This window comes from Trachypithecus francoisi, unplaced genomic scaffold (genome assembly GCF_009764315.1).
Source record: "Trachypithecus francoisi isolate TF-2019V2 unplaced genomic scaffold, Tfra_2.0 Lachesis_group4, whole genome shotgun sequence".
Lineage (NCBI taxonomy): Eukaryota > Metazoa > Chordata > Mammalia > Primates > Cercopithecidae > Trachypithecus > Trachypithecus francoisi.
The window spans coordinates 68778264-69931696 of NW_022681469.1; the positions used below are offsets into that span (position 1 = coordinate 68778264).

At 35.7% G+C, this 1153433-nt stretch overlaps 2 protein-coding genes, 2 long non-coding RNA genes and 1 other non-coding gene across 8 annotated transcripts; 3 read left to right on the forward strand and 2 right to left on the reverse strand.

Annotated features, from left to right (window-relative positions):
* Window positions 1-88218: 88218 nt before the first annotated feature.
* Window positions 88219-719174, forward strand: ZNF804B (zinc finger protein 804B). Of its 2 annotated transcripts, XM_033193158.1 has the most exons (4): window positions 88219-88866; window positions 593383-593526; window positions 704761-704891; window positions 710760-719174. In XM_033193158.1, the coding sequence occupies exons 1-4, from the start codon at window positions 88759-88761 to the stop codon at window positions 714424-714426; spliced, it is 4050 nt and encodes a 1349-aa protein (XP_033049049.1). In that variant the 5' UTR covers window positions 88219-88758; the 3' UTR covers window positions 714427-719174. The 2 variants fall into 2 exon arrangements, with proteins under 2 accessions (XP_033049049.1, XP_033049050.1); XM_033193159.1 differs by lacking the exons at window positions 88219-88866; window positions 593383-593526 and adding an exon at window positions 674039-674115.
* On the reverse strand, window positions 127155-128804 carry TEX47 (testis expressed 47). Of its 3 annotated transcripts, none has more exons than XM_033193160.1 (2): window positions 128740-128804; window positions 127155-128095 (listed from the first exon to the last, which is right to left on the reverse strand). In XM_033193160.1, exon 2 carries the CDS (start codon window positions 127992-127994, stop codon window positions 127233-127235), a length of 762 nt encoding a protein of 253 aa, XP_033049051.1. In that variant the 5' UTR covers window positions 127995-128095; window positions 128740-128804; the 3' UTR covers window positions 127155-127232. The 3 variants fall into 3 exon arrangements, with proteins under 3 accessions (XP_033049051.1, XP_033049052.1, XP_033049053.1); XM_033193161.1 differs by having other exon boundaries at window positions 127155-128098; XM_033193162.1 differs by having other exon boundaries at window positions 127155-128098; window positions 128703-128801.
* Window positions 719175-836223: 117049 nt separating the features above from the next.
* Window positions 836224-858152, forward strand: LOC117073112. The gene is made up of 7 exons (XR_004433112.1): window positions 836224-836289; window positions 838405-838501; window positions 840968-841085; window positions 847901-847964; window positions 853108-853232; window positions 853549-853704; window positions 857756-858152. It is a non-coding gene; the product is annotated as an uncharacterized LOC117073112 (long non-coding RNA).
* A 51300-nt stretch (window positions 858153-909452) lies between these two features.
* On the forward strand, window positions 909453-918711 carry LOC117072589. The gene is made up of 2 exons (XR_004432866.1): window positions 909453-909544; window positions 918647-918711. It is a non-coding gene; the product is annotated as an uncharacterized LOC117072589 (long non-coding RNA).
* Window positions 918712-1132400: 213689 nt separating this feature from the next.
* Window positions 1132401-1132507, reverse strand: LOC117073787. Its single transcript, XR_004433356.1, has one exon. It is a non-coding gene; the product is annotated as a U6 spliceosomal RNA (small nuclear RNA).
* Window positions 1132508-1153433: the final 20926 nt, after the last annotated feature.

Here is a 1153433-nt window from a genome sequence, read left to right on the forward strand (position 1 = left end):
AAAAAAACATGAAAAAATGCTCAACATCACTAATTATTAGGGAAATGCAAATCAAAACTACAAAGCAATACCACCTCATTCCTGTGAGAATGGCTATAATTTAAAAATTAAAAAAAACAAACAAACATAGATGTTGGCATGGATGTGGTGAAAAGGAATACTTTTTTTTTTTTTTTCTTTGAGACAGAGTGTCGCTCTGTTGCCAGGCTGGAGTGTAGTGGTGCGATCTCGGCTCACTGCAACCTCCTCCTCCCTGGTTCAAGCGATTCTCCTGCCTCAGCCTCCTGAGTAGCTGGGACTACAGGCATGTGCCACCACACCCAGCTATTTTTTGTATAGATAGGGTTTCACCATGTCGGCCAGGAGGGTCTCGGTGCCCTGACCTCATGATCCACCCACCTTGGCCTCCCAAAGTGCTGGGATTACAGGTGTGAAAGGGAACACTTTTACACTAATGGTGGGAATATACCACCATAGAAAACAGTGTGGAGATTCTTTAAAGAGCTAAAAGTAGTTCAACCATTTGATCCAGCAATCCCACTCCTGGGTATCTACCCAGAGGAAAATAAGTCGTTATATGAAAAAAAAAATACTCACTCATGCATGTTTATAGCAACACAATTTGCAATTCCAAAAATATGGAACCAGCCCAAATGCTCATCAATCAACAAGTGGGTAAAGAAAATATGGTATATATATATTTACCATGGAATACTGCTCAGCCATAAAAAGGAACAAAATAACATCATTCACATCAACCTAGATGGAACTGGAGACCATTACTCCAAGTGAAGTAACTCAGGAATGGAAAACCAAACATTGTATGTTCTCACTCATAAGTGAGAAGTGTGCAATGAGGACACAAGGGCATAAGAATGATACAATGGACTTTGGGGACTCGGGGGAAAGGGTGGGAAGGGGTTGTGGGTTAAAACACTAGACATTGGGCACAGTGTACATTGCTCGGGTGATGGGTGCACCAAAATCTCAGAAATCATCACTAAATAACTTATTCAGGTAACCAAACACCACCTGTTCCCCAAAAACCTATTGAAATAAATTTTAAAAAATTTAAAAAGAATACATCTACTGGTCTCACATTGTAAGCTACCGTGGTTCAATTAGAGAGGACCTCTGTGAGAAGCATCTGTAATGACCCCAAGAATTGTTACCTTGTAAGAGAGGAGGCTGAAATATTAATCCAGTGGTTACCTTCCCCATTGTTCAACATTAATACTGAATTATTGGCTCTTCCTTACTTCTTGGCCTTATTCTGGAGTAGTTGAGGCAGAGAGTAGAAAGCCCTACCAAGAGAACTTGAGGTGGGGTGATGGCGTTAGTCTGAGATCTCAGGACACCTTCTACCCCAGTGACAGTTGAAATCAGAGATGTGAGAGAATATGAGGTGAGACAGCAAGGGTGGCTGCTATAGGCCCATAGATTCAGGCCCACCGAGCTGCCATCTGTGACAGAAGCAAGTCATAATTCTTCAAAAGAGTACTTCAGATTGAAATGGATGAACTATCTTGACTTTTTAATATAGTAAGTGAAGTTACACACAACTGAGGGGAAAGTGTGGGCATGAATTAGTGATAAGTAAATAGAATACGAAGTAATAAGGAAAAAAGAAAATTATTAATTCTGAAGAAAAAATTTATTAAGCAATAATGAAAAATTGTCATAGTTTCTTACATACCTCATTAGTGAATATCATTTACAAGGCAATAATGATATAAATTTTGAATACTGAGCTAAAAAATTATGATACACTGAGTATGTAATTGGGGTGGAGGGTGGAAGAGTGAGGTGTCAATAGACAATGACTAAAAAATTTAAAGTTAAGAAGTGACAAAATAAATTTATCATTTAGAAATGTTGAATACATCAGGAATATTTTCATGTTTGTGCATGGTCAAGGCTTTCTGAACAATGGAAACTGACATGCGATAAAGATATGTCTTTTTTTCCCCTGCCCTCTCCATTTGCTCTTTACACCCTAACCACTTGTCTGCTTCATTGTGAAGTCATCTGCTCCCACTCAAAGGGTAACAGGGTAACAAAACCTTTCTTTTTTTCTTGTCTCCCCCAGCGCCTAATGCTTACATTTGAGAGTAGAGATCTTTTCTTAAACCTGCCAAAAACGCATGCTCTTGTGCTCTCTCTCTTTCTGGAGAAGAGGAGGAATGAACATGACAGCTCCTATATAATAGCCTATTTTCATATTTCAGGGGTCCTCTACTGTGATACAGATCTCCTGGATGTGCAAGTGACATTCTCCATCTTCTTTTCAACTAGTGTGTGAATAATGGGGTGTGAAGAAAGAAAGCAAGATATTCTGTAAGTAAATAATAGGTTTGCCTCTGATGCAGAAAACTAATATTTACTGTTACAATAAATACATATAGATATATAAAAGGTTATCAGAATTATATACTGAAGTATCACCTGAAATGATTGAATTTGGTTGTTTCAAGATTGGGAAACAGATGAAGTAATTCAGAAAATGGTTTCTTATGATAAGCCTTACATATCTATTTGACTCTGGAGACTATATACCTGTGTAACTTTGATAAAAATAAACATTAATTTAAATGTTTAAATGACTACCAATAAACTCCATTATCACAAAAGAAAAGTAACTCTTTAGTATTATCTAGCCGACTTTGCAATTTGCAGTAGTGTAATATTTCTGTATTACAGTGTGATTTTACTTTTACTGCATTGTTTGCTATACTCTTACTAAAAAGGTATTAGCCTACATTATGCACTTGTTGCTTCACAAAGGAAATCAAGAGTTATATGGTTAAAGGAGCTGGGCTCACACTGTAATTATTTAAGTTTGGCCACAAATGGCCTTCAAAGAATGCCTTGGGATTTTTTCATTTTCTCTGGGTCAATACCTTTCCTCTCTAGGACCTTTTGCTATAAATGTAATTGCAGTTTATCAAGGCAGTTAGTCATACACAAAAGATTTCTGGGCTATCAGTATGAGAAGGTCTGCACAGTAGTTTTCTAGCTGCTATCAGCCATATAACTTGGTGTCACAAAGATTTTATCCTTGTCCCACATTTTTTCTCCTTAACCTTGAACAGTATTTCTTTGTGTATTACATTTATCTCAATAGCTTTTGTGGAAAAATAGATGAAAATGGTCTACAAAGCTGTTAATATATTTTGATATTAACATGAAGTTTGCCATTTCAAAGATGGAGAATGCTAAATAATAATGAGTAATATACATTTCCAAAATTTGTTACATTACATCTGAACTTATTACCCATGCAAAATCTCTTGCTTCTTGCATAAATGCTATTTTTTCTGTAATAAAGATATTTGATTGACTATTTTGGAGATTTTGAAGGCTAAAGTTTTGGAAAGTTCCCTTTAGTGATAGATTATTAACTCTGCATAGTTTAATAATATTTTGGTTTATTTTTCAACAAATTTAGCTGACTTTTATTTGAAATTCATGAATTGGTGCAGGTCCATTCTACAAAATAGAATAAGAGTTTCCACTGGGCAATGGCAGAACAGTGGGTTTTGTAAGGTGGGAACAGGGGAAGAGAACAACAGAAAAAAAAAGCTGGCCTGGTTTGGTGGCTCATGCCTGTAATCCTAGCACTTTGGGAGGCTGAGGTGGGTGGATTGCCTCAGCTCAGGAGTTCAAGACCAGCCTGGGCAACACAGTGGAACCCCATCTCTACTAAAATACAAAAATTTAGCCGGGCGTGGCGGTATGTGCCTGTAGTCCCAGCTACTTGGGAGACTGAGGCAGAGAATTGCTTGAATCTGGGAGGCGGAGGTTGCAGTGAGCCCAGATGGTGCCACTGCACTCCAGCCTGGGCGACAGAGCAAGACGCCTTCTCCAAAAAAAAAAAAAAAAAAAAAAAGCTGACTTGTTATCGTCAGGTCAGGTTACTTCAGATTAGTTTTTTGTAAGAGCTAAAGCAGAGGAATCTTCTACATTATGCTGACTCATGTAGCCTGGAATATCCTGTTTTCAAAGAAAAATTGGTATTTTGGGGGTTTATCTGCTTTTCCAGTTTGATTATGTGGCATTTAGCTTGAGTGACTGCATATCAATTTGGTTTGGTCTGCTGGGGTCCAGTTCAGGAGCTCAGACTAAAACAATTGCTTCTCAGGACTTTTGTTTAACAATCCTTATATGAACTTACTAATTTGTCTGCCATTGTAAATGTTCTAATTCTTTTTTCCAGCTTGTCATTTGCCTTTGTAGTTCTGTTTGTCCTATCTTCCCTATGTTAACAGCAGAGTTGGCTCTTTTCTATTGTTTTTATTTTTATGTTTTTCTCTTTTTATGTATTTCTTTATTTTATTGCTCCCTGACTGGGCTGGGCACTCACAGACCACTTTGTAGTTAAGAAACCAGGATCCATGAGAGAAGAAAGGTTGCCCAGGTCCCTACATTAAGAGTGTGGGAGCCAGAATAGAAACCCAGTCCCAAGTGGGGAAGAGCCTGCAAGGGTCTTTCTCAGGTCAGCTGCCTAGGCCAGAGACAATCCAGAAGAGGCTTGGGAAGTGAAGAAGAGGGTTCAAATGACTGTGAAAATTCACAAGGGTCATGGAAGAGCAAGCCAACAGAAAACTACTGCCCACTCCCGCTGCCGGGCAGCTCTGTTCTCATACCTTCTTGTGGCATTGGCAATGGGACGTCCAGAACCTCCCCTCACTCAACAGATCCCTCACAGTGACCGTGGTACACTGGACTGTGGGCCTTTGCCTTCCAGGAGCTCACAGGTTGGTGGAAAATCCTATAGCCCCCTTCAGTTTAGACTGTCATTTTAAGAAGGTAAGTGGCAATGGGTGTGCAGGAACTGCAGTTTTAGGCCCCACATAAGTCTGCTGATGAATGCTGGAGACTTTTGGCATCAGAGCCTGAAGCACTGATGTAGTCTGGTGTCGGACTTCAGGCTGTGTGGCCAGGGCATAAGAACTAGGAGCCCACCTCCACCCCTACCCCACTACCAATCCTTGTATCAGACAAATGGGGAGAACAGATAGATTACATGCTCAATTCCATGTCAGTTACATACTCAACAGTCACATGCTCAATTTCTAAATGTGTCGGCTCTTTCCTAACTTTCCAGATTGATAAGGTGATGCAGACAATGAAACATGTGACAAGCTATATTAATCAGGGTTCTCTTAGAGGGACAGAACTCTCTCTCTCTCTCTCTCTCTATATATATATATAAATCTATAAATCTATGTATAAATACATATATAAATCTATAGATAAATATATATATATAAATACATATATATGCATACATATATATATATAGGGGAGTTTGTCTGGGCATGGTGGTCACACCTATAATCCCAGCATTTTGGGAGGCCAAGGTGGGCAGATCACCTGAGGTTGGGAGTTCAAGACCAGCCTGACCAACATGGAGAAACCCTGTCTCTATTAAAAATACAAAATTAGGCCGGGCGCGGTGGCTCAAGCCTGTAATCCCAGCACTTTGGGAGGCCGAGACGGGCGGATCACGAGGTCAGGAGATCGAGACCATCCTGGCTAATACGGTGAAACCCCGTCTCTACTAAAAATACAAAAACTAGCCGGGCGAGGTGGCGGGCACCTGTAGTCCCAGCTACTCGGAGGCTGAGGCAGGAGAATGGCGGAAACCCGGAGGCGGAGCTTGCAGTGAGCTGAGATCCGGCCACTGCACTCCAGTCCGGGCGACAGAGCGAGACTCCGCCTCAAAAAAAAAAAAAAAAAATACAAATTATTCAAGCATGGTGGCACATGCCTGTAATCCCAGCTACTCGGAGGCTGAGAATGGCTTGAACCCGGGAGGCAGAGGTTGTGGTAGCTGAGATGGTGCCATTGCACTCTAGCCTGGGCGACAGAGTGAAATTCAGTCTGAAAAAGAAAAAAAAAAAAAAAAAGAGCTGGGCGCGGTGCCTCACCCCTGTAATCCAGCACTTTGGGAGGCCGAGGTGGGCAGATCACAAGATCAGGAGTTCGAAACCAGCTTGGCAAACATGGTGAAACCCCCTCTCTACTAAAAAACAAACAAACAAACAAAAATGAGCAGGGCCTGATGGAGCGCACCTGTAGTCCCAGCTACTCAGGAGGCTGAGGCAGGTGAATTGCTTGAATCCGGGAGGTGAGGTTGCAGTGAGCCAAGATTGCACCATTGCACTCTAGCTTGGGTGACAGAGTGAGACTCCCCCTCAAAAAACAAAAAAAGGTCGGGAGTTTATTATTAACTTACACAATCACAAGGTCCCACAATAGGCTTTCTGCAAGCTGAGGAGCACAGAGAGCCAGTCCAAGTCCCCAAACTGAAAAACTTGGAGTCTGATGTTCGAAGGCAGGAAGCATCCAGCACGGCAGAAAGATGTAGGCTGGGTAGCTAGGCCCGTCTCTCCTTTTCACATTTTCTGCCTGCTTTATATTTGCTGGCAGCTGATTGGATTGATCCCACCAGATTAAAGGTGGATCTGCCTTCCCCAGCCCACTGACTCAAATGTTAATCTCTTTTGGCAACACCCTCACAGACACACCCAGGATCAATACTTTGTATCCTTCAATCCAGTCGTTGACACTCAGTATTAACCATCAGGCAAGCACTTCTGTGGACAAGCAGCACTGCGCTTGGATTCTGGTTTTGGACTGTGCTGGGCCATTTGTCTCCCCAGTTTCATCTCTAACTTACACCACATACTTATTCAGTAATCCTAAAGGTGTAGTATCCCCCCAAAATGAGAGGGGTCTTTATTTCTGGGACCTTGAGGGATCACTGTCCGTCTTCCCTCCTTGAGTGAATCACCTCTGTGCTGGCGCACCCGCTTCCTCCGTCCTCCTTTTTTCTTTCCATCTACCTCTCTCTCAGTATGGCTGGGCAAATGTTGGAGCGGGGAGAAACAGTGTGCTAGACCCTGTCAACCCTTAGACAGAAGACATGAATTTCTTTCTTTCGAAGGCAGGAAGCATCTAGCACGGGAGAAGGATGTAGGCTGGGTAGGAATTTTACCGTGGAGTTTGCTACTAGGCCCCTGCAAGGCGAGTTGCAAGGAGGGGATTGTTTCAGGAAACTGCCCAGGGGCAGGTGGGCTTCCATGAAAAACCGCATTTGGCTAGACAAATGAAAAAGAAGGCTGGATAAAGCTGGAGATGCAAGGTCGGATCAGGGAGCAGCACAAAAGCCTGGCCAGGGGAAGTCACCACTATGCACAGAGAAGAATCCATTATGGGGACACAGAAATGACCAGAATAGAAATGATTGTGCTTTACTGATTACAAAATAATACATTTCTACGAAACAGTCCTCATCCTGACAAATCCCTCTCTCTGGTAGACTTTGTACATTGTAGCGCCATGTTTATTTGGTTAGTAAACGGAAGGACACACGAATTTTATAAAGTCGATCCTTTTTTCTCCAATCTAAGAAAAACCCCAAAGTTGGGTGCACCCTGAGGCCCTTCCATTCTGACAACTTTATTTCCCTGGAAAGTATGTCTGGAGGCCATTCCACGACAAAGTGTACAAATCTTGATATTCCTCTTCAGTTTTCATAATGTGAACGCTACTGAGGAGCGCAGGACACAGGCTTAGGTCATTTCCACGGGTTTGCCTTGCAGCTCCCCCAGAGGTTCAGACCCTGCAGCGGGTGCTCTGGGGCCTCCCGCGCGGGTTGGATTAGAGAGGAAGAGAAGGAAAACGCTCGTAGCGCTTAGCAGGGCCCTGCACAACAGCGGCGGCTGTGCAGGGGCCAGGAAAGAGGCCAAGAGGCAGGATGCGGCCAGAGCTTCTGGGGCGGTGGCGGAGAGGGCTGCTTTCAGGTCGCCGCGCACCCCGCCCCCCCCGCCCCTCTCCCGGGCGCCTCTCCTGGCTGCCAGAACCATAATGGCTGCAGCTCCGCGGTGACAGGTCCTGGGTCCCCGCAGGGGCCTGCCTCATGCTGGGAGCAGGCCAGGTGCCCTGGGACTCCCAGCACTGACAGCTTCCAACTGTGGGAAGGGTTGGTGGCAAGCGGTACCTGGGAGCAGCGTTGAGCCCAAGGACGGAGAGAAAGGGACGTCTCGCTAAAGCTGGCCTGGCACACTGGCTGCCATCTCCAGGTCAGGGTGGTGATGGCCGGAGCATTCGGCCCTGGGACACCAGCGTGCCCTCAGAGGAGAGTTTGGCCCCAAGCCTCCTCTGATTCCCAGGAGAAGTTGCCCACATTCCTCTGAACCCCTGGGAAGCTCTGCTGGCAGGAGTATCAGGAGCCCGCACCCCAGGCTGACCGGGGTGAGCAATTGGGGCCTATGCCCAGACGGCCTCCACGCTGGAGCTTCCCTGGCTTCTCTTCGGTATTCAAGCTCTCTGGTTCTGAAACCAAACCTGGATTCATGGCTTGGGAATCTGTGTTTTCTGGCCAGTTCTTCTATGACACTAATACCAGGATGAGCGTACCTTTCGAAGGCCTCAATTAGAATGTGTTTCGATATTTGTCAAATTTGGTCCTCTTGCCCCTCTGGCCTTGCTCAGGTCTGTCAAGCCATGACCTGAGCTCACTGTCCACTGGGAGCCTCAGTGGAAATCAGTATTTTAAATATTTGCCTGGCACAGTGGCTCACGCCTGTAATCCCAGCACTCTGGGAGGCCGAGGCGGGTGGATTACCTGAGATCAGGAGTTCGAGACCAGCTTGGTCCAACATGGTGAAACGCAGTCTCTACTAAAAATACAAAAATTAGCCTGGCGTGGTGGTGGGCGGCTTTAATCCCAGCTACTGGGGAGGCTGAAGCAGAATAGCTTGAACCTGGGAGGCAGAGATTGCCGTGGGTCGAGATAGCACCACTGCGCTCCAGCCTGAGCAACACAGTGAGACTCCCGTCTTAAAAAAAAAAAAATTAAACATTTATAACTACTTTTTTAGTAGCTTAGTTGCCATTAAAATTCTGGCAGTTCATTTTAAAAGACAAGGTCGTTACTACTATTACTAGTTGAGGGTAGTTGTCCAGGTGCTTGGCATTTTCAGCAAAGAATTGGACAAAATGCCCAAGCAAGGCAGCGAAGGCAAAGATTTCTTTTAAATGAGCCTACACTCCACAAGGTGGGAGCCAGCTCTAGCAAGAGGCTCAGGAGTACTAGCTATAGAATTTTCTGGTGTTTACATACCCTCTGGATTTATATACCCTCTAGAGGTTTCTCATTGGTTCCCCCTAGTGGTCTGTGACCAGTCTGGTTGGTTGAAGAGTAGGCCTGCAACCAGTCTGCTTGGTTGCTAAAGGGGATCAATCAGAGGTATTTTCATTTTCCAACTTCCAGGCAGCAACTGTCACACATAAAAAGGAGGGGTTGAAAAGGGAGTAGTTCCTGATATCCAGTCAGCATGAGTCAGCCTTAGGTTTCCTGCCCCCAGACCCTTATTGCTTCTCTCATTACGACTATGTATTTGCCAGATGGAGAGAGGGAATAATAGTTGCAGGGTGGGGAGTGGCGGGGGGAGGGGTGTGAATAAGATAACATAACTTCTAAAAATAAATTTTTTATTTTCGAAATAATTTAAGATTTACAGAATTGCATGGATAGTATAGTGGGCTGCTACATAGCCTTCATCTAGTTTCAGTTTCCTCTGTTATAAACTTAGATTACCATGTACATTTGTCAACACTAAGAAACCAGCATTGGTATATTACTATCAGCTAAATACTTCACTTTATTTGGATTTTACTGGTTTTTCTATGAACGTTCTTTTTCTCTTCCGGGAGCCCATCTGGGCTATCACATTCCATTTAGTCAACACATCTCCTTAGTCTCTTCTGATGTGTGACAGTTTTTCAACCTTTCCTTGTATATACTGACCTTCTTACTTTTGAGGATTGCCAGTCATGTATTTTTGCTTCAATTTGAGTTTATCTGACATATTCCTCATGATTAGATCGGGTTATGAGTTTTTGGAAAGAATACTACAGGGATGATGTGCCTTTTCATCACTTTATACCAAGGAGTACATGGAATCCACATGACATCATTGGTCATGTTAACCTTGGTCACTTGGCTAAGGTAATGTTTTCCAGGCTTTTTCACTGTAAAGTTACTGTTTTTTCCTTTCCTGATTCTTTTCTTTGAAGTCAGTTACCAAATCTGCCACACTTAATGGGGGTGGGGATGGGGAACTTAAGCTTCACCTTTGGAGAGAAGGTGACAGCTGACTTGGGAGTAGAGATGACTTCATAGGCACATGACCTAAGAAGCCGCACAGAGCTCCACAGTCAAAAAGGCCCCATGCTTGTCTTGTCTTGGCTTAATTCTTTACTATTGCCATCTTGAAATTCTTAATTTATCTTTGACTTTGTTATTTTTAAAATTTTTAACTTCTATTTTTTCTTTTAAATTTTTTAAATTTTAAATTTTGTAGGTAGATTATAAGTATATGAGTTGATGTGATATACGGGATATTTTGATACAAGCATACAATGTGTAATAATCACATCAGGGTAAATGGGGTATCCATCACCTTAAGCCTTTAGCCTCTGCATTACAAACAATCCAATTACACTCTTTTAGTTATTTTAAAATGTACAGTTAAATTATTATTGACTGTAGTCACCCTGTTCTGCTATCAAATACTAGACTTTATTCATTCTTTGTAACTATTTTTTGTACCCACTAACCATCCCCACTTCCCTCCTATTCTCTACTATCCTTCCAAGCTTTTGGTAACCATTATTTCTACTCCTTATCTCTGTGAGTTCAACTGTTTTAATTTTTAGTTCCCACAAATAAGTTAGAACTTGTGAAGTTTGTCTTTCTGCACCTGGCTTATTTCACTTAACATAATGACCTCCAGTTCCATCCATGTTGTTGCTAGTGACAGGATCTCATTCTTTTTTATGACTAAATAGTACTCTGTTGTATATACGTACCATATTTTCTTTATCCATTCTTCTTTTAATGGACACTTAGATTGCTTCCAAATCTTGGGTATTGTGAATAGTGCTGCAGTGAACATGGGAGTGCAGATACCTGTCTGATACCCTGAGTTCCTTTTTTGGGGGGTGTATATCTAGCAGTGGGATTGCTGGATCCTACAGTATCCTTATTTTTAGTTTTTTGAAAAACCTCCAAGCTATTCTCCATAGTGGAATTTTAATTTTTAAAATTTTCCACATGACACTGATGCATGAACTTATGATTTTTACAAGAAGAACTATGGAACAATAGAGCATATGTATAAGCAAAGGAAATACAAGAATTATAGCATGTTCAGCATTCCTTGTATCTTAATTTACATGCAGTATTTACTATGCCTGGTAAGCACAGAATTCCAGTGGAAAAACAATGTGTGGGGGCTCAGTGAGACTAAAAGGGAATACAAGGCAAGCATAGCATGTTACATCTACAATTGAGTAAGCAGGGTTGCTAAGAGGCCACACTTTCTGTCTGTACAAGTTTGAAACTTGTCTCAAACACAGATAAAAAGCAATGGCATTCTATTGTAATGTAAATGGACAGGTGGCCAAGGGACTCCATCATATCCTTTTTTGCTTTTGCTATTCCCATGTATACAACCAACCACTTTTAGAGGGGAGACGCTTCATAACTAACCCTTCCACACATGTGTCACTTTTGAGATAGGAGAACGTAAGGTGAATAATTTGCATCCTGACTTTTTACCTACATAAGAAACAGTGGCCTGGATAAATATATATTACAGAGTATCAAGACAGGACAGACCTTTACATGATACAACTTCACTCTTCCTTGACATGAGAATGCAATTTGGACATTTCTATGTACATTATTCACCCATTATTTGGTGAAAGCCCAGCTAATCCTATTGATTTTCAGGTCCCCTTTCTAGGTAATTATAAGCAATGTGGAATATAATAAAAATGTCTCAACAATATTGATTTATAGTATGTATTATTTAATTGTATTCATTCAAATAGCAATTTACCAAAAGTTAATATTAATTCAATTTAATTCCATGTACTATGGTTTATTTGATATTTATGTTCAAGTGATATTTATATTACAATTAAAACTTAGTTATATGTACTTAATACTTATTTTTAATTTAGGATGCCTGGTTGGGCGTTATGTATGTCTTTGATGAGAATATATTCTAAGTAAAGCTAAACCTTAAACCTTATCTCTGTATTTCCAAAATCATGAGTGCAAATCAACGTATTAGTATAAGGTTTATGAATCAAGTTGATCCCTTAATTTTAGAATTTAAATATTTTCAAGCTAAAAAATAACAGAATGTACTCCCAAGTTTAATTTCTCGTTAATAAAGAACTAAAACTGCTAACTGATGGATGTAAAAACAAATTTACGTCCGTCAGTTAGCAATCATCCTGCAAGTAATATATTTGGTAAAACTTCAACAAAACTGTTCTAAATGGGAAATGGAAAGAGTTTTGTCATAGGTTCACACGTTTCAGCTCTAATCCCAATATCTCTGAATCTAAACTTATTTGGAAATAGGGTTTTTAAAGATGTAATTAGTTAAGTTTGGATAAGGGTATACTAGTGAGATGTGCTCCTAATTCAATACGACCACTATTCTTACAAAAAAAGGGGACAATTTGGACACAGACAAGCACATAGAGAAAGTGCCATGTGAAGATAGACAGAGACTGGGGATGCTAAAGATTGCCAACCTACCACCAGAAGCCCTCAGAAGGAACCAATCCTTCTGACTTCTTGATCTCACACTTCTAGTCCTCAGAACTGTAAAATAATGCATTTCTGTTGTGTAAACCACTCAGTTTGTAGTATTTTTGTTACGGTAGCTCTAGTAAATATGTATAGCCTTTTATAAAATTGTAGTTTAGAAGGCATATGGTTTTCCTCAGTTAAATGTAGAAAAACTTTATTTTCATATATAAAATTAGGTTTGAGGCTATTAGTGAAATAAATTCATCTCTAATTTCCAAAGTCTTTTTTAGTGATACCAAAAGCCAAAACTAATGCCAAGCAAAATTCTTTGTAGTTCAGCTTTTCTGAGGGTCCTCCCTGTCTTTCTACTCATTATTTGTTTGTGACCTATTCTGATCTTTATTTCCCTATCGTAGTTTCAGGTGCCTAGTACTACATTTTATTCTTAATCTAAAAAGAAATCACAACATAAACCCTCAGTTTTTCAACAAATTTGGCAAGAACATATATTAGAATAGATATTCAATTGTGTTTCCTCTCTTAAAATTTAGGACTTAAAAATTATTTTTACCTCTTTGTGGAAACGAAAACTTTGTTCCCACTTCATGTAGATTCAGTCGTGTTAGGGAAGTTAATAAAAAAAGAAAACTAGATATCAGGATATTGTAAGATCCTGAAATCACACCTACACTATTTGCAGCTCTGATATATGAGGTTAGAGGTAATGATACAAGTATTGTTTTTCTAGCATGTTATAAATCATTGTACAAAGAGTAGTCATATGTGATAATCAAATGAATACTTTCTAGTGAAAACTGTATTTTTTTTTGTTCTCAATATATGATTTAGTTCTTTTTAAATCTCTTTCACATACATGCCCTTCTAGAATATCCAAAATCATTCCTTATTATTACAGATTTTAGTTTAGGGTGCAATCTGTTATTAGATTGTATCTTTGAGCAGAGAAAAATTAAAAAATATCTTGAACTCTAAAGGGATCCTTCATTCTTAATATTGTCAAGTAAAATGCTACCATAGCTATGAAAATCTTCATATCATTTTTAAATTAAAGTACTCAATTTTATTCTCAGAGACTTAATATACTTACTAGAAATTAAGATATTTCTAATACACATATTTTAGGGTAAATATTATGTAGAAACTTATCTGCAAAGAGTACTTTGTAATTTTTCACTATGCCTGATTTATAACAGCTGAAAAGCAAAGATAAAGCAGAATCACTAAAGGCAGCTAGGGAAAAAGAAACACTACACAGAAAGAATGAAAGATAAGAATTGTAGCAGAGTTATTGTCAAAAACTGCACAATTCAGAAAAGCAATGAAGTGACATCTTTAAAGTATCAAAAAAAAAAAAAAAAGTAAACCGAGAAATCTATTCACAGTGAAAATATCTTTCAGGAGTAAGTCTAAATGAAGATTTGCTTTTCAGAAAAAAACCAACAGGTAAGTGCATTTATTGCCAATGGGCCAATGCTACAAGGTATGATCAAGCAAGTTTTTCAGGCAAAAGGATTATGAGACCAGATACAAACTTGAATTTACCCGCAAAAATAAAGAGCTCTAGAAATGGTAAAAATGAATATAAACATTTTCCCTAATTTTCAGTATCTAAACTATAAATAAGTATTTAAAGCAACAATAATAATCGTGTATTGTGATATTTATAGGTAAAATAAAATGCATAATAATAGTACAATGAATTTGAGGCAAGAATTGAAAGGATACAGTTGTAAAGTTCTAACATTATTCATATTAAAAGATAGATTGTGATAAAACTGAGATATAAATTGTAAACTTTAATGCAACTGTTTTAACAATGAAGTATTATTAATAAGACAGAAGTAAAAATTGAATAACATTATAACAAACATTCAATTAACACAAAAGCAGGCAGTAAAAAGAAAAAAGTGAACAAAGAATATACAAGTATAGAACAACAAACAATATAATGGATTTTAACCCTGCCATGTTATTAATTATATTAAATATAAATGACATAAAAATCAATAAAAATACAGAGATTGTCATAATGTGTTAAAAAAAGCAAAACCTAACTATAGTCTGTCTACAAAAAACATATTTTGTTTTATTTTTTGCTTTTGAGATGAAGTCTCTGTCACCCAGACTGGAATGCAGTGATGTGATCTCGGTTCACTGCGACTTCTGCCTCCCAGTTCAAGTGATTCTCCTGCCTCAGCCTCTTGAGTAACTGGGATTACAGGCACCCACCACCATGCCCAGCTAATTTTTGTATTTTTAGTAGAGATGGGGTTTCACCATGTTGGCCAGGCTGGTCTCGAACTCCTAACCTCAAGTGATCTGCTGACCTCAGCTTCCCAGAGTGCTGAGATTACAGGTGAGCGCCACTGCACGTGGCCTAAAAGCCATATTTTAAATATAAGTATATTGCTAGGTTAAAAATCATAAGTATGCACAAAAACAATGGTCACTTTTGCCTATATTCTTGTCTTTCAGTATTTCATTCCAACATTTTCTATACATTAAAAATATAGAAAATAAGAGGAACAAATTAAGTTATGGAAAAAAAACTCCTTCTAAGGCCTAATTTGCATACAGAGAATGCCTACATTCTTAAGAGCTGTAAGATGTTTTAGTGTGTTGTCTCTTACACAGTTGTCCAACTCCAATCCCACTGCAAGACATTTCTGGAAAGAAAACACAGACCTAGAAAACCTACAGGAAGGAGATAAAGAAATAAACAATGAGGCATAAGGTCTAAAATCTCTGCCAGAAAAATTAAGTCAATTCTTGCCTAAAAATACTAAAATAATGTCCAGGTAAGACAGAGCATGGGCCACAGAAAAGATTTTAAAGAGTTTCACAATTTAAAGAAGGAGAATTTAAAACACATAATTTCTTTGGAGGAGGAATAAACCGTAAAGGAGGTGCCTCTGGCCAATGGGATAGTGAATTAAATGAAAGAGGACATTTTTGAATCCTGCAAGACAAAGGGGGAACACCAAACTAGATAATTCACAATCCCATTGCCTATCATAAAAGCAAACAAACAAAACCATTAAAGTTTTTGAGTTTTGAAATACTGTAAGACAAGAGTACCATTACATTAAAAATCCTGTAAAGCACAGTAATACCATACATAAAAAAATAGACAAGAGAAGATTAACAGATTCAAAATGAGCTTTTGAAAGAAATCTGAAAACAAAATTCAACACATATTAACTGAGGAAATTTTCCCTCAGACTAACAACCACGAAGCAGAAGAAAACTCCAAGTCAACACTATAAATGGAATGAGATAGTCTCACAAATAAATGAAGAATTGAAAAAATAACCTGAATCAGAAATTAAAAATCTAAGACTAGAAATGGACAAAAACAATAAAAATTAAAAGAAAGTTTATTGAACTCAAAAAAGAAATGGAATTAAAAGACAGAATTAACATAGCAACGAAGAATGGATTTTAAGATGTCTAGGAGAGAATTGATTTAAAACTATTAAATAAGGAGCATTGAAGAAAAACAGAAAAATACTTTAGAATAAAAATGAGTAAAGCAATGAATATGATACAAAGATAGAAAGAGAAGGAATAATATGTGTATTATTGCAATCCCTGAACAAAACAAAGAATGAAAAGCAAAACTTTAGGACATTAGACATTAGAAAATAAGTATTAATGAAAACATTGGAAAATAATATTTGAAATTATAATCACAGAAAACTTCCTAGACATTTAATAAAAAGTTTGAAACTAAAAATTGGAAGACCTCACTGGGTACTTGGGAAAATACCGTTTATGAGAAAATTTAGTTTATCATTAACCCAGACTAATAAACTTTAAGACATATTCTAATAACCATTAGGTTTCAGAGTTAAAAGAAAAATTCTCATGACCTCATGACCTAAATAAACAAATATATAACTTGCAACGACAGATATATTGGACTGACATCAGTCTTTTGATAATCAAATTTTAAAGCAGTACTTTAAAAAAAATGCTCAATGAGAAAAAACAGTGTAAATTGTGTATTTGATATTCAGTCAAACTGTCCCTCCAGAACCAAGCAAGACTACAGGAAAACAGATAATAATAAACAAGAACTTAGGTAAATCTGTATGCAGTAACCTTCTTGGGTAATCTATTAGAATATGAACTTTATATTTTTAATAACATCATTTAAAAGAAGCCTGGGACCATTTTTTAAAAATTCTTTTTAATTGAAACGTTCCAAGCATATTGAACTAATGGAAAATTTAATTTCCTGAGAAGTGTGTGCACCAATATTGGTGGATGTACTTGAGAGAAATAATTAACACAATATTCCCAATAGGGTTTTTTTTCTCTATTTGAGAAACATTAATAAATTAATAAATTTATTCTGGGGACTAAGGGGACTTGAAACATTCAAAGGGAAATTCACCAAGATTTTTGAAAATTATTGAAGTATAAATCAGTATGGAGGGGAAAATTATGAGGCACAAAACTTCTGTCCTCAACAGGTAAAACCAATCAGATAAGAAGTTTAAATATTTCCTATTTGGAAAACAGTAACTTGGCATCAAATTAGTATGACTAAAGGATTAACCGAGGAGATCTCTATAAAACAAAGAAAAACTCTTAAACAAAAATAGTACCTCTTGAAGAACAAAACTACAATATTCAGACCAAATTTGATTTGTACCTCCTCCAAGCTTTAAGGTTTGTAAAGAAAGCTGGTGCCTTATGTCATTCCAGATTTGCAACCAGGCAGCAGCATGAAAACATGCTGACTTAGTAGTTAAAACTTCTTCTTCATCAAATGATGGCAGTAATTCCACACCCCTGAAAATACAAAGGAGTATTATCTTTATTAATTTGCAGATATTAATCTGGCTTATTAACCCATGTGCAATCATTTCATTGTGAACCAGACTACCCTGACTTTCCAGAATGCTTTCAGGTTCAATTCTGTTGTTCAACTAGGGGCATTTTTCACTTTTCAGTATCTGGTTAATTTCTAATCTTTGTTCTTTCCCCCTGTAAGAAAAAAATGCAGTTTATTGAAAATTAGAACCAATTACGTTACTGCATTTTTCAAAAATATATCTAAGAGACCTTGGAATTATTATAAATGTTTTTGTCCCTTAACCTAGAAACATTTTTGATTAGCCTATGAGGTGGTGATACTTTTCCTATAACTGAATACATTTCTGTTGGTTTACATATTTTAAAAATTCAATTAGATCCCTGTCTATCCACACTTGTATAATTAGCATTGGTATTACTTCATTGAGGAGGAACAATTTATCTGTTCCCCAGCTTGTTAGCTTGCCATACCTTAGGGAACCCTCTCAATATTATTTTCCTATGTCTGTGTCTGAAGTTGAAAATCCCAAGCAATTTTATGTCCTTACATACTGCTAACTATCCACCTCTTCCCAACACGGTGACATCTGTATTATCCCACATCTCTAATTTTCCTTCGAAGACATTTCTATGACCAGGGTATATGGGAGAAGTGGCTTGAATAGGGCAGAGAACAATATTGAGCATCTAAGAGTCAGATGTTTTGATGGACATTTTAAACCTGCCATCTAATTTCATCTTATTATTTCACAGAAGAGAACATTGTGTCTCAAAGAGGTTAGGTAAGCTTTCCAAGACAAACTCAAGCTTATCTTAACCCAAAGTCCAGTAGTGCAAGAACATGATATGAAAAAAAGCAAGAAAATTCTGAATGCTCTTCTAAATGATTTTTAAATCTAGTTAACCCAGACTTTCATATCCTTGTGATCTTTGACATTAGAGACTTTGAGAGAGTGTTGAGGGTGGTGGGTAACTAGGTTTAGAATTATCAGTTCCATTTGGAAGATTACAAAATAACAAAATTACTCATTACAAAATGAGAAAGGAAAAGAGTCTTTGTGAACACTCATCTTTCCTTCAGAAATATAGTATCCTAACCACATTGAGTTTTTCCTTCCTAACCATCTCTAACAACTATTATCTGAACAAAAAATCTCAGCACTAATCTAGTTAAAATGTGTATTTGTCTTGTTTTACCAGAAAAGTTCTTTGAAGGCAGCAGTCTTGATATATACAGTCATGCACCATACAGCAATGTTTTAATCAATGACAGACTGCATATCTGACAGTGGTCCCATAAGATTATGTTGTATTTTTACTATACATTTTCCATGTTTAGATATGTTTAGATACACAAATACTTACCATTGTGTTTTAATTGCCTATAGTATTCACTAGAATGATATGTTGTACAGGTTTTTAGCCTAGGAGCAGTAGGCTATAGCATATATCCAAGGTATGTAGTAGGCTATACCATCTAGGTTTTGAGAAGTACACTCTAGGTACCTGTGTAATAATGAAATTGCTTAAGGATGCATTTCTCAGAACCTATACATGTTGTTAAGTGACACACAACTGTGTATTTCTTTAGTATGCTCCAATTCCCAAATGGAGGTTAATCTCATAGAATTGAGTTTTGCTGAACCAAGCTGTCCCAGGTTTCAACCTTTGTTGTGATTTTGCTCACCTTCTACTTTCTCTGTTGTGAGCTGCAGCAACATTTTATAGAGTTGTTATTTTACTAAGCTGTTTCTCTGGAAGCAGTTGTAATGTCTGTGGGGATAATGTACCACTTTGTTTTTTACAGGAGCACTGAGAAATCTGGAGAAGCTTTTGGAAGGTATTGACACCGCTCAAAACGAAACATTTTAAAATGAAAACTAGACACTTGACAATTAAAGTTCTTTATGATATGACTCTGTTTTCTCATGAACCTTGAGGTTTCTGAGATGTTACCCATCTCATTCATGTATGTCTGTACCTACTTATCTATCTGAATACTGCAGAAGCACGAGGCATTTGGGTAGAGAAAAGTATTCTGTATTGATGCTCACAACCACATCAACAGTAACACTGCCGCATTGGTCTGTAACACCCAGACCTATAGGCAACATGATGAGCTCTAATGAAAACTTTCAAGGCAAGTGATTAAGTTTCATTGGTAGAGGAGAGATGATAACAGAAACAACAATGGATTTATCATCTGTCACTCGTCCCTTCTGAAAGATAGGATAGATATGATCCTGGACTGCACTCACTCTTTTTGATATGTAAATACACCTTTCCAAGGAAAAAGTAAGCGCTAGTGTCTATGGCTTTTATGACCTAAACATATCGCCAAGGTTTGGCTTCATCTTTTTTGAAATGTAAATTCCTAGTAAGACAGTCTTCTTGACATCTTGGTTGCTTAACCTAAGGGCCTAATCTAGGCTGTAACAAATTGTTCCTCTAGGAGAAAGAAGAGAAGTTTTTATCATACTCTTGGATCAGCATCATTAATCCACAAATGACTGCAGATCTAATCCTCATAATATGTGGATAGTTAAATGTTTCTAGGGGAAAGGAAAGCAAACATTATTTTTATGTTGTATACATTTATGTGTCTCAGGTGACTCAAAATTTTTACAGGAGAAATCTAGGGAAGTTTTATTTCCCCACATGCTCTCACCATCCTCTCAATATTATCACTCAGGGCTGCCCTTCATATACAGCGTGTTTGACCAGTGGGACTATTCTCTGGACATTTTATATGTTTCAGGAATTTTCACTCCAACTTTGCTTATGATATTTCCTCTATCCAGAATATCCTTCTTAGTTCCATGGGTCCTAATCCTACCAGATAGTTCAACATGCAACTCAAATACTTTCTCTTCAATGGATTATGCCAGATTATTCAGCTGGATACCTTCTCTTCCTTCTTTGAAATATAATCTCATAGTCTGGTACTCTTCTATTGTATTTAATTATATTTTATTTTGGATTATTGTTATTTAGATATTATGTACTTTCCCTGATAGATTTTATACTGACTTGAAGCCAGGTTTATGATTCTGATTTAAGATAGTATTGAATATTATATATATATATTTTCCAGATGAAGATGTCTCATTTATTTATTCATTTTTTTCCCGTGGTCTAGCATGTTTGTCCTTAACTTCATAGGAACCTGATCTTTCTATTGGAAGGTAAGTTGTTTAATTTGGGAAGACGTGTTAATTTAGGTAACAAATTCTTACTTTATCACAGGCTAAGAGCTACACCTCATAGAAGTACGTACATAGCATCTGCACTCATAGAATGGTGTCTGTGACCACCAACATGCATGTACTTTTAATAATATTTCTTATGTAAAAATCTTCTTGAAGCCATTTTAGAAACTTATGTCCCATACTTAATACAATGCAAGTATACTAATTGATATGATATTAATATAATTGCTGACATACTGAATTATGTAGTTGCATGAATATTGCATGAATAAATAAAGTTTGGCTTATTGCTATTATTACCTTATGGATCATTTGTAACAACATTATCAATCATTTTTAGGGGAACTAAACATTTGGTGAATTCCAATTAAGTATTAAGAGTATAACAAGAGTAAGGATCTGAAAATAATTATTTGTATTATTTTGATTCTTAGCTGTTAATTTTGAATATTGCTAAAGTTAGTAGGCTGATATTAATATCCAATATTCAATTTTATCATAGAATATAGGCTGAGTTTCAACTTCAAACTTTCATACCCTTAATAGAAACTTTTAATTTGGTGTGACTTTTGAGGGAGAATTAGTACTTTCTTGTTGGTATCTGCATTTGGCACTCCCCTCTAATTCTGTTCTAACCTTATTGCAATGACACTCTTCAAGTGTTGGATTATAGACTATCTGGAAAATATGAGACTGGATTTCTAACTATGAGGCAATGAAAGAACAATATTTTTTAGCGAAACCATGAGGAGAATGTAAAAGTGAATGCAAGGCCTGATCATTTTGGGGTTGTGAACATCATTGCTTTATACCATCTAACGAAATGTGTGGTATTAGGCAAACTGTTTTCCTTTTAGAACTTCCATAAAGAAAATTTCAAAGTTCAACTCCATGACTGTTTTGGAGATTTTTGGAAAAGATTTTGATCTCCTTTGAATTATAGGGATAAAAATGTGTTAATGAGATCAATAAGAGTTCAAAAATTTGAACTAAGGTTAATTATATCATAAAACATGATTATATTTCTTTTGAAATAAATGAATTTGAAAATTAGAGAACAATGCCTACAAAATTGTTTTATGATATGCCAAAACTATCAAATGTTTTGAAAATAAATGACTGCAATTACTTCACGAGTTCTAAAAGATTCAGTTATGTTAATGATAATACTTATTTTTAATAGAAATAAAAATTATTCCTATTGCAGATTATCCATGGTTATAAAGTTTAAGGAAAAGTTACACATATGTCTGACTAATTTGAAAAATTCAACACCTCTATGTACTTGTGCGAGGCATATTTCATTTATATAAATAAATCTTATGACTTTATTTCATTTCTTTTTATTCCTTTGTTGGTTCGTGCATCAGCAATTGCGACGGTAGAGCAATAATACTAAGCACTACATGTGAACCTGTTGGAAGATAAGGTCTTTTGTGATTTGCTGCTTTGAATAGGCTGAATTATATTGTTAGTTTGTATTATATTCAAGAGGAAAGAGTGTTTTAAAGTGTTCTGTTGTGTGTGTGTAGAGCTCAAGATACTGCAACAATCTTAGATGAAACTTTTTTATATTGAGACTTTCAAATACTTGCATACATATCCTATCTTTTACTTTTAGAAATACTCTTGGAGACAATGTGACTCTTCATTGTCTAATAAATATTTACTTTAGATTATGAGTAAGCTATCTTCTTTTGTGCTTACAAAAAAAAAAAAGTAGAAACTTTTCTTTTTACTCCTCCTCATTTTCCTCCTCCTCTTTCCTCTTTTGGTGGTATTACAGTCTACCCAGATTCCTTGACATGGAAAGCCTTGATGGATTCCCTTGCAGTGTTTCCCTCCAGATTATATTTTGTAGAAAGTCTGAGGAGACCAAACCTAGCTATTTCTAAGGAGGAGTATTCACAGCTGAAAGATGGTAATATTAGTTTGTGCACAGTCTTCCTATCATATGATTTTTGTCTTGACATGCTTTTAGGATTTTCTCTGTCCTCTCCATTTCTACTTCATTTATTCTAGGTTGTTTCTCATTCCCTCTAACGGGATTACCACAAGCCATTCTTAATTTATTTCTCTGAACCTATGATTCTTTTCATTTATCCCATCCTTTATAATTTACCATTCTTAAATAGTTGATCCATTTACATACTTATTTGTTCATTGTTTATTCATTTGTTTAATCATTCACTATTTTTTCATACATCAAATTTTGTCAAATGTCTTCTATATGCCATAAATTCTGGTACAGAACTGAAACTCAGTTGCCATTTTCATGAGACTTAGTAATTCATTTTTCTACTCAAATCTTAAGTAACTCCCATTTATTCTAATGCCTCAAGTCAATTTGACTGCTTACATTTCAATAAAGGCTCTCCACATTATAGCCCTTGAGTCTACCAACTCATTCAGTTATTATAGTATTAGATATATATTTATTAAACCCTGATGACATTTTAGGTACTGCTCTCTGATATTCTCCTTCAATATCATTCAAAAAATTTTTTTTACAATTGCCAAATAAAATACAGAATGCCCAGTTAGTTTGAATTTCAAGATAAACAACAAACACATTTTTAGTATAAGAGTGTTTATAAAATGTTTGGGATATATTTATACTAAAATTGTGTGTCAATAACATTTAACTGGAAAGTCTGTATTTTCATTTTTAAATCTGGCAAGGAACATTTTGGAACTTTGCTTCTTTCTATGAAGTTATGTGATTCACTCAGAATTTCTTGGTAATAATACAATATTCTTAGCACTTTATATATCTTAACTCAAGTAATCCTCAAATATATCCAAAGCTGTAAGAGTAGTATTATCTCACTTTAAACATGAGTGTGTTGAGATGCAGATATCAAGGAACTTGCCCATTCACCAAGCTAGTAACTGTCAGTACTGGGTACAAGCCAATGACTTCGTATCCAGTGTTTTAACCATTACATATGATAGCTTCTGCGGAGCAACACACCTTTTACAGATGCCTGAAATTGCTCTAGAAAACAGTACTTGATAGTCACATTTCATATGGCACTTCCATAAATATGAACTCTTAGGAATGTAAGCACATTTTAAAGGTATTGACATATTCATTTTGCCCAGGTATTCATAGACCCTGAGTGCATGGACACCAGAAAATTTATTAGGCCCCCTCTTCTCTGTGTCCCGACTTCTCTGGGAAGAAATCAGTGTTCCACAAAGCTGGCCTGTAAGCTGCAGACTGGCTTGTTCCAATGACCACTCTCCAGACTTCGAGCTATTAAAGCATGTGCTCATTCTGTGTCCTGCAGTCACACCTTCTGAGACCCGCTGAAGGAGATTCCATCCTTCTTTCGCACATGAAATCAAACTAAGTCCGCAGATCAGTCCACCCCTCTGTATTTTTGACATGTGCCAGGTTATTCTGCAATGATCAGAGATTGTTCCCTTATCTCTCTCATTTGAATAAGGATCCTTTCCCTTGTTTTCCACTGGAGTCCTTGAACTAAGCATTGCTAAAGCTTATTGTACTCAACCAATCTCTGCGCATCTGCGTCTCCAGAAAAGGTGTTATTGGCTGACTTATGTCCCCACCAAATTTATATTGAAGTCCTTACCCCTAGAAATATAGAGTATAGTCATATTTGGATATAAAGTCTTTTAGGAGGTGTTTAAGATTAAGATGAGGTCTAGGGTGGACCGTCATTTAATATGATAGAGGTGCCCTTATCAGAAGAGAAAATTTGTGCATAAAGAGAAATAGCAGACATGCACTCACAGAGAGATGACCAAGTGAATACTTAGTGAGAAGGGAGTCATCTGCAAGCCAGTGAGAGGGTCCTGAGAAGAAATCAAACCTGCTAATCCCTCAATCTCAAATTTTTAACCTCCGGAACTATGAGAAAATAAACGTATGTTGTTTGAACCACCCAGTCTGTGGCATTTTGTTTTGGCAACCCTAGAAAACTAATACATGAGGCTCATTGGTTTAGGCAAAAGAATAATAATAATAATCTGATTCTGACTCTACCTCTGAAAACAGACGTGAAACTAATGCAAACTAATATTCCTATGAACATGTCATTCTGCTTTGAACCCATAAAGTTCAAATTATTCAAATTTTAGCTGTCCTCCACCATCACAGATATTGCTCTTACTGGCTATTACCCATGCCACTAGTTTACTATTTTTTGAACCCCTGTTATGCGCTAAATGATGAGCTAGTGATTTTCATGTGATATCTCATCTAATCCTCACAACAACTCTGGAAGTTAGAGATTATGACACATCATACTTGCAGTCAAGACACAAAAGCATAAGAACCATTATTCATTGTTGTTTCATAGGTAGAACATTGTCATTCAATTCCATTTCAGATTACATAAGGTCAGGCTTAGTATCTTAATTTACCCACAACCTGAGAACGTGCTTGGTCCTTCATACATACTGCTGAGTGATTACTTGATTGAATTGGGAGAGGAAGCTAGAACAGGTAGAAATCCACTATCTTCTTGACAATGCATCTGCCCACATCATACTTCCTGTGGACTCTGTGCTATCTTGATAGAGAAGTTGCACCATCCATGCATTCAATTATATGATATCAGAATAATCATTTAGCTCATTTAAACTTGACTCAGGAGATAAGTTTTTTTCCTCCATTTGTATAAATTTAAGGGGCACAAGTGTAGTTTTGTTATGCTGATATATTGCATAGTGATGAAGTTTTAGACTTTTAGTATAACCATCACCCAATAATGTATATTGTACCCATTAAGTCATTTCTCATCCTTCACCCACCTCCCAACCTCTCACCATTCCAAGTCTTCAAAGTCTATTATTCTACACCCTATGTCCATGGATACACATCATTTAGCTCCTACTTATAAATTACCGCTTATAAGTGAGAACGTAGTATTTGCCTTTCTGTTTCTGAGTTTTCACTTAAGATAATGGCCTCTAATTCTATCCACGTTTCTGCAAAATATATGATTTCATTTCATTCTTTTCATGGCTGAATGGTATTCCATTGTGTGTGTGTGTGTGTGTGTGTATACACACACACCTGATATATATATGCCTGATATATATATACACACCTGATCATCTATTGATGGACATTTAGATTGATTCCATTTGTTTGCTATTGTGAATAGTGTTGCAATGATTTTAGTATAATCTCTATGAAAATCAGTATAGAGATTTCTCAAATAACTGAAAATGGAACCACAATTTGGTCCAGCAATCCTACTACTGGGTATTTACTGAAAGGAAAATAAATCATTACATTAAAAACATAACTGCATTCATAGGAAAAAAACTTTTTGAAGTTTTGATCTAAAATTCCATACCCATATGTGAGAAGTTTGGGTAGTAGAAAGAACATTTGGCAAGAGGCCATATAATCTGGTTTATAGTATTGGTCCTATTCTGTAATAAAAGGAGCAATGTAATGTCTTCAATTTGAATATTCAGAGTCATAATAAGGGCAATCACGGAAGCTTTACTTGCTTCATAGGACTGCTGAAAGAACCAGAAAAGCAATAGGGGGCTGCTTTGCAACATTTGCTTCCTGAAACCTAGAAAAATTTAGGCTCTCTTCCTTTGCTCCTTTCCAAATGTTACTATTTTTCCCATTCCTTCCAAAACCTTGGAGTGATTGCTGGATTAGGTGGCAGACTAGACCGATTGACAATTCTGTATTTTATTGCATATACTAGATAATATTTTATTTTTTTATTATGGCAAGAACAAAACATGAGATAAACAATCTTAACAAATTTTTAAGTGTACAATACATTACTGTTGACTATAGGTACAATGTTGTACAGCAGTTCTATAGAGCTTATTAATCTTTTAAAAAATTTATAATGAATGAAATTGATTGGCTCACAGTTCTGAAGGCTGGGAAGTCCCAATACAAAGGTACCAGCATCTGGCAAAGGCCTTCTTCTGCATCATTCCAGGGCAGCAAACAACAGGACAATAGAGATAGCAAGAGGGGACTGAACCTACCCTTTTATAATGCACAAATCCCACTCATAAGGGTGGAGTTCTTATGGCCTAATCACCTCCTAGCAGTCCTACCTCTTAATACTTTTACAAAGGAAATTACATTTCAACATGAGTTTTGGAGGGGACAAACATGCAAACCATAGCAATGTATAATCAGCATGGAAATAAATTTCCAGTAAACTGTTAGAAGCAGTCGATTGAGACCTGAAAATAATTCCTTCCTAGGAATAAAGGAAGACCAAGAAAAAAACATTTTCTCCATTTACTACATATAGAATAAACAGAAAATTATCCAAGATATCACTTTGGGGTAGGGGGAATCTATCCCCTCAAATATTTGTTCTTTGAATTATGAACAATCTAATTACACTCTTTAAGTCACTTTTAAATATGCAATTAAGTTATTATTGACTATAGTCACCTGCTGTGCTATGAAATATTAGGTCTTACTTATTCTTTTTATTTTTGTACCCATTAACCATCTCTACCTCCCCCCAACTCTCCCACTACCTTTCACAGCCTCTGATAACTATCCTTCTACTCTCAACATCCACGAGTTCAATTGTTTTGATTTTTAGATTCAACAAATAAGTAAGAACATGTTTGTCTTTCTGTGCCTGGCTTACACTTCCATCAAAGTTGTTGCAAATGACTGGATGTCATTTTGTATACACAGGTGCTCCCTTGTGTATACGTACCACTTTTTCCTTATCCATTAATCTGTTGATGGACACTTATGTTGCTTCCAAATCTTGGCTACTGTAAACAGTGCTGCAACAAACATAAAAGTGCAGTTATTGTTTTGATATAGTTATTTCCTTTCTTTCGAGTATGTCCCTTGCAGTGGGATTGCTGGATCATAAGGTAGCTTAATTTTTAGTTTTTTTTTTTTTTTTTTTTTTGAGGAAACTCCACACTGTTCTCCATAGTGGATATACTAATTTACATTCCCACCAACAGTGTATGAGGGTTATCTTTTCTCCAAATCCTCGCCAGCATTTGTTATTGCCTGTCTTTTAGATTTAAGACATTTTAACTGGGGTGAGAGGATATCTCATTGTAGTTTTGATTTGCATTTTGCTGATGATCAATGGTCTTGAGCATGTTTTCTTATCCTTGTTTGCCATTTTATGTCTTCTTTTGAGAAATGTCTATTATCCATTTTAAAATTGGATTATTAGTTTTTTTCCTGTAGAGTTGTTCAAGCTCTTTATATATTCTGATTATTCATCTCTTGTCAGATTGGTGGTTTGCAAATATTTTCTCCTATTCTGTAGGTTGTATCTTCACTTTGTTGTTTCCTTTGCTTTTCAAATTGATGTCATCCCATTTTCCCATTTGTCCTTTTCTTTTCTTTTTTTTTTGAGACAGAGCCTCACTCTGTGGGCCAGGCTGGAATGCAATGACACCATCTCGGCTTACTGCAACCTCTGCCTCCCAGATTCAAGTGATTCTCCTGTTTCAGCCTCCCAAGTAGCTGGGATTACAGGCACATGCCACCACATCCAGTCCAGGTTTTTTTTTTTGTATTTTTAGTAGAGACTGGATTTTGCCATGTTGGCCAGGCTGGTCTTGAACTTTTGACCTCAGGTAATAACCCCACCTCGGCCTCCCAAAGTGCTGAGATTACAGGCATGAGCCACCCCACTGGGCCGCATTTGTCCATTTTTGCTTTGGTTGTCTATGCTTGTAGAATATTGCTCAAGAAATTTTTGCTCAGATCAATGTCCTGGAGATTTTCCCCAATGTTTTCTTTTAGTAGTTACGTAGCTTGAGTCCTTAGATTTACTTATTTAATTCATTTTGATTTGATTTTTGCGTATGGCAAGAGATAGGGGTCTAGTTTTATTCTTCTGCATATGACTATCCAAGTTTCCCAGCTCCATTTATTGAAGAGATTGTCTTTTCAATCTTGTTCTTGGCACTTTTGTCAAAAATTAATTCAGTGTATGTGTGTGGATTTGTTTCTGGGTTCTCCATTCTGTTCCCTTGGTTTATGTGTCTCTTTTTATCCTGGGACCATGCTGTAGAATAATTCAAAATCAGTTAATCTGATTCCTCCAGTTTTGTTCTTTTTGCTTAGGATAGCTTTGTTTATTCTGGGACTTTTGTGGATACATATAAATTTTAGATTTTTTTTTCTATTTCTTTGAAGCATGTCATTGTTATTTTGATGGGAATTGCATTCAATCTGTAGATTTCTTTTTGTAGTATGGACGTTTTAACAATATTGATTCTTCTAATATATAAACATGGAATATCCATTTTTTGGTGTCATTTTCAATTTCCTGCATAAATATTTATAGTTTTCATTGTAGAGAACTTCTACTTCTTTGTTTAATTTCTAGGTATTTAATTTTATGTGTGAATATCTTAATGGGATTACTTTTTAAATTTGTTTTTCACATTGTTCACTGTTGGTATATAGAAGTGCTATTTATTTTTGTACATTGATTTTGTTTCCTGCAACTTTAAAGAATTTATCAGTTCTAATAGCTTTTTGGTGGAGTCTTTAATTTTTTCCAAATATAAAATCATATCATCTGCAAACAAGAATAATTTGACATCTTCCTTTCTAATTTTGATGCCCTTTATATCTTTCTCTTTTCTGGTTGCTCTAGCTAGAGCCTCAGTTACTATGTTTAATAACAGTGGTGACAATGGGCATTTTCATCTTGTTCTATATCATAGAGGAATGGCTTTCAGTGTTTCCCTTTACAGCTAGGATACTAAGATCTGGAACAAGACAAGGATGCCCATGTGGATCTGTCATACGTGGCTTCTACCATATATGTCATATATGTTCCTTCCATCCCCAGCTTTCTTTAGGATTTTTATTCTGAAGGGATGTTGAATTTTGTCAAATTATTTTTCAGCATCAATTGAAATGATCATATGTTTTTTATCCTTCATTCTGTTGATATCATCACCCTGATTGATTTGGATATGCTAAACCATCCTTGAATCCCTGGGATAAATCCCACTTGGTCATGATGAATGATCTTTCTAATGTATTGTTAAATTTGGTTTGCTAGTATTCTGTTGAGGATTTTTGCATCAATGCTTATCGAGGATATTGGCCTGTGGTTTTCTTTTTCTTGATGGGTCTTTAGGATAATACTGGCCTTATAAATTTAGTTTAGATATATTCCCTCCTCCAATCTTTGGGATAGTTTTAGTAGGATTGGTATTAATTCTTTAAATGGCTGGTAGAATTCAATAGTGAAACCATTGGGTTCCAGAGTTTTCTTTACTAGGAGACTTTTTATTATGGGTTTGCTCTCGTTACTTGTTATTGGTCTGTTCAGATTTTGGATTTCTTCCTGTTTCAATCTTAGTAGGTTGTCTGTATCTAGGAATTTGTCCATTTCATCTAGATTTTCCAATTTATTGTCATATAGTTGCTTACAGTAGCCACTAATGATGCTGTGACTTTCTGTGGTATCAGTTATAATATCTCCTTTATAATTTCTGATTTTATTTATGTGAATTTTCTCTCTTTTTTCTTAGTCTAGCTGAAGGTTTGTCAATTTTGTTTAACTTTTCAAAAAACAACTTTTTATTTCATTGATCTTTTGTATTTTTACATTTTTATTTTTGTATTTCTGCTCTGTTCTTTATTTATTTTCTTCTACTAATTTTTGGTTTCATTCATTCTTGCTTTTTTAGTTCTTTAAGATGCATCATTAGGTTGTCTATTTGAAGTTTCTCTTTTGTGATGTAGGCACTTATAGCTATAAACTTTCCTCTTAGTACTGCCTTTGCTATATTCCATAGGTTTTGGTATGTTGTGTCTCCATTACCATTTGTTTCAAGAAATTTTTAAAGTTTCTTCTTAATTTCTTCATTGACCCACTGGTCTTTCAGTAACATATCATTTAATTTCCATGTATTTGAGTAGTTTCCAAAATTCCTCTTGTTATCTAGTTTTATTGCGCTATGGTCAGAGAAGATGCTTGATATTATTTCAACTTTTATGAATTTTTTAAGACTTGTTTTGTGACCTAACATATGGTCTATACTTAAGAATGATTCATGTATGTAGGAAAGGAACGTGAATTCTGCAGCTTTTGGATGAAATGTTCTGTAAATATCTATCAGATCCATTTAATCTATAGTGCAGATTTAGTTCAACTATTCTTTTTATTTTTTTTGATTTTCTGGCCAATGCTGAAAGTGGGGTCTGTTGAAGTCACCAGTTATTATTGTGTTATGGTCTATCTCTCTCTTTAGCTCTAATAATACTTCCTTTATATATCTGGGTGCTCCAGAGTTGGGTGCATATATGTTCAAAATTGTTATAACGTCTTCCTGAATTCACCCTTTTATCACTATATAGTGACCTTCCTTGTCTCTTCGTATAATTTTTGTCTTGAAATTTATTTTGTCTAAGTACAGCTACTCCTGCTCTTTTGTGGCTTCCATTGGCATAGGATAACTTTTTCCTTCTCTTTATTTTCAGTCTGTATGCCTTTATAAGTGAAGTGTGCTTATTGTAGGCAAGAGATCATTGAGTCTTGTTTTTTTGTCCATTTGGCCACTCAATGTCTTTTGATTGGAGAGTTCAGTTCATTTACATTCAATGTTATTATTGATAAGTAAGGACTTCTGCCATTTTGTGATTTGTTTTCTGGTTGTTTTGTGGTCTTCTCTTCCTTCTTTCTTTCCTTCCTGTTTTCCTCTAGTCAAGGTGATTTTCTCAGGTGATATAATTTAGTTTCTTGCTTTATATTTTTTCGTGTAGCCATTGTATGTTTTCTGGTTTGATGGTACTACAAAGCTTGCAAATCCCATTTTGTAACTCATTATTTAAACTGATAAGAATTTAACAGTATTTGCATAAACAAAGAAGCAAAAAGAAAACTAATAAAAGCACTATGTCTTAACTTCATCTCCCCACTTTTTAACTTTCTGTTGTTTCTATTTATTTCTTATTGTACTGACTGTCTTAAAAAGCTGTTGTAGTTATTATTTGTAGTTGGTTCATTGTTTAGTCTTTCTACTTAGGATAAGAGTAGTTTACACACCACAGTTATGTGTTATAATGTTACATGTTTCTCTGTGTACTATTACCAGTGATTTTTCTACTTTTAGGTGATTATTTATTGCCTGTTTTGTACCTTCAGATGATTTTGTATTGCTCATTAATGTCCTTTTCTTTCTTTCTTTATTTCTTTTTTTTTTTTTTTAAATAGAGTCTCGCTCTGTCGCCCAGGCTGGAGTGCAGTGGCTGGATCTCAGCTCACTGCAAGCTCTGCCTCCCGGGTTTACGCCATTCTCCCGCCTCAGCCTCCCCAGTAGCTGGGACTGCAGGCTCCCGCCACCTCGCCCGGCTAGTTTTTTGTATTTTTTATTAGAGACGGGGTTTCACCGTGTTAGCCAGGATGATCTCGATCTCCTGACCTCGTGATCCACCCGTCTTGGCCTCCCAAAGTGCTGGTCCTTTTCTTTCTAATTGAAGTTTTATCTTTAATATTTCTTGTAGGATAGGTCTGGTATTGATGAAAACCCTCAGTTTTTGTTTGTCTCGGAAAGTCTGTTTCTCCTTCATGTTTGAAGGATATTTTCATCAGATATACCATTCTAGCATGGATTTGTTTTTCCTTAAGCCCTTTAAATATGCCATGCCACTCTCTTTCAGCTTTTAAGGCTTCCACGGAAAAGCCTGCTGCCAGATGTATTGGAGCTCCATTGTATGTTATTTGGTTTTTTTATTTTGTTGCTTTTAGGATCCTGTCTTTATCCTTGACCTTTGGGAGGTTGATTATTAAATGCCTTGAGGTAGCCTTTGGGTTAAATATGCTTGGTGTTCTATAACCTTCATGTGCTTGGATATTGGTATCTTTCTCTAGGTTTGGGAAGTTATCTGTTATATCTTTTTGAATAAACTTTCTACCTTTATCTCTTTCTCTTTCTCCTCTTTAAGGCCAGCAACTCAGATTTGCCCTTTGGTGCCTATTTTCTATATTCTATAGCTGTGCTTCATTTTATTTTATTCTTTGTTCTTTTGTTTCCTCTGTGTATTTTCAAATAGCCTGTCTTCAACCTCACTAATTCTTTCTTCTACTTGATGAATTCCACTATTAAAGGACTCCGATGAACTGTTTAGTATGTCAATTGCATTTTTTCAGCTCCAGAATTTCAGTTTAATTTTTTAAAAAAATTATTTCAATCCCTTCATTAAATTTATCTGATAGGATTCTAAATTCTATCTCCGTGTTATTTTGAATTTCTTTGTGTTTCCTTTAAATAGCTATTTTGAATTCTCTGTCTGAAAGGTTTCATATTTCTGTTTCTTCAAAGTTGGTTCCTAGTGCCTTATTTAGTTCATCTGGTGAGGTCATGCTTTCCTGTATGGTATTTATGCTAGCAGATGTTCTTCATTGTCTGGGCAATGAAGAGCTAGGTATTTATTATAGTCTTCACTGTCTGGTCTTATTTGTAGCTGTCCTTCTTGGGAAGATTTTCCAGATATTTGAAAGAACTTGGGTGTTGTGATCTAAGCAGTCTCTACTTTAGGGAGGCACAAAAAGCCCAGTAACACACTGTGGTTCTTGCAGACTTGTAGAGGTACTGCCTTGATAATTTTTGACAAGATATTGGATAATTCTCTGGATTATCAAGCAGAGGTTCTTGTTCTCTTCCCTTACTTTTTCCCAAACAGAGTCTCTCTCTTGGTTCTGAGCCACCTAAAGTTGGGGATGGAGTGACACAAGCACCCTTGTGGCCACTACCACTATGACTGCACTGGGTCAGACCTGAAGCCAGCATAGCACTGGGTCTCACACAAGGCCTGCTGTAACCACTCCTGGCTACTGCTTATGTTCACTCAAGGCCCTGGGGCTCTACAACCAGCAGGTGGCAAAGCCAGCCCTGTCTGTGTCTTTCCTTTCAGGATGGTATGGTGCCCCAGGCTCCAGTTGGGTCCAGAGGTGCCGTCCAGGAGTCAAGGACTAGAATCAAGAATGTTAGAAGTCTACCTGGTGTTCTATTGTATTGGGCTGAGCTGGAACTTAAACCACAAGATGCGGTCCTTCCCACTCTTGTCTTCCATTTCCAAAGGCAGAGAGCCTCATTCTGTAGCTACCACCACCCCAGACCATGACGAATACTGCCGGATCACCAGTCAATGTTTCCTTAAGGCCCGTGGGCTCTTAAGTTAGCTTGTGATGAATTCTTTCTGGCCTGGGACTCACCTTTTAGGGCAGTGGGCTCCCCTCTGGCCCAGAGCCAGTACAGAAATGCCATCCAAAAATCAAGTCCTAGAGTTGAGGACCCCAAGAGACTGCTTCGTGCTCTGCCCCACTGTGGTCATGCTGTTACCTATGGAACAAGACAAAGTCTCCTTTACTTTTTCCTATCCTTATCTCAAGCACAAGGACTTTTGCCCCATAACCACAAGAGCTGGTAATGTGCTGAGTCTCACCTGAAGCCAGCAAGTCCCAGAGGCTCACCCCAGGCCCTTGATATAGCACCTGGGTATCAAAGCTGGTTATTCAGGGCACAGTGGCTCTTTAGTTAGCAGGTGATGAATGCTCTCAGAACTGGGTCCTTTCCTTCAAGGTGGTGGGTTCCCTTCTGGCCAGGGTGTGTCTAGAAATATCTGGAGCTAGGTCCTGGAATGGGGGCCTCAGGACTCTGACCCTGTCCTGCTGTGACTGAGCTGATATCCAACATGCAAGACAAAGTCCTCCCAACTCTCCCCTCTCCTCTCTTCATGCAGAAGGAAGGAATCTCTTTTGGAGCTGTGGGATGTGCTGCCTGAGGTTAGAGGAGGGGTGATCCCGGCACTTCCTTGGCTGCCAAAGCTTGTGTCTCAGTATGTTGTCTACCCACTCAGTCTAATGTCAATGGGACTAGTTCAAGACCAAGACTGGCCTAAGAGTTGCAGTCCTTATGGCCTAGACTACCTCTCCAATTTACTTGGAGATTCAGAGTACTGTAGCCCGTGGTGGTGAGGTTTGCAAACACTCAAGTTTTGACCACTGGGATCCTTGATTCCCCTCTGGCTAGGGCTGTCTTTTGCTCCCTCTGTGAGTGGACATTAGCTAATTTGGTTTGGTTTTTCTTTCTGCTTTAACAGGACAGCACTGAGCTCAATGCCTTGCAATTGCTGTGCTCTCCCTCCCTGAGCACCCAGAAAGCCCTTTGCACCAAGCCACTACTGCCAGGGTAGGGGTGGGGTGGCAATGGCTATTCAGGATTGATTTTTCTATCTCTCCCAGTGCCTCTTTCAGTGAATATAAAGTTAAAACCAGGTACTATGAATGCTCACCTGGTTTTTGGTTCTTATGAAGGTGTTGTTTTCTATGTAGATATTTGTTAACTTGGTGTCTTTGCTGGGGGAAATGATCGGTAGCGTCTTCTATGCTGCCATCTTGCTTCACTTCTTATTTACCTTTCTTGACTGAAACTTTATGCCCATTAATGAGTAACTCCTCATTTTCCCCTCCTTCCAGCCCCCAGTAACCAACATTTCACTCTAATTCTAAAGAGTGGAATTAGTCTTTCTAATTCTGAAGAGTGGAATACTTAAATTATAACAACTTAAGCATTTTAGATACCTCATATAAGTGGGATCATGCAGTATTTGTCTTCCTGTGACTGGCTTACTTCACTTAGCATAATGTCCTTAAGGAAATAAACTAAAAGTTTATTGACAGGAAAATGTATAAAGAAAACATAATTTATACATACTATAGAATATTGTTTAACCTTTAAAAAAGAAGGAAATTCTGCAACATGCATCAACATGGACAATATTTTATTTTTAATAGAACCTTTAAGTTTTCTATTAAAAATAGTGAGTAAAAGGGCTTTTTTAATATACTAAAGTCATCCTATTTTGGTGGTAGCTGTTATATCTTGGAATTTGTTGTCAGGATTTAACTATTTTTCTAACAGCAGGGTGTAGTGATGCTGGAATAATAGCTAATGATTATTGAACAAGTATGTACTGGGCATTAAGCTGAGACTTTTACATACATTTTAATTGCTTAATTCTGACATCAGCTGTATGAGGTAGATACCATTCTAAATATGAGGAAATGGAAAATTCACAGGCTAAGAAACTTGCCCAAAGTTATATAACTAGTAACTGTGGAGCCAGGATTTGAACACTGGCAGTCTGACTCTGTGCCCTTCTTACATATGGCTTTATTTTGGAGAAATAGAAGTTTGCCAGAAAATAAACATAATAAAGCATCCCAAGCAGAGAGGAGAATGTGAAAAACAATAGAATGCATTTAAAGCATCTGTTCTCTCACTTCATGTACATTACTATACCCTCAGCATCTGGCATGCTGCTTGGCACAAAGTAGGTATTTAATAAATGCCTGTGAATTTAATAAATGGAAAGCGGAGACTTGGAATGCTCAGGAGGCCATAAGGAAACTGATATATACAGAACTTAGAACATGACTGGAAAAATATAAAGAAGTCAGTATACAATATTAAATGAATAAAGATTTCTGGATAAAATATTATATAAAGCAAGCTCATTCATTCTTTTATTTATTCATACATTCTTTAACAATTTATTGACCATTTGCCTTATACAAAATATTTAAGAATCACAGATATATAAATAATGGAGCTAGACTCTGCTTTAGAGGTGTAGACCTTAAATATTTTAAGCAAGACCTTTGAAGAATAAAGTCACAGAAATTATTGCATTTACTGACAGCATTTATAAAAATAAAAGTTATTAAGCTGTTACCTAGATAATAAAATAAAACAGTTATCTCTGTTGACATACATTAGCATTAAAAATTAAGGGAATTTTAGCATTTTTTACACCAATAAAATCGCCATTATTTATTATGATATTTGCATGCCAGAAATCATTATCTTTTTAATAAGACAGGTAAATAGAATTCACTATCATTTGGTGAGAAAGTAACATACATGCATAGAAATCAATAGAAAAGTGGTTTTTTGGCTGGTCAGTGACACTATCTTGCCATGATATGAGCAATGATGAGATTGAAGTGTATGTACATTAGAAAGGAAGCACAGCAATAAACAAGTAGCAATATTTTGTGTATATGCAAAAGCAACATAAAATTTTGTGTTAAAGGCTAGATATTGAGTAGAAAGCTATCCATCCTTGACAAAAATACAAATTTAAGAAAACAACAAAGTGGAATTAAATAAAGAGGAACTTATATTAATAAAAAGTGAAAGTGAATTTTATTGCCACATGAATTCTTTGTTTTACTAATTATTCCTGTTTTCTGCATAACATGGAATAAATCATCACTGACACTGTTCTAGCATTTAAACTTATATTCATCAATGTAATACTTGTAAGCAGTATTTATTGTTAGTGAGAAAATTGTGGGATTACTGAGAAATTGTGGAATTAACAACTAATGAGGGAGAAATTGTGGGATCAACCCTTTGAAAAGGAATGGAAGAAAGCAGAAATGGAGAACAAGTCAGGCACAGGTCCAATGACAGTGTCTGCTGACCCCAAGGAGTGCTCAGGAGCTAGAATGGCCCTTAAGAGTCATCTGTTCCAAGTTGAGTTGAGATGGCCAAGCCCATCTTCAGCATCGGTTGTTCATTAAATGTGAGCTGCCTGGAAAACTGCTTTACTTTGGGAGAAATGGCTTTCTGCATCTGAAACAATTCCCAAAGGGACTGACAGTCAAAGGCAGTCTGACAACAGCACTTCCAGCAGCCAGGGCAACGAGTTTATCTCTGAAGGGGCCACACATCCATTCCTACCATACTCGCCTATCAGATAACAGAAAGAACATTTCAGAAAAAGGAATAGTCTCCTTCTCCATCCTTCTGTATTACCAGTGCTGCTACCCATAACTAATCTTATTCTATGGTTTCTGTTTTGATATTTTCTAGTGGTTAGTCCTTAAGTACTAGATTACATATCTTTACCTCTATTTCTTCAGTATTTCTTCAGTCATGATCATGTTCCATGCTTATAAGCATGGGTTTTTGTTGGAGGAATGAAAGTTTACCAGAAAATCAAAACCATAAAACATTCTAGGAAAGAGAGGGTGAATGATATGGTTTGGTTCTGTGTCCCCATCCAAATCTCATCTCATAGCTCCCATAAGTCCAATGTGTTGTGGCAGGGACCCCGTGGGAGATGATTGAATCATGAGCGCGGGTCTTTCTCATGTTGGTCTCGTGATAGAGAACGGGTCTCATGAAATCTGATGGCTTTATAAAGCAGAGTTTCCCTGCACAAGCTCTCTCTTTGCCTGCCATCATCCACGTAAGATGTGACTTGCTCCTGCTTACCTTCTGCCATGATTGTGAGGCTTCCCCAGCCATGTGGAATTCTGTGAGTTCTCCATTAAACCTCTTTCCTTTGTAAATTGCCCAGTCTCAGGTATGTCTTTATCAGCAGTGTGAAAATCGGCTAATATGGTGAACAACAATGAGATGCATTTCAAGCATCAGTTCTCCCCTTCTTTTATCTGCATTATTACATCCTCAGCGTTTGAATACTGCCAGGCACAGAGAAGGTATTTAATAAACATTTATTGACTTCTTCAGTGAAAGACGAGGACTTGGCTTACTTTTCTTACCCCTGCTCTCAAATATTTATAGCTTAATTATTATTTTTAATTTGTCTATTGATCTCTTCTCTAATTTGAATGCTATGTTTACACCATTTTTAAAAAATTGTATGTGCCCTCAACTGCTAACAGCATCCATCACTCACCTCCTGGCTCATATAATAAAAACTCCCATGACTTTCCTTTACCTTTTCCTGTTTTCTGCTTCTCAGCATCTATCTTCTATAGCTTTACTTTTATATTATTAAATTTGTTGACATTTATATTCTATTTCGGAAACCACAACCATGCTTTTCCTTCCTTGCATCTCAGGATCAAATGTGATAATGGCTAAAAACGGTTCAAATAAATGAAACTTTGGAAACCACTGGTTTAAGACTACCATCTCAGAGGTTCTTATAGCTAAATAGCATCTGCTGAGTTGTCAGCTGAGGACTGTGGCCTGGACTTACCCTGTAGTTTTGTTTTATTTGGCATAGGTAATGTTTTATACATTTGAACCAGTATTTAAAAACTAGATGATTTTAGGTTGACTCTTAAAGTAAAGAGCAAGTGAACAGTATTTATCCTGTTTTTTCATTGTCAAAGAATGTGCTAGAATTAGATTTTATTTCTATAGGAACAATGTCACCATACTTGGGTTGCTCCTAGGAGGAATGTTTCTAGCATCTTTGTACCCTTTGCATCATAATGCTGGCATGTAAAGTTCCCCTTGTCCCAGAATTTTTCCCCCGGAGGTCGTCTATTTCCTGCTCTTGTCTGGATTAGATACTCTCCAGGTCTGCTGCATTTGAGAATGCTCCTTTTCTTCTGGAACTCCTGCTATTCTGAGGCTGTATCTCCTGGAATGTTCTTTTATCTGCCTCTTTTCATTCACTTTTTCTGCCCACACTTTCTTTCCTACACTGCAAAATATATTATTGCTTTTTCATTCTAGCAATAATAATATAAATCCGTAAGAATGCTTTGACATTCCCTAGTTGATACTTTTGTCAAAGATCCTAGCTTTATTTGATCTCTCTGATCATATCAGAGGTTTCTCTTCTACTTCCTGAGTGATCTGTTTTTCTCTGATGTTAAATTTTCTATTTTCTTGTTTTGGTCATTATTGTCTTTCATGATTTGATTCTTCTCTTACACCTAATGATCCTTGGTTGTCCTTAAAGATGATTAGGTGAAGGGGTGAGTAGGTGCTTTGGGGTGTTCTTTGCTATTGTGTAAATAAGTGTGTTTTTCTTTCAGGTCCCTGCCTTAATTGGTATTCTGACTAGGAGCTCTCTATGGAATGAGGCCTGGGAGTGCCAACGCATGATTTTTTATTCCTTAGTGGGAGAGTTTGGTGGATATAGTCTAATTGCTCTCGGCATCAGGATTCACTTCTTTCTAGTAAGTCTTATTTATGTATTTACTTATTTATTTATGTACTGGCTGAAAATCTAGCAACTACGTATTCCCTAGACTCCACAGCAGACATGATTTTGGGAGTAAAGTAGGTTCTGTGCATTACATACAATTGTATCAGATTTGTAAAGTAGGAGAGAGAAAAAACCATCTTCCTACTGTCTTGTGGCTCTTTTTCTGCTGGCAATAAAGGTGTTAGAGATGTATCTCTGCAGGAATGTTCCAATCTCCAACCTCCAGCTTTCTGTTTGTCAGAGCGTAGGCAGGCACTCTTTACTGAGTCCTGTTTTTTGATCTGTGAGTTCATGAGCTCAATAGTTTCCATAGCTCTGCTTGTTACAGAAGTAGCAATTGCTCTTGTGGATCAGTTCTGTACTGCTCTGGAAATCATTTCTGAAAGCCAGTTGTAGATCCTGCTGCTTCATCACTTCCATTGATTTTATAAACACCTAATTCCCTTTATTTAATCTTGAGTTGCTTTAAAAAAAAAAAATCCCAGAGTTGTTTTTATTTCAGTACTGACATCAGACAGACAGAATAAGCAGGTAGGGAACTAGTGACACTCCACAAGTATATTCCTGATGCTTATGTCTATTCTTTCATTTCGTTAGAATGTATGGAGACAGATGCTTTTTTCCAGTCTAGACCTTCAGTCTTACTTGAATTACCTGATCTGCCAGTTTCAGAAGCAGAAGCTGAAGAAGAAATGCTGTCTGTCATAAAATTGATGTATTTGGCCATTTAATATGTTAAAGACTTTTCTAAATGTTAATAATTGTGAAGTTTTTAAAAGCAATCTTTTTAAAGCTTATACCTTCTTTCTCCTTAGAGGAAAAATATTTTAAACTCTTGAATGTTTTATTCCTGGCAGACAAGCAAACATCATCGTTTTCTATTTAAACCTACATATCAAAATTGGAAAAATGTAAGGTTTTTTTAGTTAGAAGAAAACTTGTATGCAAATTTTGATGCTGCCACTTATAACTTTGGAAGGTGAAGCAAATTACTCCCTCTGAGCTTCAGTTTTTGAAATATTTTTAAATGTGAGTATGAATATTTAGTATGCAATAGTCAAGTAAGAATTAAATATTATGAGGTAGACAAATGAAGATGACTACTATAGTGCCTACTATACAGTACTTGTATACATACATAAAGATGTCCATGAAGCATAGGAAAATCAAGTACCAAGAAAAATCTGCTAAAAACATGAAGAGTGAAGTTTACTGTTTTGCCCCAAGAGGCATCATGATAATATATACAGAAGATAAAATGGTTTAATATCTTCAAATTGTGATAGATAATAGAGACAACAATGGATTAAAAGTTCTAAGATGCATTGCAAACCTCATCTGAAATTTTTTAAAGGAAAATTGTAATCAAGCGAATAAAGTATACTGAAACTCAAAGAGATCTCTAGCTTATCTTCTAATGCATTATCCTGAGCACTGATTGAATTGTCATAGCTTCTGAAAGCTGTATAAAATCCATAATTTTGGACATAAAATTGTGGAAAGGATGATATAAACAAATATCTAGCATAAAAGATCTATGTGGTCTTCTTTTATAATTTTACTCTGAGTTTTCTTTAAAAAGTATTTAAAAAATATTTCTCTTTGGGAAAAGTGGCACTGAAAGTCATCAGCATATAGTGATTATAATGACTAGAAGATAAGTTTTTATTTTTCACCATGACCTGGCCATCTAAATAAAATATTAGTTTCCCATATTATTAAGCTTAATATCTTCAGGCATAATAAAATGTTCAGCCACCACCAAATAGACCTCTACTCCCTGATTGGATCTTAAATGAGCCAATGAAAATGAAGTCCCTACTCCCGAGGTAACAGCCTAGTAAAAGGTAGACCAAGAAAGAATATGACCTGGTTTTAGTAGTTAGGAGAACTGGTACAAACTTATTAGATCTCTGATCAGGAAATACTGCTTCTGAGATCACTGCTTTTCTTCAAATGTGATATTTAAGGTACGAATGAACTCCTTTGACTTCTCCCTTAAGTACACAATTTGAGTAGGGCAATATGGGCAGATCATGAGCTAGAGACCATTGATAAAAGATAAGGCCAAAGCAGGAATACCTGAGCCCCGAGGAGATTGTACAAGTTTCCAGAGAGAGAGAAAGAGAAAAAATTTGCTTTAAAAGATCAAGAATTAGAATAGAATTTTTAGCAGTACTGAAAGCTAGAAGGCTGTTCTGAAAATGTGCAGTGAAAATGATTTCCAATCTAGAATTCTATACTATCAATCAAATGTAAACATAAAAATAAACATTTTCAGACACACAAGATGTGGAAAAAACCTCACATGCATCCTTTTCTAGGAAACTACTGAAGCATATGCTCCTCCAAAACAGAGTAAACCAATAAAAGAGAATATATGGGATCCAGGAACTGGAAGATCTAGCACAACAGAAAGATAAAGAGAATTCCTAGGATGATGGCAAAGGAGAATATGAGGAAAATACAGAGTGCAGCTTGACCAGGCTAAGCAAATAAGAGGTGTCTGGAAGAGATGTCTCTGTGAAGATGGAATTGTTAGGATTCCTGATGTGTTGGGATATATTGAATAAATATTTATACAACTGGGATACTTTTTAGGGATGTAGAATAATAATTACATAAAAATTAAGCCAATAGAATAATATTTTGTGTAGGACAGGAAAAGTATATATAGTATACTACATGGATCAGTCATAAATAGCATTTACTTAGCTATAATAAATAAATGTCTGCCCAAAGATCCAAGAAACAGCAATGTGCATCAACCTGTCATACTTTGACTTCTTAGTACACCAAAGTTTACTACTAACGGTTTGTAAATGTTGAGCATATTTCTATCAGCTATTTATAATATTTGCATAAGTAATTACTCATCAATTATTATTATTATTTTTAAAGACAGGGTCTCATTCTGTTGCCCAGGCTGAAGTACAGTGGCATAATCATAGCTCTTGAAAATCCTGGGCTCAAGGGATGTCCCCACCTCAGCTTCCTGAGTGGCTAGAACTATGGGCTTGCACTACCACACCCAATTAATGTAAAATTTTTTTAGAGACTGGATCTCACTATCGCATCCAGGTTGGTCTAGAACTGTTGGCCTCCAGTGATTATCTCGCCTTGGCCTCCTAAAATGCTGGGATTACCGGCCTGAGACATTATACCTGGCCAATTATTTCTTATGATCTAAGCATGATTTTAGAGAGATCAAGTCAATGACCAAATTTTTGAGGATCTATGTTACATATTCAAGATGGAAATCATAAATATCTGTATATAATGAATAATTGATGGTAATTTAAAATACATTTTAAGTGGATACTCATAAATACAACAATGCATGGTTTTATTATATACTTTGATGAAAATGATTTTTCTTTGAAAAGAGTCAGTGCATTTCCATTTTTGCCTGTCAACAAAATATTGTCATTCACTACAACAGAGAGGATAAAAAATTGCAAATAATTTTCATCAAGATACTAATTAAAAGAGAAAATGCCATAATGGGATGCTGTACCAAATACTGCATTAAAGGATAGCAATCATAAATATTTGTGGTTGGTAGATGGAGGTAATGGGGATATACTCCTGATTTTATGCCTAAAATAATATGATAATTTAAGACAACGCCGCTACTATAATATAATAAAGTTATTTTTCCTTTTTTTTTTTTCCTGAAACATAGTCTTGCTCTGTTGCCCAAGCTGGAGTGCAGTGGTGCAGTTGGCTCACTGCAACCTCCACCTCCTGGGTTCAAGCGATTCTCCTCTCAGCCCCACAAGTAGCTGGGACTACAGGTGCACACCACCATGCCCAGCTACTTTTTTTTTTTTTTTTTGTATTTTTAGGAGAGATGGGATTTCACCATGTTGGCCGGGCTGGTCTCGAACTCCTTACCTCTGCCTGCCTTGGCCTCCCAAAGTGCTGGGATTACAGGCATGAGCCACTGCACCTGGCCTTTTCCTTATGTTTTCTAATCAGATCTCTTTTGGCTACCTTGTTTTAAAAATGTAGTGAATTAAAGCAACATAAAAAAAATGAATTTACAGGGTTAGAATAGTATAATCCAGTTATAAATCTAAGTGGTTTGACCATTTTTTTAATAGGCAAAAGACTATAGGTTAACTTTCTAAAAGCAAAACCATTTCTTTCATTTGTGAAATATAAAATGCTGTATTAAGCCTTTTGTCAAGCAACTATTAAGAGAGCACTTACCGGAGAATGTACAAAAACTGTATTTTTGAGTAATTACATACCTAATGCCACTTGAACTAAAGCATGTGAGAAAAATGTGCGCATTTTTCTTCATTTAAGGACTCATCGATGATAAAAATGTATGACTTTTTTTTCAAAACAAAGGCAGTGGGAACATGGGAGAAAAATGCCTTCTTTACTGCTGAAATATATATTTTCAGTGGTTATACTCTTAAGGAAATTCTAAGGCTGTAATGCATTTGGTGTATTTTTTTTTTCTCCTGTGACACAATAAGAATAAAATGGCAGCTCAGCATGAGACAACTATTATATACAACATCAGATATATTTCAGGTATTTGAAAGCTGGAAATTTTCTCTGCCATGGGTTATGGTTTTAGCTTTATAACTGCCTTGCTGTGTGAAATTGGACAAGTCATTTAACCCTTCTTCATTTTCTTCCACCAAATCGTAAATGGCAATTATAAAACTCCCATAGTATTTTATCTATGCATACACTTTGCTCTTGTATACAGAAATATCCCTACTAATGGTACTTCCTGCAGGTCTGTCTAAAATGCTCAGTGAGTGACCTATAATCCAGCTCTCCACTTACTGAATGTTACTTTTACCTGTGGAGTCCCTTATTAACAACGTGCTGACTCTGCCCTTCAAGCTGCCTGATATTTACACTCAAACACAACTTCCCTGTCTATGCTTTCCCCTTGTCAGTGTGGTCTATAGGTGCCATGTATAGGACACTTTTAGCAGCTATGTCAATCAGATCAAATGATTCTTTTGTGGACTTTTAACCTCAAGCAGAAATATAAGTTTTCTCACATTTACCACATTTAGGACAATCCTCTTTGATGTACCAGTCGGCAGGTAAGTGGCAACCCATTATGGTCCTTTTGCCTTCCATTAATATTTCTAAGACTTTTTTGCATTTTTTTAATTCCATATTTTATTTTAGATATAGTGGGAAACATGTGTAGGTTTGTTACATGGGTATATTGTGTGATGCTGAAGTTTCCTGTATGGATTCTGCCACCCAGGTAGTAAGCATAGTACCCAATAGGGAGCTTTTCAATGCCTTCCCCTGAACAAAGCCCCCCCGCCATAGTCTGCAGTGTCTATTGTTCCTGTGTTATGTCCATGAGTGCCCAACGTTTAGCTCATACTTATAAGTGAGAACATGAGATATTTGAGTTTCTGTTTCTGAATTAATTCACTTAGGACAATAGCCTCCAGCTTCATCCATTTTGCTGCAAAAAATCCTTTTTATGGCTGTGTAATATTCTATGGTATATATGTACAATCATGGTGGCCTATATGTATATTAAGAATTAAATAATAATATATATGTATAGTAAAATTATTTATGGTAGAATCATAATTTTCTAAATGAATGAGTAACTCTAATTCATGAAAAAGTTGTCATGGCTTGATTTCCTGCAAAGTCATAGGTTAGAGCCTGAATTACTACTGAAGCTAATATTATTTTATACTTATATAGCAGGTTGTAATATGCTCACCATTTTGCAAAATATTGGGAATGAAATTTGACCTATCAAGAAATCGAAGTATGACAGTTTGATGCGTGTGTTTCTTTCTTGAGGTCTTTCAGAGGTTGCATGTATGTCAGGTAATTATCTTTTATATAGCAAAATAAAGATTGCTTTATAAAGGTTTTAAGTTTCTGGAAACATGAGGAAATTTTGGTTTATTTGTAAGCCTTAGTGTCTTGTCCTTAATGCTAAATTTTCATAATTCAACTCAAGTAGGCAACATCAGACATGACTCTGGAATAGGAACATACAGCCTTGTGTTAGCAATATCCTTTTTAGAAAATGCAGCTGGCATACGTAGCACCCCCAGAAAGAAAGAAACATTGTGAAGATGCTCCATTCTGTTCCTGACCACTCTGAGTATCAGACCGCTATCTACTGTTTTAAGGATTTAGATTTTTGCCAGAGCCAAATATCCAGCTATATCTATAGTAGGCTGGATTTTCTATCTTGGAGATTTAATAGCAGAATAAAAATAGTAATTGGGAATAAACATGTAATTAGGAATAAAACTATAAATTTTTTAGTATTCATTGATACATATGTAAACATATATAAAATCTATGAATATAATGGAATGATTTCTGACTTCACTACCTAGTTATCTTCTTATCTTTCAAATATGGTACTCCCAGGGCAGTAAACTCATTTTGTATTTAGATGGCACATCTTGCATTATTCTGTTCTCTTCATTTCCACTTGTATATATCCCATGTAATTTTTTTTTTGTACTACATTTTGATACTGGAATAGTCATTATTTATATTATTAGTTGCTCCAAATTTTCAATCTTTACATCAACAAGTACTCAAAGTTGAGTCTAATACTGTAGCTTAGGTAAGTTCTGCAGTGATTTTGCTTCTTGCTAATATGCTCTGCAAAATGCTGGCTCCCTGGTTTGTCTATTAATCCCAGCACTGACTTCTGTCTGTCAAGCTCTGCAGCCTTCATTTGATCTTGAATGTATGCTCTTTGTGTTGACTTTTGATACACAGACGTGACAAGGAAAACCTTTTCTTGGGAAGAATCCCTTTTGAGTTGGAATTTTAGCTGAGGAATAGATGCAAAGGGCCATATTGCTTCCTAAATAATAATATTAAAGATGACCATTATTTTCTGCTTATCATACTACTTGCTGTTTATCAAGTATTCATTTCTCACCTGGGTTTAGGCAGTCATAAGAATCGTAAAAATTCTGGCCCCAAAAATGTAATAAACATTTCTTAAATTCCATTTGGGTACTAAACACTATTCCGGGTCTTCCAACTTTTATTATCTTCCAGTCCTCAGAACAAACATGGCTGATAGATAGTAATGTTATCTGTTAAGATTAATAAACTACTTCCCTGAGAGATAATGTGAACTTCCCAAGGTCATTCAGGTGGTAAATGGCTGCATTCATGTGTTCTGACTGCCACTTCAATGATTCATCATTGATATAGTTTGGCTGTGTCCCCATCGAAATCTCATCTTGAATTGTAGCTCCCATAATTCTTAAATGTCATGGGAGGGACCAAGTGGGAGGTAATTGAGTCATATGGGTGGGTCTTTCCCATGCTGTTCTTATGATGGTGAATAAGTCTCACGAGATCTGATGATTTTATAAAGGGAAGTTTCCTTGCACATGGTCTCTTGTCTGCTGCCATGTAAGATGTGACTCTGCTCCTCTTTCGCCTTCCACCACGAATGTGAGGCCTCCCCAGCAATGTGAAAATGTGAGTCAGTGAAACCTCTTTCCTTTACAAATTACCTAGTCTTGGGTACGCCTTTATTAGCAGTGTGAGAACAGACTAATACAATCATTTTGCAAAATTTGAGACGTTTTAAAATGGCACAGAATAGGGCTCATCTCAATGAATATTCTATGTGCACTTAAAAATAATGTAAACTTTGCAAGGTAAGTTAGGTGTTGTAACCTATACATAAAAATTATGTTAAAGTAGTTGATAGTGTTTTTCAGACTATGAATTTAGTTTTATTATAATATCAGTTGCTGAGAGAGGGGTGGTAAAATTACTATGATTGTGGAATTGTATATTTCTCCCTTGAGTTTTGTCTATTCTTTTGAATTCATGTATTTTGAAGCTCTGTTACTAGGCACATACATATTTATGATTATTATATCTTCAGATATAATAATCAGATGAATTGACCTGACCATTGTTATGAAATGTGCCTGCCACTTTATTGCTAGTAATACTCTAGCTGGTAGTCTACTTTTTTTCTGATATCTGTATAACCACACAAGCTTTCTTACCCTTACTGTTTGCATTATCTTTTACAATTTATTTACCTTCATCCTAGTTGTATTTTTATATTCAAATATGTCTCTTCTAGCTAATATATACATGAGTCTTGCTCTTTTTTAAACCAATTTTTGATAATATCTTTCTTAATATTGGCATATTTAGTTTATTAACAATTAATTACCACTGAAAGGATTGACTTTGGGCTTCTGTACCAGTTTTTTATTTGGTTCTGTTTGTCCCATCTGTTTCTGTTCCTTTGTTTTTTTCCTGCCATCTCTTAGATTACTTTAGTAATTTTTGCATATGATTTTAATGTAACTATTGACTTTTTAGCTATATCTCTTGCACTCTTTTTTTTTTGTGCTTTTTCTACAAATTACCATAGGCATCTACAAAATACCATAAGTATTTGTCAGTTAATGTAATGGGGAATAAAATTGCAACTATGTAGATCTCATTCTTCTTCCTGTAATTCTCTGTGCTAGGCTGTCATATTTATTACATTTACATACATTTTACAACCCCACAGGATGATGCTACAATATTTTCTTTAAAAGGTCCTATGGATTTTAATGAAATTAAAAGGAAATGTAGCTCTTTATATTTGGCTCTCTACTTTTATAAAAACATTTTTAAGGCTTTTTGTTTCTTCCTAAAGATCTAGATTTTTATATGGTATATCTTCAGCCTGTGGAACCCCCTTTATCATTTATTTTTATTTTTCCCCATTCGTATTTCTTATTTTTATTGTTTCTGGGCCACTGGTTTTAAGTGTACAGTTTTTCTATAAACAACATACATCTGCATTTACTTTGTAATCTAATTCAAGACTTCAAAAAGTAATTTCAACTTTTATTTTAGATTCAGGTGGTACACGTACAGGTTTGTTACGTGGGTTTAGTATGTGATTCTGAGATTTGGGAAATGAATGATCCCTTCACCCAGGTAGTGAGCATAATACCCAAAAGGTAGTTTTCTGGCCCTTCCCCTCCTCTAGTAGTCCTCGGTGTCTATTGTTCTCATCTTTATATTCATGTGTACCCAATGGTTAGCTACCACTTATAAGTGAGAACATGCAATATTTGTTTTTTTTTATTTGTTTGTTTGTTTCTCCAATAATTTACCTAGGATAATAACCTCCAGCTGCATCCATGTCGCTGCAAAGGACATGATTTTATTCCTTGTTATGGGTGTATAGTATTTCTTAGTGTTCTATGTACCACATATTTAAAATCCAATGGCCTGTTGATGGGCACCTAGGTTGCTTCCATGTCTTTGCTATTGTGAATGATGTTGTGATAAACATATGAATACCTATTGTCTTTGGGTAGAATGATTTACTTTTTAAATACCCAGTAATGGGATTGCTGGGTCAATTGGTAGTTCTGTTTTAAGTTCTTTGAGAAATTTCCAAACTGCTTTCCACATCATTTGTTACAGTAATGAATTTCTGTTGACAATGAATTCTCTTAGTTTTACTTTTAGAATAAAATATTTTTACTTTTATTCTTAGAGAATATTTTCACTGAGTATAAAATTTTTTAATTTTTTTTTTAGTGTCAGTACTTCAAATAATGCTTTTCCACTATTTTTTTTGGACTTAGCCATTTCTAATGAAGAGTTATTGACCATTCAAGTTGTTCCCTTTTCATTTTTCTCTGACTGCTTTCATGATTTTATCACTCAGAAATTTGACTATGATGTGTTTAGCAATTGTTCTCTTCATATTTATTCTGCTTGGGGTTCACTGAGCTTCTTGAATATGCACATTTATTTTTGCCAAATATGGGAAAGTTTTAGTCACTATTTGTTCAAATATTTTTGTGCTTTAAAAAATTACTTCTTCTGGAACTGCAATTATGTACATTAGCACTTTTGCTTTTGTCCAAAAGTTCCCTGAGTTACTATTCACCTTTTATCTATCTTTTTTAGTTCTGGGTTGGTAGTAGGTAACTTTCATTGATCCATTTTAAGGCTTGTTTATTTTTCTGTCATCTCCATTCTCTTTTTAAGTAAATTCAATTTAAGAAATCTCAGATATTGTCCTTTTCAGTTCTAAAATTTGCATTTGGGGTTTAAAAATCACTTTTTAATTTGTCTCCAAGATTTTCTTTTTGAAACAATTTCTCATTGTGTTGCTATTTTTATTGAGAATAATTATGATAATTCTTTAAAAATCCATTTGTGATAATTTTACTACTTGGTTTTTCTTTTGATATGTCAGTTGATTGTATTTTCTCTAGATTTGGGCTAGACATTTCTGGTTCTTCATGTGTCAAGTAATTTAGAATTGTGTCTGGGGCATTTTGAATGTTATAGAGACTGAATTTTGCTGTATTTCTCTGAAGTATATTGTTTGTTTTACTATGTTATTAATTGGTTGGAGTCAAATTGTAAACTCTGACTCTTAACTGGCAGCTCAGATCTTGGTTCAGTTTCTTCATCTTTAGCCTGTACTGCTCTGAGTTTGCCTAGTGCATTTGTAGTTTCAGGGGCCAAATACGTGGAAAGAGTTTCTGAAGAGAATTTGGGGCTCAAATATGTGACTTTTCGTTTCCCTGATTCCTCCCTTATTTGTGAATATTTATAATTTACTTGAACTTTTCTCTGATTTTCTAGGATAGAAAGACTGGATTTTTCCATCGAAATGTTAGCAAATTTTATGATTCCAACTTCAGTTTGCCCATAGGGAAAAAGCCATAAAAACTGAAAATGCACCCCATTCTAGTCTCTTTTGGCCCTGTAGAATCTTAGCCTTACTGGAAGCCTTATTTTGCATTATTATCTAAACTGTTGTGGGCTTTTAAAATATTTTAATATCATAACTTAAGTTTCAGAATATCATAATTTCATTTTATATTCAAATACAAACTATTTCATGACAGTTAAATCTTTCCAAAGATTCCTTTAGACACTTTCCAAAATTGAATTTTTGTAAATTATACTCAAATACTGATAGAGTGATTTCACAAGTAGCAAAATAGAATATTTTTTCATTTTGGACATTTAAATTAACCAACCGTATTATCACACTCCATTAGGATGCTAAACATTATGAAGCAAAGTTAAAGTTTATAAAGCAACTTTTTCAGTATTCAGAAGCTCCAATGGGAATTTTGTTTCTGTGAAGACCAAAGGTTTGTGATCTATGTTGGTGGTGATCATAGAAGAAGAATCAAGGGAATAAATTATTGTGTCAGAATTACCTGTATAGGCAGTGTTTTTGATGCCATAGAGCAATCTTGGCTTCCCTTTCTCTTGTAATTGTATCAGATTCTCATTGTTAAAGAATTCCTCATCCCCAGCTACTCTATTACTTCTGGAATTTGTAGAAAGGTCAGTGAGTCTCAGGAGTTGTGATTACTTTTTCTAGCTGACATTTATTGATCTCATTACCTTCATGCTCATATTTCAAAAAGGTTTTTTTCTTTCTGTTACCATTTCAAAGATGACAGAAATGCTGCAGTGCTCACTGTATTAGAACTGTATGTAATTAAAATTTGTACTCTGTGTTTCATCACAATCCCACTGTCGGAACCACAGTATGTGTTGTTTATCAATTAGATTGTTATAATTAGAACACACAATGTGCATAAAAGAAGGCTGAATTTATATGCTAACATATATTTTATATCTTTTCATGAAAAATGAATGTTGTAGAATCTTTGGGAATAAAACATTTTACTAGTACTGGATGGCTCACTTGACTCTCGCCATTGCCAGTGCTTTGTCTTAAATGATTGCTTTTGCAAAATCATTTCTAAAAATGATTCTAAAGATAAGGAATATTAAAGAGATGTGAATAAAGATGATTAAATAAAATATACATAACCATGTTTTAATTTTCTTAGGACTGAGTCATAATTAGATAGGTTTATTATAAATATATAATTTATTATATATATCTATAAATACTTTCAAATATTTAACCTCACAGTTCTAGCCCAATTTTCCTTGTCTACATTTAAAAGAAAACTTTAAAAGGATAGTGAAATCGTTTTTAAAAAGGTTTATTTGCATAAGGCAGATTTAGGAGCAGTTTTTCTTTTGTCTGTTTAAGCCAAAATTGTACATATTGAATTCCTTCTTCCTATTTGCCAAGAGACCATCCAACCAGAAAGATTTAAAAATTCTCTCTATGAAAGTTAAGAATAGGCACAGGACATTCAGCTGTCATGATGAATCAGAAAACTAATCTGTGAAGCATTTCTTGGAGGTTATTTTAGATGGATTAATTTACAGAGCACCCTAATTTATGGAGGCTAATAAATTATAGTTGATAGTTATGATCAAAACCGTTATTAGATAGGTATGCCATTGTTTATGTATACATCTTAATCCTTTGGACCATAGATTTGGCCTCTATTCACTTCTGAGGATTATTTATTTCTTTATTCTCATTTCTAATTTGAGAGATAAAATTCAGAGAAGCATAGTTCACCTCTCACTGACGGTTCATCAGTTTTAAGGACCTGCTGATACTCTGTAACCTAAAGTTTGTTCATATTTCTGATAAATTTGCAATCTCTTTCTTTACTCGTATTTATTTAAAGATTACTGACACATGACATTCATCAGTGTCAGGCAAAGGCTAACCTCACTGCCAAACACAAAGACATAATCATTTTTGACTTCCGCATTAGGCTCAAAAAAATTCTGGATTGAAATATTCACTAACCATAATAGAATATGCTAATTCCAAGAAATAAGTGTATTCATGTGCCATTTTATAAGGTCAGCCTAATATTCCTGAAGAAAACACCCCTATGTTCTTTCTTATAAAATGACTTCTTATTATTTTTAATGACAAGCATGTTTTATGACATATGGATAATATATGTGAAGTTCAGAGATTCTCTGTGTAATTAATGAATTAATCTAGGTGGGATATAAACTAGTTTACAAAAGAAAATGAGTCTATTTTAATAACATTCATGTCTTCAGATGTTGGTCAGAGACCAGAACTGTCTTTGTCAACCTAAGACATTTTTTTTCCAACGGGCATTATCATGGATAAATCAGATTATTTGAAGTCAAATCAACAAATTTACTGACTAGTACCATAGGTTAGGTACTATGCTGGCTGTAGTAGAAAATATGAAGATGCTGGCACCAAGTACTGGGCCAGTAAGTTATAGATATTATTTTATTTATTCCCAACAACGTTGAAGGGGGTATTAGTTCCATTTTATAGCTGATGATGTAAGCTGATGGTTAAGAAATAGTAGACAAATTATTAGATGCCAGCAATGCCAAAATGCAAAGCCCTCTGGTTTATGGTAACTTCTTCATACTTCTTTGATCATATGTGTACTCTGAATAAATTATGAAAACTATGCTCCCCCTCACACATGTTTAAGTTGAAACCCAATTTTTTTCCATCACAAGTTATGAAAGATAATGTGCTTTTGACATATTGCAAATATTGGCACTTAAAAATTTATCTCCAGATCACTCACTTAAAAACGTACAATTGAATCTAAATATCACAATGATTTGATGCTCTTCATCATTTATTTTTTAGAAAGTACGTACACATATTATTTATGTCATAGAACTGAATGGCTGTTAAAATTTGTGTCAGCTGGGGTTCTCCAGAAAAACAGCACCAACGGGATATACAGAGAAATATATAAGAGCAGATTTATTACCGGGGTTGCCTCATATTGTTATAGAAGTCCCACAATCTGCTGTCTGCAGGCTGGAGAACCAGGAAAGCAGAGAAAGCAGAGGGAGTAATTTGGTCTGAGGAGAATGCGGTTGAGGTTGGTGATGGTGTTAGAGCCGGTCTGAGTCCAAAACTCTGAGAACCAAGAGAACTGAAGTCCAAGGGCAAGAGAAAAGAGATGTCTCAGATCAGGCAGAGTGATCAAATTTGCAGTCTTTCTGCCTTTATGTTATATACAGGCCCTTAATAAATTGAATGATGCCTGCTCACGTGGGCTAGTGTGATCTTCTTTACTCATCCTACTAGTTCAAATACTAATCCCCTATGGGAACACCCTCACAGACACACCCAGAAATAATGTTTACCCAGAGCTATATGGGAATTCCTTACCCCAGTCAAGTTGACCCATGAAATTAACCATCACGTAGTTATATGGTCAATAGAAATAACCTTTGGTTATAACATTTTGATCAATAGAAACAATCTTTGTTGCCTTGTTGCCTCTGCAATTTTTCTGTCCACTCAGTTAAAGTTGATACTTCTACCATTTATGCTGGTTTTTATTTGACAAACTTTTATATGTTCTTATATTTTTAACATTCATGAAGAATTTTGTTTTACATATATCTCTTCTAGGCAGAATATATTTTTAAATTTTTAAAATTTTTAATTTTTGTTGGTATATAGTAGAGATATATATTTGTGAGTGTATATATTTATGGAATACATGATATATTTTGATACAGGCATTCAACGTGTAACAATCATATCAGGGTATATGGGGTATCCATCGCCTCAGGCATTTAATCTTTCTTTGTGTTACAAACAATCTAATCATACTCTTTTAGTTATTTGAAAATGTACAATAAATTATTGTTGACTGTAGCCACTCTGTTGTGTTATCAAATACCAAATATTATTCATTCTATCTAGCTATATTTTTGTGCCCATTGATCATCCCTATTTCCCTCTCCACCATTATCCTTCCCAGTCTTAGGTAACTATCATTCTATTCTCTGTTACCATGAATTCAATTGTTTTAATTTTTAGCTTCCACAAATAAGTGATAACATTCTATGTTTGTCCTTCTGTGCCTGGCTTATTACACTTAATATAATGACCTCCAATCCCATCCATGTTTTTGCAAATGATAGAAACTCATTCTTTTTGTTGGCTTCATTGTAAATATGTACCACGTTTTCTTTATTAATTCATCTGTTGATGGACACTTAGGTTACTTTGAAATCTTCACTGTTATAAATAATGTTGCAGTAAACATGAGAGTGGAGCTATCTCTTCAATATACTGATATCCTTTCTTTGGGGATATACCTGGCAGTGAGATGTCTGGATTATATGGTAGCTCTATTTTAACTTTTTTGAGCATCCTCCAAACTGTTCTCCATAGTGGTTGTACTAATTTACATTCCAGTGTTTGAACCAACAGTGTACAAGGGTTCACTTTTCTCCACATGCTCTCCAGCGTTTTTTATTGCTTGCTTTTTCGACATAAAGCATTTTAATTGGGGTGAGATGGTATCTTATTGTAGTTTTAATTTGCATTTTTCTAGTGATCAATGATGCAGAGCACATTTTCCTATGGCTGTTTGGCATTTTTATATCATTTTAAAAGAAATATCTATTCAAATATTTTGTCCCTTTTTAATCCGATTTTTAGATTTTTTTCCTGTAAGATTGTTTGAGCTCTTATATTCTGGTTATTAATCTGTTGTCAGATGGAGAGTTTGCAAATATTTTCTCCCACTCTGTGGGTTGTCACATCACTTTGCTGACTGTTTCCTTTGCAGTGCAGAAGCTTTTTAAATTGATGTGATCCTATTTGTCAATTTTTGCTTCGGTTGCCTGTACTCATGGGGTATTACTCAACAAATCTTTGCCCAGTCCCATATAATGGAGAGGTTCCTTAATGTTTTCTTTTAGTAGTTTCATAGCTTGAGGTCTTATATTTAGGTCTTTAATCCATTTTGATTTGATTTTTGTGTATGTTGAGAGACAGGAGTCTGGTTTCATTCTTCTGCATATGGATATCCAGTTTTCCCAGCACCATTTATTGAAGAAACTGTAATTTCCCCAGTGTATGTTCTTGGCACCTTTGTCAAAAATGAGTTAACTGTAGATGATGGATTTGTTTCTGGGTTCTCTTTTCTGTTCCATTGGAACAGAAAACAGCTAGATGAATATTGGCACAAAAATCCTCAACAAAGTATTTGCAAAGCAAATTCAAAAATAAAATAAAACGTAATTGGAACAGAAAAGAGAACCCCAAAACAAATCCATACATCTACAGTGAACATTAACCATTCTGTTGGATAATACCACGCTGTTTTCATGTTAATACCATGCTGTTTTGGTTACTATAGCTATATAGAATAATTTGAGGTCAGGTATTGTGATTCCTCCAGTTTTGTTTTTTGTTTTGCTTTGCTTTTGCTCTAGGTAGCTTTGACTATTCTGAGTCTTTTGTGTTTCCACAAAAATTTTAGGAATGTTTTTTGTATTCTGTGAACAAGATAGTTGATATTTTAGTAGGGATTGCATTGAATTCGTAGATTGCTTTGGATAGTATGGGCATTTTTGACAATATTGATTATTTTAATCCATGAACATGGTGTCCTGTTCAATTTCTTTTACCAATGTTTTATAGTTTTCATTGTAGATATTTTTCACTTCTTTAGTTAATTTCCAGCTGTTTTATTTTATTTGTAGCAATTGTAAATGGGATTACTTTCTTGATTTCTTTTTCAGATTGTTTGTTGTTGGCTACAGACATGCTGATGATTTGTATATGTTGATTGGGTATCCTGCAATTTTACTGAATTAATTTATTAATTCTCATAGTTTTTTGTTGGAGACTTTAGGTTTTTCCAAATATAAGACTATATCATCTGCAAACAAGGATAATTTTATGTCTTCCTTTTCAATTTGGATATTCTATTTCTTTCTCTTGTCTGATTGCTCTAACTAGGACTTCGAGAACTATGTTGAATAACAGTGGTGAAAGTGGGCATTATTGTTGTAATCCAGATCTTAGAGGAGAGGCTTTCAGTTTTTCCCTATTCAGAATGATACTAGTCATGGGTCTGTTGTATATGGATTTTATTGTGTTAGGGTATGTTTTTTCTATAGCCATTTTTTTGGGGGGTTTTTATCCTAGAGGGATATTGGATTTTATCCAATGATTTTTCAGCATCAATTGAAATGATCATATGGTTTTTGTCCTTCATTCTGTTGATATGATGTATCACATTGATTGATTTACATACGTTAAACTATCTTTGTATCCTAGTATAAATCCCACTTGGTCATGGTGAATGATCTTTTTAATGCATTTTTTAATTTGGTTTGGAAATATTTTGTTGAGGATTTTTGTGCCAATATTCATCTAGAAGTAGTTTCTTTGTTCAATGTTCTTCCTTTGGTTTTGCTATCAGGGTAATACTGGACTCATTAAGTGAGTTTTGAAGTATTCCCTCCACCTGTCTTTTATAAATGCTTGGTAAAATTTGTCAGTGAAGCCATCAGGCCCTGGGCTTTTCTTTCCTGTGAGTTTTTTAGTATAGATTTGATCCTGTTATTGATTCGTTCAGGTTTTGGATTTATTCGTGGTTCAATCTTTGTACATTGTTTATGTCTAGGAAATTATCCATTTCTTCTAGGTTTTCAAATTGATCGCAATATAGTTGCTCATAGAAGCCTCTAATGGGCCGGGCGCGGTGGCTCAAGCCTGTAATCCCAGCACTTTGGGAGGCCGAGATGGGTGGATCATGAGGTCAGGAGATCGAGACCATCCTGGCTAACACAGTGAAACCCCATCTCTACTAAAAAAAATACAAAAAACTAGCCGGGCGAGGTGGCGGGCGCCTGTAGTCCCAGCTACTCGGGAGGCTGAGGCAGGAGAATGGCGTAAACCCGGGAGGCGGAGCTTGCAGTGAGCTGAGATCCGGCCACTGCACTCCAGCCTGGGCAACAGAGCGAGACTTCGTCTCAAAAAAAAAAAAAAAAAAAAAAAAGAAGCCTCTAATGATACTTTGAATTTCTGCAGTATCAGTTGTATTATAATATCTCCTTTTTCATCTCTGATTGTATTTATTGTAATCTTCTTTTTTTTTAGTCTGCCTAAAAGTTTGTCAGTTTTATTTTTTCAAAACAATTTTTTTCATCGATCTTTTGTATTGTTTTCTTCATTTCAAATTCATTTATTTCTATTCTGATTTTTATTATTTCTTCTACTAATTTTTGGTTTGGATTGCTTTTGTTTTTGTAGTTCTTTAAGGTGCATGGTTAGATTGTTTATTCGAGGTTATTTTTCTTTTCTCATGTAGGCATTTGTAGCTATAAACTTTCCTCTTACTACTGCTTTTGCTGTATCTCATAGGTTTTGGTATGTTGTGTTTCCAATATCATTGGTTTTAAGAAAATTTTCAATTTCCTTCTTAATTTCTTCATTGACCCACTGGTCATTCAGGAGCATATTGTTTAACTTCCATTTGTTTTTATAATTTCCGAAATCCTTTTGTTATTGTTTTCAGGTTTTATTCCATTGCAGTCAGAGAAGATATTGGATGTAATTTCATTTTCTTTTTTGAATTTTTAAGACTTACTTTGTGGCCTAACATATGGTCTATCCTTGAGAATGATCCATGTACTGAGGAAAGCATGTGTGCTCTGCAGGCCTTGATGAAATGTTCTGTAAGTATCTATGAGGTCCATTTGGTCTATAGTGCAGACTAAGTCTGATGTTTCCTTGTTTATTCTCTGTCTGAATGGTCTGTCTAATGCTGAAAATCTGGTGTTGAAGTTTCCAGCTACTATTGTTTTGGGATCTATATCCCTCTTTAGCTCTAACAATATTTGCTTTATATATCTGGGTGTTCTAGTGTTGGGTGCATATGTATATTTACAGTTGCTATATCCTTTTGCTGAATTGATTCCTTTGTCATTATATAATGTCTTTCCTTGTCTCTTCTTACAGTGTTTTAAATCTATTTTGTCTGATATAAGTATAGCTACTACTGCTCTTTTTTTTGGTTTCCTTTGGCATGGGATATCTTTTTCCATTCCATTATTTTCAGTCTTCATATGTCTTTATAGGTGAAGTGTATTTCTTTTAGGCAACAAATTGTTGGGTCTTGTGTTTGTATCCCTTCATTCATTCTATGACTTTTGATTGGAGAGTTTAGTCCATTTTCATTCAATATTGTTATTGATAAGTAAGGACTCATTCTTCTCATTTTGTTATTTGTTTTTTGGTTGCTTTGTGGTCTGCTTTTCCTTCTTTGATTCCTTCCTGTCTTTCTTTTAGTAAAAGTGATCTTCTCTGGTTGTACATTTTAATTTTTTGCTTTTTACCTTTGTTTTTACATCTGTTGTCTGATGTTTTATTTGAAGTTACCACGAGGTTTGCAAATAATATAAGCCATTATTTCATACTGATGACAACAAATGATTGCATGAACAAATAAACAAACTAAAAAACAAGCAATGATACAACTAATAAAAACTTTACACTTTAACTTGGTCCCGCTGCTTTTTTAAAAACCTGTTTATTGTTTACATTTATATTTTATTATACTATTTATTGAAGAATTGCTGTAATTATTTTTTGATAGGTTCATATTTCAGCATTTTTACTCAAGGTATAGTTTACACACTACAATTACTGTGTTATAATATTCTGTGTTTTTCTGTGTACTTACTATTACTAGTGAGTTTTATAGGTTCAGATGGTTCCTTATTGTTCATTAACATCCTTTTATTTCAGATTGAACAACTCTCTTTTGCATTTCTTGTAGGACAGGTATGGTGTTGATAATGGCCCTCAGCTTTTGTTTGGAAAATACCTTATTTTTCTTTCACATTTCAAGGATATTTTTGCTGGACGTACTATTCTAGGATAACAATTTTTATTCTTCAGTGCTTTAAATATGTCACGCCTCTCTCTCTTCTGGTCTGTAAGGTTCCTACTGAAAAGCCTGCTGCCAGCCATATTAGAGCGTCATTGTATGTTGTTTGTTTCTTTTTTCTTGCTGCTTCTAGGATCCTTTATTTATCCTTGGGAGTTTGATTATTAAATGTCTTGACATAGTCTTCTTTAGTTTAAATCTGCTTGTTGTTCTATAACCGTCTTGTACTTGAATGTTATATCTTTCTCTGGGTTTGGGAAGTTTTCTTGTTGTCCCTTTGAATAAAATTTCTCTTTCTCTCTCTCTCTCTCTCTGTCTGCTCTTTAAGACTAATAACTCTCGTATTTATGCTTCACTCATTTTATCCTTTTTTTTTCTTTTGTGTCTTCTGACTGTATATTTTCAAATAACCTGTCTTCAAGCTCACTGATTCTTTATTCTGTTTCCTTAATTCTGCTGTTAAGAGATTCTGATGCATTCTTCAATATGTCAATTGCACTTTTCAACTTCAGAATTTCTGCTTGATTCTTAATTATTTCAATCTTGTTGTTCAATTTATCCAATACCAATCTGAATGCCTTCTGTGTGTTATCTTGAACTTCTTTGAGTTTCCTTAAAACAGCTATTTTGAATTCTCTGTCTGAAAAGTCACAAATCTCTGTTTCTCCAGGACATTCCTGGTGCCTTATTTAGTTCCTTTGGTGAGGCCATATTTTTCTCTTGGATATTCATTAGTGCCTGGGCGGCATCGAAGAGTTAAGTATTTATTGTAGCCTTTGCAGTCTGGGTTTGTTTGTAACCATCCTTCATGTCAAGACTTTCCAGGTATTTCAAGAAACCTGGGTATTGTGACCTAAGTTTTTTGTCATTGCATCCATATTTGCATGAGGGAGCACCCTAAGCCCAGTAACGCAGAGGTTCTTATAGAGGTACCACTTTGGTTGTTTTGGATAAGATGTGTAAGAATTCTCTGGATTACCAGACAGAGAGCATTGCTTTATTTTCTTACTTTCTCACAAATAAATGGAGTCTCTCTCTGTGCTGAGCTGCCTGGCGCTGTGGGAGAGGTGACACAAGCACACCTGTGGCCACCACCACTGAGAGTGTACTGGATCAGGCCTGGAGCCAATACAGCACTGGGTCTTATCCAAGGCCTGCAGTAATCACTGCCTGGTGACCACTTTTGTTCACTCAAGGTACTGGGTCTCTACAATCAACAGGTGGTGAAGCCCAGCCAGGTTTGTGTCCTTCCTTTCAGGGCAGAGAGTTCCACCAGCCCTGCACAGGTCTAGAGATGCCATCTTGGAGCTAGTGCCTAGAGTTGGAAACCTTAGGGATCTACCTGCTGCTCTAATCTACTGTGGCTCAGCTGGCATAAAAACCTCAAGATAAAATTCTTCTGACTCTTCCCTCCCATTTCCACAAACATAGGAGTCTCTCCCCATGGCTGCCATCACCCAAGGCCTGTGACAAGAACTGCCCAGCTATCACTGATGTTCACTCTTCAGTCAGCTTTTAGTGAAGGCTTCTCTGCCTGGGACTCTCCCTTCAGGGAAGTGGGCTCCCCTCTGACCCAGGGCAGGTCCAAAAATGCAATGTAAGAGCCAAGACCTGGAAATGGGGACCCCAAGAACCTGTTTGATACCTTATACCACTGTGGCTGCACTGGGTGCAAAGTGTCCTTTACTCTTCCCTCTGTTTTTTCTCAAGCAGAAGGAGTCTCTCCACATATTCACCACGGCTGGGATTGTGCTGAGTCATATCAGAAGCTAGCACATCTCCAAGTCTCACCCAAGGCCCGTGGTGAGTATTGCCTGACTACAACTGCTGATTATTTAGAGACGAAGGGCTCTCCAGTCACCAGGTGATTAATCCTGCCAAGACTAGATCCTTCCCTTCAAGGCAGAGGGTTCCCTTCTGATCCAGGGTGTTTCTAGAAATGTTGTCCAGGAGCAAGGGCCTGGAATGGGAGCCTCAAAATTCTGCCTGGCACCGTCTTCTACTGTGGCTGAGCTCGTATCCAAGTTGCAAGACAAAGTCCCCTTTACTGTCCCCTCTCCTTTCCTCAAGCAGAGGGAAGGAGTCTCTCTCAGAGCTGTGAGCTACTTCCCTGGGGTTAGGGGAAGGGTGATGCAAGCACTTCTTTGGCCACCCCAGTTGGTGTTTCACAGGGTTCCCCAAGTCCACGGGCTCCAAGTCCAGCCCAGTACCAGGACTTTCCCAGGAATTGCAGTCTTTGTGGCCTAGACTGCCTCTCAAGTTTGGGACTCAAGAGCACTTTCCCTGTGGTGGCAAGGCTTACTAGAAGTGAGGTTCCTATTGATGAGAGGGGTGATTCTTCTCAGGCTAGGCTGTTCTAAATGCTCCCTCTGTGGGCACCAGCTGAGTTCTGTCTGGTGTTGCTTTCCACCCTGATAGGGCAGCACTAAGTTCCAAGGCAAAATCCCGTAATCACTACACTCTTCCTCCCCTAAGTGCACAGATTCTCTCTCTACACCACAAGGCTGCTGCCGGGGATGGGGGAGGGGTAGCGTCAGCAATTCAAGACTGTCTTTCCTGTCTTCTTCAGTGCTTCTTTTGGTGATAACAAAGTTAAAACCAGGTACTGTGATTAATCACCTGATTTTTGATTCTCATAAAGGTGATTTTTTTCTGTAGGTAGTTCTTCAATTTGGTGTTCCTGTGGGGACAATGATTGGTGGTATCTTCAATCTAGACATCTTGCTCCACCTCCTCCTCCTATTCCTTTAATCTTTAAACCAAATCAGACGAATCAATTTTTAAATAAATTCAAATGATTCATATACATTGATATAATAGATTCCTGTTGTACTAGTTTTCAATCACTGAGTAACAAATTACTGCATACATAATGGCTTAAAATAGTACCAATTTATGATCTCAGTATTATGCAATTATATGGTCAGGAATGGAGTGACTGAATTCTCTGTTCACTGTCGAGCTGGCTGTGTTTTCATTTGAAGATCAGGGTGCTCCTCCAAACTCATTCGTGTTGTCGGCAGAGTTCAGTTCCTTAATGAGTATCTGCCAAGGTGTCACTCTAATCTCTTCAAGGGCCCTCTAGGTCCCTTGCCACATGGCCCTCTTCCTCTTCAAAGACAGCAATGGGGAACTTCCTGCATATCAAATACCCATTCTCAAATTTGAAGCTCTTCTTTACGAACAGAGCTCACCTACCTAGGTTAAGCCCACTGAGGATAATCTGCCCTTATTAAGGTCAGCTGTGCCAGTTATCATACCCTACTCATGGGAGAGACTATTCCATCACGTTCACAAAGCCTGCCCACCCTCAATGGAAGGATTTATACAGAGCTGCACACTGAAAGGCGTGAATAATGGGGACATCTTAGAATTATGCCTACCACAGTTGTCTTTACTTTTGTAATCTTGCTTTACAAGGTATTTGGGCCTCTTAATTTGTTTCTAAAGAAATTTTACTTTATTAAAAACCTTTATATTACAAAGATAGTTTGAACAGTGGTCAAGAGTATGATGATCAAGGGCATAATTTTAGAGTCATTATTTAGATTTGAATCATAGCTCTTACTACTTATGTGAAATGGGGCAAGTTGTTTAACCTCTCTTGCCTCAGTGACTCATCTGAAGAATGAGAATAGTATTACCTGCTCCCTAGGGCTGTTTTGATGGTTAAGTGAATTAATGTGCACAAGACACACACAATACAGTCCAAAATAATAACAGTTATTAAATGTTAGCTATTAGTATTTATCTTTCACAGTTACTTGGAAGTTATTAATTCTGTTTTGTAATCTACTAGATTTCAGTTATACATTGAAGCTATGTTTATCTAGCTACTCATACGTGCATTTGCTATTATGGATGTCCTACTCTTTATTAATATTCTATTGCATTCATATTAACATTTTTATTAATAGAATTAATATTAATGCTGATATTCTATTTTATATCATGGCTATATGACAGAAAAATTGAAGAAAGTGGAGGTACCAGGAAAATTATCTATACAGAAAGGAGAGGCAAAGGGAATACAGACTCCTGAGAGGAGAGATGGCTAGATGTGTCCTGAGCAACAGCAAATTGTCAGTGTGGCTGGAAGTGAACAAGGAGGGAGTGGTAAGAGATAGGATCAGAGAGAGATCTTATTTGTCTAGATCATGTAGGTATAGTAATTGTAATTAGGAGAATAATTACTATTAGACTCTGATTCCTTAGTCTGGAATTGGAAGGAAATACAGAGAGAAATAAAGTTTTGCACTTTGAGGGGAGAGGGCTCAGTGGTGGTTACAGACTAAGGGGGAGGGTCCATGGAAAGAAAGGAGGGTAAGGGCTGTCTGTACCCCTGTCAAAAAATAGGAAGGCTGGGTGTGCATATCTTGTTTAGATGATACTTTAAAACTTAAACATCTTAAACATTTTACCTATAAAAGTTAATATCCAAAGGGTTTCAACGTTATTATATTGCCTAACACTGTCATCTCAAACAAAACACATTTTTTATGAAAAAATATCTCATGCATTTCAAGTTTTTCATAGAAATCAGTAATAATATGCAATATTCTATGATGAATTCAAAATCCATTTTGATGGATGGACTAAAGGTATGTGAGGAAAACAGACAAGTGAAATATGTAGGCTAAATGATATAAATATGAAGTTAGATTAGAAATTGTTAATTTTATTATTAAATACTATGGGTTATTGTGGATGAATCTACCCCATTTTTACTCCAAGATAAGAGAAATATAGTTTCCTGGGGACTAAGTATGTCTTCAGAAAATATCATACTCAAAATGAAATGATTAGCACTACACATCAAACATAAATATTTATAATTATTTCTTATTGATGAAAGAACAAATAAATTACTGATGATCATGTGAGAGATTTTTGTGTGGACAGAAATATCTGAACGTATTCCATTAAAGAAACTAAATAATCTCACACAAGACTCATCCAACTTAACAAGATGTGCAATTTTCGAAGACTCTACCTGAATATAGTAAATGTTATGTGTTTGGAAGTCTGCCTTTGTGGATATTCACTCCACCTGAACCCAAATCACGTACCATTATATAATGAAGAGAATTTTCAAAGGAAAAAGAATAGAAATGGCTGATAATTTATGAAAAGAAGTGTTATTTGAATAAAATGTTATCATTCTGGGGTTAATGGTTTGGCAAAAATTAAGAACATCATTGTATTCTTTGTTGAAGAGAGTATAGAGAAAAGACTATCATTCAGTCCCAGGTAGAGTTTAAATTGATAGAATTTTTGAAAGCATTGTGGCAATATTTATTAAAATTTTAAGTGTGTCATTGATTCAGTTCTAGGAATTTATACAAACAAAACACTTTCACACATGTGCAAAGATGAGTGTTCATGTATATTTAGTGAAGGACATTGGAAATAGTACAAATGTTCATTAATATGATTCATTAAATAAATTAGCATGTGTCCAACAACCTCTACATAATAGTTGTAAAATATTTATTCTTTTTAAAAATAATACAACATATGCAGTTATATTTTCTGTTTAAGAAACAAAAGAACAGTGGTAAAGAACAGAGGGTCAATGGTGGGAGCTCTGCCTTGGATTCAGGCAATATGGGCAAGAAAAGTGATACAGAATTTCAACGCATAATAAAACCAACTAAAGGTCAGTCTGCTTTTTATTATGATGGTAAGCTGGCAATTTAAACAATGTCGGTCACAAAATACTTCTCCTCACTGGGGTAGGTTGTTCCCATAGCACTTGAGAATAGAGTGGGCGGCGGGGGGAGAGAGAGAGATGAGATTGGAACAGAGGGTGGGAGAGAGAGATTGGGAGAGGAGGGAAAAGGAGGAGGGAGAGAGAATGTGAACAAGTAGTAAATTAGGGATGGCCCCATGTGTTTCAAATGTGAAATTATAATATAAAATATTGTTATAGTTTGAATTTTTATGTGTTATGATAAGGATTTGGCAAATAGTAACCCATGGCCCCATTCCGGACAGCTGCCTGTTTTTTTATTAAAATGCAGCTGCACTCATTCTTTTATGCATTGTCTAGGGCTGCTTTCACCCTGCAACAGAATTCAGTAGTTGTAATAAAGACCTTATGCAAAAGAACAAAACTGGATCCTTGCCTTTCACCACATGCAAACATTAACTTAAGAAGGATTAAAGATGTAAATGTAAGACCTCAAACTACAAGAATCCTAGAAGAACACCTAGTAAACATCATTCTAGGCATTGGTCTTGGGAAATAATTTATGACTAAGTCCTCAAAAGCAATTGTAATAAAAATTAAAACTGACAAATGACACCTAATTAAACTCAAGAGCTTCAACACAGCAAAAGAAACTATTAACAGAGTAAAAATATACCCTACAGACTGAGAGAAAATATTCACAAACTATATATCCAACAAAGGAACAATATCCAGAGTCTGTAAAGAACTTAAGCAATTGAACAAGCAAAAAACAAATAATCCCATTAAAAATTGGGCAATAGACATGAACAAACACTTCTCAAAAGAAGACTGGCAAGTAGTCAATAAACTATTAAACAGCCCAACGTCACTAATCATTAGAGAAATGTATTTCAAAATCGCAGTGAGATAACCTCTCACACCAGTCAGAATGACTAGTATCAAAAAGTCAAAAAAACAACAGGTGCTGGCCAGGCTGAGGAGAAAAGGGAATGCTTATACACTGTTGGTGGGAATGTAAATTAGTTCTACCACTGTAGAAAGCAATTCGGAGACTTCTCAAAGAACTTATAACAGAATTACTCTCTGACCCAGCAATTCCGTTACTGGATATATATCCAAAAGAAAATAAATTATTCTACTAAAATGACATGTGCACTCATATGTTCATCACGCATCTTTCACAATAGTAAAGACATGGAATCAACCTAGGTGCCCATCGTTGGTGGATTGAATGAAGAAAAGGTGGTGCATATACACCATGAACTACTAAGTAGCCATAAAAAAGAACAAAATTATGTCCTTTGCAGCAACATAGATGTAGCTGGAGGTCATTATCCTAAGCAAATTAACACAGGAATAGAAAAACAAATACTGTGTCTTTTCACTTATAAATGGGAGCTAAGCATTGAGTACTTACATATATAAATATGGCAACAATAGACACTGGGGGCTTCTAGAATTGGGAGGGAGGGAGGGGTTGAGTACTATGCTCACTACCTGAGTGATGGATCATTTGTACCCCAACCCTCAGCATCATACAATATACCTGCATAACAAGCCTGCACATGTATCCCTGAATCTAAAACAAAAGTTGAGAATACAATTATCCATCCATCTGTTTATGGACATTTGGGTGGTTTCTACATCTTGGCTGTTATGAATATTGATGGGGCTGCAGCTGTCTCTTTAAGATCATGATTTCAATTCTTTTGGATGGATATTCAGAAGTGGGATTGCTAGATCATATGGTAGGGGTAATTCTACTAATTTTTTTGAGAAAACTCCATATTTTATGTTTTCTTCTAATTTCACATTGAAATGTTTGTTGACTACTGTGATAGAAAACCAAGGCTGTCAGAGTATAAGTTAATAGGAGATTGACGTTTAGTAGCATATTCTCAGAGAAGAGCGAGTCCCCATAATTTTGCCAAATGTGCTCTGGGGTTAGGACTGTCCAATCCCAATGTGCTTCACCCATTGAACAATTCATTTCATTATTCAATCATGTAAATGGAACATTAGCAAACTGGTCACTTTTTTTTTCCTTTTAAAATTATTGTCCTCCTCTCATTCATTTATTTTACAATTAACTACTGAACACTTAGCATGCAGCAGGACTCTTTATCTAACCACAAAGGAACAGTAAACTAGACAAAAATCTTCCTCCCCAGCGGACCTTATGTTCTACACCTATAGTGCTCATGTCTTCAAATTTTACAACTACTAACTTAAAACTTTTGCTAGGGGATTCTGAAGAAAATGACAGCCTGAGTGTTTATCAAGTCTTCAACTCCCAATCATTTGTCTGTCTAAAGAGATAGCACGTATTCTCTGCCACTCTTAGAGGGAATTAGCCCTTGTGTACTTGTGATTTCCCTGCTGGAGAAAAGTCATGCTAACCTGCTTGTGCAGAGTCCTGGGAAGGTTGACTACGTCTTGCTAGACCTTGAGGACTTGCAGGAAAGTTGAAAGTTGAAAGTTTTGCCTCATAAGCTTGGTAAGTCCTAGGCAGATCCTCTGTAGTTGATTCCTGGTCAGCAGTTTTGTTTTATAAAAATTTTGAATATTATTTCAAAATACATGCACCAGTAAAAGACAAATGGAAGAAAAATGAGACAAGAATAGTAACATTAGAGATAAATTAGATGGTTTTTCTAATGCAGCAAGCACATATACGTAAAATATCACTTCAAAGAGCACGTGTAAAGAAAGAAACTTTGGAAAGCCCAGGCAGGAGGATTGCTTGAGGCCACAAGTTTAAGACCAGTCTGAGAAACATAGCAAGACCTTTTCTTTACAAAAATTTTAAAAATTAGCTGAGTCTGTTGGTGCACACCTGTAGTCCCAGACAACTCAGAAAGCTGGGGTGGGAGGATTGCTTGAGCCCAGGAGTTTGAGACTGCAGTAAGCTAAGATCACACCACCGTGTGCCAGTGTGGGAGACAAAACAAGACTCTGTCCCCACTGCCCCCTCCAAAAAAAGAAAGAAAAAGAAATAAACTAACAGATTCAAGGTGTTATTGAGAGGAACTATGTATGGAGTAGTCAGGCATATTTATGACTTGAGAAGACATATTGGAAAAGTAATTAAATTTGAATGAGATTTAGGGAGAGCAGTTTAATAAAGAATTGTGTTTAGCTGAACAGAACCTTAAAATGAGAACAATTTAATAGAGTTAAACTAAATTTCAAGATAAAAGTTTACATATTTTATGCAAGTACCTCAAATCTGGACAAAGTTGTGATGTCAGGAATTAGCCACAAACATTTCTACTTTGAAATTTAAAATACTTTCAACACACTTGCTTCACTCTTAATATTTGATTCAAATTATGTTTTTCGTAATTTTATATAATGCCAAATCAACTAAAGCAGATTTTACTCTTACAAATCATGTACACATATGTATAATAATGAGACTGCATGGAGTCCAAATAAAAATTACATTTTCTTATGCACTCACAAAATAAGGAGGTTCGATCACTGTTTTGGAAATGTCCACCAAATAATACAATTTTCTTTGGGGACTTTGGAAATAGGCCAATCTAATGAAAAAGAAAAGACACATTGAAATGCAGAACATGTTCTTCTTGAAAAGATTGATGTATTAAATATTTATGCAAACACAGTAAACTGGCAAGTGTATGAAAACTTTATTACATATTCATCACCTTCACATTTCATCTTTTTAGGAATTCTTTCCTATAAAACTAAAATGGATGACTATAAATTTTCCAAAGCCACATTTTTCAAATTAATAACATTAAATAGTTTTTCTTCAGAGATTGTATTAATTCACATAAATAACAAAATTAATGCTGGAACTGGAAAAGGCTAATAATTTATTCAAAATAGAAGCACTAAAGTGCTGTTTCATCATTAACCTTTCTTCCCCAAACCGGAACTGGAGCCTCCTTTTATGAAAGATGCTCCCTTAGAGTGAATATTCTCTTTGAAAAATAAATGAGCTCTTTTAGGTCATGGAGTTATTTACCAAACAACTGGTTTTGTAACAACTCCAAATGTCATAACAGAATTAATGCATTTCCAAATTTCTTTTTTTTTTTTTTTTTTTGAGGCAGAGTCTCGCTCTGTCGCCCGGACTGGAGTGCAGTGGCCAGATCTCAGCTCACTGCAAGCTCCGCCTCCCGGGTTTACGCCATTCTCCTGCCTCAGCCTCCCGAGTAGCTGGGACTACAGGCGCCGGCCACCTCGCCCGGCTAGTTTTTTTGTATTTTTAGTAGAGACGGGGTTTCACCGTGTTAGCCGGGATGGTCTCGATCTCCTGACCTCGTGATCCGCCCGTCTCGGCCTCCCAAAGTACTGGGATTACAGGCTTGAGCCACAGCGCCCAGCCACATTTCCAAATTTCTAACTTCTCCCAGAGTGTCATAAATCTTTGTTGACTCTAAACTTTTATGATCTTTGGAAAGTGTCATTTAAATTAAAATTTAAATTGATTACACCTCTCATTAAAGCCAGAAAGTTGAAATGATTTAAATATGCTCTGAAAGCACTCAGGTTTAATATAATCTGATTTGTTATGGTGATACTGTGTTCTGCATTCAAAGCTTTTTCTACTTCCCTTTCCTGCTAAATTCTTTCCCCAATTCTTTCATCTTTTTCTTACCTCATTATTTATTTGATTGAAACATATGCATTACTATTTTATTCTTTTATCTTCCTATCTTTTCACCCCCTGAACGTTTTTCCCCGTCTTCTTTTCCCACTTGCACCACTCTCCTTTTGTTCACCCTTGTTGATATTTTTAAATTTTATAATATTTTAGTCTTAATTTTTGTGGGTACATAGTACATGTACATATTTACGTGGTACATGAGATGTTTTGATACAGGCATGCAATGAGTAATAATCACATCAGGGTAAATGGGAGTATTCATCTCCTAAAGCATTTATCCTTTGTGTTACAAACAATATAATTATACTCATATATTTTAAAATGCACAAACAATATAATTATACTCATATATTTTTAAATGCACAAACAATATAATTATACTTTTATGTATTTTTAAATGCACAATTAAATTATTATTGACTATAGTCATCCTGTTGTGCTATCAAATACTAGGCCTTATTCATTCATTCTATTTTTTTGTACCCGTTAACCTTCCCCACTTCCCCCTCAGCCCTCCACTGCCCTTTAACTATCCTTCTGATAACTATCCTTTGATAACTATCTGCCTCTGATAACTATCCTTCAGTCATTCGCAAAAACGTGGATGAAACTGGAGGTCTTTATGTTGAGTGAAATTAGCCAGACAGAAAAAGACAAACCTCTTTGATGTTTTAAAGATTGTTGTGTTAATTATTTCTTCTCACTTTGAGTCCTCATGATCTCTGTTTTAATAGTTTGTTCACATTAACAACCCTGGGGTGGGGTAGCAAGTTCTTGGTGTTGACTCTACTTAATTTAACTTAGCAATTCCTATCTTACAGCCTGGTAAGAAAAATCCATATTATGACACGGAAGAGATGGAGGAAGAAGAGAAAACAAAAGGTCAGAGATGTGGCCCTACATAGCTGATTTTAAAAGGAACTTAAAATTTTACTTTGGCTAAAATTGACCTCTCCTGTAATTCAATCCAAACCTCTATTGCTTATGTGTGGCCAAGTTCAGTATTCTTTGGAGTCTCACTTTCCCTAATTATCCAAATGCGTTTGTTGAAGCCCCATACCCTGCCTCCTCCAAATCCCTTAATAGGTTTGCTTCCACTCACTGCTCATTGCTATTTTCATGGTGCCGCTGAGTTCTGCTCTCCTTCTCTGTTTCTACCCTTCTCGACATTGCTTTCTCCTCTCATCCCTGGCATGAAACACAGATGCTGGTTATTCAATCTCTAAAGCACTGTTCTTTTAAGAATAAACTTTTACTGAAGAATGGAGGATAAAAGATGGAGAGTAAGCTCAGAACAGCACAGCAGAGAAAATGTACAAGTAAAACTAAGTTATTTAGTTTAGAGCTTCTTGGTCAGACCCTCCTTAGTCCTGCTTGCCAATTTGTGCTAGATTATTTTTTTCCTAGTGACTGTTTCCCACACCTCTCTTCCCCATTCAGGGACCCCAAAGCACGCTCTTGAATCACCAGGAAAATATTTTATATTCTTAATACTTCTTTATGGAGAATAGTTTATCTCATTTTGTATAACCATTCTGTGTTAGTTTCCCATGGCTGCCCTAACAACTTACTACAAACTGGGTGACTTAAAGCAACAGAAATTTATTTTTCTCAGTTTTGGAGGCCAGAAATCTGAAGTCAAGGTGTCAGCAAGACGACGCTCTTTTCAGAGGCTCTAAAGCAGATTCATTTTTCTGCCTCCCTCCAGTTTCTTGTGGCTCCAGGTGTTCTTTGATTCTCCTTGGCTTGTGGCTGCATCACTGATTTCTGCTTCCGTGTTTATGTGGCTCTTGTTCCACATATCTTCTTTCTCTCACAAGGACACTTCATTGCATTCAGGGCCCACTCAGGTAATTCAGGATGATCTCATGCCAAGATCCCTAATTTAATTATATTTACAAAGACCCCTTATCCAAGTAAGGTCACATTCACAGGTTCTGGGAATTAGGATTTAGGCATATCTTTTGGGGAGCCATCATTCAATGCACTACATAGTCTATCTAAACAAACTCCAGTTTTCTCAGCTTTAACAGAAACAGTCAATCAAATAATTTTTATTATTTAATTTAAACACAAAAACAGTATTTTTGTCCCTCAGAATAATTCTGTAGACCAGTTCTTAGAGCAAATTAGATTCAAAAGAATGCTTTTCTTCTCATTAAAAGATTTCTCTTTAAAAATTGTTAAAAATGACCTAACATTTTAAAATATGGAAAAATAATTGTAATATCAAAAATTTAACACAACTACATATTTATACAAATACCTTTATAATCTTTGTGTATATGTGTGTATATACATGTGAATGTATAAATACATACTTCTAATCATGGTGTACTTACAACTGCAGATTGTGTTTAATCTTAGCATATTAAATAAGTTTTTTCAACATTTTCATGGATGTTTTAATTTACCACTTTTTAATTTTTTAATCTTAATGATTTAAGAAAGTATTAGTCATTGTAGAAAATACAAATAAACTAAAAGAAAAATGAATCACCTGAAATTCTTTTAAAAAAGAAAACCAATCTGGAGACAGATACATCTGTTTTGTTTGTTTGTTTTTTAGAGACGGAGTGTCACTCTGTGGCCAGCCTGGAGTACAGTGGTGCGATCTCAGTTCACTGCAAGCTCCGCCTCCCTGGTTCAAGTGATTCTCCTGCCTCAGGCTCTTGAGTAGCTGGTATTACAGGTGCATGCCACCACACCCAGCTAATTTTTGTATTTTTAGCAGAGACGGGATTTCACCATGTTGGCCAGGATGGTCTCAATCTCCTGACCTTGTGATCTGCCTGCCTCGGCCTCCCAAAGTGCTGGGATTACAGGCGTGAGCCACTGCACCCAGCGTCTGTATTTTTTAATTTAATTATATCTTCATGTTTGTATGAATCTATATCTGTAGTTGTATCTACATTTATTTATAGTTTTGGTTATAACCCCATCTCAGAAACTAGTTGATTAAAAAATAAATTTCTATTGTTTTTGAATTATTACATATTTTGTGGTCTTTTAAAAAGTATTGCAACTTGTTCAATGAATGAATACACTTGTTTTTATAAGTTTTGAAACATATTGTTAAATGACATTTCTCGAAGCCTAAGCACTGGTGATAATCCCTATTGCTATATATATATATATATATATATATATATATATATATATATATCCCCACTGATTATAATGACAATCCTAGAATCAAATGTTACCAATTTTAATATTTATTAGAGAAAGTCTGACAACACTTTCTAGAGATTCTCTTATTTTATCATGTTGCCAATTTTCCTTCAAAGTGTTAAATGAGATTGTTAAGGCTATAATGGATGCAAATAATGTTAATGCTATAATGAATGCAAAATTATTAATTTAAGCATTCTTCCATCATTAAACCTTACATATATTTCTAATTTTTTATTATGTTTATACATATTGATTTCTCTGCAGCTAAGTTATTTTCTTACATAAATTTCCCAGAAATGTGGATATTCAGAGAAATTGTGGAAATAAATCTAGTCTCCATACAGATTGCAGTTTGCCTTTTATAAGGGTTATATGAAGACAGTTTCATCAGAGTGTGAGAGTAAACCGGTTTTACCCCAAGTTCATTATCATTGCTGTATTTTGATATTACCATCAGTATTTTCAATATGAAAGTAATAGAATTCTACCATAAGATTAGTTTAATTGCATTGCTTCCATCTCAAAATTGAAGTTAATGTAAGTTCCTAAATAGTTTTAAATTCATTTAATGTAATTTATTTATGTCTACTTATTTTTGGGGGGCTTAATTTGAATAAATTGCGTTTTTATTGCAGATGGATCATCCTTCTAGTGATCTATATCTACTTAAATTTCCTAGGATTTGTTTTTACTGAATTTAGTAGTCTATAAGGAATTTAAATTGACATAAGGTCAATTTCCACAGATTGCTAATTAATAATCTTTGTTTATTAGTAGTCCTTCTCTGCTACTTTATGTTGCCTATGTCTAAAAAATTTTGTTATATAGTTTTGTTCAGGCATTTTCACTATGTTCTATTTATCGTCACACTTATTTTTGTCCTAATAGCATGCTGTTTTGATTATCACTGTTTTAAAATGTGACTTGATATCTGGCAGAGTTGGCAGCCCCACCTCACAGTTATGCTATTAAACATTTAAAAAATAATCTTTTTTTGCATTAAAAAAATTTTGTGAATTCGCAAGAAAATAATTAACGACTATTTTAATGGGTAATGTGCCAACCCCACAGAGCAACTTATGTCAGAGTACCTCTAAAAATTATTAGTCAATAGTCAATATTTGCATTATAGAAGAATCAGAAAATATTCAAGGAGTATTTTCATACTAAAACAGGTATTTTTAAATGGGAACTAAGAAATATGTGATTATTTATTGGTTAAGATAAAATGAAAATTAATATTACTGTACTATATTAGGGGCTATTTTTTGTTTTTAAATTCAAATATACAGGTGTTTTGTAGGAATTTTGACTTACTTGAAATATCACCAGATGTCAACATATCATCCCTGAAAATTGTATGAGTTTTATATTCTGCCATTCTTTTAACAACCTAGAACACTAGCAACCTAGAACACTAGATGAAATATCTTAGAAAGCTCAGGAGTTAAAGGGAAATGTTCTATATTGCAAGAAGTCAGGAAATGCAGCTTTGTTTTGGAGGAATGGAACTACATTTATATCTGGAAGTTAATTAGATATTGTGACTTATAACCAATGTGATTTAATTCATAATGAAAGAATTCTGCAAAAAAAAGATTTAAATTTTCATATTTTCATTAGGATGTTTTTGTGTTGGCGATTTGCCTGTGCAGTTGATTTGCATGAAGCGTGATTAATGATAACAAAGGAAATAGTTTTACCAGGTAGAAGGAGATGAAAAATTATCCTCATAAAATAACACTTCACAGGGTAAGCATTTCAACATTAAAAAATGATTCATTGTGATTTTGTGACATAAAACAACTATATGAACTAGTAATAAGATAAACTTATTAGCCAGTGTTTATTAGTTTGATTTGTTTACCCCAGGCTTGAGTTTTCTAGGTCAAAAGCTTAAAGTTCCACTTCTTTCTAGAAACTGCACAAGGTCACGAGGCAAATTACCAGTTCAGGACAATTTGACAAGACAAATGCAGACATTACAAACCAGTTCATCTATAAGTAATTGAGCATATGAAACTAAACATAGTGAAAATTCATGTTATGTTGTATTAAATTGCTAGATTACAATCTCAGTTTCTTTACTTTGAAAGGGTGAATCCTTTTGAGAAAATGAAATCCATTTTACAACTCACACATAATGTTTTATGCGGCTGACAGCATAAATATTTTTATAAGTGTCCCATATAATATAAAATATAAAAGGCTTGGGTCATGGTCACATGATATGAATAGTTAATATATGAGTTTATATTTAGAATACAAGAGATAGTATAACAAATGCTATTAACTCAAAATAATATTACTAAAAGTATAGAATTTATATATGGAATGAATGTTATTATAAAGCTCATTTATTCAACTTTGGTTCTTGACACAGGTACAGTGGTTTAATACAGTCTTTATTTTGGTTGAGTGGCTATGGATTTTTTATAATTCTAAGAAAAGAACTGTGGCATATTCAGTATTTTTACTTGTAATAAGGGTGGGCTTTATGGGCTTGCCTCCAATGTGGTTGCACAGGAATCCACACTCTGAGGGGACCCACACTTTAATGTTCTACTATTGCTTTCTTGAAATTCTTAATAATATTTGAACAAAAAAAACCCTCCTTTTCATTTTGCACTGGGCTCCTAAAATTATATAGCTTGTCCTTTCTGTAACCAAATACTATTTCCAAGACCCCCTTGTGTTATAATTCCCTTTAACCAAAAGACTTTAGTCCTCTGATATTTGGAGGGTTTTCTTCTTTATTTTATGTATACTTTCTTGTCCTTAAAGTTCAAGAAGAGAAATCATTTTGGGGAATACTGGCATGTGTGAATTGTTTTATTTTTCTGATCACATGACTTTTGGTTTTAGGCTATAACTCTTGCACTTTTCTTCCTCTTAGAAAATATATTAATAAGATAATGTTGTAAATGCTGTTGCAACTGCAAGCTGCATTATGTGGCCTCATATTTCCTTCCACTGACAAAAAATATATATAACATAATAAGTACTTTTATCCTCTTCACCTGGATTCAGTGATTATTAACATTTATACCATTTGCTTTGTCTCTGTATATATTCTCTTTTGCTCTCTCTCTCACACACATAGACATTTTTCTTCTGATACATTTGAAAAGAAATTACAAGTATTTTGACATTTTGCTCCAAAATATTTCAGCTTGCATCTCCTAAGAAAAATTTCCTGCATGACCTCAGTGCCATCCAAAATATTTAAAATTGATAAAATATATCTATCTAATATTATTTCGATTCAAATTTCTCCAATTGTCCCCAAATATTTTTTGTTGATTTAAAAAAATCTAGGATCCAACCCAGAATTATGCATTACTTTTGGTTCACATGTCTCTAATTTAATAAAACACATCTATACTTGTGATTTTTCCTCAAGAGAATGTTGAGATTGATGAAGGTAGGTATATTTTCTTTTTCTCCAAAGTAGTGTGTGAAATTGAGAGAAAGACAAAAAAGAAAATTTTCTGTCTACGCATCTTAAAAACCTGTATGTTTTGTATTATCTCCAAGGTAATAAGAACAGATTGGATAATAGCCCCGGTGTACTGAGATTTATTTTAAATGTGAAAAATATATTCAATTAGGTTGTATTTTAAAATAAGTGTGGCATCTGGAAATCAGAAATGGCAAATTTGGAAAATGCACTTCATCTTTAATTGAATGGTTCCTTCCTTTGAATATGACATGGGAAGGGTCCAGGAAAAACAGAAGAGGGTCCAAGCCACAGTGAATGACAACGCCATCCTTCCAGACTTCACTGGGATTCTCTGAGCCAGTAGACATGGTGGTGACCACGTTGCTTGACATTTGCTAGGAGCTGGGCCCTCTTCTCTCTCCATGGTTTTGTCAAGCTGGCATCGTAACTTTGCAGACGGTGAAATGAGAACACATAAGTGCTGTGTAAACAGCAGGGACTCCTGTTTTTCTTTCTTATCATTCTGTCATCTGAAGTCTTTCTCTACCTCCTGTGTTTATGGAACTCTTCTTTGAGGAGAGGGAGGCATGTGGAATGGGATTGGGTGCTCTATTATTGGAGATATATAGATAGGTCTTATTTGGTTGGTTGTGAATCCTTGAATTATTGTGGAAAGGCAGTGTCTTTCTCTTGATGACTCAGAGCAACATCAGTCAGGATCAATGGCTTCTCGATGATGTAGGCTTAATGAATCCAAATCATTGAACTGAAACTTTTCTTTTTAAATTTCAAGGCATATAAACTCATGAAATCAGTTTTGCTTCTTATCATTTGCCGTGCATTCTCAGCTATCACTGTACAACTTTACTGTCTGACTTAACTGATAGCTTTTGCAAAATAAGTAATTGAAGCTAAGTCTGAGAAAACCTCATCCTAAATTATTTTCTTGAGTTTGATTAAATCATCATCCCCATCTTTGTTACTTGATTTGCTAGGAGGCGGTACTAAAAGCATTGTACCTTTTGCTTAGGGACCTCAGGACTCTACAGTAACTCTCACTCCACTTTTTAACCCTGTTGGGTTCATTTCAGGAGTACACATCACTACCTCAAGGATTTTTAAATTGCTGCTAAAAAATGCCTTCTCTTTTTCCCGGTCCCTCCCTCTATCCCTTCTTTCTTTCTCTCCTTCCTTCCTTCCTTCCTTCCTTCCTTCCTTCCTTCCTTCCTTCCTTCCTTCCTTCGTTCTATTTGGAACCTAAACTGAGTTAGACATTAGGCAATTGCAAAACATTGCTTTTTCTTATTTCAAAGTTTTAAATCTCTGTTCAGTTAAATATTAGGGTGAAACAGAACAGATCTATAAAAAATGAAAAATGGTCAACATGAAGAAAGAGTGCAATCAGTAAGCCAATAAGGCAGCCTAGAGTGAAAGAATTTAGAACTGTTAAGGAAAAACAAAATCTAGATTAAAATATGTAGTTTCTGAAGACTTTCTCAAAAAGTATTTTGTTCAATGAATTTATTTTAAAAATTTCATAGCTTTTCATAGTTACACTGTCATGATTATTTTAATGAAGGACAGAAACACAATGCATTGTAGCCTCTTTTGTAGTTACATCTGACAAAACTTTTAAAACACTGAACTGTTTTGGTTTCCAGTGCTCTGTAGTCCAGGTCAAGAATGGCAGTGGCTGGGTCCTGGGTTTCTGGCTTGCTTTCTTTGTCCCAGCTACAGCTGGGGAGATCTATGTCTAGTGGTACCCCAGGGAAGAGGGCTCAGCTCATGTGGAAGAGCCTCACCTATTTATTGTACTTTCCTGGGGGAAAGTGAGCATGCTGAATACTTTCCTGAAGCAGTTCCTGGATGAGATCCAGGAACATCACCTACCCTATCTCTGCATCAGATCTAGGCTCTTTCCCTGGTGAGACTGTAACCAAATTCTCTTCCATAACCCTTATATGAATCTGCTTCTGATTGGCTGTAAAAGGGATAGCATTGATTTGGACCACTGCTTTCTATATTGGCTAGAAAAGTGTATGGGACCTTGTGCCCATTTTCTTTACTTGTATCAAGTGATGACCAGTATACAGGTGGTCCCCCACTTAGGATGGTTTGACTTAAAGTCTTTTTACTTTCAAATGTATAATAATATGAAAGTGATACCATGAAGTAGAAACTGCGCTTTGAGCGTTTGTACACTTATTTTGTTTTTTGTTTGTTTGTTTGTTTTCAGAACAGTATTCAATAAATTACATGATATAGCCAACACTTTCTTATAAAATAGGCATCATGTTAGATGATTTTCTCCAACTCTAGGCTAATGCCAGTGTTCCGAGCACATTTAAGGTAGGCCAGACTAGGCTATAATGTCTGGTAAGTTGGATGTGTTACATGAATTTTTGACTTACAATATTTTCAATTTAGGATGGGTTTCTCAGGCCATAACTCCATTATAAGTTAAAGAGTATCTGTACTGATCTTACATCCTTTTGCTTGTGGCAAGAGATGGCATAAATAAATACATAAACTTAGATTGGTCATGAGGAAATAAAACCAAACAAACACCAGAGAATCAGATAATGGGAGATAAACTCTATTCTCAACTTGAATGACTCGAAGCATATTGTTAAGGTTCCCTAAGCCCTAGTTATTTTATCTTTAAAATTGGGTTAATTTTTAAAATATACTTTAAAAACTGATTTGTAACATATGTTAAAGAAATAGTAAATCATATCATGAATAATATTTGCCCTCAGACTCAACTTTTATTCCCCTTCCTTTACTTGCCACTAAAGGAAATCACTAACCTGACTCCTAACACCATAGATTAGTTTTTACATTTTTGAAATTTATATTAATGGCCTCATACATCATACAGTTCTTTGTGCCTGGTTTGTTTTGTTCAACTTGACATTAATTTTCTTTTGTGTAGCAGTTACTTGCGTTTATTGTTATCTAATATTTTACCATATGAATATACCACAGTTTCTATTCATGCTATGGTTGAGGAACATTTGGGTTGTTTCCATTTTGAGGTTTCTATGAATACTTCTTCAGCAAGCATTCTTGTATGTATATTTTGGTGATCACCTGCATGCACACGTGGTATAGAATTGCTGGATCATAGTGTATGTGAGTACTCAGCTCTAGGAGATGTCAACAGTTTTCTGGAATACTTGCACTAATCTCAGTACATGCTATATGAATATTTGAATTATTTTTCATCCTTGCCAACACTTGGTACTGTTAGTCTCTTTGATTGTAGCCATTCTGTTGGATGTATCTTGGTATCTCATTGACTCTTCAGTGTACCACTCAAAGAGTTTTTACGCACACACACACTCCCGCAAGATAAACATGTAGAGCATTGACAACACTCAAGAGCACGCTCTTATATATCTTCCTAGTCAGTATACCCCTATCTGTTCCTAGTCAATATACCCCACCCAAGAAATAACAGCTATCACAACTTGCATCACCATAAATTATTTTTGTCTGTTCTTGAATTGGATATAAATGAAATAAGTTTGTAGTTTACGTCCACGATATTAATATGTGTTAAGAGAAGAACATTGCAAGCAAGTTTTATTTTATATTGTTGTGTAATATTCCCTTGATGGATGTATTGCATTTTATTTTTCCCCTCTCTTGATCATGGACACTTGTGTTGTTCCAAATTTTGGCTATTAGGAACAAAGCAGCTGCAAATATTCTTATGTGTGCCTTTGGTGGGTGTAAACACTCATTTATGTTTACTGTTTATCTAGGAAAAAGATTGCTGGTCATGAAATAGATAATGTAAGTTTAGCTTTACTAGATATTGCCAAATAGTTTCTCAAATGAGTTTTTCCAACTTGTGTATTTTTTTCTATGACAACAATTAATTTATTGAGAAAAGATGACTAGGAAGATTTCAGTTTATTTTTAACATTTTATTCTTAATTTTATTTTATTTAAATTTACAAAATTGTATATATTTATTGTATACAACGTAATATTTTGAAATAGAAATGCATTATGGCATGCTAAAATGAGCTAATTAATATATGCATTACCTCAGTTATCATTTTAGTGGTAAGAGTTTTTAAAACCCATTCTCAGCACTTGTCAATACTAAAATTTGAAATTAGATCCTGTGTCATATTATATACAAAAAAATAAGATTAGTAAATGTAAGACCCAAAACTATAATATAAAACTGCTGGAAGAAAACATAAGGGAAAAGCTCTATGGCACTGATCTGGGCAATGATTTTTGTGGCTCTAACCCCCAAAGCACAGGCAGCAAGTAAATGGGCAAATGGGATTACATTAAACTAAAAAGCTTCTGAACAGCAAAGGAAACAATTAGAAAGTAAAGAGACAACCTATGGAATGATATAAAATATTTGCAAACCATATGTCTGATAAGAACTTAATATCCAAAATATATAAGGAATTCAACTTAATAGCAAAAAACCAAAAAAAAAATCCCAAATACATTGATGAAAAATTAGCTAAGTATTTGAATAGACATTTCTCAAAAGAAGACATACAAATAACCAACAGGTAGATGAAAAAAAGGCTTTATATTACTAATCATCAGGGAAATGCAAATTAAAACCACCATGAGATATCACCTACATCTATTAGAATGACTATTAACAAAAAAAGCATAAGATAACAAGTGTTGGGAGGATGTGAACAAAAGGTACACTGTTGGCAGGAATGGAAATTAGTACAGCCATTATAGAAAACAGTGTGGAGACTCCTCAAAGAATTAAAAATAGAGCTACCATATGATGCAGCAATCCCAGTCTTGGGTATATATATCCAAAGGCAATACAATCAGTATGTTAAAGAGATAACTGCACTCACATTTTATTGCATTATTCACAATAGCCAAGAAATTGAATCAACTTAAATGTCTGTCTGTGGATGAATGGATAAAGAAAATGTGGTATACATACACAGTAGAATATTATTCAGCCATAATAAAGAAGGAAATTCTGTCATTTGTGACAACACGGATAAATCTGGAAGACATTATATTAAGGGAAATAAGCCAGGCACAGAAGGACAAATACTACATGATGTCACTTGCATGTGGAATCTAAAAATGTTGATCTCATAAAAGTACAGAGTAGAATAGTAGTGACCAGAGGCTGGAGTGGTGGTGGTTGTGGGCAGTTGGTGAGATGTTGGTCAAAGGATACAGAGTTTTAGATAGGAGGACTAACTTCAAGAGATCTATCATATAGCATTTTTTTTCCAATGTAAACTCCCACCAGCAATGTGAGATAATTCCAGATCCTGGTCATCATTTTGTACTTTGGTCTTTTTAATTTTAATCATTCTGAAGGGTCAGTAGAGATTTGTCATTGCTTTTTAAATTTACATTTCTCTGTTGAAAAAATATATTGAACATCTTTTCTTATGCTTCATATTTAGTGTTTCAATATCATCTTTTGTGAAGTGACTTTGAAGTTCTTCTCTTCTTTTTTAATGTTTTTCTTTATTAGGGATTTGTAGGAATTCTTTACATTTCTATTCAAGGTATAAGTTCTTTATATTCAAGACAAAAATTTTTCACTGTATCTCTATATTGTCTGTATGTTTTCCCAGTGCAGTTTGCTTTTTCATTTGTGATCAAAAGAAAAACCACAGTATTAATAAAAAGATACTCTGTTAGTTACCAGTATTTAAATATTAGGAGGATTTATAGAAAAATCTGGATTTCTAATTTCTCTTAAAGTAGTAGGAGGATCCTGCAACATTTTGCTTGAGATCTCATATACTTTAGGCTGCATGGTAGCTACTCACATGAGATGCCCATTATGGCATCTCTATGCCTACTATGCCTACTATGGCATCTACTATGTTGCTTCCTACACCAACCTACTTCACAGGTTCATGATACCAGTCCAGTTCTATTGGTGCCTAGTGTGAGAGCCTGCTCTAAGGTCTCCCTTTTTTAAATTTATGAGCTCTACCTACTAGAGTTTTTTGCCTGACAGGTTCAATAGTTTAAGGGACAATGAAGGTCCCTTTTGGATGATACATACTTAAGAATGCCAAATCTCTGACTACCAGGTAATAAAAACTTTACTGTAATTGAATGCATAGTTTCTACAATACTTCGTTTTTCAAGTGGCAAGATATAAAGCATCATATCTGGGAGAAGTTGAGATTTTAAATAGAGAAAATGAGAATTTAATACTAGTGGAATTAGCTTTAATAGAGTTTAAATAGTAGAATCAGTGGAATTTGATTAGATGTTTCATAGGATGCAGATGTAAAAAGGCAAAACTATCATAACCCAAATTTCAGAATTTGTCATATATATGTGTGTTCATACACACATACATATCCCCATATTTCTTTAGGTGTTAGAACCATAGAAGTGGGCATATTAGAGAAGGTCTCTGCTTTCATAGACTTGTAATTCAAAAATAATAAATCAATACATAAATATACAAGCAAAATATTAAAATATACAATAGTTTAAGCTGCTAAACAAATTTTTATAGTAATCAAGACAGTATGATATTTGTAAAAGAATAGACAAATAGATCAATTGAATTGAATAAAGCCCAGAAATAGCTCACACAAATTCAGTCAATTGATCTTGGACAAAAGAGAAAAGGCAGTTTAATGGAGAAAGTATAGTCTTTTCAACAAATGGTACTGGATGAACATAAAAAAAAAAAAAAGAAAAACAATCTAGATACAGGCTTTTCACATTTATAACATTTAACTCAAAAGGGTAATAGACTTTGCCCTTTACTTTTAAGGGCAGAATCATAAGACCCTAGAAGAAAATATAGAGAAAAATATAGTTGTCCTTGGGTTTGGTAACGACTTTTTAAATAGAGCACTGAAAACATGATTCAGGAAAGAAAAAATTGGTAAGTTGAACTCAAATTAAAAATAACTGCTCTGCAAAAGACACAGTTGAAAGAATGAAAAGATCAACCATGGACTTGGAGAAAATAATTGCAAAACATATCTGGTAAAGGATTGCCATCTAAAATATAAGAACTCTTAAGTTAACAACAGTGAAATAAACAACTTAATTAAAAATAGGCAAATTGACGTTAACAGATAACTCAGCAAAAAAGATATATAGATGACAAATAAGCATATTAAGAGATGTTCAACATCATAAGTCATTAGGAAATTGTGAATTAAAACAACAGTGCTATGCTATTACATATCCATTTAAATTGTCAAAATCCAAAACATTGACAACAATAAATGTTGATGAGCACACGGAGCAAAAGGAACTCTCATCCACTATTGGTGGGATTAAAATATGGCACAGCCACATTGGGAGACAATTTGTCAATATTTTACAAAACTAAGCCTAAGATTCAGCATAACTAAGATACTGTATTTCTTAGTATTTAGCCAAATAAGTTGAAAACGTATGTCCACACAAAAACTAGCATATGTTTATAGCAGCTTTATTCATAATTGCCATAACTTCAAAGTGACCAAAATATTAATCAGTAGGTAAATAGATAAACTGTGGTGCATGCGTTTCTTAGGGATGCTGCAACAAAGCATCACAAATTGGGTGCCTTAAACAACAGAAATTAATTGTAACACAATTCTGGAGGCTAGAAGTCTGAAATCAAGGTATTGACAGGGTTGGTTCTTCTGAAGGATAATTTGTTCCTTGTCTCTTTCCTAACATCTGATGGTTTGCTAGCTATCTTCTGGCATTCTTTGGTTCATGGCATTGGCTCATGGCATAATAACTATAATCTTCATGACTACAATCTTCACATGACATTCTCCTTGTGCCTCTGTCTCTGCATTCAAATCCTTCCTAAACCTTTTTATTTTTTTATTTTATTTTATTTTTTTGATATAAAGACAAGAGTCATATTGGATTAGGGTCCACCCCAATGACATCACTTCAATTTGATCATCTGTAAAAACTATATTTCCAAATAAAGTAACATTCACAGATGATTAGGACTTTGCCATTTTAGGTGGGGGGTGCAGAATTCAACCCCTAACATAGTGGAATATTATTCGTTAGCAAAAATTAAGGTGATATCAAGCCACTAAAAAGATATGGAAGAAACTTCAATGTCTGTTGCTGAATGAAAGAGGCCAGTCTGACAGAGCTACCTATTGTATGATTCCACCTACACAACATTCTTGAACAGGTAAAATTAAGGAAAGAGTAAAAAGATCAGTGATTGCTAAGGATTCAGAGGGAGACAAGGAAAGATGAACAGATGGAGCACAGGGAATATTAGTGCTGTGAAACTATTCTGTATGATATTGTAATGGTTAATACATGTTGTTATACATTTGTCAAAACCTATAGACTCTACAATACAAAGAGTGAACCCTAATGTAAACCATGAAGTTTAGTTCATAATATTATATCAACATTGGGTCTTCAATTGTAACAATGTACTACATAAATGCAAGATGTTAATAATAGAAAAAACCTGTGTGCTGGAGCAGTAAGGGGATATATAGGATCTCTCTGTACTTTCTGTTCAAATTTTCTGCAAACCTAAAATTACTCTAAAAAATAAAGTCTCTTAATTTATTTCACAACAACAACAAAAAGTTCCAGGTTCTAAGTAGCTCCATTAGCTTCGATGGTCAGAAGGAAGGGCCTCTCTGAAGAGACAACCTTTACATCTGACCTGAAGGACAAGAAGATGTTTCCCTTGTGACGTGCAGATAGGATTTCTAGTAAAAAGAAGAGCTGGAAAAGAGACTCTGCAATGGAAAGCTGCATGTGCCTGAAGAACACTGTGAGGAGCAGAGGGAGTTCCCAGGACAAGGCAGAAGAAGGAGGCAGGCAGGGACCTGATCAAACAGGACTTTTAAAACAGAGTATAGTTTGGATTTTAGTGTGATATGAAATCATTAGATGGCTAAATAGGGATGTACTAGGATATAATATATTAAAATAAATATCACTATGGCCTTTGGATATAAAGAATAAATTGTGTTTGGAGGCAACACTGGAGGCAGGAAGATTGGTTAGGAAGATATTACAATGGCCCAAGCAGGAGATAATACTGGTTTGGACTAAGGTGGAGTCAGGGGATATAGAGGTGTGGGTATACTTAAGATATGTTGATAAAGGTAATGGAAGAGAGGACTTCTCACTGTGTCAATCATCTATGACACAACTACAAATCTGGAAATACATGGAAATATCAACTTGGTTACAGGCTGAAGTCCATGCCCTTTGCCATTCACATCCTCTTCCATGGAATGAGGACTCATCAGATAAAATATTGTTTTAAATAAATGGACGTTGTGAAATTGCACATGATAGTTGCTTTTCATAATGTTTGCTGTAATAGAATTTTACTTATATCTAAAACCAATTTAGTATAGACATATTTCCAATTTTCTTTCACTTTTCACTGGAAATTTTTAATTACTGGAGTTGGAAAGAAAGTATCTCTTTTAGTAGAGAGAAAAGTTAATACAACTGAACAACTTGATATCTTTAGCAACTATGTAAATAAATATACACATCTTTCTTTTATTTACATTTGATGAGCCACATCTAAAATACATGCTAGCAAAATGGGGAGCTGTGAAATATGAAGACAGCACACTGATAGATATCAGTCACAATGTGGCAAGGAAAAGAAGGGAGTTGCTTTTATTTTCTGTTTGTTTTTAGAATTATTCTTAAAACTAGATAAATGCGACAAATGTGCCAAGTTTTTGCCTCAATATTTTAAGATGAATGGCAAAAAATTAGAAAGAAAAGGACAACCTAATATTTAAAATATGGCAAATGAACAAATTCTGTATTATCCATTTCTAAAGGAAAAATTCTTCAAAATTTAAAAATTTTTAAGAAATTCAGCAAAATTACAGTAGTCTCTGAAACATTACTATAAAAAGTAGATCATTTTGTTTCATCTGGAAAAAACTCAAATAGACGCAGGGTGATAGTCTAATGAAAAAGAATGTCAGAATGGCTAACAAATAGTTTGAATAAGATATAAAACAGAATAGTGTGTTTGAATTTTATATTTTGATTACTCTTATCCATCCTTTCATTTTATAAAGTTATGGCTGATTCATAAAAATAATTAAGCAGTATTAGGAAGTATGTTTGTTCAATGAAGAAGACATAGCACCCTTGGGCTATTATTTACAGAAGTGACATCATTCATCTTTCTAATCCATTCTAAGTTGCTTATGCCTTGGCCCTCAATGCTGTTTGCTACCGACATTTATTTATCCAGAGTAAAATAGTAGCTATCAACTGAGCCACACTATCTTCTTTAAAAAGTCCACTTTCTTCATTTTTTGGTCAAGATTCCACCAATTTTTGAAGTTTACTATTTGCAAATACATTATTTTCTTGCTATAAAATATATCTAATGTCTATACATGAGTAATATTACTTTTTCTCAGCTTCAGGAAACACCTTACAGCTGTAAGTTGAATAAACACTAAGTTGTTAAACATGCCATTGATGTGATGTTAAATACATCAACAGAAAGGAGAAGATGGATCTGTTGCATCTACTGCCACTGCTCTATAAATTTATTTTTATTTCAAAAGTTCTTACCAACAATTTATTTAAAATAAACAATTCCTACAATATTTACGTTGCACTATCCCAGTTTCAGTAATTTTTATTCTGAAGGTTTGCAAGGAACTGGCATTTTTACCTTATATATTCAGAAGCTTTGCAAACACTTTAAAAGACTATCTAAAACCTTTAAAATCTATCTAAAAGTAGATGTACTTCTATGCATTTTTAAATAAAATATTAAGGATATTAAGTCATTGTAATGATGTAAACAAAATGTCAAGCTTTTATTGGGTAGCTACAAAAGTTATAATTAGATTCTTTTTTGTTCCTTTTTTGCTTAAGAATTTTGTGAGTTGCCTGAATAGGAAAAATTAACAGTTTTTTTTTTTTTTTCTTTTAACCTGCTTCTGCTTTTGTGAGAGGTCCTCAATCTCAACCGGGATGCGAATGGGGCATTGTGGGAGATAGGAGAGGAGAATACTGGGGAGAATACTCAGAGCATTGGCGGTAATCTTTCAGTTCCAGCACTGAAGCAACAGACTGAGAGGAGGTGAACCTTTTCCCTCTCCCAGGCACAGACAAGGCGAGGTGAGGCAGAGATGGATTGCAGAACCCCATTAAACAACCGCGGGGTGGAGGAGAGTGCAGGGCGTCTCCAAGCTCTGGGAGGGCTATCTTCTCCTTTCAGAGCACATTTCTGCACAGGTCTTTTAATTCTCAGTGCAGCTCGCTCCCTGGTGGCTTAAATTACGGTAAACGAAATAACGTCCGTTAAAAACCACTTCTGAGGCGAGTGATTGTTGGGGGTTTTGAAAGCACAGAGGTCTTATATAGACCGAAAATATGTGCCTCGTTAAAGGTACAGAAAAACTTGTAAGTGAATCTTCATAACTCTGGGTACGTGCATGTATATGCACATATACGCATGCATGTCTCTTTTCTATACCTTATATAAGTTTTCTGCCCAAAACTTTCCTCGTCCGTGCGTTCCCTACCATGGCACATCTAATCGTCTGCCCTATTTGTGGCTGCACAGCTCATTCTTGCAGCCGGCTGGGGAGCTGTTGCTTCTGCCAACGCCGTCGTCAGCCAGAGCGCTGAAGAAATGCTGAAGGCCAGCAGGCAACGAAAGAGTAAAGAAAACGCTCTCCTCCTGCCCGTCTCCTCCACCACCGCCTCCCCAGTCCTCCCAGGTGACTCCCAAACACAGCAGAAAGTTGGCTCAGAGATAGGGCAGACGAATTGGGGGCTTGGCGGCTGAGGCCGGGAGGTGGGAGAGGCGGGTCCCGCAGCCCCGAGAGCTCCCCGCGGCAGCTGTCACCTCCTGGCCTCGCCCCACAGCACACCTGAGCCTCCTGGGCAACCCCGAGCCCTCAGTTCCCAGACGCAGCGCTAACTGCCCTCCTCAAGCACAGGTCGCCGCGTCCCCAACTCCCTGTCCTCACCCCGGCCCGTCCGTCGCCTCCTCCGCCCTCTCCCGACTGCAGCGGGGGCAGCGCTTTGGCGCTCCCAAGGACTCCCAGCCACTCTCCCAGCACGGGCAGCGGCGGCGGCGGCGGCTGCTGCTGGATCCCGGCACTGCAGCCCGCAGTCCAGGACACCCTCGGCCGGACGATGGGGACCCGCGCCTGAGCATACCCGTGGCAGGCGCCAGGCGCGAAGGCAGGGGGCGGGAGGAAAGGGGAGGGGGAATTCCTGATTTCCCTGGCGGACCCTGGAAGTTGTCCTTAAATAAATACATCGCTGGCCCGCGGTTGAGCAGCCACCTCGTCAGAGCAGCATGTGGACTGGCTTGCTGGGTCCCCTCCTTGCTCTGTGCTGTCGCCGCCACCGCCTGTGTCAGAGCTGCAGCTGTCGGCAGCAGGAGCCCCACACGGGGCGCGGAGCAGGGACGCGCTGCCGCCGCCTCCCCCTGCGTCCTGCTGGCCGCTTCTTCTCGGGAGGTGGCAGTCGCTGTTGCCGCTAAGAAACCCGCCCGCTTTCCACGGCTGGTCGCCTGGTGAGGAGTTGAGACTCTGCGCCTCGGCCCAGACCCACATGGCTTGTTACCTGGTCATCAGTTCGAGACATCTCAGCAATGGGCACTACCGGGGCATTAAAGGAGTCTTCAGGGGACCCCTCTGCAAGAACGGATCTCCCTCTCTGGTAATGTGCGCGCGCACACACGTACACACACAAACGTTCCAACTCAACGCAAACGAAAAGATATTGAGAGATAGTATCCTGATACAATGAGTAGGTGGTGGATATCTAACACGTAAACCTTATCCATAGGTGTGGAGGTACATTGTGTCCGTTTATACAATTTATTGACAGACTGTGACTCAGAAAGGGGGTGTGTGTTTACATGTGTATTTTCAATCCAGTCAGTAGGATCTATAGTGCTACTGATGTAAATATTTACTGAATGCAGTTAACTGCAGGGCTCTGAAGGTAGCTCCTCTGTGCTATGTCAACTTATGCATCTGCTGATTTGGGCAGTGTAGAAAGTTTGAGTGGCACGTTATAATGTGCTTTGTGAAGTCATTGGTTGAGATTAGTTTAATAATGCTACTGTTACTTGATGAGAAAAACTCAAAGATTTTCCCTCAAATCATTGGCAAAAGGAAAGGTATAGGTAGTGAAAACTTGATTATATCTAATGCTCAACTATGCACATTCTTTAAGGGAAGTAAAAGAATTCTTTATGGAAATCTGAGTTGGATAGTTTATTGTATAATATACAAATATATTAACATGCAATTAGAGTGATTGCTTTTTAACTTAGTAAACTATTCAATTTAGTTACTATTCAGTTTATTCACATTCTTTTTATAAAATAATTTCATCCAGATTATATGAGTTAAATCCATTATTAATTAATTTCTTGGTACATACTATAAGCTAATGTTTTAAGGCTCCAATGTGTTTCAAGAAAATGTGTGTGAATGTGTATGTGTGTGTGAGATATATATATATATATTATATATATATATATATTTTACATATATATATATACACACACACACACACATTTTGGACTACTAGTTACTAAGTATCCAAACTTAAAGACCAACTTTTGAGGTTTAATATAAAAAACAGTATTTAAGTCTGTATATCAAGAGGGAAAACTGAAATTGCCCAATTTTAATTTTTGTATGTTTGTTATTTTCCATCATGGTTTAATGCTTCATTAGCATGAATTATTCAGAACTGCAACATATTATAAAAACCTTTGATTATTAATAAATGCTATATGTAATTTACATGAGAAATCTAAAATCAGAAAGTACAAGTGCCTAGAGATATCACTAGGATTCCTCATGACAAATTATTCCTTCACATGCTTTTATGTACTACAAAAAGTGGGTTGCAACTGTTTCCCCCAACAACTGTATACAGTACTGAGTCAGAACTGTTAGATGGAAAATACTGTTTATATGAGTACTTAACAATTAAACTCACAGGGTTAGCAGGCACTTGCAGAGTTCTAGTTGAATAAAGCCCACATTCAGTCCCTCTAAATAGCAGGTCTGAATCTTTCCCATTTCTAAAGATTCTCAGAATTGGAGTTCCTGCAGTCTCAGCAAACCACTGTAATGTTTAACAACTCAGTGCCAGGAGAATCTTTCTTACAGCAAACTTAAATCCTTTAAATTCTTCTTTAGGTCCATTTTATCTAGAAATCCTACAGTGTTCTGCCTTTCTCACAGGTATTATTTTTCAACGCTTTAGTAATCTCCGTGCCTGTCTTCCTTGCCCTCCTTTTGGTTATGGAAAACTAAATTGGATAGTGCATTGTACTGTTTGTGCCTCAAGACTTCTCAGTATAAAGGGAGAATTGCTTCATAATCTTACACGGTTTAGTTCTTTTCAAGTTGGTTAGACTATGGTGTTCATCTTCCCAAATCTGTAGGGCTTGCAGAGGAATTTCTGTTACATGGTCAAAAAGTGTCCTTTCTCTCCCACTTTGGTCAGTCATCTCCCAAGAGCCTGACTGACACTGTAGAGACTAGATGTGTGAATGTGGATGGGAGAAGACAGCCCACTGACCACATGGCTGTTCTGGTTGACCAGGGTTCATCAGGTACTCCCCACCCACAGGGCACTATTTTTATTCACTGCTGGGCTGGTTTTTACTAAAGTACAAATTAATTAACTTTGCTATCTAGGATCTACACTTTGACTCACTGGAAGGTTCTCTTCAATATTAATTTACACATTTGGATGTACTTAAATTACATATGCATCATCAAAAAATATCTAAATTAAATGATGTGTGTACTTTCTCCACACTATTTGATTTACTTGGTCTTCTTTTACATTTTATTATGGAATTTGCATGGCTTTTTCAATATTTGAATAGTTTTTCATGTGAGCTGGGCACTGTGTGAAAATTTGTGTTTATTCATTCTCTGTCATTGGCAGGTTGTCGAGATGAGTCTTCCAACAAGTTGAGGTCCTCTTCCCATTACATAACACTTAACCTTTCTCCCTAAGTTGACATGGATCACTACCTTCTGGACCTTAGACCTTTACACATTTGAAAACTTTCCTAATCTAGGCAAATGTATGTTTGCCTTCTTTATTAATTAGTTGCAAAGTATGAAACTGTAAACTCTGATCATCTTTTTTTTTTTTTTTAATTCAGCAATACACATTCCCCAGTTATTTTCAGGTTGACATAACTTTATTGATTTTTTTTAGTTATGTAATGTTAAACTCAGAGATCCATAAAATATATTCATCTATTTTAAAAAAACATAGCTACTCTGACATTATTCTTTTTTTCAAATTTAGTACCAGGAATGACCTAAAATTGACCACTACATCAATGACTTTAATTATTTCCATTCACTGGAACTCAGTTTATTTAGTATAGAGATATTCTTAGTTGACTTAACTCACTTTCACTAAGCTTTCCAGTACTTTAACTTTGGTCCTTGCCCTTTTAATCCAAGTGTCTCTCCTATTAATTTTGTTCCACATTTTTCTGTTTTATTAGAACTGTTTACATGTAGAACATGGTTTTAATATTCAATAAAAAATTTATTGGTTAAGACTACTTTCTACCTCTGCTACAGAAAGGAGAAATCTACAATCCCTTTTTGACATAATAAGGATTTCTTCTTTTGTAGTTCTGATATAAATATACCTGGATATTATGGATAAAACATTTCACTTGCCTATAGACATAATTCTTCAATTATATAGGTAAAGTAGTTGTGTACATTTATGTTCAAATCACATGTCTGTAAAATCTGAATATATGATATTAAGCTGAAAGTGAAAAAGAATGATTATATTTATTTCAAAGGATTTCATTTAGAAAACATGTTGAATCATTACAAGGAATTGTTATAATAAATTCTTAATGAGTTGTTTGAGAAATAAAGCATTTTACCCCCAAACAGTTTTCACAGGTCAGTAAACTGAAAATCCCAGAGTGAAATTCAGCTTCTATCTTCAAAGTGAAAACATGGTGATGCATTTTATCTATTACATCTCTCCTCTTTTTAGAGACTGTGTGTGAAAAAATAGCATACTGCTCTTTAAACCTAATTAAAATGCAAATAATTGAGTGGAGATAGTTTATACTACTTTAAATCCAGGGATATATTAAAGAAAGTAAAAGAAAAGAAAAACGAGAGGATTTTATGGTGCTTAATGATAAAAGTCTCTATTTTTAGAAATTGTGCATTTTCTAAATTCTACCACAATTTATGATGCTTATCTCCTATTCTATCTAACCTCTAAAATAATATGACTGCATGATGACTTTAAAAATCATTATAAGATACACATACACACATTATAGATAGATAGATGCACATTGTTATCTGTGCTCAAGTCAAATAAGTTATTTATATATTATACAGTCTTCTACCATCAAAGATATTAATGGTAAAACTTTGTTTTAATAATTGGGAGTACTTAGGGGACCCAGCAAGCCAGTCCACATGGTCTGCTCTGAAGTGGTGGCTGCTCAATTTAATAATTAAATTTAATAACTTAATCAATAATTAAGCTATTCATGGAGAACACAGTCTATAGATGAATTCAGTGTTCATGAACTTCTAAGTTCTATCACCATGTTTGAATTCAATAAAACAAATACCTTCTACATAACAAGAAAAATATATTTGACTTGATTTTTAGTTATGTAATCTAAAATAGCATCTCAAGTTTATATTTGAATGTAGTGTGGTTAATAGTGAGACTATCATTTGGGATACCCATTGATTATATGTTAATAATAATGGTAGATATATATTTTATCTGTGGTACATATTTAGCTTATTATTACTCTTTTGAAGTTTAGATAAGTTTACATTTCTTAAGAAGTGCTTATTCCTGGGGGCACCATAGAGACTAGAAGGATGTGGAATATCAATAAACAAGCATTTTAAATGGACCAAAAATCTTCTACATAATTCCCTTGATAAATTACAAATGTATATCTATAAATGAAAGGAGTTCTAGAAGAGATGAACTACCTTGAAGGTGCGTCCATCCAGAGAACTTCTTAAATAAGGAAATGAGTGCAGTTAAGCCCTTGTCCTTTTTTTTAAATGCCTATAGTATCTGATTGTGTATATTTTCATTATGCTTAATAAATACACATTAAAGACATTCAAAATTGTTCTCAAAGTGATGTACTTTTCAAGTGCCAAATATAATTATGAAGACATGCCCTCCTGTAGAGAAGTCACCTGCATCCACTTCTTGAATTCATGAATATGTAATACTGCCTTTGATGTTGAAACTTTCAGATGTTTTCAATAAAGACGACTTCGTTACAATTCTTATAATACATGTTCTCTTTGTATGTCAAGTATCATATAAAGCAACCTCCTTTCTTCTCATTGCCTTTACAACCATTTCTTCTTTCCCCTAACTGATTTCAAAAACTTTGCAGTTAGCACTTATGCTAGTTGGTACTTTCCAGAACCTAAACAAATTTGTGTTTATTTGACTTCAGAAAGTTTCCATAGTAAGAAGACTCAAATAGGTATTTGAGTGCTATAATTTGTGGCTTATATTAGATTATACTACATTTATTTCATAATTAAAATTTGAGGGCTTATATACCTTGATTAGTTTCTTTTAGATATATGATTAAAATGAACTCTATTTTAGTTTCTGCTCCATAATTTGGAACTAAAATAAAAATGAAACATGTTGGTATCATGGGTAGGCTAAATGTGCATGGCATTTAACATAGAACTTAACTATTTGTGGCTTAAAAGAAAACATTATGTTAGTTGTAACTGTGAAATTTTTCTGTATAACACATATGCACTAAAATACATATTTTTATGTGTTAGTAATAACAGAGCTTGAAATGCCAGTGGGTTTTAGGCTGTGTTGGAAGCAAAGAGCAAGAAGAATGATATATATTTCAAATAACTATCAAGTGCCTTTCAGCGTGAAGTTGATTTTTTCAAAATATACATTGTCATAATTCTTTGGTATATATGAACATATTTTGTAGAAATAATCTGAATGAAAATTGAAATAAAAATGCTGCTTTGCTTGAAAATGCCTTTGGAATGTAACAAATGTAGTTTTTCATAAAAATTCAAGTAACTCTTATAAAATGACAGCTGAAAAAGCCTTTTGTAGATTGATTTTACACATCAGGTTTACTTACAGAATAAGATCTGAAGAGAGAAATTAAATATTTGATAAGTTTTCAAGAAAAAGTATAGTTATAGTGATAATAGCGATACACCAATTCCCAAGTTACGTAGTCTCTTGATTTGGAAGTACTTACTAAACTTGGAAGGAAATTCTGGAAAAATAAATTGCTTCCTACCTTAGACAGCATTTTCAGTTGTAGCTAAGGCACTCTAAACTTATTGAAGACAAAAAATACAAAATAATATATGGTATTTAAATTGGAGAAAGATCTGTAATCCCAGCACTTTGGGAGGCAGAGGTGTGAGGATCCCTTGAAGCCAGAGCTTGAAGCCAGGTATTCTAGACCAGCTTGGGCAACAAAGCAAGACCCCATTTCTAACAACAACAACAACAAAAATTAGCTGGGCATGGCAGCTCATGCCTATGGTTGTAGCCACTTGGAAGGCTGAAGAAGGAGGATCACTTGAGCCTAGGAGCTGAAGGCTGCAATGAACCATAATAAGGCCACTTCACTCCAGCCCCTAGGCAACAAAGGGAAACCTTGTCTCAAAAATAAATTAATAATACAGAAAAGGGGGTTTTGATTTGCTTTTTAAAATATTCGCTAAATATATTAATTTTCCTGAGATAGCACTCAGATAACATGTATTTGACTAATCTCTTATTTCATTCAAATTTGATATCTAAATTCTAAACTAATACTTCTGAAGAACTGATAATATATTTTTCTTTTCACAGAAAAGGATAAATATATTGTTGAGTCATTTTCTTTTCTTCTTTGGCTGGGAGGAAGAGACAAATCTGTGACTTAGCAAAGGGATAGGGATTGATGTTGGCCTTAAAAGCAACATGATATACCCATCTCTGCTCATCTCCTGTTCCTAGTCCAGCTGTTATTTTATTTACAATGGCTCTCATTATGTTTACATTTATATTTTGCTGTTTTAATGTATAAAGTTTCTTTCAGATGACTTAGATCTGTTGTGAAAACAAGTTGGGTTGTAAATCAATAATAAAATATTGAATATCCAAAGTAAGGATGCTACTCAGGATTTTGCACTGGACAGCAATGAGAATGATTCATAGAGATTATTCAGTTTGTTCATTTCTAGCAAGTATAATTAGGACTGCCAGTTTTCTTTTTTTCTTTGACAATTGGCAATTTCCTTTTGGCAAATTTTATTTCACTTTTGTGTGGGTGTAAGAGGCAGAATATAGCTTATTTTGAAACGGATATTGCCAGTTTTTTCTTTTCTTAAAAAATCTTCTTCCTCTCTATTCTTCTTGCCATCAATCCTTATTCATTTCATTCACATAATTATCAAGTTTTTCAATATCTTTTTTTGGTTCACACATAAATGTTGGCATATACTTCTAACTCCAGAGATACTAGCCCTCGCAAATGGTAAGAACTACGCTATTCTGAACGCTCTTTCACCCAACCTTACAAGTTTCTCCCCTATTCACCATACACACATAACTTTCATCTCTAGTTCAGAATTTACAGCTTTCCCCATATCTCCATTCAGAACCCACCTACCAGTGTTCTTCCCCTGCCCTTCTTCCCACAGCTATTACTCAGCACTTCACTTGTCCTGTGTACTCCTCAGCACCAGACAAATACAGTCAGCTTCCCCTCTTTCCACTCACATATGTCCCTTCCAGTTCTTTATTTTGCTGTGAATAATTATACTCTCTAACGTCTTCCTTGGCAAGCAAAGGCTATATGCATTTTCTTTTTGTGAATGAAATAAATGCCATATTCTAAACAAAAATGGCCATGGGTCCTCTTTTTTAAATGACAGAGAGGATAGAGGCATGCCTTAAATTAGACTTGTCCTATTCATTTGCTTCATCTGATATGAAACGAAGTGGCATGGAGGTGGCCATATTAGTTGCATTCACATTATTTTAAAACTTGAATAATATTTTAAGTGTAGGTGCATGATTCAGCCTGCACCTACATTTTCAGCTTTCACTGTTTATTATTCCACATGATTCTACTATTGTCTGCTTATACTGAAGAGTTCTTGACTATGACATGTTTGCAGACCTTTCTGCCATTGCACAGGCTGTTCCCTCTGCCCACCAATTTTTTTTTATCCTTCATTTGTGGGGCCATATTTTGTATATTCTTATAGTCTTAAGTAAGGAGTTTAGTCCTGAGTTTCCTTTCACAGGTCAAGTGCATCTCTTATAGCCTGCCATTACATCCATCAATTTCCATCACCTTCATTGAAATCCTTGGGATAAGTCTGCTGTCATCCTTATGTCTGCAAACTTCTGCTTTATTTTACTCAATAAATATCTGTTGAATGAATGAACGGATGTGTGAATAAAAATGAATGATGAACAATGTATTATTAGATTCTTCATCATTCAGGACATTGCCACTGATATATTTGACAACAGTGTAGCTGGTATGAGGAATATTGGAAATTTCCATTAAAGTCATTGACTTTAATGTTTATCTTATGATTTAAAAGCCACTTAAACTTAATGAATTGCTGTGACTACCTCTTATGCAATGTCATCTCAAGAAGCCTCCAGAAAATTGGGGCTAGCTCTACAGTTTAGCTATATATTTATTTGGAAATTAGTGAAATTTAAGGAAATATTAAGTATATATTTAGGGATTAAGAACATTAACTTACAAATATTGGGCCGGGCGCAGTGGCTCACGCCTTTAATCCTAGCACTTTGGGAGGCCCAGGTGGGTGGATTGCCTGAGCTCAGAAGTTTGAGATCAACCTGGGCAAGATGGTGGAACCCATCTCTACTAAAAATACAATAAGTTAGCTGGGCATGGTGGCATGAGCCTGTAATTCCAGCTACTCAGGAGGCTGAGGCCGGAGAATCGCTTGAACCTGGGAGGCAGAGGTTTCGGTGAGCCGAGATCGCGCCACTGCACTCCAGCCTGGACGACAGAGTGACACTCTGTCTCAGAAAACAAACAAACAAAACTTACAAATACTGGCTTTTATGTGTTCCGTTTCTATGATATATTATACCTAAATGTATTTCACTCTTTGGTTATTACTTTCGGCCACTGATGGGGGACAATATCACATGAGGATCAAAAGTGAATGCCCTAGAGTTAAACTGCCTATTTTCAAATTCTAGTTTTACCATTGACTAGTAATTTTATAACTTCTCTTAACTTCAGTTTTAACTTCTTCACAGTGGGGAACAATGGTTCCTAGTATGGTGTTTTGAGCCTAGTGCTTGACATTCATTGAGTGTTCGGTAAACATTAACAATGATTATTACTCAGATTGTGTGTGTTGATATGTGTGCATGCATATATACACCTGATGTTGTAGTGGGGGAAAACTTCCAACAAGTTTTATCAAACTCAAATTGGGATAATTTTCCTTGTCTTAGTTAATTTAATGATTTCAATAGAAAATAAATAGATTTCAATGGAAATTTAATTAGTATAAATATTTTCCCTTTTGTCCTGGTGGTAGGTCCACAAAGAAGATATTTCCATAGAGATTTTTTCCCCCAGTTAGAAATTTTTAGAATGCAAACTGTTCTACTGATGGATTAAGTGGTCACTGTTTTCATGGCAATGTTTATCAATTTAAGATCTAGCAAGATCATTTGGTCAACTGCTTTAAGTATAATTTAGTGTCTCCTATCAATTCAATTTGCAGAGTGCCTTATTCTATGTAGCATGTCAGAACATCTTTTGCTGAAGGCCACAAGAAACTGCAGACTGGTATATATAAATTGATGTAATTAGTACATGAGCTAGTTAAGCCATATTTTTTCATTGGTGGCATATTTAATAGCTTCTGAGAAATGAATTACAAATTAGGAACTAGATCGGTTCTTTCCTATTTAGGAGTTTATAGGAGGTACATGAGAAGAAGGAAAAATAGTGTCTTTTAATCTTTTTCTTTTTTTTGAAAGAGAGACAATAATTCCCTGACCAACGACCACTGTAGCCTTTGAGATAGCAACATCCTGGAAAAGCCACAGGATGATTGTTGCATAATTGTTAAGAATCTCCAATTGTCTGAATTTATCAGTCACATACTTTTCAGCAAGGTTTTGTTAGCACTTGTCCCTTCTTGGACCAGTTAGGATGAGACCACAGTCTGTAAGAGAAGCTTGGTCTTCTTCTAAACAATAAATTTTATTTAAAATATTTAGTCAACTAGGGTGGACATACAGAAAGATAGTGATACTCTTAGGAGTGAAGAGAAACTGTTTTTTTGGTATGGTCAGTTTCTTAATCCAAATAAACTTTTTATCAGTTATTAATAGATAGGTAATTTATTTGTCTTGTTTATAGAGTATAAACATTGGAAAGACCCTTAGCAATCTAGGTTCGCCTACCGATCTATATTTTAAATATATCACTATGGTAGGCAGATTAATGATATCCCCAAATATGTTTATATTAGAATCCCCAACACTTACAAATCCAGTATCTTACATGACAAAAGTGACTTTCCAGTTACGATTGAATTAAAGAGGATGAGATGATTATCCTGGACCACACAGTGGAGTCCAGCGTAATCACAAGGGTCATAAGAGGCAGGCATGGATGTCAGAGAGACAGCTTTGAGGATGCTATGCTTCTGGGTCTGAAGTTAGAGGAAGAAGCCACAAGCCAGGGAGTGCAAGTGACTTCTTGAATCTGGAAAGGGTGAGTAAATGGATTCTCCCATAGGGGCTCAAGAAAAATCACAGCCTTACTAACATGTTGATTTGTGTCCAGTGGAGCTTCTGATATAGAGGACTATAATAAGATGATAAATTGATGTTGCATTAAGCCAGTAAGTCTGTTAATTCAACCACACTCAACCGTCACATGGGTGAATATTTCCAATGGTGTGGGAGCTCCCTGCTTATCAAGGTGATTTCTTCTCCTGTGAGATGAATGAATTAATGCCAGTCTCCTATCTCTGCCCAAATGTCCCTTCCTTCTTCTTTCTTTTACTCACTGGACTTCAGTGTGCCTTTTTGAAGCAAGAGTGTAGGGAAACAAGAAAAGCTCTCTGTTCAACATAATATCCTGTTAAATATTCAGAGACAGCTGGTAAATTTCATTGTTAAGACATAAAAAGGACTAAACATTTGTGAGAACAAAGAACATCCTGTGCAATGTATATCACTTGCATTAGTTCCTTATACATTGAAATGTATGCAACTCAAAATGCTTTACTACACATTTTAGTGTAGTGCAGGTTTGAAATATACTGATGGTTCTTATATTCTTAATAAGGTGGTAAACTCAGTACAACACTATCATATATTAAGAAAAACACTGCTCACATTTTTAAATATTGCCTATTTTACCCAGATGTTTCCCTTTCATACCATCTACATCCTGTATCCAGAGAGTAAACAGAAAAATCGAATCATTTTAATGGGATATTTTAAGGTTTTCTCTTTTGGTTTTTTACTCTTCCACTTATAGATTTGTGAATTCCTAGGGGGAAAAAAAGCTTTAGTTTTAAATAAAATGTGATGTATGAATTGAAGTAATAGCTATAATTTCATAAAATAAAAAATTATATTGTAGACATAGTGACATATAAATGGAAAGTTATTTGTAACTTTTGTATTCAAGAATAAAATAATATATAACTTATCACTAATCATATGTGTATAGCTTTTTGATGCCACGAATGTAGGCAGAGCACAGTACAGGCCCTGGAAGCTTTATTTTATTTTATTATTATTATTTTTTAATATTCTTTTTTTTTTTTTTTTTTTTTTTTTGAGACGGAGTCTGGCTCTGTCGCCCAGGCTAGGGTGCGGTAGCCGGATCTCAGCTCACTGCAAGCTCCGCCTCCCAGGTTCACGCCATTCTCCTGCCTCTGCCTCCCAAGTAGCTGGGACTACAGGCACCCGCCTCGTCGCCCGGCTAGTTTTTTGTATTCTTTAGTAGAGACGGGGTTTCACCGTATTAGCCAGGATGGTCTCGATCTCCTGACCTTGTGATCCGCCCGTCTCGGTCTCCCAAAGTGCTGGGATTATTTGCGTATTTTATTACATTTATACCTAAGTACTTCATTTTGGGAAATGCTAATGTACATGGTATTGCATACTTAATTTTGGATTCCAATTGTTCTTTTCTCATAATTTTTTAGTTTTAATTTTTGGGGGTACATAAGAGGTGTGTATTTTTTATTGCTTGTATATACAAAAGCGATAGAATGGCTTTTGTACATCAACCTTGTATCATTCAATTCTGCTATAATTGCTTATTAGTTCCAGGATAGTCAACTTTGTCAATTTTTAAAAAAATTATTCTACATGTGCAATCTGTGAACAATAACAACTTTACTGCTTCCTTCTCAATCTGTTTATCTTCTACTTATTTTTTCTTGTCCTGTTGCATTCGCTAAGATTTGCAGTACAATATTGAAAAGGAATGGTGAGAGGGGCATCCTTGCCATGTTCCTGATTTTGGTGGTAAAATGTCTGGTTTATCACCATGGATTATAATCTTATCTGTAGGTATTTTTGAGATTCTTTATAAATTTTAGATAGTTTCCCTAGACTACAATACATTTTTATGCCTAGAAAACTTTGAGCCAGTCATGCATTAATAATTTGGTTTCCTTGAGTGTTCTTAGTTTTACAAGGCAATACAAAAATTCACACACACGGGGTCCTAGATGAGTTTTCTGCATTTTGAATTGATTATTCTGTACTGTAGGGCTGCCTAATCAGATACTACCACAGTCACTGAAAATGAACGCTTTCATAGATCCTTGCTCCCTTTTTTTTTTTTTTATTATACTTTAAGTTCTAGGGTACATGTGCATAACGTGCAGGTTTGTTACATATGTATACTTGTGCCATGTTGGTGTGCTGCACCCATCAACTCTTCAGCACCCATCAATTCATCATTTATATCAGGTATAACTCCCAATGCAATCCCTCCTTCCCCCCCCTCCCCATGATAGGCCCTGGTGTGTGATGTTCCCCTTCCCGAGTCCAAGTGATCTCATTGTTCAGTTCCCACCTATAAGTGAGAACATGTGGTGTTTCGTTTTCTGTTCTTGTGATAGTTTGCTAAGAATGATGGTTTCCAGCTGCATCCATGTCCCTACAAAGGACACAAGCTCATCCTTTTTTATGGCTGCATAGTATTTCATGGTGTATATGTGCCACATTTTCTTAATCCAGTCTGTCACAGATGGACATTTGGGTTGATTCCAAGTCTTTGCTATTGTGAATAGTGCCACAATAAACATACGTGTGCATGTGTCTTTATAGCAGCATGATTTATAATCCTTTGGGTATATACCTAGTAGTGGGATGGCTGGGTCATATGGTACATTTAGTTCTAGATCCCTGAGGAATTGCCATACTGTTTTCCATAATGGTTGAACTAGTTTACAATCCCACCAATAGTGTAAAAGTGTTCCTATTTCTCCACATCCTCTCCAGCACCTGTTGTTTCCTGACTTTTTAATGATTGCCATTCTAACTGGTGTGAGATGGTATCTCATTGTGGTTTTGATTTGCATTTCTCTGATGGCGAGTGAGGATGAGCATTTTTTCATGTGTCTGTTGGCTGTATGAATGTCTTCTTTTGAGAAATGTCTGTTCATATACTTTGCCCACTTTTTGATGGGGTTGTTTGTTTTTTTCTTGTATATTTGTTTGAGTTCTTTGTAGATTCTGGATATTAGCCGTTTGTCAGATGAGTAGATTGCAAAAATTGTCTCCCATTCTGTAGGTTGCCTGTTCCCTCTGATGGTAGTTTATTTTGCTGTGCAGAAGCTCTTTAGTGTAATTAGATCCCATTTATCAATTTTTGCTTTTGCTGCCGTTGCTTTTGGTGTTTTAGACATGAAGTCCTTGCCCATGCCTATGTTCTGAATGGTACTACCTAGGTTTTCTTCTAGGGTTTTTATGGTATTAGGTCTAACATTTAAGTCTCTAATCCATCTTGAATTAATCTTCGTATAAGGAGTAAGGAAAGGATCCGGTTTCAGCTTTCTACTTATGGCTAGCCAATTTTCCCAGCACCATTTCTTAAATAGGAAATCCTTTCCCCATTTCTTGTTTCTCTCAGGTTTGTCAAAGATCAGATGGCTGTAGATGTGTGGTATTATTTCTGAGGACTCTGTTCTGTTCCATTGGTCTATATCTCTGTTTTGGTACCAGTACCATGCTGTTTTGGTTACTGTAGCCTTGTAGTATAGTTTGAAGTCAGGTAGCGTGATGCCTCCAGCTTTGTCCTTTTGACTTAGGATTGTCTTGGCAATGCGGGCTCTTTTTTGGTTCCATATGAACTTTAAAGCCGTTTTTTCCAATTCTGTGAAGAAAGTCATTGGTAGCTTGATGGGGATGGCATTGAATCTATAAATAACCTTGGGCAGTACGGCCATTTTCACGATATTGATTCTTCCTATACACGAGCATGGTATGTTCTTCCATTTGTTTGTGTCCTCTTTTATTTCACTGAGCAGTGGTTTGTAGTTCTCCTTGAAGAGGTCCCTTGTAAGTTGGATTCCTAGGTATTTTATTCTCTTTGAAGCAATTGTGAATGGAAGTTCATTCCTGATTTGGCTCTCTGTTTGTCTGTTACTGGTGTATAAGAATGCTTGTGATTTTTGCACATTAATTTTGTATCCTGAGACTTTGCTGAAGTTGCTTATCAGCTTAAGGAGATTTTGGGCTCAGACAATGGGGTTTTCTAAATACACAATCATGTCATCTGCAAACAGGGACAATTTGACTTCTTCTTTTCCTAACTGGATACCCTTGATTTCTTTCTCTTGCCTGATTGCCCTAGCCAGAACTTCCAACACTATGTTGAATAGGAGTGGTGGAGAGAGGGCATCCCTGTCTTGTGCCAGTTTTCAAAGGGAATTTTTCCAGTTTTTTCCCATTCAGTATGATATTAGCTGTGGGTTTGTCATAAATAGCTCTTATTATTTTGAGGTACATTCCATCAATAACGAATTTATTTAGCATTTTTGGCATGAAGGGCTGTTGAATTTTGTCAAAAGCCTTTTCTGCATCTATTGAGATAATCATGTGGTTCTTGTCTTTGGTTCTGTTTATATGCTGGATTACGTTTATTGATTTGCGAATGTTGAACCAGCCTTGCATCCCAGGGATGAAGCCCACTTGATCATGGTGGATAAGCTTTTTGATGTGCTGCTGAATCCGGTTTGCCAGTATTTTATTGAGGATTTTTGCATCGATGTTCATCAGGGATATTGGTCTAAAATTCTCTTTTTTTGTTGTGTCTCTGCCAGGCTTTGGTATCAGGATGATGTTGGCCTCATAAAATGAGTTAGGGAGGAGTCCCTCTTTTTCTATTGATTGGAATAGTTTCAGAAGGACTGGTACCAGCTCCTCCTTGTACCTCTGGTAGCATTCAGCTGTGAATCCATCTGGTCCTGGACTTTTTTTGGTTGGTAGGCTATTAATTATTGCCTCAATTTCAGAGCCTGCTATTGGTCTATTCAGGGATTCAACTTCTTCCTGGTTTAGTCTTGGAAGAGTGTAAGTGTCCAGAAAATTATCCATTTCGTCTACGTTTTCTAGTTGATTTGTGTAGAGGTGTTTGTAGCATCCTCTGATGGTAGTTTGTGTTTCTGTGGGGTCGGTGGTGATATCCCCTTTATCATTTTTTATTGCGTCTATTTGATTCCTCTCTCTTTTCTTCTTTATTAGTCTTGCTAGTGGTCTGTCAATTTTGTTGATCTTTTCAAAAAACCAACTCCTGGATTCATTGATTTTCTGGAGGGTTTTTTGTGTCTCTATCTCCTTCTGATCTGCTAGTTCTGCTCTGATCTCAGTTATTTCTTGCCTTCTGCTAGCTTTTGAATGTGTTTGCTCTTGCCTCTCTAGTTCTTTTAATTGTGATGTTAGAGTGTCAATTTTAGATCTTTCCTGCTTTCTCTTGTGGACATTTAGTGCTATAAATTTCCCTCTACACACTGCTTTAAATGTGTCCCAGAGATTCCGGTATGTTGTTACTTTGTTCTCATTGGTTTCAAATAACATCTTTATTTCTGCCTTCATTTTGTTATGTACCCAGTAGTCACTCAGGAGCAGGTTGTTCAGTTTCCATGTAGTTGAGTGGTTTTGATTGAGTTTCTTAGTCCTGAGTTCTAGTTTGATTGCACTGTGGTCTGAGAGACAGTTTGTTATAATTTCTGTTCTTTTACATTTGCTGAGGAGTGCTTTACTTCCAATTATGTGGTCAATTTTGGAATAAGTGCGATGTGGTGCTTAGAAGAATGTATATTCTGTTGATTTGGGGTGGAGGGTTCTATAGATGTCTATTAGGTCCGCTTGGTGCAGAGATGAGTTCAATTCCTGGATATCCTTGTTAACTTTCTGTCTTGTTGATCTGTCTAATGTTGACAGTGGAGTGTTGAAGTCTCCCATTATTATTGTATGGGAGTCTAAGTCTCTTTGTAAGTCTCTAAGGACTTGCTTTATGAATTTGGGTGCTCCTGTATTGGGTGCATATGTATTTAGGGGAGTTAGCTCTTCCTGTTGAATTGATCCCTTTACCATTATGTAATGGCCTTCTTTGTCTCTTTTGATCTTTGATGGTTTAAAGTCTGTTTTATCAGAGACTAGGATTGCAATCCGTGCTTTTTTTTGTTCTCCATTTGCTTGGTAGATCTTCCTCCATCCCTTTATTTTGAGCCTATTTATGTCTCTGCATGTGAGATGGGTCTCCTGAATACAGCAGACTGATGGGTCTTGACTCTTTATCCAGTTTGCCAGTCTGTGTCTTTTAATTGGAGCATTTAGTCCATTTACATTTAAGGTTAATATTGTTATGTGTGAACTTGATCCTGCCATTATGATATTAACTGGTTATTTTGCTCATTGGTTGATGCAGTTTCTTCCTAGTCTCGATGGTCTTTACATTTTGTCATGTTTTTGCAATGGCTGGTACCGGTTGTTCCTTTCCATGTTTAGGGCTTCCTTCAGTGTCTCTTGTAAGGCAGGCCTGGTAGTGACAAAATCTCTAAGCATTTGCTTATCTGTAAAGGATTTTATTTCTCCTTCACTTATGAAACTTAGTTTGGCTGGATATGAAATTCTGGGTTGAAAATTCTTTTCTTTAAGAATGTTGAATATTGACCCCCACTCTCTTCTGGCTTGTAGAGTTTCTGCTGAGAGGTCTGCTGTTAGTCTGATGGGCTTCCCTTTGTGGGTAACCCGACCTTTCTCTCTGGCTGCCCTTAAGATTCTTTCCTTCATTTCAACTTTGGTGAATCTGGTAATGATGTGTCTTGGAGTTGCTCTTCTGGAGGAGTATCTTTGTGATGTTCTCTGTATTTCCTGAATTTGAATGATGGCCTGCCCCACTAGGTTGGGGAAGTTCTCCTGGATGATATCCTGAAGAGTGTTTTCCCACTTGGTTCCATTTTCCCCATCACTTTCAGGCACCCCAATCAGACGTAGATTTGGTCTTTTTACATAATCCCATACTTCTTGCAGGCTTTGTTCATTTCTTTTTCTTCTTTTTTCTTTTGGTTTCTCTTCTTGTTTCATTTCATTCATTTGATCCTCAATTGCTGATACTCTTTCTTCCAGTTGATCGAGTCGGTTATTGAAGCTTGTGCATTTGTCACGTATTTCTCGTGTCATGGTTTTCATCTCTGTCATTTCGTTTATGACCTTCTCTGCATTAATTAGTCTAGCTGTCAATTCTTTTTGCGCTGGGTACGTAATTCCTCCTTTAGCTCTGAGAAGTTTGATGGACTGAAGCCTTCTTCTCTCATCTCGTCAAAGTCATTCTCTGATGAGCTTTGATCCATTGCTGGCGATGGGCTGCACTCCTTTGCAGGGGGAGATGTGCTCTTATTTTTTGAATTTCCAGCTTTTCTGCCCTGCTTTTTCCCCATCTTTGTGGTTTTATCTGCCTCTGGTCTTTGATGATGGTGACGTACTGATGGGGTTTTGGTATAGGTGTCCTTCCTGTTTGATAGTTTTCCTTCTGACAGTCAGGACCCTCAGCTGTAGGTCTGTTGGAGATTGCTTGAGGTCCACTCCAGACCCTGTTTGCCTGGGTATCAGCAGCAGAGGTTGCAGAAGATAGAATATTGCTGAACAGCAAGTGTACCTGTCTGATTCTTACTTTGCAAGCTTCCTCTCAGGGGTGTACTCCACCCTGTGAGGTGTGGGGTGTCAGACTGCCCCTAGTGGGGGATGTCTCACAGTTAGGCTACTCAGGAGTCCGGGACCCACTTGAGCAGGCAGTGTGTCCGTTCTCAGATCTCAACCTCCGTGTTGGGAGATCCACTGCTCTCTTCAAAGCTGTCAGACAGAGTCATTCGCGTCTGCACAGGCCTCTGCTGCTTCCCCTGTTGTTTTTTAGCTGTGCCCTGTCCCCAGAGGTGGAGTCTACAGAGACAGGCAGGTTTCCTTGAGCTGCTGTGAGCTCCACCCAGTTCAAGCTTCCCAGCGGCTTTGTTTACCTACTTAATCCTCAGCAATGGCGGGCGCCCCTCCCCCAGCCTCGCTCCTGCCTTGTGGTTAGATCGCAGACTGCTGTGTTAGCAATGAGGGAGGCTCCGTGGGCATGGGACCCTCCCAGCCAGGTGTGAGATATATTCTCCTGGTGTGCCCGTTTGCTTAAAGCATAGTATTGGGGTGGGAGTCACCCGATTTTCCAGGTGTTGTGTGTCTCAGTTCCCCTGGCTAGGAAAAGGGATTCCCTTCCCCCTTGCGCTTCCCAGGTGAGGCAATGCCTCGCCCTGCTTCAGCTCTCGCTGGTCGGGCTGCAGCAGCTGACCAGCACCGATTGTCCAGCACTCCCTAGTGAGGTGACCCCAGTACCTCAGTTGAAAATGCAGAAATCACCAGTCTTCTGTGTCGCTCGCGCTGGGAGTTGGAGACTGGAGCTCTTCCTATTCGGCCATCTTGCTCTGCCTCTCTTATTTTAAAAATTAATATTAAAAGGAATTTTAGTAAATAACACACATATTTGCAGCTCGACTGACAGCAAACTATTGAAATAAAGCCATAATTTCTTGGTGTGGATAGGTAACTGGACAATGTTTCTGTTGCTTCACTTTTCTGTTTCAGTTTGGCCAAAGCAAACTTACTAACCATTTGAAACAAATAAATAACAGAATACTGATTAGGCAAAAATGAATGGATTTATGCTAATAAAACACATATATTATATGAAGGGTGACATCTGTGAAGTATTTCATTATCTTTTCCTTAATATCACATGTCAATATTCAAAGATCTGATCATCATGTATATTTAGAACTCTTTTCAAGTGGTTAGGAATGGCCCTTTGTTGAGTTGTCATTATTTGAGAGGACATGTGAATCATGTATGTAATGGCAAGACAGCAATAAATGATTAAAGGAAAGAAACCTGTAGCTTGGACTTCTCAGAAAAATGAAATTTATGTGCAAATAATATGTGACCTTTATTACAAAAGTTGTTATACTTCCACAAGCATGCATGAAGATAAAATACAAATTTTTGTCACTATGGAAACGGGGTTATTGCCAAGAAGATTGTAGATAAAGCCCAAACAATGCTGACTTTAATGAATTTAAATAGATTTAAAGAATTGATCATGTATTTTAAACCACATTTAATGTTCTTCTTTCAATATTCATGTGCTACATACTATACATTTAGGAAGTGTGTATAATATCCCTGGAAGAATCCTTGGTGACCACCACTGATGATTTGCTTTCCTATCATCATTGAAAGAAGATTTGTGAAATTGTGTTTTAAAGGAAAATTACTAAAAAACAATAAATCTTCTTTCTGTGTTTCTTCCAATAGCAGGTCACTTTACTGTGGATTTGTTGTTTTCGTTTTTGTATATCACTCTGTTTAAATCTCTATGATCGTCAGGATGCATTCCACCCCTGGAGTGATAAAGCAAACCAGTCTTCCACAGGGAATACAGAAGGTGAGAAAGCACAGTTAAACAGAAATGATAATTGGCCTAAAATATTCATAAAGAGTGGCCTTGGGTGGATTTATATAGTACATAAGCATTCCTAAGTCTGAAGGTCTTAGAAGTAAACCAAATACGTAGTAACTGGAATACAACATGTGATCTCATTGTATGACAACTTTGGGTACATGAAGTTCTAAATTCTTCATTAAGTCACAAATATTAGGTTAGCCCTAGGATTTAATTTCTGATCTTGATGAGTGCTGTGTTTGATGAGGCAAGGAAGGAACTGCAAACTCAAAATTTCTTACTCCCCTTTTTGGAAACAACTCACTAATACTTGACCAGTGTATTTCAGGTAGTGGTTGTTTTATTTTTAAAGCTATGATATTCTTTGTTCAAAGGAAATTCTAGGAGCCAGGCAAAATAGACATAAGCAGAACTACTTTATTTAAAGGTGGGAGAAAAGTCTTGAATGGTGAAAGTTTCTTTCTTTTCCTCTGTATCTCGGCAGGAAAGGTGCTTTTGGCATAAGCCCCGAACACTTTGATTTGAAAAACACTTAGATGGACCACGAAACGGAAGCAGCTGCTGTTTCTAAAACATGTTTAAAATTCATACGTCTTACCTGGAGTAATTAAATTAGCTATCTGATACACTGACAATTAATTCCATCTCTAGACATTCATTATGTATTAGTTTCATTCTGTTTGCAGTATTTATGAAAAATGTTAAAGTGACCTTGGGAGCTCAGCCCTCAGGAACTCCTGAGTGGGTACATTCAAGAAAGCACAAGAAATTTTCCCCTGAGCTAAGTGCTCAAGGAGGAGGGGAGGACCACTTTAAAGAGTAAAGCAGGAATTAGCAGTATGTATGGCAGAAACCTGGATATAGAAGGGTCATCTGGAATAAACCAAATAGTTCTAGAATTAAAAACAAAAATATTTAAACTGGGGAGTCAAAGTCATTCATTCATTCATTCATTCAGTCAGTCAGTCAGTAAATCAATCATATATTCAACAAGTATTTTTTAAGAGTATATTGTCTGTCAGACACTTGCTGGCCATGTAGCAAAACTGAATGATAAATCACATTGTGGGAAGAGAAGATATGTTTCCCATAAACCAAATAATCCTGGGAAATAACACCACTTTGATAAATGATTGTATTAGGTCGTTCTTGTATTGCTATAAAGAAATACCTGAGACTGGGTTATGTATAACGAAAACAGATTTAATTGGCTCATGGTTCTGCAGGCTTTACAGGTAGCATGGTGCTGGCATCTGCTTGGCTTCTGGGAGGTTTTAGGAAGCTTACAATCATGGTGGAAGGTAAAGTGGGAGCCCGCATGTCACATGGCCAGAGGAGGAGCAAGAGAAGGGGGTGAGGGAGATACCACTCTCTTTTAAATGACCAGATCGCCTGAGAACTCATATCATGAAGACAGCACAAAGCCATGATGGATCCGCCCCTGTGATCCGATCACCTCTTACTGGGCATCACTTTCAACGTTAGAAATTACAATCAACATGAGATTTGGGTGGGGACAAATATCCAAACTGTATCAGTGACCAAACTCCTTTGGGTAAAACAGAAAAAAGAAAAAAGTGAGGTAAGGGGCATCTCAAATGGATGGACTGAGATAATTACGTCTGTTGTCATGGGTCAGTTGACTCATGCACAAAGCACTTAGGTCAGAGTTTAAAATTAATTTAGATCTATACAATTCTAAATTTTTATCTAGAGACTTTTCAGTTTTGCTCTTTTGTTTTTAAGGTTTTTTTTTTTTTTTCTAATTTTGAAACTTCAGCTACCTCCAAGTGACCAAGGGGATTACAGAAATTGAAGGGCTCCTGTTAATCCTCTTAGTTTGGTTGTGTGGTGCAGCCTATGGGCCAGTACCAAAAGTGTGAGCAGTGAGGGGCTGAGGGAATGTTCTAGATGTAAGACTGAGAGGAAAGAAAGCATTAGAGCACTAGATTGGACCTGGTCTAGTGTGAGGGCCTGAGTATCTCTTTTTCCTTGGGTATCTGTGTGTAAGAGAGGCACAGTTGGCCCCTGTCCATAGTGAAGGTTCTGTTTCTACTCCATGGAGAATTCTCTGTTCCTGGTGGTCGATGGCAGACATTTCAATTTAGATGCTGCTAAATGCAAATATACATTAGAGATATCTATTCATCCTACTAAGTATTTATTCTTCAATGTGAATAAAGGATCTGGAAACAATTCTCTTAACTTAATACCTCAGGTGTTGGGTCTCTGAAAGAAAAAGCAGGAGATCACTGAAGAGAATAATGGGAGCTGAAGATGAGTGTTGCTGTAAGGTTCTGCTTTGATGGGGTAGGTTTAGGGCCCTCTAAATTGTGCAAACCACAAAAAGGAAGCTCCTAATAGAGAAATGAGGACTTAAAGGAAAGGGCACTGGGTGGAAGAGCTCTGTGCTGCTCTGTGTGGAAGACCCTGTCACCAAGGTTCCAAGTGAAAATCTCTCAGGGGGATTATGGCTATGCCTTGAAGCTGGTGGAATTCAGATAGTAGGTTTTCACAAACATTTTGGGGTCCTTACTGTATACTGGGTACTGTTACAGGTACTGGTGATAGTGAAGTCAACACAACAGACATGCTGTCTGTGTTAGTGGAAACTAAGGAAGATAGGCAACAAACAGATTTTTATTTCCTAATACCTTATATAAAAATGTATAAGAATTTGAAATTCTTGTGAAGATAAGTAACTGATGCTAAAGAGGGATTATAACAGGGTGACCCTACCTAGTCCTAGAGTTGAGTAAGACTTCCCAGAGTAAATGATGCCTAATCTGAGACAAGAAGAATGAGGAGTCAGACCCAAGGAATGGCTCTTTGGAGGTTGGCTCAGAGGCCGAGGGGCAACAAGAAAGCAAAGGCTGATAGGTGAGGACCAACCATGCAGGAACCTGTAGGCCGTGTAACAAGGAAATAAGAAAATCACCTCAAGTAGATAGACATATGGCCTTTAATCCAACTACAGAACTAAACATGACCATTCCATAGTCCCTACAGAAGCTTTTCTACTTACTTCTTCTCAGTTGTGCCAAATGAGATAGGTAACCATGACTTTTGTTGTTGTTGTTGTTGTTATTGTTTCAAACGAAAATCAGAAATAATTTACAAACAAGAAAATAGGATTTCCAAAGTTGAATCATCATTAATTTAGTTATATGTGCAGTAAATTCAGGATCCGTTCCTGTGTATAGCTCTATAAAGTTAATTTTCAGTTCTTCTCTCCTTATAAGAGTCAACAGACAAGGCGACTCTCCTCATTCCTGAAAAGCATGTATGGCCGCTAAAAGATGAGTCCTTTCCAGTGTTGCTTGGTAACAAAGGTTGTATCTTTCTATATTTATTTAAAATTGGAAAATAAAAATTGTGATATGTGTAGGGCTTTGTGGTATAGTTTATGTATGTAAGTTGCCTTCATTCATGCATTTCTGCATGTTGTCCCTCCAATTTTAAGGTGGGAACATGGAAATTTTCCCTTTTCATACTAAGTACAGAGAAGTGCTTATCTGTATTGCTTTTAGAGTTGGACTGAGCTGGTTTGACCTTCCATTCTAGCTCTGACCAGCTGTGTGACTACTTTACCATTATGAGGCTCAGGTTGTTCACTTGTGGTGTTACTTGTCTTATAGGGCCTTTGCAGGCAGTGAATGAGCTAATTAATGTTAAAGGCTTAACACAGGGTCTTGCACGTAGTAAGTGTACAATGAAAGGAGCTGATGATTACTTTGATCACAGTTGGCTTGTTCTGTCAAAAGCAGGTTTCCATGACCCCTTAAAATGTTCTCAGTAGTGACGGGGAACTTAACATTTTTGTATCAAATTGTTGACATTGTTGCTCTTCTGGATGGCCCTATCAGATTGCATTATACTGTAGTTGGTTTTTCTTGGGAAGAGAAGTTCAGGCATGAGGGCCAGTTAGCATTATGTTGAGCACAACTGTTGCAAATAGCAGCCCAGTGTTTTCACAACTCTCATAATACAGAAATGTTCAGTGTGCCCTACTTTCCTGGTACTGCTTTAATTCAGGATAATAATACATTTGCAGTGGCTTTTCTATTTCTTGTGGTTTTTTTTTTTTTTTTTTTTTTTTTTTGTCAGAGCAAATTGAGTTAAATAGACCAGTTGTTTTCATGAACTTGCTGCCATGTGGAAGGATTTTTTTTTTTTTTTTCTTACCACTTTTCTCTAAGGCTAGATATTTAATCTAAAACTACTGTCTCTGTGCTGGTAAGCATCCAACCTCATTACTGTTTAAATGTCTTACATCTTTGGAAATTCTGATGAATCCCAATTAGTACTCATAAACCCCCACCCTGTTCACTTCCTAAGTTAAAATAAGGAAATATTAGTGCAAAAACATGTGTATCAGTGTCTAGTCAGGATGTCAGAAATCAGTCTTGCTTTTCAAACAGAGGGAATCCAATACCAAGGAATTGTTTACCGATGTGTTAAAAAGCCTGAGAAAGAGAAAGGAGTTAGTTGTTATTACCCAGGATTAGTAACTGCAGGAAGTCACTATTGCACCTAGAGCTGGAAGGGAAAAGGGGAAAGTGGTGTAAGCAGTATTATGTGGACCTTACAAGCATGTACCCTGGACGTGCTGCAGCTGCTACTGAAACCACCTGACCTCTGCTTTGCAGGCATCCATGAGCTCACAGTCCTGCTGGTGCTACTGGACTCACTGACAAGGTGAGCGACTGGTGCCTACAACCACTGGCTCCTGCCACAATGATGCTGATATTGTAGAGAGGCAACCACTGGCCTGGTGCTGCTTCTGCCACCACCAAAATTCATGAGTGCTAAGATGCTAAGGCAGTTGGACACAGAAGCAGAAGAAAATTAATCATGGCTTCTTTCCTTCTCCTAACTTTTACTCTCCCACCAGTCCTTTCCTTTGCAAGACCCAACTAGAAACCAGCTGGCAAGGGGATCTGGGATAGGTACTTTACTGGCTTCAAGCCAACAGTTTATAGGCATGCAGTCCCAGAGTAAAGTAGAAAGAGTGAGAATAGAGTTGAATGCTATCAGACAAATGCCCAGCACTGTGTTTAGACCATTTAATATAAGATTGCAGAAACTGGCCGGGGGCCGTGGCTCACGCCTGTAATCCCAGCACTTTGGGAGGCCAAGGTGGATGGATCACTTAAGGTCAGGAGTTCGAGATCAGCCTGGCCTGGCCAACATGATGAAACCCCATCTCTACTAAAATTATAAAAATTAGCCAGGTGTGGTGGCATGTGCTTGTAATCCCAGCTACTCTGGAGGCTGAGGGACGAGAATAGCTTGAGACCTGTAAGCAGAGGTTGCAGTGAGCCGAAATCGCACCACTGCACTCCAGCATGTGTGACAGAGTGACACTCCATCTAAAAAAAAAAAAAAAAAAAAAAAAAAAAAAAAAAAAAAAGATTGCAGAAACTGAGAGGAAGTGGCATTAACTAATGAAGGAAATATATCTGTTATAAAGAAATCTGAAGAATGGGTACAATATTTATGTTCAACTCACACCTCATGTATTAGTTTCCTACTGCTACTGTAATGAACCATCACAAATTTAGTGAAAACAATTACATAAATTTATTATTTTGCTATTCTGTGGGTCAGTGTCACTAGGCTAAAATCAAGTTATACATAAAGCTGCCCTGCTTTCTAGAGGTATTCTCTCAAAAGAGAATCCATTTTAATGTTTTTCTCCAGCTTCTAGATAGAAGTTCCCCACATTCTTAGGCTCATTGCAACTTATCTCCATTTTCAAGCTAGCAACTTCCTCTCATGCTGCCATCTCTATGATTCTCTGCAGTGGGAAAAACTCTTTGCTTTAAAGAACTGATGATTAGATTGAGTCCACTGGGATAAACCAGGATACTCTTCCCATTTCAACGTCTTTAGTTTTAATCACATCTATAATGTCCCTTTTGACCTGTAAGACAGCACTCACAGGTCCTGATCATGGACATCTATGAAAAGCATTATTCTGCTTACTGTATCTCAGAATTTTAGACTCATATACATCTGTAGTTATTCACTGGCTATCGTTTTCCTTAGAAACCTCAAACACATAGTCTTTAAAACAAAATTACTCTTCCAGCAAACACGCTTCCCCCTTGGTTGGGGACACTGTCTTCATCTAGCAGCCAAGGCTTGAAGCTTGAGAATATTTTTCTGTAGTCCCTCGTTAGATTGGGAAAACTGCTAATTTTCATTCCTAAATATATCTCCAATCTACCCCTGCCCTGCACTTCTCTTACCACTCCTATATCCTGCCAAGGAATGCAGGCATTACCCTGAAAGTATTTCTTGATTAATGGTGCCTCGCATTGTGCTGGCTGGTGGAGCAGCCGATGTGCATAAGGTACCCATGTTGTCTGCTCCAGTGGAATGTGCAGTCTAGCATGGAAAGTGCACATTAAACAAATAAATATGTGGTAAATGCCCATTTCTGATCTTTCTGCTCATGGCTCCCAGGTTCCATTTTCAAAAATCGGGATTTTAAAATTTCTGAATATTCTAGAGAGAGGACAATTTGTGTTATTTAAAAGTAATCAAAGTGAGTACTTTTTGTGTATGTGTGTCACTTTTCCCTGATTCTGAGATACAAAGATGGCAAAAAAGACTATTAAATGACATGTCAAGTATGGCAACTTAATTTTAATAAAATCAAGCTAGAATGGCTTTAGGGCTCATCTCCATCAATTGTTGTTTAAACAGGGTTAAGTTGAAGATTTTAGGCCCTCACACTAGACTTAATGAATCCGAATGTCCAGAGTGGGGCCTGGGCTATGCATTTTAAACAAGTATTCCATGGATTTTTTTGTGTCCATTAACATTATGAAATTATTGAACCAGTATCAACTCATGAATAATCCCGGGATTTATAACACTGAGGCCAGAGGATGAGGAAGGTTTTATGGCTGGGTCACTGTCTGTTCTCTCCTTTTTCCATTAGTAACTCTTGTGAATATTCTCTGTGAAGCTTCCCTGGTGACTAAATATCTCCCTAGTGCCCAGTTCACAATCAGAGTAACATGCAGGAAGCACTCACTATATGCTAGACATACGGTGCTAAAGTCAGCCTTTCACATGTTGTCATATTTAATCCTGAACACAACCTTAAGCTGGAGACACTGTTATCTTTCATTTTGTAGATAAGATGAAACAGTCGAACTTTAACTTTACATTTTACGACATTGCATGACAGAGTGCTGGGGCTTCATTCCAGGGCTTTCAAATTACAAAGCTCAAATGTGAAGCTATTTCTCTGAAAATTGACTATTATTCCCTCTCTGTGCCACCATGAAAATTTTCACATTCTTTTATTACAGAATAATGGCATTTAAATTGTTGGTTCACATACCTGTTCTCCTTTCTTTGATTCCCCCAGCAACAGGATCAGTGTCTTCTTTATCCAAGTATTTGATAGCCCTAAGGTGCTGCAGGGTCTATGGATTTAGAAGATACTCAATAAACTGTCCAACTGGTCATTCATTCATTCAATCTCAGTTGATTAGAGTGGGTTAAAATGTAAATATTAAGTAAAAGTAAAATTTGGGTGTATACATAATCAACAAAATTAAAAGATAAACGTTACATGAAAACGTGTGCAACGTCATTGATCATCAGAGAAATGCAAATCAAAACTACAATGAGATGTCATCTCACCCCAGCTAAAATGACTTGTATCCAAAAGACAGGGAATACAAAATGCTGGTGAGGATGTGGAGAAAAGGGACCCCTTGTACACTGTTGGTGGGAACGTAAATTAGTACATTCACTAAAAAGAACAGTTTGGAGGTTCCTCAAAAAACTAAAAATTAGAGATATATTCATATCTTCAGCAGTTAATATGTATGTGTAATTAACTGATATTCAGACCCTATTTTTTAGTAAGAAATTAATGGTAAAGACTTTGTTGTCTTTTTTTTGTTTTTTTGTTTTTGTTTTTGTTTTGTTTTTTTTTTTTTTGAGAGAGAAGATCTCACTCGGTCACTCAGGAGGGAGTGCAGTGGCACGATCATGGCTCATTACAGCCTTGACTTCCCAGGACTCAGGTGATCCTTCCACCCGAGCCTCCTGGGTAGCTGGGACTACAGGTGCACCACTATGCCTGGCTAATTTTTTGATTTTTTTGTAGACAAAGAGTTTCACCATATTGCCTAGACTGGTCTCGGACACCTGGGCTCAAGCGATCCGCCCACTTCAGCCTCCCAAAATGCTAGGATTACAGGCATAAACCACTGTATGTGGCCTAATGGTAAAGACTCTAATTGGCAATTACAAAAAACTATAAAGACACTTTCTGAGAACCCAAAGACATCGAAAGTGGGTAACACTTCAAAAGTGAAGCAAATACTTTTCAACAATTTTATCTCACATAAACTGCAAATAATGATATAATTTGAAAGCTCTTAGTTATCTTCCTTCATGGGAAGAAATAAAAATGTGTATTTTGCTTCCCTTATCATTATGCACTTTTACTTATTTTATAATATACTAATTCTGTTCATAGGTATGAATATTAGAAACTAATTTATACATCAGGCAATAAGGCACAGTAGTATTATCATCTCATTCTTCCAGGCACATATAGTTAAGCAACCAATTTCTTGTTAGAAACATATAATGGAAACAAAACGCCATAAAACCGACACAAGTCTATTTTAATCTTAGAATTTGAGTTCTTTAAAATAACAATAAAAAATCCTTCTTATGTATATTAAGCCATTTAATTGAAATAGTGGGGTAATTTTCTGATATTCACATTATTATTGAAGAATATAAGTAGGGTTTCCATAATGCATACTAATAGAAGTTAATTAAATGATCAGGGTCTGGTTATCTGAATTGGCATTCAAGCATTTATTGAAGTGTAGCTCATATTCTTCCCGAGGATATTAAGAGCAGCAGCAGAAGCCTGCTTAAGGACTTACCCTGGGCTTTGTCTTGCTAAGACATATTCTAGAGTATCTTCAGCCTACTGACTCCTTGTTGCAGAGACATTATGTATCAGAAGCTTAACTAATTGGACTAACATTCTTGAGGTCACCCAGGGACACTGGTCAGAATTCAAACCCTTTTATGTCCTTGTCACAAAGCTGATCATCATAACTGCATTATGGAACGTGTCAGCCAACAGACTACATGCCAAACACAACTTAATTCAACAAACATTTATGGAGTTGCTGATTATTTTCTTATATCATTTATTGTATTTAATATTTGTGTGCTCATTCAGTTTACAAAATGCTGAGACCCAGAGGCTGAATAAACTACTCAAAGTCACAGTTAGCGAGTGGAATATCTGAGATTTGAATGCAGATCCTCAAATGTGAAACCTGGGATTCTTTCTGCTATGTGTGAGTAGGTTGCTTTGAAAAAATCCTCAGGTTACTCTTATTGACTTCAAGAGACAAATAACCCCACAACACTTTACCTGACTAAAGCAAAAAAGAATTAATTGATTGAGAAGACTCAGGGGTAGAAAACGTCTCCAGGCCTTGGCCAAGATGGGAAAGGAAATTGGGAGCTGAGGTGACTCATTGTTTACAGTCTATTTCCAAATATCTCATCTCTGCTTCTTATGTTAGCTTCATAATTTGCTGCCTTACAAATGGGCTTTCTACACCCATTTGTAAGTAGTAACTATTCCAGCTTTTGTGTGTGTGTGTGTGTGTGTTGTGTAATAGGGCAAGAAAGGGGAGAAAAAGAGATTGGGTTGGGGAGGAGAGGGTGATAGGGTCACACATCTGTATCTCACTCAGGGAGCTATGGAAAGAGACGCTCTGAGAAAAGTTCATGGGCAGCTCTATCAGAAAGAGATCAGAGGAGGGACATTAATATTAATAGATATAATCTGCATTATTTACGCAAAGTCTTTCTTGTACAGCACTGTTAAACACTGATAGTTAAATCCCTGGTTCTTCCACTTGATTAGGAGCCATTTTATGATTTTTAATTGGTTTCTTTAGTTCGATATAGTTATATATACACATATATGTACATACATGCACATGTATTTATATACACTAATATCTCCATCTCTCTATATTTCAAATATGCAAATATATGTAATTTTATTTACACAGGCATTTTATTTCCATTAATCAACTAGGAGTCTTCTTCATCAAAGAGATATTTTGATGCTTCTAGAAACACATAGTGGGAAAACATTGCCTTATTGTCATTTGTAAAGTAATTACTTATGTTTATGCAACCATCACTTGGTTAGTATTAGCGGGAAGAACAAGGTCATGTGAGAAAAAAGAAACAGTGCTTCTGTGAGTAGAACTAGCTTAGCTGTGGTTTTCCAGCTCCTCTGATATGGTACAGTACTCTGTGTAAATATCTTTATGTCTCTGAGAAACATAAAACTGCTTTCCATTTCTATTAAGATAATGTCATACTTCTTTATTCCACTTTAAATGTCTGCATAATCTGACCCCATACCTTGCTATCCAGCCTCATCTCTCATGACTCCCCTTTGTACTTGAGGTCCTGCCTTGTAGAAATTCTTTCAGTTCTCCCAACATGGTATGGATCTTCTTGCTTTCAGATTTTAGAATATCCCTCTGCTAGAATACATACATATATAGATATGTACATACAGTCTCCTCTGCCAGGAACACTCCCCTCCTACTCCTTGACTTTTAATTGGCTTACTTCTATTTAACTTTCAGAAATCTCTGTGTCTTTGTTCTCTTAGAGGCATCCCCTGATCTTCTAAATTAGGTGAAGTTAGAAAACCATTGAAACTTGGACTTCCAGCATGACAACAGTTATTATAATTTTTTAACTTCTTTATATGTCTGGGGTGAAGGGAGAAAGATCCTGCATACTCTCTAAGGTAGAAATTATGCTTATTTTGCTTATGATTGTACCCCTGCTGATGCTTGGCAACGTGCCTGACACCATTTTTCAGTTCATCCTTGCTGAATAACTAAATGCAGAGAGAAAATAAAATGTAATATTTGTCAGGTATTCCCAGTACCAATTGAGAGAAATAGTGGGCAAGCTATTTCAATATAATACCAAAGGACACCTTGGCACCTACATTTTAATTGCAAATAGAGTAGATGCTATACCAGTGAATTGGGGGAGGGCTATAGAGAGCCCTTGATGTGCTTGTGTCTTCCACAGTCCCTAGGATGTGACTGTGCATATAATGGGCAATCGATAAATAATTCTTGGATTAATGTTTGAATGACTTTTATTTGATTAGGGGAAGAAATTAAGCTCAATAAGCACTGCTGATTTTTCTTCTCTTTACTAAATGCAGATATAAGATTAAGGGGAGATATCGGAGATTTCAGGCTAAGAATAATCTTTGGGGTAATTCCTCCTTTATTTTAATTTATCAAACTGCTTTTATTCTGTTTTCTTTCCTAGGAGTTGCTCACTTATATCAGAAAATACTGTTAGTACCTAGCTATTTCAACAAAGAATAAGACTTAATATAATTTATATGACCTACACCTCATCTGAAGATATCAATATGGAGATATCCAACCAGGAAGGAGCAATTTCTGTTTGATAAATCCAACAAAAATTATTTGATTTCCATTTCAATAATGAAAATATTGATAATGGCCTGTTTATGAGATTGCATAACACTTTTGATAAAAGTAAAATTAACCTTGTGGAATAATTTTTACAGATATTTTAAATGATTCGTTTTTGTGATGAAGCACTAAAGATATAAATGAAAAAAAGGCCATGGCAATTGTTTACAAGCTGCTGGCAGGAAGATGAGTGTGCACACAAACATGGCAGCAGAGTTGCTAGAATGCGGTTGAGTACCATGTCAAGTGAGGACAGAAAAAAGTTCCTTGAATTTGCCAGTCTTCACAGAGGACATAATTTGATTGATGAGCAGAATTTTGCTAAGAGAAGTGAGAAAGGGTGACAAAGGCAAAGAGCATGGAAAAATTAGGGAAATGTTGGAGAACAAAGTGTGAGAAAAGAGAATGAGAAAGGAGAAAGAGACAAGAGAAAACCATAAGGTGAGTCTGGGGAGAAAAGTAAGCATGGATCAGAGAATCAAGACTTCACAGATTATTTATTATGTAATTTTGCTTTTTATCCTGAAGGTGAAATGGAATCCATTGAAAAATTTTGATCAGGGGAATAATATTTATTGAGTGCTGACTATACACAAATTACTGTGAATTTAACTGTTAACCAAATAGTGAACTCTGTGAATAAGTGTTTATGCACACTTCTTTAAAGACGTTCCTTCCCGTTGAGTTTAAAGGCCTTATATTACTAGGAGTTTACATGTATATGTGAAAGATGAATCTGAGAATATTACTTAAAAGATGAGAATATTACTTAAAAATATTACGAATTTTATTACTTAGAAAATTGCTATTAATTTACTTAATCTTAAAATATAGATCCTGTTATCACTCTCATTGTGCAGATGAGGAAACTGGGGTACAGAAAGGTAAAGAAACAAATTATGCTTCTACAAAGTGGTAGAATCCGGTTTCAATTCAGCAATTTGACACCAGAATGGCTCTCTTGATTAAACCTTATGCAATACTGGCTTTATGTTTGAGAGAAACATGATATAACTGAGAAGACAGAGTAGGAAGAAGAAATTGGAGCCAGGAAAATGCCTAAGCAGGGCACAGAAACAAGATCAGGCAATGGGAATACCCTGGAAAATAAAGGAGGATTAAATTGATTGGCTGTCAATCATACAAAGAAATAAAGGAATCTAGGATAATTTTTGAATTTCTGACTTAGCAGCTGTTTGGAGAGTGGTTCATTTTATAGCAACAAGGAGGGGGTGGGGAGGGGTAGGCTGAAGGAATAATGGCAGCAGGGAATGATGCATTCATCTAGTGCATGTGGAGATGCAGATGCCTGTGGAGTTCCAGTGGGACTTCTTGAGAAGGCCCTGCATGAGGCCTGGAGGCCAGATGGAATTTGGTGTAGTAGTGAAGAAAACACATAGAATTAAATCCAGACCCCCTAATTAAGCCCACAAGTCCCTACATAGTGTATCTCTGGCCACTCTCACCAACCTCACTCCCCTCTTGCTTCCAGTACTCTGGTCTCTCTGGTATTCCTTCTGTCCTTCAACACACCAAGCTTGCTCCTTCCCCAGTGCCTTTGCACTTTTTCTGTCATATGGAATGTTCTGACCATTACCATCCCAGCTCTTTTCATTCAGATCTCAGTTTGAGAAGGCTTCACTGACCACCAAATGTAAACCAGACCCATTAGTCACTGTCAATATTATGACATTTTTTAGAGCACATGAAATAATCTGAAATCATTTTCTCTATTTGTTTGCTTTTTTTTCCTCTTCCAGAGTATATGCTCACTGGAAACACTGGCCTTGTTTTTTTTTTTTTTTTACCATTGTATCTTCAGGGTGTAGGCAGCAATGCAGACAACATAGTTGTAGAATACATATTTGTTAAATGAATTAGTGAAGATATAAATATGTATTTGAAGTCATTATCTCTTAGATGAGAGTTGAGGTCATGGCATTAATTAGAATGCATTAGAGAAGCATGCAACTAGAGTGATCAGGGAAAGAGAAGAATGCCTTGACAACACTATTATTCTCTTCATATCCTCTTTAAGGATAAACGGTAATCTTTTCAACTGAAAATATAGGTGAACTAATTCTATAAATATTCACATTCAGTTAAAAATGGTTTCTTTTTCATTTGAAATTTATAGCTACTTATGCTTAAATAAAATATATTTGTCTAAATTATATGGAAAATCTCTTTTAAGTTTCTGTCTATATGGAAACATACTAGCGAAAGCATTTTAATAAATCCAAAGTACAACCATTGTTAGAAATTAACAACAAAACAAATAACTAAAATAAAATGTATCGAACTTGGTCTTTCAAATAAATAAGAAAACACAGAGAACAGTAATAAGAACTAGGTTTTTTATATAGTAACTCAACATGAGGCCAGCCAATATAAAATTTTTCTCAGATACTATAAACTGCCCATACCAATTAAAAATTCTAAACTAATGAGAAAAAGTGAGTAGATAGGCATAATTTGCTTAAAGTTACTTACTTGTAGAGGAATAAATGTTGGCATAATTAGTGTGGTGAAGTTAATGATCACAAGACCCTAAATGGGAGAATACAGTTAACTTGCTTTTACTGTTACTGCTGTTACAGTTATACCAGTATACTGTTATACTTCCTTTTACCATTGACAAAACACCGTTATGTGTTTAGGTCTCAGAATCTTTACCTGTGGAATAAGAAGAGTCAAACAGATATTTGAAAGGTGCTTCTTGGGTTCTCTCTGTATGCTCTTAAAATCTGTGCACTGTATTTACTACATACATCCTGTCCACAATCAGGAAATTTAAGTAACTGACCACAAGGGGGAGAACTTTAATTCTGCATTAAATTATTTAATACAATATGAAATGATTTGAAAGTACTTGGCTATGTGAGGTTGGTGATAGGCTGCTTCATTTCCACTTCCTTGTGGAAACTGGGACATTCAACTGCTAGTGATAGGTTTAAATTAATTGAAATGTGATTTTGTGTTTGTAGAGTTATGATACAGTCACTGGATGTCAAATTCTATTTGTATTAAGCAATGATGCTCCATGAAGGTATCCAGATGCCTTTTTTATTAAAGTGATGATAGTAGAATGTTAGAATTCACCCTGGAAGAGTTTTTCCTTTCAAATAATGTTGTTTAAGTTATTCTGCAAGAAATCTATTACCTTCTTGAATGTCAACTCTGAAACAAGGATAGGATCAACAGGGCAGTCTGTTGTCAAGTATTCATATAAAAAACAAAGAATTAGAATGGTGCTAGCCACACCACTTGAATGTAATATGATCATTGGCTTTACATATGTTACATGTTTGTTGTTACATGAATATTAAATATTATATGTTCACACTGTTAAATATTCATTTTTCTGTTTGGGTTAAATTATGTACTTTTTATTGTATTTAAAATTTTATTTTAAGGCAATTATAGCTTTCTTTATTTTTAAACATTTTTATTTGATTTTATTTTAAGTTCCGGATACATGTGCAGGATGTGCAAATTTGTTACACAGGTAAATGTATGCTGTGGTTTGCTGCACCTGTCTTCCCATCCCTTAGGTATCAAGCCCCATGTGCATTAGCTATTTACCCTGATGCTCTCCTTCCCCTCATACCCCTGACAGGCTGCAGTGTGTATTTCTCTCCCTGTGTCTATGTGTTCTCAATATTCAGCTCCCACTAATAAGTGAGAACATGAGATACTTGGTTTTCTGCTCCTGCATTAGTTTGCTAAGGATAATAGCCCTCTGTTCCATTCATGTCCTTGTAAAGGACACGATCTTGTTCCTTTTTATGTATAGTATATATTCATAGTATTCTATGGTATGTGTGTGTGTGTGTATATATACACACATATACATATATATACACACATATATACATATATATATACACACACACATATATATATAACATTTTCTTTATCCAGTCTATGATTGATGGGCATTTGAGTTGATTCCATGTCTTTGCTATTGTAAATAGGGATGTGATGAACATATACATGCATGTATCTTCATTCCATTATTATTTCCATTAATAATTACCTTATGAGTCATACTAAGATTTAAAAGTTCACATTTTTAGATTTCATTAAGCTAAATTTGCAAGGCATGAAGATAAGATTTCTGGATTTTATCAAATATACCCAAACATACACAGCTAAATGAGACCAATTTAAAGACATTATATTAGTAACCTATATAAGTATCTCAATAACTCATTTGTTACTGAAAACAATTTGTGCTTCCCCTTAGAAGCACTGTCACTCTCTTTTTAATATGTTCAGTGACAGCAGACCTGTCTTTGAGAGTGAGTATAGATTAAAAAAAAATTCTATATGGAGATCAAATCTTAAAGTTACTAATTAAGTTGGAGTGTAATGACAATTTGGAGATCAAAAATTAGATATAATTAAAATATTCAATCTCCCTTTGATTTATAAACCTCCTTTATTCAACTGCCATTGAGTCACAAAATGTTTTCAGCTGGACAAATACAAATCTTCCAGAAGTGACTCCTATACGGGGTAAATTTATTTGAATAAATTCATTCTGATGTATTCACAAAAATGAACAAATAAATAAGTAACTGAAGTTATTTCTAGTCACAATGTGTTTATTTTCCAGTTATGTTCATAGTTGAGCCTTCACGCTTTAAAATTACGATATACTAAGTAAATCAGCAATTTTATCGTTGACAGATATCCTGTAGCTTCTTCCAAAAATGATTAAGATTGTTAATGATTCTCTTTTTGGCTTAGTGAATTAGGTTTCTATTGGTATTTCTCACACCAAAAAGTATTATAGATCCATTAAAAAATCTATGCCAGGCAGTGTGGTGAATATATATCTTATTGCTACTTTTACATCCAGTGACTAGCACAGTGATTGGCCTACTAGTACATTTTTACCAGTAGCTATCCAATAAATTTTGGTACATAAATTAATGAATAATAAATGATAGAAAGAGCTTATATATATATATATATGTATATTATTTTCCCAATTACATATGTATTATTTTTCCACAGTGCTGCATAATCATTCACCCAAACCTTAGTGGTTAAATAAACAATAATCACTAATGTTCACAGAACTCCAATTTGGGCAGGACTCAGTGGAAACAGCTCATCTCTTCTCCACACAATGTCAGCTGAGCTGGCTTCCCAGGTTTACTGGAGGCCTGGGATCTGGGGTCACATGTCTAGTGGATGATAGGGGCTGTTGGCTGCGACCTCAGCTCCGGATGTTGTCTGAAATTGCTGGATTTCTCACAGCATAGTGTTTGAATTCCAGGAGCTAGCATTCAAGTGAGCAAGGCAAAGCGCACAACATTTTTATGACCTAGCCTTCGAGATCACACGGAATCATTTCTTTTGTATTTTATTGGTTGAGGCAGTCACTGAAGAGGTTTACCTGTGTTCAAGGGGAGAGAGTTAGAAGCCACTACACAATGGGAGCAATATCAAGCTCATGTTGTAAGAAAGGCATGTGGGATTGGATATATTGCAGTAACCATTTCCGGAAAATACAATATGCCATAATTTCTTATTTATAAACATACAATTTTTTATCCAAAACCCAAACTTCTATTCACTAGCTAACTTTAGAAAATTCTATTCCCAAACAAAATTCACCCTGCTAACGAAATTCTATCTGAGCCAATAAACATTTATTATCCATTATTCTCTTATATATGCTGGTCTTCTCTCCCAAACCACTTTCACATTCATTCTAATCCTGGACCAAGGAGTATATCTTTGTTAAACGTTTTCTCTATTCCTTTTTTGGCTGGGAAAATATTTACTTACGTTTCCAGTCAGTTTATCACTGATCATTTACTATTGATGGGCCCCTGTGTCTTTTTCACAGTTTAAAGAATAGATAGCATATTGCTGATTAATATTAGGTGTTTTTTTCTAAATTGATATAAATTTTGAAAGTTATATACTCTTTCTTAGCTAGAAGAATTCTCATTTTGTCTAAAACTTTTTTTTCTATTACTAACTTGAAAGAAACTTCAAGTTCAATTAAAAGTGAAAAACACCATTCTAATTAATGATGTATTACAAAATTTGGAAAATAGAATGGTCTTTCCTAAAATTTGATTCTGTTATATAACAATGATGCATCTCATTTGTGTATATTATATGCATGTTGTTTGTTACATAAAATTTGGTCAGTATTTTCATATGCAGAACAAAATTTTCTGCAAACGAAAAATTTGAGGTGCACAATGAGATTGGTTTTGTCCCCAAATAAGCTAAAAATTAAATAAATAATAAAAATTAAAACTATGATATAAGTATTTTCTTCATTAACTCCAAAGTCTGTTTCATAAGATATTAAGGTAATTTGGGACATATATCATTGCAGTATTCAAGATATTGATGTCAATTAATTGTTTAAACAAGCTAAAAACTTTTAAACAATGCAAAAAGTACTCATCTGGCTAAAAGAAGGGATCAACTTGAAATTGGTCATATAGAAATTATATATAATTAGCTACTTTCTAGAAAGTGAATTGAGAAAATAACCAGATTTTTTATTTTACATAAAATCATTTAGAAGTAAGTTTTAATAGTGGGCAGATAATGTTTTCTGTGTACCCTGCCATATCCCTTAGCGCCTGGCCAATGTTTGTAACATAGAGGGATGTTCAATAAATGATGTTGCATGGAGTAGCACAATGCCATCTGATAATGTATTTTCTTGTCATTCCAAATAGCTATTGTTTTCTGTAGCTTTATAATGGTCTCAATGCTGTTGATTGTACAGGCCAGAATATGTGGGCTTTGGAAATATTTTTGATAATTAGATTTTGTTTTCTGAATGCAGGAATTTTGCAGTGATTATTTCTTCACTTGTGCTCTCAAAGCCCTTCCTATATACTGCTACTATAATGATATATTATATTACATTACATATCATATCATAACTACTTCTACATGTACTTTCCTCTAACGTTAGGTTGCAAGCAACTCAAGGGTGGGGTTTTTCTTCTCTATTTTGTACCCTCAGAACACTGTACTTCTGATATGTAGTCATGATTATTCGTTAACTGTTGAGGGATTGGATGATAATCTGAATTCCATTTGTCTTTTTTCATCCATGTTTTTTGTTTTTGAAAAGTTTCAATTCATGAAAATGATGTTAATATTTGAGAACTTACGATAAACTTATTAAACCCATCTACCTAGTAAAATAATGTATTGAACTCTAATATCACAACAAATAGATACATTTTAAAGTTTAGCTTAACATACTCTGTGAAGATTAATATATTACCTCCATGTATATTGCAATGTTCTGTTTCTTTTCTTTTAAAAGGGACAAGTAACTTTAAGAATGTTTTCTTCTTTATTTAAGTAGCACAAATTCCTTAAGAGACACGAGCACATTATCCCTCTCAATCCTAGAAACGTGAAGGAGCAGGCCATACCACCTCAGAATCCAGAATGATGTGTATAGGTCTATTATACATGTTTATAAATGTTGCTGGGTCCATGAATTCTTCAGATTTACACAAGTACGTTATGATTTGTTCTGGGAGGAGTAGGTCAGGTGCAACTTGGTGTAAGTTATCGCCTGGTCCTTTAGTGCCTACTTTCATAGTCTTGCAAAGATAGAGTGACAGTTTATGAGTTTGCGTGAGAAAATCTGTGATGACCTCTTTTAGGGACTGTGATTGTATCACATCATCGAGATACATAACTGGCACTTTTATCACTGAAACATGCCATTGCATAAAAAGCCTCATTGGAATGTTATGAGAAATGACTATAATTTTCATTTGTTGAATAAAAAATTCTGTTTCATCTTTATCATGGCCAATATAATCTAAAAGCACTTGGTAGAGAGTGTCGCTGGAGGACTCAAGGATATGCAGAATGGAAGTAGGATAGATGAGCAGCAATCCTGTCACTGTTTCTCCCAGGTGATGTTTCAAAACTGACTGAAACACTTGTTCATAGTAGTCAGCAACATCTTTTCTTTCTGCCTTTGCTTGTATCTTGGCCACTAGAAACATCCTATGAAGAAGGAATTTCTTTAGGTGTAGTCGTTGTTTCTCCTCTTGAAAGTGCAGGTAATTGCTACGTGGGACTTGGAGCAAAAGATGAGGCCCCAGTGGCAAAGGCCTTTTGCTGCCCTTCTGGTTACGGGCCGAAAAGGACATGATGAGTCTTATTTATTTTACCAGATGATTCTAGTTTTTAGCTTTTCATGATATTTACGCTGTCAGGGTGCCTCTGTAGTGATGAACTCTTGTTTTCATTTCTTCTGACAAAAAAAAAAAAGAGTAAATCACAGTTTGTCAAATGTTACTAAATAGCAAAATCCCAATCTTTTGCCAGTTTTATCAGGAAACAATATCTTTGAAATGAAAGATAATGTTAAAACAATACTCAAACTATAAAGTTTTTGTAAAAGTTTACAATGAAAGAGCTAAATCATATCCTAGGAAAAAACGTTGTAAATGTCATGTAATGGTGATTACAGATTGTCCTTATAAGACAAATTTTTAAAAATGGTATTTTTATGGTAATTCTTCCAATTTCTTTTATAAATCTAACTGGTCTATAACTCTTTTTTAAAAATCCAAAGCTTTCTAAGTCCTAATTAGCTATGTAACCTTTAGTCAGGACCCTAATAGTTAATAATGTTAATAATGTTCCTTGATTAATAACAGTAAACATTTCAAGGGAAAAGTTTTGGTTCTTTGTTTCTCCTCCTATTGACAAATCTCAGAAATGATTCTTTTTTTCCACCCCTTTATTATTTTTTTTCTTGTTGTTGTTGTTGTTAAGGGCTACATGAAAGTATTCTGCTACTTTAACTTACTCTGCTTACAAATCTCCTCAAATTGTTTTCCAGGTCAACTTACTATTTTTCTTTTTTTTTCCTGTGCTTCTGTCACGTACCTGTCCTCCAGGCCCTGCTTGTCCTCCATCAGGCTCCCAACTGCCAGTTCTCTGGTGTTCTCAGCTGTCCTGTGTTCTGCCTTCCCTCGGGCATATGTGAGTCAGAATGTCAGCACCATTAAAGGACCAGAGCACCAAGTTTCTTAATTTAATACGGGTATCTCGGCAAACACTTCAAAGTCACTGCAGAGGAAGTGTGAATGGCTTATTCCTGAATGGTTTATTTTTAGTCAGGTGCATTTGTAAGTCAGACAGATGGTGAGAATCTGGACATCTTTTTCCTTTCTTATTTTCTTTTTGATAAATAAAAAGTGTGGTTGTAGAACTCCTCTATTCTACTTAGACACTAACTAAAGACTTTAAGAACACATATCTGAATCTATGTAATGGTGAATTTGTGATGAGAAACTTCTATAGTAAGATTTGGCTTACTTAATGTGAATTTAAGAGCTGCACCTCTTAAAATTGTGTCTTAAAAAATTCACCTCTTAAAATTGTGTCTTAAGAGATGCATCTCTTAAAATTGCATCCACATGAGTTCTAAACAATAATTTTAAAACAAGTTTAGAAAACACGTTTATTCAATTTTTAACAAACCTAAGAGTAATTTTTTCCCTGAGGTCTGTACTATCCAAACTAATGATCTGATTTTAATGAAAATACAATGATAAATTATCTAAGTAAATGAAGGTAGAGAGGTGACTTAATAATTATTTGTGTAATACATAAAAATGGACTATTCTTCCTCATTGTGATTCACTTTGTCACTCCCTGAAGCAATACAATCTTTTCCAAGATGTAAACCATGGTGCCAAACCATGTCATTGTCCAGTCTAGTTATTATCTCACTCTTATTCTTCTTAACAGCTTTGCTGGAAGAATGTGTCCATGTTGACCGGAGCCTTCATGATGGCCTTCTCTCCTCTCCTGGTTTCTATGATACTGCACTTTCTTGGATTTCTTTCTAAATCTCTATATGTGGCCTCACCCAGTAATACCTTCCCACATCCAACTCTGGAGAATGCTGAGGCTCTGCGCTCATGCCTGCTCTACTTCTTTGCCCAGTTAGCTCAGTACCATCTATATGTCTCTTTTGTGAGGGCAGGTAAGTGGTCCTTAAAGTCACTCTTGCCACTAGATTGCACGATTGAAATTGGAAAGTGATCATGGGACTTTCCTGCTGAGCTTAGCTGTGGACTAAAAATCTTTTACAATCTGAGGCTCAAGGTAGACACAACTAGTTGATTGTGGTTGAGAAAGAAGAAGAAACCGGGATCTCATTCTAGATTATTTTCGCACAGAAAATTCTCAAATTATTATCTCCAGTCACTTACTCACAACTCTTCTCTCCTTGGACGTAACTCTGTCTTTTCAAATTTAAAACGAAAACATTTAAACAATTATTTTCCCCATTGAACATGTTTTCCTTTACAAATACCCAACTTGTGTCTAAATTAACACTTTTTTTCCTCTCAGTTCCCAGGCCAAAATCCTTGGTATTATTTTTTCATGTTTCCCCTAAGTTATATACTCCAACTCTATTCTGTTACTAAGTCTTTTTACTCACTTTAATATGCCTTAAGAGTTCTTGATTTAAAATATCTCTTTCATAGTCCTACTTCTTTATTTGGATTATAATAAGGGTCTCTATCCACAGTATTTCTAGGTTTCTCTACCCCAAAAATTCAGCTAAGAGTGTGAAACCGTAAGCCCTTTGACACATCTACTTTATAAGGTTAAAAAGATTCTGATTTTACAAAGTCCTCCCTGCTTATTTCCCCTCCATAGAATCCTGGGAGGCAAAGCCTCTGCCTTCACCACGTCCAGAGGGACTTCCGGTATTTATTTCCAATTCCCATTGATGGATTAAGCCAGAGAGAACATGGGGACATGCAACGGTGTGATTTGTTACCTAACACAGGTACTGATGAAAGTCAGTAGGAGAATTTATGAGACACTGCCACCCAGGAGCCCCCCTTTTCAGTGCACAAACTCAAACTAGTCTTTTATACACAGGTAAGATTCTTCCTCTTCATGAAACTGTTTTCCTTACTGACAGCCCAATTTCTTCCCAAACATGGTCAAGAACTACCCCTCAAGATAACGCTAACCCCAGGATGTACTGTTCCACCTCAACTTTCTGTTGACTTCATTTACATATTTTTATTATAATTATGTTCTCAAAATATAAAGAATTGCCACAGCAAATGAGAGTGATGTACTATAGAGTTTTGAACAAGATTGTTAACTCACCTGGTCTGATTCCCACTATCTTCTTGGATTCCCTGAATCTCAGAATAAATAATAAAAACTATTTCATAGTTCTGCTTGCTTTATCTTCTGGCTTTGCTCTCTCTCCTCCAGATCTAGTTATTGTGCACTGCTTTCTCCAAATCTCTTTTTTAAGATTTCTATTTCCATGGGTATCGCAACCTTGATGACTTCCCCCTTCTTCTAGATCATAGCTCACCACTCCGATCAATACTGCCAACACAATATCTCTCTGATAATCACATGTGTCTTTCCACTTTTTGCTCCTATCAAAAGAAGCTTAGTGGTAACCTTTTCTTACCATGTGTGCTTTTTGTTTTCCTTTCATTTCATATATCTAGATTCCTCCAATATAAACCTAATAGAAGAATGATATTTCATTCTTCCATTATTCTCCCCCAACGCTATAGAAAATCAACTAAGCTATCTTTTCTTCAAAAGAGTGATAATATCTTAACAAAGCCTAATTGTTGTTATCTTGAAAAACATATGAACTATCATTACTGTAAGTCAAAAAAGCCAAGTAGAGACAATGTTGTGTCGTTCAAACTAATACATTCAGAAGCAATAGTTTGCAATCTCCATGGATAGTTTGACATCTGTATTCAATTTTCCCAAAGTAATTTTCCATTTTCAATACTTTTTCTTTTTTTTTTTTCCTGTTGGGTTGCTTCCTCAAAATTTGAGCTTCGTTGTCACATGGCTACCTGAAAAGTTTAAAGGCAATTTATTTCCCTATCATTCATCAGTCACACTGAACTGTCAAGGGTAAGTTCTGACTAGATAGAAATAGAAGCAACATGCAATTCAGACAGTTTTTGAGTCATTGTCATGTGTGATTAGAATTGTATACTCTCTGCTCAATGGACATTCAGCATTTAAGTGCCCAGGTGCCACAATCCTTATGTGCCATCTATTAAGGGTAAGTTATTTACCCTCAGGTGGCGACTGAAGAGAACTCTTTTATCTGTCTATGTATCTGGATAAAGAAGCATTTGTGTTATTCTACCCAGAATGATCTGTTTAGAATAGCTATCCAAATTCAAGTTCAAACAACCGATAAGTCACAGAACCTTAATAGAAGCTTAGGATGCCAAGTCTTCTTTCAATTATTCTACTTATCTACCTTTTTAATTCAACTTATCTCACATTAATACATAGCATGTACTTGTAACTCGTGTCAAACAGTACACCTTACTATTACTGATATACTTTATGCCCTGGTTTCATTTTTCAGAACCAAATGCTTCTGAATAAACAAACTTATCATGTCCTTTTTGTTTTTGTAAGCCAGACAGAAAGGATTAAAACAGCTAAATACTATTTATTATTCATCATGTGCCATGCACTAGATACTTTTACATACAGTAACCAGGCTACTTTTAACAGTAACCCTATATGATAGATAGAAACTTTTCTACAATTTACATAGGAGTAAACTAAAATGTAGAGTAGTTATGTATTTTGCAAACAATTAAAATCTTCTCTCAGCAGCCTCCATATTCTGTCTACCTGGGTAAAGAGGAGGTAAATTATCTACTATTTCTATCCATGACCATAGTGTAATTCTTCCCCTTGTCTATGAGATGAGATGATATCCAAACCAAAAGATAGCTTATGGTTTGGATAAAGTAAATTTAAAGAAAAACTTCTACATTATAGCTAGGTTTCAGCAGCATTTATCTACTGTTATTATGTACTCATTTGTCTCAGATTTATTGATGCCTTTGGTGTGCCAGGCAATATCATTAGGCACTATAAGAAATGTAAGTCTGAAAAATACCTACTCCCTAATTTCAGGAGCTTAGAGTCAGGTACAGGTGACGAAATGTACATGAATCTGAGATGTTCTTGAGACAGAACAGGGAAAAACAATAAATACCATGCAAATGATATTTAGTGCTTTAGAAACACCGATTTAGAAAGGGTAAATTTGGAGTTTTCTTAGAAACCTTAGTGAAAGAGTTCTCATTTGAGCATGGCCTTCAGAGAAACAGGATTGAGGGACAGCTTCATGAATTGGTCTCACATTCATTCCTTTAAAATGTGAGGTTGTGCATTTACTAAAGTTGATTTCCATCTGGGATACCAGACTTTAAACTCTCACCTGTGCTCGGGTCCTAGCAAAACAAAACACTCTAAATCATTTCCTTTCACTTTATGTCTTATATCAAAATGATCAGCCAAAGAGAACTAATCATCTAAATAAATGGTTTACAACTTGGGTAGAGGCTTTCACTAAGATCACATATAACAAGCTATTGAGTAGACAAAAAATATACTTGATTTAGCAAAGGAAATCTGAGTTAGCTTAGTTATCAAATCACTAGGTATTTGAATATTTATTGAAAAAGATACTCTCCCTCCAAGAAAAAAAAAAGAAAAACAAAAACAAAAACCCAAACTAGATTACTTTCTCTTTCATTGACTCTCCTCAATAGTATTATGGAACAGTGTTTGGTAATTACTTATCAAGGAGAGCGCAGGTTAGGAACATTTAGTTATTTGATTACAACATTTAACATAGTATTCATCTATCTACTATTTGTAGACAAATGTGCCAGACTCTATGGAAATATTCTTGTGAATCAGATATTCTATCTGCACATGAAAAATTTAATTCTGTTAGTGGATCTTAAGATCCCCACGACTATGTTAGTACAGGGCTGGATGGGCATATACAAGAGTGCAAAGATATAAACAATGAAAGCACAAAATTCAGCAACATTTAAACCTGGCTGGAAGAATGAGCATTTAAGCTGGGATTAAAAAATAGATATGACGTGTGTGTGTGTGTGTGTGGTGTGTGTGTGTGTGTGTGTGTGTTTAAAGGACAAAGAGCAGAGGGCATATGTTAAAGATAGGAAGTGTGGCACATCATTAAGAAAATGGAAAAAAATGTGTTTTAGCTAAGGCACTAGTCTTCAAACCACAGAATCTACAAATTTTGTTAAACTGAAGATTCCTGGTCTCTAGGCCTAAAATGTCTAATTAGTAGTCTTAAATGAGACCCAAAAATTTGTATTTTTGACCAGTAGTCTCCCAGTCTCTCTACATACCTCACTTTAAGAAAGAAGAGGCTAACTCACAGTGATTCAAATCATGACTGTCTATTAGAATAATCTAGTGGAGTTTTTTTGTTTATTTAATTTTATGTTCATAGGTGTTTGGGGAACAGGTGGTGTTTGGTTACATGAGTAAGTTCTTTAGTGGTGATTTGCAAGATTTTGGTGCACTCACCCAGCACTCAAAAAGCCAGTTCCCAGTCTTACTTAATTAGCCTGGAATGGAACCCTGGTGTGTATGTTTGTTAAAACCTCTCCAGGTGATTCTAAATGTAGCCAGGAGTGGAACTGCTAGAGGGTGAGTCGTGGGGAGGAGAGGGGGAAAAAAAAAGTAAGTTGGAACCAGTTTGTGGAGGACTTCGATGCCACACTCAGAAGTTTGAATTTTACTCTGTGGATAGTAGAGAATCACAAGAATTTCTTGAGTACCCATAATCATAACTGTGTTTAGGAAGTTGCCGTGAAGTGCAGAGGAATTGGAGATGGGAAATACTAGAGGCACCCAGAGTCCTTTTAAGAACTCTGCAGTTGGCAAGTGAGCACTCTTATCTTCTGCCGGCTTAACAATAAATTGTTTCAACTTTGCTGAAAACCAATTTGCAAATGTAAATCATAAGCTTAAAAATCTACTCTTTGACTAAGTAATGCCTCTTCTAGATCCCATGGTAAGTAAATAAAATTATGAGTTTCAAGTTGAGGCTAAGTGAAGAAAAAAATTTAAAAAAAAATAAAATTACTGACAAACATTTGAAATATAAGGATAATTTTTATAGAAAAAAACTTTAAAAAAATGAATATATGTATTAATGAACACCTACTATGATGCCCTTGAAATTAATTTTGAAGAATATTTCAAGGGAAGAAAAAATAGTTATTCACTGAAACGAATAGCATAATATAAAAAAATTATAGATATTTAAAAATAAAATTGGGATCTGATATGGTTTGGCTGTGTGGTCCCACCCAAATCTCATCTCGAATTATAATCTCCATGTGTTGAGGGAGGGATCTGATGGGAGGTGATTGGATCATGAGGCAGTTTCCCTCCCGCTGCTGTCGTGATAGCGCGGGAGTTCTCAGGAAATCTGATGGCTTTAAAAATGGAGGTATCTGCTGTGCTCTCTCCTTCTTGCCTCATACGAAGAAGCTCCTTGTTCCCCTTCACCTTCTGCCGTGACTGTAAATTTCCTGAGGCCACCTCAATCATGCGGAACTGTGAGTCAATTAAACCTCTTTTGTTTACAAATTGCCCAGTCTCAGGTAGTACCTTTATAACAGTGCGAAAGTGAGCTAATAATATCTTTGTTCAGGCACAACTTTTTTTGTTTTTAAATCAGTAAAAGAAACTGGGTCCTAGAAGCTACAGTGGTCTAAGCAGCAGCAAGTTTATGCATTCATTTTTGTTTGTTTTTGTTAAAATATGTTAAAATTGTCACACTGCTGGCACACCTCATTTGCATGAAATTCTGTACCACACTTACCAATTGTAGTAAAGTTGCCCTCTATCTCTGGGACAAGACAAAAAAAAAAAAAAAAAAAAAAAGCAACAAAACTACTCTGGAATGTAATTTTCTCTGAGATCTAACCAAACTCTGTTTAGTGGATTGGGAGAAGATTATAAACGAAAATAACATTTTGACGTTTGTCCTTCAACTTTAAGAAAATGGTTTGCCTATATAATTTTTGGTAATTTTTTAAAAGATAATATTTTCTACCCTCGTATGGTCCTCAGATTTAAACCATAATGAACAGGGAAAAAAAGGAAAAGAATGCAACTGAGTGCTAAGGCAGAACATTGTGGCAGAAGAAATTAATGAAGGTGGAGTATATACTGAATATTAAGGACAGAATTTCATAGGGCCAACAAGATAACCATCTGTATTTTTCACATATGCAGGCAAAGTGGATTTTGCAATTGCCAATTACATTAGATGCACTAAATAAAGCTCCTAACATTGATATGATAAGGCACCACCCTAAGTTTTCCAGGCTGCAACTGTGCATAATTTTAAAATGGTTTTCTGAAAACCATTTTAAGTTTACATTGGATTCCCAATCTTATTTTTAAAAAGTCATAGAAACAAGAAAAGAGAGAAATCTAGCCATGTTTTGATTGGTAGAATTTGGGACTGCTATTTGTTTTGTATTTTCCACATTTTTCAAGTGTGTCTATGTTATTATGTTCAGAAAAAAATAACATTAAAAAATAAGGCTATCCCTTTGGTTTGGTGAATGATGATACTTGTGTTGCTTTGTTTGTAAGTCTAGGATAGTCTAGCCTAAAAGCCTGTTATTGAGTAAAACTTGTAAAATGATGGATCATGAACCAAATTGAACAAAGAGAAACTTCACTCAGGGAAATCATGACCTACTAAGAGTCAAGATAGGAAAATATAAGGGTGTAAGACAGGGCAGTTACTAAGACACAGTCCAGGAATTTTAGTCCAAAAACCTTGCATACTACCGAGTAAAAGGTGAGTCTTTAAAGAATTTGCTCCATTTGGATAGAGTCTGAACTAAGGCAGTTGCTAAGACTGAAAATGTGCGAGCCGTCACCAAGGTAGACAAGACTTGATCCACTGGATATGGGAGGTTAGGAATGCAAGGATTTAGAGATGACACTTCAGGTTTGAATATTAGTCACTGGGAAGACTAACATTTTTTCTTTAAATAAAGATGGAAGATACAGGAGGATGCCCAGATTTGGGAAGAAAAACAGTTTGTATAGATTATCTTGAAGTGGAATGGCCATGGAAATATCCAGGTATAAATGTAACTGTGAATCTGAAGATCGGAGGAAATCTGGACTTATGATGCAAATTTGGTAGTTGTCTGCATTGAGGGTAGAACTGAAACCATGGGAAACAGAAAGAAGAAGGTGGAGAAGCACATTGTGGAACATACAGTTTTAGGGAGCAGGCAAATAAGAAGCAGTGAAAGAGGCAACAACAAATCAGAAATAGGTAGAGAATTAAGAAAACACAGGCTTATGAAGGTCCCTGCAGGAGAAAGGTTTAAAAGTTGGTGGTTGAAGTAAAATTCTAAACAAAGATAAAAAAGCTTAAGGACTGGGGTGACCATTTAATATTGGGAATTACATTTCCTAGGGGTTTAAAAGAAAAGTAGATCTGGTAAAATAGCTGAGGGAAGCCAGGTTGTAAGCATTGAGTGGATCAAAGGAGAATAAGTGGTCAGAAGGTGGACCACTTCTCCACATTTGTCAGTAAGAAGAATGAAAGCACTCTGATAGTAAACTGTAGAGGAGGAAGATAGTAGATTAATAGTAGTATAGTAATCCTAGGTTTTTACCTATTAAAAACTAGCATGCTGGGTTTCTTTTTGTCTTTTCTATCATTGTGTCCAGCCAGGAAGGTGGAATCTGAAAATGGAATGCTGTATGGTATGCTTCGAAAATGTTTTAAGATTGTCAACTTCTATACAGAGATTTGGAGACTACAGATAACACTAAACTCTCAGTTATGTTTCTTTTACCTTCTTTTAATCAGTTTTTTTTTAGCTTCTTTGCAAGACAGAACGCTAAAGCTTTATGACTTAACTAACACAGTGCACATTATGATGGGGTGACATAAACACAACACATTTGAGTTTAGTTTTTTATGACTTAAAATCTTGGTGTAATAGCAAAGTTGCTTTACACATACAAATTTTATTATGATTGGAGTAATAGCTTTACAATTTCATTACTCAGGCCCATATAACCTATTATGCTAAAATGTGATATCAATAAGCTAATATCTATTTTAATGCTGCCTTTTGGTTTAGCTTTGAACAATTGTCACATGGAATGGAGAAAATTTGACTAGTAGAAGTTTAGAGCTGGAGGGGAACTTGGTTCCACTGACATAACATACTCCGTTTGCAATTAAGAAAACCATGACGGCCGGGCGCGGTGGCTCAAGCCTGTAATCCCAGCACTTTGGGAGGCCGAGACGGGCGGATCACGAGGTCAGGAGATCCAGACCATCCTGGCTAACACGGTGAAACCCCGTCTCTACTAAAAAAATACAAAAAATAAGCCGGGCGAGATGGCGGGCGCCTGTAGTCCCAGCTACTCGGGAGGCTGAGGCGAGAGAATGGCGTAAACCCGGGAGGCGGAGCTTGCAGTGAGCTGAGATCCGGCCACTGCACTCCAGCCTGGGCGACAGAGCGAGACTCCGTCTCAAAAAAAAAAAAAAAAAAAGAAAACCATGACAAAAAGAGATCAATATTACTGACTTCAAATTGCTTACATGTAAAATTGTCAAAAAGCATGTATACCTGAAATACTAAAACAGTGAGATAATAGTTCACACTAGAGTATTTTTTAATATATTATAAAAGTTGCAGTAGATAAAGTGGTGCTAGAGCTATTCTGAAAGAAGTTGTAGGAACCTGAATTTTATGACACTTAATATTGAGAACCATTAAATATTTTAAGCAATAAAGTTATATGATGAGTTACACATTTAATGGTGACTAGTTTTGGGAAGACAGAAATTTTATAGTCAGGTATGCCCTACTAAAACATCATTGTATTCCAAATATGCAATGAGGGTCTAGGCTAGAATTTAGAACTTTAAAATGTATTTCTTTTTAAAGTAACAGTAATATTAATCTAAGTCTAAATAACATATTGTTTTTATTCTATGTAACTAGAGCAGCAGTACAGTAAAAACAACATAATAAAATATTTTTAAATATTGAGTATGTCCTAGATGCCTAAGCAGATTGCCTTTAATTTATCCAACAAGCCTTTATTATCCTGAAACTTTCCCAGCATCCACTAAATTTAAAGCCCCTTTGCCTATTTTAACTCAAGATACCTTCACATTTTCTTGGAAACTGTACCTACTAACATTAGCAGTTGTAGACAATTGAGAGACTTATGTATCACTGTTTTAATATATGTGAACATAATGTACGGTCACTTTTTTTGTGAAGACTATTTTGTGAAAATTTAATAGCATGATGAAGTAGAGCACCGTGTTGATGGTGCCCGCTTCATTAGGGACAGCACATTCCTAGGGGTCTAGAGTAAGAATGCAGTGGTATGGGACGTATAGGCACCTGTCCTCCATCATCATCATGAATGCCTCTCTGATCCATGTCTCACCTGTCATTATAGTACTTTGTCTCAATGACGAGTACCTCTTGACTATATATGTACCACTGTTGGCCTCATGGAAACCGTTTCAATAGTGGTATGTGTTCCAAGAGTTCCTAGGCAAAGCTGTTCTGGTCTCTGTGTGCCTTGTGTGCTGAAATATAGATAATAGCTTTGTGTGTGTGTGTGTGTGTGTGTGTGTTTTTTCCCCTAACTCAGGAGGTTTTAAGTGACACATTTTGTAAGATAGTGGCAGACCTAACTATGAGGATCTTATTTCTAACCCATTGATTTAGCTAGTAGAAATCATTATTTCTATGTATTTTCTATTAAAACTTTTTAAATTTTAAATTGTCTATATCCCTTCCACTGTTCAGTTGTGGTATACTCAGAAAAATCGAAACATTAATCATACAAGGTGAATAAAAGCATAACTATAAAGGCAAGTTCTCAAAATCATATAATTAGTTTCAGAGTCAAATATTAAAATTATTTGAATTACCCAATTCTTAAAATTGTCAACTCTTTTAGCCATAGAACTTGAGTATAGATTGTAGTTGCTGTGATTATATTTGTTCCTAATTATCATTTTCATTAAAGATAGTTTGGATTTAAGAGAGGCCACACTTTTTTGGTTTGGTTCCCTGGGAAGAGTAACTTTGTTTTAATCATTAACAGAGTTGCAAGTGTAAGTTAACTTTCATATCTGGCATTTTCTCTACCTTAATATAAGGTAGAGAATAGCCTAGCCTAGTCATTGTTATATGGGTTAAATCTCTCATCTACTTCTCAAAATAATGCATCTATCTACCATGGACCCATAATGCATCTATCTACCATGGACCCATATTTAATGCCTATCTCATTTAAGTCTCTCTGTGTGTGTGTGTGTGTGTGTGTGTGTGTATGTGTGTGTTGTTAGAAAAGTTCTTAAAACTTTTCAGTAATAAGCCATTATCATAGTAGAAAGAAAGCATACTTTTAAGCTTTGACTCTTGACCAAACTGAAGGCTGACTTTGGATCTCAGTCTCACAAGGTTCAGGCAGGTGATATTTAATAAGTTTCTAGAGGTTTAGGCCACGGTGTGACTTGTGTTCAGTGACTCATCTTTGTTGTTAGAAATTTCCTCCAGTGATCTATTTGAGAACCAGGCTACTTTTACATTTTTTTATAAGGTCATTCTCCAAGACCTATGCCTCTAAAAAAGAGGAAAATTCTTCATGGTCATGTTATTATATTGGAATTCAAGTGCAGGTCTCTAGCCTAGTGTGTATCTTCTCTGCCTTCAAAAAACTGTTTTCTTTGTGACTTACAAAATAAAAATTCTATATCTTTTTTGACTGAAGATGACTTTATACTTTTAACCTATATTTCAGAAAGCCAATCTTTAGAAAAAATGAAATATTTTCAGGGAAAACTAAAGCATAGCCATGCTCTGCAAACTTTTAAAACAGTTTCAGGCTGTAATTGCTATTTTCCATTTGACTTTCAAATTTGTTTTCATTGGCATAATTTTACTATTTTATAGTTAAGCATTTTTTTCTATAATATAAAGGTGAACAATAAAAGGAACAAAAATAAGTTTGTTATAAAAAATAAAGAGAAAGAATTTTGTATGGGTAGGGTGATGGCAAAGTCAAATAAAATTCAACCACACCATACAGAAGAGCTAGATTAGATCTTCAATGCTTTGTGTTACGTGAGTAGAAAAGAATGATCACTCTGAATACTTTATAACCTCTAAGAGGAGAGAATGTTGCTGCAGCAATATCTGGGAAATACAATCAGTGTGTCTGAAGCCAGCATCTATTTATCTTAAATTAATCTTTTAATTTTTTTCTGAGTAAGTGGATGATAATCCTGATGCTGGGTGCCAGTGTCTTTTTATTCATGGTATAGATAAAACTAGAGCACTCCTATGTTGGTGAGAGCTATACAATTCAAAAGGTCTCAAGCTGTAACTCTTTCATAAGATTATAGACAGCTTTATAGATTTTCAGCATGATTTTGGGATTAAGAATCAGTAAATAATTGTATTTAAAGTAAAGTCTTGTGCATAATCAAGTCTATTTTACCTTTCTGCCCTCAGGAAAGTATAAACAAGGTGTTCTAAATATAAGGCAGCAATTTTTCTTCTTCACTGTTAAATTCTTTTGTTAAAAGAGTTCCTACAACCGAAGTGGAAAAGGCTTCACTAAGCTGTAAACTATCTGGTTGCTGTTAGTGTGAGCCATAGGGTGAAAAGCAGCATGGTGGCTCTAATACAGTGAACCTCAAATGACACCACATTGAAGGCCCAGCAATCAGGCTTACATTCAAATATGTACTTGCTTTCTCTCTTCTGAAAAGAAAACCAGGCCAGGAACAGTGGCTTATGCCTGTAATCCCAGCACTTTGGGAGGCTGAGGAGGGCAGATCACCTGAGGTCAGGAGTTCGAGACCCATCTGGCCAACATGGTGAAACCCTGTCTCTACTAGAAATTAGCCAGGCATGGTGGCATGCACCTGTAATCCCAGCTACTCAGGAGGCTGAGGCAGGAGACTCACATGAACGCGGGAGATGGAGGTTGCAGTGAGCTGAGATTGCGCCATTGCACTCCAGTCTGGGGGACAAGAGTGAGACTTCATCTCAAAAAAAAAAAAAAAAAAAAAAAAAAAAAAAAAAAAAAAAAATGGTAACCTAGAAAAGTAGTCTGGATTTTTTTTTAAGTAGGTCTTCTTTCCTAGGCGTTGTCAGTAAGTATTATATTGTCATCTTGTCTAGGGTAGAGGGTAGAGTAGCAAGAAGGAAGTGAGATCTCCTCACCTCTAAGTTGAACAGTGTACTGAGATTTAACCATCTTCTAACTCTCACATTATATCTCTAGAATATATGTGAATATATAAATATTTGTCAGTAGACATTGTGATTAAAAGCTGTGAAAAATATGTAAAATATAATGAAATTTTGGTCCTCCTGGAAAAGCATCTGAAAAGACTTCAGAAAGGAATGCAGCAGTGACTCATGTTAGATTTAATTAAGTGGTACTGATAGCAGGATGAAAGTTAAACAACTTAAAAATTAGGTAAGGCTATGTGGTTTATAAGAGTTATGAACTCAACGATTGGTAAGTTATGAAATCCCTTTTATAGACTATGCATAGGGCTCAAGGTGACCCTTAGTCGCACTGGCAAAATACAGTCAGCAACTGGGTTGAAATCCCAGAACAATATAGATCTTCAATTGACTAAGAAGGTAACCTCAAAACTGTTTGTGGTGATATCATTATTTCCTTCTTAGATAAAATTATTTTAACCCTGGAAGATTTATAATTTACAGTAGAAATACCTAAATTAACTAAATTTGGCAACATATTTTTGTATTAAGAAATGGTGTACACACTTGATATTTTAAGGATTTCTAATGTGAAAGAGAATCTGCCTTACTAAGTAATGGGTTAGCTTTTTAATTCCATCTTAAAATGCATAACTGAGTAATTGATTTAGATCTGCTATTTTAAATAGAAATCTTTCCAAGTTTTACATAGCATTGAAACATTTGAGATTTTATGTATGTATACAGAATCTGTTATTGTTTGTCATCTATCTATCTACCTGCCTACCAATCTACCAATCTACCAACCTATCTACCTATCTACCTTCCTTCTGAGCTATTTGATTTGTCAGCCAGGCAATTTTAAAGGAATTGTCTTTAAAGGAAGGATTTTTAAAAATTGGGCCCATGATCCATTGAAATCCTCTCATAACATACTATTAAAATATGCTAGACTAATAATTTGCAAATTGATTTTCAAAACTTAAGGGTAAGTCAGGTTTTGAATTTGCTAATTTGACAAATTTAATATTAAGCTTTAAAACCAAAGTGAACCGATGAAATTTTTTATGCATAAAAGCTTCTCTCAAGGACACAGGAACACTTTTTATTGACAGTATTGATTTGTCTTCTCCCTTATGAGAATGTAAGGAGATAGAAGTCAACACATATAGTTAGTTAAGAGTGACTGCCTCCTGCCCCAAGTGTTCCCAGCCTTTCAGCACAGTTGCTTCTCTTAGCAGTGGAAGGTGGCCATCTTCAATATCAGTAACCATCCTGACCTTTCTGAGACCAAAGGCCAAGTAGCTATGGATCAACCTGAGAAATTGCTCTCATGTATTCATGCCAACTTTCCACTCCTTTATTATTTTATATGACACAGGTAATATACATTTCTTATAGAAAATTTAAAGAACAAACATAGGCAACAAGAAGATGATGTTCACTTATATCTCATAACCTAGATAAATTAACCACTATCCATATTCCGTGATACTCCTCTGTAACTGCAATTGTGTATAGATGTGTTTAGTTTGAAACATGATGAATTGTAGTTAACATGTATCCCTGATAATGTTGCACACTCTCACTCACACAGTCATGCTTTTTTTCTGCCTTGTATTATGATTATGGTTTTCTACTTTGCTTTTACCACTTAGTAACATATTATGAATTCCTGTTATTAGTAAAATAAATATAAGAACTAAAAGTACTTTAAAATATATTTAAAGACAATGTAAAAGTATATAAAAATCATAAAAAAGAGCTGAGCTCGGGGACTCATGCCTGTAATCCTAGCACTTCAGGAGACCAAGGTAGGTGGATTGTTTGAGCCCAGGAGTTTGAGATCAATCTGGGCAACATGGCAAAACCTCATGTCTACAAAAATCCCCCCAAAAAGTTATCAAGGTGTGGTGCTGCACACCTGTAGTCGCAGCTACTTGAGAGGCTGAGATGGGAGGATCACCTGAGTCCAGGGAGATTCCAGTTTCAGTAAGCAATGTGAGACCCTGTCTCACGTAAAAAAAAAAAAAAAAAAAAAAAAAAAAGAAGAAGCATAAAAAAGTGATAAAGCATAAACCATAAAGCAATAGCTTTATGTTTAATGGCTGCATAAATTCCAATGTACAAATGTACTTTATTAAATAATCTTCCAATCTTCAGCATTTTAAATTGCCTACTTTTTGTTAAAATAAGCAACAGTCTATGAACATCTTTAAATATTAGTTAATTCAGTTTACAATTTAAGTAATTTCAGATGTAAAATATGTGGCAAAATAATTATGTGTTTTTTAAGGGTTTGACACATATTTTCAAGTTATCCTACAGAAAGATGAACCAGTTTATGTCCAGGAGTTGCTTCTTAGTTAAACCCTTGATAGGATAAACTGAGAAACCCACCAAAATTAGAATGCCACATCTCAGAATAAACAAACAAACAAACAAAAAACCATTAAAAAACAAACTAAATAGATGCTAGTTTTGTTATCAGAAACAGTTGAGTTTAAGGTGTGAGGTGCTCTTACGTTAATTCTGACCAAACCTAGCAAAGATCCTGTTATTACATCAATCTGTTGCATTGGGATCGTCAGAAATACCAACTGTATGGCTGTTGGTTTGCAGCCAACAAACATGTGCAAAAAAGCTCAACATTACTCATCTTTAGAGAAAATTAAAACCACAATGAGATACAATCTCACACCAGTTAGAATGGAAATTATTAAAAAGTCAAGGAACAACAGATGGTGCGGAGAAATAAGAACACTTTTACACTGTTGGTGGGCATGTAAATTAGTTCAACTATTGTGGAAGACAGTGTGGCAATTCCTCAAAGACCAAGAACCATAAATACCATTTGACCTAGCAATCTCATTACTGTGTATATACCCAAAGGAATATAACCCATTACTGTGTATACACCCAAAGGAATATAAACCATTCTGTTATAAAGGTGAATGCACATATATGTTCATTGCAGCACCGTTTATAGTATCAAAAATATGGAATCAACCCAGATGCCCATCAATGATAGACTGGATAAAGAAAAGGTGGTAATATATACCATGGAGTACTATGCAGCTATAAAAGGAATGAAATGATGTCAGTTGCAGGGGCATAGATGGAACTGGAAGCCATTATCCTCAGCAAACTAACACAGGAACAGAAAACCAAGTGCCGTATGTTCTCATTCATAAGTGGGAGCTGAACAATGAGAACATGTAGACACAGGAAGGGGAATAACACACTGGGGCCTGTGGGACAGGGGAGGGAGAGCATCAGAAAACATAGCTAACGTATGCTGGGCTTAATACTTAGGTGATGGGTTGATAGATGCAGCAAACCACCATGGTACACATTTACCTCTATAACAAACCTGCACATCCTGCACATGTACCCCAGAACTTAAAATAAAATTTAAAAACACCAATTTGAGAACTTTTTGATGATCATATATCATGTAATATCTTTTGTCGATAAATTCTCATATACACTGGAAATCTCCCCTTCTTTCCTCACTGCTGTTGTTACAGTAGCCTCTACCAGAGTAATTAAAATCATGTAGGAGTGGTACAGACTTTCTTAACACAGCCAGTATAGATTTGATGGTATAACAGTTGAGTATTTAGGCACTAGCCAATAATCCATCTCTTTGAATCCAAGGAAGATTGTCCTTCATCCATTCCAAAAGAAATTGGCCTTTATCGAGTCCAAAAGGCATTTAATTTTGTCTTTAATATTTCTGGTAATATAGTGTCCATTACCCATGTAAATAAGTGTGCACTTAACATCCATTACGATGGCTACTATCAAAAAAAAAAAAAAAAAAGAAAATAACAAGTATTGACAAGAATGTGGACACTTTGGAATGCTTGTACACTGTTGGTGGGATTGTAAAATGGTGCAACCACCATGGAAAACTGTATGGAGGTTCCTCAAAGCACAAAAATAGATTTACCAGATGAGTCAACAATCCCACTTCTAGATATGTAGCCAAAAGAATCAAAAGTAGGGTCTCCAAGAAATATTTGCCCATCCATGTTTATAACAGCACTATTCACAATAGCTAAGAAGTGGAAGCAACACAACTCTCCATTGATGAATGAATGGATTAAAAAATATGGTGTATGTATATATATGTATGTGTGTATATATGATATATACATATACACAATGGAATATTATTCAGCCTTAAAAAGGAAGGAAATCCTGTCACACACTACAACACGAATGAACCTTGAAGACATTATGCCAAGTGAAATAATCCAGTCACACACACACATACAACCAAATACTGTTTGAGTCCACATATGTGAGGTATCTAAATTAGTCAAATTCCTAGAAACAGAAATAGAATAGTGGTTACTAGGGACCAAGGAGAGGGGAAAATGGGGAGTTGTTTAATGGATATAAAGTTTCTATTTTGCACAAAAATGTTCTGGAGATGTGAATATACCTCACACTATTGAACTGTAAACTTAATTAAAATGGTAAATTTTATGTTAGGTGTTTTTTACTACAATTAAAAAATGGTGAATTACATGTAATGTCAATTATGTTTTAATTTTAAAATTGAAAAAAATTCACATAAATCTTATGTAATGTTTAAAAACATGTTTAATTCTCTATGTTCAGTTTGCTAAATATTTTTAAGTGTTATTATATTTTCTTATCTAGACTAAGGTTTCTTACTGTAGTTGTTTTTACATGGCATCAATTTCTTCATGTTTTTGATATAAACTATTTTCTGTCTACCAATATATGATGTCCATATTATTCTATTGAAATTCAACATGACAAAATATATCTTGGATAAAGTCTAGACATAGGAAAGAAGTTTATTGTGTTAAATACTAAAAACTTTGGACAATTTTTAAAGTCATACCCATCCTTTTTAAAATGTAAGTTGGAGATATTCTCAAGATCCACATAAACTTATGTATTTTCTTATCTACAGGGTATTTTATCTATTAAAGATGCTAAATTAGTTATATAGTTGTTACACACTTGACTGCTCTAATACCCTTAGCAAGAGTCCATCATAATTACTTGGATTTTTAAATGCTAAAGAAAAATAGTGAATTTGCACTCATTAGGTTTTGTAGTGATTTCTTGACATGCATAGATGATGCTCCATCAAGCTAAATAGTACTCAGGCAGAAACAAAGATAAGACATTTCTGGAAGTGTGAAAATTCTGATTTGAGAGAAATATATGCAGAATTGATATTTATAGTACTTATTTTCTGGCTCTAATATGTTATATATTGTGCTCTTGGATATTGGCTAATTATCATGACAGTAAATGATGTATCTGGACAACATTTTGTCAAGTGATTAAGACTTTTCATATTTCTGGTAAAAGAACAGTATATATACTTTTATACATGTTTCCAAAGATCGAACAGTTTTAAAAGGGTGTACATCTGGCTATTATTTAACCAGACTCAATAAATGCATGAAAGAATGCAGACTCTTTGGAATAATGTGTTATTTTAATTCTTACATGACTCTGTTACGGAGCAAGTTTATTTCCATTCTGAGGTTTGATGTATAATCTTTCTAGTCATAGAACCATATGAACCAGTTACTGTCTCTTATCTCCCTTCACACACACACACACACACACACACACACACACACACAAAGGTTAATGATGACAGCACTTTTTCTACTCATAGATTATTATGAGACTCAGTTGAGGCAACTTAATTCTTTGAAAAGTAATGGATTTCATGTAAAGATAATTTGGGGTTTAAATTTGGCCTCTATATTTTATTATAACTGGATCATTAAGCTATGAATGAAATCTGTTAGACAATTTTCTAATTTAAAAAATAGGAATAGATGTCAATGCCTACCTAAAGTTGTTGTATAAAGCAAAATATGATAATATTAAGTGCCTAATGTAAACTCTGACATCCAATAAGAGTTTCTTCCTTCTCCTTCATTTCTTACAGAAAGACTTGAATTTTTTACTTTTGTTTCCCCTTAGTTTTCTTTCATGTTGAAAAAACACAAACATGTGAAGTTTATAAATGAAGACAGACAAGAAAAATTTTGAATAGTACCCTGTTTATCATCCTGAGCTTTTAGTGGAATGATTTCTGGGGATTAATATTGTCCTGCAAATTTCTTGTTTTAAAAATAATATATATATATTCTTATATATATGTATGTGTATATATATATTCTTACATATATGTATATATGGGTTCATACATATATGTATTATGTATATTCTTACATATTCTCACATATATGCATGGCATAGATAAATTAGAATAAAAGAATATTTTAAATGCTATATAATAAAATATATAAAATCTCTATATTTTTATATATCCTCTATATGTAACATTTAAAAATGTTATTTTATTATTTAATTGTAATCTCTTATCAATGCTATCCATATGATTCTGTAGAAACTCAGTATAACAAAAAACAACTTGGACAAAAGCTAGGCATAGAATACAATTTATTGTGTTAATACCAGAAATCTAGTAGTTTTTCAAGTAAGTTCTTTCCATATTAGAATATAAGTTAAAATTAGTATAAGGCTATGTTATTATTAGGATATGTATATAACTATATGTTAGGTATGTTATTAGAATATATTATATATTCTATATATTCTTAGAATATATTATATATAAACATATATGTGTATATATAATTATATATAATGTCTTTTGTATGTAACCAAAAAATATATAATATATAATTATATATAATGCCCCTTGTATGTAACCAATCTCACATTGTTGCTGTTTCTTCCCCCTTGTGGGCACCTTTCCCCACTTGGTCATGCTCTGATATCCCATGCAAGGTAGCCCCTCCTTGCTAATGTCCTCCTTCACCTTCTCAGGCTCTGACACCTTTCTGACACTTTCACTGTGTAGTCCCACCCACTGGATAACACTTTCTCAGCCTGCTCAGGTTCCCACACACCGCACTCAGCCTTCCTCTTTTGCATATATGTACCTCCCTGCTCTTTTGGGGCTCTGTCTTCCCATGCCAAGCTGACTTCCTCCCCCACTGCATGGTCACCATCTTTAACCTGCTCATGCTCGGTCAGGGCACTCTAGGACACCCATTCACATAGCCCTCTTTACCTTCATGAAGCTCCAAAATCCCATTTTGGTCATTCTTTCTCAAAATGTGGACACTCTTTCCACCCTTCTTGGTTTCTGTAACCCCGTATCAGTCCTCTTGCTGGTGAATGCTCTTGCTATCCTGCTCAGACTCTAATATTTCACACCAGGCAATTCCTCCCTCTTTAGGCGCGATATTCTCCTCACCCAACTTCAAATTTTACACTCCTCATTGAGCTTTCCTCTTGCATGAATGCTCTTGTCACCCTGCTCAGACTCTGTTACCCCATGCCAAGCTGCACTCACATGCAGATGCCCTTTCTATTACACTGGGTTCCAAATCCCCTTTGCTCACCTTCTTCCTGTGTGGATGCTTCATTCACCTTGCTTAAATTCCACCATTCCTTGAAAGGCTGCTCTCTCTCTAGGCAGTTAGCACTGCCCCACCTAATGGCTCTATGATGGAATTATCCATGAAGGGAAAGGAAGGAAAGGGAGAGGATACAGAAAAGATTATTAGTGACTTGCACTCTATTTTAAATATCTAATTGCATTTATAAAAATATTTTATTCTAGAATAGCTTTAGGTTTATAGAAGGCTTGCAAAGGTTGTTCAGAGAGTTCTGGTATACCCTGCACCCAGTATGCCTAAGATTTTCCATTGGTATGATATATTCATCACAACTAATAAACCAGTATTATGGTACATTTTGTATCAACATCCATAATTGACTGTGATTTCCAGTAACATTTTTAAAGAGGAGAAAAGGATTTAATCTATTTTTTTCCATTTATCCTATATCTTACAATTTCCCCCCCTGAACTGAACTGTTACTCAAATAGAGGAACACTGAAATTACTGGTGTGATAGGAATTCCCTAGGATATTGTTCTCTTCTTTATAGATTTTTGTGGAGGGTTGCTATTGTAACCTATAATCTGTAGCCCAGCATTCCTTTTTTACTGGACAGATAATTTTGTGAGATGAGGTCTGTAAAGGGCCTGGCACTGTGCCCAGGCCACTTGATTTATCAGGCACTGGAGCAGAGTGCTAGGGGAATATAGGTTTTTCAGTGACTGTAAAAGAAAAAAGTTTGAGATGAGGAAAAGAAATTGTCCCTAGAACCTATTTTTAAAAAGGCAAAATCTATAATAAATGAATAAATGTTTTATTAAACGTCCATGAAGCATAACATTATATCAACTTCATGATCTATTAAACTTAGTAGTCACAAAAATGTCATTGTACTTGAAAAAAAAATCTGTAGGTTAGATTTTCTTCACCAAAAATCTCGAGTTGGCATAAAATCATTGCTGATAAATTATGGATTATCCTAATTTTATAAATAACATATAGCCAAAAATTTTAGAAGCAAAGGGGATAATAATAATTATGTCCATTTTTTCTTAGAAAAATATATATTAATGAAAGATAGTCAATTTTAATATACTGTTATGATACATATGAAAGTCATAAAAATGTCCCATCTACAATTTAGTGAGTGATCAGCAAATTTTACTTCTTTTTCTTTCTTCTATAAACAAATATTTTGTATCATGGGGAATTATGAGATAATAATATAGAAAACACATGCACTGGCAAATTCCAACAGGAGATTTGATTATTTGAGTTCATTTTGAGGGGATCCCATAGCATAGGATATGGGAAAAAGAAACCTAGACTTGTAGTCAGAAGCCCTGGGTGACTTTCTCCTCTGCCACTTAGTTACTCATTAATGTCAGAAGGCTATGTGTTGCCTCAGAGCTTTGATATCATTATCTGTATAGTGGGAATGTAATCATGTCTGTGTATCAACACTAAAGTACTCATAAAATCACTCAATGAACTGTCATGCCTATCACAATGTTAGATGAAATTGCTGGTCATGATTCTTGTTGTACTACTATGTTCTTTCTTTAGATGTATGTCAGAACCAATAAGGTTGATATAATTAGAACATTTTAGGCTCCTCATATAGTTCTCAATGTCAATTTTTAGATAATTACAAGTTATTTAAATAAACAGCAGTAGGAGATAGTAGAGTGATTGACTATATTCTCTTCACTGCCCATTGTGATACCCTGTGAAAATATATCCACATTTTCATTTTGTTTTGTTTTGTTTTTTGAGACAGTCTCTTTCTGTCACCCAGGCTGGAATGCAAATGGTGCAACCATGGCTCACTGCAACCTCCACCTCTCAGGTTCAAGCAATTCTGCCTCAGCCTCTCGAGTAGCTAGGACCAGTGGTGCATGCCTGCACACCAGGCTATTTTTTTTCTTGTATTTTTAGTAGAGATGAGATTTAACCAGTTGGCGAGGCTGGCCTCAAACTCCTGGCCTCAACTGATCAGCCTACCTCAACCTCCCAAAGTGCTGGAATTATAGGTGTGAGCCACCATGCCTGGCCAGTATGTCAACATTTTCTATGTCTCCTTGATTTATTTTTGGCTCCAATGAAGAGGGGGGTACCTGAGGCATTTTGAGACAGGCACCTCATGATAGATCCCACCAACTTCTTTCTGTCTGCTGTCTTGGAAGATATATACCCATCTTGAATGTTTCCTCCTTACTGACTTGTCCTAGGGACATAAAAGTGCTTTGTCTATAAACTTTTATCTTAAGTTTTAAAAATCCACAAAGAACAGAAAAAAACTATTAAAATTTTTTGCCCTCAATAATTATATGAAGAACATGAGTTTCTAGGTAGAAAGTCATTATAAAAATATATATAAATTTAAAAGTTTCATTCTTTTCAAAAAAATTTAGCAAAGTTGTTCTGAAAACTAAAACAAATTATGATTCCACTGCTTGAAACCCTGGCATTTACTGAAGGTTCCTCAAAGGAACTGACCTATATGTTTTGGCAAGGTCATAAAACTGCTCAAAGTTTTGCTCAGGAAGCATAGTTTGTCCTGTGAAGCTTCTTAAAGGTAACTTTTGAACACATTATAAATATTTTAAATCAATTGGTTGAACTTAATGTCATTTAAGTTGTAATGAAAGCTCTACTCAAATGCTGTCCCCTGAAGGGACAAGATAATAAATAAAGATATATATTTTTGCCACTTCTTTTTTAGCAAGTCCTGCTGAAATGTGAGAATGTTTTAAATTACAAAACAATTTAAGAATCCTAAGGAGGGCATATAGATACATAACTTGTTACATCTTTTGTAGGATACAGCCAGCCCATACTTCATGATAAAAAAATTCCACAAAAATACGTTTGAAAAGTCAAATGTCTAAAAAATACAATAGACTTTTTTATGAGATGGGTATAATATTTCACTTTTGGAAAGCTATCAATGAGTACTATTTCTTAAGCATCACCCTGCTGGCAGTGCCTTAATTCCTAGGGTTCAGGTGTTCCAGTGGGTGGGCTCAGACCTTCACAGGCAGCAGGAGAGGCAATTGCCTGCTCATTCTCCCCTGGGAAAAAGAGAAGTCACGTCATGAGCCTCCCTGTCTCACAGGAACGTTGTTTCTGTCTGATCCTTTCCATGGGGAATTGATCTGAATGCTGCGTGGCTTGCAGTTGTTAAATCACTTGAACTAGATGCCTGGAGTGTTCTGGTGCATGGTGAAGGGAAAAGTGAGTGGGATATCCCAGGCTTATGTATGTGGCCGCCTGTGGGAAACTCTGGCCGTCTTCTAAAGCAGCACTGCAAGTTGCCTTTTCTTATGGCTGTTCTCATGGCCAGCTGTTGAATGAGGACTGAGGAGGAGGGAAGGATTTGGAAAGGAAGAGATTAAGTTGGATAAAGGGATACTGGCAGTGATGGTGACAATGTGTGAACTGATAGGGGTCTGAGTGTCCTAGGAATCTGCATGGGTGCCCTCAGCATGGGAGAGAGAAGGGAGGGGAGAAAAACCTGTGAATATGCTGCGGTGAGAATCGTCAGAAAGCAGTTTGGTTTTTGGCTTGGCTGGTGCTGCTACAAATAATAGCCTAAAAATGTCACAGCTACCTCATGAGGGCTGACTTTTCTTCCCTGGCTCAAACGTCTATGTGTATCTCTAATCACTCTCAGTCAATTCTGGAATAAAATTTTGAATTTGGCCTACAGAAGGTGGTTTAGGGCATGACTTATAATATACAAACATATCTATTGTGTAAATGTCAAGAATCACCTTTTCCATGTGAGTGTATTAAAAAACCTGTTATATACCTTAATTCCCTGGTCACAAGGGAACAAGTCAAATCTCCATCAAATCCAAGTCTAGTGGGCATTGCTAAGTGCTCACATTAATTCCAAAATACAGTTTATATTTACTTAAATCCTACTTCAAATGAAAGAATTAAATAAATGACCAGATAGATATGATGAATCTATATGTGACTGTACTCGATATTTTCCGTTGTTTTTCTGTGTGTTGCCAATAATTACAAATGGTGTTCATAAAATCCCAATATTTCTAACACAGATATGCTTTAAATTTAAAATTGTGTTTCTTGTATATGCAGCACCATGGAAAGGAGGAGAATATGATATTGAATATAGTATCTTTAAATAATATCCTTTGGCCACATTCAAGGTTATTGTAAACTTGTAGAAATTATCGAATTAAAACCTTATAACCATCTCCTCACAGGTACTTCTGAAGGAGAAATACCAAAGTCAAACATTCTTTTAGAAAAATGTTGGCTTCTTTTCTTTCAAAATATCATCTCTAACTAATTATAAAAATCAAAGGAAACCATTATAGTATCTGTTTTGGCTAGTTGAGGAAAGTCAGTTGTTACTCAGCTCATGTAACATAATTCATCTTATATATGTAGCATTTTTATTACTGTTCTAGTACTGATTTCAGTTTGTTGCAATTTATGCTATTTGTGCTCTGTCTGAAACACTTTTTACTTCAGATAGAAGCAAAAAGTTTGAGGAATGCTGGAGCACCACTGTCTTTTGGAAACATTCTATTCTTTTATTGTAATGCAATAATTAATTTAAGGTGGAAATCCAAAATGTTCTCTATAGTATGGTCCTAGTATAAACTGACACTGACTCCTGTACAAATTAAGCTGCAATACTGTTTAGAAGGATTGTGGGACTGTAAGACCAACTAATTATATTTATCAATTTTCCTTTTACCACAGTGATTTATTTATCAGAGTTCTTAAGGCAATGTAACTATACAGAAAATACCTTTTATTAGTGCTAGTTGAAACTTCTGAAATAGCCTTGGTTGTATGAAGAACTTTTTTAAGTGAAAACCAAAGCCAGCTTTATTTTTATGGGAACTAAAAGAATGGATACTCAACCTCGATTAACCTCGTGATAGTTTAAAAACAACCAATCTTGGTTTCTTGTTTATCGAGTCATTTTCTCTGCTTAAAGTTTATTAACATTATTGTCATTACTGTTTATAGTTACCGCTAAATGTAGCCCACAGGCCAGTTGGTGCTGAAAGGGAAGACCTTTTATCCTATAATGTTTAATTACTTCTTTCAGCCTGAGAAAGTATGGGCAGAAAGATAGTGAACTTTAGCATAAGAACAATTGAACAAAGTTCTATTTAGTTTGATGGTTTTCCTCAATTGTAAAATTGATTCTCTTGATCAATAGTGTAGAGAGAAGAAAATGTAATGCTGCAGAGAAGTGAGGTGGAAAATGGTACAATTCAATAGGACTTGACAGCAGCACCACAATCTTGTAGTGGCATAGATTCCAAGAATAGCTTTGTTCATGGCCACTTGTAAATACAAATAATATAAGCAAACACAATTTAAGTTATTTCCCACTTTGATTTAGTCACATCATTTGTTTTGTCCATTATTTTGAGTAATCAAGAGTCCTCTAATGAAGCATTTACTTGGTAGAAAGAATTGTGTAAGAGATGGCAAGATATATTGTTAGAATTTTCTATGTAAGTCTAGTTAGGAAAATGCAATAAATAGGCTGGGTGCAGTGGCTCATGCCTGTAATCCCAGCACTTTGGGAGGCTGAGGCAGGTGGATCACAAGGTCAGGAGTTGAAGACCAGCCTGGCCAATATGGTGAAACCCCTTGTCTACACAAAAATATGAAAATTAGGCTGGCGTGATGGCAGGTGCCTATAGTCCCAGCTACTCGAGAGACTGAGGCAGGAGAATCACTTGAACCTGGAAGGCAGAGGTTGCAGTGAGCCAAGATCACCATCACTGCACTCCAGCCTAGGCAATAGGGTGAGACTCCGTCGCAAAAACAAACACAAAAACCGCAATAAATATATAAATATGCAAATACATTCAATGAAGTCATAGTGCATATATACACTAGTGAGCAAAACAGTCAAAACCCAAAATGCTCAGCCGTCTCCATGATGCCTGTTGCACAGGTGTAAACAGCCTGGACAGTGATTTTTCCTGAGAATGCAAGAATATGGACCTTACATGTACTTGAGATTCAGATGTATTATACTGACAAAGATGTTTGACAAATTATCTCCTGACTGATGCCACAATTCAAGATGGGATAAAGGATTTTCTAATAGATAAAAGTCACCAGGAGAATGTTAGGGGTCTGACAGGGGGTGCCAGACTCAGATGGTGGGCAGAAAGGCAGCAGGTATGAGATTTCAGTGGGGAATGGCAGTGGTTTCCAGTGCAATGAGCTGAGTAAAATTGGCTACCACCCTTCTCAGTCCCCAGGTACCATGAGCATGTGGCAAACTGTAAAGCACTAGTTGGACAAGGACAGTTTCTGTTGTTGGGGTCTAGGGATATACTCACTGATGGCTGGACACTAGAAAAGGAAGGTGTTTGCTTACTGGCTTGAGAGAACAATGAGAAGAAAAGGAAGAAAATGTCAGTAAAAAAGAAGCACTGATGGAAGCATAAGACCCGAAGAGGCCACAGAATGCAAGAGGTCCTATGGGGGCCACCCCAGAAAGAATGAGCAGCAGCCTGAATGCCCGGATAGAAAGGAAAATGGGACAGCTGCACATGGCAACTCACAGATTGCAGCCTAGATGCTCCCTGGTCTGCTACTCTATCTCTGACTTCACATGTACAATAGCCTGTGTCCTCTGGTCTCCACAGTGCAGAGAAGTCAAAATATACTGGTCTGGTTCAGCCTTCTCTACAATCCCGGTTTTTCTGAGAGCATTTGAAAAGACAAAAGAAATAGGAGTGCTAAGCATTTGGTATATGAGGGTGATATGGTTTGCCTTTGTTTCCACACCCAAATCTCATCTTGAATTGTAATCCCGTAATCCCCACATGTCCTGGGAGGGACGCAGATGGAAGTAATTGAATCATGGGGGCAGTTAGCCTCATGTTGTTCTTGTGATATTTGATGGTTACATAAGGAGCATTTCCCCCACTTCCTTTGCATTTCTCCTTGCCGCCTCCGTGTGAAGAAGGACATGCTTGCTTTTCCTTCCACCATGATTGTAAGTTTCCTGAGACCTCCCCAACCATGCAGAACTTTGAGTCAATTAAACTTCTTCCTTTTATAAATTACCCAGTCTCAGGTATTTCTTCATAGCACTGTGAGAACGGACTGATACCTAGGGCTACTAAATCAACATATATACAAACTTTACCTTATCTAGCACCTTCAAATCAATGTTGTTTAAACATCACTTCTTTACCTGTTCCTGTCCCTTTCATCTATTTCTTCACAATCTCCCATAAATGTGATGGTGAATAAAGCTCATTTTGTGTTATCTTTGACTTTCTGACTCTGTCCTTGATTTCAACATTGCATCTGATGCATTCCAGATCTTGGAACCCTATCCCAGAATGAAAGTTAAGTGTGCCTTAACCTTTAGAATTGTGGAGTAGGCCGACAAAATAAAATGATCCAAAGACTTAACAATCAGCAGTAATGATCAAACAGGTCTATGAAGGAAGCTTAGAATAAATAGCTAATGAGTTATAAAAATTCTTAATGGAGAAGGCAGTCTTAATCATGTATAGCTATATCACTGAGGGAAAATCCAAATGATCCTGGCCTTGAAAAGGGCCTTAGAAACTTCTAAGCCTAAACAAAGGTAATGACATATTAGAAATTTTCTGGTACATTTTTGTCCTCATCTGGTTCTGTACTCAAAGGCAGCACCATTTCAAAAAATTGGATGGAAGGGTGGATTGTGGAGTGCAGAAGGAGCTGAGTGGGATCCTTTGAGAGATGATAATAGTGTATAAGTGAATATATTTATCTCATTTTCCAGAATCACATTGCTCAAAATATCAGCTACTTTATCAGCAAAGCTAAAGGTCCTGGCAGTGGTGGTGGTAACTCCACAGCTTATGTACTATGGACTCTCAGTCATCTCCAAAAATCGACTAACGATGAGAATTTTCCTAGAGAAAGAAATGACTTTAATTTACATAGTCCAAAGACCATAGACCACTAGTCTCTGAGCATCTAGTGTGTGGAGAAGCAGACATACCAACCAGACACTCTGAGACACCAGCAACACTCTCAGGTTGCAGCCTGGATGCTCCCTGGCCTGCTACTCTGTCCCTGACTTCACATGTACAATTTCCCGCAGATACCTGTGTCCTCTGGTCTCCACAGTAGAGAGAGGTCCAAGTAATCGAACAGAATCCGGAAGGCCTGGCCTTCAGCATCACTGTATCCCTGGCTAATACAAAGATCAAGTCACTTTTCCTTGCTGGTCCTCATTTTTCTCACTTTTAAAAAAAGAGATTGAGTCTGGATGACTCCTCACATCTTTCCCAGCACTTTGAATCTTTAAATTTATAAATCATTTGAGAAAATTTCGCTCAGTTCCATCTGTACTTGTATGATGATGATGCTCACTTAAACTCTTCCTCTGTCCCATCCAATATCCACCAAGTCCCGTGTGACTCAGTTTCCTCTTTGTATCAGCGCTGGCTTGGGTGATTCCTGCCTCCTCTGAGATGGTGAAATATAGAACAAGTAGTTCCTATTTTATTTGTACATTTCCTTTTTCTGAAGTCAGTTTTGACTGCAAAACCAGCAAATCTTCTGTGAATAACTCTGTTTGCTTTTTAATAACATAGGAAGATTTCTGATAACACAGATGATTCAAGATTACTAAAAGGTTTAATAATATATGCACTTGAAATAATGAATTATGTTGAAAAAGAATACTTAGAAGTAAATGATACAGAATTATCTGAAAACCATTGTAATCTCAGCCATCATGAATAAATTCAATGATCTTAGTACTTTTCAAAAATGTTCTACAACTGATATTATATATTTAATTAGAGAAAATATTCCACAACATTTCAAAACCTTTTAACTCACATAATATATCCTACTCATAACAAATTTTAGTTTTGAAAACTGCTTCTAAACAAGTCACTTAACCTCCCTGTAACTCCTTTTCCTCATCTGTAAACTGCAGAGTTTGAAATAGCTAATCTCTAAAGTGCCTTCCAATTTGAAAATGTTATGATTCCATGTTGCTTGTCATTTATTGTATGCAGTGAGAACAGCTATTTTAGTCGCTAGGCACAATCGAAAACCTAATGATAATGACTTCAACAGGGGTCTAATTGGAGCTTTTAGATATAAATTCAATTTATGCTAAGATATTTCTCATGGGTCTTAGTTGGATGGTGGCTTTACAGAATATTATTAGGGTTGGGTGAATTCCAAAGCATCTTTATTTTATAGCGGTATTTTTACTTTTCAATAGAGTCATACTAATTTATAAGTTCATAGTGTAGAAAGACTTTGGCAATGAGAATTACTTTTTAAATGAAAAATGATGAATATATTTTGCATAGGTTACATAATTTCAGAGCCAGAAGAGATCCTGGAAAATTTATGCAGTATTACCAGAACAAGAACAACGCTAAAATAAAGAAATATATAAACCTGATGCATTAATCAGAAGATTTATATGGATAATTTTCTAACAGAAAGAAATATTTTGGGATTTAATAATAAAAGTGAATATGTTTCCAAGATAAAACCATTGTCTCCATTATTCCTACCAGATGTCATGTGGAGAAATAAGCAACAAAACAGAAAATAATTTTTAAAATTGTGTAGATACATATTTTTCAGATTATATTTTGTGAACATTATGTCTGCAAAAACCTATTGCTCAAAAATGGGCATTGTATTCAAATAAATTTGGGAAACACTATTTTAAACAAATTAAGTCATATTTTAACTATAGAACTTTTAGAAGCCTTACTATTTTAGTGTGATATTTACTATTAATTTCCAAGAGAAGGATACAGTATACACATTTTTAAAAATAAACTTTTTAACTAGGGAACTTTAAAAATTTTTGATACAGATTAAAATATAATTATAAACAGTATTACACAATTTTAAATTTTGATCCATGCTATCTTGGAAAACGTTCAGCTTAAAATATTTGTAGTTGCAGTTGTGCAACTCTGTATGTCTTCACATTTACATATATGTGTTTTTTTAAACTAAAACACAACTTGGGAATATATTCGGGAAAACTTTTATGTTAATGTTTGTTTTTATGGTGCTGTTTGTCTTTATGGTGTTCTAGTCTGGGTTCCGGGTTATGTTTTTAGTTTTTGCCACTCATTTGGGCCCTAGGTGCACTTTTAACAGTTTGCTTTGTATCTGTACTTTATTATCTCACTTCACTTTCTCATGACCTAAAACTGAATTTGGCCCAATCTAAGTTATTTATCCATTGCCCACTCTCATATTCCCTCCACTCTCAAAATCACTTAAGGTTGTTCTCTCTACAGCATGCCAGATCTCCATTAGCAGTGCTGCAACACACCCTGCCGGAAGTGTAGGACCATTCTGAACTCCTTTCTTTCTCCACTGATTATTGCCAAATATTTAAAAAGTCTTGTTGATTTCTCCTGCTAATGGATAGCTACCTGAAAAAGAATGAAACTGGAGGCTTTTCTTGTATCAGAAAAAAAGTATCTTCTTTTTTTCTATCTCTGCTGCACGATTGTAATTGCCTCCTAATTATTCATCACATATACTTTTCCAAGCTCTTTTTTCTTATTGTCACAATAAACATTTGAAACACAAATGTGATCATACCTTTGCTTCTCTTCATAGCTTCTCATAGCTCCTTCCTTAGTAGAAAATGCAGAGTCCTTACTATGGCCTACAAGGTCGTCAATGACATTTGAACTCTAATGCTTTCTATTTTTTAAAAATCAACTTTATAGAGGTGTAATTAATATGCAATAAATGCAACCATTTTAAGTGCACAATTTACCATTTTGACAAATTTATAACTTTATATAATTAGGGTATAGGACATTTCTGTCACACCAGAAAGTTCCCTTGGGCCTCTTCTCAGTCAACCCCAAACTCTACCCCAGGCCCTTACTGGTTTCTATGATTCAGTGCATTTTTTTTTCTTCAATTTAAGTGGAAGAGTCCTTGATATGTTCGTGCAATGCTGGGTCTTCCCTAGTGTTGTTCCCTCTGCCTAGGATCCTCCTCTCTGCCTCTAATGCCAAACACATACCCAATTGCCCACCAACTCTTATCCATACATTTTCAATTTAAGCATAATTTCCTGAGTCATTTGGAAGAGTGCCTGGCCACATATAAAGCACTAAAGAAATGTTAGTTATTTATGAATTATAAATTGGTAGCTTGAATAATAGGATTTTCCTGTAATAAAATTATAGAAAAATGGGTAACAGTTTAAAATAAAAATACTAATTTGCATCTATTGAGATGATCATATGATTTACAAAGTGAGACCGTTTTGATGCGGGTATGTTGTTCATTCTGACATTTGCTTGAAACCAGAAGAGCTCTCTGTTTTTCTTTAGTCTGTTATTGGTCAATACATTTTCTAAGATGCCATTAAAAGTAGAATTTAGAGAAAAAAACATTAGATCACCTTACAGATAATATCTTCTGTAGTTGTAGGGTGCCTTAACTGTGTTCCTAATACACAAAAAGAAGCTCTATGTTTATCCAGCTACTGAACTGTTATGTGGAAGAGAAAGAGAAAGAGAAGGAAGTAATTACTTTGTTGGGGCTTATCCCATCCATTATCCTTTATCTATTATCACATATTTATTGTTGAGATACTGTTTTCTATTATTAAGACAAGATCTCTCTCTCTGTCACCCAGGCTGGGGTGCACTGGTGCCATCAGAGCTCACTGTAGCCTTGAACTGCTGTGCTCAAACTAGCTGGGACTACAGGTGTGTGCCACTGCGCCTGAACATTTTTAATTTTTTTTAATGATCTATGATGTCACTGTGAAGGCTACATTGACCAGGTCATGGTTCCGGATTAATTCTCACAAAGCCACATAGATGTGAGCTTGTTCTATAATTAAATATCAATTATTTTAGGAAATCTTCCTTGGTGTGATATCCCTTCTGGTAACTAGTAAATCATAAAGCTCAAAGAAGACAGTTGAAGGAGCAACTATTAAACCAATGTGATCCTATTAAAGGGAAAGTGAGAAAAATCATTTTAGCCAGAATTTGACATTAAACTTTGTAAATAAATTAAAAATTTTAAAATATTTTTTCTAAGTAAATTGAAGAAAGTCTCATATAATAAAGCTGGATACTCTTCCACAATTTAAGGTAAAAAATTAAGGAGGAGAAGTTGCAAGTGTGTTTTGTTAGTGACTGATGTGATTTGTATTTATGTGCTCTCCAAAGACCTTGTGTAGCCTGGAAACATTCATTTGTTAAAATGCTAAAAAGTGAAATATTTATTGTTTCATATAAAATCTTCTATGAGATGAAAATAAAGGAAGATTATTTGTTTTAATCATAAATTGTGCTATAATGTTTTACTCTGAATATTTGCTATTGTACTAATTTTGTAATAGTATCATCAATTATGTTGATTATAGTCATGTTTATTTACCTTGAATCAAATTTTTCACATCTCAAATACATTTCTAAACCATTTATTTCAGTTGTTTGAAGAAAGCTAGTTAAGCTGCTGTTTTATCCCTTGGTTTATGATTTTACAATTTCATGTGTTTCTACTGATATTTTGCCACGGTGTGGCCCTGGCAGGATTTAAGGAGTGTGTTCAAATGAGAAAAAGAGGTAAAGAGAACATAGCGCAGATGCTGCTGAAGGCTTTCATACAAACCAAATCATACTCGATTACAAAAATATTAAACTGGGGCTTGTGTTGCCAAAGGGCATTTAAGAACTCAAATTATGTAATTAAAGTGTTTATGCTGATCAAATTAGCCAGAGCACAAAGCGATCCATAACAAAAATGAAAAGTTATTCAAGTTAATTCAAAACTTAACATGTACAAGTTAGAAATTCAGCAAAAACCAGAAACATCCACCTGCTACACATATACACACAAATACAAATCACTTTAAAACCCACCATATAAAGATAAGATTTCATGCTATTTCTTTTATTTCATTTGAAAGCCATGTTTTTCAACATATTGAGATCCTATATTCGTGCATTTTTATAACTTTCTTTTTATACTCAAAATGCTAACACACCCTTACATCTTTTTTAAACTTTTATTTTGAAATAATTTTAGACTCATATAAATGTTGTAAAAATAGCATGTTTTCAGTATACCCAGCTTCTTCCAATGATAACATTTTACATAACCAGAATACAGTGACCAAAAATAGGAAACTGACATTGGTAAAACATTATTGGTCTACACTGTAGCCCTTATTTAGATTTCACAAGTTTTTATATATGCCCCTTTTGTGTGGGTGCATATGTGTGTGTGTTTCTTTGAAATTTTATCTTCAATATAGCTTTAATTTGCATTTCTTTTATGGTGAATGAGTTAAATATCTTTTCATAAGTTTAATTACAATTTTTATATCTTTTATGTGAATTATTTGTTCATGTATTTGCCTACTTTTCTAACTGGTTTTCATATTCTTTTTCGCAAATTTTAGCAATTCTTTAAGCGTTAGGAATATCAGCTCTTTATTTGTGATATATGTTGCACATATTTTAGTTTGTCAGTTGTCTTTAGATTAAAACATTTTTTTGAAAAAAAAAAAAGCTGTGTTAAAATATAGTTCACATACCATATATTTCACACATCTATAGCACACACTTGAATGTCTTCCAGTATATTCAGAGTTGTGCAACCATCACCACAATTAATTTTGGAACTTCTTTCCTGGAAACAAACAAACCTTATAGTCATTAGCAGTCACTATTTCCTTCCCAAATTTTCCAGCTTTAGGTAAAGGCCAACCTACTTTCTATTCCTAAGGATTTGCCTATTCTTGAAATTTCTTCTTACATCCTAAGACTTAATAGGTCTACAAACATGATATTGTAAAGAGCTGCATTGTATTCTATGATAAAATGCTGCCATATTTATTTAAGCCAGTGTGATTATTAAATATTTAGGTTGTTTCTAAATATAACCTTATAAATGATGCATTTGATTAACACTCTAATGAGTTATGACTACTTTTATGTTAATTTTCTAATGACTGTTTGGTCAAAGACAGGGCACATTTTTAAAGCTTTTGTCACATTTTGCCAAAAAAAAAAAAAAATTGGAAGATGTTTTAATTTCAGCTCCCTTTGAAAATGGATAATTCTTGAACCTTTATCAAAAACTATAGAGATTATTTTAAAAATTATCTTATTTGAAGATGCCTCTAACTCTCTGATTAACAGGAATTCCATTTTTTTCTTAATCACATTAATTAGATATTCTTATGACAGACTGACCATGCTCTTTGACCATTTATAATTGAAATGATAGCTTCTTACTGATGCCTAAGAGCTTATATATGAAACATATTCACAAATCTTGTCAAATATATGGCCAATTTTTCTACATTTTTTGCCTTTTAAAATTTTGTTTCTGCTTTTTGTTCTGTAGATGTGAAAATATTTTTATAAATATATTAATCTTTTTTATTTTTATCTTGAAAATTACACATGTATACAGCTAAAGGAAATCCTTTTCTAATTCCTTTATTTTTATTTTATCCATTAGTATATGCGGAATTTATTGACTTGTATGAATATTAGGTGGAGCTGTGTGTTTCCCCAATTAAACAATTGTGGCATATGCATTCTGTAGAAGCCAATGGTGATGCATTTCCACAGGAACATGTACTATTCCTGCTCAGAAAAAAATCAGTGAAAATTGTCTAATGTACTCTTATGCCATAAATACAAACAATTATCATAATCATTTGCTTGTGCTTAAAGTTATTTCAGTGAGCACATTAGTAATAATTTTCTTACTTAGAATATCAAATATTAATCATTATATTTTATATACCTTAAAACACATACCGAATTTTTTAAAGGTGCAGACAACTAGCACACCTTCCCACCCAAGCTAATTTGAAATTGATTTGCATCTGTATTTGGAAGATGCACGTGGCTCATTCTTAAGTTTTATGGAGAAATCAGAGAATTTTAGACCTGCACAACACAGTCTCCTTCTGTGCCTGAGATAAAAGCGGGAGCTATTTTTTGTTTGTTTGTTTTTCCTTTCTGCTCTGGTTTATAATTAGAATACAAATAGTCTTGGTCCTGTTGGGGGGGGGGGGCGGGGAATCTAGGGAAGGATTATTGATATAAAATAGATTTGATTTTTTTGATGGCATTTCCTGAATCAGAATCAAATTGTTTGGTCAAAGATGTGTTTGGTCGCATCTTAAGTGTTACTGACTTCAGTCATTACTGTTTGAAGTTTCCCACAGGCTGAACCTAGCCTAGCTCACTGCTTCCATTATCATCCTGTGGGGAAGCAAAAAAAAAAACAATACTGGCACAGAAATCAACCTTCTCCCATAATAATGTCCTTAGAAACAGGCCTGATAGCCAAATTGAAAAAAGCATAGTTACACCATATCTGATCTAGCCATTTCTTGCACTATGAACTCTGAGGAATTTAGGCTGGACCATCAATTTGAAAATACATCAGTGTCATTAATGCAGTGAGACCAGGGCAGTTGAATGGTCATCTTCATGCTAAAATCTGATTGTTTTTATTGAATGCTTTTATTTTTAACCTGTTGTAAATTCATGTTTGCATAATACAGATTTGCAATTTAATATTTTATATCCTCTTTCAGTGTTTCCTTTCTGCTTTTTTTCACTATTCTATCTTACGCTTTTTTAAAAAAAATAAGTATTGTTGACATTAATCAGTTCCAAGGATTATAGGAAAAAGTGGTTTGTTTTTTTAACTAGTTATCTCCCCTTTCTAACTTTAGAAGATTTGAGGATGCAATCTGACCTCTGTTATTTACTCTGGGAATCTGAGGAAATTACTTAACTTTTCTGATTCTACTTTTCTAATCCATAAAATGGGTTGAAAGCTGCTGTCTTGTAAGACAGTAGTGAGGGTTAACTGAGGTTCTTCAGCTATTATAAAAAAGTCAAGTGATTACATGTATCTGGCATGTTGCTAGGGAATTACAATATTAAGATGAAGAAGGCAGAAACTCAGGGACTTGGCCCTCAATAAATTTTAGGACCAGTAAAAGATAGGAAAATTTAGAGTCTGCGAGTTTGAACAAGACTGGTTCTAGAAGAGCAATTCATTATTTCTGCTAATAATATAATGCAAAACATCAGTTGTCATCATACTTGAATATTTGTTTTGTTATTAACTTAATGGAGAGCCTTAATTCTATTCACCTCATGTGAGAAAGCCCAGCTTCTCAAATAATTTGATTGTGTCTTTGTGAATTGATTTCACTAGGGTGGGGAAATTGAGAACCAGAGACTTGCGGTGATTTTCTTAAGGTTTTAGTGATAAGATCAAGGCTAGATCCAAATTTCCATTAGATTTACGTAACTTAGTGCATTTTCATACTTATGCCAAAAATGCTTATTTTCTTTTTATCAGAAACACTATTCAGAAAATGAGATCAGATGTTTTTTCAGGTAGAGTACAATTAAAAAAAGGAAAAACAATTACAGGGAAAGCTCTTATCCAGAAATGGGGCTAGTTTTCAGCATCTATTTAGAATTTAAATACATTCTAGTGAACTCCAAGCAGATTAGCTTGTATTTGAAATATAAGCTCAAATGGGAGGTTATAATCAGAAAGAATTAGAACTCTGGAAATTAAACTTACCTTGAAAGTAAATGACTTTCTATGTGGAATTATTTTTTCTAAGAACAATTTTACACAAAATGCCTTTATAGATAACTATTATTTTAACCAAATGTAATAATATACAAATGACACGAAGGAATGTAGGCTATATTGTGAATTATTTTTGAATTGTGACTATTACAGCTATTATAACCAGGAATGTAGCTAAAAACCTAGAATTATGTATTCAGACAATAAACTGATCACACATATTAATTCATGCTTTAGAATTCCAATATAGTCTATACAAGAAAAACTAGTCATCTCCAGTTGATTAAAAGACAATTCTAATAATCTTGTGAGTGCAGAATTGAAAATGCATGTGATAATGGATAATGGAGTTAAAGTAATAGAAAGTTCTTGAAGAAACTTATGAACCCCTTCTGAGATTTACTTTATAATGATTTATAGACTATCTTGATTGGGGTGATGGTTTTATGGGTTTTTACATTTGTCAAAATTTATTGAACTATACACTTACTTTGTGTATACGTTTTACTATATATAAATTATATCCCAATAAAGTAGATTGAACAAAACATCACCTTAAGTTGAACGATGCTATATTGATGTCAAATGCTCTGTTTGCCAAACTATTTTTCCTCATTCAGTCTCCTTGTTCTTTATACTTTGGTTACTAGAAGTGTAGCTTTTGGTAAAAAGTAAAAATAATATATTCTTATAAAAGTATGATGAAATACTTACTTGAAAAATGTCCAGAACAACATATGACAGAATTTTGAAATATATGAAAGGCACTAGCCCTCTTTGGATTTCAGCAGCATTTTCTTTTGTACAAGGATATGATGCTCATATAGAAAAGACACCACTGAACTTTTAGTGGTCTCCTATGAATGGAACTGTAGTACTCATTGTGTTTTAATCAATTGGAGTTTTATTCTATTTTTATATTACTTTAAAATTGAAGTTTACACATTGGTAATGTTAACATTTTTTAGTGATAATAAAATGACATTCTGCAAGGAAATCAGGATACAGTAGCATACTGCATTAATTTTTAGAAGTTAGCATGAACCCAAGATCATGAAATCACATTTCTATCTCTGTTGCTGAAAGCTTCTGAAGCTGGCAACAGAAATAGCTACATCTTCACATCACCAGTACTCCTGATTGCCCCCTTGTGTTGATCTGTTGAATTTTAATCCCAGTCAAAAAAGGGGAACCAGGCATTTTTAGAGATCTCATTCTGTTGTTGAAGGAGAGATCATTCAGAATGAGCACAGAATTTTCTATTATTGCAAAAAGTGAAACGTCTTTTTAAATATACCAAATCTATTCCTGAACGGACAAAGAACCCCACTGAAGGAGGCTATCACTGGCCAATGGATAAAAATGTAAGCTTGAATAAGCTTGAATTCAAATGAAAATAATTTGAATCTGTAAAAAGCCATGAGTTCAAAATATAATTTAAATGAAAACTTACAATAAAATTTGCTATGATGTAGTTATGATGCCAAGAGAGGGTAACTTCTATAGTAGATACTTGTTTTTTGTTTATTTTATCAACTATGTAGAATGTGTGTGTACAGGCATTCAATATATGCATATACATAGATCCTTTTTCAGTGTTTAAGATTGTTTCACACACACATATATATATATATAGTTATTAGTTATAAGCAAAATGAAAGCAAAGAAAAAGCCAGTATAAATATTTGAGCTCATATAAGCTCTGCATATGCAGATTGTGTGCATATATATTTGTTTGTGTATCTTTGTGTAGCTCGTCTATAGGAAAGAGTAAAGAGGATTAAATTTGAGTAAGCCAAACATACTCTGTAAAGGTAAGAACTCTATCAATGGCAGGATATTGTAGCAGCTGTTTTCTTACTAAGCAATCCTGGTGTATGATAACCACTTAGAAAGATACTATATCAAAGGGATAGCCAAGGCATATGCAAGGGATCAAGATGATCCTTTGATCACCTCTGGCGGTCATAAACATTAATTAGTTAACATTACATTTCGAGATAATAGGTTAGCCAGGTTCCAAAAGGAAGAATTGTTGGGGCAGACTTGAACCTTCATTTTCTAGTGGATAAATTGCCATTCTGTTGAAGTTACAGATAAATTTAACAGACGTTTTGAATCACAATAAGTGACTGGGTCACAACACAAGAAAAATAAGGTAGTACTGATCATTTCAAAAGTAGAGATCACATATTTTCTGGAAAAGATGTGAAAGGCTTAGACTTAAAAGTCCCATGGGGCAGCAAATTGAATCACTCTGGACTGCACAACAAATCACTTGGTGGTCAAGCAAGAACAACAATGACATTTACATTCAGATACAGTTCTTTCTATTTTTAAATTAAGTAAAATTATTATCATTCTAGGAAATTGCCAAACGAAATATCTACTTCAAATACTCACCCTTTAGAGGGCATAAGACTAGAAATAATCAACAAATTATAAAAACATAAAAATGTATAAATGTACAAATGAGTAAATGAATGGTGATCAACATTCTACTGAATGCTCGAGGGGCTCTGGGCAGATTTCCGGAGCGTGCTGTCTCTCTTTCTCTTTCTATGCAACTCTCTCTTTCCCAGTATTCTGTCCTGCAGACGCTTGCCGCCTAGATTCCAAGTCTCTTCACTTTGGAAGTCCATCAGCCTTATTCAGAGGAGTGAACAGGGGGCCGACGTAGGGATCACTTCATTTGTTTCCTGTCTGACAAGGAACTCTGTTCTTTGTTGGCTGATATCCAGTGTTTCGAAAAACCTTAATTCATAGGTTTTGGCTTTTCTTTTGTTTGTTTCAGGGAGGGCAAAATTCTTTTCTGTTAGTCCTTCTTTGCCACAAGCAAGAAAGGACATATATGTTTAATATTATTGTAACAAAATAGGAATTACTCATAAGGTTTTTCTGCTGCATACCAAAATAAAATTGTTGCCCTAAAAAAGTACTTGTCCACTTGTTTGAGTTGAGAGCTAAACAATCCCCTTTCTTCATGGTGCACAATATATTTTTTTTGTAAGGAGTAACTGACAGACAAATAATGGTTATTCATACTTGGCTATATGGCATACATTTACTTTAAAATGAAAGAAGTGATCCTGTAACTTCAAGAGAAAGTAAGTGATCAGTATTGGTTGCCAGTGATAAAATTGATGCTTTTGAATGAAATCAAAATTTTGGAAAACTTGTGTGACATCCACTGTGAGTTGAGAGATTCCCAAAACTTAGATTTTTCTGATAAGGATGTGGTGATATTAACAAACATATTTTTTATTTTTTAATAAAATGTGTTTATATTGGAAGAACTGCATAACTGAGTGAAATCATATTTTTCAATGATCAATGGTAGAAAAGTATGCAAATATGAAAGACCATTTAAAGAGTGGAATATACAATTTAATATAACAGAGTATAATGTAACAGGGTATAATAATATTTATTGATTGGGTTTCAGATTGCACATTGTAATGAAGCTTTAATAAACCACCAACTGTCAAGTTTTAGTGTAGTATCAAGGAAGAATGTTCACAATTATCTGGAAACTCTATTAAAATATTCCTCTTTTTCCAACTGCCTGTCTGTGTGAGACTGAATTTTCTTCAAGTACTTCAAAATAACATATTGCAACAAATTGTACTCAGAAGTATATAAGAGGATTTAGCTGACTTTCGATGGCCATCCGTTAAAGAGATGTGCAAAAATGTAAAATACCACCGCTAATTTCCTCAATTTTTTTGAGAAATTTTATTTACTTTCTACTAAAATGTGTTATTTATTTAAAAATATAATACTGTATTATTTTGAATTAAATTAATAAGTATTCTAATTTTTCAAGTTTTTCTTTTATGAGAAATATTGATAAATATAACTGACTTAAAAAAATCTTTGGGATTTTCAATTAATTTTAGGGTATTAAGGGATTCACAGAAAAAAACATTTTAAAATTGCTTCTTTCATCACTGTAATATCATATACAGATAAAGCCAACATTATTCAAGCATGTATCATTGTGCCTGGTCCTATCAAAGCTCTGTTAAAATATGCTCAAGCCATTTGTTTGTAAGGAAAGTACAATAAGATAAATTAGCCTCCTTATAGATATGAAAAATGGGATACAATTTTCCCAAATCATAAGCTAATGTGAAAAAGGTCAAAATTTAAACACACGTTGACCGTCTCTCAAGTTTGTGTTCTTAAACACCATTTTATATTTTTTGGCTAAGTGTTTTGTTACATGTTACAGTGGTTTCAATATTTTAGAGTAGAACACATGGGATATCTTTGTTGAAGTATTTGGAAAATTATTTGAAGTATTTATTTGGAAGGGGTTTGAAAGTAGTTTTCTATAATTAAAAAGTATTTGCTTATTTTTTAAGTTCAAAATAGATTTATTACCTATACTATTAAGTAGATTTTAGAATACTAAATATCTTTTATTACACATTTTTTACTTTCTCCTAATTTAGAAAGTACATTATAGTGGTGAGAGCAGGGGCTCAGATTTTCTTGATTTGACATTGTAGGGCCATGGTCAAACCCTGCAAACTCTTTGTGCCTCTGTTTCGTAATCTTGAAAACTGAGAGAAATAGAACCTACCTTGTAAAGAACTTTTTTAAGTTCCTTGAACTAATAAATATAGAAGTCTCAGAAACCTGCCCTTAGCATGCTAAGCTTTCCAATAAATACTAACTGTACTTATTATAATAACTAGGTAGTGTTAGGGAGTTATGATTGTAACCTCCATAAAGTCTTTTAAGTAGAATGAGAACTTGCACCTTTTGATTCATAATTTCAGTTATTAGTTACATGTAACTAGACCACATACAATCACAGTTAACTTCAGTTTCCATCTTCAATGCCTGATAACTACATAGTTGGCATAATTGCAACTCTCAATTTGTTAGCTTTATAAAAATAGTTGAGCCAATAGGTTAACATATGCTTAGCTTATCCTCACTCCTTTTCCAGTAGGATTGAGACCAGTTTATGTCTACCTGCAGTTTAAACAGTTATAGAAAAACCTGGGTTCCTAGCATCTAACCTTAATCAATTCTCATTGTGGAGTCCCTTATATTTGGCACCTTGAGAAGCTGCTAAGTTGTCCACACCTTAATATTAGGCACATGCTAAGTGCTTTATATACTTTTTTATATTTAGTCAATAGAAAACCCATAAATTGGTTATGTTATACCTACATTAGGTGTAACATAAGGTATACCTCTTAGTTTCCTTAGGAGGAATACTGTAATATGTATTACAAAGTAGAGTAATATGATCAGTGTTGCACAGCTATTAGGTGGCAAATCTGAGGTTTAAGGCTAGGCTGATCATCTCATTCTTTGAAAGCTAAAGACTTTGACTTTCTTAGCTTCAAGAAATTGAAATAATTAGAATGAAATTGAAATAATTAGTTCCATCTATAAACTTATTTGCAGTATTAGATCCTGTGATTCTGCAACAGTTGAAACAGGAGTATGGGGAATAACAGTCTTTGGAATCCTATAAAGTGAAGATTGAATAGTTTACCAGCCATGTTAGCAGTTTAACCGAAAGCAGGTTCTTCAACCCTTATGTACCTCATTTCTTCATCTAAAAACGAAAATAGGCATAATAATTTTACCTCACAGGATACTCAGGAGGACTAAATCAAACAATCTATACTTAGCACGTGGCATATAATGAGCATTGAACATATAATATCTCACCTCCTGTTAATGGGGACTATTTTTAGTTTGGCTACTTGGGTACTAGCCTTTTTGTATTAGAAGAGAGTTTGTAAAGAAGCCATTTGTTCTCCAGGTTTCTAAAAGCTCTGGTTCTTGTGATAGTCCCTTCATGGTAGATGCCAAAGAATTTTAGATAATGCTATAGAAAAGTACCATACAAATTTATAGCCACTGAGAAGGCACATTTTAGAGAAAAATGTTCCCACAGACCAGAACAAAGTTCTGGCACAGAGGCAGAGTTCTGCAGCTTTCCACAGACACAGGCATTTTTCTTTTTCCCTGTCCATGGCAAAGCTATGCTCTGACCTCATCATCCTTCAATCAGTTGTTCATCTAAAGCATTTCCTTTCTAATGATCATCGTCATGAAGGCAATTTGTTTGATTGGCAGCTTATTATTTCCTATTACCAGGTCCTCTGCTAATGAGTATTTCCCATCTGGATAAATATGTTCTAAATGGAACTTCTTCTGGAAGAGTGACAATATCTAGCCTTTTTTATGCAACAATTGTCTGTAAAATAAGAATGCCATGAGTTTTATTTACTTCAGAATAGCAATAGATAATATTAAAAGTATTATTTGAGTAAATCTCCTTAAAATTGAGGATATTAGTAGTTGTGTTGAAACCAGCCAACTCAGTAAACAAGATTCTCAAAATATTTAACTCAGCTTCATTTGTAGGACATTAACTATTAACTCATTTTCTATCAGATTAACTTTTCAGGGATAGTTTTGAACTGAGATGAGATTGAATTGAATACATTAACTAATAAGCCACTAGATTGGACATACAGAAAACCAATAATTAGTATTGTAGTATTTGTGTTTGGGAAGATGAGATAAAGTGTGATGAACAAGCGTTCTTAATGAGTGAGAAAACAGCTCAAAGTACATATTGATCTACAAACAAAATTGACTGACTATAAAATACAGTGACTTGAGATTATAATGCTTTCATAAGTCCCAAATTTGGAAGGGTTATATATCAGAATACTTAAAATACTCATTGACTGCTAGGGAATAGAATATTAAATAGCAGATTATTATACTGTCCTAGTTAAAATCACATGGGTAAAACTAAAGATATTCTAGTACATTTAACTCTTATCTATCTTCTTTAACTTCACACTTAGATATGAAATGATTGTTAATATTCATTGGCCGGGCGCAGTGGCTCAAGCCTGTAATCCCAGCACTTTGGGAGGCCGAGACGGGCGGATCACAAGGTCAGGAGATCGAGACCATCCTGGCTAACACAGTGAAACCCCGTCTCTACTAAAAAATACAAAAAACTAGCCGGGCGAGGTGGTGGGCGCCTGTAGTCCCAGCTACTTGGGAGGCTGAGGCAGGAGAATGGCGTGAACCCGGGAGGCGGAGCTTGCAGTGAGCTGAGATCCGCCACTGCACTCCAGCCTGGGTGGCAGAGCGAGACTCCGCCTCAAAAAAAAAAAAAAAAAAAAAAAATTCATTGTGTAGCACAGAATTTCGCCTGTCCAAAGAAAGATCTGGCCTTTGCCCTAGGCTTTTGGGAGGTTATTTACATCATACATAATAGGAATGTCATTGTTTAGGATGAATCTGGATCTGGATTCACACTGGATCTTAGAGTGATGCCAGCCACACCCCATAGTCTTAGAGTGGGAGCTATTCATGCCAGGAAGACCAACAATGTGACTTAGAGTGAGGACTTTTGGTCACATTGTATCAGTTGGTGTGGAGACTGAGTCCAACCAGTGGCAATCAATCTATTAAGAAAGCCCACATAATAAAGCCACAATAAAAACTATGGACGTAGAAACTGGGTAAGCTTTCTTAGTGGTAATCTGTGCATTTTGTTACACATCAATTCTGGGAAGGTAATATGTCTAGACTCCACTGGAAGAAGACAATGGAAATTTTTATTTGGAACCTTCCTAGACTCTGTAGCTCTTCCTTTGGCTGATTTCAGTTTGTGTCCTTTCTCTGTAGTAAACAGTAACCATAAGTACAAAAGCTTTCAGAGAATTGTGTAAATTCTTCTAGAAAATCATTCAACCTGAGGATGATTTGGGGACACCCCTCCTTCCTGAGCTTTTAGTTGGTGTCAGAAGTAAGGACAGTTGAGGACGGTGCTCTCAAACCTCACAGTTTGGTTAACTCCAGGGATTCATAATAAACATTATAAGCATCACTAAATCCTGTATTGACTTCTGAATTTTCTCAGCCTAAATTATATTCAGTAGAATTTTGCAGTTATTTTGGGCGTATTATATTTCTTAGAAAGAGGTAATCAAACACTTACGTAATACAGAATTTATCAATTGCCTACTAGGCATGTCTAGCTAACATGTAAGATTATTTTATTAGTCCAGATATTTCATTGATTGAGATATGTCATAATCTCAGCTATGCTGTGCTTTCTGATTGGACTAAACAATGTGTACTTTTTCATTAAATGATTCAATACAAATATTTAAGTAAAATAGTCTTATTCTATTCCAGATCCATCTCAATTTTTATATTTTTAGCATGGGGCAAATCAAAGTTTGTATATTTTTCTGTCGATTTTTCCTAAGGTTGTCTTAATGACCTGTGAATAGCAAGACTAATTATTTTGTTATGTCCTCATCAATTTTACAAATAAATTGAACCAGCCAAATAAATTGGTTCCATTTGATTAGCTCCCACTCATTCTGCTTCAGCCATCGTCATTTGTTGGGAAGTGAGATTACAGAAACCAGCTCTCCCGTGAAGTGGAACACTGCCAACTCTGTTGGGGGAACATAAATCATATCACAGTTATATCTCAAATCCATTATTAATAAAACCTTGCACTGTGGGTTTCAGCCTGCAGCAGACATTTTTGAACAGGTCAGAAAATGAAGAGTGTAAGTGGAAACACTGTACCTTTAATTACAGCTCCACAAATGGCAGCACTAGAGCTACAGAATTGTTAAAAATCAATTAAGGAGGGTTGCCACCTGATCTCTATGCACATAAGCTTTTTAATTAGGTAGTCTGTTTCTGAAATCTAATGTTTCTGGAAACTAAGACTTTTCAACAATGTGCAATTTTCCTTAGAAGAAATAGTTCAGAGATTTAGTGGGCTCTGCTGCTTCAAAAGAACTAAGAATTTAAGAAATAATTGTACTCCTTTGCACAAATGGTATAACCTGACCCAAGCTTGTTAAAGAAACTCACTTGGTACCCTCTTAAAATGTAGTATAACTGTTTTAAGATTCGTCCTCAAATCGTTCGGGCATTTTATAATTTTTATTTTACTTGTTCACTAATAGAAATAATATTCATGATTCTGCAGTACAGAAAATACATCTCTAGTTGAAATATGTTTATAATAATTTCTATAATCTTTAAATTGTAGGAAAAAAATTGAATTTTTATTCTGCTTTTTAATTAATAATTTGACATGTGCAATAAAGTTTGCTGTTAGAAACAAAAGCTGAGGAATGCTTTGTAATAGAAAGTATCTTTTGGAAAATACTCTAGTAAGGGAACATTTAAAATTGTATTATTGGTGTTCATGGTATCCCTATTTACAACAGTTCAATTATTCACTTGTTATTGTTGAATTCTAGCACTATTTACTTATTAGCTCATTTATTCCTCATGTAATTATGAGGAATTTATTAATATTCTCATTTTATAGTGAAGAAATTGAAACTCAAATGATTTTGGTAACTTAAGTAAGTAGATCTATGGGCATCAAAATAAAAAATTCATTAATTTCCTGAGAATGTTTTTTAGGATGTCACTATAAATAATTTTTTAAATGAGTAGAATAAATAAATTAATAACAAAGGCTGGGTGTGGTGGCTTATGCCTGTAATCCGGGCACTTTGGGAGTTGGAGGCGGGCGGATCACGACGTCAGGAGATCGAGCCCATCCTGGCTAACACAGTCAAACCCTGTCTCTAGTTAAAATACAAAAAATTAGCTGGGTATGGTGGCGGGTGCCTGTAGTCCCAGCTATTCGGGAGGCTGAGGCAGGAGAATCACTTGAACCCAGGAGGTGGAGGTTGCAGTGAGCCAAGATTGTGTTACTGTACTCCAGCCTAGGTGACAGAGTGAGACTCTGTCTCAAAAGAAAAATAAATAATAAATAATAAAATAACAAATGAAGAAAATGTCAAACTTATTATATCTTACTTCTGAATCACAATGACAATTGTAATATTCTAAGTTAATTTAAAAACATTTTATGCAAAAAGATCCCTATTGATGCCATTCATCGATCTAGAAAAAAATAAACTCTTTTAACAATACCTGGTAAACTTCTAATTGTTTATAAAGGTTAAAAAGTCTTATTTTTTTAATATAAAAATGTTCAAACATGTGGAAAACATATAGATTCTAACATGAGTCCCATAAACCCTTTATGTAGAATTAACAAATGTTAATATTTTGCAAATTTGCTTCTATAACCTTTTTGCTAAATTATTTTAACATAAATTGCAGATATGATACCTCAAACCTAAATTTTTTTATCAACTTAACGTTTCTCCCATTATAATGCCAAAGAGTATCATTGCTATACGAAAAAAGGTTTACTAAATTTCCTTAATATTGTCTAATATCCTTTGCATTTTTCAATTTCACTAATTAACCATGAATGTCTTTTAAAGTTAATTTGTTTAAACCAAGATCCAATTAATAAGGCATTATTTTTAGCTAGTATGTTTCTCTGGTCTCTTTAGTTTCTGCATCACCCCCAACCCTCTTTTTTGTGACATTGACTTGTTGAAGAGAAAGTTCCACCTATTTGTCTTATTTCTTCTTTGGCTTCATAGTATCATCCAGTCTGTTTCTCTACTCCCTGTATTATTGATAAACAAGAAGTTAGATTTAGCAGCTTGTTTAAATTCATATTATAGTATTTTGGAAATAATTCTTCACAAGTGATTCTGTAAACCTACTGCATTGCATCTGATGCATACAATGTCCAATTGTCCCATTATTCCTTTTGCTAAGAGTGATCTGGGAATTCAGGTGGCTGCAGCGTGATTCCTTTGTGGTAGATTGGTGCTTTTCCCTTCCCCATCTGAATCTTGCTGTGAAAAATACAGTTGGAGGCTGTACATTTTTAAATTTTAGTTTCGTGTCAATCTCTGTAATACCAATACCATATTCTTATATTTCTCCTGGTTTAACACATAATTTTGAGATTTATAATAGGATATATGGGGAGTTAAATAATCCTTAATTGTTGCAGACCATTTTATCTCTTGAATAAACCTCTGTAAAATGTGAAACTGCTCTTAATGTTTGTGGATCTGAGAGCTGGAAGTTCTCTCATTAAAGCAAAACCATCATAGAAATCCTTTTCTGTGAGTTTATTTTTAAAATAACTTAGTTTCCTCCTCCTTTCCAAATCCATGAAGAGCAGGATTTGCTTCTGGAAAATTTAACAAAGGGAGACATTGATGTTTTAGTAAGGCAAGGGGTGATTCAATGGAAAAGCATGTAGCAATAGCTCTTGCCTTAGCCAGATCAGTTCCACTTTCATCTATTATGTGTTGAACTTCTGATTCTGTGTAACATTTGGTTTACAAGGTAGAAAGGTATAAACAGAATAATAAAAGCACACACATATGTGCGTACCCGCGCACACACACACACAATAACAACACACACTATACGAAATATGCCACCTCTTGTCCACCTGGATCTTAGTACATGGTGTAGGAGCCTTTGAATCATCCAGATGGCATTGTCCCTGGAGAAGAATCTGGAAATCCTGAACCTAGCTCCTCTCCAGATGAGGAACAATGGGTAACCATGTGTGCTTTGTATGCTTTGCTAGTGTAACCCACAGGCATGGTCCGTAAAATGTTTCTATTATTTTTCAAATGGAACTGGCTATTTCAAGCTGCTGACTTTTGTTCAGGATTTTTTTTTTTTTTTCTCTTGCTACAGTTCTTCCTTTTTTTTCTGCCAGGAAAACTTTTCTTTTTTCTTTTTGAGATAGGATCTCACTTCCTTTGAAAAAATCTTAATTATCCTTCAAAAGCAGAATACAAGTCACCTCATTTCTAAAATCTTCCCTGAGCCTCTCTTTTGTCTTTTCACAAGAACTTTCCAATTTGCAATTGATTGCTGGTATAATTATTTTCCTCCCTGAAGGGAGAGTCCCTCAAAGTTGGGTGGCATGTCCTTTTCTTCTCCGTTAGTTCTTAGGTTATAATAAGCAATACGTATTTGTTTATTGGTAAAAAAAATATTGTAAGCCTTCTGTAAAACTGGAAAAGAGAAGAAAGGAAAGAAAAGGGGAGAAAGAGAGAAGTCATCAACATAAAAGTCTGAGATCTTATTTAAGTCTCTGACTTTGGAATATCACCAGCTTGCAGTGCAGAAAGGCACTGGTGATCAAAGATATGCTGACACTGGCAGAACATTTTGCATTAAGTTGAAAATTTAATTTATTTACTTATGACATTAACTTAATAATGCCATAACTCTTGATGTCCAATAAATCTCTTATTGTTTTACATTTTCAAATAAGTATTATTTGCAATATGATTTACTGGAGCCGAGTCTAATACATTTTGCATCTGTAAAACCACCCACAGAGTCACTGGTAGGTACTAGATATGCCTATTGAGCTGAGTAGAAAAAACTATCTGCCAAAAAAGAATATTCATGAAAAAACAATTCCAATGAGAAACCAAATAACCTCTAGCTTTCTGGAAGTTTATAGAGCCGCTACAAAAAGGATTGAAAAGTGGGGGATAAGAAACACCTCAGGGCAAATGTTATATGTTATCTCCTCAGTGCCACCAGGGATGTGCTAGTCAGAGTGTAGAAGTAGACATTTATCCACACATTGACTTTAGACGCCTTGAGGCCTGGCACAATCAGATACGACCTGGGGAAAAATAACCTGGGATTGGAACTCAATATTGCTCACACACAATGCTTATTTCCTAAGGCCCAGGGAGGAACAGGAAGAATGGAGGCCCATTTCCTTTATGGTATCACATTCTTTTCAGAGGGAAGATGAAAAACAAAAAGGGTTATATGTCTATATGTGAGACTACCATATATATGTATATATGTGTGTATATATGTCTATATGTGAGACTACCATATATATGTATATATGTGTGTATATATGTCTATATGTGAGACTACCATATGTGTATATACATATGTTGTTATTGTATATGTATATGAGTGTATATATACACATAAATACATATACACATTTTTATATGTAATTATATACACATACATATATATATAAATGTGTATATACACACACACCAATGATTATTTAAGGATATGCAGTAATTATTGTTCCAGAAACTAAGAAGAAAATAGAAAATGGCAGCAAAGAAATGGAAAGCAATCCTTTGATTTTTGGCAAACTCTTCTTAATTTGACATGGTATCTGGAATACTTGAAGATACTCTCAGTGTAAATTAGTTTATTAAATTTAGCAGAATTAACTATCTTTTAGAAAATATAAGAAAAAATATTACTATATATCAATGAAGTGTAAAAGCAAAGCACAGAAAACTCTTCAGCAAAATTCTCTTCACTCTGATAGTATTCAGTCTCATTCTGTGAGCCTAGCCTTTTTCTCAGCTATGTTAGTATTCCATCAAAAAATATTTGTTTAAGAAAAACTGTGTTTCCAATGCCTTGTTAAGAAATCAAAATATTTCTTCCTTGAATAAGAGGTTCCTTTTAAAAAATATATATTTAGCTTTAGAAGCTTATTTTTAAAAGCATTTCTTCAGCTACTAATTTTTAAGCTGAATTTTAAAACCCTCTGAATTATTAAAATATAAAATAAGAGGATGTTTTTAATAAACTTGGAATAGTGTCCACACAGGTTTGATCAGGAGAATCAGTGAAATAGGTAATATTAAATATTGTCTTCCATAAAGTTATCTAGGGGTACAGGGATGGTCGGGGCTCATATTATCTTCACAGTGTTTGTATTACATGAGGTGAGGTAGATTTTAATAAAATAAATTATGATAAAGTGTGATGAGTGCAGCAGTGGGGAAATATGCAAAATCTAAGCGTACTTAGCATGGAGAAGAGAAAAAGAAATTCTGTCTAAGGACCTGGCTATGCTTCCTGAAGTGGTGACATCTAAACTATTGTGGTTGTTCTTGTTGTGGTTGTTTTTCAGTAGTTGTTTTGGTTCTTAGATGGTTTGTTTTTGAATATGGATACAAGTTCTTTAAGCTTTCCTATATAGGAATAATATAAAAGGGAGGAGGAACCATGTTGAAAAAGGCACAGACGTGAGTCAGCATATAGCACTTGGGGAATTATTACTAATTTGGTATGGCTAGAGCAGTAGTTTCCAATCAGAAGTGATGTTACCCCCGCAGGGAAATTTGGCAAGGGCTAGAAACATTTTTGGCTTTCACAAAAGGAGTAGGGGAACAGTACTACAGCATCCAATAGGGAGAGACCAGGGATGCTGCAAAAACATCCTACAGTACAAACAGGACATCCTCCACAGCAAATAATTACCTAGGCCAAAATGTCAATAATATCAAGGTTGAGAAATGCTGGGTTAGAGCATGAAAGCTTAGGTGATCAAAAGAGATGAAGCTGAACAGATAGAGAGTGTCCACATTATGGGGGCAGAAGGAGGAGTTGGGATGGCTTTGAATACTTGCTTCAGGAGCAAATGAGTAGCGTGAGTATTGTCAGTGATGAAGAAATAAAAGGAAAGATGCAGGCCCAAGCACAACTGCACAGGTATGAATAGCACAGCTAAGGAGTGCACTCAACAGAGGTTACCGTGCACCTAGTTTTTCCTGGAGTTGTGCAGTTAGCAAACTGCACCATCAGTCTCAGGGAAGAAACCTTTTTGCAGCTATAAAACCTGAAGAAACTGTGAAATCAGAAATGATTGTAAAGTATATTTATATTGAAATGTTTCATATGAAAATGCATTTTCGTTTTCTTTTTTTTTTGAAAATAAAAGGTCAGTGTCTAATTTTAGAGATTATGGACTTGATTAGGAGAAAGGATTAAGAAGGGCATATAGATTGGTAAAAAAATGGGAAAAAGTCTCAGGGACAAGAAAGGTCAATAATTATGTCATAAAAATGGTGACACAAATAGAGGAACTAGTATGGGAGGTGCTGAGCCATGAGGCAGAAAAGTTTAACATTACTTGACAAAGAGATTTGGATTCTAGTTGTTAGAAGTTTAGATTTGATGCAGTAGGTTAGAAAAAGTCCTTTAAGTTCCTGAACAGGAGAGAGATGGATGAAAATGGCCTTTGAGTAATACTGTTTTTCCAGCCCTGTGTTAGATAGATCATAGCATGAAGAAAATGAGGCATGTGACAGGGTGATCAGCTAGGAGACTATTGAAGTTCTGCCCTCAATTTACAAACAAAATAGCTGCTCACTGCTCCCCATAAAATATTCCTTTATATACATGAAACGTCCTATTAAGTTTCCTTTCAATTTTCTTGGGTATGTACACTTAATCCTTTAGCCTTTTCTCATCAGGCACATTTCCCAACACTGCGGTGATTTATTTTGTTCTTGCCTTTGTACTCTCCAATTTTATTTTTCCATATCTCACTTCATTTACCATGACTCAAATTGAACAGAGTATTCTAATAAAGTTCAGATCAAAACTGAGTAGAAGGAAAGGGTCTTATCTATTCAAAATAAAATATTTTTTATTTTTATTTTTTAAGGAATTAAAGATTAAGAAAAACGAGAAGAGTGGGCTTAATCTAACATTTTATATTTTTAATCATAAATAATGAGTAACAACATATAAATAACTGATTAGTAAATGTATAAACTATTGTATTTAAAGTTTTTTTTTATTTTTATTTTTTTGGGACAGAGTCTTAGTCTGTTGCCTAGGCTTGAGTGCAGCGGCACAATCTTGGCTCACTGCAACCTCCACCTCCTGAGTTCAAGTGATTCTCATGCCTCAGACTCCCAAGTAACTGGGATCACAGGTGCCCTCCACCGTGGCCAGCTAATTAAAAGTTGTTTCTTAAAATTAAAATTTCAATTTTATTAATTTATTATTTAAATTTAAATTTTCTTAAAATTTAACTTGTCTTCAGTGTTTATAGAAGGACATTTCCATTCAAGCCTCACTTTAATATGTGAACATTTAAAAAAATAATTGCAAGGTTATTTTTTAAAAATCCTTGCCTTATTTAAAAATAAGGCAAAATTATTTTAAACTTATGGAGTTAAGTTCTCCTTGTATTCAGGCCTAGAGAAAAAAAAATTGACCTCCTTCTGCCTTTCATTATAAATATAATAAAAATGTACCAGTAAAATACCTGAGTATAAATAAATGCAAAGATTTTTTTCCACAAGCCTAGGATGGATTAAATGATTCAAACAATAGGAAGAAATTCTGTATCAGATAATAGACTAGATTTATCTTCCTATTTGAAATAAGTTTTTTAAGTCAAAATATGGGAAACAATAATTCTCAAGACATTTTACATCAGGCAAAGAGAGCAAAGGTCCCTCTGAGGTAAAAACAAACACGGTGAGCCTTATGTCATGTGAGTGCTTCAGTTTACTTCCTGGATAAAGTTTCCAGGTACAACATGGGGAGAGGGAACTCAGGTAGAGCCTGGCTCTTTTCTGGAGTTAAGGAGATAAAATTGGTCATCCAGGGAATATAAGGTGGCTAAAGTTTGCAGAACAGAATATCAGAGGAGAGAAAGACACAGCCAGAAACCTGAAAAATCTATATACACTCTCCCATGATTATTCAGTAGAGTTCTGATCAGTGCATGTATATGTGAAAATCATCTGAGACTTGTGGAAAAAACACCCAAAAGGATTAGCGGAAACATCTGGGAATAGTACTATTCCCATCAACCAGAGTGAAAAATCTTGTAATTTACAGGAGACGGGTTCTCAGAAATCTTTGCCCCAGTGGGGTAAAATTTGCCCTAGACAAAATGCCTAAGCAGCTTAATAGCAAGATCCAAAAAGACCAAACCGTTTCTAAGAAATTTAAACATACTATAGAACAAAGATCAAGAATATTTATAGAAAAAATATTTATTACCCAATAACTTAAACATTTACAATGAATGGCATTCAAACAAGAAGTACCAAGCATACAAAAAAGCAAAACAACAACAAAAGAACAAAAATCATTCAAAACTAATCCATAAATGACATAGATGACAGAATTAGTAAAATGGTATTAAAACATTTATTATAACTATATTCCGTATGTTTAGAAAGCTAGAGGAAAGGTTGAACATGTTAAACATAGTCATGAAAGATCTTTAAAAAGATTCAAATCAGACTTCCAAAGATGAAAAGTTTCAATGTCTGAGATGAAAAATACACTGGTTGAGATTAACAGAAGATTAAACATTGCAGAAGAAAATATTAGAGAACTTGGAAACAGCAGTAGAAAATGTCTGATGTGTAACATAAAGCAAAAAGCCTGGAAAAGAAAAATAAGTAGATTGTTGGTAAGTTGTGAAACAACTTCAGGTAGCCTAATATATGTATAAATGAAGTGCCTGCAGAAGGGGTAGGGCATAAAAATATCTCAAGAAGTAATAGCTGAATATTTTCTAAATTTTATACAAGCTATACATCTGCAGATCTAAGAACCTCAACAACAAACATAAGAAACATAAGAAAGTACACGAAAGCACATTACAATCAAATTGCATAAAAGAAGTGATAAAATCTTAAAAGCAGCCAAAGGAAAAAAGACACATTTTGGAAGAGAGGAACAAAGACACCAATGACAGCAGATTTCTTTTCTTTTTTTTTTTTTTTTATTATACTTTAAGTTCTAGGGTACATGTGCATGACGTTTATATCATGTATAACTCCCCAATGCAATCCCTCCCTCCTCCCCCCTCCCCACGATAGGCCCCAGTGTGTGATGTTCCCCTTCCCGAGTCCAAGTGATCTCATTGTTCAGTTCCCACCTATGAGTGAGAACATGCGGTGTTTGGTTTCTCTTCTTGTGATAGTTTGCTAAGAATGATGGTTTCCAGCTGCATCCATGTCCCTACAAAGGACGCAAACTCATCGTTTTTTATGGCTGCATAGTATTCCATGGTGTATATGTGCCACATTTTCTTAATCCAGTCTGTCACAGATGGACATTTGGGTTGATTCCAAGTCTTTGCTATTGTGAATAGTGCCGCAATAAACATACGTGTGCATGTGTCTTTGTAGTAGAGTAATTTATAATCCTTTGGGTATATACCCAGTAGTGGGATGGCTGGGTCATATGGCACATCTAGTTCTAGATCCTTGAGGAATTGCCATACTGTTTTCCATAATGGTTGAACTAGTTTACAATCCCACCAACAGTGTAAAAGTGTTCCTATTCTCCACATCCTCTCCAGCACCTGTTGTTTCCTGACTTCTTTTTTTTTTTTTTTTTTTTTTTTTTATTTTTTATTTTTTATTTTTTATTTTTTATTTTTTTTTTTTTTGAGACAGAGTCTGGCTCTGTCGCCCAGGCTGGAGTGCAGTGGCCGGATCTCAGCTCACTGCAAGCTCCGCCTCCCGGGTTTACGCCATTCTCCTGCCTCAGCCTCCCAAGTAGCTGGGACTACAGGCACCTGCCACCTCGCCCAGCTAGTTTTTTTGTATTTTTTAGTAGAGACGGGGTTTCACTGTGTTAGCCAGGATGGTCTCGATCTCCTGACCTCGTGATCCGCCCGTCTCGGCCTCCCAAAGTTCCTGACTTCTTAATGATTGCCATTCTAACTGGTGTGAGATGGTATCTCATTGTGGTTTTGATTTGCATCTCTCTGATGGCGAGTGATGATGAGCATTTTTTCATGTGTCTGTTGGCTGTATGGATGTCTTCTTTTGAGAAATATCTGTTCATATCCTTTGCCCACTTTTTGATGGGTTATTTGTTTTTTTCTTGTATATTTGTTTGAGTTCTTTGTAGATTCTGGATATTAGCCCTTTGTCAGATGAGTAGGTTGCAAAAATTTTCTCCCATTCTGTAGGTTGCCTGTTCACTCTGATGGTAGTTTCTTTAGCTGTGCAAAAGCTCTTTAGTTTAATGAGATCCCATGTGTCAATTTTTGCTTTTGCTGCTGTTGCTTTTGGTGTTTTAGACATGAAGTCCTTGCCCATGCCTATGTCCTGAATGGTACTACCTAGATTTTCTTCTAGGGTTTTTATGGTATTAGGTCTAACATTTAAGTCTCTGATCCATCTTGAATTAATCTTCGTATAAGGGGTAAGGAAAGGATCCAGTTTCAGCTTTCTACTTATGGCTAGCCAATTTTCCCAGCACCATTTATTAAATAGGGAATCCTTTCCCCATTTCTTGTTTCTCTCAGGTTTGTCAAAGATCAGATGGCTGTAGATGTGTGGTATTATTTCTGAGGACTCTGTTCTGTTCCATTGGTCTATATCTCTGTTGTGGTACCAGTACCATGCTGTTTTGGTTACTGTAGCCTTGTAGTATAGTTTGAAGTCAGGTAGTGTGACGCCTCCACCTTTGTCCTTTTGACTTAGGATTGTCTTGGCAATGCGGGCTCCTTTTTGGTTCCATATGAACTTTAAAGCCGTTTTTTCCAATTCTGTGAAGAAAGTCATTGGTAGCTTGATGGGGATGGCATTGAATCTATAAATAACCTTGGGCAGTATGGCCATTTTCACGATATTGATTCTTCCTATCCATGAGCATGGTATGTTCTTCCATTTGTTTGTGTCCTCTTTGATTTCACTGAGCAGTGGTTTGTAGTTCTCCTTGAAGAGGTCCTTTACATCCCTTGTAAGCTGGATTCCTAGGTATTTTATTCTCTTTGAAGCAATTGTGAATGGAAGTTCATTCCTGATTTGGCTCTCTGCTTGTCTGTTACTGGAGTATAAGAATGCTTGTGATTTTTGCACATTAATTTTGTATCCTGAGACTTTGCTGAAGTTGCTTATCAGCTTAAGGAGATTTTGGGCTGAGACAATGGGGTTTTCTAAATATACAATCATGTCATCTGCAAACAGGGACAATTTGACTTCTTCTTTTCCTAACTGGATACCCTTGATTTCTTTCTCTTGCCTGATTGCCCTAGCCAGAACTTCCAACACTATGTTGAATAGGAGTGGTGGAGAGAGGGCATCCCTGTCTTGTGCCAGTTTTCAAAGGGAATTTTTCCAGTTTTTGCCCATTCAGTATGATATTAGCTGTGGGTTTGTCATAAATAGCTCTTATTATTTTGAGGTACGTTCCATCAATACCGAATTTATTGAGCGTTTTTAGCATAAAGGGCTGTTGAATTTTGTCAAAAGCCTTTTCTGCATCTATTGAGATAATCATGTGGTTCTTGTCTTTGGTTCTGTTTATATGCTGGATTACGTTTATTGATTTGCGAATGTTGAACCAGCCTTGCATCCCAGGGATGAAGCCCACTTGATCATGGTGGATAAGCTTTTTGATGTGCTGCTGAATCCGGTTTGCCAGTATTTTATTGAGAATTTTTGCATCGATGTTCATCAGGGATATTGGTCTAAAATTCTCTTTTTTTGTTGTGTCTCTGCCAGGCTTTGGTATCAGGATGATGTTGGCCTCATAAAAAGAGTTAGGGAGGATTCCCTCTTTTTCAATTGATTGGAATAGTTTCAGAAGGAATGGTACCAGCTCCTCCTTGTACCTCTGGTAGCATTCAGCTGTGAATCCATCTGGTCCTGGACTTTTTTTGGTGGGTAGGCTATTAATTGTTGCCTCGATTTCAGAGCCTGCTATTGGTCTATTCAGGGATTCAACTTCTTCCTGGTTTAGTCTTGGGAGAGTGTAAGTGTCCAGGAAATTATCCATTTCTTCTAGATTTTCTAGTTGATTTGTGTAGAGGCATTTATAGTATTCTCTGATGGTTGTTTGTATTTCTGTGGGGTCGGTGGTGATATCCCCTTTATCATTTTTTATTGCGTCTATTTGATTCCTCTCTCTTTTCTTCTTTATTAGTCTAGCTAGCAGTCTGTCAATTTTGTTGATCTTTTCAAAAAACCAACTCCTGGATTCATTGATTTTTTGGAGGGTTTTTGTGTCTCTATCTCCTTCAGTTCTGCTCTGATCTTAGTTATTTCTTGCCTTCTGCTAGCTTTTGAATGTGTTTGCTCTTGCCTCTCTAGTTCTTTTAATTGTGATGTTAGAGTGTCCATTTTAGATCTTTCCTGCTTTCTCTTGTGGGCATTTAGTGCTATAAATTTCCCTCTACACACTGCTTTAAATGTGTCCCAGAGATTCTGGTATGTTGTATCTTTGTTCTCATTGATTTCAAAGAACATCTTTATTTCTGCTTTCATTTTGTTATGTACCCAGTAGTCATTCAGGAGCAGGTTGTTCAGTTTCCATGTATTTGAGCGGTTTTGATTGAGTTTCTTAGTCCTGAGTTCTAGTTTGATTGCACAGTGGTCTGAGAGACAGTTTGTTATAATTTCTGTTCTTGTACATTTGCTGAGGAGTGCTTTACTTCCAATTATGTGGTCAATTTTGGAATAAGTGTGATGTGGTGCTGAGAAGAATGTATATTCTGTTGATTTGGGGTGGAGAGTTCTATAGATGTCTATTAGGTCCGCTTGGTGCAGAGATGAGTTCAATTCCTGGATATCCTTGTTAACTTTCTGTCTCGTTGATCTGTCTAATGTTGACAGTGGAGTGTTGAAGTCTCCCATTATTATTGTATGGGAGTCTAAGTCTCTTTGTAGGTCTCTAAGGACTTGCTTTATGAATCTGGGTGCTCCTGTATTGGGTGCATATATATTTAGGAGAGTTAGCTCTTCCTGTTGAATTGATCCCTTTACCATTATGTAATGGCCTTCTTTGTCTCTTTTGATCTTTGATGGTTTAAAGTCTGTTTTATCAGAGACTAGGATTGCAACCCCTGCTTTTTTTTTGTTCACCATTTGCTTGGTAGATCTTCCTCCATCCCTTATTTTGAGCCTATGTATGTCTCTGCATGTGAGATGGGTCTCCTGAATACAGCAGACTGATGGGTCTTGACTCTTTATCCAGTTTGCCAGTCTGTGTCTTTTAATGGGAGCATTTAGTCCATTTACATTTAAGGTTAATATTGTTATGTGTGAACTTGATCCTGTCATTATGATATTAACTGGTTATTTTGCTCGTTAGTTGATGCAGTTTCTTCCTAGCCTCGATGGTCTTTACATTTTGGCATGTTTTTGCAATGGCTGGTACCGCTTGTTCCTTTCCATGTTTAGGGCTTCCTTCAGGGTCTCTTGTAAGGCAGGCCTGGTGGTGACAAAATCTCTAAGCATTTGCTTATCTGTAAAAGATTTTATTTCTCCTTCACTGATGAAGCTTAGTTTGGCTGGATATGAAATTCTGGGTTGAAAATTCTTTTCTTTAAGAACGTTGAATATTGGCCCCCACTCTCTTCTGGCTTGTAGAGTTTCTGCCGAGAGGTCTGCTGTTATTCTGATGGGCTTCCCTTTGTGGGTAACCCGACCTTTCTCTCTGGCTGCCCTTAAGATTTTTTCCTTCATTTCAACTTTGGTGAATCTGGCAATTATGTGTCTTGGAGTTGCTCTTCTGGAGGAGTATCTTTGTGGCGTTCTCTGTATTTCCTGAATTTGAATGTTGGCCTGCCCTACTAGGTTGGGGAAGTTCTCCTGGATGATATCCTGTAGAGTGTTTTCCAACTTGGTTCCATTTTCCCCCTCACTTTCAGGCACCCCAATCAGACGTAGATTTGGTCTTTTTACATACTCCCATACTTCTTGCAGGCTTTGTTCATTTCTTTTTCTTCTTTTTTCTTTTGGTTTCTCTTCTCGCTTCATTTCATTCATTTGATCCTCAATCGCTGATACTCTTTCTTCCAGTTGATCGAGTCGGTTACTGAAGCTTGTGCATTTGTCACGTATTTCTCGTGTCATGGTTTTCATCTCTGTCATTTCGTTTATGATCTTCTCTGCATTAATTAGTCTAGCTGTCAGTTCTTCCACTTTTTTTTCAAGATTTTTAGTTTCTTTGCGCTGGGTACGTAATTCTTCCTTTCGCTCTGAGAGGTTTGATGGACTGAAGCCTTCTTCTCTCATCTCATCAAAGTCATTCTCTGACCAGCTTTGATCCGTTGCTGGCGATGGGCTGCGCTCCTTTGCAGGGGGAGATACGCTCTTATTTTTTGAATTTCCAGCTTTTCTGCCCTGCTTCTTCCCCATCTTTGTGGTTTTATCTGTCTCTGGTCTTTGATGATGGTGACGTACTGATGGGGTTTTGGTATAGGTGTCCTTCCTGTTTGATAGTTTTCCGTCTGACAGTCAGAAGGACTGTCTATTGGTCTGTTGGAGATTGCTTGAGGTCCACTCCAGACCCTGTTTGCCTGGGTATCAGCAGCAGAGGTTGCCGAAGATAGAATATTGCTGAACAGCGAGTGTACCTGTCTGATTCTTTCTTTGGAAGTTTCCTCTCAGGGGTGACTCCACCCTGTGAGGTGTGGGGTGTCAGACTGCCCCTAGTGGGGGATGTCTCCCAGCTAGGCTACTCAGGGGTCAGGGACCCACCTGAGCAGGCAGTCTGTCCGTTCTCAGATCTCAACCTCCGCGTTAGGAGATCCACGGCTCTCCCCAAAGCTGTCAGACAGAGTCGTTTGCGTCTGCACTGGCCCCCGCTCTTTCCCCTATTGGACTGCAGCTGTGCGCTGTCCTCAGAGGTAGAGTCTACAGAGACAGGCAGGCTTCCTTGAGCTGCTGTGAGCTCCACCCAGTTCGAGCTTCCCAGCGGCTTTGTTTACCTACTTAAGCCTCAGCAATGGCGGGCGCCCCTCCCCCAGCCTCGCTCCTGCCTTGCGGATAGATCGCCGCAGACTGCTCTGTTAGCAGTGAGGCAGGCTCCGTGGGCATGGGACCCTCCCGGCCAGGTGTGGGATATATTCTCCTGGTGTGCCTGTTTCCTTAAAGCACAGTATTGGGGTGGGAGTTACCCGATTTTCCAGGTGTTGTGTGTCTCAGTTCCCCTGGCTAGGAAAAGGGATTCCCCTCCCCCTTGTGCTTCCAGGTGAGGCGATGCCTCGCGCTGCTTCAGCTCTCGCTGGTCAGGCTGTAGCAGCTGACCAGCACCAATTGTCTGGCACTTGCTAGAGAGATGACCCCAGTACCTCAGTTGAAAATGCAGAAATCACCGGTCTTCTGTGTCGCTCGGGCTGGGAGTTGGAGACTGGAGCTGTTCCTATTCGGCCATCTTGCTCCGCCCGACAGCAGATTTCTTTGGAAACAATGCAAGCTAAAAGACAGTGGAGCAACATCTTTAAAATAATGGAACAAAGAAACCAAAATCTAGAATTCTTAACCTACCAAAAATACCATTTAAAAACAGAGATGAAATAAAGATTTTTTTTTTTCAGACAAGCAAGGGCTAAATGAGTATAATGCTAGCAGACCTACATTATAAGAAATGTTGAAGGAATTCTTAAATAGAAGCAAAACATTACCACATGGAATTCTGGTTCTACAGGAAGAAACGGAATGAATCAGTAACTATATGAGTAAATATAGAGAGTTTTTCTTATTATTTAATACTCTTTATAGTCAACTGTTTAGAGCAACAACAATAATAACACATCTTGGAATTTATATGCAGAATTGAAATGTGTGAAAATAGTGATACAAAATTTGGTAAGGGAGAAATGGATGCATACTTGGTTCTTACATGTGAAGTGGTATAACATTGATGACCATGTGATATGAAAAACTTCAGAGATGCAAATATCTGCTCTGAGAAAAAACATCTCTTGCTTTCCAGTGATAGCTTCTTCAAATCTAATTGGCATATGGTCGTGGTGAAAAGAGGGCAGGGAGTTTTTCCCTAGGTAGATAACATGGAAGAAATGAAGCCCAAGATGAAAAGATAAGTTTTTAAAATTTTGTCTTAAAGAGGGAATGCAAAAGTCAAAAACACAATTCAGCATCTGGTTGTCCTTGCATACAAGGCAAAGTTTAAGCCTGACACCCCAAGAACATACATCATGATGTATTATCAGAGGACTAGTTAAGTTGTATTTGATCCCTGGCTTCCAACTAGCATGTATGTTCTACTTGCAAGGTTAGATATATTTCTTACTATGAGTCACAGTCAGAATAGTTGGAGAGCCAGTGGTCTGAGATGAGTTAAAAGTCTTTGACCTTAGCTATAAAAATCAATGGATATAAGCAAATTGCAGTATAGCACTTTCAATTTAGGCAACTAAGCTATGTAAAAATTAGTATGTGATCAACTTTTAGCTATGTTTTAAAATTTTAAACTAATTTATTTTCTGGGTAAGCAGCAATTTCTAAAAGCAGAGAATACAATAAAAATGTTATATCACACCTCTCTGTCTTAGACTTAGCTTCCCTTCCAAGAAGCAACCAAGAGACAGTTTCTTGTGTATGCTTTTGAGGATATTCTACTCAGGTGTTTTAAGACAGCTTCAGGGATTTTTCTGCCTAGACTGATTAAGGCCCTAGAAGGCTGAATACCTTTGTATTGCTCAGATAGCCTGAGTTATGAGTACCCAACAATCACATTGTAATTCTGCTGCCCAACGCTTGTTACCTGGCCACTCCAAATAAGACTCAGATTAAAAATGACTGACCCCATGAGGAAAAGGATCCACTGACTGACTCTCTAAGACACACACGTGACTTATGCCCTCTTCATGATGGAATCCAAGAAAACATCTGATAACAATGGCTAACATTTAATGAGTGTTTACTCTGTTCCATTATGATTTAAGCAGTGTACAAGACATCAATCCTCATATAAACATCAAATAATCCCTTTGAGGATGGTGCTAACATTTTTTTGTTACAGATGAGAAACCTGAAGCACTTAAGTAACTGCAAATTCACGTAGCTAGTAAAAGATGAGGTTTCGATTCAAGCCAGGCAGCCTGACTCCAAGGTTATGCACTTTATCCCAATACCAAACTGCCTCTTCTCTAAACTGGTAAAAACTGTTCTCTTTTCTTGCTGAAATAGAAAAGATATGGCTTTTTGAGGACCCATGGCTAATCATCAAACAATGGTTTTCCTCTCCTCCAACCCATTTCTGTACCAGAGGTGTGACCCTCCCCTGCTTGGAGTGATAAGAAGCTATACCCCTGTACTCTTCTCTAGCTCAAACTAAAGAGGAATGAAAGGCAATGTTAGGTAGATATTTGTGCATGTGTGTTTTTATCCATATTCTGTGAATTGGTGTCTCTGTTAAAAGATTCAATCATCTGGAGAAAAGATAACCTGCTTTACCTTCTTCTGGAATTAAAAAGTCAGTCTTTCATCAGTCAGACAAACGTATTCTGGGACAAGCTTAAGTAGTGGCCCTCAGGCAGTGTGAGATTTTCTAACAGCTGAAGGGTGAATAAGGAGGAACACAATTGGAAGCAGAGTTAACGGAGTTGGCAGAAGAGATACGTAAAGGATTTATTTAGTTTTGTGTTGAGGGTTATGTGATGTCAAGGCTCCATAAAATCTTAACTAAAATTGGCACTGCTCTCCAAGAGTTCTTGGTAAAGTGAATTTATTCTAGGAAATGTAGAGATGCCAGTTTCAAAGAGGTGGTCATTGAAAGATAGCTGGATTTGCTAACATTGATTTTTCACATTCTATTCAAAGATTTTTTTGTGCTCAGTAGTCAATATCTCTCTAAAATGCTTAACTTTAAATATGTGACATTATATCACATTAAAATGCTATATATAACTCCCAAATATAGAAAGTTAGTCCTCAAATATTGTATAAATATGTATATATATTTTCACTGAACTATCAATGTACCAAATTTCTCCAAATTTTAAATTTAAATTTTGGCTAAAAATTTCACCAATGTGTTATAACTTTCATAAAGATGAGTATGCATAGAATCATAGATACTAAGATGGCATGACCTTCTTGAAAATAGATTGTGCTTATTTAATTCTAACAGAGCTTTAAACATGCATGAGGACTTAATAAATGTGTGTTTATTGGTGCTAAGGATAAGATTAAAATGTTTTGAAGGCTGTTACAATTAGATTTAGCACATTGTTTAAAAACCACAAATTCCATAAGGAAAATACTTCAAGTACATAGTTAATAATATTTTTAATGCTGTTTTCAACTACTTTTAGTTTTTTGACTAAATGTAGAAATTAACATTTTAATATCTTGGTAGTGGTTTCCATATTTCATGGGTCTTTCAATATAATAATAATAGCGAATATTTGTTTATTTTTACTATAAGCCAGGGAAATGTGTTAGACATTTGACAAGTTATCATATTTAAACCTTAAATAACTCGATGATGAATTCCCATTTTACCTTCATTTTATATGTGCAAAACAGAAGCTTTAAGTCATCATTTGGCTATTTTCACACACACAGAAAATGAGAGGAACCAGATTCAAACCAGGAAGTTTTATTCCAGAGGCTGTGCTCTTAAGTAAGCACTGCATTTCTTTCTTTCTTTTTCTTTTTTTTCAAACAGAGTGTCACTCTGTTGCCCAGGCTGGAGGGCAGTGGCACAGTCTTGGCTCACTGCAACCTCCACCTCCCAGGTTCAAGCAATTGCGTGCCTCATCCTTCTGAGTAGTTGGAATTACAGGCTTGTGCCATCATGCCCAGCTAAGTTTTCTATTTTTAGTAGAGACAGGGTTTCTCCACTGTGGCCATGCTGGTCTCGAACTCCTGACCTCAGGTGATCCGCCCACCTTAGCTTCCCAAAGTGCTGGGATTGCAGGCGAGAGCCATGGTACCTGGCCTGCATTTCTTTACCTATAATTATCTATTTCTCTTGACCTCCAGTTTCACTAATTCATAAACAGCAAAAAAGTCTAAATACTTCTTCTCCTCACATTAGGCTAACCTCTGACTTTGTCTTGATGGATATTACTTTCTTAGTTTCCTTTCTTCAAGGTACTTTCACCAACATAAAGCCTCTTATAGCAATAGGAGTTAAATTTGATAAATTTTATCACTTATTGGAAGGATAGAAAGTAACTTTAGCAACAAAAAACATGAAAATAAGCATGAATATTACTTGAAATCAAAGGGTAGACAGAGATGGGGTGATGATTCTTTGTTTAAAATTAAAGCCATTACTTTTTATACAGTTGGTGATTATCAGAGAGGGACAGAGAGAATGGGACATGCAATAGAATTTGATGAATATTTTATAGTTGATGAAAATAGAAAACCAGTTACTAAATGCTGCCAGATGATGTGCTACTGCAGGATCCCTGAAGTGGTAGAGCACAGTGAACACACTGGAGTACTTTGAGGCAAGTACAGACATGATAAAAAAAAAATCATTAACAGAAAGGCCATAATGAATTATAGTTATACTAATATTGAGATTAATAATATATCATTTGAAAGACTTTTGGAGACATTATAGCATGGAGAGACATAGTTATTTTCTAGAATAATGGTTTTGAAAATAACTGTTAGCATTATGCATTTGAGAAAACACAGCGGCAACAACTGTGAACTTAATGATGCCAATATTTTCTGGCTTTTTGTTTTTCTGGTTCTATAGCTATAAGGTAGACATATTTTCAACAGTAATTTTAGGAAATAAAACAGCTTGAGATGGAAGATTATTAATGAGGAGGCTTATAAACATTCCCTGAATGTGTAGGAATGAATATATAAATGAACACCATTATGAACGCATTAAATATTGACATTTAAGTATATATTTTGCATATCATTGGAACTCTGTCTAATGAGCAGATAGGTTTTATTGGTTTTTTTTCAGGCAATGCTTCTCACCAATCAAATTAATAAGAATGAGGAATTTTTGCTTACTTTAGGAGCTGTGGGTTTGTGTGCACGTGTGTGTGTGTCTGTGTGTGGTGTTTCTGTATGGGTAATATATGGGTTTAGTGTTTTGTCTATATTTATTTAAAAACTTATGACTTAATGACAACTCATCAGATACAACCAATGAGTTTAGCAGGAAAATTGGATTAGGCCACTTTTTCATCTGTTTTACAAAAACTGATATAAACCAGTTTAAAAAAGGGCATGAGCTTTTCTCTAAATGGTAATTTTATAAGACATTTAAAAATAATACTTCAGTCTACTTTTATGTGAGTCTTGATTTATGTGAGTTATGTGAATCATGATTTAGCAAAATTTTATTTGGGGAATAAGAATATACTATTCTCTTTAATTCTCTCTTGCACTAGTTTTGAGTAACTACTTAGTACCATAATTTACAGTCATAATGTTTTCCAGTTTTGATCTGACAACTTACATCTGACAATTAATAAGATAATTTATAAATAATCAGGCCCATTAGGACAGAAATGCTTCCCATAGCAATTATGTGCAGCTCAATGTTTCCTCAAGGAAACATCTGACTCTGTGTCCATGTGCATGCGTGTGGAAATATAGTGTTGTTTAGATATAAACTAATATCTATTGTTTAAACTAATATTATATAATGGATATTTGAGTATTCAGCAACAATTTAAAAATGTGCTTTTAGTCAAAAGGATAATTTCTGAAATTTATTACATTCATTAAAAAACTATAAATTTCCTAATGTACTTCAAAAAGAATAAAGTTATGGAGTTGTATAAATTTCTCTATTGAGAAAAATCAATATTTTATAAATATTTTTAAATTATAGAAAAAGTAAGGTTAATATTTGATGTTTTATATGTAAACTTTCTAAAATATAATGTTCACTTGCGTCTGTTTTTTTTAAAAATCTGGTTACACTGACTTCAGATATAATTAAGAACTCTGCTTTGTAATATTTGGGAAATTGAAACTCACCAGATTTGAGCTGATAGAGAAAGAAAATGCTCTTGCTCAGAGTATTACAACATGAAATATTCTAGAGGACAATAGTATATTTGACAACTTTTTCTTTGAAGAAATAAAAAATGGGTAAAGACTTATGTTTATAGTTTTTACATGTATCATTTAGCTGATTTAATATTTTAATTTTTCAGTTGTTTGCTTGACATTGGAGTATATTTTATCCTTCCTTTAAATTGTTACAGGTGATATATTTATTTTTGATACATTAAGTGAATTAAAATGAGATTTATTTGAATATTTTTATATATACACTGGTGGGTAGCAAAATTATGCCTGGAAATTTCTGACTTCAGTAAGTTTTTTACTCTTCATATCCACAAATAAATAATCTCTTTAATTGGATCAAAGCAAGTTACCCAAGCTTCATGTGAATTCTTTATCAGCAGGATTATTGTGTTATGAGAATCTGAGTTTCATATTTACAATCCTGTGTCTGAGATAATTGGATTGTTTTGGTAAAGAATTGGCTAACAAAAGGAAAATGAGGCATAGGAAGAAAAGAAGGAACTTGATACATACAAATAGAAAGACACGAATAAAAGAAATATGTTAGGCACTGCATTAACCAATGTGAGATATAAAGGAATATGAATAATTAATTTGTTTAAAACAGTGTACCTCCAGAAAAACTTTTGGTCTGTATTTGGTATCTTCAAATGCCATTTAATAAAAATAGCACCAGAACATTGATTAAGTAATGTTGTTTTGAATGGTACAGTTTTATGCTTTTTATTCCATGGGCAAAGTAAGTTATTATTCCTGAAAGAAATAAAGTTGGGCAAAGTCTATTACAGAATCACACTAGTCAATTATGCTAAATTTCTGCCCAGGATGCTGACTGACTGCCTTGGTTTAAACTGTTAATCTTTACCTCATTTACAGTTTCTTTTCATTCAATAGATATATATTAATCTACTAGAGTGTTCCAGATATATTTTTAAGTGCTAGAGAACATGAAGATGAGTGAGATGCGGTCCTTGTCGTTATGAGGATCCCAGTGTAATAAATGAGAAGTATTGTAATTTTTAAAAATGGGCTTATAACATTAATGGCTACCATCTTAAGCACTAGTCATGTACCAGACATTGTTAAATGTTTTCACCAACTCCGTTAACATTTCCATGGAATTAAAGAAAAAGATGAAGTCAGGAGGCTTCTGAAACTAGCCAGCAATGCACAGGAAGGAAACAACCTTGCCAGCAGAGCTGCTGAGGAAAGACATTAAGACATGTTCTGGAAGGATCCAGTGGCTGGAACTGGAATAGTACAAATACCAGTTAATAGTAAGTGATAAAGTAAGACATTTAATATAGAGTGCTTAGGATTTCATACTTTATCCTCAGCAGAAGTGGGAAGCTACCACATATTTTTGTATGGATTTTATTGATCTCTCAGCGATATGTGTCACATTTTCTACTGTGGTTCCTAAAACCTTTGATACCCACTGTCTCCAGTACAGTGTCACTGTAATAACATTTCTTCTGTCACAGGTCTGCACTTATTCTTTACACTTTCAGCATACTTTCACATAAAACATATCTTATTCTTACAAGAATCTGAGATATGTAGAATATACTTTAACCATTTTGGAGAAGGGAGAAATGCTGAGTGTTCCAGCAGCTGTCATTAATAACCCTTTCATATTGTTCAGTAGCATAAGATTAGAATTATGGGAACAAGAAGGAGATGCAGCCACATGGCATGGAGGGAGAAGCAAGAGAATTGAATGCTGTGTTGGGGTTGGGGGGGACCCAATGCTAAGGACAACTGACAATCACTTCAACATCTCCCATCTGCCAGCCTCACTAGCAACATCACCGCTACAGTAAACTACCATCTGGCATGGCTGAGAAATGGGATGTTTTACTAAATAATTTACTCAGCTTAATAGAACTTTTGGGTTGAATTTATGTGCTGTCAAATAAGTAGACTAAAGAGCATGTAGTATAGAATTATGCAGCCCATATTTTAACCTTTTTTGATCATCTAAAATCTACTTCAGGCCTACTCAGTCCCCTTGGAGCTTCATAAATTTGGGGGGAAAAGCCCCTCATACTTTCAAGGCACCATGTCTGGTACTGGGAATGCAAAGATGAAATGCTAAGCCCCTACCCTAAAAAGCTCACCATTTAGCCAATAGTACAATAATTACACTGATTATAGAGCATCTGAGTATTTATGTCAAGGTAAATGACCAGCCTAGGAATAATGATGGAGATATACAAGAAGGCAGAATGGAAAATTAAACCCAAGGAACATGGAAAACAATGTTATGAGCTGTAGCTAATACTGTAGATACACCAAAATTTAGAGTAATAGAATTTTCTAGTTGAAAATTTGTTCCATGGGCCCTAAAGTCACCCCTTTGTAGATTACTTGTAATGATACTTTTATTTTTGTGAAATATATGATCACTATGTAATTTTTGCATGGCATTGACTAAGACAAGAGAGGAATTACCCAGTCAGGAAATGTCCACTGGCCTAACCCACCCTCTTGTACTGGGCCTAACCCACCCTCTTGTACTGGATAGGTGCCAACTATGAACCCAGGTTTTGTTGCTTTGATTCATGGATGTTTACACTGTCATTTTTTTCAGCTTTTCCTGCTTCACACTAATTATACTATTCACTGTCCTGCACTCTGCTTTTCACTTTGCTTCCACTCCTCTCTCATGCTAAGAACCCAGCGTTTCACACCTGTACCAAAGCAGTGGTCTCTATTCATCTCCCCACATCTCACTGCAGTTAAAGTAAAAATTTTTTTTTATATACTTTAAATTCTAGGGTACATGTGCACAACGTGAAGGTTTGTTACATATGTATACATGTGCCATGTTGGTGTGCTGCACCGATTAATTCATCATTTACATTAGGTATATCTCCTAACGCTATCCCTCCTCCCTCCCTCCCCACAATAGGACCCGGTGTGTGATGTTCCCCTTCATGTGTCCAAGTGATCTCATGGTTCAGTTCCCACCTATGAGTGAGAACATGTGGTATTTGGTTTTCTGTTCTTGCAATAGTTTGCTGAGAATGATGGTTTCCAGCTGCATCCATGTCCCTACAAAGGACACGAATTCATCCTTTTTATGGTTGCATAGTATTCCATGGTATGTATGTGTCACATTTTCTTAATCCAGTCTGTCACTGATGGACATATGGGTTGATTCCAAGTCTTTGCTCTTGTGAATAGTGCCGCAATAAACATACGTGTGCATGTGTCTTTATAGATATACCTATATCTATAAAGGATCTATATATAGATATACCTATATCCTAAAGGATTATAAGTATAATCCTTTAGGTATATCCCCAGTAATGGGATGGCTGGGTCAAATGGTATTTCTAGTTCTAGATCCTTGAGGAATCACCACACTGTTTTCCACAATGGTTGAGCTAGTTTACAATCCCACCAACAGTGTGAAAGTGTTCCTATCCTCTCCAGTACCTGTTGTTTCCTGATTTTTTAATGATTGCCATTCTAACTGGTGTGAGATGGTATCTCATTGTGGTTTTGATTTGCATTTCTCTGATGGCCAGTGATGATGAGCATTTTTTCATGTGTCTTCTTTTAAGAAGTGTCTGTTCATATCCTTTGCCCAGTTTTTGATGGGGTTGTTTTTTTCTTGTAAATTTGATTGAGTTCCTTGTAGGTTCTGGATGTTAGCCCTTTGTCAGATGAGTAGATTGCAAAAATTTTCTCCCATTCTGTAGGTTGCCTGTCCATTCTGATGGTAGTTTCTTTTGCTGTGCAGAAGCTCTTAATTTAATTAGATCCCATTTGTCAATTTTGGCTTTTGTTGCCATTGCTTTTGATGTTTTAGACATGAAGTCCTTGCCCATGCCTATGTCCTGAATGGTATTATCTAGGTTTTCTTCTAGGGTTTTTATGGTTTTAGGTCTAACATTTAAGTCTCTAATCCATCTTGAATTAATTTTCGTATAAGGAGTAAGGAGAGGATCTAGTTTCAGGTTTCTACTTATGGCTAGCCAATTTTCCCAGCACCATTTCTTAAATAGGGAATCCTTTCCCCATTTCTTGTTTCTCTCAGGTTTGTCAAAGATCAGATGGCTGTAGATGTGTGGTATTATTTCTGAGGGCTCTGTTCTGTTCCACTGGTCTATATCTCTGTTGTGGTACCAGTACCATGCTGTTTTGGTTACTGTAGCCTTGTAGTATAGTTTGAAGTCAGGTAGTGTGATGCCTCCAGCTTTGTTCTTTTGACTTAGGATTGTCTTGGCAATGCGGGGTCTTTTTTGGTTCCATATGAACTTTAAAGCAATTTTATCCAATTCTGTGAAGAAAATCATTGGTAGCTTAATGGGGGTGGCATTGAATCTATAAATTACCTTGGGCAGTATGGCCATTTTCACAATATTGATTCTTCCTATGCATGAGCATGGTATGTTCTTCCATTTGTTTGTGTCCTCTTTTATTTCACTGAGCAGCGGTTTGTAGTTCTCCTTGAAGAGGTCCTTTACATCCCTTGTAAGTTGGATTCCTAGGTATTTTATTCTCTTTGAAGCAATTGTGAATGGAAGTTCATTCCTGATTTGGTTCTCTGTTTGTCTGTGACTGGTGTATAAGAATGCTTGTGATTTTTGCACATTAATTTTGTATCCTGAGACTTTGCTGAAGTTGCTTATCAGCTTAAGGAGATTTTGGGGTGAGATGATGGGGTTTCCTAAATATACAATCATGTCATCTGCAAACAGGGACAATTTGACTTATTCTTTTCCTAACTGAATACCTTTTATTTCTTTCTCTTGCCTGATTGCCCTAGCCAGAATTCCAACACTATGTTGAATAGGGGTGTTGAGAGAGGGCATCCCTGTCTTGTGCCAGTTTTCGAAGGGAATGCTTCCAGTTTTTGTGCATTCAGTATGATATGGGCTGTGGGTTTGTCATAAATAGCTCTTATTATTTTGAAATATGTTCCATCGATACCGAATTTATTGAGAGTTTTTAGCATGAAGGGCTGTTGAATTTTGTCAAAGGCCTTTTCCGCATCTATTGAGATAATCATGTGATTTTTGTCTTTGGTTCTGTTTATATGCTGGATTACATTTACTGATTTGCATATGTTGAACCAACCTTGCATCCCAGGGATGAAGCCCACTTGTTCATGGTGGGTAAGCTTTTTGATGTGCTGCTGGATTCGGTTTCGGTTTGCCAGTATTTTATTGAGGATTTTTGCATCGATGTTCATCAGGGATATTGGTCTAAAATTATCTTTTTTTGTTGTATCTCTGTCAGGCTTTGGTATCAGGATGATGTTGGCCTTGTAAAATGAGTTAAGGAGGATTCCCTCTTTTTCTATTGATTGGAATAGTTTCAGAAGGAATGGTACCAACATCTCCTTGTCCCTCTGGTAGAATTCAGCTGTGAATCCATCTGGTCCTGGACTTTTTTTGGTTGGTAGACTGTTAATTATTGTCTCAATTTCAGAGCCTGCTATCGGTCTATTCAGGGATTTAGCTTCTTCCTGGTTTAGTCTTGGGAGAGTGTAAGTGTCCAGGAAATTATCCATTTCTTCTAGGTTTTCTAGTTTATTTGCGTAGAGGTGTTTATAGTATTCTCTGATGGTAGTTTGTATTTCTGCGGGGTTGGTGGTGATAACCCCTTCATCATTTTTTATTGCATCAATTTGATTCTTCTCTCTTTTCTTCTTTATTAGTCTTGCTAGCAGTGTATCAATTTTGTTGATCTTTTCAAAAAACCAACTCCTGGATTCATTGATTTTTTGGAGGGTTTTTTGTGTCTCTATCTCCTTCAGTTCTGCTCTGATCTTAGTTATTTCTTGCCTTCTGCTAGCTTTTGAATGTGTTTGCTCTTGCTTCTCTAGTTCTTTTAATTGTGATGTTAGGGTGTCAATTTTAGAGCTTTCCTGCTTTCTCTTGTGGACATTTAGTGCTATAAATTTCCCTCTACACACTGCTTTAAATGTGTCCCAGAGATTCTGGTATGTTGTATCTTTGTTCTCATTGGTTTCAAAGAACATCTTTATTTCTGCCTTCATTTCGTTATGTACCCAGTAGTCATTCAGGAGCAGGTTGTTCAGTTTCTATGTAGTTGAGTGGTTTTGATTGAGTTTCTTAGTCCTGAGTTCTAGTTTGATTGCACTGTGGTCTGAGAGACAGTTTGTTATAATTTCTGGTCTTTTACATTTGCTGAGGACTGCTTTACTTCCAACTATGTGGACAATTTTGGAATGAGTGTTATGTGGTGCTGAGAAGAATGTATATTTTGTTGATTTGGGGTGGAGAGTTCTGTGTCTATTAGGTCCGCTTGGTGCAGAGATGAGTTCAATTCCTGGATATCCTTGTTAACTTTCTGTCTTGTTAATCTGTCTAATGTTGACAGTGGGGTGTCAAAGTCTCCCATTATTATTGTATAGGAGTCTAAGTCTCTTTGTAAGTCTCTAAGGACTTGCTTTATGAATCTGGGTGCTCCTGTATTGGGTGCATATATATTTAAGATAGTTAGCTCTTCCTGATGAATTGATCTCTTTACCATTATGTAATGCCTTCTTTGTGTGTTTTGATCTTTGATGGTTTAAAGTCTGTTTTATCAGAGACTAGGATTGCAACCCCTGCTTTTTTTGTTTTCCATTTGCTTGGTAGATCTTCTTCCATCCCTTTATTTTGAGCCTATGTATGTCTCTGCATGTGAGATGGGTCTCCTGAATATAGCAAACTGATGGGTCCAATTTGTCAGTCTGTGTGTTTTAATTGGACCATTTAGTCCATTAACATTTAAGGTTAATATTGTTATGTGTGAACTTGATCCTGTCATTATGATATTAGCTGGTTATTTTGCCTGGTAGTTGATTCAGTTTCTTCCTAGCATCGATGGACTTTACATTTTGATGTGTTTTTGCAATGGCTGGTACCTGTTGTTCCTTTCCATGTTTAGTGCTTCCTGCAGGATCTCTTGTAGGGCAGGCGTGGTGGTGACAAAATCTCGAAGCATTTGCTTGTCTGTAAAGGATTTTATTTCTCCTTGACTCATGAAACTTAGTTTGGCTGGATATGAAATGCTGAGTTGAAAATTCTTTTGTTTAAGAATGTTGAATATTGGCCCCCACTCTTTTCTGACTTGGAGAGTTTCTGCCGAGAGATCTGCTGTTAGTCTTATGGGCTTCCCCTTTGTGTGTAACCTGACCTTTGTCTCTGGCCGCCCTTGACATTTTTCCCTTCATTTCAACTTTGGTGAATCTGACAATTATGTGTCTTGGAGTTGCTCTTCTCGAGGAGTATCTTTGTGGCGTTCTCTGTATTTCCTGAATTTGAATGTTGACCTGCCTTACTAGGTTGGGGAAGTTCTCCTATATGATATACTGAAGAGTGTTTTCCAACTTCGTTCCATTTTCTCTGTCACTTTCAGGACACACCAATCTGACATAGATTTGGTCTTTTCACGTAATCCCATATTTCTTGGAGGCTTTGTTCATTTCTTTTTACTTTTTTTTCTCTACACTTCTCGCTTCATTTCATTCATTTGATCTTTAGTTGCTGATACTCTTTCTTCCAGTTGATCGAGTCAGTTACTGAAGCTTGTGCATTTGTCACGTAGTTCTTGTGTTATGGTTTTCATCTCTATCAGTTCTTTTAAGGACTTCTCTACATTGGTTATTCTAATTATCCATTCGTCAAATCTTTTTTCAAGGCTTTTAGTTTCTTTTTTTTTTTTTTTTTTTTTTGAGGCGGAGTCTCGCTCTGTCGCCCGGACTGGAGTGCAGTGGCCGGATCTCAGCTCACTGCAAGCTCCGCCTCCCGGGTTTACGCCATTCTCCTACCTCAGCCTCCTGAGTAGCTGGGACTACAGGCGCCCGCCACCTCGCCCGGCTAGTTTTTTTTTTTTTTGTATTTTTAGTAGAGATGGGGTTTCACCGTGTTAGCCAGGAAGGTCTGGATCTCCTGACCTCGTGATCTGCCCGTCTCGGCCTCCCAAAGTGCTGGGATTACAGGCTTGAGCCACCGCGCCCGGCCGGCTTTTAGTTTCTTTGCACTGGTTATGTAGTTCCTCCTTTAGCTCTGAGAAGTTTGATCAACTGAAGGCTTCTTCTCTCAACTCCTCAAAGTCATTCTCCGTCGAGCTTTGTTCCATTGCTGATGATGAGCTGCGTTCCTTTGGAGGGGGAGATGCAGTCTGATTTTTTGAATTTCCAGCTTTTCTGCACTGCTTTTTCCCCATCTTTGTGGTTTTATCTGCCTTTGGTCTTTGATGATGGTGACATACTGATGGGGTTTTAGTGTGGGTGTCCTTTCTGTTTGTTAGTTTTCCTTCTAACAGGACCCTAAGCTGTAGGTCTGTTGGAGTTTGCTTGAGGTCTACTCCAGACCCTGTTTGCCTGGGTATCAGCAGCAGAGACTGCAGGAGATAGAATATTGCTGAACAGTGAGTGTTGCTGTCTGATTCTTGCTCTGGAAGCTTCATCTCAGGGGTGTACCCCGCCATGTGAGGTGTGAGGTGTTGGTCTGTACCTAGTGGGGGATGTCTCCCAGTTAGGCTACTCAGGGGTCAGGGACCCACTTGAGCAGGCAGACTGTTCGTTCTCAGATCTCAACCTCCGTACTGGGAGATCCACTGCTCTCTTCAAAGCTATCAGACAGGGGCATTTACATCTGCAGAGGTTTCTGCTGCTTTTTGTTTAGCTGTGCCCTGTCCCCAGATGTGCAGTCTACAGAGGCAGGCCAGCCTCCTTGAGCGGTGGTGGGCTCCACCCAATTCGAGCTTCCTGGTGACTTTATCTACTTAAGCCTCAGCAATGGCGGGCACCCCTCCTCCAGCTTCACTGCCACCTTGCTGTTAGATCTCCAACTGCTGTGCTAGCAATGTGGGAGGCTCTGTGGGCGTAGGACTCTCTGGGCCAGGTGTGGGATATAATCTCCTGGTGTGCCGTTTGCTAAGACCCTTGGTAAATCGTAGTATTAAGGTGGGAGTTACCCGATTTTCAAGGTGTTGTGTGTCTCAATTTCCTTTTGCTAGGAAAAGGAATTCCCTTCCCTCTTGTGCTTCCCAGGTGAGGCGATGCCTCACCCTGCTTCAGCTCTCACTGGTTGGGCTGTACCCATGGACCAGCACCAACTGTCCACCATGCCCCAGTGAGATGAACTCGGTACCTCGTGGAAAATGCAGAAATCACCCATCTTCTATGTCACTCATGCTCGGAGCTGGAGGCTGGAGTTGTTCCTATTTGGCCATCTTGGGCGCACCCTAAAGTAAAATTTTTGAATGATAAGCCTAATCATGTCACTTCCCCTCATAACATCTATTAGTGGCCATGATGATAAAAGCCTATAACATGTCTACAAGACCCTGCAGTGATCTAATCCATGCCTGTCCTTCTAGCTTCATCTTATACTACTGTCTCCTTGCTCATGTTGCTACAGCAAAACTTGCCTGTTTTCAAACCCTGGAATACATCCTATGGCTTCTTGTCTCATAGCTTTTCACATGCTGTTCCCTCTCTCTACAATGCTCTGATACCCCTGCCCCCGAACCCTACCTCGGCTTCCTTAATACTTACTAATCCTGATGTCCGTCCAAATGACCCTTCCTCTACAAGCATTTCCCTTGTCCTCCAGAAAAAGCTGGTTGTCTTTGTTGGGGTGCCATGCCCATTCATAGCTTGAATATCAATCTGTTTTGCCACTTTAATATAATTATATTTACTCATTCAACAGGTATTTATTGAACATTTACTATGTTCCAGACACTGGAGTTACATTGTCTTATGTCCATGTTACATTTAACTGGAGTTACAAAAGATAAAGAAGCCCTGTTTTGTTTTGTTTTTTCTTTTACGGAGTTTATAGTTTAATGGTGGAAAAAATGAAGTGAATAATACTTTAAAAATTGAATTTCACATGTAGTTTCTGAAGATGAAACAAAACAAAGTGATTTGGTAAAAAGTAGCACAAAGTAGAGAGGGACAAGTGGGCTATTTAGAGTGGATGTCAAGTAAGGCTTTCTGAGGAAGTGGCATTTGAACTGTGATTTTATTGCTAAGAGAATGCCAATCACAGGACTAACAGGTAGCAGAACTTTCAAGGAAAGGGAAAGACCAGTGAAAATGTCTGTCTGGAGGCAGAAACAAGCTTGGCGGTTGGAAGAGGAAGACTGTTGTGGCAGATTTAATTATAATTGGCTATCACGTGCCTGTCTCCTCCACTAGACTGTAAGTGTCTGTAGGATGGGGCTCTGTGTCCTTTATCTCTGAAGTTTATTGTACAAAATCACACTTTAAAACTCCGCTCAGCAGTTAATTCTTTTGGGAAGAATTTGATGTCTTCTCTCCTACTCCCTGCCCATCCCCACTACAAAGACACACACCTGCATTTATCCTGGGTAGAAATGACTGTTTTCTTTTTGTAATTCAATGCTACTGCCTTCATCTTTTTTTCTTAACATGTAGAACTCTTTCTCATATTTGTTTGTTTTTATACCTCTCACTTCTAACACAGTCATGAGAGTAGGGGCTATTTCTGATTCAGTTACATGTTTCAAATGCCTAGTGTAATAAGCTCTTAAGCATGCAATCAAATTTTGTTGCAATGAATGAGACAATGAATGTATATATGCCTTATCTCTGCTATGGCTTCTATTTTTGTCTTGGTCAAGGTTTCTTGAAAAACAGAACCTGAGGTAAGGTACCTTAAATGGTAATGTGGTTATTGAGATGTGCAATTTCAGGGTCAGGCAAATGGAAGTGATGCTAGGAAGGATGAGAATGAGAATGTGTTACACAGCTGGCTTTCAGAGACCAACTAGTTGCTTGGCCATATGAGATGTCTCGGGATAGGCTGTTTGGAAAATCCACCCCTAGAGGAGTATTCATCAGAGGCCTGATGGAGAGGGAATTTATCTGCTGACTTTCTCTTGCCTCTAGTTTTCTATTATTTGTCAATGTATTGATGTTAACTCCCCTGGGTCAACTGGCCCCACAGGTATCCTCTGGAGAAGTAAGATCTCTTGCCTGTACTTCATCTGAGACCAAAAGCAATGGGAAGAACTGGAGATTCAGTGTTGGTCTCAGGCAGTTGGTCGACAGGGGCCCACAGGGTCAGTTGTGGCAATGGCAGCTATGGTGGAGCAAATGGCCAAGGACCTGAGATGGCAGGCAAATTTGAGCTGCTCTGAGAAAGTGCATAAGAAGTGACTAATAAAATCTGCAAACTTGATTTTCTTCTAGTCTCTTTCTTCTCCACCCATAAAAATGTTTAACTTGGCTGGACGCGGTGGCTCATGCCTGTTATCCCAGAACTTTGGGAGGCTGAGGTGGGTGGATCACCTGAGGTCAGGAGGTCGAGGCCATCTTGACCAACATAGAGAAACCCCATCTCTACTAAAAATACAAAATTAGCCAGGTGTGGTGGTGCATGCCTGTAATCCCAGCTACATGGGAGGCTAAGGCAGAAGAATTGCTTGAACCCAGGAGGCAAAGGTCATGGTGAGTCAAGATGGCACCATTGCACTCCAGCCTGGGCAACAAGAGCAAAACTTCATCTCAAAAAAAAAAAAAAAAAAAAAAATAGGCCAGTTATGGTGGCTTACACCCATTATCTCAGTGCTTTGGGAGGCTGAGGCAGGAGGAACACTTGGGCCTAGGAGTTCTAGATCGGCCTGGGCAACATAGGCAAGCCTTGTCTCTACAGAAAGTAAAAAAAATTAGCTGGACATGGTGGTGTGCACTTGTGGTCCCAGCTACTCCTGAGGCTGAGGTGGGAGAAATGCTTGAGCCCAGGAGGTCAAAGCTGTAGTGAGCTATGATTGCACCACTGTACTCCATCCTGAGTGACAGAGCAAGACCCTGTTTCTTCAAAAAATTTAAATAAATACATACATAAATACATACATAAAATGAAAACAAGAAACAAACTTCTGTGACCTCGAATTCCCTTTTAATTTCCACTTAGTTCTCTCTCTCCTTTCTACCAAAACTTTTGTTCCATCTATCTATGCCTCACCCTTGACACACCATGGAGGGCCAGCCCCCTTTAGGGTTTTACATCTGCTGTGCTCTTATATGGCTCCCATCTCTTTGATCTTACTGCCATCTGTGCCTAGAGTGACCTTTTCTACTTCTTTACATCTTTGTAACTCAGACCATTTAAAATGGCATCTATGCCATTTGCTGACCCTTTTCCCAGCTTAGTCTGAATGTCATGTGCCTCCTTACTTAAAATGGCATCCTGCCCTTCCCTGAATCATAATACTTATTACATTGGTGTAATATGGTATATTTTATATATTCTTCCAAAAATATTGTGAGAGTGAATTCTCTCACTGTTTTAAATTCATCTTTATGTATCGATTTTTGGTTCAATGTCTTGTCCACAATGAATAGTAAATAAATGTTGGCTAAGCAAAACTATAGTAGTTAAGACTAATAGAATAGGTGACTGACCAGGAGACCATTTATCTTATTTAATTTTAACCTGGACAAAAAGGCCAGAAAATAATATATATAATTTCACCTTATAATTAATAAACTTTTGATTTAATTGTAATTTAAAATAATATTATGAAAATAAGTTAAAGCAATGATTATCTGTGATACAGTCTTTCAAGATGGCCATGATCAATTATTTCCTTTCCTTTGTGACTTTGTTTCTTTTTCATCAAGAGGTTGTGTTTATTCCCTTCCCCTTAAATTCAGAATTCAGGCTGGGATTATAACTTACCTCGCTCAACAGAGTGTAAAAGAAGTGCCTGAGATGAGGTGAACAGCTTCCACTTTTTCTTTTGGGCCATTCAGCTGCAATATAAGTGGTGTATCTTCCCAATATCACCATGTAGTATTGTGAGCATGACTAACCTAGTCGTGTGAAGAGAAGGAGGTCACATAAAAAGCAAAACAAAACAAAAAGCCCTGACATGTGACCCTGACATGAAGCTTTTTGAACTTTTCTGCCCAGGTCTGCAGTCAAGTAAAATGCACCCAAATGAGTAATCCCAGCCAATGCCACCTGAAGCAGAACAACTTCTTAGCTCAGCTCATCTAACCTACAGAACCATGAAAAAGTAATAGATAATTGTTCTAATCCACAAGGTTTAGGGTGATTTGTTGAATATTGATAGATAATGGACATACCCATATTTAGCTTGGCATTTCCTTTAAAAATGAATCTTAACTTTATGACTTAGTATTAAAATGGTTGGCTTCTGATAATGACGCTAGAATTGATTATAGTCAAGCCTGGTCATTTAGTTTACAAGAGTCCACCAAGTGTTTCTGTGAAAGTGGAGCATTATAGAATGCCTTATAAGATGGGCACAACAGAATTGTGCACATTGCTTTGTGACCATATGCACACAGTAGACCCTCATTAGTGGAACGATGAGTACATAAGAAATATGAGAAAAATAATAGCTGGTGGAGAAGACTCTAAGTAAAGGAAAAACCTTGACATCATAAGGAGTAAACTTGCTATATTAGGGTTCTCCAGAGAGACAGACCAATAGGAGATAAGGAGATATGTATATGAGAGAGACGATTTTTTTTTTTTTTTTTTTAAGGGAAATTGGCTTACAGTATTATGGAGACTGAGAGGTCTTATGATAGACAATAGGCTGTCTGCAAGCTGAAGAACCAGGGAAGCCAGTTGCCTTGCTGTCCAAGGCTGAAAGCCTTAGAAACAGGGAAGCCTGTGGTGTAACTCAGTTTGTGGCTGAAAGCCACAGAGTGCAAAGACCAGAGAACCTGGAGTTTTAATATCCAGGGGCAGGAGAAAAAGGGTGTCCCAGATCCAAGAAAGAGTCAATGAATTTGCCTTTTCTCTGCCTCTTTGTTCATCTGCACGCTTCGCTAGTTGAATGGTGCACGCCCACATTAAGGGGGGATTTTCCTCACTGAGTCTGCAGACTCACATGCCAATCTCCTCGGGAAACACTCTCAAAGACACATCTAGAAATCATGTAGTACCACTTCTCTTGGTATCTCCTCATCCGGTCAAGTTGATACCTTGCTTACTTGCAATAATGCAACATTCTAACAATATGTTTAATATAATGCTAGTAATGACAAGAACAATAAAAAATCACATTTTACTGAGTTCTTATATATGCCTAGAAAATAGTATCTCATTTAATGCTCAGAATAACCACATGAGACAGTTGCTGTTATTATAGCTACTTCACAGTTAATTAAACTGAAATATAGAGAAATTAAGTAACTTGTACCAAGCCACATGACAAGTGATAGAGTCTGGCTGAAAATTGATCATCTGATACTAGACCCCTCAATATTAACTGCTGGTTTATACTAATATATAATGTCTGTTAGCATAATCACCTATTATATATATGTATATAAATGTGCAATATTCATAATTCTACTGTGTGTGTGTGTGTGTGTGTGTCTATTATGCTTTTCTTTAAAACAAATACTGCCATGACAAGATGTTTTGGGACGCCAAGGTCCTCTATATTTCAGTGTCAAAGGTAGTACATAGCTTTGGTAAATGACTTCCCTTTACTGATAGCCTGACTGCATCTACCTTCCCCTTCCTTCTATCCCTTATTTGGATGTTGGAACTAGAATTACCTTCTCCAGTCCTCCTCTCTGCTCACTGATCAGCTCATGAACCAACTGGGCTATGTATATCCATTACTAAAGAACAGTAACCTGATGTTAGGACAGAGTAAAGGTACTTGAGTATAATACATAATCTATTGTTTTCTCATTACTTCTACCTCAACTATTATTCCTTAGTTCTCCAAATAGGCGAAAATAATTTTTACCTCTTTTCAAATCACAAGAGGGGTTGTAGACGTGATTTTAAGCATTCAGGCACATACTCCCATGCACACATAACAAACTCTATTCCACCCATCAGCTTAATGTTCTTGGCAATCTTTTTCACTCACACTGTGGGCAACCCCTGCCAGCTTCAATTGGCTTGCTGCCTTTATTGATGTTTTCAGGACCCAAGACCTTTTTATTCATGTTTCCCATTAATCTCAGATGCTTTACAACATTTCTAAAGACAGGAAAACATATTGGCTCAAATTTACAGCTATCTTTGAACTCAGTAGTTGAATCTGCTAAGTCAAACCCAGGTTTCAGCCAGCAAAGTAGCTTTGAAATACTGAAAAAGACTCAAAAGCTTTCTTAGGTGTCAGTTCCTCGTGGGAAAAAAGAGAAGGGAATCGCATTTTAATGATTCAAGTCTAGGTATATCACAAGTGCAGCCTGTTTATTTTATTTTTAGTGGAGTGAGAAGAATCACCTATTGAAGATGCTTTCTTATATCCACATATTTAGTCTGTTTTTTAAAAAGTTTCAACCCACCACACACTACAGAGGCAACATATTTTTATAAATCACATGCTTTCATCTTCTATATCTTAGTAATACAGTAATTCTTTAATATAAGGCTTACAAATATTTTTAAAAACTTTTCAGCATAATTCTTTGGAGAATAGGGCTAGTATAGGCCACAACTATAAAACATGGCATTTATTTTTGCTTCCCTTTCATCTTTCTTCCAGTCCTTTGTATTACCCACCAGGTATACCTACCTTGGGGCCCATCCATCAGTCCTTCAACTCTCAGCAATAACTTGTTACTTTTAAAATAAATGGTATTTTCTCTGGGCAAAATTAAGAAGTTAGTCAGCCCTCCTTTGATCTTTATGACACTTTTCAACATTTCCCACCCCTGCTTACTTTCTCTTCCTTTAGGTGTTAGAAAATCTCCTTTTTAAAATATCCCCTCTCACTCCATCAGATAGGGAAAGTAAATAGCAATATTTATTATTTTATTACCTAATCATAAGCTAAAACAAATACATTTTGACCAAATATATATCAAAAATTGTACTTTAAGTTCAGTTTCTGAGTTTTAATGGTAGCAATGTTAGGTTTTAGCCTCCTTTAAATGTACTTTTGAGTATGAGAATATGTGTGGGGGTATGTTTCAAAGATAAAGGACCCCTGGAGTTACATGTTGAATCCAAAGGTAGACTTGCAAGTATTACTGACTTGAGAATGAAGCAGTGTAGTGGGGAAGGGAAAATCTCCTCAAAGGAAGACAAGCAAGTGCAGGGCCAGCCAAGGCTTCTTACCTAGGCTTCTCTTGTATTTGGAAAATGTATCAGCCAGATGTCAGCCACAGATAAATCACTAAAACCAACCTAGCAATTTTAAGAAGAAATGGCTTAAATATAGGGAAATATATAATTATAAGATAGTTGGAAGTACTGAAGGACAGGCTCTGGGTTGGCCTCTGTAATTCTACCACAGACCAGGCCCTCCAGGGATGCTGCCAACTGTCACCATTAGAAAGGTGGGTGATTGGAAAACAACCACTTCCTGGTTGTCTTAGATGAAATTCCAAGATCAGGAAACTGCCACACTATCTCTTTAGAACTGCATCAGCTGACATTGAATTCCTAGAATCCACGGCTTCCCTCTCAATCTCAATTCACTTTCAAATAAATGATTTTTCTTTAATGACAAATGATAGTCAGAACCTAAGTCACTTTCAGAGGTGTAGCTGCAAGGGAGTCTTGAAAATGCAGATTTTTAGCTTTCCAGGCCCTATGGTACAGAAAAAGGTGAGAAAAGATACCAAAGGGAGTCAATCCTGATATGTTAAGAATGCAAGTGCTTGAGTCATTTTATGACCCCTGATCAAAACAGTTACACATTGCGAAAAAAAGGCATTGCCTAGATAAACAAAATATTCTTGAATCATTTGCTCTGAACTAGGATATTATTTCTAGGCCTGTATTCTATTTATTTGAAACACTTTTTCTGTCTATATTATTGATGACAGCAATTAGATATTAACATCTAATATGTCTGTCATAAGGAAAGATATTGTGTTAATAAGATTCAGTAATGATATAATTTAATGTCATTTGTTTTTGATATTAAGTTCTATATTTCAAAACATTTTTCTATTAAAGGATTGATAATTCGGAATTCTGCAAGGAAGGGAGAACAACATAAACGGATTTTTTATTAAACTGGAGAAACATTTAGGAATAAATGATTGATATATTGATATGTTGAATTGTCTCTTGCAGATAGGTAAAGGTACTTGAAAAATAAAACATGCTATCTTTCATTCTTAGTGAGGTGATTAAATGAGATCAAGTATGGCAATCTGAACTATCTCTGTGAACTTTAATAAGCTACTCTTAGGGAATCTGAACTGAAGACTGTGCAAGCATATAGAGGCTCCTAAGTTCAGTACAGTTAAGGGAATAGAGGAGAGAACACATCGTTATTATAATACAAAAGTAAAAGTACAATTTACCCTGGTAGAAAAAAAAAAAGGCACTACAAAAACCTGAAAACAGTAGGGGAAAAGTGCTTTTTAAAATTTTCAATTATTAATAACAAGTGAAAGATAATATAAAATGCATGAATTATATAGCTGAAAATATATGCTAATAAGAGAATAATTACACTATACTTTAGTGGACCTGAGCAAAATGTAAGTATTGTAAAGAAACACAAACATAAAATATATATTTAAACTTCAGTACACAATATGGTGCTATTGTAGAATTTTTCCAATTGTTGAAGACAATGATAAAAGTGAAAACTGGGCTGGCTGCTGTAGCTCACACCTGTAATCCCAGCACTTTGGGAGGCCGAGGCTGGCAGATCACCTGAAGTTGGGAGTTCGAGACCAGCCTGACCAATATGGAGAAACCCCATCTCTACTATAGAAAAAATACAAAAATTAGCCGGGTGTGGTGGTGCATACCTGTAATCCCAGCTAGTAGGGAGGCTAAGGCAGGAGAATTGCTTGAACCCGGGAGGCAGAGGTTGCGGTGAGCCAAGATTGCACCATTGCACTCCAGCCTGGGCAACAAGAGCGAAACTCCGTCTCAAAAAAAAAAAAAAAAAAAAAGTGAAAACTGAAGTGAAAGTGGTAATATGCAGGAAATTTTGTGGTTTTTCCCGTATATAACGGATTTCCATGGTGAACTATGTTTTGTATTCAAACACAAGAGATTTTTAAACTTAGACAAAAATGCATTATTTCTTTAGTGTCTCAGGGGAACTTAACTGGAAATTTTGTGTATCATCTTATTTATTGAAATGCTATAAAATAGGTAAACACATTTAAGTGGGATTCAGGGCTTTAAACACAGTTCAGTATTATGCAGATAAATAATGGGCCTGTGCAAAATTGAACTGGTGCTTTAAAATCCGTGATCATGCCTGTAATCTGAACACTTTGGGAGGCCGAGGCAGGAAAATGGCTTTAACCTAGAGGTTTGAGGTTGCAGTGAGCTATGATTGTGCCACTTCACTCCAGCCTGAGTGACAGAGCAAGACCCTCTCCCTAAAAGAAAAAATAAAATAAAGAATCCATAATATTTCTATCATGCTTCTTGCATACCCTTTTAGGAGGAATTGATTTGCATTTAGTCTAATAAAATAATGTCCCCTCTTTACTTTCTCTCAAGGCTATTTCTTTTCCTTCTTTCCCAGCCTACCAAGACAGTTCAGTTTTAGCTTGCCATAGCAACCTCTTGGACTTGACCCAGTCTTTGCAGACCTGTCAGATCAGTGATCTCTCTTGAACAAATTCCTTAAGTGACTCTTTCCTATCACGTTAGATCTAACTTGCTCTTTCTGAATTCTCTAATATAGATTTAAGTTAGTTGAATTAATTTTTGCTGTTCTTTCTGAATGCACTCCTGTGAGTCTAATGAATCTAGGCCTCTTTAATTTAAATAAAACTATAATGCTTATTCCAGCATCTATACCTTTATTTACAATTATCCCTTTGATCAAAATATCTGTTTGTCATTTATTCAGGGACCAAAAATCCTAGACACTTCTGGAGATCCCAGGCCAAACTTTTCCTTATCTATCAATGAGTTCTCTGACCACTTGGTCTATTTTAATCCACCCACTCCCTCACTTCTCTACTCTTGTTGCATTTGGAATAATTCTGTCTTGTATTGTTTGCTGTTAAGTTCATGTGTTTTAATCAATTGTCCTGCAAAAAGTTGTAAACTCCTTGAAAACCTGGGCTATGCTTTCATCTTCTTCTTAATTAAAAGCAGTGTCTAGCTCATAGGTCAATTTCCAGGAGTTTTCAATGTATGCTTTAGCTCTAATAAAATCATTATAAGAGAATATAAATGACCTAGAAATGTTAATAAAATATATACCACTTAAAAAGTATGTTGATTAAAGTGACATTTTAGAAATATGAAATAAAAATAAGTAATAAAGACAAACATATCACAGTGAGCTTTAGCTTAAAAACATCATCTGAGGTAGTACAGGAAATTATACAGAGAATATTTGAAAAAATATATATATATATATTTTTGAGACAGAGTCTCCCTCTGTCGCCCAGACTAGGGTGCAGTGACACGATCTCGGCTCACTGAAACTTCCACCACCCAGGTTCAAGCAATTCTCATGCCTCAACCTCCTGAGTAGCTGGCATTACAGGTGTGTGCTACCAGGGAAAATACAATTTTAAAAAGCAAAATGACTAATCAAGTCTTTGTAGATACTGACTGATAAGAACTAGAAAGTAGAACATTTCTCACTCTTCCTCAGCATTAGAACCCTGAGATCAACATTAGCCAGGTCATGAATTTGTGGGTATGTAGGATTAGAAAGAAGCAATTTGGAAACAATGAATTGTTAAATAATGGATTAATTTATATTAAAAGAGATGAAATCTGTAATACATATCCATCTGAAGGTATTATAATTTGAATTCCAGTCTTTCTTATTTTAGGGGTTAAATGGATATTAAGAGAATGTGAACCAGTGGTTAAAATCTCTTTGGGAGTTGGAAGTATCTGAGATAAAATCCTGTCTACTCTCTTTATTATGGTGTGATTGTGGCCTAGTTACTTAGCTTCCCCCCTCAGTTACATTCTTTATAAAATAAGCATAATAATAGTGTCTACCTCATAGAATGAGTAGAAGATTAAAAGTGAGACTGAATTTATAGCAGGGGAAAAATTCTTGGCATATCAAAAACATTAAATAAATGTTTGCTGTTATTGCTATTATTATTTTCATAAGATATGTTATCTTTTACATTCACTCATAACAGAGCCTATATTTCTGTAAACCTTATTGTTTCAGAATTAAATGAAAAGTTGTGTGATAATATGTTACTCGTTTCAATACGTAAGGAATTTATACTTCTTCCTTACAAAAATAGAGCTTTTGAGAATATTTCTCATTACTTGAAAGGTGAAACAACAGAATATGACAGAAAATATTGAAAAATACTATTGTAAAAGAGATGGGGCTAAATAATCATTGCTATTGCAAGTAAAATTTTGGGATTAAGTATATTGTTAAATTAGTCAGTATGTACATTTTAACTGAAATAAATAATTAGTTTAGATATTACCTCTAACTTAAGATAACTCATTAATCTCATTTGAACTTAAAATTCTTCCAGTGGTGGTAATTTGAAATGGGCTATAATCCCACTGGTACTTTTTGCGTGACTTTGGGTCATACAAGGGTTTCGGTCATACTTTGGGTCAGAAGGGTTTCGGTTCCTTCTGTCAGAATTCAATTCAGATTTCAAACCAGACTCTGGTCTCACCTTCTCCTTTAGATAACACCAAAGATTTCCCTATTTCCCTTTAGAATTTATTATTTGTATCACATTTTTAAAAATTTGATAATTTGAGGACTTGTCTTGCAACTTACTACCTCGTGGATATATGTCTTAGCAACTCAATTTTAATTTTATAGAAGATAGGTTGCTCAGTATTCTCATTTGTATAATGCATATAATAAGGGTGTCTGCCTGATGAGAATGGTATAGGAATCAAAAGTCAATATATGTAAAATCCTTAGAAGAGTGTCTGGCATATATTCAAACCTATTTGTTAAATAAAAACTAGACTTCTTTTGCACTTCTTTAATCACCTATACTATGCTATTTTTGACAATGAAAACAAAATAGTACTTGAAATAATCATGAAGAAATTGGCGATTTTGGATAATAATGTACTTTTTTTTTTTTTTGAGACAGAGTCTCGCTCTGTCACCCAGGCCGGATCTCAGCTCACTGCAAGCTCCGCCTCCAGGGTTTACGCCATTCTCCTGGCTCAGCCTCCCGAGTAGCTGGGACTACAGGCACCCGCCACCTCGCCCGGCTAGTTTTTTGTATTTTTTTAGTAGAGACGGGGTTTCACCGTGTTAGCCAGGATGATCTTGATCTACTGACCTCGTGATCCACCCGCCTCGGCCTCCCAAAGTGCTGGGATTAAAGGCGTGAGCCACCGCGCCCGGCCTAATAATGTACTTTTATACTGAAAGCTACTTTTAACTAATACACACACATCCAATATAGATAAATTAGTAAACTCTTTTATTATTATTATTATTATTATTATTATTATTATTATACTCAGAAAACAGTATAAAAAGGACCAGGTGGTTTGAAACAGGATTCAAGGTGCAAGAGATTACAAAGAAGCCTTCCTTGTAGATTGAATGTTAGTGCCAATTACTGATATAAACATCTTTGGAGGAGACATTGTTTGAGCAAGGTTAATGACTTCTGTTCTTGATGTGTACAATTTAAAGGGCCTGTAATATGTTTTACCCATGCATCCTTAGCAAGAATGATATTGCAACCAAAGGGGGTAAACATTGGTTGCTGGGGAGTAAAAAAATTTTACTTTTTATGCACAAAGTATGGAAAGGCATATAGTATATAAACATTTATGTGGTATATTTATATTATCAAAATTTCATGGAGGGCAATTAGAAAAATATTGTCTATAACACTTATTGGGAAGCACAGATAATGTAAAAAAGTATGAAGTTATTCAAGAAGTATGGAATTTATGTGAGAATATGTTTGGGAGATCATATGTGTGTATGTATGCACATACACATATACATCTAAAGGGAGTCAGTGTACACACAAGAATTGAAGCCACGTGCATAGAAGAGTTTACTAGGGTCGGTAAATTCCAACTCACATTAAGAACATTAGGAGAGGTTTAATAATCTTTTTGGACTCAACCCTGTGGAAATTCAATTTTTAAAGCTTCCCAAGTTATGTCTAAAGTGTAGGTAGAATGAAAAGCCACTTAAGGGTGGGCATGGTGGCTCATGCCTGTAGTGTCAGCACTTTGGGAGGCTGAGGCTCAGAAGTTGGAGACCAGCCTGGAAAACATGGTGAACACCAGTTCCTACAAAAAATACAAAAATTAACCAGGCTTGGTGGCAGGCAACTATAATCCCAGCTACTCAGAAGGCTGAGGCAAGAGAATTGCTTGAGCCCAGGAGGTGGAGATTACAGTGAGCTGAGATCGTGCCACTGCACTCTAGCCTCTAGCCTGGGCTACACAGTGAGACTGTCTTAAAGAAGAAAAAAGAAATCCACTTATCTGGGGAGAGGAGTATTTAATGAATAAAAGTTGTTCTGTGACAGTCTTATGGAATTTGTTCCCAGAGCAACTGGTATAAAAGATAATTTGGAACTTCAGAAAATATGGTGTTTTGCTAGCAGAGTCAAAGGAAAATTTGCTATAAAGAGGCTGAGTTGTACAGTTTGTAATCTGAATTGTACAGAATCTGCAGTTCATAATCAGTTTCAGCTTTTGGTGAGAATTTGAAGAATGCCATAAAAATATTGACTGGATTTAACAAAATGGAGATCATTGGTTTTGGCAAAGCAGATGACAAGTTGAAAACAGATTACAGTAGAAATAGTTTATTGTATATAGATGAACTAATTTCTATTTTTTCCCAGAAACACCATGGTTATAATCTTTTGTCTAATATCTGTTGGATTGTCACTTTCTTATTGATACATAACAATGTCTTGTAATTTAAAAATTACTGAATTTATTACATATTTTAAACTCTTTATAAAACTTCCTTTGTTGTTTTAATTTTATTTTTAATTTAATTTTCTTTTGGTTTTGTCATTTCAAAGTTTAAAATATTGTGCAGTAGAATTTACCAATGTGATTCAGTAAACTAAGGAAAGACACTGGGCAGGAGCAATTTATACACAATGAGACAAACCAAGGACGAAAATTTTAATTAAATTTTTCTTAAATGTAATTGAGGATGTTGATTAAAAATTGATGACTTTCCATTTTCAATATGGTGATTATTGATTTTGCTTCTTTTGTCTTCCTTTCATGTATGAATACTTGTACTGTTCTAACATCTGTTACCTTAATTTAATGGCCAGTGAACATTATTCTAATTGAAAATTCTTTAAACATTAAGGCATTTAACGAGGTAGATTAATAGAAGCAAATAAACACTATTTAGTTAAAGATGTATATTATTATCTAACCATTACACAAAAGGCATCTCATAACTCTAACTCATAGTAAAATGAGCATATTAATCTTTCCATTTCCCAAATAGTGTTTTAAAGATAAATGAAAGAATGTATCTTCATTGTTATCAAATTATTATGGAGGTATTTAAAATTATGATAGAAGGTTTATGATTCTTACTGGACTATATGTTATTTATAAAAATAAATGAATAGATTGCATTTGGAAAGAATATTTATGAAGCTAATTTTCATACAACTTTCTTTTGCCATCCAAATAATATTTTTTGGATAATTGAAACCTAGATCTCTGAAAAAGAACTTCAGTCTGTACTCATAAAAATACTATGAGATTATATTGTTGAGTTAGGACCATGAGAACAGTGTTTCTGCAGATTTTTTCTTCTAGGTGCCCAGCCCACAGCAGATTCTTCATCAATATTTGTTAGAATTTAAATTTATCCCAATTCTTTAAATAAGAATGCAGAGATTTCATGGTATAAGAATAGAATAATCAACCCTCTTTGTGTTCTAACTATTTTACTGCTTCATAAATAAAGTTATTGAGTCCAAGACATCTGAACATGTATCAGAATATTCACTAATTATTGTGAACGTATTTTAAAATGGCTTAGGCTACAGATTCTTTCCTTATAAATCCATCCAGTTGTTTGGGGAATCCAATTGTAGGATGCTTCTTATTAGGCCAAAAAAAAAATAGTAAACTTGTTCTTTTTCTAAAAACATCATAATAGATTTGCAATTTTCCATTATATATTTATTCAGCTTATTTTTGGAAGATGTTGGTGTTGGTAAGAGATCACTGACAATACTAGATTACTATGTACAACTTATATTCTGGGAACTGTAAGTAACATTTAGCTGCTTACTCCAAATGGCCAAGTAAATGAACAACTGTTGCGTCTTATCTTAGAAATAAAGGTTCACATAATCGTCCTTCAGTGCAGAGTATTAACATTTGTTTGAGAAGAGCTCTTCAGTAGAAAAAATAGCTAATATAGATGCTATTATTTTTGTCTCAATAAAACCAAAACAAAGCTCTGAGTCTGTTCTCTTTCACCCCATTGCCTCTGTTGGAGAAAACACAACCAAAGCTCCAGTGTTCAGCACCAGCTCATGAGCACATTTGCCTCACTTAGTGTTTAAGATTGTATGCAGAAGGGCTTCATTTTTAGAGTTAACGCTGGTGCAATTCTTCATTAAAACATGTATGCCTAAAGAACATGAGCAGACACTTTTCAAAAGAAGACATACAAGTGGCCAATAATATATTAAAAAATGCTCAACATCAGTAATCATCAGAGAAATACAAATTAACACCACAATGAAATATCATCTCACACTGTTAGAATGGCCATTATTAAAAAGTACAAAATTACAGATGTTGGTGAGGCTGTGGAGAAAAGGGAATGCTTATACATGGATTGTGGGAATGTAAATTGGTTTAGCCACTGTGGAAAACAGTTTGGAGATTTCTCAAATAACTTAAAACAGAGCTTCCGTTTGACCCAGCAATTTCATTACTGGGTATATACCCAAAGAAAAATAAATTGTTCTACCAAAAAGCCACATGCATTTGTATGTTCATTGCAGCACTATTCACGATAACAAAGACAAGGAATAAACCCAGGTGCCCATCAGTGGTTGATTGGATAAAGAAAATGTGGCACATATGCATCATGGAAAAGAATGAGATCATGTCATTTGTGGCAACATGAATGCAGTTGGAGATCATAAATCTAAGTGAATTAATGCAGGAATGGAAAAACAAATATTGCATTTTCTCGCTTACAAGTGGAAGCTAAACATTTAGCATTACACATGGACATAAAGGTGGGAACAATAGATACTGGGGACTATTACAGTGGGGAAGGAGGAAGGGGACAAGGGTTGAAAAACTACATATCGAGTACTATGCTCGGCAGCTGGGTCACAGGATCATTCATATCTCAAACCTCAGTGTCACGTAATATACCCGTGTAACAAACCTGCACATGTACTCCCTGAATCTAAAATAAAAATTGAAATTAAAAAATGTCTTCTAAATAGTCTTTTAAATGACTATGCTTTATACAAAAATAGAAGAAAAAAATTAAAAAAAACAATTCCCTCTGGGTTAAACATGGTAAAGAATCGTCACACGAAGCATTTGCCAGCCACCATCATTCGCAAATTTCAAGATATCTAGGAATCTCATAAGGAAATTGTTTAAAATGATTATTTACAGGCCCCACTGCCAGAGATTTTGATCTCATCAGGTTGGGATCTAGGGAACTCCAGAGACTACATGCACCACACTTTCACAAACATTGAAAAGTAATCTTTTTTTTCTTTGTCTTCCATGTGTTTAAAATTAGGCAGAGAGTTGTTTCTTCTTTGTGCGTACAACTAGACTAGACTTACAAGACACTGTTACATATAGCATGGCCATATAACTGAGCTGTAGACAACTAAAAGTGAGTGGAAGGCAATTATCAGTCCTGACTCATAAAACCTTACTCAACACACTTGTCCAAGCTCTTTTTCCCTTTCAGGCTAGCTTAAGTGGAGGTGACCATCATGGTGGCGGTGAAAGTCAACAAAATGTATAGGAGCAAGTAAGTAGTTCTCTAAGTAAGCAGTTCTCAACTTCAGCATGCATACAAATCAAATCATGTGCTCATTAAACTCACAGATTATGAAATTCTACCACCAAAAATTTTGATTTGATAGGTCTAGAAGAAACACATGAATCCATATTTTAAAAATCATGAGGCAATTCTGATTTGTGTGCTTCTGGCTCTATAAGTTGAGAAACTTGTGTGTTTTAGTAATAGTCAATATACTTAATGCTAGTATTGGTTGCCAATTATATGTCACTTATCAAACTACATCTATTTCTGCATCTTTTTATATGTTTATTTTAGAAGACAATAGCATTATAGATTACAGAAAAAACTGGATCTCCAGAAATCACATTCTAGATTACAGAAAAAGAAAACTGGATCTCAAGAAATCATCTAGTTTAATGGAGATTCTAATGAAGGCAGATGTCTAATCTCACTTTTTCGCAAACTAAATAATACCAGCTACCTCAACTCTTCCCTTAGGGTATTATTTTATATCTCTATAATGATTTTATCTGTTTTTTTTTTTTTTTTTTTCCTGAGCACTGTCCGTATTTTTTACCTCCTTTAAAAAATAAGGAGAGCAAAGTAAATATATTGATAAATGTTATGAATGCAGAGTATTACACAAAAATAATTTATAGGCTTTACATAAGTAGCCGTTATTTATATTATATGTATTTTAAATACAGAGGATATTATTTAATTTCCTGAATGTATTGGAGACTTTAAAATGAAGAGTACATGTATCTTGTTCATTTTTACATGCCTGACTTATGTAGGTTATCTTTTGCTTCTTACATATTTATTTATTTTGCTTTATATCTATATGTCTATTTATCATCTATATCTATCGTCTATATCTATCAATCTTCTATCTATCTAATTTTGACTTTTTATCTTAATGTTTAAAAAAATATATGGCACTATATACACCTATTTGACCTTGATTCTCCTCCAGTAGTTTCCTATTGTATATTGAGGAACTATTATATTTTAAACAAGAAACGTGGCATTTTATAAAAAATTTCATATTTGAAATGGCAATTTATATTACCTACTATAGGACAGATGGAGAAATGAGATTGATATATAATAACTCTCTTGTCCAATATCGTTTACCTAGTAAATTGCATTGTAAGTTAACATTTTTTCATGCTCTTTTGTCTTAAAAAAATTAAACGTTGTGAGAAAAACCTGTATAATGATCATCCTTATATAGATATTCTTTATTTCATTATGAAATGAATTTTAACCAGAATTCTGTTGTCTTTGAGTGGAAGTCACCATAGTGGCAGTCTACAATTATATTTATTAGCTTCATCCATTGAATCAGGGTGCACATATTTCCCTTCTAGAAGGCTGCTAATAATAATTTTCTCTCAATGCTTTTCCACTTTGAGCTTAAAGTGCTCCTGAATAAATTACTACACTAAATCCTGCCATCAACCAATGCAAAAGAGGAAACATTTCAATGCATATATAATTTGTAACCCTACTTGAAATGCAGCATTAGATTTCTAGTCACCTCATATTGGATTATTCTTATTTTTGAGTAAAATTCAGTTTATGTTTATGTACTAAAGTTTCCATCACCAAAGTGAAAATAGTTGGGCATCATATTATGTTATCTGCTACCTTTCTGAGAGCAGGAACTTTTATTTTGGATTAAAATGTCTTTTGTTTTTCCCTGAGTATTGAAATGTTTATGGTTTAGAGTCCAATTGTCTAAATGAGATCACTAACTTGTATTTACTATGCTAATTTATCTTTTCTCATAAAACAATACTGGGTTTTCTCTGTGACTGCTGCCTTTTCAGTGAGGTATTGATCTGATTTTGGCTAAACAATGCAATATTGCTAAAATCTGGCTAATAAGAGGACCATATCAGATAATTCAGTACAACTGCATATCATTTTCTATTAGAAAATTATGTTTTCCCCTTGAATAGTCTATTTTTCCTCAGTTGGACCATATTAAATGTGCAGATGTACAAAGAACAACTACGAACAATTACAATATACTAGATATGAAAAATGTTTTGATAAAAAGTCTTTTAGGAATTATATCTCCTTTCTGCATCTTTCAGAAATTAGGTTTTACTTTTCATAAGCTTTCTTAAGATTAAAGAGAGAATATCTTCTTTTCATTGTGAAATTGGTAACATATAAAAGCCATCTTATATGCATCTGTTTACACCTGATGAAACATTATAATGAAATGGAAAATCACCATACATTATGTGCAATAAAATAATGCATTATTAATTAATATTAGCACTCAGATCATTAAGAAAATAAAATGTTCATTATCGAATTTTTCAAGTTAACCTTTTGCTCTGGAATTTATCACTGCAGAAAATATTTAAATGGGAAGTCTGAATTTAATACTTTTGTATCTGTCTGTTCTTTTCAGGAATTTGAGGCATTTTGTTAGTTTTCCATTAACCACAGATAGATATCTTACATTTCACCATAAGATATGAAAAGAATTTAGGAGATGAATTAGTCCAAAACAATGGACCATATTTATAGGATCATTAATGCAAATAAAGGGACAGTTACACATTTATTCCAATTTTTTTTTTTTTTTTTTTTTTTTTTTTTGAGGCGGAGTCTCACTCTGTCGCCCGGGCTGGAGTGCGGTGGCTGGATCTCAGCTCACTGCAAGCTCTGCCTCCCAGGTTTACGCCATTCTCCTGCCTCAGCCTCCCGAGTAGCTGGTACTACAGGCGCCCGCCACCTCGCCCTGCTAGTTTTTTGTATTTTTTAGTAGAGACGAGGTTTCACCGGGTTAGCCAGGATGGTCTCGATATCCTGACCTCGTGATCCGCCCGTCTCGGCCTCCAAAATTTTATCTGAAATTTAGGAGGTTTTGTGGTAAAGGTAGATGGATTAGGGATGATACTCTTCCTATACAGATTTCCTGCTCTGAAAGAATGTATATTTGTAGGTGCGGTTAGGTTTTGATGTTACTCAGAGGCCCTACCTGCTAATAGACACTTCGCACTCTAAGCCATTTGGCAAGTTACGGTGAGTATTAGCTATTGTCTTCCCTGTGAAAACTCAGGAGTTAACAGGAATTGTTTTTCTTTGATAGTTGAACAAATTTTGGCTTGAACTATTGATATGGTTTGTCTCTGTGTCCCCACCCAAATCTCTCATCTTGTGGTTCCCATAATTTCCACATGTTGTGGGAGGGCCTGAGTGGGAGATGATTGAATTATGGGAATGAGTCTTTCCCATGCTGTTCTTGTGATGGTGAATGAATCTCCTGAGATTTGATGCTTTTAAAAACTGGAGTTGCCCTGGACAAGCTCTCTTTTTGCCTGCTGCCATCCACGTAAGGTGTGACTTGCTCCTTCTTGCTTTCTGCCATGATTATGAGGCCTCCCCAGCCATGTAGAACTGTAAGTCCAATAAAACTCTGTCTTTAGTAAAATGCCCAGTCTTGGTTACGTCTTTATCAGCAGCATGAAAACAAACTAATACAGCTATATTCAATGGGGATCCCTATATTATCTTTCTAATGTTTCAGAAAGGTGTAAAGAATCCCAAGTTCCTCCTGGTATCTTCTGACTGGAACTTTCTCCTTGTTCTTATCTAACTTATGAGATGGTTAATTTTATGTGTCAACATGACTGAGCTAAAAGACGCCCAGATAGCCAGTGAAACATTATCTCTGGGTATATCCATGAGGATGTTTTTGGAACAGACTAGCATTTGAAGTAGTAGTCTGAGTTAAGAAGATTTGCCTTCACTCATGTTGGCAGGCATCATCTAATCCATTTATTGAGCATCTGAATAGAACAATTTGGACAAGAACAATAGGGCCAATGTTCTTTTTCTCCTCTTGAGCTGGCCATCCATCTTCTCCTGCCCTTGGACATCAGAGTGCTAGGTTCTTAGGCTTTCAGGTTTAGAGATGCACACTGGTGCCATCCTATGTTTCTCAGGACCTTAGAGTTGGAACTGCATTACACCATTAGCTTTCCTGGTTCTCCAGCTTGCAGATGTTGTACTCATGTGCAAATTTAACATGCAAAAGCTTGAAGTTATACAATATTTTTACCGTCTTCCTTTTAAACCAAAGATCCTTGTCATGCGTTACTTCCAGCCACCCTACTGTTTACATAAATGCCTTTACTGTCCAGAAATATATTTAAAATATTAATTTTGATGCTACAAGTTAGTTATTGTTGTTGTTTAATGCAGTAAGTGTTTATTTAGATCTACATATTTTTTCTAATTTGTATGATCTCTATTATTTCCAGCATCACTAGACCTTCCTTCTCAGATATTTTTCTTCATACTTCAAGTATAGAAGTTATGTGGTGCTTTAGGGAGTATTAGTTTTTTAGGTTTATTTATGATGGGTTTGTGTCTATCTGTAGCTATCTTAATTTCCACTCTAACTTGTAGAAAATAGTTTTTTGGGGGATTATCTTTCTAGCTTTATAAACAAGTTTTTTCCTTCTCTCTTATGTCTCTGGCTTCCATTATTGTTGAAAAATCACTGTTTTTTGTTGTTGTTGTAGTTGAGACAGTCTCGCTTGTCACCCAGTGTGGAGTGCAGTGGTGCAATCTCGGCTCACTACAAGCTCTGCCTCCTGGGTTCACCCCATTCTCCTGCCTCAGCCTCCGGAGTAGATGGGACTACAGGCGCCCACCACCACGCCCGGATAATTTTTTGTATTTTTTTTTTTTTTTAGTAGAATTGGGGTTTCACCGTGTTGACCAGGATGGTCTCGATTTCCTGACCCCCTGATCCGCCCGTCTCAGCCTCCCAAAGTGCTGCAATTACAGGCGCGAGCCACACGCCCAGCCTGAAAAGTCATTGTCATTTTAAGTGTTCGTTCTTCATATAGAATATCTTTTCTCTTTTACTCCTTTTGTAAGTTCTACAGTTTCACTACCATTTGCCTCATTGCAGACTTTTTTTTTTAAAAAAAAGTATCCTTGGTGATCTTTGAGATTCCTAAAAAGGCAAATTCACATCATTAATCATTTCTGGAAAAATCCTAGCCATTATTGTATTTCAGTGTTAACTTCTCCCTCTCATCTACCTCCAAAATGTTTTCTGTTTCTCTTATGTTTTTGTTAAACTTCTGTACCTTTCATCTCCTGGTCACTTTGTTTCTGGAAACACACATTAGTGGAAACACTCATTTGGGATCAATTAAAAGAGAATTTCAGATTTGAAATTTCAGATTTCAGTTCAGGCATTTTGAACTATATTGGTATTGTTACTTATAACTCTAAACTTGTTTAAATGTTGAATTATGGTCAGAAGTTCTTAGAGGAAACTTTTAAATTATTCTCCCATTGTCTTCCTATCAGAGTAACTTTTTAACTTAGTTTATTTGAAGAATGTGTTGCCTTTTGTGGGGGCTAATATGGGGTTTTAATGTGGGTTTTAAATTTAACCTGTTTGCTGAGGTTCTAGGTTTTGCTTCGTATCCCTCAAGTACTTTGGTCATTATATCCCAAATCTAGGTCAGTCGGCCGGGCGCGGTGGCTCAAGCCTGTAATCCCAGCACTTTGGGAGGCCGAGACGGGCGGATCACGAGGTCAGGAGATCGAGACCATCCTGGCTAACACGGTGAAACCCCGTCTCTACTAAAAAATACAAAAAAATTAGCCGGGCGAGGTGGCGGGCGCCTGTAGTCCCAGCTACTCGGGAGGCTGAGGCAGGAGAATGGCGTGAACCCGGGAGGCGGAGCTTGTAGTGAGCTGAGATCCGGCCACCGCACTCCAGCCTGGGCGGCAGAGCCAGACTCCCTCTCAAAAAAAAAAAAAAAAAAAAAAAAAAAAAAAAAAAAAAAAAAAAATCTAGGTCAGTCAACAGCTATCAAAAGATACCTCCAGGGTAAATGCCAGTTTCAGCATTTGATATGGTAAGCACATATGGATTACTATTTTATTATAGTTTCTGACCTCCAAGGAATATAGTTGCTTTCTCACCACCTAAGCAAAAATTTAAAAAGGCATTTCAAAAATATGTCATCTACCATTTTGGGACATACTCATTTGAACAGCTATCATCCATATTGCTTTATTATACACATTCAAAATTTTATTTTTGAAATAACCCATTATTTATATAAACTCTTTAAAAATTATTTTTAAAATATTGAGATACATATATTTAATAAATACATACTCTGCCTGTCTCCTTTAAGTTTTTAAAAATACGGTATATAAATTATAGCATTATCAAAGTATGGATAAAATATCAAAAACTGTACAGTAGAAAGTAAATTATACTAAAGCTTATGCAAATAATACTTATTAAAATACAGTATTGAACTTAATAGATTTGACTTAAAAGTGTGGCTACCAAAGGTAATAGGCATAAGGAAACTTAATAAGGAAAAACACTCAGATACCAGCACTTCCCAGCATTTAGCTCGAAAAACTGTGTGTCATAATGTGAAGTGACATTTTGAAAGATATAACAGACAATAGCTTCCAATAACTTTATAAAACAGAGGAAACAGTAATTACATGGCTCTTTTAAACTTTTATTCTCAATGTCCATCAGATAATTTGAAATTAACATTCATTGGGGACATTATTACAGATTAACTTAATATGGAAAAAGGATGAAGCGTTCTGATGATTTTCTTTAAAGTAAGCAAACATCATGGAAAATTATATATGTTTATTATTAGCATGTCTCTGAAATAAATAAAACCACCCAATCTATTCTCCAAACAGACTCTTTGTAAGTGTTGGAAAATAGTTAATTTTAGATTAAGCATTACAGTGAATTTCTCAGTTGTGGGCATCAGTGACTTAAATTTAAAAACTAAGCAATCCTTTTTTTTTTTAAGATGGAATTTTGCTCTTATTGTCCAAGCTGGAGTGTAATGGCATAATCTTAGCTCATTGCAAACTCCACCTCCCCTGTTGAAGTGATTCTCCTGCTTCAGCCTCCCAAGTAGCTGGGATTACAGGCATACACCACTACGTCCAGCTAATTTTGTATTTTTATTAGAAATGGGGTTTCACCATGTTGGTCTGGCTGGTCTCAAACTCCTGATCTTAAGTGATCCACTCACCTCAGCCTCCCAAAGTGCTGGGATTACAGATGTGAGCCACCACACCTGGCACAATCACATATTATTAATGGCATATTTTAGTTTGAAAATCCTAAGAAAAAACATCAGATAACATTTTATTTATCAAAGAATGGAGGCAACCAAGATATCCTTCATTAGGTAAATGGATAAACAAACTTTGGTAAATCCATATAACAAAATACTATTCAATGATAAAAAGAAATGAGCTATCAAGCCTCAAAAAGACATGGAGGAAACTTAAATGCATATTGCTATGTGAAAGAAGCCAGTCTAAATAGGATATATACTGCATTGTTTTGATAATATAACATTCTAGAAAAGATAAAATTATGAAGATAAAAATAGATCAGAGGTTTGGGGAGGGGAGTGGTTATAAATATATGAAACACTGGGGATATTTTAGGTTAAACTATCCTGTATATTATTGAACTGGTGGATACGTGACCCTATGCATTTTTAAAAACTTCTAGAACTGTATAACACAAACAGTGAACTTTAATGTATACAATTAAAAATTAAATTAAGAAGTCAGGGTACACCTAATAAAGTGCCAAATGACAAAAAAAAAAAAAAATCTGTTAAAATGTATAAAACAATCTCACTGAAGGTGGTATAAATTTTTTATTTTGTTTTGCTTTTCTTTTTAAACTGACCTAAGTAATTTTGGAAATGAATGGAGATTGTTGAGAGTAAAGCCAAAAGAAAGTGTATATAACTACTATGTTCTAGTTGACAAAGTTGGTTCTCACATTAGAAATTTAACAATTATGAAATCACTATACTTATACATGGAAATGGAACAAATAAGTAAATGGATGGCAGATGGTAGAAGCCAAGCTTCTCACTGTTGAAGTGGGAAGTTACAAATAAGCAAGGAGAAAGGCTAGAATAAACCTTGTCTTACTGGATTAGAGTTGGATGCATCAATATGACTTCATGTTTGGCTTAATTAGATACTGACAGATATACCTAGCAATATTTATAGATCTCTGCTGGTATACATGTGAATTAGTGTTCATGCATATATTTCCTAGCGCTTTCCCTTCAGAAGGCCTAGAAGTAATGATACCCCATTAGCAATGAGCACATCCTTGGTTTCTAATACCATTCTCCAACAAAAGATACCAGTGTTCCTTCGAGAAATGCATGGTTATGAGACCAGGGCAGGGTGTATACAAGATGAGGCTATCCTGTCTTGTCTTGTGATACCAGAAAGTAAGGATGTGCTCAGTAAAGAAAACTGTGAAGGTTTGTCAAAAGGACACAGAAGACAACTGAAAGAGCTCCCAGTAGTCAAAGCTGGAACAAGTTGTGCAACAGAATAAACCATATTGGATTATAACCAAAAGTGTAAAATAAATATCTATGAGTTTGTACTTATATAAATACATTATTGAATAATTAAACAGATGGAGGAAATAGACAAGTTTTCATGCAGAAGAATGCCAAATAAATTATGTAGACATTGTTCCATCAAGACATTGGATTATAACTCCTTACTACTTGTGTGTAGACTATACATTGTGATTTAATTTCAAAGACTAGAGTAATGAGCTGGAGGAGAGATAGTAATTGTACGGTAGAGAAACCTGACAAGCACTACCTTAGGCAGGTAGTTAGTGATAAGTCATGTTGATAACATGTACCTTTAATATGATGTGCTGAGAATGATTATCTCTCTGGTTTCTGTCTCCAAAATTCACTACCCTAGTGTAACCATGTGAAAAACTTCTGAAGAAATCCAAATGAAGCATAGAGTTTAGTTCATAGTAATTTATCAAGATGGATTCATTAGCTATGTCAAATATATCATACTAATATAAGATGCCAGTAACATGGAAAAATGGGTGAGAAGTACAAAGGAACTCTCTGTACTGCCTCTGGAACTGTTTGGCGAATGTAAACTATTCTAAAATGGAAAGCTCATTTGCATAGAAAACAAGAAGAATAATGAAACTAAAATTCAGGATATTGATTACTTTTTGCAGGGGAGGGAAAGGAATAAGGCACATGGAGCCTTCAAAAAGGTTAGCAATATTTCATAAAGTGGGTGATGTTTACATTTTTATTTTTTATTTTTACATTCATCTATACTTCATGTATGATTTTGTATGTTGATATCCCAATTATTTATAAAGTAACAATTGCCTAAAGAATACGTGATACAGAAATGGAAGAAATTCTAAGAGATAAGTTTATCAGAGAGGTTTCTCTGGGAGGTAATGCTTAATCATTTGGCCAAAGAAATAATTGGAATGCTAGAGCTATAATTGATGGGGAATTGAAGATAGAATATGACATTGCAATTATGTGTTGTGCCCAGTGCCTTTGTAAGAGGAAAGATAGGTTGTCTTTCAGAAGTGAGAAATTTATTTGGCAGGGCATTTGAAAGGGTATGCTCTGAGAATTATGCATATTAATTTTTCTCCTAAAAGTGAATAATGCTCATAGTGATAATAATAGCTATAATTCATGCCTATTATGAGTTAATCACAAGTTGACTGCTTTCCAATTCTTCTCAAAGGCTGTGCGTGGATAATTGATAGTCAAGAGAGATGTTCAATAAACTTATTGCTTGTTGTTGATATTTTACTCTTACTGTACATAAACTGTGATAGACTGACAAATGCCACCACTAAAGATATCCATGCATTAACCCCAGAACCTGTGCATGTGTTACCTTATGTAGCATAAGGAACTTTGCAGAGAGGATTAAGTTAAGGATCTTAAAATGGGGAGATCATCCTGGATTATCTAAATAGGCCCAAATAATCACGTGGGTTCTTATAAGAGGGATGCAGAAGGAATGGGAGTCAGCAAAAGATGTCACAGTGGAACCAGAGGTTGAAGTCATGCGCCTTAAGGACCACGGAAGGGGCTCGAATGCAGGCATGTGGGTGGCTTCTACAGACTGGAAAAGACAAGGTAACAAATTCTCTCCTAAAGTCACCAGAAGGAACACAGTCTTGCTGACACCTTAATTTTGGACTTCTGAATTCCAGAAATGTAGGGGATTAAATATGTGCTGTTTCATACCACTAACTGTGGTAATTTGTTACACTACAATAGGAAACTAATACATTATGTCATGGAACCTCACCAGAACTCTATAGATTGGAACTTGGATTCCTAAATTTACAGATAAAGAATTAGAGTCTCAGCTAAATTAAGGAACGTATTTGTATTCAGCTTCTCTTCTCCGGTGGGTGACAAAGCTGAGATTTAAATCAAAGTCTCTCTTCCTCTGAAGCCTATACCCTTTCAGCTCTAATACTGCCAGATTAGTGCAGTGGTCCTGGAGTTAAGCTGTGTCTATTGGAATCCTACTTTACCACTTGCTGGTAAAGTTAGTTAACAGGTTGGGGGAAGAATAGTACGTTTTTTTTTTTTTTTTTTTTTTTGGCCTCAGATTCATGAACAAAATGGGTAAATAACAGTACTTAACCTGCGTTATTGTCAAAGTAATCTAACTATTTAGCAGCATACCTTCATATCTACTGAAATAGCCTGAAGGTCTTTTAAACCAGAAATGTCTAAAATTGAATTTATTATCCAAACTCTCAAGCTACCTCACCTCCTTCCTATATTATTTCTCCATTCTTATGACTGGATCATCTTAACATTCTCTGCATCTCATCTTCTCTTCTAACCTCCTACTAGATACTTTGTTATCCATGACTCCCCCCTCTGCTGCACACACATGATAGAAATCTAATTGTTCACATGTAAAATTCTTCACTTGGAATCCAAATGCAGTTATGTATCATTTATATGGTCACACATCTCCCTGCTTCTCTCTCCCACAGTCTAGAGGGCTCTCCCGCTGTTATTAACAGTATTTCCAACATCTCAGTCTTCAGATCTTACCTTCCCCTTGATATGGTGGAAGATAATTTTCTTCAAGAGGATTCAATTTACTTTTGCTTCCAAACGCTAGATGCCTCACTGCCCTCAATGTTGGTGCTGAAGAGAGGCCTAAGTGCTTGTTTGCTCTGCAGTGATGCTATTGCTGATCTAGTCCCAACACAGGTCACACGTGCCTCTGGGCTCCTGCTCCAGGGTGATAGCTTCACTGGTTCACATCATCATGCTTGGCCATTGTTTCCTAGAACTGCACACAAAGGACAGAGTGGTGGGTCCTGAATGGTCACAGTCTTAACCCTTGTCTCTTCTAGAGCCATTCAGAGCCAACCCTTAAGTTCCAGTTCTCAGTCTAAGTAAACAATGCAGCTACACATCCCCATCCCAAATTTTTGGTGAGTTCCATTTTAGAGCCCTTTCCTTTCTTTAGATTCCATTCTGGTCCACAGTGCCAGAGCTTCTGATATTTGATCAGTGTAAAATAGATCCAACACTTCATTCCTAAGATGTTCAAGAGGTTGAATTCAGAGAAATTCTGCATTCTTTATATATGATAGCTTCAACAATTTTTTTCTTACACTTCTTATGCACACCAAGAGGTATTCGAGAAGAGCAGCTAAAATAAGCCAAATAAATGATCCTATCAAAACTTTCTGGGGACAGTGGTTACCTAGTCACCTTATACAAAATCCCATAAGAAAAATCTACTCTAAGGTTACATACATTTCCAAATATGGACAATAAATAGGTGACAAGATTTCTAAAACTGAGCCTTATTAGACATTCTGTTTCACCTTGTCACTATATCGCCCAGCTCTGATCTCTATCTTCACTGTCATATTCTTCATTCAAGCCTGCATCACCTCTCACTTAAGAATTGCCTCAGCTCCTAGACAATCATCTTGCCTCCAGACTCTCCTTTTTTTGTCTACCCACTACTTTAACAGTTCTCAAAACAAACATAATGGAGTATTTGCTTTTTTGTTTAAAAGCCCTTTTTTACTTCTCATTACTTCTGAGATCAATTTCAACTTATTTCAGTCAATTCAAGACAAGGTCCTCTAGAAAGGGGCTACAACCTGTCTACTGTTAGCTCCCAGTACCACCATCCTTAGATACCCATATCTCCTCCTATGTACATAAAATCCATTTTGTCCAAAGAATGTATATAGTATAAAAATCTGCTTTTGAGAAGGAAAAGAAGGCAAGTCCTTCCTTTCTACATTGCTAGTTTACATATTTTATGAGAAATAATTAACATATGGATTTCATATGTAGATTAAAATGCATTCAGGTTGAAACACTGAGTTTTACTTGACAAAAGGTATTGTGAATTGGTGTTTCTAAAAATTCAAATTTCTTGAATAGTACAATGAAACAGTAAACGTGTTCTAAGGCTATGTTTAACATTGCAGGTTGGGAGTTACAATTTCTTTTGAGATTACAAAAAAGATATATATTTAAAATACTTATTTTAGAACAAGATTGGCATACTTTATGTATAAAGATTTAAAATTTTGTAAATTCATATGATACAGCAATAAGATTGTGATGAACAAAGATGCATCCTGAGTAGACTTACTATACTATAAAACGTCTTATAGAAAATAACCCAAGGTGCCTTCCTTACTGAGTTTTTTATTCACCCAATTAAAAATATACAGATTTTAAAATAACTTGTTATATTCTTCAATGAGAAAGCAATTAATTCAAGTTAATTCACTGAAAATAAGTCAAAGTAAACATATCTTTAGAGTAAATACGGCACTGACTTAGTTTTGTCTGTCTTATGAAACACTAACATCTCATTATAAACTCTAATGATCTCAGACAGAAAATTTTGTTTTCCTATAAAATATAAGCTATTTGAATATTAGTGACTTCAATAAGAAAGACTGTTAAAGTCATGTTGAGTAGGCTTAGTTGAGGCAATCAACAGAAAAATATATGTATTAATATTTTCATTGCCCACAGGAATCAGATAAGAAATTATTTTCGGTTGGACATGGTGGCTCATGCCTGTAATCCCAGCACTTTGGAAGGCTGAGGTGGGCGGATCATGAGGTCAGGAGTTCGAGACCAGCCTGATCAACATGGTGAAACCCCTTCGCTACTAAAAATACAAAAAATTAGCCAAGCATGGTGGTGGGCGCCTGTAGTACCAGCTACTCTGGAGGCTGAGGAAGGAGAATGGCGTGAACCCAGGAGGCAGAGCTTGCAGTGTGTCAAGATCACTGCACTCCAGCCTGGGTGACAGAGGAAGACTCTGTCTCAAAAAAAAAAAAAAAAAAAAAAGCCAAACAAATTATTTTCAAGTGATAAACTCAAATTAGACCAAACTCTATTTCTACGCTTGTAGTAATTCCTTCTCCACTAGAATTTTTAACTGAGGAACAAATAACAAATTATATAATTAGAAATAACATTTTACAGTTTCTCTACCTAGACTTTCTTGCTCACCTTTGTGTTTAAAGACAGAAAAGAAAAAGTGGCCAAATGGCTGGCAACGATGAGAAGTAAACCAGAAGTAAAGACCTGACTGGATAAGTCAAATGCTGGATAATCAAATCTGAACTCAAGTCATGGCAAATAAAAATGCAAATAACAGAATAGCAAATCAAAATGCAAATATGAATGTGGGGAATATGTAGTTTGGATGTGTCAACCTTATTTGAGGTAAATGGCTAGAAAAAAAGTATACCTGTGAAAAGCATGATGGTATTTGGTCAGTTCAAATAGAGAATGGAACCAATAGTGTGAGCATCTTCTGTGCCTCTGCTTCTTACCTCTTCTGATCACGTTGGTCTGAATTCTACTCATATATTTTAAACTCCTGGCTCTTCGCCCTATGCCCCTTACTTCAGTGAAGTTATCTTTTAATGTTCCAAGTAGAGTTGTTAGATCACTATCATATATGTTAACATTTCATGTTAGAATTGTGACTGCATCTTTCTCTTCCTAGCACTTTTTACATGGTTTGGACATTTTAGGGTTTCAAAAAATGTTTGTTGGATCAAAACATGCAAGAATACATTAATATTCTTGGAGATGAACAGGTAGACAAAAATCAGTGCTCTTAGTGGCACTATAAGAGGGACGTGGAGAAACTTATCTAACATAGAAAAAAAGTGTTTATCTCTCCATATCACACCTTCTGGGAAGGCTGGATAGGTCTCAGGGCGCAGCAGGAAGCAGGGAGAGTGACAGATTGTGGCTACAGTCACTAGCAACACAAACCAGCAGACAGAAACCACCTAGAGAATGAACTGTCTCTCAGCCCAGGGATTTCATGACACAGGAGTCTGGACAAGTAGGACAGTGCAATCCATGTGGATCTGTGAGTACCTGGTTTATTTATGATGGTCAGTACCATGTTGCAGAAGAAATGATAGGCCATGCAGTGCAGAAACTCAAGGCTCAATGCAGCCCTTCCCTATAGGATCCTAAATATTGTCCTGTCCAGAGCACTTCCCAAACTCCACTCTCTCTCACCCTTTCTTGCAAACACAAACCTCTGAAGCATATTTCATTTTATTGGTTTAATTCAATTTATTTCTCCTAATAAAACTCAAGAAGAATGTACTAGTTAACATGCATGACCACAGAGAACCTGCTACCACTCGCATTCCTATACATATTAGCTTAACAACATATTTCAATCCTTTTTTAATTCCCTTACTCTTTCACATCAAAATTTAGTACTATCCATCGTTTGGTGATTTTGTGACAAGTGACGAAGAATCATTGAACATAATTCTATAAAAAATTATATAAAGTTTATTACACATTTAGTATATAATGTATGGAACTGTTCAATATTTTATCTGAGGTTCCCAGTAAGAATACATTTTATATTGCAAGTTATACATATACCTACATAAAATATATGGCTATTTAAAACAACTTTCAAATAATATTTAACATATATATAATAAAATCAAGCCAAACTTAATATAAAATTATTTAACTACGGTCTAGAAATATGCCATTTAAATAATTTAAAATACATGTCATGAGCCAGTAAATTGATTTTGTAACTAGTAGGTGATAGACTGTAGTTTAAAAAAAAAAAACAGCACAGACTTTATAATGAAAAATATTGCACCTTGCCAGTCAGTGGTTTAAGAAACTGACTAGAAGGCAATTGTTTCTTCCTTTTATAATATGTTCATTTAATGATGAGTAAATTAAAAATAATTAAATGATATTGGGCCTGTATATTCTGTTAATTATGTTTCTGTGTTTCAGCTAAGACTATGTGAGTGCGCATATATTCAATTAAAAAAATTAATACTTGTGTTACTCATTCTCAAAATTAATTTTATTATTCAATGACTTATTGTAAAACTTGGTTGATTGTAAATATATGTTTCAATCTTTACGACTTGATTTTATGTAAGAGAGACATAGTCAAATTTATCACATATGTAGTCTAATAACTGAGCTCACTTGCTGGTCAACAGATAAAAATTCTTCACCATCAAGAAATTTGATGAGTCCCAGCTACTTGAGATGCTGGGGTATGATCACTTGAGCCTGAGAGGTTAGGGCTGCAGTGACTGTGATTGAACCACTGCACTGTATCCTGGGTGACAGGGTGAGACACTGTTCTAAAAATAAATAAATAAATAAATAAATAAATAAACAAACAAACAAATGAAATTTAATAATTTTTCCCCTTTCATAGGCATTTACTTCTAATGACTCTTTCAGCACATTTAGGAATTAGTAAATTATAACTAATACGCACATCAACCTGAAGAATCAGTAGGTGTCTTAGTCGTAAATAATTTAAAATTTTTCTTAAAAACAAAGATGAAAGAAATCTCCAAGGCAGAGTAGTTCTGGAGAAGATAGAGAAGGTAAAGATTATGAATAAGTGGAGGGAATAGAAAGAACAAAAATTAGAAAAAGTCTTCTGGATCCTGTGGGCTTTTACTAGTATCTCCGGCTCTTTGTGACGTTTGCTCTCATTAGCTGAGCATGTTAACACAGTTAAAAGGCAGTCACACACTTTACACACTTAAACCTAGATTGTCTTACTCAAAGTCCCTCTTACCTATAGAAGATGTCAGAAGAAAGTGGTTCAAGAGAAAGCAAAAAGGAAAAGAGAACTTCATATAAGGAAGAAAAAGAAAAAGCAATGGGAAGTGTAGAGTGGACTAGGGGAAGACAAAAAGAAGAAAAAGCTGAGAGATAGAAGCCAGAAAACAAAGAAGGACATTTCACTGAAAAACTCAGAGTATTTGGACAGAGTCCACTTGAACTGTCTATGGGATTCTAGAAGCTCTTCTGCAAACTGACTCTCCTTGAAGTGCAGAGGAAAATGTCCAGGCATTAAATGAGAGAGCTGAGTACATAGCTGTGCAACTTTAAGTGTTAATCAGATTTGAATTGCAGTCATCTCATATGTAAAGGGAGGTTAAAAATATTCAGCTTGTTGCTTTGATGCAGGGATTCTATGCACATGTAAATCACTTGGCATGCCAGGCTCTCAGAAACGTGAGTCTCTCCTTCTCTTCAGAGAGTTTTACTGGATCTTTGTTGGCATGTTGGAATGGACTCATAAGTTACCACTTGTATAATCTGATAGTGGAACCTGCTCAGGTATATGTGGACAATGGAGTGCCTTAATTAAATATTAATTTGATAAAATGGGTCCTCTGAAGTTGACTCAATCAGGTGCTTACTTCTAATGACTTATTTTTATTCCTGTAAAACGTTTTTTTTTTGTAGGCAGGTTAGAATCCTATTAAAATTTGAAACTAAATAAGAGCAGGCAGAGTACATTTTCTCTTAGTTATTAGTAGTTAACAATTTAACCCTTCCCCTTCTGAACTGTACAGATTTGTTACTGCTTTGAAGCACTGAGTAAACTTTACTATCAGACAACATGCCACTTGGCAATCACATAATTTTATAATGTCTTGAAAAATGCGGCCAGGTGCAGTGGCTCACACCTGTAATCCCAGCACTTTGGGGGGCCAAGGAGGGCAGATCACAAGGTCAGGAGTTCGAGACCAGCCTGACCAACATGGTGAAACCCTGTCTCTACTAAAAATACAAAAATTAGCTGGGCATGGTGGTGCACACCTGTAATCCCAGCTACTCAGGAGACTGAAGCAGGAGAATCACTTGAACCCAGGAGGCAGAGGTTGCAGTGAGCCAAGATTGCACCACCACATTCCAGTCTGGGCGACAGAGTGAGACACTCAAGAAAAAAAGAAAAAAAAGAAGAAAAATGCCTGTTACATCATAGCATCTATTCTCCTGACTGTAAGGACAGAACCATTTTCCTTCTGTTCAACTTAAGACCATGTAACTATGAGGATATGTGTACAGAGAAGACAATGATGTCTGGGATTGCTAAGAAAAAAGTTTTTTTTTAAAGATTTAGAAAAAGATGTATTCTTTTGTAAGGCTATATCCTCATGTTTCCTCCATTCAGTCAAAACATCTATTCCATTCTGCCTGTTGAAACTACATATGCTTTTTCTTATGTCACAAATGGACTTTGTCTCTGATTTAAATAAAATAAGAAATGTTCTTCAGAGAGGTTTGTTGAGTCACAGCACTCACTCTTCAGTTTTAAGAAATATATCAAATGACTTTGTGAGAGCCAAGCTCTAAAGCAAAGTAGCAAGAACATAAGAAGGTTGAGTACTTTTGGGAGAAGATATGATTAAGAGAAGAAAAGGATGCAGAATAGAGAAAATTGGTGGGTATTGCAGGTACTATGTCTTTGAGACAAATTAATGGAGTGCAGTTAATCTGTAAAAATAAATATACCATGCTGTTAAATATATAATCTAAATCCTAAAAATCAAAGGGTACAATTATTATATTGCATCCCAAAGGATTTTGATACAAGAATATTTCACGGGACAAGGCACATTGTATATGACAAAAAATTACATGTGATAAAATAAAAAAAATTTCCATTCAAAGTGCTAACAACTACAGTGTTTGAACTCTCTTTCTCTGCTGTTTGTCCTACTATAGTCTATTCATAGGGAAGCAGAGTGATCCTTTAAAAATGTGTCCAGTTATGTCACTTCTCCTCAGTCGCTTCCCAGCTCTCTGGGAGTAAAAGAGCACATTCTTATAATATTTTGCCAGGCCTGCTTAGTCTGACCTCTGTTGTCTCTTTGAGGTAATTTTCCATCTCAACTCCTTCCTTCATTCTGCTTCTGCCATTCTGGTTTTCCCGGAGTTCTCAGAACAAACCAGGTCCGCTTCTGCCTCCTACTCTCTTATCTCTCTGAAATCCACTTCCCTCATCTATCTCCATAGCCAAATTTCTCATCTCTTTCCTGTCTTAATTCAGTGAAGCCTTTGCTGAACAAGTAACGTAAAATAAATTAAAAAAACTCCTTTGTTTCATTTTTTAACAGTATTTATTACATATTTAACAGTATTTAATACTGTTGTTTTCAACAGTATTTAATACTTTCCTGTCTGCTCTTACTACAATGTAAACATTAAATAAGCTTTGTTTTGTTCAATGCTGTATCATCTAGAAAAGGCTTGACATGCAGTAGAAATTCCATAAATATTTGGTGAAAAAATAAGTGAAAGAATTAGGATGGTATTCTAGTTGACCTATTCTATATTTTTATGCTTCCTTTAAATACCAAAGGATTATCCCTATGCTAAAAATATTATTTTCACCCAACCACCATGAAAGTATAAACTTATACACGTAGGACAAAATTTTTAAGAGTTCAATATAAAGAGAGGCCTTTACTGATATTAAAACCAATATGTTTAGTAACTCAAAGCCATGTGCAAAATGATCCACGATATGATACAACAATAATGAATATTCAAGTAACTTGATCACTTCTCTTATCTTTAGTTCAGTGCACATTTTCCTTTGGATTGCTTTATTTGATTCTAGGATTTTTAAAAATTGGCAATCGTTACACATGATGAACTATTCAGAGACCTTAAAAACATATTTAAATGGAAATGAATAAAACTATGGATATTGCATTCCTATTAGATTTTACTTGCTTTAAAAAAGTGTGTAGAACAGAATATTTCCTAAGATTTACATAAGCCAGAAACTTAAGAAATAGTTTGAGATTAAAGACTATTTCAAATAGACAATATTTTTCCATTTTGAGCTATTAAATTTTCAACAATAAATTTCAATTAAATTTGGTCATTCCAAAAGCATTGGTCAAGCATCTAGTGTGTATCAGGCACTGTGATCAGTGTTTGGGAAAAGAGAAGAAAATCTCTTTATTATTGAGGAGTGTGCAGTATACTCCTATGTGGATTTAGACAGATATTTGAACAAATATTTAATATATGAACTAATAACTCCTATAATAGAATGATATAAAAAGTATTTTTGCAATGTCTTTTGTACTTTAGATGGCCATCATATTTTTCTTTCTTTCCTATTAAGTTAATGGAAATAAATTACAATGCAAAGAAGATTAGTTGTGTTATTGAATTGACCCATGAAAAAAACATGCTATAGAATTGCTCTGCTTTTTGCTTATGTTCAAGGCAAACAAAGGTAAAATATTATATTTAAAATGGCCATACTATATACCGAATGCCCAAAAAGTAATGTAATGATAAATGCTTCTAGAAGTTGTGACCTCCTATTTTCAATATAACATTTATATACTCTATTTTATTTTGCTTTTTCAAGTTATTAGTGGCTTTTTCAGCCATTATCCAGACTAATTTTGGTACATAAAATATATAAACCCAGTGAAAATGGACTTTTTTCTTCAACAGGAAAAAAGTGTTGTGAATGAGTTATTTTCCATATAATTCATTAGAATTAGAACTTAACAGTTTTCCATTTTCAATATTCTTTCAAAGTTAGCATTTCAATCTAAAATAAAAGTGAGCATATAGGACATCAACTCTACTTGCCTGAAATGTAGTTATCTAAACTGAAGGCTTTAAAATAATTATTTTCCATTCAGTATATTAAAAATTCATCTTCTCATCTCATTTAATTACTTACAATTTTCAAGGACTTTTAAATTATGTTTCTATGAAATTCAACACATCTTAGGATGAGTGTTTGTTTCTTATTCCATGAAATATCCATTATCAGCATAAACCAAGCTTCCAAATTCAAAATAGTAAAAACAACTTTACTATTTGCATTCCATTATCCTTATACATGGTTTTAGGCTTAACTAGAGAAAGTATTTGCAATTCTCTTGATAATTCTTTTTCTCTACCATCACCCATCCAGATATTTATGTGATCTTAAAGTGGTTTTATTAGAGACAGAGAGAGAGAGAAAGAAAGAGAGAGAATGAGAGAGAGAGAAAAAGAGAGAGAGAGAGTACTGATTTTGGTTAGATTTGATCCAAAGACAAATTTTTAGAAAATGAAGCTAGAAGCTAGGGGACTTGAATAAATTGGCCTCACAATATATACTCAGTTAAGCTGAAAATAGAATTTGAATTCACATATAGTATTTAGTATTATTGGAATAATTATAATAAGCACTTAGAGATATGTTTTCTTTTGATAAGCTTTGTCCATGTATCCCAATTCATGCTGGCTTGGTATGTTACTAAAACCTAAAATAACTTATTTTGAACCTATGTCCTTATTGTAATTCTAGAGGAAACCTCTTATAAAATGTGATTAGAACACAGTCATCTAAGCCTCTCAAAGCAGGGGATCATTAAAAAAACGACATATGCAAAACTTAGATATTCTAACTTTAGTCATAATTGCATAGATATGACTGCATTCACTGTTCTTTTGATTTAGCTCTAAACCCGATATACTTTCTCTTGAGTTTGGGGGACTTGCAAAGACTTTCTTGGCTAAGCCACATCCCTAATACATTGTATATAAGTTTTCATTTTGATTTTTTCGAGTGGGATAAATGACTATTAGAATCAATTTCAAGATATTATTCAAAGTTTTTATTATTTCCCCAAACATTTCGTAGTTGTCTTATGCACGTCTATTTTTCAGCAGCTCACCTCTATAGAGACTTCCCAAAGCATTCGGGTTAATACCCTAGAGTTATTACTTCCATTTCTCATTCTAGTACATTTGCTCACTTTATAATTAAATTATTTAAGTACAATAAAAGAATCATTGGTAGTTTATTTGGTGAAACACAGGCTACTGATTCTGGATGCCCAAAATTCACTTTACAGGAACAGGAGTAAGTGAGCATCAGTGAGTATATAGCACTTTTTCTTTCCTGAATAAATACATTAAAAAGAGACATTTTTATTTTGAGCAAAAGTTAATGTGTTGAGTCCATTAAAGAGAGAATGATTAATTTTTTTTTTCAGGAGCTTAGATTTTAAAATCTATGTTTATAAGAGAAAATGTAATTTCCCAACTCTTTCTACTTTAAATATAATCAATTCTGAAAGTAAATATATTTGAATAAACTATGTTATAAACGAAAGTTTATTTAAATGCATAAAACTGTGCCTACATTATTTTAAAATATGGATATGTATGTATTTCTGAGATTCAGTAAAAATAAGAAACAAATGCAGTAAATTCCAAGATGGCATTTGCTATTTTTCAGCATAAATAAAACTATGCCAATTTTCTGTTTCAAATGTAAAATGCCAGTTTGTGATTTTATTTATGTTATTATTTTTTTAAATTTCAACTTTTATTTTAGATATGGGAGTACATGTACAGGTTTGTTACATAGATATATTGCATGATGCTGAGGTTTAAGGTATGGATCCTTTCAAACAAGTAATAAGCATAGGACCCAATAGATAGTTTTTCAACCCATCACCCTTCTCCCTTCCTCCCTGCTCTAATAGTCTCCAGTGTTTATTGATTCTATCTTTATGTCCATATGTGCTCAGTGTTGCTCCCACTTACAATTGAGAAAATGTGGTAGTTGCTTTTCTGTTCCTGCATTAATTCTCTTAGGATTAGGGCCTCCAGTTCCATCCATGTTGCTGCAAAGGACATGGTTTCATTCTTTTTATGGCTGTATAGTATTCTTCCATAGTGTATCTGTACCACGTTTTCTTTATCCAGTCCACCATTGATGGGCACCTAACTTGATTCTGTATCTTTGTTATTGTGAATAGAACTATGATGAACATGCACATGCATGTGCCTTTTTGATGTAACAATTTATTTTCCTTTGGCTATATACCCAGCACTGGGATTGCTGGGTTGAATGGCAGTTCTATTGTAAGTTATTTGACAGCTCTCCAAAACTGCTTTCCACAGCGGCCGAACTACTTTACATTCCTATCAACAGTGTAAAATCTTTCTCGTTTCTCCATAGCCTCACCAGCATGTGTTATTTTTCGGCTTTTTATTAATAACCATTCTGAGTAGTGTGGGATGGTATCTCATTGTTATTTTGATTTGCACTTCCCTGATGATTAGTGATGTTGACAATTTTTTCATGTTTGTTGGCCACTTGCATGTCTTCTTTTGAGAAGTATCTGTCCATGCCCTTTGCCCTTTTTTAATGAGTTATTTGGTCTTTTGGTTGTTGATTTAACCTCCTTATAGACTATGGATATTAGACCTTGTTGATGCATAGTTTGTGAATATATTCTGCTATTCGATAAGTTTTCTGTTTACTCTGCTGATAGTTTCTTTTGTTGTACAGAAGCTCAGAAAAAGAGCTTAACTAGGTCCCTCTTGTCAATATTTGGTTTTGTTGCAATTGCTTTTGGGGCTTAGCCAAAAATTCTTTGCCATAGCTGATGTCAAGAAGCGTATTTCTTAGGTTTTCTTCTAGGATTCTTATAGTTTGAGGTCTTACATTTAAATCTTTAATCCATCTTGACTTAATTTTTGTATATGGTAGAAGATAGGGCTCCAGTTTCATTCTTCTGCATTTGGCTAGTCAGGTATCCCAACATCATTTATTCAATAGGGAGTCCTTTCCCCCTTGCTAATTTTTGTCAGCCTTGTCAAAGATCAGATAGTAGTAGGTGTGTGGACTTATTTCTGAGTTTTATATTCTGTTCCACTGGTCTGTATGTTCATTTTTGTAATGGTATCATGCTGTTTTGGTTCTTGTAGCCTTATAGCATTGTTTGAAGTTGGAGGGTGTTGCTGCTTCCAGCTTTGTTATATTTTTGCTTAGGATTGCTTTGGCTATTCAGGTCCTTTTTGGTTCCACATGAATTTTAAAATAGTTTTTTTCCAATTCTGTGAAAAATTACATTAATAGCTTGATAGAAATGCAGCTGAATCTGTAAATTGCTTTGGGCATTATGGCAATTTTAATTATATTGATTCTTCCAATCCATGAGCATGGAATATATTTTATTTATTTGTATCATCTCTGATTTATTTCAGCAGTCTTTTGTAGTTCCCTTTGTAGAGAATTTCATCTCTGGTTAGCTGCATTTCAAGGTATTTTATTTTACTTTTTGCTATTACAAATGGGATCGTGTTCTTAATTTAACTCTCAACCTGGATATTACTGGTATAGAAATGCTACTGATTTTTATACATTAATTTTGTATCCTGAAACATTACAGAAGGTGCCTATCAGTTCTAGGAGTCTTTTGGGAGTTTTTAGGGTTTTCCATATAAAGAATTATTTTATTGGTGAAAAGAGATAGTTTGATGTCTTCTTTTCCTATTTGATGCCTTTTATTTCTTTCTCTTAACTTATTGCTCTGGCAAGGACTTGCAGTCCTATGTTGAATAGGAGTGGTGAGAATGGGCATTCTTGTCTTGTTCCAATTCTCAAGGGAAATGTTTTCAACTTTTGCCCCTTTAGTATGATGTTGGCTGTTGATTTGTCATAGATGGCTCTTGTTATTTTGAGTCATGATCCTTTGACATCTAGCCTGTTATGGGATTTTATCACAAAGGGATATTGGATTTTATCAAATGCTTTTTCTGTGTCTGTTGAGATAATCATATGGTTTTTCTTTTAATTCTATATATGTGCTGAATCACAATTATTTATTTGCATATGTAGAAACAACCTTGCATCTCAGAGATAAAGCCTACTTGATTGTGGCAAATTAACTTTTCGTTGTGCTGTTGAATACAGTATGCTAGGTTTTGTTTTGTTTTTTATTATATGGAGTCTCACTCTATCACCCAGACTAGAGCACAGTGACACGATCTCAGCTCACTGCAACCTCAACCTCCCAGATGTCTGGGATTACAGGCATCTGCTACCATGCGTGGCTAATTTTTTGTATTTTTAGTAGAGATGGAGTTTCACCATGTTGGCCAGGCTAGCCTTGAACTGCCGACATCAAGTGATCTCTCTGCCTTGACCTCCCAGAGCTCTGGGATTACAGGCAAGAGCTACCACACCTGGCCACAGTTTGGTAGTTTTTTGGTAAGTATTTTTGTATCTACATTCATCAGAGATGTTGTCCTAAAGTTTTCATTTTCTGGTGTGTCTCTCTGCCAGATTTCGGTATTGGCTGTTGCTGGCTTCATAGAATGAGTTAGGGATAAGCTCCTTCTCCCTAACAATTTGGGATAATTTCAGTAGGACTGGTACCAGTTCCTCTTGGTACATCTGGTAGAATTCAGCTATTAATCCATTTGGGTTGAGGCTTTTTTTTTTTTTTTTTTTGGTTGTAGGTTTTTTTTTAAAAATTACTGATTCAATTTCAGAATTCAATATTGGTCTATTCAGGGTTTCAATTTCTTCCTGATTAAATCTGGGAGATTTTGTGTTTCCAGGAATTTATCCGTTTTCTCTAGATTTTCTGATTTGTTGCACATAGAATTGTTTGTAGTAGTCTGAAGATCTTTTGTATTTGTGTAGAATGGCTCGTAATGTAATATTTTCCATTTCTGATTGTAATCATTTCTGATTATTCGTATCTTTTTTTTTCTTTGTTAGTCTAGTTTTCAGTCTGTCAACCATTTTTATTCTTTTGAAGAACTAACTCTTGATTTCATTGATCTTTTGAATGAATTTTTGCATCTCAATTTTGTTCAGTTATTCTCCACTTTTAGTTATTTCTTAGCCCTGGGATTGGTATGTTCTTTTTTTCTAGTTCCTTTAGGTACAAAGTTCAATAGTTAATTTGAGATCTTTCTAACTTCATGATGAAGACAGTTAGCACTAAAAATTCCCTTTTAGCGCTGCCCAGAGATTTTGGTAAGTTGTGTCCCTATTTTCATTTATTTCAAAGAATTTTTAAATTTCTGCCTTAATTGTAATGTTCACCCAGGAGTTATTCAGGAGCAAGTTGTTTAATTTCCATATGTTTATGTAGTTTGGGGAGATTCTCTTGATTATGGTTTCTATTTTTGTATTATGGTCAGAGAGTGTGCTCGGTACAAATTATATTGTGTTGAATTTATTGAGATTTGGTTTATTACAAAGCATGTGGTCAGTCTTAGAATATGTTCCATGTGCAGATGAAAATAATGTATATTCTGGTTGTTCGGTGGAGTGTTCTGTAGATGTCTAGTAGTTCTAATTGGTCAGGTGTCGAGTTTAAGTCCAGAGTTTCTTTGCTATTTTTCTGCCTCAACAATGTATATAATGCTGTTAAAGGCGTGATGAAGTTTCCCACTATAGTGTATGACTGTTTAGGTCTTTTCATAGGTCAAGAAGAATTCATTTTATAAATCTGAGTGCTCCAATGTTGGGTTCATTTATATTTAGGATAATTAACTCTCCTGGTTGAATTGTACCCTTTATCATTATGTAATGACTTTCTTTGTCTTTCTTGTTGTTGGTTTATCTGTTTTATCTAATATGAGAATAGTGACTCCTGTTCTTTTTTGTTTTCCATTTGCATGATAGATATTTACCTTCATGTCCAATACAAATTTGGTTTTACTCACATATTTCATATTTCTACTATTAGCTGTCTTTTAAAAAATAATTGCCTCTTTAATGCAGTTTTAGACATAATAATAGTTTAGAGAAGCCTGTGGGTATTGTTATATGTGAGATACGTCCCTCAAAGATAGCACAGGGTTGAGTCTTGTCTTTTTATCCAGTTTTTCACTCTGTGTTTTTTAACTGGTGTGTTTAGCCCGTTTAAATTCAGGGTTAATATTAATATGTGACTTTGATTATGTCATCATCTTGTTAGCTGATTGTTATGTAGACTTGATTTTGTAGAAGTTTTCATATAATTAAATACATGACTGCTGCTACTACTACTAAGAAGAACAACAGAAGCTAACATTGTTATATAGCATCGCTATGTGCTGTGAACTAATTTAATCCCTTAAGATAATTTTAGGAGTGAGGTACTATTACAATGATCGTTTTGTAGATGATGAAACTGAAGCACAGACTAACTAAGTAGCCCAAAGTTTGGGGCCTTTAACTTTGTAAGTTTAGAGGCAACACTGAAAATGAGGGAACATGGCTTCATCATGTTCTAAACCATTACCTATAGCACATTTTTACAAAATATGGAACCAAATTCCATGTGTTTGAATTTTAACTTCCAATTGTCTTCTACCAAACTCTTGTATTTACTAAAAAGATTAATTTACTCACCTACTAAATAAATCCTTGCTAACTGACTTAATTCATTCACTTAGAAAAATCAGGTTGTTCAGTAAAAGAGCAGGTTTAACTTTAATTTTTTAAAACTGTATTGACTATTTGACTAAACTGGCTGGGTCTACATGCACAAACAATTTTGTTATTAGAAGCTTGGGAACAAGCATTCTTTCTGAGATTCCTTAGTTAGTCAGTTAATCAATAGCATTTACCAAATGCACTCTGAGGGGTTGGGAAGGTAGAAAAGATATATTAGACGTGTAGTCTCAGATGATAAAGTAATTACAATCTAGTAGGAAACTTATATTCTTGATCTCTAAACATTTGAATTTGATGCTTGATTGGTGATATTATTCTGAGATCTTTAAGATACATTATACAGATCATAGCTTTAAAGATTTTTTTTCATAACTGAAACATAATGTGTAAATGTGTTGTACTCTGGTTGTTTTTCTACTCGTTTGGTCCTTTTTTTAAATGAATGATAGTTATTCCCAGAAAAATAATTAACACCTGTATATATAATTTGAAAAAGTAACACATATCATACCTTTTCTTTCACAGATGACTAAAACAATAAAATTAAACTCAGGCAAGCGCATCTTTTATTATGAATAAATGTTGAGAATAGATTTCAAACTGACAAAAAATACTTCTATCTTCATTTACATATTCATGCATCATTTTCAAAGAATATTTGCAAGAACTTGAGAGAATCTTCCCAGTGTTTTTTTTTTTTTTAAGAAAAGAATGAATCACTTTTTCTTTTAATGCTGACTTAGTAATATTTTCAAACACCCCCACCCCTATTTAACTTTAGAGAAGATGTTTTAGAAGAAGGGGAACATTTTTGTTCATTGCAAGTGTCACCTGACTATTTTTAAAGATTTATTTATCATTCATTCAAGGTAGCATAATGTCATGAGAATGCCAGCTTTGAAATAAATAATCTGTCATGTCTTCTACTGGCCACTCTCGAAGTTTGATTAGATGCAAGTTTGCTTCTCTTTGAACAATTCAATTTATTTTTTCTAAGAAATGATTATATTGTTCAAGATAAAGTATAAAAGTATGTTGCTATCTGGAGTATTTATTGAGATATATACCACTGCAGATGTGAGAAATTCAAATATTTTTATGACAAGTTTCCTGACCTGAAAAAGCTTACTACTTACTGAAGATAGATGGAAAAAATCAATCTTTATTTTTAAGAAATTACTATTCAACCTAATTGACGAGTAAGCCTATGGCAGATATTGGTGCATATTAAATACAGGCATTGTCAGAAGAGTTACAGAACCAAACCAAATTCTCTCCCTGTATGTTCTTCAGTTATAGTTTTTGCTTTTCGTTAGGAAGATGATTATAATTTAAAACATGTTCATCTCATGAAAAACTATTTTTCCTCATCTACATGAGAAGATTAACAAAGGTGAAGAATACTGTTTCTCTGATACTTGTAGGTGCCTCTATTCCAATTGCTAATTATTTTTCGATCTGATGGAAATGCATAAGGATGAAAGAGCTGTGTCACTAGAGTGTGTTTCATTTTGCTTCAGTAAGTGCTGAAAAGGCAGAAGATGGCAGGGTAGGTCTTTAAATAGGTGATTTAAAAAAAATCTTCCTCTTCGTTTTTCTTCTTCTAAAATTACAGAGCAGACTTCATTTCCTAGTAAATATTCCAATGCCGGAGTTAGCTCATGTTTTGTTATTAACTCAAGTTGTTCACCAATTTGCTTGTTCAACTTTCTCTAATTCAGGAGATTTTATGTTGCACAGGCTTGGAGTTTTCTTGATTGCCTTGTTAATGCTCTTATTCCCTAGCAATCAATTTAGTTTGATTGATATGTGTTATGCAGCCTAGTTAGTTCCTTCACTTGAATTTCATTTACAGGTTTTTTTTTTTTTTTTTAATTTATGTCCTTAACTATCAATTTGTCTTGATTGCTATTTACTTCCTGATTTGTTGATATTGCAAGACTGCATAAACATCCTAATTACCTTTAGTCCACTGCAAATTTAGTTTTACCCACATATTTCATATTTCTATTATTAGCTGTCTTTCGGTAAATAATTGCCTCTTTAATGCAGCTTTAATGCATTTGTTGTCAATATAGACAATAGTTTGAATGTATATTTGCTTTTTATTTCTAACTTAGAACATAAAACATGTATATATTATCATGAGATACCTTATAACTATTATGAAAAGTAATACTTTCAAACACCCCCACCCCCATTTGACTTTAGAGAAGATGTTTTAGAAGAAGGGGAACATTTTTGCTCATTGCAAGTGTCATTAGATTTAAAAACATAACCAGGGCAAAGAGTGAATAAGTAGATGGACAGACTGTGGTGACAGCCTTAGGCTCCCTTAGAACACAGCAAGCTTAACCTGCACGTCAGGTTTATGTCTCACCATTGTGAATTAAAAAACAAGAAATACCAAACAAAAACTAGGTCACTAATAATGTCCTTTGTTTCTGAGAGTAATTTCAGACAGCACTGATAAACTGAATAATGTCTTCAGGGAGTCTGAAGCAAAGATCTCCCAATTTAAATTGCTTCAAGGTGAAGCAGAAACTTCTTTGGAATGCCATATTTCTAATAGTTCTCTAAGAAAGGTAACTGAATATCTATTAGATTAGAAAAAATTGATTTGCTTAATTCTATGAACTGTTGTATTTAGTTTAATAAATATTTTAACATCAAATAATCCTATAATGTCTTAAAAACATGAAAAATTAATTTTCTAGAGGGCTCCATTCAGTGGCTGGTAAATAGTAGATGCTCATTCAATGTAGATAAACTGTTCTCGGATCTATTTTACCATTTAAGACACTCAAGCTGTGAATCTTTGCATGTTCCTTCTCCACAGTTAGGTGAGAGAATGTTTCATCTGCTCTCTACCTTAAGCAGACTGTTGTATAATCATCCCTTCTGTTCAATATTTATGGAGACTAGATCCAATTCAAGTGTGATTGAAGAATAGTAAGGGAAGATGTTCTACAAAATGAGGGCCATGTCTCTACATCTAGTAACGTTATCAGTAGTTGTAAAACTCACAATGTTCTTCCAGCAAGCCTTTCTGCATGCCAGGGTATGCAGGTGCCATAAGAGCTAAAAAGTTTCAAATTTAAGAGTAATAAATAACTGTATCATTAAAGTAATTTTAGAATCAAGGCAATAGGTTAACTGGCATTTGTATCAGGAAGTAAGAGGGTGGTCAAATAATCAGAGAAAACTTAGAGAATGTGATTTGTGGTTTTCATTCAGGTCTTGAAGAAGCTTTGAATGATTTGGTATTAAGGAAAGGAACAGTGAAACAATGTTAGGATAACAGTTTATCTGATGGCAGAGAGGTTAAAGTGGGCGCAAGAGCCTAAAATACAGGAATTTACCTAAGTGTGAAAGGACATTTGCAGAAAGGTTCAGAATCATATCCTAAGTAGGATTTTACCTTAATCAACAATAAAAGGATGCTTTTTTTAATGACATGAAAAACTTTGTAGTGTATGAATGTTTCTTTCTTCTCTTGTCTTTTGAAAGAAATATTTTTGCCTACACTCTACCATTCAAATTCTAGTCCTTCTTTAAGGCTCAGTACAAATGTATATATCATTATATAGGTAATTATTATGTCTTATTTATATAATTTCTGTATATTTATATCATTCTTATATATTTATGTTTACACCAACATTATTTTTATATAATTTACATATTTTTTCAAACTTTTTTTCACCTAATATATTGTAAAGCTACACCACCAGCACAGAGTAATATCTCTTTCTGGATCACTCAGCAATTAATCATTTATTCTATTGAGGCAAGCTTTTTGTTTTGTTGTTTTTTTAATTGAGGAATACTTTACATACAAAATCAAACAAAGATCTTAAGTGTTCAGTTCTATGAGTTTTATAAATCATACACAGCCATATAACTACATCCAGATCAAGATTCGAACATTTTTGTCACCCAGAAAGTTCTTTTGTGCCCTTTTCTAGCTGATGTCCCTTCTCTGAATTTTATTTTTATAAGATTAATTTTTCTGGTTATTTATATTTATGGAATTGCATTATATATATGTTATATGTGTGTATCTAGTATGTTTTAAGTGACATGTTTTTAAAGTTCATGCTTATATTTTTAAGTTTTTCCTGTGTATTTCCAAGTAGTATCTTATCCTATAAATATACAGTAATTTACTTATCCATTTTCCTTTCACACATTTGTAATGCTTTCTAATGTTTCCAATGAGAAAATGGTTGATGCTTGTTAATTGTATAAGCAACCACAAACACAGTCCTCCAAAGTAACTCTACTATTTCACACTCTCATCAGAAGTATGTGAGAGTCCTTTTTGCTCCATATAGTCATCAACATTTGTTTGTGCTAGTCTTTCTTACTCATTGTAGTCTTCTGTAAAGTTTCTCTACAAGGCTTTAGTCTATTTTTAATTGGGTTGCTTATCTTTGGATTATTGACTGCTAGGAATTTATTATATAATCTGGATATAATCTTTCATTGGATAGGTATAGGAAATATATTTTTTCTAATCTATGTCATGCCTATTCATTTTCTTAAATTCTTAGGTTTCATAACATTGTTTGTTGGTGAGCAAATTTTTTAATTTAGATAAAGTACAATTTATATATTTCTTGTATAGTTAGTGTCATTGCTGACACTAAGTTCACAAATATTTTATTCATTCTTCTGAAAGCTATATGGTTTTGAATTTCACATTTTGTCTATGTTCATCTTAGGTAAATTTTTGTGTACAGAGTGAGATAAAGGCCAAAGCTTATTTATCTCCAAAGTTTGTGTTTTCCATGAAGCTTTGTGAGTTTTTGAAACAAATGTACTAATTCGGCTCTTCATTTTTGTTAGTCAAATTTTCACATAAAAATCTATCTTCTCAATATGTTTGTAAGTATATTGAGAACCAAAATTTTAATATTTTTCCATATATTTACAGGGTGGTTTTTTTACTTTGTTTTTAAAAAGCAAATTGTATTTGAGTCAATGATTCCAAATGCTGTGTGCATTAATATTGATTTGTGACTGATTAAATAAATCAAAAATTCTAATAGGAGTGTTAGATGGAACAACTAAAGAAAACTAGAAAAGGAAAGAGTAGTATTTACAAGATGCTTTCTTTCAGAAGCAACCTTTTGCATTTAGATTGTTTCTGATGTTATCAGAACATTAGATAAGGTTTTTCAAAATGTCAACATAGGTAGCTTCCTGGTCAACAAAGCCAGCATTACTCCTTTATTTACACAAAAGAAGTGGGTTCACAGACTGGCAAAGAGTGATATCTAGTGGGATTACCTTAATGTCCTGATGGCATATATTCTCATTTATTTAACTTTCACTTTGCTGTATGATTCCTACCAGTTAAGACTGGAATGTAATGTGCTAATGAAATCATTGAAATAGTTAAGTATATTATATCTCTTTTTATGGAGAAATCAGATGTAGTGTATTTAGGAAACTTTATTACTTAAATTCAAATTCATTGCTTCTGCAAGTTTCTCTGGAGATAGCACAACGAGCAGTATCTTTTATATTCACAAGGAGGTTATAGTTTGATGCTTTTTTTTGGAGACAGAGTTTTGCTTTTGTTGCCCAAGCTGGAGTGCAATGGTGCAATCTCGGCTCACTGCAACCTTTACCTTCTGGGTTCAAGCGATTCTTCTGCCTCAGCCTCTGGAGCAGCTGGGATTACAGGTGCCTGCTACCAGGCTCAGCTCATTTTTTTTTCTTTCTTTTTTTTTTGTATTTTTAGTAGAGATGGGGTTTCACCATCTTGGCCAGGCTAGTCTGGAACTCCTGACCTCAGGTGATCCACCTGCCTGCCTCGGCCTCCCAAAGCGCTGAGATTACAAGCATGAGCCACCACATCTTGCCAGATTCTGGTGTATTTTTAAGCATAATATGTACTCTTAAACAGTATGTTGTCCTCTCCTCTACACGACACAAGTGTATTTGCTGATGAAATAATTTAGATACCTGTCGAAATGGTAATTATTTCTAGCAAAAAATAGCAAAAGAAAATCTCTTTTCCAAGAAGCCCAACTTTACTTTTGTGAATGCCTGAGGATTGCTAAGAGGCAATGACATTATAAGTATTGCTAAAGTGGCAGGCTGTAAATAGAGCTGACTGAGCAAAGTTGCCATGGGAAACTTGTAGACTTTCCCAAAAACGGAAACTGAACCAAAAGCATTGATTGTAGTTGAAGTCTGGGTTCTGAGAGAAAGTCCTTCTGCTTCCTATTGAATGTGCCTACCAGGCTGCTAGAGAATAGGTGGGTTTGTGGACATATGCTCTGCTTATCTATCTCTTTGCAAATTCCCTTATATCAGTTTGTCTTCAAACTCAGCACATCAGGTAATGAACACTGACAAATGAAAAAGAAGTTTGAAAATGGAAATGAATCTTCTCATGGAAAATTTGTCTTGAATTTAGTCCAGTAAAGGGTAATCTAAAATAGCTTACAGAGAGGATTTTATAGGACTTTTTTAAAGTTGCCATAGGGTCCATGTTTGGCATGCTCTCTCCTGCTCCTTCATTTGTTTTTTCTTTCAAAATTGCTCCTGCTAATACTCTCCCTCTAGTTACAAAGTGAAAAACAAGTGACCTGAAGAGGGTTTCTTTCCTGAGGACAAATGAGCAACACTTAAGCTGGAATATCAATTTTTTGGACTCTAGCCAGAAGTGCTTGATCATTCCCTCACATATTTTAGCAACTCCTCTGCCTGCCGAACCACTAACATAGTGAATAGTAGAATCCTGCTCTCAAATAATGGCCAGAAAATGTTCAATTTTGGTTTCCTTGCACAATTCACTAATACAGTATATGTTTCAATAATTATGTTTTACAATTAACTTATATAAAAACTCCTGACAATAATTGATAAACAAAAAAACGGAAACAGTACATTCTGAAAATTAAATGTAGGAGCTAATTATTTCAAAGGACATTGTTGACAGATTTCATTTTAATGTAGAAAGGATATTTATTATTTTGGTTTATAAGCTTTGTTGAGTTTATTAAGCAATTTAAGTTGAGAAAGAAAATGTGAATCTAAAGATTTAGTTGAACAAAGTATTATCTTATTATAATAAAAATCCTTTAAGTTAAAATTTAAGGTGTTTCTAATTTGGAACCTCATTTCTGAGCTGTTTAGATTTAACCGAATCTATTTTTAAAAAACTTAAGTAGAATATAGCACATTATCTCTTCCCACCCTTTTTTAATGAGTAGTTTTTGTTTGGAGGAAGGGAGGCAAGATGGCACACTTCCGGGTTCTTCATCACCAACTTTTCCCACGCGCGCGAAAATGCAGCCGGCGCCCGGGAAGGTGCAGATCAACCCAGCATGCGCCAGGTGACGTCAATCCGAAGAGACCAAGATTTACCTGGTCGCCCCTATAGAACGCCCCCCGACACACCCGTGCCCCACCTATTGCCCTCCCACTCCCAGAAAAGCCCCTCCCGGCAAGCGCTCCACGCAGATTCCTCAGCTCCCCACTCCTGTCGGGACTGCATCGGGAACTTCGCGGGAGAGCTCCACCGGGCGACTCTCTCGGCCTCCTTTGCCGGAGGCCGACAGACCTCACCCTCCACACCTTCTTCCCTGAAACTAGGTGACCAAAAATAAATTTGCAGTTTTGCTGCTAGCCTTGCCTACTCGCTGGTTCTTTTGTGCTCGCTCTGGTGGTCTTAGAAAAACAAATCAGTTGGTGCCCTGAAGCTAGGTGACCAAAAATAAATTTGCAGTTTTGCTCCTAGCCTTGCCTACTCGCTGGTTCTTTTGTGCTTGCTCTGGTGGTCTTAGAAAAACAAATCAGTTTTTATTTATTAATCTAACAGGAGTTGTGTTAGAAATATTATATATGTACTTTTAGGTAACTGAGCACCATTTTGATATTAATCAAATTTTAAGAGAAAATAATTGCTTATCTTTAATGAGAGTTTCTTCTATTACTGATTTTTATTTTAAAAGTAAAATGTTCTGACAACACATTTTTTCAGATAACATGTACTTATACTGTACACTGCCTGCCAATAGATTTTGCCTTTCCTGATTAATAGTGTTGGCTTGTGAATTCTAAATTCCAAAGGTACATATTTTCACAAACAGAATCAGTGACATATTAAAAGTATCTGGGGGTTAACTCATGAAATGCTCTCACAAGATATTCCCAATAGATTCTATTCCAACTTAACTAGAAACTTAAAAATAAGTTCACATGATGAACAAATTAAATAGATGAACTTAATGATTGAGATGGCCTATACTTTTATAAATAGATGAAAATTAATGAAATACATTATATTAGTTGTGTATTAATGAATTATTTAATTTTCAAAAACAGATTTTTTGCTTCATAATGACTATGTAAAATATTTTGTAGAAGTTGTATTCTAAGTGTGGGTTAATAGACACTAAATTATTTTCAATAGACAGAACTTAGCCACATGATTCTGAAAACATATTCCAGGAAAAATTTAAAATTTTTTTTTATTGGAAACAGGGAAGAATTGGAAGAATGACAATAAAGTTATTTATTTAATGTTAAGATTCATTACTAAAAATTAAATAGATATTTGCTGACATTATAGTTTTATCATAAAAATAAGGATAGTGTAACAATATCTATGATATATTTAAAATCATATATTTAAACATGTTGTGAAGGAATTTGTTTCCCACTACAAAAGGTTTAGTTAATTCATATTAATGAAAATAATTCAAATGACTCCTATAATATATATTTCGAGTGAATACATTTATGATTATAAATCACCTTAAATTTTTTCCTGTGAAGAAAGCAAAACGTATCTGTGGGCTTAACAAAAATATTGATCACTTAAAATGAAAGCTCTTGTGAGAAATTCTTGAGCAATGTTGTTTTCAAAGGCCCTTTGACTTCAGGAGAAAGAATATGAAAGGCTATTGAATTTACATTTTCCATTATTTATTTTCAAAATTAATGAATAGAACTAGATCCCACCTTCTTTATAGTTGGGATGTATTGAATATTGGATGAATATATGGAGAGCTCAGATTCATGTACACTCACCTAGGAAATATGAATGGATAATGACCATTAACTGTCACCAACACAAAATTATTTTTTAAATAAAATTATGATTATAAGGTATTTTCTGAGATTCTTGTATATTAAAATCTGGCATAGTGGTATTGGTAATGAGAGCAATGCCTGAGATTCCAACTGACCATAACTGCACAGTCTATTGTTCTGCTAGTGAACCGTTTAGCAGATTCCATGCATCTTAGAAGCCTTAGATTGATTAAAAAATTAATGATTGATGACAATTAGGACTTAAACTGTCTAAAACAAGTTGGAAATGTCATGGGTTGCTGATTATTTCATTTTACTATTTAGAAAGAGGAATGCTTATTTAATATATACAAGTTAGATTATATGAAACTTTTCTGTGCTTTTTATTTCTGTCATATGGCATTGAAATATAGAGTCTTATAGTAACACTTTAGGATATTATATTATGAAACGTAATACTCTATATTTTCAATGACATATTGTACTGTAAATCCCCAATATCTACCTGAAATTTAAGAAAATTGGTTTTGAGAGGAATATCATTTGTCCTAAGTATGTGTGTATATATATATATGAGTGTTAATAAATATATGAGTTTATTTAGTGTTTTCAATGAAAGATGATGTGTTGAAATATGCAAGTCTAGAAGCTTCAAAATTAGCTGAAATATAATGTGTTTCAAAAAAATTAATATTGGGCTGGGCACAGTGGCTCATGCCTGTAATCCCAGCATTTTGGGAGGCCAAGGTAGGTGGGTCACCTGAAGTCAGAAGTTCGAGACCAGCCTGACCAACATGGTGAAGCCCTGTGTCGACTAATAATACAAAAATTAGCCCGACGTGGCCGGGCACAGTGGCTCAAGCCTGTAATCTCAGCATTTTGGGAGGCCGAGACGGGTGGATCACGAGGTCAGGATATTGAGACCATCCTGGCTAACACAGTGAAACCCCGTCTCTACTAAAAACTACAAAAAACTAGCCGGGCGAGGTGGCGGCACCTGTAGTCCCAGCTACTGGGGAGGCTGAGGCAGGAGAATGGCGTGAACCCGGGAGGCGGAGCTTGCAGTGAGCTGAGATCCTGCCACAGCACTCCAGCCTCGGTGACAGAGCGAGACTCCGTCTCAAAAAAAAAAAAAAAAAAAAAAAAAAAAATTAGCCCGACGTGGTGGTAGAAGCCTGTAATCCCAGCTACTTGGAAGGCTGAGGAAGGAGAATTGCTAGAACCTGGGAGGTGGAGGGTGCAGTGAGCCGAGATGGTACCATTGCACTCCAGCCTGGAGGACAGGGCGAGACTCCATCTCAAAAAAAAAATAAAAATACAAATAAAAATAATATTCAAATGGTCTGAACCATGTTGAATGCCATAGTGTCATTGTTATGGTTGGAACGTGTTAAAATGTTAAGATTTTTGTCTACACTACAGTTGTACATGTTGAGACTAATGAAGAATATGGCGATTCTACAGAAAATACAGTTGAACATTTCTGTCATGAACCTTCTGTAGTCATGTACAATATTTTGGTATGGTGTACTGTTGACTCAAGTGGAAATAAGAGTGACTCAACAGCTTATTCTTTTAAGTGTGTCTTTGGAATCAGGGGCCTGAGATGCTATTCTCAGAATAGAGAGGCATCCATTATATGGCCTTCATAACACTCAACTATTTTCTGAGTAAAATAGTGATTATAAGACATTTTTCTGGGAATTTTGCAAATTACATCAAGATTGCCAGGCTAAATGTAAGAGTGAAGGACTAAATTTTGATGCTACAATACACAAAAAAGGGATGAGTTGTTCATTGCCGCATTATTTTAGTGACAATAAACCCTGACGTTTCCATTCTATTTTAGTAGAAGAAGAAAAACGTGAGCAAATTGAAGGAAATCCAGAAAAGATTTAAAGATGAGAATTACTCAGAATACATGGATAGATCAGGAAATGAATAAGATAGTTAAAAATTAGTCCATATCTGAGAGGAAAGCACTATTTAAGGACGGAAATTAATGATTTGAAATTTATTCAGAAATAATAAAAATAACATAAGAAATGTGCGGACATTATTATCAGGAAAAACTAACTTGGTAATGAAGCTTGAATAATAAGAGAGAATAATCTCTCATGGAAAGATAATGGAGTTTCTTTTCATTTAGAGAATCTGAAACTCAGCAAGCTTATCCTTCAGCAGCAGGGCCAGTGTGGTACCAAAAGGATTAGATAAGCAGTGAGTCTTAGTTCTACTACTCATGGTTCGATAAATACTTTCAAATGAACATAATCCGTTGGCATGTGCTGTTAAAGATGTGTATTGTATTAGAATTATTGGCACTACTTGAATTATATAAGCTATTGTATTTGTAATTTTCTGGTTCAGTTATAACTAGGGAACTTTAGATCTCTTACTGTCAAGTCAGAATTCAGGAGCATTAGCCGGGCGCGGTGGCTCAAGCCTGTAATCCCAGCACTTTGGGAGGCCGAAACGGGCGGATCACGAGGTCAGGAGATCGAGACCATCCTGGCTAATACGGTGAAACCCTGTCTCTACTTAAAAATACAAAAAACTAGCCGGGCAACGAGCGCCTGTAGTCCCAGCTACTCGGGAGGCTGAGGCAGGCGGGCGCCTGTAGTCCCAGCTACTCGGGAGGCTGAGGCAGGAGAATGGCGTAAACCCGGGAGGCGGAGCTTGCAGTGAGCTGAGATCCGGCCACTGCACTCCAGCCTGGGTGGCAGAGCGAGACTCCGTCTCAAAAAAAAAAAAGAATTCAGGAGCATTGCCGGCTGGTTCAAGGGGCATCTGTTACATTAAATTTTATGATTTTTTGCATGAGTTATTGCTCTATCTGTTGAGAGCGTCTTGTTTCACTTGAATTTAACTTTAATTTTAAACAATTGTAGAAAATGTTTATATCACAATAAAATTGTACATAAGGTTTAAAATGTCATAATGGAAAATGAATTGTATGTTGTCTCTCATGTCTCTACATAGCCAAAAGTAATGTAAATAATGGTACAATTTTGGACTGTTATATAGCAGTTTTCAGAATGCAACTTAGACTTGTTTTACACATATTGGAAAACCAAAATGAATTTTTATTTCAGTTAAATACTTCCTGGCATCAGTATCCAAGGCCCAAGAGTGGGATTGGGGGGTGAGGGGGATGATACATTCTTCCTGATTCTATAATAAAATGACTTAGCATTTCCCTGTGAGCTTGGATATATACACATATGTTTGTGATAAATTCTCTGAGTATATTTCTTACATACAGTGTGAGGAGCAATTGAAACACATCAAAGAAATATGTGTCCTTCATCAGCAACAGACAAGAAAAAGGGATGATGGACAATTTTCATTTTACTTGGGGCACAAAAATCAAGTTACTTAATTTTTTTTCTGTGAAAGGAGTGTTTATACGACTCAGTTTTCAAACTTCAATCATGTATTTTATTATGTCTGGATATGTTACATTTCACATTAAAGCTATATATTTAAATATAACCAAGGCGGCATCATTATAAACTGTATTTCTAGATGCCTTTCTTATCTGCTTGGGATGTCTTGGATCGAGCTGAAGCTTATTCATGTAAACCATTGATGATGCCTTAAGCCATCCTTACAAAAAAGTGTAATGAAAATAACACATCTTAAAATATTTGTGATTGAATTGATGGGTAATATGAAACTGATTCATTCATCGCAATAAATAAGAAAAGAAGTTTTAATGATTCATGAGAAAATAGAAGTTAGGTTTGATTGTTAACCAGAAAAGGATGTTGTATTCTCAAATAAAGGCATGATGATAAAGGAGCCTATACATTGAGAGGGACAGTCTTTTTAAAGCAAGACATTTTGACATCCATTTGATCTCTTCTAGAGGAAGCACGCTCCATTAAAACAAAGAATAGAATTATTTTAAGCCTATACATGTCAGGAGAATGAGATATATTTTGACTTGTTATTTTGGCTAACAAGTATACTTTCGTTTCTGTGATTCCTAATTTGCAAATTGATTAAAGTGGTTTTAGTACAGTGTTTCCTGTGGTCAGGTAGGACTGTCTTAGGCTGACTCAGAATCTATGATCCAGGCACATTGCTATCGTAGCATTACTTAAACTGCAAAAGTAACAGATTTCCCTACTATAGTAATTCTGATTAACAGCATAAGTTCTGAGACAGGCCTGATTCTAAATGTCAGTCATGACCTCTTATATCCTAATCATTACACAATTCAGTAGACAAGAAAAGTAGTTGAATTTGTACTCAGACATGTGTCAAGTACAGAAGCCACCAGAGGTGAAGGTCTATCCTTCAAAGCAGTTCAAAAGAGAAAACATCCAAGAGCTCTGAGCCTGCATATTATGAGGGAGGCTTGACAGATGTACAAAGAGGAACTTTGGCTAAATACAATTCAAGTATAGTAAAGGATAACATTACTTCTCATCACTAAAATACAACCACCCCACGTCCTGGAATTTGATGCACAAGGTTAAAAAAGCAAAACAAAACAAAACTTTAAAATGTAGAACTATTTTAAAGAATTATCACAAATCAGAACTCTCCTTCATAATGGCCTGATAATTTAGAGATGATCATCTATACAATTGTATTGTTATTCAAAGGAAATTAACTCCTGGCTTATAGTACAGTATTAATTTTGCATAACTGAAATCACATTAGAAACCATGTTACTGCTAGCAACCTTACTACTAACACTTACTTGGTGATTTTACACTAGTTTACCTGGATAGCCTTATGAGTAAAATGCATTGTACAAATACATGTAAAGTAGAATAAACCCTTAAATTTGTGAATAATTTCTTTAATAATGTATTAAACAAATTTCAAATTTAGATTTAGAAAGCAACTTATTGAACCATCTAATTCATTTGCTTTTAAACCTGGTTTATCATTACCATATCCTGGTTCATCATCCCATATTATATTAAAAAAAAGAGTTCCAGGCTTCATTACCAATCTACTGACTCTGAATCTACTTAGTGGAAGGGGTGTGGCACATAGGAGAAAGAGGTTGGGATGGAAAATACTAGAAAATTGAAATTTGAAATAAATCACTAGGAGATTTTGATGATTTTAAATATATAGAACATTAGTAAAAAACTCATTTTATAGATACAGTTATTAATTCATCCATGCATATATTTACTCAGTATTTTGATGCAAATATGTAATTAAAATAGTTAAAATAAAAATTATATATCATCCCTATCTGCAGAGACTTTATAACGTAAAGTCATGAGTTATGTAAGTATTTGCATGATAACCCATGTCAACAAAGAATAAATTATCAATTTATTGTCAGTGGTGTGGATAGCAAGAGTTGTGATATCGTGGAAAAGATCTGAACTAGATATCATGATTGTAGCTCATGCAACTTTTCTAAAAATCAATATCCTTGCTGATAAAATGAATGCACTAATTTAGATTTTTCCAAGATTCTTTTTAGCTCAATAATCTTAAAATTATGTTAGAGAAGGATGAGTGTGAGGTGGAAGGATGGTGGAATTGTGAAAAAGTAGAACGCGAGAATGGTAGATGGGTAAAGCAGGAGAGATAGTTGGGAGAATGCAAAGTTGCTGGAAGGAGAGGAGTGAGTTAAGACAAAAAACTGGATGGTGAAGTATTGAGTTTTACTAATAATTTCAAAGACACAAGCGCTTGAGAGACACAGGTGAATAGGAAGACCCAGGACTCCAAAGGGAGCTCCCAAGGTCTGTCCTTCTTTCATTAAATTCACGTTTTTGGCCCAGAGTAGTGGAAGAGGTTCCTCTGAAAAGTGTGTGCATTACCTCACCCAGAAGGGAATATTTTAAATTATAAAACATTTCTATTGTATGCACAAATAACTATATAGCTTATGTGACATTTATAGGGAACCATATTCCACAAATTTATAGACCCTAGATTTGTGTTGTAGAAGAAATCCAGAAATCCTAAACCATAGACCACCTAATAAAACATTTACATGCATTAGGATTCTCAATTCATTTGTTCCCCGTGAGGATGATTACTAGCATGTTTACTAGAGGGTGAGACTAGGTTAACCTGCTTTCTTTCATTCTCATTAGTGTCCCCAATAACAGGTAGAAAAATAGGTCATAGACTAGCTTCTAAAATCTTTCTCTCTCAGGGAAAAATGTACATGTTTAGGAATAAACACGGTATAGCAAGATGACAGGATGTAATTTGAAGATAAATCTCTATTTTAATTGTATCAACATTTAAAAAATTGATTGGGATTAATTTCTACTGATATATAACTAACTGTCCCTCACTGAGTAAAGAAGAATTTAAAGTTTGAAAATGTAAAATATTGTAAAAGAAAATAGATTTTATTTAAAATTGATTATTTTAACTTTATTTCAGAATACATGCTTAGATGGCACTTTTTGGGAACAGTCGGTAGGGAGAAAGAAATGATTCAAGATTATGGCACAACTTCAGGATCAACAGAATTTGATTCTGTTCAGAATTTTCAGGTTCAGAATTTTCTCAACCTGTCTCTTAGTCCCATTCTGTTACTGTCTATATTTTGTTAAAGTTAATATCCAAAGTAAAGCATGAGATGTGCATTTGTTATGCATTTTATCACTATTAGCTTTTACCACTGGAAAAAGTTATCAGCAGTTTTGCTGGGAACGGTCGTATTCCTGAATTTGATGTAATAATTTTAAAATATGCCTTTTTTATTAGATTTCAACTAAGAAACATCCTCTGTCCCTTTAACTTTATTGTGTGGTCACCAGAACTCACATATTGAACTAAAGTTTACATTTGAATTTTTACTTTTCATGAATTAGATTAATTTTTACTAAACTGTTGCATTCTTAAAATTATTTTATTTATTTATTTATTTATTTATTTATTTTTTTATTATACTTTAAGTTCTAGGGTACATGTGCATGACGTTTATATCATGTATAACTCCCCAATGCAATCCCTCCCTCCTCCCCCCTCCCCATGATAGGCCCCAGTGTGTGATGTTCCCCTTCCCGAGTCCAAGTGATCTCATTGTTCAGTTCCCACCTATGAGTGAGAACATGCGGTGTTTGGTTTCTCTTCTTGTGATAGTTTGCTAAGAATGATGGATTCCAGCTGCATCCATGTCCCTACAAAGGACGCAAACTCATCCTTTTTTATGGCTGCATAATATTCCATGGTGTATATGTGCCACATTTTCTTAATCCAGTCTGTCACAGATGGACATTTGGGTTGATCCCAAGTCTTTGCTATTGTGAATAGTGCCGCAATAAACATACGTGTGCATGTGTCTTTGTAGTAGAGTAATTTATAATCCTTTGGGTATATACCCAGTAGTGGGATGGCTGGGTCATATGGTACATCTAGTTCTAGATCCTTGAGGAATCGCCATACTGTTTTCCATAATGGTTGAACTAGTTTACAATCCCACCAACAGTGTAAAAGTGTTCCTATTTCTCCACATCCTCTCCAACACCTGTTGTTTCCTGACTTCTTAATGATTGCCATTCTAACTGGTGTGAGATGGTATCTCATTGTGGTTTTGATTTGCATCTCTCTGATGGCCAGTGATGATGAGCATTTTTTCATGTGTCTGTTGGCTGTATGAATGTCTTCTTTTGAGAAATGTCTGTTCATATCCTTTGCCCACTTTTTGATGGGGTTGTTTGTTTTTTTCTTGTATATTTGTTTGAGTTCTTTGTAGATTCTGGATATTAGACCTTTGTCAGATGAGTAGGTTGCAAAAATTTTCTCCCATTCTGTAGGTTGCCTGTTCACTCTGATGGTAGTTTCTTTTGCTGTGCAAAAGCTCTTTAGTTTAATTAGATCCCATGTGTCAATTTTTGCTTTTGCTGCCGTTGCTTTTGGTGTTTTAGACATGAAGTCCTTGCCCATGCCTATGTCCTGAATGATACTACCTAGATTTTCTTCTAGGGTTTTTATGGTATTAGGTCTAACATTTAAGTCTCTGATCCATCTTGAATTAATTTTCGTATAAGAGGTAAGGAAAGGATCCAGTTTCAGCTTTCTACTTATGGCTAGCCAATTTTCCCAGCACCATTTCTTAAATAGGGAATCCTTTCCCCATTTCTTGTTTCTCTCAGGTTTGTCAAAGATCAGATGGCTGTAGATGTGTGGTATTATTTCTGAGGACTCTGTTCTGTTCCATTGGTCTATATCTCTGTTGTGGTACCAGTACCATGCTGTTTTGGTTACTGTAGCCTTGTAGTATAGTTTGAAGTCAGGTAGCGTGACGCCTCCAGCTTTGTCCTTTTGACTTAGGATTGTCTTGGCAATGCGGGCTCTTTTTGGTTCCATATGAACTTTAAAGCCGTTTTTTCCAATTCTGTGAAGAAAGTCATTGGTAGCTTGATGGGGATGGCATTGAATCTATAAATAACCTGGGCAGTATGGCCATTTTCACGATATTGATTCTTCCTATCCATGAGCATGGTATGTTCTTCCATTTGTTTGTGTCCTCTTTGATTTCACTGAGCAGTGGTTTGTAGTTCTCCTTGAAGAGGTCCTTTACATCCCTTGTAAGCTGGATTCCTAGGTATTTTATTCTCTTTGAAGCAATTGTGAATGGAAGTTCATTCCTGATTTGGCTCTCTGTTTGTCTGTTACTGGTGTATAAGAATGCTTGTGATTTTTGCACATTAATTTTGTATCCTGAGACTTTGCTGAAGTTGCTTATCAGCTTAAGGAGATTTTGGGCTGAGACAATGGGGTTTTCTAAATATACAATCATGTCATCTGCAAACAGGGACAATTTGACTTCTTCTTTTCCTAACTGGATACCCTTGATTTCTTTCTCTTGCCTGATTGCCCTAGCCAGAACTTCCAACACGATGTTGAATAGGAGTGGTGAGAGAGGGCATCCCTGTCTTGTGCCAGTTTTCAAAGGGAATTTTTCCAGTTTTTGCCCATTCAGTATGATATTAGCTGTGGGTTTGTCATAAATAGCTCTTATTATTTTGAGGTACGTTCCATCAATACCGAATTTATTGAGCGTTTTTAGCATAAAGGGCTGTTGAATTTTGTCAAAAGCCTTTTCTGCATCTATTGAGATAATCATGTGGTTCTTGTCTTTGGTTCTGTTTATATGCTGGATTACATTGATTGATTTGCGAATGTTGAACCAGCCTTGCATCCCAGGGATGAAGCCCACTTGATCATGGTGGATAAGCTTTTTGATGTGCTGCTGAATCCGGTTTGCCAGTATTTTATTGAGGATTTTTGCATCGATATTCATCAGGGATATTGGTCTAAAATTCTCTTTTTTTGTTGTGTCTCTGCCAGGCTTTGGTATCAGGATGATGTTGGCCTCATAAAAAGAGTTAGGGAGGATTCCGTCTTTTTCTATTGATTGAAATAGTTTCAGAAGGAATGGTACCAGCTCCTCCTTGTACCTCTGGTAGAATTCAGCTGTGAATCCATCTGGTCCTGGACTTTTTTTGGTGGGTAGGCTATTAATTGTTGCCTCAATTTCAGAGCCTGCTATTGGTCTATTCAGGGATTCAACTTCTTCCTGGTTTAGTCTTGGGAGAGTGTAAGTGTCCAGGAAATTATCCATTTCTTCTAGATTTTCTAGTTGATTTGCGTAGAGGCATTTATAGTATTCTCTGATGGTAGTTTGTATTTCTGTGGGGTCGGTGGTGATATCCCCTTTATCATTTTTTATTGCGACTATTTGATTCCTCTCTCTTTTCTTCTTTATTAGTCTTGCTAGCAGTCTGTCAATTTTGTTGATCTTTTCAAAAAACCAACTCCTGGATTCATTGATTTTTTGGAGGGTTTTTTGTGTCTCTATCTCCTTCAGTTCTGCTCTGATCTTAGTTATTTCTTGCCTACTGCTAGCTTTTGAATGTGTTTGCTCTTGCCTCTCTAGTTCTTTTAATTGTGATGTTAGAGTGTCAATTTTAGATCTCTCCTGCTTTCTCTTGTGGGCATTTAGTGCTATAAATTTCCCTCTACACACTGCTTTAAATGTGTCCCAGAGATTCTGGTATGTTGTATCTTTGTTCTCATTGGTTTCGAAGAACATCTTTATTTCTGCTTTCATTTCGTTATGTACCCAGTAGTCATTCAGGAGCAGGTTGTTCAGTTTCCATGTAGTTGAGCGGTTTGGATTGAGTTTCTTAGTCCTGAGTTCTAGTTTGATTGCACTGTGGTCTGAGAGACAGTTTGTTATAATTTCTGTTCTTGTACATTTGCTGAGGAGTGCTTTACTTCCAATTATGTGGTCAATTTTGGAATAAGTGCGATGTGGTGCTGAGAAGAATGTATATTCTGTTGATTTGGGGTGGAGAGTTCTATAGATGTCTATTAGGTCCGCTTGGTGCAGAGATGAGTTCAATTCCTGGATATCCTTGTTAACTTTCTGTCTCGTTGATCTGTCTAATGTTGACAGTGGAGTGTTGAAATCTCCCATTATTATTGTATGGGAGTCTAAGTCTCTTTGTAGGTCTCTAAGGACTTGCTTTATGAATCTGGGTGCTCCTGTATTGGGTGCATATATATTTAGGAGAGTTAGCTCTTCCTGTTGAATTGATCCCTTTACCATTATGTAATGGCCTTCTTTGTCTCTTTTGATCTTTGATGGTTTAAAGTCTGTTTTATCAGAGACTAGGATTGCAACCCCTGCTTTTTTTGTTCTCCATTTGCTTGGTAGATCTTCCTCCATCCCTTTATTTTGAGCCTATGTATGTCTCTGCATGTGAGATGGGTCTCCTGAATACAGCAGACTGATGGGTCTTGACTCTTTATCCAGTTTGCCAGTCTGTGTCTTTTAATTGGAGCATTTAGTCCATTGACATTTAAGGTTAATATTGTTATGTGTGAACTTGATCCTGTCATTATGATATTAACTGGTTATTTTGCTCGTTAGTTGATGCATTTCTTCCTAGCCTCGATGTTCTTTACATTTTGGCATGTTTTTGCAATGGCTGGTACCGGTTGTTCCTTTCCATGTTTAGGGCTTCCTTCAGGGTCTCTTGTAAGGCAGGCCTGGTGGTGACAAAATCTCTAAGCATTTGCTTATCTGTAAAGGATTTTATTTCTTCTTCACTGATGAAGCTTAGTTTGGCTGGATATGAAATTCTGGGTTGAAAATTCTTTTCTTTAAGAACGTTGAATATTGGCCCCCACTCTCTTCTGGCTTGTAGAGTTTCTGCCGAGAGGTCTGCTGTTGGTCTGATGGGCTTCCCTTTGTGGGTAACCCGACCTTTCTCTCTGGCTGCCCTTAGGATTTTTTCCTTCATTTCAACTTTGGTGCATCTGGCAATTATGTGTCTTGGAGTTGCTCTTCTGGAGGAGTATCTTTGTGGCGTTCTCTGTATTTCCTGAATTTGAATGTTGGCCTGCCCTACTAGGTTGGGGAAGTTCTCCTGGATGATATCCTGAAGAGTGTTTTCCAACTTGGTTCCATTTTCCCCCTCACTTTCAGGCACCCCAATCAGACGTAGATTTGGTCTTTTTACATAATCCCATACTTCTTGCAGGCTTTGTTCATTTCTTTTTCTTCTTTTTTCTTTTGGTTTCTCTTCTCGTTTCATTTCATTCATTTGATCCTCAATCGCTGATACTCTTTCTTCCAGTTGATCGAGTCGGTTACTGAAGCTTGTGCATTTGTCACGTATTTCTCGTGTCATGGTTTTCATCTCTGTCATTTCGTTTATGATCTTCTCTGCATTAATTAGTCTAGCTGTCAATTCTTCCACTTTTTTTTCAAGATTTTTAGTTTCTTTGCGCTGGGTACGTAATTCCTCCTTTAGCTCTGAGAGGTTTGATGGACTGAAGCCTTCTTCTCTCATCTCGTCAAAGTCATTCTCTGACCAGCTTTGATCTGTTGCTGGCGATGGGCTGCGCTCCTTTGCAGGGGAAGATGCGCTCTTATTTTTTGAATTTCCAGCTTTTCTGCCCTGCTTCTTCCCCATCTTTGCGGTTTTATCTGTCTCTGGTCTTTGATGATGGTGACGTACTGATGGGGTTTTGGTATAGGTGTCCTTCCTGTTTGATAGTTTTCCGTCTGACAGTCAGAAGGACTGTCTGTTGGTCTGTTGGAGATTGCTTGAGGTCCACTCCAGACCCTGTTTTCCTGGGTGTCAGCAGCAGAGGTTGCCGAAGATAGAATATTGCTGAACAGCGAGTGTACCTGTCTGATTCCTTCTTTGGAAGTTTCCTCTCAGGGGTGACTCCACCCTGTGAGGTGTGGGGTGTCAGACTGCCCCTAGTGGGGGATGTCTCCTAGCTAGGCTACTCAGGGGTCAGGGACCCACCTGAGCAGGCAGTCTGTCCGTTCTCAGATCTCAACCTCCGCCTTAGGAGATCCACGGCTCTCCCCAAAGCTGTCAGACAGAGTCATTCGCGTCTGCACCGGCCCCCCGCTCTTTCCCCTAATGGACTGCAGCTGTGCGCTGTCCTCAGAGGTAGAGTCTACAGAGACAGGCAGGCTTCCTTGAGCTGCTGTGAGCTCCACCCAGTTCGAGCTTCCCAGTGGCTTTGTTTACCTACTTAAGCCTCAGCAATGGCAGGTGCCCCTCCCCCCGCCTCGCTGCTGCCTTGCGTATAGATCGCCGCAGACGACTGTGTTAGCAGTGAGGGAGGCTCCGTGGGCGTGGGACCCTCCCGGCCAGGTATGGGATATATTCTCCTGGTGTGCCTGTTTCCTTAAAGCGCAGTATTGGGGTGGGAGTTACCCGATTTTCCAGGTGTTGTGTGTCTCAGTTCCCCTGGCTAGGACAAGGGATTCCCTTCCCCCTTGTGCTTCCAGGTGAGGCGATGCCTCGCCCTGCTTCAGCTCACGCTGGTCAGGCTGCAGCAGCTGACCAGCACTGATTGTCCGACACTCCCTAGCGAGATGACCCCAGTACCTCAGTTGAAAATGCAGAAATCACCGGTCTTCTGTGTCGCTCGCGCTGGGAGTTGGAGACTGGAGCTGTTCCTATTCGGCCATCTTGCTCTGCCCCCTCTCTCTTAAAATTATTTTAATGAAATTCCAAGAATGTTGTCTCTATAATTCGTATGTATAGACATTTACATATTAAAGGATATTTATGTACCAAAGCTAATTCTTGTCAACCCTTATACAAAATGGCACTTGTTTTCATTGAAGCTAAAAGCTAATTACAGCTAATATACTTTTTCTAATTAGTCTCACAGATAAATATATCACATAGTCTGTAAGGAATGTATGATGTGCTCTTTACCAAAGTGACAGCAATCAATCTATTATGTAATTTTGATTTTCATAATAGTAATGATTAATTAAAAAGACCAACATCAGATGCTGCATTTAGGCATTTTTTTCAATTATGACTTCATTTTTTAAGGATAACGATTTCAATGTATAGTTCTTCAATAAATCAGACAGATTCAAGTTATTCCTCTTACATCTCTAAAATTGGAAAAATATATTTGATTATCAATCAAGGAAATAAAACTGTAATTTTAAACCACATGCAATTCTGCTAATTAAGTAATTATTGAAGACCAAATAACTCGTAGAGAAACCCTATATATTCCATATTTTTCCTGTCTCTCCTCATTTTGTATTCTTATTTAATTATGAGGTATAGCATATTAGGATTTCATTACTGGCACCTGGAAGCAAAGATAAGATGGTTGCAGGCTTTCTGGTATGACATTGTGTGTGACATGAGCTCACTCACAGCATAAAGGGAAATGAGTAAGAGTGAGTGTTCCTTACTGAACTTAATTGTACATAAGAGCTACTCTGTAGTGTTGCTTCTGGGGTCTCTGCCATAGAACTCTCTGATAATGATTTCTCCTCAGTGGATGCCATTAAGTCATTCTCCATGTTAAAATCTGCTTATGGATGAGTTTCACTTAAAAATTAAATTTAGGTCACTTCTGGACAATTGTCTTCTAATTTTTTGTTCTCTACATAAATGGAAAATAAGCCTATAAAGTTTGTCATCCAATTAAAACTTTTATATAATTAAGGCTGTGTTTATCAAAGACAAAGTAACTGATTCAATTTGTTCAAAATGGACCATTCATTGAAATGTTCAACCTAGTTATATGATGCTGTGGAGACAAAAATATGGTTGACAATGTTTGCCTTCTTAAATCTCTGAAAGGATAAGATTTAGTGCAAATGTCTCTCAAATATGTTTTTCTTTTAGTTAAAAGTAATAATGATTAATTCTGTCATCTTTCTCATTTTTCCTGAGGTAATAGATATTATCAACTTGATATATATCTTACTACACCTTTTTTTATGCTAATAAATGTAGAAATATGTATAGACATATATAAAATAGAAGTGTCTTTAAGTTTATTTTACAAAAATAAGTTCATAATAGATAAGTTTGCTTTCTGTTTTTAAGATACCATGATATCCCTCCAGGTCAATAGAAATAATTAAAACATTATTTTAAGCAGCCACATAGGATTTCATAAATTGGATGTAATATAATTTGTGTGATCATTCTAGTGATACCAATTTGTGTTGTTTTTAGATTTGTTTTGGCTTTGCTGCTATAAATATACTTCAATAAACACATCTCCAACTAGTACACCTTTTTCTCCAGGGCAGAGTTCCACTAATGGAGTTTCTGGGTCAGAGGATGTATATATTTTTTTTAAAGTATTACTGTATTACCTTCGTAAATGGCTGTAGTAATTTATATCCCCACCAGTCCTGTGTGAGATTTACAATTTATATATGTTCTTGTCATTCTAAATGCTGTTAATGATTTTGTTTTATTTTCCTTTTTCTTTTTGACTAACCTGATTGGTTTAAAAAACTATCATATCTAATTATTATTTATATTTGCAATTCTTTGTCTGCATGATATCTTGAGCAGGTGTTTTTGCTTTCTTTGACATACTAGGTTTCCCTGTGTCTGATTTTCCTGTTCTTATACTTTAGTTTGTACTTTTCTTATCAATGTATAGATATTCTTTTATGAGACATTAATCATGTATCTCAAATGTGTGACAAGTATTTTTCCCTGTAAGCGTTTGTGGTAGGGGACTAGCTACCTCTCCTACATCATACCTTTACCTCTATACCCCCTGTGTTTACTTCTAGCCAATCTAATTTCCTGACTAACTGTCAAACAAGACAAGCCTTTGTATTAAGTCCTCAACCTGAGAAAGCTCTTCCACAAGAAGTTTACATGACTCACTCATTTCATTCAAAACTAAAATAACACTGTTGTAACTCTCTCTCCTCATTCGGTGTTATTTTTACTCATAGAAGTAGTATTTCTCATTACTGTGTATTATATATCTCCTGTGTGCTGTCACTTCTGTTATACAATCTCCATGACAACAGGAATGTCTATTTTGTTCACTTTGTGCACCCCCACACCTAACATTTAAAACTCTGCCTAGTACACAGTAAATACATATTTAGATTTGATGAATAATTTGTTTTTTGTTTTTATTGATGATATCCCAATTTAAAAAAATCTAAAAATCACTGGAATCTCTCAAATAAGTTGTATTAAAACTTCTGGCCTAGCACTGTATTATACCTGTACATTTAGTTAGGGCATTTCTCTTTCTAAATCTTTGTTTGTAGTAATGTAGGCACTACTCAGTATTCTCAAATACCTATTGGTGGACTCTTCATTATTTACTAGTCCTTAGTCTCATATCGTAAAGTTTTTAGCAATAATTAGATCTTAGAGCTGAGCATAAGTACCCTAGTCACTGTCCTCTGAGGCCATCACCATTTACACATCACTTACTCTGACATTTACACGTTGCAATCTCAGGCCCTGTGCCACTGCTGAGGTGACTGCTGTCTACAACTACCTGTTGTAGACAGAATCTTGTTCCCCCAAAATTCGTATGTCAAAGCCCTAACCCCAGTATCTCAAAAAGTAACCCTTTTGAAGATAAGATCTCTAAATAGGTGACTGCATTAACATGAGGCCACTAGGGTGGGTTCTGATTTAACCTGACTAGTGTTCTTATAAAAAGAGAAAATTTGGGTTTACAGAAAGGGACACTAAAGATGCATGTGTGCGGTGGAAAGACCATGTGAGGACACAGAGAAAGTGGGCATCTGCAAGCCATGGAGAGAGGCCTTGGGAGAAGATAAACCTGTTGATAGCTTGAATATGATGAATGCTAGAATCTTAAAAGCCAATGATAATAGAAAATCGAAAAGAGTCTGCAGCAGCCAGCTTTGTAGGAGCAGGTGTGTCATTGAACATTGAGAATAGAAAGCATGGTGCTGGTTAGCTAAAGACAGTCCAGTGTCAATGGCAAAGATTCTGATCTAACAGGCAAAGGAAAGCATGGCAGAAGAGGAAGTTCTGAAAGTAGGGAAGTCTAAAATTAGATAAAGTGACAAAGTTATGATGCTAGGTGATCTTCAGAATTGTGACATGCTTCCTATGCAGGAGAGTAAAGTAGAAGGCTTGGGGAAGAAAATCTAGGCAGGATGTTGGGAGACCTGTCCATATACTGGAGTCAGGTACCAGAAAGAAATGGATTTTCTAGGTCAAAAATGTAAAACAGAAATCTTGTTCTAGACCAAGTCATCAAGGAAGGCAGCAGATTGGAAATACTGTGACTATGGAAATATGTGACAATTTAGAATTCATTTTACTGCATTCTGAATGTTAAGCTGAAGCATCTGATAAACCTTTTTAATGCAGGCACAGCTTACGGAAAAAGGTAGAATTCTTCTATTATTTTAGTCACAAAGATCTGGGAAATCCTAGGCAGACATGTTTAATTCTGTTCTATTCTTTTATTTAAAATCAAAAGAGGCTGGGTGTGATGCCTCATGCCTGTAATCCCAGCACTTTGAGAGGCTGAGGCAGGCAGATCACTTGAGGTCAGGAATTCGAGAGCAGCCTGGTCAACTTGGCAAAACCCCTTGTCTATTAAAAATACAAAAAAAAAAAAAAAAAAAAAAAAAAAAAAAACCGGCGTAGTGGTGCATGCCTATAGTCCCAGCTACTCGGGAAGCTAAAGTGGGAGAATTACCTGAACCTGGGAGGCAGAGGAGGTTACAAGCCATGGCACTCCAGTCTGGGTGACAGTGTGAGACTCCATCTCAAAATAAGTAAGTAAATACATAAATTAATTAATTAAAAGAAACTGTCCACATGATATGCAAAGCCCCACATGGAAGTGGGAGGGGAGTAAAATCGTGTCCCAGTTTTCTTAGCATTTCCTAATCCATCTTTCCCCATATGCAACATTGAAACATACATGACGCCAGCTGCTAGGTGATTTTCCTAAGTCCTGCTTCAGAATTACCCTTACAGCCAATGTAAGATAACAGTAACTAGCAATTGTGTAGACTTTTTATTTTTTACTAAATGATTTTTCTCATTTTAAAATAAATTATAGACCATACTTGGATGTCTGCCAAGTGATGGGGAGCTGGGGAAGCTGTTCCATAGTTTGTTGCACGAGTGCAGGGCTCCTCAAAAGAATTAAAAAGTGAATGGCAGCGCATACAATTTGGGGGCTTAGCAAAAAGAAGTGTCCTTCATGGTATTGTTGGAAATGTTCCTGTATTCCCAAGTGTGCCCTGACTATGAAAGCAGTGTCAAAATTAACAGACATGTTTTTTAGCATCTATAAGCTGCATATGGTAAGTCACAGAGGAGACTTTCAAAACGGCCCTATTGAAAGCAATCATTGTAAGAGTGGCATTTTAGAATAAAATGCTGTTAATTACTTTGATTAAATTAGACATATAAATAAAGATGTTTTTCAAAAGTGTTTCAGATAATCAGATACATTTCTGAGAAAAACAATCTCATTCTAGTAAAAGCACAAATTACTCACACTTGAAATAGCAAACAATATTGTAGTTTGATCTGAGAGGCATTTTTATCTAATACGTTCAAACACATGAAGAGAAACATCACGTATTGAAGGCCTAAGACACCATGTTCAGTCTGAGTTGCAATTTGAGCATGTATAGAGAACTGCTTGGATCCTAGACCCTGTACGTTACTCATCTGATAGGCAGCCTGAAAATTGCCTTATCCCTGTCCTTAAGACAAGTATTGTCATAGGACTCAAGTTCATTGACATTGATTCTGCAGAATTTTTCTTTCTCTCTTGCTCTCTCTCTGTCTTGTTCTCTCTTTGATCTAGGTGTTACAGTTTCCAATAATTGGTTTCTAGCCCCTTCACCAAGTGATCAACACTTCTCTTTCAGCCACCCTTATTTCTCTAACTTTTGTTCCCTTAATTATTTCACAATTATATCCTCATTATCTTCTCACCTACAATGATATAAACTGTATTCCTACCTTGTCCTTAAATTACCATGCATTTATGTTTTTTGGGCCGTGCATGCTTAATTCTTCTTATAACTGAATTAATATGTGGACCAGTCTTCTAGGAGCCTGCACTTTCTGTCCCTGAACCCCAGTTTATCCGTGACGCTATCCCCAATATCTCCTACCAAACCTCATCAGAGGAGTCATTGCCCATTTGTATATCTCCAAGTTTCTTGGTCTACTCTGGCTGCTACAGACAGGTCTACTTAACATTTTGTTGACCACTTTTCCAGAAGCTGGTCAAATCAACCTCTTCTTTCTTGTAGAATACTGTTAACTTTTGGTACGGTCCTTTAGATTTACAGAGTCAGTTGTCTGTCCTAAAATAATCCACTCCAGACTTTGTTTCTCTTTAGAACAAGACCTCTTATCCTCCCCTCTTCCACTCTGAGCCATGTGTAGAGAACTACTTGTATCCTTGACCCTATGTGTTTCTCTTGCTTCCACCTGAGCTCTAATTAGGAAAACTTATTCTGAATAAATGACACTTGGAAGAACAAACTCTGACTTACAAAGTAGCATTATACAGTTTTTTTAGCTACCAGCTGTGCAAGCAATAAGTAAGAGACTTTGAAGTGCTAAAAATATTTGGGAAGTGTCAAGTGGGAGTTGGCAAATACCCTGGAGTGAGAAAAGACCTAGATATGATACATCTGGCACACATTTTTAGAATGTTCTATTTTTAGTCTGTGTTTTGATTTCTGAAGAGATCCAGGGGTGTTTCCCTTAAAAAGAATCAAAAGTGACAGAAATGCCTTTAGAGAACAAGGTAATCTCTGAAGTATTCTTTCTGTCTTCCCTCTGCCCTTCAAATTAAAATTGGCATGATGTCTGGCATTATTCTTAAATCATAAATCACTCTGAAATCTTTAGGAGGAAAACGCTCTGTAATGTGCAATTATGAATAAAAAAACACTGCTTGTAACAGTAAACTATCTTGCTTTTTGGTTACAGCTCTGAGGTTATCACTGCCATTATTGTTTTCCTAGTTATTATTATTGACTAATCATTACAAAATCTTCTAGTTAATTCTTTTTAGTTGGCTCATATATGACATTTATTTTGGACAGTGTATTCAATTGAGCCCTTGTCATTGTCACTCAATAAATAAAGAATATAACCAAAGGAAAAATAAAATTTAGTGATGCAAGTTTGTCTTTTGATTCAAGTTGTAATATTACCAACCCTCAGAATATTTCCTGACTTCTAGTCTCGGGAAATACAGTAACTTGAATACAGTATTGAGCTCCTAGATAAGCTCTCTTTATCATACACAGATCTCTTGCTGGAAGATCTCCTGTGGCCCTCAATGGAAATTTAACTCCCAAGCCTCCTAATTAGTATGAAAAATGGGGAGAGAGACTGGGGATGGGTGTGAGTGTGCTCATGTATTGAATTGGGGTAAGAGGCAACAGAGTCCAGTCAAAAAATCTTAGTGCATCTTACTTTTCTACTATATCCCTAAGGTTCTGAAAAAAAAAAAAAAAAAAAAAAAAAAAAGCTAATGGGTTAAGAAATGCCTGAAACTTATACACTTACCAGAACAATTGTTAATTAATAGAGTTTTGAGATAAAAGGTTATCAGCAAGTCTTTATACAGTTATCACCTCTGATTTCCAATAATGCCATGGATTATTAAACATTTTATTTCTTGTCAGCCCCATGTCACATCTTGTACAGTTTGTATAAGGACACTTGATATCCCAGACTTCCTCAAGGAATCTGTCACTTTCTCTGTATGTTATTAAAATTTTCAGTCTCCTCTAGTGATAGTATTGGTTTGCTGTAAACATTTCCTGATTCTATCTGACAAGAGACTGTTAGTTTTTGAACAACAACAACAAAATCTCTGTTTGGAAAATAATCTGAGAAATCCTATTGCCATACTATCATTAGTGTGATGGTGATTTAAAAATACTTTTTAGATATTACAATTTTGTGATGTCTTTTCATAGAGATTTAATTTATAAAAATATCCAACTCATCTGTAAATATCATAAACTGTTTGTTAATATATTTGTCTTTACAACCATTTCAAGTTTTTAATGACTCAGTATTTTTTCTCCAACTTTAGAAAAAAAAAAATGTATCTTAAAAATTTAGATTGTTTTTAAAGAAAGGTGGTTCCAAAATATATGTTTTGGTTCTACTCAGTGTAATTGTGGAGTGTCCACATAGTCTTAGATTTACATATTCAATTATTTTTTAGACAATTTGTTGAGGAGATCATTAAACAAATGTTTAGTTTTCAGAATTCACTAGGAGGTGAATTATAGGTATAGGCACCTACAATATTACCTATTTACTTTTTAGTTTCTATTTTGATATTGTGTTACAGATGTCTCAGGTTTTAAATCTCCTTTAAAAACTCAGCAGAGACAGAAGGTTTATTTGATTATCTGTCGGGATATAGTTGCAAAAATTAAAGATAATAGCAATGAATGTTGACATTTGGCCAGTGATCTGCATTAACTAAGGAGAAATGCAAAGTGTTTCTGTGTCATCACAAACAACTTGCTAAACCTCCAACAATTTAAAAGGCAACCTACTTCATCATCTTTAAGGTAGAGAGAAAGTTGGCAAGAAGTATGCATCAGCAATATTTTCTAGTTGAACAAATATCTGAATATAATTCTAGGCTTATGTTTCCAAAAAATGTCCCAGACCATATTTAAAAAGTGCTTCAAATTATGTCTCTTAAATTTTGTTTATGATTCATATATTGAATTTTCATTACCATTAAAGAGACTTATTGAATGTGTATGCATAAGTTAATTAAGATATCATGTTTGTGGTAGTTGATAAGACAGAGAAGGAGAGTTAATGGCCTAGAATGCTGACTTTCCATGGGTTCTTCAAGACAGCGTTCACCAGGGAAAGGAAAACTTTCTATGGCATTCATCAAATTTGTCGAAGAAATTAAGAATTATAAAATCTTCCTCTCACCAACATGCAGAATCATACAGATGTTCCTTTATTTTATAGATACACTTATGATAATACTGCAAGTGCTAAAATAATGAGAGTTATCAAATGATTTTTTCCCCTGCAAGGAAATGTCCTTCCTGTAATCAGTAGATATTATAGCCCAACCATCACTAGCCATTATATTAGCCTTCTCTTTTCGGTCAGTAGCTTAAGAATTGAACCATAGCATTTATATATAGTTTCTGCACACCTGTCTACTTTATCACTGGCTCAGGGGAATTTGATGTGCATGTTTTGCCTCCGTGAGTCAGTTTTATTGATGTTCTTGCAAAAGTTGCGTACACAGTATAAACTTTCCTGAGAAAGATACTTCTTTGCCATAAGGCCTAAAACTATTCACAAATAATTCTAATTTTAATCTAAATGATCTAAATTTAAGAACAAATACCAAAGAATCAAACCCATAGTTAATTCATGCATGATAACTCAGATAAGTAAATAATTGGTATTTATATTTGAAGCAAGCTCGGTGTTTCAATGCAAAGGTTTTATGCATCTGTCTGTAAAATTGGGATTGTTGTTATTGTTTTCTGAGTTCATGAAGGTCAGTTTAACTAAAATGCAAAAGTTGTTTATAGCATTATTTACATAAGGATACAGGTGGAATGCAAAGAAAGGCTGCATCTGCCATCATGGAAATAAGTTTTATGAATCTTTAAATACTACATTAGTTGTCTATGTATATTTATTTTCCTTATTAAGAAAAACTGATAAGGGATAATGGACCTATCTCCCCAGTGTAATCTGGCATAAACATCTTATAGCTCTGACTTCAGTTTTATGTTTACTTGTATTATCATACGATTATCTGTCTCCTCTGTTTGATTGTATGCTCCATAAAATTAGTCCAGTCAGATTTTGCTTATCATTGTATTCCTTGAACCTATCACCTTGCCTGAAATCTAGTAAATGATCAATAAATGTCTGTTGAATTAATGAGCAAATTATAAGAAAAGTGATTCAATGTTTTTTTAAAAAAACTTCAAAACACCTGTTCACACTTGATCAATTGAAACTTGTTAATAAAAAAACAAAATTAGACTGTGTAATTTAATGCTAGTACTATTGGTGTTTCCCAGAAGCAGAAGTACATACAGGAGAGGAAAAATATGTTTTCTGTCTGCCCTTCTAAGTTCTTGGCAGAGGCCTCTGTAACAAAAAGCATATTAACAAGAGAAAAGCGTATAAATGCCTCTAATATAGGTTAATATGATACAGGAGTCTTCATAAAGAAATGAATAAATAATTAAACTTGAGTGCTTTTATGCTAGGCTTGATAAAGAGTGGAAAGTCACAGACAAAATGGGTATGAGCTAAGAGTATTAAGCTGACTGAAACTTGGCAAGGTCTGTTCTTTCAGACCCCTCTCAGCATCCCTCTGTCACTGCACATATGAATACTCATTTCCTAGTTCATAGCATTAAATAACTACATCAAAAAGTCTGAAAGAGTACAACTAGACGACCTAATGTCATACCTCAAGGAACCAGAGAAACAACAAACTAAATCCAAACCCAGCTGAAGAAAAGAAATCACAAAGATCAGAACAAAAGTGAATGAAATGGAAACAAAAAATACAAAAGATAAATGAAACAAAAAGCTGATTATTTGAAAAGATAAACAAAATTGATTGACCATTAGTGAGATTAACCGAGAAAAGAAGACAGACGATTCAAATGAGCTCAATTAAAAATGAAACTAGAGATTTAAAAACCAACACCATAGAAATTCCGCAGATCATTCAAGGCTACTATGAACTCCTTTATGCACACAAACTAAAAAGGAGATGGGTAAGTTCCTGAAAATATACAGCCTCCTAGATTAGGAAGAAATAGAGACACTAAGCAGACCAATAACATGCAGCAAGATTGAATCAGTAATAATAATTTTAAAATCCCCACAAAATGTCCAGAACTAGATGAATTCACAGATGAATTCTATCAGACATTCAAAGAAGAACTGGAACATTCCTACTGAAATGATTCCAAAAGATAAATGATTCCAAACGATAAAGAGGGAATCCTCCCTAAATTTTTATATGAATCTAGTATCACCCTAATACCAAAACCATGAAAGGATATAACAACAACAACAAAATTTACAGACCAATATCCCTGATGAACATAGATGCAAAAATTCCCCCCAAAAAATTAGCTAACCCAATCCAACAGCATATTAAAAATATAATACACTATGATCAAGTGGGTTTTATACCAGGGATGCAGGGATGGTTTAATATACACATGACAATAAATGTGATATGTCACATAAAGAGAATTAAAAACAAAAACCATATGATTATCTCAATAGATGCAGAAAAAGCATTTGATAAAATTTAATATCCTTTTATAATAAAAAAAACCTCAACAAAATAGACATAGTGGAAACTTACCTCAAAGTAATAAAAGCCATATATGACAAACTAACGTCATATTGAATCAGGAAAAGTTGAAAGCATTTCCCCTGAGAACTGGAACAAGACAAGGATGCACACTTTCACCACTGCTATTCAACCTAGTACTGGAAGTCATAGGCAGAGCAATTAAACAAGAGAAAGAAATAAAGGGCATCCAAATTTGAAAGAGGACGTGAAACTGTCGCTAACCACCAATGATATGATTGTGTACCTAGAACACTCTAAAGATTCGTCCAGAAAGCTCCTATATCTGATAAATTCAGTAAAGTCTCAAGATACAAAGTCATTGTACATGAATCAGTAGCACTGCTTTACACCAACAATGACCAAGCTGAGTGTCAAATCATGAACTCAATCCATTTTACAACAGCTTCAAAAACAAACAAACTTAGGAATATACTTAACCAAGGAGGTGAAAGATCTCTACAATGAAAACTACAAACCACTGCTGAAAGAAATCATAGATGACACAAACAAAAACACATCCCATTCTCGTGGATGAGTAGAATCAATATTGTGAAAATGACCATATTGCCAAAATCAATACCTACAAATTAAATGCAATAATACCATCGTCTTTCTTCCAGAACTAGAAAAGCAATTGTAAAATTTGTATTAAGCCAAAAAAGAGCCCACATAGCCAAAGCAATACTAAGGAAAAAGAACAAATTTGGGGGCATCACATTACTCAACTTCAAACTATACGACATGGCTATAGTTACCAAAACGACATGGTACTGGCATAAAAATAGACATGTAGACCAATAGGACAGAATAGAGAACCCAGAAATAAAGCCAAATACAGCCAACTGATCTTCAACAAAGCATACAAAAAACATAAATTGGGGAAAGGACACTCTGCTCAATAAATCGGACTGGGAAAACTGGCAAGCCACATGTAGAAAAATAAAAATTGTTCCTTATCTCTCACTTTGTACAAAAATCAGCACAATATGGATCAAAGACTTTAAGACCTGAAATCAAAAATTCTAGAAGATAATTTCAGAGAAACTCTTCTAGACTTTGGCTTAGGCAAAGGATTCATGACTAAGACTCCAAAAGCAAATGCAACAAAAACAAAAATGAATAAATGGGACTTAGTAAAATGAAAAAAGTTCTGCACAGCAAAAGAAATAATCAGCAGGGTAAGCAGACAACTCACATAGTGGGAGAAAACATTCACAAACTGTGCATCCAACAAAGGAATAATATCCAGAATCTACAAGGAACTCAAATCAGCAAGAAAAACATAATCCCATCAAACAGAAGGCAATGAATAGACAATTCTCAAGAGAGGATTAACAACCAACAAACATATGAAAAATATGCTAAACATTACCAATTATTAGGGAAGTGCATATTAAAACCATAATGAGATACCACCTTACTCCTGCAAAAGTGGTGATAATTAAAAAGTAAAAAACCAATAGGTGTTGGTGTGGATGTGGTGAAAAGTGAACACCTTTACATTCCTGATGGGAATGTAAACTATGAAAAACACTATGGCAATTCCTTAAAGACTAAACGTAGAACTACCATTCAATCCGGCAATCCCACTACTGGGTATCTGCCCAGAGAAAAAGACATTGTTATAAGAAAAGACACATGCACATGCATGTTTATAGCAGCACAATTAATAATTGCAAAGATATGGAACCACACTAAGTGCCCATCAAACAAAGAGTGGGTAAAAAAAAGGTAATATATATATATATATATGAATACAAATATATAGATATGTATGTGTATGTATGTGTGTGTGTATATGTGTGTGTAAATACACACATAAACATACCATGGAATACTATTCAGCCATAAAAAGGAACAAAAGAATGTCTTTTGCAGCAACTTGGATGAATTGGAGGCCATTATTCTAGGTGGAGTAACTCAGAATTGGAAAACCAAACATATCTTCTCACTTATAAGTGGAAGCTAAGCTATGAGGACATGAAGTCATAAGAATGATATAATGGACTTTGGGGACTTGGGGAGAAAGGTGGGAGTGAAGTAGGGATATTGGATACAATGTATACAGCTCAGGTGACAGGTGCACCAGAATCTCAGAAATCACCACTAAAGAACTTATCCATGTAACCAAAAACTACCTCTATTCAAAAAACCATTGAAGTAAAAGTAATGAAAGAAAGAAAGAAAGAATACACCTTTCCTGGTCAGCCATGGTGACTCGCAGCTGTAATTTTAGCACTTTGGGAGGCTGAGGTGAGAGGATCACTTGAGGATGGGAGTTTGAGACCAGCCTGAGCAACATGGTGAGACCTCATCTCTATTTTTTATTATTATTATTTTTATTAAAAGGAATGCTCCTTACTTTCAAGTGTAGGGTGGGCACCTTCCACATGAGTGTCACAAAGTGTTTCCTACACATGATGTATCTCAAATTCCTTATTTTCAGTAGTCTGTCTAAAATCCTATCAAAGAGAAAATTAAATATATGTATTAATTCTAACTCCTCATTTTCTTAGTAGGTGCCATAAGTTTTTAGAAAAATTATTTAATTTTTTTTTTTATCCTAGTCGGAAGTTCATTCAACTACTAATGACAGTTAAAAGACTGAACCTCCTTAGAATCTCTTCTCTTCTTTTCTCTGCTTCTTTTCTTTGCTTGTTTTCTTTTCTTTCTTTTTTCTTTTCTCTTCCTTTCCTTCTTTCTCTTTCCTTTTCTTTCTTTCATCTTCCCATTTTCCTATTTTTTCTTTTTTCTCTCTCTCTCCCTCCCTTCCTCCATTTCTTTTTTCCTTCCTCCTGCTCACCCTCCCTCTTCCTTCTCTTTCTTCCTTCCTTCCCTTTCCCCTTCTCTCTCCTTCCTTCCTTTGTCTTTCTTCCTTTTATTTTTTTAAATAAAAATAACATATGCCTGTGGTCCTAGAATACTATCGTGGAAATGGCCTTGGAAAGCACTTTAAGAATAAAAAAGTTTTCCTAACTGAATACCCTTGATTTCTTTCTCTTGCCTGATTGCCCTAGCCAGAACTTCCAACACTACGTTGAATAGGAGTGGTGAGAGAGGGCATCCCTGTCTTGTGCCAGTTTTCAAAGGGAATTTTTCCAGTTTTTGCCCATTCAGTATGATATTAGCTGTGGGTAAGGACTTCATGTCTAAAACACCAAAAGCAACAGCAGCAAAAGCAAAAATTGACAAATGGGATCTAATTAAACTAAAGAGCTTCTGCACAGCAAAATAAACTACCATCAGAGGGAACAGGCAACCTACAGAATGGGAGAAAATTTTTGCAATCTACTCATCTGACAAAGGGCTAATATCCAGAATCTACAAAGAACTCAAACAAATATACAAGAAAAAAACAAACAACCCCATCAAAAAGTGGGCAAAGGATATGAACAGACATTTCTCAAAAGAAGACATTCATACAGCCAACAGACACATGAAAAAATGCTCATCATCACTCGCCATCAGAGAAATGCAAATCAAAACCACCATGAGATACCATCTCACACCAGTTAGAATGGCAATCATTAAGAAGTCAGGAAACAACAGGTGTTGGAGAGGATGTGGAGAAATAGGAACACTTTTACACTGTTGGTGGGATTGTAAACTAGTTCAACCATTATGGAAAACAGTATGGCGATTCCTCAAGGATCTAGAACTAGATGTACCATATGACCCAGCCATCCCACTACTGGGTATATACCCAAAGGATTATAAATCATGCTGCTATAAAGACACATGCACACGTATGTTTATTGTGGCACTATTCACAATAGCAAAGACTTGGAATCAACCCAAATGTCCATCTGTGACAGACTGGATTAAGAAAATGTGGCACATATACACCATGGAATACTATGCAGCCATCAAAAAGGATGAGTTTGCGTCCTTTGTAGGGACATGGATGCAGCTGGAAACCATCATTCTTAGCAAACTATCACAAGAAGAGAAAACCAAACACCGCATGTTCTCACTCATAGGTGGGAACTGAACAATGAGATCACTTGGACTCGGGAAGGGGAACATCACGCACCGGGGCCTATCATGGGGAGGGGGGAGGGATTGCATTGTGAGTTATACCTGATATAAATGATGAATTGATGGGTACTGACGAGATGATGGGTGCAGCACACCAACATGGCACAAGTATACATATGTAACAAACCTGCACGTTTTGCACATATACCCTAGAACTTAAAGTATAATAAAAAAAATTTAAAAATAAAATAAAATGAAATAAAATAAAAAAAGAACAAAAAAGTTAAAAGCAATGATGTTCCCAGCATTACACTATCATTTTAATGTCAGAATAAAAACTTGGAAAATAGCTAATGATTCCTAATTTAAAGATATTTTTATTATGTAGAGAAGTTTATTTAGAGGAACTTTCCCTCTGAGGTTTCAATAGCAGAGTCATCCTGCCAAATTAAACTGACAATACACAGATGATCAGAGCAAAAGGCATAGCAATTTATTAATATGCATACAAACATTGGACTCCTGAAAATGTAAGACTTGAAGGGTCAGATAACTGAAGCTCAAATAACCTCTTCATAGGAGAGAGGGAAATGGGGGATGTAGGCAATTGAGAGAGGTAGTAAATGACCTTTAGGAGAAATCAGTGGGCCCAGGAGACAGAAATTAGCTCGTAAATGATTCTCTTTAGAACGTGAGAGACACTGAAAGAGACAAGGCCTTGTGACAAAGTGTGTGCAGGTGTTGGTTACACTCTTCAATCTTCCTTCTTGTGTTAGATAATGAAATTTCAGGGAGACAATGGAAAGAAAATGCATTCCTTCAGGAAGAGCTTCCAATAAGGGAACTTCATAAATAGAGTTCTACCTTGTGCTTGGTGGGGAGAAACAGGAGAAGGTCAAAAGGTTCTTGGTGCTGAGGTTGTTTCTAAGGCCTTTTAATTTCCTTGAATTCAAAAGTGCTCAGCATGCCAAAGCACCATACTATGGAGCATTGCTCTCTGAGCTTCAACAATGACATTTAAGCTAGACTGAAAAATGTAGCCACAAAATATTAATAAATAAAATAGATGTAATGAGAGAGAACAATTTAAAGACCTGGATATAAAGATATATTGGAGAATTCTAGCAAAATAGCAGATTAGGGTGTTGGAAATAGTCCTGCTTCCTGCCTCAAACACATAAATACTTTTTAAAAAACTATGAGAATAGCAAAAACAAAGTGTTATTGCTATCCACATAACTGAATTTGACAGAAAGAGATTTCCCAGGGTGAAAAACAAATAATTAAAAAGAAAATGACAGGGGAAGACCAAATCTCTGATGGTCTGCTGGCATTCTGGCATTAGATACAGGCAACAGGACTGTAGGCTACAGTCCCTAATGCCCATTTATAAATAAAGAAATATTTCATTTCAAACAATGGACTAGAATCTAGGCCTCTACATCAAATAAAGAGCCTAAGCTTACTCTTTGCTCTGAATAGGAAATATCTATCCATCGACCTGCAAAATATCAGGGAAGTTATTTAATCTAGGGGTTTGAGTCAGTGTGAGGGAGAATCACTGACAAGCATCAAAACCCCAGCTTCACTATAAGTGAATGAAAGTTTTGAAGTTATCTTAACCATAGAACACAGTAATCTACAGGATAAGAAATGATATAAAAATAGAGTTGGAGTAACTGTTGCTATTTGAGCTCTGGACAATAGCAAGTTTCATAAATAAATAAATTAATTTATTGTAAGATATCCAAAATAAAAAAAACAATAAGAACCAAAAGTCAATGACATAGTGGCAAACAATGTTTTCAGAAAAGAAAATCCAGTATGTGTGCACCTTTCATATTGAAGGGTCACAGTGAGTCCCAAATAGGACAGTCCAAAACCCTACCCAAGTTTAACTGCAACATGTTAAAACCAAAGAAAAAAACTTTACATCTTTGAGAGAGAGGGATTAAGAGACGTATGTCAACAAAAAGAATTGAACTGTATAAAATATTGGAAGAGATTTATTCCGATCCAAATATGAGTGACCATGGGCCGTGACAGCCCTCAGGAGGTCCTGAGAACATGTGCTCAAGGTGGTTGGGGCGCAGCTTGGTTACGTACATTTTAGAGAGGCATGAGACATCAATCAAATACACTTAAGAGGCGGCCTTCTCACAGCCCCACTCCTGTCGGGATGTCGGGACTGTGGGAACTCCGTCCGAGAGCCCCACCGGGGGACTCTGTAGGCCTTCTTTGCCGGAGGCCGACAGACCTCTTCCCCACACCTTAGGTGACCAAAATAAACTTGCAGTTTTGCTCCTAAAAAAAAAAAAAAAAAAAAAAAAAATACACTTAAGAAACATATTAGTTTGTTCCAGAATGGTAGGCCAATTCAAAGCAGGGTTGGCAGGGGGGTGGGGGAACTTTCCGGGCTATAGGTGAATTTAAACATTTTCTGGTTGACAATTGGTTGAGTTTGACTAAAGATCTAGGATTGATAGAAAGAGAATGTTCAGGTTAAGATAAAAGATTGTGGAGACCAAAGTTCTTTTGAAGTCTTATAATAGTTGCCCTCAGAGAAAATATATGACAAGTGTTTCCTATTCAGATCTTAATTTCTTTAGGATTGGGAGGGTCTGGAAGAAAAAGATCTAGCTATGTTAATAGAGATTCTTTATAGATGCATGATGTTCCCCACAAAGAACAACTTTGCTTAGCTATTTCAAATTACGGCAAAGAAACATGTTTTGGGGTAAAATATTTTTATTTTCTTCCTTGTCTCGTAATGTTATACCAGAGTCAGTTTGGAAAATCACGATATATAAGGTTAAATAAAACCCATCTGATGAGAATGTATGATTTGTAGGGCATAACTCCCCAGTCTCTTTAGATAAGAATTTGGGCAAGATTGAAAAATCAGTTTAGTCCTCAGGTATATACTGGCTTTCTAGAAAATGAATGATGATTAGAGCAAAAGTGGAAATCTCATCAGCAAAACAGGAGGATGAGTAGAAAGTATGGAGAGAAAATAACCAACTCATAACAATACCTAGCAAATTAACAAGCAAGAATAAAACTGAAGTGACTATCTACTGAGTCCAAGAAAGGAAAAAACAAGACTTAAAAATCTATCATTCAAAAATCCTCACTGACAGAAAAATCAAGGGAATTATTTCAGAAAGAAGTAAATTAAACCTTAAGGAACAAGTTTGTTTCTAGAAAAAAAATAGATAAAAATTTTGATTAACCTAAGCAATTCTTGTCACTAAGTTCAATATTACTGTTAAATATACTGGCTAGTTTTGAGCATCTAAAACAAGAGGAATTAAATAGTAGACAATAGTAAAATAGAAAGATAGAATGAGAAAGATTGAAAATAAAAGTGTTCTATTTTCTGTTGTCTAAGAAGTGCACAGTTATTCCTTTGTATCCATTGGGGATTGTTTTCAGGAACCCCCTGGAATACCAAAATTTATAGATGTTCAAATTCTGTATATCAAATGCACTGTATTTACATATAACCTATGTACATCCTCCTTTACACTTTAAATCACTCTAGATTACATATAATACCCAATCAAATATAAATGTTATATAAATAGTTGTTGTGCTCTGTGGTTTTTTGCATTGTATTTTTGTTGTAATGTTAATATTTATTTTTCATATTTTTAATCTGTGGTTGGTTGAATCCACAGACAGAACCCACAAATATGGAAGGCCAACTGTATGAAAATATTGTTTTTGTTTTTAGTTTGGTTTGTTAAATCAAGCTTACTTGTCAAAAGAGGAATAAAGAAACCAATTAAAAAGTAATAATAAATAAAAGCCACCAACCATTGTGTTGGAAATGAATCTATCATGTCATTCCAATGAATTACATTGAATATAAACAAAATTAACTCTCCCATTAAAAGCCGTAGTCATACACTAGATTAGAAATAATAAATCCACATATATACTATTTAAAACATGATGCAGAAAAAATAAAAATAAAAAGATTGGAAAAGATATAGGAGGAAAATAATAATCCAAATAAAGTTGTTAAAGCTCTAGTGATCTAACAACAAAAAAGGCTTCAAAGCAAAAGACATTGCTAAAGTGGGTCAGTATGAAATAACAGACAGCACATTTCATCAGGAACATAGACCACTCCTGAATGTATTTTGCATTATAATCCCAAAATATATGATAAGATGTACAAGAATTGTAAGTTTAGATTGATAAGTCTATAGTCAGAGGGGGAGATATTATTGTACTTCTTTCAGAAACTATCTTATCAAACAGACAAAAGTAATATGGAAAATTAAAAACACAAAAAATCCTTAATTCATATATTTGAGAGAACTCTTCTCTCTGTTTTTTAAGTGTTCTCACAAATTGATTGTGTACTTGTTCACATCTGGGTATATAAATATACTCAGATAAATGTAATAAAATTAGAAAAAAATTATGAGGAGAGCAATCGGATACATTCAAACACTGAGAAACGTACTTCCAAGTAATCCAAGAATCAAATTAAAAAGTATAATGGCAATTATTAAATGTTTAAAACTTCAAAATAATAAACCCAAAACTTAAGGAAGACAAGCTAATTTTATGGAAAAAAATTGTATGGTTTTAAATGTGATTTTTATAAAGGAGTAAGAATAAAAATTAGGTAAGTATTCAACTAAAGAAATTCAGAAGCCCAAAATTAACCTTAATAAATACTACATAAATAAGCTAAAAGCAGAAATTAATAGAAACAAATGGTTAAAAATCGAATGGCCAGGTGCAGTGGCTCACGCCTATAACCCTAACAGTTTGAGGATGAGATTGGAGGATTGCTTGAGTCCAGGAGCTTGAGATCCTTCTGGAAAGGCAAAACTATGGAGACAGTAAAAAGAGATCAGTGGTTGTTAGAGATTAGGGGGAGAAAGAGATAAATAGAGCACAGGCGATTTTTAGGACAGTGAATCTATTTTATATAATATATAATGGTAGGTACATGTCAGTATGCATTTGTCAAAATCCACAAAATGTACAATAGCAGGAATGAACCCTAATATAAATTGTGGACTTTAGATGATAATGTTGTGTGACTGAAGGTTGTAATAAGTGTAACACTCTGGTGTGTTATAGTCATAGTGGGAAAGGCTATACCTTTGTGGGATTCAATTTTGCTATGAACCTAAAAGTGTTCTAAAAAATCTATTAAAGAGTAGAGCATATCAAGAGACTAATAAAATAGGAAAAACTGGGATAAGACATCACACACAAAAAGAGAGGGAAAACATAATTTAGGTGTGAAACAGGCAACATAACCACAGATTCAGTAGTTGTTACTATATATTTCCAAATTTATTAAAGATGAGATTTTAAATGTCCTCACTTTAAAAAATTGATACATAAAGTGATAGGTTAATTAGCTCGTTAGTCATTTTGCAATGTAAACATATCAAAATATCACATTGTACCTTATAAATATATACAATTATTATTTGTCAATTACAAATAAAATTTTAAAAAACTATAGAAAATTCATTTTGACTAGGCAAAAATTAGATGAAACTACTCATGAGAATTGACTCATGAAGAAATAAAAAACCTTGCTAGTTCTATAATCATTAAGGAGAACGAATTGTTATATAGATACATAACACTTTATTATCATAAAAACTTGTTCCAAAGAAGAAAAGGAAAGGAATGTCCTCAATTCTATTTATGAAGCTACCTACCTTAATCTTGATATCAAAAGCAGATTAGTGGCAGTTTGAGAAATAAAAAATTCCTCCATTTTTGATAAAAGATTTAAAAACCTAAATAAAAATTAACTTGCTAAATTCAACAATACATGTGAACATCCATACAATTATATTTAACAATAAGAAAAAAGAGGCTTTTCTTTTGCCAGAAATATGTGTACAGAATGCTACTTGCAGACATACTTTTTCCTTACTCCCTGAACCTCTTATCTCTGACCCTCATGCTGTTAGTTTATGTCAGTGTCTAGCCGGTGCCTTTCCCTTATTTCTCAAACATCTTTGCTACTGGATCTTTGTCATTCTCTCTAATACTCTTCTTTTTCTTAGAGGACTATTCGAGGAGTTCTTAGAGACTTTAATCTACTTGTAGATGATGCTTCTGATATCTGGACTGCTCTGATCCTTAATCTCTCCTCACTTAACCTTGTCTTTTCCCCCACTACATCCACTCACTTCTATGGTCATACCCCACAGTTTTGGTTATCAATAACTTCATACCTTCATGATTTTGACTTCGTATGTCACTCACTCTCTGATCATCTACATTTTATTTATTATGTTTCTTTTTCAGCTTCGGTCCTCTATTACCTGTTATAAGTCTGCTGTACACAAATTCTCTTAGTTTTCCTTTATCTGAAAATGTTTTCTTAACCCTTAATTCCTGAAGGACATGTTTGGTATGGGATAGAGAATATCCCATACAAAGGAGACAGTGATCTTCCTTCAGCACTTGAAAATTCTAATGCTATCTCCATAGTTGTTTGCTGAGAAATTCACCATCATTTGAGTTGTTTTTCTCCTGTAATGTATCATTTTCCTTTTGCTGCTCCCAAGATTGTTTTCTGTGTTTAGTTTTCAAATTTTGACTATGATGTGTTTTGGTATTTGACTTGTTTGGATTCATTCAGTTTCTTGAATCTATACCTTTATGTCTTTGTCAAAATTGGGAAGTTTTTACCTATTATTATTATTATTATTATTTGAGATGGAGTCTTGCTTTGTTGCCCAGACATGAGTGCAGTGACACAATCTCAGCTCACTACAACCTCTACCTCCCAGGTTCAAGTGATTCTCCTGCCTCGGCCTACCGAGTAGCAGGGATTATAGGCACATGCCACCACACCGAGCCAATTTTTTGTGTTTTTAACAGCAATAGGGTTTCACCATGTTGGCCAAGCTGGTCTCAAACTCTTGACCTCAAGTGATCCGCCTGCCTCGGCCTCCCTCAGGTCTCTGACGTTGGTTTCTTTTCCTCAACCTATTTTTTATCTGTTGTTCAGCTTTGATATTAGTAATTTCTATTTTTCTTTCGGTTCACTGACTGTTTCATCTGTCCTCCTCATTCTACTGTTGAGCCCACAGATTGAGTTTTTTATTTTGATTATTTTAAGTTTTATAATTTCAATTTGATTTCTTTATATCTTTCATTTATCTGCTGAAACTTTCTACTTTTTCATTTATTTCAAGCATGCCCATAATTGCTTGTTGAAGCATTTTTTATGACAGTTTTAAAATTTTGAAAGATAACTCTAACATCTTTGTCATCTCAATGTTATCATCTACTAATTGCCCATATTCATTTACTTTGAGATCTTCTTGGTTCTTGCTACAATTGATATTTTCAAATGAAATCTGGACATTTGAGTATTATGAGAGTTTGGCTCATATGTAAACCTTGTATTTTGACTGCTTTTCTCTGACCCTACCCTGGCAGGAGATGGGAAAGTGACCACCTTGTTAATTCCAGGTGGGAGTAAATTCCTGGTTTCTTCCTGGCCTCCATTGATTCTTGGGATGTGGGATCCTCGTTATTGCCAGGCAGAAACTGGAGTTCTGGCTCCCAACTAGGCTTCCTCTAATACTGCTCTGGCAGGAGTGGAGAGGAATGGATACCTCTTTACTTCTTTACTGCTTTGTGGAGTTGGAAGTCTAGGCTTCCCTCTCTGCTCATATCAGGAAGAGGGGATGGTAGTGGTGAAGGTGATGTAAGTCTGGATTCCCTACTTGGCTTTTTTTGTTTTAACTACATTTTTGCATTTACCTTTGCCTTCCTGTTATTTAGAGAAGCAAAATTGATTTTTTTTTTTTTTTTTTTGAAACTGGAATGTCCATTACTTGGCCTTTTTAATTTTATTTTATTTTACTTTTTGACACCAACAAAACTGAAGGGTTGGGTGCTTTATTATTGCCTTCAGAGGGTAGATGTCTAGTGCTCCTCACTTGGCCTTTTAAAGCCAGCTGAAACGTCTCATAGGCAGTTGCTTTGGGATAAACATAGAAATGGACACTTCTGCTGTTAAAACTTGAAACTTATATTTATTTTATCTGAGTTTCTTCCTCAGGTAAAGACCTTCAGGCCTGTCATAAAAAGCATCAAAGAACTGAAAGCAGATCACCACATCACATGCCAGACTCCTAATTTACCGTGATTGGTTCCTTGCCCCTCCCAAGTTCCTATTTTCTTACACATTGTTTTATTTATTGTCTGCTATACAGACCCTTAGTTTTAGGCAGTCAGGGAGATGGATTTGAGACTGAGCTCCCATCTCCTCAGTTGTAGCACGTGATTAAAGCCCTTTTCCTCTGCCATACTCAGCATCTCAGTGATTGGCTTTCTGTACAGCCAGCAGCAGAACCTAGACCAAACCCCCTCTTGTTTCAATAACCCTTTGATGATGTGGGTGTGGATGGTGCTATAGTTGTTTTCTCTGATTTGGGCTGAATTGGAGTGGTTCTTTCTGCCATGGTAGTCAGCTTCTTTCTTGGTCCTTTGGCTAGAGAGGACCAAGATCTTTGATATAACTTTTTGTGGTTGTGCCCATTGGCATTTCTGGGTTGTCAACATAAATTCAAGGATATACAAGGCAAAAGGAAATCCAAGATAACTTATCCTCATGTTATTCCTTGAGCTGTGAAGTCCCTTAGAGTTTTGTTATGTTGATTTTATAGATAATATCTAAGGTTTTTAGTTGTGCTTAGATGAAGGAAGCTCTTCCATTTTCTCTGAAATTGAAGTTCTATTTCCCACTTTACCAAGAAAATTAAAATAATCCTAAGAAAATCTAAAAAATCCCATGAAATAAGTATCTGCTCATAGTTATCTGTGTTAATATACTCTTATCTCATATCCTAGACTCTCTATGGTCTTGTATTAAAAAAATCCCCAAATTCATCAAGATTTTGAAAGGATCTGCGTGCTTCTACCTCCTCATTAGACTCATTCATCTTTTTCATTTTGCCATCACAGGCAACATTCTGTCACAATTGGTGCTTAGTAAATCATGACAAAAATTAACAAATTGTGCATGATAGTTTTCATAATATGTATAAGAACATTTAGGAGTTTCCTTTAAGTTTTATGAGTTGACTTTATCTGTTTAAATGAAGAGAGTTAGTGAAATAGAGATTGCAGTAGAGTAGAATAGAGTGAAGGGAGATTATGTTTTGGCATAAGCGTTTGCTTTTATTTGGTGTGTGTGTGTTGCATTGAATTTTTGTAAGGTCTTCGTACTATTCACTGATACATCTTTTAAGCTTGGGGAAAAAAAAGCCTGGCATATTCTAGGTGCTTAATTGATCACTTTGAATGAATGCATGAATAAACAATGATATATTACACTTGAAAAAACCAATAGTATTTAGGTTAGACCAAGTGTTACCATCAAATGAAAATATAAAGTCTTTTCTAGTCTTGGGACCGTATATATTATGTGTGTTGGTTCTTCTTGGCATTTATTTCTTAAACATTTCCATTCTCCTTTAAGTGATTTTATCACTGCTGCTTTTATATTCACCACTGAGTAGCTTATGGCACTAAATATAGCAGACCTCATTTATAGGAGCAATATTAACCTGTATTGATTTGCAGTCGTGTAACATTTACATGCAATAAGATTTTTTTGTTTTTTGTTTTTTGTTTTTTTTGTTGTTGTTTTTTTTTTTTTTTTTTTTGAGACGGAGTCTCCCTCTGTCCCCCAGGTTGGAGTGCAGTGGCCGGATCTCAGCTCACTGCAAGCTCCGCCTCCCGGGTTCACGCCATTCTCCTGCCTCAGCCTCCCAAGTAGCTGGGCTACAGGGGCCTGCCACCTTGCCCGGCTAGTTTTTTTTTGTATTTTTTAGTAGAGACGGGGTTTCACCTAGTTAGCCAGGATGGTCTCGATCTCCTGACCTCGTGATCCGCCCGTCTCGGCCTCCCAAAGTGCTGGGATTACAGGCTTGAGCCACCGCGCCCGGCCGCAATAAGGTTTATTAATGGCATTCTTTCCCAAAGAGCAGAAAAACAGTTGCATACTTCAATGTATGGGTGTGACTTGTCATGCGTGCTGATGTGTTCTACCATTGTTATGCTTGCAAGCTGCAAGCTACAATCAGGAAAACCCCTAGTAATTGTAATAGAACACATTAAAAAGAGGAAAAGCTTCTTTCTCTCTGCTTAGCGTTCATAAATACAGGAAGTCAAAAATAATTTATCAGGACTTAGTAAATTGTTGTTGTTACAGATAAGGTATTTCTCTATTTTATGTATTAATAATTGAAATTGGAAATAGTTTCCACTGGAGCTTATTACACAGCAGCTTCCCTTTCGTACATCTCCAGACCTTGAAAGTAGTGGTGTGTAAACTACAGGCATAGGTACTGGAGGAAACACACCACAATATCCTTTCCATATGATAGATTCTATTCAGACTTCTCTGTTAGCAAGCACTTTCTTTAGTATTTCTTTAGTATTTTTCTTTGTAATTTCCAATTATGTAAAATCTCAAGCCATACAGCAGTAAATTAAATTTGTTATAAAAAGTTTTGAGTTTAACTTCCTCTGCCCTGGAGTCTTCACTTTTGTAGAGAAACAAAAGTATAGCCTTTTGTTTGCTTGCTTAGTTTAGTTCATTGAGATAATACAAAGTAAAACACATCCTTTACAGAATACATTTCAATGAGTTCTGATAAATATAAACAATGTGACTATCACTACAATGAAGATATGGAGTATTCTCATTACCCCAAAGAGTTGCCTTGTGACTGTGTGTTTTCAGTCTCCTCCCCACAGTTAGCCCCTGGAAAACACAGGCCCAATTTCTGCATCTATAACTTTGAATTTTCTAGAATATTATGTAAATGGGAGCCACATTTTCTTTTAAAAGAACATTTAAAGGGCTACGTACCTTTCTGTGTTTGTCTTCTATCACTTAGCATATGCTTTTCATATTCCTTCATTTTATCGTATGTATCAATTCCTTTTTATAGCTGAATAGTATTGCAATGTGCAGATGTATGAAAATTTATCCATTTACAGTTTGTTAGACATTTAGGTTATTTTCAGTTTGGGATCATTATGCATAAAAGTACTATAAATATTTACAAATAAATTTGTGTGTAGAAATATATTTTCCTTTATGTTGAATAAAAATCCAGGAGATATTTATGGGATTTTGGTGAGTAAATGTTTAACATTGTACTGATATCTCAGAGTGGTTTTCAAAGCGGCTGTATCATGTTGCATTCCCACCAGTAGTCTGTGAGAGTTCAGGTTATTCCATATGGTTGTTAGGACTTGGAATTGCCATTAAAAAATTAATTTTTGCCATCATAAAAAGTATGTAAAGGTATCACGGTTCAATTTTTGTTTGCATTTTCTAATAACTAATGATATTGAGTATAATTTATTTGTTTCACTTTTGTATCTTTGTTTATAAAGTGTTCAAATATTTTGTCTATTTTTATTGTATTTTTAAATTTTGTAATTATTGAGTTGCAAGATTAATATTTACATTATGGATGCAAGTTCTATATACACATGCATAGGTAGCCATGGGTTCTGCATCTGGAGATTCAACCAACTGCAGATGGAAAATATTCAGGAAAAAAAAGAAAAACACTAAAAAATAACAATACAACAATAAAAAAGATAAAAATACAAAAATATTGTAGAAACTATTTACATAGTATTTACATAGTTTTAGGTAATAACAGTAACCTACAGTGGTTTAAAATATACAAAAGGATGTGTGTTAGTTACATGCAAATATAGGTTGAGCATCCCTAATTTTAATTCAAAAGTAGGAAATATGAAATACTCCAAAATCTGAAACTTTTTGAACGCTGACATGACTCAAGTAGAAAATTCTACAATTAGTACTTAATAAAAACTTTGTTTCATGAACAAAAGTATTAAATATATTGTATAAAATTACCTTTGGGTTATGCATGTAATGTATATATAAAACATAAAAGATGGGGTTGGTTTTTCTTTTCTTGTAAATTTGTTTCAGTTCCTTGAAGGTTATGGATATTAACCCTTTGTCAGATGGATAGATTGCAAAATTTTTCTCCCATTCTGTAGGTTGCATGTTCACTCTGATGATAGTTTCTTTTGCTTTGCAGAAGCTCTTTAGTTTAATTAGATCCCATTTCTCAATTTTGACTTCTGTTGCCATTGCTTTGGTGTCCTAGTCATGAACTCTTTGCCCATGCCTATGTCCTGAATGGTATTGCCTAGGTTTTCTTCTAGGGTTTTTACGGTTTTAGGTATTACGTTTAAGTCTTTAATCCGTCTTGAGTTAATTTTTGTATAAGGTGTAAGGAGGGGGTCCAGTTTCAGTTTTCTGTGTATGGCTAGCCAGTTTTCCCAACACCATTTTTTAAATAGGGAATCCTTTCTCCATTGCTTGTTTTTGTCAGGTTTGTCAAAGATCAGTTGGTTGTAGATGTGTGGCATTATTTCTCAGGACTCTGTTCTTGTTCCATTGGTCTATATATCTGTTTTGGTACCAGTACCATGCTGTTTTGCTTACTGTAGCCTTGTAGTATACTTTGAAGTCGGGTAGCATGATTCCTCCAGCTTTGTTCTTTTTGTTGAGGATTGCCTTGGCTATGTACGGCCTCTTTTTTGGTTCCATACGAAATTTAAAGTAGTTTTTTTCTAATTCTGGGAAGAAAGTCAATGGTAGCTTGATGGGAGTAGCATTAAATCTATAAATTTGGGCAGTATGGCCATTTTCACGATATTGATTTTTCCTATCCATGAGCATGGAATATTTTTCCATTTGTTTGTGTCCTCTTTTATTTCCTTGAGCAGTGGTTTATAGTTCTCCTTGAAGAGATCCTTCACATCCCTTGTACGTTGTATTCCTAGGTATTTTATTCTCTTTGTAGCAATTGTGAATGGGAGTTCACTCATGATTTGGCTCTCTGTTTGTCTATTATTGGTGTATAGGAATGCTTGTGATTTTTGCACATTTATTTTGTATCCTGAGACTTTGTTGAAGTTAATCATCCACTTAAGGAGACTTTGGGCTGAGATGACGCAGTTTTCTAAATATACAATCATGTCATCTGCTAACAGAGACTATTTGACTTCCTCTGTTACTATTTGAATACACTTTATTTATTTCTCTTGCCTTATTTCCCTGGCCAGAACTTCCAATGCTATGTTGAATAGGAGTGGTGAAAGAGGGCATCCTTGTCCTGTGCTGGTTTTCAAAGGGAATGTCCATCTTTTGCCCATTCAGTATGATATTGGCTGTTGGTTTGTCATAAATAGCTCCTATTATTTTGAGATACATTCTGTCGATACCTAGTTTATTGAGAGTTTTTAACATGAAGGGTTGTTGAATTTTATCAAAGGCCTTTTCTGCATCTATTGAGATAATTATGTGGTTTTTGTCATTGGTTCTGTTTATGTGATGGACTACGTTTATTGATTTGTGTATATTGAACCAGCCTTGCATCCCAGGGATTAAGCCAACTTGATCATGGTGGATAAGCTTTTTGAAGTGCTGATGGATTCTGTTTGCCAGTATTTTATTGAGGTTTATCACATCGATGTTCATCAGGAATATTGGGCTGAAATTATCTTTTCTTGGTTGTGTCTCTGCCAGGTTTTGGTATCAGGATGATGCTGGCCTCATAAAATGAGTTAGGGAGGAGTCCCTCTTTTTCTATTGTTTGGAATAGTTTCAGAAGGAATTGTACAATTTCCTCTTTGTACCTTTGATAGAATTCAGCTGTGAATCCATTTAGTCCTGGGCTTTTTTTTTTTGATTGGTAGGCTATTAATTACTGCCTCAATTTCAGAACTTGCTATTGGTCTATTCAGGGATTTGATTCTTCCTGGTTTAGTCTTGGGAGGATGTCAAAGAGTGGGCAAAGGATATGAACAGACCCTTCTCAAAAGAAGATGTTTATGTGGCCAACAAACATATGAAAAAAAGCTCATCATCACTTGTCATTAGAGAAATGCAAACCAAAACCACAATGAGATACCATCTCATGCCAGTTAGAAGGGTGGTCATTAAAAATTCAGGAAACAACAGATGCTGGAGAGGATATGGAGAAATAGGAATGCTTTTACACTTTTGGTGGGAGTGTAAATTAGTTAAACCACTGTGGAAGACAGTGTGGCAATTCCTCAAGGATCTAGAACCAGAAACACCATTTGATCCAGCAATCCCATTACTAGGTATATACCCAAATGATTATAAATCATTCTACAATAAAGATACATGCACATGTTTGTTTACTGCAGCACTGTTCGCAAGAGAAAAGACTTGGAACCAACCCAAATGATCATCAGTGATAGACTGAATAGAGACTATGTGGCATATATACAGCACGGAATACCCTACAGCCATTAAAAAGGATGAATTCATGTCTTTTGCAGGGACATGGATGAAGCTACAAACCATGATTCTCAGCCAACTAACACAGGAACAGAAAACCAAACATTGCATGTTCTCACTCGTAAGTGGGAGTTGAACAATGAGAACACATGGACACAGGGAAGGGAACATCAAACACCAGGGCCTGTCAGGAGCTAGGGGAAGGGAGGGATAGCATTAGGAGACATACCTAATGTAGATGACGGGTCGATGGATGCAGCAAACCGCCATGGCACATGTATACCTATGTAACAAACCTGCATGTTTTGCACATGTATCCCAGAACTTAAAGTATATATATAAAAGAAAAAAATAATAAAAGAATTTTGTGTTTAGACTTGGGTTCCACCCCCAGTAAATCTCATTTGTATATGAAAATATTCAAAAATCCAAAATAAATCTAAAATTCCAAACAATTCTGGTCCCAAGCATTTCAGATAAGGAGTACCCAATCTATACTGTGCCATTTCACATAAGCAATGTAAGCATCTGTGGATTTTGGTATCCGCAGGGATCCTGGAACCAATTCTAAAGGATACTGAGGGACAACCATGTGTTTTCACACATTTTATCTCTTTGTAAATTGTTTTTTAATTTTCTTAAGAATATCTGTAGTGTGCTATAAGTTATAAAATTAGTGATAGACAAAATATCTAATTAAGTGTCTTACACGGACAATACTACCTGCTGCTTAATGGTAGATGGTAAAAGAGCCCAGGAGACTTTCCAGATCTCCATAATAACCAGAGCTGGGGACTTCCCAGAGACCCCACCAGGATGGGACTTTAAGACTCTCATAGCAAACATGCCGTTATCTCTGTGATAACGAGTCCTAAAAAACCCTAGTTGTCCTAGAGACAAGTCTACCTCTACACAGAAACAACCTTCGTGTACTAGCCTCCCGTCCTTTTTTTTTTTTTTTTTTTTTTTTTTTGAGATGGGGTCTCTGTTGTCCAGGCTGGAGTGCAGTGGCACAATCATGGGCCACCACAGCCTCAACCTCCAAGGCCGTGAACCTTAAAACAAAGCTTACTCTTACAAGAATAGCTTAAAGTCCCTTTATGGAAGAAATACCTGGTAACTGACCTAGACTGAATGCCAATATAAGAAGAGAAGTATCCCCCAAACTCTGGGAATAGCCTCCAAACAGAGATCCTCCCTGACTGACCCCCTGCCTGTACCTGGCCCATGCCACCAGCCTGCTCCTGCTATCCATCTGATAAGAGCCCTCCCTAAATAGACCTCTTGAGCATTAGATAATGTCTAAGACTCATCTTTCATGTGTAATGGATGGAAAAAGAGAAGTCACCCCAGCGAAGCTGGTTAACTAGGACCACTAGGAACCACAGAAGTGACATTATCTTTACAAAAAGGAGAGTTGTTTTTTATTGTTGTTGTTGCTATTTCTAATGCTGATGAAGTCCTATTTACTAATTTATATTTTAGGTTTGTGCTTTCTGAGTCCTGTTTAGGAAATATTTTTCTAGTCCGCGATCACAGAAGTTTTCTCTTAACTTCTCTAGAGTTTTAGATTTAGATTTTACATTTTGATACCTGACCATTTTGAATTATTTTTTAAAATTAATTTTGTATGTGATTACTTTTGTATATTATGTGAAGTATGAATTGAGAAAGCTTTGGTGTGTTTTTGAAAATTAATGTCATACATATTTGGATTTATTTTTGGATTGTTCCATTCTGTTCTATTAATCTTTACAACTGCTTTTACACTAATACCAGAAATCAGGTAATATGATCATGTAATGTAAGTCATCCAATCTTGTTCTTTTTCAAAATTGTTTTGGTGATTCTATCCAAGGTTCCTCAACCCTCAGGACAATTGACCATTTTCACTTGATAATTCTTTGCTGTGGGAGGGCTGCCTGGGACACTTAAAAATGTTTAGCAGCATCCCTGGCCTCTACTCACTAGATACTAATAGCATCTTTCCCAATTGTGATCACCAAAAATATCTCCAGACAATGCCAAAAATCCCTTGGGAGACAAAGCTGTCCTCTGGTTGAGAACCATTATTCCAGTTTTTTGCTATTTCATTTACATTCTAGAATTGGCTTGAAAATTTGGCAAAGAACCAACATAACATTAGTAACTTTTCTAATCCATGAACGTGGCATATCTTCCATTTACTTAGGTTCTTAATTTCCTTTAGCATGGTTTTATAGTTTTTATTATATGGAAATTACAGCTTTATTGACCAATTTATCTAAAAATACCTTATATATTTGATACTATTATAAATGGTGCTTTAAAATTTACTTTCTGATTGTTGTTTCTAATATAGTCATGTGCTACATAAAGATGTTTTCATCAACCACATATATGAAAATGGTCCTGTAAGATTATAATGTGGTATTTTTACTGTTCCTTATGTTTAGATACAGAAATATTTACCATTATGCTACAATTGCCTACAGTATTCAGTACAGTAACATGCTGTACAGGTTTGTAGCCTAGGAGCAGTAGGCTATATCATGTGGAGTGTAGTAGGTTATGTCATCTAGATTTGTGTCAGTACACACTATCACGTACACACTATCACGTTCATGCAGGTTTGCCTAACGATGCATTTCTCAGAATGTATCCTTGTTATTAAACAATGCATGACTTACCTAGACATGCAGTTTAGTTTTGTATATTAATCATTTATCCTGTAACCTTGCTAAACTCTCCTGTTAGTCCTGGTAAATCTCTGAGAAGTACCTTAGGATTTTCTACTTTGACAATCATGTCATAAGTGAATAGGGATATTTTTTCTCCAACAAAAAGATTTACATTGTATCTGCAGCAGTAGAAGTATTTCCATGTTGTTTGCTTAATTTTTATCTATTTATCTGTCTAAATTGTTTATCAGTTTAATCGCATTGTAATTAATTTAATTAGATTGTCTGTTTATGTAACTAAACTCTGTCATTAAGTAGTTCTAAATAAGGCATTTCAAAAAATAGATGATTTGATAAGATAGCTAACTAGAGTCTGTTTTAAGTTAGAAGTTTAGCATATTTTCTAATTATTTACTATCTCATTCTTGCCTTGAGAGATAACAGTCACATAAATTTTGAATTCATGAAAACAGACATATTATTTATTTCCTCCCAGTGGCTGATGTAGACTGTACCTCAGTAGAACATACAAGATTTAATGCTCATTTTCTTCTATTTTTAAGCCTCTGTGCTATTTTGTAAGTCTTCATACACAAACAGAAGTTCAGTCAAAGAAGTAAGAGAATCATATTATATACATATAGAAAATACGTTTTTTCTCTTTATGTGTTTGCAGATTTTAAGAAATTGCTAGCCATATTTGAATTCTTACATTTGATATAAGGATCAAATTAAATTATGTATATAAAATCATATTTTAAGCTGTAAAATGAGAGACAAGTGCTAGATATGTCTTATGCATACAGTAAATACTCCATATATACTTTTTGAATTGCTAATGCTTCTCAGATATATGGAAAATTTCCATTGAAACTTAAAAGCCTCAAGAAGAAAGAGAAGTGAGCTATTTCTTTGTGTGTGTGTGGCTCTGCTTTTACTCTAGTTACTGTTACATAACATATGTCTGAAAATATTACTAAGCAATTAGGACAGAGTTGTTTTATGAGATTAACAGTGTTCTTTTAAATGCCACCCATCCAATGGGTGTTCTTTTAAATGCCACCCATCCAATCATCCAGTTGATTTTTGCTACTTTACAGGAATTTGTGCAATTTCTCCGAATAAGAAATATTTGGAGGACTCTAGCATAGCAGAAAACCTCAGTGGGTCTGAATTGTCTGGGACTATACATTGGAAGGATGATGCTTCTTTTCTATGCTAGTGCTTAGTCACTGCTATTCCACATTTAATGCTTTCTCTATCACCTTAAAAACATTTCCAAATAAAAAATTAAAGAAAATTTGATAGGTATGCACTTGTGGACCTTACTTCAACATTTTGTATTAATATAGAACCATTGGTCAATAATTATGCTAAATATGATTTGGAGTAGAAACTGAATTTGAATTGTACCTGTTACCTTTACGTTCCTTCTTCAAAGGAAAATATATTTTGTGTACACACACACACACACACACGTGCATGTGTAATGTCTATTATTTTCTGTCATTGATTCTGCAATGAGAGCAATAATATCTTTTTTTTGATAATATCTCCAAAAAAACCTTGAAAGTTTTAACATGTACTTACTTTCTGTTGCAAAAATTACTTTTACATTCAAGAAGTTCAACATCTTTATTACAAAAGATTTCTGGGAAAAATATAGATTTCTATAAACTATATATACACAGACACAGGAGATTGGTTTATAGAGATGAGCAAAATGACCATCAGACACTCACCAAATGTACTGAACTCAAACTTTAAAACAAAACAAAACCCATTAATGCAAATGTAGGCAGCTCCTGCATTCTTTAACATATTTCTGAATAACTTCTAAAAGGATAAGTTTTTTTTTTTCAATAAATGATGAAACTTCAAGTTTAAAATATATAAACACTAAAAAAATTGATTTCATATCCAAGGGTGAATTTCTCTTTATTTATATCTGTATCCAGCTGGTAGTGGGTGGTATCTCATTCCTGGAAATTCATACATTGGAAAGGAAATGCTTAAGAGAATATTCATTTAGCTATAAAGCAATGGCATTTCAAGCTCTGAAATGTCATTTGGAGAAGTCCCTGATTCCATGGGAGAGAATGTGGCTGTTCTTTGGCAGACTTGGTAAAGCTCACTTCTCAGATTGATGGGTCTTGTAAAGTCCTATGGGCTTTGTTGACTGAGCTCTATGTATCAGTATGATTTGACTGGGCTTGTGCCATATTCACATTGCAAGAATTATTGTCATTAGTATTATTAATGCGCATCATTCTCCTTGTTCTTTGCATCTGTCTGAAATTTTTAGAGAAATAGAATACTGACAGGGCCTCAAACTTTTGACTGTGTGCATTTTTATTTTTAAAATGAAAGCAATTTATTAATAGCCATGCATGGGACCAAGGTGGATAAGTAGGAAATTCATACTACAATTATGTGATTCATAACAAAATCATTTTGATGTGCAAATTTGATTTGTGATAATTTTGTCTTATCTGTTAAATATCTTTTTATGTTTTAGTACTTTGATGTAGCTGATTATAATGATGTAATCAGGTTTTTATAAATCTAATATTAATGCAGGTTATAGAAGGGGAAAGACCTTCCTTTTATTGATTGATTTTTAATAGTTTTTATTCTTAATGATCAAAATAAAACAGCTCATGCCAGAAAACTTGGAAAGTACTAGAGCAGGAAACTCCAAACAAAAGACACTATAATCTATAATTCCCATAGATGCCTTTGATATTTTGATCTGTTTGTCTTTCCCAGCTTAGGGAACACAGGCAAAAAAGTTGGGTTTCTAAAGAATAAAAGCACTCACACTTTTCCTTGATTTTTGTTGGGCCGAGTCCATCTCACACAATGATTGGATACATAGAAGAGTGGCAACTACAGTAAGAATACTGATCACATGGTACCTGATTGATTTGCAAGTGTTACTTCTGGGTACAGGCAATGGGAGGAATCCTGTTAACCTGTTATATAAAAATACCTGCATTGGTGTAGGAAGTCCAAGCACTTCCTACCACCATAGACCAACTCTTATCTGGTGTTAGGATTGAATCATTTGTCTGGTCATCTAGACTCAGAGTGTCTCCTGATTTTTTCTTTCCTTTATGTTTGTTGTTCCCTTGAACCTTATGGAGACCTAAAGGCCCTATGTGATTCGATTCCAGTATTCCACTCCAAATTTATGAACTTTCATTCTCTAATTTGCTCAATCAGATACAATCATACATTCCTTCTTTCTGATTTGCTCTGGAACATGTCAAACTCATTCCTTGTTCAGAGATCTTAAGCTGTATTAACATAATCTAGGATGTCCATTTCCCTGACTTTTACCAGTCCCCAGCTCTAATGTCACTTTCTCAGATAGATCTTCCTTCACTACCCTCTCTAAATAAACCTCAAATTAACACCTATCATTTTGTTTGACCCCATTTAAAAATTAGAACACATTATTTAAAATTGCTTTGAGGTTTTTATTTATGTATCTGTTGTCTGTCTTGATTTTATATCACATTCCCTCAACCTCTGATCTTGTGATATTAGAATTGAGGTTGTTTATTTTGTACATCCTTGTATCTTCATTGTTTAGATAATTTTAGCAAAGAGGCAATGCCTAATAAGTAAATACTGAGTGAATATTGGATAATAGAGCTTGGTTATCTGTTTGCATGAATGTGATTATTAGATAAGTTCCTGATCATAGAATCTTAAGAGTCTTCTTTACACTCACTCAAGACAAAGAGGACCTAGTCTCTGAAAACAAAAAGTTGTCTACCTTCCCCAGAGAAAATAAGAAGGATTTCCATTCCTTCATAATATAAATATATGTTTAATACTACACATAATTTTTAATGATTGCATTCTATTATACAGATATAAAATATTTTTAATCACTAATGTTTTACTGTTGATCATTTTATTTTCTTCCAGTTGTTCTGTATTATGAATGTCACCTCTGTGGATATTTTTGAGCACCTATTTGAGAAAACTCTGATTACTTCCATAGACTACATTTGTTGAAATGAAATTGCTATATTAAAATATATGCCCCTCTTTCAATATTTTCCATACTACCATTTGAAAGTTTGATAAAATACTTATGATTTAAATACTTATAAGGAAAAATAGATATTTTCAGAAAAGTTTGAAATTCTTGGATACAATTGTTTAACTTTTCAATTTTTTTTTTTAAATTTAACTGCATTGTTAAAGTGAATAAAGATTGATGTTTTTCCAAAGTGAGAATCAGAGAAAACTAATTTGGCTGTCTCACTCTAGCCATTTTAGCCAAAATAGGAACGTTAATTGTTTCAAGTTATCATTCCTTCTTCCTTCTGTTTACTGTTACTCTTAAAATAATTGAGGGTCAGCCAAAAATAAGGCTTGAAACATATCAGCAAGAGATTGTATTCATATTGCTCATTGTTTTAATGAATAGAATCCTTTAAGCTAACTTTGAGGGATGAGTATTACTTCTCTTAAAAGTTAAATGTTACCTTTTATCTCACAAAGATGTCAATTAGCATGCTATAAGAGAAACTCTTTCTAAAACATGTTTTGTTTTTTTTCCCCACCTGTTGGCATGAGCAGATATTTAATGCACCTGCTGCCTTGCAAAAATCAATCATATTGTACTCCTAAAATGTCCAAGTAAAATAAGAGCAACATTTAAAATGTGTGGTTTTGGGGTCACCTGTTAAGTAAGGTGTCTTTAGTTTTCTTTCCTAAGAAAATTATTTTCTTCACTGATAATATTTCAGCTTTGCTCTTAAGAAAAGGTAATGGGCAAAAGGTGAATTTTAAGTTCTTAACAGTGGGTAATTCACTTATTTTCACTATTTGGCTTTACAATTTGAAAAATGAGTGTATTTTAGAAGACACTTCCCCACGATAAGAATTATGTGAGTCTGACAGGAATTATTAAGTATAGTGAGAGAAGATTAGAGAACAAAGTCATTTTGAATACATCTTAGAAAGGAGATTTTTGGACAGTAGTGTCTCATGCTTATAATCCTAGCTTTTTGGGTGGCTGAGGCGGGAGGATCTCTTGAGCTCAGGAGCTCGAAACCAACATGGGCAACATAGTGAGACCTTGTCACTACTAAAAAAAAAAAAGAAAAGAAAAAAATTTTTTTTTCTTTTTAAAATAACTATGTGGTAATGAGTTTATATAGCAACCTGATGCAATATATTCCATGAGGAGCCCCATATTTCTTAGTCCTTAATAGAAAAAAAATGAGTTTTTAAAGGATATTCCATATAAACAAGCATGTTGCTTTTCGCTATAAAGAGTAGCTAAAATTTCTCCTTAACAAAAGTATTATTTTATCTGCATGAGAGGCTTTAAGGTCTTTTTGGAACTGAATATTATCCAGAAGCCCTCAAATGTATAGAACAAATGTGAAGAATATTAAGAATTCTATCTAGCTGGAAAAGCAAGCCTTTGTCTTAGAAACCTGGTGTATATTTCAATCTCATATTCTTAACTTTTCTGTAATCCAAATCCCAACTGATTATGATTTATAGCTTTTAAATTTTTTCCTTTTCATCATTTTACATTCTACCCAAATCTTTACTAAAAAGCCTATTTTTGGGTATTAAACTATTAACACTTAAAATTGAATTCAGACTCATTTAGTTAAAATACTAGGGAAACAGTCCAGGACATTGGTTTAAGTCAAGATTTTGTGGCTAAGACCTGAGAAACACAGACAGCATAAACAAAAATAGACAAATGAGACTGTGTTAAACTAAAAGGCCTTCTGCACAGCGAAGGAAACAATCAACAGAGTGAAAAGACAATCTGCTGAATGAGAGAAAATATTTGCAAACTATTCATCCAAAAAGGGACTAATATCCAGAATATACAAGAAATTCAACTCAAAGGCAAAAAAAAAAAAATTAATTTAAAAGTAGGCAAAGGATCTGAATAGACATTTCTCAAAAGAAGACATATATATGGCAAACAGGTAGATTAAAAGATGAGCAACATCACACATCATCAGGAAAATGCAAATAAAAACCACAATGAGCTATCCTCTTACTCCAGTAAGAATGGCTATTATCAAAAAGACAAAAAATAACAAATGCTGGTGAGGATGTGGAGAAGAGAGAATTCCTATTTCCTGTTGGTGAGAATGTAAATTAGTACAGTCATTATGGAAAACAGTATGAAAGTTTCTCAAAAAACTAAAAATGGAACTACCGTATGATCCAGCAATCCCACTATTAAGTATTTGTCCAAAGGAAAGAAAATCAGTGTATCAAAGGGATGCATGCATCCTTATGTTTATTGCACCACTATTAACAATTGCCAAGATATGGAATCAATCTAAGTGTCCTAAGTGTCTTTTACATCAACCAAATTATATCATTCTTAATTGCACACATACATAAATAAAAGAACATTTCAAAAACTTGGTTTATGTCATTGGCTTTGCTATTAGCACCTTGCTCATAACACTAAAATTAATAACATAGCAATGATAATGTTCATGGTACTCTTTTTTTCCATATTTCAAAATTTTAGTTTTATATTTAAAAATAAAGAAAATTGGCTGGATGTGGTGGCTCACACCTGTAATCCCAGCACAAGGTCAGGAGATCAAGACCATCCTGGCTAACACGATGAAACCCCGTCTCTACTGAAAATACAAAAAATTAGCCGAGTGTGGTGGCGGGCGCCTGTAGTCCCAGCTACTCAGGAGGCTGAGGCAGGAGAATGGTGTGAACCTGGGAGGCAGACCTTGCAGTGAGCCAAGATTGTGCCATTGCACTCCAGTCTGGTGACAGAATGAGACTCCATCTCAAAAAAAAAGAAAGAAAGAAAGAAATGATATCTTATATGTTAGAGAAATTTCTGCCATCTAAACTTTTAATTTTCTAAGCTAAATTAGTCTGAAAACAGAGAAAATTGCCCTCAACTGGACTACTTCTAACTTGGATATGGTTTTTTAATATGATGGACCCAGGAAAACAGAAAAAAATTAAATGTAGTATATTTCCTTCTGGAATTAATTATGAGCATGTTAATATAAAATGTTATCTCATACTGTGAAAATCATATTGGTAAGACTCCATGCCATTCTGTGCTTTTCTAAAATTCTGTATAAATGCTAACAACTCTATTTTACTTTTGTTGCATATGCTTTTCTTGTAGCATGAAGCTTCAATTTCAGATAGAGCAAACTGTGCCTTGACTTATTCATGCTGCATTAATTAGAGCAACTTATTTTCTTCTTATAGATGAATACTGCCTAAAAATAGGAGTTCTGACAATCTGTCTCTTATTGATGAAAAAAAATTTTTGATACACTTTGAATTGCAAGTGAATGAAATCTCAATGATTAGACTTTGAACACGTCACTCTACCATTCCTCATTTTGTGACTCAGCATTAATATTTTCTGTGTATGAAAGGAAGCCCATTTAAAGTAGAAACTTCTGGCCCCTTTGGTGCTTTATGTTCCCCCCATCTTAGAGTTTTTCCAGAATGGTATAATAAGAGAACATACTCACAGCTTGTGTTTATTGAGATGTCTTAAACCTTGCTTTCTTTCTAATTTGATACGTAAGAAACCTTGGATTGACAACTATCACATTATGATTTTCTATTTGAACAATACTTCTAGCATCAGTGCATACTTACTTCAAGGCAGAATAAAGAGGCTAAAGTGAATTCATGTTGGTAACCTCAAGCACAGTTATACACTGATAGAGTATCATTGTATAAATATTACCTGAAAAGTAATCTGTGTGTGTGTGTGTGTGTGTATTTCTTTCATGCAGAGGTTATCAAACGCATGAATTAAGCAAATAAATATTCAAGGTCTATAATAAGTAGATAAAAATATTTTCTGGTGTTCTTGCATTAATTATGAAAGAAAATTGTAACTAAAGTTTTCAAATATTTTATATTATTCTCGCAATTGAGGAATTTGACCTTTAGGTGGATGAGATTTTGAGAAAAAAAAGTATTATTTTGAACTGAAATTTTTCTTAATATGTGTGATTAAATTCAACTCTAAACTGTTGTTTTATTGAGTTATTTAATTGTTCTTCTTTCTCTGCGTCCGTTAACTTTCTTCTTAGTCTTAAAAAAATATTTAATAGCAAAAATAAACATAAAAGGAGATGATAATTGATCATTTACTTCTAAAATACTTAGCTAGTCTCTTGACTTATATAAATACATAAGTAAATGTGTGTGCATATGTGTGTGTGTACACAAACATAAATGTGTATATACACACAGAGTACTGTGATATCTGTAGTTATAGATTTGCTCAATATGAAATAGAAAAACAGAAGACCATATTTTGTTAATGGCAGATTGTATCTCACAGCAGTGAATCTGAAATCAGGTGATTGCTTTCTAGATTTCTGAGCGACAAAAGTAAGTATTCAATACAAAGTATTCATTTCTGTGAATACTTATCATGGAAAACATGAGCTAAACAATTGGAGCCCACTTGGTTCTAGAATTTTCCTTAGAAATTCAAAAGATAATGACAGTAATTTCTTTGTATGTTTTTATTTCTCTCATATGAAAATTTTATTTTATAAATTCAGTGGATACAAACACATAAAATATATCCAAAAAGTTCATTACCTTGAAAATTATTTGTAAAAATGGAGACTCCTCATGCATAAGGCAAATCCACAATTCAACAATAATTCCAATGCTCATGTTACATATTTTACTAAAGAACCAAAATCTTTTCATATATCTTATTTTATTTATGTAACTAATTTTGTCTTGTGGCAAGTAATAATAGCTTGGGCTGAGTCACACAGAGCCATCCATAGATATCACCATGAAATCTGGCTGGTGTCTTGGCATTTGCCTTATGCTGTTGTCTCTAGTCACTATTAACTATGTATAGTACTCTTAAAATGGCTGGCCACCTTGTGGCTCACCATATGTGTGATTATAATATTTCTGACTTTGAAGTGAAGGAAGTGTCACACAGTTTGGCCTTTAATTTACTTCTGGAGACTTTCAGATTTAATGTCACATCGAAGAGTAACTTTTTGCATTTTAGATACTGATTCTCATGATGTAGGATGCTTACATTATTCATTACCCTTCACTTGCTCAAGACAAATACAGACTAATGATAATGTTGGGAGGAATTCTACGGCACTCATTTCAATTTGCATTAATCTAAAAACTGGAGAGGTGGACATTTTCTTTCTTTCATATTGTCTTCCCACTAAGGAATTATAATTCCAACTAAATCTCTGAAAGTGGAGTCTTTGTTCCTGTATAGAGATATAGTATTCTTTCAAGGTTTCACCTGTGATTGAAAAGAGTTCATTATCTTTGGTAGTGAGTATCATTCACCTGCCTGATGCATTCAGCTTTGTTGGCTGCTTTGTAAGCTCTCTCATTCTAGAGGTTGTCTGACTTTTGACTTTTCATTTGTACACCAAGATCATCCTCTCTGAAGTGTTCTCCTTCAATTCGGTAAGATTCATGGATCTTTCTTGTTATATAGTACACATTTCTTATGTATTGTCTGTTTATGGCAAGTTTACCCTTACAGGTGAACTTTGTGAAGATGACTATTCAAGTGTGTTATAGTACCTTGTTACTATATTTTACACATAAGCTTAACTATTAGTTAAGTAAATTTGTGGGTTCAGATTGTTTGAGGGAATGTTTTGCTGGTTATTAACTAGATCCAAGACATTAAAACTTTCTTAGACTATAAATGTTTATGTGTTTTTAATATACATAACTGCATTCTTACTGTCCTGAAACCTTTTAGCCTCCTGGAAACTCTTATTTTTATTTCAATATTTAAATAATATGGCTGGAACCTCTATTCTACTTTCTTGAGAATATCTGAGAGCTGTCATTTCTCCTTCTCAGCTCTTCCTCTGATACCTGGTTTCTGCCAATTTCTCCATCCCCACACTGAATCTCATCTGCAAGTGTTCCCTCATAGATTTATAACATGTTTGCATACTGATAGCTGCTCTCACCTCCTCCCACCTCTATTGATACAAATTCATGATAGTTGTGTATAGTCAAAATATTAACTATTTGGAACAATGGAAGTGGTTTACAGCACTGTACACTATGGACAGCAGCTTAAAATGGCATATTAGCTACCACTGAAAAATTGATCCATCCCATGCCAGGGGAAGCCTCTTACAGGTCATGCTCCTTCTGTGCCCCAGTTTATTGTTATCTTCTGAGCGTCTGTGAAATTTTCCTTCTAAGTTTGGCACAAATATTCTTGACTACTCCTTGTACGCAAAAATTAGCTTGTGCTGTCCACTGTAATGAAAATTTTGACCTTTAATAATTTACTCTGAAGAAGACAAAAAAGTCATTAAAATGTTTTTTTAACAAAGACTGCTTCCCTTTTTAAAAATCAAATGTGTCTATTGTACAAATTATTACATAAATTTTGTTATACATTCATTCTTACAGTTGTTTATTCAATTATTTTAAAAATATATTTCAAAATATATTTTAAAAATAATTAGTTGAAGATGATGGGCTATGATCTATGCTAGGTTCTGAAAGATAGCACCAGAAACAAGACCCCGCCCTGTCATCAAAATGCTCACAGTCTACTGATTGGCAGATGGAGAAGTGGTAACACAGAACTATAATGTAGCTTGACTTGAGCTATACCAAAAATAATGTGGAGCACCAGTGGTGTTATCTGGCCCGGAAAGGAAAATGTGTGTGTGCGGGAGTAGGGGTGGTGCTCACAGAAGGCTTCTAGGAGAGAACGTTATCTGAGATACTCGGGCATGAGAGGGAGGAATAAGAGAAGGTACAAAGGAGAAATGTGGAAGTAAGGAGGGATAAGAAATGAGGCAAAGTACTGTCTTAAGTGAGGGCTAAGTTAAAAATATACATAGAGTATTGTTAACTCTCTTAGAGATCCATTTATTTGACATATTATCTTTGTGTTTTTTTTTAAGTTAATAGTTTCTTCTGTTTATTTCCATGACGTCAAGATACTCTTTTCCTTTCTGAAATATAGTACTGAATTCCATGAGCTTTGTGAAATGTGTTTTGTTGAAAAATTACTTACATGGTATAATTAGTGTGCCCGAGTAGATTTTCCATCTCCATCAGACATGGTGTAGCTGTTTTTTTGGAACAAATATTTAATGAAGAAAAGAAAATATTCAACTGGCAGTCAGTTTTCTGTTTAAACAGAAACAAACAAAAAGTTTGATACTTTTTCCTTCTGAATCCACCAATGATTTTGTCATTGACAAATAACCTTGGATAATTAAGATTTATTCAGGATGAAAACCTCTGCAAGGGTAGGAACTTCAGAGAGTTTTAGTGTATGAAATATAGTTTACACATTAAAGAACTGAATGTGAATCAAAACCCCTGATTCTATCACAAGTGCTCTTAGACATAATAAAATAATGAAAAAACACCCAATTCTATTCCAAAAAGCTTTTAACATGAAATTGAGCATGTCTATTGCAGTTTAAAGGAAAGTTTTCTAAATATTAAGTATGTTGTGTATTGTAAAATATATTTCCATATATTTTTAAATTACTGTTAGAATTTTTAGTGTCTTCTTATTTTAAAGATGTCATACTTTTTCTTTGGGTGGAACCATCATTCACTAATCTTCAACGTGGTTGTTTGCTGGTGTTCTCTAATTAAGCCTCATAGGTTGTGTGATTTATGAATGTTTAGATGCTAAATGAAGATTGATTACTGTCCTGCACTTGAATTTGAGGTATCCACAAGGGAAACATCTTTAGTATTTTTTTTTCTTCATGACTATTTTTGAAGTTTTTATATCCCTATATACAGCAATGACCTCTTAATAGCTTTTAAATTGAAAAGAAAAAATTCAAGCATTGATTTGTAAAGTACCTAGCTGAAATGAAATTCCTCAAGAAGAGCTCATGAGATTGAGTTTTTCCATATCTCTTCACAGAATTTGCCCTCTGGGCATGAGGTAAAAAAGGAGAACTCAGTGGCTCATGATTAATGTCAGAAAACTCTGATCCTGGCATGACACAAACTATATCACCAAAAGCAAAAGGTAAAGAAAAATGATGATTGCTCAGCAATTTACACCAGAGAATGAAAAGGAAAGGCATTTTAAATTAATGGTCCCAAAGCCTTGATGCTGCCCTGCCACATTTCATCAATCTTGTCTGAGATGTATCTCCTATGAAAAGGGGAGTTCATAGTCACTTAAGGAATACCAAACAGTAAATTTTTTAAATAGAGGCCCCTTTTACATTTTATGTTGGAATTTTCTCTGTAGTATACAAGCTTTTAGGGTAGAATTTGATTAAAATACACTCTGCTGCCTGGAAAAGCTTTTCCTTGTGAAAGCTGTCTAGTTTTATTGTCAAAATGGTATTTGACTGCAATATATTTAATTGCATTGAAGAAACTGGTAGTGACAATTCATTGTCCTGAGGTTTTTATAGACCTGAAATGGATTATCTCTGCACTCACTTCTTTAAGGACCAGAAGTTGTCTTGTAGAATTTGTATAGAATGCTGTTTGTACTGATAAATTGTGGTTTCTCTTCACCAGCATCATAGTGCTCTTCTCGCCACTCAGGATACCATCTAATTCTACAGTTTATATAGCAAGCAGTCAGCCACATGACGATATGTAGTTGTATCAGTGTAACAGTCATGCATTGCTGTTCAGGTTTCTGAAAAGGAGTAATATGATGGGCAGTGATCTGATTTAAACTTGCTCCTCATTGAACTCAGTATTGCTCCATTTTAGGTCATTTTTGAAAAAAATGCAGAAAGAAGAATTCCTAATGGGTGGCTGCTAATTGATAATTAGAAGGAATCATTCTCCATGAATGTCTTGCTTTAGGAAGTATGCCTAAGAATTTGGGTCTAAGAATATATAAACCATGTTTTTGAAAATGTATTTCATTTATGGATGTGTGCACTTAATGAAGTGACCTTGTGGGATTGTCTGCTTTTCACAAAAAAGTTCTAAATGTTCTTAAACTCACATATATATAATATATATATGAATATGTATTTATATAATTATAAATTTATGACCTTAAAAAGAGAGAAAATATTTCATCTAAACATTAGCTTAGTAGTTTTTCTGTAACAGAAATGTGTACAGTGCTATTATGAAGGTATGCACCCAGTATGTACAGCCACTTTTAATTTTATAATCTATCTTCATAACATAACACAGAAAAAACCCTAAATAATTAACATGTTTAGCTTCTGAATTACATGAATGCAGCTCAATTAGAAAGCTGCCATCTCAGACGATCTCAAAAGCAAGGAAGAGGGAAGGACATTTCCTTTTCACGTACTGGAAGATTTACTATTATGAAGATGTTAGCACTACCCAAAGTATCTACACTTTCAATATGATTTCTACCAAAATCCCAATGATGTATATTCAGGAGTAGAAAAATAATACTAAAATTCATATGGACTCTGAAAGGGGTGCTGAATAGCCAAAACAATCTTGTGAAAAACAAAGTTGGGAGACTCATACTTCCTAATTTAAAAACATATTACAAAGGTACAGTAATCCAAACAGTGCAGTACTGGCGTGCCAGATATATACACCCATAGACTAGAACAGAGAGCATGAAAATAAGTCCTCATGTATATGGTCAAATGATTTTTGATAAAAGTGCCAAAAGTTTTCAATGAGGAAAAGGCAGTACTTTCAACAGATGGTTCCGGGGAAAAATGGCTATCTACATGCAAAAAAATGAAGTTGAACCCTTTATCTTATACCTTATACACACATCATATACAGAGATTGACTCAAAATGAATGAAAAATCTAAACATATGAGTAAAATCTATGAAAGCCACAGAATAAAACATGGGACAAAATGGTTATAACTGGATTTAAGGGTTATTTCTTGGCTATGACTCCCAAGACAAAGGCAACAACAAAAAAAAGAATGATAAGTTGTATTTCATCAAAATTAAAACTTTTTTTATATCAAAGAATCTTGTTAGGAGAGTTAAAAGGCAACCTATGGAATGAGAAAAAGTATTTGTAAATCATATACCTGACAAGAGAGTCACAAAATATCAAGAATTTCTACAAATTGTGAGCAAACAAATAAAAAGTAAATTAAAAAATGACAAAGAATTGAATACACTTTTCTCCAAAAAAGATAAATGGCCAACAAATGCATGAAAAGATGATCAACATCATTAATCAATAGGGAAATGAAAATCAAAACCACCTTACAACTATTAAAATGGCTATTACTAAAGAAAAGCTAAACAATCCCCAAGAAAACAGAATATAAGAAGTGCTGACAAGGATGTGGAGAAATTGAAACACTTGTGCACTGTTGCTGAGAATGTAAAATGGTGCAGCTGCTGTGGATAAAAAGTATGGCAGTTCCTCAGCAAACATAGAATTGTCATATGATCCAACAATTCCATTTTACTAGATATACACCCAAAATAATTGAAAGCAAGAACTTGAACAGATATTTTTACACCAATCTTCATAGCTGTATTATTCACAATTGCCAAAAAGGTGGAAATTACCCAAATGTCTATCAACAGATGAGTGAATAAACAAAATGTGGTATATACATACAATGAAATATTTTTTGATTTTGCAAAGAAATTCTGATCTATAGTACAACATGGATGAACCTGGAAAACATTATGCTAAGTGAAATAAGCTGCACACAAAATGGGAAATATTATATGATTCCATTAAGTGAGATACCTAGAATAGTCAAATTCATAAAAACAGAAAGTAGAATAGTGGTTTACCAGAAGTTAGGAGGAAAGATAGTAAGGAGTTATTGTTTTATGTGTACAGAGTTTCAATTGGGAATGCTGAAAATTTCTGGAGATAAACAGTGGTGATGATTGTGCAGCAATGTGAATGTACTCAGCGCCCCTGAATTGTAAACTTAACAACAGTTAAATGGTGAAGTTGATGTTGTGTATATTTTACAACAAAACAAAAAGAAGAAAACTCATGTGAAACAACATGCCTGGTATTCATATAACCAGTGTTGTGAGCACTCACCTTTGCTTTCTGTACTACTGTGGGAGCAAAACAGGCTCTCAGAAACTCACCTGAAATTTGAAGAGAGCAGAGCTCCACAGCTACAAGGAAATCTTGCATACAGCAGAAACAATTATATAAAGCTTCTTAAAGAATCTACCCCTATGATTTCCATAAGTATATATTGTAGTTCAGAGAGAAATGTTGGGCAAAATTTTACTGTTGGAGAAAATTTATTTTATAGGCTATGAAGATTTATAACATATAAGGTGTCACTACTTGAATAGAATATTGTTTTAATAACCCAGGAAATAAAACATTTGAACTCTTAAATAAAGGGTAGAAACAACAAAACTAATAGAGATAATTTTCTTGGTAAGACAATATCTTCATTCTACCTCTACCCCATCATGATGTCTTCACAAACTTCGCTTTGATTTAGTACCTTGTTTCCTTAAAAAATAACTTTTTTCCTGCATTATAATGGAGTGAAATCATGTGTTCAGAGGACTTGGAAAGAGAATAGGTTACGGAGATTCTCTCTCTTGTTTCTCTATTTGCATTGGAAGCTGGAATCAATGGAATTTCTCAACCCTGTTATGTAAAAATAGCCCTGCATGATCTTTGTAAGTCCACTCACAGAGTGGATATAGGGTTAGAAGCTCTTATTTGCACTTAGAAAGTTGAATCTTCACCCATAAGGAAGTTTAACCTTGAAAGAGTGACAATCAGTGATGAGGAGCTTTATGTGAGGATTACCATTTTTCCATTTGGGTTTGGCTATCACAAATATGTCTGAGCTATAAAGAGATGAGAAACTTGAAAACAGATGGCCCATCTGTTTCTGTCTGTATGAATTGTGGAGCATTTGATAGAAATGCCAATCATGTAAATTGAGTTCTAAGAGCACTCTACAGTTCCATAAGTTTGTCCTTACAAGCCATTGTGAATCACTGCCCTATCTTTTCCTTATTGCAGTGAATTGAGAGTATTTGCTACTTGTTAAGATTATTTTGCTATCTAATAGCTTATAATTTATCTTTAAGCAACACAAAGCAAACAAGGATTAAGATGACAATCAGTCAGAATCTTTTCACCTTTCTCAAATGTCTTTTAAAAGTGCATAATCCTGAATGACAAACAACTATGAAGTAGTAAGTATGGGTGATTAAGAGGAAAAATTTTGGGGGAAAAAAAGCCCTAAGTTTAAATCACCTCAATTAAGTAAAATTCTTTTACTATCTATGTTATCTTCTGTTAAGTGGGAATTGTGAAATTCTAATACATATCTAATTCATAAGTCAGTTCCAGAGAAAAGATAAAAGCTTTCATAATTTTTGCATTGGCTAAACCATGCAGTAGCCCACATCTCTCTAGCATGTTTTGAAGGAACTCCTTACTAATATTATCATATAATAATAACTAGAATTATATGTGTGTACAGATAGAATACTTTCCTAAACAATATAGTGTTGTGTGTAATTTTTTTGCATATACTTTTTAAGTATTATTAATGTATGTGCAATAAAATCGGCTTTTTGGTGAGGTGTAGAAAGAGCAGATTTAATAATGGACAAAATGGGTGATTGTAGCATTCATCTACAACTATTGCAACTAATCATAACTGTACATCAAAACCACAAGAGTAGCCTAGACATCACTTCTTGAAATTGGTTTGGTATGTTTGGACTGATGCCAAGTATGACCTTTAGTTTTAAAAGAACTCCTGAAAATTCTCAATGCTCTTCCTCCAGTTAGTATTTATTGATATAGAAGAGTGATGGCTCAGCCTTTCTGTATTAGATAATTGCACCCTAACATATGTGTTATTGTTGTAATCTATATGTAGAATAAGTAAGAGAAGATGAGTCGTTTATTTCCCTTCCTGTCCTTCTAAACTCATACCAAGAAGCTAGTCCTTTCCTGTCTGTGTGTGAAGTTGAGGGTAGTCTACATGACTTTTAGAGTCATTTTCAAATAATAAAAGTCATCTAGACACACACATACATACCCACACACAGACACACACAATACATACACAGAGAGAGATAAAATAATTCTCAGTTCAGTTACTAATATTTTGAGACAAGTGAAATGTTGCAAGTGAGTCTGGGTCTCCCTTTGCTCCACCATGGATGTACTGATTCTATTGTAGCATGTTGCACTTCAGAGAAAGTCTGACACCTACAGGATCTAGAATTCTAGACTTTTTTTTTCAAGTATAATACACCAGTCCATTGTGACCCCCAAACTCTGGGAAACACCAAGCTTTTAAATGATCACTTTGGAGTCCCTTTAATTTTACTTACATATGCCTTAGAGAGTTAAATAGAAACCTTTTAGTTTTTGATAGTATAAAAGGAAAGATGAAGACCATAGATTTTGGATGAACTAAGGAGATGATGCACACTGCTATGAAGAACTACCTAAGACTGGGTAATTTATGGAGAAAAGAGGTTTAATTGATTCTCAGTTCCACAGGCTGTACAGCTGACATGGCTGGGGGAGCCTCAGGAGACTTTCATTGCAGAAAGGTGAAGGGGAAGCAAGAACATCTTCACATGCTGGCAGGAGTGAGAGCGCAAAGGGGGAAGTGCTACACACTTTTAAACAACCAGATCTGGTGAGAACTCACTCACAATTACAGGAACAGCGAGGGAGAAATCCACCCCCATGACCCAATCATGTCCTACCAGGTCCTTCTCCCAACACTAGGAATTACACTTTGATGTGAGATTTGGGTGGGGACACAGGGCCAAACCATACCAATGGACAAGGGAAAGACCACTTCCTGTTAATGTCTAAGGTTGATGAAATAAGCAGAAATTTAAGAATATGATTTAAATTGCAAAGGTAACCAATAGTATTACTAATAAAACAGTAGTAAAACACGGTGGGGAGGCAGCAGAGAGCAGCTGATGAATAACAAAGGAATACATTCTTATGTTTCAGGGTAGGAAGTCATGAATGACGACTAGAATTTAAAAAGCAAAAAAAAAAAAAAAGTCATGTGTAAACATGAGATTATAATTAGGAACTTTAACATGAGAAAATTTACTGTTTTTCAACCATCCTCACCCAAAAGTGTTCCTGGAGCCAGAGAAGGGTGTGACAGAGTACTGTAGGCCTTAGCTACCAGTAATTTCATTAGAGTTAATGGAAATATTCAGTCTACAGCCATACCACCCCAAATACACCTTCATCTGATCTTGGAAGCTAAGCAGGGTCTTTGGCCTGGTTAATACTTTAACCGAACACTGCCTGGGAATACAGGACACTTTTTTAAAAAAGGAAACATTTTTAAATATAATAGTGTGACTATATTCTAACCTTTCAAAAAAAAATTCATGGGGAGAGTCTTCTAGATATTCTTAAAATTTTAGTAACAAAATTGGTCAAAGTTAACTGAATTTTTCAAGAAATAATTACAAAAAATGATGTTAGAAATTTGTCATGTTAATGATAGTTAATAGGGCAGTATTAAGTTGTTAGGGACCTTATATTATGTTGAAATTTACTAGTACTGTTGTCCTTTTTTAAGCAATAACTTTTGTCAAAGTGGCAAGGAGGTTTGGATGGACCGAAATTAGTGCACATGTTGTACCTTCCTTGATGCAGAAAACCCTGATTCATCATCTTTTTCTGATTGTATCATTTTTGCTCTTGTCACTAATTTGTATTCTTTTTTCCTTCCTGAAAATGTGAATGCTTTCCAAATAGCCTTCTTAACACTCTGCTCTCTTACTATCCTGATGGATCCATCCACCTTCCTAGGTTTAAACATTTTAATTTGTTGTTGTTTCATGTCTTTCTTTGCCTGCAACATTGTGTTGAGACTGATATGGTGAGTGGCTTGAACACAGTGCCTGGAACTGGTTGTCTAGAATGAATAAAATGAGCTAGATTATGAATGAATGAATGAGTCGATGCATTTATGGAAGAATAAGGTGCATACATTGCTTTCAAATTGTAAGGACATTTTTCAAATGGGAAATGTTACACCAAAATATTTAATTACAGCGTTAAGACTGGACTGATGAGAACTAAACTGCCTCCTTATCAAGGGTTATAAAAAAAAGTACCGTGCTACCTCAGGTAGTTCACAATATACTGTGTACGTCCTTAATCCATATTACATAGGTTAGATTTATTTTTGAATATATGTAATTCTTCTTGGACACATATCTTTTCTACATATATGTTTATTATTAAATGCACATTTTATATATTTACAATTACAGTCTTACATACACTGTGTTTACATTAACCCTTTATCCCATCAAATAATTACTTTCTCACTGTCAACTGAAAATTGGGTTTTTGTTAAAGCAGCTAATGTTTCTCTAATTTCCTTTATCCAGGTTAGAAAGTATCTATCTCTTGGTTTTACAGATCAAAGAACCTATAACTTCATCAAAATAAAGCATATTTGCTACTGATTACATTTAGTATATAGTGACATTAAATTCATTTTCCATGAAGACTCTATTACTGAGGCTTCATTTAGTTAATAGTAATAAAGATTCTGGTGGTCTTACCCTCCTGTTGTTACAGCAGTTCATAGCTTTTAAAAGTGAACGACTTGATGTTCAATTCCGTTTTATAAAACATCAAGGTGCATTTACTTTGCCTTGTATAAGAAACTGATGAGTATGCAAGATGAGGTTAATGCAATGGGTAAAATAAATCAATTCCATGTTACAACTAATAGCCTTAATAGTTTAGCAAACCACATAAAAGTTTGCTTTTAAATGGACACTTAGGCTAATTTGACAGCAGGCTGGCCATTAGGCAACAATTACTGTCATTAGAGTGATGACATTTTTTCTTCCATCCCCACTCAATTCTAGAAAAACAAGAGGGAGGAAGAAAGAAGGACAAACTGTTTACTTCTAACATTAAATTGTGGTGCCTGTGAGTCAAACTAATTATTCTTTTGCAGCTGAAACAACCAATAAATTTTCACAGCCAATACTTTGCACCTGAAACACTTTGCATGTATTAGGTAAAAGTATTTGCTATACACATGATTGCTTAGAGAGAGGGGAATTTTTTCTAATGCTGTGTTTTATATCACACTGTAGTCATTTTCTTCCAATTTGAAACAAGATATAAACCTTCTATATAAATTGCATAAATATCAGGGGTTTAAAAATTGTTTAGCTTAGTATTGTAATAGAACATATAATGGAATTATTTCCAAAAATGAGAATCTTGACCAGCAAATACATCTGAATACAATTATAAAACCTGAAGAGGTAACACTCAACTGGTCTCTTCCTCCTTTGCTCCTTTTCTCTTTCCCTTCATTTCTCTTTTCTCCTTCCTTTCCTTCCATTTTACTTCTCCATCCACCTTTTTTCCCCAAAGCAGTGATGGTACAATGTCTATGCTGTTTTCAATGTTAGTAGACATTTAAGTGACATTATCATATAATTATTTTATTTTATTTTATTTTGTTATAAGTTCTGGGATACATGTGCAGGATGTGTAGGCTTGTTACGTAGGTAAACATGTGCCGTGGTGGTTTGCTGCACCCATCAACCCATCACCTAGGTATTAAAGCCCCACATGCATTAGCTATTTATTCTGATGCCCCCCCAGCCCCACAACCCCCTACACTATTGTATACTAATTTTATCTATGCCTCTGGATCAAATGACACAGGAAAAGAAAAACTTTATTTTCCAAACATTTTATAACAAGTAAACCAGATATTCTAAGATTTCCTTTTGTAATTTTGCAGGTCTGATATTAATTTTTCTTTTGCAAAATCAAAGCAGATTTTACTGATATAAATAAATATTTTAAAATTTTATTTCTTACCTATATCGTTAAGAAAATTGTGCAAAATGTACATGGCTGGGAAACTATAGCCCATGGAAGAAGTCTTGCCCACTTCCTGTTTCTGTAAATAAAGTTCTATTGGAACACAACCTTGCCTATTATTTCTTTACTTATTGCTAGGCTGCTTTCACACTTCAAACAATGGCAGAATTGAGTAGTTGCAACAGCTAGCAGATAGCCTTAAAAGCCTAAACTATTTACTGTATAGCTCTTTCAGCAAAGATTTGCCAAATGCTGCACTAGAGTGTTCACTTAGCTTGATATTTTGACCTTTTGGTCAATGACTGAAGTTTCATGTAGCATTGGTTTAAGAGTCATCGCTGCATACTATATAAGTCATCATGTAGGTATTTATTCCTTCATCCAACCATATCAAATGTTTCTTTTACCAGGTGATAAGAAGACAAAACTTGATAAGACAGTTTTTGACAAAGAAATGTATAAATATATATCATCATGTACAAAACTCTGAGATATATTCTGTCATTCTTCTACAGTTTGTGTGTGTGTGTGTGTGTGTGTGTATATATTCTGTCACTCTTCTACAGTTTGTAAGGAGTACTATGGAAGTCATACTTGTTCCGTTCACCCTTCCAATTCTCCAAAATAATTATCAGTGGCCTTTAACTTCTGAAATTACTGTTCTGCAAAATGTTGAGATATGGAGATAAATTTCATAGCTAATGGTCCACATACTTTAAGATAAAAATTGTGTTATTCCTTTTAGTGGCATAATTATTCTGATTTGTGCCTGCCTCATCTACCTATATTCCACTCACACATGAAGATACATAATTTTTACAATATTACCCTTTTATTATTCTTTAAACAGAAAATGCATTGCACCAGAATTTCCTTCTAGCAGAACGTGCATTCACTCTGTGAGGAGATTCTCAGTGTTCACTGAAGAAAAGAGATATTCTAGGGACCTGGAGTGGAAGAGATTAAGTAGGACTCCATTTACTGTGTCATTTGGTTTATCTTTTACCCCTTTTCCAGTTTACCAGAGCTATAGATCTAGAGCTGCAGGTTTTTCTAAAGGAGATCAAATTTGACATGGTGATATATTGAGAAATAAAAACAAGATAAGGAAACTGTATTTCATTATCCCAGTTCCTCCAGAAGTATTTAGTCGTAAAGTCTTTGTTGAGAAGCTATTACATGTCCAGCATTTTGCTAAGAGATGACACTGAGCTCAAAGCTTCACTAAAAATGGAATTTTAATTGTGTATTTTATCTCCATTTTTCAATGACTTGTACATCACAAATGTGTTCCAGTCTACTTATGCTGTCTCATTTCTCATCAGCTTAAAATGTCTACTCTTTTAAACTGTTTCCAAATTCTCCAGGCAGTTTTTATTGTTCTAATCTGTCTTAAAGTAGCCTATTATTTATCTCTTGGTAGTAATACCCAATTTATTTTATTATAAATCACGTATTTACATGTCAGACTGTCTTCCTAAATGGCTAGCTTTCCAAGGTTAGGAAGCTATATTTTATTCAGCCCTTTTCCCTGCCAGGTTCCAACATAATGTGTCCTAGGTGTACCTAGCATAGCCTATGTACTTAATGAAGATTAGTGTAGGATTGTGATAGAAAACAAGTCCCTTGTTAATTATCAGTTTTTCATAAACACACATTTAATCACAAAATACAACATTCTTTTGAGAAATGGAAGAAAGTGTTGATATAAGAGGATACTTTCAGATTGAAATTCTGATCATCCTTGAAACTCATTGTCATTTAAGAAAATACGTGGTTAGGAGTGATAATCTCTACACTATTTAAAGATTACTGAGTCTGACAAAAACGTCAGAACTCCAAGGGTTCTATAATTCTTCTTACTAGCAGTTTACCTGACTTTAAGTCAAAAATAGAAGATGTATTTGGGAAAAGAAGGAAAGCAGAAATACAGGATTAAATGTAGCATTATGAGTGACAGTTAGACTTGCAGATTGAATTTCTACAAACTTCTTTGTTAACTAGGCCTTAGTATGGGATTCTGCCCTCTGATACTATTCTTATTTCATAATTTCTAAGAGGTAAATATCCATATTTTCCAAACACAGTGAATGACACGTAGATATCCTGCAGTAAGAGATTACTAATGAAAGTTATTGACTGAATATTGAAATAACTATTGGCATTTTAATGTTCTTCTCTTTAAGAAAATTCTGCCACTCTCCACACTCAAGCACTCAAGGTTGTTATTTTTTTTTTTTTTCATGATGCCAAGTTTAACATATTCATTAAAATAGTGTGCAAGGTTTTTCTTACCTATTGTAATCCATTACATACCTTAAGTGATATAAAGCTATTGTCTCTGGGGGGAAACTTGTATCCTTGTGAATAAGGTTTAGTTTATTATAGAAAACACAATGTAGCTTACTTCGGAGCTTGTAAGACGTAGAATAATAGGTACTAAAAGCCACAAGAAGAATAATCAGGGAAAACAGGCCAATCCTGGTATGTTTTCTGTAAATCTCTCTCTCTTTTTTTAAATCTGAAGCATGATGTGTTTTGATCAAAGACAAACATGTATGAATAAAACCTAGAAACATATTTAATTGTGCTTTTTAATTTTCTAGCTAACAATATTCTCTTCTAGAACACTTCCAAGTATAATCCTTTTTTTTTTTTTTTAAGGCTGTTGACTCAAAGTTATAAGACGTATATATGCCATTAGCAGGAGATTGCAAAGTGAATTATTTGCACACACTTTCATGCTACAGTGACCTACTCTCTTGATCTTGGGAGAAAAGGTGTTATTTTTTTTACTATGTATGAGACCATGATAAAGTTCATTGTTGAACTTAATAGTCAGTGGTTTCTTTTTGTGTCTAGCATTTTGCTTATTGGAGGAAAAGAAACAGGAATATAATGTGTACAGCTCTTTATGTATTAAATGATCTTGTTGAACAATAATTCATAAGATGCCATCATCCCGTTGACACAACTTTTTTTTTTTTTTTTTTAATTCCCTATGGCTCTTTTTCCTGTTCTGATGAGAAAATAGTGAGATGTTCATTACTTTTCTGGACTACCATAGAAAGTACAAAGCCCTGAGTTTAAGTCACACACTTAGTACAGTTCTGAAGTTTGAATATCTAATTTCTGACAATAATCCAAAGTTATATGATAAAGGTTGCATAGTCATTCCTCCTATAAAGGATATATAGGGATTCCTGAAGTGGCATATAGGGATTCCTGAAGTGACAGAAGTCATCTTCTCCCTGATTGCCAACTGCAGATAGTGAAGAAAAGTGTTTAAGACAGTTTCTTAGTGAAGCTCTCTGGGCCTCATGAAAATATAAAAAACACTAAACACAAATATATAAATACATGTATATGAAAATATATCAGATATAAATATAAAATCTTTAAAGATATTTAAAATACTCAAGTTGGACAGCATGTTGACTACAGTTGACAATACATTGTGTTGTGGAAAGATGTTAAGAAAGTGGATGTAAAGTTTTCTTACAACACAAATGATAATTATGTGAGGTAAAGGACATATCAGTTAGACTTAATCATTCCACTAATGTATATATACTTTAAAGCATCATGTGGTACATGATAAGTATATATAATTTTATCTGGCCATTAGAAAAATAATTTTTAAAAATCTATATTGATAGTTTATCTCATGTTATAGTCTGAAATCTGAAGTTAAATCATACTTACTATGAACAAAATGTTTAAAAATTAAAATTCAAGCTGATTCTTTAAAAAGTTTTAAAATTATTTTTAATTTTTATGGGTACATAGTAGGTATACATATTTATAGGGTACAGGAGATATTTTCATACAGGCATACAGTATGTAATAATCACATCACGGTAAATTGGGTATCCATCACCTAAAATATTTACCATTTCTTTGTTATAAACATTCCACTTATACTTTGTTATTACAAAATGTATAATAAATTACTGTTGACTGCAGTCACCCTGTTGTGTTAGCAAGTACTAGATCTTTTTCTTTCTTTCTAACAATTTTTCTGTGCCCATTAACCATTTCCACCGCCTGACTTTTCCCAGCTTCTTTTAACCATCACTCTACTCTCTACCTCCAGCAGTTCTATTGTTTTAATTTTCAGCTCCCCAAAATAAGTGAGAATATATGAAGTTCGTCTTTCCATGCCTGTCTTATTTCATTTAAAATAATGTCTCCCAGTTCTATCCATGTTATTTCAGATGACAGAATGGCATTTTTTTAATAGCTGAATAGTACTCCACTGGGCATACGTACCACATTTTCCTTATCCATTCAGTCTGTTGATGGACACTTAGATTGCCTGTAAACTCTGGCTGTTGTGGATAGTGCTGCAGGAAACATGGGAGGCCAAATGTCTCTTCAATATACTGATTTCCCTTCTTTTGGGCATATTCCTAGCTGTGGGATTGCTAGACCATATGGCAGTTCTATTTTTAGTTTTTTGAGGAACCTTCATTCTGTTCTTCATAGTGATTATACTAAGTTATTTTCACCAACAGTGTACTAGGGTTCCCTTTTTCCCATATCCTCCGCAATATTTGTTATTGCTTGTCTTTTAGGAGAAAAATGTCATTTTAACAAGGATGAGATAGTATCTCATTGTTGTTTTGATTTGCGTAACTCTCATGACACTGAGATATACCTGTTTGCCATTTGTATGTCTGCTTTTGAGAAATCTGTATTCAGATATTTTGACTATTCTTAATCAGATTATGAAATGTTTTCTCATTGAGTTGTTTGAACTCCTTATATATTCTGGCTATTAAGCCTTTGTTGGATGGATAGTTGGCAAGTTATTCTTCTATTCTGTGGGTTGTCTCTTCACTTTGTTGATTGTTTCCTTTGCTGTGCAGAAGCTTTTTAATTTGATGTGATTGCACTTGTCCATTTTTGCTTTGGTTGCATACAAAGTTGAGTAATACCCCCAAAGTGCATGCAACAAAATCCAATGTCCTGCAGAATTTCCCCCAATATTTCCTTTTAGTGGTTTAATAGTTTGGGGTCTCAGATTTAGGTTTTTAACCCGTTTTGATTTGATTTTTGTATATGGTGAGAGATAGGGGTTCATTCTTCTGCATATGCATATCCAGTTTTCACAGTGCCATTTATTGAAGAGACTGTCCTTTCTCCAGTGTATGTTCCTGTACTTTTGTTGGAAATGAGTTTACTGTGGATGTATAGGTTTATTTCTGGGTTCTCTATTCTGTTCCATTGATCTATAGTATAATTTGAAGTCAGATATTAGTTCTGTAGTATATTTTGAAGTCAGGTAATGTAATTCCTCCATTTTTGTCCTTATTGCTCAGAATGGCTTTGGATATTCTGTTTTTTTGTAGTCCTATAAAAATGTTAGGATTATTTTTTCTATTTCTGTGAAGAATGTCTTTGGTATTTTGATAGGGGTTGAATTGAATTTGTAGATTGCTTTGGTTAGTATTGATATTTTTAACAATATTGTTTATTCTCATTTGTAAACATGGAATATTTTTCCATTTTTTGTATCCTCTTCAATTTCTTGCATCAATGTTTTAAATTTTCATTGTAGAGATTTTTTTTTGGTTAATTCCCAGATACTTGATTTTATTTGTACTTATTGTAAATGAGATTATTTTTACATTTCTTTCTCATACTGTTCATTGCTGGCATATGGAAATGCTACTGGTTTTTGTATGTTGATCTTATATCCTGCAACTCTACTGAATTTATCAGTTTTAATATTTTTTGGTGAAATCTTTCAATTTTTCCAAATATAAGATTATGTCATCTGAAAACAGGGATAGATAATTTGACTTCTTTCTTTCTAGTATGGATGCTCTTGATTTCTTTCTCTTGTCTGATTGCTCTAGCTAGGGCTTCCAGTACTATGTTAAATAACAGTGATAAAAATGGGCATACACGTCAGGCTTCATATCTTAGAGGAAAGGCTTTCAGGTTTTCCCCATTCACTATGATACTACATGTGGGTCTGTGGTACATGGCTTTTATTGTGTGTGGTATGTTCCTTCTATATGCAGAGTTTGATGGTTTTTATCATGAAGAGATGTTGAAGTTTAATGGTTTTTCAGCATCAATTGAAATGATATATGGTTTTTGTACTTCATTCTGTTGATATGATGTATCACATTGATTGATTTGTGTATGTCGAACCATTCTTACATTACTGAGGTAGCTCTCACTTGGTCCTGATGAAGGACCTTTTTAATGTGTTATTGAATTTGGTTTGCTAGTGTTTTGTAAAGGATTTTTGCATCAATGTTGATCAGGGATATTGACCCGTAGATTATTTTTTTGATGTGTCTCTGTCTCTGCCTCATTTTGGTATCAGGGTAATACTGGCCTTGTAAAATGAATTTGGAAGTATTCTCTCATCCTCTATTTTTTTTTTCTTTTGGAATAGTTTGGGTACCAGCAGTATTAGTTCTTTTTTAAATGTTGGATAAAATTTTACAATGAAGTCATCAGATCCTGAGCTTTTCTTTGATGTTAGACTTTTTATTACAGCCTCTATTTCATTACTTGTTTTTGGTCTGCTCAAGTTTTGAATTTCTTCATGGTTCACTCTTAGTAGGTTGTAATGTCTAGGAATTTATCCATTTCTTCTAGCTTATTCAATTTATTAGCATAGAGTTGCTCATGGTAGTCTCTAATGATCCTTTGAATTTTTGTAATATCCATAGTAATGTCTCTATTTTATCTCTGATTTTCTTCATTTAGGTCTTCTCTCCTTTTTTATCAGTCACTGGAGTTTTGGCAATTGTGTTTTTCTTTTCAAAAAACTAACTTTTTATTCTGTTGTTATTTTTTTTCATTTCAATTTCATTTATTTCTGATTTGATCTTTATTTTCTTTTTCTTCTACTAACTTTGGGTTTGGTTTGCTCCTGCTTTTCTAGTTCTTTAAGATGCATCATTAGGTTGTTTATGTAAAGTTTTTTCTTTTTTTTATGTTTGCCTTTATTGCTGCAAATGTTCCTCCTAATACTGCTTTCTCTGTATTCCATAATTTTTTGTGTGTTATGCTTTGATTTTCATTTGTTTGAAGAAATTTTAAAACGTTCTTCTTTATTTCTTCATTGGCCTAGTTGTCAGTCAGGAACATATTGTTTAATTTTCATGTCTTTGTGTAATTTTCAAAGTTTCTCTTGTCATTGATTTCTAGTTTTATTCCATTGTGGCCAGAGAAGACACTTCATATTATTTTAGTATTTTTAAATGCTTAAAGCCCTTTTATTGTGGCTTAAAGTATGGCATATCTTTGAGAATGATTCTAGTGCTGAAGAGACTAATATGGATTCTGTAGCCATTGGGTTAAGTGTTCTGTAAATTAGGTCTATTTTTCTATAGTGAACATTAAGTCTGAGTTTTCTTTGTTGATTTTCTGCCTGGAAAATCTATCCAATGCTGAAAGTGAGGTGTTGGTCTTCAGCTATTATTGTACTGGGGTTTATCTCTCTGTAGCTCTAATAATATTTGCTTTGCTTATCTGAGTGTTCCAGTTTTGGGTGAATATACGTTAGCAATTGTTATATCCCCTTGCTGAATTGACACTTTTGTTATTTCTTTATCTCTTCTTACAGTTTTTGTCTTGAAATCTATTTTTTTCTAATATATCTACCACTGCTCTTTTTTTGGTTTCCATTGACATGGAATATCTTTTTCCATCCCTTTATTTTCAGTCTATGTGTGTCTTTTTAGGTGAAGTGTGTTTCTTCTAGGCAACAGATCGTTTGCTCTTGTTTTTTTTTTGTTTTTTTTTAATTTATGCATCTACTCTGTGTCATTTAATTGGAAAACTTAGTCTATTTATATTCAATATAAAGTAAAGACTACTGCCATTTTGTTATCTGTTTTCTGGTTGTTTTGTGATTCCCTCCTTCCCTGTCTCCCTCCCTCCCTCCCTATCTTTCTTCTTTTGAAGATTATTTTCCATGGTGATATTTTTAGTTTCTTGATATATGTGTTTGTGTATCCATTGTGGGTTTTAAATTTGAAGTTACAATGAGGCTTGCAAGTAACGTCCTATATTCCATTATTTTATACTAATGACAACACTGATTGCAAAAACAAACAAAAAACCAAATATGCAAGAGAAAACTAGTAAAACTGCACACTTTAATTTCATCCTCTGCTTTTAAACATTTATTGATTCTATTTATAATATATATGTCTTGAAAAGTTATTGTAGTTATTATTTTTGATCAGTTCATTTTTTAGTCTTTCGACTCAATATGTGAATAATTTTTATACCACAAATATAGTGTTGTACAAAAGACCCATGTTTTCCTTTGTATTTAATATCATCAGTAAGTTTTGTAACCTCAGATGATTTCTTTTTGCTCACTAATTCCCTTTTCCTTCTCATTGAAGTATTCTCTTTAGCGTTTCTTATAGGACATATCTGTGATGATGAAATCCCTCAGCTTTTGATTTTCTTGGAAAGTCTTTATTTCTCTTTCATGTTTGAAGAACAATTCACTGGATATACTGTATATAAAGGTTCCCCACCTCCCCGCACTTTGGCACTTTAAACATGTTATGCTACTCTCTCCTGGCCTGTAAGGTTTCCACAAAAAAGCCTGCTGACAGATGTATTAGAGCTCCTTTTTATGTTATTTGCTTTTTTCTTTCTTTCTTTTTTTTTTTTTTTTTTGCTGTTTTTAGAATTCTTTCTTTATTCTTGAACTTTGAGAGTTTGATTATTAAGTATCTTCAGATAGCATTCTTTAGTTGTATCCGCTTGGTGTTCTATAACCTTCTTGTACTTGAATATTGATATGTTTCTCTACGTTTGGAAAGATCTCTGTTAATATCCTTTTGAATAAAAATTTTCTATCCCAGTCTCTCTCTCTACATCCTATTTAAGGTTAATAACTCTTAAATTTGCCCTTTTGAGGGTATTTTATAGATCTTTTAGATGTGCTTCATTCTTTTCTATTCTTTTTCTTTCTTCTTTCTCCTTTTACTGTGTATTTTTAAATATCCTGTCTTTAAGCTCACTAATTTTTTCATCTGCTTAATCACTTGTGTTGTTAAGAAATTCCTATGCATTCTTTGGTATATAAGTTGCATTTTTCAACTTCACAATTTCTGCTTGATTCTTTTAGATTATTTTAATCTCTTTGTTACATTTATCTGGTAGCATTTGAATTCCTTCTCTGCATTTTCTTGAATTTTGTTGAGCTTCTTCAGAAAAGCTATTTTGAATTCTCTGTCTGAAAGGTCACGTATCTCTGTTGGTCATGGGTTGGTCACTGGTGCCTTATTTAGTTTGTTTTTTGAGTTCATGTGTTCCTGGATGGTCTTGATACTTGTGTATTGTTGGTGTCTGGGCATTGAAGATTTAGATATTCATCGCAGTCTTCACAGTCTGGGCTGGTTCATACCTGTCCTTCTTAGGAAGGTTTTCCAAATATTGGAAGAGAATTGATTGTTGTGATCTAAGTCTTTGGTCGCTACAGTCATATCTGCAATAGGAGGTATTCCAAGACCAGTCATGTTGTGACTCTTGCAGACTCTTAGAGTTAACCATCTTTGTTGTCTTGGATAAGATCAGGAAGAGTTCCCTGGATTTCCAGGCAGAGACTTTTGTTTCCTTCCCTTACTTTCATTCAAATGGAGTCTATCGCTTCATGCTGACCTGCATGAAGCTGGGGAAGGGGTGACACAAGCACCCCCATGGCCATCACCATTGGGACTGTGCTAGGTCAGACCTGAAAACAGTTCAGTCCTGGGTTTCACTTAAAGCCCACAGTGACCGCTGCCTGGACACTGCTGATGTTCATTCAAGGCCCAAGTGCTCCACAGTTTACAGGTGTTTATTCCAGCCAGCCTATTGTCCTTCCCTTCAGAGCAGTGAGCTTCCCCCAAGCCCAAGGCAGGTCTGTAAATGCCATCTGGAATCCAAGGCCTGGAGTGTGGAAACTTAGGAATCTACTTGGCACTCTGTTCTGCAACCGAGCTGACACCCAAACTCTAAGACAAAGTCCTTTTCACTCTTCTCTCTCCTTTCCTCAAACAGGAGTCTCTTCTCATAGCCACCACAGTAGGAATGTGCTGTGTCACACCTGAAGCCAGCATGGCACTGGGTCTTACCCAAGGTTCACAAGCACATACTGCCTGCCTACAACTGATGTTTATTCAAGGCCCAGGGGCTCTTGGTCAGAAGATGATAAATCCTGCCAGGAGTGAGTACTTCCCTTCAAGGCAGTATTTTCCATTCTGGCCCATGGTGTGTCCAGAAATGTCTGGGAGCTAGGCTCCAAAATGGGGGCCTTAGGACTCTACCTGATGCCCTATTCTACTGTGGCTGAGCTGTTATCTAAGTTCCAAGACAAAGTCTTCTGTCTCTCCCCTCTCCTCTCCTCAGGTGGAAGGAGGGAATCCCTCCCCGAGCTGTGAGCTACACTGCCTGGCGTTGAGGAAAGGGTAACATAGCACTCCCTTGACTGCCCTAGCTGGTGTCTCACTGGGTTGCATGCACCCCAAGTCCACTAGCTCTGAACTCAGCATAGCACCAGGACTGCAGACCTAGTGGCCTAGACTACCTTCAAGTTTATTTAGAATGCCAGAGAACTTTAGCCCACAGTGGTGGGACTAGCCACAATTTAGGTCCTGAGTGCTAGGGTGGATGATTCCCCTCTGGCTAGGCTGGTCTAAATGCTTCCTCCATGGAAGCCACCTGAATTCTGGCCTCTGTTGCTTTCCTTGTGATTGGGCAGCACTGAATTCTAATGCAAAGTCCCAAAATCACTGTGCTCTCCTCCCCCACGCATATACAGATTCTCTCTCTGGGCCAAGAGGCTGCTGCTGGGGGATCGGGGAGAGGTGGTGTAGACAATGCAAGACCGTCTTTCATACCCTCTTTAGTGCCTCTTTCCTTGATATTAAGTTAAAACTAAGTACTCTGCTGACCTCATTTTTGATTCTTATAAAGGAGCTTTCTTGTGTGGATAGTTATTCAATTTGTTTTTTATTCTGGGGAGGATGATCACTAGATGGTTCTATTTGGCTGTCTTGCTCTGCCTTCTTTCAAGCTGATTCTTTCTCTCATGTGTGCTATCTGGGACTTGGGGGCTCCCTTGTGAGGCCTTCAGCTGCAGCTCCCATATGAGGCTGGGTGTCTTCCATGGTTGCCCACCCATAGCAGCCAGCAGTCTTCCATGCTCTATTGAATGCAGGCTCTAGCTGTAAAGTTCCCTTGCAACTTTAATAATGTTCTCTTGGTCAGCACTTTAATAGCCTGAGGTTGAGTTTCTGTCTTGTACTGTTCACCTTTGGACCACAAGAGACCCACGGGCATCTTTAGTTGTAATATTTTTCACTCTATTTGTTTTCTCAGTCTGCCATAACAAACTACCATAAACTGAACGGCTTAAACAACAGAAATGTATTTTCTCAATGCTTCTTGAAACTAGAAATCCATGATTAGGGCATTGGAAGTTTTATTTTTATTGAGGCCTCTCTCTTTGGCATGCAGATGGCTGCCTTCTTACTGTGCCTTCACATAGTTGTCCCCAGGTCTGTATTGTCTGTGTCCTAATCTTTCCTTTTTATAAGGACACCAGTCATATTAGATTAGAGCCCACCCATGAGACCTTATTTTACCTTAGTTACACCCCTCTAAAGGCTCTATGTTCAAATACAATTCTCATTCTGAGGTACTGAGGATTAGGACTTCAATGTATGAATTTAGGGAACAGTATTCAACCTGTATCATCCACATTATGACAGAATGTATTCCCAGAACTAGCACAACCCACCTTGGCTCCTCTGCCAGAGTGACTCGCCTTCAACACTTCCTGTCATGAGAAGGAATCTGACTCCAGATCACCAAGTCCTCCAAACTCCAAGAGAAACAGCTCAAGAGCTTCTAGTGGTATCCATAAAGTCCTTCTTACTAAGCTTTAGGTGGAAGAAATAACATTCTGTCTTGCTATGGGAGGGGAAATGGGACTAGCAGCTCTCACTCCAAAACTCCTCCTCATAAAATTCTCTCACTCCACTCTCATATTCTAAGCCTGTGATTTTCAACCTTGGGAATGCCATTGGGCCTGAGCACCATTGCTCAGACCCTCAGCACTACAACTGTGGTCTGGACCAAAAGCCTCACATTCCTGGAAGCTTGCCAGCAATGAAGATTCTCAGGTCTAGCATGAGACCTGTTGAATCAGGTTCTACATTTAACAAGATCCTCAAATGATATTTGTGCCCATTAAAATTTGAGAATTATGCTGTTATAGACTAGTGGTTCCCAAATTTTAGTGGACATCATAATCATCTGGACAGTTTTTTAAAACACAGAATGTTAGGCCCCATCTTCAGAGTTTTCAATTCAGTATATCTAGGATGGAGGCCGGTAATTTGCACTTCTAGTCATGCTGATGCTGCTAATTTGGGAATCACTCTTTGAAACCACCCAGTGTAGATACTACACTGTCCAGTACTGCAGCCACTAGTCACATGTTGTAATTATTTGAAATGTGCCTTGCATTGAGGTGTGCTATAAGTATAAAATATACATCAGATTTCAGAAAGACAGTATGACAAGGCAGCATATCACATTTATGATTTTGTATTGATTATATGCTGAAAGGCTAGTATCTTAATATTGTTGAGTTAAATACAACATTAAAATTAGTTTTACTTTTTAATTTTTATTTGTAGTGTGACTACTGGAAAATATAAAGTTACATATATGGTTCACATTATATTTCTATTGATTGGCACTGTTCATCTTGATCTCCATTTGGCTCAGGGTCCCTGAAGTGTTTCTAAAGCTGATTCTTAGTCATTTACCTTGAAAATTTATTATTTGCTCTTGTGTCTTACTTGAATAGGCTATATCTGACAAACCTTGGTACCTCAGTGAAAATTCCAGTTTTAACATTCCAGGTTACATGTAAATATCTTGGGTAATCCTCATCAAATCCCATAAAGAAGACATTATTATCTGCATTTTTCCAAATGAGAAACTTAAATGAAAATAACTTACCTAACTTTCTCTAACTAGCGAGTAAGATGCAAATATAGATTTTCTGACTTCCAAGTCCATGCTTTTCCAGTTAACCATGCAGCCTTCACTCTAGCACAGAGATATGTGGATGCTTAATTTTGTGAATTTTTTGAAAACTGTCTGCCTAAGTTTGTATAAGTGCACCTTTGTAGGAGGTTCGTATAAAAGTAGACATATCTAGCAGCAGCTTAGTGTTTAACAAGACAATCAGTTCTTCTTAATGGAGGAACCTACCTAGATTGCAAATGTTATCATCTTTAAGGGTGGTGTAATCAAGTAATTGTGTTTTTGCATGTTTTTGTTTCTTTGTTTGTTGTTTACTTAGACTTTTGCCAACTCAGACTGTTCTCAGTCCTGGGGCAATACTAGGTGTGTTATATTATTATATTTATAATAATTATTTAATAGAAGTATATTCACTCTGTGTAACTGAATGCTAACTTTGACTCTTTCCCCTTTGTTTGTGCCAGACTTCTCAGTAGCCCTTTTTTCTCTGACTTTATGAGTGGTACAGACATAAGTAATAATGCGGCACAATAGGGAGTATCAATGCAAAAATTCTTGACTTCTACGTTCCAAGTTAGCTCTCCAGAGCAAATTGACTCAAGCCAAATATATTTTCTCTCTGACACTTTCTATAACAAGGTAGGCAGTATCTTTACTAAGATATTAGATTGTTTCTTTTTAAACTTCTAATTAAATCACCTAGAAAACCATATTGCAGTTGTCCATTGTATGTCAATATCCCTGATTCGATGGTGAGCTTGAGGAAAAAATTCGTATTTTTTTTAATCTCCAGAGACATGTAGGCATGGAATAAATGGTCTGCCTTGGACTTACCTTACACTAAAATAGTTTTAAATCAGAGAAACCCTTGACACTAGAAGTGGGTGATTTAAAAAGAAATAAAAAAAAAATAACTCACAGAAACTCTTTACCTTCATTCATAGTTTTAATTTGACTGTTCAAGAGGAATATCTAAAGTCTTATGATAGTAAAATTTTCTTATTCTTTAGAAAGTCTGAGTGTATCTATTTTAGAAGCCCTATAGTCTATAGTAGTTTTTAATAACTATATGAATTAATGGATGAATGAATTTCCAAAAAATTATTGAAAACTGGATTTTTAAATTAACGTAAGAGACCAGTAAACATTTGTGTTTGTTTAACCAAAAAAAAAAAAAAATTCCATTATCTTTGTCATTTTGTAAAGGAAATTCTAAAACTAAAGTATAGAAAAGATATAAACTCAGAATAAAAATCAAATTTTGAAAGCATAAATTTATTTTTACTTTAAAATTCAAGACACTACCCTATCACATTCATTTTTCCATGGACTCTACTTGTTAGTTGTCTGTGGACTATTAGGAGAGAACTGCTTGTTTGAGATGCAAGGTCAGAGTGTAGAGGATGTGAAGGGCCGTGGGGGAGTCTCATGATTCCCTCTCCTTTGTGCGGCCTCTGTTCACTACACACAGCAGGAGTGCTTTCATAGTCAGCTCACCTATTTGAGCTAGTTATGCTTTTATCTTTGGCTTAGTGAGACTGCCATTATAGAAAAAGGGAAAAGCCACAAAAATTTAAGCTCTAAAACATTAGCTTCTCCTTTAATGGAAAGATGTGAACCAACATACTTTGTATATAGGGCAAGGATCAGAGATACTGGAAGATTTTAATAGGCAGAATAACCATAGACTCTTTGAAAGGAGAAAAGTGGTTTATAACCACCATGGGTCACCTGTTGATCCTTCCTCATTGATAAAGTCATTATATACTTGCCAAGATTAACTGAATGGAAGCAGAAGTAAATTCAGATGTAGACAATATCATTATTGAAAGCATATACTTTCTTCTAATAGGAACTAATAAACTCTCATAGTCTTTCAAAATGATTCATCACATGCCTCAAATATTTGCACAAAACTGGAAGCATAATTTACAACTAATTATTTCTCTGGGTAGACCCTACATTTATAAAATGCTAGCAGGAGATCTTCAAATTCTGGCAAACATAGAGGCTTTGATGGCCACCAACTACATTAATATAATATTCAAAGCAACAGAGCCAAGACAGACTGCCTAATTATCTAAATTTCTTCTGCTTTTCTCTAGTTCTATCCCAATAATTGTTTTCCAACATAATTTACTTCCTCTCATACCTCACTGTATTTATTCTCATACTTCCAACCTCTTCAAAGCAAGATGGAGCTAGTGATGACTGATGATTTGTGACTCATCTTACTTTGAACAATTATGAAATTTATTTCCTGTCCCAGAGTATAAAAAAATACCTTGTCTATTTCCCTGCTTTTGCTGTTTAGTTTTTTATCCAGAGAAGCAAAACTGAATGTCCTCCCAAAGTGCTTCATGCTCCTGCCAACACAGAAGTTAATACAGTTTTTATGTCTAGAAATTAAAAACTAAAAATTAAAAACAGTCCACTCTACCTAATATACTTGGATCTGGTGAAAATAAACTGCAGGGATCCTAGTGCATTGACAGATTTCAGCACTCTTTCACCTTGCCTTCTCTTGTAGTGGGCTTTGCTCTCTGTTCCTGACCTCGTGCAATGCTGTCCTGTTTGGCCTGGTGCCTAGTTTACCTTTTACTTGATATAGCTTCTCTAGCATTCACCTTTGATTCACCAGAGATCTAAATGTGCATTTGTCCTCATCATGGTCTATTTCTAGATCTTTGTGTATCTTCTTTCCTATCCCCAAAACTAGTCCTGGATCTTGGGACCCCATCCCAAGCCTCTTCCATTCTACAAAAGAAGAGTGGGCTCAGAGCTGAACAAAGTTGAACAAAGCTAAACTACTTGCCAAATAAAGTGTTTTGTTTTGTTTTATTTTGTTTCAACAGCACCTCATTTCCAAGTAAATCAGTGTTTGAAATAACAGTGATTATTTGAGATAACTTGAGTCATTTATTTCTTTGGAACCTATTATTCAAAATTCTCTATCAAATAGTTCTATGTAATATAGTCTGACTTTTTTGTGCCTTTCCCATAAGGATGGCTATTTACTTCTCCCTCAACTACTTGATTATTACAATTGCATGAAATTTTCTTCCTTATTAAGCTCTCTTCATCAGACAATCAAGCATACCCTCACCACAACATCCACATGACCTCAGCTGTTTCTGAGTGAATACTGTAGAGCTTGATTTGTACAGAATTTATATTATTACACCATTGTGAGGAAAATTGTTAAGACTAATATTTCTCTCCTGAACTGGGCTCCAAGTACCAGAAAGAAAATAACTGTCCATTTGTCTCAGCATGGGTTAAAAACCTAACACATTTCTGGATCCTACCTGATAGGAACATAATAAACATTGAAGTCTGGCTTTGTAAGGAATCGTTAGTCTTTCTTTGTAAAGAATCATTAGTCTCTCTTTTCATATTTAAATTTTTTTATGAGAACATATTTATTTTTCCCTAGAACTTAAAGTACTTTAATTTCTTTTGTAATTTCTTTGAAGTATAGGCAGGGCAAGATAAAAAACACTTAAAAAAAAAAACACTAAATAGGCATTCTATTTGTTAGTTTTTAATTTTTAGGCATAGATAATTATACACATATTTGAGGTACATTTTATATTTTGATACAAGCATACAATGTGTAACAAATAAGCCTGAGTAATTGGGATATCCATCACCTGAAACATTAATCATTTATTTGGGTTGGGAACATTCCAAATCTTCTCTTCTAGCTACTTTGAAATAGACAATAAATTATTCTTAACAATAGTTGCCTTATTGTGCTACTGAATGCTGGATCTTATTCCTTCTAACTGTATTTTTGTACCTGTTAACCAAACCTTGTTAATCCCCTCCTCTACCCTTTTCTTCCCAGCCTCTAGTAACCGTTATTTTACTTTTTATATCTATAAAATCACTTTTTTAGCTCCCATTTAAGAATGAGAACATGCAATATTTGTCCTTGTGTGTCTGGCTTATTTCATTTGACATAATGTCCTCCAGTAACATCCATGTTCTTGTTAGTTTATTAAACAAAATTTGTTTGTAGCCTAATGAGTAAGAAAACAGTAAAACACATTTGCCACCAAGAAAAATAAAATCATGATGACATGATTGTATATTTAGAAAAACCCATCGTCTCAGCCCAAAATCTCCTTAAGCTGATAAGCAACTTCAGCAAAGTCTCAGGATACAAAATTAATGTGCAAAAATCACAAGCATTCTTATACACCAGTAACAGACAAGCAGAGAGCCAAGTCAGGAATGAACTTCCATTCACAATTGCTTCAAAGAGAATAAAATACCTAGGAATCCAGCTTACAAGGGATGTAAAGGACCTCTTCAAGGAGAACTACAAACCACTGCTCAGTGAAATCAAAGAGGACACAAACAAATGGAAGAACATACCATGCTCATGGATAGGAAGAATCAATATCGTGAAAATGGCCATACTGCCCAAGGTGATTTATAGATTCAATGCCATCCCCATCAAGCTACCAATGACTTTCTTCACAGAATTGGAAAAAACTGCTTTAAAGTTCATATGGAACCAAAAAAGAGCCCGCATTGCCAAGACAATCCTAGGTCAAAAGGACAAAGCTGGAGGCGTCACGCTACCTGACTTCAAACTATACTACAAGGCTACAGTAACCAAAACAGCATGGTACTGGTACCACAACAGAGAATAGACCAATGGAACAGAACAGAGTCCTCAGAAATAATACCACACATCTACAGCCATCTGATCTTTGACAAACCTGACAAAAACAAGAAATGGGGAAAGGATTCCCTATTTAATAAATGGTGCTGGGAAAATTGGCTAGCCACAAGTAGAAAGCTGAAACTGGATCCTTTCCTTACCCCTTATACGAAAATTATTCAAGATGGATTAGAGACTTAAATGTTAGACCTAATACCATAAAAACCCTAGAAGAAAATCTAGGTAGTACCATTCAGGACATAGGCATGGGCAAGGACTTCATGTCTAAAACACCAAAAGCAACGGCAGCAAAAGCAAAATTGACAAATGGGATCTCATTAAACTAAAGAGCTTTTGCACAGCAAAAGAAACTACCATCAGAGTGAACAGGCAACCTACAGAATGGGAGAAAATTTTTGCAACCTACTCATCTGACAAAGGGCTAATATCCAGAATCTACAAAGAACTCAAACAAATATACAAGAAAAAAACAAACAACCCCATCAAAAAGTGGGGAAAGGATATGAACAGACATTTCTCAAAAGAAGACATCCATACAGCCAACAGACACATGAAAAAATGCTCGTCATCACTCGCCATCAGAGAAATGCAAATCAAAACCACAATGAGATACCATCTCACACCAGTTAGAATGGCAATCATTAAGAAGTCAGGAAACAATAGATGTTGGAGAGGATGTGGAGAAATAGGAACACTTTTACACTGTTGGTGGGATTGTAAACTAGTTCAACCATTATGGAAAACAGTATGGCAATTCCTCAAGGATCTAGAACTAGATGTACCATATGACCCAGCCATCCCACTACTGGGTATATACCCAAAGGATTATAAATTACTCTACTACAAAGACACATGCACACGTATGTTTATTGCGGCACTATTCACAATAGCAAAGACTTGGAATCAACCCAAATGTCCATCTGTGACAGACTGGATTAAGAAAATGTGGCACATATACACCATGGAATAGTATGCAGCCATCAAAAAGGATGAGTTTGCGTCCTTTGTAGGGACATGGATGCAGCTGGAAACCATCATTCTTAGCAAACTATCACAAGAAGAGAAAACCAAACACCGCATGTTCTCACTCATAGGTGGGAACTGAACAATGAGATCACTTGGACTCGGGAAGGGGAACATCACACACTGGGGCCTATCATGGGGAGGGGGGAGGAGGGAGGGATTGCATTGGGGAGTTATACATGATATAAACGTTATGCACATGTACCCTAGAACTTAAAGTATAATAAAAAATAAAAAAAGAAAAAAAAAAAAAAAAGAAAAAGAAAAACGTAAAGGAGCTCTCTAGATCATGAAAGTGTGGATTCAGATACAAAAAAATGAAGCATGTAGTAAAAATAAAATGTTACCAAGGGAAGATCAGAATTTTATTTTCTCTTTTGAAAATGTGGATACTTGATTTCTCAGCGTTATCATCTGACTTATTTGTCAGCAAGAGAGAGATGTGCTGCTGTCTTTTGCATATGATGACACTTGATCAGTTGATACATCATTATGAAAAAGGCAAAGGGCATTATGCATTCACTGACATGTATACAGCATCAACAGTTGTTAATAGCAACTATAGCAAATGCTTCATAGAATAACAAAAGGAGCATAGATAACACAAGGAGCATAGATGGTCCTCAACTGCTCTTTTGAGAGGGATTATGTCTAACACAAAGAATTATTTCATTACCACTTCCAGTACTCTTGAAAAACAACAACAAAAGAATGTGAGGTTTAGAGACTGATTGATTAAACTGCTCTGAAAATGTGATTTTTAAAACTGCAGAAGAGGGGAATGACGTAAAATGAAGAAGCGTATCTCTATAGGAAGAAGGAAGGTTAACATATGAGTAAGACTAAAGGAAACTTGGAGAAGTGAGAGAAGAACCTTTTAAAACCAATTCATGCAAGAAGGATTTATATAACTTGCTGTCTATGTAAACATGACTGGACCTCCCTTTAAATCAGTGGGTTCCAATCTTAAATGTATCTTAAAATATCCAGGGGAAGGTTTGCAAAATACTGATGCCGAAGTCACACTCTCAGATATTCTGATTCAATTAAAATTTCCCAGGGTTTTATTTATTATTATTATTTTTTTGAGACGGAGTCTTGCTCTGTCACCATGCTGGAGTGCAGTGTTGTGATCTCGGCTCACTGCACCCTACGCCTCCCGGGTTCAAGGGATTCTCCTGCCTCAGCCTCCTGAGTAGCTGGGATTACAGGTGCATACCACCATGCCCAGCTAATTTTTGTATTTGTAGTAGAGACGGGGTTTCACCATGTTGGCCAGGATGGTCTTGATCTCCTGAATTCGTGATCCACCCACTTTGGCTTCGCAAAGTGCTGGGATTATTCCCAGAGTTTTAAATTATCTCCAGGGTTGGCAACCATTTCAGTAGGTAATTTCAAAGGAGATTTTGTTTTGTTCATACTAGGTGAGACTATTCCTCAGTCTTTATTCCTATAAGATAACAAAACACTGAGCCATGTTGGCATCTTTGTATCATACTGCCTGTCCAACAGAGACAAAACAACTATACCATTCTTCTAAAGCTAAACTCCTGTTTCTATCAAGGAATAGCCTGAGGTGCACTTCTGGTCACTCTAACCGAGGGCCGCAGAATGCTGACGCTTAGAGTTTCTACAAAAGAGTGATAAGTAATGCGACTCCTCTTCTCCCCAGGTGATTTGAGAATATGACCGTCACCATAGTCAGATGCCTCCATTGGCCGTATTCCCAATGATACCTAATGACATTCAGAGATAGCTTATAATTTTGCTCTTTTATGAAAAAACACCAAAGTAGCACTGTCATGAACCATTGTAAAAATCCACTAATTAATGACCTGGCATCATGGATATTTTCGTCTGAAGCCCAAATGAATCACTAGGAAACCTAAAATTGACCTTTCCTAATTCTTTCTCATTTTTTCCTCTTGCCTAATCTTCCCTCTGAGGAAGCATTATATCATCTTTCTATTTATCTACGTACCTACCTACCTATTATTTATCCCTTCTATCATTTTTTATTATGAAGATAGCAAAGTTTATAATAGTATATTTGGAAAACTCAGAAAAATGAAAGAATGTAAATCATCTATTGTGGTTCTAGCCAATGATAACTAATATTACTTAGTTGTCCACCTGGTTAGTAATTTAAAAATTCTATATATATATAATTTTATATCATATGCTTTTCATGTAACAAACGTATAAAAATATTTTTCAATGTAATAAAAACTTGATGCTTATAAGAATATCTACTGTAGAAATATATATACTTATTGGGCATATCATGGGAAGCATGAGATTTAATTTTAGTTACATAATTATTATGAATTAGGTCTTTGGGTATTTTTTAAAATAAGTGGATTGTGTCCTTTTCCAAATTTAGTTTTAGAAACACTTGCACAGATACACACACATGTTTTCTGTCTCTCTGGATATACAGATAAATAGATATCCATCACTGTTAAACTCGTTTGCAGATTATCTCATTTGGTCCTCCACCAACCCTTTGGGTTAAGCATTGTTACCTTTACAGAGAAAAAAATGGAGGTTCAGATCAAATAAATTTCTGAAGATCAGGTTCCTCTGACGTAACGTTCAAAACATTTTCACCACTATACCATATTGTATCCCAGATATTACTGCTAAAGATATTTTATCTTAATTTTTTTCAACAGTTTCATATAAATATTTTGAAGCAAAGAGTAAAGGTGAAGAATTTTCTAGTAAGAGTGAGCACTTCTATCCTTATTATCTGTGTTTTGCCATTAACACTTTTACTGTATGAGTTTTATCACATACCTGTGTTTCTACTCATTTCGATATCCATCCATTTATCCATATTTTTTTTTAGGTGTATCAGTCCTTAATTTTTGAGCCCTATTATACCACTGTCTAAACTAAGCAATGGCTGTGATAAGTATATTTTGGCTGTTTTAGTTTTGTTTACTTTTTAGCCTATTGTTCTTTGGTCATAGGTAGGAATGATCAAACCCAAATAATATTAAGATATAGAAAATCACAAAGTTATTTTGCATCAGTATCACCAGTCATTGATCTTCCAGGAATATAAAAATTAAGAAATACTATACTGGGTAAAGTAAAAAATATGCTTAAAAACACTGGAGTTGAAAATGTAGTCATTCTACTACTCTTAGGTGCAGAGGAAACAATTTTTTAAAGCTATTTAACACTGATTTGGTTTTCCTCATGATTTTAGTCAGAGCCCGGAAGCCAGTGCCACTGCTGGTCCTCATGATGCCTTTATGTATGTTTGAAAAAGTATTTCTGCCTCAAGATCTTGATTTCCCTCTGTCAGAAAATTATCATTATGAAGGTACAAGCCTACAATGTGAACATAGCCCCTCTGGATGTGGTTCCTGTGTAGTACACTACCACTACTGCTGACTTCAGAGATCCTCCGGGAGGTTCCTGGAGCAGATTCAGCAGATGATGTATCTGCCCCGCTGGGCTTGACTCTGTGACATTCTGGAGGGGATCCTTCCCATGAGCCTGCTGCTTAGGTACCTGGCTCTGCCCCAGCAGCTTCTCTGGTGAACTTCTGAGCCGTGTTCTTCAACCAGTTTCACATAGAATCCAGGAATCCCACCTACAACATGAGAATCAAGAATGGCTCAAGGGGCTACTCTCTGCCTATGGGGTAGCCCTCCTCTGCAGGAGCAGTCACGGAGCAGTAACACTGGCACTTCAATAAAGCTGTTTTCTTCTACCCTGCCACTAGCTTGCCCTTCAATTCTTTACTGCGCAAACCCAAGACAAAAAACAAAGTGGGTCCATGAATCTACATGCCAGAGCCTTTTACCTCAACATTTCACATTATGAGGCTTACATATGATATGGCCACTACCATGAGGTCTTTCATTCACTGGCCAGAAACATAGGGCTGAACACACAGAATCCCTTGAGATAATTTTCTAAAATGATGCAAAAAATTACAATATTGGCATTTCTTTTTCTCTACATTTATTTCCTTCCTTTGCTGTACTCTTCCACAATTCTCAGGTATCATAAACCCTTGGCTATTCTTTTACTTCTTCCATATCAGCTCCTTCTTTTTTCTGAGTCCAGTCACAGATTAAACCTGAGAATGGCAGCGATGAGAAAAAGTTTAATGTGAGAATTAGCCACTGATGGCTTAAATGGTGCTAAAGAATCTTAGAAAACCCTCAATCTCTCCCTCTTCCAAAACTGTGGTTTAAGGCGGATTATGTTGCTTTAAAGTCCTATTTTGCATACCAGTATTAAATATTAACTCTCCTTTTTCTCTTTGCATTGCTTGTCAATTTCTCCTACCTTTCTTTCTTTCTACCTTGGACTAAAGAGAGGGTCGTGTGCTTGTTTAAATTTCCATGCAGGTTGAAATAAGTTACCCTTCTGGATTACATGATTATGGTTGCTTAACAAATCACTGTGCCACAAATTTAGTGGCATACAAGAAAACCCAGTTATTATCTCATAGTTCTATAGACCAAAAATCAGTGTGGGTTCAACTGGGTTTTCTGCTCAGGATGTCATAAGATATCATCTGGGCTGGCCTTACATAGAGGCTCTGGTTTAAAAAATCTACTTTTAAGCTCATGTAAGAGAAAGTAACTTTTAAATGGCTGATGTGATTAGATTATACTCAATGGGATAATTTGCCTTTTCATTAACTCAAAGTCAGCTGATTAGTAACTTTAAGTACAACTACAAAATCTTTTTGTCACATAAAGTGATAAAATCAAGGTATGGTATCTCATTATATTCACAGTCCCAGATATTAGCATACAGAATCTTGGTGGACCAGTTTTAGAATTCTGCCTAAAATAATTTCTTATTTTAAATCAGAAATCTAACTCTTGGGACTTCTATAACTCTTTTGTTTATAATAATCAAAATAGCCCCTCTCAGAGTTCACAGTTACTTGTGAGGAGATTATTCTAGTGATATAATTGTATTTATACATTTTTACCTTTTATTTTAAAAATAAGAATTTTTTATTTGTATTTAATTATGAGTGATATTATAAAGATCACATTTTATTAAAAGAAGAAAGCAGCACAACATAAGAAAATGCCTAAACTACTTATAAAATACGAACTTTTAAATATTTACTTTTTTGGTATTATTTACATATATGCTTTATCCATTATGAAATCTGGCATATAATTCTAATGCTTTTAAAATATAGAAAATATATTGATTTTCTTTCTTTGAAATACTGTTATATCCATTAGGAAGAAGGTAGGAGAGAAATGGCACTATATTTTGTGTAATTTGTTTTTTAATTATTCCAAAGATCACTTGGACCACCTTCTGAGAATGTTGAAGTCTAGAAAATTTGAGCCAGATTGTGTTGATATTTTACCAAATCCTTGAGGAGCAGATTAATGTTTTGCAAAGTGAGTATAAGACTACATTGACATTTGATGACAAAAAAGTTATGAGAAATAAAAAAGTAAATTTAGAACTAGTGAATTAAATACCTTGTTTATTCACTATTTGGCTTGCATAATTTAATGAACGGGAAAAGTCAATGACCCAAAAGGAAGAGTTCCTATCTGCACCAAACAAATGCTAGAATTCTCCTCTTCCAATTACTTTCTACAAAGCTTACTATCCAACTTCCCAAGCAATGGTAACAAACAAAGCAACCAGAATTAAGCATTTGTTTATTTAAAATATGTGAAAATTCATATACATACCAAACATCTATGTATTGTATAGACATAAATATAGGATCTCACTAGAGGATTTTGAGAAAAGCAATGATATTATTAGATTAAGGCTCTGCTATATTTATTAAAAATATTTATTTGATTTATTCTTAGTATAAAACTGATCAGTGTATATTCTGAACAATAGGAAAAAAATAGAAAATTTGAAAGAAACAACTAATTATACAGACTCTCTCCCAAAATCATTTACTGTCACTATAATATTAGATGTGTTTATTCTAAACTTTTGAAGCAGGTTTTTGAGTTTTGATCATATACATATAGGCTGATGTATTCACTTAATATTGTAACAAGTATTTTTCTGTTATTACAATCTCTTCATAAAATCAATTTTGCTTCATTGATTCTTCATCTTACATAAATTTTATCATAAATATTATCTTATACTTAATTTTTCTCTGTGCTTGAGTTAATGTCTTTATATCTGAGTGATTTAATTCTTTCATCATATGCTAACTCTTCTACATTAATTTTTTTAGTCAACTGCCTCCTGCCTAATGCTTTCAGTTCTAGAAATCATTGAACTATGATGTGGCACAGGGTGTTTATGTAAAATTGAGTGGCAATGTTTTTATAAAATAGTTTTCCCATTTATTTGTGCAAAAGCTCTTTTGTACTCATTACACATGCAAAGATGATGGATATGCATTTATTTATGTACCTTTGACACTTTGAAACATGCAAGTGACAGTGTTTTTCAACTATTTCATGACACAATCAATTTGATTCCAGAAAACAAATGCCAAAAACTGATGAATTCTTAGAGAAAATTTAGGTTGGTGATTTTTAACTTTCTCATTGTAGCCTTTGGCTACTTAAGTCACTAGTTGCTTCAACAAAGATAATACTATTATATTTATTCAGGTTATATCCAACTCAAGTTTACACTTCAGTAGTCTTTCATAAAAGCTATCCTATCTTTAACACCATCTTTTAGGAATAATGATTCTGTTTAGAGGTTTTCCCTACTTTGTTGGTTCATCATAGATTTCATGCTACAGTTTCTCAACATTGGTGTTTGCCTTGTTTTAATCACATTTATTTATTTTTATCTTATTCATTAATTGAATTGGGTCATGTATGAGAAGTTTATAAAAATAACTTATCCTCTTCATGAATTTCCCCTGGGTTCATTTTGCATAGAGTGGAAATCAACCATAAAAATTAATTCCAGAGTATATACCAGCTTCTGGAACTGGAGTTGCATCAACACACATCAGAAACGTTAGATGGTCTGGGCTAGATTGTTTCATTTTGTTGTTATGTCATTGGCTTTTTTTTAATTCCTGGAAAAACAATGGATAAGGGATGACTACTCCTTTAAGAGCTTCAGATATTCAGAGGTCCTTGCATATCGCCTGCCTATCTATTGCCATGTCTCTGTTCTCCCTGTGCACATCACTGGTAAGCAGGAGCAGACTGAATGAAAGAGGGATAGAGGTGTTGTAGGAGGAAGGCTCTTTGATTTGCAAATGGAAAAATAGATAGGTCAAGGATGAGAGTAAGTGGGTAGAAAGTTGAATCTATATCAGAAAACCAAAAACTTGTAAGTAGCTCTGAAACTTGTCATAAACAATATATATGTTATTTGCAGAGCATATAATAGATATACTTACAAATTGACAAGATTTTAATTTTATCAAATTATGTTTCAAAGATATCTCTAGGAATCCCTTAGGTGTAGAAATTCTAACAAAAATGAGGCATGGTATTATTTCACTATCATAAAAAATATGCATCTGACTCAAGATTGTTTTTGTACAAATAAGGCAGCTATTGTACATTTCTTCCCCAAGGCCATCCTTTCCCTAAATCCCAAGCATTCCCACCTCCAGTTGGACTGAAGGTACCAATTCCTGGCTGGAGTGTGGTTTTATGACCTATGTTATAGAACATAACTCCTCACTCTCTAAGTGGGAGATATGCTTCATGACTTCCTTCCAAAGAGTGCTGAATGGAACTGTGAGAAAGAGTAACTTCACAGTAGAGAAACCTGAAAAACACCACCCAATCAAAGTGAGAAAGTTGAGCATTAGTAGTGATAAATTATGTCTATAATATATGCCTTTGTTATTTGCGATGAGAATTTTTACCTCTGTTGTCCTCCTCCCCAAACTTTATAACCCTAGCTTAATCATGAGAAAAATATGAGACAATTCTCAATTGAAGGACATTCTGCAAAATACCTGACCAATACTCAAAGCTGTGAAGATCATCAAAAACAAGCAAAGTCTGAGAAATTGTCAGACCTTAGAGGATCTAAGAAACCACGACAGCTAAACATAGTGTGGCATTTGTAGATGGGATCCTGGAACAAAAACAGAAATTAAATTAAATCTAAGGAAAGCTGAATGAATTATGGACTTTAGGTAGATAATTTCTATATCAATATTGATTCATTAATTTTGTTATGAATGTCCCATACTAATATAATATTAAAAATAGGAGATAAAGGAAAATTTCTCTAACTGTAGATTGTAGGCATTTTAAAAAACAATACCTTGTACTTCCTTTCTCTGTTTTCTGCATAGAAATAGTGACCCTATGTTATATATTTCTGCCTAAAATAACTTGTACCATATAAAGTTAAACATTTCATCCTTTTGGAAGAACGTTGCATTAATTTCTACCAGTCTACTCCATTGTTCTTCTCTTATGTTCTTGTTTGCTGGCTCTTGATTGCAATTCTTCCTTATATTCAGTGCTGTTGGAGTATCCCTCTGACACATCTTATTGAACAGATTTATGGTTGTCTATCTTAGGCGGTTTTCAGCTGTTAACTTTGTCTTTACTATGTGTACTTAAATCTTGAATCGTTGTGGTTTTGGATGATAACCCTAATGCAAGGTTCTGAAATAATACAGTTTAAACAGAACAATTTAAATTGGCAAGTGTTTAAACTCTGTACTAAAGAGTGATTATCACATGCTATTTACTTTAAAGCTATATAGAGCTTTGTCTTGTACGTGAATTAAAACATTTATAAAAGAGAATAACTTAGAAAACAGTGAATCAGAAGTACCTGACTAAAAGCAGCAAAGTAACCTCAGAAGGAATCTGAACAAACTTGACCTAGTGAGGTATAAAGTATAAAGATGGTTGAAATTGAGCCAGGAGTGAAGCCCTACCTACCAGGACATTTAGGTTGGAAGATGTCCATATCTGGAGTTTCCTTCCATCAGACTCAACAGATGGACATGGTAAAAGGTATGTGTGCATGGTGTGTATGAGACTATGTGTATGTGTGTGTAAACTGGACATGCTGTAGCATGCAAAAATTGAATTACTTCTTAGAAATATTTGCATAATGCTTTTAAGGCAATATGTTTAACTGATACACACTTGGAACGGTGAAAGTGTGAATTAGGGCCAATGTTCCAAACTATTAATAAAGTGGTGGTTTCACCCACTAGTTCCAGATTTGGGAGACACCTTGAGAATTATCTAATCAGTCATTAAGTTAACATCTTTTTTTTAGAGTTTGTTGTCACTTATTTATTTAAAGTGATCACCTCATTTTGTAGTTATCATTACATCTAGACAATAAGGGATGTGGTTGAATTTCAAAAAGTATTGTAACTTAACAAGTCTTATTTTTTTTAGCTTATCCTCACCTAGGGCTTCATAAAAATTTTTAACTATTTCTTCTGAAGACATGGAGTTTAATTTAAACTACTGTCTTTTTTGTTTTACCATAGAACAACAGAATTCTTATTACAGAAGTTGAAAAATTTTAATCACTATTGGATATTAACTAAAGTTCTGTTTCCAATTGTAATGATACATTTAAGTGTTTACATGTGGCATATATTTCTAGATTCCTTGAGTAAAACGTTTGTATGCCATCAACATCTGTACTGCCATCAGGAGTGTCAGTTTTAGTGGCAGGGGCATCCACCTGGAAACCTGAAGGAATCATCTACCCAGAAAAAGTGATAGGGTATATCCATGGTACTAATTTTTGCTTTGATTTGTTTCTATTGTTCGCAGATTGGCTTATCCAGTCATTTATTCATTCAGAAGTTTTCTCTACTAAGGCACCTTCCTCTCCTAGTGTGCCACTCAAAATTTGGCCCATCTTTCGGAACTCAGTTGAAATGCCATTTTACCATTAAGTTGATTGAAATCCTCTCAAATACTTATGATCTATCCATTTTCAGAATGCTAGTAACTTTTTTACTCTTTTGAAATTCTCTTATGTTGTGCCTTGTATGACAGTTGTTCCCGTACAGATCTTAGCACTCCTATTAGCCTACTACATCCGGAAAGGGCTGTCTGCCCCTTTGTCATCCTTGGCCTCATCTGGCACAGAACACTATGCCCTCCATGTGAGGTCACTGCCTGTCACCTTATGTTTCTATCCTGCTTTGTATACTCATGTTCTTCTTTCTCACTTTCCTGCTGTCTCCTGTCTTTCTTTAGAACTACATTTTCCTCTGGTCCTCCTTCTTTGAGCATGTATTATTTTTAATATGCTCCCCATCCGTATAATCTTGGCTAGCCTCTACTCACTTCGTATCCACAACCCTCATCACTTTAAGGGAAGATATCTTAAACTGAGAGGGTTTGGAATAAAGTGGAGAAATGGGATTTGTCAAACACAACGAAAGCATGCATGCAGGTGACAGTCCTGAATGTGCATAAATGACATTGGAAGAAAGCACAAAGACAGTGGATGGAAATGTGCAAATGAAAAAAGATTCCATGGATTGGGAGATGCAGAAAAAGCCTTTGACAAAATTCAACAGCCCTTCATGATAAAAACTCTCAATAAATTCGGTATTGATGGAATGTACCTCAAAATAATAAGAGCTGTTTATAACAAACCCACAGCCAATATCATACTGAATGGGCAAAAACTGGAAGCATTCCCCTTAAAAACTGGCACAAGACAGGGATGCCCTCTCTCACCACTCCTATTCAACATAGTGTTGGAAGTGCTGGTCAGGGCAATCAGGCAATAGAAAGAAATAAAGGGTATTCAGGTAGGAAAAGAAGATGTCAAATTGTCCCTGTTTGCAGATGACATGATTGTATATTTAGAAAACCCCATCGTCTCACCCCAAAATCTCCTTAAGCTGATAAGTAACTTCAGGAAAGTCTCAGGATACAAAATCGATGTGCAAAAATCACAGGCATTCTTATACACCAATAACAGACAAACAGAGAGCCAAATCATGAATGAACTCCCATTCACAATAGCTTCAAAGAGTATAAAATACCTAGGAATCGCCACACAGTTTTCCACAATGGTTGAGCTAGTTTACAATCCCACCAACAGTGTATAAGTGTTCCTATTTCTCCACATCCTCTCCAGTACCTGTTGTTTCCTGACTTTTTAATGACTGCCATTCTAACTGGTGTGAGATGGTGTCACATTGTGGGTTTGATTTGCATTTCTCTGATGGCGAGTGATGATGAGCATTTTTTCACGTCTCTGTTGGCTGCATAAATGTCTTCTTTTGAGAAGTGTCTGTTCATATCCTTTGCCCACTTTTTGATGGGGTTGTTTGATTTTTTTCTTGTAAAATTTGTTTGAGTTCTTTGTAGATTCTGGATATTAGCCCTTTGTCAGATGAGTAGATTGCAAAATTTTTCTCCCATTCTGTAGATTGCCTGTTCACTCTGATGGTAGTTTCTTTTGCTGTGCAAAATTCTTTAGTTTAATTAGATCCCATTTGTCAATTTTGGCTTTTGTTGCCATTGCTTTTGGTGTTTTAGACATGAAGTCCTTGCCCATGCCTATGTCCTGAATGATATTATCTAGGTTTTCTTCTAGGGTTTTTATGGTTTTAGGTCTAGCATTTAAGTCTCTAATCCATCTTGAATTAATTTTCATATAAGGAGTAAGGAGAGGATCCAGTTTCAGGTTTCTACTTACGGCTAGCCAATTTTCCCAGCACCATTTATTAAATAGGGAATCCTTTCCCCATTTCTTGTTTTTGTCAGGTTTGTCAAAGATCAGATGGTTGTAGATGTGTGGTATAATTTCTGAGGGCTCTGTTCTGTTCCGTTGGTCTCTATCTCTGTTTTGGTACAAGTACCATGCTGTTTTGGTTACTGTAGCCTTGTAGTATAGTTCAAAGTCAGGTAGCATGATGCCTCCAGCTTTGTTCTTTTGACTTAGGATTGTCTTGACGTTGTGGGCCCTTTTTTGGTTCCACGTGAACTTTCAAGTTGTTTTTTCCAATTCTGTGAAGAAAGTCATTGGTAGCTTAATGGGGATGGCATTGAATCTATAAATTACCTTGGGCAGTATGACCGTTTTCACAATATTGATTCTTCCTATCCATGAGCATGGAATGTTCTTTCATTTGTTTGTGTCCTCTTTTATTTCATTGAGAAGTGGTTTGTAGTTCTCCTTGAAGATATCCTTCACATCCCTTGTAAGTTGGATTCCTAGGTATTTTATTCTCTTTGAAGCAATTGTGAATGGGAGTTCCTTCATGATTTGGCTCTCTGTTTGTCTGTTATTGGTGTATAAGAATGCTTGTGATTTTTGCACATTGATTTTGTATCCTGAGACTTTGTTGAAGTTGCTTATCAGCTTGAGGAGATTTTGGGCTGAGATAATGGGGTTTTCTAAATATACAATCATGTCATCTGCAAACAGGGACAATTTGACTTCTTCTTTTCCTACCTGAATACCCTTTATTTCTTTCTATTGCCTGATTGCCCTGACCAGCACTTCCAACACTATGTTGAATAGGAGTGGTGAGAGAGGGCATCCCTGTCTTGTGTCAGTTTTTAAGGGGAATGCTTCCAGTTTTTGCCCATTCAGTATGATATTAGCTGTGGGTTTGTCATAAACAGCTCTTATTATTTTGAGGTACGTTCCATCAATACCGAATTTATTGAGAGTTTTTAGCATGAAGGGCTGTTGAATTTTGTCAAAGCCCTTTTCTGCATCTATTGAGATAATCATGTGGTTTTTGTCTTTGTTTCTGTTTAATTGCTTTATTAAGTTTATTGATATGCATAGGTTGAACCAGCCTTGCATCCCAGGGATGAAGCCCAGTTGATCATGGTGGGTAAGCTTTTTGATGTGCTGCTGGATTCGTTTTGCCAATATTTTATTGAGGATTTTTGCATCGATGTTCATCAGGGATATTGGTCTAAAATTCTTTTTTTTGGTGGTTGTGTCTCTGCCAGGCTTTGGTATCAGGATGATGTTGGCCTCATAAAATGAGTTAGGGAGGATTCCCTCTTTCTGTATTGATTGGAATAATTTCAGAAGGAATGGTACCAGCTCCTCCTTATACCTCTGGTAGAATTCAGCTGTGAATCCTCTGGTCCTGGACTTTTTTGATTGGTAGGCTATTAATTATTGTCTCAATTTCAGAGCCTGCTATTGGTCTATTCAGGGATTCAACTTCTTCCTGGTTTAGTCTTGGGAGAGTGTATGTGTCCAGGAATGTATCCATTTCTTCTAGGTTTTCTAGTTTATTTGTGTAGAGGTGTTTACAGTAATCTCTGATGGTAGTTTGTATTTCTGTGGGCTCAGTGGTGATATCCTATTTATTATTTTTTATTGCATCTATTTGATTCTTCTCTCTTTTCTTCTTTATTAGTCTTGCTAGTGGTCTATCAATTTTGTTGATCTTTTCAAAAAACCAGCTCCTGGATTCATTGATTTTTTGGAGGGTTTTTTGTGTCTGTATCTCCTTCAGTTCTGCTCTGATCTTAGTTATTTCTTGCCTTCTGCTAGCTTTTGAATGTGTTTGCTCTTGCTTCTCTAGTTCTTTTAATTGTGATGTTAGGGTGTCCATTTTAGATCTTTCCTGCCTTCTCTTGTGGGCATTTAGTGTTATAAATTTTCCTCTACACACTGCTTTAAATGTGTCCCAGAGATTCTGGTATGTTGTATCTTTGTTCTCATTGGTTTCAAAGAACATCTTTATTTCTGCCTTCATTTCATAATGTACCCAGTAGTCATTCATGAGCAGGTTGTTCAGATTCCATGTAGTTGAGCAGTTTTGATTGAGTTTCTTAGTCCTGTGTTCTACTTTGATTGCACTGTGGTCTGAGAGACAGTTTGTTATAATTTCTGTTCTTTTTACATTTGCTAAGGAGTGCTTTACTTCCAACTATGTGGTCAATTTTGGAATAAGTGTGATGTGGTGCTGAGAAGAATGTATATTCTGTTGATTTGTGGTGGAGAGTTCTGCAGATGTCTATTAGGTCTGCTTGGTGCAGAGCTGAGTTCAATTCCTGGATATCCTTGTTAACTTTCTGTCTCGTTGATCTGTCTAATGTTGACAGTGGGGTGTTAAAGTCTCCCATTATTATTGTGTGGAAGTCTAAATCTCTTTGTAAGTCTCTAAGGACTTGCTTTATGAATCTAGGTGCTCCTGTTTTGGGTGCATATATATTTAGGATAGTTAGCTCTTGTTGAATTGATCCCTTTACCATTATGTAATGGCCTTCCTTGTCTCTTTTGATCTTTCTTGGTTTAAAGTCTGTTTTGTTAGAGAATAGGATTATAACCCCTGCTTTGTTTTGCTTTCCATTTGCTTGGTAGATCTTCCTCCATCCCTTTATTTTGAGCCTATGTTTGTCTCCGCATGTGAGATGGGTCTCCTGTATACAGCAAACTGATGGGTCTTGACTGTATCCAATTTGCCAGTCTGTATCTTTTAATTGGACCATTTAACCCATTTACATTTAAGGTTAATATTGTTATGTGTGAACTTGATCCCGTTATTATGATGTTAGCTGGTTATTTTGCTTGTTAGTTGATGCAGTTTCTTCCTAGCCTTGATGGTCTTTACATTTTGGCATGTTTTTGCAATGGCTGGTACTGGTTGTTCCTTTCCATATTTAGTGCTTCCTTCAGGAGCTCTTCTAAGGCAGGCCTGGTGGTGACAGGATCTCTCAGCATTTGCCTGTCTGTAAAGGATTTTATTTCTCCTTCACTGATGAAACTTAGTTTGGCTGGATATGAAATTCTGGGTTGAAAATTCTTTTCTTTAAGAATGTTGAATATTGGCCCCCACTCTCTTCTGGCTTGTAGAGTTTCTGCTGAGAGATCTGCTGTTAGTCTGACGGGCTTCCCTTTGTGTGTAACCCGACCTTTCTCTCTGGCTGCCCTTAACGTTTTTTCCTTCATTTCAACTTTGGTGAATCTGACAATTTTGTGTCTTGGAGTTGCTCTTCTCAAGGAGTATGTTTGTGGCATTCTCTGTATTTCCTGAATTTGAATGTTGGCCTATCTTACTAGGTTGGGGAAGTTCTCCTGGATAATATCCTGCAGAGTGTTTTCCAACTTGATTCCTTTCTCCCCATCACTTTCAGGTACACCAATCAGATGTAGATTTCATCTTTTCACATAATCCCATATTTCTTGGAGGCTGTATTCATTTATTTTTACTCCTTTTTTCTCTAAACTTCTCTTGTTGCTTCATTTCATTCATTTGATCTACAATCTCTGATACCTTTTCTTCCAATTGATCGAGTCAGTTACTGATGCTTGTGCATTTGTCACATAGTTGTTGTGTCATGGTTTTCATCTCTATTAGGTTGTTTATGGACTTCTCTGCATTGGTTGTTCTAGTTGTACATTTGTCAAATCTTTTTTCAAGGTTTTTAGTTTCTTTTCACTGGGTTTGTACTTCCTCCTTTAGCTCTGAGAAGTTTGATCAACTGAAGCTTTCTTCTCTCAACTCGTCAAAGTCATTCTCTGTCCAGCTTTTTTCCATTGCTGGCGAGGAGCTGCATTCCTTTGGAGGGGGAGAGGCATTCTGATTTTTTGAATTTTGAGCTTCTCTGCACTGCTTTTTCCCCATCTTTTTGGTTTTATCTACCTTTGGTCTTTGATGATGGTAACGTACAGATGGGGTTTTGGTGTAGATTCCTTTCTGTTTCTTAGTTTTCCTTCTAACAGTCAGGACCCTCAGCTGCAGGTCTGTTGGAGTTTGCTTGAGGTCCACTCCAGTTAGGCTACTCCCAGTTAGGCTCTCCCAGTTAGGCTACTCGGGGGTCAGGGACCCACTTGAGCAGGCAGTCTGTCTGTTCTCAGATCTCAACCTCCGTGCTGGGAGAACTACTACTCTCTTCAAAGCTGTCAGACAGGGACATTTACATCTGCAGAGGTTTCTGCTGCTTTTTGTTTAGCTATGCCCTGTCCCCGGAGGTGGAGTCTACAGAGGCGGGCAGGCCTTCTTGAGCTGTGGTGGGCTCCACCCAGTTCAAGCTTCCTGGCTGCTTTGTTTACCTACTTAAGCCTCAGCAATGTCAGGCACCCCTCCCCGAGCCTCACTGCAGCCTTGCAGTTTGATCTCAGACTGCTATGCTAGTAATGAGGGAGGCTCCGTGGGCGTGGGACCCTCTGAGCCAGGTGCGAGATATAATCTCCTGGTGTGCCATTTGCTAAGACTCTTGGTAAAGCGCAGTATTAGGGTGGAAGTGCCCCAATTTTCCGGGTGTTGTGTGTCATGTTTTCCCTTGGCTAGGAAAAGAAATTCCCTTCCCCCTTGTGCTTCCAGGTGAGGCGATGCCTTGCCCTGCTCCGGCTCTTGCTGATGGACTGCAGCCACTGTCCTGCACCGAGTGTCTGACACAACCCAGTGAGATGAACCCAGTACCTGGGTTGGAAATGCAGAAATTAGCTGTCTTCTGTGTCGCTCATGCTGGGAGCTGGAGGCTGGAGCTGTTCCTCTTCGGCCATCTTGGCACCCCCCTACCTAAATAACTTTTAAGCAACTATTGGATGAAAGATTTGTGAGTACAATTTATAGATAGGGCACTAATGTTTGTGTTTAGTGGTTAATTTAGTTAAGCTAGAAATAAAATGTAGATTTATTGATATTCACATTGAAAAATAGTTAAAAATTTTTGAGAAATTCACATACAAGGCCGGGCGTGGTGGCTCAAGCCTGTAATCCCAGCACTTTGGGAGGCCGAGACGGGTGGATCACGAGGTCAGGAGATCGAGACCATCCTGGCTAACATGGTGAAACCCCGTCTCTACTAAAAAATACAAAAAACTAGCCGGGCGAGGTGGCGGGCGCCTGTAGTCCCAGCTACTCCGGAGGCTGAGGCAGGAGAATGGCATAAACCTGGGAGGCAGAGCTTGCAGTGAGCTGAGATCCGGCCACTGCACTCCAGCCTGGGCGAGAGCAAGACTCCGTCTCAAAAAAAAAAAAAAAAAAAAAAAAAAAAAAAAAGAAATTCACATACAAAACCTAATCCTTTAAACCTCAAATATTTTCCCACAATAACATGTTTGCATTTTTCTTGCTTTTCTTATTATTGAATATTGACTATGTTTAGGCCCTGTTTTAAGCACTTACATGTAGTGTGTATTGTCTCATTAATTTATAGCAAGCCAATTAAATAGATAGCAATTTTCATGGAAATACACTCCAAATGACAAAAGTTATGTTATGAAAGGTGACATCCTTTTTTATAACTACTAGAGAAGGGGGTGGAATGTAATCATTTTATCTAGTATCATATTATTTACCTCTAATTGACAATTTTCACAGATTTAAAAGCCCTCATATGGTGTTTAGGGACTTAAATCATCTATAGCCTTCTTATCTCACGTTAAATAGTATCTTCAAGCTGGCTCTTTAAATAATGAACGAATGGATGAGAAAAAAGAAAGTGAACAAAAAATGTTAATGGAAAAATATTACAAAAAATTAGAGGATTAATGAATTCAACAACTGTTACAAAATCAACTGTTCAAATTACTTTATATGTCAGTACAGTTTGAGTCTATTCTGATACAGAAGTAAACTCAATTCTTGAATGTGAATTCAGTATAATTCTGAAGGAGCCTTCAATGGTGATTAAAGGCACAGTTATTGCACAAGATTACCAATTACATTTGTTTTCACACAGCTATATACGTTTTTTTTTTTTTTTCAAAATCCTTACCAATTTTCAGAGGCAAGGGTTTCAGTAAGCTAATGTACCACTAGATCCCTTTCAGTTTCATTTTCAGAGTGATAGTAATTATTTCATATCTAGGAATGTTTTCTGTGTGATTTTGTGTGATTTATTCAGAGGCTCATCAGCTTCTTTAGGAGACAGCAATGTAACATAGTTCTCCAGAGGAGAAAGTGCCATAGTGCAATGTGGGACTAAGGCACTGCAGTTTTAGCCCAGACCCTTGATTGTGAAAAGTCAGAATAATACCTTTAGTTGTTTTGCTGGACATTGTGTAAATATTGTGGAAGAGTATCCTTTATTTTACTAAGTTCAGAATGCACAGTGGGATAATGTGTGATCTGGAACTTGCCCAATGTTTGTAAATGCTGAGGCACATCAACAGAGAGGAGATATTGGCAAACCTTTACTTGCAGTTCCTAGAAACTGAAGAGCTATGTAACCAGAATGTAGAATTACTTTCAATCATAATATTTTAGTATGAGAATGAGTTATTTAGCATCAACTCTTTCAATTTATTGATGAAGAAACTAAGGCTCAAAGAAGTTAAGTGACTTGCTGGAAATTATTACTAAATGGATGTCAGAATCAGAATGAAATCAAAATGTTCAGATTCAAAGCCAAGTGCTCTTCTGAGTGCCTCATACTGCCTCTTACATTAGACTACCTCTGACCCACAGATTAAATTCAATTATTCGACTTATAAATAGTGTTCTCTTTTCATAGCCATAACATCAATCATACAGGTGAAAACCCATGCCTTTGTGGTACTACTTCCTTTATGTCAGTTATGTTTAAAAGTGGTAAAATCTACCCTATTTGTGAGTGCCATAGTTTCAGGAAGAGTAGTTTTGTATAGGCATTCTTAAAACAAACTTTCATGCATAATTTTTTATTTAAATTTTAAAAAGTATGTAACAAGAAGAGAAGAGTTTTGCAGTATAATGTGAAAATGTGATACTGAGTAAGCAAAAAAAAAAAAAAGAGCAGGTCAGATTTTATTTTTATGGTGGGCAAGGATTGGTGGACTTGGCATTGGTAATATCTGGTTAGAGATTTTAAAATATATTGAAAAAAGCAAATCAGTGAAAATTAAACAATCAATAAATAATACTTAGCCATCATAATTAAAACAGCTACTATTATAAGACAGACCTATTTAAGAAAGGGTGGTTTCTTTTGTTTCCCATCGGACTTTGGCTATATCTTTTCAGAAAATACTTTATAAACTTTGGAATCTCATGAATAATTTAGTTATTATTCATATAAAATATCATAAAATTAAGAGGATGCATGTAGAACAGTTGAATTACACAGGGAATGTGACTTTATTTTATGAAGCTGTGGGTCTTGTTGATTTAAATAGTTTCTGGGGTTTTTTTGTATCCTGGTTGAAAGATTATGTTGTATTATGTTAGGCTATAATCGTGTTATTCATAGGAATGAATTGTATAATCATAGTGTGGTGACGGCATGCAGGTAACCATGACTACTACTATTGTTCCGTCAATTTTTGCTTCTTTATGCAGTGGTGAATATTTTTAGTGGTTCTATTATTTGCTCTTTTAAAACTTGGAACCAGAATTATAAGTCATCTCTATTAAAAAAAATCTTGCATGATTTTACAGGGTCCGCCTTTTAGATACTTAGGTATGGAATATCAATAAGGAAGTTCATGGAAAGAGATTTCTAATTTAAACAAAAATGTGTATCAATGGGGCCACCATCTTCGTTTTTATGACTATAATATTTGCATTTCTGGACATTTTTTTCTAGCCTTCTTCTCTGTGTGATCATTAATTCCTAGCTATATTTTGTGTATCAGATTTCTGAAAAGTTCTTCTTCTGTTTCATTCACACAAACACTATTATCGTTTAGGCCTTCACCACTCATACTTGGATTATTGAAGTATCATTCTGAGTGGCCTTCATTTCATTCTTAACAGTATCTATCCTTGGCTTCATCTTTTCTTAGTAATCCTTTTGGCTTGACTGCATTCTAAAGTAGTATAAAACTCATAACAATTCATCACAAAATTCTTCCAAAGCTTAACATTTCTTCTATGAGAGATTGTAGATCTCAAAGTGAATAAAAAATATTTATTTATTTTGTAAGGAGCATTGTTTTCTTTACAGAGACTCCCACTGATGGGTTACAAAGCACTGAGTGTCAGAAGCCTTGGAGGCTTTTTAGGCTACACAGCAATGTATGTCACAGAGAACATCACAGATTTTTTGTTGTTGTTCTTCCTTCTATAGTTATGAAGTCTACGGCAAGCAGAATCACAAGGTCAAAGTCAAAGGTTATAGAACATTTTCAATACTACTATGTATGTAGATGGAAATACAAATAAGTTATAGCTGCTAATTTTGATGCGCCAATTTTTTATTCTCAGGTAACATAAATTACTCAAGATAATAAAATTCTTCATTATTGAAATTTCATATTGAGGTAAAATTTTTCAGTTATTGCAGATGTAGAATGTTCCCTTCATTACTTGAAAACTACTCTTACAAATCCTAGATCCACTTATTGACTCTGATAGCAGAGTTATGACAAAATCGGATAATCAAAAATTGTAGCAAATAGCTCAGTCTTTACTTGCACATCTCAAAAAGTGGAAGTGTTTCCAAACCCAATACTAATAAAATTCTCTTTCCTTCTCACCTCTTTCATTACATTGCAGACCTTCCACATTCCTCAGAGACTTATTCTTTCACCAGCTCTGAGCAATTTTTCTCCTTTTCTACCCCAGATTATTATGTAAACATAACTGGCAGTTCTCTACAAGACATAATTAGTCTTTAATTTACAGAAGAAAGGAGCAAATGGGACTAGATACTCTGTTTGGCTGGATGGAAAAGGTGGACGTCTATGAACAATTTCCAGTTAATTATTTTCAATCACAAAAATAATGGATTTTGTGATTAGATTTTTGAAAACAGACAATTTTTATAAGAACCTATATATCATGCAACAGTATAGCTGACTGTGCTGGAATTTGGTAACAAAACCTTTACATTTAAAGAGGTTTCAAAGCAAGGGCATTTTTTTTTTCTAGGTAAAATAATGGCTTTTATTTTCACGACAAAATCTTTTTCTAATCTCTCAGATTATAATCCAGAGAGATCTCAATTCTCTTCCTCCATTAAAAAAATCTTTTAGACCAATATTTTCCCTCTGCTTAATTCTCTGTATTTGGAAGGTAATAACAATATCATGCCTCTTATCATAGATGGGAGAATTTATCAATCCATTTTTAAAACACCTCATGTTTTATCTGTTTACAATTGTAAATGCATTCAGAAGAATATGCAGCGACATTATACAAACCAATCTTGAAACCTCATTTATATCATGCATTGTGAAGAATGGTTATGTTTTCTTTGTCTGATTTTCAATCTTGTATGGAGTAAAACTTTGAAAAATATAACAAAAATTAAAATAATAGTTACTATATGTATCATATTAATAAAGTATAGCACAATTGATGTGGTTAGATGCCATGGCCATATTAAAGTTTTTAAAGCTACTTTCGATGTCAGTAAATATTCACTTAAGAGGTAAGACATAGTTCTAATAAATAGTTCTCTCACCAGCAAACACTGTTAACAGAGACTTCACAAGGAGGCATATTTTCAGGAGAGGCTTCTCCAAACTATTGAACTCACCTGAGTTCCTCCGCAAATGTAGATTAATTTTTTTTCTCTTAACTGATCACGTTATTATTTTCTTAGGGTGCTAACAATATCACCACAGGACATTGAGCACTTCTTTGTGTACTGACAAAAGGTGTTCCTTCTTCATGACAGGGTCAATACTGCACCGGGCAGGTGGCTTGACCAGCATATGAAGTGTGTGTCGGCCTCTCTCATCTTCCAACTGCGTGCTTCTGGGCTGGGGCACGACCTTCAGCACTGTATGCAGCAGCTGTCTTACCTGGTCCCTCTTTCTGATTTCAGTGCCTAAGTTTCCTTTAATTCATTCTCAGCCTCCACTGCAGGGGAAAGCTTGGCAGTCTTTGGGCAAAAGAAGTTGCATATAATGGATGAGGAATGATGTTTCAAAATTAGATTTTATAAAGAATCTAGAGGAGTCATCTCTTACTACCTATGCTAAATGAGACTCCATCTCTTAATTACATTTTACAAAACATAAGAGGCATTTTACAAAATGTTTACAAAGTATATCTTCTTGTTACGCTAGTTTATGTCTCTATTTAATCCAGCTGAAAAAGTTAGAGTAAGTATAGGATTGGGTTTTCCAGGTTCAGGAAATACTTCAAAGGAAGTCATACTTTGAACATGTTATCTAAAGCTATCCATGATATATATATATATAATATATTTATATATTATAATTATATATGATTATATTTTATATATTATAATTATATATGATTATATATTTATATATTATAATTATATATATGATTATATATTTACATATATATTTGTAAAAAGCTTTGAAGAACTTATGAATAGCAGCTGTATAGAAGCAAATATTCACTGTCTTATGTTGACAGCATGGAACAAAAGGCAAAATCATGACTCGTGAAACTGTAGGATGAATATATGTCAAAGTGTTTATTTAACTCATTAATTAATAAGAGATTCAGTAAAATCTTAGGACCAGCTCAAAGGAAAAATTTAAAGAATATAGGCTGCCAGTAAGTGGAAATAAGTTTGGTAGTATATGCAAAATTAGTTAATAACCTATAGAGTAATAAAATGTCACTTTTCCAGAGAAGGAAAACCAATTATATCTCAATTTATCAGATGTAATTTATTTGCATTTCTATGAACAATAATTATTTGCATGACAATCAGTTTTGTGCAAGTTAACTTCTTTTACATTAGTCTAGTTAATAGAAAATCAGTTAAAGTTATTCATCCCTATTGAATCAGATAATCCCCAGATATTCCATCTGACAGCTTCTACCACCTTGTTGAAATGATGCCCAGTAATTTCATTTGCTGATTTCCAAATCTTAGACATTTTTCTTGACACAACCAAATATATTGCATCAGACAACCAGTCTCTAAAGTTAAAAAAAAGGATAAATCATGGTTTCTATATATTTTTTAATTACACAAAAAACCAAACAGGTTCTTGAAGTCCTACTCTGAATCATATAGTTAATCTGTGAGCACCCAAAAGAAACAGACTATCCCCAGTATGCTCGCCATTCACTAAGAATTTCACAGTTGAGCCTTGCTCTCTCCACAGATACTACATCTGCCCATGCTACTAAGTCTCAGATCAGTTCTGAGAAAGACAAAGAGCTGTATTTATCTAACAAATGCATATTATTGCCACACATTTCTTACCAAGTGTTTCCGGATGCTCATAACATTCCCCCAACCCTGCCTCTCAACCACTCACTGATTCCAGTACAGTTCATGCAGCTGGTGGCAGACTTGATTCTCTCTCATTAGCTTCCAATATCTCACACTCTCCATATTCTCACCCTTATGAGAATACCTTACCCCTACTTAAGAAGAAATATTGAGACCAGCTGGCATGATATCCTGCCTTTATTCCCATCTTTCACTCATAGCATTGCTCATAGAATCCTACCAAAGAGGAAAGGCTTTCCTTTCACTTTCAAGTAGACCCTTAAACTCGATCCACTCCCATCTCCTTGAATGTAGCCCATGTTTAGCCCCTGTGTCTTAAGTAATTTTCATTTTTCTTTTCCAATGACATTTTCCTTTTTACCTTTGAACATGTTCAGGTTTCTCTCATGTTGGATATTTTTTTTTTTTTTTTTTTTTTTTTTTGGCGGAGTCTCGCTCTGTCTCCCGGACTGGAGTGCAGTGGCCGGATCTCAGCTCACTGCAAGCTCCGCCTCCCGGGTTTACGCCATTCTCCAGCCTCAGCCTCCCGAGTAGCTGGGACTACAGGCGCCCACCACCTCGCCCAGCTAGTTTTTGTATTTTTAGTAGAGACGGGGTTTCACCGTGTTAGCCAGGATGGTCTCGATCTCCTGACCTCGTGATCCACCCGTCTCGGCCTCCCAAAGTGCTGGGATTACAGGCTTGAGCCACCGCGCCCAGCCTCATGTTGGATATTTTTAACTGATTACCTCCACCTGGTCCTGCCCTTGACACATGGGAATTATTACAATTCAAGATGAGGTTTGGGTGGGGACACAGAGCCAAACCATATCATTCTGCCCCTGGCACCTTCCATATCTCATGTCCTCACATTTCAAAACACAATCACGCCCTACAAGCAGTCCCCCAAAGTCTTAACGCATTCCAGCATTAACCCAAAAGTCCAGGTTAAATGTCTTATCTGAGACAAGGGAAGTCTCTTCCACCTATGAGCCTGTAAAATCAAAAGCAAGTTAGTTGCTTCCTAGATATAATAGAGATACAGGCATTGGGCAAATACACCTGTTCCAAATGGGAGAAGTTGGCTAAAATAAAGGAGCTACAGGATTCATGCAAGTCTACAACCCAATCAGGCAGTCATTAAACCTTGAAGTTCCAAAATGATCTCCTTTGACTTCATGTCTCTCATCCAGGTCACACTGATGCAATAGGTGAGTTCCTATGGCCTTGGGGAGCCCTGTCCCTATGGCTTTGAGAGTGCAGTGCCCCTCACAGCTTTTATGAGCTGACTTTGAGTGTCTGTAGCTTTACCAGGTGCACAGTGCAAGCTGTTGGTGGATCTATTGTTTTGGGATCTGGATTATGGTGGCCCTCTTCACACAGCTCCACTAAGTAGTGCTCTAGTGAGGACACTAGGGGGTATCAAACCCCAAATTTTCCCCTGCACAGCCCTAGAAGAGGTTCTTCATGAGGGCTCCACCCCTGCAGCAAACTTCTGACTGAATATCCAAGCATTTCCATACATCCTCTGAAAGCTAGGCGGTGGCTCCCAAACCTCAATTCTTAACTTCTTAACACTTCCAATACCATGTATAAGCCACCAAAGTTTGGGACTTGCACTCTCTGAAGCAATGGCCTGAGCTGTACCTTGGCCCTTTCAGCCATGGCTGGGACACAGGACACCAAGTCCTAAGACTGCATAAAGCTGCAAGGCCCTGGGCCCTGGCCACAAAACCATTTTTTCCTCCTAATCCTCAGGGTCTGTGATGAGGGGGCCTGCCATAAAGACTTCTGCCATATCATGGAGACATTTTCCCCATTGTCTCGGTTATCAACATTTAGCTCCTTGTCACTTATACAAATTTCTGCAGACTGCTTGAATTTCTCCTCAGAAAATGGATTTTTCTTTTCTATTGCATCATTAGGCTACAAATTTTCTGAACTTTTTTGCTCTGCTTTCCTTTAAGCATTCCAAGCCATCTCAAGTTCAAAGTTCCATAGATCTCTAGTACAGGGGCAAGATGGCATCAATCTTTTTGCTAAAGCGTAACAAGGGTGATCTTTGCTCCACTTCCCAAGAAGTTCTTCATCTTCTTCTCCAGACCACCTCATCCTGGACTTCATTGTCCATATCACTATCAGCATTTTGGTCAAAGCCATTCAACAAGTCTCTAGGAAGTTCCAAAGTTTCCCATATTTTCTTGTCTTATTCTGAACCCTCTAAACTCTTCAAATTTCTGCCTATTACCCAGTTCTGAAGTCACTTCCACATTTTTGGGTATTTTTACAGCCAATGCCCCACTACGCCCAGTACCAATTTTCTGTATTAATCTGTTCTCATGCTGCTATGAATAAATACCCAAGACTGGGTAATTTATAAAGAAAAGAGGTTTAATTGACTCACAGTTCCACATGGCTGGGTAGCCCCCAGGAGACTGAATCATGGCAGAAGGCACTTCTTCACAGGGTGGCGGGAGAAAGAATGAATGCAAGCAGGGGAAATACCAGACACTTATAAAACCATCAGATCTCATGAGACTCACCCATTATCATGATGACAGCATGGGGGAAACCGCCCCCATGATCCAATTACCTTCACGTGGTCCTGCCCTTAACACATGGGAATTATTATAATTCAAGGTGAGATTTGGGTGGGGACACAGAGGCAAACCATATCAAATTACTTCAATATTTTGTACTGAAAGTGGTAAGATTTTTATCAGAGAAAGGTAATTTTAAATAAGTCATGCTCCTGAGAGCAATTAAGAGAGAAGAAACATGTGAGAATTAGAAAGCTAATATTCACCATGAAAAATCTAGTTAATGAATATACTTCACTTAAAAATGTATCATTTAAAAATGAGATATTGAATCTACCAGCATGATCTCTACTTTTGGCATGATGGTGGAAAGGTAACATCTATATACAATGAGAATCCATTTATGTAGAACATACCTTCCTTTCTGCACTTAAGTTGGAATATCTGAGATTCTTTATTTTTATTTTTTTAATTGACATAATAATTGTGAATATTTATGGGGCACATAGTGATGTTTTGATACATGCAATTTATAGTGATTAGAACAGGTCAATTAATATTCACAGCATCTCAAATGTTTATCATTTCTTTGTATTGGGAACATTCAATAGTCTCTCTTTAGCTATATGAAATTATATATAATTGATAACTCTAGTCATTAGAATGTATTTCTCCTATCTAGCTGTAATTTTGTGTCCTTTGACAAATCTCTCCCTTTCCCCTCCTTTCTCCTGCCCTTCCCACCCTTTAGTAATCTCTGTTCTACTCTTTACTTCTGTACGATCAACTCTTTTAGGTTCCACATATGAACGAGAACATACACTGTTTAACTTTCTGTTATCAGCTTATTTTATTTAACGACCTCAGGGTCATTTATGTCACTGTGAATGACAGGTTTAATTCCTTTTTGAGAGTTAAGCACTTGAATTGACTCTATATCTTGGCTTTATGAATACTGCTGCAATAAATATGGGGCTGCAGATATGTCTTTGATATTTTCATTGCCTTCCTTTGGATAAATACTTAGTAGTGGAATTGTTGTATCATATGGTAGTTCTATTTGTAGTTTTTTAGGATCCTCTATACTGTTCTTTAGAGTGGCTATAATAGTTTACATTCCCACCAACAGTATATAAAAGTTTCCTACTCTTGCACCCTCACAAACATTTATTTTTTTCTTTTTGATAATAGCCATTCTAACTGTGGTCAGATGATATCTCATTGTGATTTTGATTTACATTTCCCTGATGATTAGTGATTGAACTTTTAAAAATATATTTCTTGACCATTTGTATGTCTTTGGAAAATGTCTGTTCAGATAATTTGCCAATTTTAAAATTAAATTGTTTATTTGCTGTTGAGATGTTTGATATCCTTGTATATTCTAGATGTCAATGGTCATCAGAGGAGTAGTTTGCAAACATTTTCTCCCATTTCATAGGTTGGCTTTCCACTCTGTTAATTGTTTGCTTTGCTGTGCAGAAGCTTTGTTACTTGATATAATCATACTTGTTTTTGTTTTTATCACCTATGCTTCTGAGACCTTATTCATAAAACCTTTTCCCAGACCGATGTTTTGAAGCATTTCCTCTATGTTTTCCCCTAGTAATCTTACAGTATGGGGACTTACATTTAAATCTTTAACCCATTTTGAGTTGACTTTTTAATACAGTAAGAAATGGAAGTCTGCTTTCATTCTTCTGCATACGGATATCAAGTTTTCCCAGAACCACTTAACAGGGTATACTTTCCTCAGTGGATATACTTGATACCTTTGTCAAAAGTTAGTTGGCTGTAGCTATGTGAATTAATTCCTGGGTTCTTTATTCTGTTCCTTTAATCTGTGTTTCTGTGGTTGAAAGTGAAGAATGTTCCATACACTGGTGAAAATAATGTTTTCTGCAGCTGTTGGTTGAAATGTTTTGTAAATATCTATTGAGTCCATCTGGTCTATGGTGCACTGTAACTTTGATGTTTGAGGATTTTCTGTCTAGATGAGCTATCCAATTCTGAGAGTTGTGGGTGGGTTGAAGTTCCTAACTATTATTGTATCGTGGCACAACTCTCTCTTTAGATCCAGTAGTATTTGCCTTATAAATCTGGACCCTCCAATGTTAGATACATAGATAATTGTTATATCCTCTTACTGAATTGATTCTTATTTATTATACAATGTCCTTTTTGTTTCTTTATACAGTTTTTGACTTAGACTGTTTATCTGATATTAGTATAGCTACATTTGTGCTTCTTTGGTTTCTATTTGTGTGAAACATATTTTTCCATAACTTCACTTTATATGTTTCTATACAGGTGAACTGAGTTTTGTGTAGAAAGCATGTAATTGGGTCTTATATATTTATTCAGCCAGTGGGTATTTTTAACTGTGGAAATATAATCAATTTATATCCAAGGATATTATCGATATGTGAACACTTACTATTTTTTATTCTTTTCTCATTATTTCACTTCATATTTTCTCTATGTTTATTTTTGAAGTTTGATGGTTTTTAGTAGTTATAAGTTGTGACAATGCTGCCACTCGTGGGCTTGCTGTAATAAAGATAGAACTTTTCTCTTTCTTTTTTGTGCATAGGCAATATTAGTGAGTTTCATAATTTAATGTGTTTTCATGATGATATTTATTGTCTTTTTGCTTCCAGATGTAGGTCTCTCTTAAGCATTTCTTGTAAGGCCAATCTAGTGATGATAAATTTGTTTAGTTTTTCCTTGTCAGGAAAATAATTAATTTACTCTTCATTTCTAAAGTTTAGCTTTCCTGGGTATAGTATTCTTCACTTTCAATTTTTTTGTTTGTCTGTTTGTTTTAGTATTTTGAATGTATCATTCCATTCTCTCCCAACCTGTAAGATTTCTGCTGAGAAATCTGTTAGTATATTGGGGATTTTCTTATATGTGACTTGATGCTTTTCTCTTCCTGTTTTTAGAATTATTTCTTTATCTTTGACTTCTGACAATTAGACTATAATCTGCCTCAGAGAGGGTCTCTTTAGGTTAAATCTATTTGGTAATCCTTGAGCTTTCTGGATATGGATATACATCTTTCCCAAGACTTTGGAAGTTTTCAGCTATTATTTCATTTAATAGGTTTTCTATACCTTTTCACTTCTTTTCTTGTTTTGGAATTCCCATAATGTGAGTATTTGTTTGGTTAATGGTGTCCCATAAATCTTGTAGGCTTTCTTTGTTTTTTATTATTTTATGTTGCATATTTTAATTTTACTCATTGAATTCTTTAGCTATAAGTGTTTTGGGTTATTTTTATGATATCTATTTCTTGGCTTAATTTCTCATTCAAAACATGAATTGTTTCCCTGCCTTCATTTAATTATCTATATTATATCACACTGACTTTCCTTAAGATTATTATTTTGACATTTTTTCTGGCATTTCATCTATATCCTGATGATTATTGTCTGTTACTAGAAAATTATTATGTTCTTTTGGATATATAATGTTTCCCTGGTTTTTCATATTTTATGCATTCCTATGCTGATATCTACACATTTGGTAGAATAGTCATCTTTTCCAGTTTTATGGAGTTGGGTTCATAGAGAAAGACTTATTTCTATAGATGGCCTTAGAATATCAATTGAATGAGGTGCATGGGCTTTGGTTCTAGGTGGATGCAGTAGTGCAGTCTTTGTGCATTTTCTTCAGCAGTAATCCACTTTAGTGATGTTTTCAAATGTCTCAGTGGACTCGGCTAAGTACATGGTGGCAATGCTGTGGCTTTGCTGGAGGTGAACTCACAGGACTATGTCTCTGGCCAAGGGTACAAACATGAACATGATGCATCAGCCAATTGAGGGTGTGATTCACTATGGTTGGGGCTGCAGGGTGGTTACTCTGGCTAGAGCCACTGTTGCTTGGTTGTCTCAAGGGTGTGTCCACTGGGCTGTTTCTCAAGTCCTAGATTTGGGCACAAGGCCAACATGATGGTGCGTCTGCTGATGATGGGCATGCCAGACTGTTTGTCACATTTTGGGCACAGGTACATCACTGCTAGGCCAGTCTGGTGGCATGTTTGCTGGAGGTGGGCTGTCAGGTTATTTCTCAGGCCCTGGGTGCAGCTGCAGTGGGTACTGGTTTCCCTGCTGTGTAGGACAAGAGTCAGTCAATCTTGGACTTAGGTTTCCAGCAGCCAGAGTTAGGACAATGCAGCCACCCATGTGGGCTTGCTGGGATGAAGATAGAGCCCCAGTGCTGGGGAGGTAAAGTGGCTATTGGCTCCCAGAGCATAGTACTCTCTAGAAGTAGCTCTAGTCTTAAGATTGTACCATGCTGCAGTGGATTGGGACACACAGGGTCAGTAGGGAATGGGGAGTGCACACCTTGTTCTCCTAATTGGTAGTAATGCTGCTGTGTGAATTCCTGGCAGCTCTCTAAACTGGGCTCAGGACTTTCAAGGACTATGGGATTCTCCTATTGTAAGGACTACAAGTGTTTGTGGTGACAGTGGGGGTTGGTGGAGTTTCTCCACTTACTTTTTTTCCACAAGGGCAAGTCTCTTGACTTCAGGTTGATCTAATCAGAGGAGACAGAATAGCAGAGGCAGGGTGATTCATTAATCTGTCTACAGTGCCCTCCTGGACTTCTGAGCACAACAGGGGCCTCTCATCTCCCCTGCTGCCTTCTAGTTCTCTCTCTTCAATATTCCAGTTAAATCCTGTTTGTTCTTTGCTTTGATTCTTTTTTTGTGGGGAGGATGAGTGTCATGTGCCTCTAGTCAGCCATCTTGCTGACTTTACATGAGGAACTTTTAAATAGGTATGTTTTATATAGTTTATATGAAATCCCAGCAAAATCTGTAAACAAACAATTGGACCTTGATGAAGGTGGAGATGATCCTGATCTTTTTTTTATTATCCGGATATGTCTTAGTTTTTGTTGTTGTTTCGTTTTGCTTTCAATTACTGTATATTTTTCTTAAAATTTCAAATTGTTTATGAAAATGCGATTTACGTATGTCAGTGTGCTTTTGCTCTGAAGGATTACTAAAGGGCACATAGGTTTGTGGGACAGTGTTTTCTTTAACTCCCTAGAAAGAAGGTTTCTTCATCAGGAGTGTCATTCTATGACAGGAGGCTTATGTGTTGCTTTCCTAATTCTTAAATAAGAGCGAGAGATCACAGAAATACTTAACTTTTGTTGACATCTACCTTTTGCTCATGGTGAAAGAGAACATGAGCTATCACATGTGAGTGAAGCAAGACATAAAGATAAGTAGAAGAAAGGAATGGTTAGATAGGAAATGAAACTAGAAGGGAAAACTAAATGGGAACTCGAGTATTTTAAGTAATCTATCTTAACCCATATTTATCAATAAGAAAAATCTTACACATTAGGAGAAAAAATTAAATAGATGGATAAATACACATGAACATAAAAATTACTTTCACAGAATTTTGTCATTAAATACATTTAGAGAAGTTAGTCTGACCCATACTTCTGATTTCAAAATCCATAGATACCAACATATATAACAAAATGAGGTAGTATAGGAATTTGATAGGAATATTTGTTTCTTCATTTATTAGTGATATTCTACTTCTACCATCCTATTTCTAATATTTGAATAGATGGGTGGTGGCCACCTTAGATATTCATTTTATAAATGCAATTTCTAACAGTTAGCTGTATCATACTGAGTTCTCCTCTATAGTGCTGACGTTTTCACCAGTGAACTCAATTGGCTGTTAGTTCAAATACTCTACTGAAGAAACTAAAGACATGTATTTAAGTTCCTAGTGTAAAAACGTGGTGAGACAACAGATGAATTCATTTACTGAATATGATGGCCCGTATGACTTGACACAGATTAACATTCTCCTACTTCTGTGGAAAATACCACAAATACTTTGCTCTGTTGGTGGTATATAAATAAAATAAGATGATACATGAAGTTTCTTTAAACTATGGAGATGGTATTTTGGTCCTTAAATTGGTTAATTTCTCTCTAATAACCATTCCAGAATATTTAAGCATTTTACTAGAGTTTATATTTTTACTGGGTATGTAGACGTGCAAAAGTCTTAAAGTCTCTCCATATCACTAGATAAGGAAAAAATTCATTTGTTCCTAATCATAAGGTTCAGCGTTTATATAGATTGCATGAGAAATACAGAAAATCCATGCAGAGGCAATGTTCTGTACAATGCTTTTTCATTAACCATCTTTCATCTCTGTTCTTGATTCCTATTTAGCTCCTCCTTGCTTTCAGACCTGAGCTCCTGTGCCTGGGAGTTTTTGGCTACAGCACAACATCACTCTTGCCTCATTTTTCATGTCACAATTTTCCCACAGAATAGGAAGTTTTAAAATGATAATAAATTACAATGAAACCAAGCTGACAGAGAATTCCTAGTTTGCTAAATTGTGGGCGGCACCCTGCCAAGTGGAAGGTGTCTAGAGCTGCACTTCGACCAGCACATATGTTATCCTACACTCCATGACTATATTTCTTAATGCTTCACATTTTACATTAAAACAGTGAGGACCTCTCTGCCAAACAGCTGTGATTTTGCAGAGCTCTCATGTCTAATAATATCCCACTGACTAGATGAGATATAACATAGACTATGAGTAACCACTTATTTGTGATTAAGAAAAAGCATCCATGGCTTCTACTTCTGATAGAGTCCACTCTCTACTTTCCTTTGCAATATTAGATAGCTATTAATTTTTCAGGATAATACTTAGGGTACAGAGAAGTGTATTTCATTGCTTAACTCATGTCAACTTATTATGGGGCTTTAGCTTCTCCCTACTCACTTGATAATTTTAGCTCACAAACTTAATGTTTCCCTTCCTTTTATATGTCATGACACATGCAGATGATAATATTTGTTTGGCATATTGGCAGTGGGGTAAAATGAGACTGTCTCTAACGTTCTGTCCACTCCAAAGTCTGGACAATCATTATATTAGTATACTTTTGGCTGTTTATTAGTGGCATATCCATTAGGAGGCTTTGTAACTACCTCTTTACTAAGAGTTCCTGAGAAATATATTACTTTTTTTTTTTTTCACAAATGTTTCCAAAGTCCTCTCAGAGAAGAGTATCATTCTTTAAAAAAAAAAAAAAAAAAAAAAAAGGTGTGAAATTAAGTGTCCAGTCCTTTAGGCTGTCTAGAAATCCTGGCTATCACATTCCATGGGCCTGCATAGTCTATGGAGCCATCCACTCCCCATTTTTCTGGTTATAAAAATGGTATTGAAGACTCTCACATGTTAAAATTTATGGAGTGTAATCTCCGATACTACTTTCCTACCTCAATCACAATTATCCCAGAATATAAGAAATGAAAAAAACAAACAAAAATGTTCCCGATTTCTGTCCAGTAGTGAATGGGGACAGATGAAAGCTTTGAGTGACTATTTATACCCATACCTGTAGATGCAGCCGTACAACCCACATGACCAGTATGTGATTTACTTACTTATACCACTCCACTCCTCTTCTAAAGTCTTTCCAATTTTCTTTTCAAAGCTTACTGTACATTTAAATTTGTGATATAATGATGAGTCTTAAGCATTTTATTGATTCTCAAGTACTCATAAACTGAGTTTGAATTAGCAGAACTCAGAGTCAGAGATGTTTTAAATTAACTCAATTATGGCAACAGACATAGACTCTTTGCTCTTACGTGGAATTTAAGTGGGTGAATACTGTAATTATTGAATGACATAGGTTTTGTTATTTGTAATTAGTTAAAATCTAAATGCAAACTTAAACATATTACAGTTTGAGTCATTAGCTTATTAATTTTTTATGAAGCTATTATCTATCTTAAGAGCTTGGAGTCTACCAAGTAATTAAGGCAATGTCTCCAAAAATTATATTATTATAAAAAATAAAATTTCCTTATTTTGTAATCCTTCAAAAGCAATTATGCATGTTCATCACTGTTATTTAAAACAAACTTCCTGATATTATAAACTTCCCAGAAAATCTTGCTTTTTTAAAAACAGACATATTACATGTTATCTGACATCGTCCATTCTATATATTACTCTTAGCTATTGGCATATTGTCAGTACAAAGTGCTGACAGTGCATAAATAATTTGACTTCTCTTCCTCTTCCATCTTCAGATCAAAATATTCCCTAAGTTCAGTTATTATGTCTCATGTATTTTTTGAATCCATCACACTATTTAAATCCTTTTGTTTCCACATTGATTCAGTTTCTTGCCCTCTTGCTCTTGGATCATGGTGGTCATTAACTAGTGTCCAAACTATTTTTTACTCTACTGAAAGTATGATTTTTTAAAAGGCAAAGCTCATTATATTATTCACTGACTTCATTATAAATTCACTGCCAAAGTTTCCTATAATCTGCAAGATACGTTTCAAACTCCTCAGCAAATTTATTAATTAACTGGTCCCTGTCTACCCCTTGGCTGTGAAACCACAACTTCCTTCTCCTTATTACGTGGTTTATGTCTAATTACATCAACTGTATGCATGATCCATTCATTCAACAAATGTGCATTAAATCCCTGTAATGTGCCAAGTGCTGTGCTAAGCATTGGTAATGTAATAGCAGATAAGTGAAATATGTCCTCAGGAAGCTACAATGTTCTAGGCATGAATATAACAAAATTGGCAATAGTAATATACCATAACAAGTGATACAATGTGCTTGGGAGTAATGTTCAATAATTAGATAGGTCAAGAGAATGGAACAGGGTTGCCCTTGTAGGGGACAGTAGCTTACGCATTTGTAATTATGTTTGTACCAGAAACAGCATAGAATATACAAGGAGCTGGGACACTTTGTTTTGCTAAAGCACAGGGGTACACAGAGGGGGAAGAGCACAGTGAAGTGGCATAATATGATTACATTTGTATTTTTATCAGGTTTATTTGCTTTCCTTGTAGAGAATAAATTGAAGAAAGGCCACATTAGATGCAGGAAGACAAAATGGAAACTATTCAAAAAATTTGATTATGAGATAATGGTGACTTGACCTGGATATAACCCTGGGTGTGGTGAGAAAAGGATAAATTTGGTAAACATTTCAGAGGCACAAGTGATACAATCTAAAGACTGAAATGATCTTGGGAAAAAAGGAGAATGAGATAGAGAGGATATTGTCCTGGTTTGTGGCTTAGCAAATGAGTTTCCTGATGGTATTACACAGTAGTAGAGCAAACCCAGGAGAAATGAGAAGTCTATAATGAAAGATAGAAGTTCAGATTTAGACACGATTTTAAGATTTGGTTGGATATCCAAATGGAGCTTTTGGTGAAGAGATGAATATGGTGGTCTGGCTCTTAGTAAAAAAGTCTGAACCACTGATTTATATTTAGAAATCTTTAACATAAAGATATTCTAAGAAAGTGGATAACAATATCCAAAGATAATTTAGAGTAAGAAGAAAAGTTGGCCTTAGAATAAAATTCCTGAGAAATATCAATATTTGGAACATCAATAAGAAATAAAGAGTTGACAAATGAAATAAAGGTGAGGCAAGAAGAAAGTAAGTTTAAAAAAACCTGTGAGAGAGAGTTTAGAATAATAGATCAAAGAAAGTAAAACACTGACTGAAAAGTATCCTTTTGATTGTATAAAAAGCAAATCATTTTTTACATGCAAGATGATGATAAAGTTGAACATGTTTAAATGCTGCAGAAAGAGAGCCAGAGAGAGAGAGAGAGAGAGAGAGAAATAGAGAGAGAGAGAGAGAGAGAGAGAGAGAGAGAGAGAGAGAGAGAGAGGGAATCTTCTCTGGAAGATACAGGGAATAAAAATAAGAGTCCTTAAAGCTAGCTCTCTGAGGATGTTGAATAGGAAAAGGATTCTGCACAATGGTAGATGGACTAACCTTAAAATAAGAGAATTTCTTCCATTGTAATAAAACAAATAAAAAATAAAGATACAGTTGAGATTGTTAGTTTAGCATTTATAACAGAAAAACAATAACCTTAGATTTCTCAGCCCTTCTTTCCACCATACATGAGGCTAATTACATTTTATACTTTCAACATCTATTCAGTAAATCTCTAGACCCTTTTATGAGAGTTCAGTGACCCAAATAGAGAATAATATTCTCATTCATTTTCTCTCTCTCTCTCTCTCTCTTTCTCTCTCTCTCTTTCTCTCTTTCTCTCTCTCTCTCCCTCTCTCTCTCTCTCTTTCATTATCTGTAGGAAGAGAGGACCTCTCCAAAGTGGGTCTGCACTTTGGAGAGGTCCTCCAATGTGAGCCTTCAATGTGAAAAAGAAGAATGTCATGAAAGAAGCTCTTCTCAGACAATACAATACTTTTTGAATGGCAAAGCCCTACAATCTAGAGATCAGTTCAGGGAAGATGCAAATTTTGTTTTCGTCTCTGAACTGGTCAGATGACTCTGCAGCCCGAGCTCCCTTATATTACTTGCTGCAAGTGCTTATGCACTGGGCGTTCTGCTTTTTCTAGTGGGTAAAATTAGGCAGTTGGGTCATCTCCTTGTTTGCCTTTTTTGCAAACAAGAAGGCTGTACTGGAATGTCAGTTTGTGAATCCTTCAACCTTTTACCATTGGAATTTGTTTGTTCTTGCTTGTCTAGTAAAGTGCTTTCTTTACATATTTACTGAACCCATGATTCCTGACCTCATCATGTTTATCTAGCATGTGACCTTTGAAACATTTGATTGGTACATAATTATAGAGTGGTTTGCTATGATAGTGATATATTTTTAAAATGTCAATATATAACATAAATAATATAAGTAGTAAGGAATACCCTGAAGTGAGCATTTTATACAACAATCTTAATCCAATATTGGCAGGAATTTGAGGTAATTACAAACAGCAACTTGATTAACTTGTGAAATAGAAAGCGGTCATATGAAAAGAGTGAGCAAGAAAGTTGTGCATTTGGAGTTTTCATGATGATAGAAAACATTAAAATGGCATTGAGGAGAAAGTTCTAGGAAGGTAAACAAGACTGCTGGGCAGCTTCAAAAGCCAGTTGAGGTTGGAAACTATGAAGATATAGTTAACTTACTTACTGTGCACAATTATAAAATATACTGTGTTGGTTGTTCATTTGTAGTGCCATTTTGTGGTTTTTGAATGCCATTTTCTACTTCATCAGTTCACGCATGTAGAGAAACTTAATCCGTTAAGAATCAACTTATGTGCCTCATTCTCTGTGAGTTCTCGAATCATCAAGCAGGGCATGCCATACAGTAGGCGTGCCATAAATGTTTGTTGAAATGATTAAAATTATGCTTTGTTTGTGCTGACCCTTTTACAGTGATTTTAGTCAACTGCTTATGTTCTTTGTTCTTCAGCTTCCTTACTTGTCAAACATGAATAATAACAATGCCTATTTCATAGAGTTGTTTTGTGGATTAAACGAGTTCACACATATAAAGAACCTGAAGTAGTATCTGGAACAATTTAAGTACTCAATTAAAATTAATCATGATGCTTATTATTATCAAACAATTATTATTATATTTAATTCTATGTCCATTATTTATTTACAGGAATTGATCTCCTACTAGCCTGCAAATTACTTAGCAAAGTTGTCCTTTTATTTTCAAGAGCTTAGTATGAGCTTCGCATAGAACCAGCACACATAAGTGCTTATTGAACAAATGAATTACAATGAATAATAACTGAATGTTTTTTGGAAAAGCTAATATTTGTTTGTTTTTTTGTTTGTATTGAGGCAGAGTCTTGCTCTGTCACGGAAGATGGAGTGCAATGATGTGATCTCTGCTCACTGTAACCTCTGCCTCCCAGGCTCAAGCAATTCTCCTGCCTCAGCCTCTTGAGTAGCTGGAATTACAGGCATGCGTCACCACACCTGGCTAATTTTTATACTTTTACTAGAAACAGGGTTTCACCATGTTGGCCAGTCTGGTTTCGAACTCCTAACTCAAATGATCCACCCACCTCAGCCTCCCAAAGTGCTGGGATTACAGGTGTGAGCTACCATGCCTGACCTGGAAAAGCTAATATTAACAGAAGAAGAATATCCTGAGATGTAATATGGGATTAAGGGAAAACATACAGGCTTTAGAATCAGACTAAGTTTCTAGCTGGGAAGTCTTAAGCAAGCTACTTAATTTCATTAAGCCTCAATTTGTTCATCCGTAAAATCAGTATAATTGTACTCAACTCATAGAGTAATGATGATTGCATACATTTTACACTAACGATGTACACGTTTGGTTATTACTCTCATCACCATCACCAACTTCATCAGCGGGGTCATTATTGTCATTGTCATGGTCATCAGATTGACCTTTTGATTACCAAACTTAACATAATGAAACAAAACACCTCAGTAACAGTGAAGTTTCTGCTTCCTAAAATGTAACTTTCATTTTAATTAGATTATCCTTCCAGTAATGTAACTGAGTGTTAGAAGCTGGAATGGGGGCTGCTGCTTGGGAATTTCAGGTAGTACTATGTTAGTAATATTCTGATATTTGTCTACTTAATGAGAACAGCAATTCAGTACAGAAAGAAAAGACTATTTTGATGTAAAAATCTGATATATAAAGAATCTTATTTTGGGAAGAAAACAACTAAATATATCAGGGTTGTGCTTAAGTTACCAGCTGCAAGCATTAGTCATGACTGTGTTATAAAAGAGTTAATTAAATTCTTTGGGTGAGGGAGGTGCAGAAGGAAGTCAACACAGTCTTCTGATGAGATGAGTCACTGTGATCATATCAGAAAAAAGCACAGGAGCTGAAGAAAGTCCTGGCTCCCAGACTGATGCCATATTGCAGGATCAGCGTGTCTGAAAAGCCACTGACCAATAGGAAGCTCAGACAAAATAGTTTAGTTTCATCTGAAGCCTCATCAGTACATAGGCAGTTTAAATTTGTATATTTAGGCTGGGCGCGGTGGCTCAAGCCTGTAATCCCAGCACTTTGGGAGGCCGAGACGGGTGGATCACGAGGTCAGGAGATCGAGCCCATCCTGGCCTACACGGTGAAACCCCGTCTCTACTAAAAAATACAAAAAACTAGCCGGGTGAGGTGGCGGCGCCTGTAGTCCCAGCTACACGGGAGGCTGAGGCAGGAGAATGGTGTAAACCCGGGAGGCGGAGCTTGCAGTGAGTCGAGATTGCGCCACTGCACTCCAGCCTGGGAGACAGAGCGAGACTCCGTCTCAAAAAAAAAAAAAAGGAAAAAAAAATTTGTATATTCAATTTTATTTAGCATGTTTTCAAGGACCAGGGGAGAATAAACGTCCTTGGATTCATGACTATTGGTGTTGAAGAGAGGGGATTGAGTATAGTGAGTAATTTCTTACCATACTAAATAATGTTGCTAGGTCAGAGAGTATATTGATTTATTAATTAGTATGCATGCTTGGTCATGACAAAGAAAACAAGATGAAAACATGTAGATTTATCAGTACTTCTGTTAGCCTCATGACTTTCCATTCTGTTGCTGTGTGTTGCCTGCTTCTCCCTCACTCATCGATCTTGAGTTTTATGATTCTAATCTGTCAAAAATCTTAACTTTTTTTGGTCCAGACTCATCTCTCAAGTAAATTTTAGAAAACGGTGCTTTCCATTTCCCTTGTCCTTTTCCTAAGTTATTTTCCACAATATGTGAGAAATATTCTGAAACCCAAATCAGCCACATAATTTCTATTCAATTCCTCCCTTTTGTCTTATGGGTTCACTTAGCACATAATAAAGGGTCATTTGTGATCTGACCTTGACTCCCTCTCCAGTTATTGAAGTGTGGTTTCTCCCTCCAATATTATGCTCCAGCTATAGTGGTAGCTGCTGAAAGTATTCTTCAGTTTCTTGCTGATGTTCCTTTGTAAATGTTGTGATCTTTTCTTGGAATACCCTTCCTTTGGCCTTCATCACTTAGCAAATGATGGTTTTCCCTTAAAAACCCTGCATCACACACCATGGCCTTTTGGGGACTGGGAGGTTGGGGGAGGGATAGTATAAGGAGAAATACTTAATGTAAATGATGAGTTGATGGGTGCAGCAAACCAACATGGCACATGTATACTTATGTAACAAACCTGCATGTTGTGCATATGTACCCTAGAACTTAAAGTATAATAGTAATATATGTATGTATGTGTGTGTGTATATATATGTGTGTATATATATATATATCTATATCTGATATGTGTGTGTGTATATATCTATATCTATATCTATATATAAAAGAAATTGAGGGAAAAAAACCCTGCTCAGACATTTCCTCCCTGTAAAACTTTCCCTGACACTACCCACACAGACTCAGTTAGCCTTTGTACATGGCCCGTGTGTCACCATGCACAATATTTCATTATGGCAGTCTTCACACACTCTTATAATCATTTGTTTGTACAACTGCCTTCTTCAATAAACCCCGAGCTATTTAAGAACAGGCAACATTTTTCTCTCAGTCTCCAAAAAGCTTGTTACAGGGTAGAAGACAAATAAAATTGTGTTGAACTTAATTTCTAAGTGATAAAATATAGATAATGAAAAACTTTTTCAATGGAGTAGTGTAAATCGAAGCAAAAACATGCATCCTATTTTTTTTTTCCTTGTTCTGCCATTAAAATTTACAGGATGTGGAAAAGGCAAATATTTTCTTTAGCCTTCTGGGTTTTTTTTTTTTCCCAAATTTACATTGAAAGATTTGAATAACTAATACCCAAGTCCCTTTTTTACAAACATGTATTATGACTTTGTCTATACTAAGACAGTCTCTTAAAATAGTAGCATGACCTTATTTTACAAATTAATTTGTATCATTTCATGCAAATGTACAATTTCAGAGACTAGTGAGTTACTCCATAAGAAAGGCTGTTGATGGTGAATTTACATCTTTAGGTAATAGGCAACCTTTTCAAAAATCAATGCCGTTCTGAGGCTGAGATTCATAAAGCAAATGGAATTGTTTAGAGTAGCTAGATTTTATTTCATATTGGCAAATGCTTATAATATTTGTGCAATAGGTTTGCTTTTTCTTGATACAACCTGTTCAGTGGCATGGAGGCAAATACTGTGTGATCTCATTTATTTGCAAGCTTTCCTTTTTGGTGAATAAATGATATATCAGCTCAAGATCACACAGCTATTTTGTTTTGAGTTGAAATAAATCCTAAGACACTAAATATGATAGGGTTAGTTAATCATTTGCAACATTATCAGAAAGTTGATTTTTTTCCCCTCAAGTTTTATGTCATAGTGATAGGAGAATTTGAAAGTAGACCAGAAATGGTTTTAAATTTTTGTGGCTTTAGGTGTGGGAAATGTATGCCCCCAAAATTCTTTATAATACATTCTTGTGTTGGGGGCACAGGATGTGGGGTGGGGGAGAGAATGAGTCAAGGGGGAAAAATTCAGACTCAATAAATATTTAAATGTTTCTAGAAAAGATTCAACTACATTTTAAAGTAAATGTTACATGTCAGAAACTAATAAATGAGATATAAGATTAATGAGTCTTTAATTTTATGTGAGATAGTACAGGTTTAGCTGCTTTCTTTTCTTCATTTCAGAATATTTTCAAAATTATGAGATTATCTTTACTTCAATAAAGGTGTTTACATTTAAAAGTTTGTCACATTGAGAAACATGAAAATATAAATAAAGCTAGATTTTAAGAGCAATGTAAATACCCACATCATTGGTGAAGGCACAGAGGCTTCACAAGTTGATCAGCCTTGAGGATGAAAGTCAGTTTGAAAATAAGAGAGACATCAGGGAGTAGAAGGTATGCACGTGGGAAATTGTTAGGTTTCCAAACATAACCTACCTGGGAATGAAGAAACTTTTACTTTATTTAATTTTTTTTTTTTTTTTTTTTTTTTGAGAGGGAGTCTCACTCTGTCGCCTGGGCTGGAGTGCAGTGGCCGGATCTCAGCTCACGGCAAGCTCCGCCTCCCGGGTTCACGCCATTCTCCTGCCTCAGCCTCCCGAGTAGCTGGGACTACAGGCGCCCACCACCTCGCCCGGCTAGTTTTTTGTATTTTTTAGTAGAGACGGGGTTTCACCGTGTTAGCCAGGATGGTCTCGATCTCCTGACCTCGTGATCCGCCCGTCTCGGCCTCCCAAAGTGCTGGGATTACAGGCTTGAGCCACCGCGCCCGGCCTAAAATTTTTAATTAATTATAAATACACAAATATGGTTGCATATTTTTATGCCATACAAGGTGATGTTAACAATTTATGAATATAATGTGGAATAATTAAATGATTCTAATTAGCATATTCATTACCTCAAATATTTATAATGTTTTGTGATAAAAACATTTGAAATTTATTCTCCTGGTTATTTTAAATATACAATAAATTATTTATGACTATGGTCAATTCTTGTGCAATATATCTAAAAGAAAAAAAAAAGCGTATCCCTCCTGTCTAACTGAGGCTTTGTATCCTTTGACCATCGTCTTTCCATCACCACCCAACCACTTCCACTCCTACTCCCCTACCTCTGGTAACCACCATTCTACCCTCTGCTACTTTGAGTTCTATTGTTTTAGGTTCCATATGTAAGTGAGATCGTGTGGTATTTGTTTTTCTGTACCTGGCTTATTTCACTTAGCATAATGTTCTCCAACTCACCTTGCCACAAATGAAGGAATTTCTTTCTAAAGGCTGAATAGTATTCAGTCAGGTATACATATTTCATATTGGTTAGCCATTCATCTGTTGATGTATACTTAGGTTGATATCATAACTTGGTTATTGTAAATAGTGCTGCAACAAACATAGGAGTGCAGTCATGTCTTGACAAACTGGTTTCAAATCTTTTGGATAATTACTCAAAAGTGGGAGTGCTGGATCATATGGTAATTCTATTTTTAGTATTTTGTGGAACCTACACACAGTTTTCCATAACGAATGTACTAACTTAAATTCCCTCCAGGTACAAGCAGAACCCTCTATGCTAATAAAAAATATATATATTTCCTTTCCCATTTAATGTGAAACTTAAAACATGAATTTGTAAAAAAAAAAAAAAAAAAAAAGTATGTAAGTGTATTTTCAACAGAGGAAAAGAATGCCTTTCCTGATGAATGACATAATTAAATAAATATGAAAAGAAATATTGTTCCAAAAACTAATTAGGGTTAAATTTAAGAATTTAAAGAAGAAAATATTGAAAATTTTTTAATAAATAGGTGAAAGGTCTGTCTTTCTGCTTTGTATCTCATTTTTATCAGTTATTTAGAAAATTAATCATTATCCAATTAAAGAACTAATTATGATCATTTATTGCATTATTTTTCATAACTTCTTATTAGTGTAGCATCAACATTTACAATACAAGTTTCATTGTTCTTTTTTAAACACAAAGAAAACATAATGATGTGTTAATTTTTTAGGTCTAATTGATCTCTTCCTACATATTCATTTGCTGTAGTTGTATCTATTGTATTTATTTGTTATTGAATCCCAACTGAAGAATTTCAAAGTTGTTTTATGTTTAATTAACTCAATAAGCATTTATTGAGTACCACATATATAAGGTGGAGATCACAGGTTAATAAAGTTACTGCCATATAATTAGACAGAAAACTTTTTTTTTTGTAGTTTTACATTTATTTATTTATTTTTGTTATACTTTAAGTTCTGGAATACATGTACAGAACGTGCAGGCTTGTTACATAGGTATACATGTGCCATGGTGGTTTGCTGCACCTATCAACTCGCAATTTCTCCTAATGCTATCCCTCCCCTAGCCCCGTACCCCCCGACAGGCCCCGGTGTGTGGTATTCCCCTCCCTCTGTCCATGTGTTCTCATTGTTCAACTCCGACTTATGAGGGAGAACGTGCGGTATTTGGTTTTCTGTTTCTGTGTTAGTTTGGTGAGAATGATGGCTTCCAGCTTCATCCATATCCCTGCAAAGGACATGAACTCATCCATTTTGATGGTTGCATAGTATTTCATGGTGTATATATGCCACATTTTCTTTATCTAGTCTTTCATTGATGGTCATCTGGGTTGGTTCCAAGTCTTTGCTATTGTGAACAGTGCTGCAATAAACATACGTGTGCATTTATCTTTATAGTGGAATGATTTATAATCCTTTGGGTATATACCCAGTAATGGGATCGCTGGGTCAAATGGTATTTCTGGTTGTAGATCCTTGAGGAATTGCCACACTGTCTTCCACAATGGTTGAACTAATTGACACTCCCACCAAAAGTGTAAAAGCGTTCCTATTTCTCTACAGCCTCTCCAGAGTCTGTTGTTTCCTGAATTTTTAATGATCACCGTTGAGATAATAGTCTGTTATACTCTAAGTGTTCTATTGAGAAAACTGCAATATGAATTTCTACAACTGTACATTGCACATTCACATATCACCATAGACAGTTACATTTTGGGTGAAGAAATTACATTTGAATGAGCATTTTGGAGAAATATGATGGTGAAAGGAGTGTTTTAGAAGACGGGATTTTACCCAGATTTTCAATAAGTGTTCTAAACTACGTATCACATTTTTCATTAGACAGTATTTGGAAAAGACCCACCTGCCGAAAAGAAAGAACAAACATGATTACTGTTATAGTTATTGCTTCATAGGGGATGTTATGTATGTAGGAAAATCACAGGCAATTCATTAAAAACGCTTTTGGTAGCTTCTGTCACCAGCAAAGAAAAGAGTTTAATTTCATTTTATTATAGTTCAAAAGCCTCCCCAGGATGTAATTCTGATATTTTGTCACAGGATCCAATTGTGTTATTAGAATAAGAAAATGGTGTATTTAAAAAAAAATCACCTGCCTTGGCTTTTTATTCTGATGATAGTGAGGAAAGTATGTGTATATGTTTCATGCATGATGGAAAAAAATGAGTAAGACATAAATCTTCAGAATTAAAACCTGGAAGCAAAGTTGATGTTCCAGTGAAGACTTTAAGTGACAGCGTGACAAACTTTTGATCAGTGTTTCTTATCATGGAGTATTTTATTGATCAATTAACAATAAATTAGAATTTCAGACATGGCTTAGATGGCATGATCCAATTTCAAAAATGTAATGAGCCAAAAAAATGGGTTGGCAGATTCCAAACTCTATGAATATACTGATTTAAGAACAGTGAAAACATTCAAATGTCATATTTTTGTTAGTACATTGGACCTCTATGGTATGGGAAAAATAATACACTGGAATATTTGCAGTCATTCCACATATATATATAATATATATAAAGATGTTACATAACATAAATATATATAATATATAAATATGTTATATAATATAAATATATTATATATAATATATAAATATTTAATATGTATATATCCAAGTAAAAGCAATAGAACAAAACATAGTATGTGTTACCTGCACTGCTCACTGCAATTGAACATTCACTATTAACTCTTAATTCCCTTGAAGCAAAACCAAATGAGTCATGTATAGAGATGTATAGTTCTTAAGCTGCCTGAGGGAAAATTCTGAATTATCCACTTATTAGTTATTTGCAAATTATTGACTTTATCCTTGGCTAAACCTTATCCATAAAAAGAAGAAAGAATATTACCTTAATCATGAGGATATTGTAAGAATTTCAGGTATTACTACACATAAGGCCCTGAACACTGATGTGCACAGACAAAATGCTAAATATTAATAAATATTAGCAGTTAATAATGTTATTAATGTTAGTATTATGATAAATAAAAGTATAGTAATTTATATGAGGAGATTCCTTCTTCCTGCTTCTCCTACCCCAGCAACTAAATTTAAATAAAGCATTTATGATAAAAATAAAATGGAAAATAAATTGGTTAATATGATTTTTATTTAAGTGTGGTTTTTAAAAAAGACAAGTGAATGTATTTTACAAAACTATGTTTCTTTTATCAACTCTATACAGAAACTGAGACCTTAGTCTTAATGTATAACTTAGAAAAGAATTTTCATAACAAAGTGCTGAAACCATATGGTGTGGACACCTGATTTCCTGGTAATCTAATTTAATACAATAGTAAAACTTGGGGAACTTGGATGTTGGACACATGATACTTTCCCTTCCAATCACTAGGAGTCTGAAGTAGCCAGTGTTTGGTTGGACTCGCTTCCAAGCTGAATTCTTTTTAATAAAGGGCCAATATTATTTGGTGACAGTGGTAAGATCTGTATGCTTAAATTGTCAGACAATGAAGAGTCAGAATTGCCGTTTTGTTGTGAAGATGTGGAAATCAAAATTGGTTCTTGCTCTGATGTTTGATCTACTATTTCACATCAGTGAGTCTCCAAAATGCCTCTGGGTATAGCTGACATTTTCCTGCAAAATGAACTTTAAATCTTTTTAATTACTTGCCACAATACATGAATGAGACAATTTTAACCTAAAGAAAATTTAAGAGGGGATGTTACCAGTAAATCATTCTAACCAAAAAGAAAAAAATAAGTCCTGTGAGTCCTATGAACAATGCTCACATTTCAGTAGAAATGTATTCAGGTTGACCCGCCAGAATGAGTTGGTTCCTTAAAATACCAATAGAAAATCAAATATAGTAATCATTTAGAATGTACAGATCACCAACATGCTTAAGAATGTCCACTAAATAGCATAATTATTGCTTTTAGTTGTGTTTTACCAGTGTATATATCATCACACTAGAAAAAGCTGTTGGTTGTGGTATTTGTTGTAATCAAACCAAATCAATTTAACACATATACCAATTATTTAAATATAAACTTAAAATTTGAGGATCCACATCTAATCTATAGTGTTAGTTATATACATATATACTTATTTTTACTCAACCTTATTGACCTATAATTGACAAATAAAAATTGGATGTGTTTATAGTGCACAACATAATGCATGGACACATGTATACATTTTGAAATGATTACTACAATGAAGCTAATTAATGTATCCATTGCCTTACCTAGTTACCGATTTTTGGTGTGTGATAAGAACATTTAAGTTCTACTCTCTTTGTAAATTTCAGGTATACAATACATTATTAAGTATGGTCACCATGCTATATATTAGATCTCCAGAACTTGTTCATCCTGCCAAACTGGAACTTTCTACCCTTTGACCAACTCTTCCCATTTCCCCTATACCCCAGCCCCTGGCATCTGCCATTCTAAATGGCAAATGAACTTTTATAAGTTCAACTTGTTTAGATACCACACATGAATAAGATTATGCAGCATTGTCTTACTATGCCTGGCTTATTTCACTTAGCGTAATGTCTTACAGGTTCATTCATGTTGTCTCAAACGGCTGAAATTTCTTTTGCAAAGTTGAATAATATTAAATTCTGTACACACACACATGCATATCATATTTTCTTTATCCATTCATCCACTAATATGCACTTGCATTGATTCCATATCTTGTCTAGTGTCAATAATGGTGCACTAAACACTGGGGTGCAGGTATCCCCTTGATACGCTGATTTTACTTGCTTATTTTAGATGTATGCTCAGAAGTGAGATTGCTGGATTGTTTTAATTTGTGAGAAACCTCCATACTCTTTTCCATAATGTGTATACTAATTTACATTTCTACCACAGTGTATGAGAGTTCCCTTCTCTCCGCATCCTTGCCAATACTTTTTGTCCTTTTGATAAAAAACATCAAAACATGTGTGAGGTGATATCTCATTGTAGTTTTAATGCATATTTCCCTAATGATTAGTGATGTTAAGCATCTTTTTACATATCTATTGGCCATCTGTATGTATTCTTTCTTTAATTATTTTTTTCTATTATACCTTAAATTCTAGGGTATGTGTGCACAATGTGCGGGTTTGTTACATATGTATACATGTGCCATGTTGGTGTGCTGCACCCTTTAACTCATCATTTATATTAGGTATATCTCCTAATGCTATACCTCCCCCCTCCCCCCACCCTACAACAGACCCCGGTGGGTGATGTTCCCCACCCTGGGTCCAAGTGATCTCATTGTTCAATAATAGATTTACATTTAAAGAACATTTTTTTAATACTATATGATCTAGGATACATGTGCACAACGTGCAGGTTTGTTACATACGTATACATGTGCCATGTTGGTATGGTGCACCCATTAACTCGTCATTTACATTAGGTATATTTCCTAATGCTATCCCTCCCCACTACCCCCACCCCACAACAGGCTCCGGTGGGTGATGTTCCCCTTCCTGTCTCCAAGTGATCTCATTGTTCAATTCCCACCTATGAATGAGAACATGTGGTGTTTGGTTTTCTGTTCTTGGTGATAGTTTGCTGAGAATGATAGTTTCCAGCTGCATCCATGTCCCTACAAAGGACATGAACTCATCCTTTTTTATGGCTGCATAGTATTGCATGGTGTATATGTGCCATATTTTCTTTTTTATTTTATTTTATTTTATTTTTTATTGTACTTTAAGTTCTAGGGTACATGTGCATAACGTGCAGGTTTGTTACATATGTATACTTATGCCATGTTGGTGTGCTGCACCCATCAGCTCGTCAGCACCCATCAATTCATCATTTATATCATGTATAACTCCCCAATGCAATCCCTCCCTCCTCCCCCCTCCCCATGATAGGCCCCAGTGTGTGATGTTCCCCTTCCCGAGTCCAAGTGATCTCATTGTTCAGTTCCCACCTATGAGTGAGAACATGCGGTGTTTGGTTTTCTCTTCTTGTGATAGTTTGCTAAGAATGATGGTTTCCAGCTGCATCCATGTCCCTACGAAGGACGCAAACTCATCCTTTTTGATGGCTGCATAGTATTCCATGGTGTATATGTGCCACATTTTCTTAATCCAGTCTGTCACAGATGGACATTTGGGTTGATTCCAAGTCTTTGCTATTGTGAATAGTGCCGCAATAAACATACGTGTGCATGTGTCTTTGTAGTAGAGTAATTTATAATCCTTTGGGTATATACCCGTAGTGGGATGGCTGGGTCATATGGTACATCTAGTTCTAGATCCTTGAGGAATTGCCATACTGTTTTCCATAATGGTTGAACTAGTTTACAATCCCACCAACAGTGTAAAAGTGTTCCTATTTCTCCACATCCTCTCCAACACCTGTTGTTTCCTGACTTCTTAATGATTGCCATTCTAACTGGTGTGAGATGGTATCTCATTGTGGTTTTGATTTGCATTTCTCTGATGGCGAGTGATGATGAGCATTTTTTCATGTGTCTGTTGGCTGTATGGATGTCTTCTTTTGAGAAATGTCTGTTCATATCCTTTCCCCACTTTTTGATGGGGTTGTTTGTTTTTTTCTTGTATATTTGTTGGAGTTCTTTGTAGATTCTGGATATTAGCCCTTTGTCAGATGAGTAGGTTGCAAAAATGTTCTCCCATTCTGTAGGTTGCCTGTTCCCTCTGATGGTAGTTTCTTTTGCTGTGCAAAAGCTCTTTAGTTTAATTGGATCCCATTTGTCAATTTTGGCTTTTGCTGCCGTTGCTTTTGGTGTTTTAGACATGAAGTCCTTGCCCATGCCTATGTCCTGAATGGTACTACCTAGATTTTCTTCTGGGTTTTTATGGTGTTAGGTCTAACATTTAAGTCTCTAATCCATCTTGAATTAATTTTCGTATAAGGGGTAAGGAAAGGATCCAGTTTCAGCTTTCTACTTATGGCTAGCCAATTTTCCCAGCACCATTTATTAAATAGGGAATCCTTTCCCCATTTCTTGTTTCTCTCAGGTTTGTCAAAGATTAGATGGCTGTAGATGTGTGGTATTATTTCTGAGGACTCTGTTCTGTTCCATTGGTCTATATCTCTGTTGTGGTACCAGTACCATGCTGTTTTGGTTACTGTAGCCTTGTAGTATAGTTTGAAGTCAGGTAGCGTGACGCCTCCAGCTTTGTCCTTTTGACTTAGGATTGTCTTGGCAATGCGGGCTCTTTTTTGGTTCCATATGAACTTTAAAGCCATTTTTTCCAATTCTGTGAAGAAAGTCATTGGTAGCTTGATGGGGATGGCATTGAATCTATAAATAACCTTGGGCAGTATGGCCATTTTCACGATATTGATTCTTCCTATCCATGAGCATGGTATGTTCTTCCATTTGTTGTGTCCTCTTTTATTTCACTGAGCAGTGGTTTGTAGTTCTCCTTGAAGAGGTCCTTTACATCCCTTGTAAGTTGGATTCCTAGGTATTTTATTCTCTTTGAAGCAATTGTGAATGGAAGTTCATTCCTGATTTGGCTCTCTGCTTGTCTGTTACTGGTGTATAAGAATGCTTGTGATTTTTGCACATTAATTTTGTATCCTGAGACTTTGCTGAAGTTGCTTATCAGCTTAAGGAGATTTTGGGCTGAGACGATGGGGTTTTCAAAATACACAATCATGTCATCTGCAAACAGGGACAATTTGGCTTCTTCTTTTCCTAACTGGATACCCTTGATTTCTTTCTCTTGCCTGATTGCCCTAGCCAGAACTTCCAACACTATGTTGAATTGGAGTGGTGAGATAGGGCATCCCTGTCTTTTGCCAGTTTTCAAAGGGAATTTTTCCAGTTTTTGCCCATTCAGTATGATATTAGCTGTGGGTTTGTCATAAATAGTTCTTATTATTTTGAAGTACGTTCCATCAATACCGAATTTATTGAGCGTTTTTAGCATAAAGGGCTGTTGAATTTTGTCAAAAGCCTTTTCTGCATCTATTGAGATAATCATGTGGTTCTTGTCTTTGGTTCTGTTTATATGCTGGATTACGTTTATTGATTTGTGAATGTTGAACCAGCCTTGCATCCCAAGGATGAAGCCCACTTGATCATGGTGGATAAGCTTTTTGATGTGCTGCTGAATCCGGTTTGCCGGTATCTTATTGAGGATTTTTGCATCGATGTTCATCAGGGATATTGGTCTAAAATTCTCTTTTTTTGTTGTGTCTCTGCCAGGCTTTGGTATCAGGATGATGTTGGCCTCATAAAATGAGTTAGGGAGGATTCCCTCTTTTTCTATTGATTGGAATAGTTTCAGAAGGAATGGTACCAGCTCCTCCTTGTACCTCTGGTAGAATTCAGCTGTGAATCCATCTGGTCCTGGACTTTTTTTCGTGGGTAGGCTAGTAATTGTTGCCTCAATTTCACAGCCTGCTATTGGTCTATTCAGGGATTCAACTTCTTCCTGGTTTAGTCTTGGAAGAGTGTAAGTGTCCAGGAAATTATCCATTTCTTCTAGATTTTCTAGTTGATTTGCGTAGAGGCATTTATAGTATTCTCTGATGGTTGTTTGTATTTCTGTGGGGTCAGTGGTGATATCCCCTTTATCATTTTTTATTGCGTCTATTTGATTCCTCTCTCTTTTCTTCTTTATTAGTCTAGCTAGCGGTCTGTCAATTTTGTTGATCTTTTCAAAAAACCAACTCCTGGATTCATTGATTTTTTGGAGGGTTTTTTGTGTCTCTATCTCCTTCAGTTCTGCTCTGATCTTAGTTATTTCTTGCCTTCTGCTAGCTTTTGAATGTGTTTGCTCTTGCCTCTCTAGTTCTTTTAATTGTGATGTTAGAGTGTCCATTTTAGATCTTTCCTGCTTTCTCTTATGGGCATTTAGTGCTATAAATTTCCCTCTACACACTGCTTTAAATGTGTCCCAGAGATTCTGGTATGTTGTATCTTTGTTCTCATTGGTTTCAAAGAACATCTTTATTTCTGCTTTCATTTCGTTATGTACCCAGTAGTCATTCAGGAGCAGGTTGTTCAGTTTCCATGTAGTTGAGCGGTTTTGATTGAGTTTCTTAGTCCTGAGTTCTAGTTTGATTGCACTGTGGTCTGAGAGACAGTTTGTTATAATTTTTGTTCTTTTACATTTGCTGAGGAGTGCTTTACTTCCAATTATGTGGTCAATTTTGTAATAAGTGCGATATGGTGCTGAGAAGAATGTATATTCTGTTGATTTGGGGTGGAGAGTTCTATAGATGTCTATTAGGTCCGCTTGGTGCAGAGATGAGTTCAATTCCTGGATATCCTTGTTAACTTTCTGTCTCGTTGATCTGTCTAATGTTGACAGTGGAGTGTTGAAGTCTCCCATTATTATTGTATGGGAGTCTAAGTCTCTTTGTAGGTCTCTAAGGACTTGCTTTATGAATCTGGGTGCTCCTGTATTGGGTGCATATATATTTAGGAGAGTTAGCTCTTCCTGTTGAATTGATCCCTTTACCATTATGTAATGGCCTTCTTTGTCTCTTTTGATCTTTGATGGTTTAAAGTCTGTTTTATCAGAGACTAGGATTGCAACCCCTGCTTTTTTTTGTTCTCCATTTGCTTGGTAGATCTTCCTCCATCCCTTTATTTTGAGCCTATGTATGTCTCTGCATGTGAGATGGGTCTCTTGAATACAGCAGACTGATGGGTCTTGACTCTTTATCCAGTTTGCCAGTCTGTGTCTTTTAATTGGGGCATTTAGTCCATTTACATTTAAGGTTAATATTGTTATGTGTGAACTTGATCCTGTCATTATGATATTAACTGGTTATTTTGCTTGTTAGTTGATGCAGTTTCTTCCTGGCCTCGATGGTCTTTACATTTTGGCATGTTTTTGCAATGGCTGGTACCGGGTGTTCCTTTCCATGTTTAGGGCTTCCTTCAGTGTCTCTTGTAAGGCAAGCCTGGTGGTGACAAAATCTCTAAGCATTTGCTTATCTGTAAAGGATTTTATTTCTCCTTCACTGATGAAACTTAGTTTGGCTGGATATGAAATTCTGGGTTGAAAATTCTTTTCTTTAAGAACGTTGAATATTGGCCCCAACTCTCTTCTGGCTTGTAGAGTTTCTGCCAAGAGATCTGCTGTTATTCTGATGGGCTTCCCTTTGTGGGTAACCCGACCTTTCTCTCTGGCTGCCCTTAAGATTTTTTCCTTCATTTCAACTTTGGTGAATCTGGCAATTATGTGTCTTGGAGTTGCTCTTCTGGAGGAGTATCTTTGTGGCGTTCTCTGTATTTCCTGAATTTGAATGTTGGCCTGCCCTACTAGGTTGGGGAAGTTCTCCTGGATGATATCCTGAAGAGTGTTTTCCAACTTGGTTCCATTTTCCCCCTCACTTTCAGGCACCCCAATCAGACGTAGATTTGGTCTTTTTACATAATCCCATACTTCTTGCAGGCTTTGTTCATTTCTTTTTCTTCTTTTTTCTTTTGGTTTCTCTTCTCGCTTCATTTCATTCATTTGATCCTCAATCGCTGATACTCTTTCTTCCAGTTGATCGAGTTGGTTACTGAAGCTTGTGCATTTGTCACGTATTTCTCGTGTCATGGTTTTCATCTCTGTCATTTCGTTTATGATCTTCTCTGCATTAATTAGTCTAGCTGTCAATTCTTCCACTCTTTTTTCAAGATTTTTAGTTTCTTTGCGCTGGGTACGTAATTCCTCCTTTAGCTCTGAGAGGTTTGATGGACTGAAGCCTTCTTCTCTCGTCTCGTCAAAGTCATTCTCTGACCAGCTTTGATCCGTTGCTGGCGATGGGCTGCGCTCCTTTGCAGGGGGAGATGCACTCTATTTTTTTGAATTTCCATCTTTTCTGCCCTGCTTCTTCCCCATCTTTGTGGTTTTATCTGTCTCTGGTCTTTGATGATGGTGACGTACTGATGGGGTTTTGGTATAGGTGTCCTTCCTGTTTGATAGTTTTCCGTCTGACAGTCAGAAGGACTGTCTGTTGGTCTGTTGGAGATTGCTAGAGGTCCACTCCACACCCTGTTTGCCTGGGTATCAGCAGCAGAGGTTGCCGAAGATAGAATATTGCTGAACAGCGAGTGTACCTGTCTGATTCTTCCTTTGGAAGTTTCCTCTCAGGGGTGACTCCACCCTGTGAGGTGTGGGGTGTCAGACTGCCCCTAGTGGGGGATGTCTCCCAGCTAGGCTACTCAGGGGTCAGGGACCCACCTGAGCAGACAATCTGTCCTTTCTCAGATCTCAACCTCCGCGTTGGGAGATCCACAGCTCTCCCCAAAGCTGTCAGACAGAGTCGTTCGCGTCTGCACTGGCCCCGGCTGCTTCCCCTATTGGACTTCAGCTCTGTGCTGTCCCCAGAGGTGGAGTCTACAGAGACAGGCAGGCTTCCTTGAGCTGCTGTGAGCTCCACCCAGTTCAAGCTTCCCAGCGGCTTTGTTTACCTACTTAAGCCTCAGCAATGGCGGGTGCCCCTCCCCCAGCCTCGCTGCTGCCTTGCGGATAGATCGCCGCAGACTGCTGTGTTAGCAGTGAGGAAGGCTCCGTGGGCATGGGACCCTCCTGGCCAGGTGTGGGATATATTCTCCTGGTGTGCCTGTTTTCTTAAAGCGCAGTATTGGGGTGGGAGTTACCCGATTTTCCAGGTGTTGTGTGTCTCAGTTCCCCTGGCTAGGAAAATGGATTTCCTTCCCCCTTGCGCTTCCAGGTAAGGCGATGCCTCGCCCTGCTTCAGCTCTCGCTGGTCAGGCTGCAGCAGCTGACCAGCACCGATTGTCCGGCACTCCCTAGTGAGATGACCCCAGTACCTCAGTTGAAAATGCAGAAATCACCGGTCTTCTGTGTCACTCGCGCTGGGAGTTGGAGACTGGAGCTGTTCCTATTCGGCCATCTTGCTCTGCTCCCCCATGTGCCACATTTTCTCAATCCAGTCTGTCATTGATAAACACTTGAGTTGGTTCCAAGTCTTTGCTATTGTGAATAGTGCCACAATAAATATAAGTGTGCATGTGTCTGTATAACAGCATGATTTATAATCCTTTGGGTATATACCCAGTAATGGGATGGCTGAGTCAAATGGTATTTCTAGTTCTAGATCCTTGAGGAATCGCCACACTGTCTTCCACAATGGTTGAACTAGTTTGCAGTCCCACCAACAGTGTAAAAGTGTTCCTATTTCTCCACATCCTCTCCAGCACCTGTTGTTTCCTGACTTTTGAATGATTGCCATTCTAACTGGTGTGAGATGGTATCTCATTGTGGTTTTGATTTGCATTTCTCTGATGGCAAGTGATGATGAGCATTTTTTCAGGTGTCTGTTGACTGCGTAAATGTCTTCTTTTGAGAAGTGTCTGTTCACATCTTTGCCCACTTTTTGAAGGGGTTGTTTGATTTTTTCTTGAAAATTTGTTTAAGTTCTTTGTAGATTCTGGATATTAGCCCTTTGTCAGATGGGTAGATTGTAAAAACAGAGCTATAGACCAGTGGAACAGAATAGAGCCCTCAGAAATGATACCACAAATCTTCAACCATCTGATCTTTGACAAACCTGACAAAAAGAAGAAATGAGGGAAAGAATTCCCTATTTAATAAATGGTCCTAGGAAAACTGGCTAGCCATATGTAGAATGCTGAAACTGGATCCCTTCCTTACACCTTATAGAAAAATTAATTCAAGATGGTTTAAAGACTTAAATGTTAGACCTAAAACCATAAAAACCCTAGAAGAAAACCTAGGTAATACCATTCAGGACATAGGCATGGACAAGGACTTCATGACTAAAACACCAAACCAATGGCAACAAAAGCCAAAATTGACAAAAGGGATCTAATTAAACTAAACAGCTTCTGCACAGCAAAAGAAACTACCATCAGAGTGAACAGGCAACCTACAGAATGGGTTTTTACAATTCTGTATGTTTTCTTTCGAGAAACATTTATTCAGGTCCTTTGCTCAGTTTTTATTGGGTTATTTGTTTTCTTGCTATTGGATTGTTTGAGTTCCATATGTATTTTGGTTATTAACTCCTTATCAGATATATGGTTTGCAGATATTTTTGCTCATTCTGTAGGGTGTCCCTTCACTCTGTTGATTTGTTGCCTTTGCTGTGTGGAAGTTATTTAGTTTGATATAATCCCATTCACCTAGTTTTGCTTTTATTGTCTTTACTTTGGGGTTATATTCAAATAATCAGACCAATGTCAGGAAGCATTTCCCCTATGTTATCTTCTAGAATATTTAAAGTTTTAAGTCTTCCTGTTAAGTTTTTAATCCTTTTTCAGTTGATTTTTGCATGCAATGTGATACAAAGGTACAATTTAAATCTTCTGCAAGTGGAATCCAGTTTTCCCAGCACCATTTATTAATGAGACTGTCCTATCTCCACCTTGTATTTATGGCATTTTTACTGAAGACCAATTGACCATAAAAGTGATGACTTATTTTTAAGCTCTTTATTCTGTTTCACTGGCCAGTATGGCGATTTTCTATTTTTTTAAATTGCCAATATAATGACATTTTGATTACGGTACCTTTGTAGTGCATTTTAAAATAAGGTATTATGACACCTATGGCTGTGCTCTTTTTTCTTAAGATTTGTTTGGATGTTTGCTGTCTTTTGTGGTTTTATACTACTTTTAAGAATTTTCTTACTGGTTCTGTGAAAAATGCCATTTCCATTTTAATAGGGATTTTATTGTATCTGTAGATTGCTTTGTGTAGTATAAATGTTTTACAGTATTAATTCTTCTAATCAATTAACATGGGTATCTTTCCATTATTTTGTGTTCTTTAAATTTCTCTTATTGTGTTTTAGTTTGTAGTGTACAGATCTTTCACCTCCTTGATTAAATATATTTCTAAGCATTTTGTTTTATGCTATTATACGTGAAATTGTTTTCATAATTTTTTAGATAGTTTACTGTTAGATGCTACTAATTCATATATGTTGATTTTGTCTTCTGCAAATTGAATTTATTTATTCTCACAGGTTTTTTTTTGGTGGGAATTTTAAGGTGTTCTCTATAATCATCTAAAAACAGAAAAATTTTATTTTTTTCTCTTCAATTTAAGTGTCTTTTTTTATTGTAGGCTCTATCTAGAATTTTCAGTACAGCATTGCAATAGAAGGAAGAATATTCTTATCCTATGTCCTCCAGCTTTTCTGGGTATAGTTTTTGTGGTTGCCAGTTTTTTTATTGTAGCGTACTGAGTTTATCATCTCATACTCCCCCGGAGTACATGAGTACTGTTGAGAAATTCACTGATAGTTCTAATAGAGTTTCTTTCATATGTGATAAGTTGCTTTTCTCATGCTGCTTTCAAAATTCTCTTTGACTTTTGAGAATTTTGTTACCATGTGTCTTGGTGATGATCTGTTTATGTTTAATCTATTTCGGGTTTTTGATCATCATGGATCTGGAAATTCATTTTCCTCTCCAGATTTGGAGATTTTTCTGTTATTATTTATTTAAATATACTTTTATAGTTTTCCTCTGCTCATTCTAGGAGTTCTATAATGCATGCATTGATTCATTTAATGATATCTCATAAATCCCATAGGCTTACTTTACTCTTTTTTATTCTTTATTTCTTTTTTATCTCATAAATCTCTTACTTATTTTTATCTCATAAATCCCATAGCCTTTCTTTACTCTTTTTTATCCTTTATTTATTTACTCTTTTTATCCTTTATTTATTTTTATTCTTCTGGATAATTTCAAATGACCTGTCTTTGAAATCACTAGTTCTTACTTCTACTTGATTGAGTCTTGCTTCCACTTGGCTGAGCTATCTGTTGGATTTTTCAGGTTAATTATTGTGTTTTTCAGCTCCAGAATTTTTGTTTGGTTCTTTTCTATGGATTCTATCCCTTTCTTAAAACTCTCATTTCATTGATATATTGTTTTCTTACTTTTGGTTAGTAGTATGTCTATGTTCTCTTGTAGCTCACTGAGCTTCTTTAAAACAATTTTGAATTATTTGCCAGACAGTTTGTAGATCTTCATTTCTTTAGGGCCAGTTAATAGTGATTTCTTTTATTCCTTTGATGGTATTGTGTTTCTTTGATTATTTGTAATCCTGTGGACTTGCATCGTTATCTGTGGTTTTAAAGAAGTGGACACCTCTTCTAGTCTTTATAAACTGGCTTCACCAGGGAATGTCCTTCATCTGTCAGCCTTTCCAGTTATTATGTGCAGCTTATCTGATGGGGTCTGTGTGTGCCAGCCTGGTGCTGGGACAGGGCCTAGAGCCTGAGTCTATGGAAGCTGGCCTGATGCCAAAGTGAAACTGTTAACTGGGTCTATGGCGATGTCCTGAGTTTGTGGGAGCCATCCTGTGCTGAGGTCAATTGGGGCAGGTCTGGTTGTTGGGACCATAAAGGTGTGTCTGGAGTCTGGGTCTGTGGGGCCAATCTTGTGAAGATCTCCTGGGGTAAGTCTGAACCCTGGGTCTAGTGGAGCCTTGGTCCTTGGTGGCTGGCCTGGAACCTTGGTCTATAGGAACTGGCCTGAAGCATGGGTCCATGAGGACTAACCTCACACTAGTTCAGGTTTTAAGCCTGATTGGGAGGGGCTTGGCCTGACTCTGAGATGTACCTGGAAACTAGATCCAAGGAAACAGACCTGGTCCTGAGTCTGTGGAAGTCAGCGTGATACTGCAGTTTACTAGAGTGGGCCTGGAGTCTGGGTCTGCCCTGGTAGGCCTGTTACCTGTATCTTTGTGGGCAGGCCTGATGCCGGGGAACCACAAGGGTAGTTCTATTCCTGGGTCCACAGTGGCCAGACTGATGCTGGGACAGGTCTTAAGCTTGAGTGTGTGAGAGTTGGCCTGGGGCCTTAGTCTGTGTTGCAGGAAGTCAGGGACCCCGAACAGAGGGACCGGCTGAAGCCGCGGCAGAAGAACATAAATTGTGAAGATTTCATGGACATTTATTAGTTTCCCCAATTTAAATTTTTATAATTTCTTGTGCCTGTATTTACTGCAATCTCTGAACATAAATTGTGAAGATTTCATGGACACTTACCATTTCCCCAATCAATATCCTTGTGATTTCCTATGCCTGTCTTTACTTTAATCTCTTAATCCCATCATCTTCTTGGTAAACTGAGGAGAATGAATGTAACCTCAGGACCCTGTGATGGTTGTGTCAGCTGCACAAATTGTTTTTAAAGCATGTGTGTTTGAACAATATGAAATCTGGGCATCTTAAAAAGAACAGGATAACAGCAATGTTCAAGGAACAAGAGACATAACTTTGAACTGGCCGCCAGTGAGCCAGATGGAACAGAGCTATATTTCTCCTCTTTCAAAAGCAAATAGGAGAAATATCGCTGAATTCTTTTTCTCAGCAAGGATCATCCCTGAGAAAGAGAATGCGCCCTGAAGGCAGGCTTATAGATGGCCCCTTTAAGGCCTCCTGCCTTTTACGGTGGAAGCCTAAGGGATGAAATAAGCCCCTGTCTCCTGTAGCGCTTCCAGGCTTGTTAGGACAGGAAAATACCCACCAAATAAATTGTGGTCAGACAGGTTGTCTGCTCTTAAACCCTGTTTCCTGATAAGATATTATCAATGACAATGCGTGCCCAAAACTTCATTAGCAATTTTAATTTCGCCCCATCTGGTGGTCCTGTGTTCTCAGTCCTGTGATCTCGCCCTGCCTCCATTTGCTTTGTGATATTTTATTACTTTGTGAAGCATGTGATCTCTGTGACCCATACCCTATTCACGCATTCCCTCCCCTTTTGAAAATTGCTAATAAAAACTTGCTGGTTTTACGGCTTGGAGAACATCACAGATCCTGCCGACATGTGATGTCTCCCCCGGACACCCAGCTTTAACTTTCTCTCTCTTGTGCTCTTTCCCTTTATTTCTCAAACCAGCTGAGACACCTAGGAAACAGAAAAGAACCCACGTTAAATATCGGAAGCGGGTTCTCCCGATAAGTCTGCAAGTGCCAGCCTGGAGTCTGGGGCCATGAAGGCTGACCTGGCACGGGAGTGTCCTTGGAACCTGTGCTCACGTGAGTGAGTCTGGAGCCTTGGCTTTAAGGACTGGCCTGGCACCAATCTAAGCCTAGATTCTGGGACCATGGGGCCTTGCCTAACACTGGGCCACTGGGGTTCACTAGGATGGGGCTGGTGTTGAAGTTTGTGGTAACATCAGGTATTCACTTCCCTTTTCTTTTCTCGAGCAGTAGATAACTCTTTTCACACTGTACTGTCCAGGCTTGTGGGAAGGGTTTCATGTGTAATGTGAACTGTCCTTGCTACTTTTTGCAATGTATATTTTCTTATATCTGTGCCCCACCACTTGCTATAATTTGTCAGCTAAATTTCTTAGCTTTTGTGAAGGTAATTTTATCCATAGATAGTTGTTCAAATTAATGTTTCTGTAAGGGAATCAGCACTGCGAAGTCTTATTTTACCATCTTGCAGACATCACCAGTATCATCATGTATAACTTAAAGTAAGGATTCAAAGTCATTTTTAAAATAAACTATTCCTATCAGAGGAGTCAAAGTGTTATAACAGATCAGTGAAGGCTGAGAAATGTGTTATACTTTTTGTATTTCAGCTTAACTATAAATAGTAGCACATATTGGTAAAGAATAGATTCTAGCTCTGCAACCAGACAGAGAAGGAGATGGACATGAGTCTTAGCTTTAATATTTACTTTCTATGCACTTCGAACAAGTTATTTATTCAATGTCGATAAACTTCGTCTAATAATAAAATGAGGGATAATAATGTAACAATGTTTCAAAATGCATTCAGAAATGTTACAATATTTCTGAAACTTCTATTTGAAATCTTCTAACTTTGGGAGATGAAAGAAACCAGTTTGTGGTGTTTCATGAGGGTTTTTCATAGAGAATATGAAAAGTGGTTCAAGTTATCTCACTTGAATACTATGTAGAACACACACTTAGTATTAGTTCAGACACTGAAAATGATTTGCCCTAAAATATTTACCAAATCTGAGATTTTTTTTCACTACTGATACTGAGCCAAATTTAAATGTTTGAATTTCTAATGATATCTAAACTTTTTTCTTATACAGTTAAGTTGTAACCTCTCTGAATAGATCTTAGGGTAAAAAGCTTTCACTGTAAACTAAGCCCTTATTTCAGCTATCATAATTTGGGACTAATGCAGAGCTAGCCCTGCTCTGAAGGATTGGATATGAATGTGTTTTACCCATTGAATTCTTCATCTTATCCAAGATTCTACCAGTGAATCAGTCACAACTTTGAAATCTAGAGTTTCTGAATGAGTTTAATCCTCTCCTGTTTCCTAGGCAAAAATAGTTCAAAACATTTTTTTTTTTCAGAGATCTGAGTATCCTGTAGTTATATTATGGATATGAGATAGGAGGAGGTTTTTAAAGTCTGGACTACAGGTAATGAAATAATGTGTATATTATGTACGCAGGACAATTTAAATAAGCTATTCTGTTTTAAAATACAATCTCATAGTCATTTCTATATACCATTTCATAAAATATGCATTTTTATTGACTTCTTTGAGCAGGAATTGTATGTGTAAAACAAATATGGAAATCAAGGACAGCTGTACAATAAATCAAAGTCACAATGCTGAAAGAAACTTGAGATGCTCCTTTAAAAAAAAATGACTTCTAAATCAACTCGTGGTTGCCTGACATTTCCACTGATTCATGCTGGTGTCCTTTGAGGCATACTAATAGGATAAACAAGGAAAAATGGAATTTCTTGCCCTAAGATGAAGATCAGTTTGAAGATATTCATGATCCAGTCACATCACTTAATCACAAATATTTGCAACCTAAAGCAGAAATTAATTCAATGTGAATTTTTTACAATTAAACAGAATAGTTTTTATATTGCAGCACATAATTAACCTTCATTGTCTCAAATTTTACAAAATAAAACTAATTTCTACTTTTAATTACAAACATGTAATTTTTGTGATTTTCTGACTAGGTTATAGAGTAAATTTAGTTACGAAAGTTCCTGGAACAATGTCATTGCCAAACATAATATAGCATCAGCCATAAAATGTCATGGTTGATAAGATGCTCACTGAAAGCTATTCAAAGGACTTCTCTATTAACTTTTTGCAAATGCACACTTTGAATCCATAAATCTTTATGGGAACACATTTTAACAAATGTACTGTGATTTATATTTAAAAGCACTATGTGGTTTATAGTTAAAAGCAATTATGATTGTCTGCTGAACTGAACTGACTAAAGGGAAGGTTTTCACTGAACACAAAACACTTAAGAACAGTAAAGATTGTTGTTAAAATTCAGAGTATCAGCCTCCCTCCAAACTGGGTCACGACCTCCTTTAATAAGACCAGCTTCAGTGAATATATGTTAAGAGATATCAGGAGCTAAAGTAAGTTAATAGAAAAGAAAACATCAGAAGAGTACATTCTAAAGAATGGGAGGTATATATACACAATAGAATACTATTTAGCCATAGAAAATGAAATCCTACTATTTGTAACAACATGGATTATGATATTATCACAAGCGAAATAAGCGAGACACAGAAAGGCAGATACTGCATGATCTCACTGATATGTGGAATTTAAAATAGTTCATCTTATAGAAGTAGAGAGTAGAATGATATTTACCAGGGGCTGGAGTAAGATTGCTGGGATATAAAGGGATGGGGAGAAGAATATATAATTACAATGAGATAGGAGGAATATTTAATAATATAGAGACAGAAAGTAGATAAGTGATTGGTTGGTGCCATGAGAGTGGTTGCAGGGGAAGAGCATAGATTTGTGGGGAGAGCCATGGGAAATGTCTACTAATAGTTATGGAGCTTCTGTTTTATGTGATGGAAATACTCTAAAATTTATTATGATTATGGTTTTATAACTTTGTGAACATACTAAGAACAATTTGTTCATTTTAAGAATTGTATAAGATGTGGATTTTATCTCAGTGAAGTTATTGAAAGGAAGAGGATGTATCCTGTATACACCAGCATATTCTCACAGGTGCCTCAGATTTAGAAAAATCACATTGTCTCAACCTCTTCTGAATTCTCCACATATTGTGTCTTATTTTTCCTTTTTCTGCGTCAGATAGTGGTATCATTCTATAACCAGTTGTTCAGTTAGAACATCCTGAAGGTCTTTCTCATTTTTATCTTCTCCTATATCCAACCAAATTCAGATCTTGAATTTATCTTGTCCTTTCTGGTTTTGTTGCCTTTTCTGGTTCTCCTTCCTTTATTTCTGACTCCCTGCAATCCCTTCTCCAATTTGGAGCATGATACTCTCCTTGCTTCCAGATCTTTACACATCTGGAGTGACCTTCTCTCTTTTGCTGCCTGATGAAATATCTATTATTTAAATTACTTTAAACTGTTCTCATGTACGTTTCATTAAGAGTTATTTGAGCTCTACTTTGTGTATTTTGTAGCTCTTTTTACATGGCAGTGTTGTATCAATTATCCCATTAATGATCACTTACTTATTTGCTTCTGAAATTCCTGTATTCTGACAAAATAAGTATCTTATCCAACATTGTATTTCAGAGGCTACGTTAGATATTGCCTGGTTTAACACATGTTAATTGACTAAGAAGTTAACTGGCAATTAGGAAGCCTGGATTTTTATACTGAATCTTGCAACAGATGCAGGTTTCTCAAACCTACCCCTATATAAGGGTCAAATAAGTTAGTTTCGAGATTCCAGGATCTATGTTCTTAAGATTTTCAGGTGATTTTGATTTACAACATCTAGAGACTACTATGAAAACCCTAACACTGCATAATTTATAGGGAAACATTGGAATTAATATTTCATTAAAAATACATGAGAGAAAGTTAGTGATTATATTTTGAAGGAAAAAGTTACATATTTCTAAAGTATTGTACACCTTCTTGATATGCAAAAAAGTGTCAGTGAAAACTCAGTCTAGAAAAAAAGAAAACCTTTGAACCTGTTAAATATTTAGTGAATTTAATAGTGTCCAGCTGGATACATAATAAAACATAAATTTCTCTGCCTGAAAAGATTCACAAAGCTTGCGAATAGATACGAACAATGTATGCTGCAAATGATAATGAGATGTTTGCTATGAATAAATATTTCTTTACTAAATATGAAAATCAATGATGAAAAGAGAATACTTTTCATAGCTTAAAATGAGTGTCTTGATAAAACTATTTTATGACGGGTTATAAACTTAAAGAATCATATTAGAAATATAGTAATAGGTTGATCATATTTTTAAAAAAGATTATACAGCAGTATGTTAGTTCGTGAAAGTTCCAAAACATTCTGAAATTTTAGTTCTGCTCACTTTGGAGGGTGTTACTGTGTCAGCGGTCATTACATTTCATCAACCCATTAGACAAAATATTAGGAACAATGTCTCAGTATGCACTTCGATGGATTTTTAATTAATAGATTTTTGCTCAGAAGAATGAATATCAGAAGTGGAAATTCTATTTGAGTAATATGGATAATTTGTCTAGCAGCCAATGATACAAGCTCTGAAGTATTTCACCAGAGCAGGAGTCTTCCTTCCTGTAATAAGCCAACTGTCATTGAGGTGCTATTTACAAAACATCATTACTTCATTTTGTATGAAAAAATAATCAAATATATTTCAAAAAGAAGACCTACAAATAAAATAAAATTTAAAACCACTAACAAATTTTGGGACTAGGGACTAAATAAAATTAAAATCTATCATAAAGATCCGGAAGAAATAAATGGCGTAAACTGTTGGTTCCCAAAGTTCTTTGGTTCACAGGTCCTACACTCGTCAGTAGCTTTATCATAACTAATAAAATCTGTTTTAGAGCTGTTTTCGGTTCACAGCAAAATTAAGCAAAATATTTAGAGTTCATACATACCCTCTCTCCCTGCCACAGACACAACCTCCCCCGGTATCGATGTCTCCTACCATAGTGGTACATTTGTTTCGATTGATGACCATACATTGATGCACTGTTATCACTGAAAGTTTATAGCTTACATTAGGGTTCACTCATGGTTTGTACATTCTGTGGATTTAGACAAATATATGCTGGTATCAACCACTGTAGTATACAGAATAGTTTCACTGCTCTAAAAATCCTCTGTGTTCTGCCTATTCCTCACGATCTCCTCGCTAACCCTTGGCAACTGCTGATCTTCTTATCTTCATAGATTTGCCTTTTCCAGACCGTCATATAGTTGGAATCATACAGTATATTGCCATTTCAGACTGGCTTCCTTCATTTGATAAAATGCATTTAAGATTCCTCCATGTCTTTTCAACACTGAATAATGTTCTTTTTAGCACTGAATGATATTCCATTGTCTGGATGTACCAGTTTGTTTATGCATTTACCCACTGTAAGAAATCTTGCTGGATTCCAAGTTTTTGGTCGGTATGAATAAAGCTGCTATAAACTTTTGTGTGCAGGTTTTTATGTGGACATAAATTTTCATTCATTTGTGTAAATACTAAGAAGTATGAATGCTGGATACTATGGTGACAGTTGGTTTGGTTTTGTAAGAAATGGCCACACTATCTTCTAAAGTGGCTATACCATTTTGCATTCCAGTTGGCAATAAATGAGAGTTCCTGTTGGTCCACGTCCTTACTGGCATTTGGTTTTGTCTGTCTTCTAGATTTTGACCATTTTAATTGGTATGCAGTTGTATCTCATCGTTGTTTTAATTTGTAATCCCATAATGATATATGGTGTTAAACATCTTTTCATATACTTACTTGATATTTTTATATCTTCTTAAATGAGATGTCAAAGTCTGCTGTCTTTTAAAAATCAGTTTGCTAGTTTTCTTATTATTAGGTTTTAAGAGTTCTTTGTATTTATTTTGAGTAACAATTCTTATCACATGTGTCTTTTGCAAATATTTTCTCCCAGTGTGTGGCTTGTCTTCTCATTCTCTTCACATTGTATTATGTAGAGCAGAAGTTTTTAATTTGAATGTAGTCCAGGTTATCAATTATTTATTTCATAGATAATGACTTTGGTGTTATATCTAAAAGTCATCACCATACAAAAGTCATTTAAGGTTTTCCAATGGGATCTTCTAAGATTTTCTTTAGATTTCCATTTTATATTTAAGTCTATTCATTCTGACTTGATTTTGGTGAAAAGTGTATAGTCAGTGGGCTAGATTAAGATTTTTGCATGTGGATATCCAGTTGTTCCAGCACCATTTGTTAAAATGACTGTTTTTGCTCCATTATGTTGCCATTCCTAATCAATCAATTGGCTCTATTTATGTAGGTTTATTTCTGAGCTCTCTATTCTGTTCAATTGATCTATTTGTCTATTCTTTCACTAATGTTCACTACCTTGGTTACTGTAGCTTTTAGTAAGTTTGAAGTCAGGTAGTACAGCCTTCCAACTTTGTTCTTCAATATTGAATTTACTATTCTGGGTCTTTTGCTCTCTCTATAAAGTTTAGAATCAATTGGATGATATCTACAATATAACTTACTGGAATTTTGAGATCACATTGACTCTCTAGATTAAATTGGGAAGAACTGATATCTTCACAATGTTGAGTCTTACTGTCCATGAACATGGATTATCTCTTGATTTATTTGGTTCTCCTTTGATATCTTTAATCAAATTTTTCTGTTTTTCCTCATATATACCTTATGTATTTTGTTAGATTTATACCTAAGTGGTATAGTTTGGATATTTGTTCCTACCCAAATCTTGTTGAAATGTAATCCTAAGTGCTGGAGGTGGGGCCTGGTGGGAGGTGGCTGTATCATGGGGTCAGATCCCTCATGAAAGGCTTGGGCCATCCCCTTAGTGATAAGTGAGCTCTGGCTCTGAGTTCATGTAAGATCTGGTTGTTTAAAAGGGTGTGGCACTTTGCCCCCAAGCTCTCTCTGTTGCTCCTGCCATGTGAGATGCTTATTTGCACCCACTTCACCTTCTGCCATAATATTAAGCCTCCTGATGCCTCTCCAGAAGCAGATGCTGCTATGCTTTCTGTACAGCACAGTGAGCCAATTAAACATCTTTTCTTTATAAATTACCTATTCTCAGATATTCTTAATAGCTATATAACAACAGCCTAATACACTAAGAATTTCATATTGTGTGTGTGTTTATGTAAATGGCTGTCATTTAAATTTCAAATTACAGTTGTTTATTGCTGGCATATAGGAAAGCAACTGAGTTTTGTATATTAACCTTCACTCATGCAACCTTACTAAAATCACTTATTAGTTCTTGGCATATTTTTGTCAATCTTTCAGATTTTCTACCTAGATGATCATGTCATCTTTGAACAAAGAAACTTTTTATTCATCCCAAATCTGTATACCTTTTCTTTTCTTTTTCTTTCTTTTCTTTTCCTTTCTTTCTCTCTTTCTCTTTCTCCTTCCACTTTCTTTATTTTCTTTCTATCTCTTTCTCTTTCTCCCTTCCCTCCCCTTCCCTTCCCTTCCCTCCCCTTCCCTTCCCTTCCCTTCCCTCCCCTTCCCTCCCCTCCCCTCCCCTCCACTCCCCTCCCCTCCCTTTCCTTTCTTTCTTTTGTACTTAAGACTTCCAGTAAAATGTTGAAAAGCAGTGGTAAGAAGGGACATCCTTACCTGTTCCTGATCTTACTGGAAAAGCTTCATGTTTCTTGCCATTAAATATGATATTAGCTATAGATGTTTATAGATGTTCTTTATCAAGTTGAATAAGTTTTTCTTTATTTGTATGATATGGTTTGGCTGTGCCCCACTCCAAATCTCACCTTGAATTGTATCTCCCAGAATTCCCAATTGCAGAAGGGACCCAGAGGGAGGTAATTGAATCATGGAGGCCAGCCTTCTTGTGCTATTCTTGTGATGGTGAATAAGTCTCATGAGATCTGATGGGTTTATCAGGGATTTCCACTTTTGCCTCTTCCTCATTTTTCTCTTGCTGCCGCCATGTAAGAAGTGCCTTTTGCCTCCTGCCATGATTCTGAGGCCTCCCTAGCCATGTGGAACTGTAAGTCCAATTAAACCTTTTTGTTCCCCGTTTCAGGTATGTCTTTATCATCAGCATGAAAACGAACTAATACATTGTAGTTTTCTAAGAGATATTATCATAAATAGGTACTGGATTCTGTCAAACACTTTTCTATATCTATAGATACAGTCATGTGGTTTTTATTTATTCTGTTGATATGATGGATTCCATTAATTGATTTTCAAATGCTGAACTAGGATTACATACCTGGGATATATCCTACCTTATTGTGGTGTATGATTCTTTTTAAACATTGTTGGATTTGATTTGCTAACATGTTGAGGATTTAAAAATCTATATTCATGAGAGATACTGATTTAAGATTCTAATTTCTGGTAATGTTATTGTTGGGTGTTGATATTAGGGAACCTTCCCATGGCTCCTCTAGGCCATAGAAATAGTTCAATGTTAACCTTAAGTTGTTAGATCCATACAACTTAATAGTGGTAGTTTACATGTGCTGTCCAACATATGTTACTGTATCATTCCAAATATTTCAAATATAACAGAATAATCTGAGAGTTTACTGTGGCATCTTGGAGCACCTTAACACATAGTTTGGGAGTTGTAGGTATAAACACAACTTCCACCTATTCATTTCTACAGTATTCTATTTACATCTTTATTAGGACACATATTTTAGACTGGCGTATGATATAATATCAATGGGTGGATCTATTTCTGAAATTATGCTGTGAACTGCTCAAGAACAGTGACTTTTCTTGTTTATCTTAATGTTTGCATGTTCCCTCAGAGTAGACAATGTAGAGTACTTGCTTGTAAATTAGAAATGTAATTGAATGTTTAATTCAAAATTTAGGAAATAAAATCAGGTAAAAATGAAGTCACTCAAAAGATGCAAAACAGCACAAGTATGAGACACAGAAGCCAAGTGTCATGAGCAGTATGGAAATAACAGAAAAAAGGATCATTAATAATTATAGCAACAGAAAGAAAGAAATTGAGGCAATCATTAGTATAGAGAGAAAAGTTTCTGTATTTGTGATGAGAAACATGCGAAAGAATGTGAGATCTGAAAAAAATCAGTTGTAAGAAAACACATCAATAAAATATTTCAAATCACTCTAAATAGAAATGAGTAAATCTGGGCCAGGCATGATGGCTCACACCTGTATTCCTAGCACTTTGGGAAGCTGAGTCAGGTGGATCATGAGGTCAGAAGATCGAGACCAGCCTGGCTAACATGGTGAAGACCTGACTCTACTAAAAGTACAAAAATTAGCCAGGCATGGTGGTGTGCACCTGTAATTCCAGCTACTTGGGAGACTGAGTTAGGAGAATTGCTTGTACCCAGCAGGTGAGGGTTGCAGTGAGCCGAGATCATGCAACTATACTCCAGCCTGGGCGACAGAGCAAGACGCCATCTCAAAAAAAAAAAAAAAAAAAAAAAAAAAAGAGACAGAAAAAAAAAGGGTAAATTTGGCAATAAAAACACATTTTTGTATTGACTTACATTAGGGGGGTGAATATTAAACAGTTTGTCTGAGAAGTCTTAATCCTGAATTCCAGTTCCTTTCATTTCAAGGGACTGAGCATGATTAAGATTGAGGTCTGATTGGGATGCCAACATGTTGCAATTTATTCTATACTATGTGATAAATGTAAACAGGTTTTTCTTTTTTTTTTTCTGAGATGGAATTCTGCTGCTGGTTTGAAAAATATGAATAATTTTATAAAATAATTTTGCTTTGCCTCTTAAAAGATCTCGACTGTTGTAATTTGTTTCTCATTTTTTCATTAAAAATCAAAAGTTATAGTTACATCCATTGCTATCAAATCTATGACTTGTTTATTAAAGATTGGCTCATTTTGCCTCAATTAAAGACATGATTATGGTTTCTGAAAAATAATTAATTTACCTGAGCACCCTTTATGAGATAAGTATGTATGATATATACATATACTTAAAGCCTATTTAATTAAAGCTTCAATAGAAAAAAAAAGTCATAATTTGCAAATATCCATCTACTAGTATTCATGTTATACATCTGTGGATATAATAAAGAAATAATTCTACAAATATTTGGTGAGAGACTGCTGTGTACTAGCACTTTGCAAGGTACTGGGAAAATAATGATGAGAAAAGCAAAGTCTCGTACAGCTTGAGCTTCCAGTCTATTGTGAGACCCAGACATAAATCAAATATTCATATAAGTAAATATAAAATTAAAGTCCTGTTCATGCTCAGAAGGTGAAGGATTTGACACTAAGAAATTTTGAGGCCGGGCGCGGTGGCTCAAGCCTGTAATCCCAGCACTTTGGGAGGCCGAGACGGGTGGATCACGAGGTCAGTAGATTGAGACCATCCTGGTCTACACGGTGAAACCCCGCCTCTACTAAAAAATACAAAAAAAAAAAAAACTAGCCGGGCGAGATGGCGGGCGCCTGTAGTCCCAGCTACTCGGGAGGCTGAGGCAGGAGAATGGTAGGAACCCGGGAGGCGGAGCTTGCAGTGAGCCAAGATCGCGCCACTGCACTCCAGCGTGGGCTACAGAGCGAGACTTCGTCTCAAAAAAAAAAAAAAAAAAAAAAAGAAATTTTGAAACAGAAGGATTTGGCTTCTAGTGAAAATGTAGGAGACTTCTCTAGAGTGTCATCAATTACATTAAGTTTACTAGGAGGTAAATGACAAATACAGTTGCCTCAAAAGAGTCTAGTGAGAAGAATGGTATGTAAAATACATTGAAAAGAGGTGGGGGTGAAACTGAAGAAGGTTTTAGGAGCGGTATTATGTAGATTGTTGGATGTCATTTTAAAAGTTCATATTTGTCTTAAGAGTAATGGGAAACTATTAAAAAGCACAGAGATGACATCATCATATTTGTGTTTTGAAAAGATAGCAGAATGGAATCAAGCATGTGTATGAGTGACAGTGCGGGGTAATTGCTGGAATACCAGATAGTTGGCTACTGTAGTAAGAGCAACAGAAGATGGTGGTATGGAAGGAGTGGATAGATTTGATATAATTACGAGTTAAAATGGGCAGAACTTTTACTAAAGAAGGAATGAGCAAGAAGGAAGTAGTGATCTGTACAAACAGATGGATGATGGTTTTATTCACTGAGATAGAGAATCTTGAAAGAAAATTAGATCGGGGGTGAGGTGTAGTTGGGAGGTACGTTTTGCCTTTGCAACATCAAATAAGAGATATCAAATCAGAAATAGGGTATAGAGGTCTAAAGTGAAAAAGAAGAGTTTTTCTAGTTAGTTTGGAATAACTTCCTTTAGTGTCACTTTAACAGAATTCCTTAAATTTCTTTCTAATAAAGAACATTATCTTTTTATAGAAATTAGTATAAATAAGAATTATTATATTTGGATTCAAAATTCTCTAAAAAATATAATAATTCAAAACAAAGAAAAATATTTTTGAATAATAACTCTTCCCAACATATTGTGTTACATTTTTAAGACCATTTTCAACTGGAAAAAAAAATGTATTCTCTACGACTATCAAATCAAAAGAGCAATTTTCACAGCAAATATTTAATATAAACTTTATCAGCAAATTGACCACTACTTATCAATATTGCCATTAATACATATCAAAACCACTAAGATACAATCTCATGCCAGTCAGGATTCTGATTATTAAAATGTCAAGGAGCAACAGCTGCTGGTGAGAGTGTGAAGAAATAGGAATGCTTTTTACACTGTTGATGAGAATGTAAATTAGTTCAACCATTGTGGAAGACAGTGTAGGAATTCCTCAAAGACCTAGAACCAGAAATACCATTTGACCCAGCAATCCCATTACTGGTTATATACCCAAAGGAATATAAGTCATTCTATTATAAAGAAACATGCATGCGTATGTTCACTGAAGCACTATTCACAATAGCAAAGACATGGAATCGATCCAAATGCCCATCAGTGATAGAATGGATAGATAAAATGTAGTACATATACACCGTGGAATACTATGAAACCATAAAAAATGAATGAGATCATGTTCTTTCCAGGGACATGGATGGAGATGGAAGCCATTATCCTCAGCAAACTAATGCAGGAACAAAAAACCAGACACCAAACCTTCTTACTTGTAAGTGGGAGCTGAACAATGAGAACACATGGACACAGAGAGGAGAACACACACTGGGGCCTGTTCAGTGGGGAGTGGGAAAGGGAGAACATGAAGATAAATAGCTGATGTATGCTGGGCTTAATACCTAGGTGATGGGTTAATAGGTGTGCAAACCACTATGGGATATTTTACCAGTGTTACAAACCTGCACAACCTGCACATGTATCCCAGAACTTAAAACTTAAATATATATATATCTATATATATCTATAAATATATATGATATATATAAGGATATATATCCTTATACATACATAGTCATATATATATATATATCCACTAATGAACAACAAATTATATCATCTAGTGATGCCAACTGGTTACTAAGAAAGTCTCCTATGGCTGGAATGGATGATATGATATCCAAGAACTGAGCCTTACCTTTGAACATGAAGGAAGTTGATTCTACCAGTCAATTCAGACATATTTCTGACTGGAGAAATGGATTCATATTTATAATCCTTCTCCCTGGATATGGATTGGCTTTATGTCCCTACCCAAATCACATCTTGAATTGTAGTTCCCACAATCCCCACATGTCCTGGGAGGGACCCAGTGGAAGGTAGTTGAACCATAGAGGTGGTTACCCCCATGCTACTGTTTTCCTTGTAGTGAGTTCTCATGAGATCTGATGGTTTAATAAAGGGCTTTTCCCTCTTCGCTCAACACTTTCCTGCCATCATGTGAAGAAGGATGTGTTTGCTTCCCCTTTTGCCATGATTGTAAGTTTCCTGAGACCTTCCCAGCCCAGTGGAACAGTGAGTCAATTAATCCTCTTTCCTTTGTAAATTACCCAGTCTTGGACTGTTCTTAAAGCAGCATGAGAATGGACTAATACAGTAAATTGGTATCACAGAAAGTGGGGTGCTGCTGTAAAGATACCCAAAAATGTAGAAGCAACTTTGGAACTGGGTAACAGGCAGAGGTTGGAACTGTTTTGGGGGGCCTCAGAAGAAGATAAGAAAATGTGGGAAAGTTTGGGACTTCCTAGAGACTTGCTGAATCACCTTGATCAAAATGTTGATAGTGATATGGACAATGAAGTCCAGGCTGATGTAGTCTCAGATGGCGATGAGGAACTTTTTGGAAACTGGAGTAAAAATGACTTTTGCTACGCAAAGAGACTGGTGGCATTTAGCCACTTCCCTAGAGATCTGAGAAACTTTGAACTTCAGTTAAATGACTTAGGGCACCTGGCAGAAGAAATTTCTAAGTGGTGAAATGTTCAAGAAGAAGCAGACAATAAAAGTTTGGAAAATTTACAGCCTGACAATGTGATAGAAAAGAAAACCCCATTTTCTGGAGAGAAATGCAAGCAGGCTACAGAAATTTGCATAAGTAACGAGTTGCCGAATGTTAATCAGTAAGACAATGGGGAAAATATTTCCAGGGCATGTCAGAGACCTTCACAGTAGCCCTGTCCATCACAGGCTGGGTGACCTATGAGGGAAAAATGGTTTCCTGTGCTGGACCTAGGGGCCCCCTGCTCTCTGCAGCCTTGGGACATGGTGTCTTGTGTCCTAGCTGATTCAGCTCCATCCATGGCTAAAAGCGACAAAGGTACATCTCAGGCCATTGCTTCAGAGGGTGCAAGCCTGAAGCCTTGGCAGCTTCCAGGAGGTGCTGGGCACCCGTGGGTGCACAGAAGACAAGAATTGATGTTTGGGAACCTCCACCTAGATTTCAGAGGATGTGTGGAAACGCCTGGATGTCCAGGCAGAAGTCTACTGCAGGGACAGAACCCTCATAGAGAACCTTTACTAGGGCAGTGTGGAGGGGAAATGTGGGGTTAGATTGTTATGCCCAGACCGTTTGTTCCCCGAAGAAGACCACCAGAGTCCTGAGTCAAAGCCAAGCGGCAAGGATCTTTAATGCAAGTTCGAACTTGGTCCCTCCGTTCTACAACATACAAGAGGGCCCCAAACAATGCGTGCACTTGCTTTTTATAGCTCGAGGTAAACAGGACTTGTCAGGTTACAGAGGAACAAGGCATTTCTCTAGACTACAGCATTACAATTGGTTTACATGTTAATGTGAAGTTATGCTTTTAGCAGCCTTCTTATCGGTTCCTGCGCTTTTACAAACGGTTGTAACCTTATTGGAGCTTCCCCAGGTGTTGTTTTTCTTTTTTTTTTTTTTTTTTTTTTTTTGAGACGGAGTCTTGCTCTGCCACCCAGGCTGGAGTGCAGTGGCCGGATCTCAGCTCACTGCAAGCTCCGCCTCCCGGGTTTACGCCATTCTCCTGCCTCAGCCTCCCGAGTAGCTGGGACTACAGGCGCCCGCCACCTCGCCCGGCTAGTTTTTTGTATTTTTAAGTAGAGACGGGGTTTCACCGTGTTAGCCAGGATGGTCTCGATCTTCTGACCTCGTGATCCGCCCGTCTCGGCCTCCCAAAGTGCTGGGATTACAGGCTTGAGCCACCGCGCCCGGCCGGTGTTGTTTTTCTTAATGTGTTTGTGTCGGGCAGGCATATGGGGGGATGTGATGTGCTCAAGGCTGTGATGTGTTTGTGTCGGGCCCAGGAAGTTGGGACAAAATAGAGGATTGTGTTTGTACTGGGCCCAGGACTAAGATATGTGGCAGACACTGGTAATTAGGGCAGGACAGAGACTTTCACAACATTTGTCCTTACAATGTCTGGAGTCTATAGATAACCTTAATCAGTTAGGTCCGGGGTCGATCTTTAACTAGGCTCAGGGCGCCGCCCGGGCTGTTTGCCTGTGGACTTCATTTCTGCCTTTTAGTCTTTTCATTTGATCTCTTTCAAGATCCCACACAGGGTTCCCACTGGGCACTGCTTAATGGAGCTGTGAGAAGAGGACCACCATTCTCCAGACCCCAGAATGGTAGATCCATCGATAGCTTGCACCATGTATCTGGAAAATCCACAGACACTCAATGTCAGTTGTGAAGGCAACCTGGAGGTGGGCCTTGTCCTGCAAAGTCACAGGGGTGGAGCTGCTGAAGGCGGTGGGAGCCCACCTCTTTCGTCAGCATGACTTGGATGTGAGACATGGAGTCAAAGGAGATCATTTTGGAACTTTAAGGTTTAATGATTGCCCTAGTGTATTTCAGATTTGCATTGAGCCTGTAGTGCCTTTATTTTGGCCAATTCGTCTCATTTGGAACTGGTGTATTTACCCAATCCCTGTACCCCCATTGTATCTAGGAAGTAACCCATTTGCTTTTGATTTTATAGGCTATTAGGTGGAAGGGACTTGTCTTGCCTCAGATGAGACTTTGGACTTGGACTTTTGGGTTAATTCTGGAATTAGCTAAGACATTGTGGGACTGTTGGAAAGGCCACAATTATGTTTTGAAATGTGAGGACGTGAGATTTTGGAGGAACCAGGGGTGGAATGATATGGTTTGGCTCTGTGTCCCCACCCAAATCTCATCTTGAATTGTAGTTCTCATAATCCCCAGATTTCATGGGAAGGACCCCATAGGAGGTAATTGAATCATGGATAGTGTTACCCCCCATGCTATTCCCATGATAAGTGAGTGAGTTCTCATGAGATTTGATTTTATAAAGGGCTTTTTCCTCTTTGCTTGGCCCTTCTCCTTCCTGCCATCATGTGAAGAAGGATGTTTTGTTCCTCTTCCACCATGATTGTAAGTTTCCTGAGGCCTCCCCAGCCATGCAGAACTGTGGGTAAATTAATCCCCTTTCCTTTATCAATTACTCAGTCTCAGGCAGTTCTTTATAGCAGCATGAGAAGGGAGTAATACACCTCTGAAAAAAAGCTGTGTAAAATAGAATGCTGCTATATTTATTACAAGAGAAATAGAAGATCAAAGACATGGGACCATTTGTGTCTCTTGATAAGTTTATTCTTTCTGTATTTCAAAATGTCACAAAAAAAGAAATTATAAACAAAAAGTTTGTAACTTAAAGTCTGAACAATAGGGTTTTGATGACTAAATAAAGGCCTTTCTTCTCTCGTTGTCTGAAATGCTGTCTAGGTAGTTGGACATTGTTATGGTTAGTTATCTAACCAAGTATACGGCCTTAAAACATTCAGATTTGTTAAAAACATAATGTTATTGTTATTGTCAGTGATTTAGAAGATATGTTTCTGATATGGAAAATTTTGATTTTGATTTTCCTTTTTATCCAATTCCAGAAAAGGAACTGGAAAGTTTGAGATAGTTACTCATATAGTTTCTGGTCCCCTAAACATTGTTGGAGATACCCTATTACTTACCTTTTTTTTTTTTTTTTTCTTTTTTAGAATCCATAGAGAGTGATTCTGATGCAAGTATACCCATAAATAGAATATAATCAATTATATCACTGGTGCAGTACAGCTATTATGATCAATTATTATTTATTTCTTGTAATCATTCCTCATTTATTTTAATAGTTTTCTATAACTTTACCTGCATAACTTAAATAACTTAAATTTTGACGTTTGCTTGCAATCATCTATTTTCTGGCTATTCTTTAGGGTAGATAATTTTTATAAATAGCTGAATTTATCCTTTGAGCATTTTAAAATTGCATTAAATTCCCATGTTTGTCTGCAAGTTACAGATTATGTCACTTTACCATATCACTCCTTTCTGCAGACAAGCATTAACGTCTATGGGTGATTTTGTATCAACAGCAAACAACTTCATTTTAGTATTCTCTGCGTTGGACTTTGTAAAGTTAAGGAAATGGTGTAGTAATATTTACTAGTTGTGTGATTTTGGATGTTAATTAATTTATCCAAATTCAAATTTTTTTCACCAGATTATAGGGAAACTTACAATTGCCTAGTTGATTGTCCATATAAAAATCGGAATAATATATATTAATATACCAAAGATAATGATTGGCATTTGTTACATATTATCAACTGAAGATGAAATTTGAAAGGAGTGCTTTATTACTCATAAAATATTGCAGCCTTCAGGGTCGTCATTCTGACTGGCTGGGAAGCATAGCCTCCAGCCAGAAGTCAGAAACAGATACTTCAAGGGTGGAAAGAATAAGATAGTAATTTATGCTGAATGAGGTAGCCAAGTATAAGTATTCAATAAGCTATGGGAGGAGTTGTAATTGTTCACAAATGGAGAAACAGGCACATGCGCAATTGAGCTTCATGCCTCTCCACAGGACCCATGTTCAAAAAATGGTGACAACAGCATGAACTCAGGGCACTCTCTGATGTTAAAAAGTGAAGCAGAAGGCATGAGAACCCTCACTGTGCATTCTCTCTAGACTGTCTAGAACCACTCAGTCGTCAGTGGTCTCTTAGGCAAAAAAAGGAGTGGCAGCATCAGGCAATTGGTTGATCTCAGTGGCGAAGTCTTTTTTTTCCCCCCCTTTGGATATAGAGCCTTTTGGCTTGTTTTATTTTTCTCTCCTTTTCTTTTTTTTAATTTCCATAGGTTATTTGGGAACAGGTGGTGTTTGCTTACATGAGTAGGTTCTTTAGTGGTGATTTTGGTGCACTCATCACCTGAGAAGTATACACTGCACACACTATTTGTAGTCTTTTATCCCTTACCCCTTTCCCATCCTTTCACCCTGAGTTCCCAAAGTCCATTGTGTCATTCTTATGCCTTTGCATCCTCATAGCTTAGCTCCCACTTATTAGTGAGAACATATGATGTGTCTGTGTGTGTATGTATGTGTGTGTGTATATGTATACACACACACAATGGAATACTACTCAGCCATAAAAAGGAATGAATTAATGGCATTTGCAGCAACCTAAATAAGATAAGAGATTATTATTCTAAGTGAAGTAACTAAGGAATGGAGTCTTTTTAAAAGGACTGATTTCTGTTTAACCTTCAGGGAAGAAAGCCTAAGAGTTGTTAGTCACCTGGGAGGGGATATAATGAGGGGTCTGTAACCTCCTATCTAGTCATGACAGGGAATTCAGCTTTCATGGTCTCTTTGTATCCCCGTTGGCCAAGAGATGGTCTGTTCCGTTGGTTGGGATGCTTAGAATTTTATTTTTATTTCTCAATATTATGATTGTTGCAATGAATGATAATATATTATCATTACAAATAATAAAAATAAGCCATTAATTCAGTTACCTTAATTAGGTAATTTTATTAGAAATACCCCTGCTACTATTTTGAAAGATGGTCTTGAAACACAGAATAAATTATGTAAAGATTATAGAGACTGTTTGATTTTAAAAACTCATTTCAATTAATTGGTTTTAGTACAAGTCTTGTCATTCCTCAAGCACTGCTCTTAATTATTTCCTTACTTGGATTGGCTAATGGGTTTTCTCTTCACATGAATTTTATGAAATAAATCAAGGTCAAGTTTAAGATAGAAAAAGGATGCTTTTAGAGAAGGCAAAGTGGGGTCTTAAATATGGAATTTGTATGACAAATTATCTTACCCTTTGCTTCTGTTTCAGGGGCATACTTCTTATAAAATATTTGCTGACAAGGTAGAAACACAATTTTAGTTTCTTGTAAATAGCCAAGAGTATTTGTAGTCAGTTCTCCCAAGTGCATTTGCTTTATATTGTACCAAGTCGCTATTGTCTATCATTAACATATCATTAACAATCATATTATGTGAACACTTAATAATTATCTACCTTCATGCTGAGATTCCTTGACTTACTATGTGTACAATGAAAATGTTGAATCAGCTTTTTTAGTACAAGGTCATTGACAGGCCATGTGGGAGACACTGACTGATAAGAATGGAATCTTCTCACTCAGCCCAATGCTCCACCAAAGGGAGATTTTCACTTTGTTTCTTATTAGCACGATTCACAATTGAGATGTGGGGATGATCTTATGGTTCACTTCTCTAATGTGTTGAGTTGGCCTTCATGGGTTTGCAAGAGCTGGCTTAAAATTTTAGAAAACTTGCTAACTGGTTTTTGAATACTTGGTACCTTGAAATTGGTCATAGTGTGAATACTTATACCACACAAATTGGAAAATGCCTCTGACCCTCTATTCCCCAAAGATCTTATTGGTAAACATTTATTAGCACATCTGGTTTACTTCCACAACTTTAGTACTCAGCTAGTACTGGAAAAGTCCCTGATGAATATATTTGTTCTTTACTATAAAGTTTCAAGTGACAGAAATTAAAAAAAAAAAAAATACTGCAGAAACTACACTGCTCTGGGTATAACTTCCTTTGAACAGTTAATAATTTCCTACAGTCTGGCCAGTCACAGTGGCTCAGGCTTGTAATCCCAGCACTTTGGGAGGCCAAGGTGGGCATATAATCTGAAGCCAGAAGTTCAAGACCAGCCTGGCCAACATGGCGAAACTTCATCTCTACTAAAAATACAAAAATTAGCCATGAATGGTGGTATAAGCCTGGAGTCCCAGCTACTCGGGAGGTTGAGGCAGGAGAATTGCTTGAACCCAGGAGGTAGAGGTTGCAGTGAACTGAGATCATGCCACTACACTCCAGACTGGACAGCAGAGTAAAACTCTGTCTCAAAACAAAAATAAAAAATTTCCCACTAGTCTATAGTAGATGGAAAAAAAATAGTTTTTTTCTAGTTATGAGAAGTTTACCACAACATGGTTCTTCTAGGTCCAAAGTACTAATGCTTTCTATATAAAATCATATTTCAGAAGATAAAGTTTTAAAAAAATTTTAAAGACAATGACAAAAGAAAAGATTTTAGTATTATTACCAAGTGACTTCAATATAAAATTTTATCCATTAATGCAGCATCACGAACTTCCTGTAATTTCCTTTCTGCTCTCAGATGAAGGGATTATAGGTTATTGCCACCTAAGAAAACATGGGATCAGAGTCTTAAAATAAATCAATATTCATGTGGTCTAAAATGATTCCTCCTGTAATAAAGTCATGCCATTTTCAATCAAAAATATAATTCAAATGGGGAATTGGCAAAATGCCAATGCTTGCTGTATGGTTAGTGGTTTTACAACTAATTCCTTGTATCATAGTGCATGATCCTTGGATTCATGTCCCTGATGATCAGTCACTTTGTTAATTCACCTGTCCATCAGGACTCATTTGTGATACCTTATTCTTCCTTCAGATGGTTTAAATTTTAATAGAGAATACAATTCTCATCTTCTAAAAGTGCATTAGATATCATCATCTACCAGGGTCTTATTTATTAAAAGACCTTCCAAGAATATAGCTAGGAAATTTTCTTCCTCTTTCTGCTTTTAAAAAACTGTTTGTTTTCATATATCAAAACCTGCTCATTATAACAAGTGAAATGATAGAGATGAACAGAGAAAAAGCTAATAATTCCCACCTAAGTCCCTCTTAATGATTACCTTTCTGTCATAACAACCTTTTATATACATATATTATTTCATGGCATTTTCCAAGTTCATAAATACATATACAAATGGATATAACTCATTATCATTTTGTTGAGGTTTTATGAAGGTGGAGGCACAAAATAAACCTCATTTTATGCCTTTTTTTTTTTTTTTTTTTTTTACATAAAATGTATTATGGATATCACTCCTGGACAATAGATACAGATCCTACTCATTCTTAATGACCAGACAATATTCCATAATATAGATGTGTCAATGTTTTCAACTATTCATTTATGTATAAACCTTCAGATTATTTTTGCATTTTATCTCTTCTACAAGAAACGCTGCATTAAAGATCTTTGCCTGTGTGTAGGTGTGTGTGCATGTATACAGTTACTTCAGTGAATAAAAAAACTCTAGAAGAGTTACTACTATACATTTTAAAGTAGATATTATCAAATTGTTTTTCAAATAATTGTATCAGTTGACATTCTCACAAGTAAATTTTTAGAAACTATTTACTTTCAATGACCAAAATAAATCGATACTATTACCAACTGATTTAAATGTAGAATTTCAACCATTAATACAGAATTATTAAAAGGATATGAGAATGAATTTCTCCACATATTATCAAGTGCTGGATTTTATTGTTCCTGTTCATTTTTGTTGGATTCAGAAGCCTGAAGTTTGCCATTTTACTATTCATGCTTCTGAGTCCAGCAAATATCAATTTTAATATATGCCAATCTGATAAGAATCAAAATGTGGTCTTCATGCCCACTAGTGAGATTGAACATCTTTTCATATACTAAGATTCTAGTTTGAATTTTATTTTGTTAATTATGTTTCAATTAATTGCTCATTTTCCCTTTAATCTTTTAATTTTTGAGTTTTATTTCATCTCATAAATTTATGAGTTTCCTTTATCAAATATATTAACAATTTTCAGTATACAGTCATGGTTACAAATACAGACTGGTGCCATACTACCTACCTTCAAATCCTGTCTTCCACATCTCTTACCAGTATGTCTTTGGGGAAGTGTCCCGTCTTCCCTGTTTTCAGTTTCTTCATTTATAAAATGGAAAGAATACCAAGACCTCCCTCACTGGGCTGTTTTGAAGAAGAAGTGTTAGCTATTAGTATATATACATTAGCTCTTTCCCCCTGTGATTTTGTTTGTCTTTGGACTTTGGAATATCTTTCATTTTACCAACTTAAAGGTTTTTGATGTTGTTAAATATGTCTATTTTGTTTTATGGATTATGCATTTTCTTTCAGTTAAACATCTCTCTCCTAACGCTTTTATTTTTCAGGTATTAACTTTTATTTTATTTTATTTTATTTTATTGAGATAAGTTCTCGCTCCGTCACCAAGGCTGGAATGCAGTGGAGTGATTATGACTCACTGCAGCCTCTAGCTCCTGGGATCAAGCGATCCTGCCACATCAGCCTCCTGAGTAGCTGGGGCTACAGCTGTGTGCCACCATGCCCAGCTAATTTTTTTAATTGTTTACATTCAGTTTTATAATTTTTCTGTATAGTTCCTATGTTTCTAAATAGCTAGTAAATTACAGGATAACTAAAACTATGCTCAGTGATTGCTGGTGCTAGATTGCATATATGAAATAACTGTAAAACAAGTAGTAATTAAAATAATAAATAATTTTCATTATTATAGATTTTGAAGCTAAGTTAAAATTGCTACGTTGAACATTACAATTTAAAAATACACATCAAAGAAGCATTTATTATTTTACTTATTTTGGGGTCATTTTCACCAAACTAGCAACCTCATGGGTACAAAAACATTGAATGGTGTATAGTTTCTGATTTTGTGTCCTTGGTTAATGACAGGAAGCACAGAACTCAAACCTCATACACAAGCAACCCATCTTACTATGGCTTTCCTATCCAGGCATTGCCTCGACAAAACATACTCACATTTAGCCCAATTCATTCTTTTTCATGCATGTGGAATAATGATATTCAGATTTTCTAAGAAAACTGATATTTCCCACACTCACTTCTTCACACTGCAGTTTAAGAGTGTATGAAAGCTAATTATCCTTTGGTCATGCAAGCTTGAAAGAGTTATTTGGGCTTTCACATTTTTCTCTTACCTTGTTAGTATGAGACTTGTCTATGTTCCTCCAGCTTAATTAAGATCAACTGTGCTTATCAAAGTCATTGATTTCTTCTTTAACATTAAATCGTATTCCAAAAGAATTGCAAACTTCTCTTGATACATACAATTTAATTGAGTATAATTATAATAGTTTTATGGTATATTGTTTTTATAAAATTAAATAGAATGTTTCTTACAGAATTTTGTGAAAGATGTTCTGGTTGTGATTTCTATAATCAAGCTGTGAGAAGGCTAGTCTGTCAACTTAATGAATAAGTGACATTATTTTAGTCAAAACTACACTTTTATTGCTTTTACCTCCTTGTTGTCTTTATAGCACCTAGTCATAATTTCTAATTTGACAGACACTTGAGTCTTGTTGCTGTATTCAATGGTGTTTCTTGTCACTTTCTTTTTACCTCAGGTGCTTTCATTTCTGCATTTGACTCCAGTATCCAGAAAATCATACATAATGGCAATTTACACTGAATAATAAAATAGATTTGTGTGAATTTTTTCCTGAGCTATTCATTTTGAACTTCAAGTCAATATTGAGAATAATATTAACATTAAAAGTAAACTAATTTGCAGCTGAACGTTGTAGTAGGGATCAAGGAAAAGTTTTGCATAAATGTTACTATATTATTTTTCACTATCATAACTTTTTTATTATTTTTGGCTATAGTCAAGTTTTTACTGTTTCAGATTATCACTTTTCATTTCCTTCCTCTTCTCTTTTCTTCCTTCCTTCGTTTTTTCCTTCAATAGCTTTTCTTCCTTTCATTTCTCACTCTCTTTCTCTCTCTCTCTCTCCGGTTGAATATAATTGATTGTACACTCTTATGCACTCAGAAAAAATCTTAAAGCTTCTTATCTGAACTGATCTTTTTGTACTGAAGAGAGTAATATGAAAATTGAAGGCAGAAATGGAAGCTCTGATATAATTGGATGTTGAATGTTGGTCCTGTCTTGTCACAGATGGGGAGCATATAGGTAATAGGTTCTGTCTATGTTGAAGTGTTGTCACTCAGTATTCAATTTCAGTACTCCTGTATAGACTTAACGTCTTTTTAACCTACACGATTACATTTTCACAACTATAGCTATGCTGCCACTTAAAATGTGGTTATTTGTCTTAAAATTGTTCACCAAATTTCATGCAGAATTCTAAACCTGATCTCCTTGGAGATATAACTCATTTGATAGGTAGAGGCTTTCATAAGTAATTAGCCCGCTTCTGTCCTGCTGTGTTCTTCTCTTCCCTGGCATTTGCCCTGTGTTTTAGGAATTAATTGCTGCCTTATATATGCCTATTATACAAGAATAAAATAATTTATTCTTATATGTTCATTTATGTTTATTATATATAATATAAATATATATTAATATATATTTATATATTATTTGAAACCTTATATATTCTTACTATATAAGAATAAAACACTTTCTGGAGAGGAAAAAAAGAACAGACATCAGAACAGTGCCTGGGATAGCCTATTGGATCAATATTTGTTGCATTATTTCATACATGAATGATGGCACAATAAATTTTCTTTTAAAGATTAGCATTTCAGAGAGATGCTCAGACCATACCACTTCTAAGGAAATGATTGTGGCTTAGAAAGGAAGTAAAGATGAACAAGAAGTAGTAAAGGATGGTCAAGCACTGAGTAAGCTTTTTTTCATGTTTGTTATCTGGCATAAAGCATTAGGAAAAAGGAACTCTTTTTTTCCAGATGTCCCAATCTTTCATTGGACATATTTACAGCTAGAGCAGTCTTATTCATTTATTCTTTTATTTTTGGAGAGGAGGAAGAGGAGGTAGTAAGGTGATTTCCAAAATGTGGATCTCTAAGTCTCTGTAAATACAGAACAACCCTGCTGTACCTCATACTTTTTCCTCTTCCTCCCTCTCATCCTCATTTTCTTCCTTTTCTTCTCCCTTTCTTTAAAACTATGTTTTGAATGTCTACTTGAACACCTGTTCAAGGCATTGATACTTACTAGTAAATACAATGGCCAAGAACTTTGCTACCATGTAGTGATTATCTTCTACCACCAGAAGAAAGACAACTAAAATAAAGCAAATGTTCAAATGCTAAAATTTAAGATAGTAATAATTACTATTACAAACAGGGTAATGAATTAAAGAGAGGTGGAGTTTCAGTGATGTTAAGCATTGACATAGATTGACTGGCCATGGAAGACCTACTTGAAAAGGTAAATTTTGAGGGATGACTCGATCAAAAAAGTTTGGTTATGGGGAAATCTGTAGCCGAGGGAAGAATCCTTCTGAGGAAAGACTGAGTACAGAGGAGGATCATATAACTGGAACTTGGAAAGTGAGGACAAGAATGGTAGAAAGTGAAAGTCCAGGTCTTCTAAATCTTGAAGACCTCTGTAAGTTCAATGAGAAGCCAAAGGGCTGTTATAATAGCATAACACTCAGATCTGATTTGTAATTTGGATGCTGTGTGGAGAAGGGGTTAGATACAGGTTAAAAGAATGAGCACTGGGGTTGGGGTGATTAGGTCCATCAGTAATATTTGTGGGCCTACTGCAAGAGGAAAAATGGAGGGAAATAAATGGGATGGAAGGTTAATAACATGTCACAACAAGGTTGGATCTTACCAGTTTTGTCTAATTCCTGCTAACAACTTCACGTCTAAGCAGATAGAAGTAGGAGAAAGACTGCCCACCCCCTTCCTTTGTCCAGTGAAAAGTCTCACACATGTGAGTGAACATTGTAGCCATTTAGGCAGGAAATTCCATGGTCCTTTGCATTTGGAAAGTGGCCAGGGAAACCTTCCCCTTAGAGCTCTGGAGGTTTCCTGCAAAAAATAATCAGAAAAAGGTGAGGGGTAGAGCTGCATAGGAACAAATGTATAATTATGCAGATTCATTCCCTTAAGTAATTTATTTGTGCTGCTCTTAGAAGAATAGATGAAGACTGTCTGGGTGTGGTGATAACTCCAAGTCTCTTCTCAGGTGGTTGATTTTTTCTGGTTATTTTATAAGATCACTAGGGTGAGGATTTAAGACACTTGCATTTCTTTTGGAAAGGAGCTTTCTTGGTCAGATAAGGAAATTCCACAGAGACTCTCTCCCTGTGATTGGAAGTGGGGACACAAGACAAAGTTAGAGGAGCATTGATTCTGGGGCATCTTCAAAAGCCTCTCAGAATATCAGAGTGCCAGTCTTTGGGATATTGCCTTTTGAGTTCCAACAAAAGGGATGGATAAATGGGATTGTGAACTTTCAAGGATGTAAACACTCGGTCTCAAAGATTCCTTGTCCTGTAGCATAGGATAAATGCTGTAGCATAGAGGTGGGCAAAACTGGCCCAATAAAGCTGGAAGCCGGAGGCATATACCCTGGTTGCTCAACTCTGAGGGAAGTGTCATTACTGATAACATTAAATATGGAGAAAAGTAGAGAGGTGCTATGTATGTTTACAAGTAAAATGAACCAAGTTGAAAACTGGGTTTAGGAAAATAGGCAGTATGTATCTTCTTAGAGCTTATGATGTGACAAGGAAAGGAGATGTAAGGTCAGGGGGAAACCTGTTTAAATTGAATACAGCAAAGAAAATCCCTCCTGCCTCCAGTCCCAGATGTCTTTTTCTTTCAGTATTTTTGATATGACACCGAAATAGGACTAAACTTCGTAGGGAAAGCATAATACCAACCAAATTTCAAATAGTCAACATAATACTTTTCCAGAAAATAAATGGGATTGAAGGTTAATAACCTGTCACAACAAGGTTGGATCTTACCAGTTTTGCCTAATTCCTGAAATCACCACACCTCTAAGCAGATAGGAATGGGGGAAACACTGTAATGGGAATAGGTTCATCGCCTGATGCACACAGCAAGTCAATACACTAAGACTCTGGGTTGCAACAGAGGAAGAGGTTTAGTCATAGTGTCACTGAATGAAGAGATGGGAAGAAACCTCAAATCTATTTCCGGGGGAATTTGGGATTAGGGTTTTAAAGGTTTTGGAGTGGGCCAAAGTGTGAAGATCATTGATTGGTCAAAGAGTGCAGGGAGAAGTCATGAGACAGGGAGAGGAAGAAGCTGTATTTTTATGCTGGTCCCATTTCTCTGAGGGTGTCCTCAAACTTGTTGCTGGAATTTGGAGTCTGAAAAACATCTTCAGTGATAGATTCTTAAACAAAAGCCTTACGATTGTAAAGTCAGAGATCCTGTCTATAGGAACAATGGGGATGAAAATCAATTCTTAAACAGTCTTATGACCCTACTGTCGGAAATCCTGTGTGTAGGAACAATGGGGATGCAAATGATCAGTAACCAATGCTAACATGACTTTCAGCAGCAAGAAAATGGGTCAAAGTGCAGCCAGATTAATGCTTCATTATAACTTTATTTCTGTCCAGAAAGTGGCATGCAATTCTTATCAACCCTAGGGAGAGGGCAGTTTCAAGACTAAAGAGACAGGGAGGCCAAAAACAGTTTGTTCAGACCATCCAATGACTGGAGCTTGGAGTGAGGGCTACAGTTCTTTGATGGACTAAGAAAGAAAGAAAAAACGCTCTTCATTTATTTTTAAAAATTAATTAATTAATTAATTAAAACTATAACATCCCAAGTGCACTGCTGGGCACAGAGAAGTGTAAGTGGAATTTACATTGTTTCTGACTTTATCGATGTCCAGTGTAATAATAGGGTATTCAGAGGGGGTGTGAGGGATGAAGAGAGGTGAGGCTGAGTAGAGGCAGAAAGGAGCCCAGTGGCAAAGGGCCAATGAAGGAAGCAGGCCACTGTGGAGTGTGGTTAGAGTAGAAGCAAGTGATGTGATGTGATTTCTTATTCTGTGCTATTAAATTTTTGGTCTAAACCTCCTTGATTTCCTCCCTAGATCAAGAAGTTGATTACCTGCCTTTGAGGCCCTTGGTCAAGGGATCCTAATTTCAAACATTATGAATTGCAGGCATGTACAGAGAAGTACATTATTACAAAAACTGATCTAGAAAATGACACAGATTAAGTGTGCAAGTAAAGAGAACAACTGAGGCATTTATCAATATTCTATCCCAGAAAAAGAGAAATGTTCCAGAGTCGCTTGGGGGAGGTCAATTCTCAGGCCAGTGGTTTAATAATACAAAACAACTTTAACATAGCAGCCAATTTCATCAACTTTGATTACACTCTGGATGCTTACTTGCCCTTATTGACTGTTAGTAAGATGTTTTCCCTATATTTATTAGAAAAGCAACATTTATATTAAAGATCTGCAAGTAAAATAATGTGTTGAAATATGGGGATATTTTGAAACTGCTTAGGTATGGTGAAAGTTAATGATTTCAGTTACATCCTTATAATTACTGTCATCAGGTTTCTACCTTTATGGCTTCTTAATTGTTTAAAGATCATAAAACAGAAAATTTAGCTTAAGCTTGAGAAAGATATTTTATGGTATAACATAATTTTATATTGATATTATCACTATAAAAAGATTAACAATGGATTTTATTTTCCACACCTTTGATTATTATTTAAACTATAATATACTATGTACTCTGTAGCATAACATTCCTACTAAATAAACATTCTGTTTTTATTTAGAAACAAGCATTTCTTAAGGTTTTAACTTTTACCAGGCTTACCCTAATGATGCAAAATAAGGAATGGGGGTCTGGTAGTATATGAAAGGAAAAAGACAGGATGACACTTCCCACTGGGAGAAGTCAAATTTACCCCTCAGAAATGTGGCAGTGAAGGATTTTCTTTGTTTGTTTGTTTTTAGATAGGGTTTCACTCTTGTCCATCTGGAGTGCAGTGGTACAATTTCAGCTCATTGCAACCTTGACCTCCCAGGCTCAGGTGATCCTCCCACCTCAGCCTCCAGAGTAGCTAGGACTACAGACCTGGGCCACCACATTCAGCTAATCTTTGTATTTTTTGTGGAGACAGGCTTTCGCCATGTTGTGCCCAGGCTGGTCTCTAACTCCTGAGCTCAAGTGATCTTCCAAGTTTGGCCTCCCAAAGTGCTAGTATTACAGGTGTGAGTCATCATGCCCAGCTGGAATGGTTCCTTTCAGACTAAATAATTCTCTTTTGGTCAAATTAATTTGCCTCATTCTAGTGTATTGATACTGTAGTCATGAAACCTGATGCCTATCATAATCCCAAAAAACAAAATCCTAAATATAAATATTGAAATTCTGAAACCCGAGTTCTGGGGAAGGGATTATTGCATTTTCAGTTGTATGCAGGATAGTTGCTTCATGTTAGTTTCATCACATTAGGTGAAATCATTACTGTGTGCATTAGTCTGTCCTTTCATTGCAATAAAGAAATACCTGAGGCTGGGTAATATATAAAGAAAAGAGATTTAATTGGCTCACATTCTGCAGGCTGTAAAGGAAGCGTGGCATGGGCTTCTACTTCTGGTGAAGGCCTCAGGAAGCTTACAATCATGGTGGAAGGCAAAAGGATAGTAGGCGTGTCACATGGTAAGAGTGGAAGCCAGAGAGAGAGAAGGAGGAAATCTTAGACTCTTAAACAACCAGATCTTAGACTTTTAAACAACCAGAGCAAGAACTCATTCATCACCAAGGAGACTGCAATAAGCCATTCATGAGGAATTCACCATGATCTAGTACCTCCCACTAGGCCCCATCTCACCAAGGATCACATTTCAACATGAGATTTAGAAGGGGCACACATCCAGGCCATATCACTTTGTTATTGTTTTTTTTTTTTTGGAAATAAAATATAGTTTAAAGACATATATATGGGTACCAAGTTGACAAGTGCTAAACTTGTAGGACTTAATTTTGGATGTCAACTTGAGAAGATTAAGGACAGGAATAATGGTAAAGCATTACCAAGGAATAATGGTAAAGCATTATTTTGGGTGTGTCTGTGAGGGAGTTTCCAGAGGAGATTAGTGTGTGAGGTTGAGCAGACTAGATGGGACATGCTCCCAATGTTGGAGAGCACCATCTAATTGGCTGGGGCCTGGAGAAAATGAAAACAGAAGGTGAACTGGTCTCTCTTTGAGACTTTCTTCTGCTGCCTTGGAAATTAGAGCTCTGGGCTGACTCACCAGCCTTTGGACTCCAGGACTTGCACCAATGGTAACCTGGGTCCTCAGGCTTTCAGCGCCCTCTGACTGAGAGTTACACCATTGGCTTCCCTGGTTCTGAGGTCTTGGGACTTGGACTGATACTATTGGCATCCCAGGGTCTCCAGCTTGCAGATAGCCTGTTATGGGACTTCTCAGCCACCATAATTGCAAATGTCAATTCTGCTACTAAGTCCACTATCGTATATCTATATACTTGTCATATTGGTTCTGTCTCTCTGAAGAGCCCTAATTCAGATTTGGTATTGGGAAATCTGAATATCATTTCTTCTTACTGTATTCCTTACAATGTAATGGAAGAGATCTGTGAAATTGTTCTCTTGCAAAAAGACTGTGATAAGTGAAGGAGTCTACTTAATGGTGAAAGATAAAAGCTTAAAAGTGAATTATTATTGGTGCCGTGAAAGCAGAAAATCACTTAATTGCAATGGCAGAGCAATAACCAGACTTTCAAGTGGACAGCATATACTTACAAAATTTGTAGATCACAGCCACTCTCCCAATCTATATGCAGTGGTTTAAAGATAACAGGAGAGGAAAAAATGCAGGTGAAAAATACAAGAAATCTCCCTTGCCAGATTATTTAATCATGCATTAATTCTACTCCTCCACACATAGTGCCAATTTGATGTGCTATATAGTTCATCTTTGCATCATTTCCAGTACTGAGATATATATTGTGCAAAGATTTTTAGAGTTTTAATTTATCTTATACATTTTTGCAAAATTGACTCCACAAAAGTGCGCTAACACAATATTGACTTCGTGTGTAAGCATTGTACATGTACGTAAAAAACACTGAAATTTAATATAGGAAAAGGTCCTTTTTGTACATCGGCGTTTGTGAAAGACAACATTTCTCGATATCCAGGCTTTGTTGGCAACTACATATGGAGTGGTGACACAATGCAGTTTTTGGTCAATGTCGTCAAGATTTTGGTTGTTTGTCCTGGTATTTCAGATGACCACAGTTAAAAAGCTGGGTGCACACAATTACCAACCATAGTGATATGTATTTATGCATTTCACTATTTTCCTTTTTTCTTTATCACTATGGTTTGTCTGCTCATAACTATTATACCCTTATAACTGTTGTTAGTATACCTGAGTGGTTATGCTTGCAAAAATATGTGTGTTATTATTGCCTATTTTATAGTTAATGTAGCCTATAAAGTGTTCTGTTGTGTTTGCATATGATTCTCAAATATCTCCCTTTAAAAATGTAAATATGTGTCTTTCAAATAATTTAAATTTTTTTTCCAGAATTATATTTAGAAATTTTGATCTTTTGGGATTTTAGCATTTGAAATTATGGTGTTTGGAATTATATCTTTTGTAACTCTGGCCCAAACCCCATGAAAATATGTGTGCGTGTTTGTGGTATATTCGTATCAGGGAAAGGACACATTAGAAAGTGCGAATTTAAGCTTATGTTCAAAATTTCATCTACCACCTATGCACTTTATAACTCTGAAATGTATATATTCAAAACAGTCCATGCCCTCTCCTGGGACCCACATATATTTCCTAGAGGCAGCACTATTGTGGATAAGAGCAGGGATTTTGAAGTAACAGTTCTAACCATGTCATAACCCAGCTGTGTAACTTTGTGTGAGTTACTCACCTCTTTGTGCTTCACTCATTTTCATTTCATAAGGTTGTATACAAATTCAGAGATTTATATAAAATGCTCATATCAGGACCTGGTAATAGCACCATATAAATTATCACATTTATCATTATTTATATCATATCTTACTGTCTATTGCACATCTCCGTCATCAGGATGTCTCATAAACAACTAAACTCAGTATGTTCTCAAATTAACTTTATCTTCTTACTCTCTACCTCTCTCCCAATCTCCTCCTCTTCTGTATACTATATGTATACTCTTGCCCAAGTCAGTTATCTTGGTTTCCTTCAAACATTCATCACTCCCAATTCCTAGGGGGTCAGATTATTCTTCATATACTCATCAATAACATCGCCCTTGTCTTCCCAGCTGCTAGTGCTTGAGGCAGACTCAATACCATATCCAGGAGGCATCACCATGATATCTTCCTGATGACCACTACTTCCAGAAACAAGGCCCTTCTCATCTATCCTTTACTCTGTCAATAGGATGTTTTTCTTAAATAGTAAACAGAAATATACAATCCTGCCACTCACATACTTAGAAATCATTCCGTGTATCTCCATTCTTTACAGAACATATGAACTTCTAGACATGGAGTACAAGGCACTCATAGTCACCCCTGTAATTACTTCTTCCACAGCCTTTTGCTTTTGCTCCCATCTCCAGCTGGACCTTGTTACCTCCCCTCAAACCCAATTTTTACCACTCCCAAAACTCTTGACCTAAGCAGTATTGGCCTGACTTCTACCCAGCTTCCACCTCAAAAAGAGTTAGCACTCCTCTCTGCGTTTTCTTGGCAATCAGTCTCTCCAAAATGGCTTTTGTCATATTATTTTGTTATTTTTGTTTATATATTGATATTTTTTCTTATTTTGACTATTAGCTCTTTGAAGGCAAGACTATACCATATTATTTTTGTTTCCTGGTACTTAAAATAGAGCATGTTACACAGTAGGTGTTCAGTTAATATCTTTTCAATTAGTGAAGGGAGTAGTCTGTGGTAAGTCAGGGAATTGACTGCTGATGACTAACACATCATCTCCTGCCCATTATTTCCTATTGAGTGGACACAATCAACTCAAGTTTTTATTTTCCAGGTTCATCAAGGTGAGTATAATAACTCAAAGTGACTTGTAATTCCTAAATACTTAGTTATATTTTTATGCTTTTTTCCTACCTTCTGGTATTGTAAGGATTCACTTATGAAATAATAAATTTACATTATCAGAAGAAACTTGCTATGAATAGAAGCTTAATAGTGGATTAAAGTCAGAGTTGTTCTGAAATTTTACTTTGCCCTTACTAGCTTTTGACCTTAGGATAGGTACTTTAACCTTCTAAGATACACCTGAAAATTTGACATAATAATAATACTTTACTTCATGATTGTTGTAAGAAGTAGGATAATCTATTTACAGTACTTAGTACAATGTCAGACATGAAACTAAGTACAGTGTAAGTATTAGCAATTGTTATTAATTGTTCAACTATAGTAGAACTGTACCTCCCAGCTAGAAAGAAATGACACAAAATTGCTGGTCAAACTAAGCTACTTTTTTTTTTCTTTATCATCACGAAAGTGGTTAAATTTGGGGCATTTTGAGGACCTACTGCTTGTCTGATGCTGTGCCAGACTTGGAAACATATAGCTACTTATTTATGGGAATAAATTATTTAGTCAATTGGCTCATAGTCTATGGTTTCAAAAATGTTCATCTTTAGAATACATATTGGAAGCAAAAGAAAATAGGAACCTAGCTCAAATGTAAATCAAACTGAGGTGTCAGTAGAACAAATCACCAATCAACAGATACCTGTTAGGTATCATGCTATGCAGAACTCATAGGAAGAAGTTTCATGCCACTCAGTTAATTATTAGAGAGAAAAACTGGTAGTAATCAATATGGGAAACAGGGGGAAGCAAATATAGAGCCCCCTGTGTTTTATGATCTATAGGAAATGAGAATGTAGAATAGCTTCATGTGAAGAAAGAGGAAAACCATCACAATGTTGAAAATATTTTCCTTGCTTTCAAATTATTTAACTAAAATTGTCTGCATCAGTAGAGGAAGACCCCAATATTTCATTCAATCACCCATTCATTTGTTCATTCATTCAATAAACGTGTACTAAGTACCCAGGCAAGTAGAATACACTGAATCACAATTGGTTGAATGAATGGGTGAATAGCTAGGACTGTCCTTGGTGTTGGTTACAGCCAGTAGAGAAATCAGACAAAGTGCCCTCAGAAAAAATATATTTTCAAATTAGTAGTATTGTGTGTTACTCTCAATAAACTACCAACTAAAATGTATTGGGTAGTTTAGAGGTGGTTGTGTCAGTGCAGCAGGTTGGGTTCTCAAGGAAGCAGACTCTGAGGCAAAGTTTAGTGTTCAGAATATTTATTAGAGAAGGAGCTGAAGCAGTACTGGGCAGAGGGAGAGGTCAAGCTGCACTGCAGCATTGGCAGACCCTCCGTGGAGCTCTGGACCTTTAATGGTTACCCAGAGTTGTCCTACCTTGGGTCCAAATGACTGGGCTTTTGTAAGAGTGCCTCAACCAGCCACTGGATATTGTCTGCTCCAGAAGAATATAACTTTGAATGAGGCTGTTCTCTCTCCTGGAACAATCCCTTGAGGGCGGACAGCTGACTGTCCACTCACAGCCCTCCCTGAAGCTGGGGCAACAAGTTCTTCCTTGACAAGGAAGCTGCCTGGTATAACGCATGTCTACCACAGTCGCTTAAGGTTTCAGGAGCAATAACCTAAGAACAACTCAAATTGGCTTATATAATAATTAGCTCACATAACTGAAAAGTTGAGAACTAAGTAAAGTTTAAATGTGGTTTTGATTAGAGCTCACATCTTGCTGTTTATTTCTTGGTTGATGGATTGATTGTTCCTTTATAAAAGTCCGGTCATACAATCATGGAACAAAAATCCTGATCCTTTCCCCCTTTTTAAGATTTCTAACCCCTAAGGTTCCTTTCTGGTGGGACGTGTCATGTGCACATTAAGACGTTTGACAGAATTCCTATTCTCCACCCAACAGGTGCCTATAGCAAACTGGAGGCTTCTTTGTAATTATCTCTCATCCTCCCTGAATGTTGGTGGTAAATATTCTTAACTTCAGTGAAAGGTGGTCACATCATAAGTACCAGAAGCAGAATTCAATTGTCTGGTGGACACCCATGCTGATTACCTGTTCTCTGCATCACACTAGCTTCACTTAAGAGTCATCCAGAAAGGCAAGAATCAGGCTGGTCACAGATTTTCATGATTGTCTCCAGAACAGAATTAAGGAGAAGGCTAGAAGAAAAATTGCCTGGGGTACCAGGCCACAAAAGCCACTAAAATATCACTGGAAACAGTTTAGAGGAAAAAAATGACTAGAATTTCTCTCAGGGAAGGTACTGTTCGTGGTCAGAAGAAATACTTCCATGAGCTGCCTGTCAAGAGAAAGAACCCTCTGATAGGAGCTTGCCAGAGCAGCTGCCCTCTAGGTCATGTGGGCAAGTAAAGTGCAGAGCATGTGTTTGGATGAATGAGGCCTGCACTGTGAGCTAGAAGTAAATCATTCAGTGGTATTGCCACTGGCTGCCTTTATTCTCAGCCCTGAAGGCAGCCTGCTGGTGCCAGCATTGAGCTTTCTTCTTACACATAGTGGAACAAATGTATTGATTGGAGTCCCATATTACCAGCTGGGCCAAAGTAATCCTCACCCTTCCTCTCAGCCCATAGGACTTCTGCAGGGATGCATCATATGTGTTTGTTTTTCTTTTTGTATTCTGGTGATGCAATAAAGCTTAGGCTTCAGGACCCCTCACCAGTATGGGACCCCTTTAAAACACTGAAAGGGGCCAAGTAATTTATACACATGTTTATTAATTAGTCTTTTCTTACTGCTGTAACAAATTTCTACAAACACAGTGTGTTAAAACCTCAATTTATTCCCTTATAGATCTGGAGGTCAGAAGTCTAAAACCAAAGTGTTAGAAGCCTGTGTTTCTTCTAAAGGCTTCTGGTGGGATTGGGGAGGGGTTTTGCTTCCTTGCTTTTTCCAGCTTCTAGAGGCTGACTGCCTGCATTCCCTGGGTTGTGACTCCTTCACATCATCTCAACCTTTTACTTCTATCCTCAGATCCTCTTTTGTCCTTCTGATCTCCTGCCTCCTTTTATAAAGACTCTTACCCTTTCATTATGTCCATCTCCTGATAACCCAGGATAATCTTCCCATTTCAAAGTGCTTAATTTAATCACATCTGCAGTCTTCTGTTGTAGATAGTGACTTGTAAATTTTGAGGATTAGAAAGTAGACATCTTGGGGAGCCATTATTCTGCCCACTACAACACAATCATATGTTTAAGTACAATTTGTGGAAAATATTGCATGCACACTCAGTTAAAATGACCATCTCTAATAACTTCTGATGTCACACTTTACCTAAGGTTTGGTAGCACTGGATAGTTTCCAGCATTCAGGGTTCTAAGGGGAATTTGGTTTGAGAACACATTTGGTTTGTTTTCCTGGGACATACTGATCACAGTTATAGCGTATATTTTTAAGGTGTTGCTGGCTAGCTGGTGTAGGAATGACTTCCCAGGAGTAGTCCTACTGCCTGTTATGCTAACTCATTCAACATTGTGCCCTGAAGGTCCTGGACCAAGGATCAGAATGCAATAAAATCATGTCCTATGGTGCCTGGAACTCTTAAGTATATAGACAGTGGAGGGGAATCAGTGCTCAAAATACCTGGGAACCTGAAAACAAGTCTGTAGAAAATGATGGGAACCATTAGCAGGTTAAAAATGTAAGTGAAGAAGTTGTTTTTCATTGATGGCTGGCAAAAATTATCCTTAATTAAAAACCAGTTTTAATCAAACATGCTAGAAGACAGACTGGACTTTCTTTAAAAAAATTGTCTTTATATAAAATGATATTACCAAATATTTGTCATCTGGGGTAACAATTAATGAGTATGCAGCCAAAAATTGTAGAGAAAAAATTATTTTTAAGCTATGTCAGGCAGTTCATAATAAAAAAATTACATTCTTTTGCTTGTTTGTTTTGTTTTGATTTTTTGAGATGGGATTTCGCTCTTGTTGCCCAGGCTGGAGTGCAATGGCATGATCTCAGCTCACTGCAACCTCCGCCTCCTGGGTTCAAACAATTCTCCTGCCTTAGCCTCCTGAGTGTTCTTATTCTGGTTTATGTGATGTTTGTGGTATTTGTCAATTTCTAAATATATATATATATTTCTTATGGTTGTTTTATCATCCTAAATATTTAATACCTAGATATCTAACTATTTTTTCTATACCAAACTGTATAAGCTTCACATCTCACAAAATTAGGATCCAACACTGGTTACACTTGTATCAGTCAGGGTTCAATCAGAGAAGCTGATAAGCTACCAATCAATCTATCTATCTTCCAACCTACCTACCTATAAATAAACATGTATTATAAGGACTTGGCTTGTATAATTGTGTGCAGCTGCTGATTAAGCAAGTCTGAAATGAACAGGGCAGGTAGTTACGAAGGGAAGATCCAGGAAAGGGGAGGCAATTGTAGACCAAGTTGTTGATTGGAATCTCTATCACCAGCAGGAGCCCAGGCCTTCGTAGGGCTTACTTGGTTGAGTTAGGCCCATCCAGGATAATATCCTTCATTTAGTTGCAGATACACAGAGACTTTCATTATGTATGTACAAATTTCTTGGCAGCATCTCAATTTGTGTCTGATTGAGTAACTGGCAGAAGGTGTATGCATGCTACCAAATGGTTGCTGTCTTCCCTTTCATAAGCCTAGCCTAGTCCAGCTGACACAGCAAACACCCATGGCAACACTCCTAGTGTTATTGGCCAAAGTTGTCTCTTCCTGGAACACTGAGAGTTGGAAGACTTTCGTTCTCTTGGGATTCATTCTCATTACCTTATTAGCTGCATGTGTATTTTAGCTGGTAAAATTTTACAAAGGGAAGTAGGTCAATACCAGTAGTTAGCCACAGGGGCTGTGAAGTCAAACAACCTGAATTCAGAGTCAGGCTTCATCATATTCTATCTGTGGGACTTTAGGCACATGTCCAAACTACGGTATCTTTTTTTTTTTTTTTTTTTGAGACAGAGTCTCGCTCTGTCACCCAGGTTAGAGTGCAATGGCACAATCTCGGCTCACTGCAAGCTCCGCCTCCTGGGTTCATGCCATTCTCCTGCCCCAGTCTCCTGAGTAGCTGGGACTACAGGTGCCCGCCACCACACCCAAACTATGCTATCTTTTTTTAGAGAGTGTTTATTTTAAAATGTTTTTTAAAAGGTTAAACAAGATAATCCATGAAAAATGCTTAAACCAGTGTGGATGACAGTGCACTCAAATGTTAGTAGTTAAGAGTTAAATATCAACTATTTTCAACCAGAGAGCATACTAGATGCTTTTATTTATGCTAGTTCATTTGGTCTTTATAATTAGTGTTGGGAAGTTTTTAAGACAGAATTGGATAAATAAGAAAAATACTGTGAGCTTTTCCTCTTAAAGTTGTAGCAATATATTCCCATTTTGTTGCTTTCTAAAATAAGGGTACATATGTCTAGAATATTTTATATACTACTGAAGCCTGATATCATTTTTAGTATATTCTTAAGATGTTTTATTATATGAATGTTTTATGAAATAGAAACAATGTCTCTTAAAACCAAACATCTGCATTAAGTTATTACCTATTTATAAATATTTTTATTCACTGATTTTTCTGTAAGGAGAGTAAATGTGATCACAATGTTTAATGTATTACTAAAAAGAAACACATGATGTTTAAAAAGTTACCCTGACATTTTTCAAAATGCTCTCTTATGCAAGGCATTGGCTGCATTCTATATTGGGAATAGAGAGCAAACTACTGGAAGAGCAAGGGATAACATTATAAACGGGAGATGCTATAGTACTGGTGTGTAACAGGGCTACCTGGAATGTTTTAAAATTTTTAATTTGCCCTTTATAAATCTACATGTGAATAAGACTCTGTTAAGCACTATATGAATAGATTAATTCAAAAGTTATCAGAATGTATCATTGAGAAAAGAGCCAATGTTTTGTTAGCCTAGTCTAGGAAATTTGGACTGTGAGGGACCAGACACTAGAGACACTTAGAAGACTGCAGATGGATCTCCATGAGCCTGTTTAGAAACAGTCTTCAAGGCTAGAACTGAGATGAGTTTGTGCCCCAGGGGAAGGGGCCAGTGCCTCTGAAATATCAGTACTATGCTCAGGAATGGTGACTTGGAATCATTGAGCATGGCTTGTGATTGGACAACAAAAAGCATGAGCAGGTACTGTTTTATGTCAATAAAATCAGTTGTGACTCCCATACCCTGTAGGTAAGAGACAAAAGAGGGTGATTCTCCAGGACTGACTTACTTATTCGTAATGTGACTGTGCTTTATGAAAGAAGAAAACTTGTAAGGCCTGTCTGCCATAATTACTGTGGCCAAGATGACAAGAGAAATCTGTTACGCACCTTTACCTAGAGAGCTTCAGTTAAATGGAGTTTGATGGGGCACAAAGTGTTAAAGGGCAAGGCCCTCCCCACAGAAGGAAAACTCATGTACCATTAAAGTCTAAATGTCTCAAATGAGACTATGTATGTCAAATTAAAATCACACCATTACAGAACTAATATGAGCTTATTAAGGATAATTAGGGAATTTTTAACCAGAAAAAAGAAATATCATGCATAGTTTAATCATCCAAATACAATCACTATTTGATTCATTCCTTTAAATTTTTTAAATGTAGAATCTGTTTATTTCAATTTTGAAATTATATCACATATACATTTTTGTACTTTTAAAAGTATGATATACAATAAGCATTTTGAATGTTATTCTATGATATTTTATGAACATTATCTTAATGATTACACAATGTTCCATTTTGTGATTGTGTTATGTTTGGAACTGTATATACTATGGTGTATATTTACACTTTTGGAAATAGTCTGCTATATATCTTCTTAGTAGAATTTTTCCCCAGTATATAGCACTATACTTAAAAGCCTAGATGCTAGAATTGAGTAAACTCAATTTTAAGACACTTAATATTTGAATGACTTTGAAAGATTATTTCTTTTTAAAATGTTTCAGTATCATCATCTGAAAATTAAGATAATAATACCTGCTGGCAGAATTAGAGTGAGGTTAAATGAGATATACATGAAAGCAAGATGCCTGCTACAAATTTAGTACTTGATAAGTGGTACCTTATTATTAAGTTTATTTCCCTAGGGAAAGGCAAAATTATTGTATCTAAGGGGTGTAAAGGTTTTATTTAATATGTTTCTTGTTACCTACTGCCAAAGTGTGTTTTCAAACATCCAGACAATTAACAGCAAACAAATCAGTAGACAAGCTTTTTAGACTCTGTTCTGTGTTATGAAGTAAAGTGGCAAGGCACATGAGAAGATAACCTTACTTGCAGGAGTAGATGGCAGATAGAAATTCCAAATACTATGGTCCCAAATATCAAGATTCTTATTTTTTATTTTTGAGAGAATAGCAAATGCAAAAAGCACTGGCTTGAGAATAAGCTTAGCAAGTCTGAGAAACAGAAAATTGATTCAGGTGAAGGAGCACACTCAGAATGAGCTGCGGTGTGACAGCGGGGGTCCAGGCTAGAACTTGAGGTGCCCCCAGGTCATGATAACAGCTTCAGGTCTGGCTCCCAGAATGATGTAATAACACTGGAGGGTTTATGCAAGATGAGGTGAATGTTAGAATCAGGCTGCTGTCTGCTGATACCATCTCAGTTACTTTTTAGCTGTGTGAGCTGAGAGCAAGTTAAGTTCTCTGAGGCATGGTTTCTTCGTCTGTAAATTGATGGTAATAATAGGATTTATGTCCTTGGTTTGTTGTGGAGACAAAATGAGATGCAGCATGTCACAATTCAAACCACTCTGCCTGGCCTACAGTAAGAATTTAGTAAGATTTAACCTCAGGCTCAATGGCAACTTTTATAAAGTCAGTAGACCATTGACTTTTTTTCTTGAACTCAAGGAGCTCGCTGCCCCTTAATGGGCATTCAAGTCTTCATTTGTAGAGAAAGATAAAAACTGTGTACTATCTTATAATGGTATTTCTCCATTCCTAGTTATCAAGATTTCAAAATATAGTCATCCCCCCGTATCGAGGAGTGGGGGATTGGTTCCAGGACCCCTGTGAATACCAAAATTCGTAGATGCTCAAGTCTCTCATATAAAATGGTATAATATTTGCATATAACCTATGCACATCCTCTTGTATAATTTAAATCATCCCTAAATTACTTATCATACTAATACTATATACATATTTGTTAGACTGTGTTGTTTAGGGAGTATTGACAAGAAAAACTATGTATATGTTCAATATAGACACAGCTGTCCTTTTTCTGAATGTTTTTGATCTGAGATTGCTTCAACCCATACATGTGGAACCCATTCAATTCAAGGGTTGTCTGTATTGTATTGTGAAGACCAACTCAATCAGGAAATTTCAGTACCTAAATAATGCGTTGACAAAAATATTAATTTGAAAATGTATGTGTCTGACTTAAATGTGTTTTTATTTATTTTTATTTTTAAAAAATGTCACTCAAGTATAGAAAATGTGTTTTTAATTAATTAAGAAAGTCTTTACAGGGTCATTTCATGTGATTGAGAGGTAACGGCACTCACTCAAAGGCATAGTTATAAAAAAATATAAATGAAACTGTGATATCAGAAAGCAGTAATGCCCACAGAACAAACAATCCCAGGAATAATCAGTAAATGGCCAATTCCATCACTAACTTCTAGCCTGTTTTCTGACTCATTCAATTACAATGTTCTCGTTCTCAAATTTAGTTCAATTTTGCTATTATTCCAATTTAAAATGCCAATTTTAATGAAAGGAAATATGCTTCTCTATGAGCAGAAATATTTGAAATTTTTTTAAGTAGAGATTTTTCAAGTATGTAGTAGATATTGTGCGCACACATATGTACACACACACTCGCGCCACCTGCCCCCCCCACAGGGAAGACATTTAATTTGTCTTCCAAAAACGTAACATGGCATCCTACTAAGAAATACTTACTTTTCCTACCCTAATTGTGAGATCCTTACTGTTACTTCTATACGTTTTCTTACAAATCCTTCTTGTTCTGGCCAAGTTTTCAGAGTGGTGACCTATCTCAAGCTGAGTCAAAGACCATAATCCTTGCTGCAGGTGATGAAAATGGGAAAGAGAAGCTGATAGACACTAGGCTGATAGAGGTCATTCTTCAGAGTTTTGACCTTGAAAGAAAGGGTCTGACTTTTAGCTCTTTTCTGTAGGTACAGATGTGAGGCTTTAGAGAAATGGTTTCCATGATCTTACCTTTGGAATAATTCAATCTGCAATAGGGAGAATGAGATCACTTGGCAAAGGAGAAAAGCCCACACAAATGATAGAAGGAGAACACATGTCTTTCACAGTCCCAATTCCAGTTTTCTCTGAGGCCGTTGTAACATTTCTTTCTCATAGTTAGAATGATTTGACTCACTGCCACTTTAAACTTTAGGAGTCAAGACTATTTGAAATTACTATACCTTATTTTCCTTTTGTGGTTTCTACTTGCCATAAGATTGCATAACTACTCAATAAATGCCTTTTAAATGAAAGAATGAACTCTGAACTACATTTCAACTATTCTTTGAATAACTCTTAAACATTTGGATATCTGATATAGTATGGACTTGCACTATCTCATCCAATCTGAGCTTTACCTGAAATTTGGGGCTACTGTCTCAAAGGGACCAGATCATGTACTCTCTTTTGGAGTATATGAATAAGTTATATAAAAATAACAGTATGAATAAATATTCTATACAAAATAAATAAGGGGCCTCCAAATAAAGGATGAAATTCAGGAGAGTGACGTGAGACTACGTAAATATAACCAGGAAGGCAACACAGAATAATATGTTGTTTAAGAAGAATTATAAAGGTTATTTTTGCCCTTATTTCACCTCTATTTAGATAATTAAAAAAACACAATGAAGAAATAAGGCTACTGCTTGGGAATTGCAAATGTGAGCTCTTTTTATTTTATCTTCTCTGAAACTATATATCATAAAGAGGAAACAGAGCTCAGAAATGCACCTGAGCAATAAACTATTAGTTTCTGAAATAAGTTCAAGCCAGGGTATCAAAGAGCTTATTCAATCAGGACATAGTTACTAGCCCTCAATCAGAGATTATGGAGAATCTAGTTTGAAATAAAGACTATTGACCCATTATTAACAACTGATAAAATAATAAATTTCAGAAGTATTTCTAGTAATTTCTGTCAAAACATCTCGTGGAAATTTTTAAAAGATTAGTTATCACTACCTGAAATAAATTATTGAGCACTAGAAGTCAGCATAAGCAACCCAAGAACCCATTCAATTGAGTTTCTAATTAATTGGTAGGAATTGTTTCTTATATTCTCCACAATAGCCTTTTATTAATACAGATTGGAAAATAAATTTTCACCTTGTATTTAATTTAGAAAGTGAGTCATGTCCTACCATGGGGAAGGGTTTTCAAGTGCGTTGAGTGACCAAAAATATGCTCACTCTGATAGATTTTCAGCGGAAAGAAATTATTCTATTTTTATTCTACTTAAAGTTTTTATTAGAAAAGGCTGCTTATTTTTATATAATAGGTTTTCTGAATATATTAACATAATTAACTGATCATCCTATTTATTTTGCTAGATTTCCTATGTCAGATCATTCTTGAAATTTTGCATTTGATATGTTGATATATTCTTATTTTTTAAGAACTTTTTCTATATTCATAAGTAAAATTAATCTATTATTTTGTTTTATACCACCTTCAATTTTGTGGTATTGGTGTCACTAGATTTATAATCAAATGTGATATTTGTAGCATCAGAATTACTTTTTCTTAGAAATTATGTAGAACTCATTTGTGAAATAATCTGTGTAGATCTTCAAATACTTTTGATATGTGTTTAATTTCGGGTCATTTAATTGTAATTAGAAAATCCTCTTTTTATTCTAAATTTTTAACTTTGTTAATAGGGGTTCAGGTAATATTCAAAATGATATCAATCTCAGAAGTTCCTCTGATTTTGAGATGATCACATAATACAAGACAGGCATTTAGCATCAGCCCAGAGCTTGTCATAGTATTAAAAGAATTTTTCAATTTGTAGGACTGCCAAAGCCCACCACAAGGGAAGGATCAATTTATAGAGGGTGGGGTGGGAGGAATATTGAGGGAAGTAAAGATGAGAAATGGGGAAGGTAGAGTACTAATGATATTTGTTAAGTGTCTGGATACAGCCATTCCTGAAGCAAAAACTGCCTCCTAGAGTGTCCATTTCTGTGAGCCAATAAATTCTAATTGTTTTATGCCAAATTGAGTTGAATTTCTTGTAAAGTCAAAGGAGTTGGATTAAAATATTCTTCCATCTCTTTCTAGGAGAAAATAAATACATATTCCAGGCAAATGAAAAAATCAATAATATAGTTTGGCTGTGCCTCCACCCAAAACTCATCTTGAATTGTAACTCCCACAATTCCCACATGTCATGAGAGGAACCCAGTGGGATGTGATTGAATTAAGGGGCAGGTCTTTCCTGTGCTGTTCTTGTGATAGTGAATGAGGCTCATGAGATGTGATGCTCTTAAAAAGAAGAGTTTCCTTGCACAAGCTCTCTCTTTGCCTGCCTTCATCCACGTAATATGTGAATTGCTCCTCCTTGCCTTTCGCCATAATTGTGAGGCCTCCCATGCCATGTGGAACTATAAGTCCATTAAACCTCTTTTTCTTCCCAGTCTCTCATTTGTCTTTATCAGCAGCACAAAAATGGACTAATACACTAAAATTGATGCCAGTAGAATGGGGTGCTGCTGAAAAGATACCTGAACATATGGAAGTGACTTTGGAACCATGTAACAGGCAGAGGTTGGAATAGTTTGGAGGGCACAGAAGAAGACAGGAAAATGTGGAAAAGTTTGGAACTTCCCAGAGACTTGTTGAATGGCTTTGACATTCAACAATCAAAATGATGATAGTGATATGAACAATAACTTCCAGGCTGAGGTGGTCTCAGATGGAGATGAGGAACTTTTAGGGAACTGAAGCAAAGGTGACTCTTCTTACATTTTTGCAAAGAGACTGGCAGCATTTTGTCATTGCCCTAGATATTTGTGAACTTTGAACTTGAGAAAGATAATTTAGGGTATCTGGCAGAAAAAATTTCTAAGCAGCAAAGCATTCAATAGGTGACTTGGGTACTGTTAAAGGCATTCAGTTTTATAAAGGAAACAGAGCCTAAAAGTTCAGAAAATTTGCAGCCTGACAATGCAATAGAGAAGAAAATACCATTTTCTAAGGACAAATTCAAGCTAACTCCAGAAATTTGCATAAGTAATGAGGAGCCAAATGTTAATCCCCAAGATAACGAGGAAAATGTCTCCAGGGCATGTCAGATGTCTTTATAGCAGCCCCTCCCATCACAGACCCAGAGGCCTAGGAGGAAAAAATGGTTTTGTAGGCCAGGCCCTGGGTCCCTGTGCTGTGTGCCATCTAGGGACTTGGTGCCCTTCATGCCAGCCACTCCAGCCATGACTTAAAGGGGCCCAGGTACAGCTCAGGCTGTGGCTTCATAGGGTGAAGGCCTCAAGCCTTGGCAGCTTCCATGTGGTGTTGAGCCTGCAGGTACACAGAAGTCAAGAATTGAGCTTTGGGAACCTCCACCTAGATTTCAGAGGATGTGTGGAAATGCCTGGATGACCAGATAGAAGTTTGCTGCAGGGGTGGAGCTCTCATAGAGAACCCCTGCTAGGGCAGTGTGGAAGGGAAATGTGGAATCAAAGCCCTCACACAGAGTCCCTACTGGGGCACTGTCTAGTGGAGTGTGAGAAGAAGGTCACAATCCTCCAGACCCCAGAATGGTAGATAACACTGATGGTTTGCACTGTGTGCCTGGAAAAGCCACAGATACTCAACACCAGTCTGTGAAAGCAGCCAGGAGGGAGGCTGTACCCTTAAGAGCCACAGGGTCAAAGCTGTCCAAGACCATGGGAATCTGCCTCTTGGATCAGCATGACCTGATGTCAAAGGAGATCATTTTGAAGCTTTAAGATTTGACTGCCCTGCTAGACTTAAGATTTGCATGGGACCTGTAGCCCTTTTGTTTTGGCCAATTACTTCCATTTGGAACACCTGTATTTACCCAGTGCCTATATCTCCATTGTATTTAGAAAGCAACTAACTTGATTTTACAGGCTCCTAGGTGGAGGGGCCTTACCTTGTCTCTGATGAGATGTTGGATTGTGGACTTTTGAGTTAATGCCGAAATGAGTTAAGATTTTGGGAAACTGTTGCGAAGGCCTGATTGGTTTTGAAATGTGAAGACGTGGGATTTGGGAGGGGCCAGGGGTGGAATTATATGGTTTGGCTGTGTCCCCACCCAAATCTCATCTTGAATTGTAACTTCCACAATCCTTCTGTGTCATAGGAGGAACCCAGTGGGAGGCGATTGAATTATGCAGGCAGATCTTTCCTGTGCTGTTCTCATGAGAGTGAATGAGTCTCATGAGATCTGATGTTTTTAAAAAGGGTAGTTTCCCTACACAAGCTCTCTCTTTGCCTACCTCCATCCACGTAAGATGTGACTTGCTTCTCCTTGCTTTCTGCCATGATTCTGAGTCCTCCCCAGCCATGTGGAAGTGTAAGTCCATTAAACCTCTTTTTCTTCTCAGTCTCAGGTATGTCTTTATCAGCAGCATGAAAACGGACTAATACAGTCAGTTATAAAGAACCTCTCTTATGTACATAAGAAAAATATTGTCAAGTAATACAACCAGTTAGATCCAAATAACTTCTGATAATATGACTGTGACATTTACAGAAATTTTTATTCAAAGATTAAGAGAAATTTTCATATAAAATAAAATATTGTAGCTAGTAGAGTGATGTTGTACCAGAACTATTGTTAAAAATTAGTAAAGGCTTAATTAAGCATACATGCAAACTGAAAGGGTGGATAAAATTCAGTATTAGTGGGTGGACATACAGGAGATAGGAGGATGCTGAGAAGGTCCCTGAGAATAGGAGGGATTGACAATTAAAGCACTGCTGGGGGAATAAGCCTCAGGGCAATGGGGAGAAGAACACAGGGGTGACCCACTTAGCAAGAATATGGTGTCATATGCCAATGGGAATGGCCTTGTTTAATGGCTTCAATATTAGGTGACATAATCTGCAGAGTCGGAGCATATATGTGGAGACTGAAGTTGAGGGAGAATGGAGGATACCTGAAATGGTGATGATGAAAAGCTGTCTACACAGCCAATGTTGAATGTTCCCTTGATGTTGCTTTCCCTGTCATCATGGTCAGTAATCAATCCTATTGTGTAATGTTCTTCAATAAACTTAACTGCTACAAGGAAGGTACAGGGAAAGCAGGTTCTTGCGATCATCTAAAGCTGGAGTTCAGAAGTGGAGGGAAAGAGTAAGAGCATAGAGGTAAGGAATTCTAGATTTTTGGCAGAAGGGTGATTGGCTGAATAATGGGTCATGGTATGTTAGTAAATGAGGAAAGTGAAGAAAGAAGGTTGACTTTTTTTCAAATGTGGACGTTTCTGATAGCTATAGGATATAAAATCACTTACAGAAATTACACATTTTTTATCAACCTTAATTGCAGTCTTAATTAGAGCAACCTGTGTTTTGATTAGGTATTGTTTAGAGAAAGATAATTTAACGAGATGGTTTATTCTTGAGTAAGATTTCTGAAATAATTGAAAGAAACAGGAAGATAAACTTTGTGGTGCTTGATGCTGTAACACTTTATGTTCTGCTCAAGTTCAAAAGATAATTTTTTTAAAGTACTGAATTTGAAAATATGATTTCAAGATACTTAAAAAAAATTCTGTCTTTACAATTACATTTAAAATGTTGCTTCTTCCTAACTTTATATTTTTGAATAAAAAATACTATATTAGCTTCTCCAAGGTTCTCTCTTTCTGAAGCTAATCAGTGGGATTCAAGTGAAATTAGGTGAATAAACAATTAAAACTACTTAACTATGTCAATATAAATATAAATACCTAAAGTGCTATTCACCTTAAAAATATTTCCAGAAAAACCACAGGGGTTTTTATCATATGACCTCTAATTGAATTATTGTACTCACTCTTATTTAGGTTAACCAGTTGAAAGTTTTCTTAGGACCACTTTGTATTAAAATATTTTTGTAATATATAAATAAGGTTAATAAGAGCAATACTCTAAAGGCATTACTCTAAAATGTTCTATGGCTATTGAGAGTTAAGAAGACATAATTTTATCAATTAACATTAAATGTTTATGAACTTAGTAATGGGATAGTGAGCTCTATTTGGAATTCCTTCATGTCTAAATATTTTGCATTATTAAGGTGAATTTCAGTGTGAAGACTAATTTTTTCAGACTTGCTCAGTACTTTACAATATATTATTGCATCAATGACTTGAGCACTGAGGGAAATCAAGTTTAATCAGTACATTCTGTGCTAGGAAAAACAAATCCTAAGCTTTATCTCCCTTTAACGTAGCATGTGCTTATGCTTACTAGAAATGCTCAATTAACAATTCTGAAAATTGTTGGTCATGCTTCTAATTTGATGCAGCCTCTAAAGACCAGTATGCAAGAGTCTTTGAAATTAATATATTGCTGAGAAAATAAAATTCTTCTTCATTTGGGCTAGGAAAATGTGTTGTATTTGTTTTCATACCATTCTTTTACCTGGGGGAGGGTTTTCCTTTCACTGCAATATTACCTAAATATTTTGCAATCAGATAAATAAAATGATAAAATGAGGTGTTAGGTCAATATAAAAAAAAACACAATATTGCAATTTGTCTAACACGATTTCTCTTTCAGTTTGTTACCTCTCTAACATATTTTCTTTCTAACTAAGATTTTTCAATTGCCTCCAAAAGTATGTCCAGTATTATTTTCTCCTCTGAAAGGGAGTAAAATGACAAATTAAGAAGAAGGAATTAGGGAGTCTGAGAAATGTCATTGGTCTTTCTATATTCCCTTCTTTTTTCTTCCACCATTTACTCCTTAAAATATTTTAAACTTTCAAAAATTTTCACTGGATTCAGACCATGATATTATAAGATATAGCAAGGCCCACTTTATTCATTCAGGAGGTTAAAGGAGATGGAGTATGGGCCAATTGTTTATTACGGCAATTCTGACGTAGTAGTTGTAGTTCTTGTCACTCTTCTTCCATGCTTTTATACTTCTAATTTTTAAAATCCATAACTCTTTCAGCTTTGAATGGCTCAAAATGTACCTGCCACTTTTTTAAGTATATCAAATTCCCAATGATTTGTCAAAATATACGTATCCATTTAGCAAAAAATAAATTTCATAGAGGCCACAAAATATAGAGTCACCATTTGTGAATGAGAGATAAGATAAAATGAGGTTCTTGAAGTAGTTCTAGAACATGGCTATTAGATATTCTAACTGCAGTTGAAGCATTAAATATTACCTGGTCATATTTTTTTCTACCCAGGGACAGCCTCTAGGCTAAATGTTTTATATTTTGACATTCCCTTTGCACTTCTATGTTTAGCAGGTAAAAAGTAAAACATAAGACAGTTTGGCAAGTGTCACAAATTAATAAGCAGAATACCATTAAATAAAGACCTGATTTGAATACAGAGTCCTTCACTCTTAGCCATATAGCCCTTTGGTAAATTTTTCAATATCTGGGAACTTGACTTATTTACTCAACACATGTTAAACACTTACTTTTCCCAAAATTCTCTTATGGGTGATATAGATACTTCAGTGAATAAAACTGATAAATATCTTACTTTATGAGGCTCACATTCCAGTTGGGGCAGACAGGCATTAAAAAGGGTGAAAAATATGAAATTTATATAATAAGTGTAAGTCAAAAAACAAAAACAACATAGGAGACAAGAACTAATATAGGAGGACTAATATTTTAGATAGTGTGTGCAAGAAAGGTCCTTCTCAGAGGTGACTTTTGTGTAAACATGACTTGCAGACTTCCAGGGGAAAAGCTTTCCAAATAAAGGAAATAGATGTCCAACAACTCTGAGATGAGATCAATACTGGCATATCCAGGGAGCAGTAAGAGGCCTGTGTGACCATTACACTGTGAAGAGTATTAGGACATAAAAAGATGAAAATAGAGAGTCATCAGGGAACTAGCTTATGGAGCGCCTTGGCTGTTATGAGAAATCATGAAGGCTTTGAGTATTGGTGTGACAGGATAACTTACATTTTTAATTTTTTTTTAGAATCACACAACCTACTAGAATGAAAATAGAGTGAAGGTAAGATAGTCCTAAAGTATGGAATCTGATTAAAAGGCATTGCAATAATCAAGGATAAAGATGGTGGCTTGGACCAGGGCAGTGGTGGTGGTGACAGGTAATCAAAGATTGGGTCTATTTTGAAGAAATCTCATTCAAATCCTGTTGAAGTTAATTAGATTTGCAAGTAGACTATTGTGTTTTTGAGAGAATGAGAAAAATCATGTAGCTTCAGTCTCTTCACCTGAAACAAAATAGTATATCGTTTGCTCATTTGCTTTGTGGATTGTTGTAGAAAACATATTATAAAAATTAAATAAGTGGTAGTTATTATTTGGGCTATTTGCACTAGTTATATTTGGACTATGCCAAAGACTGAACATGCCATTTTATAACATACCTTTTAGGAAGTAATACTTCCTTTCTGAGTGTAGGAGAACCTCTAATTAGCTCTTTATGTTCAAGAAACATTTCTTCTTCTGTATTTATATGATTTTGATTGGTAAAGGTCCAAGTGACTCTTCATAATTGAGCCTTTTATCGATGGAAGGCGTCTCATCCAGTCATTTTCCATTTGGTTGCATGTCTTGAGGAAGAATCCCTTTCACTAGTGAACACAGTGAACTATTCATTTCTGTCTCAGCATGCTCAATCTAGAAATCCCAAGGAACAGGAGATGACATCTCCCGTGACGAGCTGCCTTATTCCTATAAATTTTAAGTGCATTTTGTAGCAAGTTAAAGCAGAGTATTTTGATGCTTTTTTGTCATAATTACGAATTTCCCACACATCCCTACATTTTTAGGGAAAAAAGTCTAAATCCTAAATATGTGCTAAAATCCATCTACAGAAATCTATCAACAGATAATGAATAGATAATTTTCTGCACACTGAAATGTGAAAATTTTGATGCATTCTGAATATTTTTGCTTGATATATACAATTTGATAAGGAGAATCTACAGTTACTATTACAAAGCTAGGCTTTCAGAGATAAAGAAGAGTTCACCGAGGGTTGTTGGAACAACAGAGATGAATTGGGCTTTGCTATCCTGTATCTAATAGACCCAAGGTTGCTCTGTATGATTGAGAAAAAAAAAAAATCATCCTTCTTCAGGGACACTAGTCAGCTCAGGGCTAGAAATTTGAAACTTATTCAGTGCCAAGAATATAGAAAATAATAATTAGAATTGAAGGGAGAACTGAGTCTAATTAGATATTAGGCAGGGTAGGAACTGAACAGGGTCAGGTGTTCTTCAGAAATATCTCTGGACCCCTCCAATTAGATATACTACCCCGCACCCCCAACTGGGTGTTCTCATAACTTGATGTACTTGTCCTTTTTAGAGTAAGAGATTTATATTTATTTTGTTATCTGATCAATATTGCTTACTTTCAATCCATTCTAGGTCTATAAGTTCCCCTAAGGCTGGTTTAGATCCCCATTATGAACTAAGAATAAGCACAATACATGGTATATATAACTCAATCACTTATGGAAGAAAGTGAGGAAGAGATAAAAAGAAAAGCAAGTCATCAAAATTTAAGCAGATTAAATGAAGACCATTCTGAGATATAGCTGGGGATTCACATAATCTCTAACATAGACATCTTTGGAAACTGGACTTTTCTTACACCCCTTCACTATTTTAAAATCTAACTACTCTCATTCTTTACCCTTTCCCATGTCTATTGACCAAATTGTTCATCTTGTTGTATTTGGGTGTTATAGATCATGTTGTCAATGACCTATGAAAAGCAAATGACCTTATTTTCAACTTTCTATACTTTAGTTTCTTCTCTGAAACTATTCTTTTCTTCAAATCCAAGGGAACATCTTCACTTCCTTTCAATTTCATGAATTTACCTAAATTATTTCCAGGTTTCCTGGAAAAAATTCACCCATTCTAATAGTTATTTTTGATAGGATATGAAGTAAATGTCAGTTTATTTTTCTGCTTATAAATTTTGCAACTGAGTTATATCAATAGTTTAAGAATTATACAACACTTATCTACCAAAATATTACCCAGATTTATGTGAAGAACATTGATAAAAGCTTCCTATATATTATTGATAAATACCAACTAATACTATTAAGCTGATGAAAGGGAACAAATGCCAAATGACAGCTGAACAGTCATCCTAAATTATATTAAAGTTTGAATATAAATAGATGTTCAAATGCAAAATAGATAATTTTTATCCACATACATTTCCTGGTTAGGCTTTTTAGAAATCAAAATTATAAAGTAGGCAAACTTGGTTATAAGCATTTATCTGATTTATTAGTGTTTTTTATTATTGCTTTTTCCCACAAGCACCTATTATAGTAATGTTCTCTATTTTCCATTCAAATTTGAATTTTGGATTCAAATTCAAAGCAAAATTCAAAATTCAAGCAAAACAAAATTCAAAGCAAAATTCAAAGCAAAAAAAATACCTTTAATACAAATTACACTAAGGAGTAGAAAATTATATTACACAGTTTGTTGCATGACCCACATATAGTAAAAATAATAAAACTAATAACTCTTTTTCTTTTGAAATGCCATCTATCACCAGGTTGCAGATGAGGTAGAGGTGGGCTTATTCCTGATTTCAAAATCTTACCATTATTCTCCTTCTTATTAAACTAACTTTTATGACTGATCTAAGTAGCTAAACACAAAATAAATCACCAACTCATATGTAACTCTCATTTGCATGGTACCCAGGGAATACCCAGTGTGGGATTACTACATGTGTAGTGATCTAAATAAGTGTAAAATGGTAATTCTTCTGGGAGGCAAAGGAAATGAATGACCTAAAGATAATTTTTGTTTTTCTACTGTATTACTTGTAGTTGAAAATTCTTTTAATGTTTGATATATAGATAATTACATATTATAGGCACTTTGAAGATTGATATTTACTATTAAGAGAAAAAGTATTTTAATAATAATCTGTGTTTTGTTCATGTAATATTATTTTGAGAAAAGGATTTCCAAGGGCATTTTATTTTCGGAAATTCCCTTTGAAATTTTGTAAATGCCTTTTGTCAGTGCCTCTTGAAATAAAGATCCCCTTTACAGCAAAGAAGACTTTAAAGAGGAAACTATGATTGACTGCACAAAATTTGAAATTCTGCTAATTAACCTAGAAACTGAAAATGTAGTTTACTGTTATGGAATCTATCTTGACACACACATACACACACAGTATAATATTACACGGATTTTTGGAATGACTATGTGCAATTATTTGAACTTTCTAAAACATGAGCTCTACAAGAAATAATGCATGTTTATAATCATATCTGTTAATAATTTCTGTTCCTTGACTGCCTTTTTTTTTCTCCAAATACAGTCTCTTGGTTCTGGGTTTCTAATCATTTGGGAGAATGTCTATAATATTAGTGGCTCAGCAGGAACATAAATAAATGACTAAGGCAAGAATAAATGGCATTGATTATTATTGTACATTCCTAATAATCTTATATATTCAGAAACGCATGTATTTGAGGATGTACCTAACTGTATATGTCTGAGTAATACTCATACTCAAGCAGTATTCCAAGTGTACCAAAACTATTACACTTTGGAAAGAACTGAAACCAATATAAAAACCAAATTTCCTATAACTTAAGTATAATAATAAAAGTGAAACATTTTGAGACAGTTAAACTTTGAAGATATTTTTGTTTTCAGAAATTAAAAGCTATAACCTATGGATTAAGTTTATACCTGAAAAATAGCTTATTTCTTCTATTTGTCTTTGTGTTGCATCCTAAAGGATTGGAAGATATGACCAAATGGCTCCAAATGTACTTCAGATATGAGTAGGACCCATTTAATGATGCCTGAGGCCTGGAGTCAATATAACACTGTGATTTTAGCCACATTATTGTTTCTTCACTGGGTTCATTTACAAAGCCTCATCAGAACAGTCGAAGAAATGGCAGAAGCCAGGGATAGATGGAGTAGGACAAAGATATCTAGACAGGATGTAGGTCTGGCAAGTCTTGCTGAGCTGTCAAGCTGTCTAAATCACTGTGATCAAAATCTGGGTGGACACACAAAGAAGCTTGATCTATAGGCAGAGCACAGCAAATGGATTTTCTCAACTGTAGCAATGCCCTGAGTTATGTGAGGAGTACGGTTCCAGGAGATTTGCACAGCCAGTGAGAATCTGTTGCCAGTCTCAGGGAGTGGGAGTGGGAAGCAGAATCTTAGAATCCTTAGAATCTTAGAATCAGCAAGCTGATTGAATTTCAAGAGAAAGCTCAAATCCCAGGAGGACCAACCATAGTGAAGTCAAGATATTGAAAGAGAAGTTAAATGATACAGTATAAACCGTGCTATAGGTTTAAGCAGAAGTCTACAGATCATAGCTCTCACCCCAGGCACATTGGATACCAGGTTATACCAGGTTTTTCAGGTATTGGCTGCTAATAATATTTCCCACTGTGGCAAGTGTTTACAGTAGTAAGCATGGAAAATTGGTTTCAATGACACCAGCAAATCAGCTTATTCCATTAGTATTAGAACTCTAAACAATCATATTAATACTTCCAGATCTGACTTAGATTTTTGTATCAACAAGGTCAGGTACACAGGATACATTGCAGAAACTGATTTCTTAATGTCTATAAATGTCTTCAAATGTTTAGATAACAATAGTTATATACACACACACATATTTAACTACCTACATAGATATAAAACCATCTTCTTTAAAACAAATGAGTTCTCTAAAATAATTACTATTTATATGATTTCTATTTTTCACATTTTTATTCTATTCAGACTGGATTTTTACTTCTTCAATAAAATGTTATTTATTACTGATTTCTAATAAGTAAAAATACTATGGTGCTGCAGCATGACAATTTCTATAAATAATCATTTATACAATAATATTACTGAAAGGAAAAGACAAATATGGACTTTGAAAAATTGCCCTGAAGCTCTTTTTATTTCAAGGGGACAGACTGTTTCCGTACACAATTTCATTTTCCTTGAACTTTCTTTAGGTTAATCTTTCCAAATCAAGTAACCCTGTTCAGCATTCATTCTGTAAGTTTAGAATATGCTCGTCAAAATCAAAGCTCTTTTGAAAAATCGAAGCTGCCTTTGTTGGTGAACATTCATAAATTGACATGTTTTCTATGTTTGAGAATTTCTACTTTCTTTCCTTTCATCTGCACACTTGAAGATTTATTATAGATTGTCAAAAGAAATGATTGCCTTCCTAGTTTTATAGAACTCCAAATAAGAAATCTAATTTGTTGTTTCTCTCGGATCCCTGGTTAAAGTTTCTGAATGGTTTGGGGCAGAACTCTTTTTCCTCCATAAGTAAGCCTGTTTCAGTAGTTGAAAAATGCTCTTGGAGTTGATGAATTGAAGTACAATTATTTTTTGGCTTTTAATTGCTCCCCAAGTCTGCTATGTTCACTCTGCAAGAGTGAGTATTAATCCATGGAACCATGGTTAATTGTGAGGTTGGTAAATTCAATGATGTTTGGTTATTTCACTTGGATGCATGAACACTCTATACGCCACTCAAATGACCTCATTCCAGATGCCTTACAAGTGTATCTATGACACTTTGCAGGATTTTTTTGTCTATGTGCGAAGGAGGCACACAGCTGTTAATTGACAAGGTAAGTAATTGTCTTCTGATTACAGTAGTTAAAGGCTGTTCTCTAATGGATTTTACTTGTCACTTTTAATTCTTTTTAATCTTTGTCTGCATTTCATCAGAATGACTTTATCATTTGGATTGCCCTCCTGTTGATTGGTTATTCTGATAAGATTTAATGGGCTGTCTTCCAACTATGGCAATCCCTCAAAAATATAATAGAGTGATATTTAGATTCTTCCGGAATTTTTAAAACATGATTGCTTTTCCAACCCATTTTTTCTTTTTTACACTTCACATCTTTACAAACCAAGTACTTTGCATTTTCTACATGCCCTGAGCAAGTTTCTGCTTTAATCTTCCATGACTTAATCTATTGACTAAATATGAGATAGTTGGTGAAGTAGTTAGGAAAGAGTCTGTTATCATTTTCTATTCTGCTTACCTGCTGTGATTTTATTTATTTATTATTTATTTAATTTAGAAGCAATAGGCTTTCACTGCAGTTTTCTAAGAGATGATTCAGGTACTGACAAAAATATTTGTAAACCTTTTAGGATCTAGGGATAACAGAAGAGTAAATTTGTAAAAATGGTTTATTAGGCATTTCTGAGGCAGAAATATAATGTTAAGTCATCATTTATTCTATAATAGAGCATTCTTAGGTCTTGCATATGTTCCCCTACATATGAAAATGACAATTTACATACAAATGCATATCTCTAATCATATCTCACTCCTCTATAGCTAGTGCATTTACCAAACAGCTCTTTATAAGGTATACTGTAATAACTGAATTATGCAGTCAAAGTGTCTGGTTAGTGGAAATAATGTATTGATGTAATAACAAGTATTGAAAATAAAAAAATGCAAACATTTGTGGGAAAGAGATAAGATAGAATATCTGGTCTTTTTAATGTTTAATAAATTGGGATAAATTGTCCTACGTTGGTTTCAAATACAGTTGAGTCATTTAGCAATCATATCTGGCAAAGGTTATATGACGCTGAACCATGCAGCAGATGGTGGAATTACAGGATGCAAAATTTTATGGAATGCTTTTTCGAAGTTTGCTAAAGCAAGATCTAGTACATGGTTTTTATAACAAGCTAATTCTTCGTATGTAAGTAATTTGACAAAACAGTTATAATAAAAATTTGTCATTGTATACAATTGAATCCATGCCTAATTGTTCTTTTTAGTATTCACAGCATAGATTTAAAAAAAAAAAAATGAAAGGAAGCACAATTTTCAAAGGACTCAGTGCAGTCATTCATTTTTAAGATGTACCGGTGAAGTGGCAAGTCAAAATTGGTGTATGTTTGGAAGCTTAAATGGATTTCATTTTTGGTAATGTAACTAAGAGTTTTAAAGCATAAGTATGAAAATAAGTAAGACAAACAGTGATCATTTTCAATTCTTGATTTGCCCTTTTTTAAATTGTAGCTGACCAAAATGGTTGTGTGACTCTAACCTCAATTATCCTATATTTTCTGATTATAAAAAAAGGGTCCAAATGTTAAGTACTAAATGTGCTTATGAGATATTATAATGCTTCAGAGTCCCAGAAGTGACCTCAAATCATTTAAGTAATTATATAGAAGAGGAATACATAAATATTAACATGAATAACACATAAACAAATACAACATCAATATACACTAAGTAAATATTACAGTTATTCACATATGCAAGTGCTTTGCAAATTTAACTAGTTTTGATATCTATTTAAATTATTTTCATTCATAGATTCATCAGAAAATCATATATTTGATTCTCTATGTTAGTGTCTGTTGAACTTTATATATTAAACTAACATTTTGTTAAAATGTGGAACCCATTGGTAGAAGACATTGACTCTCAAGTATTTCATTTATGTTTGTCTTCTATGTGACACATAAAACTGGTAATTCTACTTTCTACTTTCTTTCTTTTCCCAAATCTTTCATTGCTTTCTTCTACTTTCCTACCATAAGAAATATATGTACTATGTACTGGGCAGAGTCCTCTATTCTTGGCCAAAGCTAAATTACAAGAGGTTATGGAGGAAATATCCATGTTCAATTAGAAAATCTCTGGAAATAAAGATCTCTCAACAAAATCATAGTAGTGATTATAAATATATATAAGCTTACACATATATGTATATAAATATATATATTAATTTATTTCATTTCCACCATAACCCTTCAAGAGATCATATTTGATTTTACAGACAAGAAAATTAATTTGCCCAGGATCACACAGTTTCTAAGAGGAAGTACCACAAATCCAATCCAGTCTGGCTGACTCAAGAATTGTTCCTCTCAGTGTTCTGTTCTGATTCTCTATTAAGTTTATAGTTTCTATTGTGAATAGTGCCACAATAAACGTACATGTGCGTGTGTCTTTATAGCAGCATGATTTATAATCCTTTGGGTATATACCCAGTAATGGCATGGCTGGGTCAGATGGTACTTCTAGTTCTAGATCCTTGAGGAATCGCCATACTGTTTTCCATAATGGTTGAACTAGTTTACAATCCCACCAACAGTGTAAAAGTGTTCCTATTTCTCCACATCCTCTCCAGTACCTGTTGTTTCCTGACTTTTTAATGATTGCCATTCTAACTGGTGTGAGATGGTATCTCATTGTGGTTTTGATTTGTATTTCTCTGGTGACGAGTGATGATGAGCATTTTTTCATGTGTCTGTTGGCTGTATGAATATCTTCTTTTGAGAAATGTCTGTTCATATCCTTTGCCCACTATACCTGATGTAAATGACGAGTTGGTGGGTGCTGACGAGTTGATGGGTGCAGCACACCAACATGGCACAAGTATACATATGTAACAAACCTGCACGTTATGCACATGTACCCTAGAACTTAAAGTATAATAAAAAGAAAAAAAAAGTTTATAGTTTCATGATTATTACTGTTAAACCATGAGAAATAAGGCCCAACTGAAAGGTAGAAATATCTAGAAGCAAGAACAGACCCTCAGATAAACACCAAAAGGGAAATGACATGTAAATAAATTCCCATTTATGAAAACCTAGACAACAAAGGCAAGGTGGATATAGGAGCTGAGAATGAGATCTGGAACCCTTAAAAAGTCTGGAATATGGTAGCCACTTGAAATCTATCACAAACTATTTCTTATTTGTGACATGCTTTTGCTCACTTTTGAAAATTATTTATAATTAATTTTCAAAAAGAGCAAAGCAATGTATTGTGAGCCAGATCTATGAGTAAAGGCCTCATGTAATAAGGATTGGATTCAGTTTATTCATCACCCTAGGTCCTTGCACTTGCCTTGCCTTGCTCTCTAGCCAGAATATACCTGGTACTAACTTGTACCGCTCCTGCGTCTTACGTAAGAGTTACAGCAGGCCGGGCGCGGTGGCTCAAGCCTGTAATCCCAGCACTTTGGGAGGCCGAGACGGGCGGATCACGAGGTCAGGAGATCGAGACCATCCTGGCTAATATGGTGAAACCCCGTCTCTACTAAAAAAATACAAAAAACTAGCCGGGCGAGGTGGCGGGCGCCTGTAGTCCCAGCTACTCGGGAGGCTGAGGCATGAGAATGGCGTAAACCCGGGGGCGGAGCTTGCAGTGAGCTGAGATCCGGCCACTGCACTCTAGCCTGGGTGACAGAGCGAGACTCCGTCTCAAAAAAAAAAAAAAAAGAGTTACAGCTGCTGAGTTACAGCTGCTGCCTCTAATGTTACTCTTGTTTGGGAGCAAACCCCCTGTCATGCTCCATGTCCCCTACCTCTGGACCTCCTCGTTGCCTCAGACCACCTCTGCACAATATGAACATGCTGGGAGTTAACACCTTGTGGAGGGAAACATTGAACAATGTGGAATGTGAGGAGGTTGATGTTTTCTTCCTTCTTGTTCCCCTAGCTAGACTTTTCAAAAGTGTAGTAGCTACATAAAGCCTCTCTAAAGATGTCTGCTGAGACTGAACAGTCATCTTGCTACAGAGCCATGGCCAGCCCAGCAAGGCTCTCCTTCTTTATGTTTGCTCTTCCACCTCCCTTACCACATTCCCCTTTGCTCTCATTTCTCTCCATGTGCTCCTGGGTAAAGTGTTGTCATATAAGCCTTTTTCCCTTTTTTTTTTTTTTTCTTTTTTTTTTTTTTTTTCTAGGGAGTCTAAGGAAAGCTAAAGTATAGAATACTAGCTTGAATGTAGTTTAATTTCTATGAAGATTACATGTGGTTGCCTTCAAAAGTTTTCCTTAATAACTACTTTTTATTGATTTTTATATGGTTAACTCTATTTCTCAGCTCATTGCTAATTCTTGAACAAGGAATTCTTCAGTGTTAAAATTACCAGTCTCTTGATGTAACAAGACATAATATTTAATTATGTTGTATTTGTTACCTAAAAATGTGCTGTGCTCAGATACAGATAGCTATGTTTTGGGAAAAAAGTTTTTCCCATTTCTCTGAATAGGTATTATAGAACCACATGTGTAAGTATATAATGTTTATATATATATAAACCTTTGGCAGCAAATAATGTTTATATATATATATAAACCTTTGGCAGCAAATAATGTCTTAACAATTTCTTAATAGCCTCCTCTGTAAAGTGGAAATGAGTGGTAATTTAACTCAACCACTTTAAAATGCTTCATAAGAGGCAAGGAAAACCTTTTTAATTTTTTGCATCCATACATACTAATACAAATGCACACACATACCCAAACACACTTACCAATCACAAAACCAGAAACAACATCAAAGAAACCATCTAAATATATTAAAGTAGAAATATTCAAATATAATTAAAATGAAATTCAATTTATTTTTAAGTCAAAGTTATTTTAATTTGATACTACCTGAAAATGTGCAGGTGGCAAGTGCATATTTAAAATACAGGTGTTGTATTTTCTGCTAACTTTACTTTTGAAAGACTTTCAACATATCGTTTCTTATAGAAAAATTATACTCAATAATTCTCAGCTACACAGCATTGACTTAGAATGGATTGTAGGCATGCTAACTGAAATATAAGGTGAAGAACCCAAAGATCTATGTGTTTGGATTGTTTAAAGAGAAACAAATAGCCTACAATTTTTTTCTCAAATTTTAAAAGCAGTTGTTACATTTAGAGACAGTAAAATAAATAGATCTGGTCATTACAACTGTGAAACACAACAGGAAAAGAAGCACAAAGGATATTCTTAGTTTCCAATATCTAATTGCAATTGGGCTTTCTCTTCCCATCAGCATTAATTAATAGTAGATAACATTTATGTTGTATGTACTGAATATTTCTCATCACATCCTCAATATTTAAATACAAAGGGAATAAAAACTTCACTGGGATATCATTTTTGTCTGTTTTGTTTATTGCTACATCTTTACCACATAGAAGGTTCCCGGAATGCAGTGATGTTCAGTGATTTTTTTGTGGCCTAAGTAAATATGAAAATATTTTTAAATGCTAGAAAAAATATAAGAAGAAATGAAATGTATCAGGGGAGAATAAGAGAGACTTGGGATGTATTTTCAGGACATGATTAGTTAGTTCCTCTTTAGCTCCTAAATAAATAGTATAATGTTTGGCACAAAGGAGAACAATCAACATGTATTTGATAAAATAAATGTCACCCAAAATATTGTGTATAGGTATAGTTTTAGTTCGTTGACTACTTCTAGGTATTCAATAGCCTCATGATGATTATTATATTATAAAGATGAAAAAGTAGGAAATTCAGCATTAGTAATTGTCTACTTTATTGAAAAACCAATTCCCTTCAAAAAATACAAAAATACTATTCTGGTCTTTAAAGATTTTTAATTTGTTTTGGTAGGCTGCCTATAGGCACATGTATGCAAGTAGAAATATACACATACTCACAGAGAGTATAAAGGAAATGAAAATATTTAAAAAGCTATTAAGAAAGACTGATACAGACTATACCAAATGCAAAAATTCTGAGAATTGCACATGTAATTAAAAATAAAGAGGTGATCAGAATCACACAACAAATAACACATTTTGAGGAAAGTTTGGACGTAAGTATTGAGTATGTGGACGAGCTGTCCTTACATATTGCTTCATCTAAATTTATCTTTCCTATTTTCTTCTTCATTTTTTATCATCAAATTTAATGATAGATTTTATCATTGAATAATATGAAAGATCGACTTTAGCAAACCACAGCATATCTAAAAATTCACGCGTTTAGAGATGCTAATTATCTCAGGATAATAAAGCCAGTTAGGAAAAAAAGCGAAGTCTTTCAAATTAAGTCACTTAGATGTAAATTAGATGTAAATCACACATCATTTTAAGGAGAGAAAAGCAATTTCCTTTCAAACATGGTGAGACCTAGCCAAGTCAGCAACAGAAACAAATATGTTTTTACAGGTGGCAAAAAGTTTATTATTTTACAATATTTTTCTATCAGATTTGCCTCAATTTCTTGGGTTGAGTATTTTCAGAGCTTTGAATGAATACTGGAATTTAAACAAGTTTTCTCAGTAAAAGTAGAAAGTAGATAACTAGCCTCAGTAAAGCTAAAAGTATGTGCAAAAGGGAATGAAAGCATGATGTGGTGGGCTTGGTCATAATCAAAAGCAAATAAACAAGCATTTGATTCCTGAAGATTTAAAATTTTTCAAGGATAGATAATACATCCCACAAAGAGCACAAATAAAACATGCTTTTATCTTTCCACTTTCCCTTGTGGCTCATTCTCCCTCTCACTGTAACCACCTACAAGGATTCAATGCCTTTCTATGGCACTTCCTACTGAGGGCTCCCCTCCTGGGGTTTCGGTGAATGAGTGATACCATGAGTTTCAGACATTTTCTTCTCTCCTTGTCTCGATCAACATGTGCCTATTCAGAGTCTTGTTTTACCTCCTTGAGAGGCAACAGCTATATAAGTTAAGGGGAATTAGGCACAGGAGTTTTTTCTGTTCTTTAAATTTATTTATTCAATCATTTATTTACATCTGTTAATAAATATATCTCATATGTCTTAGTTTGTGTAGGTTGTTATAACAAAATACCATAGATTGAGTGCCATATAAACAACAGACATTTATTTCTCATTGTTCTGGAGGCTGAGAAATGCAAAATCAAGGGGCCAAAACATTTGATGTCTGATGAGGGCCCTCTTCCTGGTTATTAGATGGTGCCTTTTAGCTGTGTCCTCACATGGTGAAATAAACAAAGGATTTCTCTGGGGTCTTTCTACGGGCAGTAATCCCATATGAGGGCTCTACCTTATTACTAATCACCTCCCAAAGTCACTCTCTTCTAATACCATCACTTTAGGCTTAACATTTCAACATGAATTTTGGGGGAACACACATTCAGACAATAGCATCATGGACACTTATGTTATACTTTGGATTTTACTCTAACATTGATTTCTTTTCTTTTCTTTTTTTTTTTTTTTTTTTTTTTTTTTTTTTTTTTTTTGAGACTGAGTCTCACTCTGTTGCCCAGGCTAGAGTGCAGTGGCGTGATCTCGGCTCACTGCAACCTCCGCCTCCCAAGTTCAAGTGATTCTCCTACCTCAGCCTCCTGAGCAACTTGGACTACAGGCACGTGCCACCATGCCCAGCTAATTTTTGTATTTTTAGTAGAGACAGGGTTTCACCATATTGGCCACGATGGTCTCGAAATCCTGACCTTGTGATCCACCCGCCTTAGCCTCCCAAAGTGCATTGATTTATTTTTTTGCTCAAACTGTACCAACTGTGGCTATTGGAAGCTTTTGCAATTGTCTCCTCAGCTCCTTTGACATAATCCCATTATTGTGATTTTTGATTATTTTTGAACAGTTCTTCACTTGCTCACAGCACAAGATGGTACAGCTCATCTTATGTATTTCTAAAAAGTCCTGGTTCCTTTTACTGGAGGGTGGTATTAGAAACCAAGATCTGGGTGCTAGTTGTACTCACTGTTACTGAGGTATCATTGCTTCTAGGCCCTTTTTCCTGAAAGAGCAGGGGAATATTTATGTATATACTAAATCATACATATACATATATTCATAAATCTTTATATATGTAATCGTTTGTATTTATATGAAACTAAAAATGAGTTCATGTTGTTATTTCCATTTCTAATCCATTACTACATGGATTATTCCAGCTACCTCCTTTCACTTATTTATATCCTGCCACTCTAACTCTGAGAAAACTGACTCTAACCATCTTCCACTTACTTAAAGACTAACATTGGTAAACTTGACTCTGTCTTCGGCCAAGAAAATGTTCCTTCTTGGGAATAGGAGAGGGAATTCAATCTGCAAACTTTTATGCACTGAAGTCCATGTGTCTGAAGGAACTGCCAAATTGTTTTGCAGGTCTCCTGGAGAGGACCCCCTTCAGCAGGTGTAGAAAGGTCCAATTATCCAAGGTCGGTTATTTACTAGTTCAGATGTTGAAACATATTTTAGCTTAGGCATTCAAGCAAATGACCTCAATTTGCTTGGAAGTGAGTTAGAACTTTGTGAAACCACTCAAATTGTTGTGGGATAGCTTTCTTCACTACTGGTTGGCAACTTACTCTGAGCTCACAGGCCTCAGAAGCCCACCAGGATAGGTGACCTACTGTTAGCTAGTTAAACATCTTTAGGCAATAATTCCGCATACAAATAGACAGATTTTAGTCAAAGACCTTACAAACACTTTGTAGTATTGTCAAACATTTGGGAGGACAGAAAAATGAAGATAGGGCTAATATGTATTGCAAGCTATTGAATTGTAGATGTCATTCTAGGCCATTTAGGTCACATGTTCATTCTAAAAGTTCTAAAAATCTCAAGTAACAAAGATTTTACTTTGTTGAACCAATGTCAGGATGCCTGTATAAATCATTATCTCCCATATTCCCTTCTTCTGAATCAGTACTGTGACTTTTTTTTCAAATGTTTATTTAACCTCTGTGTGTGTATGTGTGTGTGTGTGTGTGTGTATTTATTTTCTTTAAAATGTGCCATATCAGGAACTCTCTCCAGTTGCCTTTTTGAAGTTTCCTAAATGCTGAGAAAGTCCACCTTTCTTATGCCTACCAAACATTGAATTCTCTGCTTTTTCCTCTTCGAGTCATATGAAATTGCCTCCACTGCTGTCCACAAGACAAATCTTGGAGAAGATATGGGTACATTCACTTATTTTTTAAAAATCCTGGAATTTTAGTACATTCGTCACTGAGATGCAGTAGTTTTCCTACCCTGATTGATGGAAACTCTTCTCGTTTGCTACAATGTATTTCTGATGAAAACCAAAGAGTAGCTCACACATGTTTTTTTTTTTTTTTCAGTTTGCAGACTTTTTCAAAACAAAAATGATGATTAATTTTCAGTTAAATTATTTATTTTGTTTATGCAAGTATTGATAAACCTATTCACATTAAAAAGTCATTACATATGGAAATAGACCTAAAAAGAATAGTTGCCTTACCATCTCAGTAATTGATTCAATTCAAACTGATTGAAAAACTTTGAAGGGGAACAGCAGAAAATAATATTTGTTTTAAAGTTGAATCCCTAGCAATATCTATCATGGCCTTCATTTATATTCAATAAGTACAAAAGTTAAAATATAAGTATTACCCCCAATAATATGAGCATGAAAACTCTTATAATGTGCTGTTCTCATGATACGTGTTTTTGCTATGGTTTGAATGTTTTTGTTGCCTGCAAAGTTCATGTTGAAACTTCATCCCCAATGAAATAGTACTAGGAAGTGTGGCTTTTGGGAAGTGGTAGAATCATGAACCCTCCACCCTCATTAATGAGATTAAATGCCCTTATAAAGGGGTTTGATGAAGACACTTGCCCTTTCTGCCCATTCCACCATGTGAGGACACAGCATTTCTCCCCTCTGGAGGATGCAGTCACAAAATGCCATCTTGGAAGCAGAGAACAGCCCTTGCCAGACACACAACCTGCCAGTGATTTGACCTTACACTTCCCAGCCTCTAGAACTGTGAGAAATAAAAATTTATTTTTTATGAATTACCCAGTCTGTGGTAATCAGTTGTAGCACACGAACTAAGACAATGTTCTATTTTGTGTAACTGTGCAAGAGACAATTATAACAAAATGAGAGCATGCGTTGAAAAGATATATCTGAACCTTGTCTGGCATTTAGATTAGTGATTATATAGTCATGCATAAGTCTAAAATATAACACAGGTCAATGTAAATCATCAGTATTTTTAATAATAAGTTTGTGAAGGTGTACATATATGCAATGGGAACAGTGGAAAAACTCTGTTACTAGTTTAGCGTAAAACTAAGTTATCAGATAATTGCAAAAATTAACAAATGAGAATCCCAACAAGTCAAAATTTGATATAAAACATTTACATTTACATTTGTTTCCTGTTAAGTTTTTAAACTCTTTAAAGATAGATACAAAAATATTTTTAGTCAAACCTTTGCCACTCCCGTAGAACTTCTCTATTGAACTCATCAACAGTACATCTCTACAGAACTGAGATTGAAAATCAACTCACGCCTGTAATCCCAGCCCTTTGGGAGGCCAAGGCCAGCAGATCACGAGGTTAGGAGATTGAGACCATCCTGGCTAACATGGTGAAACCTGTCTCTACTAAAAATAAAAAGAAAAAAAGTAAAAAAAAAAAAAAAAAACCGGGCATGATAGCGGGCGCCTGTTAGTCCTAGCTGCTCGGGAGACTGAGGGAGGAAAATGGTGTGAACCTAGGAGGCGGAGCTTGCAGTGAGCCAAGATTGCACCACTGCACTCCAGCCTGGACGACCGAGTGAGACTCCACCTCAAAAAAAAAAAAAAAAAGTAAAGGAAAGAAAAGAAAAATTAGTACCTCTGTAGATTAGAGATGGATCAATCTATGGTTTGACCAGGCAAGTAACTTTCAAAACTGAACACTACGATGATGCATGGCAGTTCTAACAGTACAAGTAGTATCAGAATGTAAGTGTGGAAATTCAGTGTCACCAGGGAAGAATGAGCTGAGAGAACGTTTAATAGGTAGAGAATAATCATGAAGGAAACAGTTGCCCATGGACTGGAGGGGAAGAGCTGATCCGAGATAGATGTGACCGATGATTCTTAACAAATGCTCCACTTTGCTGGCCTTGCTTAGACCCTTCTTTAGTTGTTTTTAGTGGTTGCTTTTGACTCAAAAGTGATCTGTTTATTGTAGTGTGAGAGACCATATATTTGCCGTCATTGCTGTCCACGTTATTAGTTGGATGGATGTTTTTCCCAGTTCCTGATTTTACGATAATCCAGTTCAAAGTATTATGCATGGAATTTCAAAAACAGATGTCATAAACTTTTCTTTGTTTTTGAAATCATTAGATTGTCTAGCTCATTGATATTTTTGAACATAGGCTTTCTATTGCACTCCTCATCAAAGTAATTTTCATTATATGTTGTTTTTTCTAAGTTTGTTTATTTTTATTGTAAGTGGCCAAATGATAGGCCCTTTCTAGGGAACTACGTTTATACAAAATAAAATAAGGTTAAAATTATGCAATGAAACTGGCACTTCAGTGAGCTATAGTCCTTCCCTGTAGACATTGTCCTTAGATCATCCTCACACCTGTAATGTTGAATTATTCCCTCCCTAGGTTTCATTCCTATTATTTCTGATCTTTAATCTCTGCTTATCCAGAAAGTCATTTTCAGTTGCAGGGCTAACTTCCTGAAATCCTCAGATTGATTTGGTCTGAATCCTATATTCAGGTTCATGTTGAATCTCCAACTAAAATTAATAGGATACGTGCAGCTGCATCTCTGGACAGACCACACCTCCTCTCGATTTCTGCAATCCCTGTCCCTCACTTAACTTTTAAGTGCTTTGAGAACTGTTGTGACTACTTCAGAATGAACTATGTTTCTGGGACTCTTTCTTGCTGGCTCATTTCACCGGAAGCCTGAATTTACTTGTACGTGGTTCACAGATCATTTCTGCAGTGTGCATATTTGTAATGTACATAAATGTGTTGGATGAAGGCATTGAAATAAAATTTTTGAGTCTGTGAATTAAGCTGGAATTGAAATCAGAGAAAATAATGAAAGGTAATGAAAACCAATTCAAGGAGAAGTTTTGAGTAAGAGTGCCAACAGGCACCAAATCATTTTAAATGAAGGCAAATATTAAATAATTTGAGAGTGAAGAACCAAGCTGGAGACTATCTGTTAAATAGAATAATGAATCAGCAGTTTGATCATTATATGGTTTGAAAGTTATGATGGAAAAATCACAAAAGCTATCAACTCAAAACCTAACAAGAAATTAACAGAAATAATAGTCTGTATAGTGATAGGATACCTATCAAAACATTAAAAAATTATAATACAGGACTCTGATTATGTTACTGTAGAAATATTCTCATTTGCTTAAATTTGTGACAGTGTTTCTTCAGTTGGAAAGCCCACAAAGATGTAAACTCTGATTTATTTTATAATGAATCTTCTTTCCAGAAATTCATTTGATTTTACTACAAATGCATCACCCACTTTTTTTCTGTAAGCTGCTTGTCTTAGTACAATTATCTACTTTGATAAGGTTGTGCTTACTATATATCATATCGCTTAGCCGTCATTTACTTAGCAGGTAAAATACATATTCAGAAGCTATACAATAACGTAATAATTTTAGCAAATTTTTATAGTGCACTACCTTGGATACAGACCTAAGCACTTTACATATAATTTATAAAATTTATTTAAGGTAGGAACATTAAAATTTTATTTTATAGGTGGAAAGACTATGAAGTTAAGTAAGTTGTATACGGCTCTACACAATAAGAAAAAGAGCCTGGATTCAAACCCTGGCAGTTTCTGCTTCAGAATCCATGTTCTTAATGTCATTATCCTTACATGTTATCCTTACAAATTCAGTGCAAGGCAAAAAGCATCATAAGAATTTTTTTTTTTTTTTTTTTTTTTTTTTTTTGAGACAGAGTCTTGCTCTGTTGCCCAGGCTGGAGTGCAGTGGTATGATCTTAGCTCACTGCAACCTCTACCTCCCAGGTTCAAGCAATTCTCCTGCCTCAGTCTCCTGAGTATCTGGGATTGCAGGTGCGTGCCACCACACCCAGTTAATTTTTGTATTTTTAGTAGAGACAGGGTTTCACCATGTTGGTCAGGCTGCTCTCGAACTCCTGACCTTGTGATCCTCCCACCTTAGCCTCCCAAAGTGCTGGGATTACAGGCGTGAGCCATTGCGCCTGGCCCATAACAACTTTTATTAATGAAGAAACTGAGATGAGGACTAGCTAAAAACAAAGAAACAAACAAAAAACAATGCTAAGGTTATAAAGTTCTTAAATAACTTTGGATTCAAATTTTATTCTAGCTTTAAACTCCATGCTCCTCCTACATGACATTTGCCTCATCTTATCTAAAACTTGTCTTTCCATATTGCTTTTTAAATGGGGATGAAGGAGATGAATTAATGACTCTGAACTATAAACTGCCAAAATAAATAATTTTATATGCATTTATTTGTTTATAAGCTCAAGTACCTGCCTAAACTTCACTAAATTTTGTATTTTTATACCTGGTCTAAGATGAAAATTTCTTACTGAAAAGTAAATTGTGTTGTTTTAACAAGCAAACTGAAACAAAATCTTGAATGAAAAGTATAATTCAACAGTGCAGTACAATTATATACATTTGAATATTTATATTATATATGTACCTATTTGAATATATATTATATATATAATATACACACACACACATGCACATACACACACGCACACCTTAAAGGTGGCATGGGAATGGTATGTTTAAGAAAAATTTAGGCTAATTTTAGCTGTGATGATTTCATCCTTGAGGACACCTCCAGAAGGTGAGATTACAAGAGCTAAAACCCATGGAACTTCCAACTCACTACTATATCGTAACTTGAAACCTACAGCTCTTTCTTTGAAAGGATGATCTAAGGACAGCTATATACAAATATATAATAAAAAGGGAAGAAAAATAATGTAAAGCAAAAATTATTTTCCCAAAAATGCTAAAATAGAAATCCACATGTTTCACAGTTTGGGTACATGGCTTAAAATCCACCTGCTCACTGGGAAACAGCAGCCACTAAGAAATAGATGTACCTCTAGGGACTGGGAAAAGGCCCAGTTCAGGGAAAGGTATATGATATTCTGATGTGACAAACAAGAGGAGTTCGCCATTCAGGTAGATGGTGGGCTTCATGGATATCAAACCACCATAATGGAAATGTTGCAACTGATAGGCATTGTGATCAAGAGTTCAAAAGTCATGTCCATAATTTGGGGGTTTTTAGAGCTCTACATAGGGGAAATTTCTCAGTAAGGGTTGGGTTGGGGTTTTGAGGTAAGCCATCATCTCATCCAGGTAGACTTGTAAGAATAACTTTAGTTTTAGAAGTATTAGGCAAAACTAAAACTTTCGTTTTAGGAGTATTAGGCAAGTCATAAAGACAAAGATCAGGCTTAGAGATGTAATGCAGAAGCAGCTCATGACAATACTGGGTGACAGTGAGGACTGGACTGAACTAACTGCAAGAGTGACCTCATGTTGATACCCAGACTGGTACCCTCCTTGATCTTGAGAGGATTCAATTTTTTAGGTATTGGGTCATATGGCTCATCTGAAAGAAGAGGTAAATCTCTAAGGCTAGAACCTAGGTAGAGGTTAATAATGTGTATTTCAGAAACCTCAGATTAATTAAATGAGAGTTTCAAATACATGTATTTTATTGACAGTTTTTCCCTTGGGAAAAATGACAAGAAACCATATTTTGTAGACCAATGGAACAGAATAGAGAACCCAGAAATAAATCCATACTTACACAGTGAACTCATTTTCTACAAAAGTGCCAAGAACAGACATTGGGGAAAAGAGTCTCTTCAATAAATGGTGCTGGGAAAACTGGATATCCATATGCAGAAGAATGAAACTAGACCCGTATCACTTACCGTTTATAAAAATCAAAATATATTGAAGACTTAAATCGAAGCCATCCAACTATGAAACTACTACAGTAAATCATTGGAGAACCTCTCCAGGACATTGATCTGGGCAAAGATTTCTTGAGTACTACCCCAAAAGCACAGGCAGCCAAAGCAAAAATGAACAAATTGGATAACATCAAGTTAAAAGTCTTCTGTGCAGCAAAGGAAAAAATCAACAAAGTGAAGACACAACCTATAGAATGGGAGAAAATATTTGCAAACTATCCCTCTGACAAGAGATTGATTACGATAATATATAAGGAGTTCAAACTATTCAATAGGAAACAATCTAATAATCTGATTAAAAATGGATAAAAGACCTAAACAGACATTTTTTCAAAAGAAGACACACAAATGGCAACCACATTCACAATATAAATGTGGTTCATATTGTCACCCATAAAGAGACATGAATGTGTTCTATTTTAATCAGTTTTCTTCAAACTTAAACTCATTAATGCAATATTCCATTGTATGTCTGTATCAAAATATCTCACATGCTCCATAAATACATATACCTACTATGTATTCAAAAATATTAAAAATTTTAAAGGAAACCATATTATAAAGGAAGTTTCAAGGTTATGTGTGTGTGTCTGTGTCTGTGTGTATGTATACGTACACAGGTATGTATACATTTAACCTCTGTTCCATTGGAAAACCATTCATTTATTCATTATATAAAACAGTTCCTCTAGCAGGCATGTTTAGGTTTGAGCTATTTTCACGGTGTGCATATCACCAATTTGGCAAGGTTGGCATTCAAACAGAAGTGTCAGAAATGAATACTTTGTATACTTATCAGATATGTTCATTTATGACAATATTGCTATTTTTATAAATCTCTCAAAGTGATATACTCTGATATACAGAGTAGTTTTAATGATGAACATAAACAGCTACTCCTGTTTAAAGTATAAAATTGGATCTACTGATGATAATAAAATATCTTAATTATTTTTCACTTTTAAGACTATAAAGAAGTCTAACTCACATTTATAAAAAGTGTGAAAAATTCAATTTCTCACAACCTAAAAAGCACACAAAATTTTACTAATTTTATTATGTAAAATCAGAAATAATTGATTATAAGTAACTGATGTAAAGGTAATGTAAAAACTACCTTTCTTTTCACACTTAATTTATATATGATATTACAAATTTATTTATGTATTTATTCATTTATTTGTTTTGGATTCAGGGATACAAGTGCTTGTTTATGCATGGATATTACATGCTTAACGGTAGGGATTGGGCTTTTAGTGTACACATTATTTAAGTGTTGGATATTATACCCAATAGGTTATTTTTTAATCCTCATCCCCCTTCCTTTTTCCCTCCTTTTAGAGTTGCCAGAGTCTATTCCTTCCTTCTTTATCTACATGTGTGCCCTTTGTTTAGCTCCCACTTATATGTGAGAACATGCGATATTTTATTTTCTGCTTCTGTGTTAGTTCACTTAGGATAATGGCCTACAGCTCCGTTAATATTACTGCAAAAGATATGATCTCATTCTTTTTTATAGCTGCATAGTATTCCATGGTATATATGCATCACATTTTTAAAATCCAATCAACCATTGGGGACACAGGTTGATTCCATGACTTTGCTATTGTAAGTGGTGCTGTGATAAACATATGAATGTAGGTGTCAGTTTTACATGATTTCTTTTTCTTTGGGTAGATACTCAGTAGAAGGATGGCTGGATAGAATAATAGTTCTATTGTCAGTTCTTTGAGATACTTCCAAACTGTTTTTTCCATAGAGGTTGAATTAAATTGCATTCCTACCAACAGTGTGTGAGCATTCCTTTTTCTTCACATCTGTGCCAATGTTTATTTTTCTGTTTTGTTTTGTTTTTTTACATTTTAATAAAATCCATTATGGGTGGTATTAAGATGATATCTCAATATAGTTGTTGCATTTCTCTGATTAGTAATGTTGACCGTTTTTTCATGTGTTTGTTGGTCACTTGTATTTCTTTTTTTGAGAAATGTGTGTTCATGTCCTTTGCTCAGTTTTGACTGGGGTTGTTTATTTGCATCTTTTTTTTTTTTTTTTTTTTTTTTTTTTTTTTTTTTTGAGACGGAGTCTCGCTCTGTCGCCCAGGCTGGAGTGCAGTGGCCGGATCTCGGCTCACTGCAAGCTCCGCCTCCAGGGTTTACGCCATTCTCCCGCCTCAGCCTCCCGAGTAGCTGGGACTACAGGCGCCGGCCACCTCGCCGGGCTAGTGTTTTGTATTTTTTAGTAGAGACGGGGTTTCACCGTGTTAGCCAGGATGGTCTCGATCTCCTGACCTCGTGATCTGCCCATCTCGGCCTCCCAAAGTGCTAGGATTACAGGCTTGAGCCACCGTGCCCGGCCTGTTTACATCTTTAGTTGTTTTGAGTTCCTTGTAGATTGTGCATATTAGTCATTTGTCAGAGGCATAATTTGTAAACAGCTTCTCCCATTCTGTAGGTTGTCTGTTTATTCTGCTGGTTATTTCATTTGCTGTGCAGAAGCTTTTCAGTTTAATTAGGTTTTATTTGTCTATTTTTGGTTTAGTTGGATTTGCTTTTGTAGTCTTTATCATAAATTATTTGCTTAGGCCAATGTCTAGACAATATTTTCCTAGGTTTTCTTCTAATATTTTTTATAGTTTCAGGTCCTACATTTAGGTATTTAATCCATCTTGAATTAATTTTTGTATATGGTGGGTGAGAGATAGGTGTCCAGCTTCATTCTTCTGCATATGGCTAGCCAGTTTTCACAGAACCATTTATTGAATAGGATGTCCTTTCCCAATTGTTTATTTTTGCTGCCATTATCAAAGATCAGTTGGTTATGGATAGTGGCTTTATTTCTGGGTTCTCTATTATCTTCCATTGTCTATGTGCCTATTTTGTACCAATACTGTGGTGTTTGGTTATTATAACCTTGTAGTATAATTTGAAATCAGGCAATGCAATGTGTCCAGATTTGTTCTTTCAACTTAGAAATACTTTGGTTATTCAGGCTTTTTTTTTTTTTTTTCTGGTTCTTTTTTTTTTTTTTTTTCTGCAATGAGCTTGAAAATTGTTTTTTCAAATTCTGAGAAAAAATGCTGTTGGTAATTTGTCAGAAATTATATTGAATCTAGAGGTTGCTTTGGGTAATGTGATTCTTCCAATCAATGAACATTGGGTATTTTTCCATTTATTTGTGTCATTCATAATTCATTTCATCTGTGATTTGTAGTTCTTCTTGTAGAGACATTCCATTTCCTTGGTTAAATGTATTTCTAGGTATTTGTGTGTGTGTGTGTGTGTGTGTGTGTGTGTGTGTTTGTGTCTATTGTAAAGGGGACCAAGTTCTTGATGTGGTTTTCACCTTGAATGCTATTGGTATACAGAAGTGCTACTGGTTTTTGTATGCTGATTTTGTACCTTGAGACTTTTTGTATCTTGAGGTCTGCGAGTCTTCTAAAGAAGTCTTTAGGGTTTTCTAGGTATATGATTATGTTATTAGTGAATAGAGAACTTTGAATTCCTCTTTTCAATTTGGATTCCTTTTATTTCTTTCTCCTGCTTGATTGCTCTGGCTAGGACTTCCATTATTATGTTAAATAGGAGTAGTGAGAGTGAACATAATTGTCTTGTTCTAATTCTTAGAGGAAATGCTTTCAACTACTCCTCATTCGGTATGACGTTGGTTATGGGTTTGAAATATATAGCTGTTATTATTTTGAGGTATGTTTTATGTACACCTAGTTTGTTGAAAGTTTTTAATCATGAAAGGAAGTTTAATTTTATTGAATGCTTTTTCTGCCTCTAATTGAGATAATCATATGGTTTTTGTTCTCAGTATTGTTTATATAGTGGACCATGTTTATTGATTCGCATATGCTGAACCATCCTTGAATCCCTGGAATAAAGACCTCTTTATCATGGTGAATTATCTTTTTTGATGTACTGTTGGACTCAGTTTGCTAGTATTTTGTGGAAGATTTTTACATCTATGTACATCAGGGTTATTGGCCTGTAGTTGCCTGTCGTTGTTGTTGTTGTGTCCTTGCCTGATTTTACTATTAGGGTTACACTGGATTCACAGAATGAGTCAGGAAGGGATTTCTCTCCTCTTCAATTTCTCAGAAATAGTTTGAGTAAGATTAGCACCAGCTCTCCTTCATACACCTGGTAAAATTCAGCTGTGAATCTATCTGGTCCTGGACTTTTTTTGTTGGGAGATATTTTTTACTACTGATTCAATGTTCTTCTTCATTATTGGTTTGTTCAGGGTTTCTATAAATATTTCCACCTGGTTCAATCTTGGGAGTTTGTATGTTTCCAGGAATGCATCCATTTCCCCTAGGTTTTCTAGTTTGTGTGAATAGAGGTGTTCATAGTAGTCTCTGATGATGTTTCATATTTCTTTGGTGTCAGTTGTCATGTCACCTTATTTTTCTGCTGGGACGAGTCCCATGACTCTCTCCTTTTTTTCCCTCTTAGTTTCATCTCTATCAATGTTTTCTTTATTTAACTTATTTTGAAATAACCTTTACATTTTTTCCACCTTCCTGGGATGAGTCCTTTGACTCTCCCCTCTACCCCTTCACTCTTTTCTTGTTAATTAGCCTTACTATTTGTAAGATCTGTGAGGGAAATCTGAGGCCGCAAATTTGACAATGCTTCTGGAACTGCTATTTGATTCAGCGGGAATCAAATACCCATCTGTGATTGTTCAGTAGTGAGCTGTGTGTCCTGCATCAATGCAAACACGTTCTTCTACTCTGCAGCGTTAAGAACCAAAGACACTGCTGCCAAATTAGTTACTCACAATCCATTTTACTAAAGGTTTCTCAGGAAGCTGATTATGTCAATCTAAAGAATGGAACACTTCCCTTAAACTATACCTTCTGATTTCAATGGTTACTTGATTTTGCCCTTCCCCTACATTTACTACCTTCTTGGTAGCCACAGGTCTCAGAGGTAGTTTCTGTTGTCTCTGTATAATTCTGCCCTTGGGGGGTTGTCTCTGAGGCTAGCTTGGAAAGTCTCATATCTGAGCATGGTCCAGTCTCAAGGCTTGACCCAGCACTCTCTTTTAATTTCATTGTAACTATTATAGATAACAATAACCAAGGAATTAAACATTTCACTTTTTCATTAGTTTGCATTTCCTTATGCATCCAGGGAATGGACTCCTTGGGAGTCAGATTTATCTCTAAATTCCTTGGGTAGCTTTTACCTTTAGTAACTGAACTAAAAGCACAGTTGCCATTTCATACCATGGATGACCACGTGGCCACCCAGGAATTTGAGGTTTTTTATTCCCTACCCTTATATGCAGTCTTTTCCCAGCCCATATGTTTCTTTAAGCCTGGGTCAGTCCAGCAAATCCAACTTCTCTGACACCAACTGGGTAGGGGAAAACTATCTCAATCCATGTTTTCCTCCACTCTCACACAACTACAACCATCATCAACACAGAAGACTTACGTAACCAAAGTTACGGGGCTTTTGTCTCACACAGCGAGCAGCAGACACATTTTGGGTGTTCCCCAATTCAGTTTTGTCACTATTTAACTCGGAAATAGTTTCTGATCTCACAGTTCCCTAAGGATACCTCCAACATTCCCAGATACCAGTAGCAAGCCCAGCCAGGCCTCTGAAACTTCTAACCAACCAGCATCATGTTGGGGTTCCCATGACCCCTTCATTAGGTTCAATTAATTTGATGTAGTGGTTCACAGAACTCAGAGAAACACTTATATTTGTTATTTCATTATAAAGGATATTACAAAAGATACAGATGAAGAGATGCATAGGGCGTGGTCTGCGAGAAGAGTCATGGAGCTTCGATGCTTCCCTGAGTACAACCCTCTAGGGACACCCATGTGTTCAGCTCTCTGGAAGATCCATACATTTATTTAAAAGCATTTACAAATAAAATGTAAGTTCTAAATGGCAGAAATGGTGTCAGTACTATTCCCTGTTTTACACCTAGTGTGTAGTGTGGAGCCCAGCCTCTATGGATACTCAAGAAAAACTTGTAAGATGTATGAATTCAAAGAAAATTTCAAATATTTATGATATATCACTTACTATTATATGTTTTTGTTTTCCCAGTCAACAGGTGCTAAAGGCATAGCCATTATCCTGAGCTTGCCTATGAAACTTTATATATTTAAAGGAGTTTCTTTATACTTTAAAAGATTGGGCACCAGTGTTTATACTACAGAATTAGTAATGACTTTTAGTATTATGTGCTAGATCCTCTGTGTTTTAAACTGGATGATACAGTAATGAATGCTTTTGGAAACTAGCCCAAAATTGATGGCTTGTGTAGAGAGATTGGAGAGTGAGATGAGAAAAATGGATCCGTATTGATCTGTTACACTTCTGAATGAAGATTTGATAATACAATTAAAATCTAATGAAGATAAATACAATTAGAAAAAGCCATTCTTTAAGAAAGCCCCTTAATTCCACCAAAAGGAACTAGAAGATAGCAAGATAACATAGAAAAATCCTATAGCAATGTAGGACTAAGGTTTAAAACAGACTGGGCTGGGAGGATGGTTAGAGAAATCTGTGAGTAAAGAGATGGGTAAGTGATATGTTTTAGAATACGAAAACAAGACCAAACTAATATGGAGGAAGAACTGGAGTGGGAGAATAGAGAATATCCCATGTTTTCAAGAAGGAGATAGATGATATCATTGAATAAACTGAGGACAGCAGGTTGTTGCAGGGAGTAAGATGATGAATTTGGTTTTGGAACTGTAAGGATTTGACAGCTATGTGACTCACAGAAATATTTAACAGGAGTTGTAAATACAGTACTAGAACTTAGATAAAGAACATATGTGGAGATGTAATTACAGTTGTTAAAGGTACAGTTATTAAAGGGAAAATGAAGTGAAGAAAATGAATGAATTCTTCAAGAACATTCCAATTGGAAATTACTCTGGTAGTTTTACATATTAGTTAATAAGTAAACCACTTTTTATTTATAATTTATTCATAAAGTTTTGGATTATAATAGTGGAGTGGTTTATAATTCTTTTAATATTTAGAATAACTTTTTGATATCATACATGATGATAGTTATTTTAATGTGTGGGATTTGAGAATATATTGATGAATTATAAATCTAGTGATCCTTTTACATGAATTTATGTAGTCACTGCTGCTAGATACATTAGTAATAGTTTCCATATGTTTGAGATATCTATGATGGAGTGGACTGTAAAATATAAATTGATGAGTATTTTCCAGCTTTTCTATTTCAGCCACCACCCCTCCTTACTTAGCAAATCTATAGAGGTACTCTTAGTGCCTTAGGAATTATCCATAGCTGAGAATAATCACTTCACATCTTTTTAGTATTCTAAGTTTAAAAGACAGAAATTATAAACTCATTAGGGGATACATGTGAACGGGAAAAATCAGCATTTCTCTTCCTGTCAAACAAGAAATTTGACCCTTGAACTGGAGAGAAGCAGTTTAAGTATGTGCATTCTATTCCTTTACCTGATGAATCTGGGTGGCTTGAAAAGAATTGTAATTTCCTTGAAAGTGTTTATAGAACAGTGGAGTTGTATCCTATGTCTCAGACATAATCCGTACAAAAAGGACAAGCTTAGAGAGCCAGAGACAATTGCCAGAACTTCTCCACTATTACTAAGTGGCATGGGAGGTAATCTCTGAATTTCTTTTGGGCTCTATGCGGGCTGGAGAATTGAGATGAGAGAAATAGTGGGTCCTACCCAGAAGGTCACCAGAATGCAATGAAGAGATGAGCATATAAAAGTTGTACTGTGGGCCACAAGCCTGAAGCTAGAGAAGGAAATGTCTCAATCTCCTAAGACTGTCACAGCCAGGAAGTCAAAGAGGGGCTGAACGGCAGAGGGAAGAGAAGGCAATCATGAAACACCTGAACTGATTGGTAATAGAGTGCAGTTTTACTGTATGAAAAACAGGAAATGTAGGCAGAAACAACTTAAGATTACACCTGATGATTTTCCTCCTTTTACCTATTTGTGGACATTAGTTATGAAGTTATATAATTAGCTGTTTTTTGTTTGTTTGTTTCCTTTTCTTCCACCTGCTAGAGAGTGATGATAGGTGGCTTTTATCTGAGTCAGAAAGTACACAGAGGGAAGAACACAGGCTTAGAGGCGGCTGCTTCTGGGTATTCTCAGCTACAGAGAAAGGAAGAAGCTGTGGAGTCTGTGGCTTCTAATGAAAGATCATGACTGACCATCTACATATATGAGGAGGGAAGGAAAAGTATCTTACTTTTAATATTGTAGAATAGTTTTCAGATCTTAGTTCAAAAGGGCCTCACTTTTAGAAAAGTTTGATTATTCTAGAATGATTTCACTCTTTTTAAGCAATCTTACAGGTCATCTCTGGAAAGGTGATCTTATTTGGAAATATAGTAGCAATGCAACAGACACTTTTAATGTCTCTCTGACACGACAAAAGGCAAAGGAAATTGATCCTATTGGATGTGGCAAGATCTAGGTCAATGGTGACCTTTTAGAGAGACATTTCTGTAGAAGGCCTGGCAGAAGACAAATTGCAAGGGAATAAAGAAGAAATAATTCGTGAGAAGAGTGGAGAAGAAATGACTGAAGATCAAGAAGAGTGCCCACAAAAAAAGTGGTAAGCAAAAGGGCAAGAGTTAGAAAGGTTGACCTATATAAAATTCAGGCTAAAAAGGAGAAATACGTTGCTTGAAAACACCAGAGGAAGAAAAGAAAATTAGTTTCTGAATTTCTGTTACATTTAAACTGCAGATGTGTTTAAGAAGTGTAGGCTTTCATGCAGAGCTGTGTCATTAGTATTGGAAGGGAAAAAGTCCAACTAATACTTATAATCTATTAATAGGCATGAAGTAAATCATGTTTGGGTATAATTAGTAAGAGAACATCAATAAAGGAGAAAAATTTTAAAAATCTAATAGACCTAGAATAAATCACACATTAGGTGTAATTACCAGGAAAATACTTGGATCATGGCAAATGATTTGACAACATGGTTATGTTTAATTTACCAACCGATTTTAAATGGAAACATAACGCTTGCAATGTATTTTACTGTCTATTTGTTATACCAGCATATTGAGATAATAACGAAAATACCATGAGATAGTAAAGAACTACTTGTTCTCTTGAAGAGTTATGAGACTAGCCAAAATGTTCAAACTTTACATTAAATTTTATATCATGATATTAATTTATTTTGAATTTACTCTGTCATTCCAATGAGAATGGCTTTCTCTGCAAAGGTTTCTGCAAACTGTCAATTGTCCCGGTGCTGGCTGTTGATCTTCTAGGCAGATTTGGGCCATAACACAGTCCTTTGCACCCGGTTACCAGGAATAATTGAAATTTTGATTTCATTTTCATGGTAAAATCTCTTTCACAGACTCTCATTGCCACATTTTTGCTTTACTGCTGAAGTCTGGAAATTAGTCTTCATCACGTTGTTCTTTCATTCTGTCTTTAATCAAATGCCTAATTAATCTTCTTTAAGCATAGCTTAAATCATTCTGCTCTCTTTTTAAAAAATCAGTAGCACCTCTGAGCTTCTATTTTGTTAGCCTTTAGTTGAATTTTTGTTTTGCTCTTTTCTGACAGATGAAATATTTTGTCACTCTACTCCTACAGTGAATTTACGTGTCTTACCGGTGCATAATTAATCTCACCTGATACACCTTTAACTTATTTGTATTTTGAAATTAGTGCATTATATAACTATTTGGACCAAACTCTATTCTCGATCCCAGTAATATGAGGTGGATATGCAGTTGAGGGGGGAAAAAAGACAAAAATACACAGCATTTGCCTTTGAAGAGGCCACCAGTTTGGTGTGGCAGCAGATGAGAAAACCAGTGATTCCAAAATAGAATTTAGAAAAAATGAGAGTGCAGACAGGAGAGGATAATGTTTCAGAAAATTTTCAATGGTAGGTGGGGTGCTAGGTAAAGGTGAGTCACCAGGGGGTGTACCAAGCAAATAAAATAGCACAAAACTTCCATACAATATAATATATTCAGAAGATTAATTACAGGAGTTCAATAATGCGAATTCATGAAAAACCAGCTGGGTTAGCTAGTGAGCTGATGGGAGGTCCTCACAGAGTACCATGGTAAAATTTGCAATTTAAAAACATCATTTGGGAAGCAATGTGGTATATGGGTTTGAGTTGAATGAACCAAAGGCAAGTTGACTAGGTAGATGGCTATCACAGCAATGTAGGAAAGGAATAATGTGGTTCTGGACAAAGAGAGTGTCAGCATGAACAGAGTTGAGGAGACAGATATAAGTGACAACTCAAAGACTTTAAAAATAAATATACTTTATATTTCGTAGTAATTTTACATTTACAGAAAAATTGAACAGAAAGTATAGAGGGTTCTATATGTTTTCTTAAATGCTGGCCGAGTTTCTCCTATTATTAATGTGTTGGATTAATGTGATACATTTGTTACAATTAATGAACCAAAATTGATACATTATTAACTACAGTCAATAGTTTACATTAGGTTTCACTCTCTATATTATTCAATTTTATGGGATGTAGAGTAACAAAAATGCACAGCATAATATGTGCACCATTACAGTCACAGTATTGTGCAGAATAGTTTTCCTGCCCTAAATATCTACTACGATTTTTTCATTCATCTCTCCTCTCCTCCCATCACCACCACCCCAAATCTCAGGCAACCACTGATCTTTTTACTGTTTCTATAGATTTTCTTTTTCAAGGTTGTCATATAGTGGGAATCAATATAATACACAGCCTTTACAGATGGCCTTCTTTCATTTAGTAATATGATTCTAAGTTTCCTCCAAGTCTTTTTGTGGCTTCACAGCTCATTTCTTGTCATTTTTAAATAATATTCTATAAACACCACAGTTTATCTCCGACCATTGAAGGATATCTTGGTTGCTTCCAAGTTTTGACAATTATGAATAAAGCTGCTATAAACATTTGCATCAAGGTTTTTGTATGGACATAGAAGTATTTTTACATTCACCTGGATAAACACCAAAGAATGAATGCTGAATCATATGCTAAGGGTTTTATTTCACTTTGTCAGAAACTGTCAAACTATCTTCCAAAGTGACTGGTACCAATCTGCATTCCCACCAGCAATGACTGAGAGTTCTTGTAGCTCCACAACCTCTCCAGCATTTGGTGTCAATGTTCTGGATTCTAGTCATTCTAGTAGGTGTGCAGTATTGGCTTGTTGTTTTAATTTGTAACTCTGTAATGACAGATAACATTGAGTATCTTTTCATATGCTTATTTGCCACATGAATGTCTTCTTTGGTGAGTTGTCTATTGAGAGTTTTTCATACTTTTTAGTTGTATTTTTATTGTTGCATTTTAAGAATTGTTTGTATAGCTTAGATAAAAGTCTTATCACATATGTGTTTTGCAAATATTTTCTCTCAATCTGTAGCTTATCTTTCCATAATTTTAAGTTTCTTTCTCAGAGTAGAAGTTTTTCATTTTAATAAAAACCAACCTACTAATTTTTTCTTTCATGGATTGTGCTTCTAGTGTTGCATCTAAAAACTGATTGCCAACACAAAAATGTGAATATATTTAATGCTACCAAATTGTATTCTTAAAATAGTTAAGATAGGGCTAGGTGCACTTTGGGAGGTCAAGGTGGGCAGATCACTTGAAGTCAGGAGTTTGACACCAGTCTGGCCAACATGGTGAAACTCCATGTCTACCAAAAAATAGAGAAATTAGGCAGGGTGGTGTGGGGTGTGCCCATAGTCCCAGCTATTCAGGAGGCTGAGGCAGGAGAATCACTTGAACCTGGGAGACCCAGGTTGCAGTGAGCTGAGATCACACCACTGTGCTGTAGCCTAGGTGACAGAGTGAGACTCTATCTAAAAAAAAAAAAAAAAAAAAAGGTTAAAATGGCAACTTTTATGTCATGTACATTTTACAATGCACAGACTACACAAAAACTCATTGCCAAACTGAAGATCACATAGATTTTCTCCTAAGCTATCTTATAAAATTTTCATAGTCTTAGATATTACATTTAGGTCTATGATTTATTTTGAGATAATTTTTCTGAAAGGCATAAAGGTCAGTGGCTAGGTTCATTTTCTTGCATGTGGATGTCCAATTATTCCTGTACCATTTGTTGAAAAGGTTGTCTTTTCTCCGTTGAATAGCCTTTGCTCCTTTGTCAAAAATAAGTTGACCCTATTTATTTGGGTCTATTTCTGGGCTCTCTGTTTTGTTCAATTGATCTGTTTGTCTGTTCTTTTGCCATTACCACATTGTCTTGATTACTGTACCTTTATAGTAAGTCTTGAAACTAGGTTTTGTCAGTCTTCCAACTTTCTTCTTTTTATGTAATTTTGTGTTTGCTATTTTGGGATTTTCGCCTTTTCATACAAGCTCTAGAATCAGTTTGTCGATAAACACAGAGTAACTTGCTGGGATTTTGATTGTAATTGTGTTAAATCTATAGATGAAGTTGGAAAGAACTGACATCTTAATAATATTGAGGCTGCATAGTGCTTATTTTAAGTGAAGAGCGAAGAGAGAGGAATTAGGGATTACTTCTACATCTCAAATTAGGACAACTAGGTGAGTCTTGACCCTCAGTTGGGTATAAAGGGAGGTACAGATTTTGAAGTGATGATGATTAATTAGATATTAGATATTTAGAATTTGAATTGCCACAGGGCAACCAGATAGATACAATCACCGTGTAATTGAATAATCAGATATGGAATACAGGGGCCTGGCCTGGATATACAGATTTAAAAATCTTCAACATATATATAATTGATTGCCTATGGAGAAAATAGATGTGGGAGAGAATATGTGAGGATTTGTTGGGAAATATAAATTTTAACATTTTTATATAGAAAAAGTTGCCCTGGAAGGAACTATAGTGAAAATGTCAGAGGTGAAATGAAATAAAACAATCCACAGCAGGTGAGGTTGTTTTGGAAGCTACATGAGAAAATGATTTCAAAAGTAACTTGTCAGTATGCCAAATTAAAATAGCATGAAGATGGCTCACTGTATCTGGGTGATGGGATCATCGTACAATGAGCCTCAATGACATGCAATTTACCCATGTAATAAACCTGCACATGTACCCCTGAACCTAAAATCAAAGTCATAAAAGAAGAAAAAAAATAGCATAAAGAGTGAAAGTGTAAGGGCAAACCAAATTTCATGGACATGAAATAATGGAGACACGAGTATGAATAACTCTTATAAAATGAATGCTTAATTTGAGAGAGGGAGCAATATAATTAAAGGAGGATGATAAAAGGACTAGGGAGGGTCTTTTATAATCATCTCACCCTCATTTTCATCATTACCATCATTGCCATCAGTCTCATTATTTAGCTGGGACAAATTGGAGTTTATTTATATATTGAGGGCAAATAACTAGTTCAAAATTGAAAGGTAAAAAACAAGCCAGGCGCTGTGGCTCACACCTGTAATTCCAGCACTTTGGGAGGCCAAGGCGGGCGGATCACGAGGTCAGGAGATTGAGACCATCCTGGCCAACATAGTGAAACCTCATCTCTACTAAAAATACAAAAATTAGCCGGACATGGTGGCGTGTCTGTAATCCCAGCTACTTAGGAGGCTGAGGCACGAGAATCACTTGAACCAAGGAGGCGGAGGTTGCAGTCAGCCGAGATCGTGCCACTGCACTCCAGCCAAAACCAAAAACAAACAAACAAAATAAACAGGAAACACGGCCGGGCGCGGTGGCTCAAGCCTGTAATCCCAGCACTTTGGGAGCCGAGACGGGCGGATCACGAGGTCAGGAGATCGAGACCATCCTGGCTAACACGGTGAAACCCCGTCTCTACTAAAAATACAAAAAAAACTAGCCGGGGACATGGCGGGCGCCTGTAGTCCCAGCTGCTCGGGAGGCTGAGGCAGGAGAATGGCGTAAACCCGGGAGGCGGAGCTTGCAGTGAGCTGAGACCCGGCCACTGCACTCCAGCCTGGCGGCAGAGCAAGACTCCGTCTCAAAAAAAAAAAAAAAAAAAAAAAAAAAAAAAAAAAAAAAAACAGGAAACACATTTTCCCAAAGTAATGAAAAAGAATTTCCTTTCAGGGATAGGGGCAAGAATTAAGCTTAAACTGGACAAGACACTTTTCTCTTAAGCAATTAATAATAAGTAAACAGAAGTGGTTGAAGAATGAGAACAAGCGAACAAGCTTGATGTTTAAACCATAGCCAATCGAAAAAAGGAAGATGGCCGAATAGGAGCAGCTCCAGTCTCCAACTCCCAGCGCGAGCGACACAGAAGACCGGTGATTTCTGCGTTTTCAACTGAGGTACTGGGGTCATCTCGCTAGGGAGTGCCGGACAATCGGTGCTGGTCAGCTGCTGCAGCCTGACCAGCGTGAGCTGAAGCAGGGCGAGGCATCGCCTCACCTGGAAGCGCAAGGGGGAAAGGAATCCCTTTTTCCTAGCCAGGGGAACTGAGACACACAACACCTGGAAAATCGGGTAACTCCCACCCCAATACTGCGCTTTAAGGAAACAGGCACACCAGGAGAATATATCCCACACCTGGCCGGGAGGGTCCCACGCCCACGGAGCCTCCCTCACTGCTAACACAGCCGTCTGCGGCGATCTATCCGCAAGGCAGCAGCGAGGCTGGGGGAGGGGCGCCCGCCATTGCTGAGGCTTAAGTAGGTAAACAAAGCCGCTGGGAAGCTCGAACTGGGTGGAGCTCACAGCAGCTCAAGGAAGCCTGCCTGTCTCTGTAGACTCTACCTCTGCGGACAGCGCACAGCTGCAGCCCATTAGGGGAAGAGCGGGGGCGGTGCAGACGCCAACGACTCTGTCTGACAGCTTTGGGGAGAGCCGTGGATCTCCTAACGCGGAGGTTGAGATCCGAGAACGGACAGACTGCCTGCTCAGGTGGGTCCCTGACCCCTGAGTAGCCTAGCTGGGAGACATCCCCCACTAGGGGCAGTCTGACACCCCACACCTCACAGGGTGGAGTCACCCCTGAGAGGAAACTTCCAAAGAAAGAATCAGACAGGTACACTCGCTGTTCAGCAATATTCTATCTTCTGCAACCTCTGCTGCTGATACCCAGGCAAACAGGGTCTGGAGTGGACCTCAAGCAATCTCCAACAGACCAACAGACAGTCCTTCTGACTGTCAGACGGAAAACTATCAAACAGGAAGGACACCTATACCAAAACCCCATCCATACGTCACCATCATCAAAGTCCAGAGACAGATAAAACCACAAAGATGGGGAAGAAGCAGGGCAGAAAAGCTGGAAATTCAAAAAATAAGAGCGCATCTCCCCCTGCAAAGGAGCGCAGCCCATCGCCAGCAACGGATCAAAGCTGGTCAGAGAATGACTTTGACGAGATGAGAGAAGAAGGCTTCAGTCCATCAAACCTCTCAGAGCTAAAGGAGGAATTACGTACCCAGCGCAAAGAAACTAAAAATCTTGAAAAAAAGTGGAAGAATTGACAGCTAGATTAATTAATGCAGAGAAGATCATAAACGAAATGACAGAGATGAAAACCATGACACGAGAAATACGTGACAAATGCACAAGCTTCAGTAACCGACTCGATCAACTGGAAGAAAGAGTATCAGCGATTGAGGATCAAATGAATGAAATGAAGCGAGAAGAGAAACCAAAAGAAAAAAGAAGAAAAAGAAATGAACAAAGCCTGCAAGAAGTATGGGATTATGTAAAAAGACCAAATCTACGTCTGATTGGGGTGCCTGAAAGTGAGGGGGAAAATGGAACCAAGTTGGAAAACACTCTTCAGGATATCATCCAGGAGAACTTCCCCAACCTAGTAGGGCAGGCCAACATTCAAATTCAGGAAATACAGAGAACGCCACAAAGATACTCCTCCAGAAGAGCAACTCCAAGACACATAATTGCCAGATTCACCAAAGTTGAAATGAAGGAAAAAATCTTAAGGGCAGCCAGAGAGAAAGGTCGGGTTACCCACAAAGGGAAGCCCATCAGAATAACAGCAGACCTCTCGGCAGAAACTCTACAAGCCAGAAGAGAGTGGGGGCCAATATTCAACGTTCTTAAAGAAAAGAATTTTCAACCCAGAATTTCATATCCAGCCAAACTAAGCTTCATCAGTGAAGGAGAAATAAAATCCTTTACAGATAAGCAAATGCTTAGAGATTTTGTCACCACCAGGCCTGCCTTACAAGAGACCCTGAAGGAAGCCCTAAACATGGAAAGGAACAACCGGTACCAGCCATTGCAAAAACATGCCAAAATGTAAAGACCATCGAGGCTAGGAAGAAACTGCATCAACTAACGAGCAAAATAACCAGTTAATATCATAATGACAGGATCAAGTTCACACATAACAATATTAACCTTAAATGTCAATGGACTAAATGCTCCAATTAAAAGACACAGACTGGCAAACTGGATCAAGAGTCAAGACCCATCAGTCTGCTGTATTCAGGAGACCCATCTCACATGCAGAGACATACATAGGCTCAAAATAAAGGGATGGAGGAAGATCTACCAAGCAAATGGAGAACAAAAAAAAGCAGGGGTTGCAATCCTAGTCTCTGATAAAACAGACTTTAAACCATCAAAGATCAAAAGAGACAAAGAAGGCCATTACATCATGGTAAAGGGATCAATTCAACAGGAAGAGCTAACTCTCCTAAATATATATGCACCCAATACAGGAGCACCCAGATTCATAAAGCAAGTCCTTAGAGACCTACAAAGAGACTTAGACTCCCATACAATAATAATGGGAGACTTCAACACTCCACTGTCAACATTAGACAGATCAATGAGACAGAAAGTTAACAAGGATATCCAGGAATTGAACTCATCTCTGCACCAAGCGGACCTAATAGACATCTATAGAACTCTCCACCCCAAATCAACAGAATATACATTCTTCTCAGCACCACATCGCACTTATTCCAAAATTGACCACATAATTGGAAGTAAAGCACTCCTCAGCAAATGTACAAGAACAGAAATTATAACAAACTGTCTCTCAGACCACAGTGCAATCAAACTAGAACTCAGGACTAAGAAACTCAATCAAACCGCTCAACTACATGGAAACTGAACAACCTGCTCCTGAATGACTACTGGGTACATAACGAAATGAAAGCAGAAATAAAGATGTTCTTTGAAACCAATGAGAACAAAGATACAACATACCAGAATCTCTGGGACACATTTAAAGCAGTGTGTAGAGGGAATTTATAGCACTAAATGCCCACAAGAGAAAGCAGGAGAGATCTAAAATTGACACTCTAACATCACAATTAAAAGAACTAGAGAGGCAAGAGCAAACACATTCAAAAGCTAGCAGAAGGCAAGAAATAACTAAGATCAGAGCAGAACTGAAGGAGATAGAGACACAAAAAACCCTCCAAAAAATCAATGAATCCAGGAGTTGGTTTTTTGAAAAGATCAACAAAATTGACAGACCGCTAGCTAGACTAATAAAGAAGAAAAGAGAGAGGAATCAAATAGACGCAATAAAAAATGATAAAGGGGATATCACCACCGACCCCACAGAAATACAAACTACCATCAGAGAATACTATAAACACCTCTACGCAAATCAACTAGAAAATCTAGAAGAAATGGATAATTTCCTGGACACTTACACTCTCCCAAGACTAAACCAGGAAGAAGTTGAATCCCTGAATAGACCAATAGCAGGCTCTGAAATTGAGGCAACAATTAATAGCCTACCCACCAAAAAAAGTCCAGGACCAGATGGATTCACAGCTGAATTCTACCAGAGGTACAAGGTGGAGCTGGTACCATTCCTTCTGAAACTATTTCAATCAATAGAAAAAGAGGGAATCCTCCCTAACTCTTTTTATGAGGCCAACATCATCCTGATACCAAAGCCTGGCAGAGACACAACAAAAAAGAGAATTTTAGACCAATATCCCTGATGAACATCGATGCAAAAATCCTCAAAAAATACTGGCAAACCGGATTCAGCAGCACATCAAAAGCTTATCCACCATGATCAAGTGGGCTTCATCCCTGGGATGCAAGGCTGGTTCAACATTCGCAAATCAATAAACGTAATCCAGCATATAAACAGAACCAAAGACAAGAACCACATGATTATCTCAATAGATGCAGAAAAGGCTTTTGACAAAATTCAACAGCCCTTTATGCTAAAAACGCTCAATAAATTTGGTATTGATGGAACGTACCTCAAAATAATAAGAGCTATTTATGACAAACCCACAGCTAATATCATACTGAATGGGCAAAAACTGGAAAAATTCCCTTTGAAAACTGGCACAAGACAGGGATGCCCTCTCTCACCACTCCTATTCAACATAGTGTTGGAAGTTCTGGCTAGGGCAATCAGGCAAGAGAAAGAAATCAAGGGTATCCAGTTAGGAAAAGAAGAAGTCAAATTGTCCCTGTTTGCAGATGACATGATTGTATATTTAGAAAACCCCATTGTCTCAGCCCAAAATCTGCTTAAGCTGATAAGCAACTTCAGCAAAGTCTCAGGATACAAAATTAATGTGCAAAAATCACAAGCATTCTTATACACCAGTAACAGACAAGCAGAGAGCCAAATCAGGAATGAACTTCCATTCACAATTGCTTCAAAGAGAATCAAATACCTAGGAATCCAGCTTACAAGGGATGTAAAGGACCTCTTCAAGGAGAACTACAAACCACTGCTCAGTGAAATCAAAGAGGACACAAACAAATGGAAGAACATACCATGCTCATGGATAGGAAGAATCAATATCGTGAAAATGGCCATACTGCCCAAGGTGATTTATAGATTCAATGCCATCCCCATCAAGCTACCAATGACTTTCTTCACAGAATTGGAAAAAACGGCTTTAAAGTTCATATGGAACCAAAAAAGAGCCCGCATTGCCAAGACAATCCTAAGTCAAAAGGACAAAGCTGGAGGCGTCACGCTACCTGACTTCAAACTATACTACAAGGCTACAGTAACCAAAACAGCATGGTACTGGTACCACAACAGAGATATAGACCAATGGAACAGAACAGAGTCCTCAGAAATAATACCACACATCTACAGCCATCTGATCTTTGACAAACCTGAGAGAAACAAGAAATGGGGAAAGGATTCCCTATTTAATAAATGGTGCTGGGAAAATTGGCTAGCCATAAGTAGAAAGCTGAAACTGGATCCTTTCCTTACCCCTTATACGAAAATTAATTCAAGATGGATTAGAGACTTAAATGTTAGACCTAATACCATAAAAACCCTAGAAGAAAATCTAGGTAGTACCATTCAGGACATAGGCATGGGCAAGGACTTCATGTCTAAAACACCAAAAGCAACGGCAGCAAAAGCAAAAATTGACACATGGGATCTAATTAAACTAAAGAGCTTTTGCACAGCCAAAGAAACTACCATCAGAGTGAACAGGCAACCTACAGAATGGGAAAAAATTTTTGCAACCTACTCATCTGACAAAGGGCTAATATCCAGAATCTACCAAGAACTCAAACAAATATACAAGAAAAAAGCAAACAACCCCATCAAAAAGTGGGGAAAGGATATGAACAGACATTTCTCAAAAGAAGACATCCATACAGCCAACAGACACATGAAAAAATGCTCATCATCACTCGCCATCAGAGAAATGCAAATCAAAACCACAATGAGATACCATCTCACACCAGTTAGAATGGCAATCATTAAGAAGTCAGGAAACAACAGGTGTTGGAGAGGATGTGGAGAAATAGGAACACTTTTACACTGTTGGTGGGATTGTAAACTAGTTCAACCATTATGGAAAACAGTATGGCGATTCCTCAAGGATCTAGAACTAGATGTACCATATGACCCAGCCATCCCACTACTGGGTATATACCCAAAGGATTATAAATACTCTACTACAAAGACACATGCACACGTTTGTTTATTGCGGCACTATTCACAATAGCAAAGACTTGGAATCAACCCAAATGTCCATCTGTGACAGACTGGATTAAGAAAATGTGGCACATATACACCATGGAATACTATGCAGCCATCAAAAAGGATGAGTTTGCGTCCTTTGTAGGGACATGGATGCAGCTGGAAACCATCATTCTTAGCAAACTATCACAAGAAGAGAAAACCAAACACCGCATGTTCTCACTCATAGGTGGGAACTGAACAATGAGATCACTTGGACTCGGGAAGGGGAACATCACACACTGGGGCCTATCATGGGGAGGGGGGAGGAGGGAGGGATTGCATTGGGGAGTTATACATGATATAAACGTCATGCACATGTACCCTAGAACTTAAAGTATAATAAAAAAAAATTAAATAAATAAATAAATAAATAAATAAACCATAGCCAAAAATATATATATATATATAAATTATTAGTAACTAATAATCGTTTGGATACTAATCATTTGATATTGGACACTAGTAAAAGTTAATTAAAAGTAGATTAACTAATACATTTTAATCAAAATATCTCTCCTCTCAACCTTGAATAAATGTTCAAGAAAACATTTAACTTACTTCCAATATATTTTACTTCAAAATTTAGCTTTGACATATTGGATATAAAGTGTGGAAATTTTCAGCTCCTTCTCCCTAAAATCATGCAAAATATGCAAATGAAATTGAGCCATGGTTCAATGACACAATTCACCGGCTCTTTGTCATTGCTGAGAATAATGACAATGCAGAGATGTCAGACATTGCAACACATTTGAATCTCCCAATATACTTTGTACAAATCTCACATAGATGTATGAATAAGACATTAAGTTGAGATATGGGTTTGCTCCTTGAATGATACCTGGTGCCACTAGTTTCAATCTTTCTTCTTGATGCTCTTTTTGCATTGCTCTTTGTCAGTCAGGATTCACTCATAGAGAATTTAATGCAGGTAATTGATTACACAGATGTGAAAAGGCCTGGAAAAAAACCAGAATAGAGGAAAAAGAAACATTCAAGATTTTAACTGCATAGTCATTCTTAAGGCTGAGGGAAAGAATAGTAGGCTATGGGGTCACCAATGCTTAGAATCATGGAAGGTTGAGCCAGTGCTGAAACCAGGAAAGGTAAATTCATGAAGGTGTTGGAACTTCAAGAGGGTCTGAGCACTGGTGGTTAGGCTAAGATAATTGTTCTGTGTTGTAGCTGCTAGAACTGCAAAAAACAACCAAAAAAAATCTATTAAATATTTAGCTTTACATGTTTATAGAGACCATAACCAAGTATTTTTTTTTCCCTCTATCTTCCTGCTTTCCTTTTTCCTGTGACTGCCTCTAATGGAAGAAACTTAACTACAAGTCAGCTGGCCAAGGAATGTGGAAAACATAGTTAACAGGGCCCTAACTCCCTTAAAATGCATAATAGAGCATAGAGGGATAGAAGAGGGAACCAAGGACAAGCAATTTTATGATTGGCAAAATGAACTCTCCACTAGGAGCATTCTTTGCCAAGATTCCTGAATGAAAGAGGGTTTTAAATGAAAATAACCATTACCTCTGTCATCCACTCAACAGTATATTTGAATTCAAGACATTCCAAACATGGGCCAGAAGACCTAATTTTTAATGACAGCTTTACCCTTAACAGGAAAATAAGGAAAACATCTACAACAAGCATATACTCAGGAGGATTCGCAGAGACTGTATTTTGAACTGGATCATTGTTTGGTGTCCTGAAGGTTTTCCCACCGCAGAGAGATGCATCCTATTAAGATAACACATAGATGAGATTAGACCAGTATTGTGTACAGTAGGCGACAGGGTCATACAGCAGAGAAGAGTAAGACATATTGAGCCCAGCTGTGTTTTTAGGCACATACATTTAGGAAAGATAATGGATGGAAATTGAGGATGTAAACATTGATTTCTATAAAAACATCACAGTCCTGTACCTCTTGGAAAGTCTTATGAACTTCTACATGTATACTTCACCTTGAAAACTACTCTTATAGATGATTAAGAAATTGTGTATATTTAAATAATAATAAAGCTCTAAAAGGTTGTGCAATGAACTTTAGTATGAAATGATAGTTCTGTGTAGTGTTTAGCCTATTGTAAACATGTTCAATTTCTGAAGGGAGAATCAAGATTTTGCCTCATTGAAGTCAAGTCAATATTATTAGTGAGCATTAATTAATCATGTATTTAAAGGTCAATGGCGAATTTTTTTTTTTTTTTTTTTTTTGACAAGAGTCTCACTCCAGTTGCCCACACTGGAGCAGTGGCATGACCTTGGCTAACTGCAGCTTTGACCTCCCGGGCTCAGGTGATTCTCCCACCTCAGCCTCCTGAGTAACTGGGACTACAGGTGTGTGCCACCACACCCGGGTAATTGTTTTTTTCTTTTTTTTTTTTTTTTTTTTTTAGTAAAAACAGTGTTTCACCATGTTCCCCAAGCTGGTCTTGAACTCCTGGACTCAGGCAATCCACCCAACTAGGCCTCCCTGAGTCCTGGGATTACAGGCATGAGCCACCGTGCCAAGACACGGTTTTTGTTTTTTTTGAGACAGAAAGTAAAGACTGTGATTCTTGAATAAGGCATTTGTGATGTCTATGGTTCAAATTGTTTATGACTTATGACAGCTATGGCTATTAAAACACATATTACTCCTTAAAAACAGAAAATACAAGGTTGTTCAATTATAATAGTATTCTGCATTTCCTGCTCCAAATAAAAAGACTTTGAAAGAGTGGGTCTCCGTTTCTATATTTATCCCTTAGAACCTCAGACAGGATGTTTTGAGTCTTCCTGAACCCTGTGGGAAAGGGAATAACCTACAGCTACTTCTTGCATAGCTTTGAAATAGAATGAAATCAATTGGACCTAAATTCCATTTTAAAGGTTCAAATATTAAGCTGTAGTTATAAAATTATGAAGCCTTTCTCACCAATTAGTCTGGTTTATAGTGTAGATACTCCATTTTCATAAAGGTTAATGATACACACCCATAGTCTTTATTTCTATTTTATTTACCAGCATATTTCCGTATCTGTGCTTCTTCTAGCAACTACATTTCGGCATAATTATCGGGAGATACTTTTTTACAAGAATTTTAAATTACCTAGATTCCACTAGAGTGCTATATAGTAAGTTGAATAATGGCACCAGAGATATAAAGTCTATTGTCCAGAACATGTAAATATTACCTTATATGGCAAAGATATTGCAGATATGATTAAGAATTTTGAGACAAAGTTGTTATCCTGATTATCTGAGTGACCTTAAATGCAATCACATGTATATTTATAAGAGGGAGGAAGAGGCAGCTTTGACTACACAGAGAAGGCAGCAGGAGAAGATGGGACTGAGAGAGGTTTGAAGATACTAACCTTGAAAATTGGTTGATGTGCCAAGGAATTCTAGCAGCCATCACAAGCTAGAAGAGGCAAGGGACAAATTCTCCACTAGTGCTTCCAAAAGGAGTGTTGTCCTGCTGATAATTCGTTTTTGTCCAAGTGATACTGTTTTAGACTTCTGGCCTCCAGACATACGACAGAGTAAATTTTTGTTGTTTCAAGTCACTAAGTTTTGGTAAACTGTTACAGCAGTCATAGGAATCTAAAACAGGTACGATGCATCATTTATAGAGAAAACTATAGTAGCAACTGGGTTAAGTTAGGCCAATATAATTCTCATACATCTCTTCCAAATTCAGTATTACCCAATAAGAAAATTTTCCTTCTAAGTTTCTATTCTTTTAAAAGCCTGCATTCTGTGCTATTATGCTTACTTTAATTGATTAACTCTGGTTGTTCTTTTGAAAGACTATATCCAATCACTAATCAAAAGACAGCCATTACCCAGTATGATACCCAGTTGGATGATTTCAAGCAATTTACTCAATGGGGAGACATCTGAATCAGTTTAAATTGTGATGGCCTTTTAGCCATAATGTTGATGCTATATTGACTAAATTGTAATTGTATTATACTTATGCTATTTTTGGCAGTGAGAAAATTTTTATTCAAATTATCATACTCATTATCTATGTAACTATTGAAAAATAAGTTTTGAAGGCTTGTAATTGTGTTGTTTTATTTCATAGTTGGCAAATAAATGTAAAATCACACTTTGAAACTTTAAAACTATTCCAGAAGAGTTTCTACAGTTTGAGTTTGGTAACATTTTCTTAAGACTGATCATGAATACTTTGTCTTTTTTTCAACTACTGTTAAAAAATGATGGAAAATGTATCATTTGTCAGCAGACTTTTGAAAATCCTGTAGGCCTGATATACAATAGCATGAATTATTTTGTGTCTGTAAGAAGGTTTCTACATTTGAAAGCAGCAAAGTACAATCAAGGAACAACTAATCTTAGACCAGAAAGAAACTGGATGAACCTTCTTTCACATGCAAACTGAAAACTAACTCTGACTTTTTTTGAAGATCAAACTTTTTGAATATCAACTCATGCTAAACTCATAATCTTACAATTGTTTTATGACATAATTATTCATATTCCCATTTTAAACCTAAAATAACTAAGTCTCAGAGTAGTTAAATATCTTCTCCTTGGAGTACTAAGTCAGAATTAGGTACCAGGTCTCCCTATGTCTTTTCTGTCTGCATGCAGCACTATCTTAAGTAATATAGCCACTTTATCAATTAGTGAGATAATCTCCATAGTTCCTAGACCCTTTATTTACACATAAGAAATTAAATTTTGAATACCTACACCTCTTTCAAAGTCCATCTTCTTTCAGAAACTACAGGGAAAATGTCATTCAACAGACAGTAAAATGGTGCCCAGTGTAGATTAAATAGATTAAGTAAAAACAAAATGTTCTGTTCTGAGTTTTACAATGTGGTATAATGAGTTTTTCACAAGAAAAAAAAAATGGCCGTAATGTGAAATGCCCCCAGCTCTCATACTTTTAATGTTATTAAATTAAGTTCCTTTGGCTTAGAGCACACTAACAAGCTATTTGTTACTTTTTAATTATTTCAGTTGTTATCTGAAATGTGAGCAAGGTTAAATTTTTTCTTGGGAGAGTTGTAAAACTTCGAATTCTCATTAAGAACTGCAAAATTTGTCCCTTCAGTCTTCTGACCAACATTCTCCATTCATTACTTTAGAGTTTCCTCCTGGAAGAGGACTACAGAGATAAGATGAGGTCAGTGATAATGGCGATGATGATGGTGATGATGATGAGAAATCTGACGTTGAAGAAGTTCAACTGTAGAGAATTCTATTGTACATTTCCAGTCACCTCTAGGTCAAAGTCAGATTTTTTTCATATATACTTTTTTGATCTTATGAGACAATTGTATCAGTTAATTCATCATCATCAGACTGAATTTAATGAAAGACTAAAGGGGTATAACATTTTGAGTGTAATTATTATGTTTTAAGCACTGGGCTAGCCCCTTGACTTACCTGATCTCAAATGGCCACTGTCATCTTTAGTATCATTAATGGTGGTTTTCTGCCCTTGTTGCATGGTAGGCTTATCTAGGGACACTGAAAATTATTGATGCCTGGCTTAGGTTTTATGACAGAAAAGTTACAACAGAACATTTCAAAAGGTCAGTTACAGCCATCATTATTTTTTAAAAATTAAATTAAAATTTGAAACCAAGGGAAGGGAAGTATCAGCTTAAGATAAAAATGTTATTCCCTCTTATCTCTATTTGGTCAGTTTAGAAAATTCAAGAAGACTTTCTTCACTAAACTACCTTTCCAGCAATAAATAACCCTATGAAGTTTGAGATATTGAAATATTAATTTGCTTTGCTTTGCTCCGTTCTTCCTCACAGTCAAAATAAATCAATAATTATGAAATTACTCACCCAAAGGACTCTCACTTCTGACTCTGATACGCTTTTGTATGTCTTTTCTGTACTAAATTCACTGTTTCCTTCTATAAGTCAAAAGCATGTGTCTGGTCTGGGGAATTCAAGTGAAGAGAATTCAAAATTAGAGTGAGGAACATAAAACATAGCACCTGGCTGTGCCCAGTTACTTCAGTCAAGCAAGCTAATAACTCAGGCAGAACCAACTAGCCTTCTTTGATAATCCTGGCATGGAAAGTTACTAAGACATAAAAATCAATTAAAAATACATAATTTTAAACATACATATTTTAAATGAGTTTCTATAGTGTTTGTTTGTTTATCTAGCATGCTCGTATGGCTAGCAAGGTTTATTTCCAAGTAGGTTGAGTTCCTTTGACTTGTGTAGCACCTTTTTTTATCTAAACTTTTTTTAATGGAGTAGACATAAAGTTACTAGAAAAATTCAGTTAATGCTCTTCACAAAGCACAGAAGAGATCTCACAAACGGAAAACCAGCCATTGTAATATGACACTGTCAGGTGCACCTTTATCTATCTATTTTAAAATGAAGTTTACACACTCACCTGTAATCCCAGCTACTCAGAAGGCCGAGGCAGGAGAATTGCTTGCTTGAACGTAGGAGGCAGAGGTTGCAGTGAGCCAAGATCGCGCTACTGCACTACAGCCTGGGCAACAGAGCAAGAACTCTGTCTAAAAAACAAACAAAGAAAAACCAAAAAAAAAAACAAAACAGAAAACACACTTACCTAAGATTTTTTAAATATTAAAAATCCAAAAATCTACTGTTAGTCATCAGCACCTTATATCCAATGAATTGGTTTTTAGCTTTATTGTTTTTAATTTCCATTTTGTTTGTGTGGCAGAATATACTCCTTTTTAATTACACTTCAAATAGTTTGCAAAAGAAAATAATAGTAACAGTAATGATTATTATTTTAAAGTGGGCTTTTCAGTAGAGGTAGATGTTCAAATATGTTAATGACCAACATGCTGAGACAGATAGTTGAGAAGCTACATTTCTTTATCCAACAAAAATATAGCCACCTTTTCTGTGACACCTACTGTCCAAGACATTTTGCATATATTAAATGACTTAGTCATCATAAAATGTGCTCCTTATATCCATTTTGTAAGGATGATAAACGAAATCCAGAGAGGTGAAGGAACTGCCTGAGAGGTAGACCAAGTGATTCCCTGCCTGTATCACACCCCACACCAGCAGGCTTTCTGCTCCTCAAGGCTTTATGGCACATTGGTAGAGAGCTCATTGCTGGCTGCCTAGATCAACTATTTGCTTCTTTGTTTAGGAGTCATGAAACCCTCTTTTACTTTCTACTGGGTTGGAACTATGTATAAGACTAATGTACTTCCTACGATTTTACCTGGGAATAAACATATTCTATAAAGACTGTGAGTTATTAAGATGTCTCTAACATGGTGATATACCTAGCATATTTGAAAGCTCACTTTTAACATTTTTTCTCTATAATACAAAATTATTTTCATTAATAGCCATGGAACAAAATAAATGATAATGGCCATAAAAGTAATACAAACAGTTAAAAAATTATTGAACTTTTATGTATAATCTGCCAGAAAAATACCTAAAATAAATGATATCGTATAAAAAAAGAAAGTAACATGTTAATACTTTTAAATTCCATTAATGTATTGGATTTACAATAGATTTTTTTCAAAAACTAAATATTATACTAATGATTAAAATATTGAAATTTCTGTTTCTAGTTTTAGTTTCTGAAAATTTCTATACTTTTAATCAATAAAGAATCTAAAGGTTTACACAGAGGTATAGAATTAAAGTAAATCAAGCCCTTCCTTTATTTTGATAATTGTTGTGTTATTAGTGTTTATTTCTAATTTATCATTTAAATGCAGAACCAAGTGGTACCAGAGAGACACAAAATGCACAGCAAAAACTATGATGATTACAAAATATTATGAGCTTACTTTAAAGACAATTTTTATGTAGCTGGGTCTGTGAGTGTTGGATAGCAGCTGTATAAGTAATAGTTATTTGAATTAACTTCCGTGTACTATACAGTGTTTATTAGAAGATTAATAAAAATGTGCTAATTTAAAATGTATGAGCCTACGTATTTATAATGTATATGTAAACATGAATTATGTTATATGTTAAAGCATGTGTAAAGTAATATATATATATATTAAACTATTTATTTATATAGTTAAAATACAATAGTAACCACAGCAGTTTTTTAGGACTGTCCTGTCTGATATGACAGCCATTGGCCACATGTAACTACTTATATTAAATTTGTCAATACTTAAAGAAAATCGAGAATATTAAAACTTACTTAAAGAAAATAAAATTTGAATTCTTCAGTCACATTAGCCATGTTTCACATGCTACATAGCTCATGTGGCTAGTAACTACTGTATAGGACCTCATAGATACAGAACATTCCCATTACTGCAGAAAGTTTGTTGGTATGCATTGATTTAGAATTTATATCATCAAAGATTTTCTTGATTAGAAATACTTTATTACTAATATTGTTGAGAATTACCAGTGGAAGAAGATAAAAATCAAACTGACTTTTAGTAGGTATTATTATTATATAACATTTCTCTACAGACAATGCAACCTTTATTCCTTTCATTGGGGGCCATCCATTCCCACCACCTTGTCCTGAGGTTGCCACTGCTCCAGTGATCCATGCCTCTATGGCTTTCACATTCTTGTAGACAACTGGTGCCTTGCCACCTAATCAGACCTTATGCAGAACATGATTGGTGTAGATCTGATGCCAAGTTTACCTCCTCAGAGGACACACCCCATCAATGATTCTCCATCTTTTCTTTCTTTACTGCCAATTCACCATGAATTGAAGCAAGCTGTGTCTTATCTTTGTACAAATTCACATTATTTTGCCATGGCTTTGTTTTCTCTCTCCAGTCAACTTTGAACCATTTTCATATCCTAGTTCTCTGAAATTGAATTTTATGGTTCTGTTTGCCTCCCAGTCATTCCTAGTTCCATTATAATTTACCTTCCACCAAATCTGTCCTGGCTATTGCCATGCCAGTCTCTATAGTAACTCATCCCTGACCAAACCCTGTGGACTGAACCCTTACACCATGATCCCGTGGTGTCTGTAAAACTTGTCACAGTATACTTGAAAGGTGGATTTTATCATCTCTTATGGGCATGAAAATGTAAATTCCTAGAATACGTAAGTAATTCTGAGCCCCAGGACCAAGTTCAGCATTTGTTTTTTTTAATGTAGAGATCACTAAGCAAATATTTGTAGAGGGAATTTTGATATTATTTTGAATAACCTAGTTTTGAGCTCAAGTAGGGGGCAAGAGGACAAGCAATTAAAATAAAGAGCATGCATGTCTGCTATCCTCAAGACTATGGAGTCCTCAAGAAGATATACTATGATGGCAAGCAAATTATTCTGCATGTGTGAAGATGCACCTCCTCCAGTGTTCAGATGTATTACAGATGCATCAATGATGCACTGTAAATCAATACCTTGAAATTGTCCATGGCTCTATTCATTTAATGTAAAAAGCATAATAAAGAATTTGCTTTATGCAAAGCATTGTGCTAGACACTGAGGATAGCAAGATGACTAAGACATTTCACCTGCCCTTAAGAGGAACATTTATTTGTTAGGAACAAGACACAAATATTTAAAATAATTATGATGATAATGATAGTTATTGTTCATTTAGCACGCATAATTTTCCAGCACTAAATGCTTCTCGTATATTTTATCATATAATTTACTTAACAGTGTATGAGATAAGTATTGATGTTATTACCATTTTATAGGTGAGGAAACTGAGGCAGAGAGGATGAGTAAGCTGCCAAAGATGATACAGATAGTAATTGGTTGACTTGGAATTATATCCAGTTAGCTTGGAAATTTGGAATATTTGTAAGGACTTATAAGACTCCATGGAATATATTTATATAAGACTTTCATTTTAACCCAAATATACGATGTGGCAAGTGAAGGAGTGTACAGTTAAGCATGGGAAGTCTGAAACACAACCAAGTGCAAACTCCTCCCAGGTCCTTAGTCACACATGGATAGACTTTGCCTCCAGAAGGAATCACTGTGAACTGCGCCATAACTCTTGGCTCCAGGTGAGTTCAGAATAGAAGTTACCAGGAGGATATGTCATTTCCCTCTGGCTTCTGGTCAAGCTGGACTGTGTAACAGGTTATGCTGGGTGCAAAGCATCGGTAAACAAACTTGTACTGCAGATAGCTAGGGAGTTCTGGACTTTAAATAGCACGTCATAAATCCCACTGTTCTTATCTTGAAAAAGATTCAAAGCCAGTCATCTAGGCTGCTCCAGAAATAAGAAATAATAATGCCCAGCCTAGCTTTGCATTTATGCTATCCTACACGGAAGAGTTAATAATGGTGATGGGGATACAAGGGAGAAAAGTTTAGGAAACAGCATACTGATGATCCATGAGTGAAAGCATATGCACCACTGCAGAAACAAAGACTGTTTTCCTAGTGCTTTCCTGGGGCAAGGGGTGGACTTGAAATAACATTAATTACTCTAAGACAGTAAATGTGTTGAGCACTTCAGGTATGTAATATTTATCCACATAACAACCCTGTAAAATCAGTTTCCCTTCATTTATAACTGAGAACATTGAGGCTTAGTGAGAAGAAGCAATTTATCAAAACTTAGATGAAGAGAAAATAGAGAAGCACTATCACCCTGTCTCAAAAATAGGTGATTATGGTTTTTACAATGTTGTCTGCAGGTAAATTTGGAAAGAATTGAAGGGTTGTAGATGAAGGTCAAAAGAGACTTGTGGTTTTATTTATGACCAAATGCAGTAAAGGATCTTGTTGGTGACTAACATAATTTTTTTTCAGTTCTTGATAACTTTAAAGACCTTGATGAAATATTGGGAGTAGTCTCAGCTCAGAAAGTCTTCTTCTCATTCAAGAGTCCATTCTCTTTTTGTCCATCAGGAAATGTCAGGACTGGCTGGATAGTGTTATGTTTTTTATTGCTCCCATACCAATGTTTAGCGTTGTGATTGACTGCCACTCTCCTGAAGAATAGGACTTTGGAGACTTTTTTTTTTTTTTTTTTTTAGTTTTATCCAGCTGTATTTAATTTTGGTGTGTCAATATGACAGATGTCAAGGAAACTTCTTGGCTTTTTTTTCTTAATCTCTTAGGCTTAAGGGGGTGTCTGACAGCCTGATTTTGGTGATGAGATGGCTGTCACAGCTGTAAGTAGCACCAAGGAGAATAGATAAAAAGGTTTTTGAAACTTAAGGATATATTAGTAGAATTATTGTGAACAGAAGTAGTCCATTTTCTGAAATGGTTTCATGAATATACTCTATCATGTAGATATTGATATGAATATATGTATATTATGTATCTATGTGTTTGATATATATAAAATAATCAAAATAATTTATGCCTGAACTAACTTTCAAATTTCTTTTTATTATTTTTCTTAATCTTATATCTCAAAGAAACCAATTTCTACCAATTTTTGCTTTCATTAAAAAAATTCTAACAGTCTTACCCATAATTGATTACTATTGTCCATTCATAAGCATTCCACTAAAAAAGGAAGAAACCAGGCCATGAGTTTTAGTTTAAATTTTCTTGGCTTAAAAAATAAAATTTAAAAATTGAGTGAATTGTTCTTCGAATGCTTAAAAAGTAAGATTTTCTTATTTCCAGTGTAATGGGTGCTATTTTTTCCTTCAGTATCGTAGCGTGTTTGTTACAGAACAGAATGAGTAAACAACAACAGTGGCCTGTCTGTGCTTCCTTTGTTCAAATGACTGCAACTAACTGCAAATTTTAGAGGGCCATGCTGAAACTCCAATAATCTAAAATAATTAAAAATGAATAATACATAGTATTTATGATTACATAAAATGCATTTTATGCTGGATATATATTTCAATGCATGTCAGCTACATGCTCAAAACTGTGGAGCACTCAAGAAGTTATACTATGATGGCAAGCACATTACTCTGCATCTGCCAAGATTCCCTCTAATGATCAGATATATTACAGATGCATCAATGATATATTATAAATCAATATCTTCAGATTGTCCATGGCAATTCAATTGGTTTGAGTTTCTGGCAAAAAAAAGACTTGACTAACGTATTAGTATTCTGGTTTCATGAAATGTTAATAGATTTTGTTTTTAAGAAAATGAATTTCTTGGAGGGAATTGAGTAATTTGACATTTCAAGTTTTTTTAACATATTCGTCTATAATACGACAATTTTCCTTATGAATATCAAAGAGAACAGCGCCATATACTGGCTTTTCCCAATATATTTTTTGAAGAAAGGTATTTTTCAAATCTCTCTTTAGGGGGAACTTCTTGATGGCTGAGTAAACCATGGCCGTGGGATATACTTTGAGAAATACTGAATTACACAGTCTTGAGACTAGTGGGAAGTGCAGCTAACAATATTTTGGGTTAAAATCAGTCTCTAGTCAATAGACAAAGTAATCCCTACAGAGATTGTTGAGTTTCTGTTTTATTAATAATCTCTACTGTCTTACAAATAATATACTTTGGAACTTCTTCATGTCAAAAACTTAGAATATCCATCAAGAGAATATCATTAATTATTGAAAAAGAAGTACCAGAATTTTACATCTCATTATTAGAAAATTTTCTTCTGCTTTCTGCAGATTTTTGCATTAAGGTATTTTTTTGTGTGTGTGGCCCCCGGAACACATAAGACTCCACTAATTCACATCCTTCTGCAGATTCAGAGTGCAGAGATTCTTTATTTATCAACCTTTTCTGAAACTAAGCTATTTTTCTTCTTTAAATTATACACTGTGTGATCCACATGAAGATTTGTAGGCCATAAAAGCATCATTAGTGTACTGAGATAGTAGCATGATAAATATATCTCATACAGATATTACCTTTTGCAACTCAGATTTCTCACAGGGAAATGATACCTGCTCTGCCTACCTCACAGGGATGTCAGAAAACAAAAATGAAAATAATGCAGTATATGTGAAAATCTTTTGTAAATTGCAAAGCAGCCTACAAAGACAAAGAACTTTAATAATGATAATGATCATGACTCCCAACTGTACCTGATCATTTCTGGAAAACAGAACAGCTTATAAATTAGTCAAAGACAAAACGTCCGCTGGCTCAAATAGAGATTGTGTCAAAGAATATGTTTACTTTAAAACATAATTCATTTTGGGAAAACACTAGAGGAGAAAAATAAATATTGATACTGATGTTCAAGGTATTTCTAAAAATTCAGAAATCAACTCTTTAAAAATCTATGAATACAAAAAGAATTGAGATGAGTACTTTTTGTTTGTTTGTTTTTGGTCTATTTTTCAACTATTTTTCTTCTTATAACATTGGAAGAGCACAAACCCAAAACAGTTTTTTTTTAACGTTATTGTGTTGTTCAAGGTAGAGTTATCTTAAGTGAAAAATCTCTGAAGCAGTAAAGAAAAGATACTGAAGGTGCCTCAGTGATCAGAATGTTTTCTTCTTGCAAAAGTTATATAGTACTTTCAAAAGTACAGGTCAGAGCATGTCTGTGCACTCAATTTTGATTTCTATATAAATTTCTAGATGTTTCTACCACAGCTGGATCTCTAAGGAAGTAGTTAAGAAAAGAAAAATGTAAGCACAGATAACATATAGTTCTTTTTAGTCCCATAGGAAGGCCATAGTATCATGTTACTGAATAAAATATTTTGAGGTTCACACAATTCACATATAAATCTGTCTTAAATATAATTCATATATTTTATATTTTTCAAAATCAACATGATGGTATTAGGTTTGCCATTAAGTAATGGCAAAACAGCAATTACTTTTGTACCAACCTAATACTTTCTGATGATAAATTCAGAAAATAAAAAAGGTAAAAGATTATTTAAAATCCATTTTTATCTGCAAGTATATATAATTATTATTTTGATTTTAAAACCTCAGGTTTTTTTCTACCATTTTTGATCAGTTTTGCTTTAGAAAAATCAAATAATACTATGTATAATCTTTTATAACTTGTTTGGCACTGAAGTACTTTTGTAGGTATTTTTGTGAACATCATAATTATGCAGCATAGAATTTATTATGTATATCTGAGTCTATTCCAATTAATAGTGTAATTTTTAATAAATTCCTATTGTTGGGCATTTGAATGTTTTGATTTGTTTTACTATAAAACCTAATTGGTGAACATTGTTAAACTAACATCTTTGTACTTTAGACAATTATTTATTTGGGTTAAAGTCCTAGACATGTAGTTGTTAAGCAATATTAAAATTGGACACATATAAAATTGTATACATATTGCTAGATCTTCATTAAGAAATCGTAGCAATTTCTCTCCAATGAAAGCTACATTTAACCATTTCACAATGTATACTTTAAAACATAATATTGTACACAATAAGTTATATACAATTTTATGTGTCAATTTAAAATAAATACATGAAGTTGAAAAGTATACGAGAATGGCCTTTAGCCCATCCTTTTATCACTATGAAAGTATTAACAAGCATGTTTTTTCCTTTCCCAGTCAGATGCATAAAATGTGAAACCTTATTAGCTCAGTCTGCATTTATTTTATTAATAATGAGGTTGAACATCTTTTTATGTTTATCAGCCATTCTTTTGCTGTGTGTGAAATATGTTAATTTCTATTTGTTCTCTTTTTCATATTAATTTGCTTATATTTTTCTAATGGATATTAACACATAACTAGTTTAACATATTTTCTCATTTCTCTGTTTTTTCTACTTCTCTGTGTAACTAAATCACTACCTTTGCATTTGATTAAAAATTAAATACTCTTTTTATTCTGAAAATGACAGGAATCCCTAAGGGAGTAAGAACCAGTTCTGTAAAAGAGACCCTGATACACGTAAAATGAGACCCTAGTTGTATCCTGTCTGTGGCTAAGTGCCTCATGCCAGGGTGAAAGCAGTCGCGCTCACATTTGGTTGAGTGTTTCTGAGAGTGTGGTCTTAGCCCTCCTTGCAGCAGAATTCATTTTGGTGACTGCTCCACAATAGATTCCTGTTCCCTCTGTATCCCTGTTATTTCCAGGGATAGGCCTAGAACCTGCATTTAATAATTAGGTATTTCTTATACCTGCTAAAGTTTGATAACCCCTAAGTTGAATAATTCTTGAGTATTAATCTTGAGATAAATTCAGGATATCATTTGAGGACTTTTTTTTTTACCTTCAGTGCTCCCTCCTCTATGCATGGATCATTATGGAAAGAGATCCACCTTATATATTCGATACATTAAAACATTTAAGTAATTCAATAAAGTGATATTATTGTTTTGTTAGATGAGAATAATATATCATCATATTTCCCTTCTCAGCATGGCTTCCATTAAGTCCACAATTAAAATTAATGCTCAGTTTTAGGAAATCTCATTGACTTACATTTCTTTAAACCACAAAGTACAACAAAACATTTGGGAAGCCAGCAAGAAATGAAAATAAATGTGCACTTCCTAAGCAACCTAACATAACAGGATATTAAAAATGGGCTCCTCTCTTTCTAGTTAGACTAAGGCTTCCAAGATTGAGAACAATACAGTAGTTGTCAGAGTCTTATAAGAGTAATAGCTAACATTTTCAGTGCTCATTACATGCAAGACACTCTGCTAAGACATCTAAATGTATTAACCCCTCAAATGATTTGATGAAGTAGAATACTATTATTTACTATTATTTCCATGCACGGATTAGAATATTAGGCAGAGAGTTTCAATAACTTCCTCATGGTTATTAAGCAGTTTGCTGGGAAAGCTGTGATTTAAACACAGGCCACTGGGCTCCAGAGCATGTGCTCTTAGCTACCAATCCATGCTTTATATCCTGGGAGATTGTAAAATTAGTGCCGGTGGCATTAGCCCATGAAGACAAAAATATATATTTGGGTGAGTAAGAAGATTCTTAAGGCTAATAGTGAGGAATTCATTATTCAGAGAAGAATTATATTACCTTTAATTTCTCATGGTAAAATTCTGTGTAGACTTCTCCTTCATCTTAAATAAGGAAAAAGTTTAAAGTGAACCTCTTGGAAACTGAATATATATTCCCAACAGTTGGGGGGTTATACAGAGATTAGTGTCAGTTTTCACCAAGAGAAATTGAAACACAAAAGACTACTGGAGTGGTTTTCCTGGCCATAGAGTGAAGAGGGAGGATCTGCATCCCAATTGAAAGGTGGCTGCGGGTCGCTTTATCCTGGAGGCTGTATGAGAGAGTTATGTTTGGAAGCTGACTGTGGCCCACTTGCCCTCCTAAAAGGAACTTGCTCCTGGAGAATGGCTGAAACAGAGGTTACCCAGGAAAGGAGTAGGAAGCCAACGTGGAAGAAAGCAGCTTTCTGAAGGAAACATTGACCATAGTAAGGGAATGGTAATAAGGAAGATGACCTAGAGGAAGTGTTCCTCAGAAACCCCAGATGAACCCCAAAAAGGAACTAGAGATGGGGAATCTGTCACATCTGCCTATGAGGCAACTGGCAACCAAGCCAGCTCCATGAAACTTGCTCATCTTCGTGAATCTTCTATTTCTCCTTGTTCTGACCTCTGAGGGTTAGAAATAGCATCATGAAGAATAAAGGGGGTGAAATGAATATGAGAGAAGACACATCTTCAAATACAGCATTACGAGACTGGGACTGGCCCATGCTGAGGAGATGGGAAGGTTTAAAGAATATATTGAACATTTTTAATAAGAATGTATTTGATTCCTTCTTTTCATTTTAACTAGAAAGCAAAATGACAATATACTTTTTCAGAATGACAGGAATAACTAAGAAACATGAGGTGATTTTTATACCAAGATAGAGAAGATCATCCCTACAAAGCATCTAGGGGATGTCTTGTTACTAAAGAAACAATCATCTAAGCAGTCTTATCCCAGTCTTCCTGTATTTTAGGAACTGAACAACCAAAGTTGATGAAATTCTTTTATTAGCTTTTGTGTAAAACTGAGATATAGCTTATACTTTTGAAGAAGTGTTACATCATCTACTTTTAATCTGACTCATTTCTATTTTCTGTATAGAAGCGGGGAGCACATTTCCTAAGTTCCCCTTCTTCAGAATCTTGTCTGCCCTCCTTAGAAAGGGAAGTTCATGTATCTGAGATCTTTGATTTGTGGGAACATAAAAATCAAATTGACTTTATGCAGCATTTTTATAGAGAATTAGGTTTTTTGAAAACCCAATATCAAAGTCTGCTTTGTTCTAATTTAAAAGATAATCAAAATATCTTCAACACTGTGGGAAGTCTCCCAGTAAACATGGATTTATATTTAGCACAATTTATTTTAAAACCAGAAAGTCTGCCAAAGTGATATAAACATTAACTTATTTTGATTTTAGAAGATAGATATTAGTGAGAAGTAATAAAATATTGCCAGCCTTCATAGGCAACTCACCAGCACTGTTAAAACTAAATAAGAAAAGACCCAGTTATGCCTAACATGGGCCAATGTTGGTTGAAAGGTAGATAGACCCCATAACTGGCTAGCCACATTTGAAGGTTAAATAGAAGATAGGTGAAGGAAATGCATAATACCAAAAGTTGCAACGTGGACTCATTGGATGAAGGGGAAAATATGGGACATTTTAAGGAAAATGTCAGAGGAAATTGCTTAATAGTAAGAACTACTTATGCGTGACTCTTAAGAAAATTGTCTCCTTAGGAAATTGTGTTCTCAAAATGTCTTTAATAAAAAGAGACATAACTAAACATTCTATATTATGGTCAGACATTAGAAAAATTGTTTTTACCTGTCATAGCTCCTCATTCTCCTGAGGAAGACTTAGGATTTGTCTGAGTTTGAGGGTTCTGGAGACGTACTCAACCTGTTTCCCATTCAAGCCTGATAACGTGAATCTGAGGCTAAGACCCCATTAAAACCTAATTGGATAATTTTGTACATGAATAATTAAATGCAAATTCAAATGAAATAGCATATATAAACTGCATAAAGCCAAGGTGATGTTACATATATGATTATTACATGCATATAACAATCTCTAATTATTCACTGAGAGTTTATTGAAATAAACCCAATACTGTTCTCTTCATGGGAGAGATAAGGAAGTCCTAGCTTTCAATGTGCTGAAAGGCCCCTAGGGAAAAGAAAATAACAGGAATGAGAACACACACACACAGTTTGATGCAATGAGTAAGTGCTACATTATGGAACACAAGTCTATAGGTGTTGAGAAAAAAATAATGAGAACTGGAATACTGCAGAGGAATTTTCTGAAAAAACAAAGCAAAAAAAAAAAAAAAAAAAACAAAAAAAAACACCCCAAAATGATGCTATCTTGAAGTGTGCCTTGAAAAGTGAGTAAGTTATAGAAAACCAGAGATTGGAAGTGAGGAAATTTCAAGAAAGAGAAATAAAAGCCCACAGGTCCAATGGAGAAAATTACAAAGAAATTGGACTAGGGAAACAGCATAGTATAGCATAGCACAGTGGCTACAAACAGAGTCACGAGCCAGATTTACCTGAGAGTCCTAGCTCCACTACTTACTGCTGTGACCTTAGGTATTATGTCATCATTCTGTACCACACTTCCATTGTCAGTAAAGTGGAGATAAACTATCATATCCATTTTTATGTGAGCATTTTGAGAATTAATGAGTTGATATATGTAATGAACTTATGCTAGGACCTAGAAAGCATTCAACCATATTGTCATTATTGTTGTACAATGGTAGAAGATGTGATTGTCATGGCGAGAATGAAGCCAAATTATGTAACAATAGCAAATATCACTTGTTACAGACTGAGCAATAGACCCTAGGCTCAATACTTTGTGTACATTTTCTTCATTATTCCCAACCGCAGTCTCGAGAGGGAAACATCATTTCTCTCACTTTAGAGAGGAAGGGGCTGAGACTTCAAGAAACAATTTTCTTAAGGATTCCACTGCTGGTAAAATACAGCCAAAGAGTTGCAGTCAGATCTGTTGGCCTATGCACCAGTGTTTTTATCTGCTGTGTTATAATACCTTAACCTAAATCTCCCAGGGCCCCGAGATTTAGGCGGGGTGTGTGTATCTCAGACCGAAATTTACTGGATGGGTTTGAAGCAGAAAAGAGTGAGCCTGTTAGAATACTCTAGGAAGGCAGGTAAATGAGCTTCTTGTCTATTGGCAGTGCTGAGACCTGCAAAGACAGAACCAGGATGCTAGATTTGTTCACCACAAATTTTTCACCCTATTTTTCACACTAATTTTTCAAATAAAATTTACACTATTTTATTCTGGGCCCTGAAGATGAGACTTCAGTTAAGTATGACTCTTGTTTGTGGAGCCCACCTGACTACCGATATGGTTGCATCTGGAAGACCAACACTGCAAGAGAGACCTAGGTTTCTTTCACATAAGGCCAGGGCTAAGAGAGTCTGGTGTTAGCCTGTATACTTTTCACAATGCTGGCTGAGTGCATCTACCATTGCCTTCATGAGACTGCTAATTAGCTTTCCTGTTACCTTGTATTGCATTTCACTTGCCCGGTGGAGGTGGGAGCTCATGTTCACATTCTCTGAGCTGCCTCCCATACATAAGTCACTTAAGAAATAACAAAGTTGTCCTGGAAGACAATGATTGCTCCTAATACAGTTGAGAATTCTATGCTTTGTAGCCTTAGACCCTTTACGAGCAAATAGTAGGAAAAAAACGTCATGGCTAATGCACTTCGGTAATATAAAAGGTTTCTACAAGGAAAATACTGCTAACAGTAAACTGTTTATAGATAGAAAAGATAAATCATAATGGAGTGGTAATTTCAGTTTATATTGTATCTCATTGTGTCTCTCCTTGGGGAACTCCAAGTGCTCTAAAGACACTATCTCATTACTATTTTGAGTACCTCTGAGAAATATGCAGGAAGCATTTTCTCCAATTTTTGTTTAAGGATCTAAGTCACAGGGAATTTATACGGCTTTTCAGTGGATGAAAGTGGATTATTCCTTTTCACAGAGAGGATTGTTTCAGTGAATGGCTGATTGTCTGGTAAGATTAGTCACTCAATTTAAGAAAAACAAAAAAAAGAACAATGTCCCCAACAAAAACAAATAAGCAAACAAAAAATACCCTGTTAATCTGTTTGGATACATGTTTTGGCAACATTTTGTAGACTTGTTTGAACTTAATAAATACAGCCAGAAACAGAATGTATTTTTCTGACTTTATCTGCTAAGTAACCAACCACATTGTTAGGTGAAAGTTGTTGATAAGTAAGACGAAATTTTTAAGAAAACATTTAGGAGACTTGAGGTTTCTAGGTAAATGTGTAAAACAGTGGGAATGGAACTGCTTTTTTCTGCTTTCTACTATCTCAGTGAGGCCAACCTTAATCAATGACATGTCAACATCCCCACCAGAGCATAATCTCTTCACCCAGAAACGATGAAAGAAGAACAGTAGGTCACTTCCTTAGAGTTTCTAAAAATTGTAATGGAGTCTACTAACTCTTTTAGGCATGTGACTCCCTAAAGCACTTACCTCTTCATGCATAACTGGAGGGTCTGATGATGCTGCTTCTCTGCCCACCTTTCCCACAGCATTCCTGCTTCCCCAATTTCCTTCCTGGACTCAGTTGAATAGATTCAGAAATTTCTTAAGTTGCAGCATAGTGCTGGAGGATTCTAGTGCTTGTCTTCTTGGTTGATCCTTTTGGGTAAATTCTTTATAGAACAACTTAACTAATCTTTATTCCCAGATGTAATAACCCATATTTTATTGCTCTCAAATTCATGTATAACCTAACATTCTGTTTTTTTCTTAACTGTCTTTCAAAGAGAAAATGTTTTTGAGCTACTATGTACTACTTTATGAATGCTGATCTCTGGCTAATAATTAGGAAAGGTAATGCCACTGTTATTTTTAGTCAGTTTTATTACCTTGACCTTATCTCTTTCAATAAATATTTCAGTGGTGGAAAAAGAGGTATCTGAACTGTAAATTCTGCATTAGTGTTTTGTTAAATCATTCTACGTAGGCACTAGTTTTCAGCTACAAAGTGATTAGAAAATATTGGTTGTATTTGGTACTTAATGAACTGTTTCAAAGTGAATCAAGACCAAGCTCAAGCATTCATCACCATTTCTTTCCCATGACTGACTTACAATAGAAATCTACAGATGTTAATCACCAAGATACTTTTCCTGATTTGTAAAACCTGAGAAAGTTGGGTATTCTCTTATGCCTGCTTTAATTTGCATATTTCTGTACAGTGTAAAGCCTAATAGAAGCCAAGAAATTGCTTAATTATTTGCTGATCTTGAATACAGCCCAAATGTTGCTTGAAGTATCTGTGCAATGGTCCTCTCTGCATGATCACCCACTTAGTCTGCTCCATGACTCCTCCTTCACATCTATTGATAGTCAGATTTTCTTCTGTTTGTATCAAGGTTTCATGTGATTTATCATATTTTTTACTTTAAAACATTATAATTGAGTAACATTTGTTTTAGCTTATGTAGGTATTTCCTATCATATTACAAAGGTCTTTGTTAGGTTGTAAATTATTTTAACTACACAAACCATTAGATGTGTAGATACTCTTACATCTTTCTTGTTCTTTCCATAAAACATGTGTCCTTTCTGATACACAAGGATGATATTAAGGTGAAAGCTTTTTATTATCTAATTTTCATTTTGCTTTCATGGTCAGACCTGATTTTCAATATATTTTTGTTATAAAAAAGTATTGCATATCTCTTATCTACTTTTGGCATCATTCCACCTATTCCAATATAACAGGAAATATGAATAGGCCTCTCACTAGCTTAGATGAATGTTCTATAAGAGAGAAGATCCATTACTTTTATATTTCTAAACACATTTGAGACTGATTAAAAGAATATAAAGCTCTCTTTTGGCTTAATATTCTTTATTGATAGATCAGATAAAGTAGAAAACTGAGAAATAGCAAAAATTTGTGTTTTTGAACATTTTAACCTTCAAAAAATTTCAAAATTTATAAACTTTGAATTTATTTTTAGTTTGCTAACTATCATCATGTCCTGAAAAATAATGATATAGCTGTAGATAAAATGTTGATTATTAGAATTTATAAGATTTTTAGTGTAACTTCAAATATTTTAAATATTCTTCTTTGCTTCCTATTGAAAACAAGTTCAGACATTAGTATCTCTTTTAGTTGAAGATCTCTTGCCTGTTTGTGTTGTGTGCAGCCTAGTTAATTCCATTTAAAAGAATACTTACCATATTCACTATATTTAGGTAAGAATGCTATTTCTTTGTGTGTGTGTGTGTGTGTCTGTGTTTTTGGGGGGTGGTCTCAATTTATTTACTGTGATAAAATATATATAACATTTGTTACTTTAATAATTGTTGAATGTACAATTCAATGGCGTTAAGTTCATTCATATTTTTGTGCATTCATCGCTACTATCTATCTCAAGAAAGTTTTCATCTTTCTAAACTGAAACTCTGGATTCATAATACAATAATCCCCCTGCCACCTTTCCCCCAGCTTTTAAGAAGCACTGTTCTACTTTTTCTGTGTAATTTGATGATTGTAGGTGCTTCACATCAGTGGAATTCTACAAATCATACAATCATTTTGTATCCGGCTTATTTCACTTAGCATAATGTTTTCAAGGGTCGTTTTTATTGTAGGATCTATCAGAGTTTTTTTCTTTTTAAGGCTGAATAATATTTTGTGTGTGTGTGTGTGTGTGTGTGCGTGTGTGCATGCATGCATATGTGTGATGATTTGGCTGAGTCCCCACCGATATCTCATCTTGAATTCCCACAAGTTGTAGGAGGCACTGGGTGGGAGGTAATTGAATCATTGGGGGAGGGCTTTCCTGTGCTGTTCTCTTGATAGTGAATAAGTCTCATGAGACATGATTGCTTTATAAGGCAGAGTTTCCCTGCAAAAGCTCTCTCTCTCTTTTATTTTTTTTTTGCCTGCTACCATCCATGTAAGAAGTGACTTGCCCTTCCTTTCCTTCTACCGTGATTATGAGGCTTCCCCAGGCGCATGAAACTATAAGTCCAATTAAACCTCTTTCTTTTGTAAATTACCCAGTCTCAGGTATGTCTTTATCAGCAGCATGAAAACAGACTAATACAATAAATTGGTACCAGTAGAATGGGGTGTTGTTGAAAAGATACACGAAAATATGGAAGAGACTATGGAACTGGGTAACAGGTGGGGGCTGGAACAGTTTGGAGGGCTCAGAAAAAGATAGGAAAATGTGGGAAATTTTGGAACTTCCTAGAGACTTCTGGAATGGCTTTGGCAAAAATTCTAATGAACAATATGGTCCAGACTGAGGTTCATATTGTTCATAATGAACAATATGAACAATAAGGTCCAGACTGAGGTGGTCTCAGATGGAGATGAGGAACTTGTTGAGAACTGGAGTTAAAGGTTACTCTTGTTATGTTTTAGCAAAAAGACTGGCAGCATTTTGCCCCTGCCCTAAAGATTTGTGGAACTTTGAAATTTAGAGAGATGATTTAGGGTATCTGGTGGAAGAAATTTTTAAGCAACAAAGCATTCAAGAGGTGATTTGGGTGCTGTTAAAGGCATTCAGTTTTAAACGTTTTAAAAGGGTAACAGAGCATAAAAGCTAGGAAAATTTGGAGCCTGACAATGTGAGAGAAAAGAAAATCCCATTTTCTAGGGAGAAATTTAAGCTGGCTGAAGAAATGTGCATAAATAATTAGGAACCTAATGTTAATCACCAAGGCAATGAGGCAAATGTCTCCGGGGCATGTCAGAGGTCTTCAGACAAGGCAGCCACCCTCATCACACACCCGGAGGCCTAGTGGAAAAACATGGTTTTAATGGGTCAAACCATGAGTCCCCATGCTGTATGCATTCTAGGGACTTGGTGCCTTGTGTCCAGGCTACTCCAGCCATGACTAAAAGGGGCCAAGGTACAGCTCAGGCCATGGCTTCAGAGGGTGCTATCTCCAGCCTTGGCAGCTTCTACGTGGTGTGGAGCCTTCAGGTACACAGAAGTCAAAATTTGAGGTTCAGGAACCTCTGCTTAGATTTCAGAGGATGTATGGAAACACCCGGACATCCAGGCAGAAGTGTGCTGTAGGGGAAGGGCTTTCATGAAGAATCTCTGCTAGGGTAGTGCAGTGGGATGAGAGCCCCCACACAGAGTCTCTACTGAGGCACTGCCTAGTGGAGGTGTGAGAAGAGGGCCATTGCCCTCCAGATCTCAGAATGGTAGATTCACCCACAGCTTGCACCGTGTGACCTCTTGCCTCAGCGTGACCTGGATATGAGATACAGAGTCAAAGGAGATCATTTTTGCAGCTTTACGACGTGACTGTTGTATCTAGGAAGTAACTTACTTGCCTTTTATTTACAGACTCTTAAGCAGAAGGGACGTAGCATGTCTCTCAGATGAGACTTTGTACTGTAGACTTTTGAGTTAATGCTGAAATGAGTTAAATCTTTGGGGGACTGTTGGGAAGGCATGATTCGTTTTGAAATGTGAGGACCTGAGATTTGGGAGGGGCTAGAGATGGAATGATATGGTTTGGCTGTGCGCCCACCCAAATCTCATCTCGAATTCCCACGTCATGGGAGGTACCTGTTGGGATGTAATTGAATCATGGGGTGGGGAGGTCTTTCCCGTGCTGTTCTTGTGATAGTGAATAAGTCTCGTGAGATCTGATGGCTTTGTAAGGCAGAGTTTCTCTGCACAAGCTCTCTTTTTTTGCCTGCTGCCATTCACATAAGACAAAACTTACTCTTCTTTATCTTCCACCATGATTGTGAGGCTTCCCCAGCCACATGGAACTGAAGTGCTGTTTGATAGCATTTCATCCACAGCAGAACACCTTTAAAATGAAATGAACCCTTTCAAATCCTGCCACTGCCTTATTAACTAAATTGAGGTAATATTCCAAATCCTCTGCTGTCATTTCATCAATGTTCACAGCATCTTCACCAGGAATAGATTACATGTCAGAAAAAAAAAAAAAAAAACTTTCTTTGCTCGTCCATAAAAAAACACTCCTCATCCATTCAAATTTTATCATGTGATTGCAGCAATTCAGTCATATCTTCAGGCTCCACTTCTAGTTCTAATTCTCTTGCTATGTCCACCACATCTGCAGTTACTTCCTCTACTGAAAGCTTGAACTGCTCAAAGTCATCCATGATGGTTAGAATCAACTTATTCTAAACTCCTATTAATGTAGATATTTTGGTCTTCTCTTATGAATCACACACGTTCTTGATAGCATCTAGAATGGTGAATCTTTTCTGGCAGGTATTCAATTTACCTTGCTCAAATCCATCAGAGGAATGGCTATCTGTAGCAACTATAACCTTACAAAATGTATTACTTCAATAATAAGACTTGAAGGTTCAAATTAATTTTTGATCCATGAGCTGCAGAATGAATGTTTGTGTTAGTGAGCATCAAATGGCATTAATCTTGTAGAGATCCATCAGAGAGCCAGGATAACCAAACATGTTGCCAATGAGCAGAAATAGTATGAAATAAATCTCTTTTTCTGAGTACAAAAAATATCCTGGACTTAAAATTTATTAAACCATGCTATAAAAAGTTGTGCTGTCTTCCAGGATTTGTTCTTCCATACACAGAGCACAGGCAAAGCAGATTTACCATAATTCTTAGTGGTTCTAGGATTTTCAGAATGGGAAATGTGCATTGGCTTCAACTTAAGGTCACCAGGTGCTTCAGCCTCTAACAAGAGAGGCAACCTGTCACTGAAAGCTTTAGAGCCAGATTTTGACTTTTACTCTCTAACTATGAAAGTCCTAGTGCTTTTTATCTTTATCCAATAAAAGGCAATAGAAGGTTCCTTATGCTACATTGAAAATGTGTTGTTTAACGTAGTCTCTCTATCAATGATCTTAACTAGTCTCCTGGATTACTTGCTGTGCTTCTACATTATCACTTTCTACTTCACCTTGCAATTTTATGTTATATAGATGGTTTCTAATGAACTAACCTCTGCTAGCTGCTGACTTTTCCTCTGCAGATTCCTTCTCTCTCTCAGTCTTCATAGAATAGAAGCGAGTCATGGCCTTGCTCTAGATTGGGCTTTTGTTTAAGGGAATTTTGTGGCTGATTGATCTTCAATGTAAAACTTTCTTGTTATCAGCAATAGGCTTTTTTTGCTTTTTTGTCATTCACGTGTTCATTGTAGGAGAACTTTTAATTTTCTTCAATAATTTTTTTTTTACTCTAACACCTTGGCTAAGTGTTTGATAAAGAGACCCAGCATTCAACCTATGTCAGCTTTCAATACGCCTTCTTCAATAAGCTTCATCATTTCTAGCTTTTGATTACAAATGAGAGAAGTGCAACTCTGTTTTTCATTTGAACCCTTAGAGGACATTGTAGGATTATTAATTAGCCTAATTTCAATATTGTTATATCCCCAGGAATAGGAGGGCCAAACGAGAGGAGGGGAGATGGGGAAATAGCCTGTCAGTGGAGCAGTGAGAACACACATGACTTATGGATTAAGTTTGCCATCTTATATGAGTATGGTTCATGTCATCCCAAAACAATTACAATAGTAACATCAAAGATCACTGATTAAAGATCACCACAACAAATATAATAATAATTAAAACATTTAAATGTTGCAAGAGTTACCAAAATGTGACATAGAGAGAAGTGAGCACATGCTTTTGGAGTAATTGGGCTAATATTCTTGGTTAACACAGGATTACTACTGACCTTCCATTTGTTAAAAAAGACAGCTTCTGTGAAGTGTAATAAAGTGAAGCACAATAAAATGTGGTATGCATGTTCATATATGTGTGTGTGTACTCCATTTTTTATTGATTTATTTATCAATGGACATTTGGGTAATGCTCACCTTTTGATTATTGTATATAATGCTGTTATAAACATTAGTGCTCAAGCATCTGTTCAGTCCTTACTTTTAATTCTTTGGGGAATATGCCTAGAAGTGGTATTGCTGGATTACATGGTAATTCTATGTTTAATTTTTTTGAGGAATCACCATATTGTCTTTTGCAATAGCTTTATCACTTTATATTCCTACCAGCAATGCCCAAGAGTCCCAATTTTTCCACATCTTGCCAACACTTATCTTCTGTTTTTCTCTTTTTAAGTAAAGAATTTTAAGTGCCAAAACAATATATGGGAGATTCACAAGTATATTTTTTTCTAGAAATTTTGACCACAGCAATATCTAGGAGTGGACTTCCAAAAGCTCCTGAAATAATGGAATGGAAAGATAAAAACTACTACTACTAATAATAATAACAAACTTCATTTCTCAACATAAGCTTCATCAAGTTCAAGATACTTTTGTAAACAATGATACCAGACATTTATTCTATCCCTAAAGAACTGAGGGTCCTGAGAATGTAACCATGTCAATGATATCTTTTTTACATTATTGATGGAAGAAAAATGAGTGCTTGTTAAAGATTTTTTTAAGATTAAGAAACAAAGCAGTAGCCAGAAGGCACCAAATCAGGACTGTAAACTGATGCCTAATGATTTCCCATCAAAACTCTCGCAAAATTGCCCTTATTGGATGATAGGACTGAGACGGACCATTGTAAGGATTCTCTGGTGAAGGTTTCCTCAGGGTTTCTTTTTGTTTGTTTGTTTTTTGTTGTTTGTTTTGTTTTTTGGTTTTTGGTTTTTTGGGTTTTTGTTGTTGTTGTTGTTGTTTGTTTTTGCTAAAGATTTGGCTAAATTTCTCAAAGCACACTTCCAATAAGCAGATGTTATTGTTCTTTGACCATCCAGAAAGTCAACAAACAAAATGCCTTGAACATTCCGAATACCATTGTCATGACCTTTGGTCTTGGCAGATGTGTTTTTGCTTCAACTGGAGCACTTCCTCCTCTTGGTATCCATTGCTTTGATTGTGCTTTGTCTTCAGGATTGTACCAGTAAAGCTATGTTTCATCTCTTGTTGTGATTCTTGGAGTAAATTCTCAGGATCTTGATCCCACTTGTTTAAAATTTCAGTTAAAATCTCTACTGTTGCCTGTAGCTTGCCTGGGCACAATGGTTCTGGCACCCATTCAGTGGAAAGTTAGTTCACCTTTAATTTTTCAGTCAGAATTGTGTTGAGATGTCTATGATGTTGGCTATTTTTTTCTGCTATTAATTATTAGTTCTCTTCAGTTAGAATACTGATGTTACCAGGAATTCTGAGTTGAGATGTATTATTTAACTGAGGACATCAACAGAACTGGAGCACTGAACCAGCAATCTCAGTTCTTGTGATAGTGAACAAATAATTGCAAACTAACACCAAAATGCAAGTTCAAAGCAGAGTTTATTGGAGCACTGTAATACACTCTCAGAGGGACAGCAGACTGATTTCTGTGATTTGAAATCAGCCCCTCTTTACAAAACTTGGAGGACTTTCATGGAGGTTTTGTGGGGAGGAGTTGAGGTTTGGGCTATGTGTGAGTGACAAGATGAAGTCATTTGATTGGCAGTTTATGGACATATAGCTAAAATTAAACTGTGCATGTTTTTACCCATAATTTGTTAAGAAAAAAGGGTGTGGGGGTGGTAAAGCCACATGTAAATGTTATTATAATGATGGTATATTGAGCTTGGGACGAACTTGAGGATACAGTTCTATGTTGGGGGATTTCCACCTGTGCGCTAGTTTCTCCTTCTCCAGGATATGTTGGCCACAGATTTTATCACAAGCTCCATCCTTTAGGATGGATAGAATTAGGGCAGTTCTGGGGCTGAACTTAGGTGAGCTATGGGCTGTCTTGGTGATAACCTTTTTGTTCTCTTTTCTTACCCACTCCCAGCTTCTAACATCTATCTACCTACCTAACACTAACCAAATTATATTTTTAAAGAAATAGTTGTGGATGATCTGTCACTGTGGGATTCATCTTCAACATCATCTTATGCTTTTTAAAATGAGTTACCGATTTGTAAAGTGCTTATTTCTTTAGAACATTTTCCCCAAAAGCTTTTTTAAGACATAAGTGATTTCACATTATTCCACTAATCTTCACCATGAATTCAATGTTTGTTCTTGCTTTAATTTTAGCAGAATTCAATTTGTTCTGACAGGAACTCTCTTCAAGTTGATGTCTTATTCTTTTTAGTGTCTCAAACTATATTCTGTTCAGATATGCTATAACAAGTAAGTATGAGTTTATTTAGGTATAAAAATGTTTAAAATGCATGCATAGTTTTTTCTAATATGCATTTTCCATGAACTTTTTGAAGACCCTTTGTACCACATTCTTTTCCCATTATTCTAACAGGGGCTGCTGGCAATAGGCTTAAATTAATGCTAGTATAAAAGTCAAACCAAGTAGCTATATTTTATCCAATAATATTAGCTACATCTTATTACACCCATCTCCTTTTCTAAAAAGTGTCTAGTCATAATTACTCCTACTGAATGAAAAAAAGTAGATATTTGTGTAAAATCTTATAATGCAGTATTTATGAAACTGCCACAATTCTCCAAAAGCAGAGAATATACATTTGAATTCATTTAAAGAAACAAAACAATTTCAATTTGATTCAGATATGTCACATAAACTTAATCTCCTCTTTATATTTTTCTTTATTTTCAATGGATCCTATAACATATACATGTCATTTCTGTTTTGAGAAAAAAGTCATACAGATAGTGGTAAGCTTTAAGATCTGGACTAATATGCATTATTTTATTTTAAAGTAATGAGTAGGTGAAAGTCAATATTATCTAGCATGGAATTTGATCTCATTCTGCTCTTTCAAAAAAGAAATCACAACTGGAAGTAACATTTTTTAAGAAGACTATTAGCCAGGCATAGAAAGATAAATACTGAGTGATCTCAGCTATATAGAGAATTAGAAAAAGTGGAACTCATAGGAATGCAGACTAGAAAATTGTTATCAGAGGCGGGGAAGGGTGATGGACAGGGAAAAGGGAGATGTTGATCAAAAGGTACAAAGTTTCAGTTAGACAGGAGAAATAAGATTTAGTGATCTATTATGCAACATGGTGACTAGAAGAAGTAATAATGTAGATTTCAAAATTGCTAAAATAATAGATTTTAAATGTTTTCACTAAAAATTAAGTATATGAGTTAATGAATTTGTTAATTAGCTTAATTTAGTCATCCACCATTATAAACATATATCAATATGTCACATTGTATCCTATGAATATATACAATATTATTTGCCAATTAAAAATAAAATTTAGGCTGGGTGCAGTGGCTCATGCCTGTAATCCCAGCATGTTAGAAGGCCAGGAGTTGGAGCTCAGGAGTTATAGTCCAGCTTGGGCCAAATGGAGAAACCCCATCTCTATAGACAATATAAAAATTAGCTAGGTGTGATGGTGCATCCCTGTAGTCCCAGCTACTTGAGAGGTTGAGGTGAGAGGATTGCTTAAGCTTGGGAAGTGCAGGTTGCAGTGAGTCATGTTTCTGTCATTGCACTCCAGCCTAAGTGACAGAGTGAGACTCTGTCTCAAATAAAATTTCATTTAATTAAAAAAAACTAAAATAAATGACATAAACTACAAAAAATAACTGAAATCTAAAATGACAATATAATTTTAACAAACCAAATTACACATAATTATATATTTAATAGTTCAAAAAATATTGCCAATTAACTGACGACTGGAAGGCAGAGAAGGAGCCATTATTCATAGATAACAGATGGGTACATTTAAAGATTCAGGAGTAGAACTATAGCTATTTCTTGATAAGACAATAATATAAACAGTAAGGGGCTTTTCCACAAATGAAGACACTATCTTAAAATAGAGATATTTTAAACATGAGGTTTTGATTGCTTTAATGACCTAATGCATTCATACATTTAAAATTTACTTAGTATCTACCAGGTGTCCAGTACTGTGCTAGGCAAGAGCAGACTCAAACAATTCTTTGGTTTTCTAATTCAGGTATTATTCAATTATTTACAACCATCATATTTTTATTTAATAAATGGCTTGTACTATCTAAACTAATTGTAACCTTACATGAAGTAACAACTTATAATTAATTTTATACATTCATTGATTAATTCCACAAACTATACTTATTTCCCACTGTGGACCAGACTTTATGCTCCATGTTAGTGAGCAGGGATGATGCTTTTCCCTCCTTAAATAGTTCAGAGACATTCATTATAATTGATTCCAGATCAGTGTACTAATCCAGAGGATAAATCCTCTTTTTTCATTTTTGGTTAGTTATATAAGGAATTTAAAAAAACAAACAAAAAAAAACAAAACCTTGTTTCTTAACCTTTAAAGACACAAGAGTTGGAGAGGTTTTCTATTTATTTTCTCAATTCTATGCTGCATTAGCTAATCTCAAAAACTTTCTGGCATGATACCAAAATGAACTGAGATCTTCAGCATGCTTTGAATCAGTCTCCAAATAAAGAGATCATTGAGCTTCCAAATGATATTGAAATTCATTATCCTCCAACAGGAAAGCATTATTCCATTATCCCCTAGAAACATTATTACTATGAAACATCTTCAAACAACAGTACGTGGTCAGAGATTGATGAGATCCACTTTTTTGTAGATTTAAATATATTGTAAAGATGAAAAAATTAATGAACATTTATAAGTAATGAGACATAAAAAAGATCTTATAGCTTAAGCCCATTTTGTAGGATGTAGTAGTGTACCCATAAAACTACAGAATTACTTATAAGCCTATTAGGATGTGACGTTAATGTAAATGTGGGGATAATGAACATAGCTGTAGAAATTGACAATCAGGAATTTGCAAGAGTGAATACATTGAAATGATGAGCCATCTAAATGAAATAAATTGGAAATCAACAATGGATATAATTGACAAGCTGGAGGTAGCTTCCCTGTTAGAGGTCGCATAGACTTCTGGAAATAAGATAAAGTCATTCAGATATTAATAGTCAACTTTTCTTCCTAAAATCTTTCAGATAAATAGAAAACTCTCAAAATGATCAACCTTGAAATATTTCAAAGTTCTTTCAGCTTTCCTAAAACTAAGGAAATCAAAATATTCAGAATAACTGTAAATGAGATAGAACTATATTCTATGGCTCAGTTGAATTAGGATAAAATGAACTTTATGTAAATTAAATTAAGATATTAAAAATAAATAAGATAATTGGCCAGGTGTGTTGATTCATGCCTGTAATCCCAGTACTTTGGGAGGCTGGGACGGGGTAGGTTGCTTGAGCTCAGAAGTTCAAGACCAGCCTGGGCAACATGGCAAAACCCTGTATCCACAAAAATATTAAAAATTAGCTGGGCGTGATTGTGTGCACCTGTTCATTCCAGCTACTCAGGAGTTCAAGGTCACTTAAGCCTGGGAAGTGGAGGTTGCAGGGAGCCAAGATTGTGCCACTGTACCGTAGTCTTATGTAGTGAGACCCTGTCTCAAAAAACAAACAAAAAACCCCAGAGTGAGACTTTGTATAAAAAAAAAGGATAATCAAAAAATATATATATATACATTTTTAAATGTTTAATATATTAACATTAATATACATTTAATGTTTAAAAAGTACACGACCGCAAAGTGATTCTGTGAGCTGTCCGTAAAAAATATCTGTCATATTACAGGTACACTGTGAGTATGTTTCAAAATGTTGAACAATTTCACCTGAATGTCTAACACAGATATTGGAGAGCAATGACCAGGTCCCTATTGGCTTTGTTGGCAATTAAAATGATGGCAAAGATTTCTTTCCTTATCTTAAAATTGTGTTTACTTTCCTACTAGCAAGTATTAACATAATATAAAAAGTGATCTAATATTACAGATCAAAGTGTCAAAATTATTTTCATGTGGAATTAAATCATTGTTTTAAATTATTGAATGTAGAAACTAGCAATTATTACATATTTTACATACACAGAGCAAGAAAAAATGTAGAGCATAGAGCAGTGTTCCCCATGCCCTGGGCTGCTACCAGTCTGTGGCCTGTTAGGAACTGGGCCATACAGCAGGAGGTGAGCCCTGAGCGAGCAAATCTTCATCATTATTTACAGCTACTCTGCATGGCTCACATTACCACCTGAGCTCTGCCACCTGTCAGATCAGCGGCAGCATTAGATTCTTATAGGAGAACAAACCCTATTGTGAACTGTGCATGCGAGGAACCTAGGTTGTGCTTTCCTTATGAGAATCTAATGTCTGATGAACTGTCACTGTCTCCCATCTCCCCCTGATGGGACCATCTAGTTGCAGGAAAACAAGCTCAGGGCTCCCACCAATTCTACAATATGCTGAGTTGTATAATCATTTCATTATATATTACAATCAAATATATAATAGAAATAAAGTGCACAAGACATATAATGCATTTGAATCATCCCAAAATCATCCATTGCCCTGTCTGTGGAAAAATTGTCTTTCATGAAACCAATCCCTGGTGCCAAAATGTTAGGGACTGCCTACATACAGGCTATGCTTAGGAGTCATTTTGATATAGATCAATGTACCAGCTCTGCTATTTTTTATACCTGTAATCTGGGACAAATCTATTAAACTTTCTAAATTTAAATGTTCTCATCTGCACAAGGTATATAATATCTATATCTTAGAATTGTTATATATGGTTAAGTTACTTCTTATAAAATACTTAGTAGACCACCTCACACATAGTACTCTTCCAAAATTATTACCTATTATTAGTGATTATTATTTAATCATATTAGTTACTAGTGAAAGTGTTTGCAGTGTGTATGGTGTAACTGTGGCTTCCAGATGTAGCATACAGATAGCAAATAAGAGTATCTGAGCAGGGAAGGAAAGAGAAATAGGCAAGGCATTCATTATCTTAGAAAATTCAATGTCATTCTATTTGCATTTTACGTTAAACTATCTCTGCTTGAAACACAGAAAAATGTCACTTATATTACTTGAAGTTATTCTAAAATAATGTTATGTATTTAAAAATATTAATATAAGTAGTCAGTTGAATAAAATAAAACTAATTTGAAAATTAAATCAATATTATCTCTAAAGACATAAAAATCCTGGATTTACCCAGGAAAACTTCTGCTAATGAAATGTAGTCTCTTAAGAGGTTTGTGAATACAATTTTTACAAATCCCATTCCATAAACCATCATGTCAGAGAGACAATACATAGAAAATCTAATAAATTATGTTCTATTGACTACATCTGCTGAACAGTCCCTTATGTGAATTCATTCAATCTTTTCCATTCTCTGATGAATATCCTTGTTCTAAAAAAAGTCTCAATTTTTATTTTTTTTCTTTCTGTTGTTGGCTTAAAGAAGCTAGCCATAAACAATCAGGTCGATAGATGCCTATGAGAATTATGAGTCTTTCAGAGTTACTCCCAGAGCTTCTTTGGGAAACTCTGAGTTGCTGCCCTGCAGACTTAGGCTGATTTTTTGCTTTTGGCTCCTTATCTTGCCACTCAATAGAAGAAGGCATCAGAAGGTTACACCAAGCTGAAATTGAAATAGTCTCCACTGACCCCATGGCATGAACCTTTCATTTTGTTCTCTAGGATGGGTCACATCTTATTTGTCCATTGTAAATTTTTAGTGTGTATTCACTGAATTCCCATTCAGTATTTTATTTTATTTTTTATTTTTATTTTATTTTATTTTTTTAGTATAATTTAAGTTCTAGGGTACATGTGCATAACGTGCAGGTTTGTTACATATGTATACTTGTGCCATGTTGGTGTGCTGCACCCATCAACTCGTCAGCACCCATCAATTCGTCATTTATATCAGGTATAGCTCCCAATGCAATCCCCCCCCACCCCATGATAGGCTCCGATGTGTGATGTTCCCCTTCCCGAGTCCAAGTGATGTCATTGTTCAGTACCCACCTATGAGTGAGAACATGCGGTGTTTGGTTTTCTCTTCTTGTGATAGTTTGCTAAGAATTATGGTTTCCAGCTGCATCCATGTCCCTACAAAGGATGCAAACTCATCCTTTTTTATGGCCGCATAATATTCCATGGTGTATATGTGCCACATTTTCTTAATCCAGTCTGTCACAGATGGACATTTGGGTTGATTCCAAGTCTCTGCTATTGTGAATAGTGCCGCAATAAACATGCGTGTGCATGTGTCTTTATAGCAACATGATTAATAATCCTTTGGGTATATACCCAGTAGTGGGATGCCTGGGTCATATGGTACATCTAGTTCTAGATCCTTGAGGAATTCTCATACTGTTTTCCATAATGGTTGAACTAGTTTACAATCCCACCAACAGTGTAAAAGTGTTCCTATTTCTCCACATCCTCTCCAGCACCTGTTGTTTCCTGACTTTTGAATGATTGCCATTCTAACTGGTGTGAGATGGTATCTCATTGTGGTTTTGATTTGCATTTCTCTGATGACGAGTGATGATGAGCATTTTTTCATGTGTCTGTTGGCTGTATGAATGTCTTCTTTTGAGAAATGTCTGTTCATATCCTTTGCCCACTTTTTGATGGGGTTGTTTGATTTTTTTCTTGTAAATTTGTTTGAGTTCTTTGTAGATTCTGGATATTAGCCCTTTGTCAGATGAGTAGATTGCAAAAATTGTCTCCCATTCTGTAGGTTGCCTGTTCGCTCTGATGGTAGTTTCTTTTGCTGTGCAGAAGCTCTTTAGTTTAATGAGATCCCATTTGTCAATTTTGGCTTTTGCTGCCGTTGCTTTTGGTGTTTTAGACATGAAGTCCTTGCCCATGCCTATGTCCTGAATGGTACTACCTAGGTTTTCTTCTAGGGTTTTTATGGTATTAGGTCTAACATTTAAGTCTCTAATCCATCTTGAATTAATTTTCGTATAAGGAGTAAGGAAAGGATCCAGTTTCAGCTTTCTACTTGTGGCTAGCCAATTTTCCCAACATCATTTATTAAATAGGGAATCCTTTCCCCATTTCTTGTTTCTCTCAGGTTTGTCAAAGATCAGATGGCTGTAGATGTGTGGTATTATTTCTGAGGACTCTGTTCTGTTCCATTGGTCTATATCTCTGTTTTGGTACCAGTACCATGCTGTTTTGGTTACTGTAGCCTTGTAGTATAGTTTGAAGTCAGGTATCGTGATGCCTCCAGCTTTGTTCTTTTGACTTAGGATTGTCTTGGCAATGCAGGCTCTTTTTTGGTTCCATATGAACTTTAAAACCGTTCCAATCCTGTGAAGAAACTCGTTGGTAGCTTGATGGGGACGGCATTGAATCTATAAATAACCTTAGGCAGTATGGTCATTTTCATGATATTGATTCTTCCTACCCATGAGCATGGTATGTTCTTCCATTTGTTTGTGTCCTCTTTTACTTCACTGAGCAGTGGTTTGTAGTTCTCCTTGAAGAGGTCCTTGACATCCCTTGTAAGTTGGATTCCTAGGTATTTTATTCTCTTTGAAGCAATTGTGAATGGAAGTTCATTCCTGATTTGGCTCTCTGTTTGTCTGTTACTGGTGTATAAGAATGCTTGTGATTTTTGCACATTAATTTTGTATCCTGAGACTTTGCTGAAGTTGCTTATCAGCTTAAGGAGATTTTGGGCTGAGACAATGGGGTTTTCTAAATATACAATCATGTCATCTGCAAACAGGGACAATTTGACTTCTTCTTTTCCTAACTGGATACCCTTGATTTCTTTCTCTTGCCTGATTGCCCTGGCCAGAACTTCCAACACTATGTTGAATAGGAGTGGTGAGAGAGGGCATCCCTGTTTTGTGCCAGTTTTCAAAGGGAATTTTTCCAGTTTTTGCCCATTCAGTATGATATTGGCTGTGGGTTTGTCATAAGTAGCTCTTATTATTTTGAGGTACGTTCCATCAATACCGAATTTATTGAGCGTTTTTAGCATGAAGGGCTGTTGAATTTTGTCAAAAGCCTTTTCTGCATCTATTGAGATAATCATGTGGTTCTTGTCTTTGGTTCTGTTTATATGCTGAATTACGTTTATTGATTTGCGAATATTGAACCAGCCTTGCATCCCAGGGATGAAGCCCACTTGATCATTGTGGATAAGCTTTATGATGTGCTGCTGAATCCGGTTTGCCAGTATTTTATTGAGGATTTTTGCATCGATGTTCATCAGGGATATTGGTCTAAAATTCTCTTTTTTTGTTGTGTCTCTGCCAGGCTTTGGTATCAGGATGATGTTGGCCTCATAAAAAGAGTTAGGGAGGATTCCCTCTTTTTCTATTGATTGGAATAGTTTCAGAAGGAATGGTACCAGCTCCTCCTTGTACCTCTGGTAGAATTCAGCTGTGAATCCATCTGGTCCTGGACTTTTTTTGGTGGGTAGGCTATTAATTATTGCCTCAATTTCAGAGCCTGCTATTGGTCTATTCAGGGATTCAACTTCTTCCTGGTTTAGTCTTGGAAGAGTGTAAGTGTCTAGGAAAGTATCCATTTCTTCTAGATTTTCTAGTTGATTTGCGTAGAGGTGTTTCTAGTATTCTCTGATGGTAGTTTGTATTTCTGTGGGGTCTGTGGTGATATCCCCTTTATCATTTTTTATTGCGTCTATTTGATTCTTCTCTCTTTTCTTCTTTATTAGTCTTGCTAGCGGTCTGTCAATTTTGTTGATTTTTCCAAAAACCAACTCCTGGATTCATTGATTTTTTGGAAGGTTTTTTGTGTCTCTATCTCCTTCAGTTCTGCTCTGATCTTAGTTATTTCTTGCCTTCTGCTAATTTTTGAATGTGTTTGCTCTTGCTTCTCCAGTTCTTTTAATTGTGATGTTAGAGTGTCAATTTTAGATCTTTCCTGCTTTCTCTTGTGGGCATTTAGTGCTATAAATTTCCCTCTACACACTGCTTTAAATGTGTCCCAGAGATAGGCTCAAAATAAAGGGATGGAGGAAGATCTACCAAGCAAATGCAAAACAAAAAAAAAGCAGGGGTTGCAATCCTAGTCTCTGATAAAACAGACTTTAAACCATCAAAGATCAAAAGAGACAAAGAAGGCAATTACATAATAGTAAAGGGATCAATTCAACATGAAGAGCTAACTATCCTAAATATATATGCACCCAATATAGGAGCACCCAGATTCATAAAGCAAGTCCTTAGAGACTTACAAAGAGACTTAGACTCCCATACAATAATAATGGGAGACTTCAACACTCCACTGTCAACATTAGACAGATCAACGAGACAGAAAGTTAATAAGGATATCCAGGAATTGAACTCATCTCTGCACCAAGCAGACCTAATAGACATCTATAGAACTCTCCACCCCAAATCAACAGAATATACATTCTTCTCAGCACCACATCGCACTTATTCCAAAATTGACCACATAATTGGAAGTAAAGCACTCCTCAGCAAATGTAAAAGAACAGAAATTATACCAAACTGTCTCTCAGACCACAGTGCAATCAAACTAGAACTCAGGACTAAGAAAACCAATCAAAACCGCTCAACTACATGGAAACTGAACAACCTGCTCCTGAATGACTACTGGGTACATAATGAAATGAAGGCAGAAATAAAGATGTTCTTTGAAACCAATGAGAACAAAGATACAACATACCATTCAGTATTTTAAATCAGTTTCTCAAGGGCTTCCTAGGAAAACAAGCACAAAATAACAGAATTTGGGCTGCCACTCATGAACTTATTTGTCTTGCCTTTGCAAGTAGAATCCAATCCACATAAAAGTACAAAGGCTTGGTCAAGAATTTCAGTTTTTTAAACCTTATATAAAGAAACTCACAAATCTGTCATTCCCTTAATTATAGTTAACCTATGTTTGCAAGCCTTATAGTGTATATAAAATTGGTTATAAATTAATAATACTAATAAAGTTATTTTACTTCTTTGAAAGTAATTGAGATATAGTGAATTAATATGCACAGGCAGTTATATTTCATCAACTATTCTATTGCAAAAATACCAAGTCATTTTTCAAATCTTAATGTTAGAATAGTCATTATCTAAAATTGAGATAAGAATTTCATTACTTAACATGCAGTAAAAAAGAATTCTTAATTCTGTTTTCATTGTAAGTACTTACTCTCTGAGATTTCACCCTTCCAAAAGTTCCCACATTCCTGACACAATGAAGCAAGTGGTGATCCCCACTTGGGCATACCAGATTGGCAGCAGCAAGGGGCTTGTGCAGGCATTCCTAAAATTACATGAAGTCATTACTGATATTGGCCCAGGAGGTACCTCTTTCACATATTCACTGTTGACAGTTGAACTCGACTACTGGTCTCCTTTAGGACCAGACTTGATTCCACCCTCATTGGTCCATATCTGTGCCATGATAATTGTTAATTTTGAATGCAGTAGTCTGCACCCCGTTATCCATGGTTTTAGTTGCTTGCAGTCAACCTTGATCCAAAAATATTAAGCAGAAAATATCAGAAATAAACAGTTCATGTTTTAAATTCCACACCATTTTCAGGAGTTTGATGAAATCTTGCACTGTCCCACTCCATCCCATTCAGGCATGAATCATTCTGTTATCTGGCATATTCAGTTGTATTTGCTATCTGCCCAGGAGTCAGTTTGGAGCCATCTAGGTTACTAGATTGAAAAAACCTAGTAGATATAGAGTTTGGTACCATCTGAGATTTTAGGTATTTACTAGGGATCTTGGAATATATGCCCCTAGGGTAAGGGGAAGCTACTGTAATGGGTATTGTTGCTCCACTAGAAAACCTGAGGCTCTTTTGAGGCCCAGGAAGCTACAAATGTATATACACACACACTATTTGTCTTTCAGGTTCTAATGAGTGTACTTAGAGAGAAAAGCATTGTCTTGTTAGAAAAAACATGGGGCTGGGAATTTGTCATTCTGGCATCCAGACACATTTTTGCATTAATTAAATTTCTGCACTTAGGTAGATCATTTAACCCTCTCTGCATTCCATTTTATCTGGAAAGTGTGAAAGTTTTAAGTGTAGTTAAAAGATGTAGGATTTATAGAAAGGATATATGTCCCTCTAATATCCTTTTCATTTTAAAATTATATTTCCATTTTTGGTCATTACTAAGTAGAAGAGATGCAGTTGAGAAATGAAATGCTTACTCATCAGTGAACAAAATAAGAAATGTTGAAAAGAGTCAAAAAGAAGAGTGAGAGTCGCTGGAGGGGAAGGAAGGACAAAGAGCTTGGCTGAGGCTTTTTAAGAGGCCAGTCCTTCCCAGAGAGCGTGGTAGGCTCTTCGCATGGTATACAAATATTGTGAGACCTTTAATTATCATTTGGCGAGTTTCTACTTCAGTAATTAGTGCACGTTTTGAGCACTTAAAGAACTGGACCACCGTGCTTAAGGTGTAATTAGTCTAAAGAGCAAAGGAATATTATTAAAAATAAAGTTGACTTTGTATATCAGAACTATTAATAGTATAGCGGCTATTGCCTATGATGTAGTAGGTGCTTTAGAAAGGAAAGAAAGTTTAGATGTAAGAGATCTGGAAATCAAATGGTTAGATTATAAAATATAATTATTTTGCTCTTTTTTTCAAAGTAATTTAATTTAAAGGCAGCATAATCAATTAAATATATCTGGCTGTCACTGAATCTGAAATTTGGAATACTACAATTGATGCTCTTCTAGCAATTTAGGGAAACAGAATGTGGTATTTAATGACCATTGGACATTTATCATTATTAGTAAAGTCTGAAGAGGAGTTGTATTGCTTTTATTTTATTACAAACTTCATGATGCCATTTATTATTTATTCACTTAACAATAATCTAATATAGCATTAACATCATCATTCACCCATCCCCATATGATTTTGAGACATATTATACAATCTAGAAATAACAGTGGTAAACATCAGAAATACCTGTAATCACTTCACGACTTAATCATCAACGTAGAATTGAACTCACAGAAAATAATTTGTTTCATTGAGAAGAGAGACCATGGATGTTGTCCATGATTATTGCCATTAAATGTCATCATTCATTATGTGTTTCTTGCTACAGAATGGTAAATGAATTTACTATGAAATGTAAAACTGCTACATATTCAGGAATATAAAACAAAATGTGGTCGAGAATAAGCAGCTAAGTAAACTTCTTCAGATCTTCTGAAAAAAAGTAATTTTCCTGAAAGTGAGTGGCACAGCCCCATAAGCCAAATTTAAAGAACCTTTTGTTAGGCTCTTTAACATGGCAATGGTATGAGGTTGGGGGAAGAGGGAATACACTCACATCATAGGCTATAATCTACCTCCTAGGCAGGAACTACTGTCTAAGGGTCACATAAGATGCCTAAGTGGGTTTGTTTGTTGGTTTCCCTGTTCTGGTCTTGTATGCGTGTGGAATGTTATTGAATGTTGGGCTTTTTTGGCATCAATTTTTATTATCTTTTGTTCCTGTCTTCTCTCTCTTTCTTTTTTTTTTTTTTTTTTTTTTTTTTTTTTTTTTTTTTTGAGACGGAGTCTCGCTCTGTCTGTCGCCCAGGCTGGAGTGCAGTGGCGCTATCTCCACTCACTGCAAGCTCCGCCTCCTGGGTTCACGCCATTCTTCTGCCTCAGCCTCCCAAGAAGCTGGGACTACAGGCCCCTGCCACTACGCCCGGCTAATTTTTTTGTATTTTTAGTAGAGATGGGGTTTCACTGTTTTAGCCAAGATGGTCTCGATCTCCCGACCTTGTGATCCGCTAGCCTTGGCCTCCCAAAGTCCTAAGATTGCAGGCATGAGCCACCTTGCCCCGTCTCTCTCTTTTTTTATCTGTCAACATATGAATGGAGATAGAAGAAATATCAATGTTAAACTACCCCAGTGTTCCTGGGATTAACCCAACTGGGACATTATGCAATACTATTTACATGGATTTGGCTTACTGTATTTTGTTTAGAATTTTTTCCATCTATTTTAAGTGAGATAAGATAGCTAATTTTTAAAAATATTTCATAGCAAATAGTTAAGTAATGTTTCAGACTTTGGCATAGTTTTTTCTTCTTTTTGTATTTGTATGCATTTATGGGGTACAAGTATGATTCAGATTCCCTGAAACTACCAATTTGCTTTGCAAAAATTTTCTTCTTACTTTTGAGAGATATTTTAGGAACTAATAGGTCTTTTTCAGAAAACAGTTGTCTGAAGTTTAGAAAATTTTTCAGCTTCATTTTTTTTCTATTAAATTCAATTAAAATTAAAACATTTTTATTAAAAATGTGTACGAATGTATCCCATTTTTCAATTCATTATGCATTCTATCTGAACATATGCAGAAAGAGGTGTCTAAATAATGTTTACACATTTTTATGACCTTTATGTTTCAGTTTTAGGTGATTCAAAATTTTATTTAGTCTTTTCTAGTGCATAAATTTATGTCATAATAATACATAGTTTTATCAGCAAAGAAAGCTGTAATTGTTTTAAAAAATACATATATAGTTACCTGTTTTCTTGCCTTTAACATCAATATTGAGTCAATTTGCCTCAATATTTTCTTTTTCCACAATTAAACCTAAATTATTATCACTGCAAATTGATATCTTTGTGTGTGTATGCTGGGCTGATGTTCCAGTGACAAGCACCCTTAGGGTCTGAAGGCTAGGGTCTGCTTGAGATCCATGGCCATCTGTTCTGATTGGCCTTTGTCCCTACCACCTTAGTCTTTAAACATTTTTGGTATCATCTACAGGTGTATGAAAAAAAATTAACTAAACTTAAAATGTCATAAATCTTTGTAAATAAAGATTATAAACTATTTTACTATTATTATAAACTAAGACTCAAAAGCAAATGCTATATTTTATTTTTCACCATCAGCATGAAAGTAATGTGTGATCTAAGAGTTCATTTATCATTTGTTTGTTTGAAACCTGAGGAAAACTCTGACCAGATGACCTGGCTCATAGTTCTAGCAGAATGAGGCACTGAGGAGGAGTAAAAAAAGAATCATGAGGAAAAATGACTTGAGTTCCAGATTTGAAACCAACAGAGGTCACCAAAAGGAAAGAGGGAAAAGTTATCAATTACCGTAGCAAGATGTTGATTCTGAGTTAGCTCTCAGATCTTCCTGTCTCCCTGCTCCTTTCTTTTTTTTTTTTTAATTTTTTTATTATTGTTATACTTTAAGTTCTAGGGTACATGTTCACAACATGCAGGTTTGTTACATATGTATCCATGTGCCATGTTTGTGTGCTGCACCCATTAACTAGTCATTTACATTAGGTATATCTCCTAATGCTATCCCTCTCCCCTCCTCCCACCCCTGACAGGCCCCGGTGTGTGATATTCCCCTTCCTGTGTCCAAGTGTTCTCATTGTTCAGTTCCCACCTATGAGTGAGAACATGTGGTGTTTGGTTTTCTGTCTTTGTGATTTGAGAAAAAATTCTCTCTTTGCTGAGAATGAGGGTTTCTACCTTCATCCATGTCCCTACAAAGGACATGAACTCATCCTTTTTTATGGCTACATAGTATTCCAGGGTGTATATGTGCCACATTTTCTTAATCCAGTCTATCATTGATAGACATTTGGATTGGTTCCAAGTGTTTGCTATTGTGAATAGTGCCGCAATAAACATACATGTGCATGTGTCTTTACAGCAGCATGATTTATAATCCTTTGGGTATATGCCCAGTAATGGGATAGCTGGGTTGAATGGTATTTCTAATTGTAGATCCTTAAGGACTGGTGAATCTGCTTCTTTTTGTGATGCCAGTACTTTATTTTAACACTACTACTGATGATGATGATGATGATGATGATGATGATAATTTTTGCTCTATTTTCTTTTTCTGAATACAGGTTTACTTTTGTACCTTACCCAAGATCAAAAAAGAATTTCTGAAGCCTGATTATTAGTCTCTACAGATATAATAAGGTTTTCCACTACTAGCAATAATAGCAAAGAAAAGTTTAACATTTCTAGCTATCATAAGACAAGTGGTTTTGATGAAAACTGGAATCAGACCTAGGACAAGTTTCACGGAAGAGTAGAATCACTTTCTCACATCAGATTTTACTTTTTAGTTCTTTGCTTGCTTCTACTTGTTATCTCTCTTCTGAGACCATTCTATTAAAAGTCTTCAGTTATATCAATGCAAGAATTAAGTATATACACCTTTCAGCTTTTGACTGAAATTATTTCATTTCTCTAGGCACTTGAGACAGTAGCCTATTCCATTATCTGTGAAAGGTTCTTCATAGATGCTGAGACACCTTCTCTCATTTTCTTCCATTTTGACCATTTACTCAGATGCTTCTTTGCTTATATGCTGCAGCCTTCCCCATCACCTTTTAAAAATTATTCTCTTTAGAATATATAAGGAGCACAAACAGATCCATAGGAAAAAATCCAATAATCCAGTCAAAAAATAGGCAGAAGATTTAAATGGATATTCTCAAAAGAACACATACAAATGGCAAACAGGCATATGAAAATGTGCTCAACATCATTGATTATAATAAAAATGAAAGTTAAAATTACAGTGAGATATCTTGTCACCAGTTAAAATGACTTATATCCAAAACACAGGCAATAACAAATGCTAGTAAAGATGTATAGAAAAGGGAACACTTATACACCCCTGGTGAGAATTTGAATTAGTACAACCACTATAGAGGACAGTTTGGAGTTTCCTCAAAACACTAAAATCAGAGCTACCATATGATCCAGCAATCCCTCTGCTGGGTATCAGTATATCAGAGAGATATCTGTATTCCCATGTTTGTTGCAGCACTGTTTACAATAGCCAACATTTGGAAGCAACCTGTCTCCATAAACAGATGAATGGATAAAGAAAATGTGGTACTTACACTTACACAATGGAGTACTATTCGGCCATAGAAAACAATGAGATTCTGTCATTTGCAACAACATGGATGGAACTGGAGATCATTATGTTAAGTGAAGTAAGTCACCCACAGAAAGAAAAACATCACATATTTTCACTTATTTGTAGGATCTAAAAATCAAAGCAATTGACTTCATGGACATAATGAGTAAAAGGATGGTTACCAGAGGCTAGGAAGAGTAATGGGGAGATGGGAGGGAAGTAGGGATGGTTAATGGGTACCAAACAAATAGTAGGAGAGAATGAATAAGACCTACTATTTGATAGCACGTCAGAGTAAATATAGTCAATAATAAATATACATTTAAAAAATAATTACAATACTATAACAGGATTTTTTGTAACACAAAGGATAAATGCTTGAGAGGATGGATACCCATTTCCCATGATATGATTATTACATATTACATGCCTATATGAAAAATGTGATATGCCCCATGAATGTATATACCAACTATATACACAAAAAAAATAAAAATTAAAAAATATTCTATTTTTAAAATCCATATATCTTATTATTGTATGTTTCTTCTAGAGGCACCTGCTCTACCCTTATGCCTTCAAAAACTACCTATTTGTTGATAAATTATTTCAGATTTCTCTCTTGGGGTTTATAACTGTCAATAGCTACTCATTTTTTGGTTTGATATCGCTGACTAGCTGCTGCATGTTACTTCACACTGGATAAATCCAACAGACCCATTTGATCATCCAACAAGAAAAAAGGAGTTAGCCCAGTTTTTTTCCCTTTGCTGAATGTTCCACGTTCGAACAGCCTCTAATTTTGTAAATGATATGATTTCTCATCCATAATATCTCATCTTTCACCTAAAAACCCATGCTGTTCTCTTTGCTCAATATCTCACCATCTCTCATCTGGATAATTGTAATGGACTCCTACCTGGTTTCTCAGCTTCAAGTCTTATATCCTCAGATCTGTCCTGTACTCTGCTGTCAGTAAGGCTTCTAAAATACAAAATTGATAATTTTGTTCTCTTTCATTGTTTTGGTGCATTTTCTCCTGAATCGGCTATGTATCATGGCAAATGGGGACCCTTCATTATCTGGCTCTGTGTCTTCCTTTCACTCTGTCCCGCCTTGCGGTTTGAACTTCAAGCACCCTGAATTCTTATCAGTTTTCAGAAGATAACAAACTCTGTTGTGTTGTTGTGTCTTTACATCATTGCCAATTCTATTATCTTTCTCTAGAATGTCTTCCTCTCAATAGGAACATTTGCTTCTTCCCAGCACTTTGTTTAAATATTGCCTTTTCAAAAATTCCTTGACCACCCCTTCCTCCCTTCCTTCCTTCCTTCCTTCCTTCCTTCCTTCCTTCCTTCCTTCCTTCCTTCCTTCCTTCCTCCCTCCCTCCCTCCTTCCTTCCTCCCTCCCTCCCTCCTTCCTTCCTTCCTTTCTTCCTTCCTTTGTCCCTCCCTCCCTCCCTTTCTTTCTTCTCTTTCTTTCTTCTCTTTCTCCCTTTCTTTCTCCCTTTCTCTCTCTCTTTCTTTTTGAGACGGAGTTTCACTCTTGTTGCCCAAGCTGGAGTGCAATGGCACAATCTTGGCTCACCACAACCTCTACCTCCCGGGTTCAAGCAATTCTCCTGCCTCAGCCTCCCAAGTAGCTGGGATTATAGCCATGAGCCATCATGCCCAGCAATTTTTTTGTATTTTTAGTAGAGACGGGGTTTCTCCATGTTGGTCCCGCTGATCTCAAATTCCTGACCTCAGTGATCCACCCACCTTGGCCTCCCAAAGTGCTGGGATTACAGGCCTGAGCCACTGCACATGGCCAACCACCTCCTTCTCAGAAGGAATTTACTCAGCTTTATTTCAGTATTACTTCCATTGTAACATTTGTGTGCATCAATATTGCAGTCCTAATAATCCACTTTACAACTACAAAATGGGAATAACACAGACCTCTGAAAATTGCTGGGAGTATAAAATGAGATCAGCATGTGAAAATGCCAGGAACATAGCAGGTGCTCAGAAAAGCAGGAACTTTTTTTTTTCTATCTGTATATTTGCAGAAACTGACTATCTCTGGAGGAATTTTTGTTATTTTTATTAGTTTATCTAATTAAAAGGTTGCTTTTGTACCATTTCTCTAATACAAAAATTAAAAAACAAATTTTATTTTGAAGTGTCTGTATGTTTGGAAGATAATGACAGAATTGTGAATGCTGGTGCCTGGATATACAAAGACCAACACCTATCAAAGTGTTTCTTACATTTCTTTTCCAAAGATAGCAATTACTGAATATTTAATTGCTGCATTAAGAATTGCTGGTTATCTGGCCGGGCGTGGTGGCTCAAGCATGTAATCCCAGCACTTTGGGAGGCCGAGACGGGCGGATCACGAGGTCAGGAGATCGAAACCATCCTGGCTAACACGGTGAAACCCCGTCTCTACTAAAAATACAAAAAAAAAAAAACTAGCCGGGCGAGGTGGCTGGCGCCTGTAGTCCCAGCTACTCGGGAGGCTGAGGCAGGAGAATGGCGTAAACCCGGGAGGCGGAGCTTGCAGTGAGCTGAGATCCGGCCACTGCACTCCAGTCCGGGCGACAGAGCGAGACTCCGCCTCAAAAAAAAAAAAAAAAAAAAGAATTGCTGGTTATCGGAACTTGATAACCAGTAAGAGAGGAGGGAAAAGGAAGAAGGAGTTGTGGGGTCTACCCTTTTTGCTTATCTGTTCCTTTCCAACACACCTGCCACTTCAGATCACCCTCATTTACCCGAGACTGGCACAGATGCAGGAGAAATAGTAAGAAAATCTTTTTTAGTACAGGCTCTCTATTGATGATACTGTTTATATTTAAGACACCAGTAAAATGAGGTTTGCTTAAAACAAATGCCTAGGGTAGCTTCCTGTGAATATGAGATACATTTAGGTTGGACATAGTTAGGTTCAATATTTCTCTTATTCTGTAGTCACTTTAAGTCAAAATCATGTTATCTGAAATACAAATTAACACATCCTATTTAACAAAAGAAAATGTCAAGGTCTCCTAAGCTAATTAGTGATTCATCTTTCTCAACTATCACTTTTCATCCACAATTAGAGAGAAAGCTTTTGATTGTTGTAGCTGTCATTTTTCTTTTTATAAGTTGCAAAACATGTACTAGGACACATCTCTGGTGAACATATTGTCATCTACCAATATAATGGCACATTAATTTTTTTCATCAAAATGATAGTCTTTTGATGAACATATCCTTTGATTTTATAAAAGTGATCAGGTTTCCAGTCTAGTGACTGCAATTTTAAAGGGATTCATTAAACACAGTGGACTAATTATCTTGAGCAATCATCTTTCTCTGAGTTTTGAAAAGCCAGTCCAAAAGTGAATTTTATTATAGAGTTATTACAGAGAAAGATCTTAAAGTACAAAAGCAGTATTTGAAAGGCAGTGTATAGTGAAATAAGCATAGCTCTATAATCATGTTAGGATCACAAAAGTTTAATCCTAAATCCACCATTAAATTGACACTGACTCTTCAACATGAATGAGTTACAAGGTGATGTGCAATAAACAATGTGTAGATGAACATCAAGGGTTTTTAGACTGAACTGTGATGTACTTCAATCAACTCCCCAGGTATGCCTCACTTTGAAAACAAACTCATAAATTAACTCCATGGGAGGCAAACACATCCAAATCTTTCTCTAGCATCTGGATCAAATGTTTTTCCATCTTTTCTTTGGTTTGTGCACACTTATTTAGAGAAGGTAAAAGACAGGTCAGGCGTGTGACTGTGACCTGTACTAGAATGTACTAGAACTGTCAGGAAAGCAGTTTTGATTTGAAAAATTGCTTTCAAAAGAGTCTGAAAATAAGTAATTGAAACTAAAGTGGAAAATATACTGAAAGTTAATAGTGTAAGTTGAGTGAATAATTTCTTGCTCAAATATACTTGGTGTAATGGCTCACAGTATAAAATACAATTATTGTAAATTAATAGCCTATTCTTCTAGTGTTTTGGAATATGTATGTTAATTTCAGGAAGCCTCATAAGTGCTCTTTTTCTCATGGCAATGAAACCAACTTAACCCTAACCTTAAATTGGGGCTTAACAAAAGGATGCATCTCAACAATCTCATAACACAATTCTGGTTTGAATCACTTTCTTGGCTCTGGCCTCAGACTCTCTTCAGCTCCAGACCCTGGTTCAAACATCTTCTAAATGTTCTAAAGTTCTTCAATGAAAAAGGTTTGTCACTGACTTTCTTATTTTCTTAATGCAAACCAACAGACTGCATTCTCTTTAAATTAATGGCACTGCCCTCCGAATAATCTTCCCTGCTAAAATTCTCAGAGTGCTCTTTAGTCCTCTTCCTCCCTTAGCCCTCCACACCCATTCCCTCACCACATCCTGCTAGCTTCATCTCTGAAATACCTTTCAGATCATTTTCTCTTTTCTAGTCTCAGGACCATTGTGTCAATTCCTGCTCTCACCTTCTCTGACCTTGATTATTGCTCTTGTTTTCTAACTGATGTATTTGCTTCACCCTTACCTATGTTAGTTTTTCTTTTAACTGCCACCAACTTAATGGAATAGAATACAAATCATCTTCATCTTGCTTAAATACCTACTTTTTCTTGATGAATTATAGTTTATGCTCATTAACATATGTAAGTTAGTGTATGACCCCAAACTATTTTCCTAAGGGCATCTCTTTCACTTCTTACTTCTCTTTTCCAGCCCAACTTTTCATCCTCCATGTCTCTGCACAACCTTTCTTTCTATTAAAAATTCCGTTTCATGACTTTACTTATACCTTTCTCTACCTGTCACATTGATAGTCATTTTAAGACAGTTAAAATGTTCCATCTCTGTGACACATCTATTAAGATCCCAATAAAAATTGAACCTCTCTCTATTGTGAACCTCATCAATAGTTTGAGAAAATATTTCTCATATCATATAATACAGAGATTATCCCTAAACTTGGTAATGCCCAGAATAACTTGAGGAATTTTAAACAATAGAATTTCACATGCCTAGATTCCACTATAAATTTATGAGTTATTATTCTGAAGATGAGGTCCTAGAAGCTCCCCAATACCTTGAGAGGTATGAATTTACTAGGCCATCTCTCTATTCCCAATCTCCTGGATGATTCTTTGCACAAAAATGTATGTTAATGAGTAGTTGTAAAATAAAAGATGAACTCATTAGTTATTTAGTTTTTCATTCAAATCTACAAGCTCATTCTTCCCTACTTTCCAACCAAAATCTGGAGGTAGGTTGGTCTAGTGTCTACTGAAATTTGACAAGGGTATTTAGAGATCCTTTGGCTAACAGACCTCTGTAGTGTCCAACAGACCCTGTTAAAGTGAATTGAGCAGGGGCTTTAGAAGTAGAACTGGATTCATGCTTGGCTCTACTTGTTTTAATACTATGATCTTGGACACATTACCTAATCAGACTGAGCCCCAGTTACTTCACATGTAAAATGGTGATTACATTAAATGCTACAGAGAAGAGAGTAGGGATAATTAAATTAAAAGAGATGGTGAAGGTAAAGCATGGAACAGGGTGGACATGTATCATATGGAGGTTCCTGTTACAACAAATCTTTAGTCATTTTCACTAACTTCATGAGTTAATGTCTGATGATAGTCCATCAATAAACACTTTCTTCCAATATTTAACACATTAAATCTGTAACTATAGGCACAGAATTTTGCTCACCAACTTGAAATAAGATATATAGCTCTCACTCAATTATCATTCAAGAGGAAAACATCAAGGGTAGAATAACTCTGCATCTGTGGTCTACAATTCTGCTTTAGTCTAGGGAAGGTTAAAGAATGAAGACCAATTTAGGGAATATAAAATATTTGGGAAAGTCTTTAGACACCTATGCTTTGTACATGGCCGCTGGAACACTTTCTGAGCTCCCAAAGGAAAGAAAAGTCCACTCATACTAATATGTGGTTAAAGACATCTCTAGCTGAGTGATGATATAAGAACATTTGTATGATGGAATCATGTTGTAGCATTTATATCTACTCATCACTCTCCCAATCTTGATACATTTGAACAATAGTAATTCCAAGGTCAGCCATATCATTTAGAATATTCCATTGTTAAACATATTTCAGAGGAAGTTATTAATTGATAATTATTCCATTTTAATTTGGCTAAGAAAACCTATCATTTTGGCAACTGTACTTTGAGACCATGCTTCACAGATTTTTGTTTACATTCTACATGTGTGCCTGTGTACAGTAAATCAGGCTCAATAGTGTCTTTCCTGTCACATTCCATCATGTCACACTAATAAAATTTGACATGCTCAGGGATGTGGTGATGAGTAACCATATGTGATGACACCTTGGGGAATGCTTAAAAATGATGTTCTGTGGTGGTTTCAAAACCTTATGTATACTTCCAAGTTGTCTAAGTAACCCTAACTAAATAGATTGTTCCAGCCATGAAAAGATTAATTTAGTTCTTTAGCACCAATGTCACTAAAAGAAATCAACATTTAAACTGATTAGGCATCACTAAATAACACAGGATCATAAAATAGAGTATACCTAATTTTTCAAAAAAGCTATACCATATCTCATGTGAATGAGCAGACCAAAGCTGTAAGACACTGATAAGGAAAAACAAAGACATTTATCACAGGTTTAAAATAATAATCATTTGGGATTTTTGTGGTTGTTGTTAGCTTTTTTATTATAATGTCTCCTAATATAGTCATTATTTCTATAACTACTAATCTGGCTTCTGAGCTAAATTCCCTCTTCATGCTAAGAACATCATATCATCTAGTCTTTGTCAACATTCTGCATCATTATTCCCATTTACTAGTTGACTAAATAGAGGCTGAAGAAGTGAAATTGACAAGCTGAAATTCACATAGCTAATAAGCAGAATTAAAACTAGGATTCAGACATTTTGTGCTGTGTCCAAACACTGCAATTTCCAGATCCTGCCAGTCTCTTGTGCCCCTTGGAGCTGAATATTTTCCCAGGACACCATATCCTTGTGTGGGACTCTAACCACCTTTCCTGGAGAGATTGCCTTGTGGTTAGGAATCTCTTCACCAAGAGAAGAAAGGCTAGAGACCTCTGTCTGAGAACTGAGAGCTGACTCCTACAACTGTGCGGAGAAACCTCCGCAGCCTATGAAAGCACATTGGGCAAGCCTGCTCTGATTAATAGCATATTATGATTTCTGAAGTGAAGCAGTCTCTAAAACCCAGGAGGATACATCTAGAAGAAGTCCTGTTTACACTCTTCTTGAACCTATATATAGTAGATGTGGTGCTAAGCTTTGAAAATGAAGCCAACAGAACATTACCTAGGTGACATGATCTCAATAGTCTACAGTTTTTTTTTTAACCTCGCCCGGCTAGTTTTTTTTTTTTTTTTTTTTTTTTTTTTTTTTTTGTATTTTTTTAGTAGAGACGGGGTTTTATCATGTTAGCCAGGATGGTCTCCATCTCCTGACCTCGTGATCCGCCCGTCTCGGCCTCCCAAAGTGCTGGGATTACAGGCTTGAGCCACCGCGCCCGGCCAATAGTCTACAGTTTTATATCAAAAACCACTTCCCCATTGGGATAAACTAATCCACATGAAACAATGACTTATAATATAAATATAAGTAATATAAACCATTCCTGATTTTACTACCATTTAACTTGGAAGTATGAAAGTGGAATATATACCGTAGACTATTGAGATCATGTCACCTAGGTAATGTTCCGTTGGTTTCATTTTATACATATTCTTTTACAGAGATGGAGTTTCACTATGTTGCCCAGACTGGTCTCAAAGTCCTGGGCTCAAGCAATCTTCCCACCTTAGCCTCCCAAAATTCTGGAACTACAAGGCATGAACCACCACATCTGGCCTTAATAGGAAAGATTTTGTAAAGAACTTTTTGCTTTTTATGGATAATTGGTAAAATATCGTAATATCTGGTTCAAAATTGACATTATATATTCCAGTTTGGAGAGATATTATCAAAACATTCACTCATATGTTTGTTATTTGTAATACTTTTTCAGATCTAGAAAATGCAATATCATAGTGATTTTTTTTTTTTTTTTTTTTTTTTTTTTTATTATACTTTAAGTTCTAGGGTACATGTGCGTAACGTTTATATCATGTATAACTCCCCAATGCAATCCCTCCCTCCTCCCCCCTCCCCATGATAGGCCCCAGTGTGTGATGTTCCCCTTCCCGAGTCCAAGTGATCTCATTGTTCAGTTCCCACCTATGAGTGAGAACATGCGGTGTTTGGTTTTCTCTTCTTGTGATAGTTTGCTAAGATGATGGTTTCCAGCTGCATCCATGTCCCTACAAAGGACGCAAACTCATCCTTTTTGATGGCTGCATAGTATTCCATGGTGTATATGTGCCACATTTTCTTAATCCAGTCTGTCACAGATGGACATTTGGGTTGATTCCAAGTCTTTGCTATTGTGAATAGTGCCGCAATAAACATACGTGTGCATGTGTCTTTGTAGTAGAGTAATTTATAATCCTTTGGGTATATACCCAGTAGTGGGATGGCTGGGTCATATGGTACATCTAGTTCTAGATCCTTGAGGAATCGCCATACTGTTTTCCATAATGGTTGAACTAGTTTACAATCCCACCAACAGTGTAAAAGTGTTCCTATTTCTCCACATCCTCTCCAACATCTATTGTTTCCTGACTTCTTAATGATTGCCATTCTAACTGGTGTGAGATGGTATCTCATTGTGGTTTTGATTTGCATTTCTCTGATGGCGAGTGATGACGAGCATTTTTTCATGTGTCTGTTGGCTGTATGGATGTCTTCTTTTGAGAAATGTCTGTTCATATCCTTTCCCCACTTTTTGATGGGGTTGTTTGTTTTTTTCTTGTATATTTGTTTGAGTTCTTTGTAGATTTCATAGTGATTTTTAAGAGTAATTTCTGTAGCAATATGAGATAGTAAATTTTATGCACATTATATATAATTTATCATAAACAGCATGTTGATAATGATCTACACAGATAATGAATGGATAATGTGATGAATAAGAGGAACACATTTAGGATTTGTCATATGCTATGTAATCTTTAAAAAGCTAATAATGTTCTTCATTCTCTAGTTTCAAATTAGTATCTGTGTATTTCAGTCTGTAGCATGTGGACAACATTCCTATTTGGGGGTGGGGGGGAAGTCTTATTGAATGTGAATATAATTTACTACAACTGGTCACCATTTTGTAACAAGTATAGACACACATCTCCCTAGCCCACTCTCTTTTACTTTTTTTAAAACATTCAATTATCCAATGAGTTCTGAAGATTTATCATGATTTCATCTCATAAACAAATGCAAAACTTCAAATATTGGCATTGAAAATGACTATGAAGATACCATCTTACTCTGTAGTTTTTCCAAGTGTATTTTATCTGTCTAACCAAAGTCAAATTCCTAAAGAGCTTTTGACCTAAAAATAGAATCTAGAAAAATATAGTTCATTTGTTGATTCAATGCAATGTAAGGTAGATCTGAAATAAAATTCCCAGTTGTTTGGGAAAAATATCCTAATACTTTTCATTTACTACTACCTTTAATTTTGTTCCTAAAGTGAAACCACAGCTACCAGCAAAAGCATTTGTTGGGTTGAACTTTTATAGTTAAAGTCACACATGGGAGCTCAGTATTTTTTAACTTACAAGCTTTGTTTGTTGAACGCCACTTTATGAATTGTGAAATCTTGTTTCAGTTATTCCTTTTTTCTTTTGATTCTTTTGGCCGGGATGAGAAGTAAAGGGCTTAATTTATCAATTTTTTGCCTTCAGGACAGAGAAATTATTAAAGAATCAGCCAAATGCAATGGCTTATTATGTGTTTTATGAAAAATAGGAAAGAGAGTTAACTCTAATGTTTCCATTTCATTTAGTGTTATCTTTTTTTCTTTGCTTATCTGTTTGATTTCTATCACTTGCGGGTTATCAGTAATAAGTCTAGTCAAAAGCAGTTACAACGGAAACAGTGTTGGTCATTTTTAGCGAAAAATATATTTTTAATAATTTATGAATTTTCAGTGACTAAAGTTGAAGTGGGTAGTAGAGCAGTGTGTTGAACCTATAACTGTTTCATAAACATTTTCTGCATAGATCTTCAATTGAAAAGAGATGATAATTCTAAATGCAGGCATCATCCTTTAAATCAATTAGATATATTTTCTTCTTTTCTTTCTTTCTTCTTATTTCCTTCCCCTATTCATTTTTTCTTCCTTTGTTTCTTTCTTCTTGCTCTTCTCCCTCCATTCCTTCCCACTAATAGGTTGGCAAATATTAGCTGATATTTTTACGCAAGGGAATGACCATTTTTACATTTTGTTAGTTTGAAAGGATTTATTAATTCTACATCTAAATTACTATCTCTCAAATAATGCTTTTTCAAGCATTCTTCAAGAGCTTTAAAATGTACCACCCAAAATACTCATTTTGTTATAAAATGAGCTTTGATAACACTACATATTCTACTATACAATAACCTCATTAGCATGCAAATGACTCCTAGAATTACTATAGTAAAAAAACCTGATTAAAAATACCCCTTTCTTGACTATTACCATCATGTGACACTGTGTTTCCAGGACAGTAATTTGAAAAACACTAAACTGAGCCAATTGTAGTTATACGTCAGGACCCATATGTTCTCACAAGTGCCCTGTTTCTTTTTACTTTGAAAGAAGCTATCATGGAAAACTGGGGGGAAAGTGGGTAAATAAACTTAGGTGGATTGGTATTTTGTAAAGCAGTCAAAATGCTAGACAATTCTGTGTCTGCTGCCATAGACTGAATGGTCAGCTTACAGGGAGAAGAACTCAGGAGTTTACATGAAGCTCTTATTTTGGTGGTTGGCATAGAGACACAATAGGTACACAATCTGTGGTTTTGTTACTCTTGATGATGATGTTACTTACTGGTAACACTCTCCACCATGTCTTTAAACAATACTGAAAATATGTTCCCATGCGTTTACTATATATCAAACTTAGCTTTATCTTTACCATTTTTATTAAGAATTTTCTAAAATTTCTTCTCTTTCATGTTGTAATCATATAATTCTGATGTATTAGATATACAGTATAACATTGTATTGCTGTCTGAAGCATTAAAATAATATCTATAAACTATTAGATATCAGTACCATTGTCTCTAGGCTAAATAATGAGATTAAGAATAATAAAAGCACAAATGTATTTAGTGTTTTTTTATTTGTCTTGCTCTATACCATATATTTTACATATGTCATATAACATATGTTATTTAATCCTCAGAACAGCCATATGAGGCACATATTTCTGTGTTACTTCAAAATATGAAGAAAATGTGATGCATTAAGAGGTAATAACTTACCCATTGTCACAAGGCTGTTGGGTAGAACTTTCGGGATTCAAATCTTGGTCTATCATATTCAAAATTGGTGTTCTAAACTGATTATTCTGCTTCATGCTACAACTAGATGGCTAAAAACAGAAATCAGTTTGACTTTGGAGTGCTTTTCTGCCATTCTTATGGTATGAAATTTTAAGCATAATTGGGGTATTACATTTACCACTCAGCTATCTCTGAATTTCAAGTGTTCTGCTAATGAGACATAGACTATACAGATGGTGAAATGTCTGGGGTTTATACAATAGATAGAGGATACACAAAGAATGACTTCAGAAGGTGATACATGCAAGCAGGTTAAATTGAATTGAGGAATAAAATGATAAAATTGTATTTCACAAAAAAAAAAAAAAAAACATAAGAAAATTGCAAAGCAGAATGGGAGAAACCAAGAACAAATGAGAAAGCTTTTTTGGCACATTTGTCAAAAAATGTATATATTTTAATTTTTTGGAAGGCAGAATCCCTTAAGACAGGAATTTTATCATGTAACTTAAGGGAAGACATATGTGCTAACCCGTGTCATGCTAAAATTAATAAACACTATACATAAAATTAAATGTCTTTATATATACAGTCTGTAAAGAACTCTTGCACTTCAAACAGAAGATTTGGTTTAAAGAATGTGATTATGAAGTACTATATCTAGTTTAGACTCCCGGAACCAGAATTAAAAGGAAACTTCAACTTGGTTCAACTTTTCTTAGGAACCAGGAAGTAAAACAAACTAAGCATACAGTTATGCTGTTAGACACTTTCAGTAAAGAAATGAGAGTTTCTAAACAGAATCACTGTATCTCAATGTTGACCTATTGTATATCATACCATGTGTTTGTTATCAGAATGTGTTTTGGGAAAGTTTTACAAAACATTTTAATATATACCTTGAAAATGACATTTTATTTGTATATAAGTTTTATATTACTGGTGGCTATTTTCTGTTAAAAAATGATTTCAGAATGTCATCATAGTTTCCACAATTGTGAAAAAGACTTCCTAGATTGTATCCTATCCCCTGGCATCCACGAATGCAATGTCTTCAAGTTAGACTGCTTAGTGTGCAATTATTTTATTGAATATTCATTTTTGTGCATTGGGTTTCCAACATAAAGTGAATTCCTCTGCTTCAAGAAAATATAGAACTTAATCACCAAATTGTACATTTGACCTTTGAACAATGTGGGAGTTAGAGGCACCAAACCCCTGCACCGTCGAAAATCCATGTATAATTTTAAAACATAACTATTAATAACCTGCTGTTGACAGGAAGTTTTACCACTAACAGTCAATTAACACATATTTTATATGTTATGTGTATCAAATACTGTATTCTTACAATAAAGTGAGCTGGAAAAAAATGTTAGTAAGAAAATCATAAGGAAAATAAATTTATAGTACTCTAGTATATTTATCAACATCTTAAGTTTGTGTTGTCTGTTTGCAAGACGAATCATCTGTCTGTAATAGTACGCAACCACAGCTGCAGATTTCAATCCATGGTACATATCAAGCAATTCAACTTTTTCTTGTAATATCATGACTTTTCTCTGATTTTTGAGAGTACTTCCAGCATCACTACTGGTGCTTTATGTAAGTCCCACAGCATGATTTAAGGTTTATGGTATTGCGCTAAACATGACAAAAAGTATGTGAAAACTGGAGAGATCACTTTTTACTTCTATACACAATTGATTGGAGAGATGAACTTCCCAAGTGGAGATGATTAGCAGATTCTTGTAATATTTGAGCTCACCATAATAGTAGTGGGAGAGGGCTATGAAATTATTACAGCAGTATATATGTACCACAGTTATTTTTTATCCAGTTATGATTTAATATTGCATCTTTACATTTGGTTATATTTCTCTGGGCTGTGAATGGTACCATGTAGGGTCGGTATTTGTGTGAATGAGTTTTCATAAATTTTAACTTTTTAAAATAGATTTGTGTATATCTTAAATGATAAAATTGCCTGATTTTTGCATATATTTTATGCATTTATGACATACCTTTTTCCTTTTTATCTATATTTTAGACTATGTGGTTTGTCTGCTAGTTTTTTTTGAATTGCCACAAATCTTCAAAAAACTTTCCAGTATATTTCTAGAAAATAATTCATGTATGGGAGGCTGAGGCCGGTGGATCACCTGAGGTCAGGAGTTTGAGACCAGCCTGGCCAACATGGTGAAACCCTGTCTCTACTAAAAATTTAAAGAAAATAAATAAATTAGCCGGGCGTGGTGGCAGGTGCCTGTAATCTTAGCTACTGGGGAGGCTGAGGCAGGAGAATTGCTGGAACCCAGGAGGTGGAGGTTGCAGTGAGCCGAGATTGTGCCATTGCATTCCACCCCGGGTCGACAATAGCAAGACACTGTCTTAAAAATAAATAAATAAATAAATAGACAGATAGATAGATAGATAAAATAATAATAATAATAATCCATGTATAAGGGAACTCTCGCAGTTCAAACTTGTGTTGTTCAAGAGTCAACTGTATTTTGAACAAAGTAACCAATTCTTGAAAAATGAAGTTGGAATATAAGCAGGGTGTACTTTTTATAATGCTTTTAAAGGATTGTGAACAATTGGGAAAAGAGTTTCTAGAATTAAAGAATGACTTTTATGAGGAGAATAAAAGAAAAATACTGCAGTAAAAATGCCTTAGAGTTTGAACTCTGCATTTTCCAGCTCAGGTGAAACTGCAAATTATGGTAGCTATTATTGAACTAAGCTAGAATCTCAAACAGAACAATGAGAGGTTCAAATAGTGATTGCTAAGTTATATAACTTGTCATAAAGTTCCTTATTATATAAGTAACCTCATCTTTTATTGTATCTTAAATACAAACTAAAGAAACCACAAAATAAGATCTTCTGTAGCAATAACAGTAAAGCAAAATAATCATTAAAGCATAGAGATGAAGATTTAACAATATCATACCGTGTCTATTTAAACAGAAATAGTACATTGTACTTGACTTGGAGTACCAATAATGTTTATTTAAGCTTGCTTCTATTCAGTGAAATGATTAGGGACACTAACTGTCTTGTTAGCAAAGAAAGCCTTATCCACAGAGAAAAGAAAATAACTATCCCAGTACTCTTTCTCAGAATGGGCATTTTTCTTCTATTTTTCTCTTTGTAGCCTTTATAGTATTTATAAACTGATTATCATAAGCTTTTTCAGTAGTAACTCCTCTTAAGAAAACACAAATCAATGGTACTAAAATAACTTAAAGCTACATGAAATCTTTTTGGTGTGTTTGTGCATATGTGTGTGTGTGTGTATATATATCTATATATGCAGATATATCTATATATGCAGATATATAGATATATATACAAACTGTTCCACTGCATTATTTTAGCATATCTGTGAGCTAAACTGAAGGAGGGAAAAAGTAAAATGATTCAGCTATAGTTCTACTAATATACTTAATTTTTATTTATTTTAGGTGTTTAGGAGCAAATTTTATATTCCTTGCTCTGTGCCTCAAAAGTCCTAGTGGGCAGAGAAAACTTTTCTAGCTAATGCTATTGGAACTTGTGGTCAGTTGGTTAATAAAAAGTAACCCCTTAAAGCTGTAAATTTTGGGATGATATATACAGAGCTTACCATTTTAACTTAGACTATCCCTGAATCCCTTGTAGTAGAGTTGAATTTTTTTTTTCCCCCCCCCACGGGCCTGCTCATGCTCAAAGTGGAGTTGCACATTGTCTTTTCTTGCATAAAACATATCCTTATTCATCAAAAATAACTACTAATTTGGGTTCTTCAAAGTACAATGAGAACTTAATTGATACTTGTGAAGCTATATTTTTACAGGCGGTTCTTTGTTCTTAGAACTCCCAAGTTGGGGGTGGGCTGCTCCCAAGATGGCAGCAAGCCTTTTGTTCTCTGACCTGGGGTTCTTGGCCTCACAGATTCCAAGGAATGGAAACTGGTGCCATGCAGTGAGTGTTATAGCTCTATTAGAAGCCATGGGTCACAGAAGAGAACCGTGGAACCCAGTGACTAGTGTTCAGCTCAATTAGGATGAACCTGGGCATTTAGCCTTGCAGGAACAATGGTGAGCCTTTAGCCTGATTGGGAGCAGCAATGGGCGCCTCGCTGGATCAGGAGTGCAGCGGACACCCTGCCAGATCCAGGGGGGTGAAAGTCAATGATGAGTCTGCGATGGTGGCGAACAGCAGTGGTGGACAGTGAGCAAAAGCTCAGCTTGAGCCGGAACAAACACAGACCAGAAGAGTGTGCAGTTGCAAGATGTAATAGAGTGAAAACAGAATTCCCATAGGGGACCCAAAAGGGTTTCCCCCCAAGAGGGGTTGCCACTCCCAGCTCAAATGCCTGGGGTTTATATCCCAATCATTGTCCCTCCACCCATGCTCTTAGGCAATATATGATTTGACTATTTCTTTACCTCCTGCTTTTAGCCTAATTTGTATTTTAGTGAGCCCTTTTTACTACCTGATTGGTCGGATGTGAGCTGAGTTACAAGCCCTGTGTTTAAAGGTAGGTGTGGTCACCTTCCCCAGCGAGGCTTAGGAATTCTTAGTTGGCCTAGGAAATCCAGCTAGTCCTGTCTGTCAATATGAATGTAAAATCTTTCTAGATTAATACTATTTCCTCAATATTCTAAGGTCATTGTTCTCATACATAATTCAATAATATCTATTCCTGAGCCTTTCCAGAGCATTTAACCTAGTTTTCATAGAAATAACTCTTTCATTTCAAAAATATTTTCTCAATAAATGAAATATTCAATTAAATTATATAATTAGAAGTAACAAGTATAACTGCCACAAACAGGTTGGGGAAGAAATATATATTCTTATAAGCATACAGGCTTGGATGGTGGGAAGTCAAGTTCTCAAGTGCCCAAGGATGGTATACTCTTCACCTCATCCAAGCTCTAGATACTGTGGTTTACAGAGAAATAAGAAGCTATTGGTAAGCCTGCAAGTCAGTTCTTTAGGGATAAGTTAAGAGAGTTTTTACTAAAAAATTTCAAAGACCTTGGATAAAATAAGTAACCAACTTTTAATACACTTCGAATATACTTTAACAGTCTGTTTGGACACTTAGAACCCAGACAGAGAAGATCTGTGGAATAGTTATTTAGAAGGCATGCATTTACTGATTTTAAAATGAAGTCACTAAACACTTTATTTTCTTTATGAAATTTTGTATGAAAACATATTTCAAGTTGAAATAGGTATGACCAGAAATACAAAATTTTACTCATTTCAAAATAGGGAAAAATGGACATTTTATCTCATTTAGGCCACAGTGATATTTTAAGTTTTATGTCATGGCCCGAATTGATTTACCTAACCAATGAAAGTGTCAATCCATTGCCTTTGTAGATGCAGAAACTATGGCCTTGTTCTTTGCAATAGTGAACACAAATGACAAACTACTTCTAGAACTCCCTGAGCATGGGTAAATCATTGTTATTAAGCCCATGAAATGTGAAAAGTAGAGGTTTCTTTCTTTTAGTTTTTATCTGCAGTAAGCTGGGAATATTGAAGTTGAGGAAATTGTAGGCAGAAGTGTTGGACAGTCTACCTCCTTCAGTAGAAGGACTCGTGAATCTCCAGCAGAATCAAGTTTTGTAACACAGCCTCTTACTGAGGCTGAAGTTTTTGTTTTCTTGTTGCTTTTTATGTGCTTGTTTATTTGGTTTTCCCTGAGGTCCTTGCTGTGGTGGTAGGTTTGTAAAGAAAAAGTCACATGATCCCCATTATACTGTTTGAAGGAAAACAGAACACTCAGCTCTGCTTCAACACTTTCTCCCCTACAGGTGCCACCAGCAGCAGCACTCACTCTTGGCTTTCCCAAGTTACCTCTGTTCTTCTGCCTTCACAGTTCACAGATGGATTTCCTCTGCTTCAACAATACTTTGCCCATTCAAAAACCAACCATTTTTTTACTCATCTTTCACCTCTCAGCCCAAAAACAAACATCTCCTGGCCTTGCATTATTTACCCAGAAAAATCTGGCATGATCAAATCCTGGGCTTATTCTTGGTAGGATTAACACTATGGAATAAAATGCACCAGGAAGAAAAGTGTTTATATGAATGACCTGTGAGGCTGGTCTGCCTCTAGCCTGAACTGAACTGTGGTTTCTGGTCAATTTATAACATGTGGTTATGGTGTGAATTTCTGTTTAAAAATGCAACAACAGCAGTAATAAATTATTTGGGGTTCAAAGTATGCAAGTCATTAGGGCATTTACATCTATTACTTTATTTGTTCCTTGTAGTAACTCAGTGAAGTAGGCACAAATAATAGCTCCTTCTTCTTATTGTTATTTTGAGACAGAGTATTGCTTTGTTGCCCAGGGTGGAGTGCAGTGGCGCTATCTTAGCTCACTGAAAACTCCACCTCCCAGGTTCAAGCATTTCTTCTGCCTCAGCCTCCAGAGTAGCTGGGACTACAGGCTTGTGCCACCACACCTGGCTAATTTTTGTAGTTTTAGTAGAAACTGGGTTTCATCATGTTGGCCATGCTGGTCTCGAACTCCTGACCTCAAGTGATCCACGTGCCTTGGCCTCCCAAAGTGCTGGGATTACGGATATGATCCCCATGTGTGGGCAGCTCCATATTATTATAGATTAAAAGACTAGGGCTTTGGGGGATTAATTTGTTCAAATTCCCAATAGCTAGTGTCGGCAAATGTGATCTGAGCCTGGGTCATCTTATTTTGAAATCTGAGATCTTAATCCTGAAAGACGGTTGCTTTCTCTAATTAATCATTGAGTTATTTTAGACTTGGGGGAACTCTGAGATGCCAAACAATAGGATTTTGAAATCACAGAAGGATCTATTTGAAAGACAGTCCCTGACACTTAGAGAAATGGATTTGTTGTATAATTGACCTAAAGTAAGGGGTGATTGGCAAAAGATGTCATGGTCTCATCACACCCTATAGCTGAAAGGGCACTTTGAGTTCTTGGCACTGTATAATAAAATCAGACAAAGAAAGGAAGCATGACAGGTTGTGAGTTAGTAACTATGACACTCAGAGACCAATTGAAGAGAGAACATTCTAGAATATCTGGATGAGGATTTAGAGTATGTCATTTGATTTGTAAAATATGACTTTTTGACAACATTCAAGAGAATAGTTCCAGCAAAAGATGGAAGAGGGCACCAGTTTGCAGTAGTAAAAGAGTAAATGGGAAGTGAGAAAATGACAGCAGTTAGTATAATCTACCTTTCAAAATGTTTAGCAAGATATCCCACGTATGCACTTCAATTAAGCAAAAATCATGTTGAGAGTGATTGTAGCTATGTCAGTCAAGTCAATCTATACATAGGAGGTGACCTACCATACTCCTTATTGATTTTTCCCTCCTATGAAATTCTGTTCTTTTGCCTTGTCAAGTGTTTTACTAACTGTACAGCCACTTTTTCTCCTTCCTGAATACAGTAAACTAAAAATTTCTTTCTGTCATGTTTTATAGCAATGTAGCAAATTTAATGTTCTTAATATACCCTTGTAGAACTTGAAAATTGAAATATAGGTATTTATAAATAACCAGAATTTATTATGGTTAAGCAAAACTCAGGGAATTGTATCTCACTTATAATTTGAAATTTAAATCATTTGAATCTTCCTTTTTCCATCTCATTTTGAAGTAATAAAACATGATCTTAGCTTTGAAATTGGTCTTTGACTAGAATAAAAATTTAAGTAAACATTTTGATGCACTAGTAGTGTATATTTCACTCTCAGCTGCCCTCAAAAGGAATAAGCTTTAATAAGCAGAGCTAATTTTATCACAGTACTTGGTGAAAATGCATTCAACAGAAGGTAAGGAGTACATCTAGTGGTACCATAGAAAACCAGGGCTTCGAGAGATGATAATTCAGGGCAGTGATTACAAAAAAAAAAAAAAAAATGAGGCTGCTGCATGAACCCTCCTGGGGTATGAATGAATCCTTTGAACCTTTCTGTTTCACATTATTTAACAAAGGACCTAAAATTAATGGTAATACCTCTTTGACTCAAAAAGTTAATCCCTGACTGTGTGAAACATGTGTCTGGCTCACCTTATAAAGCTAGATTCAACATTATGAGATTTTACTTTATAATCCACCCCACACCATTCCACAGTAATTTCCTCTCTTCCCTGTATTTATTAATTATTATAGAGGTAGCTTTTTAAAATTTACCTGAATTTTAATATTTGACTAAGTTAAATTATCTTAAATTTTAGAATATCACATAAGTATGAAACTAATTATGCTAAATCTATACATCAAATATTTAATAAAGCTGTTCCTATGTATACCCTGTGACTCAGCAATCCCACTTTAGAAAACAAAAAATATTTGTTGCAGCTTTGTTCAATTTAGTTTCAAACTAGAATTAACCTGAATGTGCTTCAAGAATGAAATAGATAAACAAATAGTGCTATATTTCTAAAATAGAATACTGTATCAGAGTGAAATGAACAAAATATAATCACAGGCAGTAATATGAATGGCTTGGAAAAACCACAAATGTGAGCAAAAGAAACCAGACACATATGCTGATAAGTCCGCCTGTTATCTATCTATCTATCTATCTATCTATCTATCTATCTATCTATCATCCATCCATCCATTTATCCATCCATCCATCCATCCATCCATTCATCCATCCATCCATCCATCATCTAGCTATGTATCTAATCCACACAAGCAAAATTGGCCTATAGTGGAATAAAAAGTTAGAGTAGTGATTCTTACAATGCAAAGGGACTGTGACACAGCATGATGGATATTACAGAACTCTAACAATGTTCTATTTCTCTTTTTTTAATGTTCAAATATATTTATATTTTTAATTTTTACAGGTACTTAGTAGGTATATATATTTATGGGGTAGGTGAGATATTTTGTTACAGGCATTCAATGTGTAGTAATTACATCAGGGTAAGTGAGGATCCATCACCTCAAGCATTTGTCATTTCTTTGTGTTTCAGACATTCCGATTATACTGTTTTAGTTCTTTTAAAATGTATAAGAGATCAATGTTGACTGTATACAACTTTTTGTGCTATCAAGTACTAGCTCTTATTTATTCTATCTAACTATATACTTTTCTGCCCATTAACAATCCCCACTTCCTCCCATCACACCACCCACTACCCTTCCCACCCTCTGGTAACCATCCTACCTCCATCTCCCTGAGTTCAATTGTTTTAATTTTTAGCTCCCATAAATGAGTGAGAGCATGCAAAATTTGTTTTTATGTGTCTTATTTATTTCACTTAATGTATTCTACAGTTCCATCTATGTTGTTGCAAATAACAGGATCTCATCCCTTTCCTTCTTATGACTGAATAGTACTCCATTGTGCATATACCACATTTTCCTTATCCCTCTGTTGATGGACACACAAGTTAATTCCATATTTTACCTACTGTGAATAGTGCTACAATAAACATGGGAGTGTAGATATCTATTCAGTATACTCATTTACTTTCTTTTGGGTATATACTTAAAAGTTACATTGCTGGATCTTATGGTAGTTGTATTTTTGCTTTTTTGAAGAACCTCCATAGTACTCTCCGTAGTAGCTGTACTAGTTTACATACCCACCAACAGGGTATGAGGGTTCCCTTTTCCATATCCTTGCCAACATTTGTTATTGCCTGTCTTTTGTATAAAAAACCACATAACTAGGATGATATTATAACTCATTTTAGTTTTGATTTGCGTTTCTATGATGTTCAAGGATGTTGAGTGCCTTTTTATATACCTGTATGCCATGTTTATGTCTACTTTTGAGAAATGTCTATTTAGATAGTTTGCCAATTTTTAAATTGAATTATTATTTTTCTTTTTGAGTTGTTTGAGCTCCTTATATATTTTAGTTGTTAAATGCTTATCAGATGGATAGTTTGCAAATATTTTCCCTCATTTTGTGTATTGTTTCTTCACTTCATTGATTGTTTCCCTTTGCCATGAAGAAGCTTTTTAAGTTGATGTGATCTTACTTATCTATGTTCACTTTGGTTGCCTGTGTGTGTTGGGTATGACTCAATAAATCTTTGCGCAGACCAATGACCTTCTGAGTTTCCCCAAAGTTTTCTTTTCATATTTTTATTGTTGGAGGTCTTAAATCTTTAATTCATTTTGTTTTGATTTTTGCATATTATGAGCAATAGGGGCCTAGTTTTATTCTTCTGCATATGGATATCCAATTTTCTCAGCACCATTTATTGAAGACTGTCCTTTCCCTAATGTATGTTCTTGACAACTTTGTCGAAAATGAGTTCGTTGTAGATGTACGGATATTTTTTTTCTGGGTGCTCCAGTCTATTTCATTGGTCTGTGTGTCTGTTATTATGTCAGTACCATGCTCTTTTGGTTACTATATCTCAGTAAGATAATTTGAAGCTAGTAATGTGATACTTCCAATTTTGTTCTTTTTGCTCAGGATAGCTTTTGGCTATTCTAGCTCTGTGGTTCCATATACATTTTAGGATTACTGTTTCTATTTCTGCAAAGAGGTTCATTGTTATTTTGGTAGGGATGCATTCAATGTGTAGATTGCTTTTGGTATTATGCACATTTTAACAATATTAACTCTTCCAATCTAGAGCATAGAATATCTTTTCACTTTCTGTGTCCTTTTCAATATCTTCCATCAATATTTTGTAATTTTTATTGTAGCGATCTTTCACTTATTTGGTTAAATGTATTCCTAGGTATTTTATTTATAGCTTTTGGAAATTGGATTACTTTCTTGATTTCTTTTTCATATTGTCCACATTTAAATGCTACCAATTTTTCGGTAATGACTTTGTGTCCAGTATCTTTAATGAATCTGTTGATCAGTTCTAATAGGTTCTGGTGGAGTATTTAGGTTTTTCACAAATATTAGATCATATCATCTGAAAACAAGGATAATTTGACTTCCTATCAAGTTTGGAGGCTCTTGATTTCTTTCTCATTCTAACTGCTAGGACTTCCAGTAGGATGTCGAATAACAGTGCTGAAAGTGAGCCTCCTTGTTGTGCTCCAGATCTTAGAAGAAAGGCTTTCAGTTTTTCCCAGTTCATGATACCAGCTGTGGGTCTGTCATATACAGCTTTTATTGTGTGGAGGTATGTTCATTCCATACCCAGTTTTTTGAGGGATTTGTTTTTCATCATGAAGGGAGGTTGAATTTTATGAAATGTCTTGTCAGTATCAATTGAAATGATCATATGATTGTGTTTTTCATTCTGTTGATAGGATGTAGCACATCGACTGACTTGCATATGTTAAACCATCTTTTCATCATTGGGATAAATCTCACTTGGTTACGATGAATGATCTTTTTAATGTGTTGTTGAATTTGTTTTTTAAAAATATTTTATTGAGGATTTTTGCATCAGTGTTTATCAGAAATATTGGCCTGTGGTTCTCTTTTTCTTTTTCTTTTCTTTTCTTTTCTTTTCCTTTTCTCTCTCTCTTTCTTTCTTTCTTTCTTTCTTTCTTTTCTTTCTTCTTTCTTTCTTTCTTTCTTCTTCTTTCTTTCTTCCTTCCTTCCTCCTTCCTTCCTTCCTTCCTTCCATCCATCCATCCTTCTTTCTTTCTTTTTTTTCTTTTCATGTTTCTTTGCCTGGTTTTGGTATTAGCATAATACTGACCTCATTGAATGAGTTTGGAAGTATTTTATTTCTCTCTATTTTTTCGAATAGTTAGAATAGGATTGGTATTAGTTCTTTAACAATTGGTGTAATTCAGCTGTGAAGTTATCTGATCCCAAGTTTTTTATTGGTGGGAGACTTTTTATTACAGCCTCGATGTCATTATTTGTTATTAATCTTCTCAGGTTTTGAATTTGTTCATGATTCAATCTTGGTAGGTTGTATATATGTAGAATTTTGCCATTTCTTCTAGGTTGTCAAATTAACTGGCATATAATTGCTCATAGTATTTTGTAATGATCCTTTGAATTTCTGTGGCATTAGTTGTAATATTTCCTTTTTCCTCTCTGATTTTATTTATTTCAGTCTTCTCTCTTTTTTGTTAGTCTGGCTAAGCTTTTGCTTATTTTGTTTATCTTTTCAAAAAGAAACTTTTCACTTCATTGATATTTTGTATTTTTTGTTCAAATTTATTTCTGCTCTGATTTATGTTTTCTCTACTAATTTTAGGAATAGTTTGCTTTTGCTTTTTTAGTTCTGTAAGATGCATCATTAGGTTGTTTATTTGAAGTTTATCTTCTTTTTTGACATAAGCATTTATAGCTATAATATAAACTTTCCTCTTAGTACTACTTTAGCTGTATCTCATAGGTATTGGTGTGTTGTTTTTTCATTTTCATTTAAGACATTTAAAAAATTTTTCTTCTTAATTTCTTCACTGGCTCACTGGTCTTTTAGAAGCATATTGTTTACTTACCATGCATTTGTATAGTTTCTGAAGTTCCTCTTGTTAGTGATTTGTAGTTTTACTCCCTTGTGGTTAGAGTAGATACTTGATGTGATTTCAATTTCTTTGAATGTTTTAATGCTTGTTTTGTGGCCAAACATGTTATATCCTTAAGAATGATACATGTGCTGAGGAGAATGTGTATTCTGCAGCCATTGAATGACATGGTATATAGACATCTATTAGGTCCATTTGGTCAATACTGCAGAATAAGTCTTAGGTTTTTTGTTGATTATCTGTCTAGGTGATCTGTTCTATGATGAAAATGGGGTGTTGAATTATCCAGTTATTATTGTGTTGAGGTCTCTCTCTTTAGCCCTAGTAATATTTGTTTTATATTTATAATTACTATATCCTCTTGATGAACTGACCTCTTTATCAACATTTAATGACATTTTTGTCTCCTTTTTTTTGTTGTCTTGAAATTTATTTTATTTGCTGTAAGTATAGTTGCTCCTGCTTTTTGGCTTCTATTTGCATGAAATATCTTTTTCTTTTTTTTTTAGTCTTTGTGTGTCTTTATAGGAGAAGTATATTTCTTGTAGGCAGCAGAATGTTGGGGTTGCATTTCATCCATTTACATCTTCTATGTCTTTTGATTGGATAGCTTCATCCATTTACAGTTGAGGTTATTATTGATAAGCAAGGATTTACTCCTGCCATTTTTAATTTTTTTCTGGTGGTTTTGTGGTTTCTTTCCTTCCTTTCTTCCTTCCTCTCTGTCTTCCTTCTTATGAAAGTTATTTTTATGGTGCTATATTTTAATTTCTTGATTTTTATTTTCTGTGTATCTGTTGTAGTTTTTAAAATTTGAGAGGACTATGAAGCTTGCAAATTACTTCTTATAACCCATCATTTTAAACTGATGGCAACACTGATTGCAAAACAAACAATAAAACATTCAAAGTGAAAACTAATAAAAACTCTACACTTTAAATTCATCTTTCCACTTTTTGACTTTTGTTTCTTTCTGCATCTTATTATACTGTTTATATCTTGAAAAGTTGTCAGTTATCATTTTTAATCATTTCATCTTTAAGTCTTCCTACTCATTATATGAGAAGTTTAGATACAACAATTACAGTGTTATGATATTTGTATTTTTCTTTGTGCTTGCTATTCCCAGTGAGCTTTTTCATTTAGAGGATTTCTTATTGCTTATTAACATCTGTTTCTTTCATGTTGAATAGCTCTCTTTAGCATTTCCTGCAAAACAGGTCTCCTGTTTATAAAATCCTTCACCTTTTGTTTGTCTGGGAAAGTCTTTATCTCTCCTTCATGTCTGAAGGATATTTTCCTGGAACAATTGATTCTAAAAGAAAATATTTTTTCCTTCAGCATTTAAAATATGTCATGCAATTCTCTCCTAACCTGTAAGGTTTCTATTGATAAGTCTGCTGCCAGATATTTTGGAGCTTCTTTGTATGTATTCGTTTCTTTTCTCTTGTCACTTTTAGGATTCTTTCTTTCTCCTTTGCCTTTGGGAGCTTGATTACTAAATGTTTTGAGATAGTTTTATCTAGGTTAAATCTGCATGGTATTTGATAACCTTCTTGTACTTGGATATTGATATCTTTCTCTAGGTTTGAGAAGTTCTCTGTTATTATACCTTTGAATAAACTTTCTAGTCCAATCTCTCTACTTATGCTTTAAGGTCAGTAACTTAGATTTACCCTTTTGAGGCTACTTCCTACATCTCATAGGCACGTTGAATTATTTTATATTCCTTTTTTGTTTTTCTCCTCTGACTGTGTATACATTTTCAGACAGTCTTTAAGCTCACTTTTGCTTTCTTCTGTTAAAAAAAAATATGCTATTGAGAGACTCTGATGCATTCTTTGGTATAGCAATTAAATTTTTCAGCTTCAGAATTTATTTGATTTTTTAAAAGTATTTAAATCGTTTTATTAAATTTATCTCATATAATTAATTCCTAATCTGTGGTATCTTGAATTTTGTTTAACTTTCTTAAAACAGCTATTTTAACTTCTCTGTCTGAAAGGTCACATATTTCTGACACTCCAGGATTAGTCACTGGTGCCTTACTTGGTTTGTTTTGTGAGGTCGTGATTTTCTGGATGATCTTGATGCTTGTGGGTGTTCATCAATGTGTGGGCATTGACGAGTTGGGTATTTGTTGTCGTCATCACATTCTGGGCTTGTTGTACACGTCTTTCTTTAGAAGAGTTTCCATGTATTCAAAGGGAATTGAGTGTTGTGATCTAAGTTTGGTCCCTGCAGCCATATCTGCATTAGAGGGTGCCCCAAGCCCAGTAACACTGTGACTCTTATTGACTTGTAGAGATACTTCCCTGGTCATCTTGGCTACTATCCTGGAGAATTACCCAGAGTATCATTCAGAGTCTCTTGTTATCTTCCCTTACTTTCCTCTAAACTAACTGAGTCTCTTTCTCCATGCTGTCCTGCCTGGAGTTTGGAGAGGAGTGAAACAGTAATCCCTGTGTCCACCACACTAAGACCATGCAGGGTCAGACTTGACATTAGCACAGTACTGAGCCTCACCCAAAGCCTGTGCTGACTATTGCTTAGCTACGATTGAAATTTATTAAAGGTCCGAGGGCTCTTTAGTCAGCAGATGGTAAAGCCAGCCAGGGTTGTGTCTTTCCCAACAGGGCAACAGGTTCCTTTCTGGCCCAGGGTTGGTCTAGAAATGCTGTCTGGTAGCTAGGGCCTGAAGTGAGGAACATTAGGAATCTACTTAGTGCTTTAGTTTACTGTGGCTGAGCTTATACCCAAGTTGCAAGACTAAGTGCTTTTTACTCTTCTCTTTCCTTTCATCAAGTAGAGTAAGTCTTGTCCCATGTTCACGCCCACCCCAGGCCAATGGTGGGTAATGCCTGAATCCTGCTGATGCATATTCAAGACCCAAGAAAGAACTGGGTCCTTTCTTTCAAGGCAATGGGCTCCCTCCTGGCTCAAGGTGTGTCTAGAAAGGTTGTCCAAGAGCTAAGGCCTAGAATGGGGGCTTCAGGACTCTGCTTGGTGCTTTATTTTACTGTGGCTAAGCTGTTTTCCAAGTTGTATGACAAAGAATTCTTTACTCTCCCCCTCCTCTGCTCAAGTGGAAGAAAATAGTCTCTCCTGGAAATGTTAGCTGCACTGCCTGGGGTCGGGGGAAGGGTGGTGCAAGCACTTTCCTGGCTGCCCTGGCTGGTGTCTCACTAGGTCATGTGCCCTGTGAACCCAGGATAGCACCAAGACTTGCCCAAGAATTGCATTCCTTGTGGTCTTGAATGCTTTTTGTGTTTATTTAGGACACCAGAGTGCTTTAGCCAGTGGTGATGAGGCTTAGTGGAACTCAAGTTCTGACAACTGAGATGGAGAGCTCCACTCTGGCTAGTTCTGGCCTGAATGCTCCCTCTTGGATATTGGTCTGAAATGGGGGCCTTAAAACTCTGCCTGGTACCCTACTCTACTGTGGCTGAGCTGGTATCCAAGTTGAAAGGTAATGTCCTTCTTATTCTCCCCTATCCTTTCCTCAAGTGGAAGGAAAGAGTGTCTTCCTAAACTGTGAGCTGCACTATCTAGGGTTGGGGAAGGGGTAACATAAGCACTCCCTTGGCTGCCCCAAGCTGGTGTCTCACTAGGTTGTGTGTACACCAAGTCCACTGACTCCAAGCCCAGCATGGCACCAGGACTTGCCTAGGAATTGCATTCCTTGTGGCTTAGACTTTCTTTCAAATTTGTATAGGACCCCAGCGCACTTTAGCCCATGTTGATGGGGCTATCCATAACTTATGTTCTGACTTCGGGGATGGACAATTCCTCTCTGGCTAGGGCTGGTCTAAATGCTCCCCCCATGAGTGCAGGCCAGATTATGCCTTGTGTTGCTTTCTGCTATAATAGAGCAGCACTGAGTTCCAATGCAATGTCCCAGGATCCCTGAAGTTTCCCTTCCCCAAGCACACAGATTCTCTCTTCATGCTATGCAGACACTTCTGCGGGATGGGGGAAGGGTGGTCTCCACAATTCAAGACTTGTCTTTCTTCAGTGGCTCTTTCCTTGATATGATGTTAAAACCAGGTACTGTGATTGCTCGCCTGGTTTTCTGGTCTTATGAAGGTATTTTTTGGTGAGGATAGTTGCTCAATTTGCTATTCCTATAGGAGTTAAAAATCACTGATGGATTCTATTTAGCTATCTCGTTATGCCTACTCCTCTAAAGCTCTATTTATTGATCAGGTTGCTGGCTATAAGGATGTGTTTACTTCATGAAAATTCATTAACCTTATGATTTGTTCCCTTATTGTGTGTAACTTATGTTTTAATAAAATATGTGCTTTAAAAAATTTATGTGCTAAGAGCAGCATCCTAAGAGATCTTTTATATGCCAGTGTATTCTCTACTATGATCTAGACCAATAGAATGCTTTAATATTTCAACCTGTAATCTTTCAGAATTGATTATTAATTAAAATGGGAACCATAACAAATTAACATTGAGCAGATGTCATTTAATGTAAACAGTATCAAATAGGAAATTACCCTTTCTTTAAGGTGCTATTATAAAGAGTTGTGCTACCTAATCATAGATACTAAATCACTAACTTTTATTCATTCTGTTTTTAAGAAGCATCGTATTATGGATAGAATTTATGCATCTAAAATTGAGATACCATGTAAAAGACACTTAGAGATATGTTAAAGCACTTAATTCCAAAGACTAAGCTAATTTGAATTTGACTTTTTCAGCAATCCAAATTCTGCTAATACAGCATATTTTACTGTTCATAAAATTATATGTGACAGTAGAAAAATTTGGTTCAATATATATCAAAACATGGTAAGGGAAGACTAACACAGTTGTAGCTACTGTCCTTGATAAGCCAATAATAATAAAAACCCCATTAATATTACCCTCTTGCTGTTGACCATCACTCTTGAGAGAATGTGTTTTGTAATTAATTATCAGAAGCACAATTTTGAAATTACATAAAAGAAAATAAGTTCACTTTTTCTTGATGACTTTGTACAAAATAAACTTGCCCATTACTCCAGAGAACTCAAAAAGAGAGCTGAGTTTCTTCTTCCCATTACTATCACAGTATGTAGTATAGAGTTGTGCAATGGTTATGGAAAATTATTATTCTCTGGAAATTATTAGAATTGGATGGAATATTTTTATTGCTGATTCACACACTCTGAGCACCAATCATCTGCTTCTGCACAGGATCGTACCTTGACTACATCTAGAGTTACTTTGCCTATATCTTAGGGGAAGATATTTTTTAAAAAATATATGCAAGTGCATTGCATGTCTACTCTGCACCAGAAAATTTGTTAAATTCTAGCAGGATACTGAAATGAATGCATTATCTGTGTTTTCAATAAATTTATACTAAAGACAAGGCATAAATGCAAGGAAGAAATTAAGAAATTGATATAGGTTATATGTAAAGAATAAAATACAATGGGGGTTCATGTCTGGTAAAAATTAGTTTTGTCAAAAGTGACCAGAGAAGGCTAATAAGTTGAGCCTTTCATGTTGACTAAAATATAAACATGTGGCAATATGAGAATAGCATTCCTGGAAGAAGAGTTAGAACAAGGTGCAGAGGAGAAAAAAAAAAAAAAGGGTATTAATAGTAATAATGAGTCATAAACCTTGACAGGAGCATAAGCTACGTATAGGAGCACCCTGAGGAACAGACTGAAAAGTGTACTGAAGCCAGATCCTGGAGAAATTAAACATTTGTATGTTGTTCATTAGTTAAGTGACCTAAATGGTATTTGTTTTATGGTAATTATATATAAAATAAACTAGAGGGTAAAAAAAGAAAAGATCCTAAAAACCCCAAAAGAGTAATCCAATTTGGTCTGTTCATCTATGCAGGAGAAAAATAAGGATAAATACTGGTATTAAAAAGTCTGCAAAAATCATTTTCTTTTAAAAATTATTTCTTCTTTCTCTAAGGGAGAAATGCTATAGATTTCTTTCCAATGTGCCTAAACATTTTTCCCTTAGTTTCAAATACTGCATTCCTAAGTACATCCACAAGTTCAGGTAGAGCAAATCTTAGATGTGTATAAAAAGTTGATTGATTTCAATTTTCAAATAATACCTTCTTTTATGGTGCAATGGCTGTGACAAGATTAGCCAGAATCACAGCACTTATTTTATGAAGAAAAATAAGAAGTCAGTGATAGTCATTTTATTTATGCATCTGTCTGCGCATTCACATCTAAATCCTTCTGGCATTTGAATATACAGCTTCCAAATTCAGGATCTTGTTGGGAGGCATGAGTCATTCAGAATCCAGCAGAAATGACAAGTACTGGAAATTCTTTTTGTGGGCCCTTAATTTCAGTCTTTTATAGAGTTAGCCTTTTTATAAGCTGATGTCACTGTGAAACCAAGCAAACACCAATAAACGGGCAAACAGCTTCTTGGCTTTCTAACATGCAAAGGCTGGTCTGGTCTAAGATTAGACAGATGGAGGCAGGCTCCAAATAAATCAGAATAGAATGATGGAATCATTTAGTTTGTGATGTAAGGAGCCCTTAGAAATGGCCTACTTGAGCATTGACAGTGTGCAGACATGTTGTGGAGTACTGTGGACAAACTTATGGAGCGGTAGGACTGCAATCTTACACACACATATTTTAATCAAAGCAATGTCCTCTGATCTGTTCTAATTTAAATATATTTCTAGATTTTCATCTGATGAATAATTCAGAAATCTGCAAACCAAGTCCAGCAGCTTATGGAATACAGGTTCTGGATTCATTTTATAGATTATGCAACAGTTAGAAAAAGAATAAATGGCTTGTATAGGATCACAGCTTATTTCTCCTCAGCCTTCCCTTGGAGAAGAAAACATAGTTAACAATGTAGTCTATAGTGTTTATGATAGCGTAAGTTAACTTTAAATGTCAGTTCTTTCCCTTGTTAAGTTCTTTATCAGTTTGATGTTCATGTAATTTCATGCTTTCTATTTATTAATAATTTAGTGTGTATGTTTCTCTGGTATTTAAGGAATATTCATAATTCTCTCCCTTTACTACAGAAATGGATTTGATCGTTGATTTCTGTTGTTTCTATGAGTCCGTGTTTTTTTTTTTTTTTTGAGACGGAGTCTTACTCTGTCACCCGGGCTGGAGTGCTGTGGCCGGATCTCAGCTCACTGCAAGCTCCGCCTCCCGGGTTCACCCCATTCTCCTGCCTCAGCCTCCCAAGTAGCTGGGACTACAGGCGCCGCCACCTCGCCCGGCTAGTTTTTTGTACTTTTTAGTAGAGACGGGGTTTCACCATGTTAGCCAGGATGGTCTCGATCTCCTGACCTCGTGATCCGCCCGTCTCGGCCTCCCAAAGTGCTGGGATTACAGGCTTGAGCCACCGCGCCCGGCCGAGTCCGTGTTATCTTTATGCAAGTTGTTCTATCAACCCTTTATCATGTTTAGAAAGTGACTCAAGTTACTCTAGAGAACCATATTTGGGACAACCCACAAGTTATGTATGAACTTAGATACCAATTTAATGTCCATATTATAATTAACATATTTGCCAAACCTAATTGAAATGTACATTTTGACAAAAATGCGTATATTCCTATGGGCAACTAGACAGGATATTTGACTATTCCAGAAAATCTGGGAGAAACTTTCAACATATTTATGTGGATTCAACAGTGACTTGGCTTAGACAGGTCTTAAGTCAACAGTGACTTAGCTAATGACTTAGGCTGCTAAGTACTGATCAATGATAAGTATCCATTATTGAATTATGTACTCTAAGTCTCATTTGTGGTAGGGATACAAAAGTAGCAGCAGAATCTTCTCACTTTTACAAAATAATGAGCAAAATAAGGCATATTTAAAGAAAGCAATTAGAGAATGGTACACAAATGTAATTATGGCTTACTATATATGTGAACAGATCAATTTCAGAGAGTGAAAGAGAGTTTGGGACAAAGAGTGCAATAAACATATGGCTGAAACTATAAACTTGATTTGGACTTTGAAGGAAAAGTGTAGTTTGGATATAGTACCTAGCACACAGGTCTTACACATAGAAGAAACAAAATATTTGTTGAAGTAAACATTCTTCCAGAGAAGCAAGAAAAGCATGGAGTGACCATGCAGTTTCACTGTTCCTATAAAACAGTGGGAACAGAGAGAACACTCCTGTGCCATGGTAATTCTGCACCTTTTCTGTGTACCTTAGAATTACCCATTTATAAAACAGTCCAATAAATAGTAAAGGTGAGAGAAAGTTCCTCTTCAAGTCTCAAAATAAGTTACTAAAAAGACATATTGAAAAGAGAGGATCTGGTTGGGCATGGTGGCTCATGCCTGTAATCCCGCACTTTGGGAAGTCGAGGCAAGTGGATTACCTGAGGTTGGGAGTTCGAAAACAGCCTGGCCAACATGGTGAAAACCTGTCTTATTAAAATTACACAAGTTAGCCAGACATGGTGGCTCACACCTGTAATCCCAGCTACTTGGGAAGCTGAAGCATGAAAATCGCTTGAATCCTGGAGACGGAGGTTGCAGCGAGCCGAGATCACACCACTGCACTCTAGCCTGAGACTACTGACTGCACTCCAGCAACAGACTGAGACCTTGTCTCAAAAAAAAAAAAAAAAAAAGACACAATTTTAAAAAGTTAGTGCTTATACGAGACTTAGTGCATTCAAAACTGTGGAAGTCATGTAGAATAATTGTGGGTGCACACAGATATTGGCAGGAAAAACTGACCATTTGAAGTTGATACTTATATAGTGAAAAGTTAACTCTTGGAAAGAGAAATATGAAAAGTTAACAATCAGAAAGAATATGCACATATTATCACTTTAAATAGTGATAAAATAATTTTGTAAATAGAATTATAAGAACACCATTTATGCATAAAAAATAAAAGTATTTATAAAACAAATTATCCCTACCACAAATGAGACTATCTTAGAAATGTTATACACAGTATAGCTAAAGGACTAATTCCTATTCTACCTAAAAAAATAAAATAAAATGGATGCATTTTTAAAGGCATGTTTACTCTGTCCTACCTAAAAGTTAGACTTTGGGTGAAGAAGAAGATACAACAGCTTTTATATTTTATATAGGGAAAGTCTTTGCTTGTTTGATATAGTAAGATTTATATGATACTATTTTATAAGAATTAGCCCCATACTAGCAGAAAAAAGGTGAAAACAAAGAAATAAAGCAATTTCTGTCATGTGGCCAAATGTACGTAACCAAAACTAAACCCTTAAGTATGAATACTTTCAGATTTTATTTTTCCATTGCATTGCTTTTAAATGTTACTTTTTTCCCCAATCTTCTTTTGTATATAAAAGGGCAAAGAACTTTGTTCATGTCTGAAGAATAGTTCCTGGTAAACCCTCTTTCAGCCACCTGGTTTTGAAATAAATAACTTTCACTCTTTCTGCAATAGTAATCTGTTCTTGATTTAAAAAAAGATGTTTAGAAAAAGAAAACAAAATACTTGTTCACCCACATAAGCCTGGAGGAATATGATTTAGTAGTTGTGTTATGCTTATAAATACATTTTTGGGGAACTGAGAAAATCATTTTTCTTCTGCTTACTTTGAAAATAATAAGAGCCCTTTGCAATGTAATCTCCTGGAGGAAACAATCAACACAGGGACCTCCACAGGCAAACCACTTTTCTAGCCCCTGCCTTTCTAATCTAAAGTTTTCCATTAATATATGATATATTCTATCAACCTTGATGACTGTCTTAGAATGTAATTCCAAAGTTACTCTCAGCATTTTATTTGCAAAAGCACAAATATCAGAGTCCTTTTCTTTTTTAGAGATTGGCTTAATTTTTAACACTAGACTTGGAATGTTGCTATGTGGGGCTCTACATTTGAAAGCAAAACACTTGGCAGGAAAGTAACTTTAGCCTGTAGTGGTTGGAATTGACTCTTTCAGTTGCCAAATCTTTTTTTGTTTGTTTGTTTGTTTCTGACATAGAAACATTTAAATGAAAGAGAATATATTTTCTTTTGTACAAATTTTGATGGATCATATTCTTTCTCACCAGCTGATTGCAAATGGGAAAGTACATCAGTAAAATCATTACATTTTAGTCACTTACCTTGAATGAGTAGAAACTAAGGGAGCTCCAAACAAACAAACCATCAGAAAATCAAAATAAAGTAAAAACAGTCTAAACAAGTACTTTTCACACATTGAAATTATAATTGTAAATCAGATGTCTTTTGGCACAAATTATCAGATTGAAGATATTTGGAAGATTTTATTGTGAGACATAAAATTTACTGTAATCTCTTCTTGTGCCTTGGGTTTTGTCTGCAGTGGCAAAAGTTTGGAGAAGCAAGTGAGTATTCATTTTTCTGCTGAGTAAATCGTTGTGGAAACTAGTGAGCCTGAATCTTCAGATTCCTTTCCCTTGAATTCTTGTGTCACTTTCATATTTTATTGTCAAAAATATTAACTGAGTTCTTTTTCTCCTCAAACGTAACTTGGACATGTAAGGATCCTGTTCCAAAGTAACAAAAATTAATGACACTGTTAGAGTTCAAAAGAAACTTGTAAATTAACCAAACCCCTCTTTTGGAGGTAGGAAAATTGGGAATGAAGGAAATCATACACTTCTAGCTGGTAGTAAGGCCAGATATAGACCAGAAGTCTCCTTGATCTCCTACCTGAAAACAGGACTTATACTGCATTTGCTTGTGTGGGTTGGGAAAGTAATTTGATTGTGTTTCATTTCATTGTATTTCTCAAATATTGCATTTCTTTTTTCTTTTTCTTTCTTTCTTTCTTTTTTAACAAATTGAAGGTTTGTGGCAATGCTGCATCAAACAAGTCTACATGTGCCACTCTCCCGACAGCCTGTGCTCACTTCCTGTCTCTGTGTCACACTTTGGTAATTCTCACAATATTTCAAACTCTTTCATTATTATTCTATTTGTTATGGTGAGCCGTGATCAGCGATCTTTGATGTTTATATTGTAATTGCTTGGAGGCACCAAGAACCATGTTCATATAGAACTGTGAACTTAACCAATAAATGTTGTATATATTCTGACTGCTTCACTGACCAGCAGTTTCCCCATCTCTCTCCTTCTCTTTGGCCCTCCCTATTCCCTGAGACACAATAATATTGAAATTAGGTCAATTGTTAATCCTGTAATGACCTCTAAGTGTTTAAGTAATAGGAAAGTCAGACTTCTCTCACTCTAAACCAAAAGCTAGAAACTATTAAGTTTAGTGAGGAAGGCATGTCAAAAGCTGAGATAAGCTGAAAGCTTGCCCACTTGAGTCAAACAGTTAGCAAAGTTCTGAATGCAAAGGAAAAGTTTTTAAAGAAAATTAACAGTGCTACTCCTGTGAACGCATGAATGATGAGAAAGCAAAACAGCCTTATTGCTAATATGGAGAAAGTTTGAGTGGACTAAAGAGAAGATCAAATCAGTCACAACATTCCCTTAAGCGAAAGCCTAACCCAGAGCAAGGCCTGCACTCTCTTCAATTCTATGAAGGCTGGGGGAGGTGAGGAAGCTGTAGAAGAAAAGACTGAAGCTAGGAGCGGGTAGTTCATGAGGTTTAAGGAAGGGAGCCATCTCTATAACATTAAAGTTACAAGGTGATGATATAGAAACTGCAGCAAGTGATCCAGAAGATCTAGCTAAGGTTATTGAAAAGTAAAAGGTTTTCAGTGGCAGATAAAAGAGGCTTCTATTGGAAGAAGATACCATGTGTAACTTTCATAGCTAAAGAGAAGAATTCCTAACAGGAATAATGTAGCTGGTGACTTTCAGTTGAAGCTAGCATTCATTCACCATTCAGAAAATCCTAGACTCTTGATAATTATGCTAAATCTGTTCTGTCTGTGCACTATAAATGCGACAACAAAGCATGGAAGACAGCACAACATTTTACATCATGCCTTACTGAATACTTTAAGCCCACTGTTGAGTCCTATTACTCAGAAAAAAAAAAGATTAATGTCAAAGTGTTTCTGCCCATTGACAACGCACCTGTTCACCCAAGAGCTCTGATGAAGATATATAAGGAGACTATTGACGTAAAGGAAGAAGCCAAGGCACAAAATATAATTTTAGGTAATTTACTTGAACCAAGATGAGGCAGCTGCCCGGAAGCCTCAACCCAAGTAACCTTGTGGTATGAGCCCGATTTGGCCTTTGTTACAAGCAGGTTTTTAGAGGCAAAAAAGACAAGGAGAGGGCTGATACAAAGTTATTTTTTAGGAATCCTAATGGTTTACAGAAATGACAATGATTAGTGATTATCTATACATTGTGAACTAGAGTGTATGGGCTACAGTGTCCAGCATGTGGCATTCTTAGGTTAATTTACAGCAATTTGTGGTGACAGTCTAGAGTACATACTGCAAGCAGCTTCAAGCGGGGAAGCAGATTGTTGACTGCTGCCTCATTCCCATTTCTCTCTGGGACTGATAATTAAGTGGTTGGAATTCCTCAGATAAATTTTTTTCTTTCTTAAAATTATTGTTTTTATGCCTGCTAACACAACATCCACTCTGGAGCCTATGAATCAAGGAGTAATTTCAAATATCAATTGAGCCCTGTTATTTAATAAAATACTTTTCATAAATTTATAATGCCATAGATAGTGATTTCTTTGACGGATCTGGGAAAGGTAAATTGAACACCTTCTCCAAAGAATTAATTATTCTAGATGCCATTAAGAACATTCATGTTTCATAGAAAGAGGTTGAAATATCAATATTAACAGAAGTTTAAATAAGTTATTTCTAGCCCTCATAAGTAACTTTGAGGGGTTCAAGACTTCAGTGGAGGAAATCACTGCAGATATAGTTTTAATAGCAAGAAAACAGCCGGGCACGGTGGCTCATGCCTGTAATCCCAGCACTTTGGAAGGCCGAGGTGGGAGGATCACCTGAGGTCAGGAGTTCCAGACCAGCCTGGCCAATATAACGAAACCCTGTCTCTATTAAAAATACAAAAATTAGCTGGGCATAGTGGCACACGCCTGTACTCCCAGCTGCTCAATAGGCTGAGGCAGGATAATCACTTGAACCCAGGAAGCAGAGGTTGCAGTGAGCGGAGATGGTGCCATTTCACTGCAGCCTGGGCAATAAGAGCAAAACTCCATCTAAAAAAAAAAAAAAAAAAGAGGCCTGAAGACATTACTGAATTATTATAATTTCTTAATAAAATTTTAACAGATGAGGAGTTGCTTCTTTTGGATGAGCAAAGAAAGTGGTTTCTTGAGATGCCTGAGATAAATCTACTTCTGGTGAAGATGCTGTGAACATTGTTCAAATGACAACAAAGAATTTAGAGTATTACATAAACTTAGTTGATAATGCAGCTGCAGGTTTTGAGAGGATTCACTCCAAATTCGAAAGAAGTTCTACTGTGGGCAAACTGCTGTCAAACAGCACTGCATGCTCCAGAGAAACTTTTCATGAAAGGAAGAGTAAATCAAAGTGGTCAACTGTATTGTTATCTAATTTTAAGAAACTGCCACAGATACCCCAATCTTTGGCAACCACCACCCTGATCAGTCAGCAGAAATCAACATCAAGGCAAGAAGACTCTCCCTCAGGAAAAAGATTTTTACTCACTGAAGGCTCAGATGATTGTTAGCATTTTTTAGCAATAAAGTATTTTAAAATTCTGCCTGGTAGCTTGCTTTATGGACCTAATGCTATTTCACACATAATAGACTATAGGATACCATAAATATAACTTTTGTATGCACAGGAAACCAGCAAATTAATGCGACTTGCTCTATTGCAGTGTTTGCTTTATTTCCAGTGATCTGCAACTGAACCTATGATATCTCCGAGTTATGCCTGTGTTGCATTTTCTTCACATGAATGAATTTTTAAAGTTATACATTCAACTTAGGAAATATAAATGTTTGCTAAACACAGAATCTAAAAAAAATAGCCAACCTAAATAGAAACAAGTCTTCAAGAACAACATAAATTAAAAATTAGCTACGCAAAGTATTCACATAAAAGACAAAATTACCACATATATTTAAGAAACATAAATTTTTAAATTATAAATATTTGTCAATATGTTTAATTTCCAGTATTATGAATCTATGAAATATGCAAACAAGTGATTAATTTCAATATGATTGTTGAATAGCTCAGCAGCCACTGACAAGTGGCCATAAGGTACAACAAATTATCTCTAATAACACAAAATTGCCATCTGAATGCTTTTAAGGCCTCATAAACCCTGCTAGAGTATAAGAAATAGCGCACAAATTATTGCGTTTGCTATCAACTAAATTCTGAATAACTCATCAACTCTTAAGGTTATGACTAGAGGGTATCGATTAGCTGTCTTATCCACTGAAGCAGTTGTTATAACTTTAGCAATATTTTAATCTATGTAATGAATCATGAAATCTATATTTTAAAAAAGTATTTGAATGACATTCAGTGGTATTTGCATCATGAAATTAAACATTCATTACCACTCCCATGAAGTAAAAATAAAATATACCACCAGGACAAACAGCCTATATGAAAAAGGAGAAAATTAATTGCCTGAGGACATTATGTAGAAAGCAGAAATGTCAAAGTGTGATAGTCAGGTGGCAGAGAGAGAAATCTAAACTGGATGTTTTAGCAGTTCATCCTGTAAGAATATTTTACATGTTAAATTATACTTTGCTCACAGAAAGGTATAATTTACAAAACTATGCATATAATTTTCATTTTTAGAATGAAATAAGAAATAATTATAAACTCCAAGAAATATTGATTCTGTTATGTATAAGATCATATCTGTCTAGAGCTTTTCTAAAAATGGGAGATTAAGTGTACTTATTAGCAGGATGAAAAACAGACTCATCATTAACTGTTAACAGTTTGTGGAGATATAACACACTACACATATTTAAAGTGCACAGTTTAACCAGTTGTGACATATGTATACATCGATGCATCACTAAAATCAAGATAGTTTAATGTATGTATCATCCTCAAGAGTTATCTAATGCCTTTTAAAAATTCCTTTCTTCTCTCTTTTCACCCCCTTTACCCCATACCTCTTCTTTCCCTTCCATCCCTCCCTAAGTTCAGAGTACCACTGAAAACAAGCTAATTACTCATCCACAGGGGAGTGGATAAAAAATGGTGGCATATCCATATGAGAGACTGCCATCCAACCATGGAAATGAAGAACTGATATACACAAAATGGATTAAACTAAAAAAAAAAAAAATGCTAAGTGAAGTCAGACAAAAATAGTACATATTCTATGATTCTGTTTATATAAAGTCTTATGAAATGCAAAGTAACCTGCAGCGACTTATTGTTTTTGGAACTACCAGATGTACATTACCATTACCATTTATACTGAAACTATTCCAGAAAAATGGGAAGGAAGGATTCCTGCCCAATTCATTCTATGAGGCCATGATCATTCTGGCACCACACCTAGCAGAGACACAACAAAAAAAGAAAACTTCAAGCCAGTGTCCATGATGAACATCAATGCAAACATCCTCAACAAAATACTAGCAAACCAAATCCAGCAGCATATCAAAGAGCCTATCCGCCATGATCAAATAGGCTTTATCCCAGGATACAAGTTTAGTTCAACATTCATAAATCAATAAACATGATTAATCACATAAACAAAACCACAAACTAACCACATGATTATCTCAACAGACACATAAATGGCCTTCAAAAACTTCAACATCCCTTCATGTTAAAAACTCAATAAACTAGATATTGAAGGAATATGCCTCAAAATAATAAGAGCCATATATGACAAACCCACAGCCAATATCATACTGAATGGGCAAAAGCTAGGAACATTCACCTTGAAAACTGGCACAAGACAGAGATGCCCTCTTTCACCACTCCTATTCAGCATAGTATTGGAAGTCCTGGACAGGGAAATCAGGCAAGAGAAAGAAATAAAGGGCATCCACACAGGAAGAGAGGAAGTCAAACCATCTTTGTTTGCAAATGACATGATCCTATATCTAGGAAACCCCATCATCTCAGCCCAAAAGCTTCTTAAGCTGATAAGAAACTTCAGCAAATCTTAGGATGCAAAATCAATGTGCAAAAATTTCTAACATTTCTGTACACCTACAGTAGGCAAGCAGAGAGCCAAATTATGAAATAATTGTGAATTCCATTCACAATTGCTCAAAAAAAGAAAATACCTAGAAATATAGTTTACAAGAAAAGTGAAGGACCTCTTCAAAGAGAACTATAAACCACTGCTCAAAGGAATCAGAGAGGACACAAGCAAATGGAAAAATATTCCATGTTCATGGACAAGAAGAATCAACATTGTGAAAATGGCCATACTGCCCAAAGTCATTTATAGATTTGATGCTACTCCAATTAAACTATCATGGACATTCTTCACTGAATTAGAAAAAACTATCTCAGACTTCATATGGAACCAAAAAAAGAGCCTGAATAGCCAATACAATCCTAAGCATAAAGAACAAAGCTGGAGGCACCACACTACCTGACTTCAAACTATACTTCAAGACTACAATAACCAAAAGAGCATGATACTGGTACTAAAACAGACCCATAGACCAATGAAACAGAATAGAAAACTTGGAAATAAGACCACACACCTACAACCATCTGATTTTTGACAACATGCAGACCAATGGAACAGAATAGAGAATTTGGAAATAAGACCACACCTACAACCATCGGATCTTTGACAAACCTGACAGAGACAAGCAATAAGGAAGGGACTGCTATTTAATAAATGGTGCTGGGAGAGCTGGCTAGCCATATGCAGAAAATTGTACCTGGACCCCCTCCTTACACCTTATACAAAAATTAAGATGGATTAAAGACTTAAATGTAAAACCCAAAACTATAAAAACCCTAGGAGAAAATCTAGGCAATACCATCTGACATAGGCACAGGCAAAGATTTCATGAGAGAGATGCCAAAAGCAATTGCAACAAAATCAAACATTGACAAATGGGATCTAATTAAACTAAAGAGCTTCTGTATAGCAAAAGAAACTATCATCAGAGTGAACAGATAACCTACAGAATGGGAGAACATTTTTGCAATCTATCCATCCAAAAAAGGGTAATATCCAGCATCTACAAGGAACTTAATCAAAATAACAGGGAAAAAAAAAACCCTATTAAAAAGTGGGCAAAGGACATGAACAGACATTTCTCAAAAGAAGACATACATATGATCAACAAACATATGAAAAAAGCTCAACATCACTGATCATTAGAGAAATGCAAATCAAATCCACAATGAGAGAGCATCTCATGCCAATCAGAATGGTTACTAGTAAAAAGTCAAAAACAACAGACACTGGAAAGTTTGCGGAGAAATAAGAATGCTTTTACACTGTTGGTGGGAGTGTAAATTAGTTCTACTATTATGAGAGACAGTGTGGTGATTCCTCAAAGACCTAGTGGCAGAAATACTATTTGACCCAGCAATCTTAATGCCTAGGCCATCGATGGGATGATTTGTGCAGCAAACCACTGTGGCACATATTTACCTATGTAACAATCCTGCACATCCTGCACAGGTAGCCCCTGAACTTAAAATAAAAGCTGATGAAAAAAAAAAATTCTTTATATATTTCAACTACTAACACCTAAAACAAAACAAAACAGAACAGAACAAAAAGGCCTCAGTGCCTGACTATAGCAGTTTTAAAAGTTTTTCCAGGGACAATATGGGTTGCCACAAAAATCTGACAGGAAGAAAATAAAACGCAGATGCAAAATATGTGAAAATAAAAGTCACACTACCAGCTCTCCCTCTGTTGATGGCTTCCTTTTGCAAATTGTCTTCCACTAAATAATGTAGTCTGCATAATCCTTTCATTTTCTTCCTCTTTTCTTCCATTGGCTATTTGATGAAAATATTTTGTATGTAAGAGTTTTCATATTATCTACTTTTTTTGTCACTGCTACATGAAAATAAAGAAAGAAGTGTTTTTGAAATTTTAATTATGAGAAAACCAGGACTCTTAGATCTTGATTCAATCTACATCACTTGGTTACTCATTAGGATTTATATTTTTGTCTTAACAGCACCCTTAGATTCTTGGTTTTTCTTTTTCTTGTTATAATAGTTTACACACAGGTTAGTGGATTTAGATTTAGTTTCGTTATATAAAGTTAAAAATATCTTTAGTTGAAGATAGTTGACATTTTTGTACACTTTAGTTTTGAATACTGAAGAAGTATTTCTATGTGAATACATTATTCTTCAATTGATTGGAAAATTGGATGCTTAGACATTACTAAAAGTTATTTAAATAATGACATCTTATTAGTATGTTTCCACATACAGATCTGGCCATTAAAGATTGATGAGTAGAACACTGACCTTAGAATGTCCAAGTTTTCATGAAAATATTCACTAAATGAACAATATGATTAACAAACAGATTACTAAACCTTTGCAAATAAGTATTTTTATTGCAATACTAGCTTGATCGACTAATGAGATGATTTAAGGCATATAGGTTAAAATGGGGATCGTTTATGGAAATGCTACTCTCACACACATATAGAGACATATGTAATTTTTTAAACTTTTAATTGTTAAATAGACAAAATAATTGGTGTGAATATAGACATTCTTTTTAGTTAGAAATGTTAAAAATTGATACCTTTCATTTTACTATTTGTAGTAAATGCATAAAGCCCAAGGTAATTTCTGATCACTTTGCATGTTCGTGCTCACTCTGAGTATTTATCGTTACAATAATGTTAATAGCATTTTTAAGACTACATGTTTTCTTCTAATGAAAGCGTTATATAATCAATTAGATCACATTGCAATTAGTGAAAAATACTATAACCTAGTGTGTTTTATGCGAAATAAAAAAATAATGTGACCTTGAGGTTATCTGTCATTATGCAAGGACTATTTTCACTGTAAATGCAATAAAAGTTAATACATGTCATTTCAGGGTGATTAAACATTATTTATTATTAATCTTTGGGGTAGATTTCTCTGTTATAAATTGATAAAATTCTAAATAACTGCTTTTTTATAAACTAATAAGAATATAACAGAAAATATATAAAGCTTTCTATCAAAAACACAAGCCAAAAAAAATAAAAAATAAAAAACCTGGTCCATCTGTACTCCAGCCAAAGGCAGAAATCCAAAAGACATAGTAGCAAAAGGTCAGGTCAGGAAGCTAGCTCACTATCTGTAGTAGAAAGCAGAGCCTGTTTTCAGTAAGGAAAATGTATGTTTAATGCAAAGAACATTATTTCTAACAAGTAACTTATCCAAAGTATGGAGCCATAGGGAGTTTAGAAATAAAAAAAAAGTCAGCAATAAAAGGCACTGGTATCCCCAGAAGGCCATGATTAAGTGTCTAGCTGAGGCTTCTGCTTGCACAGGATTTTTTCTTCCCCCTCTTAGTTTGCAACACAAAGACTGGTCCCATTGGAAGAAAACTTGTTATCCACATAGTATATCACTCAGTTGGGTACAGATAACTACATGTCTTCCCTGTGGGAAGAAATCCTTTTTATTAGGCTTTGTAGGCCGATTCTTTATTTACTTATATTGTTTGGGTGCCAGTTATAGGAGGCCAGGCTTTCCCTTTCCCTCTGGAGTCAGCATTCTTCAGGGCAATCGTCAAAACTTCTGCAAGACTCCATTCCCAAACCAGACTCTTCTTCTCCCACCTGCCAATTTTGTTTTAACTATCATAGTACAGCACATTCAAATCTAATGTCATGTTTTTATATTGCTGTTGAAATCTGAAAAAGACAAAATAATCCAAAACAAAACTTGGAAAATATAAACAAATTAACACCACAATAGAAATATAAGGCTTTTACTGTAGTATTTATTTGAATTGTTTCTATAATCAATATATGGCCTGATAGGTTACGCTTATACATTTGATTAACAGATGACAAAAAGATCAAATTGCTGAGTGTCCCACACCCATGAGAAACAGAAGCTCTGATTTAAACTCAGGCTGACTCCAGAACAATACTCCTAACCACAAGGATGTACTGCCCCTTTCATTTTTAATAACTAGTTTCAAAACTCAGATCTTCCTAGACATTATTCTCACTGGCATCTTTCTATTTTGGTCACTTATGCAGAATTTATGACATTTTATATACATATACACACATACATATACATATAAACATCCATATATGTGTGTATATGTATATGTGAGAATATATATAATACATGTATATATTCTATATTTAGTATATTATATATCTGTATGTGTATAATATATAGGTATATATGTATATTATAAAATATATGTATATATGTTAGATATACACATAGGTATAAGTACATCTATAAGACATGTATGTATATATATTTAAAAATGTATTTGTTCACCTTCGTGTGGTGCTCAGAACTGTGTTTTGTGATTTTCACATTTGAACTTATTTAATCATTACAGCCATTCTGTGAGAGTGATCTTATTATCCTCATTTTACAGAGGTTAAATGATGCACTGAATATCATTGAGTTTGCATGTGTTGAGTTAGGATTGAAAGATTTTTTTTTTTTTTTTTTTTTTTTTTTTTTTTTGAGGCAGAGTCTCGCTCTGTCGCCCAGACTGGAGTGCAGTGGCGCAATCTCGGCTCACTGCAAGCTCCGCCTCCCGGGTTCACGCCATTCTCCTGCCTCAGCCTCCCGAGTAGCTGGGACTACAGGCGCCCACCACCTCGCCCGCTAGTTTTTTTTTTGTATTTTTAGTAGAGACGGGGTTTCACCATGTTAGCCAGGATGGTCTCGATCTCCTGACCTCGTGATCCGCCCGTCTCGGCCTCCCAAAGTGCTGGGATTACAGGCTTGAGCCACCGCGCCCGGCCGGATTGAAAGATTTTTGTCCCAATCTCTGTACAACCCAAATGCTCTTACTCCTAATTAGATGTAACATGCTTCCTTCTTTTCTCAAGTTTTATCTCTATGAGCTAACTATACATTCTTTTAGTATAGGGGCAATACCTTCCAAGTCATATAAAATTCCTGTAGCCCCTAACACAGTAAGAGTTTAATACATAGTTGGTGAATATATTTCTAACCTTAGGATTCCTGTCCTGGTTTGTAAAATCTCCAACTGAGATCATAAATCTCCTCTTAAATTTACTACAAATACTTAGACTCCTGAAAAATATCTCATGACAACGAGCTTCTTACCAAGGAGCACTGATGATTTTGATCAGACCCAGAGAATGTCAAGGTCAAGATTGATACAACAAAATATTGATTCCCATAGATGTAAATATTGTTGACCTTCCTATACTCTCAAGTTTCTACCAATAAATTTCAAATCATGAACAATCTTAGAAGAGATATGTCCCCTACTCCTGCACAAATAGACTTTGGCTAAAATATTATTATCTAGGACTGAGGAAATCATTTATGGTTTCTTTCTTCTGTCTCCCCCAACATATTATTTTTAAATTCTACTTTACAGCACCACAACCCTTCTTTCCTCCATTCATTTTCTTTTCTACCCTTTCAGAAGGGAAATATGGATTCTTTTGCCCACCTGAGCCATCTGTTTTCTCTTTCTATCTCCATGTTTTCATCATACTTCTCATATATGTTTTACTTCCCTTTTTTTCTGTCACTTGGCATTCCTCCCTATATGGGCATTCCAGTGTGAAACCATAGTGATATTCAGGCACGCACTAATGAAGAGGCAGACTCTTACCTGAGCTTTTGCTGACACTCTTCGGGAAAGCTTCATGGTATTTATTTAGATTTTTAAGTTATAGTTGTTTCTTATCAATGAAAGTTATTTTTTTCATTTTATATTACAGAAGAGATTCTACTAAAAAGAGTGTAAATGTTCCCTGCCATCACTGCAGTTTCACAGAATAGAGATTTGCTTTTTAATATAACCACTAATGAGGACACAGATTCCAACTTAGAGTAGTAACAGAGCGTGTAAGCTGACAAATTCCAGAATCAGAATTTTTTATAGCGTAATGGACAGAAGCAAAACATTCTATAGAAATCAATTTTTCAAATCACTTACTTGTGCTTTGACAAATTCAAAGTGAACTCAGGACATACAAAATGGAATAACAGACACTGGAGACTCCAAAACTGTCTCCACTGGGAGGAGAGTGAGGGATGAAATACTACCTATTGGATATATTGTACCCTAGTTGGGCGATTGGTCCACCAAAAGCCGAGACTTCACCACTACACAATAAATCCAAGTAACACCACCGTACTTGTACCCCTAAATCTATACATTTTTTTTTAAAAGCACACAATGTAAGTTCAGACTTTGTGTAAAGGCTCTGAAACAAGAAGCAGAAAGTCCAAGAAAGAAGTGCTGGGAAAATAATCAAAAGGAGCACGTAGTGGAATAATATGAAAAGGATCGTAATTATTACCTAAGCTACTGGTCAGAAATAGTGACCGGCTGTAACAGAAGAGAAAATGGGGGATAGTAATAATATACTCTCTAAAGTTTGTATGACTTCCTCTTTATTAATACATGGAGTAAAATCTGTATCATTCTCATGACCAAATGTAGATTTATTATTTCTCAGGAATACTTTGGTCACCTTCTTAAGCCCCAGAATTGAAAAGCTCATCAAGTGTCATTCATTTCTTTTATATCTAAGAGTCAAATTCAAGCCTATTAATTTAGACCTATTATAAAATTATAATTTAATGAGGCTTATTCTGCTTAGGTATGTACCTGTGTTGCAGAGCAGCTGGTCTATTTCCTTTCTCTAAATATACACAGTACTTTAAATACCTAACATATGATTTTGTACCCGTTTATGTTGTCCTTTGTATCTTATGAATTAATCCTATCCTTGCAGGTGGTCTGTGAGTTTCTTGAAAACAGGGATTGTGTATTATTATCATGCACAGTAAAATAGCACAGTAACTCATCCAAACATTCATAACATAACTAAATCCCTACCCTACACCAGGCTCTTTCAAGAGCACTATAGAAATGTGAAGACAATTAAAAAAATAATTTTAGGTGTGAATTCTTTATCTTTTGATTTGATGTTTTCCTTTCATGTTAGATATCTCTCCTGTATCAGAGAAAGAGGTAGCTTCCTCTTTTCTAAAACCAGTTTTTAGAACTGGCTAAGTTCAGTGCTGAATTTATTTTAGCTACAACTAGTGATCTATGGACTAGCAAAACTCTAAATGCATTTTTTAAAGCTTAGGGGGATAAAGGAAAGAGGAGGTCTCTCCTGGGGATGATTCTGTCTTCCTCTCTACGAGATGGCTTGAAACAGAAAACTTTTCTCTATGGCATCCAAAGAATATTAATGTTATTTCTAAATATGTTGTTAAATAGATGCTGATTTTGATTACATGGTTTGAGAAAGAAAAATTTATACATCTATATTTTGAAGATTCCAGAGATCCATGTATATGTCTTGATTTTTAGAGACACAAAAATTCTATTCCTTAGACAAACCTCATTTTCCAGATGAGGAAATAGAGCCTCCTGAATTAATTGCTCTGCCATTGGTCTCAAAGACAGGAGTCAGGACTTGAATTCTCATTCCAGATCTGCTGTTTATCATCCTGCATAAACCTTTGACAAGCCAAAGAACTTTTCCTGGATTAATTTTCTTAAAAGATTGTTGGCCGGGCGCGGTGGCTCAAGCCTGTAATCCCAGCACTTTGGGAGGCCGAGACGGGCGGATCACGAGGTCAGGAGATCGAGTCCATCCTGGCTAACACAGTGAAACCCCGTCTCTACTAAAAAATACAAAAAAAAAAAAAAAAAAAAAAAAAAAAACTAGCCGGGCGATGTGGCGGGCGCCTGTAGTCCCAGCTACGTGGGAGGCTGAGGCAGGAGAATGGTGTGAACCCAGGAGGCGGAGCTTGCAGTGAGCTGAGATCCGGCCACTGCACTCCAGCCAGCCTGGGCGACAGAGCGAGACTCCGTCTCAAAAAAAAAAAAAAAAAAGAGAGAGAAAGATTGTTGAGATTGCTTCCAATTACCTGCCTGTGTGATTATTCTAACTTTTCTGTTTTACTTTTTCACAATAGGCCCACAACTTTTCTATTGCAGCTACAATACATCTCTTTTTAGACTAGTTCTCTACACAGCACACGCACACACATACACACACATGTACATACTCACACAAATGCACATACAGAATAGACTGGAGCCCAGCTCAGTATCGCTTGCTGAGTTGACACCAGTGGTAACAATAAGTATGGATTCGGCAACGGCTGAAGCAGCTGTGACACTCTTGTACAACTGTAGGCTCTTTGCCACAGACTGGGTGGGCTACATCATCAGCACTGCCATTATGATACACATAAACATTGACCCCAGTTTCCAGCTAACTAGGCTATCTGACTCCAGCTCACAGACATTTTTAGTTAGTTCTCAGAAAAGCAGGTATATGTGCATGAGCTGATGTACAGACCTTCTTTTTGAGGTTTTCTCAAGTCACTTATCCAAGTTTTGCAGTTATATGCGATGATTATTTAATAGACGAGCATAAGTAGTTTATAGCAGCTCTTTTGACCCTTGTGAATGTCTTTCTCTCAAAGTGAACTAGCATTTTTTAATGTTTTTTCTTACTTTGACACATTTTCTCAGCTTAAAGTTAGTATTTAAGATTTAAGACACAGAGCTTCTGTGAACATACTTTTTTCACAACTTCCAGTATTCTCTAAGTTTGAAATTAAATTACCCACTAGAATTTCAACAGATAGAAGCCTGGAGCAGCCAGTTTGAAATAATGGTGTGCCTTTATGAGCACAATCACTTTTTAGACATCTCTGGTACAGAACAAGTAAACCAAGCAGCAGACTTATTATTAGACATGATAGCAGACATTCATGAGAATAGAGAGAATGTCCTTGGTGTTTTGTAATTCATCTGACTTGCTTTTTCTTAAAAGCAAAGCCACTGGCTTTATACTATTTTAATACATCATCTCAGGAGTTTGCAGGCCTCTGTTTAGCACATGTAGAACATAAACACAGCAGAGATTAATACCTGAACAATATAAGAAGTTCAGAGAAGAAAAACTTACTTGAAATTCACTGAATCTATTTGAAGGGAACATATTTGCAATCAATTCCCAAGGAAAGGTGAAGCAATGGCTAGGTCAGCATTGCTTAATGGTCATTTCTTTCATAGAGGGCTCTCACAAATTTTAAATTGAAAGAAAAATGATTTGTAACGGAGCAGGCGTCACTAGTAACTTTCCAGAAAACTTAGTTGTCTGACATTTTTCATTGATTTTTCTTCTATTAGAAAATGAAATGTCACACGCTATTAATTGCATTTTTACAATAAATAGTTCCATCAGGAGTAATGGCTAAATGAAAGTACTTCCTGTCTAATGCACAATAGATATATTCATTTAAATGTATTCAATGTAGATGAAAGCAATATGTCTATATTCATTACAGTTATACCCACCTGTGGGCTGAATTGATGAGGTGGTAATTACTACCTTTATAAATGGAACAGCATTGGCAGTCTGGAGGAAGAAAACCCATTTTCTTATCATCATATTTCACACACCCACACAATAGACACATTCCAAAAACTTTCTTCCAATCATAAAAATTTTACCCTTGAATTTCCAGTGGACCTAATGATTGTAAACATGCTCACTCAGTAGGTCCTGCTTTTCTGGAGGGTTGCAAAGGGTTGGTTTCATAGGACATGATGGAGGGGAACTGAGCGTCTCAAAATCTCTTCATGCAAAGTAACTCTCATGTTTGTTATTCTGCATGCCTGCAGTGCAGCTGTAGGCATCATGTGGCATGGATTTGATTATTCTTATACCATGCATTGTTTTCTGAGTTCAATGAAGGTAGGACAATTAAAATGTGACTTTGTTGAATATTTTTATTTTTAGAACATTGTTCTAAAAATAAAGTCTATTAATTAGAAAAAGCAAGTACACATAGTTCCTATACACTCTGCCCAATCCTAAATAGTTTCTCTTATTATTATTTTGTATCGTGTGGTGAGTTAGTGTATTAGTCTGTTCTTACGCTGCTAGCAAAGACATACCCCAGACTGAATAATTTATAAAGGAAATAGGCTCAATTGACTCACAAGTCCACATGGCTGGGGAGGCCTCAGAATCATGATGAAAGGGGAATGAGGAGCAAGGTCATGTCTTACATGGCAGCAGGCAAGAGGGCATGTGCAGGAGAACTCCCATTTATAAAACCATCTGATTTCATAAGATATATTCACTATCACGAGAACAGCACAGGAAAAACCCACCCTCCATGATTCAATCACCTCCACCAGGTCCCTCTGATGATATGTGGGGATTATTATAATTCAAGGTAAGATTTGGGTGGGGACACATAGCCAAACTATATCATTCTGCCCCTGGTTCCTCCCAAATCTCATGTCCTCACATTTCAAAACCAATCATGCCTTCTACTGCCCCTCAAAGTCTTAACTCATTCCAGCATTAACCCAAAAGTTCAAGTCCAAAGTCTCATCTGAGAAAAGGCAAGTCTCTTTCACGTATGATTCTATAAAATCAAAAGCAACGTAGTTACTTCCTAGATACAAAGGGGGTGCAGGCAATGGTTAAACACATCTGCTCCAAATGGGAGAAATTGGAGAAAACAAAGGGGGTTTAGGCCCCATGCAAGTCCAAAATCCAATGGGGCGGTCAAATCTTAAAGCTTCAGAATGATATCCTTTGAGCTCCTGTCTCGCATCCAGGTCACATATTATGTTCTCTTGACTATGTTTGGAATTCTTAAATATGTGAAAGTAAAAAAAAAAAAAAAAAAGAGATTAAAAACTCCTGAAAACTCTAATTATGCAAAGAAAATTAAATTTTCTAGCTTTATTTTTATTTTACATTCTTGGGTACATGTGCAGGTTTGTTACATAGGTAAACATGTGCCATGGTGGTTTGCTGCACCTATTAACCCATCACCTAGGTATTAAGCCCAGCATACATCGTCTATTTATCCCAATGCACTCCCTCCCTCAACCCCACCCCCAGACAAGCCCCAGTTTGTGTTGCTCTCCTCCCTGTGTCCATGTGTTCTCATCATTCAGCTCCCACTTATAAGAACATGTGACATTTGGTTTTCTGTTCCTGCATTAGTTTGCTGAGGATAATGGCTTCCAGCTCCATCCACATCCCTACAGAGGACATGATCTCATTCCTTTTTATGGCTGCATAGTATTCCATGGTGTATATGTACCACATTTTCTTTATCCAGTCTATCACTGATGGGCATTTGAGTTGATTCCATGTCTTTGCAATTGTGAACAGTGCTGCAATGAACATATGTATGCATGTATTTCTGTAACAGAATGACTTATATTCCTTTGGGTATATACCCAGTAATGGGATTGCTGGGTCAAATGGTATTTCTAGTTCTAGATCTCTGACAAATTACTACACTGTTTCTACAATGGTTGCTAATTTACATTCTCACCAACAGTGTAAAAGCATTCCTATTTCTCTGCAACCTTGCCAGCAACTGTTGTTTCTTGACTTTTTAAGCATCTCCATTCTGACTGGTAAGAGATGATATCTCATTGTGGTTTTGACTTGCATTTCTCTAATGATCAGTGATGTTGAGCTTTCATTCATATGTTTATTGGCCGCATGAATGTCTTCTTTTCAGAAGTGTCTGTTCATGTCCTTTGCCCACTTTTTAATAGGGTTGTTTGCTTTTTTCTTATAAATTTGTTTAAGTTATTTGTAGATTCTGGATATTAGACTTTTGTCAGATGGATAGATTGCAAAAATTTTCTCCCACTCTTTAGGCTGCCTGTTCACTCTGATAATAGTGTTTTTGTTGTAGTTGTTGTTTTTCCTGTGCAGAAGCTCTTTAATTAGATCCCATTTGTCAATTTTTGCTTTTGTTGCAATTGTTTTTGGCAATTTCATCAACAAATCTTTGTCTGTGCCTGTGTCTTGAATGCTATTCCCTAGATTTTCTTCTAGGGTTTTTGTGGTTTTGGGTTTTACATTTAAATCTTTAATCCATCTTGAGTTAATTTTTGTAAAAGGTGAAAGGAAGGGGTCCAGTTTCAATTTTCTGCATATGACTGGCCAGTTCTCCCAATCCTTTCCCAATTACTTGTTTTTGTCAGGTTCATGGAAGATTAGATAGTTGTAGATTTGTGGTCTTATTTCTGATTAATCTGTTCCATTGGTCTATGTGCCTGTTTTTGTACCAGTACCATACTGTTTTGTTACTGTAGCCTTGCAGTATACTTTGAAGTCCAGTGGCATTATGACTCCAACTTTGTTCTTTTAGCTTAGGATTGTCATTGCTATGCAAGCTCTTTTTTGAATCTATATGAATTTTATAATAGTTTCTTCTAATTCTGTGAAGGATGTCAATGGTAATTTAATGGGAACAACACTGAATTTGTAAATTACTTTGAGCAGTATGGCCATTTCCATGATATTGATTTTTCCTATCCATGAGCATGGAATGTTTTTCCATTTGTTTGTGTCCTCTCTGATTTACCTGACCAGTGGTTTGTAGTCCTCCTTGAAGAGGTCCTTCACTTCCCTCATTAGCTATATTCCTAGGTATTTTATTCTCTTTGTAAATTTGCTAGCTTTTGTATGAGACAGTGGGCTAAAGATGGTAAAAAATTCCTCTTACCTCCCCAAATTTCCATCAGGAATTTGCTTTGTAGACTCAGGGGAAAATGGTATTTTGTTGAAAATAATTTTATACTGTCACATGCATTCAGTGATATACACACACACACACAGAAACAGACCCCAGAACATCCAAACATTGAGTACCTATATAGGGGAAGAAAAATAATTTTCTTCTTCTCAAGCATTTTGCTGTGACTCCCTGTAACAAAACACAAATTAACAAGATAAGAAACAGAAGTTTGATAACATGTATACCTCCTGTGCACATGGGAGATAACTGGAGAAATAAATAAATTTCTAGACTAAATTTCAAAGAGTTGTCTTAGACTTCAGGCTTGAATATCATCGTTCTCTGAAGCAAAGAAGTATGAGGTGAAAGGTCAGGTTAAGACCCATGAAACGTGCTACTACAAAACAGGAAAAGGTTTGTTATGCAGATTTAAGTCTATGCCTTTTCCATTTATTAAGAGTCTCTAGTAATTTAGAGCTAGCCTTCTTTTAGGTTGTCTTAGGTGTCTTAGGAGATACCTTTACAAGTAAAGCTTTCCTTTATAGGTGTAAATTTATCTTAGAAAAGGATAGATAACTTTTCAAAGCTTCTCCTGTGTCTATAACTTCTCAAAATAACTAGTTCAAAATTATCCTTATGCTAAGGAGGTATACTAGAGTGGCATACTTAGGTTTCCTAGTCATATTTTGGGGTGGCATATTCTGAGCCCCATCACCTGTATTTGCCATGTGGTACTGGCACACTTAGTACTTCCATAAAAAGATTTTTTCTTCACAACAATCTTGTAAGCTGCTTATTATTATCCCCCTTAATTTATTCTGAGATAACTGAAACCTTTAGAGTTTGAACTTCTGTAAGATAGAGGCTGACATTCAAGCTAGTCAGGTTTCAAAGACTAAGATTATTTTTCCTATTATAAAAATAGAATAAATAAGTGAATGAAACCTCTAAAGCAAGTTTTCTGTTATCCAAGCTGTTACAGAGATGCAGGAAGATGAAGGGTACCAAAAGAGTTCTGACTCAGCAGCAGCCACTTGATTGGAGGAGGGGGAAATTCACTCTCTTTGAAGCAGGATTTCATTTGGGGCTAATATAATAGAACAAGTTAGAGAATATTAGAATTCTTAAAGCAATCTCTTACGCATAACAGTGAAAGGTCAAATGTGGGCTTTCATGCAAAGACTATGAGTTCAATTCTCACAGCTCTGTGCTGGTATTACCCATAAGGAGCTATGAAGAACAGCAATTGATTTCTTCTCTTTCTTTTTTATGATCAGAGAACATATTTACAACCAATGCAACAAGACTACTACCTTGCATTTTCCTAGTACCCATCTCTCAGCTTCAAGAGCATTATACATTTTTAAAATTACAATTAGTTATCTCACTCTTCCTGGGAGTTAACTGCTCCATATCATCCTGAACCCACAAATGAGTTAGCAGAGACAGCCTGGACTTATGTGGCATCTGGATAAATGCTAAGTAATTGGAACAGCCTTGAGTATGTTGAATCATGCCTCTGAAGTCAGGCAGATCTGAGCATTAATCTAGTGAATGCATTTCTAAACATGTGTGTGCCTTATTTTCCATATCTTTAAATGAGGTAATAATAGAATATACTTCATAGGGTTATTATGAAGATTAAGTGAGTGAACAAGTGTCAAGTGCATGGCACATTTCTAGTTTGCAGTGTAGTTCATGAGGAGTTAATGTGTCATAATAATTACAATAATAACAATTTGATAGCAAACATTCATACTTCTAAATGCATTACTCTAGTAAGAATACTTGGCACTTTAAAAACATACCTGTTTTATGCATTAACGTACACTTTTTCGTGTGAAAAAGTACATATTCTCTCCTTGCACCCAAAACATTAAGTATAAAAAGTAGTTAATTACTACAGAATTCATACTGAATGACAACAAAAAATTCCCCTTGGCATTACTGAATGTTTTAAAAATGACTCTTGTTAAGATAATTGTCGTATTCAATTTGTAATTTATTTTCAACCTTTAATGAATCATTGAGAGTGATTAACAAGAAGGTTTCTTTTATGTTATACATTTTTCTTCTGTCAGATAAGCTTTCAAAACCTCTTCCTATAGGCAAACTGTAAGAAGGGAAATTTAAATAACAGGCAAATGAATGAATGAATTATATATCAAATCTTGTACTATAATTCTTTATTTTAAAACTTTACTGATACTGAGAATAGGTCATCATTTTTTACTCTTTCATACTTACACTCCATCTCTAAATATATTTAAAGATTGTATAATTATTTCAGAGAGTAAGTCATCTTATTTACCTTCAGGCCTATTTTTTTTCAGTAAAAGCATCGTGTCATTCAGCAAAAAGCCAAGAAATAATGTGTGCTAATAATGTGTATATAATGCTATGTAAGAGAGACATTAACTTCTAATTATTCTTAAGTAGTCTGATCTAGGTAACCCTCTATAGCAACTTGTGATTATCACTCTATCACAACTTACAGTTTTTACCTCTTTACATGTAATTCTTTCCCATTAAACTGTAAATTAATCAGTATAAGACCCAGTAAGAAATTGACATTTAGAAGTTGCTAAATAAGAGATAATTGAATGTATGAATACTTAATAAACAGTTGAATGAATGGATGGTTACATGTGTGGATAGATGATTGGATGGATGAGGTAGCATGAGACAGTGAAAAGCATGCCCCCCTTTACCGTAATTACCTAGCCATTAGACTTTATACAAAACATGAAATTACTAAATATCAGTTGCCTCTTTTGAAAAGTAATAGAGATTTCTACCTTTATAATTCAGTCTATGTCTGTATGTTTTATGGTAGGATTTATACTCCACTGGTTTACTCTTTCTCTCTTAATAAGGAGGCCAGAATATGCCCTAGAGATTGTCATTAGCACCTTAGAGGTAAGAAAGATAAGGATATCTGCATAATTTCCTGGCAAGAATAATGAAGCAAGAAATGTGATGTGTAGTTTAGTCTAACGACCTTGTAAAATAGAAGTGTTCAGAAAAAGATGGTATAAAACTTAAATTTTGGTGAAGCTGTCTTAAAATTATAAAATTTTGAATTAAAAATCATCAATGATACTTAAAGAACAGTTTAGAAATATAGAATGTGTAGATGAAGGTAAACATTCATTCTTGACCATTGAACTATTGTCATAAAATCTTCTACATAATCTGAAAGAATATAAAATACATTTTTAGCCTCAAATCTATCCTGAATTTTCAGTTGTTCCCCTACCCCAGTTCATGAGGCTAAGGTATTTTTGAGCACTAAGGTAGTGTTGACCATTGTATAAGAACATGGTCAGTTTTCTAAGACTGTTGTCATAAAGAAGTAAGAACTATGATCAGGCCGGGTGCAGTGGCTCATGCCTGTAATCCCAGCACTTTGGGAGGTCTAGGCGGGCAGATCACGAGGTCAGGAGATCGAGACCATCCTGGTTAACACGGTGAAACCCCGCCTCTACCCCACCTCTACTAAAAATGCAAAAAATTAGCTGGGTCTCGTGGTGGACCCCTGTAGTCCCAGCTACTTGGAAGGCTGAGGCAGGAGAATGGCATGAACCCAGGAGGCAGAGCTTGCAGTGAGCTGAGATCATTCCACTGCACTCCAGCCTGGGCAACAGAGCAAAAAAAGAAGAACTGTGATTAAACCAAACTAATCCCTAGTGTCAATCCAGTCCCTGTGATTATACTAAGAAAGGACATGAAAAATAAATAAATAAATAAACGAATAAATAAATAAATAAATGCCAGGTGCAGTGGCTCACACCTGTAATCCCAGCGCTTTGGGAGGCTGCAGCAGGTGGATCACCTGAGGTGAGGAGTTCGAGACCAGCCTGGCTAGCATGGTGAAACCCCATCTCTACTAAAAATACAAAGAAAGTAGCTAGGCGTGGTCGCACACGCCTGTAATCCCAGCTGCTGGAGGGGCTGAGACAGGAGAATCTCTTGAACTCCAGGAGGAGGAGGTCGAGGTGAACCGAAATCGCGCCATTGCACTCCAGCCTGTGTGACAGAGTGAAACTCCACCTCAAAAAAAGAAAAATAACTTAGTAAGAAAGAGTGCAGAAATAATGGTTTCCTTTGATTCTAAGTCTACTAAATCAAGGGATTTAGCACCACTTCAATGCTGTACTCCTGTCTCACTTCTCAATAGTGACTGTAACAGCTGGCAATTATCCTAGTTCTTTCAGCAACTGGATTTTGACCTTGAAATCAGAGTCTCCATTCTCATTACTGGCTACAGCCTGTCCACTAGTTTTTTATATCAGCCATTGTTCTAGAACGGAACCGAATTCTTACTTTAACTCTCTTAGATAGGCAATCCATATACTTGGTCTAGTTGTGCTGTTAGTTAATGGTATCATGCCCTTCTTTCTTTTTGCCATGTGTTTTGCCCTCTTATATTTGGGCTTAAATCATTACGTTACACACATATCTAAATTAATTGTCCCATTACTTCACCCTACTCTGAAAATATGCCTACATTATTTCTGCTTACTTTCTTTTCTGGTCAGCTATTTGCCTATGATGTACACTTATGACCCGATTTCTTTCTATCGAGGGTAGTTGTTTTGGAGAAACAAGGATAAAATCCATTCTTTAGTTTGTTCGTTCAGTGTATATACATATTTACTTGGTATTCTCAAAGTGCCAGTCACTCTTTTATTTGGTATTGGGATAATAGAGCAAAAGTTGTAGAATGGTATGAGGCATAAATATATAAACCATTATTATCCATTAACTTACATAATGCATATTAAGTAGCACATATACAGGGCTAGACAACATGTTGTTTAGCATTGTGTAACAAAAATGAATAAAATAGCTTCTTCCCTCAAAAAATTGGTGGAAAAAATAGACATGAAAACAGATAATTTAATGCTGTGTGACATATCTGGTAATAGAATTAAAGAGGAAAATATAGAAGCAAGGTTTGACAAAATATGATACAGCCGAGGTAAGAAGTTTTTCTGGTATATTAAGAAGGTTGGCATTAAAGGAATATAGCAAATCACAGCTTTTTACTAACAAAGGAGCCAAGCATAGGTGGTTTGAATTCAAATTCCTTCTCCACTTGTTAACTTGGAGACCATGAGTGTGTAATCTCTCTAAGCACTGGTTGATGCATCTATAATGCACATGAAAATAGAACCTAACTCATAGAGTTGTTGTGAGGAGTGATGAGATAATTCATATACCTTGCGCATAGTTTATACTCAGTAAACATTTGCCACTATTATTCTATAATCAAAGAGAGAGTTAAAGAGGATTTTAAGCAGGAGAATTATGTATCCAAAACTGTTTTAAATGGAGCATACTAAAAATTTTAAGGAGACTATTTTGAAGAACATGGACATAAATCCATTGGTAATGTGTAGCAGGAACTGATGGTTGCGGAGGAGGCTTAGGCAATGTTGAACATTGTGGATACATCAAGCTCTATCTACAGTGTGAATAGGGACACCCATGGAAGAGCATATGAAATGGATAAATCATTTGGCTGAAGATGGAATTGCATAGAACACTAAAATTTAAGGGATAATATCAGAAAAACAGAGGCCAATGAAGGACATAAAGAAGAATGACCAGTAATGTGCTTGGTAATAGGCACAATCACAACCTAGAAATGGGTGGCAAGAAGAATGAATAAAAAACAGGCTTCAGGCCAGGGCTACCTTAGAACTTATTATATGTCAGTTGATAAGTTAGGGATGATGCTAAACTAAAAGTTACTTTCACAGTGTCATGAATTCCCAGAAAATAATGTGCTCCATCATATTTCTTTAAGTTAAATACCATCTTGATTAATATGAGATCTGGTTATGCTATTAGAGAGAAGTCTAACCAACATTTTTGTATTTTTTCTTAAAGGATTTTGCAGAAAAGGAGAAGTCCACAGCAAAGGCCCTGGAAGATGTAAAGGCAAACTTTTACTGTGAATTATGTGACAAGCAGTATCACAAACACCAGGAGTTTGACAATCATATTAATTCTTATGATCATGCTCATAAGCAGGTAAGCCAAAGTGGGAAAAGTCCTTCATATTCCTGTATTTGTACCTTCAGAACAGAACCGTATAAATTTGACCTTATTTACTGTCATATAAGACTATGAGGTGAGAACACTTTATGTCCTTTTCTTCCCCTGGAAAGGTTGTGTTTTGTGTTTAAATGTTATCCAAAGTCATTTTTTCCTAGAAGTACTGTACTACTAGAGGTAAACTTAGAGATAATCTAAGAGTAGACTGACATATTTATTTTAGAATTATATTCAGTTAACCCTTAAACAACACAATGGTTAGGAATGTCAGTCAAAAATGCGCATGTAACTTTTTCAGTTAAAAATTCACATATAACTTTTGATTCCCTCAGAACTTTACTAACAGCCTACTGTTGACCAGGAAGAAGTTTTACTGTAACATAAACAATCATTAATGCATGTTTTATATACGTTATATATATTATATACTGTATTCTTACAATAAAGTAAGCCAGAGAAGAGAAAATGTTATTAAGAAAATAAGGTAAGGAAGGGAAAATATAGTTAGTATTCATTAACTGGAAGTGGATCATCATAAAGGTCTTCATCTTCATTGTCTTCATGATGAGTAGGTTGGGGAGGAAGAGAAAGAGAAGGAGTTGGTCTTGCTGTCTCGGGGTGGCAGAGGTCGAAGAAAATCCACATGTAAGTGAACCCATTCAATTCAAACCTATATGTTGTTCAAGGGTCAACTGTATGTAGGGAAACCAGGACCCAGGAAAAGTAATAATGTCTTATTCAAAGTTACTTAACTAGTTAGTGATAGGTTTAGAATCCTGGACTAGTACTAGGACAGAATCTATTACAGAATCGATTATAGTCTACATCTTTCAAGGACTCTAAGTTATAGGAAATATTAGGTCTTTGGGAAAGCAATTCTCAATAAAAGATTACATTTTCCTAAGCATACTCTCTTAAGAAAGTCAAAGTTGTTTTTTAATAAATGGAACACTGAAAACAGGCAAACAAAAAATCCAAAAGGGAAAAGCCTGGGGTGATCACAGGTGAAAACATTTCAGTTCATTTACTTGAAAGATCATATGGGCATCTATATTATTAGTGTTGATATACTACATGTGGCTGCTTATATTACCTACTCTCCAAATGTGAAAAAAGAGGCTATTGTTCTCATCTGGTTAGATGTTATCCTTGCTGATTGAGGTATGGCGATACTGGCAATTTAGGAATGTTAAATACCACCAACTGAGAAAAACAATTTCATGTGGCCAAATATTATTGCTAACAGCTGTAATAAGGTACACATTCCTGATGCCAAATGTACCTGGCATGTTGGAATATGTGGGTAAGTCTTGTATACTCTATCTTAAATATTTACTCAGATTAAACAAAAATAAATATTTTGTCAGACATCACTAGCATTTTATTGTGTATACTAAATATATATGTATGTGCATATATACACACATATATGTATGTATATGTGTGTATGTGTATGTGTATATATACATACATAATGTATATATATCTCCTTGGGAAATGCAAGCCTGGCAAAGACACAGCCTTTATCCTTAAAAATAAGATATATGTATATAGTTGGCTTCATTTCTCTGACAAGGGCTAGACAATGAGATTAACAGTTTTAGGATTGTTATTCCCAAATCCTAGTGTGCGTAACAATGACCTCAGAATATGTTAATTGTTCAGATTCCCAGAATCTTCCTCAGATATTCTAGTTCAATAATTCTGAGATAGGGTCTAGCAATCTATATTTTAAAATGAATTAAAAATGAAAAACTTAAAACATATATAAATATGAACTAATGGCTATCACCCAACTTCAATGATAATCAATCTTGCTTGATTTATACCACTCACCACACCTCCGCCATTATTTTGAATCAAGTGCCAGATGGTATATCATTTTATCTAAAAGTATTTCAAGATATATGGTGATGCTTTAAAATGGATGCTTTGGTTATTATCTAACCTAAAAATCAACAGTAAATTTTTAAATACCAGTTAGTGCTCTTGTTACCTTAATGGTCTCATAAATGATTTGTAAATTTGAATTCATTGAAATTAGTATCCCTAAATATTCACACTTTTGGTTGACATGTCTTGAAGTCTCTTTTGATATATTTTAATCTATAGGTTTTTCTGTCCCTTTTAAAATTGTACATTTTGCAATTCCTTTCCCACATTTGGGATTATGCAAAATTCTACTCACTGTTATCTTTCAACATTTTCCTTGGTTTCCTTTTGACTGGTTTTTATGGATAGGGATTTGGCCAAATTCAGACATATTTTTTCGTGGCAAGAATATATTAGAGGGTATTTTGTGTCCTTCCATAAGGAGGGATATAATGTCTGGTTGGCTCTCTTCTTTTTTTTCTTTTTTTTTTTTTTGAGACGGAGTCTTGCTCTGTCACCCAGGCTGGAGTGCAGTGGCCGGATCTCAGCTCACTGCAAGCTCCAACTCCCAGGTTTACACCATTTTCCTGCCTCAGCCTCCCAGGTAGCTGGGGCTATAGGCGCCCGCCACCTCACCCAGCTAGTTTTTTGTATTTTTTAGTAGAGACAGGGTTTCACAGTGTTAGCCAGGATGGTCTTGATCTCCTGACCTCATAATGCGCCTGTCTCGGACTCCCAAAGTGCTGGGATTACAGGCTTGAGCCACCGCGTCCGGCCTGTCTCTCTTTTTATAATCTTAAGTTTGATGAGTGAGTTGAGGTACTATCAGATTATTGATCCATTTGTCATTAAGTTTCCACCGGCTTTTTTCTCATTAATGATTTTGTAATGGTCATTTGCTCAAATATCTTTATTTGTATTTGTAAAATGATGATTCAAATTGTTTTACCCCTTCTAAATGTATTAGATAGATTATGTCTGTAAAGAGAAACTTCTTCTAAGCACCACTTCCTGTGGGATTTTATGCAGGTGGTCTTCAGGCTGAATATTAAGAAAAAATTATTTGGGGATTTGGAGAAATAAAAGACCAGGAAAGGTCTCATGCATTAGTGGGATTTGATTTGTGTCTTACATATGTATAAGTAGATGTTAAAATAGAGGATCAAGATGAGATGTCATTCTTGTCAGTGGAAATATAAGAAGCTAAGGTAAGAAAATTGAAGAGCATGAGGCACCTTTTGAGAACTGTAGGAAGTATTGAACTACATGGGGTGAATCCCCCATACCAGGTCTGCAAGCCACAGCATCTCTTGGACTCTGGAATCCTGCCTAATCAATTTCTGTTTTTTATCACTTTCTTCAATCTTATTTCTATTAGCTATCTAACATGTTGATAAACAACCTTCCTCAATCATTCTATTCTATTCTATTCTATTCTATTCTATTCTATTCTATTCTATTCTATTTCTATTCTATCCTATCCTATTCTATTCTATATACACATTTCCATCTTTCATCTATTTGCTTGTTTCATTTGTTTGTTTATTGACTTTCTGACATTCTAACTTTCCTGGTTATTCTCCTTCATCAAACAATGATTCGGTTTCTTCTGTGTGCTACTGTGTTCATTGTGAAAAATCGACACATTTGGTCTCCACCTTCAGGGAGCTGGTAATGCAATTGAGGAGAAGACAAGTCAATAGATCTTGTGATACATTAAGTGTTGTAAAAAATTTATACCTAGGACACTTAAAAGAGAGCACAAAAAAACTGATTCCGGAAAGAAGAGAAGATAAATGAGCTGGATTTCATGAAGACTGAATAGAAGCTAACTGTGTACTCAAGAATAATAGGTCCTATATGGTAGAAAACCTATTATCAAGGCATGGGGGCAGTAAAAAAGTGTAATCTATGAAGGAGCAAATGATTCACTATGGCTGCTTAAGGCCATCATCACTCTCTGGGGATCACTTTAGAAATCTTTGAAACTGCATCCTATTTACCTCATTCTCTTTTTGCAGTGCATCTTGTCCTCATTTTTCATTCTGCATTCTGATTTCCACCATCATAATTAATCTCACTTCTAAATCATTACTGAGGTCTTCAAACTGGACCCCCCACCTCCAGTATTTTTCCTGCTCCACACCAACCCATCCACTTATGGCCAGATAAATCTTTTCATACAACCCCATTTATATGATCACTCTTTTCCTAGGAAATATTTAGTGCTTGATGACTGATTTTTGAAAGGGTCTGAACTACTTATCATGCTATTCGAATCCACAATCTGGCTCTTGCCTCCATTTCCAGATTTATCTTCTGCAAATCCAGAATTTCCTTACAGTTTCTTTAAACATGTCTTATGCTTTCCCACATGCTCATCTTGGATCATTATCTTCCCTCTCCCTGAAGTGCCCTCATGTCTTGTTTCTCTTTTTCAGCACATACTTCTGCATATTTAATGCAGAGATTGACAACTTATATGGGATATTAAAATAGCTGAGATTTCATGGTAAACTAATTTATTTTAAAAATACCTTTTGCTTGAAATCTATTAATATTATGGAGAATTTTTGTACATGCTTCCCACTTTAAAAAAACATTGGAATAATTAAATTTGCTATAAACTTTGTTAGACTGCTTTCTTGGATAATGTTGAAATACTTCCATTTAAAAATTTATTTTAGCCCAAAATATTTTGAAAATTACCTCAATTTTGGATGAAGCTGAGTTTAACATTTTTCTTTTAAATAAAACCGAATTTTATATAAAGGAAAAGGAATTATGCACTGAAGTAAATCATGCAAAAGTATATATTTTTTTCAAATTTCAAAGCTAAATTTGTCCATTTGGTTCTTCTTTAAGAGCTCTTCTTGTGATGATTATAATGGTGGTGGTGGAAATTTGGCTATTTTTTGGCCTGAGTAATGTGAACAGTTGCCATAATTTTATTTTCCATGTAGGTACAGATGAACTAACTGGCTTCTTCTGTTGAACTTCCAAAAATATGCTTTTTTTGGTACACTTAGAAGTAAATCCAAACTCTCATGAAATCCATTATATTACTCATCAAAAGAACATCTTAGATCTGATAACAAAATAATTTTTGAATACTCTTCTCTGCTTTTCCTTCATTCATGTATAATTACTCAGGATCCCACCACTTAATAAGTAACTTCTGAAGCATTTGTTATTGTCTTTGACTTGTTTTTCTAAGACCACCAGAGCGGGCACAAAAGAACCAGCGACTAGGCAAGTGTAGGAGCAAAACTGCAAGTTTATTTTGGTCACCTAAGGTGTGGGGAAGAGGTCTGTCGGCCTCCGGCAAAGAAGGCCGACAGAGTCCCCCCGTGGGGCTCTCGGACGGCGTTCCTGGAGTCCTGACATCCCGACAGGAGTGAAGGACTGAGGAAGGCCGCGCGTGGCGTCCCTCCGGAGCAGCTTTTCTAGGAGTGGGAAGGCAATAGGCGGGGCACGGGCGTGTCGGGGGGCGTTCCACAGGTGCGACCAGGTAAATCTTGGTCTCTTCGGATTGACATCACCTGGCGCATGCCTAGTTGGTCTGCACCTTCCCGGGTCGCCGGCTGCATTTTCGCGCGCGCGCGGGAAAAGTTGGGGGGGGGATGAAGAACCCGGAAGTGCACCATCTTGCCTCCGTTCATCCAGTCTTCTGTCAGCATCATGTGTTTATTTTATCACAAAGATTATATTTTTCATGGTTATATTGTAATTCTAGATGAGTAAATCAACACACAACTTCAAGAAATAAAGTAAAAGAGTATGTGATACATATATTTAAATAAATTCCATTGGAGCTTTAAAAATATTTTTCTATAATTTGAATAAAAAGTAAGATTATTTTTATTTATTTATTTATTTATTTATTTATTTATTGCCTCATGGCACTCCAGTATAGGCAATCCAGAGTGAGACCTGTCTCAAAAAAAAAAAATTAAGATATTTTCTTAGGTATTATTTGTAGCGAAAGACAGCTCATCAATAACAAACCTAATTTTTAAAATTTCTTCCAATGAGGAAAAATAATGAATTTCTAGCTTTGACAAGTCATTCTATATTTGGCTCACATTTTTTGAAACAACTGAATATCTTAGCTATTGCCTTGAACTTAAAATTCGGTGTAAATGTTGAGTATTAGTCCTAATGCAATTTGAATGTGTATACAAATTATAATCAGTTAGATAAAGACAGAACTGTAACTGTTAATACAGGTAACATGTCAATAACAACTAATTCCTTTTGAGACCACCTACAAGTCATAATCTCTTTCTCAAGATTGTTAGCTGCAAATGTATTACTGGAATGAATAATACACATCCTCACATGCAGCAGCAGTCTCTCCTGCCCCAGGGACATTCTGACTCATCTCAATTTTGAAAAAACAAATGAGCCAGATCCCTGTACAATTAACCCATAAAAATATCTTTAATAATAAAAACAAAGCCAATTTGAAACCCTCCACGTGTGACACTTAATCCTTCTAATCTCCATTTGCTTCACAATAGGATTTACTTTTACGCAGAAGAGCTGTTCACTTGTCAAGCCCTGGATTTGAACTCCAATGGATTCATTGTTTAAAATACTGTTTCGGATTCACTGCATCTCTACTTACTCTGGATAACATATCAAAACAGAGCTACCATTGTCATCTTGACTTTAAGAGGAAAAGACCCCAAAATTGATAAAAGAATTTAATCTAATTACCTTTTTTGTTTCTGCAATTTGATTTATATTTTCCCCAAATACTGCCCAAATGATATATAGTATGTGTAAGTTATTAGTCCTCTAAAAGTGGTAACAAAATGTCAAAGTGTAGATGATTGGTGGGGTCAGCAAGATTGAAGAAATAAAGACTAGAGTGCCTGGAATGAATACTTTCAGTAGCATGAAATAATACTATCTCCTGCTCTGTTTTGCATTCTGTAAACCAAGATTTCTGGTAAAGAGTGTGTGTGTGTGTGTGCGCGCGTGTGTGTGTGTGTGCGTGTGTGTGTGTATCCTGGAATCACCCAGTAGTTTCAACCTTTATTAGCAGAGAAGTACGAGACAAAAGAACCAAAGGTGATCTTAGCTTCCTGCTCATATTTAACTCTCTCAAATTACTGTCTGTATCTTACCTAAGAGGCTTTTTGATCTCAAGATTCTCCTAACTGAAAATAAATTAAAAATTCTGCATTCTGGCTCCTTCTGACTTCCAAATATATCAAGTAATTTCCTTCTACCTTAGGGCACTGGCTATAGCTGACTTTTCTGTCTGGAAAATTATTCTATCTGACCTTCAGTGTTCTCATTCTCTTCATTTGTGTCTCAGCTTAAATGTCACCTCTTCAGTGGGACACTTCTCTTTTACCTTAAGTATTCAGTTACCAGTTTTCCAGTTCTAATATCTTGTTGCTACTATCAGTGGGGATGTATCTTGTAATGACTCTTCAGAGCCAGCTGTTCAATGTTTGAGAACTTTGTGAGCTGGTTGTTCCCACTGGTAGACTGAAATCAGCCACAATGGGATATCTACAAACACTACAAGTCAGGGTTTTCTGTGTTTTATTTGGCTTTTCTAAAGAGTTGATAATCCAGCAGAAAACTGCTTATCACTCTCTAAAAAGAAAAGAAATACTTTTTAATTTTGTCATCATACTCCACTCCCAGCTATTAACCTCATAAAGGGAAGGGCATGGATGGTTCTATTAGCCACTGTGTCTCTAGAACTTAGAGAAATTTATGGCACATAGTAACATTCAATAGATTTTTTTAATGAATAAGTAGCTGAATAACTTACTTTTTAGAGTAGACCATTTCACTCTGTCCTACGTCAATATATTGACCAATCATTGACTAATCATTACTTAAGTGAACAGAGTAAATACTGTGGTAAACATATGGCGTGGCTAATCTCAAGTTATTTATGATTATTGAACAAAAGGTGTCATGAAAGCACATTTTTATAATTTAAGAAAATATTTGATCCCATATTAATGTTGACAAGGTGTGCCACCCTAATATGTTCAGACTTGACTTTGTGGAAAATTGTTAATCTTCAAGGACTTTTAAGCAAGCAAATGATATGAATAGATTTTTGATTTAGAAAAATAATCCTAAAAGCAGTTTATGTTAGTACACAAGAAGGAGAGCTTGGCTCTGTGATCAGATAAGCATTCAAGAGTTCAAGAAAGACAATAGGGGTCTTTATAACAATGACAATGAAGGGAAGAGAAAGGGATAGATTCTAAATTTGTCAATGGATTGCAAAATGTGAACACATGTTTTGCATAACTAGTAATCAACTAATACAAATTTGAGGAGATTTTAAAAGATAAATTTGTCAAGCATGAAAAGAAGAATCATACCACCCGGTGTTGACAAGGTGTGAGAAAACATTGCTTATGAGAGTGTAAATTGTCTTAATCCTTCAGTGTTCTACTTTTGATTATTATGAAAAGGCTTAAATGTCAATTTTTCCTATTAACAGTTCCATTTGGCTAGTATCCTAGGAAAATAATCAGATGAGTTTCAAATATTTATGTACAAGGGTATTTAAATTAGAAAAATACTGGAAACAATCTAAATATACAATGAAGAGAGAGTGGCTAAATTATGGTGGACTTAAACTGGAGTAATGTGCTAGAATTAAACTTATGTTTTGGGTCTATTTTTATGTAAAATTATTAAAAGTTACTGGATAATTATATTAAAAATCAAGAAACATAGAAGTATAGAAAAATATTTAAAATTATTTAGTAATAATTTGGTTCACATCTTTTCAGATAAGTCTCTAAATGTTTACTATCCAATCACAAACTTTGCTGTAACAATATAAAATGTGGTTATGCTATACATAGTATTCTGTCTTCATATATTTTCACTTAATGTTTTATCTCACAAGTCCATAGAGATCTATATTTTATTGTGTGTTAAATAAATACTCAGAATTTACATTATTGTGACTTGTAAATATTTTTCCAACTGAGCTTCATAACATACTATGATGACTTTATGAGTCTATCTTCTTTCTTGTGCAGGTATCTTTTCCTGGAGTTAGAAATTGCTTTACTAACTGGAAAGCCATCCAAAGGCAAGTCATTCTAGAATGTTAATGTGTTAGGGGTATTTCATCAATATTGCATCACTGCCTCTTCCTCATTCTTTCCTGAATTATATACCATATATAAGAACAAAGTTTCACTACAAACATCACGTAAGTTAGATAATCAATGAGTCCTTTCTCCCTCTTCCCTTACACATATACAGTAAAGGCCTCCATCTTTCTGCTCCAATCCTGACAATTTGTCCATCAGGTCAGTTGCATAGCTATTTTCTGTGTTTTATTTGGTTTTTCTAAAGAGTTGATAATCCAGCAGAAAACTGCTTATCACTCTCTAAAAAGAAAAGAAATACTTTTTAATTTTGTCATCATACTCCACTCCCAGCTATTAACCTCATAAAGGGAAGGGCATGGATGGTTCTATTAGCCACTGTGTCTCTAGAACTTAGAGAAATTTATGGCACATAGTAACATTCAATAGATTTTTTAATGAATAAGTAGCTGAATAACTTACTTTTTAGAGTAGACCATTTCACTCTGTCCTACGTCAATATATTGACCAATCATTGACTAATCATTACTTAAGTGAACAGAGTAAATACTGTGGTAAACATATGGCATGGCTAATCTCAAGTTATTTGTGATTATTCTAGGACTTATTTTCACCATCATTTTGTAAATGCTTTTGCTTCTATCCTGGAATATACTTCTTGTTTCTATGATCCCATGGCTTTCTGTGTTTTCTTTATTTCCTTATTTTGGTGGAACCTATCCTCTAGGGCTTCCTAACAAAGGATACACATGATACAAAATTTGGGTATCCGTTTCTATCAGTAAAAGTAAATGTGTTTATTCTACACTCACAGTTGATTATTTTCAAACTGAGTTGCAGTTTTCAGTTTTATTGTTGAGAAGCTATATGCCATCTTGTATCCTAATTGTTTCTTTCAGGAAACTTTTAAACTTTCCATCATTCCTTCCTACAACAAAAATTGGTCTAGTGCCTTCTGTATGCCCAGTACCATTCCAATTGCTAGAGATTCAGTATGGAGTGAACCAGACAATCATCTCCATCCTCATGGAGCTAACATCATAGAGAGTATATAAAAAAGAAAGTGAACATATAAAATAAGAAAAATATGTATCATATGTTCTATATGCTATGGAGAAAGGAGTGAAGTGTACAGAGAATACTGTGGGGTAAATAGCATTTTAATTAGGGGTTTTAGTAAAGACCTTAATTAAATAGCAATTATGAACAAGGGCCTAAAGGACATGAGGTAGCAACCCATAGAGCCATGTCTCTGAGAGAGAGTGTTCCACACAGAGGGGATGCCAAATATCAAGTTTGGGAAGTAGGGCCATTTAGTGTTCCAAATACCCCTAACACATTAACATTCTAGAATGACTTGCCTTTGGATGGCTTTCCAGTTACTGTGCAGGGCATTCCATGAGATCTCTCAGTAGGGAAAAAATGTCATTTGTTTTAGAAAAGTGGTATTTTAATATTATTTCTTTGATAATATCTTCCTCTACAATCTATTTCTGTTTCCTTTCAAAATCTGAATACACAATTAAAAGACAAAGAGTGTCATAATTCACAAAAAAGACTCAACTCTGAGATGTCTACAAGAAACCTACTTCAAATATAAAGACAGATTAAAAGAAAAGTAATAGAGAAACATACAACATGAATACTAGCTGGAAGAGCAACATTAATTTCAGGCAAAGCTGAGTTGAGAAGAAGCAAAATTTTCAGAGACTAAGAGGAACATTACATAATGATAAAGGAATTATACCTCTAAGAAGACATAACAGTCTTTCATGTGTATGTATTCACCTAACAACAGAGCATCAAAATAATGTGATGCAAAACCTGATAGAAATGCAAAGAAAAATAGATGAATCCACTGTTTTACTTGGAGATATGAATACCTCTTTGTCAGTAACTGACAAATCTAGCAGGCATAAAATCAGTAAGAACATAGTTGAACTAAACAGTCCCATCAATCAATTGGATCTAACTGATACTATAGAATACTTCATCGAACAGCATAAGAGTACACATTCTTCTCCAACTCACATAAAACATTCACCAAGAAGGCTAAATTATGATTTAAAAATACACTTTAAAATTTTTAAATAAAAATGTCATACAAAATATGCTCTCAAATCACAATGTAATTAAAGTAGACACCTGTAATAAATAGTTGGAAACTCTCAAAACCCTTGGATATTAAAAACACATGAATTAAATAAGTATCAAAAAAGTAAAAATATTTCAAGTCAAATGAAAATGAAAATATATCTTAGTAAAATTTGTGGAGTGTGGCAAAGAGTGTTTAGAAAAAATTATAGTGTTGAATGCCATATTGAAAATATAAATATCAAAAATTGATAATCTAAGCTCTTACCAAAAAAAACTGCAAAAAGAATAGCAATTAAATTCAAAGTAAACAGAAGAGATAAAAATTAGAGCAGAAATCAATAACACTAAAAATAAGAACCAATTGAGAAAATCAATGAAACTAAAAGCTGGCTCTCTTAAAAGGATACAGTTGATATATCTTTAATCAGGTTAACTAAGGAGAGAGATAGACAGGGGGGATGGAGAGAGAGAGAGACAGAGAGAGAGAGAGAGTTAGGATAATAAATAGTATAAGTGACTCTATGCCCCCAAATGTGATAACTTTGATGAAATGTCAATTTCTTAAAGGACACAATCTATCAAAACTCATACAAGAAGAAATAGATAATCTGAATATTAAAGGAGAAAACCAAAGTTGGTGATTTAACACAATCCAGTTTCAAAATGTACTATAAAACTACAGTAAATCAGAGAGTATGGTATTGTCAAGAGAATAGATAAATAGATCAACAGAGCAGAGTAGAAATCCCAGAAATAGACGTGCACTAATATAGTTAACTCCTACTCTTTGACAAAGAAGTAAAGGTAATTCAATGGAGAAGATATTCTGTTCAACAAATGGTGCTGAAACACCTGGACATCCACATTCATCTGATTTTCTAGAAGAAGCTACAGGCCTTTTCCTAATTGTACATTATTCAATCATTATAGTTTGTATGTAGTGGTATCTCACTGTGATTTATTTATTATGATTCCTCCAAAAACTAATAATACGGAACATATTTTCATTTGCCTATTTGACATTTACGTATCTTCTTTGGTGAAGTTTCTATTCACAAATTGTGCTAATTTTTCTAACTTGGTTGCTTGCCTTATTGTTTAAGAATTGTTAAAGTTCTTCATATATTTTGAATGCAAATCCTTTATGAGATACAAGATGTATAAATATTTTCTCCCAAGATTGGAAAATATTTTTATATTTCTCTGAATATTGTATAATTTTAGTTTTCTAATGTAGATCTATGATCTAATTTTGAGTATTAATTTTTGTGCATGGTGTGAGGCAAGGGTCCAAGTTCAATTTTTTTCATATAGATACCCAGTTGTTCCAACATAATTTGATGGAAATGCTATTTGTGTCTCATGGATTTACTTTGGAAGCACTGTTTGAAGACTATTATTCATAAATGTATAAGTTTATTTCTAGATTCTCTATTTCATTACTTTGACTTATATGTTTATGCTTATGCCAGTACCACTCTATCTTATTTGCTGTAACTTTATAGGAAGTTTTGAAATTAGATAGTATGGGTTCTCCAAATTTGCTCTTGTTTTTAACAATTGTCTTAGCGATTCTAAGTCATTTGAATTTTGATATAACTTTTGGATTCTGTTTGCAATTTCTAAAGCAAACCTATTGGATTTTGATAGAAATTTTTTTTTTCACTTTTTTTTTTTTTATTATACTTTAAGTTCTAGGGTACATGTGCATAACGTTTATATCATGTATAACTCCCCAATGCAATCCCTCCCTCCTCCCCCCTCCCCCTGATAGGCCCCAGTGTGTGATGTTCCCCTTCCCGAGTCCAAGTGATCTCATTGTTCAGTTCCCACCTATGAGTGAGAACATGCGGTGTTTGGTTTTCTCTTCTTGTGACAGTTTGCTAAGAATGATGGTTTCCAGCTGCATCCATGTCCCTACAAAGGACGCAAACTCATCCTTTTTGATGGCTGCATAGTATTCCATGGTGTATATGTGCCACATTTTCTTAATCCAGTACACTAAATTTAGATTAATTTGATGGAATTTTAATACTTAATCATATTGAGTCTCCCAATTTATACATAAATGTCTGTTTACTTAAATTGCCTTTAATTTATTGCAGAAATCTTGTGTAGTTTTTATTTTACACATTTTTTCTTGTTAAATATATTGCTACATATTTTAGTGATTTTTATGCTGTTTGAAAGGGAATTTTAAGTTCACTTTCTGATTGTTGCCACTACATGAATATCCAATAGATTTTTTATATTAATACTACTATTTTATATTAATCCTGTAATTTTGTTCAACTTGGTTGTAAATTCTAGCATCTTTTTTGTTAGACTTTTAGGATTTTATGTATATAAGAACATGTCATCTGCAGATAAAGCCAGTCTTCTTTCTTTTTGAGCTATATGCCTGTACTTATGTTGTTGTTTCTTGCACAGAATCCCAACGTGTTGTTGAATAAAAGTTGCAGAAATGGCCATTTTTGTGTTCTGAAACTTAGGTAGAGATAATTCTTTTGGCATTGAGTACGATGTTAGTTACAGGTTTTTTAATAGCTATCCTTTATGAGAATGAAAGCATTTTTTTACTCCTGGTTTATTGAGAGGGTGTTTTATTTATTTTGAAATTATAAATGGGATTCTGTTTTGCCAGATGCTTTTTTTTTTTTTTTTGCATCTACTGAGATGAATATGTGGTGCTTGCTCTTTATTGTGTTAATGTGGTATAAGATATTAATTGATTTTTTGAATATTAATTCACCTTTGCATTTCTGGAGTAAATCTCACTCATGGTATATAATATCTTTTCATAATTTATAGGATTTAAAATTGATGATTTGTTAAGGATTTTTGTGTTTATGTTCATGAGAGAAATATAGTTCACTTTCTTGAGATGTGTATGGGGGGGTCTGGTATCTGAATACTAGAATTAGAAATGAGTGGGAAATGTTTCTTGCTCTCCCAATTCCTAAATTTCTGTAGAGTTCTTATTCATTCTTTAAATGTTTAATAGAATTCACCAGTGAAGCCACTTTTAGTTACTCATTTCTTTACTTAATGAAAATTTATTGAGACCCTTCTATTTCTTCTTGGCTTGTAGGTATTGTCCAGTTAATGTATGTTGTCAAAGTTTTTGGCATAAAATTATATACAATATTTTCTCATAATACTTTTAATATACCCTATCTAATATCCCCTACATTATTTGCTTTTGGTGACACGTGTCTTCTCTATTTTTCTCAGTAAGTCTAGCTAAAGGTTTATGGACATTAGTAATCTTTACAAACAAAACCTTTGTTTTCATTTATTTTCTACTTTAAAAAAATCTACTTGAAGTTGATTTCTGATTTGTCTTCTGACATGTATAATATACTTTATCTTTATTTTGTGTATAATTTATTCTTTTTAAAGGTTTATTTGCTTTTAAACAATCCTGAACCCTTTTATATTATATTAATTATTGTATTAACAGTAACTGTTAATATAATAATGGGTTTCTTAAAGTTATTCTGTGGGAACCAATAAAATTGTGCCAGAGCACACAGACATGTGGTTGTCTGACTTACTGAGAAAGTAACTCTGAACAGAAAAATAAATATATAGTATATTGTTTATGACATCCTCTTTTGATATTTTACAGTCATGAATTTGATATTTTCTTGAGCAGTATTGATTATAGCCATTTTGTTTGCATTTTAAAGGTGTACTTACATGGTTTGGTCATATTATGAAATAAATGAAGGCCAAATAAGCCTACCTCAATGTGGGGGTGGGCTTCTGTTTGAGGGGTAGGCTGGAGGAACACTGAAAAACAGAGCCAAGTTTTTTTTCTTTGAGATGGGGTTTCACTCTTGTTGCCTAGGCTGGAGTGCAATGGCGCAATCTTGGCTCACTGAAACCTCTGCCTCTGGGTTCAAGTGATTCTCCTGCCTCAGCCTCCTGAGTAGCTGGAATTATGCCACCATGCCAGCTAATTTTGTATTTTTAGTAGAGACAGGGTTTCCCCATGTTGGTCGGGCTGACTTCAGGTGACCCGGCTGCCTCTGCCTCCCAGAGTGCTGGGATTACAGGTGTGGCCACCACTCCCAGTCAGTTTTTTAAGAAGTAGTTTTGTATCTACTCCAGTGCGTAGAGTAAAAGCCTCAGCATTTTCCTCAATGGAGTGTGAATGTATTAATTTTAGACATAATGTCATACCTGTTTGCAAAAGGGAGCTAATTCTTCAACTTAGCCAAAAAGCCATGTAAGTAATCATTAGGAGTTTTAACTCAATATAATTTTTTGACTTATAGTCCAAGATAAGCCTAGCTAATATAATGAGCTTGTTTTTAAATAGAAATATTAAATAGATGGCATTTAATTGTTGAAGTGTATATATGTTAAATGATCTGTTTATTTTGAATTATACTTCTGTGATATTCCCTTTTCTTTTTTTATTGTGATCAACTCCCTTTTCTTTCATAATAGTTAGCCAAATGGGAGGAAGTGTTTTAAACTGACTACTACTCCATACCCAGAGTCTTTACCCACTCTTAATATCAAACTAGATTCTAACTCTAGATGTAATCTACTTAACCTCTTTGAATAGTAAATGATACCTACTATGTAAGATTTCCATGAAATTAAATACCACCTGTGATGGTTAATATTAAGTGTCAGTATGACTGGCTAGAGGGATGCTGAGATGGCTGGTGAAGCATTGTTTTTAGGTGTGTCTGTGCGGGCATTTCCAGAGGAAATGGTTGTGTCATGCAGGACCAATAGAAACAAGCAGATGAAAGCGAGGGGTTTCTGTCTCTTTCACTTTCTGTTTCCTCCTCTCTCCCCACTCCCATTTCTCTCTCCCCACTCCCATTTCTCTCTCCCCACTCCCATTTCTCTCTCCCCATTCCGTAAGGAAACATCTTTCTCCTCCTTTCCTTGGACATCAGACTCCAGGTTCTTTGGCTCTTGAACTATGTGACTTGAATTAGCAGCCTCCTAGGGTCTCTTGGGTGTTCAGCTTCAGACTGGGTGATGCACTGGTGTCTTTCCTGGTTCTAAAGCTTCAGACTTGGACTGATCCACGCCACTGGCCTCTCTGGTTCTCTACCTTGCATATGGCCTCTCATGAAATTTCCCTGACTCTGTGAGCTCATTTCCCTAATAAACCCTCTCTCATATTGGTTCTATCTCTCTGGAGAATTTGGACTACTACACTGTCATAAACTCTCTCAATGCAGTGCTTAATCCAATAAATACTTCTATAGTAAAAATATATTTTTTAATTATTTTTTAATCTGCATGTAATTGTATCCTTATCTTTTTATTCTCTATGACAGCATCAGTTTTCCAGTTTATCCAATATCATAAAATGACAAAACAAAAAGTAAAAATATAATCAAACCTTTCCTCACTCAACTAGAAATTTCAGTTTATTTTGTCCAGAGAAATATAAAATGATCTGATTCTTAAAGAACCTTATAAAACCTTTAGGTATTAACAGAGGCAAGAGTATATTGCACTTTCACATACTAGATTATTGTCAAGTCTTCTCCATAAAGTCAAAAGCTAAATGGAAGTAAATGAAAAGAGACTTTCCCATGAAGTAATGGTGGTACACATGGACTAAATCCACATCAAAAGTCTGAGTTACCCTCCACTTTAAATAATTCCATATGTTTCAAACATAATTAAGGAAACTGGAATACATTTGAGATTCAATTTTGAACAACTAATATGTGTTAAATTTGAGCAGTATAAAAGCGGCCCTTTGCAAAAACATCCTGGATCCAGATATACATTTGAAAAAAGGAACTTAATTGGCTATCATAAAAACAGTGATCACTTATTCTTTAGGATAGTTTTTTAAAAAACAGTTTGAGGATGAAATATATTTGCCTTCTGCAGGCAAAACCTGATGACCATATTAATTTGGGCCCAAACTGTTTTTTTCTGAGGAACATAACAATTGACTAAACTGAAATAAAATACTCTTATTTAAATGCTTCCCACAATGCCTTTGTACTCAGAACAAATATTTAGAAATAGGTAGTAAATAAATGTGTATCAAAAAATAAAGTCTATTAACATTAAAATAAAAAGATAAAAAGAAAATTTTAAACTAATTTTATATCAAAACCACCCATCAAGACCATATTCTTTATGTATTTTTTTGTGGGAGGAACCATATATCTATTTTCAAAGTTGACTCCCAAATTTTTGTAGCTTCTCAAATACACATCAAGTTATAATGCTAAGTAGGTATAATAATATTTGTGAATGACCTCAGCAGGTAAATTTTTATCCTTACTTGGCCTCTATATTTGATTAAATTTAGTCAACATTTATTTAGCTCCTACCATTTGCAAAGATCTGCCTAAAGTGATTTGAGGAGAAAACCAGAGTAAGATATGCCTCTAGTCTTCAGGAAGCTTCCATATGCACAGTGACCAGATATCCAGATTTCATTTGGGAACCAGTAGACTCTTGAGCATGTGTAATGATTCCTAGAGTGGTGAGGTGAGATGAGGAGAGCATGTAAGACAAGTATACATGTAAATCTAATATATTGAGTCAACTGTTATGAAAATTATAAAATTCCCCATGGTGATTAAAAAAAGAGAAAATAAGATCAACATGCAAATCATTAATGGACAGCAAAGTTCCATTCATACATGTATAGAGAAAAGAATTAATTCTCAAGGTAATTAAAATTAGAACTTTCCAATTTATCTAATGCACATGTGACATTCACCTGGTCATTTAGTATAATTAGAAATTCACATTAGTCATATTAAATTCATGGTAAAATACAAAGATTTCAGAATCCCAAACTATAGTGAGATTTAAAATTATATTTATGTTTAAGAGAACAAAGTGTAGATTAGCATACATAATTTAAGTTTTAGTGAGATTTAAACTTCTGTTTGAGAGAATAAATTGTAGATAAGCATACATAAGTTGTATGAAATCATTTTCTTAGATTTCAGAGATGGTGCTTTTATATAAGGAAATGAACATGGCTCATCTCGCTGTATTCTTTTTGCTTTTCCATAAAAATATTCTGACCAGTAATTTTGGAATCTGGAAGTCTTGTTTTTAGGGCTAGACGATTGTTTTCTAATTAATATAATTTTACAATTTAAATTTATTTTTCAGATTTTACATGTGAAACATTAGGAAAGATTAATACATTGCTAATTACATGAAGGTAGTATGGAAAAGTGGGCAGAATAGCAACCCAAAGTCTAAAGTTATGACTCCACCACTAATAAACACTTAGAATTTGAGAATGTCACATTGTGTTTCCTTAGTTTTAATATTCATGTGAAAATTATGATAACACCTATCTCACCCAGTAGAAACAAAATTGTGAAGAAACTTAGAAGTTCTAAAAATATAAGGTATAATGCAAACATGAATAACAATAACATTTACAGCTTGATGTTTATTTAGGCCTTGTAATTTTCAAAATATGTATATATAGTTAGCTGATTAGAAGAAAATGATTGACTCATTACTGTGGAAATAGCCTGGTACAGTGAAAATGCCATGTTTTCAGTTAGAAGAGTTAGATTTGAGCCCTAGTCCAATCACTTTTTAGTTTTCTGGTTTCTGTCACATCGTTCATCCTTACTGAATCCCTTCAGTTCCTTAGGTGTGATCTGAGGCTCATAGATCTGTCCCATCCACTTGAAAATGTTGATGTGATGATGATGATGAGTTCAGATGAGGCATGTTAAAGTACTTCATAAGTTCCTGTACAAATATAACTTTATTTTTCTCATCATGATTTTCTAAACAAATTCATTTGTATAGTATGTTAGCTCTAGGCACAGGGTGCAGGGATAAGTACAATTCAGAGAAGCTGTAGTGGTGTAGTCAATGGCTTCCAAACCTGAGTCAGAACTGTGAATCTCAGGTTCACAGCTGGGTGTGCTCCAGAGAATCTGGACCATAGGAACTGCCTGTCATAAAGTTTTGTAACTATTCCAACTATTTGGTGCAAGATGATTGCTGCCAGCACTTCTCTATATGCTATGGAAAGATCACACACCAAAGATCTGTCATATACAATTGCTTTATTCAAGATACTTACAATCCAGATGGAGAGATAATAAACACAAAAGTGCTCTAATAAGAATAAAGAGTTTAAAATCATTGACCAAGTTTCACAAAGAAGAAACTGTTAATTGACAAATGACAAGTTAAGAAAATATTTGCCCCTCTCACAAGTTCTAGAGATCTGCAGATGAGAAGAATCAAGTAGGAGGAAAAAGATTCAAGATGCACGAACGAATGCAGGTGAGGAGAGGGAGGATAATAGAGAAAGAGGTTTTCAGTAGGCAAAGTGAAATTAGATCAAAGCATAAGTAAAGCAGACATGGAAAGAAGGAGGGGGAAGCACTCTGAGAACAAGGGCTTTAATGAGGGAATGTTTATATGAATGTATATTTCGAAATGGAGAGAGGAAAATGAGAAAACTGATGTCTGATGTTGATTTTATGAATCATCTGATGAACATCATCGCTAAATTCATGAAACTAGTAGTTTTCTAAACTAAGGGTTGTGATCTATGAGTGGGTCATGACTCATTATGGGGTCATTGAATCATTTTAGTGGGTTGCAACTGGTAATGTTCAAAAATAAAATAGACTGAAAGAGACAATATTACATCCCACTGCATTCTGTAAGAGCAAGTTTGTTTTGTGAAAGTTTGTTGCAGTTAAATTTATATGTATGTGTATCCTGGGTCATGAAATAAAAAGGATATTTTCTGTGAGGTGCAGTTAAAAAAATCCCAAAAACCACTCAACTAGAGAATCTCTATAAACTGAACAAAAATATTGCCAAGGGGCAAATAAAGCTTGTACGTATCATGCTGGTTTAGATTTGTGTTGAGTAGTTAATACAATGTCTGCCTTTTTCCAGTGATTCTCAGAAGGCCAGAAGCACACATAAAGGAACTAGTGATGTTGATCAAAGGTTAGAAATTGGACCCAGTGGAGTTAGGGCTGTGGGGAACTGAAGATGCCCTGGTTGTTACTGAGGCTAAGTCAAGGTGGCAGACCTGACTTTCCAGACTATTGTGGGTGGGGGGGATCCTCAATTACTAAAGCTTCAGTTGTTGGAAAATATCTTTTCCATTGAGCTTCAAGTCTATCTTATTGTAATGTCTACTTTTAATATCTATGATTTTGTCTTCTGGTGCCACACACCATAAATCTAATCACTTCTCTACAATGAGCAGTTTTATGGTTTTAAAAATAGCTATTGTCATTTGGGTTCACTTGGGTCTAAATGTAACGCTAGTTCAGGGAGCCTTAGAGGCTTGGAAGCTGTAGGCACGATAGGAGACTGGTTTGTGCAGGACAGAGTCTATCAAATCTGAGGATGCTCAAATTGAATGGGACAGGTGTGTGGATCAGCAGAGGCCAGACACGCATGCATAACTGCAAATCAAGAAATGAGATGGCAACCACATCATTTCTGAACTCTTCACCCTCTCTATGAATTGACAATATGCCTTGAGAGAGGGCCTGGTACCCCAGAGTTCAAGAACATGACACTCTTAAATCTTTATTCCTGTTTTTTCTTCAGCTTTTTCTTAGGGGTTTTCAGCCCTTCATATGTCCTCAGAACAGCACAGCCCTTCAACTTTTCTAAATCCAGCTATTTAGAATACCTTAACTGTGTATCACTGGCCGGTTTACTGTGCTTCTGAACATGAAAAGAATTTCTCAGTTGAATATATAATTAAGCTACTTAAAAATATTTGGATAAATCAACTGTTTTTGAATGACTGCTTCTGTGTTTGGTCTCATCTATAGACCCATTTGTCTATAAGGGCTCCTATATGTAGATTAGTTTATTTATATCTACAAATACACCGAATGGGGAATAGAAGTTTTGCCTATAATTTTACTCAATTTTAACAATGTGGACTTTCTGTCTATATTAAGTCGTTTTTCTTTATATATATGGATTTAATAGACGGACATTTTTATTCCATGAGTTTTGAAATTTTCATTGAAAAATCCAATGTTTCATTTAAATAATTGTATTATATATGGTCTCTTATAAATCAACTGAGTGTTTAATATTGGGCAAATACATTCTTATGTCATTAATGGTATCTAACTTCTCAATTAAAATAAATTATCTATTATTGTGAATTATGTATTGCACATTAAATTAGGATAAAATAATAATTCATTAATTGTAAAATATTTTGAATAAAATATATTGATTTCTAGTTACTACTAGTATTTTTAAAAGAGAAGCGTGATTTATTTTTCAGATAATTTACAAATCATCATATTCAAACTGTCATCTTGTAAGTAGGAAACTGAGTTCTACAGATGTTTAATAATTTTCAAAGTCATTTTGCTAGTCAGTAGTAACAGAACCTAGCCTATATTTCTAGCTCGAATACGTACTTTAGCTTCCTCAAACTGTTGTGAGTTAGGTCTGAAATTGCATTAGAAGGGATATGTCTATCAAATTCCCTTTTGGTTATGTGAGGTTTGGGTGGGTTTGTTCATATAAATCCCATGCTGAGGTGAAAGATTTTTTCTTCTCTCTCTCTTTTTTTTCTGTAAAATGAGTGTTTTGTGCTGCTAACATAATTCTTATATATTTTAAGTGAAAAATCATTACATAGTTGGCAATGTATCTCACCTCTCCCTAAATAACCTCTACTATTTATGATTTAGAACTTAATTCTCTCCTTACTTGACCTCTTGCTTGATTTATAATTGACATAGTTCCTATATTTTCTGCTTGTATTCTTCATTTTATGTTTGGTGAATCTCAATTGATTTTTCTTTTTTACCTTGCATTTTTTTCCACTTTTATATTCATCTTCCTTGGCTCTCTACACTGAGTATAAATACTAGACGATAGTCTCAACCTGTGGGAGCAGAGCATAATTTCTTGCTGAGTACTTAAAATTTTCCTATTTCATTCTATTTTATAATTGCTTTACCCACTGGTTTTCAGTAGATAGGCCTTCATTATTCCAAAGTATGCTTGGTTTATTGTTTAAAAGACAGAATAGGCTCACCCCACTTTAGTCCATTTCTAGCCATGCTTTATTCTTTGTTTAGCTTTTAATTGCTATTCCAAACTCTACAGTGTCTGTAGCAGATGCTGGCACTGCCCTGTCCGTATTACTCAAGCGGTTCAAGTGTCCTCTAACTTTCTCCCAACTGTCAGTACCTACATCTCTGTCTCTGTGTCTGAGGCATTTTTGTTTTTAACTGTTGTTTTACTTCCTAAAATCACTGAAGGCCATTCTGCTCTTATGTATCAGATATATGAGGCTGGACTTAACACAACTTTACTCCCCCAAATCCCTAACAAATAACCCTACCGAATATAAACATTCCATGCCCTTTATAAATGGGAGAATTCTGAAGCATAGGTTTTATCCCAATTTCCAGTACTTTTCCATGAGATGAAGCTTCAATTACTCACCTGAGGTAGCTGATTTCATAACACACCCTTCGTTGGCGATTTTTTCCTTCTCTGAACCACTACCCCTACTCTCTGCCAGTGTTTCCTGGCCCTCTGAAATACACTATTTTCCCTCAAATCTTTGTTTCAGAGTCTGCCTTACTAATTTTCTTGTCTGTCTCACTAATTTTCTTGAAGTTATAGTTCTATGATTTATAAAGTAGTGAAAACACTTCAGTTTTGGCAGAATTAAATAAATGTACAGAACCTGATTCATAATAGGTACTCTAATACTACTGCACCTAGTTAAAATAAATGCTATCTTTAACCTCTGAGTACTTTCTCCCAAATATAATTTTGCTCCCTCTATATCTCAATAGAATGAGCTATTTTTTTATTGCCTGGACAGAGCCATGCCAGTGGTCAACAATGTGATAAATCTGAGGGTTGCATATGAAGAGTTCACACATTTTTCTGTCTTTTATGCCTGCAGCTCCATCACTAGTCACACATTTTCATGCAGGGAGAATAGTCTTTTTTTCTTGCAGTCCTATTTTAATCACTACAAACACTACAGAGTAATGTTCAGTGAATGGTTATTGGAAGAGTCTATCTTTTTCTTTTTCTTTTTTTCCCCTAAAGGAACAATATGCTATGATCTTTCACACTTTCCACCAACTTCTCTTCTCCAGGCTTTTCCTACTCATCCTGCAAAACTTCATTTACAGGTCTTCTACAAAGCTTGACCTCACCCTCCAAAGCTTTTTAGTTATCTTTACTCTAAGTTGCCATAGTTTTAACATTTATTTCAATCAAAGTGCACAATGTACTGAGCTGTTAACTTACTTATCTCATTAGCAAGATCCTTAATTGGTGAGACTGTGTTACTTATTATTGCAACTCAACACCTAGAACGATGTTTACACATACTGACACTCAACTGTTAGATGAATGGATTACATTTATAAATAGTGTTAGAAAGAAGTAAGCTACTGTTAGGCCTTAAAGTGGCTTTAATTGAATCTAAATTTTAATTGAGTAAGTTGGTGCATCTCAATTGATTTTGCTTTTTTACCTTGCTTTTTTCCCTTATATTTTAAAATTACTTTTAATTGCAAAAATTGTAATTTTTCACCAACCTAATACATAGTTATGGAATATGTATTATTCCACTGCCTCAAATAGACACTACTGACTGCCTATTTCTCATTTACCACCCCTACTTTTATGTTATCATGTAATTAAACCATATTCTTCTGTTTCCAATGTGTGGACAACATTTAACTTGCTAATGGCTGATCTGTGAATATTTTTGCTTTAGATACAAAGAAGTCTTTAGGTCATATTATATACTGAAAAAAATAAAGATAACTTAAAATAATACAGCATTTGGATTTGACTCAATTTCTGCTTAAGAAAAGGAAAGAAACTAGATATCAAAATGCATACTCTTTCCAAAGCATATATTATATAAAATTACATTTATTTAATTTTGTTATATTTGTTATAATTTATCACCAAATTTATAATGTATCGGTCTTCTAAATGTTGGAATACAAAGCATATTCATTTAATAAAAGGTTGAATAATGTGTTTCACTTACCAATTAAATGACTATATAGTATAGTAGTGCTGTAGGAGAAAAACTTAAATTATCAAATGCCATTGAACACAAGCCGGTGATTGCTTTTGTCTTACGGCAACAAATTCTAGTCTTAAATGTCAGTTTACATAGTTCTTTATTTTAAACACACGCATTTATGAACACCCTTAGGCTTTACTAAGAAATGTTATACCTGCCACACTAGGGAAAGTGTTTTCTTATTAATGACAAGGAAAGTGAATAAATTAGTAGTTTTAGTATTGTAAAACAGTATGTTTAGAATGAGTTTACTTGAGGCACTAGTATCTAAAAAATATCTTAACAAAGCAATGATCTCTTTACATTTAATGGTTAGATAAAATAAGTTTGTCATTAAATGGATTTCAGAGAAATTATATTTGCCACTTTTTAAAGTGAATGCCAATCAACATGTAAATGAGCAATTCAACCCCCTTTAAATTGGAAAAAAAAAATCCTAGGGACAGTTAATTTTATAGTTGTTAGTGATGGTCAGATTATTGTAAAATAATCCTTTGTATTTCATTATAAAAGAAATTATAGAAACACATAATCAGACATTCACAGTTAAAACAGAATGAATGATAATCCTGCCTGGTAGAGAATATTGTTCCATTTTGTTTGTGTACTGATGTTTTAGTTATCCTCAAAGAGTAGAAACAAAAACATTAATAGCTGAAATCTGTGTATATATTAGATGGGGAGTGGTACTAGAATAAATGTTGTTATAATACTGTTTTGCATTACAGTGAACCACTACGATTGGGGTTAATTCAGGTGTCAGAGTTATCCTAAGCACTGAGGTTTTCACTCAGACACAAAAAGTAGGCTTACCCTGCCCCTTGAGCTTTCAGGTTCTTGCATATACAGCTCTCACTGACAAAGCCCCGTAAGATTCAGATGCCAGCATCATATTTTTCAGACTAGAAGGTGCTAGAATATCTGATATGCCAGTGAGAATCCACTATGTCAATCTGTCTCTCAGGTCTTGATCTCTACTTTTATGCTGGTTTGAGAACCGTGACCTAGTCAGTTGTTCATTTGATAAATATTTCTTTCAACATGTACTCAGTATGCACTTAACAATACTGCAGATAGTTTTGGTCCCTGTAAATCCCAGATGAGAAAAGCTAACTTAAATTGATAACTAATGGAATTAACCTAAATGCCCATCACTAGTAGACTGGATAATGAAAGCGTTGTACAGATACACCATGGAATGCTATGCAGCTATAAAAAAGAATGAGATTATCTCCTTTGCAGGGACATGGATGAAGCTGGAGGCCATTATTCTTAGCAAACTAACACAGGAACAGAAAATCAAATACCATGTTCTCACTTATAAGTGGGAGCTAAATAATGAGAACAAATAGACATAGAGGGAAACAACACCCACTGTAACCTTTCGGTGGATGGAGGGTGGGAGGAGGGAGAGCATAAGGAAAAATAACTAATGTATACTAGGCTTAATACCTGGATGTATTAGTCATGGTTCTCGTAGAGGGACAGAACAGGGTGTGTGTGTGTGTGTGTGTGTGTGTGTACACACACACATATATATACACATATTCACATATATACACACATATATGTATACATATATACGTATATATGTGTACATATATTTCTTCTCAGCATCCATTAAAAAGAAAACAAGAATCTTCTCCCATATAATGCTGTGACAGACAACTCTTCTAATATATATGAAAATTTTTATTTTTGGAAGAACTAATGAGAACTAATAGGAGATATATATATATATCTTCTCTTAGAGGGACAGGATATATATACATACATATATAATGTATAATTATATTATACATATATAATATATATATATTATATGTGCATATATATTAGTTCTGTCCCTCTAAGAGAACCCTAATACATCCAGTGAGTTTATTAAGTGTTAACTTATATGAGCACAAGGTCCCACAACAGGCTATCTGCAAACTGAGGTGCAAGGAGAGCCAATCCAAGTCCTGAAATTGAAGAATTTGGAGTTCGGTGTTTGAGGGCAGGAAGCATCCAGCATGAGAGAAAGATGTAGGCTGGGAGGCTAGGCATGTCTCATCTTTTCATATTTTTCTGCCTGCTTCATATTCGATGGAAGCTGATTAGATTTTGCCCACCAGATTAAGGGTGGATCTGCTTTCCCCAGCCCACTGACTCAAATGTTGATCTCTTATGGGGAACACCCACACAGACACACTCAGGATTAATACTTTGTATCCCTCAAGCCAATCAAGTTGATACTCAGTATCAACCATCACACCGGGTGATGAAATAATCTGTACAACAAACCCTCATGAAAGGAATTCAGCTATATAACAACTCTGCACATGTGCCCCTGAAATTAAAATTTAAAAAACAAACAAGAATATTCTGTAGCTCTGAATCAGACACTCAGGGATGCCATATGATTGGCTAACATATGTCTAAGGCTTTCTAGGCAGCCACTGAAATGTTATACTACCTTTTCAGCAGCCCAAGAGGCTGAGGCAGGAGAATTGCTTGAACCCGGAAGGCAGTGGTTGCAGTGAGCCGAGATCATGCCACTGCACTCCAGCCTGGGTGACAGAGCCAGGCTCCATCTCAGAACAAAAACAAAAACCCCTATTTTGTTCTCAAGTGAAAGTAACAGATAAAAAGTGGAAACCAAAAGACAAACTATTTTTATACAAATGAAATAATTTGAAAGATATGTTATCTTTCTTCACAAACCTTTCTATGTTTAAATAAATTGCTTGGAAGATGTTGAGAAGCAAGCTTTGATATGATTTTGATATTTAAGTATGACCTGAATGTTGAGAAAAGATAAAGATTATGAAATTCAAATTACCCATGTTTGTATAGGGTATTTCTGCTCTACTTCCTTGTATTTCTTAGATGATATGGAAAGTTTCCATTATCCTCGATCTTTATGGCACTTATGTAGCAATAATAAAGATCATAGGTAAAATCTGTCATATATATGCATATGCATATAATTACATACATATTTGCTATTAAGATTATGACAGTAGTCTTCCAAAAATAAAATCTTCATATATATTGGAAGAGTTGGCTATCACAGTGTTACATAGGAATAGATTCTTGTTTTCTTTTTAATGGATGCTGACAAGAATTCCTGAGAATCCTACCTGCTGGCACTGGAAGATTTTACACAATACAATCTGATAGTATTTTCCCTACTTAACATTAATCTTCTTATATAAGTACCTGGTCTTCTATAAAATTGTTAATTAAAAGAAGTCATACCATTACTCTTGATATTGCAAAAAAATGGCCTTTATGGGTAAACATAAATATGTAACTAAAACATAAATGAAATCAGGCAGTTACAAATAAGAAAATTACTCATTTGGGGCAAGCTAAAGAGTTAAGAAAACACGGGGATATAATTTGCTGGCACTTTAGAGAAAACAGAAAGAAATAATGGGGCTCCTCTCCAGGTGTACATATTATAAAATTATAGTATGTTGGCATATTGGTAGGGTTGCTATTTTTAGCAAACCAGAATGTAGCATTCTCAGCTATATTTGAATTGAGAAGTACCAAATAGTTTTTAATATTGAATGTTCAAAATATTGCATGGGATATACTTATACTCAAAAATAATCATTATTCATCTGAAATTCATATGTGACTGGGCCTCCTGTATCTGGCAACCCTACCTAGTAGCAAATAATGTTGTATACATTTTTTGAAAACTGATTAACCTAGTAATATGATTATTTGTCATTTAAGGAAACATAAACAAAGGACTATTTCTGAGATATTTTCCAGTAAAGTTTGGAAAGCAATCTTATCCATTGTGTTAAGATAAAGAAGAGGGAAAGTCATATTTTGCTTTGTTTTATTAACTTCAATTTCTTATCAATATTGAACATAGAATATGTATTTACTTAGCAGTGAAAAGTTCATGTGGTAAATAAACACTATAAATGTAAACCAAGGATCGATGCTTCAAAAGCAAATTTATTCAGTATAAAATGTCAGAGCAGCTTTTATACTTCCAAATACATAAGATGTAAATTGGAAAGTGTTTGCATTCTAACTAGCTTTAACACATCCATTATATAATAACATGAAAGGAAAAAAGATTACAGCTTCTCTTTTATTACCCCTTTAAAATTCCTTCGTTTTCATTTTCGTGTAATGTGCTTTAGAGGAGAAAAATCAGAACTGACAATATTATTTAACGAAACTGTTTTAATTATGTAGATAATGTAAATGTAACACCAAATCTGCACATTTATAATGCTGTTTTCAACGTTGTAAAATTGTGGTATTCAACAGTTGGGAAATCCAGAGTAACGCTTGTTAGCTCTCAGAATTTGCTATACAGCTTACGACAAAGAATTCAATGTGAACCATTCTGAATTATGATGATTATATATAGATGAAATGCTTCAAAACTTACTACATGTGAAGCACTTTGCCTCATGCTTTGCAAACATTGTACACTTTAATATTATACTATATATGTTTTAAAATATTAGTATATTTGAAAAATTGTAGAAACACTGCTTTTGCAGACATGTTTTGCTAGATAACCCTCTAATGATAATGCTGAATAAAAATCCATTGCTGAAATTGCACAAAAATAAAAGGTATGCAAAATCTAAAATAAGAACAAAGCTATAACTCTGAGTGAAAAGTAAGGATTGAAGATGGTCATCACTTAAAGAATTTTGTATTATCCTAGAAGACTTCACCTTTTTAAAAGTAGCTTCATGTCACCTGGAGACAAAAGATAAATACTGGGGAATGCACAAGCTATAGAGTCTAAGAAGATAAACCCAGGACATAAGGTTTACATCCTCAGCTTCGAAGGAGATGGTGCAAAACCAAGGTATGACAAAGTATGGACCAAAACATTACAAAGAACCTTGTCCGTCAGCCACGGTGCTAAGGGAATGTGAAAAAACAATCAATCTGAGAATTATGTTCTCAGCAGATTTTAGTATAATTCACAATCTTTATGATATGAAGAATCTTAAATTTACTTATTTTAAAACTGTGTCAGGCAACTTACACTGGCAAGAGTCAAATGTTTCCTAAAGGAATGGCAAATTAAACTATGACATCACATAATACGATAAAGTTCTAAGAAAAATAAAAATCTCATGGACAAAATTCAGAAAGTGCAGCAAGAATAAGGTACCAGGAATAAGTGAGATTAATACAAATATCAAAATCATACCCACAAAGATGTTAACATACTGAAAATACTATAACCCAAATTATAAACAGAACTATGATTAGGAGATTTTAATAAATGAGAAGCTTGAAAATACAAGCAAGTAAATAGAATCTCAGAAATATTTAGAAAATACAGATAAACTTCTAGGATTAAAAAATATAAATTAAAATCAGAAAGAAACCTCAATGAATAATTAGCTGTGACCTAAAAAATAGACTTGAAGAAATTTCACAGAATTTCTCACAGAGACTTTTGTTGGAAAAATATGAAAAAGGGATAATAGACATACCACTCTTAAATAGCTAAGGGAAAATAATAAAATTAAAAATTGTAACTGTTTAAATAGCAGAAGAGTTTCAAGTGGCCAGTAATTGAACACAATGAAATTAAATCAGAAACCAGTAAGTTTTAAATAGGAAATTTTACATAGTTGGAAATTATAAAAATTACATCTAAAATTTCATGAATCAAAGAAAATATCAAAAATAATGATGGAAATTAAGATATTTTATTTTTCCAAGATGGTGGATTTGAGGTTTTCAGTGTGCTTCAGCTGCTTTGAAATAGCAACAGTGCATAAAGATTAACTCTGTAAGGATTGATTAAAGAAAGAAAATGGGAATCCACCAGAATAATGAAGGGGACTCTAAATCCTGGAAAGGAGAACATGAGCAAAACGCCCCTGTGACAGCATCCAGCTGATAAGAGTGAGTGAAACCCTAGCACGCGAGAAAGGCAGACAGCCTCCTTCTGTGACTCAACCTTCCACTGAGGATCTAAGCAACCCAGAGAGAGGGAGAGCCCTTTGTTTCTCTCAAGCCATGGAGCTAACTTGGGGAGAGGCTTGGAGGTGCTGTGAGGAAGAAACAGTGGGAAAAGCTGCAGACATTTTCCCAGACCTGAGACTGAGAGCAGGATGTCATTATAATCTGGGTGCACACAAAGTTAGCCATTGTGTGGTGACTCAGCAATGAGGCCACATGGGCATTTTAGTCTTGGGGCAGAGATAGAAGTACCTGCTGTGGACCAGGGTGGGAACCTCCACAACCAGAATAGAAAGTGTCTCAACAGTAGATGCTGGAATTGTGCTCCCTACTGTAGGACAAGAGGAGATATATGACAGCTGCAGTTTCTCCTGGACAATGAGACTTGCAGCCAGGGGCAGTTTGTCAACCTGGACCTGTCATTATTCAGTGCCCCAGCCGTTCCCCTGAGATCATGGTGTAGCAGGCCCCTTTCTGCTCCGTCACAAGACAGAAGTCTAGGCATTTGGAGCACCTATGTGCCTGAACCAGCAGCCTAAGCCTCCCCATACTTCATAGACATAGACTGTGGTGCAGCAGGGCCCTGTCAGATTTCCGGACATTTGAAGCAGCTACTCATCTGGATTAGCAGTCTCACCTGCCCCACCTTTCCTATGTAGAGATCCTGGTATAGGGAGCTCCTCTGTGTTTCATGCCCAGTGAGATCTCCAGGCATTCGAGCTCCTGCTCACTTGATTCAGCAGGCTGAGCCGTTTCATTCTTCCTGGGAATAGATCATGATGCAGTAGGGTCCTCCCTGCTGCCCACCCAGGCAGATCTCCAGACATTCTGAGCAACCACTCACCTGGATAAGCAGCCTGAACTGTCCTACCCTTCCTGGGCATAGATTATGGTGAAACAGGACCCTCTCTACTCCATACTTAGACATATCTCCAAACATTAAAAGCATATACTTGACCAGATTGGCAACCTGAGCTGCCCCTCCCTTCCTGTGCAGAGATCTGTATGCATGGATGCCATCTCTGCTTCATGTCCACACAAATCTCCAGGAATTCAGACCACCCGATTGCCTGTTTCAGCAGCCTGAGTTGCCCCACCACTCCTGTGAGGAGATCTTGGTGCAGGGGGCTCCTCTCCACTACATGCCCAGACAGATCTCCAGACATCTGGAGTACCCACTTTCCAGGATTAGGAGTTTAGGCTTCCCTCATACCTGTGCAGAGAACTCAGGGATGAGGAGATTTCCAAGTTCCACACACCCAGGCACACCTCTGGGCACTTGGTGACTGCCCAGTGGATTCTCCTTTGACACTGGTGTTTATGCCTGACATCAGGAGAACAGTAAGTGGACCTGCCCGGTCTAGCCTTGCTCATCAGGGCCCCCACCCCTCCAGGGATGAGTAGGGTGTTCAGGCCACTGTGCACTCCACAAATCAAGACATTGCCTGAGGCAACAGAGACCTTCTACCATTAAACAAGGATCAGGTGTATACCGAGCTGTTAGTCACAGCTAGCTCTTAACTATAAGCACCATCTACTGGCTGGTAGGTCCAACCACACAGCCCAGTATTCAACTGCTGACAGAAGCGCATAAGGCTATAGAAGTAAAATTCCCAACATTCTCTACAATCACATAACCAGGGACGGGTAAAGGGAAAGGGAAATAAAAAAATAATAATAATATTACAGAGAAATAAAGAAAAAGAAAAATATTCTGCCCACACTACTATAATTACAAAAATTAGAAGTGCTAGTCTCCAGATGACAAGGAACCAGTGCAAAAATTATGGCACCATGAAATATCAGAATGTAGCAACACCAAAGGATCACAATAGATCTTCAGCCACATCCCTAACCAAAATGAAAACTCAGAAATGACACAAAGAATTCAAAGCGTGAATTACAAGGAAGCTCAACAAGATCCAAGACAAGGTTGAAAAGCAATACAAAGGAATTTCAAATGCAATTCGGGAAAGGAAAGAAGAGATAAGCATATTAAAGAGAAATTAATCAGATCTTCTGGAATTGAAAAACTCACTTAAAGCAATTTCAAAATACAATGGAAAGCTTTATCAACAGACTGAACCAAGACAAAGTAAGAATTTTAGAGCTTGCAGATTGGTCTTTTGGAGTAAGCCAGTTAAACAAAAATAAATAAGGCCGGGCGTGGTGGCTCAAGCCTGTAATCCCAGCACTTTGGGAGGCTGAGACGGGCGGATCACGAGGTCAGGAGATTGAGACCATCCTGGCTACCACGGTGAAACCCCGTCTCTACTAAAAATACAAAAAACTAGCCGGGCGAGATGGCGGGCGCCTGTAGTCCCAGCTACTCGGGAGGCTGAGGCAGGAGAATGGCGTAAACCTGGGAGGCGGAGCTTGCAGTGAGCCGAGATTGCGCCACTGCACTCCAGACTGGGCGACAGAGCGAGACTCCGTCTCAAAAACAAAACAAAACAAAACAAAACAAAACAAAAAAAAAAAAAAAAAAATAAATAAAAAGTTTTAAAAACAATGAACAAAGTCTTTAAGAAATATGGGATGATGTAAAGTGACCAAATCTATGAATTCCTGGCATTCCTGAAAGAGATAGAGGAAAGATAAGCGACCTAGAAAACATATATAAGGGAACACTTCAAGAGAATTTTTCCTAATCCTACTACAGAGTAGACAGCAAGATACAAGAAATCCAGAGAACATCCTTGAGATGCTACACAAAACGAACAACACCAAGGCATATAGTCACCAGTCTGTTCACCGTGAAAGCTAAAGAAAAAATCTTAAAGGTAGTTAGAGGAAAAGTTCAGATCATGTACAAAGGGGACACAATCAGGCTAACAGTGGGAGTTCTCAGCAGAAACCTTACAAACCAGGAGAGTTTGGAGGCCTATTTTCAGCATTCTTAAAAAAAAAAAAAAAAAAAAGAAAGAAGAAAGAAAGAAGGAATGAATGAAATTCCAGCCAAGAATTTCATATTCTCCCAAACTAAGCTTCTCAAGCAAAGGAGAAATATTTTTTTTTTCAGAAAAGCAAGAAGTAAGGCAATTTATAATCACTAGATTTTTCTTACAAGTAATACATAAGGGAGTTATAAATAGAGAAACAAAAGTATAATACCTGCTACCACAAAATACACTTAAGTACATAGCCCACAGCCCCTATAAAGCAAATACACAATTGAAACTACAAAGCAACCAGCTAAAAACTCACGACAGGATCAAAATCTCATATATCAATATTAATCTTGAATGTAGGCTAAATGCCCCACTTAAAAGTCATAGAGTGGTAGATTGAATTAAAAAAAAAAAAAAAGCACACTACAAGATCCATGTATCTGCTGTCTTCAAGACACCCACCTCACAGTAGCAGCACTTATACTGTCCAAGTAAAGAATTGGAACAAGAAGTATCATAAAAACAGAACACACAAAAAAAGGCAGGGTAGCTATTCTTATATTAAATAAATCAGATTTTAAACCAATAACAGTAAAAAAAAAAAAAAAAAAGCACAAAGAAGGGCATTGCATAATAATAAAGTGTTTGATACGAGAAGACTTAACTATCCTAAATATATACGCACCTAACATTGGAGTAACCAGATTCATAAAATAAGTACTTCTAGACCTACAAAAAGATATAGACAGTCACACAATAATAGTGGAGGACTTGAACACTCCACTGACAGCATTAGGCAGAGAATTAACAAATTATCAGTTTAAATTTAACAATTGGCCAGTTGGACCTAATATATATGTACAAAAAAACTCTACCCATCAACCACAGAATATACATTATTCTCAACCGCACATAGAACATACACCAAGGTTGACCACATGTTCAGCCAAATAGCAGGCTCAACAAATTTTTCAAAAAATCTGAACCATACCACACATACTCTTGAACCAAAGGGGAATAAAAACAGAAATCAATACCAGGAAGATCTCTCAAAACTACAAAACTCCATGGAAATTAAACACCTTGCTACTGAATGACTTTTGGGTAAATAACAAAACTAAGGCAGAAATATAAACATTATCTGAAATAAATGAAAACACAGATACAGTATACTAAAATCTCTGGGATGCAGCAAAAGCAGTATTAAGTGGAAAGTTTATAGTGCTAAATGCCTACCACAAAAAGTAAGAAATATCTCAAATTAACAATCAAACATCACACCTAGAGGAAATAAAAAACAAGAACAAACTACTAAGGTAGCTGGAGAAAAAAAAATAACTAAAATCACACCAGAAGTAAATGAAATTGAGACCCCAAAATCTAGCCAAACAATTTATGAAACCAAAAGTTGGATATCTGAAGAATAAGTAGGATTGATAGACTGCTAGCTAGACTAACAAAGGTAGGTATGGTGGTTCACATCAGTAATCCCAGCACTTTGGGAGGCTGAGGCTGGTGAATCACAAGGTGAGGAGTTCAAGATCAGCATGGCCAAGATGGTTAAACACTCTCTCTACTAAAAATACAAAAAAAATTAGCCAGGTGTGGTGGCAGACGCCTGTAATCCCAGCTACTCAGGAGGCTGAGGGAGAAAACTGCTTGAACTCAGGAGGGGAGGTTGTAGTGAGCCGAGATCGCGCCACTGCACTCCAGCCTGGGTGACAGTGCAAGATTTTGTCTCAAAAAAAAAAAAAAAAGATCCAAATAAGCACAATCAGAAATGACAAAGGTGATGTTACAACTGATTCCACAGATACCAAAGACCCTAAGATATTGTTATGAACACCCCCATACACACAAATTAGGAAATCTAGAGAAAATGAATAAATTCCTGGACATACAATCTCCCTAGATTGAATTAGGAAGAAATTGAAACCCTTAACACACGAATATCATGTTCTGAAATGGAATCAGAAATAAAAAGAAAAAAATCTACCAACTAAAAAAAGCCCTGGACCAGATGGATTCACAGCAGAATTCTACCAGACATACAAATAAGAGCTGGTACTAATCTTACTGAAACTATTCCAGAAAATCAAGGAGGAGGGACTCCTCCCCAACTCATTCTACAAAACCAGCATCCCCCAATACCAAAACTTGGCAAAGACACAACAAGATAAGAAAACTACAGACCGATATCCCTGAAGAACACAGACACAAAAATTTCTCAACAAAATAATAGCAAAGTGAATCCGGCAGCACATCAAAATGTTAATCCAGCATGATCAGATAGGCTTCATTCCTAAGATTCACAACTGGTTCAATGTATGCAAATCAAAAAATGTGATTCACCACATAAACAGAATGAAAAACAAACAAAAAATGTGATCATCTCAATAGACGTGAGAAAAAGCTTTTGATAAAATCTAACATCTCTTCATGTTAAGAACATTCAAGGAACTAGGCATCGAAAGAGTGTACCTCATAATAATAAGAGCTATCGCCAACATCATAGTGAATGGGCAAAAACTAGAGGCATTCCCCCTTGAGAACTGGAACAAGGCAAGAATGTCCACTGTCACCACTCTTATTCAACATAGTACTAGAAGTCCTAAAGAGAAAGAAATAAAAGGCATCCAAAGAGGTAAAGAAGAAGTAAAACCATCCCTTTTTGCTGTTAGTATGATTCTATACTTACAAAACTCTAAAGACTCTACAAAAAGGTTCTTGGAAACACATAAATGACATTAGCAAAGCTTTAGGATACAAAATGAATGTACATAAATTAATAGCACTTCTATATGCCAATAATATTCAACGTGAGACCCAAACCAAAAACACAATTTCATTTGCCATATTCACAAAACAAAAAACAAATAAAAAACAACTAGGAATACATCTAGCCAAGGAAGTGAAAGACACAAGACATCTACAAAATACAGCTGAAAGAAATAATAGGTAATACAAACAAATAGAAAATAATTCCATGCTCATGGACTGGAAGTACCAGTATCATTAAAAAGCCAAACTGCCCAAAGCAATGTAAAGATTCAATGTTATTTCTGTCAAGCTATGAATGTTATTTTTCACAGAGATAGAAAAAACTATTCTAAAATTCATATGGAACCATAAAAAACCCAAATAGCTCTTCAAACCACACCATTAGGCTACAGTAACCAAAACAGTATGGTATTGGTACAAAAATAGACCAATGGAACACAATGGAGAACCCAGAAATGAAACTGCACAGCTATATCCATCTGATCTTTGACAAAGTCAACAAAAACAAGCAATGGGGAAAGGAGTCTCTAGTCAATAAATGGTGGTGAGACACGTGGCCAGCCACATGTAGAGGAATGAAACTGGACACCTACATTTTACCATACAAAAATTAAGTCAAGATGTATTAAAGATTTAAATGTAAGACTTCAAATTATAAAAATCCTAGAAGAGAACCTAAGAAATAGCATTCTGGATGCCAGCCTTCAGAAATAATCTATGACAAAGTCCTAAAATCAATTGCAACAAAAACAACATTTGACAAATGGGATCTATTTAACTCAAGAGCTTCTGCACAGCAAAAGAACCTATCAATAGAGTACACAGAAAATATACCGAGTGAGAGAAAGTACTCGCAAACTATGCATCCACCAAAGGTCTAATATCAAGAATCTATAAGAAACTTAAATAATTAAAACAGCATAAACAAATAATCCCCTTAAAAAGTGTGCAAAAGACATGAACAGACAATTCCTAAAATAAGATTTATAAGCAGCCAGCAAACCTATGAAAAAGTGTTCCTCACAAATTATCACAGAAATTAAAATCAAAACCACAATGTGATACCATCTCACATCAGTTAGAATGGCTACTAAAAAGTAAAAAACAAACAAACAAAAAACAAAACAAACAGATGCTTGAGAGGCTATGGAAAAAAAAGGAAATGCATATACAGTGTTGGAGGGAACATAAATTAGTTCAGCTACTGTAGACAGAAGTTTGGCGATTTCCCTAGAACTTAAAACAGGACTACCATTTGATCTAGCAATCCCATTAGCGGGTGTTATGTACCAAAGAAAAGAAATCATTCTACTAAATAGACACATGCACCCATTTGTTCATCACAGCACTATTCACAATAGAGAAGACATGAAATCAATCTAGGTGTCCATCAATGGTGGATTGGATAAAGATAATGTGGACATATACACCATAGAATACTATGCAGCCATAAAAAGAATGAAATCTTGTTCTTTGCAGCAACACGAATGCAGCTAGAGACCATTATCCTAAACAAATTAACACAGAAGCAGAAACTCAGATGCCTCATGTTCTCACTTACAATTGGGAGCTAAATACTAGTTACACATGGAGGTAAAGGTAGCAACCATAGACACTGGAAACACTGGGGAAGGAGGCAGGCAAGGTTTCCAAAACTACTGGATACTATGCCCAGTAACTGGGTGACAGGATCTATAAATCCCAAACCTCAGGTGTCAGATATTCCCAGGTAACAAACCTGCGCGTGTACCCACTGTATCTAAGATGAAAGTTGAAATTATTAAAAATAAAAAGTTGACATAAGGACAGAAAAAATATCTATAATTAAATAAATATGAAAATGCTGCTTTTCAAAACTTCTGGGATATAGCTAAGGTAATACTCATAGGTATTTTAGTTTTAAGAGCTTGTTTTAGAACAGAAATAATGCTAAAAGTTATAAGCTAAGTATTCAACTTCAAATTTGAATATTTTTATAAATGACAGTAATTTAAGCATAAAAAAGTAAAAAATAAAAACTAATAATAATTGAGAGAGGATCAATAGAGTCAAAAGAAGGCAATTTGTATAAACTAAAAACATGTCTTGTTAAATAAAAAAAATCAGCCAAAAGTATATTAATATGAAAGACAATATAGGTATAAGTAGAGATGTTATTGATGTTATGCAGCTAATAAAGAATATTAGGAAAAAACTTTATTCATGTAAATGTATACATGAAATGAATACATTCTCATAAAAATTAATTTCACTGAAACTGATTCCAGAAGAAATAGTAAACCTTAATGGTTAAATCAGAATCAAAATAACTGAAATTTCTTTTAAAATCCTCTCATTTTGTAAACACCAGTTCCAGGTGGTTTCAAGGTAAGATTTTCAGGTAATTCTAATTTTACACAAAATTCTCCAGACCATTTAAAAAAGAAAGACAACAAAAACAGATTATAAAACATAAAAAAATGTATATTACAGGCCCACCTAGTCATTAACAGATACAAAAATAGTAAATACATTACTTGCATCTAAATCCATCAATTAAAAAAATAAAAATATATAGGTATAATCTAAGCTGGATTTCTCCAAAGAATGCAAACCCCATTTATACTAGAAAATGGATGAATGTAGTTCACCTCATTATTACTACTTTAGATGGAGGAGAAAAATTAACATTCAATATCCATGCAGAATGAAAACCCTGAGGAAACTAGAAAGGAAGGGAACTCCCCTACATAGTAAATTATTTTTACTAAAAAAAATGAATATGTTATTAATGGCAGATGCTGAAACCTCCTTTTAAAATTGTGAACAAGGAACAAGTCAGTGGAAAGTTTCTGCTATCACAATTTCTATTTAACACTGAATTGACGGTCCTAGCTAATGCAGTGAGATAGGATTAAAATGTTTAATAATCAGAAAGGAAGAAACAATACTGTCACTATATCTACAAAACATAAATAAACTTACTGATTATTAGAATAATTTAGTCATGTTACTGGATAAATATTAATATTCAGAAGAAAAGTGCATTTCTAGATAACAGTAAAAAATCACTTGCAGAATATAATCATATTACAAGAAAATTACAATAACATCAAAAATATGAAATACTTAATAATTAAACTACCATAAGATGAGTAAATCCTTTAGAAAGAAGATTATATACAATTTTATCGAAGGATATTAACACCTAAATTTTTAAAAATCCCACAACATATTCTTAGAAAATTTCAGTAATATAAATGCATAGATAGTCTCATAATTTAAAATACTCCTTCAAATGAAAATCCCAAAAGGATTTCCTGTGGAATGTGGAAAATGTACTCCATATGGAGGACTGAAAACAGCCAAGACACAATTTTTTTAATTTTTATTTATTTATTTATTTTTTGAGTCAGAATTTTACTCTGTTGCCCAGGCTGGAGTGTGGTGGTACAATCTCAGCTCACTGCAGTCCCCGCCTCCCAGGTTCAAGCAATTCTCCTGTCTCCGCCTCCCAAATAGCTGGGATTGCAGGCGCATGACACCATGTCCAACTAATTTTTGTATTTTTAGTAGAGACAGGGTTTCACCATGTTGGCCAGGCTGGTCTCGAACTCCTGACCTCAGGTGATCCACCCACCTTGGCCTCCCAAAGTGCTGGGATTACAGGCGTGAGCCACCATGCCCAACCAGGACTGTTAAAGAAGAAAAATAAAGAGAAGAATTTTCATTTGAAGTGTTATAGTGTATTAGTCTGTTCTTACACTATTATGAAGAAATAACTGAGACTAGCTACTTTATAAAGGAGAGAGATTTAATTGACTCACAGTTCCGCATTGCTGGGAGGCCTCAGGAAACTTACAATCATGGAGGAAGAAAGAGGAGAAGCAGGCACCTTCTTCACAGGGATGGCAGGACAGAGTGAGTGCAAGCAGGGGAAATGTCAGACACTTATAAAACCCTCAGATTTCATAAGACTAATTAGCTATCATGAGAACAGCATGGGAGAAACTGCCCCCACGATCCAGTCACCTTCCCCTGGTCCTGCCCTTGACACGTGGGGATTATGGGGATTACAATTTGAGATGAGATTTGGGTGGGCACACACAGCCAAACCATATTATAGTGATTAAAACAGAATAGTGGTAAGAAAGAGCTAGGCAAGTGAAAAAAAGGGACAAAACAGCAAGCCTCGAACCTATTCCATTCATGGATGCAAATTGGATTTACAGCCCAGTGGGTGTTGCTGGTTAGTGTGGAAAAAGAGAGCCCATTTCATTAATAATACTAGAAAACATGACCATCTATTTGAACAATAAAATAAAATTGGACTTCTACATCATACTCTACACAAATAAATATCATGTGGATTAAAGACTTATCTGCAAGGGTATAGGAAAATATCTTTATAATTGTGGTGGAGGAAATAATTTTTAATAAAATCATAAAAAGCAGATAGCCTAAAAAAGATAATTTCAATGATACAAAAAAACTAAAAACTTTACAGAAAGAGAAATATAATAATCTGTAAAAAAAAATGTTTCTAGTATTTACAACTGTCAGAGAATTAGTATTCAGACTATAAATCGGTAAAAAAAATGATTCATAAAAATTAGTAAAAGATAAAAATAGGCATTTTGTAGAGGGGTTAATATAAATTGCTCATAATTTTTTAATTCTTAAGCTTAATAGTAATTAGCAAACTTCAAATTAAAACTACAGCCCAATTCGAAAACATAACGACCTGATTGCAAAAATTATTAAAACCACATTAGTATTTGTTCAATACTAATGTGCTGGGATGAGTTTAATGATAAAAAAAACACTTTATTTTTCTGAAAATGATTTAGCATGGGTCTGCTTTGTGACCAAGCAAATTCATAACCGTGAATATAGACTATAGTAACTTTTTCACATTTGTACCAAGAGACATCTACATATTACATTCTTATCAAAACTGTTTATAATAGTAAAAAATTGGAAACAATTCAAATAAGCCATTAAAAGGGTCTGGCTGCTGGGCACAGTGGCTCAAGACTGTAATCCCAGCACTTTGGAAGGCTGAGGTGAAAGGATTGCTTAAGTCCAGGAATTCAAGACCAGCCTGGGAAAAATAGCAAGGTGCTATATATATATGTAATAAACACATATATATGTAATACACACACACACACATTGGGCATGCTGCTATGTGCCTGTGGTCCCAGCTACATAGGAGGCTGAGATGGAAGGATTGCTTCAGCCCAGAAGATTGAGACTGCAGTGAGTTGTGTTTGGACCACTGTACTCTAGCCTGGGCAACAGAGCAAGACTTTGTCAAAAAAAACCAAAAGTGGATTAGTTATACATTGAAATACTATAAAGTGCTTAAAATAAACATTCTATCACTACCACATCCAAATAGATGAAGCTTAAAAACATAATACTCAGCAAACAAGCCATCACAAGGATGCATAGGATATTATTTCATTTGCATAAATATCCAAAACATATGAAACAACACATCTAGACTTGCTCGAAGGTGGAAAATTAATAATGAAAGTTAAGTGAGTGATTTCCATACTCCAGAATTATAATTTCCAGTGGAGGAGGAGGACGGTGCAGCTGGCTACAACAGAGGCCTTTATGGCACTAGCAGCTGGTGACTTTCATAATATCTGGTGGTGATTATTCAGGTGTGTTTACAATTATTCTCTAAAGTGCATATGTTTAATATGTTTCATTTATGATAGATATAAGAATTAAAACATTTTAAAAAAAGAGAACATATATATGAAACTTAAAATGCCATTGTGAGCCAGGTGATTGAGTTTGACAAGTTGCTGCTGCTCCTAGTAAAATGGCTCATTAAAGATCAAATTTTGTGAAGTTTGCTTCTCATCATCTGTGTTGAGTTTAATTAAAAACACACTTATTATACTGAGCTATAGGATGGAGTATCTCCTGTAGAGGGAGAAATGTCCCTCAGTTTTGTAGTGACTAAATACTGGAGTCAACTTCTGAAGGAAATTAGAGATTATCCTTCCATGAATTTTTTAAAAATATGCTTTGAATATAGCATATTATATGTACAGTTCTGCATGGTTGTTCCTTCATAAAATACTATTATTTTATAATGCACTAGAAAGAATACTGTGATAGAAATCACAAAATTTCAGTTCTTGTTTTGCTTTTATTTCGTATAAGCTTAATCTCTGAGTCCTAATTTCATGCATTATCTATTCAATTCCCAGATCATGTTGTATTACATAAACGTTCACATGAAATTATGCTAATAGTAATGTCCTTTACATATAAAAGGAGTCACTGCTCTTTGTATTTAATCACTCTTTTAAATGAATAATTGGCATATATTTATAATTGTATTTTTTTTAACTTTTATTTTAGGTTAAGGGATACATGTGCAGGTTTGTTATAGAGGTAAATTGCATGTTGTAGGGCTTTGGTTTGCAGATTATTTCATTACTCCGGTAATGAGCATAGTACCTAATAGGTAGTTGTTTTATTCTCACCTTCCTCCAACTCTCCACCATCAAGTTGGCTCTGGTTTCTGTTATTCCCTTCCTGTGTTCCTATGTACTCTATGTTTAGCTCCCACTTCTATGTGAGAACATGTGACATTTGGTTTTCTGTTCCCATAATCACTCTTTTTTTTTTTTCCAGTGAGAAGTTTTACATGTTTTCAGGTGCATTATACAGATATTGATATCTCATAAAGTCACCTCATCCAAATTTGCCAACCTTGTATAATATGTCATCAAAATACGATTGGCCCTTCATATTCATGGGTTCCACATCTGTGGATTCAACAAACTGAAGACTGAAAATATTTGGAAAAAAATACAATAAAAATAACAATACAACAATAAAAATAATATAAATAAAATACAATATAAATATTTATATAAACTTTACATTTTGTTAGGTATTATAAACATCTGGAGATGATTTCAAATATACTAGAGGATGTGTATAGGCTATCTGAAAATACTACACCATTTTATGTAAGGAAGTTGAGCATCTGCAGATTTTGGTAACCACAGGGATCCTGGAACTAATCCTCTGAAGATACCAGGATCAACTGTATATATTTTTCACCCCCTTAATTGCTCAGAATCCTGCTCTGCTAGTCTAATGCATAATGAAAATTTAGCTGTGTCAGTGTGAGTATGTGTAACAATAGTATGGCAGCTTTATTTTGGTTACATAGTTGAATTATAACAAAATAATTAGGAAAAGCCACATAAGTTGAGTAAATTGTTATTCCATAAGCTGCAATGCTCTGTAATTGTAGAATCAAAAACAGGTGAAGATGGTAGCAATAGATATACAATTGGCCCTTGAACAAATGGGGGTTAGGGAAACCAGCCCCTCTCCCAGTCAGACATCCATATATAACTTTTAACTCCCCAAAAACTTAGCCATTAAAAGTCTGCTGTTGACCACAAGCCTTACCAATAACATAAACAGTTAACACATATTTTATATATGTATTATGTATTGTATTCTTACAATAAAATAAGGTTCATCTTTCTGTCTTAGGGTGCCAGAGGTGGAAATAGTGAAGGAGGTAGAAGAGGAGGCAGGAGAGGCAAACATACTCACTGCAAGTTTACAAAAATACACTGTAATTTCTGTCTGATTTTTTTTTTTTTTTGCTTTCCCATTTCTAAAAAAAAAATGTTTCTACAGTTATCAGTCCTTTCTCCACAATTTGCCCGTATCATAGAAGGGTTCATGTCATAAGATAAGTCAAAAGTAGTCTTGAATAATCAGAACCCTTCTACCAGATTGTCTAATGTCAGTTTTGTTTTCTGGCACTGCTTATTTTATATTTTCTTCCTCATCATCTAGCTGTGGTTAATTTCCATCATTATCTTTTGTTAATTCCTTTAGTGTGGTGTCTATTAGCTCTACTTTTTCTAAGATCCATATCTTGTAACCTTGCACCCCAACTGTTTTGTTGTTGTGGTTGATTTTGTTTTGTTTTTGTTTTTTGCCACATCCACAATATCTTTCATGATTTCCTTGATTGACTCTATTGTAAATCCTGTGATGTCACTCACAATACCTGTGTACAGTTTTCTCCAGCAGTAATTTATTGTTCCAGACTTGATGACTTTCACAGTTTTTCTATAACAATGATGGCATCCTCAATGGTATAATCCTTCCAGACTTTCATGATGTATTCTCTATCAGGGGTCTCTTCCATTGCATTGACAATCCTTTCCATAGAATGCCATGTGTAATGAGCCTTAAGCGTCCTAATGACCCCCTGATTTAGCAAGCAGACTAAGTCATTGCCTTCAATGTTGAGCTCATGAAGTTCTGGGTGCTAAGGTCATTGTCCAATATCAAAAGAATTTTAGAAAGGCAGTCCTGTATTGGATCCCAGCACTTTGGGAGGTCAAGGCGGGTGGATCACCTGAAGTCAGGAGTTCAAGATCAGCCTGGTCAACATGGTGAAAGCTTGTCTCTACTAAAAATACAAACATTAGCCAGGCATGGTGGCAGGTGCCTATAATCCCAGCTACTCGGGAGCCTGAGGCAGGAGAATTACTTGAATGCATCCCAGGAGGTGGAGATTGTAGTGAGCTGAGATCATACCACTGGACTCTGACCTGGGCGACAGAGCGAAACTCTGTCAAAATAAAATAAAAGAGGGAAGGGAAGCGAAAGGAAGGGAAGGAAAGGGAAGAGAAGGGGGAAGGGAAGCGGGAAGGGAAGGGGGAAGGGAAGGCGGAAGGGAAGGCGGAAGGGAAGGGGGAAAGGAAGGGGGAAGGGAAGGAGGAAGGGAAAAAAGAAAGGCAGCCCCTTACTGGAAAGATACTTGTGTCTTCATGGACAAAGCATCAGTGAAACCGATCCAGAATTCTCATTGTTCAGGCTTTCTTGTGCTACAACGAAGACTAGCAGCTGCTGCTTATTTTTTTCCTTTCATGATTCTGGCGTTAGCAGCTTTATAGATAAGGGCAGTACTAATAATAAACCAAGTGCATTTGCAGGAAACAGTAAAGTTAGCCTAGCCCTTCTTGTCTTAAATACTAATGCTCACTTCTCTTCCTTAGTATAAATGTCCTTTGTGGCACTTTTTTCTTTTGAATAAAGTACTTTTTTTCTTTATTAAAAACCTATTTAGGTAGATATACTTTCCCCTCAATGATTTTCTTAATGAGGTCTGGGAATTTTGCTGCTGCTTGGTCTGCAGATGTTGTTTTCCCTGCTGTCATGACAGTTTTTAAAGACTAAAGCTATCTCTATAATCATCAAACCATCCTTTGCTTTATATCCTTCACCTTCCTTTTAAGTTTTCACATAATAACTTCATTTTTTCTCAAATCACATTAGAATTTATAGACATGCTTTTTGTATGCCAATCCTGAAGCTGCATAAAAGCTGTATTTTCAGTAAAAGGTAAAACAAGTATTTCACAAAAAGAGTAAGATTTTGTGTCTGCTGGTATAACTGCAATGATAACTTCATGAATTTCTTATTCTTTCTTTACCAGGGTTCTTATGTTGGATTCATTTATCTTGTAAAAGTAGGCAACTGCAGATGTATCAAGCAATTCAACTTTTTCTTGCAATGTCATGAGTTTTCTCTGCTTCTTGGGAACACTTCCAGCATCACTAGTGGCACTTCATATGGGTCCAATATTGTTATTCAAGGTTTATGGCATTTGCACTAAGCACAATAAAAATATGAGAAAACCATGATAGTTTACCTTTTACTGCTATATGCAATTTACTGTAGAGAGGCACTGCTCACTTGAAATGATTACTGTTACAAGGGCATTTTAAGCAGATAAAACACTTCAGCTAAAGGCAATAGCAGCAGGAGTTGACTATAAAATTATTACAGCAATAGAGTAAGTACTATAGTTAATTATATGCAGTTATGATTTAATATTGTATCTGTACATTTGTTTGCATTTCTCTGAACTGCAATACAGCCATGAATAATCCATTGGTATGTATAAGTTTTGATACATTTTAACTTTTTATAATAGATTTGTGATATTTTTAGTGGTAAATGATAAAGCAAACTAGTATATACATATATTTTATGCAATATGACATATATTTTTATTTTTGATATATTTTGACCTATTTTTATATATCTTTGTCTTCAAGATTTTTCAAATTGTCCAAAGTCTCCCCAAATTTTTCTTATATAGTTATTGAAAAAATGCTGTGTGTAAGTGTAGTCCAAATCCGTGTTGTTCAAGGGTCAATTGTACATATACAGTCATGCATCATTTTAAAGATATGCACATGTTTTGAGAAATGTGTTGTTAGGCAATTTCATCATTGTGGGAACACCAAAAACTGCACATAAAAAAACTTGATGGTATAGCCTACTACACACCTAATCCATATGGTATAGCCTATTATCCCTAGGCTAAAAACCTATACAACATGTTACTGCACTGAATATTGCAGGCAATTGTAACACAATGGTAAGTATTTGTGTATCTAAATGTATCTAAATGTTGTTTATCTAAACATATCTAAACATAGAAAAGGTATAGTAAAATACAGTATTATGGGACCATTGTTGTACATCCAGTGTGCATCAACATCCAGTGTGCATCAACATCCAGTGTGCATCAAGAATGTGTGAAACATTCTTATGTAGTGCGTGACTTTATTTTCCATGAGGTGTGTTATTCTATAGCTTAGTCATTTGAATCACCCTTTTCATCAGAATCGCTCTCACTTTCTAGGTTTACTATAATGCTTGTATTTATGTTTGCATGTTGATTAATAGAAATATTTGTGGAAAGTACAACTCTAGAACTCACATACTCTACCTTAATGAACTTTAATTTTAAAGAGGGAGTTTTAGAAAATCTTTTAAAGAAATGAAAATGCCTTGTGAACTTCGAACACACTCATATTTCCCCCTTTTTCAACTTCGTTGATTGGCCTGGAACTCTTAAAGTTTTATTTTTTGATACTTTTTTCTCTCAGGGAAGTTTCATGTCTTTCTTCAGTCATGGGAGTTTCTCTACTATCATTTACTCAATTATGCCTCCGGCCTATGCTCATTATTTTCATGCTCTGGCAGTTCAGCCTAATGGTTAAGAGCATGCCCTCTTGAGCCTGATTGTTCAGGTCCAATTCCTGGCTTCTCTATTTATTAGCTATGTGACCATGGGTAAGTTAATTACTTTCTCTTCCTCAAAGGCTTGCTGCAATGAATAAGTAAATGAATATATGTAAAGTGCTTAGACAGTGCTCCATATATTTTAAGTATTATGTAAGTGCGTGCTCTTATTATAATGATTACTTTTATATAGAGTTGTAAATCTTTTTATCTTTTTTTCCATTCCTCTTTCATACTTTCTATCTGTATAACATTTGGAATTGCATTATGAGTTACTAGGCTTGGTGCTCCAGAATATTTGTGTGCCCAATAACTGTGTCCACCTTTCTTTTTTAGTCTATATAATTAGGATTTGCTTAGATTTTTGTTTCAATTTCAATCATTATATTTTTATATTTCAAAAATCTCTAATAATTTCTTATTGTACAGTTGCTTAGTCTTATATGGGTATAATATCTTCCTAATCTCTCTCCAGATATTTGGACATATTTTGGACATTTTATTAAACACACTTTTTGCTAACTCTTTCAACACCTGTAAGTGTCTCTGTCATAGTTCTGATATTTGCTACTTTCTTGTGAAATTTGTAGCTTAGCTGTCCTGTGTGATTATCTCCTCTCTTCATTCAGGGAGATGGCTATGAGCTGAAATGTGGCTTGGATTTGTTTGTGACTGTGAGAAAGTGACATCCCTTGGAAGCTGTTTTTCTGAGTATGGGCAATTGCAACCAAATGTTGTGAGCCATTCAGGACACATTATGCCTCCGTCTTCCTGATCTCCTTCAGTTAGTATTCCTACCTGGGGACTTTTCCATTGTTGTTTGCCAAGGTTAACTTACCTGACTGCTCTAGCTGTGAGACCACACTAATAATTCTGCTCATTGCTTCTTAGCCTCTTATTCACTGGTTCCATGCCCTACTGGCACAGACCAGTTAATGTTAATGCTTTATTTTAAAGCTGTGCTTTGATATGGCTTTCTCCCCCCTGCTTTTTGTTTCTCGGGATTCTCTAGAGTCTGTAGTGCATCTAGAGTGACTTTTTGTTTTTAGTGGAGCTATGTTTTTACTTTTACGTGTGACAAAATGATGTCTATGAATTTGATGCAGGAGGAGAAAATCGCATAATGTATTCAAGTCTGCTATGTTGAAACAGAATTCAATAGTGACCTTCAAAAAGATGTTCTAACCACATGAACCTGTGAATGTGACCTTTTTTTTTTTTTAAGGTGACTTATGCAGGTGTCATTAAGTTATGAAACTGGAGATCAGGTCATCCTCAATTATCTGGGTGGACCCTAAAGTTAGTGATAAATGTCCTTATGGGAAACACACAGGGAGAAGGAACAGAAGATCATGTAAAGATAGAGGCAGAGATGGGAGTTATGTGGCCACAAGCCACGGAACTCCATTAACCACTGGAGCTAGAAGAGGCAGGGAAGGATTCAACTTTAAACTTTTAGAGGAAGTATAGACCTGCTGACATTTCGACTTTGGACTTCTGGTTGCTGGGCTGTGAAATAATAAATTTCTCTTGTTTCAATTAACCAAGTTTGTGGTAATTTTTAAATGAAGTCCTAGGAAACTGATAAAGGTATCTTCTTCTATTAATACCCAATTTTAGCAGAAAGCATTGTCTCTCATTTCACAGAAAATATTAAGACAGTACACAAAAACTTCCTTAATTTCCTCTTTGTCACTTACAAACATGTTTATATCCACATCTATACCTATCTTCCACGTCCCACTTACTGTTCAAAGTTAAGTTTGTGTTAGGGACCCTCTGCCACTTCTGCCTCTGCTTTACCGGCAAAACTCTTTGTAATCTAGTAGACATTTTCCTTTTACCTATAAACATAGCCAAGCCTCTTTGAAATAAAAAATTCCTGCAGGTTTAACAAATCACCCTTCAACTTCTGCTCTGCATTCTGTCTTCATTTTATAGCCAATCATTGAGGGAGAGTAGCCAGCACACACCGTCCTGTCAGTATCACATATCTCAAACTAATGCAGTCTTTCTCTTGAGCCTAACATGCCACTGAAAGCTAACAGTACCAAGGTCCTTCACATTGCCAAAGCCTGCACATATTTTCTATGCTTATTTCAGTTGCCCTCACTTTGATATTTGACTCCCATCATTGCACACCACCCTTCAATCTCCGTTTACCCTCTTCTGTTTCTTCTGACTGGCTGTTTTCTTCCTAATCTCACACATAGGTTTCTTTCTCTCCCCAGTGCCTTTTAAATGTCAGGAGTATAATCCAAGGTTCTGCCTTTGTCCCTCACTTCTTGCTACATTGCATGATCTCAAGGTGAGCACATTCATACTCATGATTTTATCTTTATTGGATACACTGGAGAGTCTCAAATATATTCTCATAATTTAGAACTCATTTTTGGGCTTCAGTATTGAACATCCAAATGCCACCTGCACATCTCCATTAGGATGTCCCAAGGACCCTTTAATCTTTATTTTTGACATCTTCTCATCCTGACTTCAGACTTGTTACTCTGTATTACCCTGTTTACTCAACAGATTCTTCATTCAAACAACTGAAAACAGAATATTGTTATTATCGAGAAGTCGTTTTTGCGTTCTCTCATATATATCTGTATACTTGATTTAAGCAATCATTTTATTCTGCTGTATGTCATGTAAAATTGGATCTAGAATGATAAATAGTTTTTATCTCAATCACCATGTGCCATTGGTTTGTAGGGGCTGCCAAGAGTACAAAGTTGAGAAAGATAGTGTGATCACCTCTAGAGTGAAAGGAAAGACTTCCACAGTTGATGATAGATAGATGAAATGGCAAGGGTAAAGTGAAGCACGAATGTATTATCATGATCTTAAATTATGAAGGTCACAGGTTAAATCAGAGTGTGTGTGTGTGTGTGTGTATGAACATGCACACACTTGATTTGGGATATTTTAGTAAATAAACAGATAAGCACAAAAAGGATGCTTTAGGCAGGAAGAACAAAGTCAGAGAGGAGTCAAGTGGAACTGAGGGGATACTAATGAGAACTCCATAATTTAATCTGCATAGAGGGCAGTGTATAGTTAATGAGAGAAATTTAGATTGGACTCAAATTAGTTAAGGCCATTTGTGCCAAGTTAAATAACTTTTATTTAAGATAATACAAAAGGATAGTAAAATCCCATTCTTTCTGGCATTGTGGAATTTTAAAAATTCCATTTAAATTTATTTTTTAACACTTCCCTTACAGGGTAATCTGAAAATAAAATGATGCAGTTTTAAACAATAATAATTATTCAAAAAAATAGAGACATATTGTGAAAATACAGTTTTTCTATTTTAATTAAGAATGGTAGTAACAGCAGTAATATATCTTCTGCCTGCAGTGTCACCCACCATCTGTGTGTTTCTTGACCCCTGGCAATAGTCCCAGGTAGGGACAGAAATCATCCCTGGAGTGGGTGCAGCCACACTGCCACATTAATTTTCACTAGGGCTTAATAGTAAGTTTCCATATTGCAGTTCTTTTAGGGAGAGACCTCTGGTCACTCGACTTCATGGCAGACATCTCAGCTAATTGAAGAAGTGATAATATTCTCTACAACCATGAGTACAATTAATGAAAGTATTCTACTATTGCCTAGGCTTAGATTTTTTTTTCTTCCCGTAATTTATCAGAGAATTTGAGGTTTGCAAATAGATTTTTAAGATATCATTCAGGACTTTCACTGACCTCCAGAACAGGGCCATTTCTATTCTTCTTCTGAGCAGCTTGCCTGTTTGACTTTAACAAGCCACCAGAATAGCTGCCCTAACACCCCTGCTGTTGCTATTTCTAATATTACCAGTCTAGCACCAAGGTTTACTTATTTTTTCTCTTTTCTCATCATCAGCCAGCTATGAACAAAGAACTGTTCTTCATGATAAAGGTCATATTTACATTTCAAAGTTTTGAGTGACTGTACTGCCTGACAGTAATATATATTATAAATAATATGGACTCAAATTTCCAAGTAGCAGCATTGACGATAAATAAATATATCTAAGTAGGAACAATAGGAGGCTCACCTATCAGTAATTATTTCCAGTTTTAAGGATATACATTTAATAAACTGTAATATGTTTCCTCTAAGATACAGGTTTTCATTATAAAAACCAAAATGTCAAGTACAGTTCAAGTAATTCCAAAGTTCCTCTTGTATGCATCACCTTCTCACATATGTTATCCTAACATTGATCTTCCATTTAACATCAAGGTATGCTCTATTTCACTCTGTGAAATCAGACTTTGTACTTCAGTGGTCATTTTATTCACATATGCTTTCTCTCTCTGTTTCTTTATTTGGTTCCAAAAATATTGGCATTGTAAGAAGTAAAGTTTTTATCAGGTATACCATAAAAATAATTATTTCTCCTTTCAGGAAATCAAAAAAGTGAGAAAATGGCTCCAAAAGCTTAGTAATACTAGTGTGTGTGTGTGTGTGTGTCTTTGGGTGTGTTGGCAATGGAAAGAAGTTAAACTAAAATTGCATATACTAAGTTGTACCAATATTTTGTGAATCAATTTAAATAATTCTGTGCTACTAAATTGGAAACATTATTTATTAGAAAAAGGACTTCCCTGAGAATTGAGGAGTTGACTGCTTGGAGTGATTTGGACAACTGGTTATTTTATCATTCTGCAGACCTTGATTTAAACCACATTTTATGTCCTTGTATTCCTTCCTTTTCATTTGTTAATATTGATCCTTTGTTTCATCTTTTTATCCTATTCCCTCAGAATATGAAATGCTTCTTTCTTCTTTCAAAGGCCATATTTCCCACCTGCTAGGACTGGATTCCCTCTCTCCTTTGTGAACTTGCTCTATCCATTGTAATTTCTCTGTTTTGTATATTCTACACCTTTTACAGTAGCTATTTGATATCAGCCTATGTTATCAGGATTCTGGTGGTTACAAGTGACAAATCAAATTTGTAAATGTGAAAATGTATTGGTTCACAAATTTGAAAAGACCAAAGAAATAAGTAGTTTTAAACATGACTGCATCCATGGGCTCAGATGATAACATTTTCTTTTTCGTCTCTTCACTCTAATTCCCTCTATGTGTTATCAAACTTACTTCCACCAAATACAGTCTAGATATACATGAGACCTGGACTGACCATAGATATCTTCAGACCTTATCCTACAAGCCAGGCATTGCAGAAGACAGGACTTCTGGTTGTCCACAGTCAGTTAATGGTTCTTAAGTTATTGAACTGCTCAAATCGGTAGCGAGGAAGGAGTCATTTTCCAATAGAAGGATGTTTTTGCTTTTTCATTTAAATAAGAAGAAATGCTGAATAGGCAAGCAATAGGTGTCCTCTAAATATGTTTGTTTCTTAACATAGAAAGCATATTGAGTAGGATAGAAACATAGAAAGAGGAAGAGATTTTGGAGTGATTATTAAAAATCTGGTTTGTGACATGTTGTGGGGTTTGTGTATGCCTGGTGATAAGTAGCTGGAAATACAGATTGCACTTTAGGATAATGAAGTTCACTGTCTTCAATATATTATTCTTTATATAATTATATCTTTTCTGGAAATAATCTCTCTTTGGTAACCTAAAGGCTGCCCACAGTTCACTTCACTCTTCCTACACGTGTTGCTGTGATGAACCTTTTGGACCAAAAGTCGAATGAATATCTTTCTCCTATGTTTATTAAAAACATCATTTTTACTAAAAGTAATGACTACTTTTCTTTCTTCACAGTACTTGATTATATTATCTTTGGCATTATTCAAGACGGTATTTCCAACTCCCTATCAAAGACACACACAAATTATAATGTATCACGAATCCAATTTTTAATAATCACTTCCAGATTCCTCTTCTTCCTATGTTTTTTATTATATTCAATGATTTTATCAAATTCTTAATTAAAGTATCTAGGGAAGTCAGTCAGTATTGGATTTTCTCTTTCTCATCTGTACATTCAGCATCTCAACAAATCCCATTTATGTTACACTTCTTTAGTCTACTCTCTGCTTTCCAGCAACATTGGAAACATGTCATGATGAGATCTTCCTTAAACTATTTCAACAGCTTTTTAATGTGTCTGCAGTCTTCATTCTTTCCTATTCCAGGCAGCAAGGCACAATGCTATTTGATTTATTTTTCTACATGAAAAAATTTGTCTTTTAGGAAGTTAAGGATTTTTTAAAAACTTTCATTGTGTCTTTTTAGCTTACAACATAAGGGTCAAAATTCTTAGCATCAAATTTTTAAATTATTCTCATTTTTTATCAATAGACTTTCAATTCCACATTCCATATTTCAACCGCATTCAGAAATTTGCCTTTCTCCCAACATATCATCTCCTTAACGCTTCTGCATCTGCACTCATACAGTTCCTTCCACTAGAAGCACCCTTTTTTATTGAATTTGATCTCAGTCTTCTAAGCCATAGGACCAAGAAAGCACCTACCACATAGCAAATGGTCAGTAAATATGTGTTACATGTATGAATAAATTTGATCATACTTAATTGATTTTAGCTTTACATTTTCTAAATTGGACACATAATTTATGCCATGAGTACTTCACAGGCAAAATCAAGAAGGTTTTGTTAAAATTGATTAATTAAAATGTATGTCTTCATTAGCCTGATATGGTGAAATTGTTCCATAAAACAGAGATAGAAAAGGAGCCAAAAATACTGTGGGAAAATCATTAGAAGGCTGTTCTTGAAAAATCAAAACCAAACAAAGGTAATTGAAGTTAAATGCAGGGTTCTAAACAACAGATACATTCCCAAAATATGACTTTGAATACATTTCACAAAAGAACTAAGTTTTGCAGCTACCCCTTTATGTTCCTGTCACTTTTAAAAATGATCTTTTGAGCGTTATTTGTAGCACAGCAAGTATCAGAGAGTTGGAGAAGGGAAAAAATGCTTTAATCTTCATCTTTTCCCCTCTTATAGATGTATAGGTGGAAAGTTTTCTTAAAAGAAACAATGTAGGCCGGGCTCGTTGGCTCAAGCCTGTAATCCCAGCACTTTGGGAGGCCGAGACGGGCGGATCACGAGGTCAGGAGATCGAGACCATCCTGGCTAACACAGTGAAACCCCGTCTCTACTGAAAAAAAATACAAAAAACGAGCCGGGCGAGGTGGCGGGCGCCTGTAGTCCCAGCTACTCGGGAGGCTGAGGCAGGAGAATGGCGTAAACCCGGGGGCGGAGCTTGCAGTGAGCTGAGATCCGGCCACCGCACTCCAGCCCCGGCGACAGAGCGAGACTCCGCCTCAAAAAAAAAAAAAAAAAAGGAAACAATGTATACACCACCCACCATCAGATCAAGAAAACAAAACAAGCATTTAATTAACTGTCTTAGAATACTGGAAAGGCCAACTCCAGTTGTGTTTACCTATTCCCCAGCTTTGGGACAAATGTTACCTTTATACTGCCCTCATGTTTTCTGACAGTGTTTGTAACGCAGGGAAAAACAAATACTATTACATTGATTTTCAAATGCTACGTAGCTGCAGTTTTAAAAATAAACAGTTGTTTTTTGTAATCTTAAAGAATGCTTTAACTGATTAAAAGACTACTTCTCACATATAGATAATTATAAAAACATGTAATCGATTTTTATAACAAACCTAAGCACTGTGTCATCATAAAAATGCACAACACTTCAAAAGTATTTTTGAGGATATTTTACTAAAACCAGATCCTAAAAGAAAACATTAAGAAGATAGACTAAAGCAGTGACCTCATGCTACTCACTACGAAGAGGCAACATTAGACAATAGGATCATCAAAATGAAAACCATGCCAAGCTAAATGAAAGGAAGACAATAAGCTTTCTTTCTTTCAAAAAAATGGTTTTGTCAGGATTTCTAATGACGTCTCAAAGGTTATAGATGAAAGGTAAACCAAATGGCTAGGTGGAGTTACTGGTTAAATATTTTATTTTGTTACAATTAATTTTCAAGTTAAAATTATTTAAAGTGGTCTGGTCAAGTTCTAATTAAATATTAGAATGTTATTCAGTTGTTGCCAACTTACAAATATTTACTGCTAGAAGCTCACAAACAACATGCTCAGTTTAATATTTTCCATTTGCAAAGTATGAAATAATTGAACAAACAAATGGGACCCAAATCATTATTTCTGGAATAGTATTTTCTATTTATGAATCTTGTTTTATAAATATCACCTTGATGTCTAGCACATATTAAGAGCTCAAATACTTAATGTTTTATTGATGTGCCACTGCATGGCAGATGTTCTGAGTGGCAGATTTAAATTTGCTCCCAAACCTCAGTTTAATTCTCATTCCCTAGGCCATCAGCATTTCTAATAAACAAAACAAGGCTTTGACTTTTCTCTAAATAATAATAAAATTGTGTCCAGAATTGGTGGGTTCTTGGTCTCACTTACTTCAAGAATGAAGCCACAGACCCTCATGGTGAGTGTTACAGTTCTTAAAGATGGTGTGTCTGGAGTTTATTCCTTCTTCCCGGTGCGTTCGTGGTCTTGCTGGCCTCAGGAGTGAAGCTGTAGACCTTCGTGATGAGTGTTACAGCTCATAAAGGCCGTGTGAACCCAAAGACTGAGCAGCAGCAAGATTTATTGCAAAGAGCAAAAGAACAAAGCTTCCACAGTGTGGAAGGAGACCTGGCTTGCCTCTGGCAGCCTGCTTTTATTCCCTTATATGGCGCCACCCACACCCTGCTGATTAGTCCATTTTACAGAGAGCTGATTGGTCCGTTTTGACAGGGTGCTGATCGGTGTGTTTACAATCCTTTAGCTAGACACAGAGTGCTAGACAGGAAAGTTCTCCAAGTTCCCACTAGGTTAGCTAGATACAGAGTACCAATTGGTGTATTTACAAACCTTAGTTAGACACAGAGTACTGATTGGTGTATTTACAAACCCTGAGCTAGACACAGAGTGCTGATTGGTGCGTTTACCATCCCTTAGCTCTACATAAAAGTTTCCCAAGTCCCCACCAGACTCAGGAGCCCAGCTGGCCTCACCTAGTGGATCCCTCAATGGGGCTCCAGGCAGAGCTGCCTACCAGTCCCGAGCCACACCTGCACTCCTCAGTCCTTGGGCAGTGGATAGGACCGGGCCTCACGGAGCAGGAGGCGGTGCCAGTCAGGGAGGCTTGGACCACATGAGAGCCCATGGCGGAGGGGGGGTGTTTGGGCATGGCGGACTGCAGGTCCTGAGCCCTGCCTTCCGGGAGGCAGCTGAGGCCCAGTGAGAATTCAAGCACAGTGGAGGGACCCCGCGCAACCTCCGCAGCTGCTGGCCCGGGTGCTAAGCCCCTCACTGCCCTGGGCCCGCAGCCCGGGCTGGACGCTCTGAGTGTGGGGCCTGCCGAGCCTGCGCCTGCGCCAATGACCCCCAGAACTCGCACTGGCCCAGCTAGCCTGGCGTGCAGCCCCAGCTCCCCCGTGCCTCTCCCTCCACACCTCCCGGCAAGCAAAGGGAGGCGGCTCTGGTCTTGGCCTGCCCAGAGAGGGGCTCCCACAGCTCGTGGGAGGCTAAAGGGCTCCTCAAGCGCTGCCAGAGTGGACCTGAGGCTGAGGCCAAGAAGGCACCGAGCGAGGGCTGCTGGCACGTTGCCACCTCTCAAAACGACTCTACATGTTTAAAACAGTTATTTTTCTGTATCAATAATGTTAAACATTAATCTCAGTAAGAGATTTTTTCTTTTTCTCAAGTCAGTAGCTACATTCTGCTTTCTCTGTTTCAGATAATGGTCTTTCAAATTCACCTCTTGGCCATGAAGAGTAGACATACTAAAAATCCATTCTTTTTTTTTTTTTTTTTTTTTTTTTTTTTTTTTTGAGACGGAGTCTCGCTCTGTCACCCAGGCTGGAGTGCAGTGGTCTGATCTCGGCTTACTGCAAGCTCTGCCTCCTGGGTTCAGGCCATTTTCCGGCCTCAACCTCAGGAGTAGCTGGGACTACAGGCGCCTGCTATCACGCCTGGATAATTTTTTGTATTTTTGGTAGAGATGGGGTTTCACTGTGTTAGCCAGGATGGTCTCGATCTCCTGACCTTGTGATCCACCTGTCTTGGTGTCTCAAAGTGCTGGGATTACAGGTGTGAGCCACCACGCCCGGCCTGAAAATCCATTTTTAATGCACTCTTCCCCTGTGACTGATGACTATTCCAAAACCTTTCATCTCTACCAAAACCTCCAATACTATCTCCCTGCTTCATTCTTAACTGGTGACATTTTTCCTGTTTAAGTGAGAAAATATACATAATGATCCTTAGAAGAGATGTTCCTCAGACTCCCAACACCATGTAACTGTCCTGCTTACTTTTGTACTTATCTCTTCTAACTGCACTCTAGTTATTATGAAAAAGTTTGTATACCCATCTAGAGTCTTATATCAACTCTTCCACTTGCAGTTCTTCCCTTCTCATTTACTTATTCAGGTTTCCCTTCCAGTACGTCACTGTACCCTGACTTTCCTCCATTGTTGCTAGTCACTCTTTTTCAATCTCACTGTGGATTCCTTCACATCTCCCATCCTCCAAATATTGGAGTGTTCTTGGGCTCAAGTCATGGTGTCCTCCACTTCTATCATTATTTATCCTTAGTAATATCTTCTGGTCTCAGTGAGATAGAGAATAGAAAACTCTCAAATGTGTAGCTCTGAAATGAATTTGTCTCTTGATTCCAGACTTTTATGTAAGTGAACAGACTTGCATCTACATTTAGAAGTCTAATAGGCATCTGAAAATGATCTACATCTTACTCTTGATCTTTCTTCTCAAAAACCTGTTTTTCTTCAAGTCTTTCCATTCCAAGGAAATGGAAAGTTCAGCCTTCCAGCTTCTCTGGCCAAAAACTCCAGCTTCGCTTTTTCTTTCTCATTACACTTCAAATCAGGAAAACATGTTTCTCTACTGTAAAGATTTAGCAATTTCCAGTCAACTTGTTAACCCCCAGAAATACTATAATAGCTTTATAACCAATCTACCTGCTTCTGCCCTTGTACATCCTGCTTTTAGTCTATTCCCAAAAGAGTAGTCAACTTATTCTTATGATTGTGTCAAAACCCTCCAGCTCTTTTCCATCTCACTCAAAGTAGAAGTCAAAATGGATAATGATGTGGTGCTTCCTGATGCTTTCTTTGAATCCAGTGCTGTCTAGACACATCACCCTTCTAGCTACTCTGTCCTCCAGGCTCTTGCACTTGTAGTTCTCGTTGGCTTGAACATTCTGGTCACAGATATCTACACAGTGTATTCCCCTCTCTATTTCAGACCTCTGATCCAATTCCATCTTTCTCAATATAGTCTTTTGTACCTCTTAAATTTGCAATCTATCTCTTTGCCATTTCACATTTCTCATTTCCTACCATTTTAAATAGATTTTATTGTGTTATGGTAGATATTTTACTTACGAACTTTTTATTTTCTCCCTACAAGAAAGTGAGCTATATGAAGATAAAGCTCACTTTCTTTGTCCCATTTATGAATATATCCCCATCACCTAGAAATTTTACCTGCACGTACTAGGCATTCTAAAGTACAAAACCTCTTGGATTTGCAAAGACACGGAATCAACCCAAAGGCCCATCAGTGATAGACTAGATAAAGAAAAGGTGGTACATATACACCATGGAATACTATGCAGCCATAAAAAGGAAGGACAGCATGTTATTTACAGAGACACGAATGGATCTGGAAGTCATTATCCTTAGCAAACTAACACAGTAACAGAAAACCAAACCCCATATGTTTTCATGCATAAGTGGGAGATGAACAATGAGAACACACGAACACAGGGAGAGAATAACACGTTCTGTGTCCTGTGGCAAGGGTGTGAGGGGAGGGAGAGCATCAGGAAAAATGGGTAATACATGCTGGTCTTAACACTTAGGTGATGGGTTGATAGGTGGAGCAAACCACCATGGCACATGGTTGCCTATGGAACAAACCTGCACATCCTGCACATGTAACCTGGAACTTAAAATAAAATTAAATAAAAATTACTCCATATACAGTTATATAGGTAAAAGACCCCTTGGATATACACACATGTAGTATATATAGGTTGAGTGTTACACTGGTTCAGAATACAGAGTCTCAGAGACTATATTGTGTTTTTATAAGGGGTTCACTAAAATGTAAACACAAATAATTTCAAATTTACAATATAATATGTGCTTATTTGGGGCAATGCAGTGGAATTCTGAGATAAATTATGAGATAAATTGAAAATATATTTTAAAATGCTATTTTATGCATGTTTCAAAGGGAACATTTAACTATGTCTGTGACAATCAAAATAAAATCATAAAAAATTCAGTAAGTATAATTGAGTTTTACTTTATTTGAAAGTATATTTGATAATAATCACAGTACCTCTTTAACTGGATATTTGACTATATTTTAAATAACATTAAAATTAACTTCCTAGCATTAAAATATTTGTCAACTATATCATTGTAAATGTAATCATATATTTGTACTTAGTATGACTCTAGAGGTATTCTGGAGTCTTTTTATCGCTTTAATCTACTAAACAATGTAGGCAGCATACTGTACATCACCAAGAAGTGTTCATAAGTTGCTTTTTCCCTCCTTCTGAAAAATATTATGTCTGTATTTTAGTGTATATGTTTGTGTCTTTTGGGCTATAGGTATACATCTGGAATTTGCTAACATTAGCACACAGAAATGTACACTCGAGTGGTTTGAAGCAATTTTGGTCTGTTGTCAAATTTAACAGACTTTTTCAGTTTATTATGTATACAAATATTCATTATATATAATATATAATATATAAAAATATAAAATATATAAACATAAATATAAAATGTTATATATAGATATAAAATTTTACATACACACAGAAGATAAATTCCTCAAATGCACAGCTAATGCACCAATAAACAAACATTTGTGAGTATATTTAGCTTATTAGTCGTTTCTGATGCTAAGATCTACCATCAAAAACATCTAAAGGAGTTTTTTTCCAAGATGTTTATATTTCAATGTCTGTAACATGATGTCTAATCTTTGTTCAACCATCAGTGTATTGTAATAAATTTCAAAAATATGACCATCTGCACAATTCTTTCACTTCATGATTGATGTTGAAAATTTAACAGCATAATTGTATTCTGAAAAGCTAGTCGTATCATATATCCTATTGTTCATGGATTTATATTGTAGAATGCATTTCTTTAAGGGATACTTCTTTAAGACCTGTATATAATTATGATTGCTATAGATGATAAGTTGGGATGTTTATAAATTTATTATCAAAGTAAGGTTTAAAATATTAATTAATACTGTTTTATTTGGCTCCCAGGGGAGAAAAACCAATAGCTCTCTATTAATTATTTTATGAGAGAGTCTTACAAATTTTGAAGAACTGCATTTTCATCAGCATTTTCTCAAATGATGTGAAAACATTTAAAGGTTCCTAACTAGTGCTACATTACAGTGGAACACCTAAGAAATTATTTGTCTGATATTAATATGAATTTATTTCAACCAGAATAATTTAGGATGATTTGTAAAAATTTATAATATTAGGAGTTTTTTAGATAATACAATTAAAAATGTAAAATAATAAAAACAACTAAAATTTCTGCTCTAAATGATGTTTATAAGCCTATATTACTACACAACTCTCTGCTTGACTTTGCATATGGCAAAGTCAAGTGTAATGTGAATATAGATAACAACAAAAAATGCCATAGCAAGGATCAAAATGAAATAAATATCTGTAGACTTTATAGACAAGGTGTTTCTGTGTTTCCCAGACTGAAGTGTAGTGGTTGGATCATAGTCTATAAACTATAAACAGATAAGAAACCCAAAGTATGGTATAGTATTAATGGGCTCTGGATCCAAGAGCAAGCAAAAGTACTTCTAGAATTTTAAAGTAAAGGATAATAAATATAATCCACTCAGACAGAGTCCAGACGTCTCTGCTTAAGGTGTGACCCTGGGGTAGGCTTTCCCACAGTAGAAATAAGAGAGCCTAAAACAATGTAACAAACAGTGGCAAAGCACAAACTCTGGTTACTGCTTTTAGCAAGTTCCCTGCCTATGGAGGCTACCTAATTCATGACTATGAAATGGCACATGTGCCTGTGATATTGCTAATATCATCATAACACAGAGAGGCTAATTACTACCTATGACATGATTTGGACGGAGGCCCCAAGGAGAGGTAATTTATAAACTTATTTTTAAGAAGTTGGCAAAAATAACACAACAACAACAGCAAAATAAAGACTTTCCACTTAATGTGAACCTCAAAATAAAAAGCCAAAACAAGGAAGAAATCAAATAATAAATGTGATGGGCTGAATAATACCCCCTCTCCTCTCAAACAGGAGGTCCTAATCTCTGCAACCTGTATACTCTCTCTTATTTGGAAAAATGATCTTTGCTAGTGTGATCAAAATGTGTGTCTTGAGATGGCACCGTTAACCTGGATTTGGGGGGTTGTAAATAAAGTAAAATATGTCCTTATAATAAGAGGCAGAGAGATATTTGATGATACACAGAAGAGCCTCTTTTCTGGTGTGATCATGGAGGCAGACACTGGAGTGATGCAGTCACAAGCCAGGGAATGCCAGCAGCCACCAGAAGCTCTAAGAGGCAAAACCCAGATTCTCCCCTAAATACCCTCTGAAGGAAGCATGATCCTGCCAATAACTTGATTTCAGCCCAGTGATACTAATTTTATACTCCTGGCTGCCACAATTGTGAAAGAATAAATTTCTGTTTTTTTAAGCTACCAAGTTTGTAGTGATATGTTATATCAGCCATAGGAAATTAGTACAATAAGAGATACAGCTATGGAAACCAATCAGAACATGAAGTTAAGTAAAATTTATTGTCTCCATAATGAATTCATACTCTGAAAAGACAAAAATTTGAAATATGTTCAGGATACTTTAAAAATGCGATAAATTAACAACAGAAGGTTCTGAAAGTAATCAAAATGTTGTCATACAAAATTAATGAATTTTATAAAAAAAGAAAATTTAAGTATCCAAGAAGAATCTCTAAAATTGACACTACTGAAGGAAGTATTAATAAATTAAAATGTGGTATTGAGAAGCATTAAAAAAGAGATGAAAGTTTTGTAAAAAGCAGGTCAACATCAAGTGGTTCCAATTATCACATAATACTTGGTAACACACATATGCTTGCAGTAAAAGACTATAAACTATATGTGTATGTGTATTAGAGCTCATTAACACTGTACCTTGCTTTGTGTTTCTGATGCATTTATAGCCTATGGACTATAATTGAGCCACTGCACTCCAGCTTGGGTGGCACAGCAAGAACCTGTCTGTATAATCTGCAGGGCTATTTATTTCATTTGATCACTGCTATGTCACTTTTTGTTGTTATTTATATTCATATTGTACTTGGCTTCGCCATGTGTTTAAATCAGAGCGTTGTGTCATGATCTCAGCTTATAATATCATCTAGACCAGAAATTCTAATTGTTTTTATTTTATATTTTTAATTTTATTAACTAAAAATCCCCTAATATTATGAATTTATACAAATTATCCTATATACACATACATATACAGTTGACCCTAAATAGCATAGATTAGTATTTCATGGGGCCACTTAGATGTAGATTTTTTTTCAGTAAATATATTAAAACATTTTTTGGAGACTTTTGACAGTTTAAAAATCTTAAGTCTCAGACATACTATGTAACTTAGAAATATCAAAAAGGTTAAGAAAAACTTAGATATGTCCTAAGTGCATAAAATACAAGGAGATACTAGTCTATTTTATCATTTACTGCCATAAAATATACACAAATCTGTTTTAAAATATTAAAATGTATCAAAATGTACACACACAGACCATACATAGCCCCATTCACAGTTGAGGTAAATGTAAACAAACACAAAGATGCAATATTAAATCATAACTGAATAAAAGTGACTGTAGTACATACTATATTGCTGTAATAAATTTATAGCAACTTCCTGTTGCTATTGCAGTGAGCACAAATATTGTGAGTATCCACTTAAAAATGCCTTGTGATGCCGATCATCTTCACGTGGGAAGTTCATCTCTCCAATTGCATCTTGCAGTGAAAAATGATATCTCTTGGTTCTCACATATTTTTTATTGTGTTCAGTGTTGTACCTTGAATAACTCCATGGGACCCATATGAGGTAGCACTAGTGATGCTAAAAGTGCTCTGCAAAGGAAAAGTCATGACATTATAAGAAAAATTTAAATTGTTTGACATGTACCGTTGATTGAGGTCTGCAGCGTGGTTGCCCACTATTTCAAGATAAATGAACGCAGCATAAGGACCTCTGTAAAAAAAGAAAGAAAGAAAAGGAAACTCACAAAGCCATCACTGCAGCTATCCCATCAGCTGGAAAAACCTTGCAGTTTTTGTGAACTACCACTTTTATCTCCTCTGGAAAGTGCAACTTTTATGTGGGGGCAGGATTGCTATAAGAAAGACACATCTATAGACTCTAACAGGATTTGGAGAAAAAAATGAAGTTATGATATGACAACGTCAAGCCAAACTAAGGTGAAGGATCTAAAGCTAGCTAATTTAATGCTAACAAAGGATGGTGTGATAATTTTAGAAACATTTTTGTTTAAAAAAAAAAAAGTCAAGAAATCAGGACAAACGGCTTCTGGCAACCAAGTGGCAACAGATGAGTTCTGAGGGGTCATTAAGAAAATCATTGGAGGGAAGGGAGTGGCAGCTCATACCTGTAATCTCAGCAATTTAAGAGGCAGAGGCAGGAGGACTGCTTGAACCCAGGAGAGCAAGGTAAGTCTGAGTAACATAGTGAGACCCTGTCTCTACAATATAAAAAAATTAAAATTTGAATAAAAAAAATAGCCAGGCATGATGGTGCACTCCTATAGTCCCAACTATTTGGAAGGCTGAGGCAGGAGGATAGCCTGAGTCCTGGAGGTTGAGGCTGCAGTGAGCTATGATCATGTGACTGGCTGCACTCAAGCTTGGGCAACAGAGCAAGACCCTGTCACACACACAAAAAAAGAAGAGTTTCTGATCAGGACTTCACTTATCTACAATGCTTTTAACCCTCAAGTCTTGAAAGAAAAGATAGACACCAGCTGCCAGTTTTTGTTTGTACAACAAGAAAGCCTGGACAAAGCCTCCACCTCTTTTGCTTCTGTTACCCTGAGACAACAATACCAACCCCTCCTCTTCCTCCTTCTCAGCCTACTCAATATGGACGTAGTGAGGATGAAGATTTTTGTGATGATCCACTTTCACTTTATAAACACTTTTTCTGGATTGGTTCAATCAGTGTGTCTCCCTGAAGTCAGGAAAGTGTTTCCAGTAAGAGACTACATTTCTTTTTTTTTTTTTTTTTTTTTTTTTTTTTTTGAGACGGAGTCCTGCTCTCCCGCCCAGGCTGAAGTGCTGTGGCCGGATCTCAGCTCACTGCAAGCTCCGCCTCCCCGGGTTTACGTCATTCTCCTGCCTTAGCCTCCCGAGTTGCTGGGACTACAGGCGCCCGCCACCTCGCCTGGCTAATTTTTTGTATTTTTATTTTAGTAGAGACGGGGTTTCACCGTGTTAGCCAGGATGGTCTCCATCTCCTGACCTCGTGATCCGCCCGTCTCGGCCTCCCAAAGTGCTGGGATTACAGGCTTGAGCCACCGCGCCCGGCCCTAAGAGACTACATTTCTAAAGTCCTTTTGATCTTGAAAAATGTCCCAGGCTTCCCAGAATCCCATGAATTCAGCAACTAAGGTATTGAGGTGGTCTGCTTGTCCTCAAACACAACATCTCTTATGTAGCCTCTAAATCAGGACTTTAGGACTTTATCACTAGGACTTTAAGTCTCATTACACACAATCCTCTATGGAAAGCACAAAATGCGACTCTGTCTCAAAAGAAAAAGAAGAAGAAAAAAACAAACAACAACAACAAAAAAAACCGCTACCAATAGTATGAAAGATAACCCTGAAAGTGAGAACAACATGAAAGTCTGAAAGAATTATACCACTGAAGATGCCAACATTGTTATAGAAAAAGCCGTGAAAGCTAGCAAGCCTGAAACAATTAATTACTACTGGAGAAAACTGCCCAAATGTTGTGCATGACTTCATAGGATTTACGACAGAGCCAGTTAAGAAAATGACAAAATAGACTGTGGATATGGCAAAATAGGGAGTCGGTGAAGGTTTTCAAGATATCGATCCTGGGGAAATTCAATAGCTAACAGACACTTATGAGAGGAGTTAACAGAAGACAGACAACTGGCTGAAGATGAATGTTTCCAAAAGCCAGTGCTGGACAATGAGGAAGAAGACATAGAAGAAGCAGTGCCAGAAAAAAAATGACATTAGACAATCTGTCTGAAGGGTTCTGATTATTTAAGACCACTTTTGTGACATGGGCCCTTCTATCATATGAGCATGGAGACTAAAGAAAATGGAAGAAATATTGATACTAAATAAAAACATTTTTTAGAGCAAATGAAAAAGCAAAATATAGGCAGAAATGCAATGTATTTCCATAAATTTACACTGGGTGTTCCGGTCTCTCCTGCCTCCCCTTCCACCTTCTCCACTTCTTTTGCCTCTGCCACCCTGAGACAGCAATGCCAACCCCTCCTTTTCCTCCTTCTCAGTTTACTCAATATGAACACAATGAGTATGAAGATTTTTATGATGATCCACTTCTGCTTAATGAATAGTAAATATATTGTATTTTTCTTACAATTTTCTTAATAACAATTTATTTTTCCAGCTTTAAGAATATGATACATACTATATATGACAAACAAAATATGTGTTAATGAATGTTTATATTATTTATAAGACTTCTGGTAAAGAGTAGGCTATTAGTAGTTACGTTTTTGGGGAATCAAAGTTATACTCAGACTTTTTAGTGCATGTGGGATTGGTACCCCTAACCCCTGCATTGTTCCATGGCCAACTGTATATATACATATGTATACACACACGTGCACACACACATGTATGTGTTTTCAGACATTAGATAACTTAAGGCTATTGTCTTGGTGAGAAAGGAGGTAAGTAATATGAATCTCAAATTTTCTCAGATTTTCTCCCTGAGGTCATTTTTTGAGGGTTATGTTGCCTAAAAGTAAAGCTAAATCTGGCAGCAACCATCTTGCTGGGTGTCAGAGACAAATAGTAAATTTCTGGACTGTTAAATAAACTAATGATTAGAGGATAAACTATTTGCTGGGGGTACCTAAAGAAAACTCTAGAAAACTGGATAGGATAGATATTTCTCTCACGCCTTGGCTGACTTTTGAGCTGCTCACAAACATAGTGAGACTCCATAGTACTAGATAAAACAGTCAGACTAGGAGGCTGAGAAATGAGTAAAAGTTACACAATGCTGAGGAGACACTAACATGTGGATCCAGCCAAAGGGAGAAACCTCAGTGAACACTGGCCATTTATGTGCAAACTCAGAAAAAAATCTTGAAATAAGATCAAGTATCTAGGAGTAAGAACAATGCTAAAATAAGTTTTCCCTAACAAAGCCTAAAACTAAGTCTCAACAGCATCGAAGTATTTCATATAATTTAATAGATTTCAGAAAAACAAAACACATACCACTTTGTAGCGAAAGATAAATATCCAGAGCCTGTGCAATATATTATTACAATGTTCAGCACACCATCAAAATTACTAGATATGCAAAGAATACAACCAAAGATTATCCATATATTACAGTTATCAGGTAAGGACTTCAAAATAATTATGCTTAATGAGTTGAAAAAAGAAAAATATGAATAAAATCTATGTATGAAAGTGTAGCAATTTACACAGCAGAAGGTAAGAATACTTTATTTAAACAGAAAATGTTTATTGTCATGCACAAAGATAAAAGAATGGAAAGAATTGATAAGAACATGAAAATGTGGGTAAGACACAGTCAGAAGATCTAACAGATATATAACTGGAGTTCCAGAAGGAAAGAAGAGAGAGAAAGGGACAGAATTAAAATCTGAAGAAATAGTAGCTGATAATTTTTCAAATCTGATGAAATATATTATCTCATGGATTCAAGCAACTAAGTAAACCATCAAAACAATAAATCCAACAAAAACTATAACTAAGCACCAAACATAGCTGACAAGATCTAAGAAAAAGAGAAAACGGAGGCAGAGCAAGATGGCCGAATAGGAACAGCTCCAGTCTTCAACTCCCAGCGCGAGCGACACAGAAGACCGGTGATTTCTGCATTTTCAACTGAGGTACTGGGGTCATCTCTCTAGGGAGTGCCGGACAATCGGTGCTGGTCAGCTGCTGCAGCCTGACCAGCGTGAGCTGAAGCAGGGCGAGGCATCGCCTCACCTGGAAGCGCAAGGGGGAAGGAAATCCCTTTTCCTAGCCAGGGGAACTGAGACACACAACACCTGGAAAATCGGGTAACTCCCACCCCAATACTGCGCTTTAAGGAAACAGGCACACCAGGAGAATATATCCCATACCTGGCCGGGAGGGTCCCACGCCCACGGAGCCTCCCTCACTGCTAACACAGCCGTCTGCGGCGATCTATCCGCAAGGCAGCAGCGAGGCTGGGGGAGGGGCGCCCGCCATTGCTGAGGCTTAAGTAGGTAAACAAAGACGCTGGGAAGCTCGAACTGGGTGGAGCTCACAGCAGCTCAAGGAAGCCTGCCTGTTTCTGTAGACTCTACCTCTGCGGACAGCGCACAGCTGCAGTCCATTAGGGGAAAGAGCGGGGCCGTGCAGACGCGAACGACTCTGTCTGACAGCTTTGGGGAGAGCCGTGGATCTCCTAACGCGGAGGTTGAGATCTGAGAACGGACAGACTGCCTGCTCAGGTGGGTCCCTGACCCCTGAGTAGCCTAGCTGGGAGACATCCCCCACTAGGGGCAGTCTGACACCCCACACCTCACAGGGTGGAGTCACCCCTGAGAGGAAACTTCCAAAGAAAGAATCAGACAGGTACACTCGCTGTTCAGCAATATTCTATCTTCGGCAACCTCTGCTGCTGACACCCAGGCAAACAGGGTCTGGAGTGGACCTCAAGCAATCTCCAACAGACCAACAGACAGTCCTTCTGACTGTCAGAAGGAAAACTATCAAACAGGAAGGACACCTATACCAAAACCCCATCAGTACGTCACCATCATCAAAGACCAGAGACAGATAAAACCACAAAGATGGGGAAGAAGCAGGGCAGAAAAGCTGGAAATTCAAAAAATAAGAGCGCATCTCCTCCTGCAAAGGAGCGCAGCCCATCGCCAGCAACGGATCAAAGCTGGTCAGAGAATGACTTTGACGAGATGAGAGAAGAAGGCTTCACTCCATCAAACCTCTCAGAGCTAAAGGAGGAATTACGTACCCAGCGCAAAGAAACTAAAAATCTTGAAAAAAAAGTGGAAGAATTGACAGCTAGACTAATTAATGCAGAGACGATCATAAACGAAATGACAGAGATGAAAACCATGACACGAGAAATACGTGACAAATGCACAAGCTTCAGTAACCGACTCGATCAACTGGAAGAAAGAGTATCAGCGATTGAGGATCAAATGAATGAAATGAAGCGAGAAGAGAAAACCAAAAGAAAAAAGAAGAAAAAGAAATGAACAAAGCCTGCAAGAAGTATGGGATTATGTAAAAAGACCAAATCTACGTCTGATTGGGGTGCCTGAAAATGAGGGGGAAAATGGAACCAAGTTGGAAAACACTCTTCAGGATATCATCCAGGAGAACTTCCCCAACCTAGTAGGGCAGGCCAACATTCAAATTCAGGAAATACAGAGAACGCCACAAAGATACTCCTCCAGAAGAGCAACTCCAAGACACATAATTGCCAGATTCACCAAAGTTGAAATGAAGGAAAAAATCTTAAGGGCAGCCAGAGAGAAAGGTCGGGTTACCCACAAAGGGAAGCCCATCAGAATAACAGCAGACCTCTCGGCAGAAACTCTACAAGCCAGAAGAGAGTGGGGGCCAATATTCAACGTTCTTAAAGAAAAGAATTTTCAACCCAGAATTTCATATCCAGCCAAACTAAGCTTCATCAGTGAAGGAGAAATAAAATCCTTTACAGATAAGCAAATGCTTAGAGATTTTGTCACCACCAGGCCTGCCTTACAAGAGACCCTGAAGGAAGCCCTAAACATGGAAAGGAACAACCGGTACCAGCCATTGCAAAAACATGCCAAAATGTAAAGAACATCGAGGCTAGGAAGAAATTGCATCAACTAACGAGCAAAATAACCAGTTAATATCATAATGACAGGATCAAGTTCACACATAACAATATAACCTTAAATGTCAATGGACTAAATGCTCCAATTAAAAGACACAGACTGGCAAACTGGATAAAGAGTCAAGACCCATCAGTCTGCTGTATTCAGGAGACCCATCTCACATGCAGAGACATACATAGGCTCAAAATAAAGGGATGGAGGAAGATCTACCAAGCAAATGGAGAACAAAAAAAAGCAGGGGTTGCAATCCTAGTCTCTGATAAAACAGACTTTAAACCATCAAAGATCAAAAGAGACAAAGAAGGCCATTACATAATGGTAAAGGGATCAATTCAACAGGAAGAGCTAACTCTCCTAAATATATATGCACCCAATACAGGAGCACCCAGATTCATAAAGCAAGTCCTTAGAGACCTACAAAGAGACTTAGACTCCCATACAATAATAATGGGAGACTTCAACACTCCACTGTCAACATTAGACAGATCAACGAGACAGAAAGTTAACAAGGATATCCAGGAATTGAACTCATCTCTGCACCAAGCGGACCTAATAGACATCTATAGAACTCTCCACCCCAAATCAACAGAATATACATTCTTCTCAGCACCACATCGCACTTATTCCAAAATTGACCACATAATTGGAAGTAAAGCACTCCTCAGCAAATGTACAAGAACAGAAATTATAACAAACTGTCTCTCAGACCACAGTGCAATCAAACTAGAACTCAGGACTAAGAAACTCAATCAAAACCGCTCAACTACATGGAAACTGAACAACCTGCTCCTGAATGACTACTGGGTACATAACGAAATGAAAGCAGAAATAAAGATGTTCTTTGAAACCAATGAGAACAAAGATACAACATACCAGAATCTCTGGGACACATTTAAAGCAGTGTGTAGAGGGAAATTTATAGCACTAAATGCCCACAAGAGAAAGCAGGAGAGATCTAAAATTGACACTCTAACATCACAATTAAAAGAACTAGAGAGGCAAGAGCAAACACATTCAAAAGCTAGCAGAAGGCAAGAAATAACTAAGATCAGAGCAGAACTGAAGGAGATAGAGACACAAAAAACCCTCCAAAAAATCAATGAATCCAGGAGTTGGTTTTTTGAAAAGATCAACAAAATTGACAGACCGCTAGCAAGACTAATAAAGAAGAAAAGAGAGAGGAATCAAATAGACGCAATAAAAAATGATAAAGGGGATATCACCACCGACCCCACAGAAATACAAACAACCATCAGAGAATACTATAAATGCCTCTACGCAAATCAACTAGAAAATCTAGAAGAAATGGATAATTCCTGGACACTTACACTCTCCCAAGACTAAACCAGGAAGAAGTTGAATCCCTGAATAGACCAATAGCAGGCTCTGAAATTGAGGCAACAATTAATAGCCTACCCACCAAAAAAAGTCCAGGACCAGATGGATTCACAGCTGAATTCTACCAGAGGTACAAGGAGGAGCTGGTACCATTCCTTCTGAAACTATTTCAATCAATAGAAAAAGAGGGAATCCTCCCCAACTCTTTTTATGAGGCCAACATCATCCTGATACCAAAGCCTGGCAGAGACACAACAAAAAAGAGAATTTTAGACCAATATCCCTGATGAACATCGATGCAAAAATTCTCAATAAAATACTGGCAAACCGGATTCAGCAGCACATCAAAAAGCTTATCCACCATGATCAAGTGGGCTTCATCCCTGGGATGCAAGGCTGGTTCAACATTCGCAAATCAATAAACGTAATCCAGCATATAAACAGAACCAAAGACAAGAACCACATGATTATCTCAATAGATGCAGAAAAGGCTTTTGACAAAATTCAACAGCCCTTTATGCTAAAAACGCTCAATAAATTCGGTATTGATGGAACGTACCTCAAAATAATAAGAGCTATTTATGACAAACCCACAGCTAATATCATACTGAATGGGCAAAAACTGGAAAAATTCCCTTTGAAAACTGGCACAAGACAGGGATGCCCTCTCTCACCACTCCTATTCAACATAGTGTTGGAAGTTCTGGCTAGGGCAATCAGGCAAGAGAAAGAAATCAAGGGTATCCAGTTAGGAAAAGAAGAAGTCAAATTGTCCCTGTTTGCAGATGACATGATTGTATATTTAGAAAACCCCATTGTCTCAGCCCAAAATCTCCTTAAGCTGATAAGCAACTTCAGCAAAGTCTCAGGATACAAAATTAATGTGCAAAAATCACAAGCATTCTTATACACCAGTAACAGACAAGCAGAGAGCCAAATCAGGAATGAACTTCCATTCACAATTGCTTCAAAGAGAATAAAATACCTAGGAATCCAGCTTACAAGGGATGTAAAGGACCTCTTCAAGGAGAACTACAAACCACTGCTCAGTGAAATCAAAGAGGACACAAACAAATGGAAGAACATACCATGCTCATGGATAGGAAGAATCAATATCGTGAAAATGGCCATACTGCCCAAGGTGATTTATAGATTCAATGCCATCCCCATCAAGCTACCAATGACTTTCTTCACAGAATTGGAAAAAACGGCTTTAAAGTTCATATGGAACCAAAAAAGAGCCCGCATTGCCAAGACAATCCTAAGTCAAAAGGACAAAGCTGGAGGCGTCACGCTACCTGACTTCAAACTATACTACAAGGCTACAGTAACCAAAACAGCATGGTACTGGTACCACAACAGAGATATAGACCAATGGAACAGAACAGAGTCCTCAGAAATAATACCACACATCTACAGCCATCTGATCTTTGACAAACCTGAGAGAAACAAGAAATGGGGAAAGGATTCCCTATTTAATAAATGGTGCTGGGAAAATTGGCTAGCCATAAGTAGAAAGCTGAAACTGGATCCTTTCCTTACCCCTTATACGAAAATTAATTCAAGATGGATTAGAGACTTAAATGTTAGACCTAATACCATAAAAACCCTAGAAGAAAATCTAGGTAGTACCATTCAGGACATAGGCATGGGCAAGGACTTCATGTCTAAAACACCAAAAGCAACGGCAGCAAAAGCAAAAATTGACACATGGGATCTAATTAAACTAAAGAGCTTTTGCACAGCAAAAGAAACTACCATCAGAGTGAACAGGCAACCTACAGAATGGGAGAAAATTTTTGCAACCTACTCATCTGACAAAGGGCTAATATCCAGAATCTACAAAGAACTCAAACAAATATACAAGAAAAAAACAAACAACCCCATCAAAAAGTGGGCAAAGGATATGAACAGACATTTCTCAAAAGAAGACATCCATACAGCCAACAGACACATGAAAAAATGCTCATCATCACTCGCCATCAGAGAAATGCAAATCAAAACCACAATGAGATACCATCTCACACCAGTTAGAATGGCAATCATTAAGAAGTCAGGAAACAACAGGTGTTGGAGAGGATGTGGAGAAATAGGAACACTTTTACACTGTTGGTGGGATTGTAAACTAGTTCAACCATTATGGAAAACAGTATGGCGATTCCTCAAGGATCTAGAACTAGATGTACCATATGACCCAGCCATCCCACTACTGGGTATGTACCCAAAGGATTATAAATTACTCTACTACAAAGACACATGCACACGTATGTTTATTGCGGCACTATTCACAATAGCAAAGACTTGGAATCAACCCAAATGTCCATCTGTGACAGACTGGATTAAGAAAATGTGGCACATATACACCATGGAATACTATGCAGCCATCAAAAAGGATGAGTTTGCGTCCTTTGTAGGGACATGGATGCAGCTGGAAACCATCATTCTTAGCAAACTATCACAAGAAGAGAAAACCAAACACCGCATGTTCTCACTCATAGGTGGGAACTGAACAATGAGATCACTTGGACTCGGGAAGGGGAACATCACACACTGGGGCCTATCATGGGGAGGGGGGAGGAGGGAGGGATTGCATTGGGGAGTTATACATGATATAACGTCATGCACATGTACCCTAGAACTTAAAGTATAATTAAAAAAAAAAAAATAAAAAAAATAATAATAATAATAAAAATTATGGTTGTTCTAATAGAAAAAAAAAAAGAAAAGAAAAAGAGAAAACTTGATAAGACAGATTGCTTTTAAAGATGCGATAATCAACAATAAAGCTTTTGGCTTACTTTCTAGCAGTAAACATAAAACAATGGAAACACATCTTTAAAATGTTGAAAGAACAAATAATTGTCAACCATAATTTGACACTCAGATGAATCCTTCCAAAATATTGTAAAAATATTTACATTTCAAGAAAACAAAAAAATAAAACTGAAGGGATTTTCACCAGCCCACATGTGCATAAAAATACTAAAGGGAATGAATCACAGTAAAGGTTAATGATGGCATGTAGATGCATGAACATGTAGAAAAAAGTGAAGAACATCAGAAAGGATAAATATGTTGGTAAATATAAAAGATTATTGACTTTTGAAGAATGAACAATAAAATATATTTTTGCATCTGTAAAGTATGATAATAATAGGTCCATGTGAAGAAATACAATTTCATTATGGAAAAGCAAGTGTTATTAAAAGTTTCTTGCATTGTTTTTAGAAGTGATAAAAATGCTAACATATGATAGACCATAATAAGTTAATTGTTAATATACTTTAATCTCTAGTGTGATTACCAAAAGAATCATAAAAGAAGATACAAATTAAAAGAAAATAGAGGAGGTAAAATGTAATGATAAAATGATTTGGTTAATCTTTAACAATGTAAGAAATGAAGAATGAAGAAACAAAACAGGTAGTAGAAATTTTAAATATTAGCAAAGTAGTGGCCAAAACTCAACTGTAATTGTCATTACATTAAATATAAATGCAGGAGGAGTGGAACAAGAGGGCTAAATAGAAGTCTCCGTTGATCATCTTCACCATAGGAACACTAAATTTAACAACTGTCTACACCCCCCCCCCAAAAAAAGAAAAGAAACCTTCATAAGAATAAAAATCAGGTGAGCACTCACGGTATCTGGTTTTAAATTCATATCCCTGAAAGAGGTACTGAAGAGGATAGAAAAGGTAGTCTTAAATTGCTAATGCCACCCCTTCCCCACCCCTAGCAGCAGCCATGTGGTGCAGAGAGAATCTGTGTACTTGAGAGAGAGAGAGTACAGCCATTGAGAGATATTCCATTAAACTCAGTGGTGCTGTGTCACAGCAGAAAACAAAACCTGACTGAACTCAGCTGGTGCCCGTTCACAGAGGGAGTATTTAGATCAGCCCTACCCGAAGGGGAAACACTCTTCTCAGTGGTGGGAACTTGAGTTGCTGCAAGCCTTGTCATCACTTGTGCTAAAGTGCTCTGGGTCATTAAATAAACTTAAAAGGCAGTCTAGGCCACAAGGACTGTAACTCTTAGGCAAGGTCTAGTGTGAGATGAGCTCAGAGCCAGTGGACTTAAGGGACATGTGACCTACTAAGATACCAGACTGGTGGCTAAGAAATTACTTGCACCACCCCTTTCCCAATCCCAGGAAGCACAGCTTGTGGCTCCAAGAGAGATTTCTTCCTTCCACTTGAGGAAGGGAGAGAGGAGAGTAAAGAGGACTTCATCTTGCATCTTGGATACCAACTCAGCCACAGTAGGATTGGACACCAGTCAGGATTGTGAGGCCCCCCTTCCAGTCCCTAACTCCCACATGATGACATTTCTAGACATACCCTAGGCCAGAAGAAAATCTGCTGCCTTGAAAGAGAGGAACCAGTTTCAGGAGGATCCATCACTTTCTAACTAAAGAGCACATGGGCACGGAATAACCAGAAACAATACCCAGTTAGTATCATAGACCTTTGTTGAGACTCTGAGATGTGCTGGCTTCAGGTGAGACCCAGCACATTCCAAGCTCTGATGGCTACAGTGAAAGAGAACTTCTGCTTGCGAAGCAGAAGGAAAAGCAAAGGGAACACTGTCTTGCACTTTAGGCACCATCCCAGCCACAAGGGAGTATAGCACAAAGTGGGCTCTTGGGGTCCCCAATTTCAAGCTTTGACTCTTTGATGGCATTTTCTGGGCCTTCCCAGAGCCAGAGAGGAGCCCACTTCACTGAAAGGTGGGTCCCAGGCCTGGCAGCATTCACCACAAGCTGACTATAAGAGCCCTTTGGCCTTAACTGAACATCATCAGTAGTCTGGCAGTACTCCCCATGGGTTTGTAGTGGTGGTAGCCATTATACTTTTGGTAGTAGAGACTCCTTTGCCTGTAGAAAGGAGAGGTAAGAGGGGGAAGGACTGTGTCTTGTGGTTTGAGTGCCAGCTCAGTCATGGTACAACAGAAAACCAGATAGTTTTCTAAAGTTTCTGACCAGTCCCTGGTTCCTGGATGGCATCACTTCTGAGAGCCTTGAATGAACATAGGCCATAGTTGGGTAGTAGTTACAGTGAGCCTTGGGTAAGACCCAGTGCTGTGCTGGCTTCAAGTATGACCTAGTACAGCCACAGGGGTACTACAGTCACTCCAACCCAGCTACAAGTGGCTCACCACAGAGAGACTCCATTTGTTTGGGAGAACATAATGGAAGAAGTCAAGAGTTTCTAACTGGTGATCCAGAGAATTTTTCTAGATTTTATCCAAGACTACTGTGGCAGTACCTCTATAGGTCTGCAAGAACCACAATGTTACTGGGCTTGGAGTCCCACCTAATACAGATACAGCTTAGGTCACAACACCCAAGTCCTGTCAAACACCTGGAAAATCTTTCCAAAAAGGTCAGGTATGAAGAAGTCCAGACTGTGAAGAATACAATAAGTACTCAACTCTTCAATGCCCAGACACTGACAAATAACCACAAGTGCTGACACCATCTAGGAAAATGTGACCTCACCAAACAAACTAAATATAATACCAGAAAACAATCATAATAAAACAGAGATATGTGACTTTCCAGACAGAGAATTTAAAAATAGTTGTTTTTAGGAAACTCAGACATTCATTATAACACAGAGAAGGAATTCAGAATTCTATAAGGATAATTTAACAAAGAGATTGAAATAATTAAAAATAATTAAGCAGAAATTCTTGAGTTGAAAATTGCAACTAACATACTGAAGAATGGATCAGTCTTTTAATATCAGAATTGATCAAACAGAAGAAAGAGTGAGTTTGAAGACAGGTTATTTAAATATACACAGAGGACACAAAAGAAAAAAGAATAAAAAAGATGAAGCACACCCACAAAATCTAGAAAATAGCCTCAGAGGGGCAAGTCTAAAAGTCCTTGGACTTAAAGAGGAAAGAGAGAGAGAGGGATTAGGGTAGAAAGTTTTTTCAAATGGGTAATAATAGAGAACTTCCTAAATCTAGAGAAAAATACTAATATCCAAGTACAAGAAAGTTATACAATACCAAACAGGTTTTACCCAAAGAAGACTATCTTGAGGCATTTAATAATCAAACTCCCAAACGTCAAGGATAAGGAAAAAATCCCAAAAGCAGCAAGAGAAAAGAAACAAGTAACATACAATGGAGTTCTAATATGATTGGCAGAAGACTTTTTAGGGAAACCTTACATGCCAAGAAAGACAGGCATAAGATATTTAAAGTGCTGAAAGAAAAACACAATACTTTCATCCTAGAAGAAGAAAAAAATCCTAGTTAAAAAATTCTTCAAAAATGAAAGAGAAATAAGGACTTTCCCAGACAGACAAAAGCTGAGGGATATTATCAACACCATACCTGTCTGTCCTACAAGAAATGATAAAGGAATTTTTTTCAATCTGAAAGAAATGGATGTTAATGAGCAATAAGAAATCATGTGAAAGTATAAAACTCAATGGTAATAGTAAGTACACAGAAAAACACAGACTATTATAACACTGCAACTGTGGTGTGTAAACTACTCTCACCTTAAGTAGAAAGACAAAAAGTTGAACCAATCAAAAATAATAGCTACAACAACTTTTCAAGACATTGACAGTAGAATAAGATACAAATAGAAACAAAAAAATTACAAAGCAGGGGACAAAGTTAAGGTGCAGAATTTTTATTAGTTTTCTTTTTGCTTGTTCATTTGTTTGTTTAAGCAGTGTTAAATTATCAGCTTAAAGTAATATTTTATAATATAGTATTTGCAAACCTCATGGTAACTTCAAATCTAAAAACATATTACAAATACACAAAAAATAGAAAGCAAGAAATTAAATCATACCATGAGAAAAAATCACCTTCACTTAAAATAGACAAAAAAGAAGTAAAGAATGAAGAGAACACAAAACAAACAGAAAACAAATAACAAAATGGCAATAGCAGATCCTTACTTACCAATAATAACATCAAATGTAAATGTTATTTACATTCTACAATTTGTTAAAATTATCTTAATGTAATGAAATAATTGGATGAAAGGTCAATATATTAAAAATTAATTGTATTTTTATATATTAGTAATAAACAACTAAACTTTTTTTGGTAACATCTGAAATAGCATCAAAAAACCTAAATTTAGAAGCAAATTTAACCAAAGGTATGTAGGACCCCACACTTAAAACTATAAAACAGTGGTGAGAAAAATTTAGAGACTTAAATAAATGGAAGGATATTTCATAGTTATAATTAAAAATATGAGTCCTGTGATTATATATATCTGTAGTTATTTCTACTCTATTGTTTCATGCTTTACTTGCTACATTTTTTCTGGAGGTCATTTTTTATCTTCTGAACTGCTTTTTGAATTTTTTAATGTATCTTCTTAATGATTTGGAAGTCATATATCATTTTTTCTATTCATTCTACAGTTACCCACAGTATTTAACCAACATGTTTAATTATACCCTTTTCTTTTAGCTTTTTTGAAATGTATAATATGCTATTAATAAGTATGGTCAAATGTTCTCACCACAAAGAAGATGAGTGTTAGAGGTGATAGATATGTTAATTAGATTGATTTGATAATTCCACCATATATACATGTATCAAAATATGACATTATACTCCAAATATTATACAATTGTTATTTGTCCCAATTAAAATAAAAGTAAATTTTTAAATAAATGAATAAACTGTTTTCTTTCAATGTGTGGAATTACTAGGTATTTATATACTCCATCAGTAAGAATGCAGAAATGGGCCGGTTCTGGTGGCTCACGACTGTAATCCCAGCACTTTGGGAGGCCTAGGCGGGTGGATCACCAGGTCAGGAGATCGAGACCATCCTGGCTATGTGGTGAAAACTCGTCTCTACTAAAAATACAAAAAAAATGAGCCGGGCGAGGAGAATGGCGTGAACCTAGGAGGAGGAGCTTGCAGTGAGCTGAGATTGGGCCACTGAATTCCAGCCTGGGTGACAGAGCAAGACAATGTCTCAAAAAAAAAAAAAAAAGAAGAAGAAGAAGAAGAAGAAATGAGAAACATGAGAAACTCAATTGCATTTTCCAATCTCCATTTCTTATTTTGGGATCACATGCTATATTATTTCCATTTTTTAAAATTTGTACACTATTAGTTAATTTTAATTAAAATTGTTTTCCGTTTTTTTTGTTGTTGTTGTTTGTTTTTTAAAGTTTGTTGCAACATTCTTTTAGCTGAAATTGTCCTACCCATTTCTATGGCAACTCTGTCATCATGTGGTAGTCTGCCTTAAGTGAGTCAAGACTCACTTCTTTCTCTTCTTGGAGGCTCTTCTCTTTCCTTAGATTTTGGTCTAATTGGTTAGACACTGCAACTCTTTGATGGATTCAAGAAAAGTAGTTACGATTCAGTAGATTTTCTAGCCTTTTCTCACGGTTGGTGGGCAGAATGACCTTACCAGATTTCTGCATTTTAAGTAGAAACCATAAGTTTATTTTAAACTTCGTAATGCCAAATGTCTTTGTAAATAGTTACATTTTACCCTCAAGTGTAAATGCTAATTTAACCAAGTAAAAAATTTGAGATTCAAAATGATTTTCCCTCAGAATGATACTGCTTCATTGTATTCCAGTAACCAGTTTCGATAGTGAGAAGTATGACACTAATTCTTGCTCGATAAGAGATCAGTTGGATTTATTTGTTCAGTGTTTGTTTTTTCAGAGAGTTTAGAATTTTTCTCACCTATGTTCTGAAATCTCACTTAAAATAATGTCTAATTGCTTTTCTCTCTTGTTACTTTTATTTTTAAAAAAATACTTCTCTACACCTGCTGGGTCTTCTTAATGCTTCCCTTCCGTTCTGATCAGTTTTCTCCTGTTAATTCTTTGATAATTATTTTCCTGTCTCTCTTATTTCCTTTTATCACTCTTAATTCACTGATATTAAAATGTTAGCACCTTAGTTTCATGTCTTAATTCTTTATATTATTTTTCACATATATTAATGTATATACTAATTTTTTAAGTTCTAGGAGAATTCCTAGTTTTAATCTTTAGCTCCATTCATTCTGACATTCAGTTCTATCTAATTTTTCCTTACACACAATTTTCAATACTTATTTTGGTTTTTCCAGTTAATGGGGATTCACTTTCATATATCTAAGGACATTAATTATAATATGTGTTTACTTACTCTGTTTCCTCATGTTCTTTGTGTGAGAACTTTCATGATACTAGTTTTCCTCAACTGCATGCCAGTTATTGCCAGTATATAAATTTTGTATTTGAGAATTCCTGCCGCCTGTTCTTTGGATGGTAGTTCAATATACCTTTCCTGCCTCTGGTAATTATATGAGCACCCTGAATGTATTATTATCTGGGGATTCTGATAGTATTTATTTATTTATTTTGAAGTTGAGAGCTTCTTGCTTCTTCTGAGAGTGAGTAATTATCTGGGCCCATTTTTACATCTCTCTGGTCTCAGTGTGTGCACCATATATTTGATGTAGGAGAAAACATCACTGCTGCCCACTGCTCAATACAAGATGCTATGTAGTACAGTTGCTCAAAATGCAATTCTGCATTGACTCACCCTTCAGATTGCCTCAAAGCTTTCATGTTGACTCTGACTTTGCATATTCTCTGGGAATTTTTCTCACCATGAAGACCATCTTTTCTTGCAAATGCTTTGTACTCCTATTTTATGCTGACTGGTTTTTTTCCAAATCTCTTTTTGTTTCCGTCACTGTCTCTTATTCCTGAAACGGTCAAAATAATCAGTCTGTTAATGGCACTCTTTTTTGTTTGTTTTTCACAGTTATCAATAATTTATATTTTATAAATTGTACTTTGTTCTCATTTTATTTGATTTGGCACATATTGAAAAATACAGATTATGTACACAGTCTGCAAATTTGAATTGATCTCAGGGTCCTAAAAATATATTTGACTTATTTAGATTAAAATAGTCTCTTTTAGTGTGAAGTCAACCTCAGTGTCCATTAACTAATTAGTAGATAAAGAAAATGTGGTATACATACACTTTGGAATACTGTTGAGCCATTAAAAGGAACAAAACAATGTATTTTGCAGCCATTTGGATGGAGCTGGAGGATATTATTCTAAGTGAAGTAACATAGGAGTGGAAAACCACAAACTACATCCTCACTTGTAAGTGGGAGCTAAGCTTTCATTACTCAAAGTCATACAGAGTGATATAATGTACTTTAGAGACTCAGAAGGGGTAGGGGGGAAGAGGGAAGGGATTAAAAAAACTACACATTAGGTAAAATGTACACTACTTGGGTGATAGGTACACTAAAATGTCAGAATTCATCACTATATAATTCATCCATGTAATCAAAACCACTTGTACCTAAAAGCTATTGAAACAAAAATTAATTAATTAATTAATTAATTAGTAAAATAAGCTCTTTTGGAACACTAAGCTTCCTTGTTAAATAAATCAGTTAATATTGCAAAATTCGATTATGCAGGAAAAAAACTCTACCTGTTGATATGATGATCCTTAATTTATCTAGATTTGTATATATATAATGTTAAAATAAAATTTTTGTCCTCTTTCTTTTCATATAATTTTTGGTGTTATGAAGCTTTCTGCTTGGCTATTAGGTCTAAAAACTAGGATATATGATGGATATCCTTATTTAAGTTATGTCTTGTTAGACAGTCTTTGGGAGGACCGAAATCTTTCTATTTTTGAGAGTCACATTTTCCCTGGCTCTATACAATAAGATGACTATCTTTTTCTTATAAATTGCAGGTCTTTCTACAAGGCTCATTAAAAATTCCTTTCTGAGCTCATTTTCCTACAACAGGAAAATACACAGGTGATCTCAGTGTCCTAAACCAGAATAAACTTTTGAATTGTTGCATGTAGTGGACCCCAGTCATTGACAAATTATACACTCCAATTAACTATTCACGTAAGTTCTTTAGTGAAGAGTCTCAGCATGTAGCCTACTACATTTTTTAAAAGAGCTACCTTTCCTTTCCCTCAACTGTGAAACAGAGAACTTAATAGGTAATTCAGTAATACTTTGTGATAGCTTTATCCTTAATGAGCTGCTGGCCTGAGTCTCTGAGTCCGATTCCTTAAATGAGAAGAGCACGGTTTTCATCTCAACTATTTTAATATTGACTTATTTTATACTCATTTTGTTAAGAAATCAATTGAGTCAAATACGACTACTTGTAGTTTTTATTGCTTTACATTAACTAATAATTATGTATACAAAATTGAACTAAGAGTCAAGAAATATAAGCTTAACATAGCCCCTCAGCTGTAAATGTTTTCATGAATTCTAAATCATATACAACTATCTTAATCAGTATAGGTAGATGTGTTCTGCCTGACCAGGTCACAATTTCAAGTAGCATATGCTAAAACTATGTTTTAATTCTCGTTCTCCAGCTCTTTTTTAATGGCTTCCTACCAAGTCCAGTTAATTGGACACATGCTGTCCTAGAGTAGCAAACTTAAAAATATGTGTTTTTTTTTTTTTTTTTTTTTTTACATCGATGAAATGTTTTCTCCTTTGGGTCTAAAAGTTATTGCCAGAGACAACTGGTCTTGCTGTCTAAATAGATAAGAATTGCTTACTATTAACTATGCTAAGTAATGAGCATCATCCTTAAAAGCTATTCTCCCAAAATGAAGTGTTCATTTTAGTCATACATCAGTTCTGGAGAAAAATGTAAGATTATGCTGCCTTCTAGCACCCACAGTCCACAGAAGCCAATGTTGCTCTATCTATGATAGGTAAATTGTAATATATTTTCTGAAAGAGTTTAGGCCCAAATTAAATATGCTGCAGAACTTTGACATTTTCAACTGAGCATTTTTCACTTTATTTGGGGATAGGGTACTTTTCCTTTGGATGTAGTTTCAGATTTACAGGAATAGTAAAAAGAACTTTCATATATCCCTAGATTTACCAGTTATTTATATTTTATCTATATTCTGTATTATTCTCTTTCTATGAAGATATGGATGTAATTGTTTTCCTAACCATTTGAGAGGATATTGGAGACCTCATTCCCCTTTAAGCCTAAATACTTCAAGTGCACTTGTGAAGAGTAAGCACATTATTTTACATAAACACAGAACAATTCCAAATTCAGGACATTTAGATAGCACTATTTTTAACCCTCATATTCAAATTTCATAAGTTGTATCAACAATATTCTTTAGATGTATTATTTCCTGGGTCTAGGATCTAATATAGGATCAGGCATTATATTTACTTATTTTTTTTAGTTCCTCTAATATACGACACTGTTAACCTATGCCCATATGTGTGCAGCTTTTTTCTTGTTTTTCAGGTAAAATTTCCATAACAGTGAACTACAAATATTTAGAGAGTTTTGACAAAGGCCTCTATCTCACATATATATATATTTATAAATACATGTCTATATATTTATCATATAAATATATATATGTATATGTATGTATATGCACTTTAAATTCTGGGGTACATGTGCAGAACGTGTGGGTTTACTACATAGGTATACACGTGCCATGGTGGTTTGCCACACCCATCAACCCGTCATCTACGTTAGGTATTTCTCCTAATGCTATCCCTCCCCTAGCCACCACCCCCCGACAGGCCCTGGTGTGTGATGTTCCCTCTATTTCTATAATCAGCACTACTATTAATATACAGGACATCTCTGCTGTCCTCAAAAGTGGGATCACATAGTACATGCTATTTTATGTTTGGCTTTTTTAACTCAGCATAATGACTATGTAATGATACACCTATGTTTTTGCATGTATCTGTTGTTCACACCTTGTATTACAAAGCAATTCTTAATTATCTGTATATAGCAAAAATTATTTATTCCTGTGTTGGCAGCTGTTTTTTAGACTGTTACAGAAAAGCTTCTTTGAAACTTTTTATACAAATTTTATTATATTTGGTGCATATGTATTTTCATATATATATATATATATATATTGAGTAAATAGAAATGGAATCACTGTATCATAAAGTAAACATATGTTCAGTTTTACAAAAACCTGGCAAAACTGTTTTCAAAGGGGTTGGTCCATGTTACATCCCCACCAGCTATATGTGAGAGTTGCTAGTTCTAAAGAACAGGCAAAATGAATCGATGTGAAAAAAAAAACTAGGAAATGGATTTGTCTCAGGGTTGGGATAATTTCAGAGTGACTAATTAAGTGAATTTTGGACTTGACTTGGAGACCTTTAGGGCCCATTTTCTCAGATACCACACCTATATCTTATTAAGATTTCCAGTCAGACTTCTTAATTTTCATAATAAATATTCTGTCCTCCTTTTCACCTCTTTGTTTTCCAAAGCTTAAGAACTACCAGTTATATAGATTGCTAGCATTTTAAACTCTTGTCCAAGATTTTATGAGCCAATTGTCTGCTTTTCAGTTTTTCATCACAAACTTAACTAAGAGAATTGATATTTAAGGAAGATGGTCTATTTGACCAACTATTCATGTATTACTCTAGGAAGTCTATGCTATGTCCTGTTATCAGGTCACACAACCCAAATATCAGTTATCTGTAACACATTATTTTCCACGTAAAAACATATGTCACTAGACTGCAATTTAAAATAAAAGTCCTTGTTTTTTATTTGCTTGACAGTTGAAACTCTATTGATGTTTATTATGAAAATACTTGCTTTTTTCTCCTCTCTAGGATTCTGATTTCTCATTACTATTTAAGTTTTATTCATATATGCCAACTAAAGACATTTTTGAAGTGAGGTATCACAGTTTTAAATCTTCAAATACAAGTTCAAAAAAAACAAATATCCAAAACAACAGCAACAAAACTCAGCTGGCTTATTCAGAGTGCCTTTCAGCAATTTACTCACTTCGGGAATATCTAGTTTTCATTGTGGATTAAACACCTCTGACATGACTCACTGCTGTAAAATTGCCAGTTTTGAAATAATATTTTGTTATATTTGTCCTAAGAGACTGCGGGTTAACTGCTTTCTCCCATTTAGCTCTTAAAATATATCAGTTTATTTACAGTATTTAACATACATATATTAGGACCTTGTTATTCTATAAAAATAGAACTACTTGTTTAATTAAACCACTAATTGCCTTAACCAAAGGAAAACATCTTACTGAAATAAATGGTTTGTCTTGGTAATAGAAGTGTCAAAAGCGCAAATAGATCCCTAATTGATAGATAATTTCGCAACAATTAATTCTGCTGCCTAAGTATTCCCCAGCTAGCTCCACGTTGCCTCTCATTTTAGATCAGCACATCACCATCTCCTGCTTGATTCTTTCTTTCCCTCCAGTCTTGCCCACTTTATCTATGCTACTACCTTTCATCTTTGTAAAGTACAATTATGGCCATGTTACTCTGCTGCATGAGACGTCCCATTGTCTTCCTTCTCATACCACTATACAGTTCAAAATAAAGCCTAACCTCTTTATGTTGGCTTAAAAGCCTTTCAGAATTCAACTTACTTCTTCTGTCTCATCTTTTACCTTCCCCTGTTTGTACCCGTACTCTAATTATAATTATTTACTAGACTTATAAGTGTCCTTCTCTTCCACGTGAATCTTTGTATATGCCCTTTTATTTTAACCTGGAACACTCTACAGCAGCTTTTATACTTCACTTAATGACTACTCTTGCTGTGATGTACTACTGCCTAGAGGAAAAAGTTAGAACTATTTTTAATTAGTGGTGAAGGTAAGCCTCTGACAGCATGATATTGGATTCTGAAGATGAGAAAACAGCCATCTAAGGAGAAATGAGAGTAGTCTAGAAAGGGCAGAAGTCCTGAACTGGGAAAGATTATGGCTTATTTGAGTCATAGAAAAAATTCAGCATAGCTGGAGAGCATTGGAATGGAGAGAGAGACAGAGAAGACAGCATGACAGAAGATGAAACTGGAGAGGTATATACCGAGTGTCTAAATTATGTGTGATATCACATAATTTAGACTATTCCAAAGACCTTGGATTTTAGTCTAAGATCATTTCTAAGCCACAAATAAGCTTTAATCAGGCAAAAGGTTTAATCTGAAAAAAGTGATCGCTCTGTTTCTGTTGTAAACAGTGGATAGAAGTGGAGGAGGGTGAAATTGGCAGCTGAGAGATCTGCTAGAAAGTTACTGTATGTGGCATCTAGGAAGAAAATAATAATGGCTTGGGTAGGTATAAGCACTGGAAGGGGATAAAAGCTACTAATACATAACTTAGGGGATGAGCTAAACCAAACTTGCTGAGGAATAGGGAGTTGATAATTCTCTTACATTTATGTAGAGAATTTCAGAGACTGGAATTTTTCTACAAGTGTTTTTTGTTTTGTTTTGCTTGTTGTTGTTGTTCTCTTTTTTTTTCTGCAACAGTAACAATGCATCAACAAAAAATTCTGATAGATACCTTAAACTTACCACACACTTATTTTGACAGCTTTTCATCTTATTGTTTAGAGTTTAGCTGATCTCCTTGCTAAACAGTTTATTCATGGATGGCTGAAAGATGCTTATTATTTATATCAACTAAATAAAGTGGCCTGCAGTAGTTGATCTTGACAGGATAATGCAATAGATTTCTCACTGATCCTTGTGACTCATTGTTTTCTCTTCCAAACTCAACCCTGCGAACCCTATGCACCACCATCACAATTTCCTCAAGAACCATTTCAATTAATTTTCTTTTCTGCTTAATATAGTTTTTATAGCCCACTACACTCAGGACTAGATTTGTCTTTCAGGCTTGATTTCTCTTTTCTTTTCCTCATGAACGCAATGTTTCAGCTAAAAATAGCTATTTAGTGTTCCTTGAATCCTCTAGAATTTTATCATTATTTTGTCTTTACTCTTGCAGTCTTTCACAGGACATATGAATATCCTCTCTAAAACAAAATTCTGCCACCCTCAGGACTTGGACTGAGAGTAATGCATAGTAGTTAAGAGAATTAGCTTTGCAGTTAAAGAAACATAGGTGAGAATTCTGCCTCTGTCACTTAACAGATGTGTGACCCCACCAAGTTCTTAGCCTAAGGACCCGTTTCCCTTTCTCTGAGATGGGGAAGATGAGAGTATCCACTTTGCGATGTTGCACTAAAAATTAAATAAGACCTTGCTTGCAACACATTTTATAACATTGTTTGACATAAATTAAGCACTGAACAAATGACAGGTATCAATATCTTTATTAAGGTTCACTTTAAATGCTATGACTTTATATGAAAAACTCCTGGCATCAGCTTGAACTATCAACTTGAATGTGATGTTACATAATGTTGTTATATATATTATGAGACATATATACATAAGCACAATGTCTTACATGTTCATTATCATAACCAATTGTCTACATCTGTTGCATCATTCTTACCACATTCTGCTGTGCAATAAGATTGTGTGTGTACCAAATATATAATAATTTGCTGTCTATATATTTTCTTTTTTGTCCCATATCCAATTCTTAGATAACTGATTTATGCCCTCCTTTCACATTGCTTACACCTGTACGAGAGTTAAGCCTCAGCTCACTGAACTCTATATGAGAGTTAAGCCTCAGCTCTCTCCAACCCTGTCACAGCTATCGGGGACATGGATGGACCCTTGGTGTTAGTTGTTCCAGGTACATTCTTTTCCTCCATTACTTAGAAATCAGAGCCCAAAAACCTCTTGGGCAATGTTAAGCTAGAGCTTGAGAATGGCCGTATGCAGATATAATGCATTCTAAAAGACAGGAAGTTATGCTAGAGAGAGAGAGAGACACGGAAGAATGATATAGTTGATCACAGAAGGAGAGATGGAAGACCATGCAGTCCTCTATTGACAGATAAAATAATTTCAATTCATAGCTTCCTTGTTCCTGTTGTCAGTCTATTTTGCAATCTAGCTACACTTCCTGAGAGGTCTTTTGGTGAAATAGCCTATAGTCTTCCATGAAATTATCTTCAGGTTTAGTAGATTTGCTACTAACACATAAACCATCTTTGTAAGAGGCCACGTGCCTATCTCCATTCCCTTCAAGCACTATAGCTGCATGCATATCTTTTTCATCTTCATCTAGGTCAGTGCCTAACACAGAGCAGCAGTAACAACCTGACAGCAATAAATTGGTTTTACCATTGCTCATAGTCTAGGATTTAACACAATACAATTCAGGCACAAAATCAGGCTGATTTAAAAATTAATTTAATTTTTAAATTAATTAATTTAAATTAATTTATTTGAAAACATTGGTAGTGTTTTATAAAAATCCTTGAGATTTTCTCTGAGATCCTGGGCTGGGAATTACTACATTAAACCAAAGTGTAGTAAGTACCAGAGTTGGCTTTACTTATGAGTGTGTCTCATGCATTTGGAAAAAGTAAGGATGTTTCTGGATTGAGATATTATTCTAGTAAATAATAGCTTCTTTGAAGCTGTGTTGTATTCCAGACATTTCACTTATTAACCAAGGAGAAGGCAGATATTTGTATATTGCTGCCATGAAGACATTCTAAATTTCACATTCTAAATGTCAAATGGATATTTCAAAACTTTCATAGTTGTGTTTTTTGAAACTTCAATTTATGTAGTATAGAAAATATAACTATTTTGAAATATAATTTAAAGTTTTTGGTCCTGCAAAGATGGCAATGTCATGATTCCAAGGGAGAGTAATGATGTGTTAAAAGGTACACAAAAAACTAATCAGATGCAATAGATTGCAGAGGTTACCAGCTAGGGCTCAGGAGTCAGGCAGCTTGGACCTCAAATAAATTCTGTAAAACTAATTGCTACTTGTATAACTCTGAGCAAGTTATCCGACATCTCTTAGCCTCAATTTTCTTATCTTAAACATCAGAATGTAGATGCAAGTAGTACTCACAGAGTTTGGGAAAAAATAAATCAAGTTATTTAAGCAAAAGTTTTGGTGTTATATCTGACATGTAAAAATCCTACAATTCATGTGGGATATTGGTGGTATTTTATTGCAGCAGTCATCATAGACAGATTTTCATCTGATTTTACTTCTTTCCTGTCTTCAGTAAGAACTAGATGAAAAAGACTATAAAACCTCATCTATGACAAAAATTATATTTATAAATTAATGATGCATAAACATTGAAAGGGAAAACTCCAATATTTTAACAGAGATCTTTGCTAATAAAGATAAGAAACATTTTCAATTATTTCTGCTGGTGCACATATATTTTCCAAGGCTCTACTAACCAAGACAGACTTAATTTGCCCTCAGCTTAAGTGAACTTTAGACAGGTTTATTCCCGACTATAGGAACTTGACTTGACCTGCCTTTTTAGAGCATTTTTTAATGAAAACTTTTAATTACAAATTCTTTATCTGCCTCTGAAATGTAAACATTTTATAATCCATAAATGTTTTTCCCAAAGACCTGGGAGTCACCCCTTTGAAATATAATCGTGGAAGGACATAGGATCATTGTGTCCCAGTCTCTGTGGGACCATAGGAACTTAACTTTAATAAGCAACAGTTGACAAACACAGGTGGCCTAATCTCACTGATGGACATCTTCCAAAACACCCTCCAGTATTTTTCCATTAGTTCACTCCTGCCTTTAAAAATTACCTGCCTGAGTTCAATGGGGTTGAGTTCAATTTCTCTCCCCTATTTCAATAATCTCTCTCCTTTATTGCAATAGTCTTGAATGAAGCTTTCCTTGCTTGTTTAATTTATCTGGTGCAATTTTGTCTTTGACATTACAAGGATCACATCTATGGTAAAATAGAAGTGCAAAGGATGTGTGGCTATGTGTGTGTGTATGTCTATCTGTCTAGACATAAGAAAATTTTTGTTAGCTAAAAAAGCTAAAGCAGAATTGAAGTTCAGTGTCATTAAAGTGTTTGTCTTCAAACTTATTTCTTAATAGATTACAATGATTGTGTTTTAGGAGAACCTGCCAAATTCAAACACTCAGCTATGTCGTGGCAATGTAGTATCAGCCCCAGAGACTTAGCAGCTAATAGATTTCTTTTAAAGCACAGACCTCCCATGTAAGTCCAAGTCCCCACCAGCTACTGATTCGTAGAGTAGCATTTGACGAAAGACATGGTCTTAATCTTACCTGGGTCTCATTTTCCTGTTTATAAAATAGAAAAAAAAAAGTTCTGAGAAGAAGTACAAAATTATAAATTGAAAAAAGAATGAAATATTTTCACCTAGAAAGATTTTTCTCTCCTTTGGTATGTAAGACAGACTTGCATTAGAGACAGCATAGCGTGGCTGGTTAGAGCCACTCTCTGAAGTGGGCTGGCTGCCTGTTTATGCCTCTAAGTCTCTGTGCCTCCACTGTGTAATGAGAATGATTATAACAGCATTTATGTCATATTTTTCTTGTGAAAATTAAAGGGATTGATATGAATAAAGAACTTGCACTTTGAAGTCATCCTAGCTTTGTATGTTTGCTCTTATATCATTATTATTATGAAATATTTTGATACATGTTAAGGAGGAACACAGTGACCACCAGTCAACTTGATTTAAACATGAAAACAGAGTCTATTAATGATTTTCTTTTGATAAAATTGTGGGATTTTATTATAACCATGACAAGATCAGGGTCACATGCACTTCTGAGATCAAGAAATTACTACATCATATAGTTTGAAAGAAAAATTGTGTTAACAAAGTAGAAAAGACGCTGGTGTAATTTTGAGTAAGTAGTATCTCTGTCATAATGCCCATTTCCAAGGTAATTGGGTGTTCTTCCTCAACATAGTTTGTTGTTGTTGTTGTTGTTTGTAGCATGTCTTTTATTAAATGACTGCATTATAATTTGAATTACAGATTTCCTGTAGTTGAAATATTCTGGATGGTTTCCAATTTTTTATCATTATGATAAATGAGATAAACATAAATGTTATACATGCACAAGGGAAATAAAAACATATGATGATAAAATCTCAATCTTCAGCAGATTATTTTGTAAATTCTTTTTTCCTTATACTTCTGTTATTAATTTTTGAAAGAGGATATTTTTTGATACACATATTAATTTGCAGATCCAATGACATTTATTCATCCACAGTTTTACATCTATCTACATTGAATAAAGATGTGTACTTTTTCACAGTAGCCATTTTTATTCTGATATTTTGTAAAGTTACTAAAGGTTAGATTGCTTTGTTTAGAAAAATTAAAATGTGTATGGCTTTCTGAAATTCTCATTTTTAATAGATGTAATAATTGTCCCAATTTTGAATTAGTGTAGTTAACACAACGTAGGGATTTTGTTTTAAAATAGACTAAACAAAATAAGGGATATATAAAGAGCACCATTAAGTAGCACCAGATAGCTGACTTATCCAAACAAATTTCATCTCCAAGCATAATTTGTTTCCAATCAGTAAACAATTCAGAAGTCAAAGAAGAGGATTTTTACTTGAATTATAGATTACATAATCATATTAACAAAATATCTTATCCCATTATCGTTGTGACTTCACAATAGTTTTCTGAGATTTGAATGTGAAAGTAGGTCAAATACTTCATAAGGAAGGAAGTAGAAAGAGGCCCATGATGTTTTCACAAAGTCAAGGATTCCACGCATTACTGTGCCTTTATCTCACTCTGCTCTTATTAAAACTCAACACCTGCAATCATTATTTTTGCTTTGACACATAATATTGAGTTTTAAATTTTAGTTGCTTAAAACATTTTCATCTCAACTGATCACATCTTTTATTTTATTTTTTTCTGGAAGTATTGAAAACTGTGAAATTGTGTGAGTCTGGCCTCGAAAAGGAAAATTTTGGGGGCCACTGATACTTCAGCACTGACTTTGATGATCTCTGCTCTACAATCGAATATGTCTGAAGGCAACAAAAACAGCAAAAGTGATGTAGTTGACTTTCTTTTTTAATTTAAGCTAATTTTAGGACTGAGGGTAGGGAATGAAGAAAATACGGTTTATAGAAATGGTTATAACTTGTATATCATTCCCCAAAGGAAGCAATCACAGGCAACTTCAGTAGCAGTTTAGAACACAGGTTTAGGAATTATACAGACATTTCTCCCCTAAACTTCGTTCCATCACTATTACAAGGAACAGCCATTGTTCAGACGTGTAATGATATGTGAGATGCATTTTAGACATGGAATTGCAGAATCAGGATCATGATACGTATAGAAATGTAATTGCTGTTGCCAAATTACTCTCTACAAGGACTGCATGCATCCCTTTACACTCCCAGGAGTAAATGAATGTGCTTGTTTCTTCATACACTGAATGCTACTAGGTTGCATAAAAACATGACTTAGTTTAATGAAAGAAAAACATGAAGTCGCTAGTGTTTACATTAAATTTCTTTATGAGTAACATTATTTTAGTTTTAAAAGTCAAAATAAGTCTAAGGAAAGTTTCTTAGTGCTTCTGCATTTCAAACTAAAAGTTTTACATAATAAATATTTGAAGATATAAAGCACACAAGGAACCATGCATAGAGTATTAGAAAAAGTATAGACATAATCCAAAATATCCTTTTAAAATAATATTTTAAAGTGGTTAGTTGCATTCATGAAATTATTAAGTCAATTAAACACTATCCAAGTTTTATATAAACATTCAAAATTTGCATAAATGCACATATGTTTATATTCTGCTTAAATGTCATACTTTACTGGAAAATCTGAGAATGGCCAATATTGGAACCATGCAGCTCTTTCCATGTATTTATGAAATATATTGCCACTTAAATTATATATTTTATTCTAAGCAATTCATTCATTTAGAGTATCTTTTCAAGAGGTTTTTGCATTGACTAAAAGAAACAGTATATAAAATCTTATTTTTGAGCAATAATAGCTATATATGTAGATAAAGTTTTATTCAAATAATTTTTAATTTTAAAAACAATACATTTCCAGTCAAGTTATTTGCCTTTACATGAGGCACTAATTATTGAGAAAATAACCAATATAAACTTATAGAAACATTTGTTTTTATAGTTCAGAAAATGAGAAATTTAAAAAGAAATTCCACTCTAAAGACACAACCCAGTTTATTTAGGAACATAGATAACTCAAGAGTTCATTTAAAGGAAAAGACGCTTGCAGAGCATTGCCTAATCACCTTTTTTCCTCGAGTATATACTCAACTAAAACCTTAGATTCCAAGGTTCTTGCTATTAGTAATGAGACATATGACATGAGTTTCCCAAATGTGCTTAATAAATAGAGTTATACTTTTGAAAAACAAAAACACAATGAAAGTATTTTTTAAAAGACTTCTGATCAGTTTCACTTGCAAGAAAAAAAGTGAGTCTTTTGAGTATTTTTCAAATACAGTGCTCCTTACTCTTGGAATATTTGAACATTCTTGACAAAACTATACTTTCCTTATTTCTTTGCTCTGTAGTACCTTCATGCAAAAATAAGCAAGGCATTAGAAAAAACCATGAATCTCTCAACTGCCTCATGCTGTTTTCTCTGAGCAATACTAGTGAAATGCTGAAATGCATGAAATAAGAGATGATTCATTCTTTTGAGTTCTGAAAATTAGTTGTGCATATAATAGTTCTGTGAGATCCTATTCAGTCAGAATATTCAGGGCTTGTTTTGATAACAAAGTCAAATTTGATTCAGTTAGACTCCTGAAGGAAGTTGAGAATACAAAGGCTAAGTCAACATCCTAATAGGAATTCTAAGTTATTCCCTATATGCACTGGTATTTCTGCATTCTAGAGACTCAAATATATCACTATCAGTTAAATAATACTGGTATTTTTCTCCAAATATAATTACCTCTTTCTTTTACCACCATCTGCTTTTCTACTTTTCCATTCACATGGATATCACTCTCAGGAAAATTATCCCATGTGGAACTAACCACCTCCCTCATCCTGAACTAACAAGAACAGGGGTGTTTCTCTACCCAGTGTTGGCAAACATCTTGGAAAGGCTCAGATAGTAAATATTTTTGGTTTTGCAGCTCATACAGTTCCTGTGGCAAGGAATCAACTCTGCCAGTACAGTCTGAAAGCAGCCTTAGGTAAAAAAGTAGAAGTGACTGTTTTTATATTTATTTACAAAAGCAGGCTGAAGGTCAGATTTGGCCCGTGGGTCTTAGTTTGCTGACTCCTACCTGTAACACAACATGCCTAAGAAGAAACTAATCTCAAAACTTTTTTGAGAGAATTCGTAATTTTATTTTTTTTTTAACTTTTATTTTAGTATCAGGGGTACATGTGCAGGTTTGCTACATGAGTATATTACCTGATGCTGTGGTTTGGGCTTCTAATGATTCTGTCATCCTAGTAGTGAACATAGTACCTGATAAGTAGTTATTTAACCCTTGCCCCTCTCCCTTCCTTCCCCCTTTTGGAATCCCCAGTGTCTATTGTTCGCAGCTCTGTGTCCGTGTGTACCCAATGTTTAGCTCCTGCTTATAAGTGAGAACAGAACATGTGGCATTTGGCTTTCGTTTCTGTGTTAATTCACTTAGGATGAGGGCCTCCAGCTGCATCCATGTTGCTGCAAAGGACATGATTTCATTTATTTTTATGGCTGCATAGTGAGAACTATAATTTGTAATTAAAGATGTGGAGTAAAATGATCTAGAAACTTCTCTATATTTTATTTGGGAGCTTAATGACTTAAAGCATGTGGAGAGGAGTTTTAGATTTGAAAGAGGGAGTATGCAGAGGCCGGGCGTGGTGACGCATGTCTGTAATCCCAGCACTTTGGGAGGCCGAGGCAGGCGGATCACAAGGTCAGGAGTGGAGACCAGCCTGGCCAATATGGTGAAATCCCGTCTCTACTAAAAATACAAAAATTAGTCGGGTGTGGTGGCGCACACCTGTAGTCCCAGCTGCTCTGGAGGCTGAGGCAGAAGAATCTCTTGAACCCTGGAGGGAGAGGTTACAGTGAACCGAGATCACACCACTGCACTCCAGCCTGGGCGACAGAATGAGCCTCCATCTCAAAAAAAAAAGAAAAAAAAAAGAAGCAGAATGCTTGGTTGAACACTAACTGACTAACTGTAACCCTTCCTTTTGGCAACATTTAATAATTTTAGTAGGGCAGACGCTGCTGGTCACTTAATCAATGTCCATTCCACTCTCTCTCCTCACAGACAAAACCCAGATTTGTTTTAAGGGATGGCCATATAGCTAGCTAAAAACCTGGATGTCTCACATTTCTTACTTAAATGTCAATAGCATGTGAAGTTCTTCTAACAAATGGCGTAAGAGTGGAAGTCTACTCAGGTTGACTTTCAAAAGCTATTGTTTTTAAGGCAGAAAACATAAAAGAGTCAGCTTTTGCTCTGAGCCCTTCTTTCTGCCTTCATGGAATGCACTTCTGATGCTTGACATTTCTCTGGCATATTGTGACCTTGAGGATAAAGCCACATGTTTAAGTTGGAGGAAACTGATGACTGGGAGGAGACTGAGCTGTGGACTCCCTTGAGGAGGTGTAAGTATCATGGTGTGACTGAATATAGATTCTTGGTTAGGAGTAAAAGAAACCTGATTTGATTAAGCTACTGAAGCCAAGATTCTGATACGTAGAGGTCAACTCAATACTATCTTTAGATTTAAAATAGTGTCTTTATTTTATATAAGAGTAACATGATACAAAATTCAATTTTACACCACAGTCTAATTTCATGTTTCTCTTCCTGCTTCTATTTTAATAGTTATTTTTTCAAAGAGAGTTCTATTTCAGAACATTTAGGTAGGAAATTAAGGAAATTTCAAAAACCCTTTCCCTGTGCAAAGGTGCTCTTACTTTGCAGGTATGTTCAAACTAAATACTTCTGTCTGCAATATTCTCAGCAGCAGGCATCGCTGACCCTAAACTAGAGTATAAAAGAGTGGGAGGATGAAGTAGAAATGGAAAAAGCTCTTAAAAATCAATATAATGTTAGGTTGTACAAGATACTGAAATACAAGACATTGCTCTTAAGAAAACAGCTAGATAGCTAGGTCAGAGTGCAGTAGGTCAAGTTCTTTTTATGAACTGAGCAGAGAGGATGTGACCATGAAGGAGTTGCACAGCAGGGAAAGATTGCGGCAGAGCAGATAACAGCCTGCCAGATAAAGATGGCTTCATGTCAGGAACCACAGAATCTGGGAGGGCAGAAGTTTGCGAAAGGATTCTCTTAAGATTTTTTTTTAATTTTTGGGGCCTAGTACAAATGTGTTTCTTTCCCACAAGAAGCATGATTAATTCTCCTGATCTTTACAAATAAATAAATAAAGATTCCCTTAAGACCTTGGTCTTGTCCACACGTGACTTGAAGCAATAGAGGTAGAAATGAATCTCACACAGAAAAATATCCTTACTGATTCTCTTAACTCTACATTCTAATGCTTGGAAGTATATCTGATAGAGATCTGAGAAATGTATTTGAATACTTTGTTAAAATGACTAATACTTTTCAAATATTAACTGTAAGGAATTTATAAGATGGATTATATACTAGACTCTAGAGAATATACGTAACATTCAATCACTGTCCACTTCATCTCAAAGAAATGGTGATAAGTTTGAAACGCTGTTGCATGAGAAAGTGTCTGAATTTTTCTGTTCTGGAATCTTTCCTTTTTTTCTCACATTGAATTTATTCTCCATGGTATAGACTGTGATGGAATGCCAAATTATTTCTTCTGAAGCCTGATTAGTAAATATTAGTCTAATCAAATATTTACTCAAGACATAATCTTTCATTACTGAATTTTTATTTGTTCATTACAGAAATGCTGGATCTTTCCAAACCTGAACACACTCTCTGTAGATACTTCATGGGAATTAATTTTATTGCACTATCACATGTATGTTCTTATCATGCTATAAACATAGCAATTAAAAGTCCTGTGACTACTACTACTAACTCAGTTGGAAAAGCAGTTATCCTCTTACTCATCACCAAGGCACTTCTTAGGAATGCATTTCAGAACAGTAATCAATAGAGATATTTATGTTGATATAGTATTGGTTATATTCATGTCTGATATAATGTGGGTTACAATGGCTCTACAAAGTTTAACTTTGGATATGCCATGGGTAGAAATTAAATAAACCTTGTACTTAAAACCAGATAAAAGTCCATGCTTTGTACCATAGCTGACTTGGATCTTGGCCATAATAGCTAAAATATGAGAGGATCTGGGTAATGTCTCAGATGTAGTGGGACACTAGAGCTACCCATTTGCCATTTGAGAATTTGTCAGATGATCCTTGGCCTTGAAAAGGAATGGTGTGGCTTGCCTGGGGCACATACCTTCAACACCTTACCATATGCCACTCCCTCAGCCAGGGAGGTGACCCTAGTCCACCCTGAGTTATAAATAATTTTTTCTCTTTCACACACCACATTTTCAGCTTGTCCTAAAATCTAGAAATATCCTCAAACTAACATGTAAACCAACAGCGGTATCTGTAGGCCTGGCTGTATCTCTGCAGAACATTGGGCTCAGCCAGTTAAACTCTGACAAGGAATCTTTATGTCCTGATTGTCCAAGCAGAAATGGCTGACCATCAGCAATTAAACATAGCATTCAGCAATTCATATTCTAGCACATGTCAAAAGAATCCTCCAGGAATTATAACCAATTTAACTCAACACTTCCAAGGAAGAGGATTAAGGTGTTCACACCCAGAGTAATTTCTTCTCACTCATTGTTTTAGCTTGCTTGTGGCACAACTGGTCCTTAAAGCAAGAGTTACATCAGAGAAAGTATGCTTGGATGCATTTATTCCAGCAATGTTAGGAAACTCTTCCTGGTTAGTAGCCCAAACTATAGCTTCTAACATGAGAGATCTTTTAAAAATATTTTAGCCCATTTCACTATGTGTTTGTATTGCAACCAGAACATATAAAAAATAATGGAATGCAGCTAGGTGCTGTGATGCATGCCTATAGTCCTAGCTACTAGGAAGGCTGAAGAAGGAGGATTGCCTGAGGCCAGCCTGGGTAACATAGCAACACCTTATCAAGAAAAGAAAGGGAAAAAAAAAAAAAGATTATATTCAAAGAAGCAGAAAATAAAGAAAGTCCCATTTTAATCATGAGAATTCATCTGGGAAATAGTAGACTTTTTAATAGAATTTAATTCTTTTATTTTGATTGTAGCATTATTCAAATTACAACTTGTCTTGTTCTAGATTATTGTCAGTGATCTGTAAATGTCTTCCAAATAATTTGATATAAACATTTTCAAACAATGAGCAGTATTTTGGAACAGGCTAGACTTTTAAATCCACAAAATGACACTGTTATAAATGTCCAGGATTCTGCATAAACTCTGCTTATTTTTCCTTACTCTTAGGAAGATTAGATATTCTGTTTTCAAGTCCCAGTCCTTTTGCTGGTCTCTCATTTGGTGTGGATCAAGTCACTTAACCTTCTATGTGTTTGTTTCTTCATCTTTAAAATTAGGTTAATAATTTTGACCTTTTGCCTTGGGGTTTTACTCTGAAGTAAAGAAAAACATTAACACATGGAAATTATCCTGGGATCTATAGATGAAAAGTGCAGAGATGGAAGGAGTTATTCTATTTAAAAGAGAAAAAAGTAGACACACTTGAGTGAATTCACTTCACGTGCATGTTCTGCTTCAGTGAAGTTGAAAGAACGTGGTTACTGGGATATGCAGATGTTTACATGCATGTTTGGACTGGTAAGCAATGATATTGAGAATATTACTATTCCTAACACATAGAGACTGACTGGCCTGATCAATTTGATTCCTCACTTATATATTCACAGCTGAATTCTGCTTGCAATACACATGCAAAGCATTCTTGCTGGCAGGTAGGGAAATAAAGATTGTTTAGTTTGTGTTTTTAACATGAACTCAAGAAGAAAATTAAATTGCAAATACTTCATAAATGTATTTTTACAAATATGTTTCTATAAGTTTTAGTTTACCTCTTGCTGAGAGAAAACCATATGCATTGTGAAAAGTGGAGAGGCTATGTGAAGACCACCTTCCCTTTCTTTTCCTTGACCTCTGCAACTGTCCTTTATTGCATTGTTTTTCATCTGGGTAGAGGTAATGGAAGGTAACTACTCTCTAAAACTATGAAACCTATTTGCTTTGTCATTTCTCTTTAAGTCTCTTTAAAATATCCAAGGACGTGAATTAGATGTTTAGACATGTCTTTTACTTTACATACCTGTTTTTCCCTACTTCCCTCTAGGAAATATAAGAAATCCAGTTTTTCTCTCTTCTCTGATTAATATCAATTTTGTATGGTATTAATACCCAACAGCACAATTCAAATAAAATTTATCAAAGAAAATCCTGACAACAAATCACATTTTAATTCAAATTTTATAATTTTACTCAATAGTGACATGTAATCTTCAATTTATGGAAATTATAGATGTTTGGATTAAAAACATAAATTATGTAAGACAAGAAAGACCATTTCTTATATAAAATTGATGATAGACAACTGACAACCTTAAATTCTTAGGCTCAAATCTAAAGTGTGACAAGGTAGAAGTATGCCCAACATGCTTCCGTTTTTTCGACTTCTCCTTTGCAGAAGAAAACTACACCTACCAGTCATACTGTCCAGATGAAAGCCACTCAAACAGTCTACTTTCAATAAGAACATAAATTGAGTTTGCGTCCTTTGTAGGGACATGGATGCAGCTGGAATCCATCATTCTTAGCAAACTATCACAAGAAGAGAAAACCAAACACCGCATGTTCTCACTCATAGGTGGGAACTGAACAATGAGATCACTTGGACTCGGGAAGGGGAACATCACACACTGGGGCCTATCATAGGGAGGGGGGAGGAGGGAGGGATTGCACTGGGGAGTTATACATGATATAAACGTCATGCACATGTACCCTAGAACTTAAAGTATAATAAAAAAAAATAAATAAATAAAGCTTCAGGGCCATTAAAAAAAAAAAAAAAAGAACATAAATTAAATACTCTCAGTGGAATCCCACTGCTGGTTGAATCGAGCATTCTTTGCACATTCTGCTTCACAAAGTTCCACAAAATCTGACCATTCCTTATATTTTAACACGATTATAGTTCATACATACTGAGCATTGGCTATATATCAGGTGCTATGCTAAACCATTTACCTTTCCACACTTAAATAATAATCCCAATAATTCCACAAGGTAGATACTGATAGTTTGCTAAGTTACAAATGTGTAACTAAATCTAGAGAAAATTGAGTAACTTTGCAAGAGTCTCAAAGTTAGTAAGTGACATAAACAAAATATGAACTCAGATCTACCTGATTTGGGATAGTTTTCTTAATACTTACACTGTCTTGTCTCCTGTCCAAATAACTCTGGAAATACTTTGTTTTATTCTCCCTATTGTTAGTTGCTCCTCTGTCTTCCTCACTTCCACTTCCAGAAAACTTCAAGCTCTTAACTGCTCTAACCTGTTCACCAAGTTCCTACTGATGCTGGCATCAGCTTGGCTTCTGGGGCAGCCTCAGGAAACTTACAATCATTGTAGAAGACGAATGGGGAGCAGGCATGTCACATGGTGAGAGCGAGAGCAAGGAGAGGGGTGGAGGTGCTACATACTTTTATACAATCATGTCTCATGAGAACTCACTCACTATCATGAGGACAGCACCAAGTTGATGGTTCTAAGCCATTCATGAGGAACTGCCCCCATAATGCAATCACTTCACATCAGGCCCCAGCTCCACCACTGGGGATTATAATTTAACATGAGATTTGGGTTGACACAGATCCAAACCATATCAAGGTAAGCAAGTGATTATTGTTCTAGTAATTTTTGAAAAAGTTTATAAATGATTATCTACGAATTATACCTCTGTATTTGATTATAGATGCTAAGCAGTTTAGGAATCTGAAGTTAGTAAGCTTTTCTTTTTAAAATATTGATACATCCAAGAAGAGAAGATAATAATTAAATATAGCATTGTTTCAGTTTTGTGCTTATTATATATTATTGATTTTTATATTATATACGTTGATTTTATTGATTTTAACAGAAAATTTAGCTCTGATGGAGTTTTGTCATCTTGATAGTGAAAACAGTCTCATCATCCTTTTAAATGAGTCACTGCTAAAAAAGTATCTGAATAGACACATGGCTGTAAATACACACACACACAAACACACACACACAGCTGATCATGTCAAGTTATCTAAAGTCAGAAGACTTACCAGTTGATCCTGCAATAGCAGAATTTTATCAGTTTGGGAAATTAACTGGGGCCTGATCATCATTGGTAAAAATATGTGCTATATAATGATAATTTCTTTGTCTTATGAAAACACTAAAATTCCTAGTAGAACTAGCTAACTTGTATTTATTATCTGCGTTGTAGGAATTATGTGGAACCAGACAATAAGAAATACCTCTGTACAATTGTGTGTGTGTGTGCGTTTGTGTGTTTGTGTGTGTGTGTGTGTATGTGTGGGTATCACCAAAAAAATTAAAATATTTTCCAAACAAAACTAAACATGTGCCAATATTAATTCTGTTAGTCTTCATGCCCATTAAGATGTTCTTAATCAGTGGATCTCTGTGTAACAAAGGTGGTTCTGGATGTGGGTTAGCAAGATTAACATGTTGAAGGGAAATATAAAAATGAAACTGTCTTCTTCCTAACATTATGAGGCAGCATACTTGAACCCTAATAAAATTCTAGTAGAATTTTCCTCTTTTCAATTTCCCTAAATGTACTGCTATCTCTAACCTTCATCATCCTGGCATTTAAGTCACAGTGTTGACAGAATCTAATCAGAAAATGTCAACCTATAAATTTTGTGGACCAATGTAAAAGGGTATATACCTGGGGTCCTCAACCCTTGGACCACAAGCCAGTACACACTTTTTTGGGAGATTGCAAAAATGAAGGGAAAAGCCACAAGCACAGAAAAAGGAAGGAAAATTAAGATATGTAAGCTGAGTCTTCCACTTAGATTATGGAAAATCACAACAAAAGATCACCTCCCATCACAACAAGAACACGCTAGGTGTTCTACAAAACCTAAATTTTATAAAGACCATCAGAAAGCTGAGGTTGCCATGTAAACTAATGAAATGAACGGCCCATCATGGACTAGTTGAGAAGAAATCCTTCCACAGGCAAGTCTGCACTCATCCACACAACCCACTCTTTTATGTGGTCTTTACTTAAAAGAGAGCTCATGAAGATTCTGAGAAGCACAGAGGCATGAAAAAGACCCTTTGTACTGCTAAAAGGAGAAGTTTGCCTAAGTTTGAGGGTGAAACAGGAAAAACAAGGAAAACTCTCCCATATTCTGGATTCTGCATGAGTTTAAAGGCAAAGATCTTTTGTCACTTAAAGAGGGGCCAGCAAACGCTCCCTTTACTTTCAGCCTAGCAGCAAGTACAGAGAAATTTTACCTACAATGGAGAGAGGTCAGGACTATTGAGAAAGCCCAACTCCAGGGCACAGGTACACAGAGACTAAAACTAAGGCTGAAACTAAAAAGCCAAAAGAAGTCTTCTTGTGATTTAGATTCTGCCTGAGAGTGAGGTAGGAGGTCATTAGCCACTATGGGAGGGACAAGAATTCTATTTACATTCCAGAACTTGTACAGAGAAGAAGACAAAGGTTATCTCCTGCCTATAATCTGGATTTTACATTGACCATGAGGCAGAAGTCATCTGTTACTAAGTGGAGGGGTGGAAAACATGCTCATGGTGTCAAGTCTGCAATGACTAGGAAGAAGTGTATGCTTCTGGGAAAAGAGCAGAAAAGTTGAGAGTGATTTCCTCTGGGGTGTAAATGTATATGAGCCTGCACCCAATATGACTAAATGTGAAGCAAAGAACTGGACTAAATGAGTTACTCCCAATGAGCAGTTAACTAGAGTTATTCTATGAGAGAGGATATCAAGTAAGAAGGAACATTCTAAGACAAAGCACCTGGCTAAGAAGCTGGAAAAGACAGATGGAGTGATAAAGAAACAAGACGCATTTTGCAAAGAGCAGCTGGCTAGACTAGAGGAAAGGAACTTAGAGTTCTGCAAGGTCACCACTCAACATAATTAGAAAGCTGCTGAAGAGGTGGCAGGAAAGTTCAAGTACATAAGTATCATCCAGTCTGTACTGATCCATACGCCACAATTCTCCCGTATTATCACCAGGACACCCATGAAGCTCTCAGCTGCTCTGCTCTGCCCAACCAGTATAGCCAGAGCAAGATTGTGAAGGAAAGATAAAATGAACTTTTAGAGCATGCAAAACTTCTTCAACATTAATTCAAGGGATGCAACATATATTTTTCCTAGTAAGAAAATAACCTATTTGAAGAGAAGAGCATCAAAAAGTATTATGTAGCAGATTCAACAGAATTATATCACATCTTAATCAGAAACAATTTAAAAAGCCAAGACCTAGATCAGGGATCAGTCATCAAAGAACACTCTTCAATATTAGTAAACATCATTTATGGTGATTAAAAGAGAAGGACAGCTCTCTCCACATTTTTGTATTTTTAATTTAACTTCTACTGATTATAAATTATTTCTCTTGTAACTAAGCTCCGTCATTTGGTGAACCTACATTCTAACAAATTTGGAGTTTGGGTGGCGGGAGCTAAAAGGAAGGAAAGAAGAGGAGGCAAACAATATTGGGGCAACAGTGCTATGTGGAATTGTCTGGACTGCGACATGTTGATTTTCTCTCTTTTGCTTTTTTCCTTTGATGATGTAAGAGCTATCTCATTTTAACTTCTAATAGTGATCACGCAAGCAAAAAGATAAAAAGGAGAAAAGATGTACCTTTTTAATGGAATAGTATTTATGATTACAAGTCAAACAAGGCATTTTTGTCAATATAAAGGCAATTTTGGCCAAGCGCGATGGCTCACACCTATAATCCCAGCACTTTGAGAGGTCAAGGTGGGCAGATCACCTGAGGTCAGGAGTTTGAGACCAACCTAGCCAACATGGTGAAACCCTGTGTCTACTGAAAATACAAAAATTAACCGGGTATGGTGGCGAGCACCTGTAATCCCAGCTACCTGGGAGACTGAGGCAGGAGAATTGCTTGAACCCGGAGGCAGAGGTTTCAGTGAGCTGAGATGGTGCCACTGCATTCCAGCCTGGGTGACAGAGCAAGACTCCATCTCAAAAATATATAATTAATTAATTAATCTAAAAAATTAAGGGAATTTTGGGTTACACAACTTCTCCTTTACCATAAATACTGTTATATTCACACTATTCACTATCAATAATAAATGTTTTATGATTAATATTGGCATTGTAAAACCAGAAATTCAAAAACCCTCATCCAAAAACCTTATGGGCAACTGAAAACCCCTCCCACACAGGGAACTGCACAGAGTAGCAAGAGGTAGCTGTCTGCCACTGGTAGACAAGAGCACTGAGAAAGATAGAGCTCTACTCTTCTGCCCACGTCACAGGTGCAAAGAGCCTGTTTAAGCGTGAAAACATACGCATTGAAACAAAATTTCTCACAAACACACACTCTAGGCCTTTTAGCAAGTACTACGCAATAACAATGTACTTCTAAGACAGAAGAAGAATACTGATAGAAACTCCTTCTGTGGTGCAGGCACAAGGGGCCAGCTGAAGTATTAGGGTACAGGACTAATGATAAGATAGTGTCTATATGCAAATAAGGTACTTGAAGGCTGTGGAGACTGAATTTAAATAAAGCAACAAAGACCAAATGTGGCTCAACTAGAGACTGGGTTTGCCCAACACTCGTACTTGAGGGCTCACAGAAAAAGAAGCACGTCTGTTTCTGGGTATAAATATTTTATGCATTAATCTCTACTGTTCATCTACAATGTTCAGTATTTGATTAAAAATTATTTGGCATAATAATTATAACAAGTCAAGGAAATATTACTCATCATCAAGAGGTATAATATTCAATATAGCTAGATTCAGAAATGGGGTGGGGGTTTAGGGGAGGGACAGCATTAGGGAAATACCTAATGTAGGTGATGGGTTGATGCGTGCAGCAAACTGCCATAGCATGTGTATATCTGTGTAACAAAACTACACATTCTGCACATGTACCCCGGAACTTAAAGTATAAATAAATGAATAAATAAATAAAAACCAATGGCCTAGATGTTGGAATTATCAGAAACTTTAACAAATAATAACATGTTAAAGGATTTAGTGGAAAAAGTAATGATATACATTAAAAATAAAAAAGTTTTAAAGTAGTACTATAAAAAAGAATAAAAAATGCTGGAAACTAAAAACATGGTATCAAAGATAAAAAAATTTTCTGATAGTCTTATTGCTGATTGGATATAGAAAAGGAAATAATCAATGAACTTGAATCCATGCTTATAACTTAACTAAATAAAAACACACACAAAAAAATCAGTGGCAAAAAAACTGTAATGGTGCACTTGTGATATTTAGCACAATATAAACTCATTAACATATACACTATTGGAGTGCAAGGAGGATAAGAGAGCATGAAGTAGAAAAAAAATTGAAAATATACTATTTTGAGGATTTACCAAAATTAATAAAAGATACAATACTACAGATTCCAGAAGCTCAGAGTATCCTTAAAAGAACAGATACAATGAAAAACATGCCAAGGTACATCATAATCAACTTATGAAAAATAAAGAGAAAATATTTAATCCAACCAAGGGGATAAAAAAGAAACTTTACATACAAGAGAGCAATAATAAGAAGATAGCAGACATTTCAGAAAAAGCATGCAACTAAATGATGTTTTTAAAGTGCTTCAATTTAAAAAGAAACTAGAAATACATATCCAAAAAATATGTTTCCTAAAAAGTAGGTAAGACGAAGAACTCATACGGAAATGTAGAAATAAAACAAGACAGAGTAAATATGTTAGGAAATATAAAAGTTCCTTTAAAAGTATTATTAACATATGATTTTTGAATGCATCAAGTAAAATAATAGTTTACCATTATACTGAAATGCAGTATATGACACCAAAACATGACATATTGAAGAGTATTAGTTGAAAATATACATTAATATCATTTTAAGTGGATCATATTATAGAATTTTAACAAACAGATAAATTTATGATGCATATTTTAATGTCTAGTGCAACTATGAAAGTAACATAGGTAGACATAACTAATCAATAGAAAAGGTAAAATATAATTCTACAAATGTTTGATCCACTCAAAAGCATATAGAAAAGAGAGAAAAGAGCAGATTCACCAAGTATACAGATGGTATTTTAAGTATATAGATAGTATACACAAATACAAACATTGAAATAATTACATTAACTGTAAATAAAGTGAATGGCTCAATTAAAAGGAAAAAAGTCCTGAATGAATAAAAACACAAGATCCAAATAAATGGCTTTTAAAATAAATACACTTTAAAGACACAATCTATTTTAAATTAAATTAATAAAAAATGATATACCATGTCAATGCTAAAAAAAGAGATATGACAGTACTAAAATTAGACAAAGTGAATTTCAAAGGAAAGAGTATTTTGAAATGACAAGTTGGATATTTCATAGTTATAAAAAGTTAACTGAATAACAAGATATAGCAATTCTAAATCCTTGAATATGTATGCATCTGATAAGAAAGTTCCCCAAAACACATAGTAAAGACTGACAGAAACAAAGGGAACTATGGACCAATCACAAAATATAAGTGCAGAATTTTATATCTTTTCACTAGTAATTGATAAAACAAGTAGGCAAAAATTTCCATAAGGTAATACATGATTTAAACAAAACTGTTAACCACTTGACATAATGATATTTATAGAATTTGAAATACAGCAAATAGAATACATATTTTCTGCTTTCAAGTGCACATGGTATATTTGCCAAGATAGACCATAGGCTGAGTCATTATAAACATTTCTACAACTATCTTACAAACATTTATGTAACTGTCTAAGACCTGACATCATGCAGAATATATTCTCTGACCAAAATATTATTAAATTAGAAATTGGTAACAATAAGATATCTAGAAAATGTATGAATATTTACATGTTATTGAAAGCATACTACTAAATAATATCTGGTTCCTTTAAAATACTAATAAAATCAATAATCATTCAGAAGATTGGTGAATAATATAGAATACACAAATTGCCAATATCAGGTTTAAATGAGGTAACATTGCATTAGATGCTTCAAATATCAAAAGAATAGAAAGAAAGTATTTGGAACAATGTTTTGACAATAAAAAAGCTAATTTAAATAAAATTCAAAACAATCTTGAAAGAAACAAATTACCAAAACTCACTCAAAAAAGAATAAAAATTCTGTTTTGTCTTATGTATCTTGCATAAACTGAATTCATGATTTAACAAGTTCCAACAACAACCAGAAAAAAATACTCCAGGAAAACGTAGCTTCAGTGGTGACTCTAGTATTTAAGGAATATGTAATATTAATTGTATGCACAGTCTTTTAGAAAATAGAGGATAAAACATTCTCCAACTCATTTTATGAGGCCATTGTTACGATGGTACTTATAGACTTAAGTTTATGTTCCCTCAACCCCCAATATAATAGCATTAGGAAGTAAGTAGACTCTTTGGGAGGTGACTGGACATGAGGGTGCAGCCTTCATGAGTGGGATTAGTGCCCTTACAAATAAGACAAGAGAGCTTGCCTCTTCTCTCTGGCCTAGGCCATGTGAGGATATAACAAGAAGATGGCCATCTACAAACCAGGAAGAATTTCATAACTAGACACTGGATCTGTCTGCAGGCACCTTGATCTTGAACTTCCCAGCTTTCAGAACAGTTAGAATTCAATGTTTGTTAGCTAAGCCACCCAGTCTATAGTATTCTGTTACAGCAATCTGAATTGACTAAAACCACACTGGAATGACACAAGGACTTTGAAAGATAATACAGGCCAATATCACACGTGAACATAGATGCAAAGTTCATAATGAATGTTAGCAAATCAAATCCATCAATATTTCAAAATATTAATATAAAAAACAAGCAATATTCATCCTCTGAATGTGAAGTTTAACACAATAAAACAAATAGAAGTTATTCACTATATAAAGGGAAATTAATAATGTGATCCTTTTAAATAGATGCAAAAATGTATTTAATAATACAACACACTTGTATCATAATTGTGTTGCTTAGTTTTCTTTATGGCCATCTACCTTTATCATTGAAGGATAAGAATGCAAGGTATTGTTCTAATCTTACCTATGCTACCTCTTTGTTTATTACCCAGATTATACAGTAATCAAGCGGATTCACTCTTTACTACCTACTTTGCACAATACCGTATTTGTTTTCCCATTATTATTTGTAAACGTGTAAAGTAGCATTTTTTTCCTGAAATATGTATGCCATGTGCTGTCTGTTCTCAATAAGAGCTGATTAATTACACACCCTCAAAGAACATTTTTCTTCCCAAATGGATTATGTTCTCTTTAAATGGAGGAAGGTTACTGACAATCATTGTATGTGCCATGGCTGAAATAAATGAGTTCTTGTCAGAACAAGGGGAGAAAAATAGAAATTTGGGCTAAGCCAAAACATGAGGCTGGCAAATTTTGGCCTCTGGATTCTTAGAAATCCTCCCCATCTGTCCGGTGATTGATAGTCCTCTTTTCATCAGACAAATACACTTTTGGAAGGGTCTTTTATAAGAGATACAATCACTTTGGTGTAACATTTTCCATAAGTATTGGATTTGCAATTAGTATTTTGTTGATGTTTAATAGCAAGGCATTGAAATTTCTTTAATAATTGTCCATTTATTTCCTCCATGCGGCAGGTATCCATTTTTGCTTTGTGTATTTTAATGCTCCGTTATCATTATGAAGAAACCTTCCTTATTCCTGGTAAAATATCTTTACTCTGAGATCTAATCTGTCTTACAGTGATATGGCCCCCCAGCTTTCTTTTGACTCGTGTTGACATAATATATGTTCTTACATTCTTTTCTTTTAACTCATTTGTCCTCATTTTTAAAAAAGCTTGTTTGTGTAGTCAACAGAGTTGAACTCACATTTTTATCCAAATAATACTCTCTTTTAATTTTGGTGTTTAGACCATTTACATTTAATATTATTATTATGTTTAGATTTGATTTATTATTTTGCTATTTATTTTATAATTGTCCAGTCTACCTTACTTTTTTTTTTTTTTTTTTGCATTTTCTTGCACTGAGTACATTTAATGATGTTCTTTTATCTCCTTTGTTGTCCTCCTAGCTAAAACACTTTATCATTTTAATAGCTGCTGTAGAGTTTATAGTATATTTTTCTTTAACTTGTAGACCAGTTTCAACTGCTATTACATCCTGATAATATTTGATTGGATACAAGATATTAATTTTTCTCATTTTTTGTATTGCAATACATATCCTAGTGTTTAGTACTATGATTCAGTTAAGTTACTTGGAGTCAGTTTTATACTTTTATTTCTTGCTTTTATGATTTTTTTAAGCAACTCCAAAGTAGTGCTAAATCTATGACTAATTATTCTCTACTGAAGCATGACTTTTCTGAATTATCTATTCAATATCCTATTATTTTTTCCAGTTTTGTTAGTGAAAACAACCACTATTCCTGGCCTTCTATGAATGCTAGACACTGTTTCTCTTACATTTTTTCAGATGATTTTTTTTTCCCCTAAACTGGAACAGTTTCCTCATACAGATGCATTGTTCAGTACACTGAAAACTTGAGGCAGATATCTGGGGTTTTTTTCTCTGCTTAAACTTGAGCACTCAGAACTGACTAAACCAAATTTGTGGCTAGATGTCTTTAAACAAAATCTCTTCTTCCAGTTTTCTGTGTTCCTTAAAAACATTTTAACTTTGCAAACTTCCTAAACACAATTAATCTTTTACTATTCCTGTATATTTCCAAAGCACATTGTATGCACCCTTATTAAGAAACTCCACTCTATCTTATAGAAGTGTAACCACTTGTCTGACTTCCTTGAAGGGAAAAAAATTGATATGTTGATTTGTATATTTATACATTTCATAGTAAGAATAAGGATTAACATAGTAGCAATTAACAATATTTGTTGTTAGATAAACAATACAGAATTCTCAATCATTTCTATAACTCAAAAATAAAAGTATAGTTCTGGAATCTAGAAGGCTAATAAAAGAAACAGAGGTACCCCAAATTTTCAAACATGATTCCAAAAATGAGTCAAGTGTCAATTGCTGTGAGTAAATGGATCAATTTCCTCCTCTGCATTATACAAGTTTTGTGTGTTGATAATGCCTAATATTAAATAAATATAATATGGAGTATTTATATTCAGTACTAACAGAGTATTAAAAAAAGCCTCTCTTTTTTTTTTTCCAAATAGCAATTTTCTCTCTCTGACACAGTTGAACTATAGTTTATGTGTGTTCTTAAATCATGTAGGACAATTTCCAAAAGGTCTTTGCTTGTAAGACAAGGCCTCATTCTAAGAACTAGGCTTTCAAGTACATAGGGTCTGAGGAAGAGAGTAGCAGGGTATGTAGCAATAAGGATTTCATAAGCCTTTCTTCCTGTCTTCTGACCAACGGTATCCACTCTTTAATGCTCAGATTATCTGTTCTTTATAATTTCCAAAGAACTATTGATCTTTTTTTTTACTGATAACATATAGAGCATAATTATATTTCTTGAAATTTTCTATTTTTAGAAGGATTTGAAGTATTTGTCAAAAATTGAATTCAGGTTGAGTCCACTGTTCTCCCTGTAGCTATTTCTAATTCTGTGAGGTTCTTGTTCTTTGTGCTCAGAATATTCTCTCTTTGAAAGACCGATCTGCCTTCTTCTTCAAATCCTTAGCTTAGATGTAGTTATCTGACCACTGTCTACTATGAGCATGTTTCCTTTAAAGAATGAAGCTAATGAAAGGTTTTGGCACTTGCCCTGAGTAACAGTCAGCTACAGTATTATTACCTCACATGATAACTATGTAGTTTTCTCCATACCTGGGAAACATTTCTTATACTTAATATGGGAAATGAAAATAATTTCAACAGATACATATTTTAGACTGTTTAAAATCACGTTGTATGAGTTAAGAGGATAATCTTTAAATACACTTCCAATTCAGGATTAAGCCCTAAACTTCAAGAGGTTCATTTGATTTTGGCTGTTTCTCAGTTCATTCAATATCATTAGCTGTGCTTAGTGGCAGATTCTAAATAAGAGGTCTTACTTGCATGTAAGTCCATTGTTTTAGAGAAAATATTAATTAAAATAAGTGGTGGGTGAATTTAAGTCAAGCAGGGCCACGCCTCTATTCTGAGTTTAAATCCCTGACTCATTTTTTTTCTGTCTTCCTGGATACAATATATAAATATGTATTTGATAAATATCTCCATCCAAAAAAAAAGAATTCAAAATCACATTTAGAGCTTTGAACTAAATATTTCACAGTAACAGATGCTCTTTCCTGAAACAAGCTCATCCCACCCAGTGTATTTAATAGAATCAATTTTACAAGTGAGGGGCAGGTGGGTGGAGGAACATGCATCTCATAACCTGCCTCCCTTCATACTCATTCATATATTGCATATTTTTCCCATTTGTGTTTTTATAGGCACACAGATTATTATAGTTGCATAGCCAGAGTGATACCAGCAAGGCCTGGGGCCCAGCTTTGCAGCACATTTTTGCAGTGACTGTGACAAGCTTGGAAAAATAACCTGGTTGACAACTACATTTATCTGCTAAATGTGTCTTGGAGCAGAGAATAGCAACAATGGAGAAGATACTTTTACTCTTTCTGTCCAGAAAGTCACCTCTGCACTTAAGATAAAGAATAATACGGAGCCTTGTGGATGGAAAAGAATATATTATTTATTTATAGTACCTTTTTGGTTTTTCTTCTTTTTCCACAGAGACTGAAAGAATTAAAGCAAAGGGAATTTGCTCGGAATGTAGCTTCTAAGTCATGGAAAGATGAGAAGAAACAAGAAAAAGCACTTAAACGACTCCATCAGCTGGCTGAGTTAAGGCAGCAATCTGAATGGTAAGAATTAAAGGTGTCTGGAATGGTTCAAAACCCTCTTCAACCTATTGGGAAATTTTAAAGGCAAATCTACTGTAACAATATAAACAAATAATAACTAACTAACAGATATGTCTGAAGGGCAAATATAGTTAAACATACATAAATTAATTACTTTTGGCCTTTGATATTTTTCTTTCCTAATATTGTTAATTTAATGTACCCTATAATGAAATGATCCCAGAATGATTCAAATACATTAGCATTTATTCTATCCAGTTGAATAAATGGATTAATATCACTTCTTAATATATGTTCTAAATTTTGTAATAATACTTTTAAAAACCATAATTAACAATACATCTTAGGGGTTGGAAAATACGTCTTCTGAACATTTCCCTGTACATACCTGAGTCGAGTATAAATAACACGATCATTGTCTGGCTGACAAACAAGATGTAATTAATGCAGTTAACTTTACCACACAGTGCCATTTAAATTGATAATTATAATATAACAAGCTTTATACTAATACGTTTTTATAGCTGAAAAATAGCAGTTTTACAAACGCTTGGAACCACTGGATGTTTCAAAGTTGTTACCTGGAATGCAATTAAATTTGCAGATTGTGATTTGTGTGCATATGAATCATAATGTAAAACACTAATGTAGCTAATTAATGTGTTTGACAGCAACCTAGTGAATTGTGAAATTTATGCCTCTGTGCCAGAATTTAAACCCCTGTTGCTTAAATGGAAAGTAATATGTAATAAACAGGAGTGAGTAGCTCAATTAGTTACCACAAATTATTAGACTTAAAAGGTAATTTTAAGGAAACACTTATTTTTGTAGGACCAATTATGAGTAAAAATACAATTAATATTCAACTTGCATGTATTTATGTATTTGTAACTCTTAAAATAATCTAATTAATTTATGAAAATACATAAAAATCGTATTAAAAATAAATGAGAAGTTTAGTATGAAGACAAAATAAAGATACAACACGTAGTCAGAAGTAACGTTAATACAAAAATGCATGGTCTGGGGTCTTATACAACCCTAGAAGCAACATATACATTTGCTACTGAGCTTTCTACAGTCAACACAATGAGGGACTTAGAATATGTTATTCAAACATCTTGTCATTGAGAACTCAGACAGTCCTTGCCAAAATAGGGCTTAGAAGGAAAAGTTCTATTGTTGTTAGGGCAGCATGCAGGAAACAATCTAGGGAAAGAGTCAATTCCTGGAGTGATTAATGATGAGATGCAGTAAGTCAGATCGTAACAAATGGTACAAGTTTGACCATAGATAGACATCTTTAGATGGGTCCTTTAAGGCCACAACAGCAAATCTAAATAGTCTTAATAAATATAATTTTGGTTGTTTGTTATTATGAAAGTTGTCACACTTCTACATTTCTACTTAGCCATTCTATATTTTCCTCTGGCATAAATAACAAAACATCAGAGGTGCCTTGCTGATGGCGGTGGTAATGGTGATGGTGATGATGATAATGATGGTGATGATGGTGATGGTTTGTTTAGAAGTTCTAAGTTTGCCAGAGCTACCCATTAAGTTTCTTCCAAATAAAAAAGTCCACTCTATTAAGTTTCAGCTATCCCTCTGTAAGCCTTATTTACTAAACAATCACAAACCTAACCACTCCTTTTGGTGATTTGATAAAATAGGCAAGCTCTCTGGGTCATAATGTGCCCATATTGTTAGGGAAAAGACAAGTGTTCAGCTTTCTAGGTATAGAGCGTGAAACTAGAAAAATATTTTTTTATCTTCTACTATCCATCACCTGCCTCCTAGCCAATTGCTCTCTCTGCTTAAACAGCCTCATGGCTGAAGGAAAGTCACTTAACAAATACTTTATTTTGGTAGGTGAATTGACAAGTGAAAGTTAAAAATAAAAGAAAAAGAAAAAAACATTGGCATTACTCTTCTCCCAGACAATCTTTCTTTGTCCTTTTTCCTCATAATAAGGGCTTCTGAATAGTATGATCTAGGTAACAAAATTCTTCCGTGACCCTTTGGGAGAAGAAAAGTGAATTTACTGGTAGTGTGTAAAATGATGGCCAAAAAAATAGTAATAGATCTTATAAAGGGTCATCAAATTTGACCGTCTCTTAACTAGTTCCAGCCAACCTGTTTCCTTAGCAATATCAGTTATTATATGGGGATGAGGGGATAGTCACTCTCTGTATGTGAACTTCTTATATATATAAGTTTAAGTACATCTGAATATTACAATTTTTCCAAACTTTAAAAATTTTAGGGCCATTGATTCTGAGACTATGAATTCTTTAAACGGTGTCATTTCTTAATGTTCCACATTATCTAGCTCTTATATTTAGGAAGTTTTTCATATAAGAGCTGGAAAATGGAACATTAAAAAATGACACCATTTAAAAAAATCATGTTGTTTTGATATGTTTTGCTGTTTGGAAAGGATGCTTTTTGAACAGGAGAGAATAAAATTGTGAATTTGTTAAGCTGCAGAGTATTAGAATTTTTGGAGAACAATTTGAATGGATAATCCATCAATAAGAATTAAAAGCCAAGCTCTACAGACATTTTATTAACCATTATTTTAATATAAGTAAGAAAATATTTTAAAAACTAAAGAAAGTTCCAAAGAAGTGAGGGAAACATTAAATGTGGAGAAAACTATAAAAATTGAAGCTTCATTGAGAATGCAAATGTGGTTTCCAGGGGCTGGCTGGTGGGAGAAATTTGAAGGTATTATTCAAAGTTTATAAAACTTTCAGATGTAAGATGAATAAGTTTTGAGGATCTAATGTAGAGCATGATTATCTTCGCTAATAATACTGTAATGTTTACTTGAAATTTGCCAAGAGAGTGAATCTGGTGTCCTTATCTCACACAAAATGGTAACTACGTGTATGATAGATGTACAAATTAATTTGTATGCATACATCAAACGATCACATTGTGTACCTTGAATATATACAATTTTTATTTTCCAGTTATATCTGAATAAATCTAGAAAAAGTTAAAGCTATAATAATATTATAATACATAAACTTGTATTAAAATAGTAGAATTTAAAACCCCACAAAGATAAAAACAGGGTTTTCCAAAATAATAAGAATAACTTTGATTTAAGAAAAAGCAAATTAAAGTTTATAAAGCAACAAGAGAAAAAGTTTAAAGAATAAAAGTAAGAAGTATCAAAGATTAACAATAAGGACAAAATGTTAAAACTTGTGAAAAACCTATAATTATAAATGCAATTTAAATTGCAAAATGAGAACTAGAATTAAGGACAAGAAGCTAGAGAACAGTATATTACAAAAACAGGAAGAGCAAAGAAATTTTAAAATATTTAAAGGAATGTAAAAGGAAGAAGCTTGCACATTAGAGAGCTAAATGGTAAAATAAAACAGCAGTACAGAAAAGAACATTTAGATTAGCGTAAAGCAAGAAAATGAATAAAATAGTGTCAGGATAATCAGCAAAATTATTATTAAGAAAAGGATATATATAATATATATAACATGGTATAATAAATACTAAAATCACTGCATAATAATGGAATTGGGAAAGGAAGAACGATAGTATCCATACACTAGACTTGTGGAATAATTTCAACCTGTATGAGTTTCATACAGGTGATAATGTCAGATTGATTGAAGCTTCTGGAGAAGGTTAACTTAATCCAGAAGTATAGTTCCTACTTAATCCAAATGGTGGCTACAAATATGGGAAATAATCTCTTTGGTACCAAGGCAAAGTTGAATGCTGCAGCTGTTTCTGGATCACTTCCTTCTATCTGCAGGCTGGAGGCATTTTCAAAGACCAATAATGTTGTAATAAAGTCTCTACACTCCTTATTTACTTTTGTGCTTGAAAGAAACATTCAGTAACTTATATGCCATCTTAGAATGCTCCTCACTATTCATTTTATTAAATATGCCTAATGAACATAAAAAGATGACTCAAAAAAAGGAGATTAATGTGATGAATAAGAACTTTCTATTATGAAAGAGTTACTGTAAGGAAGAGAATACAGCTTTTAAAAACTTCTAAATTTAGTTTTTTACAAGATTTAAAGGAACTCTGTAATTCTAAAATTACAACCATTCATGAAGAGGAGACATTCTAAAATGACATTCATGAAAAGGAGACGTTCTAAAATCATTAAAAACTAAATAGTGGCTAAAATTATTGTTTGCGAGTTAAAATCCATATGGTCATAATTTGTAAACAGATTGAATATTGTAAAAAAATTGAGTCAGTAAAATAGAAATTAAATCAAAGAAATTCTCCCTGAACTATAGACAAAGACTGAACACAGAGTAAAGTACTGAGATAAATATCAATACCTAAAGGATATATTCAGGAGAACCAATGATTTTAAAACATAAATTCCAAAGGAAGCAATAATCAGATAAATCGAGGAAAAAAAATGTATCTGAACTGAAGAAAGTTAAATTCAAAGTGCCCAAGAACTACTAGTAAAAATTCACCCAAATTAATCAGCCTGTAACTATGTTCTGTTAAAATGTTATACATACATATATATACGTATTAATATATATACTCTTTATGTAACACATCTAATAAATTATATGTATTTATATTTTTACACTTTATACAAAGGGAAAAGCACACAAGCAGATTCATCTCAAAGATAAATAAAGGGAAGTTAATTCAGTATGTCTGTAATATTAGACATCTAGAGACAATGAAGCAAAGTACATGAAATTTGTACTTTGTGATTCTAGAATTCTATGCTGATTTGCCAAAGAATGGGTAAAAGAAACCAACAGGAATTTGTTAGACAAGGACTCAGAAAGCACTACTCTGCATTAGAATTTCAGCAACATATGGAAGAGATATCAGTTGGCTTAGAATTTTATGTTCAAGCAACAAATGACTAGATGAAAGTAAAATAAAAATCAAAATTAGAAATAAGCGAACAAACACATCCAAGCATATGGAACAAGAAAAAGGAAAATAATGCCAGTTCAAAGCAAACAATAAGAAAAATGATGTGATTTGTATTGTCTTCTTTCCAGTGAAGCCTTTTTATAGTAGAGGTTATATAGATAGACTGTTAAAGGGCATATAATTTTAATCTAAAGAATTTTATCTCTTATATATGTTGGTATTTTCAGTCTTCTGTATGAATTGCTAATGAAGCTCAGTAGAACAAATAACCTTTTAAGACCTTTAAAACCTAAAACATATAATACAGAAATAGTAGAAAAAATATTTTGGTGAGTAAGAAGCAAAGGAAAAGATTTCAAAATCATTGAAGACATTTAGATAGATTGTACATATCTCTTATTATGCATTTATTATAATTAGACAAATTACTGACAAGTCATAAAGAAAGAACTTATCACTGTGTTTCAAAGGTAAGTGAATATGAGGGAATTTTAAGACCAAGGAACTAAACATTATAAAATGTTAGAACTAATACATAAAAGCAAATTTAAAAAATATTTTTATATTTTTAAAGTGACTTTTAATTCTATTTAATTTCTTATTTAATGTGAATGCACTGATCGGAAAACTATTAGTGAAATAATGTTAAATCTGTATTCCTAAGATTGACAGATTCTGTAGGACATACATTGTGATGTAAATACTTTAGAAGCACTAGCATAAGATATTCACTTGCTATTGCTTTTTGGTAATTGCAAAATACTACATGTACATAATTCATTTTAGAAATAGCCACTATAAAATTTATGCTAAGCTATATAAGCACAACAAAAGGTTGTATTTTAGAAGATGTAGCTCATAAATTGTAAAACAACTCATCTTAGAAACACTAGGAAATGTTCATATGTAGATATGATTCCAAAGCTAGTATCTTAATCATTTAAATATTTATTGTATTTACAGTGTTTCTGGAAATGGACCAGCATACAAAGCCCCCAAGGTAGCCATAGAAAAGCAACTCCAGCAAGGAATTTTCCCCGTTAAGAATGGCAGAAAGGTATCATGCATGAAGAGTGCTCTTCTCCTTAAAGGAAAAAATCTCCCCAGAATCATTTCCGATAAACAGCGGTCCACCGTGCCAAATCGACACCAATTACAATCAGACAGGCGTTGTTTGTTTGGAAATCGGGTACCTCAAACATCTTCAGATCTCAGCAATGCAAATCACAGAACAGGAGTATCATTTTCTTTTTCCAAAAAAGTGCACCTAAAATTAGAATCTTCAGCATCAGTTTTCAGTGAGAACACAGAAGAAACTCACGATTGTAACAAGTCACCCATTTATAAAACAAAACAAATTGCAGATAAATGCGAGTGCTGTAGGTTTGCAAATAAAGATACACACCTTACCAAGGAAAAAGAGGTAAACATCTCACCAAGCCATCTGGAAAGTGTTTTACACAATACCATCTCCATAAACTCTAAAATTTTGCAAGACAATAACAACTCTATTGATGAGACACTAGAAGATTCCATTGGCATTCATGCTTCGTTCTCTAAATCTAACATTCTTCTTTCAGATGTAGATTTTACTCCTTCCAGTAGAGAAAAAGAAACTAGAAATACATTGAAGAACACTTTAGAAAACTGTGTGAATCACCCATGCCAAGCAAATGCTTCCTTCAGCCCACCAAACATTTACAACCATAGTGATGCCAGGATATTTGAATGCCTGGATGAGTTTTCATCAGCAGAGCCAAGTGAACAAAAGAGTACAGTGCATCTGAATCCAAATTCCAGAATAGAGAACAGAGAAAAATCTTTAGATAAAACAGAAAGAGTTAGCAAAAATGTTCAAAGACTTGTAAGAGAAGCATGTGCCCATAATGTGGCATCTAAACCACTACCTTTTCTCCACGTTCAAAGCAAGGATGGCCACACCACTCTTCAATGGCCTACGGAACTTCTACTCTTTACAAAAACAGAACCCTGTATCTCTTATGGCTGCAACCCACTATATTTTGATTTTAAGCTTTCTCGGAACACAAAGGAAGACCACAATCCAGAGGACTTAAAAATAGAATTGGGTAAGAAGTCCTTGGAAGTGAAGACTAAAAGAGAGAGCCAAGTCTCAGGTTTAATCGAAGACCAACAAAAAATGATCCAAGAAGATAATCAATATCTGAAACCAAAGATGATGATAGCTAATCCGGATTGGGAAAAATTCCAGAGGAAATATAATTTGGACTACAGTGATTCTGAGCCAAATAAGAGTGAATATGCTTTTAGTGCAAATGATTTGGAAATGAAAAATCCTGAAGTGCCTCTTTACCTCAATACATCTCTAAAGGATTATGCTGGAAAGAATAATAGTGAGAACGAACTTAAGGAAGCTTCAAGGGCCCATTGGCAAGGCTGCAGAAAGGTAGTTCTAAAGGATACAGATGAGGACGTATCTTGTCCTTCCTACATCTCCAGGACTAAAAAGAATAAATTGATTCCCTGCAATCCTCATTTGGAATTTGAAGATGAAAGACAATTCAACTGCAAGTCCAGTCCTCATACAGTAGGGGGTAACAGTGACCATGGGAAAGACTTCAGTGTAATTTTAAAGAGTAACCACATCAGCATGACCAACAAGGTTTCTGGATGTGGAAATCGAAGATACAAGAGATGCTCTCCAAAGTCATCTTTGAGTAGATATTCTTGCTCTTCGGACACATCCCCTAGCAGCATGTCTAGCTTGAGAAGTACTTGTTCAAGTCATAGATTCAATGGTAATAGCAGAGGTAATATTCTCTGCTTCTATAAAAGAGAACACCACTCAGTTGAAAGGCACAAACGGAAATGTCTGAAGCACAACTGCCTCTACTTGTCTGATGAAACAGCAAAGAGCAGTCAAATGCAGTCTGAACCACAGAAAGAGAGGAACTGCAAATTGTGGGAATCATTTAAAAATGAAAAATACTCAAAACGTAGATATTGTCACTGTAGAGAAAGACAAAAACTGGGCAAAAATCAACAACAATTTTCAGGGCTAAAATCTACGAGAATCATCTGTTGTGATTCTAACTCACAGATTTCCTGCACTGGAAGCAGTAAAAAACCACCTAATTGCCAGGGAACTCAGCACGATAGATTGGATTCTTACTCAAGGGAGAAAATTTATTACTTGAATAAAAGCAAGAGAAATCAAGAGTCTTTGGGCAGACCTCACATTTGTGATCTGGGAAAAGTCAGGCCCATGAAGTATAACTCCGGGAATATCAGCTGCCTTCTAAAGAACTGTTCCAGTGGCCCTTCAGAAACTACAGAATCGAACATTACAGAAGGAGAGAGGACCCCTCTGACAGCAAAAAGCCTTTTAGAAAGAGTACAAGCCAAGAAATGTCAGGAACAATCAAGTAATGTTGAGGTCTCTTCAAACAGTTGTAAAAATGAATTAGAGGCTCCTTCGCAAGTCCCATGCACAATTCAACTTGTACCATCAGGCTGTAACAGACAAGCATTGCCTTTGTCTGAAAAAATACAGTGTGCAAGTGAGAGCAGAAATGATCAAGACAGTGCAATTCCAAGGACTACAGAGAAAGACAAAAGCAAAAGCTCACAGACAAATAATTTTACAATTTTAGCAGACACTGATTGTGATAACCATCTCTCTAAAGGTATAATTCACCTAGTAACAGAGTCTCAGTCACTAAACATAAAAATGAATCCAACAACAAAAGAACAATCAAAACCTTTAATTAGTGAAATCCAACCTTTTATTCAAAGCTGTGACCCAGTACCAAATGAATTCCCTGGTGCTTTTCCATCTAATAGATATACTGGTGTTACTGATTCAACAGAGACCAAAGAAGACCAAATAAATCTAGACTTACAGGATGTAAGCATGCATATAAATCATGTAGAGGGAAATATAAACTCTTACTATGACAGAACTATGCAGAAGCCTGACAAAGTCAAAGACGAATTAGACATGTGTCATAAATCTCTCTCTCCCCCTTTAATTCAACAACCCATAACATTTTCTCCTGAGGAAATAGATAAATATAAGATCCTACAGCTACAAGCCCAGCAGCATATGCAGAAGCAACTCCTGTCAAAGCATCTTCGAGTTTTGCCTTCTGCAGGGCCTACTGCCTTCTCTCCGGCCTCAACCGTACAGACAGTTCCAGTTCACCAGCACACTTCTATCACTACCATCCACCACACGTTCCTGCAGCATTTTGCTGTTTCTGCTTCCTTAAGTTCTCATAACAGTCACCTCCCTATTGCTCATCTACATCCTCTTTCACAGGCACATTTCACTCCTATTTCATTTTCAACTCTGACTCCAACCATTATCCCTGCACACCCCACTTTCTTAGCAGGTCATCCCCTGCATTTAGTAGCTGCTACCCCCTTCCACCCATCTCACATAACACTTCAGCCCCTGCCCCCTACAGCATTTATTCCTACATTGTTTGGCCCTCACTTAAATCCAGCCACAACTTCTATCATCCACTTGAATCCTTTAATCCAACCAGTATTCCAAGGTCAAGATTTTTGCCATCATTCTTGCTCTAGCCAGATGCAACAGTTAAATGAAGTGAAAGAGGCCTTAAATGTGTCCACACACTTGAACTAGTAAGTGTTAAAGCCCCTCTTGTGGATAATTTTTTTAATTGTCACTACCTATACAATAATATATTTAAAGAAGTCTATCAATTATAAGATTTAAAATGCTGCTGCCAATTCAAAATGTGACCAATATATAAATATGAACTGAATTGCTAATATTAAAACAAGCATTTTAATAATTTTTTAGCTTGCCAAAATAATAGGCAAATTTAAATAATTTTATGAAAGTGTTGAGGGAAGAGGGAAAGGGTTAAAGATTTGTTTTGGATGGGTTCTCACGTGTTATAAAATGCAACTGAAAACCTTCAAGCAGAGCATTAAAATTAAAAAGAAAAATCAAACGAAATATGGCACCCTGTGTCCTAAGTATTTGTTGCGCGAATGAATGAGTGTTGATTTGGCTTATTTGTTAGACAATAAAAGGTCAGTGAAATGAAGTAATTATTTAAAGTAATTTCTATCGTTAACTATTGACTAAGTTTTCGATTAATGTAGTCTGTTACTGTATTTTCATAGGAAATAAGAACAAGACATTTTCTGATTAATTTAGGTTGAAAATTACACTTTAATGAAAAACAATCTTTATAGATTATACTTTTGAGTTTCTGGGAAAAATAAATTATCTTCATTTCACACAAATCTATGTCAAGGTAATGTTGTAAGTGTAAGAATCAGCAAAATCTAAAACTAAGAATGTTTAACTTTTGTATAAAAAACATATACAAACTATCGTTAGTATTTGATGATGCAAACTCAAAAATAAATTGTGCTCAGAATAATCTTTTAAATATATTGATCAATCTGTCAAATATTACAGGAACTAAAATGTTTATTATTCTTCTACTCAAAAATTTTACTATGTTCAGCCAATACATGTATAAGGATAGAGGTAAAGGTTTGAAAATGTCAGTGTTTTTACATGTTTATTGAGGATATCTTATTAAATATCTGGTGTGTTTTATTCACTTGTACTAGATATTTATGAAACAATGAATGATGAGGAATAAAATCACCATCCATGTAATTTTGCAAATAATTTCAAACATTCATTCAAAATGGTTTTTGGCCCCCAAAATTTGTATTTCATACATCTATATTAGTGCATAATCCTACAGTTAGGTTTATTATTTTATATTCTTAAGCATGAGTTTCAGAGAAAATCAAACTTAACAGAAATGGAGGTAATCATTTATCTAATGCTGTCGATACAAAGATGCAAAGTCCTCTACCACTAGAAGATTTGAGGATGCCTTCTTCAACCTTGGCTTCAAAAGGAAGACGGCTATATTTACTTAAGGCCTGTTGTGATTCAGGTAGAGGTACCCTAACCACTTGTTTGCATTATCTTCTTTAATTTTCACAATTGTATTTTGAAATCAGTATTATCATTCCTCATTACAGATAAGGAAAATGAAGTAGAAAGGTTAAATACTAAATACTTGGTAAACAGTAGGAAAGGACATCATTGATTCAGGAGAGACAGCTGAGAGAGAAAGAGAAAGAAAGGGTGGAGGGAAGAAAAATAATAAAAGGGGATAAGGTAAATTTGAAGTTTTAACAGAAAGAAAAACTGCAGTTTCCAAGATATCACCAGAAACTTGCGAGAAGAACGTTCTGACTGGTATATAACAGTGACAAAATCTAATTTATTTAAAATGAATGGAGAAATGAAGAAAAACCATCAAATAGCAAGGAGCTATACTTGCATGGAATTCCATAAAAATGGTTATAAAAGACCATTGGTGAACATTGAGTAAATCCAAAAAGAAGTGAGACAAATGAAATATTTCTTAAAAAATGGATGACAAATGGTCTAGCAGGTTTTTTTTTAAGTAATGTGGATAATTATTTCCTAAAGCAAATTACAAAGCTGATGCAGAGCCAAGATAGAGTAATCATGGGAACTCACTAGAAGTCCTATTATAAAAGACACTGACCACCTGATTGATTTTTATAATTGCCTTGGTGACAATTTAAACTTTCATAAAGTTAGACCTGAGCACCTCTACTGAGCACTTAATTTTGACTAACAAAGACAGATTGATATGAATGGATGGCATGGAAGTGACTATTCCATCTTGTATTAACAGTGATGAAGTGTTCACTGGACGGACAAACTAATTTGGACTATGTGGAAAGCAACCGTCTCCCTTTAAATAAAAGATAATTTGTACTCCAAGGTGAGAAATTGGAAAAGTTGTGGTATCACATGAGGAAATATGCAATTATGCAGCTTACTTCCCCCCAAATCAGTAACTGTAGGCTGAAATACTGTTTTAGTTTCAATTTTACCTTAAGATAAACACATTCTGGGAAAAAAAAATAAACAGAATTGAAAATATATATTGAACCCTAAAATAGTTCAATTATAAAAAAAAAATTGTCACTGTGATGGATTTATTTTTAGCAGTGTTTCCCTCCATTTACATAATTATTTGACAGGTAACTTTTAGCATTAAATTTATTTTATGACTAGTGCCTGATATTTACAGGTTAATTCTCTTCATGGGATTACTGTTTCACAAGTGGCTCATGGAGGCAGTTTTGTAAAAAATCTGTCTTAAACTCTAAATGCTTAAGAAAGGCTGTGAAATCTTTACACACATGCATGCACAAACACACATTTATCTATCTATATGTCTTTCTTACAGATTATGAACCAGTCTAGCCTCAGATAGTATCATTGGATTCGAGGTAAACAAAATAAATACTTTGTATGAAGAACTGAAAATGTGGGAAAGTTCATCTTCTTCATAATTCCCTGCAAATTCAGCAAGAAAAAAATACAATGGGCCTATAAAAATGCAAAGGTAAACTTAAGGTTTATCTTTAAGATGTTATAAATATTGGAAGTGATTAGAATATAGAGAATGATTTAGAAAGTCTCCAATTCCCAAAGTTTTTGCTTAGGTAGACATTTTACAAAATCACTTGAAATTTGTTTCACTTCCCAAAAATGGATTTAACAGTGACTCCTTTTCTTTAGTTTCTGCCAGGACTTAATGGAATCTCTCTGTTATCTCTAAATGGAAATATACTTAAAGAAACTAATTCTGTAAAATGTTTCTGTTAAATGAAACACTTAACCAGTACAATTACTCAGGATTCTATTGCTGAATCTGACTATCTCCTTAATGCATGAAGTTATTACTTACCTAGCTCCAAATGCTGGCAGCAGCACCGCTTTCTGAATTTTACCACCACACAATGAAATACATTGAAATGTATTTCAAATGATTTGAAACAATAATTGGAGATATGGAGATGGCTCTACCCATTAGGATACCGCTTAGTGTTCAAGTATTCTACATATGTATGAATGAAATGTCCAGATACCCCCCTCCACCCCAGGATATGTGGATAGTTAACTCCTTAGTGGTGAAATAATACTGCTGCTCATCTCAAATCAGTAGCGCATTTCTTAATCATCCCTAAAAAGTTCTGCACGTTTTCAGAGTTTCTGAGTTTTCAGAAACATAGTTAACATTCTGAAAAAAAAAAATGTAAATATCAGATTCAGTTTTGTAAAAACACAATTTAAAGGATCCAAATCTTACACATCAATGTATGCAGATAAGATATTTAGGGGCAAAATGAACCTAGCGCTCATCTCTGGCCCAGCAAAGCTCATGAAAAGATTTAGTTTTGATTCTTTAAATTAGATGGAATTCTGAAGGAAAATGTGCTCTCATTGGCAAATAGAAACATTATTAAAAAGCATGTGAGTGACTAGTTCCACACAAGAGTCAGGAAAACAGATAGTTGCCCTTTGTGTTTAAGACTGAAACCACTTCACTAAGATGAGAATTTCCTACTAAAATACAAGTTCTCCTGCCAATAAGCCTGGGTCTAGAGGATTTTCCAAGGTTATCATTTCATTCCAGCAAAAATATTATCCAATTCTATTAGGTAGACATTGAAGGTGATTGTTGTATTTTTGGATTAAGCTATATTAAAATGGAAGCAGCAGCTGAATGGGTTAGGTTTAGAATAAGCCAATATTAGAAACATAAGCCAAAGGGCCATTTTCATTCTGTGGAGTGATTACAGGAGGGAGAGCTCCCAATCCACTTTTTAAGTTCTTTTCTCAAAGTCACTTCCTCTTTTTGCAACCCCCTATTTTCCTTAATTAGCAAGAGTAAGAATATCTTGTGAGAAACATTAAAATAAAATCAGGCAAATTGGAAAACTTAAAATATGTATGAGTGCACATGTGAGTGTGAATCTGTGTGTGTTTTTAATAAATATACTCTTTAGTCTTTAATTGTAGATCTTGATCTTTGTTGAAAATAGTGTTTTCAAAAACATATTCACATATTGAAACAATAACTCCAAGAAGAGATTTCTTATCCCCAAGCAAAATTGTTAGTTGCTTCCATATGTGAGATAAAATAGTTGACAATGTAAATTAGTTGTGTAGCTGTTTAAAGCACATTCCCATCTTACTCAATTCTATTTAAAGTACTTAATTTGTAATTAAACTTGGTGATCCTCTGGCAATATGACACATAAACCAATAATTTTGTGTTGCATTTTCTGTATAAATTGTCCTTTTAAACTATACTGTGGCTAAGTAAATTGCACTATTGTACATGCAAAGCAGCTTTTTTTTAGGTTATTCAATAAATTACTTGGACTGTAGTTCAATGCAATAATATTTTTTTCAATAAAAAGCTTAATGATATAGGAGTGTTAGTCATGTATTTCTAACAAAAAGCATACCAAAATATAAGAACAAAATCAAATGCAAGATGGTGTGGAAATATTCTGTATTTTACACTGCTGAATTAAAATGCATTTATCATTTTATTTATTACTGTATGTATTTATATTATATATTTAAAGGCTGGGATTTCTTAGACTATTTCTTAAAATTTTACTGTTATTAAACTAAGCTGTTTCCTCAAACTGAAAATAAATATAACTTTAAAAATTCTATAGATGTATTCTTTGTTGAAACCTATCATATATATAAATACTATAAAATCTGTTTCTTTTTATTTGCTTTTAAAAATGTGAACTAGGCCGGGCGTGGTGGCTCAAGCCTGTAATCCCAGCACTTTGGGAGGCCGAGACAGGTGGATCACGAGGTCAGGAGATCGAGACCATCCTGGCTAACACGGTGAAACCCTGTCTCTACTAAAAATACAAAAAACTAGCCGGGCGAGGTGGCAGGCACCTGTAGTCCCAGCTACTCAGGAGGCTGAGGCAGGAGAATGGCGCGAACCTGGGAGGCGGAGCTTGCAGTGAGCTGAGATCCGGCCACTGCACTCTGCACTCCAGCCTGGGCGACAGAGCAAGACTCAGTCTCAAAAAAAAAAAAAAAAACAAAAAAAACAAAACAAACAACAAAAAAAATGTGAACTAATGCTTTGCAATGTTCTAACAAAGCTTCATAAATAGTCTCAGGAATGTGTTCTCTAACTGGTAATATAATATAATATGGTAGCATTCTATACATTTATTATAACTTTCATGTGAACTCTAGAGATACTTTAACTAAAAGAAACCCCAATAAGCTGTTAGTCTCAATAGGACTCAACTCACTAGGAAATCTCTTTAATCAAGCATGACCAATGTCATGGGAAAATGACATTTCATACAACTCCCGCTTATCTTTACTTTCTTAATCGTTGCACCCCATGTTTAATAAACCCTCATCTGCTGGATGCTACTCTGATATTTGTGCAAAATAACAGGCATTGTTAGAAATAAGCACTAGATACTCTCTTGTTCTTGAATTACATCTATTCTTATCCTTCCCTATACCCTTCAATAAGCTTTAACCAAATGCTAAATCTCCTTACTTTTGTGTTTTAATTGAATGAGGTGTGACTACCTGTGTATTTTAATGGAGGAAAACTTTGCAATGCACCCTAAACTAGTGGTAGAGTTTGAGTTTTCAGTAGATAAATGTTTCAGATGTCAGTCACCTGCCTCTCTACACTTCCAGCCTAGATTCCCTACTTTTATGCTAGATCATTTATCAGAATTCTGCTTTGTAATAAAAAAGTATCTTTTCACACAATACGTACACACCCACACACAACTACATGCACATATGTGCCTACCTACATTGTTGGTGGAGTCATGATAGAAACTCTCCTTTCTTAATCAAATTGTCACCATTTATTGAGTACCTAATATATTAGAGCCAAATACTGTTTATGTCCTCCCCACTAGCTATATTCCTGGATTCCCCCGAGGAGGAAAATAAGTTTCTCCTGAAAATGAAAGTAGATGGCATTAATAATTACACTGAGACAAAGGAGCAAATGGTAATCTATGGTCTCTATACTCAGGGCTTGCTCTTCATAATGTGTGAGCCTTCTGCCTTTGTTCACTCTCTGTGTCATTTTTTGGTCCATCATAAAAATTTTTATACCAATAGAAAATGACTATCACATACTCTTTTTCTTTTTTCTTTTTTTTTTTTTTTTTTTTTTTAAGAGACAGGACCTCTGTCACCCAGGCTGGCGTGCAATGGCACCATCATAGTTCACTGCAGCCTCAAATTCCTGAGCTCAAGCAATCCTCCTGCCTCATTCTGCAGAGTAACTGGGGCTACAGACACATGCCACCACACTCTGGCTAATTTTTTAAAATTTTTTCTTGAGACAGGGGTCTCACTGTGTTGCTCAGGCTGGCTGCAAACTCCTGGCCTAAATTACACTCTGAGCTCTTCATCCCACAGTGCTGGGATTACAGGTGAGCCACTGTGCCCAACCCATCACATATTCTTGAGGTTTTTTTCTTTTACTACCTTTACTGGTAGATTTGAGTCATTTCCCAAATGTCAATCTATTAATACTTTGAATTCTAGGGAGAAAGTGTAGCAGAACTTTGTGAAGGTGCTTAGCAATAAATAAATAAATGAAAACCACTCAGCAGACTGGCACACTCAAGAGAATATTATACTTTATAAAGAATCATCAGTCAAACACCTTACAAGTTAAACATTTTCTTTATATTCTGTTTATCAGAGAGATATTTCAAAGACACAGGATTTCAGTTATTTGGGATATAGCATGACATGTTCAGAAGAGGAAGCAAACTCTGATATCTCTTCATGGAATTGCTTCATTCATTATCAGGACATTTTAACAGATGCTTTTGTCTTTTGTTATATTTTATTCATAGTTTGTGGTCAAAAATATTTCTCCATATTTCTAAGACTTAAAGAGAGTAAAGAAAATATATTCTAAAAATAGACAATTAGGAAATAACTGGGATGTAACTCTCTGTTCTTTAAACCCCTAACTCCCCCAATAGTTTTTCGGGAAATTGTATTATTCTGTTTCACACTGCTATAAAGATCTACCTGAGACTGGGTCATTTACAAAGAAAAGATGTTTACAGATATATACAGTTCCATAGGCTGTACAGGAAGCATGGCTTGGGAAACCTCAGGAAAATTACAATCATGGTGGAAGGGTGACGGGGAAACAAGCATGTCTGCCACACGGTGGAAGGAGAGGGAGCAAAACGGGAAGTACTACACACTTTTAAATAACCAGAACTCATGATAACTCACCATGATGAGAACAGCAAGGGGGAAATCCATCCCCCATGATTCAATCACCTCTCACCAGGTCCCTCACCCAACACTGGGAATTACAATTTCACATGAGATTTGGGTGAGGTCACAGATCCAAACCATATCATTCTGTCCTGGCCCCTTCCAAATCTCATGCACTTCTCACATTTTAGAATACAATCTTGCCTTCCCAACAGTCCGCCAAAGTCTTAACTCATTTCAGCATTAACTCAAAAGTCTAAGTTCAAAGTCTCATCGGAGACAAGGCAAGTCCCTCCCACCTATGAGCCTGAAAAATCAAAAATAAGTTAGTTACTTCCACTATACAATGGAAGTATAGGCATTGGGTAAGTAGCCTCATTCCAAAAGGGAGAAATTGGCCAATACAAAGGGGTTACAGGCCACATTCAAGTCCAAAACCCAGCAGGGCAGTCATTAAATCTCAAAGCTTTGAAATAATCTTCCTTGGCTTCATGTCTTACATTCAGGCCACACTGACACAAGGAGTGGGTTCCTGAGACTGTGGGTAGCTCTGCCCCTGTGGCTGCTTTCACAGGCTGGCATTGAGTGCCTGCAGCTTTCCCAAGTACAGAGTGCAGGCTGTAGTTGGATCTACATTTCAGGGGTCTGGAGGATTGTGGCCCTCTTCTCACAGCTTAATAAGGCAGTGCCCTAATGGTGACTCTGTATGGGAGCTCCAATCCCACATTTCCCCTTCACACTGCCCTAGTAGAGGTTCTCCATGAGGGCTCCATCCCTGCAGCAAACTTCTGCATGGACATCCAGGCATTGCCATACATCTTTTGAAATCTAGGTGGAGGATCCCAAACCTCAACATTTGCCTTCTAGCTACCTGCAGCCTCAATGCCATGTGGATGCCACCAAGGCTTGGAGCTTGCACACTCTGAAGCAATGGCCCAATCTGCACCTTGACCCCTTTTAGCCATAGCTGAAGCTGGAATGGTTGGGATGCCAGGTTCCATGTCCTGAGGCTGCACAGAGCAATGGTGCCCTGGGCCTGCCCCCTGAAACCATTTTTTTCCCTTCTAAGCCTCCAGGGGCTACCACAAAGGTCTCTGAAATGCCCTGGCAGCATTTTCCCCATTGTCGTGACTATTAACATTAGGCTCTTCTTCACTTATGCAATTTTATGCAGCCTAGTATTTCTCCCCAGTATATGGGTTTTCTTTTTTACTGCATGGTCAGGCTGTAAATTTTCCAAATATTTATGCTCTGCTTCTGTTTCAAACGTAAGTTTCAATTTCAGGTCATTTCTTTGCTTATGCAAATAAGCATAGAATTTTGAAGCAGCCAGGCCACATCTTGAACATTTTGTTGCTTAGAAATTTCTTCTGCCAGATACCCTAAATCATTACTCTCAAAGTGACCTTTACTCCAGTTCTCAATAAGTTCACCATCTCCATCTAAGACCTCCTTATTCCAGACCTCATTCCAGACTATCTGCATTTTGGTCAAACCACTCAACAAGTCTCTAGGAAATTCCAAACTTTCCCTCATATTCCTGTCTTTTTCTGAGCCCTCCAAACTGTTTCAACCTCTGCCCACTACCCAATTCCAAAGTCACTTCCATATTTTCGGTATTTTATAGCAATGCCCCACTTCTCCGGTAAAAATTTTCTGTATTAGTTCCTTCTTACATGCTATTAAAAAACTACCTGATACTAGATAATTTATAAATAAAAGAGGTTTAATAGACTCACAGTTCCACAGGCTGTACAGCAGGCATGGCTCGAGAGGCCTCAGGAAACTTATAATTGTAGCAGAAGGGTGAAGGGGAAGCAAGATCATCTTTACATGGCAGCAGGGGAGAGAGTGTGCAAAGAAGGAACTGCTACTCACTTTTAAACAACCAGATCATGAGAACCTGCTCACTATCATGAGAACAGAAAGGGGGGAAATCTGCCCCCATAATCCAATCACCTCTTACCAGGTCCCTCAGCCAACACTAGATATTACAATTCGACATGAGATTTGGGTGGGGACAGAGAACCAAACCATATTAAAGATTTTTCAATGTTGACTAAAATAAAGATAAAATTAAATGATCTGTGAAAATGTGATGAATCTAGTTAACTTGAATATTTTTTCTTCTGGACATTTGTCCTTATCTGTATGTGATAACATTGACTACCAATTCTCAATTTAGCACAAGGAGCATATATTATTAAGGTAAAGCTAAAATTTCCTTTAGTTTGCCTAATTATAATATCAATATAAATATACAAATAATTTTAGAATTATATAAATTTCACAGTGACAATCAACTTCCATAGTTCTAATCCAAAGTCAATAATGTTTGCAGAACTGAAGCTCTCATATGCTAAATAGAACGTTTGGCATAGTTCAGTTTCAGGAATTGGGTTCATATACATTGTATTTAAAGTACTTAGAACGTGAAATGAATATATATATCATTGCAATCAACCAGGAATTTTATGAGAAAAGTTCATTTCAGACCCCATCATACACTATTTATTCTCAAGAAAATTTATCAGTCTTCCTAATTTGAAGCAATTTATTCATTTGACTCTAGTATTCTGTGTACTTTGATTTTCCTCAAGTCTAACTCATTCCTTCTTTGCAGCCTTTTTTTCCTCCAGAGTTTCTGTATGCTACCAGACTAAAAGGTGGAGTGACCCAGGATTTTACTCTTAGAAATTTTCTTACTTCTGTTGTACACATTATATGATTTTATTCAGCATCAAGCATTTAAGAACCATTTACACACTGATAATTCTCAACTTTGTATCTTCAGGTATGATTTTCCCTTGACCTCTACACTGTATTCAACAGCTTAGTCAAAACTTGCATAGAATATCTGTTAGTCATCAGAAAGTTAATGTCCTAAAAGGAAGTCTTGGTTTGCTTCCACAAATCCTCATCTTCCCCAGTACTCTATATCTCAACAAAGAGCTCTATCAGTCCCCCAGTTTCTCAAGCTAAATTCTTGAGCATCCTCTTTGATTACTTTCTCATATCTCCCTTTCTTATCACCAATTAACCATCAGGTTCTACGAGTTCTACCTTCACAATATATCCCCAAACAGAACTCTTCTCATCATCTCTGTTGCTACCATCATAGTACATTCCGTCATCTTCTTTTACCTGAATACAGAAGTAAACTCCTAACTGGCATTTCTGCATTTCATGTACTTACAGACTAATCTACAGAGAGGAGACAGAGTGCTATCCTAAATACAGAAATATCGAATAGTTTCCAGCTATTTTTAGAACAAAAACCAATGTTCTTTCCACAACCTTTAAGAGCCAGTTTCATCTGGCTTCTGACAATCTCTATAACTTTATCTTCTTCATTCTTTCTTGCTCACTCCGATTTTGCTGCTTCTCAAACAAATCAAGCATCTGCCATACAAAGCCTTTGCATTTGCCATTTTCTCTGATTAGAATGCTCTTTCCTAGATATTCTGATGATTCCTTTTCTCTTTCACTCAAGTGTTTTTCAAATGTCTACTCCTCAGGGAGGTCATACTTAACCACTGAATCTAGAAGATACCTACTTAAATATGGAAGGTTATACAATTAACCTTGAATTATTTTATAAAAAGTTAATAATCTACTGTTATACACACTACTATTTATAGTTGCATTTGCATTTGTATATTTCTGAAGTCCATCTTAGAAATAAACATTTTGTGAGGAGGAAATTTGTGAGAGGAGAATTTTTTTCCTCTTTTGTTCAATGCTATATTTCAATTTCCTAGAATTATACTGGAAACACAGAAGACACCCTGTAAATATTTGTGGAGTAAAACAATAAATGAATGAATTGAAGAAGACTTTCAGCTTATTAGTTGACTTGATGCAATGATCTTTTACCGAGTGTCAGTGTGCAAAGTTTGATGCAATTTATTAAACAGATTATAATTTGGGAATCAAAGCCTATAATTTCATCCAAAGAGTAGAAGTAAAAACAAAAAAAAAAACTTGTTGAAATTGATAAAATATTTGTTGAAGTGTTGTTTAGTTGTTATTTTAACTTTTAGAATATCCTTAGGACATAATGTATTATTTCCTTGAAGATGTAAACTGTACATGGATACATAAAATATTAATATATATTTTAATTATTGCATTGATTAGCACAAATATGTATCATATAACCTCTTTCAGTTGAGGGATTGTCTTCAATCCCTATAGTCAGAGGCAGTATAATCAATATTGTTTGGGTACATATATTTACTCCTCCATATGTAATGTTCCCACTGCTATTTACAGTTGGTAGGACACGTTGGAAATTCTATGGAGAGTGAATCCCTTAACCATTTAACTAACATGCATTAGGTAGCTACTACATGCAAGGCACAAACATAGCAGTACATAAACTATCTAATCATTTTAGTGGAGGTGGAAGAAAAAGAACAAAATAAATAAGCAAAATATGTGATCAAAAATAGTAAGTGCTGAAGAAGTTAATGGCAGTCTACACATAATGGAAGAGCCTATACTTGTACCAAAATGTTTTATTATGAAATCTATGCTTATTCTTCTACATGAAATGGTATAAGATAGTGATGGCTATCTGGGCAATGATGAATGTTTGTTTGGTTGCTCCACTAAAGAAGAATGGTGAGTTTAAAGAAATTCATCTATTTTGAATAGCCGGTAGAGAATATTTATAAAATTTATCCTAATGTTGGCCATGTTAAGCCTATTTTGACTTTGAGCCTGGAATTCTGTAATTGCACTGCTTCAAAATGTGTTGCTGTTGAATAATTTAAAATGCAACTTAGGCTTGTAGGAGAGACGATGGCATATTTACAAAGATATGAACGCAATATTGTAGTCATCAGTAATTAATGCATGTTCAAAAAAGGAAAAATAAATTTGATTTCAGAGAATGACAGGTGTAGTAGTCTTCTGAGTTCTCTGTTTTAGGAAGGCAGTTAGGTGTGAGGAAAACCTTTAGCTTTTGGCAAAATCTACAGGGAAATTCCATTTCATCAAGAGGATAGGCTCCCCAGGGTTTGCTGCCGTTGTCTAACTAGTGGCTGTATTTATGAAAGTGTGACTGTTTCATGTCTCTTTGATGTGAAGCCATTTCCTTCAATCATGCAATCAATAATTATTTACTGGGCTTTTTGTTTTCTGTTATCCTAGTTATTTCTCCCCTCCCCCACACCCACTGACTTAAACAATAGCACAATTCCTTTTTTCTCTGTCTAGGAGCAGAATGAAAACTGTAAAATCGTCCCATATGAAAATTGAAACTACACGAGAAATGTTACTTCTTTGATTTCAGATTATCTTTCAAATGATAAATACATTAATTAGCAGTTAATGAGGCTATCTAATAAATGAAGCTTTTTGGATTGTTGTTACACAGAAAAATGTATCTTTGGGGATGATATCAAGTGTTTCTCCTTGGAAAGCCAGACTCTAAATTGCAGCACTGCCTGGCCTTGGTTTCTTACTTCAAATTGAGCTGTCCTATTCTTGATGGCAGCATGGGGTTGGTTGTCACCACTTATATAGATGTTTCAGTGCTTCAGGCTGATTTCTGGCATGTCCTTGAAGCATTACACTGACCCTGGTGGGCACGTCTGTTCTCCTTCTGTTCCTTAGATATTCTGCCCTCATCAATTTTTCTCACATGCCAATCCTATTGGAATTGAGTTTTCACAATCATTGTGACAAATATGAAGAAGCAAATGCATCCTGAACCCTGACCAGTGCGAATTTTATTCTGCCTACTAAGGTTGCATAGGTGGTAGTTGCACTAGCATTTAGTTACCAGCTGTGACAAGGAGACAAATTCTTATAAATTGAAAGTGTTTGTGACCACAGAGTTACTTTGTCAACTTGAGACTTGATATATGATAGTGTTCTATTAGAGAAAATGAGTTCATGTGCCAATTTGAGGGGCATGTCATTAATGAAGGTTTCAGAGAGATAAGAGCTTAAATATTTTCATAGAGAAGTGAGCTTATCCAAAAGTTTTCAATGTTATTCATGTTTCCTCAGTCAAGATGTACAGACATATCACAGGAAAAACATAGCAATCATAATTTACTAACAGGTTAAAGAGAAATGGTCACAATCTATTTGTCTCATCTACTACCACAAGATTGATAAACATTAATTGGCTATGCCAGGATTGTCAAGCTCTAGAACAATGGTGTACTTGTGATTTTGCATCCTACTTTTTTTTTTTTAACTTACCATTATAACATTTTCCTTCTTGCTACATTGTTTCTTAATTAGCATTTTGAATTAGGAAGAAAAGTGCATGGGGTGAATATACTGTAATTTACATAACCATTCCCCATGTTATTGTTATTTAGACTTTTCTCCAGCTTTTTGCAAATATATAGAATGCTTCAATGAACATTTTTACAGATGTAGGATTTTTTCTTCTTATCATTACTGAGATATGGTTGGTTCTTGGAAATGGAGATCAAAGCACACATATTAATGTTTTGTAGATATTACCAAATTGCTTTCCAATGAGTTTTATCAATGTCATAAATATAAATATATCAAAAACCATGACAGTAATGTGCTGTAATTCATTCAACTCTTCCTTCTCCTGTCTATCATTATCATTATCCTCATCATCATCACTATTATTATTCTATCTATACTATAATTATACCATAATTAAACAGCAATTGAAGATTAAAAAAGACTTTTGTATGTTCTTTTTTCCTTTATAAATTTAAAAAATAGTTATAGTTTCTACTTTTTGAATTATCTGTCAATATCTTTGGGAATCTACATAAAATAAGATTGTGTGTGGGAGTTTGTAGCTCTTGTTCTTTAATGGACTACAAATAAGCCTTAATCATTATACTTCACAGTTTTATTCCTAAACTTGCATACCTACACTTTATACCCCCATCTGAATGTCTAAATGCCTGTCTAGGAATCAAATATCTTCCTGTAGGATCTTGTCTCTTATCATTGTATTACACATATTTCCTTTAGAAAGAAAAAATTATACTAACAATAACTGCTAACTAGGTCTTTCAAAGATATCAATAATGATGAAAATGCTGTTCGCATATAGTAGAGAATCATAGAATGTTACAATTAGGAGAGACTTTAGAGATCATTTGGGGCCAAGAACAGTAGCTACAATCTTGTAGACACTCTTTGATTTATTGAATGAATGACTGAATCTAATATTGTGCTCTCATTTTAAAAATAATGAATTTTCTAAAGTGTGTCCCAGGAATACAAATGAATTTGCTAATGTAAGCTGGTATTGAATAAAGAAATTTAGTTCTTCTATAATACTGTGCCATCCAGATTTAGGTTGATGGCAAAAGTAAAGAGCGTTAGTAATAATTTAGATAATGGACCTTAGAACTGAACTACTCAGTTTCAATGCCTCTTTCATCTTCTAGATGTGTGACCTGCAGCAAATCACTTAACCTCCCATAGCCTTCGTTTCTTTATTTAAAGATATATATATAATGATAGCACAATCTGTGTAATAAGGAATTTGACTGGAATGTAGCCTCTAAACCCTTGGAATAAGAAATTTGGCTGGCCTATATCCTGAGTTCCTAGAAGGTAGTCTCTAAATTCTAGGACTTCCCTGAGTGATATGTGTGCCTTTGATATTTGTGGTTAGCCTTGATAGTTTATCCTTATGAGGTGACTCATGATCTGCTCCTAGATAGTTTAAAGTAACGAGATGACTCAGGATGGAAGCCGGCCACGCCAGAAAGACAAATCATGTGGTTAGCACCTTGTGGCTTTGAGCCAGTGATATCGACCCAATCTCCAGGGAGGGGAAAGGAGAAATGGAGGTTGAGTGACATGGGCAAGGATTTAATCAATTGTGCCTATGTAATGAAGCCCTGATATAAACTATGCATACAACATTCTGGTGTGCTTCCTAGGTTGTTAACACTCTGTGTCATGACTCCAGGAAGAGAACAATGGAAGCTGTGCATTTTGAATCCTCTTAGAGGTTGTTCTATGCACCTCTTCTTTTAGCTGGTTCTGATTTGCCTCCTTTTTGCTATACTAACATTGTCATCAAATGTATAGTACTTTCATGAGTTCTGTGAGTTGTTTGTTGTGAATTGAGTCTGAAGGGGTAGTAGGAATCCCCAGATTTGTTGCCAGTTGGTCAGAAGTGAAGATGGCCTATGGACCCTTGAACTTTCAGCTGGTGTATGAAGTGAAGGTAATCTTGTGAAGGATTGTGTCTTTAACCTTTGAAGCTTATCACAACTCTCAGTAGTTGGTGTAAAAAATTGCAATATCTCATAGAGTTAGGAGAATTAAATAATGCTTAGAATAGTAACCATATATAATAAACACTGTGTAAGTGTTAGATATTGTAATTATCATTAAAAGTTCAGGTTTTCTCATGACTGATGAATATAATGTCCATATAATAAGCATTGGTCATTTTTTACTTAGTACTTTTTATTTAACCATTAAAACCTTTCTATAAAATGTTTCTATATGGCTGTTTTCCCAATTGTCTGTTTTAAGGAAACATCCATTAAGTGGTAGTTCTGACATTTAAAAAAAAAAAAAAAAAAAAAACCTTAAAAGGTCTGTGTTCCTCATAGCAATGTAATATATAGCCTTTCCCACTTATTCTAACCAAAGGCTAAAATCTCATTTTCTAGAAAGAACTATTACATGTATAATCACTTAAAAATGTTTTGGGTGATCTTTTGCTGCCAAAAGAATGGAAAGTTTACTTCTAGATTTCTATATAATCTAAGCTAACTGACTCACTGTACTGAATGTTCAGCTATCTGTCATAGCCAATAGATTCCAGAAATTATAATAGTGCAAACTCAATAAGTGACTCTTTTAAAATAAAATTTATTAAAATGTGTTTGTAATAGAAGTACTCAATGAGTAAATAAATCCACAAGGCTCTTGAAGCCTGCAGGCTGATAGGAGTTCTTACTCTTCAAATTCTGCCTCCCACTGCTTTCTTGAGTGTCATCTTTAATTCAACTGAACAGAGGTGGGGAAGGAAGTGGGGAGTAAGAGGACATGCAGGAGAGGAATGGGAAAAAAATATAAAACATTTAATATGGTTTAAGCCTAGAAGTCATTTCAGCTCACATTCCATTGACTAGATCTCAGTCAGATGGACACATCTAACTGCCAGGGAGGCTGGGAAATATAGCATGTCTGTGGAAGAAGAGGAGAAAATGTAATACTACTAGTTTAATATTTCATTCTTAATGTTTCATATGCTTTGCAGCCCTATCAAGTCCATGCAGGAAGTCATCCGTAACAGTTTAATGCTGATTATTTTATTAACACCCTTTCCTTCAGTGAAATACCCTACTTGCCTATCACAACTAAAAGTCTCTCTTTTTCACAGATATCTCATGCCTAAAATTTCGCCATTGAATTTTCATTATAGATATTCATTATATACGTTTTTGGCTTTTTTCCCCCTATTACAATGCAAATTATATCAGAGATAAATGTTATCAGTCATTAATATCTTGGAAAGAATGAGTTCATCAGACACTTTCCTACTGACTCTTGTTAACAGAAAGAGTTTCTCACTGGTGGGAGTGGGCAGAAACCGGACGACACAGGTTACAAAGAAAAGTGGGTAAATGCAAAAACTCCATCATGTCCATTTCTCATTGCTCTGTCTAGAGAAAGCCTAGATTCATTCATAAATGCTCTGTCATATGCACAGGGTGCCTTATGTTTTATGAAGGAGAGTGAAACTGTAGTTCTGATTCTGGCAAATTTAAATATTTGTTCCTTCTTCAGAGTGAGTGACAAACAAAGTGTTTAAGATTGTGCTTGCCCTTTTTCTTATCTTTTCTGCTTCTTATCTCAAGCCTCAACACGTGCTTTTGTTTCTACTTCTCTTGGCCCATATCATGTGATAAAAAAGGTTGGGGAAATGATGTTTGCTGATCCTGACAAAATGCAAATGTGTAATTTCAGAATCCCAGGGTTTTCTAAGGGAATGTTGTGCTGTCTAAGAGCATGATCCAAGCCTCTATTTTATAGCAGGTCAGTTATTCAGTATCTGACCCTCACCCCTCTTTCTTCTGACACTTCTTGTCTTTTGGTTTCAAAATATTACTTTAGAAAATTGTAAAATAATAAATACCTAGCGCTGTCCTGTTGCAGAGCAGTTTCTTAAACACTGCACTCATTACTGAATTTTCCATACCGCACCTGCCAGTTCAATGAGAGATAGCCTATTTCATTGTATAATTCCTCATCTTGCAGATTTGCTTCAAAAGTTTACAAAATAGACAAGCACAGGCTTTATAAAAGTCCTTACCTTTAGGTGCTTGGTGATGTTCAATTGACCTATGAAATTACATATTTATAATTGATAAACTGTTTATGGTTATAGTGCTTTCTTTTGCTTTATATTCCTAACAAATGAGCATATATAGTCACCTGAATTCCCTGTCCACAGGAACTTTATTGTTCTTGAAATAAGGAAAGAAAAAAAAAATCACTGAAATGATCACTTACAATGTCACAACTACACTGTACCCTTTGCAGTATGTGACCTATCGTGGGGGAAGGCATATTCTAGTCAGAATGTTGCCCTGAATCATCATTTTAGAACTGTTATGCCTGGGAACCGATACTACAAGTATGGAGTAAAAATGAAGACCAAGAGAGGAAGGAGAAACAGTAAGAATTAGGTTTCATCTCTGATTTCTAGGGAAGTGGTGCATTGTTATGATGAAACGTAGACATTCCCACAATTTGATCAATAAAACAAAAATTAATAGGATTATGAAATATAATAAAAATCAAGGCAAAAATGTATAAATCATCCAAGACACTCATTATTATTTAGAGCTTTTGGATGCTTGGAAAACTACTTGACATTTGCTAACTTCCATTAAAAAATAAAAGCAATGAACTTTCATATTAAAATTTTCCCCCAAAGAAAGTGTGTACATTTTAAGTGTCTGGGTACATTTTAGTTAATGTGAAAATGTTTCTATCATTTTTATGCATATAGTTTACTTTTTTATTTAGAATTCTGTAAACACACACACACACACAGAGTATGGTTTTTATTTCATTTTGTTTTGTTTTTCATATAGGCTTGTTTTCAACCAGGCATAAAGGTAGGAGAAAAATAGAGATTCATTTTTTAAAAAAAATAGTTTGAACTTTAGTTCAAGTTTTAGATTAGTGGAGAGACTATTTTGATGTTGTTTCTGGCTTTTTAGTCCAGTACTTTTACAAACATGTAATTTTGCTTTCTCTTCATTCTGGTTCATTTGAGTTTTATTTTTAAAAGAATAACTTTGGACAAAATAAAACCTGCAGCAGGTCACATAAGTTAGCATACTATGCTAATAGCTGATATTCAAGTTAAAAGATATATATTCAGGTCAAGTCCTTACTGATTTTAAGACTGAGTGACCTAGCCAGGTAGACATTTGTCCTCACAAAAGTGTCCCTTCAGTATCTCTAGGGACCAATGAGACTGAAGGTGCTATAGGAAGCTATAAATAATAATGAGTGTCTCAGATGATTTATACACAATATGACTAAAATAAATTAAGAGGTGATAGTTGAAAATTCTAATTTTTTTTTTGACCTCCACATTTATATCTTAGAAAGTATGCCTCCTAACCGGCAGTGCTATTAAGTAAAGAACAAAACCTTTAGACTGATACTGTCTAATTTCAGATTCCAGCTCCATCCTTTACCAGCTATGGATACTTGGGAAACTACTAGACCTTTGTTAACTTCCATTTCCTCATCTAAATGAAAGTAATAAGCGTAGTTTCTACCTTAGGAGGTTGTAGTTAGCATTTTGTAAAAGTGTTTGGTACATATAGAGGTGTAGTCGTATTGGCTAATGGATTGATTAAGCAGCATACCAATTTAAAAGCATATTTTAAAGCATTTCTTTCCATTAAAAGCAATATAAGCCAAGATAATAAAAATGGGAAGGAAAAACCTATAGTTTGGATTTTTCAAAAAGGAAAAAGCCATGCCCCTCACTGCCACCTTAGATAGATTCACTCACTCATTTGTTTCCTGTCTTTTGGCTTAGTCTATGGACTTTAGCGTAAGGTAAGAACAGAACTCCTGCTTTCCTGAACTGCCCTGAGTAACCAGGCCTTAAACACACATGCTTCTTCATACTGCACACTGCTATGAATGTATAAAACAGCATCCTGATATATCCTGGAGATTTAGCCTTTATTATGTTGCAGAAAATCTCTAATTGGGCAACTTACTATCCAAATCATTAATATCTGCAAGGATCATAAAATCTTATTATTAAAAATTATTTTCTTGATTTCTGTCTTTCCACCTGTGCTTGTCACCTGAGAAGCAGATGTCAGATTGGTAATTAGATGTATAAACGATTTTTTTTTTTTTTTTTTTTTTTTTTTTTGAGACGGAGTCTCGCTCTGTCTCCCAGGCTGGAGTGTAGTGGCCGGATCTCAGCTCACTGCAAGCTCCACCTCCCGGGTTTACGCCATTCTCTCGCCTCAGCCTCCCGAGTAGCTGGGACTACAGGCGCCCGCCACCTCGCCCGGCTAGTTTTTTGTATTTTTTTAGTAGAGACGGGGTTTCACCGTGTTAGCCAGGATGGTCTCGATCTCCTGACCTCGTGATCCGCCCGTCTCGGCCTCCCAAAGTGCTGGGATTACAGGCTTGAGCCACCGCGCCCGGCCATAAACGATTTCTTAGAGAAAACATCTGTGAGGAATATCACCAGGAGGGAGTTAGAAGGGATCAGGAGAATTGTCAAAGATGTAGGTATAATTCCTGTGAAAGACAGAAAAAGGCAAGGAAAGTTGTGTAGGAGAAGTTGTGCAACTCTGAGACTGTTTCAGCAAAGCTGATGGGGAGCACTTGAGCCAAAGCCATTCATTATTGGAATCTTATATTTCCTAAAATAAGGCCTCGCCTAGATTCCCTGTTGTATTTAATCATTGGCTATGAGCACCTGGTGGGAGGCATGACCTCTCATCAAACATATCCCTGGATTTCCTAGCACATCAGCTGGGCCCATCTTTCAATTATGCTCCCTTCAATGGGAGATAGAGAATATTTAATGCCACCAAACCACCTGATGCTTGAGTCTCTTCTACATTATCTCCTTTCTGCAATGCTAGAGTTCCACTACCCCCTCTACTGAGGTGTCAGTTTAGCATTTACCCTTTGTTCCCTCCCTCTGCCTTTTAATCTATCTCATATGATACCCAGATCATCCCTTATGCTGTTGAATGTACCACAATAAATTCCAAAGCAAACAGCAATGTTTAAATTTTTTTTTGTTTAGAATTAGCTATTAGTCAAGAGATACAGAACATAAATAATAATTCCCAGAGTAAGCAGTCTCCAGTTGTTATTAATCTCTGCCAAGACTGATAAATGATTGACTAATTACATGAAATATTATAGACTCAGAAAAGCAGAGCAGAATGTTAAAACAGAGTGTAAGCAACGGTCCCATTAATATTGTGTTTTATTCACTGATGCTGCTTGTGATCTGATTGTAAAAACAAATCAGCATTTATATATTCCAAAGTTTCTCCAAACGTATAAAAATACCATTTAGTTTTATATTTTTACTCATTAGTGTTTATAGTGTAAATAATTATTTAAAATGATAATCGATGATAATAAAGTCATTTTCAAAACAAATTTACAGCAAAGGGTATTAGACATTATAAATCAGTGACAATAATCAATTTACCATGCTTCCAAATATACATAGACTAAACTTTTCTCATGAACATTTCAAAACATTCAAATTTGGTATAGTTTTGTAACAAGTTATAATAATTTATGAAAAGGACAATTGATAGTCAGCCACTGTCTACAGAAACAAAGAGAGAAACTCAGAGCTAAGTTTAGAGTGCTATGCAGTTAGTTTTATTAATTCCATTTGCCTAAATAAGGTAAAGATTTGCCTTTTTTTTTCTAGAGTGTTTTAGTCAGTTCATGCTGCTATAACAAAATACTATACACTGGGTAGCTTAAACAACAGAAATTTATTTCTTACCATTCTAGAGGCCGAGAAGTCCAAGATCAAAGTTCCAGAAAAGTAGGTTTTATTCTGAGATCTCTTCTCTTGGCTTGTAGGCAGGCACTACTATCTCACTGCTCAAATGACCTCTTTGTACACACCCACAGAAAGATAGAGAGAGAACAAACTCTCTGGTGTCTCTCTTTTACAGACGCTACATGAAGGCCCCACCCTCATGACATCACTTAACCCTAATCATCTCCCAAAGTCCCCTCTCCAAATACTATCACATGTGTGATTAGGGCTTCAATATGTGAATGTGGGGGTGGGGGCACACAAACATTCAGTCTATAGCATAGAGGAACTGCCATAGCCTCAGATGTCAATCTGTAACACAGCACAAATTCACAACATGATCAAATGACAGTATTTCCCAGGTCAATGGGAGGTACACTCTTTTCCCTCTGCAGTTGTTCTTCGCAAATTCTCCCATGGTTCCCCAGGGTTCTTTACAAAGGTCAGTTTCATTCCTCCTTTGTACTGAAAACTATCTGCTGAGAGATGGGGATTTCAAGGATATTCTTCAAAGCCAGTTGATGCAATAGTGACCTCCTGGTCTGTTGGTCTTGATTACTTCAGGGCCACCATAACCAAATTGGAATCCTGGATTACTGAGTAAACCATTATAGCTTGACCCAAAGCCCTATGTATAGCACAGCTTCACTGCAGTCCCGGCCTCCTCTTACTGCCGCCACGGTGATGATGTGCATCTCTGCGGATTCTCCCAGGACTCTGTGAGTAACTCTAGTGTCAAACTCAGGCAGCAACATCCTACAGCAAAAATTACCTGAACCGCAACTATTACAGCTTTCATCCATACATGTACAGGTGTACACAAGTATGCGTGCGTGTGCACACACATAGAGCTGCTGTTTTCTCAAGAAGATGTCTAGGATGACATCACTGGGCACTTGCAAGGTAGAGCCCAAGCTACCTCTGCCCTAATACATGGCTGGTATAGAATGTTGAGCACAAGTCCAGACTCTTCCTCCCTTATGGTGAAGCTTACCTCTGAGGTCTTATTTTCTTCTGTATATCTTAGGCTGGTTCCTCCTCTTTAATCCTGTAGATTTCAGTACACTTAAAATTTCAGAGAGAGGCTGGGCACAGTGGGATTAACTCACTGGGCACAGTGAAACTGTAATCCCAGCACTTTGGGAGGACGAGGGGGCGGATCACCTGAGGTCAGGACTTCAAGACCAGCCTGGCCAACATGGCGAAACCCCATCTCTACTAAAAATACAAAAATTAGCCTGGTGTTGTGGCTCATGCTGTAATCCCAGCTGCTCAGGAAGCTGAGGAAGAATTGCAAGGAGAATTGCTTGCACCCAGGAGGTGAAGTCAGCAGTGAGCCAAGATTTGTGCCACTGCACTCCAGCCTGGACGACAGAGTGAGATTTCGTTTCAAAAAAAAAAAAAAATCAGAATCTTTTGACAAAGTTTGTCTAATTCCATGTATCAGCCAGAAGTTTCTATTATATTCTTCATAATGAAATGAATACATTCCTTACACCAACTTGATGTAAGACATATCAACATAGAGATAGAGAAATAGATAGATGGATAGATGATGAGAGAGAGAGAGAGATGATAGATGTGGGTTCTTACTTTGAAAATTTAATATGATAAAAAAACACTGCATTGTATGAACTAAAAAGTAACAGTGATAAAGCCCTAGTATAGTCCTTGATGCCCTAGAGAAGTAGCTCTGATACCCTGGACGTCTTTGCCCCTGACTCCCACATTACTGCTACATTACAAAGTTGAAATACAAAGAAATAGAAATCATGACACTTCTATTTTGAGATGTGTTTTCCACCAATTTGCTTTGAATTCTTCATTCATAGGGGAAAATTCTAAGCTCACTGAGTCTTAGAATCAATAGGTCTGACTTTTTGGAAAACTTTCTAAGTTAAAGATACCCACAGGCAAGTATCTGAGCTCCAAAGGAATGTACTCTTCTGGCTCAAATATTGTCTTGCAATGCTTCTGCCTAGTGTCTAAGGGAATACTTCCCCTACTCAATACCCAGGCACTGAAATTCTTTCATGGCCCAAAGCCCAAAACGATCCTGAGAAGTATGGGGTCAAGAGCAAGTGGAGATCTGGAGATGAGGCTGATGAAGCACTGCTCTGCAGGAGACCCGGGCATCTTTGCTTTTGTCCTTTGGAGCCTGTCAGGAAGAAGGTTCTAGGTGAAAAACTGTCCCTCAGTACTTGTCACTTAAAATTAAATGTGGCAAATCCCACCAGGCTCTTGTTAAAAAACCTAATGATGCATTTCCATTTTCAGTTTTATTTCTTCTTCCTGAACCATTGGCATTTCTTTAACATCAGTCAGGAGGAGGTTGCTGTGAACTTTACCTGTTTGAACTCAGTCAATTCTGAATTTGTTTTCTAGGTAGTCTAATTTTATCATTAAAAAAAACCTCAGCTCTGAAATTAAAGTTAGGTTATATCGGGTTTCTTGGGAATCTGAAATGTATGCCACATTGGCCTCCTTAAGCTTTATTTCTTAATATGAAAATAAAGTCTCACATTTTAAACTTTAAGAAGAGAGAGTGCACAGGCCTTGGGAATTCAACAGCATCTAGGCACAGCAGCAATACTTGTAGCAGCAAATTTGTAGATGCAATGGCATGAAATTTCAACTGCTTATTACTCTCATTAATCTTTACTCTTACTTTTGCTGTCTTTGTGCCTCTGACTGTCTTGTTGTCCTCACTGGAGTAATGCCAAGCTAGCACCCATTTTCAAAGCTAACATGTTGGCCTCATTTCCTAAACTGTAGGCCCCTCCAGGATAGAGGCCACATCCTCTTGTTTACAGCTCTGTAGCACCTAGCGTAGTTTCTGGGACTTTGTAGGTGATCCATAAGTATTTAATTTTTAAAAATGAATTTTAAAAGACTTGCCAAACTTGCATTTAAACTGCTTCCTGGAGGCAACAATGCAGAATTCCCCATCCAGGTGTCAGCATTTACCTGTGACTAATCTGATAACAGTGTGCTGGCCACGCCTCGGCCTTCTGCCTGGGTCGGGTACGGTTGGAGTAGGGGGACTTGTGAAATCTTGGACTCCTCATGACATGCTGCAACTGGGTATTTGAGGGGTGTAGGCATAGATGTCCTCCTTTTGATCTCCAAATGGAGAAGTCTACAGCTTGTTATATTGTAATTAGGGATCTGATGTGATCTGCCCACATTAGGATGAAGGTATAGCACATGTAAATAGAATTCAGAGTCATTTTGAGTAATGTTAAGTACTTATGTTGCTGTGAACACTTAACATTTCTGAGCTTTAGCTTCTTATCTGCAAAATGAGTACACTAATATCTTCTTTTCTCTGGATTTTTATGTATCTGATGTGAAATAATACAGAAAAGCTTTGCAGATCATAAAATCCTATTCAAATATAAGATATCAGTATTACTATCTTATCTATAGCAAGTCTATGAGTGGTAAGGCATCTGAAATTTTCCATCAGAGACTTCAGCAAAGCAGGTAACTATGTATACATTATGCAAGAATTTGGATAATTTTGTAGTAAATTTGGAAATAAATGCAAACTCCACCAGTTGCAGAACAGGAGCACATGTTAGCATTTGGGTTACATGTTGAAGTGCAAGTGAAATAAGTACTCCCAGAAAATGAGGCAATGATGGAGACCAATATCTCAACTACCTGATTCCAGTTAAAATACCAATAACTTTTTTCAAAGAGAAACTTCTGCCATCAAAACCACAACTGCTTACCACAGGATGATATGACTTAGTAAGACTATAAAATAAGAGCTGATGTTTTGTCTTTACATATAATGAGAAATGACAGAATTGCAATGGGGACAGCCCTAGGAATCACACCCCTCCAAAACATTCAGGAGCCCCAAATAATCAGGGATGCCACTAAAAACAGGAAATGTCCTCATATAAAAGATGCGACAGCCCCTGTGGCATCCTGAGACTCACCGATGCCCAGACGAATCCTTCCCTTGTCCAGGGTCAGGCTTGCAGCAACTGCAATCAAGCCTTCTCACAACTGTCCCCCACTTCCCTCTACTTCTTACCTTCAGCAAGTGTTCAACCTGTCCCCTAACCATATGAATTGTTTTCCATGAGGATTTCTTATACTTAGATCTCTATACATAAAGATCAAGAAATTATACTTTGTAACAAAGCATACTCTGCATTCTCAAGCTGAGGTAGTTAATAGAAAACAGTATTGAAATACGCATGCCATATGAAGTATCTCAATTGTATTGAAAAAGGGTAATATCATAAACTGTCTAGTCATAAAGAGACTTAGCTTTTCAGGTCAAGTGCTGTGTAGTTTTTTGTTTTGTTTTGTTTTGTTTTTTGGATATTTCTCTACTTAAAATGACAGTGGAATTACACTAACTCATCAAGACAGAAACCTAGAAATAAAGCACAAAGCTCCATAACTTTGTTGGAAGTTATCTTTCTGCACACTAAACAAATTATCCAAATGTGTCGTTCTTTGATTACAAAATCATTTTTCCTAAGTCAATTTTCTCTGAGTGTTAAGATGTATATCCAACAGGAGTATCAATAAAGCGCCTAAGAATCTAGGGTTCTAGGGTATTTATATGTGATTAGATTTCTCTTCTTCTGTGGCCTTCCTGAGCTAAAATATAGTCAGGAGAGCTGTCCTTGTTTCTGACCCAAAATTTTATTGCATTGTCAAAGATTAGCTCAGCTTTTCCGTTAGCCAACAATCTGCAGCTCTTCAAGAGTGCAACTCTCCCTAGGATTTTTTTCACAGCATCTGAATGCAGGTTTACATTCACTCTGGCTCTTCCTTTTTCATTATTCAGACATTGTCAAACTCTTAATTGTTTTTTTTTTTTTTTTTTTTTTCCAAATGAATGAATGAACAGGTAATAAAGAGAATTACAGTGAGACATGAAATCACATACTTAAATATCTTTATCATCTAAAACAAAGACAGCAGTCTACCACTTGTTTTGCTCACCATTGTATCTCTGGAAAATATTAAAGACTTTGGCACATAGGGAGCCCTCATTATTTATCAAATAAATAAATGAATGGTATAAGAAAATGGCACATGCTTAGGAAAAGGAAACACTCCACTTCTTGTGATCATTTACTGCCCTTATCATGGAACCATGAGTCACACTTTGGGTGAACTCTCTTCAGTTAAGACCTCCAAGCACATCTGGGAAAAATTACAATCTAACATTACCTTATTTTATTTATTCCAAAATAAAGTGACAGAAATAGGTTACATGTACTTAAATACACAAGAAGCAACACATTATAAACAGCATGTGACTATTAAGGATCTTGATATACCACCTTTCCGTAAATGCAATCCTTACCATTCATAGGCTCTGGAAAATCATAGCAATGAGAAGATTTTTTACTTCGATCATACTCACTGATTAGCTCTGCTCTGCTGCATCCTCTACTTCCAGAATGCAGGTTTGACATGCCTTCACCTGCTTGTTCTGCTTAGTGGACTCTCTCAAGTGAGCCATGGGCACGATCTTAACATTGGAAGAACCATGGAAGAGTCCACATTCTTATTACTTCTTCAGTGCTATACTATTTTCTTTTGGAGTGGGAGGGACTTTCATTTAAGATCACTAATCTGAGGATCCTGACACAGAATTCAGTCCAAACACTTGCTAGAGGCACTGTATGTTTTTCTCTTTCTTTTTTTTTTTTTATTATACTTTAAGTTCTAGGGTACATGTGCATAACGTGCAGGTTTGTTACATATGTATACTTGTGCCATGTTGGTGTGCTGCACCCATCAACTCGTCAGCACCCATCAATTCATAATTTATATCAGGTATAACTCCCAATGCAATCCCTCCCTCCTCCCCCCCACCATGATAGGCCCCAGTGTGTGATGTTCCCCTTCCCGAGTCCAAGTGATCTCATTGTTCAGTTCCCACCTATGAGTGAGAACATGTGGTGTTTGGTTTTCTGTTCTTGTGATAGTTTGCTAAGAATGATGGTTTCCAGCTGCATCCATGTCCCCACAAAGGACGCAAACTCATCCTTTTTGATGGCTGCATAGTATTCCATGGTGTATATGTGCCACATTTTCTGAATCCAGTCTGTCACAGATGGACATTTGGGTTGATTCCAAGTCTTTGCTATTGTGAATAGTGCCACAATAAACATACGTGTGCATGTGTCTTTGTAGTAGAATAATTTATAATCCTTTGGGTATATACCCAGTAGTGGGATGGCTGGGTCATATGGTACATCTAGTTCTAGATCCTTGAGGAATTGCCATACTGTTTTCCATAATGGTTGAACTAGTTTACAATCCCACCAACAGTGTAAAAGTGTTCCTATTTCTCCACATCCTCTCCAACACCTGTTGTTTCCTGACTTTTTAATGATTGCCGTTCTAACTGGTGTGAGATGGTATCTCATTGTGGTTTTGATTTGCATTTCTCTGATGGCCAGTGATGATGAGCATTTTTTCATGTGTCTGTTGGCTGTATGAATGTCTTCTTTTGAGAAATGTCTGTTCATATCCTTTGCCCACTTTTTGATGGGGTTGTTTGTTTTTTCTTATAAATTTGTTTGAGTTCTTTGTAGATTCTGGATATTAGCCCTTTGTCAGATGAGTAGATTGCAAAAATTTTCTCCCATTCTGTAGGTTGCCTGTTCACTCTGGTGGTAGTTTCTTTTGCTGTGCAGAAGCTCTTTAGTTTAATTAGATCCCATTTGTCAATTTTGGCTTTTGCTGCCGTTGCTTTTGGTGTTTTAGACGATTGATATCAGGTTCCATTGAATTGTAAAAATAGGGAGAACTTCCCAGTGCAGGAGACAGGCATCATTGTATGATAATGGAAGATGCTCATGAGTAAAATCCTTAGAGGAAAAACACACACACATTTAGAGACGGGTGAGAAATATCTTTCAGTTGGAAGTTGGGGTATTCTGTGAAAGAAGAATTGATGTCTGAACAGATAGGCTTGGGTGAGAATGGGTGAGAACAATCTGCTTTTTTTTTTTTAATTTTATGTAGTAAAGTCATCCCAAATCAGTGTCTTTGCTGTTTCTTCTTTTTGAAATGATATTTATCTACATTATTGCATGACTGATTTTTTTTACAATTTCAGATACTACTCAAATGTTCTCTGCTCAGAGATACTTCCTTGACTATCTATTTAAATTAATTCCTATGTCATTATAAAACATTAGCCTATCTTATAGTCTTCATAGGACTAACAGTATTTTTTCTTAATGGTTGCTGTCTTTCTATGCCGTAACATATACACTCTTTCCATTCACCTCCTTTTTTTTTCACTGCTAGCTAGATCCGCAGCACCTACAGTAGTTCTTGGCCACCTTACTGATACAAGGAAAGGGCTGGTAACGCCAAGGCATTTCTGGTGGGCAAAATGGATCTACTGGAAATTTTTCAGCTATGGGAGAACACAGGTCCAGAATTGGGCCTCAGAGAAATTCTGTTTGTGGCAACATGCAGTCTGGAGCTGAAAAGAGAGATCCTGAGTCAGAAAGACTAAAAAGAAGATATTTTAAATATGTGTATATATCTATATATACATGTAATTTCTGTATGATTTTGCTGATATTGCTTTCTTTTATTTGTACAATATATTAGCTGTTTAAACTATAAACCTGTTTTAAGCTGAAGAAAATGTATTCTTTAAGACCTGTTAAGCATGATAGATTATACATATTTCCTAACTTGGCTATTAGTATTGTTCGTTGTTGCTTTTTGGTGGCTTAAGGCTATCAGCACATCTCTGTATAAATGAAGACAACTACGAACCAAAGCACCTAAGCATTTTAACCCAGACAATATAAAGAGCCTCATAATTCAGAATTTACTTCAATTATTACAGTTAATAAATAGTAAAGGCTATTTTAAAACTTTGTGTCTTGAGATGGTATGCCCTTGTATTCCAAAAACTTAATAAGGGATAATAATAATGATTAGGATAATGATAATCACATCAAGGTCATGAAAGTATGTTTAAAAAGCTTAAAATGAGATTCCTGCAGAGACGATAAAAAGGGTTTATCGTCTTAATTGGACTATGTGGAAATTCAATTCTGAACTTGGTCTGAGAGACCACATAGTCCAATTAATTTCACACAGAGGAAAGGAAAAATAAAAACAATTACATGGATCCATGCCATACTCTCAATCCCATGCAGCAACCACAACAAATCAACAATATAATTATTCAGTACCTGATGTGTTAGATGCTGATGGTCACATACAATTTGCAAATACATGCCACTGGACAAATAGAAAACTAGATATATCAGTGCAGACTGCAACCTCTGGCAAATGTCAGAAAAAAAATAGTCACATAGTCCTCTGAGCAAGATCATCTTTTTTTTTTTTTTTTTTAAATTCAAGAGTTGGATGCTGTTTTTATTTCTTATGACTTCTCTATATTACTTGCAGTAAAACTTAAGGAAAAAAATGTAATAATGGGTCTCCACATCTTATTTTTATCTGACCTCCCCTTCAATTCTGCAGAGTATATTTAAAAGGCAGATCTGATGGTGCCTCTCCACTACTAATAAACAGTTAGTAGCTCTCAACAATCAACTGAACAGGACCAACCTTCTAAACCTTACTTTTAACATTCTCTATTGCTCATGGCTTACTTAATTCTCACTTAATAATGTATCAATACCAACTGTTTATAGTAGAGACAATTGCTTGCCTCTACTCATGCAACCCGAATTATGAAATAAATGAATTGCAATTATTTTCTCCTACTCAGTGGTTCCCATTTTCATTCCCTTAATGCTGTCTTTTAATGAATACTTTTGTTTTAATGTAAACCAACTTATCGATCTTTCCTTTGTGGTTAGTGGGGGATGTGTTTTGTGTGTGTGTGTGTGTGTGTGTGTGTGTATGTGTGTTTTCTTCTGAATACTTCTAATATTTTCTCTGTTTTCTGCTTTAGCTGTTTTCCTATAGTGTGCCTAGATCTTTTACTTTGAATTTATTCTGCTTGGATTTCATAAGACTTCTTGAATATGTGCCTCAATGCCTTTTAATTATTTTTGAAAATGACTGGTCAATACTACATAAAATCTTGCTTCTCCTGATTCTGCTCTTTTCTTCTCTTTTGGAATGTTATATATATATATACACACACACATACATACATACATATATATATGTGTGTGTGTCTGTGTGTGTGTGTGTATGTATATATGAATTTCTATTCTTATCAGTATTTTCCATAGTTTTATTCTTTAAGCTACAGCCTGAATGTTTTCTGCTGGTCTGTCTTCTAGTTCATTAATTCTAACACTCTTGTCTTGCCATGGTAAACACTTACATTAAGTTGTTGATATCTTAATATCCATTGTTTGATTTTTCTGTTCTAGAACTGGAATTGGAATTTTAAAATAGATTTTATGTCTGTGGTAAAACTATTCAAGTGTCACATATTTTCTTGAATATCTTATCATATTCACTTTAAAATCCCAGACAGATTAATACCAAAAACTGGGCTATTTATATGTTTGTTACTATTGTCTGCTTTTCTTTCAAATATATTTCTTAGACTTAGTAAATTTTTTTCAATTTCTTAAAACTCTTAAAAAGTGTATATGCTTTGCATGATTTATCTTTCCAGAGTAATTTTTAATAAAGTAAAATTTATCTTTATCCTATCTTCTCTTTGGATGCTGATAAACATTTTTAACATCCAACCATACTGAATTGTCTTGAATGTGAGTTGGCATTTGTGTAAGCCTGAGTATTCTCTTGTTTACTCACTAAGAATTCCAACTGAAAACTGGAGTGTATGTGGGATCCTCTTCTTTGTCAGGGTCTCAACAAAATTTATACATCTTCAACACCATGACCTAATTTAAAGAAGCAAAAAGGATTATAAGATAATACTGTAAGTCAACAAATTTGATAAAATAGTTAAATTCCTAGGAGGATACAAACTACCAAAACTGATACAAGAAGAAATACAAAATCTGAAAAGATCTATAATTAGTAATTAGAGTAAATCAGTAATTTATTTTAAAATTTATTTATTTTTAAATTGGCAAATAACATTGTTTTTTAATTATGTACAACTTTTTTTTTAAAGTATATATAATTGTGGAGTGGTTAAACCTAGCTAATTAACAAGTACATTACCTCACATAGTAATCATTTTTATGATAATTGCACACAACATTCTTTTTAGATTTTTCAAGAATATAATGCACTATCATTAATTGTAGTATTCTTGCTGTACAATAGGTCTCATGGGATTTAAAAACTTCACACCCCCGCCCCCCCGCACACACAATTCAGGCTTTACTATAATCTACAAATACTTAAAAAATTAATACCTATACTTCACAAACTCTTCCAAAAAAACAGGAGAGAAGGAAAACTTTCTCTTTATTCTATAAGGCTAGTGTTAGCCTGATTCTCAAGTCAAGCAAAAGTACCACTAGAAAGGAAAACTATAGACCAATATGACTTATGAGCATAGATGCAAAAATTATCAATAAAATATAGCAACTTGACTCCAGAAATATACAAAAAGAGATTGTACACCATGATCAGTTGAGATAAGACTGGTTTAATATCTGAAAATCAGTGAAAGTGATGTGCCATGATAATAAAATAAACGACAAAAATTACATTATCATCATAGTAGATATAGGAGAAGTATTCACAAAATCTGATACACTTTTATGATAATAATACTCAGCAACTTAAGAATAGAAAGAAACTTCCTGAAGTGGATAAAGGGCATATGAAAAAAAAAACCCACAAATATTATCATACTTAATGGGGAAAATTGTATATATTATTGTAAAATCAAGAACAAAACAAGGATGTCCATACTTGCCTCTATTCAACACTGCACTAAGTGATTGTAGCCAGAGATATTAAACAAGAAAATAAATAAAAAGCATACACATTGGAAAAGAAGAAGTAAAACAATCTTAGTCTGCTTTGTGTTGCTACAACACTTAAGTCTGAGAAATTTATAAAGAAAAGAAATGTATCTGACTCACAATTTTGGACGCTGGAAAGTCCAGAGGCACAGAACCAGCATCTGTCATCTAGTGAGGGCCGTATTGCTGTGTCATCCCCATGACAGAAGATTGAAGAGCTACTGAATGCATGAGACAGAAAGAGAAAGAGGGCCAAACTCATCCTTTTTCTTATGAACTCACTTTTGTAATAACTAACCCCCTCCCTGATAACAGTAATGACATTAATTCATTCATCAAGGCTGCCCTTATGATCTAATCCCTTCTTAAAGGACCCACCTGTCAATATCACAATGGCAATTAAATTTCAATATTAATCTTGGAGGGAACATTCATACCATAGCACTGTTTGTATTGACAGATGGCATCGTTTGGTATAAAGAAACTTCTAAGAAACCACACAGACACACACACACACACACACACACACTACTACTACTACTACTACCCCTAATAAAGGAGGATAGTAAGATTATATGATACAAGATGACCAAAATCAATTGTATTTCTACATGCTAGCAGTGAAAAATCTGAGAACAAAATTAAAGAAATACCCTCATTTATAATAATACTGAAATAAAACTTAGAAATAAAATCAACATAAATGAAAGAATTGTATGCCGAAATTTTACATTATTTAAAAAACTTAATAAGATCAAAAAAGGAAAAACATCCCATGCTTATAGATAAGAAAGATAAGTTTCTTTTTTATTTTTATTTTTTGAGACAAAGTTTTACTCTTGTTGTCCAGGCTAGAGTGCAATGGCATGATCTCAGCAGCTCACTGCAACCTTCATCTCCCGGGTTCATGCAATTGTTCTGACTCAGCCTCCCAAGTAGCTGGCATTACAGGTACCCATGACCACGCACAGCTAATTTTTGTATTTTTAGTAGAAACAAGGTTTCACCAAGTTGACCAAGCTGTTCTCGAACTCCTGACCTCAGGTGATCCACTCACCTCAGCCTCCCAAAGTACTTGGATTACAGGCGTGAGCCACTACGCTTGGCCAAGAAATCTTAATAGAAGATGGTTGAACTAGTTTACAATCCCACCAACAGTGTAAAAGTGTTCCTATTTCTCACATCCTCTCCAACACCTGTTGTTTCCTGACTTTTTAATGATTGCCATTCTAATTGGTGTGAGATGGTATCTCATTGTGGTTTTGATTTGCATTTCTCTGATGGCCGGTGATGATGAGCATTTTTTCATGTGTCTGTTGGCTGTATGAATGTCTTCTTTTGAGAAATGTCTGTTCATATCCTTTGCCCACTTTTTGATGGGGTTGTTTTTTTCTTGTAAATTTGTTTGAGTTCTTTGTAGATTCTGGATATTAGCCCTTTGTCAGATGAGTAGGTTGCAAAAATTTTCTCCCATTCTGTAGGTTGCCTGTTCACTCTGATGGTAGTTTCTTTTGCTGTGCAGAAGCTCTTTAGTTTAATTAGATCCCATTTGTCAATTTTGGCTTTTGCTGTTGTTGGTGGGATTGTAAACTAGTTCAACCATTATGGAAAACAGTATGGCAATTCCTCAAGGATCTAGAACTAGATGTACCATATGACCCAGCCATCCCACTACTGGGTATATACCCAAAGGATTATAAATTATTCTACTACAAAGACACATGCACACGTATGTTTATTGTGGCACTATTCACAATAGCAAAGACTTGGAATCAACCCAAATGTCCATCTGTGACAGACTGGATTCAGAAAATGTGGCACATATACACCATGGAATATTATGCGGCCATAAAAAAGGATGAGTTTGCGTCCTTTGTAGGGACATGGATGCAGCTGGAAACCATCATTCTTAGCAAACTATCACAAGAAGAGAAAACCAAACACTGCATGTTCTCACTCATAGGTGGGAACTGAACAATGACATCACTTGGACTTGGGAAGGGGAACATCACACACCGGGGCCTATCATGGGGAGGGGGGAGGGGGGAAGGATTGCATTGGGAGTTATACCTGATGTAAATGACGAATTGATGGGTGCTGACGGGTTGATGGGTGCAGCACACCAACATGGCACAAGTATACATATGTAACAAACCTGCACATTATGCACATGTACCCTAGAACTTAAAGTATAATAATAAAAAAAAAGAAGATGGTAATACTACTCAAATTGATCTGCAGATTCAATGCAATGCCTGTCAAAATCTCTACTTGCTTTTTTGCAAAAATTGACAAGATTATTTTAAATTTTAACACTGTGAGCTTGCCAAAATCTGTATTCTGTTTTTCAATATCTTTCTGCTTTTAGCATGTTAGTCACCTCTTCTGCAAATTTTCAGAATGTTTTAAATGTCCTGATGGGGGATATACAAGAATAGTGTTCGATTTGCTGTTCATCTCTACTCACCAATATATTCACCCTCAAACTTCCAGCAAACTGAGAATTCCAAACTCCAATTTTCATCTCACCAGTTTCAATAGATTTTCACATGCTTGACTGGCTTTTTTCTCTCTTAGCCTTGTCCCTCTGGCTCATGACCCATTCCAAAATCAACAAATTCCCTGAAGGGTAAGGTAACACACAGCATGCTAGCTTACCTCTCTGCAGCTTTTTCTCTCCGTAACTTTAACTCATTAGATCTAGTGTCTCAAGAGCGCTCCAATGCCTTGTTTGCTTTTGTTGTTGTATGCCTTTCCTAGTTTCCTCAGCAAAAGTGACAGTTCAGGACAAGTTCATCTGTTCTGAAGTGAAATCGAGTTCTCAGTTTTCTTTCTTAAAAATGTATTTATTTTCAGTCATAATTCTCCTACTTATCATCACTGGCTACATTTCCGTTTCCTTTCCTATTCCCTCTTATCAACCTGTACAATTTTACTGTTTCAAGAATCTTCCCTGAATTTCTTTTTCTTTTTTATGTGCATTTCTAGGCAGCTTTACCCAATCTCATGGCTTGAAATTCTATTTATGAGCAATTATCTTCCAAAGTCTTATTTCTCATTCTGATCACCCTCTCATAGCCTAGATAACTATATCAACCTTCTACTTGTCATGTTCTGGGAAAGTCTATTTGGTGTCTTAGTCTTATTAAAATGGAAATGAGAAATCTCAAATTCATAAATCTCAAAGCTGTTACTTCGACCATTTTACTCATCTCAGTAAAAGGCACCAAAATCCACTCATGTGTGTTAGCCAAAATTCCAAGTTTTCTTGACTGACTTTTTTCACCTTCTTCTTGATTGCATCATCAAGTTCAGTAAGCTCTCCCATTAAAATATGACCCAGTCTATTCAGTGTATCCATCTCCACTATTACTACCTAGTCCAATCCATTCATATGTTGCCTGCATTATTGGAGTCACCAGTCAGCGGTCTCCTTGCTTTTGTTCTAGCATAAACCCATCACCACCATTATCATTTTCTCATGGCAAGCAGAGTGATTTTTTTTTTTTTATATATTAGGTGGTTATATCACTCTTGTATTTGAAACCCTCCAAATGCTTGAAAACAGGTAAGATCATAACCCTAGTTAATAAACCTTTAAAAGATTTTGCGTATGACTTCCTTTTTTGTTTTTACCAGCCTTGTACTTGTCCTGCCCTCCAGCCAAACTCTTTCTGTTTTTGAAAGATAATTCAATAGTTTCTGCCTGGTACTTTTAAACGGTTTGTTCTTTTTGATAAATTCAACACTCCTCCTTCATTAACAAACACATGAAATATAAACAGTATATACTTCCTTTACTAGTGTGTATGTTTGTGTTTATACATTTATTCCTAAAACCAGCATTATTTTTTAATAGTCAAACACTGGAATATTTCCATCAATTCAGCAATAAGAAAAAAGTATTTATTTCCTTTACAACATTTAACATTGTTATAGAAGTACTGGCCAAATAAATTTCAACATAGAATTAAATGAAAGACACAAATATTGGAAAATAAGATTTAAACATAGTTTTATTTGCCAGAAATATGATTTTATACACATTGAATCCAAGACCATCAAATAGCCATTAGAAACTAAATGAGAATCCAGTTATGTAACTGGTTATAAGATTAATGTTTAAATCCATAGGTTTCCTTTCTGAAAATTTTAGTAAGTTAGAAAATATTATGCATAGTTATGACATTTGCATTGCTAAACATGTACCTCAGGATAAAGTGAACAAAAATTTCAATACCCATAGCAGGAAAAATTTAAAACTCTACTGAAGTGCACTAAAGACATCTTGAGGAAATTGAGAGGCATGCTTTTTTTAGGCAGAAAGAGCAATATGATTATGTCAATTATTTATAAAACAGTCACGGCTGGGCGCAGTGGCTCATTCCTGTAATCTCAGCACTTTGGGAGACCGAGGCGGGTGGATGACCTGAGGTTGAGACCAGTCTGGCCAACATGGCAAAACCCCGTGTCTACTGAAAATCCAAAAATTTAGCCAGGCTTGGTGGCAGGCGCCTGTAATCCCAGCTACTTGCGAAGCTAAGACAGGAGAATCTCTTGAACCTGGGAGACAGAGGCTGCAGTGAGCTGAGATCTGCCACTGCACTCCAGTCTGGGTGATAAAAGTGAAAATCCAGATCAAAAAAAAAAATAAAATAATAATTTTTTTTTAAAAAGCAGTCACACACACACACATGCACACACACACACACACACACACACACACGTAAAATGTACTTTGAAAGAAATCTGGTAATGAATGTGGGAATAAAGAGGCTATTACAGCCCTATCTGTTATTAAAATATATGAAATGAAACTTGACAACATAAATGTTTGATACTAGAAAACAAGTCAGGTTTATGGTATAACCCAAAATTATAAGACTCTTTAGCACATAAGTGTGATAGAGTTTCATAGAAGTGGAAAAAGTAGACACTATTTAACAACCTTTTGTAGGAACTACTTTTTTGCTTAATAAAGGGCATATTCCTAATACCTTTCTTGAATTAAATTGTAGATATTTTAAACAAAACATACAGGTGAACCTAACATTAAAATACAGAGTTTTCTCATCATAATTGAATAGCCAGAAGCCAAAAAATAAATAAATAAAGACCGATGATAAATAGATACTATTATAAACATTGCTAGTAGGATTGTAAATAACCTTCTGTAAAGAAAATGTAATGCTCTCTGTCATAACTTTAATACGCATATACTTTGACCCAGAAGTTCCACTTTAGGGAATTTTTCTCGTTCATATCCTAATGTGAATGGAAAGATTGTGAACAAGGTCTTTCACTGAAATAACATAATTGAACATAAGTAATGAAATTATTTATTATAAAGTTGTATAATTAGATTAAATATTACACTGTCATCAAAAAGAATGAAATAGAACTCTAGGTACAGAAAAACAGAGAGGGCAGTATTTTTTAATAAGTGAAACAAGGCAAGTTGTCAGAGTATATGATAGAGATGCTATAGATATTAATATGAATACGGATTACAAATATGCCTATGAGTGATTGTTTATGAATATTCATGAAATATACACTCCATATTTGATAGCAAAAGCAATCTTGGCAGCATTTTATTCTTATAATTATTCTCTAACACTCTATGGCTATAAAGTTTCATATCTTCATTTTTATACTTCATTTTTATATGATGTATCATTTTACGTCAACCCAAACTCATGCTTTAAAATAATTGCCTTGATTGTATTTACATAATTATTCTTCCAATTAGGTTTATAATTAGCTTGTGAAGTATCACAGAAATTATGTTAGGATAGCCGGGAGCGGTGGCTCATGCCTGTAATCTCAGCAGTTTCGGAGGCCGAGGCTGGCGGATCACCTGAGGTCAGGAGTTCAAGACTAGGTTGGCCAACATGGTGAAACCCTGCCTCTACTAAAAATACAAAAAATTAGCCAGGTGTACTGGCACAGGCCTGTGATCCCAGCCACTTAGGAAGCTGAGACGGGAGAATTGCTTGAACCTGGCAGGCGGAGGTTTCAGTGAGCCGAGATCGAGCCACTGCACTCCAGCCTGGGTGACAGAGGGAGACTCTGTCTCAAAAAAAAAAAAAAAAAGAGAGAGAGAGAGAGAGAAATTATGTTGGAAATTTGGAGATAGTGTGACATAAAAGAAATTGGTATCTATATAGAGCTGAATCTTTCATCCTCACAATAGCATAGGTGTAGAGTTCAAAGTTTTTCTGTGTTTTTATAAATCTTTGTAGATTGTCTTCAGAAAATTCTTGCACCACTTTTTGTCATATTCCTAAACACATTAGTTTCTGTTGTTATTATGACATGTAACAATTTTCTACTGTAAGTTTTAATTGGCTGTTGCTCTTCTATAGAAGCATAATGGAATTGTATTGTTGATCATGTATCTAGTAATCTTGTTGAATTTTATTACTTTATTTCTTGAATTTATTTTCTTAGAGTTGAAAAAAAATCATACATTTTCTTTTGTTCAATTTTTGTCTCTTTTGATCTTAGGGCTTTGGTTAAAAAAAAAAATACCCTGTAAAATCAATTGGTTAGTCATCTATCTAATTTTTTGCTCTAACATTCATCTAGGACAATAGTTACCCTTATCTTGAAAATGTTTACAAAGTTATTTGAACTTTTGATAATTTGTATATGTGTGTGTGAGTGTTGAGTAATATATAACTTTGAATGATATTTTAAATGTTTTTGATGATTTTTAGCATTAAATCCCTAGAAGTTCGTCCACTTTATCTAGGTTTTCAATGTAACTGGCATAAATATACTGGTATTGCACTCCTATAATTTTTGTTCTTTTTTCTACCAATATTTAATTACTTTTTTCTTTTCGATCACTCCTGGTGTCTTTTTATTTATCTCTCTGATTAAACTGCAAATTTTCTAAGTTGTTATTCTTTTCAAATAACTATTTATACTTTTCTCCATAATGTTCTGCTCTTTCAAAAAAATTATTTCTAACTTTGTTTTCCCTTGATTCGGGAAACATTTCTTAGTTTGACCTTTTAGGTCTCTAATTTATTTTTTTAATCTTATATAATCCGCTCTTCATCTAGTTGTTTTGTTTTCCATTCAACAATTAAATTCTTAATTTATTATATCTCTAATTTGTTTTATTTTATTGTCCTCAGTTTTTGTTTCATGGCATCTTGTTTTTATTTAACAGTGCTGATTCCTTTCATTGCTTCGTATAATCAATTTAAAGTGCTTTTCTGTTTTACTAGTAACTACTTTTTTTCTATGTAAGGTTTCCTTATCGCTATGGTTCTGTCATATTGGTCTTTCTCAGATGCTTTTTCTCTCAATTTCTACAAACTCTATCTGGCCTGTCTTTTGGAAGCTGCATCTGTTTCTTCTGTGGCTATAGTGGAGTGACCTGCAGTGGCTGGACTACTCAGTGTTCCCCTGTGGGACTGTGCAGCCTATTGAAATGGCTTTGTCTATGGCAAGCACTTGGCTTACCCATGCAATATCACTTGTCAGGCATGCCTTACAGCTTCAGTCCACTGTGAATTCCTCTTCTTCTTCAGGAGCTTGCCTGTGTGTCACTTAGCTTAATGTTTATCTGTGCTTTTTCAGGTTACATGCAGGTGAGGGAGATTTGAGCATGAGTTCACTATCTGGTAAGATGAATTTACTATATCACTTTTGTAACAAAAATATTTTAAGCTTAAAATATCTACACAGTGCCTGGAATATATTAATTTCCTTGTAAATGTCTGTTGAACTGAAATAAACATTATAATTTCAAATAATTAAATTTGATAAGCATAGAATTTGATGCTTGATCAAATTTACCTTTTTCAAAATCAATCATTTATTGCTGTCAATTTCTAGACAATGCACACTCTTATAATAATATAATGGCATTTAGTTTACTGAATGACAGAGTATGCTAGAGTACAGCTTCCTAGCCGTAAATTCTGAATCTATCACATGCTCTTTTCATAGAAATTCTAATATTTATTATCACTGTCACAATTCATCTCTTTTACACGAAAAAAAAAACATGTAACATTTTAGTGTGTCTTTTTTCATTGACTATCCTCAAATCATAATCACATATTGCAAATTAAAAATTGGCATTTACTTGACAGAGGGGAGAGTTATTTTCTTTGCTCATACTTTTAATGGTATGACCTAAAAAGTTATAGATGTCCATGCTCAGAAACTCACTCTTACTTGGCAACTTTTTCTAGTGATTACACTTTACTTCCCTCTTGCTCCATAAGTTCCATAATAACCTTTGCTCAAAAGTAATAGAATTTAACCTGAAGATATACAGAAGTTTGCTTTTGAGATAAACTCTGAAGTTAGCTTTCTACAGAAGTAAGCACATCTTAAAGTATCTGAACAGTTCAGTATTATCATATATTGGGCTATCTCAAAGAAAGGGAGATTTTGATATTCTTCTCATATATAAAATGTTCTCTCCCAAAGTTTGAACCATAGAGAGACCACATGCTAAGCAAAATGTCAATCCCTTTTAAGAATCTTGTAGAAACACTTTATAGATCTGGCAGCAGAGTACTTTGAACTCTCAAGATCATTGTATTCTTTTTTCTTTTATATATATACACACACACACAATGTATGTATATATGTATGTATTTATTATATTATATATTATATATAATATATATATTATTAAATATATAATATACATATTATATATTTAATGATAATAAATAATATTTATTATATTATATATTATATATACATATTATATATTATATATATGTGTGTGTGTGTATGTATGTACATGTGTATTGAGACGGAGTTTTGCTCTGTCACCTAGACTGGAGTGCAGTGGTGCGATCTTGGCCTACTGCAACCTCTGCCTTCTGGGTTCAAGCAAGTCTCCTGCCTCAGCCTCCCAAATAGCTGGGATTACAAACATTTGCCACCACGCCTGGCTAATTTTTGTATTCTTAGTAGAGACAGGGTTTCACTATGTTGGCCAGGCTGGTCTCGAACTCCTGACCTCAGATGATCCACCCACCTCAGACTCCCAAAGTCGTGGGATTACAGGCCTGAGCCACCATGCCCAGCCAGTTGTATTCTTTATACTTGAGGGCTCAGGCTTCCTCTAAATGCTCTGTGTTCCCTAAAATACTTGCAACAACCTCATGGCCAATGTGTCCATGGAATGATTTTTTATGATACAATACCTTCCCAAAAGTACACGTTACTTAAAAACAACATAGAGCAGCTCAGGGCAATAGAATAATAATGCAGTTAAATGTTAACATTATCTGTCATTTTGATTCATTTTTATGCCAGATAAACCACATCAGGGAGATGCTGCTTCAATTTTTGATTTGCATCTATTTTCCTTTCCTCTGTTCCCATAGTTTATGTGGAAAATTTGTTGATTTCAGATTACTTTCCCTACCACTGACAAGCTTAATGCTTTAAATTTAATCTAATTTTTCATTTCCATAATTTTTAGGGTACAGGTGGTTTTTGGTGACATAGATAAGTTCTTTAGTGGCAATTTCTGGGATTTTGATGCACCCATCACCTGAGCATTGTACACTGTACCCAATGTATAGTCTTTTATTCCTCACCCCTCTCCCACCCTCCCCTCCAAGTCTCCAAAGTCCATTATATCATTCTTATGGCTTTGTATCCTCATAGATTAGCTTCCTCTTACAAGTGAGAACATACGATATTTGGTTTTCCATTCCTCAGTTACTTCACTTAGAATAATGTCCTCCAGCTCCATCCAGGTTGCTGCAAAAAACATTATTTTTTTCCTTTCTATGGTTAAGTAGTACTCCATGGGGTGTGTATATATATATATACACACACACACACACATACACACACACACATATATATAAACATATATATATATCACATTTTATTCCACTCGTTAGTTGATGGGCACTTAGGTTGGTTCCATATTTTTCCGACTGTGAATCGTTTTGCTATAAACATGTGTGTGCATGCTTCTTTTTCATATAATAATTTTTTTTTTATCATAGGGAAGATACACAGCAGTGGGGTTGCTGGACTGAATGGTAGTTCTACTGTTAGTTATAGAAGGTACCTCCATACTATTTTCCATAGTGGTGGTTGTGGTTTACATTCCCACCAGCAGTGTAAAAATATTCCCTTTTCACCACATCCACACCAACATCTATTATTTTTTAACTTTTTAATTATGGCCATTCTTGCGGGAGTAAAGTAGTATCTCATTGTGGTTTTAATTTGCATTTCTCTGATAATTAGTGATACTGGGCATTTTTTAATATGTTTGTTGGCTATTGTATATCCTCTTTTGAGAACTCTGTTCATGTCCGTTGCCCAGTCTTTGATGGGATTATTTGTTTGTTTGTTTGTTTTTCTTGCTGATCTGTTTGACTTCCTGTGGATTCTGGATATTAGTTCTTGGTTAAATGCAGTTTGTGAATATTTTCTCCCACTCTGTAGGTTTTCTGTTTACCCTGCTAATTATTTATTTTGCTGCTCTGAAGCTCTCCAGTTTAATTAGTTCCCATTTATTTATTTTTGTTTTTATTGAATTTGCTTTTGGGTTATTGGTCATGAATTCTTTGCCTAAGCCAATGTCTAGAAGAGTTTTTCTGATGTTATCGTTTAGAATATTTATGGTTTCGCGTCTTGGATTTGATCTTTGATCCAGCTTTAGTTGATTTTTGTATAAGGTAAGAGATGAGAATCCAGTTTCATTCTTCTACATGTGGCTCGCCTGTTTCCCCAGCCCCATTTGTTGAATATGATATCCTTTCCCCAACTTATGTTTTTGTAGGCTTTGTTAAAGATCAGTGGGCTGTAAGTATTTGGATTTTTTTTTTTATTATTATTTGATTCTCTGTTCTGTTCCATTGGCCTTCATGCCTATTTCTATCGAGTACCATGCTGTTTTGGTAGCTATAGCCTTGCAGTGTGAAGTCAGGTAATTTGATGGCACCAAATTTGTTCTTTTTGCTTAGAATTGCTTTAGCTATGCAGGCTGTCAATATCCCTGGTGAATATAAATGCAAAAATCCTCAACAAAATACTAGCTAACTGAATCCAACAGCATAGCAAAAGGATAATACATCATTATTAAGTGGGTTTCATACCAGGAATGCAGGGATGTTTTAACATATACAAGTCAATAGTTGCGTTTATGTGACATACCACATAAACAAAATTATAAACGAAAATCATAAACATCTCAATAGAAGCAGAAAAATAACTTGATAAAATCCAACATCCTTTTATGACAAAGACCCTCAACAAAATAGGAATAGAAGGGACAGTCCTCAAAGTAGTAAAAGCCACCTATGACAAACTCACAGTCAACATTATACTAAATGGGGAAAAGTTGAAAGCATTTTCCCTGAGAACTAGAATAAGACAAGGATGCCCACTTTCACCACTTCTATTCAACATAGTACTGGAAGTCCTGGCTGGAGCATTCAGACAAGAGACAGAAATAAAGGGCATCCACATTGGAAAAGAGGAAATGAAACTGTCTCTGTTCACCAATGATATGATTGTATACCTAGAAAACTCTATAAAGATTTATTCAAAAACCTCCTAGGTCTGATAAACAAATTCAGTAAAGTCTCAGGGTACAGAATCAGCATACACAAATAAGTAGCACTGCTTTATACCAACAATGGCCAAGCTGAGTATCAAATCAAGAAATCTATCCGTTTTACAATGGCTGCAAAAACAAACATATGAACTTAGTACCATACTTAACCAAGGAGGTAAAAAATCTGTACAAGCAGCCTATGAAACATTGCTGAAAGAAATTACAGATGCCACAAATATAGAGGAGTAGAATCAATACTGTGAAAATTACCAGAAAATAACTTCCTTTAGCATTTCTTATAGGACAAGTCTAGTATTGATGAACATCCTTAGCCTTTGTTTTGTGGTAAAGTTTTTATATCTCCTATACTATTTTTTAAGAACAACTTTGTCAGATATAATATTCTTGATTGGAGGCTTTCTCTTTTAGTACTTTGAATATACCATCACACTCCTTTCTGGCATGCAAGGTTTCTGCTTAGAAATCTACTGACTTTACACACCTGCTTTTCCAAGAAACATTAGTATAAATCTGGCTAGTTATTCATATTAAATTTTCTAAAAATATAAAATGATATTTTTTCCTCAAAATTTATAATTTTAGCATTAACAAACATTCATCACTAAGTACTGTATTTGGCCTTGATATTGAGAGTTGAGTTAAATATTTTGTTGGGCAAGAATCAGAGGTGAGGTATAAAACACATTGTTGTGCTAAAAGAACCATGCAGATTATCCAACAAAGTTTTTCATTGCTAAAATGTTACATCATTTCCTCTATAAATGATCCATAATAATAATACTAATATTTTACATTTATTACACATTTGCCAGGTTCTATGCCAAATGTTTATGTTATGATTTTACTAATCCTCGGGGCAATTCTGTAAAGTAAGTATTATTGTTATCCCATTGTATACATGATAAAACTGTGGCTTATAGAGGCTATCAGGATCTGCCTGGAAACAAGTAAGTTGCTGAAGAGAGGTACAGGAAGGTGTTAAAGGACCAACAAGGTACAAGACTAGGAACAGTAAAATGTTTTCATACCTCTAGGCTTGAATGACAAGGAGAAACAAGATTCTCTGAAACCAGTAAGAGCTGAAATGGTGTAAAAAGCATTATGCTTCTGAAGGTACAGTTACCATCAAACAAGCACCCTAGGTTTCAGATTCCCAGGCTACACATCTTTTCACTACAGCCCAGGGGTGGAGCTTCAAAAAGCAGGGGAAAGGAAGTATTCAGTTTAGTTATGGTAGTTTTCTCTGGGTATAGCACCTTGCTTTTCCTGCAGAAAAGTAGGGTCTGAGGCACTAACTGCAATAGGAGTATAGCAGTTAAGCACTGGGTTCCAGTGAGTGTCACTTGCTCATGAAAATCAGATACACCATCTCAATGGCTGTTCATTCTTAGAAGTCCTTGGAGAGAAGCAGGAATGCAAATCAAAGAAAAGCATGAGAGGTTGAAATGAGGAGCAGAAATAGCATGGTAAACATTCCACAGTATAAGAACCATCAATACGCGTCTTCTAACAAATTGACTTGATATACTTTATTGCGCTCTACACAATGCTGAACACTTCTGAAACATTTTCTAGAGCCTATATTTCTAGAGACTATGTTTTCTAGAGTAGTTGGCTAACATACCTATGTCCAGAGGAAGGCAAGTAAAAAATGTGAAGTTCTGAAAAGCCTGTTTATTAGTTAAAGAAATGGAGATCTTTATCCAAGAAGAGAAAAAAAAAAATCAATGCAGTCAAGTAGTATAAAAAATCCGTAATTACCATGGAAAAACTGGGACTTAAATGAGAAAAAATAAATTAATTAAAAAACAACTTAGTTTTTATGTTAAAAAACATGATTCTAACTATAATTCAAAATGCTAAATTCCGTCTAAAAACAAAATGGATTATCCTGCAAGGTGATGAGTTCCTCATCCCAGGAAGTATTTCAGCAGGATGTCATGGGAGGGCTCCCTATATTCAGATATCTTACAAGATTATCTCAAAAATACTTTTGAAGTACATATAAGATTCTGGGCAATGTCATAAATGTATAATCTTTAGAACATTGCAGGCCTCTATACGATCTCTTATCTTGCAAAGAAACATTTGCCTAGAGAGTTCAACTGTCTGAAAATGAGTTCCTAAAAGTTTCCAGAAAAGCAATTTTAAAAATATGCTTTATTCTAAATTACATTTTTATGAATTCTAAGTAAATACCAAAAAACCTCAATAGGACTTTGCAAAAATTTATATTGCTTTTATTGTTCTATTTTCATTTGATTAGCTCTCTGCAGTGTACATCAACCCTTTAGCCAGAATGCAAAGACAATGAGAAACTTAACATTTTTCTCCCATTAACATTCTATCATTAGTAGGGCTGAGCAAGTTAAATTTCCACTGGTGCAGCGTGCTCTGCATAAGATAACAGAAATCTTCCGCATTGAGGGAGTTCTTCAGGGTACAGGATATCATATCACTAATGTATTATCTGCTGAATATAGTTTTCATTTTAGAGTATAATGAGAGAATAAGCAATTATCTGGGCTTGGAGTAGATGACACATACGGGATTTTGTTTGAACAAAAGGAATTACAATCACCTAATTGTTGGAAGGAGTTCTAAATATCCACAGGTCAGATATTTCTTCTAAGGTGAAATTGCTACTTACAAATAACCAGAGAATTTCTCAGTTTGAATTGTGGGTCATTGAGGGTCAAGGGCAGCAGCCCTAGAGCCACAGACAATAGATAAGTCTTACTAAATATCAGCACCCTCTGAAATCCTACTGAAATGTGTCCAATGGGAAAAAAGTTATTTTCCACCTCTCTGATTAGCAGTCATCTCTTTTTCGTATGTGTTCTTTAAGTGTCCAGAAACTCTGGGGTCTCTTTACCCTTCTCCTGTTAAAATCTTTCTAAAGAAGAAAGCTAAGAGACCCACACAACTCATAGTGATCTCAGGTACATTTGTATTGTAAAAGCACTTAATTGTATTTTGTTGCTTTTAAAACTTGTATTTACCTTATCTTAACTACTGTATCACCATAGGAATAGTTCAATAAGACAAATGATGCTATTTATTTTAGTGATGTATACACTACATAAGATAAATACAAACTTGAGTTGTACGTGCTATAACATAGCACATCTGCAAACATATATACACACATATACACATTCAGTCAAAAAGAGAATCCAGACAGCACTCACTTGATTTTATTTTAACCCAAAGAATACAAACCTAAATTACTAAGAATACAAAAGGCCATTTCAGGCACTGGTCAGAAGGGCCCCACAGGACAGTAGCTATGTAACTACAATATTCCTAACCCTACTTGTGCATTTGCGTCAGCTGACGTATTTCCCAGGTTAACAAAATACAGAATATTAGTGTTTGAGGCAATCGTAGCAAATTTGTTCAAGTCTCTCAACCAGGAGGTATAAAAATGCAAAACAAAATAAAGCAGAACGACAGCAACAAAATCCCGAGACTCAAAAAGATATAGGAATTGATTGTCACAAAACAACTGTCCAGTGTCAAGATCAAAGAAAGCTCAGATTTTTCCTACTTGGAGTCTTCAAAATATTTCTATACCCCTTCACTCATTCTTTGATATTCTACATTTTTATGTCATATCTTGTTGTTATGTGGATATTCTTTTTATGTGAGAAATTTAAATGAAGACATTGTTTTTAAAGTAGAATTATGGTAATGTTATATATAAAAATGTATTTTTTAAGGAAAATATTTTGATGAGTGCATGCGTGTGTGTGTGTGTGTGTGTGTGTGTGTGTGTGTATTGGCAGGAGCAAGAAATTAGTATTTCAGAGTAAAGATATGTTTTTATGCTACTAAGTACAACTCAAGTGTTTATTTATCATATCGTAATGTATAAATCACTAAAATAACTGAATACCTTTGTTTTATTGTCTTTTGTCTTATTGAGCTATGCCTATGGTAATACAATAACTAAGATAAGGTAAATATAAGTTTTAATAGGACTTGCTATAATCTAGCATATTTGCATACATATATCCACACACACACACACACACACACACACATATATTCAAAGAGAGAATCCAAAAAGCAACTATGTAAACATAATTTAACCAGAATATAAAAGCATTCTCAAAAATTAGATATTTTTCCAATATTTCAACCACCTTTAACAATTTTGTAAAATATTGAAAGTACTGACAGTAGAAAAACTTTCTTCCATCAATTCTGTATATTCAACAAAATACAACACTGTCATTCTTCAAAATTTTATTAGTACTTCTATAATTCAAAAGTCAGTGACGACTTGTCATTAAATGCTGTTTTTAATAAACTATCAAAAGCACTACATGGTGGGAGGGGGTTGTAAAAAAAATAAATAAAAAAGCTTAAAATTGAGTTGATGCAAAATTAGATTATCCCGCTAAAGACTACAATGCGAATCATCATTGATAACTTGATTATAGGCAGGAAGGATATTATATTCTTCGCATATCAAAATCAGACGCTGCCAAATGATGCTTTTGGGTTGATATTATTTGGAAGTTATATTGTGATTATTAGACAAATTCTCAAATATTTGTTTGTAATTGATCTTTATTTGCAAAATAATAACCAGGCGTGAAAGTTGAAATTTAAAAAGTGTCCAGAAAATGAAAGTAGAGGAAAGCATTAAAGCTACTGCCTGTGATTAATTGCTTTCTCATTTCTCTTGGAAAGGAAAAAAAAAATGTAGAAAACTCAGTCTAATTTCCTTATAAATTTGATGATAATTGGATTTCCTGACATATAGATTATTTGTGTTTGCTAAGAGAAGAGTCATTATCTATGGAATGGTTTTATTAAGAGAATCCTGAATTAAGATTGCTTATAGTAAACAAATACAGAGCCTGTGGATTCAGGAGGCATGACTTCATGGAAAATGTCTGATACAGTTTGGCTCTGTATCCCCACCCAAGTCTCATCTTGTAGCTCCCATAATCCCCATGTGTTGTGGGAGGGACCCAGTGGGAGATGATTGAATCATGGGGTCGGATCTTTCCTGTGCTGTTCTGGTGATAGTGAATGGGTCTCATGAGATCTGATGGTTTTAAAAACAGGAGTTTCTCTGTACAAGCTCTGTCTTTCCCGCTGCCATCCATGTAAGATGTAACTTGCTCCTCCTTGCCTTCTGTTATAATTTTGAGGCCTCCCAAGTCATGTGAAACTGTAAATCCAATAAACCTCCTTCTTTTGTAAATTGGCCAGTCTGAGGTTTGTATTTATCAGCAGTGAGAAAACGAACTAATACAGTAAATTGGTACTGGAAGCGGAGTGCTTTTGATAAGATACCTGAAAATATAGAAACGAATTTGGAACTGAGTAACAAGCAGAGGTTGGAACAGTTTGGAGGTCTCAGAAGAAGATAAGAAAATGTGGGACAGTTTGGAACATCCTAGAGATTGTTGAATGGTTTTGCCCAAAATGTGGATCGCAAAATGGACAGTAAAGTCCAGGCTGTGGAACCTCTGCCGAGATTTCAGAGGATATATGGAAACACCTGGATGCCTAGGCAGCAGTTTGCTGTAGAAGCAGGCTCCTCATGGAGACCCTCTGCTATGCTAGGTCAGTGCAGAAGGGAAATGTGAAGTGGGAGCCACCACAGAGTCCCTAATTGGGCACTGCCTAGTGAAGCTGTGAGAAAAGGGCCACCATTCTCCAGATCCCAGAATAGTAGATCTACTGATGGCTTACACCATGCACCTGGAAAAGCCGCAGACACTCAATGCCAGCCCATGAAGTTAGCTGTGAGGGAGGCTGTACCCTTCAAACTCAGAGCGGTAGAGCTACTCAAGACCATGGGAACCCACTTCTTGCATCAGCATGACCTGGATATGAGACCTGACGTCAAAGGAGATCATTTTGGACCTTTAAGATTTGACGGCCCCACTGGGTTATGGACTTGCACAGGGCTTGTAGCCCCTTTGTTTTGGCCAATTTCTCCCACTTGGATTGGCTGTGTTTACCCAATGCCTGTACTCCCATTGTATCTAGGAAGTAACTAACTTGCTTTTTATTTTATAGGCTTATAGGTGGAAGGGAATTACCTTGTCTCTAATGAGATTTTGGACTGCGGACTTTTGAATTAATGCTGAAATGACTTGATACTTTGGGGGACCTTGGGAAGACACAGTTGGTTTTGAAATGTGAGGATATGAGGGTTGGGAGAGGCTGGGCAGAATTATTTGGTTTGACTCTATGTCCCCACCCAAATCTCATCTTGTAGCTCCCATAATCCCCATGTGTTGTGGGAGGGACCCAGTGGGAGATGACTGAATCATGAGTGCAGGTGTTTGTCGTACTGTTCTTGTGATAGTGAATGGGTCTCACAAGGTCTGATGATTTTTAAATTGGGAGTTTCTCTGTACAAGCTCTCTCTTTGCCTGCTGCCATCCATGTAAGATGTGACTTGCGCTCCTTGCCTTTCACATGATTGTGAGGCCTTAAAGCCATGTGGAACTATAAGTCCAATAAACCTCTTTATTTTGTAAATTGGCCAGTCTTGGGTATGTTTTTGTCAGCAGCATGAAAATGGACTAATATAATGTCATATAAGCTGTGTAGCTATCTAAGTATAAAATGAATATGTCTTATAACTTAAACACTCCGTACTCCATGAGTTAGCTCACATAGTTGAAAAGAGACTAAATATATTATTTTGGTCCACAGTATAGGCCTAATATGACAAAGATTTGGGAGGCTGTCCTTGATATCTCAAACCTCCCTTTGCTTTGCTTGTGTGTCTTGATAGAATGTATCCTCGAATTATGTAGCAAATCAGAATTCTGACTAGTACCTTACCTTATTCATGTGAGTCTGATTTGATAATTTGATCTTTGTGATCGCTTGATCATCTATTTATATCCTGCCTCTTAGAACATTGTCAGTACCAAATGTTCTCCCAAACTCAGTCTTATCGCCACAATTTTCTTGACAAATATCATGGCACCACAAAATGTCCCAAATTCCCATATCATTCCCTTCCAGATTATCATCCCAATAGGGCTCCAGTATTACCTTATCTGCTTTTATTCAATACCCCTCCTGAAATTTCTAATGCTTCTACTGTGCCCTTAGTGCTCAGATGATATAATCGGCATAATGCTATGTTTCTCTAATATTTTTTTCCTGAATGATTTTCACAGTAACTTTTTAAAACTGTAACCTGAATTTCTTCTGAGGCACTAACCACAGAAAAAATAAATTTTCACATGGATGCGGTTTTATCTTTCACATATTCTGTCTCACTGAGTCCAAAGATAGATGTCTATCTTGCTTCTCGTTTCTTTTCATCTCATTTTGTCTCTATCATTCCGTAACTCTTACACTGACTACCCACTTTGGCACAATTTCCTACAAAACTTTGACAATTCATTCCTTGGTGACTTTAGCTGTCACTCATTATAATGTGATGATTTGTTACATTTAGCTGTTCCTAGCAGACATACATTGCTATGAATAGTTTTATTTATTCATCTGGAAAAATTGTGTCATGAGATCCAAAGAATAACCACCTCTTTAGAATCCAAACCCTCTAACATCAAAGATACTTGTATCCTTTTCTCCAAATCTTTTCCACGTTTTTAGAAAATATTTCCAACAACTTGGTCTTCCAGTTCCTCGTCCTCCTCTTCTCCAAGGGCCTTGACTTCTGGTCTATCTCAGCCACTCATTGCTATGTTTGTACCATAACATTTAATTCCTAATATTTTTTTAAACTCTGAAGTGTCTATTATTATTTATAAATCTTTTGTATAGATATGTACACAGAAAAAAAACAGATCTATAGATACAAATATAATTTGAGGAAACTTCTTGAGGACCTCATCTCTCATTTGCCACCAACAAAATCAGGCATTTCTAATGGAGATTGGCAATGTTAATTTAGCCTTTTGTAGACAAAAAAGTGATTCTTCAGACATTCCCATGCAATTGATACAAAATGATTTCTCCTCTGCTGATTTTTATTTCCATATGCAATGGCATTCATTTTAAGAAAATTTTTTTGAAGATTCAATATTAACCTTTGATTTTTTAGCGGAACTTTGGTACCTGATAGTAACTTTTAAATTATCCACTTACTATTTTTTGTACCTGCCACTTATTAAGTGTGTATTTGAAGGAGATAGAGACCAGTGATGTGTTTAAAATAGCAGAGACACTGAAGAACTGATTATGTGAGCTAAATAGACAGGGATTGAGAGGCAGACAGATGATCGGGGGAAATAACTAACATTTATTGTTTATTGAAGTAGAATTTACCTTCATCAGAATGTACAGGTATTAACTGTTTATCTCAATGAGTTTTACAATCATATACACCCATGTGGTCGCTACCCAAAACAAGATATAGAACACTTTCATGATATAACAGAGGGTTCTCATTCTCATTTTTAGTTCATCCTTCAGAGAAAATTCCCTTCCTGACTTGTATCATCACTCCTTCCTTTGCCTTTGTTTGGACTACATAGGGATGGAGTTCATATATTTTCATGAAAAAAAAATTGAGAGCAATTCTAATCTTATAAGGGGAAATATGGATACTTATTATTTAAAAAATAAGCAGGAAGATAAATTCTCAACCAGTAGGAATTATGTTTTAAATAGAAAGAAACCGTGTGTTTACAAATAAAGCATGTACAATAGATGACAGTTTCTCTTTCTGTCTCACACACACAAACACACACACACACATACTCACGTAAATACACAATATCATAAAGACAATGGAAATGAATAGAGCCTGAAACTATAGCAGAAGTTGTATGGGCTATGGCTGAAGAAAGGAAGCTCAGACAGCAATCAGGGAATTTCAGGGAAACATAATCATCAGTGATTTGTCAAGATTAGGCTGTATAGAAAGCTTCTCAGAGCTATTTTTAAAATAAGCCTTATAACATCACTAATCAGCAGTAGTAACTGGGCAAAATATCAGCCTCACAGTGTAGTTTCTCACCTAAATGCTGATTTCACGTTTATTCAAAAGGTTTTGTTTTTAAAGAGAAAATGTTACTGCACTCCATTCTGATGTGGTTTGCTAGTATACAGATCAGGAAACAAATGCATACATTAAGAACAGTAAAATAGCCTCTGTTGAATCACATTACCACATTTATCCTTGATGGTAACTATTTTATCCCCCGCAGTACGCCCATTAGTAGGAACAAAATGGGTGTCCTGAACACATACTGTCCACTTCACTGTGGGTTCATGCCCTATGTTGTTAAGGTTTTTGCATAATATGATAGCACAACAACCAGTTGCATGTGTACTTGTCTAGAATATGTGCTGTTTATTTCCTAATTGTATCCATTGCTATTCTGGGTCTCACCTGCAGTCTCTGGACTTTTTGAAACAAGTGAAGGACATTATTGTTGGTTATAGCACCTGAAATAAGTGATTCCCACAGATTGGTCTTCCTCTTTCAATGAGAGAGGTCTCTTTTAAAAGGAGATCTCAAAGCAAAGGCTAATGGGACATTTGTCATTGTCCTAACTCTGCTTGGTATATCCAGTGTTAGACATTTCCCAAGAAATTGAACTGATGCCATTCTGACTCTCCTGGAGTCAGTGCTCAAAAAAGCTACCAGCCAGCACGTTCTTGTAAAGCACGCTTCAGTCTGCATCACTTCTCGGTTCACAACATTTTAGTGGGCAAAAACAAGGTCCTTTTCTTATTAAATTGCTTCTTCTTATTGTTGATTTCTTATTAATTTGTATGTTATTTTTATGTATTTTGAATACTAATTCTCCTTCAATAAAAAACATTTTAAAATATGTTCTCCAAGTTTGTGGCTTATAGTATTTTCAAATCATTTTAATGTAGTCAAAATGGTGAATGATTTGTTTTAGAGTCTGATATTTTGTAGGTCTAATTTTTTAAATCTTTCTCTATTCTAATATTCAAATATATGTTCTGTATTTGTTTCCTTACACTTTGGAGTTTTGTCATTCATATTTAAGTCTTTGATTCAATCGGATTTTTTAAAGTGTTATATAAAATCAAAATCAAATGCCACCTTTTATATTGTTAACAAATTGTCTCAGAACCATTTATTAAATATTCAGTCATTTCCCCACTGATGCCCATTGTTAATACATCGGAGTCTCTTGCATTTATCATTTCTATCAGCTTTTGACTCCACTGCCACCTTCCCAATGAGGACTTTTATTTTCCTATAATTACACCCTACCCTTCACACAATCACAGATAAACTTTCTATGTACCTTTCTTGGGTAATTTTTCTCTGTAGCAATTATCACTACTGATGTATTATATGTTTTAATTATTCATTTCATTGATTTATTTTCCCTCAGCTATACCACATCTCCATAAGAACAGTTTTATTTGCTCTATTGCCTCTGTATCACTAAACCTTCAAACAAAATTAGAATACAATAAGTGCTAACATATGTTAACTCATTAAATTTATAGTCTATATGTGTTTTGCCATTCCTATATAAAATGTCTTAATTATTATTTTACAATGTGTCAATATTTTATATCTCAATCTATTCACCTGGTCGTCTTCACTGAGAGTATCTTAGAACTGGGTCAAATTTACTTTCACAGCTATAAAAAATACCCTATTTAGGGGGTTGTTAAATCAGCATACCAATTTGGAAGAAACTGAAAAGTTTTTACATTGAGACTTCTTTTCTACAAATATTGTTTATTTCTTTAGTTGTGTAGGTCTTATTTAATTGCCTTTAAGAATATTTGTAATTTTGTATCTACGATTCTTGCATACATTTTGCTAGTGTGTTTCTTAAGTTCATTTTTTATTTGTTGCTGTTGTAAATGATAATTTTTAACTAATTAATTTTTTTTTTTTGAGATGGAGTTTCACTCTTGTTGCCCAGGCTGGAGTGAAATGGTGCGATCTCTGCTCACAGCAACCTCCAACTCCCAGGTTCAAATGATTCTCCTGCCTCAGCCTCCCAATTAGCTGGGATTACAGGCATGCGCCACCATGCCCAGCTAATTTTGTGTTTTTAGTAGAGACAGGGTTTCTCCATGTTGGTCAGGCTGGTCTCAAACTCCCAACCTCAGGTGATCAGCCTGCCTCTGCCTCCCAAAATGCTGGGGCCTAAATTTTTATATAGAGGTTAAATTAGCTTTTTAAAATACAGACTGAAAAATGACAGTTGGCCGGGCGCGGTGGCTCAAGCCTGTAATCCCAGAACTTTGGGAGGCCGAGACGGGCAGATCACGAGGTCAGGAGATCGAGACCATCCTGGCTAACACGGTGAAACCCCGTCTCTACTAAAAAAATACAGAAAACTAGCCTGGCGAGGTGGCGGGCGCCTGTAGTCCCAGCTACTCGGGAGGCTGAGGCGAGAGAATGGCGTGAACCCGGGAGGCGGAGCTTGCAGTGAGCTGAGATCCGGCCACTGCACTCCAGTCTGGGCGACAGAGCGAGACTCCGTCTCAAAAAAAAAAAAAAAAAAAAAAAAATGACAGTTTTATTTTCTATTTCAAAAGTAGATGTACTTTGTCTCTTCTTGTGTATTGCTTTGTCTTAAATGATGGTGAATACCTCTAATATTTGTTGAATGAAAACCATAAGTCAGTTTTATCTTTATCCTTATTTTTAAAGTAGCATTTACAAAATCACCACTGAAGTTATATTTGTTGTAGAAGGTTTTCTGGGGTATTCTTTTTCAGTTTAAAATTTTTTGTTTGAATTATTTATATCACATTTTTATTTAAAAGAATATTTGAAAACTTTATTAATGTGTTATTTTGACTGTTATTGTGAATTACATTTTTATGTTCTGTAGACAGCATTACAATGCTAGAATAAGACTTAAGTCACAATATTGTAGTATACTTTTGTATATTGCTTGCTAATTTTTAAATAATTGTTGTATATATTCTTACATATATATTACATATGTATAATAAAAACAGTCTTTATTAGTCTTTTTCTCATTTGGCTTTGGGTTTAGTGTTAAAGATAAAAATATCCCATAACATAAATTAGGAGGTGTTTTTGTTTTTGTTTTTTCCTGGAATAGCTTATGTATATTTTGACATACTTATTACATGATGTTACTATATATTGAACTCACTCTAAAAAACATCTCAGCCTGAAATTTTCCCCTACAGAAGAATTTTCAATTGCTGTTTCACTTTTCTTAATAATTTTAGGTCTATTTAGTTTTTTTGTTTCTCCTGATTCAATTTTGGTTAGTGTGGTTTTAGGAATTGTTCATTATTTCTAATTTTCAAAAGGATATGCTTTTTCTTCTAATAATCTATTGGAACATTGCATACACTGCATTTTATTTTTAGCTTTTTATTATGTAAAAGTAAGACATCCACAAATGTAGCAAAAATACTATCACAAACTCCCATGTATACACATCTATCAGTTTATGTGCATTGTATCAATGAATAAATAATTCTACAGAAGTTAAAATATTTAACTAGAACAACTTATATGAATAGCTATCATTCTTGAAAGAGTTGTATAACAGATGCAAATTCCCAGATGTGTGTGATAGAACATCATTTAAATTTAGATGTAATAATTTCTAGCTAGTATTTAAGAAAATATATCACAAAAATATTGCTATAGACTAGTTTTAATACTATTGCTCAATTCTGCAATAATTTCACTGTTATCCCCTCCAAACTGTCCTTGCCATGCACAATACTTTTAGAAACAATAATCTGCCTTCAATAGGCAGAGAAAACCCAGCCGAGATAAGGCTATGCATCCATCATGTCCTCACAGCCTGCAGCAACTTGTATGGCATTTTAGTTCGAAGTCTTCCTTTTCAAATTGCTGACAGAAGGCACCTTGTTTTGGTGTTAGGGTTCACACAGGGGATTATCTCCTAAAAAGTTCAGTCCAATGTCTTTTCAGTACTAGGAGGGATTTAAACCTTAGAGTTCAAATCCCCTCTAGAAAGAAAAAGAAGGTATTTAACATTTAGAGTTTGATATGAGATGGAATGACAAGGCATGGCGTTGCAAAAAATTTGAGCAGAGCTATAATTCTACTTCACTGTTTATGAATAGAAAACACTATTTCAGATGACTGACCAATTTTTTTTTAAATCATACATATAACTTTCTTCTCCTCAGCGACATCATGTTAGGGTAAGAGTGGTGCTGGATTTTTTTTTTTTTTTCTCTCCTTTCTAAGATTTGTTCTTTGTTAAAAGAGACAGAAATGTCATGCTTCGATATTATTCAGAGGCAATATATATTATATATTCCATAGTTTGGAATTTATCCGTATTTACCTACATCTAATATTTCCTTGAAGCAAGTTGGAATTTTCCACTTAGCAATTTTTATGTGAGATTCAGATAAGTGCACATACTGTAACATGAACTAAAGACGGGATGAGGAAGGACGAGATTGTTATTATCCTAGAAACTAGCTGATAGTACTTGGCTGTGTCCACACCCAAATCTCATCTTGAATTGTATCCTCCACAATTTCCACGTGTTGTCAGAAGGCCTGGTGGGAGGTGATTGAATTATGGGGCAGGTCTTTCCCGCACTGTTCTCCTGATAGTGAATGAGTCTCACGAGATCTGATGGCTTTAAAACGGGAGTTTCCTTGCACAAGCTCTCATTTTTTGCCTGCCGCCATCCACATAAGATGTGACTTGCTCCTCCTTGCCTTCGTGCCATGATTGTGAGGCTTCCCCAGCCATGTGCATCTGTAAGTTCAATTAAACATCTCTCTTTTGTAAATTGCCCAGTCTTGGGTATCTTTATCAGCAGCAGGAAAATGGACTATTACACTAGTATTAAGTAAAGAATTTAGATGTTACCCCATTGGGAAGTAAAATGGAAACATTAGCCTCACTTTGCAACAGTTTTTTTTCAACTGTATGGCATGTTAGATATAAAACAAAACAAAGTGAGAAAGCAAACGCTAGGACCCATCTAACACCAACTAATTCAGAATCGCTGAGGGTTGGGCTCAGGTGCTGGTATTTTAAAAATTATCCCCTAAGTTAATCTAATAAGCAGGGAGTGTTGAAATACACTATTTTAGAAAAGTGCATCCCAGGAGAGCAACCAGAAAAGTATTTAAAATAAGCAACACTATTAGATGATAATTAACATATTAAATGTCCAGGCTTTAATGACAGTTGGATTTAGACCCTCTACATTCTATAGCTAATTAAAATAATTATTATATTCCAATATTTACTTCCTGTAATGGGTCTTTAAATGTATACAAAAGTAACTAAACTATCATTTTAGTTTTTAATTGTTAAAATTGGGGAAAAAATCTTTTGAGACCAAAGGATATGCAATTAAACTCACTAGTCAGTGTACAATTTCCATGGAAAATAAAACTAAACATCACAATATCCATCAAGGATGGTGTCTGAACATCACAATATCCATCAAGGAGAAAAAATAAAGCCCTCTGATATGGGCTTTTGTATGGTTAAATTTTTAGAATATTTATAAAAATAATCCATATAAAAAGATATTTATATTATTTAAAATATAACAAGAAAGGAAGATGCTCTGGAAAATAGGCTCTGCATCATTTCAGTTAATAAAACAAAACATGACGACTCAAGAGACATAAAGGAAAAAAATATGAAGACTACTTTTGAGCATCAGGTTTAGAGAATATGTTTATTTAAGAACTCCATTTCAAAAGACAACTCTTTTTCTTTAGGAAAATTTATAGAGGGTCTTTTTGAATGTCAAATGTGACAGATGTCCATCCTCATAGCCAGAAGGAAGGATAAAGAGGTAGTTGAGTTACAATGATTAAAGTTGGGGAATTTTTAGCTTCTTGGGACAACCTGGTAGAATCATGGGGGAAAAAAGCTTCAACAACATGGTAGGTTGCCAGCAACAATCTGAGAAGGGAAGAGGGAGTCTTGCAGGATTTGATTTGCCTTTGAAGACAGGCAAGAGAATAACTACATAGGAGTGGGAGACCAAGAAGGAGCCAGGGTTTTATAAACCCACAATTTGGAGTCTTGATTCATGTCATTTTATTTTAAATTTTAAGAAGAATGTGACCCCATGTGTATGAATTACATACACCTAACAAACCCTTCTAGATAGTCCAAAAATAAACTTCATGAATACCAAAACTATAAATCCAGGATTCTCAAATTAGGGCACTTAAGAGTAGACTCCAGTGTGGTGTGAAAAAGATGGAGTTAGAAGAAGGATAAATAGTCTTAAAATAGGGGACACATACTACGGATTACACTAAAAGTTTTCAAAGGACAACACAGGCATAAATATTAAGATAATAAATAATCAGATTCTAATTTTCATTTTTACTCCTTCCTAAAAGATAGAGCTACAGTCCAGCTCTCTTGTTTATTTTCTATTCCCCTTTCTCTTTTCAAAATTACTCTTCTCTCACTTTACAAAAGAAAGGCACATTTGTCCAGCCTGCCAGAACGTTTCAGCACTCTTCAAGTTTCCCGTGTTGCTCAGCAGTGAAGTGCAAAAACTTCTCGGGTACAAAAGGACAATTCTAATTAATAGTGTTGAGGTGCCTCCTTTAATCAAGACATCAAAAACCTTTGGTGTGTTTTGTATCTTTCTATGCTTTTTACATATTTTTGTTCAGGACAATGGATGGTATTAGAGATAGGATATTTTGGCCTGTGTAAGTGCGATACCATGGAGTTTGTCCCCCCAAACTTCATATTAAACTTTGATCCTTAATGTTGAAGGTGGGACCTAATGGGAAGTATTTGGGGTCACGGGGACACCCATTCCCTCATGAATGGCTTGGTGCCATCCTTGCAGTAATGAGCTATCTTTTTATTAGTTCCCAAGAAAGTTGTTTGTTAAAAAGAATCTGCCACCTCTCCCTGCTCCTTACATCCTCTCTCATCACGTGAGCTCTGCACATGCCAGCTCTCTCTTGCCTGCTACCACAAGTGGAAGCAGCCTGCAGCCTTTACCAGAAGCAGATACTGGTGCCATGCTTCTTGTACAGCCCGCAAAGCTGTAGGCCTAGTAAATTCCTTCTCTTTATAAATTACTCAACCTCAGTTATTCCTTTATAGAAACGCTAAATAGAGTAAGGCAGTTGGAATAATCTGAATTCATGAACATTGTAGAGCATGTTGGCAGAATTGAGGAAAAATTCCCGTTAGTGTCTTTCCCTCTACTTTTCAATAACTATTGTCAAATAGTACATTATTCCTGAAGAACAGTTATTTGAGAATTTTGGCAAAACTTTTTTTAATGCTATGAATCCATCTCCTTCTAAAAATATCACTTACAAAATTTCTGAAATCTATGAAAAAGGTATTAATTTTTAATTATAAAGCATGAATATTAGTAAAAGTGTAAGTAAAGCTAGAAATCTCATTTAGCCATCAGCATTATCTTGGGAGCCTAATTTAAATTAGCATTTCCCAGTGTGAAAGCTAGGACTTAGTGTAGGAAAAATTATAATGTCTGTTTCACTATTGATAGTTTAAAAATATTAGATGCAAAGTCTACCATTGTAATTAAATTGGTATCATGTGAATACAGAACTATACAGAGATCAGAAAATAGGAGAGAACATTGTTCAATACATTTTATCAAAACTTGATGTAAATAAAAAGTAAGATTTGAGTAATGAGGTCCAGGGATGTTTCCGATCTCTATCTGTTAAAATTGGATATTCATATGTATTTTAAAAAAATCTTCATTGATAACTATGTGTGATGTGAAATTCTTGTCAAATAGTATTATCCTAGTAAATATATGTCCAGAACATTATCACTGTTTGAGTAGATTCTGACTGGATGGGCAATGATCAGGTACAAGAATGGTTTACTGCTCATCCTTCCACTTTAAAAATTACTTTATTTGGGGAATGCTATTTTTAAAATCTCTTTAAATTATGTGTCAACTGTATACTTTGGTCAGTATTGAAATAACAAAAATTCAAATATCTTAAAATAATAGATTATAGCAATGTAAGAATCTGAGTAGATATGAAGAAGTGTAAGTGCTGATGTTGTAAATTAGGCATTCGTAAGGAGCTAGTAAAGCAAAACAGAAATATTCTGGAAATTGTGGAATGTAGTTAGAAGCTTTAGTAAGACATGCGTTTTACATTTATGAAGAGGAAAGTGAGTATAGGCTGGGTGTGGTGGTTCACGCCTGTAATCCCAGCACTCTGGGAGGCCGAGGTGGGTGGATCATTTCAGGTCAGGAGTTTGAGACCAGCCTGACCAACATGGTGAAATTCTTTCTCTTAACTAATAACACAAAAATTTGCCAGGCTTGGTGGCTCACACCTGTAATCCCAACTACTCAGGAGGCTGAGGCAGGAGAATCACTTGAACTCAGGAGGCGGAGGTTGCGGTGCACACCACTGCACTCCAGGCCAGGACAGAACAAGACTCTCTTAAAAAAAAAAAAAAAAAAAAAAAAAAAAAGTAAGTAGGTATAGAAAATAAATACAAATTTATTGATTTATTTTTTATTTTCTGGACTGAACATTCTCAAAAGGCAAAACAAAGTGAATATGTGTAATGTCCATGTCAAAATTAGAGCCTTAAAAATAAATTGAAAGTTGAATGAGGAAATTTGATCACAGCAACAATGAACAAGTATCTTCATTAATTGATATTTGATAAGATTATAGGTCTATAATCTCATTATTAATTCCAGAGTCCAAAAACTTCTGAAAACCAAAACAGTTTTATAACTTATTTGGAAACAAGACCTGATATTAATAGATGTGTGGCTATTTGTAATTTTTATCTTACTTTATCAAACTTAGTATGATATATTGTTATATATTTCCTTACAGAGATAGTTATTAGTTTGAGTACAGGGCGCTTCCCTACACCCTACTCAGAATTTATATAATTTATGGTATATGTACTCTATTAACATTGCAATGTCTGAAAATTATGAATATCAAAACATATGTGTCAGCAAAGAATTTATAAAAGAAACCGTTGACCTGCTCAGAATGTTGATATAAAATAAACGGCAGGAATCTAGTCATTTTTCTACACTGAAAAGACCTTTGACTCAGGTTTCCCTGAGTTGGTGAAAGAATCCAGCTGGCAGATGAAGGAACACTTCAGCTATCATAAGAAGTAGTTCATCTGAACTCACCAAAAGAGTGCACCTAAATAAGCATTTAGCGACAGCGATCTGGAAAATATTGCTTTTCCATTCTTGGTGGTACTTTGGAGCTCCAAAATACTGGAAAATACGATTGCTGTATGAAACCAGAAATTTGTGTAAATTCTTCCCTCAAAATATTGTGACAACAAAGTGAAGAAAATACATTACCTGAAACATGAAAATGATATATTCATTCATTCAGTTAGCAACTATTACAAAATGCTTAAAGTGTGTCTGGCACTGCTTCAGGTGCTGAAAATGCAGTGGTGACATGGATATTTGCCTTCATTTTTTGACTATGCGGCATGTGCTGACGAGCTTCCTTATATTTAGGAGATGGATTTCCTAGGTCAGAGCTGCTCTTCTCAGATTAGAAGTCTGCAACTTGCTCTTCTAGATGCTCTTCATCTAGGTCTCATGTATGTCACTTACAATTTGCTAAACAGAGGCACTCACCTGAGACTTCTGTCCAGAAGGAACAACTAGAGGAAGAAAACACTGCAAGGGACATTTTTCTAAATGTTTTAGCTGTCGAGTCATTGCCAGTAGCCGAGAAGTTGGAGTTTCCAAAGCAGCAAGAGATCAGTGTATGAACTGTGGTTATCTAACTCCCCTGGCAACAGTGGTGGGGTCTTTATTAGAACACCCCTACTGGGAGGCTCCTGGTGGCTTAGCCTCCAAGTCTAATGATCTTGCCCTTTGGAGAGTCCATAAGCAAAGTTTCAGCTTTTAATAAATTTATTACTTTCTGTGATAACTATGTATTTCTGCAAGTAACAACCCTGAATCATATAAAAAGTGAAAAAAAAGTTTCTGACCTCATTTGCTGGCATTCTAGGAGGGCAAACTGATGAATTCTTAAACTGATCAGTACCAGACATTTTTTCAAAAAGAGGATGGATAGTGAATGAGGGGATACCATTTTAAAAGGCAAGGGCAGACCTCCCACAGAAGATAGCGTTTAAGACTAAGTGAGATGTGACAGAAAAAAAGGAGTTAGCCTTGGAGATAGGGAGTTAGCTATCTGGCAGAGAACATGGTAAATGCAAAGTTGCTGAGGTGGGACTTTGCTTAGAATATTTGAAGAACAGCAAAAAAGTTAATGTGGCTGGACAGATAAATTTAGATAAAATTAGGTTTGAGGGATAGCTTGGGGTCAGAATTATGTAGATCATTGTAGACCATAGCATAGATAGGTGATTGGTTGATTGCTGGATTGATAGATGATAGATAGATAGATATGGTGAGTATTCAGCCTGTTTTACAAAATCTTTAGAATCAATCTAATAATATAATGCTCATTAATCAAAGTGACAAGTTAGAACATTTAGTTTTGTGGCTTTTTATTAATATAATTTAAAAATAGTTTTTATATTAAAATAAAGAGATACATAGTAGAATGCTGATTTTGCAGGAATTTAAAAGTTATTATGGGAGTCCCTAAGGATAGTTTAAGTCTGGACAATTCAGATTAAGTTTCCCAACTTCTTACTTGTACGCTATCTTTTGCAATTAGGTAAACGAAGTTAAAAAGTTTAAGAACTATATTGTTAAGCAACACACATTCAGAAAAATGAATCTGATTTTTTTAGATAAGCATTTCCTCTTTTTTAGTTTTATACATTTAGTGAACAGAAGTGTAGATTTGTTACATGTGTCCATTGTGTGGTAGTGAAGTCTGGGCTTTTCATGTACTCATCACCTAAATAGTGAACATTGTACCCAACAGGTGATTTTTCAACCCTTCCCCACATCCCCCCTTCCCACCTTTTGTAGTCTCCAATGTCTCTTATTCCACTCTGTGTGTCCATGTGTACCCATTGTTAACTCCCATTTATAAGTAACAGCAGGAAGTATTTGACTTTCTGAGTTATTTCACTTAAGAAACTGGCCTCCAGTTCCATCCATCTTACTACACAAGATATGATTTCATTCTTTTCTTTGGCTGACTGGAATAAAAATTTAAATTAATTAGACATTTACAAAGATGTACTCGCCTATTTAAAATAAGTGTGGTCTCATGAAAGAGCACAGACCTTCAAGTCACTCAGTCCTGGATTCAAATTTTTTTCTGCCACTTATTGCCCATGTGATCATGGAGAAAGTTACTTAAATATTCTTCACTCCAGTTTCCTATTTGCAAAATTAGAAAAAATAAAACTTGCCACACAAAATTGTTATATATATTAAATTAAACAAGGCAATTTTATTTTTATTTATTTATTTATTTATTTATTTTGAGATGGAGTCTCTGTCTCTCAGACTGGAGTGCAATGGCAGGATCTCGGCTCACTGCAACCTCCGCCTCCCAAGGTCAAGCAATTCTCCTGCCTCAGCCTCCCGAGTAGCTGGGATTACAGGCACCCGCCATCATGCCCAGCTAATTTTTGTATTTTTGTGGAGACGAAGTTTCACCATTTTGGCCAGGCTGATCTTGAACTCCTGACCTCAGGTGATCCACCCGATAATGCAGCATTTCTAAGGCACAAATTAAGATGCTTCCCATAAGTCATGCAACTAATATATGTTAATTTTCTTTCTTTTTTACATTTAATTTTTTATCTTTTGATATCCAGTTTGTTTCACAGTATAGCTCAGGAGCCAGAAGGGAAAGGAGAAAAAAGGTGCTTGGAATAACATCTATACTAACTAACAACAACGACAAAAATAAAAGACTGGTTTACCAAGAAGCCTCTCTGAGAGTATCTATATCACATCTTGAAAGCTTCATATCTCTTGATAAATTCACCGGTTTTGAGTTTGTTGAATTTAGCATCTCACCTTCTTTAGTGCTTCCTATCTCTCCAAAGCACCTGGAGATATAAAAGCCGACAAGGATAAAACAACCTGCCTCCTTTACCTGAAAGTAGGATGGAAATAAACTCAAGATAATTGGCTTTTGAGATAGCTGGTAGGTATATTTATGTAAACATCATAGATTTGTGGAAAGTACCAGTGACTGGAAAAGTTCAGAAGCTAACATCAAGGTCACACCACTCCAGAGCAAACTAGGAAATACATGTTTGGAGATGTGTTGGCCATCTAGAACCACAGCCAACTAGAAACTGATAGATAAGGGTACAAAAAATAGGAATCAGAAGGGTTACACAATGGTGTGTGTAGAAAAGAGGTCACAATCAGAAATGTAAAAAATTAAAATTTAATGCCAAAAAACGAATGTGTTGAATATTTCCGTGCAGTAGGAAATATGTGAGAGAGGACAAATGAAAAGAATCTTCAGTGAAAGAGTGTGATTAGTAGATTTTTTCACAGTTAATAGGCTGCAAATGGAGAACATTACTAGTGCAAGGTTATGTACTTCTTCAATAGACAAAAAAAGCTCAGAATGCAAACACAATTCCTCAGCAAAAGAACAGTAGGGAGGTATTGGTGTTGAACCTAGGGGCTTGTGTATATGAGTATCCACCAGGAATGGCTGATTCGTGTTACATTTTGCTAATGAAGAATAAATCAGTGAGCTTATTTTGCAATGCAGGATTTTCAGTGTACTGGAATCTTTACATGTACTGGTTCAAATTCTGCCTCCTCTACTTAACTACCAATGTGGCCTTGGGCCACCGACTCAGTTTCTTCAACTTTGTTTGTAAAATGGAAATAATAATCCCTATCTTATAGCATATAAGAGGCAACTGATATATTATTTACTTCAGTATTATTTTAGTATTGATAATTATTAAAAATCAATATGAACATCTTTTTTTTTCTCACAAACCTACATATCAACCACATTTAGATATCCCTGCATCTCTTTCTTTTTTTTTTTCTATTTTATTTTTTTTTATTTTTTTATTTTTTTTTTATTATACTTTAAGTTCTAGGGTACATGTGCATGACGTTTATATCATGTATAACTCCCCAATGCAATCCCTCCCTCCTCCCCCCTCCCCATGATAGGCCCCAGTGTGTGATGTTCCCCTTCCCGAGTCCAAGTGATCTCATTGTTCAGTTCCCACCTATGAGTGAGAACATGCGGTGTTTGGTTTCTCTTCTTGTGATAGTTTGCTAAGAATGATGGTTTCCAGCTGCATCCATGTCCCTACAAAGGACACAAACTCATCCTTTTTTATGGCTGCATAGTATTCCATGGTGTATATGTGCCACATTTTCTGAATCCAGTCTGTCACAGATGGACATTTGGGTTGATTCCAAGTCTTTGCTATTGTGAATAGTGCCACAATAAACATACGTGTGCATGTGTCTTTGTAGTAGAGTAATTTATAATCCTTTGGGTATATACCCAGTAGTGGGATGGCTGGGTCATATGGTACATCTAGTTCTAGATCCTTGAGGAATCGCCATACTGTTTTCCATAATGGTTGAACTAGTTTACAATCCCACCAACAGTGTAAAAGTGTTCCTATTTCTCCACATCCTCTCCAACACCTGTTGTTTCCTGACTTCTTAATGATTGCCATTCTAACTGGTGTGAGATGGTATCTCATTGTGGTTTTGATTTGCATTTCTCTGATGGCCAGTGATGATGAGCATTTTTTCATGTGTCTGTTGGCTGTATGGATGTCTTCTTTTGAGAAATGTCTGTTCATATCCTTTCCCCACTTTTTGATAGGGTTGTTTGTTTTTTTCTTGTATATTTGTTTGAGTTCTTTGTAGATTCTGGATATTAGCCCTTTGTCAGATGAGTAGGTTGCAAAAATTTTCTCCCATTCTGTAGGTTGCCTGTTCACTCTGATGGTAGTTTCTTTAGCTGTGCAAAAGCTCTTTAGTTTAATTAGATCCCATGTGTCAATTTTTGCTTTTGCTGCCGTTGCTTTTGGTGTTTTAGACATGAAGTCCTTGCCCATGCCTATGTCCTGAATGGTACTACCTAGATTTTCTTCTAGGGTTTTTATGGTATTAGGTCTAACATTAAGTCTCTAATCCATCTTGAATTAATTTTCGTATAAGGGGTAAGGAAAGGATCCAGTTTCAGCTTTCTACTTATGGCTAGCCAATTTTCCCAGCACCATTTATTAAATAGGGAATCCTTTCCCCATTTCTTGTTTCTCTCAGGTTTGTCAAAGATCAGATGGCTGTAGATGTGTGGTATTATTTCTGAGGACTCTGTTCTGTTCCATTGGTCTATATCTCTGTTGTGGTACCAGTACCATGCTGTTTTGGTTACTGTAGCCTTGTAGTATAGTTTGAAGTCAGGTAGCGTGACGCCTCCAGCTTTGTCCTTTTGACTTAGGATTGTCTTGGCAATGCGGGCTCTTTTTTGGTTCCATATGAACTTTAAAGCCGTTTTTTCCAATTCTGTGAAGAAAGTCATTGGTAGCTTGATGGGGATGGCATTGAATCTATAAATCACCTTGGGCAGTATGGCCATTTTCACGATATTGATTCTTCCTATCCATGAGCATGGTATGTTCTTCCATTTGTTTGTGTCCTCTTTGATTTCACTGAGCAGTGGTTTGTAGTTCTCCTTGAAGAGGTCCTTTACATCCCTTGTAAGCTGGATTCCTAGGTATTTTATTCCTTTGAAGCAATTGTGAATGGAAGTTCATTCCTGATTTGGCTCTCTGCTTGTCTGTTACTGGTATATAAGAATGCTTGTGATTTTTGCACATTAATTTTGTATCCTGAGACTGTGCTGAAGTTGCTTATCAGCTTAAGGAGATTTTGGGCTGAGACAATGGGGTTTTCTAAATATACAATCATGTCATCTGCAAACAGGGACAATTTGACTTCTTCTTTTCCTAACTGGATACCCTTGATTTCTTTCTCTTGCCTGATTGCCCTAGCCAGAACTTCCAACACTATGTTGAATAGGAGTGGTGAGAGAGGGCATCCCTGTCTTGTGCCAGTTTTCAAAGGGAATTTTTCCAGTTTTTGCCCATTCAGTATGATATTAGCTGTGGGTTTGTCATAAATAGCTCTTATTATTTTGAGGTACGTTCCATCAATACCAAATTTATTGAGCGTTTTTAGCATGAAGGGCTGTTGAATTTTGTCAAAAGCCTTTTCTGCATCTATTGAGATAATTTTGTGGTTCTTGTCTTTGGTTCTGTTTATATGCTGGATTACGTTTATTGATTTGCGAATGTTGAACCAGCCTTGCATCCCAGGGATGAAGCCCACTTGATCATGGTGGATAAGCTTTTTGATGTGCTGCTGAATCCGGTTTGCCAGTATTTTATTGAGGATTTTTGCATCGATGTTCATCAGGGATATTGGTCTAAAATTCTCTTTTTTTGTTGTGTCTCTGCCAGGCTTTGGTATCAGGATGATGTTGGCCTCATAAAAAGAGTTAGGGAGGATTCCCTCTTTTTCTATTGATTGAAATAGTTTCAGAAGGAATGGTACCAGCTCCTCCTTGTACCTCTGGTAGAATTCAGCTGTGAATACATCTGGTCCTGGACTTTTTTTGGTGGGTAGGCTATTAATTGTTGCCTCAATTTCAGAGCCTGCTATTGGTCTATTCAGGGATTCAACTTCTTCCTGGTTTAGTCTTGGAAGAGTGTAAGTGTCCAGGAAATTATCCATTTCTTCTAGATTTTCTAGTTGATTTGCGTAGAGGCATTTATAGTATTCTCTGATGGTTGTTTGTATTTCTGTGGGGTCGGTGGTGATATCCCCTTTATCATTTTTTATTGCGTCTATTTGATTCCTCTCTCTTTTCTTCTTTATTAGTCTAGCTAGCGGTCTGTCAATTTTGTTGATTTTTTCAAAAAACCAACTCCTGGATTCATTGATTTTTTGGAGGGTTTTTTGTGTCTCTATCTCCTTCAGTTCTGCTCTGATCTTAGTTATTTCTTGCCTTCTGCTAGCTTTTGAATGTGTTTGCTCTTGCCTCTCTAGTTCTTTTAATTGTGATGTTAGAGTGTCAATTTTAGATCTCTCCTGCTTTCTCTTGGGGCATTTAGTGCTATAAATTTCCCTCTACACACTGCTTTAAATGTGTCCCAGAGATTCTGGTATGTTGTATCTTTGTTCTCATTGGTTTCAAAGAACATCTTTATTTCTGCTTTCATTTCGTTATGTACCCAGTAGTCATTCAGGAGCAGGTTGTTCAGTTTCCATGTAGTTGAGCGGTTTTGATTGAGTTTCTTAGTCCTGAGTTCTAGTTTGATTGCACTGTGGTCTGAGAGACAGTTTGTTATAATTTCAGTTCTTGTACATTTGCTGAGGAGTGCTTTACTTCCAATTATGTGGTCAATTTTGGAATAAGTGCGATGTGGTGCTGAGAAGAATGTATATTCTGTTGATTTGGGGTGGAGAGTTCTATAGATGTCTATTAGGTCCGCTTGGTGCAGAGATGAGTTCAATTCCTGGATATCCTTGTTAACTTTCTGTCTCGTTGATCTGTCTAATGTTGACAGTGGAGTGTTGAAGTCTCCCATTATTATTGTATGGGAGTCTAAGTCTCTTTGTAGGTCTCTAAGGACTTGCTTTATGAATCTGGGTGCTCCTGTATTGGGTGCATATATATTTAGGAGAGTTAGCTCTTCCTGTTGAATTGATCCCTTTACCATTATGTAATGGCCTTCTTTGTCTCTTTTGATCTTTGATGGTTTAAAGTCTGTTTTATCAGAGACTAGGATTGCAACCCCTGCTTTTTTTTTGTTCTCCATTTGCTTGGTAGATCTTCCTCCATCCCTTTATTTTGAGCCTATGTATGTCTCTGCATGTGAGATGGGTCTCCTGAATACAGCAGACTGATGGGTCTTGACTCTTTATCCAGTTTGCCAGTCTGTGTCTTTTAATTGGAGCATTTAGTCCATTGACATTTAAGGTTAATATTGTTATGTGTGAACTTGATCCTGTCATTATGATATTAACTGGTTATTTTGCTCGTTAGTTGATGCAGTTTCTTCCTAGCCTCGATGGTCTTTACATTTTGGCATGTTTTTGCAATGGCTGGTACCGGTTGTTCCTTTCCATGTTTAGGGCTTCCTTCAGGGTCTCTTGTAAGGCAGGCCTGGTGGTGACAAAATCTCTAAGCATTTGCTTATCTGTAAAGGATTTTATTTCTCCTTCACTGATGAAACTTAGTTTGGCTGGATATGAAATTCTCGGTTGAAAATTCTTTTCTTTAAGAACGTTGAATATTGGCCCCCACTCTCTTCTGGCTTGTAGAGTTTCTGCCGAGAGGTCTGCTGTTATTCTGATGGGCTTCCCTTTGTGGGTAACCCGACCTTTCTCTCTGGCTGCCCTTAAGATTTTTTCCTTCATTTCAACTTTGGTGAATCTGGCAATTATGTGTCTTGGAGTTGCTCTTCTGGAGGAGTATCTTTGTGGCATTCTCTGTATTTCCTGAAGTTGAATGTTGGCCTGCCCTACTAGGTTGGGGAAGTTCTCCCGGATGATATCCTGAAGAGTGTTTTCCAACTTGGTTCCATTTTCCCCCTCACTTTCAGGCACCCCAATCAGACGTAGATTTGGTCTTTTTACATAATCCCATACTTCTTGCAGGCTTTGTTCATTTCTTTTTCTTCTTTTTTCTTTTGGTTTCTCTTCTCGCTTCATTTCATTCATTTGATCCTCAATCGCTGATACTCTTTCTTCCAGTTGATCGAGTCGGTTACCGAAGCTTGTGCATTTGTCACGTATTTCTCGTGTCATGGTTTTCATCTCTGTCATTTCGTTTATGATCTTCTCTGCATTAATTAGTCTAGCTGTCAATTCTTCCACTTTTTTTTCAAGATTTTTAGTTTCTTTGCGCTGGGTACGTAATTCCTCCTTTAGCTCTGAGAGGTTTGATGGACTGAAGCCTTCTTCTCTCATCTCGTCAAAGTCATTCTCTGACCAGCTTTGATCCGTTGCTGGCGATGGGCTGCGCTCCTTTGCAGGGGGAGATGCGCTCTTATTTTTTGAATTTCCAGCTTTTCTGCCCTGCTTCTTCCCCATCTTTGTGGTTTTATCTGTCTCTGGACTTTGATGATGGTGACGTACTGATGGGGTTTTGGTATAGGTGTCCTTCCTGTTTGATAGTTTTCCGTCTGACAGTCAGAAGGACTGTCTGTTGGTCTGTTGGAGATTGCTTGAGGTCCACTCCAGACCCTGTTTGCCTGGGTATCAGCAGCAGAGGTTGCCGAAGATAGAATATTGCTGAACAGCGAGTGTACCTGTCTGATTCTTTCTTTGGAAGTTTCCTCTCAGGGGTGACGCCACCCTGTGAGGTGTGGGGTGTCAGACTGCCCCTAGTGGGGGATGTCTCCCAGCTAGGCTACTCAGGGGTCAGGGACCCACCTGAGCAGGCAGTCTGTCCGTTCTCAGATCTCAACCTCCGCGTTAGGAGATCCACGGCTCTCCCCAAAGCTGTCAGACAGAGTCGTTCGGGTCTGCAACGGCCCCCGCTCTTTCCCCTAATGGACTGCAGCTGTGCGCTGTCCTCAGAGGTAGAGTCTACAGAGACAGGCAGGCTTCCTTGAGCTGCTGTGAGCTCCACCCAGTTCGAGCTTCCCAGCGGCTTTGTTTACCTACTTAAGCCTCAGCAATGGTGGGCGCCCCTCCCCCAGCCTCGTTGCTGCCTTGCGGATAGATCGCCGCAGACGGCTGTGTTAGCAGTGAGGGAGGCTCCGTGGGCGTGGGACCCTCCCGGCCAGTTGTGGGATATATTCTCCTGGTGTGCCTGTTTCCTTAAAGTGCAGTATTGGGGTGGGAGTTACCCGATTTTCCAGGTGTTGTGTGTCTCAGTTCCCCTGGCTAGGAAAAGGGATTCCCTTCCCCCTTGCGCTTCCAGGTGAGGCGATGCCTCGCCCTGCTTCAGCTCACGCTGGTCAGGCTGCAGCAGCTGACCAGCACCGATTGTCCGGCACTCCCTAGAGAGATGACCCCAGTACCTCACTTTGGGAGGCCGAGACGGGCGGATCACGAGGTCAGGAGATCGAGACCATCCTGGCTAACACGGTGAAAACCCGTCTCTACTAAAAAAAATACAAAAAATTAGCCGGGTGAGATGGCGGGTGCCTGTAGTCCCAGCTACTCGGGAGGCTGAGGCGAGAGAATGGCGTAAACCCGGGAGGCGGAGCTTGCAGTGAGCTGAGATCCGGCCACTGCACTCCAGCCTGGGCGACAGAGCGAGACTCCGTCTCAAAAAAAAAAAAAAAAAAAAAGAAAATGCAGAAATCACCGGTCTTCTGTGTCGCTCGCGCTGGGAGTTGGAGACTGGAGCTGTTCCTATTCGGCCATCTTGCTCCGCCCTCCTGCATCTCTTTCTAAAATATTAAAACTAATGTAAATGTTCAGATGATACTGGATTCTCCTCATTTTTGGGAATGTGGGATCAGGATATCACATTACTATATTATGAGCTCTTTTATATCTAACTAAAACACAAACAGCAAGAACATCAAACGATAAGGTCTAAGGAAAGGATATGGTCTTTCGTCAAGACATTTATTGCTAATGCTTCTTCATGAAATGATTAAGACCTTGCTTTACATATAGGTCTAAATATAGTTATCTGTTCAAATAAATTCCACTTAAATTTAAAGTGTTATTTATTTTCTTTTCTATAAGAAATACGTAAGTTATTTGATCCCCCAATTCCCTACCAGTGCCAGACATTTCAGTAGCTATTCTGGGCATTAAAAATCCTGGTAGGTTTAACTGCTCTCAGTTAAAGGAATTATTTCAAAGGCGTTCAGTTCAGAAAAGAGGCTCCATCTGAAGCATTCAAAGGATAGTGATGCTAAAATATGCAGTGTTTATAAGGTTTCAGGCCAGCGAATTTTTCATCAGCCTTCTCAGAACACAGTAGGATTTTATCATTTCATATCTCTATTTCGAGATCTCTCAGCAATCAGTATTGTGGGTCCTATTTTTGATCAATCAACCTCCCTATGGCTTTGTGCCCAGGAATTGAGGATAGTTGCTAGGCTGACAAATGTTCTTGGGGTTTAAATTTGGTGAATATTTACTCTCTAACAAAAAGAACACAGATACTACATCCAGTTCCCATTTTCTGCTCTTGATCAGGAAATAATTATAGCTTCTGAATTTATATGGTGACTTAAACATTTTTCCACCCAGGGTGCTGACATTGTGGGAAAAAATAACATATAATGTTTGATTTCAGGCTATCCTGTGAGTCTGGTTTTTAAAAGCAGAGTCACTCTCTGCACCAGTTTATTGAGTATGCAGTAACTAACAACAGTAGCTCTGTGTGAAAATTGAAAGACAAGCATGCATTTGGTCAGCTTGATACCATGGTCATTTAAATAAATGAGAGGAACAAAATCAGTTTTGCCACGACTGAGGCAACAATGGATACTGTCTAATGCTCTATGTGAAAATAAAGTCAGTAATCTGCCGTTTGAAATTGTACTGACATTTAGACATTTATTTAAGACAATTTTACTTTATCATCAACAGAAAAATTTTTGTAGAGCTGCAAATGGCCTGACTAGACAAAGTCTTTTCTCCTAAAGGGTTAGTACCAAAAAGTGAATAAATAACTGTCATTTCAAGGATTGATGCCATATTAGAGTTCTCTTGCTGGGGAGGAAATTGAGAACAGTCTCAGGTGAAAAGAGAGGAACAACCAGGGCAGTATTATGTGGCTTTGTTGACCCAGCTAGCACAAAGCAATGGTTTTAACATGTTTTCTAAACACATTCAAGTAATCACTTCAATTCATCCATTTTGTAGGCTGGATAGATTTCATAACAAGTTCTGCTTGGATAGCTTAGCTCACAGGAAGAGTATGCCCTGGACCCTGAGGAATGAGTGAGGAGCCAATTGTTAAGATTATTCCTTGGCCTACATTTTTCAGCATGTGTGTCACTATCCACTCTGCATTTAGCCAGCTCTCAAACTGGGCAATAGTCACAGTGTATACTGCATGGGTTTTAAATTAGGATAAAATGTTAGAAGCTTCCCCAGCTTCACGGCCAGGAGAAAATGAATTTGCCCATGCCAGACAGAGATGGCCACAGTTTGATTAAGGAACTTTAAAAAGTTAAGAGAAGTGTCCGAAATTTGCAAAGCACCCACTCAAAGGAATTACATGGCTGTGCTCATGAAAATCATATGAAACACCTTGCAAAGCTTTTCACTCAGCTTTGACCTTATCACTTGCTCTTTAACTTACTTCTGGAAACTAATGCTGTGGAAAAAAATAACAGAAGGTACTTGAATGAATAGCTTAAATTATATTGTCCAAAAGTTCCTTACACAGTCCAAACACCTCGAAAATCTAGAGTTTCTTGGCTTTAGCATTGAGCAATAATCTTGCCTGATAAACGGATACCTACTGATATTACCTAATGGCTGAAAGTGTTTTTACTCAGTTACCAAATAATCATTAGTGCAGAATAGATGTGAGGCCTATTTTGAGTGTCAGTCAGAAGCACTGTTTACTCCTCCACACTTCCAAAAATTCCTCTGTTCTGTCTTTCCCCTTGACCTTTTATTTAAATGTTTCTAATAAATGCTGACACAAAAGAAACGTCGTTTCCTTCAACTTACTCTAATCGTGCTGTCCACCAAGAACAAATCAAATTTCCCAATTTCTGGTAAATAAGCCTCTTGCTCTTTCTCATCTTATTTTTAATTTTTGACAATAAAAATGTATGGATATGAGCTTGACCACAACAATAAGTAGGAAAAATGAACTAGCAACCCTGGATCTAAACCTGACTCCTACTCACATTTCTAACATTCAATATCTTTTCTATAAAATAAAATGATCTATATTAGAATGGTATCTAAAGTCCTTTTCAGCTATGAAATTTCACGAGTCTTTCATTAGTCTTTCATCATCTGTGTATACACAGAAAACAATAATATCTTGCCTTTTGCAAGTTCTATAGTTTTTTAAAAAAATTAGTAATTCTCCAATTCATCTTTATCTTAAAAACCAGCCTCCTTGAAATTAAACTGACATGGATTAATATCTCGCTTATACTCTAATGACAGAAAAAAAAAATTTAACTTTTTGAAAAAAATCATTAAGAAAAATGTGCATGTAAGAGAACATATATATCCTATATCAACAAATATATAGGCATGATACAAATCTGTGTCTATAATTATATAGACAACTATATTAGGGTATATACCTTATCAGAAAACAGAATGAAAATACATTAATATAATAAAACTTAAAATATACTAACTAAAGCCAAGAACTGATGACTACTGAGAAATAAATAAAATGGTATTATGAATGAATTTGTGTTGTTCTAACTGCATCACATATTTCCAATGAGAGCTTGACATTGATTTAATATTGGCCAGTCCAAGACTGGAAGAAGAATGTGTTGTCCTGGACCCTAGAAAACTACATCTGATTGTTATTGTGAATTGTATCTCATATGGCTGTAATTATTCTGAATTGTGTTCACTAATTTCTTTTCACAAAAAAAATGCTTAAAATGTAGTAAGAAATGGGTTTAAGCAGATTTTAAATGGATTAGTTTTAAAAGCACTAGAGTATTCTATTTTTAAAGAAATATCATTTATTTTGGAATTGTGAAGAACTGTGTCAGCACATTTTTAAACCACTAAGCTTTTTTGTTGTTGTTGTTGCTTTTCTTTCCAATTCCAGTTTTTTTCTTTTTGTTTTAATTTTATTTTAAGTTCAGGGTTACAAGTGTGGGTTACATAGGTAAATTTGTGTCATAGGGCTTTGTTGTACAAATTATTTCATCACCCAAGTATTAAGCCTAGTATCCATTAGTTATGTTTCCTGATCCTCTCCCTCCTCCCACTCTCCACCCTCGGAAAGGACCCGGTATGTGTTCCCCTCTATGTGTCCATGTGTTCCCATGATTTAGTTCTCACATATAAGTGAGAATATGCAGTATTTGGTTTTCTGTTCCTGTGTTAGTTTGCTAAGGGTAATGGCCTGCAAAGGACATGATCTCGCTCTTTTTTTTTTTTTTTTTTTTTTGAGGCAGAGTCTCGCTCTGTCGCCCAGGCTGGAGTGCAGTGGCCAGATCTCAGCTCAATGCAAGCTCCGCCTCCCGGGTTTACGCCATTCTCCTGCCTCAGCCTCCCGAGTAGCTGGGACTACAGGCGCCCGCCACCTCACCCGGCTCGTTTTTGTATTTTTAGTAGAGATGGGGTTTCACCGTGTTAGCCAGGATGGTCTCGATCTCCTGACCTCGTGATCCGCCCATCTCGGCCTCCCAAAGTGCTGGGATTACAGGCTTGAGCCACCGCGCCCGGCCGATCTCGCTCTTTTTTATGGCTGCATATTATTCCATGGTGTGTATGGATTTTTCTTTATCTAGTCTTTATTTTCTTTATCCAGTCTATCATTTAGTTTGATTCCATGTCTTTGCCATTGTGAATAGTGATGCAGTAAACGTACATGTGCATGGGACTTTATGATACTATGATTTACATTCCTTTGGGTATATACCCAGTAACAGGATTGCTGGGTCAAATGGTATTTCTATCTTTAGGTGTTCGAGGAATCATGACACTGTCTTCCACAATGACTGAACTAATTTACACTCCTACTAACAGTGAGTAAGTGGTCTTTATTTCTCCACAACTTTGCCAGCATCTGTTATTTTTTGACTTTTATATAATAGCCATTCTGACTGGTGTTAGATGGTACCTCATTGGAGTTTGGATTTGTAGTTCTCTACAGACCAGAGATGTTGAGCTTTTTGTCATATGTTTTTGTTTCAAAATAAAAATTAGAAATCAAAAAAAAAAAATGTGGCAAATGACGTAAGTCAGTTTATTCTGTAATTACAGGGGGATGCTTCAGTATGCTGTAATTCCTATCCTATAGAGCAGCAGTCCATGGTTCCCAAACTTCTTGGCTCATAAGGAGTGCACAACCTAGATCCCAGGCATGTGCAGTTCACAATAGGGTTCGTGCTTCTGTGAGAATCTAATGCCACAGCTGATCTGACAGGAGGTAGAGCTCAGGCAGTAATGCTCCCTTGCCCACCCCTCATCTCCTGCTGTATGGCCCAGTTTCTAACAAGCCACAGACCATTACCAGTCTGCAGCCTAAAGGTTGGGGACCCCTGCTATAGAAGGCAATTAGTATGGGGTTAATACCAGATGAACAAGAAAGATAACATCAGGTGAATAAAACACACAGTAAAACAATGTATATAACACCACAGTGGTTTTATTAATGGCATAAGAAAAAACATTTTCCTTTCACTTGTAAAAAGAATTTTTTTATTTAACTCAATATTTCCCCATTCTTTGTGTGAGCTGAATCTTTTTTTCACTCTAAAATATGTTTATTCTTTCTACAAGTAATAATATCCACTATAGCTGCTACTTATTCTGAAGAGAAAGTAGAGAGGTCTATCAACAGGTTTTGACCAGAATGTTTCAGCCAATGGCTCCTTTCTTCACATAAACTCTATTTTAAATAGGAAGAAAATGAAATTGAACCCTCAAATTAACTTTTCCATACTTTGTCAAGATACATTTCTGCTGAAACGTCTTTGTAAATGTGAAGTGTTTGCATGTTTGCATAAATATAAATAAATCTCTAGTAGAATAAATTTTGGACACTGCTGTCAAAAGCAAGCAGGAAGGAAGGAAGGAGGGAGGGAGGAGGGGAGGGAGGGGAAAAGGGGAGAGAGGGAGTAGGGAGGGGAGGGAGGGAAGGAAAGAAGGAAACAGCATCTGAGGCAAAAACTTTTAATCTGAAGGTTTAGTGGGGTAGATGAGAAAACAATTCCTGGAAGTAAAAGTCAATGATAAAAGAAAGAGAGACTCTAATGGAAGGAGAGAAAATACCAATCGGTTTGCAACCATTCAGGCCATAGCTTCAAGAGGCAGTGCAGTTGATAGCTGTAAATTATTAGTTGTTTCCAGAGAAACTGTAAAATTCCCTGTGCTTGCATTGATCTATTGGATGCTAAAGTAAGTAGGGAAGGAAGGCTAGTGAATTACTGGTTCTTTTTTTGTTCATTTATCCTACTGGAAAAAGACAAGCTCATTGGTTAACTGTCCTATACCTGCAAGTTGTGTTCCCTGGGTCTCTAGGCAGTTGTGGAAGAAATGAGGGCTCCAGTGGTCCAGTCCAGTCAGTGTTTGGTTCAGTGGACTCCTCCAAGTGTGTGTGTAAATGTGTGTGTATGCTGGTTAGGGGATACTTGGCCTGTTTTGATGGTGGTGGTGATTACAGCAGTTGCAATGACCTAAGTTTTATGGTTGAAGTAATTTCATGAGTCATTACTAATGACGTTCTGGCCAGGAAGAAAAGCAATCTCCCAAGTCCTGAGGGTCAGGTGAAGTCAGGTAGATTCAGAAGGCAGAAGCTCATTTTCACTCTCACTCTTTAGTGATCTTCAGATCTCACATAAGAACACTTTGCAGTCAATTCTTGACTAGAAGTGGAGGTGCAAATCTAATCCTTCAAGGATTGAAGAGGACTAGAAACCAAGCCATGTTCAAACTATTGCAGGTGGTACAGAATTGATATTTCTCATCATTATTCTTCATCAAATTCCCTAGATTCCCCTCACTCCCTCTCAGCCGTTAAGCAGGTCAGGAGATGACACATCTTTGATTCTTAATGTATTTGAGGCCTTCCTTGTCTTGCCTTTGTTGGGCTGTGGCTGTTGAAATATTTCACTCACAATTATCAATGGTCATAGAAGAACCAAAAGACACATCAGTGAATACCCTAGGATAAGAACATACTCCACTATACCTCTATTGTGTAATAACAAACTTATCCAGCCTTACATTCCTGCTTTATAACCTTCAGTTAGATCTATTTCCTCATGTGTTTCCCTGGTTACTGCTGCCATATACTAATCAGACCTTTCATTTCTTTGCTGTTTAAGTTTTTCTTCCCAAAGCAAAGTCTATTCTTCTCTTTTTGGATTGTGAGGAGATTTAATCATTGGTCCCTCATTGGGTCCTGGGGCCAATGAGGGATATTGAAGACAGATTATTTTGAGAACAAACATTATCTTTTTATATTCCGGCTTAGGTCAAGTCAGTAGACAATCCCTAGAAAAGGGCAAGCCGTTCTCCTATGACAAGTTGTTTTAGGGCTACCTCTACTGACCAAGAAGATTAAAGAAAATTAATAAGTTGATATTCATAGGTTCATTTATCTAAGCATAACTACCCCAGGTTTTAGGGTCTCACTCTTTCTCTATCAAGGCCATAGTTTGACGTTTGAGACTTACTAAGAGGACACATTTCATCTCCTCTACAACTTTCCCATTCTGTGTTCAGATCTGAGACTTGATCTTCAGCACAGTCCACCGGAGGAACAATATATAAACAACTCCTTGAAAGCTCCCATAAAGACTCTTTGGTTTTCATAGAAAACAGCTATCATTAGCCTCTCATTTTTATCTGTCTCAAAATTTCCAATGGTACTAAAAGCTCAGTTATTATTGTCCCCATAATGACCAATGCAGCAGGTGCTTGTATTCCAGCACCTTACTTACCTATACTCCATTCCAGTTAACCCCAACTTAAGGTGTGAGTAATTATGATATCTCTGAATACCAAAAATTATCCTCTCACACTTACCATGAGCTTTGTGATTGCTTTTGCCTTCAAACAGGCAGGGAATTCAACTCCAAAATACCTCCTGAAGGATGTGTGATGTCTAGAACTAGTCTAGGATTTCCTCAAACACAGAGCCTGAGGAAAAGAGCAAGACAAAAGAGGGAAGTGAAACAGGAGGAAGAGTAAATGCAAAAGGTGTCTAAGGGAGCTGACAGCATCACCAGAAAAACAGCTGGTGGGTTCAGATGTGAACAGCTGATATGTTCGCAGGGAACATATCCAGGGACACAGCATGAAACCCCCATGTAGTCATCTGCTTAGGCTGCCAAAAGAAAATACCACTGACTAGATGGCTTCAACAACAGAAGTTTATTTTGTCACAGCTCTGAAGGCTGGAAGTCCAAGATCAAGATGTCAGCAGGTTTGATTTCTCCCAAGGCTCTCTCCTTGGCTTGCAGATGGTCACCTTCTCACTGTGTTCCCACATGACCTTTCCTCTGAGTGTATGCATCCCTAGTGTCTTTTTCTTTCTATAAGGACACCAATCATATGGGATTAAGGCCCCATCTTTGTGACCTTGTTTAGCCTTCATTACCTCCTTAAAGTCCTTGTCTCCAAATACAGTCACACTGGAGGTTAGAGCTTCATAATATGAATTTGTGGGGAAGGGATTCAATACAATCTAGAACCTCCACTTCTCAAAACAGTCTTGTTTTGCATATGTGAGGGGGTAGTGGCGAGGTTGAGAAGATATGTCAGAGGAAAGTTCAAGCAATTCAACTATTGAATATTCCTTGTGTCCTCTATCTCTTTGAGCAATGTCTGCCACATAGGCATTAACTCCCCACATGTCCAGGCTTATCTGGGCAGACTTTGAAGAGGACAGAAACTTTATGGGTCTATTCAGCAAGTCCTCATTTGTAACAATAATTGTTTTCAATTAATGCTATTTATCAGGCTCCATGGTCTGTAGCAGTAATAAGGCTGTAATTAGGAAGAAAGCAAAGAAAGCCTGGAAGAGGAAACTGGTAGAAGGGAACTGGAAGGGTGAAAACATAAAGTATTGAAGATCTAATAGTATATTTTTCTGGATTGGTAAATTTTATCTTTACATCAGATAATATGTTTGACTTTTAATGATTTGAGGTATTTGACACTTCATTCTAAATGAAGCCAAACTAGCAATTTGTAATGGAGAACTCATATGACATAGTCTATGCTGATGATAAAAATCTCTGAAATAATGTTTCTGTGGGGTATAGGAAAATTAGCTGTTAGATTGCCAATTTGTGCAACCTGGGAAAATTTGGCTACAGAAGAGCTTGTAAAGTGGTAGTCCTTGGTGTTGTCCTTCAAAGCTAGGGGTGAAGGGGTGTGAGGAAAGCTCTCATTTTTACAGAGTATTATGTACTTTTCTTGTCCTTTTGCAAAAATTATCTGAACTTACCATTTTAGAGATAGAACAAGTGATTACAGGTTAAAGACCGGATATCCTTAGAAACATGAATAATGACATGCAATAAAGTGAATATAGTTCTTTTTTGTTTTCATTGCAGGTTTTTGGCCCTGGACTCTTATACTTTCAAGGATAGTCATAAGTATTTTAGTCATTTTTAACCAGGATCAGCTGAGACAATGATAGCAGAGCATTACACCAAGTGCGAGGCTGCTTAAGTCCAGGGACTTGTGCAACTGCAAAGGACATGCAATCATGAAGCTGGCCTTGTTTACAACTTCATTTATTGCAAAATAAAGAACAAGAAACAAGTATTTTTACTATTTCACACAGAAATTATGTATTAGTACAAAGAAAGAAAATATTTTAAATAAAGAAAGTAAAAATTATATTATCTGAATATAAACAATCTTTCCCCATATATCAAAATTTAAAGTCAGTATTTAAATTTTAATTCAGAAAATAACATAATTTATTAATATTTTAATAGTATATAATAGTTAATTATTTTCTTCATACATGATTGTAGTTTAGGATCATTTATTCAGTATAACATAAAGTAAAACTGGAATATCTGAGTTGTTCTGATATATTTTTATGATAGATGTAATATAGTATTTCTCATATATCCCACACCCAGCTTTCCCTATTATTAATATCTTACAATATTATGCTGCATTTGTTAAAATTAGTTAACTGAAAGATGGAATGAAGGAAAATTAGCTTACATTGATACATAAGTATTAACTAAAGCCCATACTCTATTCAGATAGCTTTAGTTTTTACCCAGTGTCCTTTTACTGTTTCAGGATTTTATCCAGGATACCCTACTAAACATAGTTGCCATGTCTCTTTATGTTTATCTTGACTGTGACAGGTTTTCAGACTTTTTTTTTTTTTTGGTTTTGATAACCTTGACGATTTTGAGTACTCATCAGATATTTTGAAGGATGCCCCTCTATTGCAATTTTTCTGATGTTTTTTCTCATGATTAGACTGGAGTTATGGGTTTGGGGAAGAATATCACAGACATAAAGTGCCATCATCATCATATCGTATCTAAGATAGATACTATCAAGATGATTTCCAACTGTTAATGTTGACCTTAATCACTGATGTGCCATAATGTTCTTTAGGCTTCTCCACTGTAAGGTCATTCATCTTTCCTCCCCTTTCCATGCGGTGCTGTTTGAAAGGAAGTCACTATGCACAACTCACGCTTGAGAGGAGAGGAGTCATGTTCTACCTCCTTAAGGCAGAATAATACCTACATAGATTTATTCTGTCCCTTTCCCCTATTTATCTATTTATGTATTAATAATCTATTCTTCTATTAATCAATTATTTATTTCTGTCAGTATGGCTGACAGAAATCTGACTCACAGTATCTACCATCCATTTACTCTCCTCAATTCCAGCGTGCATAGGAGCAATATAAAAATCATTCACCCAAACCCCCAAAGAAGGGACAACTTTATCAACAAAATTATAATGTCTGTGTACAGTTACTTGTGCCTTTAGTTACACAGCCTTTACTCATTTACAAAATTACTTAGGTTGCTACGTTTTCTTCCAATCCCCTTAAGTAAGGCTGCATTATACTTTTGTACTAGGCATATTATTTTATCACATTTTACATCTCATCCTGGGATTCCCCATACCACCTGAAAACAGTGTCGTTGTTGTTTTTTAATTGTCATATATTAAAGCTCGCTCTTTGCATTTTAATTCTATGGGTTTTTATAAATTCATAGTTCCATGTATTTGCCATAAGAACATAACACAGAATAAATTCACTTTCCATAAAATTTAGTTTTTTATCTTTTCAACCATCTTAACTCCCACCTGAACCTCTGGCTACAACTGACTGGGTATAATTTCTTTAGTTTTGCCTTCTCTATGCCATATAATTGGCACCATCTAGTATGCGGCTTTTTCAGACTAGCTCTTTCACTTAGCAACATATACTTAACATGCATCCATGTATTTTCATAACTTGAGAACTCATTTACTTTTATCTCTAATATTTCATTTTATGGCTAACCATATTTTATTAATTAGTTGATGATTATTTGGCTTATGTCCACTTTTTGCGTGTTATAAATAATGTTGCTATGGACATTCATGTACAAGTATTTGTGAGGACATACATTTTTATTTCTCATGGATATATAAGTAGGAGTAGAATATATAACTGAGTCATATGGTAACTATGGAAGAACTACCAGATGGTTTCCTAAAGTGGCCACATCATTTTATTCCACCTATCTACAAACATGAAATATATCTCAAATACTTAGGTCTTCTTTGATTTATTTTCTCAGTGTTTTATAGCTTTCTGCATATAGTTCCTATACACATTTTAATTTTATACGATGTGATTTCAAAGTTTTGGCGCAATTTAAATTTTCTTTTTAGTTTCAAATTCTAATATTTTGCTGCTGGTGTATAGGCAATCAATTGATTTTACATGTTGACCTTTCACTAGGTCAATTTACCACATGCCCTCATTAGTTTCAGAAGCTTTTGTAGATGCTTCTGAGAGTTTTACATAGACAATTATGTCAATTCCAACAAAGATAATTTTATATTTTCATTTCTAAATTTTATGTCTTTTATTTCTTTTTTCTTGTCTTACTTCAGTAGATAACACTTCTATTGTGACATTGTGTAGGAGTTATAAGAAAGGTATCCTTGCCTTATTACTGATCTTAGGTGAAAAGTGAATATTTTCTCACCATTAAGCCTGTTGATATGGAAGACTGCATTGAATTTTTTTTTTCAGTATTGAACCGGGAATAAACCCCATTTAGTTGTGGAGTAAAATTATTTTTGTATATTTTTGGATGTGATTTGCTGATCATATTTTTTTACCTACCTTCATAAGAGATACTGTTCTATAATTTTCCTTTCTTATAATGTCTTTATTAGCTTTTATTAGGATAATGTTGCCCTTATACAAGGAGTTAGAAAGTGTTCCCTTTGCTTCCATTTACTGGAAGAAATTGTGAAGAACTGGTAGCATTTCTCATTCAAGCATTTGGTAGAATTAACCAGCAAAGCCATATGAGTATGGTGTTAACTGTTATTTTAAGTTCAGGGGTACAAGTGCAGGTTTGTTACATAGGTAAAGTTGTGTCATGACAGTTTGTTGTACAGATTATTTCATCACCCAGGTATTAAGCCTATTACCATTAGTTATTTTTCCTGATCCTTCCCCTCCTCCCACCTTCCACCTCCCACCTAAAGCCCCAGTGTGTGTTTTTCTCTGTACTCTGTCCATTTGTTCTCATCATTTAGCTCCCACTTATAGGTGAGAACCTGTGGTACTTGGTTTTCTGTTCCTATGTTAGTTTGCTAAGGATAATGGCCTCCAGCTCCATCCATGTCCCTGAAAAGGACATGTTCCTGTTCTTTTTTAATGGCTGCATAGTATTCCATTGTGTAAACGTACCATACTTTAAAAACTGAATCAATAATTAACAACTTCCTAAAAGACAAATCACCATAAAGGGCACAAAGGTGAGATAGTGTGGTGATTTTTCTTTTGGAAAGTTATTAATTATTGATTCAGTTTTCTAAGTAGATACAAGCCAATTTATGTTTTCTCATTCTCTTTCTATAAACCTTGGTGGTGTGTATCTTCCAAAGAATGAGTCCATTTCATCTAATATAAAAATTGTGAGTATTCAAGATATGAAATCATCCTAAGTGTCCATCAGTGGATGAATGGAGAAAGAAAAAGTGGTACATGTAGACAATGTAATACTACTCAGACATAAAAATAATGAAACCCTGTAATTTGCTGGCACATGGATGGAACTGGAGGACATTGTGTTAACTGAAATAAGCCAAGCACAGAAAGACAAATATTACATGTTCTCACTCATATGTGAGAGCCAAAAAAAAAAAAAAATTAACTCATGGAGATAGAGAGTAGAATGATGGTTACCAGAGGCTGGGAAGGGTAGTAGGGCATGGGGAATATAGAGGGGAAGGTTGATGGGCACAAAGATACAGTTAGGTAGAAGGAAGTAAATCTAATGTTTGATAGCATAGTAGGACAACTATAGTTAACAGTAGCATATTGTATATTTCAAAATAACTAAAAGAGTAGAATTGGAAAGTTTCTAACACAAGGATAAACGCTTGAGGTGATAGATATTCCAATTACCCTGGTTTAATTATTGCATATTATATGATACACATATAATACACATTATATGTGTATCAAAAGATCACATGCACCCTATAAATAAGTACAGCTTTTATGTATCCATAAAAATTAAAAATAGAAAATTTTAAAAAATGAAAAAACGAATAAAAATTAAAATAAAAATTGTGGACATAAGGTTGTTCATGGTATTTTTTACTATCCTTTTAATATCAGTAAGTCAGTAGTTATGACCTCTCTATATTTCTACTATTGGTCATTTGTGCCTTCTATCTTTTTTCTAGCTTACCTTAGCTAGACATTTATTGATTTTTAAAAATATTTTCATAGAGGCAACTTTTGGTTAACTTGAGTGTCCCTAGTGTTTTACTGTTTAAAATGGTATGGATTTCTGCTCTAAGTTTTATTTCTTCTCTTTGTTTTGGACTTAAATGGACCTTCTTTCTATAGCTTTCTATGTGAAATATAGATTAAAATATTACTGATTTAGATATTTACTTTCCTATATATGCATTTAGTATTAAAAATTTCTCTCATGCCCCTGCTTTAACTATATCCCATACATTTTGATAAGTTGTATTTGCATTTTACTCAGTTCAAAATATTTCTAAACTTTTGTTGAATCTACTTTTTTGACTTATAGGTTACTTGGATATATGATGTTAAACTTGTAAACATTTGGAGTGTTACTATTTTTTATTTCTAGTTTAACTATATTGTAATTTGAGATACTTTCTATTATTTCTATTCTTTTTCAGTTTAAATACCTGTTTTATGGTCCAGAACATGGTATATCCTGGTAAATTATTAACATCGGCTTCAAAACTATGTGTATTTTGCTATTGTTACATGGAATATTCTAAAATTATCAATTAGATTAAATTAATTGATGGGGCTGTTCAATTCATCTATATTCTCAATGATTTTCTATCTGCTGGATCTACCATCTATTGAAAGAAGAGTATTGACTTTCCAACTCTAATAGGAGACATGACTAATTCTCTTTGAAGTTTTTGCCTTATATATTTTGCTGCTCTGTTATTAGGTGCCTACAGATTTGGGACTACTATATTGTCCTGGATAATTCACCCCTTTAACATATATCATATCTATATTATTGCTGATGATTTTCTTGTTTTGAAATCTGCTTTGTTTGAAATTCGTATAGCTACTTCAGATACTTTTGATTAGTGTTATGATATAAATTTCTTCCTCAGTTTACTTTTAAGCTATTGGAATCCTTATATTAAAGAGTGTTTCTTATAGACAACATATTTTTGTGTATCTTTTTCTTTAAATCCATACTGAAAATCTTTATTTAAAACTGGTATATTTAGATCATTGACATTTAAAGTGACTCGATATAGTTGGCTCAATATTCTCCATATATGTAGCTGTTTTCTCTTTTTTGGCAGTTGTCCTTTCCCCTCCCCAATTTTTCTGCTTTCTCTAGCTTTAATTCAGCATTTTATATAATTCCACTTTATCTCCTCTATTAGCATGTCAATTATACTTCTTTTTAAATGTTACATTGATTGTTCTAGAATTTTCATATACATTTTTTAACTAGTAAAGTGTATTTTCAAATGACACTATACAACTTAATGTGTAATGCCCCTGTTTATTTATATATGTATATATGTGTATACCGATATACAATTCTAATAGTCTACATATACAAATATGTATACATATACAAATTATCTACATATACATACATACATATACATATATATGTGTAGAATATTTTCTCTCATATAGCCATATGTCACATATGTCATACAGGCATATGAATACATATAGTATGCATGTTTGAATATGTCTTATATATGTATGTTCATATATACATCTGTATGTATACATATGTCTTATGTATGTTTATATACATATGTATACATCTCTTACCTATGTATGTTTATACACATGTACACATATATGACATATAAATGACATATGTATAATGACAGAAAATTCTAATTCCTCCCATTGCTGATATTTGTTACTCATTCACTGATTTGTTTTTTTTTTTTTTTTTTTTTTAGAATAATGGATTTTTTTTTTTTTTTAAATTATACTTTAAGTTCTAGGGTACATGTGCATGACGTTTATATCATGTATAACTCCCCAATGCAATCCCTCCCTCCTCCCCCTCCCCATGATAGGCCCCAGTGTGTGATGTTCCCCTTCCCGAGTCCAAGTGATCTCATTGTTCAGTTCCCACCTATGAGTGAGACATGCGGGTTTGGTTTTCTCTTCTTGTGATAGTTTGCTAAGAATGATGGTTTCCAGCTGCATCCATGTCCCTACAAAGGATGCAAACTCATCCTTTTTATGGCTGCATAGTATTCCATGGTGTATAGTGCCACATTTTCTGAATCCAGTCTGTCACAGATGGACATTTGGGTTGATTCCAAGTCTTTGCTATTGTGAATAGTGCCGCAATAAACATACGTGTGCATGTGTCTTTGTAGTAGAGTAATTTATAATCCTTTGGGTATATACCCAGTAGTGGGATGGCTGGGTCATATGGTACATCTAGTTCTAGATCCTTGAGGAATCGCCATACTGTTTTCCATAATGGTTGAACTAGTTTACAATCCCACCAACAGTGTAAAAGTGTTCCTATTTCTCCACACATCCTCTCCAACACCTGTTGTTTCCTGACTTCTTAATGATTGCCATTCTAACTGGTGTGAGATGGTATCTCATTGTGGTTTTGATTTGCATTTCTCTGATGGCCAGTGATGATGAGCATTTTTTCATGTGTCTGTTGGCTGTATGGATGTCTTCTTTTGAGAAATGTCTGTTCATATCCTTTCCCCACTTTTTGATGGGTTGTTTGTTTTTTTCTTGTATATTTGTTTGAGTTCTTTGTAGATTCTGGATATTAGCCCTTTGTCAGATGAGTAGGTTGCAAAAATTTTTTCCCATTCTGTAGGTTGCCTGTTCACTCTGATGGTAGTTTCTTTAGCTGTGCAAAAGCTCTTTAGTTTAATTAGATCCCATGTGTCAATTTTTGCTTTTGCTGCCGTTGCTTTTGGTGTCTTAGACATGAAGTCCCTGCCCATGCCTATGTCCTGAATGGTACTACCTAGATTTTCTTCTAGGGTTTTTATGGTATTAGGTCTAACATTTAAGTCTCTAATCCATCTTGAATTAATTTTCGTATAAGGGGTAAGGAAAGGATCCAGTTTCAGCTTTCTACTTATGGCTAGCCAATTTTCCCAGCACCATTATTAAATAGGGAATCCTTTCCCCATTTCTTGTTTCTCTCAGGTTTGTCAAAGATCAGATGGCTGTAGATGTGTGGTATTATTTCTGAGGACTCTGTTCTATTCCATTGGTCTATATCTCTGTTGTGGTACCAGTACCATGCTGTTTTGGTTACTGTAGCCTTGTAGTAGTTTGAAGTCAGGTAGCGTGACGCCTCCAGCTTTGTCCTTTTGACTTAGGATTGTCTTGGCAATGCGGGCTCTTTTTTGGTTCCATATGAACTTTAAAGCTTTTTTTTCCAATTCTGTGAAGAAACTCATTGGTAGCTTGATGGGGATGGCATTGAATCTATAAATCACCTTGGGCAGTATGGCCATTTTCACGATATTGATTCTTCCTATCCATGAGCATGGTATTTCTTCCATTTGTTTGTGTCCTCTTTGATTTCACTGAGCAGTGGTTTGTAGTTCTCCTTGAAGAGGTCCTTTACATCCCTTGTAAGCTGGATTCCTAGGTATTTTATTCTCTTTGAAGCAATTGTGAATGGAAGTTCATTCCTGATTTGGCTCTCTGCTTGTCTGTTACTGGTGTATAAGAATGCTTGTGATTTTTGCACATTAATTTTGTATCCTGAGACTTTGCTGAAGTTGCTTATCAGCTTAAGGAGATTTTGGGCTGAGACAATGGGGTTTTCTAAATATACAATCAAGTCATCTGCAAACAGGGACAATTTGACTTCTTCTTTTCCTAACTGGATACCCTTGATTTCTTTCTCTTGCCTGATTGCCCTAGCCAGAACTTCCAACACTATGTTGAATAGGAGTGGTGAGAGAGGGCATCCCTGTCTTGTGCCAGTTTTCAAAGGGAATTTTTCCAGTTTTGCCCATTCAGTATGATATTAGCTGTGGGTTTGTCATAAATAGCTCTTATTATTTTGAGGTACGTTCCATCAATACCAAATTTATTGAGCGTTTTTACCATAAAGGGCTGTTGAATTTTGTCAAAAGCCTTTTCTGCATCTATTGAGATACTATGTGGTTCTTGTCTTTGGTTCTGTTTATATGCTGGATTACGTTTATTGATTTGCGAATGTTGAACCAGCCTTGCATCCCAGGGATGAAGCCCACTTGATCATGGTGGATAAGCTTTTTGATGTGCTGCTGAATCCGGTTTGCCAGTATTTTATTGAGGATTTTTGCATCGATGTTCATCAGGGATATTGGTCTAAAATTCTCTTTTTTTGTTGTGTCTCTGCCAGGCTTTGGTATCAGGATGATGTTGGCCTCATAAAAGAGTTAGGGAGGATTCCCTCTTTTTCTTTTTTTTTTTTTTTTTTTTAATTATTGAGATTCCTTGTGATAATAATAGCAGTTTTTATTTTTATTTTTATTTTTATTTTTATTTTTTTTTCTTTTTTTTTTTTTATTATACTTTAAGTTCTAGGGTACATGTGCATGACGTTTATATCATGTATAACTCCCAATGCAATCCCTCCCTCCTCCCCCCTCCCCATGATAGGCCCCAGTGTGTGATGTTCCCCTTCCCGAGTCCAAGTGATCTCATTGTTCAGTTCCCACCTATGAGTGAGAACATGCGGTGTTTGGTTTTCTCTTCTTGTGATAGTTTGCTAAGAATGATGGTTTCCAGCTGCATCCATGTCCCTACAAAGGATGCAAACTCAGAAGGAATGGTACCAGGTCCTCCTTGTACCTCTGGTAGAATTCAGCTGTGAATCCATCTGGTTCTGGACTTTTTTTGGTGGGTAGGCTATTAATTGTTGCCTCAATTTCAGAGCCTGCTATTGGTCTATTCAGGGATTCAACTTCTTCCTGGTTTAGTCTTGGGAGAGTGTAAGTGTCCAGGTAATTATCCATTTCTTCTAGATTTTCTAGTTGATTTGCATAGAGGCATTTATAGTATTCTCTGATGGTTGTTTGTATTTCTGTGGGGTCAGTGGTGATCCCCTTTATCATTTTTTATTGCGTCTATTTGATTCTTCTCTCTTTTCTTCTTTATTAGTCTAGCTAGCGGTCTGTCAATTTTGTTTATCTTTTCAAAAAACCAACTCCTGGATTCATTGATTTTTTGGAGGTTTTTTGTGTCTCTATCTCCTTCAGTTCTGCTCTGATCTTAGTTTTTCTTGCCTTCTGCTAGCTTTTGAATGTGTTTGCTCTTGCCTCTCTAGTTCTTTTAATTGTGATGTTAGAGTGTCAATTTTAGATCTCTCCTGCTTTCTCTTGTGGGCATTTAGTGCTATAAATTTCCCTCTACACACTGTTTTAAATGTGTCCCAGAGATTCTGGTATGTTGTATCTTTGTTCTCATTGGTTTCAAAGAACATCTTTATTTCTGCTTTCATTTCGTTATGTACCCAGTAGTCATTCAGGAGCAGGTTGTTCAGTTTCCATGTAGTTGAGCGGTTTTGATTGAGTTTCTTAGTCCTGAGTTCTAGTTTGTTTGCACTGTGGTCTGAGAGACAGTTTGTTATAATTTCAGTTCTTGTACATTTGCTGAGGAGTGCTTTACTTCCAATTATGTGGTCAATTTTGGAATAAGTGCGATGTGGTGCTGAGAAGAATGTATATTCTGTTGATTTGGGGTGGAGAGTTCTATAGATGTCTATTAGGTCCGCTTGGTGCAGAGATGAGTTCAATTCCTGGATATCCTTGTTAACTTTCTGTCTCGTTGATCTGTCTAATGTTGACAGTGGAGTGTTGAAGTCTCCATTATTATTGTATGGGAGTCTAAGTCTCTTTGTAGGTCTCTAAGGACTTGCTTTATGAATCTGGGTGCTCCTGTATTGGGTGCATATATATTTAGGAGAGTTAGCTCTTCCTGTTGAATTGATCCCTTTACCATTATGTAATGGCCTTCTTTGTCTCTTTTGATCTTTGATGGTTTAAAGTCTGTTTTATCAGAGACTAGGATTGCAACCCCTGCTTTTTTTTGTTCTCCATTGCTTGGTAGATCTTCCTCCATCCCTTTATTTTGAGCCTATGTATGTCTCTGCATGTGAGATGGGTCTCCTGAATACAGCAGACTGATGGGTCTTGACTCTTTATCCAGTTTGCCAGTCTGTGTCTTTTAATTGGAGCATTTAGTCCATTGATATTTAAGGTTAATATTGTTATGTGTGAACTTGATCCTGTCATTATGATATTAACTGGTTATTTTGCTCGTTAGTTGATGCAGTTTCTTCCTAGCCTCGATGGTCTTTACATTTTGGCATGTTTTTGCAATGGCTGGTACCGGTTGTTCCTTTCCATGTTTAGGGCTTCCTTCAGGGTCTCTTGTAAGGCAGGCCTGGTGGTGACAAAATCTCTAAGCATTTGCTTATCTGTAAAGGATTTTATTTCTCCTTCACTGATGAAGCTTAGTTTGGCTGGATATGAAATTCTGGGTTGAAAATTCTTTTCTTTAAGAACGTTGAATATTGGCCCCCACTCTCTTCTGGCTTGTAGAGTTTCTGCCGAGAGGTCTGCTGTTATTCTGATGGCTTCCCTTTGTGGGTAACCCGACCTTTCTCTCTGGCTGCCCTTAAGATTTTTTCCTTCATTTCAACTTTGGTGAATCTGGCAATTATGTGTCTTGGAGTTGCTCTTCTGGAGGAGTATCTTTGTGGCGTTCTCTGTATTTCCTGAATTTGAATGTTGGCCTGCCCTACTAGGTTGGGGAAGTTCTCCCGGATGATATCCTGAAGAGTGTTTTCCAACTTGGTTCCATTTTCCCCCTCACTTTCAGGCACCCCAATCAGACGTAGATTTGGTCTTTTTACATAATCCCATACTTCTTGCAGGCTTTGTTCATTTCTTTTTCTTCTTTTTTCTTTTGGTTTCTCTTCTCGCTTCATTTCATTCATTTGATCCTCAATCGCTGATACTCTTTCTTCCAGTTGATCGAGTCGGTTACCGAAGCTTGTGCATTTGTCATATTTCTCGTGTCATGGTTTTCATCTCTGTCATTTCGTTTATGATCTTCTCTGCATTAATTAGTCTAGCTGTCAATTCTTCCACTTTTTTTTCAAGATTTTTAGTTTCTTTGCGCTGGGTACGTAATTCCTCCTTTAGCTCTGAGAGGTTTGATGGACTGAAGCCTTCTTCTCTCATCTCGTCAAAGTCATTCTCTGACCAGCTTTGATCCGTTGCTGGCGATGGGCTGCGCTCCTTTGCAGGGGGAGATGCGCTCTTATTTTTTGAATTTCCAGCTTTTCTGCCCTGCTTCTTCCCCATCTTTGTGGTTTTATCTGTCTCTGGACTTTGATGATGGTGACGTACTGATGGGGTTTTGGTATAGGTGTCCTTCCTGTTTGATAGTTTTCCGTCTGACAGTCAGAAGGACTGTCTGTTGGTCTGTTAGAGATTGCTTGAGGTCCACTCCAGACCCTGTTTGCCTGGGTATCAGCAGCAGAGGTTGCCGAAGATAGAATATTGCTGAACAGCGAGTGTACCTGTCTGATTCTTTCTTTGGAAGTTTCCTCTCAGGGGTGACGCCACCCTGTGAGGTGTGGGGTATCAGACTGCCCCTAGTGGGGGATGTCTCCCAGCTAGGCTACTCAGGGGTCAGGGACCCACCTGAGCAGGCAGTCTGTCCGTTCTCAGATCTCAACCTCCGCGTTAGGAGATCCACGGCTCTCCCCAAAGCTGTCAGACAGAGTCGTTCGCGTCTGCAGCGGCCCCGCTCTTTCCCCTAATGGACTGCAGCTGTGCGCTGTCCTCAGAGGTAGAGTCTACAGAGACAGGCAGGCTTCCTTGAGCTGCTGTGAGCTCCACCCAGTTCGAGCTTCCCAGCGGCTTTGTTTACCTACTTAAGCCTCAGCAATGGCGGGCGCCCCTCCCCCAGCCTCGCTGCTGCCTTGCGGATAGATCGCCGCAGAGGGCTGTGTTAGCAGTGAGGGAGGCTCCGTGGGCGTGGGACCCTCCCGGCCAGGTGTGGGATATATTCTCCTGGTGTGCCTGTTTCCTTAAAGTGCAGTACTGGGGTGGGAGTTACCCGATTTTCCAGGTGTTGTGTCTCTCAGTTCCCCTGGCTAGGAAAAGGGATTTCCTTCCCCCTTGCGCTTCCAGGTGAGGCGATGCCTCGCCCTGCTTCAGCTCACGCTGGTCAGGCTGCAGCAGCTGACCCGCACCGATTGTCCGGCACTCCCTAGAGAGATGACCCCAGTACCTCAGTTGAAAATGCAGAAATCACCGGTCTTCTGTGTCGCTCGCGCTGGGAGTTGGAGACTGGAGCTGTTCCTATTCGGCCATCTTCGAGATTTATTCACTGCCACGAGAACAGTGTGGAGAAGCCACCGCTGTGATTCAATTATCTTCACCTGGCCTCACCCTTGACATGTGGGGATTATTACAATTCAAGGTGAAATGTGGGTGGGGACACAGCTAAACTATATCAGGTATCAAGTCAAACTTCATTATCTCTTGAAGAATCCCCCTACTGACTCTCAGCTTTGTTAGTATCCAGTATATCACTATTTCTTCTCAGGAATTGAATATAACTATCTGATGTTAGAATACCATATTTATCTATTCTAATATTCATTGAATGTTATGTTTATTTGATTTACTTATGGTCCATCTTTCTGTCCATTTGAATGTTAGTTCTGTGAGAGCAAGGAACTCATTTGTTCTATTCACTGTATATCCAAGACCAGTCACTGAGTAAATATTCAAAATTTTTTCTTCAAAAAAGTCAGCAAATTTCTGGGATCACCCCCGTCATGTACTCATAAAGACAAAGCTCATGCCCACAGTACTCAAATAAGCATTGTCACTCTGCCCATGACCTGTGATAAACTTTAATGGCAGGTATCCATAAAATTAAATGGCAGGTTCATTGTTTCCAGTCAAATACATGCAGCATTTACTTTTGTCTAAAATATTCTATTGTTTTTTGTTGTGCTTTTTCAAAATTTTATAGTTTAGGAAATAAGTGACTCTTTGTTGAAGGATGACTAGGACAAACTTAACGTCTTCAGCTGGACCATGTTTCAGACAGGCTTCTTCCTGTTCTAGCTAGATCCCCTGGCCTCTCTTTCCTTAGAGCATTTACTTTAGAAAACTTTCAATGGAAAATCCTTTTTCTGCCCTTTGAGATGTAAATTTTTTTAAAAGCCTCTTATCCAGGACTGTCTTTTTCAAAGAACTGGGAGCCATCCCTTTGAAATGTGATTATCAAGAATGATAGTGCCCCTATCTTCCAGTTCCTGTGAAAGCTAACTAGAGCCAGCCTTGCTCCAATTTATAAAACTACTTCCTGTCTAGAGGGAGACTTGCTCCAATTTGTAAAACTACATCCTGTCTGAAGTTTACACAAATGGCCTGAAATATCCTCCTTCACCTCAGCTACTAATAATCCTGCTGTTAGTTTGAGCTGAATTGAGTTCAGACTCAGTTCTGGCTCCGTTCCCCTTCGACAATAGTGCTCAATAAACTCTTCCTTGCCTCTTTACCTTTCTCCAGAGCCATTTTTGCTTCAGCAGGTTGAATTAACTAATAGTAAAACACAGGGATCTTAAGTGGCATTTCAAAAAGTTTCAACAAATGTGTAACTCCATGCAATCCCTATCCCTCTCTAGTTGTATAATATTCTCATCATCCCAGGAAGTTCTTTCTCATGTGCTTCCTCCCATAATCCAACTTCACAGAAACAACTGCTGATTTATTTCCACCATTATGACTAATTCCACGTATTCCAGAAATGCATATGCAGGGATTTATACAGTATGTGTGTACTCTTTTCTTTCTGGGTTATTCTGCATAGCTTGATATTTTTGAGATTTATTCGTGCTGCTATTTATACCAGTAGTTCATGCCTTTGTATTAGTGAGTAGTATGCCATGGTGTGACTATATCTGTTGGTTGATAGATAGCTGTGGTTTCTCCAGTTGGGGGTTATTATGCATGAAGCTGCTGGGAACATTCCTATATAAGGCTTTTGTTTTGTAAACTTACATTTTTATTTTGGGGAGATAAATCCTTAGGAATATAATTGGGTCATAAGAGAAAATGTAAGTTAAGCTGTTAAGAAACTGCCTAAGAGTTTCCCAAATTGCATTGCTTTACATTTTCACCAACAAAGTATGAGTTCTGGCTGTTTCACATCCTTTCCAACATCTAATGTCAGGCTTTTTAACTGGAATCATTTTAGGAAGCGGGCTTAGTGGTTCAGTATAGTTTTAATTTGCCTTTCTCTGATAATTAATGTTAAGCACTCTTCTGTGTGCTTATTGACCATTTGGATAACTTCTTTTGTAAAATATCTACTTACTTTTTTCCCATATATTTAGTGGCTTCTTGGTCTATATATTACCTCTTTTATAGTTGTTGTTAGTACTCTGAATAAAAATTATTTGTCACATATATGCATAAAATATTCTCCTAAAACTTACTCTAATACATCAATAACCCCCTTCTCTGTAGCCCCTCCCTTAACCTATCTATCCAACACACCATTCAGCTTCTAAACTTTCAACATACTCATGGATATTAGGTCTCACATACAAAGGCTCAGGTGGCCTAAACCCAGGTCACCTACCTTGGGCTCAACCTAACCCCTGTAGATTCAGAAAATCTGAGACAGGTCTCAGTTAATTTAGGAAGTTTATTTTGCCAAGGTTGAGGACACACACCAATGACAGTCTCAGGAAGTCCTGATGACATGTGCCCAAGGTGGTTGGAGTACAGTTTGCTTTTATGCATTTTAGGGATACATGAGACATCAATCAACTACATTTAAGAAATATATTGGTTTGGTCCAGATAGGCGGGACAACTCAAAGCGGGAGCTTCCAGGCTATAGTTAAATTTTTAACATTGGTTGACAATTGGTTGAGTATGTCTAAAGTCCTGGGATCAGTAGAAAGAAATGTTTGGGTTGCAATAAGAGGTTGTGGAGACCAAAGGTTTAAATTGCAGATGAAGCTTTTAGCTAGCAGGCTTCAGAGAGAACAGGCTGTAAAATGTTTCTTATCAGACTTAAAGTCTATGTTGATGTTAATGCCAGAGAGGTATAATGAGGCATGTCCGACCCCCACTTACCTTCATGGCCTGAAGCAGTCTTTCCGGTTAAATTTTAAGAGCACTGAGTGAGGAGGAAGTCTGTTTAGATGGTTGGGGAGCCTTAGAATTATATTTTTGGTTTACATTCCCCCCCCTTCCGGACAAGATTTGCCAGAAGCAACTTCAAAGGCCAGCAATTTTTATTTTTATTAATAGCATTGCGAGGGTGGCATGACTGCCTGCCCCAGGTCCATCTTGTCCTTCAGTGGGACTCCCTATAGCCAAGGGCCTTAAGAGTCAAAAGATTTACAGCCAATTAATTGTCCTAGGCCAGATAGGAATGAATGTGGACAGGCATTCATTATCTTTTAAAAGTATTATTTAAAGTAAAAAGCCAATGAACAAAGCCAAAAGGCAAAATTATAACACTGACTTATTTCTAACTTCTATGTCTTGAGCCACTGTAAGCTTGGCTTTTGTTACAGATATAGCAATTAGTTATATACAGACATAAGCATGGTTCTGAAAAAAGGAAAATATCCATATATAGATAGATAGATAGATTTATTTTCATAACTTATAACTGGATTATTGCACCCAGGAGGCTTTGTTATAAGGTATTTTTACCCTGTAAGTAAATATTTTACTTTAAAATATAAAATTTATTACTTTAATTCTATAGTAAGCAGAAAAATTATTTATGGTTGGGGTGGATGCAAAGGTGACACATAATAGTGTAGAAGGCAGCTAAATTTGTCTTACCAGCGGTTTAGGCATTTTTCAACCCCTTCTTGATTTGGAGGGTTTGACTTTGACCTAATTTCATCCCTCGAAACTGGCCCTTACAATCTTACGCGCCCACCTCTCCTGTGATAGTCTCTGAGCCTGGAGAAAGGATGCTTTATTGTTTTAACAGCAGAGCATTCTCACTGAAACAGACCCAGGCCCAGTGGGAGGTCAAATGAGGGAGATTCATATGTATGGTTCCATGATTTTTATTTCTTTGAAAGTAAAACAAGGAGACAGAAATAAAATTTGTAATTTGACAATTATAAGAGTAATTTGTTTGTAAGAATGGAAAAAGGAACATATTTCATTAGGTCACCCATTAAAAATATGAAGAAAAATTATAATCTGGTACTCTCTAGAGGATTATTGTAGCCAATAAATAATGATTTAATCTGCACTCAGAAAAGTTAGGGCTGAAATTTAGTATTAATGTTATGCTTTTCCCTTGAAACAATTTCTCAAGCGGTTTTTTTTCTTTTTTAAGGGAGAAATTATAGCAAGACCAATTTGCGTGCAAAATAAGTTTCAGGCGTATTATATTTGGCCTGGTTATTTTGCATTGAATGCAGCAAGAATTGATTGGCCATATAGGATTTGTTTAAGTTGGCCTTGCCTGAACTTTACCTAAAAATATGCTATTTTAGTTAAAGTCTTGGTAAAATAATCAATGTCTCCAAGTATTCCAAAAGACTCTTATTGAACTTACGCAGATAATTATATTGTTATAAAATTACAATCTGAATTTTAGAACTCAGAGAGAAAGGTAAATTTGCTTACAAAAATGTAGTTTACCCAAATAACTTTAAAAAAATTTTTTTTGACTCTTCTTTAACCAGAGCAGCAACTTTTAAAGCAAGATGTTTGTTTGCCTTGGAAAAGCCATTTACAAACCAAACAGCTCATGAGACCTGTCTGCTAGGCATTGTAGAATTTAGTAGCTCCTCATAATTAGAACTAGGAAAGAGGCTTTCTGTTCATTAGGCAGCAAGATTTTATGTAAACCATTTTTATTATGGAACACTCTTTTGGGAAACATGATTTCCATTAGCATAGGGGTAATTTCATTTAATATTCCATTGCAAGGCAGTAAATGCCCCAAATAGAAATTCTCTAGTTCAGTCTTTGTCACTGAAAAATACTCACAGATTTTGCCATGAGCCCCAATAAAAGCTCCACATAAAGGGCTATGCAATGGAGGATTTGTCTCAACTAGCACTCCAGCTTTACCCTATATTTTGTGGGCTTAGGCAATTTACTAGTTCCTATTTAGCATGTGCAATTAACATTTCTTAAAAGAACAGATTTATATGCCTTCATTTTATAGAATGAGACTGGGGAAACATCCCTCAGTTAGATATAGTACCCATTCCATAAGACTTTTAAGTAAAGGGATTATAATTACCTTACAGAAAGCTTATTTAAACATCTTAAATTTCATAATTCTGTTAACCTGTATGTTATTATGTTCTGGTCCCACAATTGTTTTTTAAATCTCCAGACTATTTTATCTTTTTCTGGTGAAAAACAAAGGATTTAGTTTCTTAGCAAGGAGTTGCATTTATAAGACCCATAAGGGACAGTAAAGTTGATAAGGCTCCTTAAACAGTCCTGTGATTCCTGTGGGAGGGCACCTATGTAAAAAGAGGCCTGCTTAACCCCCACATTTACCATGATCTGGGTAACAGGCATATTTGATGGGAGGGTATCCCAGTTATAAAGCTAGTCTAACATGGCTTGCATATGAAGCATATTAACTACTTCATCTAGGGTGCTTTACTTGGTATTTACAGGGAGAGTTGGGTAGTCCTCTTTTCAGAGAAAACGGACCTTACAGTGACATTTATCTGACCCACTAGGGTGACTGAGTTTTCAGGAATAACGCCCTGTGCTTTGGGATCACATATACTCATCAGTGATTGTTCAGTAATGAGCTGTGGATTCTGTATTCATCCAAACAAGGTCTTAAATTCTGTAGCATTTAAAATTAAATGGTTATTTACATAACCTTAAAGTGGTTATTTTACAATCCACTATAGCAAAGTTTTTTTTAAAGAAGCTGAATGATGCCAATCTATAAAATGGAACAATTACTTTACATTATATCCTGTGGTTTTTAAATAGTTACTTGGTTTTATCCTTCCCACATATTGACTATTTTCTTGGTAGCTACAGAGCTCAAAGTTAACTTTTGTTTCCCTGGTTTTAAAAAAAAAATCATGTAGTTTTATTTGTATAATTTACTTTATTATAAAGCAACTCTTAAATAGTTTCTTACCCCCAAAAAACTTATATTTTTTAAAAATCGACATCCTTGTGTTTTATAGAATTTTACCAAAAGCATATTTTATGCTTCTACTATTTTAATTCTTTAGTAACTCAAATTTACAGTGGAAAAAATACTGCAAGTGTTTAACATGACTTTATGATTTTAAATTACTGGAGAGTTTTGACATTAGATTCACCAAATTAATTTTACCAATGATTGCCAACGTCGTGTGAATTAAAAGGCACCTGGGCTAGCTTCTACCTATCTGATAAGCACTTACATTTTTTTAAGTTATTCTATTAGAGTTATTTTATGTAGTTTGGCAGTGAAATATCACTTCCACATGACACATAAAAACAGATATAACAGGCATGCAGAGCGTAAGGAATGTCCAAAAGATACTTTATTTGCCTGTTTTCAAAAGATTTTTCTCCCTTTAGGTAATTAGTAAAAGTTACAGGAGCTGGGTCAAAGCTTTTTGAAAAGAGAAAGAGTGGCACTTTTGAAAAGAGAAAGATTCTGTCAATCTGAAGAATATTAGAGGTAGATTTTAGAATTTAAAAAGTTTAAAACTTCTTGCATTAAAATAAGTTGATATTTGTAATAAAATCTTGTTTTAACCAATTAGTTTAGTATTAGTGCATTTTTAAATATCAAAAATGCATCTCTAGAAAGACTATTATAATTTCATTTTTAATCATAGCCAACTGAATTATATAACCCCTTTAAAACTTCCTTTTTTATTAACCTTACTATGACTTATATAGACCATTCGCAACATGCTTAGGATTTCTATTTTGGCCTAAATAAACCTTTTTCTTGAACAACCTAGTCATTTTATTTTAGGGCAAAAATTCACCACATAACATTATTTCTTACATAAAATTACTTTCCTTTTACCTTCTTTATCAAAAATACCTCTTTATATTTTAAACTTTCTTTATATTTTTTCCTGATTCCTTTACTTTGCTTTACATATAACCCTTAAGTAAGATTTGAATTAGACAAAGATATTTACCTTTTAATAAGAACATTTTCAAATTTTAAAAACGTTTTAAATTGGAAACTACCCAAATAACTATAATCAATGAATAACCTTAGATCCTAAATCATGAGAAGTTTGATTACACGTATTTATTCAATTACATTTACCTGATTCAATTATTTAACAGTTTACCTAGGTTATTTATAAAAAACTGTGATAGCCAATATTTAAAGTTATTTTCCTATTAAACATTTTTATGGCTGTGAATTTTAGGTATTTTACTTAAGTAAAAAAAGTTATGCTTAAATGTAGGGGTATTTATTCCAGTATCTCAGGATTTGGCTGTTTTCATTAAGCAAACAATATTTTATAAGCATACACAAGCAAAAATCATTCTGCCTTGGGCTGGGTTTTAAATTTTTATAATCCTTATGGCAAATCTTATAGTATTCTGCAGGGATAAACAGGAAATCATTTGATTAAAAAATGCTAACTAAATGTTAATAATTATTAAGATATTGCTAATATTATTTTAGCAATAATTTTTGAGCCATCTTATTTATTAAAGAGTTAAGTCATGTGAACTTGAAAAAGCATTTGACTAGTCTTTTGCTAAGCACTTTTATTTTTTGAGACAATTAGAGATCTTTTATATATTTTTAGTAATGAAACTGTGTACACAACACATAAATACATAGATGTATTTAGGCATGCTGATAGAAGTACATTTTATAAATTAATAAAGATCACATTTTTTTCCTTAGACTTTCAAATTCTTGATAACCATTTTCACAACCCTAGGCAGTTGTCAGCTAAATAACCTTAAATTTGCATATTAAAGGAAATGACTCAGGTGAAAATCAAGTAGCAAAATTTATATCATAAGTTATAGAGGGAAAAAGTCTGGTGTTGTTAGAGAGAGATGATTTTTATTGTTTTTAGCCAAATTAAACATAAAATTATAGAAATCAATCACAGGATTGTATAAGGAGACTAATTTTATTTAGATAGGGACTACCTGTCTTTTAAATGGATCTCTGAGCTCTGGGCAGAGCCCACGTTGAATCCTGGGTTTCCAGAAAGGGAAAATTACTTTGAAGTTAGACCACATGATAATTTTACAGTGGACTTAATTTTTTTTTTTTTTAACAGAGACGTTTCTAAGTGTTTAAACTGCACTCTTCCTTAAGAATCCCCAGAGTAGCCTCTGTTGCAATAGATATTAATGAAGAAAACAGAATTGAGTTAACTGAGAAGAAAAATAAAATATGCTGAAAAAAAGAAGACAAGGTCCTAGGAAAATAAAAACAAAAACCTGAAAGCCTTTTAAATACAAACATAGACACATACACATATACACACACATATCTTGGATGTAAGCTTTAATTAAGCTGACTTATAACCATTGGGCTTCTTTTACAGATATAGATATAGATATAGATATAGATATAGATCTATCTATATTAATCAAGTCTTGAATAGAGTTTTCAAGCCCAATGGGAAAAAGACCAAAACAGCAACAAAAACAGAAACAAACAACACCACCAAAAAAAACTGTTAAGCAAAACAAATAATCACACAACTTTTATGATTACTGAACACTCTAATGGTAAGGAGAAATTAAGACCGACTGGTGGTTAGCCAACATTAGCCAAGACAAACCCCAGTTCACTTACTTACCTAGGGATGGGTTTCGGGCTGTAGACTGCTCTTTACCATCATAGAAGCATGAAAACAAAACAAAACAAAACAAAACAAAACAAAAATCATCTTCCTTGTTGGAAGTGAGTGTAAACTCCACAAAGAGGTTATTTGCCTTACAACCTCATGGAAGCAGGAAAACTTGGCTTCCTTGTTGGAAGCAAGTAAAACTCCAAAAAGAAAAGAGGAGCTACACAATAAAATAATCTTTAGATTGCTACCAAATTTCTGGAGATCAAGGATTCTCTAGAGGGAGTGCTCTCAGACCTCAGCAAATTGTAGTATTGGTTTGAGCCATAAAGTTAGCTCATGCTGGTACCAGTACCAATAGGAGATTCGTAAAAGATCTGGGGCATCTTCACTCAGAATCCCTCTGTGGTTACCAAATGTAGACCCAGAAAATCTGAGACAGTTCTTATTAATTTAGGAAGTTTATTTTGCCAAGGTTGAGGACACATTCCATGACATAGTCTCAGGAAGTCCTGATGACATATGCCCAAAGTGGTTGGGGTGCAGCTTGCTTTTATACATTTTAGGGAGACATGAGACATCAAATACATTTAAGAAATACATTGGATCGGTCCAGAAAGGTGGGACAACTCAAAGAGGGGGCTTCCAGGCTATAGGTAAATTTAAAAGTTTTCTGGTTGACAATTGGTTATGTCTAAAGACCTGGGATCAGTAGAAAGAAATGTTTGTGTTGCAATAACAGGTTGTGGAGAACAGTTTTATTATGCTGGTGAAGCTTTTAGCTAGCAGGCTTCAGAGAGAACAGGCTGTAAAATGTTTCTTATCAGACTTAAAGTCTGTGTTGATGTTAATGCCAGAGAGGTATAATGAGGCATGTCTGACCCCCACTTCCCTTCATGGCTTGAACCAGTCTTTCCAGTAAATTTTAAGAGCCCTGAGTGAGGAGGAAGTCCGTTTAGATGGTTGGGGGACCTTAGCATTTTATTTTTGGTTTACACCCCTAATTCTCAGGCCATACCATTCTGACAAAAAGCTAATTCGGGACATGTCCCTTCCTTACACAAAGAAAAACCTCTTCTCCTTCTTGGGTCTTCTAGGATATTTCCAGCTGTGAATTCCCATCTTCACTTTACTGACCAAGCCACTCTACATGGCATCATGTGGGTCCATCCTAAAAACTCTGGACCCAGCTTCTCCCTTTAACTCCCATTTCAATAAAACTGAAAAATGTTCTTTTAATGGCCCCAGCACTGGGACTACTCAACCCCAACAAGCACTTTACTCTGTATGTTTATTCTGACCAAGGCCTTGCTCTTGGGCTACTCTGTCTGACATACGGCAGTGCCCCACAAGCCACTACCTACCTCTCCACACAACTGGACTCTGTCCTCCAAGGTTGGCCACCCTGTTTAAGGATTTTGGATGTGGCCATGCTGCTGGCTTCAGAAGCACAAAAACTAAGCATCTGCTAACACATTACTGTTGCATCTTCTCATAACCTACAGGAACCCATGAGCCATTGCTCCCTCCTTTCCCTACTGCCATCCTGCCTACAGCAAATACATGCCTTACTCATAATCAACCTTTAGTCACCTTCCAAAGATGCAAAGCTCTCAACCTGGCCACCCTCCTTCCTATGAGTACCTCCCACTCTGAACTCTCTCACTCTTACTTGGACCTTTTAGATTCCCTTCCTTTACCTTTCCAGCATACAGCAGAAAGCCCTAACCTGGGACACCTATATGGTTTATTAATGGAAGCGCTTTTTTTTTTTTTTTTTGAGACGGAGTCTCGCTCTGTCACCCAGGCTGGAGTACAGTGGCCGGATCTCAGCTCACTGCAAGCTCCGCCTCCCGGGTTTATGCCATTCTCCTGCCTCAGCCTCCCGAGTAGCTGGGACTACAGGCGCCCGCCACCTCGCCCGGCTAGTTTTTTTTTATTTTTTAGTAGAGACGGGTTTTCACCGTGTTAGCCAGGATGGTCTCGATCTCCTGACCTCGTGATCCGCCCGTCTCGGCCTCCCAAAGTGCTGGGATTACAGGCTTGAGCCACCGTGCCTGGCCTGGAAGCGCTTTTTAAGGAACCACATCCTGAAGTGGACTACACCATCACTGATAAAAAATGGATTCTTGGAGTCCAACCTCCTCCCATCCCATACCACCTCCCAATAAGTGGAACTAGTTGCCCTAATCAGGCCCTCACCCTAGCAAAAGGAAAGAGGGTTAATATGTACACTGACTCTAAGTATGCATACTATATCCTATGTTCTCATGTCCTAATCTGGCAGGAAAGAGGTTTTCTAACCACCAAAGAAACCCCCATGTTAAATGGTAGTTTAATACGTAAGCTGCTGGAGGCAGCTAAACTACCACTAGGGATTGCCATTATCCATTACAAAGAATATTAAAAGGCTACAAACACCATTGCTAAGAGGAACACTTTGGTGGATTCGGTAGCCTAGCAGGCAGCTCTTATAATCCCTGACTACTATCCATTTTTTCCCAGCATACACCCTGTATATACCCAGGAGGAACAAACCTCACTCGCCCAGGCTGGCACCATTCAGGAAGGAGAATGGTTCTACCTCAATAACAAAATTCTCTCACCTAAGTCCCAGGAACCGTCTGTTCTTTCATATGTACACAACCATTTCTACGCCACTTACTGCCTGCTACTCCAGCTCTTAAAAACTTATGTACATTTTCCCACTATGGCTGCCAATCTCAAAGGTATTACTAAGGCCTGTTCCATTTGCACTCAAACTTCCCCTCGGGGAACCATGAGGCCCCTCCTTTCCCCACTCACCAGGCCCAAGTACACCTGTCAGAACAGGACCGGCAAATCAACTTCACCCACATGCCCCCTGTAAAATTGGTCCAGTATCTTCTGACAATAGTAGATACATCCTCTGTATTAAAAAAACTTCTCCTACCACCCCTAAAAAGGCACACACTGTCACTTCTATTCTCTTTACTCATTATTCCCCAGTTTGAACTCCCCTCTTCCATCCAGCCAGATTATAGGCCAGCGTTTGTTTCATAGGTTAACCAACAGCTGGCAGAGGCTCTAAACATCAAATGAGTCTTCCATCTCCCTTACCACCTCCAATCTTCAGGTAAAGTTGTACTGGCCAATGCCTTTTAAAGCAACAACTGACCAAACTCTCCCTAGAGGTTAAGATGGCCTGGACTTCACTTCTCCCATTGATCCTCATGTATTTACAAGCCATTCCCTGCAAGCCCCTCAGCCTAAGCCCATTTGAACTCATGTACAGGCACCCCTTTATCCTCCAGATTCTCTATTCCCCTCCTGTCTATATGGGGTACTTGGCCAGCATTACACTTTATTAAACATCTAATAAAACAGTACACTAATGCTTACTTGCCTAAGCCTGAAGGCTGATCTTCTGAATACTCCTCCCAGTCCCTGCAACCTGGAGACTGAGTCTGGATTGCAGACTCCTCCTCCCCTCTCCAAACTGAGTAAATGTGTCCTCACCAAGATATCCTAGCTATTCCTATGGTGGCAAAGCTAGCAACTCTTCTACAATGGATACACCATTCCAAACTAAAAAGAGCATCAGACCCACATCCAAAAATTTCCTCACCCCAAAGATATTCTTCCTCCCTCAAATCACTGCACTTAACAAGAATTCCAGAGGTTGCCAGCCCTAAAGGTTCTGGCCCTAACACTTTCCATCTCCAAGTTTAAATCTTTCATTCTGTACCTTGTTTCAGATCTTTCCTGTTACCCCTTTCCCATGTCCCTAAACAGTCCACTTCAATTTCTCACACTAATCCAGGAGTTATGATTGCAAGTCACCTTCCAAAATTTCACTCCTACTCAAATCTTCCTTTTCTCCTTTTGTCTTCTTTGTTTTTGAGATGCTCTAAGTCCCCACCCCCAACCTTTGATAGTTGGGCACCCTTTGCCAACCTAATGCACTACCTCTCCTCTAGCTGCTGAATATGCCTATCCACACAAACTCAACAGTTTCCTGCCATCCCCATAGACTTATGCAACTGGACCCGGTCTAGCATGACCCTATACCTCATATATAAGGCTGTTCCATTTTCAGAAACTTTATATTCCTTCAGTCATCTAGACACCTTCCCACCACAGACATTTTGTTCTTTTCAAAACTACAAATGCAGGTTTGTATGTTCCTATGCCTCCTTACTCCTGGTCTATCCCTAATATAGGCAGATTTCCCCAGACCACCCATTGGAAGTCTCATTTCCACCCAGACATCACTCACAGCTCAGGTCCTTCTCTGCTTTTGCAGATCTTTCTCCAACCCCAACCATGGGACTCCAGTGGGCAGTCTACCTCCATCCCTGTACAACTTTATCCTCACTTTCAACCCATCTCAGGATCATCAAATCACCAAATAAATCACTGAACAGGCTCTTCCTCAGCCTTCAAAAATCTACTATGATTTTTCTGCCCCCCTTCCATCTCAGCACCCACTTCTTCTATCTCCTCCCCACCTCTCTGTATAAGTGACACTCACATGTACTCGGAACTCCATTGGAGGGAATGCAATAACTCCTATCTCTCATGCTTCCTCTTGCCTAGCCCTTATTCCAACTCACAGTGACTGTTAGTGAACAAAATCCATTATTTCCTTTTTTTTTTTTTTTTTACAAAATCACACTTCCTTCACTCCTTCCCCCCACTAACATACCTTATCAGCCACTCACCAGAGCTGCCCTTGAAGGTAACTTTTCAATATGGGAGAATAAGAACAATGTCCAAGAGGGTATAAGGAAAATGGCTGTGCTTCAGTCAGGAGTAGACTGAGGCAGATATCTGGTACAGCATGACACAGCAGGTTTGGAGTGCAGGCGCATAAACCCCTGCACTGTGTAATCACATTTATGTAGCCATTTAATGTAACCTGTTTGTGTGAGCTCATATCTGGCTTTGAGCCTCTTTTGTCTGTGAGATATATACCTGCACTGCTGACTCTGTAGGAGAGAGACGGAATAAAGCCAGGTCCCAACTGCTTACAGTCCCTCTAGTGTTCTTTCAGCTACCTGCCACCCATCCACCAGCTCCCCTCAGGCCCCAGCTCCAATTGGAACCTGACAATTGATGTAGTTATCAGGATACAGAACAGTGCTGCTAGGACGGGCTCTGAAGAAAACATGGGTGGTGGTGGATGGGTCCCCTGTGAGTATGGAGAAGGCACTGAAGCACCTGGAAGCACAGAGCACTGAGAAGGAGCATGCCTTTGCCAGCAGAGTTGGATGGGCATTTTTGACTGCACTACAGGAAGTGCACACTCAGTCCCTGTGGGATGCAGCACAGGTAAGAGATTTTCAGGTACAAGCAGAATACCTGGAGACCCAGATACACAGCTTGGAATGCAAATTAGGGACTGCCGTCCTCCCTCCGTGTGGGATGCCACATACATGAGGTGACTACTGCCATGGCAGCCCTAGGGGAAGCAGAGGGCCATCGGTGGGACTGGGGATATGTGCCATAAAAAAGGGAAAGGCATGCTTTTTGCAGGGGGCCACCTCATGGGACAAGAAGGGGCCCCAGCAGGTTACCCACATGCAGATGTGGCCTGATTTGATTTTGGCTGGGGTTGCCAGAGGGAAAATTGATAGACAACCCAATGAAGTGCTGTTAACTTTGTGGAGTCAATTGTTCCTGAAGCAGCAATTCCAGAAAATGCTCAAAGGGAGGCAGGATGATGCTTGCTGCTCGACCCAGTCCTGACCAGCTGCTCCAGCTCAAGGACTACTTGCAGACGGGTGGCAGTATAGAGCTATTTGGTTTGATTAGGGAGCTGGCCAAGGTGCCCGCCTTGGGGGGACACCAGTTGACTGAAGGCTACATGTGGAATTGGCAATCCACTGGTGACCCCTAGACCTGCTAGGCACTGAGAAAGGGGGCACATGTATATATCTCTGAGAAGAATGCTGTTTTTATGTTAATGAATCTGCCGTTGTTCATGACACAGCCCGCAGGCTCCTTGATAGAGCCACAGAAATCCAACGTCAAGCCACAAACTCCTAGTGGCAAGGGTCATCCCTTCTAAAATGGATGCTGTGGGTTGCCCTTTTCTTTGGGCCCCTAACCTTTTTCCTTCTGTTACTAGCAATTGGCCAGTGCATACTTAACGTTATATCTCACTTCATCTCCCAAGGCTGAACTCTCTTATCCAGGCAACTACCCAGAAACATATTGATACTGTCCTCCTCCTCCAAGTCCATTGTCAGTGCCTCCAGGAAAGTGAATCTGAAGTCGGACACTTACCACTTCTAAACCTGAATCCTGATTACAATACCCCTATTTGGAAGGAAGCAGCCATGTCCCCTTCCTTTTATACCAAAGTAAAGGACAGGAATGTTAGCCCAAGCTTCGCCATCTTGTAGACTCCCACCATTTTACATATCCTGGATGGAGTGAAAAATTCCACTGGGGCCTGGGCCATGAGAAACATCCTGTTGGGCAGGTCTCAGGCCTAATGGCTTGACCACTGGAAATTTCTCTCTTACCAGTAGCTACCCACACCACCCCGTCCCGTTTTGCAACACTCCCCTACTCCCATCCAGACCTATACTGCCCTCGTCTGTAAGCTGGGCTTGGGCTCTGGCATTCACTGGTGTCCCCCTCTGCAAGTATCTTCCTCCAACAAACCTGTGGAGCTGTGGAGCTGTGCCTCCCACCCCTTGTCTCTGTCTCTTTTTCATCCTAACAATTATAAGCCTATATCCTGTCTTCATTCCTGTCACTTTAATGTAATAATGAAATTCAGATGTAGTGAGTACTAGAACTCAGTTCCTCCATTTCAAGATTTTTGGCTATTCTAGTCTTTTTACATTTCTGTATGTTTTACAGACCATCTTGTCCATTTTTACAAAAAAACAAGCAAGCTAGGATTTTCATATGGATTGTACTAAATCTATACCCCAATTTGAGGAGAGTTAGATTTAATAATATGGTGTCTTCCAATACATGACTGTGATATATATCTGTATTTATTTAGGTCTTCTGTAATTTCTCTCAGCAATGTTTCCCACTTTGCAGTATAAAAGAAGAGAGACATTTGGTAGACAAGTAGACATTTGCTAAATGTCTAATTATATTATGGTTTTAGAAACTATTTTAAATAATATTGTAGTTTTATTACATTTTCCAATTGTTCATTGTTACTATATAGAAAAACAATAGATTTTTATATTTATTTGGTATTTTAAGACTGCTAAATTCACCTAGTAATTATGATATTTTTTGGTAAATTATTTAGGATAGTCTATACAGACAATTACATCATCTACATTTTTCTTGTTATCTATTGCAACTTAATTCTCTGTCAGCTAACCAGTCAAGCATGAAAGCCTTCCTGTGTCTGTTCTTTTACAGAGTAGAGATAGTCATTTTTAGTATTTAGTTCATTCATTTTCTTTGCAAACTCTGCTCTCTGATGACCTTAGAAGAAAAAACAAGGTTTTTTTAGTTGGCTTAGTCTCATTATTAGGGTAGGAAAAATTCTCATTTGAAAATTTCTCCAGCTTAAGAGGAAGCAGAAATACTCTTTATATTGTGGTTCTTTGTAATTATAAAATCAATTTTATGTTTATTTCAAAAGTTTGTACAAATACAAAGAATAATTAATTTTATACTCATGGTCTCGCCACCAAAAATTAAAAAAAAAAAATCCTCATTATGCCATTAGTTAATTTTTGGAAGATTAAAGCATTTTGAATAAAATCAAAGAACCACAAACCTGTCCTCACTCCACCCTCCCTTTGTCCTCTTACTCCCAGAGATTTCATTGCCATAAATTTACTGTGTATTCACCTCACACTTTAACCACAAGTATAAAACAATGAAAACGAATATTACTTCTAAAATTCTGCTAAACAGTATCACAGTGTGCAAATCACTCTGTTTTCAAAAATGATACTTTTCAAGATTTATTTATGTTCATATATAGATCTAATTAATTCATTTTAACATATATTACACTCTATGATAAATACATTTTAATTTATCAATTATATATGATATACTTTTAGACAATTTCCTTTCTTTCCTTTCAGGGAGCTACAATATGCAACATTTTATGAATTTTCTGAAACACATGTATTAGAGTTTCTTCAGGGTCCATACCAGTCTAATCGGAATTTTCTGTGATAATGGGACTGTTCTATGATCTGTGCTGCTCAATATGGTCTCCATTAGGAACAGGTGGTTTCTGAGCACTTGAAATACGGCTAGTGAGATTGAAGAACTACATTTTTAATTTTATTAATTTTAAATAAACAATTTAAATAGCTACATGTGGCTACTGTCTACCGTATTTAGAGAGTACAGGTCTATTCCAAGGAACAGAATTATTAGATAATCACGTATGCATATTTAAGCATTACTAGCTAATGTAGAATTGCTCTCCAGAGTAGACTCCAATGTCTTGTTTTCAACTGGCTATAATATGCAATGATCTATTCCCCCATCTCCTTGGCTATATACTTAGTTTTATTAGTTTATACATTTTTTAGATAATTTTATGAGTATAAAATAGTATCTCATTAACGGTTGATCTGTAATTCCCTGTGTGCTGCTGTAATATTCATACATCTATCAAGGACTCTTATTTCCTCCCTTTGAAATTATCTACTTATTTTTCCTTTGGAAGATTTACCTTTTTTCATTGTGGGAATTCTTCATAAACTTGTCATTTTACTTGATAAAATGGTCATACTTAAAAGTCTGAGATTTCTCATTCACTTGAACTTTGTAGTCTTTTGTTACATAGTTGTTTAAATTGTTGAAATGTATCTATATTTTCCCTCACTGTTTCAAGTATTAGTGCCTTTCCTAAGAAATCATTTCCTATTATGATGTCACAAACATATTTTGCTAGGTTTACTGGGAAGATACACTAGTGGGGATAGTTCTGTGTATACAGTGATTAAGCACACAGGTTCTGAAGCCAGTCTGCTTCTTTCAAAATCACCTCATTGCTTTTGAAGAATCAGGTAGTTAGTCAACTAGGTGTCTCAGTGCCTTTGTCTGTAATGACAAAAGATAGAAATGACACTAATAATAATAATACTTTCCTCACAGAATTGTTCTGAGTTTTACACCTGTTAACAAAATGAAGGAGTTAGTACAACATTCAGCATGCTGTGTTAGCTATTATCATTGTAAATGTTTAGCTGTGTTTTCTTTTTTTGGTTGATTACTGTACATATATTATATGATGATGAATCTGTTCTATCATCTTTCACATGCATATCCAAATGACCAAACATCCTTCTTTGAACAATGTACATATTTTTCATCTTGAGTTTGTCTATATAATTCTAGATATTATTTTCTGTTCCATTGCTTTCTCTATTTTTGTGCCAATACCATGTCATTTTATTTAGCATAAACTACAGCAGGCCTTGAAGTTCTGTTCAGCAAATTTTTCTGTGTTCTTAAGTTTTTTTGTCTTAAAAATTGTTTTGGCTACTTAATCCTTATAATTCTGCTTATTAGCATTGCATCAGTTTGAGTTTTGTAATGATATGAATTTGTAAAAAGATATTTATGATATCAGTATTCCTCACCATAGAATATTCATTCATCTTTAGTTCATTTTGATGACCTTCAAAAAGTTGTTTAATTTTTCCCATAAAAACTTTGTATATACGTTGTTAAAAATACTCTCTTAGGTTTCTTTTGCTATTTAAAGTAGGTTTATACTGAAATTATAATTTTAATTGTAATGTATATAGAAAATTATTATAGTTGTATGTTGACCTTTTCTACAGGCATTAATGGTTACAGCCAGGATGAACATCCCATTGGGTTGCAGCAGTATCTGGTTGTACTGAAGCTTTATTACTGGCACCTGAAATGTTTCATTTTTTTCTTTCTAGCTCAGCAATGCATTTAATTTTTTAAAGATATGGTTTATACTATGTTCTTCCCACAAGAGAAGAGAATTATGTTGGTTTGGGTTCATTCTTTCATGATGTTTGAACTGAAATTCTCTATATAAATTTTAAAATTATTGATTCACATTCCATGAATAACTGAAGATTTCATTTTTCTTTCATAAATGTGTAAATACTTTGTAGCTATCTTTTCAATATTGAATGTTCTCCTCATTAAAAATATGTTCCAAATCATATAGATTTACTTGTTCATAAATGACATTTTGTTCTAGTTATTTCCTAGTTAATATTTTTTAATTATTGTATATTTTCCATCTACTAAAGTGTAACTTGGTTATTTCTGATGGATAAGAAGAATGAATTTTTTTAGATGTAAATCTTCAATCCAATGTATTTGGCCATAGAAATGTGAGCTAACAAATATATACTGTTTTAAGCTATTAAGTTTGTGATAATTTGTTATGCAGCAATAGAAAACTAATACAATTGACCTGCTTCTAACTTTAACAAGAATAAGTCCAAAGCTCTACAATTATGTCAGATGTTTGCTTTAGGATTCTAGTAAATATATTTTATCAAATTAAGAAACATTGTTTCTGTTTCTCATTTATGATTATTTAAATTAAAAATCAATGTAGAATTATGTTTAATGCTTTTCTACATCTGTAATATTGTATCATATTTCTCTTTGAATATGTTACTCTGGATATTAGTAGTGTTTCATTCTGTAATACTGAATCTGCCCTGCATTTCTGGATCATGATTACATTTCTGTTATTCTATGTTAAGCTAATAATATGTACTCATCACTTATCTCTAGAATCTAACTATGATGCATGTTTTCTCTTAGTTTTATATCTTACTGGACATTATTTGAATCATCTTAAGGCACCGGGCAGAGGTACTTAGACAGGTATGCTCAGGTTGATATCCCATCCAGAAGTTGTAACTATTTTCTTGTTGAAGTTTATCTTTGCCCAAGGGCCTTGAAGTAAATGAAAACTGTAGCAAGATGCTGTCATAGGTTGGGTTTTTTTTTTTTTTTTTAAGTGTTGTTAAAGTTCTAGGGTACATGTGCACAACGTGCAGGTTTGTTACATATGTATAATGTGCCATGTTGGTGTGCTGCACCCATTAACTCGTCGTTTACATTAGGTATACCTCCTAATGCTATCCCTCCCTGTCCCCCTTCCACATTAACAGGACCCGGTGTGTGATGCTCCCCTTCCTGTGTTCAAGTGATCTCATTGTTCAATTCCCACCTATGAGTGAGAACATGTGGTTTTCTGTTCTTGCGATAGTTTGCTGAAAATGATGGTTTCCAGTTGCATCCATGTTCCTACAAAGGGCACGAACTCATCCTTGTTTATGGCTGCATAGTATTCCATGGTGTATATGTGCCACATATTCTTAATCCAGTCTGTCACTGATGGACATTTGGGTTGATTCCAAGCCTTTGCTATTGTGAATAGTGCCACAATAAACATACGTGTGCATGTGTCTTTATAGCAGCATGATTTATAATCCTTTGGGTATATACCCAGTAATGGGATGGCTGGGTCAAATGGTATTTCTAGTTCTAGATCCTTGAGGAATTGCCACACTGTTTTCCACAATGGTTGAACTAGTTTACAGTCCCACCAACTGTATAAAAGTGTTCTTATTTCTCCACATCCTCTCCAGCACCTGTTGTTTCCTGATTTTTTAATGATTGCCATTCTAACTGGTGTGAGATGGTATCTCATTGTGGTTTTGATTCGCATTTCTCTGATGGCCAGTGATGATGAGCATGTTGTCATGTGTCTGTTGGCTGTATGAATGTCTTTTGACATTTGTTCATATCCTTTGCCCACTTTTTGATGGGGTTGTTTGTTTTTTTCTTGTAAATTTGACTGAGTTCTTTATAGGTTCTGGATATTAGCCCTTTGTCAGATGAGTAGATTGTAAACATTTTCTCCCATTCTGTAGGTTGCCTGTTCACTCTGATGGTAGTTTCTTTTGCTGCGCAGAATCTCTTTAGTTTAATTAGATCCCATTTGTCAATTCTGGCTTTTGTTGTCATTGCTTTTGGTGTCTTAGACATGAAGTCCTTGCCCATGCCTATGTCCTGAATGGTATCACCTAGGTTTTCTTGTAGGGTTTTTATGGTATTAGGTCTAACGTTTAAGTCTCTAATCCATCTTGAATTAATTTTCATATAAGGAGTAAGGAAAGGATCCAGTTTCAGCGTTCTACTTATGGCTAGCCAATTTTCCCAGCACCATTTATTAAATAGGGAATCCTTTCCCCATTTCTTGTTTTTGTCAGGTTTGTCAAAGATCAGATAGCCATAGATGTGTGGTATTATTTCTGAGGGCTCTGTTCTGTTCCATTGGTCTATATCTCTGTTTTGGTACCAATACCATGCTGTTTTAGTTACTGTAGCCTTGTAGTATAGTTTGAAGTCAGGTAGCGTGATGCCTCCAGTTTTGTTCTTTTGGCCTAGGATTGTCTTGGCAATGTGGGGTCTTTTGGTTCCATATGAACTTTAAAGCAGTTTTTTCCATTTCTGTGAAGAAAGTCTTTGGTAGCTTAATGGGGATGGCATTGCATCTATAAATTACCTTGGGCAGTGCGGCCATTTTCACAATATTGATTCTTCCTATCCATGAGTATGGTATGTTCTTCCATTTGTTCGTGTCCTCTTCTATTTTACTGAGCAGTGGTTTGTAGTTCCCCTTGAAGAGGTCCTTTACATCCCTTGCAAGTTGGATTCCTAGGCATTTTATTCTCTTGGACGCTATTATGAATGGGAGTTCATTCACGATTTGGCTCTCTGTCTGTTACTGGTATATAAAAATGGTTGTGATTTTTGCACATTGATTTTGTATCCTGAGACTTTGCTGAAGTTGCTTATCAGCTTAAAGAGATTTTGGGCTAAGACAATGGGGTTTTCTAAATATACAATCATGTCATCTGCAAACAGGGACAATTTGACTTCTTCTTTTCCTAACTGAATACCCTTGATTTCTTTCTCTTGTCTGATTGCCCTAGCCAGAACTTCCAACACTATGTTGAATAAGAGTGGTGAGAGAGGGCATCCCTGTCTTGTGCCAGTTTTCAAAGGGAATGCTTCCACTTTTTGCCCATTCGGTATGATATTGGCTGTGGGTTTGTCATAAATAGCTCTTATTATTTTGAGAAACGTTCCATCAATACCGAGTTTATTTAGAGTTTTTATCATGAAGGGCTGTTGAATTTTGTCAAAGGCCTTTTCTGCATCTATTGAGATAATCATGTGTTTTTTTGTCTTTGGTTGGTTCTGTTTATATGCTGGATTACATTTATTGATTTGCATATGTTGAACCCTCCTTGCATCCCAGGGATGAAGCCCACTTGATCATGGTGGATAAGCTTTCAGATGTGCTGCTGGATTCGGTTTGCCAGTATTTTATTGAGGATTTTTGCATCGATGTTCATCAGGGATATTGGTCTAAAATTCTCTTTTTTTGTTGTATGTCTGTCAGGCTTTGGTATCAGGATGATGTTGGCGCCTTAAAATGAGTTAGGGAGGATTCCCTCTTTTTCTATTCATTGGAATAGTTTCAGAAGGAATGGTACCAACTCCTCCTTGTACCTCTGGTAGAATTCGGCTGTGATTCCCTCTGGTCCTGGACTTCTTTTGGTTGGTAGGCTATTAATTATTGCCTCAATTTCAGAGCCTGCTATTGGTCTATTCAGGGATTCAAGTTCTTCCTGGTTACGTCTTGGGAGAGTGTAAGTGTCCAGGAAATTATCCATTTCTAGGTTGGGTTTTTTTGAGCAAACATATTTGAAGACAGTTGAGCACACAGTTGAGCATCCACTAACACTTGTGGAAGGGAAGGGAAGAAAGCAGGATTGAGCAGAGTAAGAAGTGAAGCTACCTGCAGTCCCAATATCAGTGTCAGCCTGGGCAGTTCTGGAGTTAGAATGGCCATCCAGAGTTGTCCTGATTGCACATGAGCCATCCCAGGAAGGAAATAACTTTGCAGAAGGTGGCTTTCTGAAGCTGAGACAATTCCCTGAAGTGCTAACATCTGAAAGCGGTCTACTGTCAGCACTCCCAGCAACTGGGACACCAAATCTTTCCTTGAAAGGAGAGTTGGTTAAACCCACAGTATCCACTATGGGTATGTATGAAGAGACAATTATTAAAAAAAAAAAAAAAAAAAAAAACTTCTGCAGACTTGAATGATCCATTCAGGCAAGGACAATGCTGATGTTGGCTGTCGTAAATGGGATGGCCTGGCACTCTTGAAAAATCTCAAATACATTAAAGGGAACCGTGTGTATTACCATAGATGTAAACATGTTATGCATTGCTTTGTATAATACTCCTCTTGCAGAATGACTATCAGATATTTTCAGTGTTTAGAGTTCCTTCTCTGAAGTGTAGAAGGCTTATCATGGCCTGAGTAACCTTTCAACCAACGAGACGTAGGAAATTTTCACATATCCTGAGCCATAATTATTCCAACTGCAAATTTTATAAAACAAAAGTAAATATCTTCTGGTATGTGAGGTTTTAGCTGCAATATTGCTCTCCTCCGATGCCATACCACCTGGATAGTATAGCTTAGAATCTGTGCAGGCTCTAATGTCAAGTTTAGCACCTCACTTCTCTCCTAATCTTTTCTCTCCAGCCCAGCTCAAATTGACAAAGAGGTCATTTTATATTTACCACCTAAGAATTTGATTTGAAAATAGGATCAGAAACCAGAGGAAATTTGATTTATGCCAGCCCTACATCCAAGGTACCTACAAAAGGATAATATGCTTGTTTTTATGAGATAGTACTTATCTAAGTGGGGGCACAATATGAAAATGACTTATGGTTTGGCTACAGGGTCAGTTCAAAGGTCAAAGCCTCAAGTACTGTTCATTTGTTAGCAGATTTCAGAACAACTAATTTCACCTGTATTGTATTTATTTTTCCAGCCTCTTCAAAACCATTCTGTTGAGATTTATATCACAACTTCTCTCTCTTTTTCACATTTATTAAATTTGAAAAGCTTCCAAATACTGTTTCACCAACCTGTACCTCTATACAAATGACAAAACTTTTATTAAAACCTTTTTTTTGATGAGTAAATCTGGAAAATAAGGAAGTAAAAGAATTACCTCGGGTCTGAGTTTTGATGGATAATATAGCCTAGTTTGAAAACCTAAATACACACATTTGCCACACTAATATTTTTTTATATTTTGGCAAATAGTTATATCTTTAATAAATGGTTAAATTCCAAGAAAAATTTTGGCTCACAAGCCTTATTTCATCTCTTATGTTGGACCTTTAGAGTTATCAGTCCAAAATGTTTATGACTCAGTGTCTGATAAATTCTTCCTTCCAGAAAACTTTAATCCTTCTTGTTTACGTCAAAGTTCAATATAAACACATTAAGTGCAAAAAGTAAGTCCTATCTAAAATTCAAGTTGTTGAAAAAGACATTTTCCTTATTCATGTAAAGTTAGTCATGTAAAAATATGAAACATCAAGAGTAGTGTCTCATAAATTTTAAGTTTGAAATGGAAAGACTTTACATGACTTAGACTTAATATGGCTTGGATTGCATGGCTAAAAACATAAATAGGCAATAAGTCAAAACAGGCTGAGTGGTTATTGATATCCATTGCTTAATTTAGAATATGACAACAATGATTTCTCTTATATTTCTTTTTGAGGAGAAATAGGATATAGAAGAGATTGAGTATTTTTAAGGTAACCAGAATGCCCTTGGAAAAGTTTTCTTTTCTGTTCTTTTTTTTTGTAGAGATAGGGTTTTGACATGTTGCCCAGGCTGAGCTCAAGTGATCTGCCCACCTCGGCCTCCCAAGTTGCTGGGATTACAGGTATGAGCCACCACGCCTGGCCCCTTGGATAATATTTTTTTTTTAAGATAAAAATAAGACTCTAGTGGGAGCTGAACGATGAGAACACATGGGGCAGAGCAACACACATGGGGCCTGTTGGAGGAAGTAGGGGGAGGGATGGTACAGGGAAGAACAGCTAATGGATGTGGGGCTTAATAATACCTGGCTGATGGGATGGTCTGTATAGTAAATAACTGTGGCACATGTTTACCTATGTAATAAACATGCACATCCTGCATATGTACCCTGGAACTTAAAAGTTGATTTTAAAAAAGAAAACACACACATACACACACACACATGCACACTAAGGAGTTCCAGAATTAATTCAACGGATAATTAGCTGGTTATGAAGCCAAAAACATGGCCCTGCCCCCGGTTTATAGATATATAGATAGATAGATGATTGATAGATAGATAGATGGATAGATATAGATAGATATAGATCAATAGATGGATATAGATAGATAGATATGGATCTATTTCCCTTCAGGGTATTGCACTGATATACTGCATATTGAGATAGACTGTGACATAATGTATACTGGAGTTGAAATACTCTCAGTCCGCGTTATTTAGAAGAGATTAGATCCTTAGATTTTCTTTAACTAAAATTAAAGAACCATATCCGAATTCCACAGAGAGGAAAACATGTCTTAATGAGTACTCAGTGGGTGTTAAAGTAAGGGCAATGACTAGAACAAAAACTAACAGGAAAACACGCCAATCCATTTTGCTAGCATTTTAAGATAATATACCACCTTCATTCTCTCTCTCTCCCTTAAACTCAATGCCACTCATTACCTGTCTTGCCTCCCTGCCTTCATCTCTCCAGCTCGACACACGTTCCCTTATTTTATGATTTATTCCCATTTGTGGAATTTTCCAAATGATGTGGAGAAAGGGTTTTTCTGGAGCTTCATCAAAATTCTTCTCTAAGACTATAAGAATAAATTAAAGCAGGCGTGTGGCATCCCTGCTGGTGGGGCTTGGCTCCCCATGTTTAACAGTGTAATCTAATATTAACAAAATTAATTGCTAGGCTTGAGTACCCTCCAGCTCACATCAAAAGTCTTCAGCCTACTGTTCCAAGTATATATTTTCAACATGGTTTTCTAGTCTATATTATGTAGATACTAATTAAGTCCTGTGGTCATTTTTTTCCAATAATAGCTTATTTCCAATAGTAGCAATGTTTTTATTGGTTTAATTTATATTTTTCTATGTTTATCATCACATCTCTTACCTCTGATTCCAATTTACCAATTATTACAGTTTAACAGCCAAGTTTTAAATATTAAATATGTTTATATTTTAAATATATTTGTTATATATAGTATATATAACATATATGTATGTATATATATATGTGTGTGTGTGTATATATATACACACATATATACACACACCAGAAATTTGACATTTTTTATTCCAAAAATAAAAGCATCCAGCAAAGAAGCCAAAAACATGGCCCTACTCCCGTTTAAACCTTCTGACTTCAGGGACATAATTACAGCAGAAACTGACTTAGGTCCAATTACATGCAGGGCTCTAGCTGGGTGCCTCCTGTTTCTTCAAAGATGAGTAGCCAGAATTTAGAATTTAAATTGTCAGCTCAAAGAAACACAGGGTGTATTTAGTTTTTGCTACTTAAAGAGTCATCTGAGAACCTAGAGGGGAAGACTCCTACATCATTCATGTATTTCTCTGAGCTTGACCCTAGTTTTTTAGGTTAGAAAGGGGTCCTAGGTTCCTGAAAAATTGAAAACTTAACACTCTTTTCAATTACTTTGTACTTTATGAAATAACTTATGGCCAGAGCCTGCTCTTCAATGCAAATGAATGTAACTCTATTCTCCCACACTGCATATAAGGGATGGAGGATGGAGAGGGGGAGGGAAATGGAGGGGAAAATGAAAATCTCTTGAAATAATATAGTAATTAGTTTCTCTGTTTAAAAACTCTAAGTTTCATTAAACAGCAATAATAACCAGCAGTAAGTAAACTGCCACCCCCAGGAGAGGGAAAAATGTCAAATTTCATCCTAAAAAGACTTTTGTGAAAACACAGGCAGTCATTTCCATTTTATTCTGAAGATTTATTTCATACCAGTCAAAATTAATTCAAACCTGTCTCCCAGATGCAATGAGTGTGAAGAACTAAACTTACTGTCATCAGATTTTGCTATGTCTCAACATCTCTAAATATTGAATGTGGATGGCAGAAATAGACTATTATTTGAAATCTGTGTTAAGGAAGCTTTAGCTCAAAAAAACACATGCTGATACAACAGTGTGTGAGCATGTGTGTGTGTGTGAGAGAGAGAGAAAGAAAAAGAGAGAGAACCAGAGAGAAAGAGAGATTTTCCTTTTCGAGGATCTATTTCTGTATATGTACCTCTCCTTTGTATCATATACATGTAATAAAACCAGGGAAGGGGAGAGGGCCTCATTTTAGCCTTCCTGAAAGAAAGGCCTTAGTGTTAAATGCTACGTAAAATGATTTCACTCACCACTAAAGAAGTGACATATTTGAAAAATGATACAGCAGTTCTTTGAAATTCACTAAGGAGTTCCAGAATTAATTCAATGGATAATTAGCTGGTTATGGAGCCAAATCACAACTTGCATGTTGAAATTAAAATAGTAAATCATCATTTCACTTACTGTATGACTTTTTTCCTTGTGAACTGAAAAAATTTATTACAAAGTATGAAATCAGGGAACCTAGTATGTACATATTTACAGGTATTTATGGAACTTCAAATTCTATTCCAGGTAAATTTGAATAAAAATAGTTTAAGCAAAAGTCAGTATTCTTTCTTTGACAAGGCAGGTACCCTAATTCTGCTGCATGAAGTTGGCATAATATATATTAACAGCCAATGTCAAAATCAAAAATCATTATAATTCACATATTATAATAGACAATAATGTTAATGATAGGTAAAATGTATGCCTAATTCATTTAAACAGATTCCCTTCTCTTGTCACCCATCAATCCAATTGCAGCAAAACCCAAATTAGTAAGCTTTTACCAGTGTCATGCATTGCATGCATTGCACTAAATGAGTATGTGGTATATACACATAAAGAAATGCTTTCAAGTGAGTTTCAACTACCCTTCTTTTGGGGCTCTAGAACATCAGATTGACAAATTGGCACCCACTTGGCCTGTCAAAATCCATTAAAACCTTGGTCAGTATCTTCTTAGTGTCTAGGAAAGCAGTCAACACCACCTCCCATGCTTTGTCAAAGGTCAGACATATGGCATGTCTTGTCTCTCCTTAGAGGGGTTTGTCCATCTTGGGAATCTTTAAACATGATTCAAGTTTACTAGTCTCAGCTCTCTGCTGGGCTCAAAAAAAGTTATGATTCCACCAATTATCTGGATTTTTCTTGTTGCAAGGGAAGAAGACACTATTTTAATAGTTTCCTACATACTATGCAGAACTAGAGGTGACCTAATAAACATTTGTCTGTATTTTTAATTGTTGTAAATATTGTTCACAACAGGTACATAATATTCCACTGCAAATATCTACCATAATTTACTTGACTATTGCACTGTTGTTAAATCTTTTTTTCCAGTTTTTTACCATTAAGAAAGCAATTGCAGTAAGCATATTTATGTATATAGCTTATTGTGTATTCAGTATTATTTCCTTAGGACATGTCCATAAATACAAAATACTTGGTTAAGAAAGAATAGGGTCAGACTCCAGCTGATGGGTTTGAATCAAGTTCTACCATTGATTGATTGTATTCTTCAGGTAGTTGAGTAATCCTCCAAACATTTTTTTGTAAAATATTTTCATTTTGCAAAATAATAATAGTAGCATCTGTCTCTTAAAGTTGCTGTGAGAAGTAAGTGAAGTAGCACAAATGCAGTGCCTGGGAGTGGATCATTATAAGGTAAGCATGCAATGGTTGTTATTATAAGATAATCTTTTTATAGATTTTTACAAACAACTTTTTATAATTATTGAGCATTTCACACCATCCTAAAATGTATAACAGAAGCCTGCCTTTAGAAATCTTTGACATTTATTTTCATCCAGAAAATGTAAGTTCTCTTATGTACACTGTTTTATTATCACATATGTTGTATGATACAGTCAAAACACCAGGGCTATGTATGAAGGCGAATATACTTGGGCTCAAATCCTGGTTTCGTATTTAATCATTTACAAACTTGAAAATTATTTTTAACTTCTCGATTTTCAGGTCGCACATGATATTAATAATCACTCCTAGTCAGTAAAAGGATTAGATATAATATAGGTAAATTACTTAGACATATTACATACTCAAAATAGGTTTCTCATCCTAAGTGCACATTAGAATTACCTAGAGATCTGATGTCCAGCTGCATCCCAAGCTATTCCTATCTAAATTTGGAGGCTGGCCCCAAGTCAGTATGTTGTTACAGCTCCCTAGGTGAGGCAAATAGTCAGGTTGTCAAACCACTGCCTCCTTATCATGTTATGGGTTAATAACAACCAAAATGTATAAATGACTTTATAATTTACAAATCACTTCCATAAACATAATTGGATTTGATTACTACAAAATATTTGAAGCATTATTTTTATTGAAAATGCTTATATTTTTACAAAAGTACATGGATTATGAGCTATGATAATGAGTCATGTTGGCACAATTCCCTTTGCTCTACCTCAAATTCAAGGTATTTCACGTTAGCCCATACAATTGTCACCAGATCTGTTTACAAATCTCTTGTCACATTTATATCATATATCATAACACCTCAAGCACAAAATATTTTTTATGTAAAAAGCCAACCAAATCCTTCACAAAATCTCTGCAAATAAGGGTCAGGACTTTCTTCTGCCTCTTACTCAGTGACCTGATCATAGATACACAGACAGATGGATAAATAGATAAATGGAATACTAACAAGTTGCAAATAACTTCGCCTTATCTGTAGTCTGTCACCCCCCGCCCTTTCTTTGCTATGAACACCAAGAACCTAGGTCTATAGGCATTAAAAACACTGTAGAAACTTGCAAAGAGTAAAATAATTAGTTGGGATTTCAGAAACATTGATTTTCATACAGAATCCAAGAGAAAGGGCCTACTGATGAATGAAGTGGTTTTCTAGATTATTGTAAAACAAGGATTTTGTGAAACAGCAGCATATGTTACTCCCTTCCACCACTAAAAAAGCTATAATATGCTTTTTCTGTCCCTCCATGTATGACTACTTGATTTAGATGATGCATATTGTCCTGTAAGTTTTTACAGCTCAGTTCTTAATGGATTTTGTATTAGAACCTTATAATTTAAGAAATTTAAAAAGGTATTTTCTTGGACTATTGAAAAAGTACCTGTTTGGGGCTATTTCAAAGATATATGGAGTCCCAAGATATGAATACTTGTTAAAATAAGAGTATTGGTGACATAATGGTATAGCTTGAAAAGCAAACAATATATCTTTAAAATAAATTATACAGGTTTAATAGAAAATGATACCTCAATATCACTGGCCAATGTGATGTAAAAAGTCTAGCTGCATTTATCCAATAGATGTGACTATTTTGATTGGCCTCTAAAATTCCTACTCTTGCTTCTAAGTATCCTTGTAGCCTATTTTTAGATATTACAATATTATGAAACATTCCAAAAGATGCATACAAAATAAAACTCTGCTGCTGACTCAGCTTCTGTTGTATCTTAACCCAATAATGATATATTGAGAATTAAGACTCTGTATACTATAGTATATATTTTAATCATACTTTTATAAACCTGAATAAAATATAATTAAAATGTACTTACTCTAGAGCTACAATATGAGAGTCTATTATTTTAATGCACACATTATAGAAAATGTAATTGACTTCCTAACAAAACCAGAAGCTCTTCCTCATAACCAGGAAAACTAATCTCTATGCTGGGTAGATTTATTAGGAGTTATTGTTATCTTAAGCTAAAAAGTTAAAACAAGTAAATATTTTATAAGGTGTCATTATTAACAAATGTACATTGATTCCCTCCTCTCCCCAGATTTTTTTCCACTCTATTGTTCACTTAAGGAAAAAGCAGGTTGATTTACTTATTTCAGTATTTTCTTCTCACTCAATTTGGGTCTGGAAAGTACCTTGTGAGTATGATCTCTAATGTTTCTTGCTGATGTGTAGCAGGATTATTCCTGTAGACTTATGAAAACAGAATCCCAACACAGAGTACAAGATGGTGCTCCATGACATGCCATTTCCAAAGACATAGCACAATGCTTCTTGTTATTGTAACCAAATTCTCATTGATTAAAACAAAAACTCAGGCTGCATAAGACAGCAGCTGCAAGTAGTTATCTAAGCTGTATTTACATAAGGCAATTTTTATACAGTAGTGCTAGCAAAAAAAAAGATCATTTATTTATCTGTCTTTTTCAATCTATCATTATAAATCCAGAGAAAGATTAATAGTTCTTCAGAAAAAGTATTTTTAATAAGTCAGACATTCTTGGTTAAAACAAAAATTTTGATGAAATGTTTAGTATGGCTCAATAAAAATAAACGCTAAAGTATATATGGAATTGGGGGGTTTTATTCAAAAAATTTGTGACGAAGTTTGATGAAGAAAATCTGATTAACTATTTTCTATTTGGGAATAAAGAGATGGCTAATTACCTCCTCAAAATAGGCTAAAAATGGGATTAGGTTGTTTAAGAGAGATAATAGGTTTTCGATAAGAAATATAATTTTTTTTTTTTTTTTTTTTTTTTTATTTTTTATTATATTTTAAGTTCTAGGGTACATGTGCATAACGTTTATATCATGTATAACTCCCCAGTGCAATCCCTCCCTCCTCCCCCCTCCCCATGATAGGCCCCAGTGTGTGATGTTCCCCTTCCCGAGTCCAAGTGATCTCATTGTTCAGTTCCCACCTATGAGTGAGAACATGCGGTGTTTGGTTTTCTCTTCTTGTGATAGTTTGCTAGAATGATGGTTTCCAGCTGCATCCATGTCCCTACAAAGGACGCAAACTCATCCTTTTTGATGGCTGCATAGTATTCCATGGTGTATATGTGCCACATTTTCTGAATACAGTCTGTCACAGATGGACATTTGGGTTGATTCCAAGTCTTTGCTATTGTGAATAGTGCCGCAATAAACATACGTGTGCATGTGTCTTTGTAGTAGAGTAATTTATAATCCTTTGGGTATATACCCAGTAGTGGGATGGCTGGGTCATATGGTACATCTAGTTCTAGATCCTTGAGGAATTGCCATACTGTTTTCCATAATGGTTGAACTAGTTTACAATCCCACCAACAGTGTAAAAGTGTTCCTATTTCTCCACATCCTCTCCAACATCTATTGTTTCCTGACTTCTTAATGATTGCCATTCTAACTGGTGTGAGATGGTATCTCATTGTGGTTTTGATTTGCATTTCTCTGATGGCGAGTGATGACGAGCATTTTTTCATGTGTCTGTTGGCGGTATGGATGTCTTCTTTTGAGAAATGTCTGTTCATATCCTTTCCCCACTTTTTGATGGGGTTGTTTGTTTTTTTCTTGTATATTTGTTTGAGTTCTTTGTAGATTCTGGATATTAGCCCTTTGTCAGATGAGTAGATTGCAAAAATTTTCTCCCATTCTGTAGGTTGCCTGTTCACTCTGATGGTAGTTTTTTGCTGTGTGCAAAAGCTCTTTAGTTTAATGAGATCCCATTTGTCAATTTTTGCTTTTGCTGCCGTTGCTTTTGGTGTTTTAGACATGAAGTCCTTGCCCATGCCTATGTCCTGAATGGTACTACCTAGATTTTCTTCTAGGGTTTTTATGGTATTAGGTCTAACATTTAAGTCTCTAATCCATCTTGAATTAATTTTCGTATAAGGGGTAAGGAAAGGATCCAGTTTCAGCTTTCTACTTATGGCTAGCCTCTCGCTCTGTCACCCAGGCTGGGGTGCTGTGGCCGGATCTCAGCTCACTGCAAGCTCCGCCTCCCGGGTTCATGCCATTCTCCTGCCTCAGCCTCCCTGGTAGCTGGGACTACAGGCGCCGCCACCTCGCCCGGCTAGTTTTTTTTGTAGTTTTTTTTTTTTTTTAGTAGAGACGGGGTTTCACCGTGTTAGCCAGGATGGTCTCGATCTCCTGACTTCGTGATCCGCCCGTCTCGGCCTCCCAAAGTGCTGGGATTACAGGCTTGAGCCACCGCGCCCGGCCAGAAATATAATTTCTATGGCTGTAAATATTTTAGCTGCATAAGTGTGGTAATCCAATAGACAAGCTGTCTGTATTTTTAAAATATAAACAGGGTAATTTACTTTTGACACTATCTAGTCAGTATGAAGCCAAAATGTTGCTCATCAGAAGTTTTCAGGGGTAATTGACTTCAAACTTTTATTTTTCTTTTTAATACCTGACAATTTACAATATGAGCTTTTCCTTGGAAACCTCATTTTTTCTCTGGACTGTCTACCTGGAGGAACATGGAGTGGCTAACTCACAGTTTGCTTTCAGTAAATTTCGTGATCTGGTTGTTATTCGAAAAGCAATGTAATGCTTGTGTGATTTAATCAGGTAAAATAACAATGTGTGCTAACCGGTCACTTTGTGCTTAGAATACTAGCACAGACTTCCACATGGATATTACAATCCCAGTGACTACTTGCCATATTCGGAGAGTCTGGTCATCTATGAAAGCTAACAGTGAACAAGGGAATGGCTAAGATTTCAGCGGTGAGTTTGTAATTCCCAAGGACTCCATAGGACACTTTCTCTACTCTCCAGAGTTTTATAGATGAAGGCAGAGTATTATTTGTAAAAACTCTGTTTGTCCTCAGTCAAGGTCATGAGAATTTCAGAAATAAATTCACAAAATGGATGCACTGCACTCAACATCTTCATGTGTTAAAGATACAAATATAATTATTTACCTGGCAAAAATAGCAACTGATCATAGATAGAGCAGAAGTACTTTCAAGGAGATTAAATTGTTGCTTTGCACAAGTAAGCAGTGCTACCCACTGAGTGAGGATGCTTTATAGTATCTCATATTTTCAAAACAAACTGTTTGGTAAATTTAAATGAAAAGTTTAGTGGGTTCAACAGTGAGTGACCTGCTAATGAGTTGTTAAACCAAAGAAATAAGGAAAGTAAGTAAGAAAAAAAGGATAGCTTATTTAAGCAAAAATCGCAAGTCTAATAAAACACAGCAGCTACATAGCAGTTTATTCTAATACAAAGCTATGCTTCTATTTATAAAAAGGGGGAAAATCTGCACAGTACCTGCAATAAATGTCTTCCATGTCTGCTGGGATAGAATGTTGCAGTAGTTTTGCTATAGCTTCAAATTCAAAATGCATAAGATTAAGTTTTTAAATCATTGTTTTAATAGAATTTTAGCAAAAAACAAATTGAAAATATTCAGTTGCAATGACTGGAATTGCCATCATGAACCCAAATTTGAACACCTTAGGCCAATATTAGCATAGCCTCACATTATAATATTTTGATTATAGTACCTTTATTTTACAAAAAAATAGGGGGCTTTCTGTTGTGAATTGTATTGTTCAAATCAAAAGGTAGAAGAGTACCCACTGTGTGTCATGGTACATTCTATATTTTAACTCTTTTAAACACTACGGTGATTTTGGAAAGTTAACATCCCCAGTGGATGAAAACAGATTCAGAGAAACTGTCTGACTTTGCCTCCAAGTACAAGAGGTGCGTTTGTTGTATAAACTTATTTTTCCTAAGTTTACTGTATTACTATGAATGGTACTGCTATCTCGCCGATCACCAAACATAAATATATGAACTCATGAAAAGTGCTTAGTGCAACCCCCAGAAAAAGTGAGTTTCTAAAATTTTTTATGATGATAATCATCATCATATTAGGATTCTCTTTTGCATCCAAGTAGTGCTACACTTCCCTCCATAATTTCTACCTGCTATCTCTCTTAGCAGTTCCTTTTTACAGTTCTTGCTATGTCTTAACTCAAGCTTCTGTTGCCTCCTGACTTGATTTTCATAATAAAGTACAAAGTGATTTCTCGTCTCTCATTTTGCCTCTTTTCTCCAATCCATGTGCATCTTTAACATTAGTGTCACCACGATTTTTCTAAAATGAGATCTATGTTAGATTATTGTTTCAGGTCCCTCAATGATTTCTAACAGGAAAGCACGGACCCTTTCGTGGTATAAATGGTCTTATGTCATGTGCCCTCCCTTTTCCTATTAAATGTTAATCTTAGCACTCTCATTTCTCAACAGGAGAGCTACAACTTTCACGTGCTATGAATGGTTCTATGCAGTTTACCAATCTGTCTTATGTTTACCTGCTAAACATCATCACTCACCACTCATATTCAATCATATTCTAGACCCTAAAGGTCCAACTTTGAGTTGCGCAAATCTTCCATAAGTTTTCATGGTTGCACATCTCACATGGTAGTTACACTTTAAGTTTCCATATGCACTATACTTGCATGCCTTTTTTTTTTCCTGCTGTTCTCTTGTAGAAGTAACTAATTTATTATCTGTGTCCCCTCTAAATTCCCAGTTTACCTGTGTTAGAAACTGTGCTATTCTATCTTATACACACACACACACACACACACACACATACGTTTGTTTACAGGCATTTTTGATAGCAAGCTTTGTTTCAGCAGAACCTAGCATGTACTAAAGCACTTGGCATATTACCTGGATTATATTCCAATCTCCATGACAATAATTGGAAACATTTCAGGATTACTCAGTAGTACTAGGACCTCATAAATATAAGCAAATTTGTTAAGACAAGGTATTTTCTGTCATTTAAGAAGTCCAGAATTGTCCAAAATGTTGTCAATTTGCAGAGTAATTTAATTCTGATCATTCTTTTTGTTACTAGACTTGTGAATTATTCAAGATTTGTGTTTCCTTCTTTATGCTGGCTTCCAGAATGTATACGTCCAATATTTATATGTAAAATAAATAAGATATGTATTTTGTTTCATAAATTCACTATCCTTATTTTACATTTCCTATTTTACTTCATACTAATTTTGTTACCATATTTTACTTTTTGCCCAGCGTTAGCTTGGAAAATGGAACATGAGGAAAAGCTTATATGCAAAAGGTTTATCAAGAGGTAAAATTCCAGGCCAGAAGAGTTAGTAAGGAAAAGGAAGGGAGGCAAGAAGGCAAAATAGGTACTAGGGAGTGTGATACAAACCTGGCCATGGAGTTAGAAGAAAACACAGTTGTGTGTATATGCTGGATTATGTTGCCTTTTGATTTGTGTATGTTGAACCAGCCTTGCATCCCAGGGATGAAGCCCCCTTGATCATGGTGGATAAGCTTTTGATGTGCTGCTGGATTCGGTTTGCCAGTATTTTATTGAGGATTTTTGCATCGATGTTCATCAGGGATATTGGTCTAAAATTCTATTTTTTTGTTGTCTCTGCCAGGCTTTGGTATCAGGAAGATGCTGGCCTCATCAAATGAGTTAGGGAGGATTCCCTCTTTTTCTATTGATTGGAATAGTTTCAGAAGGAATGGTACCAGCTCCTCCTTGTACCTCTGGTAGAATTCGGCTGTGAATCCGTCTGGTCCTGGACTTTTTTTGGTAGGTAGGCTATTAACTATTGACTCAATTTCAGAACCTGCTATTGGTCTATTCAGGGATTCAAGTTCTTCCTGGCTTAGGCTTGGGAGAGTGTAAGTGTCCAGGAAATTATCCATTTCTTATAGGTTTTCTAGTTTATTTGCATAGAGGTGTTTATAGTATTCTCTGATGGTAGTTTGTATTTCTGTGGGGTCAGTGGTGATATCCCCTTTATCATTTTTTTATTGCATCTATTTGATTCTTCTCTCTTTTCCTCTTTATTAGTCTTGCCAGCGGTCTATCAATTTTGCTAAGAACCAAAGACAAAAACCACCTGATTACCTCAATAGATGCAGAAAAGGCCTTTGACAAAATTCAACAGCCCTTCATGCTAAAAACTCTCAATAAATTTGGTATTGATGGAATGTTTCTCAAAATAATAAGAGCTATTTATGACAAACCCACAGCCAATATCATACCGAATGGGCAAAAAGTGGAAGCATTCCCTTTGAAAACTGGCACAAGACAGACAGGGATGCCCTCTCTCACCACTCCTATTCAACATAGTGTTGGAAGTTCTGGCTAGGGCAATCAGACAAGAGAAAGAAATCAAGGGTATTCAGTTAGGAAAAGAAGAAGTCAAATTGTCCCTGTTTGCAGATGACATGATTGTATATTTAGAAAACCCCATCGTCTCACCCCAAAATCTCCTTCAGCTGATAAGCAACTTCAGCAAAGTCTCAGGATACAAAATCAATGTGCAAAAATCATAAACATTCCTATACACCAAAAACAGACACACAGAGAGTCAAATCATGAGTGAACTCCCTTTCACAATTGCTACAAAGAGAATAAAATACCTAGGAATCCAACTTACAAGGGATGTGAAGGACCTCTTCAAGGAGAACTACAAACCACTGCTCAGTGAAATAAAAGGGGACACAAACAAATGGAAGAACATACAATGCTCATGGATAGGAAGAATCAATATCGTGAAAATGGCCATACTGCCCAAGATAATTTATAGATTCAATGCCATCCCCATCAAGCTACCAAAGACTTTCTTCACAGAATTGGAAAAAACTGCTTTAAAGTTCATATGGAACCAAAAAAGACCCCGCATTACCAAGACAATCCTAAGCCAAAAGAATAAAGCTGGAGGCATCACGCTACCTGACTTCAAACTATACTACAAGGCTACAGTAACCAAAACAGCATGGTACTGCTACCAAAACAGAGACTTAGCCCAGTGGAACAGAACAGAGCCCTCAGAAATAATACCACACATCTACAGAATGGAACAGAACAGAGCCCTCAGAAATAATACCACACATCTACAGCCATCTGATCTTTGAAAAACCTGACAAAAACAAGAAATGGGGAAAGGATTCCCTATTTAATAAATGGTGCTGGGAAAATTGGCTAGCCATAAGTAGAACGCTGAAACTGGATCCTTTCCTTACTCCTTATACGAAAATAATTAATTCAAGATGGATTAGAGATTTAAATGTTAGACCTAATACCATAAAAATCCTAGAAGAAAACGTAGGTAATACCATTCAGGACATAGACATGTGCAAGGACTTCATGTCTAAGACACCAAAAGCAATGGCAACAAAAGCCAAAATTGACAAATGGGATCTAATTAAACTAAAGAGCTTCTGCACAGCAAAAGAAACTGCCATCAGAGTGAATAGGCAACCTACAGAATGGGAGACATTTTTTGCAATCTACTTATCTGACAAAGGGCTAATATCCAGAACCTACAAAGAACTTAAACAAATTTACAAGAAAAAAACAAACAATCCCATCAAAAAGTGGGGAAAGGATATGAACAGACATTCCTCAAAAGAAGACATTCATACAGCCAACAGACACATGAAAAAAATGCTCATCATCACTGGCCATCAGAGAAATGCGAATCAAAACCACAATGAGATACCATCTCATACCAGTTAGAATGGCAATCATTAAAAAGACAGGAAACAACAGGTGCTGGAGAGGATGTGGAGAAATAGGAACACTTTTACACTGTTGGTGGGATTGTAAACTAGTTCAACCATTGTGGAGGACAGTGTGGCGATTCCTCAAGGATCTAGAACTAGACATACCATATGACCCAGCCATCCCATTGCTGGGTATATACCCAAAGGATTATAAATCATGCTGCTATAAAGACACATGCACACGTATGTTTATTGTGGCACTATTCACAATAGCAAAGACTTGGAATCAACCCAAATGTCCATCTGTGACAGACTGGATTAAGAAAATGTGGCACATATACACCATGGAACACTATGCAGCCATAAAAAAGGATGAGTTCGTGCCCTTTGTAGGGACATGGATGCAGTTGGAAACCATCATTTTCAGCAAACTATCACAAGAAAAGAAAACCAAACACCGCATGTTCTCACTCATAGGTGGGAATTGAAGAACGATATCACTTGGACACAGGAAGGGGAACATCACACACTGGGGCCTATTGTGGGGAGGGGTGGGGGGGAGGGGTGGCATTGGGAGTTATACCTGATGTAAATGAGTTGGTGAGTGCTGACGAGTTGATGGGTGCAGCACACCAACATGGCACATGTATACATATGTAACAAACCTGTACGTTGTGCACATGTACCCTAGAACTTAAAGTATAATAATAATAATAAAAATACACTGCTAGCTGTTTGCCATAAGAAATGTCTTTCAGAAAAGACATGTAGAATCATGTTGCTTCAGTATAGTCCATCAGGAGGAAGACGGAAAAGACATTCACTTTCCAGATTCTTAAAGTCTCCAGTCCCTCGTTTTTATTCTCCCCATGGGCGTTAAATTTCTTGCTTTCCTGGATTGTCTTCCTTTCCCTGTCCAGGCAATTGCTGGAAAAGCTGGGTGTCACTCCCTGAGGCTGGATGTCTTCCTCTAAGTCAGAAATCTTTGGACAGGAACAGAACTTTTGTGTGTCCCTCTGGGTGAGGCTTTAGTGCTAGAGTTGCAGTGGCCCACTATGGTGACATCAAGAGGGACTCTGGTACATTCCACTTCTTACCTCCAAACAAACAAGCTGTAGTAGTAAATAGTGTCAGAAGGGAAAATAAGGGCAGTGGTATGCCATATTCTCCAATAAGCAAAAGGCAGAGGCTTAAAGAGGCAGATAGTTAAACTGAGGCTGGTACAGTTTATCCCTTATGCCTTTCTGCTTGCATCCTTTTATGATATCTGGATCTTATGTAAGAACAGGATGGTATCATATCTTCCATAAAAGGGAATATGCAGGTTCAACCGCTTTAAAAATCTTAACAAACTTTAACAAACTGAAACTGTAGTGTGCAATGCAGCAGCTAGCCCCAAGATCTAGTACCATGGAGTCAAGATTTCCTTCATCCTGAGCCATCATCTTCTCTCATGTGGTTTGCTTGCTTTCTGGAGTGGAGTGACCTAGATATTAAATTCAAACTCAGAGAAGTGTGATTTTTTGTTGTGCCAATATCTATTCACAATTTTCATTGGCCATGGAAATGCCAAAAGACAGTCTAGTGAGTCACTTAGTTTCCAGGTCTACTCTTATGTTCCCCCATGGTGCAGTTGTAACTGTAGGTATCCCTGGTCACAGTCAGTTTCCCCACTCAGTAAAATAAGTTTGCTCTTGGGATGCTAGTCTCCTGGCCCACTTTCCTTTAATATATCAGATTTCTTTTTTCAGATGCCTGACCAAATAGCCAAGATAATATTTTCCAGGAATAAGTCCATATCTTTATGTATGACTGTTTCTCTTTTCATATAAAGTGGATGTTAAAGTGCACCACTCATAGATCTAGTCACTGGAAGGATTTTTCTTTATCCTTATTTTTATAAATTCACCCTTTAGCGGAACTATAATGAGTAACAGATTAACTCCAGTTAGTATCATCATATCATGATTACATTTCTGTAAACCAGGCCTGAGCATTTTTCTTCATCTAATTAGGTTGTAGGGAAACCCCCATGAAACTACAGGTATGAAGCAAGATAGACGCATCAGGACAAAAGAGGTAGGTGTCAAAAGGAGTGTAGAACACCTGTTCATAACTTACAAATTAGCAAGTCTGTTACCCACAAGATGACAGCTTTAGTTGCATAATTATTTGATGTTCCATAGTCAGGTACATAGTTTCATCTAAGGCATAGTAGCTGCAGATTAATATATTCATTTAACGAACATTTCAGCTAAACATACACTGCTAAGTAACTCATAAAGACTATGTTTCAGGTCAGATATAAAAATTGCATTGGGAGTTATACCTGATGTAAATGACGAGTTGATGGGTGCAGCACACCAACATGGCACAAGTATACATATGTAACAAACCTGCACGTTATGCACATGTATCCTAGAACTTAAAGTATAATTTAAAAAAATGCATTGTACTGAATATAAAAGAAAATATATCAGTAGTTGTGGAACACATCTCAAGTAGTGTTGAGTGAAAAATTTACAGCATTAAATGAATGAATTAAAGGAAATATTCTAAGTTCCTACCTCAAGTATCTAGAAAGAGAAAAATAAATCCAAACCAAGTAGAATTGGAGAAATAATAAAGATATGAGCATAAATAAATGAAATAGAAAACAGAAAAACAATAGAGAAAACCAATACAACAAAGATCTGGTTCTTTGCAAAACATCAATAAAACTGACAAATATGTAGCACAACAGAGAGAGAAAAAGAGAGACATGGAAAACAAAGTACCAATATCATGAATGAAACAGGAATATCACTATAATTCCTGCAGACATCAAGAAGATATGAAAAACTCTATGCACATAAATGGGACAAAATAGATGAAATAGGCCCTTTCTTGAAATACACAAACTACTATAACTATTAGCACATACAATTTAGCAATATAAAAATGTTATACACCATAGCCAAGTGAAGTTCATTCCAGGGATGCAAAACAAGGTCAATATTTGACAGTATAGTCTACCACATTAATTAGCTAATTTAAAAAAATCGTATCAATTGATGTAGAAAAATACTCAGTTTGATAAGCAGCATCTACAGAAATCCTACATCTAGCATTCTCCTTCAATGGTGAAAGTTTGAAACATTTCCTCCTAAGATCTGTAACAAGGCAAGTATACATGCTCTCACAATTTTTATTTAATAAACATTAGAAATTGTAGCTAGTGGATTAAGGCAAGAAAATAAAAATTAAGGGCATGCAGATCAGAAAGGAAAAATGAAAGTTTTTATTTGCAGATGACATGACTGTCAATGTAAACATTTAAATTCAATCTAATAAAATTCTAGAACTAATCAGTTTAGCAAGGTCATATGACACAAGATAAAATTCAAAAATCAATTATATTCCTATCTACTAGCAACAAACATGTGGATACCAAAATTGAAAGTACAATATATTTTATTAATTCCAAAAATCAAAATGACTTACAGGTATATTTAACAATCATTTATAGTAACTGTATCCTGAAAACTAAAAATCATTTATTAAAAACATCAAAAAAGATCTAAGTAAATGGAAAGATGTACCATATTTGTGGGCTAGAAGGCTAACATAGCAAGCATGAATTTGTGCCGAGTTAATATACAGGTATAACAAACTTCTTACCAAAATTCTATGTTTTTTGTACATATAGACAAGATCTATAGAATAGCTAAAACTATTTTGAAAAAGAAAAATGAAATGGAAGGAATCTGTTTCTCTGGTTTCAAGATTTAACATATAGGTATAGTAATCAATACTGTGTGACTGTGGTAGAAGAATAATCATATAGATCAACAGAACAGAATAGAGAACCAAGAAATAGACCCACACAAATATACCCAACTGATTTTTTACAAAGATGCAAAAGCAATTCAATAAGGAAAGAAAACTCTTTCAACAATAATAGTGAAGCAATTGGACACAAATCCATAGGCCAAAAAAATCAAATCTTACACTGTACATAAAAATTAACACATAAAGGCCGGGCGCGGTGGCTCAAGCCTGTAATCCCAGCACTTTGGGAGGCCGAGACGGGCGGATCACGAGGTCAGGAGATCGAGACCATCCTGGCTAACATGGTGAAACCCTGTCTCTACTAAAAAATACAAAAAAATTAGCCGGGCAAGGTGGCGGGCGCCTGTAGTCCCAGCTACTCGGGAGGCTGAGGCAGGAGAATGGCGTAAACCCGGGAGGCGGAGCTTGCAGTGAGCTGAGATCCGGCCACTGCACTCCAGCCTGGGCGGCAGAGCCAGACTCCGTCTCAAAAAAAAAAAAAAAAAAAAAAAAAATTAACACATAAGAGATCACAAACTTAAATGTAAAAAGAGAAATTATAAGACTCTTCGAAGGGTAGGATGAAGAACATCTCCACAATGTAGAGTTAGGCAAAGAACTCATATTTTAAGCCAAAAGTATGATAGTTACAGGAAAAACTGGTATGTTGGAATTCACTGAAATGAAAAGTTTTGGTCTGCAAAAAGCTGCCAAGAGGATGAAAAGACAAGCTATAGACTAGGCAAAAGTATTTGAAAACAATGTATCTAACAAAGAACAAGTATCTAGAATTTATAAAAACTCTCAAAACTGAACAACAAAGAAACAATCTGATTAGAAAATGAGTAATCACAGGCAGAGGCATTTCACCAAAAGGTATTTAGAAATGGAAAATAAGCACATGAAAAGCTATTCAACATCATTAGCCTTTAGGGAAATGCAAATGTAAACCACAGTAGATATCACTACACATCTACCAGAATGCCTAAGAGAAAAAAGTGACACCACCAAATGCTGGTTAGGACACAGAGAAACTAGATCACTCCTAAAGTACTTGTAAGAATATAAATGGTTCAATTACTCTAAGAAACATTTTGAAAATTTTTTGAGCAATTTTCCATAGGAAAAAACAACTTACATTCATACAAAAACATGTACATGAATGTTTATTAGTTTTATTCAAAATAGTTAAAAACTAGAAAGGACCCAGATGATCTTCAAAGAGTGAATTGTTAAGGAAACTTGGATATCCTTATCATGAAATACTGCTTAATCCCAAAAAAAAAAACTACTGATACACACAACAAGCTCAATGAATCTCCAGAGAATTACAGTGAGTCAAAAACAGTTAATCCCCAAAGGTTTCATACTAAATGATTACATTTAAAAACTGCTATGGGCTGAATATGTTTCTGCAAATTTTGTATGCTTAAGCCTTAATTCTAGTACCTCAGAATGTGATTATATTTGGATATAAGATCTTTAAAGAGGTAATAAGGTAATAAAAAGTCATTAAGGTGGGTCTTAATCTCATATGCCTGGTGTCTTTAAAATAATAGGTGATTAGGACACACACACAGAGTGGCAAGACTAGGCATCTAACAGTCAAAGAGAAGGCTTCAGGCAAAAAACAACCCTGCCAACACCTTGATCTTGGACTTCTAGCCTCTAGAACTATGAGGGCATAAATTTCTCTTGCTTAAGTCACCCAGTCTGTGGTACTTTGTTATGGCAGCCCTAGCCAATGAATACAATAACCTTCCTGAAATGAAAAAATTATAGAAATATGGAACATATTAGTGGTTGTCAGTGATTAAGAAATAGACTGAAAGGGGATTGGGTGTAATTGTAAAAAAGCAAAATGAGGGATCCTTGTGATGATGGAAATGTACTGTATCTTGACTGTTACAATATTAATATCCCAGTCGAGATATTGTACTATAATTTGCAAGATAGTACCATGGTGGGGGGGACTGTTTAAAGGGTACAAATGCTTGCTTTGTATTATTTCTTACCATTTCATGTGTCTACAATTATCCCAACATAGGAACAAGTTAAACTAAATATGAGATGTCAATATTCAAGCAAAAGGGATTTAATACAGACTGTACAGAAAAATTTGAAAAGCAAAATTGTAGAATCTGAAAGAACTGATTTAACTATTGATTTCTAGGCTATGTCCAATAAAGCTGCAAATCTGAGGTCAGAAAATTGCCACCCCCAATTACTCATCAGGCCCTGGATCAAACCAGTCACTATAGTTATCCCCAAATTTCCAGATCCCTACGTTTGTGCTAGCCAGCAACCATATCACCAAGAGAATGGGCTCTGTCACATTCGTGACCTTTTAATCTCACACCAGTATAACTAATTTATGAAAGTTAATTTATATACAATGGTCTAGATTAAGGAAATCTAGAAAGTTAGTTTTTAAATTTCCAACCTCTCCACCTAGAAGGCAGTTGGAATGCAAATTTTTAGAGGAAATACATATTACCAACTACACTAATACTTGTCTGTTAGGGTCATAGTAAGAATTAAATAAAATAATTTTTGTGAAAGTGTTTCCTTAACTGCTAGTCGAATGTTAGTTTCACTTCTAATCTTCATGTCTACATAGCTTGAAAAATTGCCTCTTCTCCTTTACTCTTAGATTTCATTAATGGGAAAGTGATGAAAGTGGGATGAGAAGCCCTTTGTCAAATCCATACATCTGTATTCAGTAAAATATAGACTTTCAGTCCTTGGCAGTTTTCCCTTCTCTTTCTATGCTATCAGTTGCATACCCACATTACAACTTGTAGCTCTTAAATTCATACTTTTCACTCTGATCTTAAGCTTTGAAATTTCATCTTATATATCAGGTATCTTCAACTAAGATGTTCTAAATGTACTTCATAATTAATTTTCTCCAAATTCAAGACATCTTAGGGAGGGGAATTAGGGATATATTGGTCAAAGGACACAAAATTTAAGTTCTTTAAAGTCCTTAAATTTAAGACAGGAGGAATAAATTCATGAAATCTATTGTACAATATGGTGACTATGGTTAATATCAATGTACTGTCTTAAAAATTGCTAAGAGAGTAGGTTTTAAGTGCTCTCAGCATAAAAAAAAGTTGTGAATAGTTCATATGTTAATTAGCTCAAAAAAACTCCCACAAATGCAAGACACCTTGAATTTGGGTTATATGTCCGGTTTCATTAAAAAATGATTCAAAGATTTGCAGCAATATAGACAGTAAAAGAGGCTAAAAATGAAAGTAAGGAGATTTCAAAAATAGATAATGAACTGAAGCAAGTTTATATGCCTCTCAAGATATCCCAGTTTTGCCTGTCTCCAAAATCTTGGACCAACCAAGTGACCTTGTGATTACTTTCTTCATTTTTTCTCCTAACACCTCTTTCTCAGTCTCTTCCAGGGTGAAGAATGGACTTTGCTGTGTTCTCTTTTGTACATGCCTCAGTGAGATGCACAAAGCACAACTTGGTCAGATTCACAGAGACTCTCGTCTCCTCTAACTCTTCCTGACTCAGGTGAAAACCACCTCATGCAATCTGGTTTACCCAAGTGAAGGCCTGGGTAACAGAACCTAGAAGCCTGGGAAAGATAGCACACTGTAGTGAACCAGAGATAGACAGAAAGCAATGAACATGTAATCCCTTTCATTTTCTCTGCCTGTGAAACTGTTCAGGATGGGGTGGGCTTACACATCCTGTCTGAAAAATGAGCCTTATGACCTCAAAACTGGCTGTGTTATATTTTTGAAGCTGTGGCCAGTTGGATAATGTATCAATTTGTATTTTCTCTTCTGCTCTGTCTTGCCTCACTTTTTCCCCTTTATTCTTGCAGCCCAACTACTGCATTTCCAAATAAAGTCACTCACAATGTTTAATCAGGCTGTAAATTTAAAGAAATCTGGACCAAGATAGTTTTCTCCAAGAGTATCCCACAAATGCAGATCTTCAGAGTGAGATTTTATTACTGGATTGCTCACCTGTCTTGTTGGTAAGTCAGATGACAACAACAAAGTGAAGATGATAGTAACTTGACATGCAGTGGTACCACAATCATTAAACATTGGCCTATGGTTAGTTGTGACCAAGGCTTAGGGAAATCAAATGGGTGCATCATTTGATCACTGTGGAGACAATGATACTTATGAGGATTGTAATTTCAGATGCCTATTTTAATGACATCGTAGGTCTTGCAAAATAAAATAATAGGATCAATGCAGCTGCATAAAAGATGCTGTGAAAGCCAGAGATTTTCTGCAGTTTAAAGGAGATTCTGATATGCTGCAGCCACATAGCAGACAGTGCTTAAACTTAACTCCAGATTATGATCATAACGGTGTCAGATCCCCAGTAGATATGCAATCAGAAGCATCTCTGATGTCAATGCCAGGATCATAATAGGAAAATTGATTAGAATGGAAATATTTGAGTAGAAGAGCCAAAGATTATGGAATCTCCAAGTTCCTCTTACCCCTCCTGGCTGACAGAGGCTGTTCCTTACCACTTATCAGAGCCTCCGTTTTGCCAGTAGACCAAAGACCTCATTTGAAGTAGGTATCAAATAAAATGTTGCTCTACTCCTGCACTCCACCACCACCTATTGTCTCCAGGCTAACCAGAATCAGGTTTTAGCACATCCCAAAGAGGCTGAAAAATTCTCTAAATATCAAATAAAGAGGAAACCTGGAAAATATGAACTAGCACACACAGATTGAAATGCATGGTTATGGATCCTGAAGGTGTTAGAACAAGAGACCAAAACATGGAAATTAAATACAAAAAAAATTCATCACATGAAGGTATTCGCCTATGATTTAGGATTGAAATGTTGGCAAAAATATCTAACTGGACATAATTTTCTGGAATCACTTTTTGAAGCCTGGGCATCACAATCTAGAGCAAATGATGTAGAGATGATATAAATTCTTTGACATTATTTTGAAGAAAGTCTCAGATTTCAGTAGTTGAGTAAATTCAGAATGAATCTACTCTGTGATATCTAAGAACAATCATTCTTTCTATTTGTAGGTCCAGGAGGTTCAGAAGATGCTTTTTAAAAAATTAAGGTGGTAGGGGATGCCTTGACGAGGAAAGTATCTGAACTTTGAGAATTTCAGTGATGACTGACCTCTGCAGTCCAGAGGCAGTAAAGGGACTGCCACGGAACTGGGGTATTTAATATCAATAGGGATGATGGGATGCCAGGAGAGCATAGCCCTAAGAGCAGAACATAGCTGTGAGAAGCAAGGAAGGCATAATTACTTCAGGCAATGTTTTTTCCTACAGGAGATAAGGTGATGCTTAATCAATCACAATGTTCCTAGGAGTTTGACAGATAGACATCTGGCAAGGATATCCTTCCATTTGTGTAACAAAATAGTCAAGGTCTGGCAAGAAGAAAGTTGACAGTCCTCCAGTGAAAAATTATAGGCTCCCACTCTTTTGAATACTTAAGTCAGTTTAGAGACCAAGGCCCAGTGATTGAAAGAAAGGCTACAACACTTGAGGGAGGACCCTACTGTGCCACCACAAATATTTATGAAAGAAATAGTTCTCCAGTTTCCCCAAAGTGAGTTACAGGCATTTCCCAGGGTTACAGCAAAGTGGGAAGAATAGATTACTGAAGTTTTTAAGGATTGCTAGAGACCATCATGAGCCAAGAAAGATAGAATGGAACCAAACAAATCTTCAAACAAAATCCAATCAATCTAACAGCAAACAAAAATCCCTCTCACAGTTCTCTTGCTAGAATGGAGTTTATGAATAACAGGTGACAAATGGAGTTTTTCCAGTCATTCTGACAGTTGGTCCAGTAGGTCCATGGAAAACCATGGTGTTATTCCTCTTGTCCTTGAATGCATAATTGGAATACATATACCACCATCTGGAAGGACTCTCGTATCTTGTATTGGTTAGCTGACTTGAATATGGTAGAAATAGTCAAATAAAAGATCCTAAAATGTCTCCCTATATATTCACTGGTCACAGAGAGTAAATTAGGAGCAATATTGCATACTTCGAGTACTTGCAGAAATTAGCATCACTATTGAAAGAATTGAAGGCAGCCTGGCACGATGTCTCATACTTGTAATCCTAGCAATTTGGAAGGCCAAGAGGGAAGGATTGCTTGAGAGTAGGAGTTCGAGACCAGCCTGGCCAACACAGTGAGACCTCATCTCTACAAAAATTTTTAAAAAACACCTGGCATGGTGTCATGTGCCTCTAGTCGCAGCTAACTGGGAGGTTGAGGTGGAAAGATCACTTGAACCTGGGAGTTGAGGCTGCAGTGAGCCATGATCTTGTTACTTCACTCCAACCTGGGTGATAGAATGAGACCCTGTCTCAAAACATGAAAAGCACTGAAGGATGCAAGGTAATTGGTCTCTACCATGCCTCTACTAAAATGTACAAAATGAAGTAATTTAATGAAGAATAATATTTCACCTGGATTGAAAAACCCAGAATAAAGACTGTCTTAAACTTAAGTAACAATGTAGATACAGAATGTTATTAATAAATACCACCAGGTGGATGTATACCAATGATGATCTCAATAAAAGAAATCATTGAACCAGAGATAAAGTAAATTTTCTGTGAAAACAAATAAAGTTTAGAACATACTCTGAGAATATAACATGACAATCATAAAAAAGAAAGAATAACCCTAAAAGACTGAGAGTCTCAAAGCAAGTAGAAGAACCCAAGTGTATAACCCCTTGTATTTTTGTATACATTAATGGGAGAAATTCCGCTATTTACCATAGTCCTAGATACTTTTTTGCCCTGGCCCTTATCTAAATTCTAAGACCTTGTCAATTCTTTTTCAAGTTATTTTCTCAAAAAGGAAAAGTTGAAGGCAGCCCTTAAAGAGGGAATCAAGAAAATAACAATTGATTCTGAAGTTGGGAAACTGAAGATGTATAGGCTCACAAATTCATTGGTCACGTATCAATTAATTATACTTCTTATTTAAAATAAGTTTTATACCTAATGTAGGACTAAGCACAAACTATATATGCAAATTATAAAACTCAGAGTACATGAAATATTAAAACTGCTGTAAATTTGCTAAGCATTACTAGTATCATCTTTGGAATAACTCTTTAGAAGAAAAAAGTGGCATTATTATATACAAAAAGTGGATGTTTTATGGCCATTATATATATTAAAATTTTTCTCAAATTATTTGTTTTTATAATGATCTATGTTAAGGCCTCACTAATTCATTGAAAAGTTCAAGTGAGATAACCTCAAAAGTGCTTTAAAATGAATTAAGAATAATGAAATTAATACAAATTATTTGCACGTAATAGATTTAGAAAAGCCACACTCATATAGTTTGTTTTCCATTATAAGTAAATACAGGCCATCAATTTTTTGACCAGTGAGCTACATTATACAGCAGTTCCAGGCTCATTTACCCTGGCACCCAACACAGTTCAAATTCCACTTTCCAAGGGAACATACTTCAGGTTTCACTCTCCAAGGGAAAACCAACACATTTGAATGTTAACTCCAATCAAGCTAAACCAGAAAATAAATTTGCTTTAGAAAATGCAGTGTTCTTCAAGTCAAACCTGTATGACACAGGAATATCCCTGATACTATAGATTATTTTGCCATCACTCTACTTAACTAGGAACAGGAAGAGAAGGTTGACTGAAATCACATTTTTACCTATAGAACAGTACAGCATTTTAAATCATATTTCTCAAGGGCCTTTGCAAAGTTATCTTTAGAAGTTGGCAGTCAAATTAACTTGAACTCAAATGTGAAATGTATTGAATAATTAAGTATCTAACTATCCATTGCTGATAAGAACATTAAGTTTGTATGTACACAAATAAGTGAAAAAATAGACCAGTAGTAGAAAAATAGCCAACTGTATCAGAGTTCACTTAGTGTAGCTCTACTCTTGCTGTGCTAGTTATATTTGTATGTTAACCTCTGGGGGATTACATCTCAGTAGAGATGTTAACCTCTACTAAAGAATGTTAAATGTATTGACTCCTTCATTCATTATTTTCTTTGTCTCCCCTCAGATGCAATTTATAAAATTGATCATTTCAAGATGGTGAAGTTGGTATTGAAATAGGAAATAATAGAAATCTGGTATTCACTGGATGCATGAAATCACCATAAAAATATGCTGAGAATACTATAAAATATTATGGTCAGAGAGACTGTAGCCAAAGAGACGTCAAAAGCAACAGCATCTAATGCAATTAGTATAAAGTGGTACTGAAATCTATCAATAAAAATTAATGTGTCATCTGTGTAATAAGCAAAGAGGTAGACATTAGCCACCTACTACACTTACAAATTAATTTTGCAAACTGAAGCAAAACCAACAATTTTTACTGGGAAATTTCTTTGTTACTAACAATATGCCACTAGTTCAAGAGTTGCTATATCATGCAAAAAATCCCTATAACTAATCCATCTCTTATTCAACTCTAGCCTGAAAAGGGATGAATGTGTTATGAGCTTCAAAACCCTTCTCTAAGAACTGGAAGCTCCCAAGAAATTATACAGTCTCATTTGGAACAAAATGAAAACCCAATCCACCTAAGAAAGAGTTTCTCAGACATTTCACCTTTGTGTCTGCAGGAAATTAAAAAAAAAAAAAAATTGAAACAGTATTTTTACTCTGTAATTGGTCCAACCTTAATGGAAGGTATTCACTAACTGAGCAGAACACCAAGACAAGCTTTTGGTAAATGGCACATTATTTCATAAAGAGCTCTGCTCAAGGCAATTTATTCGAAACAGGAAGGCTTATTTAAAACTACCACTTGGAATTGTATAGAATCAAATCAATTTCATAGTTTCTTTAATTTTATTGATGTTTCTTCAGCTTCTATATTTTGTACATTTGAAATAACAAAAATATCTGTGAGACATATCAATTTTAACTCCACTTTAAACTTAATTTTTATCCTTTGAATGTCATTTCTTTTTTTTTTTATCTATTTATTTTTATTTTATTTTATTTTTATTTTATTTTCTTTTTTATTTTTTATTATACTTTAAGTTCTAGGGTACATGTGCATAACGTTATATCATGTATAACTCCCCAATGCAATCCCTCCCTCCTCCCCCCTCCCCATGATAGGCCCCAGTGTGTGATGTTCCCCTTCCCGAGTCCAAGTGATCTCATTGTTCAGTTCCCACCTATGAGTGAGAACATGCGGTGTTTGGTTTTCTCTTCTTGTGATAGTTTGCTAAGAATGATGGTTTAAGAAAATGTGGCACATATACACCATGGAATACTATGCAGCCATCAAAAAGGATGAGTTTGCGTCCTTTGTAGGGACATGGATGCAGCTGAATGTCATTTCTTAAAAGGTTTGTTTTCATTTCAGGCACTCTGAATATAGCAATAAAAATCATTGTACCAGAGAGCACTCTGACAAATTTTCAGCATTTAATGAGAATGTGGGCAGGAAGTCAAATAACTTGTTCTTCCTGTAGGAAGTTAAAGATTATTATATTATTGGGCAAGTGTGTTTACAATGGAAAGTCCAGAATAAAGGAGGCCTCAATATGGTCTGTGGAACAAACCGTGCTAGAGAGAGTGGCAGCAAATTTTATGGCACATTTTGCCACCAGACCTCAATGTGTATTACGCCTCAGGACTAGATCAGCTTTGGAATTCAAACACTTCCTTATTTCCATCTCTAAACACTGGATTGTCATTTCCCTGCAACGAGTGTTCCATTTGCCTTCATTTGTAGTTGCAGGGTACTTCCTGGTAATCATTACGTTTCTTGTAACCATAAAATAAGTACCAAATAATAGCTGATAAGAACTTTGCTGCATTTTTTTTCTGCTAGAATCAAAATTAAGAGAAGCAAAATATCAGAATCCATTTCCAAAATTTGATTGGTGCCACTCAGAACAAAGACCCATCTTCCATTGTAATGTTGATATTTTTGTCTGTTTTTGTATCATGTGTATCTGCTTTATAATTTCCCTACATTCTCAAGTATTAATTTTCAAATGATTTTTAACTTATTCTGAATTAAAACAAACACAATGGTTTTCATTCTGTCTACATGGATTTATAGCTTCATATAGTTGTAATCACAACATTTTATACTTTTAGTAAGATTATATTCATCCAGCAAGGGACTATATCCAGAACATACAAGGAACTCAAACAACGCAACAGCAAAAAAAGTAAATAATCCCATTAAAAAGCAGGCAAAGGGTTTCAATAAGAATTGCTTAAAAGAAGACATACAAATGGCCAACAAGTACATGAAAAAATGATCAGCATCACTAATCATCAGGGAAATGCAAATCAAAACCACAATAAGATAGCATTTCACTGCAGTTAGAATGGCTATTATCAGAAAAATCAAAAATAACAGATTCCAGCAAGAATATAGAGAAAAGGGAACTCTTACGCACTGTTGATGGGAATGTAAATTAACACAACTATTATGGAAAACAGTACAGAGATTTCTCAAAAAAACTACAAATGAAACTGCCATATGATCCAACAATCCCACTACTGGGTGTTTATCCAAAGGAAGTGAAGTCAGTGCATCAAAGAGCTACAGGCACTCCCATGTTTCTTGCAGCACTATTCATAACAGCAAAGATATGGAATCTACTTAAGTGTCCATCATCAGATGAATGAATAAAGAAAATGTGGCATATATTTACAATGGAATATTATTTGGCCATAAAAAGGAGGAAATCCAGTGATTTGCAGTAATAGGAATAGAACTGGACGTCATTGTGTTTAGTGAAACATGCCAGGCACAGAAGACAAATATTGCTTGTTCTCACTCATAGGTGAGAACTAAAAAAGTTTGTTCTCATGGAGGTAAAGTGTAGAATGACATTTACCTGCAGATAGAAGGAGTGTGGTGATGGGGGGGATGAAAAAATGTAGGAAAATGGATGCAGACATACAGTTAAATAGAAGGAATAAGTTCTAATGCCCAATAGTACAATAGGGTAACTATAATTACAACATAGTACACATTTCAAAATAGCTAGAAGAGATTTTAAATGTTCCCAACACATAGAAATGATAAATGCTCAAGATGACTGTTATCCTAAATACCCCGACTTGATCATTATACATTATACACATGTACCCCCATAAACATGTACAAGTATCATATATCCATAGAAAAAAGTAAAATTCAAGCTAAAAGGATTATGTGTTAAATATTTTCTATTTTCACATTGCTTTAACAAAACAGTGCACAATGATCCATTGTATTTATATACCTGTATCATAATGTAGTTAATTGTTTCTCTTCTGTGGAACAAATAGGTGGCTTAAAATTTATGCTGCTACATTTGAACTTTCAAGAAAATATATATTCTCTTCATGCTTTGCTTCTTTTTTTCTGATAAATATTTTTAGAATATAAGTTGCCAAGAATGAGATTGAATAATAGGATGAAAATTTTTGACACATACTTTATCATTCTGATTTTTATCATGAACTAATATTTAATATTTTTAACTATAAAATATATACAATATGAAAATAATAAAACTAACATCTAGTAAATACCACTGAGAGTGAATAAATTATAACACTGCCATATTTGATTCATATCTCTATTTTTCTTTTAAAATAAAATCTTAGAAATGCTAGGGTCAGCTTTCCAACCCTTCATGTGATTGCCTTCAATTTAAGTTCCACCCTGAAAATGGTACTATCATTCCCAGGCATGCTTTTCTGTTTTGCCAGATTTGTATGTATCCATAAACAATATAGAGTACGGCTTAAAGAGTGTATGCATGTATTTTAACATATTAGTATCACGTTCTTTCTTCTTTTTTATTTTTACATAAATTTTTTTGAGTTCATGTTTGTTCCAGTGGTTATAATTAATCTATTTTAATTACTATGTAGTAGTTTGTGGCATGTTTATTTGTCCATTTTCATAGAGTATTTCATAGCATTTGAACCCATTTTCATGCATATGTCTTTTTTATTCTATTACAAACTAATTTGGTAATGATCTTGTTTCTATTTGTAAGCTTGAGCATTTGTACAGGAGGTTCTTCATGATTCATACTTAATCATGTACTTCATGTAATTGCTTGGTTCCTCTTTACCCATAATCTCCCTCGGTGTTATTGGATCTAGTACACCTTGCCAATCGAGATAATGTGAAATTGTATTCCCTTTTAGTTTTTAATTACATTTACATGATTACTGCTGAGGTTTAACATCTTTTTGAGTATTAGGGAATTTAGTTTTCTCCTATGTGCATCACATTTTCATAATTTTGCCCAGTTTTTCCTTGGGTTGTTTTTATTTTTCTTACTGATTCCAAAGGGATCTGTAAATTATTGAAACTAATTCTTTTTTAGTATTGTGCTTCTCAGCTTTTCTTTTCACTTTAATTGTGCATTACATCATATAAAAGTTTTCATTTTAATGTAACCTTAGTTGTAAATCTTTTTAAATTTGGTTTGTTCTTCCTGTTATTTGTTTAAAAATTATTTCTCGCCCTTAACATCAAATGAATATTCTTCACCTCTGTTTTTTCGACAAATTTTCAATTTTGCTTTTCATACTTATGAAATTATTTATAATTATTCAGTGACTAATTAACCTTGTTACTTGCTCAATTTTGCCAACATTTTGAGTTATTTTAAAATAAAATATTTTGGTGTTTTTAATCTCTATTTTAAAGTTTCTATTTAATTACCTCTTGCTCTTTAACGTTATTTGTTTACTTTCTTTACCTTCTCTATTTTCTTCTAATTTCTTGAGTTGGAAAACTTCAAGAAATCTTCAATATTTATTTTTTTCTAATGTAAGCATTTCATGCCAGTTTTTTGAAATTATTGCTTTATACACATTTAACAAGTTTGGACACATTGTATTTTCACTGTTATTAGTTCAAAATGTATTTTAATCTCTATTATCAATATAACTCCTCATTTCGTATTTTTTGGAAGATTGTACCTGATTATATTTTAACCCAAATATATTGGGAAGTGTGTGTTAAATTTCTATTAATTTCTAAACTCTGATTACTTCTATGTGACCCAAGAGAGTGATGTCACCAAAATGGTGGAGTTGGGTCCGGTGTGGTGGCTCACACCTATAATGCCAGCACTTTGAGAGACTGAGGCCAGCAGATCACTCGAGGCTGGGATTTCGAGACCAGCCTGGCCAACATGGTAAAACCCTGTCTCTACTAAAAATACAGAAAGAAAAAAAAAATTAGCTTGCCCATGATGTTGCTTGCCTGTAATCCCATCTACTTGGGAAACTGAGGCACAAGAATCACTTGATCATGGGAGGCAGAGGTTGCAGTGAGCTAAGGCCGCACCACTGCACTCCAGCCAGAGTGACAGAGCGAGACTGTCTCAAACCAAGAATGACAGCAACAAAACAACAACAAAATGGTAGAGTAGAAGCAATCTAGTTTCACCCTCCCCGCAGAAAACAAAACAAAACAAAATCCTGTTCAGTGCCAAAATTATCACCACCAGTACTCCAGAACTCAAAAGTGAGGCTGTGATAATCCCTGAGCCACAGAGAAGTAAACTGCACGGGGAGGGTAGAAGAAATGGACTTTTCCATGTGTTACATGCTTCCTGCAAACTGTCAGGCACTTCACAGAAAAGTTCCCCTGGAGTCACTGTCTCTGGGAAATGTGATATTGCAGCAGACAGCTGGTTTCCCCATCATCTTGGGTTCCTACACAGAAAAGCTGTTTTTCCTTCAACCCACTGTAAACAACTTGAGTGCCTTTAGGGAGAGGAACCCCTAAAGGGTTGCTGGAAATAGACAGTGGAGGTGGGGTTAGCAGTCCCAGTGCACAAAACATGGGCACTGCTCTCCAGCTCAGACAAAGGAGATGCCAAATCAAAAAGGTAATGCAGCACTCAGCATGAACCCCTAACCAGCCTCTCTACACAGCCAGGGAATCCCCTCTGGGTTCCTCCCCCTAACCTCAACTCAGCACAAATGGCACATCAAACTTTGGTAAAAGCTGAGGCAAACTTGAAATTAGGGCATCATGTAGTGCCAACAAGGAGGCAGCAACTTAGGAATAAGGGAAATCAATAGTCAAACTGCATAGATACTCTAAACATACATACACTAGAAAGGCCAAACTAACCCAGACTGGAAAAACAGGAATAAATAACTAATCCTTCAGTGCAAAGACATAAACAACAGGTGTCCATTAGAAACAACAGTATACAAGGAATTATAACCCTCCCAAATGGACAAAGCCAGGAGCCAGTGACCAACCCAATGAGACAGCAATATAAGAACTCTTAGATCAATAATTCAAAATAACAGTTTTGAGGAAACTCAGAAAACTCCAAGATAAAGCACAAAAGCAATTTATCAGAAAAATTTAACAAAGGGGTTGAAATAATTAAAACAAACAAATGGAATCTTGGAAATGAGGAAAACATTAGCTGAAATGAAAAACTCATCAGAAGTTCTCAACAGCAGAATTGATCAAAAATAAACTGAGTTTGAAGACAGATTATTTGAAAACACACAGAGGAGAAAAAAAAAAAAAAAAAAAAGAATGAAAAGGAATGAAGAATGCCTCTGAGATCTAGAAAATAATCCCAGAAGAACAAATCTGAGCCACTGTCTTTCAAGAAGGAGTTGAGAAAGAACAAGGGTTAGAAAGCTTATTCAAAGAAATAATAACAAAAATCTTTCTAAACCTAGAGAATGATATACATATCCAGGTACAGGCAGGTCAGAGATCACCAAACAGATGCAACCCAAACAAAACTACCCCTAGGCATATAATTCTATGTGATCCAGTTTCTTGAATATTTCTTATGATATGTCACGTAACCTATTACTTGGTAAATTTTTCCAAGTGTTACACATATACAGTAGTCTGCAATGCTATTTAACAAGTGTTTCTAGATCTTCTCAGTTGTGATGAAGCTTATATTGCCTGTATCCCGTCTCCATAATGACTGTGACTCAATGCTTAATTGCATTGGCATGTAGCAGTAGCTTGAAATATATTTTCACTAACCCAGCGAGAGTTTGGGTGTTTTTGTAACTGCAGGATTATCAGCCAATGTTAATGTGGTGGATGTGGGGTGATATTAGAGGCCTAGCAGTGAGAAAGGTGACAATCCATGTTGCATATGAGCAAAACACTTAATGAAGATGTTATGTGCTATAACTTGCTTAAATATGTATCTAATAAACTTGTAGCACTACAAGAAGTATTTGAAAATACAAACAATATTGGCACATATTGATTGGTATTGACTGTGCTTACCTAGCTATTATGAAAGAGACCCAAAGAATATCTGCTTTTAAAAAGTATGTGTTATCTCTTCATTTGGTATAGGGTTCTATACCACTGAGTCAGATTAACTTACTACTTGTTTTTGAAATCTTATATATCCTTATTAACTTCAGTCTAGTTGATTATTTAAAACTCCATCACTATGGAGTAAATATTTCTTGAAAAGAACGTAAAAAGTATCCAGCATAAACATGGAACAAATGAAATGTAATTAAAATTACAAACTTCTGTCAATCAAAAGACACCATTAAAAGAGTGAAAAGGCAACTCAGAGTGAGAGAAGATAGTTGCAGTACAAAGAAAAAACAAAACACACAAATATTCTTGCAAATCAATCAGAAACAAAAGTCAAACCAAATAAAAAAATATAAATGATCTTTTACACCCCCCACCCCAAAATGATATTCAAATAATCAATGCACATTTAAAATGGTCCTAGAAGATATTAGTCATTAGGGAAATGCAAATCAAAACTGTGGTAGCATACCTATTATACCCTAAAAATGTTAAAATGAAAAAGATGAAAAATACTCTCACATACTGCTGCTTACAGTGTGAATTTGTTCTTTGCCAGACTGTTTTTGCAGGATCAACTAAAGCTCAAAATATGTGTAATCCTATGACCTGGCTATCTCAGCCACACTAGAGAGACCTTTGAGGATGCCAGCTTTATGTAAAGGAAATTCATTCAATGCAGCAAGCTAGAGCAGTTACAGGCTTATCTCATTGGTCCTCTCTTCCCTTCAGGAATAACAGTTCTGCAATGCTTGTTGTCTACTACCTTAAAGTCATTGTGTTAAATATTTAACTGCTTTTTAGTTGTTTAAAGTAGAAGGTTAAACTGATTTGTATTAATCATCCATCTCAGCTGAAAGCAAATGTTGTATGGAAGCTTTTGTTGGCTAACCACGGGGCCATTTCATCTTCCTGCTGGGTCACAGCACATGGGGCTGCACTTGTCCTAGTGGTACACCTCTGGTGTGATGTCTGACTCAATTCCAAGAAATTTTGCCTATAATCTGAAAGATGTTTAAACCGTACATAATTGGTTTGGTGTGTGTGTGTGTGTGTGTGTGTGTGTGTGTTTTAGTGTTTTCTTTCTTTTTCTAGGAGGTAGACAAGAAATTTTTTCCCTCTACATATTTGATAAAAAAATTAAAAAATTAACTGATAGAGACATAATTCCTAACATATTTGGATTTCAGTTTGGGAGTTTGCAATGAGACCCCATATGTGAACTTGCTTTTCTTGTGTTTTTACACATGAAAATGATATCAGAAATATTAATGACATCAGAAAATGCTATTCTTGCATATTGTTGAATGTTATGATAAGCTCATTAAAATGCTTTGGACTGCTTATTAAGATGCTGTAAGAGTAAAGCTATTCTTTAACTTAAAATTTTTATAAATATGGGCACGCTAATAAAATGTAGGATGGCCCAAATGTAAAACAACTGTAGTTTAATTTCTCATTTAAAATTGTTTTGGTTTCTTTGTATCTGATTTTATTCAGCAGAGAACCAAACTATGTAATTTGTTTGATATTTTGTTGCTGTTGTTTTTGAATTTGAAGACAGTGTGTGCTTAACTAGGAATCATTAAACAGCCATGGAAAATTCACCTTTTTTTTTTTTTTTTTTTTTTTTTTTCAAATTTTACCCCTGTTTTTGGCTGTGATTGGCAAAATGATTTAGTAGTTGAAGTTAATTTTTGGTCCACTCTTATTGATTTCAACTCTTCTTCCTCACTTTTACCTTTGAGACGGCTAGTGCCTCATGTGCCTCTCCATGATACCCAGTTGTGGCATCCAGTGCCACAGAAAGCAGGTATTGTCTTTTTCTATTCTTGTTTGTTTTCCTCAAAATTGTACATAGTGAATCTAATAAGCAGAGATAAGTTTGTGAATAGTGTGCAATAATGGTTTAATGCAGGGATATAGGGTCAACAACTTTTTTCCTGTAAGGGGCGAGATAGTAAGTATTTTCAGTTCTTAGGCCTTATAGTTTTTCTTGCACCTACTCAATTCTGCCTTGTGACACTAAAGCAGCCATAAGCAATATGTAAGTAAATAAGCATGACTGTGTTCCATTAAAGCTTTATGTACAAAAATAGGCAATGGGTTATGTTTGGCTTGTGGGCCATAATTTTCTGAACATTAGTTTAAAAGGTTATCCTTCCCAAAGCTGTATGCTGGGATTTTAACACATGACTCAGGGAAACACATAACTCAATGTCAAAGGTGTATTTTAATGGTGACAGTTTCAGGTTCAGGTTCATTGGTAGAACCGTTATTAGTAATCCATTTTTAAGCCATTCAGCATCCAGCAAATTGGATAATTAAACAGCAGATGCCAATTAAATGTACCTCATGAAAAAACAGTTTATATTTACTGTAATCACTATATAAAAGTCTAACACTCACTGAAGTTCAAAGAAAGCAATTCATAAAAGAATAATAATTTATATTAATCTTTCCAAGCATTGTCAGCTGATGATTATGGTAGTTGGGAAACTAAAAATAACAGAAAGTATGTAGTGATCAGATATTAGAGTTTGCTAAATTATTTGGATTCCCATTTTTAAAAAGTCATTGTTTTGCAAAATGATTGTCTAATGTGGACATGTAAAGTCCAAGTTGCATGAGTGGAGAAATTATCTTCCCTAAATATCCACATAGAAATCAATATATAAGTCATAAGTCTCAGTTAGATAGAGGAACACAAAAATAACTTTCTGTTAACTAACTTCAATGAATAATTGCAATTTTCTTTCTAACAAAGGAGCAATTCTTTCTTGGTTAACGTTTTTGTATCTGTGGCTATATGCAGACTGTAAAATTACATTTATTTTTGCAATTCTAGCTTGAATAGATGTGTTAACTTTGGAACCTGTCAGAAAACCATGGGTTTTCAAATACGACTAATACTATTTTATTAAAAAGTTGTATGATGAATTTGAAGACTCTTCTACAAAGGACAGATCCATGGTTTCAGATCATTTTTGGAAAAAAAAAATCAGTTAACCAGTATTTTCTGCTATACTGTCATTTGTAGTTCTTTAAGTTTCTTTGTGCATGTAGCATTGCAGCTGAGATATATTTGGCCATTGTAACAATATCTTCACTAACCCAGGTAACTTAATAAGTTTCTTCACTAAACCCAGGTAACTTAATAAGTTTCTTGAAACTACATAGAAGAATTGAAAGTATTATTAAAACATTTAGAACATCTAAAAGAAGCATATTCAAAGATTTCAGTGGTCACTCAGCAGGAAAATTTCATTTATTTTGCCAGTATGATTCTACGAGCTTTTATAATACCAGGTAGGTCAGGATATCAGATAATGTTTCAAGTCATTTCACAATACTTTCAAAGCTGTACATTTAGTCTTGAAATTACTATAATCCTGACTTTTATTTTTCCTTAATAATTCATACCTTCATTTATTCAACAAACACATTCTCAACCTACATGTTAAGATTTGGGAAATCAGTGATGAACAAGTTAGATGAATTTTCTGCCCTTATAAAATGAGCATTCTAGTTGTCAGAAACAAATATTAAACAAGTATAGAAATATACCTGATAAGTTTAGAATATGATAAATACCATAAGAAAAACAGGCACATGACATTATAGAATGTGAGTTACTGAACCCAGTAGTACCTAACAAACAGGGGACCCAAAGATTCCTTTACAGAGGAAAAGTGCAAATATGAAGTAGTATGTCGTTACTCTTCATTTTCTAAGGATATTTCCTAAAAAAATAAGAATTATCTAAGGAATTATGGCTATTTTATGACTGCAATCATCTGCAGAAGAATATAAAATATTTCAACATTAAACTCACAATAAAATAATTTACACTTTCCCTTATTTTTTAAGGCTTCTCTAATCTGATGGACACTCCCGCAATGATGCTTCAGTCATATTTTAACTTTAAGAAACCCTAAGATCCTTCACTCCTATGCTGCTGTCAACGGGAGGCTAAGAAGCACAGAGAAATAGGCCACACAAAGTCTACCTCTCTGAACGCTCTGGTTTGTTGAGATGACAGATGGTTAAGTCTCTCTCTGACATCAAGAGATAGAGCCTAAGTTATCATGGAATTGTTTCTTTTGGAATGTCAAGTTTACACGCACCATATCACTCTTCTGAAATGGCCTCAAGATTCAGGGTCTCAGCTCACTTTTGATTTAACTGCACTCCATATTCATCCATGTGTGAAAAATGGTGGTCACACTAGAAAGCTTGTGCTTACTGTTTCCTTGCATATCTGAATACCTGCATCACATTCAAATCTAACTTACTGCCTTAATTTAATAGCTGAAAGAAACACTGAACAAGTCACACTCCTGCAAGGGCATGGAACATAGAATGGCAAGTCTATTCACTAGGATTGTATTTTTCTACAAGTAACAGACAACCTGGCAAATGGTGGCCTAAATTACTGATCAGTTTATTTCATTCTTGTACATAAGTTGGCAAACCATGATTGGTCTCAAGGAACCATCAAAATTCAATTTCCTTCAAGCTTTCTGCCTAGCCTTCCTTCACATGTAGCTTCCATTCTCCAGTTTTTCCCGTGAGCCTGGTAAAAAGAGGTATCAATGTTCAAACCCAAAATATAAATAATTATTCAGGAATATCTTAACCAATTTATTTCATGTATAGTTTGTAGTTTTATAAATGCACAGCTTTGGGAGGCTGAGGTGGGCGGTTCATGAGGTCAGATCGAGACCATCCTGGCTAACATTGTGAAACCCCCCCTACTGAAAATACAAAAAAAAAAAAAACAAAAAAAAACAAAAAAAAACTAGCCAGGCATTGTGGCAGCACCTGTAGTCCCAGCAACTCAGGAGGCTGAGGCAGGAGAATGGCGTGAACCGGGGAGGCGGAGCTTGCAGTGAGCCGAGATGCGCCACTGCAGTCCATCCAGCCTGGGCGACAGAGCGAGACTCCATCTCAAAAAAATAACATAAAATAAAATAACAGCACAGAAGTGATATGTGATACAATTCCCTGAAACTGTATCTTTCAGTAAGTATAAAGTAAAATACCTGTGATAAGCAAGCATGACCGTGGTTGAATTGGCAGTGTATTTTTTTATTCATAGTTCTTAATAATAGGCATTTTCTTTGATGTGTGTATGTGTATGTATATATGTCCTATCTTGTGCTTATCTTGATAATTAATTAATCTTGATTAATTATTCCAGGCATCACAGAAAGCAATCGGTACTTTTGTTTGGAATTGAAGAATTGCTTTGCAATTCATATAAAGCAGGTAGGTACCAGGAGTTTAAGTAACAAATATAAAAAGACTAACTATCTGGAGCAATTCTCAAAGCCTTTACTATGTGAATACACATGCAGAATTTCCCAGATGACATTATAGTACTCAGCATTTTCCATGATCCATATTTCACCATGAATATTTTTTCTTGCAGATTATCTTACTGAGATACCTTGGAACATGGTTTGAATAATATTGCTCTAACTTCTTTCATGTCATGAAGCTCTGATGTATTTTTTAATATTTTATACACTGTACTATTTAACAAAGGAAAAGATATCATATTAACTGTTTTATGAATGTATGTCATTTTCCTCTACAACTGCTACAAATTGGTACTTAAGTTAGAAAGCTATTTTATAATATATTTGTATTAATCTAGAAGGCTTAACTACACCTAGATTATACAGTAGTTGCTCAATAAATGCCCATTGAATAAAATCATAAACTAACTTCATTTCCAAACTGCACAAAAGAGTCAATCTAGTAATGACTGGTGGGGGTGGGGCAGGATAGGATCATTGCTAGGGCTCTTATACGCACATCATACTATGTATCACTTTTCTATATTTATCACTCCATTAAGTCTGTTCAAAGTCAACCTTCCTATCTAAAATGACCAAGAATTCAATTTGAATTGAATCAAATTCTTTAGATGCATATGTGATCCGATTGCTTGTTCTATTTGATTCACACACACAACAATCTGTTTTCTTTCCAAATTGTATTTGTTGTCATTATTTTAATCTAGCATTTTGTTTCAAGTTATTAGAATACTCTGAATTATATAGGAGGTTTATACAATAACAAACAGTTTAAGAAACCTGTCGAAGTATCACTCTGCCCAGCCTGAACATCCCTTTTAGTCATGTGTCTATTTCTTTTGGACCCCAATTTTAGACAGTGAAATCTGTGGTTTATTCTTTTAATTGTTGCCACAGACTCGCTGAAATGCCTGCTATATACATGCATGTTGGACAATGAACTTCATAACTGACATATTCATCAGAGAATCAGGAGGAGAGAAGGTGATCACTTAAAAAGAAAAGCCTAGTTTGTATAAGATGGATGTTGATCAGGTGCTCTCCAGCATCACAATTACGTTTGTTCTGTTCAATTAGGGTTGGGGACTAGACAGAAAATGTTTTGTAAAAGGAAATACCCACCTTCTTTGAAGCACTATTAAACATAAATTCTTTCCAAAAGTATTTTTAAAAATTACAGAGAAAATACAAAATTATGTGATTCATTTATTATTATTATAAAAAGATACACTTAGGCCAGTAGTAAAATTGTTGAGTTTCTTTCTCCTAATGGTTAATTCACCATATAAAATATATAATTTATTCACAGTGGCTTATTATGGGATTCTAATTGCCTATTTTTCCAGAAATGGTGAACAATCTTTCATTTAAAACAGGGAGCAGAATAGATTAAACATGAAGGGAAAATATACAAGCAGTGAGGACCTCAACTTTTTCAGCACTGTTTTGGTCTGTCCTCTTTTTCTCTTTCTCTCCTTCCCTCTGTGGATTTCTATTCCTTCTATCCCACACTTTTCATTCAGACCTGTTCATTTTTCTTTTTTTAAATGACAAGGGCCATTCCAGGCTTATTAAGTGGAAACTTGACCGATAGCATTGAAAAGGTCACCTGTAATTCAGGCTACAAGTGATAAAAATTTAGGGGTTAAGATCAACATAGACTGGGAGGAAAATTGAAAAAATAGAGATAAAGATTTATAGACACGAGGCTATTCAAAGAAGACCTAGTGCTGCCAGTTGCTGAGAAATCAAATTGATGACCAGAAAATAAGATCAGATTAAGAAATATGAGGTTGGTAGGGCCTCCTGAGGCATAGTCAGGGGACACTGAAATGTATTTTTAGTGGATTATAAAGGGTCTGGGAATGGATAACTCTGAAATCCTTTTACAGTACATCACAATGTGTCATATATTCCTTGAGAAACTCAATTACCAAACATCCCAGACAACATGAGTGGCTCCACTTGAAGTGAGAAAAACTTTAAAAGTGACATGAAATGTTAAATTGACTTTAGGGTTCAGAAAAGTATTTTATGTAGGTATACACCCTGATTTTCTTCAGCACAGAAAGCTTATGTTTATAGAAAAGGACATGTTACCTGTGGGGAAAAATTAAGTAGACTTTAAGGAAATATTTAAGGATTATTCTGAGCCCTTAACATGATCAGACATACATTTTTATTTACAATTATTTAAAGTCTCTCTATTTTATTGTTCCTCAACTTTAATTCACCCAGGAGAGGTGCTTAGGAGCTAATTGAAAGTAAACAATTACAAAAAGTGTATGTTTTGAAGAATTTTTAATGAAGTTGGGGGGCAGGGAGAGTTTTTCTTAAGGGAAAGAACAAAATATAATTATTGAAATAAATATTAGAAGAAAGAAATGAATTCATTGTATGAGCAATAATGTACTGGAATAAATGCAACAAACACTTTTTCTTCAAGCATAATTGCCTGGGAATAATAGTAGAAAACATTTAAATTCAAATTTTATTTTGTGAAGGATAACACTTAAATTAAAATGTTTTTTGTGAAAGCAACTATCTTAACTATCTGTGCTTCTGTGCTAATGACAGCTCTATGATAGAAGGAACTTTGTTTATTATGCTTACTCTGCAGATGCAGAAACAGAGAAAGGAAGAGGATTAGCAACTTTCCCAGATCTGAGCTGAGCTGAGGTTTGAGTCAAGGCAATGTTACTTTCGGGGCTTTAACAACTACATTTTATTGTCTCCTAAACAGATACTTCCTTTTCTTATTTAATAAGAATAGACCTTGGAGGTCTGGACCTGGACATGAACAGACACTTTTCCAAAGAAGATATACACATGACCAACACGCATATGAAAAAATGCTCTATATCACTGATCATTAGAAAATGCAAATAAAAACCACAATGAGATGCCATCTCACACTAGTCAGATTGGCTATTATTAAAAAGTCAAAAAATAACAGATGCTGTTGAGGTTGCAGAGAAAAGGGAACACTTATACACTGTTGGTGGGAGTGTAAATTAGTTCAACCATTGTGTAAAGTAATATGTGAACTCCTCAAAGAGCTAAAAAGGAACTACCATTGGACCCAGCAATCCCATTACTGGGGATATACTCAGAGGAATATAAATCATTCTACTATAAGCACACATGCACACAAATTTTCAATGTAGCACTATTTACAATAGCAAAAACCTGGAATCAGCCTAAATTGTCATCAATGACAGATTGGATAAAGAAAATGTGGTACGTATACACCATGAAATACTGTGCAGCCATAAAAAGAATGAGATCATATATTTTGTGGGAACATGGATGGAGCTGGAGACCATTATCCTTAGCAAACTAACAAAGGAACACAAAACCAAATAGTGCATGTTTTCACTTATAAGTGGGAGCTAAATGATGAGAATTTATGAACACAAAGTAACAACAGACACTGGGACCTACTTGAGGGTGGAAGGTAGGAGGAGGGAGAGGATTAGAAAAAATAACTGTTGGGTACTTGGCTTATGTGTTGGTCCCTTGTTATACTGCTATAAAGACATGCCTGAGACTGGGTAATTTATGGAGAAAAGAGGTTTAATCGACTCACACTTCTGCAGGCTGTACATGTACAGGAGGCATGACTGGGTAGGCCTCAGGAATCTTACAATCATGGCAGAAGGGCTAGGGGAAGCAAGCAAGTCTTCATGTGACAGTAGAAGAAAGAGAGAGAGAAAAAAAAGGTGGGGGGTGAAGTGCTACATACTTTCAAACAACCAGATCTCATGATAATTCACTATTACAAGAACAACAAGGGGAAACTGTTTCCATGATCCAATCACCTCCCACCAGGTCCCCAACACTGAGGATTACAATTCAACATGAAATTTAAGTGGGGACAAAGAGTCAAAGCATATCAGCTTAGTACCTGGGTAAGGAAATAATCTGTACAACAAAACCTCATGACAAAAACTGACCTATATAACAAACCTGCACATGTACCCAAAACCTAAAGTAAGAGTTAAAAAAAATTATACAGGAGTATACTTAGAAGGCATAGTTTCTGAATTCTAAATCATTATTCATAAAAATTTTACCCAATATTTTTCTTTGCATATCATATTTCCTATAAAAAAATAGATCAAAGACTACTAATTGTAAAAAAAAAAAAAAAAAGCAAGCTGCTAATATTTATTGTGCCTTTACTCTTTCAGGCCTTATTAAAGGCTTTACCTGTGTTACACTGTTTAACTCTCCAAATAACTCTACAATATAGTTACAGTTATTGTTTCTGAGAGAGGATGGAACAGAGGCTCTATAAAGTCAAGTCACTTGATCTAGGCCAGTAGTTCTATTTTTAACATGCTTATGAAACACCTTGAAAAGTTATTAAAAGATTCCCTGATTTCAACACCAGAAGATCTAATTCAGCCCAATAATTTGCTTATGCTTCTGGTCAGACGACCACACTTTGAAAACTACTGCTCTCCTAATGGTGTTAGCAATTGTCTGAGTTCTGAGACTTTAGTCTAGAGTTACAAAACATACGTTTTGTGATATTCATTCAGTAGATATTGATTGATGCTGAATCCAAATCACATCAAACTAAATTATTCATGTACCATGACAGACAGGAATTCTAAAGGCATTTTTATAAAAGACATTTGCCTCTAATCCTTAAGGACAGACACTTAAGTAGCACATTTTGGTACATAGAAATTAGATTTCAATACTAAACTCTACTCACTTTTCTCAAAGCATATTACATCAGCAAATAGTTTGTATCAAGCATCATCATAAATGAATTAAAATTGTTTTGTTTTAAATAATAAACTGTAAAAGCTAGAGAGAGATTTAATAGATTCCCAAATTGATAAAGCTAATTAGTGCCAGATTCTACTGCACCCTATTTTCAGTTTCCTTGAATGAGTAGTATGTTAACCACTCCCCTTGGTCCTCCAATATAATTTTTCCCCATATTTTATTTAGGTACATGACTACTGATAATTAACAACGGAATTTAAATTCCCCAGGAGCTCTTGCATCTAGGCATGGGACCAAGGCTAAGTTCCAGTCAATGGGATGTAAGTAGAAATGATGTGCATAACGTCAAGAATCAGTTTTTCAGAGAGATAATTTGTCTTTCTTTTCTCCTTCTTGCCTTTGATAGCATCTTCAACCTTTCTGGACTACAGCACCTGCCAACTGACCCCACATCATGGCTCCAATGCTGGCTTCATCACATATCTTCTCTCTTAGTCCCTTTGGCTTGCAGGGTGAAATAGCTTAACAAAATTGCTGACCTAGGTGCCTCAGCATTGTTTCTTTGTCATAGTCTCTGTATTTATCTTATTTTGAGCCATTCTTTTCCTGCAAAGATCCTAAGTGAATGAGATCATACCTACCTCATAAGCTACTTGTAAGGTTTAAATAAATCAATGTATATTTAATACATGAAGCTGTGCCTAGTTTACAGTAATTACTAAAAAAAGTTACTTATTTCTCCATCCAAAACATACACACAATAGTATATCCTTCATGAGTTCTTCTTGTGGACTAAAAGGCAGTGTCTTTAAAGTGTTTTGCAGTCTCTGACAAAACTACACTATTACTCTTGCTCAAGGTTTTAATTGATTGTATGTACACAAGGTTAGTTTGTATGAGCTTTGGAAAGATGAGAAATTCAAAGCGGAACAGTGAAGGAAGGAAAGTATATGTTCCACTAATAAAATAAATATTAGTTCCTGTAATCAGATTGTGAGTGACAGTGAAGTCCAGTGGACCTATTTTGCCATCCGACAGATGGCTGAGAAGTTGCTGGGTGTGGCAAGCAAGCAGTGCAATTGCTAACTCCGACTGCAAAATGGCAGACTCATTTGCTTGAGGGGCCAGAATGAGGGATGGTTCACATGAGAAACACAAAATCACCCTTGATGAAAGTTCAGAGAAGTAAGAGATCATCAAACTCACTCTAATTACCAAAAGGTGATGACATTAGAGGAAGAATTCGAGTTGGAAATAGTACTTTTGGTAGACAGGACTGATTTCTAAGAAAGTCCATACTCATGTGATACAAAGACAGTTTGTGGGCCCCAAGGCAGAGGAGCTGCCTCAGGTGGGCAAGTGACTAAAGTTCACCAAGCAATGTGGCCCAAAACTCACATAGACACTATGCCTACCTGCATCCCATGATGCCAGGAGAACCACATTTCCATGGCAAGGGACAGTGAACAGAGAGGAGCCAACATGGAAATGAAAAAGAGTTATAAACAAAAAAAGACAAGAGAGGAACCATCAGGGTAACAGAATCAGTCACTCTTGAATATGTGACAGAGTAGAAGGTAATTATCTGTTACATCTGGATATTGAAATTCCATTTCTAGGCTCTGGACCATACTTCTTTGAAGGTTAGAAATATCAATAGCTCAGCTGGATCTCAGATTGCAGCTATTATGGGTTGAATCGCACCCCTCCAAAATTCACATGTTGAAGTCCTAACTCCCAGTATCTCAAAATGTGACCTTATTCAGAGGCAGGGTATTTATAGAGATAAGCACGTTAAAATGAGGCCATTGGGGTGGACTTTAAGCCAATAAAAAGGGGAAATTTGGAGACAGATTCACCCAAAGAGACAATGCATGTGAAGAGAGAGGCAGAGATTGAAGTGATGCTTCTACTAGCCCAGGAACACAAAGATTGCCAGGAAACCTCCAGAGGCTAGGTGAGAGACAGGGAACAGATTCTTCCTCACGACGCTCCAAAGGACCTAATCCTGCTGACACCTTGATTGTTTAATTCTAGCCTCCAGAACTGTGAGACAATAAATTTATGTTGTATGCCACCCAGTTTGTGGCACATTGTTCCAGCAACCCTAAGAAAACTAACACAGAAGCTGATAATAAAATCCCTGTATTAGTTAAGATGTTTTAAAAAAAATAAATGATGGAAACAAAACAAAATCCCTTTTATGAACTTAACTCTAAATGTGAAATGTGTAGGATCAGTAAATGAAACTCTCAGGAGTGTACCCGTTCTGGACATATTTTGATTCAGGTGGTTAAATGATACTATCAGGAGGTTAACTCTAACTCTGGCTCTTGGTGCTACCTTGCTTCTGGGTTGGCTTTTTACCCTGGCGAGCTGTCTTCAAATGAAAATAAGATGGGATTTAACAATTTCAGCTTTAAGAAAGCTGCAACCAGCAATTAGAGAAAGTTAAACAACCTCTTCTTTCTCAGGTTCATAGCAACATAGGTTTTACCTCCCATATTACCAGCGTTACTTAATTATTGCCAGTTATTTCACACAGCTGGAAACAACTTGGAAAGCTGTTTAACCAGAGGGGTAAGTGGATAAGAATATTTGAAGAATTGGTAATTCATGCAGTGCGATTTCTCTCTTTTCTCTGTTATGGTGGGGACAAATGGATGTTTTTATTTGAGCATGAAAATCAAGAAGGAAAAGAAATAAAGAAATTACAGGTAAGATATAAATTATGAATTTTTTTCTTAACCTTATTAAAGATGTAGTGGTATTTCCAAAAGTATCTCTTCCTGAAAAAAGGAAGATTTTATTGTTTAAAATATTTTGTAGAGAGGTTAGAAATCCTAGATTTAACCACTAAAACAACAGAAAAATAATTTAACATTTTGGGAACCCATCTATTCGTGTGTTAAAAAAACAGTAGTTGCATTGTCTGAGCAGGGACATCATGGAGCTGGAGAATATTATTCTTAGCAAACTAACAAAGGAACAGAAAACCAAATACTGCATGTTCCCTCTTATAAATAGGAGCTAAATGATGAGAACTCATGGACACACAGAGGGAAACAGCACACACTGGGGGCCTATCTGAGCATGGAGGGTGCAGAAGGGAGGGGATCAAGAAAAATAATTGATGGGTTCTAGGCTTAATAGCTGGGTAATGAAACAATCTGTACAACAAACCACCATGACAGCAGTTTATCTATGTAACAAACCTGCACTTCTATCCCTGAACTTAAAATGAAATGATAGTAAAACAAAATTTAAAACTAGATTTGCTATGACTTCTGTGATTTATGTAGTTGGAGACACCAGAGATTTTATGCAGCCATGTTTTGTTTTTGTTTTTGGTTTTTTTGTAGCATTTATGTAAGCTTTTATTTTCAAATATTTTTTAAAAATTTAAATTTAAGAAAGTATTAATTTTTAAAAATATTATCTTGATCATAAAAGCCTTCAGTACTTGTTGCTGAGTGTTTTTAAAGTAGAATTTATGGAGAAGACAAGTAGAATTGTCAGCATAACTATGGTACAGAAACAACTATTTTTTTGTTTGTTTTTGTTTTTGTTTTTGTTTTGAGATGGAGTCTTGCTCATCACCCAGGCTGGAGTGCAGTGGCGTGATCTCAGCTCACTGCAAGCTCCGCCTCCCGGGTTCACACCATTCTCCTGTCTCAGCCTCCCGAGTAGCTGGGACTACAGGTGCCTGCCAATGCCCCCGGCTAATTTTTTGTATTTTTAGCAAAGACGGGGTTTCACTGTCTTAGCCAGGATGGTCTCGATCTCCTGACCTTGTGATCCACCTGCCTTGGCCTCCCAAAGTGCTGGAATTACAGGCGTGAGCCACCGCGCCCGGCCAGAAATAACTATTGTTAATGTTATAATGTATTCTCTCTGAGCTATTTTTCTATAATATACCTATGCAACTTAGGAAGAGGACATGATATTGGCTTATCATTTAACCCTTGTATTAATGTCTCTTTGATTTTGTGTCCTTTGTTTTAACTTGCAACGATATATTTGTGAGGAAGTAGGGAATTAATAATAGAGAAAGAAATTAACTTGGCAAATGTATTTTTCAACTTCTTTATCAGATTCAATTAAATGTACAAGTCACTTTCCTTTAGAGAGTTGCTTATCTAATGTATTCCAATAAGAAATTCATTAATGTGAATTAAATCATTTATTTCTAATGGTATTAGGGATAAAAATGTAACAGACCTTATCTGTCAGACAAAGATAATAGGAAACAGGTAACGAGAGTAGACTGACAAAGGAAATGTATAACCTTCAAACAAAATTGACCACCAGAGAGGCACAACTATATGCATGAGCTCTGCATGCAGACAAGCAAATGGAACTGATAGGCATTTTAAAGATATCTGATAAAATAAATGGCCGACAACGCTGCACAATAAGTTCCCCTTGTGACCACTGCTTCCTTTCTTGGATGTATAATAATGGAGGCTTTTGAATGTGACACATTTATCCATTTGTAAAAATAATGTAACGCTAACATACATTATTTTAGCTGAAAATAATATCACAGTCCTGTTCCTTTATTTGATGGCAGAGGCTAAATAATAACACTTTCAAAGGGTGCCAACATACACATACACACACCCATACCCCACCTTAGTAATGCTGAAACATAAGAAACAATTGAAAAATAATGTAAATTAATTGGGAAAATTATATAGTACAATTATAGTCTTATCGAAAATCATTTATATGCAAATATGTTTATAGATGTGGACAATCTATAATAGGAAAACCTTATTCTAATTACTCTTAAATATATGAATTTACTTATCTATTCTATTCAGTCTTCTACTGAATTCTGCATTACATTTGTATAGTAGATATACAAGGAAAAATGTTCAGTTGCCCCTCACTACTACTATAATGAAATTAAGTTCTGATGACAGAGTAGTATATTGAATAAAAAAGAATTTATCTGAAACTTTCATCAACTCATAATCAAAAAGCCATAGGAATGTATGTTGAAACACAGATAGTGTTTGTTCCTTCCAGTGAATAAAAATAGAAAATGTGGAGAAAAGAGCAGTGTCTAGGATAATACTTAGAGGAACTGGGTTAACATTTTCAATGAAAGCAATACAAGTATTATTGGGTCCTTAGAGACCAGAAACTACAACAAGAGAAATTGGCCATCAGGCTTGAGTAAAGAAGGCTGCTACCTGTATGCAGGAACTAGGATATTTCAAGCTTTTAAAGTAAGGAAAAGCATTTCACCATTCACTGAACAACTTAACCTGGATCACTTTCTGAATCCAATATGTGCTCTAAATTGCCCCTGGAATAATTTAGAAAGATACTTCATAGAAAAAGAGAGCACTCAAGTTATCTCAGGGCCTGGAATTATTCCAGTACTCAACAAAGAATCAGATCTCTACTCACTCAATTTACCAAATCCATGGCAAACAGACTGGGGACTACAGATGTAAAAGTAAGCCGATAACAATGGAAGTTAACTGTTTTCACTTAAATTGTTATACAAAAATCAAACTTTTAATAGTACAGAAAATAGATAATTAACACCATTTCAAAACACTTTGTTTTCCCTCCAAAGTCCCATAGTTCCCAGTCTATCTTAGTGGTATCAGAAGACCTCACATCTAAAGATCAAAATTTCAAAAGAAATATTACACCCCAGTATACTGATCAAATATTGAGGGGGTGGAGCAAGATGGCCAAATAGGAATAGCTCCAGTCGCCAGCTCCCAGCGCGAACAACACAGAAGACAGGTGATTTCTGCATTTTCAATTGAGGTACTGGGTTCATCTCACTAAGGAGTGCTGGACAATCAGTGCTGGTCAGCTGCTGCAGCCTGACCAGCGAGAGCTGAAGCAGGGCGAGGCATCGCCTCACCTGGGAAGCACAAGGGGGAAGGGAATCCCTTCTCCTAGCCAGGGAAACTGAGACACAACACCTGGAAAATTGGGTAACTCCCACCCCAATACTGTGCTGTACCAAGGGTCTTAGCTAACAGGCACACCAGGAGATTATATCCCACACCTGGCTGGGAGGGTCCCACGCCTGCCCACGGAGCTTCCCTCATTGCTAGCACAGCAGTCTGCAATCTAACTGCAAGGAAACAGCAAGGCTGGGGGAGGGGTGCCCGCCATTGCTGAGGCTTAAGTAGGTAAACAAAGCCGCTGGGAAGCTCCAACTGGGTGGAGCTCACAGCAGCTCAAGGAGCCCTGCCTGTCTCTGTAGACTCCACATCTGGGGACAGGGCACAGCTAACCAACAACAACATCAACAACAACAACAAAGCAGCAGAAACCTCTGCAAACGCAAAGGACTCTGTCTGACAGCTTTGAAGAGAGCAGTGGATCTCCCAACATGGAGGTTGAGATCTGAGAACGGACAGACTGCCTGCTCAAGTGGGTCCCTGACCCCTGAGTAGCCTAACTGGGAGACATCCCCCACTAGGGGCAGACCGACACCCCACGCCTCACACGGTGGAGTACACCCCTGAGAGGAAGCTTCCAAAGCAAGAATCAGACAGGTACACTCGCTGTTCAGCAATATTCTATCTTTGGCAGCCTCTGCTGCTGATACCCAGGCAAACAGGGTCTGGAGTGGACCTCAAGCAATCTCCAACAGACCTACAGCTGAGGGTCCTGACTGTTAGAAGGAAAAGTAACAAACAGGAAGGACACTCACACCAAAACCCCATCAGTACATCACCATCATCAAAGACCAGAGGCAGATAAAACCACAAAGATGGGGAAAAAGCAGGGCAGAAAAGCTGGAAATTCAAAAAATAAGAGTGCATCTCCCCCTGCAAAGGAACGCAGCTCATCGCCAGCAACGGATCAAAGCTGGTCAGAGAATGACTTTGACAAGATGAGAGAATAAGGCTTCAGTCCACCAAACTTGTCGGAGCTAAAGGAGGAGTTACGTACCCAGTGCAAAGAAACTAAAAATCTTGAAAAACGAGTGGAAGAATTGATAACTAGAATAATTAATGCAGAGAAGGCCATAAACGAACTGACAGAGATGAAAACCATGACACAAGAAATACGTGACAAATGCACAAGCTTCAGTAACTGACTCGATCAACTAGAAGAAAGAGTATCAGCGATTGAGGATCAAGTGAATGAAATGAAGTGAGAAGAGAAACCAAAAGAAAAAAGAAGAAAAAGAAATGAACAAAGCCTGCAAGAAGTATGGGATTATGTAAAAAGACCAAATCTATGTCTGATTGGGGTGCCTGAAAGTGAGGGGGAAAATGGAGCCAAAATGGAAAACACTCTTCAGGATATCATCCAGGAGAACTTCCCCAACCTAGTAGAGCAGGCCAACATTCAAATTGAGGAAATACAGAGAACACCACAAAGATACTCCTCCAGAAGAGCAACTCCAAGACACATAATTACCAGATTCACCAAAGTTGAAATGAAGGAAAAAATCTTAAGGGCAGCCAGAGAGAAAGGTCGGGTTATCCACAAAGGGAAGCCCATCAGACTAACAGCAGATCTCTTGGCAGAAACTCTACAAGCCAGAAGAGAGTGGGGGCCAATATTCAACATTCTTAAATAAAAGAATTTTAAACTCAGAATTTCATATCCAGCCAAACTAAGTTTCATCAGTGAAGGAGAAATAAAATCCTTTACAGATCAGCAAATGCTTAGAGATTTTGTCACCACCAGGCCTGCCTTACAAGAGACCCTGAAGGAAGCAATAAACATGGAAAGGAACAACCGGTACCAGCCATTGCATGTATATGATGGTACATGCCAAAATGTAAAGACCATCGAGGCTAGGAAGAAACTGCATCAGCTAACGAGCAAAATAACCAGTTAATATCATAATGGCAGGATCAAGTTCACACATAACAATATTAACCTTAAATGTAAATGGACTAAATGGTCCAATTAAAAGACACAGACTGGCAAACTGGATAAAGAGTCAGAACCCATCCGTTTGCTGTATTCAGGAGACCCATCTCACATGCAGAGACATACATAGGCTCAAAATAAAGGGATGGAGGAAGATCTACCAAGCAAATGGAGAACAAAAAAAAGCACGGGTTGCAATCCTAGTCTCTGATAAAATGGACTTTAAACCATCAAAGATCAAAAGAGACAAAGAAGGCCATTACATAATGGTAAAGGGATCAATTCAACAGGAAGAGCTAACTATCCTAAATATATATGCACCCAATACAGGAGCACCCAGATTCATAAAGCAAGTCCTTAGAGACTTACAAAGAGACTTAGACTCCCATACAATAATAATGGGAGACTTCAACACCTCACTGTCAACATTAGACAGATCAACGAGACAGAAAGTTAACAAGGATATCCAGGAATTGAACTCTTCTCTGCAGCAAGCATATCTAATAGACATCTACAGAACACTCCAGCCCAAATCAACAGAATATACATTCTTCTCAGCACCACATCACACTTATTCCAAAATTGACCACATAATTGGAAGTAAAGCACTCCTCAGCAAATGTACAAGAACAGAAATTATAACAAACTGTCTCTCAGACCACTGTGCAATCAAACTAGAACTCAGGACTAAGAAACTCAATCAAAACCGCTCAACTACATGGAAACTGAACAACCTGCTCCTGAATGACTACTGGGTACATAACGAAATGAAGGCAGAAATAAAGATGTTCTTTGAAACCAATGAGAACAAAGATACAACACACCAGAATCTCTGGGACACATTTAAAGCAGTGTGTAGAGGGAAATTTATAGCACTAAATGCCCACAAGAGAAAGCTGGAAAGATCTAAAATTGACACTCTAACATCACAATTAAAAGAACTAGAGAAGCAAGAGCAAATACATTCAAAAGCTAGCAGAAGGCAAGAAATAACTAAGATCAGAGCAGAACTGAAGGAGATAGAGACACAAAAAACCCTCCAAAAAATCAATGAATCCAGGAGTTGGTTTTTTGAAAAGATCAACAAAATTGATCGACCGCTAGCAAGACTAATAAAGAAGAACAGAGAGAAGAATAAAATAGACGCAATAAAAAATGGTAAAGGGGATATCACCACCGACCCCACAGAAATACAAACTACCATCAGAGAATACTACAAACACCTCTACGCAAATCAACTACAAAATCTAGAAGAAATGGATAATTTCCTGGACACTTATACTCTCCCAAGACTAAACCAGGAAGAACTTGAATCCCTGAATAGACCAATAGCAGGCTCTGAAATTGAGGCAATAATTAATAGCCTACCAACCAAAAAAAGTCCAGGACCAGATGGATTCACAGCCGAATTCTACCAGAGGTACAAGGAGGAGCTGGTAGCATTCCCTCTGAAACTCTTCCAATCAATAGAAAAAGAGGGAATCCTCCCTAACTCATTTTATGGGGCCAACATCATCTTGATACCAAAGCCTGGCAGAGACACAACAAAAAAAGAGAATTTTAGACCAATATCCGTGATGAACATCGATGCAAAAATCTTCAATAAAATACTGACAAACTGGATCCAGCAGCACATCAAAAAGCTTATCCACCATGATCAACTGGGCTTCATCCCTGGGATGCAAGGCTGGATCAACATTCACAAATCAATAAACGTAATCCAGCATATAAACAGAACCAAAGACAAAAAACACATGATTATCTCAATAGATGCAGAAAAGGCCTTTGACAAAATTCAACAGCCCTTCATGCTAAAAACGCTCAATAAATTCGGTATTGATGGAACGTATCTCAAATAACAAGAGCTATTTATGACAAACCCACACTCAATATCATACTGAATGGGCAAAAACTGGAAAAATTTCCTTTGAAAACTGGCACAAGACAGGGATGCCCTGTCTCACCACTCCTATTCAACATAGTGTTTGAAGTTCTGGTCAGGGCAATCAGGCAAGAGAAAGAAATAACAGGTATTCAGTTAGGAAAAGAGGAAGTCAGATTGTCCCTGTTTGCAGATGACATGATTACATATTTAGAAAACCCCATCGTCTCAGCCCAAAATCTCCTTAAGCTGGTAAGAAACTTCAGTAAAGTCTCAAGATACAAAATTAATGTGCAAAAATCACAAGCAGTCTTATACACCAGTAACAGACAAACAGAAAGCCAAATCAGGAATGGACTTCCATTCACAATCGCTTCAAAGAGAATAAAATACCTAGGAATCCAACTTACAAGGGATGTAAAGGACCTCTTCAAGGAGAACTACAAACCACTGCTCAGGGAAATAAAAGAGGACACAAACAAATGGAAGGGCATACCATGCTCATGGATAGGAAGAATCAATATCGTGAAAATGGCCATACTGCCCAAGGTATTTTATAGATTCAATGCCATCCCCATCAAGCTACCAATGACTTTCTTCACAGAATTGGAAAAAACTGCTTTAAAGTTCATAAGGAACCAAAAAAGAGCCCACAACATCAAGATAATCCTAAGTCAAAAGAACAAAGCTGGAGGCATCACACTACCTGACTTCAAACTATACTACAAGGCTACAGTAACCAAAACAGCATGGTACTGTTACCAAAACAGACATATAGACCAATGGACTAGAACAGAGTCCTCAGAAATAATACCACACATCTACAGCCATCTGATCTTTGAAAAACCTGACAAAAACAAGAAATGGGGAAAGGATTCCCTATTTAATAAATGGTGCTGGGAAAATTGGCTAGCCATAAGTAGAATGCTGAAACTGGATCCTTTCCTTACTCCTTACACGAAAATTAATTCAAGATGGATTAGAGACTTCAATGTTAGACCTAAAACTATAAAAACCCTAGAAGAAAACCTAGGTAATACCATTCAGGACATAGGCATGGGCAAGGACTTCATATCTAAAACTCCAAAAGCAAGGTCAACAAAAGCCAAAATTGACAAATGGGATCTAATTAAAGAGCTTCTGCACAGCAAAAGAAACTACCATCAGAGTGAATAGGCAACCTACAGAATGGGAGAAAAATTTTGCAATCTACTCATCTGACAAAGGGCTAATATCCAGAATCTACAAAGAACTCAAACAAATTTAGAAGAAAAAAACAAACAATCCCATCAAAAAGTGGGCAAAGGATATGAACAGACATTTCTCAAAAGAAGACATTCATACAGCCAACAGACACATGAAAAAATGCTCATCATCACTGGCCATCAGAGAAATGCGAATCAAAACCACAATGAGATACCATCTCACACCAGTTAGAATGGCAATCATTAAAAAGTCAGGAAACAACAGGTACTGGAGAGGATGTGGAGAAATAGGGACACTTTTACACTGTTGGTGGGATTGTAAACTAGTTCAACCATTATGGAAAACAGTATGGTGTTTCCTCAAGGATCTAGAACTAGAAGTCCCATATGACCCAGCCATCCCATTACTGGGTATATACCCAAAGGATTATAAATCATGCTGCTATAAAGACACATGCACACGTATGTTTACTGTGGCAGTATTCACAATAGCAAAGACTTGGAATCAACCCAAATGTCCGTCAGTGACAGACTGGATTAAGAAAATGTGGCACATATATACCATGAAATACTATACAGCCATAAAAAAGGATGAGTTTGTGTCCTTTGTAGGGACATGGATGCAGCTGGAAACCATCCTTCTCAGCAAACTATCGCAAGAACAGAAAACCAAACACCGCATGTTCTCACTCATAGGTGGGAACTGAACAATGAGATCACTTGGACTCGGGAAGGGGAACATCACACACTGGGGCCTATCATGGGGGGAGAGGGGTGAGGAGGGAGGGATGGCATTGGGAGTTATACCTGATGTAAATGATGAGTTGATGGGTGCTGACGAGTTGATGGGTGCAGCACACCAACATGGCACAAGTATACATATGTAACAAACCTGCACGTTATGCACCATGTACCCTAAAACTTAAAGTATAATAAAAAATAAATAAATAAATAATAAATAGAAGAAGCTGTATTTAAAAAAAATTGAAACTTATTTTTATATAGTGCTTCGCATTATAAAAAGCATTTGCAACCAAATTATGTCATCCTCATAACTATGTTTTGAGTTGGTGGAACAGGCATTATCACCATTTTAAAGACAAAGGGATTAAGACCATGAAGTTAAATAAAATTATCAAGACTAATTTTTTTATTTTATTTATTTATTTTTTATTCAAACACCAACGTGAACCAGATAAATTTTTAAAATGATAATACTGTTACAACGAAGACTCAGTACTCTCTTTAGTATTTATATTATGTATTTTATATAAAATTACACAAAATTGCCATGAAATAATCAAATACAGATATACTGTTTTCACTTTTGCTACAACTACACTTGTCTCCATAAAACAGAAAAGGCAATTAAGAAAAATGGTATCCTCCTTCCTCAGACTGGGTTCTGGGAGTAAAAGAAAATAAAACATAAAATATAAGCACCTCACCCATGCTTCTGATCCTGTCTTCCCTTTCTGGTATGGTAGTACTGGAAGAAGGGAAATCAGGAACTGGCTTGTTTCTGCAGCATTGGAGAGGACTGTGGTTTGTTGAGGAATTAGGCACCTTAGCACACTCTAAGAAAAGGAAGTAGGAAGCTTGGCTCTGGAGGCACAGCTTGTCCCATTAAGTTGGTTCATGGAGACCCATCCCTATCCCTTACAACTTCTCACTCAAGAAGAAGCTACTCAGTCAAAACAGTGGCCAGAATCTGACTAACTACGGTCCAGGATGAATGACTATTAATTTTATTTCCCAACACATTCATGCTGAGATAAAAATCCTCAAGAAAAGCTCTTACCTTGAGAGTAAGGATGAAGATTTAATGTGACATTTGGGACATTTTATTTTTATCTTTATGTCTAAAACACCCAAATAAGTAAGTCTTGTTTCAGTTTTAAATCAGTTGTGCAAAGAAGGCTTAACTTGGTTTTTTGAAAGCCAGAAGAGATAGGAAAGGATTGAGATAAACTGTTAATTTCTCAAGTCAACTCAGAAACCAATAATCAATTTCCTTTGAAGGCTGTGAACATACCAACAATATGTCAAATTATATTCTCCTTCATTCAAATACCATGACTGTTTTCTTCCCCTGTGTGATAGAAGTATCTTTTTTCTGTGAAAGAAGCATTTATCTTCTTAATCACGTCGCCAAAATTTTTCGGGTTGAATAGATTTTATTTCAATCTCGTTAAAGGCTTTCTTTTTTTACAGAACCACTGACTGCCTACAGACACAGAAACCAGATTATCTGGGCTTGAATTCAGTGCCACAACTTGGGAAAGTCATCTGAATTATGTGTGTGTCTTGATTTCCCCATTGTACAATGATAATAATAGTAATCCTACTCTTGGGACTGATGAGAGGGATTCAGTTTACACGAGTATACTTAGAACAGTGACTTCTAATGTACTTAGATCAGTGACTTCCACAAACAATGCTGTAATTAGTGTTATATATTATTTTTATTTGTTGTTGTTATTTGTGTCTCTCTCATTCTAGGCCCATTCCAGAGCTATCATTCTTGAATACTTTTCTTGGTATTCCTAGAACAACTGCACTATTGCATGTGTTCCTCTTAGTTTCTCCCATCATGTTTGCTGGAGTACAGCCACAAATAAATTTCTTAGAAAGAATGACTCAGATAACATTTCTGTGTTCTTGTCTGAAAATGACTTTTGTGTGCTGTGAACCTTTAATGCTGAGTGGCTGGAAATACTGGTATCCAATTATTTTCTATTAAAACTTAGAAGATGTTGCTTCTTTGTCCTCACTCATACTACATTAGTGATCAAAGTCTAGCCACTTGAATAGTTGTACATTTATTAGTGACAAGTCACTTTTCTCTGGAAACTTTTTTACAATATCTGGGAATTTTTTTAAACTTTTTCCACTGAAAGTTTAGAAGATGTTATCAATATATGGACCTTTCTTCATTTTTTTTTTCTACAGGCCCTTGGAGGACTATACAACCTAATGATGTTTTACTTCCTTCAACAATGAGAAATTAATTCAAATATTTCTTATGAAATATTTTAATCCATTTTTTCTGATATTTTTATTAATGTATTTTCTTCTTTTTAAAATTTATTTATAAAGAAAAGAGGTTTAATTGGCTCATAGTTCCACATGGCTGGGGAGGCCTCACTATCATGGCAGAAGGCAAAGAAGGAGCAAAGTCATGTCTTACATGGTATACAGAAGGAGAAGTGCAGGGGAGCTCCCCTTTATAAATCCATCAGATCTTGTGAGACTTATTCACTATCACGAGAAGAGCATGGGAAAAACCAGTCCCCATGATTCAATTACCTTTCACCAGGTCTCTCCCACACACATGGGAATTATTGGAGCTACGACTCGACACGAGAGTTGGGTAGGGACACAGCCGAACCATATCATTCTACCCCGACCCCTCTCAAATCTCACATCTTCACATTTCAAAATATGGCTTCCTAACAGTCCTCCAAAGTCATAACTCATTTCAGCATTAATGCAAAAACCCACAGGCCAAAGTCTCATCTAAGACAAGGCAATTCCCTTCCACCTCTGAGCCTGTAAAATCAAACACAACCTCCTGGATTAATTTTCTATAAAAATTCTTTTTTTTCAGTTTTTGAATTTTGCATTCAGCCAGACTTATATTTGGGTGTATGTGTTATGTGTGTGTGTGTATTTCTTTTATTTCAAAGGGCTTTTTCCTGGTCTCTAAATGTTGTCTGTTTATAGCATTTGATTCTTACTTTATAAATTTGTCTTTATATATCAAATATAATTTTAAAATTATCTTCTAATTCCTGAATTACCTTTGTAATTTTTGGGCTTTTGAATTAGCTATTCTGTTAGTCTTTCTCCTTATTGCTGTTAATTTTCTTCATTTGCTGAATTATCTTTAACCATTTATTTCTATTTTAAAAATTAGAAATTAGGTTAATCTAAATATTATGTATAAATTTCCTCCACTGTTGTACATGTAAGTTCTTTTCCCTAATCAGTTGCCTCTTAAAATGGAAAGTTTGGCTAGATGCTTTGTGAAAAGGGATGACACTTGTCAACTAGTAGGCTTCGCTTCAGGTCTATGTGGGCTATTAGTTATCAGCTCACAGAGGTCAGAATATGAAGGGCATTAATTAAGGGTGGCAGCAACCACATCTCCAGTCCTAATTATCTTTTAAATATGAGTCAAAACTTCAGTTATAATTTCAAACAATTTTTAAAAGATAAATAAGTGGCTACAGTTATAATATTTAGACTTCCTATGGCTATAACTTTATATTCAGATAGTAATTTGTAAAATACCTTAGCAATCAGTAATCCCTTCAAAATCTCTTCTCTACTACTCTATAGGTCTGTGTGCAATAATTATACTTCCAATCACAAAACGAAAAAAACTTCAGAAAAGTGTGTGTTCAGGTGGCATTTTCTCTATTTCGTATATGGTTTCATATTGAATTTTGCACACTTGCATGAAGATTATTACAGAAGCCTCAAGTTACTGAGAATAACCACAAAGTGGCTAATATCATGACCATAATTGCTTAACCACAATGGATTAATACAGCACAGTGATGTTTAGGAGAGAAGACTGTTCTATAGCCAATGACAAAACTGAGAGCTAGGAGCAGGCAGACTGTGTAACGATGGAGTAGTTAATGGCACATGCACTTGAAGGAGGACCAAAGGACCTGCTGTGAAGTGATTCCAAGGGTATGCAATTATCTGACTATGTACGGTTGAGAAGGATGCCGTATAATGGGAATCACTAGAGAAGAGGTGAAGCAAGGTGAAGGCGGTAATGAATCATGCAGAATGGAGTAGACTGAGTTACCCACAAGGTGCCTCCATTGGTGACTGAATGAGCATTGACTGGGGAAGTGCAGCATGGGTAACTTCCTTAGTCAAACCTGTGATAAATTAGAAGAAACATTTTTCTGAAAAGCAGCATCAGTATTTTCAATACTGACATAAAGCTCTTCATCAGAGACCGCGTTAACCGTGGAACATGGTTGGGAGTGTTGTGGTGGTGCTAGGGAGGTGGATGGGGTGGACAGGAGAGGCAATAGTCTTTTTCATGACTTTAAATATAAATATGTCCAGTAACTGCATGATACTAGTTGCTTTATGAAGGTAAATTAAATAAATTTTTAAGTAAAACAAATGTGAGGATCTATTATTGATTAAAAAAGAGCTTTCTCAAAACCATATTGTATAAGAGAGGATGTGAAGTTCATTTTACATGAACTTTCCTAGTCATAAGTGTGTAAAAAGCTAGGTTTTTAGTTTTAGCTCTCATTTTGTGGAAAAGAGAGAGCTTAGTCAATTCATAGCATAGAGAAAATACATGCTGAAGTCAAAGCAGAATTGTAAATAAATAAGAAGGACAGCTTAAACGAATCTTATTTATAAGTGAAATCACAAAACAGGCCTTCATCATCAATCAAGACAACCGTCATCACAGTCCAAATAACCTGGTAATGGTCTGCACACATGATCACCAGAGATAAAGCATGAAATCCCGACAGCCCTTTCTAAATGGCAATCACAGGACCCAGATGCCAGCCTTTGAAAGACCTTTTGTTAGCAGCAGGATCTGACTCACTGGCAGGCTTTTCAGTTTCCCTGGCAGCTTTGAAAGTTGCCTCTAAGTCAGTTATGTGATTAGGCTCTTCAGGGAGCCTGGGTTTGCTTATCTTTGTCTATGTTGTATCTTTGAAGAATGCAGCTTCTCACAAAGGCAGGTAACTGTGCAGATCCCGTAAGTTTGGATTGCTATATTTCCAGGAGTGAACTATCTCTTTTGTTAAACTAAAACATAATCAGTGTTCCAGAATATGCTTACCTAAGCAAAAATTCTGGATGGCTAGAGAACATAGGTTTCTTACATTTTGATTCTGGGTACCTGGTCTTTCTTTCTTCCTGGGTTCTACTCCCATTTCAGAATTTCCAAAGATTCTTCTTCATCTTGTCATACCAATCACTTTCTCCAGTATCCATCTAAAACTATGTTTTATGGAAAAAATGGGAAAGAGACAGAAGTTCAAAAGAGAGGAAGATAAAGGAATATTAAGAATGGTCATAGGAAATGTCTTTCTAATTACATCTTCATAGGTGTTTTGCCAGTGCATTAATCCTGAAGACAGATGTGGTTTAAAAAAATGTTTAAATCACATAGAATTAAGGAAACTAACAAATAACCCTTCTCATTAAGCCTGACACCCATCAAAATAAGGCCCCTACGACCTATATTTCTTTGTACTCATACCTGTACACACAGGGAATAAAGGCAGTAATATTTAGAAAGGCAGTGTTGAATGCATCAGACTGAAATTTGATCTCTTTTCTATTTTATTAGAATAAGTGACAAACTGTGCTCTGGTAACTTGGGAGATGTCAAAGTAACTTGCAAAAGAAGATCCAAGAGTCTGACAAAGTAATGAGATCCTAACAGTGCCTGACTGTGAATATTTGACACCACATGTGTGTTATGTTTTGTCCCCTGGTCAATTTTATATAATCCATGGTTTTCTTCCTTGCTAATATATAATTTTGGAGTAGATTTAATTGAATTAATTTTATCATTTACTCAGGGCCCGGAGAGAACCAAATTTATATGTGTATTATTATAATTGCCTTCAGTTAAAGTATGTTGTATCTTATTTAAAGAACTTAAAAGCAATGGGAAATAATATATTATTTTGAATATACCTTGCATAATTTATTTTTTATTGCTACCAAGTCAAAATAATATACCAAGGATACATATGATAAAATAGCAGCTTAAATTAAAATTTCACATATATCACAATTAAATTATCATTGCTTTTATTAGTAAAAATGTTCTCCCTTATCTCCTAAGAGCCATCGACATTTGAACGACAGTGCATTTCGATTTATTTATTAAAGTATGGGTTGTCACGAACTTAAAAATGAAATAATAATACCGGGCCACGTCTCTTCACCCTCAATACTGTGGCATTGCGAGATATATATATATATTTTTTTTTTTTTTTTTTTTTCTCTCCTTTATCATCTGGCAAAGAGGGTCTGCCTAGTTAGAGCAGAGGTTGTTCTCACTGTCTCCAAGGGTGGAAGCAGATGTGTTCAGCCTTAGGACCCTTCATCCTTAGCCAAGGGTACTGAGAAAATTACAAATGAGACAGACTTGATCTTCAACTAGGGAGTCAGTGCTCATCAATCTTAACCATCAGACCATCCCCTGCTAGATTTTTCAGCCAGATCAGCTTGGGAGAAGTTTAAGCAGAATTTTTATCCCATTTTTTTCTCTTATATTATTTTTGTTGGTATTGTAAGAAAAAGGAGGGAGAAATTTAAATAGTAAGTCTTTATTCAGAAAATCTACTTTATGATTCCCAAAAGCCCTCAGCACTACAACTGAATGGGAATATTAACAGAGGACTATGTAATGTGTGAGCTATATTGTCACTTCAACGTGGTTTCATTAGAAAGCCTTAATTTAACATTTGGCAGAAGAAGAGAGCAATTGCCCCGTCGGAAGGGCACAGGGTACAGATACTAATGCAGCATTTCAGTATAGTACATTCTGGATTGACTTTCAGAGACCTAGACATTTAAAGATAATATGGCTAAGAAAGAGCAGAAATTTTATGTTTTTACGTGTGGGAAAATATTTTTCTTTTGTTTTTAAAAGCAGAATTTCATCTCATTTGAATGATGGCAATTGCAACAACAAACATATTAATAAAATTATGCTCATTTTCTTTTATTTTCATCCTGTCCAATATGATTCTACTACTTTCCATTATACAACTTGTTTAAGTACAGTTACTACTCCAAGTTGCTCAGCTGCATCTAAACTTTAAAAATTAAGCAAAACCCCATATTATTTTGGTACTAATAGCAAATATTTATATGTTTTACTTTATTATATAATCTTTCCATGTACCATGTTATTTGAACCTCATCTAGATGATATAGGGTACCTAAAGGAAAAGATTATTATCCTAGTCTTATACACATGGGAATAAATGTTCAGAAAGATCCAGTCACTTCCCCAAGCTAGTAACTGAAATTGCCAGGATCTGATGGTTTCCACACCTAAAGCTAGAGATCTCTGCATGGCGTGTTCCAATATTTTTATCTCCTCGGGTTTTAGGCTGCCAGGCAGAGTTTATGTGCCATTAATCACCTAGCCAGTTGTCTTTATCTGTGATAAACCTCATTCTTTAGACCTGTGGGCATACACAGATTGTTATTTTTATATGTATCCCTTAATAGAAATATAGTTGGAAAGTATTGCCATAGGCTACCAGTGTCTCCTAGAGACATTTACCTAAATAAGTGTTCTCTATTCTAAATATATCCTAATATTGAGTTATTAAGTCTTATCATGTGGCCTTACCTAAAGTGCAATTCTCTCTTTAGATCATATACCAATTCTTGACTACATATCTCTTACTATATTTCAAGAAGAAATAGGTAAATAAATATCTCTGTATATACTTCAGGAAGATAGAGAAATAGATGAATGAATAGATATATGATTGATCAATAGATAGATAGATGATAGATAGATGTAGATACAGACTATGCTCGATGCTCTAAATCCAAATAAGTGTCCAATTAATTACTATTTTCTTCTCAAGTTGAAGTTCAGCATACCTTTGGATGCTATGGCAATAATTAAGGTTCTTATACACTCAATAAAAGTAACAAAAAGGTAACTTTTGAATGTTGTTTTACCATTCACAATTTACTGGGTACTTTTATATGTGTTTTTTAAGTTTTCACAAAAGTTCTGTGAATCATTCGTTATTCAATGATTATCCCTAAGTTTCAAATGAGAAAGTGTTTGTTAGATACAGTTCCTTTTACAATTACTTTAAGTTCATTATCAGCCTAGAACTTCCTAAATGTTCTGAGGAATGATCCTGACTAGCCATCTCATTTCTGCCAAACGAATCCTTCCACTAATATTTATTATTTGGTCTCCTTGTAATAACTCACAAAATTCTTAGAATATATTGTTTTCTCTTTCTTGACTAACATATCCTGAGACTAACTGAGTTATTCAGCTATCCCTAGCTAGGGTCATTAGTTCCACCTACATCCTCAAACTTTCAGAATCCTCATATCCACCTAAAGTAAAGGATTTAAAAATAGATCACAGTTTTCAATATAAAATTTGCTTAATAACACAGAACTATTATAAGACACAATTCCTACCAAGGAGAAAAGATGGTCATTTCATCACACAAAGCCTTTATAATTGGTATCTCTCCATTCGCAGCACATTTGCTAATAATCCCCTGAAGATTAGAGGGTGACAAGCTCACAGCAGTGAACAAGGAGCACACAGTATCAAATGGGAATCGTGAGGACAGAAAATCACATGACTAGAATAGATACAGAATCCTGGGCTGCTTTATCTATCACCCAACATTCTGCCTTTCAGCAAGAATAGTGCCATAATGTGCTCCGCAGGCCCAAAGTCACACTCAATCCCCATTCTCACATAAATATTTCATATTAAGGAAACCCCTTCAGAGCCTCAGAGCTCACACAAGCTTCTTTCAAAATGACAGATGACCCTCTGCCCTATGGAGACTGATTTCACTGACTGCCTCAATGTAAGTTTTGGAAAGAGCATCCTGTGATGAATTTCAGTACCAACAGTTATTCTGCTGTTCACAAGCCTAATAGCCAGGCAGCAATGAAGAGCCTTGACACCAAATTCCTAGCCTTAGGTTCAGAAGTCAGGACAGCAATCTCCTTGAATGTCTGGTAGACACTTCTCTGCCTTAGTCCTTGATATGTGGCAGATTATTAACTTCAGAATTGTCAGAATGACAAACAAGGGGAAAGCACACTCTGAAGAGTGCTTGATATTAGGAATGCCTTACTTTTAATGTTAGTCAGGGACTTTAAAAAGCTTATATTCTAACTGACCATTATATTAAAGTTAACAATGCTGACCTAAAAACACCAATAGTCTCAAGTCAGATCTTTACCAAAATATCTGTATTCTTGGACAGACACTGAAAGCCTTTCATCTTTGCAAACTTTCAGCTCTTCTACATCTAACATCAGACACATTTCCACATCTTATTCTACCAGATCCAACATAATAGAAAAGTGGTGGAAAGAGATAAGGCAATGAGTTGGTATTTACAAAGCATTTTCCTGTTTTATCCATCCATTCATTCATTTATTCAGTTAATCATCAGTATTCAATGGGCATCTATTATATGCTAGTCAGTGGTATGGTTATGGAATGGTAAGATAAAATTACATTCTGTGAGCAGACCCAAGTCTAGTGGGGTTATAGGGAGTGTGTGCGTGTGTGTGTGTGTATGCAAAATAGTATTAATAGGTAACCATGAGTCAGACATAATGTAGGACTTCATAACCATAAAATAAATAAATAAATATATATATATATATACACACACACACACACACACACACACACACACTCATATACTTTTCTAAGTTTGATTGGAAGCTAATGAAAATATCTGAACAGGAAAAGAGCATGATCAGATTTGCTTTGCAGACATACCTCTTTGGCTACACTGTGTAGAATGTGAGAAAATACAGAAGTAGAGCAACCAGTTGGGAGTTCAAGATGACAGTGTTGGAGTGAACTGAAGGTATTTAGGACTAGGGTGAGATTGTCAAGGGGGTTAAAAATTTACCAGTTTTGAACAAATTTTGAAGTTAGATCTAAGAGAAGTGAATGTGGAGCTTAAGAAAACAATCCAGAAAAGCTCTTACATTTCTCTAAACAGCTGGATGGCTGGTTCTATGTGCTGAATTTAGAAGAACTTAAGGGATGGCAGCAACTAAGAGTTCTATGTTAGGTCTGGAATTATGAATGTCTTGTAGACATGCAGTGGAATTATTACATTGGCAGTTGGATATACAGATCAGAGAGAGGTTCAGGATGAAGTTGCAAATTGAAGATTCATCCATCTACCATATAGGTGATATTTAAATCTATGAGATTAAGTAAAATCACTTATGGGGTGAAAGTAGACAGTGAAGTGAAGTCTAAGGGTTGAATGTTGGAGCACTTAGAAATGCTAAGTGAAGAGGTTGATTCATGAAAGGAGACTAAGTCAGGAGTAAAATAAGAGGAAAATCAGGATAGTGTGTTTTTTGTTCATATTCATTTTGGCCGCATGAATCATTTTGGGGAGTGTGTGGTAGTGTTACCTCCAATAACAAACAAGTTACCATAGTTCATCTAGTCCAAGATGGCCTTTGTTTTCTGCATTTACATAACTGATATCAGCATGCATCTTGTAATACTGGCATCTTCAGATTGTGTCACAATTTAATTGGCAGAGTTTTTTAATGCTGGTACATAAAATAATAGTGCATTTTGTAATTTGTATCCAAATTTTATTGGATCTAATTCTTTTAGATCTAATTCTTTTAGATCCAATGAAACTTAATAAGATGACTATACAACACAGCACAAACACAGGTTAGAGATATTTCTCTCTTTCTCTGTTTCTCACTGTCTCTTGTTGTCTCTCTCTCTCCATTACCATTACCACATTTAAGTATTTGAATACTTAAGGATTCTTGAGAATTCCTTGAGAAAATTTATTTTCCTAATCGAAAATAATAAGTAGGCAACAAATTAATGAGTTCCCACATAGGATATTTGAGAAGAAGGATAAATTCCCATGGTATATTATCAGTGTGTTTATCATCACATATAATTCTTTATAAAGGGAGGATAAATATACAGGTGTTCCTTGAATTACAATGGGGTTACATCCCAATAAAGCCATTTTAAGTCAAAATATTATAAATAAAAATCTATTTAATACACCTAACCCACCAAACATCAGAGCTTAGCCTCACCTACTATAAATGTGCCCAGAACTCTTCGTAGCCTACAGTTGGACAAAATCATCTCATGACACAGTACACTGCAGAGTGTCAGTTGTTTACGCTCATGACTGTAGCTGACTGGAAGCTAAGGCTCACAACTGTGGCCTCGCATCTTAAGAATATTGTACCACATATCCCTAGCCTGGGGAAATATCAAAATTCAAAATTTGAAATACAGTTTCTACTGAATAAATACCCCTTTTGCACCATCATAAAATAGAACAATTCAAAGTCAAACCATTATAAACTGGGGACTATCTGTGTTATGCTCCTATTATAAATCCATCAAATGAAAATTTACTCTGTTATTTATCAAGCAAATACATTTAAACTATTCTTATAAATTTCACAACTAAAACATATCTTGATAAAATATTAATGATTACTTTCAATTTACTAGAAATAAAACTATGGCACATGCGAGAACATTGATAACTTGTTCATAGTAATTTTGCAACAAAATTGTATCTCCAAATATTTAATAATTGCTCTTATAATGAAAATTGGCCTTGGAAATGAATGTAAATGCTACAGCTATCCAAAATTTTTATGCAACTTGTAGTAAACAATTCATTATTTTACCAAAAAGTAGTAAGCCATATATAGTCATTGTACATTTGTCATATACAGTAGTTGTTTTTGCATTGTAACAAACTGATATTCCTGCCTAAATTAAATACTGAAAAATTATCAGCAAAATATTTCATGAAGTATATGGATATGGAGAATACCAATATTTGCAACTCATTCTTGCTACCAATAATTTTTAAATGGAGATAAATAAATAGGATACTGCTGGATTGGGGACTGTTTTATAATTTTCTTGCAGTTTGTTTTCATTAGGTTATTAGGTTGTTACTCCGTTTCAAAGTTGAGGATGAACAATTACCCTGGTTTACTGTTTTGTAAACAAGTATTCGTGTCAGTGACACTAAATTGTTCAGCTGCAGTAAGTCAAAGATCAATTAAGTGTAAGACCCATAATGGATCAAGGCAGATTTTTTCCCCCAATCCATTTGAATTTAGAAAGAGACAGCCTGGTTTAATCCGTCTTCTGAAACGCAAGGTCAGCAGACTGGAGGATATCAGCTGCCACTCTTTTTGACATCTCCAATCAATCAACCTTGATTAGCCATGGAATTGGACTTCAGAGTTAAGAAAATGATGTTTCTGGCCTCCTCTACTAATGCTTGAGTTGAAAGCAAAATGCATCTTGATTTTAAATTTTAAACAAACTGTGAAGTCCAATTTTTATGTATTATTCAAGCCTTGCCTGTAAGCCCCATAAATTCACAAAGTTAAAATGTAATTCAATAAAGAGCTAGACAGCTTTATTCTTATTTAAAAATAGAATTACATTTTTTATACTTTAAATTACAATGTAAATATAACTTAAAAATATTTATCTCACAGAATTATTTTCATCCAAACATCATATTTATAGCTACAGAGAAAGTGATCTCTAATTAGATGAAATTAAAAAAAAAAGTCTGCAGGGTATGTTTCCCCAATGACCATGAAAACAATTTGCATTTCAGGGATTAGAGTATATATTTTTATTAGAAGAAGGACAAGTCCAAATGAAACCCAGACAATCTGACTACAAAGCCAAAGCTAAGCAGAGCAATGGAAACAAAACCATCTGGAATATTTGGCATCATGCTCATAGAATACCCAAAACTGGAAATGGGTCACTTTTTTTTGTTGAAGTTAGGGTGTGTGTGTGCGTGTGTGTGTGTGTGTGTTTGTCTAACAGGGACACTTTGTTTTCTTTCTTTTCTTTGGTTATGTTTTCCTGATATGCCCGGATTTGTTCTATGTAAAGGTTATGTAATTTATCTGGTATGACTGCATCATCTCATTCTTCTCTCTGCCCTCTCACCTCATTTCAGACTTTTTTTTTTCTATGACTTTGGCCTTGTTCTTTGTTTTGCCTAGGCCATGTTAACATAATCCACTAACATTTTATTTGAGTAAATCCATTTTGTTTTGCTTAAAATATTGGGTTATATGCTTAACTCTCCATTTAGCACTTGTGAACAATTTGTTTTTACCATATTCTCCAGCAATAAAATGTGTGGTCTTTTGGAGTCAGTATTTGTATTGAGCAATTTTATATGCTTCACATTACTTTAAAAAGGCACACTTTCTTTCCATTTGAAATTTGGCAGAAATTTGGCAAGGTGAGTTCTACTACCTGTCCACAAGTTTCCCATTTTCTACTTAATACTATTAGAGGAGTTCCTGCTTCAAGTTTTGGGAACTTTGATTGCTTCAAGTTTTGGGAATCTTGCTTGCCATTTCCTATGACGTCTGTATAGGTGATTTATGAAACATAACCATAGTTTGCATGTTTACAAAATGTTTATGCAGGTGTTTCTTCATGGTTTCTACATGGCAAATGAAGATTCACATTTTCTTGTGAATTGGTTTCTAGATGTATTGCCTATGAAGATCTGGGGAATTCTATACAATCTTACAGTTCCTGTTCCCTAGGATGTCTATTGAAAAGTTTACTCCTCATCTCCAATGTTGCTGACACAATAAATAAAATAAAGTGGCAAAATGATGACAAAGACACAAGTAACCTAGTATGAGTCTTGCTGTGGCTGGGAAAAGAAAAGATAAATCTTTCATATCCATATTTTTACAGGGTCATTTTCATTAAAAAATTACTTCTGGCTATAATGCTAAGATGAATTGATTAGTCAGGCTAGTGTATTATAAGTACAAAAAAAGATGAATGGAAAACAATATAGCATTGAGGATCAACATGGGTCAAAACACAATAATTTCACTCTGGAGAAAAAAGTAATCCAAAGATCCAAATGAGGATGACAAGTCATAGTGAGAAGCATAGGGAAGTAGAGTCAAATCCACTAAGCAAAAGTCAGCAAGGGTAGCTACAGAGGTTGAATAAGTTCAAAAGAAAGGTAAAAGTGTTACAAGTTAAGATGAAGGTATCTGGGAATGCTAACTTCAATGATTTGATGGGTACTTCTAACTCCACCTGACTGTACCTTATAAGTTACCTTTTGGGGATTGAATAACCTATGGCCTGATAAACTACATGTATGACTATCTCATAGAGAAGATAGAGGATAATAACAGCTCTCCCTCCCATCATTGCTTGAAAGTATATTATCAAATGTCCCTTTTTCAGATTACAGTCACTAATGTTAATTATTAAATCATTAAACATATGAAACTTTCTTTCATTGGCAGAATAAACCATAGGCTTGGATATATAAGTGATCTTCAAAATATTTGTGGAAAATGTGTATTATGAAAAAATTATGTACAGATTTCCATTTTTGGACCAAAATAAACTCCTGCGAACTTATTATGACATGTCTGAATGGAATATAGCTTGAGACATTAAGAAGAAATAACACATCAATTTGAAAAGAGCCCCTGTAAGAGCAACATTAATCTGCTAAAACTGAAGCAAGAACAAACATCAAATGTGCGGTGAAGCTTGAGTGGATGAAAGGTGAACTCATTGATTCTTTACAAAAAGTTTATGGGAAAAATGCCCCATATAAATCAGTAGTTTATAGAAACTTATTTTAAGAAGGGTTGAGATGATGTTGAAGATGAGGCCTACAGTGGCAAACCATCCCCATCGATTTGCAAGAAAAAAATATTTGTCTGTTCTCAAATTGAATAGGACTGGCAATTCACGGCAGAAACAATAGCCAATATCATAGACATCTCCATTGTTTTAGCTTACACAATTGTGACTGAAAAATTAAAACTGAGCAAAATTTCCACTGAATATGTACCAAAACCATTGCACCCAGATCAACTTGTAGACAAGAGCAAAGTTTTCAATGGAAATTTTAAACAAGTAGGATCAAGATCCTGAAGTGTTTCTTTCAAGAATTGTAACAGGAGATGAAATATGGCTTTACCAGTATGATCCTTAAGACAAAACACAATCAAAGCAATGGCTACCAAGAGGTGGACACGGTCCAGTCACAGCAAAAGTAGAGTGTGATGCTCAAGGTATTTTCTTGTTGACTTTCTGAAGAGCCAAAGAACGGTAACATCTGCTTACTATGAGGGTGTTTTGAGAAAGTCAGCTAAAGCTTTAGCAGAAAAATATCCAGGACAGTCTTTCCAGAGAGTCCTTGTCCACCACAGCAATGCTTCTGCTAATTCCACTCATTAAACTAGGGTAATTTTGTGAGAGTTCCGATGGGAAATCATTAGGCAACCACGTCACCATTCTGATTTGGCTCCTTCTGACTTCTTTTTGGTTCCTAATGTTAAGAAATCTTTAAAGGGTATCTGTGTTTCTTTAGTTAATAATGTCAAAAAGACAGCATTGACATGGTTAACTTCCCAGGATCCTCAGTTATTTAGAGATGGACTAAATGGCTGGTATCATCACTTATAAAAGTATATTACTTTGATGGAGTTTATATTGAAAAATAAAGTTTATTTTTTATTCTTATCTTTTACTTTTATTTTGGAGTTTATATTGAAAAATAAAGTTTATTTTTATGCTTATCTTTTACTTGTATTTTGTCATGAGCTTTTTGAAGCCTTTTTGTATATGCCTGTAAAACAGAAAATTCTATATACTGTTGTAAAAATTTATTGCATAACTCTTATATGCTAATAGGAATATACCAGTGAAGTGGGACTCAGAAATAGAAAGATGAAACGCATAGTACTTTTTAAGAGCTTATAATATATGGTGGGAGGCAGAAAAAACAATAACCACTCAAATTGTTATTATGTTATTTATTGTGATAACTTCTGGGATGCATATGATAAGCACCTACTGCAGGCAGAATAAAACATCACACTAGATAATATCCGAGAAATAATGTGTGTACAAGAAGAATGCATGGAAAACAGGTTCAATGTCATGAGAGTTGTGTCTTTGGACAGACAAAGGAGGAAAAAATCTCACTTCATTAGAGAATAAGGACATCTAGTTTATAAAGACTGGATGAAATAGAGAGAAAACCAAATAAGATGAACAGTAGAAGGTATAAAGAAGCAGATAATATGAATAATACCAGATGTGTTTAGAGGTGGTAGTATCTTAGTTTAACTGGAGCACATCATATGTGTTCAGAAAGAGAAGAAGGTGGGTATAGAATTAAAAGTAGAGAAAATCAATATTTTTGTGAGCCTTCAATATTTTGGCCATGCTGTAAACAAATTTACATAAATTACTTCATTTATCTTCCCAACCATACACCAAGATAGGCATAATCATCACCAACTTAAAGATGAGGATTTTAAGAGACCTAGAGAAACTGTAACTTAATTTAAATCAAACAGATGTTTTGTGGGAAAACTAGAATTTGAAATAATATGTATTTCGTTCTTTTCATGACAACATGTTGCCTCATGGAAAAGTCAGATGAGACTAAAACACAAAATTATCTCTTTTTAATTAGGTTCTGGGTTTGTGATAATTTATGTAATACATTTTCTTTAATAGTGATTTAAGAAGCTCTAATCAAATTTTTTCACACCATTTCTTCCATTTCTTTCATTCATCATATGTTCTCGTTTCTAATAAGAAAGTGCAAATAAAAAATACTTGTCTTTTTTCCTACCAGAATCAGAATTAAAATGTGATAAGTCCTGTTTCAAAGCTTTGAATAGTGTGAGGTAGAGATAGACCTATAGTCTGCAGTGTTTTGTCAAAATCAGTGGCAGGCATGATGCTAATCATTTTTCAATAATATATTAACTCATGGAAATTGCCTAACAATATTGTATTATTGAGAGGAAAATAGCAATTATTCTTTACCAAGTTGCTTTACCTTCGCTTTAAAAATGTGCAGAATTTCTTTTGTTTTCAGGAAACTTGTTTGGAGCCTTTCATCATGAAGATTAAATAATTAAAGTATGAGAAAGTGAATAGCCCAATGTGTGACATATGTATATTATTAAATGTATACTAATTTATTCATTCATGCATATAATTTAATTACATTTTATTAATTGAAACAAATCAGCTATGAGAGCTAATTTAGATGTCAAAATATTGCCTGTGATACTCACTGAATGAATTTGTTCCCTCCTCACAAAATGTAAATTTGTTTTCAGATAACACCTTATAATCTAAAGTGGTGGAAGGCAGGAAAATTTCTTTTTAACTTGCCTTATAAGAACAACACCAACAGTGAATAGACACTAAATATTCTTGACAAAGAAAACTAATTAAGCTCCCTTTTCACATTCAACTCCCCAAATAAATAGCCCATTGCCCATTTTAATTATATATATATATATATATATACTTTTTGCTATACATAATTTTCATTTGGTGCATTTTATTTACTACTGACCACTCTCCAAACCATCGCTGTGTTTGAGAATCAGTAGGAATATTGAGAACTAAACAAAACTCTAAAATAGTAAAGTAATTCTTGGATGTAGTTTCAGTAATAAAAACATAATCTTGGAAAAAATATTTTACATAGTCTGAGTTTTCTAAACTCAGAAACATAATGGTGTATGTTGCACAGGTGATTTACTAAGGGGAACCCCAATTGGTAGTAGGGAAGCAGTCCTGGATGGGGGAAGCAACTTGGTGAAGTTGGAAGCAGTACTGGATAGAAGAAGCGACTTGGTGAGGAGTCAGTGGCAGTCTAGCCACAGCCTGTTCCCAAGGGATCTCTGGAGAATGAATAGCTCCACAGAGTGCCCTGATTTAAGGCAAGGAGGCAAGACCTGTACAGTCATTGACCCAGGAGGGTGGAACCCATCAAGAATCTCTGGGAAGGTTATTTCTGTCAATCTAGACCAGTTGTTACCAACGTGTGGTCCCAAGACCAGCAGGGTCAGCATCACCTGAGAACTTGTAAGACATGACACCTACTACATCAGAAACTCTGGAAGTGGGGCCAACCAATTTGTGATTGCATAGGCTCTCTAGGTGACTCTGATGTATCTTGAAGTTTGAGAACCACTGGTTTAGGGCAATCCTCCAGAGAATGATAAAGCTGTGAGCTCCTAGCAGCCAGTCCTCACAGCATTAAATGCTGGCTCAACAACTCTGTGAAGGAAGTCCAGGTGGGCCACCAACAGCACCCACTACATGTTAAATGCTTTAGTTGTATTACAGTAAATCATCTCTCTCTTGTATTAACTATTTGTAGCTTCTGCACACTTGATAATTTAACATCTGCCCTATGCTAGACACTCTTTGTTCTGGACAACCCAATAGTATGTCTAAATCACCTTGCTTTGACTTCCTACCTCACTCCTCATCCCTCCCCTTCCTCCTTGTGTGAGGGCACTTTTCTTTTCTTTTCTTTTCTTTCTTTCTTTTTTTTTTTTTTTTGAGACGGAGTCTCGCTCTGTCGCCCAGGCTGGAGTGCAGTGGCTGGATCTTGGCTCACTGCAAGCTCCGCCTCCCGGTTCACGCCATTCTCCTGCCTCAGCCTCCCGAGTGGCTGGGACTACAGGCGCCCGCCACCTGTGAGGGCACTTTTCAAATACAAACCAGCTACTCCAGAGTTCACTCTCAATCACCTCATTTATTGTACTCTCACATCTTCTCTAATCACCCCCACAGCAAAGGAACCAGACAACTAGAAATATCTCCTTTGTTCTAGAGCCCACTGAAATTATTTTAACCAGCCAATCCTAAATCTATTTATGCTGCCTCACCTATTCTTTCCCACCAAAGCCATAATAAAGTCTTCTGCCTTAATGCTCCTTCCCATCCCTCTGCTGCATGACCAACCTCTGATGTATACCCCCATGATGTAACACACCTCCTGCTTTTAGAAACTCTGAGTAATAAGCTACCTTTTCAAGGGCAACTGTTTTCTGATCTGTTGGACTTACCATATCTCAAATTTTCTATTAATTCACTATATTTTCAAATCTATCTCTATCACAATCCACTCCCTCATGGTGCACACAGGATTCATACCTAGGAGGTATAAAAAGTTCTACCACAGTGTGTGTGAGACCATTACTTCCACTGGTTTGGCGTTAAAATTTCAATTTGGGGCAGTTAAAGGAAAAGAGATTCAAAAGAGAATATAAAATTATACCTCATATAATTTCTCATAATGTGAATTCCCCTTTTATTTTAAACAGGCATAATCAAAGTTCACATAAAGATAGGGAAAGTACTTGACTTTACCACACAAGAGTTGGCCGAGAGAAGAAATTCAACTTGTCCTCTGTGCCAGAATTTAAACAGATTTTCCTTTGAAGTATCACATTTCAATTGCAAATCCCCTTTGTGCTCACATGCAGAACACAATTTTATTATAGAGACTGTAATATATATATTTTTTGTCAAAACAAAGTAACAATTATGTGCTCTTTGTTTTCACAGTGTGAATGTGTATGCCAAAGCTGACACTTTGGGTGACAAATAATAATAAATATTAAACAAAAGTACCAATGTAAAAAGAGGGTAATTATGTAATGAAGCTATTTTCCCACAATCACTAATGTGACATGCATCCTTTGGCATTGATTTGCATTGGATATTTCTACAAATTTCCCAGAGTCAGCAACATTGCTTTATTATGTGCTAATACTTGTTCATGACTATATGTTTCAATTTTGAGTAAAGATATTTTATTTATCAAGGACTTTAAATTCAAAAGTGTGAACACAATCCCAGCTCCGGTGACCTTGTCTTTCAGGTATTCTCTGGTGTGCCGGCTGAGAAAATTGCAGGAGATACATTCATCTTCATCATGTGTGTTTGATAGCAGTTATTGAATTTTTTAAATTAAATAGTTTGCAGCCTATTTTAGAGTCCAAAATTTTCTGCTAAATTTTCTATCTTATGAGTGATTTATCTGTAGTTCCAAAACACCAGAGGCTATAAAGCTGTGGCCCAAAAGATTCTTGCTCTGTAAATAGATTTAAAAGTTTTTATCTCACTAGAAGAGAAGCTAACGCTTTACACAGATGCCAAAGTCCACTGGTGTGCAACATGCCCAAGTTATATCATCTTCAGTGGTCAAAGCTGGGCTAGAGACTAGTGTCAGCCTCCTTTGTGAAATATTTCTTGAAAAATAGAGGTTTTAGCTACTTGAGGATTACAAGTCACTACTAGCATAATTCAAAATTTAATCCTACTCCTGATTTTATCTGGACAAGGAAGAATAAGATTTAATGTTTACAGGACCTATATCTTAGCTTTTAACATAGAGGAATGTTTGATGAGCTTATCATCACCTAGCAAGCCTATCCCATGCTGTGATGATATAAAGGAAGCTGATATTCCATGCCACGTAGTTTCATTTATAAGACTTAGTTTATACTAGGAGAAAAAAGATTAAGAAATAGAATTCAAAACCCACAGCATTTTAAATGTATTATTTTCCCCCAATCGTAAACTTTTTAACATAGAAAATTGCTTTTTGTACTAGGAGCTCATGATTTGTTGTGTCATAACCCCCCTAATCTATTCGATCAGACATAATGACAATTGTGGTAAAAACAAGGATAATGGTAATTACAATATTAATAATATACCTGCAATTTCATAAGCATTTATAGGTATCAAAAATTGTTCTAAATGCTTTGGATATACGTATTATCATTAGAACAACCTCATTAGGTTCATTTTCCAGATGAATCTGAGATGAGCACCTAATCCTATATATGGGACTCTGGAATTAGGCAGATTGGGTTCAAATCCAGGCTCTGCCACTGAAAAGGTGGGTAACGATGGGAACATTACTTGATCTCTGACACACATTAATTGAACTGTAAATAGCTGACCACTTAAAAGACCCTTAAAGAGAAGCCTGTTTATAATATGAACAGTATTTCTGACATGATCTGTCAGCTTTACTTCTGAAATGTGTTTTGATTTGGTTTCCTCCTACCCACATTCACAGTTGTTTTATGAGTCTGTAACTTCATCTATCTCACCTAGACAAACCTTATTCTCTTCTTCTACTACCAGTGGTGTTTTAGAACAAGCTGTAATGGTTCACAAAAATACAATTGTTAAAATTCAGGAATTCTGAAATCTGGTTATTAAACAATTGGCAACTTGAAATCAGCCACAGTGGGAGTATTTATACCAGAGAAATCTGTAAATTCTATAAATCTGTGCTTTTTCTTCTCCCCATTGCCTGCTGGAGACCCAGTTTACCAGCAAATTAATCCCACTCTGCTAGCCTAGTAACATTCAAAAACACATACCTGGTCACCTTTTTACATACTGTACTTCTATTGACTTCCCAATTCCTGGAATCCAAATTACTTTAAATTACTTGTAATCATTTTCATAACTTAATAACAAGCAATCTTCCAGCCACTCCAACTCTCATTTCTTTCATCAAACAACAAATTTATACTATGTTACAAAAACTCTTGACTTCTTAACATTCCCCAAATACATTATGAACTCTGCACATATTGTCATTCGTAGTTTCATTTGCCTAGAATTGTCTTTGTATGATGTATACTAGGATATTTTTTCCTTGTTCTTCATGATTCAATTTTGTTTTCTAATCTGTATAACTTCCTCAAAGCCTTTCTCACTTCAAGAGAAAAGAAACTCCTCCCTCAGCTTTTTTTAATAGCACATTTGTAAATGTGGACCTTAAACTTATCACCTTAATTTATATTTGCCTAGGTGTCTAGCTAAACAGATCCAGGATGTGAGATGGTGGCTTATTACCTAGAGTACAGTAGGTGCTTATCAGAGAAAAAGTTTTCTTTAGGGAGTTAGCAGGTAAGGAAAACTCTACTTAGGAAATAGACTATTGCAGTAGGAGTCAAGACTACTGCAATAGAGGAGACAGACTGAACTCAACCCTTCTGAAACAAAAGGCAGGACAGCCTTCAAGCATTGAGGTGATCTAGGGTAAAAGTGCTGGAGGACCTTGGGGAGGCAGTGTTGGTCAATGTGATTAGGCCACCTGTGTTTGCTGATCTTATTATCAAAGTTAGGCTTCTACCCTTTCACAGAAATAGATATGGAGGCTCTATCTTTCTTAATGATTATATTTGAAAGAAATGGCTCCCAGATCCTTGAGAAAGAAATTCCTGATTTGTAAAACACACAAGAGCCCAGCAAAGATTTGCATCTCGAAGGGGCAGAGAAAGAATTTACAATTTCAGATTTTCTAAAGTAAATACTCTAAAAAAGGGAGATCAGGGACCTAAAGTCAGAAAGAAACCAGTTTACAGTTAAGCTAAGGGGAACATTAAGGCCATCTTGGTCATGTTTGGCAAATGTCTTAAGAATTGTTTGTGATTGTGACCAGTGATGTGACTCCCATTAGTTATATGCATTCTAAATATACTTATGGCTAAAAGCAATTAATACATTGACCTTTCTATATAGAAATACTAAGTATATAAATGGTGACTACCAATTGATGTTATCTTGGGAATATTTTTATATTAGTCTGCCTAAATCTATATTCCTACAAAGCTGTGTGCATAAAAGCATTGTATAAACAAAACTATATTTGAAATGTTGTGAAATAGTTGACTATTTAAAGAACCCTTAAAAAGAAGACTATATATTTTGCATAATACCACAAAATTAAATGTTTTGTAAAAATTTATTTTCTAGGCCGGGCGCGGTGGCTCAAGCCTGTAATCCCAGCACTTTGGGAGGCCGAGGCGGGCGGATCACGAGGTCAGGAGATCGAGACCATCCTGGCTAACACGGTGAAACCCCGTCTCTACTAAAAAATACAAAAAAACTAGCCGGGCGAGGTGGCGGGCGCCTGTAGTCCCAGCTACTCGGAGGCTGAGGCAGGAGAATGGCATGAACCCGGGAGGCGGAGCTTGCAGTGAGCTGAGATCCGGCCACCGCACTCCAGCCTGGGCGACAGAGCGAGACTCCGTCTCAAAAAAAAAAAAAAAAATTTATTTTCTAATCTGGCTCCCCTTTTAAAAGTAAGTTATTTTTGGTGTTTTGGGGATATTCTCTTCCTTAATCTCAGTTCTAGTTACACAGGTGTTTAATAATTCACTGAGATGCACCTTTATATGTCACTTTTCTAAATATGTATATTTCAATATAATCATTTTTCTGTATATCTATTATCCTTCAGTAAAAGAAGATATAGAACAAGTGATATGAGATTTGAAATTACAGTTTCTGGATTAGACACCGAAGGCAAGTTGCTTAATTGCTCTATGTCTTAGTGACTGCATCTGTAATGTAATGTCATTTACCTAAATTACTAGTTAACATAAATCAAAAGGGATCATATATGGAAAGTATACTACATAAAACTCTTAAGTTAAATATATGTGAGTTTTATGAATAAATTAATATTTATAATATTATTATTGTCATAATGTATTGACATGTTTGTATTTATAATATATTTTATTTAGAGTCCATTAATTGCTCACATGACCCTGAGTGGAAAATGATTAATACACTGTGCAATTTGTTTATGCTAAATTTATTTATTTTTGCCTTCGTTAATAAGTTTTTACACCTGGTCTTAACATAGAGATTTTTGTTTTGGAAAAATATTGTCTTTCCAAACTTTCAACGTTTTAAATAAAAACTTTCAAATATAGAACAAAGTGGAAAAAAATTTTCAGTAATCCTCTGTATCTACCACCTACATTCTCCCATTTTTTCTTGCTTTTTTCATATATGTAATTTCTTTACATGGAATACAATTCACCTATCTAAGTGTACAGCCTTAAGAGTTTTGACACGCAAATACATTTGCATAACTACTACCATAATGAAGATATATATTTTCATTTTCCCAAAAGGTTATCAAATGCCAGTTGGTAATCATTTCCCTCCCCTACTTCCAGCTTCTGGCAACCTCAGATATGATTTCTGATCCCTTGAAAGTTTTTGTTTCTTTGAAAGTATTTGTTTTCCTAAATTGACAAATGAAAATAGCATATATTTATGGTGATGTGATATTGTGTGTATATGCGTGTATATATACATACATACATATACATATATTCATATGTATATACATATACACGTATGTGTATATAAATGTACGTATACATATATACGTGTATATGTATATACACATATACACACACACTGTGGAATGGCTAAATCAAGGAAATGAACATATCCAGTACTCCATGTGGTTTTTTGGTTTGTTTGTTGTGTTTTGTTATTGTGGTGAGACGCTATAGTTTTACCATTTCCAGAATGTTATATAAATGGAATCTGAATTAGTCCCTTTTCATGCTGCTAATAAAGACATACCCAAGACTGGGCAATTTACAAAAGAAAGAAGTTTATTGGACTTACAGTTTCACATGCTGGGGAGGCCTCACAATCATGACGGAAGGCAAGGAGGAGCAAGTCACATCAAACATGGATGGCAGCAGGCAGAAAGAGAGCTTTTTCATGGAGATTCCTGTTCTTAAAATCATCACATCTCCTGAGACTTATCCACTATCATGAGAACAGCATGGGAAAGACCCGACCTCATGATTCAATTATCTCCCACAGGGTCCCTCCCATAACATGTGGGATTTATGGGAGCTAAAAGATGACATTTGAGTGGGGACACAGAGCCAAACCATATCAGAATTTTACAGTATATAGCTTTTTGGATTTGACTTTTTTTTAATTTAAAGTAATTGTCATTCAGATTCATTAATGTCATGTCATACATGTCATAACTAACATGTCATACATGTATTTGTAGTGATTTCTTTTCATTTGCTGAATATTAATCCATTATTGAACTGTACCCCCATTTGATTACCCATTCAACAGCTGATGGACATTTGGTTTCTCTCCAGATTCTGGCAATTATGAAACCTGCTATAAATGTTTACAAACAGTTTTTGAACGGAAATCGATTTCATTTCTCTTAGAGAAATTTTCTCTTGGAGGAACATTATATTCCTAGATGTAAGATTGCTAAATCATATGATAGGAGTGCGTTTAACTTCTTATAACATTGTAAAAAGTGTTTTCCAAAGTGGTTATGTTGTTTTGCATTTCCCCCAATACCACATGAGGACGTTCACTGCACCTCGTCATTCCCAGAAGTTGGAATTGTTGAAATTATTTTCATTTTATAGCCATTCTATTAGATATGAAGTGATATCTCAGTATAGTTTCAATTTTAATTTCCATAATGACTAACGATATTGAGTAATTTTACATGTTTATTAGCTGTCTATGTCTTCGCTGGTGTGTCTGTTCAAATCTTTTTCCATTTTTTCTTATTGTGTGTTCATGTTCTCGCTGGTAAATTGTAATAGTTCTTTATATTTTCTGTACACATCTTTTATTAATATTTCTTTGCAAATTTTTTATTATTTTAATAGTTATAGTCATATTTGCTCTAATTTTTTTTCTTCCTCCTGCTTCCTTTGGGCTTATTTTCTGTTCACTTACTAATTTCTTGAGATACAGGGTTAGATTCACTTTGAGATTTTCCCTATTTTCCTAATATAAGGATATAATGTATAAATTCTCTTTTGAACCCTATACCTCCACTTCACACATTTTTATATATTTTAAAATTTTATTCAATCCAATATATTTACCAATTTCCCTAGTGACTTTCTCTTTGACCCAATGTTATTGAGAAGTGTGTTTTTACTTTCTAAGTGTTTGGGAAATATTTCCAACATCTTTTCATTATGTACTATAGTGTACTTATTTGGTTTTCAATTTTTTATATCTGTTAAATTTACATTAAGGTAGAAAATATAGTCTCCTGGTGAATGTTTCATGTGTGGTTGAAGAGAATGTGTATTCTTCTGTTTGGTGGACTGTTCAAGTAGGTCAAGTTGATTGATTATATTGTTCAAGTCTCATATATTCTTAATGGTTTTCTGTCTTTAGGAGAGAGGTCATGAAGTCTCTACATGTAATTGCAAACTTGTCTGATTTTCCTCTCAGGTCTGTTGGTTTCTTCATATATTTTTGAAGGAAATGTACATGTATGCATAAAATTATTATATATTTTTAATGAATTGCTTTCATTATCATTGTAAATTTTCATTTATCTCTGCTAATATTGTTTGCTCAGAGTTTGTTTTGATAGTAATAAAGCCTATCTTTCTTCTGACAACTGTTTGTATTATATAGCATTTTTAATCACTATAATGTTAACATATCTATGTTTATATATTAAAAGCAGATTTCTTTTAAAAGTATCTAATTTCTGATTTTTGAATCTAATATTCCAACCTTTTTCTATTTGCAATTTAGAATATTTCACACAGTTTCCATATAACGTAAACGTATATAGTTTTTCAAGTTATTAATATGATTGAATTTAAATCTGTCATCCTTCTAGATGTTCTTGCTTTTCTCATCTTTTCTCTTTTATTTTATTCCTTGTTTTGAAACACACAAAAATGATTATTTTTATGATTACACATTTTTTCCCTATTAGCTTATTAGTTTTATTTGTTTAGAATATTTTAGTTTCATTAACACTTAAAACATACAACTTTAATATAATAGTCTGCTTTCAAACAATATGATATTATTTCACACATAGTATTAAAACCTTGCAACAATATACTCTAACTCCTCCAAGTTATCCTGTATACTGTGTTTGTAATACATTTGAATTTTATGTTATAAGCATCACAAGATAGTACTTTTTGCTTGATGATTGTCTTTTAAAATAAGTAATGAAAGAAAAAAGCATTTTGTATTTACTCTCATTTTACCACTACTAAGCACCCTTCTTCTATTTGTGCAGATCCAAATTTTTATCCTTTGCCTGAAGAAACTTCTTTAATATTTCTTGTAGCTCAATTTTGCTGGTAATTTTTTAAAACTTTTTTCTAACAGCCTTTATTTTGTCTTCATTTTATTTTGCATTCATTTTATTTTTCATGATATTTTTGATGGAAAAAATAGAATTTTAATTTGAATGGTTGTTTCTTCTTCCAGCACTTTAGGCCTGGCTTGCATAATTTCTGATAAAAAGTCTGACGTCATGACTCTTGGATGCCCTGGTCTTTTCATTATTTTTTCTCTTTTGTTTCATTTTGAGGATTTTTATTGATATAAATTTAAGTTTCCTGATTCTTTAGCTTTGTTCATTCTTCTAATAATCCGACTGCATGAATTCTCTATCAATGTTATTGATAATTTATTTCCAGCATTTTCTAAAAGCATTTCTAGCTTTTATTTCTAGCATTTTCATTTGACTTTATTCTACGGTTTTAGTTTCTGCCAAAACTCCTTGTTTATCTGTTAACAAATGCTGTCCTCTTTTTCCAATACATTCTTTAACATGTTAATCATAGTTATTCTAAAGTCTTTGACTGCTCACCCTTTTTTTAGTCTTGGTGATTATACATTTCTTGAAAATAAATCACATTTTATTTGCTTGCTTTACATGTTTCATAATTTTTGATGGAATGCTGGATATTATGTAGTGAAGAATAGAGGCTGCTAAAGACAGAGTTTCTGCTCATTGACAGGCACAACTCTTGTATCATGAGACACGTAGTATAAGGTTTGGATTAATGTAGCCAGTTGAGTTTGGTTTGAGTTTTATTTTTTATATCATGATTCAAATTGCTCCAGTGATGGTCTGCCTCTTACTTTGTTCTTAGTGTGTGTTTGGCATGCTAGAGAATCCTCTTAACATTTATGCTTACTCTGAGCTTTCAGCAGTTCCTTCAGTCCTGTGCTACAGCTAAGAGTTTCCACATCCTCAGTGTTAGACTGATGCTGTTTCTTTCTTAACGCTAGGCTTTTGTTTTAAGCAAGATAGATGTTTTCTGTTGTCTTTATCCAGCTTCTGTCTTAGGCAGGTCCTAAGAACCCATATCTCAAAAGTTAGGCATTTTTTAGCATTTCTGGCCTTTCTCCTACTGGCATCCAAACTGAGTTTGTATCTGTGGTTGGCCTTGAACAGGAGCTTTATGTGTCGATTTCAGTGGATTATAAATGTAGCTTCCAGGGAAAAAACTGGTCCCACACCTCTCCTGTAGATGCATTTTGCTTATATGTCTCTCTTGGACAAAAGGATTTTTTGCCTGCGCCCTGAGCATGAAAAGTTTTGTTCCTCCTCTTCCAGCTGGGTAAGAATTTTTCTTTGTATAAATGGTAAATCCAGGAAAGAGCACAAGTTTTTTATCTGTCACTTTCAAAACTGCCAGGCACCTCAGCATTTCTATGAGCCTCTTAGATCTTCTGCCTTGTCCCAATCTGAGGATGCTGAAGAAAAGCTTGCAAGAGTGAAAACTCCTTTTTCCCCTCTAGGTTCCCCAGCTGTTCTAAACATGGCCTTTAAGAGTTTGTTAGAATTTTAGCTGATTTCTCCTTAACTGGTGAATGGCAGCCAAATCTTTCTCCAATTTCCTGTCATAGGTAGAAGAGTGGGTTTCCCTTGTCTCTCCTTGGAGAACATTGACCTTATTTAATATTTAGTTGGTTTGAATAGCTCAAAGTGAATCCATGACTTTCTAAAAAAGATGGCAAATAGCCTCCAAAAATATAGTTGATATGTGCTCTGTTGATATTTATATTTTTTATTATATAGACTGACATTACCAGACTTCATTTCTGATTACAATAATCAACACATTGACATAGTTTCATTAAACATTTAAATTTTAAGATAAACATTTTCAGCCTGGAGCAGTGGCTCATATCTGTAATCTCAGCACTTTGGGGGGCCAAGGTGGGTGGATCACCTGAGGTCAGGAGCTTGAGACCAACCTCACCAACACAGTAAAACCCCATCTCTACTAAAAATACAAAAATTAGCCGGGCGTGATGGCAGTACCTGTAATCCCAGCTACTCAAGAGGCTGAGGCAGGAGAATTGCTTGAAGCCAGGAGGCAGAGTTTTCAGTGAGCTGAGATCAGGCCACTGTACTACAGCCTGGGTTACAGAGTGAGACTCTGTTTCAAAAAAATAAAACAAAATAAAAATAAAAACATTTTAAAGGCATCCAGGTATAACAAACAAATCACTTACAAGGGAAGGAAATCAAACTGACCTCAAGATTCTCTATACAAGCATAAAATGTCATAAGCCAATTGAAAAATGTATAATAAAATTATACCCATCCAAGGGCTCATAAGCTTCAACATAATAATTAGGCACTCACAAGCATGAAGTAAAAATGTAATAAAATTTGTTATGTATATCAGAGGTAGACCTGGCATGATGTAGCACTAGATTAAGGGCTTGTGTGTTTGGGGGGTGGGGGATGGTAGTAAAGGAAAGAAAGGTATTAAGAATGATGACAGGGTCCTTGTTCTTTTGTCTTGAGAAACTGAGTGAATAATAGTACTTTTTACTGAAATAGGAAAGATTGATGGAAAATCACATTATGAGGTGAGAGGCACAAATCAAAAAGTTCTATTTTAGACATGTTTAACTTGAGATGCCTATTAGTTATTCAAGTGACAGCTGGGTTTATGAATTTGGAACTCAGGGGAAAAGTTAGACAAGAGGACATACGTTTGGAACTCATCACCCAATTTATAGTATTTTAAGCAATACAACTGGGTAAGATGAAATAGAAAGACATATTAGAGAAATAATAAGTTAGAACTTACAACCAAGAAATAAAACATTCAAAAAGTTCAGAAAAAAATCAAGAAATGTACTATCACAGAAAAAGCAAGATAATAAGTCAGGAATCAGGTAGTTGTCAACGTGTGAAATTCAACAAAGCAGCAGGGAGAACACTAGGGAATTTAATGCAACATCAGCAAAGCATAGAGGACAAAAGCCTGATCAGAGAGAATGTGAAAGAAAATGGGAGAGGAGGACAAAGAGATAGCAATAGAGATTATTTTTAAATTATTCTGTGAAAAGGTGAGAAAAAAGGCAATAGCTGGAATAAAATGTAGCATAAACAGTGGAGTTTTTAGATAAAAATGCACTTTTTAAATTGCAAGATTTGAGATACCAAAGCACATTGGTTTAATTATTTGGTATAGCAGAAAAATTGCTGTTGTGAGAGAAAAAGGAAGAGGCAAGAAAAACTGAAATATTTAGGAAGGAAAGAGGGTGAAAATCTGGGTCACAAGTATAGGATTGGCCTTTAGTAGGACCACAGACACTTGTTTGTAGTGTCAGGAAGAGAAACAGAGCATGTGTGTTACAAATTCTGTAGGTTATAGATTTGTTTACAGAAAGATTAAATCAAATTCCTCTCTACATCTTGATAAGCAAACATAAGGTGAAGATAACATCTGAGAGTAGCTAGGGGATTGGAGAGGTTGGAAGAGAGAAGAAAAATACAATTGTCCCTGGGAATGGGAATTCTCACTTATTAGGGAAATATAAAAAATTGTCTGAATATGTTGATTACCTATTTCAGCTGTGTGGGTATAAATTGAAAGGTAGTTCATATAATCTGAATAATTTGCTACAGCAAAATTCAGCTTTTCAGATATAAATGTAGTATAGAAGAAGTGTTAGATTAAATAGATTTGCAGTTCAGTCAGGTGAGTAAGAAGAAGGGAAAATGTCAAGAAATAAGGATTTTTCTAATTGAATAATGTTAATGATGAAACACAAGATCTGGAACTGGAATTTTAATTGGAAGATGAAACTAACAATTGATAACAGAAAATAGTAAATTTGTCAGCTGAATTAATAGAAAAAGGAGGAGGAGGCAGGAGTACAGGGAGATGCTTAAAAGTGGAATTTTGGAAGTATTCCCTTACAAATTAGCATGGCTGTGTTCCAATAACCTTTTACTTAAAAATAAAACAGGTAGCAGACCAGATTTAGGACATGGGCCATGTTTGCAGACTCTATATTAAAGGGTGACAAGGAACCCTACTAGTCTAAAGTAGTGTTTGGAAGATACTGCTTTATAGTTCCAAGTTCAGGCCACAGGTCTAGACTGGGGTAACAGTTTCTCTGTCACTAAGGCAATATGACAAGAGGATGTCATGATACTAGCCTTAGCCGTCATGCATAAGATGCTAGAGGGAGCTTCTGGAGAACCCGTCAAAAAGATGTATTGTACAAAGTGATAAGCAGATCCTTGCCTCAGAACACAATGGGCACCTCTTGATTTCTGCCATGAAACTTCTCTGACACTCTTGTAAATGGAACCCTGTAGCATCCTGATCAGCATTCATATATAAACATGCAGAAAGTCCAGAGTAATTAACACTTTCAATGTCAGCTTTGATCCACAGGGTACAGGAAAAATAATCAGATGCTTTTGTCTTTTATCACCTGAGTAGATAGTTTTAACATAGATTTTGTAAGACTTCTCAGAATGTTCTCCTTGACAGTACTAGTTGCTCATAGTCATGGCCAACTCAATTACATAGCCTTGTATTTGTTTCCCCTTCTGCATTTTGTTTTCTTCATCTCTCAACTCATAATTCTGAGATTACCTTCCCCAGAACACACCTATATCAAATGCTTGTCTCAGAAACTTATTTCAAGGGAACTCAGTGTAAGATATCCATTAAAACTGTTTTAAAATGCAAAAGGCAAAATTGCATTATATTCCAAACTTCCAAGATAAGAACAAAGACGTTTTTATTTCTGCATGCATTGATTTATGAGGAAAGAAAATATCCCCACCCAAAACCTAATTTTAGATACAACAAAGAATGTGGAATAATTAATCTCCTTTTCTTTCTCATATAAATGAAAACGATATATTTGAATGTAGATTTAGGAGTCAAATATAATCAAACGGGTTTGTAAACTGAACTGGTCAGCAGTATTTGATATAACTCCAAGTAACTCATATGATGTCTCTGAATCTCTGTATAAAGAAATTAAACTCGTGGGAGGCCTAGGCGGTCAGAGAACGAGGTCAGGAGATAGAGACCATCCTGGCTAACATGGTGAAACCCCGTCTCTACTAAAAATACAAAAAATTAGCCGGGCATGGTGGTGGGCGCCTGTAGTACCAGCTACTCAGGAGGCTGAGGCAGGAGAATGGCATGAACCCGGGGGGCGGAGCTTGCAGTGAGCCCAGATTGCGCCACTGCACTCCAGCCTGGGCGACAGAATGGGACTCCATCTCAAAAAGAAAAAAAAAAAAAAAAAAGAAATTAAACTCAAAGGCAATTTGTTTTTCACCGATTCACAGATGAAAACACAAATCAGATTTTTAAATGAGACTATTTCTACTTTCTCTACGGTTTTGTGTGGCTTCTTCATTTCTCTTTTTCATACAGGGTGTTGAGAAGAGCAGTTTAGTAAAGTTGAGGTAGAGTATTCAGGAAAAGAAAACTAACCCTGTTAATTTATTTATTTTGAATCATATTTGGAGTCATAGCATGTAGCTTTACCTTTATTTTAACTTGGTTATAGGGGAAAATGAAGATAAATGATAGTCTTCCCTCCTCTGTTTGCATATTTTGTTCTTTATTTCTCTAAACTAGAGATGTGCTGAGTGTAACACAATATGTCACTCTTAAATGCGTTGCTACTTCTATCTGTCACATTTGATCAGAAGACACACAGCTTTGGGGCAAGAAACATGCAAATAAAAATCAGAGAAATAAAAACAATTTCCATTTTCACTTAAAAATTCACAAACTGTGGTGCTCTGAGCAGCATATGGTGGTTAAGAAAATGTCTTTCATTTGTCTTGTTTTCATAGAAAACGCAATTTGGAGAAAGTGAATGTTGAAAATGTTATCGTTTAGCTGCCCGAGCATTTCGGAGTGCTATGAAAGTATCACTTAATTAAAACAGAGACTATGAAGTCTTGTTCGCCTCCTGTCTTGAGCCTAATGTGACCAAAGAGGTTAGATGTGATATTTTAACTCATTGGTTGATGAAAACATTTTGTATAATCTACCCAAATAGTCAAAATTTCCAAAGCAAAACATGGCGCTACAGTTGTCCTTTGGTTCTTCATCAAACGAGTGCCTTATAAAAGCTGCAACAGTGTTTGACACAACAGAAGCCTAAGCAACACTTAGAATAAATAAACAATTATCAACATCTAAATTTCACCATTAGTCAAATCTCAGCCTGCCCTCTCCCCCTGTAGAATCTTGTCTGCCATGATGACTCTTATTTTTAGTTTTTAGTTTTCTCTCTCTGATTTGTAGATTTCACCTCTCTTTTGCTAGTAAAAAGCTCTACAAAGCACAATTTTTCACTTGTTATGATTAGAAAGCCCCATGAAATACAACATAATTTATTGTGTATGAGACAATTCTGTGCCTATTGATTCTACCTGTTTTAAGAAAAAAAGAAAAAACTTTAATTACCCCAAAAAAAGCCATTAATGTAATTTTATTAATATTTTAAGGTTACTTTGTTCTGTTTCAGAAGACTCATGTGTCACATCTGGTAAACTAAATCCAAGGATATTTGTAAAAAGTAGTTGTGAAAGGTCAAATGAAAAAGTAGAAGAAACAGTGTGAAGAGGTAAGAAAAAGAGAAGTGAGAACCTGGAATTAGAAGTTGCTGATCTTTTAGTGGACTAATCTTTTAACTCTCTGAGATTCCATTTACACTGATATGACACTAATAATACTTGTATCACCAGGTTGCTCAAGGAGAATATGAAATGATATATATGAATACCTTCCTCAGCTACAAAACACAAAACATGTTATCTACCATTTCTCAGTAAAACTATAGAATTTTAAGATAGAGTATATCTAATTGGAGGATAGCTTATAAAATAATAATAATATCTTGAAGATTTATTATGCATTAACATCAGCTAACACCCAAGACATTTTTTGGCATTTCATGACTCTCCTGTTTTTAGAAAGCCAATCGATGACTATTTTCTGTATTCATATTTCCGGCTGAAACATAGTTTTTTGATATGATAATGTTTACCTAAAAATATTTATTGATTTTGTAGCAAGTCACAATAAAAAACAATAAATACTACTTTTCAACCTGGGTAATTCTGCCTTGAGGTCATATTTAAAATTATCAGTAGAAAGAAAAGTTATTTTGTTTGGATCAAAGACTAAGACAGTGACTACATCTGCCCATCTTCCGTCCTCTCACTCTTGGGAATTTTTACTTTTGTTGTGTATTTGTCTACAGTTGTTAGCTCAACACTGTCATCCAAGGTCTTGAGCTCTGGAACAGCTGCTTTCAAAAGTCCTCAGAAAGCAAAATTTCTTGGTGATGGCAAAAGAGAAGTAAAATACTTTTCCAAAAGTAGTATTTGAGAAACACTTTGGAATAAATCTAAACTCACTGTAAGCAGTCTTGTTTAGACTTATCTTTGATAGACTCTGCTTTACTTAGATCATCGTTTTAATTTTGACTTCTATCCAGAAGTTGATGCCCGAATTTTTACAGGAAAAAAAATTCATGTTTCTCAACTCTAAGGAATGAATGCATCTAGTGCTCCTTCTCCAAGACAGAAACAGGGATAAGGCAAGAAAACAAAAAAAGATGAACCCAGAATATTTTGGACCACAGTTAGAAAATTGTCAAAGAAAGATGGAACATGTTAAAAGGATATAGGAGCCAACCAAATGGACAATTTGAACTTCGAAATAAATAATAATATTAATGTGGGATAACCCATCAACTAAAATAAGAACCATGAGTCTATGCTGTTATACATGAATAAATAGAAAATGCGAAAGCTTAATGAGAAATGGTATATGTATATAGTTTCAAAGTACATCCTCACAAAATACTGGTTAATTAAAAGGAGAAAATTAGCAACTTTGCAGTGTAATAGCCTGGCAGACATCACCTTAATGAAGTGATCAAAGTCAACAGTATCAAAAATGAAATAAACTAAAATACTTTGCCAGTTGATAGAATGCAATGAGAAAATCACAGCATCCCATGCACTTAATGAGGAACATGAGCCAACTCCAAGTAAAAGGCCATACTACAAGATAACTGTACAGGAATCTTTAAAAACTTCAAGGTCATGAAAGCTATGGAAAAACTGAGGAACTGTTTCAGATGGAAAGAAACTAAAGAGGAATATTTAAATGCAACGCATGATTCTGAACTCCATCATTCTGCTCTAAAGGTCACTATTGGTGTGACTGATGAAACCTGAATGATGTCTGAGGTGTAGATGGCAGTAATGTCCCAATGTTTATTTCTTGGTATTGATGGTTATTGTGGTTATGTAGAAGAATATATTGTTTGTAGAAAATACACACTAAAATACTCAAGGGTTATGAAACATCAAGTCAGTAACATATCCTCAAATATCATCATGGAATAAAAGGTTTTACAATGCACTTGCAACTTTTCTGTAGGTTTGAGATTGTAATATATTCATGAATATCAAAAACAAATTATTACAGTGAATAGGAATTGATCCACAGAAAAAACCTTGATTTTCTTAATAGCATTTCTTAATTTAATTTAATTGAAGAAAAAAATCAATGAAAATAAAATAGAATTATATTTAGTGAAACGTAAAATCCTATTCACACCTTTCCTACTTCTCAATCGACTTTCCAAGTAGAAACACTATTATTGGCTTTTTCCTGTGAATGTATATGTATGAGACTGGCAATGTAACAAAGGGTTAATACCATACCAGTAGGCAGCTAGTCTGTCTGAGTTCAAATCCCTCTGAGTTCAAATCTAGTCTTAGCAGTTCTGCAAATCTGAGAAAGTTACTTAGCTTCTCCTCACAGTAATGCCTTCATTTCGGCAACTGGGTTGGTAATCACATCTAATGAATGAGGTAGTTATAAAGATTAAATGTATAATACATATAGAGGTCCTAGAATTATGTTTGCCCATAATAATCATGCTCTTATAGACAGTGTGTCTAGTTTTCCACTAAAAATGAGATCAAAATATACATATAGTTGTACAACTTTACTTTTCTGTGTGTATAATATACATACAGTTGTGAAATTTTACAATCAATATTCCATGTTGCTTTTTTGTCTTGTTTTAGTAAAAATTATTATTGTAATTTTTCTTAATAAAACTATATCATAAACACGTCTTTTCATCTACAATTTCAGAGGAGAGCTGATTAGATTGTCATGCTCAGGTCAAAAATTCTAAAACTCTGCTGGTTATCCATTTTTTTCCAAGGACCCAAAGTGCTTTTCTCTACATGGTAGCTCCATTCAGAATTACCTTTGAGACACTCCCGATAGTACCAGGATGTCTGACTGACAACCTGGATCACAAGTTGCCCTCTAAGTGCCAGGAGATGGACAGCAGCTGATGTGCTCAGCATTCAGGGAAACCAGGAAAGCCAGTACAGGTGGAAGGGACCAGAAAGATGAGGTAAGACCAGTCCCAATGAGATGAGCTGGGTACCTCAGTTGGAAATGCAGAAATCACTCACTTTCTGTATTGATCTCACTGGGAACTGCAGACAGGAGCTGTTCTTATTCTGTCGTCCTGGCTTGAAGCCACAAGTTTCAAGCCACAGTGGGTGCAGCCCACGGAGGGTGAGCCAAAGCAGGGTGGGGTGTCGCCTCATCCAGGAAGCACAAGGGGTTGAGGAACTCCCTCTCCTAGCCAAGGGAAGGCATGAGGGACTGTGCCATGAAGAAGGGTGCACTCTGGTCCAGATATGCTTTTTCCACCATCTTCACAACACGCAGACCAGGAGATTTCGTCAGGTGCCTACGCCACCAGGGCCCTGGGTTTCAAGCACAAAACTGGTCGGCCATTTGGGCAGACACCAAACTAGCTGCAGGAGTTTTTCTTCACACCCAAGTGGCACCTGGAATGCCAGCGAGACAGAATCATTCACCCTCCTGGAAACAGGGCTGAAGCCAGGGAGCCAAATGGTCTAGCTCAGCTGATTCCACCCCCACAGAGCCCAGCAAGCTAAGATCCACTGGCTTGAAATTCTTGCTGCCAGCACAACAGTCTGAAGTGGATGTGGGATGCTCAAGCTTGGTGACAGGAGGGGCGTCCACCATTACTGAGGCTTGGGTAGGTGGTTTCCTATCATGGTGTAAACAAAGCCACCTGAAAGTTCGAACTTGGTGGAGCCCACTGCAGCTCTGCAAAGCCGCTGTAGCCAGACTGCCTCTCCGGATTCCTCCCTTCTGGGCAGGGCATCTCTGAAAAATAGGCAGCAGACCCAGTGAGGGACTTGTAGATAAAACTGCCATCTCCTTGGGACAGAGCACCTAGGGGAAGGGGCAGCTGTGGGTGCAGCTTCAGCAGACTTAAATGCTCTCACCTGCTGGCTCTGAAGAGAACATGGATTTCCCATCACAGCACTGGAGCTCTGCTAAGGGACAGACTGTCTCTTCAAATGGGTCTCTGACCCCTATGCCTCCTGACTGGGAGACACTTCCCAGCAGGGGTCAACAGGCACCTAATATAGGAGAGCTCTGGCTGGCATCTGGTAGATGCTCCTCTGGGATGAAGCTTTCCGAGAAAGGAACAGGCAGCAATCTTTGCTGTTCTGCAGCCTCTGCTGGTGATACCCAGGAAAAGACAGTCTGGAGTGGACCTCCAAGCAAACTCCAGCAGACCTGAAGCAGAGTGGCCTAACTGTTAGAAGAAAAGCTAACAAACAGAAAGGAATAGCATCAACATCAACAAAATGGATGTCTATACAAATACCCCATCCAAAGTTCCCCAACATCAAAGACCAAAGGTAGATAAATCCACAAAGATGAGGAAAAAACAGTGCAAATGCCAGAAAATTCCAAAAACCAGGATGCCTCTTCTCCTCCAAAGGATCACAACTCCTTGCCAGTAAGGGAACAAAACTAAATGGAGAAGGAGTTTGATAAATTGACAGAAGTATGCTTCAAAAGGTGGGTAATAAACTCCTCCAGGCTAAAGGAGCATGTTCTAACCCAATGCAATGAAGCTAAGAACCTTGAAAAAAGGTTAGAGGAATTGCTAACTAGAATAACCAGTTTAGAGAAGAACATAAATGACTTCATGGAGCTGAAAAACACAGCAGGAGAACTTCATGAAGCATACACAAGTATCAATAGCCAAATCAATCAAGCGAAAGAAAGGCTATCAGAGATTGAAGATCAACTTAATGAAATAAAGCATGAAGAGAAGATTAGAGAAACATGAAAAGGAATGAACAAAGCCTCCAAGAAATATGGGACTATGTAAAAAGACCAAACCTACATTTGACTGGTGTACCTGAAAGTGACAGGGAAAATGGAACCAAGTTGGAAAACACTCTTCAGAAAATTATCCAGGAGAATTTCCCCAACCTAGCGAGACAGGCCAACATTCAAATTCAAGAAATACAAAGAACATCACAAAGATACTCCTGAAGTAGAGCAACCCCAACACACATAATCATCAGATTCACCAAGGTTGAAATGGAGAAAAATATGTTAAGGGCAGCCAGAGAGAAAGGTTGGGTTACCCACAAAGGGAAGCCCATCAGAGTAACAGCGGATCTCTCTGCAGAAATCCTACAAGCCAGAAGACAGTGGGGACCAATATTCAACATTCGTAAAGAAATAATTTTCAACCCAGAATTTCATCTCTAGCCAAACTAAGCTTCATAATTGAAGGATAAATAAAATCCTTTACAGACAAGCAAATGCTGAGATTTTGTCACCACTAGGCCTGCCTTTCAAGAGCTCCTGAAGGAAGTACTAAATATGGAAAGGAAAAACCAGTACCAGCCACTGCACAAACATACCAGATTGTAAAGACCATCAACACTATGAAGAAACTACATCAACTAAAGGGCAAAATAACCAGCTACCATCAATAACAGGATCAAATTTACACATAACAATATTAACTTTATGTGTAAATCGGCTAAATGCCACAATTAAAAGACACAGACTGGCAAATTGGATAGAATCAAGACTCACTGGTGTGCTGTATTCAGGAGACTCATCTCACATGCAGACACAAATGGCTCAAAATAAAGGGATGGAAGAAGATTTACCAAGTAAATAGAAAGCAAAAAAAGCAGAGGTTGCAATCTTAGTCTCAGAAAAAACAGACTTTAAACCAACAAAGATCAAGAAAGACCAAGAAGGGCATTACATAATGATAAAGGGATCAATGCAACAAGAATAGCTAACTATCGTAAACATAGATGCACCCTAAACAGGAGCACCCAGATTTATAAAGAAAGTTCTTAGAGATCTACAAAGAGACTTAGACTCCCACACAATAATAGTCAGAGACTTTAATACCCCACTGTCAATAATAGACAGACGAACAAGACAAAAAATTAACAAGGATATTCAGGACTTGAACTTAGCTCTAGACCGAAGAGACCTAATAGACATCTACAGAACTCTCCACCCCAAATCAACAGAATATACATTCTTCTCAGTGCCACATAGCACTTATTCTAAAATTGACCACATATTGGGAAGTAAAACACTCCTCAGCAAATGGAGAAGAACGGAAATCATAACAGTCTCTTGGACCACAGTGCAATCAAATTAAAACCCAGGATTAAGAAATTCACTCAAAACTGCACAACTATGTGGAAACTGAACAAGCTGCTCCTGAATGACTACTGGGTAAATAATGAAATTAAGGCAGAAATAAATAAGTTCTTTGAAACCAATGAGAACAAAGACACAATGTACCAGAATCTCTGGGACACAGCTAAAACAGTGTTTAGAGGGAAATGTATAGCACTAAATGCCCATGGGAGAAAGTGGGAAAGATCTAAAATTGACACCCTAACATCACAATTAAAAGAAGTAGAGAAGCAAGAGCAAACAAATTCAAAAGCTAGCAGAACACAAGAAATAACTAAGATCAGAGCAGAACTAAAGGAGATAGACACACAACAAACCGTTCAAAAACTCAGTGAATCAAGGAACTGCTTTTTGAAAAGATTAACAAAATAGACCGCTAGCCAGACTAATAAAGAATAAAAAAGAGAAGAATCAAATAGACAGTATAAAAAATAAAAAGGGGATATCATCAGTAATCCTACAGAAGTGCAAACTACTGTCATAGAATACTATAAACACCTCTACGCAAATAAACTAGAAAATCTAGAAGAAATGGAAAAATTCCTGGACACATACACCCTCCCAAGACTAAACCAGGAAGAAGTCTAATCCCTGAATAGACCAATAACAAGTTCTGAAATTGAGGCAGTAATTAATAGCCTACCATCCAAAAGAAGCCCAGGATCAGACAGATTCACAGATGAATTCTAATCCTCTCTACAAAGATAAACTGGTACCTTTCCTTCTGAAACCATTCCTAATAATAGAAACAGAGAGACTCCTCCCTAACTCATTTTATAAGGCTACCATTATTCCAATACCAAAACCTGGCAGAGACACAACACAGAAAGAAAATTTAGGCCAATATCCCTGATGCAATTTAATATGAAAATGCTTAGGAAAATACTGGCAAACTGAATCTAGCAGCACATCAAAAAGCTTATCCACCACAATCAAGTCGACTTCATCTCTGGGACGTAAGGCTGGTTCAGCATATGCAAAGAAATCAACATAATCCATCACATAAACACAATCAATGACAAAAAAAAATACATGATTATCTCAATAGATGCAGAAAAGGCCTTCTATAAAATTCAACACCCCTTTCATGCTAAAAACTCTCAATACACTAGGCACTGATGGAACATATCTCAAAATAATAAGAGCTATTTATGACAAATCCACAGCCAATATCATACTGAAAGGGCAAAAACTAGAAGCATTCCCTTTGAAAACCAGCACAAGACAAGGATGCCCTCTCTCACCACTCATATTCAACATAGGATTGGAAATTCTGGCCAGGGCAATCAGGAAAGAGGAAGAAATAAAGAGTATTCAAATAGGAAGAGAGTAAGTCAAGTTGTCTCTGTTTGCAGATGACATGATTGTATATAAAAACCCCATCGTCTCAGCCCCAAATCTCTTTAAGCTGATAAACAACTTCAGCAAAGTCTCAGGATACAAAATCAATGTGCAAAAATCACAAGCATTCCTATACACCATTAATAGGGAGCCAAATCATGAGTGAACTCCCATTCACAATTGCTACAGAGAGAATAAAATACCTAGGAATACAACTTACAAGGAATGTGAAGGACCTCTTCAAGGAGAACTACAAGCCACTGCTCAAGGAAATAAGAGAGGACACAAACAAAAGGAAAAATATTCCATGCTCATGGATTGAATGAATAAATATAGTGAAAATGGCCACAGTGACCAAAGTAATTTACAGATTCAATGCTATACCCATCAAGCTACCATTGATTTATTCACAGAATTAGGAAAAAACTACTTCAAATGTCATATGGAACCAAAAACTTCCTGTATAGCCAAGACAATCCTAAGCAAAAAGAACAAAGCTGGAGGCATCATGCTACCTGACTTCCAACTATACTACAAGGCTACAGTAACCAAAATAGCATGGTACTGGTACCAAAACAGATACGTAGACCAATGGAACAGAACAAAGTCCTCAGAAATAACACCACACATCTACAACCATCTGATCTCTGACAACCCTGACAAAAACAAGCAATGGGGAAAGGATTCCCTGTTTAATAAATGCTGTTGGGAAAACTGGCTAGCCATATGCAGAAAACTGAAACTGAACCCTCTTCTTTACACCTTCCACAAAAATTAACCCAAGATGGAACAAAGACTTAAATCTAAGACCTAAAACCATAAAAGCCCTAGAAGAAAACCTAGGCAATACCATTCAGGACATAGGCATGGGCAAAGACTTCATGACTAAAACACTAAAAACAATGGCAACAAAAGCCAAAATTGACAAATGGGTTCAAATTAAACTAAAGATCTTCTGCATAGCAAAAGAAACTATGATCAGAGTTAACAGGCAACCTACAGAATGGGAGAAAATTTTTGCAATCTACCCATCTGACAAAGGGCTAATATCCAGAAACTACAAAGAACTTAAACAAATTTACGAAAAACAAACAAACAAACAGCCCCATCAAAAAGTGGGCAAAGGATATAAACAGACACTTCTCAAAAGAAGACATTGATGTGGACAACAAACATTTGAAAAAAAGCTCATCATCACTGGTCATTAGAGAAATGCAAATCAAAACCACAATGAGATACCATCTCACGCCAGATAGAATGGCAGTCATTAAAAACTCAGGAAACAACAGATGCTGGAGAGGATATGGAGAAATAGGAATGCTTTTACACTGTTGATGGGAGTGTAAATTAGTTCAACCATTGTGGAATACAGTGTGGTGATTCCTCATAGATCTAGAACCAGAAATAACATTTGACTCAGCAATCCCATTACTGGGTATATACCAAAGGATTATAAATCATTCTACTACAAAGACACATACACACGTATGTTTATTGCAGCACTGTTCACAATAGCAAAGACTTGGAACCAACCCAAATGTCTATCACTGATAGACTGGATAGCGAAAATGTTGCATATATATACCATGAAATACTAAGGAGTCATAAAGAAAGAAGGGTTAATGTCTTTTTCAGGGACATGGATGAAGCTGGAAACCATCATTCTCAGCAAACTAACACAGGAACAGAAAACCAAACACCATATGTTCTCACTCATAAGTGGGAGTTGAACAATGAGGACACATGGACACAGGGAGGGGAATATCACACACCAGGGCCTGTCGGGGATTGCGGGGCTAGGGGAGAGACAGCATTAGGAGAAATACCTAATGTAGATTACGGGTTGATGGGTGCAACAAATCCACCATGGCATGTGTCTACCTATGTAACAAACCTGCATGTTCTGCACTTGTATCCCAGAACTTAAAGTATACTGAAAAAAAAAAAAAAAAGAAAAAAAGATGAGGTAAGACTGTCCTTACTTCTGGAGGTTGATGGTAGCAGTTAAGTTGAGAATCAAGTACCCAAGGTGAATCAGAATTGAAGTTTAAGAGTGTGTGCTTAAGACACCAGAAGTCACTGCTGCCCATGGTAGCTTGGCAGAGCTTGTAGGAACAAGTGAATCTCAAAGGTCTAGGAAGAAAGGCAGCGGAAATCAGGACTCAGCAATGAAAGGAACAGAAATAGGCTGAGAGAGTGGGCCACAGAAACACGTAAACATGAACAACAACAGGAACATTTACTCTGCTGGCACTGATCCAAAACTATGCTTCATTTTAGGACATTTTCTATGAAGGCAAGAATCAATTTCCAGCTTATCTGACTTGAGTATGGTAAAAGGGTCATGTTTGGTTGAACCCGAGATAAGAGGCGCAAGCAGGTCCTGATAATGCAAGCTTAGAGTGTATCATCAAAGATAGCACACAGGCTGATCTTAGGGGCCACAAGCCACCTATAACTGTTATGAAACCCAGTGATTTCCAAATATTCTTGAATGCCTATAATATGCAGCACAAAAGACAGAAACTTTGTTGAAATGGGATTCTGTCAGGAATTTATTTTTAACTTTTTTTAACTACTCTGGCACCAATATCTTTTGCATAGTAAGAAATGGTTCTTTCTCTTCAAGAAGCAATTGATTCTATTATAGGGAATCTTTAATGTAAAGTTTAGTAAAATTGTAAAAAATGTGGATATTTTTATTAAGCACACTGAGGAAAGAGAGAATTTTGTACTTTAAGATGTATCCATTTGAATGAAGAATAATATTCTAATACTAGTTACAAATTGTACTGAAAAATGAAACAGAGGAAATATTTGGCCTGGGTGACAAAGGAACCAGTTACTTTCTACTCTGGATTCTGAGGCTTTGGGTTTTGTTGGAGAAAGGGAATTAGTAGCTTAGTAGCTGTCACCTTGCACACCCCCAGAATGCACCATTTGCACAGTGGTGCATGTAATGATGTTCCCTGGTGTTGTGCAGCCAGCACAGCCTGCATTGTTAAAAGTAGCAGCCTTGTTACAAGTCTTTCTCTTTAAAGCTTGTTCTACAATGATCTGCATTGGATTTGGCCCTTTCTGTAATCACATTCATATTCTTGGTCTTCACTTTTGCAGTTGTTTAAAGATGACTTTAAGAACAGCATTTTCAATTTATTTCCATAGCAGCTTTGATAGCCTCAGCATACTCTTTAGAATGCTTCCTGCACACTAGCCCTTAAGAGCTAACTGTCTTATACATGATCTCTGCTACGCCAGAATTAAATTTATTCAGCGTAGTATTGCTTCTTCACTACAAAGAGAGAATGTTATCTTATTTCCTTAAGCAGGAAAAACCACTTTTCAATTAGAGTCATAGCTAAAATTATATCCTGATGTACAACTCCTTGACACTACAAAATGAATGTTGGCATTACTCTTTACTAATATTACACACAATATTTATAGGCTATACACCATTTTGCAACACATATGACATGCTATAATTATGTAGTAATATCAATATGAATAAGACCTAGTCTCTCTCCTCAAGTTACTTTCAGTCTAATAAAGGAGTGATAAGAAGCACAAAAAATTAAAATTCAGGGTGTTCCTTGAGGGAAGTGTATGTAATTTCACTGGCTTCTGGAAGGCAAGTACTCCTATTCTTTGTGTTCTCAACCACAAGCACATACTTTAATAATTATTTGGCAATTAAACAAGTGCTATTTTAGCATATGAACAAAAGGTTCTATTAGCCTGGAATGTGACAACAAATCTTATTGATTGTTTGAAATAGAAGTGGTTCAAAGAGGAAATAATATTCAATCTTGAGTTTCAAAGATAAATAAGATACTGGTAGGCAGAGAAAATAGACAAACCCTCCTGGCATAGACAATAGTGTGAGCAAAAGCATCCATACAAGTTCATTCTCTGTTCCTGGAGCTCTGTTCCCCAGAGGTCAGTGCCTCTCACCCCTCAGTTCACTCAGGTCTCTCCTCAGATGTCATCCCACCAGAGACTCCTGCCTCATGACCTTTGTTAAAATAACACTTTATCCATCACTCTCTTTCCTTTTGCCTCTTATTAAATGTACTTCTTATTCCTAACTTAAATATGTACCTAATTTTTCTCCTAATTTTTAGTATCTGTCTCCCTGATTTAAATGTAAGCTCCATAAGCCAAAAAAAAAAAAAAAAAAAATACTATTTTGTCCACTGTTGAAGCCTCAGATCCAAGAACAATACTTCACACAGAGAAGATATTTACTAAGAATAATATATTTTATTTTTAAAATTTGGAGTCAAGGAATTAAGTAGAAACAGGAAAACATAATTAACTGGGAGCCTTGATTATTAAGGATAGCTTTAACTAAGGAGCATTCCCTTCTCTGGTTCAGCTCAATGAAAAAGTGAATACTTGATCACCACACACTCCACTTGGGAGAAACCCAGGGTTACCACCATCACTCCACCACAGAAGCTCCCTTTGCCCTACCCCAAAAAAAAGGCGCTGCACTTTTTGTAAGTTGCCGATCTCTTCACAATGGCAAATTCAGTCATTTCCAAGCATACTTTTATACTTGCAAATGGATAGGCCTTATGTTACCCGAAGAGGGTACCCTGGTATCTCAGGCAATGAACAGAGCCAGGTAGCTGCAAAAAGTTCCTGTCCTTTCTGTTAAGTTTCCAGGGCAGGTGGAAGAGCAAAGCCAGTGGGGGCTTAGGCAAATCTGCACTCTAGCTCCTTACATGCAGGCAGAAGCATCAGCCCCAGTGGAGACTGGAAAACAGTTCTCTGGGCACTGGGGAGACTTTCCAGAAAGAAGCAGAGCTGCCTTTGCTGCACAGAAGAATCCACATGGGGAGTGGTGGGTAGCAGGTGGTAGTAATCCCTACCCAGCTCCCATGTATTTGCCAAGGTAGGTCTCACATCTGTAGTGTTCCGCTAGCAGCAGTTTGCTGGGGTTTAGGCAGCCTGCACTGAGAACTCAAAACTGCCCCAGGCTGCAAGCCTTCCCTGCTGAGATTGAAACCGTGGCTTTGAAAGCACATCCCTTCCCTCTGCCCATGATGCAGGGGCATCCAGCTCCTGCATCCATGGATACAGCACACTTCCCACTCACCTCTCAGATCTGGCCAAGGGAGTTTGTCTTCACTCAATAATGTATCACAAATGCTAATTGGGAGCTTCCCTCAACCCGTGACCACCACCCAAGTTAACTGGCGGACTTCTGCAATGTCCCCTGTGAGATAGGATCAGTAATGGCTTTCCTCCATCCCCACTGGAGTCCGGGAGTGTACAGAGAGCACATCCCCATGCTGCTCCTTCTCATCTGCTCCCCACCACTCACTAAATCAGCTCCAGTGCTGGGAAGGATTAAGACATTCCCCTGTGGTCTGGGTTACCAGGTTTCCCAGTGGGAGTGTATGTCACAGAGGCAGTCTCTCTCCCCTCACACTCTGGAGACTTGTAGTTTTCTGCCTGGCTCACAGTGTAGGCTGCCGTCCGCCTCTTCTTTCAAAGGGTCTGTGGTTTCTTTCAGTGTGTTCCTGTTAAGTTCCTATATTGCCTCTTGGAAAATAGTTCACAGCACGAATTTCTACACACTATTTTGTCTTTCCGGGTGGGTGAGGCATACTAACAACGCCTCCAATCCAGCATCGAAATCATCATTCCTGACGCAAGTCAGTGTCTAGGTGTTTCAAAATGCTGAGAAGTTGGTTGGAATTCTACCAAAACTATACACCAATGAGGTTAAAATTTTTATATATAATATATAACATATACTATATATTTATAATTATATTTAATTCCTTCTAAGAATGTAGCAAACTGCTCTATTTTAGCTATTTTATAATATTTTTCAATACTTTTTAAATTAAAAAACAATGCCAATAATCAGATATTGTCTAAAAATATGGCAAAATTTAGGAGCTGATAAGCAGAAACCTAGGAATCAAAGCTCTTTATAGAATTCTTGTGATGAATCAAATACTTTTGCCTATGTATCTGATTGGACAGCAATGGAAACACAGCCTTGTCTCACTCTTAAATGCTTAATGGACATGAGCCATACATAGGCTTATAAGTTTTCAGGCTATACTAACTGAAGACAGCACTGACAGTTTAAAAGATTTGTCTAAGATTAGACATCTAATTAGACATAATGTTAGAAACCAGAACTCTTGTGGCTTCAGTAAAGCAATTCCAGCACTCAAATCACTCATTCCTAATAAATATGTATATATGTCTCAGTGAGTGAGTGGATTAATGAGTCTAAATTTTTCCAACAAGTCAGTTAATTGTTAACATGGGTTTTTGCAGATTTCTCATCCATACATATGCAAAAACTTCTTTGGACACAAGAAATTTAATCTCAAATATATGACATAGATTTAGTGTCTTATAAATAAGCCTAGATAATACTAGTAACATTTTGACATATTTTTGCTTGGGTACAAGACCCTTAATCCTGTCAATCAGTCCCACTTTCTTAGTCAACAAATAAAAAGAAAACTTTTTTATCTGATTATTTACAGGAAAGCCCACCTTAATCATTTTAACCAAATATAACCCATTATTGCTTATTATCCAAGTAGAATTCTCCCAACTATTCTTTAAAACTCTTAGCAGGGAAATAGAGTCAGGATTAGGACTGCCAAAAAACAGTACTTCACCTTTGAATATACTTTTACACTTCTTTTAAGATGTAAGAAAACATAGTATAAAGAATATAAACTTGACTAACCAGCATTGTAAAGAGAAGCATCATAGCATCATATGTATATGTATATATATGTGTGTGTGTACATATATATCATATATGTGTGTGTGTATATATATAGTGCATATATGTGTGTGTATACACACACACACACACATATGTAGCTGGGCAGCCACACGTGTAGTCCCAGCTACTCTAGAAGCTGAGGTGGGAAGTTGAAGCCAGAAGTTCCATGCTGCAGTGCACTATGACCATGCCTGTGAATAGCCTCTGCACTCCAGTCTAGGCAACATACTGAGATCCCATCTCTTACAAAGAGAGAGAGAGAGACAGAGAGAGATGAAATTACATTCCTGTCCTTAGCCTTTATTCACATCAGTAAGAGCACTTTGCTTCAACTTTCGGACCCAGTGATGCTTGAGCACATCATTTTTGATTATATGACTTAAAATGATGATTAGGAGAAATCAGGAGTTAATAGAAGACAGGAATCAAGGAAACTAGATACTATACATATAGCAAGGGTCATGAAAATAATACAGAATACGTTTGGTTTCCACCACCTCTCTTTTACTTATTTGCTGAAACATCATGGATCAGTTACTTAAATCTTTCTGACATGAAGTTTATCTAATGTAATAAAGATAGATTCCTGAGAGGACTAAATTGGCAATTTTTGTATATTTCAAGAATACTGTGAGGTTTTATACATTCACATCAGCTATATATGAGTACTGAGTACTTCAAAAGTGACCAGTCTGAATTAAGATATGCTATAATTGTCAAATGAATTCTGGATATTGAAGACTTAGTACCTAAGTAGCAAAATATATCATTCATAATTTTACATTGATTGCATGTTGAAATGATATTTTAGATATATATATAGTTAAATCAAATATATTAAAATTCATTCTACTTTTTTTTACTTAACATTGCTACTAGAATATTTGAAAATACAAATATTTCTATTGCACAGCATTATATGAATATTTTGCCATTTCCCCTCCTAGACCAAAATCACCTTGACAGAAAGGGTTCTCTGTCTTATTTATCTTGTGGTCCCAGGATCTAGTAAAAATCCTGACACAAAGAAAACCTCAAATAAATATGTGTAAAATTTACAATGAGTAAAAATAACAACTTTAATCAGGAGTTCTTAATGCAGTTTCCTAAAGAACGATTATTGCCCTTATAAATATACAAACTCAAACCACATTCCCTTGATTTCCTATCCCATTACTCAGGTTTTCAAATAATACTTGTTCTGGTCTCACTGTTTCCCATAACTTATGAGTCAAAGGAGAAATTACAAGTAAAATTAGAAAACATATTGAACTAAATGGAAATTAAAATGCAGCATATTCAATTTCAAACAGTGTCTAGAAGAATATTTATGGCTTTACAAGGGGAAGAAATCCTAAAATTAATTATTTAAACTTCCATCTTAAAATACAGTTTGAAAAAAAGCAGAGCAAATTAAGCTCAAAATAAGCAGAAGGAATGGAATAATAATTTTAGTAAGAACAGATTCTACTGAAATAAAAATAGGAAAATGAATGTGCCCCAAAGCTTATTTTGAAAGAGCAGAAAAATTGATAAACTCCTAGACAGTTCAGAAAAGAAAAAAGATTCTACAATTAATAATAACACCATAACAAAAGCCCATTACAAACAACGTACTATGAATAAATTCAACATAAGTACAATGAACAAATTCAAAACAAAACGCCATTAGAATAGAAGATACCTTGAATAATTCATGTTACTTAAGCTAACTGAATCTGTAGTTTAATACTTCCCACAAAGAAAAGTCTAGACCCATGTGGCTTTAATGGTTAATTGTATAAAAAAAGAAAATGAAATAATATAAATTCTATGCATATTGTTGCTACAACTAGAAAGTGAGAGAGTACTTTCAAACCAATTTTATGAAGCTAGCATTACTATGATAAAAAATTGAGACAAAGACACTAAAATTAAAGTGCAGATCAATATATCTCATGAACATAGAAACAAAAATCCTTAAGAAAATTTTAACAAATGGAATCCCAAGACAAAAAAAAAAAATGGGAATACCACCTGACCAAGTGTACAGTTCAAAGATATTTGACAAATGAACAATTCCAGTAGTGCAAGTATAGTTTAACATTAAAAACAATTAGTGTAATTCACAGTACTAATAGATAAAAAAACAAAACCATACAGTTATTTCAACAGATGCAGAATATGCTTGGTCAAAATGTAACACTTATTGATGATAAACAACAAGCACAAAACAATAACTCATGGCAAACAACTAAAACATCAAACTTAATGATGACAGACTAAATGCTTTCACCCAGGATCAAAGGAAAACTAAAAATATGCACTTTCAACACACCTATTCAACATTTTCAACACACCTACTCAACGTATAGAAGGACCTAGTTAGTGGAATAATACCAGAGAACACATATATAGCCCGTGGATAGAAAATAAAGCAAAAAAAAAAAATTTTTACTTATAGATGAAATGATTCTTACAAATCCATAAAAAGAAACTGAAATTTAAAATGGGAAAATAAATGACCTGAAAAAAATGCACAAATGACTCATACAGAGACAATACATAAATTGTTTTTAAAAATCCTGAAATATAGCTCAGCACTATTAGTCATCAGGAAAATACGTATAAAATCCACAACGTTATGCCATTATGCATCCATTACAACAGTTAAATCAGAAAGACATACAATATCATGTGTTGGTGAATATGTATAGCAATCTTATAAGTTTCTGGTGGGATTTTAAGTGGTACAACCTCTTGGGGGAAACAGCTTATTTCAATTTCTCAAAAACCCAACCATACGACTTATCAATCCTATATCTATGCATTTACTAAAGAGAAATAAAAGCCATGTTTTCACACAACTTCAACATGCATGCTCATAGAATCTGTATTCATATAATCAGAAACTGGAAACAAACAAATATTTCACAATATGTGGACAGATAAATACATTTTTGGTAATATCTATATAATGGTTTATTACTTACCAATAAATATGAATGAAGTACTGATAAATGCAGCTACATGATAAATCTGAAAAAACCATTATACTGAGGAACAGAAGCCACACATAGAGGAGTAAATAATACTACGTGAATCTGTTTATGTGGAATTCTATAAAGGACAAAACTAATCTATAATGTCAGAAAGCAGATTGGTTTTTGCCTTGTGTTCAGAGTGTTTGTAAACGTGCATGGGAATGAAGGCAGATTTCATTGTAAGGATCATGAATAAATTTTTGTGTATATATTTTATATTTAAAATGTAATAATAATTTGTCAAAACTCATTGAAACTTTCACTTGAGTATATTTTCTAATTTATAAACCATGCCTCAATAAACTCAACTGAAAAAAATAGGAATTGGTTGCTAGGGAGAGGAAATAGATATGAAAAAGGTACACTCACGAGCAAAGGCACCTAGGGAGGAACGCATAGGATATCTGTGGGAGTAGTGGCAAGTTCCATTCAACTGGAACAGAAGACAAATGAACAGAAATTGTTGCAACACAAATTAGAACATTAAATAGAGTTAGAACAGTGAAGGTCATAAACATCAGAATAAACATCTCAAACATTATTTGTAAACTGATAAGAATGCATCAATTTTTATTTGCCTTTCTCTGTTTTTCCTCACCTTTCCTCTATTCTCTCTCCTCCTATCTTTTTTTTTTTTTTTTTTTTACAACATTTGGAGTAACATCCTCAGACAAGTAGACAGACAAGCCTCCAGCAAACGATGGGAGGAAGAATGCCATGATTCCTCCTTCAATTGCAGAAGCTCTTTCGCCCCTGCTGTGCATAATCTGCCTACCCATCAAATCACAAAATTTGTTTGTTTATATAATGTCATCCTTTCTCACAGCTTTTAGCAACAGAGTTCTTAAGCTCTCAAGGGAACTGTCTATTTGAGGAACCATAAGGATTGGTCAAATATACTGGAATACTTCAAAGGCTAAAAAATGAGATTCTTTATAAGACTATGAATCAAGTGAACTAAATATTAGGCAAGACAATGTTGTTGTATCCAGATGGCTAATTTGCATGGCTCTGTTTAACCCTTGATATTTTTCCACACACATTTCCTTATTATAAAGACTGTTATAAGAAATACATTACCTCCTTTGGAGAGAAAAATACCTTGCAGAAATCAGGCTGCCGGATTTGAGTCTTGCTATTCACGTTTCTAAAATGAAGGCAAAAAGAGGTTTAAAAGATTTGGGACTTTGAAAAGGCAGTAGCTACTTTAGTAGCCTACAATGAATTGGTCTTTTCTTAGATTAACAAGCTAGTGAAGTTTTAAATACGAGCTTTTTAAAATAAAGTCTTGCTTGAAAAGTTCAAAATCAAAATTCAGATAGTGTTCTCAATACCACTATTATTTCAAAGTTAATGTGTGTAATTAAGCACATTTCAAAGGTTTTATAGAAAACAAAACACTTAGGTGATATGAAGTTATAAAAATGTGTTAATATATGATATAAAAATATGATATCAATATAGCAATATGACTGTTGTTACTTTTAATTTCCCATCAAGTAGGGATCCACAATCTTTGCCTTCAGTCTAAACACTACCAAAATTGTTTTCTATTTGTACATGGAACTCCTAAAAATTATCTCTATACTTAACTGTTTCAGCACATTCTTGTAATCTCATTGTATCACACTTGTTAAGTGTAGAATAAGATGTCTAAAAAGTAGCACAGAAGCATTATTTGGAGTAGAGGTGAAGCAGTGTCAATATTTGGTCATATCTTGCACCCTCTCTGAAATCCTCTCTTCTGTGAAATTGCACAATCATTCCATGCCCATCGTGGCTGCTTTCCCCTAGGCAACTAAAGAAAAAAAGAAAGTCAGAAAAGAACAGAATAGAACATTTAATATTTGGAAATTACAGAGATCCACAAACCAAAGGAATTTGTTATTTATATTCTGTCAACATTCAGGCTGAAGTCAAAGAAATTGAGACAGATTTGAATTCTACTTCGCTGAGTGTTGCTTAGGAAAGTCACAAACTCTCTTAACCTCAGTTGTATCACCTATGTAAATGATGTCTCAGCTAACTATGAGAGCACTTTGTAGTATTAAACCATATTACAGACAGCTACATGGTAATATCAGCATTAACAAAAGGCATGAATATGTGGAGACGTGAATTTGAGTCCTGACAGCACAATGTATTAATTTTATGAGTTTGGCCTGTTTTCTAAATTTCTCTAAGTCTCAGTTTTCTAATCACTAAATTAATGATTATAATATTTACTTCATAGAATGGTTGTGAAGATTAACTGATAATCAATTTAAGGTAGCATGCAAAGTAGCTGATTTTTCCTCTGACGCAATTCTAAGTGTTGGACACCCGCACAAGTAAAGTGACTCCCTCTTCTATAGATTCAAAAGAAATGCAAACTCTTCAAACATAAGGCAGAACAAAATAAAACAAAATTAAAAATATGTAGTTGCAGATTGTTTAGCTTCTCTGGTAACCCTAATAACTGTAATAACTACTTCTTCCACATGTTTTTGTTGCTGTTGTTTTAGGTCAGAATGAATACACTCTCAGTAATCAACCTGATGTTTTCCTTCATCATACTCCATAATAAATGCTACCCGAGTATGCAAAGGGACCCAGTATGCAAATTTAATTCTGTTTTCTCCACAGCTACTGTTTTTTTAAGAAATAGTTTTCAGTAATGTATCTATGTCCCTGAGTTCATCATTCCTTTTCCCATTTCCTTCTGTTTCATATACTCAGGAACCTAATGCTTTTTTTTCAATAGTTTAAAAATAATTATCTTCTACACAAAATAAACAATAATTACATGACCAGCAAAACAAGCTTTTAAAAATTCTCTTTTAATGAACAACTTGAGATCTGAAAAGTTTATCAATGATTGAAAAGTAAAAATAATATATTATCTTGCTTTAAAAAAAATGAAGCAGCAGGCTGGGTGCAGTGGCTCACGCCTGTAATCCCAGAACTTTGGGAGGCTGAGGCAGGTGGATCACCTGAGGTCAGGTGTTCAAGACCAGCCTGGAAAACATGGTGAAACCGCATTTCTACTAAAAATACAAAAATTAGCTGAACGTGGTGTTGGGCACCTGTAATCCCAGCTACTCAGGAGGCTGAGGCAGGAGAATCACTGGAACCTGGGAGGCGGAAGTTGCAGTGAGCCAAGATTACACCACTGTAGTCCAACCTGGGTGAAGGAGTGAGACTCTGTCTCAAAAAAAACAAAAAAGAAAGAAAGAAAGAAACAAACAAACAACAACAACAACAAACAAAAACAAAGCAGCCTAGAAGAAAAAAATGACTTAATAAAAGAAATAAATGAAATAGAGAAATATGAGCCAAATAGATATTACAACCCTAACATTTTCAATTCTATTTATAGAATCCAAATATCAACAATATGCTTTTGTGATAAATCAGATTGAATTATCAGTGACAAGTGGAAGTTTCCTGTGCTAAGTCAAGAGAGAACCGAAGCAATGTATTAACTACACATTTTGACAAATTTTTAAAAACCCTTCTATTTATGTATTATCCATTTATAAAAGAGATTTTAAGGAAATACAAAATTTGGGTAAAGTAATCATAAACTTTTGAAAAAGAAACTCTTTTATTATATTAATATGCTTAAGAATGCAATGAAATAATTGGGTCTTAGGAGATCATCCTGGGAATATTATTATTATTATTATTATTTGACACAGATTCTCACCCTGTTGCCCAGGCTGGAGTGCAATAGCACGATCTCAGCTCACTGCAACCTCTGCCTCCTGGGTTCAAGTGATTCTCCTGCCTCAGCCTCCTGAGTAGCTGGGATTACCGGCATGCCACCACGTCCAGCTAATGTTTTTAATCTTTAGTAGAGACAGGGTTTCACCACGTTGGCCAGGCTGGTCTCGAACTCCTGACCTTGTGATCCACCTGCCTTGGCCTCCCAAAGTGCTGGGATTACAGGCATGAGCCCTGTGCCTGGCCAGGAATATTATTTTATCCAACGGAAGTTTTCACCTGTCCTAATATCCACAGATTAACAGAATATGGGTATCAATTAAATGAAGAGCTTGATAAGAATTTCCAAAAGGCATGACAGAAAGAGAATTGTAAAGGGGGAAACAAAGAAAGATTGGGCTTAAGAATGGCTAGTGGAGATCCAAGAGGAGAGCACCTTATTTGGGGGATGTTATTCATGTCCACAATAAAAATTAGGGAATTCCATTTGTAAACAGGATGGAATCTACCAGTGTTAATGGTAGTTGTCATGGATACAGTTAAGCTTTTTGAATCATCTGAAAATAATCAGCCTGTACCTGTCAATGGAACATTAAGTATAGAGGACCGGGGAAGTGAAGAAAAAAAATAAGTCATTGGATATTTAGACACTATTCATTCCTAGATCAACAGTGAAAGATTATCCTAATTGTATAATTCAAAATTCTTAGTCTTTGAATGTAAATGTTTTTCAGTAATTGTCACAAAAATGTAAGCACAATATAAATTAATATGTCTCTTTGATCATATATCTATTCACCCTATTCTAAAATAGCAAAATATACCCAAGTTATGGTTCTTCTTTCAAAAACCATGTTTTGTTGTTTTAACTGGACTTTATTTTAAAAGATTCTACACTATTTTTAAATCGGTTAGTTATCCAGTTGGGGAAATGAGGCACATCAACTCTTTACTGCTCCCTACTTTCTGCGCTTTACCACACAGAGCATGGCTAAGCTATCATAATGAAAAAGACATAAAAGAACAAAAAGAGTAGTATATGAAGGAAGGAAGGCAGGCAGGCAGGAAGGGAGGGAGGGAGGGAGGGTAGGGTAGGGGAGGGGAAGGGAGGGAAGGGGAGGGGAGGGGAAAATTAGGCAAAAGAAATAAATTTATTTCTCCACTGAAAGCAACATATAATCCAGAGTAGGTAGGTGGCCTTGCTCAGTGAGATCATCCAGGAACTCAAATTTCTTCTGTCTTCAGGTTTCTTTGCTCCCCAAAGTTCTTTTGTGCATTTTTAACAAACTCCCAGATAACATCGAAGCTGTTGGTTGGTGCATGGATAAAATTCTGTACAGGAATGTGACTCTGGACTAATAGAGTCACAACTAACTAATTAAAATATCTTTATTGTTGCTGGCCACAATTCAAATACTCAATTCTCACAGATTACTGGTGGCTATTATTCCAGACCTTGCAGACCAAGTACATTTTCATCAGCACAGAAAGTTATAGTAAGAAGGCTGGTCTTGGGTACAATGTACTTATATAATTTATTATATTTAATGAACAATTATTACTATATTTTACACTACTGAGACTTTCTAGATTTGGCCACAGTTATATTTCTTATGTCTTGCTAACAGAAACAATGTCATTCTGATAACTACTTTCTAACTCTCAAGTATCATTATATCAAAAGAGCTTCCTGAATTTTATGTGAACAAATACTCTTAACTCTTTGTTTGTATTCCTGAGACCAAGATTTCCCTTGAATTGTTTTTCTACTCTAATGATTTCTTATTTTGTTTCAGTTATTTAGTTAACAAGCATTTTAAATTCTGACTATAATCATAGTTAATGTCCACAAACACTTTAATATATGCCAAGTATTATACACCTTTCACTTTATTTCTGTCTTAAAATTCTTACAGCAAAATTAAATACATTATTTTCCTCATTTGACAGATAAGAAATCTAACAGAGATCTAGAGAGGTTACATATGATTTGCCTCCCACCCCACCAAAAAAAAAAAAAAAAAAAAAAAAACAGTGTTTGAAATGTGATTCAATGACAAAACTTCATAATCCACCTACTTAACTACTGTGATATTTCCTTTATGCCAGGTATCTTGGTACCTTTACGCTTTACCCTGACTACGAGAAGAGGGGATGAGGAAGAATAAACAAAGCATCTACAAGCTTAATAAGACATGACATGTGATGTTTCCCCCAGACACCCAATTTTATCAGGGGATAACAAACAAGCTCATCAATGCTACAGAAATAGGAGTGAAAGCTAGTAAATATCTCTACAAGCATTATATAGAAACTCAGAAAAGATAGTTTAATGATGCAAAAACTAAAGCACTTGGGTCACTGACCGAGATAAATCAAAGGACCTAATTATCAACTTGCACATAGGACAGTGATTACTGCAAGCAGAAACCATATTGTCCTGTAGTAACTAATGTCAAAAAGGAATCAGACACACCAATATCCTCCCAACTGGAGAAGAGGCAGGCAAGTAACATAAAAGAGAAAGCTGGGGAAACCGATTTATTTGTAGAATTAGCCCTTTAGGAAAGCAGAGTAGAAGAGAGAATCAAGGCATGCAAAGCTCACAAAGTCTTCTCTGATTTGGTCAAGTCAGAATTTGAGATCTGAACTAACATCTGGACCACAAGCATGGAGTGTAGGAAGCCAATGACAGGTAAAATTGGGCCTAAGGTAACAAACTTACCATAAAATCCTAACCAGTACAGAGAAAGTACAAAAAAGGATTTGGCACCCAAGCGACAGACCTTCAGACGTTAGAGTATCACATCTGCAAACAATAAAGCCAAAGTTCTATGTAAGGCTTTGATGCAGGAAGTCAGGGATCCCGAATGGAGGGACCGGCTGAAGCCATGGCAGAAGAACATAAATTGTGAAGATTTCATGGACATTTATTAGTTCCCCAAATTAATACTTTTATAATTTCTTATGCCTGTCTTTACGGCAATCTCTGAACATAAATTGTGAAGATCTCATGGACACTTATCACTTCTCCAGTCAAAACCCTTGTGATTTCCTATGCCTGTCTTTACTTTAATCTCGTAATCCCATCATCTTCGTAAGCTGAGGAGGATGTACGTCACCTCAGGACCCTGTGATGATTGCATTAACTCCACAAATTGTTTGTAGAGCATGTGTGCTTGAACAATATGAAATCTGGGCACCTTGAAAAAAGAACAGGATAACAGCAATGTTCAGAGAACAAGAGGGATAACCTTAAACTCTGACTGCTGGTGAGTCGGGTGAAAGAGAGCCATATTTCTTTTCTTTCAAAAGCAAATAGGAGAAATATCGCTGAATTCTTTTTCTCAGCAAGGAACATCCCTGAGAAAGAGAATGCACCCCTGAGGGTAGGCCTATGAATGGCCCCCTTGGGGGTTGCTGTCTTTTACGGTCAAAGACGAAGGGATGAAATAAGTCCCAGTCTCCTGCAGCACTCCCAGGCTTATTAGGACAAGGAAATTCCTACCTAATAAATTTTGCTCAGACAGGTTGTCTGCTTTCAAACTCTGTCTCCTGATAAGATGTTATAAATGACAATGTGTGCCCAAAACTTCATTAGCAATTTTAATTTCGCCCCATCCTGTGGTCCTGTTATCTCACCCTGCCTCCATTTGCTTTGTGATATTTTATTACCTTGTGAAGCATGTGATCTCTGTGACCCACACCCTATTTGTACACTCCCTCCCCTTTTGAAAATCACTAATAAAAACTGCTGGTTTTACGGCTCAGGGAACATCATGGAACCTGCTGACATGTGATGTCTCCCCCAGACACCCAGTTTTAAAATTTCTCTCTTTTGTAATCTTTCCCTTTATTTCTCAGACCAGCCGACACTTAGGGAAATAGAAAAGATCCCACGTTAAATATCGGGGGTGGGGTTTCCCCCGATAAGGTTTCAACTATGATACGCAACTGCAGTGCCAGGCAGAGCTGCCGAAGCACAGCCTCAGTCCACTGCTCCAAGTATGGGGCAGAAGGTCATGCAAGTTTGGGACTCTCAGGGGCCAAGCGAATGTTCAAGGGTCACATCATAGTTACGGGACAACAGATCTTTGGCAATAAAATGTATCCTATACCTAGCTGGTAAGGTTGGGACTCCTTATATATACTCCTTGACTAAGGCAGGGACTAACTACTCTGACTCTGTATAGGGCCCGAGACAGTCGGGAAAAGCAACGGTTGGCATTCTACATTACACAAAAGTTGTCCTGACCTCTAATTCTGTCATCTACAAAATTCCTGTGACTTACGGATTACTTGTCAGTCACTGATAAACTGCCTTAACTGTCTTTCTTGTATAAGCCCTTTAAAAGAAAATTTGTATTCATGCATACATTTTCTGGTAGTTTTCTTTTTCTCCTTCATACCCATAGAAAATATATTCTTTATATAAAGATCACTCATACCCTGAAGTATATCTACACAGAATTTTAAAATACTTATTGTGTCTTCTTAGCAATAGCCTTGGTGATTTAGGTCATATGACTTTGTTTCAATATATAAACAATCTCCATTTACAACAGTTAATGCTATTCAAAAGATTTACTTAGGTAGTTACATTTAACATACATTAAATTTTGTTTTCTGATTTCTGAATTTGTTATATTTCTGTACAGGATATTCTCTTAGTTTTTGAAAACTATTTCCAACCTCTTCTTCTCTAAAAATCAAGAAGGCACACACAATGGTTTTATTTCTATGGGCTTTTTTTTTTTTTTTTAATAAATGTTGTTGCATATATTCCACATTTATAACATGATGTTATGTGATTCATATAGGTAGTAAAATGGTTGCTATAATAAAGCAGATTAGCATATCTGTCAGCTCACTTTTTTATGACAAGAACTGCTACAATCTACTTATTTAACCACAATCCCTAATAAATACAATTTTATTAACGTTAGTCATTTTGTTGTACATTATATCTCTAAATTCATTCACCCTACATGTTATTTTGTATCCATTGACCTGTATCTCCCCATTTCCTTACCTCCTTACCCCAAGCCCATGGTAACAACTGTTTCATTCTCTATCTCTGTACGTTTAAACTCTCTTATACACACTCTCTCTTTCTCACACACACACACACACACATACTTCACATATAAGTGATCATGCAATATTTTTTGTTCTGTGTTGTTTTTGTCTTTGTATCAAACATTTATAAACAGGTCTCAGGACTATTAAAATTCAGTCCCACTACTATGTAATTTGTAGACAACCACTGGCGAAATAGAGAAGGTAAGAGACTGTAAATACTATGAAGAATCTCAGTTTATCCTGGATGAAGGGAAAAAGACACATGCACAAATAACTGCAATGCAAGTACACAATGGTAAATGCTGTAAGGAAACTATAACCATTTCCTGTGGCAGCAAAAAGTGATTGATTAATTGGGATTATAGATATTAATAAAGAGAAGCTTTGCAAAGGATATGACATTTGAGTTATGCCTTAAAGGATAGCTACTTCAAAAAGGCAGAGAAGGAAAATGAGAGGAGGGTGAGGAAGAAAACGATATTTTTGGCAGAGGGAGGAAAGAATCCAAGACCTAAAATTGCATGTTTTATTCAAAGGGCAGGAAATAGCATTCTGTATCTGAAGTCTGGTGGGGTAAAGAGAAGAGGCAAAGCTGTTGGAAGATAGTAGATTCATACCAAAAAAAGGCATTGAACACCCTATTGAAATACGCTTTTAACCCTAGGAAATGGGGAGCCATATAAACCAGACTCATAATGGGGATTTAATTAAGATTATGTTAATATCATATTTGGGCCGGACTTTCTTTTTTTTTTTTTTTTTTTGAGACGGAGTCTCGCTCTGTCGCCCAGGCTGGAGTGCAGTGGCCGGATCTCAGCTCACTGCAAGCTCTGCCTCCCGGGTTCCCGCCATTCTCCTGCCTCAGCCTCCCGAATAGCTGGGACTACAGGCGCCCACCACCTCGCCCGGCTAATTTTTTGTAGTTTTTAGTAGAGACGGGGTTTCACCGTGTTAGCCAGGATGGTCTCGATCTCCTGACCTCATGATCCGCCCGTCTCGGCCTCCCAAAGTGCTGGGATTACAGGCTTGAGCCACCGCGCCCGGCCGACTTTCAAAATAGATTATGTAAGAGATATGTATGATCTAGTCCAAAGCAGTGGTTTAAAACAAAAACAATAAAAAGCAAAACAAGCCAGTCAGTGGGGAGAGGGGACATTTGCATATTGTAGCGAGAGTACTAACAAAGAGCTAAGTCATCTTCCTTAGACTCTATTTGCCTATGGAAGACTACATTTTATAGTTTTAGAGAATGAGTCAAGGAGGACATAATAAAAGAAATTAGGACTACAGGTAAAGGAAGAGGTGTTAGAAAATACAATTAAATTGGCTTGAACATATGGTAGAGGCTTTGATTTCAGACACACAGCTAGCCTGCAATTCCCAACCTCCTTTGTAGTTAATTGGGACATGCGACTGCGTTCTATCTAAGGAAATATAGCCTGAGTGATGTGTGCCACTTCCAGTCCTGGCCAAAAAATCCTCCCATGCATATTCCTTGTTCTTTCTCCTTCTGCCACAGAATGCAAGTGACAACGCAGCCCTATAGGGAGTAGGAGATGCCTTAGTTCAAGGATAAGATGCATGAGAATGACATGTACTTACATAGTAATGTTCCTTGAGTGATCAATAAACCTCTATTATTTTTGAGAAGTTGTACTGTTTTTGAGACAATGAGGTCTATTTGTTTCTTTAGTTTAGCCAAACAGATGAATTGAGTTTAAAATTCCTGTAATACAGAGATTACAATATAAGGTGCCAAGATGATAAATAAATAGGACCCTAAAGTTCACAGAAGAGAAAAACTCAATTCAGACTGAGAAGGCTGAGAGAGTTTCCCAGAAATTAATCTTAAATTGAGGTTGGAAGTTTAATGAAATAAGAAATAATGGGATAGGCATTCCTGAAAATAGGAAAAAGCCACCCATATATAAATAAAAGATCAAAGGCCAGGATTTTTGTGGGTTTTATATATTGCCATTTGGATTCTTAGAAATAGAGACAACTTAGTAGATTTTACTGATATATAAGAGTTTAAGTTCAATTAATAATTATTTTGTTCAAAGGTAGAACTATGAGAAGTTCTTTTGTCCATAGGTTCAGGTAGGTCTTTGCTTAAAGAATAGACACTAAAATCATAGGTAATCCTCACAGAAGCTTCAATGCAGCTACCCACCCTCCCTAGACCAAATGGTTAAGCAAGTAAAGAGACTCCAGGAAAAAAAGTAGTTTCTCACTACACAAATCAGGATGTGGACTGTCAACAGAGAAACAAAAGTAAACATACTTTGACAAACTGTGGGTGCCAATGGAAATCGGATCTTTCCTCATTTTGTCAGAGGACTAAGATAACAGACCAAATTCTTCTTCTATTTTCTGAATTACCTTCCTTTGCAAATCATATAAATTTTAAAACCAACCCATTAACTTCCACAAAGGAAGACAAGTGGAAATTTTATTGAGATTACATTAAAGTTATAAATAATTTGTCAAGAACTGGCAACTTTATAGTGTTAAACCTTTCAACCAATAGGTATCATAAATCTCTATGCTTATTTAGTCCTATTTCAATTTTTCTTGTTGATGCTATGTCATTTTTTATAGAATGGTATTTCTCACCTAGGGAGAGTTTTGTAGTGATGTTATTGAAAAATCTTGTTGTAGAGATGGGGCAAATATTTTATTAGTTTTATTTCCTAATGTTTTGCTTAGTTTTATGCAATTATAAATAGTAACATTCTCTCTATAATATTTCAGTTTATCACATTTAAAAATATCATTTTCTAGCTGTTAGTGAATCATAGATATAGAATTAATTTCTATGTGCTGATCTTGTATCCAGGGATCTTCCAAAATTCACATAGCAGTTATAACTTTTTAATATTTTCTCTATTCACAGTTGTGGCAGATTTATATCCTTCTCTCTAAGTATTAAACATTTTCTTTTTTCATGTCTTATAATACTGGTTAAGATCTCCAATGTGTAATCTAGGAAAGTCAATCTCACAGGAACAGAGTAGAGAGGTGGTTGCCAGAGGCTGAAGGGGAGAGAAAGGGATAAGGAAAAGGGAAATGCCAATTAAGAGATACGAACTTTTAGTTAGACTTGAGGAATAAGCTTTAGTGATCTAGATCTATTGCACTGATATTTAATCAAGCAGATAACATAATCATCACCTCACCAGCTTTTGTATGGTGAGAATGTTGAAAATATATACTTTTAGCAATTTTGAAATACACAATACATTATTAACTGTGGTCAAATTCAAAAAACTCAGATAAACCCTGGGACATATTACGTGAGATGACCATCCCCAAGACACATAGTCATCAGATTTTCAAAGGTCAATTCAAAAGAAAAATTCTTAAAGGCAGCTAGAGAGGAGCAGGTCCTTAACTAAAGGAATCCCATCAGGCTAACAGCAGATCCTTCAGAAAGAAATCTTACAAGCTAGAAGAGATTGGGGGCCTATTTTCAATATTCTTTTAAAAAGTCAATTTCAATCAAAAGTTGCATATCCCATCAAATTAAATTTCATAAGTGAAGGAGAAATGAAATCCTTTTCAGACAAGCAAATGCTAAGGGAATTAATTACCATTAGACCTGCCTTACAAGAGTTCCTCAAGGCAGTGCCAAACTTGGAAACGAAAGAACAATAACTGCACCAAAAAACACACTTAAGCACATACCCCATTGACACTATAGAGCAACTATACAATCAAGTCTACATAGCAACCAGCTAACAGCATGATGACAGGATCACATCCTCACATATCAATATTGACCTTGAATGTGAAGAGGCTAAATACCCCACTTTTAAAAGGCATGAAGTGGCAAGTTGAATAAAAAAGCAAGAACCAACTGTCTACTGTCTTCAAAAGACCCATCTCACAATTAATGATACCCACAGGCTCAAAGTAAAGGGATGAATAAAGATCTATCAGGCAAATGAAAAACAACAAAGAGCAGGGGTAGCTATTCCTGTATATGATAATCAAACAGATTTTAAGCAATGTTGAAAAATGACAAATAAGGGCATTACATAATAATGAAGGAGTCAATCCAACAAGAAGACATAACTGTCCTAAATATATACCTACCCAACACTGGAGCACCGAGATTCATAACACTGGTTCTTAGAGACCCATTAAGAGACTTAGACAACCACACAATAATACTGGAGAACTTCAACATTGCACTGACAGCATCAGACAGATCACTGCAGTAGCAAATGAACTTAGATGTTCTGGGTTTAACCTTGATACCTGACCAATTAGACATAATAAATATCTACACAACACTCCATCTACGAACAACAGAATATAAATTTTTATCACCTATGCAAGGCATATAAGGTGCCTTATAAGGCATATAAGATGACCCACATGCTTGACCATAAAGCAAGTCTCAACAAATTCAAAAAAATCAAAATTATAACAACCATACTCTTGGACTACATTGTGATATAAATAGAAATCAATACCAAGAAGATATATTAAAACTGAACAATTGCATGGAATTTAGAAAATCTGCTTCTGAATGACTTTTGAGTAAACAAAAAATTAAGGCAGAAATAAAAAAAATTCTTTAAAGCTAATGAAAATGAAGACAATATACCAGAATCTTTAGGACACAGCTAAAGCAGTGTTAAGAGAAGATTTTTTCTTCTGGGCATGGTGGCTCACACCTGTAATTCTTTGGGAGACCAAGGCAGGTACAGACACCAGCCTGGGCAGCACAGTGAAACCCCGTCTCCACTAAAATACAAAAAATTACCAGAGTGTGGTGGCATATGCCTGTAGTCCCAGCTACTCAGGAGACTGAGGCAGGAGAAGTGCTTATACCTGAGAGGCAGAGATTGCAGTGAGCTGAGACTGTGCCACTACATTCCAATCTGGGTGACAGAGTGACACTCTATTTCCAAAAAAAAAAAGAGAAAAATTTTTAGTACTAAATGCCTACATCAAGAACATACACAGATCTCAAATTAACAATCTAATGGCATACCTAGAGGAACTATAAAAACAAGAGCAAACCGGCCGGGCGCGGTGGCTCAAGCCTGTAATCCCAGCACTTTGGGAGGCCGAGACGGGCGGATCACGAGGTCAGGAGATCGAGACCATCCTGGCTAACACGGTGAAACCCCGTCTCTACTAAAAATACAAAAAAAAAAAAAAACTAGCCGGGCGAGGTGGCAGGCGCCTGTAGTCCCAGCTACTCAGGAGGCTGAGGCGGGAGAATGGTGTAAACCCGGGAGGCGGAGCTTGCAGTGAGCTGAGATCCGGCCACTGCACTCCAGCCTGGGCGACAGAGCGAGACTCCATCTCAAAAAAAAAAAAAAAAAAAAAAAAAAAAACAAGAGCAAACCAACCCAAAGTTAGCAGAAGAATAGAAATAACCAAAATCAGAGTTGAGTAGAATAAAATTCAGATGCAAAAATTCATACAAAACATCAAAAAGTTGGTCATTCTCAAGATTAAACAAGATCGACAGATCACTAGCTAGATTAATAAAAGAAAAAAGAGAAGATTCGAATAAACACAATCAGAAACAACAAAGGTGACATTACAACCAACCCCACAGAAATACAAAAATTCCTGAGAAACTATTATGAACACCTTTATGCATACAAACTAGACAACCTAGAAGAAATGGAGAAATTTGTGGAAACACACAGTCTCCTAATATTGAACCAGGAAGAAATTAAAATCTTGAGCAGACTAATAATGAGTTCTTAGATTGAATCTGTAATAAAAACCTATCAACTAAAAAAAAGCTGTGGACCAAACGGATTCAAAGCCAAATTCTACCAGATGTAAAATGAAGAGCTAATACCAATCCTACTGAAATTATTCAAAAATATCAAGGAAGAGGGATTCCCTCCGTCCTAACTCCTTCTACAAAGCCAGTATCATTCTGATTCCAAAACCTGGCAGAAACAAAAAGAAAAAAAAAAAAAAGAAAGAAAGAAAGAAAGGAAGGAAGGAAGGAAGGAAGGAAGGAAGGAAGGAAGGAAGAAAGAAAGAAAGATTCAGTCCAATATCTCTGATGAACCTAGACATAAAAATCCTCAACAAAATGCAATAATACAAACCAAATACAAACCAAATCCCACAGCACATCAAAAGTTAATTCATCATGATCAGAAAACCTGATTTCTTTCCACAGTATTTTCAAATTCTCATTGTGGAGATCTTTCACGTCTGTGGTAAGCTGTATTCCTAGGTATTTTATTCTTTTGTGACTTTATTCCTGGGATGTAAGGTTGGTTTAACATATGCAAATCAAGAAATATAATTTACCACATAAAGAGATTTAGCAACAAAAACCACATGATCATCTCAATACACACAGAAAGGGCTTTGATAAAATTCAGTGTCCCTTCATATTAAAAACCCTCAACAAATTACATATTGATATATTGACATATTGAAGGAAGATAATTCAAAATAATAAGAGCCATCTATGACAAACCCACAGCCAACATCTTACTGAAGGGGCAAAAGCTGGAAACATTCCCCTTGAGAACTGAAGCAAGATACAGATGCCCACTCTTACTACTCCTATTCATCATATTATTGGAAGTCCTAGCCAGAGCAATCAGGGAAGAGAAATAAACAAAGTTCATCAAAATAGGAAGAGAAGAAGTCAAACTGTCTCTCTTCACAGAAAAATATGATTCTGTACATAAAAAACACATAGATTCCACCAGAGGGCTTCTAGAACTGACAAACAGCTTCAGTCAAATTTCAGAAAACAAAATCATTGTTCAAAAATCAGCATTATTTATCTATACCAATAACATCTAAGATCAGAGCCAAGTAAAAAAAATTCCATTTACAATAGCCACAAAATAATAAAATACCTAAGAATACACCTTATCAAGGAAGTGAAAAATCTCTACAATGACAATTTTAAAATACTGCTCAAAGAAATCAGAGATAATACAAACAAGTAGAAAACATTCTATGCTCATGAATAGGAAGAATCCACATTGTTGAAATAGCCATACTTCCCAAAGCAATTTACAGATTTGTTGCTATTCCTATTTAAAGTAGCAAAGTCATTTTTCACAGAATTAGAAAAAACTATTCTGAAATTCATATAGTTCCAAAAAATATTCAAATACCAAAAAGCAATAATACTTAAGTATAAAGGACAAAATGAGGCATCACATTTCTCAACTTCAAACTATACTACAAGGCTACAGTAACCAAAACAGCATGGTACTGGTACAAAAACAGACACTTAGATCAATGGAACAGGATACAGAACCTAAAAATAAAGCCACACACCTACAGCCATTTGATGTTTGACAAAGTTGACATTAACACACAATGGGGGAAAGAATTTCCTATTCAATATTTAGTGCTAGGATAATTGGCTAGCCATAAGCAGAAGACTGAAACCGGACCCCTTTCTTATACCATATACAAAAATTAACTCAACATGAATTAAAGACTTAAATGTAAAACCCAGAACTATAAAAGCCCTGGAAAACAACCTAGGCATGAGCAAAAATTTCATTACAAAGACACCAAAAGAAATGGCAACAAAAGCAAAAACTGACAAGTGAGACCTAATTAAACTCAAGAGCTTCTGCACAGAAAAAGAAATAGAATAAACAGACAACCTACAAAATGGGAGAAAATATTCAGAAACTATGCATCCAACAAAAGTCTAATAACCAGAATCTATAAGGAACTTAAATCAGTAAGCAAAATCCAAATAACCCTAATCTTTTAAATGGGCAAAGCATATAAACAGACACCTCTCAAAAGAACACATACATGTGACCAACAAATATAGGAAAAATGCTCATCCTCATTAATCATTAGAAAAATGCAAATGAAAACTACAATCACCTCACACCAATCAGAACAATGGTTACTAAAAAGTCAAAAAACAACAGATCCTGGCCAGGTTGTGGAGAAAAGGGAACGCTTATACACTGTTGGTGAAAATGTAAGTTAGTTCAGCAATTGTGGAAAGTAGTTTGGAGATTCTCAAAGAACTTTAAACAGAGCTACCATTCAACCCAGAAATCCTGCCACTGGGCATATGCAAAGGAAAACAAATTGTCCTACCAAAATGACACATGCACTTGTACGTCCATTACAGAGCTATTCACAAGAGCAAAGACATGCAATCAACCATGATACCCATCAACAATGGACTAAATAAAGAAAATGTGGCACTTATACACTATGAAATACTACATAGACATAAAAAAGAATAAAATCATAGCAACATGGAAGAAGCTGGATGCCATTATCCTAAGCAAATGAATGTAGGAACAGAAAACCGAATAACATACATTCTCACTTTTAAGTGGAAACCAAACACTGAATACACATGGACTCAAAGACGGGAACAACAGACAATGGGGAATGCTTGATGGAGTAAGGTGGGCATGGCCTACCCTGTAACCTGCTAGGCTACCTATCAGGTACTATGCTCACTACATTGGTGATGGGATCATTCATACACCAAGCCTCAGTGACACGCAATTTACCCATGTCAGAAACTTGCACATGTACCCCCAAACTTAAAATGAAAGTGGAAAAAAATAAATTAAAAAATTAAATAGTAAATAATAAGGTCTCAGTGTTTAAGAAAAATATCATTAGCTGGTGTCTTCATCTTACTCACAGTCTCAAATGGAAAGTTGTCAATAGTTTACCATTAAGCATGTCTATATATTGCCCGTGTGTAATTTATTAAATTAAGCAAATTACCTTATATTCCCAGTTTATTAAGATTTTTTCCATCAGTAAATGCTGAACTTTATTAAATACTATTTATGTATCTAGTAATATGATTACATGATGTTTTGCCTTTTATACTTTAATTTTATTAATAAATGAGTACCTTTCCTGACATAAATTAGCAGTTTTGCCAAACAATTAAAATATGTTACACTTTTATTTTTGAAAATTTGATTCAAAACCTATTAAAATGCTTTATGTGGAAAATTGTAAACTATATTAGAAAAAGTCCATCTCTAAATGTCTACATTGTATAATTCTATCAAGATAAGAAAGTTTTTGAGGATCCATATCTGTACTGGCTTCAAAATCACATGAAAATAAAAACATTTAAAAACATGTTTTCAGAATGCCTTCTCCATAGGATGAGCTTCTCTTACAAACATTTATATGTTTTGCTCATTTTCAAATTGTTAGCTTTAACTCTGAGATACTCATTTCCTAGACTGACCATCCAAAACTTTGATAATATACTTCTTGACAAATCTGTGGGTAATAAGCATCTCATAAACTTCTAGTGAAAAGTATAAGTTGATATTGATATCAATGTTATGGAGGGAAGTTTAGCCATATCTATCAAAATTACCTTGTTTATATCCTTTGACTCATGAATTCCACTTCTGATAAGTGAGAATTCAAACTTAAATTATCTTAAACATTTTTAAATGGCATGTGTACGTCATCACAGCTTTGTGTGTTATAGCAAAACTTTGGAGATAGTCGTGTATCAGTCAGGATACTCTAGGTTATGGTGAACTAACAAACACCACCAAAATCTTAGTACTTTAAAACAGCAAAGTTTTATTTATTACTCATGCTGCATGCTTAGCAATGGGCTTTACAAGGGTACTGCTCACAGAATTTAAACTGCCACTAGAACCAAAAAGAAACTGCCCGGAATAGTGCAGGCTTCAGTGACAGAAGAGAAAAGAGAACATAAAATCATTATATAAGGATTAAATAAAGATTCTGACTACATCAACTATATTTACACATCTTTAGCAAAGTAAAATATATGGCTAATTTGGGCCCTAATGAGAGTACAAATTATAGCATAACTCTCTTTCAAGGTAGAGATTTGAATATTGGTAAACTGTGAGATCTACTGTAGTCTTATATAACCAAATATTTGGTTTCATCCTTCTCTCACATATGTATTCACTTCCTCCAAAGGAAAAACATCCAAACCTCTCACCCATTTACTGCTTTAAGCTCAAAGTTCTAGGTCTCAGTCATTTCAGAAGTTCAACAAGTCCAACACCATCTGCCAGATGTACCAAATATAAAGTAGAACAGCCCACCTGCTATGAACACTCCATTCAGATGGACAAATTTACAGCAATTACTTGTATTTAGCAATGCTGATTCACACTGGCCATATACAGAAATGGGCTTCTATACTGGGAGTGGAGAACGTTCCTTGATTGGCTTCTGATTTGTCTTCCTAAGACTAATTTCTAGTCCATCATTCTCCACAGTCCTTGAGTCTAACACCTGAGTCTAACACTGAGTGGTAATTCTTTTTTCATTTTTCTCCTAGGCTACAACTGAATAGGTTATGTGACAATATGACTTTTTAATCAATGAGAAGTTTTCTCAGCTCATTTTCTGCCCACAGAGCACTGAAGCAAAATAGTGATTTTTAAGTATCAAACAATGAATGTCCTTTTTAGTTCAGGAAGGTGTTTCTCTTTGCAGTATAACATATATAATGTATTGAACTCTTTTCTACTTAATTTCAATCAGCATTATGTACAAATAACCACACTTACAAATTCTTCTCAAGACATGCTTCTCTGCATATTCTTAATTGCGGATGTCTTGAACAGCCAAGATTTTTGAAGGAAGCCTTATCCTTAGCCCTTTTTTTCACTAAGTCGTCTTTCCAACTAAACAAATGTATTGCCTGCCATTTAACCTATTCAGATGTGATAGAAATCGTTATTTGGGCCATAAGTTTTATATGGTCTTTGCCAAACACTGACATCAAACAATTTTTCTCTTAATTTTACCTTTTACTGTCATAAATCAAGACAATTTCCTCTTGCAAACCTCATATCCTAACTTTTATGACTGTTTTGCTTCCTTTCCTTCTCTCCATAAAACTATTAATTCTGCCCTGGGCTTATCTTTCCTTGTAATTCATTTTCAAGTACAGTCAACAGTAGACAACCTATACTACTAGTATTCTTCTACCACACTTTTCACCAACCAAAAAGGACATTATTGATGTCCTAAGTTGTTGCAGGTTATGGTTTTAATACTGGTTCTTCAAAGCATAACATAAACCTCCGTCTTTATAGAGTTAACAACACTTCTCTTGCCACTCATTGCCCAAACAAGATGCCAATAATATATTGTTAGGTTTTAAGTTTTGGTAGCACAAAAATTCTGGTCCCATTTTTTATAACAGTCATGATTGCCTAGATAATGCTATAGTAACAAACAAAAACAAACTCTTTGTAAATTTTAGTAATAAAAGTTAATTTCTCATTCACACAAGATGTCTAGCATGGGTCTCGAATATCGTGCTCTATGTAGATTCCAGGTCAAAAAAGAATAAAACATCTGGAATTGTACTAGTTTTATTGTCTGGTGAATTAAAAAAGCAGGAGGAGAAGAGGACGAGTAAGAAAAATGAAGGAGGAGGAGGAGGGGAACAGAAGTAAGGAAGAATACGGCAAACCATTTACTATCTCTTAAAATTTCTACCATAAGTGAATTTTAGCACTGTCATTCATAGTTCATTGGTTAAAATTAGACATGTGGCCAGGTCTTTTTCACAAGGACAGAGAATAATAATGCTCAGGAATTGGAAATGGATATGGTGAACATAACAAAGTCTACCTACCACAAATAAATGTTCATCCATAGGCAACTTTAATTAATTACACTAAATCTGTATAAAGCAGTATCAAAAAGCTATTTAAGAAAAAGAATGTAGACTGAGTATATTAATAAAAATCTACAAGTCTAATGTCATTTGAAATAAATTAAGAGCAGTATGTATAATATGCTTCATTTTGTGTAAGTAAAAGGATGAGGGGAGAAAAATCCACTTTCTTATACCCTTATACAGTCATAAAAAAGTGTGTAAGAATAAATCAGAAACTAAAAAGGCTAGTAATATATATGTACAGGGATTGATTAAATGAAGAATAAGAAGAGACTACAGACTGTTTATGATATGATAGTTTTGATTTTTGCATTTTGAGCCACATAAATGTATTTGCTACTCAAAGTTCTATTTAAAATAGTAAACTATATTTTGAAGAAAAATGTTTGTTTTGCATTTATAATTATAACTATCTACTAGTGAGTGTATTCCTGACAACCACCTCACAGAGAATGTCAATTCATTTAGAAAGCCTGGTGTTGGTGAAAAGAAAATGTTCAATTTATTTCTCACTCTACCTTTTTGTTTGTATCATCACTATGATATTCAGGTAACTCTTTAAGGTAACAAGAGTTTCAGAGCATTCTCTGTATCATTGCATAGCATTTTAAGTATTTTAATATTCAAGGTCTTATTCCTATAACACTAATCACAATTTATGATATTAATGTAGTATTTTGTGCCCTTTGTTTTTGTTTTAAAATGTTCCTCTGAATTATATAGGGAATAAACTTCAGATATATAGTATAACTCAAAACTTACACTAGAATTCTTTTAAAATTCCAGACAAAATAGCTCCAATACTGATTATTACATTTGCAAATTTTTTACCTTAAAATATTTTATATACAGGAAACATTTATGGTCAGTAACATATCTTTTCTAGTACATTTTTAGCATCCCCTGAAAAATATAATTTGTCATAAAATTCACTAATAATACAAAGTATGTGTCACACAATAATATGAGACTGAGTTTGGAAATCTAGCTGTATTTTTCAGCCATGGTCTAGCAACACTTCCAAACTGAGTATATTGTTTTACTATATTGTTTTAAATAAATTTAATGTGTTTGCTTCTTTAAATTTCAGAATTTTTTTGTTTGTTTTCCAGCACTAGGTGCTGAGCAACTTATGTAGCTAGTTAGGTGACATAGTACTTACGGTATATTTTCAGAATTGTTTACTTAGCTGGAAAAACAAATATATTTTTAAAGAAAAGTGATGTTTTAAGTTTTGTACCAAGAAACTTTTAAATAGTTTGCTAAACATTAATCATTAATTTAGTGAAAATCGAAAGTACACATTTTGTGCTGACTAAATTTTAGCTATCTCAACTGAAATAAATAGTAGAGGTTTGCCATATATTCTTGGTATGTAGGTTTTCAAAATTTCACTACTCATGATGACTTCAGAGTGTCATTGACTTACAGCTGTACATAAATAGGCAATTTTCATCATTAACTATAGATGCTAAAGAACCTTCTTGATAATTTTGACACTTTAAATAAACTTCCTGTTACATTTAAAGGGTTTTTTTTTTTTTTAACTTCATCATATAGCTAAAACAGAGGATATTCTAAAACTAGGTGAAGGCTCCATCAAGGTTTTGTTGTTCACTGGTTTTTACATAATTAGTGTAAGTAATGTATACTGTGTAACATATAGTGTGAGTGTAAATTTAGTTGTTGTTATAATTCATAAATTTGTGTAACCGGGCAAAGGAAAATATAATGCATTGCAGGAAAAACTGCCCTCATTTAAACTAGAGACCACTTTTTCTTTACAGTAGCTAGGAGCTACATTAGGCACAGGATTGTCTGATACACGGACCAAAGAATGGCATTTTTATCATATACTAACATAAGATATTTTAATATTTAATTTAAAAATAAGTATAAATACATAAAGGCCATATTTGTACCTCCCTCTCCAATAGCTCCCCTTGTAACTACCAATGCTGGCAGTCTATGTACCCCAATATATTGCCCAGAGCTCCAATTATGGCTAAGGAATCTATTATAATAGAATATCAGTTACATCTTAAAAAAATTAATTTTACTGAAGGTTAAGTAATTGCTAAAAGCAAGAGCTCCAATTATGGCTAAGGAATCTATTATAATAGAATATCAGTTACATCTTAAAAAAATTAATTTTACTGAAGGTTGAGTAATTGCTAAAAGCAGTTGTATAACCTCCTGTTCTTTTCTATGAGATTGTTCAATTGATTCAAACTTAATTACTTTAATTAATTTATTAGCTATGAATATTTATTGAACATTTAACAAACAATGGGGGGGCAGCAAGATGGCCAACTAGAGACAGCCAGGAGGATCATCTCCCACTGAGAGACTGGGACATCAGGAAGACTGGCGCACTCCCAGCAGATCTCTAGAGGGAAGGTCTTGAGAGCAGATAGAGGGAAGGCACTGGGGCTGAGATGACGAGAGAGAAGCTGGAAGCCCTGCAAGGGGCTACGGTGCATCAGGACTAGTTCTTGACCCCCAGTGACTCTTGGGGAATGGGTAAGGTGAACAGGCAAGCAGCAACCTGTTCTTGCCACGGGCCTCTGGAATCCCAGCAGGAGGCGAGGACACCCCTTGACTACCACAAACACTTGAATTGGCAGGAAGAACTGCTCAGAGAAGTAGTAGAAGCAGAGCTCCAACCAGAGTGGAGTGCAAAGTGTGTGGTGCAGGAGCATCTTTAGTGGAGCATCCTGTCCTCCTAGGCACAATTCACTCCCCTAGGAGACCTTAGCCCTAGGTGAGCTGTCAAACCTGAACTCTGCAGGGTGGTCTTGCCCATGAGAGGAGGTTGGTCTGACCTGAACACTTCTTATTCTGCTGACCTCTCCCAAGGCCCCAGCCTGGCCAAGTCTATTGCAGTGCAGCCCTGAGGTACCTCCTGTGTGCCTGCATCATAGCTCTGGAGCTGGCAGACCACACCTGACTGGTAGAGTGCTCCCGCAGAGAGACCCCAGTGAATATGCACCAGCCCATCCACACTCTCCCCCCACTGCAGCCTCCACCATGTCACTTTGCCTGAATGCACTAGCCCATGGCCACACCTCACAACATTCTGCCAATGTATGTGTACACAGATGAACCTTGCCTTCCCTCCACCAGCAGTGTGTGTGTATGTGTGTGTGTGTGGGTGTGTGTGTGTGCATGTGAACCCTGCCATGCCGCTGCTGCCAGTATGCGTATACCCTGTATCCCCTTTCCCTGGCCACACTGCCACTGTCAGTGGAGTGTTGGTAAGAACAGAGCCTGCCCTGTTAGCACACTGCACCTATGTCAAAACCGCTGCCAGTGTGAAAATAGGCAAGGAGAAAAGTGAGATGCTCCTGCCTGAGCAGCCACTACTATTGCCTATAGGAATGCACACAGAGAGTTCACACAGTCTTGTACCCTCAAGTGCCCCACCTCCATGTTAATGCCACCACCAGCGTGAACATGCACATAGTCCCTGATGGGTGCCCCATGCCTCCCTGAGCTGTGCTATCAATGACAGCCACTGCTACAAAGCCCACATGGAAGTTAGCACCCTGGCACCTGCTAGCTCACTGACACAGCCAATGAGCATGCACCCCACCATGCTGCAGCAGCTGCTGCTGCTGGCATTTATGAACAAGGAAAGATCCCACTGCCACTGCCCTATGAAGTGCTTTGATTGGCACCATCCATCGGACTGTTGTGATCACCAGTCTGGGGGCACCTCAGCCCTCCTAATGCAGCAGGTTTCTAATCTTGAGAAGTCAAAGGACAAAACACAGGGCCAATGCCAGTCCCCCAGAGTTAAATCATGCAGTCCAGGAGTCCTGAACTGGCCCTTCGCTCCCTAAAATTTTCCACAAATGGAGCCAGTCAACTAAACCCACCTTTTATTACAATCAAATATCCAAGGTCATCAAATAGGATAAAAGAAAATAAAAACCATCCAAAGGACAACTTCAAAGATTGAAGAAACATCAGCCCAGAAAGATGAGAAAGAACCAGCACAAGAATTCTGACAACTCAAAAACACAGAGTCTTCTTTTCTCCAAATGATCCCTCTTCTCCAGCAAGGGTTGTTTACTGGTCTGAGATGGCTACAATGACAGAAATAGAATTCAGAATATGGATAGAAACAAAGATCATTGAGATCCAAGAGAACATTGAAACCAAATCTAAGGAAGCTAAGAATCACAATAAAATGATACAGCAGTTGAAAGACAAATAGTTAGTACAGAAAAAGTGTAACTGACCTGAAAGAGTTGAAAAACACAGTATAAGAATTTCATAATGCAATCACAAGCATTATAGATGCATAATAGATGATGCAGAAGAAAGAATCTCAGAGCTTGAAGGCTGGCTTTCTGAAATAAGACTATCATACAAGAATAAAGACTAAAAAATGAAAAGAAAAGAAACAAAACCCTCATGGCATATGGGGTTATATAAAGAGACCAAATGCATAACTCATTGTTGTCCCTGAAGGAAATGGTGAGAATGTGAACAACTTGGCAAGCATATTTCAGGATATTATTCATGAGACTTCCCCCAACCTAGCTAGAGAGGAAAACAGTCAAATTCAGGAAATGCTGAGAATCCCAGCAAAATACTTCACAAGAAGATCAACCACGAGACATAATCATCAGATTCTCCAAGGTCAAAACGAAAGAAAAAAATTAAAGGCAGCTAGAGAGAAAGGACAGGTCACTTACAAAGGGAAGCCCATCAGACAAACAGAAGATTTCTCAGCAGAAATTCTACAAGCCAGAAGAGATTGGGGGCCCATATTCAACATTCTTAAAGAAATGAAATTCCAGCCAAGAATTTCATGTCAAGCTGAACTAAGCTTCATAAATGAAGGAGAAATAAGATTCTTTTCAGTCAACAAAAAGCAGAGTGAAATCATTACCACCAGACCTGCCTTACAAGAGCTCCTGAAAGAGACAGTAAATATAGAAATGAAAGGGCATTACTAGACACTATAAAAACATTTTTAAGTACATAAACCAGTGACACTATAAAGCAATCACACAAACAGGCCTGCAAAATAACCAACTAACAACATGATGACAGGATCAAATCCACACATATCAATACCAGCCTTGAATATAAATGGGCTAAATGCCTCCAAATAAAAGGCACAGAGTGACCAGCTGAATAAAGAAGCAAAATCCAATAGTATGCTGTTTTCAAGAGACCCATCTCACATGCAGTAACAATGATAGGCTCAAAATAAAGGATGGAGAAAATCTGCTAAGCAAATGAAAAACAGAAAAAAAAAAAAAACAGGAATTGTAAAATGAATTTCAGACAAAACAGACTTTAAACAAGGTTCAAAATATACAAAGAAGGGCATTACATAATGATAAATGGTTCAGTTCAACAAGAAGAGCTAACTATCCTAAACATATATGCACCCAACACAGGAGCACCCAGATAAATAAAACAAGTGTTTAGAGACATTCAAAGAGACGTAGACTTCGATACAATAATGAGAGACCCGAACATGACTTAAATCCAAGAGCTGTGTTGTTGAAAAAATTAATAACAGAGACTGTTAGCTAGACTTAACAAAGAAGAGAAGAAAGCAGATCCAAATAAATGCAGTTAGAAACAACAAAGAATATATTACCACTGACCCCACAGAAATACAACCAACCATCACAGACTACTATGAACACCTCTATACACACAAACTAGACAATCTAGAAGAAATGGGTAAGTTCCTGGACACATACACCTCCCAAGACTGAATCACGAAGAAATTGAAACCCTGAATAGACCATTAATGAGCTCCAAATTTTAATCAATAATAGACAGCTTACCAGCCAATAAAAGCCCAGGACGAGATGCATTCACAGCAAATTTCTACCAGATGTTGAAAGAAGAGCTGTTACTATTCCTACTGAAACTATTCCCAAAAATTCAGGAGGAGGGACTCTTCCGCAACACATTCCATGAGGCCAGCACTATCCTTATAGCCAAACCTGGCAGAGACACAACAAAAAAAAGGAAACATAAAGCCAATATCCTTGATGAACATTTATGCAAAAATCCTCAACTGAATACTAGCAAACTGAATGCATCAGCATATCAAAGAGCTAATCCACCATGATCAAATAGACTTTATCCCTGGGAGGCAAGGTGGTTCAACATACACAAATCAATAAATGTGATTCATCACAAAATCAGAACTAAAGACAAAACCCACCTGATTATCTTAATAGATGCAAAAAAGGCTTTTGATAAAATTCAATATCCCTTCCTGTTAAAAAGTTTCAACAAACTAGGTATTGAAGGAACATACATTATTCAAAATAATAAGAGCCATCTATGACAAACCTACAGCCAAGTTCATACTGAATGGGCAAAATCTGGAAGCATTCCCTTTGGAAACTGGCACAAGACAAGGATGCTGTCTCTCACCAATCCTATTCAGCAGAATATTAGAAGCCCTGGCCAGAGAAATAAGTCAAGAGAAAGATAAAGGACATTCAAATAGGAAGAGAGGAGTCAAACTCTCCCTCTTTGCAGATGATATGATTCTATCTCTAGAAAATCCCACAGTGTTTGCTAAAAAGCTCCTTCTGTTTATAAACAACTTCAGCAAAAATTCAAAATACAATGCCAATGTACAAAAATCAACAGGAAGACTGAGAGCCAAATCAGGAATGCAATCCCATTCACAATTGCCACAAGAAGTATAAAATACCTAGGAATATACTTAACCAGGGAGGCAAAGGATCTCTACAATAAGAATTCCAAAATACTTCTCAAAAACAGATATGACACAAACAAATGGAAAAAGATTTCATGCTCATGGATAGAAAAAAATTGAAATTGTAAAAACGGCCATGCTGACCAAAGTAATTTACAGATTCAATGCTGTTACTATCAAACTACCAATGCCATTCTTCACAAAACTAGAAAAAGTGCTTTAAAATTTATATAGAACCAAAAAAGAGCCTGAATATCCAAGGCAATCCTAAGTAAAAAGAACAAAGCAGGAGGCATCATGCTACCCAACTTCAAACTACACTACAGGGCTACCAAAACAGCATAGTACTGTTACAAAAACAGACACATAGACCAATGGAACAGAATACAGAGCCCAGAGGTAAGGCCACACATCTACAACTATCTGAACTTTGACAAACCTGACATAAACAAGCAATAGATAAAGGACTCCCTGTTCAATAAATGGTGCTGGGATAACTGCCTAGCCCTATGTGGAAGATTGAAACTGCACCCCTTCATTACACCATATACAAAAATTAACTCAAGATGGATTAAAGACTTCAATGTAAAACCTGAAACTATAAAAACCCTAGAAGAAAATCTAGGCAATACCATTCAGGACACAGGAACGGGCAATGATTTCATGACGAAGATGTCAAAAGCAATCGCAACAAATGCAAAAATTGACAAATAGGATCAAATTAAACAAAAGAAGATCTTCTGCATGGCAAAATAAACTATCAACAAATTGAACAGAAAACTTACATAATGGGAAAAAACATTTTGCAAACTATGCATCTAACAGAGGTTAAATATCCCACATCTATAAGAAATGTAAACAAATTTACAAGAAAAAAAACAAACAACTCCATTAAAAAGTGGGGAAAGTGATGAACAGATACTCTTCAAAAGAAGACTTACATGTGGCCAACAGGCATATAAAAAAGGCTCAACATCACCGACCATTAGAGAAATGCAAATCAAAATCACAATGAGATACTATGTCACACCAGCCAGAATGATACTATTAAAAAGTTTTAAAATAACAGATGCTGGTGAGGTTATGGGGCAAAGGAAACACTTATACACTGTTGGTGGGAGTGTAAATTGGCTCACCCATTGTGGAAAGCAGTATGGCTATTCCTCAAAGAACTGAAAACAATTACCATTCAACCCAGTAATTCCATTACTGGGTATATACCCTAAGGCAGCAGTACCCAGCATTTTTGGTACCAGGGACCTGTTTCATGGAAGACAATTACTCCACAGGCAGGGCAGGGGGTGGCAGGAGTGGATGGTTTTGGGATGACACTTTTCTACCTCAGATCATCAAGCATTAGATTCTCATAAGGAGGAGCTGACAACCTAGATCCCTTGCATGCTCAGTTCACAATAGGATTCACGGTCATAAGAATCTAATGCCACTGCTGATCTGACAGGAGGCAGAGCTCAGATGGTAATGATTCTTGTCCACCACTCACCTCCTGCTATGCAGCTTCGTTTCTAACAGGCCATGGACTGGTACTGGTTCGTGGCCTAGGGTTTGGGGACTCCTGGCCCAATGACTATAAATCTATTTTAAAGACACATGCACATACGCTTCTCCTTATGAGCACTATTTACAATAGGCAAGACATGGAATCAACCTAAATACCTCTCAATGGTATATTAGAAGGAAAATGTGGCATATATACACCATGGAATATTATGTAGCCATAAAAAAAGAATGAGATAATGTCCTTTGCAGGAACATGGATGAAGTCAGAGACCATTATTCTTAGTAAACTAACACAGGAACATAAAACCAAATACCACATGTTCTCATTTCTAAGTGGGAGCTAAATGATAAGAGCACATGGACATAAAGAAGGGTACAACAAACATTGGGCCTAAAAATTGAGAATAGAGGATGGGAAGAGGGAGAGGAGCAGAAAAAAAATAACTATTGAGTACTAAGCTTAGTACTTGGGTCACGAAATAATCTATACCACAAACCCCTGTGACATGAGGTTACGTATATAATAAATCTGCTTCATACCTCTGAACCTAAAATAAAATTTTAAAATAATAATAGCCAATATTTAAATATAAATACTAGAACAAATGTGAGTCTCACACTGAAAACATTTGAGTGAAGCAAAACATTTTCCTTTAACACAAAAACATTTAAAACATTTCATTTCATTTAAAATATTTTTGTATAAAAACAAAAAATAATCAGATTTAATTTTGAGGGTTTTTTTTTTTTTTTTTTTTTCTGAGATGGAACTGCTTTGGGTATGTTGGTCTTCAATGGCCTCAAGAAATCCTCAGCCTCCTGATTAGCTGTGGCTTTAGGCACCTGCTACCACACCCAGGGTCATGAGTAAACTTTCTGAATGGTGAAATTAGACCACTTCTCAAAGAATATGTATCAACTATTTATATTGCCACAAACTCAGTTAGAATTAGAGTTAAATTAAAAGGGTAGAATTTAGTGCTAGAAAAATCTGTAGGTGTTATCAGAATAATGTATTTTAAAAGTTAATTTTCTGAATAAATAGTGTTTGCATCTTTCTTGATAGAAAAATGTTTAAACAGATTAACCTGTTAAAAAATGTTTTACTTATTTTTCAAGTAAACATTTTTACAGTTCAGTGATGGTCTTAAAGGTACTTAGGGCTTATTAGATTATTTATCCTTATATTACATGTTCTCAGGTTATCTTCAACACTTTTCAGCTCCTTGGTTGATAGCATTTGGTCAGGTTTCTCACTCCCCTTGCATCATTACATTGGCTCCTAGTGGTGTTAGCCTGGTCTTAGCTATGGTTTCCAATTATCAGAGAGCTGGGAAACAAAGTAACCGATCTTATTACTCTAAATACATGTATCTGTGAGTGGATATTTGGCTCTGAGTTATGAGGCTTCCTCCTTTCTAATAAAATTTTTGGCTTTTTGTTCATGTGCTTGTGTCACCTATTTTATGCTGGTTTTATCAGACAAGGCTTGTAATGGGTATTTTCACCTAGAGAATGTTTACTCATCTCATTTCAGAGTCTAAAGTTGTTTCCTAGGGATTTGAAATTGTTACTAACTCAACTCTGGGTAACTGCTAAAAAAAAAAATGCATTTAAAAAATATTTTCATATTGTCTGATAAAATGAATTATAATTATATTTTGTTGGATTTTTTCTTCAAAAACCAACAAATGTTATTTATTTTCAAGGTCTTAATAAGACTTTGAATGATTTTGCTTTTTGTGTTTAAAATACGACTATTCTTGTTATACCAAATAGCAATGCAAGTAGTTATGTGTCCAGAATTGGTGGGTTCTTGGTCTCCTTGACTTCAAGAATGAAGCTGTGGACTCTTGCATGAGTGTTACAGTTCTTAAAGGTGGCGGTTCCGGAGTCTGTTCCTTTGGATGTTCAGATGTGTCTGGAGCTTCTTCCTTCTGGTGGTTCGTGGTCTTGCTGACAAGAGTGAACTTAAAGGTAGCGTGTCTGGAGTTGTTAGTTCTTCCCAGTGGGTTCGTGGTCTTGCTGGCTTCAGGAGTGAAGCTGCAGAACTTCGCAGTGAGTGTTACGGCTCATAAAGGTGGCATTGACCCAAACAGTGAGTAGCATGGCTTTCCTCTCTGTCAACCCTAGGTTACAGGAAAAGTGGAAGCAGGTTGTAGGCAAACCCACACTCCCAACTCCAAAGAGTCGGGGGTTGTTAGCACTTTCCCAGAAAGCCTGAATCCCCTGTCTTTAGTCCAGAGGCCACGTTAGTCACTTTTAACTGGCTGACAGGTGCCTGGTATTCAGCCCCTGAATTCTAAGGAAAAATAGGACAGGATAGCAAGTGAAAGGGGTCCATTAGTGCTCACTGCTTGGTGATAGCCGATGTCCCACTGCTTGGCAATAGATGAAAGTTTCACCACGTGGTGACAAGTGAAAGTCCCTTTGTGGTCACCAAAATGTGTCCGAAATTGGTGGCTTCTTGGTCTCGCTGACTTCAAGAATGAAGCCACGGACACTTGCAGTGAGTGTTACAGTTCTTAAAGATGGTGTGTCCAGAGTTTGCTCCTTCTGATGTTCGGATGTGTTCAGTTTCTTCCTTCTGGTGGGTTTGCGGTCTTGCTGGCTTCAGGAGTGAAGCTGCAGACCTTCTCAGTGAGTGTTACAGCTCACAAAGATGGCATGGACCCAAAGAGTGAGAAGCAGCAAGATTTACTGCAAAGAGCTAAACAACAAATTTTCCACAGTGTTGAACTGGACCCAACCGAGTTGCTGCTGGCTGGCTCCGGCAGTCTGCTTTTATTCCCTTATCTGGCCCCACCCACAACCTGATGATTGGTCCATTTTACAGAAAGCCGATAGGTCTATTTCACAGAGAGCTGATTGGTCCATTTTACAGAGAGCTAATTGGTCCATTTTGACAGAGTGCTGATTGGTGTATTTACAATCCTTTAACTAGAACAGAGTGCTAGACAGAAAAGTTCTCCAAGTCCCCACTAGGTTAGCTAGATACAGAGTACTGATTGGTGTATTTACAAACCCTGAGTTAGACACAGAGAGCTGATTGCTGTGTTTACAATCCTTTGGCTAGACAGAGTGCCAGACAGAAAAGTTCTCCAAGTCCCCACTAAGTTAGCTAGATACAGAGTACTGATTGGTGTATTTACAAACCTTGAGCTAGACACAGGGTGCTGATTGGTGTATTTACAATCCCATAGCTAGACATAAAGGTTCTCCAAGTCCCCACTAGACCCAGGAGCCCAGCTGGCTTCAACTAGTGGATCCCGCACAGCAGCTGCAGTGGAGCTGCCCGCCAGTCCCAACTGTGTGCCCACATTCCTCAGCCCTTGGGCGATTGATGGGACCAGGTGCCAGGTGCCCTGGTGCAGGGGGTGGCACTCGTTGGGTAGGCTCGGGCAGTGCAGGAGCCCATGGGGGGGGCGGGGGGAGGGGCGGGGGCCAGAAGAGAGGGAGAGGCTCAGGCATGGTGGGCTGCAGGTCCCGAGCCCAGCCCCGTGGGGAGGCAGCTGAGGCCCTGCGAGAATTCGAGCACAGTGCTGGCAGGCCTGCACTGCTGAGGGACCCAGCTGCACCCTCTGCAGCTGCTGCCCCGGGTACTAAGCCCCTCACTGCCCAGGGCTGGTGGTGCTGGCCCTCCGCTCCAAGTGTGGGGCCCACCAAACCCAGGCCTACCCAGAACTCACACTGGCCCACAAGCACCTTGCAGCAGCTTCAGTTCCTGCGCACTTCTCCCTCCTCACCTCCCTGCAAGCAGAGGGAGCTGGCTCTGGCCTCGGCCAGCCCAGATAGGGGCTCCCACAGTGCAGCTGTGGGCTGAAGGACTCCTCATGCACTGCGAGAGTGGACGCTGAGGCCGAGGAGGTGTCGAGAGCAAGGGCTGATAACAGTTGTCACCTCTCACTTACATAGAAAATAATTATGTTTTACCTATCCCACCTATGAAGAGAAATATTTAAAAGTAAAACAATGAAGTCTTAGTAATAGGACGGCAAAGCATTGACTGAGGCTCTAGATAGGGACTTTCATTCTCATCTCACAGATCCTTGCAACATGAGCAAAGTTCTATTGACTGTAGTAACAAAAGAAGTGAATATTTACTTAGCCCTTTGTCTCATAGCCAGGCATATTAGTACTTGATTCTCCTCTGCCTAAATTCATCATTAAATGTGTATATATGAACATATTTCAGAATCTTCAGGTAACTTAACTCAGGGAATAGATTATGTATAAAATAAGTTTATTTATTCAATAACATATCAACTTCCAAATATCCAAGAGCAGTTATCTATCTTATGGTGAGTTTTCCCTAAGAATTTTTTAGTTTGACACAGATTTAGAAAATTTTAATTTTCAACCCTCCTCTTATAAATATTTGAAGCAACTAGTTTTAGCTTTACACTAAGAAACATATATCATTCTCATTTGCAAAGGTATGCTTTGTAAAACAATATGTTAAACAAATTCCTCACCTGGATATAGTAATCCCCAGGTTTGTTGATCAATATCTAAATGTTTAGATTTCCCTCATGAATGTGAATGAAAACTTTATAGGGAATATAAACATGGAAACTAAATATTTTCTTGTTCAGTTGTTTTTCGTATGTATGATAATTGATAAAAATGATTAGCATATAATATATTTGAAATTAGGAAATGTTAATACATATAAAAGCAATAATTTCCCCCAATATCATATAAACATATTTTTAGGAAATGAAAATTCACTTTATGTTTAACAAGTGGTAAATGATGAGAGGAATTTCAGTATGGATGAGTCTAATACTTACAGAAAATTGTTATTTTATATAAGCATTTATTTCTCTGCTTCTAGAATAATGTAACATTTCCTGAAGTATGGCATTTCGAATTTGAAAATAAGCTCTTAGAATCTACAAAGAACTCAAACAAATATACAAGAAAAAAACAAACAACCCCATCAAAAAGTGGGCAAAGGATATGAACAGACATTTCTCAAAAGAAGACATTCATACAGCCAACAGACACATGAAAAAATGCTCATCATCACTCGCCATCAGAGAAATGCAAATCAAAACCACAATGAGATACCATCTCACACCAGTTAGAATGGCAATCATTAAGAAATCAGGAAACAACAGGTATTGGAGAGGATGTGGAGAAATAGGAACACTTTTACACTGTTGGTGGGATTGTAAACTAGTTCAACCATTATGGAAAACAGTATGGCGATTCCTCAAGGATCTAGAACTAGATGTACCATATGACCCAGCCATCCCACTACTGGGTATATACCCAAAGGATTATAAATTACTCTACTACAAAGACACATGCACACGTATGTTTATTGCGGCACTATTCACAATAGCAAAGACTTGGAATCAACCCAAATGTCCATCTGTGACAGACTGGATTAAGAAAATGTGGCACATATACACCATGGAATACTATGCAGCCAGCAAAAAGGATGAGTTTGCGTCCTTTGTAGGGACATGGATGCAGCTGGAAACCATCATTCTTAGCAAACTATCACAAGAAGAGAAAACCAAACACCGCATGTTCTCACTCATAGGTGGGATCTGAACAATGAGATCACTTGGACTCGGGAAGGGGAACATCACACACTGGGGCCTATCATGGGGAGGGGGGAGGAGGGAGGGATTGCATTGGGGAGTTATACATGATATAAACGTCATGCACATGTACCCTAGAACTTAAAGTGTAATAATAAAAAAAAAGAACAAAGTGATTATTTTACTTATATTTTGGTTTAAAGGGTAAAAGCTCTGTTTCAGCCCACAAAAATTATTTTTTTCTATATGCTTCTTGGGTACATTATTTTAATTTTAAAAAGACTGAAAATAGAGGCATAAAATAGTTTCTGCTTACATGCTGTGAAATTCTCACCAAAAGATTTTAAATTGAGAACCGTCTTCTTTCTTCAAAGACATAAGGACTTGTTCAGTAAGAGCAAAAAGTCTAGCAGCATTTTCAGAAAGGGGCACGTTCAGTGCCTCTGTGATTCTTGCTCATATTGGCTCGACTCCTAGCATCAGAACATGCCAAAGGAGAAGAACATGTGCATGTGACAAGGAAGAGTAAGTTAAAGAACACACTAACCTAACGGCCTGGAAAAAGTATCTTAAAATGATAACATCATTTGATTTGCACATTTTGTGGTCTGAAAGTCCAAAACAACCAGTGCTTACAACATTAAATATATTTCTTAGTCTGCTATATGTAAAACTAGATATAAACTTGCTTTCACCTTGAAACAAGGTTTGGGACTTGTTCAAAATTTCTGAGTAGCAAAGTACTACTCTAGTAGCAAAGTGCTTTCATCTAAAGGATAGGGAAATACTCACCTCTATTATTTAAGTTTTCTATAATAAAAATGTGTTCTATTTAGCCCTTGAATACAGCAAAAGTGTTTTAATAAGAAATATGCATTTTAATTCTAATCAGATTTTCAAATCATAACAAGCCTTTTCTATATTTGGTAGCTACTCTGGCTAAAGTACTGTTTCAATTTGTGCACTTTCGGATGTAGTAACTACAAGAAAAAGATCAGTTAGCTCAAACTGAGAATGTTTCCATGTATCAGTTTGACACTTTAGGAACTACTTGCTTGGATTCTACAACATGAAGGGATAGTTGTTAATTCATGCCAGGAGAAAAGTATGTTGAAGAATTTAGACAAATAAAATGATTAGACAGGACAACCTGAATGTGAGGTACTATTGGGACAACCAGCCCCCAATATTTCAATGTAGGTTCTTTCTATTTTCCCTAAGTGTCGGCTGGTCTGAGAAATAAAGAAAAAGAGTACAAAGAGATAAATTTTACAGCTGGGCCTCCGGGGGTGATATCACATATCAGCAAGTTCTGTGATGCCCACCTGAGCTACAAAACCAGCAAGTTTTTATTAGGAATTTCAAAAGGGGAGGGGTGTACAAATAGGGAATATGTCACAGGGATCACATGCTTCAGAGGGCAATAAAAGATCACAAGGCAGAGGATGAAATTAGAATTACTGATGAGGTTCCATGTCCCACTGGGCGTGCATTGTTTTGATAAACATCTTAACAGGAAACAGGGTTCAAGAGCAGATAACCAGTCTGACTAGAATTTGCCAGGCTGGAATTTCCCAATCCTGGTAAACCTGAAGGCACTGCAGGAGACCAGGGAGTATTTCATCCCTTATCTTCAACAGCATAAGGCAGACACTCCCAAAGTGGTCGTTGATAGTCCTATCCCTGGGAATGCATTCCTTCCCCAGGGTTATTCCTTGCTGGGAAAAGAATTCAGTGATATTTTTAGTATTTGCTTTCTGCAAGAAGAAAAATATGACTCTATTCTGCCTGACCCCATGGGCAGTCAGACCTTAAGGTTATCTTCCCTTGTTCCCTGAAGATCGCTGTTGTTCTGTTCTTTTTCAGGGTGCCCTGATTTCATATTGTTCAAACACACATGCTTTACAAACAATTTGTACAGTTAATGCAATCATCACAGAGTCCTGAGTCGACATACATCTTCAGCTCATGAAGATGACAGGATTAAGAGATTAAAGTAAAATCTATTAAAAATAGATTAAAATAAAGACAGGCATAGGAAATTATAAGAGTATTGATTGGGGAAGTGATAAATGTCCATGAAATCTTCACAATTTATGTTCAGAGATTGCAGTAAAGACAGGTGTAAGAAATTATAAAAGTATTAATTTTGGGAACCGATAAATGTCCAGGAAATCTTCACAATTTATGTTCTTCTGCCACGACTTCAGCCAGTCCCTCCGTTCAGGGTCCCTGACTTCCTGCAACAAGGTACTGTGAGAAAGAGATGAAAAGCGCCATCATAATGGAATGGTTTGAGCTACTCCAAGATACAAAACAGAAAATTAACCCACAGAAAAGTGTTTCAAGTAGATTAAATCATCATAAAAACAGAAGACAATCTCAGACCTTACATGGAAGAAAGTTGGTTTATTATTCATTGGAGAAAACTCATAGAACTCTGACTCAACCTTCACAAGTGATGATGTAAGATCATTCTGCCAATGCAGCCTACTTCTCCCTGTCCCCCATGCCTCTCAGATCATAAGATGAGAGTGTGTTGCCTCACTGCTTATGAGGTACACTGCTCACTTCCTACAATGGAGCTTTGCTATTGCCTCTGATGAATGAAATTTATAGGACTCCTTTGACACCCAGCCTACAGGCAGACAGAAAGCTGCTAGCTAACATTTGCTTGCTAGCTTGCTGTGTGTGCTATAATGTTATGGGTCTCAGTGCACCATATTCTATAACAAAATCGCGGTTTGGAGGAGCCAGATAACATCACAAGAAAATGTTAATGCCCTTTGGAGGTAACTTTAACCAATAATAGATGAGAGACAGGAAGAAGCCAGAACAAATTATTTTCTCTTCCTCTCCCCTCAAAGATACAATATTTTCATCGTAACCAGCTGTGATTTCTTGTAAAGCTATGGCAGCTCTGCCATGCAGCACTTTCCTTCTCTGCCTTGCTCTCCTTTTGCCCTCACTTTGTTTCCATAAGATTGCACTCCCTCATTCACATACACATTTAATAAAATTAGCATCTATGTCTTACCTCAGGTTCTCCTTCTAGGAAACCTAAATAATCAAGAAAGGGATTTTCAGGAAAAATAGCAAAGAGCCCTTTCCTTTTGCAAATATTTCTCTCAACTATGTATAAATGAAAGGGATAAAATTGTAAAATAGAACAAGTAAGCAATTATGCAAACAGTAAAATAAAACAAAACATAAGAGCACTACATCAGCCATGAAACTCAACAGTTGTTGCAAGAATTAAAATATTAGCCAAGTTGCTTTACTTTGGATCAGAGCTTGACAGCGTAAGTTAGCTAACTTGAGCAAGAATCTGCTAAGGTTCTTAAGAAAATTCCAGGTTCCTAGGAATTTGGGGTATTATACAGTATATGTTTTAAAAGTAACTAACTGTCAAGTATATAGAATCTAGTAATGACTTTTAATGATATTACTGTGAACATGAAGAAATGAATGAGAAAAGATATAAACTATAAAATAAATCAATTGAATTGTTTCAGACAACTTTGCACAATGAGACACTAATGCTGGTGGTGGGTATATGTGCATGGTGATTTAAAAAACTTTTTTTAACATCTCCAAATTTAAAGTAGGCACTGTGTTCCCATGATGTGCTTACAGAAGACCAAAATGTCTAGGCTGCTTATTTGCCATATGCAGAAGATATGTATGATAAGGATTTCTCCTTTGATTTTCTTCCTTATCTATTTTTATACAAAGTACTTGCTAAAAGGCTTGAAAGCAGGCTCAAACATTTTCTATGAAAAAATATAATAGGTGATACTTTTGCCTAGAATGTCAAAGTTGAAAGTAATGACAAATTCTTTCTTAAAAAGTTGAGTGAATTCCCACACATTGAGAATTAGCCAATTCTCATAATGCAAGCAATGCTATCAAGGTAGAGCGTAAGAAGAGAGAACTCTCTAAAAATACACAAATTACCTTAGCCTTGTGACTGGCCAGTGACTAAGGCAGCCAGGAATAGAAGAAAAAAGCAGTATAATCATTATTTAGTTGGAAGACACCTGACAGAGTGCTGTAACCGAACACATCCAAATAGTCTAGAGGAATAAATAGCTACACAATAGTAAGAAATTATCTTCTACTCTGTGGAGCTCTGGCAGAAGAATAAAACAATTGAAAAAATTAAAGATGCAGCAAGGATACCACTAATATCAGAAGTATTGAGTGATGCAAATCTTATTCACTGTAACAAAATAGATTCTGGAGGAAAGTTGAAATAAAAGACAGATACATATTTAAGCTTCTCAAAGAGATGACCATGGCTTGTGTTTTAAACTAGGCACAGTTGAATCTATACATTAAATGCATTCAGCATGAGAGACTACAAAACCTTCTTAAGTACTGTGAACATAAGAAAATAAAAACTAAAAATGATTTTAAAAAATATTTTGAGAACACTCTGTAGAAGAGCACAAGGGGAATAAATATTGTATCTTCCTTTTCTAGAAGAATGTGCCAGTGAGATTATTTATGATGATTAGAAACATTAACATTACCCGACTATCATGCACTATTTAAGATTTGTTACTCTTGATTAAGCAATTCTGTCTCTAAAATTCAACTGCCCCAAAATGATTAAATTCATGTAAATGTTTTGACTGAATGCTTTCCCTATTGCCAACTGAATTTACTTTAAAGATACAGGAAATCCAGATATAGCTAAGAAGAGGAAAGAATAAGCCAATGTAGATAACCACACTGGAGAAATTTTAGAAAACTGGAAGCTACCTAGAAACACTGAAATTGAATAAGAATAAATAGATCCTTCAAAATGTTGTTATGTGTCTAACTTTCTCTATTCCTTTATTCTACCAGTAGTAATTTTTAGCCCTCTCTATCAAACTATCCTAGGCTGTAAATAAACCAGAGATTATATGTCATCCAAGACCTAACCAAAACATAGCAGAATAGGTATACAGCAATGAGCACAATTAAACTGTATTTATTCTTTACTTCACCCCATCGTCATTGTATGTGGTGATGCTTTCTCTCTTTTCACTATATCTTGCAATATTTCCACATAAGTTTCTGGGAATGCTTTTCCAACTCTGCTCATGACCTTCTTCCTGTCAAGAACAGCTTTCTACCTGATGTCTTAGTATTCTTTCATACGCTGCCCTAATAGCATTTCAATGAACCTCTCTCAATTGAGTCCCTGGTAACTCATTTTTGTAACAATTATCACAGTTTTCACACCATTAACTACATTTAACTAAATTAACTACATTTTCTATTAATAGATTTTAAATTATTTGAGGAATTTTTACGAAATTCCTAGAACTCTACATGCTGTTGGTAAATCCTACCCAAACCTTGGCTGAGACACAGCCTTCCAGAGGGACCATCATCACCCAGATGCAAAACATAACATCCTTCTATTCATCTACTCATCAACACCATTTCTCATCCACTATTATTTCCCAGTAACTCATCCCTCTTGTAACTTATTATCTGAAATTAGTAAAATCAAGTTATCTTCCACTTCTTCTATAAAGCTCCATTTGCACATTCTGTGCTGACTGAATTCTTGCTGTAACCCAGAAACAATGCTTCTCTTGAAATCCTCTCAAACAAAGGTATTCTTCTTCATTCTTGACAGACCTCAGAGACTGAGTTATTCCACATTTCCTTAAAAAATATGATTTTGCTGAAATTCTTTTTTTAGACTATACCATCATTTGCCTTAATTTGTTTAATGTTTTAGCCTTCCTCACAATTGAACCCAAAATTCTTGAAAATATCAACCTCCATCTATATCATTCATCCAGAATTTCTGTCTTTCATTTCCTTGACCTCCTCACTTGCTACAACAGGTTATTCTACTTGAACTCAGTCATGTCCTCTCATGAGCAAATTTAGACTTTGTCATCAGAATTTTCATGTAACCTCCATAATTTCAGAATATCACTTTCTGTATCTCCAGTTAATGTGCACTAGAAATAATACCTTGTCTATCAGGTCCAAGGAAGGAAACATGACTCTCATTTCTGCCAGCCAATGATTAGGTGGGACTTACTATCTCTGCGTTATCAGTGAGTACCACACGGAGAGCAAAAACTCTCATTTCCACCAAGCAGTAATAAGAACAACCTCCTTAAGTTTTAATAAAGGTAAAATAGAGAAAACACACTGTATATATACCTAACAGTAATAAGAAAACTACCCTTTTCCCTAGCCGAAACAGTGGCCATAGACAGCCAACTAAATGGAAGGACTGATTAAGATCCAGAGTCTCACAAAAAAGTACCCCAAAATGTCCATATTTAAATGAAAAAATCAATCATCATTTCAAGGACAAGAAAAATATCCAACAGAATTTAGAAAGATAATCAGTAGATGCTGGCTGAGTGCACTGGTTCATGTCTGTCATCTCAGGAATTTGGGAGGCCAAGGCACACGGATCACTTGAGGCAAGGAGTTCAAGACCAGGTGGAGAAGCGTAGCAAGACCCTACCTCTTCAAAATACATAAAATGTAGCTAGATGGATAAATTAAAAAGCAGATTCCAGTTCTAAGTTGACAGAGATGTTAGAGTTATCAAACATAGGTTTTAAAGCAGACATTATACAAATACAAAGGCTTCAACATGCTTGAATGGTAAAATAAAAAGTCTCAGCTAAAAAAGAAAGTCTAGGCACATAAAAGAAAGCATAAAGAAAAAACAAACAAAGATTCTAACAATGAAATGAACTTAGAAATTTAGGTGAGGGGATTTCTAACCAAAGTATTGAAGTGATAGACTGCTTTATTCTTGCTGCTTTTAGTGAAATTCAAGAAGAAATAAATAAATTGAAGAAATATTTATAAACATGAAATGGCCTACACATATTACAAAAGATACTAAAATTAAGACATTTACTGTATCAAGTATTTTTTAGAGAAAAATATGAGTGTGTGGCATTATAACCTTTGGATAATACCTTAGAAAGATCAGAAGTTCATAGTGTTCAGTCACACAAAAACTCTTAAGTAAATTAAAGGCTCATGCATTGACCGCCTTTGCCATATTAAGCAGAACGAAAAAGTAGAAGAGATTATCTCAGACAGATCTGTAGACAAATTTCCTGTTTAGTGGAGTGAATTCCCATGCCATATATGGAGAGACCCACAGGGTATTTGAGAATATTGTATGAGTAGAAACCCTGCCAGTTTTGTCCACAAGGCACAGAAAGTAAAAGTAAAAGAAAGCTGTTGAACTGCAATATTCCATAGTCAAGATATAAGCTGATAAGACTACTTAACTACAAATACATTCTACTTTTTATGAAAAGGAATGAGTGACTTAAAGGTAGAGTCAAAAGCCCATAGGACAGAGATGAACCCAAAGGATGAATTCATGTGCTTCAGAAGATTATTCCCAGGCACTGCCAATAAGTGAAGTTTGCCCATCTAGATTCTGAAATTGCTTGGACCAGTTGATTCTGGTTTTCCTTCAATTGTTTCACTCTCGGAATAGAAATATCTATAGCTACTAAATATATCTGTCTCACCATTATATTTTTTATCAGACAACCTAATTCTTGTGTTTCAACAACTTTACAGAAGAAAAGAAATTGTGCTCCAGGATGGATTATAACCAGAACCTCACCCATGCCTAATTTGTATTACTTAGATGATGATACGTGAGACTTTTGAGCTTCTAAGATTTAGATGAGATTTTGGGTTTTAGTTGATGCTGCAATGAGTTAAGATTTGGGGGTGGTTTGAATAGGGTGATTGTACTTTGTAGGTTGTATTCAGGTAATCTGAGGTCCAGATTTTGGACTGTGATAGGCAGAATATGTCCCCACCCAAGATGTCCACATTCTGAACCTGTTAATGTTATGTTATTTAAAAATAAATAAATAAATAAATAAATATTGCAGAAAGAATTTTGCTAATCAGCTGACTTTTTTTTTTTTTTGAGATGGAGTCTTGCTCTGTCACCTAGGCTGGAGTTCAATGGTGTGATCTCAGCTTACTGAAACCTCCATCTCCCAGGTTCAAGCAATTCTCCTGCCTTAGCCTCTCAAGTAGTTAGGATTACAGGCACCCACCATGCACAGTTAATTTTTGTATTTCTAGTAGAGACATGGTTTCACCATGTTGGTCATGCTGGTCTCAAACTCCTGACCTCAGGTGATCCACCTGCCTCGGCCTCCCAAACTGCTGGGATTACAGGCGTGAGTCACTTCTCCCAGCCTCCACTAACTTTTTAAGGTACGGAAGATAGAAGGTCAACATGCAAAAATCAATTGTTTTCATAAATACAAGCAATGAACAACTGGAATTTCACATTTAAAAACCAGTATTATAATAGCACTAATAGAATAGAATACTTAGCATGCATCTAACAAAGTATGTCCAATATCAGTTGCAGAAGACTACAAAAAACCAAGGGAAGAAATTACAGATATAAATAAATGATGACATGCCCCACGTTTATGTATTGAAATATTCAACATTGTTAGAATTTCAGTACTACTCGATTTGTTCTGTAGATTCTTCAGTACAAACCCGGTCAAAATTCTAGCAAGCTATTTTGTAGCTATCAACATACTGAACCGAAAGTTTGTATGGGAAGACAAAAGACCTAGAACAGAAAACACAATTCGTAAGAAGGATTGAATTTAGAGGCCTTACAGCATCCAATATTTGCAGACTTACTATAACAGCTGTAGTAATCACAACATTCATTATTTGGGTGATGGGTACACTAGTAACCCAATCTCCAACATTATACAATATATCCATGTAACAAACACCCGCATGTACCCCCTGAATCTTAAAACATAAAAGACAAAACAGCAAAAGCTAGAAGAATCAAACTACTGTGGTACTGACTTAAGAAAAAAATATATAGTCCAATGGAACAGAATAGAGATACCAGTAGCAGACCAACACAAATACTGACAACTTATTTTGACAGAGAGGCAAAGGCAACTAAATAAAGGACAAGATATCCAAAAAACTGAGCACCTGTATACAAAATGTGAACTTAGATATGGATCTTATATATTACACAAAATTAACTCAAGATAAATCAAAATTTCAATCTCTTTATATAAAAATGAACATTAAAATATATATTATATAAATATATAAATATAAAATGTAAATATAGATATAAAGTTCAAAACTATCAAACTTTTGGGAGAAAATCTATGTGACTTTGGTGAAGAGTTTTTAGAAAATTATCTAAAGCATGATCTGTGAAAGAAAGCATTGGTAAGTTGAATTTGTATAATTTTAAAATCTGCTCTGTAAAAATCACTTATAAGCGACAAGCCAGGGTTGGGCGCAGTGGCTTATGCCTGTAATCCCAGCACTTTGGGAGGTCAAGGCAAGTGGATCACGAGGCCAGGAGTTGAAGATAAGCCTGGTCAACATGGTGAAACCCCATCTCCACTATATATCTATATCTATATCTATATCTATATATATATATAAGCTGGGCATGGTGGTGCATGCCAGCAATCCCACCTACTTGGGAGGGTGAGGCAAGAGAATTGCTCACAACTGCCACAGGCTGGGAGAAAACATTTGCAAAATACATAGTTAATAATTAATTTGTATCCAAAATATATATTTTAAAAACACAAGAAGCTCAAAATTAATAAAAATTCCAATAAAAAAAACAGGCAAAAGACATATGACCAAAGAGTACATAGAAAAGGGAAATAAACTTGTGAAAAGGTATTCAACATTATTTGTCATTAGAAGAATGTTAATTAAAAATACTATGAGATGGCATTTCTTACCGATTCGAATGACCAAAATCCAAAAACCTAACAATAACAATTGCTGGTGAGGATTCAGAGCAACAGGAACTCTAATTCATTGCTGGTAGAAATACAAAATGTTTCAGCTACATTGGATGACAGTTTGGCTATGTCTTAGAAAACTAAACCTGCTTACCATATGATCCAGCAATCACACTCCATGGTATTTCACAAATGACTAGAAAACTTACATCCACACAAAAACATGCCCATGAATGTTTACAGCAGATTATTCATCATCACCAAATCAAGAAACAGGCAAGATGACCTTCAACAGGTAAATGAATAAATAAAATGCAGTATATTTATACAATAGAATACTATTCAATGATAACATGTGCTATCAAGCCATGTAAAGACATGGATAACTCTTAATTGCATATTGCAAAGTGAAATAAGGAAGTCTAAACAAGTTACATAGTATGATTTCATTTATATGGTATTTTAGAAAAGCGAAATTATAAAGACAGTAAACAGATAAGTAGTTGACAAAGGTCCAGGAGTGGGGTGATCTGGGGGGTTAAATTAGTAAAACAGGGAATTATTTAGGGTGATTAAACCATTTTATATGATAATTTAATGGCAGACACACTGTATATTTGTCAAAACCATTAAAACTTTGCAGCACAAATAGTGAACATTAAATATGAAAACATTTTAAAAATCATTTAGGAAGCAGAGGACCCCAGGATGAAATACAGACTGTAACCCCAAAATAATATAACTATGGTAAAAATATATAAAGCAATCTAACTGAATGGGGGATGCTGATCTAAGTAACCTTGCAAATGAGTGGCTTCTATAAGACTAAAGGCAAAAAGCACTGTACATAAACACTGTACTTTAGTTGATAAAGTTGTTACCCATGAAGGTAGAAGTTAACAATTCTGAAACAACTACATATTTGTACTAGGATTAAACAATAAAACAAATGGACAATGCATAATGGGAGCCAGATTTCTCATTTTTGAAGCTCAAGTTTACAGAAAAGCAAGAAGAGAAGGCTGGAATGATCCATATGGTGATGGATTAGAATAGGAGACATCAGTATGGAATCATGTATCATCTTAATATAGATACAGATGCTTATGTGTAGACATGTGTATATGCATTGGTTAGTATACACAAATATTCTTTTTACTCACTATCAGCTGAGAGGATAGAAACAATGGCACCCTAAGAGCAAGAAACTCACCTATCACTCAGACATTTGGTTTTTCCTAATACGATACTCCGATAAAAGGAACTGAGTCTCGGAGAGATGACTGATTCTCAGGCTTCAGCAGGGAACATATAAATTGAATGAGGAACATTTTGTAATATCAGAAAGTTAAAAAGTGCCTTCAAAAAACTCCCACAATAATGCGGGTATATAAGAAAAACCCAGAAACCAATTTAAAGCCAATTGCCAAAGCTGGAACAATTCAAGAAACCAAATAAAGCAACATTGGATTATAAATCAAAGTATGAAATATACATTTATGAGTCCATATTGATACAAAAAATTAATGGAATAAATTAAGTGGAGATAGTTAAATATCCCTTGCAGAAGATTCCTACACAATTTATGTAGATATTCTACTCTCATGGAGGTGGAGCATAGCTCTTCATACCTTAAGTTTGTGCTGATCATAATTAATTCCTTCCAAAGAGAACAAGGGGAAAAAGAGTAAGTTTATAGTGGAGAAACCTGGCAAATACTACCTCAGCCTGATAAGAAAGGTCAACATCAACAGTCATAAATTATGGTGATAATATCTATCTTTGATGTGATATGATGGGAATGAGACTTAACCTCCATTATCTCCCTCCTGAAAACACATAACCCAAGGCTAATCGTGAGAAAAACATCAGACAAATCTTTGTATTCAATTGAGAGTGAGTCTAGAAAATATCTGACCAATACTCATCAAAACTGTTAAGGTGACCAAAACAGAAAAACTCTGATAAACTGTTGAAAGCCTAGGAGACATGACAATGAAATGTAATGTGATCTTCTGGATGACATCATATGGTAACATAACAAGGACATTAAGTAAAGACTAAGGAACTCTGAATAAAGTATGGACTTTTGTTTATGATAATATACAAATATCAGTTGGGACAAACGTACCATCCTGATGTCAGATACTAATAATAGGGAAACTGAGTATGGGACTCTATTATTCTCTTTCTTGTCATAAATCCAAACTATTCAGAAATTAAGTTCATTTTTACAAAGTTATGGGCCACACAAGCACATACTTCTCAAACCTGTGCAATGGCTCACATTTAATAAAAATTGTTACTCTTCAGAGCCAGACAATCTAATATCATACCCACAATTGTATTCAATTCCAAATCCAGGATTTTGGAGCACACGTCTTTGTGTGGGGCAACCACACAAAGCCCTTAGATGAGTTAAGGGCTTTCCAACCTGGATTGCATGGCACAATATGCAGAGTAGTTAAAAACACAATCTCTGAAAACAAATCACCCAGGGTAAATCCTAGCTCTATTGCTTACGAATCTTTTGACTTTGATGTTGGTTAAGGAAAGGAGGTTGTTTTGCGGGGATTGCCGTAAGAGATAAACAATCACAGTTGGTTTTTTAGGTATTATTTTCCTGTCAATAAAAATTTATACAAGGTTTAGTAGCTTTGAGGCAATTTACATTTAGTCCACTCCAGGGAACTTGTTGACTCAATTCTTACTTCTATAGCTTAGTCTGACGATTGTTTTTGTTAACAACAGGCTTTGGTGTTCTTGCCAATCCACCACTGTACCCAACTCCCCAGCCAAGAAATAAGCTTAACATCCTCAGTCTTGGCTTCTAGGAAAGTGCAGAGTGGAGTAACCTGGGACAAGTAGTTACAGTCCCGCCCTTGCCTCATAGCTACGTTACTTTAGATTACTCTTCCAACTGGAAATTTTTAGGGATGTTAAGTGGGGGAATATGCCACAGAAGATTGAGAGGGATATAGTACACAGAAAAGTAAATAGACTGATTACTTGTAAATTGTTGAATCAATAACTGCTGCCAACAGGAAGTAAGGTTCTGAAGGTCCAGGAGTATATCAAGGCACCATCTCTGAAAATGGGGATTCAGATACCCACATCTGAAATTTTTATTTTTCAAAACAATAATAAAAATGCATGTCCTCCGACTAGAAGATATCATAACAAAAGCTAAGCAAGAAAAAGGAGATGCCCACTATCATTCCTTTGTGTTATTATCTCAAATTTTATTCAATAAAATATTGTGAAATCCAAGCCTTATATACTTCATTCCCATTCTTTTGGGAAGTAGGAACTGAAAAGCCACCTGCTTCTATTTACTCTGCTCAAGTTTATACTACTACCATATATCTGAAAATAATCAGTTTTTCACACCACTCCACTGACTCTCAGGAACAATATGAGAACTCATTAGGTTACAGCTGTGAATCACATAAAGTATTTATGAGCATAGTGTCATTTAAATGTAATTTACAGTGTTATTCTCATTCAATAATTTTGGTGTGACCTGTGTTCTGAAAATTTCCACTTGTTCCACCTTATAGTTAATGATAAAATGCCATTCAAGCTGCAATTGAAAAAGGATTTAAAGCAAATGTTAAACTAAATACACTATAGGACTTATTTTCTGAAGTGACAGAGAAAAATAGAACAATGAAAATAATTCTAGCATGGAACAAAAAAGATACAAATTTGTAAAAGAAATAATTTTTCAATAAAAATTGTGAAGCAGAAATATGTGTATTTTCACATGTAGCTCAGAGATCACATAAATGCCAAGAGAACTGACAGTTGCTGAAATAAATGTGTTTTTTATGAAAAGTAAAGTAGTAAAACAAGCAAAATAGATGCATAAAATGGGTAAATTTTCAGTGTATTAGTTATTGCTGCCTCAGGGCATCTGTAAATTACAAACTTGTTTTTAAACTTTTTTTTTAGTATTCGTGAACGTATTCTGGGTCTGCCCTTCCTTCTACCGCTCTTGTGATTTGACCTTTTGCTTATTTATAATCTTCTTTGAAGTACATAAATTAAAAGATACCAGATATTTGGATGGAGAAGATTCATATTAAAAAAAATAATTGTGGATAAGATACTAATTTTGGAAGCATCATCGTTTTAAGAAAATCTTAGTAAAACATAAGATTTTACTTCATCTCCTCTTATCCAAACATTTATTTTAACAAATATAAAACTTATTGTTTTGCTTTTCTCTTTCAAAAATGGACAATGCCATACACAATGACTATGAAAGTTTTAAATGAGTCTTAGTTCATCTGACCACACCTTCTTCACAGGTTTATAAGGCTGCAGTGAAAATGTGTAATGAGATACAGAAAATAGGAAACAGCTCTAGATTAAAATGTTTTTTAGTATGGCAATGAATCTTTCAGTAGAAATGTCATTTTGTTGTGCAAATCTGGAGACCTAAACAGCACATTCTCTAGAGCTACAGAGGACAGAGCAGAGCAAAGCACCACTTAATGGAGTTACCCCAAAGTTTATACACCCTGAAGTTCCTATCTGGCATCCATTCCTGCAATTGAAATTAGGAATTAAAGCAAATATCTCAAGAACTGTAAGAAATGTTTAATTCAGCTTTTAAGCAGACAATCAATACCTAAAAATGAACTTTAAATAACTGCCAAAAGTGCAGATTGTAAGAAAGTAGTAAGTTAAAGTTAACTCCATAGTTAATGCATTTTTCATAAGACCTGCAGGAATCCCCATTCTTAAGGATGCTGAAACTTAAAATGAACCCAAAACTAGGCAAATAACAGAACAAAAAGATCAAGAACAAAATTAGGAATAATAAACATAGCCACTTTAACAATATCAAGTAAGAAGGTTTAAAGTTATAACAATACACTCAGATCACAGTGTGGTTATAAACCTATGTTATCTATAATTTGCTATACAATATGCTTAAGAACAGTAATAGTAAATTTATAGAGTTTATTTCATATATGGAATTTGTCCTCAACAAAATCTTTTGTTATCTTCATTAAATTAAAAATAAGTAAGATCTATTTGGTTGTAATGACAGAGAAGGTCTTGTTTGCTTATAGAATGGTATAATCTGTGTTTCATAACTGATAACAGAAAGTCTGTAGGTTTGATAGTGGGAATGGTGACTTACTCCAAAGTCAAAGACTCTGGATTAATGAAAAGATAATCACAGGAGGAAACAGCAGAAATTATCTATGAATTAACTTTAGCATCACATAAGGGCAAACCACCAAATCATAGCCAGAGCCTGTCGAGAAGTTTACTTTTCTGCCTTAAAAACACCCCGCACTGTCCACTGCAGGCTGCCCTAAGTGTGCAGAACAACTCTAAGTTACACTATAATTTTTTGACCACGTTTTACGAATAACAGATTATGGTAGACTAATGGTGCCAAAATGGAAAGTACTTGAGAAAAGTATTGTCTAATAATGAGATCCTTTTGAAAATACTTATTCCCGTGAGTGGACCCATTTTTTGAGTGCACACGGGTCAGTATACTGTCCTGAAATTCACAAAGGTAAAATGGACAGACTTTAGATTTACTACATTGTCCTATGGTTTTATGTTTTAACTTTCTTATAGTTTATTCTATATGGTTTATATACAGTTTATTATGTTTAAGAGGAAAAATGCAAGACTAAGATAAAAGCTACTTAATTTTCTTTAAATAGCTAAACTTTTTGTATGTCAGTAATTTTATCTTCACTTTTGAGTTCAAAAATAATCATGGTCATACACAGTTAATTTTTCTGCATATATTACCTATTGCATATAGGTATCACTATAATGGATCTATTATACTCATTATGTCAATCAAAAATTGGCATAAAATATAGAAATGTATGAGTTAACATCTGATAGAAACTGTAAAAGAAAATCAATTTTTAAAATCCAGCAGCCTTACCACTTCTCCCCCTCACTCACAAATATGCACAACCAATAGCCATGTTGGAAAAGCAACTTTTAAAATCAGATTTTAAATAAGTGGAAATAGAAATTTTTACAAAAATTCTCTCTCATCGCTAACAACTATATAAATCAATGACCATTCTTCTATGTTGATTTTCCCCTACTCCACTATAAGTTCTGGAAGGAACCAAGTCTTATGTGACTCTGACTCAAAATCATTTATTACAGCACCCTAGTTGTTACCTAGGTATAAAATAAGTGTTTATTGAGATGACAAATACAAAGAGCATATACATATGGTTAAGAGATCAACCTCACAATTATTTTTTCACCTAAAAGCTGCATTTTACAATAATTATTAAAACAGTTCTATTTGAAATATGACACATTCAGGAATGTAAATAAAACAATTGCAATGCTTAACAAATTATTATAAAGCAAACACTATTGTAATCAGAACCCAGGCTGAAAAACAAGCTGCATATCAATTATCTCTTCTCTTCAAAATGTAACTTTACTGATAGCTATTTTTTATTTATAGTTTTATCACCTGAGTACCACTGTAAACACTATCATACAGTTTTTTCTCTTTATTCGTTTGATACAAATACAATTGTATAGTATACATATATCTGTGTCAGATTTTCTTTATTCAGTATCAACTATTGTAAGGTTATCCATGCTATTCGGTTTCAATAGGCCATTATTTTGTTTCTAATGTTCCATTTCCTGAATGTTGAATAGTATTTATTTCATTTACTTATCTATTTTATTGTTGATGGGTATTCACGCTATCTCCAGTGTTTGGCTTTTATGCATTATGCTACCATGAACATTCCTGTGTACACCTATATATCTATATCCAGAAACAGAACACTGGGGCATGTAGAATACATAGGTTTACTTTATTAAATATTGCTAAAGTTATCCAAAGTATCTTGCAATGCTTTTGAAAAAAATATGTACTTCCACCAGCAGCCCCTTTTGCTCTATGTTCTCACCAATTCTTTATATTGTATGGAATGTTGTGTTTCATTGATTGATTGATTAGTGATAGCTATTTTTGTAGATGACAGTTGAAGTTTTCATTTGTAATTTCCTGATTAGGAAGGTGAACAGTTTTCCAAATGATTACTAACTATTTGGATATCCTATTTTGTGAAGTACCAGTTCCAGTATTTTGTCCATGGTTCTCCTGAATCATCTGACTTTTTCTTATTGATTTCTAGGAGCTCTTTATAAATTCAGCATATGAGCCCTTACTCTGTTCTGCATGTTAGCTTTTCACTCTCTTAATCATATATTCTGATGAACAATATTTTTATTTTTAATACAGACCATTTTGGCAATCTTTATTTTATGATTAGTGCTTTTTTTCTGTATCATTAAAAATCTTTTCTACTCCTGAGGTCATATTATCTTCAAAAGATTTATGGTTTGTTTGGGCTTACCTTCAGTTGTTCTTTTGAAGAGTGAAAGGCAGAAGTCATGCTTTTTAATTATTATTGTTTCTTATATTGACGTATCGTCATATACTGGGAAGACCATCTTTTCCTTCCTGCTCTGCTGAACAATCTTTATCATGAATTAAGTGTTCATAGATGTGTAGGGTCTATTTATGGACTCTCTTCTTTGCTCCAGTAGCCTGTTTGTCTCTATCTTTGTGTCATACCATTATACACCAAAAACTGAATATTTATAATAAATCTTCATTTTTCTATAGTAACTTCTCTCATCTTATGCTTCTGTATTATTGCCTTGCCTATTCTTATTTGTTTACACTTGCATACAATATTAAATTGATTCTGCCAATTTCCGCAAAACAATTTGTTGGAATTTTGATTTTTTCATTGCACCTATAGATCAGTTTGAAAATCAGAGGCATATGTAAGTTATTGAATCTTTCAATCCATGAACTCAGTATATTTCTCTATTTACTTAGGTCTTCTATAACTTTAGCAATCATATTTTACAATATTCTTTGTAGAAATTAAATTTTTATTAGCATTATTCCTATGTATTTGATGTTTTAACACCATCAAAATGGTATATTTCGTTTCATTTCAAATTATTTGCTTATTGTACAAAGACAATTGAGTTTTGTATATTGGCCCTATAAACAACTATTATAATAACTTTACAGTAATTTTAACAATTTATCTTATATTATTCTTGATTTTTCTATATATACAATAAATATAAGCAAGATTATGTTATCTTTTAAATAATATTTTTTCTTTTCATGTAGTGGTTACAACTTCAAATAGATTGTTGCTTGGAAATGGTGAGAATAGACATATTTGTCTTGTTCCAAATCTGAGAGAGAAAAGTGTCAACAATTCATTATTAAGTTTGATAGTTACTCTAGAGCTTATGTATACATCTTTTTATCACATTTAGTTATCCTCTACTACTTTTTGCGTTTCTTTTCTTTTTGCTTATAGCTTCTGTTATGAATACATGTTAAATTTTTATCAAATGCTTTTTCTGAATTTATTTAATTCATATCTTTAAATTTTACTTGATTTTTGTACTGACTAACATCAACTAATTTTTAAATGTGAAATTATAATTATTTCCTGGAATAAATAGTTGTGTATTAGTGTAGGGGGGCACACAGTTAGTCAACTTTGTCTTTGAATTTGAACCTTTCATTTATTTTTAGTTAATGCAGTCTTAATGATTAAGGGTTTAAATCTTCTATTTTACTATGTGCTTTTTATTTATTAGTGTTCTATAATTTGTTTAAAGAGTTTTATCAAGTTTTCCCTTTAGTTAGCTTGGAAGTTATTCACTCTTAATATTCCTTTGTAGGTTTTCTTTGGCAATTACAACAAGGATTCTTAATAAAATCTAATTATACCTGGAACTTTTGTATTATCTGGATAATCAAAGGGCTTTAAGTAATTGTATTTCCATTTACTTCCCTCAAAATATATATGCTATATTTCTCTATATATACTGTTTTGTGATGAACTATGAAATCAAGACAACAGATGTACATAATCAGAATTTGTTTAGATTTACCACATAGTAACCTTTATGTTGATTTTCATTTTCTTTTTCTGCCTTTCCATTTTTCATCTGGTAACATTTCCTTCTACATGAAGAACATTCTTTAGTATTTTCATTGGGGCAGCACTTCTGTTGACAGATATTGTTAGTCTATCTTCTGAAAATTCTTGTGTGTTATTTTTTAAAGGTGTTTTGCTAGCTTTACGTAGCTGGAATACTGGGTTAGTAGTTAATTTTGTTTATTACACCATCCTCTAGATTCCTTTGTGTCTAATAAGAAGTCAGATGTTTGTTAATCTTTCTAAACAAATCCATCTTTAATACGCATTTACCTTAAAATTCTCTCTCACTTTGATTTCCTGTAGTTTTACTATGAGGTAGAAATTTATTTAAGTATATTGCTTGATATTTATTACATCTCTGAAACTATTAATATTTATTATGGTCTAAATATGTTCTCCAAAATTCATATGTTAAAACTTATCCACCAATGTGATAGTATTTAGAGGTAGGATTTTTAGGAGGTAAGTAAGAAGGGCTACACTCTGGTGAATGGGAATAATGATATTAAAGAGGATTCACATTGCATTCAACCTTTCTTCCCCTTCCATCCTCCTACCATGTGGGGACGCAGCTTTCAAAGTGCCATCTTGGTGGACAAAAGCAGCCCTCATAAGACACAAAACATGCCAATGCCTTGATCTTTGCCAGTCTAGTCCCCAGAACAGTGAGAAATCAATTTATGTTATTAATTACCCAGCCATGGGTATTTTTTAATAGTAAAGTTTTTTAAAGTTTTCAGCTATTATATAAATTTTATTGTGACCCATTTGTCTTCATTTGTCCATGACTCTGATAAAAATACATTCTCGATCTTTCTACCATATCATCTAGATTTCTAATCCACTAATCTTCCCTTCCAGGATTATTTCATGTCTCTGTGTTTCCTTCTGTTTTTTTCTGATTTATTTCTAGTTTGTCAAATATCTCTTTAGGTATTCTGATCTCATGTTAAACCCATCCACTGAGTTGAGTCATTAATCTTAGATACAGTTTCAGCACTAAAATATATACTTGGTTCTTTTGTAAAACAGCCTTGTAAATTTGTGTTGTTGCTACTTCTCTTTTTTAATCTCATCTTAATTTCCTTGAGTATAGAAGGCATATTTATTTTCAATTTTTTCCAGTAATTTCAATATCTGAAGATCTTGTGGGCATTTTTTCTATTTAACATGGTACTTCTGCTGGTTCACCTTCAGATTGCCTTGTCTCCTAATGTGTCTAGCTATCGGAGGAACCAGCCCCAATATTTCAACATAAGTTCTTTCTATTTTCCATAAGTGTCGGCCAGCTGAGAAATAAAGAGTACAAAGAGAGGAATTTTACAGCTGGGCCTCTGGGGGTAACATCACATATTGGTAGGACCGTGATGCCCACCTGATCTGCAAAATCAGCAGGTTTTTATTGAGGATTTCAAAAGGGGAGGGGTGCAAGAACAGGGAGTAGGTCACAAGATCACATGCTTCAAAAGGCAAAAAAAGAGAACAAAGATCGTATGATTCTGAGGCCAATAAAGATCACAAGGCAAAGGGCAAAATAAAAAATTCCTGATAAGGGTCTATGTTCAGCTGTGCACATATTGTCTTGATAAACATCTTAAACAACAGAAAACAGGGTTTGAGAGCAGAGAACCAGCCTGACCTCAAATTTATCAGAGTGGGGTTTCTTCCCCACCCTAATAAGCCTGAGGGTACTGCAGTAGACCAGGGCGTATTTCAGTCCTTATCTCAACCGCATAAGACAGACACTCCCAGAGCGACCGTTTATAGACCTCCTCCCAGGAATGCACTCTTTCCCAGGGTCTTAATTATAAATATTCCTTGCTAGGAAAAGAATTCAGTGATACCTTCCCTACTTCCATGTCCATTTATAGGCTCTCTGCAAGAAGAAAAATATGGCTCTATTCTGCCCGACCCAACAGGAAGTCAGACCTTATGGTTGTCTTCCCTTGTTCCCTGAAAATTGCTGTTATTCTGTTCTTTTTCAAGGTGCACTGATTTCATATTGTTCAAACACACATGTTTTACAATCAATTTGTACAGTTAACACAATAGTGGTCCTGAGGTGATGTACAGTCTCAGCTTACAAAGATAACAGGATTAAGAGATTAAAGACAGACATAAGAAATTATAAAAGTATTAATTTGGGGAACTGATAAATGTCCATATTAAAATGAAATCTTCACCATTTATGTTCCTCAGCTGTGGCTCCAGCCAATGCCTCCGTCCAGGGTCCCTGACTTCCTGCAACATCTAGCTATCTTTGCTTGTGGGACAGAAATTTTGTTATATTCTTCCAGATAATATTTTTCTTTTATTTCTGCCAGATGCCTGGGGACACTAGTTATCTAAGACCCTCTTAATACAATTTCTGAGATAGTTTTTTTCTGAGCTTCAAATGTAACTCTAAACTGGTCTATAAGCCTTATAAAAGCTGGTAGACTTCTAGTTCATTTGTTCAATCTTTTCTTCCCATTTCAAAATGCCAGTGGTTTTATAGCACCACTTTAACAGGCTCTGACTATAACCTTTCTACCATGCCCTAAGGTACTAAAAAATACTGATCAGCTTTTCAGCCATCTCTTCCAATTTAACATATGACCTCAGAACACAAGAAGCTCTGAAAATGGAAGACCTACTTTTCTAATCTTTCCATATTTCTGACATTCTTTAGAACTTTAAAATTGAATAGTTCTGCTGTTCAATTCATAATCACATCTCCAATGCCTTCAATCTGATTTTGTCTACTTTTGTCAGTTTTCTTAGAGGGTTGTTATAAATTCACACATCTATTACTATAGAAGGTCATACTTTTAAATAACAGGTTATTATTATGTAATACCTCTTGGTTTTTGAACATTCAGAAAGTGTTAAAAAGCACAAAGAAACAAAAACATTTTTTCATAAAATCCAGAATTATCTACTGCTAGCATTTCACATACAAATTTCCTTTTTGTCCTATGTATGTGTATTTGAGTATCCATATAATCTTTTGTAACACTGGCTCACATAATACATACTAATTTATAGCCTGTTTGTTGGTTTACTCAGTATTTTACCAATATTTTTCATGTTGCTAAGTCATCTTCTAAAATGTTTGTGAGAGTCATGAATGTTTTATTAAAAACATATGTGATTATAATAAGAATTAAAGTTGTAGGAAAATTATAAGGAAAAGAAAAATCTACAGAGCACTATTAACACCAAATAAGTATGATCGTAAATATTTCTCAAGAGATAGATAAATATAGAAATGGACATGTAGATCAATAGGTAGAAATAAAATTTTTAAGAATGAGATCTTATTTCATATACTATTTGCAGAAGAATTATTAAATTTTATTTGAATTTCAAGTCAAATTAACTCTGAAGAAGTACATTCAAAATTGACAAACTTTAAGTATTTCTTAACAAGAATATATACATATATACATTATATAATTATGTATACATAGATATAAATAAATTTTGATATGTTATTGAAGGAATCATTTGACAATTATGATTGCTCCTCTCCCCTTAGGTATAGGCTAGCTTTCCAGTTAGGTGGAAATAATTCTGGCACACAGATACTTAAAAAGGAAGACCAGACCATAGGTCTCTTCAAACAAAAACTGCAATGTCAGCAATAAATGTCAAATTGTTTCCCCAACTTATTGTCTGGCCGTAAAAATAGCAAGCCCAGGTGAGATTCTTCAGGAATAAGTAGGCTCTCAAATATATTTTATATCCATTTTCCATGCTGGATCAGCAAAGTAAGACTTCACACGATGTACTGAATCACAGAAGTATGTCTGATCTCTGAGCATGGAGTTCAGCACCTTCCAGTGCTGCAGAGAATCACGATGAAATCTTTTGTTTCTCCTTGGCCTTTACTTGTCAGGGATTATATCATAAAGTATCCATTTTCTGTTTCCTTGTTGCTAATGAATTTTTTCATTGGATTTTAGTGCTATTTGTTTATTTTCCTAGTCATGAGATAATGCTGATCCAAGCCACAGTCCCCAAAGCCTGCTTATGTTGGTCCTCTTCTAGCTGGTGTCCCTGCCTCTACTCTATTAATACATCTGTTCTGTCTTCCTCAGAACATTCAGAATGAGCTTCACAGAACATTAATCATATCATCTCTCTTCTACTTAAACTCCTCCATTGGCTGCCCTGGACTTGACTGTGCTGCTTCCTTCATGCTTTTCACTCCTATATTTCCCTCATTCCTACTGTTTCTCTCCAGTATCTCCCTCACTCCTACTACAACACAGTGGCCCCTACCTGTACTTCAAACAGCACAAGCCGGAAGTCACCTCAGGGGCTTTGCATTTTTCCTTCCTGCTACATAGTTCTTTTCTTTGAAATTTTAGTAGGACATTTTTCTTCTCATTATTCATATTTTAACTTTAAGTTGGAACTGCAAAGCAGTGTTCCTTATTCATCTCACTAAAGCAGTACTGGTCATTTTGTGCTATTTTTCCATTTTATCTTTTCCATAACACTTGTCAATTTAGGAAAATATGTATTTGTTTATTTCCTTACTTATTTACTTACTTATTTTAATACAGTCCAGAACAAAGGAGAAAGAGTCTGAAATGTTACCTTACTTGAAACTTAACAGGTGAGCCTGACACATCTTTCTCATTGCTCTAAGGGGATGAGATACTCCTGGGTCAAAGACAATGTACATTATTATTCACAACAATAGTGTCTGTGTCAATTTCTGGAGTCCCAATTCCCACAGGATGAGTCAAAGAGGATCAGGTAACACCTGAACACAAGTGAATTATATTACAGGAGAAAAAATTCTGAGCTTAGGAAAGTCAAAACTTACAAATTAGACTTTAAGAAAACCTCTTTGCTCCAGAGAAATACTCTGAATACACCCTACATATTCTAAGGATGTGTGTGTTGGGGCTCAGAAACAACTTTCTTAAAATATGGTGCTTTGTACGTGCTAAGTTGAAAAAGGAGCCTTGGGTTTCTCTGACCTACCCCTTACCCCACGCTGTGTCTCCCCAGGCATAGGATTTTCTAAACTTCCTTGTCTGCCTAAAGTCCAGACCTACCAAAGAAGAAAACTACCTTCAGTGCTTCCTCTGAGTTTTTCTTAACTGAACCTATATTGCAGGAAGGAAGACTAAAGTCTGTCAACAAACCTGGACAGACTTTTATCAGAAATCTTTGTCCATTCTGTGGGACCAACAGACTTTGCCCTTGACCACTGTATGTTCTTCAAGCCCATTGAATTCTCCCTATTAATTATTTATTGCCCCTCAACAGAATTCCTCTTCTTCCTCCTACTTACAACCTGTTTTTCCAGGATTCAAGCCTCCACTTTTTCTGTAACCTTAAGATGGTATATAAGCTCCTGCACCTCACTGGGGAGTTGGATCTTCATTCTGAAGGCTTTCATATATACAAGTTTAATAAAATTGTATGTCTTTTCTCCAATTAATATGCCTCTTGCAAATTCCCTTTAGTCCTTACATGTATTTTACATAATGTCATCTTATATTCTACCATCACGTGTGTGTTAGTAATAATATATTTCCTTTCACCTCCAAGTTTACGTTTCAATATATGTTCTGTAATAATAGATGGAATTCCTTTGAGTATTTCTCTTTTATTTATTTATTTATTTATTTATTTATTTATTTATTTATTTTTTTGAGACGGAGTCTTGCTCTGTCGCCGGGGCTGGAGTGCAGTGGCCGGATCTCAGCTCACTGCAAGCTCCGCCTCCCGGGTTCACGCCATTCTCCTGCCTCAGCCTCCCGAGTAGCTGGGACTACAGACGCCCACCACCTCGCCCGGCTAGTTTTTTGTATTTTTTAGTAGAGACGGGGTTTCACAGTGTTCGCCAGGATGGTCTCGATCTCCTGACCTCGTGATCCGCCCGCCTCGGCCTCCCAAAGTGCTGGGATTACAGGCTTGAGCCACCGCGCCCGGCGGAGTATTTCTCTTTTAAAGGAAGCATGATGTTAAGCTGTCTCAGTTGAGAGTGCTGGACTGGCAGGAAGTTCCCGGAGGAAGGGGCTCCCCTTGGTTTTCCAGCTGCAGCACTGAGTAGGGTGTCAGCAACCATGGGTGTGAGAACATCTGATAGAGCTCTGATTTAGCTGTGGGCCCAGAATGTAAGAAACATCAACAACTTTATAACCTTAGCCTGGAGATAAACTTTCCATAGCTCTCTTGACCAAGAAAACTGTTGCCCTGAAGGCCTTTCATCCAAATCAGCATTCCCCCTCTGCCATCCTCTCAGAAGGTCCCTGGGCAGCCTGCAGCAGCCTGGAAGGATCCCACAGAGCAGCTATTCTCACTGCAGTCCCTTATGCAGCCTGCCTATGTCCAGGGAATTCTCACTAAACCTCTGTTGAGCATGGTACAGCTGCCTGCAACCCAAAGTATTCCCACCTCTCTGGACACCTCTGCCCCTAACTGCTGATTGCCTTCTCCCAGCCTGCATTCTGGAGAGTTGCCTCCTGCTTGCCAAGTGCAGCAAACCAAACCAGCTCCGGCCTAACCAAACCTGTGAACTTCTCTGCTATACAATGAGCTAAACTATTAGGTTGATGCAAAAGTAATTGTCGTTTTTGCCATTAAAAGCAATGACAAAAAACACAATTATTTTGCACCTTCCTAATACTAAATGACAAGTTCCTCAAGAAGGTCTAAAATCCTTCAAAATTTGTCTGTCTTTCAGTACTTGCCCTCTGAACGATCTGTCTATCCTCTGTCATCTATCTCTATTTCTATCAATCATTTATCCATCTATATAATGTAGCTACTTTTTATCAGAGCTTAATTATTTTTATATTAAATTTGCCCCATTTAACCTACAGTATCATTTTCCCCTTGTTTAACCTACTGTATGATTTTTATGTTCTATTTAGATCTACAAAATTTCAACGCATTTAATCAATTCATGTTGTAAATACATATGCTGTTTCTAATCTTTCATCACTATTAAGAATATGAAAAAGAACATCTCTGATCATGAACATTTGCATGTGTCTGTGATTATTTCCTCAGAGAAAATACCTAAAAGAGAAAATGCTGCTTCAAAAATTATGTACATTTTTGGCTTTTTATATACTTTGCAGAAATGCCCTCCAGAAAGGATGTGATAAAACATACTTTTTGTAGTGAAGTATGGAATGACAAATTCCTGTCACATTATAATAAGTACGGTTTATTTTTAAAAAAGGAAAAGAAAAAAATACACTAAGATTACCCAACAGCACTTCCCCTAGCCTACAAAATATTTACCAAAGGTGAGGAAAACCCATATTACAGCACATGTGGAACTCTCAGAGGTTATTACTTAGAGAAATAAAAGTTGTGTTGGATGAAAAATTATTTCTAAGTCCCTCTTGACTTGTAAACACTCCACCCCTAGAGCCCTCTCCACTTTTGCTTCCACCAGAACCTCTTCACACCTCATTTCTTCATTCATCAAAAACCTCAAAGGAACTCAGAAGGCTTACAGCTTAGCCAAAGTATGAGTTTTAAAAGCTTATCAGTCAACTTCATCACTACTTACTGTTTTCTTTGAGGGGGCAAAAAGTATTTTGAATTTCAAACATATTACAGAAAGTTAAAACTAAAATGAATATTTGTTCTAATGAAGTATTAGACTATTTTTATTTCCATGAAAAGGAACATGCTTAAATTCTGAGAATGAGGGACATTTGGTTTGCTACAGTAACTGAAAATCTGAAATTCTTGGATTGTTAATTTGGAAGACATGGGTTTTGTCAGGTACCAGGTTTAAATCAACAGATGTGTCTTTAAAGTAATAGGTAATAGTCCACTGAACTGTATTTGTAGAGACAATGAATCAAGTTATTACAAGCTGGTAGTAAAATATAAAATGAAACTAACTAGAAAAAGGCAATGAGTCAAGATGACTATAGGCTTGGAAATCAATTTACGAACCTCCCAATAAACCTGAGAGATAATTAAAGCTTCTTCTCAATCATTAACTAGTAAGGTCAGAGCCACTTTATTAAACAGGGAATTGAAAAGAGGCAAATGTCTATGTTCCAGGACACTTCACAGTTCCTACATATTTGCTATTTATTCAAACACTTGCATTCTGGACCTTAACGTTCCTTCCACACTCAGCATCATCTCTCAATTTTGGCAAACTCAATTTATTCCAATTGATTGCTTTGCATAGGTAAATTGCTCCCACAAGTGGTGCCACAATTACATGTCAATTAGGCTTAAACCTGCTCAGGGACTCCTTGGCTGCAAATGTTTACAGACATGATACTAAATGATCACCTATATGAACATTAAAAAATAATAAATCTTCAGGCTGGTTGATTTGGCCATTCATACAGCTGTTGCCTTCATTTTTGAAATGAGATAATAGTTTTTCCACATTCTTGCCAATTAAAGTATAAGGATTACTGGCTTCATGCTTTGAAAAGATTTCTTGTGTCTTCAAGAGTAAGATCCTCCTAAAATGCATGGGACCCTTATGCCTCCATTGTGTCACTTCAAAATTGCACAAATGAGATGGATAGTTTGGTAACCTAATTCCATTCTCATTAGTCTCATGAATCTACTATAAACTCCTGGTCAATGCCTTGGAACTGACCTATTAATAGATGTTTGAAAAACCAAGGAAACAGAATACTCTTTTCAACTTGAACTCCTCATTGACAGGAAATGAAAAGAGTAGCGGGTTTTTTGTTTGAGGGGTGTGTGTGTGTGTGTGTGTGTGTGTGTGTGTGGTTCCTGCACTCAGCAGCCCCAAAGTTGTGGCTGCTTCAGAGAGACTTCCTGCAGAGTTATAGGCTCCCTTCTGAGGAAAACAGGAGTGAAAGCTGTTTTGGATCTCAGCACCACAGGGTGCTGCACATGGCACCAGCTTTCAAAGTCCCTCTTATGCTCTTCAATGGGACAATGTCACTTTAGTGAAATGTGACTAGGTAGAAAAGTACAGAAATATCATGTTGCTTTTGTCTCCTACTCAGCACTTCAAGGGTTCTGTCATACTCCCTTTTTTTGAGAAAATAAAGTAAAATTGTTTAATCACATATTGTGAACCCAAAGTGTTCAGAATTCACAAGCAGACAAAGTTATCTGCAGGACTGGGTGAACAATGCCCCAAAGATGTCCACAGCCTAATCCCTGGAATTTGTTAATATGCTTCCTTGCATGACAAAAGGGATGTTGCAGAAGTGATGAAATTATGGGCTTTGAGATGGGGAGATTATCCTGTATTATCCAGGCAAGCCAAAGTAATCAAAAGTGATCAAAATCAGAAAAAGAAGATGTGACTATAGAACCAGAGGTTGGAGTGGTAAACTCTGAAGATGAAGGAAGAGGCCATAAGCAAACATGTGCAGGTGGCCTCTCAAAGCTGATAAAAGCTTTTATGCAGCCTCCAGATGAAAATGCAGCCCTGTCAACTCCCTGATATCAGCCTCTGAATACCAGAACTAAAGGAATATAATTTTTGTTGTTTAATGCTACTGTTTCTGGTAACTTGTTAGAGTAACAATAGGAAACTGACACAAGAACCAATCAGCATATATGGAGCTCCTAGGATTAATTTAGTTTTGTGACTGTTTAGGGATTTCATGATGGTGAAACTCAGTATAAAGTCAAAGTGCTTCTAAAATCTCCAAAGACTCAAGAAGTCCCACAGTATTCTGACTGCCACAAGCTAAATGATGCCTGGAATAGAGACCAAAGTAGTCATCATTAAAAGTTAAAAAGTCTTCTGCACATGGCTAGCCAGTTTTCCCAACACCATTTATTAAATGGGGAATCCTTTCCCCCAGTGCTTATTTTTGTCAGGTTTGTCAAAGGTCAGATGGTTGTAGATGTGTGGTGTTATTTCTGAGGCTTCTGTTCTGTTCCATTGTTCTACATATCAATTTTTATACCAGTACCATGCTGTTTTTGTTACTGTAGCCTTGTAGTATAGTTTGAAATCAGGTAGCATGATGCCTCCAGCTTTGTTCTTTTTGCATAGGATTGTCTTGGCTATATGGACTCTTTTTTAGTCCCATATGAAATTTAAAGTATTTTTTTTCCAATCCTGTGAAGAAAGTCAGTGGTAGTTCGATGGGGATAGCATTGAATCTGTAAATTACTTTGGGAAGTATGGCCATTTTCATGATACTGATTCTTCCTACCCATCAGTATGGATTGTTTTTCCATTTGTTTCTGTCCTCTCTTATTTCCTTGAGTAGTGACTTGTAGTTCTCCTTGAAGAGGTCCTTCCCATCCCTTGTCAGTTGTATTCCTAGGTATTTTATTCTTTCTGCAGCAATTGTGAATGAGAGTTCACTCATGATTTGGCTCTCTGTTTGTCTGTTATTGGTGTATAGGAATACTTGTGATTTTTGTACATTGATTTTGTATCCTGAGACTTTGCTGAAGTTGCTTATCAGCTTAAGGAGATTTTGGGCTGAGATGATGGGGTTTTCTAAATATACAATCATGTCTTCTGCAAACTGAGACAATTTGACTTCCTATCTTCCTAATTCAATACCCTTTTTTCTTTCTCTTGCCTGACTTCTGTGGCCAGAACTTCCAACACTATGTTGAATAGGAGTGGTGAGAGAGGGCATCCTTGTCTTGTGCCAGTTTCCAAAGGGAATGCTTCCAGCTTTTGCCCATTCAGTATGATATTGGCTGTGAGTTTGTCATAAATAGCTCTCATACATTCCATAAATGCCTAGTTTATTGAAGTTTTTAGCATGAAGGGCTGTTGAATTTTGTTGAAAGTCTTTTCTGCATCTATTGAGATAATCACGTGTTTTTTGTCATTGGTTCTGTTTATGTGATGGATTATGTTTATTGATTTGCATATGCTAAACCAGCCTTGCATCCCAGGGATGAAGCCCGCTTGATCATGGTGGGTAAGCTTTTTGATGTACTGCTGGATTTTGGTTTGCCAGTATTTTATTGAGGATGTTTGCACTGATGTTCATCAGGGATATTGGCCTGAAATTTTCTTTTTGTGTTGTATCTCAGATTTTGGCATCAGGATGATGCTGGCCTCATAAAATGAGTTAGGGAGGATTCCCTCTTTTCTATTGTCTGGAACAGTTTCAGAAGGAATGGTACTATCTTCTCTTTGTACCTCTTGTAAAATTCAGCTGTGAACCCATCTGGTCCTGGACTTTTTTTTGTTGGTAGGCTATTAATTACTGCCTCAATTTCACTACTTGTTATTGGTCTATTCAGGGATTTGACTTCTTCCTGGTTTAGTCTTGGGAGGGTGTATGTGTTTAGGAATTTATCCATTTCTTCTAGATTTTCTAGTTTATTTGCATAGACGTCTTTATAGTATTCTCCGATGGTAGTTTGTATTCCTGTGGGATTGGTGGTGATATTCCCTTTATTATTTTTTATTGCATCTATTGGATCCCTTCTTGACACCTTTTACAAAATTAACTCAAGATTAATTAAGGACTTAAATGTAAGATCTAAAACCATAAAAACCCTAGAAGAAAACCTAGGCAATACCATTCAGGACATAGGCATGGGCAAAGACTTCATGACTAAAACACCAAAAGCAATGGCAACAAAAGCCAAAAATCACAAATGGGATCTAAATAAACTGAAGAGCTTCTGCAAAGCAAAAGAAACTATCATCAGAGTGGACAGGCAACCTAAAAATGGGAGGAAATTTTTGCAATCTATCCATCTGCCAAAGGGCTAATATCCAGAATCTACAAAGAACTTAAACAGAGTTATAAGAAAAAACAACCCCATCAAGAAGTGAGTGAAGGATATGAACAGACACTTCTCAAAAGAAGACATTTATGTGGCCAACAAACATTTGAAAAAAACCTCATCATCACTAGTCATTAGAGAAATGCAAATCAAAACCACAATGAGATACCATCTCACACCAGTTAGAATGGTGATCATTAAAAAGTCAGGAAACCACAGATGCTGGGGAGGATGTGGAGAAATAGCAGCTCTTTTACACTGTCAGTGCAAGTGTAAATTAGTTCAACCACTGTAGAAGACAGTGTAGTGATTCCTCAAGGATCTAGATCTAGAAATACCATTTGACCCAGCAATCCCATTATTGGGTATATACCCAAAGGATTGTAAATAATTCTACTATAAAGACACAAGCACACATATGTTTATTGCATCACTGTTCACAAAAACAAAGACTTGGAACCAACCCAAATGTCCATCAATGATAGACTGGATTAAGAAAATGTTGCACATATACACCACGGAATACCCTGCAACCATAAAAAAGGATGAGTTCATGTCCTTTGCAGGGACATGGATGAAGCTGGAAACCATCATTCTCAGCGAACTAACACAATAACAGAAAACCAAACACCGCATGTTCTCACTCATAAGTGGGAGTCAAACATTGAGAACACATGGACGTGGTAGTGTGGGACATCACACACCATGGTCTCTCGGTGGGGATGGGGCCAGGGAAGGGATAGCATTAGGAGAAATACCTAATGTAGGTGATGGGTTGATAGGTGCAGTAAACCACAATGGCACGTGTATATCTATGAAACAAACCTGCATGTTCTGCACATGTATCTCAGAACTTAAAGTAAAAAAAATAAAAAATAAAAAAATTAAAAAGTCATTCTAGTACCATGCTGTTTTGTTACTGTAGCCTTGTAGTATAGTTTGAAGTCAGGTAGCGTGACGCCTCCAGCTTTGTCCTTTTGACTTAGGATTGTCTTGGCAATGCGGGCTCTTTTTTGGTTCCATATGAACTTTAAAGCAGTTTTTTCCAATTCTGTGAAGAAAGTCATTGGTAGCTTGATGGGGATGGCATTGAATCTATAAATAACCTTGGGCAGTATGGCCATTTTCACGATATTGATTCTTCCTATCCATGAGCATGGTATGCTCTTCCATTTGTTTGTGTCCTCTTTGATTTCACTGAGCAGTGGTTTGTAGTTCTCCTTGAAGAGGTCCTTTACATCCCTTGTAAGCTGGATTCCTAGGTATTTTATTCTCTTTGAAGCAATTGTGAATGGAAGTTCATTCCTGATTTGGCTCTCTGCTTGTCTGTTACTGGTGTATGAATGCTTGTGGCCGGCGCGGTGGCTCAAGCCTGTAATCCCAGCACTTGGGAGGCCGAGGCGGGCGATCACGAGGTCAGGAGATCGAGACCATCCTGGCTAACACGGTGAAACCCCGTCTCTACTAAAAAATACAAAACTAGCCGGGCGAGGTGGCGGGCGCCTGTAGTCCCAGCTACTCGGGAGGCTGAGGCAGGAGAATGGTGTAAATCCGGGAGGCGGAGCTTGCAGTGAGCTGAGATCTGGCCACTGCACTCCAGCCCGGGCGACAGAGCAAGACTCCGCCTCAAAAAAAAAAAAAAAAAAAAAAAGAATGCTTGTGATTTTTGCACATTAATTTTGTATCCTGAACTTTGCTGAAGTTGCTTCAGACATAGGCATGGGCAAGGACTTCATGTCTAAAACACCAAAAGCAATGGCAGCAACAGCCAAAATTGACAAATGGGATCTCATTAAACTAAAGAGCTTTTGCACAGCAAAAGAAACTACCATCAGAGTGAACAGGCAACCTACAGAATGGGAAAAATTTTTGCAACCTACTCATCTGACAAAGGGCTAATATCCAGAATCTACAAAGAACTCAAACAAATATACAAGAAAAAAACAAACAACCCCATCAAAAAGTGGGGAAGGATATGAACAGACATTTCTCAAAAGAAGACATCCATACAGCCAACAGACACATGAAAAAATGCTCATCATCACTCGCCATCAGAGAAATGCAATCAAAACCACAATGAGATACCATCTCACACCAGTGAGAATGGCAATCATTAAGAAGTCAGGAACAACAGGTGTTGGAGAGGATGTGGAGAAATAGGAACACTTTTACACTGTTGGTGGGATTGTAAACTAGTTCAACCATTATGGAAAACAGTATGGCGATTCCTCAAGGATCTAGAACTAGAGTACCATATGACCCAGCCATCCCACTACTGGGTATATACCCAAAGGATTATAAATTACTCTACTACAAAGACACATGCACACGTATGTTTATTGCGGCACTATTCACAATAGCAAAGACTTGGAATCAACCCAAATGTCCATCTGTGACAGACTGGATTCAGAAAATGTGGCACATATACACCATGGAATACTATGCAGCCATCAAAAAGGATGAGTTTGCGTCCTTTGTAGGGACATGGATGCAGCTGGAAACCATCATTCTTAGCAAACTATCACAAGAACAGAAAACCAAACACCGCATGTTCTCACTCATAGGTGGGAACTGAACAATGAGATCACTTGGACTGGGGAAGGGGAACATCACACACTGGGGCCTATCATGGGGAGGGGGGAGGAGGGAGGGATTGCATTGGGGAGTTATACATGATATAAACGTTATGCACATGTACCCTAGAACTTAAATAAAAAATAAAAAATAAATAAATAAAATAAAAAAAATAAAAAAGTCATTCTAGAAACCATTCCTTCTTTAGGTCATGTTACTACTTGGAAAGTCTTTGGTCCAGTAGATTAGTCTTTAAAATATTGATATCAAAACATGTTAATAATTTGTTTCGAACCTATTTCTTGAGCCCCATCTCCTCCTCTAGCATTGTGCATGACAGATGCATCCCTGAAACAAACATATCAGTGCTACTGGAGCCACTGATTAGAATGCCTGACTTACCTGGCAAATGTCTGCTCTTCCAGAAGTCCAGAGTAAGTAAGCATTACCTTTGTAAAAAGCCTTTTGTAACTTTCCACATCCCTTCCTCAACAGCCTAAATACTTTGCTGAATAAAATATTATTACACTATCAATGTTATAATGTAATGTAATTTCTATTATGACATAATCTGTCTTTTTAAAAATCTTCCTATCCCTATTTGATTATGGTTTTATAAAGAATGAAAAGAGCAATCTTATTAATTTCTTGATCCTTAATACTTAAGTTTTGGCACTTAAAAATGAATGAATGAATGAACAAATGAAAGAGTATAGGTTTTAATGAGTTCAATTTGTGTGCATGCCAACAGGTTTTCCATGGCAAAAATACCTGACCCCTGACATGGCTCTCAGAGCTCTGTGTAACCTGTCTCCAGCTTCTTCTGCCTTTCCTCTACTCCATTGCCTTGCTTCCCAGCTCTGCTAACCATCTTTCAGTTACTCAAAATAAAAACTCTTTTTTGTTGTTTTAGGAATTCTGCAAATGCCTCTGTTCATTATTCAAACCACATCAACCAAATCCACTTCTACTTCTCATCACACACTTCACTTTGCTAGCTTCTTTCTATCCAATAAGTCTCACATTAAATTACAATTTTCTCAAAGCCTATTGTGACCAACCAATCTAAAGTAGATAGCTATTATTACACTCTCTCACAGCTCATATTCTTCTCCTGTGTATCACAACCTGCAATTATAAGCACACGTGCTTCGGTCTCTTCCTCAGAAATGAAGTTCAATGAAGACAGAGGCCATGTCAGTTTTCTTCCCCATTATTGTACAATCTACATGGCAAAATTTGCACACAGTGTTAGGGTTCAAAAATATTTGTTCAAATTATTGACTAAATGAAGGATACATGCATGAAAGAAAATATAAATGACTTAATAGCACAAGTTTCCCAAGCAGAGATGGATACTTTGCTATACTTTGTTGACATGAAGAGAATCAGCTACATGTGGACAAATTGATGAATACAAATCTACCAATTTGTTTGTTTAAAAAGTGTGCAAATCAGTCCATTTTAATCCCAGGTTACAATAATACTTGCCAGATATTATGGTATATGGGTACCAATTTAAATAGTAATTGTAGCTGAGCAGATTACATTAATGTGTACACATTCCATACGAACATCAAAGTCTTCGTTCAAGAAAATAAAATGAAGTACATTTGACACTAGATTGTTCTCATGTCTCAACAGTAAATATTATTTCTGATCTTAAAAGTTGTTTTATGGCCAGAGATTCAGAAGGAGTTATTATTGTTTCCTACTTTGCACTTAAATGCATTTTCAAGTGATAATAGAATTTACACAAATTTCTTCATTCACAATTTGCTTTTTTGCTTCATTTACAATTGTGTTGTTTCATATTATAAACAACCATATAGTACTGTATCAACATGTTAAGTTTCAACTTTCTGAAAGCTGTGAATTCTATAGTCTAGAGAACAATGGCTCTATTTCAGTCACCAGGAAAAGCAGGATAATTTTATCAGGCACAACTAATTATTTTAGAGTGTTTTTAGACAGTGATAATGTTAATTGTGACTGCTACTAAGATCATCTCCAAGTTCTTAAAATAATTGATTAATCTCTTGTTTTCAAGACTCCTTGAATTTCTGTTGTTTTCTGGGGCTAAGAGACTAAGAAACATATACATATGTTAATATATATATTTATATGTAAATATATATAAACATATATGTATGCTTCTCTTAGACAGTGTTTAATAGGAGTAGTGATAAGACACACACACACACACACATATATATATATGCCGAGAGAGAGAGAAAATCATAACATTTTACTTGTTTTTTATAGTTTTGTTCTCAATGCACATTAGTATTCATTCTTACTTGAGGTTCAGAAAAACATTAAGATTTTTGTCTCTTCTTATCCTTCCTCCATAATCATCAATATAAACATCCTTATCACATTGTATTATAATAAAACTTAATCAATATTGTTCATAGTTATCTGTATCCATATGTTTTTTCCCACATCAGTAAATATTCTAATTTATTCATCTTGGTATAAAAAAAATCTCTACAATGCATGTTATACAAAAGGCCTTAATAATATTAGTTAAATTGAGCAGGCTGGAGTAGGAATTGAAATTGTACTAGATCAGAAATATCACATAAGAGTAAGGGCACCATCCCTCTCACACTTATACAAAACATTTCTAAGCAACTACAGCACAGAATCCTGAAGAGTCAGCTTTGTTTTCAGGAGCCTTCTTAACACACCCTTCTAAACAGTCACCATCAGTTAATCAAAATTGGCAGAGAAATTAAAACCTACGTGTGCTGTCTATACTTGATGGCACTAAGATTACTTGTGATGTTCTAGAACACAGTAGAAACTATAATAATAAAACAGGGTCATAGTATTATAGATATGATGCTATCATTTAGCTTAAAGTTTTTAAATATAGTAAATACAAACCAATGCACTCATACACAGCACATTATAAATAATAGAATCCTATCCATTGTCCATGTTAAAAAAAAAAAAAAAAGAAACACTTGCCCCTCTTCCTGAAGTCATGGTGAGAGTATTTCTGGAAAGAGTGGTTGTTGGTAGAATGAGAAAGAAAAACTGTAAGCATATAGCACCAATTCCATCACATCCACAGTATGTATATCTTACTATCATGTAGCATCAGATGCATAGTGTGAATAGCTATTTTGGGTCACAAGAGTATAGCCTGAGAATTGAATACATTTTTTAAGTTAGGCATGATTTGATTGTATTTGGCATAGAAGATTTAGAACGTGACAAAAAGTAAATTAATCTTAATGTAATATATCTCACTTTTATCATCATTTATCTTTATTATTCTAATTATGGAAATCCGTTGGTGAACAATGGGCACAAACTGAATAAAAAGATTGGATGGTTTTTATTTAAGGTGCAATTGCTAACAACTCATACATAGTTAACATTTCAAATGAAAGGGCAAACAGTGTTTGTGACTAAAATTAATGGAAACAGATGAGAATATTCTGTTCTCTTCATTTCTCTTATTGAAGCTTGGCTACACCTTATGTCCTCCTGATGTTTGGCTATCAATCATTTGAGTCATGCAACTCTTTCATACAGATAACATCAAGCACCAGTTACAATGGATATAGGAATGCAGAAAATCTGATATTTCAAGTTGACCATCCAGATAGATTACCAAAATTCATTTTGTAACTGTCTTCTGTGAGTTTAATCTGCTATTCTGAATAGAAAAAATTGAGAGATTAAATCTTCCATCTTCCTACTCTAGCACTTTCAATACTACCAAAACATTTTAAAGACTGTAATGATTGCTCAATATTCTGTCTTTAGGTGCAACTTGTTAAGTACTTGATTCATCTGTCCAAAATTTATAAGCAACGTATAAGAAGCACTTCAACAAAGACGTTTGATGAACAAGTTGTTTTGGACTGATTTGCTTTTAATCACATCACAGGAAATCCTAGTGTTTCCCAGGTGAGTATTAGCAGGATTGTAAAAAATCATTAAAAGTTTTTCATAAAATAATAATTCATTCGGAATTATATTTGCAAACATAATAGGTTTGCCTACCTACAGAAGCACCAATTATGTAAGGGAAGGTATATAACAAAAACCTGAAATGAACATACATTTCACAAGTTTTAATTATATGATCTTGAAGTGTTCAAATTGCTGAATGTGTCAAAAATTATATTAAGACATAGGAGCCAGTCACGGTGGCTCACACCTGTAATGTCATAACTTTGGGAGGTTGAGGTGGGTAGATCATTTGAGGCAAGGAGTTTGAGACCAGCCTGGCCAACATGGTGAAACCCCATCTCTACTTTAAAAAAAAAAAAAAAAAATTAGCCAGGCATGGTGGCATCCACCTGTAATCCCAGCTACTTGGGAGGAAGGATAATCACTTGAACCCTGCAGGTACAGATTGCAGTGAGCTCAGATTGCACCACTACACTCCAGCCTAGGCAACTGAGTGACAGAACATCTTAAAAAAATAAAAAGAAAGAAAAAATAAATAGGAACAGTGGGAAGGAAAAATATCAAGAATCAAGTACTTATTCTAAAATACAAAACAAAATGTATTGGCCTTTCTCCAAATTTTAAATGCTATCCTTTAAAAATGTTCTAAAATCAATCAATTCTCAACTGCACAGTAGTTGTTAATATATCATTAGTTAAATAGGATATAAAATAAACAATGTAAATATACAAATATTGTTCTGCAAAAAATACATTGTAATTTGTTATAGTTGTATTTATTTAGGAATAAATATTTTCTTCTAGAATATCTGAATGTAGCCTAAAATATAATTTTATAGACATTGGAACTGTATTAAAATGCCAATTTTGAACCTTCTGTTCTTTAGAAATGACAAATACATATTGTTACATATAATATTTTTTAATAGAAAATAGTTTTAATTAAAAACCTTTAAATTATACTAAAAAGTTGCCATATTGGACTTAAACTACCTAAAAAAACTAGTTTTTTATCTAGTTTTCATAGGGATATTTATTTCAGAATGGATGTTTAAAGGAAAATAATACCTTTAAGGTTTTCAGTAAACAGTAGACAGGTAGAGCAAATTAGCCTGGAAGGGTGCTTGGTCTAGAGTCAACACTGCAATATAACTATGAAATCTACTAAATACAAACAAGGAATTTTCTAAAAATATAATTTTTAATTAAGAAAAATTTAGACAGTATGTATGTGAATTATAAACATTTCACACTTGCCCCCAAATGTTGCAGTCCCTCTAAATATTAATTGATTCATTTACTTCTAATTATAACTTAATATGTAGTACTTACATAAGAAAGGGTAGAGAGCATTTCACAAGCTTAAAATATAATATAATACCTGCTTTTTCATAGGCATAACTTTCTTACTCAGATGTATTATCCAAAAAGTGTTTTTTAAATAAAACAGATAATCAAATCTATAAAAGAGAAACTATTTTTATTACACTTGAAACATACTGATAATGAAACTTTGAATATGTCTCTATCATGATCCATATTGTTCCTTTTATACATGAATCCTTTTATAATGAAAAAGAGAAGACAAAAAAAAAAAAACTAAATTTCAGCAAATGAGAAGGAAACATGCAAAATAAGAGTAGGTACAGAAGTTTCTAGTCTGGAGGTCAGATCCAGGCATCATTATGTTGAAATTGATGTGATCACACCCTCAGTGGTGACAGAAAAACATTTCACTTAAAGAACTATTTGAGATAAAGAGCAAATGAAGTCTTACACAGTGTTTAATAGGAGTAGTGATAAGAAGTAGGAGGTAATGACACCCTGAAGTAGCAGCCTCAGGGAAATGGTTGACAAGAGTAATTTACCTAACACTTTGGAACCTCTAAAGTCTCTATCTAATAATTATCTCTCTGCCTCCCTAACCTGCATTTATCCACTCTCTTTTCATTCATTCTCTGTAATTCTTGGAGTGTGCTTCCACAGTTTTGTTCCCTGACTTCTTAATTTGTCTAAGTCCCTCTCATAGAGTTTGCCCCCACCCCATACACACACACATTAATGCCAAATTTATATTTTCTTTCCTTTTCTTTACTATTGTGTCTATAGACTTCTTCTTAAGAAACTATATTATGAAACTCAAGTAAAATATTTAGTATTTATTGGGCTTTTAGAATAAGACATTATTTTTATTATAAAATTCAGAATAAAATACCACCACTTTTTAAAAAATCTCTAACTAAATTAACTTACCTTTGACTTTTATTCAGCTACCATTATAAATGTAGTGACAAGAAATAGAAAAAAAATTCTCTATTTTAATTTATACTTAGCAAAATATATGTTGGCACAATTAAACTTCATGGCAAGAATGAGGACCTGGAACCTGTGTCAGTTTTAAATCCCTTTCTATGTAATGTACTCGCGAAGTTTTGATTTAATCTTTGGACTCATGGAAATAAATTAGGTATAAAAGTTGGTGTTGTGTTAAATCAGTCAAATTCATTTTTCATTTTTTTACTAGTGTTATTTCCCAGTTGTTCTTAGTACAAACGTATGACTTCAAACAGCATGCACCAAAAGTCATTCAAGCATTTTACACATTTAATTACCAGCAAATCATTAAGAAAACCCAGCATCTAAAATTAGGAAAGTATTCTGGAGCAGGGCATTTCCTCCCTTGGCACTATCAAAAGCTCTTCTCAGAGGTAAATATTTTGTTCACACAAGAGACGTCAGCTGCTTGTATAACCCCGGTAGGCCATAAAATGAAACGCATTGCAAATAATAGCAGGGATTTCACACATTAAAGACTGGACTTGAAACAAACTAAAAAAAAACACACCAAATCTGGAGAAACTGGTTTTGTGTGATGGCCATTTGTTTATTAATATACATTATAGTATATTAATATACATAATGCAATATAATTACAGTATACATTATAACAATATGTCTTACTGTTCTGATATGCATGCACATTTGAAGGGTGAATGTGATCAATTATTGAACTCAGAAATTAATTAAGACTGCAAGTAAAAATAGTTCTAAAAGATGGAATTTTCCTCCAGTCTCAGAACACTTGGGAAAAGTCACTTTGTCATCATGACATGAGCAAAATATGTCAAAATAAAAAGCTCTATTTTGTTTCTCTATCTAAAAAAAGTCACCCTCTTGTATGTGCAGCTGTTTACACATATATGCATGTCTGCACGTTCTTTGGTGGAGGAGGGCCTGTACCTTGTTTTTGTCCCTTAACCATTTATATCTGAATTCTTCTAATTCACATAAATATATTTTGTTCTTTGTAAGGGCTCTATATTAGTCCATGCCTACTGTGGATGTAACATAATTATTTAGTCTGCCAAATATTGTAGTCATTATGTTATTTCCTTAATTATGTGATTACAAATAACACTGCAAGAAATGTTCTTGTATGTAAGTCAACTCAGACATATGCTAGTTTGTCAGTAACAGTCCTGCATGAAATGAAAGATATAACTCTTTTCATAGATTTTATCAAAATGTCACTCAACAAAAAATATATAAAAAGGTATGTTCTGAAACCTCACTGACAGTTTTTGTCAAACATTTTTGATGTCTCCTAAGTATTTAGGTAAATATATTATGCCTCATTATTTTAATTTAAATTTTTCCAAGTAAATTGAACATCTTGTCACATGTTGTCTTTTTATGTCTGTTCTTTGCCTATTTTTCTATGGGTTAATAATTTTTTTTGAATTTTCTAATTAGTCCTCTTCATATTTTAAACAATTGAGCATTTGGTCTTGCACACATATTGAAAATACTTTTCTATAATGTGGTTTGTCTTTTAACTCTGTTAAGTATTTTTTCAACTGTATTGAAGCATAATTTAAATATAATAAAATGAACCAGTTTTAAGTGCAAAATTTGAGGTTTTATAACGTGGCATAAAATTATTTCTGTCACTCAGAATGTCCTCATTCCCACTTCAAATCATTTCTTCCCTATTCACCTTCCCAAGCAATTATAGATCAAATTTTCATAACTATAAATTAGATTTTTCTTTAATTGTATTTATTTATATTATATTTTATTTTTATATACTTATTTCTGTAGCAATAGATTAACTTTGTGTTCTAAAATTTTACACAGATCTGTACCTAACCTTTACCTCAGGACTCTTATGGTGGGAAAAAAGGAGGCTATGAGACTTCACTGCCTAACAACAGTGTTCTGGAACTCCATGCTGTCAATAATGTAGCAAACAAATTATTTTGTGAAGGACTGGCTTCTTAACCTTATATGTTAGCATAAAAATTGATAAAGCAAGTTTTTAAAAATTTTCTCCAAGATGGCAGATAAGAGGATTTTAGTGTGCTTCAGCCACTTGAAAATAGCAAAATGGTACAAAAAGATCAACTCTGGGAGCTTTAATTCAAAAAGGAAAACAGGAATCCACTGGAATCTTGGACAACCCAGATCCTGGGGAGGAAAACATTGGCAAACAGCCTCTGTGATGGTATCCAGCTGATAAAAGTGAGTACAGTACATGAGGGAGGCAGACAGCCTGCCTCCATGACTTATCTTTCCACTGGGGATCTGAGCAACCCAGGCCAACAGTGAGCACTTTGTTTCTCCCAACCCTTGGAGCTAACATAGGGAGAGGCTTGGAGGACTGAGAGGAAAAGACATGGGGAAAAGCTACAAATATTTTTCCAGACCTTGGACCAAGAGCATGATGTCATTTTTAATCTGGGTGCACACAAAATCAACCATTCTTTGGCAAAAAAGCAGTGTGGTCATGCAGGTATTTTTGTCTCAGGCCACAGACTGGGGCACTTGTTCTGGATTGTGGTAGCAGTCCCCACAGCCAGAATTGTGAAAAGCACCTCTACATTAGGCATTAGAATTGTGCTTTCCCCTATTGCAGGCTTAGGGCAGGAGGAGTGCTGCTATAGCTACAGTTTCTACTGGGAAACAGAATTGAAGCCAGGGCCAGTTTGGCAATCTGGAACCAGTCTGTGTGTGTAAATGCTGGGTGCCCCAGCTTGCTCCCCTGAGATCATGGTGCAGTGGGGCTCTCTCCACTCCACCCCTAGGTAGCCATTCAGAACACACACTTATCTGGATCACTAGCCTGAGCCACCCCACCCTTCTTGGGCATAGATCCTTGTGCAATGAGGTCTTCTTTGCTCCATGCCCAGGCAGATCTCCAAGAATTTGGAGCATATACTCACATGCACTAGTAACCTGAGGCACCCCACCCCTCCTGTGCAGAGATTCTGCTGAAGGGGGCCCTCTTCACTTCACAACCAGTCAGATCTTCAGGCATTCGGGGCAACCACTTGCCTGGTTCAGCAGCCTGAGCTGTGACACCTTTCCTGAGCATAGACCATGGTATAGTGGAAAGTTCTCTTCTCCACACTCAGGCTTATCTCTAGACATTCAGAGCACCTACACTCCTGAACCAGCAACCTGACCCACCCTGCCTTTCTTATGCAAAGATTGTGGTGTGGGGGGGACAGGGCGCTCTGCTTCACATCCAGGCATATTTCCAGGCATTCTGAGTAACTGCTTGCTTTTTTAGGCAGCCTGAGACACCCCACCCTTCCTCAACATAGATCATGGTGCAGCAAGGCCCTGTCTGCTCCACAACCAGGCACATCTCCAGGCATTTGGAGCACCTGCTCACCCAGATTGGTAGCCTAAGCCACTTCCTGTGCAGAGATCCTGTAGCAGCTTGGCTCTCTGCTTCATACTCAGACTGCTCTCCAGTCATTCAGAGCTCCTGCTTGCCTTGTTCAACAGCCTAAGTCACACCACGTGTCCTGTAAAGAGATCTTTGTGTAGGGCTCCCTTTCCACTCCACACCCAGTCAAATTTTCAGGCATTCGGAGCATCTGCTCACCTGAATCAGCAGCCTACACTGCCAAACCATTCCTGTGCAGAGACTGTGGGGAAGCAGGGCCCTATCCAACCAAAGCCCAGGCAGATCTCCAGGCAGCGGGAGCACCAGTTCATCTGTATTACCAGCCCGAACCGCCCCACCCTTCCAGTACAGAGGCTGTGGTGCAGCAGGGCTCTATCAACTCCATGCCCAGGCAGATCTCCAAGTACCTGTAGCATCCACTCTCCTTGATCAGTAGTTTAGGCCACCCCCATCCCCAGCTTGTTCAGCTTGTTCAGAGAACTTTGGTTTAAGGAGGTTTCCCAGCTCCATTCCTAGGCACACAACTGGACACCCACTGGGTTCTTCCTCAACACTGGTGCTCATGTCTGCCATCAGGGGACTGGTGGTCAGGGCTTCCCAATCTAGTCTTGTCCATCTCTCGCCATCTAGGGCTTGGCATTGAGCTCAGAACACTGCACTCCATGTATCAGCCCATTGTCTGAGACAACAGAGAGCTTCTTTTGGACCACAAGGATCAAGTATATATCCAGCCATGTTGGCTGCAGCCAGCTGTTACCCATAAGTGCCATCTACTGACTGTAGGTCAAACTGCACAACTCAATATAAAACCTATCAAAAGAAGCATGTAAGGATGTAGAAGCAAAGCCAAAACACCCTACTGAATATTCTCTAAAGTCACACACCCTAAGGAAAGAAGGAAAGAAAAAATCAGTAATATTATAGAAAAATAAAGAAAAAAATAAAAATCCTACTTGCATGAAAATAATTACAAAACTATAAGTGCTAGCATTCCCAGATGAGAAGGAACCAGCATAAGAATTCTGACAAACATGAAAAATCTGAATGTACTGACACCACCAAACTATCACACTAGCTCTACAGAAATGGTCCCTAAACAAAATGGAAACTGAGAAATGACAAAGAATTCAAAGCATAGATTGCAAGGAAGCTCAGTGAGATCCAAGACAAGGTGGAAATCAACAACAATAAAAAATCTTCTAAACAATACAAAAAATGAAGGAATAAATAAATATATTGAATTGAAAATCTCACTTAAGGAATTTAAAAATATAACTGAAACCTTCATCAACTGATTGGACCAAACAGAAGAAAGAATTTCAGAACTTGACCAGTCATTCATGCTTACCTAGTCAGACGAAAATAAAGAAAAAAGAATTTAGAAAAATGACCCTTCTTCAAGAAACATGGTTTCTTCAAGAAACATATATAAGATGACAAAACCTGTGAGTTATTGGCATTCCTGAGCGAGAAGGAGAAAAAGCAAAACTGGAAAATATATTTGAGGTAATAATTCAAAAAAATTTTAACTTTTTTTAGAGGTTGATATTCAGATACAAGAAATCCAGAGAACATCTTGGGATAATAAAAAAAATGGACACTACCAGGGCATATAGTCACCAGGGTGCTGAAGGGCAATGTTAAACAAAAAAATCTAAAAGACAGCTATAGGAAAAGGTCACATTACATACAAAGTGTTAGATGTGAGTTCTAAATTTCTTTTCAAAGAATCAATAGGTCAGTATGTTCAATACTTTAACGTCTACTTTTAAACTTAACGTCCTCATAAAGCAACCTTTTTCAATTACCAACTCCACCCTGACTCATTTCAATCACCTGCTCTACCCTGATTCATTCCAATTACCTACTCCACCCTGACTCATTCCGATTACCTGCTCTGTCATAACCATTTTCCCCTGCCAAACCACTCACTCAGTCACTCTCTTTAAATTCGCCAATCAGAATTAGGTTAGCCTATGCAGTCTAACCCTAGCCAACAGGGGAACAATGCAGCAGCAGGGGCCACGTGTGTCAGGGAAAAGAACCCCTTCCCTTCCCTTGTCCAAGTGTGCGTTCACCATTGCTCCATCTGTAAGGGTGCACCCTTCTATAGAAGTACCTTGCCTTGCTGAGAATTAAAAATAAAATGTTATATTCGAGTGCTATTTGTTTGTGGCACCAAAACTTTATATATAACAATTTGGGGGCTTGCCCATGATTACATTCCCCTCTGCGGTCGGTCTCTGGCTCTCTTTCATGAGGAGGTGCATGCCCCGCCCCTTGTGGCGGCTTCAGGGGTAAGAAATCAGAACCCAACCAGTGCCAGGAATAACCTGGGCACTGAGCAACACAGAAAAAAAAAAAAAAAAAAAAAACTGGCCAGCACAGCAACCTAGCTTAAAGGATCCTCATATACTACTGAGATGACTCAGTGCACACCAATGAAGGAGCAGCTGCAGGAGCTGGTAAAGTATTTCCTTGGTGGTCAGGACCAAGGTAAGAAAGCCACAGAGCAGGGGGTGGTGGTGAAGTACTACTTGGTTGGGGGGCTTAGAGGTTAAAAAGAGGTGAGACGTCCCCACTGGGGGGATTGACACTCACATGAACCTCCAGTAGTAGAAAAGATAAGAAATTTCCAGTGGGGAAATTGAGCCTCACCCCAAAAGGCAAGAAATTTCCAGGGGGAAATTGAACCTCACCCCAAAAGGTGAGAAATTTCCAGTAGGGGAAACTGAATCTTGAACCTTTTTAGTCAATTCAGGGACTGCTCGCTCCTGTTTGTTTCCCCCCATCTAATGTTGTCTTCTCCTCAGAGGAACTTTTAGTCTCTGGGATAAAAGGGGAGGGAGAGGGGAGAACAGCAGCATAAGCAGCTGGTAGACGCAGGGAAAGACCAGCAGAGAGGAAAGAGAGAGAGAGAGAGGAAACAGAGAGAGAGAGAGAGAGGAAAAACAGAAAGAGAAAGAAAAAAGAGAGGCAGAGAGAGAGAGAGGAAGAGACAGAGAGACAAAGAGGGAGTCAAAGAGAGGGAGAGAGCGAGAGAGAGATAGAAACTCAAAGAGAGAAAGAGAGAGATAGAAGTAGTAAAGAGAGAACAATGTATCCTATTCCTTTAAAAGCCAGGGTAAATTTAAAACCTATAATTGATAATTGAAATTCTTCTCTGTGACACTATAACACTCCAATACCACCTTGTTGTCAGTATAAACAAGGGCATGGCTTGAAAGCACTGAGACCACTGATAACCTGTAGACTTCCTAATCAAAATCCTTAACCCAGTAATCTATGGATGGCCCAAATGCATTTAATCTGTAGCGGTAACTGCTTTGCTAGTAGAAGAAAGTAGAAAAATAGCTTTTAGAGGAAACCTCATTGTGAGCACACCTCACCAGTTCAGAACCATCCTAAGTCAAAAAAAAAAAAAAAGAAAAAAGAAAAAAGGTAACTTACCGACTTAAAAGTCTTAAAAATCTTAAAGTATGGGGCTACTATATTAGAGAAAGATGATTTAACATTAACCACTAAAAATTCTCTTAACCCAGGTTTCCTAACAGGGGATCTAAATCTTAATTACCATATAAAGGACCGACCATACCTAGGAGGAACTCCTTTCAGTACAGTATGATACATGGTTCCTTCTGGGTGATTGAGGAAAAAATGCTCATCATCACTGGTCATCAGAGAAATGCAAATCAAAACCACAATGACATACCATCTCACACCAGTTAGAATAGCAATCATTAAAAAGTCAGGAAACAACAGGTGCTGGAGAAGATGTGGAGAAATAGGAACACTTTTACACTGTTGGTGGGATTGTAAACTAGTTCAACCATTGTGGAAAACAGTATGGCAATTCCTCAAGGCTCTAGAACTAGAAATATCATTTGACCCAGCCATCCCATTACTGGGTATATACCCAAAGGATTATAAATCATGCTGCTATAAAGACACATGCACATGTATGTTTACTGTGGCACTATTCACAATAGCAAAGACTTGGAATCAACCCAAATGTCCATCAGTGACAGACTGGATTAAGAAAATGTGGCACATATACACCATGGAATACCATGCAGCCATGAAAAAGGATGAGTTTGTGTCCTTTGCAGGGACATGGATGCAGCTGGAAACCATCACTCTCAGCAAACTATCGCAAGAACAGAAAACCAAACACCGCATGTTTTCATTCATAGGTGGAAATTGAACAATGAGATCATTTGGACTTGGGAAGGGGAATATCACACACTGGGGCCTATTATGGGGAGCGGGGAGGGGAGAGGTATGGCATTGGGAGTTATACCTGATGTAAATGACGAGTTGATGGGTGCTGACGGGTTGATGGGTGCAGCACACCAACACGGCACAAGTATACATATGTAACAAACCTGCACGTTGTGCACATGTACCCTAGAACTTAAAGTATATATACATAAAAAAAAAAAAAAGAAGCAGAGGTCAAATTTGAACTTAAAAAAAAAAAAAAAAGGAAAGACACAGTGGGTATTCAGTAATTGATATGGAAACTCTTCTAAAAGCAGAGTTAGGAAAATTGCCTAATAATTGGTCTGCTCAAACGTTTGAGCTGTTTGCACCCAGTCAAGCCTTAAAGTATTTACAGAACCAGGAAGGAACCATCTATACCAATTCTAAGTTAATTTGGACTAAACAAGGTCTTATTAATAGCAAAAGATAATTGAAATCCCAAGCTTACAAGATTTTCAACAAAAGTAAAATTTGTTAAAAGTTAACAGTGTAACACGTACTATCAACTTCTAATCGTGTGGCCTTATGCAGGCTAGTCTACAGACATGCAGGAAGTTTGCTTTGGAAAAGAATGGTTATCATCTTTGGGGGAAAAAGAGGGAGAATTTATGTAAAAAGAATGTCATATGGTAAATTCTTTTCCTAAAAAAATTAACTGGTTGTTTAAAGAAAGGGATGTTTGCAACAAATGAGAAAGTTGAGGCAGATTGAAAAATTGTCTGTGAAAGTCATGGGGAAAAAAAGTGTGTTGTGAAAGGGAATTTATGCAAGAAATATTGTATAATTTAAAAGTAATTAGGCCTCCTGAATGTAAAACTATTGAAGAAACAGTTTATGTGCAAGGTGTATAAGGAAAGTAAAATATACTTTTGTTAAAATGATTATAAGGAGGCATAATAATGTGGATTTTTACCTGTATTAAAAGGTTAAAAACATTCTGTTTTAAAGGTTTAAGCAAGTTTTAAAATGTTAATTGTAAAGGAAGTTCTGTGTGTAAACATATTGGCTAAAGGTAAAAAGTTATCATCCAGTTTTTCTGTGAACCGAACATTAAAATAAAAGCACAACAGGTTTTCTTAAAGCACTAACCTGCTCTTTAACAAAAATTATAAAAGGTTAAAAAGAGTCTATAAAAAAATCTTACCTTATGGTCAGATGTTATAAGTAAATAAATATGTCTACAAGGTTTTATTAAAATTGAGTTTAACATTAATAACACACTAATATAAAGGTGAGATTTAGCTTATCTGGTATAAAAATCATACAGGAAGCACTGTCAAATATGAAATGGTGTTTGGCTTTCTTTGGTCTAAAAAACTGATAAAAATAGGTGCTAAAGGAAATTTCTCAGGAAGAAGGCACCAAAGACTATAAAGTCCACTGCTGATGTCCCCACATTTAAAACAAAAGATCAATTTCTTAGAAATTATATACTTGGTTTACCTTCCTCTTTCCTTTCTCTCAAAACTAAAAGTCTTTTAGCACAGGTAGCACCCCTAGAATTTCCAGTAAGACAGAACCAGCTTGAAGATCGTTCTTATCAAAGGGTGGAAAGAAGGAAAACTCAAGCCAGCCTGGGAAGGACCCTACCTTGTGCTGCTAACCACCTAGACTGCTGTTTGTACAGTGAAAAGAGGATGGACTCATCATACCCAAGTCAAGAAAGACCCGCCCCCTCCAGAGTCGTAGGCCATGGTCCCAGGGGAAAAACCCTACCAAACTAAGCTAAGAAAAATCTAACACTTTCTTCTATTCTATTACTCTTTCTTCTTTCCTCACTCTATTGTTGACCATCTAGTTATTAACATAACCAAGTCAATTTTGCCTTAAATTGCTATATCCCAAAGTCCGGCACTCTGTGGGTCAGCCCCCGAGGGTCATCCAGCTTCCATCTCCCAACACTAAGTTCACTTCGTGTCTCTCACAACAGGGAGGAAACTTAGCGTTCCTTGGAGACCAGAAGGGATGCAGTGAGCTTAAGAATTTTCAAGAGCTTATCAACCAGTCAGCCCTTGTTCATCCCCTAGTGGATGTGTGGTGCTATTGGGGTGGACCTTTACTGGACATTCTGCTGAATAACTAGAGTGGCACTTGTGCTTCAGTCCAATTGGCTATCCCTTTCACCCTGGCATTTTATCAACCAGAGGAAGGAAAAAAAGACATCATAAAGTGCAAAAAGCCCCTTATAGGTCTTTCGACTCTCACGTCTATTTAAACACAATTGAAGTACCATGGGGAGTACCAGATCAAATTTAAAACCCGAAATCAAATAGCTGCTGGATTTAAGTCAATATTTTGGTAAGTGACAATAAAAATGTAGATTGGATAAGCTGCATCTACTAAGCAAAGACATGTTAAAAACATTTGAAAAGAAAGCTGTGAGGAAATACGAGGGGAGGGGTTGTTAGATATGAGTTATCAATTTCTTTTCAAAGAATCAATATGTCAGTATGTTCAATTCTTTACCGTCTACTTTTAAACTTAGCTTCCTCATAAAGCAACCTCTTTCGATTACCTGCTCCACCCTGACTCATTTCAATCACCTGTTCCACCCTGACTCATTCTGAGTACCTACTCTACCCTGACTCATTCCAATTACCTGCTCCACCCTGACTCATTCCAATTACCTGCTCTATCATAACCATTTTTCCCACCAAACCACTCACCTCATCACTTTCTTTAAATTTGCCAATCAGAATTAGTTTAGCCTGTGCCGTCTGACCCTAGCCAATAGGGGAACGACACAGCAGCAGGGGCCACGTGCATCAGAGATAAGAACCCCTTTCCCTCCCTTGTCCACGTGTGCGTTTACCATTGCTCCATCTGTAAGGGTGTGCCCTTCTATAGAAGTACCTTGCCTTGTTGAGAATTAAAAAGAAAACATTATATTTGAGTGCTATTTCTTTTGTATATAACAAAAGAGAACTCCATCAGGCTAAAAGAAGATTTCTCAGCAGAAACCTCATAAGTCAGAAGAAATCGGGGGCCTATTTTTAGCATTCTTAAAAAAAAGATATTCTAACCAATAATTTTATATCCTGCCAAACTAATCTGCATAAACAAAGGAGAAATAAACTCTTTTCCAGACAAGCAAGGGCTAAGGGGGCACATTACCATTAGACCAACCTTATGAGAGATTCTTACAGGAATTCTAAACATGGAAATGAAAAAAGAATACCTACTACCACAAAAACACACTTAAGTTCATAGTCCACACAGCCTATACAGCACCACACAATAGAAATTACAAAGCAACAAGTTAAGAACTTCTTAATAGGAACAAAATATCATATATCAATATGAACCTTAAATGTAAATGCTTTAAATGCCCCACTTAGAATGCATAGAGTAGCAATTTGGATTAAAAAACAAGATCAATACATCTGCTATCTTCAAGAGACCCATCCAACATTTATGACACCCACAGGATCAAAGAAAAGGATTGGAAAAAGATCTATCATGCAAATGGAAATCAAAAAAGAACAGGGGTCACTATTCTTATATCAGATAAAACAGATATAAGAATTTAAGCTAACAATAGTCAAAAAGGACAAAGGAGGGCATTACATAATAATAAAGAGTTCAATTCAAAAGAAGACTTAACTATCTTAAATATATATTCCCTCAACCAATAAGCACACATATTCATAAACAGATACATCTAAACCTACAAAAAGACTTAGACAGCCACATAATAATAGTGGAGGACTTCAACACTCCACTGACAGCATTAGACAGATCATCAAAGCAGAAGAATAACAAAGAAATTCTGGACATCATATCATACTTGACCAAGTAGGCCTAATAAACATCTACAGAACACTCCACCCATCAATCACAGAATATACATTCTTCTCACCTGAACATGGATCACATACTCCAAGAATGGCCACATTCTTGGCCATAAAGCAAGTCTCAATAAATTCAAAAAAATCAAATAATACTAGTCATACACTCAGACCACAGTGGAATCAAATAGAAATTAATACCAAGAATATCTGTTCAAAACAACACAATTACATGGAAATAAAATAACTTATTCCAGAATGACTTTTGGGTTAACAATAAAATAAATGCAGAAATCAAAAAAATTCTTAGAAATAAATGAAAACAGGGAAACATCATACCAAAATCTCTGGGATGCATGAAAAGCAGTGTTAAGAGGAGAGCTTAGAGTGCTAAACATCTAGTTCAAAAAGTTGGAAAGATATCAAATTAATAATCTAACATCACACATTGAGGAAGTAGAAAAACAAGAACAAACGTACCCCAACACTACCAGAAGAAATAACTAAAATCAGAGCAGAACCGAATGAAACTGAGACCCAAAAATCCTAACAAAAAATAAATGAAAGCAAAAGTTGGTTTTTCAAAAGGATAAACAAGATTGAGAGACCATTAGCTAGATAATAGAGAAAATCCAAGTAAACACATTAAGAAACAACATTACAACCAATATCATCAAAATACAAAAGATCCTGAGATTATAATTAGCACCTCTATGCACACAAACTACAATATCTAGAGGAAATAGATAAGTTTCTGGAAACACCCAATCTCCCAAGTTTGAATCAGGAAGTAACTGAAACCCTGAACAGATCAATATCAACTTCTAAAATTCAATCAGTAATAAAAAATCAATCAACCAAAAGAAGCCCTGAACCAGATGGATTCACAACCAAATTCTACCAGACATACAAAGATGAACTTGTACCAATTCTATGAAAACTATTTCAAAAAATCAAGGGGGAGGAATTCCTCCCTAACTCATTTAATAAAGCCAGCATCACCCTGAAAGCAAAACCTGGGAAAAACACAATGATAAAAGAAAACTACAGGCCAATATTCTTTCCCAGTAAGGATAGATACTAAAATTCTCAACAAAATACTAGCAAACTGAATCATGCAGCAAACTCAAAAGTTAATTCAGCATGATCAAGTAGGCTTTGTTCCTGAGATACAAGATTGGTTCAAGGTTACATGCAAATCAATAAATGTGATTTACTATATAAAAAGAATTTAAAACAAAACCCATGTGATTATCTCAATTGATGTAGAAAAAAGCCTCATCAAATTCAACATTCCATCATGATAAAAATCCTCAACAAATTAGGCATTGAAGGAACATACCTCAAATTATTAGGAGCCATCTATATAAAACCCACAGCCAACATCATACTGAACAAGCAAAAGCTGGAAGCATTCCTCTTGAAAACTGGATGAAGGCAAGGATGCTGATGCTCACCACCTGTATTCAACATAGCACTGGAGGTCCTTGCCAGTGCAATCAAACAAGAGAAACAAAATGCATTCAAATAGGTAAAGAAGAAGTCAAACTATCTCAACTTGCTGACAATCTGATTGTATACCTATAAGACACTAAAGACTGTCAAAAGGCTCCTGGAACTAAGAAATGACTTCAGTAAAGTTTCAGGATACAAAAACAATGTACAAAAATTGGTAGCATTCCTATATACCAATAACATTTAAGCTGAGAGTCAAATCAAGAATGTAATCCTTGTCGGGCACAGTGGCTCAAGTCTGTAATCCCAGCACTTTGGGAGGCCGAAACGAGCGGATCACGAGGTCAGGAGATCGAGACCATCCTGGCTAACACAGTGAAACCCCGTCTCTACTAAAAAATACAAAAAAAAAAATAAATAAATAAACTAGCCGGGCGAGGTGGCGGGCGCTTGTAGTCCCAGCTACTTGGGAGGCTGAGGCAGGAGAATGGCGTAAACCCCGGAGGTGGAGCTTGCAGTGAGCTGAGATTCGGCCACTGCACTCCAGCCTGGGTGACAGAGCGAGACTCCGTCTCAAAAAAAAAAAAAAATCTAGTAAATTATGTAACTACATGAGGCTTATGGCTCAATAACCTGATCATTTCCCAGAGTGGAGAACAAAGCATGAAAATAAATGCAGTTTAATATGTGTTAAATAGGTATCTATATAAAGATGCAATGGGCATACCAAGAAGGGGAGAACTAAGTAAGAGCTTTTATTCCTTTCTAAACTAGTAGATAAATTATTTTTAAAAAGCATTAAAAATCAAAACAAGTTATTAGCTCTTTCAATGTTAAAATGTATTTGCTGACAGTCTAAAGGTCATTGTCAAAGAAGAAAAAAATGGTAGAGACTAAGCTAATGCTACTGTAAGAAGATTTAAACTCCCTCTATCACTCTGTAAAAATCTGATGAATGGAAGATTGTAGGTAACATGGTATAAACTAGGGTATCAAAATTTAGAGAAAAAAAAATGAGGCTGTTTAGATGCTCCTGTAGAATGCTGAGTGGAGTGCAAGAGATTTAAAAATTCAGTAATTTTTTGTAAATGCCATCACATGTTGTTCTTTCCAGCCTAAGGAATGGTCCCAATGCCTTGACATTTAAGCATGTGCACATATAATTATTTTCAAGCCTCATCCTTTTAAATCTTATTTGAGATAGAAAAATTTTCCTTCTTTCTCCTTTTTCATGCATTTTCCTGCTTATCTTGATGGTTTTCCTTTCCACCACATAGAGTAGCAATTTTTGTAAATGTTTCTACATTTTAAAGCCACTAACATCACATGTGTAATCATAGGAATGAAAGCCCTCAAAATTGGCTCATTCAACCAAATTTTCCTTCCTTGAAATAAATATGAAAACTAGTATTTGGAGTAAATCACATGATATATATATATATATATATATATAATATATATATATATTTGAATAATTTCTCAGGTGAATTGATAGACAAACACAAGTTTTGCCAGCAATAACTCTAAATACATGAGTTCTTCATCTGGGAATTTCTTTAAATTTGGAAACTAGATTATATAATCATTTGCACACCTACATCCCCAAAATGCTTCACATACAGGAACAATAATTTTGCTGACTAAATTTTACAATTGTAGCAATAAATTAGTCTGATTATATATAACTGACTATTTTAAATGCACTTCAAGGTATAGTCATACGAGTATGGAGTTTTATTATAATTTTCAAGTAAGAAATATTTTTAAGCTGGTCTGACTTCATAAGAGTTTTTCTGAGAAATATCACTTTGTCAAACATAGGTAGTCTACCAACTTCAGACTTCCATGCCTTTTCCTTCACTGACAAGTTTTTCATTTATAACATTCATCCACTTCTCAACTTATTACAATTTGTCTTTGCCTCCAACATTATTCAGAAGCTGGTCTTAATGACTTAAAATTGGCAAGGAAAAGACACATTGAATCATGATTTGAGTTCCGTATATGATAGAATACTGTTTTCCTTATCCTACTCATTATTAGCTTCCCTACTTTAACTTCAGGGACTCTCTCCTTCCTGATTTAATTCCATTATTTCTTTACTTCCATCCATGGGGTTAATATTTTAACAGTAGTGTTTCTGAGGATGCTATCATCACCTTCTTTTACTTTATCCACTCTCACTAAGAGATGCCATCCAACCCTATTATTCCAAACACGACATACAGGAGATTGTATTGTTTTGGTCAGAATCCTCCTTTTTCTCCATATCTATTCCATAGTTGCTTCTGGGAAAAGTACATTTCCCAATCCCTTTGATGGTAAGTTTGGCCATATAATTTGTTTTGGTTAATGGAATATAAGCATAAAGAAAATTTGCTAAGTGCACACTGAAGCTTCAAGTGACATCCTGCACTTTTGCTCACCCCTCTTGCATCTTAGCCATCCACCGTGAGAAGAACAACACTTGGGAAGTGTCTAGTCACAGGATAAGATGGCACATGAAACATCACTGAGATCAACTATAACCTGATGACAAGTTCAACCTAGTCCAGTAGAGCTACATCAAATCCACAGACCTAGGAACAATAAATCAGTGTCTGTTGTTGCAAACCACTGAGCTTTGGGGTAGTTTTTATGTAGCAGTTTTTGAGGAAAATATTTGATACTATACTTGTTAATGTCTTTCCAAACATTCTTCTGAATTTTAAACAAAAATATCTAACTGTCATTTGAATTTCCCCAACTAGATGATTTAGGTACCTCAAATTCAATGTGTATAAAGATGAACTTACTTTCTCTCCAGGTAACATAATTTTTCCATGTTATTTCCTATTTCAGTGAAGAATAATTGCATCTGTCTATTTTCCAAGCAGAATAAAAACCAAGGTGCTATCTTTTTTTTTCTCCCTCTTCCTTGGCCTATTGCTGATTGATTAATCCTCAATTCCTTTGACAGTAACAAAATTTTATGAACTAATGAATATATTTTCACGGCATTTTATGTATCCCTGTAAGTTGTCTTACTTTTTCAAAAAACAGGGCAGAATATAAACAAGTAATCAAAAAGAATTCTGTTGACTTTTTCTTTTCAGTAGCTCTAAATTATTTACTCACTTCTCCAACCACACTGCTATTGCATTTGTTTAGACATTTATCTTTTCTTGCAAAGAATGACACATGCCTTCTAACTTCCTGGAGGTTACTTACTCTCCAGTGTGTTCTCCACACGTCTTCCAGTGTGCTTTTTAACATAAAAATTGGATCTACTTAAAGTCCTCACTGTTTAGCTACTTTCAGAATAAATGCAATCAAAGAAGAAGATATACACTCAACTTGCTATTCAACTATATTAACACATTACAGCTCTATGAAAACAGAAAGCTCTCCTGATTTTTCTCATGTTTTTTAAAAAACTAGTTTCATTCTCATGAACATGTCTTGTGCCCTCTACCTCTAATCCAGCTACATAGTCCAGCTGATGCCTACTCATCTTTCTCAACCCAATTCAGGTGTTATCTCATCTGAGGACCCTTTTGAAATTATTTTATGCCACTTCATTTTCAGTTAATCTGAGTTAACTGCCTCTTGGGAATTTGTGCATAAGTCTATAGTGATAGATATCATAGTTTCTTAGGATATTAACTTATGCATCTACCTTCTGCTTTAGATGTTTCATAGAAAATAAGGAAAGTGCATGTGTCTTTATAGCAGCATGACTTATAATCCTTTGGGTATATCCCCAGTAGTGGGATGGCTGGGTCAAATGGTATTTCTAGTTCTAGATCCTTGAGGAATAGCCACACTGTTTTCCACAATAGTTGAACTAGGTTACAGTCCCACCAACAGTGTAAAAGTGCTCCTATTTCTCCACATCCTCTCCAGCATCTGTTGTTTCCTGATTTTTTAATGATTGCCATTCTAACCGGTGTGAGATGGTATCTCATTGTGGTTTTGATTTGCAGCACTATTCACAATAGCAAAGACTTGGAATCAACCCAAATGTCCATCAGTGACAGACTGGATTAAGAAAATATGGCACATATACACCATGGAATACTACGTAGCCATAAAAAAGGATGATTTCGTGTCCTTTGTAGGGACATGGATGCAGCTGGAAACCATCATTCTCAGCAAACTATCTCAAGAACAGAAAACCAAATACTGCATGTTCTCACTCATAGGTGGGAATTGAACAATGAGATCACTTGGACACAGGAAGGGGAACATCACACACCAGGTCCTATTGTGGGGAGGGGGTAGGGGGGAGGGATAGCATTAGGAGATATACCTAATGTAAATGACGAGTTAATGGGTGCAGCACACCAACATGGCACATGTATACATATGTAACAAACCTGCACGTTGTGCACATGTACCCTAGAATTTAAAGTATAATAATAATAAAAAGAAAATAAGGAAAGTATATTTCTTTATGTAGATTCTCCTCGACTTACAATGAGGTTACATCCCAATACATTCATTATAGGTTGAAAATACTGTAAGAGAATAACACATTTAATACACTCAACCTACCAAATATCATAGTTTAGGCTAGCCTACCTTAAACATGCTAAGAACACTTACATTAGGTTACAGTTGAGCAAAATCATCTAACACAAAGCTATTTTATGATGCAGTGTTGATTATTTCATGTATTTTATTGAATACCGTCCTGAAAGTGAAAAACAGAATGGTTGTATGAGTACTTGAAGTACAGTTTCTACTGAATGCATATCAGTGTCACACCATTGTAAATTCAAAACATTTTTAGGTGGAGCTATTTTAAAGTGGAAACTCCAGGACAGTAGTCTTATTTGTCCTTATATCTCAAGCACCTACACATATCTAGTCAAAAATATTTGGAACATCAATAAATGAATGAAATTTTGGGTAAATAGGTAACGATTAGGCTTAATTTAGGACTCTAAGTTTTCAAATAAAACAAAATTCATCATAAACTGAAACTCTTTTATATTTGAAATACATCAACTCAAAATAGCCACCCTAGGAAGGCTTCTTCAACCTACCAAGACAAAAGTTGAGCATTCCACACTGGCTTAGAACTTTGTACAAACTTTAATCATCACACCATATTGCTATTATTTTGTTTTCATGTCTGACTTTTCCAGTACATTGGAAATCCCTGAACCCTGAGTGCCAGTTTTATAAAGCTGTGACATTCTAAAATTGAATGCAGTTAAATCTCAAAGCGAAATGCTATTACTGTATACAATAATGATCAATGCTTGTTGAATCAGTTAATTCATTCTTTGAATAGTAATAGAGCTTTATTATGTGTCATACACAAATCCCCAGAGCTGAGAATAAGGCAGAGGTACAACAGAACAATCACCTACACATATTTACTATAAAACCTTAAGAGTATAAAATTCAAAATAAGAAAGGATGGTTTACTGTACTCTATGGTTAGAGGATGTTTGAAAATTATCTATAGGATTGCAACTTTAATAACGGCTTCAAGAAGCTGAGAATCAATTGTCTTCAAATAAACCAACAGCCCTTGATCTTCTATTATCATTTGAAGTTATGTTTAGTTACATTTAAGTTTTATATTGGTCTCAATTAAATATGGTCTATAACATTAGGATATCAGCAATTTTCATTTTAAAAGACCATTACTAATCTGAGTTTGATTATTTTATCAAGTTAGCAGGTCTTTTCCTGAGCTCTGCAGCATTGCTGTTTTTAATATGCATCTATACTTCGTGTATTTGTCTTCAAACCCCTCCTGTGAAAACTATTTCTGTTGGTGGAGGACCTGATTTTATGAATTGTGCTTTCATTTTTTCACAATGTATAGCATTGTAATAGTAAGTAAACTTCATGACTGCTTAAAATGTATAAAGTACTCCTGGATTACATTCTCAGTATACTTTATATTATACTTTATATTATAAATTATAAGCATTTTATTATTTTTTTGAAGAGCACTGAAAATCAGTAAACAATTTATATTAGTGTCTTAATTATTTATGGATTTCTCATTAAAATTCCATTCATATGCAAAAATATTATTATAAATATTTAATAAGAAAACTCTTATTTGGATATATAGGGGTATAAATAAATAACATTCTTCTACAACCTGATTAAACATTATTATATCTAACACATATATAATATCATACATTTCACTTTTCTCTATAATTAAAATGGTGAAAGTATCATGAATGTCACTCAGAATGAAAATTATGACTTTGTTGCTAACAATTTGATGCATAAAGAATTCTCTGAGCACCAGTTGTGGCTTTTGATACAATTAGGCTACCTATTATATATTCTTGTTTTTACACTTGTGAATCCAAAACCACTTGAGGGAAAATTCACATTATCGGTCTGTTTTAGAAATGAAATATTCTCACCTTGTGTCTTCCTTGAAATTATAGTCAAAAGTGCTTAAGGAATTGTAAACAATGAACTCTCAGGTCATTTTAAGGACTCAAAAACAATGCTTCTAAAAGAATTCTTCTCCACACCGTCTTTCATAGCATCAGAGTGAGGCACACTGCAATGACTGAACTGCCTTTTATATTATTGTCTCCTAATCCAAATGGCATATATGTCATGTACACTGCACAAGCTAAAATATTATTATCATACTTAACCACAAGTTCTTCAATTGCATATGTCTGGAGTGCACTAAACTTTAATGAGCTTCATTCTGCTTGGCCCTGACCATCTCTTCAATTAATGATCACTATGTAATTAGTTCCTACCTTCTAAAGTATTTACCCTACCTGCTTTGAAATAATCTGTGAATTTAATGATCATAGCCTTTAATCTATCATTTATTCACTGAGGAAAGATTGTTACATTCCAAATTTGATTGTTAAATGTCATTAGGATTGACACTGATACATTGTTAAATATACTTGTCTTGAAGAAAGGCATCGTACTCTGTAATATATCAAGATAGATTAGAACTATTTTTAAATGTTGTTATTTTTCAAGAGAGATGAAAGTTATTGAAAGGAACTTGTTCTTTTTAAAGACACTGGTTGATATGCAATTCCTTATTTCCTAAGTGATACTGAATCCTGTACCAAAACTTGATGACAGGCAGACTTCCAATATCTTCTTGTAATACATAAAAATATCTTTGCTTAAAATATTATTTATTACTCAGCTTTCCTTTTAAAGTATTATTTATTCTTCTGTTGACTGAGAATATTACCAATCAGAAAATTGCTAATTATTCGGTCAGCAGTCATGAGTCTTAAAATTGGAGGTGATAATTACTTCAAAAAATTATATTCAAGTTAAAATTATGCCAATAATACCAAAACTCTGGGTAAGCATGGTTAACATGCTTCCATTCCTTCTAGCCAGGCTGGAATGAATTAGAAAGCTACAGGGATGGACTTTTGAATAAAATTGCCACTAACATTAAAAATATAAAAACAAAAAACCCACATGTCTGTGGCATTCTGGTCCCTGCTTCGAAACTACAAAATTACCTCTGAAACTCTGTAAGGATTGTAAAACATATTTCGGACCAACTCATTAGCAAAGGGTACTACAGCCAGAAAACATCATTAGGTATCAAGTAATTTAAATAAGTTAACATATGACGAGCCTCATGTTTCAAATGTTGGAATTCCCTGCTTGAAATTGGGGAAGTATGGTTGGTACAGAGCAGGAACCGGAATCCAAATCTAACTCCTAGAATTTCTTGGCAAAAATGGTGGGGCTGAAGAACAGTTGGTTGAGACAAAGCAAGGATCAGAACAAAATCTACCAATTCTCATTCCAGTCATTGCAGTGTTCTTTTCAGTCATATGATTAGACATCATGTAGGGAAAGGGAGAGAATGAAGTTTAGCAATAGTGAAAAAGATCCTATGGGAAGATTTTGGCAAGGTTCAATTACAAAGTCATACTCTGTAATGTCGTCCAGCATTGGCAAATGGAAAGGAAAGGAGATAAAAATCTCTGAAGAAAATCTGATTCCTGCCTTTTTCGTGTATGTTTCATTTTCTCTTTGGATACTTATGTGATTTCTCTTAATCACTGAAAATTTTTCAATTTGCCAAAACACATCCAAATGTGGGTCTTTTTGTCTTTTATATTTTTCTACTTCAAAGAGTTTGAGAGATTGAAATGTCTGGCTTTTATTTTGTTCAAATGGAAAAATTTTAATACTGTTTTTTTTTAACATTGCTTCTCTTCACTGTCCTGTTTTGAATATTGCTGACGCTTTCAACACTCCTTTCTTATTTTCAGAAAAATCTATGATGTCATCAACTGTGAGATTCAACTCAATTTAAGAGATACTCAAATGTAAAATGAATAAAGCAGCAGGAATTGTCATATGGTATAGATTGTTAGGCGTATCTCACTTTCAGTGTTGTTAATATGTAAAAATATTGCTTCTGGAAATCAATAAATAAGTAAATTACGGCTTTACATAAATCAATTTTATAGTCTTCTTTTATAATCCCAAATCTTTTATAATACTAAATTCTGTGAACATATTTCAAGGTCATCTTTTAAAATTTATTTTTAAATTGACAAGTAAAATCAAATATATTTATAGTATACAACATCATGTCATGATATATGTATACACTTTGGAATGGCTAAATCAAGCTATTGAACATATTCATTAACTCACATATATACCATTTTTTTGGTCAGGAAAACCCTCTAAATCTATTCTCTTAGCAATTTTTAACTTACTGTTATTAACTATAGGCACTGTGAGGTACAATAGATCTCTTGATTTTATTCCTCCCATCTAACTGAAATTTTGTGTTCTTTGACTGACATCTCACTGATCTTCCCCCTTCCCCAGCATCTGGTAACCACCATTTTGCTCTCTGTTTCTATTAATTAGACTGTTTTAGATGCCACTCATAACTAAGACAATGCTGTCTTTCTGTGTTGGGGTTATTTCACATAATATAGTGTTCTTCAGATTCATCACTGTTCTTATAACTGGCAAGATTGTCTTTCCTTTTTTTAAAAGGCCAAATAGTATTCTGTTGTGGAAATATGCCACATTTCCTTTTTCCATTTGTCTATCAATGGACACCCAGGTTAATTCTATAGCACAGCTATTGTGAATAATACTGCAACAAACAAGGGAGTGCAGTTACCTCTTTAACATGGTGTTGTCATATCCTTTAGATATATACTCAGTAGTGGGATTACTGAACCATACAGTCCTTTATTTTTAATTTTTTGAGGAACCTCCAAATTGTTTTTCATAAGAGCTGTACCGACTTACATTTCCACCCACGGTACAAGAGTTTCCTTTTCTTCATATCCTTTCCAACATTTACTTTTTCTCTTTTTGGTAATAGCTATGCTAACTGGTATGAGGTAATATCTCCTTGTGATTTTAATTTGCATTTCTGTGATGATTAATGATTGTAAGCATTTTTTTCACATACCTGTTGACCATTTGTATATCTTCTTTAGAGAAATGTCTACTCAAGTCCTTTGCCCATTTTTAATTGAGTTGTTTTCTTACAATTGAGTTGTTTGAGTTCCTTGTATATTTTAGATTCAACCCCTTATTACACGTGTGGTTTGCAAATTTATTCTCCTCTACATAGGTTGTCTCTTTATTCTGTTGATTGTTTCCTTTGCTGTGCAGAAGCTTTTCAGATTGTTGTAATCCCATTTGTCTATTTTTGCTTTTGTTGCCTGTGCTTTTAGATTTAAATCCAAAAAATTATTGCCCAAACCAATGTCATGGAGTTTTTCCTCTATATTTTCTTATAGTAGTCTAACAGTTTCAGGTATTACATTTAAGCCTGTAATCAATTTTGAGTTTATTTTTGTATATAGTTATGAAAGTCTAATTTTATTCTTTTCATGTAGCTATACAGTTTTCCCAGCACCATTTATCGAACACACTGTGCTTTCCCCATTGTGTGTTTGCAGCATCTTTGTCAGAAATCAACTGACTATGAAGGAATGAATTACTTTTTGAGTCCTCTATTCTGGTCCATTGGTCTCTACTTCTGTTTTTATGCCAACACCATGTGGTTCTGGTTTCAAAGTTATATTATAAATAATAAAATGTAATACAATAGTTAATCTATGATCACTATAGACTAGATTTTTTATTATATGTATTTTTAAATTTAGTAATCATTGTTTTAATTTCCCAAACTCTGGTTTTGTTAATATTTGGAACATTCTGAACTTATTTTACATTATTTAAATACTACTCTCATTGTTTAATAGGATATTTGTAAGCCTTCTTGTTTAAAGTTATTTGATTTGTGTCCTCTAATGACCACATTATTAAACTTCAGGGTAAATTCCAATCCACTGTAACTCATTTAATATTGGTAATCTCTGAGTCTGTCAGTAGTTGTTTTCTCATATCAGTTTTGTCAATCTCAAAAAAAAAGAATAAAATATGAAAGTAACACAAAAAGTAAAAATAAAATATAAACATGAAAAAATTCAAATTTATTTCTTATGATGTTTTGAGATTTCAAGATTTAGTGTGAATGCCATGGTAGATAGATGGGGGTTTAGGCAAAGAAAAACAGGTGCAATTTCAGAGAAATTTATTTTTGTGAGTCAAAAGCCAATGTTTCAATGCTTCTTAGTTATTTTCAGTAGTTTTCACAGTCTCCTGGATGCCTCTGTGCAGAGTCTATATGACCTTCCTGGGTCTTTACAAAGTAAAGTAACCTTCTTTACTTTGAAGGTTCTGGCACTTAGCTAAAACCCTGCCATTCATTTCCCCAAATCCCTGCCACTGCTCCGAAGTCCATCCTTTTATTCCCAGTTCACTCTGAATTAGGAGATGTTATAGGGATTCTAGAGAAGTTGAGATGGGAAAAATTGAGGAATTTCTTTACCCATTCTGCTGAGGCTCCCTTTCATAGCATATATTCTCTCATCTGTAACGTTTGTTGACAATAGGCTTGGAAGTGTCATGTAAATGAACAGAATACCTCTCTATTTATTGGTGTTATAGAATGGCTTCACCTTTAGTAAATGCATTAATACATTTAGTGGGAAATAAAGAGACTTTTAAAATATTTATGGCTTCAGGATATCATCTTGTTCATCTTGTTCTGTGTATTCAAATTCCAGTCTATATTTTCTTTTCTTTCTTTTTTTTTTTTTTTTTTTTTTTGAGACGGAGTCTCGCTCTGTTGCCCGGGCTGGAGTGCAGTGGCCGGATCTCAGCTCACTGCAAGCTCCGCCTCCCGGGTTTACGCCATTCTCCTGCCTCAGCCTCCCAAGTAGCTGGGACTACAGGCGCCCGCCACCTCGCCCGGCTAGATTTTTGTATTTTTTTAGTAGAGACGAGGTTTCACCGTGTTAGCCAGGATGGTCTTGATCTCCTGACCTCGTGATCCGCCCATCTCGGCCTCCCAAAGTGCTGGGATTACAGGCTTGAGCTACCGCGCCCGGCCTCCAGTCTATATTTTCTAAATTGAAAACGTACCATACAATTTTTGGTATAAAATTCTTCCACGCCACCTGACATAAACAGAAATCTCCTTGATAACATGTTTTCTATCTTTTCAAAGTCATCTCCCAGAATACAACAAATGCTCACTAAACTCTATTTTTGTATTTATTTATTTTTATTTTTATTTTTATTTCATATTTTTGAGACTGAGTCTCACTCTGTCACCTAGGCTGGAGTGCAGTGGTGCAATCTTGGCTCACTGCAACCTCCACCTCCTGGGCTCCAACAATTCTTCTGCCTCAGCCTCCCAAATAGCTGAGACTACAGTTGTGTACCACCACACCTGGCTAATTTTTGTATTTTTAGTAGAGAGGAGGTTTCACAATGTTGGCCTGACCTCAAGTGATCCAGCTTCCTCGGCCTCCCAAAGTGCTGAGATTAAAGGCATGACCCACTGCTCCAGGCCTAAACTCTATTTTTAACTGTTCATCATAGTTGAACCTACTGTGATGAACTGGACCTACTATGATCTTTCATGTTCCTGTATTTGGCCTATTCAGCCTGAAATGTATTTCTCCATTTTTTTTCCCCCTAAGAAGTATATTTCTGTTCATCTTTCTTGACTCAGTTCAAATATCATTTACTCTGTGAAGTCTCTTCTGGCCCTTCTACCAGATTTGGACTCTCATACACCTTTTCTTATAAAACTCTTTTAATAGTCCTCTAATATTTTTGTATGTATATTTGTTCCATATGTTTCCATTTTCACCCTGCATAAAAAGTCAGATGTTGGTCAAATAGGGGGGTCAGAAATCCTAATACTTCCTCCATCCTAATCTTTCCAGCCTATTTGGTGAACTACATAGAATCCTAGAAGTATTCTATGAGTTCTGCTTATGGCACTCCTCAGAGTTCTATTTTTGTCATTATACAATTAACTAACACAAATACTGGATGCTAAAAACAAATGGTGCATATTTTAAATAATAATAAATCAATAAATACAACATTTTGAATGCAGGGCTTATCCAAAACAGTATTTTCCAACTTGAGATTTACCATCAAACAATTTATTTGACAACCTCATTTCACCTCTTTCAGAGTCTTCTTCCCATTTTTGTGTACATCCTTTTCCCAAATTCCAGATCAATTACTCAGAGCTCTTAGTTCATTAGTTATTTTATTACCATTATTACTAACTCTACTATGTGCCTCACACCTTCTAAGTATTTTATGTACATTAATCTATTTAATTAGATCTGAAAATAATCTTTAAATGTTGGTGCTATTATTATTCACACTCTAAAAATAAGGAAACAGAGGACAAAAGGGGAGATATTTTTGCCTTTATAAGTCTGTCCAGATTCCCTCAAATCATATTATTATAATATTACTCTAGTATTTACCATTATTAATTACAGTAAAATATTATCAATGTTTTATTATGATATAATTCTAGAATTTGTTCAACATTAAGACATTAATGTTGCCTTATATTTACATAGTGCTTTATCACTTGGAAAACATTTTTACATACTTGCTTATCTAATTCTCACAATGGCATGGTAATACAAGGAATATGATATCCATGTGAAGCATGAAGGATGAATAAACTGAGGCCTACAGAGGTTAAGACAGCGCAAACTTGCAAATTTATAAATTTATATCACAGCTTTTTTTTTTTTTTTTTTTTTTTTTTAAGGTGGAGTCTTGCTACGTCCCTCAAGCTGGAGTGCAGTGGCTGGATCTTAGCTCACTGCAATCTCTGTCTCCTGGGTTCAAGCGATTCTCCTGCCTCAGCCCCCCCAGTAGCTGGGACTACAGGTGTCTGCCACCACGCCTGGCTAATTTTTGTATTTTTAGTAGAGATGCAGTTTCACTATGTTGGCCAGGCTGTTCCCAAACTCCTGATCTCAGGTGATCCACCCACCTCGGCCTCCCAAAGTGCTGGAATTACAGGCCTGAGCCACCTTGCCTGGCCCAAAGTCTTTATTGTATGCCAGGACACCATCTTATGTTTAAATTTGGCATTGTAGTAAGCTAGATAATGGCTCCCAATATTACCACTCTCTTGTACCTGGAAAAGTCTAAATGTTACCTTATTTGGAAAAAGGGACTTTGCAGGTATGATTAAATTAAAGATCCTGAGATAAGGAGATTATCCTTGATTTACCTGGTATGTTCTAACTACTATTGCATATATCCTTATAAGAAGGAGACAGAGACTTTTATATACACAAATGAAAAGGTGATAGGAAGATAAAGAAGGCAGACATTTAAATATTCTGGCTTTGAGGACTGGAGTTATACACAGCCATGAGCCAAAAACTGCTGGCAGCCCCAGAAGCTGAAAGAAGCAAGGAACAAATTCTCCTATAGAGCCTTCAGAGGGAGTGTGGCCCAACAGTTCATCAACCAATGAAATGGAGTCAAACTCAGACCTCCAGAAGTATAAGAAAATAAATTTATGTTATTTAAGGCCACTAAATGTGTGGTAATTTTTTACAGTGCCATAAGAAACTAATACAGGCATTTACTGAAATTACCATAGATCTAAACTGATTAGCCTCATTATGCTAATTTAATCCACAGAGTTTTCTCTTAGTTTGGGCTAAAGTCAAAAGAGTTAAAATAAATACAATAAACTAAAATTTCTATGAATTTAAAATAAATCTCTTATTTTTCCCTTGGTTTCACAAGAAACAACATTAACAACAGGCAACTTGTTGCTATTATTCTGACCCAATTTCCTGCTGCACCAATATTCACCCAGTCATAATGTACATGAGATACATATATAATTGGTACCTCTCTTTTACAGTGTCTTGCTGGCCTTTTTTTTTTTAGCTTTATCCTTCTGTATATGATTTATATATCATTTCACCATTTACCTGTCTTGTAATTTAGTCCTCAAGCTTCCTAAGACATTTATCTCTACTTCCAAACTTGCATACCTATGTGATTCCCATCTTTTCCATACTTTTATACCACATGATACTTTAAATACTTGCATTCCCATTGCCTTATTTCTTGTTTGCTTGAATTTGTATGGGGTCTTAGACTTCACAGTTTTCTTTCTTCACTGAGTTTTACTTATCAAGGTTTCGCAGCTATTGCTATGAACTCTTTCAAATAGCTTATCATTATAAAAAATTCCTACATCATATTTCCAACAGAGTTGTACAGCATAATTTTTCTAATACAGTTTACATTTCTGAAAATGTGAGAGAGATGCAGTGCTTTTATTTGTAACAATAATCACTGCTGATGTACCACATTCTGTGAGTCTGTACCAGCATACTTTTATCTAAATTGAGCTGACACAGCTTCTGAAGTAATTTTTGAAGGACCTTAATTTCTCACAGCTCTCTCCTTACATCCTTTGCCTTCAATTACTTCCTAAGTTAAAGAAAGGAAACATAGGAGTGGAATCTGTATTAGTAGGTCCTAATCATACTCTTTATAATGCAATGTCTGGGCCTGGCCATTGGGATCTGCTGACAGTAGTATAACAGTCAAGCTAATGATTTAGTGTTCCAGTTCACTTCAGTTTAGGGAATTGATAGCTAAGCAGCAGGAAATCATATTTCAGAGCTTCCTACATATCTGCAAATTCAGGAGTGGTTCCTGTAAAGCATCTGCCTAAATTTTAGTCATATATTTGTTTATTTATATCCTGATTAGTTTTAAAAGGAATTTAAGACAGCTTGTAGACATAAAATACATCAAAAGAGGATGAAACCTATAAAAAATAGAACAAACAGATTGATCATTAAGTCAGACACATTATGGGTGCACCACAAGTTTAGCACTAAGATGTCTAAGCAGGTCAAAGGGAAGATAATCGTAGCTCAGTTCAGTGTTCTCAGCTCTTTTTCATCTGAAAACTAGAAAGAAATCTCTCCCAAAGTTCTTCAAGAAAAAAGATTCTGTGTAAGAAATGGACAAGTTCCTTACATGAGACACCAAAAACTTCCAGAGGGCCATTTACTCAGTTTGTAAATATGTCCTTGATATCAAAATAAAGTATCAACCAATAAAATACCATCCAAGGGAAATTGAAAATTTGGTTGGTATAATTCAGCTATACCACCAAGAATATTACAGTTCAAACAACATATCTGACTCTTCACCAACCCTTTGCCTATGTTTTTCCTGCTGTTTTTGTTAGTTGAAGATAATTTTTATTATATATCTACCTATAGATATATAATATCTATATATAGATATTATATATGAAGAGTGTGTGTTGATATCTACACACCCTTCAAAGCCTAGTCCAAATATTACCTTTAGGCATGTAACATAATGTATAAGAGCATAGACTATGTAGTTAGAAAGAGTTTGGTTGACTCTTTCATGTGAAAGATATGTAAGCAAGTTACTTTACCTCTCCAAGCCTTGGCTTCCATACCTGCAGGTATATCACAAAACTCTGTATCACAAAATTGTCAATAGCTTTAAATTTGATAATGGAACATAATAAATATTCAATAATGATACCTTTAACTTTTGTTAGAGCCTTTGAAGAGCCTTTTGTTAGAGACATTCTGCCACCAGCTATGAAGAAGTAAACTATCACGTTTGTTGTGAGAGAGTCACTTGACTAGGACTTGGGGTTGATCTTTAGGAACTGAGGGCAACCGGTAGCCAGCAAGAAAACTGAAACCTCAGTGCTACAACCACAAAGAACTGGATTCTGCCAACAAACACGAAGATTACAAGAGGACCTCAAGTCTCAGAAAAGATTTTAGTCACGCACACCTTATTTTCAGTCTGGTGAGCAGAAAGCCCCCCTAATCTATGCCCAGGTTTCTGACACATGGAAACTATGACATAATAAATTTATTGCTTTAAGCGGCTAAATTTGTAGTAATTTATTGTTACATAGCAGTAGAAAACTAATATAGACATATTAGTTAACCTTTATGACCTTAAGTTATCTCATTGTATAATAGAGATAATGGCACTCATCATACAGAAGTGTTGTGTTGATTATAATTATTAATGCATACATATTTGTAGATAGTACATACTATAAAATCTGAGATGGCATTATCACTTTTACAACTCTATGATGCTTAGGAATTGCTTTTGTACTCTGGTAATTTCTTCATGGCTCTTATCTCCCCCACAATATATTGTGAGCTAGTGAAAGGGAGAGCTTCTATCTTGCATCTCTTTGGAGCTGAATAAAGAATTCTTATAAAATTAGTGATAATGATAGAAATCAGAATATTGGTTACCTGTATAGGTAAAGGAAGATACAGACTGGGAAGGGTTACCAAAAAAAAATTACAAAGTTTGGAAACACTCTGAGTAATATAAACATTTTCAAGCTGAGTACTTAATATTAGTATATTTTATAGATTTTTTGTATTTAACTTATACTTTAATTTTTGTAAATGCTGTTGAGGTAACAGATCGATGGTAATCACAGTATTTTTTAATGGAAAATACAATTTCTATTATGTTTGATTTGCAATAAACTCAAGCAAATTTGACAGAAAATGAAATGGGTATGTACCAAGTTTTCCAGAGTGAAAGTGACAGTAGCAGTTGCACTATTCTTTCAAAAATAGCAAGATAACTCACTTATAATGACATGATAATATGAGACTCCTGAGAGAGGGTTTCAGGACTTAAGCTTTTCAGGTGACACTTTTCAGGTAAATGGCTTCAGAATAGACCTTTCTAAAACAAAGACAATTTTAAAAAAGAGTAAAACCAAAATCATAAAAGTAATTCATTTGGTCCTATTTCATGACCTACATGTTCCTATATTTAAAGCACTTGAATTTTACCAGCATTTAAAAAAATTGAAACCACATATTTAAATGGTCTTCATGAATTGTTTAATTCTGATAAGAAAAATGAAAGACATGATACCCTTGGAACATCAGAGCAAATGGTAAAAATAGTAAAGGGGCATGTGCTTGCAGGAGTCTTTCTTGAAACCACATTGAACTCTCATTGGCAGTGTCAGCAGGTTAATTAAGAAATCTCTTAGGTATGGCACATGTTCAATACAGATTGACATTACTTGGGACATGGTTATAGCAAATGCTTGTTCATCAATACTCACCTAACTGATTGATCTAAGTTAAAATTAGAAAAGTGCCACTTGCTTCAAGGATTAAATGCCTGCAAAATCACTGCATGGAAGAATGAGAGGCAACCATTTGAGGAACACAGGAAGATAAATAGCATTCAGTGTCAGACTATTGAAATGGTCTGTTCACTTCAGTGAGTCTAAAGGATGTTTTAGAAAGCAACAGAGTAGATATTTTCGTGACTTCAGTCTTAGGAAATAAGGAAAGCCCTTCTTTTATCCTTAACTTTCAGACTTACTCTCAGAGCTTCAAAGGATTTAAGAGATCACCAAATCCAAACTCCTCTATTTGTAGTGGAAAAAAAAAACAGCACAGAGATATTAAACTGCAGGAAGAAGAAAGGATTAAAAAGAGACTTGTATTATATTATATTATGTTAAAACGAAACTAATGGTTGTATTAAGGAAAACATACCAGCATGATAATTAATTTTCAGAATTATAAAATAATACTATTTTATGGAAAATCTTATTAAAATTTTTGAAAACCTATTTTCAGTTCTCCTTTGAAGTAATAAAATATGTTCTGGTCACGGAATTAAATCTCTGGTTTAATAAAATACAGAAGACAAAGAGTAAATGCATTATCACTGCATAATTTGTGACCAAAAGAGAGACAGCAGCAAAGAACATAAGTAGAGTCTGAGCAGGTTTAACCATACATTTAACTGCTCTTTCCTATCTTCTGGCTCCCTGAAAACAGACATTACTTCTTGTATCAATAAGAAAGTCACTCTACATAAATGAAGTTAGTGATAGTAGGAGACTGAGAACCTGAAATTAAAAAGCCACCTTTGGAAAGGCCTGGAGAGAAATTTAAGTGTTCATGCTGCAAAGTACTAGATCATGAAAGGAAAAAAATCAGATATAATATAAAAGCCATTAAACTGATTCTAAGTGATTGGTCACTCCTTACTGCCGCATATATCTATTGTTTCTTCCTCTAGGTTGGACATAGTCAATGTCAACATGGTGATTGTTGACAACTCCATGAGCCCTGCATAAATCCACCTGTTGGCATGGTTACCAGAAGGTAATTTAATCTGTAGTGCCACTGATTTTAATAAGAAGGTTAACTAAACAGACTGGCTGAAAATTGGAACAATTTAGCCACTTACTACTTAGATTGTTCTCTCTACTGCTTGGATAGGCCAAGGAGTGTCAAGTTTTCCCAGAGTGTAGTTGGCACAGAAGCAGATGTCACCATAAGTGACTTTCCTGACACCATGGCACAAGTTAGTAGAAAAGCTAGGATCCAAGCAAGGCCTTGGGATCCCTTACCCAGGGCTCTTTCTACCTTGTCAGTTATTTACTCACTGTGTCAAATTCACTGCCACAGTATATAATTTCAGAATATATATATCTAACAGTATAAATACATGCCAGAGGCAGATCAAGTATAAACATCAGTATTTTCCAGAGCCCAGCTCCCGCTCTATTTCATAACAGCTCAATCTAAGCAACATTGTCTTTTATTTTCCATCACACCACCAATTCCCAGTTAGAGACTAATTTACATGAGGATGCAATTCCCTTATTTTCAATATTACCCCAAATCTCAGAATCCTGAAGAAAAGTCTCTAATTGCTACCATCCAGTCTGATATAAGCATCTACATTCGATGTCCCAAACCTTATTGCCCTTGACTTGTCAGCAATTTGCCTGCCCTGTGTCATGTTACCACCCATGAGACATGCTCCTTGATAAACATTAGCTAATAAATACTCTCAAGCAATTGTGTTTTCATGATTTTGCCTTACTGAGAGCCAGAAAAACCAAGGCAGTATAGCTCAAGCTTTTTATTATATAAATAAGGAAATTTTAGCCCAAGAATTTTACTCCTCGTCTAATATAGTAAAAACAATAGAATTAAGAACTACAACTTAAGATTCTGGACACCTAACAGAATGGGTATTTTTTTCTTCCTTAAATTATGTCAATTAAGCTGTCACTATGAAGAACTGGCCTAAAACACACAAATCATTCTGACATGATGTTAGCTAATATGACTCTTTGAATCTTCAAGTGGAAATAAAATTAATCCACATTAATCCACATTAATGTGTAAATTATGCACTGCTGTGAAGTGTGTAACATAATAAAGGACTAAAACAATGTTTGACTCTTTAAACACAGCACGTATTTCAAAAACGAATATTTGATTTCACACAAAATTGAAAACCATTTCAATTTGCCACAAAATTGAACTATAATGTTCAGAGTGTACTTGGGAAAACTAGAATGTTCACATAATAAATTAAACCTGGGTTATTTCATTTCTTTGAAACCCCTTTTTCAGAAAAATTACTTTCTAGCTAAAAAGGAAATAATTGTTATGACGAGTTCCACCGGATTCATTGAAAGATAAAATTTCTTTGGTTTTTGTTTTGATCTTTGATAAACATTTAATAATTATTGGAAAAGTATTCAATTTCTTCATTAAAAGTGGTTATCTAAGAAATTATTAGACAATGAAATAAGATAAAACTGTGTTATAAAAATAGTGAAAAAATTTCTGGATGAATATAAAAGTTATTGGCTTAACACAATTTTATGGCAAATTAATCATCTTTTTTTTTCTTAATCTGATAAGCTACTGCTATTCTTATTTGTCACTCGTAATGGCATTAACTTTGTCCCAGTCATTCACTAAAAAATATAGTCTTGTTCAAGTTTTCTGTTTTCTGACCATCTCCTATCCAAAGAGCAAGCAGTTCCTATTGCATTTATATTTTCAATGTTTTATAAATGCACATTTTACTTTCCCTTCCCTTTATTACAGTATCAGTGCAAGTATAACTGATATTTGCTTTCCTCTAGACTCAGTCAGTAAGAATCATCTGGTACCTGGCTGGAAGACTGATGTTGTGTGAACAAAATCCAGCCTTTGTCATTGTTCTTTCCTTAAAAAATATTTATCACTTCTCTATTATACTAGGGTATGGCTCAAGTTCCTTACTTTTGCATTTAAGAGTTTCTATCACCTGAACTAAAGCTTTCTTTCTGTCCTTGATAATATCTCATTGAGGTCTCCATGCTCTAAAGTAATGATATCTAATGATGGAAATGTTTATATCTACTCTGTCCAATATGGCGGCTACTAGCTCCATATGTCTTCTGAGCACTCAGTAGACATACTGAGCATATGTGGCTAATGTAACTGACGAATTGAAATCTTGATTTAATATAAATTGTATAGCAATATGTAGCTAGTGCCTAGTATACTGGATAGTTCAGCTCTGAAGTAGTGGGTCTCAAACTTTAGACTGCATTAGAATCACATAAAGGGCTTGTGAAAACAGATTGCTAGACTCCGTTCCAGATTCTTTGAGCTTACAGATAAAAGCCAGGAATTTGAATTTCTAAAAAAGTTCTCAAATTATGCTGCTGGTTGGTCTGCAATGCAAATTGGAGAATCACTTTCCTAGACAAGTTTAAATCCTTGTTGTCTCTTGAACAAATCCAATACATGTATTTATATCTGCATGGGTCTCTGTCTGTAAAGTTACATTATTCCTTGCTTTAAATTTACTTACATGCCTGCTTCATAAAATAATAAATTACTTGAAAACAAAGATTATGTCTTTGTCATATTTGCAAGACCTAAAATGTCTTGCACAGTCATATTAACATAAACATAGAAAAGGGATTTTTTGATTGAAACATAAACCAGTTGGTTTTCAAAATACTAAACATTAAAACTGATTTTATTCATTCTAAATTTAAATTGTGATTAGGTAAAGAAATTAGTTATAAAACCATATAAAACACTCTTAAGTTAACTTTAAAATTTGGATTACATAAATTTGAGGAGACATTTATTTCCATTAAGACACTTATATAATAATACTTCAATTGCATAAGTAATTATATTTCTGAAGTAAAAATGACAAATATCACAGAGATATTAAAAAAAGTAGTTAATGTCAAAAGATATTAAAAGCTGTTAAAAAATAAGGCAAATCTACCTCTCTCAATGGATTTTTCAAACATATGAGAAATACTTTTTAGCAATTTTCAACTTTGTCTACATAACTCAGTTCTTTAAAAAAGTAAAACTAGCTCACATTTTCTGTTGAAATGAGATTCAATACCAAAGAGAGCGAGGTATCATTAAAATGAAGCTCAAGGTGATACAAGCATCAGAAGAAATGTTTCCAAGATCTTGCAGCAGTGTGCCTAGTTAAGACCAGACAATTAGTTCCTTGCTGTGATAAGCCACCTTCAAACCTGCAATTCGAAAGAAGCCACCTATAGAGAAATCACTTGTACTTCTTTTTAAATTATAGTAAGTCACCAACAAATTATGTTTCTTCAAGCCATCAAAGAAGTTTGCTCAGCACATTTTTCAAACAAATTCACTCTATAGTATTAGAGACTCAAAACTGAGTGACTGTTTCATTAACCAAATCACAGTTTTCCCATTTCACACTAATAGAGGCCATTACATAGACTCTAAGGAATGTGGTTAATGAATAAACACTCAAAATCATAGCACAGGGAAGAGCCTTGATAGCATCATCTGGCCTTAACTGAACATTATCTGTTGCTAGGTAACCAAAGATAAAAAGGGGTCTGAAGTAGGCCAGCAATGAAAACTAGCCTCAGCCAATCTTTAATATGAGTCCTGCTGCCACCAGTACCACTGAGTTTGTAGGAGGTCCAAAATCAAAATGCAGCAGCAAACTTGAAGAGGCAAAGTTTCTTTTACCCCATGATCTAATGTCCACCTTTCTATACCAATAAAAGGTAAGGCTGACAATAAATTCTCTAAGAAAAAAAAATATCCATGCTCCTTGGACTCTGAGAAAGTAATTTCTAATATTTCATGACAGCCATTCTAATGTTCATTCAGCAAATATCTAAAAGCTTTAAATAAATTCGGTAAGTGTCCTAGGCAGATGACTTGTTTTGCTTGATAGTGTTTTTGTTTTGTTTTGTTTTCTGTTGTTTTTGTTACTTTGATTTTTGTTAATGTAATTTATGTTCCCTTTTGCACACCATAATCCCAGCACTTTGGGAGACCAATACAGGTTGATTGTTTGGGCCCAGGAGTTCAGGACCAGCTTGGGTGACCAGCCCATCTCTACAAATAATAATAATAAATTAGCCGGCTATGGTGCTGTACACATGTGGTAGCAGCTACTCAGGAGGCTGAGGTGAAAGGATGGCTTGACCCCAGGAGGTGAAGGCTGCAGAGAGCCATGACCATGCCACTGCACTCCAGCCTGGGTGACAGAGCGAGACCCTGTCTTAAAATAAAATAAAATAAAATATCTTTAGGAATAAAATATCTACCTGGGCAAATCAACAACATAAACAGGTTGCTAATTTTAATGTTGAAGTTACTGGGATCTTAAATATATGTGATGTGGAAACCTTATGAGTCATTTATTCCACTTGTTCACACCTTTAATCAAGTGGTACTTCATTAGAGGCTACATAGGAATTTAACTGGTAGAAAATGTTAAGTACCTTGCTTTACTGTCTCAGAACTATTTCCAGTGCTCCATGGCTCCCTGGGTATAAACCAGGAGTCCTGTTAATTCTAGTTTATGCTTCCTTTCTATTTATGTTCTACTGCCTATAGTTTCCACAGCATAAGCCTCTTGCAGAATTGCTAATAGAAAGACCCACACATACTTTCAACTGCCAGTTCAATTTGCTCAGGCAGAGTCTTCTCATCACCAAGAAATATCAGGTTTTATAGTGGGCAGCATTGGTGGAAGGCAATTCAGTATTTCAGGAAGAGGGATGTGTAAAATTTTTCATGCTCATCAAAGAAGTAATAAGATAAAAACAATTCAGAAGCAGTTCTATCAATATTAAACATTCGTCTGTCTACCTTAGGTGGTTTGCCAATTACTTTTCTTTCTTTTTGCAATCTCCTTCCCTATCTTCTCATAATTAATGTCTGTATGTCCTTTAAGACCAAACTTAGGTAACATTTTCTCCAAAAGCCTACCTATGAACATTAGACTGGATTTATGTGACCAGTCTCTCACTTAGATTGTCAAGTCCTTCAATAGAGATTGCTGATTACTCCTCTTGGGATCATAGGTATCTAGGAATATTCTCGTCACATAAGAGATATTCAAATAATGTCAGATGAACTGCAATGAACTAGACTTTCAGTCTAAGTAATTGATCCTACCTCTTATCTTACTGAAAAGCATGAAAAAGAAAAAATGTCTCCCCCTCCAATGATAAATGTCTGTTGCATCATAATCTGTTCTTTTGCATAGCCTTGTTCTACAGCCTATACTTATTCTACCCTTTTCTTCTCTCATAGAGAAACAAGTCTGTCCTCTTTTCCAAAAATAATACCTATGCTCCTTGCGAACTCATTCTATAAATGAATTGCATAGCTTTTTTCTTAAAAAGCCTCACTCTTCTCCTGACCCATTTCATTGGCCTACAAACTCATTCAGTTTACTTAGTCTAAAATCCTCTTGAGAGACCTTATTATACCCTTGAATTATAATTCTCTTTTTTCATTTGACTCACACATTTTCCCAAATAAATCTTCTGATCAGTAAACAATCAAAATTATTTTTCAATAAATGAGGACAACGAGGAGACACTGAGAAGCTGATTTGTAACTATAAAATAATAAATGTGCTGGTAGAAGGCAATAAAATATATTATTTATATAAAGACTAGCATGGTACTTAAGCTCTACTTTCTCATCAAACCATCACTCATTGAATGCTTGAGTTGTTGCAGCTCAAAAGGCACTAACTCTGTATGAGAATTTACCTAAAATACCCAAATTCTGACCTTTTGTGGGAATCTTATTTCATGTTAGAAATCTTAATTTTGAACACATATGGTATATGTAAACTTCCTCTGAAAATACTTATCTGCTATGTTAAAAAGTTTTGATAATTTTAATTTGTTGTTGTTATTGTTTGGTCTGATTTGGTTTAGTTTGGTTCGTTGTGTGGAGTTCATTTTATGTTACAATAGACATGATTTAATTGTTTGAAGGGTTAGTGAAGATAGATGGTGGATGGTAGGGATGGAGAAGGGGAAGAAGATTCAAATTTTCTCTCTACAAACAATATTGAGACATATCTGTCACTAGGAAATGCTTATTGCTACAGAAGCAGTTACCAAACAAATAAATTCTTGTGTCATCAAGCAAATAGAATTCAAGTTGAAAGAAATTATATTTATATTTGACATTTTAATTATCTCTTTGTGAAGTGAGAGATTACTTAAATTACCTCGTAAGACCTCATTATGGTAGATTATTCAATCCAAATTTACGTATGGCACCCTGTGTCCTCACCTTCGGTTAATGTCTTACCACATGGACTAATAGGCTTGGTCATGTGACTTGCTTTGGCTAATAGAATATAACAAACAAATATAATGCAAACAGATTTTTTTTAAATGCTCTACCTTGGTTGTTGGGTTCTTGCTGTTCTTGGAATGAATTTCCATGTGAACAAGACTGGGCTAGCCTGCAGGAGTGAGCAGTTGAGTTAAAGCCTTAGATCAACCAGCTCCCACATGATTATAAATACATGAAGGCACCCAGGCAAAACCAGAATTCTTCAGCTAAGTGCAGCCCAAATCACTGGTCAATAACTGAGTACTTTAGTCTGAAATTTTTATCTTATAATAATTGTCACTTTGGGGTAATCACAGGATTCTGTCAGAGACAAATTAATTGTGCTAATAGACTGGTAGTAAACACAATGTTTAGTAGTAATATATTAGCTGTGCATACTTAAGCAAAGCAATGAAGGATTAAATTTCATGAAGTGCAAGTACTTATAATACATTGATTTATCCTGGAAATTCTTCAATAACATTGAATTTATAAATAAGACAAATTCTAGAATATAAATATGATCTTCTATAGTAACCATTCGTTATTTTTAAATGTGGATATCATATATTCCATTACCTCTACCCTGTTGCATAAGTATTTAATATATAAAAATACAGTATTATTTAATTTACCATATTTTTCTCATTCTCAGATTTTAAATGCATACTATGTTTCAATGCCCAATATTCTTGACTATTTGAGTCTGTATGCAATATTTGTAGTAAGTAAATGCAAGCTAATAGTTGATAAAAATCACAATTTCTTAATCCAGATAATCCTTGGATATGCATGAAACAATGAAAACCCAGAATGATTTATGAGCTATAAAGTACTATAAGCTACAACGTACTGTAAAGATTATTACAGTACTTTATAAATCCCATCTGCCTTAAAGAACATCTATTTAATATTCAGGTTTCTTAATCTTGTAGTTTACTGTATATATTACATATTTATTCATTTATAAAATATAAAATTTATCTAAAATAGAGTTCATGTCTAAAGATTTTAGTTTACACAATGACTACATAGCTGCATAAACTACAACACTTATTTGTACTAAAGTTCTACATACTGTCAAGCTCTACCTAGCTAAGTCATGGTTGTTCTTCTGCCAAAAAGAAAGGTGAGATATACCAACATAAATGCGAAGATACTGCAACGTATTCAGTTAGTATCATCTCTTGAACAGCAAATAATTTTTTGCAGAAAAAACCCAGAAACTTTTATGAAGCTGGTATAATGGTTGTTAAAATACTATTTATATATACAGAAGGCAGATTTCATCGATCTTCAAGTTATTAAAACATCTTCATGCAGAATAATTTGATCTTGTTTGTTTTTATTATGTTTGTGTTAATTTTTTTATGTTTTCTCTGTTCTTTAGATGATTGTGTGAGATGAAATTGTGACAACTGGATAGCCATGGAGCTGAGTGCCCAAAGCCAAAACAAAACAAATAGAGCCAAGACAAGAAGTGCAGATGATTCCGGGAGTTGGGATATGGCCAATAATCAAAATATATGTTACTATTAGGGTTTATATAATCAGCAATATCATGGGAAACAATGAGCCATAGCCAAATAACATCCTAGAATCAATTATGAAGAGAAAAAGAACTTTGAGGGCTTTTGAATTTTTGCTGAGTGATTAATATGTTATGAATAGTATGTTCATATTTAGCCTAGATTATATCATTTAATCCTCACCACAGTCTTGTGAGGTAGTTATTGTTGTATTGGTGTTTTCATTCTATCAATGAGGAACAGACACAGATAAATTTTGTGACTTGCCTAAAGGTCACTAAATTTAAATGGTTGAAGCATAATAAAATCCCAATCATGTAAGAGTTGAAAGCCTGTCCTTTAAATTTGGTGTTGTGACAAGACAAAAGGAGCCTAATTGCTGAGCTAAACTTTTGCCTTTGCCCCAGAATTATTTTATTAGCATTCCCAATATGTTAATGTGTTTTTGCATTTTATAAAGGAATACCTGAGACTGGATAATTTGTAAAGAAAGATATTGTATTGGCTCATGATTCTGCAGGTACAAGCATAGCACTGGCATTTGCTCAGCTTCTGGTGAGGCCTCAGGGAGCTTATACTCATGGCAAAAGGTGAAGCAGGAGCAGGCATATCACATGGCAAAACAAAAAGCAAGAAAGCAAGAAAGAGATTAGGAAGGTTCTAAACTCTTTTTAACATTAAGAACTTGCTGCAACTCATTACCATGGGGAGGACACCAAACCATTCATGAGAAATCTGCCCCCATGACCCAAACATCTCCCATTAGGCCTACCTCAAATATTGAGGGTCACATTTCAAAATGAGATTTGAAAGGGACAAACATCCAAACCATATACCCAGTCTCACTAGCACTTTATTAATGACCCAGTCTTTAAAATGGCCACTGCCACTATATCCCTGGCACTGGTTTGTAAATCACAAATAGAGTGGTGGCTTCTCTGTCTAATGTAACTCTCTAGTAAGCTTGAATTATTTTAAACTCTGTATCTATCTATCTATCTATCTATCTATCTATCTGCCAACACAAAATGAACAAATCATGAAATAAATGTTTATTTATTTGGCTAACACCACCCATCAGAATGTAGTGACCAGCAGTCCAGGAATACCTTGGTTCTCCCAGTGCAGTGGACTCCAAACCCTGGGGAGTCAGAAAACAAAGTTGGGGCTGGATACAAGTTTCCCGTTGCTAAAGCATGCAGTCCAGGAGCTGAGAACTGAGCATTGGCTCCCTAAGATCCAGAAATGAGGCCCCCTAAGATGCAGAAATAAGATCCAGAAATCTACTGAATCTCCCTTAGACCACAATCAAACCCTCAAGGTCATCAAATAAGATAAAAGAAAAAAAATTCAAAGTATAGAAACCTCAAAGATTGAAGAAATATCAGCCCACAAAGCTGGGAAAGAACCAGCACAAGAACTCTGAAAACTCAAAAGCCAGAGTGCCTTCATTTCCCCAAACAACCACACCACCTCTCCAGGAGGGGTTTAAAAATGGGCTGAGATAGCTAAAGTGCCAGAAATAGAATTTAGAATATGAATAGAAATAAAGACCATTGAGATGAAGGAGTACACTGAAACTCAATGCAAGAAAGCTAAGAATCACAATAAAACAATACAGGAACTTATAGACAAAACAGCCGGTATAGAAAAAAAATTGTAACTTATGTGTTATAGCTGAAAAAACACACTACAAGAATTTCATAAGGAAATCACAAGTAGTAATAGCAGAACAGATGAAGCAGAGAAAAGAATCTCAAAGCTGGAACACTGGCTTTCTGAAATAAGACAGACAAGCATAACAATAAAAGAATGAAAACGAATGAACAAAACTTCGAAGAAATATGAGATTATATAAAGTGACCAAATCTATGACTCATCGGTGTCCTTGAAAAACACAAAGAGGGTATAAGCAACTTGGAAAACATTTCACGATATTATCTATGAGACCTTCCCCAACCTAACTAGAGTGGCCAACATTCAAATTCAGGAAATGCAGAGAACCCCAATAAGATACTTCGCAAAAAGAACATCCACAAGAGAAATAATTTTCAGATTCTTTGAGGTCTAAATGAAAGAAAAATGTTAAATGCAGCTGGAAGAAGAATCAAGTCACCTACAAAGGAAAGCCCATCAAACTAACAGCTGATTTATCAGCAGAAATCTTACAAGCTAGAAGAGATTCAGGGCCAATATTCAACATTATTAAAGAAAAGAAATTGCAACCCAGAATTTCATATCAGGCCAAACTAAACTTCAAAAATGAAGGAGAAATAAGACTCTTGTAAGACAAGCAAATGCTGAGGGAATTTGTTACCACTAGACCTGCCTTATAAGCATGTCTAAATAAAGCACTAATATGGAAAGAAAAGACGATTAACAGCCACTACAAAAACACTCTTGTTGTTGCTGATGTTTTGTTTTGGTTTTATTATACTTTAAGTTCTAGGATACATGTGCAGAACATGCAGTTTTGTTAGTTAGGTATACACGTGTCATGGTGGTTTGCTGCACCCAACAACTCGTCATCTACATTAGGTATTTCTCCTAATGCTGTCCCTCGCCTAGGCTCCCAACCCCTGACAGACCCTGGTGTGTAATGATCCCTTCCCTGTGTCCACGTGTTCTCATTGTTCAACTCCCGTTTTTGAGCGAGAACATGCGGTGTTTGGATTTCTGTTCTTGTGTTAGTTTTTTGAGAATTATGGTTTCCAGCTTCATCCACATACCTGTAAAGCACATGAACTCATTCTTTCTTATGGCTGCATAGTATTCCATGGTGTATACATGCCACATTTTCTTTATCCAGTCTATCACTGATGGGCATTTGAGTTGGTTCCACATCTTTGCTATTGTGCTACAATAAACATACAGGTACATGAGTCTTTATAGTAGCATGATTTTTATAATCCTTTAGGTATATATCCAGTAATGGGATTGCTGGATCAAATGATAATTCTAGTTCCAGATCCTTGAGGAATCACCACACTGTCTTCCACAATGGTTGAACTAATTTACACTCCCACCAACAGTGTAAAAGTGTTCCTATTTCTCCACATCCTCCCTAGTATCTGTTGTTTCCTAACTTTTTAATAATCGCCATTCTAACTGGCTTGAGATGGTATCTCATTGTAGTTTTGATTTGTATTTCTCTAATGACCCATGATAATGAGCTTTTTTTCATATGTTTGTTGGTCATATCAATGTCTTCTTTGGAAAAGTATCTGTTCATATCCTTCACCCACTTTTTGATGGGGACGTTTGTTTGTTTGTTTGTTTTCTTGTAATTGTGTTTAAGTTCCTTGTAGATTCTGGATATTAGCCCTTTGTCAGACGCATAGATTGCAAAAATTTTCTCCCATTCTGTAGGTTGCCTATTCACTCTGATGATAGTTTCTATTGCTGTGCAGAAGCTCCTTAGTTTAATTAGATCCCATTTATCAATTTTGGCTTCTGTTGCCATTGCTTTTGGTGTTTTAGTCATGAAGTTTTTGCTGTGCCTATGTCCTGAAAGGTATTGCCTAGGTTTTCTTTTAGGGTTGTTATGGTTTTAGGTCTTACATTTAAGTCTTTGATCCATCTTGAGCTAATTTTTGTATACGATGTAAGGAAGGGATCCAGTTTCAGTTTTCTGCATATGGCTAGCCAGTTTTCCCAACACCATTTATTAAATAGGGAATCCTTTCCCCATTGCTTGTCTTTGTCAGTTTTGTCACAAATCAGATGATTGTAGATGTGTGGTGTTATTTCTGAGGGCTCTGTTCTGTTCCATTGGTCTATATATCTGTTTTGGTACCAGTACAATGCTGTTTTGGTTACTGTAGCCTTGCAGTATAGTTTGAAATCAGGTAGCATGATGCCTCCAGCTTTATTCCTTTTGCTTAGGATTGTCTTGGCTGTACAGGCTCTTTTTTGGTTTCACATAAAATTTAAAGTAGTTTTTTCCAATTCCATGAAGAAAGTCAATGGTAGCTTGATGGGGATAGCATTGAATCTATAAATTACTTTGGGCAATATGGCCATTTTCACAATATTCAGTCTTCCTATCCATGAGCATGGAATATTTTTCCATTTTCTTGTGTGTGTCCTCTCTTATTTCCTTTATTTCCTTGAGCAGTGATTTGCAATTTTCCTTGAAGAGGTCCTTCACATCCCTTGTAAGTTGCATTCCTAGGTATTTTATTATCTTTGTAGTAATTGTGAATGGGAGTTCATTCATGATTTGGATCTCTTTTTGTCTATTATTGGTGTGTAGGAACGCTTGTGATTTTTGCACATTGATTTTGTATCCTGAGATTTGCTGAAGTTGCTTATCAGCTTAAGGAGATTTGGGCCTGAGACAATGGGGTTTTCTAAATATACAATCATGTCACCTGCAAACAGACACAATTTGACTTCCTCTCTTCCTTTCTGAATACGCTTTATTTCTTTCTCTTGCCTGATTGCCCTGGCCAGAACTTCCAATACTATGTTGAATAGGAGTGGTGAGAGAGAGCATCCTTGTCTTGTGCTGGTTTTCAAAGGGAATGCTTCCAGCTTTTGCCCATTCAGTGTGATATTGGCTGTTGGTCTGTCATAAATAGCTCTTCTTATTTTGAGATATGTTCCATCAATGCCTAGTTTATTGAGAGTTTTTAGCGGGAAGGGCTGTTGAATTTTGTTGAAAATCTTTTCTGCATCTATTGAGATACTCATGTGTTTTTTGTCATTGGTTCTGTTTATGTGATGGATTACATTTATTGATTTGCATGTGTTGAAACAGGCTTGTATCCCAGCGATGAAGCTGACTTGTTCATGGTGAATAAGCTTTTTGATGTGCTGCTGAATTCAGTTTGCCAGTATTTTATTGAGGATTTTTGCATTAATGTGCATCAGGGATATTGGCCTGAAATTTTCTTTTTTTGTTGTGTCTCTGCAGATTTTGGTATCAGGATGATGCTGGACTCATTAAATGAGTTAGGGAGTAGCCCTTCCTTTTCTACTGTTTGGAATAGTTTCAGAAGGAATGGTACCAGCTCCTCTTTGTACCTCTGGTAGAATTTGTGACTTTGTCTGGCCCTGGGCTTTTTTTGGTTGGTAGGTTATTAATTACTGCCTCAATTTCAGAGCTTGTTATTGGTCTATTCAGGGATTCAACTTCTTCCTGGTTTAGTCTTGGGAGGGTGTATGTGTCCAGGAATTTATCAGTTTCTTCTAGATTTTCTAGTTTATTTGCATAGAGGTGTTTATAGTATTTTCTGATGGTAGTTTGTATTTCTGTGAGATCAGGGTGATATCCCCTTTATCATTTTTTACTGTGTCTATTTGATTCTTCTCTGTCTTCTTTATTAGTCTGGCTAGTGGTCTATCTATTTTGTTCATATTTTCAAAAAACTAGCTCCTGGATTCATTGATTTTTTTGAAGGGATTTTCGTGTCTCTATCTCTTTCAGTTCTCCTCTGGTGTTAGTTATTTCTTGTATTTTGCTAGCTTTTGAATTTGTTTGTTATTGCTTCTCCAGTTCTTTTAATTGTGATGTTAGGGTGTCAATTTTAGATCTTTCCCACTTTCTCCTGTGTGCATTTAGTGCTATAAATATTCCTCAAAACACTGCTTAAGCTGTGTCCCAGAGATTCTGGTGCATTGTATCTTTGTTCTCATTGGTTTCAGAGAACTTATTTATTTCTGCCTTAATTTCATTATTTACCCAGTAGCCATTCAGGAGCAAGTTGTTCAGTTTCCATGTAGTTGTGCAGTTCTGAGTGAATTTATTAATCCTGAATTCTAATTTCATTGCACTGTGGTATGAGAGACTGTTTTTTATGATTTCTGTTCTTTTGCATTTGCTGAGTAGTGTTTTCCTTCCAATTATGTTATCAACATTATAATAAGTGTGATGTGGTGCTGAGAAGAATGTATATTCTGTTGATTTGGGGTGGGGAGTTCTGTAGATGTCTGTTAGGTCCACTTGATCAAGAGCTGAGTTCAAGTCCTGAACATTCTTGTTAATTTTCTGTCTTGGTGATTTGTCTAATATTGACAGTGAGGTGTTACAGTCTCCCACTCTTATTGTGTGGGAGTCCAAGTGTGTTTGTAGGTCTCTAAGAACTTGCTTTATGAATCTGAGTGCTCCTGTATTGAGTGCATATATATATAGGATAGTTAGCTGTTCTTGCTGCATTGATCCCTTTACCATTATGTAATGACCTTCTTTGTCTCTTTTGATCTTTGTTGATTTAAACTCTGTTTTATTAGAGACTAGGATTGCAACCCTGCTTTTTTGCTTTCCTTTTGCTTGGTAAATATTCTTCCATCCCTTTATTTTGAGCCTCTGTGTGTCTTTGTACATGAGATGGGTCTCCTGAATGCAGCACACTGATGGGTCTTGACTCTTTATCCAATTTGCCAGTCTGTGTCTTTTAATTGGGAGCATTTAGCCCATTTACATTTAAGGCTAATATTGTTATGAGTGAATTTGATCCTGTCATTATGATGCTAGCTGGCAATTTTGCCCATTAGTTGCAGTTTCTTCAGAGTTTCGAAGGTCTTTACAATTTGGTATGCTTTTGCAGTGGCTGGTACCAGTTTTTCTTTCCATATTTAGTGCTTCCTTCAGGAGCTCTTGTACGGCAGGCCTGGTGGTGACAAAATCTCTCAACATTTGCTTGTCTGTAAAGGATTTTATTTCTTCCTCACTTATGAAGCTTAGTTTGGCTGGATATGAAATTCTGGGTTGAAATTCTTTCCCTTAGGAATGTTGAGGCTGGGCGTAGTGATTCATGCCTGTAATCCTACCACTTCGGGAGTTTGAGGCAGGCAGATCACAAGGTCAGGAGATCAAGACCATCCCGGTTAACATGGTGAAAACCCATATCTACTAAAAATGTAAAAATTAGCCAGGAATGGTGGTATGTGCCTGCAGTCCCAGCTATTCAGGAAGCTGAGGCAGAAGAATCGCTTGAACCAGGGAGGCAGAGGTTGCGGCACACCAAGATCACACCACTGCACTCCAGCCTGGGCGACAGAAAGAGATTCTATCTCAACGAAAAAACAAAACAAACAAACCAAAAAAAAAAGGTTGAATATTGGCCCCCACTCTCTTCTGGCTTGCAGGGTTTCTTCAGAGAGATCCACTGTTAGTCCAATGGGCTTCCCTTTGTGGGTAACCCAACCTTTCTCTCTGGCTGCCCTTAACATTTTTTCTTTCATTTCATCCTTGGTGAATCCGATGATTATATGTCTTGGGGTCACTTTTCTTGAGGAGTATCTTTGTGATGTTCTCTGTATTTCCTGAATTTGAATGTTGGCCTGTCTTGCTAGGATGGGGAAGTTCTCCAGGATAATATCCTGAAGAGTGTTTTCAAACTTGGTTCCATTCTCCCTGTCACTTCCAGGTACACCAATCAAACGTAGGTTTGGTCTTTTCACATAGTCCCATATTTCTTGGAGGCTTTGTTTGTTCCTTTTCATTCTTTTTTCTCCAATCTTGTCTTCTACTTTATTTCATTAAGTTTATCTTCAATCTCTGATATCCTTCTTTTAGCTTGATTTATTCAGCAGGGGCTTATATATAAAACTCCCATCTCCCTGGGACAGAGCATCTGGGGGAAGGGGTGGCTGTGGGCAAAGCTTCAGCAGACTTAAACATTTCTGACTCCTGGCTCTGAAAAAAGCAGGGAATCTCCCAGCACAACACTCAAGCTCTGCTAAGGGACAGACTGCCTCCTCAAGTGGGTCCCTGACCCCTGTGCCTCCTGACTGGGAGACACCCCCCAGCAGTGGTTAACAGACACTTCATACAGGAGAGCTCTGGCTGGCATCTGGTGAGTGCCCCTATAGGATGAAGCTTCCAGAGGAAGGAACAGGCAGCAATCTTTGCTGTTCTGCAGCCTCCACTGGTGATACCCAGGCAAACAGGGCCTGCATGGACCTCCAGCAAACTACAGCAGACCTGCAGCAGAGAGACCTGACTGTTAGAAGGAAAACTAACAAACAGAAAGGAATAGCATCAACATCAACAAAAAGGATGTCCACACAGAAACCCCATTCAGAGGTCACAAACATCAAAGACCAAAGGTAGATACATCCACGAAGATGAGGAAAACCCAGCACAAAACAGCTGAAAATTCCAAAAACCAGAACGCCTCTTCTCCTCCAAAGGATCACAGCTCCTCGCCAGCAAGGGAGCAAAACTGGATGGAGAATTAGTTTGACAAGTTGACAGAAGTAGGCTTCAGAATGTGGGTAATAACAAACTCCTCCAAGCTAAAGGAGCATGTTCTAACCCAATGCAATTGAAGCTAAGAACCTGGAGAAAAGGGTAGAGGAATTGCTAACTAGAATAACCTGTTTAGAAAAGAACATAAATGACCTGATGGAGATGAAAAATACAGCATGAGAACTTCGTGAAGCATACACAAGTATCAGCAACATTTTTAAGTACAGACCAATGATACTATGAAGCAACCACATTACCAATTTTGCATAATAGCCAGCTAACATCATGATGACAGCATCAAATACACACATATAAACACTAACCTTGAATGTAAATGGGCCAAATGCCCCAATTAAAAGGAATAGAATGGCAAGCTGGATAAAGAACCAAACCCATGGGTATGCTATCTTCAAGAGACCTGTATCACATGCAATGACACCCATAGGTTCAAAATAAAGGGAAGGAGAAAAATCTACCACACACATACACACACACACACACACACACACACAAACAAAAACAACAAACAAACAAACAAAAAACAGAAAAATGCAAGGGTTGCCATCCTAAGTTCAAATAAAACATACTTTAAACAAACAAAGATTTTAAAAAGACAAAGAAGAACATTATATAATGGTAAAGAGTGCAATTCCACAAAAAGACCTAATCATTCTGAATACATATGCACCCAACATAGGAGCACCCATAAATTCATAGATTCATAAAGCAAGTTCCTAGAGATCTTCAAAGAGACTTAGACTCACACACAATAATATTGGGAGACATCAACACCCCACTGACAGTATTAGATAGACCACTGAGGCACAAAATTAATAAAGATATTCAGGACCTGAATTCAACACTAGATCAAATGGACCTGATAGACCTCTAAAGAACTCTCCACTCAAAAATAACAGAATATACATTCTTCTCATCACCACATGGCACTTAGTCTAAAATTGATCATATAATTGGAAAAAAAAAAACAAAGAAAACCAAACAAACAAAAAAACACTTCTCAGCAAATGCAAAAGAACCGAAATGAAAACAACTGCTCTCTCAGACCACATCACAATCAAATTAGAAATGAAGACTTAAAAAATAACTTAAAACCATACAATTACATGGAAATGGGATAACCTGCTCCTGAATAACATTTGGGAAAATAATGAAATTAAGGCAGAAATCAAGAAGTTCTTTGAAACTAATGAGAATAAAAGCATAATGTATCAGAATGTCTGGGACACAGCTAAGGCAATGTTAAGAGGGAAATGCATAGCACTAAATGCCCACATCAAAAAGTTAGAAAGATTTCAATTTAACAACCTAACATCACAACTAAAAGAACTAGAGAAGCAAGAGCAAAACAACTTTAAAGCTATGAGAAGATGAGAAATAACCAAAATCGGAGCTGAGCTGAAAGAGACTGAGACATGAAAAACCAATGGAAAGATCAACAAGTTCAGGAACTTCTTTTGAAAAAAAATTAGTAAAATAGATAGACTGCTAGCTAGACTACTAAAGAAGAAAAGAGAGACGATCCAAATAAACACAATTAGAAATGACAAGGAGGATATTACCACTGACCCCACAGAAATACAAATAAGCAGCCTAAAATATTATGAACATCTCTAAGCACATAAATTAGAAAATCTAGAAGAAATGTATAAATTCCTGGACACATACATCCTTGCAAGGCTGAGCCAAGAAGAAATTGAATGCCTGAACAGACCAATAATGAGCTTTGAAGTTGAATCAGTAATATAGCCTACCAACAAGAAAAGCCCAGGACCAGACTGATTCACAACCATATTCTACCAGATATAAGAAGAAGAGCTAGTCCCATTCCTACTAGAACTATTCAGAAAAATTGAGAAGGGGCTCTGCCCTAATGTATTCTATGAAGCCAACATTATGCTGATACCAAAATCTGGCAGAGACACAACAATACAAGAAAACTTCAGGCAATATATGCAAAAATCCTCAGCAAAATACTAACGAACTGAATCCAGGAGCATGTCAAAAACTTATCCACCATGATTAGGTAGGCTTCATCTCTGGGAGGCAAGGTTAGTTCAGTGTATGCAAATCAATAAATGTGATTCATTGCATGTAAAGAACTAAAGACAAAAACCACATTATGATCTCAATAAATGCAGAAAATGCTGTTGATAAAATTCAACACCCCTTCATGTTAAAAACTATCCATAAACTAGGTAATGAAGGAATATACCTCAAAATAACAAGAGCCATGTATGACAAACCCACAAACAACATCATATTTAATGGGCAAAAGCTGGCAGCACTCCCCTAAAAAACTGGCACAAAGATAAGAATGCCCTTCTTCAACATTCTTATTCAACATAGTATTGGAAGTCCTGGACAGAGCAATCAGGTAAGAGAATGAAATAAGCGCATCCAAATAGGAAGACAGAAAGTCAAACTACCCCTGTTTGCAGATGACATCTTCCTATATCTAGAAAATCTCACAGTCTTGACAAAAAAGCTCCTTATACTGATGAATAATGTCCACAAAGTCTCAGGATGGAGAATCAATATACAAAAATCACTAGCATTCCCATACATCAACAAGAGACAAGCTGAGAGCCAAATCAGAAAGGCAATCCCATTCACAATTGCCACACAAAGAAAAACATACCTAGGAATACAGTTAAACAGGGAGGTGAAAGATCTCTACAAGGAGAACAACAGAGCACTGCTCAAAAAAGAATCAGAGATGATACAAACAAATGAAAAAACATGCCATGCTTATGAATAGGAAAAATCAGTATCATTAAAATGGCCCCTACTGCCCAAAGCAATTTATAGATTCAATGATATTTCTATTAAGCTACTAATGACACTCTTCATAGAACTAGGAAAAAAACTATTTTAAAATTCACATGGAACCAAGAATAGCCAAAGCAATCCAAAGCAAAAAGAACAAAGCAGGAGGCATCATACTACCAAAACTTAAACTATACTATGGGACTACAGAAACCAAAACAGCAGGGTACTGGTACAAAAACAACACATAGACCAATGGAACAGATTAAAGCAGAAACAAGACCACACACCTACAACCATCTGATCCTCAACAAACCTGACAAAAATAAGCAACGGGGGAACAATTCCCTGATTCAATAAATGGTGCTAGGATAATTGGCTAGCCATATGCAGAAGATTAAAACTGGACTTCTTCCTTACACCATATATAAAAATTAACTCAAGATGGATGAAAGACTTAAATGTGAAACCTAAATCTATAAAACACCTGGAAGACAACCTAGTCAATACCATCTGGACACAGGAACAGGCAAAGGTTTCATGACAAAGATGCCTAAAGCAATTGCAACAAATGCAAAAAATTCAACAAGTTGGGTCTAATTAAACAAAAGAGCTTCTACATGGCAAAAGAAAGTATCAACAAAGTGGACAACCTACAGAATAGAAAACAATTTGCACACTATTCATCTAACAAAGGTCTAATATTCAGCATGATAAGGAATTTAAATTCAGGAGAAAAACTCCACTAAAAATTAAACAAAGGACATGAACAAACTTTTTTCAATAGAAGACATACATGTGGCCAACAAACATATCAAAAAACCTCAATAGCACTGATCATTAGAAAAATGCAAATCAAAACCACAATGAGATACCATCTCACACCAGTCAGAATGACTACTATGAAAATATCGAAAAAATTACAGATATTGGCAAGGTTGCAAAGAAAAGACAATGCTTATACACTGTTGGGGGTGTGTAAATTAGTTCATCCATTGTAGAAAACAGTGCAGCTATTCCTCAAAGACCTGAAAACAGAAATACTATTCAACCCAGCAACCTCATTACTGGGATATACTTGCAGAAATATAAATTGTTCTATCATAAAGCTACATGCACATGTAGGTTCACTGTAACACTATTCACAATAGCAAAGACATGGAATCAACCTAAATGCCCATCAATGGTAGATGGGATAAAGAAAATGTGGTACATATATACCATGGAATACTACGCAGCTGTAAAAAAAAATAGTGAGATCATCTCCTTTGTTGAAACATGGTTGGAGCTGGAGGCCATTATCCTAAACTAATATACAAACAGAAAGCCAAATACTGCAGGCTCTCAATTGTAAGTGGTAGCTTAATGATGAGAACACATGGACACATGAAGGGGAACAACACACACTGGGGACTATTAGAGGATAAAGGATGTGAGGAGGGAGAAGATCATGAAAAATAACTGACGGGTACTAGGCTTAATACCTGGGTGACAAAATACTCTGTAAAACAAACCCCCGTGACACAAGTTTACTAACATAACAACCCTGCATATGTACCCTTGAACTTAAAGTTAACAAAAAAAAATGACACAATCTAATCATTGTAAGAAGTTATTGATATATACAAATGGCTTAAGAATATGTAGTTCTCTAAGGGGAATCAAATATTCTAAAATCTATATCCTGGTATATACGAACCAAATATATTTTCATATCAGGACTAGCGGGACCACTTAATAACCAGGTTTACAAGTGTTAGAAGCAGAGCTAAGCCATGACTGAGGAAATATGGTGAAATTCAATGTTTGGGTTTAGCATAAAGCCTCAATACAGTGATGGTTCAATAAACATTCACTATTTTAGTGTTTTATTTGGCCGCTAATTAGTAAAGATCCCAAGGAAAGAAATATTTGCCAAAGGAGAGTGTATTGTTCTCATGCTGCTAATAAAAACATACCCAAGGCTGGGTAGTTTTATAAAGAAAAGAAGTTTATTGGACTCACAGTTCCACACGGCTGGGGACGTCTCACAATCATGGCAGAAGGGAAAGGAGACGCAAAGGCATGTCTTACATGGCGGCAGTCAAGAGGGCTTTGGCAGGGGAACTCCCATTTATAAAACCATCAGATCTCATAAGACTTATTCACTACCATGAGAGTAGTATGAAGGAAACTGCCCCTATGATTCAATTATCTCCACCTGGCCCCACCCATGACACATGGGGATTGTTACAATTCGAGGTGGGATTTGGGTGGGGACACAGCTAAATAATATCAGAGGGGAACTTTACACCTCTCATGTGAAAGAAAAATATTATGCATGCTTTTTTGTTTTCAGGAGAGATCAAGAAAAGAGCAATCTAACTAAGCCATGGCAAGTATGTATTATAAAAGAGTGTTGAATATAATGCGATGCAGAAAATAAAGTTAAAAGTGTCTCTATGAGAATCCAAAAAAGAAGCGGTTATTTCAGGATGAGAAATATTAATTTATTTTATCTTAGTTATATCTATGGCTGCCAAATTCACTGTTTATTTCTGAGTATATTTTAAGATCAGCCCAATAAGACTGATCCATTTAATTAGAAAGGTCCTTAAGTTACATGGACTGCAGTACTGTTAGTTTCAGATCCTACTGAATGGAAGCAACTCCCCAAGACTGCTGACATTAGTTACAAAGAAGCCTATCACCTACAAAGTCCTATAAGATTTAGTGCCCTATAGGTCTTCTTGGTCTGCTTGAATACTTGGAACCTTACATTCCAGTTTTCCTTTGCAGGATACTACTTCACAGAACCCAGATACCGTACTGTGAGAAGGCTAAGTCATATAGAAAGGCTGTGTGTAGGCGCTCCAGTAGGTAGTCTTAGCTGAACCCATCCTTTGAGTCATCACAGGGCAGCTGCCAGACATGAGTGAAGAAGACTACAGATGACAATAGCCCAGAACTATTCTAATCTCCCAGCAGAAGCTCCAAATATTACTCTATATTCACAGTGTACTGTTTAAATTCCCAGCCATCAAATTCATAAGCTTAATAAATTGCTGTGACTTTATGCCATAAAGTGTAGGTGGTTTGCAACACAGCAATAGATAGATAGCCAGAATACCAAGGATGTCAAAATGGCTTGTTTACATCCTATTACTATATGAAAACTAATATACTGCAAAAGCCCTAGGTAGGCATACATTTTCATTGTGGCATTATTGATAACAGGGAATAGATACATTTGTAAGATTAAATGAGGCAGAAATGATTTATACATTAATAAAAGTGAAAACTATGCAGCCATTAAAATAGTGTAAAATGAAGATAGCAATCAAGAAAATGTGTATGTTCTTAGGTTAAGCTAAAAATAAAAACATCAAATAATGTACAATTAGGTGTGCATTTGTTAAAACATATATAATATTTATGAAGAGTATTAAAAGTCTGTGTGCAAAAGAGAAAATGTCTGCTAACATTAAGTATTCAAAGTTTGAATGATGTTGTACCAGATTTTAAAAATATTTTACACAGTTATGTTTTCTATATAAGTATATATAATATACAGGTAGTTCCACATTTCATAGAGAGTTTGGCAATTAATTCTTCCAAACTGGGTGGGGCTACAGCAGAAAAAAACTGAAGAAATGTTTGTTCTTTTGGACCCTGAAGGACAGCATTGCCTCTACTAGATATGAAAGAGAGAGAGGGTTATTTCAGCATAGTTCTGCAACACACACATAAATTCCTTCAGTGGTTGGATGTGGGTCATTGACAGAATCTTGAGTAAAGGTCAGAAACTGACTGTCATATCATGCAAACACAGAAACATCTATGTATTCTTCCATTTAAATTCCTCCATGTCTCGCATTTTCTATGATAATAGGCACATCCTCTATTGAAGGAAGTCTACATTCTGTGGAAAAATTTATGAGTTCTGTGATTTAATGAGTTTGTATTTTCTAGTAATGTTTACAAAGCTGAAGTTCCTGCTTTGGTTCCTGCTGGGAGACAACAGCTTTTTGCTTTTACCATTGTCTGCAAGTCCTACTTGTATCTGTCAGTTTAAACATGTTTAATAGTCATTTTCAGAATTTATATTGAACTAAATTTAAATATCAGAGTTTATGAGGCTGAGACCATATAGTCCATTTCCCAGATGCTAGAAGCTGTTGGCACTAACAGAGTTTTGCAAGTAAATACCAGCGGTCTGATTCAATCTCAAATGTGCCAGGAAAACATTTCAGATAGTCTTCTGTTAGCTCTTTGAATATCATCGTCTGGCAAGACCTGGAGATAAACCCTTGAGACACAAACATGGGATAGGATACTCCCTGAAGTAGGTCCAGATTATGTCTGAGCCTAATGTGTGCCAAAACCAACAACTGCTCCTGCCTTCTTAACTCCTTAAGGTCTGACCTAATGATACCAGATGGAAAAGAATGCCAGTCTTGAGAGAGGGTAGCAGGTTCAAATAGGGGCATCATACACACATATAACAGAGCAGCCATGAGAAACTGCACATGGCTGGTTGCTCCTTTCCCATGGTGCCCTGAGAGTTTATGAGCTAAAACAGGCACTTAGAATTGAATTATTAGGTAATAAACTCTATCTAAGATTTCATAGGGTCATGTGTCATACTTAACTTTATAAAAATTAGGGATTTTATTTTCATTACCACCTCTTTGTTCATATTCAAGAGCTAATGCCTTCATTTTGTTATAGTACCAAACTCTTGAAGGTCATCAAAAAGAAGTTAAGATCAAAAGTGAAAACAAGTTAAGGAACAGAAATATTAAAAATAATTGTTATAAACCACAAACAATAATATTTTATGCCAATTGCATTGCCAATCAAATAACATCTATAGGGTGACATCATATTCTCTTCATTTTGTCTATTAAATTTCATATATAAAGTCCACTTAATTTGATGCATCTTATCTAAAATATTTAATGTATAAATATAAGTATGAAAATGTCATATATGTGTGTTAAGTGTAAGTAGTTGTGATTAAACTTTACAATTAAACTTTATACACTTGAATATTATTCACCTTTTTCTTTCAATTCCAGAATTTCTGTATGAAATTCAAGGAGTCTTAAAGGAAAAAAGGAGAAATACATGACTTTTTTTCTTATTTCCCCCTTACAGCATTTACAAGCAATGTTGTTTCCTTATCATTATCTATAATCAGTAAATTTTAAAAATTAAATTGTTTCTATGATAACTTCAATAACCCAATTAATTAAAAACCAATAGTAATATAAAGGATTTGTTATATAAAAGGCTCATAATTCTATGGGCGCAAATTATATTGAAAAAATGTAATCATTTGGCACCTTTTCCTCAATCATTTTTTGGCAGTTGGGAGGGGAAATCATGTACCACACTGTTTGTCTGCTCTGACTGATCTGATTAGCGATGACCTATTACAGTACTATATCTTTCTCTTTATTTCTCAATCTGATAGTTTAGGAACACATCTCGAACTGGGTCCTGCTCTAGCTATGTCAAAGAAATAAAAACACCAGATTCATGTTAAATTAGCTTGTAACTCTTTCTGGTTTGGAAATGACAATAGCCTGTGGCCTTTGATTAGCTTTAGATAATTTATAAAACTCTTTTATATGAATTACTCTATTTTCTCCTTGTGTCCTTGGAGTGATAGGTTTTCCAGAATAGCCAAAAGCTCAGGAGAGTTACTTTCTCAGAATCAAATAATTTAAAAGCAGTTGAGCTGATAGAATAGATTTTATAGAATGCAATTGCCCTGTGTATGTTAAACACCATGGTTATTCTGGTGAACTCTGCCTCTAACGCTGAAACAATGAACCCTAAAAACAAGGTTTTCCAATTCCACAGGTGACATAATTCTCATCTTGCTCTCACAGCTGACACTTAAGTTAAAAAAACAGTAACAAACTATTTAAAAGGGATTAAAATTAGTGACTGTCAAGAAACCTAACAATATAATAAAAATTTCACCAAAGTCAAAAAAAATCTAAAACTCAGACTAAGAGTTAATATAGCTTTATTTTCTTTATTTTCATGGACAGAGGAAAATCCATAAGAAGTTATGATAAAATGCTGACTTTGGCTTACTGGTAAAAATCAATAAAAACATTTAATTTTCAAGAGTAGGGGATATTTTGATGACATAAGCTTCCTTACTTCCACAGATTTAAATGTGCAAGACTCTTAGGACAAAATGACATTTCATTATGACATAGTTCCCTTACGCTCCAACAGTATGCTGAATGCCATGCTATAAAAACATTGAATGCTAATGAAGGTTACAAACAACGCCTTTAAAGGAAAAACCCTTTCCAGAAAAAGGAGACATTTCTTATTTAAATAAAGGCTTTCTATATGAGGCTTGTTAGTCCTGTTTTAATCTACACTATTCTGGTTAAAATATCCAATTTACTCTTTTTGTGTGTAATTATCATCCTTTGTATAGTGTCATTTAGCTGTGGTAATAGCAGTTAGGGGTAGCACTTGAAAACTCATAGCAATTTCAGTCTTAACCATCTAGGCTTCATGCTTAATTGTTAAACATAACAAGGAAGATATAAAATAGAAAACATGAAACATAATAAAGATATTTGACTGCTCATAAATATAGACACAAAAACACAAGCACATAAAGAGTCAGGAATCGTTGGAACAGATTAGTTTGAAATTTGTTAGTCATTTAACTCCAAGTGTTCTGAAGCAGATTGCTATAGCATATTCTTCAAGACCCTGATTTAAATAGTATTTAGCTGTTGGCAATTAGTCCATTCATCAGCTTATAAACCTGAGTATGTTCCTTATTTTCATTTAGTAACAATGTCATAAAAGCACATGCATGCAAAAAGAGCAAAAGAAGATATTGCTTACATTAAACAATTCAAATAAAGAGTAGTGGTTCAGTCTTGTCAAGTTGAGAACTGCTCTGGGTCAGAAAAAGATACAGGTGCAAGTTATATTGAAAAAACTTAATCATTTGGCACCTTTTCCTCAACCATTTTTTGGCAGGGAAAATCATGTACCATACTGTTTGCCTGCTCTGACTGATCTGAGCAGCAATGACCTATCACGGTGCTAATCTTTCTCTTTATATCTCAATCTGATACCACCAACAGTTGACCATTAAAGAAAGTTATTCCTTTGTTTCATGAACTACAAGTTGTTTTACAAGTTTTCCAGTATTTGAGATATGGCATGTTCTAGACACATGGTATGAAAAACTGGAAGTACTGGAGCAAGAATCCATGACAGAGTCGGACTCAAATTTTCTATCAGTGGCCTTGGCTTGAGAAAACATCCACAGGGAGTTTCTGTGATAATAGCAAGAGCAAAAGAGCCCCTTGTCACTGCATACAATTAGGTTTATCTCTTACCCCAGCTGGTTTCTATGGCCAGAGGCAGAGATAACTATTTAATATTTACATTCAAACCTTTTCTGATACCCCCATTTCTGTCATAGGCCAGAAGGAATTTAAACAACTGCATTAATTATCTAAAGATGGGCCCCAGATATTCTCACTTATATCAATGCCACTGCTTCCAAGGAGCTCTGCAGCCATTACTGAGAAACTTAGCTGGGCTATTTTGTTTCTTAATGACACATCTGGAAGATATTGAAGGCATAGTTAAATGGCTTAGCTAAATCTCAAGTTCGTTTCTGATATGAATTGCTGAATGAGCCGCAGATTCTGAATAGGTATTCACATCCTATATAATATAATCAAGTGCTGTGTGGAGAAAAAACTTTTTCTCTTATCACAATGACTGCTTATTTCCTCAACTGGGAGCTACATGAGTTTAAAACCCTTACAGGTTTTATAGTGTGCTCATCAATAGCTAATAATCAGTGTTTTATTAGGTCTGTACAGATTGCAATTTGCAAAAATCCACTAAATTAGGTTGTAATAAAAGAGAGAAAATATTTTTAGAATGCAAAATTGTCTTTTAAATCCAAAGAATCCAGAAGCCAAAGAATCTAGATTTAGTCAGGCCTCAAAAAGAAACTGTAACCAGGAAGACAAATCCCAACAGCACCTTCCAGTCTCTCACGTCTGCCTTTTCTTAACACTGCATCAAAATTCTAGCTCATAGAATACCACTTTTCCTTACTACACATCCACGTGGTAGGCAGAACAAAGCTGACTACAGCTTTAGGGTTTATAGCTCCTCTGTTGAAAAGGCCAGCTGTACTTCATTCTGATTCCATATGCCTGCAAGGAAATTCTGCCTGGGCATACTTAGTTACTCAACCCTAAGTAAACCAACAATGGAGTGAAGTTATTTAATTGCAACTATTTGTGGGATATGGTTCCTAACATGGTAGTAGAGCACCTGAAAAAATAATAATAATAATAATGATAATACCAAATGTTACTTGACAAATGCTCTTAGCCTTTAAAAGAAAAAATATAGACCATGATTTCTAACTACAAATTCATCAGTTGAGTCATATAGTACAGCACTGAAGAAGTGGTTGAAACTCTGTGTTACGTGACTTTTAATACCCTCTTTACAAATGGTTGAGTTACCTTATGTTTTAAAATTACACAGCTAATAAAATCAAAATGATAAGGAGACTGTGCTTCACTGTTCTTTTATTCAAACATTGATATTTCCTGGAGGTCACAAATTAACTAAGTATTATTACAAAGAACAATAGGATAACCTGAATTTAGCAGAGTTGGAGATTGTAGTTACCAGGAAAGGCCTTTTTTAGAAGATAACATTCAAGCTAAGATCTGAGAATAAGGTGGAATTAATTGAATGAAGAGTACAGGCAAGAGAGATGTAAGCAAAGGGAACATTAAATGGAAAATTCAACAAACTACAACAAACAATAGTAAAAGCTGTTAACATTAAATCTACATTAAAACAGTCAACAAGAGAGCATATTGAAGTACATAACTGATGGAGGAAATATGATATATTACCCTGTGCCAAATGGTTATTTAATTTTTAATTACATTAAATTATCACAAATATTTAATTAGACACAGGTGGTAACATAACATCCCTTTTTTGTTCTCACTTCTGAAATATTATCATGTGAGTTTTTTGTCTGCAATCTATATGGATATATACATATTCATGGAGCGCTAGTGAGTGTAGATGGAACAGCCTGAAAGGAAGCTTTCCAAGAATAAAAACATTCCGATATTGATAAACAAATGCCTGATTCACAGTTTCCAGTCCTGTGCACAGACCAGCTGTGCTGTTAGTTATAACTTCTGGCATGTGTATAAATCTTAGCTTCATTTCATCCCCAGAGATTCACTACTTGTCCAGGCAAGTTCAACAATACATGTTTTGAATTACAGGAAGATGGCAATGGTGGCAGAGTTTTTAAATCTCCCTGAATCCACCCCCAAAAGAGAGAAAGCAACTAGAATTTTAAAACCAAAGCCCACAGACAACATTAACAAGAGAAAAGGGTGGCAGTGTAGCCATAACCCCACAACCCCAAATATGAGCAGGTGTAGACAAACCGTGATGATTAAAGGACCCGTGTGATATCTGTAGCAGTGTGGGAGAAACCAGAGGCCAAAGGACCCCAACTAACAGGCAGTGCTCAGAAAAGAACACAGTGAGTCAGGCTGAGAACCTCAGTGCATATTCCAGCTCAAGAGTAATTGTAAGGTGAAGACGCTTAAGATTTATTCTATTAGCAAATTTCAAGTATATATACAGGATTATTAACTATAGTCAACTTGTGGTAATCACTTCACTGTGTGTATGTATATCAAACAGTCATGCTGTATAAATACATACAACTTTTATTTGTCAATTATACTTCAATAAAACTGGAGTAAAATTTAAATGTTTTTAGAAATAAAAGAAAAATTGCAAGGGGTCCCTTTGAATGCCTAAAGGGGCTGGGGCCATCACAATGCCTTGAGTATTCAAAACTGACCACCTGAAAATCCCCTTTGGATTTTACCCTCACATTAAAGAGAGTCACCTTGAAACAGAATTCCAATTAAGCATGACTTTAAAAGTGTGCATCAAGAAAAGAGAAAGTTCAGAAAAAGTAGTGAAGGGACATAGAGTCTGGAGATCTTACAAAGTAAGAGGTTATATTTCTAAATATATCTTTTCTGAATTTGTGGCTCCAACACCTAGCACAATTCCCAGGAGATATTGAAATTGCTATTAAAACAAAAATGCTTTATAAGAATGACAATTATGATGCCCTTTTTTCATATTGAATGCATCTTAGGTCAGCCCCTTAATTTCTGCCCATAAAAGAAATTATCTATTCAAATATCTGAACATTTTTAAACTTATAAAATATCTGTTTTATAAGGTAGAATTATGATGCTAAAATAATTGAGTATAGAATAGAACACATCACAGCTTTATTATTTCCTTTGCATTCAGAACTGAACCTGTGTTTGTGGGAAATTTTAACTAATTAATTAGCTGAACATAATAAAAACATTACTCTAAAACTGATAAAGAACACAGTCTACCAAAAAATATGCATTAAATACCCCATGTCTGTGCGTGCGACCTAAAGGATATTCGAAACAAAGTATTCTAAAATAATATTTCATACACAATTCATACCGGAAATGGTTCATTTAACTCATTCTAAAAACAGCCTAATTTGGAGAGGCCCAGTACCCTCTAGATCTTCAGGCAGATTTCAACAATCCCTCATACACGTTTTAAACTAATAAGCGCAAAGTTGCAGACACCCTTCTGACATACAATTATTTTATCCTGCACTTATTATTTAAAGAAGTAGTGGCTGAATTGGGAGCAGAAAATTTAATTTCTTGAGTTGCTCTGGCTTTATTGGACTAAAGGTAGCAGTGATTGTACTAAATAGATTTTTTTAAAAAGCTCTTTTCTGAGTACCATTCTCATAGTGGCCATGCTATTACATTCATACAATTTTAGTGCAATGCTTGAATTGTAATAGCCTTTGGACACCTGTGCATTGTAGTGCAAGATGTAACACATTATTATTTGTGACACCCCCTCAAATGCCAATTTACTAGACTACAGATTGCTCTCTAGGCCCAATAAATCTTTACAAGCCTATCTAAAGTGGATGTACTATATACCCTTTTCTCTGTTCCTCCATTCGTTTTGTGCAGTAAATTCTAGGAAGTGGTGATTACATCATGGTTTTTATTAATCTGAAATTATTGTTCATATTTAATGACATTTGAGGAAAAGGTAAGGATACATTCATTAATCCAGTTGTCATAGTCATTATATTCTCAAAAATGTATTATTATTATAATCATTATCACTTCTTATTTGGGCAGCAGTTCACAAATTTCACATATACCAGTGTGGTTTTGTATTTGTTTAATCCTCTCAAAATCTCTGTGAGATACAGAGAGCAAATGGTATCTATATTTCATAAAAGAACAATGACTAAAAATTTTCATGATTTACCCACAGTCATGCTGACAGTAAATAGTAGAACCTGAATTTGAATTTATACCTGCTGATTGCAAAATCGGTGCTTTTTTCACTGTTCCTAACTGCCTAAAAAAGAAGAGCCATATAGATTATTAGATACATTCTTTAGTGTGCATATTTCAATTTAGCTGTGGTTCATTTTGCCTCTATGGAAAGCATAAGAAGGAAGAATGGCTAAGAGGTTATTGCAATAATCTAGAAGAGAAACAATGATGAGTTGAATGAGAGTGATAGAGTTGGAGGCCATGTCTACAAATGTTTTCAAAATAAAACTAATAAGATTTGCTGATATGGGGAATAAAAAAACAGAATGATATCATGATTTTGCATCTAAGCAATTAGAAGAATGCAATTACTATTTGTTTAGATGGGAGGACCCTGGGAGATAATATGTTTTAGATATCGAGTTTCAGGATCTTAGGTTTTGAGTTTGTTAAATTTGAGAGGTCTGTTAGACATCTGAGTGGGTACATTGAGTAGATAGGTAAGCGGGTAAGTTTGAATTCTGAATGATATGTTGGGCTGGACATACGCCTAGTGATTCATAAATGTATAGATATTATTTATATTTATCTATACATAAGTGTATAGATATTGTTTTTAAAAAACTGGATGAAGATTGTGAAGACAACATGGCTTCTTAAAATCCAAATGAAAAGTATATTTCAAAAACATAAAAGTTTTTAATTTTTTTTTAATTTTAAAATGAAAGCATTAGTTTTTTTAAAGTTGTAGCGATCATCTGTGTTAAAGAATGCTTATATGTGGAGTAAAATTAAGCCCAAGAATCAATTATTGTGTCTTGCAGTAGAGGTCTTTATGTGTTTAACAAGAGCTATGTGTGTGTGTGTGTGTGTGTGTGTGTGTGATGGAGTTTCGCTCTTTCACCTAGGCTGGAGTGCAGAGGCGCGATCTCAGCTCACTGCAACCTCCGCTTTCCAGTTTCAAGTGATTTTCCTGCCTCCACCCCCCAAGTAGCTGGAACTGCCACCACATCTGGCTAATTTTTTGTATTTTTATTTTTAGTAGAGATGGGATTTCACCATGTTGGCCAGGCTGGTCTCGAACTCCTGATCTCGTGATCCTCCTGCCTTGGCCTCCCAAAGAACAATAGCTATTTTGATTGAGTGGTAGGTGCCAAAAACTGGAGTGATTTCCGGAGAGAAAAAGAAATGGAATCAGTGATTACAGAATTTTTTTAAATAAAGTATTTCTTTAAAAATTTATGTAATTCTTTTTTGTTTTGCTGTAAAGAGGAAGGAGAAACAGGGTAGAAACTGGAGGAGAATAAGGGTCAAGGAAGTTTTTATTTGTTTCTTTTTTAAGGCAAAATGACAGCATGATTGTACGCTGATGGGTAATCCAGTGAAGCAGGAAAAACTAATGCTACAAGGGAAAAAAAGGAATTGTTAAAGCAGTCTTTGAAGAGGCCAAAAGGGATGGGATTCATTGTAAAGTAGAGGTTAGTATTATATAAAAACATGAACTGTTTCTTAACAGTAACGGGAGAGAATCAGACAAAGAATCTGGTCTGATATAGGTAGGCTGACATGCTTAATGGTAAGATCATATGGAAATTTCGTTCTAATGACTTCTATTTTCTAAATGAACTAGAAAGCAAAAATGTTATCTAAGAGAGAGGATGCCAGAACTATACTATTTCAATTACAATAGTTTCCAACATTTTTATATTTTCCACAGTGTTTTTGTTCTATTTTCTAGCCGTAGTTCTTAGCCACTTTCATATATATACATATACATATATACACACACATATGTGTGTATGTATATCTATATATGTGTGTGTGTATATATATGTATACGTATATATATGAAAGTGGCTAAGAACTGTGTATATATATGTGCGTGTGTGTATATATACATTTTTTTTTTGAGACAGTGTCTCATTTTATCTGCAGGCAGGAGTGCAGTGGCATGATCTCAGATCTCTGCAACCTCCGCCTTCTGGGTTCAAGCGATTCTCCTGCCTCAGCCTCCTGAGCAGCTGGGACTACAGGCACATGCCACCATGCCGAGCTAATTTTTGTATTTTTAGTAGAGACGGGGCTTCACTATGTTGGCCAGGATGGTCTTAATCTCTTGACCTCATGATCTGCCCTCCTTGGCCTCCCAAAGTGCTGGGATTACAGGCGTGAGCCACAGCACCCAGTCCATATATTATTCTTTTAAATGGTCTACAATATCAGCCTTTCAGGTTCAAACAAAGGAAAAATAGAATATTGACTAAAATTAAACGTATGAATTTGAACATAATCAGCAGCTTAACAATATCATGTCTTTCTAGAAAACTGACCTGTCTCTCCACTTATTCCAGTCTTCTTTTATGCCCTCTAATAAACTTTTATATTTTTCCATTTTCAGTTTTGTTCATTTGTTGTCAAATTCAATTCTGAGTATTTTATATTTTTGCTTTTATTTTGGAATGTGAGCTATCTTTCTCTTATCTCATCATATAGCATTTAAGACTAGACTGGATATTACTTATACAAAGGAAGGTAATTCAATTTCTGCCAACTGGTATTCTTGTGACTTTATCCCCACAAATTTCTCTCTCTGCCTCTGAAAAACACAAACCCAATAACCTGTGTAATTTTTTTTTAATTAAATGTAAAATATTTACATCATTCTTATTGTACTGACTAGACAATTGAGTCTCAAAGGCGATCATTTATCCAACATAATTATGTGAATAATGACAAAAAAATCACCCAGTTTTGGGAAAATTACAAATGCAATTTCTAGCAGACACTGCTTGGTTATCTAGTATTTTGAAACAACTCCAAAACTTAGTGGCTTGAAATAAGAATTATTTATCTTACTACAGTTATTTGAGTTGATAATTTAGGCAGAGCTTAGCTGGGATGGCTTGTCTTTGCTCCATGTTATGGGACTTGACTCACTCATCTAGTTGCAGTTAACTGGCAGGGCAGCTGGAGCCTGGCTGGTCCCAGAGGGCTGCACAATTTGTGGCTGGTAGTTGCCTGGCACTCGTAAGGTGCCTTGGTTTTCCTTCACCTAGCCTATCCAGCAGACTATCTTGGGCATCCTGGGCTTCAAGAAGAAAACCACGACGTACAAACACAAGCCTCTGCTTGTGTTCATATGTGCAGATGACCCATTAGACAAATCAAGTCACATGACCAAACCCATAGTGGTTATAGAAGGAACCTATAATGAGAAACATGATTCATTTGGAGTTACTAATATAATTTGTCCTAGCCCTTAGCAGAATATTCCTACACTTTCCAGAACCACAGTATAAAATTTCAACTGGTCAAAGTTTAGGAAGCATGCATAGTAAGCCTAGTGAGGTAATTCGTGGGGGTTCTTGTTTTCAGTTTTGAGGTATAATTAGTATACAAAAAAACTTAAAAAGCAAGAAAAAAGAATGCAACTTTTATAGGTGATTAAATATGTTTATTACCTGGGTTGTATGTCCCTAATTTTCCTATCAATCTGCTACAGATGTCTGACATTTCAGCATTAGACAGCAAATCATTTGTGTTAAGAATTTATTCCTTATAAAACAACATATATATTTAGGAAATACACTTAACATAAATTTATCAGAAAATTTCCCATGGAACTGCTAGCCCTCAGTAGCTACATTTGGAATAAATACGGATTTGTGCTCTATTTAAGGGAAAGAATGGGAGATGATAATTTTGGGGGTAAGATTGCTGCTCTGAGATAACTCTTGGCTGAACATCACCTTTAGAAGCCCCTGAAAAGTCAACAGGATACAAGGGAAGGGAGCAAACTTTGAAAACTTATTTTTTGGTTCAGTGAGTCTCAGAGTTTAAGTTTCAAAGTAGACAATCCTTCAGCAACTTTACCTAGGATTCACACAATTCCTATGAACTTGTCTCCTATGCATTTGCTATCAAAAATACCTTTAATAAAATTTTTCTCACCAAAGGTGTTTCTCCTTGCCACATTTGGATGTTCAAGTCATGGCAGCTTTTAATGGTGAGAAATACATTCTAAAGAAGGGACATTTCCAATACCGGTATTTAGATTTTGTGGACTCACCGAAAATTTCTGTTTTCATTTCCTCATTTCTACATAAAGAAAATAAAATTATTTCTTTCCAATTTCAGGTAAAAGGTATAATGATGACACTTATATTATTGTAAAACTGCCTCAAGCTTCTCGAAATAGTGACTTTGCATAACCATACTATTCGACCTACACAGTAATAGGAAATAATGACCCAACAATAAGAACCAAATAGCAAATCATAAATTAGGGTCAGTCTAAACTTCTAACATTAAGAATTATCATTTATTCCAATTACAGTTTAAGCCCCCATTATCTATATATTAAATATGTTTTGATCTCTATGATTATATTTTATTTTCTTAGTATTGATGTGGATATAGTCAATATTTCCAGAGACAAATATTTATAGTCAATATATTAAGTCTAAAATGAAAGGAGCAAAATGGTGGAATAGAAAGCTTTGCTGACTGTTTCCACTGCTAGGACACCAAGTTAACAAGTATCTACACAGAAAATAACACCTTCATAAGAACCAAAAATCAGTTTATCACTCACAGTACCTGGTTTTACCTTCATATTATTGAAAGAACAGGATATTTAAGGGGGAAAAAAAAAAACAGTCCTGAATAACCAACACCACCCCTCTTTGACTCCCCACCTGCCTCCTCCACATCTGCGGCTTAGTGCTGAGAGCATCTCTGGGCACTGTGGGAGGGAGAACACAGCAATTATGAGTCATTGAACTCAGTGCTGTCCTGTTAGAGCAGAAAGGAAAACTGGATCAAACTCAGCTGACCCCTGCCCATGGAAAGAACATTTAATCAAGACAGCACTAGCCAAGAGTCCAAACTTGAGTGCCTACAAACCTCACCACCAAGGGCTACAGCATTCTGTGTCTCTGAGTAAACTTCAAAGGCAATCTTTGGCCATAAAGACTGAAAATTTTAGGTGAGTCCTAGTGCTACACTAGGCCCAGAGACAGTGGACTTTCAGTCAGGTTGGGGGACATGACATATTTAGACACCAGCTGCAGCAGTCAAGGGAGTGCTTGCATCACCACACTCATAACCCCAGGCTGCACGGCTTAAAGCTTCAAAAGAGACCCCTTCTTTTTGCTTGGGGAGGGCAGGGAGGAAGAGTGGGGAGGACTTTTTCTGGTATTTAGGATACCAGCTCAGCCACAGCAGGATAGGGAGTGGTCAGAGTAATGAGGCTCCCGTTCCATGCCCTAGTTTTCAGATGACATTTCTAGACACATCTTGGGCCAGAAGTGGATCCACTGCCTTGGAGGAACAGACCCAGTCCTGGCAGCATACATCACCTGCTAAAAAAAGAACCCTTGGGTCACAAATAGACAGCAGTGATACCCAGATACTACATTGAGAGCCATAGGTGAGCCTCTGAGACCAGCTAACTTAAGGTGAGACTCAGCACACAGCTGTGGTAGCTATGGGGCAAAACTACTTCTGCTTGAGAAAAGCAGAGAAAAAAGTAAAGAGGACTTTGTGTTAACACTTTAGGTACTAGCATGGTCATAGGGGATAGAGCACTAAGTGAGTTCTTGGGTTCCCTGATTCCAGGACTTGACACTTAGATGGCATTGCTGAACCAGCCGTAGGTCAGAGGTGCACCTAATGCCCTGAAGAATAAGTCTCAGGCCAGGCAGCAGCATTTATGAGAAACTTACTTAAGAGACCCTGGATCTTAAGTGAGCATTGGTGGTAGTCTGGCAGTACTCCTCGTGGCCTGGGGTGGCAGTGGCTACGCAGTTAGGCTTTTTTCCAAAAACTCCTTTGCTTTTGGAAGGGGGAGGTAAGACTGGGAAGGACTACATCTTGTGGTTTGAGTGACAGCTCAGCTGCAGTACAACAGAACACTAGGTGGACTTCTAAGGTTTTTTATATCTAGTTCCTGACTCTCATATGGTACTTCTGAACCCACCCAGGGCCTTGGGAACCACACTGCCCTAAAAGGAAGGGCACAGGCCTGGCTGGTTTTGACACCTGGTGATTGTAGAGCCCCACAACCTTCAGTGAATGTAGGCAGTAGCCAGGGAGTAGTTACAGCAGGCCTTGGGCAAGACCTAGCACTATGCTGGCTTAAGATCTGACCCAGCACAGTCATAGTCGTAGTGGCCACAGGGGTGCTTACGTCACTTCATCCCTAGGTTTAGGTGACTCAGAATAGAAGGGGGGCAGGGGAGAGAGAGAGAGAGAGAGAGAGAGAGAGAGAGACTCTGTATGTTTAGGAGAAAGTAAGGAAAGAGAATGAGAGTCTCTACCTGGTAATATAGAGAATTCTCCCAGATCTTGTCCAAAACCATGAAGGCAGTACCTCTACTAGTCTGCAAGAACCACAGAGATATTGGGTTTGGGGTGCTCCTGAAGCAGATACAGCTAAGATCACAACATTCAAGTCCTTTCAAACACCTGGAAAGCTTTCCCCAGAAGGATGGCTACAAACAAGCCCAGCCAGTGAAGACTACAATAAATACCTAATTCTTCAATGCCCAGACACTGATGAACATCTACCAGCATCAACACCACCCAGCAAAACATGATGTCAGAAAATGAACTAAATAAGAACCTAGAAACCAATCCTGAAGAAACAGAGACATGTGCTCTTTCAGACAGAGAACTCAAAATGGCTGTGTTGAAAAACTCAAAGAAATTCAAGAGAAGGAATTCAGAATTATGTTAGATAAATTTAACAAAGTGATTGAAATAATAAAAGAATCAGGCAGACATTATTGAGCTGAAAAATGCAATGCACATACTGAAGAATGCATCAGAGTCCTTTAATAGAAGAATGAATCAAGCAGAAGAATGAATGAACGAGCTTGAAGGCACGCTATTTGAAAAGACACAATCAGAGGAGACAAAACAAAAAAGAATAAAATGCAATGAAGCATGTCTACGAGATCTAGAAAATAGCCTCAAAAGGGCCACTCTAAGAGTCATTGGCCTTAAAGAGAAGGTAGAGAAAGAGATAGGAGTAGAAGTTTTATTCAAAGGGATAATAACAGAAAACTTCCTAAACCTAGAGAAAGATATCAATATCCAAGTATAAGAAGGTTATAGAACACCAAGCAGATTTAATACAAAGAAGACAATCTCAACACATTTAATAACCGAACTCCCACAGGGCAAAGATAAGAAAGGATTCTAAAAGCAGTGAGATAAAAGAAATAAATAACATGCAATGGAGCTCCAATACATCTGGCAGCAGATTTTTCAGTGGAAACCTTACAGACCAAGAGAGAGTGGCATGACATATTTAAAGTGCTGAAGGAAAAAAAGTCTGCCCTAGAATAGTATATCTAGTAAAACTATCCTTCAAACATAAAGAAATTAAAAAAAAAAAAAAGTTGAGGGATTTTATCAATACAGACTCATCCTAAAAGAAATGCTAAAGACAGTACTTCAACCAGAAAGAAAGGAACATAAATGGGCAATAAATAATCACCTGAAGGTACAAAATTTACTGGTAATAGTAAGTACACAGAAAAATGCAGAATATTATAACACTGTAACTGTGGTATATAAACTAGTTTTATCCTAAGTAGAAAGATGAAATGATGAATCAATAAAAAATAACAAGTATAACAACTTTTCAAGACATAGTACAATAAAAAATCAATAGAAACTGCAGAAGGTTTAAAAGGGAGGGACAAAGCTAATGCATAGAGTTTTTATAGTTTTTTTTTAATGCAAATAGTGTTAAGCTGTTGTCAGGTTAAAATAATGGATTATAAGATAGTATTTGCAAGCCTTATGGTAACCTCAAACTGAGAAACATACCATGGATACACAAAAAATAAAAAGTAGTAACTAAATCATATCACCAGAGAAAAAATCACCTTCACTAGAGGAAGACAGGAAGGAAAAAAGGAAGAAAGAGAAGACCGTTAAACAACCAGAAAACAAATAACAAAATGGTGGGTATAAATTCTTACTCCTAAAATAACATCAATAATAATATTCAATAGTAACATTGAATGAAAATTAAATTCTTCAATCAAAATACATAGACTGGATGAATGGATGGAAAAACAAGACCCACTGACCTGTTGCCTACAAGAAGCATACTTCACCTCTAAATTAGACATACACAGACTGAAAATAAAGGGATGGAAAAAAGATACTCCCTGCCAATGGAAACCAAAAAAGATCAGGAGTCGTTATATGAGACAAAATAGATTTGAAGACAAAAACTATAAGAAGAGACAAAAAGGTCACTATATAATAAAGGGATCAATTCAGTAAGAGGATATAATATTTTAAATCCATATTTATCCAACACTAGAGCACCCAGATATAAAGGAAGTATCATTAGAAGTAAACAGTTAGGCCCCAATACAATAATAGCTAGAAACTTCAGCACTCCACTTTTAGCATCTGACAAATCTTCTAGACAGAAAATCAAAAAAGAAAGATCAGACTTAATCTGCACTATAGACTAAATGGATCTGATACATATTTACAGAACATTTCATCCAAGAACTTAAGAATACATATTCGTTTCTTCAGCACATGGATTACTCTCAAGGATATATCATATGTTAGTTCATAAAATAAGTCTCAAAATATTCAAAAATAAAATAATATCAAGAATCTTTTCTGACCACAGTAAAATAAAATTAGAAATTAATAAACAGAAATTTTGGAATCTATACAAATGCATGAAAATTAAACAATATGTTCCTGAATGACCACTGGGTCAATGAAGAAATCAAGAAAGAAATTGAAAAAATTCTTGAAACAGATAATAATGGAAACACAACATACCAAAACCTATGGAATAGAGTGAAAGCAGCACTAAGAGGGATATTTATGGCTCTAAATGTCTGCATCAAAGAAGAGAAAAAATTTCAAACAAACAACTTAATGACATATCTTAAAAATTAGAAAAGCAATAGAAAACTTAACTCAAAATTAGTAGAAGAAAAAATAAGAATCAGAGTAAAAATAAAATAACTTGAAATGAGGAAGACAATACAAAAGTCAACAAAACAAAAGGTTGGGTTGTTGTAAAGATAAAATTGACAAATCTCTAGCCAGACTGATGAAGAAAAAAAGGGAAATGACCCACATAAATAAAATCAGAGTTGAAAACTGAGACATTATCACTGATACTGCAGAAATTCAAAAAATCATTGGTGGCTAATATGAGCAACTATGTGCCAATAAATTGGGAAATCTAGAAGAAATGGACAAAGTCCTAGATATATACAACCTATCAAGATTGAACCAGATAGAAATCCAAAACCTGAACAGACCACTAACAAGTAATGAGATTGAAGTCATAATAAAAAGTCTCCCAGTAAAGAAAAGCCTGGGACCTCATGGCTTCGTTGCTGAATTCTACCAAACATTTAATGACAAATTAATACTAATCCTACTCAAACTATTCTGAAAAACTGAGGAGGAGAGCATACTTCCAAACTCATTCTGTGAGGTCAGTATTACCCTGATACCAAAAACCAGACAAAGGCACATCAAAAAAGAAAACTACAGGCCAATATTTCTCATGAGAAAAAATGCTCAACAAAATACTAGCAAACCAAATTCAAAAATACATTAAAAAGATAATTCATCATTACCAAGTGTGATTTATTCCAGGGATGTAAGGACAGTTCAACGTATGTAAATCAATCTATTTGCTAGATCATATCAACAGAATGAAGGACAAAAATCATATGATCATTTCAACTGATGCTGAAAAAGCATTTGATAAAATTCAACATCTCTTCCTGATAAAAACCCTAAAAAAACTGGCCATGGAAAGAACATACCTCAACATAACAAAAGCCATATATGACAGACCTACAGCAAGTATCATATTAAATGTGGAAAAATAGAAGGCCTTTCCTCTTAGATCAGAAACGTTGCAAGGATGCCTACCATCACCACTGTTATTCAACATAGTACTAGAAGTCCTAGTTAGAGCAATCAGACAAGAGAAAGAAATAAAGGGCATGTGAGTTGGAAAGAAAGAAGTCAAATTATCCTTATTTGCAGATATGATCTTATATTTGGAAAAATGTAAATACTCCACAGGAAAACTATTCAAACTGAAAAACAAATTTAGTAAAGTTGCAGGATACAAAATCAACATGCAAAAATCAGGAGCATTTCTATATACCAACAGTGAACAATGTGAAAAATAAACAAGTAATATAATTTGCAATAGCCATACATAAAATTAAAAACCTAGGAATTAACTTAAACAAAGAAGTGAAATATATCTATAATAAAAACTATAAACACTGATGAAAGAAATTGAAGAGAACAAAAATAATGGAAAAAGTATTTTATGTTCATGGACTGAAAGAATCCATATTGTCAAAATGTTCATATTATAGAAAGCAAGGTACAGATTCAATGCAATCCCTATCGAAATGTCAATGACATTCTTCACAGAAATAGAAAAACAATCCCAAGAAGACCCAGAATAGCCAAAACTATTCTAAGCAAAAAGAGCAGAACTGGAGGAATCACATCACCTGACTTCAAATTATACTACAGAGACATAGTAACCAAAACAGAATGGTACTGGCATAAAAACAGACACACAGACAAAAGGAACAGAATAGAGAACCCGGAAACAAATCCACACACATACAGTGAATTCATTTTGACAAAGGAGCCAAAAATACATACTGCGGAAACAATAGTCTTTTCAATAAATGGTGCTGCTAAAGGTAGATCTCCATATGCAAAAGAATGAAACTAGACCTCTATCTACCACCACATACAAAAATCAAATAAAAATGGATTAAAGACTTAAATATAAGACCTCAAACCATGAATGTACTACAAGAAAATATTGGGAAAAATCTCCAGGATATTGGTCTGGGCAAAGCTTTCTTGAGTAATACCCCACAAACACAAGCAAACAAAGCAAAAATGGACAAGTGGGATCACATCAAGTAGCACAACTGGATGACTATAGTCAATAATAACTAACTGCATATTATAAAATAGAGTGTAATTGGATTGTTTGTAACTCAAAGGATAAATGCTTGAAGGTACAGATACCCCATTCTCCATTATGTGCTTATTTCACATTGCATGCCTATATAAACACTTCTCACTTATCACATAAATATATACACCTACTATGTTCCCAAATTATTTTTTAATTTCTAAAAACAAAAATTAGATATATTAGGTCTTACAATTACCCATTAGTAAGAATAAAGGCTAGAAAACTAAACAAATATTTATTTAATTATTTGTATTTCCTTTGATAAGCATTAGTAAATGGATTTAGCTATATTCTGCAGGGAAGAGAGAGAAATAAATATTTGGAACACAGCCAAATTATTGATACATTATCAATTGTTTTATGTGTCTTTCTTCCTTCTTTCCTTCTTCCTTCCTTCCATTCTTCTGTTCTTTTTAAATTGTGATGCATTTACTAAGTTGGGTAAAGGAAGGCAGGGGGGAATTAATTATTTGATTAAGTCAGAAAAGCAGTCATTCCAATGCCCAAAAGCAATTAGTGAAAGTTGCCAGAACTGGAAGACCATCTTCCTTGGTCTGATTGACTTTAAAAGCCAGTATGGGATGGCAAAGGTCAATTACCAGAGTAGTGAGGAGAGAAATAATTAAAGATAGGTAGGCAAGAGAAAGTACCAAGGAAAGCTGGCTGATCTTATATTTGGAAAAATGTAAAGACTCCACAGGAAAACTATTCAAACTGAAAAACAAATTTAGTAGAGTTGCAGGATACAAAATCAACATGCAAAAATCAGGAGCATTTCTATATACCAACAGTGAACAATGTGAAAAAGAAACAAGTAATATACCTTACAATAGCCATACATAAAATTAAAAACCTAGGAATTAACTTAAGCAAAGAAGTGAAATATATCTATAATAAAAACTATAAGCACTGATGAAAGAAATTGAAGAGAACTATGCCCAGTATGGAAACTTTTTAGGTAAGCATGTGAAATGGGAAACAGTTGGAAAGCTAGATGGGTACATGGTATTGAAGGTTTTGGGGAAGACTAGTGAGGATTTAGACCTGATTGTTTGGCTTTAGTTGTTTTAATGGATGTGCCTGCTGATGAGCCCAAGCCTCCAGATAATCATTCCAGCCAGAAGGAAGCTGAAGAGCTATAAGAAAACATTGCACGGCCCATGATCTTGGGTTCACTTGAGACAAATTTTGGAGAAAGAAGGGAGTACAGAAAGAGTAAGTTACTTTCAAAACTACTACAATGATTTGAAAGCTATTTTTTTAATTGCCAAGAAGAAAATAGCCTACCAGCTGATCTCCCCATAGGAACTGACACAAGCCAACTCTCAGGAGTGATTTTCCAAAGAAAAGAACTGCCCTAGCATAATCAGAAGCTTATCAAATATTCAACTTTACTTTTTAAAATATGTTTTAGTCCTACAGACAGGCCAAATAAAACAAAACAAAAACCCTGCAAGTATTCTTTACAGTATTACCCTATTAACAGCTTGATTATTTTAAGATCTAATCTTGAGTTATTAGAGGCAGCAGATAATACTGTTTGGAGCAAAAGTTAGAATTAACAAAAAAAGAGTTTACATAGAAAAAGATAGTACATTCAAGTCTCTGAAAAACCACAAATAATCTATAGAAAACACATTTATAGGATATATTTGCATCATATTTTCTAATGAAGTGTCCCATAATAGAGGTTGAATGGTTGGCGGGACTGTCCTAATGGTGCTTTCATACAGGAGGGTCTTGTAAGTAGTCCTTGTTCAAGTACCTTCAGCACAAGTCTAAAGTTCAGGCATTCTTAGTAACCCAGACAGATCTGTTTCTGTGATGTAGTCCTTCGAACTTACTTTGCACAAGACCAATCTATGTACTTCAGACCATAATACCTTATTGAGCATTCATTAACTCAGAACAGCAGACATCACATTATTCCAATGATTAAGTAATAACACTCCCTTGCATTACTTCCCTTGTCTCATATCCATACCCATTTCAAAGTAATTAAGAACTCAGACTGGGAATTGTGACTCACCCAGTGTGACTCCCAGCTCTGTTACTTACTAACAGTTTGGTCATAAGCAAGTTTCTTAGTTTCTCTGTGATCAAGCTCCTTCATTTGTACAATGGGACTAAAAATGGCTTCCACTTCAGCATATTAAGAATTAAATGAACTAATGCATGTAAAGCACCCAAACAGTGTCTGGCAGAGAGTAACGATAGAGAACTTTGAGCTCTCATTAGAAAAATAGTGGGAACCCATTTTTTTTTTTTCAACAGAAGGTTGATAAGCGTAAAATAGAAGATACAGAGCAGAAGGTGGTGGGGGTGATGGTGGTAGTGGTAGTGTTAGTGATGGCGTTACACTTAATTTTGGAAAGTTAAATTAATAAGTTTGCTTTTATTTTCAAAATCTAGGGTCTTCCTTACTGAAGCAGTACTCACTAAATAATCTGGCAAATCTTCACCTTCTGAATCGAAATTTTCTAGGCTATCCACTTTTCTCTCTGAATCATTCTTTCTTTAGATGTGTTAATATCATTCATTAAATGTAACTCAAGAGTGATTTCCTTAGGTCTTAGAGACATAATGTATAGGTTGAATTAATCCAACTTTTAATTTTAGAAGTACCTTTACAACCTGCATCATATCCTCTAAGACGTCAGATGGGATGCTACAGAAAACCCTGGTGATGTCCTGCTCCCTTTCATCTCTTCTCATGTGCAGGCAATTCCTGGTACTTTGGATGAATTCCACCTTTAGTGCTTTTATTGCTCTTATCCTTATGCCTAAAGGCTTAAAATGGTTACATATTAAAGTTATTGTTGGAACTCTGTCATTAAGTATGTCTTTGTGTCCAATCAGAGTAATCATAGGCGAAACCATATTTGTCACCTGCAGCCTTCTAAATCTCCCTTTAAGGCATGCCCTTCTCACCTATCCCAACCCCAAGACATCAGCCCATTTTTGTGGGCTGAAAGGATTTTTATGGGCAGAAAGGATTTTAGATGCTAATGGTTTAAAACATTTTTCTCCAAACATTAACAGGATGTATCCAGCCAGTTAAAAAAATCAACCATACATCCCCAATCTATGTGTTTTTACATATTAATGATATACATATACTATCATATATGCATATACATCATTTACTTTAAAAATGAGCAGTAGACCCTAGACATTTAAAAGAATGAAATAACCAAATATTAATAGAAATCTTAACATTTTAATTATACATACCAATGAATCATATTGCACATCCCCCAAGGTGAACATGCCCCAATTTAGAGAGCATTGCTTAAAGAATATGGTATAGATCATATTGAAACTCCTAATTTTAAAAGCTAAAAGGAATTGAAGAAGGAATTTGATATAAATCATGGTAGGGGATGATGAAGCACTACCTCATTACTGCCCAAAGGAGTAGAAGTCTAGTTTCCCCCATTTGACCTCTGTTGACACTCTTCATTACTGCTAGGTGAGTGTAGGAGTCCAGCTCCCCACAAAGCCTCCAGTGATTCCTTGCTGGATGGAAAAAATAGCAATGTCTTGTTATTGCTCCGCACATGGCTTCCCTTGACACCACCTGGGTGGGGGTTGGTCTCATTATTGCTGTGTGATGGTAAAAGACCTGACTCTTCACTGGGCCTTCTCTTCTACAACCCCAATGGAGAGACAGTGGGATGCCTCATTATTATCAGATGGGATAAAAGTCTGTTTCACTACTCAGCATTATCTGACCCCAGCCTGGTGGGAAGATGGGAACACCTCATTACAGCAGGGTAACAGTTGAAGTCTAGGATTCTCACTCAGCCTTTGCAGACAAGGGTGGGGATGAAATTATGTTTTATTTTTTTCCTGTGGTGCTTGTTATTATCTAAAATTGTTCTGTCTTGCTTGTCTATCCCTTTCTTGGTCCTTTGACTTGAAAGCACAGATTTTTGTTCAGGCCATTTGTGTCTGCACGTGGTGGCATTTACCAATTGCCTGCATCTTCAACTCCAAGTCTGAGATATCTGGACCAACAGAAAATCCCTGGGAACACACCACCATGCTGGTTCTTGAGTTCCAAAGTTGAGAGTGGTCTGCCTTCTTCCTGTCACCTTTCAGAGCCTTCTTAGATTATTTCATTATGTAATGGTGAGCATTTTACTTGTACTTGAGAAGAAAAATGTACAGCTACTTCATATTTCCAAAAGTAGTAACAGAATTTGTTTTATGCAAGATATTTAACTTCCTTGAGTATCAATAGCCACATTAACACCATAATATTACATCTATCTTGCAGAGGGGTTGAAATAATTGCAGAAAACTTTTAAAAATATTATCCTGCCATGTTATATAATCGATAAAGAAAAATGTGTAAAAGATGTTCCTAACAATGCTAGTTTTGTGAATCAATATAGTGTTATTTCTGTGAGATACTGTGTTTGCCTTTCTGGACTGCCACTCTAGCACACACAAAAAAGTGTTAATTGCTTGAATGAATCAGATAGTATTAAAGAAAAAAGGTGGCAGCCTGGATCATGGTATATTCTAGCTATGACAGAAAGAAAGGAAGAAAAACAAAGACAGGAAGTATTCTTCAAAGGGAACAGCGTGCACATCTTAGTGGTATTCCTGTATTACTACCAGCAATGGCGCCCAGAGGTACAAGCAGCATAGCTCATAAGCAATGCTGAGTTGGCCACTCCCAGAAGCACAGTGGAAAGTTCAGTCTAGCTTGAGTCCCTAGAACGCCAACCTCCATGCCCAGACTTAGACCCCCGCCAAGGCTCTGTCCAGATAGTGAGATACACATCACAGTGGCTTTCAGCAAATGCAAAGGTTAGAGTTACATTACCCAGATGTTCAAAAGCATCCTGGCTCTGCCTCAAAGCCCCTTGCGACTGTCTACCCAAGCAGGGAGGCAAACCTCAATCATGCATTTCTACCAAGTCTAGCAGCTGGGTTTGGCCGTTCCAAGCCTCAGTTCCATCTAATCTTGCAACCCAACTTGCAGCCCTGCCAAAACTGCAGAACTCAAATGGTGGTACTGGCCAGCAAGGTAATATACCCTGTGCCCCAGCTTACCAGAGGTAATTACAACACCCAGTCAGTGGGTCCAGTGAACAGCAGAGCCCAGCCAGCAGCCCCATCCAACCCCAGAGCAAAGGCAGCCTTCCAGAGAGCTAGTAAACCTAACACCAAGTACTACCTGCCTAGTGTTATTACCAGCTGACCCATCGAGAATAACAGTTTCAACTTAATAGTAAAGGTATTTCCCTGCAAAAGAACTCCTGTGAAGGATGGAAGACGTGGCTATCTCCTCAAATGTGCAGTTGCAAATGTAAGGTCTCATGGATTACAAAGAATCAGAATTATGACACCTCCAAAATAAACTAGTGAAGTTCCAACAATGGACCCTAAAGTAATGTAGACCTATGAAATGCCGAATAAAGAATTCAGAATAGTTCTCTTTAGGAAGTTCAATGAACTACAAAAAAATACAGATAGAAAAGTAAATAAAATTTGCAAAACAATACACAAACAAAACAATCAGTTTGGTAAAGAAATATAAACGGTATTTTAAAAGCCAAATAAAAATCCTAGACATGAAGAACATAATGACTACATAAAAAAATTAAACAGAAAGTGTTGACAACAGGCTCAATCAAGTAGAACAAAGAATCAGTGAGATGAAAGACAGTATATTTTAAATTATCCAGTCAGAGTAGAAAAAAAGAAAAAAAGTAAAGAAAATCTGAAGACATTATGGGACACTATCAAGGCACCTAACATTTATATAAGAAAAACAGCCAGAAAGTATATTTATAAAGAGATGATAGCTGAAAATTTCCCAAATCTGGGAAAAGGTGTCAACATCCAGATACATGAAGTATAGAGATACTCAATCAAATTCAACCAAAAAGGAGTTCACCAAGACACATAATATTCAATCTGTTAAAAAGTCAAAGACAAACAAAATGTCTGAAATCAGCAAGAGATAAGAAACACATGATAGGCAAGGGTGTTCCAATACAGCTAGCAGATTTCTCAGCAGAAACCCTGCAGGCCAGGAGTCAGTGGGAATCTAAAACAATTAAACAAGGAAGCAAAAAGCAGAATGGTGGTCCTCAGAGGCAGGGAGGTGAAGAGAATAGGGAGATGTTGGTCAAAGGATACACGGTTACAGTTAGAAGGAATAAATGGTAAATATTTAAAGTGATGGATATGTTAATTAACTTGATTCAATCATTCCATGCTTTATACAAATATCACATCATCACTGTTTACCACATAATTACATACAATTATAATTTGTCAACAAATAATTATTGTAAAATAATTTATTTTAAAAAATACACGTTAGTTATTTAAAATAATTATTTAAAAATTCTATTTATTTAAATAAATAAATAAATAAAAGAGATAAATACTAAAAGGTCATTGGTGAAATGGAATAATATTAACAATACAGAGTTTCTATGAAGACTAATTAAGAAATGTTAACATATGAGCTAAACTAAATTTTAGATAAAAGCTGTGTGATTATATTTAATACTAGCAGTAGTAGCAGCAGTAGTAATATATTTTTAAATATTTGTAAAACACATTATTAGGCATTCCTTTTATAACTTTAGAGCTGGTTACATCCCAAAACTAGAGAGTTTCTCAGTTTGGTTTCTCAGTTACTTCAGTCTGGTTTCTAAAAGTAATTTAGAAATCATTTAAATATTTAATGTAATCTCAAGAAAATGTTAAAAAATGGAATCACATTCATAACGTGAAAAACAAACAAACGAAAAAAACTAAAATTCTCCTTCCCCTCTTTCACATACCTCAGTGGTCTCTTAAGTCTCCTGTTCATTCCCCAATACTTTTTATATATTTATGTATTTTTCTACACAAAGAATACTATAGTTTAATTGCATTCTTCTCCAGTTCCCTTCAGGAGAGACTTTATAAGGTAAAGGAGAGGCAGTATGTTCTCTTCTGCTCATTTAGTATTGCCTCTTGCATCATCCACCTCATACAAATCCCACAGTTTTTGCATTGCTGGAATTATGAAGCAAGATATAATGCAAATTTCATTTCACAATGAGGCAAAAATCTTATTGCAGTTGAACAGAATTTTACAGAGGGAAAAGGTAGATGTTGGTGTAGTGTAATGTATACAAGCATAAACTTAAGAACATCATAAGCCGAGTACAAATTTTGGCTTTACTACTTTTTAGCTTTGTGCCTTGGGCAATTTACATAAATGTAATCTTTCTAAGCAACATCTGCTGTAAAATAAGGGGAACAATAAAATAGAGTTGTTAAAAGATTAAATGAATTAGTATAAATAAATACCTCAATACCTGTCAGAGAAAGTGCTTATAAATATATATAATAAAGTTTATTAAATTGTTTATTCCTTTAAATCACATTGACCTAGTTGTGTATTTTTTCTCATTTACTTTGACCAAGTAAATCAAACACATCAATGACTGTGTATGGGAAACTTGTTTTTTATCCTATAAACTTATGCATACATTGTATTGAAGGCAATACAGTATATAGTAGTAATTGTGTGCAATATCTTATGTGATAGAATAGCCACTGACAAAAGAAAAAATAAGGCCATCACAGTATAACTGACCTAGAAGAAGTTGGGCTATCAGTAAGGGAAATGAGAGCTTGTCCTGATGCCTCCCCTGCTCCTCCGCATTGGAAAAGGGTAAATACTGCTATTGTCCATAGTACTGGTGATCAAGGTTACCAGATATGATTTAAGGACACTTCTGTACAACAAAAAATAAAATTGTATTTTCTTATCAATGTGACTGTGTGAGATAATAATTTAATTTCAATCAATTCATTAATTGTCTATAGAGTCAGAAATAGCCTCCATCACAAAAAGCCATTCTCAACAAAGTCAGCAGGCAGAAAATTGCTCACAGTTGTTCTCAGTGATGTTCAGATTACTCAAGTGAATTACTGGAAACAATGGATACTGAGAAGAAAAGGAAAATGACTGGAGAGAATAGAAGTTGATAGCATTGAAATAAAAACCTTCCAATGGGGCAGGCCTATGTGGAAGTGCATGTCTTTGCATATTTCCCCAAGGAGAGGAGTAAAGAATGGCTTTAGCTGTGAGATGCCTTTTAAAACTGTAAAATAAGAGGATCATGTATCAAACCAAATTGTGTTGGCTTGGAAACATATTGTATCTTTGCATGATTTTGCATTCCCTACCATTTTTTTCATATATATTCATTTGCTTTAATATTCCTCCTGTACCATTTATCACCTTAATAGATATATGATGATGAAGATAGATGATAGGCAGAGAGAAAGGAAAGAGGAACTAGTTTTCAAATTGTTTGTTGGTGCTGACTCAAAAGCACGTATATCCAAACTCCTCGTCACTTAAAATCTGTAACAAATCCTGGAAATAACTGTGAATATTTTTTCTCATAATCATAATTTCTGAAATATTTTATAATTTACATTGTGTCGCATTATTCTAGAATCATTCATTCATGATATCTATTGCCTAACCACTCAGCAATTCCGTAATTCCATTTCTTATTGTCAGGGCACAGATGAAAGCCTTGTATTGGCACAAGAAACACCCAGGCCAAGAGAATGTTGTTGCCTCTGTTCCCAGTACATGGCTACTAGATAGGACTACTTAAGCACAGAATATTGAAATAGCAAATATAAAATTCCATTGTAAAATGATGTCTATTTATGTGTGCATATAGAAGGGAGTGAATAACATATTGTTAGAAAGATTAAAGAATAAAATTAAATAATTAGTAAATAAGGAAGCAAGACATATTTTAAAATAATTTTAAATGAAATCCTTGACTTACAAGAAAATATGTTGCTTTTAATCACAGGAAAACATCCGTATTTGAGAATACTTTTTGATCCAGATTTTTATTACATTCTGACAAGGCAAGGTCAAATGTTTAAAACCTACTGTTACATCTCATAGCTGACTGACGCATGAACCACATCAGGTTACAGAAAACAGGTTTCACTATTTGGAGCAGATGTATCTCTCTCACCTTAGTTTCCAGGTTGCTGTCATTTTCTAAATTACCACATTATGCCCTAGATTTAAATGCATTATGAAAAATCCACCATAAGTATAAAATGTAAGCTAATTTTTGCAATTATAAATGTTATTTCATTAGTTGAGATATATTATTGGACAGGAAAATTATCTTTACTGTCTTTTTGTTTTCTAGAGCACAATTCACTCAGAAATTTAGGAAATTATCTCCTTTAGAATAGAATCCGTTATGGTAAATAGTTGGCATCATTTCAATAAGAGAAAGTAATACTACCGAAGATATATAGATTTTCTGTATCGACTAAGAAAAAGTACTCTAACAAATGTCCTGTTATGCAACAACTACATTACTTCTGCTCAATTATTTGAAATGAAAATGTCACTCTGGGATTCCAGGATACTTTAAGAATAAGTGGCTCTGCATCTCAGATCAGATGCATACTTAAAAATGCACTCTCCAAGAATAGCCTGCAGTCTATGCCAATTGCAACTAAAAAGACCTGGACATGTCACTGTTACTGATGTGACACCTGCCTCACTGCCTCTGTTTCTGCATTCCCTCACAGCACTCGCATCCAGGAAGATTCAAGTTCTTCTCTCATTCTGACTTATTTTGCTGTAGGATTAATAACAGCAAACACAAACGGAATACTTATTTTTATGACAGGCACTATCTAAATTCTTTGTATATGTGAACTCACATAATCCTCACTTAATCCCTTTCAGGTAAAAACTATTATTCTTTTCATATTACAGACGAGAAAACTGAGGCACAGAAAGCTAAATGCATTGGTGAAAGTCACTCAGCCAAGAAGAAATGGAGCCAATATTTGATGTTAGGCAGCCACTGTTCATAGTCCACACTCCTAAGCACTACTCTCTGCTGCTTTAGACGTAGCATGGCCAGGGAATATATGAGACATTCACATAACTATCAGTAAAATATAAACAACCAGGAATCTGTTACTTTTAGCATAAATATGTCCCAAATATTACATAGTGAATACTTATACTAAAAAAATTTTATCTGAAATTCAAATGTAACTGAGTGCTCTATATTTTATTTGCTGCATCTGGAAACCCTAGAAAGACTGTCACTTACCCTGACTTTTCTGAATAATGTTCCTTATTCCACATAGTCTCCACAACCTTCACTAGTGGCTTGGCAACTACCAAGGCTATCTCCTAATCCATCACCCTAGGTTGCCTTAGCTGCCTGCAAAAATAGCAACACTTTAGAGTAAGTTCTCAATATTGTAGATCAGTGGTTGGCAAACTTTCTCTGAAAAAAGCTGGATAGTAAATATTTTCGGCTTTGTGGGTCATACAATCTCTGTTGCAACTACTAAACTCTGCCAACGTAGCAGGAAATCCATAGACAATATATGAACAAATGAGTGTGGCTTTGTTCCAATAAAACTTTATTTACAAAAATAGGCAGTAGGCTAGATTTGGCCTATGAGCACTAATTTGCTGATTCCTGCTATAGACAATTCTGGCAGATTCTGTGAGGTTAGTTCCCTGTCTGAAAACAATCAACCCAATCTAAAAACACCACAGGAACATAAAATCTCTCTGCAAGTCATCTTCTGTTTAGTGAAAGAAGTCTTCAGTGAGAAATTGCTCTTCAGTATCTTCCAAAACAGGGCCTTTTCTTTTCAATGGTAGTTTATCCTCAATGATGGCCACCAAGAACTTTTTTCTTGTATCTGCATACTATTCCTCCCTTCAAGAAATGGAGTCTATTTCCCTTCCCCTAGAATGTGTGCTGACCCTGTAATTTTCATCAGCCAATGGAATAAAGCAGAAGTGGCACCGTATCAGTTCAAGGCATAGCCATTCAGAGGTTTAACAGCCTCTACTTCTACTCCCTGAGAGCCCTGAGCTACCAGGACTGCTGCAAAAGAGATCCTAAGGTGCCACATTGTCTTAAAAAGTACAACCACCTCAGCATTTCCTGTATAGGCTGAAATGTGTCCCCCAGACTTCCAACTTATATGTTGAAGCCCTAACCTTCAGTACCCTAGAATGTGACTGTGTTTGGAGATAAGGGATTTAAAGATGTGATTAAGTTAAAATGAGGCTATTAAGGTGAGCACTAATCCAATCTAACTCGTGTCCCAGTAAGATGAGAAAATGCCAACACACAAAGAAACACCAGGGCTCTAATGCAAAGAGAAAAGGCTATGTGAGGACACAGTGAAAAGACGGCTATCTGTATGCCAAGGAGAGAGGCAAGAAACTAAACTTGCTGATGTTTTGATCTTGGACTTTCAGCCTCCAGAACTGTGAGAAAATACAATTATGTTGTTTAAGTCACCTAGTCTGTGTTATTTTGTTATGGCATTCCAGCAAACTAACACATATGCCAAACCTTCCCAACTACAACAGTACAACTTAATTCAGAATCTGCTTCCCCTTTAATACTATTTACAGCAGTAGTACATAGGACTCTGGCCTCATATTTTGCTTCTATCTGTTGTCCATTTAAAATCCAGCCACTATAATATACTTGTAGCATACACAAATAAAAATTCCATTTAGATTAATAATCTAAATCTGAAAATCTAAAGTTTTGAGCTTTTAGAAGAGATAATAGCACATACATTTTATAATCTCAGCATAGGGAAGAATTCCTAAAATAACTCAGTAATAACACAATAATGAAAATAATACATAAAATTGACTATATCAAAATAAAATATTTGTGTGAAAAAATCAACTGTAAACAAAATGAAAAAAAGTCATATACTTGAAGAAAATATCAGTAACACATATAATTGATAAAGGAACAATATGTGGATAATATTAAAAACTCATACAAATAAGAAATAAGATTTTAAAAAATTGAAAAATAAGCAAAACTAATAAATTAGAAATTTAGAATAGTAAAATTTAAATGTATAATAAAATAAAACTCATCCCACTAGTAATTCAGGTATTACAATATTAAAAAACCACTTGGTATACTATTTCAACTAATTAGATTAACAAATAAACAAACAAAAATAAAGTGAGACAAATCCAGGTACTTGTAAGGATATAGTTTAGCAGAAATACACAACACACTGTTAAGGAGAAAATAAGATGTCAATAAATACAGCGAATTTTAAAATATGCATAGTCTATGACCGCAACTATACTCTTGACTTAACAATAGATTATCAATTTAATTATAAATTGAAATGCCTAAGGAGTTTTCTATTTATTTCATCTTTAATACAAGTACTTAAACCCTGCCCCAAAAACAAATGAATAGGAATCTCTGAGGATGAGGCTCAGGCAATAATGTAGGTATTGCAATCTGCAGCCAGCATAGAGAAACACATCCTAGAAAAAATTCCACACGAATACACAAAGTGACACTTATAATGATATTCATTGCAGTATGGTCTGTCATGGGCAAGAGTTGAAAACAGACCAAATGTACTTTGCCAGGAATATGGATTAATAACTTGGCATAGTCATATATGGAATATTAGAGAGTAGTTAGAATTAACAAGTTAGATTTTCATAATGTAACAACTAAATAAACCTAAAAACAGTTTTAAATAAAATACATTATTCAGAATTATATGTATAAGAGTATCAGAAATTTAATATATGTAATTAGTACCATCTATTATTTATAGCTATCTAACATACAGAAAAATTTTCAAAACATTTTTGGGAGTGATAAATACTAAAAAGTCATATAGTATAATACTAATTAATTCTGAAGAAAGAGAGGAGGGAAACATTGGGGAGAATATCAAGGGAGCTTTTTGTTTTACTATATATTTAAGACGTCACTTAAAGTCAATACTAAAAAGAAGCACATGTGTCAAAATGTTGAGATTTGACTGAACTGGGGAGTGGTACATTTGAAATATTTCAAAAGACTGAAAGAGGAGGTGAAGAGCAGAAGATGGAATAAGACACTTTGAAAGATGCTAATCTTTGGAAATTAGGCCAAGGATAAATGGTACTTGTATCACAAAAATTGAACATAAAGTCATTTAATTTTATTTTTTTAGTCATCTATATTGTTTAAAAATTTTATATTTTATCTGGAGCTCATCCTGCATGGAGAATCACAGTAGAACTTCAAACTACATGTTCTAAGAATGAACTTTTTTTGGGTCTTTCATACTATACCACGAAGTTCCCTAACACCAGTGCCTATGATAACTATAAACTACCTATACTGAGCTCAGTAAATATGCATGTCTCTGTGTGTGTGTTTTAAATAATAGTTTGCAATTACCCTGTCTATTAAAATCAAAATTGTTTGTTCACAGGTACTTTGGCCTATGCCTTCTACCTTTAGGTCACATTTTGGTGAAAAGTCATTCATTGTTTTTTAACATCATAATAAACTTCTCAATTCGTGGTCTTTGTTGCTCCTGTTATTTTGCACCTTATGATCTCTATGTCCCATCGGCTTTCCCATCAGAAATGTTGATGCCTCAATAAAACCTATTTGCTTTCTAGTTGTCTTGTGCTTCTTCTTTTGCAACCTAGTTGGCTGATGCCTCTTCTTTTGTAATATTTTAGGTTGATCATATTTTTGTTACTGAACTTTTTCTTTTTTACAGTCCAGGTCTCTCTTTGTGCCCAGGCTGGAGTGCAGTCGTGCCATCTTAGCTCACTGCAGCCTCAAACCCCTGAGTTCAAGTGATCCTCCCACCTCAGCCTCCCAGATAGCTGGGACTATAACCATGTACCACCACGCCAGCTATTTTTTAAAATTTTGTAGAGACAAGGTCTCACTATGTTGCCCAGACTGGTCTTGAATTCATGGGCTCACACAATTGTCCCACCTCAGCCTTCCAAAGTACTAAGATTACAGGTGTGAGTCACAGCACCTGGCCTGTGACTGATCTGTTGATACTGTATTGTAATCACTGTTTGCATCATTGGCTCCCAGACTAAACTGTTAATCCCCTGAGAGCAAGAACCATGGCTGCTTCTTGTGCAGGATGCCTTTCTCTGCTACTCGCAGATACCCAGGAGCCAAGCTGAATTTTCTTCTTTGGCCAACCTGAATTTTCAGAAGTGTCTTGTGAATGCCCCCTCAAGTCAGCTCCCACATACTTTTCATTAGTTTATTCACTTTTTTAGGGCAACTTATATTTTGTCCACTTCTCCTTGCTTTTTCTTTCATAGGTATTTTTGTGACCTTTCCTTTGTCTTATCCCAAAATGTTAACTCTAATTCCTACGATAAGCTCTCTGAGTTCTGAATCTCCACAGAACTTGTTCATAATCTCAGACTGTGCATTCATTATAGTGGCTATATGTTTATACACAGGTTTGATCTCTCTTTCTGGAGGACAGAATCCTCTCCTTCCCCCTGCATATCCTCAATGATCCAGCATTTCTCAAAGTGCCACCCTGACCACATGCATTGAAATAACCTGAGGGTACTTTTCATAAAACATATTTTTAGCATCCTTTCCAGAATCTCTAGGTCCAGAATCTCAATTTTGCATATTAGCAAGTAATCTAGGAGATCTCTATAAAAAACAATTAGCATACAGGATAGAAGGAAAGAACTAACCTTTTGAAAGTATTCATTCTTGTTCCAAGGGTTTTCTACATTTTAGCAAATTTAATGAAAAAGGTATTACTATCCTGAATTTATAGATGAGAAAGTGAGAATTAGAAAATGTGAAATATAGTCTTTGGAGGACTGTCAGGGTTTAAATCTCAAGTTAATTACTCAACAGCTATGTGATTTATGGTCAAGTTACCAACATTTCTGTGCTTCAGTTTCTTCTTTCAAAGTAGGGATAAAAATGGCAGCTATCTTGTGCAAGTGTTAGGAGGGCTAAATGAAATGAGAAAGCAGTGAGAAAAATGTTGAACACATGATAGTTCTCATCAAATCTTAGCTTGTCAGATTACGGAATCCCACGCTAAACAATAGTGGAATTGGGATTTATCTTGGGCCAGGACTCAGAAACTTATTTTAGAGGACTAGAGAGTAAATATGTTAGGCTTTGCAGGTTACATAGTCTGTCTTAAGTACTCAACTTCAATCCTGTATCAGGAAAGCAGCCATTGACAAAATGTAAAAATAAATAAATAAAAGAAATAAAAAAGAAAATCAATGTGGATGTACCCCCTTAAACTTCATTTATGGTGAGAAATTTATGCATTGATGTACTCTTTTTCGGAGTTATTAGCCCCTTAAAGCCATGAGTTTATAATCATCCTTTTTATAATCATGCAATTTATTAACTATTTCCTGCTGGGTATTACAAAATTCTGAGCTAGTCACAGGCATTTTGCTTAATCAAATATTCGCAAACTAAAAAAAAAACTTAATTTATTGACACTAAAATTTGAATTTCATATAATATTCACATCATTAAATATTGCCATGATTTTCTAAATCATTAAACAATACAAAAAAAGTATTCTTAGCTCACAAGCCATTCAAAAACAAGTAGTTGGCCATATTTGGACAGAAGACTATAGTTTGCAGAACCCCCACCTTCAAATATCAGATTTCAAAGTTTTGATACCGCATAGTTGTCTACTAAACCTTGAACGCAATGGCTATTCAGTTATTTAATTGGTTAATACAAGATGATTTCCAAGGTTTCTGCTCAGTATCTCAGTGCCAGAAAGACATTATTAAAGTGGAATCTCTTATCACTTCTTGGTTTTATATCCTTTAAAACCACTTAAAATCCTATCTCAACTTTTAATTTGTTGATCCCCTCTTCTCTTCCTACCTGCATCAGCCCCTTTTCCTGTTATGCTCAAATCCACGTCCAAAAATCAAGATGATCATGCATTTTAATTACCTGTATAACCTTGTCCATCACTTTTTCTCCCCTTCAATTAATCCACAAAAGAGAACTTTTAGAGACTAAGTCTGGCATTGTCTAATCAGACTGGAGATATTCTTCTCTCAGGCATATTGATCAGCTTGCCCCACTTTTTCAGATATCCTTCCATTAAATTCTAGTCAAGACAATAAAAGCAGGATCTGCTGGCAACACTTACTGGTGAAACTAGCATAATAAAATAAAAAGCTTATATGTAGGATGAACAAGTATAAAGATCCAATGCATAACATAAAAACTAAAGTTAATAAAGTTGTATTTTATTAGGGATTGTTGTTAATCAAGTAGATTTTAGCTGCTTTTGTCACCATAAAAAGTAACTGCAAAATAATAGATATGATAGTCTGCTTCATTATTATAACCATTTTGCCATCCATATGTATCACATAATATCATGTTGTAAGCCTCAAACATACACAATAAAATTTAAGTTTTCAAAAAAGTCTTATGAATTAATTTAGTACTATGTAACCCATAGTGGGGAATGGACAGAGACAGGGATAGAACATTAACAAGACATATGGTTGCTAGAACATCATTTGGCTATCGTTAGTCCATTTAAATAATATTTGGATAATTCTAAGTTAACTATTAAATACAGATGTGATTGAGACACTTAAATGTAACAGTACACAAAAGATTACAATCACTTCTGAAGCAGAAAAAAAAAACACAGCAATAACTTAACAAGTCAGATATGACATACATTTTAAAAATAAACTTCAGAACTAGACCTTGGGGTAGTCTTGATGTCCCCACAGCCCTGAGCCCCTCATTACTTTTCATGTCTCCTGGAGGACAGTGAGCTGCAGCTGCAGCAATCTCATTTAAATTTAGGTAGTTGAATTTTTTTAGAATTAAATTTTATATGTTTTGAGCAATACATTGTCTTAAGATATATATTTTAGGCCACTTCCAAGATGGCCGAATAGGAACAGCTCCAGTCTACAGCTCCCAGTGAGATTGACACAGAAGACAGGTGATTTCTGCATTTCCAACTGAGGTAACTGATTCATCTCATTGAGACTGGTTGGACAGTGGGTGCAGCCCACGGAGGGTGACCTGAAACAAGGAGGTGCACTGCCTCACCTGGGAAGTGCAAGGGGTCGGAGGATTTCCCTTGCCTAGCCAAGGGAAGCCATGAGTGACTGTACCTAGAGGAATGGTACACTTCTGTTCAAATACTGCACTTTTCCCATGGTCTTTGCCACTGGCAGACCAGGAGATTCCCTCCCATGCCTGGTTTGGAGGGCCCCATGCCCGCAAAGCCTTGCTCGTTGCTATCTCAGCAGTCTGAAATCAACATGGGAAGCTGGAGTTGGGCAAGGGGAGGGGCATCCGCCATTGCTGAGGCTTGAGTAGGTGGTTCTTTGCTCACAGTGTAAACAAAGCCACAGGGAAGCCCAAACTGGGTGGAGCCCACTGCAGCTCAGCAAGGCCTACTGCCTTGCTAGATTCCACCTCTGGGGGTAGGGCATATCTGAACAAAATGCAGCAGACAGCTTCTGCAGACTTAAACATCCCTGCCTGACAGCTCTGAAGAAAACAATGGTTCTTCCAGCACGGTATTCAAGCTCCAATAATAGACAGACTGCCTCCTCAAGTGGGTCCCTGACCCCTGTGTAGCCTGACTGGAAGATACCTCCCAGTAGGGACTGACAGACAGTTCATACAGGTGGGTGCCCCTCTTGGACAAAGCTTCTAGAGGAAGGATCAGGTAGCAATATTTGCTATTCTGCAGCCTCCACTGGTGATACCCAGGCAAACAGGGTCTGGAGTGGACCTCCAACAGACCTGCAGCTAAGGGGCCTGTTAGAAGGAAAAAGAACAAACATAAAGGAATAGCATCAACATCAACTAAAAGGACATCCACACCAAAAGCCCATCCATAGGTCAGCGACATCAAAGACCAAAGGTAGATAAAACCACAAAGATGGGGAGAAACCAGAGCAGAAAGGCTGAAAATTCCAAAAACCAGAATGCCTCTTCTCCTCCAGAGGAACACAACTCCTCACCAACAAGGGAAAAAAAGTGGAGAATGAGTTTGACAAGTTGACAGAAGTAGGCTTTAGAAGGTCGGTAATAACAAATTTTTCTGAGCTAAAGGAGCATGTTTTAACCCATGGCAAGCAAACGAAAAACCTGGAAAAAAGGTTAGATGGATGGCTAACTAGAATAACCAGTGTAGAGAAGTGCTTAAATGACCAGATGGGGCTGAAAACCAGTTCGAGAACTTCATGAAGCATACACAAGCTTCAATAGCCGATTCAATCAAGTGGAAGAAAGGATATCAGTGATTGAAAATCAAATGAATGAAATAAAGTGAAAAGACAAGATTAGAGAAGAGTGAAAAGAACTAGACATTTTTTAAGTTGAATGTCAGTTTTTCCTCTTATTTTAGAGAAAAGATGAGGGTACACTTTTCCACGAACAGTTTGAATCTCTGCTTCTCTGGGAGTATTGTGCTGTCATTTCAGCAGTGCCATTACCAACCCATTAATTGGTCTTTTGATTGAACTTCTGTACCTGAAAATTCCCAGTGCATCATCCAAAAATCAAAAGCCAGGATGATTTTATACCGCTGAAATATCTGGATTTTGTTAGCACAGAATATTTAAACATGGCCTCTGCTTGTCTCATTAGACATAGCCTTAAATGAGTAGTTTTTATCTGATAATCATAATGAATACTAAAACCTCAGCAAGGAATTATTATAAATACACCTATGTTTTTTCTTCACATTTTCATCCAATATAATAGAAGGATTACCAAGAAAAACACTGAAATCAACATTTAAAAATATCCTTTTCACTGCATTCCTGCTGTAGTCTAAAAATCACTGGGCAAGGACTCAAGGTTTAAATTCAAATCCTGACTGAATTCTGTCTAAATTCAGAAATCCTGAAATCCTGAAATCTAAATTCAGAAATCCTGTCTACATTCAGTCCTGACTGAATGCCATCTGGGTCAAGACGGAAGAATAGAAACAATAAATAGGCCAATAAATATTCCAAATCCTAATGTCCTCTGCAGAACTTTTTCCTGAATTAACTTTATTTTGACCAGAAGTGTCTTATCCTCTAGACACATGGCCAGGGCCCCTCAATTCATCCTGCTCAATTAACCAAGCATCTGCCTACAATAAGCACAATACAGATGACATTTATTTCAATACCTTGAATTATAGTTGAATCAACCATAATCTATGAATCTTTAGGGGCAAAAATTATGTTTGTTTCATCTTTGCATTAATGGCATATTGACTGACATATCATTGATCATCAAAAAAATGTTATTGGTTGAATGAATAAACATATCAGCTCACCCATTCACACCAATAAGGACTATTTGACTGACTAATTCATGATTTGACTGAACCATCTAGTTGGCTTGATCATTTTTCCCTAATCAAGTCAGACAGAGTGTTCTGATCTGGTGTGCATATTTAGACAAAGACTCAGAAGATCTGAGTTAGTCTCTGGCCCATCCTAAGGAGTATTGGATCATGCCTAACACTGTGTCTGTTTCTCTCAAATTCATATTCCTTACCATTATTACAAAGTTAATAATGGGAATACAAAAACAGATCATTACATTTCTTGCAGGCATAATAAAGGTGCTTATTTTCATGTCTGTAGGAAAGTATCTAATTACTATTTCATTTTTCTTCTGAGTTCTTCTAATATATCATAGGCTTTACTTTATTGGTTTTTGGTTTCCTTGTTATAGACAAAGTGTTTCAGCAACATGGATGGAATGAAATTTGCCCAAGGACAGGCATTAGAACTCAGGTGTCCTGGTTTTCAATTCAATGTTTCTTCCTACTTAAAAAAAAAAAAAATAGGAAAAATCTGCTTTTTCTACAACCAGAGATGCCTGAAATAAAACAGTGGATTTTTAAAAATTTTATTTGAACAATTGTGCTAAGCTGAGAAATTATTATACATGGAGGCTCATGATTCCTTTAAATTTCAAAATGATTTCAGGTTTCTCAGTAGTTATAAAACTGATATTATTATTCTCCTCTTGCTTTTGAAATAACAGGACAAACAAATTATAAGATTATCTCTCTCCATCAACAGAGTATATGACCCTTTCTAGGAAACATAAATCCATAATAATTAATGCTAATATTGTAATTTTGCATAGAGCTTTGTTTGTTATAAGTAAAACAAAAGTATTAAACATAAGGGTATAGTCACCATGGTTTATTTATACATGTGGCAAAAGAGAACCACATACATATAAATAAACCCCTGTGACCAAGACATAGCTGGCATATAGTAGCTAAACCAAACCGCTATTTTGAGCCTTGTCTTTTTCTGACATAATCCAGGTTTGACAAATGACCGGATTTATTCACAGGACTTAGTTTTGTTTCAGGAAAGCAAAACATCTTCAAAATGGTATATTGGCATGTTTTCAGAAACTACAGACTAAAACTGAAATTTATACATTAACAACTTAACTGTTTTATAAATGTTACATTTTCCAAGAAATGATTTACCAGCATATTGAGGATCTGGAATCCCTCACACAATGGCATTTTCATTGTCACATTTTAATCTCTAAAAACATACCCTATTTCAGCTATGCAGATTTGAAGATGGTCTCTTAGTATTCTGCCTTAATCTATAGAATAAGTTTCAGTAAGTTTCTTCAGGAATGCTAGCCATAAATATATACTTCAAAGTCATTGGTATTGATTAAGAAACATAATGTCTTATCCGAAAGAATAGTATGAGGCTGTCAGACAAGGAGAACTTCTCACAAGCTAACATTCCACAAACATTGGAGCCAAACTATGAACCAACCACCTGGATCCACCTGGATTCAGCTTACAAAGTCACTGTTTGGCTCTTACTACCTTCTCAGCACTGTCTGCTTTCTGTTTCCTCCATATGGAGTTAGTAAGTGCTAGTTAGTAAATTCTGGATGCAAATCAGAGTAAGAGGAGATTGTTTTTCACCTTGAGCAGAAGCATATTCAGTAGGAAGCCAGTAGGTATTCTGACACACCAAGATATTACAACTTGTTCCACCTTTATTAGGGCACCCAGAGCATCCAGCTGGGACTGGAATTAGCTATGTGACCTTGGATTGGTCACATAATTTACCAAACAGTTTATCCATCTTTTTCTATGCATAATAATGCCTACTTTCTCACAGAATTGTGTTACTAACGCAGTGAGCTAATGCAGATGTGATCTGAGATATCCCCTTATCAACTAAGACAGATCCGAAAGTTAGGGAAACAAAAGTTACTTACAGGTGGAGCGCTCAGGGCTCAGCTGGTGTGGTTAAATTTCTAAATTCCTAAGGCCATAAGAAAAGTCACACTTTTGCTAAACTCCCCACAAATAGGAGCTATCAGAGCCCTCCTAGCTCTGATATACAACCCAGATTGCTACAATTATGATGCTTGGACAGAAAACTGGCCTTACAAACAGTCCTTTCTGATAAGCAACTAAAGATCTTAAGCCAGTTTCAGCCAACTTATTGAGGCTCTCAACGAACTGCACATTTTAGTGCTAAAACCCTGGCCCAAAGTGAACGTAGGACATGTGTTACATATATGTTTACCCATTGCACATGCACTTGACTGCCCTCATGGACATGTATAGCTTTTCCCCAAAATCTACTGAATGTATGTGATTCTATTGCATGATACAGGCCCCATGAGGCATGAAAACCCAAACTGCCCCTTCCCTCCTCGAAGAGAAATCACCTTCCAGCACACGCTGGAGATTGTCTCTCCCCAGTTTGCAAATGGTTATTGCCAAATAAAACTCTCTTTTCTACTATGTAGCCATCCTGGTGGTCTTTTGGACAACACAGGTAAAACTGCTGTACAAGGTGAAAGGTGTTATGCAAACATCTAGGTGATAGTTTCCTACAGAATACTGGTTTCAGTTTCCACATATACCCCTCAAACGAAAGTGAAAGAATACAGAAATTGAAAGCTCTGTGATAACTTTGACATTTTCTCATTTAATATATTTCTTTCATAAATAAAAAACAGAGACCCGGAGTGATTAAATTATTTATCTAAAAGTCACAGAACTATACAGTGGTATAACTGATACTAAAATGCAAATCCTTTGATGCCCACATCAATGCTTAGTTAAGATAGCTCATCCTAGCCTCATATTCAAACATACTTTGTTTCCAAAATATTGACATATTTTTGTAAAAATAAACTATCCTTCACAGAGTTTATCTGATATTTGATAGGAATAAAGTCAACCTCATAAGCAAATTAAAATCAAGAAATGTGTTGTACATAATAAATAAATACAATTTTATTTGTCAATTAAAAATTAATTTTAAAAGAGAAATGATGAAATTCGAGCACCAAAAGAAGTGGGAGAGGTTAAAAAAGGGTATTTAAAAGTGTATCAGAACACAAGTACTACTGCATCGCTTTTCAGAAACACAACAAAATACAAGATCAGTATAAAGAAATGCTCTTCTCTAAGTTGTAGCCAAAGGATGACTTACATAATTTGTTTTTCTTATACCCTTGTGGATCATAATAAAAATTTATTCATTCAGGTTGTAAAAAGAGAGATACCTAGTGTATATGAGGAAGGCAGTCATTATCTTTTTAATTCTGTGAGTGTCTGCCCAGAGGTACTCCCCACTCCTACATATACACATAGTAGTGAGGGGACTAAATGATATGGGGAGATTTTCAGTACAGCTATCCTGTTAGTCTCCCTTCTGTCTCTCCCACAGTGAATAAAATACAAATGCTATTATGTTTCTTTATCAACACAAATATATCTAAAGCAACTAACAAAAATAGTCTGTAATACTGGAGACATTTTTTTCCTTTGGTGGCATGTGATCATTTTTAAATGTTCTTTTTTTCCCTCACTTTTTCTTTTCCCTAGATAATACCTTCTGTTCAAGTATGTGATTCCATGTCTTAAAATACAGAGATTATACCATGTGATTCTTTAATTATTAATTTGCTTGCTATAGTGTTAATAATACCCAGGCCAGAGATATTCAAACAATTTCATGCTGCCAGTATAAGCATAGGAAGTGATAACATTCTCTAAATTGATTTATACCCAGAAACATAATGTGAGCAATTCAGTAAATCCCACCAGGAGTTCTGAAGCTAAGCTTTGGATTGTCAGTATGTCTTAGAAATAAGAGTTTTAATATCATCTATTAAAATATCATGTAAACATCAATGAAAGTAAATATTATACAGTCTAAATTTGTGCAAACAATAGAATGTGAGAATATTTTTGTAGACCTTTAAGTCATACTTCAATATTTTAGATAAGATTAAAATAGTCTATTTTAGCCAGAAATTTAAGCCACATAATTACAAATTTAGCATTTGCATATTAAACAAAGGAAGGGGTTAATATATTTGCTGTTTTATATTAAACATGCAACTTAATTCAAGTAAATTGAAAAATGTACATTTTAATGTCATCAGTCAATTTTTCTACGTCATTTCATTTCTAACATCTTTCTTAGTGACATTTGTGTTACTCTGTCTTGTTTGTCATCTACACATTTATCTCAAAGGTGATATTCTGGAATAGGAGAGAGTGTGCAGACTGTGGGAGGAAACATTTGAGTTTAAATCACAGACCTAGCAGTTGGTTTTACCTTGCAATACAATGTTTCATAGGTGTTACCTATGAAATACAATGTTACTGTATTTCATAGAGCTTCAGTTTCACATCTTGAAATGGGGTAAACTACCAACTTCACAGATGTGTTGTGAGAATTACATGACATGAAACACTGACCACAGCATCTGACAAAACCTACATAAAGGTGCTCAGTAGGGGGAACCATAAAACCCTCACTGTGTCGTGTCATGGCTGTTAAAGGATGATACCTTGTTCCTTGTTGCACCAGCTACACTCATCGCATGTCACCTTTCTAAATAATGGTTAAATTGAATTCAATTAAGCTTCTCAGTTGAGAGAGTCGAAGTACTCAAGAGTTATATTGGTTAAGAAGAAAAGTGTTGGAACAAAACAGAGAAACACAAAAACGTTAAAGAGAAAACACTACTTACCAGTAATACCAAAAGCAAAAGTACAAACTTGCCAAAGGCAAAAGAAAGTAAAATATGTAAACTCAGGTATATCATTTTTGCCTATACAATTAACAGAAATTTTCTAAAATTATAAAACACAAAATAAAACTATGACAAAGTATACACACACAGTGCTATGGACATATGATCAAGCATTCTAAAAAACAAGTTGAAGATTATATATATATATATATATATATACACACACACACACAGAGAGAGAATGTGTGTGTATATATGTGTGTGTATAGAGCGAATGTGTGTGTATGTATGTATATATACATATTTCACACACACAATATGACATAAATGCTGTGATAGCAAATTTTATGTGTAAACCTGTTTGAATCATGGGATGCCCAGATATCTGGTTAAACATTATTTCTGGGTGTGTCTATGAGGTTGTTTCTGGGAGATTAGCATTGAATTGGCAGACTAAAGAGAATTGTCCTCCCCAGTGTGGTTAGGCACTATCCAGTCCACTGAAGACCTAAATGGAACAAAAAGGTAGAGGAAGGGAAGGTTTTCTAGTTTTCTGCCTGTCTACTTGAGCTTCAGCTGCCGCCAGTGCTTCTAGTTTGCCAGCCCTCAGATTCAGACCAGAATTTACACCATTGACTCTTGGGTTCTCATGCTTTCAAAGTACAACACTGACTTTTCTGTGTTTCCACCTAGCAGATGGCAGATGGCAGATTGTGGCACTTCCCAGCTTCCATAAATCATGTGAACCAACACCTTATAATAAAGCGCTCTCTCTGTCTCTCTCTCTCTCTCTCTCTCTGTCTCTCTGTATTTGTGTGTGTGTCCCCTTGGTTGTGCTTCTCTGGAGAATCCTGACTGATACCAATATCTTCAGACTTTCAGACTTTTGACTTATTATCTAACATTTTGAATTATTCTCTAAGTTTTCTAACATTTTATTCCTAAAATTTAAAAACTGTCATATTAATGGAAAATCTCCTTCAATGCATCAATTATCATACAAAGGTGAAATAACTTATGCCCAACAATAGAAGAACGGTATAGTAAATTTTTCATTTTTCATTCATTGTATACTTACTGAAACTTACATTTTTCAGAAGCCATTTTAAGGGCTAGGAATACAATAGAAAACAAGACAGAGAAGTCCCTGCTGTCATGGAACTTATATTTTCAAAAGGGAAAGATAGAAATGATATAAGCAAAATTATTTACTATAGGACTAATTACTGTGAATGTCATTATTTTGTGAAGGATAATATGACAGAAAGTTGGGGACAAGGAGGTAGGCTAATATAGATTAAATGATTTAGGAAGGTTATGTTTGATTTGAGACTTGAGTAACAGTCAACTAGGTTGCTCTGTGAAGTTCTCTGGAATACTACACAATCACAGAAAATATACAGCAAATGGCATAAGCACTTTTTAGAACTATAAAAAATTTATTCTTATGTAGGAAAAATGCATTAAAATGGCAAAAGTAGTGGTATCAATATGATGAAGGTGTGGGTATTTTTTCCTTTATCTACATTTTTTAGTCTAAAATTATATTATTTAATGTTAAAAATGGAAAAAATGAAAATATAATTAAACATGCCAAAGAAAAAGCCATGAATCTCATCAACACTTTTCATATCAGAGTATCTCGTATATAGCATTTTAGGCAAATACATATTTATTACACATTGTTTTTAATTATAGTATAGTAATTATAAATACATAAACAAACTGAACAAATAATAAATGGAATCATCAAATATCCTATTAGTCATTATTAATCCTTTTAAGACATTGTTAGCTGATTTTCCTTCTCCTGCTATTCTACTCCAAATTTTGTACCATAATCATCCTCTGAGACACTAACAACAAATCCATCATAATATCCATCCTGTACTTATTAATATTTCATCATCATCACCTTCTGGAAAGTAGGCATCTTGCAAGAAAGCAATAAGTGCACTTTCAGAATGATCTCTCCCACACATATGTCATTTCACATCTACTCCCTATTCCTTTCTTGCTGCTACACCAAAAATATTGGAAATAAAAATATCAGATTCTTAGGAACATTCATAAACCCACAGGGCATGTCTGTCAGAATATCCTCACATGTAGGTTACAGCCTGTCTAACGTCTGTTCAAAAAAAAATGCAATTAGTTTCTGGAGGTCCAAAGTCAAATACATTGTCTTAGAAAGTAGTTTTAGAGCAAGCCACAAAGCTCTCTACTTGATAAATTAAATGACTGACCGCTCAATTTATGAGCATTCCCAGCAATAAAATTCAGCCTGAACTTAATAATAGCACATTTTATGTGACAACGATGACAATTACAATCTATAGTTACTGCAGTCGCCCTTTGGTCTAGGGAAAAATGACAGTATTAATTATACACACTTGCCATTTATCAGACTTAACTTGGCAGGCGATTGAGCTCAGCACCATCTCTACCTTGACTTCTACATTTACCATTTTCTAATCCACTGAAACGAGGATAATTAGAATAGAGAAAAATGAGTGGCTCCTTCTTTCACTGCCTTTATCTCTGATTTCTTATACAGTATAGTTCTTGAATCATATTAAATTTATGCCACTTGGTTTAAAATCTTGCCATTGTTTACTTTCTAAACTCCATAGCAAAAGGCATAATATTTCATACTGTAGCAAGGTGTGCTGTGGCACACAGAATTTTGGCTGCATGCAACTTTCACATTTTTATTTTATAATTTATTTTTATGTTTTGTCTATTTGGGGATCTTGGGTCCTTGTTATTTTATTTTCACTTCTATTTTATGTTACCAGCACATTGAGAACTAAAATTATTTTAAAACATGGAAAGCTATCTAAAAGGCTTGCTGTCTGTTTTAGGACATAAAAATGTCTCTTAAACAGTTGCATTTTTATTCAAGCACATTTTTATAATTTGTATTTAATCATGTATCTGTCTTATCCAAGCTTCCTTTTCTTGGCCTCAATGGGTTTTTCAGATATACAGTTTTAATATTTATGACGATTATAAAATCATGCTTATCTGCTTCTGTGTTCAGGACTCTACAACCTCTTCTCAGAAGGCGTAAAGAATTCCTACTTACTGAACTCCTACTGTAGTTTTAGATGCATTCCTTCATGAATCTTCACAAAACTCTAAGAAATATTATCACTGTTTTTGAATAAGAAAAAATTGGGGCTTAGAAAGTTTAAGTAACAGTGACACCTGAAATTAGTCTAGACTAAGCAACCAAAAGGTGTGGTTAGAGGTGTCATAAAGGTATAGAGAGGCAGGGAGCCTCAACCACTACTATTTCTTTCTGACTCCATAATTACCAGTCCAAAGCACCTGACAGGATAATCCCAATCCAGAGAAAATCAAATAGGTAGATCTTACAGGAGATTTCCCACCTATAAAGGCAGTATGTTATACTGAAAAATTAATTATAAGTATAATGGAGAGTACGGTCTGACTTATATGTGGAATCTAAAAAAGTTGAATGCAGATACAGAGAATAAATAGAATGCTGGTTTCCATGGGCTAGGCAGTGGGAAGAAATGAGGAAATATTTGTCAAAGGACACTAACTTTCAGTTATGAGATGAATAAGCTCTAGGGATCTAATGTACAGCATGGTGACTACAGTTAACAACACACTGTATTGGGTACTTGAAATTTGCTAAGAAAGTTTAACTTAAATATTCTTACCACAAAAAAGGGTAACCATGTGAGGTGATAGATGTGTTAACTTACTTGATTGTGGTAATAATTTCTCTCTCTCTCTCTCTCTCTCTCTCTCTCTCTCTATATATATATATATATATATATATACACCAAGTCATCACATTGTACACCTGCCATACCACATTATTTGTCATTTATGCCTCAATAAAGCTATAAATGTTATATATATATAATTTTTTTTCAAGAAAACTGGTACCAGAATTAATTCTATAGTTGCTTCCCACAAAATCTTTGGGAAGATTAACTTAACTTTCTTGTACCTTAATTTCTTCATTCACAAAAGTGATAGGATTGAATTATACATCCTATAAAGTCTCTTTATTTCTTCAGTTCTTAATGTGACTGTGAAATCCTATAGTGAACTATGCAGAAAGGGATATTTTCTAAAAACTTTAATCAGTAGGAGCCCCACTCCTATGTTAAAGTTGCCAGTGGCAGAGTTTTCACAATATAAGCAGCAGGACTTGTTCTTAGATTTTTAATAGTGTGAAAACTGCCGTGGGAGACAGAGGTGTGCTCCTAAACCATTCCTGCATTGTTGAGGTAGTTTGAATCTGTTTGGGGGACTGGTCTTGTCCTTTTTCTGGGAAGGACTAATTAGTTGAGCATTTTGGTTAGGCATAGGTAAGAAAGTCCTTATACAATTTTTTGAGGAAAATTTAAACCAGTGAATGTGGCAGACTGCCCCAGTTACTACTTGAGACCGTCATTATGACAGTTAGTACTGTTACTACTTGAGACCATCATTACAAGACTGAATGAAGGGGGACTAATGCAGAAATGAAAACTTTAGACAAAAGAAACTGTTTTTAAAAAGGGGGCCAGGGAAAGAAGAAGAGAGCTGCCTGCTTCTAGTGAGCAAAGGCAGCCACCTGAGCCTCTACAGCATCTCGTGTTTATTGGGTAGAAAGAGCAGGAAGGAGGAGGTAATGATTGGTCAGCTGCTTGATTGATCACCGGTTTACATTATTGCTAACAGACTTCAGATTTGCCTAATCACAAGAAACACTTGTGCCTGGGTTGTGACTACCCTCAGCATTCCTTCTGGGCAGCAGACGCAGTTTGTCAGTTTGCCAACATGCTGCTTTCATGAGAACAGTTTGCTGTTTATTCATATAGCCTCCAGTGGTAAATTGAGTTGATCATGACCCTCACTCCTTTGAACTGCAACAAGTAAAGTAGCTAACTGTAGATGCTTCAGATTAAGATTTTAGGTATGTTCTCTTTAATGTAAACTCTGTATACACAAATATTCTCTTTTGTACGACTGTGACTTCAGATAAAATTGTCCCTGAAATGAACTTCCATTCACAATTGCTTCAAAGAGAATAAAATACCTAAGAATCCAACTTACAAGGGATGTCAAGGACCTCTTCAAGGAGAACTACAAACCACTGCTCAGTGAAATCAAAGAGGACACAAACAAATGGAAGAACATACCATGCCCATGGATAGGAAGAATCAATATCGTGAGAATGGCCATACTGCCCAAGGTAATTTATAGACTCAATGCCATCCCCATCAAGCTACCAATGACTTTCTTCACAGAATTGGAAAAAACTGCTTTAAAGTTCATATGGAACCAAAAAAGAGCCCGCATTGCCAAGACAATCCTAAGTCAAAAGAACAAAGCTGGAGGCGTCACGCTACCTGACTTCAAACTATACTACAAGGCTACAGTAACCAAAACAGCATGGTACTGATACTAAAACAGAGATATAGACCTATGGAACAGAGCAGAGTCCTCGGAAATAATACCACACATCTACAGCCATCTGATCTTTGACAAACCTGAGAAAAACAAGAAATGGGGAAAGGATTCCCTATTTAATAAATGGTACTGGGAAAATTGGCTAGCCATAAGTAGAAAGCTGAAACTGGATCCTTTCCTTACTCCTTATACGAAAATTAATTCAAGATGGATTAGAGACTTAAATGTTAGACCTAATACCATAAAAACCCTAGAAGAAAATCTAGGTAATACCATTCAGGACATAGGCATGGGCAAGGACTTCATGTCTAAAACACCAAAAGCAATGGCAACAAAAGCCAAAATTGACAAATGGGATCTAATTAAACTAAAGAGCTTCTGCACAGCAAAAGAAACTACCACCAGAGTGAACAGGCAACCCACAGAATGGGAGAAAATTTTTGCAATCTACTCATCTGACAAAGGGCTAATATCCAGAACCTACAAAGAACACAAACAAATTTACAAGAAAAAAACAACCCCATCAAAAAGTGGGCAAAGGATATGAACAGACATTTCACAAAAGAAGACATTCATACAGCCAACAGACACATGAAAACATGCTCATCATCACTGGCCATCAGAGAAATGCAATCAAAACCACAATGAGATACCATCTCACACCAGTTAGAATGGCAATCATTAAAAAGTCAGGAAACAACAGGTGCTGGAGTGGATGTGGAGAAATAGGAACACTTTTACACTGTTGGTGGGATTGTAAACTAGTTCAACCATTATGGAAAACAGTATGGTGATTCCTCAAGGATCTAGAACTAGAAGTCCCATATGACCCAGCCAGCCCATTACTGGGTATATACCCAAAGGATTACAAATCATGCTGCTATAAAGACACATGCACACATATGTTTATTGCAGCACTATTCACAATAGCAAAGACTTGGAATCAACCCAAATATCCATCAGTGACAGACTGGCTTAAGAAAATATGGCACATATACACCATGGAATACTATGCAGCCATAAAAAAGGATGAGTTTGTGTCCTTTGTAGGGACATGGATGCAGCTGGAAACCATCCTTCTCAGCAAACTATCACAAGAAGAGAAAACCAAACACCGCATGTTCTCACTCATAGGTGGGAACTGACAATGAGATCACTTGGACTTGGGAAGGGGAACATCACACACCGGGGCCTATCACGGGGCGGGGGGAGGTGGGAGGGATTGCATTGGGAGTTATACCTGATGTAAATGACGAGTTGATGGGTGCTGACGAGTTGATGGGTGCAGCACACCAACATGGCACAAGTATACATATGTAACAAACCTGCATGTTATGCACATGTACCCTAGAACTTAAAGTATAATAAAAAAATAAAAATAAAAAAATAAAAAAAATTGTCCCTGAAAATATTGTTTGTTCTGGGAACAGACATGCATGCACAGAAGGGATGTATGTTGGTTCCCATGTTCTGTGCATACATAAACAGACACACTCACACAGAAGGCATCTTTACAGAAGAACATACCTTCTTGGAACATATGGGCTTTCAAGGAGTTGTGAGACCAGAGCCAGAAGTGATTTCAAGGCTTCTTTTTGTCTTCACTTTACATCAAATGTAGACTAAGAGGTCAAGTTAAGGCACTCTGTTTAGTAGATTTTGAGTGAAGAGCACAACCTTTTAGAAAGTCCTATTGATTCTGCCTAGAACTTGGAGAACAGAGTCTAATATCTCTATAATCCCTATGATAGGCAGAATAATATCCCCCACAAAGATGTCTACTTCATAACTCCTGAAAGCTCTGACTGTTGCATGGTAAAAGGGACTTTGCAGATATGATTAAGCTAAAAATCTTGAGTTGGAGAGCTTATCCTTGCTCTGAGATCAAAAATAGCAGAGCATAGGTACTGAAGTGAGACACTTCAAAATTAAGGGTTCCCTATCCTGGGAAAAATTCCTACCATATGGCATCCGACCAGAGGCTAAGTCACAATTTTTTTTTCTGTTCCACCAAGACTACAGCAAAGCTTTGGGAAACATCAGAGGGAATTGAGAGAGCAACAAACTCTGTAAATACATTGTGAGGTATATGAGAGTTATCCAGAGAAACAAAGACAATGGGATATATAGACATTGATACTGATACAGATAAAATGAGAAATTGGTTGACATAATTATGAAGGTTGAGGAGCCCTACAATCTGGTTGTCTGAAAGCTGGAGACCCAGGGCAGTTTGGTGGTGTAGTTCGGTCCCAGTCCAAAGGCATGAGAATGAGGAGAGTTGATGGCATATCAACTCTGAGTTCAAAGAACTCTGAGTTCAAAATCCGAGTTCAAAGAAGAAGAAGACCAATATCCCAACTCAAAAAGTCAGTCATAAAAGGGAAAATTTTCCCTTCCTTTGTCTTTTGGCTCTTGGCAAACTTTTAATGGATCGGATGATGCTCACCCATACTGGAGCAGGTTCAATTCAATAGTTATTTTGTCACCTGGTGGAAGCATTCCTCCCTATGGAACCAAAATCTCTAGGCCAACAGAGCATATAACAAAGTCATGAGAACAGAAAGCAAAATCTTTGCTAGTGAGTAACTAGGAATAATAGTTAGTAGTGCCACTCTCATTTCCACCCATTGATTCCTGGTTCAGTGAATCCTAGTTAGGGGAGAAATTGTACCATACACTGGATCTTGATTCAGAGCATATACAGCCTACTGGAGAAGCTTGCCCCAGCCCTGCAAAAATAACATCACCCGGTGGGTGCTGTGAGTCTTCAAAAGGCTTTCTACTGCTCTGTCAAAGCAGCTTCTTTAGGATGGTGGGGAACACGTAAAGACCATTGAATTTCAATAACAAAGACATGGACTCAACATAGATGCCCATCAACAGTGAACTGGATAAAGAAAATGTGCTAATATGTTAGGGATAGAAGGTATCCAAGTCACATGGCACCAAAATGTTAGACGTGGTGAATATCAGTATGACTGATGGGTCTGAAGCAACCTCAATTCTTGCCTCCTCTGAAGAAACAATTCAATGAGGGGCATAATGCAGAAAAGGAGACTGAGGCAAGTTTCAGAGCAGGAGTGGAACTTTATTAAAAAGCTTTAAAGAAGGAAAGTACACTTGGAAGAGACCCAAGTGGGTGACTTGAAGGACAAGTGCCCCATTTAACCTTGATCGCAGGACTTCATATGCTGGCCCACTTCTGGCATCTCATGCCCCTTTCCCTTCTTTCTTCCCTACGAGTGAGCCACCCACAATGAGCTCGGGAGGTGAGCATGCACAGTGCTATTTAGGAAGTTGTACACATACCCAAGTGACGCTTTCTTCCCTTTTCTGGTGGAATGCCTCCAATAGGTCATACTCCCCCATTTTGTCTCTTAATGTGTAAGCCAGAGCTCACTTGTCAAATTACTGAGATTTTTATTGAAAGTTGATTACCAATTTCAAGTGTTTTTATCTGTTTTCGAAATTGCTTCTCCCTGGTGCTCACAATTAATTATCACTTTAGTGTGACAACTGTGGACCATCAGGAAATTGCATCTCCCTGGTGCTGGCTGCCTATTATCATTTTTAGAGAGGCAGTGTGATAATTGTGGAAACATCATTGGTCGCCCGACATTGATGGTCACCTGACATTCCTGTTGGGTGTGGGCGGTGCCCTCTGCTCATGACTGACTAACTACCTGTAACACGTATACACCATGGAATACTACCCAGTCATAAATAGCAACGAGATCATATCCTTCGCAGCAATGATGGAGTTAGAGGCCATTATTGTAAGTGAATTAATGCAGGAACAGAAAACATAATGAGCCTGAGTCTTTACCTCAGCCCTTTGGCATGTAAATAAAATCTCTCTAGGAGGCAGATACTCCCATTTGTCTCAGGTTTCGTGATCTGACAGTGTCTCCAAGGTCTGAAAGCTCATTTTTTCTGAAATGTAAATACCCATTAAGATAGTTTTTTAGTCCCTCAGGCACCCTGAGGCTTAACCTAGGGACCAGTCCCAGCTGTAACTATTTAGCCTGCATGAAAGATATAAAAGGTATTATAGTTTTTTGAGATCAGAACAGTTAACTAGACAAATGGCTACAATCTAATTATTATGGTATATGAAAAGTAAAATACTTCTGAAGGAAGTGAACACAAATATTCCCTATTTATTTTATACATAGTTCCATGTCTCAGGTAGCTAGGGTTTTTTGCAGAAGCACTGAGAAATCCAGGCAATTTTTATTTTTCCACCATTTTCTACCCCTAGCCTGCATCTATTTGTTTTTAATTTTAGGTTTGGGGGTACATGTGAAGATTTGTTACATATGTATAAACACGTCAGGGGTTGGGGTTGTTGTACATATCATTGTATCACCCAGGTATTAAGCTCAGTACCCAATAGTTATTTTTTCTGTTCGTCTCCTTCCTCCCACCTCCCATCCCCAGAGATCCCCAGTCTTTTATTTTCCTCTTTGTGTTCATAAGTTCTTATCATTTAGCTCTCATTTATAAGTGAGAACATACAGTATTTGGTTCCCTGTTCCTGTGTTAGTTTGCCAAGTATGATAGCCTCCAGCTCCATCGCTGTTTCCACAAAAGACATGATCACATTCTTTTTTATGGCTGCATAATATTCCACGATGTATATGCACCACATTTTCTTTATCCAATCCGTTATCGATGGGCATTTAGCTTGATTCCATGCCTTTTCTATTGTGAACAGTGCTGCAATGAACATTTACATGCATGTCTTTATGGCAGAATCCTAGCCTACATCTGAATCACCTGAAGAGCCTGTGAAAATTCAGATTGCTATTCCCTCCTGACCCCCAAACCTAATTCAGCAATCTGGAGGTGGTGCCTGAGAACCTGTATTTCTACTAAGTTGCCAGGTCATGCTGATGCTGCTTGTCAAGGACCACACTTTGAAAACGACTTATTTACACCAATCATAAGTGGCTTCAGGTTTCATGGGGACTGAAATTTGTAAAAACTTAACAGCCATATTTGTTTATAAATGCAAGGCTAGATTTAGGAACCGAAATGGGCCTTTGCAAATTGGGGACCATTACTCCATAGTAAATATTCTGACAATGATGAAATACAATAGAGGCTTTAAACCTTTAACTAATTTACATAAATTTTGTAGATATACCTGAGATTCATTTTGACAACATAAATAGGAAATAATAATATGCATGAAATAATCACTTGTTTACTTGAAGAATTTTAAAGAAATGATTAATGAGAATCATCTTGGTCTTTAGTAAACAAATGAGAGACAGATCTTTATCTTTGGTCAATGGAATTTTCCTGATTGTACAGTGTCTAAAAATATTTATACATCATTGGCTGGAAAACTGTTACACGGGCATAGGAGAAATAGCAGCAGCTAGTGGCTCAATTGAGGGCACTTGAATCTTATTCACAGTATCACCATGCCCAAAATATTGACCCTTTATGAAGTTATATTTCTTTTCACTATAACCAGGCTCAAATACTATTTTAGAATAACAACATTAAACAAGAAGTTTTGAGCTTTCAGTTTACCAGTGTGAGCTTCTAATATACCTCCATTTTCTAAAATTGAAAGATGAAAAAAACCTGTATATCATTTGCCCCAAAATGGTCTCTCTTATATAAGAAGGAAAGAACATAGAAATCATGCCTTAAATCATTTATGTTTTTAATTCTAGAGGCCAGTTAAAACAGAAAGAAAAATGTATTGAAATATGTGCTGGTATTTATATTATTTTCAAAAGCATGTTTAACACATCTTCTAATAAATCCCAACCATTCTACAGAAGGTCTCAAAACGTCTTTATACTTGTAAAAATGTCAGCTGAAAAATCAGCTTTTTTTTTTCTCGCCCAGTTCTCAGAAAAATGTCTTGCAAAAAACAAGCTAACCTCACTTCTTCAAATGTTTCCTGCCAATCCCATTGATTTCATGGAGGGTCTCTGGATTTGGAGAATAAAAAGCAACCCAGATGGGTTTTAAAGGTATGGGATCTGACTTTTAAGTGTCTAAATTAGATGAGTGAGATGCATCCTACCCTCTCCACTGAACAAAGAACAAATCAACACAACCATTTCATGAAACTTCAAAAGCCTGCAGCTTTCACTCAAGCTACAGGTTTTCCCACTACAGAATGAAAACTACATGTGTCCAGTTATGGCAGAGTTCTAGAATAAGAAATAGAACGGACAGAAAAGTCAATTTATTGAACACTCTGACCCAACTTGAAGTGCAATGCAGCACAAGCATTTTAGTACAAACCTATAACAAAGGTCTCTGATCAGCCTATGGACTGTCTTTGGGTATAATATGGAGCAAAAAGGAAAGGGATCAGGAATTAGTGATTATCTGACTGGTTTGACCTATACAGATGTCCCAGATTTTAATCCAAGTCAGAGTTAAGCTGTTTGGGTTTTTATTTTTTATCTGAAAAATTTTCCACCATGAAAACAGAGGCAGATATATTCTTGTGATTATTTTCTGCCCACTAAGATTATGTGGTTTTAAAGTCCTTTCAAACAGTAATTGAACTGGTTGTCGCAGTAAACACACTCAGACTGTGAGTATCCCCATCAGACTTGAACTTCCTCGGAGGTTAGGATTTTATTAATTTATCTAAAATACTTCATATTACCTGGCACAGAAATGGGGGAGAGTAATTATTTAAAACGTGAATAAGTAAATACATAAAATATTGACTAGAATGAGAAGAGTAACTTATGCAAATAAAATTTTTAAATTCCAGGAACAGGTTTTTTGCAGAATGGTGGACAAATAAATGTTGTATCTACACACAATGGAATATTATTCATCCATTAAAAGAATGAAATCCTGTCATTTCCAACTATACAGATGGAACTGAAAGATATAATGTTAAATAAGCCAGGCAAAGAAAAACAAATTTTGCATGTTCCCACTCATATGTAGGAAATAAGCTTTTTTGTAAAATTTGAACTCAAGGAAGTAAAGAGTAGAATGATGGTTACCAGGGACTGGGAAGGAGGGCAGGGAGAAAGGGGTAAAGTGGGGATACTTAATAGGTACAAAAATATAGTTAGATAGAGTGAAAAAAATCTAGCATTCGATTGCACAATAGGGTGGCTATATTGATAACAATTTATTTTATATTTTAAAGGAACTAAAAGAGTGGAATTGAATGCTCCTAACATGAAGAAATAATAAATGCTTGAGGCTTGAGGTGATGAATACCTCAATTACCCTTATTTGATTATTACACATTATATGCCTGTGTCAAAACACCACATGTAGCCCATATATATATATATATATATATATATATATATATACACAGACACACACACACATACACACACATATATACACACACACACATATATATATAAAACTGTTTATACATATCCTTTCAACCCTCTGCCATAAGTACTATTTTTATCCTCATTTTAAGAGGGGGAAAATGAAGCACTGAGAAGTTGAGAAACTTGCCTAAAATCGTATGTTTAGCAAGAGACAGAACTGAGACTTAAATACAGGCAGTTTGGCTTCAGAGTTTGTGCTTTTAACTTAGACTCTGATTTCCACAGCACAGTGGGTTATACCCTCTGAGAAGGTAGGAGGAAGGGCCCTCCATGAAATCAATGGGGTTGGCAGGAAACATTTGAAGAGGTGAGGTTAGTTTGTTTTTTGCAAGACATTTTTTCTGAGACCTGGGCAAGAAAAAAAAAGCTGATTTTTCAACTGATACAAATATATATAACCATATATATATAACTATATATAACTATATGTATATATAAAACTATTATGTGCCAGAATAATTAAAAAGTAAAATTTTAAAAAAATAAAACATAAGTTCCAGAACAGTGGAGGATGATCAGGATACGTTCTCTAGTCTCTGATTTTTATTATTCTAATAATCAATCTGAGGCCCCTTCAATTGCAGTCATAGGCCCGGGAAGAGTAAAAAGGGAGTAAGAGTTGAAACGCAACTGGGATGGAACAAAACAAGTTCATTTGTTTGCATGTTGGTTAAAATCCTTGTAAGCATTTCTCAACCCCAGACATTTCTATGGAATTATCTTTTAAAGTGAGTTTGCTGTATACTTTTTACCTCAGTATCTTGAACCCAAAAATATTTTTAAGATGTCCCAGTTGGGACTGACAAACTCATTTTCCATTCAAAAGGTATGCAGTTTTTATGTGTGCACGCACGCATTTGCACATACATACACACACATACATACACACATGCATAGTTGAGGTTAAGGAACAAACATGAGAGAGAAAAGGGAATAGAAATAAACAAACAAATAGAATTTAAAAACAAGCGAATTTTGAAAGACTCATGGAGAAAAGATTCCATTATTATGTCTTAGGTTAATAATAACAAGGTAGTTGATTCCAGGGTTTATAATATTATAAATTTCAAAAAAACCTGAGGCTCTATAGTTAGATCCTAAAAAGCATCCTTACTATAAAAAGCATAATCAGTGTTCACTGCAGCAGTCTGTTATTAAAAACAATTTGAGACTTGTGTTTCTATGATCACTATGAAAAACAGATTAAAAACAAATATTAAGAAATACTTTATTGGTCTGACCTCAACTGATTTTCTTAATTGGTGCTTCTGAGAAGTATTTATTTATGTATTTAGCTATTTATTGCTTTGTATATTTGAACAAGGTATTTACAAATATTTATGAAGAAAAGCAATTTAGATTTGTTTTGTTTTATTATTTGGTAAATATAGATGTATCTTCATAATGAAGTATTAGAATATTAGTTGGCATAAAGAAATGTAATCAGCATTAACTAAGGATTTGATATTCTCATTGCTACCTAACCAAATGTTTACTGTCTGAGTTTGCATGTATTGGTGTGTGTTGATTCAGTAAGATTCTAGTGCCTTGGCAAGTAGAGAACTGTTAGAGACCACACAGTCTGTATGTCAGTCTTTTACAGTTGATACAAATAGGGTCTTCCTTACCCAAGAGAAAATTTAAGTATCCTTTGTGACACTTTATGATGTTCTCATAATATGCATGCAGTACTTTAATGGGATGAATTTAAGGGATTTGTTTTTAGTTTTACACTTATCTTAAGTTGTGTTACAAAGTATGCATTTTCACAGAGATAATCATAATTAAAAGTTTAAGGCATAATCATGACCAAAAACATTTTTAGTGTAAGAAGAATACTGGATACAAATTAAGAGAAAAATATGCAACTGAAAAAGTCTTTGTTTTCATAAACCCATACAACTTTCTAGGGAGAGTTGGCCTTAGTAATGAAAAGATTATTTGTTTGTTGAACACGGAGCTGGATAAGAACATTTCATAAGGGGGATAAATTTTTCTCTATAATAAAAAAGCAGAATTTCTAACGCCCTGGAAAAATCCAGGAGGCAAAGATGCTGAAGCCCAGGGAGTCAAGATACCCTTCTCCCACATACTCTATCCCATCTCCTCCCCCAACACATCTCCCATATGATGAGTGGGAATTAAAAGAGATTTTGAAAAGCAAAAGGATTTTAAGCCATTTTCTATGTGATATGTGATATAAGCCTCCTTGTCTATATCATCATCAGAAAACAATACATTTCTCAATTCATGTTCCCATTTTATTGGTTTCTCTGGGGGTATCCCAGAGTGGAATGAGGTGACCTTTGACCTGTAAGTTTTATGTGTATTACAGAAATTCTTACTTGAATTTTTTACTAAAATAAACTGGTTATAAATTACTAATAGCTATGTAACAGATGTAAACAAGCTTGAGCCTTACCTGACATTTAATTGAATATTATGAACATGTATTAACATACTCAAGTGTACACATACCAAATTTTTTAAAAGACCAATGCAAAGTGATAAGCTTAATAATTCATGTCACCATGCACAAGTTCAATTATATGCATGGAAAGGGCAGGAGAAATTTCATTTCAAGGTCTGGGCAGTGTCAAAGTAACCTGTCAGACCTTCTTAATGCACTGATAGTTTCCAATGTATAAAACTGTGATATATCAATTTCGGGTATCTCGATTTTAAAATAATTTTTGAGACAATTCAGTTGTATCTGAAAATGTAACCCAAGACTTTTGTGGATTCCCTCAAACATGGACTTCCTGAGACCAGAATTTGAAACAACTTTGCTCAGTGATGCAGGCAATAAAAGGTATTGCAAGACATGCTACCTTCTCAGAGGCTAAAACCCACTGTGCTGTGGAAATCAGAGTCGAGGTTAAAAGCACGAACTCTGAAGCCAAACTACCTGTATTTAAGTCTCAGTTCTGTCTCTTGCTAAACATGTGATTTTAGGCAAGTTTCTCAACTTCTCAGTGCTTTATTTTCCCCTTCTTAAAATGAAGATAAAAATAGTACTTATGGCCGGGCGCGGTGGCTCAAGCCTGTAATCCCAGCACTTTGGGAGGCCGAGACGGGCGGATCACGAGGTCAGGAGATCGAGACCATCCTGGCTAACACGGTGAAACCCCGTCTCTACTAAAAAACACACACACACACAAAAAACTAGCCGGGCAAGGTGGCGGGCGTCTGTAGTCCCAGCTACTTGGGAGGCTGAGGTAGGAGAATGGCGTAAACCCGGGAGGCAGAGCTTGCCGTGAGCTGAGATCCGGCCACTGCACTCCAGCCTGGGCGACAGAGCGAGACTCTGTCTCAAAAAAAAAAAAAAAAAAATAGTACTTATGGCATAGGGTTGAAAGGATTCAATGAATTAACATGTATAACACATTTGGAGAAGAGCCTGGCACATTTTAAACACTAGATATACATTCTTACTTGATTAATAAGTCATAGTCACTAGCTTCAAGCTCTACAGGGACACTTATTCCCCTTCCTCTCTCCTTGGTCTAGGATTAGGGTCTCCAGGGTAAACTCTTAATGTTTTTCAGTGCCATGGAGAGACAGGAGTTATAAGGACTACTACCACAAAAAGCAGAGGGCAAAAGACACTTTCAGAGAGCTCATCAACCTTAATCTTATGTAATTTACATTTAAACTATGATTTAGAGATAAAACTGTTTAATTGTAAAAGACAAGCAAATGAAATTACAATTTAGTTCACAAAGCGACTCCAGAGTCAATTCATTCTACTAGAGAATTACTAAGCACAGAACATTTTATTAGTATATCTCTCTAGTTTAATACGCATCCAAACTTATATATTTTCTGCCTCTTTGGAAATAAGCTATCATCCACCTGGAGTTTACTTGGGGTGAGTACAGGACCCAGCCCTGACTAGTCAATAGTATAATCTCCCGGTCACAAAGGTAAATTCAGAGTTGGGCATATGACACAAGGCCTTTCAGAATCCTTTCTGGGGCCTTCGCAACCAGGACTATCAAGAAATCTCATCTAACTCCTAATTTTCCAGAATTTCCAGAAACTTGGAAAATTTTTCTGCAAAAGCTGAAATTATTTTTAAAAAATTCATTGATACATAAACAAAATGAAAATTATAATTGAGAATGTGTGAAAATTTTATAGCATTTATGCAGAGGAATTGTGATAAATTTTAGCAGTTTTCTCCACTTACAATGTAGTTTTAAAACTACTAACACAATATTCAGTCCAAAGCAAGGATCTAGAAACAGAAATCACCATATGCAGATTTTTGATGAACATGTAACACATTTAATATCCATTATATTGTGATGTGATGAGTTCATTATGTATTGGTGGAAAAGAAACTGTAGCCAGAGACAACGAATGGATCTCTTCAGTGAGTTGGAAATCTTACGACAAAATGTACACTGAAAACTTGTTCTACCCTCTTGAAATTCATAGAAATTAGCCATTCAGAAAGTACTGTGTAAAAAAACCAATTCAAATAAAAGAGTAGATTTCATAAAACAATCAGGACAATTGACCTAGACTTTATAAAATAGTAACACTAAGGTCACTAAATATAAGAAACTTTATCTACATCTTTTTATTAGAAGCATTCAAGACCAGCGTGGCCAACATGGCAAAAACCCATCTCTACTAAAAGTATACAAATAAGTCAGGCATGGTGGCAGGTGCCTGTAATCCCAGCTACTCAGGAGGCTGAGGCAGCAGAATCGCTTGAACCCGGGAGGTGGAGGGTGCAATGAGTTGAGATCGCACCACTACACTCCAGCCTGGGGGACAGAGTGAGACTCTGTCTCTAAATAAATAAATAAAAATAAAGTAATTTGGACTGTAAGCAAATGTTGGTCTGAATATGCTGCTACAATGTTGAGGGAGAAAAGTTCCAGAGAGCTGATTTTGTTGGCTTTTTAATGCAGCACCCGTCATCCTGCTTCTCTGTACGCTCTCATTCTTATGGCTTTCCCCTCAAACATCTGGGAAGCGGCAAGCAACAATGCCCCTGACAGTAAGTTTGAGTTCATGGAGCTCTCTCATGGACCTGCTTGCTCATATAAGAGTTCTCAGGCAGTTCCTCTGGAAATTTCCCAAGAAGATATGTATTTCACATCTACTTATTGTCTATCTACTAGATGTCAAGCCCTGTATTAAGTGAGAAGACAGACATGGAATGTGACATGGCACATGCTCAACTAACCAGTTTACTATAATGTGAAATAATAATCAGGGTTAATACTTACTAAGCACCTATTAAGCCAGTCATTTTGTTAAAGGTAGTTAGTTAGGCATGAGCAGGGCAGGAGAGGACTCTCCCCAAACCAATAAAAATGCGATGGTTTGGCCATTTTCGCACTGCCTCTCTAAAACTAATTCGGCCGCCAGGGAGAGAGAATCTCCTGACAGTCCACACCTGTTAACATTAGAAGTGTTAATTGAATACAAGCCCCAGGGAAGAAGTTGCTTCTTGGGCATGCGTGTTAAGAGACATAATGACGAAGTATGACGTTCCAGGGGCACGCACCACTGGAAAAAGGGTAAAAAGCCTCTCATGGGCATGCCTATAACCCCCTAAACATACACGCGCTCAATTCCAAAGGGTAAAGAAAGCACTGCGCATGCGGGAAGCCCAACCTAAGGGAAGAATCATGGGAAAGAGGCGGGCCCTTGACTAGGATCAAGGTTAAAGACTCTCTTTTTCTCTGCTCTTTTTTGCTATCTTTTTTCTCTCTTTGATCTTCAGGGCGCCCACTTGGACCTCTTATAAGGGTTCCTTTCTTTCTTTCCTGTTCTGAAGTCTTTTTTAATACACTTCCACTCCTGCTCTGAAACTTGCCTCTGTCTGAAAGTTGCCTCAGTCTCTTTTTCTGCTGAATGTCCCTCAGTTGAATTATTTCTTCTTGAGGAGGCAAGAACTGAAGTTGCTACAGACTCATATGGATAAGCCACCAGTAACTCTGGGTAACTTGGATCTCTTCCACCGGTAACAATTTTACCAAGATCTTTACATGCATTAACTTTTTCAATCCTTGCAATAATCCGATGAAGTAGATACTATTATGATTCCCATCTTACAAATGAGAAAATCAAGGAGCAGAGGTGTAAACTACAAAGTTTTCCATATTTAGAAGGGGTTGGAGCTGTCATTTAAACCAGAGCATATACATTCTTAAACTCAGAAGCCTATGGAGTGTAACTATCTCTTCCTTAGGGCAATGTCCAACCTTGGTCCTCAAGGGATCTGGCCACAGAATACAATTCATCTACATGACCTCCATGGAACACAAAGGGATATATGCCAATCAAAAGAAAGGGAAGTAACATTTCAAGTACCTATTGAGAACTGTAGGTAAAACAATGGTCCAGGTTTGACATCATTTTCTCTATTTTACAAATCAATGAGCAGGGACTCAGACAAATTGGCCAATCTAATTCTAATAATCAGGTCTCTTACATCACAATGTGATGACATCTCTTTCAAAACCCCTCAGCAGTCATAAATAATGATGTAAATAAAACTCTTAACGAGAAAACTCCAGTTACCCATAGAAAAGAATTAATTATATTCCTCAAATTGCCGCTTTTACAGCAGAGCTCTGAGTTGAGTAGACATGCACTTACTCCTTGGCACTTGAGGAACAAAGTATGTCACAAATGAGGGGCAAGTGAAAACTTTGATTTTGGTCATTTCTATAGCTTTTCTGTTTTCTAAGTGTAAAGCTTCCCAAGGACTCTGGATATGCTTAAATAAGTCTACTAGCCTCTGGTACTGCTGCTTGCTCATTCTCTGTGTAGTCTCAGGAGTGTGCCAAGCTTCAGCAAAGAAGCAGTCAAGCTTCCAAGACAAACTACCTCATACCAAAGATACTAATGCCCAATCTCTACAGGCTCTATACCACTCAGGGTTCCAGAAAAAGGCAGAATCCTACCCAAATTGTTCTATTAAAAAGGTTTTAATGAAGGATATTTACAAAAGTGTGGCCAAGATTAAAGAAACCCACAAGAGAGTTTGAAGTGCCCAGAAACTTGTAGCAGAAGAAAGAAAGCAATAACATCCATTCTTGGGCCTAAAGGAATAAGAAATTGTTTTATATTAATAGGATCCCAGTGACAGCTGGATAATGGAGCAAAGGCCCCAGTCAGACTGGTGGAAGGACAGAACCACAGTCAGAGACATAGAACCAAAGAGAAAGACAGCAAGGAAAAATACATTTCTTCTCTCTCTTCCAGTCCTCTCACCTGCCGTTGCCTTCCATTGGCTGAAAAATAGCCACTTGGCATTAGAACCTGAGGAGAACATAAAATGTATAGGGCAGGAGAGCTGAGGAGGTTAACAGCATGGCTCCCTAAAAAGAGCCTGGTTATCAGAATACTCATAACCCAAATCCTGTTCCTTCAGTCTCAGGAAAATTAATCTCATCATCTGTAGTCTTCAGCTCCAGGCTGAAAATTCCATCTTTCTGACCTAGAGGGTGAAGCTAGCCTCTACCTTTAGGATCAATGTTTCTCTTCACCAAGAAGACTACCTTCTTGGTGGCTCTTAAAGCAACAATAAGTTGTAAATTCTCTGTGGTACAAGGAACCCCAGAACAGAAATACCTATTCATTTATCTTAATGAGTAAGTATACAAGTGTAAGTGTGTTTAGATTGAGATGTGAATTAAATTTTTTAAAAATTTTCCTAGAGAAGTGAGAATAAGACAATTGTTATCTCTCAATATGTTAAAATTGTCCTGCAGAAGAAGTTTCACAGAGGCCACTATTTACATAAGGATAAACAGTTAAATCTATACATGAAGTTAGAAACCCATATGGTAGAATATAAAGAAACACACAAGGGAATGACTGCACAGTTCATATTCTCCACGAACTTTCTGAAGTTGTTAAAACATGAAAAGCCTATTCCTAGCACTCTCAGGCAAATGTCTTACATGGAGAGTTTTGTTGATTGACTTTCTTGAAATACTTACATTGTCGTGCAGAGTTGGTAACAACTTATCATTTTATGTGTTTTATTGTTTGACCAATTGGCTTTTACCAGTATTTTGAAAAGTATCAAACTCTGATCCAAGGAATTTTAAAATGTTTTTTTCTTATTCTGTATTCTCTATAAAAATACACACAGACCTGAGATACTATGGTCAAAAGCATAACTGGCATTTGTGACTAAAGTACTGAGTCCAAATCAGGAATGAATGCAAGAGAAAAAAACAAAGTTTCTATGGGCTGTCACCAATACCAGGGCTGAATTCTCCAGAATTTTAAAAATTAATGACCTTGAATCATTGCAAAGATTTTATTTTCAAATAGATACTTAAGACTTAAAATTATAGATCATGTTTCTGTGAATAAAAAGTGACCTTTTATGGCTTCTTTTCCAAAACTTCACTACTTTATTATTCCAGTGGTCTCTCACCCCATGAGTAAAAAGTCTTTAACTGTGCGGCATTATATTTATAAATGATTTGTGAGTGATTAACACGCATAATCATTTGTTAATATACAAAGGAAAAATATTAATTTAGGGTGGGAGCTATTGTACACACATTCTAGTGATTTTAAATCATATAAAATAATTACTAATTTTAATTAAGAGGGAGGCAAGTGTGTCAAATCCTATGAGATTTCTACTTATTTATTTCTTAATAAGAAGCTGCCTAATAGCTTATACCACAATTGAATTTGTGAGCTCTGCCTTTTTTCACGTTTTTGTTTACTTATGTTTCATTGCATTCTTTTTTTTTTTTCTGTATAGGAATGTTTTCAAGTCATTGGCCCATACCTGTGAGGGTTAATTTAGTTAGTGATATTCAATGATTTGTAAGTCCACTCAATCAGGCACACATGGGTTTCAATAGATCCCCAAATATTCACTGACTGAATATGAATATCACTACCTACCACAAACTCCCAGCACACAAGCCAAAAAAAAAAAAAAAAAAAAAGAGAGAGAGAGCTTTTGTCATATTTCAAATATTAACATATTTTTAAGTATATATATAGCTGCTTCTTCTTATTTATGGTAGTTATGTCTTGTGAAGTCTGAATACTACATTAGCAAATACTGAACCATTGTTCTTATGGGAAACAAAAGGTTAGGTTCCTGTAAGTCTGTTTACAGTTTCACCAACTAATCAATACATAACCTTGTTTTATGTGTGTTTCATTTAAAGACACCTTATTTACTATATATTGTTGATTCATGAACAATTGAATTCACAGTCAACTCACTGAATCCATGACAACACATCTGAAAGAAACTTATCTAACAAACAACAAATATTTTCTCTGTAAGGCATATCACAGCCTACTTACACTTAGGAACAACACACAGAACTTCAGCTTTTACATTCGGGGCCATTTTAAACAGCAATAACCAATAAAAAGCACAAAAATACAAAAACGTGGCACCAAAAAGACTGCATAAAGTACATAAAGTTGCTGACAGTATGACAGCTGAAATGAGAAGGCTGACCATTGCATTGTCTGACTTTAGCTGGGAATAGACATGTAGGGCAACTCAAAATTTTTGTGACTCTGTACATGTCTGCAAATAACCACAAAAGCACTTCAACTGTTGATTGTGGGGTCACAAATAAGAAGATATGATTCTATACCTAGAAAATCCTACAGTCTCTGCCCAAAAGCTCTAGATCTGATAAATGAATTCAGTGAAGCTTCGATACAAAATCAATGTAAAAAATCAGTAGCATTGCTATACACCAATGACATCCAAGCTGACAGCCAAATCAGGAACACAATCCCATTTACAATAACCACAAAAAGAATAAGATACGTAGGAATACACTTACCCAGGGAGGTGAAATAGCTCTACAATGAGAATTAAAAAACACTGCTCAAAGAAATCAGAGATGACACAAACAAATGAAAAAACATTCCATGCTCATGGATAGGAAGAATTAATATTCTTAAAATGGCCATATCACCCAAAGCAATTTATAGATTCAATGCTATTCCTACCAAACTACCAGTGACATTCTTCACAAAATTAGGAAAAAAACTATTTTAAAATTCATATAGAACCAAAAAAGAGCTTGAACAGACAAGGCAGCAATCCTTAGCAAAAAGAACAAAGCTGGAGGCATCACATTACCTGACTTCAAACTATACTATAATGCTACAGTATCAAAACAGCATGGCATTGGTACAAAAACAGACACATAGACCAACGGAACAGAATAGAGAGCCCAGAAATAAAGCTACACACCTACGACCATCTGGTCTTTGACAAAGTAAAAAAAAAAAAAAAAAAAAAAAAAAGAGCAATGGGGAAAAGGACTCCCTATTTGATAAATGGTGCTGGAATAAATGGCTAGCCATAAGCAGAAGGTTGAAACTGGATCTCTTCCCTACACCATATGCAAACTCAACTCAAGATGGATTAAAGACTTAAATACAAAACCTAAAACTATATAAACCCTAGAAGATAACCTAGGAAATGTCATTCTGACATAGAACCTGACAATGTTTTAATGACAAATGCACCAAAAACAATTGAAATAAAATTTGACAAATGGGACCTAATTAAACTAACAAACTAACTTCTATACAGCAAAAGAAACTAACAACACAGTAAACACACAACTTACAGAATGGGAGAAAATACCTGTAAACTATGCATATGGCAAAGTTCTAATATCCAGAATCTATAAGGAACTTAATTCAACAAGCAAAAGACAAACAACTTCATTAAAAAGTGGACAAAGGACATGAACAGATGCTTTTCCAAAGAAGACATATATGTAGCCAACAAGCATTAAAAATGCTCAATATCACTAATCATTAGAGAAACACAAATCAAAACCACAATGAGAAACCATCTCATACAAGTCAGAATGACCATCATTAAAAAGTCAAAAATAACAGATGCTGGTTAGGTTGCAGAGAAAAGAGAATGCTTATACACTGCTAATTGGAATGTAAATTAGTTCAGCCATTGTGGGAAGCAGTTTGGTGATTTCTTGAACCGGGGAGGCGGAGCTTGCAGTGAGTGGAGATCAAGATGGCGCCACTGCACTCCAGCCTGGGCGACAGAGTGAGACTCTGAGAACTGGATGTTTGGGAGCATCTGGAATAAGCACCTTGGAATGAACATTGGCTTTGTCAATGCAAACAAGGAGAGTAAGGAAGCTACCCCGAGTCTTCAGTGAGACAAGTGAGAAACAGAACAAGAGGAGAAAAGCAGGTAGGAGGCAAAGTGGTAAATCTTGGTTTTCCAAATTCATACCTAGACAGATAATCCTTTGAGGACACCCATAAATAATTGTAAACACATTTAAGTTGATGATTTTCTGACAACCAGGGCAGTGGGAGTTTGTGCTATCATTATTTGGTTCTTCAAGTAAATACAGGGTTTGTTTGTTCCAGAATACACAGATGGAGTTGGATCAGGACTGAGAATAGGTCTTTAGAGTTGTCGAAGAGAATCTCATGTTAAATATTAAGAAAGTTATTTTGATGGATGTTAGATCAGGCAGTAAAAGTCACACAGCTGAGAAAAATGAAGCTTGCAAATGACATCCTTTCAAGAAATTTGGTAAAGCCAAGAAAGACACATCTATTCACTAACAAGAATTCATACTCAGAAGGAAAATTGTACAAATTAAAATTAGGACATTCTAAACCATGTCTCTGAATGACAAACAGCAAGTTGTTGATAGATAAGCTGAGGTTAAAAATGTTAGGAAAAGGAAATAAAGAAAATAATTAACAGATTATCTTATATTTTAAGTTTGTGTGTATTACATATATTTATATTTTTGCCTTGTTATTTGTTTTTCCTTCCCCTCCCCCACAGCTTTACAGAGGTATAATTGACAAATGAGGATTGTATATATTTACATATACAAAGTGATATTTTGATTTATGTATACATTGTGAAATGCTTAAAATAAGTGAATTAATATATTCGTTTTCTCTCATACTTATCAATTTTTTGCAGTGAGACCACTTAATATCTACTCTGTTACCAATTTTCAAGTATATAATTAATACATTAATGCTAATTATAGTTACCATGCTATACAATAGATCTCCAGAATTTATTTAAAAAATGGAATCTTCATGAATTTGAATGTCATCCTTGTTCAGGGGCCATGCTAATCTTCTTTGTATCATTCTAGTTTTAGTATATGTGCTACCAAGGCAAGCACAAGTATATATATTTTAAACTTGGTAGAATTTCACAAAGATGGATCATTTCATTTATGTATTCACTCATTCAAGCAACATTCACAGGGCACTAATCTGTGCTAGACATAGTGATACCAAAGTGAATGAGACAGAATCCCCACCCTATTAGAGTTAACAGGTCACAGAGCAATAAAGAGCTATGTGCAATGCAGTGTGAAAAGTGTTGGGATGTGGAAAATACCAGGCCTTAAAGCAAATAGGAGACATGCCTATTTACCCTGGAGAATCAAGGAAAGCATCACGGAAGAAACATGTAACCTGTATCCGGGACAAAGGTAGGGCTGATCCGGGCATGAAGAAGGGAAAAGAGGACTCTGGATAACAAACATGCAGTAGCTTGGAGGGGTGAGGCCAATGTGTACAAGAAGAGCAGGACAGTTGTTGTTTCTGAGAGAAAGAGTTCTAGGATTGAATGGTAAGAGATGAGTTTATAAGGCACGCCAAGGCCTTATAAACTATATTAAGGAATCTGGACATCAGTCAAAGTGCAATGAGGACCTCCCAATAACTTTTAAGTAGGGAAATAACATAATCAGATTTGGGTTTTAGAAAGGTCACTGTCTGCAACTTCATCACTGCAGTTTTCCATTTAGGAACCTTTGTTGAAAGTGATCCTTCATTTGAAAGTGCTACATGTCAGAAGCATATTCTGGCTCAGTCTGTATTTTGCTTAGGGACTCCTCATCAACAACCCATTAAGAGTGGACTAAAGAAACAAAGCCAAGGAGACACTAGTGATTAACAAAAGAGTCACACTTAAATTCCCAAAGTCCCTACACACTACAGGAGAATCAAATGTGAATAAATTTTCCTGATAGATTGCTACAGTAAAGCATTTTTTTTTTTTTTTACATTCTCACAGCAGCATGATGCCAAGTTTTGCGAATTTCCATTATATGACCCTGATCACAAAGTCAGGTCCTTGAGAATGAAACAATACAGAAAAGGCAAAATTTTATAATACATCAGCCTTAAATGGATCTTAAAAAGAAAAATAGCAATGTCTTTTTTGAGTTGAAGTCTTTAGGAAATTTTCTAATCCTGGGGCACTGATCGAGACCCTTGGATGTAGTTTCCTGTTGTCTTGACTATGTAGTCCTCCATGTCCTGCTATTTTTTTTTCTTATTAATTGTTTGATACACGGAAATCAATATGGGCAACTCACAGGCCTTCAGAAAGCCAAAACTACTTGCTGGGATTTTTTGTAACTATTCAAAGTTTTTCATTATTCCTGCCGTCCTCCTCTAGAAGGTTGCTTGAAAGGTCTTGTTACTTAGGGGGCTGTGTATGGACATGTACATTTAACAAGACTTGTTACCTCATTTACATTGCAGTTCTTTCCTGGTACACTCTCTTGCCCCTCCCTTTCCCCACTTTGTCCCCTCCAACACACACACTAAAACAAACCAATTTTACAGATAACTCACAAAAATAAAAGTATTTCTGTTACATTTCATTTAAAATCAAGTTACTGAAATAGAGAAAAGGAATGGAGTTATGCTTAAACTTTTGAAACATAATATTTCTTCTACCTCTGTATTGAAGGTTGAGAGCCACATATACATATGTAACCAATAAAAATTTGCACAGGAAAATGCTGTGTTAGCAACTTCCTTAGGCTGTGTTCTGGAAATGTTTACATATATATACACATACATACGTACATATATACATATACATACACATACACATACACATATGCATACTTATATACATATAACACATATATAATACATATATTACATATACATATCACATATATGTGTATATATGTAAGTATAAGTGTATATGTATGTATGTGTGTATACATATATACACACATCTACTTTTCCTAATATCCTGACCATTCCATTGAATGTTTCACATATTCTTACCTTAATCTTTAGGCCTAATTTTGATAATTGTCACATTATGAATATATGTATTTTTTTGCTTTAGGCCTGGAGACTTTTAGTTATATGTATTATCTATATAGAGATTGACCTAATTGTACTTCAACTTCAATAACCATTGCATTTCCCTAAGTAGATATAAGCAACATTTTAAAAGGGTGCCTTTATCTTAAAGAAGTTGCCAGGCTGGTAACTGTGTAATAAAATTTAAATAACCTCTATGGAGGCATTATTTTGTTACTTACCAGTTTGAGTTTTAATTGAAGAAAACAGCTAACTAAATTGTTGCCAAAAACATTAATGGGACTATTGCTGTTTGATGAAATTTCATTCATGTGTGTGTGTGTGTGTGTGTGTGTGTGTGTTGCCTACAATGTACTTATTTTCCTCTTTTTCTTCTGTAAAACATGACTGAGAACACAAAAAAGTCGGATTGGAAGAATGATATTAATAACAATAATCATAGTTACCATATATTTGATGCTAACCATGTGTCAATTCATTCTCCACCTAATTTTCATAAAAATCCAAACTCATTTTCATAACCTTCAGTGTCACACCTAATCCGACCCTAACACCCTCACTTTTTGACATACTCTCAGGCCTTGAAGATTATGTTTTCCTGGTAAAGGACACTAATTTTTTAAGGGGCCAAAGACAGAGGTTAAAGGGGAAAGGCTGTTTCTAATCTGTTAGGTCTCGACTTAAAGGATGACTAATCTAATCATCCCACCTGACATAGGGCTTTATAGTTGCCAATTATCTCAAGACCTTGTGTTTTTCTTTTAATTTATAGCTATTAAAAATTAGTGATTGTGATATTTGCACCTTTACTTTTTTTTTCCTATTTCCAGCCAGACTCTAAGCTCCACTGCAGTATCACAGTGCCTAGCTTCACGTGTGGCACATTAGTTAAGTGCTCAATTACATCTGCTGAGTGTATAAAAGTGCCCTGTTCTGGACACCTTTCACATAGTACACTGTCTGCAGATGAGAAAACTGAAGCACAGAGGAGTACATTATGTGCATTATATTCTGGTTAATGGGCAACAGAGATGGTATGAGGGACTACAGGTCTCTGCTCCAAGGCCTTTGCTCCTCTGACTCCACCAGACCACCTCCAAGAATCAAGGCCTGATAATGACAGCCAGTGGAAATATGGTTTGGCAAGAATATTGTACAGTTGGATTTTGAACTCTGCTAACTTGCCAATCACTATTGCGTACTGAGAAGTTTAATTGCTCTTTCATTGTACATCCTGATCTATAATCAGACATGGAAAGAGAAGGATTCTTGAACAGCTCTTTACCCAGAGTTTTGAGCTAGGACAATTCCTGACCCTTACTGACCTCCCTTGGACTTTTTATTCTGTACTAAGGCAGAGGCAGCTATTAGGCCAGCCAAGCCTTTGATCTGAGTCAAACCCAGCTATCAGGAAGCAGACGGATAGGAAACACATCCAAACTGCTATGCTTTGTCATGACTTGATTTAAGCAATAACTAATGGTTTATTTACCAATTTCCAAACGGTGTTTATTCAAGGAACTAAATTGTCTTATATTCTTTCTCAACTTCACATTTCTTCCTTCCCTAATACTTAATGCATGGTCCATGACCGTTGTCAAAAGCAAATACAGCCCTGTAAGTACAACGTGGTAAGGCAGGATTCAAACTGGCTTACTAACAATACTTAATCCTATGGATTAAAGACACAATGAAATGATATTTGACAAACATGTATTGAGTTATTCTCAAGGTTACCTGTGTCAGAGGAAACAAGAGCTGGAGAGTAGTTAACGGCTGCATTCAGAAACAACTGCAATGGGGTGAGGGAGACCTTAGCAAAGAACTAGGCTCCATTCCAAACACAGCAAAGACAAGTGGGGCTTTACAGTCAAGGATCAGGCTGAGGATCAGTGGACAGAAAATTACTATGAGAAAATATCACAGGCCAGGGGTATTTTTTGGCTAAACCTACTTGACAAGATTCTTGCTGAAGGTAGGCCTGGGTGATAAGATTAAGTGTGGGGAATGAAGAAGTTGATCAGATATTGAGGATAGGCAATTATGGCTAAAATGACTTAGCAACATTCTTGCTAGAACAGGGCAATGCAAAGATGAAAATGGACACCCTATAAGGCCTAGTTAAGAAGAAAGTTCAGAGAAGTCTGACTAAAGGTAGGTTAAGGAGAGAGTCTTTATCACCTAGTTTGTCTGCACACCATCTAATACAACTTGCCACAGCAATAGGGGAGTTTACCTCTTCATAGTGTCTAATCGTCTTGATTTTATAATTTGCCTTTATTACTTCATATAAAAAGACAAAACTTTTAGTATTTACATATGCTTGGGCACTATGTTAGCTATTTTTGACACTGTAAACCTAGCTCAATGGCCATTTAGAATTTACTTTAAAATACTGATTGCTATGATTCAAATATTTTTAAAAGGTAAGTTGTAAATTTTAAGCATAATGATTGAAATCAGGCTTCCTAATGAACCCATGTGATCCTAAATTGCCAACATAGATATTCTTTTCTTCAAAAGGATTTTATTTCTGGAAGCTCATGGCTACTCTCTCTGCCCCTGGGCCTTTGTCAGGGACATGGGATGGACACTGGCTCACGTCCCTAGGCATAAGTACTAGGGAAAAAGTTAGGATATTTGTTCCTTCCATTTCAGAAGACTGCAAAGTTGTTTAATTTGAATTCTCTCTTCCCAGAATTCAAAATACTTGAGCAAGAGGAATTTTTATCAAACCCCATAAGATAAAATATCCAATTATTCTTTCTTCCCTGACAAAGGATGACTACTAGGCTGAAATGTGCACGGTCAGTAAAACCACACTGGAGGTCTTTCAAAAGACAAAGACTCTCTTCTCTGAGATGGAAGTGACAAGACTACTTTAAGCTAGTTCTGTATTTTATAAGACAAATGTTTGTTGAATGTAGAAGCAAGGAATGCTTATTCCTTTGTAATGATCATGATAATTCCTTTGTGGGAAAAAATACTCATTTTAAATGGAACAATCACCTTCTAATTTTTATATTCAATACAAGCTGAAAATTCTCTTTAAAATAAGGTAAAGCATAGCAGTAGTCATCTAGAAAGCAAAGAACTAAATGCAAAAGCTTATCAGTTGTATAAAGTTACCTCCTATCATAAAAAGAATCCTCATAAAAAAAATCAGACCTAGTTCCTAGGTCAATATTCAAGTCTTCTAAATGTAGATATACTACCAACAGGAGTATGACAAAACCCCATCTTAGTACTTGAATCCAGATTCACCATAAAGCTCAACAATTACAAATGGGTTCATAGCACATTATGACTAAGAAGTAATAAAGGACCCAAACTTCTGATTGTTACCTTAAATACATTAATAAACAGGAAAGAAAGTAAGCTTTTTTCTTAGCATAAATTAAAAATATTTTTTCAATGAAGTTCTTCTAATACCTAATACCCTCAATATTGCGGGGAAAAATTTTTAATTCTGTCAAAAGTACAGCTTCTAGATACAAGTAAATATTCTCGATACAAGTTAATATTTAACTCTCAGGGAGAGGCTTCAAGATGGCAGACTAGTGACATTTTGTATTCACTTCTTCCATAAAGAAAAATCAAAATAGCAAGTAGATAACCACACTTTGGGAAAACCATCTAAGAGAGAACACTGGAATTTAACAGGTAAGCAATAGGCAATATCTAAAACAAGAAAGGAGAAGGAAGTGAGGTAGCCTGCTCAGCCAGGATCTGCTGGGAGCCAAGAGAGGTGCTCTAATAAGGGGAAAGTGTGAGAGACCCTCAGCAGTTACATTCCCACCATGGACTCCTGCAATCCTGCTCATGGGAGAGCCCCTTGACTCTCCTCGACCCTCAAGCTAACATAGGGAGCTACAGAGAGATCATACAACCACAGCTCTGCCTGATGGAGGAAGCTCATGCTGGATTTCTCACATTCCCCGAGACCTTAGCAACTACAGCAAGGTGCCCTTTTAGAACTCCACCCCTAATACATAGCACACTGTCCTGGAGCCCAGTGGTGCTGTAGCTGAGGTGTAAGACAAGCATCGGCTGTGGCCCAAAGGGCTGAAGCAAGAGTGACCACAGGCTACCGCACAAGGGACAGAGGTGCAACAGAGGTCTGGGATACTGTCTTTAGAACTGAGGTGCAAGTGAAACACAATTCTAGAGCCCTGTCCTGTATGCTGAGCACTGTCTTGGAACCCAGCAGTGCTGGGGTGGAAGGCCAAGAGAAATGACAGCTGCTGCCCCCAGGACCTAGGCATAAGCAAATGTGGGCTGCTGTACATGTGGTGGAAGTGTGACCAAGGTGAAGGCTGCCACCAGGGCTGAGCAAGGTGCCATTTAGGGTCCCACCCCCAACAGACTGGGGACTATTCTAGAGCCCTGCAGTGCTGAGACTGAGACTCAAAAGAAGATCTAGCTACTGACTTCAGGGCTGAGGTGCATACAGCTGCAGGCTACCACATCCAGGCTGAAGCATGAGTGCTCCCAGGAATGAAGTATAAGTGATATGCATGCTCCCCACCTGACAGCCCAGCCACTGGTGTCCCCCACCCTAGCATTCCACTGGTGGCCTGAAGATTGCCACATCCCTGCCTATCATGGCTAGTACCTATACATATCATCAGGAAAGCTGAGAGCAAGCCTGCCTGGCACAGCTTCACCCCTTCCCACTGTGCCAAAGCACACAGTCTAGGGGGCCACACTCACTCAGATCAGTACACCATTGCTGGCACTGGAACAGTCCTCCCATGGGCCTACCCCCCCAGCCACTACCACCACAGCTGGGACCTACCTGCACACACCACATGCAGGCCTGCAGACTCGGCCACTCAACCCATTGCAGCCACAGCCAACGCCAGCCTGCACAACTCAGGAACCAGAGGGTTGTCTTGCCACTGGCACTGCCACTGCCCATGCCACATGGGATGCCCAAGGGCTCAAAAACCTGCCCACTTCCCAGCCCAGCCTGCCATACTGGGATCTGAGTAAGCCACCTGGAGTCCCAAGAATCAGCCCACCTGGACCCTCAAACACTAGAGTTACCTAAGTCATTCTGGGGCCCACGAACAGGCAAGCTCAGTCCACTGGCGCCACCACTAAGGTCTGAAGCCTGGTCTACCTGGCATCTCAGTATCCAGCAAAACTGTACCATAGCCTCCACTAATAATTGCACCCTAAGCAACTGAGGAAACCTCAGATTCTACTGATGCTATTTACAGTCAAAGAGAGTATACAGAGTCTACACTACTACACTCATGTAGCATCAAAACCAAAGTGCACTACCCTATTTACACCATAGATTCAAAGGAAGTGGAGGGTGTGGGAGATGAAAAAAAGGATGTTAGTGAGTACTAACATATTGTTACATAAAGGTATAATCTCTGCCATTCAAAAGCAGGGTAGAGCAATAACATATTATATATTTCAAAGTAGTGAGAAGAGAGTTCAAATTGTTCCCAACACATGCAAATGGCAAATACTCAACGTGATGGATACTTCAAATACCTCACTGGATAATTACACATTCTACATATGTAACAAAATATCATGTCTATCGCATAAATGTGTAAAATACTGTGCATTAATTTAAAAAGTAAACAAAATAAAAAAGATATTTAATGTATACACCTTTGAAAAATAGTAAGACAAATTAGACAAATAGTTCATCTTAAATCTTTTAGTTCTTTTTTCTTTAAGAAATAGAAGTGCTTATACTAAAGAAAAACAATACTGGATTTGGCTTTTATAGAATATTACCAAAGAGTTATCCTACCTGGAAAAAAAAAAACATTAACTTGTAGGTGGTCACCCAAAGTATTTCACAATATTTCTGTTGCTGATAGAGAAAGAAGATTCTTAATGTTTGTTAGCATTTAAAAGTTAGAAACTAGACTTTAGAAATATCAATTAACATATCACTCCATGAAATTGGTTTCTGGGTAGCTGGTGATTTTGTGCTACAAATTCCATGCTGAATCCTACTAATTTTATGTCTCTTTCAAAGATCAGAGAAGCTTTCATAGACCTACCCAGGGATGTATTTTGAAAACAAAATGAGAAAATGCTTCTGATAAATTTTTTTAAAAAGAATATTGAGGCCCAGTGTAGACCAATGTTGAAGAGGAACATTACATAGCAAATCCACTACAGCTTCCTCTCAGCTATAATACAGTCAACAAGATGGATTTGTCAAACTTCTGCCAATCAGTGAGCTTCTGGACTGTGTTCAGTCCTCAGATATACTCCTTTGCAAGACACAAAATTAATCACTACAGACATTAAAACACTGTATCATGTTTACATAGCACACACTATATGGCAAGTGTTGTAAATCTTCATGTATATTCATTCATCTGATCCTCATCACAATTCTATGATATGAGGTTAATAGTAAGACTATTTTGTAGATTATTAGACTAGGCACTGAGAAGTTTTAGCAACTTTCTCAAACTCACACAGCTAATAGGTAGCAGAGTGGGTATTTTTTTCCCAGGTAATTTGGCTCGAGTATCCATGCTTTTAACCAGTATATCAATATAGAGTGTCTTTTCTGAGCTTGCCTTTTTAACCCTTGTTCCATTCCTCTGTTCCCATAGTCACCTTCTGGTTTCACACTTGCTGCTCCTTGGTTTGCCTTTTCCATTTCGCCTCATTTGCCTTTGAAAATCCATCTGTTGCCAATCATTATGACTAGGGTGACGATACATCCTAGTTTCTCCAGTATACTCAGGTTTTATGCTTGTTGTACTGATATCATAATTCATAACACACATCCCCTCATTAACTCAAAATTTTCAGTGTGATGATAAATTTTATGGCCACCGTAGTCATGACTGACTCAAAAACTTAATTAAAGTTTTGGCTGGAAGCTCCTATCAGGCTGCAGGCTTTATAACTGGGGCCACAAACCATCACCTATTGCCAGGACTCCCCAGTATTGACAACAGTGTCCCTGAAAATGGGCATGCAAATGATAGTTACTTCTCTTGTCTATAAAAATGAGATATTAAATCAGGAGAGGACAGTGTAAGGTATAGCATATTATTCAATCTAACTCTTACACCTAAAAAGCCAAAATTAGATAAAACAGATTGAGTCTGTTTGAAAAAAAAAGGGGGGGGAGCTGAGGAATAGGGAACATCTAAGAGATGGAACTATTACAACACTCAAAGCCTTAGATTCCCACAAAAACCCATTATAATAGAATGAATAAACAATTTCATATATATATGTGTGTGTGTATCTGTGTGTGTGTATATATATATACATACATATATATATGTATAGATATACATATAGAGAGAGAGAGAGATGGAGTCTTGCTCTATTGCCCAGGCTGGAGTGCAGTGGCGCAATTTAGGCTCACTGCAACCTCCGCCTCCCAGGTTCAAGAAATTCTCCTGCCTCAGCCTCCAAATAGCTGAGATTATAGGTGCCCACTACCACACCCAGCTAATTTTGTATTTTTAGTAGAGACGGGGTTTCACCTTGTTGGCCAGGCAGGTCTTGAATCCCTGACCTCAGGTAATCCACCTGCCTCAGCCTCCCAAAGCAATGGGATTACAAGCATGACCCACCGTGCCTGTTGTATAATTTCAATAACATTGAAGGACATGAGGTCAGTTCTCAAAAATCGGTTGTATTTTGATGCACTGTCAATAAACAATCTAAAAATGAAATCAATAAACAATCACACAATAGCATCAAAAAGAATAGAATTCTTAGAACTAAGTAATGGAGGAAGTATAAGACTCAGACATTGAAAACTATAAAATATTGAAAAAATTGTTAAAAATGAACAACCATTTATTAGTGTTGTTGAATTAGAAGACTTAATATTGTTAAGATAGCAATAATCCCTAAATTGATCTACAGATTCAATGTAATCTTTATCAAAAGCACTGCAGCCTCCACCTCCCAGGTTCAAGCTATTCTCTTTCCTCAGCCCCCAGAGTAGCTGGGACCACAGATACACACCACTATGCCCAGCTAATTTTTGTATTTTTAGTAGAGACAAGGTTTCACCATGTTGACCAGGAGAGTCTCGACTTCTTAACCTTGTGATCTACCTGCCTCAGCCTCCCAAAGTGCTGGGATTACAGGCATGAGTCACCACACCTGGCCAAAAGCTGATTCTAAAATTCATATGGAGTTACAATAATCCAGAACAGGGAAAACAATTTGGAAAAAAAAAAAAAAAAGGACAGATTTGGAGAACTCACCATTCCCAATTTTGTAACCTAGCTACAAAGCTACAACAATCAAAACAATCAAAACAATATGGTATTGACATAAAGACAGAAATAGAGATGAATGAAATGGAATTGAGAGTACAAAAATAAATCCTTACATTTATGATAGATTTTTGACAAGGGTGTCAAGACAATTCAACAGAGAAAGAAGAGTCTTTTTAACACATGGTGCTGGGACAAATGGATATTGACATATAAAAGAATAAAATTGAAAAAGCTCCCTCACACCATAAACAAAAATGAACTCAAAGTAGATGGTAGACTTACATGCAACTTCTAAAACTGTAAAACTCACAAATGAAAATGGGTAAATCTTCGTGACCCTGATGTGTCAACAATTTCTTAGACATAACACCAAAATCACAAGTGATAAAAGAAAAAAAGTGAATTGTGCTTCAACAAAATTAAAATATTTTGTGGTTCAAATGTCACTATCAAGAAAGTGAAAAGACAGTCCATATAAAGCAATAAAATATTTGAAATGCACATATCTGGTAAGGAACTAGTACCCAGGATATATTAACAACTCTTACATCTCAACAATAAAGACAAATAAACAAAATGGGATTTGAATAGAGGTCTTTTTGAAAAGGATTTGAATAGACGTTTTTCCAAAGAAAATATACAAATGGCCAATAGCACCTGAAAAGATGCTTAACATCATTAGTCATTAGGGAAATGCAAATAAAAATCACAACAAGGTATTAACCACTTATCAGATACATGGTTTGTAAATATTTTCTTCCATTGCTTTTTCACTGTATTGTTTCCTTTGCTGTGCAAAAGCATTTAAGTGTGATATAATCCCACTTGCTTATTTTTGCTTTTATTGCCTGTGCTTTTGGTATATACCCAAGAAATGATTGCCAAGACAATGTCAAGAGGATTTTCCCCTATGTTTTCTTCTAGTGGTTTTATAATTTCAGGTCTTATATTTAAATCTTTATTCTGAGTTAATTTTTTTGGCATAATGTAAGATAAGGATCAAATTTTACTCTTTTGTAGGTGGATATTTGGGTTTTCCAAAACCATTTGTTGAAAAAACAATCCTATCCCCATCAGGTATTCTTAGGACACTTGTTGCAGAATAGTTGGCTATATATGTGTGGATCTATTTCTGAACTAGCTATTCTGTTCCATTTGTCTACATATTGTCTTTATGCCAGTACCATACTGTTTTAATTACAGTGGTTTTATAATTTATTTTGCAAACCATATTTCTGAAAAGGGATTAATATCCCAAATACATAAAACTCTCATAGCTCAATAGCACAAAACAAATAAACTGATTAATAAACGGACAAAGAACTTGGATAGACATTTCTCCAAATAAGATATACAGATGGCCAACAGGTATATGAAAAGGTGATCAACATCACCAATCAATTATCAGGGAGTTGCAAATTAAAGCCATAATGACATACTCCCCCACACCTGTTAGTATGACTACTTTTTTTTTTTAAGAAAAAAGTAAATGTTGGTGAGGATGTTGTGAAATTGGACCCTCGCACATTGCTGGTGGTAATGTAAAACAGAGCAGCCAATATGGAAAATTGTAGAGAAGTTTTTCAAAAAATTAAAACCAGATATACAATATAATCCAGCAATCTCACTTCTGGATATGTATTAAAAATAATCGAGATCAGAATCCTGAAAAGATATCTGCACACCCATATGTATTACATCATCATTCACAATAGCCAATATATCGAAACAATGTAAAAACACCCATTGACAGATACGTAAAGAAAATGTGATAAAAACATACAATGGAATATTATTCAGCCTTAAAAAAATAAGGAAATCCTGTCATATGTAACAACTTGATGAACCTAGAGGACGTTATACTAAGTGAAGTAAGCCTTTCACAAAGGACAAATACAGATATACCTCATTTTACTTGTGCTTCACTTTTTTTCACTTCACATATATTGCATTTTTTTTTTTTACAAATTGAAGTTTTGTGTCAACCTTACTTCAAGCAAATCTGTTAGCACCATTTCTCCAAATATGTGCCCACTTCATGTCTCTCAGTCATGTTTTACTAATTCTTACAAAACTTCAAACTTTTCATCATTATTATTATATCTATTATGGTAATCTGTGACCAGCGATGTTTGATATTACTATTGTAATTGTTTGGGGACACCATGAGCTGTGCCCAAATAATATGGTGAACTTAATAAATGTTGTGTGTGTTCTCACTGCTCCATTAACCAGCCATTAATCCATCTCTCTCCCTCTTTTCGGTCTTTCCTATTCCCTGAGACACAATATTGAAATTAGGCTAGTAATAGCCCTGCAATGGCCTCTAGGTGCTGAAGTGAAGGAAAGAGTCACACATCTCTCACTTTAAAACAGAGGCTAGAAATTATTAAACATAATAAGAAAGGCATGTCCAAAGATGAAACAGATTGAAAGCTAGGCCTCTTGCACCAAGCAGCTAACCAACCTATGAATCCAAAGAAAAAGTCCTTGAAATAAATTAAAAGTACTACTCCAGTGAACATGTAAGTGGTAAGAAAGTAAAACAGATATGTAGAAAATGTTAGTGGTTTGGATAGAAGTCAAACCAGCCACAACATTCCCTTAAGCTAAAACCTAATCCAGAGCAAGAACATAACTCTCTTCAATTCTATGAAGACTGACAGAGGTAAGGAAGCTGTAGAAGAAAAACTGGAAGCTAACAGAGGTTGGTTCCTAAGGTTTAAGAAAAAAAGCTATCTCTGTAATATATAAATATAAGATGAAGTAGCAATTGATGATGCAGAAGCTACAGCAAGTTATCCAGAAGATCTAGCTAAGGTAACTGATGAAGCTGGCTACACTAAATATTTTTTAATGTAGACAAAATTCATATATTGGAAGAAGATGTCATCTAGTTAGAGAGAAGTGAGCCTGGCTTCAAAGCTTCAAAGGGCAGGCTGACTTTCTTATTAGTGGGTTAATGCAGTTGGTGACTTTAAGTGGAGGATAATCATTCCAAAAATCCTAGGAGCTGTAATAATTATGCCAAATCTACTCTGTCTGTTTTCTATAAGTGGAACAACAAAGCCAGATGACAGCACATCTGTTTGCAGTGTGGTTTACTAAGTATTTCAAGTCCACTATTGATACCTATTTCTCAGAAGAAGATGCTTCCTAAATGTTACTGCCCATTGACAATGCACCTGGTCACCCAAGAGCTCTAATGGAAATGTACAAGGAGATTATTGTTGTTTTCATCCCTTGTAACAAAACATCATTTCTGATGGATCACGTAGTTATTTTGACTTTCAAGGTGTATTTTTTAAGAAATACACTTCATAAGTCTATAGCTGCCATAAATAGTGACTCCTCTAACAGATCTGGGTAAATTAAAAATCTTCTAGAAAGGATTCACCATTCTAGAGGCAAGCTGGTCAGTGAGCAGTGACAACACACATGACTATTCATCATCATTAAGAACATTCATGATTCATGAGAAGTCAAAATATCAACATTAACAGGAATTTGATTCCAATTTGGATAGGTTCAAAACTTGAGTAGACAAAATCACAGCAGATGTGGTGGAAATAGCAAGAGAACTCAAAATAGAAGTGGTGTCTGAAAGTGTGACTGAATTGCTGCAATCTCATGATAAAACCCTAACAGATGAGGAGTTGCTTCTTAAGGATGAGCAAAGAAAGTGGTTTCTTGAGAGGGAATCTACTTCTGGTGAAGATGTTGTGAACATTGTTGAATTGACAACAAAGGATTTAAAATATTATATAAACTTAGAGGATAAAGTAGTGGCAGGGTTTGAAAAGTTTGACTCCAATTTTGAAAGAAGTTCTACTTTGGGTTAAATTCTATCAAATAGTATCACATGCTACAGAGAAATCTGTCAAGAAAGGAAGAGTCTATCAATGTGGCAAACTTCATTGCTTTGTTTTAAGAAATAGCCATAGTCACCTCAACCTTCAGCAGCCACCACACTAATTTGTCAGCAGCCATTAATATTGAGGCAAGATCCTGTACGAACAAAAAAATCCTGTGACTTGCAGAAGACTCAAAGAATCATTAGCATCTTTTGGCAATAAAGTATTTTAAATTAAGGTACATATTTTTAGGCATAATGCTACTGCACACTTCAATAGACTACAGTATAGTGTAAATATAGCTTTTACATCCACTGGGATCCCCAAAGTTCATGTGACTTGCTTTACTGCGATATTCACTTTATTGTGGTAGTCTGAAACTGAACTCAAAATATCCCCAAGATATGCCTGTACTGCATGATTCCACTTACATGAGTATTTGCAATAGTCAAACTCATAGAAGCTGAGAGTAGACTAGTGTGCCATGGGCTGGGGGGGAGGGCCAAATGGGGAATTGTGTAATAGGTGTAAGGTTTAGTTATGTAAGATAAGCAAGTTCTGGAGATTTGTGTACTAACATAGTGCCCATACCTAATAATACTGTAATGTGAATGTTAAATTTTTTTATGAAAGTAGATATTAAGGGTTCTTACCACAAAAAGGTGGGGCCATGAGAAACTCTTAGGGGTGATGGGTATGTCTATTACCTTGATTGTTGGGATGCTTTCAAGAAATGTGTTCATATATCCAAACTCATCAATTGCATATTAAATATGTGCAGTTTTGTGTATATTGATTATTCCGCAATAAAGCTATTAAAATCACAATGATATACCACCAATAATAAGAGTTGCTGAGAATGTAGAGAAATTGAAGCCCTCATATACTGTTGTTGTAAATGTAAAGTGGTGCAGCCACTCTGGAAAATAGTTTGGAAATCCTTGAAAAGTTAAACATAGAATTACCATATGACCTACTGAGAGCAGTTCCACTTTTAGGTATATACTTAAAAGAACCGAAAACATACGTCCAAAAAAAAAACCTGTAAATGAATGTTCATAACAGCATTATTCATAATATCCTCAAAGTGGAAAAACCCAAATGTTCATCACTTAATGAATGGATAAACAAAATGTGGTACATCTGCAGAGTGGAATATCATTTGGTCATAAATAGGCATGAAGTAATGATTCTATACTAAAATATGGCTGAACCTTGAAAACATCATGCTAAATGTAAATTTCATTTATATGAAACTTCAGAATTGTCAAATCTACGGTGGCAACAAAGATTAATGGTTGCTAGAGGCTGGAGTGGGAGGGGAATGGGAAATGACTACTAACGGATATGGAGTTTCCTTTTGGGGTAATGAACATATTCTGTAATTAGATAATGGTGATGGTTGTACAACTTTGTGAATATACTAAAAGCCACTGAATTGTACACATCAAAAATAAAATGTAAACAAAAAATCTAAAAAATTATGGAAATAAAAATAAGCTTTAACATAAACAGCAAACTATCAGTTAGGATCCAGGAAGACCAAATTAGAACCGGTGACAAAGTGTTTGAGTTTGTCATGTACTTTTGTGGACCTCACAAAAACTCTGGAAGAGGTCGTTTTTTCCCAAGATGATGGTAAGGAGAATAGTCTGTACAAAACAATGTACCCCAGTGGCTCCCGGGGTTCAACTATTTCAAATGAAAGCACCCTCCCCTGCTTCAAGCATTAGGCATCAATGGACTTCTCTCCTACACATGGCCCTTAGGAATATCATTTTTGCCTTTCAGTTCAGAATCCTACTAATGCAGGGGACCATTCTCTTATTGTCAGGAGAATCATGTTTCTTAAAGTTTAAAATCTTATTATATCACAGAATTCAGTGAGAATCTGAATATTAAAGAGAAATAAATGGATTTCTAGAAGAACAAAATAGTGATCATTTCTTTAATTACATTTTTGACTATGAAAACATTTTAACTCTCTCTTTTTAACAGAACCACCTGACAATATATTTATGGTGAATGAGTCACCACAACCAAATTGTTCAGCTATTCCTAATTAATTTTTCATACACCCACATTTGATTTTACAGAACTTTTCTATAAAAGGTGGAAAAAGTAGTACAGGGGAAAGAATCTCTCTGACTCCTGTTTTTCAGCTCTTCAGCTCCCCACACTGGAGGCATAAAGTATTTTTAGATAAGCAAAATTATTTTCAACTTTAGTCTAGGGTTTGGAAACCTAAATATACAGAATATCTGCGAAAAAAAAAAATCTTATCAGGTGACTAATAGGAAAAAGTAGTATGTGCATGTGTGTTTACATTTACCTTAAATGTATATGATTTGGCCAGCTAGTAGAGTCATTAAGAAGCTGTTAACAGTCTCCTAGGCAGCCAAGTGAATCATGATGCTGGCAAAACAACCCAGATCCTACAATCTTGTAAATTGCTCTTGGCTGGGAAGCTACATGCATAGAGATATTCGACTTCATCTTCAGGAGCATTTAATTCAAGATACTTAATTAAATTTCAAAATCATTCCTTTGCTAGTTTTATGGATCAATAAAAGTTCTTTCATGTGAAAATTGGCTAGCTATAAAGACGGAGGAGAATTCCTGAATCATGGTTATACTTTGACCTAGATTGTACTTTGAGACTGAGCAGAAGATTCAAATACTTATTTATAAACACCCTCTAGTAATCACTGATGGTGACTGGTAGAAATATCAGGTCTTGGGTCTGCTGCAAAATTGAAATACAGAAAATACTTAAACTGCTGTAATTAGTTAAACCCAAGGAGAATTATCTATTCAAAACATTCTTAATGTTATAGTTTGAAAACATTTAGAACTATCCCACTCAGAGTTTCAGAAGCTGAGCTTTCCCAATTTCTACATTAAAAATTCTCATATGACTAGGTAAATTATACAAGTTTCTATCCCCTTTTTAAATGAGAATGTCATTTCCAGTGGTAGCATGTACATGAAAATTAATTTGGCAAAAATTAAATTACTCAGAAGTCATGTATGGCAACTCTCTAATAAGATGACAATATAATCACTATATTTCTCTAGAAGATGAAGAAATTGTGCATCACATTCAGTGATGTCCTTCATCCCAGTGTGAGTATCCATAAATTCATGAAATTGAACATATTTTGTTTTTGAAACAATAGCTAATAATTACTACAGAATAATATTATTTGAATCATTAGGATTTCAGTTAGACAATAACATCAAATCAGCAGTCTAGAGAAGAAACCAAAGAAATCCTGAAAGTATACAGGTCAGACGACCTTAGCAAATATTTCATTTCACATATAAGGAATTGAAGTCAAGGAAGTTGAATGATTTACTCAAGGTCAACAAGCTGCTTCATGACTAAACCAGATTATTTAAATAAATAAATCAACCTAAGTGAGCAAAGCAACTCTATAAACCCCAGGTTTTTAGGGTGTGGTAGATACACATTAAGTGTAATTATTTCGATCCTACTTTGTCATCAAGTTTTCTTTTTCCATTCTTACTGAAAACATACATTTTAAAAATACACTTCAGTACAGTACAAATGATATTCAATATCAGAGTAAAATTATTCCATTGCCCTTTTAGGCTTGGCTCAGTTTTGAATATTACCTGGTAGGCAGTGGATGCAATAAAAATTCATTGAATGAAGAAATGCAATATTTTAAGCAATCAAATCTTCTTGATTCTGATTGTAACTATTTTCAATAGCTTGAAATAATGTAAGAAATGCAATTCAACATAATTATTTTTGTTAGTTTAATGTGAGATTATCACAACAGACAAAATCTCTATAAACAGCCTTTTCTAAAATGACTATTTGATATGAATGCGGTCTTTAAAGACTACACAATTTAAACTGCAATATAAATGTGCCAAGGGTATCAGCAATGGGGAAGGAAAACATTTTTTAAGTGTGTTCAATAGTAAACAAATTATACATTTTGCACCTGCAAAATATATAACAGTCGAAAGTTACATTTTCTCTGTACTTCGAAGTAAGCCATGCTACTTCGAAGTAAGCCATGAATGAATGGAACTTCATTCATTCGTCTTTGTTCTTTCTTGTGTCAGATTGTACTATATACGAAGTTCCATCAAGTAATTAGTAGTTATTTAAGTAGCAAAATACTTCTTTACTGAAATGACAATATTTTATTTTATTTTATTTTATTTATTTTATTTTATTTTGAGGCAGGGTTTCACTCTGTCTTCCAGGCTGGAGTACAGTGGCATAATCTTGGCTCACTGCAACCTCTGCCTCCCGGGTTCAAGCGATTTTCCTGCCTCAGTCTTCCTAGAAATAGGGATTACAGGTGCCCACCACCACGCCCGGCTAATCTTTATATTTTTAGTAGAGACAGGGTGTCAACATGTTGGCCAGGCTGGTCTCAAACTCCTGACCTCAGGTGAAATGGTAATATTTTTGTTAAACTAGACAATGGATGTGTGAAAAGATTTGAACATGAAAAACTTATTCAGCAGGAGTTTGTATTCCTTTTCTAATCAAGTCTAATTTAATATGGTGATTTCTAAACCTCAAGATCCTGTAGCTTCCAAAGAAGTGAAAAGAAAAAAAAATTGAGAGGCAAAGCATCTTTACTGAGGCCTGTCAAATTAGCATAATTGTATGCTCTCCTTATTTTTTTGACAAGAATACTTATGTTTCACAGGCATACCATATTAATGGAATGTCTATCACTAAAAATCCAGTGGTGACGTAAGTTTCATAGACATTTTCATCATGAGTCATCAGACTCATCGGACATCTTTCAGAAAATAGGCTTGTCTCTCTTTTCCCTGGGAGCAAGCTCCTTAGAGGATTCTCTGAAAGGCCAACTATCTTTCCATGCTGGATGCTGGCATGATATAAAGATATAAAGCAACCATTGCCAATACTCAGTTGATGTTTTTTGTCAGTCAAATTATTTTCAAATGCTACAGTTCTAGCTCTCAGTGAGCACTGTAATAATGACATTAAGAAATATTAAGGATCAAGAAACATACCAGCAAAAGTAATTCATTTCAGATTTTAATAAATGAAATATTTAGGATTTTATTCTTTTCTATGTAATTGGTTATAATTAAAATCTGAAGACTAGTTAAGATCAGCTATCTCTTGTTACCTTGGCTGTTATGAATTGCATTTCATTTAAAAAAAAAAAACACACACTTTTGTTATCTAATAGTTTGCACATGTATATTCTCAGGTAATGCAGAAAATCTTGCTTAATGATTTTGTTTTTTTAAGAAATTAAATTTTCTTAATTTATTAGAAGTTTAATTTTATATAATTTTATATTAATTTTAATTAGTTTAATTTTATATTACTTTTATATTCATTTTAGTTAATAGTTTAATTTTATATTAATTTTAATTAGTTTAATTTTATATTACTTTTATATTCATTTTAGTTAATAGTTTAATTTTATATTAATTTTATACAATTGAGGAGATAAAGAAATGTATTATCTGTAATAATTCTCAACTTGAAAACAATAGTATTGCAGAGTTTTAAGAAAATTTGTATTTTTCCTACACGAGAATTATATTAAAACTTAAAATATCCCAGGGTGTTACTTAGAGTATTTGAAAAAGCACCCCAGTGGACATTAGAAGACATAATGAAGACATATTAGACATATCAACTTTAGACTCTGATTCTATAACCATAACTAATTATACAAATTCTTCAGTATCCTTAGGTAACATTCAGAATGGAAGAAAAGTAGAGAATGACAAGCCACACTTCATTGATCTCATATCACTTTTCAGGCTTTAAATATTGCAATGAGAAACCATTTTAACCAACTTTCATCTGGAAATTACTTATCACCTTTCAAGGACATAATGTAAAATTCAGTAGAGTTAATATTGTTAACAGGCCAACAGTTTCATGAACATAAGTTTTCAAATGACCAAAGACAAGGGTTATGATCTTGCTGTAGAAACTACAATAACACAGAAAAAAAGAACGTGGAAATTGATTAGGGAATCTTTTTGTTGTTGTTTTACTTGCTGTTTTGTTTTGGAAGATTTCAGACTTACAAGTTCAACAAACTAAATAATGGGCTCCTATATACTTTTCACCAACTGTTTACATCACACCATACCCTCACATTCTATCTCTATGTGTTTGTGTGTATACACACACGTTTGTGTCCATAGGTATGTATGTGTATACATGTATTACATATATATTTAAAATTTATATGTGTTTTATATATACACATATAAATATATATAAAGCATATACATATGTATGTATATACACACAGAAAGAAGACAGAGAGAGAACATGAGAGAGAAGGAGAGAGTTCATTTTTTTCAAATCATCCTTAAGTGGGCTATGGGCATCATGAATTTTTAGCCCCAAATACTTAAGCATAGATTCTGAAGAGCAATGACATTGTCTATGTAACCAGAAAACCATTATCAAACCTAAGAAAATCAACATCAATGCAATATAATCCAAGGAAAAAGTCTATAATAAAAATGCCTATATTGTTTCAAAAATGTTCTTTACTACTTTATTTTTTTCCATCTGGAATCCAATCAATATTATACTTTGGATTTAACTTTTATTTTTCATTTGTCTCCTTAAATTTAGAACAATTCCCTGTACTCCCTTTGTTCTTTATACTACTGAATCCTTTCAAAAGTTCAGGTCAGTTGACCTGCAGAAGGCTCACATTTTTGATTCATCTTGTGTTGAAATTCAGGTCAAAGTTTTCTAGCAAGAATGATATATTTATTGGTGGCATTGTGTATCATTGAATCACGTCAGAATCCTCATTTCAAGCTATGTTCCTACTGGCAATAAAAAGCTTGATTACTTGTTTAAC

Coding starts and splice junctions, on each gene's coding strand:
- ZNF804B (XM_033193158.1), top strand. CDS start 88,759: ATGGCTTGTTACCTGGTCATCAGTTCGAGACATCTCAGCAATGGGCAC. Junction 88,867..593,382: donor AGAACGGATCTCCCTCTCTG/GTAATGTGCGCG, acceptor TTTTTCTTAAAG/GATTTTGCAGAAAAGGAGAA. Junction 593,527..704,760: donor ATGATCATGCTCATAAGCAG/GTAAGCCAAAGT, acceptor CTTTTTCCACAG/AGACTGAAAGAATTAAAGCA.
- TEX47 (XM_033193160.1), bottom strand. CDS start 127,994: ATGTCCTTTTCGGCCCGTAACCAGAAGGGCAGCAAAAGGCCTTTGCCA.